Genomic DNA, 1,097,946 nt, shown 5'->3' with positions numbered 1-1,097,946 from the left:
TCGAAGCACCATACCATGGCCCGCACGTTCACCGCATCTGACGTCCCCGGATTTCTTTCTGTGGGGAAAGTTGAAGGATATTTGCTATCGTGATCCACCGACAACGCCTGACAACATGCGTCAGCGCATTGTCAATGCATGTGCGAACCTTACGGGAGGCGAACTACTCGATGTTGAGAGGAATGTCGTTACACGTGTTGCCAAATGCATTGAGGTTGACGGACATCATTTTAAGCATTTATTGCATTAATGTGGTATTTACAGGTAATCACGCTGCAAAAAACATCATGGCTTCTCAGAAATGATAAGTTCACAAAGGGACATGTATCACATTGGGACATCCGCAATAAAATGTTCAAACGTACCTTCGTTCCGTACTTTAAAAGACCTACCTTTTACCAACTGTTCGTCTAAAATTGTGAACCATATGTTTGTGACTACTACAGCGCCATCTATCACAAAGCGAAAAAAGTGGTCCAACTAAAACATTCACATTTCTTTACGTACTACACGATATGTAATAAAAATGAGAGTTCCTATTTAAAATAACGCAATTGATATCCGTTTGACCTATGGCAGCGCTATCTGGCGGGCGAACCATAGCGCCATCTGGTTTCCCCTTTCAAGCTAGACAAGTTTCGTTCTTTGTATTTTTTTCGTTTGACGCTTATTTCGTGAGATATTTTGCCTGGTCACGATCAATGGACCACCCTGTATACTAATATATTAATGATAAAACTCACAGGATTGAACAAAGTAAAAAGACACTCAACTAGTTGGAAAAACTGTCTGAGTAAGAGATAATTATTACTGAACTCAGAGACGACGCTCGATCACTGAAGGAAAACCATACACATAAGTAGTCAGAGGACATGTACAAAATGAAGAAATAAGACACGTAATTGAGGGTGAGAGAGAGAGAGAGAGAGAGAGAGAGAGAGAGAGAGAGAGAGAGAGAGGGGGGGAGAGGTATAATCTTCAGCAGAATGTCGCAGAGATTACTCGAGGGGTGACAAAGAGGCGTCGTTCCGTTCGACCAGATGCGATCGTAATTGCGAGTTGCCATTGTATTTCCGGTCGATCCGACTATCGCTACTAGTGTTAAACGTTTCTACGACGAACTGGCAATGTTTAATCGGCTTTCTGGTGCCTGTAGCCCTCATGTCATTTATACTGCCTCAACATGGCACCTAAATGATAGGACCATATGGTTTGTAAACTATCTGTACTGGTCACAGAAATGAGTCTTGACGGCAGAGTGGATCCCAGTGATGCTGAACTTCTAATGTGTTGTTTGATTAAAACTCTGGATGTTGAAGAAAATGGTCGTTGCACAGAGGCCTCTACTTTTTATAGCCAACCTAATTGTCCTCATCTGCACAATTTTGGGCGGGCTGCTTAGTTACGTTAAGTTACCAGACACTGACTTTTTACAACGTTCAGATATGCTCCTTTGGATCCTCTCTGGCGTATTCATGAGTGAACGACCGTTCGAACTTTGTACAAAGGGCTTATTAGAATGTAAAAATGTGAAAAAATACGTGGAAAAGTGTGGAAAATTTAGCAAAATACGAATAAATGGTAAAAATGTGGAAAATTGTCTGCTTTGGGGTGGTGATTGGTCTCAAATACCAACACACTGGTTCTCTCTATAGACCCCCTGCTGCAGTAATAATAGGGAAAGGTGAGCTTTAATCTTATTGGTCCAGGGAAAAGGGGTGGGGGGGAGGGATGCATGAGCAGGATGTGTAACCTGATACTAAAGGTCATTTGTGTCTAGAACAAATACATCGGAAGATCAAGGAGGGGGAGGCGGAGGGGAGCGAGTGGGAGAGGGGAGGTGGGTGACCTTGGATATAAGTTGAAAAATTGTATAACAGGATACCGAAAGTCCTCGTTAGGTGCATGGGGAGAGGAAGGGGAGAACTTGAATTTACCTCATTCAACTGCCTCAGCTATAAATGATATCCCCTCTCAACATCAAGTGTAACTTGACACCCGAAGTGACGTCATTGAAGGTCAAGGTCGTCTCATACTGTCAGTGAATATCTACTGGAGGCCCCAAACATGGGCAAATGCTGATCAAGCAGGGGTTCCCTGTTTTCGCCAGCCAGTGCGCTATGAACTGCTCTTTCTTTATGTCATATTTCACACCAGAGTAGCCGGCCAGTGTGGCCGAGCGCTTCTAGGACTTCAGTCTGGAACCGCGCGACCGTTACGGTCGCAGGTTCGAATCCTGCATCGGGCATGGATGTGTGTGATGTCCTTACGTTAGTTAGGTTTAAGTAGTTCTAAGTTCTAGGGGACTGATGACCTCAGATGTTAAGTCCCATAGTGCTCAGAGCCATTTGAACAATTTGAACACCAGAGTTGATTTTCCATAAGAAAGATTAATCTCGTTGTATTATTAGGAAAAGAACGAGCAATCTGTTCAGACGCCTTTCCTCTGAAAGTAAAACATGTGTACTACAATGGTCGACAACTAATACCTTCACTCACACACAATATGTTGGAAATATGATCTGAAACACAATTAAAGGCTCACTTTTTCCAGATGCCATAATTGTTCTCCTTTGCGACGTAGAATTTTGAAATTTGTCTCAAAGGTGCCTACAGTCTTCCTCTGCATTGCTGAAAAAGTGTGGCACCCTGCAACATCAACCTTGAGCTTGACGACACTTAAAACAGCAAGGTGTCGACGCGTGTGAAAAAGAGGCGAGAGCTCAGAAGTTCATGTGAGGTGTAACGTGAGTTAATCATCTCACACTGGCATCAGATTACAGCAGTATTCTGCACAACGCCACTGTGGATGTGTCATACGATGGGTAGGTCGTCACCCCCTTTATTACCCTTATTTCACCCCTTCTTTTGACACCTCTGCGATGGTAGTCAGAAACGCAATGCCCAGCGTTGAAATCAAGCGGTTTACTTACGGGTGGTCGAGAAAAATATTTCAGACACACCACAAGAAAAGGCCTCAGGAGCAGCATAAAGGGCGTCGATGAAGCCACCCCTTTTGTTGAAATGTTCATTCCCACACATTTTGCCTTCGAAAACGACAATTCGCAACGCAGCGAGCAAGAGGCCAACGTTCTTGACAACTTTTCATACTGTTGACACGTCCAGAAGTTTCAGTCCTTCTCCAGGGACATCATAGGCCTGCAGCCCCAGTGAACGAGGAATGTAGCACGACTGCCACTTTTGCTCTGGGTGGAACCAGTAGGGGCTGATCAAAATCTCTCATCGAAATCTGAACGTGATCTAAAGCAGCAAAGGTGTTTACGCTTCTTCAGCCCTCCCCTAGCCTCCTGTGACGTAATCACCGGGGCTTGTGACTTTGACCATCGACATGTGTGAATAAAATCGCAAAGGTGCCCTCCTCTATTTCGGTAACACTTTGGTGCCACCTGTGCATCTACATCTACGTTGGGTACTTTAAAAATGCATCTGTACAGAGACAGCTTATGATGGATTACTAGGCACCTGCAGGCACATAACCCCTTGAAACTCCTTGGATTTCGCACGCCTACGAACAAGTGCTAGAGCAGCAGCATAATGCCACTGAACTGAAGTGTGTCAAGGGGTTGCATGCCTGCAGGCACCTAGGAATCCGTCATGGGTTGTCTTTGTACCGAGCGATCTAAGGTGCTGCAGTCATGGACTGTGCGGCTGATCCCGGCAGAGGTTCGAGTCCTCCCTCGGGCATGGGTGTGTGTGTTTGTCCTTAGGATAATTTAGGTTAAGCAGTGTGTAAGCTTAGGGACTGATGACCTTAGCAGTTAAGTCCCATAAGATTTCACACACAGTTGAACATTTTTTTTGTCTTTGTACAGGTACATTTTTAAGTGCTCAACTAGATGCATGGGTGGCACTCAGGGTGTATCTGAACTGGGGGTCATAGAGGCAACCTTTGCCCTTTTATTCTCACATGAGTCACTGTTACACCCTCCCGTGATCACGCCACAGGAGAGCGCAAAACAGGAGGGTAGAATAAGGTCAAACACTCTTTGCTGCTTCAGAAAACGTTCAAAATTCATCGAATGATGTTGAATGGTCCGTAGTGGTTCCACTCTGTACACCAGAATAAAAATTGCAAATGGAATACACTCCAAAGGGATGTGATCACCTTAAAGGGTTTATCGACTCACACTGTCCTTAGAGAAGGGTGAAATTGTCCAGGGAATGTCTGCAGCGTCAAAGGTTGTCAAGATCGTCGGCCTGTTGTTCACCGCACTGCGAACTGTCATTCTTGACCGCGAAGTGTGTGGGAGTCATCACCCCAAGATTTCGACACTGGGTGTTGCGGTTCTGATCTGCGTTGCAGAGGTGTCAAAACAAGGGGTGAAGGTTTGACTCCCTATTATGCTGTCTGTCAGACAAAAAGAAGAAGCTATTAATCTGCGGTGATTTCAATGTTAACTTTCTAAGCAATTCTGATAGGAAAAGTGAACTAGAAGTGTTATTAACAACAATAACTTAGAATCAGTGATCAATGTCCGTACGCATATAGCTCAGGACAGTAGTACTCTCATAGATAATGTATTTGTACAGCAAGAGGATGTAGAATAAACACATGCTTTCCCTGTGGTAAATGGATTATCTGACCATGATGCACAACTGATTAACTTACAAAACCGAACAGGGTGTACACTTCAGGAACCATTAAGTAAACGTGTGAGGGAGCTCAACCCAGTATCTATAGATCACATCAGAGAAAGTTCAGGAAATGTAAACTGGGAAGATGTAATAATGCGCGAAATGCTAATGATAAATGCAGCATATTTCTTGATAAATTTATATCCCTTTTTGAACATTGTTTTCCAAAGAAAATTACTAAATGTAACACCACAAACTTTTCAAAGAAACCTTGGACTACTACAGGTATTAAAGTGTCTTCAGAAAGAAAAAGAAAACTGCATGAGACAGCAAGAACTAGTAAAGATCCAGAAGTAGTTTTACATTATAAAAATTATTGTAACACACTGAGAAAAGTTGTAAGGAAATCAAGAAATATGTATGTTAGAGAAGAAATTAACAACTCCAGCAATAAAATCAAATCAATATGGAATATTGTTAGAAGGGAGACAGGAAAAGTAACCCCTCTGGTAGGTAGTATTACTGTTAAAGAGAATGAGACCATCTTAACCAACAGTACACAAGTAGCCAATGTATATAACAATCACTTCTTAAGTGTAGGAGTAAAAATTGGTGAGAATAGTTCAAAAGAAAAAGCCAGGCAGTACATGGAAGAGTCAGTCTAGAAAAATTTTAGTCAGATTAAGTTTCATCTAACAACCTCCTGTGAAATAAGCAAAATTATTAAATCATTGAAAAATAAATGTTCTGTTGGAGTAGATGACATCTCTAACAAGTTATTAAAACAACGTGGAGCAATTACAGTTGATGTTTTGAGTTACATACGTAATGCATCACTGACTAAGGGTATTTTTCCAGACAGGTTAAAATATGCCATTGTCAGGCCTCTCTACAAAAATGGGAAAACCACAGATGTCAATAATTACCGGCCAGTATCCTTGCTTACAGCATTTTCAAAAATCTTTGAGAAAGAAATGTACTCAAGAGTGGTTAGCCATCTCAACAGTAATGGGATACTTAGTAAATCACAGTTCGGATTTCAGAAATGCTGTTCCACTGAGACAGCAATATACAATTTCACTGTCCACATAGTAGAGTCTTTAAATAGTAAAACGTCACCAGTAGGAATATTCTGTGGCTTATCCAAAGCATTTGATTGTGTGAACCATGACATTATGTTAGAGAAATTACAATTCTATGGAATAAATGGAACAGCATCTGAGTGGTTTAAGTCATATCTACAGAACAGGAAGCAAAAAGTCTCTTTACATGCTTCAAGTGATTCAAAGGAGTTTGGCACTTCATCTAACTGGGGCGAAATTACATTAGGTGTTCCACAAGGTTCGATCATGGGTCCCCTACTGTTCTTGATATATGTGAATGATCTCTCTTCTTATGTGAAACAAGATGCTGAAATGACACTGTTTGTTGATGATACAAGCATAATTATTAATCCAGTAAAAGAAAACGATATAAATAAGGTCTCTGGAAAAGTTATTAATTGGTTTTCTGTGAATGGGCTTGCTCTGAACTTTGGAAAAACACAGTACACTCAATTTTCTGCTGCAAGAAGTATAATTCCTTCAATAAACATAACACATCAAAAGAAGTCAGTAGCCAGGGTAGAGCATACTAAGTTTTCGGGTGTACATATAGATGAGAATCTTAATTGGAAAAGTCATATTTTGGATCTCCTAAAGCGACTGGGTTCAGCAACTTTTGCAATCAGAATAATTGCCAATTTTGAGGATGCAGAAATTGGTAAGCTAACGTACTTTGCATACTTCCACTCTCTGATGTCATATGGAATAATATTCTGGGGCAACTCAACACTTAGGCAAAAGGTATTCACTGCTCAAAAGAGCATAGAATAATGTGTGGGGTTCATAGTCGCACATCTTGTAGGCATCTGTTTAAAAGGTTTGGAATTCTTACAACTGCTTCACAGTACATTTACTCAGTAATGAAATTTTTTCTCAACAATATAGACCAGTTTAAAATCAACAGCGACATTCATGATTACAATATAAAAACAAATTGAAATCATACCTCCTTGACAACTCCTTCTATATCATAGATGAATTCTTGAATATGAGGAAATAAATCTAGAGACATAATATATGCATTTTGCGCCATTTAAGGGAAATGGGATAGATAATAGAAATATTTAGGTATAACGCTCTAACATAAAAAAAACTTGTTTCCTATGTGCACTTCTTGTGCATTTGACACGTTCCAAATCATAACGGTTTTTCCGTGCTATTGATCAATGGAACACGTAACTAACTAACTAACTCAGGGTAAAAAAGGGGTGTGACGACCTTCTCATGGTGCGACACGTTCACGGGGGACGTCGGGCAGACTTGTGGTGAAATTTGGTGCCAATGTGACATCATTAACCAACCTTATACCTCACATGAACTTTTGAGCTCTAGCCTTCTTTTCTTATGTGTCGATACCTTGCTGTTTGAAGCGTCGCCAAACCCGAGGTTGACGCCGCATTTCGCCACACTTTTGCACCATTGCAGAAGAATGCCATAGGTAACTTTGCCCGAAATTTCAAACTTCTACGTCGCAATGGGGGACAATTACAGGTTTTCAAAACAGTAACCGCTTAACTTTGTTGCGCAGTGTAGTTGATGCAAGTGAACAGATAGATACTGTCTCTGTAAATTTCCAACGCTGTACTATAGGCTGCGTTCACACTGCCGGCCGAGCCGGGCCGGGCTGACGCGTACTGTCTCGGCTCGTGCCTAGCCAGCTCAGGCCGACGTGTAGGGCATTCACACTGCGCGCCGCGCCGAGCCGGGTCGGCGGAATGGGGGAAAATCCACTTCTCCGATTTTCATGTTCTAAAAATTCTTAGAGGTATATAAGACTGCGCCACATCGTTTTATGAACTCATTTTTTCCTTAAAAGCGTTACTTACGTCGTGAAAAAAGAAAAAGTCTACTTTTCGTTTCGCGTGATTTCTTAGTTTCGTAACGCTTCCCAGCCGATTTTGAAGAAATTATGCGGCTAAAAAATCTGATTTTTGTACACGTGCTAGTGTAACATCTTAGCTTCGTATTGAATCATTTATCTTTTCGTATTTCTTAACAGTCATTGTTAAATGATGCTATTTGTCAACGTTGTGCACTTGATTTACAGATCTTGTAGTGAAAAAGTTATGTAGCGGGTAGCTTACTGTTAGATCCGTTTTAGACCATACATTGTTGCGTATGAAATGTAGCTAAAAGTACCAAAAAGTTTTTGAAATGATAATGACACTGATATCTGTCTCTGGTCACAAGTAATGCGAGATATTCAGTGGCGTCAGTGCCGCGTCCGCAAGCCACGGAGTTCGAGCGGTTACAGCTTGGTTTAATGTAGTCATATAATGCAGGACAGAAAAAAACTAATTACTAGTGATCAGTGGTGTAAAACTAATCACAAAAACAAACTGGAGATTTGTGATACGTTTACTGCAGAAACTGAAGCGCAATTCTGTAGTCTCGTTGTCTACTTTGACAGAAAAAAAAAATAATGGAGAGTTAATGAAACTACTGTAGATCGACACAGACGTGCGTTTCATTGTTCTTCATTATTTTTTTCCTTCCTTGGCGGGCTGCGCTGCACCGTCAAGGTAATCCCTACTCTTTGGCTAAATGGCTGCTAGTTGCCGAAGGCCAAATAAATAAATTTTAAAAAATCCCCACCCTTCGACAGCTGACAAGCAAGTCACTAGAAAACGCAGCTGCAGTCAACAGTTGCTCGCCTTTGGCTAGTGTGTGCTGTCGTGTAGAACAATGTCTTCACTCTTTTACTGGTATTGTTTTGACTCTGCAGTTACTCGTCGAGTTTTGAAGTACAGAAGAACTAGGAGGTTATGGATTGATCCCATAAATAGCGACAGACATTTAGGAGAGTTTTTTTCTTTACATGAAGAACTTAAAAACTATCCTGAAAAATTTTATTCATATTACAGAATGAATCATAATACATTTCAGTATGTGCTGCAGAACAGTCAAGACAAAATTTCGAAACAGAACACAAATTTTCGCAGAAGTATAACAGCAGAAGAAAAATTGTGTATAACGATAAGGTAAGATTCGTTAGTACACACTTTTTGGTTTGCAGTAGAACTTTGTGCAGCATTCACTACCTCCAATTAATTGTAGTCATGCTTTTGTATTTTAAATTTCACAAACGCTTACCTCTGAGGGGAAGAGAGTTTATGGGACTCCTGAGAATCATCAGTAAGTAATTAGCTTCGTCATTTTGGGTAATGTCTTGCTGTGCCTTCAACGAAGAATCGCAGATACACTCCTTCAGAATTTTCCAACTTTTTCTTCGTTTTTCTTCATGATGCAGCGCTTGGCAGTGGTGATGGTTCATCATGTGGAGCCACTGATGACCTCACAGAATTCTTTTCATTACCTTGTAAGATAGACAGACTGATATGCCCTTTGACTCAGTGGTTCTATTTCCACTGGTAAGGAACTGTGCATAGCTCTTGGAACTTAGGAAAATCATATGACAGAACAAAGCCCGAGTGGAATTGCATTTTAATATACTATTCCCTGGATCACATGACCTTATTTTGCCAAGTTATACAAGTTATTCTCTGTAACTGTCTCTCAGGTCTTTGCATTTCGATTTCATTATTTTAATTGAAAGAATATAGAAGGATGCAAGAAAATGTCTCTTTAATTATTTATTGTTGTATAACTATAAAATGACATGGACTAAGTAAATATCTACTGTGCAAACAAAACTGTAAAAACTTCGCCCAACACCACACTTGAGTAACACATTTTACGATTTTTTTTTCTCAGGTATCTGTCCACTGGCATCTCCTTTCATGCACTAGCATCGTCATTCCGATTAGGAGTGTCCACCGTATCAGTGTTGGTGAAAGACGTTTGTATGGCCATATGGGAGTCACTTGCCCCCATTCATTTACCAACGCCAACTGTTTCTCTATTTAAAGAAATTGCCAGTGAAATGCATACGAGATGGGGATTTCCAAACTGTGTTGGATGTATAGACGGGAAGCACATACGTGTCCAATGTCCTAAACTTTCTGGCAGCATGTTTTACAATTACAAACAGTATTATTCGATTGTACTCCAAGCAGTTGCTGATGCAAATTACAAATTTATAGTTGTGGATGTTGGTGCCTACGGTAAACAGTCTGATGCAGGCGTGTTTAAAGAAAGTATGTTATATAAGAAACTTACAAATGTGGAGCTGTTATTACCGCCACCAACAAGACTTGAAGGAATGTGTCAGGAACTACCGTACGTCATTTTGGGAGATGAAGCTTACCCCTTATTAGAGAATTTGATGAGACCTTTTCCTCGCAGAAATTTGGACAACGAGAAGATTCTATACAATGATATGCATTCCAGAGCAAGAAAAGTTGTTGAATGTGCATTTGGTATAATGACCAATAAATGGAGACTACTGAGGAAGGAAATTGAAACATCCGTTGACGTAGCTGATCACATAGTCAAGTGCATTTGTCTACTTCATAATATTGTCATTGACAGAGAAGGATGCAATGTTGAAGCTGAAAAGTTTTGTAACAATGCTGATATGCAGACAGCTGGTGCCACATTCAACAGAAATTCCACATTACGTTCGAAAACTGTCAGGAACACTTTTGTTGAATATTTCGTTAAAAATGCAACTTAAAATAATTAAAAAACCTCTCAAATAAATTTTGGAATTGAAATTACTTTGCTATTTACTGTATTTTTTTGTATCTCATTTCACTGTAAATAAAACAAATAAAATTATAAAGGAAAATAATTTATATTTGTGCGTACTATCTGAAACACACTCCTTGGTTACTTCGTTCCATAATCTGGAAACTGCATCATTACTGTCATACTAGCCGAAATTCTGATACCAAATTGATGGACACAAGTTAATGTCATGTATATGTTATTCTGCATCCATTAAAGTAAGAACATCGCAAAAAGATGTCACAGACAACAGCTTATAGTAACGTGCCACAACATGACTTTACAATGCATTGTCATCTGGTAGGGACACATTTCCGTCCCTCAGTGACACTCATATCTGCCTCCGTTTACAAGTAAATGCGAACTATTCAGTGGCGGCAATGCCGCGAACGCTGGCAAGCTATTGTTGTAAATGCATGTAGATTAAATAAATGAAATAAAAGTAATTTCGCATGTATCATTATAATAAACGTAATTTTTCCTCACTTATTGTGAAATGTGAGGTAACATCTTAAAATAAAAGACGTGTGCAGTCACACTTGTGATGAAAGCAGAAGGGAGACGTGTGATGCGTGTACTGCAGAAGCTGTAGTGCTGCTCCACAGGCTCGCGCCTGCGGTCGGCTCGCGCCGGCAATATTAAACACTCGGGATGTCGTCGGCTCGGCTCCGGGAGGCTCACGCCGTGTCGGCGCGGCCCGGCCGCCAGTGTGAACACCGCAATTCAAAACCATGTGTTTGATATCGAAGCGGGCGGCGGCCCGGCCAGGCTCGGCTCGGCCCGGCCGGCAGTGTGAACGCAGCCTAAGGGGCGTTCAACAAGAAACGAGCCGGAGTCTGGAATGCGCAAACCGGTGACAGGAGGATAATATCGTGGCGTGTGTAACGAGGTGTGGAAGTTCACAGAGCTTCGCTAGAGGGCACGCGTACACGTCACGTGACTATTCAGAGTTAGCAGCAGCCTGCATCAATCGTCCAACGCTTCCAGTCGCATTGCAAACAATGACATGGAGGCGTCAACAGAAGAGCAAAGAGTTGTTCGTTTTCTGACAGCGGAATGAGTAGGAGTAACGGAAATTCATTGACTAATGTCACAAGTGTATGGCGAACACTGCATGTCCCTTGCAAGGGTCAAGGCATGGCATAAGCGCTTCAGGGAAGGGCGGGTGTCGTTAGCATGGTCTGGAACACCACACTGCATTACCGATGACATCGTCCAGCTGGTGGATGCACTCATTACCAGCACCGCCATTACCCATAGCCGCCGTGCTCGGATTGAGCGTTGGTTGGTTGGTTGTTTGGGGAAGGAGACCAGACAGCGTGGTCATCGGTCTCATCGGATTAGGGAAGGATGGGGAAGAAAGTCGGCCGCGCCCTTTCAGGGAACCATCCCGGCATTTGCCTGGAGTGATTTAGGGAAATCACCGGATTGAGCGTCGGAAGTGTTCACACCATCATGAAGGAACGACTGCACATGCACAAAGCGTGTGCCCAATGGGTGCCTCACAGTCTTCAACCACACCAGGAAACATTTCGAATGGCCAACTGTCTTGCTCATCTGCAGCGCTATGCTCGGGAAGGGAATGCGTTCCTGGCATGAGTGGTGGCTGGAGGTGAGTCATGATGAACCAGAATCAGAACGACAAAGTCTCCAGTGGAAGCATCCAGGGTCACCACCAGCAAAAAAACCTAAGGCTGTCCACACGAGTGCAGGAAAGCTTATGCTGATGTTCTTCTTTGACCAATATGACCCCCTTCTGATTTACTTCCTGCAGCATGGGACAGAATGCCCATGCATTACTCGCAAACCTTGACCACCATTCGCCAAGCAATCAAATCAAATCGACCAGGCAATCTCACCCATGGGGTCATCTTGCTCCATGACAATGCAAAGCCTCATACGGCCAACACAGTCACGGCACTCCCACAGAAATTCAAATGGAAGGTTCTCAGCCACCCTCCATACAGTCCGGACCTCTCTCCCTGTGATTACACCATTTTTAGTCCCCTTATAAAGGCTCTTAACGGTAAACGATTCATCTCGGACGACGACGTCCAGCTGTACGTGCGGTTAACATCGCAGCTCCGGGAATTTTATGAGACACCCATTCACCACCTAGTGTCACAGTAGGACAAGTGTCTCAACAGCCAGGGTCAATATTTCTAACATACAGGTGCTGGTTTCAGTAATTATGGCTCCGGCTCGTTTCTTTTTGAACGCCTCTTATAGGTTGTCCACTAGACCAAAACATAGTCATACATTCTGTTTTTACAGATATGCGACTGGCTCAAAGATTTTAGATTAACAGATATGTTATATTGGACATCTACGTTGAAGAGGAACTAAATGAATATTGGATTTTGTTTGACGGAGAGGGTGAGCAGCAATCTGCATCAGTTCGCTGATGACGCTGTGGTGTACCGGAAGGGGTAGCCGTTGACCGACTGTAGGACACAAAATGACTTAGACAAAATTTCTAGTTAGTGTGACGAATAGAGGCTTGCCTCAAATGTATAATAATGTAAGTTAATGCAGTTGATTAGGAACAACAATGCCGTAAGGTTCGAATACAATATTAGCAGTGTCCGGCTTGCACAGTCACGTCAATTTAATGTCAGTCGTAACGTTTGCAAAGCGATCTGAAATGCAACGAGCACGTAAGGGAGGTAGTAGGAAAGGTGAATGGCTGCCTTGAGTTCATGGGGAGAATTTTAGAAAAGTGTAACATCTGTAAAGGAGACCGAGTTAGAACACTAGTGCGACCTACCCTTGAGCACTGCTCAAGTCTTTGGGATCCCCACCACACTGAACTAAAGGTAGACATCAAAGAAATTCCGAGGCGCGCTGCTAGATTTGTTACCGGGATGTTCGATCAATATGCCACACTTCGTGAGCTCAAATGAGAATCCCTCGAGGGAAGACAACGTTCTTTTCGCGCAACACTATTGATAAAATTTACGGAATTGACGTATGAAGCTGACTGCAGAACGATTCTACTGCCGTCAACGTACGTTTCGCTAAGAGCCAGGAAGACAAGACAGGGAAATTATGGCTTGTACGGAGGCATGTAGATAGTCATTTCTCGCTCGTTCTGTTTGCGAGTGGAACAGGAAAGAATAAGACTAGTGGTGGCACAACGTACCCTCCGCCATGCACCGTGGGCGGCTTGTATGTAGATGTAGATTTCCTGTCTGAGGAAGCGTAATGGGGACCCTACAGTTTTCAATACGCATCAACGATTTATTAGACAGCGTTTAGCAGCAATGTAAGATTGTACTCTGACGATGCTGTATGTGCGGGAAAGTATCGTCGTTCAACGGTTACAACACCATGCAGGACGACTTTGTCAGAATTTTCACTTCGTGTGACGTCTCCTCACTGTAAATATGGTTAAATGCAAGATAAGGCACACAACAAAGAGATGAAGCCGACACCGTCTGATTACAATATTAACGATAGACTTGTGGAGTCTGGCGTGTTCATTCATTCACCGTGTTCTGTAGATCCTGTTAAGAACGGCAGCATTGAGGGGTGAGGAACGAATCAAGGTACACATAAAAAAAGATAAGAAAGTATTAGAAACTTAATCTGTTCACTGTATTATCAATAAACTATCACTTCACTTCTCTACTCAATACTGTGTGCGCGTACACTAGCTAAATACAGGGTGATTCAAAAAGAATACCACAACTTTAAAAATGTGTATTTAATGAAAGAAACATAATATAACCTTCTGTTATACATCATTATAAAGAGTATTTAAAAAGGTTTTTTTTTCACTCAAAAACAAGTTCAGAGATGTTCAATATGGCCCCCTCCAGACACTCGAGCAATATCAACCCGATACTCCAACTCGTTCCACACTCTCTGTAGCATATCAGGCGTAACAGTTTGGATAGCCGCTGTTATTTCTCGTTTCAAATCATCAATGGTGGCTGGGAGAGGTGGCCGAAACACCATGTCCTTAACATACCCCCATAAGAAAAAATCGCAGGGGGTAAGATCAGGGCTTCTTGGAGGCCAGTGATGAAGTGCTCTATCTCGGCCGTCCAGAACTTTTCCCTTTGCACAAACACCCATTCTCTGTAAACTGTTTATACCAACGTTTAATACACCACCTATCAGGAGGTTTAACACCATACTTCGTTCGAAATGCACGCTGAACAACTGTCGTCGATTCACTTCTGCCGTACTCAATAACACAAAAAGCTTTCTGTTGAGCGGTCGCCATCTTAGCATCAACTGACGCTGACGCCTAGTCAACAGCGCCTCAAGCGAACAAATGTACAACTAAATGAAACTTTACAGCTCCCTTAATTCGCTGACAGATAGTGCTTAGCTCTGCCTTTTGTCGTTGCAGAGTTTTAAATTCCTAAAGTTGTGGTATTCTTTTTGAATCACCCTGTATAACCTACTACGCTCCTCTGCAGAACTTAAGAACGGGGTATATGAAGTAACAGAACATATTAACAATGCGGCGGAAATAAGTGAAAATGTGGGAGCATGTTGGCAGAGATCTTCCAGTCGTGCACAGGAAACAGTACCTCATAAGATGTGAGGCGAACGCGACTATAACTCTAGATGGTGCTGGTCCCACAACAAGAGACAGTAGAATGAGCGAGGAAAGACAGTGTCTGTCAATCGTCGAGCAGATATGGCCCAGACACAACATTCGGATGGCTTCGCTCGGGGAACAACCATCGGGAAACTGGAAGAGGGACCAAGTGTGACGAGTGTAGTCCAGGTGTTTGGTATTGCACAGCTTACCGAACTAAAGGCACTGAAGGAGAGGAAGTGGTCGACCACGGCAAAGATGACCTCTACGTTGTGTAACAAGCAAGAAGGGAGCCATGCCAAACGGCGGTTGCATTTGCAATCTCATTTAACAGAAACGCAAGACGCGACGATTGCGTGCGGATGATCAGGTTACCCGGCGATCAGTACGTTGTGTGCCATTGCCACCAGCACATCGTGGCACCGTTTTCGAAGGTGGGAACACGTAATGCACTCAGGAACATTGTCGAACATGATCGTTTTGGTGGTCCGGGCGTTATGGTGTGGGGACGAATAATGTTGCTTGGGCGAATTGACCTCCCAACCTTTGAACGCGGTACACTCACCGATCATTGTTATTGTGACATTCTACTCCATCCCCTTGTGTTGCTTTCTCGGTCTACATTCGACTCTTTATGGATGGCACTGCGCGACCGCATTGAACAGCAAAGGTGGAGGAGATCTTGGAACGTGAGGTATTCCACGAACATGTGAACTAATTTATTTTTTTGTCCTGGGAACCATCATAAATCATATATCTCGGTGAGTTCAGTGTAACTACTGTCTTCGAATAAAAGCGTCATTTCTGTTCGTCTCACTGAGCACTTCTTTCAGTGACCTTCTGTACTATAGTATACGAGTAGAAGTGTATGGTCTATCATCGAGCTGTGTCACTTGAGAGCGACACATCATGAGAAAGTGACTTTCATCCGTAAGTTCTGCATACGTGTGTAAATTATAATGTACGAAATTAGTATGAAAGCAGCAACTATGATAAAATCTCCTTGTAATCTCCCCACGGAAAATTACCCTCTACCACGCAATAATTAATAATGGTCAATCAAATCATCCACATTTATTTACGTATGAAAAGTATCTGAGCAGATTTTCTAGTAATATATGCGCCGACAGCTCGTCGACGCCAAGGTATTTTTCGAGTACGTTTATTCTTTGGAACAACAGAGGTACACAGGTGTATGCTCCATGGTCATTATAGTTATGGAAAGAGAGATAGAAAGAGAGAGAAAGGAACAGCTTCGGAAAGTATCGGTTGGAAGATTTTCGTATTGCAAAAGGAGATTTATTTACTCTTCTTCGCGATAAAGCGAGGCAGGAAAGTTTGTGCCGCTAGCGGGGTAGACAAAGAGAAAGAAGGACTTGTAAAAGTAAATTTCATGAGACTAAAAATCCACGGAAACGGAACTTGTACGGAAATGGATTCAATATACAATTTTCCTCAGAAATAAGGTTTGTGACCATTTCATTTTAGAGTGAATGACGAATGCGTTCTCTGTCTGAATTGTTGATGATTGTCTGGGGCCTGTAATTAATTGGGAAGTTTCAGCTGTGACGAAGAGAGCCTGCAATCTCTGAGTTTTATTGAAATCGTCCAAAAAGGCTTCGTCCACATCTGAAATTTTAGATCTGTCGTAAACTGAACGAAGTGTTCAAAACGATCGATTTTTTCCCAACTGAATGCAGCGCTTAATAATAATAACGTATGTGAAGATCTTTTCTAGCAAGCCAGCCGCTGAATATTAAGAAGAAGGGCTCCACCAGAGATTTTAATAGGCTGATTTCATGTAACTTAAGACTTTCAGCAAAATCGATTTAAGTAGTAAGGGCATTCATTAGAATGGCCAATCCGTGACAGGACACGTTTTTGGACGTTGTTAAAATAATTTTGTTCTTTGTTTCATGTGAACTACGACGAGACAACTTAACGTGGAAAAGAGAAGAAATACTCGCAGGCGCATTATTTCATCGACAAATAAAAGGAGCACGCTGGACGCAGAAAAAGGGCCAGATCTATAATTTTTTTGTAAACTTGATAGTATTGAGGAAGTAGTCGTAGATTTGAACATTTTGTAATTGTGTTCATAACAGAAGTAGTTTGATTCACTTGCTCTAGTTGCATTTACCTGTATAAGTACCATAACAAAGTAGCCACAGAAGTATTCGTGTGAAAGATGAGTCAAGCAGAGCAGAGCAATACGCAACAGCCTTCAGCTGTGAGCACTGATGATAATGATGTAGTAAGGAGTGTTGTAGAACCGATCGCTACAGATAGCGCAATAGAACGCCCGGTAGACACGGCGGGAGATGTATCAGCCAGTACGCAACATGGATTAGACCCATTGGTCATTATCATGAGGCAGATGCAGATGTTAACGGAGACCGTGAATAATATGAATACAAAATTAGCCTCAGTTACTGAAGGGCAGGAAAATATGAAAACTGACATTAACGCGAAATTAGCCTCAGTTACTGAAGGGCAAAACCATTTGAATACAAAATTAGCCTCAGTTACTGAAGGGCAAGAAAATTTGAAAACCGACATTAACGCGAAGTTCGCCGCAGTGAATGAAGGGCAAAATGATCTGAATGCGAAGTGGATTAGACCCATTGGTCATTATCATGAGGCAGATGCAGATGTTAACGGAGACCGTGAATAATATGAATACAAAATTAGCATCAGTTACTGAAGGGCAGGAAAATATGAAAACTGACATTAACGCGAAATTAGCCTCAGTTACTGAAGGGCAAAACCATTTGAATACAAAATTAGCCTCAGTTACTGAAGGGCAAGAAAATTTGAAAACCGACATTAACGCGAAGTTCGCCGCAGTGAATGAAGGGCAAAATGATCTGAATGCGAAGTTAGCCTCAGTTACTGAGGGGCAAAATGATTTGAATACGAAGTTAGCATCAGTTACGGAAGGGCAGGAAAAGCTGAAAGCTGAGATTAAGCAGCAATTACACGACAGTTTTTCCGAATTAGAACAACGGATAGAGGCGAAGACAAAGGAACTTAAAGATCAGGCCGAAGAGACGGAACGAAAATTAACTGCACAAATCGAATTGGTTAAAGCTCAATGTGAGGAATCTACTCACCGCGTACGTGTAGAAATGAAGGAGTACGTGGCTATTAAGATAGATACCGTACGCGAACAGGTGGAAATGGTTCCGCAATTAGTACAAAAGCAAGATGCCATGTCGTGTGCAATTGCGCAACTTCCTGAATTGGCACGTACGCAGACGAACATAAAGGAAAGTGTGGAACATCTGACAGAACGTCAAGACGTTATAGACCACCAGATTAATGTATTAACGGGTAAATTATCCGAAATCACATTAGAAAACAAAAGGCTAATGTGTGAAAACGTTGAGCATAATGTTAAAGAAGCATTCCAGAGTCTGTGCGGCAAACAGGAAGAGAATTTGTTTGCGAAAGGACTAGAGGAAGTGCGACAGCAGTTAGGTGCTGATCTCGAGCATTGGAAACAAACGATAGCAGAGTCGATACGCGTTTCACAACAAGGCTCAGAACAAATGAATACCGGCCAGCAGCAGAAGTTGCCAGCGACTATAGAGCCAGTTACTGCACATTCGCACACAATACCGACTTGTGTGAGTAACTCAAATATTAAATTGCCACGAGCTAGTTGTTCGCGTGAAGTTTTATCTGACGGAGATTACGAAAGTCTTTGCCATGCCGAAGAAAAAATGATCAAGCATCGGCAATTTCAGATTTTTAATACTGACAAAAGGGGGGTCCATCCGATTGTTTTTATTCGAAGTTTTAGAGGAGTTCTACCCAGAAATTGGTCGGAGTGGCAGAAGATCAGTTTCGTTACTGGGTATATACAAGGTTCGGGGGCGATATGGGCCTCGGATATGACTTCTGTTTGCTCGACCTATGACGATTTTGAGAAAGCGTTTTTAGCAAAGTTCTGGTCAGAAGGAGTACAGGAACGCCTAAGGCAGGAGGTGCTCTACCCAGAGCCTTTCTCCTTTTCGAAAGGAAGCCTTAGGAAGTATTTTGAAAAATATATAAATAAAACTAGATATTGGGACAGACCTATGCCTTTGCCAGACATAATAAACATACTTAAAGCAAGATTACCAACGAGCATCCGGAATCAATTAATTTACGGCAACGATAAAGACCTGGAGTCGTTCCTCACGACGTTAGATCATATAGACATTATAGAAGAGAACAACCAGAAAGCCCGTAACAACAGATTCCAATATCGGGAGATAGAACCTCCGCCAAATGGTAGGCAAGGGAACGCACAGAGATCGATAAATAGTGGAGAAACCCCTCAAAGTCTCAATAATAATACCGGCAATAGTCTTGCGAGGGGCTATCCAAGGAACAACAGGAATGGGAAACGATATAATCCCGTATGGGGGAACGAAAGGAATTTCAGACCACAAGCTTGGAACAATAACAGTAATAGAAAGTGGAACCAACCGGGGGGAATAAACTCAAATAACCAACATCAGTGGGGACGGACATCCGCGAATCAACCGGTAATTACCGAAGTGACGGATGAGGTCAACCACCAGGTGAATCAAAATCCAACAAACTTGTAAGGACCCACTCATGCCCCGGAGGAGCGGTCAACAATAGGTTGAGGGGCAACAGGATATGTATGCCCATGCTAACGTATAATGATGGACGATTACTGGCAGATGAATTGACCGAGGACTTAGAACCCCAAGATGAGAATAGGGAACAGGTGGCAGTAGCCGAAGTGCAAGTCATTTTGGAAACTGTACCTATAGTGGCAGTTTTAGACACAGCTGCAACCACAAATGTCATTTCGGAGGCTCTATTCAACAAGATCAGAAATATAAGACGAGTACCAATTTTTCCAGTTCAAAATTGCAAAATAATAGGCGCCGTTGGGGCTCGATCGGCGAATGTAAAAGTGCAGTCACTACTTAGTGTAGAAGTAGGAAATGTAGCAATATTAAGCACATTCCTTGTGGTGAAAAATTTGGTGGTAGACTGCATTATCGGAGTCGACAGCCTGCGTCAGTACGGATGCAGAATAGATTTTAAAACAGGAAAAATTTGGTTAGATGTAAATAAACAAGAAATTGAATTGGACTTGTTGAAAAAAGAAAGCCTTACCAGAAAATATAATAGTGGGATCAGTGTGCAAGTAATCAGGACTGCACGAAATTCTAAACAGCACGTGAATAATGAGTTCAAAGTCAAAGGAGATTTCGGTCAATTAGTGGATGAGAAGTTAAATGAATCCGACTGCATCACGGAAGATCAGAAGAAGCAGCTCAAAGGGTTATTATCAGCGTATGAAAACGTGTTTGATGAAAGGCCAGGAGTGATTAAAGGATACATATGCCATCTCTACGTTAAGCCGCACGAAACGTATTGTAGAACTTTCTATCCTGTTCCCTGGAGGTTAAAGGCTCAAGTTCAAAAGGAAATAGATCGCATGTTGAAATGGGGTTTGATCGAACCCTCTACAAGCCCATACTGCTCCCCATTGTTGGTTGTGCCAAAAGCAAATGGAACTGTGAGACTGGTACTCGACGCCAGGGAAATAAATAAAATTATAATTCCAGTGAGGACACACCCGGAAAACATAGACGAACTGATACAACGGTTCCAGGATGTCCAATATTTGACGAGCATCGATTTGCGGAGTTCTTATTGGCAAGTCAAGCTGGATGAGGTATCGAGGAAATATACAGCTTTCATTTATGCAGGAAGAAGTTACCAATTTACTGTAGTTCCTTTCGGACTCAACATTAGTGCTGGAATTTTTATAGCAGCGCTAGATTACGCATTAGGCCCAGAACTAAGAAGCAGGATAACAGTATTTGTTGATGATATGCTTATTGCATCAAAGACCTGGGAAGAGCATATTACTTTACTGAGGCGGGTGTTGGACGTTTTCAAAACCATGGGAATAACTGCTAACCTACAGAAATCACATTTTGCACTAAATAGAATCAGGTTCCTGGGGCATATAATTGACGCAAAGGGAATTTTACCGACCAAGGAGAAGCTAATGGCGATTAGTAAGTTTCCAACACCAAGAAATAGGAGGCAGTTAAAAGGGTTTTTGGGTCTTGCATCATTTTTTAGAAGATTTATCACGAATCAGGCCATGAATGCAGCAGCACTGAATAGTTTGCTGAAGAAGGATGTGCCCTGGCTCTGGACATTAGAGTGTCAAGAAGCATTCGAAGAGATAAAGAAGCAATTAGTAAATGCACCGCTTTTGTACCATCCGGACATGCAAGAGGAATTCTATTTGTCAACAGATTCGTCAAATGTGGGTCTTGGAGCGTGCCTTTTCCAAGTACGCAAGATAAATGGACAGCTTACCTTTTGTCCTATTGCGTTTGCTAGTCGTGTCTTGTCCAACTGTGAACGAACGTACACGACGACAGAATTAGAGGCTCTTGCGGTCGTCTGGGGATTTAAAAAATTTCACTATTACTTATATGGGTCGAAGACTATCGTATATTGCGACCACCAATCATTAACGTTTTTACAAACGTGTAAACTGTTACACCCCAGACTGGCTAGATGGACTCTCGCTCTGCAACAATACCAGTTTCAGATCGTACATGTCTCAGGGCAGCAAAACATTATTGCGGACGCTCTATCAAGGTCACCGCAGGGTTTAACCAAAGAGATTGAAGTAAATAATTCCTCAGAATTCCCGATATTGCTGCTGCAGGAAACTCCATATAAGACGTACTACATCAATTTGTGTGTGCATATGGCCCAGTTACAGAAAAAGGATGCTCAATGGGGAAGTGTCATTCAAAGGTTACAACAGCAACCTTCGGATCAGATGGCAAATTATTACAAGCTAGTAAATGGCGTATTATTTTTCCGCTGTGGAAGGCCAAACAAAGTCCGTTGGTGTGTTTGTATACCTGAGGCACAAATAGAGAAACTTGTCTGGTTCACTCATTTGACCTGGGGACATTTCGGTGCGACGAAATGTGCAGACAAGATAAGTGCGTACTGTTATTTCCCCAACATAAAGCGCAGAGTGCACGAGGTCTTAAAGAGGTGCATAATCTGCCAAAAAACAAAGCCGGATTCAAAAGGGACTAAGCACCCATTATGCTCTATAGTAGTACAAGAACCAAAAGGATTAATTTCGTGCGATCTGTGTGGACCGTTACCTACTTCAAGAGGTGGTGTTAAATATGTGTTAGCATTTCTGGATGTGTGCACGAAATACGTAAAGCTATACCCGATAAAGACGGCTACAGCAAAAGTAATTGTATTAAGATTAATAAGAGATTATCTTCCACATGTGGGTATACCAAAGGCGATCATAACTGACAATGCTAAAATATTTACGGGACTCCGGTGGAAGCAGACTTTGTCTCAAGTAGGTGTGAAACACGTACTAACATCATTTTACCACCCACAAGGTAATTTGGTGGAGAGGATTTTTAGAGAATTCAATCGATTTATGAGGACGTATTGCCATAATAAGCAAACTGCGTGGGCAAATTATGTGGAAGAGTTTGAGCAAATATACAATAACATGCCACACTCCTCAACTGGATATACACCTCGTGAATTGATGTTCGAAGAGAAGGAGGAAAACTTCTGGACTCACCATATCCCCAAAACTCAGGAAACCGAGATGCCTTGGGAAGAAAAAATAAGACAAGCTATCATAAATATGACAAAAAAGGCTGATCAAAGAAAACAACGATATGACAAATTGATCAAGAGGGTACAGACATACCATGTCGGCGAGAAGGTACTAGTCAAACGACATACCAAATCATCCGTAATAAAGAAAAGTATAAAGAAGTGGGAGTTACTATATACTGGACCATACATGATCCTACAAATTCCGAATCCTGGAGCTTATCTGTTAGCATACGCGGGATCGAACAAAATAAAAGGGTTATTTCCTCATAACGACTTAAAAAGATATAATGAAGATTAGAAGATAGGGAGGAATGGTGTTCCGAGTGACAGAGATGAACGCTCGTAAAAAATATAATAATAAACTGTGTATGTGTAATGTTAAAAGCCTTTAAATTGAAATAGTTAGTTAGTGACACAGAGTATAGAAATAATGACTAATTAGTACTATTGAGGGTTGTAAAAAAGGATAGTGGAGATAGGCTTCACCTGTGGTTTGGGTGAACATAGAACTTTAGCATTGCTAATGTTATCAAGATGTATAAAAGATCGGACTGACCTTCAAGAAGAATAAAATGTTTCCCTGCAAATGACGCTGAATAATCTAAAGAGGTTCGAGTGAAGATTCGTATATAATCTCATGTGAACGCTTAAACGTGTAAATATGTGAATTGTGGTAGTGAATCGTGAGTGACGGTTAACGCCGCAACGATTACTTCCCGCGCAAAACAGTTGACGTCAGCGCGAGAATTAAAATCGATATAGACGATACAGATATTCTTTGTAAGAGACTCGCACCAAACGCGAGGATAAATTGATTCATGTTGAACTTTAAAAGGAATAGGTGGTATAATTAGAAGCTAAGAGTTTTACATTTTTATTGAATGATTAAAGAAAGTAGTATTCATAGATTCACTAGTAATTTAATGGTTCGTGTTCATTTGGGAATTTTGTGTGAAAAATCCATTTCCATATATGAGCATGGATGAACGCCGTATGAATCAGAGAGTAAATGAAAGAAGTGAATCCGCATTCTTCAATGCTAATAACTTCTACATTTCAGCACTCAAGTGTAGAAATATATGTACTTAGAATAAAAAGTTTTTTTTTGAGTATAGCTAAATTATATGACTTATCAAAGAAATATGGATGATGTCTTGAAATAAAATGAACTACACTTTCCATTATTCGATAATTTGAATCCAAAATCTATAGTCAGTTACATGAATCCTTTAAATTACGAAGAACAAATCAGTCACAGAAAATCTGTTAAAACTTTTGGACTTACAAAAAGGATCCATGAAGCCACAAGGATTTTGCTTTCAAAAAGGAGAATCTTGGACGGTGCTACCTAATCAGTTCTCTTACAGGAAGAGTTTCCCTTTTGGTCATTGCTAATCCTTTTGGAATGAATGTTGCATGTGAATTCGAGTATCCCTGTCCCTTCTACTCTTCCCATTGTGGGCCGCGTAGAAGATCAACGACAGAGGGGGCCGCATAGAAGACAGACTACAACTGTGGACGTCGGGGACATGCAAGACCCGGGGGAGTTTAGCACCGCAAGATATATTGTCCTAGAAGCAAGATTGTAAAACGCAAATTCACGTTATTTATTGTAAAACTTTTTTTTTGCTAGAGGCACAAACTACTCTTCTCCAAATCGTGGTACTAATTAGGCCCTATCTTTCCTTTAGAGATAAATTTCAAAATTATTTTTGTTCTTCTATAGGCTTTCCTATCTTCTATGTACCGTAGGCTGGGGGTCTAAGCTTAAGAGGTTTTCCAAGGTTTCCCTGCTTAAGAAAGTTCCCGAATGGGTAGACCCTGACATACGTTCATGAAAGATCATCTTCCTTGGTTGTGCACAGCAAACATAACACCTAGATGCACGTAAAAGTAATACAGCCGCGGTACCGGTCTCTTCATTTCTTCTGTCTTCAACATTTCTTTTCTTCGTCTAGTTCAAACACAATATTCTTTTTCAGTCGGAGGACTGACAATCATCACTTCCGGGTTATCCACGCTAATAGATAGCTCGCGAAGTGTGTTCGGTGAATAAAAATTGACCTCACAAACTTCGCTCGCTGCGAGGGGCATTGTAATCTCCCCACGGAAAATTACCCTCTACCACGCAATAATTAATAATGGTCAATCAAATCATCCACATTTATTTACGTATGAAAAGTATCTGAGCAGATTTTCTAGTAATATATGCGCCGACAGCTCGTCGACGCCAAGGTATTTTTCGAGTACGTTTATTCTTTGGAACAACAGAGGTACACAGGTGTATGCTCCATGGTCATTATAGTTATGGAAATAGAGATAGAAAGAGAGAGAAAGGAACAGCTTCGGAAAGTATCGGTTGGAAGATTTTCGTATTGCAAAAGGAGATTTATTTACTCTTCTTCGCGATAAAGCGAGGCAGAAAAGTTTGTGCCGCTAGCGGGGTAGACAAAGAGAAAGAAGGACTTGTAAAAGTAAATTTCATGAGACTAAAAATCCACGGAAACGGAACATGTACGGAAATGGATTCAATATACAATTTTCCTCAGAAATAAGGTTTGTGACCATTTCATTTTAGAGTGAATGACGAATGCGTTCTCTGTCTGAATTGTTGATGATTGTCTGGGGCCTGTAATTAATTGGGAAGTTTCAGCTGTGACGAAGAGAGCCTGCAATCTCTGAGTTTTATTGAAATCGTCCAAAAAGGCTTCGTCCACATCTGAAATTTTAGATCTGTCGTAAACTGAACGAAGTGTTCAAAACGATCGATTTTTTCCCAACTGAATGCAGCGCTTAATAATAATAACGTATGTGAAGATCTTTTCTAGCAAGCCAGCCGCTGAATATGAAGAAGAAGGGCTCCACCAGAGATTTTAATAGGCTGATTTCATGTAACTTAAGACTTTCAGCAAAATCGATTTAAGTAGTAAGGGCATTCATTAGATCCTGTCTTCTCAATTGTATTAATTCGTTTAAGAATTTAGGGGTTAATATATGGAGTGAATATTAGGAAGCGCTATGAAGCCGGACGAATATATTAAACCATCTAGATCTACCTGTACATGATTATTCTGAAATTCACAATTAAGTGCCTTCCAGAGGGTTCATCGAACCACCTTCGAGCTATTTCTCTTTCGTTCCTCTCTCGAACCGCGGGAAAAAACGAACACTTAAATCCTTCCATGCGAGCTCTGATTTCTCTTATTTTTGATGATGATCATATTTTCCTTTGTAGGTTGGCGATAATAAAATATTTTCACATTCAGAAGAGATAGTTGGTAATTGAAATTTCGTGAAAAGATCTCTCCGCAACGAAAAACGCCTTTGTTTTAACGTTGGGCACCCCACCTCACTTATCTAATCCGTGACGCTCTCTCCCCTATTTCGCGACTATACAAAACGAGCTGCCCTTTATTGAACTCTTTCGAGGTCCTCCGAAAATCCTATCTGGTGATACCACTCAACAGGACTCTAGCAGACAGCGCACACTCGTAATGTAGGCTGTCCCTTTAGTTGATCTGCTGCATCTTCTAAGTGTTTTGCTAATAAATCACAGTCTTTGGTTCACTTTCCTCACAACATTAGCAGCGTGGAAAGCGACTGCGAGGCTTAGAAATGTTTGAAGAGTTCTGGGTAGGTGCAGTTAATCCGAGAATGAAGTCCACTTATCGCAGGAATTCAGAGATTCACCATTAGGATCTTAATGACTTGCTGTAATTGTAGACTATACGAAAGTGTAACGGACAACGTCGGAGAACCTAATGGAAATCTTTCGAAGGAAGATGAGGTTCTTCTGGGAAAACATAGATAGGTAAATTTAGAGAATCATTGTTATAGGCAGACCACCCACCAGGATAACCGCGCGTTTTAGCTCGCCGCTTCCTGGTTTAGGTTAGGCACGACGGCTTCAGCTCTAGTCCACTCGGCGCACAATGGGCCAGAATCCTGGAAGCCTGGTCAAATTTTCAAAAGCTGCTACTAAATGGCAAAAAACGGGTATAACTGGGTTTCTGATCCTTCTGGTAATAATTTTATATCAAAATTGAAAATTTCAAAATGGTGGTTCTAATAGGGCGAAAAGAATATGGAAAAATTTATTGAAGTGGACAAAAATGCTTTCGGTGAACTTAATAGTTTTAATGGTAAACTTTATTACAATGCTGCTTCTATTACTGTATTTATTATAGAAAATATACTCTGAGGTGCCAAAAATCATGGGAGAGCGATATGGACTTATACAGATGGCGAAGGCATCGCGTACATGAGGTGTAAAAAGGCAGTGCATTTGGCGGAGCTGTAATTTGCACTCAGGTGATACATGTAAAAAGGTTCCCGACGTGATTATGGCCGCACGACGGGAATTAACAGATTTTGAACGTGAAATGGTAGTTGGAGCTAGACGCTTGGGACGTTCCCTTTCGGAAATCGTTAGGAAATTGAGCATTCCGAGATCCACATTGTCGAGAGTGTGTCGAGAATACGAAAATTCAGGCATTACCTCACGGTGCGGACACACAGAAGCCGACGGCTTTGACGTAACGACCGAGAGCAGTGGCGTTTGCGTGGAGTTGCCAGTGCTAACACTGCGTGAAATAACAGCAGAAATTAATGTGGAGATTACGACGAACATACCACTTAGGACACTGAGACGAAATCTGGTGTTAACGGTCTGTGGCAGCAGACGACCGATGAGAGTGCGTCTGCTAACAGCACTTCCTCTTCTGGGTTCATCATATCGGTCGGACCCTAGACGACTGGAAAAAAACATCACACATGGTGTATCAATGGTAGCCTGGTGAAGATAGGCGAGATCTAAGTCCTGCTGCAAACAGACGGTTCCCAGTGGTATTTGCTGACACTGCAGAAGCAAAACGTGCCCCGATTTCTCCCCTGGGCGATGTTCGATAGGCCACCGCTGCTCGCACAATGCGTTGATTTTCACGTGCGTGTGTACTACACGGACGTCCAGCACAAAGTCTACAGGTGTGAGAGTGTGTAAGTTCTCTTTAAATGTTTTTGTTGTGGTCTTCAGTCCTGAGACTGGTTTGATGCAGCTCTCCATGCTACTCTATCCTGTGCAAGCTTCTTCATCTCCCAGTACTTACTGCAGCCTACATCCTTCTGAATCTGCTTAGTGTATTCATCTCTTGGTCTCCCCCTACGATTTTTACCCTCCACGCTGCCCTCCAATACTAAATTGGTGATCCCTTGATGCCTCAGAACATATCCTACCAACCGATCCCTTCTTCTGGTCAAGTTGTGCCACAAACTTCTCTTCTCCCCAATCCTATTCAATACTTCCTCATTAGTTATGTGATCTACCCATCTAATCTTCAGCATTCTTCTGTAGCACCACATTTCGAAAGCTTCTATTCTCTTCTTGTCCAAACTATTTACCGTCCATGTTTCACTTCCATACATGGCTACACTCCATACAAATACTTTCAGAAATGACTTCCTAACACTTAAATCTATACTCGATGTTAACAAATTTATCTTCTTCAGAAACGCTTTCCTTGCCATTGCCAGTCTACATTTTATATCCTCTCTACTTCGACCATCATCAGTTATTTTGCTCAAATCACTTACCTCACAAAAATCTTCGTTACTCGAACTACTGCAATGCAGCGAGCGCCACTACTGCCAGCTAAATAAAAGATTCAAACTACGGAAGGCACTAACTACTGATAGGCATAGTTAGCAAATGAAAGATTTTGATAGAGAACAAACAATGTATTTACCTTAATAATCATAATATATATAGCAGTTCATGCCATCCAGTATTACAAATTTCAAAGCTCCGCCATCTCTCTCCCCACATCCACCACTGCTGGCGGCTCACCTCCAACTACGCAACGCTACGCGCTGTTAACATCCAGCTGCCCAACACTACAATAGCAGACAACAATGCAAACTACCCACAGAGCGCTACGTAACGTTGCCAATAAGAAAACATAAACAGCCTACTTACACTCTCTTTAAATAAATAATAATAATATGCAGGGTGGTACATTGATCGTGACCGGGCCAAATATCTCACGAAATAAACGTCAAACGAAAAAACTACAAAGAGCGAAACTTGTCTAGCTCGAAGGGGGAAACCAGATGGCGCTATGGTTGACCCGCTAGATGGCGCTGCCATAGGTCAAACGGATATCAACTGCGGTTTTTTTAAACTAGGAATCCCCATTTTTTATTAGATATTCGTGTAGTATGTAAAGAAATACGAATATTTTAGTTGGACCACTTTTTTCGCTTTGTGATAGATGGCGCTGTAATGGTCACAAACGTGTAAGTGCGGACGGTATTTACCTCGTGATACATTAGGCCGGTATTACACTATCAAATTTCTTTGTCCAATATCTTTGTCCAATATCTTTGTCAAAGATATTTGATAGTGTAATAGGGACTTTGTCAAACGTCGTCCAATATTTGATCAAATCTAGGGCCTCGCTGTATATTTGATCAAAGAAACCGCTTGTCTTCTGTTCACTGCAATGTGACATGTTACCACATGGAGCGCTAGCATCGCTGCAGCGTACTGTCGTCTGTAGTGTTTTTATAACCATTGCCGGTAAATACAATTGGTGTGTGCCGACAACTACAAAAGTAATAGAGATGTCTGAAGCTGATAAGGCGCTTTACAACGTGAGGCACCCTGAATACAAAAATAGATTAAGAAGATTGGAGACCTAACCTGGCCTAACCTAACCTAACATAACCCTCTCCTGTAGCAAGGAATCAGAGTGTCATAGTGAGCCTGTCTTCTGAAGATGTAGCAGTTCTTAAGTGAATATTGTGATTTGTGATATGAGGATACACTTCATTGAGCACATACAGAAATGTATGCTCATCCATTCTTAAGTAATTGATGTACGACTTGACGTCTTCCACTGTAAGCTCACGTAACAAGTTTTGTTGAACGCTTTTATCGTGTCGTCATAAAACCCACGGCTTCACCCAGATTAGATTACTTTTTCGTTCCATAGTTCCATGCTGAGGAGAGCCTCGTGGATGTGGAACATGTCGATTTTTTTAAAGGTGAAATAACAATACTAATAGTATGAATAAATACAATACATCATTTGTTTCTATTAAAGATTTCGCCATTGGAGTAGGAGTTAGCCAGTAGTAAGTCTTTCAGGCTCCTTTTAAACTGATCTTTATTTCTAACTAAATTTTTTATGTTTCCTGTCAAATTATTGAAGATGAGTGTTCCTGAGTAGTGGACCCCTTTTTGAACTAAAGTAAGTGCTTTTAAGTCCTTGGGCAGATCATTTTTGTTCCTAGTATTGTATGTATGAACTGAGTTGTTTGTTGGAAAAAGAGATATTTTATTTACGACAAATTTCATTAAGAAGTAAATATACTGAGAGGCAGTAGTTAGTATACCCAGTTCTTTGAAGAGGTTTCTGCAGGAGGTCCGTGAATTTACTCCACAAATAATACGTATTACACGCTTTTGGACCTTGAAAACTTGTTTGACTTCCTGATTTACCCAAAATATTATCCCATATGACATTATGGAATGAAAGTATGCAAGCTTTTTCATTTTTATGTTGCCTATGTCTGCTAACACTCGAATTGCAAATACAGATTTGTTAAGGCCTTTCTGCAGTTCTGTGGTGTGCTCCTCCCAACTGAATTTATTATCAAGTTGTAATCCCAGGACTTTTAAGACTGTCAACCTCGTATGTATGGTTCCATTTTTTCCCCCACTTCTTTTCCACATGTGCACACAATGCAATAGGAGTATGTAGAACTGCTGTGGTTAATAACAAGTTGTTGTCAGCCATCTTGAACTTTGACGAAAAATTTGATGATAGTGTAATACCCCCTCTAGCACTACGTCAAAGATCTTTGTCAAATATATTGGACGGAATATTGGATCACATCTTTGATCAAATCTTTGACAAAGAAATTTGATAGTGTAATACCGGCCTTACCCGTGTTAAAATGGACTGTTTACCAATTGCGGAAAAGGACAATATCATGGTGATGTATGGCTATTGTGATCAAAACGCCCAGCGGGCGTGTGCTATGTATGCTGCTCGGTATCCTGGACGACATCATCCAAGTGTCCGGACCGTTCGCCGGATAGTTACGTTGTTTGAGGAAATAAGAAGTGTTCAGCCACATGTGAAACGTCAACCACGACCTGCAACAAATGATGATGCCCAAGTAGGTGTTTTAGCTGCTGTCGCGGCTAATCCGCACATCAGTAGCAGACAAATGGCGCGAGAAGCGGGAATCTCAAAATCGTCGGTGTTGAGAATGCTATATGGCTCTGAGCACTATGGGACTTAACTTCTGAGGTCATCAGTCCCATAGAACTTAGAACTACTTAAACCTAACTAACCTAAGGACATCACACACATCCATGCCCGACGCAGGATTCGAACCTGCGACCGTAGGGGTCGCGCGGTTCCGGATTGTAGCGCCTAGAACCGTTCGGCCACTCCAGCCGGCGTTGAGAATGCTACATCAACATCGATTGCACCCGTACCATATTTCTATGCACGAAGAATTGCATGGCGACGACTTTGAACGTCGTGTACAGTTCTGCCACTGGGCACAAATAAAATTACGGGACGATGACAGATTTTTTGCACGCGTTCTATTTAGCGACGAAGCGTCATTCACCAACAGCGGTTACGTAAACCGGCATAATAAGCACTATTGGGCAACGGAAAATCCACGATCGCTGGGACAAGTGGAACATCAGCGACCTTGGCGGGTTAATGTATGGTGCGGCGTTATGGGAGGAAGGATAATTGGCCCCCATTTTATCGATGGCAATCTAAATGCACGAGTACCTGAACAATACGATAGCTTTTTATTTCATTGTAAAAACAAGCTTAGAACATTAGTTCGAAGTGAATGTAAAAGTACGAAGGGCATTCAGTGAGTAATACAACTTTTTTTTTCCCGGCCAATTTCGGCTGAAGAAAAAAAGGCAGAATTTGTTGTGGGACATCGTGAAATATTCCCGCTTCACCCCTATAGTTTCATGAAGTTCCGATAGGTGGCAGCGCTTATACGTAACCTTCTAAATGGCGTCTATAAAGGTAGGTAGATAGCTGTAACTGAGTTTTTTTTGGCGGAAAAACAGAGCGTCGCAGACATTCATAGGCACTGCCAGAATGTCTACGGAGAACTGGCAGTGAATAAAACCACGGTGAGTCGTTGGGAGAGACGTCTGTGACCATCGCAACAAGGTCGCGCAAACCTGTTAGATCTCCGTCTACCGGCCGGCGGAACACAACTGTGACTCCGGCAACGTTGGAACGGGCGGACACTCTCATTCGAGGTGATCGACGGATCACAATCAAACACCTCGCAGCTCAACTTGACGTCTCTGTTGGTAGCGCTGACACACTTGTCCACCAGTTGGGGCACGCAAAAGTCTGTGCCCTCTTGGTTTCCACGCCGCCTAACGGAAAGAGCAACGGAAAGCTATCTGTGCGGACTTGCTGGCGCGTAATGAGGTTGATCGTGCCCATCTTTTGTCGAACATCGTCACAATCGATGAAACAAGGGTTCATCACTTCGAACTGAAAGCAAAACGGCAATCCATGGAGAGACGCCACATCACATATCCGCCGAAGAAAAAGTTCAAAACCGCACCGTCAGCTGGTAAAGTCAAGGCTACGGTCTTATAGGACTTCGAAGGGGTTATTTTGTTTGATGTCCTCCCATACGGAGCAACGACTCTGAAGTGTACCGTGCTATCCTTAGGAAATTGAAGTAACGACTGTCACGTGTTCCTCACTATAAAAACACAAACGGACTTCTTGTTCTCCATGACAACAGAAGGTCTCACGCAAGACTGCGCACCCGAGAACAACTCACAGATCTTCATTAGAGTGTTCTTCCTCATTCACCCTACGGCCTGGATCTCGCACCTTCCGACTTTCATCTGTTTGGCCCAATGAAGGATGCACTCCACGGGAAGCAGTACGTGGATGCCTGGAGGGTTACTGATGCAGCGAGGCGTTAGATCCGACGTCGACCAGTGGAGTGGTACCATGCAGACATAAAGGTGGAGAAAGGCCGTCACAGTGAACAGAGATTATGTTGAAAAATAGGGTTTGTTAGTCAAGAGTGTGTTGAATAATTTGGCGTATTGGAAATCCTGAAGAAAACGAACCTGCTTTCAAAAAAGAAAGTATTGTGTTACTTATTGAACGCTCCTCGCTACTACCTCCAGAATGTGATACAGAAAATGTCCTCATTGTTACAAGAACATCACAGGCTTCATTTAGTGAAGAAAAGACTCAAACGGACAACAATGTCCTCTCTGAGGCAAAGAAGCAGCGATGTTAGACACCGATGACAGAATATGATAAGGGGAACAGCAAGGAGGCCTGGAGTCTCCAACAACGTCTTAACAATGATCCTACCCAGCAGATCTTACATGTCAATATAAGGTCTGATCAGGCTGTACTCCTGTCCTATTAAAGGGAAAACTAAGTAACAGAGTTATGAAAGACAAGAAGCCAATCCGTCAGCAGCCTGATGAAGAAAGAATCTGTCTGCTCTAGACTACACACCGAGATAATATGGGATCTGAATAGCAGTGAGGAGCCCGCATCTCGTGGTCGTGCGGTAGCGTTCTCGCTTCCCACGCCCGGGTTCGATTCCCGGCGGGGTCATGGATTTTCTCTGCCTCGTGATGGCTGAGTGTTGTGTGCTGTCCTTAGGTTAGTTAGGTTTAAGTAGTTCTAAGTTCTAGGGGACTTATGACCACAGCAGTTGAGTCCCATAGTGCTCAGAGCCATTTGAACCATTTGAATAACTGTGAGGAGGAATTGCAGCTGTTTTAGACGACATAAGTGTTGAACAGATCAAGAACCTTAGACTTATAACACTGCATCGGTTGACTGAGTTTATGAACAACTGAGCTCGGTCGGGTAAGAGACTTGAAAGTATAGCCGAAAACTAAAGTCACGATAGTTCGAAAACCGGATGAGAATTAGGTTGCTCCTAAAAGCTATACAGCAATCTCTCCGTTATGACATTTACATCAAGTGCTAGAGAGACTCGTTTTTCACCGCCTAAAAGGGAAGTTTTCGGCACTGTGTTTAGCTCAACAGCTTGGATTCAAGGCAGGAAAAAGCAGTACCTCACTGACATTGAAATTTGCGCAACACATCAAAGACGGCTTTGCGAGACGACACGTCACAGGGACAGTCTTTACAGATTTGGGATCGTTTGATATCATTAACCGCAAGATACTTTTTCAAAAACTGTATTTCATGCCCAGTGGGCATGAGGATGATAAGGAATCTCCTGCAGTTCAGAGGTTATTCCTTGGATTTCAGGAGAAAAGAAAAAGTAGATAGAAGACATAAAGAACGATACGGCGTTGTTGTCTGGAAGATTCTGAGGGGCAGGATCACCTGCATATTCGGAAAGGATACACAGTGGTCCCTTTCCTCGCGGTATGTGCAAGATGTATTTTAAGTGTATCTGTTAAGTGTGCGTGACTGTAATAGACGCATGTGTAGTGTGCTGTCATTTTTGTTGTTGTTTGGTGATGAGAGAAGGGCCGCGCGGGGTAGCCGCTTGCCACATTTCGCACGCTCCCTCCGTCAGAGTTTGGAGTCCTTCCTCTGGCATGGGAGAGTGTGTTGTCCTTAGCGTAAAGTTTAAGTTATATTAAGTAGTGTGTCAGCCTAGGGACCGATGACCTCAGCAGTTTGGCCCCATAGGAACTTACCACAAATTTCCAATAAGTGAGAGGAGGAATAAAGTGAAACCTGATGCCACCACATAGTCTGCTCCTCTCGAATAGCACCAAGCATCCTCATCCGATGCATGAACCGCCATAAACTGAGTCCCATGCCCTCACTTCATGAGATGGTGCGGAGAAGTTTGGAATGTAGCTTAGAACATTCGTGCTCTTTCCTCTCCTCCCCTTGCCGCCAAAATACTGTCGAAGCTGCTGCCTGTGAGTCGAGTGATATCATACCAGCGTGCGTTAGTTCCCACTTATAAATTACTTTTAGTGCACAACAAGGGTCTGAGGAGGAGGACTGCCTAAATTGGCTACCTACACCTTTCTGCTGCATGTTGTCTAAATCTACAAATTGAAAACATAAATTCGCGATCTCATTTACAGGCTTTATTTGTTCAGTTGATAAATTTGTGGCAAGTCAGGCTAATAACGAGTAAACCTATTTCTCAAAATGAAAATTCATACCGTGAACAATGTTATGAAAAATCAGGCTTAACAAATTTTGTTTAAACGAGGGGTTCATCAAGTATGTTAATGTCAAGATTAACAGTTGCTCAGTAGCAACGATACGTGTGAAACGCGAAAGTGAAATATTGTCGATAAAGACAAAGATTAGGGAAGAGCATAAACACAAGGAAAACTGCAGTCAGAAAACATTTAGACTTTAATTACTTTCAGGGCTATTACAGTCGCCATTACAGTTTTCGAGTGTTTTTAAAAGAGTTTTTAATATGATGGACAGTGAACAGAAAATGCTGACAGTGAGATAAAGAAGTAAATCCTTTAGCTTATAGACAAAGTATAATAAAATACTACACAGAAAGCAGGGCAGTCAATAACATGAACATAAAAATGGCATATAATGAGATGGATCTTATGAATAAGGGCCTCAGTTTTGATATTAACCCAAGGTTGAACCACGGATAATTAAAAACAACATTTCGGAAGTAAAAGTTGCTGGCTAAACTTAACAAACTCAAACAAATGGACATGGCACCAAAAGTTACGAAAACAATATCCAGACCTCTTCATCTCAAACATAATAATGCAATAAATACAGAAACACTTTAAAATCTAAATAGTCAGTTTGAAAGACATAGGAATGCAGTTACATAAAGCAGACAAAGGATATGCTATTGTAATAATTTAAGATAATGACTACATCCTAAAAACTGAAAACTTTCTTGCAATTAATAACGTTACTGAAGTGTAGAAAAACCCCACAAATAAAGTTCAATTATAAATAAGAAAACTTGGAAAAAAGTTTTTTGTTTACTGATGAAAAAGAAAAACGTGAATTAAAAATGATGAAGCCATCTACTCCAGTGCTTCGGATGCAAATGAATTATACAAGACAAGAGAACCAGTAACACTAATTGTAAACGATATGTCCCAGTCACAAAGCTAACCAAGAATGCAATAGAAGACTGAGAGCGGTGTATACTTATAAAAGAACATGCAATGCCAAGAATATTTATGAATTTGTGACAGTTGCTATAGATGTATCGATTTCAGTTGGAGCAATTTTGGCATCCTTAGATATTGTTAATCTATACATCAATGTTCAGTTAGTGAAACATAAGGCATTATGAGAAGAATCCCATTAACACATAAGAAAATTAATCGAGAGGAAATAGTAAAACTCATGAAAATTTTAGAATTTGTAATGCAACTTAATTATTTTAAATCTAACAATAAGGTTTTTCGTCAAAATGATGGACATGCAATGAGCAACAGTTTGGCAGGCACTGTAGCAAAATTTTCTGATATGAAGTGAAAATTTAGTTTTTTGAACAAAATTGTGGTGTATGCAAAAAATTACCTATTGTAGACGGTATGCAGATGACATCATACTACAGTATAAAGGTAGCAAAAAAGGAATCTGTGAGGTAACACAAAGAGTGCGTGCTATGTACGAAAAAAATGAGGAAAAGGAAGATATAAACGTTTGAGATCCCAGGTTAACTGAAAATGATGTAAGAAACAAAATTAGCAAATTTAGGAAGCTGACAGCTAATGACATAATCATAAATATGAAAACCTCTCATCTTAAAGTATAAATGGGCATATTAAAAGTACCATTTGACCAAAATGACAAAGCCAACCGGACAAAAAGGATTGTAAGGAAGACTAACAACCTCCTGAAGAAAAGCTTCTTGTCGCAAGAGCCTATCAAGACTATTATTTTCTATTATACTGTCCCCATTAAATTACAATGCCCGATAAAAATGTGCAACATCCAGAAGGAAAGGAGGAAATAAAATTAAACTACATGGGTGGAGAGGGTATGTGATGTTCTTTCAGCGATTAAAAATCCGAGACAAATTTACAAAGAACTTGGTAGTATGAGCCCACTTAGTATTACGACAGGGCACCACCTCTGGCGTGGATGCAAGCACTGACTCGTTTTGAAAGCCATTGTTCCCTCTTCTGAGGGAAGCTGGCGCACAACTGTTGTAACTGATCCTTGATATCCTGTATTCTGCGATGGGGACAGAGCTGACGACCGAGTTGGTCCCACATATGTTCTATTGACACAGAACTGGGATCTTCATGGCCTTGGGGAACCTCAACATCTTGCAGGCAGTTCATAGACAAACATGCAATGTGTGGATGAGCACTGTCCTGTTGAAAAATGGCACTCTGATTCTTTTGGACGAGATGTAACACATGAGGATGCAGACTGCATGTAACGTACCAGTGTCCTATCAGAGTTCTCTTACTCGCTGCCAGCTGTGACCTGAAATCGTACCCAATGGCTTCCCATACCATAATGCCTGGTGTAGCGCTGTGCATCTCCAAAAGCTGGGAGCTATACCCAAGTCATCACCATATTCACCGACGATGGCCATCTAAGGTAGCGTGGAACTGGGCTTACTGTGAAATTTAAAACTTCATTATTGAACTCAATGTGATGCCATTCGTAAGCACTCCATTCTTCCCGAGCACTGCACAACTATGAATGGAGTTGCTTCCGTTGTGCTGTAAATGGCACCCTACGTATGAGACAGTTATTCGCTACTTCAAACATCATCTGCCGGCAGATGTTTGAAGTGATCGCTGCATCAAGAACAAATCTGAAGATGACAGTCTTTGAATACTGGCCCCTATTTTGACCGGAACCGAGGTTGGAATTTTCCTATACGTCGGTCAGGGGACCTGAAGATGTCGTAATTAATCGCCGAAACGGGTAGCTCAGTAAAATAACAGTGTTGAGATTAGGCGGCTGAAAGGTATTTGATTTGACATGCTATACTGAACAGCTGAGTCCCGCAACCATCTCTGAAAAGATGGAAATACAGAGGTATTTATGGAAGATTTCTAGGAATGTGCTCTGGAGTTTGCGGCATTGAAACCTTCGTGTTTTTTTTATTTTATATTTTTTTTTTTTATATGTAGACAATACTTTTGTTGTTTCGGCTCACAGAAATGAGAAATTAAACAGCTTTTTAGAACATATGAATTCAGTCTACCTGAATATTCGCTTCACTATTGGATGTGGATAAGAATGGCAGCCTATCTTTATTTGATGAGTTGGTGAGGAGCAAGGTTGATGGTACTGTGGGACATGACATATAAAGGAAGCCAACTCACCTTGATTTTTACCTTCGGAGTGTTAGTTATCACTCCTGGCTCAACGTGAAGGGGTGTGTGTATTGTGTATTGAATTGGGGACCTAGAAACGACGAAGGGCTTTGTCCCGCCGTAGCTCTCAGTGGTTCACAACCCCACAACAGGCCACAGCAGTCCACCCACCTCACCGCCGCCTCACACCGAACCCAGGGTTTTGTGCGGTTCGGCCCCCCATTGGACCCTCCCTGGGAGTGTCTCATACCAGACGAGTTCAAGCCCGAATGTTTGCGTGGTAGAGTAATTATGGTGTACGCGTATGTGGAGACAGTGTTTGCGCAGCAATCGCCGACGTAGTGTAACTGAGGCGGAACAAGGGGAAACAGCCCGCATTCGCCGTGGCAGATCGAAAACCGCCTAAAAGCCATCCACAGGCTGACCGGCACGCCGGACCTCTACACTATTCCGCCGGGCGGATTCGTGCCGGGGACCGTCACGCCTAACCCGCTCAATAGCGCATTAGACGGCGCGGCTACTTCGTACCTTGGTTCATAGGACCCTCGTCATCTCAGACTCTTAAAGTTCGTCAGCTATGTTAGCTCATCTCGAAGTCAGATTTTGCCAGAATAGTTATAGTGAGATAGACGCACGTTGCGTTATCGACCAACCGTGAATCGCGTGGGTGATGAAAATAAGTAAATGACGCCTAAGTCTACAGCTTTTTACCTTGCTCAGGTAGCTTTTCCAACAGGGTTGTTCGTAATCTGAGGGAACGCTGCGTGTTTCCCGACCACCAATTACGATTGGGTCCTCTTGAAGTCTCTAAAGGATGATGTTGGCCTGTGTAATATGGGTGTGTACCGTATCCCTTGCAGCTGTGGCATTTCATACGTTGGTCTGATCATCAGAACCGTCGAGGACCAATATATGGTGCATTAGCGTCACACACGCGTACAACAGCCGAGCAAAGCTGCAATTGCAGAACATAGTCTTAGCGCACGTCATCGTATGGAAAATAACAACACAGAGTTTATGGCGTGCAATTACAGCTACTGAGATTCTGTTATTAAAAAAAAAAAGTTGACTGAATAATCAAGTGACTTGCCGGCCGGTGTGTGTGATGTCCTTAGGTTAGTTAGGTTTAAGTAGTTCAAAATTCTAGGGGACTGATGACCTCAGATGTTAAGTCCAGTAGTGGTCAGAACCATTCAAGTGACCTCATAAACAGACACTGTTCTGTCTCTAGTCAAACTGCATAGTGCTCTCTCCTTGCATCTGTGCCTTTAAAATGACAGGCTATGCATGTGTCGCAATGTCGGCAGTTGTCGAAGGCGTCACGTGGCTGCATTCGCGTAAGTTGTTTGAACAGATTTATAGGGAGAAATATGTAGTACCTATCCTGTTATATGGGACAGAGGACAACCGGGGATTCACTTAACAGAAATGCTTTCGGGAGCTCTGACGTGCTAAAGCAACGTGGAGAAATGGAGCTTTAACGTTTAGCCAGCGATGTGTGGACGTGGATCACCGCAAACAACATCCTCCTCCGAAGCAGTGATACTGTAGCTAACGCACGTCTTGTGCAATAGGGCTCGGCGTGGAGGTACGCCGGTTCGAATCATGGCTATGGATGAAACTTTCACAGACAACGTTTGGGGAGGATGGGCGGTGGTGTACAGTTCCTGATCATCAGACTGTGTGTCATGGATTAAATTCCAAATCTCTCGCGGTGTCTTATGAAGTGAGGGCATGCCATACTGTTGACAGTGATCCATCGGTCGAATGGGGACGTTAAGTTCGGCGGCCCCCTTAGTGCTGTTCGAGAGGCCTAGGCTGTCTGCTGACGCTGGGTTTCATCCTCTACCTTCTCTCACTACCACCACTACCATCATCATACAACACAAACATAACACTGCACTACACACGAAGACTGTTAAAGCCAAATCAAATGGTTCAAATGGCTCTGAGCACTATGGGACTTAACATCTGTGGTCATCAGTCCCCTAGAACTTATAACTACTTAAACCTAACTAACCTAAGGACATCACACACATCCATGCCCGAGGCAGGATTCGAACCTGCGACCGTAGCGGTCACGCGGTTCCAGACTGAAGCGCCTAGAAACGCACGGCCACACCGGCCGGCTGTTAAAGCCACCCTGTGGAATTTCCCAGCCAACCATGTCATGCGACATTTCCATTTTTTTTTTTACCACAAACGACCTTGTTCGACAATGTTACTAGGTGCATTACGTGTTTTCACTTTCACCTATCACCATATAAGGGCTCATCGGTCAACGTTATTGTGACACTGTTCCCCTGCCCTCTGTGCGTCTTTTCAGGGGTGCATTCGATCCTGACTTCGTTTCATTGCACGACCGCACCGAACAACGCAGGTGCAACACCTCTTAGAACGAGAAGATATTCCGTGATTGGACTGGCCTGCCCGTCACCCGACTAAAACCCCTACGAGCAGGTGTGGGATGTATTGGGGAGACGTATTCCAACACGTCCACATGCACCGATGACCGTCCAGCAGTTTTCAGCTGCCCCGGTAGGGAAATGAAACGTCCTACCATGAGAACTCGTTACCAACCTTGTGGTCTGCATGGGAGCAGGTTGCAGAGCATTTATGGCCGTCTGTGGCGATCACACACTCTATTAAGAACAATGTTCTGCCTTTCTTAGTCTCCAGGGGACTATCATAAATTGCGGTCAAGTCACTGTAATGAATATCCTTGAACAAAAGTATAATTTCTGTTCCTGTCATTACGTAAGTCTTTCAGTTACCTTTTGTGCTGTAATGTACCATTTCTTTCTATGTATGGCCCAAGTATCATCGATCTATGTTAATCGGCAGTGACAAACCTTGGGAAAGTACTTTCATCCTTAGGTTTTGCACAACACTGTATTATGCTACGACTCGAACTGATATTACTACAACTTTTTCAAAGCAGGTCATTTGTGATAATTTTAATATTACTTTTAATCTATAGAAATTCTTCCAATCCATATGTGGCATACAGCAAACCAGTGCTTAATAGTATTGGTTAAAAACAGTCCTGGTTGCAATTTTAGTTTTTTATTTTTCAACTATGCGTTTCTACATCTACATCTACATCCACAAGCCACCTGACGGTGTGTGGAGGAGGGTACCTTGAGTACCTCTATCGGTTCTCCCTTCTACTCCAGTCTCGTATTGTTCCTGGATAGAAGGATTGTCGGTATGCCTCTGTATGGGCTCTAATCTATCTGATTTTATCCTCATGTTCTCTTCGCGAGATATACGTAGGAGGGAGCAATATACTGCTTGACTCCTCGGTGAAGGTATGTTCTCGAAACTTCAACAAAGGCCCGTACCGAGCTACTGAGCGTTCTCCTGCAGAGTCTTACACTGGACCGTATCTATCTTCTCCGTAACGCTTTCGCGATTACTAAATGATCCTGTAACCAAGCGCGCTGCTCTCCGTTGGATCTTCTCTATCTCTTCTATCAACCCTGCCTGGTTCGGATCCCATACTGGTGAGCAGTATTCAAGCAGTGGGCGAACAAGTGTACTGTAACCTACTTCCTTTGTTTTCGGATTGCATTTACTTAGGATTCTTCCAATGAATCTCAGTCTGGCATCTGCTTCACCGACGATCAACTTTATATGATCATCCCATTTTAAATCACTCCTAATGCGTACTTCCAGATAATTTATGGAATTAACTGCTTCCAGTAGCTGACCTGCTATATTGTAGCTAAATGCCTTATTTAGGCATCTTCTAGTACTAGCACACGACGCTGTGGTGCATTATGCTTACTACCTGAGCCCCATCTTAAATTCTGTTACTCGCTCCTGTGACCGGGAAACGCGTTATGCAGGTCTTGAGGTCTTGGAGTCACTCGCGTCCATCTAGAAAAGGTAAGGCCTTATCATAAGGCTTCGGCAATATGATTGCATTTCTGAGTGTCCGATCACTGGTGAATTTTCTTATCTGTTTTTACTATTTTATATTTCTAGTTTTTACTGAGTTTCACAAAGGCGATGTTGGTCTGATGTATTGACGATGCCCTTTGGCTACACGGTCCAAAGGATCGTTCTAAGAAATATCAAATTACGGTATTTGCTCTTTCAGTATTTGATCTGTTTATACATGCTTTTAGGTTATCCAAGTGTGCACAACGCGATCGCGATTCTTAAATAGATGTATTTGTTCTCTGTTTTCTATGTTGATCAACCTGAAGATGCCTAAATAAGGCAAAACGCGTAGTTGGAAAATAAAAAACCAAAATTCCAACCAAGACTGTTTTTAACCAATACCAATTATTTTTAATCTACTTCTGCATTCGTATCTATGGTCGGTAAGCCACTGTGAAATGGCAGAATGTACTTTTTTGAGCAAAGTTTCATCATAAATTTGTGCATAACCGAATATTATCTTCCAAGTCTTTAATATGCAACCTAAGCCACAGCGGTGTTATCACACTCCTCTGCGGCGTAAGTAGTGTTGTCTCCTCTTCATAAATCTTCATCTACCGAAAATGTTGTATTCTTCTTCTAGAAAAATGGTCTGTCTATCGCAAATACAGATAAATATACCAGGAAAATGTATAAAAGAGGAGTAAATGACGCAGTCGAAAAGGAAAATAGACTTCTAAAGAATCAGATTCACAGAAAGTGCAAAATGGATAAGCAGGAACGGCTGGAGGACAAATGCAAGGCCGTAGAAGCACGCATTACACAGTGGACATAACACGTGTTCGGTGTGTAAAATAAAATAGTATAAACACAAATGAGTATATATTTCAAGCCACTGATGACTCCTTTCAGATAATAAAGGCGAAAAGCGAACGGCTCGAAAAATTTCTTTTATTCAGTTGTAATTAGACGGACCTAAAGTGACAATTATTCAACATAATTCTCCTATTTTGTATCTGATTCTTGGATGAAAATCAAATCAGTGATTGTATGCAAGAGAACAACATCCTTGCAAGATTGTGGCACTATTCTTATAAATGAAGGAAAATGCCTCACTTCCTCCTTCCTCGCATCTTCTAATTTCTTGAAAATTTGTCAGATGCGTCTGCATTGGACTTTGGCCTCCACTGCCGCACACTAACCCGCTCTCCAGCGTGGGCATGACCGATAAAGTGTGACAGCGCTATCGCAGCCACGTAGCTCGCAGATTAGATCTGTATCAGGAAGAAAAGCAGATCCAACATGTTTCCTGTTCTGCCGACAAATCCAATACATCACTCAGAGAGTTGCTGCATTTCAATATGGCGAACTGGTCTCAAAGAGCAGGTCGCGACTTGCTTTTGGAAAACAATCGCTCTATGATTTCTTCCACATTGCCCTGTCACAAACCACAGTATGGTGCGTGGAGGAGGATACTTCATACCAGTATAAATGATTCTGTCATTTCATTCGCCTACGTGGCGAGGAAAAAGCGAGGATCCTGCAAGCAAACAAACGCGCATTAATCACATCTTCATCTTAAGATCGCTACATGAAATTCAGGAAATAGACAGTAGAGCTTTTGCAGAGTCCCCCTCGAAGACCGGTAGTCTATAACTAACCAACATGATTTTCGAGAACAACGTCGCCTGATTTCCAAAGATTCTCTTTGATGTTTGCTGAACATCTCCATCACATTTGTGTATGGTCTACAGCGCGCAGTGACCATCCCAAAAGCGGTCTCCGAATTGTTTTGATGTCTAATGTCAGGTTCACTTGGCAAGAACCCCCAACAATCGAAAAGTATTCTAGGCTAAATTACACTAGAAGCTTGTTTGCTGTTTTATTTACAAGTACTAATTTTTCCGGAGTGCTTCGAACGTATTACTGCCACTCATTTCACGCGTTCGACAAATTTCATCTCTCTTCAGCAACCTCGTAAGAACATTATTTTAAGATAGGTACTGTTTAGCACACCAAGTGTAAATCCTAGTTAAGTCATTTTGCGTTTCTTTACCGTCGTACAGTCACGATAGTTCACCTAGAGACAAAAGATCGTCAATGTACAATGTAAGGGTACCGCTAATCCTGTCTTATAAATTGTTTAATTGTGGTCAATCTGAATTTCAGTGTACGTATTTGAAAGTGCTCTACGTGCTGTATTGCGTAATATAACTCTGAGAATACAACTGACAATAATTGTCTACGATACTTATTGCACAATGTATCATTTAGAATACGAGCCAAGTTTCATAACGTGTAACAATTGCGTGGTGTATTAACTGAAACCTTTCTTTTAAAGCGAAAACTGTAAAAGGTATGAATTCCGTCCGAACAGGCCTTGAAAGGCCCAATGGTACCAACCGGCCGCCGTGTCATCCTCAGCCTATAGGCGTCACTGGCTGCGGATATGGAGGGGCATGTGGTCAGCACATCGCTCTCCCGGCCGTATGTCAGTTTACGAGACCGGAGCCACAACTTCTCAATCAAGTAGCTCCTCAGTTTGTCTCACAAGGGCTGAGTGCACCCCGCTTGCCAACAGCGCTCGGCAGACCTGACGGTCACCCATCCAAGTGCTAGCCCAGCCCGACAGCACTTAGCTTCGGTGATCCGACGGGAACCGGCGTTACCACTGCGGCAATGCCGTTTGCGTAGAAAGTATGAATCTGTTATTTTACCATATTTCCCTTACAAATTAAACCGTAATTTTCTTTCGTTTCCTTTTTTCCCGGTTTCCTACATTGTGATTGCAGAAAGCTCATGACGTAAAGGAAATTACCGTTTTCCTCAAAGTTATTACTGCTTTCTGTCTTCAAGTTTTCTGTTACAGAGATAATTGTGCAGTAGACGAGGCTTTTTTGTAGTAGTAGCGTACGAAAACGGTTACTGCAGCTAAAATAGCAGGTTATCTTGATTTTATTCTCCTGTTTCTCGTTGTTTTAATCGATTTTTCAGCGACATGAAATATCGAGACCAGAGCGACGACGGTTACGTTCGTTCCTTTTATTTCATTCGTATGGGAAAAACTGTTGCACACAACGCTGTAAATTATACGAGGTCTGTTCAAAAAATTCCGGAACATTCGTAATTTCGCGCCGATGGTGTGCTGGAGCGAAATGCGTTTGGCATCCCTACACACGCCTTTGTTTAATGTGTATCTGCCGGAAGTTTCATTGTTACATGTCTCAATATTATGAAAGGAAAGTTGCTACTCACCATTTAGCGGAGAAGCTGAGCCGCAGATAGGCACAACAAAAAGACTGTCACAATTACAGCTTTCGGCCGTTAAGGCCTTCCTCAACAACAGACTGTTAGTTATTGTTCAGTGCTGTATTGAGTAGAACGTTGTGTCGCACAGTTTGCTAGTTTCCAGATGGCAGAGCTAGGGGAGCAACGCGTCTGCATTATGTCTGTATAGACATACACCAAATGATACAGGAAGTCTATGGTAATGAGTGTTTAAGCCGTACCTGGTGTTACAAATGGTTCACACGGTTTAACAGTGGCCAGACCGTTGTGCGGGAAGCTCTTTGGCCTCTACCGCCGACGTTCATGTCAGGAACATCAACGAAATTGTGCGTGCCAATCGAAGACTGACTGTCCGAGAGATAGCAGAAAAATGTAACGTTTCAGACAGATCATCTCGTGGAATCCTTACACAGCATCTTGGAATGCTTCATGTTGCCGCCAAGTTCGCCCCACGGCTAATGAGTCAAGACTAGAAAGACCTTCGTCTCGCAATCTGTGAAGAGCTTTTGTATCGTGCAGATGACGACGAGACATTTCTTAAGAGAATCATAACTGGTGATGAGACGTGGGTCTCTGGTTATGATGTTGAGATCAAGGTTCAATCCCCACAGTTGGTCTGGAAATGTTTTCCAAGGCCAAAACAAGCTCGCCAGGTCAGGCCAAATGTGAAAGCCACGCTGATAATTTTCTTTGACTTTGAAATATTAGTTCATCAAGAATTCATGTCACAGGGACGAACTATTAATCGATGGTACTATTGGGACGTGTTGCGACGCTTGTGAGAAAAAGTGGGAAGAAAACGGCCTGAAATGTGGCGAGACTATTCATGGCTCTTGCATCGCTATAGCGCATCCGCACATTCATCCCAGTTGGTGCGTGACTATTGCACAAAAAGAGAAATCACTGTGCTGTCTCATCCTCCATACTCTCAAGACCGGCCCCCTGCGGACATTTTTTTTTTTACCTCCAAAGTCGAAAAACCCCGTCGACGAAGATTTGCAGCGATAGACGAGACAAAAAAATTCGCAGACGCGCAAGAGACGTACGAAGACTGCTTCCAGAGGTGGAAACGGCATTCGGAGCGGTGTATCAATTGGGGAGGAGAGTTCTTTGAAGGAGGCCATGCAAAATGAGTAATAGGTAAGCGAAAAAAGCTTTGCGGACAAAGTTTCGGAAGTTTTTGAACAGACCTCGTACTTTGACGTGCTGTCAACAGATTATCACGATGAGCGCCATCTGCGACATGTTATCTTCCTGGATATATTAAGTAGACCGTTTCACTAGCAGTGGTGTATCACGATATTTCAATTACGCTATTGTAACAAAAAAAGAGACGACGATAAAGGAGTCGCAGGCCGGAGTGGCCGAGCGGTTCTAGGCGCTACAGTCTGACCCCGCGCGACAGCTACGGTCGCGGGTTCGAATCAGGCCTCGGGCATGGATGTGTGTGATGTTCTTAGGTTAGTTAGATTTAATTAGTTCTAAGTTCTAGGGGACAGATGACCTCAGAAGTTAAGTCCCATTGCGCTCAGAACCATTTTTTTGATAAGGGAGTCAAATTGTGGCGCAACTATTCAGTACTGGTACACGTAACTACACAATTCGCCCCAATTCGGACTGAGAAAGGAGGAGAGGTCTTGGTCCACGTAGCTCCGCGGATACTCCTACTGCCTCGTAAGGGGTCGTCGTCAGGGTTAGGACAAAGACTTTGGCGGTGGCGACGGCTGAAGAGGTGGACTCCGGCACGCCGAAGATGGTAGAAGAGGCAACCCTACTTAGGTAGTGGAAATCAGTGTAAACACAGGGTTACTACGAAAGTAATATACAGTCTTTGAAGCGCATATGTTTCGAATTTATTATGAAACTGTAGATACATACACTACTGGCCATTAAAATTGCCACACCACGAAGATGACGTGCTACAGACGCGAAATTTAGCGGACAGGAAGAAGATGCTGTGATATGCAAATGATTACCTTTTCAGAACATTCACACAAGGTTGGCGCCGGTGGCGACACCTACAACGTGCTGACATGAGGAAAGTTTCTAACCTATTTCTCATACACAAACAACAGTTGACCGGCGTTGCCTGGTGAAACGTTGTTGTGATGCCTCTTGTAAGGAGGACAAATGCGTACCATCACGTTTCCGACTTTGATAAAGGTCGGATTGTAGCCTATCGCGATTGCGGTTTATCGTATCCGGACATTGCTGCTCACGTTGGTCGAGATCCAATTACTGTTAGCAGAATATGGAATCGGTAGGTTCAGGAGGGTAATACGTAACGCCGTGCTGGATCCCAACGGCCTCGTATCACTAGCAGTCGAGATGACAGGCGTCTTATCCGAATGCTGTAACGGATCGTGCAGCCACGTCTCGATCCCTGAATGAACAGATGGGGACGTTTGCAAGACAACAACCACCTGCACGAACAGTTCGACGACGTTTGCAGTAGCATGGACTATCAGCTCGGAGACCGTGTCTGCGGTTACCCTTGACGCTGCATCACAGACAGGAGCGCCTGCGATGGTGTACTCGACGACGAAGCTGGGTGCACGAATGGCAAAACGTCATTTTTTCGGATGAATCCAGGTTCTGTTTGCAGCATCATGATGGTCGCACCTGTGTTCGGCGACATCGCGGTGAACGCACATTGGAAGCTGTATTAGTCATCGCCATACTGGCGTATCGCCCGGCGTGATGGTATGGGGTGCCATTGGTTACACGTCTCGGTCACCTCTTGTTCGCATTGACTGCACTTTGGACGTTACATTTCAGATGTCTTACGACCCATGGCTCTACCCTTCATTCGATCCCTGCGAAACCCTACATTTCAGCAGGATAATGCACGACCGCAATTTGCAGGTCCTGTACGGGGCTTTGTGGATACAGAAAATGTTCGATTGCTACCCTGGCCAGCACATTCTCCAGATCTCTCACCAATTGAAAACGCCTTGTCAATGGTGGCCGAGCAACTGGCTCGTCACAATACGGCAGTCACTACTCTTGATGAACTGTGTTGAAGCTGCATGGGCAGCTGTACCTGTACATGCCATCCGAGCTCTGTTTGACTTAAAGCCCAGGCGTATCAAGGCCGTTATTATGGCCGGAGGTGGTTGTTCTGGGTACTGATTTCTCAGGATCTATGCACCCATATTGCGTGAAAACGTAATCACATGTCAGTTCTAGTATAATATATTTGTCCAACGAATACCCGTTTATCATCTGCATTTCTTCTTGATGTAGCAATTTTAATGGCCAGTAGTGTATAAGGCATTAGTAGTCTTGACGGTAATGCATAGTTTCTTTGATAACACGAGTAACAAATGGTTCAAATGGCTCTGAGCACTATGAGACTTAACAGCTGAGGTCATCAGTCCCCTAGAACTTAGAACTACTTAAACCTAACTAACCTAAGAACATCACACACATCCATGCCCGAGGCAGGATTCGAACCTGCGACCGTAGTGGTCGTTCGGTTCCGGACTGAAGCGCCTAGAACCGCTTGGCCACTCCGGCCGGCCCACGACTACAAAATAAGGCATTTGCATTTCCTGGATGGAAACTGGTATAAAGTCACTCACTGTTCTGTTCTGTTATTGCATCTTTAGTACTTTGTTTAACCTCCGTTCTTCCAAATTCCCAAAAATTCTCTTTGGTATTGACGCAATTAGGGTTCATAATTCTTGCAGTGAAATTGTCGCCTACTCTACTCGTACCGCTGTTTTCAGCTCACATACGGCCACTTATTGCCTTCCATTGCGATAAACACCCCTTGCAAGTATTGTGTGTGTGTGAAATCTTATGGGACTTAACTGCTAAGGTCATCAGTCCCTAAGCTTATACACTACTTACCCTAAATTATCCTGAGGACAAACACACACACCCATGCCCGAGGGAGGACTCGAACCTCCGCCGGGACCAGCCGCACAGTCCATGATTGCAGCGCCTTAGACCGCTCGCCTAATCCCTCGCGGCCTTGCAAGTATTCTTCAAAGTTTTTCCACCTGGTTCTAATCCAAGCTACGTGCAGGCCACGGCAATCCATTGACATCTTTATCTTAAATCCATTTTTTGTTGTTGTGCAGAAACTTGGACAGATGTATATCTTAGTGAAACATTAGGTTTTCCTCCGTTACTTCCTCATACATTCTAATCCATTATGTCTGTAACATCTGAGTGTACATATTAGACTTCATTCTAGTGTTCATCCAAGCAGTGCGTGATTTACCTTTAGGGCAGAATGCTACCAAATCATAACACTTCCACCACATAAAATTCTATTCTTTCCTATCAGCTGCTCTGTTCTCAGATATGCCAATTATATTGAAATCCATTCGGACCATCTAAATTAAACTTCTTCTCATCACTAAAGATCACTTATCCCATTCTCAAGCCCACAATATATGTTTTTCACCAAACTCCATTTTTGCCAGTTTATGTTTGGGTGTTACAGCTGGTTTCTGCAGTCATTTCTTGAATACAAGATCTTTTCGTTTGATAAAATTTGTCGTACACGTCTGGCAGTTACTGGCAACAGTAAATCAGCAAGAAGTTGAGAAGAATAATGGTTTGTAGTTCTTTCTTTGTACAAAAGTAATCGTTTCGATGCCTCAGATAATTTTCTACTTTGCCCATATTTTCCATTCTGTCCATATCGTGCGCGAATCTAACGAAATTATAAATCGATGTACTTGAACGGTTCAGCCCCTTGGCGATTTGACGATTTAAGTGTCCCATTTCCTTCCACACTCCGATTTTTGCTTTTCATCAAATGATAACTGTTTTCCGCTATGTCACATACATGGTTTATGTTCACAATAGGCACTGTCACTAATGGTGTCTATTTACAGGAAAGGCACGCACACACAAACATAGCACAAAGCCGACGCCTTCATACCAAGTTCCACCTTATACCACTTGAATCGTTGATGTGTTGTTGTATACTGTATTACTTACCAAATGCGGATGCATCCAAACATTGGCGTAAATAGAATAGGAACAATATATATTGAAATGGAGTTCAATATACATGGTACCTATTCTATGTCCGGATGTCTTTATTCGTTTTTCGCATAGGGGTCTGAAGATAAAAACTAATGAAGCGTCGAAACTAATTAAACGACAAACAATTTTAGGAAGAATTACGGCTGTTGTTTTCCTTTTTCTACGAATCGTTGACCAGACGCAGTCCCGCACCCATATCTATGTGATTGAGATGATGTCCCAAACATTGGCGAGCATACTCGTAGAATAAATACCACGTATATTGAACTGGACTTCAATATATACGGTACCTATTTTATGTCCGTACGTCTCTATTCGCTTTCCGCATAGGGGCCTGAAGGTGACGCTAGTGAAGCGTCGAAACTCGTTTCATAAATAAAAAAAAATTGAGAAAGAATTACGACTGTTAGGATCCTTTTCTACGAAATATATATTTGTCTTTATTTTCCTGTCTAGCCTAAGTTGAGTGGTCGGTACAAAAGTGATAGTGTGAAAGTCGGTTTCAGCCAACTACGGTGCAGAAGGTCATAAATGTCTGCATTGAGCTGTTATGAGACAAATGGTGTATCTATATGCTATTTTGAGTTTTCAAAGTTAAAAGTTGAAATAAAAGTAATTATTCTACTGGTATTCTCTGTTATGGAAATGAGCAGATGGCACCGTTGGCCGGGAGGCCCCATCCGGGAAGTTCGGACGTCAAGTGCAAGTCTTATTTCAGTCGACAGCACATTGGGCGACTTACGCGCCGTTGATGAGGATGAAATGATAATGAGGACAACACAACACCCAGTCTACGAGAAAATTTCCAACCCGGCTGGGAATCGAAGCCGGGCCCGCTTGCAAGGGAAGCGAGCACGATACCGCCCAGGTAACCAGGCGAATCTTCCCTGTCATATGTACATGACGAAAGGAATAGACTAGATACGGAATATGAATACGTATGTTGATATAAAGGAACACATCTTATTAATTAAAAGCTATTGTGAATAAACTGGTCAACCGAAAGTGTAGACAGAGGACGTTAAGTCGCTGACTATTGAGAGGTGAACATGTTTGCCTTTCAGCTATGAGCTGAAGCAATTTGCCAGAATTTTGTCAACGTCTTTTACCTAAATAAAATGAATGAAATAGTAAGAAATGGGCCTGATAGACGCCGTTGAAAGGTAAATGTTCAAAAAATTATCATCACAAAGGATAAGGCTGGAGAATTCACGTGTTTGTACATATAATTACTCCAAAATAGAAATAAAAATATCACGGGCGATTACGTAGCTTGACATTACATCATTGGAAATTTTCTTGAGATTAAATCTCACAGATAAAATATGAAGATCATTGAACACTAGTGAGACTAAAATCTTTCATCCAAATAAGAGAAAGTAGACTAGAGAGACATTAACTGGGATAAAATGTGAAGATCATTGAACCCTAGAGAGACTAAAATCTTTCATCCAAATAAGAATAAGTAGACCAGAGAGACATTAACTGTAATAGAGTGTGTGGCAAAGGTTTATAAATGATCTCTCTAACACAAGATCTAGACGCACACAGAGGAACGTTACAAAGTGGATTAAATCCAGGAGTGTCTGTCTCACATTGGTAACGGCGGACCGGGTGTAATAGCTAGTGATTCATTGCTTCAATGGCTGGGAAGGCGGAAGAAAGCTGCAGTCTTCTCTGCTGTTGGAACCAGATTCTGTCACTGCCAAGGATCGTGTGACTGCCGACGTGCAGCAGTATTCCCATGTAAAAGGAATTCACGCACAGGCGCTTCCATTGGACCGAACGACCACTGTCCAAATGCACGAAACCGAGGCCTGCGGCGGTTGGGGAGTTGCGACGGAAGCAGGGTTGTGCAGTCTGGGAGCTCCTAGCGACAAGCCGGCAAGAAGCGTTAGGTGTGAGATAGCTATTTTTGTTGCAGGGCAGGCTGTAAAAAAATCCGTATGCTACCTTCGAGACTGTAAAAATTGCCTTAAACACAGTCAGCCTAAAACTCATTCGACTGGATCACTGCATCCAGAGGATACACGACCGTCGAAATAAACTAATAATGTTAAAGGGAATCCAGCCGGATGTTCGCGTCGTTCTCGCACGATATTTCAACAGCGTGCCTCGCTGTTTTTTTTTTTTTTTTTCCCCTCCTCTGATGGAGGAGGGCGGGCTGTTTGAGGGCATGCTGGCGACCCTTTTCAGCCGTTGGGTTTTTACATCGTTATTTTTATTTGGTACAATTTATTTTTCCTGCAAGTGCATTTTTATAATTTGTTGACAATTTTGTTACTGCAGGTTTTTAGCAAAATGAAAACATTCAAACAAGTATATTAACATAACAGAATTTAAAACATAATAAATTTAATACATAATAAAATTTAAACATAATAAAAAAAAGAAATTTTTAAACTTATAGTAGAAGAAAAGATGATGGAAGCAATATAAACAATTTTGTTAACAAGATACAATTTGAGTTTACGAGAATTGAAGATATGTAGAATACAAAATAAATGGGGTATAAAAGACATATGGTATGTAAATTTATGTTAACATTTTGGGAATTTATTGGATGATTTAGTTAGGTACATGTCTTGTGCTTATGTGTGTGGTTGATAATGTGGTGTGTGGAGTTGATCCATGTGTATATATAGTTAGTCTGTGTCTATTACAGATTCCGAGCGTAGCTGGCTTTACAAGTGTATATACATTTATATACATATACAGATACACACATACACGTATATGCATAATAAACAGGTGTATGTAATACATTATTTATCCTGTTTCTTCTTTTCCTTTCCCTGAGAGGGGAAGAGCGCTGTTTGGTGTTGTTTGGATTGTTTGTGTTTCCTGTGGTGGATTGTTTTGAGTGTGTGTGTGTGTATGTGTGTGCGGGTGTGAGTGTGTTTGTGGTTATTCTGTTGTTCTTTCGTCGAGGTGAGTTGGTGTTGTTGTGTCTGCAGTTAAGGGTAGTAGGATTGGGATGAGTTCAGGGAATGTTTTGGCTGTGTTTTGGGCTATTGTGCGTGATGGGGGAATGTTTTTGTATTTCGGTTTTCTGTTTTCTCTTGCGTTTATGGTGAGAATGTCCTCCATGTCCGGTCTGTTGTGGATAATGTGATTTCCATATCTCGCCCTTAGTTTGGTCATTCTGGTTTGGAGTGGTTCTATACCAGAGCTCGTATATACTTCGTTGCTGGGGGTTGTAGGGGGTAGCTTGGTGATGCTGCGTATTAGCCTCCTTTCCGTTTTGTATAGTTTTTCCGCTACGTGGTCCTGTATTCCCCCGAGTGGGGCGACTGTGTATTCGAGTATTGGCCTTATAAATGTTTTATATGTATGTAGGGCTGTTTCATCGCTGCAGCCGTGGAAGCGTCCTTGAACCTGTCTTATTAAGTTTTGTCGTAGTCGTGTTTTGTTCAGAAGGTGATTTAGGTGCGTTTTCCAGTTCAGGTGTCGGTCTAAATATACTCCAAGGTATCTGGCTGAGTTGGTTAGTGTGAGTGGCGTGTTCCATAGTCTTAGTCGGATGTCGTTGTCGTCTTGTTGTCGTTTTTTTGTCAGATGTCTGTGTTTGAAAAGAACTGTCTGTATTTTGTTGGGATTGGGCTGAATTCGCCATTTGGTCATCCATTGCTCTAGTCGTGTAAGGTAGTCGTTCGTCTTTCGTTGTACAGTGTTTGTTCTTAGTTCGGTGCATCAGTAAGCTGTATCGTCTGTATACAGTCCTACGGTTTCGGTTTGTGTCCTGACAGTGCGTATGTCGGCTGTATATAACGTGTAGAGTAGGGGCGATAATATTCCGCCTTGGGGTACCCCTGCTCGTGGGGTAAAGGCTTCGGATTTTTCTTTTTCTACATGTACTATGCAGGTTCTGTCGGTTAAGTAAGCTTTTATAATTCTTGTCATTTTCGTTGGGATTCCTAATTCTGTTAATTTGTGAAGTAGTCCGTTGTGCCATAATTTGTCAAAGGCACGCTCGATGTCCAGGAGTACAGCGAGCGTGCAGTGTCCTTTGTTAAACCCTTTCGCTATGCTGTCAGTCAGTCTCAGTAGGGGGTCGTTGGTGGAGTGCTTCTGTCGGAAGCCTGCCTGTATAGGGGGGATTAGTCCTTTGTCATCTGTGTATTTTCGTATCCTGTCTGTCAGTATCCGTTCATATGTCTTTCCTATTACGTCTAGTAGTGATATCGGTCTGTATGAATGGGGGTCAGTCCTTGGTTTGTCGGGTTTGGGGATCATTATTGTTCTGCTGGTTTTCCAATTTGTTGGGATAGTTTCGTGAGTCATGCAAAAGTTGAAGATGAGGGATAGTAGAGGGGGGAGGATATGTAAGGGAGCTTTTTGGAGGTTGGGTCGATCGAGTCCAGTATTTATGCCTGGGAGGAGCTGGGTGTTCCCTAATCGGTCCGCGCCAGTCGAGTGTTCCACCTGTGGTCCGCGCCCGCCAGACAGGGACCCACAGCTGAAGCGCCACATCAACAGCCTGCGCCGTGACATCAAAGCCGCAATTGTCCAGCACAAGAATCGCCGCTGGGCTGAGCAACTGCAGGCGTTCACCCCCGACCCCATGCACTGGAATGCGGTCCGCTTTTTTACGAAGCGCAGGACACGGATGCCCCCTCTTGCAACACCGACTGGGACGGCCTATCTACATGAGGATAAGGCGAATCTCCTTGCGGACATCTTTCAGGAGAATTTTACCCCCCTTCAAGAAGATGTGGACCAGCTACACGTCGACCAGGTTGACGCAGCAGTGCAGACCATCCTCCACGGGGACGGGGAGGAGGACCGTGACGACATCCCACCTATTTCAGTGGCCGAAGTCCGTGCCGGCATCAAGGCTCTCCCGGCGTCCAAGGCTCCCGGTGTTGACGACATTACCGGCCGGGTCCTGAAGAACCTGCCGCTCCTGGCTGTGATTCATCTCACTGCCATCTTTAATTGGGTTCTGCGGACTCGCACCTACCCTGCAGCGTGGAAGCACTCCATCGTTATTGCTGTTCCAAAGCCAGGCAAGGATCGGAAGGACCCAAAATCCTACCGGCCTATCAGTTTGCTTCCGCACATCAGCAAGCTGTTTGAGCGGCTTCTTCTTCAGCGACTCCGGGCCATCCTGGATATTCGGGAAATCCTCCCCCCGGAACAGTTTGGCTTCCGCAGCGGACACTCCACGACCCAGCAGATTGTACGTGTTGTGGAGTACATCACTCGCGCCTTCAATAACCGGGAGTACTGTGGAGCGGTTCTCCTAGATGTCACGAAGGCCTTTGACAGTGTTTGGCATGCTGGTCTTCTATGGAAGATGGACCACCTAGGCTTTCCCCGGGCGTACCTGCAGCACCGCACTTTCGCCGTCCGCGTTGACGCGGCCCTCTCCACTGCCAGGCCTATCGTCGCCGGGGTACCGCAGGGCTCCGTCCTGGGCCCCGTCCTTTATACTATATTTACCTCGGACCTTCCGACGTCGCCCCGAGTGGAGAAAGCCGTCTACGCCGACGATACGATGCTCTACACCAGTAACCGGTGGCATGCCGCCATGCATTCCCGGTTGCAGCAGGCGTGCAACGACCTCGAGATCTGGGCCGCTCGCTGGCGCATCCGGTTCAACCCCCTGAAGACACAGGCCATCGTCTTTACGAGGAAGACGTCGATGCCGGCCCCGCCACTTCGACTTTATGGGACCGCCCTCCCCTGGCAGCAGACTGTCCGGTACCTGGGCGTCATCATGGACCATCGCCTACTGTGGAAGCCACACATCGACGCCGTCCGTGCCAAAGTCCACCAGCGGATGGGCGCGCTGTACCCGTTCCTTAATGAAGGGTCTGACCTTTCCATCCGGAATGGCCTCCTCATCTTCCGGTTATTTATACGGCCGATTGTTGACTATGCGTGTGAGGCTTGGGGCAATGCGGCCCCCACGCATATCCAGCGTCTTCAGGCGCAACAGAATAATATTCTTCGGCGGGTCTTCCATGTACACCCGCAGTTTCCGCATCAATATCTCCACCATGCAGCTGATGAACTGGAAGTGATGCCCCGCATCCAGCAGACTGCCAGCCGTTTTTACCGACGGTCGCACGCCTCTGTCAATCCCCTCATTCGAGACGTTGGCGCGCCTCAAGATGTTCGAGACCGCTATCAGCGGCCTGTTGCACTCCTCGACCGCTGAGACCCGGGGGTGCACCCAGCGGACGCTGCTTGCAGCTCCGTCCTTATGATTTTCTTTTTATTATCCCGCATACCCTGATGCCATACACCAAATAAAGAAGTTCAACCCAACCTTTCTCCTCTGACGAATGCAGGCAATGCCGTCAGGTAAATCCTGTGTTACTCTCCTCTTCTTGGGACATACGATAGGCGGATGGGCCCGCCAGACGCGGCTACATTGTCCCTCTCTGGTCGCCGGTGTTCCCTCCGCCGTCCGCGCCCGGCCTGGCCGTCTTCTGAAGTCGAGTTCATGATCTGGGGTGTGTCAGATCTGGTCTCTAATGTCCGACACCTTGTCTCACGGCTGTTCTCTCGGTCTCCACTTCTATTTCTTGTAGAATCCCGGAGTGTCCTACGTTGAGTTTTCACAAGCTCAAGCGCTGGATTCCAGGCAGTGCTGATTTGGTATCCCGAGTCACGGTTGATTAGATTGTCTGTGACCTTAATCTCAATGGCTTCTTTAATGACACTGTCCCAAAATCTTGAGGTCTGTGTCACAATCTTGGTGTCATTGTAATCCATTGAATGACCAAGTTCCAGACAATGCCCTGCTATGGCGGATTTAGTTGCCTGCCTGAGTCTGGTATGTCTCTGGTGTTCCTTACACCTGATGTCCACAGTTCTGGTGGTCTGGCCAATGTATGACATCCCACACTGGCATGGTATGTTGTAAATACCTGGCTTGCGTAGCCCCAGGTCATCTTTTACATTCCCCAGCATAGCCCCAATTTTGGTGGGTGGGCAAAATATGCTCTTGATGTCATATTTCTGGAGAATCCTGCTGATCTTGGCAGAGATAGGCCCGGCATATGGCAGGTATGCCATCTTCTTTGCCTCTTCTGGTTCTTCTTCTGGATTCTTTGGCCGGTTGGCAGGCTGAAGTGCCTTCTGGATATCTCTAGAGGAGTATCCATTCCTGCTGAACACTGATTGTAAGTGTTCTATTTCTGTGGCCAGACTATCAGGATCTGACAGAGTTTGTGCTCTGTGGACCAGTGTTTTGAGCACTCCATTCTTCTGTGCCAGACGGTGGCAACTGCTGGCTTGTAGGTATAAGTCAGTGTGCATAGGTTTGTGGTACACACTATGTCCAAATGTGCCATCTGCCTTTCTCTTCACCAGAACATCCAAGAACGGAAGTAGTCCATCCTTCTCCATTTCCATTGTGAACTGAATGTTCGGATGGCAAGAGTTCAGATGTAGCAGGAACTCATCTAACGTCTCTCTACCATGAGACCAGATAACAAAGGTATCATCCACATACCTAAAAAAGCACTTGGGTTGATATGTGGCTGAAGAGAGTACCTCTTCTTCAAACCTTTCCATAAATAGGTTGGCCACCACTTGTGACAGAGGGCTGCCCATCGCCACACCTTCTGTTCGTAAAACTGACCCCCATATAGGAAGTACGTCGAGGTCAGTACATGCCTGAATAGGTCAAGAAGAGCCCCATCGAACTTCTCTCCAATAAGCTCAAGTGACTCCTTCAGTGGTACATGTGTGAAGAGAGACACCACTTCGAAACTAACCATGATGTCTGTGTCTGTGATGTGTTGCTGGTCCAGTCGTTGCTGGAAGTTCCGGATGTGATGTGCACATTTACCCACATGTGGTGTCAACATCATCTTCAGGTATTTCGCAGTAGGGTAAGTTGCTGCGCCAATATTGCTGACAATAGGTCGCAGTGGAACCCCCATCCTTGTGAACCTTGGGGAGTCCATAAAGTCTAGGTGGTGCTGGCGCTTTGGGACGCAGCTTCTTGATGACTTGTTCAGACAGGCCTGTCTCCTTCAACAACACGCTACCTTCTAGTGTGGCCAAAGAGATCCGAAGAGAGCCTGCAGGGCGCTCACCAAGACCAAGCCACCCAAATTCAGCATTTCAGGTGATGAAAGGGTGGCACTGAGGCGACTCCGGGAGGATGACAGCATTGTGGTGTTGCCTGCAGACAAGGGGAACTCCACAGTCATCCTAAAGAAAACAGAATAAGAAAGGTGCAACAACTTCTGGAGGATCCTGCATACAGGTCAATAGCTAGCGACCCTATAGAGAAAGTGGACAAAAAGACCAGAGCTCTGTTGAAGGCAGGGCATTGTCTGGAACTTGGTCATTCAATGGATTACAATGACACCAAGATTGTGACACAGACCTCAAGATTTTGAGACAGTGTCATTAAAGAAGCCATTGAGATTAAGGTCACAGACAATCTAATCAACCGTGACTCGGGATACCAAATCAGCACTGCCTGGAATCCAGCGCTTGAGCTTGTGAAAACTCAACGCAGGACACTCCGGGATTCTACAAGAAATAGAAGTGGAGACCGAGAGAACAGCCGTGAGACAAGGTGTCGGACATTAGAGACCAGATCTGACACACCCCAGATCATGAACTCGACTTCAGAAGACGGCCAGGCCGGGCGCGGACGGCGGAGGGAACACCGGCGACCAGAGAGGGACAATGTAGCCGCGTCTGGCGGGCGCGGACCACAGATGGAACACTCGACTCGGCGCGGACCAATTAGGGAACGCCCAGCTCCTCCCAGGCATAAATACTGGACTCGATCGACCCAAGGACCAGCCTCAGGTAGCACCTGAAGAAGACAGCGAGGCACGCTGTTGAAATATCGTGCGAGAACGACGCGAACATCCGGCTGGATTTCCGAATATCCAAGATTCAACAGATCGCCGGGAAAGCATGAAGAATTACAATAATTTTAAACTTTGTATCCTGTGTAAGACGTCGTAGTCTCCTGACCTTCATTGCTTACATATTCCGCCCTCACAATAATATTCCGCACATCAAGACACTTCATTCAAACCCGAACTCGATAAGATAAAGTCAATGTCGTATGAATTCATGTAAACGATATGCAAATAACAAGTGCGCACCGGGGTTGAAATACTCGATGCTGGTGTACACACATACATTCCAGACACGACGGTCACAGGAGCTTTTAGTTCGAGAGAGGCAGACCACACTCCGGGGGTCCGGTCCCTTCAGAGGGTGAGTCAACCTCGGCCACCCGTGGAGCAGACTGCGAGTGCACGAGTGAAAGGGGAAACGACCCCGTGTTCGGCTTAAAAGCAAATTCCGCTACATTGTGTGGGAGCGTCCAACCTACACATTCTTTACACATAGCACGCAGTTTCAGAGATTTTCACAGGGAGACAGCAAACGCCAAACGCCGATACTACAGATTTCCGGATTGGTCGCCTTAAACGAAACGTCATTCTCCCGTTTTAGAAGAGCAATGCTGATTGGCAGACGATATTTCTGACGCGTTGAGCTGAAGGAGTAATGGAAGAGGCCGAAAGATATACCCCTTCACGTCTGGCGTGGGGAGGCACTGATCTGTTGTCGCTCTTGGAGCGAGGAACAAGTCTCTCCTCGGTACTTCACTGAGAGAGCACCTCCGTCGAGAGCGAATCGAAGTGCGACTCTATATTGAGTCCTTGCGATTAAGCGTTGTTCACTGTGTTGGCCGACACACTTATTGTGCGGTGTGAACGGACAGAACTATAGTTAAACACCTGCGAGCGAATTTTTGAGTGGCTCAAATGGTTCAAATGGCTCTGAGAACTACGGGGCTTAACTGCTGTGGTCATCAGTTCCCTAGAATTTATAACTACTTAAACCTAACTAACCTAAGGACATCACACACATCCATGCCCGAGGCAGGATTCGAACCTGCGACCGTAGCGGTCACGCGGTTCCAAACTGTAGCGCCTAGAACTGCACGGCCACTCCGGCCGGCTTTTGAGTGGCATCGGTGGACTGGTTATCTGACCGGTGTACCATGCCAATAGTTAGACTAGGGGCGAATAGGAATCCTTGACTTCATCAAGCCGTAGGGAGAGTTTGATTGGCGAAGGTCAATTCAGTTAGAACGAGAGTTATCTTATTTGTTAGCAGCGAGCGGCGCAGACAGCAGTCATCGCAGCTTACGGTATTGTGCGCTACAGCTATTTCGAACCCCATATTTCCTCCACAACAGTACACTTCACTGCATTTCACACGCGACAGCCTCGACCATACCTAGCAACATTCTAAAGGATAATTATTCAAGTTGAGTAGGCACACCTCTCAGCCATTCTGCCAAGTCAATAACAATCTTAAACTTTGTATAGAAATTTCATTAGCGAATCCTATCCTTGAGAGGTTACTTCACATTCCAAAAAGAACCAGGATATAATTCATAACTAAAAGTGCCATTGTGATTTCTCAGAACTTTTGTAAAATAAATAATAATTTTCGTTAGTTTCATGCTTTTCTTGCACTAACTAGCACTACTCCAGTACCCAAGTATCCCACTAGTTACGTAAGAAATTTTGTGAATTTTTGTGTCATTTTCTTACAGCGGACGACTCCAGAAGATATTTATTGCTGAAAGATTTTCAGGCATTTCCCTTTAGACCGTTAGGAGCGTCTGTCTGACTTCTGTAGCAGTGTAGGGGTGGAAATTGCATTTTGCAGGAAACACAGGGTAAAGGGTACATCTCAGATTAATCCGTTACGCAGAATAGCAGATCAACCCCACGCTCACACCTGGAACAACCGTACTCTGATGGACAACAAAACAGCCATCGGCCAAAAACACGAACAGCAGTTACAGCTTGTCAATTGAGAAGATTTAACATAGACATTGCTGACTTGACTGGATGGGCTGACGAAAATCAATTCAGGGAAAGAGACGGAACAACACCTTCTTCTAGAAAGGAAGGAACAGAAACGAAACTTGTACAGATGGAGTTGCTTTTCCCATAAACCATGAAATCGTTGATCTTGTTGACGAAGTTCGTTCTGGAATAAGTGAAAGGCTCATGACCTGTCGCTTTAGACTCATTAACAGTGAGCTAACGTAGTCAGCGCCTATGCTCCAAAGCTTACATCCGACGACGATCAAAAGAAGCAACTTTATTCTCAACTAGACAAACTTAAACGAATATACCCCAGTCGGATAAAACCCTACTGTTAGAGGGTATGAGTGCCGGGGTTGATGGGGACAGTACGTTGTGGCTTGGTACCATTGGGGAAGATGGAGTAGATAAGAATAATTCCAAAGGAATTCTACTGACATCTAAATGCTTGGGAGATGATCTTGTCATTAAAGACACTTTCTACCGTCATAAAGACATGCTCGAAAAAACTTTGCACCACTGACATCTAACAGATTATGTGACTGTTCGCACAGCGACCAGCGTGATATACTGATCACAAGACCTTTAACTAGTGCTGATAGTTGTTGGACTGGTAATAGGCTGACATGACGGTATTGTCCCTGCACATCCCTGCAAAACGAAGTAATCAGAGGAAATGAAAAAGAAGAAAACTGAACACTAAACGGCTCAGAGACAGCCAAGTACTAACAAAGTGTCGTCAAATACTTCACGAAAAACATCCAGGTGAATGTTTTACGAATATTGCACAAAAAGACCGAGGGCCAAGTTAGTAGTTCTCTCAGCTTCTAAAGAGACAATTGGCTATATTGAGAGAAGGCGTCAGGATTGGTTTGATGAAAAAGACCTTGAAATGCGAAGTCTCATAAATCGACAGAGGCAAGCTAGTAACATAGTCGTGCAGAACGTCCCCAATACAACCATCAAGAAACAACAGTTCCTATCGACCATATCTGAAGTTGGTGGAAAACAAAATCACTTGAAATGCAGAATCTCGCAGACACTAGTAATAATCGTGAATTTTTCAGCGCCACCAAAAGTAAAACCTGAGTCTGAAAGGTGAATTGTACCAGAAAATAAACATTAATTACGAACAAAATGCGTTTCACGGTATGAACACTGAACAAATTCTCAACTGCCAAGATGGCTAAAATCATTTATTGATATAGATGACTGGTTTCGGCAATTGTCTGTTGCCATCTTTGAACGTATGTTGTTATCATTATATAATTTCCTCCATCAGTACAGTAAGTGGTGCTGTACGAAACCGGTAATGATATGAATAAATTATTTTAGCGGTCTTGGCAGCTGGAAATTGAGTGTTCATAATAATACAGCTCGCCTCCACGCCCACCCGTTTTGTAGAAGTGCTCGGAGCACTTTGGTTACGCATCATTGCATCATTGCAGTAGATGACGTCCGGTGCTACTAATACGAATCGGAGACTAAGCGACAATCAGTGGCACGGTGTTCATCGTCTTCCCTGCCTCCCTCGGGGACAAATTCATGCTGTCTTCCTGTCTAAAAAGGCGATCAACATCGTCTTAATCTCGAATTATGTCAGCTGAATTTTTTTTTTGGTGGGGGGGGGGGGGGCGGGGAAGATGCCACTAAATGTCGTTTGGTGTCCGGATCGTATTGGAAGTGTCAGGCCTCATCTCCCGTGGAGATGCGGAATCCAGCAACGCCTCACCATGGTGCTCCGAGCGATTCCACAAAAAGCGGTTGCTGACATTTTCCAACAGCTTTGCAACCGATATCGGAAGTGTGTTATAGCTAATGATGATCGCTTTGAAGGCCAGCAAAGGTATTTCCTTTAACTTTTTATTTTCTGAGACCATTCACTTAAATTTCCGGTGCACCTTGTACCTACTGTCTGACAACCCAAGGCTTACATCCCTGACGTTCCAAAGATGGCACTAGACTTCTCAAAGACAGTTGCTCCATCAACTCCCTTTGGAAGGAATATTTTCAATAACTTCTAAACAGGGACATGTAAGTCAAAGAAAATATATGCAAGGCCCACTCAGTATCAACTCGATGATGTTCCATTTCTCCACGAAGAGGATGGGCTATCCTTCGGCTAAGAAATAATAAAGCAGCTTCAGAAGGCTTTTGGAGAGCAAGTTATGTCAAGAGCTCAAGTTTTTCGTTGGCATAAAATGTTTAGTGAAGGCAGAACGAATGTGGAAGATGAAGACCGCAGAGGACGACCATGAACCTCACGGATGGATGTCAACTTGGCCAGGGTGCGTGAACTCGTACGATCTGATCGAAGATTATCCGTGAAAATGATTGCAGAAGAAGTGAACATCAATCGAGAAACGGTTCATCTAATAATAACTGAAGATCTTGGTATGAGAAAGATTTGTGCAAAAATGGTCCCCAATAACCTCACACCACAACAGTGAGAAACACGGGAAAATGTGGCAGCCGATCTGTTAGAGCAAACGGAAATCAATCCAGAATTGTTGAGCCGTGTTATCACTGGTGATGGAAGTTGGTTTTTTCAGTACGATCCAGAGACAAAACGCCAAAGTTCGCAATGGTGCTCAAAGGGATCACCCAGACCAAAAAAAGCTCGCATGTCAAAATCAGAAGTGAAATGCATGCTTGTGTGCTTCTTTGATTGCAAGGGAATTGTTCAGAAAGAGTGGGTGCCTCTTGGACAAACAGTTAACCAATATTACTACAAAGAAATTTCAGAAAGACTTTGTAAAAGAGTTCTTCGTGTCAGTGCCAACATTGCTGATAATTGAATTCTGCATCACGATAATGCACCATCCCATACTGCTCTGTCAGTACAGCAATTTTTAACCTCAAAACAAATTTCAGTACTACCACAGCCACCGTATTCAGCAGATATCGCTCCGTGCGACTTTTTTCTATTTCCAAGAGTCAAAACGGCGGTCAAGGGACACCATTTTCAAACAACACAAGATGTCCAAAACGTTGTGACGAGGGCCTTGGATGATATTAGAGAAGATGAGTTCCAGAAATGTTACCATGAATGGCAGAAGCGCTGGAAAAAGTGTGTGCAGTCAGAACTACTTTGAAGGAGACAACACTAAACTTGACTAAAACGGTAAGAAACATTTTTTTTCACATCGGTCTCATCACTTTATTGTCGCACCTCGTATGTCATGGACGTCAACCTGTTGTAGAATTATGGAACATGTTTTGTGCTCCTTATTGTGACGTTTTTGGAGAACGAAAATCTCCTCTAGAAAAATCAACGTGCATTCCGTAAACAGAGGTCTTGCAAAACTCAGCTCGCTGTGTCTCTGAATGAACTCCTTAGCACTTCAGACAACGGCGCTCAGGTTGATGCCGTTTTACTTGACTTCAGGAAGGCGTTTGAAACTGTGCCACACTGCAGTTTTGTGAAAAAGATACGAGCTTACCGAGTATCGGACCAGATTTGCGACTGGATTCAGGACTTACTTAGAGATAGAACTCAACACTTTGCTCTTAACGGAACAAAATCGGCAGATGTCAACGTAATTTCCGGAGTACCCCAAGGAACTGTGATAGGACCGTTACAGTAGAAAGCGCCGGATGCTCTTTAAGACAGTTTGCAGATAATGCTTTTATCCGTAAGAAACTAGCAATGCCAGAAGACTATCGATTTGCGGAAGGACCTGCAGAGTATTTATCAATGGTGAAGGATCTGGCAGTTGACCCATATTGTAATTAAATGTAACATAGTGCGCATAAATAGGATAAGAAATCCACTACTCTACAACTACATCATTGATGTCAGATTGCTGGAAACAGTATCTATTGTATAATACCTACGAGTAACTGTCCAGAGCGACCTTAAGTGGAATGATCTCATAAAAAAAAGGTCGTAGGAAAGCAGACGCCAGACAGACTCACAGGAAGAATCTTTCGGAAATGTAACTCGTCCACGAAGGAAGTGGTTCACAAGTTTCTTGTTCGACCGATTCTCAAGTACTGCTCATCGATCTGGAATTCTTACTATGTAGGACTGGTAGAACAGATAGAGAAGATCCGACGAAGAGTGAAGCCTTTCGTTACAAGACAGTCTAGTCCTCGCGACAGCAGTACAGAGATGCTCAACAAACTCCTGTGGCAGACACTACTACGAGACACTCGTAGTGCATTACGGAGAGGTTTACTTTTGAAAATTCCAAAGAGCACTTTTTGGGAAGTGTCGGAGAACATATTACTTCTTCCCACATAACATCACGCGAAATGACCACGACGAGAAATTCGAAAGTGGAACAGAGAAGGTATCAGAAGTACCCTCCGCCACACATCGTTACGTGGCTTGCGTAGTATGACGTAGATGTAGATGCAGATCATGAACTCTGGTACATAGTTTAAAAAACATGGACTGAGTCATTCAAACTTAGTTTGACTCGTTGCTCAGCTGTGTTGGAGTTGTTGTTGTTGCCAGTGATAGCAGCTCTGTGTACTAAATTTCACGCCCTGCACATCCCGAAATCACCTATAAATTTAATCATGTATTCTTCCGACTATGCTGTATTTACACAATAAGTAAAATTTCGTTATTTGCTATACCTCCTGTTTTCTTAGCGTTATTATCCTTCCGGTACTTACGTTATCCATTACAATACGCTTAATCCATGACAGCTAAACGAATTATAATTTCTTCTTAAGGAAGCAGCAAAACGACTATTTCCTTGTAGTTTGTTGAATGCTTGAGATATGGTCTGCCATGCAAATAAACCACTAGGTGTCTCAAATGAAACCTAATCTGATTTGGCGGAAACTCATCAGCAGTCGGTTATCTGTACTGAAAGCTATGATCTCATGTCATCTCACTCGCCTACCGTGTCTGTAACTGCAATGAGTCAGATTATGACTCCACTCTTCTTTCCACCTGAGCCTACATAGGCTGTTTCCTGTTGCGCCCACCCTTCACTATTTACAGCAACATTTAAACTTCAGTTTGCACTAAGAGGACATAAGTCATGAGCCAGCCACCGCAAAAACTGTGTCGCTTGTATCAGCACTGTGCGAATGCACAACCCTGACACTTCTCTTTCTGGTGTTGTACCGCAATGGAAAACCAAAAGGGTCGACCTCGCAAGGTCATCGTGCATTTCGAAATTGTTTCTGTAGAGAGAACCTCTTCCGCTATAGCATCACCACAGTCTAAGGACAATTATGTTTAGAACGTTCTAAACTTTCAGAATTCTTTGAATAAATCAATTTCAGTGGATAAGGTTCTTCACTTAGACACGTGGTTTTGTATGAAGTAAGGTGTAAAGGAAATATAAAAGAATTTTTCTGCCATGATATAAATTATTTTTCTTATCGTAGAGAAATAATATTAATGCAATTTTTCGTCATGTGCACAAAGCTTCTTGCTGCTGAAAGAAAACACGTTTAAAATTGTTTGTTAAAATGGAAGGAAAATTAAAAAATTAAAATATAATGTTCCGTCGATGAGAATGCCATCAGGGACACAGCGAAGCGTGAAGGAAGAAAATTGGCTGTAACCTATTCAAAAGAATCATTCCATTGTCTACTTAAGCTCTTTGGGGAAACCATGGATGACTGGACTGGGATGAAAAGTCTGTAAATATTGTAATGGCAATAAAAGAGGGTTTTAAAAATATTTTGCATCACACTCCCTTACGGTGCCCTTTTATTTAAATAATACGCCAAATTGCGTAATGGGAATAAGCTTTTATGTATTATCTGTGATGTAGGTGTGGTTCACTGACTAAATGGACAACTGTTAGTCTAAAAATCTAGAGATGTGGGATTCAGTTCAAATTTGGCTGCAAAATTTTTTTCTGTTACTTATTGCTTCTTTCACCCCGAGCAATGATTTGTTAAAGTCGATAATGTACCGCGACCCGGAATTCTCATTAAACTGCATGCCGCCCTATAATTGCTTGGGTTATTCAAATCAAAGGTCGGAGGAAAGTAAAGGCACATCACCTCTGAAATAAATGTGTGAGCAAAATTATGAGACTGCTTATCTTTATCTAGCAAAGTTTTCATTTTTTCACACAACATTACTGTCCAATTCAAAGTAGTTCCCTTCGGCAGCTATACACCGGCTGAGTCGTTGTTCCCAGTCTTCGCAGCAGGCTGTAAGGCTTCAACTGGTAGGGCCTTTAACATGTCGATCACAGCAGGAATGCTTTTGAGGTCAAATACTCCGAAATGGAAGTGGCCGTGTGACATGAGTCGTTGTCATGATGCTGAATCCACTTGTCTGCAGTGTCCGATCTTACTCGATTCCCTCTTTTCTTGAGCCTTTCAAGGACATCTTTGTAAAATAGTTGGTTGACAGTTCGTCCTGGAGGATCAAATTCTTTATGCACGGTACCCCTACCGTCCAAAAAGGCAGATCAGCATTGTTTTGATATTTAATTTGCTCATTCGAGCTTTTTTTCGGTCGAGGAGATGTCTCAGCTTCCCACTCCTCACTTTTCCGCTTTGACTCAGGATCGTACCCAAAAATCCAGGATAGATCATCTGTGATCACACGACAGAACCATTCGTGGTCATTGGCAGTCCTCTCAAGGTACCATTTTGGCACAAAATGTGCAAAACTTCGGTTAAAATTTGATGTACGGTAAAAGTGTTTAACATGTTATCCATCATCCTAATTGTTAAACGTCGATTTGATCTCACAAGATCACCCATTCGTTCGACGTTTTCGTCTGCTTTTCAAGTTGAAGATCTCCCTGAATGAGGCTCATTTTCAGTATGCTTTTGGCCTTCCAAAAACGATTTGTGCCAACGAAAAACTTGTGCTCTTGATAAAGAATGTTCCTCACGGGCATGTTTCAACTTTTCAAAGGTCTTACTCGCCTATTCCTAAAGCTTAACAAAAAACTTGCTGGCGAACGTTGCTGTGAATTACACTGCTGCGTTTTCGTAACACACAACAAAAACACAACTTCACTGATGGCGCTCTCAAAAATCACGTGATGGTTGTACGGCGCTGAAACTCGGACTGAGCATCTGGAAGGGACGAACAACCGGTCTGCACAAATAGAACAACACAGCGCACCTCTTATAGTGAAGCACTGTGGTGTTCAAACAATTCTGGTTGACAACTGCTAGACATACTACGATGCAGGTATGCAAATCAAGTTCTTATCAGGCACCTTGCAATTGTTTAACACAACAAACGATCAAGAACAGTACTGTTCATAACAACAAGAAGAACATCTTGAATAATAACCGCTTGGCCACTCATGTAAATAATTTGTTTATCGACCGGTTTCGTAGCTTTGAAGCCACATCATCAGGACAGATCTGTTAAATTAGAAAAAGCGTTCGCTACAATTGTGTTCAAATGTGTGTGAAATCTTGTGGGACTTAACTGCTAAGGTCATCAGTCCCTAAGCTTACACACTACTTAACCTAAATTATCCTAAGGACAAACACACACACCCATGCCCGAGGGAGGATTCGAACCGCCGCCGAGACCAGCCGCACAGTCCATGACTCGCTGCAACTGCTGTCTGTTATAGTTACAAGCAATAAAGAGAAACAGCAAATTACCTACATATTAAATCATGACATTAAACTTGCGATATGGATGGGACCAAACACTCCTTGTCTATGAATAAATGACGAAATTAGCGATTCGTCAGGTAAGCGGAAAGCGTGGCTCCACGATTCCTCAAGCGTGCCTAGATTATAAAAAAAACTATAAGGATCGTCAAGAAATAACCGCCCGACCTAGTATGACATAAAACCAATAATGGGCTGGAACCCCCAGCCAGAAAACAAAAATACACTCCTGGAAATGGAAAAAAGAACACATTGACACCGGTGTGTCAGACCCACCATACTTGCTCCGGACACTGCGAGAGGGCTGTACAAGCAATGATCACACGCACGGCACAGCGGACACACCAGGAACCGCGGTGTTGGCCGTCGAATAGCGCTAGCTGCGCAGCATTTGTGCACCGTCGCCGTCAGTGTCAGCCAGTTTGCCGTGGCATAAGCTCCATCGCAGTCTTTAACACTGGTAGCATGCCGCGACAGCGTGGACGTGAACCGTATGTGCAGTTGACGGACTTTGAGCGAGGGCGTATAGTGGGCATGCGGGAGGCCGGGTGGACGTACCGCCGAATTGCTCAACACGTGGGGCGTGAGGTCTCCACAGTACATCGATGTTGTCGCCAGTGGTCGGCGGAAGGTGCACGTGCCCGTCGACCTGGGACCGGATCGCAGCGACGCACGGATGCACGCCAAGACCGTAGGATCCTACGCAGTGCCGTAGGGGACCGCACCGCCACTTCCCAGCAAATTAGGGACACTGTTGCTCCTGGGGTATCGGCGAGGACCATTCGCAACCGTCTCCATGAAGCTGGGCTACGGTCCCACACACCGTTAGGCCGTCTTCCGCTCACGCCCCAACATCGTGCAGCCCGCCTCCAGTGGTGTCGCGACAGGCGTGAATGGAGGGACGAATGGAGACGTGTCGTCTTCAGCGATGAGAGTCGCTTCTGCCTTGGTGCCAATGATGGTCGTATGCGTGTTTGGCGCCGTGCAGGTGAGCGCCACAATCAGGACTGCATACGACCGAGGCACACAGGGCCAACACCCGGCATCATGGTGTGGGGAGCGATCTCCTACACTGGCCGTACACCACTGGTGATCGTCGAGGGGACACTGAATAGTGCACGGTACATCCAAACTGTCATCGAACCCATCGTTCTACCATTCCTAGACCGGCAAGGGAACTTGCTGTTCCAACAGGACAATGCACGTCCGCATGTATCCCGTGCCACCCAACGTGCTCTAGAAGGTGTAAGTCAACTACCCTGGTCAGCAAGATCTCCGGATCTGTCCCCCATTGAGCATGTTTGGGACTGGATGAAGCGTCGTATCACGCGGTCTGCACGTCCAGCACGAACGCTGGTCCAACTGAGGCGCCAGGTGGAAATGGCATGGCAAGCCGTTCCACAGGACTACATCCAGCATCTCTACGATCGTCTCCATGGGAGAATAGCAGCCTGCATTGCTGCGAAAGGTGGATATACACTGTACTAGTGCCGACATTGTGCATGCTCTGTTGCCTGTGTCTATATGCCTGTGGTTCTGTCAGTGTGATCATGTGATGTATCTGACCCCAGGAATGTGTCAATAAAGTTTCCCCTTCCTGGGACAATGAATTCACGGTGTTCTTATTTCAATTTCCAGGAGTGTACCTATCATGAACCCGGAAAGAACAACAGTAGGTCGAGCATAACCGGTTAACCATTAGATTGAGGGTACAAATCCACTAAAACTGCCTAGAAAGTAATTTAAAAAATGTAGGAACTATTGACAAGAACCCAGGTAGTAATAAATTAGTAAAAATCGATAACTGATGGGGAATTTGCATGCTGGTGAAAGTGACATACCATAAATACAGCATACTGCGCTGCATGGAGATGTAGGCAAGGGAGTTCCCAGCTAAGGACTGAGTGACTAACCTGCAGTGATGTGAACAGTTGTAGTAAAGAAGTAAAAAGAGACGAGCAGAGAACAATATAGCCTTGAATGTCATTTAATTCTTGAACAGAAGGAAATAATGGTAAAACTCAGGCGGTACACTTCTTAGGTGATCTGAAGCAAAACATGTTCTCGATCTTAGCTAACGTAGAACTGTAATTAAAACGAGTGTAATGAAAATTCCTGACTTTAACAAGGGTAATTTTTCTGCATGAGCTATGTGCGGCGTAAAAGCTCACTGCTGGGATTTCACCATGGAGTTAAATATTGAAGCCACTGAAGCTATTAGTCTGGTAATCTCTGAATTTCTTCCATATCGGACTCCGAGGAAAGCGGTACATTTCAGTACTGCTACGCTGATAACGAGGCGATCAACAACAGAATCTCAAGCCACCAAAAATTCCGTATTTCATCCTCCTCTTTTGTGACGTGCTGTTCTGCATTTCGCCATCGTTCAGCAGTGACGTGTCACAAAGCTTCGTGCATTAGTTCCAGTAAGTTTGGCAGCTTAAATGTCTTGTTATTCCTCGCGACGAATCCCTTAACTTGCCTCCAGATCAGCTCTATTGGGTTCAGATACCTGTGGTACGGTGATAGCTGTAAAAAAGCAGCATTTATAACAATGTGCTCGACGCCCTGAAAATTGTTTTCCATATTTCTCCGACGCTTATCACTCTGGCACGTGTGAGACAACATCTGTTCTATAAAACAGTGGGAATATTCAAAGAGTATTTGATTTTTCATTTTCCTCCAAAAAATTTAATTGTGTAATGTTTTCTTGAAAAAATGGTCAAATGTGTGTGAATTCCTAAGGGACCAAACTGCTGAGGTCATCGGTCCCTAAACTTACACACTACTTAAACTAACTTAACGCTAAGGACAACACACACACTCATGCCCGAGGGAGGATTCGAACCTCCGGCAGTAGGGGCCGAGCAGTTTATGACATGGCGCCTTAAACCGCGCGGCCACTCCGCGCGACTGTTTTCTTGACTTCAAGTTCTGTAACAGTCTTTTATAATATATCGATAATTAAGAATGTGTATTTGCAATGAAAACCAGAATTCTGCCGATGATATGTAATTAGAAACTAGAAGACGTGCATTTTTCTTCAAATAATAATGGTTAAGTATGAGCTAATTACCACATTTTGATAAATTTTATGTTTAAATGCTTTCGGTATTCAAACGGAACAAAAAAGTTGTTGATCGCATAGGGTTTCAAACCATCGCACACCAGTTCGCTCGATTATCAAAAATATCGCTATTGATTATGCCAAGCTTGCAATTGTTATCGTGGGTCTTATATTTATTGTATGGTATTTCTCAACAAATGTCAAAGCTCATTTTTCTCTGTAATGTTGTGAAAAACATTAAGAACAAGTTGCTTCTAACCATTAACGGTGTTCTGCGCGCGTGTTTCACTACGAAGCAGGAAGCGGTGTCATCCATTCTCGCTGTAAATATGAACAGTGAGAAAATCAGAGCACAAGTAGCGCTTACAGAGACTGTGACTGTACACGGTTTTTGAAATAAAAATTACGTAGCTAAAGTATGATTAAGAAAAACGTTGATGGCTGTTAATACATTAGAATGTCTTTAAGTTTCATTTACAGTGACATAGTAATAAGATATGAAATACATATGTTGGACCTACTTCCAAGAGCCGAACAGCACCAGTATACGAGTTACGGCTGCTGACCAATCATTGTGTTTGTGTATGTTTACATTTGGTTTATTCTGATGATGACCGGAGTAATTGACCGCTTCCGCCCCAGGCGAGCTCAGGTGCAGAGAAAATCAGCGCGTCGCCGTAAACGGGTAATCCCAGAGCTGGGAATTTGGACGGCTATGCTCGCATTGCCTTTCTGCAGAATATGCTCCAGCAAATGCCGTAGTGTCAGACACTCTTAAATACGGCCAAGTTACAGCTCTTTGAGATTCGACAATAACTCACATCAAATATTAATGCAAAACTGAATACTTTTGCAATCTCAGATAAATGAGACGGATCCCATGACACAACAACATTTCAATATGTTTAACGCAGAAATAAATATTTCACAGTGAATAAACATTTACGCAATGAACTTCTGAATTAACAAATGCGATAGTACATTCAAAGTGCTCTCATCAGCCACCAAACATAAGCCGAAGCAGCAACCATTGCACATTGTAAAGGCAATATACAGTTGCCCACGAAGGAATAAATTGTACCAGTTAGCAACGAGTGATAGGGCGGAGTCGTTAAAAAAGTAGATTCGTATTGCAAGGAATCAGGCTCGAAGGTCCATCCCGCGTCGTTGATTTCGGTTGCCCATAGTTACCTTAAAACATCTCAGGCGCATGTCAGGGCATTTCCTTCAAAATGGCTCTAATTGGAGAGCCTGTATACAGAGACGAGAGACAGAGAGAGAGTCATTCGTGAAATCGTACGTGATAGGCTGCTCAGCTTCGACGCCATTTTTGCGTGAGGCCTCCCTCGATTCGTATGTTCGCAGTGTTTTCTGGAATTGAATTGTAGTTTCGAAGACTACTGGAAATCTGTTTCGATCTGTAGCATACCATGTCTACAGATTTCTTGTCTTGGGAGGAAAACAAATCGAATCTAAAATTTCTGGGCAGTATTCTCTACATAACATTTAACCTGTCAGCCGTAATGTTGCGTGTAATTCAGTAAGTAGCAATCAACATTATAAATCGTGATGTTCGCGGTACGATTCTCGCTGTCACAAAATTACTTTTTTTTACTTTTATTTGAATTGCACTTGTCGAATTAAAATGTTAATTAAGAAATCGTTGATCATAATCCTTTTATGTTTAATTACTAATCGCGCGAAAATGCGACTATCCATAGTAACAGGAGTTTCGTTTTTGAAAATCAGCTACTTTAAAACTGTTTACCACGCTTACATTCTTTAGCGTTTCTGAACATCGTACAGAGGTATATCTTCTGGATTTTGCTGGTATGAGAAAAGTTTCTAGATCCACAATGATCCCATCCAAAGTATGGGAAGGAAACAACTGTATGAAATTTAGAGGATACTAACTTCAACAATGAATATACAAGCAGGAAAGTCTGAAATCGCTTCAGGGTGGCTAAAATAATAGAAATGAAACACTGTTTTTTCCTGCTCGATTCCCATTTTTCCGGAAAACTTTAATTCACTCGACATTAAATGCATAGTAGTCACATACGAAATAACAAACCTAGAATTTCTGCTGTAATGTGTGTCATATCGATATCTTGTGACAGTCAACAGACGACAGCATTTCCCGCGCGAATTCTGGCAAAACAGCTTGTGCATGTTACCTATGGTATAACGAGCATTGACCACTCACACTTTCTGTATACAGGGTGTTACAAAAATGTACGGCCAAACTTTCAGGAAACATTCCTCACACACAAATAAAGAGAAGATGTTATGTGGACATGTGTCCGGAAACGCTTAATTTCCATGTTAGAGCTCATTTTAGTTTCGTCAGTATGTACTGTACTTCCTCGATTCACCGCCAGTTGGCCCAATAGAAGGAAGGTAATGTTGACTTCGGTGCTTGTGTTGACATGCGACTCATTGCTCTACAGTACTAGCACCAGGCACATCAGTACCTAGCATCAACAGGTTAGTGTTCATCACGAACGTGGTTTTGCAGTCAGTGCAATGTTTACAAATACGGAGTTGGCAGATGCCCATTTGATGTATGGATTAGCACGGGGAAATAGCCGTTTGTATCGAGACAGATTTTCAAAACGAAGGTGTCCCGACAGGAAGACGTTCGAAGCAATTGATCGGCGTCTTAGGGAGCACGGAACATTCCAGCCTATGACTCGCGACTGGGGAAGACCTAGAACGACGAGGACACCTGCAATGAACGAGGCAATTCTTCGTGCAGTTGACGATAACCCTAATTTCAGCGTCAGAGAAGTCGCTGCTGTACAAGGTAACGTTGACCACGTCACTGTATGGAGAGTGCTACGGGGGAACCAGTTGTTACCGTACCATGTACAGCGTGTGCAGGCACTATCAGCAGCTGATTGGCCTCCACGGGTACACTTCTGCGAATGGTTCATCCAACAATGTGTCAATCCTCATTTCAGTGCAAATGTTCTCTTTACGGGTGAGGCTTCATTCCAACGTGATCAAATGTAAATTTTCACAATCAACATGTGTGGCTGACGAGAATCCGCACGCAATTGTGCAATCACGTCATCAACAGATTTTCTGTGAACGTTTGGGCATACATTGTTGGTGATGTCTTGATTGGGCCCCATGTTCTTCCACCTACGCTCAATGGAGCACGTTTTCATGATTTCATACGGGATACTCTACCTGTGCTGCTAGAACATGTGCCTTTACAAGTACGACACAACATGTGGTTCATGCACGATGGAGCTCCTGCACATTTCAGTCGAAGTGTTCGTACGCTTCTCAACAACAGATTCGGTGACCGATGGATTGGTAGAGGCGGAGCAATTCCATGACCTCCACGCTCTCCTGACCTCAACCCCCTTGACTTTCATTTATGGGGGCATTTGAAAGCTCTTGTCTACGCAACCCCGGAACCAAATGTAGAGACTCTTCGTGCTCGTATTGTGAACGGCTGTGATACAATACGCCATTCTCCAGGGCTGCATCAGCGCATCGGGGATTCCATGCGACGTTGGGTGGATGCATGTATCCTCGCTAACGGAGGACATTTTGAACATTTCCTGTAACAAAGTGTTTGAAGTCACGCTGGTACGTTCTGTTGCTGTGTGTTTCCATTCCATGATTAATGTGATGTGAACAGAAGTGATAAAATGAACTCTAACATGGAAAGTAAGCGTTTTGGACACATGTCCACATAATATATTTTCTTTCTTTGTGTGTGAGGAATGTTTCCTGAAGTTTGGCCGTACTTTTTTGTAACACCCTGTATAGGCCCTCCAGCCACAGTTCGGTTGGTGCTCCAGTGTTATCCAAATGCCTCGTGATGACTGGGTGTTGTGTGATGTCCTTAGGTTAGTTAGGTTTAAGTAGTTGTAAGTTCTAGGGGACTGATGACTATAGATGTTAAGTCCCATAGTGCTCAGAGCCATTTAAACCATTTTTGTTATCCAAATGACCTAATGTTTCGTTCCTCATTTTTTCCGTAGCTTCTTTAATTCGCTATATGTTAACGCTCCGGCATCGTTTCATCGAAAAATACACGACCGATTTCCTTCCATATCTTTCCGTCAATTCACACTTGTGCTCTGTTTCTACCTACCTAGTCGGCGGCGGAATGCTTCTTTCCTTTTCCAGTTAGGTTAATGTTCAATTATTGTTTCTACTGTAAGCAATCTTAACTTCAGAAAAAAATCGTGATTTCCTGCCAGCTTGCGTAATACTGGAGCACGTGTGGTGGAACCCAGTGACTGCTATTCGTGGTTAGTACAGTCGGCTACTTCCCTGTTCGCATTCTTCGTTCTCTGAACGCGGCGTATTTGCACGCCAATACACCGGTCTTCTTCTGATATGTGTTGCCAGTGAACTCGTTTGCCGGCCGTGAGAAGACCGATATCGTGTATCACAGATAAGGGCGGCCCGCCATACCGATACACGGAGCACATCGCATCCCGACGGCACAACGACGCCTTCGTTCCACCGATAGAATCACATTCGCAGTGTCTGTCACTTGCAGTCGTCATTCGGCTGCCAGGCTAGACAGGCGGTGGTTTGACTACGGGACAATCGCAAAGGTAAGGAAATATCACCACGACAGACGTGACGAAATTACAATTTGTATTGTCCAACAGCTATATCCCGGCAGTGTGCTAAGCACGAAGGTATTTTCATTTATTTATTTATTTTTGGTTTAGAAGAATCTTCTGCAGTCTCCCAACTAAGTTACTGCATCTACATTTACGTACAAACTTTGCAAATCACATTGAAGTGCATGGCAGAGGATGCTTAGCACTGAATCACATATTAGGGTTTTTCGTGTTCCAATAGCGAAAAAATTGATTGCTTGATGCCCCTGTAATTGGTCTTATCTTCTCATCGCGGTCCCCACTCCTACGTTACGTAGGTGTTTGAAGTATATTCCAGCGTTCCTCGGTTAGTTCAGGTTCTTGTGAGTAGGCTTTCGTGGGATAATTAGCATCCGTCAAGCTTCTGCCAATTCAGGCTTTTAAGCATTTCCGTGACGCTCGCCTTTGAGTCAAACAAACCTATGACCATTCGTGCTCTGGTTCTTTGTATACATTCAATAACCACTGCTAATTCTATCTTGTATGTGTCCTGCACACTCGAGCAGTACTCTAAGATGCGTTGCATTAGTATTTTTTAAGCAATCTCCTAGTATCCTGCCAATGAACCGAAGTTTGCCACCTGCTTTATCTGCGACTGATCCTATGGGTTCATTCCAACTTCATGTCCACACAAATTGTTACATCCACGTATTTGAGTTGACTGATTCCAGTTGTAACTCTTTCATATTTTAATCATAGAATACTACTTTTCTTGCTTTTTGTCACACGTGTAGTTTTACATTTCTGTACCTCTATCGCAAGATGCCAGTAGTTGCACCACTTAAGATCTGCCTGGATATTTCTGCAGCTTTTTTGAAGACACCACCGTGGAAACTTGGCATTACGTAGCTACATATCCTTCCACGTTCAGATGTAATCTGCGATACTTTAGGTACTTTTCATTTCCACCCATACAGGCTTGAAATTCTAGTAATAAAATAGATAGAGAGAGAAAGATTGTGAACTACGGGTAATTTGATAAGTCTGGTAAATTTCCGTGGAAGAATGGAACATTTTTGATGTTCCTTCATCATTGGTAAGTATTATTATTCAAAGGATCGTGTAAAGAATTCAACAATGTACAGCGTAAGTTCATTGTTGACAGCGTCTGAACTGGTCTGTGTGTCGACTGCGATTGAAAATGGAGAAAACCGAATTCCGTGCTGTTATTAAACATTTTCTACATCTACATCTACATTTATACTCCGCAAGCCACCCAACGGTGTGTGGCGGAGGGCACTTTACGTGCCACTGTCATTACCTCCCTTTTCTGTTCAAGTCGCGTATGGTTCGCGGGAAGAACGACTGTCTGAAAGCCTCCGTGCGCGCTCGAATCTCTCTAATTTTACATTCGTGATCTCCTCGGGAGGTATAAGTAGGGGGAAGCAATATGTTCGATACCTCATCCAGAAACGCACCCTCTCGAAACCTGGACAACAAGCTACACCGCGATGCAGAGCGCCTCTCTTGCAGAGTCTGCCACTGGAGTTTGCTAAACATCTCCGTAACGCTATCACGGTTACCAAATAACCCTGTGACGAAACGCGCCGCTCTTCTTTGGATCTTATCTATCTCCTCTGTCAACCCGATATGGTACGGATCCCGCACTGATGATCAATACTCAAGTATAGGTCGAACGAGTGTTTTGTAAGCAACCTCCTTTGTTGATGGACTACATTTTCTAAGGACTCTCCCAATGAATCTCAACCTGGTACCTGCCTTACCAACAATTAATTTTATATGATCATTCCACTTCAAATCGTTCCGCACGCATACTCCCAGATATTTTACAGAAGTAACTGCTACCAGTGTTTGTTCCGCTATCATATAATCATACAATAAAGGATCCTTCTTTCTATGTATTCGCAATACATTACATTTGTCTATGTTAAGGGTCAGTTGCCACTCCCTGCACCAGATACCTATTCGCTGCAGATATTCCTGCATTTCGTTGCGATTTTCTAATGCTGCAACTTCTCTGTATACTACAGCATCATCCGCGAAAAGCCGCATGGAACTTACGACACTATCTACTAGGTCATTTATATATATTGTGAAAAGCAATGGTCCCAAACACTCCCCTCTGGCACGCCAGAGGTTACCTTAACGTCTGTAGACGTCTCTCCATTGATAACAACATGCTGTGTTCTGTTTGCTAAAAACTCTTCAATCCAGCCACACAGCTGGTCTGATATTCCGTAGGCTCTTACTTTGTTTATCAGGCGACAGTGCGGAACTGTATCGAACGCCTTCCGGAAGTCAATGAAAATAGCATCTACCTGGGAGCCTATATCTAATATTTTCTGGGTCTCATGAACAAATAAAGCGAGTTGGGTCTCACACGATCGCTGTTTCCGGAATCCATGTTGATTCCTACAGAGTAGATTCTGGGTTTCCAAAAACGACATGATACGCGAACAAAAAACATGTTCTAATATTCTACAACAGATCGACGTCAGAGATATAGGTCTATAGTTTTGCGCATCTGCTCGACGACCCTTCTTGAAGACTGGGACTACCTGTGCTCTTTTTTTTCCAATCATTTGGAACCTTACGTTCCTCTACAGACTTGAGGTACACGGCTGTTAGAAGGGGAGCAAGTTCTTTCGCGTACTCTGTGTAGAATCGAATTGGTATCCCGTCAGGTCCAGTGGACTTTCCTCTATTGAGTGATTTCAGTTGCTTTTCTATTCCTTGGACACTTATTTCGGTGTCAGCCATTTTTTCGTTTGTGCGAGGATTTAGAGAAGGAACTGCAGTGCGCTCTTCCTCTGTGAAACAGCTTTGGAAAAAGGTGTTTAGTATTTCAGCTTTACGCGTGTCATCCTCTGTTCCAATGCCATCGTCATCCCGGAGTGTCCGGATATGCTGTTTCGAGCCACTTACTGATTTAACGTAAGACCAGAACTTCCTAGGATTTTCTGTCAAGTCGGTACATAGAATTTTACTTTCGAATTCACTGAACGCTTCACGCATAGCCCTCCTTACGCTAACTTTGACATCGTTTAGCTTCTGTTTGTCTGAGAGGTTTTGGCTGAGTTTAAACTTGGAGTGAAGCTCTCTTTGCTTTCGCAGTAGTTTCCTAACTTTGTTGTTGAACCACGGTCGGTTTTTTCCCGTCCCTCACAGTTTTACTCGACACGTACCTGTCTAAAACGCATTTTACAATTGCCTTAAACTTTTTCCATAAACACTCAACATTGTCAGTGTCGAAACAGAAATTTTCGGTTTGATCTGTTAGGTAGTCTGAAATCTGCCTTCTATTACTCTTGCTGAACAGATAAACTTTCCTCCCTTTTTTTATATTCCTTATGGTCACTGATTCCCTGTTCTGCACATACAGAGTCGAAAAGTTCGGGTCTGTTTGTTATCAGTACGTCCAAGATGTTATCTCCACGAGTCGGTTCTCTGTTTAATTGCTCGAGGTAATTTTCGGATAGTGCACTCAGTATAATGTCACTCGGTGCTCTGTCCCTACCACCCGTCATAAACATCTGAGTGTCCCAGTCTATATCTGGTAAATTGAAATCTCCACCTAAGACTATAATATGCTGAGAAAATTTATGTGAAATGTATTCCAAATTTTCTCTCAGTTGTTCTGCCACTAATGCTGCTGAGTCGGGAGGTCAGTAAAAAGAGCCAATTATTAACCTAGCTCGGTTGTTGAGTGTAACCTCCACCCATAATAATTCACAGGAACTATCCACTTCTACTTCGCTACAGGATAAACTACTACTAACAGCGACAAACTCGCCACCACCGGCTGCATGCACTCTATCCTTTCTAAAAACCGTCTGTGCTTTTGTAAAAATTTCGGCTGAATTTATCTCTGGCTTCAGCCAGCTATCTGTACTTATAACGATTTCAGCTTCGGTGCTTTCTATCAGCACTTGAAGTTCCGGTACTTTACCAATGCAGCTTCGACAGTTTACAATTACAGTACCAATTGCTGCTTGGTCCCCGCATGTCCTGACTTTGCCCCACACCCTTTGAGGTTGTTGCCCTTTCTGTACTTGCCCGAGGCCATCTAACCTAAAAAACCTCCCTGTCCACGCCACACAACCCCTGCTACCCGTGTAGCCGATTACTGCGTGTAGTGGACTCCTGACCTATCCAGCGGAACCCGAAACCCCACCACCCTATGGCGCAAGTCGAGGAATCTGCAGCCCACACGGTCGCAGAACCGTCTCAGCCTCTGATTCAGACCCTCCACTCGGCTCTGTACCAAAGGTCCGCAGTCAGTCCTGTCGACGATGCTGCAGATGGTGAGCTCTGCTTTCATCCCATTAGCGTGACTGGCAGTCTTCATCAAATCAGATAGCCGCCGGAAGCCAGAGAGTATTTCCTCTGATCCATAGCGACACACATCATTGGTGCCGACATGAGCGACCACCTGCAGATGGGTACACCCTGTACCCTTCATGGCATCCTGAAGGACCCTTTCCACATCTGGAATGACTCCCCCCGGTATGCACACGGAGTGCACATTGGTTTTCTTCCCCTCTCTTGCTGCCATATCCCTAAGGGGCCCTTCCCACGCCCGGGTTCCCGGGTTCGATTCCCGGCGGGGTCAGGGATTTTCTCTGCCTCATGATGGCTGGATGTTGTGTGCTGTCCTTAGGTTAGTTAGGTTTAAGTAGTTCTAAGTTCTAGGGGCTGATGACCATAGATGTTAAGTCCCATAGTGCTCAGAGCCCTAAGGGGCCCCATTACGCGCCTGACGTTGGAGCTCCCAACTACCAGTAAGCCCACCCTCTGCAAATGACTGGATCTTGCAGACTGAGGGCCAACCTCTGGAACAGTACAAGCAGCTATCTCTGGCCGAAGATCAGTATCAGCCAGAGACAGAGCCTGAAACCGGTTCGTCAGACAAACTGGAGAGGCCTTCCGTTCAGCCCTCCGGAATGTCTTTCGCCCCTTGCCACACCTCGAGACGACCTCCCACTCTACCACAGGTGAGGGATCAGCCTCAATGTGGGCAGTATCCCGGGCAGCCACAGTCGTAGTCCGATCGGTGGATGCGTGGGACGAGCTGGCCGTCCCCGACAAACCCCCATCCGGACCCCCACAGTGATGCCCATTGGCAACAGCCTCAAGCTGCGTGACCGAAGCCAACACTGCCTGAAGCTGGGAGCGAAGGGATGCCAACTCAGCCTGCATCCGAACACAGCAGTTGCAGTCCCTATCCATGCTAAAAACTGTTGTGCAAAGAACGTCTGAATTAATCTACAGAGAGCACAAACAAATCGACACAAAATTTAAACGGTTTTTAAAATACAAGATTGCCTAGTAAATGCAGTAATGCTGCTACTTGCGCACTGCTGACACACTGCTTGACGGCGGAAGGAGACTACGCGATTTTATACTATTTAGGTACTAAAACGCGATGCTACAACTCTCAAACACTATAATACGCCCGAAATTTATGAATTAAACAATGCAAGTACCAAAAACACGCAAAGAAATTAAGAATTAAACTATGTAACAAATGAGTGAGCTAGGAGTATACGACTTTCTGCTCGCAGCTGCTTATCCAACGACGGCAGGGAGCACACTTCATTTGAAGGCTTGGACTGCTGCACAAACCAAAACAGAAGTGGATTAAGTTGACGCGGACTGTGCATCATCATTGAGAGTCGTTTACTTTTGGATTAATGAATTTAAACGTGTTCGGACAAGCACCAGCCGTCGAATGAAGCCACAATAAAGGGAATCATTGACAAAATCCATGATTTGATAATACAAGACCGCTAAATAAAAATTCGCGAGATTGCTGAGATTGTCGGCATCTCAGCTTAGCGAGTGTATAACATTCTGCACGGATAGTTGGGTTTTAAGAATCTGTGCGAGGTGAGAGCTGCGATCGCTTACCGTTGACCGAAAGCGCTCCGGCACAATCTACATCTACGTGGATTGCAAATCACACTTAAGCGCCTGGCAGAGGGTTCATCGAACCACATTTACAATAATTGTCTATTATTCCACTCTCGAACAGCCTGCCGAAAAAACGAACACCTATATCTTTCCGTGCGAGCTCTGATTTCCCATATTTTATTATGATGATCGTTTCTCCCTATGTAGGTCGGCGTCAACAAGATATTTTCGCATTCGGAGGTGGAAGTTGGTGATTGAAATTTCTCGAGAAGATTCCGCCGTAACGAAAAGCGCCATTGTATTAATGGTGTCCACCCCAAATCCAGTATCATGTCAGGGACACTCCCCTATTTCGCGATAATACAATACATGCTGCTCTTCTTTGAACTTTCTCGGTGTACTCCGTTAATCCTATCTGCTAAGGATCCCAGATCGCGCAGCAGTATTCCAGAGGAGGACGGACAAGCATAGTGTAGGCAATCTCTTTAGTATATCTGTTACATTTTCTAAGTGTCCTGCCAATAAAACACAGTCTTTGGGTTACCTTTCCCACATCATTTTCTATGTGTTCTTTCCAATTTAAATTGTTCGTAATTGTAATTTTTAAGTACTTAGTTGAATTTACGGCCTTTATATCTGACTGATTATAGCAAAATCGAAGTTTAACGGATTCCTTTTAGCACTCATGCGGATGACCTCACACCTTTCATTAATTAGGTCAAATGCCAGTTTTTGTACCATTCGGATATCTTTTCTAAATCGTTTTAAAACTTGTTTTGATCTTCTCGTGAGTGTATTTGACGATAAATGACAGCGTCATCTGCAAACAATCTAAGACCGCTGCTCAGATTGTCTCCTAAATCGTTTATATACATAAGGAACAGCAGATGACCTATAACACTACTATACGAAATGTGACCTCTCTGGAAGAAAGTCACGAATCCAGTCATGTAAGTGAGATGATATTCCATAAGCGCGCGATTTCACTACAAATCGCTTGTGCGGTACAGTGTCAAAAACTTTTTGGAAATCTAGAAATACGGAATCAATTTAAAATCCCTTGTCAACAGCACTCAACACTTCTTGTGTGTAAAGAGCTAGTTGTGTTTCACAAGAACGATGTTTTTTACATCCGTGTTGATTGTGTCTGAATAGACAGTTCTCTTCGACGAAATTCATAATGTTCGAATACAATAAATGATCCAAAATCCGGCTGCATATTATCGTTAATGATATAGACCTGTAATTTAATCGATTATTCCTACTATCTTTCTTGAATATTGGTGTGACCTGTGGAACTTTCCGGTCTTTGGGTATGGATCTTTCGTCGAGCGAGCGGTTGTATTAGATTGTTAAGTATGGAGCTATTGCGTCAGCATACTCTGAAAAAAAACCTATCTGGTATACGTTCTTGCTTTTATTAAACGATTTAAGCTGCTTCACTACTCCGAGGATATCTACTTCTAACTATGTTACTCATGTTGGCACCTGTTCTTGATTCGAATGCTGGAATATTTACTTCGTCTCCTTTGGTGAAGCAATTTCTAAAGGCTTTGTTCAGTAACTCTACTTTCGCAGCACTGTCGTCGACAATATTTCCATTGCTATCGCGCAGAAAATGCATTGACTGTGTCTTGCCGCTAGCGTTCTTTACATAGCACACAATCTCTTTGGATTTTCTGACAGATTTCGAGATAAAGTATTGTTGTGGAAACTGTTACAAGCATCTCGCATTGATGTCCGCGCTAAATTTCGAGCTTCTGTAAAAGATCGCCAGTCATGGAGATTTTGTGTTCGTTTAAATTTGGCATACTTTTTTCGTTGTTTCTGCAGCAGTGTTCTGACCTGTTTTGTGTACCAAGGGGGATAGTTCAACAAAATGTCTGGCGATGATTAACCGCAATACGCAGGACATTTTGCGCCAGTTTGTGACTGTTGATGAAACCTGAATTCATCATTACACACCAGAGTCAAAACGGCAGTCAAAACAATGGACAAATTCTGGTGAAACAGCACCGAAGAAGGCGAAGACTGTAACTCTTCAGGCTTTCCCGGCGATCTAATGAGATCTTGGGTTGTCGGGTGTTCTGCCGGATATCAGCGTCGTACTTGCACGATATGGACCAGGTCCACTCGAGGAGCAGTCTCAGGTCGCACCTGATGAAGGTCACGAGCTACGTGACCGAAATATCGTGCAAGTACGACGCTGATATCCGGCAGAACACCCGACAACCCAAGATGTCAAGGCGAAGACTATTTAGTCAGCTGTTAAGGCGATGGCCACTGTTTTTTGGGACTTCGAAGGAATAATCCTCACAGATACCATGGAAAAGGCACAACCACAACGGAACCTATTATGCTTCATTGTTGGATCGTTTGAAACTTGCTTTGGCTGAAAAAAGACCAAGAATGGCACGCAAAAGTGTGATGTTTCACCGGTATAATGCCCCATCCCACACATCAGCGATACCAATGGCGAAAGCGCAAGTTCCTCATCCACCCCATTCATCAGAATTAGGCCAAAACGACTTCTTCTTGTTCCCTAACATGAAACCTTGGCTTGCTGGGAAGAAATTTTCATCAGCCTTGGAAGAAGTGATAGTTACAGTCAACGAGCATTTTGCAAAATGTGACAAAATCTATTTTTCCGATGGGCCGAAAAAGTCTGAAGATCATTGGACCCTGTGTATACTCAAAAGAGACAACTGCGAGAAGTAAAGTCAATTGTCTACGAAACATTTTTCTTGCTTTTTTTTTATCAGACTTATCAAACCGACCTCGTACAATGTGTGTTTCAACTTCACGGTAGTTACTCATTTTTTTCAATTAAATTGTATCGACCTTTTGGTAGAAATAATACACTTACTTACGAGTGTGCTTTGACATTGGCGAATACAACCAAGTAATTTATTTTGTACATATATATTTTACTCTTATCAGTATTTGAAATGTCAGAGATTTATGTCCGCTTCATAAGTTACGCGCTGTTAAGCTGTTAATTTCGAGATTGTTCTGACTCATTGGGAATTAAATACTTGCCAGAAAAGAAAACCGCGTTTTTGCGAGATCTTCCAGCTGTTTCTATTGGTGTACAGCAAGTTTAGTACTTCGTAATAGGACGAGGTTTAGAAGTAGGTCGTGCGGAAGTGCGCAGGAAAACTTCAGGAGCCGAACGTACTCGAGCCGGTCGTGGTGGCCAAGCGGTTAAAGGCGCAATAGTCTGGAACCGCGCGGCCGCTACGGTCGCAGGTTCGAATCCTGCCTCGGGCAGGGATGTGTGTGATGTCCTTAGGTTAGTTAGGTTTAAGTAGTTCTAAGTTCTAGGGGACTGATGACCTTAGAAGTTAAGTCCCATAGTGCTCAGAGCCATTTGAACGTACTCGAATAATTGATTTCACATGCCTCCTCGCTATATTCTTCACTTTTGTCTGTATCATGTGCTGGACAGAATTGTGCATATCCCATTCACCTGCTGCGATATTTGCCACTATTGTATCGCATTGGTGGTTTACCTCTTCTCTGGAAAAGCGGAGAAAGTCGGAATACGGAAGATATCTATTTACAAGAGAGTTAGCGCAATTTGCGGTCGCAGCTGCAACTGAGCTGTGATATGTTTGAGCTGCTGGTTACAAAAATGTATAAACTGTCGTCGCCAATTACACTGTAAGCGACGAAGATGTAAGATTCCTCCTACAGTGGACCATATCTAAAATGATATTGTGAGTTTAGCAACTTTAGTCGTCGTAAACAGTGTTCCTCTAATTAATGTAGTTATTTGCAGTGTACGCTATGGTCGACACACGCCACGCTGTACCGAAGGTCACCGGAAGAAGTGTCCAATGCGACATCTACGGGAACCAGACAGACATTACGCATGAGCAACAAAGCCAGTATAATAGTGACCGTCGTCTATGTTACATTAACCTAGGCTGTTAATACGTCCGTTTTGGTGGTACCAGTTTCGTGGCGCGTCACGTTACTCTCATTGTCAACGTAACTGTGTGATAATGAGTCCTGCAAATATAGTGAGCATGATTGCCAGCCATTACTAACACAAAACAAGATCCACAGAAATTACAGTAAAGGAGATAAATGCAGCAGCATTCATAATCAATGTGTCAGATGAAACTGTGGCAACCAATGATAATAACATACGAGTACATCACGAAAATACAATAGACTATATTGAAGAACATGAATACGCGTAAGAAGTCATGTCTGAGTGTGAAAAACTTATGCATGTTCCAGGATCTGATAGTGACGAAGAGTTGTTACGAAATGATGGAAGCCAGTCGTCTGCTTATCTGCCAAGCCCACTGAAGAGGAAGAAGTGGGGTGATATAACCTTTGAAAAGGCAAAGGAGATAACTGCATTCCGGTATTCAGGGAAAAACTGAAAGATTAATCTTCTATACAGTACAGAAACGATATCGTATGGTGCAAGATATACGCCATCTACGATAATTACGTCACGTGGTAGAGAAATGGGAGGAAGGCCAGGACTCAAAACAAAGTGCTTCACGATTATGTAGCTGAAAAATTCAGGTTGGCGACACCTGCTGAAGGCGCTAATGTTCATGACAGGGATATTCGTGCTTGGTGTTTGGAAAAGGCCAGAGAAATATGACTGACTCGATTCATTGGATCTGTCCATGGATTAGTTACAAGGTTTAAATGGAGACACGTCTTGGCTCCCGAGCAACAACAAAATACACTCCTGGAAATGGAAAAAAGAACACATTGACACCGGTGTGTCAGACCCACCATACTTGCTCCGGACACTGCGAGAGGGCTGTACAAGCAATGATCACACGCACGGCACAGCGGACACACCAGGAACCGCGGTGTTGGCCGTCGAATGGCGCTAGCTGCGCAGCATTTGTGCACCGCCGCCGTCAGTGTCAGCCAGTTTGCCGTGGCATACGGAGCTCCATCGCAGTCTTTAACACTGGTAGCATGCCGCGACAGCGTGGACGTGAACCGTATGTGCAGTTGACGGACTTTGAGCGAGGGCGTATAGTGGGCATGCGGGAGGCCGGGTGGACGTACCGCCGAATTGCTCAACACGTGGGGCGTGAGGTCTCCACAGTACATCGATGTTGTCGCCAGTGGTCGGCGGAAGGTGCACGTGCCCGTCGACCTGGGACCGAACCGCAGCGACGCACGGATGCACGCCAAGACCGTAGGATCCTACGCAGTGCCGTAGGGGACCGCACCGCCACTTCCCAGCAAATTAGGGACACTGTTGCTCCTGGGGTATCGGCGAGGACCATTCGCAACCGTCTCCATGAAGCTGGGCTACGGTCCCGCACACCGTTAGGCCGTCTTCCGCTCACGCCCCAACATCGTGCAGCCCGCCTCCAGTGGTGTCGCGACAGGCGTGAATGGAGGGACGAATGGAGACGTGTCGTCTTCAGCGATGAGAGTCGCTTCTGCCTTGGTGCCAATGATGGTCGTATGCGTGTTTGGCGCCGTGCAGGTGAGCGCCACAATCAGGACTGCATACGACCGAGGCACACAGGGCCAACACCCGGCATCATGGTGTGGGGAGCGATCTCCTACACTGGCCGTACACCACTGGTGATCGTCGAGGGGACACTGAATAGTGCACGGTACATCCAAACCGTCATCGAACCCATCGTTCTACCATTCCTAGACCGGCAAGGGAACTTGCTGTTCCAACAGGACAATGCACGTCCGCATGTGTCCTGTGCCACCCAACGTGCTCTAGAAGGTTTAAGTCAACTACCCTGGCCAGCAAGATCTCCGGATCTGTCCCCCATTGAGCATGTTTGGGACTGGATGAAGCGTCGTCTCACGCGGTCTGCACGTCCAGCACGAACGCTGGTCCAACTGAGGCGCCAGGTGGAAATGGCATGGCAAGCCGTTCCACAGGACTGCATCCAGCATCTCTACGATCGTCTCCATGGGAGAATAGCAGCCTGCATTGCTGCGAAAGGTGGATATACACTGTACTAGTGCCGACATTGTGCATGCTCTGTTGCCTGTGTCTATATGCCTGTGGTTCTGTCAGTGTGATCATGTGATGTATCTGACCCCAGGAATGTGTCAATAAAGTTTCCCCTTCCTGGGACAATGAATTCACGGTGTTCTTATTTCAATTTCCAGGAGTGTATGTAACCACTAAAGCCTGAAATACAAATGGTGACGTGAATGAAAGACGTGACAGGTTTCGCAAGGAGGTAATGTCCTTAATGAACACCATGGAAAGTATACGGATTTATAACACCAATCAGAGTGGTACACGGAAAGAACTTCATCCATCGCGAAATCCGCATTTCATAGGAGAAAAGTCGGTGAGAACTTCAGTGCGTAGTGATCGTACAACAACTCATAATTACACCATCCAACCCGTTACGTCGGCAAGTGAATGCTTGCTTCCAAAGATGCTGGTAATTTACCAGGAACCTAGAGGTCAGCTTGGAATGCGAGTGGTGCAACACATGCTTAAACCGCAAAATCTGATCCAAGTTGCCTCGAAGTCCGGCCAAGTCACAAAACAAATACTGACGCGATTCGTTCAAGACGTCTGCTTCCCATACGCAGCGAAGGAATCTCTTCTTCTGGTTGATTCGCGAGGTATATATCATGACAGGACTCATATCGATGCTATCCGACCGCAAAACTCGGCGTACACAGTCCAGACCGTCCCTCCGTGGTGCGCATCTTACGTTCACCCACTTGATGTACTATTTTCCAACAGTTCATGGCGGTGGTGAAGCGAATTGAAGATCACAGTATTCATAATGACAATCAGATCATTTCACTTTCAACGTCGTTGCTTGTAGGTATCCTACACCATCATTTCTATTCTCCAGTCTTCGCAGACTTTGTTCGGTACTCCTGGACTGTAGATGGATATGATGACTTCAGACCAGAGAGTTTTCAGACATCGCCCGAACGTATTTCTGACGTTCAAAATCATTGTGACTCGGAAAACTGCTTCATGAGGGGCATTCATGAAGTGTTGACGGCATTTTATACTCTGTGGTCATATTCATTCCCGTAATCTTTCGTCAAGAGCTACCAGCAACCCATTTTTTGAACTCGATGACTGAACATACGTAAAACTGTCAATTTCAGTGTAATTTTCGATTACAAATACTGTGCGCTTATTTGTAATATACATGTAAAAGTATTACACGCTTCTTTGTTGCGATTGCAGTCGCGGCTTGCGCTAATTCCCTTGTTTGTTGTGATGAATACCTGAGTGCCTCTTTAACGACAATTCATGAATGGATCTATTTTCTTTCTTGACTTTCGTTACTAACTCTACCACACCGTAATCAGATTTCCACTTCAATGCTCTAATTGCTCCACGGCACTATTATCAGCTAAAATTTGTTTTCCTCCATTACCTGATAACTAACATAAACGTTTCTTTAATTGTGGTGCTTCTGCAGCACAAACGTAACTGAATTGTTACAATGAAAACTTTTTCGTTGCCTGTAAGGCGGGGAAATCCTTATAATATCGGCAACCAACGCCCTGATGTGCTTCGGAACCACAGCAAAGATATGCAGCAAATCTGGCTATCCGCTTTATTCACACGTTGCATTGTTTCCCATGGCCGCTGAGGAAAATAATTTCTGCGCCTCCCTTGAAAACCTCTTTCTATATCTGCATCTACACTCCTGGAAATTGAAATAAAAACACCGTGAATTCATTGTCCCAGGAAGGGGAAACTTTATTGACACATTCCTGGGGTCAGATACATCACATGATCACACTGACAGAACCACAGGCACATAGACACAGGCAACAGAGCATGCACAATGTCGGCACTAGTACAGTGTATATCCACCTTTCGCAGCAATGCAGGCTGCTATTCTCCCATGGAGACGATCGTAGAGATGCTGGATGTAGTCCTGTGGAACGGCTTGCCATGCCATTTCCACCTGGCGCCTCAGTTGGACCAGCGTTCGTGCTGGACGTGCAGACCGCGTGAGACGACGCTTCATCCAGTCCCAAACATGCTCAATGGGGGACAGATCCGGAGATCTTGCTGGCCAGGGTAGTTGACTTACACCTTCTAGAGCACGTTGGGTGGCACGGGATACATGCGGACGTGCATTGTCCTGTTGGAACAGCAAGTTCCCTTGCCGGTCTAGGAATGGTAGAACGATGGGTTCGATGACGGTTTGGATGTACCGTGCACTATTCAGTGTCCCCTCGACGATCACCAGTGGTGTACGGCCAGTGTAGGAGATCGCTCCCCACACCATGATGCCGGATGTTGGCCCTGTGTGCCTCGGTCGTATGCAGTCCTGATTGTGGCGCTCACCTGCACGGCGCCAAACACGCATACGACCATCATTGGCACCAAGGCAGAAGCGACTCTCATCGCTGAAGACGACACGTCTCCATTCGTCCCTCCATTCACGCCTGTCGCGACACCACTGGAGGCGGGCTGCACGATGTTGGGGCGTGAGCGGAAGACGGCCTAACGGTGTGCGGGACCGTAGCCCAGCTTCATGGAGACGGTTGCGAATGGTCCTCGCCGATACCCCAGGAGCAACAGTGTCCCTAATTTGCTGGGAAGTGTCGGTGCGGTCCCCTACGGCACTGCGTAGGATCCTACGGTCTTGGTGTGCATCCGTGCGTCGCTGCGGTCCGGTCCCAGGTCGACGGGCACGTGCACCTTCCGCCGACCACTGGCGACAACATCGATGTACTGTGGAGACCTCACGCCCCACGTGTTGAGCAATTCGGCGGTACGTCCACCCGGCCTCCCGCATGCCCACTATACGCCCTCGCTCAAAGTCCGTCAACTGCACATACGGTTCACGTCCACGCTATCGCGGCATGCTACCAGTGTTAAAGACTGCGATGGAGCTCCGTATGCCACGGCAAACTGGCCGACACTGACGGCGGCGGTGCACAAATGCTGCGCAGCTAGCGCCATTCGACGGCCAACACCGCGGTTCCTGGTGTGTCCGCTGTGCCGTGCGTGTGATCATTGCTTGTACAGCCCTCTCGCAGTGTCCGGAGCAAGTATGGTGGGTCTGACACACCGGTGTCAATGTGTTCTTTTTTCCATTTCCAGGAGTGTACGTACATATTCCTTAAGCCGCCGTATGGTGCATGCCAGAGGGTATCGTGTACCACTAATAATGATTTCCTTTCCTGTTCCACTCGCAAACAGAGCGAGGAAAAAATATTGTCTATATGCCTTCGTTGAGCCCTAATTTCTTTTATCTTATCTTCGTGGTCCTTAAGCGAAATGTGTACGTTGTCCGCAGTGTTCTACAGTCAGCTTCAAATGCCAGTTCCCTAAATTTTCTCATTAATGTTTCGCGAAAAGAACGTGGCCTTCCCTCCAGGGATTCCCATTTGAGTTAACGAAGCATCTCCGTAATACTTGCTTGTTGATCTGACCTACCAGAAACAAATCTGACAACATGCCTCTGAATTGCTTCGATGTCTTCCTTTAATCTGACCTGGTGGGATTCCTAAACGCCCGGCCATTACTCAAAATTTGGACGCACTAATGTTCTATACGCCGTTTCTTATATAGATGAGTTCCACTTCCTTAAAATTCTTTCACTTAACCGAAGTCGACCATTCGCCTACCCTACTACAATCCTTACGCACTCGTGTCATTCCATATCGCTTTGCAACGTTACGCCTAGATATTGAACCGGCGTAGTTGCTTCAAGCAGCACACAACTAATGCTGTATTCGAGCATTAGGGATTGTTTTCTTGCTCGTCTGTATTAAGCTACATTTTTCTACTTTTGGAGCAAGCTGCCATTCATCACACCAACTAGAAATTCCTCTGTTGATCCATGGTGGATACGGGACAGCGACCGGTCAAATGTTTACCAAAGAAAAATTACCAGCCAGCTGTATGTTTTCAGAAGCTGTTGTTTTGTGCCGGCCGCGGTGGTCTCGCGGTTCTAGGCGCGCAGTCCGGAACCGTGCGACTGCTACGGTCGCAGGTTCGAATCCTGCCTCGGGCATGGATGTGTGTGATGTCCTTAGGTTAGTTAGGTTTAAGTAGTTCTAAGTTCTAGGGGACTGATGACCACAGCTGTTAAGTCCCATAGTGCTCAGAGCCACTTGAACCATTTTTGTTGTTTTGTTTTGTTGACCAGTTTCGGGATCTCATTAATGCCATCTTCAGTCCGCTATGCACTTCATGTGTAGAGAATCAGATACGGCGATGTATGTGTAACCGGAGTCATCAATACTTGGATTTCGTGAATTTTTCTTGGAGTCTGTACTTCGAAGACTTGACAACATATCTTCGAAGTACATAACCTGCACTCTACACACACACACACACACACACACACACACACACACACACACAAACAAACAAACAAAAAAAACGGAATCCAGGTACTGATGACTCTGTTTATGTACACACGGATGTATCGGATTCTCTATACATGAGGTACATAGGGACCTGAAGATGACATTAAGGAAATCCAGAAATTGGTCGTGAAAACAAAGTAACAAATTCTGAAAACAAACGGCTCTTTGGTGATATTCCTTTGGTAACCTAGAAATTTTGTTTTACATCAAATTGTATCGCCCTACAGTCACTCCACGACCACACCCTCCCGTAAACCACAGTGTCATTAGCAGACAACCTCAAATTGCTGCTCACCCTGTCCATTAGGTAATTTATGTATATAGAGAATAGTAGCGGACCTACTGATGTTACTCTTGTCTCAGATGAACGCTCGCTATCGAGGACAACGAACAGGTTTTAAGCGAGAGTAATTTAATGGAATGTAGCCTTGTATGAAAGTCAAACGTGACCGTAAAACAGTTCAGCCAAGAAGAGGAAAGAAGGTTTTGAAATGTGATACTATAGAAGAATGCAGAAGATTAGATGGATACATCGAACAACAAATGAGTAGGTACTGAATCGAACTGGGAAAAAAGAAATTTATAGCAAAATTTGGCTAAAAGAAGGAATCGGTTGATAGGACATCTCTTGAGGCGTGGAGGAATCGTCAGTTTGGTAATGTAAGTATTGAGAGGTAAACGTTTTAAAGGGAGACCAAGAGGTGAACGCAACAAGCCAGGTTCAAATACATGTAGGTCACGGTAGTTGCGCAGAGATGATGAAGCTTGCACGGGATAGAGCAGCATGAAGAGCTGAATTAAAACAGTCTTCGGACTGAAGACCACAACAACAATAACAACAACTTAAAAATAATATAAACTCACCTAACGTCTCTTGTTTCACCAGAAACGCAGTGCATCGAAAAGTTTGGCACAGTGTAAGGTGGAGACGTAGTACAGCCGCTCCTTCCTCTAATTAAACGTCTGCTTCGTGCTGTTAACAGTATTTTCACCCTTAGATGCAGAAATGTTTTCTTCGCTGCCGTGGAAAACCTTCTGAAACTTTGAACATAAACTTCGAAAATAGCGATAGGGGAGTCCTAGCTTTTTTCACAGACCCAACTAAACTCGCGTTAAGGGATATCTGCTCTCTGCGGGGTCCAAGATAAATACGGATCCCGCAAAGAACTTGTGACGTCACACTAATCAGCTTGTCTGCCACACTTCCCAACGCTCGGCTTCGTGCAGGGCTCATCGGAAATCTATGTGTAGTAGAAAAGGTACCCACTAAAAGTCTTAAGTCTGCTATCGACAGCTTTCTTGCATTTAAATGCGCAGTCAAGAGTGATTAAACTCGTCTGAAATAGTTACTCGCTCCCCGCTGTTGGCACTCGTAAGGCCTGCAGTGTCACGTGCCGTGCAGTACGCGCCACTGCCTGTCTTTCTCGTGGGCCTCGCCTCCCTGCTAATTAAGGAAAGTGCTTACTACGAAGTGGATCGAAAATGTTCTCGGTGACCATTGCTAGACGAGGTCCCTCTGTCAATATACCCTTCATTTGGTGGTCTGTTGCAACTGCCTGCCGGCCGCTGTGGCCGAGCGGTTCTACGCGCTTCGGTCTGGAACCACGCGACCGATACGATCGCAGGTTCGAATCCTGCCTCGGATATGTATGTGTGTGATATCCTTAGGTTACTTAGGTTTAAGTAGTTCTAAATTCTAGGGGACTGATGACCTCAGATGTTAAGTCCCATTGCGCTCAGAGCAATTTGAACCATTTGGAGCAACTGCCTGTACGTATATACACTGAAGAGCCAAAGAAACTGGTACACCTGGCTAAAATCGTGTAGGGCCCCCGCTAGGGCGCAGAAGTGCCGCAACAGGACGTGACATGGACTCGTATAATGTCTGAAGTAGTGCTAGAGGGAACTGACACAATAAATCCTGCAGGGCTGACCATAAATCCGTAAAGAGTACTTGGGCGGAGGTTCGAGTCCTCCCTCGGGCATGGGTGCGTGTGTTTGTCCTTAGGATAATTAAGGTTAAGTAGTGGGTAAGCTCAGGGACTGATGACCTTAGCAGTTAAGTCCCATAAGATTTCACACACATTTGAACATTTTTGAGTACTTGGGGGTGGAGATCTCAACAGCCCGTTGCAAGGCATACCAGATATGCTCAATAATGTTCATGTCTGGGGATTTTGGCGGCTAACAGATGCTTTTAAACTCAGAAGAATGTTCCTGGAGCCACTAGGTAGCAATTCTGGGCGTGTGGGGTGTTGTAATATCCTGCTGGAATTGCCCAAGCCTGTCGGAATGGACATGAATGGATTCAGGTGATCAGGCAGGATGCTTACATACGTGTCACCCGTCAGAGCCGTATCTAGATGTATCAGGGGCCTCATTTCACTCCAAACTGCACACGGCCCACACCATTACAGAGTCTCCACCAGCTTCAACAGTCCCCTGCTGACATGCAGGGTCCATGAATTCATGAGGTTGTCTCCATACCCTTGCACGTCCATCCGCTCGATTCAACTTGAAACGAGACTCGTCCGCCCAGTCAACATGTTTCCAGTCATCAGCAGTCCAATGTCGGTATTGACGGGCCCAGGCGAGGCGTAAAGCTTTGCGTCGTGCAGTCATCAAGGGTACACGAGTGGGCCTTCGGCTCCGAAAGCCCATATCGATGATGTTTCGTTGAATGGTTCGCACGCTGACATTTGTTGATGGCCCAGCATTGAAATCTGCAGCAATTTTCGGAAGGGTCGCACTTCTGTCACGTTAAACGATTATCTTCAGTCGCCGTTGGTCCCGTTCTTGCAGGATCTTTTTGCGGCCGCAGCGATGTCGCAGATTTGATGTTTTACCGGATTCCTGATATTCACGGTACACTCGTGAAGTGGTCGTACGGGAAAATCACTACTTCATCGCTACCTTGGGGATGCTGTCTCCCATCGCTCGTGCGCCAGCCGTAACACCACGTTCAAACTCACTTAAATCTTGATAACCTGCCAATGTAGCAGCAGTAACCGATCTAACAACGGCGCCAGACGTTTGTTGTCTTATATAGATGTTGCCGACCGCAGCGCCGTACTCTGCCTGTTTACATGTATCTGTATTTGAGTACACATGCCTATACCAGTTTCTTTGGAGCTTCAGTGTATGACCAGTGCCCGAACTACCTACAGCTTCGATAGTTAACTAGTGAGAAAGAACGTATTCTACGGTTAGAATAAAATAGGTACTACGAAATATGAACAACTTAAATTTGAAGGAACACATAGAAAATGTTGTGGGGAAGGCTAACCAAAGACTGCGTTTTATTGGCAGGGCATTAGAAAATGTAACAGACCTACTGAGTAGACTGCCTACACTATGCTTGTCCGTCCTCTTTCAGAATACTGCTGCGTGGTTTGGGATCCTTACCAGATAGGACTGACGGAGTACATCGAAAAAGTTCAAAGAAAGGCAGCACGCTTTGTATTATCGCGAAATATGGGAGAGATTGTCACAGAAATGATACAGGACTTGGGCTGGAAATCATTAAAAGAAAGGCGTTTTTCGTTGCGACGGAATCTTCTCACGAAATTCCAATCACCAACTTTCTCCTTCGAATGCGAAAATGTTTTGTTGACACCGACCTACATAGGGAGGAACGATCACCACGATCAAATAAGGGAAATCAGAGCTCGCACGGAAAGATATAGCTGTTCATTCTTTCCACGCGCTATACGAGATTGGAATAATAGCGAATTGTGAAGGTGGTTCGATGAACCCTCTGTGAGGCACCTGAATGTGATTTGCAGAGTATCCATGCAGATGTAGATGTAGATGTAGATGTACTAGACTCCATTCGGGAGTAGTAGGATTCAAATCTCCGTCTGGCTATTCAAAACTTGTATTTTATGGTTTCCCTACAATCACTTCATGTGAATGGTATCATAATTCCTGCAACAGGGGTACGACACATCTCTTTCTCAGTTTGTGTTCGTCTGCGCCAGCACTCCACTGCTCATTACCTCACCGTCAGTGGGATGTTAAAGTCTAATCCCCGTTAGTTGATTCCTATCCGTTGTCCTTTCTGTAAATAAACGCCACATTTTCTGTAACTTAGGCTGCAATACATCCCCAGATCTCCAACCTATCTTTTCCGGACTTTTTCTAACAGCAGAGCGTTGCAAACTCTGAATTCGATTCTCTGTTGACACGATGTTTCAGTATGTCTGAACGATTAAAAAAAAAATGGTTCAAATGGCTCTGAGCACTATGCGACTTAACTTCTGAGGTCATCAGTCGCCTAGAACTTGGAACTAATGAAACCTAACTAACCTAAGGACATCACACACATCCATGCCCGAGGCAGGATTCGAACCTGCGACTGTAGCGGTCGCTCGGCCCTAGACTGTAGCGCCTAGAACCGTACGGCCACTCCGGCCGGCCTGAACGATTCATTTAGTCGCCTACTATGAAAGTTTCTCTCATTTCACAACATTCAGACTACTAGGGTAAAACCTGTAGGTGAAACCGAGATTGGAATACATCCAGCAAATAATTGCTATCCAGCAAATAATTGCTACTCAGAGATGAAAATGTTGGCACAAGACAGCAAACGCAGGACGCGTCAAACCAGTCAAAAAAAAAAAAAAAAAAAAAAAACCAGAGAGTGTGTGTGAGAGAGAAATTGGAGTCCTCTGCAAGTGTTTAGCTCGGACTGCTCAAGCGGTTATACGCTGCTCACAAAGGCACACCCTTAGGTCAATAGGGGCGTTCATGCTGGACCGTTTCAAAGAAATATATAGTTATTTTCATTTACTGCGCACTTGAACTGAACATGGATTTACATCTCTATTGATATTTCCTTCCGTCATTCTGTTTTTGCCATTTGGCGGCTCATATTCGTCATCTTTTTTTTTTTTTTTTTTTTTTTTTTTTCTACAGGCTGTCACGGCCACTGAGTGTCCAAGCTTTTTAATCCGCATTGTACCAGTTACTCTACGCATTGGCAGGAGTAGGACCCTACGCCTAAGTTCCTCCCACTTTTAATAGATCATAACTCAATCCTGTCGGCCTTTCTGGCTGCCTTTTCAACAACAAAACGACGTTTGGAGAGTTTTCTCTGAAGGTTACGTATACGACTGTTGACGACACTTGCCAATGTAACGTGTTAACGCATCCACGAATTGTTTACATGCTCCTCACAATCCACGGATCCGTGTATGACTTGCACTTTGTACCATAATTACGTGAAATGAGTTGACTTAAAGGCCAGTTGGTTGGTTGGTTGGTTTGAGGATTAAAGGGACCAAACTGCAGAGGTCATCGGTCCCTTGTTTCATAAACACACAGAGCACAGGGAAACCATCCATTAGTCATTCGAAGCAGAAGATAAAAATTCCAGGGGAAGAAAATCCCCAAGGTCAATAATAAAGAAACATGGAAAACGGAGCACAGCAACAAAAACAACATAGAGAAGAAAGGCAGAAGGAATTAAAACTGCACAGCAGAGGACTGTGGCTGGCTGATCACGAAAATAATAGGATGAGCCAGCCACCCTGCAACACGTTAAAACCTCCAGCCTAAAAGATTAGGGTGGAGTCGAATTACAACACAAAACAAAGTAAAAGATACAGCACAAAAGAGCGTGACGCAATAAAATTAGAGGGACCTATAAAAGCCACTTGCTCGAATAAAACATGGGAATAAAAATAGTTCATAATACTGAAAGCCTATATTGTCTTTGCACTACACAAGATGCAAGCTACTAAAGACAAAAAAGGTGTAGCACTTTATTAGCACACCTTCAGATTCGGTCTGGTTATACTGTATGTCAAGCTTTTTATACTGAAATGACAAGAGTCATGGGATAGCCATATACACAAATAAAAGTGGCGGTGTATCGCATATACAAGTTATAAAAGAGCAGTGCATCGGCAAAGCTATCGTTTGCACTCAGGTAATTCATATGAAAAGGTTTCCGACGTGATCACGGCCGCACGGCGGGAATTAACAGACTTAGAAAGTGCAATGGCAGCTGGAGTTACACGCATGGCACATTCCGTTTCGTAAATCGTTAGGGACTTCAGTATTCCGGGATCTACAGTGTCAAGAGTGTGCCGAGAATACCAAATTTCAGGCATCATCTCTCACCACGGACATTGCAGTGGCCGACTGCACTGTAGTTCCTTCTCTAGATTGTCGTACAGATGACAAAATGGTAAATATCGAAATAGACGACAGAGGGATAGAGAAACAATTAAAATCGCTCAAAAGAGGAAAGGCCGCTGGACCTGATGGGATACCAGTTCGATTTTACACAGAGTACGCGAAGGAACTTGCCCCCCCCCCCCCCCCCCCCCTTATTGCAGCGGTGTACTGTTGGTCTCTAGAAAAGCGTAGCGTTCCAAAAGATTGGAAAAGGGCACAGGTCATCCCCGTTTTCAAGAAGGGACGTCGAACAGATGTGCAGAACTATAGACCTATGTCTCTAACGTCGATCAGTTGTAGAATTTTGGAACACGTATTATGTTCGAGTATAATGACTTTTCTGGAGACTAGAAATCTGCTCTGTAGGAATCAGCATGGATTTCGAAAAAGACGGTCGTGTGAAACGCAGCTCGCGGTATTCGTCCACGAGACTCAGAGGGCCATAGACACGGGTTCACAGGTAGATGCCGTGTTTCTCGACTTCCGCAAGGCGTTCAATGCAGTTCCCCACAGTCGTTTAATGAACAAAGTAAGAGCATATGGACTATCAGACCAATTGTGTGATTGGATTGAAGAGTTCCTAGATAACAGAACGCAGCATGTCATTCTCAATGGAGAGAAGTCTTCCGAAGTAAGAGTGATTTCAGGTGTGCCGCAGGGGAGTGTCGTAGGACCGTTGCTATTCATATTATACATAAATGACCTTGTGGATGACATCGGAAGTTCACTGAGGCTTTTTGCGGATGATGCTGTGGTATATCGAGAGGTTGTAACAATGGAAAATTGTACTGAAATGCAGGAGGATCTGCAGCGAATTGACGCATGGTGCAGGGAATGGCAATCGAATCTCAATGTAGACAAGTGTAATGTGCTGCGAATACATAGAAATAAAGACCCCTTACCATTTAGTTACAATATAGCAGGTCAGCAACTGGAAGCAGTTAATTATATAAATTATCTGGGAGTACGCATTAGAAGTGATTTAAAATGGAATGATCATATAAAGTTGATCGTTGGTAAAGTAGATGCCAGACTGAGATTCATAAGGAAATGCAATCCGAAAACAAAGGAAGTAGGTTACAGTACGCTTGTTCGCCCGCTGCTTGAATACTGCTCAGCAGTGTGGGATCCGTACCCGGTAGGGTTGATAAAAGAGATAGAGAATATCCAACGGAGAGCAGCGCGCTTGGTTACAGGATCATTTAGTAATCGCGAAAGCGTTACGGAGATGATAGATAAACTCCAGTGGAAGACTCTGCAGGAGAGACGCTCAGTAGCTCGGTACGGACTTTTGTCAAAGTTTCGAGAACATACCTTCACCGAAGAGTCAAGCAGTATATTGCTCCCTCCTACGTATATCTCGCGAAGAGACCAGAGAGATTAGAGCCTACACAGAAGCATACCGACAATCCTTCTTTCGACGAACAATACGAGACTGGAATAGAAGGAAGAACCGATAGAGGTACTCAAGGTACCCTCCGCCACACACCGTCAGGTGGCTTGCGGAGTATGGGTGTAGATGTAGATGTAGATGTAGACGGCCGTCACTTAACGCCCTAGAGGAGCGACGTTTGCATATAATTGTCAGTGCTAACAGACAAGCAACACTACGTGAAATAACGGCAGATATCAGTGTGGGACGTACAACGAACGTACCCCTTCGTGCAGAGCGGCGAATCTGGCGTTAATGTGCTGTGGCAGCAGACGACCAACTCGAGCGCCTTTGCTGGCTACACGACATCGCCTGCAACCCCTCTCCTGGGCTCGTGATCATATCGGATGGATCCTAGACGACTGTAAAACCGTGACCTGGTCAGATAAACCCTGATTTCACTTGGGAAGAGCTGACGGTAGGATCCGAGCATGGCGCAGACCCTACAAAGCCATGGAGCCAGTTCGTCAACAAGGCACTGTGCAAGCTGTGAGCATTGACTGGAAATGGTTATGTTCGCCTACCTGAAGACCAGTTGCAGCCATCCATGGACTTCATGTCCCCAAACAATGATGGATTTTTTTATGGATGAAAATGCACCATGTCACTGGGCCACGATTGTTTGCGATTGGTTTGAATATTCTGGACAATTCGAGTGAATGATTTGGCCACTCAGATCTCCCGTCATGAATCCCATCGAAGATTTATGTGACAAAATCTAGAGGTCAATTCGTGCACAAAATGCTGCACCGGCAACACTTTCGCAACAATGGTGTGCCATAGAGGCAGCATAGCTCAACATTTCTGCAGGGGACTTCCAACGAGTTGTCGAGTTCATGCCACGTCGAGTTGTTGCACTACACCAGGCAAAACTAGGTTCAACACGATACTAGGAGGTATCCCGTGACTTTTGTCACCTCATTGTGTATTGTTTATTAAAGGAAAGACTGTGCAGCGGGTTTCTCATTCAGAAATGGGGTATGAATTTCGTTTGTTTGTAAGAAAATTGTGGTATGCGTTGTGCAAGAAACATATGCTTCTACCAGTGCGGCAGGTTCGTGACCTATTGAGACTGCAGTTTATCATTCCACGAATTGCTGCTCATAGCATTATCGAATCAGAATCGTTAGATTCAGGAGGGCCATACTCTGCACTATCAGGATTTCAACAACCCCATGCGACTAGCGCCTGAAAGGACATAGTTATATGGGTCGTGCAAAATCGTACAGCTGTGTCATGTATCTTGAGTCATGGAATGGGCTTGTTTGCACCAAGACTAGTGTGATGATGTCTGGAGAATCTCAGACTGTCACACAGAGTCCATTGTTACCATTGTTACGGCTTCGCATAAAGCAGCAACAGAGAGCGGTGCGCCGACCATAGTGCACCAATAATAACATAGGGCACACGAGTGCTACTGTGTACCGGTTCATACAGCATCACGATGGACATATCCACACGAGGATGCTCTGAGGAGAATGGACGCTGCCAAACTGCATTCGTTACCAGCATACTTGGTGTGATGCTATGGTGTGTCGTTGGGTACACAACACGATCACCTATTGTTAGCCGCTAATTTGGACAGCAGGCGTTACGTTCCTGGCGCTTTAAGACTGGTGGCTGTACACCATCTTTGAGGTACCAATGAAGTCGACTCTCAGCAAGATAACAGAAGACGGTATGTTGTCTGTGCTGACCTCACCTATCTCGGTACAGATGTTCGACTGTTGCACTGGCCAGCACGTTCCCCAGATCTCCCACCCACTGAGAACTTCTGGCCACGGGTTGCTGAGTGATGGCGCGCCAACATACTCCAGCCACTACGACTAATGAACTCTGGCGTAGAATGGAACCAGGGTGATATGAAGTACCCTAATCTGCCATTCTAGCTCAGTTCAACTCGATGTACAGCTCAGTTAGAGACACTGTTATTGCCATAGGTCGCAGCTCTGTGTACCAAATTCTGCACTCTGTACACTTCTTAATCACTTACGAATATTATAATGTGTTCTTCCTGCTATATTATGTATGGTGTCGCAACCAACTTTGTCACCTCAGAAGCAAAGTGTGAATAATGTAGTTGTCCAGGGATCCACCTATGTCAAGGACTCACACATTGCGCAAGAATGCACAATCCCTACAAGTAAAGGAAAATCATTTTTAAGACAAAGTTGCCTTTTTATGATGGTACATACAAATAATAGGTACAGTTAGTGAAGGCAGACTTGGTTTCAGTGCTCTAAACCTTTTCCTTCCAAAATACAAAGACTTGAAACGACGGCAACGACACCACAGTTTCTCCCGCAATGCACATGCAATGGTTGCTTATACACTACTGGCCATTAAAACTGCTACACCAAGAAGAAATGCAGATGATAAACGGCTATTCATTGGACAAATATATTATACTAGAACTGACATGTGATTACATTTTCACGCAATTTGGGTGCATAGATCCTGAGAAATCAGTACCCAGAACAACCACCTCTGGCCGTAATAACGGCCTTGATACGCCTGGGCATTGAGTCAAACAGAGCTTGGATGGCGTGTGCAGGTACAGCTGCCCATGCAGCTTCAACACGATACCACAGTTCATCAAGAGTAGTGACTGCCGTATTGTGACGAGCCAGTTGCTCGGCCACCATTGACCAGACGTTTTCAGTTGGTGAGAGATCTGGAGAACGTTCTGGCCAGGGCAGCAGTCGAACATTTTCTGTATCCAGATAGGCCCGTACAGGACCTGCAACATGCGGTCGTGCATTATCTTGCTGAAATGTGTAATGTAGGGTTTCGCAGGGATCGAATGAAGGGTAGAGCCACGGGTCGTAACACATCTGAAATGTAACGTCCACTGTTCAAAGTGCCGTCAATGCGAACAAGAGTTGACCGAGACGTGTAACCAATGAGACCCCATACCATCACGCCGGGTGATATGCCAGTATGGCGATGACGAATACACGCTTCCAATTTGCGTTCACCGCGATGTCGCCAAACACGGATGCGATCGTCATGATGCTGTAAACAGAACCTGGATTCATCCGAAAAAATAACGTTTTGCCATTCTTGCATCCAGGTTCGTCGTTGAGTACACCATCGTAGACGCTCCTGTCTGTGATGCAGCGTCAAGGGTAACCGCAGCCATGGTCTCCGAGCTGATACTCCATGCTGCTGCAAACGTCGTCGAACTGATCGTGCAGATGGTTGTTGTCTTGCAAACGTCCCCATCTGTTGACTCAGGAATCGAGACGTGGCTGCACGATCCGTTACAGCCATGCGGAAAAGATGCTTGTCATCTCGACTGCTAGTGATACGAGGCCGTTGGGATCCAGCACGGCGTTCCGTATTACCCTCCTGAACCCACCGATTCCATATTCTGCTAACAGTCATTGGATCTCCACCAATGCGAGCAGCATGTCGCGATATGATAAACCGCAATCGCGATAGGCTACAATCCGACCTTTATCAAAGTCGGAAACGTGATGGTATGCATTTATCCTCCTTAAACGAGGCATCACAACAACGTTTCACCAGGCAACGCCTGTCAACTGCTATATGTGTATGAGAAATCGCTTGGGAACTTTCCTCATGTCAGCACGTTGTAGGTGTCGCCACTGGCGCCAACCTTGTGTGAATGCTCTGAAAAGCTAATCATTTGCATATCACAGCATCTTCTTCCTGTGCGTTAAATTTCGTGTCTGTAGCACGTCATCTTCGTGGTGTAGCAATTTTAATGGCCAGTAGTGTAGCAGACTTCAGTACAATGCAGGCAACCCCCATTACGGCATTATGGCAGAAACTGTGGCAGCGTTTCATTTCCATAGAAAATTGTGCATTCCTGTCCTTTGTATGAGCGTCCGACATAGCTGCATCCGTGCCCGGAAACATGGCGTGATCGTTAGGTGGGAGTATATGCGCAATTAGTAGAATCTTGTTTTTTGCCATCGTTCTTGTTGTAGTTCTAATGGCCAGCAACGAAGTATTGTTGTTGTTGTTGTTGTTATTGTGGCCTTCAGTCCTGAGACTGGTTTGATGCAGCTCTCCATGCTACTCTATCCAGTGCAAGCTTCTTCGTCTCCCAGTACTTACTGCAACCTACATCCTTCTGAATCTGCTTAGTGTATTCATCTCTTGGTCTCCTTCTACGATTTTTACCCTCGACGCTGCCCTCCAATGCTAAATTTGTGATCCCTTGATGCCTCAGAACATGTCCTACCAATCGGTCCCTTCTTCTTGTCAAGCTGTAACACAAACTCTTCTTCTCCCCAATTCTATTCAATACCTCCTCATTAGTTATGTTGTCTACCCATCTAATCTTCAGCATTCTTCTGTAGCACCACATTTCGAAAGCTTCTATTCTTGTCCAAACTATTTATCGTCCATGTTTCATTCCATACATCGCTACACTCCATACAAATAATTTCAGAAACGACTTCCTGAGACTTCGATCTATACTCGATGTTAACAAATTTCTCTTCTTCAGAAACGCTTTCCTTGCCATTGCCAGTCTGCATTTTATATCCTCTCTACTTCGACGATCATCAATTATTTTGCTCCCCAAATAGCAAAACTCCTTTACTACTTTAAGTGCCTCATTTCCTAATCTAAAACCCTCAGCATCACCCGACTTAATTCGACTACATTCCATTATCCTCGTTTTGCTTTTGTTGATTTTGATCTTATATCCTCCTTTCAAGACACTGTCCATTCCGTTCAACTGCTCTTCCAAGTCCTTTGCTGTCTCTGACAGAATTACAACGTCATCGACGAACTTCAAAGTTTTTATTTCTTCTCCATGGGTTTTAATACCTACTCCGAATTTTTCTTTGGTTTCCTTTATTGCTTGCTCAATACACAGATTGAATAACATCGGAGAGAGGCTACAACCCTGTCTCAATCCTTTCCCAACCACTGCTTCCCTTTCATGTCCCACGACTCTTATAACTGCCATCTGGTTTCTATACAAATTGTAAATAGCCTTTCTCTCCCTGTATTTTACCCCTTCCATCTTTAGAATTTGAAAGAGAGTATTCCAGTCAACATTTCAAAAGCTTTCTCCAAGTCCACAAATGCTAGAAACGTAAGTTTGCCTTTCCTTAATCTTTCTTCTAAGGTAAGTCGTACATTCAGTAATGCCTCACGTGTTCCAATATTTCTACGGAATCCAAACTGATCTTCCCCGAGGTCGGCTTCTACTAGTTTTTCCATTTGTCTGTAAAGAATTCGCGTTAGTATTTTGCAGCTGTGACTTATTAAACTGATAGTTCGGTAATTTCCACATCTGTCAACACCTGCTTTCTTTGGGATTGGAATTATTATATTCTTCTTGAAGTCTGAGGGTATTTCGCCTGTCTCATACATCTTGCTCACCAGATGGTAGAGTTTTATCAGGACTGGCTCTCCCAAGGCCGTCAGTAGTTCTAATGGAATGTTGTCTACTCCAGGCGCCTTGTTTCGACTCTCTTCTTTCAGTGCTCTGTCAAACTCTTCATGCAATATTGTATCTCCCATTTCATCTTCATCTACATCCTCTTCCATTTCCATAATATTGTCCTCAAGTACATTGCCCTTGTATAGACCCTCTATATACTCATTCCACCTTTCTGCTTTCCCTTCTTTACTTAGAACTGGGTTTCCATCTGAGCTCTTGATATTCATACAAGTGGTTCTCTTTTCTCCAAAGGTCTCTTTAATTTTCCTGCAGGCAGTATTTATCTTACCCTTAGTGAGATAAGCCTCTACATCCTTACATTTGTCCTCCAGCCATCCCTGCTTAGCCATTTTACACTTCTTGTCGATCTCATTTTTGAGACGTTTGTTTCCTTTTTGCCTGCTTCATTTACTGCATTTTTATATTTTCTCCTTTCATCAATTAAATTCAATATTTCTTCTGTTACCCAAGGATTTCTACCAGCCCCCGTCTTTTTACCTACTTGATCCTCTGCTGCCTTCACCACTTCATCCCTCAGAGCTACCCATTCTTCTTCTACTGTATTTCTTTCCCCCATTTCTGTCATTTGTTCCGTTATGCTCTCCCTGAAACTCTGTACAACCTCTGGTTTAGTCAGTTTATCCAGGTCCCATCTCCTTAAATTCCCACCTTTTTGCAGTTTCTTCAGTTTTAATCTACAGTTCATAACCAATAGATTGTGGTCAGAGTCCACATCTGCCCCTGGAAATGTCTTACAATTCAAAACCTGGTTCCTAAATCTCTTTCTTACCATTATATAATCTATCTGATACCTTCTAATATCTCCAGGATTCTTCCATGCACACAACCTTCTTTTATGATTCTTGAACCAAGTGTTAACTATGATTAAGTTATGCTCTGTGCAAAATTCTACCAGACGGCTTCCTCTTTCATTTCTTACCCCCAATCCATATTCACCTACTATGTTTCCTTCTCTCCCTTTTCCTACTCTCGCATTCCAGTCACCCATGACTACTAAATTTTCGTCTCCCTTCACTACCTGAATAATTTATTTTATCTCATCATACATTTCATCAATTTCTTCATCGTCTGCAAAGCTAGTTGGCATATAAACTTGTACTACTGTAGTCGGCGTGGGCTTCGTGTCTATCTTGGCCACAATAATGCGTTCACTATGCTGTTTGTAGTAGCTTACCCGCCCTCCTATTTTTTTTATTAAATATTATTATTATGTACCGAACTGTAATGGATTATGTACGACAAAATTTTTGAGAGACTGTATTCCATTGTTGAAATTCGCTAATATTGGTTTACTTCATATCTTTCCCCACGAGACAGCAATTTACACGAAATATTGAAATTTTCGGTTGTTGTTTATGAAACACCAAGAAACAGATATCTGCCTCTGGGCTGTATGTGGCGATGGAGGCTTATTCGACAGTCTGGGATGATAACAATAAGTGCAAGTGGCATATTGTGGCGATAAAGCACAACATCTTATCATAGAAATATCTTGGGCAGAATATGAATGTGACTGATAACGTTGCCTGTGGACCGGGGATACGTGTTTCCTCAATGGGATTAACTTTAATCCAAGGTTACGAAACTGCTATGGAGTAAATTGTTGAACTATCAGAGCACATTGGTTTTCCTTTTCCACATGCGGGGTATCCCAAATCTCTTACCATTGCGCCATGTGGCGCAATGGTAAGAGATCAGTCTGGTATTCGGGAGGATGGTGATTCACCTCTCTCTGGCCAAGCAGATTTAGGTTTCTCGTGATTTTCGTAAACCGTTTAAGGAGAATGCCGATATGGTTCCTTTGAAAGGGCACGGTGTATTTGTTTCCCCAGTTCGAGCCAGTACTCCATCTCTAATGACACCTTCGTTGATAGTACTTTAAACATCATCTTCGTTCCTTTCTTCAAAATACACTATCTGATCAAAACGATCCGGATACCCGTATGCAATGCGGAACGGATAACCAGATTCAAAACTGCGAATATTGGCAATTGACCCTAAATAACGAATAGTGTGAGGTCATTCACATGAGTGCTAAAAGGAATCCGTTAAAATAAAATCAGCCAAATCTATAGGCCGTAAATTCAACTAAATAACTACGAATTACAATTAAGAACAACTTAAATTGGAGAGAACACATAGAAAATGTTGTGGGGAAGGCAAACCAAAGGCAGCGTTTTATTGGCAGGACGCTTAGAAATTGTAACAGATCTACTAAAGAGATTGCCTACACTATGCTTGTCCGTCCTCCTCTGGAATACTGCTGCGCGATCTGGGAGCCTTACCAGGTAGGATTAATGGAATATATCGAGAAAGTTCAAAGAAGAGCAGCACGTTTTGTATTATGGTGAAATAGGGGAGACAGTGTCATTGAAATGACACAGGATTTAGGGTGGAAATCATTAAAACAAAGGCGTTTCTCGTTGCGGCGTAATCTTCTCACGAAATTTCAATCACTAACTTTCTCCTCCGAAAGCGAAAATGTTTCGTTGAAGCCGACCTACATAGGGAGAAACGATCATCATAATAAAATGAGGAAAATAAGAGCTCGCACGGGAAGATATAGGTGTTCGTTTTTTCCGCGAGCTGTTCGAGATCTGAATAATAGAGAATTACTGTGCAGGTCGCTCGATGAACCATCTGCCAGGCACTTAAGTGTGATTCGCAGAGTATCCATGTAGATGTAGATGTCATCTGAGTGACAACTCCATCACAGACATTTCAATCCTTCTAAAGCTGCCCAGGTGATTGTGAAGTGGAAACGCGAAAGAACAACCACACTTAAACCAGCAGACCTCGCATACTGATGAACAGGGATCGTCGACAATTATTACAGATAGTGGTTGTAAAAAAATCACCAAAAATCAGCAGAAGGAATCACTTGTCTGTTGCAGGCTGCTACAAGCAGTGCCGCTATCTCAGCGACTGTCCATAGGAAGTTAAAAATAATGATATACAGTGTTCGAGCAGCTCCTCATAAGTAGATGGGATATGTGGACTGTGAAGCAAAATAGGTCACCAATGACGTCATCAATGAGTCACGTGATTTACCCATCCCTCCCGTATCCCCCTGACTTGGACCAGTTGCCCTATGTATAAAATAGCGGGAAATCCAAATAATTGGCAGGAAATTTAAAAATAGCCCAAGTATGACCTTCCTCCCACCCACTCTTACGACGTCACTGTGGAAATAGGTTTGCTGCCCTACTATAAATTGCTGGGAAATTCAAAAACCAGAGATGTTTTATGCTGGTGGAAGAAGGTCACTTGTGCTAATTATAGAAGACAAGATAGCCACAGGGTTCTCCCCTAACATCACTGTGGAAGTAGGTCAGTTATGCGAGGTAAAGAATCCAAGAGGGTGACCTCATATCCTGCTCAGTCTCTATGACATTCGAATCTGAGATGCTAGGCAAGGAAGTAACCGTCTGTTAACTTATTTAACATGTTTTCCTTAACTGTTATTCACTCTATTTCTAGCAGTCAGATGACTTACAAAATTACAGGGTTTCCTTCCTGATAACACCATTTAAACAGTTGTGACACAAAATTTCAGTTTGGTGGGGAATTCAAAATGACCAACACATATGTCATACAGATTCTTGCTATTTCATTTCAGAAATGCTAAGCCCACTTTTCCTCTAAATTTAAACGTCACTTTTCGGACAAGTTGTTTTGGAGCTTACTTTAGGACTGGGTGGTTGTCACTATCATCTGTTCTACCCAATTCTAAATCCACTAGTGTTATGTTTAAACAATATTCCTCTGACATTAAAGTTGAAACAATTCCTCCCTCACCACTCTGACATCAGTTTAAACAACTAGCTACCTTAAATTTCAGACCCAAGAGCTCACTTCTCCTAACTTTAAAATGGTAGGAAAATTCACAAAATTCACTTGCCCTAAGTTTAAAAATGGATATAAATTCATGATCCACTCATCCTAAGTTTAAAATGATGGGAAGCTCAACTGATTTTCAGAACTGTACAGCAGCACTTGACGTGAACACCAAAAGATGACATAGCTATAAAGTACCTGTTCTAACTTAAACTATATAACTCACTGATGTAGACCGCGTGGCTGTGAAATACCCATTACTGTCTTGTATAGTAGGGAAAGTAATAGAAGAGGTTTCCAATTGCGTCTTTATTTAAAGACCATGACCTCCATGTTGTACTGCGACGTACAGAAGTCGGACTGAGGGCACTGGCTTAAGGCCGCTTAACTATGCTTGCCAAATATTTGACAGTGTAAGGGCTGTTTGACGCGTTTGTCAAGCATAGGTCGTTTTTCCGCGTTTGACGGAAAGTTTGACAAGATGGCAGACGCTATTTGTACCGATGTTTCGCCGCATATGTTAAGTGAAAAATTATGTTATTACAATTTATCCCCTTGTACCGTGAGTTTCCACAACCATGGAAACTGTGGACAAGTATAAAAACCAAACAGCACTGACAGTTACCAAAATGGTAGAGGTATACCATCTTTCCCAGCCATATATTTCGTATGAAGAGGTTATGAACAGAATCAATATTTTACCCATAAAGTCACATATAAGCGGAAGTGGAATGAAATAAAAGTAAACGAAGTTTTCTGGTTCTTTCATGGACTATATGGGCTATATGTTCCTACGCTGTGGTATTTTAAAGAACTGTCAGTAATAGAATAAGCAGAAGAAAATAAATTTTTGCATGTTTGTGTCTTCTTTTTCAATGTGACGGCGGAGTAACGCTAAATAAGTTATTGAATGTTTCACTGTCTATGCACAGAAAGTTAATGCAATCACCAGGTTCTGAATATAACATTTCCATTAACAGGTTTTCAGTTGCATATTTCTCTCTCATTTTAAACCATTCCCTGGATCGGCGTCTTGTTTTCTCCAGTGCCAGAGTCAGTGTTGTTTCTGTCCTCTTCAGTCCGAAGAGTGTTTTGATGCAGCTCTCCATGCTACTAAATATGCTGCTCCTGCATTTGTAGCCATTCCCTATAATGCCAAAATACAGCATACCGTACACGAAAAGCTTCTGCTTCAAAAGTAAGATTAAATCGACAAGCTTTCTTGGTACGTGTACGGAGTTGTTTGACACATCCGTGACTAGGTAAGAGCGAACTCAACAGACAAGTTTGCTTCTTTAGGAGGACCTTAACAAGTTTTAAAAAGTTTCATTGTCCAATCGAGGAAAGTTGATGTAATCATCGGGTCCTGAGGGTAATATTTCCTTTAGCAGATATTCATGGACAAATCTCCCATTTTAAGCCATTCTCTGGACTAGAGTCTTGTTTTCTTCTTATTTTTCTTTAAACACAGTACCCAAGCCAATGTCAGGACTTGTTTGTCTGCATTTGTTGCCGTTCTTAATACTGTCATAATACTGTGTCTGCTTGAAATTGTGGTTAAACTGACAAACGTTGTTTGAACGTGTACGAGCTTGCCTGGCAAATCTGTGACTAGACAAGAGCAATTTCGCCAAACACGTTTCATTGTTTACGGGGGCCTTAGTCAAATCCGCGCCATGTGGTGGTGTGCTGAGTCACACACGTTGTAGGCATCCATCCAGGCCCGGCTGATAATAATATTAGAACAGCGTTCTAGGAACGCTGTTCAGGAAAGCACCCACACCTCTGCAGTGAAAAATATCCCTCACCTATCTTACTGATACAAAATTATTTCAATCGTCAGGGATGAGGTAATATCGAAATGGACTGAAGCTACACAACTGTAAGGTTTGTGTGTGCTGAAACAGTCGTCTTTGTCGTCATGAATGCGACACTATTGATTCCTCTGTAAATGTGAAAGGATTTCGTGATCATAATCGTAACGGTTTGATGTATTTTTCGCAATTTCACATGTTTAACGATATTTTATCTCGCAACTACATTATGTCACTATATTTAGCGAGTGATATATCTGTCATATAGGTAAGAAACCAGGGTCACTATTCTTTCAACTACTTAGTTTCTGAACAGGCTGACACCACATCGTCAGTTTTTAACGCGACAGATGGCAACACCTATGCCATACGGTTCAGAAAAGCATCTGCCAAACTTCTGCATTGGTTTGATGTGTTTTATGCAGTTCACATGGGGACGATAGGGGGGCTAAACAACAACTGCTGGATGGTGCGCCTGGCGACCGTCAGCGAGTACCACCTGCATGGACCTATTTCTCGATGGTCATACCCCCATTCTATCGGAAAGAGAAGACAGTAAAAGGTGTGTTACTCAAGACAAAAAAGAAGCGAAAGTGCATCACAGTGTAAAAATGTGGTGTTGTTCTATATGGCCGTGCGGTTATAGGCGCTTCAGTCTGGAACCGCGTGACCGCTACGGTCGCAGGTTCGAATCCTGCCTCGGGCATGGATGTGTGTGATGTCCTTAGGTTGGTTAGGTTTAAGTAGTTCTAAGTTCTAGGAGACTGATGACCACAGATGTTAAGTCCCATAGTGCTCAGAGCCACTTGTTGTTCTATATTTGGAAGACTGTTTTGAGGTCTGGCATACCCAACAGTCATACTAGCTGATACGTACCGGTAAAACAATCAAAATGGTGTCATTAAAGTAAACAGAAATGTTAATTTTACTTACAGCAGTTTTCAGAATTGGTAAGTAAGATAAGGTGAGCTGTCCATTGAAGATACATGTATTTCTTTTCTTGCAGCATGGACATAAGACTGTGGTAGCTTTCGCTCAGAAATCAGTAAGTAATTGTTTTATTTCTTTTACAACTGTTGTTAAAGTAGAGAAATGCATCGAAAACAGTGCATGGACACGATAAACGAGGCAGTTTATTTGCTTCATTTGTGAGTAGGTATTGTTGCTTTTTACGAATCTGTACTGCCGTGAATGAATTGGTCCAATGAAATGTTTGCTGGACGCCTTTCAAACTTCTTTCGCCCGTTCTGCGTCATTTATGTTTGCGTTTCGTAAGTCAAGCAATTCAGTCGTAATACATACGACTTCCACATCGTCGAGACCCGCCATGTTCGTTATATGGCGGGGTTGTAACTGACGCTATCCGGGCATAACTATTGTGCATATTAAGCTGTTCTTGGTTCAAATGGCTCTGAGCACTATGGGACTTAAAAACTGAGGTCATCAGTCCCCTAGAACTTAGAACTACTTAAACCTAAGGACATCACAGACATACATGGCCGAGGCAGAATTCGAACCTGTGACCGTAGCAGTCGAGCGGTTCCGGACTGAAGCGCCTAGAAGCGCTCGGCCACCGCGGCCGGCTGCTGTTCTTGGTCTCCCTTTTTCGCGCAATTTATTGATACTACACTACTGGCCATTAAAATTGCTACACAGACTAAATGCAGATGATAAACGAGTATTCATTGGACAAATATACTAGAAATGACATGTGATTACACTTTCACGCAATTTGGGTGCATAGATCCCGAGAAATCAGTACCCAGAACAACCACCTCTGGCCGTAATAACGGCCTTGATACGCCTGGGCATTGAGTCAAACAGAGCTTGGATGGCGTGTGCAGGTACAGCTGCCCATGCAGCTTCAACACGGTACCACACTTCATCAAGAGTAGTGACTGCCGTATTGTGACGAGCCAGTTGCTCGGCCACCATTGACTAGAAGTTTTCAGTTGGTGAGAGATCAAGAGAATGTGCTGGCCAGGGCAGCAGTCGAACATTTTCTGTATCCAGGAAGGCCCGTACAGGACCTGCAACATGCCGTCGTGCATTATCCTGCTGAAATGTAGGGTTTTGCAGGGATCGAATGAAGGGTAGAGCCACGGGTCGTAACACATCTGAAATGTAACGTCCACTGTTCAAAGTGCCGTCAATGCGAACAAGAGGTGACCGAGACGAGTAACCAATGGCACCCCATACCATCACGCCAGGTGATAGGTCAGTATGGCGATGACGAATACACGCTTCCAATGTGCGTTCACCGCGATGTCGCCAAACACGGGTGCGACCATCATGATGCTGTAAACAGAACCTGGATTCATCCGAAAAAATGAAGTTTCGCCATTCGTGCACCCAGGTTCGTCGTTGAGTACACCACCACAGGCGCTCCTGTCTGTGATGTAGCGTCAAGAGTAATCGCAGCCATGGTCTCCGAGCTGATAGTCCATGCTGCTGCAAACGTCGTCGAACTGTTCGTGCAGATGGTTGTTGTCTTGCAAACGTCCCCATCTGCTGACTCAGGGATCGAGACGTGGCTGCACGATCCGTTACAGCCATGCGGATAAGATGCCTGTCATCTCGACTGCTAGTGGTACGAGGCCGTTGTGATCCAGCACGGCGTTCCGTATTACCATCCTGAACCTACCGATTCCATATTCTGCTAACAGTCATTGGATCTCGACCAACGCGAGCAGCAATGTCGCGATAAAATAAACCGCAACCGCGATAGGCTACAATCCTACCTTTATCACAGTCGGAAACGTGATGGTAAGCATTTCTCCTCCTTACACGAGGCATCACAACAACGTTTCATCAGGCAACGCTGGTCAACAGCAGTTTGTGTATGTGAAATCGGTTGGGAACTTTCCACATGTCAGCACGTTGCAGGTGTCGCCACGGGCGCCAACCTTGTGTGAATGCTCTGAAAAGTTAATCATTTGCATATCACAGCATCTTCTTCCTGTGGGTTAAATTTCGCGTCTGTAGCACGTCATGTTCGTGGTGTAGCAATTTTAATGGCTAGTAGTGTATATTTTTGCGAAATAAATATTGAGCGTGTGAGAGTCCCTTTGCGTTGTCATATTGGAGCTTTCCCCCTGCGGGTCCGGGGTAAGAATAGGCCCGAGGTATTCCTGCCTGTCGTAAGAGGCGACTAAAAGGAGTTTCAACCGTTTCGGCATTCCATGTGATGGTCCCCCTTGGGGTTTGACCTCGTTTTTTCAAAATTCTACAGAAGTACGAGCCTTTTGGGGAAGGACGCCTTACGTGGTGTATCACTGGTCCTCAGTACACTAAGACCTTGGCACTCAGCATTGTAACGGCGTTGTAACCACACCCACTATTCCTCAAATTGGGCTTAAACGCCTGATGGGTTGCACAAGTTACGCCCATAGTGCGTCCCCATCTGCACCTACGATCATGATGGACTTTCCATGGCACCCGAAATCCTGCACGGTAGCCAGCCCGTTGTGGTGGGGTCGTCATGTCCCCTCTAGGTTGTAGCCCCCTGACAACACAGGGATTGTACTGCCGATACCTGAACTGCACCCTCCCCACGTTGGCCAAGGAGTAGATGCCCGTCTCCTTGGGGCATCGGGACTCCCGGCAACGGTCATCCTGCCAGGTGGCCCTTGTTGAGGCTGGGTGGCGCCCATGGGGAGAGCCCCTGGTCGGAGTGGGTGGTATCGGGGCGGACGTTTCGCAGATGAAACGTCAACATGCGGCCGAGGCTTTTAAAAAGAAAGGTACTGTCTCTGGTTCTGGTTCTCCTGCCCTTTCCACCTTGGCCCCTCCTTGGAAGGAAGGACAGGCCCGCCGGCTTGGGGCGAAGTACTTACGCCGCTATTTAGTCTGTTCTCGGACCGATGGGGGGACGTTCGCCACCTCCAAGCCCATGTTCTTTGTCCAGCACATCGAGGACATCTTCAGGGAAATCGAGGCTCTCAGTAAAATGCGTTCGGGGTCTGTTGTTACAAAGACCGCCTCCGCCACACAGTCGGCGGCGCTCCAGGCATGCGACCGACTGGGGGACATCCCAGTGTCTATTGTCCTGCATCTGGCACTGAATACGACGCAGGGGGTTATTTTTCATCGGGACCTCCTGCTGCAATCTGATGAGGAGCTCAGGGCCAACCTGGAGCGCCGAGGTGTGCATTTCGTCCGGCGAGTTCAGCGCGGCTCCAAAGACCGTCGCATCGACACCGGAGCCTTTATCCTCACCTTCGAGGGGGACGTTCTCCCGGAGAAGGTAAAGGTGATGTGCTACCGGTGCGATGTGCGACCTTATGTCCCGCCTCCTATGCGCTGCTTTCGGTGTTTGCACTTTGGGCACATGTCGTCATGGTGCGATGCTGAGCCCCTTTGTGGCGATTGCGGACGTCCTCTTCGTGAGGAACATACATGCACCCCACCACCTCGGTGTGTCAATTGTCCTGGCATCCACTCGCCTAGATCTTTAGACTGCCCCGCGTATCAGAAGGAGAAGAAGATTCAAGAATTAAAAACTTTGGATCGTCTCTCTTATTCTGAGGCCAGGAAGAAGTATGACCGCCTCCATCCCGTGACATTGACAACTTTGTTTGCCTCAGTCATGTCCACTCCTTCCACAGTATCCTCACCCCTATCCTGTCCCCCCTCCACCTCCTCACCCCATCCGGGGTCTATGCCTCCGCCTCCCAAATCCCTCCCTTCCAAATCCTCCTCCCTCGCGGCCCCTGCCCCCTCTGCCCCGGGGGCCACCCTTGCTCCTCCTCCCCCTCCGATGCCTGAGAAGCGATCCTCTTCTCAGGCGTCCATTGGGGAAACGTTCCGGACCCCGGCTTCCGAGGTTCGGATTTCCAAAACGGACCCCGCGCATGAGGACCTTCTGCGGGTCCAGCCCACCATCCCCGTGCCTCATCGGACTTCCAAGAAGGTCTCCAAGAAGAAATCTTTATCCCCCTCTTCACCCCGGCGCGTTTCGTCTGACGCTCCATCCGTGAGTCGCTGCTCCCGGCCGTCCTCAGTTTCGCCGGGACGCTCTGCTGCCAGGTGCTCAGCTGGCCTCTAGTCGGCGAATGATGCTCCCCTCCTACGCAACCCGGGAAAGCGGCCGCCGCTGGCGACGACTCGATGGAACAGGATCCGCCTCCCGCCGGATGTAGCGTTGTTCCCTCGACACCTGGCCCTCCGCGGCCGTCAAGGTGACCAGCTCTTCACCCGTTTCGTTCCCCCTCTTTTCTGACTAGCGATGGCTTTGTTACATTGGAACCCTGCCTGCCTTCCCAGGAAAGAGGCAGAAGAGGCTCGGCGACCTTCCTTCCACTCGCTGAATCTGGAAAATTATAATGCCCCCTTTACTATGCGGGAACTCGAACGTGCACTTGCACTGTCCTGGTCCTCTGCTCCGGGGCCAGATGCCATTCACGTTCAGATGCTGGCACACCTTTCTCCGGCAGGCAAAAGCTTCCTTCTTCATACCTACAATCGCGTCTGGACCGTAGGCCAAGTCCCCATGCGTTGGCGTGACGCTGTCGTTGTTCCTATACCCAAACCCGGGAAGGATAGTCACCTTCCTTCTAGTTACCGCCCCATTTCTCTTACAAGCTGTGTCTGTAAGGTGATGGAGCGCATGGTTAACGCTCGGTTAGTTTGGATTCTTGAATCTCGACGGCTACTTACCAATGTTCAATGCGGCTTTCGTCGCCGCCGCTCCGCTGTTGACCACCTTGTTACCTTGTCGACATTCATCATGAACAACTTTTTGCGAAAGCGCCAAACGGTCGCCGCGTTCTTCGATTTGGAGAAGGCTTATGATACCTGTTGGAGAGGAGGTATCCTCCGCACTATGCACAGGTGGGGTCTACGCGGTCGCCTGCCCCTTTTTATTGATTCCTTTTTAACAGATCGAAAGTTTAGGGTACGTGTGGGTTCCGTATTGTCCGACGTCTTCCTCCAGGAGAACGGAGTGCCTCAGGGCTCCGTCTTGAGCGTAGCCCTTTTTGCCATAGCGATCAATCCAATTATGGATTGCATTCCACCTAATGTCTCAGGCTCTCTTTCTGTCGATGACTTCGCGATCTACTGCAGTGCCCAGCGAACATGCCTCCTGGAGCGCTGCCTTCAGCGTTGTCTAGACAGCCTATACTCATGGAGTGTGGCAAATGGCTTCTGGTTCCCTGAAGAGAAGACGGTTTGCATTAACTTTTGGCGATATAATGTCCTCAGAGTTCTTAGTGGTTCATCTTGGGGAGCGGATCGCACTGTCCTGCTTTGCTTGTATCAGTCCATAGTCCGATCAAAGCTGGATTATGGGAGCCTCGTCTACTCGTCTGCTCGGCCATCCCTCTTACGCCGTCTCAACTCCATCCACCATAGGGGGTTACGTCTTGCGACCGGAGCCTTCTACACTAGTCCCGTCGAGAGTCTTTATGCTGAAGCTGCCGAATTACCATTGACCTATCGGCGCGACGTACTGCTTTGTCGGTATGCCTGCCGGCTGTTGTCAATGCCTGACCACCCCTCTTATCAGTCCTTCTTCGCCGATTCTCTCGACCGTCGGTATGGGTTGTATGTGTCTGCCCTGCTGCCCCCTGGAGTCCGCTTTCGTCGCCTGCTTCGACAATTGGATTTTGCCCTCCCTACCACCTTCAGAGAGGGTGAGAGCCCGACACCACCTTGGCTCCAGGCTCCGGTTCATATTTATCTCGACCTCAGCTCGCTCCCGAAGGAGGGTACTCCGGCTGCAGTGTATTGCTCACGGTTTGTCAAACTTCGTGTGCGACTTGCCAGTCACACCTTTATTTACACTGATGGCTCCAAAACTGACGATGGTGTCGGCTGTGCCTTAGTCGTCGGGGCCGCCACCTTTAAATACCGGCTCCTCGACCAGTGTTCCAGCTTTACGGCCGAGCTTTTTGCTCTCCATCAGGCCGTTCAGTATACCCACCACCACCGCCATTCATCGTATGTACTCTGCTCTGATTCACTCAGTGCTCTTCAGAGCCTTGGAGCTCCCTATCCGGTCCATCCCATGGTGCAACGGATCCAGCAGTCCCTCCATTCGGGTGCTGACGATGGCTCTCCTGTCAGCTTTCTGTGGGTTCCCGGCCATGTGGGAGTGCCTGGGAATGAGGCTGCTGATGCTGCAGCCAAGGCTGCAGTCCTCCTGCCTCGGCCGGCGTCCCATTGTGTCCCGTCAACTGACGTTAGTGGGGTTGTTTGTAAGAGGCTTGTTTCCTTGTGGTGGGATACTTGGTCATCACTTCAAGGAAACAAGCTCCGGGCAGTAAAACCGTTCCCAACAGTTTGGACAACCTCCTCCCGACCATCTCGGCGAGAAGAGGTCCTTCTGACCAGGTTGCGGATTGGGCATTGCCGGTTTAGCCACCGCTACCTGCTCTCCAGTGACCCAGCCCCACAATGCCCTTGTGCTCATGCATTAACAGTGGCCATGTTTTATTGTCGTGTCCCCGTTTTAGCCAATCTCATGTTGTCCTGTCTCTGCCATCTACTTTACAGGATATTTTAGCTGATGACGCTCGAGCAGCTGCTCCTGTACTTCGTTTCATTACTTTGACTGGCATGTCCAAAGACATCTAACTCTTTCACTTATTTTATCTGCATCTTTGTAAGAACTTTCTGGTGTCCCCCCTCCCTCTTGAGTTTTACTAGATTCTATGTGCTCTAGCAATTGTGACTGGGCGCTAATGACCTCAGTAGTTGAGCGCCCTTAAACCAAAAAAAAAAAAAAAATTAAAAAAAAAAACATATTGGAGCTTTTGCGCATTTTTGAGTGAGTAAATATTCATAAATGCACAAAGTAAACAAAGTTAGGAAGATTACAGTTTAACGTCCTGTCGACAAAGAGTTCTTTTTTTGACGATGGGGAAGGAAATTGACTGTGCCCTTTCAAAGGGCCTGAAGCGAGTTAGGAAATCGCCCCGACACTTGAAGAATATCTAGGGAAGTCATGGGAAACCTAAATCAGAATGGCCGGACGTACATTTGCACCGTCCTCCTCTCGAATACAGGTCCATTGTGCTAACCACTGCGCCATCGCGTTCGGTACGGTATTTACACAAAAAGAAAAATTTTTGACGGCAGTCTTTCTGTTATACAAGCTGTGTTTGTGAGAAACGCCAACGGCCTTGCTGCAGCGGTAACGCCGGTTCCCGTCAGATCACCGAAGTTAAGCGCTGTCGGGCTGGGCTAGCACTTGGATGGGTGACCACTCGGACTGCCGAACGCTGTTGGCAAGCGGGGTGAACTCAGCCCTTGTGAGGCAAACCGATGAGCTACTTGATTGAGAAGTAGCGGCTCCAGTCTCGGAAACTGACATACGGCCGGGAGAGCGGTATGCTGACCACATGCCCCTCCATATTCGCATCCAGTGACGCCTGTGGGCTGAGGATGACACGGCGGCCAGTCGGTACGTTGGGCCTTCATGGCCTGTGCGGGAGTAGTTTAGTTTAGTTTATGAGAAACATCATTTGTACAGATTACTTCGTATTCTAGAAATGGAATGGACCAACCAGTCATAAGCGTCCTAATCCAGGCGTATAGCGAGGATTATCCTCACAACCCGCTGTATCATTATAAGGTGCGTCGGCAGTCGTTTATTTCTGAGCAGATGTTCATATAACTTTACATGTGTGTTTTTCGATTTGTATACGTAACGCCTTAACTGCGAAATTTTAAGATTGATATGGTAGCATCTTTTGCTTTATTTAATTATTGTTATTTTTTTCGGCATACCAGTAAAGGGAAACTGGCACTAGTCAGAGGAAGAGTCCAGTCACAAAATGAAAAAAACAGTTGTTTAATTATTACTTCCTACTAGGTAAAATTTCCTCCTGCCATTACCATGTCACTTGAGTGAATTCCTTCCTGCATCATCGACTGCAGCTTGTTAAAGTAAGCCACGTCCATTCTTATGAAGTTCCAAAATTCCTGCAGATCTTCCCACCTCAATTCCTTCATTAATAAGGAATACGCTGTCCAGTCACATTAATGTGAGCACCTGTCAAAAGCCTGAATAAGCACGTTCTGCTTCACTGACCTCTGCGAGACACGCACGGAGAGAATCCGTGAAGTTGTGAAAGGTACCAACAAAGATGGGGAGCCATGCTGACCCCTGTGCTGCGGCCAGCTACAGTAGGTGTTTCTTGGCCGAGGATCAGTTATGTGTACTGCCCGATCGAGTTGGTACAAAAGATACTCAACTGGGTTTAAATCTGGTGTTTGGTGGCCAGGGGAAGACGGTAAACTCATCTCAGTACTCTGCTAACCTCACACATACACGGCGAGTTATGTGACACGTTGCATTGTTCTGCTGGTAGATGTCATTGTGCCAAGGAAAAACAAATTACATGTGGGGGCCGACTTGGTCCCCAAGGATAGATTCATACTTGTGCTGATCCAGTCTGCCTTCCAGAGTGATGAAACCACCCAGGGAATGGCACAAAAACATTCCACATTTCATAATGCTCTTTCCTGCAGCCTGGACCCTTCTGACAATCTTTGTGAGGCAGTACACGCAAACGGCCATCTATCCGATGGTTCATACAACATCATTAATCTGAAAAGGCTACCTGTCACCACTTGGTGGACGTCCAGTTGTGACACTGGCATGCTAATTCCAGCCTTCATCGCCGGCCGAAGTGGCCGTGCAGTTCTAGGCTCTACAGTTTGGAACCGAGCGACCGCTACGGTCACAGGTTCGAATCCTGCCTCGGGCATGGATGTGTGTGATGTCCTTAGGTTAGTTAGGTTTAATTAGTTCTAGGTTCTAGGCGACTGATGACCTCAGATGTTAAGTCGCATAGTGCTCAGAGCCATTTGAACCATTTTTTGAACCAGCCTTCATCATTGATGAACAGCAGTCAGCATGAGTGCGTGAACCAGGCACCTGTTGTGGAGGCTCTTATGCAGCAACATTCACTGAGTGGTCATTGAGGAGACACTGTTGGTAGCCCCTTGGTTCATCTTGGAGGTCAGTTGTTCAACAGTTGCACATCTGTACACATACCCACAGCCGCCATTTACCACTAACATCTATGGCCCGTGATGCATCACAACTGCCTCATCACCTGTTTTGGATAGCACCATTTTGCCATGTATGATATACCTTATCGATGGAGGCAAGCAAACAGTTTACAGGTTTAGTTGTTTTGGAAATGCTTCCACCACTGGCCTGAAAGCCAATGATCTTGCCCTTTTAGACGTCAGATATATTGCTGCTTTGCTCATTACGACAGCTACCGCACTGTTGTCCACATCTGCCCGACATGCTTGATATACCCTCCACTGCAAGTGCTGCCACCTGCCATCTGTGGGTTGTTATTGAACATTGAATGTGACTGGACCCTGTGTATCCCTCTGCCTTCATCCCTTCTTCCCAGCCAGTGTCAAACCTAACAACATTTGGCTTTTTGTCATCATCATCATCGTCATTCTGCCCAGAACCTAAGGGTTACAGACTCAGCCAGGACAACAGCTCCAAAAACAACTGCATCCTCCATGTGCAAAATGCTGTACATCCATCAATTCAGATTAATCACTGCTTGTGGAAATAAGTGCCATAATATGAAATGAACAGTTCCTTAATGAACAGAAACCCTGAGCTCTCAGAAATCTTCTTTTGAATCCAAATTATCTGCTCAAGCCACAATAGTGGACTTAAGCGAAACATTTGATTCTGTAAACCACACAATACTGCTGGAAAAACTATTGTGTTATGGCATTAGGGATCTGGAGCTCTCCCTCATTAAATCATATCTCAGTAACAGAAAGCAAACTGTAAGCTACAACGGTCAAAAGTCACAGTTACTGAATGTCACTAGAGGTGTTCCCCAAGGATCAGTGCTTGGGCCGTTACTGTTTCTAATATTTATAAATGGCCTGCCCAGCAGTATGCCATGCAAATCTGTGCTTTACACAGATGATATAACTTTCATCAATTCAGGGAAGGACATAAATAAACTAAAGGAGCAAAGTAAAGATGTTCTCAGATTATCCAATATGTGGTCCGAAGCCAATGAGTTAGCTATTAACTATGAAAAAACTGTAAATATATCCTTCAGCTTATCCAATGCTGATATTGAGTACACTTCTACCAAACTTCTTGGCATATACTTAGATACAAAATTAACCTGGCAGAGTCACATAGACAACATATCTCGAAAGCTTTTGCGAGTTATCTATCTACTGAAAAAATTACGTATCTGTGTTTGTGAAAGCCTGCTGATTAATTCCTATTATGCATTCTTTCATTGCCATATTAGCTATGGTATTCTTCTATGGGGTAATTCTCCACGGTCCAGGAACATTTTTATTTAGCAGAAGAAAGCCATCAGGAGCATCCCTGGGATTACCAAAAATAACATATCATGTAGGTCATACTTCAAAGAATTACAGATAATGACAGTCCCTTCTCTTTTTATATACAGCTGCCTTTTGTACATAAAAGAAAACTTTAACAGTTTCAACCTTAGGAAGTCTGTTCATAATCATAACACTCGTCAAACATTTAAGATAGACATACCAACAACTTGACTCAAGAAAACACAAGACAGTTATGAATACATGGGAGTAAGGCTTTTCAACACATTACCTGCGCAGGCATATTGTGTCTCTCTTAATATATTTAAAAGTAAAACTAAAAAATGGCCGAAAGACAAAGCTTTTTACAGTGTTAAAGAATCTGAAAACTCTTCAAAAGTAGACCTGACTTAAGAAACAACTTACAACTCTGTTTGTACCTCTTCCTTAGCTTTTTTTGTCTCTGTAGTTCCACATTTAACTGTTAAACATGTGGAGAAATCCTTATGTATGAAATGTATTCTTTTATTATGCACATTCTTTAAAATGCACACTTTAGTTATGTGGGATATCTTTATGTATCAAATGTATTCCTTTATTATGTATGTTCTTTTAAAATGTATACTTTAGCTTCGTGTGATACCTCACAATAGTTATATTTCTTAATATGTAAATTGTATATTACTCATGACGATATCGATTGCATGTAAATGCTTAAAGATGGATAAATAAATAAATAAATGTTTAATTTGAATGAGCGACTTTAGAAGAAACCAGACATTCCCCTCTGAGTTTCCCACGTTATTGCCATCTAGTGCACAGGTGTGGATTCACATCATAAATATCCCATGTGTGTCGCGTAATTGGTTGACATGAAGTAGTCTGCATTTCTAAACACAAGTGCTTGATGAGCTGCTACAAGAGGTGTACTCCTAAGTGATTTCTTTTATTTTACTCTTCCCTGTTATGTTTTACTTTTAGATCCTAGTGTAAGTCACAGACACAGAGATAGTGAAACAAATAATCTACACAATACATGAAATGTATTTGCAGTTGCAAATACAAACAACCATCAGCTGTTTAAGGGTATGACGACAATGAAAATTTGTGCCAGACTGGGACTCAAAAGATGATTTCCTGCTTTATGCAAGCAGTCACCTTAACTGCTTTGGCTATCTGCGAGTGACTCACAGGCAGATGCAATCTCCCGTATGTCATCGTTCCTGCGTCACAATCTGTACTCGTACATACATTACATAATTCCTGTACAGGGGAGGACTTTTTAATTGAAAGTCGCTGCCTGGTATTGGTGAATGAATAGGATGTTGCAGTGCCTGTGTTGTTAAGAAGAATGATGCAATGGTCCTCTGTACATGCATGCATGCCCAAAAGAACAGGCACTGCAGCAACTATGCTGTTATGAAATACATGGAATGTATTCACAGCTGCGAATACATTTCATGTATTTTGTAACAATCGTAGGAATGACAGCATATGGAAGACTGAGTCTGCCCATGAGTCATGCACAGATAGCTAAAACAGTTAAGGTGATTGCTCGCGTAAAGCGGAAAATTGAGGTTTGAGTCCTAATGTGGCACAAATTTTCATTGTTGTCATTCCCTTAAACAGCTGATGGTTGTTAGTATTTGCAACTGCAAATACATTGCCTGTTCCTTCACAGCTGCAAATATGAACAACCATCCACTGCTTAAGGGAATGACAACAATGAAAATTTGTGCTGGGCTGGGACTCGAACCCGGATTTCCTGCTTTATGTGAATGGTCACCTTAACCAATTTGGCTATCTGTGCTTGACTCATGGCAAGACCCAAACTTCCATATGTGGTTGTTCCTGCATTGCAACCTATACATATACACGCATTATGTAATTCTCGTATGAAGGAGGACATTTTAATTTAAATTTGCTGCCTGGTATTGACAGATAAATACAGTACTGCAGTTCCTGTGTTATTATAAAGAATAGGTATTATTCCTCTGGACATGCATGCATGTGTGAATGAATAGGCTCCACGATGACTGCACTAATATGAAATACATGAAATGTATTCTCTCGAACATTCAGAGCTGAGCATGACTTTTCTGGCAGGATATGTTGTCTTGCTGTTTAGTTCAACGTTGTTCAAGCACATCATTCACATGCCTTTACATGAGGAGAAGGCAGTAGTTGTTTAGTTTCATGTGAAATGGTTGCTTGCAGTTGAGTTGCACCAGAAAAATGAGGGCAGTTTGCCGATATTGATAAAATATGAATTTTGAAGTTTTCACTCATGTGACAGGCAACAGTGAGTGATTAAATGGTGTATTCATGGATGGTTAACGTAATTGCACATGAAATCAATGGGCAGCTCTGCATCACAAATCTCACTCAGCAACATCCATTAATATATTACTGCTTTAACAATTGTTAAGGTTATCTGTATGTGATAGCTTAATTTGGATTTTAATTTGGGAAAGTAATGTGACAATGGCAGACTTCAGTGTGAAAGTGGAACTGAATTTAATTGCTAATATGATGAATAGGATTATGTCCAGCCATTGTTAGGAAATGTGTTACTTGTGGACTCAGCAAATGGAAGAGATGGTATCAACTGTTATCCTTTCAAAACAACCTTTTCACTTGAACTGAAGAACTGATGACTTTAATATCACTCTGTAAAGAAAAGAAGTACATTTACATTTGGGCAACATTCTCGGGTTTCATTAGAAGCCTGTTAACTATTGTCATATCCTGTCATGGTCACCAACTACAACCTTCTTTATGTTTTGATGATTCTTTATTGAAGCAGTTTTCTTTGCAGTGACTGGGATTGGATAAGGAATAGTTAACAGAGAGAACAAGTTTCATATGAAACATACACATGCTGGCTAAATGAAAATGTGTCTCATTTCTTTATGAATATTATTATCATAAGTTCTTCATTTTAAGTGAAAAGGTTTATTTGAAAGAATAAAGTTTGTACCACTTATTGTGCTTCTAAATAATACACCTTTCTACTTCTATATTGCTTTTCCAAATTAATCTGTCACTTTGTAATGGTTCAACGTAGTCTTAGTAACTGTTCATGTAATAACATTGCCCACTATCAGATACTACTGGCTAGATGACTGATTTCATGTGTTATTATGCACACCTTATGTGAATAAACTGATTAATTATTTCCAAATTCATATTTAATCAATGTCTGCAAAGTTTTCTGGTACAACTCAATAGTATAAAACCATTCCAGTGAAATTTGTATCTAACCATTTTTAGGAAGTTTGTTACTTGTGAACTCAGTAATTGAGCCTGAACAACTTTTGACTTTGCCTTACATTTAGGGAAGTGAATGGTAGCTCAGTGTTGAACAAAACAGCAAGACAGTGCCTCATGCTGGAAAAGGCAACTCAACTCTGAATATTCCAAAGAACCAGAGACACATAAAGGGTACAGCTGACTATGTCATATCACTATCGACAATAGCACCCCTTACAGTCACATAGAACGATACTGGTGACTGTAATACAACCAATGCTGCACTCAAGTTGGTAACTGCATCCCATTGAAGGAGGGGGAGGGGGGGAGGGGGGGAGGGGGGGAGGAGGAGGTGTATTTGCCACATAACTACTGTTATTGTAAATTAAAAGAACACTTTCTTTTCCAAATGAAATCTTTGAACCCTTCATTTCCATGTATATTTGATTTACAGCACTGCCAATCCAGAGCTTATCATGATGTCACAAAACTGTTATTTGAGTGTGCTTAGTGGATACTCCTAATTGTGCATTGATCTGAAACTTCCTGGCAGATGAAAACTGTGAATCAGACTGGAGCTTGAACCTAGAACCTTTGTTCAAGCCTGACAAATGCTCTGCTAAATGAGCTATCCAGGCTCACTCCTGATCTGTCCTCACCAGTACTTCTCTCTACCTTCCAAACATCACAGAAGTTCTCCTACATACCTTGTGGAACAAGCTCTCTTGGCTGAAAGGGTGTTGTGGGTAAATGGCTTAGCCACAGCCTATGCAATTGTTTCTAGAATAAATTTTCACTTTTCAGTGGAATGTACATAGATCTAAACTTGTTCATTTACAGCTTCTCCAAAAGGAGACCAAAGAAATGTATGCTGAGGTTTTGACACAGGGAATGCCTCATGTAGAACCCTTAATCAAGAAAAACAACATGTAGATAAATTGAGGAAGGACTGTACATAACAAAGAAAACAGTAACAGCAAAAATTCCAAACTACGACAAGTAAATCCTAATTATCATCATGTGTAGATATTGTGTACTCAAAAATGTGGTGAGTAAAATGGAATGGGACTGAAACAAATGACTAAATACAGATAGAGAAAATAAATGTGTTAAAAAGAGAATAAACTCACATGGAAAAAATTAAACAAAAATAAATGAAATAAAACATAGTTGTATTAAATTTATTGATGAGTGATGGGCAATTGACAGACAGAATTATAATATTGGCAGATAGATACAGACTCTGAAAAATTGAATAAAAAGGAAACAAAAGTACTGCAGACAAAGCTGAGTACAATCAAAAGCAGGAATGAAGAACAATAATCAGACAATGCGGTTAGGGAATGAGGGAGAAAGGAGACTTATGAGGGCTGAGGAAAGCAGAAGCAGGCATAAAATGAATTAAATAAAACACATTTTACTGTCACTCATACAAAAAAATACGTTTAAGTTACAATGTTTTTATGTAAATTGAAGATGGAAAGAGGACAAATGAAAGGAAAGGGAAGGGACTAATGATACCAGCTGCATCGGGACTTTACACAGAATCATTGGCAGCGAGTGAAAAAGTGGGCCAGACCAGGCTCATCTTCTACTTACAAGGCAGCTGTTTTAACCACTGCACCTCCTGGACACAGTGTTTATCACAAATGCACGGACTATCTCACCACGCTCCCTGGCTGACCCATACTCCCACCTGGCACTAACAATGCATAGTCACATTCTTTATCCCTCATGCTCACTGGTTTTATATTCCTGCTGGAGAGCAAATGTAAATGTGCATCCACACTGAAGGCTATGGATTCACTGCCCATTGAGGCAAATCAGTTTTATGAATGTGTGGTGTCTGTTCTAGAATGCATATCTGTGATACATGTTATGTAAAGTGAAGCTGGTAAGGGGAGACAGGAAAGGAAAAGGAGGGAATTAATTATATCAGCATTATGCGGAATCAGCAGTGATGAGTGGGAATGTGTGATGGACTGGGACTCAAACCCGGGATCTCCACTTACTGGGCAGTAGCATTAACCAGTCTATCATCCAGACACAGTGTTTATTGCAAATGCGTGGACTATCTCAGCACACTCCCCGACCGAGCCACACTCCCACTTAGTGCCACCTACACGCAGGCCCCAACCACGTCCTCTGTGCTCACTAATTTTAATTTCCCACTGGAGGTCGAATGTAAATGTGCACCCACATTGAAAGTTGTGGATGCATTGCCTTTGAGGCAAATCAGTTATATGAATAATCCACAATCTTCAGTGCAGATACACATTTATGTTCGACCTCCAGTGGGAATCTAAAATTAGCAAGCATGGAGGACATGGATGGGGTCTATGGGTATGTAGCGCTAGTTGGGAGTGTGGGTCAGCTGGGGAGCATGCCAAGAAATTCTCAGCATTTACAATGAACACTGAATCTGGGTGGTGCAGTGGTTAAGGCAAATGCCAAGTGAGCCAGAGATCCCTGATTCACGTCCCAGTTTCACACTCATTTTCACTTGTCACCACTGATTTTGCATTGAATCATGAGGCAGCTGATGTCATTAGTTCCTTCCATTTCCTCTCATTTCTTCCCCTTCCAGCATCAATTTATATAGTATGCATCACAACTGCAGATTCTGTATTCTATCTATTCCTTCAGACATGTCTGACAGGACAGACAACATGTATTCATAGAATCTCTGTTGTTTTAATGGCTGAATGTTGAAGGGTTACCTTGTGAGACATAACTATTCCTTCAAATTATATGAATTTTTTCTTGATTAATGAGCTGTGAGAAATTGTTGTTAGTAGTATGGAAAGGGGGCTCAGCTGTTACATTTAATTTTCTGACAGATTTAATAGCTTGTGACTCATTTAGTCTGTATCCGTTTATGACTTCCCTCATATTGCCAGGAAATATGGTGCGAGCAGCGTGTTGTACTGGTTAGCAATGTCAGCTGGCAGGCCCCTAGCTCAGGGGCAGACCAACAAATATTTGTTATTTAGTATTCATTGTTTCAGGAAGGTTCTTGAAATATATTAAGTTTGTTGTTTGTATAAATACCAGCATTCTGGAATATTCTGTTTGGATAGATAGCTGCACTCTCTGTCCAGGAGTTCAGTTCTGCTTGGCTGTACATTAATGGTGGTACTAAATATGCTTTCAGTAGTAAGTGTTGAGCTTCGTTGGCGAATCTGCCTTTGGATTTGGACTTGGTTGTGGCTTATACTGTACATGACATCGTCTGGTGCAGTCTCTGGGTATTTCAAAACATCTTCATCATCAGGACCTGGAATAGGGGCAGTTCTGTATAGATTCAGCAAGGTTATGAACAGATGACAGCTTATGCCTCCAGATTATTGTCCAAGTGCATCATGAACTACTTTACAACCAAGAAAGAGTGCTTTGCAGTTGTTTGGACCATCCACAACTTCCAGTCATACTTATTTGGCAAACTGTTCAGCATTGTGATGAGTCACTGTTCTCTATAGTGGCTGACTAGCCTGAAGGATTCATTGGGTTGACTGGCAAGATGGGCACTGAGGCTCTGGAAGTACAACATCACAGTGATACACAGAAGTGGTTGCAAACACAATGGTGCCAATTGCCTTTCAAGGAATCCTCTGATGGAACAGCACAATGATTCAAATCTCAGTCATCTACATCTAAATCTATGTCCATACTCTGCAAACCATCATTACGTGAATGGCAAAGGGTATGTCCCATTGTACCAGTTATTAGGTTTCTTTCCTGTTCCCTTCATGTGTGAAGTGGGGAAAGAATGATTGTTTGAATGCTGTGATTATTCTAATTTTGTGTTACATCAAATTATATGGACTTTTCCTTGATTTGTCAACTGTGAGAAACTGTTGCTTTAAATAACATTGCTGCTGAACGGAGGGAAGCTCCAGCACTGCTGAGAACTATAGAAGTCTTGGAAGAAGAAATCAACGAAAGAATTCCAATTAATTAACATTGTATAAGAGGAAATATGATCTAATGGGGTGAAAGTGGTTGCTTTTCTTACTAGCTCATCTACAGAAAGCTGTGCTGAAATTTTTCCATGACACTTCGACATCTGGTCACATGGGGCTCGTGAAGATGCAGGTATCACCAACCATGTCTCTGCTGAACCATTAGACACTATGTGAACCACCATACAAAATGCCAACAGTCTAAATATATGCTGCAGTTGCCTCCAGGGGCAACTGTTACCAATCCTGTCTGCAATCCAGAAGAGCGGAATCAACTTTTTGGAGAGTTTTTCTGAAGTCAATGAATGTGACTCATCGGATAATGGTCTGCACTGACTACCTCACCCACAATGCTATCACTGAAGCTGTGCTGACTGCAGAAGCTCCAGAAATTATGAAGTTCCTTGTAGAACACATCGTTTTTAAGTAAGGGTTTCCATAAGATGATCTCTGACTGTGGAAAAGTTTTCCACTCAACACTAGTATCAGAGGTAATTTCACACTGCAACATCACCCACAGGCTGACAGCTGCCTATCATCTACAGATGAATAGCTTCACAGAATGCCTTAATAAGACATTGGCAGATATGCTCCTGATGTACACCATTGTTGAACAGAAAGATTGGAATGCATTACTGCCCATTGTGACATTTCCATACAATACAGCAAACCAAGACATTTCAGGCTTCACACAGCTGTTTCTGCTCCATGGTTGCAAGGCCAAAACCACAATGGATACACTGTTCCCATTTCAGCCAGTGATACTTAGCATGACTAAGTGAAACATCTCATCACTGGTATTGAAGAAGCAAGATAGCTGGCTCGTATACAGATCCTAGACACCTGGGAGTATGACCAAGAGTGCTACGCTTCCAAGTGCTGGCCAGTGAGATACAGCCCTGGTGACTTAGTTCACATCGTTAAACCTGTGCAGAGAGTAGGAATTTCAGAAAAGTTACTAAATTGCTACTTTGTACCTTATTGTATTCTTTGTCACTTCCTGGACATTACATGTGAAGTTGAAGGTTATGGCCCTTCATCAAGAAGACAAAAGTGCAGAGATGTCATCCATGTCCTCCATATGAATCCCTACTACAGTTCTGAGTTGAGTTGCAGATGGACAATGGGAGGTTCAAAGAAACCGAAGACTCACTTGACAGTTGTGAATGATGACTGCTGCTCTGCCTGTGTTAGCCTCCTGTGCACATTGCCCATCAGTGTCCACCACTCCACTACTATCATTGTCTGTGCTGATGCCGCCTGGATGCAACGGTATGGGAAGTGGTGCTCTGCTGTGAATTATAGCATCCAATGTCCACACTATCATCATTGGGTGTAGACCTCTCTGCACAGCAATGCATTTTCTTTTTCTAGTCTCACTACAGGGCTTCATACCCGACTCAATTGTAGGCCATTATTTATATTAATTACGCCATCTTGGACCCAAATTTCATTGGCCTCTTTAACTGCACAATTCAAGAAGAAGGAGGGTACATAAATATATTGGTTTTGTTATAATTAATAATATGGCCAATTTTTATACTATGGTCATTCACGACTGATTTGGTGGTCTGGTGTAATTCATTATGGTGTTTACCTTCAAGACACCTCTCTCCTACTGTGCGTACTGTTTCCCCACTATATACTTTGCCACAATCACAGGGAATGTGATATACCCCTGGACTGCAAAGGCCTAGATTATTCTTTATTGAACCTAGTAGTGTCTAGGTCTTTGGCAGTGGATGAAATACACAATTAACATTGTGTTGCTCCAAGACTCTGCCAACCTCTCTGGTGCTATTGCAAACAAATGGGATGTACACTAGCAATTTTTCCTCTTCTTTTTATTCCTGGTGTTACCCCATTTTTTATCTGCTTGCTGCTGTATTCATTTATTTGTAATATTGCCTCCAGTACTTCAGCTCAGTTGGAAGGCAGTTTGGTCACAGATGTATTGCATCCTTTGAGATAGTGTACATAAAATGCCTTCACACTGGGAGCTATAGTGACTGCTGGAGGCATGTAGACACAAACCAGTGTGTGTAGGCTTTCAGTACACACTGTGACCCAGCTTGCCATTGGGTTTCATTTCACTAGGACATCGAAAATGACAGTGTGCCATTATGTTCCACCTTCATACTAAACTGTATGTTTGGGGGAAGCAAGCTGGGGTTGTGGACAAATTCACTTAAGCTATCCCATCCCTGTGGCCATACAATGAATGTGTCATCCTTGTAATGGTGGAAATAAATTGTTCTTAGTTGGGCTTGCTCCATGGCTTCTCCTAAAAGTCTTCCAATTTCGACACAACAAATGACAGAAGACACCCCATAGTGATGCCATCCTTCTGTTCACAACAATTTCCACTGCCTTAAGTAAGCTGAGGTGAGCACAGAGTCTCGTCAGGTTGGTACTGAATTTCTTGCTTGTTAATTCCATGGAGTCCTTTTGTGGTACTCCTGTGAAGATGTACACCATGCCAATACTCACCAACAGGTTGCTATCATTGGTTCTGTCACTTACTCATGCATAAACACATTTTCATGGCAATAACCACAAAGTGTTTATGGAATTACCTTCAGCAAAACAAGAGTTTTATTGTTAAGAATGTATTATATAATATCTATCTCTTGAACAATAATGAAAAAAAATGGTAGTCTGGTAATGTTCACATTCTAAACATAAAATTTTAACAATTTTTCACAATAGATCACATTCTGATAGTACATTTACAAATGTCAATTTTAAATGAATTTCAGATGGCCGCATCCAGCCCCAAAAAAATTAATAATACAGCTTCCCATGTGAAACATACAGAATCTGATGCCCATAGTTTCATTGTGACAGAGCAGATATTTCCTTCAAGTCAAGTGCAAGAAGACTCAACACCAGAACAGAGGTAAGGTAGCTCATCAGAGAAGAAATCTCATTTATGTAGTTTTGCTATGAATGAAAAAACATTATCTGCTGGTATTGTTAGTTTTCTCTTCACAAAATTTCAACTATTTTTTTTATAACTTCGGTGCAGCAGGTGCCTAAGAATGTAAAGTAGATATCACAAAACAAGTAACAAACATACAAATATTGATGAAAAACCTGATCTATGCAGTTTATATAATTGGCATTGTAACTATAATACTTTAGAAATGTAGACAGTTGGAGAAGGAGTGAAGTTCTGCACAATAACGGAATCATAAAGCTATTAAAAGAAGTTGCTTGGAGAAGATTAAATTAGATGGATCCATAGTGAGGAGATTCTCAAGAATGACTTCTATAAAATGTTATAAAACAAAAATACATTACACATATTTACAAAAAAGAGATGTAATTATGTTACTTCCACAGATACCAGGTGCAATGATCCTCATGCATGTGGAATAAGTCCAAAACATTTCAAACAAATTTTCATTTCAGAGAAATAACAAACTTGTCACAAAATATGCAAATGTATAAGACTTGGGTACATACAGTAATTATTAGGCTAACACAGTCTAATATCCCATATAGGAATGAATATTAAATAAGAAAAATTGAGATTTTGTATTGCATTTCAGAACAAAATATTTTACACGCTGGAGTCAATGTCACAGTGGAATATACAGTTAAAGCTATTCATACTTAATTTGTCATCCAATACTTTAAGCATACTGAATGTTGCTTTTAATTGTGAAATTTGCCTGGATTTCATTTTAATATGTGGTAAATAACTCACATATAAAATAAAAACTCAACACATATTTTTAATATATATGAAGACAGTAACTGTTCTCGAAAGAACAGATTACTGTTGTTGACTGTGCAGCTTTTCCCTCTAATAAATGATGACTAACTGAAACCCTCAGCTGCTGACAGGTGTTGTTGATATACCTCGATGTGGACAGCTGAAAATGTGTGCGCCGCACGGGACTCGAACCCGGGATCTCCTGCTTACATGGCAGACGCTCTATCCATCTGAGCCACTGAGGACAGAGATGAATAGCGCGACTGCAGGGACTTATCCCTTGCGCGCTTCCCGTGAGACTCACATTCCCAACTGTCCACAATTCTACATATGTAATGTACCTTATAGACATTTGCCCATTCACTCATTACTCGCGCACGCTTTGGCGATTCCCGTAAGAGTTTGGGCAACCTGTGCGCATTCGCACAGCCGTAGGTCATGGCTGGGTAGCCTTTAACTATATATATATATATATATATATATATATATATATATACCTAAAAAACAAAGATGATGTGACTTACCAAATGAAAGTGCTGGCAGGTCGACAGACACACAAACGAACACAAACATACACACAAAATTCAAGCTTTCGCAACAAACTGTTGCCTCATCAGGAAAGAGGGAAGGAGAGGGAAAGACGAAAGGATGTGGGTTTTAAGGGAGAGGGTAAGGAGTCATTCCAGTCCCGGGAGCGGAAAGACTTACCTTATGGGAAAAAAGGACGGGTATACACTCGCACACACACACATATCCATCCACACATATACAGACACAAGCAGACATATTTAAAGACTATATATATATGAGTGAATGGGCAAACGTCTATAAGGTACATTACATATGTAGAATTGTGGACAGTTGGGAATGTGAGTCTCACGGGAAGCGTGCAAGGGATAAGTCCCTGCAGTTGCGATATTCATCTGTGTCCTCGGTGGCTCAGATGGATAGAGCATCTGCCATGTAAGCAGGAGATCCTGGGTTCGAGTCCCGGCCAGGGCACACATTTTCAGCTGTCCACATCGAGGTATATCAACAACACCTGTCGGCAGCTGAGGGTTTCAGTTAGTCATCACATATTTATAACTTGCATCTTCAATCTTTAATGTGCCTGAGCCAACATTTAAGAAACATATACAGGTCTGTCCAAAATACAACCTGATTAGCACTTCCTACTGACAAATAGCAGCTGACCATTTGCTTGTGACCTCTGGTACCAGATGTATATAGCATTTAACAATGACAATTCTTTACAAACATTGTTACATTTGCAAACTTGAATGAAAAAGAATCACAAATTTTGACATTAGGGTAATTGAGGTACAAATCAATGAAAAACATAATCAGTATACATAGATTAAAATTGCAATGATTGCGACTTCAATTTGTAATGGGCTTCAGCTAACTTTAAGAAACATGTACAGATGTTGCCCAAAAGAGAGCCTGATTAACACTTCTTACTGACTACTCACTTGTGACCTCTAGCAGCCTGGTGTATATAGCATTTAACAATAATAGTTGCTTACAAACAGTGTTACATTTTAATGAAAAACAATTACAAAATTGAAAATAAGGCTAACTGAGCTACAAATTAATGAACTGCATAAGTAATATACATAGATTAATTCCACAAAATCAAGAAATATGTTTACATCAGAAAAACTGAAAAATTGACAATTACAGCAATACTTAAATGTTATTTCTAATTACATGCTTTTTAATTGCAACACATAGTTCTGAAACTGGTTCCTCTTTAATCTTAATTGTATGGTTTCTCAGTTCAATAATAAAAAGAAAATTATTTTGCACATGAACTCCTACTGTCACTGGACAGAAACACAATATAAAAGTAAAAACATTACTTATCTTTTATTCCACACACTAATTCCAATCAGGCCCATTAGTTATATTATTATGACATGCAGCACACACTCAGGCACAAATAATCATCCATTTTAAAATTCATTGCTTTGATTTCCATGAATGGTTTACTTACAAGTAACTTTGCTTGTATATTGGCTGAAACTCAAAATAGTTTTCATTAATATATCAGTTTCACAAATGAACAAACACAGCTCCAAACACTGTATTGTAATATCCCACATATGGAATTAATATTAATTGAGACTTAAGATGTGAAACTAGGTGCTGCATTTCAGAATGGAAATTTTTACGCATTGGATTCAATGTCATAGTGGAATATACAATTCAAACAATTAATAGTAAATTTATTATCACTAATTAATGTAAATGTACTGAATATTGCTCTTAATCATAACAATTTGCCTGGATTCCGTTTGCATATGTGCTAGATAACTGACATGTAAAATAAAACTCAAACATATTGTTTTAGAATATTACAGCTTAAGTTGTAACGAGTTTTAGAAAAACTTTTTCATAAAGCTTCAAATAGCTTTTTGCAAACAATGTGTACAGATCTCGTCAAAAATATGACTTGATTAGCACTGCCTACAGATGACTAGCAAATAAGTATTCATTTTTAGGGCTAAGACAGGGTGTAAACGGTATAGGCTGCCAAAAAAATCCTGTTAGCAGAACACAAGTAATTGCTTTAAAATATCTAGTGACATGTTTGTCCATTTCCTACCATTGTCCCAGAAAAAAAAAAAAGAAAACAGTTCATCTCAGGACAATGTTTTTGGAAAAGTAGAACCTGGACAGTGTACGCAGATTAGACATTACCTGTGGAAATATTATGCACAGTAGACAGAGAGAATTCATTAAACAGGATCAAAACACAATGGGGTGCCTGCTCCACCTCTCCCCCAACACAGGTACACTTATGTAAACAGTTGGTTTGTATTATTTATCACTGCACATATTGACATCATGAGAGTCGCAAGCATGTAGGCAACAATGGCCTGCGTGATTGAGTCACAGTAATGTGCTGACCATCTGCAGTCATCGAGTTCCCTGTGCAGATGTTATTGCAACTCTGTTAAACATGAGGATGGAAGGTAAATTTATTATACCTGAACTATGGAATATTCATTTAATTTATGGTGAGGCAAAGTGCGTTGCGAGGGCAACTGTATTAATTTATCAAGAATGCTTCCCACGACATAGATTTCCTGCACAATCAATATTTGTTGCTGTTCACCAAATGACTGTATCCGAGATGTACTGCTTGTATAGTTTTGGCAGCTTATACCATTTAAGCCCTGTATATAGCATTTAACAATGGTGGCTCTTTACAATTCATTTGTAACAAAGTACTACATTTAATTCTGTATGCAACCACATGCAATGCATACTAGAGTTGGAAGAGCAAGATTTCCCTCTGCGATGAGGATTCTCAGAGCAGTTTTTGTTACAAAGTGTGCAGCATGATTTTGTAAACAAAATACTAATCACACATGAAGCATGTTTCATTTGTGATGGAATAACTAATTTCCATAACATGCACATGTGGACTGTACACAATCCATGCCAAGTAACAGCAATATGTTTTCAGAACTGCTTTTACGTAAATATATGGGTGGGCATAATTGCTGATTACACTATTGGGCCTTTCGTTTTACCTACATGATTGACTGGTAACAATTATCAAACCTTTCTAGAGGGGCCTTTGCTACTGACTTTATTAGAAAATATTCCATTAGCCATACATCTTAAGATGTGGTTACCCCATCACGGCGCTCCACCCCACATTGGTCATAGAGTGCGAAGATTTTTGAATAGATGATTTTGAAGATGATGGATACAGGTTCTACATCTACATCTACATCTACATCTACATCCATACTCCCCAAGCCACCTGACGGTGTGTGGCGGAGGGTACCTTCAGTACCTCTATCGGTTCTCCCTTCTATTCCAGTCTCGTATTGTTCGTGGAAAGAAGGATTGTCGGTATGCCACTGTGTGGGCTCTAATCTCTCTGATTTTATCCTCATCGTCTCTTCGCAAGATATACGTAGGAGGGAGCAATATACTGCTTGACTCTTCGGTGAAGGTATGTTCTCGAAACTTTGACAAAAGCCTGTACCGAGCTACTGAGCGTCTCTCCTGCAGAGTCTTCCACTGGAGTTTATCTATCATCTCCGTAACGCTTTCGCGATTACTAAATGATCCTGTAATGAAGCGCGCTGCTCTCCGTTGGATCTTCTCTATGTCTTGTATCAACCCTATCTGGTACGGATCCCACACTGCTGAGCAGTATTCAAGCAGTGGGCGAACAAGCGTACTGTAACCTACTTCCTTTGTTTTCGGATTGCATTTCCTTAGGATTCTTCCAATGAATCTCAGTCTGGCATCTGCTTTACCGACAATCAACATTATATGATCATTCCATTTTAAATCACTCCTAATGCGTACTCCCAGATAATTTATGGTATTAACTGCTTCCAGTTGCTGACCTGCTATTTTGTAGCTAAATGATAAAGGATCTATCTTTCTGTGTATTCGCAGCACATTACACTTGTCTACATTGAGATTCAGTTGCCATTCCCTGCACCATGCGTCAATTCGCTGCAGATCCTCCTGCATTCCAGTACAATTTTCCATTGTTACAACCTCTCGATACACCACAGCATCATCTGCAAAAAGCCTCAGTGAACTTCCGATGTCATCCACCAGGTCATTTATGTATATTGTGAATAGTAACAGTCCTATGACACTCCCCTGCGGCACACCTGAAATTACTCTTACTTCGGAAGACTTCTCTCCATTGAGAATAACATGCTGCGTCCTGTTATCTAGGAACTCCTCAATCCAATCACACAATTGGTCTGATAGTCCATATGCTCTTACTTTGTTCAATAAACGACTGTGGGGAACTGTATTGAACGCCTTGCGGAAGTCAAGAAACACGGCATCTACCTGTGAACCCGTGTCTATGGCCCTCTGAGTCTCGTGGACGAATAGCGCGAGCTGGGTTTCACATGACCGTCTTTTTCGAAACCCATGCTGATTCCTACAGAATAGATTGCTAGTTTCCAGAAAAGTCATTATACTCGAACACAATACGTGTTCCAAAATTCTACAACTGATCGACGTTAGAGATATAGGTCTATAGTTCTGCACATCTGTTCGACGTCCCTTCTTGAAAACGGGGATGACCTGTGCCCTTTTCCAATCCTTTGGAACGCTACGCTCTTCTAGAGACCTACGGTACACCGCTGCAAGAAGGGGGGCAAGTTCCTTCGCGTACTCTGTGTAAAATTGAACTGGTATCCCATCAGGTCCAGAGGCCTTTCCTCTTTTGAGCGATTTTAATTGTTTCTCTATCCCTCTGTCGTCTATTTCGATATCTACCATTTTGTCATCTGTGCGACAATCTAGAGAAGGAACTACAGTGCAATCTTCCTCTGTGAAACAACTTTGGAAAAAGACATTTAGTATTTCGGCCTTTAGTCTGTCATCCTCTGTTTCAGTACCATTTTGGTCACAGAGTGTCTGGACATTTTGTTTTGATCCACCTACCGCTTTGACATAAGACCAAAATTTCTTAGGATTTTCTGCCAAGTCAGTACATAGAACTTTACTTTCGAATTCATTGAACGCCTCTCGCATAGCTCTCTTCACACTACATTTCGCTTCGCGTAATTTTTGTTTGTCTGCAAGGCTTTGGCTATGTTTATGTTTGCTGTGAAGTTTCCTTTGCTTCCGCAGCAGTTTTCTAACTCGGTTGTTGAACCACGGTGGCTCTTTTCCATCTCTTACGATCTTGCTTGGCACATACTCATCTAACGCATATTGTACGATGGTTTTGAACTTTGTCCACTGATCCTAAACACTATCAGTACTTGAGACAAAACTTTTGTGTTGAGCCAACAGGTACTCTGAAATCTGCTTTTTGTCACTTTTTCTAAACAGAAAAATCTTCCTACCCTTTTTAATATTCCTATTTACGGCTGAAATCATCGATGCCGTAACCGCTTTATGATCACTGATTCCCTGTTCTGCGTTAACTTTTTCAAATAGTTCGGGTCTGTTTGTCACCAGAAGGTCTAATATGTTATCGCCACGAGTCAGTTTTCTGTTTAACTGCTCAAGGTAGTTTTCAGATAAAGCACTTAAAAAATTTCACTGGATTCTTTGTCCCTGCCACCCGTTATGAACGTGTGAGTCTCCCAGTCTATATCCGGCAAATTAAAATCTCCACCCAGAACTATAACATGGTGGGGAAATCTACTCGAAATATTTTCCAAATTATCCTTCAGGTGCTCAGCCACAACAGCTGCTGAGCCAGGGGGCCTATAGAGACATCCAATTACCATGTCTGAGCCTGCTTTAACCGCGACCTTCACCCAAATCATTTCACATTTCGGATCTCCGTCAAGTTCCTTCGATACTATTGCACTTCTTACCGCTATAAACATGCCTCCCCCTTCACTGTTGAGCCTGTCTCTGCGGTATACATTCCAATCTCAGTTTAGGATTTCGTTACTGTTTACGTCTGGTTTCAGCCAACTTTCTGTCCCTAGTACTATATGGGCGTTGTGATCGTTTATTAATGAGAGCAGTTCTGGGACCTTTCTATAGACGCTCCTGCAGTTTACTATTAGCACATTAATATTGTTATTCCCTGTTGCATTTTGCCTACTCCTATCTTGCCGCATCTCAGGAGGCGTCTTGTCGAGCCTAGGGAGGGGATTCTCTAACCTAAAAAACCCCCATGTGCACTCCACACGTACTCCGCTACCCTTGTAGCCGCTTCCGGCGTGTAGTGCACGCCTGACCTATTCAGGGGGACCCTACATTTCTCCACCCGATAGCGGAGGTCGAGAAATTTGCACCCCAGATCTCCGTAGAATCGTCTGAGCCTCCGGTTTAAGCCTTCCACTCGGCTCCAAACCAGAGGACCGCGATCGGTTCTGGGAACGATACTACAAATAGTTAGCTCTGATTCCACCCCGCGAGCGAGGCTTTCCGCCTTCACCAATTCCGCCAACCGCCCGTACGAACTGAGGATGACCTCTGAACCCAGACGGCAGGAGTCATTGGTGCCGACATGAGCAACAATTTGCAGTCGGGTGCACCCAGTGCTCTCTATCGCCGCCGGTAGGGCCTCCTCCACATCTCGGATGAGACCCCCCGGCAAGCAGACAGAGTGAACACTGGCCTTCTTCCCCGACCTTCTCGCTATTTCCCTAAGGGGCTCCATCACCCGCCTAACGTTGGAGCTCCCAATAACTAATAAACCCCTCCCCCCGTGTGCCTGCTCGGACCTTGCTGAAGGAGCAGCCACATGTCCCCTCACAGGCAGAGCGGGCGATGCCACACGGCCAGCCTCCACATTGACCTTTCGCCTCGTGCGCCGCAAACGCCGCTGAACCCGCCACTCCCCTTGGGGAGAGGGTGGCCCAACCGCGCCCGGTACCTGCGAAGATGTCTCGACAGCAGGGACAGTGGGTGAAGCATGTAACACCTGGGGTGTACCTTGTGACGCACCAGACTCCCCATTGCCGCTACACTCCGAGGCAGCAGCCTGAAGACGGCTGACCGCGGCCATCAACAAGCTCAGCTGTTCGCGAACAGTGGCCAGCTCCTCCTGTGTCCGTACACAGCAGTCACACATCCTATCCATCCTAAGGAAACAATTTACTGAAGAGAGTTAATCAACCTTTAACTAGACTGCTAATTCACTAAAGGCGGCTGCTTATTCACTAAACATTGGTTGCTAGCCACTTCTTGTAGAAAACAATGAGAATAGCACTACCTGTCTCTGGACTGTATTGAAAACAAACTCTAGCACTACTGGCACTATGGTTGACTACAGGGACTCTCTCTTACTGTATTCAAAACAAACACGAAATCTATGGAACACTATTAAGAGCACTCGAAAAATAAAGCTTCCTAAAAGCAAATACTTACGGAAGAAGAAGTGACAAGTAAGAAAAATACAGTTAATACTTAAATTAAGGTAGCTCGCTGCACAGCAGACGTGAAGCAGACGGCAGTTACGACGACACTGACACTGACTATGGCTGACTAAAGGGACTCTCTCTGACTGTATTCAAAACAAACACAAAATCTATGGAACACTATTAAGAGCACTCGAAAATTAAAGGTTTCAGTCCACATCAATGGCCAGCACACAGTCCCAATTTAAATCCACTGAATTTTTACTTTTGGTACCATATGAAGAAACTTATTTATTCTCAGCAAGTAAACGATGTGGATCAACTTATGCAGAAGATTTTCCGTGCTGTCAATACCATAAAAGCAAATGTACATGTGTGTGTGTGATTGAGTGCAATGAAACTGGGTTTAACATAATGAAGCATGTGCTGTATCGAATGGTGAGCATTTTGAACAGTTATTATAGTACTGGTGTCACAGGTAACAAAGTAATATGGGTTTAATTTTTGTTACTGTAGTGTTGTAGAAAAGTAAAATCATCTTAATTTAATTTCATTATGGTATTGTTATAAAAAGAGGAAACAGTTGATTGTAATTAATGCATAACAAATTACATGGTAATTCGTTGACTTTGCACTAAAGGAAACATATTTTATTTGACGTTAACTTTTCTTTACTACCACTACCTTCATTATGGTAATGTTGTAAAAAAGAAAACATTCAGTTGTACTTAATTAATTCTTTGTGTAAAACAAATTACACATTCTTGACAACTCACTAACTGTTTACATTGCTTATTTTGGTAGTACCTAGCCACTGCGCCATGTCATTGTACCTATTACCTTTCTCTGGCAGCCATGTTGATGTCAGTAATACACAAGCTAGGTTATGTGCTGTCAGTTGACAGTGTAAACAGAAATGCATCTACTATCAAACCTACAAATATCTGTCTATTAGGAATACAAAACTAAAGAATGTGATTCAACAATCTGTATAGTTTTGGCAGCTTATACCATTTACGCCCTGCATATAGCATTTAACAATATTTCCCAACAAATGAATCTTAATTATTAAAAATAAGATACAGTTTAAAAACAAAAAATACTGGGGTTAGATGGTATATCTACTAGACTAATTAAATGCTGCCTACAGTGGGTAGTAAAGTCTCTGACTTTAATACACTGAGGTGAAAAAAGTCATGGGATAGTGATAAGCACATATACAGATGGCTGTAGTATTAGATACATGAGGTATAGATGGGCAGCACATTGGTGGAGGTGTCATTTGATTCATGTGAAAAGGTTGCTAATGTGATTATGGCCGCAAGTCAGAAACTGACAGACTTTGAATGCGGAATGGTGGTTGGAGATAGACAAATGGAACATTTCATTTTGTAAATCATTAGCAAATTCAATATTCAGAGATCCACAGTAACAAGAGTGTGCCAAGACTACCAAACTTCAAACATTGTCACTCACGCTGGACAACACAGTGGCTGATGGCTTTCATTTAATGATTCAGAGCAGTGCCATTTGCAGAGAGTTGTCAGTGCTAACAGACAAGAAACACTGCATCAAATAACCACATAAATCAATGTGGGATGTATGAATAATGTATCCATTAGGACAGTGCAGCAAAATTTGGCATTAATGGGCTATGGCAGCAGGTGACAGATGTGAGTGTCACTGCTAACAGCACAACATCAGTAACAGGGCCTCTAATGTGCTTGTGACCATATCAATTGGATGTTAGATGACTGGAAAACTGTGGCCTGGTCAGATGAGCCATAATTTCAGTCAGTAAGAGCTAATGGTAGGGTTTGTGTATAGGCAGACACCACGAAGTCATGGACCCATGTTGTCAACAAGGCACTGTGCAGGCTGGTGGTGGCTCCATAATTGTGTGGGCTGTGTTTATATGGAATGGATGGGGTCCTCTGTTCAAACTGAATTGATCATTGACTGGAGATTGTTTTGCTTGGCTACTTGTTTGCAGCCATTATGGACTTCCATGTTCCCAAACAATGATGGAATTTTTATGGATGACAACACACCCTGTCACCAGGCTACAATTTTTCCCATTGGTTTGAAGAACATTCTGGACAGTTCAAGTAAATGATTCTGCCACCCATCAAACATTTATGGGATGTAATCGAGAGGTGAGTTTGTGTACAAAATCCTGCACAGGCAATACTTTAGCAATTATGGACAGGTATAGAGGCAGCATGGCTCAGTATTTCTGAAGGGGACTTCCAATGAATTATTAAGTCCATGCATTATGTTGGGCAAAAGGAGATCTGACACAATATTAAGAGGTTCCTCATGACTTTTGTCACCTCAGTATTGACTTAGCTATGAAGAAGGTGAGGAGACATAGAACCACTGGCTCTTCCACCCAATAATATCGCTGCCCTACTGCAGCAAGAAGAACTGTACCTTTGCCGGATCAGTCCTCTGTAGTACATGTTCTATGCTACATGCATTGTGTATATGCTGCGAGAATAAAAGTATTCATGGTAAATGACAGGAGTTGGAGTGATTATTTATCATTGTAATTACCACATGCTGCCCACTACGTACATAGGAATTGTTTCAATATCTTTAGGCACCAAGGAAGATCTGTTATTCCAAATAACAGAAAGTGTAATTAAAGGCGAATATTAAATTTTGCAGAAAATTGCTATTTTTTAAATGATGAACAGCATGGGTCTTGGAAGGTTAGATCTATCAAAACAGCAATAGCTGAGTTTTTAGTGTTTGTAACTAAGGCACTAAATGAACAGTTGAAAGTTTGCAGTATGTTCTTTGTCTGTTGAGAATCCTTTTATTGGGTATGCAACAACATTTTAGAAAAGCTTCAGTGCTGTGGTATAAGGCAAAAGCAATTGATATTGTAAAATCATTCATGGAAAATGGAGAATAGTGTGTAGAAATAAAACATAAAGTGTAGAATATTATTAAAAATTTCTATTCAAATTTTGAATTTGTTAAATATAGGTGAAGGTGGGACACAGTGTAAAAGAAAAGTTATTTTCTTAAATTTTGAAAAATCTATTTGTGAAAACATTATTGTTTTTCTGTACTTTTCGTTAAAGATCCCTTAACAAACATTTAAAGTTCACAAAGTCAGTTTAGTTTTGAAATTGGTATATTTATTGAGATTATTAAGTATGATTGTAAACTGTTACACTGTGCACTGGTACAGGGCAGAGTGTAACAAACACTGGGATGCAAATGTAACAGGCATGAAAAACTACATTCATGATGGTATAAATTTACAAGTTACATATAATTCTAGATAAAATTAATATTTAGAATGCTTAAAAATAGTTTAAGTTTTTTAATATATTCATCAAACATTAAAACATCAAACATTAAAACATCATCAAACATTAAAACATCAAATATAGGGCATCCATGCTGCCTTCTGGTTTCCTCCAACCACATAGCTTTTGGTCAAATCATTATTACACTTTCTCCTTACATATGTGTTGTATCAGCTACCTGAGGATGTAGAAATGTGTTTGGATTATTGGTCTCCCTATGGACAAATATCACTTCAGCCACCAATGTTATCCTTGTTTGTGATCGCTTTACCTATATAGCAAAATGGATTCTTGGCAGGGAACCCAACTAAAACATAATCATCTTGAACATCTGGCCTAATGTGTTCTTCACTGGCTTCATTTTGATCTTTAATATCTTGTTGGATTAATCTAAAGATTCACACATTTTGTCTTCCAGTATTACGGGGAAGTCAGACTCTCTGAATACATATTTCTCTAGGCAGTTTTAGCTTCCTTTTCCTCTTTCATCTTCTGCTGCCTTAAACAATAGTCTAACGCAATTTTAACTGGGTTATCTGTTGCAATGCAATGCATTCCATTCAATTTATTGTCTTCAGTTGGTCACTCTTTCACAAGATTTAAGGAAACCTCTAAAAAACATCAGGACCAACTACATTCTGGTATGGTCCTCTGTTGTTATATTAGTAGATCTTCCTGCAACTCACATTGACCCTCATCATTGTTAGTGGCTCCTAGAGCAGGCATTCACATCACTGTAACAATTTTACATTGTGTCCCCTAAGGGCAGTATTACATAATTTCATAACTTTCAATAAAAGTGTAAAATGTTATGCAATGTAGTATGATGCAATAGATCTGATTGTGGCCATAATACTGAAAATTACAGCAACTGTTCATAAGTATAAATGGTAGAGATAATATTACATTTGGTAAAAATTTGCTTCAAATACCACAAAACACTTTTTTTTTCATTACACACCAAAGATGTATCTTAATCACTTCCGAAGTACACTAGCCAAAAGTGGTAACAAATGACAATTGTAAATAGAAAAAATGCTACCAATCTACACACAAGAATGTTACACCCTGCCCCATGTTACACTTCCCCTATGTTGTCTCAAGGATTAATGCTGTACCTAGTACTTTTCATTTTGTATGTAAATGTTGTACTCAAAATAGAAGGTTGTAATACTGTCGTGTGCAGATGACACTTCACTTCTTATGAGTAGTGTTTCAATAGATGATTTTTCAAAAGAAATCTTCTCTAAATATGAAAAACTGAAATGTTACATTGGCAAAAGTAATTTTTTATATAAATGTTACAAAAACCACATATATGCAAATAAATGCAAACAAAACATGTAGCTTTAATAATATTTCCATCAAGCTTGGACAGTTGATATAAAAGGCACAGAAAGTTGCAAATTCCTGGGTGATGTGGTGGAGAGGTACTTAACAAGGGAGAATTTTATAAATCACATGTTGTAAAATGAATTCAAGCATGCTCTGGATGAGAAAAATGCCAAGGAAAATAAACATATAAACACTACTAGCAATGTACTATAGGCTGGTCCATTCAGAAGAATCACATGGCATCATAGTTTGGGGAAATGCTGCAAATGTCTGCATACAAAGATTATTAAAGCTACAAAAGAGAAGTGTAATAAGTGTAGCAAAATTATCTCATAGAGTTTTCTGCAGAAATAAATCAAGGGATTAAACATATTACTCATCATTATACACATATGAAAAGTTATTTACATAAAACTAGCTGCAGATGATGCAGTTATCTATAGTGAAGTACTATCCGTAATAAACTGCTTAAATAATCTGTCGGATCTTGATAAGATTTTAGAGTAGTATAGAGACTGCACTTCACAAAACAAAAATTAGTACCCCATGATTATAATGTCACTGAGCCACTGTTGGAATTGGCCAACTCGTACAAATACCTGAGTGTAACACTTTGTAGGGATATGAAATGGAATGATCACAAAGGTTCAGCTGTGGGTAAAACAGGTGGTAGATTGCAGTTTATTGGTGGAATACTGGGGAAGTGTAATCAATCTACAAAGGAGATTGCTTACAAATCACTTGTGTGATCAGCTCTAGAATATTGCTCAAGTTTGTGGAACCTGTACCAGACAGGACTAACAGGGGGTATTGAATGTACAGAGAAGGGCAGCATGAACTGTCACAGGTTTGTTTAATTCATGGGAGAGTGTCACAGAGATACTGAAAATGGATGTAAACTATCCCAAGAAAGTCTATGAACAAAGTTTCAAGGACCAGCTTTAAATGTTTACTCTAGGAATATACTACAACTCTCTACCTCTTGCCCACATAGGGATTGTGAGGATAGGATTAGAATAATTACTACAGGCACAGAGGCATACAAACAATCATTCCTCCTGCACTCTATATGTGAACAGAACAAGAAGAAACCCTAAGTGGTACAGTGGGACATACCCTCTGCCATGCACCTCATGGTTGTTTGCAGATGTAAATGTAGAGCCATCAGTAAATGGAGATACTGTAAAATAGGCTTTCTTCAGATACTTTTTACTTCTCAGGTTGTAATCTCTTCCCACACACCAGTAAATTTCTAGCCTATTCATAAAAATTTGTTTCAAAAGCACTGAGAGGTGTAAGATGTACAAATAACTGTTTTACTTATCTTCATTTTTTCATTGTTGACTGCAGTCAGTCACATCTAGGGGTAATTCTTCAGGCTTCAGAATTGTCATTATTTTTATCATACTACTACTCTGCATTTGTCTGACAACCTTAAAGGTATTTAACATATAGTTTTAATCCTTGGACTTTTTTCATCTAGTAAAATACAGAAGTTTGGGAAATACTGCTAAAGGTGCTGTTCTTCTTCCTGTTTAAAAATAATACAATGCTGCAAACACTATTTTTATAAAAATAAATTTACCTCAGTAAGAAAGTTGATTTTATATGCAGACCAATAAAAGAATTAAAATACTTCATATAAACGAAATATTGGTAAAATATAGTATTATAAATGTATGTCATTCTATCTCAAGTCACCCCTGTGTCTCAAGGACACTCCATTTTATGGTATATGTGATTATAAACAAGACATAAAAATGATTATCATGTAGAAGGAAATCAGATCAAATTTGCTGATAAGCAGTCTCTAAATGCAGGCAGATTTTTATGCAACAGTTTACCAGACTATATAAAAATGATAGAAAATAGTACTGTTTTCCAAAATAAATTAAAATGTTATTTCATTAAAATTTATTGTACAATATTAAAGAATATCTTGAACCTAAAAAATTGTGTATATTACTGTTTTTAGATAGGCTACTTATTTCAAGATAATTATTCATTTTATTGATATATTCACATAATTTTAAACTTGTTAATGTATCATTTTTATAGTCCATGTAAACATTACATTTCTGATATTTTGTACAGAATTGTCCATAGACAAATGAAAGTGTTACTGTTGTGAAGATTGTTCTTATTTCTAATACTGATTCCATGAACTGAGCTATTGGCTGGAAAAAGAGATATATTATTTATGGCAAATTACATTCAGAAATAAGTATTTGGGAAGCAGTAGTTAGTATCCCCATTCCTAGAACAGGGCTCTGCAGGATATTCTTGGTTTTACCACACAAATAATTCATATTACACAATTTTGAACTTGAATCCTTGAGTTACCCCAAAAATGATGCTGTTTTACATGGAATGAAAGTAACATTTCTATTTTTATATCAACTATGTCTGTCAACATCTGTACTGCAAATAAAGATTTGCTTACATAAGTCTGTAGTCTTAGCTATAAGAAATAAATTCTCACTTCTACTATTACGAATCTTCTGCCTAGAAGCCTTTTTTCACTTTGTAACTGCCTTTGGCCTTAAGTTGGCAGTGTTTCAGATACATGTGGAATGTTCAGACTGTATTTCACAGGCCATGTGCTACACAATGATTAGTGAGAGAAACTGGAACTCATATGATGCAGGAATCACACTGCAGCCAATTCACTAGAGGAGACAGCCAGCAAACAAATATAGAAATAAATGATGGAGCACAAGAGAAGAAACACTAGCAGCTCATTAAAAAATATATAGAGGGAAACATTCCACGTGGGAAAAATATATCTAAAAAGAAAGATGATGAGACTTACCAAACAAAAGCGCTGGCAGGTTGATAGACACACAAACAAACACAAACATACACACAAAATTCTAGCTTTCGCAACCAACGGTTGCCTCGTCAGGAAAGAGGGAAGGAGAGGGAAAGACAAAAGGATTTGGGTTTTAAGGGAGAGGGTAAGGAGTCATTCCAATCCCGGGAGCGGAAAGACTTACCTTAGGGGGAAAAAAGGACAGATATACACTCGCGCACACACACACATATCCATCCGCATATACACAGACACAAGCAGACATTTGTAAAGGCAAAGAGTTTGGGCCAATATATATATAATTAAAAAAAATTTAAAAAAAGATTCGATGTAAGATCAAAGCCTCTCCCCATGACATCTCCATATAAAATATTCTTGGTAAACTTGGAATGTCAAATCTAGATAAAATCTTGTGCACAGAACAAAATGTTCATCAGGAACAACTGACTGTTGTGGGTACTATTGTGGTGACCATTATAACACATAGGCAGCTTGTAATTGGTTGGCATACATCTTCATTACATCATAGTGCCAGGTGTTGCATCCACCACTGTAGATATGGAAACAGTCTCTGACAGCATGACACAATGATGACTATGCTGACCAATCACAAGCCATCTGTGGACTTAGATGGTCACAAAAACAGCAGCAATCACAGTCAGTTGTGAGCACTTGTTCCTCCAAAACTGAGCTGTAGCTATGAATTTAGTGTTCACATGAATAGTATCTGAGGGATATCTGTTGAGAGGCCAGACAAATGTGTGGTTCCTGAAGAGGGGCAGCAGCCTTTTCAGTAGTTGCAAGGGCAACAGTCTGGATGATTGACTGATCTGGCCTTGTAACAATAACCAAAATGGCCTTGCTGTGCTGGTACTGCGAACGGCTGAAAGCAAGGGGAAACTACGGCCGTAATTTTTCCCGAGGGTATGCAGCTTTACTGTATGATTAAATGATGATGGCATCCTCTTGGGTAAAATATTCCGGAGGTAAAATAGTCCCCCATTCGGATCTCTGGGCGGGGACTACTCAAGAGAATGTCGTTATCAGCAGAAAGAAAACTGGCGTTCTACGGATCGGGGCGTGGAATGTCAGATCCCTTAATCGGGCAGGTAGGTTAGAAAATTTAAAAAGGGAAATGGATAGGTTAAAGTTAGATATAGTGGGAATTAGTGAAGTTCGGTGGCAGGAGGAACAAGACTTCTGGTCAGGTGACTACAGGGTTATAAACACAAAGTCAAATAGGGGCAATGCAGGAGTAGGTTTAATAATGAATAGGAAAATAGGAATGGGGGTAAGCTACTACAAACAGCACAGCGAACACATTGTTGTGGCCAAGATAGATACGAAGCCCACACCTACTACAGTAGTTCAAGTTTATATGCCAACTAGCTCTGCAGATGACGAAGAAATTGAAGAAATGTATGATGAAGTAAAAGAAATTATTCAGACAGTGAAGGGAGACGAAAATTTAATAGTCATTGGTGACTGGAATTCGAGTGTAGGAAAAGGGAGAGAAGGAAACGTAGTAGGTGAATATGGATTGGGGCTAAGAAATGAAAGAGGAAGCCGCCTAGTAGAATTTTGCACAGAGCACAACTTAATCATAGCTAACACTTGGTTTAAGAATCATGATAGAAGATTGTATACATGGAAGAACCCTGGAGACACTAAAAGGTATCAAATAGATTATATAATGGTAAGACAGAGATTTAGGAACCAGGTTTTAAATTGTAAGACATTTCCAGGGACAGATGTGGACTCTGACCACAATCTATTGGTTATGACCTGTAGATTAAAACTGAAGAAACTGCAAAAAGGTGGGAACTTAAGGAGATGGGACCTGGATAAACTGAAAGAACCAGAGGTTGTACAGAGTTTCAGGGAGAGCATAAGGGAACAATTGACAGGAATGGGGGAAAGAAATACAGTAGAAGAAGAATGGGTAGCTTTGAGGGATGAAGTAGTGAAGGCAGCAGAGGATCAAGTTGGTAAAAAGACGAGGGCTAGTAGAAATCCTTGGGTAACAGAAGAAATATTGAATTTAATTGATGAAAGGAGAAGATATAAAAATGCAGTAAATGAAGCAGGCAAAAAGGAATACAAACGTCTCAAAAATGATATCGGCAGGAAGTGCAAAATGGCTAAGCAGGGATGGCTAGAGGACAAATGTAAGGATGTAGAGGCGTATCTCACTAGGGGTAAGATAGATACTGCCTACAGGAAAATTAAAGAGACCTTTGGAGAAAAGAGAACCACTTGTATGAACATCAAGAGCTCAGATGGAAACCCAGTTCTAAGCAAAGAAGGGAAAGTAGAAAGGTGGAAGGAGTATATAGAGGGTCTATACAAGGGCGATGCACTTGAGGACAATATTATGGAAATGGAAGAGGATGTAGATGAAGATGAAATGGGAGATACGATACTGCGTGAAGAGTTTGACAGAGCACTGAAAGACCTGAGTCGAAACAAGGCCCCGGGAGTAGACAACATTCCATTGGAACTACTGACGGCCTTGGGAGAGCCAGTCCTGACAAAACTCTACCATCTGGTGAGCAAGATGTATGAAACGGGCGAAATACCCTCAGACTTCAAGAAGAATATAATAATTCCAATCCCAAAGAAAGCAGGTGTTGACAGATGTGAAAATTACCGAACTATCAGTTTAATAAGTCACAGCTGCAAAATACTAACGCGAATTCTTTACAGACGGATGGAAAAACTGGTAGAAGCTGACCTCGGGGAAGATCAGTTTGGATTCTGTAGAAATGTTGGAACACGTGAGGCAATACTGACCCTACGACTTATCTTAGAAGAAAGATTAAGAAAAGCAAACCTACGTTTCTAGCATTTGTAGACTTAGAGAAAGCATTTGACAATGTTAACTGGAATACTCTCTTTCAAATTCTGAAGGTGGCAGGGGTAAAATACATGGAGCGAAAGGCTATTTACAGTTTGTACAGAAACCAGATGGCAGTTATAAGAGTCGAGGGGCATGAAAGGGAAGCAGTGGTTGGGAAAGGAGTAAGACAGGGTTGTAGCCTCTCCCCGATGTTATTCAATCTGTATATTGAGCAAGCAATAAAGGAAACAAAAGAAAAATTCGGAGTAGGTATTAAAATTCATGGAGAAGAAATAAAAAGTTTGAGGTTCGCCGATGACATTGTAATTCTGTCAGAGACAGCAAAGGACTTGGAAGAGCAGTTGAATGGAATGGACAGTGTCTTTAAAGGAGGATATAAGACGAACGTCAACAAAAGCAAAACAAGGATAATGGAATGTAGTCTAATTAAGTCGGGTGATGCTGAGGGAATTAGATTAGGAAATGAGGCACTTAAAGTAGTAAAGGAGTTTTGCTATTTGGGGAGCAAAATAACTGATGATGGTCGAAGTAGAGAGGATATAAAATGTAGGCTGACAATGGCAAGGAAAGCGTTTCTGAAGAAGAGAAATTTGTTAACATCGAGTATAGATCGAAGTCTCAGGAAGTCGTTTCTGAAATTATTTGTATGGAGTGTAGCCATGTATGGAAGTGAAACATGGACGGTAAATAGTTTGGACAAGAAGAGAATAGAAGCTTTCGAAATGTGGTGCTACAGAAGAATGCTGAAGATTAGATGGGTAGATCACATAACTAATGAGGAAGTATTGAATAGGATTGGGGAGAAGAGAAGTTTGTGGCACAACTTGACCAGAAGAAGGGATCGGTTGGTAGGACATGTTCTGAGGGATCACAAATTTAGTATTGGAGGGCAGCGTGGAGGGTAAAAATCATAGGGGGAGACCAAGAGATGAATACACTAAGCAGATTCAGAAGGATGTAGGTTGCAGTAGGTACTGGGAGATGAAGACGCTTGCACAGGATAGAGTAGCATGGAGAGCTGCATCAAACCAGTCTCAGGACTGAAGACCACAACAACAACAACAACATGAATAGTATGTAACTAAAAACCACTGGCTGTTACACACTTACGACATGACTTTAGATTAGTTTAGATTTACTTTCATTCCAATTGATCTGTAGTGAGGAGGTCTTCCAGGATGTATAACATGTCAGGAAAAACAATAATACATGACAAATATTTGCAACTAAAACAAATACCATAAGCTAATGTACCTTCCACAGGTCCCAAGTGGAATGGTTGTTTCACACACAAAAAATCAATGGAGTAGAAGCAGTTGGCCACCAATAAATCCTTTAGGCTTCTCTTAAAAGTGAATTTCATTGGTTGTTAAGCTTTTTATGGCTGCTGGCAAGTTACTGAAAATGTGTGTTCCTGAATAATGCACACTTTTTTGTACAAGAGTAAGTGACTTTAAATCCTTGTGGAGATTATTCCTATTTCCAGTATTGATTCCATGAACTTAGTGTTGGTTTGTTAAAGTGATATATTTTTAATGACAAATTTCATTGAGGAATAAATATATTGGGAAGCAGTAGTTAGTATCCCTCTGCAGGATGTTCTTGAGTTCAGACCAGTATAACTCTTAATGCACATTATTCTTGTATCTCATCATCACTTCAATTAAAAATCAGTATTCATTCCTAGAATTTTTATGTTTGTTCCAAGTATGTGGAGGTACTATCTAAAGTTAACTCAAGTGTTCTTTGAAAGATCCTTTCCCTATCTGTCAAGTTTATTTCTTTATTTTACATGTCCAGGACATGAAATTATTACAGTACTGTTGAGCACTGATAATATACAAAGATTAATTTCATAGAAGTTTCAGAAATAATTCAGTAAAGACAGAAAGTAACAACAATAAAAATACAGGGATTTATATTCAACAAGAATTTATTAAATACAAACAGCAAGATAAACAACAAATGAATAAACAAACAGCAAGATAATTCTCTTCATATTCTGTGGAGAGGACAGTGTTTGACAGTTTTTACTGCTGTTTTGTTAGCTGCAGCAAAATCATCAGTAGTACATGCATCTGGTAGGTTCCTGCAGACTAGCAGATGTTACTGTGTTGTGCACAACTTCATACACAATGGTAAGAAAAGGTGGGCTACAGAGTGGTGTGGCAATTGTTGTCATATGAAAGCTAGACAGGAGCAGAAATGATAAAAGAACAAGTGCACAAAGTAAACAGTAAATTTACTTAATTTGTATTTTACCAAGCATACAAAGACTCATAATAAATAATGGAGCAAGAAAAGAAGTCCAGCTATCACAATGTCCATGAGGATGAGGCTCTCTGAACTAAAGCATGAATGTCGGTGTTAAAGTCACGACTAGATGGCATCTGCATAGTGTCACGTAGTGAAGAGGCACCAAGTGAGTGGGTTGGCTGTCTGCCACTGGCCATCCCATATTGCAGCGGAAGGGGGCGCTCGTAGACCCTTCACTGGAGGCACGGCTCAGCGGGTGTGCACCACTGCATCCGCTGAATCCCACACTACTGCTATCAGCATCTAATGGAAACTTGCAATTCCACTGCCAACACCCATGAGATGGTATCAATATGTGATGTCACATGTTTGTCCTGTGGATCACCACCTTGGCAAATTTCATCATAACTGCTGAAACCCCATTTTCTGAGGTTGACATTGCACCGTGACACCACAATTCTCAGCCTCTTAGCGCCTTCCATGCCCGGGCTTCTGGCTGGTTCCTCTCTGACATTTTCTCAGCTATGCCTCAGGCTAAGAATCTCCCCAAAGTTCCGCTCGGTAAGTTCCCGCAGATGGAGGAATTGTTGTAGTCATCTGCATGAAGCTCATTATGATCTGAATCTCGGTTATATATAAATTGCAGAGCGATCACTGCTGTCAGCTGCAGTGGGATGTTAAGCTTACTAGGCAGGTGCGGTAACCACTGTGCCGACCAGGACACAGCATTATCACAACTGCGTGGACCATCTCAGCATGCCTCATGACCATTCCACCCTCCCACTGAGCACACCTATCTGCAGTCCCTGTCCATTATCCTCCCGTTTGCTGATCAGAGATTCCCACAGGAGGTCAGACATATTTGTGCATTCACACTGAAGAACAGACACCACGCATTCATATAATTGAGTCTTGGTTGTTGGGGCTTGTGTCCAAAGAGGGGATATCTGGGATCAGTTTCCTCTTTCTTCTTCTCCACTTGTACAACTGCTTTCCTGCGAACACTTGGTGGTGCTATACCAATAATTTGGTACAGTTTACTGACAAGATAAAATTTAATATCCACTGTTGTGCAGCAGGTCCAAATATTTTTATTTGTTTTGTTCATAGTTCATCTAGGCTTGCAGCTTTATTGTTCCTCATAGACTTAAATATTATATCCAGTTCTTTTAAGGTGAAAGAAGTGCTGTAGTAGTTTTTTTGATCAGAGTATCTAAGGAGTTTGGAGTTTTCAGTTCTTCCTTTTGTGTTACCATTCAGAAATAACTGATGGGAAATTTTATCAGGAGTTACCTTCAACAGATTAGGAGAAGCAGTGGTTGCCTCATTATTAAGGGTCCTCAATAATTTTCATTCTGCTGACAAAAATGTTATCTGGGGTATATTTGTGGTCCTATCAGGCACTGTTTAAGGATGATGGCAACTTTGAATTATGGATTAACACAAATCTCAGTGTGCAATCTAGTCTTTCAGTTCTTCTCCATTTTTATCAATTTCCCTGTAGCCACATGATGTACTGTGTCAGTTACATTCACCAATTACTAGCTTAGTTGACTGTGGATGGAAGTTATATGGTTGTTTGAAGCTGTACTGTCAGGATCTGCATGTCATATTCTGATGTTGAACTTAATGAAATGATGCTTAGAACAGGCTATGTAAACATTGCGGTATAATACATTCTATTTGGGCTTTTAGTGATGAGATTTATTCCATTTTTTTAATCTTCAATTGTTTGGACCTCTTTGTGTCTCATGGGTTAACAGAAAATCACAGCCTGTTTGTTCATGAGTTGACACACAGACACACACAAACACACACACACACACACACACACACACACACACACACACACACACACACACAGATATATATTGATGAGACTTACCAAACAAAAGCGCTGGCAGGTCGATAGACACACAAACCAACACAAACATACACACAAAATTCAAGCTTTTGCAACAAACGGTTGCTTCATCGGAAAGAGGGAAGGAGAGGGAAAGACGAAAGGATGTGGGTTTTAAGGGAGAGGGTAAGGGGTAATTCCAATCCCGGGAGCGGAAAGACTTACCTTAGGGGGAAAAAAGGACAGGTATACACTCGCATACACACACATATCCATCCGCACATACACAGACACAAGCAGACATTTGTAAAATATATATATACTTTTTTTGGTCATCAGTCCACTGACTGGTTTGATGCGGCCCGCCACAAATTCCTTTCCTGTGCTAACCTTTTCATCTCAGAGTAGCACTTGCAACCTACGCCCTCAATTATTTGCTTGACGTATTCCAATCTCTGTCTTCCTCTACAGTTTTTGCCCTCTACACGTCCCTCTAGTACCATGGAAGTCATTCCCTCATGTCTTAGCAGATGACCTATCATCCTGTCCCTTCTCCTTATCAGTGTTTTCCACATATTCCTTTCCTCTCCGATTCTGCTTAGAACCTCCTCATTCCTTACCTTACCAGTCCACCTAATTTTCAACATTCGTCTATAGCACCACATCTCAAATGCTTCGATTCTCTTCTGTTCCGGTTTTCCCACAGTCCACATTTCACTACCATACAATGCTGAACTCCAGACGTACATCCTCAGAAATTTCTTCCTCAAATTAAGGCCGGTATTTGATATTAGTACACTTCTCTTGGCCAGAAATGCCTTTTTTGCCATAGCGAGTCTGCTTTTGATGTCCTCCTTGTTCCGTCCATCATTGGTTATTTTACTGCCTAGGTAGCAGAATTCCTTAACTTCATTGACTTCGTGAGCATCAATCCTGATGTTAAGTTTCTCACTGTTCTCGTTTCTACTACTTCTCATTACCTTCATCTTTCTCCAATTTACTCTCAAACCATACTGTGTACTCATTAGACTGTTCATTCCGTTCAGCAGATCATTTAATTCTTCTTCACTTTCACTCAGGATAGCAATGTCATCAGTGAATCATATCATTGATATCCTTTCACCTTGTATTTTAATTCCACTCCTGAACCTTTCTTTTATTTCCATCATTGCTTCCTCGATGTACAGATTGAAGAGTAGGGGCGAAAGGCTACAGCCTTGTCTTACACCCTTCTTAATACGAGCACTTTGTTCTTGATCGTCCACTCTTATTATTCCCTCTTGGTTGTTGTACATATTGTATATGACCCACCCATCTCTCCCTATAGCTTACCCCTACTTTTTTCAGAATCTCGAACAGCTTGCACCATTTTATATTGTTGAACGCTTTTTCCAGGTCGACAAATCCTATGAAAGTGTCTTGATTTTTCTTTAGCCTTGCCTCCATTATTAGCCGTAACATCAGAATTGACTCTCTCGTCCCTTTACTTTTCCTAAAGTCAAACTGATCATCACCTAGCACATTCTCAATTTTCTTTTCCATTCTTCCCCCCCATGGACCATGGACCTTGCTGTTGGTGGGGAGGCTTGCGTGCCTCAGCGATACAGATGGCCGTACCGTAGGTGCAACCACAACGGAGGGGTATCTGTTGAGAGGCCAGACAAACATGTGGTTCCTGAAGAGGGGCAGCAGCCTTTTCAGTAGTTGCAGGGGCAACAGTCTAGATGATTGACTGATCTGGCCTTGTAACATTAACCAAAACGGCCTTGCTGTGCTGGTACTGCGAACGGCTGAAAGCAAGGGGAAACTACAGCCGTAATTTTTCCCGAGGACATGCAGCTCTACTGTATGATTAAATGATGATGGCATCCTCTTGAGTAAAATATTCCGGAGGTAAAATAGTCCCCCATTTGGATCTCCAGGCGGGGACTACTCAGGAGGACGTCGTTATCAGGAGAAAGAAAACTGGCGTTCTACGGATCGGAGCGTGGAATGTCAGATCCCTTAATCGGGCAGGTAGGTTAGAAAATTTAAAAAGGGAAATGGATAGGTTAAAGTTAGATATAGTGGGAATTAGTGGAGTTCGGTGGCAGGAGGAACAAGACTTTTGGTCAGGTGATTACAGGGTTATAAATACAAAATCAAATAGGGGTAATGCAGGAGTAGGTTTAATAATGAATAAAAAAATAGGAGTGCGGGTTAGCTACTACAAACAGCATAGAGAACGCATTATTGTGGCCAAGATAGACACAAAGCCCATGCCTACTACAGTAGTACAAGTTTATATGCCAACTACCTCTGCAGATGATGAAGAAATAGATGAAATGTATGACGAGATAAAAGAAATTATTCAGGTAGTGAAGGGAGACGAAAATTTAATAGTCATGGGTGACTGGAATTCGTCAGTAGGAAAAGGGAGAGAAGGAAACATAGTAGTTGAATATGGATTGGGGGGAAGGAATGAAAGAGGAAGCCGCCTTGTAGAATTTTGCACAGAGCATAACTTAATCATAGCCAACACTTGGTTCAAGAATCATAAAAGAAGGTTGCATACCTGGAAGAATCCTGGAGATACTAAAAGGTATCAGATAGATTATATAATGGTAAGACAGAGATTTAGGAACCAGGTTTTAAATTGTAAGACATTTCTTGGGGCAGATGTGGATTCTGACCACAATCTATTGGTTATGAATTGCAGATTGAAACTGAAGAAACTGTAAAAAGGTGGGAATTTAAGGAGATGGGACCTGGATAAACTGAAAGAACCAGAGGTTGTACAGAGTTTCAGGGAGAGCATAAGGGAACAATTGACAGGAATGGGGGAAAGAAATACAGTAGAAGACGAATGGGTAGCTCTAAGGGATGAAGTAGTGAAGGCAGCAGAGGATCAAGTAGGTAAAAAGACGAGGGCTAATAGAAATCCTTGGGTAACAGAAGAAATATTGAATTTAATTGATGAAAGGAGAAAATATAAAAATGCAGTAAATGAAGCAGGCAAAAAGGAATACAAACGTCTCAAAAATGATATCGACAGGAAGTGCAAAATGGCTAAGCAGGGATGGCTAGAGGACAAATGTAAGGATGTAGAGGCTTGTCTCACTAGGGGTAAGATAGATACTGCCTACAGAAAAATTAAAGAGACCTTTGGAGAGAAGAGAACCACTTGTATGAATATCAAGAGCTCAGATGGCAACCCAGTTCTAAGCAAAGAAGGGAAGGCAGAAAGGTGGAAGGAGTATATAGAGGGTTTATACAAAGGCGATGTACTTGAGGACAATATTATGGAAATGGAAGAGGATGTAGATGAAGACGAAATGGGAGATAAGATACTGCGTGAAGAGTTTGACAGAGCACTGAAAGACCTGAGTCGAAACAAGGCCCCGGGTGTAGACAATATTCCATTTGAACTACTGATGGCCTCGGGAGAGCCAGTCATGACAAAACTCTACCATCTGGTGAGCACGATGTATGAGACAGGCGAAATACCCTCAGACTTCAAGAAGAATATAATAATTCCAATCCCAAAGAAAGCAGGTGTTGACAGATGTGAAAATTACCGAACTATCAGTTTAATAAGTCACAGCTGCAAAATACTAACGCGAATTCTTTACAGACGGATGGAAAAACTGGTAGAAGCTGACCTCGGGGAAGATCAGTTTGGATTCTGTAGAAATGTTGGAACACGTGAGGCAATACTGACCCTACGACTTATCTTAGAAGAAAGATTAAGAAAAGCAAACCTACGTTTCTAGCATTTGTAGACTTAGAGAAAGCATTTGACAATGTTAACTGGAATACTCTCTTTCAAATTCTGAAGGTGGCAGGGGTAAAATACAGGGAGCGAAAGGCTATTTACAGTTTGTACAGAAACCAGATGGCAGTTATAAGAGTCGAGGGGCATGAAAGGGAAGCAGTGGTTGGGAAAGGAGTAAGACAGGGTTGTAGCCTCTCCCCGATGTTATTCAATCTGTATATTGAGCAAGCAGTAAAGGAAACAAAAGAAAAATTCGGAGTAGGTATTAAAATTCATGGAGAAGAAGTAAAAACTTTGAGGTTCGCCGATGACACTGTAATTCTGTCAGAGACAGCAAAGGACTTGGAAGAGCAGTTGAATGGAATGGACAGTGTCTTTAAAGGAGGATATAAGATGAACGTCAACAAAAGCAAAACGAGGATAATGGAATGTAGTCGAATTAAGTCGGGTGATGCTGAGGGAATTAGATTAGGAAATGAGACACTTAAAGTAGTAAAGGAGTTTTGCTATTCAGGGAGTAAAATAACCGATGATGGTCGAAGTAGAGAGGATATAAAATGTAGACTGGCAATGGCAAGGAAATCGTTTCTCAAGAAGAGGAATTTGTTAACATCGAGTATAGATTTAAGTGTCAGGAAGTCGTTTCTGAATGTATTTGTATGGAGTGTAGCCATGTATGGAAGTGAAACATGCACGATAAATAGTTTGGACAAGAAGAGAATAGAAGCTTTCGAAATGTGGTGCTACAGAAGAATGCTGAAGATAAGGTGGGTAGATCACGTAACTAATGAGGAGGTATTGAATAGGATTGGGGAGAAGAGAAGTTTGTGGCACAACTTGACTAGAAGAAGGGATCGGTTGGTAGGACATGTTTTGAGGCATCAAGGGATCACAAATTTAGCATTGGAGGGCAGTGTGGAGGGTAAAAATCGTAGAGGGAGACCAAGAGATGAATACACTAAGCAGATTCAGAAGGATGTAGGTTGCAGTAGATACTGGGAGATGAAGAAGCTTGCACAGGATAGAGTAGCATGGAGAGCTGCATCAAACCAGTCTCAGGACTGAAGACCACAACAACAACAACATTCTTCTGTATATTATTCTTGTAAGCAGCTTCGATGCATGAGCTGTTAAGCTGATTGTGCGATAATTCTCGCACTTGTCAGCTCTTGCCGTCTTCGGAATTGTGTGGATGATGCTTTTCTGAAAGTCAGATGGTATATCGCCAGACTCATATATACTACACACCAACATGAATAGTCGTTTTGTTGCCACTTCCCCCAATGATTTTAGAAATTCTGATGGAATGTTATCTATCCCTTCTGCCTTATTTGACCGTAAGTCCTCCAAAGCTCTTTTAAATTCCGATTCTAATACTGGATCCCCTTTCTCTTCTAAATCGACTCCTGTTTCTTCTTCTATCACATCAGAGAAATCTTCACCCTCATAGAGCCTTTCAATGTATTCTTTCCACCTATCTGCTCTCTCCTCTGCATTTAACAGTGGAATTCCTGTTGCACTCTTAATGTTACCACCGTTGCTTTTAATGTCACCAAAGGTTGTTTTGACTTTCCTGTATGCTGAGTCTGTCCTTCAGACAATCATATCTTTTTCGATGTCTTCACATTTTTCCTGCAGCCATTTCGTCTTAGCTTCCCTGCACTTCCTATTTATTTCATTCCTCAGTGACTTGTATTTCTGTATTCCTGATTTTCCCAGAACATGTTTGTACTTCCTCCTTTCATCAATCAACTGAACTATTTCTTCTGTTACCCATGGTTTCTTTGCAGCTACCTTCTTTGTACCTATGTTTTCCTTCCCAACTTCTGTGATGGCCCTTTTTAGAGATGTCCATTCCTCTTCAACTGTACTGCCTACTGCGCTATTCCTTATTGCTGTATCTATAGCATTAGAGAACTTCAAACGTATCTCATCATTCCTTAGTACTTCCGTATCCCACTTCTTTGTGTATTGATTCTTCCTGACTAATGTCTTGAACTTCAACCTACTCTTCATAACTACTATATAGTTTCCACATGGGAAAAATATATCTAAAAAGAAAGATGATGAGACTTACCAAACAAAAGCGCTGGCAGGTCGATAGACACACAAACAAACACAAACATACACACAAAATTCAAGCTTTCGCAACAAACAGTTGCTTCATCAGGAAAGAGGGAAGGAGAGGGAAATACGAAAGGATGTGGGTTTTAAGGGAGATGGTAAGGAGTCATTCCAATCCCGGGAGCAGAAAAACTTACCTTAGGGAGAAAAAAGGACAGGTATACACTCGCACACACACATATCCATCCGCACATACACAGACACAAGCAGACATTTTCGACCTGCCAGCGCTGTTGTTTGGTAAGTGTCATCATCTATATATATATATATATATATATATAAAAAAGCGCTGGCAGGTCGATAGACACACAAACACAAACATACACACAAAATTCAAGCTTTCGCAACAAACGGTTGCTTCATCAGGAAAGAGGGAAGGAGAGGGAAAGACGAAAGGATGTCGGTTTTAAGGGAGAGGGTAAGAAATCATTCCAATCCCGGGAGCGGAAACACTTGCCTTAGAGGGAAAAAAGGACAGGTATACACTTGCACACACACACATATCCATCCGCACATACACAGACACAAACAGACATTTGTAAAGGCAAAGAGTTTGGGCAGAGATGTCAGTCGAGGCAGAAGTAAAGAGGCAAAAATGTTGTTGAAACACAGATGAGGTATGAGTGGCGGCAACTTGAAATTAGCAGAGGTTGAGGCCTGGCGGATAACGAGAAGAGAGGATATACTGAAGGGCAAGTTCCCATCTCTGGAGTTCTGACAGGTTGGTGTTAGTGGGAAGCATCCAGATAACCCGGACGGTGTAACACTGCCAAGATGTGCTGGCCGTGCACCAAGGCATGTTTAGCCACATGGTGATCCTCATTTACCAACAAACACTGTCTGCCTGTGTCCATTCATGCGAATTGAGAGTTTGTTGCTGGTCATTCCCACATAGAAAGCTTCACAGTGTAGGCAGGTCAGTTGGTAAATCACGTGGGTGCTTTCACACGTGGCTCTGCCTTTGATCGTGTACACCTTCCGGGCTACAGGACTGGAGTTGGTGGTGGTGGGAGGGTGCATGGGACAGGTTTTACACCGGGGCGGTTACAAGGGTAGGAGCCAGAGGGTAGGGAAGGTGGTTTGGGGATTTCATAGGGATGAACTAAGAGGTTACGAAGGTTAGGTGGATGGCGGAAAGACACTCTTGGTGGAATGGGGAGGATTTCATGAAGGATGGATCTCATTTCAGGGCAGGATTTGAGGAAGTCGTATCCCTGCTGGAGAGCCACATTCAGAGTCTGATCCAGTCCCGGAAAGTATCCTGTCACAAGTGGGGCATTTTTGGGGTTCTTCTGTGGGAGGATCTGGGTTTGAAGGGATGAGGAAGTGGCTCTGGTTATTTGCTTCTGTACCAGGTCGGGAGGGTAGTTGCGGGATGCGAAAGCTGTTTTCAGGTTGTTGGTGTAATGGTTCAGGAATTCCGGACTGGAGCAGATTCGTTTGCCACGAAGACCTAGGCTGTAGGGAAGGGACCGTTTGATGTGGAATGGGTGGCATCTGTCATAATGGAGGTACTGTTGCTGGTTGGTGGGTTTGATGTGGACTGACATGTGAAGCTGGCCATTGGACAGATGGAGGTCAATGTCAAGGAAAGTGGCATTTAGAGTAGGACCAGGTGAATCTGATGGAACCAAAGGAGTTGAGGTTGGAGAGGAAATTCTGGAGTTCTTCTTCACTGTGAGTCCAGATCATGAAGATGTCATCAATAAATCTGTACCAAACTTTGGGTTTGCAGACCTGGGTAACCAAGAAGGCTTCCTCTAAGCGACCCATGAATAGGTTGGCGTACAAGGGGGTCATCCTGGTACCCATGGCTGTTCCCTTTAATTGTTGGTAGGTCTGGCCTTCAAAAGTGAAGAAGTTGTGGGTCAGGATGAGGCTGGCTAAGGTAATGAGGAAAGAGGTTTTAGGTAGGATGGCAGGTGATCGGCGTGAAAGGAAGTACTCCATCGCAGTGAGGCCCTGGACGTGCAGAATATTTGTGTATAAGGAAGTGGCATCAATGGTTACAAGGATGGTTTCCGGGGGTAACAGACTGGGTAAGGATTCCAGGCGTTCGAGAAAGTGGTTGGTGTCTTTGATGAAGGATGGGAGACTGCATGTAATGGGTTGAAGGTGTTGATCTACGTATACATGTATATACGTGTCTTTCCACCGTCCATCTAACCTTCGTAACCTCTTAGTTCATCCCTATGAAATCTCCAAACCACCTTCCCTACCCTCTGGCTCCTGCCCTTGTAACCGCCCCTGGTGTAAAACCTGTCCCATGCACCCTCCCACCACCACCTACTCCAGTCCTGTAACCCGGGAGGTGTACACGATCAAAGGCAGAGCCATGTGTGAAAGCACCCACGTGATTTACCAACTGACCTACCTACACTGTGAAGCTTTCTATGTGGGAATGACCAGCAACAAACTGTCCATTCGCATGAATGGACACAGGCAGACAGTGTTTGTTGGTAATGAGGATCACCCTGTGGCTAAACATGCCTTGGTGCACGGCCAGCACATCTTGGCACAGTGTTACACCGACCGGGTTATCTGGATACTTCCTATTAACACCAACCTGTCAGAACTCCGGAGATGGGAACTTGCCCTTCAGTATATCCTCTCTTCTCGTTATCCGCCAGGCCTCAACCTCTGCTAATTTCAAGTTGCCGCCACTCATACTTCACCTGTCGTTCAACAACATCTTTGCCTCTTTACTTCCGCCTCGACTGACAACTCTGCCCAAACTCTTTGCCTTTACAAATTTCTGCTTGTGTCTGTGTATGTGCGGATGGATATGTGTGTGTGTGCGAGTGTATACCCATCCTTTTTTCTCCCTAAGGTAAGTCTTTCCGCTCCCGGGATTGGAATGCCTCCTTACCCTGTCCCTTAAAACCCAAATCCTTTCATCTTTTCCTCTCCTTCCTCCTTCCCTCTTTCCTGATGAAGCAACCGTGGGTTGCGAAAGCTTGATATTTGTGTGTGTCGTTTGTGTGTTTTTTATTGTGTTTATCTACCAGCACTTTCCCATTTGGTAAGTCACAACATCTTTTTTTAATATATTTTTCCCATGTGGAATGTTTCTTTCTATTATCAGCTCATTGTAGGTTGATACAGCCTAATAGCGTAACATCTTCACTTGATAATGGCCTAAGGCAGAAATTGCAATCATGAAATAAAAAAAGTGCTATAGTCACTGCATAAATATGTTGTCTTTTATAAAGTTTGACATGACTGTGAATCCGAGGTATAAAAAGAACAGCTAGGGAGCTGAATGCTTGGCCATCCCTATCCTAGACACTAGCACTGGAACAGAGTTGGCATCTGAACTAGGCCTACACAAGTTCTATCGGGGACAAATCTGGGGATCTTGCTGGCCATACGAGAATCCTATACCATCTCACAGACATTTCTACACAACATTCCATGTGTGGATGAGCAATTTCCTGTTGAAAAATGGCACCAAAATAGTGTGACATGTGTGGTAACACATGAAGATGCAAGATGTCTGTGACGTTCCATTGTGCCATTATAATTTCTGCACTCAGAACCAGCCATGACGTGAAATCAAATCCAGTGGCTCCCTAGATCATGAATTCAGGAAAAACACCACTTGGTCACCCCAAAGCATGGGAAGAATGAAACCTCTCCCAGGGTTGCTGACATGTAATATGATTTAATGGAACATTTGAATTCCCACCTGCCCAGCAGTTCATGCCAGCACTGCTCAGTCTCTCCAGTGTGTCAGAGGGTGCATGTATTTGCTTGCCAGTAAGCTCAGTGCCTCATAGAGTCATGAAGCCATGTGCTGGCAGAGCAAAAGCCAGTCTGGAGAATCCAAAGAAAGCAGCAACATCAACATTGTACCAGCACAAGTCCTCCATGGGCAGTGGCAGGCAAGAATTGAATCAGTGCCAGGGTCATGATGGTGCACAGTCTGACCTTGCTTATGTTTCATTATTTCTAGCCCAGGGGTTGGTCGCAGACATCTACTGAAGGAGCAGCAGAAGGGATGGAGTCTGGTATATCATGAAGAAGTAGCAACAACCTGAAGCCATCTCCAGGATTCATCAGCAGCAGCAGTTGACAAGAACTGGGTCACGCAGGACGTGCTGCTGGGCCTTATTTACCTCCAGCAGTCAGTGGCTCAGGGAGTTAGTCTCTGAGCAGCACCACCTGGTTGGACAGCAGAAGTCTGGCTGCCATCAGTCGGTAGCTGCTGAACAGGAGTGTCGGAAAACTGTACTCATCATGGATCTGTATAGAGATGCAGCCAAGATGTACCATTTGCAGAGGTCAGATGGAGTCAGGATATGTGGGTGAAAGTAGAAAGATCCTGTATAAGCCAAACAGTCTACTGCAGTCAGAGAGACAGTGTGGTGAAAGCAAAGCAATTGGACTGCAAACGGTCAGCACAAGATGTGGCCTGCTTTAACACTAGACATCACTGGGCTGCAGCAGCAATTAGTGCATCCCCAGGAGGGGACCGTGGAAGGAAGTTTCCATTATGATGATAGGCAAGCCTGGCATCAGAGTGATTCTTGCTGTTGGTACTTATAATTGTATTGTGGTGGCATCAGTGTGTGGCCAAGATCTGAACTGTCAATACAGAGTGGGGCCGTTGTTGTGCCCACATTGGTAGAAGAGTGGCTTATATAATTGTGGCTAAAATGAAAGGCATGGCTAGACTCTGGTGTGCTCTGATTGTATTATATTTGTACCTGATTTGATAAGGTATGGTGAGGCTGTGTGGTATAATTGTATTCTAGTGATAAGCTTTAATGAGTCTGTTGTCAGTCCATGTATCTTCATAGTAGTTTGTTGTGTCAGTGTAGTTTATGTTGTTCATATGTGTTGTCTGTCTGGTATGTGATTAAGGTGATGGTTGTAGTAGGCTGTTGTTATACTGTCTGGTGAGGCGGCTTTCTTGTCACAGAATTATTTCAGCTTCCTCTTTGTAAAGTTAGTTTCATTTGGATGAAGCTGTAATTCTAATCAATGATACATATCCATATACATGTACCTTTGGCTAAGTTTTATGTTTTTTGGCACCTGTTTGAAGTTTTAATTATTTTGTTTCTATGATGTGAGTAATTATCTTTTATCAAATTTATATTGTTATGTCAGAAGTTCAAAATGTGGAAGATTGAGCACAAGTGCTTGGCTTTTTTGTTTCTGCAAGTGCTGTGGTGTTGTGAGTTTTGTTATTAAATCAAGTTTCTTGGTTAACAGCAGATACTTACAATACCCAATCCAAACTCCACTCCCACCAAAACCCTGCATGTCACTGTTGCTTTTCTGATTGCCTCATCTTTCCTTTCACAAGTCCATAGAAGAATCACTTTCATTTTAGAACAACCTTTTCTCAATGACCCATAAAAAAGAAACTTCTAACAGCACAACAGTGAAATTCAGTATCTAATATTAGTTGTTGTTATTTGGATTGAATTTTCCATGTTTGAAAAAAGTATAAAGAATTTTTTCCATTTTCACACAAAGAGAATGTCACCCATGTTTGCTGGAGATGTAAAGATTATGATTGGATCATGGCTGAAATGAATACATTAAACATATGACTGAATATCAGTATTTGGAACTGTTAAGTCACCACATTTTATTTTTGTTATGTAATGTCTACGGTGTGAAGATAGTACCACTTAATTTCATGCCAAAATATTTTGTGATAATTTCTTTAGTAACACACATTTTCTTATCATTTTCAGAATAGTACCAGCAGAGTCAGATGATGTATATCCCAAACAGGGTCAAAAAAGATTAGCACTCATTTTCAATCATGAAGAGTTCCTGCAACCATCCAACAAAGAAAGAAGTGGTACACAAGTTGACAGGCAAAGTCTTCAGGAATGCTTCAAGAAATACAACTTTGATATAGAACCTTTGAAAGATAACATGAAAAAAGCTGAAATTCAAAAAAAATTAAAAGAGGGTAAGTGAATTAGATTAATTATACTTAAATAATAGCTTTTTAACCATTTAAATTTAATGTTCTCTGCAGGAAACTGATCACAATCAGTAGCAGTTTCAGTCAATCATCTTCAGAGTGCACATAAAAATTTAAAAAATTAAAATTACTCTATAACCTCAATGCAACACATGCAATACAACTAGAGAAAACCAAATGTTTCTGAACTAGACCAAACCTATTAACCTATATTGCAACCATAAGACATCATTAACCTTAGTATTAATTTTGCTGCATCATCTAAAATAGCAAAGATGGTTTCAGCCACATAGCTGAAGGACCTTGGTAAACTGCAGTGACTTGAACTTGCATCCACAATCAACTGTAATGGTTTGAGGAATTCCAATCCTCAAAAACTGCTAACTGTACACCAGTTGGGTAGTGAACATTGAATATATGTATGGGTAATTTGTCAACAAGAAATTATTCCTATAGAAAAACTGTGGATATGATGATTATTCAGTATGTTCTTTTTATCACACACGCACTAAGTTGTAACAAAACAAAGAAATACAAAGAATGTCTAACAAAACTTGTATCAATAATAAAGACTCTCTTCTACTTGTTCAGGAAGAGATGTCACCACACCAGTCCCCACCCTCCCTCAATGTGAGTAATTCGTCAGAATAATCATGTTGGTCTCTTGAGTCTCCAGGGAGGCTGCACTGTCACAAAGTGTCATTGGCTCAGGACAGGTTGGTGGAAAAACTGACAGGCCAGTGCTGTAGAGGCTGCTCCTTGTAGAGGTAAGCAGGCTTTAGTCACTCTGTGGAGACTTTTGTGCCTGCTGTTTTGGCCTATTTTGAAAGTGTTCCATGTTTTGAAATCATACTGTAAGGACCTGTATATGATGAGTGTAATGGTGGGCACATAGTAGCATCTCTGACCTAGGCATGTGATGCTGTAAGCAGATCTTTATGGATGAAAACCTTTCTCTCTCCATGCCTCACAGGTGGAGCTGCATGCAAACTTCTCATCTGGAGGTGAACTGCATTCAAACTCTGTCACTGTTTCTGGAGTGGTCAGCTGGAGTGGTGCTGGTAAAATGAATTTAACTGGCACACACAACTGCTCATCATATACCAATTGGGTGGTGAACATTGCAGGTCCTCATTTACTGATGTGCAGAGGCCTAACAGTATCAGTGGCAAAGTATGCATCCACACTGATGTGTATCACATCAGTGCTGCGTTTAGCGTGTGATGTAGCTTCCCCACCATTCCTTTATAGAAGGATGGTAGCTATTGTTGCAAAGATGGTTGCTGCCATGTAGCTGAAGTACCTTGTTAAACTGCAGTGACTCAAACTGGTATCCACAATCAGTTGTAATGGTTTGAGGAATTCCAAACCTCAAAAACCATGTAAGCAACAACACCTTTTGTGGATGCCTCTGTGGAGAGCTTCGGGCCACCTTATAGAATGATCCACTACAGTAATCAGGTAGTGGTGACCAGTGGAGTAAAGTAATGGCACTGCTTTTCCACATAAGAGGGGGTTCCCCCCCCCCCCCACCCCCAGCCCAAAAAACTATAGATGTTTGGAAAAGCTATAGATTTTCAAATTGTTTACAAAAACATCCTTGTTCCCTCCAAAATACTCTCCATTACAACTGATACATTTGTCCCACTGGTGCTTCCACATTTTGAAATGTTTTTTTAGTCATCTTGTAATGGTCGCCTGGTCGTAGATATTGCTAATTGCTATAATCGCACTATTTCACTCCCATTTACGGAGCTTGTTAGCACTTGATGTTAGGTTGGCACCATTAAAATGCATTGTGTTGTGGTAATCGCTGCTACTTGCTGGATCGCTGCTGTGTCTCGATGCTGATGCTGGCTCTAAATCTGGTTGTCTAGGGTTAAAAACATGAGGTCCCGTGTTTTTTATGTGCTTTTGATGATAAAGAACGAGCGAAACCAACAAACATGTAAACTTCAAATATTTATTACTCTGGTGGCCATCTTAATTCCACTGTCCACCAAAGACCATGACTCAACACAAAGTAGCACTTCCTCTGCATGTTCTTTGCATTGTTTATCCACCTCAAACAATAACACACAAACACACTTTACCAAAGTGACATTCCGACTGCCCCCTGACCTTTCTTGCTGCTTGTATTTATAACATTGTCAAAGAACTACTAAAAAGAGATATAGTTTACAAGTCACACGTACACCTGTTATCATAATTTGTGCAGAAAAGTTATTAATTTGCATCAAGTGACATAATTTAACATTTTATTAAAATGACAGACAGATTTGTTGACTTGACAGAATAATTCTCTCTCAGTCTGCCGCTCGTGGTCTCGCGGTAGCGTTCTCGCTTCCCGAGCACAGGGTCCCGGGTTCGATTCCCGGCGGGGTCAGGGATTTTCACCTGCCTCGAGATGACTGGGTGTTTGTGTTGTCCTCATCATTTCATCATCATCCAGGAAAGTGGCGAAATTGGACTGAGCAAAGGTTGGGAAATTGTACGGGCGCTGATAACCACGCAGTTGAGCGCCCCACAAACCAAACATCATCATCTCAGAATAATTCCCTGTTACAAAAAGGCCGTTTTTTAGAAGTTTGTCAATTTACTTCTCTAATTTGCATAAATAAGTAAATAACATGAATTATTAAGAATTACATTGGTTTTTGTCTAAAATAGGATTGCTTACGTGAATACTGAGTGAAAACGCTCCTAGTGAACAAATAGGTTTCACTGGGTGATTTTTATTTAAGGAGATCCAAAATACCTAAGTTGTCCACTATTTTTCATACTTCATATTAATTATTTAAGATGAACTCAGTGTTTTTACATGATGACATTTGCTGTATCAGTGATCAAGTGATATTAACTTTTGTGTGGGTCAGTTATTCAGTATAATTTAATGGGTTGACTGTTTATGGAGACATGTTAACATTGTTAACATACACAATAACTTTTCTATAATCATAAATACTCGTTAAACTAGTTGAATTTGGAGGGTATCGCATACTTCGGTAAAGTAAAGCCTTTAATATGTTCCGTTACAATATCCCCCTCGGGTAATATCATTTACAGAATGTTAATGATATTAGCCGACTAGGACAAATGTGTCAAATGGTTAAAATTTGGAAAAGTACTACTTTAATAATTTTTTTTGTTTTACTATGCATAATGTGTATGTATGCAATGACCGTTACACCATTTCAAAATGACTTTTTCCTGCAAATATTTTAGTTGTGTTGTTTCAAATGCACTTTGTGTTATGCCTCTCAGTATGACAGCATAATAAAAATATTTAGTAATATATGAAAGTAAAAAAAAATGTTAATCTTTGCTCCCAGTGAGCCACATGGAAAATGATCAAAAACAGACACAAATATATCACCTGCGATTTTAAGATATATAAACAATATATGTAAATTATTTCAAAGTCAGTTCTCATTGAGTCACAGATTAATCAATATAATATAAGGAGCATAAATATATTACACAGATGGACAGGTCATATGTCCATAGGAAAATACTGTGATTGTCTGCTCTTTTTGAGCCACATAAAAGAAATGAAAACAAAGAACATAATTATAAGTATGGACATGATATATATAAACACAAACACTAGAGAAGTCACATGTATGAATATAATATGCAATTGAAAAAAAAGGAAGAGTTTTTTAAATATTGTCTCCCATTGAGACACATAGTCAAGACAGTACAAGAACATATTAATACTAAAATTGGACACTTAAATTTGTCACAACATAACACAAACATCAAACTTGGTGAACATCTGATTAGCTGTAGAAATTTGTACACAAATCTTATGCCTAAGAACGCAATAGTATCAAAATGATGGGTCTTGCACAACAATTTTTACATTGTCTTTTATTTGGTGCAATTATGTCCCATATTCAATAATACAAAAAGGAAAGTAATAAATGTTTGTCACCTTCTTGCCCATTGCAAGTAAAGAAGATGTCTCAAAATTTAATATTCAATAGTAACAATAAAAATATAAAAACATTCTCTCAGAGATCTGGAACTTTTCCAAGGTCTGTAGGATGAGTGGTAGTTGCTATTTGACACACCCAGTAAAAACCTTTGCTGATAACATTCTTTATGGAAAATGGGTAAGTAACTGTATTCAAACAGGGAAATGTGCTTCATCATGTTTATATGGTTTCAATTCAGTGATGTTTCTCAATCCAAATAACCTTCTTGATCTGGGAAATATAAGACTATATGCATTAGGATGTGGGCTTTCTTTTATTTCAAATGGACAAATGTCAATGTTTACTTTTACAATGGACAACCTAGCTCAACATCTTTGTCTATTTCAGTATTTTCAAACAATAGATCATTTTCAATTTCTTTAGTTCCTAAGTCTAATGTCTCTTTCCTACACTTAGACACATCCCTCTCTGTTTGCAAAGCATTGACATTTAAACATAAACCTTTGTTTTCATCTGTTCCTTTTAACACTGTGTTGTCACTTAACAAACTACTGTTTTCACCCCCTTTTTTATAAAGTCCACTACGGATTCTTGTCCACCATGTAGGATACAAGGTTGCACTTACCTTTGCTAATTCTTTCCAAAAGGCATCTTTGTTTATACAGTTTCCATAGTTGTTCCACAAAACTTCTAAAAACTTTTCCCCTTTTTCTTGAAAACACACATTTACATTCCATCCCTTTATATTTCCTTTAATATTATTATTACCATTCTCATAGATTAGTGTTTCATTGTTCCCAATAGGCAATAGCTTGTCCTCAGATACACATTCCCTAGTCTGCATTTCACTTAAATTAACCTCATTATTACCCATGTTTGTCACATCACTTACCTTTACCACGTAATCACTTTTCAATTCTTCCTCCACACTCTCATCAATAACATCACTTGATTTAGGATCATTATTTAAATGTCCCTCTATTACTTCTTCCTCCTCCTCCACAACAACCCCATCTTCTGTTTCCCCCCTATGTATCTGAATCTCAGCAATTGAGTCTTTGGCTCCATTAAACACTTCGTCATCCCCCTTCTTATCAAATAACCCCCCCAAAATAGATTCTATTTGTGGTGTGTCTGACTTGTTATTAACACCAGTATCTTTTTCAGCCCAACTATGGAACTCTGCAATACCTTCAACTTCTGCACTTTCACTAACCACCTGTGCTTGAACACTGTTTTCATTAACTGTATCACTTTTACTCATAGTATCCCAAAACCTTTTATTAAATTCTAATTTATTCATTCTAACAACATCAGTATTTTCATGGTACTTACTCTTTACATTGTATCCTCTCCTTTTCCAGTTCTGGTTATGTGTTGTCCTGTCATAATATTGTCTAGCCCCGAAACTACGGACATCTAGTGGGACTGTCCACCGTTTCCCAGCTGGTTCTCTTGGTCTGTCCGTTTGTAGTTGTCGTTTTGTTCACTAGTTTCAACAAACCCCCTTCTATCTTGTTCTCTTCCCCAATACCTATTTCTATCATTCCTGTTATCTCTCATCCATCCTCCCTCCTGTGTATTGTTTCTGAAATCATTTTCATGTCTCCTATCTCCCCTATTTGGAGCATTATTTCCAGAATTTTCAAAGTCTCTCCTCCCATAATAATCTCTATTTACATTCCTGTTCCACCCCCCATACTGGTTGTTGCCAGAGCCAAAACTTTGGTTATTTTCTCTTTCCAAGGCCCTATCTAATCTATCTACAAATTTCAGGAACTCTTCCATTGAATCGTCTGGTCCATGGACCAATTCCCACTGCAGTCTCTCTGGTAACCTTCTTTTTAAAACATCAATTTGTGTCATAATATCAAAAGAGTTATTCAAGTGAGCAAGTTTTTTCAATTGATCTCTGCAAAATTTTTGCATTCCCCCTATTTTCCCTCTATACACTGGTCCATTTAGAAATTCTGACTTTAATCTGGCTTGTATGGATTGTGACCAAAAGTTGCAAATAAACTTAGCTTCAAACTCTTCAAAAGTATTCCAAGAATCATTATTCTCATTTGCCCAGGATAGGGCCTCCCCTTCTAGAAGCTGTTTTACTAACTTGATTGTAAAACATTTGTTTTGACATCAATTCATCTTCCAATTGTGTATATTTAGTGTGTATATTTTCTACTTTTGTATCTACATTAGTGGTATACAGGTTGTATTCATGTTTAAGGTTTTCTGGTGTTTTGTCTATTCTCTGATCTAATCTTTCAACTTCAGTATCTACTCTGTTGTAGATGACAGCTATGCTGTCTGTGTTAGCTTGTATGTTTTCATTTAAACTTTCAACTTTAACTTGAAATTCTTTTCTGAAATGTATCAACTGCTGTCTAGTGTCCTTACTGAGGGTAGTTTTAATTTCCTCACACTTCTCATTGAGATGAGTACTTAATAGATCAAAATTCAAACTTACTTGTTCACTCGACTGTTTAAGTTGCGAGCTTATTTGAGTTGCAAAGTCTGCTAGCCACTCTGTTAAGTTTAATTGTTCACCATCCCCTGGTTCAATTTTTACATTTCCTATGATCTCATCCCTCTCAGGTAGAGACATGTTAACAATTAATTATTTTAAATGACAACAACAACAAAATACCTTGCTTTATGTAGTTATGCTATGATGTCGTGGTCAGTGTTCTTGTTGGCTTTCTTCACTTCTATTCGGTTTTATCGAAGTTGAAGTCTTTATTGATGAATTCCATTGACATAATCCAAACGTTAATCTTCCGAGCGCTGTGATGATTGTTTTTCGAAGTCGCACATACACACGTTTTTTCCATTTGACATATTTTCACTGCAGCCACACTACACAAATAAACTTTTTTGGAATGCTAAGCCCTTACAAAATTTATCGCTGCACTATTATCATCGATGCACTTAAAGATCCCAGATGAGCCTCCACTTTTGTAATGGTCGCCTGGTCGTAGATATTGCTAATTGCTATAATCGCACTATTTCACTCCCATTTACAGAGCTTGTTAGCATTTGATGTTAGGTTGGCACCATTAAAATGCATTGTGTTGTGGTAATTGCTGCTACTTGCTGGATCGCTGCTGTGTCTCGATGCTGATGCTGGCTCTAAATCTGGTTGTCTAGGGTTAAAAACATGAGGTCCCGTGTTTTTTATGTGCTTTTGATGATAAAGAATGAGCGAAACCAACAAATATGTAAACTTCAAATATTTATTACTCTGGTGGCCATCTTAATTCCACTGTCCACCAAAGACCATGACTCAACACAAAGTAGCACTTCCTCTGCATGTTCTTTGCATTGTTTATCCACCTCAAACAATAACACACAAACACACTTTACCAAAGTGACATTCCGACTGCCCCCCGACTGTTCTTGCTGCTTGTATTTATAACATTGTCAAAGAACTACTAAAAAGAGATATAGTTTACAAGTCACATGTACATCTGTTATCATAATTTGTGCAGAAAAGTTATTAATTTGCATCAAGTGACATAATTTAACATGTTATTAAAATGACAGACAGATTTGTTGACTTGACAGAATAATTCTCTGTTACAAAAAGGCCGTTTTTTAGAAGTTTGTCAATTGACTTCTCTAATTTGCATAAATAAGTAAATAACATGAATTATTAAGAATTACATTGGTTTTCATCTAAAATAGGATTGCTTACGTGAATACTGAGTGAAAATGCTCCTAGTGAACAAATAGGTTTCACTGGGTGATTTTTATTTAAGGAGATCCAAAATACCTAAGTTGTCCACTATTTTTCGTACTTCATATTAATTATTTAAGATGAACTCAGTGTTTTTACATGATGACATTTGCTGTATCAGTGATCTAGTGATATTAACTTTTGTGTGGGTCAGTTATTCAGTATAATTTAATGGGTTGACTGTTTATGGAGACATGTTATGCAATCATTGTTAACATACACAATAACTTTTCTATAATCATAAAAACTCGTTAAACTAGTTGAATTTGGAGGGTATCGCATACTTCGGTAAAGTAAAGCCTTTAATATGTTCCGTTACAATCTTTAGAAATGATTGACTGCTTCTCCCTCAATTTTTCCTTGTCCTCTTCATTGTTGTCAAATCACATCCTTTCATGTCCGTTTTCATGTGGGGAAATAAGAAAAAGTTGCATAGAGCCATGTCAGGTGAGTAACGTGCATGGGGCAGCAGAACCATGCCATTTTTATCAAAAACTGTCTAAGAGATGGCTGTGTGTGCAGGTGCATTGTCATGGTGGAAGAACCAGACTCCTTTCTGCCACAAATTTAGTCTTTTGTGACAAACACTGTTGTGCAATCATCTTAAGACTTCCAAATAAAAGGTTTGATTAATGGTCTGACCTGAGGGAACAAACTCAGAATGACTCAGGCAGTTGGATCTCCAGAACAAGGTTTGTCATCAGTCGACATGTCGCCATTTTTAAACTGAGCAAACCACTAGTGCACTTGATTTTTTTCCCATATCATCAGCTTGTTATGCTGTTTTCAACATTAAAACAATTTCAGCAGTTTTTTAACTGAGTAGAAAACAAAATATCCCAGCTGCACATTGTTCTCTTAAACTTGCCATCATAAAAAATGAAAGAAGAACAAACCGGCGCTAGCAAAAACAACCACAGCAGATGAACAGAATAGGCCAGGTTAACAGCACAGGTGGCATTGAACTGAGAATGAGTTGCACTATACATGCCTAGTGGCAGAAATGCTTACTACACAAGCTCTCCTCATGCAATGTTGTTCCAGTTTCTTTTGGGTACCCCTCATATAAACATGAAAACCTTCCATTTGGCAATGGAAAATCTGCAGTCGGTATGGAGGTATGTCAGCTGACTTCCCTGCATTACCAGTGGAGGCAGGAGCATGCTAAGCTCAGCAGTCCCTCTGGATTCCTGGACACACCAAGTTGCTTGCCAATAATTTTAGTATTGCCTGGGTGAGCCAAATTATGCAGTGCTCAGAAAACTATGCACCAAGATTCTGAGGGGACTGTACTGGCATTGCTTGTCCCAGTATTTGTCACATCAGGTACTCATGGCACAATTTGAGAAAGCAATACACTCCTGGAAATGGAAAAAAGAACACATTGACACCGGTGTGTCAGACCCACCATACTTGCTCCGGACACTGCGAGAGGGCTGTACAAGCAATGATCACACGCACGGCACAGCGGACACACCAGGAACCGCGGTGTTGGCCATCGAATGGCGCTAGCTGTGCAGCATTTATGCACCGCCGCCGTCAGTGTCAGCCAGTTTGCCGTGGCATACGGAGCTCCATCGCAGTCTTTAACACTGGTAGCATGCCACGACAGCATGGACGTGAACCGTATGTGCAGTTGACGGACTTTGAGCGAGGGCGTATAGTGGGCATGCGGGAGGCCAGGTGGACGTACTGCCGAATTGCTCAACACGTGGGGCGTGAGGTCTCCACAGTACATCGATGTTGTCGCCAGTGGTCGGCGGAAGGTGCACGTGCCCGTCGACCTGGGACCGGACCGCAGCGACGCACGGATGCACGCCAAGACCGTAGGATCCTACGCAGTGCCGTAGGGGACCGCACCGCCACTTCCCAGCAAATTAGGGACACTGTTGCTCCTGGGGTATCGGCGAGGACCATTCGCAACCGTCTCCATGAAGCTGTGCTACGGTCCCGCACACCGTTAGGCCGTCTTCCGCTCACGCCCCAACATCGTGCAGCCCGCCTCCAGTGGTGTCGCGACAGGTGTGAATGGAGGGACGAATGGAGACGTGTCGTCTTCAGCAATGAGAGTCGCTTCTGCCTTGGTGCCAATGATGGTCGTATGCGTGTTTGGCGCTGTGCAGGTGAGTGCCACAATCAGGACTGCATACGACCGAGGCACACAGGGCCAACACCCGGCATCACGGTGTGGGGAGCGATCTCCTACACTTGCCGTACACCACTGGTGATCGTCGAGGGGACACTGAATAGTGCACGGTACATCCAAACCGTCATCGAACCCATCGTTCTACCATTCCTAGACCGGCAAGGGAACTTGCTGTTTCAACAGGACAATGCACGTCCGCATGTATCCCGTGCCACCCAACGTGCTCTAGAAGGTGTAAGTCAACTACCCTGGCCAGCAAGATCTCCGGATCTGTCCCCCATTGAGCATGTTTGGGACTGGATGAAGCGTCGTCTCACGCGGTCTGCACATCCAGCACGAACGCTGGTCCAACTGAGGCGCCAGGTGGAAATGGCATGGCAAGCTGTTCCACAGGACTACATCCAGCATCTCTACGATCGTCTCCATGGGAGAATAGCGGCCTGCATTGCTGCGAAAGGTGGATATACACTGTACTAGTGCCGACATTGTGCATGCTCTGTTGCCTGTGTCTATGTGCCTGTGGTTCTGTCAGTGTGATCATGTGATGTATCTGACCCCAGGAATGTGTCAATAAAGTTTCCCCTTCCTGGGACAATGAATTCACGGTGTTCTTATTTCAATTTCCAGGAGTGTATGTTGCACCTGCAGGACCATGTATTCACTTTGGAGTAAGTCGTGGGGTTACTGTGTACTCTTGTTGCTTGGTTGCTCTATCAACCCAGGGGTCTGCCTGGAGACTGATGCAGTTTCGTGGCAAGCAGTCAGTGACAATGATCTTTCTACATGAATTTTGCCACAAATTGGTTGTAAACTAGGCTATATATTCTACTTGTTTACAACACTGCTATGGTGAGCCATGAACCATTGACATAGGAAAAAACAAGTTAGTGGTTTGTGGTCAGTAAAAACTACAAATTTTCTTCTTTTCACAAAGAATCAAAAATGTTTAATGGTCATGTAGATCACCAGCAATTCGTAATCAGTAGCAGTCCCTTTCTTCTGCCGTGGCATAAGGCTCTCCGAGTTGACAAACATTGCTCTAAAGACACCTCTTACTATTACAGTACCTGCATTTTGATATAATTATTACAAAATTTTACTTTAATAATTTGATGTTTTAACACCTATTGTAATATTACCTACTACTAACAAATTAAATAGTTAAAAATATTTCTGACCAATTTAACAATATGTAGTTGTATTCATTTATATATGAGGCACCTGTGTACATCACAAACAGAACTGATCAGTTACAACTGAACAAGCTGAATCACAACATAGGTCCCATGTGTTGTGTACTGATTTGTATTTTAATATATGAGTGTTTATTATACCATTCATTTGAATACTGACCCTCTCTAGTTACCAAACCAATCCACTACACCAGGTCATGCCTGTTAGCATCTTAACCCTTTAACTGCTCTGGATGTGTTAATGGGCATGCCTTTGTACCTGTCCCTGTGTGCTCTGAACATGTTTACACACGCCACAAGTCCTTCTACTTTGTTCATTGTAAGTTTTGGCCTCTTTTCACAGATATATCTGGATAATACATTTGCTGCAATGAATTTGATGCCTCATCTGTTATGATTTACTCAGTTTCCTCTTTATCAACTGTAGTGTTTTGTACAAAATTTTCTTGAATTCAAAGTCTTTGACATTATGATGTATCAAGCAGGCTTTGCAGTAGAATGTTAATTGTAGTGTCATTCCTATTATTCATGTTGACACACTTTCTGCATTTGTCCTTGTGAATTAGTGTTATTCAAATTAGTTAATCTTTATTTGTGCTGAATGTGTTCAGCACTTATTAACTTAATACCCACTTTCATTTTACATATTAGATTGCTATTGTTATAAGTTCTGAAAAGATTGCATAATGCATTTGTTGTTTGGTACAACTTACTTAATGCCACTCTGATAGTCAAATCCAATTACATACCCAACTGCCCTTTTAGTAGATATTTGGAATACACATGTCATTATCGCTTGTATTCATTCCCCACAGGAGTGTTTATTTTGACAGCACACAGACTCAGAATTAACTCCCACAGTTAGAAAAAAATTAAAAACCTCTAACCTGTAAGCTTGAATGTTTTAGCAATAAATAAATACTATTTCTTAGAAATAACATCCTTACATTCTGATGAGGAAGTCAAAAATATTTATAAGTCAATACAATGCTTATTGTAGTTCAGATGTTTATGTATTTGTGTGTGTTAACAGTTGCCGAGAGAGATCATTCTGATACTGACTGCCTTGTTGTGGCTGTGCTCACACATGGGAATGATAGAGGAGGCCTGGCTGCTTATGATGACTGGTACACTGAAGAAGAATTGATTGGATCTTTCACATCCAATAAATGTCTTTCACTTACAGGAAAGCCGAAATTATTTTTTATTCAGGTAATAGAGCTCTTATATTGGAAGACATATGATACATAATTCTGCAGGAAATAAAAGTGTTCGAAATAATGATGTTAAGATTACTGTGACTTTGAAATGCCACTGAACTGAATTAGATTTTTGTTGGTCCCAGAAATCCCACTGTGTGTTGTTACACGTAGATATGTGACAAGTCATAATTATCATTTACATGAATATTATAACTAACTCATAACAAAACAACTGTTACCTTTGTAGAATCAATAAGTCATTTAAAAACTTACGGAATTTAACAAAACATTCAACTTGGTTATTTTAAATTCATAATCATAAAAATTATAATAATAAAACATTTAACTTGATTATGAAAAGGAGAGTTGCCACTTACCATATAGCGGAAATACTGAGTTGCAGACAGGTGCAGCAAAAAGACTGTCACAAATAAAGCTTTTGGCCCATAGTCCTTTGTCAAAAATAGATCCAAGCAAATGCAACTAACACACACACACACACACACACACACACACACACAAATAATCAAGCAAATGCAACTAACACACACGAGTGCAGTCTTAGGCAACTGTAGCTACAAGTGTGGCTACAGTTGCCTGAAATGGCAGCCATGCTTGTACAAGTAGCATTTGCATGAGTGTGTGTGTGTGTGTGTGTGTGTGTGTGGGTGTGTGTGAGTGCGCGCGCATGTGCATGTGTGTCTGTCATCTATTTTTTAAGAAGGCCTTACAGGCCGAAAGCTTTATCTGTGACAGTCTTTTTGTTATGCCTATCTGCAACTCAGTATCTCCGCTACATGGTGAGTGGCAACTTTCCTTTTCATAATATTGTTACATTTCATACTGGATTTTCCACTGTTTGATAAACATTTAACTTGGTTATTTTAAACTCATAATAAGAAAAATTGCGTTTACATATGTGGAATGAAATAAATTAGCTATAACTAATGGTATAAGGGGCAGTCAAACGGAAAAAGTACAGATGGAAAAAAGTTAAGTAAGCTGTTTAATATTTCGAAAGTAATCGCCATAACTGTATATACATTTATCCTACTGTGAGACAAGATGGTCAATGCCTCTGTGGAAAAATGTTTACACATGCCTACAAAACCATGTATGTACTCAGGTGTGCACCTCTTCATCCAAAGCAAATCAACAGCCTCGAATGTCTTTCTTATGAGAAGGATAGCTGCTGCTCACCATATTGTGGAGATTCTGAGTCGCAGATAGGCGCAATGAAAGGACTGTCAGAAAGTGAGATTCCATCTAACAAGGCCTTTGTTAAAAACAGACAACATGTACACACACACACACACACACACACACACACACACACACACACACACACACATGCAACTCACACACTCACATGACCACTGGCTGTTGAAGCCAGACTGAGAGCTCCAGTGCATGATGGAAGATGCAAGCGGGTGGTGGGGTAAGGAGGAGGCTAGGGCAGGGAGATGGAGGGGGAGGAGGAGAGGGAGAGGGAGAGGGAGAGGGAGAGGGAGAGGGAGAGGGAGAGGGAGAGGGAGAGGGAGAGGGAGAGGGAGAGGGAGAGGGAGAGGGAGAGGGAGAGGGTGAGGGAGAGGGAGAGGGAGAGGGAGAGGGAGGAATAGCAGGGTAGTGGTTGGAGATGGTAAAGTGCTGCTTCTGGGAGCTTTCAGGAATGAGGTGGAGAGAGGGTAGGGCAGCTAGGTGCAGTTGGCAGGTTAGACAGAGAGTGAGAGGGAGGGGGGCTAGGGGGGGGGGTAGTGGAAAAGGAGAGAAGTAAAAAGACTGAAGGCTACGTAATGCTGGAATGAGAACTGGGAAGGGACTAGATTGGCAAGGGCAATGACTAATGAAAATTGAAGCCAGGAGGCAGGAGGGTTATGGGAACATAGGATATGTTGCAGGGAGAGTTCCCACCTGCGCAATTCAGAAAAGCTGGTGTTTGTAGGAAGGATCCAGATGTTACAGGCTATGAAGCAATCATTGAAATGAAGAATGTCATGTTGGGCAGCATGCTCGGAAACTGGGTGTCCATCTCTTTCTTGGCCACAGTCTTGTTGGTGGGCATTCATGTGGACAGACAGATTGTTGGTTGTCATGCCCCTGTAGAATGCAGGTTAACTTGAAGATCACATGGTTGGTGTCACTGGTAGCCCTGACTTTGATGGGATCAGTGATGCCTGTGACCTGACTGGAGTTACTGGTGATGGGGGGATGAATGGGACAGGTCTTGCATCTAGGTCTGTTACAAGGAGCCATCAGCCAAGGGGTTGAGAGCAGGGGTTGTGGGGAATGGATGAGGATATTGCGTAGGTTCAATGGTCAGCAGAATACCATTGTGAGAGGGGTGGGAAGGATAGTGGGTAGGACATTCCTCATTTCAGGGCACGATGAGAGGTAGTCGAAACCCTGGTGTAGGATGTGATTCAATTGCTCCAGTCCCAAGTGGTACTGAGTCAGAAGGGAAACGATCCTCTGTGACCAGACAGTGGTACTTTGGGAGATGATGGGTGACTGGAGAGATAAGGTACTGGAGATTTGTTTTTCTACAAGGCTGGGAGGGTCTGTGCAGGCCTCAGTGAGACCCTTGGTATATTTTGAGAGGGACCGCTTGTCACTACAGATGCAGTGTTCGTGGGTGGGTAGGCTGTATGGAACATACTTCTTTGTGTGGAATGGCTGGCAACTGGTAGGTGGTAGGTTTGATGTGGACAGAGGTACTGATGTAGCCATCTTTGAAGTGGAGATCAATCTTGAGGAAGGTGGCTTCTTGGGTTGAGGAGAACCAGGTGAAGTGAATAGGAGAGAAGGTATTGAGGTTCTGGAGGAACGTAGTTAGGGTGCCCCCCCCCCCCCCCCAATCTAGATCATGAAGATGTCATCAATTAATCTGAACCAGGTGAGGGGTATGGGATTCTGAGTATTTAGGAAGGATTGCTCTAGATGGCCCATGTATAGGTTGGCATAGGATGGTGTCATGTGGGTGCCCATAGCCATACCCTGGATTTGTTTGTAGGGCCATATCCTACGTGAGTGACAGAAGCGAGTGACAGCGAGCAACTTCTGGATATGCAACACTCCAGCAACAAGCAGCAGCATCGGGCAAAAAGCTCAGGTGCCCTGCTTGTGAGCGACCATGTCACGCTACAAGATGGCTGCTTAGAGCCAACCAGCTGTTTCTATAGAATGGCATCCCTAAACTGTAGAATATTGTAGCCGGAGAGTAAGGCTACTGAGTCAGGTTTACTTAAGAAAATAAAGCAAAAAGGAATGCTGTGCATGAAATTTACAAAGGGAGGAATCTCCATGGAGAATTTCATAAATATCATCAACTATGAAGATCACCAGATAAATTCTTCAAACACACATGAATGAGCAGAGGATCATTTGACTATCTCATCAATAAATTAAATATGAATACTTTTTTACATGATCAACAACTTTTAACAGCCAATAAATGTGGAGCAATGACTACTACATGACTGACTATGCTAAATACAAATATATGTTCATGGATTGATTCCAGTTAAAAGCTAGCCATGATGCAGGAGTAGCATATACAGTTCATGATCACGTGTTATGGCCAGGTCCTGGGTTCGACTCTGGATCGGTTTTGTATTTTTACTGACTCAGTTACAATTCTGTATACTAAGTTTTGTGTACACTGTTTACACTGCATTCCTAAGCATATTTTCAAGGTCTTGCCAAAGAACTTGATCTTCACACCTGTCCCAGTATATCACACACATTTAATTCCTAATAAATTACAATGAACCAAGAAATTTTACAGATATTTGATGTTGTGAACGTAATTCATCAGCAGTCAATGTTAAGGCCAAGTGTTTCAATTACTCTAAATAATCTGTAAAAGTAAAGCTTACAAAATTTTTGAAAAGAAAGTCAAACGTTTTGATTAATGATTTGTCGAAAGGTATGAAATAAAAAATATTAGAGAAACATTTGGTGCACTTCATTTTCTGTTCATGATTTAGAGCATCATTCAAAGGCACGTAGAATGTTTCTCTGATCTACTTATTTCTTTTACACAAATCATTTCATAAAATATTTGACTGATTTCTTTCATTTTTTAATTTCAAGTTTTATTCAAAAAGCATGTTCTTAAACTGACTCCTCATTTGCCTTCCTAATGTACTTGATTCGAAGGAAGCCTTTTTGACATTTAAATACCACACCAATGTATCTTTCATGTGCAAAATAGCTAGGTCTTGAACAGATGAAATTTTTGACACTTAATTTAGAACAGCTTTTTGTGAAATATTTCAATTTTTCCTCAGCTTATTAATTAAGTTTTCATTAATTACCCTTACTACGTTCAAGCAGTTAAATATTTTCATGCCAAACTAGACCTCATGTTGGTCACTTTGATACCCCATTTACCTGTTTCTCTCCCTTTGTTTGGCTATGAAAATTTGGACAAAACCTCATGGTGTAAGTTATAGGGAGTCTTGTTTTCGCTCTGCTCACACGTTTACAAAAACATATTGAGTGTTAATCATATGATAAAATAGTCCTTCCTGCATGTTGTCATTTCCAAAATTCGTCATTTTGCTATCTTGAACCTTTTATGAGATATGACGATTTTTACCACTTGATTCCCGAAATGCAGGAAGGGTCAGACGCACCGCGAGCGACCCATCCACAGATATGACAACCAATATCTCAAGAATGAAAAGAGATATCATTCCAGTCTCAACTTTAAATACAATTTAGATATAATGGCTACATTTCATACCCAATTATGTATGGCCTTAAATGAACTATACGGAAAGTCTACACAGTGTGATTTTACCTCTGCAAATTCTTAAAAATTTTGTGCAGCCATGTATTCAATTTCATGCAGCACAGTAACTATGACAAATAATGTAAATAAATTCAGACCTTTATTGTTTAAAGAGATCAAGCTATAGGCTGTGGAAGAATCAAATTTTTTCACCAAATTGTTTTCTTAAAATCTGATGTTAAGTAATTCATAGCTGCTTTGCTGAGAAGACATGTGGCTGTTGCTCTCTGTTGCATGTGCTGCAGTGACGAGATTCAAACATGTTTGAATTCAAGCATTGCCAGTTGCAGCAGGAGACAGGCAGTGACACAGACATCACATACGTAGGACACTTCCGTAACTACACATATGGTCGTGTTTTGTCGCCTGAAGCTGTCGCACGCTGTCACTCGCTTCTGTCGCTCACACAGGACATGGCCTAGGTAGTGCCTTCAAAGGAGAAGTATTTGTGGGTGAGGATATTGTTGGTCATGGCATCTAAGAATAAGATTGTTGGTCAGGAATGTGTTGGGCTTTGGGAAAGTAAATGTTCAATAGCAGTTAGGCCATGGGCATTAAGGATGTTAGTGTAAAGGGAGGTGGCATCAATAGTGATGAGCAGTGCACCATGTGGTAAAGGAACAGGAACTGTGGAGAGTTGGTGGAGGAAATGGTTGGTATCATTTATATAGGAGGGTAGGTTGCAGGCAATAGGCTGAAGTTGTTGATCTACAAGAGCAGAGATTCTCTCAGTGCGGCCACAGTAACCGGCCACAATGGTGCATCCTGGGTGGTTGGGTTTATGGACTTTAGGAAGCATGTAGAATGTAGGAATGCGGGGATTGGTAGGGGTGAGGAGGGAGATGGACTCTGGGCAGCGGTTCTGGGATGGGCCTAAGAATTTGAGGAAAGACTTGAGATCTGGCTGCCGCCCTTCCTTCCACAATGACTACCATCTGCTCCAATTCCATCAATCCTTAACCATCACTAGGAACAAGAAACAAGAGTAGTAGTAGTAGTAAACTGGTAGTTCCAGTCATTACTCATTACTGGAGCACTTAGAGTAGCACAGACCAATATACTTGGAACAGGCCAATCAAGGTGGTCCCACAGAGTCTCAATTGGGCTTAAATCAGAGGAGTGTGGTGACAAGCGGAGTATAGAAAACTTATTCCAGTGCTCTTCAAACTATGTATGTACACTGCGAGCTGTGTGACACATTGAATTGCTCTGCTGGTAGGTGCCATCATGCTGAAGAAAAACAAACTGCATGTAGAGGTAGATATGGTCCACAAGGGTAGATGCAAACTTGTGTTGATCCATTGTGCCTTCCAGAATGATGAGCTCGTGAAGCGAATGCCACAAAAACATTCCTCAGACCATTGAGCACCCTCCCTCAGCTTACACCTCTCTGATGGTCCATCACTCATTTGTCCAATGGAGCATGAAACGTGATTCATCTGGAAAGGCCACAAGTCACCACTCAGTGGATGTCCAGTTGTCGTATAGGTGTGCAAATTCCAACCTTTGTTGCTGATGAATAGCTGTCAGTACTGGTGCATGAAACAGGTGCCTCCAGCAGAGGCCCATTCTCAGCAATGTTCACTGAATGGTCATTGAGGGGACTTTTTAGGTAACCCCTTGGTTTATCTGGTCAGGCAGTTGCTCAACAGCTGCAAGTATATTTGACAGTCCCCATCAACACAGCTGTAATTCAGCCCTGTCATCTATGGCCCTTGGTGCACCATTGCTGCCTTGGCACCAGTTTTGGATAGCACCATTTTACCATTTAACTGTTGTAGTCACTTGAACAGATTACAAAGTTAGCGATTTCAGAAATGCTTCCACTCTTGGTCTGAAAGTGAATGATGCTCCATTTCCACATTACGACAACAACTGCACTGTTTCCACATCCCAGTGACATGCTTTATATACCCTCCATTGCTGGTGCTACCAAGTGGCATCCGTGAGTGGTTATTGGAAGTTGACATTGAACATAGGCAGTTGTGACATTAATGTGACTTGACCATGCATATTAATGACTTTCCAGGAAATATCATGGATGGAAACAAAATTGTGTTTGGTGAAAACAACAATATAATAATCATGGATAAGATACCAAAGCTAATGCTGTATGAAGCTGATTACATGCTAAAATATGTACACAAATACTCAAAGGAGAATAAAGTAACACTTAAAATAAAAAAGAGAAACAGTGTGACTTTCTACATGAACAAAAATAATAACAATATTAAATTAAATTTAAATAGTGACTCAGTAAGTTGCATTAAGTAACAGAAAATTTTTGGGAATAGCTATAGACAACCTACTGAAGGAGTGAAAACATACAATATAGATAGCAAAAAGCATTCCACCTCATGCTATGCTCTAAGGATAGTGTGTAGTAGTAACTGCCTTAAAGTAACTTACTGTGCATATGTTCAGTCAGTCATTAGATATGCTATGTTTCTGGGCTTAATATGAAGTAGTAAATAATAGAAGCAGAGGAGCAGAAAAGAAAGAGAAGTGGCTTTTTTATAGTCACTACTTTTCTAGTACTATAAAAATAAAAGTAAAAGAATAATCTAGAAGTTATCTGCATAATTGACCAAGTGAACAGATTAGCACTTATCACCGAGACCAGCACAGAACCTTTGGTTATTAAAGTTCAAGTTCAGAATTTATTTGAGAACTGGTGAAGGCTTATATAACCATTACATTTAGAACTTAATTGAAGTATTTTGTAAATAAAATTAAATACTGATCGAATATCAATACATTTGGATCAAAGGAGACTACTCACCAAAAAGCAGAAGTGTTGAGTTGTCCACAGGTGCACACAAAAAGAAAGAAAACTTAAAAGCTTACCCGCACACACATGCAACTCTGTCTCTACATAGCACCAGCTGGATGCATAATACCAGTGCTGAATTTTGGTCGGTGAACTAGGTTGGGGTGGAGTTTGTGTCAGGTGGGGTGTATAGAATGAGAGAGAAGCAGGAGGCAGGGACAAGAATTGGTGTGAGTGGCTTGTGGCTCAGAGGGAGGCAGCTGGAGGGAGCGGTGGCTGGTGCATGGTTGTCAGAGCCTTCAGGAAGCTGTGCTCACCGAAGGTGATGTTGGGACATGAGTTGGAAGAGGGTGACAAGACAGGAAAAGGGAAAATTGTTGGGTGGAGAGTGTGGGGACATTGGATCATCAGGAATTGAGACAAGAATGATTATGGAAGCGAAGAATGTGTTGCAAGGATAACACCCAACTGTATTGTTTAGAGAAGCTAGTAATGGAGGGAAGGAGCCAAATGGCCCTGGTTGTGCCAGCAGGTAGTTAACTTTGTTCTTGACAAAAGTTTGGCAGTGACCACTCATCCTGGTTGGTGGCACGCTGACATAAAAAGCTGTGCAGTGTTTGCAGCTGAGTTTATCTTTTACATGGATGCTTTCACACATGGCCCAGCCTCTGATGGGGTAGGATAAGTCTGTGAGAGGACTGGAGTAGGAAGCACTGGCTGGGTGGATTGGACAGATCTTGCACATTGGTCTTCTGCAGGCGTATGATTCCTGTGGCAAGGGTTTGGAAGTGGGAGTGCCATAGGAATGGACTACCATGTTGTGTAGGTTGGGTGAGTGATAGAATACTTCTCTAGAAAGAGTGGAAAGGATAGTGGGTAGAACATCCTGCATTACATGGCGTGATGAGAGATAATCAAAGTCTTGATGAAGAAAATATGATCCAGTTGTTCTAGTTCTGGGAAATACTGAGTGATGATGGGGCACTCCCTGTAGCTGGTTCTTGGGGTGGTGGAATGATTAGGGGTGTGTGAGGATATGGCATGGGAAATCTTTTTACAGGCTAGGTTTGGTGGATAGTGCCTGTCTGTAAAGGCCTTCATGAGACCTTCAGTATACTGGGCAAGGAAGTTCTTATCTCTGCAGATACATTTTCCACATTTGGCAAGCTGTATGGGAGGGATTTTTTGGTGCGGAAGGAATGGCAGCTGTCAAAATTCAGGTACTGTTGCTGGTTAGTGGGTTTTATGTGGACAGAGATGTGGATGGAGCTGTCAGAGAGGTGGAGATCAGTGTCTATGAAGGTGGCACATTGTCTTGAGGATGACCACATGAAGTAAATGGAAGAAAAGGTGTTGAGGTTGTGAAAGAATGAGGATAGGAAGGTTTCCTCTAGGTGACCTGTAAACAGGTTGGCATAGGAGGGTGCCATCTGGGTGCCCATTGCTGTGCCATGGATTTGTTTGTATACATTCCCTTCAAATAAAAAGTATTTGTGTGTCAGGACATAGTTAGTAAGGTGTGTAAAGAGTGAGGTATAGGGTTTGGAGACTGAAGGACATTGGGAGATGTAATATTCAATAGTGGCAAGGCCATGGGCATGAGGGATGATGGTGTATTGGGAGGTGGCATCTGCTATGGTGCCCAAGGGCACCAGCCACATCACGCATGACAGCTGTAATGTGCAAGTCATGGAAAGGAATGCTCATGCAGTCTGTAGCAGCCATGTGGGATTTTCAAGTATACCCCCGGATTTCTAGGAGGTGCATGAGGAGCTGTGGACCCCTATGTACCTTGCCAGGCAACAGCAAGAGATCACTAACAACATTAGAAGACCACATCTACATCCAGTCATGAGTTACTAGGTGGTAACATGCCTCTTCCTGGAGAACAGCTATTTAAGGAAACCCAGGGACCACTACAGACAGTTACTGTCAATGAGACGTGGATGATTCATTTGCCAGCTGTTTGCAGTCCTTCAATTAAGCTCTAGTTGATGTGCCATTGGTGAAAATGGTGTAACACCAAAAAGCAGGCTTCTGCATTGGAAAACAGCTCTTTGAATGTTGGTCATTTCAGTTCTTAGTTCTGGCTCCAGGGAGTTATTAGTTGGAGACAAATCCACAGAACTGTATTTGGTTGGAACCACACAAGAGGCAGAGTTAATTTGTAATTATAAATTGTGATGAACAGAGTTTTTTATTATTTTATTAAGGGCAATAAAGAAGCCATTGCACTCTTTCTGGGACTCTCTTTCAATTCAGGATAATGAACAGATTTTGTAACATCGACACCAAAAAATTCCACACATACAGTCTGGCCACCCTTGGACAATATATTGTCAGTGATGAGAACTCCCTTGCCCAGTATGCCGAATGTCTCATGAAGGGTTTCACAGACAGGCATTACCCCCTAAACCTAGTCTGTTTCTGTGCCATATCCTACGCACCCGTCATCCTCCCACCACTCCCCAGAATCAGCTATAAAGGAGAGCTCCCTCTTTGCCCAATATTACCCTGGTGTGGAACAAATAAACCATATCTTCATCAGGACTTTGGTTTTCTCTCCTCATACCCACCCAACATACACAACATTGTAATCCATAATTATGCCACTCCCACTCCCAAACCTTGGCACAGGGATCATATCCCTGTGAAAGACCAAGGTTCAAGACCTGTCATATCCACCCATCCAGCACTTCCTCTCATAGGCTTATCCTACTCCACGAGAGACTGGGCCATCAGTGAAAGCAGCCATGTCAAATATAAACTAAGCTGCAAACACTGCACAGCTTTTTATGTCAGTATGACTACCAACCAGCTATCCACCAGGATGAATGCTCACTGACAAGCTGTTGTCAAGAACAAAGTTGACCTCCCAGTGCCACAACTTGCAGCTGAGTATAACATGCTCAATTCCAATGACTGCTTCACTTCCTGGGCTATCCTCCATCACCAGCTTCTCTGAACTATGTAGATGGAAATTATCCTCACAACACAACCTTTGCTTCCAGATTTTCCTGGACTCATATCCCTGCACCGCCTTCAATGTGCACTGCTCCCCACTGGCTCTGACAATGCACATCACATGCCTAGCCTGTGTACCTGCCACCACTTCCACCTCCAGTCCTAACTGGCAAACTGGCTGCCTCCCTCTGAGACACTAGACACCAACCTCTGACCCCTCTCCCCACCTCCCACCTATCTCTCCCCTTAACCACCCTACCCAACACAACCCTCACTCCAAACTAGTCCACCTGGCAAAACACACACACCCAACCAGTCCCATGTAGGGGCACAGATGTGTGTATGTGTGCACATGTGGGTGTGTACACACATGTGCATGTGCATGTGCATGTATGTGTGTGAGCACATGTAATTGCGTGGGGGGGGGGGGGGGGGCATGCATGTGTGGGTGGGTGTGAGGGTGGTTAGGCGGATGGGTGGGTTGGTGGATGGGGGACTGGGTTGGCGGGTGGGTGGGTGTGGGTGTTTACTGTGTATATCTGTACTCTAGCTCAAAAAAAGATTTCTCCAAAAGTTAGCCTATTTTCTTTCTTTTTTGTGTGTGCCCATTGACAACTCAACAATTGAAGGATTTTACATTATTGTATTTCAGTTTTTATGTTTACTGATATTTAATTTATTTTCATTAATTTTTCATCTCCATTTATGTACTTTTTGATAAATATACTAGTACTGTTGCACAAAGCTGAAAAAGAATATTAATCTGTAAATATACTACCCCATCATGTTATGTAAGATGTATGGAATGTTCTGCTGCCATCAGTTTTTCCTAGATACTAGAAGATACTCACTACATGCAGTGTCAGGGCTAGAAATGGATTATTTATTATAATTATCTTGCCTCTCATGACACTAAAGGAGATATATATCATTCAAATGTTTGTATCACACGCACTTCAGGGAAATAGAATGAGTCAAAGTAAACATTAAGAGATGCAATTTGTAGAAACTTAATATATATTCTATATTAACAATAAATTATACAGCTTAATACAATTTGTACTTACTTGAGCTAAAGGTAACTTATTACATTAGCAGAAAAGCTGTTACTTTAAAGAAAACTGAAGCACCTTCAGTTAAACATTGGTTGCTTAATACTCACTTCAGTACATTAGTATTTTTCAAAGAAATTTGATACCTATAAATGTAACAACAGAGACCTTTCTCCAAATCACTACTACTTACAGCTTTACAATTCCTTGAATCTAGTGACAAGATAATTTACAGTAAGAAAGAAAGAGTTATGTTTTTAATTTAATTTTGAAATGGTTGGGAATTTTAATTTTTTGCTTTATGTTAAATCAGGAAATGCTGAATACCTTGGTATCAGAGAACATAAAGCCACTCTGTACACTAGACAAGGAGGTGAAGTCAATAAGAAACTTATTTTTGTTGTTTTGTGTTGTTATTCTGCAAATCATGGATCAACAGAAAAAGATTTTTGTTATCAGCAACAAATACCATTAAGGAGTAAATGCACTGGGAAGTGAATATCCTTAGGCACACCTGTACAAGATATATGGTTATCTATGAGGAGTGTACAATAAGTAATGCAGCACTCTTTTCTCAGCCAGTTTCAGTTGAAAATATGCAGAATTTGTTATGGGATATCATGGAATATTCCTGCTTCAGCTCCTATGGTGTCATGAAGTTCCAGTAGGATGTGGCACTGTGCATAGCCTTCAAAATAGCATCTGTAACAGGTGCATTTCAAGCAGAGACTTATCATTGAGTTTCTTTTGGCTGAAAACCAGAGCACCACAGATATTCATAGGTGCTTGCAGAATGTCTATAGAGACCTGACAGTGAACAAAATCATGGTAAGTTGTTGAGTGAGTCCTGTAATCATTGCAACAAGGTTGTGCAAATCTGTCTGATCTTCCATTTGCCAGCTGGCCACACAATGCTATGCTGCCCTCAGGAGACTGAAGAAAAGGCTTGTTTGTTACCACAAAAATACAAATGAACTTCTCCTTTTCCATGACAACACAAGGCCTCACAAATGTCTGTGCACCCAAGAGCAGCTCAAAAAATTTCATTGGTCTGTTCGGACATCCTCCCTACAGCCTATCTGTCGCACAGTTCTGCTTGCATCTGTTTGGCCCAATGAAGGATGCACTCTGTGGGGAACAATGCGTGGATGATGGGGAGGTTATTGATGCAGCAAGACATTGGCTTTGACCTCAACCAGCAAGCACTATCATGTGGGCATACAGGCCCTCCCAGCAAGGTGACATAAGACCATCACACTGAATGGAGAGTATGCTGAAAAATAGGGTTTTGTAGCCAAAAGAGTGGGCAATAATATGGTGTATTGTAATCCTGAATAAAACCAATCTACTTTCAGAAAAATTGTGTTGCATTACTTTCTGAATGCACTTCATATTTCTCACAATATTCTTAGTGCTCGCTTCAGATGAATCAATTATTCTTATCCTTAAGGTGATTTCCCCACAAGATAGTTCTACAAAACAATAAGGGGATGGTAATATGTTAAATAAACCAACTCTTTTGTCTTTAAGGAAACACAATGAGAGAGAAAAACATCCTGAACGGAGGTCCTTCATCATAATAAGGTTTAAAGAATACAATGCAGTTTAGTGAGAGTGACTATCAAAAGCTTTCATTACAGTAGAAATACTTAAAGTATGTGGCATTTGTGGACATGCAGCATAATGGATTAAATATTATGTGAACATCAGAAATTACAATATGGGGAAACTCCATCAGCAGTAACGCAAAAAAAAAATCTTTTCTTAGTGCAGAAAAGGACTATTTGAACCATTCCTACTACAGAATAAACTCAGTCTTGCATAAATGCTTTTCAGATGATTCTAGAAAGTGGTTACATGTGACTGATTTTGTTCTTTATTAGTAATGATCCAAATATTGACATCCCCATTTACGTATCTATAAACTTCTCAAAAGTAGTTTTGCATCATCATATCTCTCTTTTTTTCCTTAGTAATCTTTTGATCTTAGAATGCTGTTACATACAATTACCCGTGTGATGGCTATAAAAGTAAACCTGCATTCTCTATGTGCTTCAGCAGAGAGTGCAGCATCCCCATACATAAAGGTGACAATGTGGCTTGTGTACATTGTCTGTCTACACGCACTGCAGGGCCAGTGCTTGCTTAGACCATTTGCCCATTGTCCTTTTATACAAAGATGTACTTTCTGCAGAAAATGTTACTCATAGACTAAGGTTTCCTGCAGAAAGCTCTCTGACCTAAGATGATCAATTAATAAAATGTCTGACAAAGAGTCTAAAAGATATTATGAGCAAGAAGAGCATCCAAAAGGTCTATTTAATGCATGACAAATTTTATAGTGTAAATAATTATACAACTACATAAAGTTTATGCTTGATGTACTGTGGATAGTTACATGAATGAGTGGTTGTGAATAAGCACATAACAACAGTATCTTATGGTATTAACACCATAATATGTAAGAACGGAGAAACATTTGTTATAATGCTCCTTATCATATTTTTTCATTATTCATTTCGAATTATGAAGCATTAGCTATATTTTAAGATTTCTTGGTAAGATGCTGCCTTGTTTTATTTTGCGAGTACACACTGTGCATAATTTAGTCAGATGGGAAAAAATTAAAATCAGTCAATGTGGTACTACTCAACAGTCACTACATACAGTGTTATATGCACACCAGATGTTTTGGTGTCATCACTGCAGTGGCACATCAGTCACTATACTTGTGATCGGTCAACAGCATACACTCTGCAGGCTCCACACAGTGAAAAATTGAGCAGATGCACTGATTTCCATTGCAGTTTCCCCAAAAATATTTATAAGCCTTTCTTGAATGTGAGTTTGTGTTTCACTTTTAGCATTTATCAATTCTGTCTCGGCCCTTCATATGATACATATGTCAGTGCTGGTAATTTTCTCAAACATTACTCTGCTGCCACCCACCACAAATTTGTTTGTTATTACAGTACTGTACAAGGTAAAAATTACTTATACATATAAAACTCTGAAAGAAATAATTATTTGCCAAACTTATTTGTATGGGGTGTTATCAAGTCTTTGTATCAAACATCTAGGGATGATATATTACATCATGGGGAACAACTTTCTTTAGAGACAAAATTTTGCTGATGCTTCCTGGTGACACTAGGCATCTTTGGTATTAGCTATGCCCCAGACAGGCAGCACAGCATAGGGACCCTGCTTCATGTGCATGGCTTGTGAGTTGCCCATAATCCAGTTGTCTGCTCCACATGAAAGATGTCTTTCTCCATTTAGAGACTTTCATTCCTTAGGTTATCTTGTTGAAAATCACTCTATCAGTTTACAAGGTAGGTAATATGCAGCTCACCTGGTTAGTAGACACCACTATTTTGGTGAAATCTCATCAACCCAGGGCTGGCAAATACTAAAGGAGACTTAGCATTGCTCAAAAGCATCAACAAATATTTTGACACTAATGAAAGTTGTACCCAATGATGTGATTTGTCACCCTTAGATGTTTGATGCAAAGACTTTGCAACACCCAGTATAATGAATATGATGTTTCTCTCTGCCCCCGAATCATATGCCTTGCTATTGTGAGTTGGTTCATGTTCCTCAACAATGCAGATAGCCATGCTATGCTAGAGTGGTAGGTGTATACAGGTCAGACTAACATATGGTTTGTGCAGAGAGGTTGCAGCTTAGTCAGTAGTTACAGGGATAAAAGTCTTTGACAATATAATGCAATAGGATAGATAAAAAAAAATCTACTCACCAAGTGGTGCTAGGAGAACGCACATATAAAAAAAGGTTTCAGGTATGCAAGTTGCAGAACCAGTGGCTCCTTCTTTCAGCAGAAGGGTTGAAGAGGACGGAAGAGGGGTGAAGGAAAAGAACTGGAGAGGTTTAGGAAAAGGGGTTACTGTTGTTATGGTCTTCAGTCTGAAGACAGGTTTGTTGCAGATTTCCATGCTATTCTTTCCTGGTCAAGCTTCTTCATCTTGGAATTACTACTGCAACTTACATCTCTCTGAATCTGCTTACTGTATTCATCTTTTGGTCTCCCTCTGTGATCTCAGGAAAAGGAGCGGAGTTCAAAAATTGATTTTTGATGGATCCAGTTACATTATTTTGTCAGGAATCAATTATTTAGGGGTAATAGCCTGGATTACAGATTGATCTGGCTTTGCAATATTAGCCCCAGTAGTGTCTTGCTTGTGGGTGCTGAGGACAGGTAAAAGCAGGGGGAAACTACAGCTATTAAAACATCCTGTTCTGATTAAGTAAGTAAAATAGTCCCCCATTGTGATCTCCAGGTGGGGAGCACTCAGGAGATGTTGTCATCAGAAAAAATTAATCTATTATCTATGGGTCAATAAATGTTAGACACCTTAAACTTATTGATAGTTTAAAGAATTTGAAAAGAGAAATGGATTGGTTGAAGGGATGTAGTGAGAATTAGTGAAATGTGGTGCTAGGAAGAACAGGATTTCAGGTCAAGTAAGTAGCCTACAGAGGTATCAACATGAAATCAAATAATGATAATGGAATACCGTAGTTACCAGGGATAAAATACAAGGAGTGAAAGGCTATCTATGACCCGTGTATAAACCAGACTGAATTACAAGAGTTGATGGATATGAAAGGGAGGCAGCTATTGTGAAAAGAGTGAGATAGGGTAGCCTGTGCTGCACATTATTCAATCTGTACGATGTCCAACCAGTAAAGAAAACCAAAGAGATACCTGGAAAGGAATTAAAATTCAGCGAGAATAAAAACCTTTAAGATTTACCAATGAAATTGTAATTCAGTCAGAGATGTCAGGATCAAATGATTAGTTGAATGGTATGGGTGGTGTCTTCAGAAGAGGTTGTGAGATGAACATTAACATAAGTAAAACAAGGCTAACAGAGTGTAGCTTTATTAAATTGGGTAAATGGAAATGCCATGTGACAAGGGCCTCCAGTCAGGTAGACCATTCGCCTGGTGCAAGCCTGTCGAGTTGACACCACTTTGGCAACTTGTGTATTGATGGGGATGAAATGATGATGATAAGGACAACACAACACCCAGTCCCTGAGCAGAGAAAATCTCCGACCCAGCCAAGAATCAAACCTCCGTTAGGTATGACATTCCATCATGCTGACCAATCACCAACCAGAGGTGGATAAAATGAGAAAAACTGCTTATAAATATCATTTCTCAGACTTACACTTGCATAAAAATGTCCTGTCTGTTCATAACTAATTTATTATTCTTTGCATAAAAATGTCCTGTCTGTTCATAACTAATTTATTATTCTTTGCTTTATTTCTCAAGGCATGTAGAGGAGACAAAACATCTGTTGCTGCTGGAACAATTAACATTCAAGCAGATTCCTCTGAATCAAATGTGTTTTCAGTTCCTGAGGAAGCAGATATTTTAGTGTTCTACAGCACATATGAAGGTTTGTAAAATTTTAATTCTGCTAGAGATGTTAAATTATTGTAGTACATGAAATCATAACAACAACATAGAATTAATCAATTTTCAAAAATGTAATGTAAGTGGATAGATAAAAAATCTGCTTACCAAGCAATGGTGGGAGAACACGCTTATAAAAATATTGAAGTTTGCAACCTTTTTGACCCAATGGCTCCTTCTTTTGGCTGAAGGGGAAGGAAGAGGGGTTCAGGAAAAGGACTGGTGAGGCTTAGGAGAAGGGGTAGAATTTGGAAATGTCACCCAGAAACCCAGATTGGGGGAGTCTTTGCTTTCATCCCATCTGGTAAGTCTCCCCTGTTCTGGGATTCTGAGTGACCTTTCTGAACTCTTCCCCTTTTCCTAAACCTCATCAGTCCTTTTCCATCACCCTCTTTCCCCTTCTTCCAGAGGAAGGAGCCACTAGGCATGAAAGCTTGAAAACTTTAATACTGTGTCTTTTCCAGCTACTGCCTGGTGAGTAGATTTTTTTGTCTATCCTATTACACCATAATGCAGCTGGACAGCATACTGTCAAAAATTTGATTATTCTTATTGTTCTATTAGGTTATAACTACGTAAAAGAGTTTATTGTAATATGACTCACAATATGACATTGGATCTCATTTTGCTTAAATCATATTAAATCATAGGGTATATCTGCAGGGACTAAATAGGAAGGAGTTTACAAGGACTAATAGGAAGTATCAGAGAAATGAAGATGTGGAAAGTTTCTATATATTTTAAAGAAGAATGAAAGATTAAAGTCTAAAATGCCATTGATAAAGTGGTCATTCAAGATAAAGGGAACTAACTCAACTGTAACCAATCATGGTCATAAAAGAAGTCATCCTGATATTAGTTCACATTAAATTCTTTAGGATAACCACAGTTAACTTAAATCAGTATGGCTGGATGAAATATAACCATTTCTCATCCAATGAATATGAACTAAAAATTTGAATACGTAGAATAAGTTCCTCAAAATCCCATGTTAAGTGAATGAGATACAAAATGAAAAGAATGATAGGACACAACATACACAACTTAGGCGAATCCCATGTTAAGTGAATGAGATACAAAATGAAAAGAATGATAGGACACAACATACACAACTTAGGTGATTATTCACCATAAAAATTCAGTGTTGCAAAGTCATGGATCACCTACTCTCAGTGATAGAATTGGAGTGATAGATGTTAGTGAAGGTCATTGTGTAAATTTACCAAACTGAGCACATAATAAATCTCATAGGTTTTCATGTACACCAGTCTCCTTCTGATGGTTATTAGGCTATGTAAAGAGTTAATAATAATTTATCACAACACTTTTGATGTTCATTTTTATTTCATTTACATTTATATCTTTAGACACATGAAGATCAGCAACTCACATAGGCCCTTAGTAACCTACTGAATTTTAACAAGTACAATGCAGATAATTAACATATTCATTCACTCATTGATTGCTAGAGCACCAACTACCATTCCGCAGTGGTAACACTGGTTCCCATCCGACCACTAACATTAAATACTGTCGGGCTGGGCTAGCACTAGGATGGGTGACCATCCGGTTTGCCAAGTGCTATTGGCAAGCGGGGTGCTCTCAGCCCTTGTGAGGAAAACTGAGGAGCTACTTGATTGAGAAGTAATGGCTGCAGTCTCATAAACTGACATATAGCTGGGTGAGCAGTGTGCCGACCACGTGGCCCGCCATATCCGCATCCAGTGACGCATGTGAGCTGAGGATGACATGGCAGCCGGTCAGTACTGTTGGGCCTTCATGGCCTGTTTGTGCAGAGTTTAGTTTTATTGAATGCTAGATGATGACTCATTAACTGAATGAACAAACTGAATAACACACTGACTAATATTATGTTATGGAAAACAATATTTATGATAAAAATTAAACAAATGATAAAAATTAAACAAATATTCATTATTTCCATGTACTGATTACATACTTATGTAATGATCATTAATTACAGAAATACAATTTATAGTCTCTGTGTTTAACAGTACAGTGACCATTACCCCAGAAGTTGTCTTGAAAACTCTTATGTGAAAGTCTTTTGTACATTTATTTCTCTCTGAAAGTCGTTTTCTAAGTTTAATATATTAATTTCATAGTGCAAAAATTCGAATATAATTTTAATGACAACACTTCTAAGAATCAAGTGTGTTTTAGAATTTCAACTTGCAATGCAATTTAAATATTTCATATCTTGATAATAATTCAAAATGCAAGTTTAACAATGGATAAAGAGGAATATTTAGCACTAGTCCTTGGATTCAACTTGTGACTTAGGAAACATGCAACAAAAGTCATAAACAACATAGCAACTATAACATGACATTAGTGGCAATATTTTTCAAGTAGACTAAGTCATAGATCAGTCCATCACAACTAGTAGGTTTTTTTTTTTTTGTTTTTTTTTCCCACATTTGTTGTTATCACCAACTCATAGCCAAACTGTAACAGGCCAGTGGAACCTAGACCTTGGGCTAAGCTACAGATCAGTCTGTCACCACAACCACATTGTTGTTTCCTGTACGTCCCCAACCCCCCCCCCTCCCCCCCCCGCACCCCCCCCCCCCCCCACACACACACACACACATTTCATGGTTTCACAAAATCACAACCTAACCTAGAACTCAGGCTATACTACAGATCAGTCACAGGTCAAATCCAAGGACTAGTGCCAAATGTTCCTCTTTATCCCTTGTTAAACTTGCTGATTGAGTTATTACTGAGATATGAAATATTTAAATTGCACTGCAGTTTGAGATTTTAATGCACACTCAGTTTTTAGAACCATTGACATTAGAATTCTATTTGACTTTTTGCATTAATTAAATTAATATGTTAAACTTAGAAAGTGACTTTCAGAGATAAATAAATGCGCAAAAGTAGTCTTGTCATGAGAGTATTTAAGAGAAGTGCTAGAGTAATGTTCATTGTACTGTTAAACACAGAGACTATAAATTGTATTTCTGTAATTTTTTTGCTTGGATATTCATGGGTTTCACCAACTAACAAACAAACTGTGAAAATATCGACCATAAGGTGATCTGACACAAGCCATTAATATTACATCACTGGTCAAAGCTGACCACAAGTACTGAATATTTGTCTTGAACCTCAACAAGATTTAAAGTGCATTGCAACTACTCTCTCATCTAAGCTTTCTGATGATTTATAAACACTTAAGAGGTACTTACTCTTTATAAATATGCATTCTGTAGCAGTTAAGATGGCTGTTCAGCCTCATGCAGAAGTTGTGTTCATTATCAAAGTATATTGAGTAATATTTGTGTTTAAATTGGTCCACAATGCTTTAGTGTGGGATGTTTGCACATTGAAAATGTAGTTGTAACTGCAGTCTGCTAAATAACCTTTATTCACTTTGCTAATTGTAAGAACATAAATAGAATATTTTAACATTGTGTTACTATACAACTAGAGGTATCAAAGATAGTATTCCATTGTTTATTCTTTAAATTATGAGGTTTACATGCAACAACTAAGTGTACAAATGTTTAGTGAAGAACATGATACACAGAATCAGTTATTGCACTGCTCAGTGCCTTACTGGATTCAGGTTTTAAATATCTGATCAGCACTCTAAAATGTTATAACAGCCTCCTAGAATTCCATACATATTCCACTATGGATGGAATTCTATCAGTTTGGCCCACATAGATGTTACAAATTTCTTACTTAGAATGAAGTCATGTTTGTTGTCATGTTCAGAATGGCCAAAGCTCTTAAAGTTTCTGTTTTTTTATTAACCATTTCATACATTTTGTGCTACATATTGTACAGTCTTTTTTATAATAATTACTTTATCTCTTTTGTATCTTCTTTTATAATCTTTTGTAATAACCATTTTTTACATTACAGACAATATATTCTGTTTAAAACATCTAAATATGTGTTATGCTTCAATTATGTATTTCATTCAGTTGAATGTTTATCTCCATAATATCTGCTGTTTGGGTTGAGCATTACTAACCGTAATTTTTAACCACTTTGCAGAGTGAAAATCTCATTCTGGAAACATCCCCCAGGCTGTGTCAAAGCCATGTCTCCATAGTATCCTTTCTTCCAGGAGAGCTAGTTCTGCAAGTTTTGCAGGAGAGCTTCTGTGAAGTTTGGAAGGTAGGAGATGAGGTACTGGCAGAAGTAAAGCTGTGAGCATGGGTCATGAGTCTCGGTCCGGCACACAGCTTTAATCTGCCAGGAGGTTTCATATCAGCACACACTCCACTGCAGAGTGAAAATCTCATTCTGGAAACATTCCCCAGCTATGTCTCTGCAATATCCTTTCTTCCAGGAATGCTAGTTCTGCAAGTTTCGCAGGAGAGCTTCTGTGAAGTTTAGAGGCTAGGAGATGAGGTACTGGTGGAAGTAAAGCTGTGAGGACAGGTCATGAGTCATACTTGGGTAGCTCAATTGGTAGAGCACTTGCCCTCGAAAGGCAAAGGTCCCGAGTTTTAATCTGCCAGGAAGTTTCAGGTGTAAGAATGTTGACTCACAGACAGGATTTGTTAAAATTCAAATATAGTTGAATAAATGCTATAACTGAAGACAAAGTGAGTGGGGAAATGCTAACTGGTCATTATGTCTGTGGTGACTATGTTCTTGATGTATACACAATTAAACCAGCACAATCAGTCCAAGTGGATTTGGTGACATTATCAGATATGCTGCCAGTTTATCATGAGAGATTTAGTCATCAGCACAAACAACACATGAAAATTGTCAAGAAGCAGATGAACAACAATGTGGGTTGGAGCAAAGAAGAATTCTGTTATGGATGTATACTGGGAAAAATTCATTGAATGCCATTAAGTAATCTAACAATTTGACCAATTACTGCCAGTGAACAAATTCATGCCAATGTAAATGGACTTATGTCTATAAAATTTCTTGGAAAAGCTAGTTACTATGTAAATTTTAAAAATGAATTTAGCAAATTTTGTAAAGTTTTGTTACTAAAGCAGAAGAATGAAGCTTATCCTGACACAGTTTTTAAATGGAACTAAGACAAATTGTCATGTTATCAAATAGTTCAGGTGTGTCACATGAGAGGGGGAGGGGGTTGAGGAGGGGGAGGGGGAGGGGGAGGGGAAGGGGAGAGTTCGATTATAAGAAAAAAGTCTCATAAGTACAGGAAAACAGAGGCATAGAGCACAGCCACCCTGCACACCACACGAAAACTATGTTGCTGTGGTTACTATATCGTGGAGGGTGCACATTCTTTGTTGAACCATAGTAAAATCCCAAAATAACTGTGGGCAGAAGCAAGCATACTAGTAGATAACTTTTGAATCACAGTAGGAAGTACTCTGCTGCAAACAAAACTTCTTATAAACTGCAGTATGGACAGGGATGGTTTTGAGAACATTTCCATATGCAAGTGACTTCACATTTGGCATCTCCTTCCCCCTCCCTTCTCCCCTTTTCCATCATACACTCACCCATGTGAGGTTTTGCTAGTATTTGTTATGTTACATACAATGTATACAAATCTTGCAGTTATGGGCTCCTGGTGATCCTTTCAGCTTGGTGCCCCAAGCATTCAGTACTAATGGTAGTATCTTGTGTATAAAAATCTTACAACTGTAGCACCTTTAGAGCCCCTCTTAGCTTCATGCCATAAGCATCAATGTGTATCACTTGGGTCTTAAACCAGCCTTGGATATGGATGAGCATTAGGCAACCTGTATCACGTGAGAATCTTTGGAACTGATTGTTATGAACATGAGAACAAGAATTTTCATTCAAAGTTTGATGACAAGGCTGTGCTTGAACATCTGGCTGGATAAGTAAATGACAGAGACAGCTTTAGGGTCTGGGTTTCATCTCAAAGGAAGATTGTACTAAGTCACAATTAAAATTCAAGGTTAAAATTGTATACAGGAGTCCATGATATGCAGGAGGCAGCTACACGGGTAGCAGGGACTGTGTGGCCTGGAATGGGTGTTTCTTTTTAGGTTAGAGGGTCTCAGGAAAACACAAAAAGAGCTTCACTCACTAAGGGTGCTGGCTGAATACAGGAAGAATGTAGATACAGGAACTATCGATATAACAGTTGTAAATTCTCATAGCTGTGTTGCGAAAGCAACAGAGCTCCAAGTGCTAATAGAAAGCACTGAAGCTCAAATTGTTATAGACACTGAAAACTGACTACAACCAGAGATGAGCTCAGCCAAAAATTTTGTGAGGAACCTAATGGTGTTCCAAAAGGATAGGCTAAGCACAGTTGGCAGTGGTGTGTTTGTTGCTGTTAGTAGTAGTTTATCTTGTCGCGAAAAGAAAACTTGAGTTTGATTTCAAACACGTACCCGACTCGTACAATTACAGTTGGTAGTGACTTTAATTTACCCTTAATATGTTGGCAAAAATATGTTTAATTCTGGAGGTATGCATAGAACATCATCTGAAAATTATTTCAAGCAGTTAGTTTATGAGCCCATGCAAATAGTAAACGGTTGTGAAAAGACAATTGACCTCTTAGCAACATATAATCCTGAGTTAATAACGAGCATCAAAATGGATACAGGGATTAGTGAACACAGGATTGTCATAGCAAGATAGAATGCTGTAACACCCAAATCCTCCAAAAATAAACAAAAAATATACCTTTTCAATAAATGAGATAAAAATTCATTTCATGCTTTCCTGAGACACATTCTCCACTCCTTTCAAATTAACAATGTAAGTGTAGACCAGATGTGGCTTGAATTCAAAGAAATGGTATCAGCAGCAACTTAGAGATTTATATCAAAGAATTATCAAACAACAGGTCTGATCCCCCATGGTACACAAAATGGGAACAAAACACTGTTGCAGAAACAATGAAAAAACCATGCCAAATTTAAATAGATGCAAAATGTCCAAGATTGGTGATCCTTTACAGAATCTCAAAATTTAGAGTGGACTTCAATGCAAAATGCTTATAATAATTTCCATAACAAAACTTTGTCTCAAAACCTGGTAGAAAATCCAAAGAGATGCTGGTCATTTGTGAAGTATGCTAGTGGCAAGACACAGTCAATGCCTTCTCTGCATGATAGCAATGGAGACACTGTTGAGGACATTGCTGCCATAGCAGAGTTACTAAACACAGCCTTCCAAAAGTCCTTCACCAAAGAAGATGAAATAAATATGCCATAATTTGAATCATGAACAGCTGCCAACATGAGTAACATAGAAGTAGATATTCACATAATAAAAGCAAGTCTTCTGGTCCAGACTGTATACCAATTAGGTTCCTTTCAGAGTATGCTGATGCAGTAGCTCCAGCCAAAGGCTGACTGTACCAATCCACTAAGGGGACAGATGCACCTCTCTTTGTATCTTCTACAGCTGTTTAACTTGAAGTACGGTTTCGATGGCATCCCTGAAACAAGTGTACTAGTCACTGTGTCTCCCGCAAGTGTCTTCCTACTTAACGAAACATAAACCAGAAAGGATTGAATATACAACCATTCGCTCGATGTACGATTTGTACCCAAAGACTTGAAAGCTGCACAGGTCACACCAATATTCAAGGAAGTTAGTAGGAGTAATCCACTAAATTATAGGCCCATATCATTAACATCAATATGCCTCAGGATTCTGGAACATATACTGTGTTCGAACATTATAAATTACCTTGAAGAAAATGGCCTCTTGACATACAGTCAACGTGGATTTAAACGTCATTCTTATGAAACATATCTAGCTCTTTACTCACATGAAGTGTTGAGTGTTATTGACAAGGGATTTTGGACTGATTCCGCATTTCTGGATTTCCAGAAAGCTTTTCACACTGTATCACTCAAGCAGCTTGTAATGAAATTGCATGCTTATGGAATATCATCTCAGTTGTGTGACTGGATTCGTGATTTCCTGTCTGAGAGTTCACAGTTCATAGTAATTGATGGAAAGTATCAAGTAAATCAGAAGTGATTCCCCAAGGTAGTGTTATAGGCCCTTTGCTGTTCCTTACCTATATAAACGATTTGGGAGACAATCCAAACAGCCATCTTAGGTTGTTTGCAGATGATGCTGTCATTTATTGACTAATAGACTCATCAGAAGATCAAAACAAATTGCAAAATGATTTAGAAAAGCTATCTATATGCTGCAAAAATTGGCAATTGATCCTAAATAATGAGAAGTATGAAGTCATCCACATGAGTGATAGTAGGAATCCGTTAAACTTCGGTACTTCAGTAACCCAATAAATCTATGAAATCTAAAGGCTGTAAATTAAACTAAATACCTAGGAACTACCATTACAAACAACTTAAATTGGAAGGAACACATAGAAAATGTCGTGCGGAAGCCTAATCAAAGAATGTGTTTTATTGGCAGGACACTTAGAAAATGTAACAGATCCACTAAGGAGACTGCCTAAACTATGCTTGTCCATCCTCTTTTAGAATACTGCCACATGGCCTACTGTAACTTCATATGCTTTCATTTGCCTGCTTGGAGTATTCATAACGTTTAGAACTGCTAACTGCTTCAAACGGGAGGATTTGGTCCCATCGTTTTTCAGACTCTTGCGGGCTTGGGAGAATACGGTACCATTTTTCTGACCACGGGAGGATTCGGGGCTGCACCCACATGGAGTGGCTGGGACATAACGCACCACACCGCTCCACGGCCAAAGGCTGACTGTACCAATCCACTAAGGGGACAGATGCACCTCTCTTTGTATCTTCTACAGCTGTTTAACTTGAAGTACGGTTTCGATGGCATCCCTGAAACAAGTGTACTAGTCACTGCATCTCCCACAAGTGTCTTCCTACTTAACAAAACATAAACCAGAAAGGATTGATGGAGTACATAAAAAAAATTCAAAGAAGGGCAGCATGTTTTGTATTATTGCAAAATAGGGGAGAGAGTTTCACTGAAATGATACACGATTTGGGGTAGACACCATTAAAACAAAGGCATTTTTCATTGCAGTAGAATCTTCTCATGAAATTCCAATCACCAAATTTCTCCTCTGAGTGTGAAAGTATTTTGTTGACACCATGATAAAATAAGGGAAATCAGAGCTTGTACAGAAAGATAAAGGTGTTCCATTGGACGGAGGAACATGGATGTATTTGTTACACTATTTCCAGAAATTTCCTGTAATATTTTGTTTGATGTTTTTCCCATTTGTTCCTTCGCTAACTCACGAGCAATATTGGTGTAGTAAGAATTGAAGTGGTTAGCAATTAATTTTGGATCAGTGATCTTGCTGCCCGCCTGTGACAATACAATATTTTTGTGTGTTTCCACCTTTCCAGTAAGTCTCTGTACCGTATTCCACATTGTCTTAGCTTTGTTTGATGATTCCATAATAAGTTTGTCATTTTCCCTTAATTTTGCTTCCCTTATTACACGATTCAGAGTTAACTTGTATTTTTTGAAGTGGTGAGCAAATTCTGGGCTGCTATCTGTTTTTGATAGTGCAAAAAGTTCCCTTTTTCTTCTACATGATACTTTGATCCCTGATGTAATCCAAGTTTTGGGTTTGCTGGGGCCTTTACAAATTATTTTCTTTTTTGAAAATGCAATTTCGAAACAATGTCTGTAAATTTCCATGAAATTATCCAGCTTTTCATCTGTGTTGTAACTGTTGTAGATTTTATTCCACAAGTGGGTACTTAGCATATGTTTGAAGTGCTCAATATTTTGCATGCTGAATTTTCTCTTGTAGATAACACTTCCATTCCTAGACAAATCAACACTTCCGCATACGGCAAGTAGCTGTGCATTGTGGTCACTGTAGCCGGTATTAAAGTTTTCTGAGGTGTGCATGTCAGTGTTTACAAAGATTGGATCAATAAGTGTAGCACTAGTTTTTGTTACATGTGTAGGGGAGTTTATTTTAGTGCACAGGTTATATTCTTGAATAATATTAAGGAATTTTTCTCTTTGGTGGCTGTGTGTTAAGAGGTCAATATTAAAATCGCCACACAGAACTATAGTTTTGCAAGTATTTTTAAGTTTCCCTAGTGCAAGGTCAAGTTTTTTAAAGAAAATGTTTAAATTGCTGTTGGGTGATCTGTAAACACACATTATTAAAGTTTTTCCTGATGTTATTTCAATAGCTGAGGCTTCAAAGTGTTTTTTGCTTCCTAAGTGATGTATACAGTCTATTATCTTATAGTTTATGTTTTCTTTTACATAAATGCAGCTTCCTCCAAGCTTTGATATTGATCTGCAAAAGTAGTTTGCCAGAGTGAAACCGGTTATGTTTGAATACTGTAAATGGTCCTTCTCTAGCCAGTGCTCACAAAAACATAAAACTGATACCTCCTTCCACTCATTCCTAAGAAGTACATTTATTTCATCAAGTTTGTTTGGTAGAGACTGTACATTTTGGTGAACGACTTTTAAAGTGTATGTATAAGTTTGTTCTGTAACACATTCCCCTGTGGCACCCTCAGCTACTCTAAAAAACCTCTACCTGTCCCTTGGAGTGTGTTTCTTCCCAACCATTTATCTAATGTGTTTTGGCCCATTTTTGTGCTATTTGTTCTTTCCTTGGGTTTCATACTTCCTTGTGAGTCAATTTGGACCCCTTTAACAAGAAAGATGTAAATAATTATCATCAAATTTCCTTACTGACATCTTTATCCAAAATATCTGAAAAAGTAATATACTAAAGAATAATTCCACATTTAAGTAGAAACAATTTACTTGGCATAACACAGTTTGGATTCTAGATGGGATGCTCAACTGAGTATGCTATTCATACATTCACTCATCATCTAATATAAACCTTAAATGACAAACTATCACCAGCTGGTATTTTTTGTGATCTTTCCAACACATTTGATTGTGTTGTCTTGTTCCCCTTTTAGAAGAACTTAAGTGTATGGATTTTATGGCTATATAAATAATTTTTATGAATCATACTTAATGAACAGAATGCAAAAAGTGCACTGGATTATCCAAATAGTGTTGGAAGGAGAGAAAACTTTACAGACTGTGAAAAAATAACAAATGGGATCTCACAAGTTTCAGTTTTGTGTACACTCTATGTGAATGACTGAACATTCATCAGTCAAAGTCAGTACTTTTTGCAGATGATATTAGTGTTATAATAAATCCCATTAGAGTGAAAGCAATGGAAGAGACTTAATGATATTTTTCAGGGAATTATTAAGTGGTTCTCTTACAATGGACTCTTCCTAAATTTTGAAAAAAACACACTGTATTCTGTCCTGTGCAATAAATATTGCTAGTAACAATCAATGTAGCACATGAATGGTAAACAGAGCAGCATGCTCTAAAATTGTGGGTTTACACCTAGTTGAACACTTGAACTGAAAGAGGCATTTTGCTGAGCTACACAAACCACAGAGGTCAGCTACTTTTCTTTTCATGAAATTGGTAGTCTTGGAAACAAATTAATCAATCTCCTAACATATTTTGAATTTTTCCATTCATTATTGCATTATGGAAAAATTTTCTGCAGTATCTCATCACTTAGAAAGAAACTATTGATTACACAAAAACAAGCAGTAAGGATCACCCATGGTTATCTTGTAGGTATCTCTTCAAGGAGTTAGGAATTTCAACTGCTCCATCACAACATGTATACCCACTGAGAAATACAGTGATGTCCATACCTGGAACACTTGAGGAAAAATGCCATTTATTACCTATTATCAAAATTGTCAGCGACTCAGAAAAGAGTTCAATATATGGCAGACTATGTTTTGATAATTTGCTCAGTTTTAAATCTAACCTAAAATAATTCCACCTGGGCAGCTTCTTTCTATAGACAATATGTATTAAAAAAGTAGTCTTTAAATGTAGCTGCATAAATAGGACTGAAAAACATGTTCATTAATGTAAAAACTAGTCATGTCTACATATCCTGTAAACTGGCTAATTCCACATCATTTTGATAAATGAACAGTTCAAATGATTTATGAAATATTTAACTAACTAACTGCCATTTCCCTAATGGGTACCATTATCCACTATTTGTCCTCCAATTTCAGTGAAAGACAGCATGTTGAACTTGTTGATTAATGGGATGGGTTGTCATATCCTGAATTCTTTTGGGTTCATGCCCCTCCTGTAGAGGCCAGCTGTACCTACTGCTGACACACCATTCATAGTCAAGTGCATGAGTGGTAATATACCCTCTACATCCCTCAAAAGAGACAGTATTCAAGGTAGAGGATAGTATTTTAGGCATCTTTGGTATCTGCATGTATCCCTTGGTACTCCTCTCAACATAACAATTCACAGTAGCTTCCAATTACTGTACAGCAATCAGGGAAATGTTCATCTGCTTATGAATAGTTCTATTTCATCCCTTGCCCAAGAATAACATTCACATTGTGGCTGCATTGTGACTGTGCAATGTTTTACTGAATAGTATACTGATAACTTAAACCCCCACTTTCTGATTCTCTTTTAATTTTTGGATCTGTTATGCTACAACAAAGATTACAAGTTCCCTTTAAGAAGCTACTTGGAACTTAGACATTCACACGTTTGTTTTTTTAAGGGGTATGATCACTAACAAACTAAAGTAACAAACTCAAAAATAGTGGAAATTTATGACAAATGCAGACAGCATACAGTGTTGTTTGAATGTAGCATGATTTGACACTTTTAGTATATGCAGAACACACCCAGCAGCTAGCTTCATAAGAGCTATATTTAAATGATAGGTATACACTTTGAAACACTTTCTAGGGATAAACACAATGACAAATCAAAAAAATGAAAATATTGCACTGGTTACTGGTACATAAATACCTACACCGTAATTAAGGAGCAATGATTTCTTGCACCACACATTGCTGCTGATATTTGTAGAATATGCAACTGTAGCTCATAACCTTTAATTTTCTATGAAAATCTTAAGTTATGCACGACACACATAAATGTTATAAAATTGCCAAAAAATATAACTTTATTCACACAGATACGCACTGGAATTAGGGGCAATGATTGTGTGAAATTAGATATCTGTGCCAAATTTGCAAAGTGCATGTGTAGATTACAAATGATGCTATAATACTAACAAGATAAATTTTATGGCACACACATTTGTAAATAAATGATATATATGAAACACACACACAAGTCTTGACACCATCAGTATGAAAATCACATGTACATTTTATGTAAAATAGTAGGATCTAGATTTTTGATGTGAATTTATCTGACATACATGATCTCATTTCTACACAAAGAAAATATCAGAAGTTGGCTTGTTATGTACATGAATTTCAAAAGCACATATTTTGCACTTAGTAAATAATTTAGGTTTAAGGTTCATTCTTTCTTGTGTGTTTGTCAGTGACTCAGCACTTCTACTATTCCATAAGTTGTATCCTTTACTCCTAATTTATTTACATTCTACCAGAACTTTCCTAACCAGATTTTGCACTAGGTGGTTTTGTGACAGATTCTATGTTAGCTTGTGCCACATCCAGTGATGGTGAGTAGACTGTCTTCCTGCAAATGTCCATCTTCCTTTCTGACACTACTAGCTGTATTGTCACCTCAGTGTGCAGTTTGACATATGCCTCATTGCTACCAAATTGGCACACTACAAGGTGGTCATTACAGGCCCCCACACCAGCAACTGCCACAGTCACTTCATTTATCACTTTGGGGCATTGCACAGATGAGGAATTTAGATCCATATCACCCTTATTGATTGGTCAGTGGTGCAGAAATTGAGATGATGATCTGTGCATGTGCAGCCTGTACACAGAAGCTTGTATGCAGAACATGATTGTCACCATACTATCACTCGCCATGGCTGAACCCACAAGATCCATGGGTGTGAGTCCACATAGTTTGAGCAGACACCTTCTTGAGCTCTATGTGGTTCCTGATGATGGATGCCTTAACTAGTTTTCTATACAGCATCCACAATAACCACTGCTCTGGCAACTATTTTCACTATTGAGACCAGTGACATGTACACATAAATACACGTATTTAGTAATTCACATATCTACTTATGCTGAGAGCTGTTAATATTATGAGAATATATAAAGCACAGATTTGAGTATAGAAAACATATTTTCTCTGGGTAGTGAATGTTACTAATCATCCTGTGAATTGCTAATTACTTTTACCAGAATTTGCAAGTTGAAATTGTTCAGTTTTGCCTATGAAACAGAAACAAACACTATTGGCAACCAGTCTCATTATAATCTGTGTTATGAAGAATAAAATGAGTGCTTTCAACTTATGAGCAATATAAAGACTATACATTAACAGTTCAAAAATGCAGTTTTATGCATTTGTGTAATAGTTGAGAGTTTTTGTACTTCCCTTAATTTTATAAAGTGTGTGTAGAAATTTATGTAAGGCTACATCAAAGATAAACACTATTTTGTTTCTGTTTACAGGTAGGGTGGCATATCGTGATACTGAGGAGGGATCTTGGTTCATCCAAGAGCTGTGTAGTGAACTAAACAAAAATGGTGAAAGATACGATCTGCTGACAATGCTAACACATGTTAACTTCAATGTGGCTGCCAGAAGAGTGAGGTTAAGTGGAATACGTGAAAGGAAGCAAATGCCAGTGATTCAGAGTTCTCTAACAAGAAAGTTTTATTTATCTGAGAAACCACAATTTAATGAAACAGGTATCAGAAGCAAATTAGATGAAATGCATGATCTTCTACTAGATCTTCATACAAAAAAAGAGAAGGAGCCTTCACCGAGAAGAACTGTTAAAAAAACTGTAGTTGATAAAGACTGGGAAACCCCACTCCCTGCACCTATGAGCACATATTCTGTGGTGCCTGAAGATAAAGTAATGCTACAATTAAAAACTTACTTAGACATGTTTTTAAATTATGAAGGAAACTTATTGTCTGAAGATGCAATAGATACAGGAAATATAATATTAAGCCATTTATCTATGTGGAATAAAATGGATAACATTAAGCGGAAGTTTTTGTATGAACAAGTTATAAAATTTTTTGTCAAATTTGGTAGAAAATGGCAGTATTTTCATGTTCTAAATATAAGTGACTCACAAATTGCAAACATTCAAGGAAAATCAAAGCAGCTGTCAGGTTCTTCACAGTCTGTTAATTCTGACAAAAAGTAACAGTAAGAACTCTACTTTTAAAAAAAATCCATTTACATTTTATATGGAAATATGAAATGTAAACTGATGAGAAAGTTCCTAATAATGAATCAAATGATGATTGTTGTGTATTATAATATATTTCCAAACATTCTTTTAATCTAGATATTTACTACAATTTACAGAAGATTAATTCTGCAACTGAAAGCAATATTTTACTTTGCTTCAGTGTACTTTTCACAATCAGTATCAATAAGAAATGTTACAAACACTTTTTATACATTTTCAGTTGTGAACTAGATTTTGACAAGACAATAACATGTGAAAGTTGATTGTTTTTCTCATAAATTCAATAAACTCCTTTGTCAAATTTAATAACTTACTAGTTACATATTTGTAATAGATAAAGTTGTCCCATAACTGTAAAATAAAGACTGTAACTGATATTCTGTGAAAAATGATTTAACTACACTGGTTTTGAACAGTCACCAAGGTATAGAATATTTTTCTGTTATTTTTACCGTATTCAGTTACTCAACTGCTAATGGTGCAGGTTAAAGAAACAGAACAGAGACTGAAATGAAAGTGAATTTCTCAAAGTTACAAGAACTAGTAATTCAGAAAAACCTTTATTAGAAAAGCAGTCTCATTGTACTGAAATAAGACTGAGTATCAGATTTTTGGAATAGAGTTTCTGAAGAATACATCATTATCCACTGGTAGATATTTAAGATATATTGATGAACTGATTTTAGTCATGAGATAAGAGCATTGTCTCCCTGCGAGCTTCAGCACTCAAGTGCTGTTAAATTATTTATACAGTTCTCATCTGCAATAACAGATTTCCTGTTTGATATATGAACCACTGTTTTAGTGTGTGACTACATTTATCAAAAAAATTCAAACAAGGGAAATTAATTTACACAACAGATACAAACAGTACCATCTGCAAATGATAGTAATAAAAACTGGCAGGAAACTGATGAATGATATGAGGCATATTTCAATTTACTTCTGTAGATTTATTTTTGTCCACAATATCACTTCTTGTTCCTCTTCTTCTTCTTTTCTTCTTCTTCTTTTCTCCTTCTTCACACCTTTCTCCTATATTGCAAAGAAGTTCATTAAAGGTTGTTCTTACAAAATTATATTTTCTTTGTAGCTACACATCTTTTAAATTAAAGGGGTAATTAAGCTTCAGAATTCCCACAAGTACACGTTTCAAGAATAAAACAAATGTTTCTTTAAATCCATGTTATCATTGTGATTAAAGTACTTACAAATAAAAAGAGAAAATTCTTGGTGCAAAACTAAATTGAGCTTCATGATTAATGTCTACTTCAGACCCCTGCAAGTATTTATGAGACTGAGACCAACCAGTTGTAAACCTGTTTAGCTGCCATCTAGACTGAATACAATAACATGGTTGTTGACATTTTCAATGTTGGAGACAAGAAATTTTGTTGTAATTTTTATAGTTAGGGTGAAAAGCCTCAAAATCAAGTTCACAAATAAATTTTTTGTTTGATTACTAGTTTCAGCTACATGCAAGCCACCATCATATCACAAAAACATTCTTGCTTAGTGTAACTGCCACAGTGGCTCAACACATCATTAAAACTGTTTTTTTAAAAACTGACAAGACCCAATCAGAGCAAACAGGTAAAATATCTTTACATCATTCATAACCAGTCAGGAAGAACAAAGGCTATAAAAATAATATGTTATGGCTTTAAAACTTATTAACTGACACAATCTGATCAGCATTTGTATTATCTCATAGCAGAGATCATCATGATTATGTTATTACAATGTAGCACAAATACTGATCAAACAGTGTCAGTAACTAAGTTTTAACACTGTAATGCCCAAGTTTTATAGTTTTGCATCATCAGCAAACATTACAGTTTTTGAACTACCCTTTAAAGTCATTGGAAGATAATTTATACAAGCTGTGAAGAACAGTGGATCTAGTGCAAATCCTTGGTGTGACCCTTCACAATATGTTCCCCAATTCCCAGGTAAGATTTGTCCCAATAACACAGTCTTTCAGTGTCATGCTCTATTTACCATTCTGAAAGTAATAATCCATTTATGTAAGAGGAATGTCAACACCAACAAAACATTTTAATTTTATCAAAGGAAAATTTAGTCAAGGAAACCGATAAGTTATGAGACTCAATTGCTGGTCAGTATGAATCTTCAGGAGGTGAACTAACTTGATTATTGCCCATTCATAGTTTGTCTTACTGGATACATAAATATTTTGAGCTACATGGTGTAATGATGCCCTCTTCATGTTTTATGTTCATCTACAACTTCATTAACCATGGCGTTGAACCATTCTCATTTTTGTTGTGCACTACAAGCTAACTTTTTCATTGAGCTTGCCCATTATGCAAGTGCAAGTTACTGCTGGTTATAACTGGTACATCTAGTTTTTGTTCAGCTTGTGCCTCCTATGAACATCATTTGAGGATGTTTGTATTGACAACTGAAACCAGTCTAGTCATAATCTTTTAATCCCTATAATGCCTATATGCACATGTGATCTACATAATTCAAAGATTTTTGTAAAAATATTTTTAAATTTTAAGAAATTACTTGAGACTGCTTTCTCCTTCCCTGTAAATACCAGGCATTATTTTAAGACTTACCATCAACCAAACTTTTTTTTTTTAATCTGCACTAATCTCATTAGATATTGTAATTTTTTTCTGCTGTAAACACACTTCCGCCATTGGCAGTCAACCTACCTTTGTATACACATATTTTACAGACTACAAGATGCTCTTTTTTCTTCAAAAAATTGAGTCCAAAATTCAGGTGTGTCCTATTCTCGAAATTAATATAAAAATGTTTAAAATGCATTCCATGGGAAACTTATCTCTACCTGGAAACATTAGATTCAACTGGAAGCAACAGTGCACTGATGCAACGAACATGAGTTGTGGGGATTCACTAGGTTGCTAACACTTTCTCCCTCCTGCCCTGCCATCACAAACCCATAACACTGTCTAGCCTATAATGTGTCATTGTAATCTACGATTCCAGTGAAATTGAATTGAAACTGATTTGAGTTACCAGTAACAGTACAATATTTTTCTTAGAAGCTAGTTTTGTAATGGAAAAAATAAAAGGTATTCGTATGACGTGTGCTATAAATTGAAAGTAATAGCATATGCAGAAGAATATGGAAACAGAGCAGCTGAATGGCATTTCAGTGCTCTGCCAACAGAAAAACCATTTGCAGTTGATTTTATTTATTTATTTATTTATTTATTTATTCATCCGTAGACAACTTGTGCTGTATGGATGTCGTCAACTGTATACATGGAATGAGTATATACATAATAGTACTTCTGGTAGTATATATTTCTATGGTGCAACTTAATCGTTTGTACACAAAACAATTACACACCAATCTTAGTTACAAATAAATATAAATTTACAAATGTATTCTTGCATGGATTACACAAAACAAATACACACCAATCTTAATTACAGATAAATATAAATTTGCAAAGGTACTCTTGCATGAATTGAGGTGAACACATGTCATTTACAGTATTCTTTGACAGTATAGTAACATTTATCCGCTAAATAACTTTTTGCAGCTTTCCTGAAGGCATGTATTCCAGTTTCAGCTTTGATCTCCTCTGGAAGTCTATTATACATTTTTATTCCATTAAATAATAAACTATTTTGGGTTTTTGTTTTGTTTTTTCGTATGAGATGCAAATGGTGGCAGGATCTAGTCCAGTGTTGGTGTATAGATCTGTTTTGTGTGTACTGGCCAATGTGTTTCTTTATATATATCACAGTCTGAAAGATGTATTCACATGGTACTGTCAAGATTCCCATGGTTTTGAATAAATCAGTACAGTGAGCTCTCTTGCTGCTTTTTGTTATTATTTGTACAGCCCTCTTTTGCAGCTTGAAAATTGCTTGTATGTTCTGCACATTTGTACCCCAGAAGGTTATGCCATAACTAATTATTGAATGCACATATGCAAAGTATGTAGTCTTAGCACATGAACTATTACATACTGACATAATTATCCAGAGTGCATAGCAAGCAGTAGCAATTTTCTTTTCTAGTGCTGCAATATGGTCAGTCCAGTTAAGCTGTGAGTCAACATGCATTGCTAGGAATTTTGTGTTTGTGACACGATCTATAAATTCATCTTTAACTTTTAGGCCTATGCTATTATGTTTTTTATTTATGTGGAAATTAATACTGTTTATTTTTTTAATATTGAGGGTTAATTTGTTGCTTACTACCCACTTGCATACATGATCGAGAGTTTCTTCAGCTTTGTCTCTCAATTTGTCTGGTGACTCATCGCTGATAAGGATGCTGCTATCATCTGCAAATAGTATTGCTTCCCCGTATTTGACACTCTGGGGAAAATCATTGACATATATTAGGAAGAGTATTGGCCCTAACACACTTCCCTGAGGGACTCCTATGTTAATATGTTCTGGTTTGGAAATGTGTTTTGTCAATCTGCTGAACTTCGTTTGTGAGATCTCTACACACTGTACCCTATTTTCCAAGTACGATTGAAACCAATTATTTACTGTTCCCCTTATTCCTAGTGCCTCCATTTTGTTTAGTAGTATTTTGTGATCTACTGTGTCAAATGCTTTGCTAAGATCAAGGAATATGCCTGTTACTTGTTCACCTTCGTCAAGTGCTTCTAAGACAAAAATTGTGAAGTGAGCTACTGCTGAACCTGTGCTTCTTCCTGGCCTGAAACCAAACTGTTCTTTACACAGTAGGTTGTACTTGTTTAGGAAATCCATTAGTCTCTTTTTCATTATATTTTCTATTACCTTGGAAAAGGATGTGAGTAATGAGATGGGCCTATAGTTTTCTATATTTTCTGGATCGCCTTTCTTAAATAGAGGCAGGACTTTTGCACATTTTAAGTACTCTGGGAAGCAGCCTGCAGTGAAAGATTCATTTATGATGTGTGCCAAAGGATATTGTATGCTGTCAATGCAGTCCTTCAGTAAGCACACTGGCACTTCATCTAAACCTGCTGATGTTTTATTCTTTAGATTCTTCACAACCATCCTTACTTCTTCTGTAGAAGTTGGTAACAGTAACATTGAGTTATCCATATAGTTCAATTTTTGTTCAGGCTGTTTTTTGCCAAACTTTTGCTGTAGCTTGGTAGCAACACTGCTGAAGTACTCATTTGTGGTATTTGCTAGTGTATTTGGGTTATATATAATAGCACCATTATGTTTAATTTGAATGTTTACTTCTTTTGATTTATTACTGTTTGTTTCCTGTTTGGTAACAGTCCAGGCTGCTTTTGGGAATGCTTCATCAAATCTGAGTTTAAATAATGACATGAATTTCGAAAATTTCTTATTTACACTAGTTTCAGCATACACTTCTTCCCAAGTTATACTGTTTATTTGCTTGGCAAATTCTGATCTGTTTGGTTTGGAGAAAACCCTTCTGTATGTGTATGTTTTAGTTGTATTGTCTATATTTATGTTTAATTTTAGGATTTGACAGGAGTGATCAGAAAGGCCAAGGTTATCTACAATAATTTCACAACTTTCTTTATCTATGTCTGTGATGATGTGATCAATTGTTGATGATGAGTTCTTGGCTATCCTCGTGGCTCTGTTAACTAATGGTGATAACTTATAACAGCGCAATATATTCAAGAATGAGTTACAGAATCTATCTGGGTTTTGTGTGTTTATATTTAAGTCTCCACAAATGAGAACCTTCCCTTTAGGATTCGAAGCCATTTCTAGAATCTGGATTAGTTTTGCAGTGAAAGTATCTATATCACCACTGGGTGAACGGTAAATACATATTATAGTTAACCTTTGTGCCTCATCTGTCTTGCTTATCTCTATGGCTGATATTTCTATGTGTTTTTCCTCACTTACAGAATTAATATCATTTCTAATTTTATAGGCAATTCCTTGCTTAACATATATACATGACCCACCACCTCTAATGGTGGTTCTACTGTAATGACATGCTAGTATATATGAGTTTAAATTTATTAATGTTATTTCAGTTCCTCTACACCAATGTTCAGTAATGCATGTGACTGAACTGTTTAAAGTTTGTAGTTCCACTTCTAACTGTTGCACTTTGTTTCTGATAGATTGTATATTTTGATGAAAGACTGAGAAGACTGGGCTAGTAAACAAGAACTGCAAAAAATGAGGAAGACTGAATGCAAAAATAGAGTACTGAATGTAAAAGGGCCAAAACTAGAAGATGATGTATTGAAATGGAATCAAGGACACTATTAAAATGGCATTGGAGTTGATACAAAAATGAGTCAAATACAAGCCCATAAGCTAGCATCACAGTGGAACTTAACAGACTTTAAGGGTGGATTTGGTTGATGTTACAAGTTTATGAAGCATAATGGACTTAGCATGCAAACCAGAACCAAAATATCTCAGAAAATCCCATAAGAGTATGTAGAGAAAATATTATCTTTCCATTGCTTTATTATCCATCATCGAAAGAAAACCAGTGTGGAACTAAGCCAAATAACAAACTATACGCCTCTGACATTTGTTGTACTGAGTAACAGAACTATTGCCATAAAAGGTGCTAAAACTGTGACTATAAAAACAAGTGGACTGAAAAAAATGCACTACATTGTTGTCCTTTCATGTTGTGCTGATGATACTAAACTTACTTTAATGATCATTTCCAAGTGCAAAACAATGCAAAAACCTTCTGAAGTACTGCCAGCTGTTGTTGTTTATGTTCATGACAAACGTTGTATGGACAAGGCCTTGTATGAAATTATGGATTAACAGAGTGTGGGAGAGAAGGAAAGGTGATTTATTGAAGAAGAGTTCCCTTCTTGTGGTAGATCAGTTTAGCAGTCATTTGAAAAACTCTATGAAAGAGAGATTCAGACAAGGAAATACAGAGCTCGCTGTTATTTTGGGAGGACTTACTTCACAACTGCAACCACTTGATGTCTCAATGAATAAATTATTTAAAGTTTATATGAAAGAAGGAATGGAACAAACAGATGATGGATGAAACCCAACATGGATTCACTCCAAAGGGAGCTTTAAAACAACCTACAAACAAACAAGTTTGTCAGTGTGTAAAACAGTCATGGTCTAGAGTGAGAGAAGACATTATTGTTAAATCTTTAAGAATACAGGGTCCAGCACTGATCATTTATTGAGTATTTCCATAACACGTAAATTTGTCTAGTATGATTTATCAATCCACACAGTCAAAGGCTTGATCAGGGTTAAAAAAACATAACAACAGGATAATTTTTCATGTTTAGTTCTGCTAGAACTTCACATATGAGGTATCTGACTGCTTTCTCCCTGTAGAATTCTTTACAAAAGCTAAACTGCAGGAGCTTTTCTTTGTCAGTTAAACACTTGAATATTTTATCATAGGCCACATTCTCAAACACTTTTTAAAAGACTGAAAAGAGTGAAATATGTCTGCAGTTGGAGATGATTTGCTTACCTTCAGTTTCATGGTATGTTGTACTGTAGCATATCTAAGCCTGTCTAAGAAATAAGTCCTTATTCACTGATTGCTTATGAAGCAAACTTAGGTGTAATTATATCAAATAAATTTTGTAATCTCCTCAAGCATTGTACTTTTGGAACTAATGTCTGTTGTTTGTATCTGCAGTGTCTGCACAAGTAAATAGAATGCATCTGTGTCATTTAGCAGTGTGTGCAATGTTTGTTACCATTGTGAGGAAGTAATAACTGAATTGGGAAGTATCACCACTTCTGCTATTTTTGGAAGACTCCTTTTCATTTGGATGACTATTTTTGTTTCTTCTTTAACAATCTTCTATATAGTTTTAGCCTTATTTTTTGGTCACAATATATGAGTCTGTCTTTTTAATGATATACTGGAGGATTTTACAAAACTGGTGGTAAAGGGATATCAACTCTTGACTATGGTTTGTCCTCTGAGAAAGACAGAGTTCCATCTCCCTAGCATAAGATAATTTGATTCCCAGGAGTTATTGATCCCTTATTCTTGATTCTGTTCCATTTTGGTCTTGCTTAATCACAGGAAAACGAGATTTAGAGTACTATAGGAATATGTCTAAGAAATAGTTGAATTTTCAATCAACACTGTCACCATCATTGCCTTCATTTCCTTGCATCCAGCACCAGGCTGTGTTGGGACATTTATGGTACGTCTCCATTTTCCATCATCTTTCCATCTTTTATAGCTATTGTGTTCCAGTCCACATTTCTACTTCCTATGCTGGTCTTCATCAAATTGATCCACATTGCACTGGGTTTCTATCTTGCCCTCTTGCCATCAGACTTGGCCTCCATTCAATTTTGACATTTTACCAGCTCGTAATTTGCTTACATGTTCAGACCATTTTCATCTACCCCTTCAATTCTATCATTCTGCTTTCCTATTCCAGTTTCCTTACTCAAATTTCTCACTCTGTTGTGGCATTTCTCCTATGTATGATGTCATTAAGACCTTATTTTAAAGTCTATCTGCTCGCACTCCTGATCCTGGACACTCAAAGAATATGAGATACCAGTCTATCTGAAAACACCTGCAATAGGGATCCAACATTAAATCCACAGTATACTGAAATGTTGATACTTAGGCCCTGTGTTTGGATCTGGTGTTCTTCTGTACAAGTAATCTAAAGTTCAGTTTCTCTTAGAGTATTTATAAATTCTAAAGAGCAATTGGTTTTATGATTTTACTTCTCATAATTATTTTTCCTCATCAAAATAAGCCTGTACAGTAAATTAAACTTGAGTTCAGTATTTACACTGCAATACTTTCACTAAAACATTTTCTAGCTACCATGAGGGGGGAGGGGGGAACCTACTGTAATGAAATTGATTTTACAGGTAAATACACACATCAAAAAAAGTTTTGCATCTCCTCAGTTCCAAGAGTTCCAGAACCTGTGCAGAAAATTGGAATAGAGATCAACATAAACATCATTTCCGCCCTTGTTATTGCTCATGAAAACCACACATTGCATTGTGTACCACCATTCAGGGAGACCTTCAGAGGTGGTGGTCCAGACTGCTGTACACACTGGTACTTCTAATACCCAGTTGCACGTCCTCTTGCATTGATGCATGCCTGTATACATTGTGGCACTGTTGGTCCAGATTGTCCCACTCCTCAACTGCGATTCAGCGTAGATCTCTCAGAATGGTTGGTGGGTCATGTTGTCCATAAACAGCCCTTTCCAATCTATCCCAGGCATGTTCGATAGGGTTCATGTCTGGAGAACATGCTGGCCACTCTAGCCAAGCGATGTCTTTATCCTGAAGGAAGTCATTCACAAGATGTGCATGCCTGGGGTGTGAATTGTCATCCATGAAGACAAATGCCTCGCCAATATGCTGCCGATATGGTTGCACTATCAGTCAGAGGATGGCATTCATGTACTGTACTGCCGTTATGGCACCTTCCATGACCACCAGCAGTGTATGTCAGTCCCACATAATGCCACCCCAAACACAATTTTCTGGTTGAAGACATATGCGACACTCATTGGTGAAGAGAAAATGGTGCCAATCCTGAGCAGACCATTCAGCATGGTGATGCGGATCCAAAGATGGACCTCACCATGGACATCGAGAGTGAAGATGCGCAGCATGCAGCCAATTGTGCACATTTTAATTCAAACCATGATGTCCTGTGGCTGCACAAAAAGCATTGTTGAACCTGGTGGCGTTGCTGTCAGGGTTCCTCTGAGCCATAATCTGTAGGTAACAGTCATCCACTGCAGTAGTAGCCTTTGGGCGGCCCGAGCTAAACATTTCATCGACAGTGCCTGTATCTGTATCTCCTCCATGTCCAAACAACATCACTTTGGTTCAGTCTGAGGCACTTGGACACTTCCCTCATTGAAAGCCCTTTCTGGCACAATGTAATAATGTGGACATGATCAAACCACGGTACTGACCATCTAGGCATGGTTGAACTACAGAAAAAACGAGCCGTGTACCTCCTACTTGGTGGAATGACTGGAACTGATTGATTGTCGGACCCCTTCCATCTAATAGGCACTGCTCATGCATAGTTGTTTACATATTTGGGTGTGTTTAGTGACATCTCTGAACAGTCAAAGAAACTGTGTCTGTGATACAATATCCACAGTCAATGCCTATTTTCAGGAGTTCTGGGAACGGGTGAGATGCAAAACTTTTTTTGATGTGTGTATTATATGCAATGTACTGTATGTTCCCTGTCTATATTTCCATGCAATTAAAATTAAACACTAGTCATGATGTGAGTCTTGGCCTGGTACAATATAAAGTACTATGTCAGTCAATCAATTATACAGATGCATGATGGCTATACGAAAATTAATTTCATATTGTTTTCACAGCAGTGGTGTCACAATGCTCCACGGTTGCCACAGCAGTCTCTCTACTGTCCCTGTACATACAGACCTGGCCGAGAATTATACCTCCCCCAGCACAGCATCATTATAAATTTTCTTTCTATAATAATTTTATATCCAAACTAGCACAAGAAAAATCTCCATACTTGTGACATTGTCTGGCTACTCACCAGTATATTTCATACACTCTGCTATCATTATCTATACATATAATAAAACTGTAACTGGCCAATGTCTGTATGTAGAAGATATTTAAGAAAACTTAATAGAGGGGTCTTTATAACAGCAATAGAAGCCAAAATGATTATTTTTATGTTTTTGTTTATTTGTTTGTCCGTTGTTTGTATGCACATTACACAGAAACTATTGGATGGAATTGGATATGGTTTTCAAAGTTCTATTTTTGTAGGTCTAACTTAAAATCTGGTACATGTTTCATCTTGATACACTGCCTAGAAATGGAGTTATCTATACACACAGAGTGTCATCTTCAACTGGGTCAGTACAGGGAAATCAGAGTCCATATGAGATACATGGAAACTGTCTTAGAAACCTTTAGATGCTTTTTTGTGAAAACAATTTTACCATAATCAAATTTTTGCTCTAGTATGAGTTGTCCATGCAAATGAGTAAAATTGGCAATTTTTATTATGCAGATTGACTCAGTTTCATGTATGGATCATTTCATTATACTGGAAGAAGAAAACTGGGACAGTGGAAGCTTTACAAAGCTAAACTAAATAAACAAGGATAGAAATGATTGAATCTGTAAAAAGTAGTATTTTAGAATTTTTGATCATCATAATAGCAATGTTAACAGTTTAATCCTCTTATCCATAAACATTTTTGAATCCAGTCTTGACTAGATGCATCTGTTATCTTTAATAAGTTTGTCGAGTAGTCGCTACTATTATCATTGGTAAGTTTGTTGAGTTGATGCTACTATTATTCTTGATAAGTTTGTTGAGTTGACACTAAAAAAACTATTATCATTGATAAGTTTGTTGAGTTGATACAAAAATCACTTTCATATATTTCAGAGGTTTCCATTGAGGAGGAAGTTTGGGTCAGTACACCAAACAACACCTTATTAACAGGAGTTCATTTATTCACTTCTTTACACAAGCAAGGCTTACAAAGAACTGCTCAGGCGGAAGCACACAAAGATAATGTTTAGCTTAGTTCAAAGACGATACTCAGATCAATGCTGGTGTCGACCTCATTGGCGCCACATAGCCCCCCCCCCCCCAACGCCCCCCCCCCCCCACCCACAGTAGGGAGTACTCTTGAGAGGTAGGGGGGGCTGACTATGGTGTCAGCAGCGGTTGGTCTGCGGGAGCCAGACCACGGTCAGCTCGACAGCGTCGTCAGGGAGCTGTGTGGGTAGATGTCGTGAAGGAAGGTTCGGCCACCAAACATGGAAGTAGTCGAAGCGAGCCGGTCGTCATACTGGGCAAGCTGGTCGTGTGGCGACAGGTAGGCCGGCGGTTTCCAAGAGAAACAGAGCAACGATGAAGATGTCTCCGGTGGGCGTGGCGAACCCACAAAGCATGCCCAGGTCAACGTCGGGAGGTGGCAGGAAATGGTGGAGGTTGTGTCATGAGCACCGAATGAAGGGAAACAAATGACAAACAGTGTATCATCATGTAGTATTATAGAGATGTCATGGATTAGGCCTGGGGGGACAGGCACAAACACCTCGAGCGATGGTACGTTCAAGATGGGGGGGCACGAGAAGCCTCAACAGGGCGAGGCAGGCGACAGGGGAGAGGTCGAAGCAATTGTCCAGAGATTTTGGGATGTGAACCTTAGGGTGGGAAAGGCTGGCGGGCGGAGTGATGTAGAGGTTGATGAAGTGGTGTCTGACGCAGTCCACGAAGGAAGGTAAGTCAGACTAAGGGAGAGAAGCAGAAGGGCCCAGCGGCGAGGGCGTGATAGTAGGTAAGCTCGACGTGGGGAGCATTTGATCACTCGATGGAGTGCATGGGACCGGAGTAGGGGGCGAGGTCGGAGGAGAGCTCAACAATTGGAGCTGGAAGTCACTTGATTGAGTGTGTAAGTCCGACCTGGAGGGAGTGGCCGGAGCGTCATGAGCCACGACAGTGAGTGGTGTGGTCGTGGCCTGAAATGGGGTAGAAGAAGGCTCGACATGAGCAGGCTTAAGTCTGTTGATAGAGACTGTGACAGCTGAATCTTTCATCTGGATGTCGTAGGTGTTGGCTGAGCGCCGGAGAACTCGGTACGGGCCAGTATAAGGAGGTTGGAGGGGAGCACGGACAGTGTCATCTCGGAGCATGATGCACTAGCAATTGTCCAAAGATTTCGGGATGTGAACCTTAGGGTGGGAATGGCTGGTGGGTGGAGTGATGTGGAGGTTGATGAAGTGGCGTCTGACACAGTCCACGAAGGAAGGTAAGTCAGACTGAGGGAGAGAAGCAGAAGGCCTCACGAGTTCGCCAGGGAGAACAATGTTCTGGCCGTATACGAACTCGGCTATTGTGCCTTTGAGGTCTTCCTTATAGATCGCACGAATGTTGAGTAGCACCAGGGAAAGGGCCTCTGTCCAAAGAGAGTTGTGGAATCGAAGAGCTGCCTTGAAAGTGCGGTGCCAGTACTCAACTAGCCCATTACTTTGCAGGTGTTATGATGTGGTATGGATGCGCAGGATGCCGCAAATGTTACAAATCTCATTGAACAGGGCCGACTCAATTTGTCTGCCCTGGTCAGTTGTGATGATAGCTGGACATTCAAAACGCGATACCCATGACTCGACAAAAGCTCGAGCAACAGTTTCTGCCTTGATATTGGGGAGGGGGACAGCCTTGACCCAGTGAGTTGTTCGGTCGGTAGACGAGAGAACATAACAAGAGCCGTTAGAGAGGGGTAGAGGGCCAACAATGTCAATATGAATGTGCTGGAATGCCCAGGAGGGATCGAAAAGGCGCCGAGGGTGGGTGAAATGTGCTTGTGTACTTTGCATCGTTGGCACGTGATGCAGGAGTGTGCCCATTGCTGGCAATCCTTGTTGACATTTCTCCACACAAAGCACTCCACTATGAGGGGGGCGGACACACGAACACCAGGGTGGGCTAAATTATGCAATGCGTTGAAGACAGCTCGACGGAGCGTGGTTGGATGAGGGGGTGTAACGTGCCCATACTGTCGTCGCACCAGATCTCACCAGAAATGCCAGGGAAGGTGGTGTGGACAAAGTGTAATGAAGAGGTAGAGTCAGAAATCAGGTTTTGTGTGTCCTCGTCAGCAGGTTGGAGGCTAGGCAGTTCAGAGAGGTCTAAAAGCAAATGGACGGCATCGACTCGTGAAAGTAAATCAGCAACTTTATTGTCAGCACCCTTTATGTGTCTGACATTGATGCTGAACTGAGATATGAAGTCCATGTATCTGAAGCGACGAGGAGGGGGGTCCGCTGGCTGTTTTGTAATGGCCGCAGCCAGGGGTTTGTGGTCCATTAAAACATAGAAACGGCATCCCTCAACGACAGTCTTAAAATGCTTGATCGCATTGTAGACCGCGAGCAACTCCCTGTCAAATGCGGAATATTTCCGTTATGACTTGGTGAGCTTGCGTGAGAAGAACTGCAGAGGCAAAGTCTGGCTGTCAATAGTCTGGCTAAGAATAGGGCCAATGTCAGTATCGCTCGCATCTGTGGTGATGAAAAGCTACACATTGGGATGAGGATGCGCGATGGTGCAGGCCTCGGCAAGAAGATTCTTGAGGGCAGTGAAAGAGGCACCATAGCAGGGGTCCATGAAACGGCCCGAGATCCAGAAGTGTGGTTGCCTGCCAAGGCGTCCATCAGCGGAGCAAGAATCTCCACAGCCTGAGGTAGATGTCGGCAATAGTAATTAACTGTCGCCAGAAAGCGCCAGAGCTCTTTGAATGACGAAGTTCTGGGTAGGTTTAGTATTGTTCATACTTTCTCAGGGGGTGGTAAAATGCTGTTAGCGGAGACCCGAAAACCAAGAAAAGTGACAGCGGGTTGATGTAGCTGCAATTTGTCCTGGTTGGTCTCGATTCCTGCTGATGCGAGAGTGTTCATCACAGATTGCACATGTTGAATGTTGTCCTCGACGGAGGAGCTGAACACAAGAATGTCATCAAGAATTTTAGTTCGAATAGCACTTCGTTGATGAAGGGTTTCCAGGTCTGGGTTGCGTTTTTCAGACCAAAGGGCATGAATCGAAACTGAAATAAACCGATTGGGGTGGTGATTGCTGTCTTCTCGATGTCTTCAGGTGCCATGGGGATCTGGTAGCAGGCCTGTTTGCAATCAGTGACAGAGAACGTGGTCGCACCTGCGAGGGAATTGGTAAAGTCGGCAATGTTGGGTATGGATCAGGTGTCCATAATTGTTCGTGCGTTTAGTCGATGGTAGTCACAACACAAGCGCCAAGGCCCGTCTTTCTTGGGTGTCATATGAATGGGTGTAGAAAAGCTAATAGCAGAGGGTTCAGTGATGCCGGAGCTTAGAAGTTCAGAAATCTGCTTTTTAAGGTCGGAGAGGCGCTCGTGACAAAGTCGACATGGTTTACTGATGATTGGCGAAGTTCGTGAACTGTGTGGTTAGTGACGATGGAAATGTTGCCGGCAGGCGGGAGGTGGTTTGTTTACAATGTGCGGTGGGCAGGGCGGGCCAGGCGTGGTTGTGGTGTTTGGCGGGACCACTCGGCGGATTCAACAGAAGCAAAGTGTCCCAGGAGTCAACGCGACAAGATGGCCGCCGGCCCGAGGCAGTGGCACCAAAGTGAGGTGAGCTCGGCAGAGCTCGTGAGCCGTTAATGAGTCCATTGTCCAAGGGCGCGGCCTGTGGCAGCACAGTCGCAGGCGAAACGCTAGGCCCGAGTGCACTGTCTGTGTTGTCAGTGGTGGTCACATGGCGGTGTGCAGGAGCCAAAGTTGCATAGTTTGAGGTGCTGTCCGCGAGGGGAGGGGTAGGAGCTGTCAGTTCGGGAACACGTGACGCTCGTCACGCATGCACATTCGTGTCCAGCTGAGTGTCAAATGCTGCCGTGTTAGTGGGGTGTGGCCCTGTGGAACTGTCAGTACACGTTATGGCAGACTTGATAGCACAGTTATGAGGGGTAGCAGGAGGTAAACACACGGAGGCTCGATTGCTGGGACTACAAGCAGATTTGGCACCCTTACTGACCTTCCTTTGTCCTTGCTATAGAGTCTGTAATTCCTATGTTGCATTAAAGAGCTGGAGCTGAGTTTCGTGGAGCCAGAGGGAGAGCTTGAAGTTATCTTTGCATAGGCGAGCGACGTTTTCAAGCTCAACAAGGCACTTGTGCATTGTTTCTTGTAACATCACCAACAGAGGAGCATGTACGGATGAGATGAGCATGGACCGATGTGTCATGGGGGGGGGGGGGGGGGGGGGTTTGGTTGACAGAGCACAGGGGAAGTGAGTCTTGGATGGGTGATGAAACACGGTGTTTTGCACTAGGTCCGGTGAAAGTTTGTTGTGTTGCAAGAAGTCAATGCCTAGTATAGATTCCTCAATATCACACATCAAAAATGTCCACTCGAGTTTGCAGTTTGCATAGAGTGAGACGACGTGGGAGGGAACCTGAGCATTGCAGTTTAGTTGAATTCATGGCTTGCAGTGAAGTATGATTAGGGCGGATGTTCAACGACACTAAGGACTTAGGCAGCAGTGAAACATCGGCGCCTGTGCCCAATAGGAAAAAGTATCCCAATGAAATGTCTTTAATATAAAGTCGTCCATAATTATCCAGTTGTTCCTGGACAGAATGGAGCACTGGGGGGTGCCTGTCATGTTGTACACAGGAGGCAGCACCCGGAACTGCCTGCGATTGGCGTTTGGGAAGTAGCAGGGTGGTCTGTAGTTCCATGCCACCTCACCAAACCGTGTGTGGAAGTAACAGTATGGGTAGTGTGGTTGCATTTCCTGTGGAAAGATCATTGCCAGAGGTGGTGGCCGAGGTTCAGTGGCCGCAGCAGGTTCAGTTACAGGAGGGGGAGTGACTGAGGGCGGAGCCAGTGACGTCCCAGCTGCTTGTTTACTGCTTCCCAGAGGGAGCGGAACAGTCGGTAGAGTACAGTCCCCACTGCGTCCAGCCACGGGACGAAGAGCCTGAACGTGAGACTTGCCAGGTAGGCAGTGGCTGGCGAAATAGAGCAGTGATGCATCTTGTAGTTTTACAGCAATTGTAATTTGTTGCTCGACAGGTTCGGGAGACCTCTGAGCCAGACCAAAGCGGATGTGAGGAGATAATTTATCTGACCAGATGGCAAGGAGAGCTGCGTCAGAAAGTAGATTGGCGCTGACCAGGGCATGTAGCCATCTCCAGAGTTGGGAAGGTTTGTCTTTGCCTAGTTGCTCGACGTGGAGCACTTGCCGTATTGCTGTCTCAGTTGAGTGCGCAAGCCGATGTAGAACTGTCTTTTTGGTTAGAGTGTACTGGGTAGCTGAGTCCAGGGCATTGACCAGGTCAGCAATAAAGTCCTCCTGGTCGTGCAGGTGGGTGATAAGGCACAGAAATCTGGTTGACTCGTCGAGTTTGTAATGGTCGACCACTTCATCCACAATCTCGAACCAGGTTGTTGCCCTGTCGGGATTAAACAGTGGCAGCGTCAATAAGCATTGTAGAATGTTCAGAAGAACAGGTTGAGTTGAATTCATCGGGGCACTCCCTGACACGAGCTCTCCCTGCTGCAGCATTCCAGGAGAGTGTGCCTCCAGGGGATGTGGCGACGAGGAATGGTCGGGTGGCAGCATGAAGGTGACGTGTTGTGGTTGAGCGCGATCCGTCGCGACACATTACATCACAGGAGTGATGACAGTACCCTCTGGTGGTGGTACTGCGTACTAGGTCAGTTGGACTCTAGATCTCATGGTGGAGGCACTGCCAGCAAAATAATGACTTATGTCCAGCACAGATTGAGTCCTCCCCCCACGCCATTTCCTAGGATGAGGTGGCGGTTGGGTGACTTAGGTTAGTGGAGGTAGCCCAAGTGTCCTTTAATCGTGCCATTTTCTTAGGTTAGTAGACATAAGCGAATTGACCTGTCTTCCAGACAACATTCAAAATTACCACCAGTCCATCGGAGGAGGTAGCGGTCGGGTGATTTAGGTTAGTGGAGGTAGTCCAAGTGCACTTTCTTTCCCACCGATTTCTTAGGTTGGTAGAGGTAGCCTAAGTGACCTATTTTCCCACCATTTTCTTAGGTGTGTTGCATTGTCCTGATGGAATTTGAACTTCCTGCCTTTTTCTGGGGGAGGGTAGGGGGTGGCAAAATCCGCATCTTGGATGACGTCACCGCCGTCATCTTGGATAACGGTCCTTGGGGGTAGAAACTGCCTTGCCCCAATACTACTCCTGCAGGGCTGTCCACAAATCCATAAGAATACGAGGGGTTGAAGATCTCTTCTGATCAGCATGCTGTAAGGCATCCCAGATATGCTCAATAATGTTCATATGTGGGGAGTTTGGTGGCCAGTGGAAGTGTTTAAATTCAGAAGAGTGTTGCTGGAGCCACTCTGTAGCAATTCTGGATGTGTTGGGTGTCGCATAGTCCTGATGGAATTGTGCAAGTCCGTCGGAATGCACAATGGAGATGAATGGATGCAGGTGATCAGACAGGATGCTTACATGTGCGTCACCTGTCAGAGTCGTGTCTAGACATACCAGGGGTACTCCAACTGCACATGCCCCATACCATTGCAGACCATCCAACAGCTTCAGCAGGCCCCTGCTGACATGCAGAGTCTATGGATTCGTGAGGTGGCCTCCATACCCGTACACATCCATCTGCTTGACACAATTTGAAACGAGACTCGTCCGACCAGGCAACAAGTTTCCAGTCGTCAACAGTCCAATGTCGGTGTTCACAGGCCCAGACGAGGCGTAAGGCTTTTTTTTTATTTTTTTTTTTTTTTTTTTTTTTTTTTTGTGGTTTTAGGGCGCACAACTTCAATGGTCATTAGCGCCCAGACTACATTAGGAATGCACCGCGAGGCACAAGTGTAAAACAGCGACTAAAAGGGAAAACATGATATAAGAGATTGACAGGCATAGGATTAAAAAAACAGCATAATCAAATGTCCTTAGACAGGTTTGTCAAGTTGATAAAATGAAGAACGCGAGCAGCTGCTCCTGGGTCATCCGCTGAAATGGCATCTAGTCTACATGGCCAAGATCAAGACGCAGTGTGTTAAAATCCGGACAGGATGTTAAAATGTGGCGGACCGTCAGCAATTGCCCACATGGGCAGAACGGCGCCGGTGCAGCCGTCAGGAGATGGCGATGGCTGAACCGGCAGTGTCCAATTCATAACCGGGCCAAAACGACCTCCTCCCGCCGAGAAGGGCGGGAGGAGGACGTCCAAGCCGCAGGAAGAGGTTTCAAGGCCCGAAGCTTGTCCGTAAGTGCAGCCCAATCGGCATGCCACAGCGATAAAATGCGCCGACAAATGACCCTGCTACAATCTGACGAAGGGACAGAACAAGAAGCTGTCAGAGGCTGGAGGACCGCAGCCTTGGTCGCGGCATCTGCAGCTTCATTCCCAGGGATACCGACATGGCCAGGAACCCACATAAAGCTAACCGGAGAACCGACGTCCACCAGCTGCTGAAGAGAGCGTTGGATCCGGTGCACAAAAGGGTGAACCGGATACGGATCACTGAGGCTCTGGATGGCGCTCAGGGAATCGGAGCAGATGACATAAGCAGAATGTCGGTGGCGGCAGATGTAAAGAACAGCCTGGTAGAGGGCAAAGAGCTCAGCTGTGAAGACCGAACAATGGCCATGGAGCCGGTATTTGAAACTTTGTGCCCCAACAATAAAAGAACACCCGACCCCGTCATTGGTCTTAGAGCCATCTGTATAAATGAAGGTCATATTAATGAACTTCGAACGAAGTTCGACAAAACGGGAGTGGTAGACCGAACCGGGGGTAACCTCCTTTGGGAGCGAGCTGAGGTCAAGGTGAACGCGAACCTGAGCCTGGGGCCAAGGTGGCGTGTGGCTCTCGCCCACTCGAAAGGTTGCACGGAGTGAAAAATTAAGGTGTTGAAGGAGGCGACGAAAGCGAACTCCAGGGGGTAGCAGGGCAGAGACATACAACCCGTATTGACGGTCGAGAGAGTCGTCAAAAAATCATTGTCCTGGCGGTGGTAGGTTGTCCAACAAAGCATTTGCAGAAATCGGCATTGGTCCCGCACTGCACGGAGATCCGTAAGAGGTAATGGCACTGTCGATGAGGGAGGGCACGTGTGGTGGGAACAAAGGAGTCTGATAGCCGGAGTCATGCACACTCCTAACCTCACTTATTGTTACAGGCTCGAAAACGTGCGGCGAAATTGTCGTAATCGTCAAATGAGAGGCATTGTGTTGCAGTCCTGGCGGGTGTACATCACCCGCAACATGATGCGTGTCAATCACAAAAGTGTTGATGTAATACATGCGAAAATAACTGACGCAGTGGCCGCAGTCACAGTAAAACTGCGAAAACGGAAGACGTTACAACTCGGGGTCACCAGCGAGGAGGAAGTTCGGGTCAGTTACACCAAACAACACCTTATTAACAGGAGTTCATTTATTCACCTCTTTACGCAAGCAAGGCCTACAGAGAACTGCTCAGGCGGAAGCGCACAAAGATAATGTTTAGCTTAATTCGAAGACAATACTCAGATCGATGCTGGTGTCGACCTCATCGGTGCCACACCCTCATGACTTATTGACATAAGTGAAGTGATACAATTGTTGTGATTTCTTATTAGGGTCTTTGTTCATTTAACTTCTTTCATTCTTGAATTCATTCTTCAGTTTGTGTAACTATTATTGTTGATAAGTTTGTTGAGTAGTAATAATGCCTTGCCTATGACTTTGTCCATATGGATCTTGAACTGGCATGAGTTTTGAAAAGTCCTGAAGCTTATTACCAGTGAGAAAAATGAGTATGAAAAACTGAGGGGTGAAGTTGCCAATAGAACACAACGGTAAAGAAGTGATGTGCTTGTAAGCACACTCTTTATTCTTTGTAATTTCTTTAATAATGATGCTAGGCTGTACCCCTATCCAGGTCTGCTTGTATTTCATAATTCAAATATTTGTATCTGTGCTTACAAACACATCAATTCTTTACTGTTGCATCTTTTTGAAAGCTTCATCTTTAATTTTTTATATTCATTTTTCTCACTGTGAATAAGCCTCAAGATTTTTCAAAATTGATGCTGGGTTGAGATCCACATGGATGAAGTTGAGAGCAAAAGCTAGTCATTTGTAAGGGGAGCAAATTTACCATACTAACAGTCATCACAGACCAACCATTACACTGTATCTCCTGGTTTCCTCTAACATACTTTTTTTTTACAGCCAAGATGGTGGCTAGTGTTGATATACATAGTGTTCATGTGAAAAAAAGCAAAAATAATACCAATAAAAACATGAATTTTAGTGTTGAAGTTGGAAAGTTAACTGATCATGGAAGCAGTCTGCAAGTCATCATTAACGTCCTGATGAGCAAACTAAAAAAACTTAGATCCAAAAACTGTGAACTGACAGCAAATGTGCCACACAGTAACCTTGAAATTCCAGGCAAAGTGAAAAACAAAGTGCCACATTCTCAAAGAAGCTTACTAAATGAGCCTAATATCATGTTCACAAGTAGATTCATTGTGCAATCGACTGTGCAGGATAAGAAACATTGTGCATGTGATAAAACTCATTTGCGAGCTGAATGTGAAACTACAAATACAGGGAGTAATACATCCTAAATAATGCTTAACAACTCAATTACTATTATGAAAGAAAAAGAGCCTGAAAGACCTGAACACTTGCATGACTTAAATGTCAAGCATTTGTCAGCGCTGATGCTAAATACTGTGGCAATAATGCTGGTGGCCCTTCTAAACATACCTGAACGAAAAAAAGTAGTTGTTATGGCAGACAGTCATGGTTGTGGACTTGCTCACCTTCTGAACAGTCAATCCAGTGCACAAACAATAGCTTACATATAGCCTGGTGCTTCTATGTCAGAAGTTTGTAAGTGTGTACAATCCACAGACTGTGACGAAGCAAGTTGGGATATTTTTAGTTCCCCTCTTGTTTTGCCATCTACCTCCTTAAATTCATTTTTTCATCTTTGACTAATTACTATTAACATATGTTAGTATAATCTGCATTTTCATATAAGAGAAAGGTTGGCCCTGAGTTTTAAAGAATATAACATCAGTTCTAATTTTATACTAAGTTTTACGTATGTAATTGATTTTCTATTTATTTTGACTATTACTAGTTATTATCTTTTGTTATGGGGTGAAATCAGTAATTGTTTTATAACTTAAATTCTATTGTTGACTAATAAACAAATATAAATTCTGTACTAATTGTAAACATTTGGAGGAACAATTAAGAGTATTCCTAAAGGGTCTATTTGGCTCTATTCGAAAACATGTTAGCAAAGTAGTTTCCAGGTTTGTCAAAATTATTGTTTGCGTAACTATATTTGTTAATTTCATGACTTAAACAAATAATATGGCTTAACCCTTGTAGTAGAAGAAACTGTCAAAAAGATGCAGATTTTTCAATTTATTCAGCTAATTTAATGAGTTAAATTTTAATTGTGATTTCTGTAAATTAAACATCAAACAATGTATAGTTTCAGTGCCTATTATTGTGATAATACATAAGAGCCTGATTTTTGGTCCCAACACAGTCAGTCCATGGCCGAGTTTCAGATGTGGGACCCGCATTAGTTAGATCAATAACAATGCATCAACTGTGAAATAATTGTTACACCAATAGGCCATGTGTTAAAGCAATGACAGTGTCTGTTCAATTTATCTGAAAGGATGTGAAATGTGTGGTTAGGTTTTTACTGCTTGCAGATGTTCAACAGTAAACTATTGCAGCAGTATGTGGATGCAACCTATTAATGAGGCTTGTCGAAAGTTAAACAATATTAAATGTGTATATTGGTGGTGGTGGGGTGGGGTGGGGGGGGGGAGGGGGTTGTGAACAGTGAAATTAAAGAACTGTGAAATACGAATGTGCACCTGTTGGCTTCATCATTTAAAGTAGTCAGTGTTGAACCGTCCGTCCCCAGTAACTGAGTGGTCAGTGCGACAGAATGTTAGTCCCAAGGCCCTGGGTTTGATTCCTGGCTGGGTCGGAGATTTTCTCCACTCAGGGTCTGGGTGTTGTGTTGTCCTAATTGTGATCATTCATCCCCATCATCATGCAAGTCGCCGAAGTGGTGTCAAATCGAAAGATCTACCCGACGGGAGGCCCTAGTCACATGACATTTTTTGCGGTGTTCAACTTCCACCCCCATTTTTCAGCCAGTATAGCAATGCAGTATTTTGATGCTGAGGACAATCAATGAGGAAATAATGCAGGCAAATGTCACAAGATGTTGCGGACTTATCCTCTGAAGACTTTTTTGTGCTATTTGGTGGGTCAAATGACGTGTACAAAAACGAACTCACAAAGCAAAACAAGAACTAAAAAGATGCTTAGGTCAGTTGACACACACACATGTTTTAGTACTGAACATTGGCATGACTTACTGTAAATAAAGAAATAATCAATGCCAACCAAAAAAATTTCATTCCTTTACAAACATTTCAGGAATGTACAACTCGTAAATGTTAACAATATTGGATGCAGATTTCACACATTATATGGATTGCATATCAACAACATGGGGAAAAATCTGCTTGTCAAAAAAATTAAAGAAATTATCAATAAGAGGCATCAAACACTCAAAAGTAATATTCAAAGGAAACAATGCCAGCAAGACCTCAGTCATCAACATCAACAACAACAAATGAAGAAACAAGGTGCCTCCAATATTCAATCACAGCAACAACAATGAATGCAGTGACAGCTCCACTGACTGCAGACCCAGCTCTAACACCAGCAGCAAAATCATCAACAGTTACACGCAAGTCACCAAAGTGGCGTCAAATTTAGTTATTTACTGATGAGTTAAAATCACTTCTGCAATGTGTATAACTGAACACTGGCTGCCTAAAGCTGCAATGTCAGTCACAAAACTTGCAGACTTCAATATTTGATCATCGTTCTCCAGAAATACTAGTCATCGAGGGTCATGTATATTTGTTAAAACTATTATTGATTATTGTAACATAAAACCTATTGAACTGTTAGCTGAAGAGAAAGTTTTTGAAGTATCTGCAGTTGAACTCTCTGCATTAAAATTAATAATCATCTGTGTGTATAGGAGCCCTGATGGGAACTTAAATGATTTCTGTCTTCAAATAGAAGCAGCTTTAAACACTATAAAAAAACTTCAACAAAACTGATCATATGTGGAGATTTTAATATTGATTTTCAAAAAAACTCAAATGACCACCAAAGCTTAATGGCCCTACTGGAAACATATAACATAAAAGCCGCCATAGATTCTCCTACAAGAGTTACACCAACAACAAGCTCAACAATTCCAGAATGAGATTTTCACTCTGCAGCGGAGTGTGCGCTGATATGAAACTTCCTGGCAGATTAAAACTGTGTGCCGGACCGAGACGCGAACTCGGGACCTTTGCCTGAAGCGGGCAAGTGCTCTACCAACTGAGCTACCCAAGAATGACTCACACCCTATCCTCACAACTTTACTTCTGCCAGTACCTTGTCTCCTACCTTCCAAACTTTACAGAAGCTCTCCTGCAAACCTTGCAGAACTCAGTTGGTAGAGCACTTGCCCGCAAAAGGCAAAGGTCCTGAGTTTGAGTCTCAGTCTGGCACACAGTTTTAATCTGTCAGGAAGTTTCATATCAACGCACACTCCACTGCAGACTGAACATCTCATACTGGAAACATCCCCCAGGCTGTGGGTAAGCCATGTCTCCGCAATATCCTTTCTTTCAGGAGTGCTAGTTCTGCAAGGTTCACAGGAGAGCTTCTGTAAAGTTTGGAAGGTAGGAGACATGGTACTGGCAGAAGTAAGGTTGTGAGGACAGGGCATGAGTCGTGCTTGGGTAGCTCAGTTGGTAGAGCACTTGCCGGTGAAAGGCAAAGGTCCCGAGTTCGAGTCTCGGTCCTGCACGCAGTTTTAATCTGCCAGGAAGTTTCAGCTCAACAATTGATCAGTTATTAATAAACACAAATGTAAATCACAAATTCTGTGCCAGAAATCTTAATATTGGCTTCAGTGGTCACTATGCACAGTTTATCGTTTTCCACACCTCAAGTGAAACAAATGAGAAAGAGGAACTTGTAAAAGAAACAAGAAAATTCAGCAACAAACAAACAAATGTTTTTATGCAGAGACTAAGTGAAGAAACCTGGTATGAACTGTATACTTGTGAAAATAGCAGCATAAAGTTTGAAAAATTCATGGAAATCTTTGTCATACTTTGAAGCTGCATTTCCATTAAAAAAACAAAAATGTTAACTTAACTTCAAAAAGAACAAATGGATTACAATAGGTATTAGAATCTCTTGTGCAGAGAAGAGAAGATTACACAATATAGCAAAGACACAGAACCCGCCTCATGAATTTCATTTATACCTGAAGAATTCCAAGAGGATCCTGAAAAATGTCGCAAGGAAAGCTAAACAATGGCAAATGACAAATACACTGAAAATTCAAAAAACAAATATAAAGCTACAGGGGAAGTTATTAAAAATCAAACAGGTAGTGAAACCAAACATTATAAAAATATAAACTTATGTTACGAAGGACAAATGATTTCTTGCCCAACAAAAATTGCAGAGACTTTCAACAAATATTTTGTAAATATAAGTGAACAGTTGATGAATGGACTGGAAGAACACAATAAGATATCACCTCCATCATCCAACAGCATAATAAATTTGTCTACATCATTGTTCCTTTCACCCACAAATACAGAAGAAATTTTATCAGCTATAAAAACCTTGAAAACAGGGCACCCATGTGTAATTGATGGAACACCAGATGCGATTATTAAAAAATGCTGTCTTGCCCTAGCTGAACCCTTGACACACTTGTGCAACAGCTCACTTGCATCAGGAACCTTCCCTTCATGCTTAAAACAGCAAAACTGAATCCACTGCTCAAAAAAGGAAACCCAGAAGACGTTTCAAATTATAGACCAATAACCCTACAGCCTGTATTTTCAAAAATTTTAGAATTTTTTTTATGAGATTGTCTGATTTCCTAAATAAACATAAAATTCTCTCTCCCTCACAGCATGGTTTCAGGAAAGGCTATTCAACTGAGAGTACAATATTTGAAATTCTGAATGAAATCTATGCTAAACTGGATGCAAGTGACTTTGTGATAGACGCATGTCTTCATCTATCCAAAGCTTTCGACATCACTGACCATAATACCCTACTGCAGAAGCTTGATCAATTAGGAGTTAGAGATATATCCATTGAGTGGCTCAGGACATACCCGTGTGGTCGTAAACAGGTGGTTGAAGTGCAACATACTGACCATAACAAAATCAGTTACTACTATTCAGCATATGAAAATGTTAAATACGGCATCCTTCAAGGATCAGCATTAGGACCCATTCTGTTTTTCCCCAGTATTGCCAAGCTTCCCTCCAATTTGTAGATGATACAAGCTGCCTTATTAGTGGGAAAACAGAAGAAAAATTATAAATAATTTCAATTATTTCCTATTTGTTGCCACTTTGCAGTAATAAAATCTTTGTTTTTCTCCTTATGGGGTAAAATGCCATCAAATAATCAGCTGACCACCTAGAAATAGTAGCTCTGAACAAATTCACATTTACTCAAGTGGTATTCACTGTTTCTATATAGCTTTGAATACATCCACCAACAGCAGACAGTGCTCTTGCCAAGTGCTACTAGTGATCAACATGTCATCTACACACACTGTCAACCTCCTCCTTAGTTCATCATCACACACATGACTTAAGGCTCTCACGAAAACTGCTACAGATATTAACAGTCCAAATGGCACAACCTTAAACATTTAAGTCTTTCCTTCAAATAAGAAAGCCGTGTATTTTCTGCTCTCCTCAGCCAGCTGCACTTATCAAAACCCTGATGTCAAATCCACACTGGACATAATCTCAACATAACAAATATTGTGTGTTCATATTCTCTGGCTGATTATTTTCTTTAACCATTATTTTATTTAGCTCTCTTGCATCCAATACTATTCTTATAGAACAATATTCTCACTTCTCCCCACTTCTATGATTCCCCAGGTCTGTCAGAGAATACACTACTGGCCATTAAAATTGCTACACCAAGAAGAAATGCAGATGATAAACAGGTATTCATTGGACAAACATATTATACTAGAACTAACATGTGACTATATTTTCACGCAGTTTGGGTGCATAGATCCTGAGAAATCAGTACCCAGAACAACCCCCTCTGGCCGTAATAACGGCCTTGACACGCCTGGGCATTGAGTCAAACAGAGCTTGGATGGTGTGTACAGGTACAGCTGCCCATGCAGCTTCAACACGATACCACAGTTCATCAATAGCAGTGACTGGCATATTGTGACGAGCCAGTTGCTCAGGCACCATTGACCAGGCGTTTTTGATTGGTGAGAGATCTGGAGAATGTACTGGCCAGGGCAGCAGTCGAACATTTTCTGTATCCAGGAAGGCCCATACAGGACCTGCAACATGCGGTCGTGCATTATCCTGCTGAAATGTAGGGTTTTGCAGAGATCGAATGAAGGGTAGAGCCACGGGTTGTAGTACATCTGAAATGTAATGTCCACTGTTCAAAGTGCCATCAATGTGAACAAGAGGTGACCGAGATGTGTAACCAATGGCACCACATACCATCACACCGGGTGATACGCCAGTATGGCGATGACGAATACATGCTTCCAATGTGCATTCTCCACGATGTCACCAAACACGGATGCGACCACCATGATGCTGTAAACAGAACCTGGATTCATCCGAGAAAATGACGTTTTGCCAATCAAGAACCCAGGTTCATCATTGAGTACACCATCGCAGGCCCTCCTGTCTGTGATGCAGCATCAAGGGTAACCACAGCCATGGTCTCTGAGCGGATAGTCCATGCTGCTGCAAACGTCGTCGTCTGTTTGTGCAGATGGTTGTTGTCTTGCAAACGTCCCCATCTGTTGACTCAGGGGTCGAGACATAGCTGCACGATCCGTTACAGCCATGCAGATAAGATGGCACTTTGACTGCTAGTGATACGAGGCTGTTGGGATCCAGCATGGTGTTCCATATTACCATCCTGAATCCACCAATTCCATATTCTGCTAACAGTAATTGGATCTCGACCAACACTAGCAGCCATGTCGTGATACGATAAACCACAATTGTGATAGGCTACAATCCAACCTTTATCAAAGTCAGAAACATGATGGTATGCATTTCTCCTCCTTACATGAGGCATCACAACAATGTTTCACCAGGCAATGCCAGTCAACTGCTGTTTGTGTATGAGAAATCTGTTGGAAACTTTCCCCATGTCAGCATGTTGTAGGTGTCGCCACTGGTGCCAACCTTGTGTGAATTCTCTGAAAAGCTAATCATTAGCATATCACAGCATCTTCTTCCTGTCAGTTAAATTTCGCATTTGTAGCATGTCATCTTCGTGGTGTAGCAATTTTAATGGCCAGTAGTGTACATTCTTATATTTACATGATGAATTTCCTCATTTGAATGACCCATTTCATTTACTTTGTCTTAAATTTATAGTTCAGTATACATTTTATAACTTATTTCATCGAACCTATATAAATGAGTCATTTTCTCATCCCCTTTTAGTTCTCCTTTGAATTTTATCCTCTTTTTGTTTCTATCACCATCAAATTCTACCACTCCATTCTTTACAAATCTGTTGCACCCATATTTGTAGGGTAAAGGCACCATAATTCATCCCTGCACCTATTTTTGTCCCCTGGTTTTTCTCACCAATGAACTGGTGCAACCTGCTGGTGACTGAAGGAAATACTAGTGCAGGTAACATTGGTCAGTTGGCAGCAGTATCACTGACATCTAGTGACATCTTTGTCAAAGAGGCGATTTTGCTTTAAAATATGCAGTGTGATGCAGCATCATAAGTCTGAAATAATTATATTTCAGTAACAAGGTATGTAATTTATAGTGTATTATTATCTATGTATAGTCTGTTTTCTCTTTTTTAACATTGTCTAGAGGCTTTATTGTCTTCCTTTTGATTTTGTTGGAACTGGCAATAATGTTTAAAAGAAACATTCAATCTAATCTCAACCCCTTTGATTGTCCTAATTTCATCGTGGGAATGAAATTTGGCACAGTTTTCATTTTATAAATCTGTTAGATCCTAATTATAATCGATCTAATTTATTCATTTCTTGTGCATATTTCAGATGGGAAAACACAAAGACTGGAAACATGAAGCAATGGTTGAAGCAGTAAATGATATAAGAGTAAAAAAGATGGCCTACAAAACTACATCAAAAACCTTCAATGTGCCAAGAGGGACAGTGAAAGACTATGTCACATCTTCTCATTCTCCCAAAGAAATGGTGAAAAAAAGGATTGTATGGCCACCATTACTGACACATCCAGTTGAGGAGTTGGTTGTAGAACACTGTTTACAAATGAAAAAATGTTTTTATGGGCTTACTTCTTGATGTATGACAAGAGTGGCTTTTCAGTTATCTATGGCAAACAATTTACCAAATCCATTTTGTAAGGCAATATAAAAAGCAGGCCAAAAGTAGAAAAAATTATTCCTAAAAAGGCATCCCAATCTTCTTGTGACAAGGCCAGAAGACCTGTCTATGGCTCAAATTCAAGAGTTTACAAAGGGGAATGTGGATGCATTTTTCTCCATACTAGGAGTAGAACTTGATGCAATGAGACTATTCAACATAAATGAGACTCAAATTTTTGTTGTTCAGCACAAGTCTAAAAAAAATCAATTAATCACTTGTGTATGGTCAACCAATCCTAATCTACCCCCAAGGAAGCAAGAAAGGTGGCAGCCTGAGCTACTCGATTGTGCACCTCCTGGCTCAGTTGGTTCCTGCTCAAAGTTTGGATAGGTCAGTGGTGCTCTTTTTACCATATTATTTGAGGACTTTATTAACATCATAAAGGCTACAAAAGACAAGCCAATTGTGTTTATTCTGGATGACCACAATTCATTTACTCGTAATACAAATGTCATCAACAGAGTTCCTGCGAATAGAATTTCAACAGTTTGTCTTCCACCCTACTCTACCAACAAATTACAACCATTGGATGCTTCCTTTATGTTCCACTTAAACTTATTATGTATCTGCAATTGAAAACTGGCTTGATAATCATCCAAATCAAGTTGTTAAGAAGCTTACAGCGCCTTTTCTTTTTGCAGAAGCCTACAGTTATGCAGCAGTGGTACAAACTGCCATCAGTGGTTTTTGCAGAACTGTAATTGTTCCATTCAGTGCATACATATTCAGCAATGCAGATTACTTAAGTCATTTGCAGGAAACTCAAAACCAAATGAGAGGGAAAGAGTCTTCAAAAGAGAGGGAAGTCTCCGCCCAAACGAATAGGCCTAATGACAATTCTAGGTCAGAAACCCCTGGTCCCAGCAAATCCTCTGAGCCATCTGTTGTTAGTCCAAATGACAGGCCTAGGCCTATCAAAGTTTTTTAGTCCCAAAGATATCAGGCATATTCTAGTAATTACACCAGCAACCAGCACAAGACAAGGTTCACCAATTCTTGTTACTGGTTCCGCACACAAAATTAAGAGTTGGGAGGCAGATGGCAAACTTAATGGGCCTAATCCTTCCACATATGGTATGCAAAGGATGCAAAGAAAGGAATGAATGGGGAAATTTCACTGTCAGATGGGAAAAACTGCAGCTGGAAATAAAAGAAGCACTTCTCAACCTAAAACATCAAGATCTCATAAAAGAACATCTTTAAAGAAGAAGGGCCTGAAAACAGATTCAGCAAGTGAATCAGATGTCCCCTATGTGTCAACAGATGATGAGTATTCTGATGAGGATGTAGACTACCATACATGTGGTAAAATATTCTCAAGTGATACCACAGGAGGGCTATGGCTTCAATGTTCTCACCATTTTAACAGGTGTCATCAGGTTTGTCATCAATACTTTTAAAAGAGGAAAATCTCATGTGATTTTCATATGGATCAGTGACTTAAGCTATAATTCTTCCAGTGTTTTCCTCTGTCTTTGAAATTATTAAGATGTATTTTGTGAACCTCTCTTTCTAGGTGCCAGGGAATTATTACAGTCCTTTTTATCTAAAAATTAAGTTGGTACTGTGCTCAGTTTTAATTAATGATTGTTTTGTATTTGTTTCTTATGCCCTCATGATTATAGAATCTTTTTATTAATATTTTGAGGCTATTTTATGAATTTTCCACATCATTACTTCTTGTCAGTTTTTAGGCAAAAGACAAAACACCTTAAGGGTATGAAATTTGGGTAGTCTATCCTACAAGGAACCCATGCCCAAAATTATACTCAGTCCAAACCCTGTATCACAAAAGAACCATACTAAAACAACAATCAGCAGTTTTAAATTTCAGTGATAACTATTTGCTGGTTGGTCTACCACATATCCCAATTACTGTCTTAATTTGACTCTTGTGAGCAGTAGTTCTACTAATACTTAGCACCTAATTTGTTGCCAGAAAGATTCAGAAGTTGCACACAAGCTTGAGCCAGAATATAATAATGCTACATCTGTAATTCCTCCCATATTGATATCAACTATTGGCTGTATCACCACTTCAGCTCTTCCAATTCTGATTCCTCTAATAAATCGCCCTCTATTTCTTGTCTTCTTTCTTCCTGCAAAATACTAATCTTTTTACACTTATCTCCATAATCATCATCAATATCCTCTTCAAACAGATCCTTAATAGCATTTCCAAAGTTCTCTTTTCTATTTAACTCTTCCAGTCTCCTAGCAATTTTAAATTTTAATTCATTCCATCCTTCGGGCAACAAAACTCTGAGTAATTTTGCATAAGATGCACAATCACTCAAATCATAGTCAACCTCCTCTTTTCCCTAACTAAATTTGATGTTGTTCAGACTTCCATGCTTGCCATTTAAGAAAACATAAGTTTCAGTTTTATCCTCAGGGAAACCTTCTGTAGCAACATCTCCACATCGTTACACATTCCCAAATCCATATTCAACTCATTAACCCTACAAAAATAATCATCATCCATAGGCACATCAACATTATCAATAATTAACATACCAGAATCTGCAACAATATTACAGACATGACTCACATGACTCTCTTCATCACACTGAACAACTCTCTCCTCACTTTCTACACTATTCTCCCCATTATTAATTAGTAACATTACCTCTTCCTTATCACATCTGTAGCAACACAGACTGACTAACAAAGGAGTAACTAAATGACAGGGTGAAATATTTGTCAAATGAAGGAATTTGGATCACTCTTGTTTAACACAATTCCAGAGGTGTTGATGTATTATTATATTCTGAGATACAGTATTGTTATTAACGGTTGTAGTGTGCCAAAATTGTGTCTTTCAGTGGATTACCTATACTACAAATGACATCCCTATATTACTGATTTCACTTAAAACACATCGTGATGAATACAGGGAATGGAGATGGAATTAAAATGAAGGATGGAGTCAACACTTCACAACCATGGAGCAGCAATGCAACAGCTACTCCACAGGAGCAACAGCTTCAACAAATGGCTCCACAAGGTAGGAATGCAAAAAACACTGAAGTGCCAGCTTTCTGGACCTCAAGGCCAGAACTCTGGTTCCTGCATGAAAGTGTTTTCTGCCAACATAGCATGCAGGATAACATGTTACAATTTCATTACGTTGCTGCACAATAATTGTAGAGGACATTTTATGAACACATAGCTATGAGCACTTAAAGCCTGTCAAATCAGACACTTCACACAGTCTCCAGAATACAGGTCCACAGGTTAATGACTGATGATGGATTTGGAAACATGTCCCCAACCCAGCTCCTGCATAGCCTGCACTCACTAATGGGACCTGACGTACTTTCTGAACAGATATTCCACATAATGTAGTTCTGCAAGCTGCCAGAGAACATGAGACTTATCCTCACAGTGGATAAAAATGCTTCACTACAAGTGCTGGCAGACAAAGCTGAAAACATGGCAGCTAGCATAAAAGCGTAGCATAGTAGTGTTCAGCCTGTCTATGGCCCCAGTCTGAGTATTTTGCTAGTGGCTGTGAACACCAGCCCCAACACAAGTGTGCTGGGGAAGCACCAGCCTTCACATCTGATTAACTGGCCCTAGAAGTTAAAGTGTCTGCATTGTGGCAGCACTACACAGAGTGCACTGCTTGGGAGAGCAGGGCCAAGTCAGACAGTGGGACGACGATGAACTAGCTAGCAAATGGCAATGGAACAGGGTGAGAAGTTGGTGCTGGTACTACTTCAGGTTTAGCAACAAAGCTCACACTTGCTCACACCATGCCAGTACCCAAATACTACTGATGGACACTAAAGTGTGTGGCTGGCCACCACATTCAAGTTGCCCTCCCTCTGCTGCAACTCTCACATCAGATTTTATGGAGGTGCCCTCTCCCATTTTGTCCGCAGCATGTCCCCATGTCCCCAGGCATATGACATGAGATCATGACTGACTTGACCTCTGCATCATCCTTTAAGCCCACTGGCATGGGATTCTAGCCTCATAATGGGGTGGAACAGAAGGGTGACACACTATCATACAAGAAGGACATCATGTTTCACCTGTTTCCAGGTATGGAGGTGCTTCACACTACATTACCACCTCATCAGGCTGTGAAATATGCAGCTTTAAAAAACTGAGATTTTATGGCAGTTGCTACCCAATAAGTGGTGCACATATGCAGAGCATTACCATATTGGTTTCACCTGCTCACAGGAAATATCAAAAACACTCTTTGTTACAGACAAAATATCACAGACAAAGTTTTTAGTGGACACTGTGTCCAACATTAATGTTGTACTAATGGCATTGTTTCAAATGGATCATATGGGACCTACCCTCCATATCACAGTAGCCAATTACTCACTCATCTCGGAATACAGCTAGAAGAGATTGTTTGTCAACTTAGGCCTGTAAGAGCCAGTCACATGGAATTTCCTAATTAGTGATGCTGGAGAACCTATAACTGGGACAGACATGCTACACCATTTCCAATTACTCGTGGATGTTTGAAGAGGTATGACATCTCAGGCTACTATCACAAGCACCTCACATGAGAGTGTGTTTTGACAAATCCTACATGAATTTCCTAGCCTTATTTCATCATCTGGAGATATACACTACAGGCCATTAAAATTGCTACACCATAAAGATGACTTGCTACAGATGCGAAATTTAACCGACAGGAAGAAGATGCTATGATATGCAAATGATTAGCTTTTCAGAGCATTCATGCATGGTTGGCGCCGGTGGCGACACCAACAATGTGTTGACGTGAGGAAGGTTTCCAACCGATTTCTCATACACAAACAGAACTCAACCAGCATTGCATGGTGAAACGTTGTTGCGATGCCTCGTGTAAGGAGGAGAAATGCGTACCATCACATTGTAGCCTATCGCGATTGTGGTTTATCATATCGCGACATTTCTACTCCCGTTGGTCAAGATCCAATGACTGTTAGCAGAATATGGCATCAGTGGGTTCAGGAGGGTAATATGGAACGCCGTGCTGGATCCCAATGGCCTCAGATCACTAGCAGTCGAGATGACAGGCATCTTATCCACATGCTGTAACGGATCGTGCAGCCACGTCGCAATCCCTGAGTCAACAGTTGGGGACGTTTGCAAGACAACAACCATCTGCATGAACAGTTTGACGACATTTGCAGCAGCATGGACTATCAGCTCGGAGACCATGGCTGTGGTTACCCTTGACGCTGCATCACAGACAGGAGCGCCAGCGATGGTGTACTCAACGATGAATCTGGGTGCATGCATGGCAAAAGGTCATTTTTTCAGATGAATGCAGGTTCTGTTTACAGCATCATGATGGTCACATCTGTGTTTGGTGACATCACGGTGAACGCACATTGGAAGCGTGTATTCGTCATCGCCATACTGGCGTATCATCTGGCGTGATGGTATGGGGTGACATTGATTACACGTCTCGGTCACCTCTTGTTCGCATTGACAGCACTTTGAACAGTGGACATTACATTTTGGATGTGTTACGACCCGTGGCTCTACCCTTCATTCGATCCCTGCCAAACCCTACATTTCAGCAGGATAATGCACAACCACATGTTGCAGGTCCTGTATGGGCCTTCCTGGATACAGAAAATGTTCGACTACTGCCCTGGGCAGCACATTCTCCAGATCTCTCACCAACTGAAAACTTCTGGTCTATGGTGGCCAAGCAACTGGCTCGTCACAATATGCCAGTCACTACTCTTGATGAACTGTGGTATCGTGTTGAAGCTGCATGGGCAGCTGTACCTGTACACGCCATCCAAGCTCTGTTTGACTCAATGCCCAGATGTATCAAGGCCGTTATTATGGCCAGAGGTGGTTGTTCTGGGTACTGATTTCTTAGGATCTATGCACCAAAATTGTGTGAAAATGTAATCACATGTCAGTTCTAGTATAATATATTTGTCCAATGAATACCCGTTTAACATCTGCATTTCTTCTTGGTGTAGCAATTTTAGTGGCTAGTAGTGTACATATAAGAAGACCAAAGACACAGCAATTTATCTGCACAGCTCTGGGACAACAAGTGGCAGCAAAACCTTGGTGCCTCATGCCTGAGAAGATGACCACAGCTAATGCTCCCTCAGAGAGACAATGGGCTTCCCCCCTTCACATGCAGTCCAAATGGAATGGTTCATGGAGACTATGTGGGCATTACCTGAGACTGAATGAGAGAACCACACCTGACAGGTACCCCATTACCCACATAATGGATATGAACAATGAGCTGGCTGGACCAACAATGTTCAGTGTAATCAACTGTGCACAGGCATGCACATAAACCCCATGGCCCTGGGGGGTGTTGCAAAGACCTTATAATTTATATGAGTGCTTGTATATGCTATATGGATTATAAAATGCTATCCAGATGTGATAACATTTCATACATAAAGTCCTCCAAGTCTAGAGGAGTTACATGCTTGATATCCTTGTGCTCTCCCATTCACCAGTGCAGGATGCTAAGAACCTACAACTGCTTTTTAAATGACTACAACTGGCATGGGTCATGGTGAACATAGCCAAGTGTGTTTTTGGCTGGGAAAGTGTCAAGTTCCTAGGATTTGAAGTGTTGACAGCAAACGTCTTGCTCTCTCTGTAAGTCACATGACTTAGAACATTCAAGGACCAGAGATGGTTTTTAGGTATGCTCAATTACTATAGATGCCACCTATGCCATACAGCTTTGTTGCTGGCACCTTGAATTCAAAACATTCCAGTGGTTATGATAATGTATCAACAAAGTTAATAAAAGCATGTTCATGTGAGCTTAGTCATATCTTAAGTTATTTGTGTAATCAATCACTTATCACAGGAACATTCCCAGACTGTCTTAAATATGCTGAAGTTATACCTCTCCACAAGATAGGCTCAAAGAAATGCCATCAAATTACTGACTGATCTCACTTTTGCCAGCTTTTTCAAAAATCTTTGAAAAGGTTCTGTTCAAGTGTCTACTTAAGCACATTAGTAAAAATAACATACTGTCAAAGTCACAGTTTGGGTTTCTTAAGGGTTCTGATATTGAGGAGGCTATTTACACTTACAGTGAAAATGTCCTTAATTCATTACACAACAAATTAGAGGCAACTGGCATATTGTGTGACCTGTCAAAGGCTTTTGACTGTGTGAATCACAGCATTCTTTTAAGTAAATTAAAATATTATGGCACCACTGGTAATGCTGCAAAGTGGTTTCAGTCATATCTTACTAATAGAAAACAAGGGGCGTCAGTATGTAACACTTCAGCAGTAGGCAATCAGACATCATCTGACTGGGAAGAAATTACATGTGATGTTCCACAAGGTTCCATACTATGTCCACTACTTTTTCTTGTGTGGATTGATGACCTGTCGCCTGTTACATTACCAGATGCCAATTTTGTCTTATTTGCAGATGATACAAACATTGCAATAAATAGTAAATCAAATATAAATTTAGAAAGGGCAGCTAATCAAATTTTTACTGACATTAATAAGTGGTTCATAGCCAGTTCACTGTCATTAAACTTTGAAAAGACCCACTATAGGCAGTTTAGAACTTCCAAGAGATTTCCTTCTAGTGTGTGTATAAAATATGATGACATGGAAATAGGAGAAGTTGAGAGTGTAAAATTCTTGGGATTACAACTTGATGATAAATTCAGTTGGGAGCGACATACTAACGAACTGCTAAAGCGCCTAAACAAGTCTGTGTTGGCAATGCGAATGATGTCAGACATAGGAGATACAAATATAAAAAAACTGGCATATTTTCCTTATTTTTCACTCCATTATGTCATATGGTATCATATTTTGGGGTAACTCCACAAACCAAGAAAAAATTTTTAGAATACAGAAGCATATAATAAGAGTAATGTGTAGTGTAAATCCAAGAACAGTGTAAATCCAAGAACAGCAGCAGAGGCATATGTAACTCTGTGGTGCAGTGTGGCATATGGCAGCATGTCCACCTTCATCCTGTGCAACATCTGGAGAGCCGTTTTTTTGGCCTCCCATAACCTTGCACACTGAAGAGTATCGGCTATGGTGAAATTGATAATGAGTAAAGTAGTGTTGCTTGGGATTGACAGAGATCACCACACATGGGCAAAGCAATGGAACAGGCATCAGGTCAGCCACCACATCCTTAGTCCACAGGGGTCATTCATCACCTCTTTGACCAGATTCAGGCATGTACATCTAGACCCCACACACACCTTCCTTACTCCTATGGCTTCTGTTACCTGGTCGCCTTAGTGGATCACTTTACCCAGTGGCCAGAGGCCATTTAGCCATTCCTGTGACAAACATCACAGGAGCTACAGCAGGTAAGACTATCTTAGGGAATTGTATTGCGAGGTTCAGCATGCCACACATCATCACAACCAACAATGGCCGGCAACTCGTGGTGTCCTTACTTCAGGAAACCCTAGGACTATGTGGCTGTTCCAACTTACACATCACCAGCTACCACCTGGCCAGCAGTGGGATGGTGGAGATGTTGCACTGTACCCTAAAGGTGGCATTGATGTGTACCAACACTACACAGTTGAATGCATTGCTGCTTATCCTGCTGGGTCTGCGACCCGCAGTCAAAGAGGATCTGCAGCATTCACTGGCATAGCTCATGTATGGCAATGAGCTACGCCTACCAGTGGAACTAATAAGCAAAAAGCCTTTCTACCTCCCCTCACCTGCCTTTATCACAGAATTCAGTTGACACCTTTGAGAAATGATGGCCCAAATATGCTCATCCGCACTGCAGTTACACAGTCACAGGAACATCTTTCTACACAAAGACCTTGATAGTGTACCTTTCATATGGCTTTGGGACAACTCGGATCACCCACCTCTCATACTGCCATACAGTGGCCTGTATAAGGTCCTATAATGTGAACAACAAACCTTAAAAATTTGATGCGATGGGCAAGACAAAACAATTTCCATTGAGAGGTTGAAGTCAGCACACTTGAACATGGAGGTAACTGTGTACACTGCTCCAGGACCACCCGCAACATTGCTAATCAGACAGTACAACTCAGAGGAAGACACCGAGACTGGCTGCCACCAGTTGTACCCCCTGCTTGTTCTGAAGATTACATGATCTTGCTGTACTGTAAAACACCAATTCCCCAACATACTTGGAGCTCTGGTTTTAAAAGAAAAAGGGGGAGGCTGATTTAATGATGCAGATTGACTAACAAAGGACTAACTAAAAGACAATGTGAAACAGTTGTAACTAAAGGATTTTGGATTACTATAGTTTGGTGGAATTCTTGAGGTATTGTATTGTTATGGTCTGAGGTATAGTGTTGTTACTAAAAGTTATAGTGTGCAAAAATAGAGTATTCCATTGCATCATCAATACTACTAATGACATCCCTATACCTCCATTGCTATTTTCATTATTGCCCCTTGGTTCCATATACACTTTATACACTTCTGTTTCTTCCCTTGATGAAGCTATAACTTCTGTTTCTGTTATTTCAATGAATTTGGCTTCACACAAACCAATATTGTCCTTATTTTCATCTACCTCTGACCTCTCTCCTCTGTTAAACATTTATCAATGTTAAAATCACACTGATCATTAGAAGACATGAGTTTTGTTCCATTTACCCCTGTTATACCTTTTATTTCTACTCCTGCAATTATTATATCCTCTCAAAACGGTTTTTATTACCTAAGACAACATCCATATGACAATTCCAATTTCTCTATTTTTCTTGCTATTTTTATTCTCCAGCCCTTCATGTCCTTGTCTGGCCCTATTCATATTATGATACCCCACCCCTATGTGCCTTAAGTGAGGCATCAATCAGTTTGTTTATTGTCTATTCTGTTCATGTACATTTGCCTATCATTCCTTCTTTGATCAAAATTGTCCCCACCCCCCACCCAAAAAAAAAATTCTGTTATCTTCTTGTCCAAAGAAATTCCTCCACAGAATCTGTTTTACTATGAAACAAATCCCATTGCAGCTGATCTGGTAACCTCCTATTTAGTGTTGAAATTTCTGTCAACACACCTAATGGCGTGTCCAAGTGTTTGAATTTATTTAATTTTCTAACATGAAACTCCCTCTTACTCCTTTCCACTCTTGTAACTAGGTCTATTGAAAAAAATCATTTTGCAAATTTAGTTGTTTTGTCTGTGCTTATTCAAGGACAAAGTTTTAAGGGTTTTAAAACCACAAAATTTATCCACATTTTGGTTAGCCCACATTTGAGGTCCCCCTTGTAACTGTGTCTTAACATATTTTATTTTAGTCACATGACTCATCCCTACCAACCTTACATGCAGCCAAAAAATCTACGCGTAGTATTTATTTCCCCCGCTAAATAGTTTTGACTGATATCCAAATCTCAGGGTACTTATTTTCCCCACTAAATAGGTTTGACTGCCATTTATATCTCATAGGACACCCCAACAATGCTCTTCCATTCCCTTCTGCTACACTATTAATTGTGTGCTTCAATACATTCATTTCCCCTTCTAGTTCCCTCTTATTATTGCTGAACCCCTTATGACACTTAGAAGTTCCTACTTTGACTTATTTAATTTGTACCTCTGCCTATCTTTCAAGTTATGTGCACTTTTGTTCCTATGACCGCGTTTTCCCCACAAGGCTATTTTGCACATTTCCATTTTCTCTGATAATGTCCTTTCTACCCCCCCTCTACTCTATTAGATGCTTCTTCAACCCTTTCAACTTTATTTCCACAATTTTTTTCTACTTCTGCAAATTTGTTTCCAGCTGATCAGTCTTATTATGCACCATACTGATTTTATTTCCCATCATCTCAATATTCTTGCCAATTTCAGATTTTCTCTCTTCAAATTTATCATCAAAACCATATTTTAGTACCCCAACTAATTTTTCATTCAGTGTCCTTAAGAATGAATTAAATTCACTTACTGGAACCCATCCAACTTGTTCCTTTTGTGTGCTAGGATTGTTTGCATCACTTCCAACATCTGACCCACACTCAGTCACAGATTTATCATCATCAGACATGGCTGATGACTAGCAACACAATATATAATGCAACTGATGCCTATGTCTAGGTTTGCATTTGTTGTGATGCTGATGCTGTTGTGTTGAGTACTACTGCAACACATGGAGTGAGTGACAACATGGATGCTGCATCAGTAGGAATGCTCCAGTGATGGCAATGGCAGAATGGAAACGACATGAGATGGTTGGCTACAATCGTGGCGTCAGTTGGGATACTGCGGTGACTGTTTGGAGATGCTCAGGTGACGGCATGGAGATGCTCAGGCAATGGCATGGAAGAGGCTTAGGTGTGGAGATGCTCAAGTGACGGTGTGGCTTGGTCACAGCAAGTGTGCATGTGTTGGTACAGCAAAGAAGAACAGCAATACTGGCCAGATTCAATGTGGTCAGCAGGTGGTCATTACTATTGCAGCATGGACAGGCAGCTGAATGAAACTCGTACAGACCCACAGCATCCTGAATTCGTAAAACAGACTGTGGTACAAAATTTAGGTGTGTGAACTTTTTAAACATACACTGGAGATTCTCTTGTGTTGTAGCTTGCCATTATGTAAAATGTTTACATAAGCACAGTGATTGTGCTGGTAGAACCACTACTGCTATGCACTGCCTATAGCTCAGAGTCCCCACACTGACTGTTCATAGGCCTTTACATTTCCTGGGACACCCAATCCCAAAATAATTACTGACTGCAAAGAAGATAATAGTCCAATCCAGGACGAGCCTATACTTTCCAGACTGGAAAGTTGCACAGGTCACACCAATATTCAAGAAAGATAGTAGGAGTAATCCACTGAATTATAGGCCCATATCATTAACGTCGATATGCAGCAGGATTTTGGAACATATATTGTGTTCGAACATTATGAATTACCACGAAGAAAACAGTCTATTGACACATAGTCAACATGGGTTTAGAAAACATTGTTCCTGTGAAACACAACTAGCTCTTTATTCACATTAAGTGTTGAGTGCTATTGACAAGGGATTTCAGATTGATTCTGTATTTCTTGATTTCCAGAAGGCTTTTGACACTGTACCACACAAGCGGCTCATAGTGCAATTGCGTGCTTATGGAATAAGATCTCAGATATGTGACTGGATTTGTGATTTCCTGTCAGAGAGGTCACAGTTCATAGTAATTGATGGAAAGTCATCAAGTAAAACAGAAGTGATTTCTGGCATTCCCCAAGGTAGTGTTATAGGCCCTTTTCTGTTCCTCATCTATATAAATGATTTAGGAGACAATCTGAGCACCCGTCTTTGCTTGTTTGCAGATGACGCTGTCATTTATCGACTAATAAAGTCATCATAAGATCTAAACAAACTGCAAAACAATTTAGAAAAGATATTTTAATAGTGCAAAAAGTGGTAGTTGATCCTAAATAACGAAAAGTGTGAGGTCATCCACTTGAGTGCTAAAAGGAACTCATTAAACTTCGGTTACATGATAAATCAGTCTAATCTAAAAGCCATAAATTCAACTAAATACCTAGGTGTTACAATTACATGCAGCTTAAATTGGAAGTAACACATAGAAAACGTTGCAGGGAAGGCTAACCAAAGACTGCATTTCATTGGCAGGACACTTAGAAAATGTAACAGACCTACTAAGTAGACTGCCTACACTACACTTGTCCATCCTCTTTTAGAATACTGCTGCACGGTGTGGGATCCTTACCAGATAGGACTGACAGAGTACATTAAAAAAGTTCAAAGAAGGTCAGCATGTTTTGTGTTTTTGCGAAATTTGGGAGAGAGTGTGACAGAAATGATACAGGATTTGGGCTGGACATCATTAAAAGAAAGGAGTTTTTCATTGCGATAGAATCTTCTCACAAAATTCCATTCACCAACTTTCTCCTCCAAATTCGAAAATATTTTGTTGACACCAACCTACATAGGGAGGAATGATGACCACGATAAAATAAGAGAAATCAGAGCTCGTATGGAAAGATATAGGTGTTCATTCTTTCCACGTGCTATACGAGATTGGAATAATAGAGAATTGTGAAGGTGGTTTGATGAACCCTTTGCCAGACACTTAAATGTGATTTGCAGAGTATCCATGTAGATGTAGATGTATAATTGCAATGTACCAGTGGAGTAGTATGCACTCTCTATAAAATCCCTATCATGTCTATCAAAATGCAATGAGACAGAGGGAACAACTTCCTAATGCTATTTCCCACCAAAGGGCAAATGAACAACCAAAACATTATTAGATGGTATGCATACTGAGGCTAGCAGCTGTTTACCATTGCATTTACACCCTTATGTGTACATTTTAATTCTAAACAACCAGCCAATGAAATTCCACCAGTGAATAAGAAGAAAGACGACATATATGAAGTGATTATAAATACAGCTGGAATCAAGGTGATTCTGATTAATGTAAAACAACACTTTTGAAACACACTCAATTAATTCACAACAGGTGTGATTATTTTTAGTGCTGGTTCAACACACAATACACTGATACAGACACATAAAATGAAATAGATGAGATCTTACAGTATCAAGAAACAACTGAAATCAGTTCAGTATTATACCAAGAACAAGTTAAATTGGTCATGTATCCAGCAGTGCACTTTCTGTGCAAGCTCAGATTTCTCTTATTTTATTATGATGATCATTCTTCCCTATGGATGTGTGCACCAAAAAAAAATATTTTCACATTCTGAGGAGAAATTGGAAATTTTGTGAGAAGAGCCTGCCACAAAGAAAAATGACTTTGTTTTGATGAACGATACTCCAGTCCACATATCATATCTGTGGCACTCTCTTGCCCCATTTCGTGATAGTGGAAAATGAACTGCCCATATTTAAACTTTTTCAGTGTCATCCATTGAATTCATTTGATGTGGATCCCATGATGCACAGCTATACTCCAGAAGAGAATGTACAAGCATTGTAGAGGCAGTCCCTTTAGTAGACCTGTTACATTTTTCAGTGTTCTGCCAGTAAATTGCAATTTATGGTTTGCGTTACCCAAATATTATCTATTATTTATAATTGTAATCCCTAAGTATTTGGTTGAATTTACAGCCTTTAGATTTGTGTGATTTATCATGTACCTGAAATTTAGTAGATTCCTTTTAGTAATCATGTGGGTGACTTCACACTTTTCATTATTTGCAGACAATTTCCACAGTTTGCACCCTACAGATATCTTGTCTAAATCATTTTGTGATTTGCTTTGATAATTTGATGACTTTTTAAGATGGAAAATGACTTCATCATCTGCAAACAATCTGAGTGTTACTCAGATGGTCTCCTAAATTGTTTATGTAACTCAGAAACAGCAGGGGGCCTATAACACTTCCTTGGGGAATGATAGACATTACTTCTGTTTTACTCGCTGACTTTCCATCAGTTACCATGAACTGTGACCTTTCTGACAGGAAACCACAAGTACAGTAGCACAATTGAGACTATATTCCATAGGCATGCCATTTGATCAGAAGTTGCTTGTGAGGTTCTGTCAAAAGCCTTCTGGAAATCTAAGAATATGGAATCAATTTGACACCCCCTGTCGACAGCCCTCATTACTCTATGAGAATAAAGAGCTAGTTGTGTTTCATAAGAGCATTACTTTCTGAATCTGTGTTGACTGTTTGTCAATAAATCACTTTCTTTAAGATAACTCATAATGTTCGAACACAGTACATGTTCCAAAATCCTACAGCAAATCAGTGTTAGTGATCTGAGCCTGTAATTTAGCAGATTACTCCTATTTCCTTTCTTACTTGTGTGACTTGTGCAACTTTCCAGTCTCTAGGTAAGATCTTTCAATGATCAATTGGTTGTATATGATTGCTAACTATGGAGCTGTTGTATCAACATATTCTGACAGGAACCTGACTGGTATGCAATCAGGACTGGAGGCCTTGCCTTTATTACCGTAAGTGATTTCTAAGTTACTTATGCTGGCAGTTGATCTTGATTTGAATTCTGGAATACTTACTTCATATTCTTTGGTGAAGGAATTTCAGAAAACCGTGTTTAATAACTCTGTTTTAGTAGCACTGTCATTGGTAACATCACCATTGTTATCATGCAGTGAAGGTATTGATTGTGCCTTTCTGGTGGTGTACTTTACATATTACAAGAATCTTCTTTGGATTTTCTGCCATATTTCGAGACAGAGGTTTGCTGTGGAAAGTATTAAAAGCATATCACCTTTAAGGCCACTCTACATTTTGAGCTTCTGTCAAACTTTTCCACTCTTGAGAGTTTTGCGTTCTTTTAAATTTGGCCTGCTTTTCTCATTGCTTCTGCAACAGTCTTCTGATCTGTTTAGTGTACCATGGGTGACCAGTACCATCTCTTTATTAATTTATTTGGTATATGTCTCTCCGTAGCTGTCAATACTATTTCCTTGATTTTAAACAACATGCATTCTATGCTTACACAATCAAATCTGAAGGAGTGGAGGCTGTTTCTTAGGAAGTCCTGAAGTGAATTTGTATCTGATTTTTTAAAGAGATGTATTTTGCATTTATCTTTGGTGGATTTGGATGTTATGGTATTCAGTCTCACTATGACAAGCTTGTGATTATTAATCCTATATCCAACATGATGGTCCCAATTTCCTCAGGATTACTTGTTGCTAAGAGGTCAAGAATTTTTTTGCAACCATTCATACTTCGTGTGGGCTCCTGAACTAATTGCTCCAAATCATTCTCTGAGAATGCATTCAGAACAATGTCAGATGATGTTTTATGCCTACCTCTGACTTTAAACATATATTTCTGCCAACATATCGAGGGCAGATTTAAGTCACCACCAAATGTAACTATATGACTGGAGTACCTATTTGAAGTGAGACTCACCTTTTCTTTGAACTGTTCAGCAACTATATCATCAGGGTCAGTAAAAAGAACCAATTATTAATTTATTCCAGGTGTCAAATATAAATGTCAATAATTACATCATTTTCAATTGAGTAGACCTTCTCTTTGGTGAAGGCTAGGGGAAAAAATGCGTCATATCCATTTCAAAGGACCATCCCAACAGTAATTGACAAAATTATGTAATTGGATAGATAACAAATCTCCTCATCAAGCAGCGGCAGAAAACTCACATAAAAGACTGTTGTAATTGGCAACCTTTCAGGGCCAGTGGCTCCTTCTTCAGGCAGAAGGGTTGAAGGGTGAAGGAAAATGACTGGAGAGGTCTTGGAAAAGGAGTGATTTCAGGAAAGTCATCCAGAACCACAGGTCAGGGGAGACTTACTGTACGGGATGAGAAGCAAATAGTTTGATCAATGTAGTGAAACCATCCAAACTCAAAATCTGGATAGTCAGCTGCAGTTTTGTATAGCTATCCTCTTGAATATGAGTATAGTAGATTAAACACTGCATCACCTCACTCACTGTGTACATTTCAGTGTAGCAGTAAGTAAAGACCGCAATTTTGTAGATATTTACATCAGGACTGACTGTGCCAGTGTACATATCATAACAACTGCAGTATATTAGTAGTTTGCCTGTCCCCATACTTCATGATGCATGCCAAAATGGTCAAATATGTCTACAGACAATGTTAGCCATTATGTACATGATGATGATGAGATTCCATACCCCGAGTAGCGTAGGGGACGATGTGGGAGACCTGCACCGCCGACTAGGCAAGGTCCCAGTGAAGGTGGTTTGCCATTGCCTTCATCCAACCATAATTTGGATGATAGATGATGATGAAGACGACATAATGGCCAGTCATCTCAAGGCAGGGAAAATCCCTGACCCCACCGGGAATCGAACCCGGGACCCTGTGCCTGGGAAGTGAAAATGCTACCGCAAGATAATGAGCTGCAGACCATTATGTACATAGAGAGTTGTAAAATTGTTCAGCGTGTAATCAAAAAGCAAAGACTTTACAGCATACACAAAAAAATTCAAAATTCCAAAAGGTAAGGACAATTTGGAGCATTATTAAGCATGAAAAACAATCAGGTGACCTTCCATTACGAACATGGGTGCACTCAGTGACTGTGATCTGATTTATAAATGAGAGAGCACAGCAATCTGTCGTCCTTTTTTTGCAGGTTTTATTTGGCATATTCAGATTTCAGCTAGTGCCTAGCCATTGTCAATGTACTATCTCATAGTCTCAATGCATATTGGTTCCCTGTTGCTCGGGTGTCTGTCACAGTTCTTTTAATATTACTGTACTGGAGTATACTACAATGCTGTATTGCAGCGTACTGCAGTACAGCAGTATAGAAAGAACTGTGATAGATGCCCAAACAATAGGGAACTGACATGCATTGAGACTATGAAATAGTACATTTATAATGGCTAGGCACTAGCCAAAATCTGAATTTGCAAATAAAAGCTGCAAAAAAGGACAACTGATTGCTGTGCTCTATCATTTATAAAACATGAAATATAAACTTTGCAAGACAAATGATATTGAGCTATCAGATGACAACGGCTGTGACACAGACAATATGAAATTAAAATCATTAGGAACTAAATTCATTGAATTTTACAACAGAAGCTGAAAAACAGGGACAAAGATCATCCTTCAAAAGCAGATGCAATAAACTTGCTTACTAAACCACCAGAAACAGTTTTGCAAACTCATCAGTTAGACAGATTAGAAAAACAATTAGATCAGTCTGGTTATAATGGTATCTCAGGCAAACTACTAAAATATTGTACTGACTTAGTGGTGCCACCTCCCAGTTACCTTTGTAATCAGCTATCAGCTAATGAGTCAAGGTAGTAAAACAAATAGAGAAATATTGAGATAAAGAATTCCCAAAACTTTTGAGAAAGTAGCTTACATTAGAATACTGAACCTCTGCCAACAGCTCTGTCTGGCTTCCATAAATATTTCTCTATTGAGAAATCAATATGATCTCACAAACCCAATTCCAGTAGGTCTAAACAACAAAAATTATCTTGGTGGCATTTTATGTGGTCTTGTCAAGGTCTATGAACATGGAGGTCATAAAATTTTGGTAACAAAATTAAAATGATGCAGTATTAAATGTCTTCCAGTCATATCTTAATGACAGAAAACAGAGGGTCTCATTAGCAAATGGTACAACAGGAATATTATTAAATTCAGAGTAGGGAAACATTGGACATGGCATGCTGTGCAGTTTGAAGCTGGACTCACTGTTGTCCTTAGTCTAGTCTATATAAATTCTTTATCAAGGACATTAGAGGACTCTTCAAAAAGTGTAAAATTTGCTGATGACAGAAGTATCTTGGTAAAATGAATAAACACATCCATACCAGGCACAGCCAGGATAATACTAGAAGAGTCTTATAACAGTTTCACAGCCAACACCTTAACCCTTAATCTGGAAAAAAATTCATATCATACAACTTCAAACAAATAAAAATGACTTGTAGGTATGAGAAATAGAGATCAATGGGCTTGTATTGAATGAGGTTCCATGTGTGAAGTTCCTGGGTCTCCAGGTGTAAAATAAATTGAGTTGGCACCAGGATGTGAATAAGTTAACTGAAATCTCTGTTCTGTCTGCTTTGCACTCTGGAATGTCTATCACTATGTTGACTTGTATAGAAGATTGCTAGCATACTTTCACTCAATTCTGTCCTATGGGCAATCTTCAGAGGGCATTGCAGATAAGGCGAAAAATGTTTGTACTTTAGAGAAGCATGAAATAAGAATATTGCATAAAGCTGATAATAAAACATCTTGCAGAAGCCTATGATTTCTAAAACATACATGCCAACACATTTACTCCCTAATGACATTTGTAGTTAATAAAAAGATGAATTTAAGAAGAAATCAGGAATATGCAACCACAGAACTAGAAGTAGAAATAATTTACATCCACCGAGATAGCTAAGTGCATTAAAGCACCTGCATCCAGAACACAGAGGGTGCGCGGGACTTGTATTGAAAGTGCCTTGGAGATTCACAATGGCAGCTGCTGTGCCAACCAGCCTGAATGTGTTTTTCAGGCAGTTTTCCACATCCACCTATGTATCCCACCTCAATTACACAATATGCAAACAATTTGAAAAATCATGTCATTGCAATAATAGCCCATATACAGGTCTGTGGCAGGTATGTCTATAACAGGTTGCCAGTGGACATCAAGCAGGAAACTGAAATTTACCAATCATTTATACATAAAGTAAAAGAATACCTCAGAAGCCACTCCTGCTCCAACTTATATGAAAACTTGGACTCAGGATCATGAATTCTACCTATCTGTCCATGATTTTGGGGTTGTAAATACCTCTTACTAACATTTATTACCATCATCATCAAATTTACAAGATTACTAAATTACAATAAAAGCAATATATGAAATTATAACTAATTTAAACAAATTAGACATTCTAATGTAGAATGCTTTTCAATAGCATGTATTTGATTAATAGATTTAATAATTTTGGAGGAAGTTCAGTAGATATCAGAGTCAAAACAATTCCATGCGTGGTTTTACGTCCTTTTATTGCCTCATTGTTTTGAGTGGTTTGGTTGTGTATCTCACACATCTTGGTAAATGTATCTAGGTTCTCTTTGACATGGATGAGGCAAAAATAATACATAGCTCCTGTAAACAGTCATTAGTTCCAATTTTATGACTAATTACCTGTTTATTAGTGTATCCTTACAGCTTGATTAATGACCCCACAGTTGCAGTCCATATGCAATATAGCTGTGGAATAGAGTGTGACATATAGTTACTAGATACTGGACTGTAATTACACCTTTGGATATCTTAAGGAGGTATACTAAATATAAGAGTTTCTTACATACACCCTCAGTGCACCTGTACCAAGAAAGTTTGTGACTAATTAAAATACACAGCAATTTCAAAGATTTCACATGGTCCAGGTATGTGTTTTAGCTTATTATATGCTGAGTTTTTCTTCATTTATTTTCATTTTATTTGAGATGAACCACTTTTTGGCCTTCCCCAATAGCACACCTGATTTCAGGGCTGCTTGCATAGAATCATTTCCTTAGGCAATAAGAGTAATGTCATTGGCACATCATAGTGTGGCCATTTTGGCATAATCATTTACAAAAATATGAAGAAGGAGAGAGGCTATGACAGAACCTTGTGGCACACCATGTTCAGACTTGTGCTCCTGTAATGTTGCACCTTGAAGGTAAACAATCTGCCATCTGTTTTCTAAGAAGCACTGAATGGTAGCTACTACAGCACCACCAACACCACAGGTTTTTAGCTTTCTGAGTAAGGTCTTGTGGGTGGTGCAGTCAAATTCTTTACTAAGATCACACAGTGTGAGTGCCACAAACACTCTCTCCTCAAATGCTAGCTTTATTTTTGTTAATAAGTTCACTACAGGAATAGTTGTGGACTTTCCCTTCCAAAAACCATGTTCTGTCTCATGGAAGTGATTGTCTTTCTCAAAGATTAGATTAGATTAGATTTACTTTCATTCCAAATGATCCGTAGTGAGGAGGTCCTCCAGGATGTGGAACATGTCAGAAAAACAACAATACATGACAAATATTTACAACTAAAACAAATAAGCTAATGTACCATTCCACAGGTCCCAAGTGGAATGATCGTCATTTTTTAATGAACACTAAGAGTCATTTTACAAATACTAATGCACTGCATTTAAAATAAAAAAGTTTTTTATTTATTTATAAGGTAATAAACATGTAATACAACTACTGTAATACTTATTTACAATGAACACATTACTGCACTGAAATGGTGCAGAAGTTAGATTATACTTACACACTTACACACACACACACACACACACACACACACACACACACACACACACACACAAATTTTCAGTGAACACATTACTGCACTGAAATTGTGCAGAAGTTATGTTGTACTTATATACAAATCAGTTGGTTTTACTAAGAAATTCATCAATGGAGTAGAAGGAGTTGGCCACCAATAAATCCTTTAGGCTTCTCTTAAACTGAATTTCATTGGTTGTTAAGCTTTTTATGGCTGCTGGCAAGTTATTGAAAATGTGTGTTCCTGAATAATGCACACCTTTTTGTACAAGACTAAGTGACTTTAAATCCTTGTGAAGATTATTCTTATTTCTAGTATTGATTCCATGAATTGAGCTGTTGGTTTCAAAAAGTGATATATTTTTAATGACAAATTTCATTAAGGAATAAATATATTGGGAAGCTGTAGTTAGTATCCCTAGTTCCCTAAACAGGCTTCTGCAGGATGTTCTTGAGTTCACACCACATATAATTCTTACTGCACGTTTTTGTACCCGGAAAACTTTAGCTTGGCTTGATGAATTACCCCAAAAAATAATCCCATATGACATTATGGAATGAAAGTAAGCATAGTATGCCAGCTTTTTCATTTTTATATCCCCTATGTCTGACAAAATTCGCATTGCAAACAGAGATTTGTTAAGACGCTTCAGCAGTTCTGTGGTGTGCTCCTCCCAGTTGAATTTATTATCAAGCTGTAATCCCAAGAATTTAACACTGTCCACTTCTTCTATCTTCTTGTCATCGTATGTTAGACATATACTCTTGGGACACCCCTTACAAGTTCTGAACTGCATGTAGTGTGTTTTTTCAAAGTTTAGTGACAAAGAATTGGCTAGGAACCAGTGATTAATGTCCACAAATATTTTATTGGCTGATCTTTCTAAGACTACACTTGATTTGCTATTTATTGCAATGTTTGTATCATCAGCAAACAAAACAAACTTGGCATCTGGTAATGTTACTGATGAAAGGTCATTGATATACACAAGAAAAAGTAAGGGCCCCAAAATGGAACCTTGTGGGACCCCACATGTAATTAGTTCCCAGTTGGATGATGCCTGATAGCTTGATACATGTCTCTTTCCTAATAACACCCTTTGTTTCCTGCCAGAGATATAAGATTTGAACCATTTTGCAGCATTTCCTGTTACACTATAATATTCTAGTTTACTTAAAAGGATATTGTGATTTACGCAGTCAAATGCCTTTGACAGATCACAAAATATACCAGTTGCCTGCAATTTTTTGTCTAATGAATTAAGTACATTTTCACTGTAAGTGTAGATAGCCTTCTCAATATCAGAACCTTTTAGAAATCCAAACTGTGACTTTGACAGTATGTTATTCGAGATAAGATGGTTATAAAGACGACTGTACATTACTTTTTCGAAAATTTTTGAGAATGCTGGCAACAGTGAAATTGGACGGAAATTTGATGCTATTTCTTTATCTCCCTTCTTAAACAGTGGCTTAACTTCAGCATATTTCAGCCATTCAGGAAATATTCCACTGATAAACGACTGGTTACACAGATAGCTTAATATGTTACTTAGCTCAGAATCACATTCTTTAATTAACTTTGTTGATATTTCATCATACCCACTAGATGTTTTTGATTTTAAAGATTTTATGATGGACATTATTTCTGTTGGGGTAGTGAGGGTCAAATTCATATTATGGAAGTTACTTGAAATGTCTGGTCTAAGGTAATCCATAGCAGCATCTACCGAACCTGACAACCCCATCTTTTCAGTAACAGTTATAAAATGTTTGTTAAAAAGTTCTGCAACACTATACACATCTGTCACCAATGTATCATTTACTCTTAATGCTATTTGTTCCTCTTCATGTCTGGTTCTACCGGTCTCCTCCTTCACTATATCCCATATTGTCTTTATTTTGTTATCTGATATGACTATCTTTTCCTTGTAATATATTTGCTTTGACATCCGTATTACAGTCTTTAATATTTTGCAGTATTTCTTATAATGTGCTATAGCATCAACATTGGAAATGTTTCTGATTGACAGATACAGTTTTCTTTTTGTTTTACAAGATACCCCTATTCCTCGAGTAATCCATGGCTTCTTTGTAGACTTTGCTCTAACCTTGGTAAGTTGTGGGGGAAAGCAGTGTTCGAATAAGGTAAGCACTTTATTAGCAAAAATGTTATATTTTTCATTCATGCCATGAGCACTGTAAACATCAGTCCAGTGAATGTCTCTGAGGAGTGTCCTAAAATAATCAATTTTTGGCTTACTGATTACCCTCTTGAGCTCAGATTTAACAGATTTTATATCCTGTTCAGTATTAACATTTAACAGAAGGAACTGCATGTCATGGTCTGAGAGGCCATTGACTATTGCTTTTGTAATATAATTTTGTTCATTTGACTTTTCTATAAAGATATTATCAATGGCTGTTTGTGAGCAAGTGGCTATCTTAGTGGGGAACTTTACTGTGGGAATTAAGGTGAATGATAGTGTTACTAACTCAGATAAGTTCTTATTGGGAGAGTCTTTAAGGAAATCTACATTGAAAGCACCAGCAACCACTATTTCTTTGTTTTTGGTTGTTAAATGGGCCAGTACAGCTTCAAGGTGGTTTACAAACAGATTAAAGTTACCTGCAGGTGCTCGATGTACACTTAATATTATGAAAGATTTTTTGTGAAAATCTAATTCTGTTGCACATGCTTCCATATGCTGTTCTAGGCAAAATTTATGAATGTCTACGTTCTTAAATTTATGACAGTTCCTGATGAATGTGGCAACTCCTCCTTTCTCCATTTCTGATCTACAAAAGTGAGATGCTAACCTAAACCCTGTAACACTTAAAAGTTCTATACCAGTGGTCACATGATGTTCAGAGAGGCAAATTATGTCAGCTGGGTTTGAAGACTCTAATTCATCTATGCAGATAGTTAATTCATTAATTTTATTTCTCAGTCCTCGAATATTTTGATGCAATAAAGATAGCTGACATTTCACATTGACTGAGTTAAAATTGGGTGGAGTTAAAATATCTGCTGACAGTTGAAAATTCTTAATCAATGGCTGTTTATGCTGATGTAATAAGCTGGAATTATGTTTTTTGATTTCTTTCTCAAACTGAAGGTTCGTCTCAGTTCTAACCTCTCTTAAAATTTGCTTTCTTTCTGTCCTCCCTACCCTAAAAAAGGGTCTTTTCTGAATCCTATAACCACTGGTATTTTACCACTGATTCAAAATCTGATTATTTGTTACAAAGTCCATTACTTTAACTAGGACTGTAGGAAAAAATCCTCTGAATGATATAAACAATAATTTTATGGAACAGAAACAAATGTTTATGTTCTTATAAAATAATTGCATAATAATTAAACTGTAAGTAAACTGTTTATCAGGAATCCACAAAATTTCTTTCAAAATAATGGTTTTCTACATATCCACATACAGCCATTTCATAGATAAATGGAGCAAAGGTGCAGCGCTTGATATTCTTTATTCAAATTGCACCTTCTGCACTATATGCCAACCCAAGGCATACATTCTTGCTCTTGCTCTCTCTCTCTCTCTCTCTCTCTCTCTGTGTGTGTGTGTGTGTGTGTGTGTGTGTGTAGACTTTCATTTGAAACATATTTTGCAATTTAATATATGTATAATGTCATCATTCACCTGAAAGCGAAATCATTAAGCATTATTATATTAGAAAATAACAACTGCTTCTTAGGTATTCAGTACTGTAACTAGATAAAAGATGGAGGTGGAAGAAAGGAAAAGATTATCAGGTGGACAGTAGGCCCCTGGTGCTCAAAATCTACGTTCAAACATAATATTTTCACATACTATAAAGGATTGTATCAATGAATGGTAAAGAGTAATGAAACTGGGCATCAAACATGCTAAAAAATAATTTTGATATCTTTCACATTGTTACATTATGGATGTAATCCTACCTTCTTCCTTCTTTACATAGTTTAAACTATATTTCAATGTCATGTATTTTTTGTTTATATTGTTAATAACGTGGCTTGGGATTGGGAAACTGGGGCGATACTACTCTACTGCCAATTTCATTGCAATCGCCGTTATTTCAAAACTTTCATTTCCCTTGCCGGATCTTTTCTATGTAGCGATTTAAGACTACTGCGCATGTGACACTTTTCTGATTTCTAAAAAGGAATGTTTATATTGCTTACAGCGTTTGTTTTAAACTTATCTTGATATCATGTAAGCATACGTTAAATTCTTTTTTCCCGAAAATATTAATTTTGTATCAGAATTTACTTCTCCTCGAGTGCACTTACAGTCTCTTGACGTAAGTTCGTGTACAAATAAGTACTGGAGCAAAATCGGCTACATGTCTGTGAGTTAATTATGTATTGTATTCAGTTCAGACGTGCGTTAATTTTTCTTTTCACTGTCTCTAAAGCTGCCCTTGTTTATAGTTAATTACTGTAATTTGGCATAATTTAATATTCGAGCAAAAGTATTTCAGATGTATCAATTAGCAAAAGAGACGTTTTTTGTGTCATATTTCAGTTGGTTATACAACTCAATTTTCGCTATTTAGTAACGCAAAAGATATAGATTGATGCACAAGTCGCTATGCCTGCACAGGTGCGCCGCTCCTGGGTGTTTGCGGCATTCGAGGACAGCAATGGTTTCCTGCGCAGAAGGATGCGCAGTAAACAGTGCAGTGGAGGTTTCAGTCAGCGACATCTTGTGGTATAGTAGAATTTAGCTAGTGGAATCTGTGGCTATCACGAACATCCGATGTTTATTGTGTAGTATATCCAACAGATAACTGAAAATGTCGTCCAACAACCAGAAGTTATCCACTACAGAGCGAGTTATCAAAAGTAAGTATATAGTTTAACGAAAAGGCGCGTTTGTGCGATCTTAGTCGGTGGAATTGATTTTCTCTGTCGCCATTTATATCGATTGCGTGGTGAATTTTAGCGGAATTCTGCTTTGAAGTATGAGTTACTGAGCCCAAAAGTCATCAGGAAAAGCAGAATTTACCTGTTAATTCATCTGCAACATGCATATGCTGTCGTTATGGGGCAGATCCTATGTTTTCAATGCGTTGCTGATGGGTCGTCTGCTTCTAGGTTGAGTTGTATCGGCTTGACATTTTGACAGAAGGATGTATTTGCGCTGACAGCCTAATTTTGGTGACATAAGGAAAAGAAATTTCAGAAACTTATGTTCATTTGATATACATCACAGGTTTTATTTTTGTATTTGAAGGACAGTGCATAATGCTTTTGTGTGTTTACGCACTGCTCGAGGTAAACACTGAAAGTAGCAGTGATTACAGTATTTTCCACTTGACTGTTAAAGCTTAAATATTTTACATGTGCGATATATGAATGTAAAATATGTGCGCTAGGCTGTAAAATACTAGTAACGGACGCATCTTGTCGTTCTAATGGATTTTTCGTGACCTGTGTGTCAGCGCTTCCTTGTAGTGGAGCAGATATTTTTTAAGAATATTAGTTTTCATGGGTCAGATTCGAGGAAGAGCTTTGTTCTTCCGTTAATTTCGTACATGTATCTCCCTTTCTGTTAGACTTATGGCACTGACCAATAAGAGCCCTATCGATGGCATTTCTAAATTACGCACGGACGCTTAGGAAGTCACAGGAATTGTAGAACAGTACATTTGAATAGAAGGAAAGGTAGAAACTATGAAAAACCAGAAGTGATGTTTAGATCTTTCAGTTTTCCGTATCCGTTATACTTGTCGCGTCTATCTGTAATTTCAATTTTGATGTCAGTATGTCATAGGCCCTAAATGTTTTAGTGCGTAAAATTTTTTGGGGGAGAACTGCTGTGCTCGTGCTCTATTTTCAGATGTTGAACGTGCAAAATTTACATTCGATATTTCAGAGTCATAAGACTAAGATAAAGTTTATTTAATAATTATCACTTTCACGAGATGCCAGTATAAATATTACAGTTTGTTGCGCAGTAACTGCCCTATGTCACCACATTTAGATAAAATTTCTGTTTTACACTTAACTAGGAAAATGTTGTTATAGTTGTAACTAAAATTTATCCATTCAACATTATTAATACTAGACTGTATTGCACAGAAAGGCCGCTAATAATTCATGCTTTGATGAGACTTAAATTTGTAGTGGCTGTAGTATTTTTTTACTTTTGAGTGTGTAAAATAGAGATTGTTAATGTTTATAGTGGGTTGCTTCAGTGTGGTTTATGCATTCTACTAGTGCAAAAATTTAGAGATTTAACAGGCTTGCATAAATCGATCTTCCCACGAACGTGTGAAGTGGTTTTTTATTCATCTCTGTAGGTTCATGTATTAACTATCATTCAGTTGCATATTTTATCATGTAATGTTTATGTCGTGTACAGTTACACCTGTGGGTTTATGTGAAGTCTATCTTTATTTCTTTTATTTCAGTTAGGTCTACTCCAATTTTATGGTAATATTATTCAAAATCACAGGCTTGTTACTTTTATTACCCGTTACTACATTATTTGAGCCTTGTGACTAATTCTGGTATAATTATACATTATTAAAGTAGTTTTGTGTTTCTGAGGAATATCTGTACCCAGATATTCTCTGGGGTATGTCATTTGTGGATTGCAAATATTTCTGAATATCAAGGAACCATTTCACTGGACAGGTTAGTTTCCTGGTGTAGTAGCATGTAGGTTTTTCGTACGAGTGGTTACCAGTGTCAGTATAACCTTTGTAGTGTTTTGTGCAGCAGGGTCTATCATCTGACAAGATGCTAACCTGATGATTGTTGAAAAGGTAACTGGGGAGAACATATCAATTACCACAGAATTAGGCCTACTAATTTGTAGTGGGAAATTTTGAGTGCTGCTATCCATCTGTTCAAATGATTTAAAATTTTTTTTTTTTTTTTTGCCTTGTTTTGATATGACAGATACTCTGTGTGAAATTAATGCATTTTGTTCATAACAGTTATGATTTCCATTTAAATGATCATTTACTGTGTAGTTGTGCTTCATGACCCATGCCTCACACAAGAAATGTGAACTTAACTCTTTATTGTTTTGGTTTGTATTTCACTTATTTTCATTCGCATGATTGCTTTCTTATTAGTAAATACACATTATTGATGTCAGTTTTGTCAATGTGCAGATCAGCTGTTCAGCATCAGTACTTGTCAGCATAATCTGTATAACTATTCTGCGCATAGTAACTTATCAGTTTGTCAAGCAACATGGGTATCCTGCAAATTACTCTGAAACACTGAAGTTTACTAGAATTATACATTTCTTTGCAAACATTCCTGTTAACGTTTTTGTTTTTCAGTGAAACTATAGATGGAACTAGGCCTATCAGGCACACTTGAATTAATGTCCTGACGTTCGCCTGGCAACAGTTTCTCATGTTGTAGTCATAACTTCTTTTTCTTCTTATGTTATAATTGAATAATAAAAATATATCAATGCAAAGTAGCTAAACTCTGCACTAAGAGTAACTTAACAACATGGTGGTTTATTTGTGTCTACCATTGTTTGTTGCATATTTGCACCCTGCCATACACAGAAATTGTTAAAGAAGCAACGTCTAATAATATCTAAGGTAATTTGAAGTGGTAGCATTACTTTCTATTTGCTGAACATGATGCCAGATCTCCCACATGCAAGTGGCTCTCTCATAGCCCACATCCTTCTTTAACATTAATGCTCTGAACAGGGTGCTATATAAAGTTATAGTATCCCTACCCCATGGCAGTTAAAAAGCAGTCAAAGATGTTTCAACTAACTAGTCTTGTTGCATGAGATTTTTATTTCCCTGTAACCACCGCTTTGAATTCAGTTGCACTTACACCGATTGGTTGTGGAGGAGAGAATGGTCCACTGACCATTCTCTGCAGCCCACATTTTGGTTGTTTAGCAATCAGACTGAAAAGTTTTTGCTCACTGTTTGCTGCCATCTCGGCTCACATTATTCTCAGACAAGGCACATTACATTAATGAATGTCATGGAATTTGGTATTGTATAAAAAATTTTGATAAAGTTTGTTCGTACAATACTGTGGTAAAAGTGCATTGTCAGCCATATAATTTTGTCACAAAATTTGCCATGAAGCTTCTTTTGGAGTGGTCACTGTTTACTGTACTCAGAATTATTAATTACTGAAGATATCATTATTACTGCAAAAATCAACAAACCAAAGTGATGTGACATAGTAGGAGAAATATGGGCCTGCATTTAAGAGAACCCCATTTATGTTTTCCTTTGTTTCTCTAAATAGCTTGAGGCAAATTCGCGGACTGTTCATTTGACAAAGGTCAGTTTCCTTAGTCAATCCAAGTTTGAGCTCGTCATTGAAGGACTGCTAAAACCCCAATTGGTCAACGGATAGCATATTCATATGAAACTAAAATACGAGTGGACATCACAGCTCAGTAGCCGGTGAAGCTACATGACAGTTAGTCTAGGATATTATTAGTGTTGAAATTTTGTTTTGTGCACTTGTATTACAAATAGCAAAATAACAACTTGAAAAGTTACAGGAGATTTTTTGTCATCCTGTACAGCAATGAAATTAGCATGGAAGTTGGAGAACATTAATAAGAGTGGAATATTTGTGTAATTCGTTTCACAGCACACGAGTGACTGGCTTAACTTGATTAAATCTACAGGTAGTCATAAGTTTCCATAGTAGACATATCTCAACAAACAGATATTGCAAAAAAAAAAAAAATTGTTTGAACATCATTTTGGTATGTAGAATAGACACAGTGAGTCGAAACTGTATTGTAACAAAATGGTACCTTGTTTTCTGAGGCACCAGTTAATAGATTGGTTCCAACTGACAAATGAAATGCACCTACTAAGGCATCATGGGGAGACCACAAGCCCAGTGCTATCATTTTCATATAGATTTTCTGTTGTTTGCATTGACACTCTTGGTCTGTGGTGGAACAGTACCACCACAAAGACCAAGTATGAATCTGTTGATAAGATGTGATGATATGCTTCTATACTTGTGCAGTAAACGTTTGTGAAAAATTAAAACTGTGTTTACCTTGGGTGGAAAGTGTTGAGAGGCAACTAGTGGCAGCTTGAATTTTGTGATGATTTGTGTGGGTGTACTCGGTGTAATTTGTAATCCACTGTTCACAAAACTGAGTGACTTGTTAGTCCCAGTTTGTTGTACAAAGTAGTATTTAGTCATTAATATTGTCCCTGACACTTCTGGTGTATGGTACATCTCAAGACATTTTAATTGTTTACATACAATAATTTTTATCACATACTTTAAAGTGGGCAACTGTTCGATTATTTCTTGTGGACAGTGTTTCTATTCCTTGAATTATGGAGCTATGATTCTGCCCCAGATAATACTACTCAAATCAACAAATAGCAGTTTTCCTATTCTGTCCCTCTCTGTGAATACTGCTGTGCAAGTACGGCTAAGTGCAGAACACTGAGGCAATATTTTGGCTATGTGGCAGTAACTATTGGTTTCAGAATGAAGATCAATGTTTGTCTGTGATTCTAATGTAGTTCCTAGTCCACATTCCTTAAAGTTTTCTGCATGAAATGCCAAAAATATTTGTTTTGCTCTTCTGATTACTGGCCGTTACTATTGAGGCACTTTGTGATGTGGCAGTAGTATTTTCTTCATCTCTTTGAGCTTTCTGGGATGGGGTGATATATCCGTAGACAGTTAAGAGACAAAATTTTATGTTTTCATGGGTTTGCTATTTATAGAATATATCAGTTATTCCAGCAACGTCGAAATATTTGTATCGTAAGTAGTCTTCCATTTGTTTAAAATTTTCCCATACTCCGCTCCCTGTCTGTTGACCCCTTCCTCCTCTTTGTGGTTCAAATTTTAGTACTTCGTCAAGGTATGTCGATAATTCTGACACTGATAATGTGCCATATTTTCATTTTAAAAGAATTTAACTCGTTATTTATTCTACCTTTCCGTTGTCAACCTGTTTCGGTCACGCCATTCTTTTCCCGCGACTGCTTGTTTATCGAAAGCAGCTGTATTGACAGTAGGCTAAAGGACCTGTCATTGGGCAGAATCACGACACCAAGTGACGCGATCGAGAAGAATGTACGGTTGAGGAGGGGCGGCAGTATTATGCTTGGTTACTACGACCCGTTTAGTAGTATTAGACGGTACCAAGGCATCTGTGGGCTGCGTCAACACTGGAGGACCACATGCATCCCTTCATACTCGATGTCTTACCCGGCTGCTATGTCATCTTCCAGCCAGATAACTCTCTCCGTGTCACAAGCCACAGTCATGCAGTAGTGGTTTTAGGAGCATGGCTATGAACTCAGGTTGATGTCTTGACCACCAAATTCTCCTGATTTGAACCCGATGGCGGACATCTGGGACGCTACTGGGCTGCATCTTCGCGCCCGCAAACCGCGGCCCGTAATTTACGGGAATTTGGTGACTTGGTGTGGACACCTGGTGCTCCTGAAACTTACCAATGGCTTGTCGGATTCACGTCACGCCGAGTGGCTGCTCTATCGCGCTCCAAAGGTGGAGAAACAACGATGTATGAGGTATATTCAAAAAATTCCGAAACATTCTTAATTTCCGCCATTGGTGTGTTGGAGCGAAATGCGGATGGCATCCCCGCACAGGCCTATGTTTAATATGTAACTGTCGGAAGTTTTATGTCATATGTCTGTTACGTATCGTTCAGTGCTGTATTGAGTAGAACGTTATGTCGCACAGTTTGCGAATTCCGAAATGGCGGACTTAGAGGAGCAACGCGTCTGGATTGAATTTTGCTTGAGACTCAAGAAACCATTTACAGAGACATACCAAATGCTGCAGGATACTTACTGTGTTGATTAAGCCGTTACGAATGGTTCACACTGTTTAGAAATGGCCAGGCGGAACTTAAAAGATGATCCTCGTTCAGGATGCCCTTAAACGCTCACGTCAGGAACGTCAACGGAATTGTACGTGCCAATCGAAGACTGACTGTACGAGAGATTGCAGAAGAATGTAACATTTCAGTTGGGTCATGTCATGAAATCCTGACACAGCATCTTGGAATGCACCTTGTTGCTGCCAACATTGTCCCACGGCTCGTGAGTCAAGACCAGAAAGATCTTTGCCCCGCAATCTGCGAAGAGTTTATGGATCGCACATATGGCCCCCGCGGACTGATTTTTATTTTCAAAGTTGAAAATTCCGTGAACGGACGAAGATTTGCAACGACAAACGAGAGAAGATTTGCAGAAGGCGCTTCCAGCAAGGAGCGTACCAGACTGCTTCCGGAAGTGGAGACGGCGCTGGGAACTGGTGTATCAATTGTGGAGGAGAGTACTTCGAAGGAGACTATACGAGAAATTAAGCGCAGAAAACTTTTGTGGACGAAGTTCCGGAATTTTTTGACAGACAGCGTATACTGTTCTGTCGGTGATGTAGACCAATGCTTTCTTTGAGTTATATGTGACCCTAGTCCACCAGTCTCTCCGGATAAAACATTTGTTGATTCTAAGAAGAAACCATTTTTCATTTTCACTATACCGTACTTCTAAATTCACGCATTATAATTAGAAACTAGACTAGAATGTTTTGTATTTCCAAAGGAACTTTAATAATAATGCTTAAGGGAGCCTGATTTCTATCCAGTGGTCACTACTAATAAGCATGCCTATTTTCTATATGTTCAGTGACACAGTTAGCATCATGCTATATCTCACCTAATATCGTTTTCTCTGTTTCGGTCATATTAGTATTACAAAGCTTTGTTGTCTTGTTAATTTAATTCGTAACCGCATGAAACAGAAATCCTTTTAGACATGGAATAATTTTCTCAGTATGTAGATAAAATTGTTGAGCCCAAGTATATGCTTTGCAGTTGCATCATTGCGTCTGGTAAGAACCAGAGGAACCTCTTTGAGTTTGCAAGTACATTCACTGAAGTTAACTGACTAAAAAGATGCTTCGCATGTTCCCCAGAAGAATGCATATGATACACAAGCAGCTATTAACAACACAGCGAAACAGTAGCTAGCAACAGCGAACGGCCTTACATAGACATTCTGACCGCCACAAAACATTTACTAACGCGTTACAAACCAGAGTTAATGGTGTCAAACACGATAGAAAATCACACATGTATTCGTTCTTGTATTCTCAAGCTATATGTCGCTATTAATAGATATATGTCACTGAAAACAGCTCGTGTGTTTCATTAACTCGAGTAATAAAATTCCTTCTATCACAGAAGACCAGAATTAGGAAAAAAAAACATTGAAACAAGGGCTGTTATCAGACTGTTGTGCTTATCAAGAATACATAGTTTGTACATACGTGTCAGGCAGAGATGCATTCTTAAGATAGTGCAGGTTGTTTTCAAATAAATGTTGCGTCAAGCCAGAAATTCTCGCGAAGGTACTCCGACGTCCAAACTGATGTCATGATACTTGTTTTGTGCCAGTCTAATTACAGAGCAAATGTTGGGGAAAAAAAGCAGAACAAAACAAATTTGCGAGAGAAAGAGGGGGGCTGAGGTAGCACTGTAGCAAAAGAGGTAAACAAGTATAGTATACAAGTAAAAAGTAATGGAAGGAAATTTTTATATTGAATTCTTTGACGTAGGGAAACAACGTTACGATGAGACCCTAATTTGCTTAGATAACGACTGTCCTGTTCTTTGCGTGCCATGGCTCGAAGCTTGGAAACAACTTACATCATTGGTTATGAGTTACCTTTGACCTATTGATGAACGGGCAGACTCGTACGTGGGAGGGGGGAGGATGAAAATTATTCGGAAACCAGAGCTGTGGTATGCACCACAGGGAATTTGGTTACATGTAACCACAAGTGAAATTGCATTAATGACAATGACTAACGATATGCGGTCGAGTGGATGTAGGTTAGTTTCACGTAAAAGCACCGAGAAAGCGTGCTTAGACTTGGCTTGTTTTCTTTGCTCAACAAATTCTCATTAAAATAGTTCATGGAATGCGTAAACGCTGTTCGTTAACTATAGAGTGAGCCAGCAAAATAGAATTAGTATTTGAATATTTCACAAAATATTTGCATTAGAAGTTGGGTGTGGGTGAGAGGGAGATTGATACGTCGGCCGGAGGTAACCAGCATGCTGTGATTTTATGGTGCCTGTCAAATCACTGTTAAGTGATTGCCTCACTGTAACGCCACTTAGATAGTGATTAATTTCTTTTCTTCTGTACACGAAGGTACACATTCAATGTTTCACCAAAAAAAACCTTTCGTAGCTGTGAGAGTTCATTGGGAAGAATTTCAACTTCCATTTTACTCAGTCATTTAAAAGAACACATCTCTGAACATTTGCAAAGGAAACGCCAATTAGGCGTCCAGTTGAGGCACATAAATTTGTTTAACCCTATTTCTTGCGCTAGCAGAGTAAAGATTCTCCTAACTGCAGGTTTTATTTATTTATCTATTTATTTTTATTTCCTGGTAGGATATATATGTTCTTGTTTAAATAAAATCATATCCTTGCGCAGCGATTCAAGCGCCGTATGATTCTTTATGCTCTACGATGCCATAATGCAACTAACTATAGGGTAGTAGGTACTTCAGGGCCGATGACTGGACGTAGGTGCTTAATGTAATAGTGGTACAGGGTGGTCAAAAATATGGAAACACCAGAAACACAAAACTTTACCATGCCTAAAACGGTGTAAGACACCCTTTGGCGTTCAGAACACATTCCAGTCGTCTCGGAATTGATAAACAGAAGTCCTGTATGGTTTTCAAGAAAATCATACACCATTCTTCCTGCAAAATAGTGGCAAGTTCAGGTAACGACGATGGAGCTAGATAGCAATTATGCCTCCGTCTCTCCAGAGTAGACGACAAAAGCTTAATAATGTTGAGATCTGGTGACTGGAGGCCAGGGGACAGGAGAAAATCTTCGTGCTCACAAAACCAGTCGATGTGAGCTGTGTGAGCAGGGCCCAGCATCGCCATTGTGGAACAAAGTTCTATCCTAGGAAGGATATTCTCAGCCAAAATGGTCACATAATCCTTCGCAATAATGAGACCTTACAATGAAACCATGGGCCCCATGAAATAACAAAACATGGGCGCCCAAATCGTCACAGAACCCCTGCCAAGTTTCATTCTTAGGATGTAAACTCGGCCAGAAGTTGGAAACAGTGCAAAGTAAAATTTATCCGACCAAATTAACATTCTTCCGTTGCTCCATAGTCGAGGCTTTAAGATTTAGCCACAACGTTTTCCTGTTACAAGCATTTGCAAATCTGATGGTTTTGGAATTCCAGCCCGCCGTGCAGTTCGCTAGTAATGGAGCTCCCTTTGTGTTCCGGTGCTGACAGGGTTCGCGAGTGCGACATGCAGTTTTGCAGTGACTTCTGGAGCTGTCATCTTATTTTCCCTCACAGTCCTCTTCAGTGACCTTCCGCACATCACTCAACACACACTTTCGTGCGCGTTATCACTTATTGGATGATACTTTCCCGCTTTCCCTTTACGCGGTATTAATCTTCGATATGGTACCTCTTGAAAAATCAGTCACCCGAGTTCGAATGCGCTGAGCTCCAACATAATGCACTGCTAAACAGACTGCTGTTCTGACCGCGACTGGCACTTGCAACTTGTTGAGGACATACCACAGGTGCCGTTCGTGATTAGATGCATCAGTGCAACCAGCAGGATTAGCTGGCATCTGCATTTATGCTCAAGTATGTATTTCTCGTGGTGTTACCATAATTTTGCCCACCTCCTCTATATCCTAGATCAGTGGTTCAAATGGCTCTGAGCACTATGGGACTTGATATCTGAGGTCATGAGTCCCCTAGAACTTAGAACTACTTAAACCTAACTAACCTAAGGACATCACACACATCCATGCCCGAAGGAGGATTCGAACCTGCTACCGTAGCGGTCACGCGGTTCCACACTGAAGCGCCTAGAAGCGCACGGCCGCACAGGCCGGCAGATCGGTGGTCCTCAATCACTCTTACCCCTGAGTATAATCTAGCACGCACATCACCATACCCCACTATCACCGAGGTCAGCGCTGAAACTGTTATTTAGAATGCAAAAAAAGTCCTTCGAACATTTTTATTTTTAAAACGACGAAAGGTAAATGATATTGGGTTGTGTAGTTGTTTTATTAAACCACGAACTGGTAAGTTAGTGAGACAACAACCTTTTTTATAGTATAATCAGTAATTCACAGTACATACATAATGCTACCTACAACTCCTCTGTAAAAAAAAAAGCAAACTATCCACATTGTTACAAAACGTGGTTCCCTCCCTTGATTGCTTGACTTCTTACCTCTGAACTGGCAGAAAGTAGAAGACTTCAGGCTGCCAGTGCTTTGTGCCTAACCGCTGCTATTAGGATTATTATACTGTGCTGGCTCTACAGCATTAGTTTCATAGTTATTACTGTATTGTGCTGTCAGTTCATTTACGTATTGCGAACTGAATGATGGTAGTAATTTGTGATCCATTGCGAGAACTACCTAAAAGTTGAAGACTTTCCATAAAATATATAAGCATATGTGATACGTATTTCACAAGTAATGCCATAGATGCAGGGTACAAAGTACTAAATATGTGTGTTGTGAGAGGAATATGTGAGGAAGATGTTGCTGATACATTCATTTCAGAAGCTGTAACCTCCGCCATATTATGCCACATTTCAATGCTAGTATTTGAAAAGAAAATGCAATTGTTACTTACATAATCAGCATTACTTTTCTACGAATAAGGATAATAATAATGTTCTTTTTTAAAAAATATGTAGTCTCCTCATCAAAACATAGTTAATTAACCCCATTTGTTTTTACCCCTCAGAATATTTCATTTTATCCCTTAGGGGTAATTGCTCCCATATTGGGGACCACTGTCGTAGATGTTTCGCCAGTTTGGCAGAACTTTACCTATTAAGCGCGGACTTCAGGTTCCTCGTAGTTGTGCCATTTCATTGTAAGCTAAAAGATCGCGCAAAATAGAGAAAAGATTCGGTCGCCAATGGTACTTTAAACTGTCAGGGATGGGAATCGGATGACGGGGTCATGGCAAGAAACTGCCGAGGTCCTCCTCCGGTCCCTGCTTCCGGACGACAAGGAAGAGGAAGACACCGAAGAACAAGGTCTAATTAGGCGGACTCTTCGAGAAGAATATCAAAATAACAATGCAGTGTACCCATTCTCAGAGAACGAGGTGACGACGCATATTAAATCACTTAAGAGGTAAAGCCCCAGGACCAGACGGCATCATAGCGGAGGTGGTGCAGTACCTCGCTCCTCAACTAGTAACACCTCTAGCAAGAATTTACAACGAGGCGCTGAGCCTCAGAACGTTTCCCATCATCTAGAAACAGGCCAACGTAGTAATTATCAAAAAAAGGACAGGATAAAGATCCTAAAGAAGTCAAGTCCTGCAGACCGATATGTGTGTGGGATCTGCTTGGGAAATTGCTGGAGCGGTTGCTGGCTGACAGGCTGATGGCACACCGGGTGCTCTGTGGGATGAGCAGTAGGCAATTCGGCTTCCGGCAGGGCGTTCTGCGTCTGACGCAATCGCCATGGCGGCTGAGGTCTGCGGGTCGTCCACACATAAGTAAGTAGTTGGCATTATGGTAGACATCAGTGGCGCCTTCGACAACCTGTGGTGGCCTTCGCTCTTCTCCCGCTTGGATGTCTTAGGAGCTATTGTATGGATAGGGAGGTCTGGCTATCATCCCCTATCGGGAGATTGGGCAAGAAGATAACGAAGGGGTGTCCACAGGTCTCTATCCTGGGGCCACTCTTTTGGGGCATTAATATGGAGCCTCTCCTTGACACCTTGGAGAACAGTGCAGATGTGCTAGAAGTGATAGCCTACGCTGACGACCTCCTTCTTTTGGTTGGCGGCCGTAGCCGAGAGGAATTGAACCATGACCATATTGTCGCATTGCTGCCACAGGACCAAACTTAAAGTTGCACCAAATAAGTCAACCTATTTGCTCTTAAAAGGCCAACTGGCCAGAAACCCAACTGTTAGGACTGAGGGCACACCAGTAATACGCCGTCGAGAGGCACGATACGTGGGAGGTATACTAGATCAGAAACGGAGCTTCGCCCGGCACATTGAAGTAACAATACACAGGTCGTTAGAGGTCCTAAATAATCTCATCATGATTGGGCATAGGCGATTCCATCTTCCCCCACACCTCATCAAATTGTATCATAACACAACCCTCCCCTCCATCGTGGGCTACTGATCCAGAGTCTGGGCTCACAGGCTCACGAGGGTTGTTCCTGCTATTGCCGTGAGGAGAGTGCTGCGCAACATGCTATTGCGTACGATCGGAGCCTACCGTACATCCCCAGGGGGAGCAATGCTGATTCTCATGGGGCTGTGCCCCCTAGATGTAAAAATCAGGGAGCAGGCTGCAAGGTATTGGGCAAAATGGGGCCAGATTGAAAAAAACTGAGGACATCATGGAGGTTAGAGTAGGGGATAAACCATCAATTAGAAGAAGGGGAGAGGAATTATGGCAAGAGCTCTGGGATAGGGATGAGACAGGCAGAACAACATACCAGTTACTACCAAACATCCAGGAACGTCTACGAATGAAACGCTTTCAACCTAGTAAGGGACTGCTGCACTTTCGCACAGGGCATGGTCCGTATCCGACATATCTTTGCCGTTTCGAGAAAAGGGCGACTCCCTCATGTGACTGTGGTCTACGTGATCTACGAGTGTCCCATTTTTGCTGATGTTGCCACGGATTTAAGGAACCTGCCGCCAAACAGAGACACCTTTCATCTGATCAGGAATCCAGTTACCTTTAATATCATCGACAGGCTTGCCAGCGAGGTATACGCCAAAGTCCTGCGAGAATACCGTAGGGAGATAGAATGATTGATGAGCAATAAAATGACATCACACACCTATCCCATTCCGCCTGGGCCCGTATTGGCCGACCGCCGTGACGATCGGGATCCGTCGCGTCCAGGATTAGGGGGAGGGTGTGAAATTACTGATTAGAGACACCGCACACTAATTATGACCCAGCAGTTAGAATTTATTAGTAGAAAATAGCTTTTAGGATACTCTTGAAAGACCTGCAGCGATTTTCAATTAAGGCCAGCCCAGTGCCAGGGGCGAGCCCACTGGGATTAGCTCGGTAGGCACGGCCAAGAGATAGTAGGTTTGTATTCTGCTGTCACACTTGTAACGCTGCAGGATGTGCTTAGTAGAGTAAGAGTAGAGTAAGAGTAGAGTAGTAGGTCAAATAGTAGGCATGCCCATAGAGTAGCTAACCTTCCATCCTGTAGTCAATACTAACTACATAAAGGTATGGTAAATGCTGCTTGCTAATTAGTACTTTTGTATGTTACTTCGACCCACTAATGTTTTAGGTGGTGGGTTACTGTGTATAATATTGGTTTTTATGAATAAAGATTTTAAAAAAAAATTAATATAATTTTTCTTAAAAAAAAAAAAACAAAATGTGCGCGGAACTGACCTAGCCATGTACAGTAACAGAAATATGGCCGTGTACACTAACAGAAATAGTGCGATTGATAGCGTGATGTAATAAAATTATTAGATGTAAGCAGTCGCTATGGCTTTGTCATTGGGGCGATTCTGAATTTGGCTCTTCAAAGTTCTCGGATATATATTCGATTTCGGGTGATTATCGACTGCTTGAAATTATCGATTCTGCCCGTCGCTACATTCGAATATTGGGTGCTCCAAAACTCAGCAGAATCACGCGGTTCCTCCTCTTAAGCAGGTCTCAATTTAAACCACGAAAACACATCATAACACGCTGCCAGCACCCTATCCGTTACTGGATGTCACGTACATGGTTTTTATGGCATATGGGCTAGCACCGTACTGGCACATGGCATATGGACTAGCACCGTACTGGCACATGTTGCGTTGGAAGCTAAACATCGCACAACTCCTTTTCCTGAGGATATATGCTGGTATGGGATGAAATTACAAGGTTTGATTATTAATTTTGTGAATCCTGCGTATCGGAAAGCTTCCAGCGTCTCACCTTTAAGAAAGTAATTTGGTTTTTTACCGCAGTTGAAATATGCAATAGAAAATCAATGTACCTACTCTAACAACTGGGGAAATGCTTATGTAATTGATTTATTAAAGAACAATACCTTAAGAAATCATATAGAAAGGTCGATGTACGGTATATGGTTTCTAGTTCATTCTTTAGATCTTAGCATGTTCAGTGTATTTTACGTGAAATGTTTATTGTTTCAGAAGCGTTTGGTACGGACAGTTCTGAGCTAAACACTACATGTAAACATGTCTACTTTTTACTTGGTGTAGCATACAGCTGTTTAAATCTTATGTATAACGAGTATTGAACAAATGCGGTGGCTAAGGGAAGTAAATTATTATTTTTCAACAGTCTCCATGCATGGTTACACATTGCTTCTACAGATTGCCTCTTTTCTCATTCGTCCGAAAAATATAGGTCATTTTGACACTGAATAACACTCATTACGATGTGTTTCAAGGCATTTTTTTCCAACCAACTATAATCTGGACAATGGGTTGAATAAAGAATTAATGCGAAGCCCGATTTATGAGTTTTTGTCATTGGGACTCCTGTCGTATATGACGATACCGTGTCCTGTAGAAATGCCGCCTTCTTGAAAAACAATCGTTGCTGATTTTCGTTTGACTCATGTTTAAAGTGATCCATCAGTGACGCATTATAGAGCACAGCTACAGTTCTCAGTCTGCCAAGTAATCAGTGAGGGCTGTACCCTGAGAAGCCCCAAGATCGGTGGCAACGATTGTACCCGGTAAAGCTGTCTTGATTTTCTGAGGCACTCTCACTTACCTTTTTCCATTTTTTTAATTCTTTTAACTCTGGTGTGCAATCCGTCCTCCGGATTGCGATTAAACATTACCAGACTCTGCGTTGAAACATCTTGTAGGTGCATTTTTGGTCGACAGTATTCGCGATACTGTTCGAAGGTGTACATTTTCAGGTTAATTTTTTTAAGTATGACTTTTTGTACTCCATAAGTTGAAATGCTTACAATCCCAGCTATATTGCGCACTTCCAATTAGTAATATTTAGTGAAATTATCCTTACTCCTCAGTAAACTCCATTTTGGTGATCTTACGTGACCGGCAGGAGCGTTTTTCGTCGTCTTTGCTTACATAATCGTGTGTAAACTCGTTGATGCAACAGTAATTGGGTTTCAGTGCTGCCGAAATCCCCCACTCGGTTTCGACATGCTCAGTAGTCCAAGTCTGCCGCTTCTGCAATTACCGCTAATCATGGTTCTCCAGAAACGACTGCTGGTACATGTTCTTTGAAACTACGTTTACCAACTCTGCAAGACTTAGCAAACTAAGCTTGCAAAGATAATTTGTTGAACTGTAAGTGGAAGTTTCAAAATGCTCACTACCAATTGTAATATACTCTATTGATCAGAAGTAGCTGGCCACTCCTGTGTAATGAGGAATCGACCTAGATGTCACGAGTGGCGAATAAGCATAACAGCAGAACGGGTTGGTCATGACAGCGTTGTGACTTCGAACGTGGGCAAGTCGCCGGATGTCTCCTGAGTAACAAATTTATCAGGGGCATATCGACCCTACCAAAGTTGCCCAAGTCGACTATTGATGTGATTGTGGAGTGGATACGCGAAGGAACAACCACAGTTAGACAAAAGACCAGGCAGGCCTTGTATACCGACGGTCAGGGCCCTCTAGGCATTGCGGAGGGTGGTTATAAAAAATCGCATGAAATCAGCTGTGGGAATCGCTCGTGATTTCCGAAGTGCTACCATCAGTCCAGCTAGATCAGTGAAGATGCGTAGGTAAGTAAAAGAATGCGGTATAATGGTCACGCAGCCCATCATTAGCCATACATTTCACCAGTCAGTGCAAAGCGACGCTTGAGGTAGTACGAACAGCGATGCCACTGGACAGTGGACGACGGTAAATGAGGGATTTGGAGTGTTAAAATCACGCCCTGTCCTGTGGAAATCCGATGGAAAGATTTAGATTCGGCGAATGCCAGGAGAGCACTACCTGCCATCATGTTTAGTGCCAACAGTGAAGTGCGAAAGAGGTGGTGTTATGGTATTGTGAGTGATTTTGTTGGTTAGTGTATGGTCCCCTTATTGAGCCAAGGAAAAAGCTAAATACGGAAGGATATGAGCGCGTTTTACAGCGTTGTGTGCCGTTTACAGTAGAGGATCAGTCAGGTGAAGATAATTCTGTCAACATGAAGCCTAGTTTACGCGACGACATTGGGTTGCGCCACTCGTTGCGTGGAATGAGCTGCACGCTAGTGGCTTCATATATGACTGCAGACACGGCGACACCAGTATACACTTCAGTTTCGTCGTTTTGTGGGTCCCTGAGTCGTGTCTGAAATGGAAGTTTTGGCAGCTGCACGTCGCACTAGTTGTGATGGAGTTAAAGCTTGTTGCGTGGAATCGCTGCTTAAGAAAAAAATAAGAAACGTGTATCGTTTCTTGACTCGATGAAGAAAAGACGTCAGCTCGGTTGTTCAGCATCACTGCTGAAATAACTTAAAACGGAAGATCCAAGAAGCTCTTTTAATTATCTTAGAAAGTCACCAGAACTGTTCATGTTAGTTCTAAATAAAGTTAATTATGCAATAAGGAATGAAGGTACTGTAATGCATGAAGTACTGTCGCTAGAACTGAAATTACATATATTGCGTGCATTACAATCGACAACACTCGGCATGCTATAAAATACGGTTTTAGTTGGTGATGTCGCTATTTCATTAACACCAATAATTATTAACATTAGCAACAATAATTATTCGAAGCAGGCCGCTTTAAGAAGATAGATCTGTACAGTGGAAATATTTCAAAATTCTAACATACGTGAATAGAGAGCACTGCAGCGACGTTTTAAATAGATGAATATTGAATAAAGAATGCAGCTTCTTGAATTTGTATAGCCTTCCCTCCTGTCAACAATATTCCTTAACAAAGAGCTGGTCAACTGAAACGATGGGATTTTGATCTTGTAGACGAGAGCATTGCAACAGCTAAAATTACATTTGCTTGTATTTTTTAATTCAGATGTATGTGTGCTCCTATCTCAATAAATTGTGCCCTGCAGCTAAGATATTGTCAAACCATCTATGTTATGATTGCACATGACGGTCTCAGCGGCAGCAATATATTGCTTATATTGGTAATCAGCATCACTGAAATCCCACAAACATCAAAGCATAGATATCCAAAAAGCGAATATTATTCTCAGTTCCCCGCTTCATATTTCAGTTTGTCTACACGCTCTCACACACATAACCTCAAAACTCTGGCAACTAGTGTCGCCAAAGTTGGAACACGCCGAAACTGTTTAGTTTCACCAACGAGTTGCGCAAACGCGCGGGGCGCATCCGCAGTTGCGGGTGGCGCAGTTGCCTGCAACCTAGTGTCGTGTAAACGAGGCTTAACAATGCACCCTGTTATAAAGAGGCATCAGTGAGGCAGTGGTTTGCGAACAAGTAACATTTCTGAAATGGACTGGCGTGCCCAATGTCCCGACCTGAACCCAATGGAACACCTTTGTGAAGAGTTAGATCGTCGACTTCGCTCTAGACCCTAGCGTCCAACCTTATCTGGTTTCGCCTCTGTAGGAAGAAGGGCTACCATTCCACCTCAGACATTCGGGCGCCTCATTGCTAATGTACCAAGCAGAGTCGTAAAGGCAAAGGGTGGACACACTCCATATTAGAGTCCACTAATAGATGTCCGGATACTTTCGTTCAGGTAGTGTGCATTTCATGACTCTTCCCACAAATGCGACTAGCATTTCTGATAACGTTAATAATGCTAGGAAATAATCATCCCCCTCCCCTACCTTTTCTTTAAGGACTCTTCCCTTGTTTACTACTTCGCCTCGGTGAGCAATAAGTGTGACTTGTGCGGCGAATCAGTCGGTCGGAGATCGATGTGTAAGGGGCGATCAAAAAATTTCCGGTTCAAGGGCCTACAGTCAAGAATCGTTATGCATATCGGGCAGAATCGTCGTGACTATTGGGGCAATCGTCCCACCGACGCACTAGTTTGAAGATATCTGTTTGAGAAAAGACCGTCTCCTGCTGCTCGAAGAGTCTGTAACTGCCTGCTGCACATCCTCGTCCGACAGAAATCGTCGACCCTTCAAGGCCTTTAAGGGACCGAAGGCGTGATAATCGCGTGGGAAGAGATCAGGCCTATATGGAGGGTTATCGAATGTCTCCCACTTCAGTTGGTGCAACTACTGCGTTACGTGGGGACATGTGTTATCGTGAAGCGGCAGCACCCCTTGTCGCAGTTTTCCCGGACGCTTTGGACAGACATTCTGATCCACACACATTCGTCATTTGGTTGCATTTAGCAACAATGTGCGCGCTCGAATCTCTCTAATTTTACATTCGTGATCTCCTCGGGAGGTATAAGTAGGGGGAAGCAATATATTCGATACCTCATCCAGAAATGCACCCTCTCGAAACCTGGACAGCTAGCTACACCGCGATGCAGAGCGCCTCTCTTGCAGAGACTGCCACTTGAGTTTGCTAAACATCTCCGTAACGCTATTACGCTTACCAAATAACCCTGTGACGAAACACGCCGCTCTTCTTTGGATCTTCTCTATCTCCTCCGTCAACCCGACCTGACACGGATCCCACACTGATGAGCAATACTCAAGTTTAGGTCGAACGAGTGTTTTGTAAGCCACCTCCTTTGTTGATGGACTACATTTTCTAAGGACTCTCCCAATGAGTTTCAACCAGGTACCCGCCTTACCAACAATTAATTTTATATGATCATTCCACTTCAAATAGTTCCGCACGCATACTCCCAGATATTTTACAGAAGTAACTGCTACCAGTATTTGTTCCGCTATCATATAATCATACAATAAAGGATCCTTCTTTCTATGTATTCGTAATACATTACATTTGTCTATGTTGAGGGTCAGTTGCCACTCCCTGCACCAAGTGCCTATCCGCTGCAGATCTTCCTGCATTTCGCTGCAATTTTCTAATGCTGCAACTTCTCTGTATACTACAGTATCATTTGCGAAAAGCCGCATGGAGCTTCCGACACTATCTACTAGGTCATTTATATATATTGTCGAATGTCCCGTGTCTCCAGTACTATCGATCGCTGCTGACGTGAAGGTCCCGAGTGAGGTATATCTTGGCTGCACAGAATTCTTCTGTGGTAGCAAGGTTTGGAACGGGATCAAAGCAGCCTTCCGTAACCATCTGAGAAGCTACTTGGATAAAGAAATGACAACACCGGTATACAATCCGCCTAAGTAATATCAAGTCAAAAGACGCTTCTGGTTGTAAGATGTGCGACATTTAATTCCGGAGAGTAGCCGTCAAATTTACGAAGACTGGCACAGAAACTCCGACATTTCTCCTCACCCTGGTTTTTTATAGGAAAAACTCAAAAGTTTAAAGATACCGGAAATGTCGTGTTATCGGTAGATTAATCGTTGGAATTAGGGTTGTAGAAGTTAGTCTTGGTTTGAAGTAGTTGAGTCAAAGTAGGGAGAACTTAAGATAGCCAAGTGGTGTGAATAAATTATTTCTCTCTATTGACATTGTTACGATCAAGCATAGTCGCTACCAGGTGACTGATATGCAAGACTCGTGTTCGCAGTTTCCTGAGATCAGTTCCTATATTTGTCTAGGTTTTTCCCCGTTCTTAGATACCACAGCGTTATGTTATTGTGTAAAGATGGGTTCTTTGATAAAGTTTGGCAGCACGAGCACACCTCGAAAATGTTGTTTCTGATTTTCTCGGTCGGACAATCCGGAGCGTGTAGGTTACTGCAGCTACAGTAAAGACGGTGCTACTTCAAGTTGATTGAGAACAACCAAAGTATCTCTATACCAGAATGACTGCACTCAGTAGTATAAAGGTTCAGGATGTTAAGGCTACTATAACTTGTCACTCTTGTAAGGTCTGCTTCCTATTACAAATCCATCGTTCTTTTTAGGTACTACTGGGAAGGTCATTGTAAAATTATATGAGAATTATCACTGTAACACTTACTTCGCCAATGAAATTACTTCCATTTACATGAAAAAATCCGATTCCTTGTGAAAAATTACTGTTGTTACGATTTAAGCTGCACTCCATATGGCGGCTTAGGATGGTCAGCATCTCGAGCATGCTAGTGAAGCGCCGCTACAGAGGATTCTTCTGGATGAAGAAAGTGGGTCTAATGACTGTTGTGCCGTTTTCATTTTAGCTGCGAGTGATCAATCTGATTCGCTGAGTCAGGCACTGCATACGTTATTCCTCACATTATCAGGCAACCGTAATCTACAATAGCCATTTCCTTCTCTAACCTTTATCAGTCTCGTCAGTTCCTACTTCCTGGCTTAGGCAGGTTAACTGTTCCGTGACAGACTTCGCAGTAGATTGGCATCATATTTGTGGAAGCCCTTGACGAAATTAGCGTTTTTTTAGTTCCTCGCAACATATAGTTTATAGTGTTCAATTATAGGCAAAATAAACGCAATGTCTGTAGAAAATTAACACGAGGCTGCATCTGCCATCCACAGTGCGTAAAAGAAAGTACTGTTAATGTAAGTGTAGGAAATTCGCGCATCAATCTCCAATTTATTACAGAACCAGTAGTGAGGAGTCAGAGACGTTTGAGGTCTGGGGGTTGGGTTGTTTGGGGAAGGAGACCAGACAGCGAGGTCATCGGTCTCATCGGATTAGGGAAGGATGGGGAAGGAAATCGGCCGTGCCCTTTTCAAAGGAACCATCCCGGCATTTGCCTAGAGCGATTTAGGAAAATCACGGAAGACCTAAATCAGGATGGTCGGACGCGGGATTGAGGTCTGGACTAAAAGCGTATCGCAGGTATTGGACTAACAGGACAGTTGTTCCTCCTGATCTCTCGCAATAGCTGGCAAACAAGTGGCTAGAGAAATGGGAGCATAGTGCTGACAGAATCGTTTTTTTTTTTTTTTTTTTTTTTTTTTCACAGGTGTAAAATCACTACAGCTAGGAAATTTCACACATAATTGCAAGGATTGCGTAAAGTAGTAAGTGGTATGAAATATATGCTGTAAATACCTCTTGAGCGTAATTTATTTCTTGTTACCTGTTAGGCACAGACTTGGTTCTGTAGCAGCCTGTACGTCTTTTACTGTTACGGTGTAGTTAATGAGCCACGATATCGGACCTAACATACTTCGAACAACGCAAATCGGCCGTTAAATAGTAGACAGTCATTGCAAATCTAGTAGAGGCACATAGAGATACTTTAACTAGAGTTCCGGCGGCAACGTTGCTCATGGGAAACATCTGCCAAATTTAGCATTGGAATAATAACTAAATTTCGTTATAGACGTAGGATGGCGTTAAAGGATGTTGTGGCCAATATGGCACGAAAGTGACGGCTAAGATTAATATGCGTGCAAAGAACGGTTTCAACGGAAATAAAGGGACGCCAGCTACAGAAAGCATATATTCGTGGCAGTGCTGTTACTGCCAGACCTCCTGTATTTCAGGTGAAGTGAAACGAAAATACGTCATTAGCGCAAGAAGCACAAAACTTAGCGCACCAATCAGTGAAAACGTTTAATGTTGTCCAGCGACTGGTACCTAGACAGTACGTGTTTAGCTGGCATTTTGGGCGACTTGATTCACTGCCAAATATTTGTCCCCACAATGGTATTAAATATTCCAAATTAATTCCTCGCTAAAACTGCTGAAAATGTAAAACTGGTATGATGATCGTGAGGTTGGAACAGTTAGTCTTCTCTGATTCGAAGAATGATCACATTTGAATATTAACAAGTCATTGTGGTGTGTAACGTAATGGTAATGACGTGTCTGATTCTTGGCCCAGTTATCTCTCAAGTAATCGAGATACATTCTTTGTGGGGAATGGTAAAGAATTACGTTGACAAACATTGTGTGATTAAAAAAGTGAAGCACCCAAAGACATGGTCGAATTCCTATGTAACTTCGCACACGTAGACCTTGTCGGCAGGTGAGTAAATGATGGTTGCAGTTAATCTCTGCGACAGATAGAACGGCCACCACAGTGCATTACTGTTGTTAGTGTTCAGTGTTATAAGGCCAGGTAGGACACGTAAGGGCGTGAATAGCGACGGATATTATCACCGTGAAGGATACTCGTTTGAGACAGCCATATCAGCACCTGACAGAGTTTGAAAGGGGCCCCATTGAGTGCTTCCATTTTACCAGCTTATCAAATCGAAAACCATCCACATTTGTGGGGCATTCGTGTGTGACAGTGACCTGGTGTTGAACTGAACTGCATGGGAAAGTGAGGGCAGGAATATTCATCGTCAGGGTTCAGTGATCACATCCGACCATTCGTAATCCCTTCACATCTACGGCTGCCATCCAAGAACAACTAATGGACTCCGTGAAACATTGTCTATCATCCCACAACGTTTGTCGGGGACTAGCAGCAACCGGAATAGGTAATTATCGTCTCATGCGTATGCTATTGGTAACACCACATCAGAAACGGCTGCGTTTGGAGTGGTACCGTGACTGGGAAGCATGGACTGTTGACGAATGGCGTGTCATTGCGTTCAGCGATATATCACAGTTGGGTACTACCGCGAATGAATCTCGACGGCGATTAAGGCGGTGACATGGGAAGAGGCCCGATTCATTCATTGCTTTGGAAAGGCACATCGGTGTTATTCCTGGCGTTAGTGTGTGGGAGCCATTGGTATGGTTTCAGGCGCGGGTGGTAGTGGTTGAGGGAAGCCTTGGAGGACAACAGGTCGTCACAGACATCCTACGTACTAATGTTACCTCTCATGCGACTGTATCGTGGTGCTATTTTTCAACAAGACAATGGTCGTCAACACATGGGCCGTGCCTCTGTGGACTGCCTGCCTGATGCTGAACACTAAACCGAATAAATCATAATTAGATTGTTCCACTGTTTACGAACCACCAGTGGGCACTGGTCCCCTGTACCATAATACTCAGAAAATATCCCTGGACATATTCAGAATATGGTTGGTGTTCGGGTTAAGCCTGTGTAGTGATCAGCGACCTGTTGAAAATGATGTTATTAAAGATAGAGCACATGATCAGCTGCTCGAGAATCGAAAAGATTGACTTGTTGGTGGTACCATACTTAGATTCTTTAAGAAACCTACAGAAAAGTTGTATCAGGATGGGCAAGCAAAGATTTTCAGTCCACTTCTAACGTAGCTCTCTGGGCACTTACAACGTAATAGCTCTCTGGGCCCAGAAAGGCACGTCAGTTAAGTCTTCCATTCTGTATTATTGTCTCTCAGAGCAACAGATGTTTTCCTCCGCGTTCGTTAATTAGTCAGAGATTCGTCCACACAGTACGACATCTGGGAGGAAACCCATTTCCTTACACAAAGGAATGCAGACACCTGCTTGGTATGAAGCACTGGAAAAGATCAACTGCTTAAGCTCTTGAACCATATCTTCTCAGTCCATACAATGCTCTTTGCTTCTGTCTGAAGTCCCTCGTTGGAAGCAAATATTACGGTATGGAACACCAGAGCAGGAAATGGAAATTTCGCACGGTATTGTGGAAATTCGGTATTGTGTATCTATGTTTGAATTTTTGCCGCGGGAATATAGGTGTTTTGTACAGAAGAGCCATTTGTTGACATTTTCTGACTGTCGGGCTCCACAGTTGCTCAGAAGATATTAAAGATTAAGTTTACAGCTTAGTGGAATTAAGATTTTATGCAGCATGTTTTCACATTTTCGTCTCTCGATTGAATTTGTCGAGGAGCAACTCTGTTCGAACCTCCGAGCTGCTACGAGTGTAACTGATGTCTATATATTGTATACATTTATTGTGATAGAACAACGAACGATGTCAATAACTCCGTCTGCATAGTCGCCGATGTTATTTCGCCAAACCTGCAGAGTTGTTATATATCCTGTGAGAATGAGTATATGGAATTTTACAGCTATGTGCACAGGAAGCAAACGACTTCCTGCATTAGTCTTGCTCCACTAATGTCGTAATAGGCGTGTAAACCAGCGGCACGTCTTCCTTTATGTTAGCGTGGCACACGCGATGAAAGTTCGTTTTGTTCCTGTTGATTTTCTTTTTTAGCTACGTATGTGCCAGGGTCCGCTAATGACAGCCTATCGACAATCCATGATTCGGCATTATTTATTTTAATCTCGTCATGCAATAGTTATTTCGAGCGTTGCGACGGCTTTGTCCAATATCTATCTTGTGCTGCCATCTAGCGAATGCCTTTCCGAATTTGGGGAAAAATGCTACCAACCATTGGCTGTATACATAGAAGACTGTGAGTGAACAAGTGGGCTGATTATCCTTATAGCAGGCACAGCGCCTCTTTTTCACATAAAGGAGTTCATTTTCTTCGCCCCAAGAATGTTTGAAGTGAATAATTGTGTATCCGTGCACATTAATGACGTTGTTTTGAAACATTACTTCAATTATCAGGAATCCTGCTAGTTTGTACTTCTTTTGTAGTTAGTGGGAAGTATATGCCCCAACAAATTTATAAATGTATTAAAAAAACTGTGACTGTCAAAGGCACCTTCAGTTTTTGGTTAAAAATTGTGTTAGATACTTCATGCTTTTGCTGTCTGAGAATACACGTTTGTTGGCACTGCTTTCTTATACTTTTCCCTTTTTACTGTCCTGATAAAATCCCTCTAAAACAAAAATTTTATATCGAAAATCCTAGGGTCAAATGGAAACCTGGAGCTAATCAGGTTCATGGGATACCTATGTTCCATCACATCGATTTTCAAAATCGGTAAACTTAAATTTTAGTGTCAGTGGAAGTGTAATATTGGTTATGATGGAACACAGATTTTTACTTTTATTTTTGAGATATGTGTGAAATGAGTTTTAACAACGAAAGGGTTAATTCTGTTTGTGGATGACCTTTCTGTTGTAGGCGCGCGCGCTCGTGTGTGTGTGTGTGTGTGTGTGTGTGTGTGTGGAGAAGGGTAGTGGTGTTGGTGGGGATAACAGCATAAAACCACACGTTAGCCGAAAGCAAATTCAAATTTACGCAAGCGCCATACTTGAGTTTCAGTAGCACAGGGCGTTCCCCTTTTCCTGCCAACCAACCGTGTTCTGCGTTGACGTCTGAAGTTTTCGCTTGTAACATCCTGCTGTTGTGCCATTTGCAATGGCAATCGTAAATGCGTTGTTCTTAGTATTTGCGATAAACTTAATGTAGTAGAACAGTTGTTGAAAGATGCTAGTGGATAAATATGGCATTGGAAATGCAACAGTATCGGACGTTAAAAGAAGAGTGATGCCATTGCAAAATTAGCTAGTGTACGTGACGGTGAAGATGAAATCTGGCACAGGAAAACCACGAACATAGCAGAAAACCAGGATTTAGACTGCGCATAGCTTACAATAAACTCATTTTTGCATTGAGTATTACACTTCATCTAAGGAGACACGAGGATTTGAAGAATGCTATCAGGAAAATATTCGGGAATTAATCGAATGTGAAGTTGATGGCTCTGGCTATCAGATATTGATGAAAATGAAATAATTCTTAGTGTCATCGACCAGGGCTCTGGCAACAATCGACCACGCTGAAAAAGGAGCATCCAGCGAGGAAGCTTTTCACTGCATTGCGACGACTGTGAAGTGGTTAGAAGGAGAAGAAGAAGAAGAAGAAGAAGGAGGAGGAGGAGGAGGAGGAGGAGGAGGAGCTGGTGAAGGTGATGCTGTCCAGTTATTGCCTTCAAAACATATACAAGATATAGTGGAAAATAAGTGCCTCAGTTCGGCAGCAAAAACTAATTTTGATCTTATTTTCCTAAACTGTAGGTCTACTTTAATAATCACTTAGATCTTTGGAAACTAGGCTATTCAGTCAGTTTTTTATGATATTTGTAAGACACGGTATAAAGTATATGCGAACAGGTAATTGCTCATTTCAGTGTTATCTGTTTCGTAATTCTATGTACATTGGTATAGAATGCTTTCGTAAACAATTTATCAGCACACTGCCTTCCCCAATATTTTCCTATAATTGGTGCTGTGCTGTAATCTGACCCTGTCATGTTCATCATTAATGTGAGTGCAATATAAAAGTACAAAGAGTAAGTAAATGTAACTTGGCAAATGTCATAGTTTTGTTGAAAACGTTTGGCACCCTTTAAATGTTTTCCCTTACTATAGAGATGCTTGTAATAAGTATCGCATCATGAATGCTCGACCTCGGATTTGTAAAAAAATTCTGTTTGGTTGGCAAGAACAATTTTCAAGCAGACTGGAGGCAGTAATTTGAACCTTTTTATATAAAAACTGTCTCATATGTTCCCCAATACGGACATCTGTATTCAACGGGCAGGCCTATTGAGCTTAACGATATAGCTTCAACATGTTACTGAAGTTCATTTAGCGCTGCTTCTCTGTATTGAGAAATTCCACGCTAGAAAAGAGAGGGGCGTTGAAATTCAGTGTCTTAAAATCATTAGAGATGAAAGGACCAGCTCGTATTGGACTAGGGCGCGCTGAGGAATCGACCGTAGCCTTGTCGAAGGAATCATCCGAGTGTTTCCTTGGTTTTTTTATGGAAACACATTGATACCACATATCTCGACGGCCTTTCGTGGGTTTAAACATCCCTCTTCGAGAATGCTGGAAACTTGAACAGTTCGCTCGGTTGAAACTGACCAATGGGTTACTAATAACTCCTTAGTCTGGTTTCGACTTTTCAAGTTCCTGTAACTTCGAGTTGGTCTGTTATTGTCAGGCGACATTATGCACACATCTGGAGGTCAACTTTATTCTCCATTTTGTCTTATAGTCTTGTAGTTACAAGACTAACGCTTTTGGGTATCTCGACACTTCGCATCAACATACGAAGACAGCATCTAAATTTCATCACTGTAGATTAGATTAATCTCTGCCGAGTGTCCTCGTCGTTGACAGAAATTTAAGCGCGGTACAGAACATCTACATCTACAGATCTGCGGAATGAACGAGCTTAAGACTCTCTTTAGTAGGTCGATGATTCTATAGAATTAATGACCTGTCAGATGGTTTTTGGGAACGAATGTTCACGTTGTCTAGAATTTTAGTACAGGTACCTGATTATCTGCGCTCAGATTGAACAATTTATAATCCAAAATACTGTTTTGACATCACCGAGATCAGGGATCTTAAACTGATACTGTCAGTCATGACAGATGTGAACATTGCTAAGTTGTTATCGCAAAACTTAAGATAATATTCTCAATTTAGCTACCTCCTTGACCTTATCTCTTCGCTGTACAGGATCATGTTTTGCCCGTTCAGAAAATATCCCGTAATAAAGCAGTGTGGCACATCTACAGCCTCTGATATTGCTATCAACTAACACGCACCACTGTTGGGTGGCAGAATGGAAATCCATGTACACGCACGCCTGCGCGCGAACACACACACACACACACACACACACACACACACACACACACACACACACACACACACACACACTAGGGAACACCTATCGTCCACCGAAGCCCACCAAATGCCGGATCGAGTATAATAGTTCACCTCAAACTTTTGGTTACGTGCGATATGTGTAGTGTAGCCTGAGGCTTAGGTTAGGTTGGAAGGTGACAGTTTGTGCTTCGATGAAGCCAATGAATGTTAATGTAAAACAAGGGTTGTAGTATGAGATCAACTAGTAAGTCGAGGTCTGCGTTCGTCCTTGACAACATTTGCTACGTATTTAATAAGTCGTCATGACGACGTGAGAACGCTGTTTTGTGAGTGGCTCAGCCATTTCTAGTTTCGTTAATAATCGGGCTTAGCCAACATTCGATCCATATTTAATGTATTTTTCTTCATAAGTAACCGAAACCTACGATACATTTAGAGCCGCTGTAATACCTATATAGCAAATCTCCGATAATTATTTTGTGCGTATCATGGACAGTATATCAATTATGAAAAATGCAACTGGGCACCAAGTAATCTTTACCCAAATAAAGTGCCAAGGAGAAATGTAAATGATCAGAGGGACATGACAGTGAAGTTGCATTAACTCTAGGCTGAAGGCGCAGAAAACTAGTTTAGGAGTTATCTCTCGTCCCTCCTCGCTTTAACTATATACGTCGCCGTAACAGGCTATTAACTAGCGCTAATAGGATCCAGACCACGGTGAGGTAATGGTTAAAGTCGCTCACGCAAGGAACCTGAATGTCAGAGTCAACATGGTAGGCGACAATTTTATGATGTCGTAACGCGGAATATAAGGCTGCTGAGTATTTACGAACGTGAACACCAAAACGGAGCACGTCGGAATTTCTATCAGCGGTGCCAAACATGAAAAGTACCATTCAGTATCGTTTCCTACTTCATACGCGGAAACCAGCAGACGCCATATTGGAGTACAGCTTTCGGGAATTAAAAGAACTTCTCAGGTGATTTTTATATTTCACTTGCGTGTTGAAAAAATGGTGTTTCGAGGCATCGGCACCGTAAATAACTGTCAAACACTCGTCTTTTTCGTGTTATTTATGATAATGTTTAGAAGTAGTAAATCGGTGGTTAAGTGTATCGCAGTACGTCTAAGTGCAAACATATGGAGGGAAAAAAGACCTCTACAGTCGTTTGGGCGGAGCAATGGCGTGTGCATCTCCATTGAATGTAAAGAAGTGAAAACTTCTTTAGAGGTGAACTAAAAAGGTGTAGGACCAAACCAGTTAGAAATTACAAACGTTGAGGAAGATGTGAGGCATCCAGGAATGAGCTATTTGTTAGCGTACTGATTTGGAAATTAAGGGATCTGTGTTCGATTCCTCGCCTGGTATATAGTTTTAACTCAGTAATATTGGAAAAATTCTTCTGTTCCTCAAATCAGTTGTTTAGGAACGATTTATATGGGAGAAAATGTGCTACTTTAAAGTTCTCGTTTCAGAATGCGGATAGCCCTTTAATGCTCAGATTTCACAAAATTTGGGGGAATTTTCTGCGCCAATATTCAACAGTCTCAAAAAAGTTACGCTCCTATTTCGCTTGTGCAGGTTTTTCCTAAAGAAAATCCTTATGGCTGCGCTGCCATATGTTTCGGAGAACTGCCACTCGAGAGCTCTGCGGTCTCAAATCGCGTTGGTGATCACGTACCGTGTGATCGTTTCTTAGCGCTCATCTCCTTCGGAGGAAACCATTTCTACTTCAACATTCGCCTTCACGTTTCATATGTGAACTATAAAAGCACTGAACTAACATTTTAGAAGAGATACGCGTCCGGACATCCGATTATATATTTTTTTTTCCTGTATCGATTATTTCGAATTCCAGGATAGTAAAATAGAGAACAACACGATCGACTTTCTTCCTCATCCATTTCTAATATAGGCTAGTGGTTCGTCTCTTTAAGGCCAGAACGTAAAGCCTGACGTTCCTTCACTCCTTACAGATTTTTATTCCAGAAAAACTACGTAAAGAAAAGTAGAGCACTAGACTTCAGAGGTCATAGGTCTACTAACAAAATTGGATAGTATTTTCGTTATTCGTTAACGGTGCCCATAAACAGTTATTTTGGTAAATGCAGAGAGGAATAAATTATACTTCTTAAATTAGCTTTTTTAGTTTTGTATAACCGCTAAAGCAGAAATCATCGATAGTTTCTCTAACTAAGATCTTCTGTATAAAAAAAGAATACCCTTGTCGTTTTAAGTTAGACAGTTCCTAATATTAATTCATAATTTTATAATCATTAGTAAACTTTTGATTCGTTGAAAATCTTGTTTTCTTTCTCTGTAATTGAAGTACCTGCTTTACGAGGCTCTACTGCAATTAATTTGCTTCAAAAATTTTGGATTTGATGACTTCATAATTTTGCTTGCTTAGCAGTACACAAAGAAACCACCCTCCTGCATTACACTTAGCTTGCTGTTTTAGGGTATTTACTACCGACATTAATATCAGTGTCTCGAAGCATTAAATACCTGGAGTAAGCTCGTTAAGTAGTTTCCAGTCGCAGTAACCTTTTAGAGAGGCTGGTTTTGAGTCGATGTGAAACTTTAGTCACTGAATAATTATGCTTGTTACAGCTGCACGAATTTGGAATATCGAGAACGGGTAGTTGTCGTACTGCATACGACTCAGCATAGCTGCGTGAAATGAAGGTAAATTCCAGCCGGTGTAACGAGGTAGGCTCAACCGATGTATGATTGCTGACAGGAATGTCGTTTTAATATACTGTTTGTCAGTAATCTATCGACAGTCAGTTTATTACAGTTTCAACCATTGCAGCAAAGAAAGATCTTTTTTTGTTCATGTACTTGACGTATGCTATACACATTTTCTTACGCCATCCATCACACGATACACAGCCACAGTTATGGAATGTGGCGCTATTACCTGTATCGCTAATCATCAGCAGCTAGGATAGTAGAACACCACAGACTCCGACTCTTCCCTGCCTCGCCTTATCAGGCCGCACCCCGGCTGTTATGGAAGTAAAATAAATTTGAGTAGGTTCTGTGTTGAAACTTAAGCGCTCGAAAATTTAGTTGGCGATAAGCAGGGCTGGGGCACGTTCCGAGTCTATGGATGATGCAGAGGTCGTTAAGAAAGCATGGCGCACTGAATAGTTTAGTATAATTATAACTCTTTTTCCAGCCATAGCAATGATAGGGACAGAAGTGAGGTCAAGGAATTAACGAGATCATTGAAAATACCAGCTCTTGTAAATAATGTTGCGTCAGAAAAGGCTGGCAACATTCTATCACAGTATGCGAGTAAAATTTGTAGAAATGCGAAAACTTTCTGTGTATGGGGAAACATAATGAGGATGATTTAGGTTGAAATCTCCACACCGTCGTTAAGACAGAGTTTGTCTATGGCTCTTCCAAACTGTCACACATGAATAGTAGGATAGTTCTGTCGAGGCCACGGACGATTCAATTACCATTCTTCTCCAGGTGAGATTGTCTGCTACCTTGACGACTTACGTGACAACGAGACACTGTTAAGTTAATAAAGTTTTGTGGACTGTATTAACTGTTTAATCTACATTAAAGATCGCATGTGGATACCGCAACACTGCAGTTACTGACAAAATGTGTAGGTGTGAGCGAGGGACTTCCCCTCCCCCTTCTTCTGTTATGGCTGAAGTCCGGAGAACGTTTAGATCGTCGGGAACCGGGCGATTTCGTAGGCTCGTTTTTGCAAAAGGGGGCTGTTCTGGAAAACGCTTCCTTACGTAGTTCACTTTCTTGTGTAATGCGGCTTGCGGCTGCTCTTTTTCACACCGTGGAGCTCGTTTCCGTAAGATTTGTGATTGCTCCTTGGAATGTTTTTCGGTCGTACATTTGGACAGTAGAAGTGCATCTTGTGCTGTTAACGAAGCAGCTGCTAAGTTAACGTCCATGTCTATGCGTGTCCATCGGCCACTTAAAAATCGAGCTGATACTGCGACAAAGCACTGGCCGTCAAATGCTGTTTTATAGGTTCGTAGAGGGCCCAGTCCGCTTAAAATAAGTGTATAATCTACAGAAACAACCTCGTCTTCAGGGATCAGCTAGTTAGCTGTACGAGAGGGGGGGCGGGGGGGGGGGGCGGGGCTAATGGACCACAGGCAGTTTTAACACAGGCGCGGCACTGCCCTTGCACAGTGGCATTAACGGAGGCCGAGGCGAGTCTTCGTTCATGTGTTCCGTGGAAGCTAACGGGACACCTCGCCGCTTGTCGTAAACAAGTCTGTTTGCTCCAGTATTAAATCCTGACGCCACGTTTGGTAGTGTGACATGTCCGAAGTTACGGATCGTTCTTGCCAGACGTCGCTGGGCACGATAGTAAAGCGTGATAATGGATGATATACCGGATAGTCATCTACAATTCGATTCCACACATTTTTCAGCCGCTAGTGTTCATACAGCATGAATTTTACGAGGGGGGCGCTCAATAAGTAATGCAACACTTTTTTTCTCGGCCAGTTTCGGTTGAAAAAGTGGGAAATTTTTTGTGGGACGTCGTGGAGTATTCCCGCTTCACCCGCTGTAGTTTCATGAAAATATGACAGGTGGCGGCGCTATACGTAGCATTTAAAATGGCGTCCGTAACTGAGGTGCGTTCCAGCAGAGAGCTATCGTTGAGGTTCTTTTGGCGAAGAACTAGAGCAACGGTAGATATTCATAGGCACTCACAGAATGTTTTGCGGAGACCTGTCGGTGAACAAAAGCACGGCGAGTCATTGGGCGAGGCGTCTGTCATCATCGCAACAAGGTCGCGCAAACATGTCCGATGTCCTGCGTGCCGGCTCGCTGCTCACAGCTGTGACTTATACGGTGTTGGAACATGTGGGCATTGTCATTCGAGAAGATCGACGTATCACAATGAAATATTTCACTGGACAACTGGACAACTCCGTTAGTAGTGCTGACACACTCGTCCACCAGTCGATGTACTCAAAGATGTGTGCCTATTGAGTGCCTCAGCACCCAACAAGAGACCATTAAGAGAGCACCGCTTGCGCGTTACAATGCTGATAGTGACAATTTTATGTCGAACTTCGTCAGAAGCGATGAAACTTGGGTTCATCACTTCGAACCGGAAACTAACCGGCAATCCATGGAGTGGCGTCACACCATCTCTACTCCGAAAAAACGTTCAGAAGTCGCACTCTCAGCTGGTAAGGTCATGGCTACCGTCTCCTGGAACTCTAAAGAGGTCATTCTGTTTGATATCCTCCGTCATAGTGCAACGATCAACTCTGAACTGTGTTGTTACCCTCAGGAAACTCAAACGGCTTCAGTGTGCCCGTCAACACAAAAATTCAAAGACTTTCTCCTTGTCCATGACAACGCAAGACCTGTCACAAGTGTGTGCCACCCGACAGGAGCTCACAAAACTTCATTGAACTGTTCCTTCTCTTCCACCCTACAGTCCGGATCTCACACCGTCTGACTTCCAACCGTTTTTGGACCAGTGAAGAACGCACTCCGCGGGAATCAGTACGTGGATGACGGTGAGCTTATTGATGCAGCTCGACGTTGCCTCCGACGTCGACCAGTAGAGTGGTACAATGCTGGCATACATGTCCTCCCAGTAAGGTGGCGTGAGGTCATCACATTGAACGGAGATTATGTTAAAAAATAAGATTTTGTAGCCAAAAGAGACACGAATAAGATGGTGTATTGGAATCCTGATTAAACCCAAAATGCTTTCGGAGAAAAGTGTTGCGTTACTTACTGAACGTCCGTCGTACGATGAAAATTTTTACCCTGCTAAAAATTTTGCTGACGTGCGGCGTTTGTAGCAGCAGAGGACATATTTAACATTTGTTGTCGAAACTACGTAAAATATTCTTTCATTAACAATTCAAAAACGGGTGCCCGACCGAGACTCGAACTCGGGACCTTTGCCTTTCGCGGGCAAGTGCTCTACCATCTGAGCTACCGAAGCACGACTCACGGCCGGTCCTCACAGCTTTATTTCTGCCAGTAACTCGTCTCCTACCTTCCAAACTTTACAGAAGCTCTCCTGCGAACCTTGCAGAACTAGCACTCCTGAAAGAAAGGATACTGCGGAGACATGGCTTAGCCACAGCCTGGGGGACGTTTCCAGAATGAGATTTTCACTCTGCAGCGGAGTGTGCGCTGGCAGAAATAAAGCTGTGAGGACCGGGCGTGAGTCGTGCTTCGGTAGCTCAGATGGTAGAGCACTTGCCCGCGAAAGGCAAAGGTCCCGAGTTCGAGTCTCGATCGGGCACACAGTTTTAATCTGCCAGGAAGTTTCATATCAGCGCACTCTCCGCTGCAGAGTGAAAATCTCATTCTGAAATTCAAAAATGAATTTTTTCGTTGTTTTACGCAAGTAGTCCGCCACAAAAGGTGGAAAATGTATTTCAGAAGTACCCTAAAGTTCCACAACAACACGCGTTTCACCCCCTTACGCGGCATGTATGGGCCATTTCTGGTATCAACATTCTTGGCGTTCATAAGAGCAGGGAGCATACTAGTGTTTTTAGATCGCGGGAGTGTTCGATGGGATGCTACTATAAACCGTTTTTCAGTAGATAATTAACTCCAGGGATGATTAGTTTTCAGTACAGTGTTTGATAATGAAAGGCGGTTAATAAGCTGCAAACTTAATAAATTTAACCAGCAATAATTAAAATAACGTTCGATTGCGGCATTGAGGAACCAGTAAAAACAGTAGCAGCCGTTAAATGGCCAGGAGGAGACGCGTCCAGAATGACCTAAGGTGGAGTGATCACATAAAGCTAACTGTAGGAAAAGCTTATGACAATAGCAGATTCATTGAAAGAATGAAAGGGCAATATAATTCACCTACGAAAGAAGTGACTTACAAAACACTTGTAAGACCGATTATTGAGTACTGGTCATCGGTCTGGGGCGAACATCAGGCTGAATTAAGAGAGGTAGTATCCGACGAAGAGGAGTGCGTTTCGTCACAGGCTTGTTTAGTATTGGAGTACTCGACTGACTCCAGTCGTAGAGAAACATGCATGACGCAGAGGTGCACTGCTCAGATTGCGAGAGCATACGTTTCAGGATTTGTTAGACAAGATATTACTTCCTACCACATACATCTCGGGTAATGACCAAGACAAGAAAATCAGAGCAATTAAAGCTCTTGCGAAGGTTTGACAGTCCGCTTTTCCCATGCCCTAATTGCAAATAGAATAGGGAAGGCGGGTCATTACATTTATATTGCAAGTTGCTGCGAGCAGAGTCGTATTGTTAGTAGTTGGTGACTATATTTCCATTGTGGTGTTTGTGTGAATTCTTGATTTTTCACGACTGCCCTGAAAGAGCAGCTTGCCAGTATGAAGTGTTGTTTTAAACTTCAGAAAACCTAAAAAACCACCAATCGTTGAAGCAAGCTTTTACAGACAATACTTACAGGCCAGACAGTCTTATGACTGGTACAAGCGTTTCGACAATTGACAAACTTCGACTGATCACAACGACCGTTCCGGTCGACCGTCAACTGGCATCACGCCACGTAATTTCAGAAAGTGACTGATTTGATTCTGTAAGATCGTGGATAGACTATCAATCACATCTGTAACACGTAGGGAATAAGTTATCAATTATACATGTGAACATATTTCGTCCGAAGAATTGAACACGATGATTATGGCGAAGTTGGTGCCGGGACTGCTTCAAGACTATCAGAAACAACATCGTGTGGAATTACATAAATGCTTTAAAAGGATCCGAACTTACTTCGAGAAGTTGGCCTTGTTGGCGAAAGTTGGTGCCGTGAAACTAAGCAGCAATCGTCGGAATGGAACAGCAAAGCAAACTCGAAAAGTAAAAAGTAATATTAAGCCAGTATTGATTTTTTTTAATTGACTAGATTGTTCTTCCCTCCTGACGAGTCAATCGATAAAGAGGGAGAGTGGGGGAATGCTGAGATAAACGCAATCGTCTTTTTTCTATTGTTTCTCGGCATATTTCTCACCCCATTTAAAGTATCCCTGAACAACTTCCGAAATTTTGACTTCCGAAATTTTGCCGGTGGAGTTCGTGTTTATCCTGTATACCGAACGGTAGTGACCCTACAACAGTCACTTGAAGTACACGCAAAGTTACGAAGGGCGTTCAATAAGTAATGCAACATATATTTTTCTGGAAGCAGGTTGGTTTTGTTCAGGATTCCAGTACACCATATTATTCCCCACTCTTTTGGTACAAAACCATATTTTTCAAGACAGTCTCCGTTCATTGCGACGGTCTTACCCACCTTACTGGGAGGGCCTGTATACCCCCATAGTACTTTACTGGTCAACGTCGGAGCCAACGTCTTGTTGCATCAGTAACCTTCCATCATCCACACACTGCTTCCCGCGGAGGGCATCCTTCATTGGGCCAAGCAGATGGAAGATGCGAGATCCGGACCGTTGGGTGGATGAGGAAGAACAGTCGAATAAAGCATTGTGAGCTCCAGTCGGGTGCACAGACTAGCGTGAGATCTTGCGTTGTCATGGAGAAGAAGTTAGTTTGCATTTTTTTGGCAACGAACACGCTGAAGTTCATTTCATGAGGGTAGCACATCTGGAGTGATGTGATCTTTGCAACTGGTGGGCGAGTGTGTCAGCACTACCAACACATACGTCCAATTCAGAAGCGAGGCGTTTGATAGCGATCCGTCGATCTCCTCGAATGAGGGTGTCCGCGCGTTCCAACGTTGTAGGAGTCACAGCTGTGTGCGATCGGCCGGCACGCCTCAGGTCGGACAGATTTGCGCGGGCTTGTTGCGATGACGACTCAACGTGCTTTTGTTCACTGTGAGGTATCTGTAGGCATTATGAAAGCGCCTATGAAGATCTACGATGATTGGTTTTCCGCCAAAATAAATTCAATACTATCTCTTTGCTTGGAATGCAGACTTTATTTTGAAGGCTACATCGGAACTTCATAAAACTATAGGGGCTGACGCGGGAGCAGTCCACGATGTCCCACAACAAATTCTTCATATTTTCGACTGAAATCGGCCGAAAAAAAGATGTTAGATTACTAACTGAACACTTATCGTGGTTTAACATTTAAAGATGTGTTTTGTCCGCTAGTAAGTCTTAAAAACCAATCCAGTGACAAATCCGGTTGTTCCGCAACATGATCGAGAATAAGAAAAACAGGGTGTCTTGGCTATCAAAGCCATTTGTAGTACTGAGTCAATACGTCACGGTCCGACGAATCGCGGCTGTTCCTCTGTTCAAATGATGCAAGCCGTGGAGTACAGAGACGGCCCAATGAAGCCTTTGACCTGCAGTGTGTGGAATCAGAGTTCAGACGGCTGGAGGTTTCCTGGGATTTCTTCGTGGCTAGGACTCACTCATTCGGCTTCCTTTGTACATGAATCAGTATGTTTATTTAGATATTCTCGGTGACCTATTGGTGCCGATTCTTCTGTTACATTGATGCAAGCATTCTTAGCGTTTTTCCGTAAGTTTAATAAACGCAACAGATATGCATAACAGAGACTTTAGTGATTAAGTATATATTCTTTCACTATTTGCAACAGTATACCAACGCCGAGGTAACTTTTGGATTCCACGACTGTGGAAAACACGTGGTTTTCAGGCGCACAACTCCCTGACTCATGTTCGGAGCGTATTTTGATCCGGAAAGGAAATTTCTTGAAGGTTATCCGATAGAGAGCGGAAAAGGTCAAAATCTGTGGGCACAACATCAGGTGAATAATGAGGCTGCGGAATGACTTCCTAGCGCTGTTCCTGTATAGTATTTTTTGTCAGTATAGCAGAATGTGGGCCAGCGATATCGTGGATTAGCATCGCTTCACGCAGTCTTCCTAGTCATTGTCCTCGGGTTGCGTCTGCTGACAGTAAATGTCAATTCGTCTTTTGTGGCTGTGCGCAGATCTTTGTGCGGGAAGTTCCTGCTTTGTTAGGCTCAACCATTCCTTACTTGACCTTATGTTAGCATAAAGACACCATTTCTGGTTACTAGTAACGATACAAGATAGGAATGGTCGGTGTCGTTCACGAGCCAATTGAAGACGATCAAGGAGAGATGCACATATGGCCACTAGCTGATTTTTGTGATTTTGGCTTAGAGCATGCAGTACCCCTATACCCGAGTTTTGAACCTACTGCATTGCATGCAAATGTCGTACGATGATGGAATGATCACATTTCATCACATTTGCCAGTTCTCGACTACACTGATGTGGATCATTGTGGATTAATGCGTTTAAACGATCTTCATCAAACCCCAAATGTCTTCCTGAACGCCGATAGTCACTAATGTCAAAACGATCCTCGTTAAAACGAGAAACCATTTTCTTGTCGTGCTTTGTCCAATGGCATTATCACCACACACGGCGCATGTATTTCTGGCTGTCTCCGCTGCTGTCACTTCTCTAATGAATTCAGACGTATATGTTCCGATTTCTCCATAGCACTCCATTTTCTTGCGTTCACAGCTTCACTCCCTATCTCCAAATGACAAAATGTAGACTTAAATAGCAACAGTGAACTGCAAATAAAACAATGGTAATCTATAAATAAACTCACACCAACTGGAATACTAACATGCAGAACAAAAACTTATGCACCAACGTAATACCTCTTCACTCCGGTCTCTCAAGATAACAGCCATGTTTACCGGGCCGGCTGCACTCATACTTTCCTGGTCCGACGAACACTCACCCACCCTGTCGTATCATGACTGGCCCTTTAAATCACCCGACCTTAATCCCGTACAGAATGTCTGGGAACAAGTGAAGCAGCAGATGCAGCGTAGCAACCGACATCCCCGTAATTTGGTACATCTGTGGGATCTAATGCTCTGTTTTAGCTGGAAATGACGTACCTGAAGAAACTAGTGAACTATTTTCCCTTGCTCAACTAACAAGGGGAGGCCGGCAATTGTGAAATTCAAATTCGATTCATACTGCGCATAATAAAAGCTCATGGCCAGAGGTGTAATGTGGCAAAGCAGCAAGATGCACTTCTCAGCCGTCGTCGAGAAAATCGACAGTTAAAAGAAACCGTTGCGGTGAAATACTCTCTATGATTTATGATTTCCTACAGCGTCGTGGCGCAGCGGTAAGCGCTCGTGTTCGTAATCCGAAGGTCGCTGGATCGAATCTCGCGCCATGCAACTTTTTTTTAGTATTTATTTTTGTAATATATATAAATACTAAAAAAAAGTTGCATGGCGCGAGATTCGATCCAGCGACCTTCGGATTACGAACCCGAGCGCTTACCGCTGCGCCACGACGCTTTAGGGAATCAGAGATCGTAGAGAGTGTTTCACCACAACGGTTTCTTTTAACTGTCGATTTTCTCGACAACGGCTGAGAAGTGCATCTTGGTGCTTTGCCACATTACACCTATGGCCATGAGCTTTTATTATGCGCAGTATGACTCGAATCTGAAATTCACAATTGGCGGCCTCTCCTTGTGAGTCCGTTATCAATGCTAGACGTCATTTGGGGTGGTTAATTTTTTTTTTTTTTATCAGGCGGTCTTATTTTGTCCCCTGCCTATACGAGATGGCACTCCTCCGGCCCAGCAAGTGCTGGCGGCGGAGCCAGCGCGCGAGCCCCTCTCTTGTAAGAGGCGTCCGCGATGATGGACGGGCCCCTGGGGTGGCCGGGCGCTTCCTGGGGCGGCGCCGGGTCTCGGGGGGCGCGCCTTCAATACTTGATGATCCCGGCGCGAGCGCCGCCCGCCATGAATATTTCAGCAGCGCCGGCACGCGCGCTCGTCCGCTTTGCCTCTTTTGCACGGCCTCGGCGTTGCGACGCTTTATTTCGCTATCCTTGTATTGCCCGCGGTCGGCCTTCTTTGCCAGAATCCGTGATGCACCCCGCAGTTGACCTAGTAAAGCCCGGAGCGCATCGGATGGATCCTCTGATGATGCCGCTGTCAGCCCTTGTCGCTCCTCTAGTGAAGAGCACTCGCTCCCAAGACATTTTACCTTCCATTTGATAAGATTTAAGAACTGTTTGAATACAAGGTCGGTACACAACGTCTAACAGGCCTCCTATTTGCTCTAAGTTCGTAGCGTTTTTGTTTTGCACGTTGGTATTTCGGTTGCTATGGATTTATTTTTCGAAAGTCATTTTTTATTTGTTGCTATTTGAGTTGACATTTTGTCATTTGCAAATACTCAGTGAAGCTGTCGACGCTAGAAAATCGGAGTGCCAATCGGAGAAATCGGAGCATTTCCGACGTATTCTTCCGTTTGAGTTCAGTAGAGGGGTGACAGCAGCAGAGAGCTAGAAATACTGTGTGTGTAAGAAGTTCAGTGAATGGTGTCATATCTGAACAGCAACTTGGCGCATGTGCATGGATCCTCAGAGACTTGAGGAGAATAGATACGTGGCATGCACGCATGTGACTGGCTGTGTCAACAACTGAGGCGTCTTGCAGACACAATTCACAAACAATGATCAAGAAGACTACTTGAAGTGATGCTATACCACGACAACGCCCGCACGCATTCTGCCAGACTGACAAAAAACAATATACGTGGGTTGGGTAGGAAATCATTGCGCACCCACCTTATTCACCTGATATTGCGTCCTCAGATTTTCACCTTTTCCGCTCTCCGTCCAGTAGCTTCCTTTGCGGCTAAAAATGCGCTCCGAACATTGCTCGACGAGTTCTGCACCTCATAACCACGTGATTTCTACAGTCCAGGGATCGAAAAGTTAAACAAGCATTGGCAGACTGTTGTAAATAGTGAAGGAGAATACGTTATGGATGACTAAAGTCTCTGTTACGTGTGTGAAACTCAAGGAAAAATGCTGCAACCTTATTCACCAACCCAGTAATAGTAGTAACGTAAATTTAGAGGTACGACGCATTTCACGCCACCCATAAGGCGACGTGAATAAACTATTTATCTTGTAGTCCATTTGTAAGAGGGAGCACTTAAAATGGAACTGGGCCGGCGGACGCTTGGACGTTACGTATGGAAGGCGATGAGTTGCAAAGAGCGGGAAGTGGCGATGATAACGAAGCCAGAAGTCATATGTGTATGCCACTCGCGGGGGAATGCAGAAAAGTTTCGAATGTTCTAGAACAGTTTTCGCGTAGGTAGACATTTCCGTTAGCTTTTAAGCGCACAGAACGGCTGTGTTAAAATGGGAATCACTGTACTTGGTCTATTATACAGTAGATCGAGATATATCAAAAGAAATAAGTGTCATGGAAGTTTTTAAGCATTGGGGTTAAGAACTGTTTATTTTAATAGAAATCCAAAGAAGGTAAGACAGGACAGTACCTAATTCAGAATCCTCTGTCACATTTGGTAAGTTTTCACTCATTTTCAAAAGCGGTTACATTTAATATGGCTCACGAGCGCTGAAGCGTGTGTTCGGTGCAAGTGATGCCAGGTAAGGTGCTGGCGCGCCTACAACAGTGACTCGCTAGGCGGCTTCTTGAGAGGCAGGTCACACAGATGAGCGCTCCGCAAAAATGTTCACGTCCGATTTAGTATAGTACTTCCGGAGTACTATCGCTGTTTGGACCTGCTCACTGTGTCCAAAATAGCATAGGAGTATCGACAGGTTATTCCGCGAATATTCACGTAGTATTGTGTACGACTAGGCAGTGACTTTGAATGTGTTCAAATTACCATTTCCAACTATGGCGGTTATTAGAACGACAGTAGTACCGCGTTCTTGTGTCAGTGTTCTGACTCAAAACGACGGTTAAATGACTTCGGATCATGGGTTGCCGCTCGTGAGATTTCTGATGTCTTGAACGCAGACTGCCGACTGGTCGTGTGATGGTAGTGTTGAATCCCAATCTTTCATCCAGTTTATAAAGCGCAGACGAGTCAAAAGTATATTCTAGAGCCATAATTGAAAGACCCGCATAGCAGTGCAAAATTAATGCAAGTGTAAGTTCCAGTTCGTATTATTTTTCCTTCTTGTACTTTTTTAAAAATAAAAAGTACTTGGGATAGATTCGTGGAGTCCTAGAAATGGCTAACTGAATGAAGTTTCTCTTCACATTGAGTACTTTTTTTGTGAGAAGAATCATATTTGTGAAGGAAGTATCGTCAAAGGCCGCATAAGGGAAGGCATTAGCCTGATACCGTTGTCTTTTGTGTGCTCTCGTCCAATACAATAGGTGCCAGACACATCTGTAACTACCACTTCCTTGCTAGTGTAACTGACTTTTGTTAGAGGGCAGTGCGCCTCTCAGTTTCATTTGAAGGTTTGTTGCAGTTCTGTTTATCGTGGCTAACTAATACTACATCCCACGCCACCTCCATTTACTTAAGATTTGAATAATTACAGTGTGTACTTACAAAAGCAGATAAACAGTGCTATCTTTGAGTGTCTTTTCGACGAGACGGTGAAATATCGGTGTTTTGTGACGCTCGCGGCATGTTACAAACTTTAATGGCCGTTGGCATGCTGCCCGCCCGGGTTGATGGAGAAACAGCACCAATGCACTCAAGTATCTGGTCACTGGCATCCAAATGATATAATTCAAATATATTTGTGGTTCAGGTTGTGAAAAAGGATATGTCACTTCCTCCTGAGTTAGGCCACACCCAACAATAAGTTTCGGACTGTCGCAAATGTTTTCACGTGTGTCGTGTGGGTTTTCGGCGCCACAAATCCTAATGATGTGGTGATTCACATGTCCAGAAACGTGGAACGTTGCTTCATCTGAAAACAGGCTCTTTTTCAGGTAGTCATTGTCAGCATCTCTGTAGTTCAGCAGAGAACACAAATGCATATCGCAGAGGACAATCTTTTGGCAGCAGTGCTTAGACCATTTGCACAGTGTACGCAAAAGGCATAAGTACTTCTCTAACACTTAACGGACAGTTGAGCTTACTTCCTGCAGTTTGCATGACACGTGACGAAGTGGCTTCTGGGTGCTGCGTTGAAATGCAGCTTGCACTTCATCAACGTGTGTTTGACCGAGCGAGGTGGCGCAATGATTAGCACAACGGACTCATATCCGGGAGGACGAAGGTTTAATCCTGCGTCCGGCCATCCTGATTTAGGTTTTCCGTGATTTCTGTAAATCGTTTCAGGCAAATACTGGGATGGTTCCTTTGAAAGGGGACGGCCGGCTTCCTTCCCTGCCCTTCCTGACCCAATGGGACCGATGACCTCGCTGTTTGGTCCCCTGCATCGAATCAACCAACTAACCTGTGTTTTGAGACAAAGGGGGACGAGCACTTCGAGCAGGGTCTTTGACACTGCTTCTCTCTCAAAAGTTTTTGAACCACTTCGTTATGATTGTCCTTTTTTTCTTTTTTACGGTAGTGCCTCCATACCGGCGTCGAACATTGCGCAGTACCGTTGTCACAGTTTTGGATTCTGCGTACCAGATGACACTTCGTGTCTTCGCCAGGTCTGCCGTCATTTTTATGCTCGCAAAGTCTAATCTGCAACAAATAACTAAGGAAAAAACGTGCTAAACGTTTCAGAACCACCCACGATTTTCTGTCTTTAATAGTTTCCGAGATACAAGTGTTTGAAATCATAGTGGGTTTTTATAGACTCCGTTTCGTGATCATAGCATTATCCTGACAGTAAGAACCACATAAATGAGTTACATAGAATTTTTTAAAAATATTATGTATCGGTACTGTATAATGTAATAGTTGTTAAGCCTGTCTCTGATAAATGAGTCGAATGTCGTTTCCAGGTGGAACGGAAAGTGTTGTGCAAGGAGTGAGGAATGAGTATACACAAGATGTGGGCATTTCGTGACCAACTGGCATGCACTGAATGAGTAGCGAGTTGGCCGCACATGTTCGAAAACTTTCAACACGGTTTAGGAGAAAGTTTTATTTCAACTGTTAATCGAATTTGTTACTGCATAATGGCTGCCCAAGTGTGTGCACTTAGTCGATAGTCCAATCAATACTTGGCAACAGATAATAGTCGGGGTAAACGATTGTTCTAATGCAGAAACTTCTGTTTGGTTGTATCATTTGGTGGGGTTGTATCGGCTTGACATTTTGACAGGAGGATGTATTTGCGCTGACAGCCTAATTTTGGTGACATTAGGAAAAGAAATTTCAGAAACTAATGTTCATATGATATACAGCATAGGTTTTATTTTTGTGTTTGAAGGACAGTGCTTAATGCTTTTGTGTGTTTGCACACTGCCCGAGGTAAACACAGAAAGTAAAAGTGGTTACAGCATTTTCTTCTTGACTGCTACGGTTTACATATTTTACATGTGCGGTATGTGAATGTAAAATATGTGCGCTAAGCGGTAAAAAAACTCGTAACGGAAGCATTTTGTCTTTCTAATTGATTTTTCGTGACCTGTGTGTCAGCTCTTCCTTGCAATGTAATGTATCATTTTGTAGCTGTGGCCGCCTGTAACCATTCTACTTGTTTCGGTACCACATACCGATACAACCCCATGGCGTATCAAGTTTGGTAACAGAATGGCAAGTGTCCGTCTGACGCAGATAGCGGTCACGTGGGATCTGGCGGGCTCAGTGGTGCGTATCTGCTGAGCCGCACCTCAAGCAACTCTGTACTACGACCACCTTCTGTCGCCACAGTATAGGACGGCCGGCGGCAGCCACTCAGCCCTCTCGCTCTTGAAGCGCCATTATGCTACGACACCTTCAGTCGTGCTTCGTCTTTGTTGATATTGCGATACTGGACTCTGTTTCTTGCTGCATTATTTGTAATGAGTCTTCATAAACGTGGAGAAATAGAAATGAATCTTTTGTTTGTAGCTTTAATTTGTCCGCTTAGAACTTCTGCTCCTGTCCAGCTTTCCTGTGATAGTTGACACACCACTCTGTTTGCCCACCTCTCCTCACTGTTGTGTAGGAAGCCATACACAACACCACAACATCTGTATCATGCTGGACAGACTTTCAAAAGTAGTTCAGAGACTTACCTTCAGAGGTCTCAGATGGCTTGTTACAGACTAATAATGTAAAGATGACTTTTATTCGGTTCGTTCACTGCAATCTCCATTGTTTCTGTGAAAATAACTTCAAAACAATGACGAAGTTTTAATATGAAATAACCAAAACGTCAACACACAGTAATGCCACAACAATAAAACGAAACACAGTACTTGTGATGTGGTTGTTGTCTCTGTGGGAACAGCTAGCACCTCCTAAAAGAGATGCTGGAACAGCTCAGCATGGCGTCGATATGCTGCTATTTCATTGCATTCAGTGAACCCATCCGTGAAGTGCAAATCAGCAACTCTTCATCGTAAACCTATCCATCTTCCTCCATATTGACACAAAATACCACCACGGCCAACCTCGCCAGTGTCAGAAAATCATAATAAACTTGACTGGAAGACATAAAGTCAAAAAGCTGTCATGAAAACTGCTTAACATGAATGTAACGGATAGTAGTAGTAGTAGTAGTAGTAGTAGTAGTAAAAGTAATTAAATATAAGTTTAGTTACCTGTTGCTATAGTCTCATGGAATAAACCAAAATTTCAAGAAAATTATCATTTTTATAGTCCAGCTACACCATCGCATGATTCCTACGTGTAACAACGTCTGTCGAAGAGGAAAAAACTTGAAATCATTTTACCATGTATTAGCCATTTTTCCGTAACTCATGCCAAGTCTTCACTAAACCACAATGTACTGTACACTGAGCACTGACTGTCATACTTTGTTCATTAACGTAGCGCTGACATGTGCATTTTTTTCACTTTATGCGAAAAGGCTGCCGATGTAACTTAATTTGAATTCGATGTAGCTATGTTCGAAGTTGACGACATCGGAACGCGCTGTTTAACTGTATTCTTCATTTCACGATTACTTTCTATTGCTCAGATGAAGACTAAGTAACTTCTTTGCTGTAATTGTAATTGATATGGTGTAATGATTTACTTTGTCGACGCCATTGATAAGATAATGTTCTTAAATCAAGCAATACAAAAATTTCACAGATTCCTAAACAAAGTAATTTTCTTAAGGGCAATCTGATCGTGTATGCCTTGGAGATATCCGATGTCACGTCAAAAAAATCGGCGATGGTATTGTAGTCTTCTGTTCAGCGCACTGATTCTCTTTAACTAGCACGTAACTTAAAACATGTACTCAACATACCTGTATTATTACACAACGAATCATAATGAATTAGAATGACTTACGTCAGGCAGTTTGTCTCTCTCTCTCTCTCTCTCTCTCTCTCTCTCTCTCTCTCTCTCTCTCTCTCTCTCACACACACACACACACACACACACACACACACACACACACACACACACACACACACACACCATTTCTGTACCACCCTGCGTTAAATGTTAGGAGGTAGAGTATTCCAGAATAAATATATTTAGCTTTGGTACATATGTTCCCCGACGGCAATTTGTGATACTAGGGACGAATTAAACAGAAGATGGTTTAGCACGTTAATTCCAGCAGTGGCATTCACATGAACTGCTCGGATGCGCGACCATTGGCACGCATTACATCGACGGACCATTGATTGTCGTGTCTATTCAAGGATTGCTGGCTTGTCCGCAATACGAGGTGCATTCAAGTTCTAAGGCCTCCAATTTTTTTTCTAATTAACTACTCATCCGAAATCGATGAAACTGGCGTTACGTCTCGACGTAATCGCCCTGCAGACGTACACATTTTTCACAACGCTGACACCATGATTCCATGGCAGCAGCGAAGGCTTCTTTAGGAGTCTGTTTTGACCACTGGAAAATCGCTGAGGCAATAGCAGCACGGCTGGTGAATGTGCGGCCACGGAGAGTGTCTTTCATTGTTGGAAAAAGCCAAGTCACTAGGAGCTAGGTCAGGTGAGTAGGGAGCATGAGGAGGAATCACTTCAAAGTTGTTATCACGAAGATGTGCGGGTGCGTTGTCTTGGTGAAACAGCACACGCGCAGCCCTTCCCGGACGTTTTTGTTGCAGTGCAGGAAGGAATTTGTTCTTCAAAACATATTCGTAGGATGCACCTGTTACCGTAGTGCCCTTAGGAACGCAATGGGTAAGGATTACGCCCTCACTGTCCCAGAACATGGACACCATCATTTTTTCAGCACTGGCGGTTACCCGAAATTTTTTTGGTGGCGGTGGATCTGTGTGCTTCCATTGAGCTGACTGGCGCTTTGTTTCTGGATTGAAAAATGGCATCCACGTCTCATCCATTGTCACAACCGACGAAAAGAAAGCCCCATTCATGCTGTCGTTGCGCGTCAACATTGCTTGGCAACATGCCACACGGGCAGCCATGTGGTCGTCCGTCAGCATTTGTGGCACCCACCTGGATGACACTTTTCGCATTTTCAGGTCGTCATGCAGGATTGTGTGCACAGAACCCACAGAAATGCCAACTCGGGAGGCGACCTGTTCAACAGTCATTCGGCGATCCCCCAAAACAATTCTCTCCACTTTCTCGATCATGTCGTCAGACTGGCTTGTGAGAGCCCGAGGTTGTTTCGGTTTGTTGTCACACGATGTTCTGCCTTCATTAAACTGTCGCACCCACGAACGCACTTTCGACACATCCATAACTCCATCACCACATGTCTCCTTCAGCTGTCGATGAATTTCAGTTGGTTTCACACCACGCAAATTCAGAAAACGAATGATAGCACGCTGTTCAATTAAGGAAAACGTCGTCATTTTAAGTATTTAAAACAGTTCTCATTCTCGCCGCTGGCGGTAAAATTCCATCTGCCGTTCGGTGCTGCCACCTCTGGGACGTATTGACAATGAACGCGGCCTCATTTTAAAACAATGCGCATGTTTCTCTCTCTTTCCAGTCCGGAGAAAAAAAAATCGGAGGCCTTAGAACTTGAATGCACCTCGTAGTACCAACAGCGACGGTGCTTCTAGTGACGAGGTCTTCTTCTGCTTCCACAACGATGCCCTACACCAGCATACTTCATATGCTCCCCACTGACCGAGGCGGCGCAGTGGTTAGCACACTGGACTCTGGTTCGGGAGGACGACGGTTCAAACGCGCATGCGGCCATCGAGATTTAGGTTTTCCCTAAATCACTACACGCAAATGCCGGGATGGTTCCTTTGAAAGCGCACAGCCGATTTCTTTCCCCATCCTGGAGTAAGTCTGAGCTTGTGCTCCGTCTCTAATGACCTCGATGTCCACAGGACGTTAAACCCAATTTTCCTTCCTTCTTCATATGCTCCCAGAGAAAGAAATCTGACTCATGAGGTTATGTTACTTGGGTGGCCAGGCCACACGGCCTCTCCGACCAATCCATCGTTTACTGAGGATGATTCCTAACAGCAGTGCTGAAACGAGCTGGCGCCCCATCGTGTACATCGTTCAGAGGTACATCCTTCAGCAGTTGTGGCAACACGTTCCACCGAGATGCGGTATCTCCGTCCGTTGAAGGGGTATGTAAGCAGAATGTATGGCCCAATCAATTTATCACCGAAAATGCTGGCCCACATATTAACACCGAATCACTGTTTATAAGCACGAGGTCGAATACCTTCGTGGGTTGATGTATTTCCAAAGATTCAAATTATGGATTTTAAACAGGTATACAAGATCTCGGTCGGAAATAATTGTAGAAACTATTGTGCTAACTGCACACCTTGGGGAAAATCTTCAGGTGTACTGCTGTCATGCGCTGAAAATGGAAATGATTAAGTTGGTGGTAATGTATCACATTCCACAAAAGGCTATGTTTGACACCAAAGATGTGTGCAGTACGTCGATCACTTGTAGATGGAATGTCTTCGACGTATCGCAGAATCTAGTCTTCCATTTTGGGAGTTAACGCTGTTGGATCCCGACTTGCATCACACACACGTGCACGGAAAGTGCCTGTTTCAGGTAGCAGGCAATTCAGACGTCCCAACATTACGAACTGACTTCAAGAGACCGTACGTTCCTTATCGAAATATATGTTGTTCTCTACCTCACCTATTAATTTGAACGAATAGTCTGGGAACACCTTGTATAAGGGTAGCGCCGTTAGTTTCAGCTGTATCTTTCGTGAGGCACGAAATAATGCTAGAATAAGTACTACTCGCGAACAGTAACTTGCTTGGCATCTGGTGAGCGGGGATTGTAGTGAAAGCGGACATGGTATACTGCGAGGCTTTGGGGAATTGTGTGTGTGTGTGTGTGGGGGGGGGGGGGGGGGCGCGGGGCGCTCAGTGTACTGCACAGTGCAGGCAACATAAACCTGTCTTTTGAGTTTCCACAGGCTCTCGAACTGGAGTCCAGAAGGTAAACCCGCGATGAGCTCGCTTTACAGAGCAATCAGATATAGTGCTTGGGACTTCAGTACAGATATAATAATGTAAACAAGTACGCAGGACTCTGGCAGGAAACAGAAGAAACAGTACTAATTCTGTTACGTATTGCAAATGTCATATTACAGTTTGTGCGACATTTTTTCGTATGGTGAAAATTTTTGTATAAGTAGGAAAAAATGAGATGGATATTGCCTGACACGAAATTGCTCAAAAATCCATGCTGTTTAAGCTCCTTAGAAATGTAGACACTGTATGCGCCATTTGTTGTATTTTTTCCATTTCCCAATTTTCTGCCTCATTTCGTGACAAAACTTGTACGATTTCGTTCAAAATTGTAACTTGATTTTTATATATATATATTATTTTGTGTAAAGATGCAACCAGACTGGAAACACATCGGCTATAAGCAGAGACAATTGTACATCAGTTTAAGCTTACACGCTCGATGTCAGTTATCTTAAAATCCTATTTGAAATTATTCCATATTTACTGCTGCTTTAATAAAATAACCAGTTTTTCGGCTATGTTTAATTTGCTGCAGTACATCCATCAGGAATTACATGGAAGTTTCGGTTTTATATCTAATCACTTCGTTACGTTTTTTTAAAACTGTCTCATTTTACTTCCCTGGGAAACAGTTGATGAGGTCGCTTTACAGAGTCATCAGATATAGCCTTTGGGATTAAGCTGCGATAGAATGTCACCATTTTTGTGCAGTAAGCATTTTGTGATATATGGGTGGAACCTCACACGTTGGTATTAATAACGTTTTATAACCGCTTGTGAATAAAGCGAAGAGACTATCGAATCGTTTCCTTTCCACGTTTCATCTCTCAACAATTGTTAAAGGTCAGACAGTTTTTGGCGAAGTCATCGACTTATACTCAGATTTTTCGCAATGCATACACTCACTGTAAATGTGCACTACAGTAAGTTTTGAAAGTAAAATACCAGTATCAAATGTTTCAGCACGTTAAACTATTGTTGGTTCAAATGGCTCTGAGCACTATGGGACTTACCATCTATGGTGATCAGTCCCCTAGAACTTAGAACTACTTAAACCTAACTAACCTAAGGACAGCACACAACACCCAGCCATCACGAGGCAGAGAAAATTCCTGACCCCGCCGGGAATCGAACCCGGGAACCCGGGCGTGGGAAGCGAGAACGCTACCGCACGACCACGAGATGCGGGCAAACTATAGTAGCATGTAGTATTTTTCCCTTCGGCAGGCTGTGTCGAAATATAGTAAACATTTAACAGATTAAAACTGCTAAATAATCACAGATATTTACAAATTATTCATATTTATTAGTTTTTTTGACCGTGTGGTAACTGGTGTTATTTTTTCTTATTACTGCGACGACTGAAGTTTTGTGTGGAAGTTGTTGTTCACCAGGGCTGTAGTTTCACCGATTAACATGAAATAGCCGCATCCCCCCCCCCCCCCTCTCTGCATCCCCCTGCAACACTGCCCCAATGCACAAGCACGCACTGCATCATTGACCATTAACCAGACGCAGAGTGCCGTTGCAGGTAGAACATTTCCGCGTTTCATCGTCATTAATTATGCGCTATCTCATCAGGGAGTATTGTTCCGCGTACCCCGCTGTGAATCGAGAGCTGAGTCCGGCATTCACGTGGCGTTCGCCCGGCACTATTACAGCCGTCCGGGGACCGTTAACGTTGTTTCAGGCCGGCGTGTTGGGCAAGTGGGTAGCCAGAGGCCTGTTGTGTTTATCAAAATATCGAGTCCGTTCATTGTTCCACGACACCGGCGAGCTTTATTGCAAAACCAATGGGGCTCATAGTCCCCTTTGTCCGTCGAATATGTTGCTTACACGAGACGCGCTAGTTAACGGACAGAGAAAATAAACAGTTGCGTTTCTACACAAAAAATTGTTTCAGAGTCGGCCCTCTCTTCCCTTCTACCATTGAACGGTGTTGTTTTAGCTCTGTTTGTTAGCTCAGATACTGTTGCGTGAAGCAGAAGCTTGCAATTCGCCTAACCGCGTACTCTATTTGAAGCTGTTTTCATTGTCTTAGCTCAGATCTAGTAACACTCATGGCCTCTAGTTTCAAACCGTAATGGCAGATCTCTCTCTCTCTCTCTCTCTCTCTCTCTCTCTCTCTCTCTCTCTCTCTCTCTCTCGCTCTCGATTAATTCACCAGTGAGGCGATTTTAGTACAAGCTACTAACTTGGTAGTTTCCAATATTTATTTGAATACTTGCAGTTAATCTTAGCAGCTAAAATGTTGACATTGTGTTTCTTTCGGTGTATTCTTCCTGTACAAAAATTTCCGGGCAGGTCTCGACATGTCAGATCGCACCGTTCCCTTGTCGGGCCCGCTTGAGGATTTTTCGTAGGACCAGATACGGAGCAGTCCGAACGGTTCTTGCTAACTTAGAGCTTCGTAGAAATAATACGTAAATAGTATTTCATTACTGAATGAATTTTCTCTGTATTCTTTTTAAATGCGTATAGAAATTTTCTGTATCGTGACTATTGTGTTTATTTGTTACAGGTAAGTTTCGCACCTGCCGTACAGTTTGGTGATGGTGAGTACGATACGATTAGCAGAATGTCCCGTGGAACACGCGCATTTTCTCCAAAAGCTTTTTGCTGGAGATTTCGTTGACCTACTATTTCAATATCTCTTTTTACTTTGCGATTGTCATTCCTTGATCGCCATTACAATTTCGTAACAGACATTTCGTCTCCCTCTGCGGAGTACGTCACCAGGCGATCCTTTTTGACAGCTACAGATATCTGCGTACCTATCGGCGCTGGTCAGTCGTATTGGAAGAAAACAGCACTCGTGAAATTCGCATTAAATGAGATAGCACGGTGGCGCAGCACTCGGAGTTTGTGTCTTTTTTTTCTGCTAATGAAATTACGCTTTGCGGCCCTTCCCGGTATCTCGAGATTAAGTGACCACGATTATCAACTTACAGTGAAGAGGGAAAAATGTATTGAACGTATTTGTAGTCACCAAGAAGATGCCGATCATAACATAAATTTGTGGCACCGCTCTGCATTCCAGGTCTTACACTCGGTTTTTCTTTGCAGTGTCGCTGTACTAGCTTTAATATTGCACGCTGAACTGAGCTGTCAGCAGAAATCGGGAAAACTCCAAGAAACGACTGCTCGTTTTCCCGCAGATCGAAAGTACAACTATACGAAATTTGTCGTAACAGAGCCCTGTGATCAGAATGAGATTTTCACTCTGCAGCGGAGTGTGCGCTGATATGAAACTTCCTGGCAGATGAAAACTGTGTGCCCGACCGAGACTCGAAATCGGGACCTTTGCCTTTCGCGGGCTGTTGCTCATACCATCACTAGCCCGCGAAAGGCAAAGGTCCCGAGTTCGAGTCTCGGTCGGGCGCACAGTTTTAATCTGCCAGGAAGTTTCAGAGCCCTGTGAGATTTACAGTTGGTAGCTGAATTTCAAATTTTCTGTTCAGGGATAACCGCACTACTTATTTAGTTCGAAACAAATGCGCGTTGAGATAAAGTAATTGTATGGATAGAACGTTTTCATAAATATCAAGCGGAATTACAGAGTAGATACGACATGGAATCCGTTTTGGGAAGAGCGACTTTCGAAATGTTAGTATAACATAACGCCGTTTAGTTATTGTGGGGTCTGCTTAAGTAACTGCAGAAAAATGCCGGGTTTCAACAAGGCCATGGTCGAATGCATTCTTACGCCCTGCTGAATTGGGCTAACTTTCCGCTACCAAGGATTCCTACGTCTGTGGACGTAAACTTTTATTTGATTTGAGTTTTTTGCTGGAAGTGCATTAGAATATCAGATCGTCGCTGATTTGCAGAATATAAAGTGACCTAATTACCAACAAGAATCACAGGAGCAGTTGGTAAATATTCTATGAAAGGGAAAGCGGATTGTGGCCAGTAAAATTATGGTGAAACTTCTCGTCCCTCGAAAGGCATCAGCCTTTAGGGCAGAAAATGAGCTGACTTCTGTTCACATACAGCTCTCAGCATCAGAATCGTTCATATCGAGTCTTATCAGTTTTTGTTGTATGTAAAGCATGGAATATGAGTTAATCAGAAAAGCTTTTGAACTACTTCGTATATATTCTGTAGTGTTGAAACTAAGAATGAACAAGATTTTGGCGCGTATAAAAACAGTTAACGTCTCGAAGTTTTGGGAGGAGCTGTTCACAAGAAACACATTCGTGAACCCTAATATTGAAATAAGCACCGCAGTGATCTTTTACACATACTCCTGTGTCAGGTGGTATATCCTTTACTAATGATAGCTTATTAGTCGGCTCATGAGGTTGTAGGAGGTTTTAACCTCAACATGAGATTATTGCAACAGCTTACATTAAAGTGTTTCGTATACAATAAGAAAGAGGAGTGAACATTGTACTCACATTCGGAAAGTAAAGCCTAGATAAGTCTGGCATCGAATCACAAATCATTGGTCTCGTGATGTGTTATATATGTGTGACTGCGTATTCGTTATTTGATTATCATCTCATCATCAGCCATCAGATAAACGCCTCCTCCAAATTTCTCCATGCTTTGCAATTTTCAGCTACACACAACCATCTTGCACTTGCATGTTTTCTAATGTCATATTTCAGCATCTAATTTGGTCGTCACTCGGAAATCAGCTATCATCGTCCCTTGTCCATTTCCGGCTCACGAGCACCAACAGTTTATTTTCTTTGCAGTCATAATTACATCTTCCACTCAAACCTATAGAGGTAGCGCAGGAGTTAAGTACACTGGACTTAATAATCGAGAGGGCGGCGGTTCAAATGTCCGTTTGCTTGTTCAGATATATGATTTTGTCTGTGATAGATACGAGGTCGTCGTCGTTAAAATGTAGGCTGAACTATCTTTAGTAATGAAAAAGCACAGAACACTGAACTTGAGGGGACTCGGAGTAATCCTTTATCAGAGCTATTCTACAAGAACATTATAAAAGCGACAGAGGTAACAATATGAACAAGAATGTTAAAATATGTTATCATTCGACATCATTCGTCCAGTCGATAAAAGAAACTAAAATGAATGGGCGCCTGGAGTCCGTGATACTCAGAGTTAAGTTTTACTGTGCTTCTCTTATTCACTTAATGCAGATACCGAGCTGTTTCCTTTCTTCATATGTCGAATGGCTTGACACACCTCATTCGGCGTTATTTTCATTATTGAAAACCTGCTGTGGGGTCATTTCTTAAACTATTCAGTCAGCTGAAGACTTCTTGGAATACTTCCACAATTTACTTTCGTTATTATGCCAGCTTTAATTGGTCGAATGTTATGTCTGCCAGTTTCTCAATGTGCCTGTTTAACGTCTTGTCGGAGACATTTGTTTAGTTTGAATATATTCCTTCATTCTTACTGTTTGATCAAAACACCCACCTTCTCATTAGCTGATTACTTTTGAGACATTCTTTTCCTTCTTAATACCAGCAACACGTTTCGTTATTTGTCTAAACACCTTCGTTAAATAAGTCTTTTCATCTATGTATGATTTTAGTTTTCTAAGATGTAAAAGTTGTTGCTCAATTTAATCTGGTACACATCACTATTCTTAAATAAAATATCATAATCTGCATTTGACTTCCTGCATGATGAGGTGGTTTTCTTACGCTCTCTCTCCCTCAATATTTGTTCTGCATCGTAATAGTTCATGATGACTTGAAAATTTAAAGGGGTTTAGGGTCCTCTCATTTCGTGCAGTTACTTTTCATTTATCGTAAGGTATAAATAGCTGAATCTAATAATATTTGATATCATTACAAGTCAAAATGTAGAGTGGCCGAGCGGTTCTAGGCGCTTCAGTCTGGAACCGCACCACCGCTACGGACGCAGGTTCGAATCCTGCCTCGGGCATGGATGTGTGTGATGTCCTTAGGTTAGTTAGGTTCAAGTAGTTCTAAGTTCTAGGGGACTGATGACCTCGGACGCTTAGTCCCATAGTGCTCAGTGCCATTTGAACCATTTCTCAAAATCTAGAAAGAGCGTTTTGTAGTCATTACCTGCACCCGACCGAGCAACGTGGTGCAGTGGTTTGCACACTGGATCGGATTCGGTAGGACTACGGTTCAAACCCGTGTCCAACAATCCTGATTTAGGTTTTCCGGTATTTCCCGAAATCGCTTCAGGTAAATGCCGGGATGGTTCCTTTGAAAAGGTAAGGCCGATTTCCTTCTCTAATCCGATGGGACCGATGACTTCGCTGATTGGTCCCATCCCCTCAAAGCAACCAACCAAACTGTTCGCCTGAATTTTACTGCTTCGGAAGTATCTAAATGTTAAATATCAGCAGCGTACAGAACGCGATAAAAATAATTAATCATCGACATATCTGGCAGGTTGTTGTTGTCATTTCAATCGAAGATGACAAGCTGTCGCGTGAAGAGATAAGTTACGGCTTGTATCTCTCGTAGCTTAAGAATTTATCAGGTGAAGAGTTGTTTTGTGCCGAGATGAAGTTAATAAGTGAAGACGTTACGAAAGATATCCGGAGTTTCGTTGTTAGGTCGGACCAAAATACGACCACTGTACGAGTAAAGTTCAAACACGGATATGGTCCGCTTGCAGCGCAAACACAAGTGAATAGAAAGTAACGTATATTGAGTGGTTGTCTTCGATAACACACGAAATCAGGTACGCCTTCATTGTGTACGCCTCGGCTGCAGCTTCTTCTGGACCTTTCACGTGGCCCAAAGGACTCCGTTAACCCTGCGGCTCTCCGCTGTCACCTCCTCTCGATTCTTGAAGTGTTCCGGGGCTCTGAAGTGGTTTACACCGACGGCTCGATGGGTGATGGTCGCGTTGGTTTGCATACTTGCGCGGTGACCATATTGAACAGCATTCCTTACCCGTGGGCTGCAATGTATTCACTGCGGAGCTGGCATCCATTTCTCGTGCACCTCTGTATCTCCGTTCATGCCCTGGGGAGTCTTTTCTTTTATGTACTGACTCCTTGAGCAGCCTGAAAACAATCGACGAATGCTACCCTCGTCATCGTTTGGTAGCGTCCATCCAGGAGACCATCTATGCCCTGGAACGGTCCAGTCGTTCAGTGGTGTTCGTCTGGACCCTTGGTCTCGTCGGAATCCCAGGAAATGAACTTGCTGACAGGCTGGCCAAACAGGCTACACGGAAACCCCTTCTGGAGATGGGCACCGCGCAACTGACCTGCGTTCGTTATTACGCCGCAAGGTTTTTCAGCTTTGGGAGACGGAATGGCAACATCTCAGTACGCACAACAAACTACGAGCCATTAAGGGGACCACGAATGTGTGGAATTCCTCGACTAGGGTCTCTTGCAGGGGACGGGGTCTCTGCCGGCTCCGAATTGGCCATGCCTGAGCGACCATGGGCTACCTCCTGCGCCGTGAAGACCTACCTCAGTTTCGGTGCCGCGCCCAGTTGACAGTGGCCCATATTCTTCTGTTTTGCTCTTCTTTGGTTGCCCTGCGACTTCATCTTCGGTTGCCGGACTCGTTATCATTGATTTTAGCAGACAACGCCTCATCGGCTGATTTGGTATTACCTTTCATCCGTGAGGGTGAGTTTTATCATTCGATCTGAGTTTTAGCGCATGTCCTTTGTCCCTCTGTGTCCTCCACCCTAGTGCTTTTAGGGTGGAGGTTTTAATGAGTTGCAGGGGGGCTGGCTTTTCGTTTTTATTTTCGTGGTCGGCCAGCCACTGCAATCTGCTTCCCTGTTTTACTCTCTTCTGTTTCTTGCATCTCTCTGTTGTTCTCTTGTCCTCTTCTGTTCCTGTTAGTGTTCGTTGTGTTTCCTTCGTTCTTGTGGTCCTTTCTTTCCGTTTTGTGTTAAATGTCTCGTCTGTTTGATTCTCACGCTTGTGGCGTTGTTTTATTAGGAACAAGGGACCGATGAACTAATAGTTTGGTCCCTTTCCCCCTCTTTTAAACCAACCAACCAACACACCAAAGATGAAGAGTAATTAAAGTAAAATGACTGGGAAAACTGACGTGTATTTTGCAGTGAAACTAACTATAGTCATATTTCAAGGAGAATTAGTGCTCCCATGAAATTACATGCAATGGAAAGCCGTGAAAAACTTCACAAAAGGACTCAGTATCCTTTTGACTGCTGGACATGCCAGTTAAGTCACTCATCTGCACAAGACCTCCATGCTGACGTCTACAGAATATGTTCTGTATCACAAACTGGTTTGATCATGAACAAAACGATTGAAAGGATGTTCAGAATTTATAGTAATCCAGACTTAACATTGTATTCGGAAGCAAGAAGGCGAATGACGATAATTCTCAGAATGTTGCAATAGTAATACCACGCTCCCAAAGGAAACAGATTCTTTTTCGAACCCAGATTCTTTTTCGAACCGCCCAGAGTAACTAGGTGCGGTTGCATGGAAAATAAGCACTAAGAAAGAAAAATGCTCTACTTTGTGGCGATAGTGCGAACCAACGAATAGGAGAGGAGGAAGGTATCTAATTCTGATAGTCAATTTCTGCACAAAAAATTTCTACACACGGCTTTTATTTCAACGGTGGTCTACACATTTTGAGACAATTACTCCCATTTTCAGTTCCGTTTTGTTACACCATAACATCTCAATCGTGGTTTTGCGTTTTGTGAGATGTACCGTGTGCATTGCCGTTTCGTGTCACGAGATATGTGAATGACATAAAATTTATGTTATTTCACGAAATTTGGAATGACTGGTTTGGTATCACTTTATACATTAACCATAACGTCCACAGTGCTGTCTCTGTTCCTCGCACATAATAAAAACACACTATATTGACTGAGAGTGTCATGTGTACTATGTTCGGGAGGAGGTTACGTGCGCGTGTGGTGATATCCCTAGTATTTCATGAACTACACAGGTATGAGGAACGATGTGTTCCCCAGCTGTCAAACAAGCAACTGGTCCATCGTTGATTTTTGCCGTGTCATAAAACTTACGCGCCATCAATTAACCGTGAAAAATTCGTTACCCCGGGAAATGCGTATGAGCAGATTTAAGGCAGCCGAATTGCAGTTTTGGAAAGCTATTGCGGAATTAGAAAAGCTGAATCGCTTTACTGATGAGAACATCTGAAATTAGCTACATGTGCAATCATTAAATAAGGCTTTAAATGATTGTAGACAGAAGCAATCCTCTTCCGCCAAACTCGCGAAGTATCTGATGAGCATCAGAGTAGACGTAGTCCGGGCAAGAAAACTATGGAAGCAGGAATAGGAAATCTGTCACAGTCCGATAATGAAAGTTAAAAATTAAAAAAAAAAGTCTGAAGAAAAGGACGATGAGCTAATTTTCGTGAACAAACTGGGTATTCTGGGGAGGGAAGGAATGAAGACAGACAAGAGTTGGGAAAAGAACGAGAAAAACAAGTAATGTTCTTGAAGTGCTTCGTTCTTGGCCTTCCCTGCGTCAGCGCGACAGTGATGAAGCGCGTGATTGAGCGTGACATTTACGACGCATTAAACGTGACAGCTGGGAAGGCGTTCTTGCCCCTCATCCCGTTGGCTACGGTTTTTGTTGTGCGTCCTGCAGCGGCGAACTGGGTCGCTACAGCCGATTTTGGATACAGATGACGACGATTAGTGAGCCTACGTCCTCTAGCTCAGGACTTTATTGCGGATGAGTTACTGTTTGATGAAACGCTGCAGTTCGTCAGTGCCTTCGGTTGTCCATTGAGTGTCTCGATGACTCTGCAGAAAGAAATTGTGCTTTATATCTGCGAACCTCATAAACATTCATCCTGCTCTTACGTCGCTGCTCAGAATCTACTAACGTTTGTCATTCTGCTACCGCAAGCCAACGCTGTAAAGTGGTGACGCTGCAGTCATTACAGGTGGTACGCGTTGCTAAACAAAGAGAAACTGATAATACAGTGCAGGCTGTCACGGTAGGCGTCTTCTTCAGTTGAAGCTTCCGATGGAGAGCCCCTCATGCCGTTGCGGCAGTAGCTGTTTTATCTCGTAAGATGTCTCCCACAGTCGGAAACAAAACGTTAGGAAGCACTTTTATACATCGGCCACGGCCTCTCAGTCCGAGAGAAAGAGAAAATTGACCAGCAGATAGTCTCTATTAACTACACATTGTTTACACGCGTCTTTAATGATCCTGTCCACAGAACATTATACCCCTTTCATTACTTTCACTTTCAAATCCAGCTTTTTAAACGAATTTTCAGTACAGTAAGAAGCAGCTGCTCCACAAATGTTCTATTATAGGAACTGCCCATTTTTTCAAATCTCCATTTATTTTAGTGCTTATATCGATACAGGGTCAAGTATACTAGCGAACGATAATTTTTCTCGTATGAAATTGATACGATAATCTATGTGGAAAAGGAAAGGAAACAAATGTTACATTTCAACGTCTTGTCGATAACGAGGTGGTAGGAGGTGCATGCAGGCTCATTTGACGGGGGAGCGAACTGATCATAGCCATATCACAGAAATTATCCTGCTATTAGCCAGAAGTGCATTTTGGAACCACGGAAATTATACATTAGAATGGGTTTGTGGGGATTTGATCACCGACCGTTCCGTAAACAAGTCCATTGTCACACGTCGCAGTAGGTCTCTAAATTGACATAACTTTTCATTCTTTTCAGTCCTATTTGCACTATAATACAAGTTCGGCCATTGTGGTCCACATTCACTTCTTTTCAGCTTAGTGTTCCCGCGTCCGGCCATCCTGATTCAGGTTTTCCGTGATTTCCCTAAATCGCTCTAGGCAAATGCCGGGATGGTTCCTTTGAAAGGGCACGGCCGACTTTCTTCCGCGTCCTTTCCTAATCCGATGAGACCGATAACCTGGCTGTTCGGTCTCTTCCCGTAAACAATCCAATCCAATCCTTTGTAGGTTACATGTCGCTTAGGATGTAATGGGGTCTCAGCGTAAAAATACTGTATTTTAATTTTGAGACATCCATATACACGGCGACGTAGTTCACACGTTACGTACACTCTGAGCTGAGAAGATCTGAGGACTGACCATTAATTGTCATTGCTATACCATAACAATAACCAGCCAGGGAACGAGTTTGTCGCGCATTCTGTTGTGTTCGCCGTTGTCGTATCGCTCTGAGTGCCGTTAAAATAACTTGTTATTCGTTTTCAGTTTGTGATTAGTTTCTCTCTCATAATTTGTTTTATAATACGGAAAAGGATGTCTGCAGCTAGCAGTGACAGCGAGCAGCCAGGTGATGAAGTCACTACAATCCTGCAACGCGAACTCTGCACCATGTGTTAATGGAAAACCTAAGAAATAACCCACCACTGAATTACACAGCTGACACTACAGCGACTATATTGGGCGTGCGGGTAACTATGACCATATAACATCGCGCCATTTCGTGTCTTGTCAGTCACTTTGTTTTTCTGATCGAAGTACATTAACGGATGTACAATTTGCCTAGTGTTAGAATATATACATTACACTGGCCATTAAAATTGCTACACCACGGAGACGTCGTGCTACATACGCGAAATTTAACCGAAAGGAAGAAGATGCTGTGATATGCAAATGATTAGCTTTTCAGAGCATTCACCCAAGGTTGGCGCCGGTGGCGACACTTACAACGTGCTGACAAGAGGAAACTTTCCAACCGATTTCTCATACACAAACAGCAGTTGGCCGGCGTTGCCTGGTGAAAAGTTGTTGTGATGCCTCGTGTAAGGAGGAGAAATGCGTACCATCACGTTTCCGACATTGATAAAGGTCGGATTGTAGCCTATCGCGATTGCGGTTTATCGTATCGCGACATTGCTGCTCGCGTTGGTCGAGATCCAATGACTGTTAGCTGAATATGAAATCGGTGGGGGTCAGGAGGATAATATGGAACGCCGTGCTGGATCCCAACGGCCTCGTATCACTAGGCATCTTATCCGCACGGCTGTAACGGATCGTGCAGCCACGTCTCGATCCCTGAGTCAACAGATGGGGATGTTTACAAGACAACAACCATCTGTACGAACAGTTCGACGACGTTTGCAGCAGCATAGACTATCAACTCGGAGACCATGGCTGTGGTTACCCTTGACGCAGCATCACAGACAGGAGCACCTGCGGTGGTGTACTCGTCGACGAACCTGGAAGCACGAATGGCAAAACGTCATTTTTTTTCGGAGGAATCCAGGTTCTGTTTGCAGCATCTTGATGGTCGCATCCGTGTTTGGCGACATCGCGCGGTGAACGCACATTGGAAGCGTGTATTCGTCATCGCTACACTGGCGTATCACCCGGCGTGATAGTATGGTGTGCCATTGGTTACTCGTCTCGGTCACCTCTTGTTCGCATTGACGGCACTTTGAACAGTGGACGTTACATTTCAGATGTGTTACGACCCGTGGCTCTGCCTTTCATTTGATCCCTGCTAAGCCCTACATTTCAGCAGGATAATGCACGACCCCATGTTGCAGGTCCTATATGGGTCTTTCTGGATACAGAAAATGTTCGACTGCTGCCCTGGCCAACACAATCTCAGGATCTCTCACCAACTGAAAACGTCTCGTCACTGGTGGCCGAGCAACTGGCTCGTCACAATACGCCAGTCACTACTCTCGATGAACTGTGGTATCGTGTTGAAGCTGCATGGGCAGCTGTACCTGTTCACGCCATTCAAGCTCTGTTTGACTCAATGCCCAGGCGTATCAAGGCCGTTATTACGGCCAGAGGTGGTTGTTCTGGGTACTGATTTCTCAGGATCTGTGGACCCAAATTGCGTGAAAATGTAATCACATGTCAGTTCTAGTATAATATATTTGTCCAATGAATACTCGTTTATTATCTGCATTTCTTCTTGGTGTAGAAATTTTAACGGCCAGTAGTCTACTTGACGTCCCTTGTTATGTGCCTAAAGGTGAGAACGTGAGACTTCTAAATCAATTATAGTTAAGGCGGAGAGCAATAAGCATAGCGATTCAGATGTAAAAATAAAAATGAGTTAACAGCATCTATTTTACGCTTTCAGATACACTGAGGTAACAAAACTCATGGAGTGCCTACCGGTATCGTGTTGTACATACTTTCGTCCAGCGTACTCTATCAGCTCTATGTGGCGTGGACTCGAGTCCTTAGAAGTCCCCTGCAGAAATATCGAGCCATGCTGCCTCTCTAGCCGTCCATAATTGCGGTAGTGTTGTCGGTGAAGAATTTGTACACGAACTGACCTCTGGACTATGTCCCGCAAATTGTCAATAGGATTCATGTTGGGCGATCTCTTCGGCCAAATCATTCCCTCGAATGGTCCGGAATGCTCTTCAGATTAATTACGAGAAATTGTGTCTCGATGACATAGCGCATTGTCATCCATAAAATTTCGTTTTTTGTTTGGGAACATCAAGTACATGAATGGCTGCAAGTGGTCTACAGCTAGTCGAACATAACCATTTCTAGTTAGTGAGCGATTCAGTTGGACCAGAGGGCTTAGTCCATTCAATGTAAACACGGCCCACACGATTGTGGAGCCATCACCAGCTTTCACATGGCCTTGTTAGTAACTTGGATCTGTGGCTTGGTGTGGTCTACACCACACTCGAACCATACCATCAGTTCCTACCAATTGAAATCGGGACTCATCTGACCCGGTCATGGCTTTTTAGTCGTCTAGGGTCCAACCGACATGGTCACGAGCCCAGTAGAGGCGCTGGAAGCGATGTCCTGCCGTGAGCAAAGGCACTCGCGTCGGTCGTCTGCTGCCATAGTCTATTAAGGCGGAATTTTGCTACATTGTCCCAACGGATACGTTTTTGTACGTCCCACATTGATTTCTGCGATTATTTCACGCAGTGTTGCTTGTCTGTTAGCTCTGACAACTCTACGGAAAAGTTGCTGCTCTCGGTCGTTACGTGAGGCGGTCGGCCACTGTTTTTTTTCCATGGTGAGAGGTTGTTATTGTTGTGGTCTTCAGTCCAGAGACTGGTTTGATGCAGCTCTCCATGCCACTCTGTCCTGTGCAAGGTTCTTCATCTCCCAGTAACTACTGCAACCTGCATCCTTATGTGAATCTGGTCAGTGTATTCATCTCTTGGTCTCCCTCTACGATTTTTACCGTCCACGCTACATTCCAATACTAAAGTGGTGATCCCTTGATGCCTCAGAACATGTCCTACCAACAGATCCCTTCTTCTAGTGAAGTTGTGCCACAAGCTCCTCTTCTCCCCAATTCTATTAAATACCTCCTCATTAGTTATGTGATCTACCCATTCAGCATTCTTCTGTAGCATCCCATTTCGAAAGCTTCTATTCTCTTCTTGTCCAAACTATTTAGTGTCCAAGTTTCACTTCCATACATGGCTACACTCCATACAAATACTTCCAGAAACGACTTCCTGACACTTAAATCAATACCCGATGTTAACAAATTTCTCTTCTTCAGAAACTCTTTCCTTGCCATTGCCAGTCTACATTTTATATCCTCTCTACTTCGACCATCATGGGTTACTTTGCTCCCCAAATAGCAATACTCATTTACTACTTTAATAATCTCATTTCCTAATCTAATTCCCGCAGCATCACCCGATTTAATTCGACCACATTCCATTATCCTCGTTTTGCTTTTGTTGATGTTCATCTTATATCCTCCTTTCAAGACACTGTCCATTCCGTTCAGCTGCTCTTCCATGTCCTTTGCTGTCTGACAGGATTACAATGTCATCGGCGAACCTCAAAGTTTTTATTTCATCTGCGTGGATTTTAATACCTACTCCGAATTTTCTTTTGTTTCTTTTACTGCTTGCTCAATATACAGATTGAATAACATCGGGGAGAGGCTACAACCCTGTCTCACTCCCTTCCGAACCACTGCTTCCCTTTCATGTCCCTCGACTCTTATAACTGCCATCTGGTTTCTGTACAATTTGTAAATATCCTTTCGCTCCCTGTATTTTACCCCTGCCACCTTCAGAATTTGAAAGAGAGTACTCCAGTCAACATTGTCAAAAGCTTTCTCTAAGGCTACAAATGCTAGAATGAGAGGTAATGCCTGAAATTTGGTATTCTCGGCACATACTTGACACTGTGGATCTCGGAACATAGAATTCCCAAACGATTTCCGAAATGGAATATCCCATGCGTCTAGCTCTAACTACCATTCGGCGTTCGGAATCTGTTAATTCCCGTCGTGTGGCCATAATCTCCTAGGAAACCTATTCACATGAATCACCAGAGTTCAAATGACAGCTGCGCCACTGCACCGCCATTTTATACTTGGGTCGCGTTACTGTCGTTATGTGTATGTGTGCACACCGCTATATCATAACTTTTGTCTCATATCTAATGGACTGAATTTCACTGTTTTTGGATCACGAATGTTCTCGAATAAGAGTGCTCATTTTCTAAACAGATAGCAAAACTCCCTATTACTGGAAACGTGCCGTTTCCTGACTGTTTTCTCAGTAACTGTAGGATTCTGATGTAGAGAATTTGTATAAACTTTCACAGTGCTTGTAACAGGTCAATAGGCGATGGCCCCTGCATACCACTATCTATGAAACAGCGATGCCGGAAGCGCATTCGAATGCCCCTTGTTTAAACTCGAATACGCTGCAGGTAGTGACCCCATTGTGCTACCGCTGGCGCGCGGCAACAGAAGCAGCAGTCAGTCAGTGGGGGGGGGGGGGGGGGGGGAGGGGGGGGGGTGGCGTAAGGGGTGAGGTGTTCATTAGCGGCGATTGCGCACGCAGATCCCACGGCGGACACTTGTGAGACCGTGAGGCGCGGATCAGCCGCTCGGGCAGCCGCTCCTGCTGTCGGCTAATGGCGCGCGCGTTTGTCCGACCACAGCCGCGACCTTCGACCTTTCCTTTGCGCCGAATACTGCCACAGCAACTGACGGCAGCAAGTATACGTAGCCCGCTGTTCGCCGAAACTTCCTTCTCCTCCAACGGCGGTTCCCTTTCTTAAAAAGCTGGATGCTTTTTTAATATTATTACACTACTGGCCATTAAAATTGCTACACCAAGAAGAAATGCAGATGATAAACGGGTGTTCATTGGACAAATACATTATACTAGAACCGACATGTGATTACTTTTTCACGCAGTTTGGGTGCATAGATCCTGAGAAATCAGTACCCACAACAACCACATCTGGCAGTAATAACGGCCTTGATTCGCCTGGGCATTGAGTCAAACAGAGCTTGGATGGCGTGTACAGGTACAGCTGCCCATGCAGCTTCAACACGATACCACAGTTCATCAAGACTAGTGACTGACGTATTGTGACGAGCCAGTCGTTCGGCTCACACTGACCAGACGTTTTCAATTGATAAGAGATCTGGAGAATGTGCTGGCCAGGGCAGCAGTAGAACATTTTCTGTATCCAGAAAGGCTCGTACCGGACCTGAAACATGCGGTCGTGCATTATCCTGCTGAAATGTAGGGTTTCGCAGGGATCAAATGAAGGGTAGAGTCACGGGTCGTAACACATCCGAAATGTGACGTCCACTGTTCAAAGTGACGTCAATGCGAACAAGAGGTGACCGAGACGTGTAACCAGTGGCACCCCATACCATCACGCCGGATGATACGCCAGTATGGCGATGACGAACTCACGCTTCCAATGTGCGTTCAACGCGATGTCGCCAAACGCGGATGCGACCATCATGATGTTGTAAACAGAACCTGGATTCATCCGAAAAAATGACGTTTTGCCATTCGTGCACCCCCCAGGTTCGTCGTTGGGTGCACCATCGCAGGCGCTCCTGTCTGCGATGCAGCGTCAAGGGTAACCACAGCCATGGTCTCAGAGCTGATAGTCCATGCTGCTGCAAACGTGGTCGAACTGTTCGTACAGATGGTTGTTGTCTTGCAAACGTCCCCATCTGTTGACTCAGGGATCGAGACGTGGCTGCACGATCCGTTACAGCAATGCGGATAAAATGCCTGTCATCTCGACTGCTAGTGATACGAGGCCGTTGGGATCCAGCACGGCGTTCCGTATTACCCTCCTGAACCCACCGATTCCATATTCTGCTAACAGTCATTGGATCTCGACGAACGTGAGCAGAAATGTCGCGATACGATAAACCGAAATCGCGATAGGCTACCATCCGACCTTTATCAAAGTCGGAAACGTGATGGTGCGCATTTCTCCTCCTTACACGAGACATCACAACAACGTTTCACCGGGCAACGCCGGTCAACTGTTTCTGTATGAGAAATCGGTTGGAAACTTCCCTCATGTCAGCACGTTGTAGGTGTCACCACCGGTGCCAACCTTGAGTGAATGCTCTGAAAAGCTAATCATTTGCGTATCACAGCATCTTCTTCCTTTCGGTTAAATTTCGCGTATGTAGCACGTCCTCTTCGATGTGTAGCAATTTTAATGGCCAGCAATGTACTTTCGATCCCAAGTGTGGAAGGTCGGCGAAAATATTAGTTCTTGCCTTGTCATGCACCACCGAATTGTTCTCTAACATAAGGTGACAAAAGTCATGGGATTGCGATATGTATATTTACAGATAGCGGTAATATCGCGTGCACAAGGTATAAACTGGCAGTGCATTGTCGGAGCTGTCATTTGTACTCGGATGATACATATGAAGACGTGTCCGATATTATTATGTCCACACGACGCGAATTAAGAGTTTGAACACGGAATGTAAGTTGGAACTAGTCGCATGGGACATTCCACATCGGAAAATGTTTGGGGATTCAATATTCCGAGATTCACTGTTTTAAGAGAGTGTGCCGAGAATACCAAATTTCAGGCATTGTCGTTCACCACGGACAACTAAGTGGCCGACGGCCTTCACTTAACGACCGAGAGCATCGGCGTTTGCATGAAGTCGTCAGTGCTAAAAGACAAGAAACTCTGCGGAAGTAAACGCAGAAACCAATGTGGGACGTACAACGAACGTATCTGATAGGACAGTGCAGCGAAATTTGCCGTTAAGGGGCTATGTCACCACGACATCGCCCTCAACGCCTCTTCTGGACTCGCCACCATACCTGTTGCACCCTAGACGAATGGAGAACCGCGACCTGGTCAGGTAAGTACTGATTTCAGTTGGTAAGAGCTGGTAGTAGGGTTAGTGTGTGGCGCAGACCCCACCAAGCCATGGACCCAAGTTGTCAGCAAGACACTGTGCAAGCTGTTGGTGGCTCCTTAACAGTGTGGGCTGTGTTCATATGGAATGGACGGGGCCTTCTGGTCCAACCGACCATTCATTGACAGGAAATGGCTATCTTCGTCACACATGAAGATAATCTGCAGCAATTCATGTACCACACGCTCACAAACAATTATGGAGTTAATTTTGGATGAGAATATGCCATGTCACCAGACAACAACTGATTTGAAGAACAATATGAGCGAATGATTTGGACACCCAGATCTCCCGACATGAATCCCATCGAAAAAGACGTCAGGTCGTGCCCAAAATCCTGGACCGGTTAAATATTTCTGCAGCGGACCTCCGACGACTTGAGCCTGTTCCACGTCGAGGTGCTGCATTAAGACGTTCAAAATGGTGGTCGGACATATTATTAGGAGGTATCCCATGACTTTTGTCACCTCAGTGTAATGTAACCATAGGACATCGTTGAGAAATATTCAACTGGAAAAATGGAGTTTGTGTGTTGGAAAGAGAGTAGCCTCTATTAAGATTTGCGATCTTTACGGTGTTAGTAACAGCAGCTGAAAGCACTGCAAAAAAGTTAAAAGAACAGAAAGAGACATGTGGAGAATATGGTATGAAGATCAAAAAGAGAACAACAGAGTGCTTAGTGATTAGCGTAGCAGGCAAAATAGCTGATACTAAGATAGGACAAATTTAAATTAGCTAGCTGACACCTCCCTAGTACCTTGGAAGCAAAATAATAGATAGACTAAATGTTTTATCTATGGTGTTGCCCTATGTGGAGCTGAAACATGAACATTGAGAAGAGAGGACGAAAGGAGTTCGAAACATTTGAGATGTGGGTATGGAGGAGAATGAAATGAGTTAGTTTGGTACAGAGAGTGTGAATAACGGAGAGGTATTTGAAAGGATAGGGAGAGAAGACTATGGGTACTTACAAGAAAAACGATTTGGCTTCGTCGCGTTTTGCGACGATACTGTTTGATGGTGAATTTATTTATTGGAAGAATTAGTGTGTGGGAGAAAAAACGCAGGGCTAGAGAAGACACAAGATGGGGGTTGACAAAAAAGCAAATTGAAGCTAGTTAGAGATGAAGAGAGCACCAGAAGACAGGACGACATGGAGAGCAATTATGTGAAGACGTGCGTAGGATGGAATACATAATAATAATAGCATTCACCGTAAGGGATCTAAATAAAAATCCCATTTGGAAAAAATTAAGTTACCAGTATAAAAGTCATAACTTTGGCCCTAAATTTAGCTAACAAAAGGATTACACTCAACACGTTTATCCAAGGAATATACATATAATCGTAGCTCGGGACAAGATTCAAAAGCTGTAGACAATGCAAAATTCTTGGGAAATATATAGAGTACACTTTCATGTTACTTAATTTTGTAAAATAAACTGTCGATCAGTGGCTTAAGAACATAATGTATTCTCCCAATAGAATTACAAACACTGGGCCTTGTAGTATTAAACTTGCTAACACCGCCGTGGCGTGGCGCAAATCTGAACAAGTCAGCCCAAAGTAAGTATTATGCAACGACATATTACAATCTCATGTTTGTCTTGATTCTTAACAAAACAATAGCTGGTTGCGGTTGTCGTGCCCCTTGTTCTCCCAAGTTAGACCATTTTTGCGCGCCTTCAGCGCAGTCGCGCGTCTCCAGGGTATTCCATTCTTCGGAACGCGAAGCTGTGCCGCGGCTACTGGTTTTCACAAAATAATCAATTTAAGGATCGGATCCCATTTGATGCTTTTTTTATGTGCACTCAGCAACCTTTTAAGAATCATTATCTTCGTTTACAAATTTCAGTTTAATTTCAGTTTCAGGAATTTATCACTGATGTGCCCGTATTGGGTATGTTACGTCTAGAAGGGCTTCATCGAGGTCAGTGCGCATGGTAAACCGAAAATAAGTTTAATGGTTGTTCTATCAAAACACGACAAAGGAAACTTGACCTACTTACGCAGACATAATTCGGAAAATTTACAGAGTCGCTGTGTAAGCCATGGTTCCAGCGGTGCACGTTCTTCTTATATTTGTTAGTTCTTTTCACGTGGAGACCGATTACTGCTACGACGGAAGAGCTTAAGATGACGTGCATATCGACCAAGCTATCTGGCTCTGAATTGCCATGCAACAGCTGGTCGATAAAGCGAATAAGCACAGACACTAGAAGGTGTGCCGAGTCTCTGCAGAAGAGGAAGAAAATAACTTCCACAAGTATTGACTGTTGAGCTGAAAGACAAACTGCTCACCATATTGAATGTCATGGAAGAGCTTTCTCTGGCAGTCCAACGTAGTTTCTTGTAATGACGGAGGGATCAATAGAAGACATTCGTGGCGTGGATATTGTTTGAGATATTATTTGAGATAGCAGATATTAATTTTTAGTGATGTAGCAATGACTAAATAAATAAAAGCCTTAAGATCGCACTGCCAGATTTTTGGCTAAGAGATGTAACGTTGCAGCATTTTAGTGAGGAGTTCCTTATTATGTAAAGGAGTTGGCAGCCTAACGCGGTGTAGAACTAGCGAATGCGAGATGTTGCTCGCTCGTGTGAAATGCGCTGCCGGAGTGAGTTAGTGCGTCACGTGAGAGCATCCTGTCCCTGAAATGAAATGCAGCGCCAGTGGAACATGAACTTTGTTTCCACACCCCCCCCCCCCCCCTCCCAAGTGTAGCTGCCCGCGTCAGAGTGCGTGCGTTTGTTTGTTATGGGGCAAGTCGCGACGTCGCTTGATTCTGACGGAGAGTAGGAATATCTGTTGAGTGGGCATTCAGATGCACTGAACGGAATTCGGTAGCCAATAGACGACAACTCCGGTTTTATGTTACTACGGTGTTGCATAAGGTTGCCCGTAAGCACCCTGCAGATTTTGAATGTTTGTACTTCACTATCACAGGCAGATCCCGCTCAGAAGTATCACCTACACACATCCAAAAAAGTTTTGCGTAACCCCTTTATTTCGAAATGCATGGCACAGAAAATAAAAACTGACTTGGGGTCATGCGTATATGTTCATTCGTAATGTCAGATCACCGAAAAAAGAGGTTTGAATTTTGTAACGACGAAATTTTCTGTTTCCCATGTGGGGGTTTTTGAAACATATCTGAGCAATGTCAGTATGTGGTGGACCAACTCCGTACGCAGAAGGCGGCTTGAATCTGTCGTGGCGTATCATCGATGAGATCATAAAGCCAGCCACAAATCGTTCCACCCATCAGTGGCTTTGTCCGCCGCTCGTGGTCTCGCGGTAGCGTTCTCGCTTCCCGAGCACGGGGTCCCGGGTTCGATTCCCGGCGGGGTCAGGGATTTTCACCTGCCTCGAGATGACTGGGTGTTTGTGTTGTCCTCATCATTTCATCATCATCCCGGAAAGTGGCGAAATTGGACTGAGCAAAGATTGGGTAATTGTACGGACGCTGATAACCACGCAGTTGAGCGCCCCACAAACCAAACATCATCATCTCCATCAGTGGCGATTCTGCGTTAATCACGCGGAACACGTCGTCGTTGACGACGTCAAAAAACAGCTCCTTGCAGTCGATCGCGCACGTTCTTTGGGTTCGTGTGCGGGTAACAGGCAGGCGACTCCGTTCTGATGATCCTAGCATGCTGAAGGAACGAGTTAAAGAAAACAGCACAGTGAGCTCGCGAGTTGTTATCCATCCATCAAGATGAAATTGTCAGCTAAGTGATGGCGAAATAGTCCCACCGTCGGTTGCAGAGTCTCGTCCCTGTACCTTAGAGCGATGAGACTGTCCTCAACAACCGTGAGAGGTGTATGATGGTCCATTGTAATGCCACCCCAGAACATCACGCCACCACCACTTTGTTGCGCATGTGGGATACAGTGTTGGAGACTTCCTGTTTTACCGGATTGTCTTCAAACATGTCTGCGATTGTCAAGTTACAAACAGATCCAAATTTTGTTCCTGAACAACACCCAGCGCCATTTGTAATGGAGTCTATGATGTTGCGGTGTGCTCGCCATCATAGTCAAGAAAGGAGATTCGCATCATGCAGTTTGATGCGAAACGTGCCGTCTGTAGCCTCTTCGAACGCCGAATTCAGTTCTGGAACATTCAGCCCACGGATCCTGAATACAGAACTCGTAGATAACGATCATCCTGTGCGCCTGTCAAACGTAGACGGCCTGTGCGATGTACGTCCTCAGTATTACCTGTCTAGTGGAACCGATTCCATATCCACACCACACCACTTTGACTCCGGCGCACATGTCGGCCAGTGTCTGTGGTTTAGTTAGGTAGCTACGAGGGGCGTTTGAAAAGACCGTGCAAAGTCCGAGAGATGGCAGCACTGGCGCGTATCGAGGTCATGTTTAGTTAGTAGCATCTTTGGAAAGAACGCACACCAAGTTTCAGCCATATTGGTCTATTTATTTGTGTTTGGCATTCGTCTGAATCAAGGAAGTCGAATGATGGTCAAAAAATGGACGAAAAAGAATTTCGTGTGGTGATTAAACATTACTTTATAAAAGGCAAAACGCCTCAGGAGACTAAAGAGAAGCTTGATTAACATGACGGTGACTCTGCACTTTCGATTAGAACAGTTTATAAGTGGTTTCAAAATTTTCGGAGTGGCCGTATGGGCACAAGTGATACTGAACGTCCTGGACGTCCTGTGGAGGTTACGACTTCAGAAATAATTGATAAAATCCATGATATGGTGATGAAAGACGGAAGAGTTAAGGTGCGTGAGATTGCTACTGCTGTGGGCATCTCGAATGAATGGGTACATAATATTTTGCATAAACATTTGTACATGGGTTCCGTGATTGCTCACACGCTTGACCAAACACAGAATCATGTGGTGTTGCAAGGATGGTTTGCAGCTGTTCAGTAAGAATCCGCAGGACTTAAAGCGTCGTTACGTTACTGTGGATGAAACATGGATACATTACTATACTCCTGAGACCAAACAACAATTTAAACAATGGGTTACCAAGGGAGAATCTGCACCAAAAAAGGCGAAGACCATTCCTTCGGCCGGAAAGGTTATGGCGACTGTCTTTAGGGATTCGCAAGGAATTATCCTCGTCGTCTATCTGGCAAAGGGTAAAACAAATAGAGGTGCATTTTATTCATCGTTATTGGATCGTTTGAAAACCGAGCTGCAAGAAAAACGCCGGCGATTGGACCGCAAAAAAGTCCTTTTCCACCACGACAATGCACCAGCACACACCTCAGCAGTTGTCGCAAAATTAATTGAAATAGGATTCCAACTCGTTTCACATCCCCCCTATTCTTCAGACTTAGCTCCCTAGGACTACTGTTTGTTCCCCAATTTGAAGAAATGGCTGGAAGGACAAAGATTTTATTCAAACGAGGGGGTGATTGCAGCAACTAATAGCTATTTGGAAGACTTGGACAATTCCTCTGATTCGGAAGGGCTCAACAAATTAGAACAGCATTGGACGAAGTGTATAAGTCTAAAAGGAGACAGTCGAAAAATAAAAAAAGGTTTACCCCAAACACATAAGTAGTTTTTATTTTTGCGCGGACTTTTCAAACGCCCCTCGTATTTAGATGTCCCGTAGATCATTCGGACGATTCTTTCATCGAAATGATACACGAATGGCGGTAATGCAATAATTTTGTTGAAATTTGCATTTTGTACTGGCGTTTTTCGTACGCATCCCAATAAATTGCATCCAGTACCTTGAAATGCACTTTGCTTAAAGCTTTGAAGAGAGAAATGCAAGGGCATTTCGCTTCTTTGCGACAACTGTCACAGCTTATATATTGCTGTTTTCACGTTGTAGAGAAAAAAGGGGTATCCCCCGGTGGTGTGAGTTTTATAATGAATTTTAGCGTATTGGTGCTTCTCTGTTTTTTCCAAATTACGCTGCTGTATCTTTGTGACGTGGCTTCCTATTACACCAAAATGAAATTGCTCAGAAATTTGAATTTGGAGGTATAACTTGCAGCAAAATCGTCCATTTTTGCCTTTTTAATGTTTTTGTATGTTTAATTCCACATCCGTATTACTCATGACATAGGTACTAGTACCACAGTTTCTATTGTGTCTATACAAAGCACAGTTGTTGGAGATCTGTATAATCCTGAAATAATGACGTTCAGTGTCGTGTACAGGGAGTAAAAACGTACATACACAAAATTTTAGTGTGTTTAGAAGAAACAAAAAGTAACATTCCATGTGACAAAAATTTCGCCGATGCAACGTTTCTGCAGTAAGAGTGTCACGAAAGTTTTGACGCTGGTACTCAGAGACGGTGTTCAAACGGCCATGTGATTAATTTTCACAGATGCTGCCGAAAATGTCATCCGTTCACATCAATCCACATCTGGCATTTCTGCGCAAATGACTAACACGCTTAGTGTTTAATGAATAATGTCTGCAGCTTAAGCCAACCAGGCAACGAGCTTTTCTGGAGTAGTGTCTGTCGGTGTCTCTTACACGAAACGCTTCATCTCACCTCCACGACGGTGGCCCACATTCTGTTGGCCTGCCCCCTTTTAGCTGTGGTCAGGCAGACATTTGCGCTGCCTGATACGCTCCCTGCCGTTTTATCTGATGACCCTGTTATGGCTGCCTTAGTTTTACGTTTTATTAGGGCAGGGAGTTTTTATTCTTTCATCTGAGTGTTTCTGTTTTATTTTATTTTTTGTGTTGATTCTGGCCTTTGGCCTATGATTTTAAACTGATCTTTTAATGTGTTTCTAAGTGGTTGGCTTTTCCTTTTTTATTTCTATGGTCGGCCAACCACTGTCACACACTGTGTGGTTTTAGTTCGTTTTGTCTTGTCCTTGTCTCCGTTTCTCTTGTTCTGTATCGTCTGTGATCTATTCTGTTCCTCGTTTTTATTCTCTGTGGGTGTTCTTTGTATTTGGAAAAAGGGACCGATGACCGTAGCAGTCTGGTCCCTTTCATCCCCCAAACCAACCAACCATCACCTCCACGAAAAAAAAAAATTCTGTAGATCAGCAACATTTGGAAAACAGTATTCATTACACGTTCTCTGAATATCACAAGAGTCAAAACCTTCATGGACTTCGAGCGAGGAAATGGTGCCCGTGTGACTTACGTTACATAAAAAGATGTTTCTTTTTATCTCTTCTAAACACGCTAAATTTTTGTATACGTAGTTTTTTACACACTGTATGAATTTTATCTGGAGGTGAAAAGTACTCAGAATGTTTTTACGTTCAGCAGATTAACTGATAGTACTCCCCCACACTACAGAATTTATCTAGCACTTGTCTCGTAACCGTCTAACCTTACAGTCACGTAAATTAGCCCTAAGATTTTATGCCTTTATTACAATGCGTGTCTGTATTAATTAGCACATAAAGCGTCACATACTAGTATGGTAAATGAATTAGACCTTCGTGGAACTTACCTGTGAAAAGTAACTTTTCCTCCTCTGATAAATTTCCAATTACATTCCTAGCAGCGACAGTTTAGTATCATTGCTGTTACTGATAAATAAATGTACGAAAACAAAGTAAATGTGCAATATTACAGTTTGTGTGTGCATGTAAACAAATGTGATACCAGCACGTGATTTTCCGTTTTTTGTTTTTTTCTGCGCCTTACGCTGTTTTCACTTCTGAACAGAGTGGTGCCAAACCCACCAAATGTGGGTTATAATTTGTTTTAAAATGTGTTTGTTTATTCACTGGAAACACAAACGGTTTTTGAACGACTCCCCAGCACCTCAGAGGTCAGTTTGGAACTCCTTAAATTAAGGAAATACCCACGTCTCGTAGCATCCCATGTTGTCACTTGAGTCTCTTACTACTGTACTAGTCGTTATCCACTATGACAGTTGAGAACATACGGTTGAAACATGGCGCCCGCTGTAATGTCGCATTATACGTATGTGTTGGTCGTCGTGGGCGGAGTTAAATTGGGACTTGGCGTAAACACGACGTTGTGCCAGTCCGCGTGCCGCTTTCTCTGTTCATGCTCCCAATGAGGCCCGATGAGTTGGTGATTCATGATTAGGGAAACCTCGTACAACTAAATACCTGCACCTACATATCTGTGCAGTAAGTCTTAAAACCGCTGAAGGACATAAAAATCCAGTTGTTATAAACAATATGGCATTACTCTCTTAATTAGCAGCATTATCATCTGTAAATGTCCTTGGGTCAGATTGGACATCTTAGGTTGGGCTCCGTAACATGCTTACAGATCGTATTTCAGTATTGGCGATGCCTAAGCACTTCTGTCACAGAATTTGTAGCTCTCTGTACAAACTCTGCATCCCTCGTGGCCGTTGCAGTGAGAGCTATTCTCATTGAGTCCACATTTATTATTCCGTCAACATACCCTCCAGTGAGTTTGCCGCAGCCATTACTTGAGTCTTATGACCAGTTTGTGATGTTGCAACTTTACTATACGAGTGTATAGTAAAAGATCCCGTGCCCAAAAAAATGAGTGATTCAATTACTTTTAGGCGTTTGTACATCTCATTGATCATCCTTACGCCTCTTAATACCGCATTTTGTCACTTGAGAGATACGCCAACTTCCGTAAACATCCTGGGAACATGTAGTATGTTTACCGCAGAGCTGACAGCCAGTAGCAGAACTCTCTACTGACCTAGTTTTAATATGTACTGACTTAATGAGCAGTCTGCAGGCTATTGACCGATGCTGTTCGTGCCACCCTTTGGTCTCCGTTATTCATGACCTTCTCGCTGACCTTCGTCGTGCTCCTGCTCAGTTGTCTTTCTTTAGGTCCCAAGTCGTGATGCTATCCAGAGGAATGAACTGGCCGATCGTTTGGCTCTAGCGCTTACTCGCTCCTCGTTCGCTTTGCCGATCCTAGGGGCGCATTTACGAGTGCACACATCGTGGACTGCTGCCTCATATAATAACCTCCGCGCAATCAAGAAGACTACAACATCAAGGCGCTCTTCCTGTTGCTTCTCCCGGAAAGAATCCACAGTCCTATGGACTGTCCGCATCGGTCATGCTAACCCATAGTTTCCTTTCGTGTAACTAGCCACCCCCACATTGTGGTGGCGTAGCCATAACGACAGTAGCTTACATCTTGGTGGAATGCCCCCTCTTTTTGGCCGTCCGTGATAAGTATGGGCTTTAGGTTTCAATGGCTCTAATATTGGCGGAAGATTCAGGGATACTTGAACTGATTCTCAGTTTTCTCTCTGAAAGCGGTTTTTATTCTCAGTTATAAAGTTTTAATCTACCTCCAGAGCAGGGGTAGGGTGGTTGTGTATAGGACGTCTCCCGCTGTATGCTAGTTGTGGGGTTCGCTGACCTCACCTACTTGATCAGGCTACACTCTTACTCTGTTTTAACCGCTTTTAGATTTGGTTGGCATCATTTCTGCCGCACCCAATTTTCTATTGTAGGTATCGTACTTTGACGGTTCAGGGATGGGACAACTGTGTATGGGAAGTTTCCTGTTGCATGCAGAGCTCCGGGGACGACCACCTGGTAACTTCTCTATTTCATTCATTCCTTCATCTTGCTTTTGTTATTGATGGTACAAAAGATGTCCATTCTGTTTTTAGTCTTCTCGTTTTTACTGTTATGTATCTCCCAACTAGATAAGAAAACGTTCTCGTTGGACATTTGGACGTTTCTGCTTCTGGATGCATCAGTCTTGGATTGAGGGACTGATGAGCGTGTTCGCTGGTCGCTTACCCTCCCCCCTCCCTAAAAAAAAAAAAAAAAAAAAAAAAAAAAATCATTAAACATCTTAAACTGTAGAGTTGTCCCGCCAAAGGCTTGTAAAAACATTAAATACGCTATTGCAGTCGCTTTAAGGATTTTACATTCAAAGCGTTGGATAACAATTTAAACATTATATCTGTGCATCTACTATTTACTGGAGTAACTGGTTTCTGTCACGATAGACGGATGAATTTCAGCCAAGACGACAGTTAACTCAAGGAGTTGGAACGGTTGGTTTCACGGAGTCCTTTCCCATCCAAACTACACATGTGAGATACGCAGTATGTGGAATGCTTATTCTGGGCATGGATAGCGCATTAGTATCGTTAGTGGGCGTTGAGCGCGTTACGAAATGTTGTATCCGGAAACTTCGTATCTGGCAGCGGTTCCGAGAAGAGGCTTCCTCGCTGCTCTGGGATTGTCACTTTGCCAACATTGTTTCCCACGAGTTGTGCTGAGCTTCTATTTTCCGCATATATTTACGCCTGAGGGGGGGAATTCCTCAGAATGCCAAGCCCATTTCCACTGCAAGTTATCCGTGAGGCATATTTGGGTAGAACAGATCTTTATCTTGTGAGTGTTTTATGATTGTGCTGGCTTCTCCGTAACTGTTCTTTCTTAATAAACCTCCTGGAAATTGGAACTGACAAGCTAAAACTTCCGCATGTAAAATAACGCCAATGCATTTTCGTCCTCCGAAGGGGGTGTAAATCGGGCAGAAGCCTTGATCAGTACAAGAGAGATAAGCTTCTATGACACATTCTTCTCTGATCTGCACTCCTTCACTTTGCGTACACTTGGCACTAGTCCAGCAATGTCAATATTTTATCTTCAGGTGCAATGTGAAACTGGCAGTTTGTCTCAAACTACGTTCCATTTCTGGTCAAGAGGTGATGCACCAGTACAAACTTTTACATAAATGCCTTTGCAACAGGAAACGAAAAGTTTTTTAATTCAGTATTAATTGAGGAATTATCACGAAGAGCGTAAAAGCATAACTATGTGTTCCTTTTGTTAGTCTTGCTTTTTATTTATACGTAATTTACTGTCATGTCCTTCGTTCTGCACAGTGTGAAGATTACGTCACTGACGGGCTACAGTTGCCTTCCGACGCCTAAGGTCGTTTGGTATTTTCAAGTGGCAAGTAGTAGTTATGAAAACAACAGGGAAAAGAAAATATGAAAATATTGACAGCAGCGCAATACGAGTTTTACGGAAGCACGTGGAACGTTTTTCTAGAGTGAAAAATATTTTTTTGAGAGTTCTTGGCTTTGTCACATGAAATGAATACTCCCAGCTGCATACAGGCGTTGGTACAAGTCAACGAGGACAGTTGAAAATGTGTGTCCCGACCGGGACTCGAAACCGGGATCTCCTGCTTACATGGCAGACGCTCTATCCACCTTCTTTTCTTCATTTTGTTCGTTATGGTTCGTTGTATTTCGTCGTAGCGGACGTCACATGACATCCGTTGAAGTTAGTTGTTGATCTTTTCACTCAGTTTTTTTTATTACAGAGGCCAGCCAGCGCTCTGGCCAAACACGCTGAGCTACCATGCCGGCTGAGCCACCGAGGACATATAGTGCGACTGCAGGGACTTACCTCTGGCACGCCTTCCGTGAGATCCACATTCCCAACTTATTTTCCCGCACTATTCTCATAGTGCCCCCTGCCGACCTCCTTTTGAGGACTTGCCTCTGCATGGTGGATCGCTGATCTTTATGTAGGATTACGCATCACTCATAAGTCAAGAAACAGCCACACCTGATTTGGTGAAATTTTCAAGGTACTTACGAGGAATTCCCTTTCCACAGTCTCCGCTTGGATTCACCCAGTGGAGCTCTTACTGGATGCTATGAGGGATAAATCCATATGGAAGTCGTTTCCTAACGCCATGCAACTGTGATCAGACACTGAGAGACAATGGCTCAGTATTTCAGCAAAACACTGCACTTAAGCTGAAAACAGCGAGGTCGGAAACAAATAACATTAGACTATAGATAATGTATCTATCCGTCATCAAACTTGGTAAGGTAATAAACTGCCTGTGAGATTCTGCGATCATTGTGAATAATTTTGTGCCTAAAATCTTCTAGATAACTTAAATTTCTTTATTACACAGTTTCGGCTATAGTTACCAGCTAACAAAAATTAAAATTTTCTCAAAACAAGGTTCACTGTCAAGATTAAAAGCGTGTGCCTACATGGGGCGTTACTAATTCCTTTCTAAGTTGTTAGATGACGCCACGAGTGGGTATAGCTTTTAATCTCGCAACTGGAACTTCTTTTGCAAGTTCTAAGCTTTTTATATCCGATGACAGTAGCCGAAACGGTTTGGTAAAGAAATTTATTTAGTGATATACACTGTTTTATTCACAGAATTATGTTAATATATTTATTTCACAATTCATTTACTGTCATGGTGATGATTTTTTTCAACCAGTATCTCCCACTTCCAAATAACAGCAGCATTCATTTTCAAACAAAGCACCATTGCATGTTGCTCTATTTCGCCGCAACCGAATAAGGCTGCTGACTTCAGGAAACATCGAAATTTGCTTGGTTATCGCTATTCTCGATCTTATTTCCGAGTCACGTTTTAGCTCCTCTTTTGTAATATTTTCCAAGTATTTCAGTTTCGCAACTTGCTCTTGTTGGCATTCTTTTCCTACCAGTACCATGCTTTTGGTTTTTTTCCTTATTTATTTTCATTCCAAATCATTCGGATTTGCTATTGAGAACGTCCAGCATTTCACTAAGCACCTTCTTGGATTCCGATTGCTTTCCATTCGGTGCCCTATTAGGTTAAATATTAGTCTACCCACCTCACCTAATTAAAAGATCTTCTCATATAAACGAACCAACATAAATCTTCCCACGCTTTCTAATGTACTTTTTTTCTAGGACTTGTAAGCCAATAGCAGCTCTGGTGCCTACCGTCCTGAAACCCTCCTGCTCTTCTCCCATGTGTCCTTTCCAGAATATGCTGTGACTACTTCGTCGTCAGCAAATCGAATACTCTGTTTCCTTTGGTGCTGATTTTCACTGTTTGTATTGCACTTTCCGCTGGATTGATGCATAAGTTCGTAACGTTTTTCGGTAAGTTTAATAAGCACAACGTATACTCATAACAGAGACTGTTATCAATAATATATTCTCCTCCACTATTTACAACAGTGTTTTTTGTCAGGCCAGCAGAGCGGGAGGACGTTACCGTGGAGTAACATCGCTTCACGCAGTCTTCCCTGTCGTTGTTTTTGGACTGCGTCTGCAGGACGTCTGAGTTGTTAACAAATGCCATCAGTGATGCTTACGCCTCGGGGAAGCAGTTCTTAGTACACCACATCGTCCCTGTTCCACCAGATGCGTAACATTATCTTTTGGGGATGCGCGCAGGTCTTTGCTGCTTTGTTTGGACCTAGCCATTCCTTACTTTTCCTTATTTTTAGCATAAATGCAACATTTCTTGTCACCAGTCACGATATAGGATAGGAATGGTCCGTGTTGTTTACGAGCCAATTGATGATAGCAAGCAGAGATGCACATATGGCCACCCGCTAGTTTTTGTGTTTTGGCTTTGACCATGCGGTACCATTACACACGACTTGGGAACCTTCCCCATTGTATGCAAATGTCGCACAATGGTGGAATATAAAACCGTTCATCACATTATCCGGTTCTTGGGTACACTGATTTGGATCATTGTGATTAATGCTTTCAAAACGATCTTCATCAAATCCCGAAGGATTTCCTGAACGTGGAAAGTCACTAATGTTAAAACGAGAAAACCATCTTCTTGCCGTGGTCTGCCCAATAGCATTATCTCCATACACGGCGATAGTGTTTCTGGCTGTCTCCGCTGCTGTCTCCCCTCTAGTCAGCTCAGGCTGACGAAATGTTCCGATTTCTCCATTTTGCACTTAGTTTTCTAGCGTCGACAGTTGCGCTCACTATCTCCGAATGACAGTATGTAAATTCAAATAGCAGCAGTGAACTACAAATAAAAAATGACAATTGATAAATAAACTCATAACAAGCTCAGTGCAAACATGCAAAAAAAAAGTTACGAAGTTACACACGAATTTAATGTAAATATGTAAAAGGGTATGGATAGAGAAAACAACCTTGTCTGCCACCTATTTTAACTGATGCCTATTTCTCAATGGCGTATATATACAATGAGGTGACAGAAATCATGGGATGGTTTCTAATATCGTGTCGGACCTCCTTTTGCCCGGCATTGCGTAGAAACTCGACGAGGCATGGAACAAATCGTTGGAAGTCCCCTGCAGAAATGTTGAGCAATGTTGCCTCTGTAGCCGTCCATAATTGCGAAAATGTTGCCGGTGCAAGATTTTGTGCACGAACTGACCCCTCGATTATGTAAAAAAAAAAAAAAAAAAAGTGCGATGGGATTCGGGCGCTTGAATTGTTCAGAATGTACTAAAAACGAATCGCGAACAATTGTGACATGTCGCATATGCCATCCATAGAAATTCTGCCGTTGTTGGGAATATGAAATCCATGAATGGCTGCAAATGGTCTCCTAGTAGACAAACGTAACCATTTTCCGGTCAGTGATTGTTTCAGTTGGACCTGAGGACGCAGTTCATTTATGTAAACAGAGCCCACACCATTATGGAGCTACCACAAGCTTGCACACCGCCTTGTTGAGAACTTAGGTTCATGGGTTGGTGGGGTCTGCGGCATACTCCAAGCCTAGCAACTGAAATCGGGGCTCATCTCACCAGGCCACGGTTTTCCAGTCGTGTAGGGTCCATTCGATATGGTCGCTGACAACTCTAAGCAAACGCAGCTGCTCTCGGTCGTTAAGTGAAGGCCGTCGGTCACTGCGTTGTCCGTGGTGAGAGGTGACGTATAAAATTTGTTATTCTCGACACACTTTTGACACCGTGGATCTCGGAATATTGAACTCCCTAAGGAATTCTGAAATGAAATGTGCCATGTTTCTCGCTCCAACTACCATTCCGCATCCAGAGTGTGTTAATTGCCGTCGTGCGACCATAATCATGTCCGAAAACTTTTTACGTGAATCACCTGAGTACGAATGACAGCTCCGCCAGTGCACTGCCCCTTTTTATACCTTGTGGTCGCGATACTACCGACATCTGTATATGTTATCGTTGATCGCCTCAGTGTATATTTCTGTACCCCGATTTTCGTTCGGTCGAGAATCAGTTTTTTGCTCTCTGTCTTGCGTATTCTAGTTTTATTCAGTTCTCCAGACAGTATCTTCATGTCCACTCTGTCAAAGGCCTTTACGAGCTTAGTGAATGTCGCATGCGTTTTCCTCTTCGTCTTTCTAAAACCACCGGTAGTGCCATTGTGACGAAATTAAAGTGAAAGAACTTTTCAAAAATTGAACTGTGAATGCTTAATGTAAGACCCTGTGGACGGTAAGTGGTGTTGAAGAAGACAAGCAGAGGCCAGACCGGGGGCGACTGAGCAGAGTGCCAGGGGCGCTGCAGTATGCGCGTCGCGTGCGTCCCGGCTGGCCCGCGGCCATGAGCCGCAGCCGCGCGGTAGCTGCAGCTCGGCTTCCAGCTCGCGTCCGCTCTGCGACACCACCGCCGCATACGGATTGGCCCCACATACCTGGCTTCTCAAACGGCATTCCGGCTACGACACCGCTGTCCACTGTGCCATCCCTAATTATAATGTGCCGCCAGTCGTGACATATAAAACCCGCTGAGCAGGTCGAGTCACTACAGTAGTGTAAATCAGTATAAAGGCAGGGTTCGTATGAAAGTAATAGTAACAGGTCTGACGCATAAATGTTTGGAATGTTTTACGAAAGTGATAGACGCACACTAAGGAGCCAAGACATTACTATCACCTGCTTAATAGCATGTCGGTCCTTCTTTGGAACGCAATATAGCACCGAATCTGCGTACTGTAGATTCTACAATTTGTTGGTGGGTTTGTGGAGGTATGTGGGATCAGGTGTGTACAACCAAGTCATGTAGTTCTGGTAAACAACGGATCGCTGATTTGTGTACGTGGTGGTTGCTCTCGATAGCAACTCGGAAGGGTTCCATCGGATTCACATCAAGCGAATTTGGTCGCCAAGACATCAACGTGATTTCACTGTCATGCTCTTCAGATCACTGTAGCACGATAGTGGCTTCGAGACAGGGACAGTTACACTGCCGAAAGATGACTTCACCTCAGGGGAGGCGCCAAGCATGTAGCGATGCAGATGGTCCTTAGTTGTCAGCGTGTCGTCGATTACTACGATGGTCACTCCAAAAGAAATGCACTCTATTTTTTTTAATCCACCTTTTATTCTACATGTTTGAAAGTTTTACAGTGTGTAGATACATCCTTTAGGAACAATATTTTCATTTCTCCACATAATTTCCATCCCTCTCAACTACCTTACGCCATCTTGGAACCAGCGCCTGTATACACGCACGGTAAAATTCTGAACCAACCTGTTGGTGGAGCCACTGTTTGGCATGCACAAGGGAGTCATCATCTTCAAACCTTGTTCCACGAAGAGTGTCTTTCAGTTTCCCAAAGAGATGATAGTCACATGGAGCCAGGTCAGGACTGTAAGGCGGGTGTTTCAGTGTTGTCCATCCGAGTTTTGTGATCGCTTCCATGGTTTTTTGACTGACATGTGGCCGTGCATCGTCGTACAACAGCAAAACATCCTGCTTTTGCCGATGTGGTCGAACACAACTCAGTCGTGCTTGAAGTTTCTTCATTGTCGTCACATATGCATCAGAATTTATGGTGGTTCCACTTGGCCTGATGTCCACAAGGAAGAGTCCTTCGGTATCGAAAAACACCGTAGCCATAACTTTTCCAGCAGAAGGTGTGGTTTTGAATTTTTTTTTTTTTTTTCCTTGGGTGAATTTGCATGATGCCACTCCATTGATTGCCTCTTCGTCTCTGGTGAAAAATGATGGAGCCATGTTTCATCAACTGTCACAATTCTTCCAAGAAATTCATTTCCACCATTCTCGTACTGTTCCAAAAGTTCGCTGCATACCGTTTTTCTTGTTTGTTTGTGAGCCATTGTCAACATCCTGGGAACCCACCTGGCACAAACCTTTTTAACGCCAACACTTTCAGTATTCTGCAAACACTTCCTTCCCCTATCCCAACGCAGCGTGACAATTCATTCACTGTGATGCGTCTGTCAGCAGTCACCAATTCATTAACTTTCTGCACATTGTCTGGAGTGTGTGCAGTATGAGGCCTGCCGCTGCGAGGACACTCCTCAATGTTGCCGTGCCCGCTTTCATCACGTAACCTGCTTGCCCACCGACTAACTGTACTGCGATCGACAGCAGCATCTCCATACACCTTTTTCAACCTCTTGTGGATGTTTCCCATTGTCTCGTTTTCACAGCACAGGAATTCTATGACAGCACGTTGCTTCTGACGAACGTCAAGTGTAGCAGCCATCTTGAAGACATGCTGTGACGGTGCCACTCACGGGAACAGGTTGAACTAAGTTTGAAAACAAGCGGGAAGGATGTATCTACACACTGTAAAACTTTCACACATGCAGAATTAAAACTTTATTTTTACAAAAGTAGTGTGCATTTCTCTTGGAGTGACCCTCGTACTACTGATGCCATTCAAGCTCAGGAGCATAGCATACTGCTGCTACCGTGGCGCGGTGCATGTTTCGACCAGCCGTTCGCGTCGATGACGGCGTTTGTTGAGACGACCATCGACTTGGTGTAGCAAGAAACATGATTGATCCGAATCGCCGACACGTTTCTAGTGATCCACGGTCGAATCCCGATGGTTCCGTGCCCACTGCAGTCGTAATTGTCGATGTCGTTCGGTCAACATGGGAACACGTAGGAATTGTCTGCTGCAGAGTTTCATGTTCAACAATGTACGATGAACAGTGCGCTCCGAAACACTTTGCGGGCTCCAGCATTGTGCTCTTTCGGCAGAGATACCACGGATCACCATCTATCTTACTTTACACAGCAGTCAAGTCTCCGAACCCCACGTTCTGTGAAGAGTCTTGGACGTCTAATCACTTAGCGTCTAATGATAATTCCACTGTTGTTTTACCACTTTCCGTAGATGCTCAAGACAGTAGCCCTTGAACATACAACCAGCTTAGCCGTTATCGATGTACTTGTTCACAGACTCTGCGTAATCTGCCGTTTGCCTGAGTCGCTTATCGCAATGGATTCTCCGTTTGCAGCCCATATCTTCGCTAGGGTGATCCCTCATCCGTCTCTGTTCCGCTTACATACTTCCCGCACCGCGTCACGTGCCCGCATCATCAGCAGGCGACATTGAACGTCGCGTTGAGCTGTGGTCATAATGTTTTGGCCCTTCGTTATTTGAGACATAAACAATCATAACGGAACTACGTAGTTTCTTTCATAATACTGTTGACAAAATAAGTCGTTTTAATTTCCTGGGTGGAAATTGGACTAAAACCACACATTGTACTGTTGTGTTATTGCGTTGTTAGTACTTAGTCCAACCTCCGTTCTTTCAAACTAAGTCAGAAATTCTCTTGGGCATTGATTTCGTTAGGGCTTGTAGTTCTTGCAGTGAAATTGTCACCCATTCTTCTCGTATCGCTATCTTCATATCCTATGCGACCTCAGATTGCCTTCAGTTGCGATAAACACGTCTTGCAAGTATTCCCCAAACATTTTCCACGGGGTTCAGATTCGGGCTACGTGCAGGACAGGACATCGATGTCTGTGTTCAAACCACATTTTGGTCGTAGCAGTAACATGCACAAATACATTGCCTTCCCTCCCTTAGGTCCTCATACTTCGTAATCAATTCTGTCTCTAACTTCTCAGTGCACATGTTAGCGTTCATTGTAGTGTGTAGCCAAACAATGCGTGATTCACCTTTAGCGCAGAAGGCTGTCCAAATCATAACACTTCCAACACCAAAATTTCTTCTAATTATAACCTGCTATTCTGTTCTCCCATCGCGCCAGTAATACTGAAATCTATCCGGCCCATCTGAATTAAACTTCTTCTCATCTCTGAAGGTCACTGTATCCCATTCTGAAGTCCATGACATACGTATCTCAATAAACTCCAATTTAGCCTGTTCATGTTGGGGTGTTAAAGTAGGTTTCAGCAGTCGTTTCTTGAACGCAAGATATTTGTCATTTAACAAAATTTATCGTGCACGTCTGGCAGTTATTGGCAACTGTTAATCAGCAACGGGTTGAGAAGAATAACGGTTTGTGGCCCTTGCTTTGCGCAAAAGTACCCAATTCGATTAGGATAATTTTCTACTTCACCTATATGCTTCATTCTGTCAATATTGTGGGCCCAATCTAACGAAATTGTCAACCAATGTGCTTAAGAGGTTCAGGTTCTTGCCAATTTGACGATTAGAGATTCCCATTTCCTTGCAAGCACCGGTATTTGATTTTTCACCACAAGACAGCTATTTCCCACAATACATTGTTACACTCCTGCTCTATGTACACAACACTAGTGTCTGTTGCCTGCCTGCAGAAAAAGCATGAAGCCGACTGGCTTTATACCGAGTTCCATCCTCGAGCACCTGAATCATTTATTTCTTCTTACATGCTGTACAACTAACATATGCGATCCCATTTGTCGACATACTGGATCTCACACTATTGCGTAAACACTGTGCTCAACTATTCCAATTGACGGTGTTAATTTTTCTATAGATATCCATGCCTCTATACTGATTACCAGTGTTGTAGAGGTGATGAGAGAATTAGCAACGACATGAATGCGGTTACTGAAATCAGTATATATTCCATTTTAGGGCTACAATTTTTTCTTCGGTATGCAAACCCATGGCGTTGAATCCAACGTCCAATTTCTAGAATGAAATTTTACTCTGCACCGTATAGTACGCTGATTTGAAAATTCAGGGAGGAATTTATGGAGTTTGGAAAGTAGGCGGCAGCTACTGGCGGTCGTAAAGCTGTGAGGGCGGGTCGTGAGTCGTGGCTGGATGGCTGTTAATAGAGCATTTGTCTACGAAAGGAAAAGTTTCAAGTCACAGTCTAGCACACAGTTCGAGTCTGTCACGCAGTTTCAGTTAATGATTGGCAACCAATGCTGTATAATCGCAATAAAGTCATGAGATGTTCAGTTGACTCTTGTATTAGAACATGTTGCGCGTTTCGGGTTTACACCCATCTTCAGATATCACAAACTTCAACTCCTTCATAACCAACTAGGCGTACAGCCTTGACAACTCAAAGAAAGTGTCCAATAACATATGACTCTAACTGCGACACAAGCAGTCTTAAAGCAGTTCTCTGCTACCACCTGCTTAATACCTTGTTGGTCCATCTTCGGAACGCAATACAGCACCGACTTTGCATATAATCGATTCTACGATTTGTTGGTGGGTTTGTGGAGAACAGGCAACACAGCGGTCGCTTGGGGGACAAGAAACACCCACGATTGGTTGACGCCTGGTCCGTACCACTCGACTCACTGAAGCGTCAACCATAGCTCTTTTAACTGAAGTATAACTAAACGTGAGCCAGATACAAAATCAGCCGATTTGAATTTAAGGAAGTACGTGTACCTACTCGATTGTTACCATAATTTCTGATCTGTCAGTGATAGTCACATCAAAGAAATATGGTGACATCACATTCAAGAAAAATATTTAAACTCTATGAACGTGTCAAAACAAATCAAAATTTGTGCCGCAACGGATCTTGCATTCCGTGTTTCATTCGCGAGCACTTTCCTTAACCATTACGCTATTTGAGCATGCCACCAGGACTAAGTCTTTTGTCACATGTTTCCTCCTGTTATTTTTAGAGTGCTACAACCAGAGGTTTTCCCACAGGGTATGTGGGAATGGCATCTCCGGGGAAACATTTAGTATTTAATTGCTATCATAGTTAACCGCAAAATCGTCACTGTAACATCTTTGGTTGATAGTTGACAAAAATTTCTAGTGGTGATGTAGTTTCCAGCGGACGGGCTTACCCTACCATGTATTCAAATTTTTTTTATTTGCAAAAGACCTTCCAATGTTTCAAGAAATTATTTGTGCAGCCAGTGAGGGGAAATTTTCTTTGACTGCCGAATGTAGTAAACTCCTAGTTGATAGTGGTATGCAGTTCTATTTACAGCCTCATATGCGGTTATATGGTCAGTGATTCTTCACTAGGTGACTCTCAACGTTGTTAAATCACGCAAGATGAATTTTGTGGGCACAGTTTTCTCTATTTATGTGCCGAAGATCCAAATTGTGTCAGTTTTACGTGCGAACTTCCTGTATGAAATCAGCATTATCTGACTTTGAGTCGAGGATACAAAGTAAATAAAAAACTGCTTTGCGAATTTCAGAGATGCAACCAAGTCTCGACATTTCTTGGAGGCACTGCATATTGTTAGAAAATTTAACAGATTGACCGGCGTGACAACGTTAGCCATAACTGTGCTAAGGACACATGCTCTTGTTCACAACAGCTAACAGTTTAAATACTAAACTCCACATGGTTCAAAATGCCCTTAATACTTTTGGAATAAAAGTTCAGGAAACACTAACGGACGATGTGTTGTGCGTATCGAATTACCGAAACTGTGTGTCGTTGCACTACGGCACCTTTCCTTACTCTTGAAGTTTCTTGTGAAGTGCGGACGTACATTGGAGTAGAGAATACTGCCGCGTGGCGGTCTTTGATGTGAGAGCCAGCGAGCATTTGGCCCTTTCAGCGAGCGCTGTTATGGCAGCTATAAAAGTCTGCAGGCGCTCCGGTAGGTCATTCCGTCAGGCCGCAGGTCGCAGGTGACTGCCTCGAGGGTACCAGGCGCCTCGCAGAGTAGGCCTCTGGGGGGGGGGGGGGGGGGCTCCTCTGCCGCTATAGCTGCCTCCTGTATTGATCCGTGGTCTCCCTGGCCCTGGACGCTCTCATTCTTAAATACATCGTCCACAACTGGCCCTCTTCCTGACGTTATCACAATGGTACGTCAACAGTCACAGATAATACAATAATTTTCCTAAAATGTTTTTGCCGGAATCCCAAAAATTTGTTTCAAACAGTCAGTTCTTCCCAGGTTTCAAGATTTTTTTTCGTTATAAATTTAGAATGTGTATTCTACTCGATTTATGTAGTATGGCTTAGATGTAGAGTAAGTAGTAACACTTTTGCTGACAGCATACATTATTTGGCCTGTAATAAATGCCACTGCCCAAATAAACCACCTACAGAATTAAAAAAAAATAGTTCAAGAGGCTCTAAGCACTATGGGACTTAACATCTGAGGTCATCAGTCCCCTAGAACGTAGAACTAGTTAAACCTAACTAACCTAATGACATCACACACATCCATGCCCAAGGCAGGATTCGAACCTGCGACCGTAGCGGTCGCGCGGTTCCAGACTGAAGCGCCTTGAACCGCTCGGCCACAACGGCTGGCACCTACAAAATTTACTTCTTTACTGCAAGGAGTTGTAAGCAATATTCTTCAGTTTTGTCTCTACCCTTCAGTAACGTAGCCCGTTGGGCTAACAAACGCGTTGTATAGGATATATAGGGTATTAAGGGTACAGGTGCAGATATTTTTATTGGTGGCTAAGGACTGTGTACGGAATAACATTACATCAGTATGTACTTGATTTTGCGGACTAATTATTATATGTATTAGGAATAAAATGTTTTTATGTTGGTTAGTACTTCTTAGAGCAAGCCATTAATGCTAATTTTTGCCTGGGCTGCGGGTCAGGTGTTGAAGTGAGGTCACAAAACGTTTAGTCTATACGGACAGGCTTAGTCCACTTACTGGCGCGGTTACGACCGAGCAGAGAACAGGAGGTAGTAAATTATGTGAAGGTAATGTTACGGGCCCTCTGCTGTTCCTTATCTATATAAACGATATAGGAGACAATCTCAGCAGCCGTCTAAGATTGCTTGCAGATGATGCTCTCGTTTATCGACTGGTAAAGTAGACAGAAGATCAAAACAAATTGCAAAGCGATTTAGAAAAGATACCTGTATTGTGCAAAAATTGGAAATTGACCCTAAATAACCTTAAGTATGAGGTCATACACATGAGCGCTAAAAGGAATCCGTTAAACTTCGGTTACACGATAAATCAGTGAAATGTAAATGCCTTAAATTCAACTAAATACCTAGGAATTACAATTAAGTACAAGTTAAATTGGAAACAACACACAAAAAATGTTGTGGGGAAGGCTGAACAAAGACTGCGTTTTATTGGCAGAAAATGTCACAGAGCTATTAAAGAGACTGCCTACACTACACTTGCCCGTCCTCTTTTAGAATACTGCTGCGTGGTTTGGGATCCTTACCAGATAGGATTGACGGAGTACATCGAGAAAGTTCAAAGAAGGGCAGCAGTTTTGTATTACTGCGAAACAGGGGAGAAAGTGTTACTGACATGATACAGGATTTGGGGAGGACATCATTAAAAGAAAGGCGTTTTTTGTTGCGGCGGAAACTTCTCACGAAATTTCAATCACCAGATATTTTGTTACCGTCGATCTACATAGGAAGAACGATCATCATAATAAAATATGAGAATCAGAGCTCACCCGGAAAGATATATGTGCTTGTTTTTTCCCTGCGCTGTACGAGTTTGGAATAATAGAGAATTATTGTGAAGGTGGTTCGATGAACTCTCTGTCGGGCACATGAATGTGAATTGCCGAGTATCCATGTAGGTTTACATGTAGATGAAGACTGTTACAGGCAGAGAAAAAACAACTGGTACATTGAAGTGGGTACGTGTTAAAGTTCGAATGATCACATCATCAGCTCTTACACCACTAAAACCCTTTATAATACGGCCAACCCATGTCTGATGAAGACATCTACATCTACATGGATACTTAGCAAATCACACTTAAGTGTCTGGCAGAAGGTTCATCGAACCACCTTCATAATAATTCTCTCTTGTTCCAGTCTCCAACAGCGCGGGGAAAAACATGTATCTTTCTGTGCGAGCTCTGGTTTCCCTTATTTTATTATGGTAATCCTTTCTCCCTGTGTACGTCGGCGTCAACAGAATATTTTCACTTTCGAAGGAGAAAGGTGGTGATTGTAATTTCGCGAGAAGATTCTGCCGCAACGAAGACGCCTTTGTTTTAATGATTCCACTCCAAATTCTGTATTATGTCCGTGATTTTGTCTCCTCTACTTCGCGAAAATACAAAAAAGGTTGCTCTTCCATGAACTTTCTCGATGTACTCCGCGATTCATATTTGGTAAGGATACCAGACGGCGCGGCAGTAATATTTTCTATGTGCACTGCCAACAAAACGCAGTCTTTGCTTTCCTTTCCCGCAACATTTTCTGTGTGTTCTTTCCAAATTAAGTTGTTGGTAATTGTACCCTACTGGACATTAAAATTTCTACACCAAGAAGAAATGCAGATGATAAACGGGTATTCTTCGGACAAAATTTATTATACTAGAACTGACATGTGATTACATTTACACGCAATTGGGTGCATAGATCCTGAGAAATCAGTACCCAGAACAACCACCTCTGGCCGTAATAACGGTCTTGATACGCCTGGGCATTGAGTCAAACAGAGCTGGGATGGCGTGTGCAGGTACAGCTGCCCATGCAGTTTCAACACGATACCACAGTTCATCAAGAGTAGTGATTGGCGTATTGTGACGCGCTAGTTGTTCGGCCACCATCGACCAGACGTTTTCAATTGGTGAGAGATCTGGAGAATGCGTTGGCCAGGGCAGCAGTCGATCATTTTCTGTATCCAGAAAGGCCCGTACAGGACCTGCAACATGCGGTCGCGCATTATCCTACTGAAATGTAGGGTATCGCAGGGATCGAATGTAGGGGGTAGAGTCACGGGTCGTAACACATCTGAAATGTAACGTCCACTGTTCAAAGTGCCGTCAATGCGAACAAGAGGTGACCGAGACGTGTAACCAATGGCACCCCATACCATCACGCCGGGTGATACGCCAGTATGGCGATGACGAATACACGCTTCCAATATGCGTTCACCGAGATGTCGCCAAACACGGATGCGACCATCATGATACTGTAAACAGAACCTGGATTCATCCGAAAAAATGACGTTTTGCCATTCGTGCACCCAGGTTCGTCGTTGAGTACATCATCGCAGATGCTCCTGTCTGTGATGCAGTGTCAAGGGTAACCGCAGCCATGGTTTCCGAGCTGATAGTCCATGCTGCTGCCAACGTTGTCGAATTGTTGATGCAGATGGTTGTTGTCTTGCAAACGTCCCGATCTGTTGACTCAGGGATCGAGACGTGGCTGCACGATTAGTTACAGCCATGCGGATAAGATGTATGTCATCTCGACTGTTAGTGATACGAGGCCGTTGGGATCCAGCACGGCGTTCCGTATTACCCTCCTGAACCCAGCGATTCCATATTCTGCTGACAGTCGTTGGATTTCGACCAACGCAAGCAGCAATGTCGCGATACCATAAACCGCAATCGCGATAGGCAACAATCCGACCTTTATCAAAGTCGGAAACGTGATGGTTTCCTTCCACGAGGCATCACAACAACGTTTCACGAGGCAACGCCGGTTAACTGCTGTTTGTGTATGAGAAATCGGTTGGAAACGTTCCTCATGTCAGCACGTTGTAGGTGTCGCCATCGGCGCCATCCTTGTGTGAATGCTCTGAAAAGCTAATCATTCGCATATCACAGCATCTTCTTCCTGACGGTTAAATTTCGCCTCTGTAGCACGTCATCTTCGTGGTCTAGCAATTTTAATGGCCAGTAGTGTAATTCATAGATATTTAGTTGAATTTACGGCCTTTAGACTTGAGTAATTTATCGTAGAGGGAGACCAAGAGATGAATATACTAAGCAGATGCAGAAGGATGTAGGTTGCAGTAGGTACTGGGAGATGAAGAAACTTGCACAGGATGGGGTAGAATGGAGAGAGCTGCATCAAACCAGTCAGGATTGAAGACCACAACACAATTTATCGTGTAATCGAAGACAGAGGCTTCTAAATACTTTGAGCTCACCATGTAGGCTTCTAAATGCTTTGAGCTCACCGTGTGTGGCTAAAGTCGTGCTTCTTGCTCCAAAACGTCCCACAACAAGGTTTCGAATTACATAGGGCGATCTATTTGTCAGTGGCGTGGCCATCGAAGCGCATAGCGAATGTTACGAAATTAGCGACTGGCGCTGAAAATTTTCCTTCAGGAGCTGAGAATGATTTCAAAAAAGAATGCAAAACGAATGGAGTAAGCTGTGTGCTGGGCGGCGAGGATGCAGCGCGTGACGAAACCGGATGCCGCTCGGAGCGCTGTAGGCGGGCTGCCTCCGCGGGAATCCTCACCCCGCCAAGCGTCTGTCGCCCGGACTGTGCGCGCCGAAGAACGACTTCCGCCCTCGCGGTGGAATTGCAGCCAACTGGCCAGGCAGTAGTGGGTAGCGGGCAGCGAGTGACCCGTCACATAGCCTGCGAGTTATTGGCACCCCACACCCACTACCGGCCACGCGCCCAAACGCGGTGCCTTTCGACAGCCAGGCGGCCGGCTGCGCTGCGCCCACGCGCGCTGCGCGCCGGTGAAAGGAATTGCTGACCGGCAACGTGCCTGAGTTTCACGGTCGGCGGCCAGCAGCCGCCTCAAACGTATTAATAGCCTTTACGCAACTCCTGCAACTACCTTCAGTAGCCAGTGAATGAAACTGCCAGTGGAAGGTCAATCAGTGGAAGCGAACGTTTCAACTGGTAGCTGGTAAACACCCCGATAATGTAGCCTAATGGTTCCATCCAGTGTTTCTAGAAGTTCGCATTGAACATCAGGTGAATGCCTGTATCTTCTTGCATAGTCCTCTTTACTGCATACCCAGTTGGGCGATATGGTAAATAGCAGTGTACGTCGAAAAGTCCAGTATAGATCTATCCCAGAATAAACCACGCTATTGGTTGAAATATCTTAACTGGCAGACAATTGAAGAAAGATGCCGTATATCTACCAAGAGCTCGTTTAGTATGTATAAACTGTTCTTGATGCACTTGTCGCTTTAATTCTCAATGTAAATCGTATATTTCGACAATGACCATCAGTGTCTCCGTCAGAAAGATAACTGACTGTCGAAGAAGTAACGGAATCTCAGAGATGCAGTATAGGGTGTTTTTAAAAAAAAGAATGACCTTTGTGAATACTCACAAAATCTTAGTTTTAGCTATGCTATTCAAATGCTCTGTGTGTCCAGTAGCAGCACGAACGTCATTTAAACGATAGCTGAATAAAAAGTTTGTTTGTGTGACCATCCTCTGCAGCAAGCATATAAATGCTTGTTTCCTTCTTCTTCTTGCGTTACGGCCTCCGTAGGACCACGGGTAGCCCCTTCGTGGACTGAATTTTCCTCTTCTTCTCCCAGAACCCCTTCATTCTTTCTCTTCTCCTCTCCCGCTCTGCTTCCGAGATCTTCAGTTTCCGTTTCTCCTGGCGGCTCCATTGGTGACATTCTAATCCTTTCCTGTATTCTTCTCTGTCATTGATTTCCGGCATATTTGTCGTTGTATATTTGTTCCTCCAATTTTCCTTTCCTTCGACCTTGATCCCCAATTCCAACCAGTCCTTCCGAAGTTCAACAATCCACTTCGTTCCTGTCCTTCCCCTTGTCCTCCCTGTTGTTTCCCACACTCTCTTCCTCATTCTGTCCATACTCATCCTAACTACATGCCCAGCAAACCTTGTCCTTTTGAGTCTGATTTCCCCGGATATTGTTCTCATGTTCCGGTAAAATTCTTCCCTGGGTCTTCGCATCTACCTCTCTCCACCTCTTTCGGGACCTAGTATTTTTCTCAGTATTTTCCTCTCTTCTTTCTCTAGTTGCTCTGACCCATTTGTTCCTAGTGTCATCGTCTCAGCAGCATGTAATACTGCATTCCTCACTGTTGCCTTGTAGTGGCTTGTCTTTGCCTCTGTGAATATATTCTTTTTATTGTACACCTCTCTCGTCATGCAGAAGGCTGACCTCATCTTCTTTATCCTCTCTGTTATTCCTTCCTTGCTCCTGTTCCTTCCTTGTTTTGTAAATAAAACTGCCTTTTCCTGCTGCTAGTTACTTTATTTATCCCATACGCGTTTCGCCTTCTCCTGTTCTAAGGCATCATCAGTGGGTTCTATAACGATACAGTTTTGTTAGTTATAGATTATCAAACAGTTCACTTCGCGATTTTTTGTAAAAAAGTGATTACTCACGATTTGCTGATCTGCGTTTCCTCACATCTGATCTGGAGGTCGCACTACCACTTTTATCACTGCCATATAATCACATCTTTGTGTTTTCGCCTTCCACACATTTTTCACCATGTTTCTCACTCTTTTTTTGTGGTGGACTATTGTTCTTTTGTCACTCGATGCAACTATTCCATCGTACACTGCTTTTCACAACGTAAATATTTCTACTCCATTACGTGTTTCACCTTCTTTGGTATGTTTACCTATTTGTTGCCAACCTAACGAAGTATATGTTCGATACTAACTTCTGTTTATGATGTTTATACCGTGTGTGTGTGTGTGTGTGTGTGTGTGTGTGTGTGTGTGTGTGAGAGAGAGAGAGAGAGAGAGAGAGAGAGAGAGTCGATTTTTTTTAAGGGGAGATGAAGACATTTCCTTCACATACCCCCCACGAGAAAAAATGTCATTGTGTCATGTTTGGCGATCTTGGAGGCCAAGAATGCAGGACAATGTCTCAGGGCCCCGTCCGCCCTATCCAGCATTCAGGTTGTGTGGGATTGAGAAACTGATGTACATTGTTGAGCCAGTGTGGTTGAGCTCTATCCTGCTGGAAAATGAAGCCATGGGAGTCCTACCGAAGTTGTGGAAAAAGGCAGTTCTGCAGCATTTGAAGATAGCTCATTCCAGGCACTGTGTTGTCCTAAAAAAGAAGGGACCATACACTTTTTCACGGGGAACGGCCCGACAAAACATTAACTTTAGGTGGGTCTCTTTCGTACTTAGCAGTGTCATGGGAGTTCTAGTGTCTCCATATGCGCACGTTATGTCTGTTTCCTTTACCGCTTTACATGAAATGTTGCTTCGTCGCTGAAAATTAACCGTGGTAGAAATGTATCGTCTTCCATGTCCTCCAGGAGAGCATTGCTGAAATCAGCCCGTTTCCTGTTATTACCAACTCGAAGAGCTCCAGTTGTAGTCTGTATGGTTCGTAGACAAAACGGCGTCTTAACGCTTGCCAGTCTACAAGGTACTGTCAGTTCTCTGCTTGCGCAGCGACTAGACTTTTGAACGTTTGCCGAATTCTTTCCACCGTGTCATCAGAAGAGCGAGGTCGACCAGGACTTCTTACCTTTGCACGGGCATCCTGTCTCTTCAGGTTGACTATACTAACGACGAATGTTTTTGGGTGCAGGCGGATCAGTGCCAAAACACCGATGAAAAGTACACTGCACCGAAATCACTGACTCTCTCTTTGCAAACTGCAGCACACAAAACGCCTCCTGTTGACCGTACGCCATCTTACTCCTGACTTACTGCAAACTGTGAGGATGCATTGACTGACATCTAACGGCGATTTTCTGTAACTCTGCGCCACCCTCATACAAACAACACAAATTTCCTTACCGGCACGCCCCATGTTTAGTAATTAGTACCGACCAAAATCAGGTTATTCTTTCTGAAAAATCCTGTACTTCGCGTTGCGACGAGAGGTGACTATGGCGCCAACGATGAAATGTCAATAGCAGCTTCTTTATTTCCATCACAATGTTTAACACGCGACAAACGTCTGTTCAGACACTTTTCTGTGGATAGTGGCATTGGTACACTACGTAACTTGAGCTAATCGTCGGATTTATTCTGCATACATATAAACGAATATACTGTCACGCACATTGTAGTAGTGTCGGCGAAAGTAGGACGCTGACAGCTGGCTATCAAATGCGAAGCGCAAACACCTGCAGGCGAAACAGTAGTTTATAGAGGTGCGACAAAACTGAGGCGGTGCTTTAGAGTAACATACAAAATCGGATTGCACGGTTGTTGGAGGATAGGCGCCCGAAACAGCGGCGTCGATACAACTGCAGTGTTAGGTATCTCCTTCGCCGACTGTACTGTAGGCTTTCAGTTTTTTATATACGTGGTGTCTGTTTATGTAATTGAGGCGAGGCTGGCAAACGATGCCTTCAGTGCAGATGAGCACCACACTCGAACTCTTACGAGAATCTGCGAAATACAGCGAATAATGAACATAATGGACAGGGGGTACTAAGTCAGCAGTGTGTTGATAAGTTGAAAATTTGGACGGGAGGCGTGCTAGAGTAGTCCGTGCAGTTGCGATGACCGCTGTCTACGGATGGCTAAATGGTCAGAGCATCTGACTAGTGAGCAGGAGAGCCTCGTTCGGATCCCATTGCAATACAAATTGTCAACTTTCCCCATTGGTTTAAATAAATGCCCATTGGCAACTAAATGTCAGTAATTCCTTAGGGTCTTGTTTCATTTTTTGTTTGGAACATGTTGTCCCAGAGTTAAATTAAACGTAATTTCCATCTCCAGGTTCTGACAAAGTTTTCCGGGAAGTTTCCCTTGACTGTAAGGCAAATACCAGAACAGACAATTCTCTAATATTCGCATTAGGGGACAGACACACTCTGCCACACTAATAGTTCACCCGTGTTAAATGTCCCTGAACTCTACAATGGATCATTACTTAAACAGCCCACTGTACGTAGGGGTGAAAAATATATTTAGGAAAAAAAAGTTACAGTCTTTCGGTGTCAAGTATGCACTTTCATGCACTGTTCAGTGCGTATCCTGTATGTCTAATAAAGGTGATACACCAGAGCCTCTGTGATGATGGGATAATACCTGTGTCATTTCAAACAAGATTTTGTGCTTGTTCGTAAGGCAGTCTTCGGCAACAGTAAGTTGTTCCAGATATCTGTACTTTATGTGCCGCTGTCTTCCGGTACAACACTGGTAAACGGTTATAATTGACGGTCCGACATAATTAACGACGCGTTTAGGTGCAATATTACAAACGCGTGGGACTCATAATCCATGACTATTTTTCTCTGGGAACATTAAGGCGGCCGAAAGACCGTGTTAATCCCATGTCTGATGAAAATTTAGTAGGTGTGTTGTTCCACGGAACGGATGAAACATCGTGTACTGGTCTTACTGTATTGCTTGGTTTCCCAGAGATAGCCATTTTGACTGAACACAAGGTTGTATGATTTGTTTTTTGTCGAGATAGTTTTCGTCCGACATGCTTCTAACTCTATACATCAGTGTATTCAATACAAATCTATTTGGGACAGAATGATGGAAACGGTGCCTGTTGAGACAACTGTTTGTGTCGGTTAGTTTATGTACAAAATGTCTCCAGTCCGACCGTCTAACTTCCGCCGAATTAGAACGTCTAAGATGGACAGTTTTTCTTCTTTTTCTATGTCTGCAGTGAAATATATGTTGTGATGTCTGCTGTTCATATAGCCGATGAATTTCTGCGATGGTTTCTGTGCATGAGGCCAAATCAAAACGGTGTGAACAACACTAGGACATAAGAAAGGGCGAAGAGGAATACTGTTTAAGGGATGGTCTTGTGAATCCAAAAGTGGCCACAGCTGGCGACAAAGATGAACCCTTCCGCATTCCGTCCCGTTCGGTCTATTTTAAATACCATCTTTCAGGACAGAAAAGTGCTGTGCGTATCTACCTCAAAATATCGTGCAGCTAAAATTTGGTCAACAGCAGTCCATGGAGAATAAAGGCAGTCATTCTCCCCAGTTTCCATCCGTGAATGGTTGGAAAAGAAACATTGAAATATGGTGCAGCGAGATTCATAGAGTACTGATGTATATGTCCCAAATGGCCCGCCGAGATTCTTTGAAACATTGAGATGAAAACGTATACAGGACATGAAAAAATGTATCAACAAACTTCATTGGGTTGTAGAGGTGTCTCGAGGAACAGTAGGCGATAGCAACCTATGTCCGGTGTTTGCAGAGCGCCGAATTTCCTGATGGAGAACCTACTATATGCAGCACAAGAATAATTGAGGCCTAATATAATCACGACGACAAAGGCTGCGCCTCGCCGCATGTTCTGACCTATTACCAACTCTTTAGACGCTAAAACACGTAAAACTGCCGTGTGCTTAGCAGCCTGAGCATCCATAAAAATTTATGAACATTCAGGGTGCAGCAAAATACTCTGTTGCTCTGTGGATAGTACATAAACGTTACAAGCAATAAGGTCACTTATCTTCACTATTTGCATTTAGAGTACTCTGCGCCCGAGTGCCAGTTAACCGGACCAGTGTTCCAGCTAGGCACAAATTGTTAACTTGTCGCAAGTTTTCTTAACAAGCGTTAATTATAGTCCATATAGTCACGCCTCGTGGACAACGTAAACATTGCAGAGACAGGAGCAGTGAACTCGACTGGAATGTATATTTGTAGGTCGCTGTATGCTATATGGATGTCAGTGTACTCAAGCACTGCGAATATTGACTCTTCGTTTGAAATTCCGTTTGCTATCTGTTGGATTTCGTACTTTTCAGACTTTCCACTATTCGAGTAAGATGTATAATTCTTTTTTGAAGCCATGAGTCTCGCCATCAGTTTCGTGTCGACCTCCAGTGTAGTTGATGAAATCTTCTCGGGCTTCCATCCGGGTAGCTTGCGTCGAAACGTCGCGGATTGTCGACGCAGCTACCCGGATGGAAGCCGGAGAAGATTTGGTCAGCAGTATACATCGGGAAAGCCTACATTCTCCAATGTAGTTGTTAACTAATTCTTTATTTTTTTGCTTATCTGCTGCTCCAAACACTCAGTAATTCATTTTACAATATCTTGATGTTTCTTTCCTGTTGCACTTCCAGGTAAAGTTTTTGCATGGACTAATCCCCGTGATGAATCTATTATCTCTCATATCTAGTACCTCTCTTTTCGCACTCATCTAAACATTAATTTTTAAGGTTCTTTATTAATACCATACTTCATGCTTCCAGTTTCTTTTCCAGTTTTCCTGCAGTCTAGGTTCCAACTTCATAAAAATGTGCCACAAAAGTACAGTTCCATGAACTTGTACCCCACTTTCATGTTCTGTTTTTAATACTGGTAAGCTTGTGTTTTTCAAGATAACTATTTCCTCTAATTTAAGAGTACGTATTAGAAAGTATGTGGTGCTGGAAATCAAACAGAGCGTTGCCCTATTGCTTTCAATAAACGATAGAAATAAAATAAAGCATGTACAGAAATACGATAAAGTCTAATTGTGTTTGATAAAATCTTAATGTCCTTCAGACTCAGGATGTTAGTGGAGTTGAGTTTATTTTAGTTTCAAACAAGCTCATCGATATGATGCATAAATTCAGCGCCAATGTTGTTACCATTTCACTGGTTCTCAAAATCCAGTTGCGCATGACTTCTGTGCCCGGTGCAAGCAGTTAGTGTACCACAACTGCGAAACGCCTTTCTCAGGCTGTTTGAACTGACTGCAACTTTAGAGCTTCAGAGCCTGTTGTGTTAACTAACACCAGCTGTGGAGAACCAGGTTGCTGGAATGATAGTTAAGAAAATGTCAACCCATTCAACCTAGTAATATTTGCCATGGAGAATCGTACTGGCAGAATAGGCTGCGTCGGAGAGAAGATAATAGTTGGCCAAGGACGACAGGCGGACGTGTGGCGTCGTGTGTGGTGGGGTGCAGTGTGGCCGTCTATTTAGCGACGATGCGTCACTCTGTAATTGTGATTAACGAGCGCCCCGCTGGCCTGGGCCGTGGTAATTGGTACAGATTCTGCCAGTGCGAGAGCCCTGCTCATCGCGATTAATTGCACCCTACAAGAACAATGACTACATAAATATCGTCTCTTGACTGTTTACACGGAGCGTCCGTATGTGTAAGGCAGTGGATCGATGTCTGATTATGTCTAACGAGTTTAATAAAGTCACGCCCGCACAGTACTGCCCTGGCCCAGACTAGTAAACCAGCAACTGACAAAATCATACTCTGTGAAAGTGTATTGCTTTGTCTTACACATGCAGAAGTATTGCAGGGGAGCCTGGTAAGGGATATACGTGGCGCGTCCAAAAGAAAAAGGAAACCTTTTGTATAATGTTGTTACGGACAAAGTACTATACACTGACAGTAGGTAGTTTAACCTTTCTTACCTGTCGTGTCTTTTCTCTTTAGATTTCACGCCCGTGATAATCCATATTTACTCCATCCACATCGGCGCTGATAGGACATCGAAATTCTCGGCGTGAAGCAGAGCTTATACAAAAAACTTACATTATGTTCAACCATAGATATAAATCATAAGGTGTAATGTCGGGTGACCCTGGAAAGTACAAACTGTGATAAAGAACCAGTCTCTTTCTGTCGAGCCAACGTCAAAGGGCGGAACATTTATATAGCATCGGAGTACATGGGAATACTCTGAGGTGCAATTGTGTACCATAATTTGAATCTAGCTGTGTTTGGCGAAATGGCGAGATAATTACCATTTTTCGCTTATGGAGATACTAATTGCCAGCCAGTGTGGTCAACAGCAAAGGAAAGTGCGCAAACGTTGCCAGCACTGGTTTCATTTGAAAATATAAGTACAAAAACTTTGTTCCCAATAGATTTTTTCACTAAAGTCTTCAAGTTTCTTATTGCCTCCAGGAAGCAATTCTTGCAGCAGCACTAGTAGCAGCAACAGTTATTAAGACCTCATATTGCGCGACCAGGTGAAATATGTACAGTATTGTACATAAAAACTGACCGCGGGCCAGACGCTGCAGAGGTGGCCAATAAAACTGGCCGCCCCTAAGTCCGGCTGTATGCATGATTTGGCAACACCTTAGGCTGCAATAGTGTCTGGAAGAAGTGTTGTCTTCTTATTGAGCGGTTACAGTGGTGTATCAGTTCGTGGTATAGTGGTAATTGACACGTAATGTAGACACAAAGTCGCGAGTTCGAGTCCACGTCCACTCCGCCCTCTGTTTTTTAAACCGCATTTCGTCTCTCTGCTAAAGCTAGCAGTCTGGTGGAACTTCAAAGATAATTTGCTTTTCTTTCTAAGCCACCAATAATAGCAAAAACTTACAGAAATAACTCCACAAAACAGCTCGTGGCTACATTGAGATCACAACAGTCCACGCTAGGTTCCTTGCCCTATAGGGCCTCCCGACACCTCAGGCGCCGTCTGACCAGATGACCGCGGTGCGAAGCTGTGAGTTCATTCGTGAGCTGTAATTTTCTTGCTACTACACGGTAACACACACTGTTGATTCCACAAATAAAACTATCCAGGAGATTGTTCGGGAAGTCATCCCTCACACAAATATTATTCTGATCTTATGTCCTAAAGTGTTAACCTTTCCCACTTGTTATCGAACAACCATCAAGAAAATAAGTGAAGTACAACTTACCACAATGAAATCCTATGGGATCCTACCTTTTTAAAGTGAACGTGATCTTTATTGTGGGAATAGATAAATGGTTTGAATTAGTTTCGGGGGTCTCAAGTAGTGAGTTCAGATCTGTGAGCAAAGAGAGAATCTTCCTGTGTACAATATTCCGTTGCGTGCCTCGATAACGCAAAACCACAAAACGCGGTAGGTATCCAGGAAAAGAGTGCTTTCTCAACAGACAAATATCTGATGTAATTCATAGCTTTACTTCCATAAATATGTGTGAATTGAAGCGATAACTTAATGTATCAAGGGAAAGACGTCGAAAAGACAAGGTAGTAAGCACTTGACTTTTGAAGACAATTTTAATTGTATGTGAAGAAAGAGATACTTAAGGCCAAATCGTCAGTTCGCAGTGGTGACGGTGAGTCATATAAAGGCAGTCATGTAACCCACATCGGTTTACTAAACTTGGGCCACCTCTTTGGTAATTTGAGTTTTTGTATCGGTTGTATTAACTGATGCAGCATTTCGTTTGGTATCATGCAGCTGAGTGCGGACTGATCCAGGGTTATTAGAAAGGATAAGTCGGAGGTAGTCATCGTGCTACATTCGTTTCACACCTACCCCTACCATTGTTAATAAGCAGCAGGCGCTTTGCCCGTGAGCAATGAGCTCCGTACCTTAGTGATATAACGGACAGAACCATTCTACTGGGGGATGCAAAGTGAGGTAACGCTGGTCATTGCTGAAGTTTTTCTGACGGCGCCCCTTGTAGTCGGTAGCGCTGTCGTGCTCTAAACAGACTTGCTTCTGGTAAGATTGCAGGTAGCTATCATTAGTATCCTGATGCCGTCAGGAGGAGTTTATTGTAAGTAAACAGTGTCATTTTTAAAGAAATAAGCGTCTTGTACTACCAAACATGATTAACTCGAAAACTGAAAATATTAAGACCGTAGCCCGCACTGACTCAGTTGATGCGCCACAAGATCTGTTTCACCTCATCCTACTGTTTCGTACTTCTTCGTATACCGTCGCGTGACTGTCCCCATCATTTATTTAGCGGAACTCGAAGTTCACTGCGCTATAATGGTGCCATAATTACAGCCAATAAATTGTAGGTTTCTCGTGTCGTTTTCTGTGTCAAACATGAGTTGTTTCGTTAGTTTTTAGAATTAAAGTTAAGCCTGTTTGGCGCTCATTCTCGGGAACATCGCAATGTAAATGTCAGGTTGTTAAGCTTCCTTCTCAAGCAATGAGCCACCGTGACTCCAGCGACCTGCTGTAAATATTTATGGCGCGACATATTCGCTGCAAAAGCTCTCTCCGGCCGCGAGTGAAACCTTCTTTTACGATCATGCTGCTTTACAAGCTATTTTCGAGAAAATAGCATAATGTGGAGTCACCGTTATATTAAAAAATCTAATTAAAGAAAATATTAAGGGCCCGCTTATAACAAAGTACGTCACAACCGTAATCAAAACCGATAGTCCGCGTCAGTGATGAGCGACCAAAGCATTATATCACCCATAAGTATTACAAAAATTCATGTATGTATGTGTGCATAAATGTATGTTCCGCATCCCCTCCTAAACCACTGGACCGGTTTCAACCTAACTCGGTACACACATTCCTTGCTGTCGGGCAACAGTCACTGTGAGAGCTAAGAACCACCCGCCTAACATAGCTCAGGAGGTATGACGTCATAAACAGTGGGATGTGTAAAAATCTGCCGAATCATGCACGACGTTTAAATTTACTACTTCGACGCTACTCACTGTACTGGCAACTTATTTTGCAGACAGCATCTACACAAGCCGCTGAATATACCTACACATATATATCATTGTACGACACAGTTAAAGAGATACGACGGCATAAACACAGAGATTCGTGAAAAAATGCCGCACCATGCATGAAGTTTTCATACCTTTTTTCTTTATCGCTAATACACACTTACAGTCGAGTCAACTTAACGCGTGACACGTGGCAGCGCTTTTTATAGCTAGCAACTGCGAGGCTCCGACGGCTGTAGGCGAAAACAAGAGCCATTTACAGAGCTATGAAGAGGTATTACCATAGTGATGTTTACAAAATCGCGTTGAAGACACGCGATGCACTTGTGTCCATCGTACAGAAACTGTGCGGGATCATCTCACACCGCGTCTACGGCAGGAGTACATGAATAACGTTTCGTTTCAAACAGAAAAATGCCGGCTAGGGTGGCCGAGCAGTTCTAGGCGCTTCAGTCTGGAACCGCGCGACCGCTACGGTCGCAGGTTCAAATCCTGCCTCGGGCATGGATGTGTGTGATGTCTTTAGGTTAGTTAGGTTTAAGTAATTCTAAGTTCTAGGGGAGTGATGACCTCAGATGTTAAGTCCCATAGTGCTCAGAGCCATTGTTTGAATTCCAACAGAAAATTGGCGAATTGAGAGTACCTGGGCAATGCCAGGTCTGTCAGCTAGTCAAAGATAACGACTTCAGTAAAGACAGGCCTGAGCGCACGTCTGTGTGACGTCTGTAGTGTTCGTGGTCAGCGATATTTATCAAAGCTCTTCGGTCGAATCTTTGACAGTGTAGCTGGGAAGCTTTTAGCAAAGATCTTCGATAAAAGAGCGAAGGCCGTTGTTTACACGTCGCATCGCTTGCTTAAGCGATGCAAAATGAGAAAAGCTATTCTAGCTTGTAATTCAGTTCTCGAATCACACAGTGTACCATTTTACGAGTATACAGAAACATGTAAACGTGTATATAAATCACTTGAGGAGGAAGTTTTGGTCAAGTAAGTTATTTATAACACAAATAAGTACATTTACTTCATTTGTGTACAATTCGAACACACTAGGCTTACCATATCCTTTCTTTTTATATGTAAGCTTAACGTCATTCACTTCGAATGCAGCTGATTGCTGCAGCTATTTCTTTGTAAGATTCCAACTCCGTTTTGTAGTCAGCGTGCTTTGTGTTAAGAAGAATTTCGCATTATTCTTACTTCGCAATGATCGCTGTGATAGTAGCGATGCACCAAATATGCTTAGTCGTTTTGTAGCTTAAATGCGAGAAAGCAATCGAGGCGACATACAAACAACGGCCCTTGCTCAAACTTCTATCAAAGACCTTTGCTACAAGCTTCCCTGTTACACTGTCAAAGGTTTGACCAAAGAGCTCTAATAAGTATCGTTGACCACGAACGCTACATTGGCGACGCCACAGAGACGCTTGTACTTACCGTATGCTACGAGACAGGCTCAAAGCCAGAACGTCGAGAGGGCAGACAGCGACGCCTGCCGCAGGGCTAGCAGCTCTCTCACCACCGCGCGCACCCCGGCCCCGGACGCCTGCTAACGGCGGGCGCGTCCTCGACTCCGCACTCCAATTAATCAGAGGCGCCTCGCCTCTTAAAACAATTTGTTTCGTTTAGTGCGCCGGCTGGCCGATGAGCGGACCAGGGTCACTCGTGGCAATTAACATCCCAGGGCGCTACGGGGCGTCACCCAGAGCACTGCCCAGCCCGGCTAAGAGGAGAGGAGATTGACAGTTCGCTGACGGGCTGTCAGGATTAAAAGGGGGTAGCCTCACGGATAACTATACATATGTAGAGTTCATACAAGAACTGGGGTCTAATTCTTTCACTCTTCTCGGGGTGTACGCTGCGTTTGATTACACTGGGCAACAAATCTTTAATTTTGTAGTTTACTCATTTTGAGTCACAAGGATCGATCTGTGATGATACGTTAGAGAAGAGGTGAGGGTATAATATGGAGTGCCCCAGGGAAGTGTGGTAGGTCCGCTGTTGTTTTCTATCTACATAAATGATCTTTTGGATAGGGTGGATAGCAATGTGCGGCTGTTTGCTGATGATTCTGTGGTGTACGGGAAGGTGTCGTCGTTGAGTGACTGTAGGAGGATACGACTTGGACAGGATTTGTGATTGGTGTAAAGAATGGCAGCTAACTCTAAATATAGATAAATGTAAATTAATGCAGATGAATAGGAAAAAGAATCCCGTAAGGTTCGAATACTCCATTAGTAGTGTAGCGCTTGACACAGTCACGTTCATTAAATATTTGGGCGTAACATTGCAGAGCGATATGAAGTGGGACAAGCATGTAATGGCAGTTGTGGGGAAGGCGGATAGTCGTCTTCGGTTCATTGGTAGAATTTTGGGAAGATGTGGTTCATCTGTAAAGGAGAGCGCTTATAAAACACTAATACGACCTATTCTTGAGTACTGTTCGAGTGTTTGGGATCCCTATAGGTCGGATTGAGGGAGGACATAGAAGCAATTCAGAGGCAGGCTGCTAGATTTGTTACTGGTAGGTTTGATCATCACGCGAGTGTTACGGAAAAGCTTCAGGAACTCGGGTGGGAGTCTCTGGAGGAAAAGAGGCGTTCTTTTCGTGAATCGCTACTGAGGACATTTAGAGAACCAGCATTTTAGGCTGACTGCAATACAATTTTACTGCCGCCAACTTATATTTCGCGGAAAGACGACAAAGGTAAGAGAGATCAGGGCTCGTACAGAGGCATATAGGCAGTCATTTTTCCCTCGTTCTGTTTGGGAGTGGAACAGGGAGAGATGCTAGTTGTGGTACGAGGTACCCTCCGCCACGCATCGTATGGTGGATTGCGGAGTATGAATGTAGATGTAGATACGACTTCTTTGCCAAGATCACCAATAATAACCATCATTCCCGATAGCCGGTTTCGGCTATCGGTGTTACGATCTTCAGATCTCGACGGACAGATTTTAAAATAGCAGTAAAAGTACTCTTTCTCATAAATTGGCAGGTACGTAACAGACAAGAAGATTGCTGCATCAGCATGCCAGAACTTCTATATAAACAGTTATTCACAACATAATTTGTCTTACGTCACTCTCTACAGAGCACATCACAGCCGTCGAGATCTGAAGATGGTAAAATTAATTACCAAAACCGGTTATCGAGAATAAAGATTGTTTTTACTAGCGATCTTGGCAAAGAAGTTTGTCTTCTCTAATGTTCTTTATTTTTCTCTGTTTCTTCGATGAGTTCACATACAGGAATGTGAATAACAGCAGCCTTCGATACTGCGTCAACTGACAGCTAAACTGATACCTTTCCACTTCGTAGCCTCGACCAAGCTACAGATCAGTATTTCGCTACCGTTAATATATCGTGTTCACATTTGTTGGCTTCGTCATCTCACAACTAGAATGTCGCCCTACAAGCAAACATAGGTATCAGCTGCGCGGTAGATCAGTCGGTCACCACAACGTACATTCCAAAGAATAATTAAGATGCAGAAAACAATTGTCAGTGTTCTGTTCTTTTCCTGTCACACGTCACATCATTGCGTCACGTGACGAAATTGACATCTGGGAACGGTAGGTAAAGTCGGCAGTCCAAATGTTTTCCTAGTCTTTTCTACAACCTTTACAAAATTAATACCCTTAATTCCCATGTGGAGCGTGTAATTGATTTCACTAGAGTGGCTCGATAATTACGTTGTGTTTCAGATTGAAGTGACAGACACACAGAAAAATCACATTTCAGTGCAATAAACTCATCTGCCACTTGCCAGATGCTATCTCCATTCTCAACCTGCCCTGTTGTTGCGCAATCAGGCTAAAATTGGACTAGAGCGATACTAATCCACTCACAAAGTGTCTTTGAGGAGGGAACTCGTAATTTATTATGCACACTTTTTTGAAAGTATTGCTTGGTGCATAAGTTCGTAGCGTTTTTCCATAAGTTAATAAACACAACATATACACACAACAGATATTTCAGTCATCAATAATACCTATTCTCCTTTGCTGTTTACAAAAATCTGCAATCTCTGGGGTACCTTTTCGATTCCACGACTGTAGAAATCACGTGGTATTGAGGGAAGAACACGTCGAGCTATGTTCGGAGTACATTTTCGTCCGGAAAGGAAGTTGCTTGAAAGATTTGGAAATTTGTGGTAAGATCTTATGAGACCAAACGGCTGAGGTCATAGGTCCCTAAGCTTACACACTACTTAATCTAACTTACTCTAAGAACGACAAACACACACACACGCGCGCACACGCACACGCCCGAGGGAGGACTCGAACCTCCGACGGGGGGCAGCCGCACGGACCGTGACAAGACGCCTGAGACCGTGCGGCTACCCCGCGCGGCGGAAGTTGCTTGAAAGTTGCTCGATAGTGAGAGCGGGAAAGATGAAAATCTGAGGGCGCAAGATCAGGTGAATAAGGTTGCGGGGAATGATCGTGTTCTGTTGTAGGGGACAGCAGGTTTTGTTTAAAGCATGTGTAAAGGCTTGGTGTTATCTGTAACAAGATAAACTAAAATTCCAGTCTGGACCTCTTTCTTTGGCGGCAGTGCCCATAATGTAAAAGCGATCGACTCTGACATACAGCTTGCTAAGAGTTGAATTCCAACTCGGCATGCAGCTGAGTCGCATAACTTTTTCCTCAACGATTATTTAAAAAATATATTTTTTAAGACTGTTTGAAATCTGCAGCAACAGTAGTCAGATGGCAGTGAGACCGGAGACACGTTCTACGCTTGTTTACTCTAACCACAAGTTACATACTCATTACTAGTGATGAGGAGGAATACTGCAAGGCCGGCCGGAGTGGCCGTGCGGTTCTGGGCGCTACAGTCTGGAACCGCGTGACCGCTAACGGTCGCAGGTTAGAATCCTGCTTCGGGCATGGGTGTGTGTGATGTCCTTAGGTTAGTTAGGTTTAAGTAGTTCTAAGTTCTAGGGGACTGATGACCTCAGATGTTAAGTCCCATAGTGCTCAGAGCCATTTGAACCATTTGAATACTGCAAGGCATGACTATACAGCTTTTACTAGTTGAAGACAAGCGTCCGCAACAGAGGTATCCAATACACTTCACAGCGGTGGAGTATATCTTGGATATCCTTAGACTGAGCCAATGTCGTAGTTTAAATTCCAAACGGATTAGTCTTATTGGTTGTTTTTCGACCGCCATATGTGTTTAAATTAGTAAATGTTTACGTTACAGCTACGAATCGTAGCTTTTTACCCCTTAAATTTTGTTCATGTGACAGATTTCGAGGAGTGAGTTTCCTCATCGGGCATGTACAAGAATTAAAAAATTATTAAACAATATACATGTATTTATGATTGTGTTACCTCGACGTGTGCTAATTAACTTGTGGAGCATCGATGTGCGAAGAAAAAGTACATAAAGTCTCTGAGAGAATCTTACTTCGTGCACAGGGTCTGTTGTTTGTAAATTAATTTCTATGAATGTGTGGTGTCTATTATTGGGGTCATGTCGGAAAGAACAGACACCACGCATTAATATAATTGATTCGCGTCGATGGGCAGTGAATCCACAACCTTCATTGCGGATGCACGTTTACGTTCGATCTCATGCGGGAATCTAAAATTGGCGGGCATGGACAACATGGATGTGGATGAGGATTGCGGATAGGTGTTGCTGATTGGGAATGAGTGTCGGCCGGGGAGATTGCCTTGATGGTCCTCGCACTTGAGATAAACACTATATCCGGATGTCGCAGTGGCTAACGCAGCTGCCTAGTAAGCAAGAGATCACGGGCACGAATGCTGGTCTGGCACACATTTGCATTCGTAGCCGCTGATTCCGCATAAAGGCAGGATGCAGCTGATATCATTGGTTCCTTTCCTTTCTCCACCTTCAATTTAATCAATAAATGCATTTCTTTGCAGCATTATCACTCTATTGTTCTGGCTTGGAGACATTCCAATGGCGCACTATTTCTCCTCCATCCATTGTTTCGACTAACACGCTTTGCCATATCTACGGATACAGTAGAAGTAACTGAATACTTACTTGAAATGCGATGGTCATGTGCAGCAGTAACACATACAAGAGCAGATTTGTATGTATGGTAGTATCGTGCAGAAACGGAAAGGCAACTATGAGGGTCACTCCAAAAGAAATTCACACTATTTTTTTAAAATCCATCTTTTATTCTACATGTTCGAAAGTTTTACAATGTGTAGATACAACCTTTAGGAACAATATTTTCATTTCTCCACATAATTTCCGTCCCTCTCAACTGCCTTACGCTATCTGGGAACCAGCGCCTGTATACACGCACGGTAAAATTCTGGACCACCCTGTTGGAGCCTGTTTGGCATGCACAAGGGAGTATACACAGTTGCACACAGTAAATGGAATGACACCATTGATAAATATAGACTTCGATCAGAAATCGGTAGCTGAGGTAAAATATCCAAAATTTCTAGGTGTATGCATTGATGAACGGTTGAACTGGAAAAAACACACTGAGGATCTGCTGAAACTTTTCAGTTCAGCTACTTTGCTATTAGGGTCATTGCAAATTTTGGCGATATACATCTGAGTAAATGAGCTTACCATGCCTATTTTCATTCTCTGCTTTCCTATGGCATTTCTCTGCTTTCCTATGGCATCATATTCTGGGGTAACTCATTGAGTAAAAGAGTGTTCATTGCACAAAAGCGTGTAATCAGAATAATGCTGGAGCTCATCCAAGATCATCCTGCAGACACTTATTTAAAGAGCTAGAGATCTTCACTGTAGCCTCCCAATACATATATTCACTTATGAAATTTGTTGTTAACAATCCGAACGATTTCAAAAGTAATAGCAGTGTACATGGCTACAACACTAGGAGAAAGAATGATCTTCACTACTCAAGGTTAAATCTAACTTTGGCTCAGAAGGGGGTAAATTATGCTGCCACGAAAGTCTTTGGTCAAATCCTAATAGCATCAAAAGTCTGACAGATAGCAATATAGCATTTAAAAGGAAATTAAAGAATTTCTTAATGGCAACTCATTCTAATCATTAGATGAAGTTTTGGATATAATAAGTGGGTAATTTCCCCAACCCCCACAAAAAAATTAAAAATATTAAGTGTCCTGTAATATTTTGTGTAATGTAATATCTTGTATAGACACCTTTTATTAACCTTACACTTTCCACATCATTACGAAGTGTCGTATTCATGATCTATGGAAGAAGTACTAATCTAATCATCATCTTCAAACCTTGTTCCACGAAGAGAGTCCTTCAGTTTCCCAGAGAGATGACAGTCACATGGAACCAGGTTAGGAGTGTAAAGCGGGTGTTTCAGTGTTGTCCATCCGAGTTTTGTGATCGCTTCCATGGTTTTTTGACTGACATGTGGCCGTGCATCGTCGTGCAACAGCGAAACACCCTGCTTTGCCGATCTGGTCGCACACGACTCAGTCGAGCTTTGAAGTTTCTTCATTGTCGTCACATATGCATCAGAATTTATGGTGGTTCCACTTGGCATGATGTCCACAAGCAAGAGTCCTTCGGTATCGAAAAAACACCGTAGCCATAACTTTTCCAGCAGAAGGTGTGGTTTTGAATTTTTTTTTTTTTTTTTCCTTGGGTGAATTTGCATGATGCCACTCCATTGATCGCCTCTTCGTCTCTGGTGAAAAATGATGGAGCCATGTTTCATCACCTGTCACAATTCTTCCAAGAAATTCATCTCCACCATTCTCGTACTGTTCCAAAAGTTCGCTGCATACCGTTTTTCTTGTTTGTTTGTGAGCCATTGTCAACATCCTGGGGACCCACCTGGCACAAACCTTTTTAACGCCAACACTTTCAGTATTCTGCGAACACTTCCTTCCCCTATACCAACGTAGCGTGATAATTCGTTCACTGTGATGCGTCTGTCAGCAGTCACCAATTCGTGAACTCTCTGCACATTGTCTGGAGTGTGTGCAGTACGAGGCCTGCCGCTGCGAGGCAGTCCCCAATATTGCCGTGCCCGCTTTCATCACGTAACCTGCTTGCCCACCGACTAGCTGTACTGCGATCGACAGCAGCATCCCCGTACACCTTTTTCAACCTCTTGTGGACGTTTCCCACTCTCGTTCCACAGCACAGGAATTCTATGACAGCATGTTGCTTCTGACGAACGTCAAGTGTAGCAACCATCTTGAAGACATGCTGTGACGGCGCCACTCACGGGAACAGTTTGAAAACAAGCGGGAAGGATGTATCTATACACACAAAAACTTTCACACATGCAGAATGAAAACTGCATTTTTACAAAAATAGTGTGCATTTCTTTTGGAGTGACCTTCGTAGAAGGAAAAGACTTAAAAATAGGAGTGTAGAAAAAAAATCTATGGGGTGAGGATCGCTTTCCAGGTATGATACCGTCCGAAAAGATACAGTAGCGTTACTCGTTCCGGAAAATGGTATGTGTGTGTGTGTGTGTGTGTGTGTGTGTGTGTGTGTGTGTGTGTGTGTGTGTGTAGTAAGCAAAACCAAACGTTACAGAGGTTGTTGGTACAAACCTTGGGTGATTTTGAAGTGACTGCGTCTGATAAGCACCGATGTCTTTCAAATAGTGTATATGGTCTGGTTACCATAATAAGCTGTGTCATTATGTTAGGCTGCTTTCCAGCGTAGCTCAGCACCTGACCACGTCGATACAGCTTCTTTATTCGCAGATAATAGTTGTAACATCGATTATACAGATAACGAGAGCACGAGAGGCGAGAATGAATGGAGCAAACAGAGGCGCGTGTCTCTCGTGAGAGTTGCCGCCTTTTGTGGTGTCAGCAGTGCTGCCTCGGAGTCGTCGCGGATCGAGTTATTGTTCCATAAACTTGGGCGAAATGTATTCTGCGCGTAATCTCGACTCTTGAGGCGACAGACGCTATTCTGCGCCGCGTCGCATTATGTCAGATGCTTGTGGTTGCAGGACGGGCTCGGCTCAGCCGTCTTTGTAAGCAGACCGTGACGCAGCGCGCTCGCGTAATTGCAGCGTCACCCTTGTGACTCGAGTACAGCGCGAAATGGCTGTAGCGCTGATGCGCTTGACGTGGTTTGTGTCGTTTTAGTTGTTGGTTCTTGGTGTCGCGACTGTGGCATCCTGCAATTATGAAAAAGATTCCTGTTTTAATTCTGAAGTTTGGTTATATTCTCGGATTTTCTTCACAAATCTAGACTTCTGAGGACGATAGTAACTTTGACACGAGGTGCAGTACGTTCCAACGGAGCTGTAGCTGTGTAAGCTCTTAGACATTATCTGTATACTATCTTCTCCACATTGGCTGAGAGGAGAGAGAATGTTGAACAGGACGCCCGGGTTGATACCGTGTTCCTTGACTCCCGGAAGGCATTCCATACAGTTTCGCACTGTCGTTTAGTGAACAAAATAATAGATTAGCGGTTATTGGTGAAGAAAAAAATCAACATGTGGAAAAGTAATTTCGAGGGTACCACAGTGGAGTGTTAAGAGGCCGTTACTGTTTACGATGAGTGCATAAATGACCTTTTAGTTATCTTCGGAAACTTCGTGCTGCTTTCCATGGACGAGGCTGTTATCTGTAGAAAGGTTTGCAACTCCTGAAAGCGTTAGCGAAATGCGGGAAATGTATTGTTGCATTGACTGGTAGTTATGCCTGAACATACTTAAATGTAATGTATAGCCCATAAGTAGGCGGGGAGATGCATTATTGTCTGATTACACTATTGTCGCTTTATTACTGGTAACAGAAACAACCATGAAATACACTTTTAATATAAAAAAACGACGCACCAAGGAAGAGTTACTAGAATGGGACGGAAATAATTAGATGTGACGTACATGTACCGGCAAAAAATGACTACAGTTTCAGGAAAAATGGATGATCATCTCGAGAGATAGAACTTCACAAATTAGGCAAGTCAGTAACTTATTGCTCCACCTATGCTCTGTATGCAAGCAGTCATCTTGCTCGACATTGATCGATCGTTTTTGGATGTCGTCCTGACGGATATCGTGCCAAGTTCTGGCTAGTCGGCTCGTTACATCGTCAAAATTCCGAGCTGGTTCTAGGGTCGTGCCCCTACTGCTCGAAACGTTATCATTTGGGGAGCGATCCGGCGACTTTGCTATTGAAGGCGGAGTTTGACAAGCACGAAGACAAGTAGTACAAACTCTAGCACTGTTGGGCAGGCATTATATTGCTGAAATATAAGCCCAGGATGGCTTACCATGATGGGCAACAGGGGGGGGGGGGGGTAGAATATCGTCGATCGTCGAAGTACCGCTATACTGTAAGAGTGCTACGGTTGACAACCAAATGGTCCTGCTATGAAAGGAAATGATACCCAAGACTATCTCTTATTATTGTCGAGCCATACGGCAGGTGACAGTCCGGTATGTATCCCACGGCTTTCCGGGGCGCCTCTAAGACACGTATTCGCTGGTCTTTGGGGCGTGGAATCTCGGTGGCTGGAGTCCAGTTGCCTTAAGTGGCTTCGAACTGAGCCCCAGTGGCCAACAAAAACGTGTCTGTCTGTCACCCGCCATACAGCTCGGTAACCACAAATCATGGCCTTGGGTGCCATTTCATTTCATAGGCACCTTAGAGCACAGCCGAACGTCGACGATATTCTCGTCCTGTTTTGTTGCCCTTCATGGCAAGCCGCTCTGGGCTTACATTTCAGCAAGATAATGGCCGCCAGTACACAGCGAGAGTTTCTTCTGCTTGTCTTCGTGCTTGTCAAAACCAGCCTTGGCCAGCAAGGTCGCCGGATCTCTCCCAAAACGAGAACGCTTGCAGCATTATGGGCAAGTGGGCAAGGCCCTCTAACCACCTCGGTATTTTGCAGTATTTTGACGATCTAACGCGCCAGTTGGACAGAGTTTGGCACGATTCCCTCAGAAGGACAACCAACAACTCCATCAATCAATGTCGAGCCAAATAATTGCTTGCATACGGGCCACAGATGGGCCAACGCGTTAGTGACATGCTCAATTTGTGAAGATCTTTCTCTCGAAAGAATCGTCAATTTTTTTCTGAAATTATAATCATTTGTTCGTCTGTACATGCGCGTCACGTCTACCGATTTCCACCCCTTTCGGATAATTCCTTTATGGTGCGTTGGTTTTTTCGCCCTCTTGGAGTGTACGTAGGAGTAACTGTCAAGACCGATATAAAATGGAATGACCATATAAAACTAATTGAAGGAAAATCTTATGCCAGGCTGAGATTCACTGGTGGAATCCTAAGGGAATGTAATTCGTCTATGAAGGAAGTGGCATAGACAAAACATACGTATCAGACTCATGAGTATTGCTCGTCAATGTGAGATCTTTACCAAGTAACATAATAATAGAAAAGAGAGATTATTTAACGATGAGCGGCGCCTTTGGTTACGGTTACATTGGTAAGTGCGATAGCACAATGTAGATGTTTATCATCCTTCCGTATCAGACGCTCTAGGAGAGAAGTTTAACATCACGGAGGAATTTTCGGTTAAAATTTCTAGAGCGTACCTTCCACTAGGAGTCGAGTAACATTACTTTCTGCCACGTAAGTCACGCGAAATGATCACCGCCAGAAAATCAGAGAAATAGCAGATTATAGCGAGACTTACCAACAATATTTCTTCCCAAGACCTATTCGCGAATGGAATGGGAGAGGAGAGGGGGCGGAATAATAGTGTTGCCGTAATTACCCCGCACCACACACGTGGCTTTCGGACTATAGATCGAGACAAAGATCCGAGCTCAATGCACAGACCGGCTGAGAGAAAGTTCCAATACGTGGAGCGTTGCTCACGATAGAACACATTCAGTTTAGACAAATTGTCGGGCGCGCGGTTTTGGTCTTCGACACTCAAGTTCTGCTGCCCACAACATTCATCTCGTCTGTAACTGTCGTCACTATTCTCATACTGACGAACGTGGGTCACCATAGATCACAATACTCACTTGGGTCGCCATCATAGCTCGACTGTACTCGTGAGGTGACGAACGGATCACGCCAGTATGTTTCTCATCGAAACGCAAAAACTTAATTTTTTCCATGATTTCAGCAATAACATGCGTCGTGTAAATGTTATGAGATAATCCTGCTACTTTTTGCGTTCATTACTTCAAATCAAAATTCAAGGTATGTTTAATATATACAGGGTGTTACAAAAAGGTACGGCCAAACTTTCAGGAAACATTCCTCACAAGCAAAGAAAGAAAATACGAGTATGTTATATGGACATGTGTCCGGAAACGCTTACTTTCCATGTTAGAGCTCATTTTAACACTTCTCTTCAAATCACATTAATCATGGAATGGAAACACACAGCAACAGAAAGTACCAGCGTGACTTGAAACACTTTGTTACAGGAAATGTTCAAAATGTCCTCCGTTAGCGAGGATACACGCATCCACCCTCCGTCGCATGGAATCCCTGATGCGCTGATGCAGCCCTGGAGAATGGCGTATTGTATCATAGCCGTCCACAATACGAGCACGAAGAGTCTCTACATTTGGTACCGGGGTTGTGTAGACAAGAGCTTTCAAATGCCCCCATAAATGAAAGTCAAGAGGGTTGAGGTCAGGAGAGCGTGGAGGCCATGGAATTGGTCCGCCTCTACCAATCCATCGGTCACCGAATCTGTTGTTGAGAAGCGTAGGAACACTTTGACTGAAATGTGCAGGAGCTCCATCGTGCATGAACCACATGTTGTGTCGTACTTGTAAAGGCACATGTCCTAGCAGCACAGGTAGAGTATCCTGTATGAAATCATGATAACGTGCTCCATTGAGCGTAGGTGGACGAAACTAAAATGAGCTCTAATATGGAAATTAAACGTTTCCGGACACATGTCCACATAACATCTTTTCTTTATTTGTGTGTGAGGAATATTTCCTGAAAGTTTGGCCGTACCTTTTTGTAACTGTATATATAATTACAGGTTACTAATGATATACACGAAGTTAAAATGTCTGAAATTCTGAAACTATCATCCCTTCAAATAACTGATCACTTTGTAGTCCATCTTACCAACTTAGTTTTTAAACTTTGTTGTTGCTGTGTTATCTTTTTACTCGCTATTCGTAAAGAATAGTTACACATATTCAAAGTAAGTTTTGTGCGGCAGTATTCTATATTACAGCAAGCTCACAGATTCCACAGAGAAACAGCTGACTGTATTCCTCTGTACTAACTATTCAGTTCTTCTGTAATAACAGTCGTGTACGCCCGATTCCTTTTGTAAAGATTTTTCTTCTCTATCCACGTGACAATATTTCCGGTAATTATTCATCTAAAGGATTTCTTAGACTGCCCCATACGATGTAGCAATCTCCTACCAAGGAAGCGCAAGACAACTTCCAGCCAGCAAGTTCCCATATCCTGTGAATACAGCTCCAGCTGCTTTGATTGCAACGGGTTGCTTTGAAATATCCTCTAGAAAAGGGTTGAGGCATCGCATCCAGGGAGCCCAAACTAAATCTCTGAATACCCATGCGCCTGTGTGTAGTATATCATTCGCTTGATTAATCAGCAAAGAATAATTAACAGCTGCAACGTTACCCGAGAAAATCGGATTGTGGGTAAGCAGTGTTGCGAACTGACTCAAGAGGTAAAAATGCGCTAGGTGACTTGCCTCAGTGTTTTCGCCATTGTGTTAAACGCAAAATCTTGAAATCTTTCTGTGGCTATTCCTTCGCTTTTACGAAATGCTCAACGTTCGTGCCTGTCTACATAAGGATGAACGTAATATTGAGAACAAGGCGAAGCCGCGAAATAATTTGCCATTGGGTTTTCATTTCTCTCAAACAGTGAAGGCCTGTGACTCTGATCGTCTCCTCTGAAACTTTTACTTCGTAACAAAATGTTTTCTGAATACGTATATGCGTCTGGCCATGCCTCAAACTAAAAGTACACACTTAAAACGCGCTTACTTTTAATTTCTTGCTCTTCCTTATAATTGCTGTTGCTTAGAGGACGCGATTTAAATACAGGATGAGTTCTAAAGCATTTTGGAATGTTGCAACTCTTTGATATCGGCTTCGCAAAACGTCAACAGTAGTGAAACAGAAAAAAACATGCAATCGCTTTGTTGAGCACGTTGGAACAAACAGCCTGCCACTGCTTGTGATGCGTACCAAGAAATAACCACGCGTTTCCATACAGTGTTCTGCAATTTGTAAATAATTAAAAAATCTGTGTGGTTGTTACGCTGTTTTGTTTGCCCGAGAATTCTCAATGGATCACTGTATTTTCGCCACACAACCCGTTCCTTCTCAACATTTATTTGTCTACTGAATGTGAGCTTAGTGCTTTGGATACTGAAAGCAGAAGCAAATTATATGTTTAAAATTTCGTTAAGATGTAATTAAACCCTTTGTGGTTCCCGAACATCGAATGAAGACTACTGTCGCCAACACTGACCTGGGTACATTGTAAGCTTGTGTGGTCTGTAAAAAGAACATCTTTGTTTCTTCATGCAAATTTTGTTCACACCAGCTTCCGAAAAATAACTGCTTTTCCAGTGGATTCAACTGACTCTCGAATAAGAAACGAGACTACGCCAGCAGGTTAATTTAGAGAGATAGTTCCCGTAGTGTGTAATGCAGATCACACTGCGTAGTAGGCGGTAATCTAACAAAATTAGTTTTGCTAGCTCATTCTTTCAGAAAGGCTTGTGCGTCCCATAAGCAACGTGTCAATAATGGACAAAGTGTGTATACTGATTTCTGTAAAGTTCTGAGTAAAAGTTAGTTCCGGTCGAAGGCTACAGAGCGAAATGATGTAATACTAAAAAAAAAGAAAATAAACTGGCATTCACACAATCCCCGAATAGGGAGCCTGTTTCAGGTTTTCAGTCGTCTGTCCGAATCACTTAATACGAATACTGATATAGCGTCTTCGACAAGGCTACGGCCGATTCCTTTCTCCGTATTTGTCCACCTGTACTAGCGGTCAGTCTCTAATGGTTTTTCTGCAGCTGATAGGATATACTTTAGCCTACCGTAATTTGTGACACCGCTGTGTATCCTGTTTTATTTATATCATTGCTGATGTATCAAAGGCACAGGTTAACTTATAGCATTATTGATGTAAATTCAGAATTCTAAGAGAAACTTGTCTCGTTAATTCATCTACGACCAGTCCCTTAAACACTATTCTTTTAACTCCATTTTAAGGAGGATCATTGTACTGCCATAAGGAATATCACGTAATAGAAATCGTTCTTTAATTATTACAACATGTGTGGTTCATTTTGTAGTTTCTACTGAAGTGGCTAATGATTTCTGGAGGTAACTGTTGTGGCACGACCTTCGCAGCATCCAGGTCAAAACATTTGCGAGTCTACAAGAGTGTGCGTGATTCACCGTCACCCTGTTTTCGGAATGGCACATTCGCTGGCTGCAGGACATGCACATGGCAACAGGTATCCCACCGAGCCATCAATCTGCATGCCCATCCACCCACGCATGGCACAGACGGCAACTCGGTATGCGCCAGAGATATCAGCCGACCCGGCAACAGGTGCAGCTCTGCTGGCAACTACCTGGCCTGGCCGCCGAGGCCTCGTATCGATTCCGCTGCCGGTCGATACGCGCCCTCGGGCGAGAGGTTTTTTATGCAGCTCACTGGCTGCTGCAGCCACGCAGGGCTGCGCTGCTGAGAGGTCACGCTTCGATCCTTGCCATCTCAGCTTCCGTTCGTCTACCTTACGTTTCTTTGGGGGAGGTGGGGCGGGGGGGCGAGAGACAGTCGATTATACCAATAAATTTGCGTGCGCAGTTGCTGCTGATAAAAACAGAGGTATATGTACTGCAACTTGATACCCGTTGCCTTGCGATAGAGTTCAAACAGATGCCAACGAAGTCCTTAGCAGTGTGACGATCCGTTTACCACTTCCTATAGGCAAGCAGCAACAGAGCAAAATCGCCCACCATCCTAAGGAAGCAGTTAATGTATGAACTACACGTTTGCAAGACATTAAAATTGTACTGCGTACAATCGCTGGATTCGGTTTATAGGATTATTTCTTAAAAATCGCCGAGTGAGGGATACAGTGGTTACGGACCCTGGAATCTTTTGCGAGAAAAGCAGGGGTTTTATGGCTGCCGTAAAACTCCCCAGGCGAATGCGCTGTGATGGTTCATTGGAATAAGTTGAGTATGATTCCCTCTATCTGCTTGACCAACTGAATAACACCTCGACATCCATTTGCCACTCTGTAGATTAGACATTAAACTAAAATATTCCTTTTTCACATTGTTGTTACATATCAGCGCGACACGAACGGACGATATTAGACTTGGACTTAGTTCCTCCAGTGCTAGGTAGCATATCCGGCAACCAGTTTCATCCAGCGAGCTCCAGCTTCATTCCAGTTCATGTCCATGCACTGAAAATCTTTCGCAAAGTTGGTTTCCAGATGTTACGAGTTCTTGCTCTACACCTCTATGCACCCGTTAGTTTCTTCAACAGTGCTGATTTGAGCGTTAGTTTTTCATGCGTAGAACATGCCCCACAAGTTCCAGTCCTCTTTCAGTGGCGAATTTGTGCAGGCTGCGTAAACCACTTCATCACTGTATTTTATCATGTTAAATGTGGTCGTGATAATTGATGTTCAAAATTCGTCTCAAGCCTCACTGATGAAAAAAGAACATTTAGCTTGTGCGCTGATATTGCTGATATTTTACAGGTCTCACATGCCTATATGGCCATCGGTATGAGGATAGGAGTACAGTCGAAGCTTTGTCAACATACTTGCAGTCTAGTTACCATGTGGAATGCACTCGTTGGAAGACAGCAGAAACTTTCCGAAGTTTGCTGCTGACGTCTGCATCTGCTTTTAGTACACATAAGGATGCCGAGATACGAAAATCGGTCCACATCTTCTAGTACCTTCCGTTGCCTTCTAATTTGAATAAATATATTTCCAGTTTTTATGAAAGTTTTTATGTGATCATCGTTTACTTTTAGCGCTGTAGAACTGGCCATTACATCCAGCTTGGTAGTCATTTATATTTTGTGTTTTGCCAAAAGAACGTCGTCAGAAAAATCCAGACCCTTAAGCGTAGATTGCCCTCTCCAACGTAGGCACATCTTGGATTGTCCATAGTTTTTCTCGTTATGAAATATACGACTAATACGACAAGGAATGGTGACAAAATGCATGAAGCATGTGCGATTGCTAAAACATTGTGTTCCATCTTCTGTCCTTATACAACAGCTCGAGTCTAGCACAGACTTATTTTTTAATCAATAAAGTTTAGGTGCAGTGGACATTTATATTCCATGGACTGTTCCGTTACGTTTCGGAGGGAAAATACTTGTTCGGAGCACGATCTCTCCCTTCGAAAGTCGGCCTGTTCTTCTCGTAGTCGACTGCTGCTTCTTGTATCATTTCTAGAAGAATGGGGCAAAAGACTCTGCCTAGCACTCGAGAAGCTTGATAGCTCTCCAGTTTGTACATTCGGCTCGATTCCCTTTCCTCTGTAATTTTACAGTGACGCCACGCCTCCAGTTTTCTAAAACGTGCCTATTTTGCCAACAGGTATAGCTGAGATTTCATACAAACCAGCTGCTTGACTGTGATGTGGAGGTTTCATTCTCCATCTTTCTATACAATATACGCATCTTTCTTTGACAACTGATGTGGAACTACACCATTCCTCTCTTTTCTGGCGTAGCTTCATTGCTTGCCTTCGTTTCATACCGTAATTTATGCAAGCTGTGGTGACAACTAGGGAAGCTCTAGCCTATATCAAAACAGCTCATATAGTCATATACGCATTAAAAATGCAGTAACGAGATGAAGCACAATAGTAATAAATCTATGCGGAACGGCGTTCTATGTGGAAACTAAAGCAGGGATAGGAATTCATATTGAACTGTACAACGTGAGCATTCACATACGTATTAAACTCACGGAGTAGTGCACTGTTACACCACTGAAGTAAGCTATAAATATTTGAAGCAGTGATAATTGTAGAAGCTCACATCCACTTACATTAGCAACTATGTAGTTTTGCCTTAAAACCTTTGTTCGGCTGTGTTGTTACATTTAAACAAATTACATATTTTCGACTAAGAACTAGAAATTATTGGCGTCGTGGTATTGCTTTCTGCATGCGTTGTACATGCACTGAAGCCTACAGTAGTTGCGTACAAATTCTTGGAATGCTACTAGTGATAACATCTGTTGCGGCAATGCCGATTGCAGTGGCCGCCTTTGAAGTACAATTGTGTTCGACAACGTGCTATTATCCACAGGAATCATCACGTCAAAAGATGTTTGTCTTTGTGGCATTATCACGCATGGCTATCGCTTTATTTTATCAAACACTGATAAATTAACTAATTTTGAGGGCACAATCAGGATGTCTCGCAAGCATTCCGCATAATCTCGGTGAACTTCGTCCATGCAAGTCACGCTGTGTAGCGTCGTGCGAACGTATTCCCCACCGCCCGTGTCTGCCACTTTTGATGCTTTATTTTTTCACTGAAAGTGGGAGGGGGGGAAGCAGGATACTTCAGATCTAAAAGCATCATCATCATCATCATCATCATCATCATCACCATCCATTTGACACCCACGCTGGAAAAGACATTCTCTAGACTTGTCCGTGCATTAATCTGTTCACCAGCAAGCGTCCATATTACTATTGCATGATTCCTATTTTTATCCTACCACTTTCTATCAGGTCATCATCTCGGTTATTTCCAGTCTCTACGCATCCCGCAAATAAGTACCTTTGTTCATCGACCATCGCTCGCTTGCCTCCATGTCATCACCACATCCATTTCTTTTTGATTACTCATAAACATTTCCTCATAAATTCTTTCTCTAACACTTTAGTTTGTTTTTTGTGTCTCATGTGTTAGTAATTCTCAACAAGCATTTCTTCGGTTGCTCGCTGAGAAGCCATCAGTTTTCGAAAGGTTTTCACATCGTAATTCGTTATCTTACCACCGTAAGTTTAAACTGGTGAGACACACTGATAGTACACGCACAAATCGGAAGCTTAGTCCTAAGACACTGTTTAGTATATTAGAATCGCTCGTGGCTGCATTCTCTCTTCCAGTTATTTCTTTTGATGTCCGTTCACCCGTCGGCTTCGACTATCCTAAACGCGAAAACACATCAGCTGGCTCTATTATTAATATTCATTATTAATATGTGCTATTTTCTTTCCCATATTCAGTTCTTATTGTAACTGATTTTGAGGCTTTTGTTCAAACTTGCTGCATGTACTTCTTTCATTGTTTGGTGTAGTTATATGTGCTACAAGCAGTCATTAAAATATTTTTAACTGAAGGTGGCTCAAATGTGTCTCATTAACAGCTGAAACAGTGCCGTATGTACTTTTGAAGCTGAGTCAAAAACATACTCAGAATTCATGACTCCCCCCTGCGGGTTCGGGGGTTAGAATAGGCCCGCGGTATTCCTGCCTGTCGTAAGAGGCGACTAAAAGGAGTCTCACATGTTTTGGCCTTATGTGATGGTCCCCTCTCGGGTTTGACCTCCATCTTTCTAAATTATTCCGAAGAGCGAGCCAATTGGGGAAGGGCGCCTTACATGGTGCACTGTATCCGTCGTGCAATTAGACCTTTAGCCGGCTTTCACGTCGTTGCAATGGTGTCCCGCTCGTTTTCGATCTTTAGGGCGGGGATACGTCCCTGGGTGCGATTACCACGCTGCCCTCTGCAGTGTTTCTTTTAACTGCGACGACGACCTTGGACAGTTTTGCACCTAAGATCCAGCACGGTAGCCAGTCCGTTGTGGTGGGGCCGCCATGTACCCTCTTGGTTGTAGCCCCCTGACAACACAGGGATCGCTCTACTGATGCCTGCGCCGTTAACTCCCCACGTATGCCAAGGAGTAGATGCCTATCCTCCTGGGGTATCAGGACTCCCGGCAACGGCCATCCTGCCAGGTGGCCTTTGCTGTGGCTGGGTGGCGCCCGTGGGGAGGGCCCTTGGTCGGAGTAGGTGGCATCAGGGCGGATGACCCGCAATGAAGCGTGGTACATCATCTCTCGCTGGCGGCCAGCCGCCAGCAGTCTCTAAGCGTTCTCGGGCTCAAATTAATGCTCAGAAGTACGATCCGAAAACGTTCCCCTCCCTGGCCACGCCGTGGGAAGAGCGTAAGTCCCAGGATGGAGGTAACAGTTATTCGCCCCGATTCTTAGTTTGCACGAGAGCTGATGGGGAGTCTTTTCTCTCCACAAAGCCTCAGTTCTTCGTCGAGCATTTAGAGGACAAGTTTGGGGAGGTGGAGGGCTTGTCTAAAATGCGCTCTGGCTCAGTACTGATACAAACGGCATCCTCCGCCCAGTCACGCAGGTTACTTGCTTGTGACAAGTTGGGGGATGTTAACGTTACTATTACTCCCCATAAAAGTTTAAATATGGTCCAGGGTGTTATTTTCCATAGGGACCACCTTTTGCAGTCTGATGACGAGCTGCGCGCCAACTTAGAACGTAGAGGTGTTCATTTCGTCCGGCGCGTTCATCGGGGTCCGAGGGACAATCAGGTTGCTACCGGTGCTTTCATCTTGGCCTTCGAGGGTGATACGTTACCGGAAAAGGTCAAGGTGATGGTCTACCGATGTGACGTCAAGCCCTATATCCCTCCCCCGATGTGGTGCTTCAAGTGCTGGAAGTTCGGCCATATGTCTTCCCGCTGCACTTCCAGCCTCACATGTCGAGATTGCGGACGCCCATCTCATCCCGATACTCCATGTGCCCCGCCTCCCATCTGCGTCAACTGCGGGGAGCACCACTCACCTTGCTCGCCAGACTGCAGAATATTCCAGAAAGAGCGCAAAATCATGGAATATAAGACCCTGGACCGACTGACTTATACGGAGGCCAAACGGAAATACGACCGATTACATCCAGTGAGGATGACAACTTCCTACGCCGCTGCTACAACACCTGTGCTAACCCCATCAGTTTCGCGCCTTCCGGCCGGATCGACGAGTGGTACAACTCCTCCTGCCCCCTTGCCAGTGGGGGGCTCTACCCACCGGATTGCTCCTGTGCCACCTACCTCAGGAGCAACACCATCCCCCCCATCGGGGACGTCGGTCCCCGCTTCTAAGCCGGAGAAGTGTCCAACTTCTTCGGCTTCTCACGCTCGCAAGGGGTCCCTTGGGTCCCTCCCTTCCCAGGTCTCCACCGGCGGGAAGGCTGACGATCGACAGTGGCGTAAGTGCCCACAATCTGCAGGTCGAAGGGCTTCCCGATCCTCCTCAGTCCCGGAGACTGAATCGGTGAAGCCCTCCCAGCCAGTTAAACCCAAGGATCAGCGTGAGAAATCAAAGAAGAACAGCTCTAAGCCCAAGGAACGCGCGGTGGTAGCCACCCCATCGCAACCTTCTAGCTCTGCGTCTGCGGACGAGGTGGAGATTCTGGCGTCCGCTGAGGACCTCGATCTCGCCGGTCCCTCAGACGCCGTGAATAGCAATAGCACTAGCACGGGTGCTCAATCGGAGGCAGCAGGTGACCCAGCGGCGTAATCTGCCGTCCCAGTCCCGGCACGCCTTTCTCAGCCATGGACAAAACCATCCTCCAGTGGAACTGCAGCGGTTTCTTCCACCATCTAGCTGAGCTCCGCCAACTTCTCAGCCTTCACTCTTTCCTCTGCATTGCTCTGCAGGAAACTTGGTTTCCAGCAATGCGCACCCCCGCCCTCCGTGGCTATCGGGGTTATTATAAGAACCGAGCAGCTTATGAAAGGGTGTCTGGTGGCGTCTGCATCTATGTCCTTAACTCTCTTCACAGCGAGTCTGTCCCTCTACAAACAGCTTTAGAGGCTGTCGCTGTTAGGGTGTGGACGCCGCAGGCTCTTACCGTCTGCAGTCTTTACCTTCCACCGGAGGGTGATGTCGCGCAGCATGTCCTGGCTGCGCTGATAGCCCAATTGCCGCCACCTTTCTTATTACTGGGCGACTTTAACGCCCATAACCCTCTGTGGGGTGGGTCAGTGGCAACAGGTCGAGGCGCCACCGTTGAGCATTTATTGTCGCAACTCGATCTCTCGATTTTGAATGATGGTGCCTCCACACACTTCAGTGTGGCGCATGGCACCTACTCCGCCATTGACCTTTCAATCTGTAGCCCTAGCCGCTTCCCATCTGTCCACTGGAGTGTGCATGACGACCTGCGTGGTAGTGACCACTTTCCGATTTTTCTGTCACTACCACAGCGTCACTCTTCTGGGCGCCCTAGCAGATGGGCTATGAATAAGGCTGACTGGGACTTGTTCTCCTCCACTGCCGCTATTGAGCCTCTCTCAACTGATGCCATTGATGCGGTGGTTACATCGGTCACCGCCGGCATCGTCACTGCCGCCGAGTCTGCCATTCCCCGTTCTTCTGGGTCCCCTCGGCGGAGGGCTGTGCCTTGGTGGTCGCCTGAGATCGCTGAAGCGATTAAAGATCGCCGGCGGGCGCTCCAGCGTCACAAGCGACATCCCTCCATGGACCACCTTATCGCCTTCAAACGGCTGCGTGCACGGGCCCGCCTCCTTATCCGCCAAGGCAAGAAGGAGTGCTGGGAGCGGTATGTGTCCACCATTGGACTCCATGTCACTCCATCGCAGGTCTGGGCCAAAATTCGACGTGTCTTCGGCTATCGGACCCCTGCCAGCGTCCCTGCGCTCTCACTGAATGGAGCAGTTTGTACTGACTCCGACGTCATTGCAAACCGCTTAGCAGAGCATTTTGCTATGAGTTCCGCTTCTGCGAATTACCCCCAGGCCTTCCGCTCCATTAAAGAGCGGATGGAACGTCGGAGCCTTTCTTTTCGCACCAACGCTTCTGAACCCTACAACGCTCCATTCAGTGAGTGGGAATTTCAGAGTGCCCTTGCCGCTTGCCCTGATACCGCTCCCGGGCCAGATCGCGTCCACTGTCAGATGCTGAAACACCTTTCAGTGGACTGTAAGCGACGCCTCCTCGACCTTTACAACCGTCTCTGGGTCGAGGGTGAGTTTCCGTCGCAATGGCGGGAAAGTATTGTCATCCCCATTTTGAAACCTGGAAAGAACCCTCTGGAGGTGGACAGCTACCGTCCCATTAGTCTCACCAACGTTCTTTGCAAGTTGCTTGAACGGATGGTGAGCCGGCGCTTAAATTGGGTGCTGGAGTCTCGGGGCCTTCTGGCTCCGTCTCAGGGTGGGTTCCGTAAAGGCCGCTCCGCCACCGACAATCTGGTGAGCCTTGAGTCGGCCATCCGTACAGCCTTTGCCCGCCGTCAGCACCTGGTCGCTGTCTTTTTCGACATGCGGAAGGCGTACGATACGACATGGCGTCATCACATCCTTTCTACGCTTCATGGATGGGGTCTTCGGGGCCCTCTGCCGATCTTTATCAGAAATTTTCTGTCGTATCGTACCTTCCGCGTGCAAGTCGCGGCCTCGTATAGTTCCTCCCTCGTCCAGGAGAACGGGGTACCCCAGGGCTCTGTCCTCAGTGTCTGCCTGTTTTTAATTGCAATAAACGGTCTCGCTGCGGCAGTCGGAAATTCTGTCTCCGCTTCCCTGTATGCTGACGACTTCTGTCTTTACTATAGTTCTATTAGCATTGCAGCAGCTGAACGTCAGCTACAGGGCGTAATCCGCAAGGCGCAGTCTTGGGCTGTAGCGCGTGGTTTTCAGTTTTCGGCTGCCAAGACCCGCGTTATGCATTTCTGCCGGCGCCGAACGGTCCATCCTGAGCCGCGGCTTTATCTTGCCGACGAACTTCTTGCTGTGGTGGAGACCCACAGGTTTTTGGGTGTCCTTTTTGATGCCCGGTTGACTTGGCTGCCTCATATCCGGCAGCTTAAACAAGCGTGTTGGCGGCATCTCAACGCCCTGCGTTGTTTGAGCAACACCCGCTGGGCGCCGACCGATCTACCCTGTTGCGGCTCTACCAGGCGTTAATCCAGTCTCGCCTGGATTATGGGTGCCTAGCTTATGGCTCAGCATCCCCATCTGCGTTGCGGGTGCTGGACCCAATTCTCCACAGCGGGATACGCCTTGCCACTGGTGCTTTCCGCACCAGCCCTGTGGACAGCGTCCTAGTGGAGGCAGGTGTACCTCCACTGCGGTTCCGACGCCAACGTTTGCTGGCCGCTTATGCTGCCCATGTTTTTAGCTTGCCCGGGCATCCAAATTATCGTGTCCTGTTCCCGCAGTCAGTCGTCCATCTGCCAGACCGTCGGCCCCGGTCGGGTTGTCCGATCGCCGTACGCATCAAGGAGCTTCTCTGCGGGCTTGGGTTTTTCCCAGTTCCACCTCCTTTCCGGGCGCCTCTGCGTACACCCCCGTGGTGTGTTCCTCGCCCTTGCCTTCGGCTCGACTTGGCACAGGGCTCGAAGGACTCGGTCCCTCCAGTGGCCTTCCGCCGCCGCTTTTATTCCATCCTGGCCACGTATCAGGGCTCTGGAATTGTTTACACCGACGGTTCGATGGTTGCTGGTCGTGTCGGGTATGCGCTAACTCTAGGGGACCATTCCGAACAACGGTCCTTGGCGGCTGGCTGCAGTGTTTACACTGCTGAGCTAGTCGCCATCTTTCGTGCCCTAGAGTATATCCGCTCCTGCTCAGGTGAGTCCTTCGTTATCTGTAGCGATTCCCTGAGCGGTTTACGAGCTCTCGACCAGTGTTTTCCTCGTTCTCGTCTGGTGATGGCTATCCATGAGTCCCTGCATACTCTTGCGCGTTGCGGCCGCTCTGTGGTCTTAGTGTGGACCCCCGGTCATGTCGGTATCCCGGGCAATGAACATGTTGACCGCCTGGCGAAAGAGGCCACGAGTAAACAGTCTCTGGACGTTGGCCTCCCAGAGACTGATTTGCGGGCAGTCCTCCGCCGAAACGTTTTTGCGCTTTGGGACGCTGAATGGCGCAATCGGATCATGCCCAATAAACTCCGTGCCATCAAGGAGACGACGACTGTGTGGCGGTCATCCCTGCGAGCCAACCGCAGGGACTCTGTCGTCCTTTGTCGGCTCCGCATTGGCCACTCCCGCCTGACACACAGTTATTTACTGCGCCGGGAGGACCCTCCTGTATGTCGCTGCGGGGCGGCTTTGACAGTGGCCCACATTTTGTTGGCCTGCCCCCTTTTAGCTGTGGTCAGGCAGACATTTGCGCTGCCTGATACGCTCCCTGCCCTCTTATGTGATGACCCTGGTATGGCTAACTTAGTTTTCCGTTTTATTCGGGCAGGGGTTTTTTATTATTTACTCTGAGTGTTTGTTCTGTTCGTTTGTGTTGATTCTGGCCATTGGCCTACGATTTTACGCTGAGTTTTTAATGTGTTCTCGGTGGTTGGCTTTTCCTTTTTATCTCTATGGTCGGCCAACCACTGTCACACTCTGTGTGATTTTAATTTGTTTCGTCTGATCTCTGTAGGGGTATTTCTTGTCCTGTGTCGTCTGACGTCTTTCCTGTTCGTTTTTTTATTCTCTTTGGGTGGTTTCCCTTTTTTGGAAAAAGGGACCGATGACCGTCGCAGTCTGGTCCCTTTCATCCCCCCCAAACCAACCAATTCATGACTCACAGACAGCGAGAGAAATTCGTGGGCGTTATCGGACGTCCGCACCCATCTGCTACGTTTGAAAATGAGGAAAAAAAAGGCGCTAGTACGTGTCGGAACGATTCTGCACTGGAAGGAGTTCTGTTGGTAGTCTCAAAGCGAAAGACTCCGTGCCTCTGACGTATGAAGACCGAATCACTGTGGTAGCGGGTCTGTTACAGTAGAAACTAGAGACGTGCAGCACGGGAAGTTAAAGACACATTTATGTTTTTGAATTACCCAAGTTCAGTGTATGCCATGACAAGATACGTACAGATTGAAAATTTCGCTCTTTGGCCAGTCGGAAAGCCACTTTTTGACTGTGCCGGTTTTTGTTACATAATCTGAAAATTTTGTTCGCTTGTGATGCAGTTGTTGTGCTGGAAAAGACACAGCGTGAGTGTACTAGGTTCTCGTATTGCAGGACGTCAGTAAAGGCGAAGTGAATAAAAATTACATTATATAAATCTTTATAGAACAGTTAGAACAGTAAACTAAGAAAATTATTGTATTTGTACCTCATTTCTGCGCGTATACCACTAGTTGTGAAAACTGCGGAAATGTTACTCCTGCAAAATTCATAAGAACAGCTGAAATAGTGTTCAGTCTTTTGTGAATCGTTTGTCATTGACCTGTCGCGCCGCAATGCCAGAAATAAATTAGTACATAGGCGTTAAAGGCTTGTCCTGGTACGTAAACTGCTGGGGCTAGACGCAAATTGCTGCAGTTGAGCTATATTTTCTCAGTACCTACAACTCGATGCTAAATCCACCGTGAAGATCCAACGACATGAGAAGAACTTTCTCTGTAAAAGTCCAGGATCCTGTGGTACCGTAATGAAAGAAAGAAGGAAGTCTATTTGCCCGATTTACGGCTGGAGGAAATTGCTGTTTTTCCCCTCCGAATCGGAATCAGCGTCTTCATTGTATGTAGGTTTGGTATCCTCTTGGAGAGTGGGATGTTTCAGAACTGAGTAAGATTATGATAGCTACTACTGCTTTAGTACAAAATACTGCTGCAGTGTAGTTCTGCTCATTGCTGAATGACCTTGTTAGGTATTTCAATATCATCCATCGTGTGGCCTCAGGTATGGAGGAACCGATGACCACTGTGGTTTTTTCCCTTAAAAGCCCGTAATCAGTCAGTCAACCCATCCATCATTCAGTCGGGTGGACACGAGTTATTGGTTTTTAACTCAATTGCTTGTTTATTCAACAATTTACACACACAAAATGAATGTTAACACACAGCTAAGCATTTCGAAAGTCAAGTTCACATCATTAGGCCGATGGTGTTTAGATGATCTGACATCATTTGTTTGTGCCTAGTAAGATGGATATAAGACAGACGAAAGTTTAAAAAACTTTATCTATCTGCTAAGAGTAGTTACTCGAAAGGGCTTACTGATAGTACGTAGCAAGCCTATCAGAGGAATCTCTTCGCTCTCAAAAAATCACAGAGCTTTCCGAGAATTAAATTTCTCGCGTTCAGTTGTTAGTTTTTAGAATTAGTTGGTTTGCGAAACGTAATTTAACAGCAATTTGCGAGGGAAACAGCTGCTTTGTTGGGTTTAAGCTTTGACCTTGTCGGAGCATCCTGTGCACTGACAGTGCTCGTTGGCGCTGGTGACCGGCCGGTGTCAGTCAGCTGAGAATAGAAAGCTTGGCTCGACACCTGTGTTTGTCACCTGTGGCGCCTTTCACGCTGCGAATATGCACCGCTGGCAGTCGAGGCGGAAGTGCGCCTACATACATCATTTCGACGGCAACGATCGATGCCATGTTGTTTCGCTACGTCCAGTTTTCCACCTCCTTAGCTCACTACACGTGTTCAAACGCGTAGTGGCTGAGGTATCCCGACGCTGGTTAGCAATTATGGCGTTATGGATGCGATTCCCGGTTCGTCCGAAGATTGTTTTTGTTCCACGTAGCATAGCAACGCCGCTTACGCGACAGATAGATTTTCGTTCAGTGGCGCGCAGGTGTAGATCAGATCGCAGGTTAGAGGACATCAGAGTTGTAGTTCCAAATATTTACATTAGTGTCTGTTTTATTACGCTTAGCTCGTGGTTGTCGGAAACGTTTCTACCTGCCATCGAATTCTGCTTGCATGTAAAGCGTCCAATGTTTGTGGCCTACTCCAGAGTCGGTACATGGTTTTATTTCTGTCATTGTCGACCTTTTTCACCTCTGAAAATGATATAGTAATATGAGCCAAATTGCGCGAGGGTCCGGAGTCCACATTGAACTTTAGGTCTCCCTGCAAGTGACTGCGTAGTTCAGGCCGGAGTAGTATAGGACATACCTGCTCCAACAGTACCATGTCTAGTAAGTCGTTGCAGTGTTTGAAAAAAGCGTCCAGGTTGGAAACAGCTTCACCACTAAGTACATAGGAAGTATGGTCTATTGTGCGACTAACACGCGTCACATTTCACGACACGTAACCCGTGACCCTTTCTTTATGGTAGATACTATTCCTTTGGCTCCGTGAAAGGGATTGCTTACATGTTTTATTGGGGACAGAACGCAACTAGGTGTACATTCTTTTAGGAAACGCAGGTTTCCTGTACGTCGCAGCCAAATATTAATATAATCACTTTGTATTTCTGGCACCGTGACAAGGAAACACTGAAAACTATGACACAGTCGTTTCGTATCTGCAGCGTTTCCCTTCAGGGTGACTAAACTGTCGCCTACGCACTTAAACTGATAAATATTTTCTCAACTGGAGTGGCATTTTATTTTGCATATTGTAGTCGTTTTGGTTGAATGCCCCGGAATACCGGTCTGTAACACTTACTGGCCATGAAAGTGTGTGTTTGTGTGTTGTGAGGAAGGGGGAGGGGAGAATTTCACCTGCCAATGTATGCTGCGTTCAGCACATATGTCGGATCGTAATCATTCTGTTTCTTTGAATGACGGCACTGCTAAGTGCGTGATTGATACTGGAATATGTGTGATCCTAATGTATTGCTGCTGCTGCTGATACGAAAAGTTTTTACACTCTATACACAGTTGCTATGCTCTTCTTTCTCGATAGACGGCGACGGCGTCCATTGACGAATCGGTACCAGATTCACTGGGAAATTTGCAAGCGCTTAATTTGTAGTGTTCCAAGTGTTATGTCCCGTGCTGTCGCGATTTCGTGTCGACGTACAGTAGCTATAGATTGTTAACAACAGATGATAGAAAACAATGTTTAAGGGAGATATGTTGTCGCACTGAATCCATTGTTTTGAAATTTACTTGCAAATACAACTCCGGCCATATTTTGATCATACTCCATTACTGGAAAAGTACTGCAATATATGTTACGCAGTTTGTAAGAAGTGAAATCACCTACAGCTGATACCCGAATGGAACATTTGCATCCTAGTTCAAGCGATATTGGGCAGTAACTCGTAATAAAAAAAAATTATGTTCCTGGCGACGATATACAGCACTCCTAACAGCTTCTACAGAGCACCGACTGTGATAAGAAATACTGAGAAATTGAGATGCTGTTTGTTCCCCTACGTATTTCTCGAAGTAATAGTAGGATAAAGTTTAACAATTTTTTATTATAAATTGATTTTTCAAGTTATGTATCGATCCCGATTAAACCTCATCAGATTTTGTTTGCAGTATTAGCAGCAATTTTAGGTGGGCGTTTTCGTTTTTTTTTTTTTTTTTTTTTTTTTTTTTTTTTTTTTTTTTTTTTTTTTTGCCTAGTAACGCTGTAACTGTGGCAAATTTCATATCGATGTCGCCGTCGGTTTAGTGACTACTTATGGAAACACCAGTTTATTCGAGAAATATACTGACTTTTATGTTCTCTCTCTCTCTCTCTCTCTCTCTCTCTCTCTCTCTCTCTCACACACACACACAGTTCTATAGCGAGCTTGTAACGGCAGCTTAATTCCACCCATGAAATCATTGTGGGCTCTCTTCAGGTTGCCAGCAGCTACCACCAACAAACCTCACACGTAATTCTATTAACCGTTAGTTAGAAGTTACATTGTGTTCCAGCCTCGCTGCAAGTTACATTCATTTTAAAGAAAAAAGTGTGCTTGTTTAGTTCAACATCTGCAGAAGTTGCTATAATCGAACAGTTCTTCTGTCTGTTCGGAAATCGTTGTGTGCTTGCTACACCAAGACCCACTAACTTACAATAGTTGTGACTAGACTCAAGAGGATGCGTTCTGTTACGTGATGCCACTACTCCAATAAATATGTACGAATGTATCAGGTTTGTCATATTCTACAATGTTACCTTCAGTATTTCACAGTAAGTAATACTGTGGAGTGTGTTGCACTATAATTTGTAGATATCTTGCAAAAACGATTGTTTTGACTACGAAGTCTAATTTTTAGAGTTAATTCTCTTCAAAGAGAACAACGGAACTGTTTTAATGCGGCACGCATTTTGTATGAATTAAAGAAGTGAAAATATCTTCAGAAGTACTGTTGTGCTACAGCTGTTGTGGATTTCTTCCCATATCTTTTTTTCCTTTTTTCAGTACTTTGGTCGCTGAGGCGATATGTTTCCTGCATTGCGCATCGCGTTTGGATAAATTGGATTTTTTAGATACATAAGTATAATCCCTTCCCGTGTGGTACTTACACGAGTGCGTTGCCGGAAGATGAGAAACACTGGTATTAGTCGTTCAGCAGCATATGAAATTTATACTTTTTGGCAACCAGAGGATACACCTGGTGTCTAACTTGGGAGTCGCCTCGTTAATAGCGTGTCACATGCTATCTTGGCGGGTGCAGTAGTGATGTAGAATGCAGTGCGGGGCCGGCCTGCAGCCTTCCCACCCGTTGCTCGGCCGCAGGTGGGCGGGCTGTGGTGCTGGCGGCCATCCAGTCGCCCGCTCGTGTCGCTAGCCAACTAGTGTTTACTTTGACGCCGATATCACCGCCCGACACAGCCATTTACGCAACACCTCGTCCACGGAATAACAGAGCGCAGCGCGGCCAGTCTCAATTCTACCGAGCCAAAAGAGTTTCTCGCTACGGCAGTGGATTTTTCGGCGCCCATGTTACGGCGCAGTTTCCGTAGGTCGCAGGCGTGCGAATCTGCTGCCGCGAAAAGGTTTATAGGACTAATCTCCATTCCGGTGCGATACTTCCCGTAGTCTCAATCTACATGCCTGTTTCGCAAGCTATCCTGAAGTGTGTGATGGAGTAGAGACCCACGAGAAAGACAGGGCGTGGCGCGTACACAGTACGTGACATCACAGGTCTTAAAGAGTGCCAGCAACCCTCTACGACGGGGATAAAGTAACTATTTCAGACGAATTTAATAAGTATTGGCTGCGCGTTTAAATGCATTTAAGTTCTCGATAGCACACGACGAAATTAACATCTTTTTTTGGGTACCTTTTTAATTAAATACTTATTGCCTGTGGGCCCTGCACAGAGCCGAGCGTTCGCGAAATGTGGCGGACAGGACTACTAGTGTGACGTCACAAATTCTTTGCAGGACCCATCTATCTCGTTGGCCCCGGTCGGAGTGTAAACCGCCCCCCCCCCTCCATTCTCTTGTTACTTTTATAGATTGTCTGTAGGTTGTCGGATAGATAAAATTTTTTACAGTTTTAACTCCAGGCTCATTGTGCGAGATACACACTTCCTGACGATAAAAAGGAAGCACCCATAAGAGAAGAAGGTAATTAAATAAAACGTCACAGGTTCAGAGGGTATGTGCTGTTATTGCAGTGATTAGGAAATCCAGTCGAGTTTACAACTTGTCATTACAAGCCCACTTACCGGTATGTTGTTGCTGCCTCTCTTGCCACTCTAATTCTATGGCGAAGCATGTCATAGACCGCTGCCACCTCTCCAGAGGCAAGCAGTCGCATAACTGTGTAACTGGTTTATGATATCCTAGAAACTGGAACGAGGATAGAGTTGACGTTCGAGTTGGTTACACACATTCTCTATCGGGCACAGATCTGGTGATCTTGTTGGCCACGGGGCTACCTCAACATAACTCAGGCCGTTCATACAGACATGTGTGGGTGAGCACTGGCTAGTTGAATAATAGCACCACAATACTGTCACATGAGAGGTAACAGACGAACACGCAGGTTGTCCGTGACGCATCGTTGTGCCGCCAGAAATCCCTCTGTGCCTACCAACCGTGACTTCAAGTCGTACTACATGGCTCCCACACCATTTCACCAGGCGTAACACAGCTGTACACCTCCGAAACATTGGAAAAATGAGATGGTCATCCCGGATTCTGCAGAACCAGGATTCATCGCTTAACACAGTGCGACGCCATAAATCAACTGTCCATGCTTCCCAGTTAGGGAACAGCTCCAAACGCAGCCGTTTGTGTTGTGTTGTTAATGGCAGCGTACGCATGAGACTAATGCAATAGTCCGGCTGCCGTTGGTTTCCGGCTAATCCTGGGAGATGAGGCAGGTATGTTCCAAAGAGACAATTACTTGTTCTCCGATGGCAGCAGCAGTTGTGAAGGGGTTACGACCTTGGCGATTCTCCCATACAGTGACCAGCCGTCGTCCACCGGAACCTAGAGGATGAGTATGCTTGCCCTCAACTTCCATGTGGCCCAACATCGGGGCATTCCAACGTCCGAGTGCCCCAGAAATGTGGATATTGCACCATTCGACCAGCTGGTCCAATGGAAACCGACAGTGAGGCCCCTCTCAAACTCTGTCAGGTGCTGATAATGTTGTCTCTCATAAGAATGCGGGATGTCTGTCTCCTTCAGTTGATCGTTCAACATCTGGCACTATGTACGCACCTTATATATTCCACCAGGCCTGGTAACAACACTAAACACTCTGGTGGTCTGGTGGCTCTTCTAACTGTTGCAGAGAATTGTAATTGTAATTGTAATCGTTTACAGACCCGACGATGGTATGAACGTACATGAAGTTCCATAGAAATGTGACCATGTCTTCTAGGCGCTTCACTTTTTTTGTCGGCGTATTTGAGAGTAACAAATACGAATAATCTGTCGATTATAATTGAGACACGATTGCTATAATGTTGAAGCTAACGAAATAATCAACGGTGTGTCACATTTTTTACCACATTATTTGCTGCTTAATAACATCATGCTGGTTTCCAGCTCACTTAATTCATCTTCAGGTGCGGTACTGTAAGCTATTTGTATCTTTGTTTCATATTTACGTATTCGTGTTGATAATCACACGTTTCAGCTGTGGTCGTTGTAATATTATCATAGGTGAAATTTGCGATTGTACGCAGAACCATGCAAGTGTTCAAACAGCGCTGTAAACCTCGGTATGAACGCTGAAAATGAGCTGAACACATGTGATTTTTTCGACTGCCTACATAAATTGTAAAATAATGTCTGGTTTACTTCTTTGGTTCTAGGAAATAATATCTTACGTGAGACATCTTGGTATAGTCATTTGAAAATTTTTACAGTGAAACATTTTGTGATGAACTGAGTTTTGTAGCATCAGCCAATGGAGTTCGTGAAGCATTCACACCGGCTAAACAAATTTCACCTATGATAATACTCCAGCTATCACAGCTGAAATGTGTGGTTAGCAACTAAACTTTTTCAGGATTTCTTATGTGAATTTTACTGTAGATTTTGACTTTCCTACGACAATATTAATTTGGCTGCTCCACTTCAATTCGCCATGCGCACGTGGTCAAGCACCTCTAGATATCGAAGCTTGTGATTGATTGCAGTGATTCCTTGATGGTGCAAAAAACTTCGGTTGTATTCATGCATCTGCACACATTTAATTTGATCTACTTACGTTGAAGGCAAGTCATCTACCATTCCACAACGTCTTAGTGATTTACAGCACGTTAAAAAATATTTTTTGTTAATAACAACACCCATTGTACCACTACGTCGTCAGCAAACTTGTATTTGGAGATGTTATGTAGAGTGCGTTTAATTTATTAGAAGTTTCCTTCACCTGAGCAACTTCCTTCCTCCCTCTTTCGCTCCCCTCTTCTTTCCCCATTCCCCTCAGTAGCTGTGTTCATGGTCGCTGACGCATCCTAAATGGAAAAGCTTTTGTCACCAGCATTTGGCTGGCGGGGAGGGGATAAGCGAGGTCTTAATATGTAGCTTATTTTCGTCACATTGTGCATACCTGATGTGGACAAAATTTCCGCGACTGCATTAGACGATGTTGTTTACGATCACTGCATCGATTGTGCACGCTCATCTAGTTCCTCGATTGTCATTTTTGAATGCTGAGTCAGGGTCAAAATCACCATCTTAACGAAGAAAAGAACGAATTCATAGCGCAGACATATCTGGGCTACCTTTCGTAACTGACATGGACTATCTTGAGAAAAAACTTCTCTGTTTGACTATTCTCTGTGTAACGATTGCGACCGTAGATAACCTGTTAACAGATACCATGATGAGTTAAAATAGTTTGACCACCTGAGAGGGGTATACGCACAGGTCACGCAATGCCCTATATTGTCCCAGAAGTATTCTTCGGGGTTCAGATCCGGCGAATTTGTTCACGACGACATCAATGTGAATTAACCAAAATGTTCCTCAAGCAAATGTAACACTAATCTTGAGTTGAGACATGGGAAGTTCTTTTGTGGGAAAATGACTTCGCCGTCGGGGAAGGCATCAAACGCAATTGGATGTATATGATCTGCAGTAGTGTCCATGTAGTCCGCAGCTGTGATAGTGCCTTCTATTACTCGTAAGGGTCCCCAGCGCCCTGTGGCACGTACCCGAGGTGCGCGACGTTGACACACACGTGAATAAAACAGCAAAGGGTCTCGCTGAGACCTTCCAGTTTGGCAATACCCTCAGTGCCATCTACGCACCTTTGTCACTGTACAGACGCACCAATCCACCGATCTCTACCCGAAGGCAGTAACGACAACCCTTTCAGCACTAGCGAAATTTGAGGGTTGCCGAAAGGGTTGCCTGTCCTGCCAGTGGATAGGGATTGGTGAATGGATATCTCCGTACAAAGACTTTCCTGGGTCTCCAAGAAAGGTGCATAGGTGGCACCGACGGTGTTCCCGAGCTGTGGGGTCTTAGAGGGATCCTTTGCCATGTTGTCCATGCGCATGTTAATGTCGTACACGCGCCACAGGAGGGTGCAAAAAAGGAGTGATGGAAATACGTAAACACACATTTTTGCCTTATATCGCTTTCAGATTTTGTGGAGTGGTTTTGAACTAATCCCTAGCGGTTGCATCCTGTATACCAGAAAAAATGTTAGTCGCAGTAATTCCAGAGCGGTGAGATTGCGAGGCTGCAACACCCTTGAACACGAAGTTGTTAGACGAGGGTTGGATCGTCCAGGGGGCATGTCAGAAGTGTCAGAGGTTGTCAAAAACGTCGTCCTGACGCACATCCCACTGCAAAATGTTTTCCACCGCGAAATGTTTGAAAAAGAATACGACGAGGGGTTTCACTACCTGAGGTTTTTTCTTTTTTTTGGTGTCGATTCTGAACAGCCGTGTGTCTCAAATTTTTTCCTTGCCACCCGTAAGAAAACTGCATGATTTGAACGCTGGGCGTCGCAGTTCAGTTCACCGTGGTAGAGAAGTCAAGAAAAAGTGAGATTGGGTTATGACGAGGTGTAACGACCATCCCGTGACGTGACAAGTCCAAGATGCCATTGGGTGAAATTTGGTGCCAGTGTAACATCATAAACCCAACTTAAACTTCACACGAACGTCTGAGTTGCGGCTTTTTTGCGTATGTCGAAACCTTGCTGTTCTAAGCGTAGGGCGCCCTGTATGCTGTTTTAAGCGAAGGGCGCCATGTATTTCTCATTACAGAGAAAAGCTGTTGGCACATTGGAGCCAAATTTCGAATTTCTGCGTCGCAATAGGATAAAATGGCTGGTTTAAAAAAGTTCCCGTTTAATTTTTTTACGTAGTGTACTTCTTAATCGGCACGATAAATCGAAACAGTTTTCGACAAATAATAGGAAACGAAGATGACCAGTACTATCCATATGTCGAATAGTTTTCACTGTTTTGGCAGAGGCATTGGAACAGACATTACCCTTTGTGTTCTGGAAAAATATCTCGTATTAATATCATTAGATGTCTCCTGAAATCGTAAACACTGTAACGTAATGCTTTTAAAAATTGAATCTTATCACAAAATTAATCCAGATACTCCAAATGCAGTATAAAACTATGGCGAAACAGTTCAGTCCCACTTCGATTGTCGGGAACACAGCACGTAACGGGGCTGAGGCAATGTACAATAAAATACTTGTGCATTGCCAGTGATCAAAACCGTGTTTCAGTTAGTCAAATTGATTGTGCTATGTTAAAAAGAGTGGACACATCACAGAGACGCTGTGCAAATTTTACACTACACGAGGGGCGTTCAAAAAGTAATGTAACACTTTTTTGTCGGTCAGGTTTTTAAATTCTTTATTGCAAACATAATTATAATTATACAATCGTAACCCACTTCCTTAAATGATTAGTGGGTCCTAATTTTATCCAACATTCATTGCAGCTAGATACAAATTTGATTAGTGAGCTACAGCTATAACTAGATAACAATGGGGAACTAATTTATCTATTATTGTTAATGTTAATTTTATATGACCTACGCTTAACTAAACAGTTACAGTTGTGTCAGTAGTTTATAAACCTACTTTTTAGAGCCTTGCTCATCGGGCTAATCCCGATGAGCGTGCCCCTGACACTGGGCAGGCCAAGGATGTTATTCGCTGCAGGTTCCTAAATAGCTAATTTCCTCATCTAAGTCCTACTAACTAGTTCTAAGTCAAGTCCGGTGCTTTGTCCTGTATCGGTGATGTCGTACCCCGCTCCCCCTAGTCCTGTACGCGGCGGATTCCGGACTATGAGGAAAGTCCCCCTGTCCACGCACAGGCGTTATGGGAATAGGGCGCAAAATTCAGTATTTGGTGTCAAATTGATAAGTTAGTTTATGTCCCTCTGGTATTCTTTTAACACTTTTCGTGATACCTCATCCGCAAATTGGTTAAGTGTGTGAAAAGGGTATTCTTGTCTTTAGTTTCGATAAAAAATGTGGAAATTGTTGCGGGGCATTGTGGAATATTCCCACTTCCGCCACCATAGTTTCGTGAAGTTCCGGGAGGTGGCGGCGCAATACGTAGCCTTCAAAATGGCCTCTGTAACGGAGGTGCGTTCCAAGCAGAGAGCTCTCATTGAGTCTCTATTGGCGAAAAACCAGAGCATTGCAGGTAGTCATAGGAGTTTGTTCAATGTCCACGGAGACCTGGCAGTGAACAAAAGCGCTGCGAGTCTTTGGGCAAAGCGTCCGTATCATCGCAACAAGGTCGCTCACGCCTGTCCGATATCGCGCGTACCGACCTGTCACACACAGCTGTGACCCTGAAATGTTTGAATGTGTGGACACCCTCATTTGAGGGGATCGAGCGAACTACTACTCCGTGGCAGCGTAAGGCCCCACCCAAGCCTGCGCATTCGAGAGCTGCTCAGAAAGCTTCCTTCAATTGTTCTTCCTCATCCACTGTACAATCCGGATCTCGCACCTTCCGACTTGCGGATGCACTCCGCAGGGACCGGTAGGCCTACGTGGATAGTGGATGCAGGAAGACGTTGGCGCCGACGTCGACCGCATGAAGCCCCGATGCAGCTGACGTAGCTCTCTTCATTTCCTTTCTTCCCCCTCCACCTTCAGTTTACATAATATGTATCACATTTGCGGATTTCGGTTGGTTTCTGCTCTTTCCCACGCATTCGTGTAGTCGACCAGTGGAATGGTATCATGCGGGCATACAGGCCCTTCCACTAAGATGGCGTCACATGGAACGAAGAGGATTTTGTAGCCAAAAGTGGGTAATAATATGGTGTATTGGAATCCTGAATAAAAAACCTGCTTTCAGAAAAAAGTGTGTTGCATTATTTATGATTGCTACTCCTATAACTTAAGTATGCGGTCCGTGTTCTAGAAAATGAACTGTTGGATACCGCATTTTCATTTTTAAACTCCGCGTACTGACACGATTGAAAGTCCTAAAAGTTCGTATGGTACGAACAGGAATAGTTCCCGAAATCTGTTCGTAGCTGATTGTGTCCCTGTCACCGCTTTAGGTTGCTACTAATAAGAGTCCTCTTGCTGAAATTTTTTTTATTAACGAGTTCAGGCTTGGCCCATCATAACAATATCGGAGAAAAACCTGATCCGGAGTATCGCGTTAAGTAATACTTATCTTAACAGTGCTTGTGATCTGTCGCACCTCATTCACAGTTCATAGGGAATCTCTCTCGGCGGTACAGGTGAAGCTGAATGTGTGCAGCTTGCGCCGTTGACGTGTATTGCGCCTGCGTCGGCGGTTGCTTTGCTACCTGGGCGGCCAGCGCTGAGTTCAGCAGCGCCGGAGTGGCATAGTTGTCGGCGGGCGGAGGGGGGAGGGACTCGTCGGCAGCTAAGTGGCCCACCGTTGTTCCAGTCCCTCCCGCTGCTATCCGGCGCGTTTAGTGCCCCTAATACATCAGCTGCCGCCCACTCCAGCGCAGCTCATCGCGTCGCGCGACCGCTGCGGCGCTCCAACATTTTTACGTACGGTACTTCAACAATTACAGAGGTATTCTGGTCCGAAGGCCACTACAGACGAAACTGTTGTGCTCATTCGACCGATAGCTGTGTCGCACGCGCGCACACAAAACTAGTTCGAGACTGCTCGCTGCAGCAAACATTACTCGAGTTGCACGTACAAGAGTTCACTCCTGGACTGACACATATGTTTCTTGATTAAAAACAATTAACTTCAATTAGTTTTGTAGGGTGAACCCAATTACCCAGCATCGCTAGTTCAACTCTTTTTATTATGAAGCTTGTGCAGTTAGTATAGCTATAAAAATAACGAGTAAATTTTCCCTGTTTAAGTGCTAGACTACAGACTCTAAGTTCTAGAGTTCTATCCTCGGTTAATCTTAGACAAAGATATCGTCAAGTGTGCCCCAGGGAAATGTTACAGGACCACTCTTATTCTCTATACAGGGTGTTACAAAAAGGTACGGCCAAACTTTCAGGAAACATTCTTCACACACAAAGAACGAAAATATGTTATGTGGACATGTGTCCGGAAACGCTTACTTTCCATGTTAGAGCTCATTTTATTACTTCTCTTCAAATCACATTAATCATGGAATGGAAACACACAGCAACAGAACGTACCAGCGTGACTTCAAACACTTTGTTACAGGAAATGTTCAAAATGTCCTCCGTTAGCGAGGATACACGCATCCACCCTCCGTCGCATGGAATCCCTGATGCGCTGATGCAGCCCTGGAGAATGGCGTATTGTATCACAGCCGTCCACAATACGAGCACGAAGAGTCTCTACATTTGGTACTGGGGTTGCGTAGACAAGAGCTTTCAAATGCCCCCACAAATGAAAGTCAAGAGGGTTGAGGTCAGGAGAGCGTGGAGGCCATGGAATTGGTCCACCTCTGCCAATCCATCGGTCACCGAATCTGTTGTTGAGAAACGTACGAACACTGACTGATCTGTGCAGGAGCTCCATCGTGCATGAACCACATGTTGTGTCGTACTTTTGAAGGCACATGTTCTAGCAGCACAGGTAGAGTATCCCGTATGAAATCATGATAACGTGCTCCATTGAGCGTAGGTGGAAGAACATGGGGCCCAATCAAGACATCATCAACAATGCCTGCCCAAACGTTCAAAGAAAATCTATCTTGATGACGTGTTTGCACAATTGCGCGCGGGTTCTCGTCAGCCCACACATGTTGATTGTGAAAATTTACAATTTGATCACGTTGGAATGAAGCCTCATCCGTAAAGAGAACATTTGCACTGAAGTGAGGATTGACACATTGTTGGATGAACCATTCGCAGAAGTGTACCCGTGGAGGCCAGTCAGCTGCTGATAGTGCCTGCACACGCTGTACAGGTACGGAAACAACTGGTTCTCCCGTAGCACTCTCCATACAGTGACGTGGTCAGCGTTACCTTGTGCAGCAGCAACTTCTCTGACGCTGACATTAGGGTTATCGTCAACTGCACGAAGTATTGCCTCGTCCATTGCAGGTGTCCTCGTCGTTCTAGGTCTTCCCCAGTCGCGAGTCATAGGCTGGAATGTTCCGTGCTCCCTAAGACGCCGATCAATTGCTTCGAACGTCTTCCTGTCGGGACACCTTCGTTCTGGAAATCTGTCTCGATACAAAAGTACCGCGCCACGGCTATTGTCCCGTGCTAATCCATACATCAAATGGGCATCTGCCAACTCCGCATTTGTAAACATTGCACTGACTGCGAAACCTGTTGATGCACGTACTGATGTGCTTGATGCTAGTACTGTAGAGCAATGAGTCGTATGTCAACACAAGAACCGAAGTCAATATTACCTTCCTTCAACTGGGCCAACTTGCGGTGAATCGAGGAAGTACAGTACATACTGACGAAACTAAAATGAGCTCTAACATGGAAATTAAGCGTTTCCGGACACATGTCCACATAACATCTTCTCTTTATTTGTGTGTGAGGAATGTTTCCTGAAAGTTTGGCCGTACCTTTTTGTAACACCCTGTATACAAAATGACCTTGCGAACAGGGTGGGCAGCAGACTGCAAATGTTCACTGATGATGCTATGGTGTGCGGGAAGATGCCGTCGTCGAGTGTTTATAGGACGACACAAGATGACTTAGACAAAATTTATAGTTTGTGTGATGAATGGTATGTAGTTCGAAATGTAGAAAAATGAAGGTTAATGCGGACGAGTAAGAAAAGCAAACCTGTAATGTTCGAATACAGCTTTTGTAGTGTCCTGCTTGACACAGTCGGGTCTTTGAATTATTTCATAACGTGGCGTAGCGATATGAAATGAAACGAGAATGTAAGGATGGTAGAGTTCGGTTTGTTGTAACAGTTTTGTGAAAGTGTGGTTCATATGTAAAGGAAACTACATATAGGACGCTATTGCGATCTAGTCTTGAGTGCTGGGATCTGCACCAGGTTGGCTTAAAGGAAGAGGCGAGCCGCTAAATCTGTTACAGGCAAGTTCGAACAAGGAGCAAGTGTTACGGAGATGCTTCGCGAACTGAAATGGGAATCCTTGGGGGGAAGGCGACGTTCTTTTCGAGGAGCACTGTCGAGAAAATTTAGAGAACCGTTATTTGAAGCTGACTGCTGAACGATACTGCTGCCGCCAACATACATTTTGCGTAAGGACGACGAAGATGAGAGAGATTAGGGCTCAAACGGAAGCATATAGACAGTCGTTTTTCCATCGCTCTGTTTGCTAGTAGAACTGGAAAGGAAGCGATTAGTAGTGGTACCCTCCGCCACGCACCGTATTATCACTTACGGTGTACATATGAAGATGTAGTCCAAATATTTTTATTTACTTGTGTCTTTCGTTACCACTGGTAATGTTTGTTAACGTGAAAAATGCCGGTTTGCACCGTGTTCGGTGTCCACGTTAAGCTGTAGTTCTCTCTGTAACTGACCGGGTCAGTCAGTTCAAACGTCAGAGGAAGGCAATGGCATAGCACTCCCAATAGGACGTTGCCTTGGGGTAAACCTTTTTCGTACGTAGATATTGTCGAGATTCCTTTAAATTAGAAACTTTCCTGTACTCACCACTGTTCATTATCATGTATAATGTCTCACATGTTAGCGTTAAACATAGAACGGGTAGGCGTATAATGTTAATTCGACAAATCAATGAGACGGTCTATTTCAATACGCTGCTTGCATTGTTTCTATCAACACTGTACATTGATAATTCACCCAGTCTGTAACTTTGCATTATTTGTATAATTTACTCCTAAACATAGTCTTGCAGAAGCACAATAACTAGCAACCTTGTGGTAAATTTTATCGTTGGTGCGGCGCATTGATCATTGCACTACATGGAGACTATGCCTTACCTTGTTTGCATGTTGCTTTTACATGTACAGCTCCCGCTGATACTTCAGTAAATATTTCTGGGATGACTTACAAAGATGCTTTATCTAAGACGTCATCGTCCTCTATATGTGCGGCGTATTTTATTTCACAAAAACAAAGATCAAAATTAAGACCTCTGATTAAGTAAAAGTAGTTAAGACTTTTGCCAAGCACTCTTTACAGGCTTTAAAAGTTTTGAATATATTTCTGCAACATTGCATTAATCTATTTTACGTCTTCTGTTGTCGGTGGCTATGCAAAAGCAAATCACTACGGAAACGTAATGTAGCTTCGAGTAACGAACTGAAATTCGAAAATTACTGGCTCGGTGCGAGTAGGAAACGAAATGAAAAGAACAGAAGGTAATAACCAGATATATCAGGGACTAGTGAATCATGTTGAGTCTCGTGGCGTACTTGGTATGTAGTATCCATTATTTGTGATAGGCAGTAATCGTAATTGTTAAACCATTCTTCTTAGCTTTAAGGTGCTGTTGCTAGTACCGTCACGAAATTTTAGACAGGATTTAAGATAAGGGAGATGACTATTGCCTATCGTTAATAGTAATAGTCAAGATTAGTAGTCATTCTTATTCCCCATAAAATGAATATTAGAGCACTTTTCACTGAGAATCGTATGTTGAAACCTAAGGATACGATAGACGAAGACACACCTAGTTTAGGCACGGCACTGGTCAGTAGCATGAGAACCGGCTAACATATTGACGTAAGGCGTGTAATACAGAGGATTATCTGTAGAAATATTTACCTTAGTACCTTCTATGAAAAACGTGCAAATATCTCAAAATGCTTGTGCGAACAGCATTTCATACCGCTCAATCTAAAACATAAGACGGCTGATGCTAAAACTCTGTGGCCTCCTGTTTCATTTTCTGAATGGATCAGAATCATTTCGCTGTGCACCTTTTTTTCATTTAGACAGCTATTATCACAAAAATGACATGAGTTCCATGAGTTATGTCGCTATAATTAACAAGTATTTCACTGGCATCGTGACTTAGTTTGTTTGTTTGCCAGCCTTCAGAATATTAGTTTTCTGAATTGCCTGCTGTTGTCAATCGATTAACTTTGATTATAGCCTACTCTTCTCGTGACTTAGACACCACTGAGGACAAGTTGAAGGATGTGACATGTAGGCATATGGCAAAACAAACTGTGTAGCGAATGATCGATGGAATTTAACCGTAGGTCGTTCTTGTCGTCGGGAATGTTTGATGGAAAGAAACATCGACTGACATATGCAAATAAAAAAGTTATTTTTATTTGAGCTTTCCTCAGGAGATGCCAAGTGCAACGTCTCGTCTTGTGAGCGACGGTAGATCTCCTTTCAAGGGCATGTCCCGTCCATTTGGCGGGATAGCGTGATCCTCTCAGGAGGATCAGATCGACATTGCCATCAAAAGGGGGGCGGCCTGGGTCGTCGATCTGTATCCACTGTATAGTATCGTCTGCATTCGCTACGCGTGATGGGTCGGTTTTGCGCACTTTAGTAAAGCACTTATAGCAACGCGGGAGAGGAATTGTGCTCTTGTCTGGTGAGAATATGGCGTTCGGTGTTCGGGCGATAATGTAGTGTTATATGAGTGGATATTAAAGAAGCAGACGCGTCATGGAGATGGAGGAATCTGTTTATAACATGTTAAATTCTTGTAGCTAGACCCTCCATCTGTATCAAGCATGTGAATCTTAAATTGAAGTGTATTCCTACATCTTGTTCGATGCAGTCCACCCCCATGCTCACCGAAACCTAAGAGTGAGTTGAGTGTTGCTCGCATCGTCGTCTGTTTACTGTTCCTCATTCGCTATCGAACAAAAGTTCGCCTACTGATCGGTCGAAATTTGTTTTTCATCTAACTGCCTCGTGCATAATCACCGATTGCGTACATGAAAAATTTTCACAGTATTCATTGAGACTGCAAATGGAGTCACCTTTCCGTAATGAAACAGCAGAACGTCCATGTTCCATCGACATTTAATAAAACGCTACAATTAGGACAACATTTTTATTTTTTAAATCTTTTCCTCTGTATAAAGTATATCAAATTCTTAAAATAGTCACATAATTTGACTACTGAAAACGACATTGTGCGCTAATACGAGGGCGAATTGGAAAACATTTGCCTCTTTTTTTGTGTAGCCAAAGTACGGTTGTAAATACGAACTCAACATACCCATTCCCAGCTGTGGACCTCCTTTGGACCGGCAGTGCTTTATCTGAGGATAGATCCGCGGCACGGCGCAGCTGTGAGTTGTTGAAGATGGCGGTCATGTTTCACACGTCCTCGCCGACAGAGCAACGAAATGTAATTGGTTTTCTATGGGGAGGGACGAACGCTCATCGAAATCCACAGGTAAATGCAGCCCACATAGGGGGAAAGATGTCTCGCTTTGAGAAGGGTGAGGTGGTGGTGTTGCGAGTATGCAAAAGGTCCTGAAGACTAGCATGACTGAGCGTTCGAGGAGGCGGCATTAGTCGCAGAGTCGCTGACTGACGACGTTTCCGGCGTGGATGTAGTGGTGAGATCGGCGTGTGCCCCTCAAGGAGATTTCCTGGGAGCGTGGCATTTCGTATGGAATTGTTCACAACATCGTTCATGTGTCCGTAGGGTATCTGAAGATACCATCCTGGTGCCGAAGCAGTTGGATAACATAATGAAGACAAGCGAATGATTGCTTCATTGAATCATCTGCAACGGTATACCTAGAAAGGTGATAGTTTCCTGAGCCGCACTGTTACTGGCGATGAAACATGAATGCAGCGTTTCACGCCGGAATGAAAGCAGCAGAGCATCGTGTGGAAACATTTGCGTTTGCCTGTTACGAAAAAGAAAGGAAAAAAAAGCATTAAGTGCCGTCTTATTAGGAAAGTAATGTTAACGATCTTTTTCGATTGTCGTGGACCGCTCATGCTGGATTTCATGCCATTAGGTGCAACTATGGATGGCGAAATATATAGTTCCAAGTTGTCACGTTTGCGAGCTGCCATGAGGAAGAAGCGTTGAGGGGTCCTCGATGTGGGCAATGTGGTTATCCTGCAGTACAATGGAAGTCTACATTTGGCAGTCAGAACCGCGTACAAGCTTCGGTCACTTCGTTGGGAATGTCTGTACCACCCATCATTCAGTCCGGACCTCCACCTAGCGATTTCCACGTTTTCGATCGACTGGGACAGCGAAGACAGCAGTCCGACGGTGAACCAGACGAATTCTACCACAGGGGCACTTCAAATTTAGCGCTGCGATGGGCCAGATGTCTGAACCGGTGTGGGGAGTGTATGAAAAATAGTGTAAGGTACGAAAAATATTACGTATATTCGTGATTACCTTTATGTATCTTATTTCACCCAATAAAAAATAGTGGCAAAGACTTTCTGATCCGCCGTCGTATTACCAGGTGACAGAACAGTGGACGGGATACTGTTTGTTTCTTGTGACACGGCTCTAACTGTGGCGCCCCCCCCCCCCCCCCTCTCCTTTACGGTTTCAGAACAACAGTGCACAATACCATACAGCGAGCCTTCAGTTCGATCGCCACTGGGCGACATTCATTCTCGTTGGTTTCAAACGTTCGCGCGCGTTGCTCTTTAATTCTAAATTACTGTGTGTCCTTCTAAAGAGTTGAGATAATTCATTGGTCATGGGAAATCCAGTTCATTTCAGTAATTCGTGTCTTGAATAGGGGAAGTGTCCTGTAACTATCTTGTCAAATATAGTCACGAAAATTCAGTGTCTCATTCTACTTTCCTCGAATCAGTAGCAATTACCCGGCCGGAGTGGCCGTGCGGTTCTAGGCGCTACAGTCTGGAACCGAGCGACCGCTACGGTCGCAGCTTCGAATCCTGCCTCTGGCTTGGATGTGTCTGATGTCCTTAGGTTAGTTAGTTTTAATTAGTTCTAAGTTCTAGGCGACTGATGACCTCAGAAGTTAAGTCGCATAGTGCTCAGAGCCATTGTTCAGTAGCAATTAAGGCCTTAGTAATGACATTCCGTTCAACTGTATAAAATATCCTCGAACTGCGTGGTGCATGATTCAGAAGATATTCGCTATACACTGACGAAAAAGAAAGTGAATATCTTCAAAAATTTAGAGATTTAACTCGCTCTTGACGGGGATTGAACAACAAGCGAATGCTATACATGGTTTCGGCCGCGAAGTATTTTTGCTCAGAGTTATTTGTTTGTACTCAATGAGAAAAGACTGTCTTATTATTCATAAAAACTGAGGCTCTAATTTTCAATATGAAACAGTTAATATTAGTACCGTGTTGATTAAAAACGCCACGGAATGGTATGTAAATATCACAGTATTCTGGACTTGAAGTTTAGTATACATTTGGGCTTGACGTGTAGTCGTCCAGAAGACCCATCTAAATTAAGAGAGAAGACAGAGCCGGAAGAAGGCGGAAAACTAACAAGGAAAGGCCATAAATGGATTTCTGATTGATGTATGAATCAGTGCAGAATAACACTGTTGTCGGAGTATTGTGTTGACTTCGCTGAAGGTGCATCCCGAAGTGGTACCGAGCTCTTCATTTCAATTCACCTGCAGGGGGTTCGATGGGTGGGAAGGATGGTAAGTGAATATTTAGTTTCCTCCATCAATGATGTACTTACTCAAATCCTTTCACTGCAAGGAAAGAGAGAAAGTTAAGGATCCTGACTTGTCTATAATTTAAAGTTGATCTAGTCTGCTGACAGGTTCCCCATTGAAATATTTTAATGGTTAGCGGCTACGCTTAAAGTATATCAGCCAACATCGGGTTATAATGTGTATTTTCACTGCGGTAAATGCGTTTGGTATGCTTGGATATGGAGACGCTTTAAAGCCTATTTGTGAAGTGTGAGCACGACCGACGTCAAATTAGCTCTGTGCGATCGGCAAGCAGCTGCGCCGGCAAGCAGCCACTTCAGAGTTGCTGTAGGGAAGACGGTCAGACAGCGTGGCGGGATGTTTCGCAAGTGGAGCGGTCGGTGCTGGCGATAAGGCCGACTCTGCGCTAGTGGCCAGCGCCGGCTAACAGCTGGCAGGCTCCTTCTCATTCATGTTGGCCGCGCCCGCACGCGCGCTCACAGATCGTGAAGTGGGTCTCGGCGCGCCTGTGAGGAAACCCCCAAAGTTGAAACCGGTCCTGCGGCTCCGCGTGTTCCACTCGACGTAGCAAGCTGTGCTAGTTGCTCTGCAGCGATCTGCATTCACGCAGTAGCGACCTAGTAGCTTCATACACTTTCTCAAACGTCCATCCAGTTAAGTAAATTCCACCCGTGAAAGGAAATTCTGCTGATACCGCCTCACAATTTTCACTTATCAAATGAAAGTATAATGTGCCAGACACACTTCAAGTCTCAACCATCCAAAGTGGGCTGAAGCATGAATGGGAATTTGATTTGAGGGGTGAGGCGTGCTAACAAGGGAACCTCCCCATCGCACCCCCCTCAGGTTTACTTATAAGTTGGCACAATGGATAGGCCTTGAAAAACTGAACACAGATCAATCGAGAGAACAGGAAGTAGTAGTGTGAAAGTATGAAAAAATAAGCAAAATATACAAACTGAGTAGTCCATGCGCAAGATAGGCAACATCAAGGTTAGTGTGAGCTCAGGAGTGCCGTGGTCCCGTGGTTAGCGTGAGCAGCTACGGAACGAGAGGTCCTTGGTTCAAGTATTCCCTCGAGTGAAAAGTTTAATTTTTTATGTTTTCATCACTTTTTGGGAGTGTTTATCACAGCCACAAGAAAACCTAAATCGGGCAAGGTAGAAGAATCTTTTTACCCATTCGCCAAGTGTACGTGTTAGGTGCGTCGACAACATATTCCTGTCATGTGACGCACATACCGTCAACAGTGTCGTATAGAATATATCAGACGTGTTTTCCTGTGGAGGAATCGGTTGACATATGACCTTGCGATCAAATGTTTTCGGTTCCCATTGGAGAGGCACGTCCTTTCGTCTACTGATCGCACGGCTTTGCGGTGCGGTCGCAAAACACTGACACTAAACTTATTAAGTGAACAGAGACATCAATGAACGAACGGACAGATCATAACTTTGCGAAAATAAAGAAAGTAAACTTTACACTAGAGGGAAGACTTGAACCAAGGACCTCTCGTTCGTCAGCTGCTCACGCTAACCACAGGACCACGGCGCTCCTGAGCTCACACTCTGCTTGATGTTGCCTATCTTTGGCATGGACTACTCAGTTTGTATATTTTACTTATTTTTTCATACTTTCACACTACTACTTCCTGTTCTCTCGATTGATCTGTGTTCAGTTTTTCAAGGCCTATCCATTGTGCCAACTTATAACTAAATCTGAGGGGGGTGCGATGGGGAGGTTCCCTTGTAAGATAGTCAGTGCAGTTGTATACAGCCAGTGTGTCAGGGTGACGTAGTGGTTAGCGCATCTGCCTAGTGAGCAGGAGACCCGGGTTCAAATCCTGGCCTTGGTACAAATTTTCATTCATCGCTTCAATCTGCGTACATACATTTTCACTTATGTTGAACCATTTTTTTGGCGAAATTTTTTTGCGAAAGTCAGAATTGAAGTTTGTGTTCCGAATCTGAAGTAGATGGTCCACCAAGCCTTATTTAACATACGATCAGCAGTACATGTCCACTGCCACTGTAAATTTCTCGAAGTGAGTCATTTGCCATTAATTTTGGCATTAACCCTTTGTATCATTATTCAGCAATTAGCTAATCACCCTATTGGGCACCGTCAACCTACACCACAAAAAAATCGTTGCATCGTGGCGTGATAAACTGCTCCCAATGTATATATTCGTGCATTATCAAAAGTCTTCAGCTCTGTGAGATGAGATATAAGTTATGGGAAATTTAAGGACAGTATGGTTTGTCCCAGCATTTAATAAGGTCAATTCGGAATTTGTATGCTGGTAACAAGATGAAGATAAGCATCGGCTCAGCTATTAGTACAGGAAGGAGAAGAATCACTAGTACATGAAGGAGAACAATCACGCAAGGAGTCAGGCAAGGATGTCATTTATTGTTTACACTATTCAGCGTATGACACTGTCAGCAACTGGCAAAATGAAATGGAAGTTTCCTCCCCTCCGATATGTACAATATCTCTCACAACTTTTTGCTGAAGACTGGGTTATACTGGTAAGTACGAAAGACAACCTAAAAGGATATTTTTAGCATGGTGCAGCAGAGTCAGCAACTGTAAAATATATTAAATTTCAGCCTCCAATTGCATAAGCAAATAAACTTTACGTAGGTTTCGCCTATAATAACGCAGAAGAAGGCTACATTATTACAGCCGAAACCTAAGTAAAGTTTATTTGCTTATGCAACTGGAGGCTGAAATTTAATCTACAAGGAGTTCTATGGTCTGTTATTTCATTCATGGCTGCTAGCACAGCAGATACATAGGTGTGATTCAGTTACTGTAAATTGTCAATCAGTGTTTAAAATAATCATGTACAGTATGTATATTTCTGGACTTATGCGTCTTTGAAGAAGGTGGTGTCATCTGCTAAACAGATGTTCCAATATAAATGTGTAGCCAAGGTCTAAAGATTTGTAATATCCCAAATTCTATAGGCTCCTGAAGATGACAAATTAATTTTTCGAAACCTGTAGAGAATAACATTTATTTGCAACTGATGACTGAGACTTACCATGAGAAAAAGTTGTATAGTCCTTACATACTATGGCAATCAATATATTATAACGATGTCCACAAAGAAAACTAAATGTATGACCTTTTGTGAAAAAAAATCTTAGAGCGAAAATCATAATCGCGAATTACTTACTGGTATGTGTTCATGTATTCACTACGTGGGGTGTGACATCTCTTATGCTTATGATAATGTTTCTGAAAAGAAACTACAGAGATAGTTACAAATGTTACGTACAGTTAAGAGGTTGCTCCTGAGCAAATCCACAGAAAACATTACTTAAATTCTATCGTACTATGACTGTACCTTTACTGCTCTTTGAATCCGAAGTATGGACTTCCTGACAATTACAGAGAATTAATGCGGCAGAAACTAGACTTCTGAGACTTTCAGTAGGATTCAAATTAGATCATAAGAGGAACCTGAAGTATGAGAGGAACTCCTTGTTTTAGGAACAGTAAAAAAGATATCAGTATAGGAAGAAATGGTATGACCATCTAATATGAATGGATCAAAGCCGGATGGATACCAAGGAACACGTATGATTGTATGCCCAAGGGCAGGAGAAGGATAGGATGATTACGAAGAAGAATGTACGAACAGCTTTAAATTGCTATGTTTCGAAAGTGGCAAAGATATCTAACCCCAGAATACACGTGTGGTGGTGGTGGTGGTGGTGGTGGTGGTCTGTATGGGGGAAGCAACATGTGATGGCGTCCCTAATAAGTGTTTCGCACAGCCCCGGGCGCAACATATCCCAGATATGTAATCCATATGTACAAGAGAAAAAGCGGAATCCCTAGGCTGGTTTATCCTTGCAGGCGTATTGCCGCGAGGGAAGATAATGAAGGCCAACGCGTATTTTGCATCCATCAGGAGCATAAGACATGTCTACGGCATTTCTAAATTTAAGTTGTAGATCCACAACTCATCAACAGTTACAAATAGGCGCACAAAATCAGTTTCTTTCATCCGTTTCCAAAAGAAATACATTTTCACAATTATTTTACTCGAGGCTTATTTTGGACAATTCTTTACCATCGTTATCTCTTCTGCGAAAATTACTGTACCGGCTCGTTTGTCAATGTCATAAAGTTATTCCTTCAACTTCTCACTCCGTGACGCTGTGGGCATAGCGCTAATTCTCATGATCTGGATGAATTTAAAACAGGAAACAACTATATTCAATAAATTGTAAAAACATTTTGGAGACTGTATTTCCGTCCCTCCTGTTCGTCAGACACAGCCTCTTGCGATCCTTGGGTTCGTATCGGTCATCTGAGAAACTAACGCTGCACCTGTTAAGAAGACTGGGAATTCCTATCGGGAAGAAAAGAGCACAGAACAAGAGAGAAGACGGAGGTTTCTCCAGAATATACCATTTCTCCAGAGACTGTCTATCGACAGCCTCCGTATTCATAAAATGTAATTGGAGTCCATATGTTTTGCGTCACACAGCTTCTCAACTAAACCCACATAAGTCCTGTGATGCTTTTCGTTAGCAACGCATGGATTGTGTTGCGCTCCAACACTGGTGTGCTAGTTTACGCGTGATTATCACATTCTCCAGTTAATTTCATGATACATTAATTAAATGAGTGCACACTCAGCGTGGCGTGTGATAACCAACTTAAAATGTTGTTTTGAAAGTGTCATTTGGGAGAGAGAGTGTGCTCATGACACCGGTTGTATTCATGCTCCACGTTGCGTGTAGCAGTTAAATGTAGCTTTATGGTGCCCCGCTTCTCGTGCGTAAACGCTTGGGAACATACACGTGCGTCAAAATTGGTGTAATGCATGCATACGAACTCTAAATGTCCGCAAGTTGCCTCTATGTTCTTCCAGTGTTCATGTACCTGCTTGTTCAAACATCGGATCGTTCTTTGTTGATTGTGATACAAAGAAAAAACAGTCGGCTGTGGTTAAAACAATATCTAAAAAATTGTTACTATTAAAATTTCACTAGTTGGTACATGCAGATTTCGGCAGTATGTTTGGGACAATGAGGAAATGTATTTAACATAATTACAAGTGATACAGGTTGTTCCGAAAAGACTCGTTCGATTTCACAATACCGTATCTTCTACATCACTGAAGACACCAAACTTGAAGTAAATTTTAACGTACGCATCGAAACTATAAAAGTTGGTACTGGCACCAGTTGTAAGTTGACGGCTCTTATGGTTCCTGGTAGGGGGTATTATCTGGTGTAGCTAACTCGCTCACTCGTTCGTTTCCAGTGTTCGCCGATTTATGACGACGGTAAAACAGTAACAAAAGACGTTTTGCATTCTCCGTTTCAACAAGTGTAATCCAGTTGCAACTGTGGCGCGTGATTTCCGTGGGAAAAGCGGGACGGCATCTCCTACAGCGTAAGGTGCGTTCATCCTCCTAGGTCATTCAGTCTAACGATGTCTGTTTGTGTTCTTCTTCTTTGCTTTTATTGTGTTTGTGAAATACTGTTGTGTGTCTCCCTTCCAACAACTGTGGGTGAAGTGCTATGCCGCATAGCAACAGCAGGGAATGCGGTAGTCCTAGATGTGTTCATAGAATGTAGGGGACGAGTACGACTATATCGTCTGGGTGCTTGTCGTGCTTCCGGTGGTCGGTGTACTGAACATGCGTGAGATACTAACGAAAGCCTCCATCATAAACGTAATTATTCAACTCTTCTAGAATCAGATAGTTCTTTTGAAAGTAAATATAGTACTTTGTAGGCCTCTGTGTAAATTAAAACTCACCCCAAGTTCTTGTAGCTGATGTACTCCAATAAAATCAGTTTGATGTTTTTGAATCACCTTGTATAATGTTTAAAGAGATAAGGTTGTAGTAACGGTGCATACCTGGCACCCGCTGATTCGTATACAAGTTTACGCTATTTGTTTCCTATTTCAGAATAAGCATTTCTCTCATTGCTCCGGCAACTGCGAAATACAAGAAGGGTTGTATTTGTGACAGTGTGACGGTCACTTAGATTTTATTACATTTGTCGCCTAATGTGTTTGATTGAATATCAGTTTTTATTTTTAGTTGTCACCATGTAGACTTTGACGACCAGCTCGTAAGTGAAATAACATTTCGAGTCGAAGTTTCCCGACGCCTCTAGTATTTAATAATAAGTCCATGCTCTGCTTTCTTTTTTATCGAAAGACGTCAATACTAATGAAAAATAAGCGCCAAAATACGTGACCGAAATACCCTGCGACCTACATGTGGCCTATAGGTGATGTCGAGTGGCTGAGTGGCCGTTGTCTGCCAGGAATAAGATGCTTGCAATGAATACAGGCGTGTACTTTGCAATGTTAAAAGTGCACTGCGCTGCGCAAAGTCCATCACATAAGGCAGCTTGTGGTTACACCTTATCTCTCATTATGTCACAGTTGCAGAGAATATTGAAAATAACTCGAAGGGTGTTGGGGATAGAAATAGAGCAAATCTGATGATAGGTCCTGGACCGAAAGTAATTACGGCGGGACGATAAACACCTTTCCTTTTGTACGCAAAGGATACATCAATTTCAATTGCATAACAGCCGAGAGAGAGTTCCGCCATGGGAAAATGAATAAAAATAAGCTCACGGGACACAGTATTTTCAATCTTCTTAGAAGAGCAAACTGGTTGTTCTGGAGCGCTATAGGTGGTGTAGACGTAGTTCCAGGCCATCATGTTATCTTCCATTGCTGATGTAAGTTGCGGCAGTGAGGTAAGGTATGTCTCTCAGTCAGTAGTATGGGCTCAGCACAGTGAGGTGGGAGAAGACGTAAAGAAGCGAGAGTCTGACAGGAAGAAGTTGTAGAAAACACCGTGATTTAAGCTGATTGATTTGTTCTTGTATTAATGCGGACTGTTCAACGTTTCTGCAACGAGTTGTGTATTACTTTTAGCTATTTAACACGGCGTAAGATCTGTAGTGGTATATAGTTCCTGACCAACAGGGGCCGAAGATGGGCGTCACCCTTTTTCAGCGACAGTCGGTTTCCAAACCGACAGGAATTGCTCACTGGACAGTAGCTGACTGGAGACGTGTAGAGTGGTGCGAAGAGTTTCTATTCTGCGTATTTTCTAATTATGCCTGTACCGATTGCCCAATGAGGCGCTTAAGCTGCAGTGTGTGGATGGTGTAGTTCAAACTAGAAGTGGTTCTGTGATGTTTTGGAGTGCTTCTTATACCATGACGTAAGGTCACTCATTCAGGTTACCCTGAGCATGTAGGAGGATGTTCAAATAAGCATTCTCGCAGATCAAGTGTTGCTGTTTCTCCTACATCTTCATTATGATTGTGTTATGGACACTCTTCTTCCAAGATGACAGTCGTATTCACGAGGCAGCATGCATACGTTCGTAGTTCGACGGGGAACGATATTGCTCGCCGACAGGCCCGCAACGTCACCGTTGTTACTCCAGAACCTGTCTGGCAACATTTGGAACAGCGGGTGAAACGTAGCAATCGACATTCCTGCAGTTTGGCAACACTACAGGATCTATATATGAATGAGTGGGCTTCAGCTGCATATGACAGACCTGAAGAACTTGTAGTCCGATTAAAATTGTTTGATAGTTGACGTCTGTCACTTGCCGCTACGGTGTTAGCCGCTCGGTTATAAGTGACACAAACACGGCGGGTCTCTTTATAAATGTTGTTAATGTGTAATGCGCAGGAACGTTGGAAGTGGCGGCCGCAAGGTGTGTCGGAAACGGGAGATGCCCGGTCGACAGCTGATTTTAGCTGACCAATGTCTGAACTGCGGCAGACGACACGTTTTATAGCCCAGAATTTAAACTCGTGTCAAAGCTAATCACAGCCTCGTGATAATGCAGCGCATCCGGTCAACACTCTGCAGCAGAGCTACAATCACGATCGCTCTGTTCACGGTGATTAAATCTAATCTGTACGAGCAAACTCAAAGACAGAAAAAAAAGGTCAGTTTCAGCAAACTGTAACTCCTCGGTATCATTGGTTATCTGAAACTACCTTTTCACTGGCTACATGACATGCCACGCTACCAACCGATGAGCAGTCCTCGTTGGTACTTCGTTGCACGTTGCAGGTGACACAGGCAGATTTCAAACGAAAAAAGAATAATAGGAAGAAAAATAATAGCAAATACAAATCAGTACTATGATGAAAATGATGCGGAAAAGAAATAAAAATAAAAGATTACATTTAAACCAATTAATTGAATAAAAATAATAAACTCCTTTGATTAGATTTGGAAATACAAAAAAATCGCTACACTTGACGAGATTCATACCTACGACTTTCTACACGTCATGTTTATACGCTAAACATTGAGGTACGGCACAACTCGGAGTCAGTAGTTGTATTTATCACTGTTGTCACCCATTCGCAACGACTTATTGCAACCTTCAAAAGATAGGTTTCACGCAATGTGACGCGAAGCCGACCTCTGTGATGATTATAAATGTATATGTGATGCTGAATCGCACGTTGTACAGAAAGATCCAGTAGTGTTTGGTTAGTGTCCTGTATGAAACGTGTGTATTCCATTTTTGGTGTAGGTATCATGTGTGATGAAATACGAGACATGATATCTTGCGAACCATGGATGAAGGGTATCGGATGGATGTCATATTCCTTGACTTCCGGAAAGGATTTGACTCGGTGCCCCACTGCAGACTCCTAACTAAAGTACGGGCATATGGGATTGGTTCCCAAATATGTGAGTGACTCGAAGATTTCTCAAGTAATAGAACCCAGTACGTTGTCCTCGATGGTGAGTGTTCATCGGAGGTGAGGGTATCATCTGGAGTGCCCCAGGGAAGTGTGGTAAGTCCGCTGTTGTTTTCTATCTACATAAATGATCTTTTGGATAGGGTGGATAGCAATGTGCGGCTGTTTGCTGATGATGCTGTGGTGTACGGTAAGGTGTCGTCGTTGAGTGACTGTAGGTGGATACAAGATTACTTGGACAGGATTTGTGATTGGTGTAAAGAATGGCAGCTAACTCTAAATATAGATAAATGTAAATTAATGCAGATCAATAGGAAAAAGAATCCTGTAATGTTTGAATACTCCATTAGTAGCTTGACACAGTCACGTCGATTAAATAATTGGGCGTAACATTGCAGAGGCCAGACAAACGTATGGTTCCTGAAGAGGGGCAGCAACCTTTTCAGTAGTTGCAGGGGGCAACAGTCTGGATGATTGACTGATCTGGCCTTGTAACACTAACCAAAACGGCCTTGCTGTGCTGGTACTGCGAACGGCTGAAAGCAAGGGGAAACTACGGCCGTAATTTTTCCCGAGGGCATGCAGCTTTACTGTATGAGAATAGAAGCTTTCGAAATGTGGTGCTACAGAAGAATGATGAAGATTAGATGGGCAGATCACATAACTAATGAGGGACTGACTAGAATTGGCGAGAAGAGGAGTTTGTGGCACAACTTGACTGGAAGAAGGGATCGGTTGGTAGGACATGTTCTGAGGCATCAAGGGATCACCAATTTAGTATTAGAGGGCAGCGTGGAGGGTAAAAATCGTAGAGGAAGACCGAGAGATGAATACACTAAGCAGATTCAGAAGGATGTAGGCTGCAGTAGGTACTGGGAGATGATTAAGCTTGCACAGGATAGAGTAGCATGGTGAGCTGCATCAAACCAGTCTCAGGACTGAAGACTACAACAACAGCATTGCAGAGCGATATGAAGTGGGACAAGCATGTAATGGCAGTTGTGGGGAAGGCGGATAGTCGTCTTCGGTTCATTGGTAGAATTTTGGGAAGATGTGGTTCATCTGTAAAACACTAATACGACCTATTCTTGAGTACTGCTAGAGCGTTTGGGATCACTATCAGGTCGGATTGAGGGAGGACATAGAAGCAATTCAGAGGCGGGCTGCTAGATTTGTTACTGGTAGGTTTGATCATCACGCGAGTGTTACGGAAATGCTTCAGAAACTCGGGTGGGAGTCTCTGGAGGAAAGGAGGCGTTCTTCTCGTGCCTCGCTACTGAGGAGATTTAGAGAACCAGCATTTGAGGGTGACTGCAGTACAATTTTACTGCCGCCAACTTACATTTCGCGGAAAGACCACAAAGATACGCCGGACGAGGTGGCGCAGTGGCTAGCACACTGGACTCGCATTCGGGAGGACGACGGTTCAATCCCGTTTCCGGCCATCGTGATTTAGGTTTTCCGTGATTTCCCTAAATCGCTCCAGGCTAATGCCGGGATGGTTCCTTTGAAAGGGCCCGGCCGACTTCCTTCCTCGTCCTTCCCTAATCCGATGAGACCGATGACCTCGCTGTCTGGTCTCCTCCCCCAAAACAACCCAACCCAACCACAAAGATAAGATAAGAGAGATTAGGGCTCGTACAGAGGCATATAGGCAGTAATTTTTCCGTCGTTCTATTTGGGAGTGGAACAGGGAGAGATGTTAGTTGTGGTATGAGGTACCCTCCGCCACGCACCGTATGGTGGATTGGGGTGTATGTATGTAGATGTAGATGAAATAAGTGCCAGGCCCATGATTCGGTATCCAAACACAAGAAAGAATGCCAGACGAGGAATTGAAAGGGAACCGACCAGTTGTTGTTGTAATATGGCATCAGCGAACGGTTCGAGCACGATATTGAGCGCTCTGACTAGAGGAAACAAACTCCAACACGTGAAGAGTCAGCTGTCAATTTTAATCAGACTGTAGTTGGTTCTTCTCTTCGCCGAATCGAAGCCAGTACCAAGGCTAGAGACAGCATTTACGATATTAGCTAGAGTCTCCTGGGTGTGCCAAATTCATCGTGTGGTGCCTTTATTTGCAAGGCGCACCTGTTGAACATGTGAAGCACTTTTTGCTGCCGATGTACGATGTTGCAGTAGTGAAGTAGGTTGCAGGGCTGATTGCACGGGCGACTGCCAGGAGGTGTTTTCAAGAGCGGGAGCGAGCGACACGTGCCGTGGCGCGGCGCGGAGGCGGCAGTGTGGGACACTTGACGGGAGCTGGCGGCTGTGGCGGCCTTAGCGGGCCGGGCTGTATTGATCGCGCTGCTCCCTGCTCCCGCCACACCAGCCGCGGCCGACCCGACCCGAGCCGAGCCAGAGCCGGGCCGCCAGCTGAGCACCTCTGGGGGTAGACAGGCAGGCAGGCAGGCAGGCAGGCAGTGCACGTGCAGCCCGCAGTCGCCCCGACCACCCTAGGCAAAGGACTCCGTAGAGGCAGCTGCAGTCTGTTGATCGAAGCACTTTCACCATTCTACCGTAGCTACGTCTTTAACATAATATGGGCGAAACTTTTCATCGCAGATACACACTTTTCATCGCAGATACACACTTTTCATCGCAGATACACACTTTTCATCGCAGATACACACTTTTCATCGCAGATACACACTTTTCATCGCAGATACACACTTTTCATCGCAGGTACACACTTTTCATCGCAGGTACACACTTTTCATCGCAGGTACACACTTTTCATCGCAGGTACACACTTTTCATCGCAGGTACACACTTTTCATCGCAGGTACACACTTTTCATCGCAGGTACACACTTTTCATCGCAGGTACACACTTTTCATCGCAGGTACACACTTTTCATCGCAGGTACACACTTTTCATCGCAGGTACACACTTTTCATCGCAGGTACACACTTTTCATCGCAGGTACACACTTTTCATCGCAGGTACACACTTTTCATCGCAGGTACACACTTTTCATCGCAGGTACACACTTTTCATCGCAGGTACACACTTTTCATCGCAGGTACACACTTTTCATCGCAGGTACACACTTTGATAAACGTGTTGGATGCGTTTAGACTGGATGATTCTGCGGCCTAGAAATTCATCCCGCAATCATCGTTGGGAGAGTCCTTAGAAAATGTAGTCCATCAACAAAGGAGGTGGCTTACAAAACACTCGTTCGACCTATACTTGAGTATTGCTCATCAGTGTGGGATCCGTACCAGGTCGGGTTGACAGAGGAGATAGAGAAGATCCTAAGAAGAGCGGCGCGTTTCGTCACAGGGTTATTTGGTAAGCGTGATAGCGTTACGGAGATGTTTAGCAAACTCAAGTGGCAGTCTCTGCAAGAGAGGCGCTCTGCACCGTGGTGTAACTTGCTTTCCAGGGTTCGAGAGTGTGTGTTTCTGGATGAGGTATCGACTATATTGCTTCCCCCTACTGATACCTCCCGAGGAGATCACGAATGTAAAATTAGAGAGATTCGAGCGCGCACGGAGGCTTTCCGGCTGTCGTTCTTCCCGCGAACCATACGCGACTGGAACCGAAAAGGGAGGTAATGACAGTGGCACGTACACACACCGTTGGGTGGCTTGCGGTGTATAAATGTAGATGTAGATGTTCGTTCATGTATAGGCTGTACGAGGGGCGTTCGATAAGCGCAAAACATTTTTCTTTTCTTGCTCAGAAACGCGGAATTTTTTGTGGGACATCTTGAAATACTGCCACTCCAGTCCCTATAGTTTAAGGAAGTTTCGATAGATGACGGCGCTATACGTTGCCCTCAAAATGACGTGCCAGCAGGCCGCACACAGTTGTAACTCCTGCAGTGCTGAAACGGGCGGAGACACGAGGTGATGGACGGATCGCAGTCGAACACCTCGCTGTACAACTATACGTCTCTACACTCGTCCACCAGACAGGTTATCAAAGATGTGTGTGCCCGCCGGGTTCGTAGCCAACTAACAGAAGACCATAAAGAACAATGAAGGACCATCTTTGCGGAACTGCTTGCTCGTTACGAGGCTGGTGGTGACAGTGTTTTGTAGAACATCGTCATAGGCGATGAAACATGGCTTCATCGCTTCTAACTGGAAATAAAGCTACAAACCACGGAGAGGCACCACTCCCTCTCCTCCGAAGAAAAAGTTCAAAGCCGCATCCTCGGCCGGTGAAGTCATGGTGTGGGTTTTCTGGGACTCTGAAGGGTGCAACGATCATCTCGGACGTGTATTGTGTGACCCTTAGCCAACTGAAGAAACTATGTTAGCGTGTTCGTCGCCACAAAAATGCAAACGACCTTCTCCTTGTCCATGACAATGGAAGGCTTCGCACAAGTCTCCGCACCCGAGACGAGCCGATCCACCCTCAGCCACCTTCCAGCCTTCCATCTCTTTGGTCCACTGAAGGATGCACTCCGCAAGAAGCAGGATGTGGATGATTCGGAGGTTACTGGCGCAGTAAGACGTTGGCTCCGACCTCGACTAGAGGAATCGATTTGTGCGAGTATACAGACCATCCCAGTACGGTGGCGTAAGACCCTCACATTGCACGGAGATTGTTGAACTAGGAGTGGGAAATAATAATGTCTATTGAAATTCTGAAGAAAAAGCAATGCGCTTTCAGAAAAAAATGTGTTGACTTTAATTATTGAACGCCCCTAGTACCATAATTCGTTGTAAAAATGAACACGGCTGAAAGTATATGACTATGTGCAGAGCGTTTCAGTAACATGGGTCCGCAAAAGAGCCTATTGCGAGATATTTGCTGATACAGTTGCCTTCGTTGTTTTCTTAGACATCTCTACCGCAGTCGCTTTCTTGTATGTGATATTGCATTCCGTCTTCTGCAACTGTAATGAAAGTCTTACATAGACTACAAGCGTTTCGCTTCATTTTAAAGCATCTGCAGTGGTTATTGTAACAATCGTGGAGAGATCATAAACAGTTCTCATGCTTTAAAATACTATTATTACTCAAGTTGGTTGGCTGCCACTTCATTTCCTAACGTCTTTTTACACTTAAGTGTTCGATTATTTGTACACTGCACTTCACTGACACATGCCGCGCGATCAAAACAGATTACACGCCGTGATAATAGATTTACAGACAGAATATATTCTGTTTCAGTAAAGCACAGTGTGCAGAACGACTTACACCTACGTCTAAACGAGTCAGGAAATGAGGTAGGAGCAAAAAAAAAGGCAATATTAGGACACTAGACTTGTGGTAACATTAGTAATTTAAAACGTGACGACTGTTTATGATCTCTCAAAACAGCTACGTAAGAAAACCCGCTATCGGTACAGAAGATTCTTTGAAACAAAGCGAAACACAGTTAATCTAAATAAAACTTATATTGCACTCGCTAAAGACGGATACAGTATGTCCCAGAAATAATGGCCAATATTCAAGGTGTTGTCAGGAACGAGTGTTGCAAACAAAAATGTGTGTTAAACACGAGCTCTAAAATGCTTACCGTAACATCTGTGAGCACTTCTTCACTAGAAGAGATCTGTTTCACTGTTGCGAAGATAAAAAGTGCCCAAGCTCTTAACATACGCGATTTAGAGCCCGTGTTTACTAGATTTTTTTTGCTTCGAATGATCGTTCCTGTCATCTAATTATTGACCATTTGTCCTGGAACACCTGGTATATTCCATATTACTTACAAATGCTAATGTATGGTTACGAGCCGCCACAGAGTTCAGTAAGAAATGTTGTCTGATAGTACAAACGTATTTTAAATGTAAAATCGTCGTTTAAGACCCATCTAATTGGACTCGGATTTCGCCCATGGTAGGAAATGTGATCATGCGTGACGAAAAACAGGCACATTTTGCTCCTGGTATGAGACAAAATCCAACGCGCCAATATGGTCTGAGATGGATAGTCTATTAGGCCCTGTACCTTTGGATTTTTCTATCTGGGTTATCCTTATAAGGCCCCACTTCCGTTCATGTTTGAAGGAATTCGTAACTCACTGCGGAGACGAGTGTATTATTGCACCCAAATGCAAGGACGACGCATGGAACGCCAGCTTTCAGGTATGAGTGTAGCGGAAACTGTAACATGTAACGTGCTCAAGTAGTATGCTACTTACATATTTCTTTTTAAGGTAGGCGGTGAGTGGAATTTGAACCTACTTACAAGGGAACCTCCCCATCGCACCCCCCTCAGATTTAGTTATAAATTGGCACAGCGGATAGGCCTTGAAAAACTGAACACAGATCAATCGAGAAAACAGGAAGAAGTTGGGTGGAACTATGAAAAAAATAAGCAAAATATACAAACAGAGTAGTCCATGCACAAGATAGGCAACATCAAGGATAATGTGAGCTCAGGAGCGCCGTGGTTAGCGTGAGCAACTGCGGAACGAGAGGTCCTGGGTTCAAGTCTTCTCTCGAGTGAAAAGTTTAATTTTTTATTTTCAGACAATTATAAAAGTTCAGGCACTCACACATAATCAACTTCGCTCTCCAACATTCCAGGACATGTTCAGATTTGCTTGGACATATGCAGGATTTGACGGTCTACACACAGAAAAATTTGAAAACCTTAAAAACCTATGTTTTGACAGAGCACAGGGAAAACTGTGCGACTGTGAAACTGTTGCATTCATTTGTTGCAGTTTATGTGACAAACTCTTATGTTTTAATCACTTTTTTGGGAGTGATTTTCATATCCTTTGCAAAACTAAAGTAAGTAAAATCTTCACTCGAGGGAAGACTTGAACCAAGGACCTCTCGTTCTGCAGCTGCTCACGCTAACCATGGAACCACGTCGCTCCTGAGCTCACACATTCTTTGATGTTGCATATCTTACGCATGGACTAGTCAATGTGTATATTTTGCTTATTTTATCCATAGTTTCACACAACTTCTTCCTGTTTTCTCGATTGATCTGTGTTCAGTTTTTCAAGGCCTATCCACTGTGCCAACTTGTAACTGAATATGATAGGGGTGCGATAGGTAGGTTCCCTTGTTAGATGGGGACTCAGTCGAAAAGTTCTACGTTTCAGATACATTTGTACCAAGTAGGACAATATATTTCTTACTGCAGTCATGGACGGCTCGCAATCACACGTTCACAATCATCACGCAAACAGCTCATTGCGGATTCATGTTTACTGGAACTTTTTTTGTTTACGTATCGTATAGCTTTGTCCGTGCCAGTTTCCGTTATTAGTTATGACACACCGTGTGCAACTGTTCGAGGACATGGTAGATGAGAGGTCATTATTCTGGACGTTTTGCTGGCAAAGTGGTACGATCAATCCGGATGAATATAATAATTTCTGAGCAGTTTCCGCACCCTAATCTATCGATCTGTTTCGTGCGGTCGTCTTTTCGCGTTCATGGAAAGAGGAGATGCAAGTGGGTGTCGTCCTCTCTGCTTCTTTGGTGGAGCGATAAGCATGTCTGTCAAGCGGAGGATCAGAGTTCAATTTCCGGTACTGCTATTGACTTTTCTTTGGTAGGAGTACTTTGAAATGGGAGCTGCCTGGGGTTTACACTGAACCTCCTGAAGCCAATCGATGCGCTACTTGAATGAGAACTAGCGTCTCTAAAGTACCGCATCAAATGATGAACACGTGGTCGGTAATGGCCTGTTCGGCGAAAAAAAAAAAATAATAAAATAAATCTTACGTTAGCGCTCAGAAGTAGCACGGAATACACAAATGATAGGTAAGTGGCGAAAGTATTGCACGATAATAGGAGGAATTTCGGAAATTATTGTTCTTGTTTCGGTCGTCAACGCAAAGGTTGGTGTGATGCACTTCGCAATCCTTCCACTTCGTTCTATTCTCTTATCAGCATAACTTGTGCAACATAAGTTATCGCATGCCTGTCTTCCGTATTCATACCGGGGCTGCCCATATATTTCTTTATTTCGTCCACGAGCTAAGCTGCAGTTTTTAACGACGAATCTCCCTATAATACCTGCCCAACCACTGTCTCTTCTTACATTCTTGATCAGACATAATTCTCGTTGAATCATTCACAGCTTTGTTCCACATGTAGCGCGACAGGATTATTTTTTTCCCTTCACGGTGTATATTTTTTTGGATGCCAGCCTCTCTTTCTCTTTATAGAAAGTCTTTTTGTTTCATGGAATCGCTGCTGCGATGTCTTCATTGCGTTTTTCTTCTTTACGTATTCTACTTCCGAAATAGCGAAATTCATCAACCTCTGTGTATGTTCGACTATATGTTGGGGCTACTATATGCTGCAACATTCGCGTAGCAAACTCAAAGCGAATTTTTTGTCTTGGCGTCAGAGCTTTTGACAGTTACAAGCTGTGAGGTTAGTATTTTACTTGTCTCCGTAAGACTTCTCTCCCTTTTTGTAGTAGCGAAGTTCAGACGTCGCCGACGAAATGACCACTTCAGGGCTGTTACTCAGAACTTCGTGCAGCCAGTTGGAGCGAGTGAAAACTTCTACGGCGGTGTGCCGTATCCTTCACAGGCCAAGTGCAGCGAGATCTTCTTTGTGTGACAACCTCTTCTTCTATCCGACGGCGTGTCTCAGGATGTCCCGTTGCCAGCGATGGGGGCAGACTGGCCTTGATAGATTTATCTTGCCTGTCGAGTAAGGACAGGAAAGGGGTATTCTGATCTTCAAATGAGAGCTGCGCACCATTATGTCGAAAACGCAGTTGCCCCACATTAGTTGCAGTGAAGATATAAATACTAAAAAGGAAGACATTTACAAAGGTACCCAGCTTAAAATACTAAGAGGTAATCAAAGCAGTCTTACTCCTTCTGTGAATCCCGGAACGTAAATTTTGAAAGCTAGAAATCGTATTTTTTTATCCTCACTCGTAAATAAATGATTTAAATTTTTTGATAGCTGCTCTTAGAGTAAAGACCATAGTAATAATCAAACTGTGTTAGTATGAAGACCAGAGAGGACGTATTACTTCATCAGTATGCTAATCAAACCAATCGTGGGACAAGAGAGAGTCATTTTATAAAATAACCTCCTCCCTGCCTCCAGTGGAATAACCATCTGCTACATGAACTGAACAGGGTCACCGGAAATAAATTCCTCAACTTTTCCAATAAGCACAACTTTTTCAAACAGCCCTCCTGTCTGTGAAACACCGACTGAACACTGGTGTGTGATCTCTTTTGTCATTACAGAATCGCTATCTCGCTTCCGATGATCTCCCAACGCAAGATGGTTCTGCGTTGGGGAACGGTAAAAGTAGACGCGTAAGAAAGCTTTGCGTGTTTGCATTTCTCCTTTGTCCCTGTTTTGTGCTGGTTTTGGCACTGAAGCTCCTTATTTTTCGTTCTAGTTTATGAAACTGTTCTACCATGAACAATTTTTCACACAACTCGAGTCGTACGATTGTTATTAAAACTGAGTTTTGTGAGATATAAACTAAGATCAGTAATCATTCTCGTGGCAGTGTTCCTTCTAGAAATAACATTATTCAGTGCATTCAAATCTGTAACCGTAAAATACCACCCATCGTTGGGTTTAGTCCAAGAAGTGACTCCACGATGTAAGCTCACTGTCATCAAACTATATAAGCTAGTAGATCTGCGGTGGTTGCCATGAATGCATTAAACAAGATGGCACCGACAGTTCGCCTACTAAGTCTGACAGGACTTCAGAAAGATTGCAACGTTTACAGTCGCACTGATGAACGAAGACTTAAAATGGTTCCTGGGACGCTGGGACGCGTAGAAAGACAAGACATCACTCGATTACAAATTAATCACATGTAGCGCGCCATATTTTGCTTTGTTTTTTGGATTATCTGTTCTGAAGACAGAATAGCGCAATTATAGTCCATGGACTAAGAACTACGCGTTGGATTAGCGTTACTGTAGACCTCTAGGGTATTGCCGCTCATAACTCGGCGTACGTTGTAGCTCTTCATGGTAACTCTTCTTTAATTATGTGATTCTGATTTTACCTGTTCAGTTTTTTTTTTTTCAATCCTCGCAAGTAATTATAATTTTTGGTTGCCTATGGCGTGAAATTCAAAATTAAATTAGACCGAAGATTGCTATTGCAGAGAACAGGTTCCTCAAGAACAGAGTTTAAATTTACGGAAGCGGCTCCATGCACTGATTCATATACAAAATCGCCCTCTTATGTCTCGACTTTAGACCGTGGCGGAAAGTAAATGGGCACATCTAAAAAAAAAAAGCTTCTTTGTATAATGTCACTTATGAAGAGTCGTACAGGTGAATTGGATAACTGGAATGGGTATATGTTGAGAAGGAAAGTATACGACATTGAAAGGAAACTGTGACTACACTGAGTAGAAAGTGTTAGTTTACTGGATGGTTTAAGACGAAGAAGACAGAAGAAAAGATGTGCTGCCTGTATACGTATAACGTTGTACTACTGCCATATTCCTCAAGCGAGTTTCAGAGTGTTTGTGCTGCTCATAGTGCACGAATGCTCTGGCTGTGATTAAAATTGGCAGAAAGAGGGTTCAAATCCCCGTCCACCCAGCCCACACTGATGGGGGGAACAAGGTTTGTCACTCCACACAGCGATTGAATGGATCGGTTCGGGCCGCGGCGTTGGTGGTTCAGGACATGATGGCTGTTGTCAGAGATCGACATATCCGTACTGCCTGTGTAGGTGACTGGTTCCCGCTCCAAGGGGAGTTTACGGCATCGGCTAGGTCGTCTATATGTTCGGTAGCGATAGCAGCGGAATATCAATGCACCTTCTGGAGCGAGCCTTTGCGTCTTACGAGGTTCGGAACGAACGGCTAAAGCGTGTTTTATTCGATTGATGGCGTCGTTATTGCAGTACGTACAGTGTAGCGAGCAAGTTTCCAAAGACGTCTCAGTTCAGGAACAAGGAGGAACCGTATAAAGGGTATTAAGGCTATGTATTTGCTGCAGCGAGATCGGTCACGCTGTGGAATCCAGCACAAGCTCGGTGGGTGTGCAGATTTGCGGTCTAAATTTTACAGTCGGGAAAAGTGTTGGAATTTAAAGGAAAGGAAAGAAAGAGAGAGAGAGAGAGAGAGAGAGAGAGAGAGAGAGAGATACGGAAATCACTGATTTAAAACCGTTATTTCCTGATCCCGCAGTCCTCTTAGAATGGACACATCCAGTCACATTAACGTGACCACCTGTCAAAAGCCTGAATAACCACCTTTTGCAACGCGGACCGCTGCGAGACGTGCAGAAAGTCAGTGAGGTTCTGGAAGGTATCGACAGGGATGTGAGGCCATGCCTACTCAAGTGTCGTGGCCAGCTGCATCAGGTTTCTTGGTTGAGCATCCATGGCACGCGCCATTGCTCTACCAATCAACAGATCATTCGATGTAGTCCTAGTCCCACGGATTCTCAGTTGGGATTAAATCCGGCAAGGTTACTGGCCAGTGGAGGACTGTAAACTTACCCTGGTGCTCCTGCTACCACGCATGTACACTGCGAGCCGTATGACACGTTGCATTGTCCTGGTATTAGATACCACCGTACCGAGGTGAAAAATCAAACTGCATGTAGGAAGTGGACATGGTACTCAAGGATAGATGCATATTGGAGTTGTTCTAGAACGACGAGCTCACCCAGGGAATGCCACGATAACATTCGCCAGACCATAACACTCGCGATCTGGAGCCTTCTGATGATTGTTGCAGCGTGTCTGCTTTCAGACGTTTCACGCCTTACACAACATAAAACGTGAGTCATTAGAAAAGGCTAGATGTCGCCTCTCAGTGGACTTCCAATTGCTTCGCTGACGTGCAAATTCCAACCTTCATCGCCGATGAACAGCAGTCAGCATAGATGCATAAACCAGGTGTCCGCTACGGTGGCCGAGTCCCAGTAACGTTCGCTAAAACGGTCGTTCAGGAGACACTCTTAGTAGTCCCTTCATTCATCTGGACGGTCAGTTGCTCAACAGTTGCACGTCTGTTTGCCCGTAAACGTCTCGGTGGCCGTCGTTCAGACCTATCATCTATAGTCCGTGGTGCAGCGTAGTTGACACGGTGCCGGTTTTGGGTCGCGCCAATTTGCCATGCGCGGTGTACAGGGTGTCCGAAAATTATATAATGATTATATAAATTGATAACTCAGGCTAGAAGTAAGATACAAATATGAAACTGGTGTCTAATTGTTTACAAACTATCAAAGTTCTTTTCACACATCAGAACTTCCACATGAGCACCGTTGGTAGCACGTAGCACATCTAGGCGATATTCAATTTCCGTCCACACATTAGCCAACATCACTGGAGGGATCGATTCAACGACTGTGGTTATCCGTTGCCGTAGGGTTTCAAGATCTGGTACACGTTTTCGGTAGACCTCGTCCTTGTCATAACCCCATATAAAGAAGTCTAATGGGGTTATGTCAGGAGAGCGTGGAGGCCAAACCGTTGCCCATCACGACCAATCCATCGCCCAGGAAAGGTCATATCGAGATAGGCACGGACGTCCAAACCCCAATGAGGCGGTGCACCGTCTTGCTGAAACAAGACATCGGACTGATACTGAAGCAGCTGCGGAACAGCATACAGTTGCAACATGTCCAGATACACTGCAGATATGATGGTAGCCTCAGCGAAGACGCATGGCCCGATAATTCGATCGTGCAATAGCGCGCACCAAACAGTCACCTTTGGACTGCCTCTTGTGCACTCCATGACCTCGCCAGGGGGTTGTGAACCCCAAATGCGCACATTATGGCGATTCACTACTCCACTGACAAAAAAAGGTCGCTTCGTCGTAAAAGGCAATTCGTCTGAGATAACCATCATCATCCTCAATACGAAGTAGCATTTCGACCGCAAAGTCATATCGACGTGTACTGTCATTGGGCAACAAGGCCTGAACGATTTGCACTTTATATGCACGAAACAATAAACGTTTGTGTAAAATGTCATGGAGAGAGCTTTTCGGCATCTGTAATTCACGTGAGGCCCTGCGCACCGATTTCTTCGGACTTCGCAGAAAAGACTGCTTTACAGCTTCCACCCTGTCTGCTGAGGTTCTTGGTCGACCAGACCTCAGAAGGTCAGCAATCGCTCCTGTGTTCTTGAACTTCTCATACAAGGCTTCAATGCTCTTGACGTCAGGTGGATTCCTTCCAAATGTTGTCTGGAAGTGTCTCTGCACTGTGGTTGGTGATCGTGTCTCACGGTACCACAGGACACACTGTGCCTTCTCATGATTAACATGGCTTCTTGGACACTGCACCTCATCCACTACTTACGTACTGCGAACCTAAAACAGAAAAAAAACTTTGATAGTTGTAAACAATTTGACACAAGTTTCATATTTGTATCTTACTTCTATCCTGAGTTATCAATTTATGTAATCAGGGGAAGTCTTTTCGGACACCCTGTACGTTAACCACAGCGACACGGCGCGAACAGTTCACAAACTTAGCAGTTTTGAAAATGCTTCCACTCTTGGCCCGAAAGCCAGTGATCATGCCCTTTTGGACGTCACGTAAATCGCTCCGTTACGACAACGACTACATCGTTTTCCGCGTGCTCCCCTCCCCCCCCACCCCTCTCCTCCCTCGGCCTCCAACAAGTTTTGTGTACCCTCCACTGCTACGTATTAGTCTGAGTGGACCGTTTATTGCACAATTACCATAAAAATATTCTGGTTTTGGTTTCATGCGACCGCGCCAATGCCTTAAATATTTTATGTTCTATCCTTTAGAGTCCAAAAGAAAATCAATCTTCGAACTGTGTACTCTGCTTCATCCGGTTAAATCTTCGAAAATAGAATATTTTTGCAATAAATATCTCTTGTACTACTTCTGTAAATAATCAGTTTTGTTTCCGACGCAAAGTAGACAAAACGTGATCAAATTCACCTTTCCTCCTCTCTCTCCATCAGGCCCTTCCGTCAGTGCCAGCAACACAAATTAACTTCTAAGAACAACTAGATTATGAGAAAAGTAAATGTAAGTTGCAATTATAATAAGTTTTATATGTCTGAGGCTGGATTCTTTGTTGCTTCGCCGCCTCCTTGGGGCGGAGACAAATTTTTGTAATGTCGGACCTTCCATGGAACACATACACTCATGATGTGTTTGCCGCTCCTCTTACTCTTTGCAAGGACCTGAAGAAGGGCAACCGTAAAGAATATACACGAAACAACTAAAAACCTGTGGCTTGCTCATTTATGGTAATCGCGATTATTTCTGTCCTCAGATTTCTCCACTTTGCTAACGGCATTGCTGGGGGTGCACTCCCTGAAAATTTCGAACTTGCTGGCGTTATATTGTCATAAACCGTGCGTTAGCTGAGGGCGGTTCTTCCCGAAATAAGACAGTGATCTAGTTGAGTAGTGTTAAATAATGTTTAGAAGATAGACCGCAAGAAAGCACGTGCAGTTACTTTTACAGTAGTGATAATGTCACCGTAACATAAACAACACATTCAAGAAGAGAAATACGGTAAATCACGAAGCCCTTTACTGAACAAAGCGTTTTCGCTCAGATGTAAATCCAACAAATTAGACAAAATACTACAGTTAAACGATAAAATTAGGCCAGACAAGACCTATGGATTTTTTTATTGGTTATGCTTTCATTCCCAAGACTCAATTCTTGTGCTATATTAATTACTGTTGTTTAATACCGTGACATCGTAATTGTAGATAAAACATCGTCAAATTAACCTATTCACCTTTTTAATCGTCTCTCCATAAAACTCTTCCATCAATGCCAGCTGTCTTGTGATTAAGAGTAGCAACATTCCCACGTACCTTCCTAGTATTACATATGTAATATTTACGAAAGATTTAATAGAAATTGTAGATATCCACCAAGAAGCAGCTTCAGTCCTAAGTCATTTATACAGCTGCAGCCAGAAGAGAGTTATTTCCTTATATATTAATAATATTAAAGAGCAAGGTGGCAGTATCTGTAATAGTTTTTGACATCACTTTAGCTAATCAGAGATAAATTACCAAAGTGAAGAAACTCCGTCAAAATTGATTTCGTAATCTTAAGGCGAGTGGATAGTCGGAAGACGACACAAAGGACGTAAAAGATTTTCAGTTTCGTTGGTTTTATGCCTTGTCTGATTGAAGGTAATTAGACATTTTTTTAAATTCACAGCACTACGCAGATGTTACGGTGGAAGCTATATTGTGCTAGTCAAGGTAACAGTGATCATAGTAATGCAATGTCACAGCATTAAGTACTACATACGGTGTCACTTGATTTAAAAAAAGATAAACATTTCGAAACTGCAGTAGGATGATCTTGGTTTATTAGTTCAGATTTTAGTTTCCACATTTCGTAACCTGGCGAGCAAAACATTAAATTTTGTAATCGAATGTGTTGTTACGCTGTTTGTTTTGTTCACATAACCCTCTAGCTACCTACGTTTCAGACAGCAGTAAGACAACAGAATCTGGTCGAATTTGCACAGTGTTTCATCTGTTGCTCGTCCATCACTCTGAGTTTTCTTGCGCTGTTACTATTGTCCGTTTTGAAATGTATTTGTTTTTCTCCCGTTCGCTGTGGAAGTCTTCAATGATACGTGTTGCCGTAACGGCATCCACTCGTAATGTCAGTGATGAATAAGTATGTGATAAACAAAAAACCTTTTTTTATAAACAGTTGTAAGCTAAGGGAAGGAGGTAGTTCCTTAAAGTAAGGGCCCTAGCTTATTTCGAAACGGGATACTGGAGCATGTTGGGGATGTGGAAGTTCCTTGTAACCAGCAAGTAGCACTCTGCATCATTACGCTTAGACATGCTATAACACATTTCATGTGGGCGGCGCGTGTCTGTAAAGTGTGTCGCGTGTAATGGTAGCAATTATACTACTGCCCAGAACAGGCTCGGAATGCGTTACATGAATCACAAGCGCCCGGCTTTTATAATTGCGGGTTGATAGAGCAGCGGAACTGGTTTTTTAAGTCGAGGTGACCGCCGCAGCTGGTATAGTAAAGCTGCTGTAGTATGTAATTAATGGGGACCAGCCGGCGACACACATTTTGATTATGGCCGCTTCGTAGTTAATATGTAGGCATCTTTTAGAAACTGATATTTAAAGTGATGATACGTGACAGGTGTTAGCGCTGCCTTTAGCTACGATCCTATTAGCTTTTATTAGCGCGAAAAGTTTTACTTTAGGCGCGAATTATCTCTGTTCTGGATGTTGTTAGTAGGTAGGGAACAAGACAGAAGGAAAAAATCGTTTATCATTTCAAACGTAATCACCATAATTGTTAGTACATTCATCTCAAAGCGATACAGGACGGTCAGTGCCTTCATGGAGTATTGTTTGCGGTTACCTACGGAAATGTGATTGTACCCAGGTGTTCACCTCTTCGTTCAAAAGTCCGCAGCACGTGGTCTCGCGGTCGCGTTCTCGCTTCCCGAGCACGGGGTCCCGGGTTCGATTCCCGACGGGGTCAGGGATTTTCACCTGCCTCGAGATGACTGGATGTTTGTGTTGTCATCATCATTCATGAAAGTGGCGAGTTTGGACAGAGCAAAGGTTGGGAATTTGTACGCGCACTGATAACCGCGCAGTTGAGCGCCACACAAACCAATCACACCATCATCATCTTCGTTCAAAAAAAAACTGACGGCCACGAAAGTATTTCTTCAGAGCTTCAAAAAATATGGAAATCGCATGGGGAGAGATCGTAACTCTGCAGGATGTGTAAGATCTTCTCAGAGTAGTCCAAACAACCTTCCCAACATGTTGACGGGCATTTTGTTGTCAGAAGATTTCTCTGGATTCTGTCGTAGACTACGCCGCATAAACTGACAGCCAACGATGTTCATCTTTGGTTTCCATTACATTAGTAAATTCGACAATATGGCTTTAGATGATGGTGCTTACACATATAATGACTGGTTTTGGTGGTTATTTTATGGCACATTTACTAAGTGGATGCCATACATGTTTGTTCAGTTTCTGCCGGATACTTTGTGAACATAATGTCATCTGTGTGCTGTGACAGTTGCTTTATATAACCAAGTTTAATATACAGTATTTCGATGTTTACAGAAGTCTGATAGTGCTCAACATTGTGATAATTAAAATGGCCAATGTCCGAAATCGTCGTTGTACAATAAAATAAACAATCGATACAGTCAAATGGCGGAACTTTCGTTTAAACAGTATTACATGACTATGACCCAAGCTACGAAAAGATTGTTAATTACAAACGTATTGCTACTGGAACACAGATTCGTATATATGGTTAACTGTTAGGTAATTTCTATTTGAACAAAATTGGATTGAAGTTGAGGTTGTTGAAATTTGTAGTTCTTTTACGTTCTCGTTCTTTTTTTTTGGTCGATGGATGAATATCTCCATTTCCATCAACATGTTCATGTGCCAGCTGTTCTCTAAAGTATGCAGGATTTAAAGGTCGTTGTCTGTTACAGCAGTGTGTCCTGTTCAGTCTGTATGCTTCGCTATAGCTGACTTAAAATCTTCATCAAGTCTGAAAGAGTCAATATGTTCTACAAGACGGGCTTTTAATTTTCTGGTCGTTTGGCCAGTGTTGTATTCGTTGCAATGACTGCAGTCATTTCATAAATTCTTGATTTGCATTATTTTCTTCCTAAGTTGTTGTTGTTGGTGGTGGTAAAAGTGATTGTGATATCCGTGTTTCTAAGGAAAGACGAAAAAATCTGATTTGAAGGTAAAGTAAAATAATAGTGCAAGAAGAAAAATCGCTTGAATATGTTAACACGTAAATTACACTTAGAATTATTAGTCTTCGCCCATTCTCAAGTATTTTTTCGTCGAAGACGTCCTACATGAAGTTCTAAAAGACATATAGCAAGATCAGAACCACATACCTTAAAAGATTAGATCTGAGACACTCGAGTACTAATCATGCTTCTAGCATGAAAAGTCGGAGCTTTCACAAGTTTCCCCTCAAGAATACTCAACTTCACAAGCAGTCATTGTTCTTCTAATAAAGCCTTTAAATATAATTTAAAACCAGAGTGCGTACGACTTGTACACTCCACACGCTCTGCCGGCAGACTCATCGAGCCAAACTCCAGGCAGTTCCATGAAATGAATTAACATTGAGACCTTTCGACCATTGAGAATAAGGAGCAGAATGTAGGTGTTTTCATTGATAAAAACTTTCTAAGGCGAAGATCGTGTACACATTTCTTTATTTACAAACAACCGGTTTCGACACACTTTGCTATCTTCTTCAGGTCTTCAAAAATTTGTGTTATAAAATGTATTCATTTGTAGATGGACCTCACGCCAAGTGGTCAAGTACATAAAATGTAGCACATAATATGAAGGTTCGTCATAAATAAAACATTTAAAACCAAGAAGCACCTTGTGTACATGGCCAGGTCTATATACGTAGCGTTCACAGATGATTTTTCACGTGAAAGTATACCATAAAATGTACAGTAGCACCTCTTTTAACGTTAGCTGTGGCCTGATAACTGAATTATTATGTTGTAGAACATATCCAACTTAGGTTAACAGATGTGCTACTGAGCATTTAATTGTATACTTTGTTTTATGACGTATCAATCATCTGTGTGCGCTACGTATATGGACATGGCCACGTGCACGAGATGCTTTTTGATTTCAAATGTTTTGTTTATAACAAACCTTTATGTTATCCGCTGCATTTTACGTGCATGGCAACTTGGCGTGAGGTCCAACTCGAAATGAAGACATGACGTGAGTTTTTGAAGACCTGAAGATACAGGAAAGTCTGTCGAAACCGGTTGTTTGTAAATAAAGAAATTTTGGCTTTAGAAGGTTCCAAGTAAAACAGATCGCTCCTTCTACTTTCTCAGCATGAGAAAATTAAATCAGTTTTCATTGGCCATTTCCAGCTACGACTTTCAGCGCTTCCTCTAGGGGCTGCTTCCTGTGAGAACTGCTACAGCAACGGGTGTTGCCCGGGGGGAATCATTCGACCTTGAGCCAGACTCATATACACAGGAGGACTGGCGCAAGCTGGCCCATCAACTACAGGCTGAAGAAGCATCCTACTCATAGAAATCGACCCTGCCGTAGGCAATAGCCCCAGGAAGAGCTCACAGGCGCGGCCTGAAAAAGCGATGTTACAATTTTCGAGTAGTCGAAGTGTCACTGGCGGCGCCTTTCCCGGAGACTAGTCAGTCGTCGCCCGCCGTTTGTCGTGCAGCACACGAATCTGATGGCGCGAGGTAGGGGGTGCCGCTGCGACCGCGTCCGGCTGACCGCGGGTGCAGAGCGGTTGTCGGCCCCCGCAGGTGCTGGACCGGCTGCTCTCAGCCCGGGCTGGCTGCGCTCTGGCCTGCCGGCTATTTCCAGCCCGCGCGCCAAAATAGGCCCGCGCGGCTGCCCGCGGCGTCGGCGGCAGCGGCGGCGGCCGCGCTAACCTTCGCGCCGGCCGTATTGTCAGCCCCTCTGGTCTTCCGCCCGCCTCGTCACTGTCGCCGTCCCCGCCCGCCTGCCACCGGTTGAGCCTCGCCGCCGACAAGAGGCGCGCGTTGACGAGCAGCTCGGCCGCTTACAAAAACGTGTCGTGTTCACACCGTCCTCCTCTCCTCTCCTCACTTCTAGCAAGTCAGCAGACTCCGAGGAATGTTGTCGTCGGCGAAGTGGAAGAGTTCCTTTTCATTTTTTCGCGTACACCCTATCTCCTAGACGAGTGTGATTATCGAGCCGTTGGAGAACAGTACTGCGTTGGACTCGTATACATTACAGTGCAGTCTGTCGTCGTTGATGGTGCGTTGTAGGTATACTTAGGTGCGGATATTCTCACGAATAACAGATTTGCGGATAAAAGCAACGCCAGTTCGGATGTCCGCGGCTGTAACTGCTGGTATCCGACATAACAACAACTGCTCAGATAAATTATATGTTTTAGAGACAACGTAAGTCTCAACTTTACTGTGATAATGGAAAAAGGCCGATGCAATGAATTAAAATTTGTGCGAATGCGGTTTTCGAACCCGGGTTTCCTCCTCATTAAGCAAATGCGCTAACCACTACGCTCGCGATGGCACTACGGCTACCACATCTGCACGGATTGCACTAGTATGTTTCTCTCCCTGACAAAAACACTATACGCCTCACCCCGTCTGTTTTCGGTCATCAGTCTGGTTTGACGCGGCCTACCACGAATTCCACTCCTGTGCCATCCTCTTCATATCAAAGTAGCAATTGCAACCTATCATCCTCATTTACTTGTTTGATGTATTCCAGTCCGTCTTCCTCTACAGTTTTTACGCTCTGCAGCTCTCTCCAGCACTGCGGAAGTTATTCTCTGATGTCTCAACAGATACCCTATCAATCTGTCCCCCCTCCTCAGTTTTTTCCATATATTCCTTACTTCACGTATTCTCCAGAGAACCCCTCATTCTTTACCCTATCAGTCTACCTAATTTTCAACGTTCTTCTGTAGCACTACATCTCACATGCTTCTACCTCTCTCCTGTTCCAGTTTTTCAATAGTGTGTGTCCTGCCATACTACACAATGATCCAAACGTACGTTCTCAGATATTTCTTCCTCAAATTAAGACCTGTGTTTGATACTGGTAGACTTCTCTTGGTCAGGAATGCCTTTACTTCGCGATCTCTAGTTACGATAAGTTTTTCGCTGTACTCATTTCTGCTACTTCCAGTTACTTTCATCTTTCTTCGATTTACTCGTACTCCATATTCTCTACTCATTAGATTGTTCAGTCCATTCAACAGACCTGTGATTCTTCCTCATTTACATTGAGAATAGAAATGTCATCAGCGAATATTAACATTAGTATTCTTTCATCTTGAATTTTAATCCCATCCTTCAAGCATTCCTTTATTTCCGTCATTACTTTTTTGACGTATAGGTTGAACAGCAGGGCGTAAAAGACTGCATCCGTGTGTTACACTCTTTTTGATCCGTGCACTTCGTTCCGTCTAGGACATAAGATTTATCCGACTAGTATATCACCGACGCCTGAGGTACAGACAGGGTTATACCCATTTCGTTCAATGCAATATTGCAGAGCCTCTGCAGTACTGATACGAGTAAAGAATAACATCAAGATGGGCTGAGGCGTGGATTGGAGTTTGTATTAGGCAGGGTGACGTACTGGGATTATCCGTGCAGCTGTGTTTGGGGCAGCAGTCAGGGAACGTGCCTTAAGAACAGGAGATTTGGGTTCGAATCCCAGCCTTGGTAAACATTTTAACTCGTTGCGTAGGCTTATATTCACTATCGTAACTACCAATCAATTTCATACCATAACATTTTACACCTATTGTGACCATTTTCAACATTTGAGTACAATTTTTCTATCCGAACGAGCCAACATATGGAATAACGGTACAATTCGGCAAAGAAGCTTTGTCGTTTTCATGTAAAGAGTGTAAGTTCCGAACTCGCATGTCTGATCGAATAGTGTGTGCTTTTTTGGCTTACTAGTTTCTCATTGTACCATGTTTACAAATGTCGATTGGATGTGACATGAAAATTATTTGTACTCAGATCTTGAAGATGACCGTGATAGATTGAAATTAATTGCTTGGTGTAAAATATTGTGGTCCCTAACTGGCATAAATGTAAGAATGATAACAATTATTTTTGCTCTAAGGCGCTATTTTTTACCCGTTCGGAATGGAGTGCTATTACATTAGCTTCAATGCACACTGTCCTGAAAGAGGTAGACGCTTTGCTGGAATCTGCAGTAGCTTTCTTTCAGATTTTCCGCACGATGAAATGTACGTCCTGCTTCCGTCGTAACAGCAGTTCCCTTTGCGTCTACATCGTTGCTGTTTCGTTTACACTACAGGGGTCACTTTATTCTTCCACTAATACATCTACTGATGGCGATGAACATGAAAACTTATTGTGCTGGACTCATATTAAAGAATACAAAAGAAGGGGGGAAGTTAACTGTAACGCAACAGAAAAACACCTTCTTGAGTCTCGCATTTACTCATCCTCATACAGAGATATTTGAAATTTCCACTAGAACTTTTGTGCACTGTCTGAAAATCAACCATCAAAACTTATTCTCGCCATGCCGCTCCAAAACTAATTGCTAAAAGTTATTTCACAGATTGATACCGGAGACCTCTAGATAAACACACAACGCAAACGCGTTTGCAACATTGGCTAAGCACGGGTGTGGGAGTACAGTATACTTGCCACACTGTTTGATTCCCTAGAGGCTAAAGAAAGGTACTGAAGAAAAATTAGGATTAGATGTATATTTGATCGATAGTTTTATTTTAAAACAGGTACATGTAGCCTAGTTCATTGTGTGAATTGCCTTACGGTAGACTAGTTCGGAAATCTCTATGACTTAAGCAATTATAAAACTTATTAAACTCATGTATTAGTATGGAATATCATAGTGGACACGTATTTATTTGTTTTCAGTTAATCCCTAGAGGCTAAAGAAAGGTACTGAAGAATTACCGCGCTTTCAGTCTCCAATGTGCGGGTGGACCATCATGCTGAAAGACGTTAGATGACTTCAGCTCTTACAAGGGAGACTTCGCATCGCACCCTCTCATATTTAGTGGTAAGAGGGTCCAGTGGATACACCATCAGAAACTGAACACAGATCAAGCATGAAAACAGGAAGAAGGGGTACTGAACTGAAAAAAAGGCAAAATGGAAGCAGTGAACGGTCCAAGCTTAACAAGTGCGATATCGAGGACAGAAAAGAAGCGACGGCGTCGTGGTTAATTCGTACGTTTACAGACCGCAAAGCGGGCGAGCCGTGTTCAAAGCTCCCTCGTGCCTTTTTTCCCCGCTGTACGAGTATTCAGATTTGTGTCTGTGTCGTGGTGTAACGTCAGATCGCAACAGCGAGATGTAAGGAAAGGACTATAATGAAAGTTGATTCTGTACAACTAATATATTAGCAGCCGAAAGGATGTGGCTTTCGAAAGGGAACCACAAACCTTTGATGACAAGCGACAAGTCAACCGAATCCTCCACCGGATTGTCATGCACGGCTTAGGTGACAGTATGTGTTCCATGTGATAAAACCTAATTTTTATGCCTACTGAGTTAAATGAGATATGTGCCCTTGCCCGATTTACGTGTTCTTATGAATGTCAATGTGATCACTCTCAAGGAAATGATGAAAACGTAATAGTTTGTCACATAAATTGCAACAAATGAACCCAAGGGTTCCACAATCTCAGTTTCTCTGTGCTCTGTCAAAACATATGTTTTTAATGTTTTTGAAGTTACTTTCCGTTTTGCAAGTTTTGACTCCTAAATTGCTTCGTCGTAATATAGTTCATAAGCGTTTGTTGTTTCCATTACTGTGGTATCTCGCCTGCTGTCACTATTCATCACATTTACTTGCAACTGTAATGTATTCTTACCACATGACTTATATTCGATACCCAATTATAGTATGACAACTGCCAAGACTACAGAAAGAGAACAAATATTTCAGTAACCGGACGGACAATTCATAAAGGTGTGATATATATATGGCACGAGGGGGGCGAACGGCTCCCCTGCTTAGCAGTCAAACAACGTATCCGCTGAATGACGACGCCGTGGCTTTTGTACGTAACTCAATGTTGCATTTTTTAAACGTGGACAGTTCACTGTTCTATTTTGCTTTTTTCATAGCACAGTACACGTTCTTCCTGTATACTTGATCTGTGTCCCTTATTTGACGCTGTCCGCTGGGCTATCTTACTAAATATGAGGGGGGGGGTGCGATGGGGAGATTCCTTTGCTAGATATGTGGCAGCAGGAAATGTTCTCCAGCATGCCCAAGTAAACATTTCTCGTTAAGGTTTTCTCAGCGAACAACAATGGGCCTACATTTCTACAATATCGTGCAATAGGCCCCACACCAAGCCTAAACCTTTGGGTTTTCATGGGTGTATTCACGTGTGTTCTCGGGGTTTTCAGAGCCCCCCCCCGCATCCTAATGTTGTGCCGGTTCACAAGTTCAGAAATGAGGAACGTTGATTCATCACAAAACACGCAATTTTTCTAACAGTCATTGTCAGCGTCTATGGAACACGCGAATGCTTACTGCAGACTACGATCGTTTGGCTGCAGTGCATGTGCTATTTGCACTTCCTGAGCGGAAAGGCGTAACCGCTTGTGTAGCACTTTATGATCAGTTGAGCTTCTTTCAGCAATTCGCATGATGCATGGCGAATTGACTCGTAGGGGCTGCGATTAAATACAACATGCACTCGGTCGGCAAGTGATTAGAGACTCCAGGGGACGCCCACTTCGAGGAAGTTCTGTCGACTTTAAAGTTTTTGAACCACCTCATTATGCTTGTTTTTGCTGATGGTGCCCTCCCATACTGGCGTCGATAACACCACATTATCGTTCTCACAGATTTGTATTTCGCATACCATATTGTATATTACGCCTTCTTCTGGTTTGTCGCCATTTTGATGCACAACAAATTTTACCTACAAGAAAGGACAATGGAAAAAAGCAATTTGAGACCTACTAAACGTTGTAAATGAAACCGAAATTCTGTCTCTACTAATTTTCAAGTTCCTATTTCCTGAAATGATAGCGGGACTTGAAGTAGACAACTTATACTAACGGAGTGCTTGTGTCAACGTAATACCACACCTCCCCCTAAGTAATGTCTTCGTCCTCTGTGCCGAGCATTTTTTTTTTCCATTGTCCTTTCTCGTAGGTAAGATTTGTTGTGCATCAAAATGACGACAAACCAGAAGAAGGCGTAATATATAATATGGTATGTGAAATCCAAATCTGTGAGAACGAGGCGAACATCGACTAATGACGATCGTTCCGGCCAGCTGTCAACTGACATCACACAAGAAAACTTTCAGAAAGTAGAGGATCTGATTCTGAAAGGTCGTGCACAGACCTTCAAGATATCTGCAACACCTACAAAGTAAGTCTGATGAATTAAATATAATACGTGGTAACGTCAATAGTGGCGGCAAACAATCACTGTGGCAGGAGGCGTGTAATGTTCTACTAGAATTTTGTGTGTGTGTGTGTGTGTGTGTGTGTGTGTGTGTGTGTGTGTGTGTGTGTGTGTGTGTGAGGTGTGGTATTAGCAAGTGAATATTTGCGTAGAGGGTTTTTAACCGTAATTGTTCCACCACGAGGAAATATTGCCCTTCAGTATTATTTGTTAAATTTTCAGTAAAACAACGTTGCTGTTACGGTTTGTTTACTTGGGAAGACCGAGAATCAGGTTTGAATTTCTCCGTACTGATCCAAATGTTGCTCACGCCTGAGCAGAAATTCAGACAAACCTTATTAGGTCGCTTTGAGGCGTACTACGGGGATGCTGCAATATTCTTTTTCCCATTAATCATATCGCCATCTATAGTATAGGATTAAGTTAAAAGAAGAAATATTTGGAATGTTCCTCTTTAAAGTGCGTACTAAGTGATAACTAAATTTTCAATGCCAAATAGTGTTGTGTGCATCTGGAAATGTAACTGCAGAGACGGAATTTGGTATCCATTTCCCTACTGAACGTAGTAAACAGCTTTAAAGCGCTCTGAGATTTTGTGGCTTGTCATATTTTGATTTGGAGTGGAAATTTCAGATGAAGCTGTGATCAGGAGCAGTATTCCACAATTAGACAGCTTCCCCGCAGTAATACTTGTCTCTTACCGCGCTTAATATTCGTACATCGCTTCGTCACAAAGCACGATTTCATTTGTGTGGAATACGGTTTTGTGATGACTGATACATACTCTCATTGTTTGTCGACAACATTGTCTTCCATACCTCTAACGTTGTTCGGAGAAAGTTCGGACGTAGCAGCCAGTAAGAACGCTGACGAAAGCGTTTGCTTAAAAAACAAAAAACTAAAAACACGATTCATAATTTGGTAAATGGTTGGGAGTTTTATTTTACATCTTGCTTCCTGTGTCGGATGCTAAATCCACTATAATCGTTGTTATTAATTGCCTTTGAAACTTGAAGACACGATACTCTTCTTCACATTCGAATAAAAAATAATATAAATCCCAAGTCGTTATCCGACCAGGAAATTACTTGCGGCTATAACGCCTACAACACTTGTGTAATAATCATTACATTACTGTTTTTCGCATATGATATTTTTACTGAAAACTGCTGGGAGCTGAAGTCTTAAGTTTTACTATTAACTTCGTTAACTTGAGAAGTGAATAGGAGAAAATTCTAAAATATCGTACACAAATCAGAAATTCTTACTGCAAAGTTATGTGACATAGTGGCATTGAGCTGTATTGTATCATAAGCTTTGTAAAGCTATCAATTGTAGTGCTCACCGTGGTAATTATTTAACTGATATCAATGCATACGGCTGACAGTCTAGCTCGGAAGTTAGTTTTTCTCTGACTGATACAGGCATTAAAGTTTTTTTAAAAAAATTAAATGGCTCTGAGCACTATGGGACTTAACTTCTGAGGTCATCAGTCCCATAGAACTTAGAACTACTTAAACCCAACTAACCATAGGATATCACACACTTCCATGCCCGAGGCAGGATTCGAACCTGCGACCCTAGCGGTCGCGCGGTTCCAGACTGAAGCGCCTAGAACCGCTCGGACACCACGGCCGGCAAAGTTTTTAAACCGTTGCGAATATGTGAGGTAGAGAAGGAAGAAACTGTTGTTTCTACTGGAGGAAAATAACTACTTGCAGATTTCTTAGAGCATTCGTTCCTTTACTTATTCGTAAAACACTGAATATTTCTTATTAGGTATTCAGACTGTACAATTGGTTCGCTGCAAATACTCTAATTTCTGCGGGCTTGCGTGACATTTTGTAGAACGGGAACGAATCGATTTGCGAGGTCTCCACCGTTAATTCAAAGAAGCAGACCCGTGCAGTTTGTCTCTGCAGCAGTAATGGGGTCGATTAACTTAATATTACACCAAAACATGCACACGAACTTTCGGTTGATTTATTAAACTATGAATGTTACTTTGTGGGCAGGAAATAATCTGAATAACCACTCGTGTAATGTTCGTCGTGGTGGATGTGAGAGTGATTTCAGTAGTGGGCTTACATATTGAATTTACAGTTGTACTTGTCAGTACCGAGAAAGAACCGTCGAGGATTTAATACGCATTAAGGAAGCTTGACAAAAGCAAATAACGGGGTTGATTGTAAAATCTAGGCGGTCTTAATATCCTTAATGCATATCTTAGAAAGGTAAATGTTTTATAACGAATTATACGAGATTTCAGCATTAATCAGGACTGAATCTCTCTTGATAAAGTCGAATATAACATTGTTGCTGCTTGTTTCCTCGAAGACTTTCGTAGTATTGTGCACCTCTTTTAAATTTCCCCGACAATTTTAAGGTGGTAGGATCAGGATGATCGGACGAGGATTTGAACCGCTGTCCTCCCGAATACTAGTCAAGTGTCGTATCACTGCGCTACCTCGCTTGATGACACTAAAATAATGCAGCCAAATGCCAACCTAATTAAACATCACGACAAACGTAGAAAGACAATTTTTAGTTCAGATTACATGTAGGGAGCGGTAGTGCTGTTCCGAATTGGCTCACTCTAACAAGTTTATAACATCATGTTATTGGTTATGCTTGCATCAACGGAAACCCACACCTTTGACTTTACCTAACACTGATAAATCTCCTTATTAATCGCCAGCAACAAATAATGATTATTTTTTACTGGCTGGATTTTACTGTTTCTTTACTTCATCACACGGCGCATTTGCATAATGGCGAAAATCTGTATTCATATTGCCAAGCTTTGACGTCCTTTAAAGACAAATGAAATATATAGACAGCGAAGTTAGTATACATACCACACTTTGGGCGGCAAAATAACTGATAACAGCCAAAGTAGAGAGGACATAAATTATAGACTGCCAATGGGAAGAAAAGCTTTTCTGAAGAGAAAAAATTTGTTGATAGAAATTTAAGCGCTAGGAATTCTTTTTCTGAAAGTATTTGTCTGGAGTGTAGTCATGTGTGGAAGAGAGACATGGATGATAAGATACAAGAAGAGAATAGTGTCTCTTGAAATGTGGTGCTAAAGGAGAATGCGGAAGATTCGGGAGAAAAGAAATGTGTGGCACTGCTTGACTAAAACAAGGGATCGATTGACAGGACACATTCTGAGACACCGAGGGGTCACCAGTTTAGTACTGGTGTGTGTGTGTGTGTGTGTGTGTGTGTGTGTGTGTGTGTGTGGCATGGGGGCAGGATGGGGGGGGGCGGGTAAAAATTGAAAAGGGGGAGACGAAGAGATGAATACAATAAGTGTGTTCAGAAGGATGTACGTTGCAGTAGTTATTAGGAGAAGAAGTGGTCTGCTCATGATAGAGTAGCATGGAGAGCTGCATCAAACAAGTCTTCGGACTGAAGACCGCAATACAAACACATTATTGCTTCATTCATCTTACTCCATGGGAACCACGTGCACATTCTTTCGGAGATTCTACAACCCCGTTCTCTTCAAGCTGTTAAGGTGGCACATGCTGCGTGATCTCATTGAAGTTGATCTTACTGGCCGGGTACAGATATGCCCAACTGTGGGCAGCAGAAATCACAAATTTGGTTTAGATGCCCTCCACATCCCCGTAAGTCAGGAGACGTTAATGACAAATACAGTTTTACACATACAGATTTCCGAAACGTTGGTTTGAGATCGCCACTGATATCTCAAGTTTCTCTAGACGAGATCCTTCCTGCTTCTGTGGGTTACGGAATCTGTTATAACAAATAATTTAAATTATGTTCATAATTAAGATAAGACTTATCCGTCTTTTGCAACTGAATTTTTATTTTGTTCTCAAATTAAAGGTTCCACCCACTCGTATTCTTCGTTTACAAGCAGACGTCTTTCACCTTTTCATATTAGGCATTTCTACAAGCAAACATGCGGTTTTTTCTTTTCTTTCCAAGCATTCAGTTGCAAAAGACGGATAATACTTGCTCTTGTCGACATCATAAATGTTTTGAAGCAGTAACTGAGGAAGAATGGTTGTAAATATTAACAATATGTAAATTATTAATATTGCGATACTTTGTGGCTCAATTACTTTAAATTTAAATAATTTGTATTCAGTTCCATTTTATGACGCATAAATGAATTTTAATTGTTAGTATATTACCATTATTTTGTAATCAGTATTGTAAGAAAAAGTCTTGGCGACTTTTGTTTAACGTTTACCATTGGAAAACACACTGCGCGTGTTTTTTGTTTTTCGTTGACATGACTGAAATTGTCTGCCAAGCAGCAGCGAAAGGATCAGTTGACATGGTAAACAATATTGTATTAGAGAAACTAAAATGTTTGCTTCTGGTGTCTTTCTGATCATGTCTTTTAACTGTTCTCCAGAGACATATTTCTTTGCCGAGGTTGTTGAGGAAGGTGCGGAGAGCTAGACAGAGGTCGTTAGTGTTTCTGTTTAGTAGTCGAATCCTAGAATTCATCTGAATACAGTGGGATGCTTCAGGCCTGTGATAAGCTAAGAATTGTGACTTTATAACCTTGTGTCGCGGATTAAACCAAGGTGACACACTTTACCAAAATTCATATTTCATGGACACAGTAGTGCACTGTGTTGATCTGCGTCCATTGCTGTACAGTCCGTTCACTTTAGCCGGATCTCGTGATCGCAAATGCCTGTAGAGCGTGAACTGCAGCACGGACGCTCTTTCACGACATCATAGTTTTAAGAAGAGGTGGGGCAGAGTGTTACAAAGTGAAAGATGCAGACGGGTGATAAAAATTTCGTTAAAAGAAATTTCAGCTCGCTATAACCATTAGATGTTTGCGCTACAGTTAAATTTCTGTAAATGATTTGGTTCTGAACCACCAAAAATTTAGTATTTATTAGAAAGATCAAACATATGCCTTGCGTCCTCGTAATTGAGAAGATGGGTACAGTTTACCCAATTTACATATCTATTAAACAAAAAAAGCATCATAACAAGTTTTGACTCTGTACTCTAAAATGTTGCAAGATCTACTCCTTGCGCAGTTGACAGTGAAAGTCTGATGCGCAGTGACTGTGGCTTCGGTTGACATTGGCAGTGTCGCACGAAGCTCGATGTTGGTGCTGCTAGGGCAGATAGGGAAAAAATATAGTAAGTGTTGTACGTATATAAGTGCGTCGGTGTACTGATACAGCTCTGTAAATTATCTTTTGATAACACGCATGTGTGCAACGTCGACATAAGTTTGATTCAGATGCATCGGACGTAAAAATAGGGAAAGAAGCATTTCCTGTGCCAGCCTGAAATATTTTGTTACATAAATGAATGCTATCTGTCTTGATGGAAAACCAGGGAGGCAGTCGGCAGTTTCTGCAGTAGTCAGTTTGTCAGTGTCTACAGACATGTCTAAGCTTCTTTCTTAGTCATAGTAACGATGTTTCGTAAGAGGTTAGGTGCTTCGGTAATGTGCAGATTGACAGGACGCTTTTTAATAGGTCGTATTGCTGTAATTGCCAGAGAAAGGCAACACACAACATATTAGGTAAGTTGTTCCAATACTTTAATTAAGTTTCAACCTCAGTCCAGGAAGTTCAGTGAGTGTTTCTATATTGCGAGTGATTTTTGGTTTACATGAACTAGCAATTAATGTACTTCTATGGTAATGCGCTTCTGGAAACGGCTGTATAAGTTCCGGAAATTGCTGGCGCAGTCGTCTTTACGGACACCCTGCAGTTGGGTAGTAACATTACGTCTGGTGTCCGGAAACCTCTAGTCCTTCAGGACTGTTGTCAATTTCTTGAATAAGTAAAAGTCCCAGGGAGACGAGACTGAGGAGAAGGGTAAAGTGACACAACTTCCCTGTTAGCCAGAAACTGCTGCAGTGTGTGGACAGGCATTGTAGTGGGGAGACTTCCAGTCAGTCACCTCGTTCGGCGGCAAATGCCCACTTCCTCTGCTGTTACTCGCACTGCCACAAGACGATCCTGGAATAAAAGTTCATTCACTTTCTGTACGTTTTCCGGAGTGCGTGCGGTTGAGTCCGGCCAATTCGGGGGTATCCCACCATCTCGGAAGCCACCCATTCACACAACTCATGGTTACAGCAATTTCTGTGTAAATTGTTGTCAGCATTTAATGAGTCTCCTTCGCTGATTTTCCAAGTGTTCAACAGAACAGTACATTCGTTCGTTGATCTGTTTTGGGTTTCGACCGCATGCACTACACCTTCATTCTACAGTGCGCGGTTTGCATACGAGAAGTATACTTGCCATTTTTCGGATATGCCTGGCAGTTTTTTTTGTGAAAATCAACGTGCATTGATTTGACTCTTGACCTCCAAACTTTATTGACCAAGGTGAAGGAGGACTCTACCATTGTGATTATAGTTGCGTATTTTCAAGATCGTAGCCATAACCCAACTCTCGTTACCAGTGACAGCCTTCAAAATAAAATTCGTATCAGTTGAAGCAGTTTTTTTAAGTTCTTTGCAGACGTCAGTGCGATGTTGCTTATGATCTTCTTGAAGCAGTCGCGGCACAAACTTCTCCGCACTACTTCCAATATTTAATTCATCAGACTTATTTTGTAGGTGTTGCAGATATATTGGTGGTCTGTGCACGATCTTTCAGAATCAGATCCTCTACTTTCTGAAAGTTTTCTTGTGTGAAGTCAGTTGACAGCTGGCCGGAACGATCGTCATTAGTCGTTGTTCGCCTCGTTCTTGTAACGCGTATACAGGTACATTCGTCTGAGGCTTTCTCAGGCCTAAAGCGTTGTCTTCAAAAGTATGCTTCAATATTTGTTGCTTTTCTGCAGCAGTTGTCCAGAGTTCACAATTCTTTATACAGACACGGCTCTCTTTCAAGCCAATTATCCCAAAACTTCAAACTCACAAAACAATACAATGAAACTGTCTTCAGTAACAAAGAACTAAACCAGTCTGCTCGCAGCCAGTTGTCACAGAGACAAAAGGTTGTATGGGAATGCACGGAGCCCTATTTTAGTGTACTCGCAAGCGTTTACGTGCAAAACTTGAAATTTCGGGAACTTTAGGATACCACCTTGTAGACAGTCACCAACGTTATGCACATGGACATGACAGGAAATCTTTTTCCGCCACGAACCAATGACGGTACTCCACTAGACAGCACTTATCAGGAAAATCTCGTGAATTCTGCTGTCAATAGTGCCTCACGTCGACGCAGAAGTGGCGCAGTGTGTAAATAATTGACTTCGGGCTTCGAATCCCCCTCCAGCCATCGTGAATTGAGCTTTCCGTATTTTACCTTCACGAAATAGGGTGATGACAGTGACTGCGAGGTACGGAGAAATCCCGATCCCTTTCCGGTGCTTCATATCAGCAAATGGCTCGGTATTTAAGGGCCTTTGTGGAGCTGGAGCGTTTTTGCACCCGCGGACTATCAGAAGAGCAGGAGCAGCGCGGAGTTGGTGGGTGTAGTGACACGGTGCAGGTAGTGCACCTGCCGAGCTTGGAGCGTGGGGACGGGTCGCGAGGGCGATAAGCCGCGCGTAATCGCTGTCGCTGGCTCGCTGTATGGCATAATGCCGCCGCTATTGACGTTTTCCGCGGCGCTCAAGCACCGTTTAGTATTCATGAGGCCCGCGTTGCTGTCTGCTGGCCTCCATTTTCATCCCCACGCCCACTCCCCAGCATTACCGGTCAAGTGCTGCTTTACGGTCGGATCTCGCCGTTCCGCCGATACGACAGCTGGTAGCTGTACGGGGAACTAGCCAACTTCGGAGAATTGCACGTGGTATGACAGGACCCGTGGCAGCAATTTCTCCTTTTTTGTTCCTGGTCTTGGTAGTTCGCGTATTTAAAGTGTTTAAATGCCAGTTTAACATCCTTTAAATGGTAAAGAATGAGGAGGTTCTCCGCAGAATCGACGAGGAAACGAATGTATGGCAAAAGACTGACAAGAAGAAGGGGGAGGATGATAAGACATCTTCTAAGACGTCAGGGAATAACTTCCATGGCCTAAAGAGAGCTGTAGAGGGTAAAAACTGTAGAGGAAGACAGAGATTTGAATACATCCAGCAAATAATTGAGGACATAGGTTGCAAGTGTTACTCTGAGATGAAGAGGTTGGCACAGGAGAGGAATTCGTGGCGGGCCGACTCAAGTCGAAATCTTTGTCTTTACTTCTGAATGTCTGCATATTGAGGCGGCGGCAACTGAAAATATCTAAAATTCACGGAGTAAATTAACGATGTTTGAATGCAACCAGCAGCGTTAGTCGGGTAACACACCAAGATAGGAACTTAGGTTTTGAGAAGAAATGTTCACTAACTCAACTCATTGAGCACTTAATGCAGCACGATAACCGAATACGTTCGAAGTATCTTCCCCACCAAAAGAAGATTCACTCGCAAGCGGAGGCCACGACGTTTGGAACGCGGATTTACTGCAGACTACTTACACTCGTAGTACTCTATTAGGACAACAAAATGTGTAAGCAGTAGCGCGTACTACTCAAGCGTTATTGAGAAAATCACAAGACAATTTCGGTCGTCAAATGTATACCTATGCGTGGCCATTTTTACCATGAAGCTGCGGCAGCCGAGTGGTTAGCGTTCAAGCCCCGTAATCGCTGTATCGCTGTATCGCTGGATCGAGTCACGATCGTCAGTTTTTTATTATTTTCAACACAGTCATTTTCTTTACTATTTATATTACAGTTGATATAATGGGAAAAATACGTGTAATCTGATGAACTTTTATTAAATTTACAATGTTACTTGGCAGTCTACAAATTTTTACTATCAGAAATAATACATTCATAACTGTATGTTTTCAATGTTTTGACGAAAAATACCATCCCGCAATTTGTACTCGTAATGTCGAAAGCGACGATTAATTGTACGTCTTTCGAAAGCCGTCTGTGCCGGTGAAAACTTGGAGGTAACAAGTCGTTTCGAGCTCCTACCAGGTATAAGGGATTTCTCAGATCACGGACAAGCATACATTTTCAGTATCACTTTATGCGTTTGACCGTTTAATAGTCGATAGTTATAAATATTATATTATTTGTGATAATAAAAATTTGTAGACAGCCAAATAACATTGTAAATTTAATAAAAGTTCATCCGATTACACGTATTTTTCACATTACGTCAACTGTAATATAAATAGTAAAGAAAATGATTGTGTTAGAAATAAAAACAAAAACTGACGAGCGGGATTTGATGCAGCGACCCAGCGATTACGGGGCTTGAACGCTAACCACTTGGCTGCCGGCGCTTCATGGTAAAAATGGCCACGCACAGGTGTATATATTTGACGACCGAAATTATGTTGCGATTTTCTCAATAACGCTTGAGAAGTGCGCGCTACTGGAGTACTACGAGTGTACGAAGTTTGCCAAAAATCCGCGTTCCAAACGTCTCCCCTTGTCAGAGCAGTCAAAATCTTGTGTCTTTACTTGTGAATGTCTGCATAGTGAGGCGGCGGCAACTGAAAATATCTAAAATTCAGGTAATAAATTAGCGATGTTTGAATGCAACCAGCAACATTAGTCGGGTAACACACCAAGGTAGGAACTTAGGTTTTGAGAAGAAATGTTCACTAAATCATTGAGCACTTAATGCAGCACGATAACAGGCTACGTACAAAGTATTTTCCCCATCAGAAGGAGGTCCACTCAGTTTGTGGAGAGAAGTAGGATCCGTACAAACTGACATGTGTATTTCGACGGTACGGACGAGGTACGGTTTTGGGCGCTCCAGGGATGTAGGCGGCGAACAACGGCGTATGCTGCAGCGGTAACAGAGTTTCACTCCTCCCGGGAGCCATCAAATTGTTACGCACCGTACCGTAATCGATTCCCGGCGAAACGGGCTAGGAGGGCGGAGCGAACAGAGGCGCTGCTAATAAAGTCCGGGCCAGACGGAGAGCAGAGCAGAGCGGGGGCACGATAACGGCACGGCACGGCGCACAGCACGCACAGCCCTACCTGTCCTCGCACGCCTCCGTTCTGCACACTTTCCAAACGGACGGTTTTTACCGTCTCGCTATCGGCTGACACTGGAACTGCGTTATTGCTCTAAACTGCCACACGTACCACTTGAAATTTCGACTGTAGGTATTATCTGGCAAACCAACTGAAGACCTGAGCAGGGTGACAGTCCCAGGAGTAGGGTGGGTAGGTGGTAACACACAGGAGCAACCTCGCTTACTACACACCTACACTGCACAGATCTGTTGAACTTAGACCGTGACTTTGTTAATAGTTCCCGCACACTGTTACCATGATATCATTTATTCAGAATGTAATTGGAATGAACACATGTTTCCCCTGAATAAACCGACCGTAGCGACAATTGTCACGTGACTAGGCGCGTCAACATAACACTTCAGTGCCGAGCGTGGTGGTACCTCGTAGTGAAAGCACGGAAAGTGATGACGGAGTAGACCCTTGCGGGCAGCCACTATAGCCTGCTGATAACATGAATAAATTTATTGACAATAAGGGGGAGATAAGAATCACTGTGCTTACGTGCAACATGCCAGATCGTGCAATCAAAACGTTAAAGTTAACTATGTGGTATGCAAACTACGGCAGGAGAGATAATACTGAGCGAATTGGAATTAAAGTATCTACTCCGAATGAGGAGGCAAACTGCACACTATATATATATACACACACACACACCATAGGTTCCATAGATAAATGTGATATTAGGCATCAATTGCTGCGATGTTCGCCTGTGTAGTTGATTGCCATGTGGAGGGCACGGTTTCGATTCCCGGTACTGCTACGGTTTGTTCCGTGGTGGGTGTACTCGAACGGGGTGCACTCACAAGGGTACCGTGCGAGCTTACCCTCTCCGACTTGATTCATATTGGCAGATTCTATAGGGCGTGACTAGAACTACAGCATATGTAGACAGGAAGACGCAACTCTCAACCACTTCAGAAAACCGAGTTTTAAAATTTTAGACGTGCTGATGTACTTTGCACGGTCACTAATATTTAAGGAGTCCGTAGCCGGGGGAATAGACGCTTAGTTTCGTAAGCACAAGGTCGCTGGGTCGAATGTCTTAGTAGGTAATTATTTTTTTGTGAGGCATGTCCACCAGTATTCGGTGATATGCGTCGATATGCGCGGTACGCACAAAATGGTTTGGCGACCCAGAACCGTTTGAGTTTTTGTTTTGCAATAGACACATTGAGGAAAAAAAACATGCACATGGAAAACTTTACAACTCATTATACATGTTGTATATCGCAATTATCATCATTTTCCATGTTTCTACTATTAGTATAACCCTGATTCGTGCAGTGCTTCATATGTCATATACTCGTCACAAATGTATATACAATAGCATACATAAAATGACTATACTGATTTGAAAGTACTCATATATCCTTTTTTTTTCAACTTCAAGTCCCTTTCAGATGTTCTCGTTTCTTCTTTCATGATAAAGATTGGGAAATATATGAATTATTGAATATTGATAATTTGCACATCGTAGTGAAACTGTTGTTAGAATTATGTGGGAATAAAAAACAAGCTACGGGCAGCGAGATTCGATCCAGAGACCTCACGCTTGTGAAACTTAAGCGCTTACTAAGGATCGCACGTTAGAAAAAGTAGCAGAAACCTCAATAGATGAAATATTTAAATGGTAGTGCAGAAAAACCATGCAATGTAGGAGGAATGGGTAGTGGGAGGGAGGGTGAGATGTCATGGTTCTCGTATACTTTTATGCTCGTAATAGTAAACAGCTATAGATGCCTTACATAGAAACTGCCTATTCAAATTACCATCAGCAATTTAATTGCCTCCCAGTTCTCTCCCACTTACGGAATTAGAGCAAAAATGCCAAAACTGCCATTGGCACTGACGAGATATGAAATGCCAGTATCAACAGCAACCGCATCGCAGCCACGCGTGGGAATTAACTTGCAGATAATTTGAATATATGCAGTCCATCCGCAGATTTCATTACGCATTTGATTTAAAGTTCAAAGGTATTTGCATGCGTAATGATTTTTATGAAAATCTTCTTCGTGCAGTTCAATATCTCTCTCATTTCGTTACACCTAAAGTGAAATGTTTGTAATACGAGTATCTGCATAAAAATTAAGAATATATCTGACCAATTTTTTTAATTTTATTTTTTAAAATACTGAATACACCGTAGTAGTACTGCTACATTACGGCTTGTGCAAGCTGGCAAAGCTTATAAATTTCATTCAACTGTTCATAAAGGTTTGGTATTGTAGTTTTCTTTCATCTAAGTGCTACATAAGATTTTCCATTGCCCTATGTACTGAGGGTACCCTTTCGTAGGACACAGTTTGTGGCATGAACTCTTCGGTATTCTTGGCGTATTGGTCACGGTGACATGACCGACATGCAGCTGAGTTCAGTTAATTTTATGGGAATGTAGCAGCATACATTACAGGGTTGACTAAACTGTTCGCAAAAACTCAGCGAGCGCAGTAGATAACGTTTTTCATTCTGGTTTCCTCCTAATCAAAGGAGCTGAACACAGTTTCACGAAAATATGTCAGAGATTATAACCGCTTAATGCCACCCATGATCCTTTTGTCAGAAGCTATATTCAGTTAGTAATGTATCCCTTAGTCGTAGTAAATAGATACAGAAATGCGATGCACACTGTAGGTTTTATGTTTTCCACTCGCATTCTGTTGTATCAAACTGTTACTGCGGTCAGCCCTAATTTGCAAAGATTAATATCCTCTTTCGAGACGTTGGTTCACTCTTTTCTGTCCGTTTCTTAATTTCTGGAGCTGACGCTGATGTTTCGACAGACCTGGCTTACAGTTAAAACTGAAATAACATTTCCGAAGTGATACATAGGGTGATCAAAAAGTCAGTATAAATTTGAAAACTGAATAAATCACGGAATAATGTAGATTGAGGTACAAATTGACACACATGCTTGGAATGACATTGGGTTTCATTAGAACCAAAAAAATACAAAAGTTCAAAAAATGTCCGACAGGTGGCGCTTCATCTGATCAGAATAGCAATAATTAGCATAACAAAGTAAGACAAAGCAAAGATGATGTTCTTTACAGGAAACGCTCAATATGTTCACCATCATTCCTCAACAATAGCTGTAGTCGACGAATAATGTTGTGAACAGCACTGTAAAGCATGTCCGGAGTTATGGTGAGGCATTGGCGTCGGATGTTGTCTTTCAGCATCCCTAGAGATGTCGGTCGATCACGATACACTTGCGACTTCAGGTAACCCCAAAGCCAATAATCGCACGGACTGAGGTCTGGGGACCTGGGAGGCTAAGCATGACGAAAGTGGCGGCTGAGCACACAATCATCACCAAACGACACGCTCAAGATATCTTTCACGCATCTAGCAATATGGGGTGGTTCTAATAAAACCCCATGTCATTCCAAGCATGTGTGTCAATTTTTACCCCTCTATCTACATTATTCCGTGGTTTATTAAGTTTTCAAATTTATACTGACTTTTTATCACCCGGTACTTTTACAAACTTAGGGGACAAGTTCCTTACACCAAAACAAGAAAGCAAGCTCAGATAAACATGTCCGAAAATCTTTGATTTTCGAGTCAGTAATGAAAGTTTAAAATTTACGTGATTGGACCTCAACACACAAACACATAATAAATGCTGGAAATGCCCTCCTCTTACTTCTAAACGGATATGCATTTACATCTACATCATACTCCTCAAGCCACCTAATAGTGTGTGACTGAAGGTACTTTCGGCACCACTATCTGATCCCTCCAACCCTGTTATGCTCACGAATAGTGCGTAGTAAGAATGATAGTTGGTAAGACTTTGTAAGACTACAGTTTCTCGAATTTTCTCCTCGTGGTCGATACGCGACATGTAGTGGGGGGAAGTAATACGTTGTCTGACTCCTAAAAAATGCTGTCCCGAAATTTCAATAGTAAATCTCTCCGTGATGCACAACGCACATTCGACGAATCATGGACTGTCCCACCCTTCCAAATACTCCTTTATGATTTTAAATTGTTTCGCAGGCTTCCATGACACGTTGATGAAGAGTTTCTGCATCCGGAGGACTGCTTACACCAATTTTTAAAGTGTCCCCACGGATAATAATTCAAAGGACTGAGGTCAGGGAACATGCAGGCTCATGGAACTATCCTCCTCCGCCTGTCCATCTGTCATGGTACATACCAGCCAGTGCATCTTTAATACTGGGACTGAAATTTGCCATAGGTTTGTGCTTATTTGCAGAGGCACATCCAGTAGGTCTTCGAGGGTTTTCTGAATAAAGTACTCGCAGTGCGTGTTGGGAGAACGTATGGTTCTGCTAGACTCACCTACAGTTCCAGCTCACGCATGAAACTGATGCTGATGTCTAGCCCGTACTGTTGCGTGAGGATTTCGATCGGCCCTGTGTGTTGGTTGGGCAAATCTGTTATTCCATCTCTTCCAAACGTTGTCGCACTTGTACACAAAACTGAAGGAATAAACAACGGATTGGTAGTTTGTACCATAAAACATCGGCAAGAGTTCTCCCGTGGTGGGTGATCGGCAGGCATAAGACTCTGCGCACATTTAAAATGTTGTGGATTCATGAGTTGCTCGTGAAGTATCCTCAGTGCTCAAGTTAGAGATGTACCACATAGCATTGGCACTTGTCATGGACTTATACTTGGCTCTTCATCGACAGCTCTTAGAAAGTGTTCTTCCTCGTCAGGCGTACGAATAATACGTTAGTTTTCATGGTCAGTTGTCTGTGGTGTTAGGAATCCTGACAGGGCAACGCGACCGTACACAGCACAAGAGGTTGACTCACTATAGCAGAACGTACACGGTCGAATTAAATAAAGCGATGCCGAGGGAATTACATTAAGAAACAGGACACTAAATGCAGTTCATGAGTTTTGCAATTTGGGCAACAAAATAACTGACGATGACCGAAGTAAAAATGATATAAAATGCAGGCTGCCAAGAGCAAGAAAATCGTTTCTGAAAAAGAGAAATTTTTTAACATCGAATATAAATACAAGTTTTTCGGAGTCTTTGTGAAGGTATTTGTATAGTGTGTAACCTTGTATGGAAGTAAAACTTGGGGACAATAAGCAGTTCAGGACAATAAGCAGTTTAGACAAAAAGAGAGCATAAGCTTTTCAAGTGTGGTGCTACAGAACAAGAAACTCAGATGCGTACATTGAATAACTAATTAGGGGAAAAATTAAATTTGTGGTACAAATCAGTCTAAAAGAAGGGATTGTTTGATACAACACATGCAGAAGTATCAAGGAATGGAAGGAAGATTGAGGGTAAAAATTGTAGAGTGAGACCAAGGCTCGAGTAGGCTAAACACGTTGAAATAGATGTAGGTTACAGTAGTTCACCGACGGAAAACAGGAACAGCAGTAACCATAACAACCACCACCATACAACGTTTTTAGGTTTTTGAGGCTGTTCAGTTCGCAGTTGACTCACTTGTACGCAGAGATAGCTACATGTCTTTGGCAAACTGATGTGAAATGGAAGATAACGCCAGTCCTTGGTAAATAGCCTGACTGCCACCACAGAATATACGTAATTGTAAAGTAACTCCCAGAGAGGCGAAAATACCCTATATCCTTGTGCACGATCGGCGGTCACTTATTGGAATCCCAGAGGCCATGCATCCACCATTATTTTTTCGGAGCAATTTAAGGTGAGACAACCACATAAGTCTAGTCATAGGGAAAGCTAATACGAGTTTGATATTTCTCGGAGGAAGCTTAATCCGTTCACAGAATAGATCAATTACAAAACTTTATTTTGCCAAGTTCCTTAGTATTTTCGTTTGCCACGTTCCTATAGCAAGTTGGATTAACAGAAAAGACGGAACAGATTTAAAGAAGAGGTGTGCGATTCGTAACTTTCTCTGCGCTAAATCGTCCGAAAAATGCCCAACGAATTCCAGTGGGGGCAATTCGCGTTATGATTAACAGGCAAAAATTACATTGGGGCTTATGCAAAAGGGAGTCAACGACACTTTCTGAGCGCGGACCATCCGCAAATAGAGCGGCACAGGAGAAACTGTTGTTTGTACACAAAAGTACCCTCCGCCATACATTGTACAATGGCTTGTGGAGCACCGACGGGGAGGTGGATAGTTTCAATGCTTAAATATTCGACCCACGTTCCAGTGAGAACTTGTATTTGTAGTGTTTCTATAAACCAATTAGGAAATGACTTAACCCTAAGCTGTGAGCTCATTTTCGGGTAACTCTTCCCTTCCGATCAGGTGGTGTTTTCTAGTTAAATACGAACAATATTCTAGCAACCAGTGACACCCAAGGAACCAATCAACCAACAATATTCCAGCATGAATCACTCTACAGCTTATTCTGAGCCGTTGTGAAACTTCCGGACAGATTAAAACTGTATTTAAAAAGTGGATTTGACGGCTTGTGGGTCGTGTCTGGATAGTTCACTCGGTAGGAGCATTTCCTGCGAATGACAGAGTTCTAGGTTTGTGCACTGATCCGATACAAGTTTTCATTGTGCCACAAAGCTTTAACCAGCGGTACATTTTCGTTTTTTGAAGCTCCGTTCTTTAAATTTTCGACGTTAACATACAGTGCCTAATGGTATTGCAGTCAGGTGTAGTGCCGTAATACTGTTACTCCTATAAATTTTTTATCTCCTTCGCATGTCAACTGTAGTCTGATACTTCTTCGTTCTCTGTGTTTAACATTAATATCCAATTGAGTATTTTCTTCAGTTGGAAAAACAATGTATGGACGCTTCAGCTTAAGGAACCTAATATGCTGATTAAGCTCGGTAGTCTTTTCCAATTGAATCTGAAAATAGTTGCTTTTGCGCAGTTAGAAACAAAGCGAACGCTATTCTGTAGCGCAAATAAAAGTTGTTCTTTCATCAGAAATTTATGTGAAGCATTTTTGAAAGTTGTAGACTCCCGATGACGTACTCCGTAAATCACTCGGAAATTGCCTGATAAATGCAAAGATTGGAATGTTATAAAGGTGCTTGCTGTGGAACTAAGTATTACCTAGTATTGCCGTGGGGAAATACCTCATTATTAGCGGTGAGCAGCTGCACACGCTTTGATTATTTCTCGTTATAACACACAGACCGCCTGTATAAATGATTTGAACCGCAAATCAACATTGTATCTCTCAGGCGTATGAGAAACGTGCAGACATAATGGCTTGCCCATTAGAAACAGCGCAGTGACTGGGAAGAGTCGCCGAGCGCGGCTGCTAGCGCCCTAGACGGACGGCCCTATAGCGGATGAGCTTTAATCAGGAGAGTATCGACTTCCTTTCATATCTAGTTAGACTTGCAATTTGTTGCTCCGTTCCAAGTATTAGGTGCCATCTTACATTTAAAAGCGTCATTCAGATCTGAAATATCGGCAACGGTTAAAGCAGACAAGGGTAGTGTCGCTTTCAAAACCCACCCCCCTCATTTGAGATGTATCGTAAAGTATCTTCGCTCTGTCCCTATCTTCTTTACTTCTATTGCTATATTTACTATAGGTGCTATATTTACAAGTGGGAGTTCGTCAATTTCCAATAAAAGCGAAACTTCCAGTGTAAATTAGAAATGAAATGGTCGTGATTGAAACGTGAAAGAGGTCATCGTGTTTAATGGAATGTACCTTATTCTCACCATGTACGTAAAGAGGAAGATTGGCCTTAACCGTTTGCAGAATGTGATCCGCACCAGTGATGGATTGTGTAACAGCTGTGTAGATTTGTGATTTGTCTTTATAATGATGTCTGGTATTTTGTTGACATTACGGTAGATCAGAATAGTATTTCGATCACTGATTACCAAGTTCTCAATTTTTCTTTCTGTGCTGGTAGTAAGCCGGCCGGTGTGGCCGAGTGGTTCTAGGCGCTTCAGTCCGGAACCGTGCTGCTGCTACGGTCGCAAGTTCGAATCCTGCCTCGGGCGTGGATGTGTGTGATGTCCTTAGGTCAGTTAGGTTTAAGTAGTTCTAAGTTCTAGGGGACTGATGATCTCAGATGTTAAGTCCCATAGTGCTCAGAGCCATTTGAACCATTTTTGCGGGTAGTAAAGTTTTTCAGGCGGAATGTTCTTACTGCTATTATTAACACCCTCCTCTTCTTGTTTCTGATCATGCGGCCCTTATGTCCAGTAGCCATTCCATGCCGGAGTACGGTGATACAGGGGATCAGGGGTTGTTTATTTGAAGCAATCGGTATGTGTTTTAAAGTCTTCGAACACCACCAAATTCCATATTTTGAACGTGGAGGAGTTCGAAAAATAGGATTGGTACAATTGTACGGCTACATCCATCCACCGACAGAAATTTTTTACTTATCCCCCTAATAAACTTTCTCAAATCGACAAAAAGTAATTACCGAGTATCGCTTTTCAGGAGACAATTCTCGTTCACCACCTGGCCATACAACTATTAATTTCTTTGTAGCTGTAACTTTCCTACCTCTCTGGCACAGAGTAGTTTTTTGGTAATAACTTGTGGTCGTCTAATCCATTTACTTAACTCTGATGTTGTAAAATAAGCATCATAAATAAAATTTAGCACCTTGTTATCTCATAAGTGGAACCGTAATACTGCACTACCAAGGAAAGCCTGTCTACGTTCCCTGTGAAGTAATAGGCTCGAAGTAGTTAACGAATCATGCGGCGCTTCATGTGTGACGTGTCACGGCATTATTGAAGACTGGTCAAGATAATGTAATGCAAGGATAACATCGTCCATCAGTACGCAAAATGAAATAGCTGAAGTGATTTTAGTGCTGATGGAGATAGTGTAAGATATTGTAAATTTGTGTTGTTATTGTTGAAAACATCAAACAGTATATTTGAAGTTCGTACTTGCCAGGTGTGTCCCAGTGAAGCGTAATAAGATCTATAATCTTCTCAGTATACATAATAGAACTAGCAGTACTATAAGATGACGCTGTTGTGTGTAGGAAAGTATCGGCATTGGATTATTGTAGGGAAGTGCAGAGAGATTGCTGTAATGAATGGTAGACCCCTTTAAATGTGAATAAATACGGAATACTGCTTATAATGAACAGAAAGGTCCCAAAAGCATATTACAGGATCCGTGGTAAAAATCTTGAACACGTCACATTGTATGCGTATTTAGGGATAATACTAAGAAGGGATATGAAGAGTGACGAACATTAGGAAAGGCATGTTGAAGTCTTAGATTTGTTGTGAGATTCTGGAAACGTGCAGCTCACCTGTAAAGAAAAATGGCTAGAGAGCGCTAGTGCGGCCAATTTCACAGTGTTGTTGGACCATTCCGAGTTCGTATCAAGTAGGCGTGGCAACAGACGTCGAACGAAGTCAGAAATACACTGCTAGGGTCAAAACAAGTCAGTCAGCTCATATCAAAGTGTAAAAGAAATGCTTAGGTAACTCAAATGGGGAATCCCTGGAACAAAGACGACATAGTTTTCTCGAAACCCTATTGGGGAAATTTAGAGAACCTGTATTTAGCGGAAGATACTGCGACCGTTATGCTGCGTGGTGCCAGTATATCTCGGGTAGGGATCATGACGACAAGATAGAGAGATCAGGGCTTCTGCAGAGGCATATAGAATATCACTTTTCCTTCGCTCATTACGCAAATTTAATCGGACGGAAAATCGATCATAGGTGCGAAGTACCCTGAGTTACACACTGTAGAGTGCCTTTCGAAATATATCATAATGTTGAAGCGCTTCACTCAAATTTCAAAAGTGGTGCTTTCAATGACCACATTTTGTAATTTACGCTTGGAAAGTACGGTTCATATGTCGATTGCAACAAAACAAAATGATTTCTTAAAAGATGATATAGGCGTCCGACAACAGGGCATACACAACATACCGTACCAGCGTGACGCATCGTACATTGCGTGAACCGCAAGAACTGTAGAAATGAGGCGGAAATAACACTGTTACACGCGTCACAAGCAGTCATGTAAGTAAATTCTCGCCGAACGCTGCCTTCGCTGTGAATATGAAATGAAATACGAGAACTCTGGCATCTTTGCGCAGTTAGCGAACTTTATGGTCAGTTTAACAAAAGAAACTTCGGTCTAAATAAAACGTGGCATGGTGCTCAGTTTTTACTTTGGTTACTTGATTGAATTTTTGCTGTCTGTTGGACAGAAAACAAATTTTTGTCTTCATAGGATGGTGAAAGCTAATTGACTGGAAGTAGTGTCTCTCGACAGCTACAACCATTTCTCACTTTTCGGTTAACAAACGGATCCCGCGATAAAATGTGCAGGTTATTTTGAGGTGACCCACTCACGGAGACAGTTTCCGAGGTCGTTAAAAGATGGGAAGTGTTGTTCAAAAAGGCTATGTTGCATGGACCGAAATAAGTGGTAATTGGAAGGGGGCGATGTATAGTGAATATGGCGGGTGGGAAAAGATATCCTATCGAAGTCCGTTCAAGGTTTGCTTCACTCAGTTTACAACATGTGGTGTGACATTTTCTTGAAGCAGAATGACTTTGTCATGCCTGTGGACATATTGCGAGCGATTATCTTGTGAGTGCGCGATTCAGATTTAGTAATTGTGCTTTGTAGCGTTCAGCAATCACCATCTGTCCCGGTTGCAGCAGCTCATGCTACACCACACCGACCAGGGCTCGTTTTGGCACTCAGAATATTTCTCTCTGAATCGTCGAAACCAATCTCTCCACACTGTTTCCGACAGCGCTTGTTCTCTATACGCTTCCACTATTAAACGACGACATCCGCAGCAGATTTCTTGAGATGAAAGGAGAGGAGTAACACCTCGAGCAAATGCTTTTTTATAAATAAAAAACCGACACGTTCGGGGACTAAACAGGTATGTTCTTTTCACTCCACTCGAAAGTTACACATAGATCTGAGAGCCTAATGTTTCTGTTATCAAATAGCTCTCGCGTCGCTGTCCGCTATGCTGCACTAAAACAACTTCTGCCTTCTCTTCGTCATTAGCGAGAATTAGTTCAAGCTACCATTAAAAAAAACTACACAACCTAAAATTGGCGTCTTTGTTTGGAGCACAGACATCGATCTACGGAGATTTGCGCTCGACTGCCCCATGAGGACAGCGAGGAGAGCTGTCGACATATGCAAAAGGGCAACACATGTTATTTTAAAATAAGCATATTATTAGTCTCGACAGGAAAGGTTGAAAGATCGTTGCGATGTTTTGAGTGACATTATTTACAGTCGATAGTAGAACAGTCCCTTTATTAGTGGACGGCATTTTTAAATTTGTCCCTACGAAAAATATTACTTCTTGTTGTTAACAGAGAATCCCTATTGTCTTTGATTCTAACAAGGCTTTAATATAAGGCATGATCGTTATTTTGCACTGTTTTACTTGAGAGCGTTAAAACTTTGGATCAGAGATTCGCTCACTTTTTAATCTTTTAAAGTCCGTGGGGGCGGGTGGTATGTTGAAGCTGTTTTCAGTGTCAAATTTTAAAATGAGAATCTTTGAAGAGAATGGGTTTTTAATTCGGCATCTCGCTTTCCTATACGCTAGCTCAATAAATTTTGCTTTAGAATACACCTTTTCGAGAGCATGTTCAAAATATCATCCATAGAAACTCTAATCCATAAAAACTCTACCCGCTTCAGCACGTGCGACAATATTGGTTCCAAGCTCGATTTACAGTTGAGAAAAGTGTAAAATGAAGTTACGCTAATGAGAGAACATATCCTCTGTAATTTTATCCTGTATCCGTGGATGAACGGAAATGTCCATGACTGCTGATGATATACTAATGTTGGTAATGTTGTTTATAGATGAAAAGACGTAACCTAATAACATACAAATTTCCGGTGCGAGAGGCGAGAAAACAAGGATGAATTCATCTCCGCAGAATGTTGCGGACACTTCGAACTGTTGCATGATACGGGGACTTGCTACCGTGATCCAACGTCCGACGACTGTCGCTGCCACGTAGACGGTCAGGCTCGCACCTGCTAAAACTATATTGCAGCTGCTGTATGCTGGAGAATTGCAGTAGGAAAGAAACCTCCTCGTGTATGATACGAAGACGGCAACGTTTATTTGTTCATTACATAGCATTAGGACATAGAACGATCACAGATGGTCGTTTCTAATATACACTACCGGGAAAAACTTAGTATACCTGGAAAGATGACGTCGAGTTTGATCCGATGAGGTTAGTAAAAGTACTGATAATCATTTCAACTTCATCCGCCAACAGGTAGCGTAATGGCATAGCTACCAGAGCGCCATCTGTGTCTACCCTTTGATAGGGAATGTTCACAGCCAGAAGGCTCAGCGTAGTGTTGTGAACGCGTGAATCATGCAGTCAGCCATGCCACAGACACACTCGTGCTTTCTACAACTACTAAGCAAGTCTGAAAGGGGTCAAATTGTGGACTCTCTTTGACCATCAAAATTCTTGTTTATCAAACTTGCAACCTCAGCATCCTTTTGTATGCATCGGAAACATGGACTACCTATGCCAAACAAGAACGTCGCCTTAATGCTTTCCACATGCGGTGCCTGAGATCCATCCTCGGAGTAACGTGGAAGGACCCAGTGACCAACGAAGCATTGCTGTCTAAAATTAACTGCAACAGTATTTCAGCTATATTGAAGCAGAGGCGACTCCGCTGGCTGGGACACGTCCACCGTATGGATCCTGACAGATTACCACGTGAGGTGGTGCTTGGAGAGACCTCTATAGCCAAAAGACCTGTAGGACGTCCTGTATTGAGGTTCAAGGACTCCTGTAAACGATATATGGAGAGCTTTGGAATCGACACAGAGGGGAGGCACGGGCTAGCATGAGACCAGAGTGGCGTGATGATATATCATCGGGAATGTCGAAGCATGATGAAGGCTTGTTAGACAGATTAAGGTAGAAAAAGCTTCGCAATGCTACCACTGCTCCTGCCTCAGCAGACAGATACACCTGCGACAATTGCGGCAAGAGATGCCGTGCTGCCATTGGCTTGACAAGGCATATGAAAAAATGCAACCCATAAACACACGGACACTGCAACAATCACCTACCAAGATGTCGTGGCCAATATATATAGTGGCGGGATGGTCCTTTCGGAGAATCGCCACACAAGTTGGACGTGCTGTGTCAGTTGTGTAATGATGCTGGTATCAATGGTCATGTGAATGTTCTCGCATCCGCAGATGAAGTTCTGGATATCCACTGAGTACAGACGCCTGCCAGGATCGTCATATTGTTAGTGCAACAGTGGCAAATCTTACAGCTACCACAGCGCAGGTAAGAAAGCTTGTGAGCTTAGACCTGTCAACATGAACTGTTGGGAACCGGTTATTAGCAGTGGAACTACGGGCATGCCTTCCACTCACGACACAACATCGACGACGTGCGCTGTTCGACTGGTGCCGTCAGAGGATCACTTGAAAGATGGAATGGCGCGCCGTAGTCTTCGGCGATCAAAGCAAATTCTACCCGCAAACGAGTGATGGTCGTTTGCGTTTTCTCGTAGAGTGCATTCGTTGAAGACACTGGCCCCATCGCAGGCATGATGGTCAGATTGTGCAATAAATTACTACTGTCGCTCACCTTTGTTGTTTCTGGACGGTACGCTAACCAGTGATCGGTACGTGCATAACGTTGTTAGACTCGTTCTTTTGCCGTTCTGGAAACTGGAAGGTGAAGTGTTCTTCCAACGGGATAGTGTTCACCCACACATTGCGCGTGAAACTCAACGTGCTCTGCGAGACATGCAGCAGCTTCCCTGGCCAGCGTGATCTCCGGACTTGTCTATAACCGAGCACGTGTGTGATTTGATGGGACGAGAAATGACTCGGGTGGCTCGTTAACGACTATTACTGAACTACGTGAACAGGTCGAGCAAGCATGGAAGAGCGTGCCCCAGTTTAGGATTCGCCACCAGTACGACCAACTGGACGCCAGAATCAGCGCCTGCATTGCCGTCCGTGCAGGTTACACCAGTTTTCAAGAAGGTTCGTCGAGCAGATGCGAAAAACTATAGGCCTGTATCTCTGACATCGATCTGTTGTAGAATTTTAGAACATGTTTTTTGTTCGCGTATCATGTCATTTCTGGAAACCCAGAATCTACTCTGTAGGAATCAACATGGATTCCGGAAACAGCGATCGTGTGAGACTCAAGTCGCTTTATTTGTTCATGAGACCCAGAAAATATTAGATACAGGCTCCCAGGTAGATGCCATTTTCCTTGACTTCCGGAAGGCGTTCGATACAGAACCGTACTGTCGCCTGATAAACAAAGTAAGAGCCTACGGAATATCAGACCAGCTGTGTGGCTGGATTGAAGAGTTTTTAGCAAACAGAACACAGCATGTTGTTCTCAATGGAGAGGCGTCTACAGACAATAAGGAACCTTTATTGTATGATTATATGATAGCGGAACAAACACTGGCAGCAGTTACTTGTGTAAAATATCTGGGAATATGCGTACGGAACGATTTGAAGTGGAATGATCAAATAAAATTAATTGTTGATAAGGCGGGTGCCAGGTTGACATTCATTGGGAGAGTCCTTAGAAAATGTAGGCCATCAACAAAGGAGGTGGCTTACAAAACATTCGTTCGACCTATACTTGAGTATTGCTCATCAGTGTGGGATCCGTACCAGGTCGGGTTGACAGAGGAGATAGAGAAGATCCAAAGAAGAGCGGCTCGTTTCGTCACAGGGTTATTTGGTAAGCGTGATAGCATTACGGAGATGTTTAGCAAACTCAAGTGGCAGACTCTGCAAGAGAGGCGCTCTGCATCGCGGTGTAGCTCGCTGTCCAGGTTTCGAGAGGGTGCGTTTCTGGATGAGGTATCGACTATATTGCTTCCCCCTACGTATACCTCCCGAGGAGATCACGAATGGAAAGTTAGAGGGATTCGGGCGCGCGCGGAGGCTTTCCGGCAATCGTTCTTCCCGCGAACCATACGCGACTGGAACAGGAAAGGGAGGTAATGACAGTGGCACGTAAAGTGCCCTCCGCCACACACCGTTGGGTGTCTTGCGGAGTATAAATGTAGATGTACTAACACTGGTGTTTCAGCATGTGTCGATACGTGGTATCTCAGAACCGCTTGTGCTGTTAAACTGTAAATGTGATCGTTTATTGTACTCCGTATGCACTGTTGCAACAAATCTTGAGTGAATTGAAGCCTCTAAAAGGGTGTACTAATTTTATTCCGTCAGAGTTTTGATGAGGGTTTGTTAGTTACAACAAACTAAAAGATTCGAAGAAAAGGGGAAAATGAGCGCACAGTTATCGTGAGTTGTGCAACACTGAAACTTTATCATGCACTGCCCTGTAGGTGACTCGGGATTCGAGTAAAGGGAAGATAAGCGGCGTGGCGTCGCCGGGCAGACTAGGCCGGCAGCTGCAGCTCTATTGACCTGCTGCCGCACGCCACCACGGGCGGTCGCCCGCTACCCGCAGAGGCGCCAGTGGCAGCTACCTGCGCCACCGCCTCTACCGCCTGCATCGATATAGGGCTCCTTCTGTTCCCATTATTCGCGTAACAACTGGAAGTAATTCTCTACCTCGTCCCCCCCCCCCCCCACCCCCCACCCCTTCCCCGACTGAACTCTATTTATCTGTCTAGGAGTTTCCAAAGGCATTCAGGATTTGGACAAATTATGCACCTTCACCTAGTACGGCGTAGGAGTGACTTCGAAATGCGGAAGACCATGACTTAACCTAGAGATCGATGTATATTAATCTGGTAAGTTTGTCAGGGGGATTTTGTACTATTTCTTGCGAATAACCAGTTCAAATTCGTTGAGAGATACCAGAGGTTGGCTAGGAGCCTTAATCGCTACTCGATTGTCCACTTCGATGAGAAAAAACTCATGGGATAGTGATACATCTACAGTTCGCGGTAGTATCGTATAGTCCAGATATAAAAGGGCAGTGCATTGGCGGAGCTGTCGTCTGTAATCAGAAGATTCATGTGAAAAGATTTCCGACCCGATTATGGCCGCACGATGGGAATTACGAGACTCTGAACGCGGAATAGTGCACTACTTGCCATTACAGTTGCTACACCACGAACGATTCGAGCGAATGACTTCGCCACCCAGATCACCCGACATAAATCCCATTGATAATTCTGGAGACGTAATAGAGGACTCACTCAGTGCACAAAATCCTGCGCCTGGAACACATTCCCAATCATGGACGGCTATAGAGGCAGTATGACTCTATATATATGCAGGGGACTTCCAACTACTTGAGGAGTCCGCGTCAAGTCGAGCTGCTGCACTGCACCCTGCAGGAGATGCTGCGACATGATTTTAGGAGGTATTCCATGACTTTTGTCAAATGGTTCAAATGGCTCTGAGCACTATGGGACTTAACTTCTATGGTCATCAGTCCCCTAGAACTTAGAACTACTTAAACCTAACTAACCTAAGGACATCAAACACCCAGTCATCACGAGGCATCCCGGGAACCCGGGCGCGGGAAGCAAGAACGCTACCGCACGACCACGAGCTGCGGACTGACTTTTGTCACCTCAGAATATATTACAGTGGCTCGGATATACTGCAGTGTGGGCAGTCTGGTCACCAGGTAAAACATTTTATTTTGTGTCTTATCAAACCGATCCTGCATTTTTGACCGTGTGTTTGGGGACATTATCAACATTCAAATAGCAATTCCTTGCTGAGAAACAAATCTGTTGTGTCGACGGAACATGATAATGCTTCAATAGACCTTACAAACATTTTCTCTTTTAGCGGAAACTTACATCACGACTGAAAATCGGTGTTATCACACCCCTTACCATGCATAACCGCCACCTAATTTCACTGTTAGACGAAGTGCGTTATATGTTACTACACAGCGACAGTCCAGCTTCTGTATTCCTTGTACCACTGAAGCCCCATCATTACATTCATTTTGTTAGCTCGATACTGGGCAATACATAACCTGATCTCTGTTTTTTTATGCCGTCCTCGTCGCCTTTTTTACCCGTTGGAACTACCACTGAGAAGCGTATTCAGCTTAGGAGTCACTTTAATGATAGTGGTCTCCTTATTACGAGAGACAAAAATCCTCTGTATTGCGCTCCTGTGTATATCAGAGGGTATAATCTACTTCCCTCTTCCATTACAGATTTTAGCAAACGCCTTCCGGTATAGCTTGAACTATGTAAGCTACCGTAGGTACACTAATTGTATATAACCTTATATACAAGGTGGTCCATTGATCGTGACCAGGCCAAATATCTCACGAAATAAGCATCAAACGAAAAAACTACAAAGAACGAAACTTGTGTAGCTTGAAGGGGGAAACCAGATGGTTCTATGGTTGGCCCGCTAGATGGCGCTGCCATAGGTCAAACGGATACCAACTGCATTTTTTAAAAATAGAAACCACCATTTTTATTACATATTCGTGTAGTACGTAAAGAAATATGAATTTTTTAGTTGGACCACTTTTTTCGCTTTGTGATAGATGGCTCTGTAATAGTCACAAACTTATAAGTACGTAGTATCACGTAATATTCCGTCAGTGCGGACGGTATTTGCTTCGTGATAAATTACCCGTGTTAAAATGGACCGTTTACAAATTGCGGAAATGGTCGATATCGTGTTGATGAATGGCTTTTGTGCTGCTTGGTATTCTGGACGACATCATCCAAGTGTCCGGACCGTTCGCCGGATAGTTACCTTATTTAAGGAAACAGGAGGTGTTCAGCCACATTTGAAACGTCAACCATCAGCAGGGAGGGTTATGCTGACTCTCTTTTGGGATGAAAAAGGCGTCATTTTGGAACGTTACATGCCTATTAAAAAATCATCTACGGCCTGCAATCAAATCAAAGCGACGTGAATTGCTGTCAGCAAGTGTCCTTTTGCAACATGACAATGCAAGGCCCCACACTGCCCATACAACATTTGCAACAATCACAGACCTGCATTTGAGTGTCTTCCTCATCCACCGTACTCACCAGATCTTGCCCCAAGTGATCTTCATATGTTTGGACCACTCAGAAGCGCAATGGGAGGAAAGAAGTTCCGTTATGATGCAGAGGTACGCCACGTGGTGCATGAGTGGTTGCACGGACTACCAAAAGAATTTTTTTCTAAAGGAATTCATGCACTTTGTAAGCGCTGGGAGGACTTGGATTGAGCGTGGGGGAGATTATGTTGAAAAGTGATACAGCTTTGTACCACTTCTGCACAATCAAGCCCCGGTAAGACAACCCACACCACACATTTACTCCTGGCAAATTCACGGCTTTGTCTACATGGACATTCGGATTTTCGGCTGCCAAGTAGATGCAGTTGTGGCGATTTATTGTACCTTTGAGTTTGAACTCTGCCTCATCAGACAACACAATCATCTCTGCAAACTCTTCATCGTTGCGCACCGTGTTATTTAACCACTCGCAGTACTCCATTCTACGATCTGGGTCGTCCTAGTTCATTGCGTGTAGCAATCGTGGGATGTAGCACTTCCACTTCACTGTCTTCAAAATTCACCGAACCGTTGCGCGACTCACTCCAGTATCACGGGTACACTGTCTCACAGACTTCTGTGGTGAGCGAGTGAATTGTTGTAACAGACAACGGGAGTTAGCTGGACTTGTTACTGTTCCAGGTCGTCCAGATCGTTGTTTGTGCACATCTTCAACACAGCCTTCGGCTTCAAATTTGTCTCGAATGCGACGAATCGTTAAACGTGTCGGTGGCTCTGTTTGATTCTCATTTCGCTATTGCCGTTGAACCTCATGAATGTTTTCGTACTTAAAATACCACTTCAAAACTGACTTCCTTTCTTCGAATGTAAGCCTTGTGCCAGCCATGTTTACTCGAGTAACTAGGTGCAACTAAGAACGAAACACTATCTGGCGACTGTCATCTGACAAAACAAAACAACGCAATACAACGCTTGTGTGGCGATTTCCGGAGCTACAAACTATTACACTACCAAAGATGAGACAACTCCGTCAATTAGTTTGCCAATTATTTACTTTTAAACAGTGGATACATTTTTTGGACCCTTCTGTATGTATAACAGCTGCGGATTCCGTGTCGTGTCTGTTCTTTCGGACATGTCTGAGAGAACAGACACCACGCATTCGTACTGAAGATACTGTGATGCCGTATTAACATCATAGGAAGAAAATACCTAAATATTTGCGGAACACATTTATGGAAGGATGTTCATGCTTTACACAGTCTAAAGTTTGATCTGCCCTACACCATTCCTATATAAACTGAAGAAAACGGCATTAAGGACTCAAATTAATGAATGTAATTGTGTCTTTCGTCAACAGTGCAGTACGAAAAACTCACAGTAAAAAAATGAGACTACCCCGAAACTTCGTTAAACATAGCAAAAAAGATATTCACGGAGATGGCACTGCCGCTTAAAATGTGATCTGTATAATAACGAATGGCGATTGTAAGTACTGTTAACTAACACATTCTAATAAAATTCGATTTCCAAGTAAGCAATATTTTTAGCATGTCTGTTCCTTAGTAAACATAACTGAATTTCATCCTGTCTAAAATGTCAATATACTCAGGGCAAACATAAAGAAATTCAGAGTTAAACTATTTACGGTATATACTCTCTCCTCTGCAACCATTTGCTATATAAATGTTTTTGTCTCGCTTCATAGTAAAGCGGCTGATATTTTAATTACTTTTTACATTATTAAATCCTTTTTGTAACTTTCGAAATAAACTTTCTTAAATGTGATTTTTAATATTTCTGAGGAACTCTGATTCATTGAATCGCGCGAGAAAACGGAGTTTTTGAGATTCTGTGATAGCACATTTTTTCCATATTAAAAAAATTCCATTAACAGCTAAGTAGCCTCAACCTTACTGAAATTAAGTATAGCAGACCTGTTAATGAGCTAAACCTACTGAGTCACTAATGACTCGATTCCTTTTTGGGTCAGCAGAACAGTATGAAAATATTTGAATTCTTTTATCGAAGGACGCCTTTTAACAATGCGTAAGTCAATAAAACAGTCGAAGTAGCACCTTTTACCATATCTTGCAGACTGATTCTCATCAATCAGTTATTGTTACTGTCGGTCAGTGAAAACTGCTTCAGTTTTCGCGGAGTGTTTGTCGGTGCAGTTTAACCCGCAGTAGAATGAAGAAGGCAGAATGTCAACAGCAGTATATAAATACGAAGATCCGTTTATGTGTTACTGGTAGTGCTTTGGAGCTCCGCCTGCGGAAAATACGTGCGTTATCAAGCTTGCTGTTCGTTGCCGTCGCTCGCACTGTTGGCCACTGCCGTGAAGAGGAAATGGAGAGGCCACGAGACGCTCAGCGCAGCGGTCCCAAGTTGCTTCCAAAAGATCATAGCTGGTTGAAAGATCTAGACAACAGTGGACAAATTTTCCATTAGCTATGCACAATTTCTTCCTTGAGCTCCATCTCAAGATACTGTCATCCAGCTCGTGAGATCAGTCACATGGCACTGTTCACACTCCCGCTTCCGAAGTTTTGTGATTCAGTCTGTCGAGTTACGGTCTCATTTTATTATTTAAGGTAAATATTTTTGTTTTGCAGAAAAACGAGTACTCCGACAATGAGCAGTATCTGTTTAGTTGTAGCCAGTTTAGACAGATTTCTGTCGGGATGCCGTTGGTAGTTCATAGGTTTCTTATTTTAATAGTAAATTGATCACCGTGTCTTCTAAAACGTAAGTTTAATCTTTGACGGAACTATTAAGGTAGCAGTCAGTTACTATGACGACAGCATTGAAAGGACATTCAGGTGTCCCTGCACTTCGATGAATATCGCAGCAGATTACTTATTAGGGTAAGGTGGGGTAAATCCGACCTAGTAATTTCTTGTGGCTATAAAACGCTTATCCGAGGTCGGAGCTCAACGTTATATACGTTAAATTATGGGTAATATAAAGGAGCATATGTTTGCAAAATATTTTTGTTATACCATCAATAGTTTTTGATTATAAGAAACACCTATTTTTGCCATTTGCAAAAATGGCGGGGTAAATACGACCCCCAATTTCTTTGGCTGATTTTGCACAAAAATAGTTCTAAATAAACGGTTTTTTTGGGGAAATAATTATAAGTAGTTACGTTTTTTACATAACTGAAGAAAATGTATTAAAAAATAACAACGTTTAGAGTACTAAATGTACTGGAAGTTAAATGAATGTAAATTTTAATGGAAAAAAGATTATTTCATTGCATGGCGGTGCAACATCAATGTCTATCTCGAAATGTTAAAATCACGAGTGACAGCTCGTAAAGACATTCCCATTTGCATTGCAGCAACTGCTCGGCGAACATCGTTTTGATTGTGTTTTGTCGTTTTTCGTTTGTAATTTCGCACCATTTTCCTAAAAATAAACAAATTCACTTTGTTTGCATAAATAAATAATTCCATACACATAAACGATAAAAAATATGTGGTCGGATTTACCCCACTATTTAGCGATCGGGTTTACGCCACCATGCCATTTTTCGTTTAACACGCATAGAAACAATTTACTCGAAATTTCCAACAGAAACGATACGTACACTGAATAGGTCACTAAATGCACTACAAAATCACTTACCGTTTGTTTTGCGATCGTTTTATTTAATAAGGTAAATCTAGTGATGCAATTTGCACAAAAATGAAATTGAAACAATCGAAAACACACTCGCACACTCGTTGTTTTTTTTAGTGTCTAAATGTCAAATGCGGCAAAACTGTCAAGGTGACATTTTCGTTATTTCGACACTAATGTGAAATCGCTCCGCTTTGCCGTTTCTCACAAATAGAGGGCGGTCGGGTTTACCCCACCTTACCCTATCTCCTGCCTCTTTCCCCCCCCCCCCCCACTCCCTGTAGGGTTGGCTCCTCGTCAGATTTCTTCGCCTTGACTTGAGTACCACGTATGAACAATTGGCGGGTTTGTGAGAAATGAAAAATTTCGAGTGAAATTTATTTCGTGTTACTATTTTCCAGAATCCAGCACCGTACCTTAGTGTGTAAATGACATGTCTAGAAAAACCGCTTTATTTTTATCATCTTAATGACAATTCGAGATTAAAAAACACTGAGTAGCTTGCGAAAGATGGCTTTCAGTAAAACAAGAAAGAGTGTATTTTACGTGCAAATTAAGCACGGTACACTTTTTGTTGCATAACTGTAAAATACAGCGTGAGTCAAAACGGACTTCACGACTTTGGACTGATGTAATAAGTGAGATAACTTACAGAATTGGTAGATGTTGGTTTGTAACATATAACCTGAGGTTCGACATAAGTTTCATTTTGGTTCCATGTGACTGTCTTTTGTGACACAGCAAACATCCCACCGACAATCAGTTTCTTCTCATAATCCTTGCGGCAAATTGGGCGTAACTCGTGCAATGGCATCGTAGATTCGATTTTTCAGGTAGGCTAAATTGTTTTTAGCGGAGGATCATACCTACGGTCCTTAGTGGAACCCAGGGAAACAAGTATAGTGTTAAGTATAGTGTTTTCAAGTGTGCGGAGCAGGGTGGCCATGCGACTGCCCTTTCACGGCCAATCCATCGACCTGGTAAGCGATTGTCGAGGAAGCCTCGAACTTCCTATTGATGACTATGTGACTCAAACTTGATGTTCTCTGCTACAAAACGACATATCTATCGATTCCGTAAGTTACATCAGTAAATGTTTGTATCACTCAGACCGTGTAAAGACCTTTCTGACTCACGTTGTATATAGTTTCTTGCCATGCACTTGTGTACAATGGAATGTTAAGCTGCTTCCCTGGGTGAAGCGTACTATGACAGCGAATTAATAGTGCAAACTAAGAGATGCGAGATGATTTAGTCTCTGCGCCGGAGCCAGATTTCACGCTCTGGCTTTTCTGTCAAGCACAGCGACACGACCATACTATATGCGTAGTCAGATATTCGAAAGTGTTTCGTATTTATATCTGGGACGTTTCTCCCAAATTCAAAATGAAATACTTTCAGTCCACCGGTTCAGACTTGGGTTTTGCAGGAGGTTTCGCCTGGTTTTAAAACAATTGCCGGAGCTGGTAATCCCCTTCTAAATATTTCCAGCTGGGAATGACCGAGCCCTACTGCCGGCTGTCTAGAATTTGGTTGAAAAGATCGAACTGTAATGGGGAACAGGAACTCGAACAGTTTGCTCTACCCTTCTGAATACAGAATGAAAGTGCTAAGTAATAAATTCTTCCCAGTTACACACCTGAACACCTTTTTTCCATCTTCCAAACGACATTGCTGTAAGACGCTTCTACACCCGCTAAGCGTGAAAAGATTAGCATATATTAAGAAAACCAGTTATACGTAATTCGAATTGATATATGAATGTCCTCGAATTACTTTTCGTATGTAGAATATGACAACAGGTAGATGAATGTAGAGCATTCGTTGGTCTTTGTTTTTGTACTGGCAAAAAGTTTTGCTTGTGCAATAAGTACAAGATTATTTTAAGTGATTCTCGGAGTTTCGTGACTTTAGCCATGTACAAACAAAATCTCAGTGTCTTGTTCTTCGTCGATTGTGTAGGGGCAATCAAAAAATTTCTATTCGAAGGGCGCGTAGTGCAGGATCGGTATGTAAATAAGGAAAAATCGGCGTGAGCGTTGAGGTAATCATCCCACGGACGCACCAGGTTTATCCTGCTGCGTGAAGAAATCCATACGTGCCTGCTGCATATTCTCGTTAGTCAGGAATCGTTAACCACTGAAGGCCTTCTTTAATGGATCGAAGGCGTGATAGTCGCATGGGTAACCGCTTGCCAGTAATTGAGGCACCAGGTTCCTTGAAATCAACAAGCTCCGGACTCCAGGAAACAAAGAAGACGGCGAGTATCACCTTTACAATAGACGGCTGCCTGTTGAACTTTAATGGACGAGGGATGACACCACTGCCCGTACATATTCTACGTTTTCCGATGCATGTCTAAGGTTTTCTTCCTTAGGTCTGTAATAAAAGAATGACAGCACATTGGTCCTGTTTAAACGCATTTGGTAACGAAGTCGCAATAGCTCACATTTCCGTATTTACCACACGCACGCCGGGAAGACATCAATACTCACTAATCCCTCTCCTACATTTCGGTGCTTATAGATCCGCTTCGGGGTCGCACTACGTTGCATATACGCTGCAGCATTGTCTTCAAACAGAAACTTTTCATAGCTCCTTATAGCCTGAGTTACAGTCAGATGGCAGTTAAAACAATGTTAACTTGTGTTAACAAAACTGTGGCCATCGATGAAGAAAAAGCGTTTTTCTCTAATAACATCAGTTCATTATCGTAGTGCAGTGTCACTTTTGAACGAAATGGTGCCAAGGCCTTCCTTCTAGCAACTCTGTTCGCAGATGACGATCTACATTTGTGAAGACGGGTTGTTTATGTAAAGGGCGAAGCGGTGGGCGTCCCGCTGTGTCAGAATCGTTGGTAAATGGGATCGTGGTGACTTACGTTAGTAGACCTAAGAACCCGACCTCAAGAGGGAAGTGAATGTAACGCATACAAAATTTTGGCGTGTGTTGGGAAAAATTTTGGCGTGTGTTGGGAAGGCGCCTGAAGGTAAACAAATTTCGTTTCTATGTGAGCCAAGCTTTAAGAGATACAGATGCCTACGTTCAGAATTTAGCATCGCGTTGCAGTATCTGGCAGAAGAACGTTTTCGTTAAAGGCTTATTTTGAGCGACGAAGCAACGTGGAAAAATGGATAAACGAAATGTTCGCATCATTTGTGGAGCAGAAAACTCCATCGTTCCATGGAACATGGGTGGCGTGTGTCGGAAGAGCTAGACTATCGCGTAGATGAGAGTCGAGTGACAAAAGCCGTATGTATCTGACATTTGCAATGTACGTAAAAGAATCGGTGCTAAACGATTTGCAAAAATTCTGTTACAGTTCTCGATAAAACATGAGTTTCCGAAACTGGTAGGCAGTAGGCAAAATAAATAAATTGCGATTGTAGACTAAAACATACAGTTTTTCAGTATAGTATTCGCAGCTGTTTCACCGACTGTACGACAGAAATGTTTTTTTTTTAGAAGCGAAAAGAGGGCGCACGAAGTTTGTCCCACACACGTTGACTCCACAACAAAGGAGAACGAAGCATGTACGCCTACCGTGACTTGATTGAAATGCAAAACACGGAAAATTATTTTCTGGAAAAAATCATCACGGGTGACGGGACATAGTGTTCTCAATACAAACCTGTCACGAAACGACGAAGTACAGAACAGGTCTCAGACTATTTATCAAGACCGAGGAGGGTGCGAATGTCACACGTGAGTTGAACAACATTACAAAGAAGGGATTCTTTGACAGTTTCACATGGTTGTATGAGTGTTCTGTGCGTTGTGTTAAAGTGGGGCGGGGGGAAGACTATGTAGAACATCTGGAGCCTGAAAATCAATATGTTAGCCTATATCCATTTTTTTTTATTAATCTAGTCTAGAAACTTTCCGGGCTGGCGAGGTATTCGATTGGTGGATGCTAATCACGTATGTCTTAGGACTGACCCAAACTTGGTGGGAGCGACGGGGCCTGTTTCGGCGCTGTCTCGATGCGGTTTCGTGGCCGACATTGCGAAACGGTTGTGGCGCGTGCCGCGGGCGACTTCGTAGCTCACGCCAGTTGGGTACGGCAGTGACTCGCACGGCCCGTGTGTCACGCTACCAGAGCCACGCCTCGCTCAGGGCACACGCACCCTGCCTTGCGGATGCATCCATTGCGATCCCACAGCCGCGTGTGTGCCTCGAGAGCCGCATCAGCGTTGCCGCCGTCCGCTTTTACCGCTCGCAGCGACTCTCGGTCACTGCCATTGATTTCGCTGGAACTCGTTATGTAAATTTTCGTGCTTGTAAAGCTTTAAGTCAGGTCGGTCTCTCTCTCTCTCTCTCTCTCTCTCTGTGTGTGTGTGTGTGTGTGTGTGTGTGTGTGTGTGGGGGGGGGGGGGGGGGAGGGGGGGGGGGTACCGAACAGGCCTTTACGCCCCCGAAGACAAGACGCCTCTCGTACACAAACACCTACACCTGCTAGTTCATGTTTTACTTACATAAATGGTTCCGCTCACTGGTTTTACCCCTAATGATAATTTTGATGCGTTTTCGTTAAATATCAACACTGAATAGACTTTTCATCTACCAAGATAGCTAAAATCATCTATTCATATAGGTTACTGGTTTCGGCAATTCTCTGTTGCCATCGTCGGATCTGCAAAAGATGGAAGCGATAACGCTAGCCTACGGCAACAAAAATAGCAGTATTCACAATTATACCCAGGATTTGCAATACGTGGAATAACAATATTTCTATGTTTACATCATTACACTATCTTCTCCTTCAGTAATCATGTAAACATAGGTATGTTGTTATTCCATGTAGTCGGCCGGTGTGATGATGATGATGATGATGTTTGGTTTGTGGGGCGCTCAACGGCGTGGTTATCAGCGCCCGTACAATTTCCCAACTTTTGCTCAGTCCAATTTCGCCACTTTCCTGGATGATGATGAAGTGATGAGGACAACACAAACACCCAGTCATCTCGAGAGGCGGCCGGTGTGGCCGAGCGGTTCTAGGCGCTTCAGTCCGGAACCGCGAGGTCGTATTGCAAATTTTGGATATAATTTATGAATGCTGTTACGTTAGTTGTTGTATCCTAGCATTTTAGGTTCCATCTCGTGCAGGTCCAAAGAGACAACAGAGAATTGCTGAAACCCGTGAGCTATATGAGTAAATTATTTTAGTGGTCTTGGCAGTTGTAAATTTATTCTGCGTTCATAATATTACACGCTGACGTCAGAATGGTATTCTCAAGTACCATGCTGGCATCTGCCCTCAAGGCAGCATTTAAGCGCTAGCAAACGAGTGCATCTAACTTCATGGCTAAGAGTGTGCTGTTCGTGCTAAACCTCATGTTGCAAGGAAGGTTTATCTTTCTCTGAATGGCAGAATAGTTTTTGTCATGTTTAGGAATTTATTGAAGCTGAAATGTTCCTTTGCTGCTACTGGCAAAGATTAACTGCAACAGAAAACTGTGGCTAACCGGAGAGGCTGATAAAACATTCACATTCTGGCGGGTAGGCGCTTTCACACAAGTTTTAGAACAATAATTAGTGACAATATTAAGTCGGTAGTGAACGAAAGAATTGCATGATTGTACTGAAATCCAAAAATGTTATTTCAATTCGACCCACAAATCATGTATGTTGAGTGAAGATGATCTTTATTCATACCAGGTCTCGGGCATTTTCTGTCCGTCCTCTCATGGTTTCCATTCTCGTTTAATGCGAATGATAGACAATGTGGTTGCAGTATGTTCTGGATTAGCCTGTTAAACAGGAAATTGTCAGGTTACATCGCGTTTTAACAGTCAGTAAAAGACAAGCCATTTGGCATTTCCTTTTTCGTTTAGTATGAGAATTATGCTCACCTAAGAGGATAACGAGGAGGCCGAACACGACAGTAAAAAGCGAACTGGACTGCAGGATCTGTACGTTCTGAGTTCTAACTGACGTAATATCTCAACTACATTTAATATGGTGCAGGTCTTCTTTTTCTCTACCTTGTGAAAGTAGAACGGGGCGCACGCTGGCTCTGGGACAGGCAAGACAATGTCCGACGTAATGAAAAAGTCAGCCATAGCAGCCAGCAGGCAGCATAAAGTGTTGTGTCCGTGGAAGTTGCATCAACTGGCCGAGACCCGGAGGACCAACACTATTGTTCGTTTAGGACTCGTCTCCAGCCTAGAGGCTGAGCTGCGGCGCGGGAGGGGAATGTGTGTGTGTGTGTGTGTGTGTGTGTGTGTGTGTGCGCGTGGTGGGGGGGGGGGTGTAACTTTTATCAGTGGATGCCACTGACTTGTGTCTTTAGCAGATAGCAGTCTAGCGCTTTCTTAAAGAAACACGGCATGTTGCAAAATAAGGGCCTTACCTTGAGCGCAGTTTTTACTTTCTGAGGACCTCTGATGGGGTCTAGCTTTTAGGCGTAAATACGCGCGATTGGTAAAAATGCTTATTACGTCAGGAAGAAGGACCATAGGGAGAAATTTTTTTGGAAAAGAGGAGTGGACCGAAAAATGACTGCAATTTTAACCTAACGCGTTTTTCTTGGCGGGATCTTTTCTGAAGAAGAAATGACGCCATCGGCTGGATGTGTATTATTAAATGATTCGCGGGTATGTCCTGTTTTTCGGGAAGGAGACAACAAGCTGTGAGATTCAGCTAGGAAAAGAAGAATTCTCTCGGGGACATAGTCGAGTATGCATGAGTGTGTTCGTCCTGATACAGAAACGAGGATGGATGTAGGAATTCATCTGAGGTCCAGAGTTCGTGTCTGTGGAATCACGACCATCGCCGCGTACTTCAGAAAGACAATCACGACGGCAACGCTCAGCACGACTCGTACTGATAATTCATCGTGAGCATTATTAGCAGCACTGGCACATTAGTACAACACTTGGTCAGAATGTAGTCAGATCGTTGCAGTTACCTGTCTCAAGCCCAGCAGTGCTTTGGTAGATGCGTACTTTCTCAGTCCCACGGTGAGGCCAACAGTCACTGTCGTCGTTTATTTAGAAGCGCGTGGGACATTTTTAGGAGATCAGTTGCATCTAAAGGGCACGTTCTCAAGATTTTCAAGTAACTCTGAGAACCAGCAGGTTCTCTTGATGTAAACTGTGCTGTGTAGCTTTGTAATATTAACGGAGGTTGCTGCATAGTCAAATGCGTTTCATTTTTGTGTTTTAACTGAATAAATATGTTTATTTTTATGTTAACACCTTAAATTAATCTAATTTTAATATTGTGGAGTTCTCCCCATTAAGATCCGCATCCGCAGTTAGGGCCATAAATCCTTCGTGTTAGTTAATCCGTTTGTGCCCGGCAGGTCAATTCATCTTGGGTCTTGGTGTGTCCGGCTCCTTAATTTTCTGGGCTAAGGTAAGCATTTGAAACACACGTGGGGTTGTGCAAGTGATCCGCTTTATTATCAGTCGCACATCACACTAAAATGTTGCAGCTCCTGCTTATATAAGGGGTAGTCAACTGAAAACGAGGCTGGTTGAAGGAAGGTACGTCAACGCTGTTATTTCAAAAGTAAGCGCCGTAAGCGTTTGTACTTCTACGCCGCTTTGAGACAAGACGGTCACTGCCTTCATGGAAAAATGTTGGCAGGCTCCTGGTGAAGAGTTGCATGCCTGGGTACAGTTATGGTTCCGTAGGAAGCGGTAAACATTTTTCCATGAAGGGACATTGATTATATTGCCTCACAGTGGGATAAATATATTAACAATTACGACGATTACTTTTGAAATAATAAACAATTTACTAACTTTTCCATCTGCCTCATTTTCATATGAGCGCCTATTGTACGAGCTACGTATTTTGGAAATCAGCAATTGACTAAGTAAGTTTCAAAAATATTTTCGATTGTTATTCTGAGTATTGTCTATCACGTTTGTATTCCAGTCTTACCTCACAAGGTTATGTGAGAGTAAATCAGTTCAGCGTTTAGTGCAGGCAAAGTGTGCACCATCCACGTTGAGTGACGAAAATGAAATAATTATGTGCTGTTAGTAGCCGTCATTTCAATATGATCTGTAATTATTATTAGCGTTATTGACGCGTTATACCTTGTATTGATGTTCTATCTTGGCTCATGCTTAAGGGACATAACTGAACTGGGAAAATACGACGGTAATCACGATTGATACATGTTATTTGAAATAATTTTTGTCACACAGAAGTGATAACTGAACTGAGAAATAAAAAAAAAAATTGTAAGAATAGTCAGCAACTGCGAAATACCTCTGACAAAAATTACAGTACTGGAACGAATAGAGGCTTGCGTCTTCAGGTGGTACTGCGATTACAAACTCTACTTTAGGATCAGCAGGGATGTTCTACGACGGTACATTGTATTCTAACTCTGTTTGAATACAATGGATACAGTAGAGAAGGGTGAGCGTCGAAACAAGAATAATGGTGCTGAGTTAGATTCAACATGCACAAACAGCATTGGAGAACATTTGTGTACGGCGTTTGGTGCTGATGTGTGTGATAGTGAAGCTTGCACTGGCTTGTAGTTCTGTTGGCCAGCATCTGAATTCATTCTGCGTCTCGAAGGGGACGCGCGCGCGCGCGCGCGCGCGCGCGCGCGCGCGCACACACACACACACACACACACACACACACACACGGCGCCGCCTTCCTCTGGCCCCGGAGCCAATTGGCACGGTTGGGGTGAAAGTTGGCAGCACGGCTGCAGGCCCAACGTCGCAGACGGTCCGACCTCCTCTTCCAGGCCACTGCGTAGCTCCGTTGAGATCACACGGTGCAGGCAGGCAGCGTGCCCAGACTGAGTTATGGTGCTTTCTCTGTAACCTACATTAGCAATTCTGATTGTTTTCAGTGTAGGGATACGCTGTTTTTTGTGCTGACGTTTTCAGTAATTTACACCAGTTCCCAAAATGCTCAGGAAAAGTTCGCATCCATGGCCAAAATATTTTACTTTCGTAAAGTAACGCATGTAGGATTTCCCATAAAGAAACCATATTTTATGCAAACATCATTTGTGTTAAAAAAACACTGATTATTACGTAACAGTGATGCACATTGTTATGAGCCATCTGTGTAACTGGTTGGTTCTGCAAGGGTTCAGAAACAGTGAAGTACGTTGCCGGTTCGTTATCATGGGTCTGTGCCGCACATAATTGTTATATACCAACAGCATGTCTGTAGCAACAGTGCTACTGGCAGTAAATTGCAGCAAGCTGTTACTAATAATTGATTTCATTTCCCAAACAAGTTTCTGACGTGGTGCCATCTTCAGTGACTTTCTTCTTACGTTTTCGATAGTTAGAACAGGTAGCAACAGTCTCTAGTGGAGTGCTCGCAGTGTTCTACCATGAAATCTAAGTAAAAAATCGTCACACAGTTCGTATTCCATTCAGTAGTGCCTCTTGTTTGCGCTTTATTACCAGTGATAGGATTTCATTCTTAGGCCATTGTTACTAGTGGCCATCTAAAACTTAAAACAGCCAGAACTACTAAAGATAGGTGTCATTGCTGACATCAGATTGACACTATGAGACATCAATAATTAATGTCTGTTGTCATTATGACGTTACCTAAGCCAGAGGAATTTATGAAATACTGTGTGTCCTTTGCGGAAATAATAAGTCGTTTAACTGCCAACTGTGTTATTGTTTTTAGCGCGCGCGGGCACACACACACACACACACACACACACACACACACACACACACACACACCATCGCGGGGTGTGTAAATCATTGGAGTTAGATTTCTCTCTGAGAAGTACGAAGACAACCAGAGACCATTACTGTCGTTCATGTTTAATGTTGTTAGTAGGCCTAGTAGCGTGTACAAGGGGCTAGAACTGTGACTGACAGCATACTCGAGTGAAACAGCGTTATCAGCTTCTGGGAGACTTTGAAAGGGCCTCACTGTATGTCTCCATTTGGCTGGCTGGTCGGATCGTTCAATATCCAGATTTGTGAGATTTGTGGACTGCATGGGAACGTGATGGCAGGCGTACTCGTCGTTGAGGTGCCGGTCAGCGATGTCTGACCCCATGTGTATAGTACTGTCCAATCCATAAATTCTGAAGGACTCACATCCTACGGAGACCTGTCAAAGCACTGGACAGTAACGAGCACAAGTCTGCAATGTCTTTTGGAGATAAGAAATGTCCATCAGTATACTCGATACGCAAGATACCCAGTGTCAGCGATGTTGCTTCATTGTTTTATTTATTTATTTATTTAATGGACAGGTAGATTTTCTTCGATTACTAATGTGTTGCACAAACTGTAAGGATTGCCAGAAGGCACTATTAATATCAATATGGTGACATGCGTGGATAAACATCTGAAGTGGTCAGGTGGCTAACACTGGTCGACCAATTTGTGGACTATGCGTTGCTAAGAGCTTATTTTCATTCTAAATCATTAAAGGACAATGAAAAAGCCATGTAGGCACTCCTAGTATGTTAGTTTTTCGGTTGCATAACTAACCTTAATGGGTATTTACTTCTATTTCGTGGATCATTCTCGTCGCAGCGACAAAATCGAGACACACACACACACACACACACACACACACACACACACACACACACACAATCAGCAGAGCGTAAATGACAGTATTACGATGTAGCCCAAGCAGCTAAGTCACTGTGTCCCAATCCCGCCCTCATAACGTCACGGCCTCATATAGGATAATAAACGATGAAGGCTTTGACATTGGCTCTGTGTAATGAACTGTTCTGCCAATTGCATGGAACCATAAAGGTTGCAAGAGCGTCGAACAGCAGAAAAACAAGGCAAGTGGGTCTCGGCCGAGATTCGAGTCACCGTTAACGAATCCAATCTTTTCACCGTCACGCTGTCTCGCGTCGTCCATCAGCAACACTAATGACTACAATCTCTTCCCAGTGCGTGTAGATCGAATGATCATTGTGACGCGGTTTGAGAGCTTACCACCAGTTCTGTTGTGTGGGGAAGCTGCTGGTGCCACATCGCGAAGGAAGGGGCAACAGTACTCTTTCTAATTTGATCGCCCCGTTAAAGTATACCACTTTTTGCTTCCAGAGACTTACCTGAGTGTTACTTCAACGATACAAGCAATCATCTGTCCACCTGCCTGAACAGTATGAAAGAGACCCAGAAAATAGAACTATTATGACGTTGACTTTATTTAGTGGTGTCGAATGCCAAAAATTGTGATCTGTTAGCAGCCATCTGTTAGTAAATGTTTTTCGCTATGGGGCCTTCAATAAATTTGTCAGATCTTACGGAAACCTAACTTCACTGTATAGGACACGTGGTAAGTTTCTTTGCACTTGTGGTTAGCTGCAGAAGCTGTGCCATAAACTTGTAAAAATTGACTTCTCTTTGCGGAAAAAGAGTTTATACTGCAATATTTCCTAATTTTAAGTTTAACCGTCCACCGTTAAGTTTTATAAATTTCTTTTTCCAGGTATCGTAGGAAGCACCTATTAAACGAACATTCTCTGAGAGTAATTTGCTACTTAAACATCCATTGATCTCATCTGAGTAGAATTTGTGAAATTGGCCACAGGAGGCTGGCATAATTTGATAAGTCTTTAAACACCCGATAAAATGCCATGCAGTTGTACGGTTAGTTACTCATTGTTATCGTCTGGGTAATTACCTGTTTGAAGCCTACCAGTTTCACTTTTAGCCTTACACCACACGAAGCCACTGTGAACGTGTTAACACCCTTTTATAGTGATTTAAGTTCCGTCGTCACGTTCTTAACCTGTAGAAATAGCTCATATTAGTCTCTTTCCTTTGATAGGAAAAATTACGTGGATGTTGCAATGCTTGTAAGTGAAAAATAAAGGAAAGCCAGTTTCTCCAAAGTAAAGTCGAAATGGCTGTTAAACCACAAACAGAAGTGAAGACCTGTTGACTTTTTGCATTTTGTGTGCAAGCACTGCAATGCCTCGGAAAGCTCAAGTTCCCCGACTTCGCGGTACTGAATGTTCCTGGGCATTAATTTTTTTCTTGTTTGGTGTGTTTTATGTATTGCACCTCGAATTCTGGTGTACACCATGTCCGTAGTGGATCATACAAAATAGCTTCTTCCTATAAGTTTCATAGAAGGGAAAACGTTAGTTGCGTTTTAGTTGAAATATTTTTTGTTACAAGGACTACCGCTGCATATTCTGCATCTCGCAGTTTTTTTTCGTCCAAGTGGATCGACTATAGAAATCAAGGGAAGAAATATTTGTTTAGCAAAATAACGGTCAAATATTGAGCTCGGCAGAAACTACCGAAAATAATTGATTCGAGGAAACAAATAACGCTCCAAGAAGATATCCAGTTGTCAGTGAACATTTTTCATAAGAACAGCTCTATGAGAGCTTCGTAAACTAAGCATTTTTGCTGGATCTGCGGTCGAACTTCTTATTAATGAACATGCCGTTGTAAATCATCAAGAGAGCCGGAATTATTGATTATTAAAAGAAATAATTTGAACTGATTTTTAAGTTCCCGCTATGCCACCGATAACAGAACTTTGTCACATATGACGAACGTACAAGGAATTTTGTGTTACGGGCTGCTTGATACCCACTGCGAAACCTGTAGGCGCATCTTGAGTGTGTTTTAGAGACCAAGGAACGGTATTGTACTTCCCTTAACCATGTTATCACCGTTACGAAATGAATTATTGCTAAAGACGACGTGAAACAATCGGAGGATGACGTACATGGGCTGCTACAAATTTTGTTTACTATTACGGATGCTGGGTTTAAAAATGAGTTTGTGCAAACATTTGTCACCGGAGTTGTTCAGTCGTGATTTGAATTACAGTGAACTTTCGCACGTCTTGTGATTAGGTTGAGTAGCCCACATCAGTAGTGTTCAAAATCTTAGGAACCAGGGAACTAGTAGGGTTATCTCCGCCCTGTTTACTGTGATAAGCATTTGAAGAACAGTATAATACACTGACGGAAAAAATAGCAGCACCAAGAAATAATTATCCGACATAAATGAAAATTAGAAGACATGTCTGTACACACAAAGGATGATTCCTATTCACATTTCACGCCAGTCGCATGAAAGTGGCGCTAGCAGCCCCACTATGAGGATACAAACCATTTAGCTTTAAATAAACGCTGTAACGGTTGTCACCTTTTAGACAGGCGTTGTGAGTTGATGTTAGTTACGAATGCCATTAACGCGACAAAGACGCCATTGAGTTTGGGCGAGTTCATCTAATATGGATACGAGAAGCTGGATAGTCCTGTGATACTGCTGAAAGACTTGGCAGGAATGTAGCCACTGGACATGAGCGCTGGCAGCGGTGGTCACGAAAATGTGCGGTCGGAAGAAGGCTGGGCTCCGGACGGCCACATGGCACTAACGAGAGGGAAGGCTATCGTGTCCGGCTTATGGCTCTGGCACATCGTACTGCATGTGCAGCAGTTGGCGTCACAGTGACGCAACGAACTGTTACAAATGGGATACTTCAGGGACAGCTCCCCCAGAAGCCCTATAAGGTACATTCTGCTGACCCCAAATCACCGCCATTTGCGACTTCGTTTGTGTCAAGCGAGAGCTCATTGGGGGGCAGGGTGTAGACCTGTTGTATTTTCTTCCGAAATCGAGTTCTGACTCTGTGTCTCGATGGCCGTGTGTTAGATAGGACGATGATGATATCTGGTTGTGGGGCCCTCAACTGCATGGTTATCAGCGCCCGTACAAATTCCCAATGCTTCTTCTGTCCAGTCTTGCCACTTCCCCGAATGATGATGAAATAGTGGCGACAACACAAACACCCAGATCCCGGACGGAGAAAGTTCCCGAGCCAGCATGACCTCAAACACGGGACCCCGTGATCCAGAGGCAGCAACGGTAGCCACTAGACCACGAGCTGCGGACTGATGAGTCCCTGCAAGCAACCAGTTTGCGTGCTAGACGCAGTGGATCTACACCTGGAGTTAAGGTCTGCGGTGCGGTTTCGCATGACAGCAGGAGAACTCTCATAGTTATCCCACGCATCCTGATTGCAAATTTGTACATCTGTCTGGTGATCAGACCTGTTGTTCTGCCATTTATGAACAGCATTCCTGGCGGTGTTTTCCAACAGGACAACGCTAGCCCACTTGGAACTCAACATGCTCAACAGAGTGTTGACATGTTGCCTCGACCTGCTCGATCACCAGATCTGTCTCCAATCGAGCACTTTTGGGACGTCATCGGAGGACAACTCCCGCGTCATCCACAACCACTGCCATTAACTGTTCCGGTACTGACAGACCAAATGCAGCACACAGGGAATTCCATCCCACAAACTGACATACGGCATCTGTACAACCCAATTCATACACGTTAGCATGCTTCCATCCAATATTCTAGCTGTTACACTGGTTATTACTGTACCGACATTTCACATTTGCAGTGGGTTGCCTCGCGCGTAGATTAACCTGTGAGCTTGCAGTCGTAATCACCGCCCGTACAAATATGTTACATAAACAAATGTATTCCGGTAATTTCGTTACTGTAGATTAAATATTTTTTAATGTTGCGTCTTTTTCCGTCAGTGTATTCCAACTGAGTCTCGTAGCCGTTTGTACCTGTCTTTTGCTTAGAGGAATGGAAACTTGTCGACGAACAAGTGCGTGATACTGGACTGTTAGCATTATTCTGTAGCGAGGCGTATTGAACAGGCAAAAGCTGCAGGCGACGGCCAGCAGCGAGTTCGCGCCGGAGCTAGCTTGGACACTTGGCGTTGAACAGCGGCCGAGACGGGAGTATGTGCGGCGGTCGCGCACATCCGTCATAGGGGTTAATCAATAGGCGGCGTCGTTATTCACGTTATTCGCGCGCGGCACGGCGCACCACGCCCAAACATGCTGCCAGCCTGCAGTCGCAAATCCATCGGCCTCGCTGATTTAATGGCGCGCCGCTGCAATCCTCGCAATAACTCTCGCGCCGCCCTGTCGAACGGAAAATGCTCTTACGTTGCCCATTAAGCCTATTTACGTATTTATGGAATGCCAATCCAACCATGTGTATTTCGCAGCAACGAATCACTGCTCATAACTCTGTCCCAATATAGAAGCTTTCAGCTATGCCTTCATGCTTCCGACGTCACCTGCCAGATTACGTAATGTCACGTGTTGGATGTACAGTTTCGGAACTGATGTTGACAGAATCGTATAACTCAGAGGTTCGGAAGTTAAGTGCCAGATTACAGATTGAGATATCTGGGTTTCGTTCCCGGGCCAGATATAGGATCTTGATGGGCCCTTGTCATTGATTACACCCCTAGCAGTGTTTGTTAGCGTGGAAAATTCCGAACTGTACCGTGCTTCGGGGCCCAGATTAAAATTTAGGTCTCCATATAAATGACTGGATAAATCAGTTGAGAAGGTAAGGGCCTACAACCTGCAATAGGAACGTACCGGATGGTTATACACTATTGTTGTTGTTGTTGTCTTCAGTCCTGAGACTGGTTTGATGCAGCTCTCCATGCTACTCTATCCTGTGCAAGCTTCTTCATCTCCCAGTACCTACTGCAACCTACATCCTTCTGAATCTGCTTAGTGTATTCATCTCTTGGTCTCCCCCTACGATTTTTACCCTCCACGCTGCCTTCCAATACTAAATTGGTGATCCCTTGATGCCTCAGAACATGTCCTACCAACCGATCCCTTCTTCTGGTCAAGTTGTGCCATAAACTTCTCTTCTCCCCAATCCTATTCAATACTTCCTCATTAGTTATGTGATATACCCATCTGATCTTCAGCATTCTTCTGTAGCACCACATTTCAAAAGCTTCTATTCTCTTCTTGTCCAAACTATTTACCGTCCATGTTTCACTTCCATACATGGCTACACTCCATACAAATACTTTCAGAAATGACTTCCTGACACTTAAATCTATACTCGATGTTAACAAATTTCTCTTCTTCAGAAACGCTTTCCTTGCCATTGCCAGTCTACATTTTATATCCTCTCTACTTCGACCATCATCAGTTATTTTGCTCCCCAAATAGCAAAACTCCTTTACTACTTTAAGTGTCTCATTTCCTAATCTAATACCCTCAGCATCACCCGACTTAATTCGACTACATTCCATTATCCTCGTTTTGCTTTTGTTGATGTTCATCTTATATCCTCCCTTCAAGACACCATCCATTCCGTTCAACTGCTCTTCCAAGTCCTTTGCTGTCTCTGACAGAATTACAATGTCATCGGCGAACCTCAAAGTTTTTATTTCTTCTCCATGGATTTTAATACCTACTCCAAATTTTTCTTTTGTTTCCTTCACTGCTTGCTCAATATACAGATTGAATAACATTGGGGAGAGGCTACAACCCTGTCTCACTCCCTTCCCAACCGCTGCTTCCCTCTCATGCCCCTCGACTCTTATAACTGCCATCTGGTTTCTGTACAAATTGTAAATAGCCTTTCGCTCCCTGTATTTTACCCCTGCCACCTTTAGAATTTGAAAGAGAGTATTCCAGTCAACATTGTCAATAGCTTTCTCTAAGTCTACAAATGCTAGAAACGTAGGTTTGCCTTTCCTTAATCTTTCTTCTAAGATAAGTCGTAAGGTCAGTATTGCCTCACGTGTTCCAACATTTCTACGGAATCCAAACTGATCTTCCCCGAGGTCGGCTTCTACCAGTTTTTCCATTCGTCTGTAAAGAATTCGTGTTAGTATTTTGCAGCTGTGGCTTATTAAACTGATAGTTCGGTAATTTTCACATCTGTCAACACTTGCTTTCTTTGGGATTGGGATGATTATATTCTTCTTGAAGTCTGAGGGTATTTCGCCTGTTTCATACATCTTGCTCACCAGATGGTAGAGTTTCGTCAGGACTGGCTCTCCCAAGGCCGTGAGTAGTTCCAATGGAATGTTGTCTACTCCGGGGGCCTTGTTTCGACTCAGGTCTTTCAGTGCTCTGTCAAACTCTTCGCGCAGTATCGTATCTCCCATTTCATCTTCATCTACATCCTCTTCCATTTCCGTAATATTGTCCTCAAGTACATCGCCCTTGTATAGACCCTCTATATACTCCTTCCACCTTTCTGCTTTCCCTTCTTTGCTTAGAACTGGGTTTCCATCTGAGCTCTTGATGTTCATACAAGTGGTTCTCTTATCTCCAAAGGTCTCTTTAATTTTCCTGTAGGCAGTATCTACCTTACCCCTAGTGAGATAAGCCTCTACATCCTTACATTTGTCCTCTAGCCATTCCTGCTTAGCCATTCTGCACTTCCTGTCAATCTCATTTTTGAGACGTTTGTATTCCTTTTTGCCTGCTTCATTTACTGCATTTTTATATTTTCTCCTTTCATCAATTAAATTCAATATTTCTTCTGTTACCCAAGGATTTCTACTAGCCCTCGTCTTTTTACCTACTTGATCCTCTGCTGCCTTCACTACTTCATCCCTCAAAGCTACCCATTCTTCTTCTACTGTATTTCTTTCCCCCATTCCTGTCAATTGTTCCCTTATGCTCTCCCTGAAACTCTGTACAACCTCTGGTTCTTTCAGTTTATCCAGGTCCTATCTCCTTAAATTCCCACCTTTTTGCAGTTTCTTCAGTTTTAATCTACAGGTCATAACCAATAGATTGTGGTCAGAGTCCACATCTGCCCCTGGAAATGTCTTACAATTTAAAACCTGGTTCCTAAATCTCTGTCTTACCATTATATAATCTATCTGATACCTTTTAGTATCTCCAGGGTTCTTCCATGTATACAACCTTCTATCATGATTCTTAAACCAAGTGTTAGCTATGATTAAGTTGTGCTCTGTGGAAAATTCTACCAGGCGGCTTCCTCTTTCATTTCTTAGCCCCAATCCATATTCACCTACTACGTTTCCTTCTCTCCCTTTTCCTACACTCGAATTCCAGTCACCCATGACTATTAAATTTTCGTCTCCCTTCACTATCTGAATAATTTCTTTTATTTCATCATACATTTCTTCAATTTCTTCGTCATCTGCAGAGCTAGTTGGCATATAAACTTGTACTACTGTAGTAGATGTGGGCTTCGTATCTATCTTGGCCACAATAATGCGTTCACTATGCTGTTTGTAGTAGCTTACCCGCATTCCTATTTTCCTATTCATTATTAAACCTACTCCTGCATTACCCCTATTTGACTTTGTATTTATAACCCTGTAGTCACCTGACCAGAAGTCTTGTTCCTCCTGCCACCGAACTTCACTAATTCCCACTATATCTAACTTTAACCTATCCATGGTCATTAAAATTGCTACACCACGAAGATGACGTGCTACAGACGCGAAATTTAACCGGCAGGAAGAAGATGCTGTGATATGCAAATGATTAGCTTTTCAGTGCATTCACACAAGGTTGGCGCCGGTGCCGACACCTACAAAGTGCTGACATGAGCAAAGTTTCCAACCGATTTCTCATACACAAACAGCAGTTGACCGGCGTTGCCTCGTGAAACGTTGTTGTGATGCCTCGTGGAAGGAAACCATCACGTTTCCGACTTTGATAAAGTGTGGAATTTTTGTAACACATTGCATTTTTAGGTACAGTTTCCAGCCAATGTTAAAATCATTTGAAAGAATGACGCTGAATGTCGTTATTTAATTATTATACACTAATAAATTTGTGGCGTGGGACATTTGTGCGTTAATTCACTGATAAGCGCCCTCAACTGAATGATACGACGAGTTGGGGCTAAAATAGGTAATAATGTGACCTATATACGACACAGTGCGAGCGAGACGGAAAATGACAAAATATTATAGTTACAATTTCACTTCGCTGTTTGGAGACTGAAAAATTATCTAAGAACTAAACGATACAATTATAAGTGTATAATAAGCAATTTTTCGGTTTCGTTATTTGCGCTGGAAGTACTGGTGATGAGTGCGCTGATTGGATTTGATCTAGGGCGTTGGGTGTCGGAATTCTGCAGGAAGTGGGATAAAATTAAAAATCGGCAGTAAATGAAAGCAGTCAAGTCGTGAATGTAGATACAGGATGATTTTGAACTGTGTGGCTAAACAGCTGGAGACGATTCCTGAAATAAAAAATATAAAAAAAGAAAAGCCTAATGAACAGTCCACCAGGAAACAGTTGAACTCTGCCTTTATAGATATTTCACGCTCCGAGATCAGTGCAAGCTGTAACGCAGAGAGCCGGTTTGTTCGTAATGGTTTCGTAGAATGCTCAGATGCATCAGTTCAGCAGTGACACCATCCACCTATTCACACCGATGACTAATCACTCACCTACAGGGACGTGTTCACTGCTTCGGTACGGCGAAAGGAACAAGAACTACTGCAAGAAATACAATGGCAATTCCCCTCTTACAACGAGGAATCAGAAAAATTTTATTCCCACTACTCAAGAATGTAGGAAATGCAACATCGACGTTGCTGTAGATAATAATCCTCGGGAAATGTCCAGAAGAAGCTGATACGACATTCTGTTAATGAATACAAGCCAAGAAAGTTACTGTCAGAATCCAGTTTTCAACATACTAAACTGAAACTCGGACGATTAAAGCGACGAACACAAAACTTTGGATTCTTGACATGTTTCGTAGATTCTTTACAGGAACTGATGAATGGTGAATAAGTATTCATTACTCAATATTCACGAAGCTTTTACTTGTATTCTTACCATCTTTACCAGAAATTAAGTTTCTTGCTGTATTTAGCTGATATTGTCTTCTCTTCACAGAAGCTGGAATTCCATTATTTACCTTACAATTAAGCTATAAAGGACCAAAGAGGTAGAGCTAGCTGCAAATGAAGCTCATTAACATACAGCTCTTAACATGCAGCTCTATGGTACTGTTATACCTCAGATTTGATTCACAGCTTAACTTTTTCCTGTAGTAGCGTTATCATTCCGTTGATATACACTGACGTGGAAAAAGTCACGGGATACCTCCCAACATCGTGTCGGACTTCCTTTTTCCCGGCTTAGTGCAGCAGCTTGACATGGAATGGACTCAACAAGACGGAAATCCCCTGTAGAAATATTGAGCCATGTTGCCACTATAGCCGTCCATAATTAAAAAAAAAAAAAAATGGTTCACATGGCTCTAAGCACTATGGGACTTAACATCTGAAGTCATTAGTCCCCTAGACTTAGAACTACGTAAACCTAACTAACCTAAGGACATCACACACATCCAAGCCCGAGGCAGGATTCGAACCTGCGACCGTAGCGCCGTCCATAATTGCGAAAATGTTGCCGATGAAGGATTTTGTGCACGAACTGACTTCTCGATTGTTTCCCAGAAATATTCGACGGGATTCATGCCGGGCAATCTGGATTTCCAAATCATAAATTTGAATTGTCCAGAATGTTCTTCAAAACCAGTCGCAGACAGCTGTGGCCCAGTGACATGACACATTGTCGTCCAGAAAAATTCCAGTGTTGTTTTGGAGCATAGAGTCCAAGAACGACTGTAAATCTTCTCCAGGTAGCCGAACATAACCATTTCCAGTCAATGGTCGGTTCAGTTGGACCAGTGGACCCAGTCCATTCCATGTAAATACAGCCCACATGATTATGGAACGACCACCAACTTGCCCAGGGCCTTGATGACAACTTGTATCTTGTGGGCTCTGCGGCATATTCGAACCCTACCATCAGCTGTTACCAACGGAAATGGGTACTTGACCAGGCTAGGTGTTCCAGTCGTGAGGGATCCAACCAATATGGTGCTCACGAGCTCATGAGAGGCGCTGCAGGCGAAGTCGTGCTGTCAACAAAGGCACTCGCGTCGGTCGTCTGCTGCCATAGCCCATTAACACCAAATTGGCAGCACTGTCATAACGGATACGTTCGTCGTACGCCCCACATTCATATCTGCGCTTACTTCACTCAGTGGTGCTTGTGTATTAGCAGTGACACCTCTACACAAACGCCGCTGCTCTCGGTCGGGCCACTACTTCGCCCGCTGTGAGAGGTAATGCCCGAAATTTGGTTACCTCGGCTCACTCTTGACACTTTGGATCTCGGAATATTGACTTCGTTAACGATTTTTCTGAACCTAGCGCCATCTACTATTCCTCGTTGAAAGTCTGTTAATTCCCGTCGTGCGGCCATAATTACGTCGTAAACCTTTTCACATGAATCACGTGAGGGTAGATGATAGCTCCGCTAGTCCACTGCCCTCTTGTACCTTGTTTAAACGATGCTACCACTGCATGTGCATATTGTTGTTCAATGATTTTTGTCACCTCAGTGTAAAGTCAGTGTAAATCTTATGTAAATAAGACGTGTGAATTCTATGGGCATTGTAATAGAAGATAAATCCGTATCGTTTTTGAATTTCCAGTGCTAGCACCGCAGAAAAATAAGATCTGTCAATAACCTCTGGTTTCTGTCAGATACTACATGTTACTGTGATGTAACTTCTCGAAGATGGATCATATAAAAGTGCATTGTTGTAACATTACGCATGTGAGACAAAAGGTGAAGGTCCGAGTATTTTGTTTATGTAGCGAAACTAAATGTCCACCTACCGTAAATGCCCCTGAAAAAATCTGAAACCGGCAAAGGGTAATAAAATAAATTCGAGCGGTTGCTGCACATAAATCTGAGTACTGCGCTTTACAGTCCCGGCCGGGATTGCTTAATTCATTATATGTCAAAGTAAAACATCTGTCGCAGCGCAATCTCCTGCAGTTTTTTAATTCTTTTTTTAATTGTAGTCTGTCAGTTACAACGAAATGTTCCTTATTCAGGCAGTGGTCAGAGTATGACCTTAAGAATAAAAAAAATGGACATTGCTCTCAAATAACTGCGTTAAGTGCCTTAGCTTCTCAACTGAAACACTCGCAATTAAAGAGAACGGAAGTAACTACATTATCTTCAGTCTGCTCTAAAGCAACGGTATGTACTTCCAACGATAGCTTGACACGAAATTCTTAGCTCAGTCGGTGGATTCCCATACGGCGTCAAAGCGTTTAAAATGAACAGAATCACAGAGACATGAAATGCTATAGTCACATTCATCTTCTTACCATGCGTGCTGACGAAGATGCTGTCCATGAGCTCTCCCTCGTCCACTTCCCAGTACTGAAAGTGCTCTCTTCTTTATACACAGAATAATGAATCCCTCCAAAGAGAGTACTTCTAGCTTTTTTATTTACTCGAAATTCAAGCTTTTCTCATGATACTTTTATTCTTTTTGACTATCATACCTCGTCATCACCGCTTTTGATATCCACGTCTTCTATCAACCTGTCTGCAGCCCTTGGTCTCGCGGTCGCGTTCTCGCTTCCCTAGCACGGGGTCCCTGGTTCGATTCCCGGCGGGGTCAGATTTTCACCTGCTTCGAGATGACTGGGTGTTTGTATTGTCCTCATCATTTCATCATCATTCATGCAAGTGGCAAGATTGGACTGAGAAAAGGTTGGAAATTTGTACGGGCGCTGATAACCGCGCAGTTGAGCGCCCCACAACCCAAAAATCAACAACATCAACCTATTTAAAGCCAGTCTACTGGAATGTGCTGTTTTTGTTTGCGTTGAATTTCATTTACGAAGATTGTTCTCCGCCAGTCTAGAAATGTGAATTTCTTGAAGCTATGCTGAAGGAAAATCGCCACCTGCAACAGCTATTGGGTGTTGCGGCATAAGGTGTTGACCTAAATCTCTCGTGGCACACGGCAACTCGCGTGTAGTTCTAGTCTTTAACGGTAACGTCACGCTCGGTTCGTTGTACCGCTGTTGTAAATCTAATTTGCTGCCTGTGTCCGAAAGTAAAATAGAATTCCTCCAAGACAAGTTTGGGAAACACTGATCTTTTGTATATTTCGCATTCATTTTGCTGAACGAACTGTGCATGAATCCTGTTAAGAGACTAGCCCTGCTTAGTAGTATTGCCACTAAGTTAATCACAAGCTCTCCGTACTGTTGGTCATAATTAGACAGTAGCGCCCAACCCTGTCCAGTCAGCGCTATGGCCTAGTCATGCAAGAGGGGAAAACAGAAACGAATGATCTGTTTCGCGTCAATGGTGTACACAGGCCTCCCTGAAGATATGAAAGCTTAAATCTATCGAAGGTAGTACGAACACTCGACTGATTATCGTTTGCGTGAGATCTTACTCAGCATAAGGCGCAAAAAAATTAAGCATTTTGAAACCAAATGACACATTTCAATTGAATAAAAAACCTCTTCGACTGAAGAGAGATTTATTTTTATGGGACGGGGGCGGCAATAGGAGACATGAAATAAGCATTTCCGTACGGGAATTTGTGTCTGCCACTACTGAATAAGTTTGGTGTTGGTTCATTGCACCACATGAAATAGCTACGATTACGCGTACGTAGCGATTTAAAGTGGAAGGACCACATAAAACTAATCGTAGACAGGGCATAATCCAGACTACGATTCATTAGCAGAATCCTCAGGAAATGCAGCCCACCCACAAAGTAGGTGGCTTACAAAACCCTCGTTTGACCGATGTTTGAATATTGCCCGTCACTCTGGGAATCATTCCAAATAAAATTGATGGATGAAATAGAGAGGATCCAAAGGAGAGCAGTGCGTTTCCTTACAGGTTCACTTGGTAAGCGCGGAAGTGTCACAGAGATGCTAAGACAACTCCAGTGGCAGACGCAAGGGAGGCGTGGTGCTTCGCAGTGTGGTTTACCGTTAAAGTCCCGAAACCTTATGTTCCTAGAAGAGTCGATCAATAACTTATTTCCTCCTGCGTATATCTCGCGAAAAGACCACGAAGCTAAAATTAAATAGATTCAAACGCACCCGGAGGCTTAACAGCAATCCTATTTCTCGCGAACCATTCGAGACTGCAACGCGAAAGGGGGAAAGTGATAGTGGTGCACAAAATATCCTTCGCCACACACCGTAAGGTGGCTTGCGGAGTACAAATGTAGATGTTGACTGGTGTTCCAATTCCTCAATCTTCAAAGGGATTGGAGCATTGGCAGAGGGAACAGGGCTCTTGGTGGGCTGTTTATCTGAAGAGATTGAAGCGGGGTAAATAGACGGGCCAAAGCGGTCAGCTAGTGTGTGTTCAACGCCATTTCCAATTTATTCCGTGTGTTTTAGGAGTGGGTGGGGGGGGGGGGGCACGTATGTATTCCCACCCAGCTTTTTCCCCGAGGTCCTTTCGATGGACATGGGCGGGCTGTTTAGAAACTTCGCAGCACTCTCTTCCAGAATATTCACAGAGTAACGGGAGGAGAACTTCGAAGCAGCGCAATGGAAGTAGTAGAGAGCTGAAATTAACTGTCAAAAGATGCGGCGCTTGGCTTGCTCAGCTCGTTCGGAAACAACTACACTGACATTCCTAGTACACTGGGATCCGCCTATTGCTATATCAGTACACACGAATTCTACAAGAAACTAAATGGAAACTGTTATAAAAGCAAATTACTGGTCATCACTAACAGTAGATCTCCAGTACTCGTCAGTGGGAGCGTCAACACTTGCTGTTTTCGTAAGGTAATATCTAGAGAGTTCTGAGCTTAATACTATGTCCAGATTTGTGTGCAAGTAGAACATCTTCCAAAAATCCTATATTCAGATCCATAAACTTGTAAAATATTCAGTCAGATGGAATATCCTCTCACCAAATTTTTTATTGTGCTGATAGTTTAGTCATTATTTGAGGTTACCTTTCCACGGCTGTTGTTCCTGCTATGAACACTTACAAGCTACCTTAAGACTACAGAAAAATATAGTCAAATTGATGGTTGGCAACTTTTGTGGATGACTACACCGACGGAGCAGAATAAAAGCATGTCGAGAAACCGGAACAGGGCCATCTGAGACACACAACATACCCAGTGTCCGTCGTTCACCGACAAGAATGTGTAGACAGGAAACCAGGAGAAAGCGGGCAGCGGTACTGTCAACTCCCTATTCGATCTTGCCTCTTTGCCCTCCTCCCCCTCCTTTTTACCTCGGGTCCGCTCCGTCCCTTCCCGTTTCTATTCCCCCCCCCCCCTCTCTCTCTCTCTCACACACACACACACACACACACACGACGTGGCTTTGTAGCTGGAAACCAGCGGTAACAGACGCTTGGCGCAACGCGAACGCCCACAAACGAAGCCAATTACCCAGGCGGGCAGTACGCGGCGAGACCGCGATGGGCGCGAAGCCACCTGCTCGAGATAGACTTCATTACACGGTCGTGCAGCGAGCTGCTCGCTCTGTGAATGAATGGGAGACGGCTGCGAGCTACAGCAACCGGTATTCATCTGCGCTGCGCGCTTTGCCGTCATACGAAATCGTTGGCCGTTCGCCAGCCTGCTCACTGCTCCCCGATGCCTATGCAACTTGTTCCCCATGATGTCACACTTTCAAGAATACAATGTGACCGAGAAGTCCCTTTATCACTAGGGCAAAACAGTGTATTGTATGCTGAAGTGCTTGCATACAAGAACTGAGGTGACAAAAGTCATGGGATAGCGATATGCGCTTAGGCTGATGGCGGTAGTACCCGTGTACACAAGGTACAAAAGGTCAGTGCATTGGTGGAGCTGTCACTTGTACTAAGGTGAGTCAAATGAAAACCTTCCCGAGGTGATACCGGCGCACTACGAGAATTAAGACTTCCAACGCGGAATAGTAGTTGGAGCTACATGCATGGTACACATATCAAAAAAAGTTTTGCATCACCCCGATTCCCAGAAGTCCTGAAGACAGACGTTGACTGTGGTTATTGTATCACAGACACAATCTCTCTTACAGTTCAGAGATGTCACTAAACCCGCCAAAAGAAGTAAACAACCATGCATGAGCAGCGCCTTTCAGACGGAGGGGGTCTGACAACCGATCAGTTCCAGTCATTCCACCAGGAAAGAGGTACACGGCTCGTGTTCTCTGTAGTTCAGTCATGCCTAGTCGGTCAGTACCGCGGTTCGGTCGCGTCCGCATTGTTACTTTGTGCCAGGAAAGGCTCTCAACAAAGAAAGTGTCTAGGTGTCTCGGAGTGAACCAAAGTGATGTTGTTCGGACGTGGAGGAGGTACAGAGAGACAGAAACTGTCCATGACATGCCTCGCTAAGGCCACCCAAGGGCTACTACTGCAAGTGGATGACCGCTACCAACGGATTATGGCTCGGAGGAACCCTGACAGCAACGCCACCATGTTGAATAATTCCTTTCGTGTTACGACTCAAACTGTGCGCAATAGCTGCATGATGTGCAACTTCACTCCCAACGTCCATGGCGAAGTCCATCTTTGCAACTACGATTCCGTGCAGCGCGGTACAGATGGGCCCTACAACATGCCGAATTGACCTCTCAGAATTGGCATCACGTACTCTTCACCGATGAGAGTCGCATATGCCTTCAACCAGACAATCGTCGGAGACGTGCTTGGAGGCAGTCCGGTCAGGCTGAACGTCTTAGTCACACTGTCCAGCGAGTGCAGCAAGGTGGAGGTTCCTTGATATTTTGCGGTGGCATTATGTGGGCGGACGTACGCCGCTGGTGGTCATGGAAGGCGCCGTAACGGTTGTACGATATGTGAATGCCATCCTCCTACTGATAGTGCAACGATATCGGCAGCATATTGATGAGGCATTCGTCTTTATGGACGACAATCCGCGTCCCCATCGTGCACATCTTGTAAATGACTTCCTTCAGGATAACGACATCGCTCGACTAGAGTGGCCAGCATGTTCTCCATTGAACCCTATAGAACGTGCCTGGTATAGATTGAAAAGGGTTGTTTATAGACAACGTGACCCACCAACCACTCTTAGGGATCTACGCCGAATCACCGTTGAGGAGTGGGACAATCTGGAGAAACAGGCCTTGATGAACTTGTGGATTGTATGCCATGACGAATAGAGGCATGCATCAATGCAAGAGGACGTGATACTGTATATTACAGGTTCCTGTGTGTACAGCAATCTGGACCACCACCTCTGGTAGTACAACATGCAATGTGTGGTTTTCATGAGCAATGAAAAGGGCGGAAATGATGCTATGCTGATCTCTATTCCCCCCCCCTCCCCCCCCCCCCCCCCCCGAGAAGTGCCAAGTTATAATGCACGTGTCATAGTCGCCCTATTTGTTACGCTTCTTCCGGCAATGCACAAACACTGTCACGCTGTAGAGCCGTTTTTTCCGTGTACACTTTGGGAAACGGAGTAATCGCAAGTCGCCGTTCAGTGAAAGCATCTAAATTCTTATTTAAAATTTTTCAGCTCGACTAGGGATTTATGCTAGGAAGATGAAAATAGAAGTCGATACGGTATCGAAATCTTTACTGGCTTGAGAATCGAACTATAATTGCTTTCAGAAAAGTTCTCTGCGGGAGTCCGCGTAAACAAATTCAAACTATCCAGTAATAGATGGAGGTGGCGTGAAAAATGCGCCGTCTGCCACTTGCTAACAGAGCTAATATAAGAACGTGTCTCCACAGTACTATGCGGATCAGCTTGTTGCTGCGGATGTCGTGCAGATGATTAAACAAATAAGTATATTGAATGTCAAGATTGTTGACAGTTATCGGGAATGTTTAATTTAGTAAATGACAGAAACGACGTGAAAAAGTTCCACGAGAAACTTCGGGCATCTGTAGCTTGAAAGACGTTTATTGGCGTGGAGCTGTTGATTCGGTTTGGAGTCTTCTCAATGCAAGTGCAAGTAACGAGTGTTCTGCGTTTTTTGTATTCATTCCTTTGCACATTATCACCATCTCTGAATTCACCAGTTCTGCCGTAATTAAAGAAAGCTTTTCATTGTGAACGTCTGGAGAAAAGAGGGCTATCAAATGGTAGAGTTCATTAATCGCGTCAGGTAGATAAAACGTTGATAATGATCAAGGAGCTGATTAATGAAAATGTATTGTTACTGTTAGTAAGTGTAACTTGTTACTGTTTATCGATTCAAATCGAATATGCTTGTGTTGAAGTAGTTCATTCACAGTAATCGTAATTCATTCCTTTTGTGTTGGTTGCTAGCAATCACTAAAGCTCGCCCGGGCGGCAGCCTTCGCGTTTCGGGCACTTGGCCACACACGCTATCCCGCAATGCGTCGAAATGGAACGATTGTCGGGGAAGGAACTGTGGATCGGCGGACGCGGATCAACTGTCTGCGCTGCTGTGTCACTGAAATAGGTTTTATAAGAGTTTCCACTTTTCAATCTGTGAGACCAAGTGAAATTAGAACACAACTAATAATTGCGCACTATCAATCTGTTTGGTCCCACATAAATTCCAAACCCGACTACTGGACTTCAAAAAAATACACCACCAGCACTCCTGTTTAACCTCTGACTGGCTGTGAAATGGCACCAAAGCATTTCAGCACGTACTCTGTGATTTGCTATAGCGACAACGTTGGTAAATGCTGCTTAGCAGTCATCCACCGTATCTTGACACGCCCACATGAGTGCGAGATCGTGTACCGTGAGTCTTCATTTCACAAAACTTAGCTTGCTCCACATACCAGTAATGGCAGCGGTTGCTACATTGTGAAGCAACACCTCACTATCAGTGGCTTCTTGGCAGTAAGAAGGCCATGAACACGCAGACTGTCACTTCTTAACTGATCTGTCTGCCAACGACCTTTTCCGCCCAGCTGCTGCAGAACTCCGTCACACAAGTTGAGAAGTATGGTGTAGTGCGCTTTACAGAAAATCTCTGCCGGTAACTTGGGTTAAATTCGTCGTAAAACGAGAAACGTAAATTACAGCTTGGATCTACAAAAGAAATTTAGTGTATAGCCTTTAACTAGGACATTAACTGAAAAAGCAATTATGCCTGCCGAGACCTGGGTTGCTACAGGGCGGCGTCGCCGTGGAAATAACATTCATTAGCCTAGTTCTGATAACCTAAACAATAAAAGAAAGAACTCAGTTTCTTACTTGACGGTATCACATTTCGACAAGCATATTTTTTACCTTTATGTTATCTTTTATATCTGTAAAGACATTGTGAGAACAGGAAATAATATTTTATTCGTCTTAAGTAAAATGTAAATAATGAGTGTGCAATAGTCATGGGGAAAGAACTAGGAATATATTACCAATGTTACTATTGCAGAAATAGAGAAAGCTGTAGCCAGTAACAAACCGATCACATTTAGTAATATATATTGACTGGTAAATTCATTGCGAGAAGAAGAGTAATCGTGAAAACCAGTACATCTTAAGAAGAAGATAAGGTTTCGCAGGGTACCACATCAATATTTATTGAAGCCTACGGTTTACATTGTTATTTAATGAAATAATATTTATTGCATTCTGCTTGGAGTTTTATAGTAAACAGAAATGCACTGAATCCTCAACATTATTACTTAAGTTGATGATGAAATTAAGTCGTCTGGCTTATCTCATGCGAAGGCCCAAAAATAATCGGTTTACTTCGCTGTTTCTTTTCTCTCTGCAGTTTCCTACCGTAATTTTTTCAACAAATATAGCCGCATGATTCTTATTCCCCACTGCTGATTGATGACACTAAGAACCACTCGGAACCATGCACACCTTATTGTGACCTTATGTCACGGACATGGTCAGGATTTGGATCATTAAAACAAAGCCGTTTCTCGCTGGCGCGAGATCTCTGCACGTAATTTCCATCTCGAACTTACTTCTCCGGGTGCGAAAGTATTTTGTTGACGGCGACGTACATAGGGAGAAACGATAGTCATAATAAAACGAGGGAAATCAGAGCTCGCACGGAAAGATACAGGTATGTGTTCTATCCGCGCGCTGTTCTAGAATGTAACGACAGAGAATTATTGTGAACATGTTTCGATGAACCCTCTGCGCGGCATTAAGGTGTGATTAGCAGAGTATCCATGTAGATGTAGATACATCCATGGTCCTCACTTATGTTTACTTCATAAAATACACTTGTAATAGTGTAATTACACTTCAAAAACGCTATTATGATAAAAAGGATAGCTTCGTTCCTAAACCTGAGGATGAGAACTTATAGATGCGCAAGAATAATAATTGAAATATTATTATTACAATATTTTCAGTTCATCAAAAATGTTAACACTAGCAACACTATGAATTACATTGATAGTAATATTTAAAAATGAATAAAATAGGTTATATTTCATTGTTATGGACCTGAGCACAAGGAAAACAAAATATTAAAACAGGGGTACTTTCAGTTCATTATGGTGAGTTAAATTAAACGGATTAAGATGATCGCCTCTGTTTTAATAATGTTGTATCGAAATGTTAAATATGGCAAAATATTAACGCACCGAAACAAATTCTTCGTCTGTTCGGTTTTTGCCCCTGGTCAGTTTGTCATTGTTTTTGGGCTGGAAAATTTCTTCGTTCTCGATATCATCGTGTATGACACTAGTTTTTAATACATGCATGGTCCTCACTTATGTTGGATCCATGTTTTAAAATTGAACTGTTTGTTTGGTTTCATTTTCTTGATATGCTAAAAGCCCTAAAATAATAAACTGATGTTTTGATTTAATTGTGAACATGAGTCTTTGGTTGCTTCTAAGTCTGAAATGATTGCCTTCAGAATATGGTTCCAGAATTTTCCACATTGGTTTTCATAATCGTTTCTGGACATTTTCGGTAACTAATTCTTATTGAAATTCAGCCGTTTCAGTGTAAATATACATTGTCGTTTAATGACGGAATAGCAGTGATTCGTTTAGAAGTGTGTCAGCTATTTTAATAAAAGTTACAGCAGTGTAAAGATTAGTGCAATATCCTTTTTATCACTGGTTACAAATGAAGAAACAGCGAAAACATACGAAATTTTTCTCTAACTTAGATAATTTTGGTATTTACATTCCGGCATTTATTCTTTGCAGTACTAATTTGAACTGTTGATGGAAGTGGCGATCTCGAAAACCGCGTAGGTACGATTGTTACTGAAAATTGTAGGAGCTGGAGTTAATTGGACGACTGTTGCATTGGCGAGCGCTCGCGCTCGTAGTTGGTTCGAACGGCTGAAGGTGCAAGTGTAGCGGCAAGCGGGTCGATCCTCACTCGTGTAGCGTGCCCTGCACAGGGGAAGGGGCACCAGGGGAGGGAGGGAGGGAGGGAGAGGAGAGGAGAGGAGAGGAGAGGGGAGGCGAGGCTGCGCGAGTGTGCCAGCCGTGACCTTTATACGCCGCGAATAAACACCAGAAGCTGCCTCGCGCCTCTGCCGCTCTCGTCATTCCTCGTGTCGTGCTCACGCCGAAGTGACGTAACAAATACGTCGCTGTACCCGTCAAATTAGCTCGAATGCGTGTGATTACAACACAACGATAAAATGTTTCGCCGTGAGGTAAGCCGAAAATTTGTCGGCCTGGCACAAAATTCGCCTTGATATCAATGACTGTTTTTCATACAGTGATACGCGTGCCACAATTACGTCAGTGGTCAAATGGCTCTAAGCACTATGAGACTTGACATCTGAAGTCATCAGTCCCCTAGACTTCGAACTACTTAAACCTAACTAACCTAAGGACATCACACACATCCATGCACGAGGCAGGATCCGAACCTGTGCCCGTAGCAGCAACGCGGTTCCGGACTGAAGCACCTAGAACCACGCAGCCACAGCGGCCGGCGTCAGTGGTCAACTTGATCTATGGAACAACATCGTTTATGCGGCGTTCTTAACACTTACGAATGTTTCATAATAAAGTACGATCTAAAATACAGTGCCGTCCTAAAAGTTTTTGTTTTGGAAAGGTTCGTCGCCAGCGGAAGCGCGCAAATTCAAAATTGCTGAAAGTGTCTAAGGAGTCTACTCCTTCAGTTTTTACGGCTGACAAAATTGGCGGCTTATTTAGAGGTAGTCATACTTCACTTGAAGATCATCCATGTGACGAATGTCCCTAAACTGCAATAAAACTTTGAAACATCCATTAAATCCACTATACATTATAGAAAATCAGAGCTTGAGCGAACGTGAAATAGCTGGCGCCAGAGACATACCTACGGTGCATTTTATTTTGGAAACTACATTGCTATGAGGAATCGTATGTGCCAAGATAAATGCCATATTTGTTGAATGCTGACCAAAAGCAAACACTGATAGTGATTTCTGAGTAATATTAGGACCGGTTGAAAAAAGCTCAAACTGATAGTGCCCCGATTTATTAGGGTGGAACAGATGCGGGAGCACATCATCCCGCTACGAACAAAACAGCTTTCACATCAGCGAGAGCAAGCCGTTGGCTCTGCGCCAGAAGAGGCGACCATTATTGAATCCGCCTGAAATCGTTACGGCTAGTGTTTTCTGGGGTGCTAAACGGAGTGCTGTCATAGATTCCATAGGAAAGAGAGAAAAAATTGTTGAAGTGTATCTCGAAAATCTTTTCGGCTAATTGGATGAAAGAAAAAAAGAGAAATGCCCCTGCTTGTGAAGGTGCTTACGTAGGAGGGAAAACATTTGAAACACACTCATTGGAAAAAGTAAACCACGTCGAAAATTATATACAGGGTGTTCATAATTGAAGTTGCAATTTCAAAACGCTGTAGAAAGAGAATCACTGCTCAGAATGACCACACAGCCAGAAGTCACACGGATTAAGATCAGGTGATATGAACGGCCAGGATGATGACGGCTGATAATTCTAGCACCTACGAAATGTCTCTGCAGCAGCCGCTTCAATAGCTGTGCAATGTACGAGAATCGTCTTCTTGCATGAAAATGATCCTACTCACACAACCAACGCTGTTGAAGGGTTAGAAATTTGGAGTAATTGCTGAGGTCATCGGTCCCTAGGCGTACAAACTACTTAATGTAATTTAACCAACTTACGCTAAGGACAAAACACACACACACACACACACACACACACACACACACACACACACACGCGCGCGCCCGAGGGAGGGCTCGAACCTCCGACGAGTGGAGCCGCGCGAACCGTGGGAAAGCGGTCCAGAATGACGTTCTTACACGCTCATATACCAGGTAACAGGACCCGCAGAACTTACCTTCTCAAAAATATGGAAAATATGGAAATGAAGTCCCATGCTTCTTTACAGAGCGTAGGGGAACGATGCGGGAGACCCGCACCGCTTTACTAGGCAAGGTCCTAGTGGAGGTGGTTTGCCATTGCCTTTCCCCGACCGTGATGGGGATGAATGATGATGATGAAGACGACACAACAACACCCAGTCATCTCGAGGCAGGAAAAAATCCCTGACCACGCCGGGAATCGAACCCGGGACACCGTGCTCGGGAAGCGAGAACGCTACCGCGAGACCACGAGCAGCGGACTCTCAAAAATATACGCCCCTACTATGCACGATGCCGTCAACCCGCACCACACATTCACCTTTACGAAATGAAGTGGTGCCGGTTGATGTGCATGCGGATTTTCCGTTGTCCATGTTTGGCATTCTAGGCGCTGACACCTCCTTGGAAATGAAAATGGGTGGGTGTTTCTGCCCACAGAACGTTGCATGGCCACTCATTGTCCACTTCCGTGCGAACAAGAAATTCCAGAGTGGACGTTTGTCTTGCTGGCAGGTCAGCAGGAAGCAACTCGTGAACATGAACATGGGTGATTTTGTTAGGATAGCAGTGCCGGAAGTTATGTAGAATTTTGTGTACTGTGCTCACGCATGTCCACAGGTCGGGCAATTCATCGTGCACTACATATTTGCACTCGACCCCTCCTGCAGTGCTGTGGCCACATCTTCGACAGACATCGGATCAACTGCTTTCCTTCCTCTGCCGCATTGCACTTCAAAAGTGCCTGTCTTTTCGAATTTTGTAATCATTTTCTCCAGATCCTTGGCTGACATTGGACCAACGTCTATTTTCATACCCTTGAGTGTCCCGAACTTCTGTGGTGCTACCGTTCTTGTAATAGAGTTTTACCAGCAGCGCGCGATCCTTCATGAAAACAGTCATGTTGGGCGTCCCGGAGGTAAATTGAGGAACAACTGTGTGCTTACAGCGCCATCCATTGGTAAAATTCTCGTGGTATTTTGTCGTATCTCACTGCGTCAATAATACACTGTTCAAATTTGGCGTCATTATGAGCATTCTCTTTCTAAAGCGTTCTGAAACTGGAAGTTTAATTATGGACACCTTGTTTACTTATCGCCTCCCTCTCAGAAACGTTCTCCTTGTCACCATATAAGCGAAATTAAATAGCGTGAGTAGTGTCAATCGTTCTGTAAAGACAAAGATCTGGTAGAGTTTTAGTAAGAGCTCTCAACAGAGAAGACGTTTAGCTTTCCGTAGCTCACGGAGAGTAATGCCTTACATTGGCTGATTGAGTAATTGGTGATGGATAGAATAATAATTCCAAGGAACTTCCTCAGCCATGTACGGATGTAATGTCGGCAAAGACCTCACAAACCTCTCGTTGATTTTTAATGAGCGTTTACTTACAGGGAAATATTGGTTTAAAACGAAGATTTTTTACTGGCATTTCTTCCGTTTTCTAAGTGTCATGTGTAAACTGTTTCGTCCACCATCCATTCCTTCAGTGTAATGGGTGGTATGACGCGTATTTCGCATATGTAGTTCCTCTAGCCAACCTTTCGAACCATGTTTAAAGACGAATCGGTGCACAGTTTCAGTAATCATTAACTTTGTCGCTGTGGTCCTGCTTTGCGGCTATCAGACATGACCCGGTACACTACCTACATCGGCGTATTTTTTAGGAAACCACACACGGGAAGACCTCATGCGGTTTCTAGTGCCATCGCACGCACTGAAATGGCTCTGAGCACTATGGGACTTAACATCTATGGTCATCAGTCCCCTAGAACTTAGAACTACTTAAACCTAACTAACTTAAGGACATCACACAACACCCAGTCATCACGAGGCAGAGAAAATCCCTGACCCCGCCGGGAATCGAACCCGGGAACCCGGGCGCGGGAAGCGAGAACGCTACCGCACGACCGCGAGCTGCGGACGCACGCGCTGAAAATTTTTGAGACTCTGAGATGATTGATAATGGTGTAACTGTACATTGTATTAAAACATCAGAGCCGGCCGGAGTGGCCGAGCGGTTCTAGGCGCTACAGTCTCGAACCGCGCGACCTCTACGGTCGCAGGTTCGAATCCTGCCTCGGGCATGGATGTGTGTGATGTCCCTAGGTTAGTTAGGTTTAAGTAGTTGTAAGTCCTAGGGGACTGATGACCTCAGAAGTTAAGTCCCATAGTGCTCAGAGCCATTTGAACCAGAGCATCAGATTCCAAATAGCTGCGTGAAGGTTACACTACGTACCTAACTAAATATATTCTTGACTGTTCCTTTCTTTTCCACATCAGTCCTTAGCAATCTACTGCCTAGTTGCATTCTCAGTATGATCATGCGTATTTACGTATTCATTGATTGTGGTGTTCGGTCATTCTGAACGTACCGCTGTTCGTGGAAAATTGTATAGTTTCCTGCCAATAGAAACAGCTGAAAAGTTCCCTTGTTTACGTCCATCTTGTACCTATCAAACGTAATAAAATCGCGTTCATTACCGCGTTTAGAATCTCAATCGAAAGCCCCTGAGTAGTCTTTAGAAATTGTCTCATATTAGTAACGGTAAAATAGTTACTAATGTTTTATGCTTTGGCTATTAAACACGAAGTTTAGGTAATCCGACTTGACACCTCACCATTTTGTGGCACATTGCATAGACAGTTTGAGAATAACACGTAACCGCGCAACATTTTTCACTACACATCTATTTGACAAAAGCTGCTTCATACTAGCTAGAGCAGGTCCAGAACAGATAACAGAAGAGTTCAAACGTTCCAGAAAAGGTGATCCTCTTTCCTTCCATCCGCCGTATTCCTAACCTTTGACAGCACTTGATACGTCTTAATCTCAAGGGAGCTTTAAGCAAATTAATGCACTGAAAGTAGAGAGAGAGAGAGAGAGAGAGAGAGAGAGAGAGAGAGAGAGAACGAGAACGAGAACGAGAACATTAGTACTTAACTTACTTACCGTGTACCCTTCCCGTTAGTCGAAAGGACAGGAACAGGTATAGCATGGGATCTTCGACTTAACGAAAATCTGATCATAGATGAAGAACTTGTGTGCCACGAATGGCAATGCATCTCTTTGTAGTAGTAAAACAGTTGTATGCATATAATACTTACCACTACGAAGCTACGCATAAACAAAGTGTGAGATACCTGGGTTCCAGCGAGTGACGTTGACCTAGAAACAACGTAACTGGCAGTTCGGTGAGCAAAATCCCTGCCCGCGTGTTGAAACTGTTGCATAACTACTTGTCCATAGTCAGGCGCCAAGCCGTCTGACCCACTGCCGCGTTATTCACAACGGAATAGTTAACACGAATCCAAATCATTTACTTGCAACTATGTGCCCGAAGAAACCACATCTAAATTTTCGTCAATACGTGTTGTTTAATTTATTTGGGAAATATTGGTAATGGCCGTTTCTCATAATTATGAGTTCATCTGTGCTCTGTTAGGTCAGTTCGTCGATTGGTGACCCACTTGGCTAGATTTGCGTTGCACTTGCTCGAAAAATTCACGCGTTCTACTGCCTGTGCTGGCTGAGTCATATCTGAGCGTCTCGTTCTCGTTTCCTTGTACGATCGACATCAGTGGTCTTTTTAACAACGTAGAACGTTATTACAACGAAGGGGAGTTCAGCAGTGCTGTATTTAATCGTGGTTACGATCTTTGATTCAGAAGGCAGCAAAAATTGATGTTGAGCGTATTGGAATTCGGATAGCCTGTAGAACAACGGAAAGTGTAGCTAGCTATTCGACTTAGGGTGAACAAACAACCTAAGGCATAACTGGACTTAACAACACGTTACGTAGTTCGACGCAAGTTCGAATAGCTAGTACATTTTAAGTAGTCATTTCAGTGTAGTTGTTGCTTGTTCAGTTACAAACCACGTATTCAGTATTCTGCGTACTTTCTTGTGACCCATTTTCCTTCCCTCCAGTTGATATTTTTCCACGAAATATTGACCTAGCTCAACGTTGAACACTGTCTCTTGTGACTCGTCGTGGAGGAGTTTCCGTAGGTAATTCAGTTAAGTTTTCCTTTTGCCATACTGAAAAGCTCTGAAGCACTAATGTCTGTGTTGCTTCTTAATTTAAGTGTTGAATTAATTGCGAAACAAAAGGCTCTTATGACGGATACTAGTAGTAACAATTAAATACGTCAAGAATGCTGTCAATATGACCCGAAAGTTTATCACCTCATAATTTGCCGGCGATAACGACACGTCGAACGAAGTGACGAAGCTTGTAAATAACAGCGCTCGTATTGGAGAAGAGCAGAGTTCAATCCTAGTTCGATCTTCTTGATTAGATTCCCGTGTTTCCCCTAAAGAAGTGCAAGCTAATCCCAAGTTTGCTTCTGCGTCATACACGCATGTAATTTCTGCTCAATTAGTGCTGCATTTCTGATGACCTCGAAGTCGATTGGAAACACTAATCTGTGCTCTTGTGAAAATACAAAATCGTCTTCCAACAATATATTCGAAATGGTTACACGAATTCCGAAATCATCAAAGTAGGGTGTTTCTAGTATACCTTGAAGAGAGTATGCACGATGGCTACTGGCTCTCTACTTCATGCATATCGTCTTCAATTGCAGAAATAGTAACCAGCAACAGCAACCAGTCGACCATAAGAAGTAGACACATACATCTCGCCACAGGGTGAACGTCGTAGCATGTGGTAATTATGTGTTTGATTACCGTATAAAGCAACATGAAGTTTCTTCATGTCAACTTGGTTTGCGTGACGTGTCAGAGCTGTTTTGGAATCTGAGCGGCATAGTGTCGCCATTGGTGGAGTGGTCCAGTCCTTTGATACGTCCGCTGACGCAGGCGGTATGCCTTGATCTGTCGATATCTGATGAGATTTGCCGAGCACGCGGCTCTGTCATAGCGCAACTCGTTGTGCCGCTGCCCTTCGGATGTTCAAAGCGACCGGTTCTTTGTTCTCTAATCGGCTGCCCATTGCACAGTTATTGCTGCAAAAAGAGGGCGGGGCGATAAATATCGTTTTCAAACGGGGAGGAACGAACATTAAAATCTGTTCCACGTCCTTTCTGGGATCGGGTACATGATGGAAACTCATTTTTTTTTCTTTTTGCGAGAAGTGTTCGGTCGGCCCTAGGTAGTAATAGTGCGATTGCACATGGAGGCATTCAACGACTCATACTATAGGAAAACTGTGACTTGTTTGTAGCTAAATAAGTAAATGTACATTTGCGTTGCCTCTTGATGACCTTATGTGTAACTAGTTGGTTTCTTTTGTAGAAGTCGTGCCTTACAGCTAACAGATTTTGAAAAGTTTTTTAAATTGGGATAATTTCCTTCAAGAACGGATAGGGTTTGGTGATTAATTCGAAGTGATACTAAAACTGTGTCTCGGTCCGGCACACTCCGCTGCAGAGTGAAAATCTCGTTCTCAGGGTTTACTTTCTAAGTCTTTCGGTTCCCAAGTTACTGCGTGTTCTTTTTTTTCTTTTTAAAAAATAGTGGATTATAGTCTAAAATTGGATGTATTTCTAAAACACGTCCTTGAACTTCACAATGAATATTCTGTTCTCAAGGAGTATTTTGATAGTGCAAATTCAAAGAAGTAGATTTTAGTGATGGTATAGACCTCGTATTGGAAATGACAATTATTTACAGTATCGTAAGCTGTTGTAAGCTATGTGAAAGTAGCTACTGTAAACTCGTTTTTTTCCTACCCTGTTCAAATGCGGAGAAGGGCAAACCATGGATCATCACCTCATCTACAAACTTCGTCCAACTACATGCTCCCTGAAAGAAATGATGGCAGCTACTCATGAAGCCTGGGGGGTGGCTAAAAGATTGTTACACAGCGTTGAAAATGCGTACTATTAAGAAACGCATTTTTGTAGGAAGCTGGTAATGCTTGTAGTACTAGTCTCAAATTATCTGTGTGTTGTTTTGATTATTTGATTATTGTTTGCTGACAAGATTAAATAAATATGATATATTGTGTGAAACTGAGATGTGCATCTCTTCACTGCCGTAAACCCTGGTTATTCCCAGGTCAAGAATAGTTCAAACCTTCCCATCGGCGTTTGCAAGATTAGTTTCTCAAACAACTTTGAAGTTTGCATAACAACGAAATCGACTGATAACTTCATGGTTTTTTTCAGTTTTTCTCGTCTTATAATGTGGCTCTGATCGTAGCTCCAAATTTTTGTGTCTCGGAGAACTGGAGATTTTAACTTAGCATGTGTAATAGATGGGAGACCAAAATATTTTATCTGCTCCATTCGTAAATTATTCAAGGCGACTTTCTTGCTTTAACGCCTTTACATTTCTCCAAAGCCAGTTTCAGTTCATCTAATGTAAAAGATTTGGAAAAATGTTTATTATTTTGAGTAAGTTGTCCTTCGATCGTTCTCTTGTCAGCTGTGGTAGGATTGGTTGGTTTTCCGTTAAGCAAAATTTGATGAAAAATCTTATTTACTTGAACATTGGATAGGGTACCTGGTGGCTAAGGTCGCTCCTTTTTCTTCTTCGTAGCCTCTTAGCCCGCTGGCTGTTCCTCCAGGTGTCAATCAACTTTCTTGATTAATCAACTTTGATTACTTTCAATCAACTTTGATTACTAGCTTAGCGCCCGCTACTTCGCCCGCACAGACTGTATGGTCTGCATGGATTTTTGTTGTTGGTTTTTCCTATAATTCAGTTTTTATGTTGTACACAAATTGCAGTAGTTTCTAAACATTCTAAGCTAATTAAGGCCGTAGTAGCATGGTCTTTTCCGAATGCGCTTCTGACCAAAAAGCGATTCTGGCAGCTGGAATCAAAGGTTTTTATTAATCATGCCTTTTGCGTTATTGTGGTGATATTTCTGTAGAAATATTCGCCACTTAACACAAATTGCATTATATTTAACCTAGAAGTTTTAACTTTAAAACTTTTCTAACATAACGAAATATTTTCATCCACTATTTCATCCGGTTAGGGGGCTGAATTTCCGAAAAACTGTGAAACAGGTATTTTTTGTTTCTGACAGAGAAGCCAAATCCAAATTTTCAAAGAATTAGCTTTGAAAATTTCTTCACAATGAAATATTTCAAAAAATTGTAATAGACTATTTCACTCCCATAGAGGGCTGAATTTCCAAAAACACAGAAACACATTTTTTTAAATTTCTTATCAAGAAGTCAAATACCAGTTTTCGTAGGCGCATCGTTAAAAATGGTTTAGTCATTCTTTAATAATGATTAAGTTTTTTTAAAAAGTTCTCAAACTATTACACCCGCCATTGCTTAAATTTCAAAAATAGATCAACACGTGGAACCGAATACCAGTTTTCCTAATTCTAGCTTCATAATTGCCATAATAGCGACATATTTTCAAAAGGGTTTTATCCCCTGTTTCACTCGCTTCGGAGTGGAATTTCGAACAATCGCTTCTTAAACGACGCCTACAGTATAAGATTTCTGCAAATTTCAAGTTTCTGTTGTTAGTGGTTTGGGCTGGGCGATGATGAGTCAGTGAGTCAGTCAGTCGGAATATTGTATTTTATATAGAGAGAACATGATTTTTAAGCCTGAGATCAATAAGAGTGTATCACCTACTGTTGAAGATTTCGCTTGGTGATGGCATCTTGATTGTAAATTCTCAAGTACTCCTAGTAACTTCGTGTTTTTTTTTCAGATGTTGTCCTTCGTTGGTAGCTTGTACTATAGCGTCTAGGAACAGCTGAAGCAATCGGATTGGTAACATGTTGAACATAAGATTGCCCTTGCTCCTGAATAGCTGTTTTAGAATGTGTATATGGATCAAACTTATCATTAGAATGTTTGTGTTCATATTAGCCTCTGCGGTATTCTTTTAAATGTCAGGGTACCATAAAATTTGAGCTACTTTATTGTTTGTCATAAAACGAGAGAAAGGCGCATATTGTAAGTTAGCATCCGCGCAGCTCCATCGCGGCAGTGTAGGGCTTCCTCTGACGTCAGAAGACGAGAGTTGATGAGGTGGCAGGCGGGTCATGATTCGCGCCGGCAGCACCAACTTTACCTGCCCGTTCCTCCTGCCAGCCGGCCGTAACGTTCCTCACCAATTTGCATTTTCGCTACTTCAAGATTTCATTTCGCGAGCTATCTCGCTGGCAAGCGTACTCCTGATACTCCGGTGGAAAACATGCTTCCGCCCGGCGTAATTAAAAACAAGGCCGGGTCAGCCAAGAGAGATCTGTTTCCCCAACAATCTAGATCGCAGACCAGAGCCGCGTGCTGCCTTATCTCCGCCGCGCCCTTCTATTCTGCTCTCGTAGCGTCCCGGCAAGTTTTGCGGAACGCTCATTAAAGTCGGCGGTATCGTGCGATGTATGCACTGTAGTGCTACGCCTAACAGACGCCACGATGTGTCAGATTTATTGTCACGTAGGAGCGAGCGCGGGTGCGATGTTGAGACAAGGTTCATATTGTGAAGGGGAGAAAACAGCAAGTGCAATCACCCTGTTTTCCAAGAACTTCTGTCAGTGGAAGAGGAGTGAAAATAAGCGAATACGTTTCTCTCCTTATCCGTAGATACTCAACCGTTTCTGGAAAAACTGTTATAGTTTACGATGTCTTTTCTAGATACTTTAGTGCCTTTTACCGCGCAATATCATCAGACGAAATGGTGGCTCAGTGGTTAACGTCGCGACTTCCTACATTTTGTTTTTATTTATTTTATGTTATTTCATTTCTGGTGTTTTCATTTATGTATCCATGTCAGTAGAAGGTTATTAGGCGAATGTTTCTTAGCAAACTAGAGGACTAAATGGCGTTATACTAGTTGAAAAATTAGAACGGGATTTCACAATAAGTGTCACATACTTATTGTATAATATGTGTTTGAATCGTATGTTGTAGATTTGGGCATAAAAAGCCATTTTTATATGACGGGTATGGATTTATTATTTTGTATTTAATTTATTAGCTAAGAGCCCAATTATGTTGTTTCAGACGGGTTTCATGACCGAATGACGTGACTACAATAATATCACGTAAAGGAAATTTCATCAGTTCGGGACACATATTGGTTGAAAGCACCGATGGTGGCTGTTAATCAGTGGAAATCGATTTGCAAAAGTGAATAAATAAAACATGATTTTGCGACTGGTTGCTGCATATTTGGTAATTTTAAGTTCAGTAAGTGTCCGAAAGTGATTTGTAAATTGATTTATAGATCGAGAGTGTACTCGATAGGAATTTTGGAAGCTGGTTCCCCCAGGAGTGTGTAGAAACTCTACACTATAGCGGATCCAAAGATAGAAGATCCCACTGTACCGGGCATACAGAAGGTGTCGCTTAGAATTTTGTAGAGCTGTAGGAGATGATGAATACCAGCACGAATAACCGAGCGTGTTAAAGCGCCCGCCACCGGGACATGGGGAAGCGCGGAGGCCCCGGATCGAATCCGTCTCGTAGATTGACAATGGAGACCAATGTGACTGCAGTCTGGATGTGGCTTTAGGCGGTTTTCCAAATGCACTGAGATAAAGACCGGGCTAATTCTCATACCTCATGTCAGATATACGATTCGCAAGCGAATCGAAAAACGTTATCATATTTGACCACGCGATTTATACTACTCTCTGTCAAAATGGTTCCTTAGAAGGAGGTAGTTTGTTCGCCGCGTAGTTGGAAGCGTACCAAACCAGTCCTGAAGCGGGATTGTTTGGACAAAAGGGGTAGGTAGGTAGGTAGGTGGGTGGGTGGATGCATGCAGGCAGTAGCAAATAACGGGAATAACTACAGAACTGTCGAAGAATCGGGGAACCACTGCCAGTAACGAATCCATAAACATATTTAACTAATACGGAATCGGGAAACAATAGGAAAACAGCAGACCACAGGTGTTATGTAACTATTATGTAAGAAAAGCGATAGCACGTGATAATCTCGTTACTCTGCTAGAAGTAACCTAAAATGTTATACCTGGTGTCGTCTGTAGCAGTGCGGAGGAGATCGTAGGAGAATGTCTGCGTTGGTTGCCGCCGAAGCGGTCAAAAATAGGTACCGATATTGGGGCAGAAATTCATGATCATTTTATGGACGTCAAGCAAGAATTTGACAGGTTTTGTTGGGAACAAAAGCTATGCGATATGCTGCTGCTTGTCGTAGATCGAAGACATTCAGACGGCCTAGGGCGGTTGCGAACTTCCTGTGATAAGGAATTTAAACTTAACAGTTTCTACTAGAAAGGGAGGCTGGCTACAGAGGAACCCTGAGCTTAAGGCAGCTCCATAACTTAAAAAAAAGTAATCTATTTTTCGCGAGCAGTCGCTTCAACCGGGAAACTGTCTGAGCTCGCCTACAGGCCCGACTCAAACGTTCATTGTTGCAGTCGGTTCATTCATTTTACTTCTGAAGAACGTAGATGGAGAGCCAGAGGAATGGATGTAGTGTAAGATCCCTGCTATTCCTGCCACAAAAGATGAATACCAATCCAACTGATGTTCTACGAGTATAATGAGAATGAAATATGTGATGCAATGAAATGAATCAGTGACTAACAGGACACAGTTGGACGAAACAGCGGTGGCTATAAAAATTGGAAACAAGTCTAGAGGCGTGCTCTGATAGTCTAAAGGTTGAGACGTTTGCCTTCGCCAAAGAGATACCGGTGTGGGTCGCGGTCTGGTACAAATTTTCTTTTGTCACCACATATTCCTTGCACTGTGTCTATTATTTACGAACATTTTCACTTACATTTCATGTTATTGATCCTTCACTGATTTCATCACCGCGACTCCTATTAATTCCAGTGAATTTAAATCATTGATGAAGTTGCTGTTACGCCAAGGAATGAGAATGAAGTGTACGACGAGCTACGAATCCACAAAATGACACTGGTACGTTAATTAGAATGAGTTCACACTCAGGAGTATTGGAGCACATGAAGGGAGAGAGGAAAATACGGGAAGTGATAACGGTCACTTATTTACGTCACAGCGGTGCTGTGTTTCTGCTCGCGAGCTGCACGCGACTGTACACTCTGCTGTCCGACTCGGCAGGTTCCTGGATTTAGGCGCAGACAGCAGTGTGGTAGCCTTATCCTTGTTACTGTCTCAGGACAGGCGACCAGCGCCATTTGTCGTCGTAGTGCGCAATAAATCAGCGCTCCCTTCTCAGGGTTTCCGCCTTCCTCGTGATGGATGGCCGTCTATTCGTCCGGTGGCTATCTTGCTGCTGGTGCTGCTGCTGTCGCTCGGACCAGATAGAATCGCACGACGCTGGCGGCGTATTCCATTCCCTCGTCACCGCGCTGTTGCGCTGCGTAATCGGTGCGTTCTCCGGGCTCCCTTTGCCAGTACGACGTCATAGGGCAGAAGTATGGTAGATTATAAACGATATTGATCCTGGAATTATACCTGTATCTTAAAACACACAACTTTCAGAGTTGCACATTCCAAAGAACCTGCGTCACTATATAAATCCCAGAACGTTAAAAAGGGAGGGGATCTTATATTGCTGCTAAACCATCGTAAAGTTTAATTCTTCACTTTCTATTCAAAGGAGGTCATATTTTTAGTTTCGCATTTGTTAATTACAGTAATTAAATCTCCAATGGGATGTTGTACACCAAATTACACTACTGGCCATTAAAATTGCTATACCACGAAGATAACGTGCTATAGACGCGAAATTTAACCGACAGGAAGAAGATGCTGTGATATGCAAATGATTCGGTTTTCAGAGCATTCACACAAGGTTGGTGCCGGTGGCGACACCGACAACGTGCTGACATGAAGAAAGTTTCCAACCGATTTCTCATACACAAACAGCAGTTGACCGGCGTTGCCTGGTGAAACGTTGTTGTGATGCCTTGTGTAAGTAGGAAAAATGCGTACCATCACGTTTCCGACTTTCATAAAGGTCGGATTGTAGCCTATCGCGATTGCGGTTTATCGTACCGCGACATTGCTGCTCGAGTTGGTCGAGATCCAATTACTGTTAGCAGAATATGGAATCGGTGGGTTCAGGAGGGTAATACGGTACGCCTTGCTGGATCACAACGGCCTCGTATCACTAGCAGTCGAGATGACAGGCATCTTATCCGCATTGCTGTAACGGATCGTGCAGCCACGTCTCGATCCCTGAGTCAACAGATGGAGACGTTTGCAAGACAACAACCATCTGCACGAACAGTTCGACGACGTTTGCAGCAGCAAAGACTATCAGCTCGGAGACCATGGCTGCGGTTACCCTTGACGCTGCATCACACAACAGGAGCTCCTGCGATGCTGTACTCAATGACGACGAACCTGGGTGCACGAATGGCTAAACGTAATTTTTTTCTGATGAATCCCGGTTAGGTTTACAGCATGATGATGGTCGCATGCGTGTTCGGCGGTATCGCGGTGAACGCACATTGGAAGCGTGTATTCGTCATCGCCATACTGGCGTATCACCCTACATGATGGTATGGGGTGCCATTGGTTACACGTCTCGGTCACCTCTTGTTCGCATTGACGGCACTTTGAACAGTGGACGTTACATTTCAGATGTGTTATGACCCGTGGCTCTACCCTTCATTCGATTCCTGCGAATCCTACATTTCAGCAGGATAATGCACGGCCGCATGTTACTGGTCCTGTACGGACCTTCCTGGATACAGAAAATGTTCGACTGCTGCCCTGTCCAGTACATTCTCCAGATCTCTCACCGATTGAAAAAGTCTGGTCAACGGTGGCCGAGCAACTGGCTCTTCAAAATACGTTATCAGGATCTATGCACCCAAATTGCGTGAAAATGTTATCACATGGTAGTTTTAGTATGATATATTTGTCCAATGAATACCAGTTTATCATCTGCATTTCTTCTTGGTGTACCAATTTTAATTGCCGGTAGTGTAAGTACAAAATGTTCTGTTTTATACGCTACTGCAATCGTAAATTTTATGAATCTTTATTAATCTAGGTTTAACGAGGGCGCATGCAGGCTGCACGACTTAATCTCACTAAGCTATGCCAGATGTTCAAATCTTGCTTTAGCTTTCAGATAAAATTTAGAATTTGTTATGTCCCAACTAAATTCTTCCTACTTAATCAACGACCAGTCGTTGCTGAAAAGTGTAGTTCAGGTAACGTTGAAATGGAAGAATAGCTGGAGAAGGCCTAGAAATGAGGGAGCTCGTAGATAATCTAGGGGGCAGTAGTCTCGCTGAAGTACTCAGCTGGTCACCGACCGCAATGTAGAACTGCATCAAGTCACCCTTAGGGCTGTTTATAGAAAACACCACCATCGCCACCAGAATCCTGTCATTAATGTAAGATACTCTTACTTTTAGTTCCATAAACATGGTGCTTAATTTTCATTGTATTGATTAGCTTTGTGTTGTTTTTGTGTGTATCCAAGACAACACTAATAAGAATGGTCTTCTCACATAAGTAACCTGACGTTAAACTCATTCCGTACGGGAACATATTGAAGTCCTGATGAAGAAAATATTCAGATAAAACGGGCGGTAAAGAATGCTTGAATACTATATTACTTACGAAGTACAGTTCTGGAAGACTGTACTTCAGTTATCCAATAGCAGTGTAGGTTCACGCATGGAAGTCCTATCTTAAAGGAAAGGAGGGTAGGGTGGAAGCAGACATTGTGTTTCGCACACTGTGAGTCAGCAGTTGTATTCCTTCTCAGATAATTTTGAACAAATCCAGCGTTTCAAGTATATATTATGGACATTAAAACAGCAATTTACAGCGAACTCGTTTATATAACTTCTAGTGTGTCCCTGAATTCGCATGAAATCTACCGTAGAAGTTGCATTTTATTCAGGTATCGCTGCTGATGGTTTTATTTACCCCCCTATACTCTGTAAACATCACATCGGGGTTTCTTTCGATGGTGCAAGAGATAGCCGAAATTTCCATTCTGTTTGTGTCTAGCACGACAGAAGCTAGGTAATTTCTTGGCGACCATTACCAGTATGTGCGTAATTAATTTCATGGTGAATTCATACATCTGAAAGATTCGATAACCCTAAAATCTAGAATTTTCTGATTGAGGAAGAAATAAATTTTTCATTAATATAACCTTTATTAGAAATATATTAAGAACTGTTACCGACGAGTATTAGCGCTCGAAGCCTAGGGCCAGTGAAAGTTTTAAATATGACTTGTTTATGGTTCATTGGCGCTGTTCGAAGAAAGACGTGATAGCGCCATCAAATTCCAAATAAAGATGACACATTATTGGTGACTTACATTCTTTCACAGTGATACTCGTTCAATGAAATTAACTGGAGACATCGCTACTAACGAAGCTTAAAGGAAGGACATTTATTTATTTATCGTATTATGACAGGAGAAATATTAGGCAACTAAGGAAGGAAGTTAAACGTTGATAAGTAATTAGGAACATAGGTTGCAAAATTGTGTAAAATAAACCAAGAGACTTACCTACTAAAACGGTTTCCTACACGCAAGTATTCCGTAATAATTTCGGAATATACGCATTTTCACTACTACACCAGAGTTTCCATCGAACGAGGAACAAAAAACCTTCGCGTATAGTTTATAGTTCTCAGAAGCCTCGTACAAAGAATAATTGAATAACTTTACCAATGATGCAGTAAACGGGTCTGCCTCAAAATGGTGAGAGGCGGAAGTGGCGATTGCAAGTGGGAGTGCATTGTTTTCTCAAGGTACTCAGGACGATCTTCATACGTGTATTGCGTCTGTCAACATTAATTATGTCTGTTAGGTAACGGATGAGAATAAAGCTACCTTCAGCCCAAAGGATGGTTTGAGGACAGCAATACTGTACTACTTTTGGTCCTATTGGAGATGGTAGTCTGTGCATTCAAGCGACCTTTGAACTAACGTACCCAGCCTACAGAGAGCCCCATAATTAAGAGTATTTCGAACCGGGGTGAAACTTGAAAATCTCACACACAGAAATCATTATCAGAGATGAAAAAAGCGACAATCACACGAAAGAAGTCCCAGGAATGTCTAAATGTTCGGGACCGGAGGCCTCCCCCTTTCTTTTCTTTTCAGTCAGACGTCTACTCACTTCGCCTTCGAGCCACACAACAGCCAATGTTGTACACATTCATGTGGAGTATCTTTGTTCTCCCAGTATTTACCGTTCTACAGTACAGCGACAAGTTTCGAAACGTTTGCTCTTCATTTCTAAAGCAACGACTTTTGATTTACAACGCAACTACTACTTCAGCAAATAAACAAAAGAATCCATGTGCTGTTCTAGTAAGCATGGTGGAAACATTTTTGGAATAGTATCAGGTGATTTCGTTGTAGGCGCGACTTGAAGTACAAGAAATGTCCTGCTGTAGAAGATAATGAGAACACAGCCGTCTTGTTGTCGCGATTGTAACTGCCCTCCCGTGGCGTATTTCATCGTCTTGCCCACATTCGTCGCCGGGCGGTTTTCCGCCTGTCGTCGTGTTCTGCCCCCATCCCGCAACGCGCTTCGTCCTCTCGAGACCACCGCGGTCCGGTGTTTTTGCTTCATTACGCTTTAATAATGCGGCACTGCGCTGAATGTTTCATCGCCCGCCCCGTGTTTGTGTTGGTTGCGTTTGGCGTTTGACTTTCATCCGAGAAGAGTACGTCCGCGCCGCGCCGCACATTAATCGAGAAAGCGAGTCACATTGCGCGCCAGAGTCGACCAGTAGGCAACTATTTGCAGCAACCTCTGCGGTAACTTCTGCGCGTCGTGAATCCTTTATGAACACGACCAGAGTTTTCCAGCATTATTGTTGTTCACTGCTCTACAAATTGTTTCAGCTATCCGATTCGGCCTCACCTATAGTTTCAAGTGAATGTTTTGTAACATCAGAGTTGTTTTATGTAGTTTCAAATGTTGCACGTGTTTCTCACAGCCATTGATATCGGTATGCACTCAAAGTTTACCGCATTGTTTTACGCCTAGAGCCCAATCAGGTTCTTTCCGTCTGGGATGCTATTGTCACACAAATATGCATTCTGGAACTCTAAGCATTTGACGAACACTGTATGTCACGGTCTACGTTAGTATGAAGGTAGCTTTGTTTTTGTGAGTGCAGAAAAAAGTGACTGTCTTAATAGGTAATTTTAAGGCACTTTGTGATACTTAATATTGTATTGTGGGGGACCTGTCAAGGCCACGCCGTTGGTGAGATGTGGAGGACTCGGGGTTCTGTTTTCACATGGCTTTACCATTTGGAGTTTTCCATAGCTTTGCGATTTCCCTAAATTTTTTCACGCGAATCCCACGAAGAGTCTTTCCTCAAGGACATGATCAATTGTTCCTCCATCCTCGTTGAACTGAGCTTCGCCCTTACTTATAACTACCATAGCGCCCGCTGCTTTGCTCGCGTAGACTCTATGGTATGCTTAGATTCTTCTATTTTTTATTTTTTCTTTATTCCTGTTTTTATGTAGTTCACAAATTGCAACATTTTCTGAACTTTTCGCACTAATTATGGCCGTAGAGGTATGGTCTTCTCAGAATGTGCTTCTGACAAAAATGCCATTCTGTTAGCTAGATTCCGAGGGGTTTGTTAATCATACCTAATGCGTTCTTGTGGTGATACTTCCATAGCAACTTTCATCCCCTAATACATATTTATGTATATACAACCGAGAAGTGAAATACCAATTTTCATGAACATGGCGTTAAAATTTTTTAGTGCAACGTAATATCTTCTTAAAAATTTTGATTTTCTTTTTCACACTCTTTAGGCGTTGAATTCCAAAAATAGTGAAACACGTACTTTTTATTGCTAACCGAGAAGCCAAATTTAAATTTTCATGGGGTTAGATTTAAAAATACTTCGATAATGAAATACAACATAAAACATATCATCTCGTATTTCACTCTTTTAGGGGGTTGAATTTTCAAAAACACTGAGACAAGTATTTTTTTTAAATTTGTAACTGAGAAGTCAAATACCAATTTTCATAGATGTAGCTTTAAAAATATTTTGTAGTTCTTTAATGATTTATTTTCATAAAAATCTTTCATCCAGTATTTCACAAACAGATTAAATATTACAAAAATAGACCCGTATTTCTTTATTTCTGACAGAGAAACCAAATACCAATTTTTTTAGCTCTGGCTTCAAAATTGCCATAGTAGCCACATATTTTCAAGAAACCTTTCATCCCCTACTTCACCGCCTTAGCGGTGGAATTCCGAAAAATCCCTTCTCAAACGACGCCTACAGTATAAGATCAACACACTGTCCAAATTTCAAGTGTCTTGACCCAGCGATTTCGGTTGGGCAGTGACGAATGAACTCGTAGTGGAAAAAAAAATGTTGAAATCCTTACATCATAAATAATCACCAAACGAAATAATGGTAAAATACCAGTGGTTACAGGTGTTGGAGCAGCATCTTTTTTAGGATAGGTAAGACAGAAAGATGTCAAGTTCTACGAGAGGTCAGGATTGAAACAAATCCTCAGTTTAGGAAAGAAATTAAACAGCACAATTCTAGCACATTAGATCACCAATCACAGCTACCAATTATAAATTTTCACCAATCACCAGAAATTTTATCTCCACCAAGTTGTATCTCAGTCCTAGGTAATTGCATTGATGAATTAAAGTCACCCAGCCCAGTTGACATAATCTGCCTCTCTGAACACCATGTGACCACTGGTATAGGAACTAGGCCTAAGCACAATGAGAAACTCAGACAGGAGAGTACTGCAAATGTTAGAATAAGGAAAGGTTCTCATAAAAGTATAATTAAAAATAATGTAAGTATATTTCATCAAAATATTGGGAGTTTAAAGAATAAAGTAGATGAGCTTCTGGTTTGTTTAGAAGATTTAGAAGCTGAGAATGAAATAGATATACTATGCCTGTCTGAGCATCACATTGTTACTGATATGGATAAGGTAAATGTAAGTGGTTATAAGCTCTCTGCACATGTAATGAGAGAAAATATGGAGAAAGGAGGAGTTGCCATATATGTCAAAAGTTATCATTGTGCAAAAAGTATAGAAACAAAAAAGTTTTGTGTAGAGAAACATATAGAAGCATGTGCCTGTGAGCTTAAATTAAATAAAGGCACATTTATAATTGTAACTGTATATAGGTCCCCATCAGGAAATTTTCATCTATTTCTGAAAAATTTGGACTCCTTGTTGTGCTATCTGTCAGACAGGGGGAAGCAAATTATTATTTGTGGGGACTTCAATGTAGATTCTCTGAAAGAGGGTAATAGGAAAAATGACCTTGAAGTATTACTCGGTTCTTTCAATTTGACACCCGTTATTGATTTTCCTACTCGGGTGGTAAAGGATAGCAGCTCACTGATAGATAACTTCTTTGTAGACCAAGATAAGTTTAACCAGATAAATGCGCAGCCTGTTGAGAACGGTCTTTCTGATCATGGTGCACAGCTAGTTACAATATATGACATAGCTCCATTCAGCAATACTAAACAGTCCTCCAAAGTAATACGTTCAGTCAACGATTTAACAATTGCAAATTTCAGGGAAAGCCTACAGCAGTTAGACTGGGATGAGGTGTACCGTGAACCTGATGCCAATTTAAAATATAATTTATTTCATGACATTTTTGTAAATGCATTTGAAAACTGCTTCCCCAAGAAAATAGTTAAATATACTCGTAAGAAACCTTGTAACAAACCATGGCTTACTAAGGGTATAAAAATATCTTGTAACCGGAAAAGGGAAATGTATCTGACAGCAAGAAAGAGTAGTGACCCAGAAACTATAAAAAATTATAAAAACTACTGTGTTATATTAAGAAAAGTTATTAAAAAATCCAGGAGTATGTGTATCATGTCTGAAATCAGCAACTCTGATAATAAAATTAAAACAATTTGGAATATTATTAAAAGAGAAACAGGTCAACCAAGAGCAGAGGAAGACAGTATTACCATCAAATTGAATGAAAGCTTTACGAACAAAAAGTCAGAAGTTGAAAATATTTTTAATAATCATTTTCTAAATGTTGTGGATATAGTAGGATCCAGGTGTTCATTAGAAGATGCTAGGCTGTTAATGGAAGAGGCCATACCTATGCAATTTGATACAATTGAAATCTCACCCACTTCTCCCTCTGAAATTAAGAAAATAATAAACTTGCTTAAAAGCAAAAACTCACATGGAATTGATGGCATTTCCAGCAAAATACTAAAAGCTTGTTCTCAACAGATAAGTAAGATTCTCAGCCACCTGTGTAATAGCTCTCTGGAACAGGGCATTTTCCCTGATAGACTGAAATATGCTATTGTTATACCTTTGCATAAAAAGGGGGATAGATCTGATGTCAACAATTACCGCCCAATCTCCCTTCTAACAGCTTTATCCAAAATTTTTGAGAAAGTAATGTATTCAAGAGTAGCTTCACATATCTGTAAAAATGAAGTACTAACAAAATGTCAGTTTGGTTTTCAGAAAGGTTTTTCAACAGAAAATGCCATATATGCTTTCACCAGTCAAATTTTGAATGATCTGAATAACCGAAAACCACCCATTGGGATTTTTTGTGATCTCTCAAAGGCTTTTGATTGTGTAAATCATGAAATTCTGCTAGACAAGCTCAAGTATTGTGGCATGAGTGGGACAGTGCACAAGTGGTTTAATTCGTACCTAACTGGAAGAGTGCAGAAAGTTGAAATAAGTAGTTCTCGTAACATGCAAAGATCAGCACATTCCTCAAACTGGGGAACTATCAAGAATGGGGTTCCACAAGGGTCAGTCTTGGGTCCTTTGTTGTTCTTATTATATATTAATGACTTGCCATTCTATATTCATGAAGAGGCAAAGTTAGTTCTCTTTGCTGATGATACAAGTATAGTAATCACACCCGAGAAACAAGAATTATCTGATGAAATTGTCAATACTGTCTTTCAGAAAATTACTAAGTGGTTCCTTGTAAACGGACTTTCACTGAATTTTGATAAGACACAGTACATACAGTTCCGTACAGTGAATGGTATGACGCCACTAATAAATATAGACCTTAATCAGAAGCATATAGCTAAGGTAGAATATTCCAAATTTTTAGGTATGTCCATTGATGAGAGATTAAATTGGAAGAAACACATTGATGATCTGCTGAAACGTTTGAGTTCAGCTACTTATGCAATAAGGGTCATTGCTAATTTTGGTGATAAACATCTTAGTAAATTAGCTTACTACGCCTATTTTCACTCATTGCTTTCATATGGCATCATATTTTGGGGTAATTCATCACTGAGGAATAAAGTATTTATTGCACAAAAGCGTGTAATCAGAATAATAGCTGGAGTCCACCCAAGATCATCCTGCAGACATTTATTTAAGGATCTAGGGATATTCACAGTAGCTTCTCAGTATATATACTCTCTTATGAAATTTGTTATCAACAACCAAACCCAATTCAAAAGTAATAGCAGTGTGCATAACTACAATACTAGGAGAAAGGACGATCTTCACTATTCAAGATTAAATCTAACTTTGGCACAGAAAGGGGTGAATTATACTGGCACTAAAGTCTTTGGTCACTTACCAAATAGTATCAAAAGTCTGACAGATAACCAACAAGTATTTAAGAAGAAATTAAAAGAATTTCTGAATGACAACTCCTTCTACTCCATAGAGGAATTTTTAGACATAAATTAAGAAAAAAAATTATTAAAAAAAAATAAAAAAAATAAATAAATAAAAATAAAAAACACACAAAAAAATAAAGTTGTTATATTAACTTAAGTATGTTGTTAAATTAACCTAATTATGTCATGTATTGGAAAATTCGACTCGTTCCACATCATTACGAAATATCGTATTCATGATCCATGGAACTAGTATTAATCTAATCTAATCTAATCTAATCTAATCCTTGCTTTCCTGCATTGAACGTTCATACGAGGAAATTGTTCTCGATAGAATGCTTCGAATAGGCAGATTCCCTTGTCTCAGTTTCACCTGTTCGGAAACCGTCATTGTTGTTTCGCAGGCTTTCTGTACTCGTTGCAGGGTTTTGCCCGCAAGGTGGCTGCTTAAATTCTGAGAACTCCTCAGTGGGCTCAAAATGTGTGTGAAATCTTATGGGACTTAACTGCCAAGGTCATCAGTTCTTAAGCTTACCCACTACTTAACCTAAATTATCCTAAGGACAAACACATACACCATGCCCGAGGGAGGACTCGAACCTCCGCCGGGACCAGCCGCACAGTCCATGACTGCAGCGCCTCAGACCGGTTGTCTAATCCCACGCAGCAGTGGGCTTACCACTCATTTGAGAGTTTGTGCTTGTGTACACCGGGCCCCCAACCTTTGCAGCATTTTTTCAACCTTTGCAGCATTTTTTCCCTTTCCGTGCTGCATGTCTATCCTTCTGATATTTTTTCACCTCCTTTGGGGAACATTTCTTGCATATTTTTGGGAACACGTGTTGCAGTTTTGATAGCCCAGCATCAGAACAGTCCATCTGTTTTTCTTTCTTTCTTCGTACACCATCTTCTCCCATTCCTCTGCTTCGGCGTTTGAGTTTTCTTTTTGTTTCTTCTTCCTTCCTGTGTGCTCCTGAAGGCTGTCCCACGCGTTTGACACGTAACAGGTTACTGGGTAACGCGCAGTCCCAGCCCCGTGTCGTCAGTCATGGTTCGCACAGGCCAGGCCTAGGGAAGGGTGACTGCCTGAGCTGTTACCTTCCCAAATGCCAGTTTTTCTCTGTCAGGAGTTCGGGAGGTGTGACCTTAGATGCGAACAACCACCTAAGGTGGATGAGCCCCCCTCAGAGGGGCGCCATCAGTTGAAAAGAGCTCGCAATCGGAGACGCTGACAATCATGGGTGATTTTTTGCAATGAGGCGGTGACCATGTCAGTGTATATCTACTAAACGTAAACGGAATGAGGTTAAATATTCAAAGATTCTCCCAGATGCACCTCGATTCCTTATGGTATGTGAGGAGCTAGACCATGGTCTCACTTCATCCCAATTTTCCGACCCAGGGCCGGACGATGTTCACGTTCAGATGTTGTGCAGCACCTCTCTCTTCATCCTTCGTATATACAATCGCATTTGGGCAGATGGCACGTTTCCACGACGCTGGCGTGAAGCCACTGTCATACCTAAGCCCAGTAAGGTCAAATACGTTCCTTCTAGCTGCCGCCCCATGTCTTTCACCAGCTGTGTTAGCAAGGTGATGAACGTGTGATTCATGGCCAGCTGGTATGGTGGCTCGAATCTCGCAATCTACTAACCACTGCACGATGTGGATTTCGAGCGCGCCGTTCTGCTGTTGACCATCTCGTCACTTTGTCAACTCACGTCATGAACAGTTTTCTGCGGAAATACCATTCTGTGGTTGTGTTTCTTGATTTGGAGGAAGCCTACGACACCTGTGGGAGGATTGGTATCCTTAGTACTCTATACATGCGGGGTTTCCGAGGCCGCCTGTCCCGTTCCCTTGAGGAATTTTTAAAAGACAGTGTTTTCAAGGTAAATGTGAGTTCTCCCTAAATGGGCACCTTTATCCAGGAGAAGGGGTGCCTCAGGTTTCCGTCCTGAGCGTCGTCCTCTTCGATATAGCGATTATCCCTATTATGGCCTGTCTCCCGCTGGACATCTCCGGCTCCTTTTTCGTCGACGACTTTGCGATCTATTGCAGTTCTCTATGGACTTGTCTCCCCTAGTGGCGTCGTCAGCGATGTCTCTATCGTCTTTACTCATATGAATTTCTGGCGGCGCAATGAGTTTCTTGCAGAGTCTTTACGTCTTAGGCCTCTTGCTTTTTCGTTTGCTGAAACTACGAAATTCCTGAGGCTGATCCTTGATCGAAAATTTACTTCGTCCTCCCACGTGTCTTACCTGGCCGCATGCTGTACCTGGGCCGTCAACATGTTTCAAGAGGTACTTCCTCGGGAGCCGCTCGGACAATTCTTCTCTGTTTGTACCGATCCCTTTTCCGTTCGAAACTAGACTATGGGTGTTTCGTTTATTCATCTGTACGTCCGTTCATCTTGGGCCATCTTAACACAATCCACCATTGTGGAATACGTTTGGTCAATGGCGCCTTTTACGCTTTCGAGAGACTATGCAGAAGCCGCCGAACTACCACTGTCATACCGGCGTGATGTTGTTTCAGTGAATATGCATGCTGTTTGTCTGCCGTCCCCGGCCACCCATTCTATGGACTCTTTCTAGGTAAATTTCTTGACTGCCAGTGTGGGGCGCGCCCTTCTTCTCTGTTTCCTCCCTCCCCTCAACCCCCCGCACGCCCCTTGGCTTCGTGCAGCAGCCCGTGTTCATCTTGAGACTTCATTCACTTTCCAAGGAAACTACTCCGGTTTTAATCTTTCGCATCTTCGCACGCAACTCACCGATAACACCTTCGTGTACACTGATGGCTCTGCGACTGACCGTGTTGTCGGATGTACCTTCGTCACTGGCGCCGACCATTTTCGGTATCGACTTCCAGAACATTGCTCAATATTTACAGCAGAGATCTTCGCCCTCTATCAGACTACCCAGTACATCCGGCGGCACAGGCTTTTTGTCATATGCTCCAATTCTTTCAGTGCCCTTCAGAGCCTCTGTGTGCCGTACACTGCCCATACCTTAGTGCAACGGATCCAAGAAAGCTTCCACATGCTCGCTGTTTAGGGAGCCACAGTGATTTTCATGTGGGTTGTTGGCCACCGGAAACGAGCTCCTATGAATGAAGCCTCTCCCAAAGGCGTGGCCGATCTCCTCTCGGCCCCCTCATTGCGAGGAGATCGTTTGAACTACTGGGCACGCTTTTTAGACATCGCCATTTGTTAACTGGTGGTTCCCAACCATTTTGTGCTCATTGTCGTCAACCTTCTACGGTTCGCCATCTTTTGACCGAATGCTCTTTTCTTAATCGCTTACGTTGCAGTGTATGTTTGCTGTCTGAGTTATCGGCAGTTTTAGCGACCGACGAACGAGCTGTAGACCGCGTTTTACTTTTTATCCTTCGTAGCAGTGCGACAAAGGCCATTTGATTTTTGGTTCGGGATCTCCGCTGTGTCTACGACGTATTTTGTGGACCTTTCTCCAAGAGGAAGTCCTTCTTTTTAGCTCTCTTTCTTCCCGTCGAGTGGGCTTAACGTGTAGCGCTTTTAACTTCCTTTTATTGTTAGTGTGCTAAAGTTATGACATGTGCGCTTATGATCTCAGTTGTTTTTGCACCCTAAAAAAGAATTCTGAGGAGGCTACACCGACCGCCTTTTCAAGTTTTTTTTTGTTGCTTTGCTTGCTTATCAGGTGGCTGTACATTTTGTAACCACCTCTCTAATCTACATATACAACTAAATATCTGCTCAATATTCTCTTTTCCAACGATCCCCCCTCCCCCAGTAAGAACGGCGTGTTGAGTTCGTATATTGTTCTGTGCTACACTATAACCAGACGCTTCACTGAAGTCAAGATCCGCGGCATCAACGTGGACTCCGATTTTTGCTGCATTCTGGATCTCGTGGGTGAACAGCGTGTGCTGAGTTGCGCAGGACAAACTTTTTAAGATCCACATCTTACTCGTCCAGGACTGTAGGCCACTTTATTAGTGACGGTCGTCAGTGTAGTATGAAGTGTTTCGGTCATCAGTGTTTGTATGAAAACTCGTGAACTGATGAAGCGTTCCCCTCTTTCCAGGAAACTAAGTTTGTCTGGCGTTCCGGTGGACTCGCCGCATTTGTCGGGATCCGAGAGAGAACCGACGCCTTGCGTATTCAAGACGCTCGCCGGCCAGGCCCTCATTAGTGCGGGCGGTGCGCGGGGCGGTCTACTCCTTCGCGGCCGCGACTGTCCGTCTGACGCCGGCGGCCCTTGTGAGGCTTCACCCACGCCCTTTCGCCTTTCGCGCACAGCCGGCCGCAGGGCGCGCCTTCATTTCTTTTCTCCGTTCCGCCGTGCTGCCCTCTCCAACCCTAGTTAGGTGGGCGCGTGATTACTGAAGGCGCTTTATTTGCGAGGAATATTACCTCCCGGTTCTCGCATAATTACGCTGCTCTTACGTACACGTCCGTGATTAAAGACGGCAGAAAGCATCACGTAAACTGACTCACTATTACATCAAATTGTGCGTTTTACTGTTTTAATAGGGCAGACCAAGTTGGCAAAATTATATTTATGTACGTAGAGCTGCGGAAGCAAAATTTCACTCATTTTTTACTTCTCCAACGTCACTATTCTGTACACGACTGGTATGGGAAATGTTTCATCTGCCATTTTGCTTTAGAGTGGAGACGTTAGCTGATATATCATTGCTTCGTAGAATAACTATTTATTTTTATTTTGAAACTAATTCTAAACCACTGTACCTATATTTGATGCTACCGGTATGCATGCGAAGGTATTTTCAGGTTGTCGGTGATAAAATGGTGGGGTCAAGTGCTTTTGATGTATGCCACGGCTTTTTCCGGCGCTCATAGCTTGGGGTACGAGGGCAGTTCGATAAGTAATGCAACACATTTTTTTTTTCTCGGCCAATTTTGGTTGAAAAAACCGGAAATTTCTTGTGGAATATTTTCAAACATTCCCGCTTCGTCTCGTATAGTTTCATTGACTTCAGACAGGTGGCAGCGCTGTACGGAGCTGTTAAAATGGCGTCTGTAACGGATGTGCGTTGTAAACAACGGGCAGTGATCGAGTTTCTTTTGGCGGAAAACCAGGGCATCTCAGATATTCATAGGCGCTTGCAGAATGTCTACGGTGATCTGGCAGTGGACAAAAGCACGGTGAGTCGTTGGGCAAAGCGTGTGTCATCATCGCCGCAAGGTCAAGCAAGACTGACTGATCTCCCGCGTGCACAGCTGTGATTCCTGCAATGGCGGAGCGTGCGAACACACTCGTTCGAGATGATCGACGGATCACCATCGAACAACTCAGTGCTCAACTTGACATCTCTGTTGGTAGTGCTGTCACAATTGTTCACCAGTTGGGCTATTCAAAGGTTTGTTCCCGCTGGGTCGCTCGTTGTCTAACCGAACACCATAAAGAGCAAAGGAGAACCATCTGTGCGGAATTGCTTGCTCGTCATGTGGCTGAGGGTGACAATTTCATGTCAAAGATTGTTACAGGCGATGAAACATGGGTTCATCACTTCGAACCTGAAACAAAACGGCAACCAATGGAGTGGCGCCACACCCACTCCCTACCAAGAAAAAGTTTAAAGCCATACCCTCAGCCAGTAAAGTCATGGTTACAGTCTTCTGGGACGCTGAAGGGGTTATTCTGTTCGATGTCCTTCCCCATGGTCAAACGATCAACTCAGAAGTGTATTGTGCTACTCTTCAGAAATTGAAGAAACGACTTCAGCGTGTTCGTAGGCACAAAAATGTGAACGAACTTCTCCTTCTTCATGACAACGCAAGACCTCACACAAGTCTTCGCACCCGAGAGGAATTCACAAAACTTCAGTGGACTGTTCTTCCTCATGCACCCTACAGCCCCGATCTCGCACCGTCGGATTTCCATGTGTTTGGCCCAATGAAGGACGCAATCCGTGGGAGGCACTACGCGGATGATGAAGAAGTTATTGATGCAGTACGACGTTGGCTCCGACATCGACCAGTGGAATGGTACCGTGCAGGCATACAGGCCCTCATTTCAAGGTGGCGTAAGGCCGTAGGATTGAATGGAGATTACGTTGAAAAATAGTGTTGTGTAGCTAAAAGATTGGGGAATAACCTGGTGTATTTCAATGCTGAATAAAACAACCCCTGTTTCAGAAAAAAATGTGTTGCATTACTTATTGAACTGCCCTCGTATATTGGTGATAAAAAGGTAGGGCCAAGTGTTTGGGCTAGGGACGATTTTTATACCCAACAGAAGAATCGCCTTAATCTCGCTATTCAACAATACAGGGTGATACTTCCTCCTTCCTAGGCAAATTGAGCAAATCGGTTGATTCTTTATTGCATTTGAATCGTTCTACGGTGGGCTTGATGGGACTTCTGCGGCCACCATTAATTCATGGGCGATTTCTAGGGAGACCCCACAAAAAGGGTATCTCATTATATTTTCGCCGTCGCTAGCAGACTAAAACCCAGCCGAGGATTCCAACTCGGCTGTGCACAGTAAAGGGCTGAAATTTTTACTATGTATTCCCAAGATATCGATCTCAAACAACCTTGAAAATTTTCTTGATAGTGTTATAAATAAATAATATGAGTTACATGCCCTTCTGCAGCTGGGAAAGAAGGGAACCAGCGGAGAAAGGCTACTATCGGAGCACAAAAAATACGAATAAGTTCCTGTTTACTTAAAAGACTGGCTGAAAAGTAGGTACCAGCTGCCGTATCTACTTTCCTCAGCATCTTTAAAAATTTTCCTAAAAATTTTGGGGTGCGAACATATTTGACCTTTCTTTATGAGAGAGAAGATAGCGGCAGTGGCAAAGTGACGGAAAAATAATGAATACTGGAATGTAGTAGACAGTTGTGTTACAGGAAGAGCGAAGGAGACGACGGCAGTGTGAGAGAAAGAGGGGGGGGGGGGACACAGTGGCGGTGGTGAAACATAGTTGACAGTGACGGAACAGTTTTAGAAAAACAGTGAACCAGACAGGGCCAGATGGGAGAAATAAAGAGAAAATGGAAGTAGATGAGAGCCAGTGATAATTGGATACGGAGTATATGGCAGTGACTGCGGGGAAAAGAGATACAGTGATAGTGAGAAGACACACCACAGTGAAAAGAGAGAACTGCTGTACGAAGGAAAGATTGAGATTCTAGCAGAGAGAGAGAGAGAGAGAGAGAGAGAGAGAGAGAGAGAGAGAGAGACTCCAGTACTGGACACAACGAAGCGGACTGTGACTGTTAGACAGGAGGCAGTGATAGTGATAGTGACAGTAAGACAGAGACAAAGAGATAGTGACAATGAGTTGGGCGGAGTGAGTGAGTGAGTGAGTGAGTGAGAAAGGACAACTGGGAGCGGACGGATGTGAGCGACTTGCAGCGATGGACTAGTGGATGTGAGAGTTGGTGTCAGGGGAGCTTATGGGAGTCAGAGGTGAGATGCATGTTAAAGAAGAGCGCGAATATGTTCACATGCCAAAATTTTTGGGAAGATTTTTGAAGGTGCTGAAGAAGACTGAATAAGGCAACTGGTACCCACTTTTCAGCTACCGCATTTTAAATAAACAGCAACATACTCGCATTTTTATGCTCCGATAGAAGCATTTTTCCACTGGTTCTTATTACGATCGTTTTCGAAGCTCTGCTGGGTCACTTCATCTGGCAACATCGACCAAAATGCCAAAAGTCTAGCGCTGATTATCATGGATAGTAATACACGAAATATACACGTATGCATGTGTAGCTCCGACTCAGCTGGACAACATTACTCTAATGTAGGCGGACGACACACGGGCAGTTGATATGGTTCTCTATTTTCTCTGTGGACGTGGTTTTTTTGTCAGATAAAACGTTTTCAGCTACATTCGGGGCGTTGCTACTAGGTTGGGGTTGGGGTGTTTTCTGCCGCATGCTGGAGCTGGAGGAGACCCTCGACCCGACCTTCTTCGCCAGCTGCCTTGGTCATACCGCCTTTACTCTGTTTTAATTGCATTTGAGTGCGGTTAGGTTCTGTTCTCCATTTTTAGATGTGGCACTCCAATGACACTGCTCCCCACTTAGATTACAACAGATCGGGAGTGGGACGAGGGTGGAAGGGACGAATCCCATCGCATGCAGAGCTCCTTGGGACACTCGTCTGGTTCCACCGACCTACTGAGTTGATCTTTTCCCATCATTTCCCTCACATTATTTTTTATTTCCTTTCCAACTGATGTCCATAACGTTTTCACTCTTATAACGCTCGCTATTACAAATCTTCCTGGTAGAAAGCATTCTTCACGCTATAACTGTCTCTTTCCTTAACTAGGTTGGCGGGAGCCAGATGTGGGTGGGCTTCTTTCGTCACATATGAGCCTTGGGAGACACTTCGTCTATTGTTAACTGCTTACCGGCCCTACGCTTTTACTTCGATTTAAACTAATTCTCGACTGTGCGGCTGGTCCCGGTGGAGGTTAGAGTCCTCCCTCGGGCGCGTGTGCGTGTGTGTGTGTGTGTGTGTGTGTGTGTGTGTGTGTGTGTGTGTGTGTGTGTGTGTGTCCTTGAGGTTAAGTAGCGTGTAAGCTTAGGGACTGATGACCTTAACTGTTAAGTCCCATAAGATTTCACACACATTTGAACATTTTTTTAAAACTAATTCTCAGCTCTGTCATTAATATTGCAGTAAGTGTCTAGATTTCAACATTCCTACATACTTCCATAATTCGATCAAATTTCTGACCGGCGTCACTAACCCCGTACGAAGTATATATTAATCGAGGGGCTGATAACGTCGCTGTTTAGTCTCTTAACCCCAAAACAACCAATGACATCATTATTTTTCTGCCTACACTGCTTTACCCTCTAAGCCGAACATTTATGTGCCATTATGTATACCCCGGAAACACTATTACCACTTTTATCGAAAATAAGTTGTCTTTCGGGGTTGGGGAAGTTGAAAAATAACGACGAGAATGTTGGTTGGTCGGTTTGGGGGAGGGGACCAAACAGCGAGGTCATTGGTCTCATCGGATGGGGAAGGAAATTGGCCGTGCCCCTTCAAAGGAGCCATCCCGGCATTTGCCTGAAGCGATTTACGAAAATCACGGAAAACGTAAATAAGGATGGCGGGACGCGGGTTTGAACCGTCGTCCTCTGAAATGCGAGTCCAGTGTGCTAACCGGTGCGCCACCTCGCTCGGTCGACGAGAATGTCTGGTAAGGCTTGCGTTAGGACACGACTTCATCGGAGCTCATGGCAAAGACAAACCATAAATAAAGTTAAAGGTTGGAAGCTATTGTGTGTTTGCTCATCTTTCACTACAGGTTGCCCACAAAAAATACGGCATTGTAGGCGAGGGCACTATCTTCGTCGAGTAGCAAGTTGTCACGCAACACCAAAACCTAAGGCTTCCTTGCACTAGATTGAGTAATGTTTGTTATTAAGTGTATTTTGCCCGTACTCTAGTCACGGCATATGACACATCGATATCGTGCAGTAAGATCTCCATGCTGTCGGCAACTAGAACTTCATGTATTCCGATGCGTAGCACTGACATCTGTTCTTCACGATCTCATTATTATTGTAGATGCGTATTCTGTTCTTCACGATCTCATTATTATTGTAGATGCGTATCTCGTGTATATCAAATTTTCAGTTTACAACAATGGATTATATATGTGTTCAATCTAACATATGTGGCGGTACCATGTAGGGTTGGCTCAAGAAACGAAAGGTTTCCGGCATTTCGCAGTTATTAAAGTAATTTTTTATATTGAGTGTCTTTAAAGACATTTCATAAGTCTTAAGAGAACAACTACAGAGATATAAAACTGTTGTCAACGTTGGAGCGACACCAATCGCTGTACAAAACTGAGGATCAAAGCAGGGAGCAAGACGTAACTTTATCTCCACTTCCGTGTAAACATAGATTAAAGGTCTGGAAATACACTTTGTCAACGGACATCAGACTCACACATAGCAAAATGTCAGCAATTTTTGTCCAGCAGGTTTGACATTATTTCTTTTAGTGATAGTTACTTCAGTTCCTAGGCAAATGAAAACATGTAGGCACACTTCAAAAAAATTACTGGTTACTCCCCCCCCCCCCCGTCTCCTTTCCCTTCCCTTCCCTTTAGTGATTCCATTTGTTTTGGTATCTTGCACTGATACGGAGACAAAATGGATCAAATGGCTCTGAGAACTATGCGACTTAACTTCTGAGGTCATCAGTCCCCTAGAACTTAGAACTACTTTAACCTAACTAACCTAAGGACATCACACACATCCATGCCCGAGGCAGGATTCGAACCTGCGACCGTAGCGGTCGCGCGGTTCCAGACTGTAGCGCCTAGAACCGCTCGACCACCCCGGCCGGCTGATACGGAGACACTTCGTATAAACTTCGTCTAAGGCATGTAATGAAAAGAAACTGCTACACCGAGTTCACATATTACGTTAACCGTGTTTCTATTACCGGTCCACGACATTCTGCACACGCAAATTTCCCAAGTGTATTTGATGAGGACGCGACCTTATCCGGTAGCCGTCGGACATTGGATTTGGACGCGTCATCCGCTGGAGCGTGGTTGTCAGTACGTGTCCTTCTTTGAAGTGCACCGAACAGTACTGTGGCCGATTATGCGGGCAACATTGCGCAGCGTGTCCAGGCCAACGAGCATGTAGCGCCTCGCTCTACGCGTTGCACGACCAGCGGTTGCGGTGTGCGGGTCACCTCATCGTTGCTGGCTGCGTGAAGATGAACTCGCATGTCGCTAATGTTGCGCGTCTCTCTGCAGCACATCGCCTCTCTTAATACTGTCATGAAATGAAAGGACCTTTGTTGCACACCAATACCAGCAATATTCTTTCCAGCAGAAGAGATATTGAATTTAATTGATGAAAGGAGAAAATATAAAAACGCAGTAAATGGAGCAGGCAAAAAGGAATACAAACGTTTCAGAAATGAGATCGACAGGAAGTGGTAAACGCCTAAGCAGGGATGGTTAGAGGACAATTGTAAGGATGTAGAGGTTTTTGAGAAAAAGAGAATCACCTGTATGAGTATCAGGAGCTCAGATGCAAAACCAGTTCTAAGCAAAGAAGGGGAAGCAGAAAGGTGGAAGCAGTATATAAAACGTTTATACAAGGCAATGTACTTGAGGGCAATATTATGGAAACGGAACAGAACGTACATGAAGATGAAAAAGAATTTGACAGAGCACTGAAAGACCCAATTCGAAACAAGGCCCCGGGAATAGGCAACATTCCATTAGAATTGCTGATAGCCTTGGGAGAGCCAGCCCTGACAGACAAAACTCTACCATTTGGCGAGAAAGATGTATGAGACGGTTGAAATACCCTCAGACTTTAAGAATAATTTAATAATTCCAATCCCAAAGAAAGCACGTGTTAACAGGTGTGAAAATTACCGAACTATCAGTTTAATAAGTCACAGCTGCAAAATACTAACGCGAATACTTTACAGACGAATGGTAACACTGGTAGAAGCCGACCTCGGGGAAGATCACCGACCCTACGACTTATCTTAGAAGATAGATTAAGGAAAGGCAAACCTACGTTTCTAGCATTTATAGATTTAGAGAAGGCTTTTGACAATGTTGACTGGAATACTCTTTCAAATTCTGAAGGGGACAGGGGTCAAAAACAGATAGCGAAAGGCTATTTACAATTTGTATGGAAACCAGATGGCAGTTAGCAGAGTCGAAGGGCATGAAAGGGAAGCAGTGGTTGGGAAGGAAGTGAGACAGGGTTGTAGCCTCTCCCCGATGTTATTCAATCTGTATACTGAGCAAGCAGTAAAGGAAACCAAAGAAAAATTTGGAATAGGAATTAAAATCCATGGTGAAGAAATAAAAACTTTGAAGTTCGCCGATGACATTGTAATTCTGTCAGAGACAGCAAAGGACTTGGAAGAGAACTTGAAAGGAGGATATAAGACGAAAATCAACAAAAGCAAAAAGAGGATAATGGAATTTAGTCGAATTAAATGAGGTGATGCTGAGGGAATTAGATTAGGAAATGACACTTACAGTAGTAGATGAGTTTTGCTATTTGGGCAGGAAAATGACTGATGATGACCGAAGTAGAGAGGTTACAAAATGTAGACTGGCAACGACAAGAAAAGCGTTTCTGAACAAGAAAAATTTGTTAACATCGAGTATAGATTTGTCATGAAGTCTTTTCTCAAAGTATTTGTATGGAGTGTACCCATGTATGGAAGTGAAAAATGGTAGATAAATAGTTTAGATAAGAAGAGAATAGAAGCTTTTGAAATGTGGTGCTACAGAAGAATGCTGAAGATTAGATGGATAGATGACAGCTAAGGAGGAGGTACTGAATAGAATTGGGGAAAAGAGGAATTTGTGGCACAACTTGACTAGAAGAAGGAATCTGTTGGTAGGACACGTTCTGAGGCATCAAGGGATCACCAATTTAGTACTGGAGGGAAGCGTGGAGGGTAAAAGTCGTAGAGGGAGTCTTAGGGATAAATCCATTAAACAGTTTCAGAAGGATGTGGGTTGCAGAAGGTATTCAGAGATGAAGAGGCTTGCACAGGATTGAGTAGCGTGGAGAGCTGCATCAAACCAGTCTCTGGACTGAAGACCACAACCACAACATTCTTTACAAATCACTTCCTTTCCTATACGTGGGTTAATGTTGGTCAGTGCATGTACTAGAAGATATGTGGTTGATAGAAGCCAACCCAGGGGCCAAAGATCACATTTCGGCGACTGTTTTCGTCTTCGGTCGCATGGCGCAACATGTGATTAGATCATGTCGTGCTACTTCGCCAGTTGAACTGGTTCTATCAATAAGACACTCCTGTCGTTCTGGCAGGGCTGGATTAAGTTACAAATGACACAAGCGTCATTTGGGGTGCCAGTGGTGACTAAGTGCAGAATTGGTAAGCAGTGTGTATCATAATTAGAAGTGAAAAGTGGGAGTATACGATAATACAAGCAGAATCTTTCCAGAAAACGGACAGTTCGCCAGATAACTGTGAGTGTTTGGTTACGAGCTGCTGCTGTTTACTGTACCAAGTATTGTCGTATTTCGTATAAATGTATTTGAAACAAACTTTTCGATAAAAGTCCTAGGTAACTCGGCTCAAATTTCACCCAAGACCTAAAATAACAAGAAATAAATTACTACTTCCGCTCGTTATATGCGGTGAAAGGAGTTTCCAAAAAACTGTTATTGATAAAGACATATTTAAGGTCAACAGTTTCTCAAAACAATTGTGTGGACTATCAACTTCCACTATTGAATGTGATACCTTGAAATCTATAGATTTAGAATCCGTGTTGAAAGATTTTACTAATTTAAAGACTAGAGAAAAAAATCAGTATCCTATGTTGTTTTATCCAAGGAAAACACTATCTACGTGTATGTTAAACAACAGTAAGAATTAAACATGACTTTAAAAGAATGTCTCGTGTCAAACAAAAATTTGTGTTCTCCTTTTCAGTTGCATACATAAAAACTTCGACCATGTTTATCAATTTTGAAAATTTAGGTACTTACTGGTCAGTTTTCTTCACATATAACATATGACTCACACAGTTAAAAAGTTTCTTACGTTTAACAGATCAATATAAAATTAGTTGGTTTTTGAATCCCTGTCCCACATTTTTTGAAAGAAAGTGAAATAAATTGTGAATTATTGAATTAAAATGTTTCGTATAGAAACGATGTATTTACGTTATTCCCACTCGGTTTGAGGGAGAACTCATTGTTATTGTAGTTAGAACCAAACAATAGCGCACACTCTTTCTGCTTCCAAAAGCTTTTGAAGAACTCAGGAATATCCTTTAATGAAAATGAATTGAATTGTTTCTTCTTTCAATGATTGTCACTGAAATAAGATTAATAGTTGTATTTCTGTGAATAGGAGTGTCTATGCAGCATTTACTTTGAAAGGAGAAAACCATGTACACGTTTACTAGATTCATATTTATTTTTAATGGTCTTAACAGGATCGTAAGGAAAGACAGCTAAATGTATAAGGGGGGAAGAGGGGGGTGCGCCAATTGATATGTAGCTTATGTGAAAGTGCGCTCTAAGACAAAAAAATGACACGCACAAAGGAATTGCCCGAATGGGACGGAAATCGGTAGATGTGATGTAGATATACAGGCAAAAAAATTACGCCAGTTTTAGCAAAACTGGATGATTTATTTAAAAATCTCCACAAAAAGAGCAAACAATAATGCGTTGGTCCACCTCTGGCCATTATGCAAGCAGCTATTCGGCTTGGCATTGATTGATTCAGTTGCTGGATGTCCTCCTGAATTATATCGTGCCGGATTCTCTCTAATTTGCACGTTAGGTCGTCAAAATCCCGACATGGGTAAAAGTCGCTGCCAATAATGTTGCAAACGTTCTCAGTTGCGGAGAGATCCTGCGACCTTCCTGGCCAAGGTAGGGTTTGGCAAGCATTAAAACAAGAAATAGAAACTATCGCCATGTTCGGGGTAGCATTATCTTGCTGAAAAGTAAGCCAAGAATGGCGTGCCATGAAGGGTAACATAACGGGGCGTAGATAATCGTCGATGTACAGTAGTGCTGCAACGGTGTCGCGAATGACCACGAAAGGGGTCCTGCTATGAAATGACACCCCAGACTATCACTCTTGGTTGTCGGGCCGTATGGCGGGCGACGGAAAGGTTGGTATTCCATCACTATCCCTGCCGTCTCAGGACACGTCTTCGCTGGTAATCGGAGGTCAGTTCGAAGCGGGGCTCAACAGTCAATTCTACTCCAGTCAATGAGATTCTAGGCCGAAGACATGTTTGGAGAAGCCCTGGACGATGGTGGGATACTAACTTTACAACAAAGATAGATGGTGTGTGGTGCCATTTCTTTTCACAGCAGGACCCCTTTGGTTGCCGTCCGCAACACCCTTACAGACAGCGGCACGTACACGATATTCTACGCCCCATTCTGTTGCCCTTCACGGAAAACCATCTGGGGCTTAAATTTCAGCAAGGTAATGCCCATCCACACATTGCTACTGCCTTTTTTAATGCTTGCCAAACCATACCTTGACCAGCAGGGCCGCCAGATCTCTCCCCAATTGAGAACGTTTCGAGCATTATGGGCACGACTCTCAAACTACTTCGGGATTTTCACGATCTAACGCGCAAATTGGACAGTGCAACAGCACTTTTTCTCAAAACTGTGAGACATACGTCAGGCAAGCTAACATCTTTTTAAGTAGATGAGAAGTAGATGACAACTGCCAAGAAAATCTCGCGTTATCAGTAATCAGAAGCAGCTGAACAAATGCGTACACGTCCTGCCGCCCCTCTCCCCCTTCGTTGTGTCTTCATTCGCTTCAAGGTCTGACTATAACTTCCACAAAATGAAAATTTAGTGTAGCAACTAACCTAGTTGTGAAAGCAGCTTCGTTTGTAGATCTAATTTGACACCAATGGATTCGATGACGATACTGATTACTGGGACACATTGAAAACGTTGAATAGTACTGAATGGATTCGTCCTTGTAGAGACCACCATTTCCGGTCACCTTCCTTACGGCAGCGCCATCTCGTGAATCAGTTGGGGTCCATGTAGCAATGCGTTGTGGCATTTCGGGATAAAGTTACTCATTGTTTATGTTACTGTACAACGGGTCTCGCCAGCGTTGTCTTGGCCGACTCTCGGAACCGTTCTCATCATTTTCCATTGCATTGTATATCTTTGCCCTCGTTTCTTCTGCACTCAATACATTCCAAAATAGGGCGTTGAAGTTGCGATTGCGATGTATAAGGTGCAAAATCCTGTGCAGTCATACGCATTTAGGACCTCCGTTGCGTCTCTGAATTGTTTAAATGGATTTCAGTACATGGCAGATATACTTAATCCAGACCTGCCCTGTCAGAGCCTCCGCTACGTCTGTCAGGATGTCGTTGTCAGTGGGACGATAAACTTTGTTCGCCCTTCCTTTCTTCCCTCCCTCTGTTCATTGTGTTGCGACATTTCGAATGTTCAGAACGTGGCATACTATATATATAAGCGCAGCAGAAACTAAACGAAATATGTTTAGATGTAACCTAACCGCCAAAACTCAACCTATAATACTTCGAATTCGTGATAAGTCAGTTTTCCACGGTCAAAATCTATGAGATGCCTTATGCAGAACCACTTAACTGCAATCAGAAAGTTCACTGACAAAAACCTGGATTTGAAATTCGAAGCTTGTTTGAATGTTTCATCTGTTTTCTTTATGAGGTTGCTCAGCACATGGTCACGAACAAATGGGTTGGATACTGGAATAAATTATTGAGTTGTCACAAGGTATTTATAAAATAACAGAAATAAAAGATGATGCTCATTGATTGTGTGTTGGGGTGCCCTCACTCAAACACAAAACACGCGGAAATGAGGGCGTTGGTAAATCTGACAACTTTCCACCAGAACATCGACGAACTGAGGAAAGCTAAAACGCACATGACTTGCAGTAGATAAAAGAGCATCTCCTAGAGAGGTCACAACACTTGGAAATCCGGAGTTGAACTATAGCAGTTATCGTACAAGTAAAGCTAAGTGCTTGAGATGAGAAATACTCTCAAACAGTTGCTTATCAAGTAGCCGCTGATCTATCGAAGATAAGTTCAGTACACCGTGGCACTGTTTCAGACAAAAATACCGCGAAATGAATGTCATTCTAAAATAATGATACGTGACGCAAAAGAGATTGGAAGGTCGGAAAGATTAAAAGCAAACGTAAGCAGCTGACAGGCATTAATCGCGTATCGATTATAGCTATCACTGTTTCCCCATTCACAACTTGTATCTAAAGTAAGCATTACGCAAACCGTTTCGTAATGAGTAAAACGTTCGATGTGACGCCCGTTGCGTCGTTCGCAGACAACCTGTTTCTTTTCTCCTTTTTTTCCCCTGTGTCGACTAACAAGCGAACGAATGAAGGGAAAGCTGCGCACTCTCCACACACAGATACACGTTCATTCGTAGGTAGGAAGTGAGAGAGCAAAAGGAGGCGGGGGAGGGGCCTTATGATGCACATCAGTCAAAATGCGCTCCAGTCTGTCGGGTTGAAAAAGTTTGCAGAGAGTGTACTTTTTTGCTCTGAGGCATTTATGGGCAGCTTTTGTACTACTACGTGTTCCATTGACTTCCTTGGATTACATTCTACAGAAAGAGCCTAGAAATATGTTTACGGTCCCGTTCTCAAATTTGTCGCAGGAGAGAACTGTGTAGAGTGGGCAATGAAATTTATGAATCCTTAAAATCATCAGAAACACTGTGTGTACTGACTTCGTGCAAGACTTCGTATTCTTTTTATCTACAGTACTCAGGGCCTATAGTCCTGTTTGCCTATAGTCTTGTATGAATTAGGACACAAAATACGGAAGGCTGATCCTTAGTCTACAACACAATAATTTATCACTTTATATCTTTGCTGAATGTCTGTAACAAAAATAAAAATCACGCCGGGTAGATACAACTCCCGTGATGTACTGTCAAAAAAAACCATATCAGTTTCAGTCCTTTTAATTTTGTTACATCTGCAGCCCCATTTCAAATGGGTATCATTATTCTATAACTGGTGTTGAAACTGCAGCACTGCAGTAAATCTTTATTTCAGTCAAGCACATTTCGCTTTATCACAAGACGCCACCATAGCAAATACAATTGTGTTTACGATTTGGTTGAATGTGAACAGAGGCAGATGTTACGCTAATTTTGTCATAACATTAGTTTCAGTTATCCTTTACATTCGTCTTCCAGGTTTTTCTCGCCGAGCGAGGTGGCGCAATGGTTATCACACTGGACTCGCATTCCGGAAGACGACGGTTCCATCCCGCGTCCGGCCATCCTGATTTAGGTTTTCCGTGATTTCCCTAAATCGCTTCAGGCAAATGGCGTATTGTTCCTTTTACTGGGCACGGCCGACTTCCTTCCCTGATCCGATGAGAGCGATGTCCTCGCTGTTTGGTCTCTTCCCCCAAATCAACCCAACCCAACACAGATGTTTTCTCCCAGACACCGTCGCTAGTTTTTCATCAAACTCAGGTTTGCGCGACACAACATTTAAAGTTACGTTCGCGACGTTTAGACGTGGGAAGTTTCTTAAACATAAAATGCGAAACTTATCGCTTGCATGTGTCTGTACGTGTTCACCTCTTTCTGTTGCTTGAGGCGTAAGTTTGCTTCATCATGTTTGTTCCTGTACATCTATGACTGTTATCTGCAAAGCACCCTAATGTGCACTGCCCACTCACATTAATGTGACCACCTGTTAAAAACCTGGATAATCACCTTTTGCAGCGCGGACCGCTGAGAGACATGCAGGAAGAAAGTCGATAAGGTTTTGGAAAGTACTGACTGGTAAAGGGAGTCACGGTGAGTTCAGTGCCGTGACCAGCTACACTAGGTTTCTGGGTTGAGGATCCATGACGCAAGCCCGATCGAACTGCTCTCAGAGGTTCGTGATTGGGTTTTAATCTGGGGAGTTTGATGGCCAGGGGCGTGCTGTAAACACATTCTGATGCTCTTGGAACCACGCACGTATACTGCGACCTGTCTGACACGTTATATTTTCCTGCTGGTAGATACAGTCGGGCCAAGGAAAAAAAAAACTGCGTGTACAGGTGGAAATGGTCCGCAAGGATAGAAGCATATTTGCCTTCCAGAATGACGAGATCATCCAGGGAATGCAACGAAAACATTCCCCCGACCATATCGCTCTCTCCTCCGGCCGGGATCCATCCGAAGATCGTTGCAGGGTATTTTCTTCCCTACATTTCAAGCCGCACACAGCGTAAAACATTATTAATCTAAAAGGGCCACCTTTAGCCAATTAGTGGACGTCCATTTGCGGTATTGGCGTGCAGATTCCATCCTTCGTCGTCAATGAACAGCAGTCAGCGTGGATGCATGAACCAGACACCTATTGCGGACACCCTGTGCATCAGAGTTCGGTGAACAATCGCTGAGGAGGCACCATTGTAACCAGTTGGTTCATCTGAATCGCCCGCACACGTCTCCACGGCTGTCGTTTACCTGTGTCATCTCAGGCCGGTGGTGCACCACTGTTGCGTCGGCACCGGTTTTGAACAGCGCCATTTTGCCATGCACGGTATCTTTTATCCACGGCAGCAGGTTGACAGTTTACAAACTTAGCCATTTCTGAAACACTTCCGCTCGCCCTTGTCCCGAAAGCCTACGATTATGCCGTTTTGGGCGTCAGATAAATCGCTCCGTTTTCGTAACGACCAGGTCGTTTTGCGCGTTCCTCTGACACGTCTTGTATACCCTCCATTACTCGTGCTGCCACCTGCCGTCTGAGACTGGTTATTGCACGTTGGCGTCGAACATGAGCGGTAGTAACATTAATCATATTTTCTTCGGTCAAAGTACAATGTAATGGCAATTTTGCTTTGTTTAGAGTTCTGCGATCATAAAATGTGCGAAATTTCTGTTTGACGCGCGGCAGTTTCGTGGACCATGATCATTAAACGCTGTTGAAACCTAGTTAGTAGCACTTTTCACAAGCGAGTAACACGTCCCGTTGCGACCGCAAGAACTTCAGGGCGTAGCAGCGCGGCTTTGGGGAAGGCGGCAGCGCTGGTCTGTTTGTTACCACCGACATTGACGTCACGGCGGGCAGTCAACTCCGGCAAACTGCTGGTTCTGTGGTAGCGTGCGCGAGATAAGCGGCCGCAGCGATACGGCTGTGTGCGTGCTAAAACTCAAAGAAACGCAGCGCGGCGCCGCGTCCAGTTCTCTCCACACCGCTCACGGCTAGCCGGCGAAGCAGCAGCATCTGTTAGCAGCCGTAACTCGTCTGTGGACAGCAGCAATGCTGGGAAATTACCGAGCACTGGTTAAAAATGCAAATGGGAGTGATATACTACGCAGGTTGATTTCCTCTTATAGAATGCATAGCTAGGGGCGTTGCTCATAAATGCTGAATCTGTCCGTGTCGTCGTTTGTGCTTGTTAGGTTGGTACTGAAGTTCGTAGCACTTTCCCACAAATTGCTGAACACCACTCGTACGCATACGCGAGACTTCAGACATTAGTATTATATCCTCCTTCACTATTTACAACAGTCTGCCAGTGCTGGGATAACTTCCCGATTCCGCTATAGTAGATATCACGTTGTTTGGGGACGAAGAACTGGTCGAGCCTTCTTCGGAAAGTATTTTCATCTGGAAAAAAGTTCCGAGAAGATGAAAATCTGAGGGCACAAGATCAGGTACATAAGGAGTGTGCGGAATGACCTCCCAACCAAACTCCAGTATAATTTTTCAGTCTATCAGAATGCGGGCGTTCGGAACTCGTAGTCTAGTGGCTAGTGTTGCTACCTCTGGATCAAGGGGTCCCGGGTTCGATTCCCGGCCGGGTTGGGATTTTCTCAGCCCGGGGACTGGGTGTTTGTGTTGTCCTCATTTCATCATCATCATCATCATCCTCATCATTCGTGACAGTGGCTAGATTGGGCTCTGAAAAAAATTGTACTGTGAAAAAAATTACGACTTTGAACGGGCACTGATGACCGCGCAGTTGAGCGCCCCACAAACCGAACATCAGAATGCAGGCTGGCGTTATTGGGGAGTAGCATCACTTCACACAGTCTTGCTGGTAGTTGTTGGATTGCACCTGCAAGATGTCTCAGTTGTCGACAGTAAATGGCAGCAGTGATGGTTACATCTCGGTGAAGCAGTTCGTAGCACACCACACCGTCGCTGTTCCACCAGATGCATAACATTGTCTTCGGTGGATGCGCGCAGGTTTCTGTGTGGTTAGCTGCTTGGGCTTAACAGTTCCTTTATTCTCCTTATGTTACGATTAGAGCACCATTCCTCGTTACCATTAAGGTACAGGATAGGAATACTCGGTGTTGTTCAGGAACCAATTGAGCCTACAAGGAAGACTTGCACATATGGCCATCCGCTGATTTCTTTTGTTTTGTCATAGAGCATTCGGTATCCATACACAAAATTTTTGAGTCTTTCCCATTGCATGAAAATGTCGCACAATAACAGAATGATCACAGTTCATCGTATTTGCCAACTCTAAAGTACACTGACGTGGATATTTGTGGATTAATGTGTTTAAACGATATTCGTCAAACCCCGGTCTTCCTGGACATGGAGAGTTACTAGTCATACGATCCTTCTTAAAACGAGAAAGCCATTTTCTTGCCGTGCTCTGTCCAGTCCAATGGCATTATCCCCATAAACGGTGCAGATGTTTCTGGTTGCCTCTTCTGCTGTCACCTCTCAATTGAATTCAAAGCGAGGAGTATGTCGGGAGTGTTCCGATTTCTGTATTTGTAACCTCATTTTCCACCGTCCACAGCTCCACTCACTGTCTCGAAAAGACAAAATGATAGTATTTAAACCCAAATAGCAGTAGGCATACCAATACGCGAAACAAAAACACCACGAACTTAGGACCAACTAAGTATTTTCTGGAGGCGAATTTCCCATGTGTTATTAAATTGCAGTAGACACAGGTAACTCAGTCACAAGAAGGAAACAAGAAGAGATTTATCGTTGCTCTAGTCAAAACAGATTTGATGACAGCAGGCTGTAGGCGGGTATAGTACAGCTCGCCACCCTAGTTTGTCCCGTAAGGCCTGTTTATTCCCTAAACAGTTCCGTGCTTTTTGTTGGTTACTCGATGTACCCATTCAATCTTCAGCAGTCTTCCATAGCGCATTATTTCAAAAGCTTCTATTGCCTACTTGTCTATACTGAATGTCGTCTACATTTCACTCCTGTTTGGCTACATTACCTTACGGACATATACTTCTAGACAGAAATTCCTACCACTTAAACTTATATGTTAAGAAATTTTTCTCGTTTCAGAAACACTGTTCTTGATATTTAGAGTCTGTATGTTGTATAATCCACACTTCTGCCATCGTCAGTTAATTTACTGCCCTAATAAAAAACTCTTCTGTTACTTTCACTTTGTAATTTCCTACTAAAATTTCTTCAACATTGCCAGATTTAATTCGATTGCACGCCGTTATCCTTATTTTACTTTTATTGCTGTACGGCTTCTAACATCTTTACAAGACACTATTTGTTCCTCTGATCTGACATTGCAAGTCCTTTGCCGTTCCTGATAGAATTACAATATAATCGGAAAAACCTCAAAGTTTTTATTTCTTTTCACTAAAATATAATTCTCCTTGGAAATTTCACTTCGGTCACCTTCACTCTATATACAATTTGAATGACTTAAGGGTTAGGCTGCAATACTGTGTCTGCCTTCACAGCTACTGCCGACTTAGGTGCTTGGAGTGTTACAGCTGCAATCTGGTTTCTGCACAGCCTAAACACGCGAGTAGTGTTGGACCCGAATGGTAACATGTATCTGCAACAGGCAACACAGGCTTCAGCAATGAAGAAGCTATTGAAGCGTGTTTCTAAGTTGCAGCGAGCATCTGTTCTTCACTAATTCCTAGTAAGCAGTGAAGTGTGCTTTTCTTAGAGGCATCTGTACTAAACGATATTCTGAAATATCGGATGCTTGTCAAAATGCTGCTAACACCAGGCGAACCCGGTGACGTTACAAGATACGTCGTCTGAGGATGAGCCAAGAGCAAAGTCACCCTGAGGATGGCTCGCTGGCGCGGCTGTAGGCGTGAATCAGCTGGTGTTGACGGCCTGTCCCAGGCCACGGCCACTTGGAATGCTTCCACATCTCGGCTATTACTGTTGTGCAAGCTGTTGGCCCGGCGGGCGGCATATTAATACCACGCTTAAACACGATCTGGAGAAAGTACAAGGCAGCTTTCTTGCTCGTATGCTAGAAAAGAAGAGAGCTATTAACAATTGCGTTTAGTTGCGGATATCGTTGGAGAAAGAGCTCATGACAGAAACTGATTCTCTGTGCAAAAATATTTCGATGACTCCTTCCAGTCATTGTCTTAAGAATCTGGTATCTCAACTTTAGGCTGAGTTTGGTTCTCGTAGTCCTTTGTTCCTCTGAGATAGCTACTTCTTGGTATGGGCTCTTGAGTGGTGTAATGTGAGTTGTTCGGGCGTTCAGGACTTCATTCTGATTTAGTCACGTGTAATTCTATGATTACTACAGGAATTCATATCTGCAAATGTATGTTACTGAGGTGGTGATCCACACTGAAGTGGTTGTTTCGAAACTTGATGCTGGCCGTCATTTCCATCACCGCTTTGGTAGTAGCAAGAGGAGAAGCTGTGATTGCTCATCACAAGACACGGGGCTCGAGTAAGATCCCCAACTCGTCACCTGTGTCAGAGTGTTGACAGAACATGTTGACAAGCGACGGCGACGAAAGCCTGAACAATTGTGTGACAGATTGTCGCTAGGTAGCCTGTTTGGTGCTGTTTCAACTACGAGACGGCTGACACCGGCTTACACTATTCTCTTGTTTCCTTCTAATTTTTGTGATCAACCATAACAAAAAGGCACCACCGTATTACAGTAGTGCACAAAAAGTCATATACGTGACATGGATCCATACTTCTCAAACAATGCTATACTACATACCACCTCTCCTTAGTATTTGTTTCAGATACATTTATAAAAATAGGGTTCCAATGTTCGGATTCGATCTGATAATTACACAAAACTTCCGATTTAGACTCTTTTTCATAACGAATTATCTTGGGAGGTAATAAACTGTGCCAGTTGGTTTCAGTGTGCTGATGTGAGGAACTTTCGACATCGTGTGGGTCGGAATCCAGATGTAACGTGCAGTATTTGTTACTTTGAAGAATTTAAGGAGTGATCTTCCACAGGCTCCTATTGATGATTTTACTAGTAGATCATGTATTTTTCTCAAGAATCCCACATACTGAGGTACCAAGATGAAAAATAAAATGGAAATGCCGTGTGGCTAGTGCCTCCCGTCGGTTAGATCGTTCGCCTGGTGCAAGTCTTTCGAGTTGACGCCACTTCGGCGACTTGCGTGTCGATGGGGATGACAGGATGATGAAAGACACACAACACCCAGTCATCACGAGGAAAGGAAGAAGTTAAAAGAGTTCACCATAGTGTAGAGGCGTACAGTTACAAAGTCGAAAGCAGTGAATTCGCATTCTGTTATATGCAAATATTTTGTGGGACATCTCCGCATTTTTAAAAGACTCTGGGACTTGTTTTCTTACTTGTATTGAAGTATGTTCCGTAATATTCGACATTACATACCTGTAAGCGCGCTCTCTTTGGATTGAGTTAGTTCGATTTTGTGAAAATGCCAGGGAAATTGACAAACAAGTTGCAAGAATGGTCGTCTAAACGACTCCACATTAACTGCGAAAACTGAGAATGCAACAAGGTAATGAATGTAAGTAGTGTAATACAGTCACTAGCAAATATGTAAAAATACTAGAGTTGTATATAACTTTCGTTTGTTAATCAGACTGTAGTGTATATTTGGCACCAATATGCCTTTTTTTCTTTTTCTGGCGGGGCAGTTACACGCGTTTTTGGATTCTACATGCAGTGTTTGTTTATTTATTTGCTTATTTATGGTATTGCTGAAAAAAAAATTCACAATGTGTACAGCATAATTCTTAAAATGAAAAATGTTTCAAACATACATCGAGAGAATTTATTAAATTACTGACTTTGGACTCCCTAGTAGGAAATATTCTGGTCAACCACTGTATGACCTTATTTAAGCGGGAAGCAGGAAACTGCATTTCATTATTCAGGTGTGGAAGGGCACGTAATAATCCATAAATGTAATTGGAAGATACTGATTTTGTATGGTGAATGAATCAACAGACACAGCCTAATTAATTGGAATAGGAAGATAGAAGACTTTTTGGTTTATCTATGTTTGAACTAAAAGTTTTTCTTTCTGAACTGACGTCAAAATGAAACATGTGAACTCGTACAAATTCTTATAGTCGTCTTTCACCTCAGGATCTCGGAACGTTTTTTCCGCCGATATGTTAATAAATGACATTTAATTATAAGCTCCAAGTGACTGTAGCTTCTCACTAGCAGAAAAGTTCCCCACGTGATGGCGTTACATCAACACGATCACATTGCCTTTGTTAGTGGAGACCACAGCACTACCGAGTCAGCTTTGAATGAAACCCTCCCACCACTCAACGAAATTTGCTTCCCTGCTTCACACGCGTTACTTCCGTAAAACTCGATGCGACCACGAAATTCGACAGCAGTGGATAAATTTGCTGGACAAACACACGCATTTTGACTTCACTTGACAGTAAGCTTAGAGTGAAACTAGCGTCTTCATTTCGGGGACATGCTAGGGTGAACGACTTCTGGGTGAACGCTACGTAGTCTGCACAGAAGCTTCATCGTGGGCTCTTTAATTGTTATCAGATACTAACAAATGCAACAACGTGCGCTACCCGACACCATCTAACTACTGCCCCATTGTACATCATAGAAGTGGAACATTAATTTATTTATTCCTTTGTTGTCCTTTGCCTGTAATTTAAACGCAGATTGTGTTCGTTCGTAGTGTCATTAAGTTATTTTTTCCCTGCGCACCGGCATTTAACAGAATATTCAAAAATAAAAAGCAAGTCCTCACGTACCAGGTCAGTAAATAAACAGTTTCCGAGAATATAAGGCTACGTGATTTCGATCCGCCGTCGTTTTTACACTTACTTTCGCTGTCGTTAATCGTAGCACTAGCTTAGTGTTGGGCGCGCGCACAGTGTGTGTGTGTGTGTGGGGGGGGGGGGGGGGGGGTCAAAACAACATAACTTCGATTCTGGCTAATTATGTGCGCGCTGATGGTTCAAAATCACCGAGTCTTCCATTGTTCAGGAACTGTCAGATTATCGACCCTGCATGTGAAGCTTAATTTCTAGTTAAATCCTGCGCTCTATTTTACTTCAGTTTATTCGATTATGGATACGTAATGACCTAACTTTTTAACTATACTTGCGAGAGCCTCTTGGCTGCTATGTATGAACTAATCGAAACCAGTACTACTCACTGTTCGGATTCCCCTTGTAACATTTCGTACGGGATGCTGACTTCGGGAATAATGAAATTTTGCTAGACTTCGAATGCAGATTCTGTTCAGTCTTACTTCTTACCAGTAGATTAGATGCTTTTGTAAGGTATTCAGTAGGACGCCCACAGGAACCACGGATCTCGCCGCGGTGGGGTCTTGCGTACCTCGAAGATACAGACAGCTGTAAGGTAAATACAACCTCATCAGAGGCCAGACTACCATGTGCTTCATGAAAAGGGGCAGGAGCGTTTGCATTAGCTGCAGGGACAACATTATTGGTAATTGATTGATTGCCTGACTGACTTGCGACAGTGAACAATGCGCGTTTACAATGCTCGTACGGAGAACGGCTGCTGCTGAAAGTAAGGTGAAACAAGTGCCATTATATTTCCAGAGGACATGCACCTCTGCTGTATGCACGAAAGTCAAACGCGGCCGGAGAGCATTTCAGGCGAGGAGAATAGAAGCTTTTGAAATGTGGTGCCGTATAAGAATGCCGAAGATAAGAAGGGTAGATCGTACAACTGATCAGTTTGGGGAAAAAAAGAAATTAAAGGGATCTGTTGATAGGGCACGTCCTGAGGGTTCAATGAACTGTCTGTTTGGTAATGGAGGGGCACTATAAGGGGTAACAACTATAGGGGGAGAACAAGGCTTGACTACAATAAGCAGGTTCAACTGGATTTATATTGCAGTAGTTGCGCAGAGAAGCTTACACAGGTTAAACGAGCGTCATCGGAGTGAAGACGATGACAAGGAATCCCAACAACTGCGGAACGCATGTTCATTTTTCACATCGGTTGTTAATTTTAAACAGTTTGTTTTGGGTAAGGGGAAGCTGTACGTTAAGCTAATACTCCAGCAATAAAGCCATCCGTGTTTGCCCAACGTCTTAATCGCAAAAGATGTGACGTAATCGTGAGAAGTGTTTCTCATGCAGTGATAGGTTGATTACAGCCCAGTCGTTTGATGTAATGACCTGTAGCTGGTCTGAAATTATTCAGATTTGAAGTGCAGGCGCACGTAAGGACAACTTGAGGACGCTTTAGTTACGACGACAGCTGAGGAGGTACGGCGCCGGCTGCTCGACCATCCGCTGTCACCTTAATCGTAATACGCTCTCGGCGCCACTTCCCGCTCCGGCGCGCCGGCGGCCGATCTAAAAAGTGGTCTGGCGTCCGCAGTGTGCGCCGGCCGCTTTTTGCAAGTGTGCACGTCAGCCATTCTGGGATCAAAGGCTGTGTGGGGCTATGAAGACATTCCGGCCGGCGGGCGCTGCGTGGCGCTGCATAGCTCGCCGTGCTGTCAGGGGTGAGTGACGGATGGACGGTGGGCGCTAAGCGCCGTTGCCCTGCCCTGCCATGCCCTGAGCTGCGCTCTGGCCTTCATTACCGGCCGTGATAGCCTGCCGGCGTCGTCCTGCTCTCCCGGTTTAATACCGCCCTCATTCCGGGAGCGTTGTTCACATCCCTGTCTGCTGCTGCTACTGCCGCCCGCACAGCTCAACGGCTGTGTTAATGAAGCGCTCTTCGCCTTGTGACCAGCAAATGTCTGCAACCGAAAACTGATTTCGATAAACCAGACTGTGAACAATTCTGACACTAAGATTATTCAGAATCTGCTCTGGCTCTGACCCGTTACTTCCTCCTCCTCCTCCTCCTCCTTCTTCTTCTTCTTCTTCTACTACTACTACTACTACTACTACTAGTAATAATAATAATAATAATAATAATAATAATAATAATAATAATAATAATAATAATAATGAAACTTCGTGGCAGATTAAAACTGTGTGCCGGACCGTGACTCGAACTCGGGACCTTTGCCTTTCGCGGGCAAGTGCTCTACTGGCAGAAGTGAAGCTGTGAGGACGGGGCGTGAGTCGTGCTTCGGTAGCTCAGTTGGTAGAGCACTTGCCCGCGAAAGGCAAAGGTCCCGAGTTCGAGTCACGGTCCGGCACACAGTTTTAATCTGCCAGGAAGTTTCATGTCAGTGCACACTCCGCTGCAGAGTGAAAATCTCATTCTGGAATAATAATGATGTTTATAAAAAGTGAAAATTTCGGAAGCAATGGTCTGCAACGCACCACGATAAGAGGACATGTAGACTGGAGAGCCAAAGAAACTGGTACACCTACCTAATATCGTGTAGGGCTCCCGCGAGCACGCAGGAGTGCCGCAACACGATGTGACATGGACTCAACTAATGTCCGAAGTAGTGCTGGAGGGAAATCCTGCAGGGCTGTCCATAAATCCGTAAGACTACGAGAGGGTGAAGACCCCTTCTGAACAAAACTTCGAAAGGCATCCCAGATATGCTCAGTAATGTTCATTTCCGACGAGTTTGGTAACCAGCGGAAGTGTTTAAACTCGGAAGAGTGTTCCTGGAGCCCCTCTGTATTAATTCTGGACCTGTGGTGCGTCGCATACTCATGCATGAATTGCCCAAGTCCGTAGGAATGCACAATGGACGTGAATGGATGCAGGTGATCGGATAGGATGCTTACGTACGTGTCACCCGTCATGGTCCCATATCACTCCAACTGCAGGCGCGCCGTATCACTACAGAGCCTTCACCAGCCTGAACAGTATGCAGGTGACATTGCAGGGCCCATGGATTCATGAGGTTGTCTCCATACCCGTACACGCCCTTCCGCTCGATACAATTTGAAACGAGACTCGTCCGACCAGGCAACATGTTTCCAGTCATCAACAGTCCATCGGTGTTGACGGGCCCAGGTGAGTCGTAAAGCTTTGTGTCGTGCAGTCATCAAGGTTACACAAGTGGGCCTTCTGCCCCGAAAGACCATATCGATGATGTTTCGTTGAATGGTTCGCACGCTGACACTTGTTGATAGCCCAGCATTGAAATCAGCAACAATTTTCGGAAGGGTTGCGCTGCGTTGAACGATTATCTTCAGTCTTCCTTGGTCCCGTTCTTGTAGGATCTTTTTCCGGCCGCAGCGATGTCGGAGATTTGACGTTTTACCGGATTCGTGATATTCACGGTACACTCGTGAAATGATCGTACTGGAAAATCTCCACATCATAGCTACATCGGAAATGCTTGTCCCATAGCTCTTGCGCCGCCTATAACACCACTTTTAGACTCACTTAAATCTTGATAACCTGCCATTGTAGCAGCATTAACCAATGTAACAACTGCGCCAGACACTTGTCTCATATAGGCTTTGCCGACCGCAGCGCCGTATTCTGCCTGTTTTCATGTCTCTGTAATACCCATGCCTATACCAGTTTCTTTGGCGCTTCAGTGTATAATAAGTGCTTTAAAGCCGGTGAAGTGGCTTGCACGTCGGCCCTCGGTTTTGTGACCGGACAAGTTCATGGTGTGAAGGTGCGGGGCCACCATGCGAAGTGGAAACGTGTAACAGTGTCACTATGCCTCACCGACATCACAGGATGGAATAGCAGAACGTGAATGCGTTCGAACAGGGCAAGAACATTGGTCTCCGGCAGACGAGTCTGTGGTTCCGTGACATTGCCTCTCGTATAGGGTACGTTGCTTAAACAGTGAGGCGCATGTGGAGCCAATAGAGAGAAAAGGGCCATACGCAGCGCCGACAGAGTACTGGACGACATAATGTGACCACAGCGCGAAATGACCGCCACCTTGCCCATTTGACGGTAACAAACAGAACAGCTTCGTCCACAGTGCTGGCGCTATGTTGGAGCGCTGCAACGGACGCAAACATGACTGCGTCGACGGTTCCTCGCCGTCTTCTGCGGCCTGGACTGGTGTCACCCGTGCACTGTGTCGGCTTCCATTATCCAGAACCCACCGACGCAGACTGCAGTGTGCACGTGAATGCCGACTCTGACGTGCTGAGTGGCAAAATGTGTTTTCGGTCGAACCCGCTCCATCTTGCGGTGAATGCAATCGGGCAGACCGTATTGTTGAGTCTGAACAACTGCCGCTACGTCAGTGAGGTTTTACAGCCCGAGGCAGTGTTCCTCCTGCAGGCCATTCCGCATGCCATATTTCAGCATGACAATGTCCTACCGTATGGTACCCAGCGAGATGGTGCAGTGGTTAGTACACTGGACTCTCATTTGAGAGGACGACGGTTCATTCTCGCTTCCGGCCATCCTGATTTAGATTTTCCGTGATTTCCGTAAATCGCTTCAGGCAAATGCCGGGATGGCTCCTCTGACAGGGCACCGCCGACTTCCTTCCACATCCTTCCGTAATCCGATGCGACCGATGACCTCACTGTTTGGTCCCTTCCCCCAAATCAACCCAACCCTGCCGTATGTGGCGAGCAATGTGCAAACCTTCTTCGAGGAACGACGGATACCAATGCTCCCCTGGCCTGTACGTTCGCTCGACTTCTCGCCCATCGAACTACTCTGGGATATGGTCGGGCAGCAGCTGGTCCGTTCAGGTCCTTCTGCAGCTGTAGTTCATGCTTTGTGGACGCGCGTACAAACTGCGTTGCAGAGTATTCCCTAGCAGCGTACACAGTCACTCTTTGATTCCGTGCCACGACGTTTAGCGGCTCTGATTACAGCATGTGGCGACTCTGCTCCGTACTGAATTACGATAAGTCACAGTGAATGTACAGGTCTATAATGCTAATCGGTGGAATAAATTTCATTGTGATCACATCTCTCGGTCTTGGTTTTTCACTGTTCCCAAACAGTAGTGTACTTCTACTACTACTACTACTACTACTACTACTACTACTAGTGATTGAGGTGGTGGTGTTCGTGGAAGAGCATTTACACACTTACAGGTCACTTTGGGCAAGGATGGACAGGTAACCGATCGTGGCGTTACAGGAGCTATTCAGGCATCTGTCTGAAGTAATCAGGGAAACCACGGAAAAATCAGGCAAGCCGGATCGAGATTCAACTTTCCATCCTACAGAATAAAAGGCCAGTCTATTTGAAACAGCGCAGCTGGATGCGTTTTATCCCTAATGTACAATATTGTTTCGTTTATACGTTGTTATAGGGAAGTCATATAATAATGTAAACATCTCGTGTTTCGCTCTTCACTCGGATATCAACACCGATAAGTACACACAATATGTACACCATGAGCACAATCGTTTGGGATCCCGTTATCTCTCGTTCAGATTTTGAATTGATTGAGTGTAAATTGCATAGTTCTTGTCGAACCTGCTTTTTTAGTGTTGTTAGTTGGTAGCGCGAGACATCTCCGAAGTTTAATTACCGAAAGAGATTTAAAGGTAAGCTACACAGGGCGTCCAGCGAACGTTTAATTCGCAGAGCAGCATCCAAAAATGCCGGATATCCACAAATGCCCATAAAGACGATGTGTACCAAGGCCAGACTTAACAAGACGGATCGAGGACTTATCGCATGGTAGTAAAATCTGACAAACTGTGGCTTGTTCAGTGGCGTGCTAACAGGCCTCCCCCTTTCACGCCATACGTAAACGGAATAGGAAGAGTAGTGAGTTGGCCAAACCTCTCATGGAGGCTTGTGGAGTGCAGATGTAGAGGATGATATTGACAAAATTTGCTAAACTCTTTAGAAGGGACAAGGACCGTTTTTGAGTAAGTGTTTTAATATGTAGTTCATAATTCCGGTCAACTGAACTGTAAAAAAATACAGGCAACTGAACTATGAAAACGAACTCGTGGATCACCGGAAATTTCATCCACTCTAATGAGTACCAAACATACAAACTACGGACATAACTTGGTCCCTTTTTTTACAAAATATTGACATTTGTAATAATTATTTTATATTTGTCGTATAATAGATTCTGCACCAAAACACCAGTAATTCCTTACGAAGTAGCTGACGTTAGATATGCAACGAAATGTAGCCGAGAGCTTGACTAGTGGCTTTATTTTAATCGTATTGTAGGAGGCTAGCAAACAGGAACTTCACTGATTCTTATTATTATAATAAATAATAATAATACCTTGGGAGTGAAAAGGCAATGGGCCTTCGAGGACAGCTACTTAAGCAACGGTGCAGCTAACACAGTGCAGGTATAGTGTTCGTCGTTTTCCTTTCTCCTTTAATTTGTGTTGCATGTTACCAAAAGATATCTTCTATGACTTTGGTCAAAAGTCTTCTTTTCTTTTATGTTGGTGTATTAACTTTTTGTCGTCTTTGTGACGTCTTTTTTACTGTTAAGTTATGTGTCGATAATAAGTGTTAATCAACACCAGTTAGATTCCAAGTTCCCTTTTGCGGTACTACAGTCAATAGAATTTTACGTCTGTCTGAGAACACTCGGCAATTTCTTCATATTCTACAACTCTTAGGCTCCGTCAGACTGTGTTAAAGCTTGAGCGCTACTTTCGTTGAAAAAAAAAAATACATGAGATGGTTTCTCATTTTCTCGTTAGGAATTTCCGTTGTCCATCGTAAGGCTAATTCATTACAACAGGTACTATGGAGAGCGAGAGTAGACTAAAATGGACACAGAAAATGCTTAGTGGTATCGGCTTCTGGCAGGTTTTCTTATACGTTACAACCGAGAGAGGTCTTCAGACAATGAAACATCACCAACTTCACCTCAAATTTTAAGGAGAATAAAGCACACTTCCAAGGTATCATCCCCGGCGATTTATCCCACGCGAAAATAGTACGCAGCTACGACCTTCTGAATGTAAAGTCAAGTAGAAGTGCCGAGTTGTTAAACATGTGGACAGAATCCTTGTATAGGCGGAAGCCGAAAACATCCAGCGGTTGATAGTATCTTAAGCCATCTGGTGGTACCGGCAATACAGAAAATAGTGTGTCTTCGATTCGTTCCTTTAATAATTTAAAGTTCGTCTTTACAGATTCTTTGCACTTTTCCACAGGGAACTCGTTTCATATACTCCTCCGTCACGACAGGGGCTAAGTGGTACCAGACGGTAATACATCTTCGCATCAAGCTTGACGATTACTTACTTCCTCGTTTATGTAAGGAGTGTTCAAATGAAAATGTACGCAACGTCGTAACAATCGAACCATTTGAAATTTGCATATGCCGCTTTGGGATAACGTAGTGAGACATATAGGGACGCGAAGCATCTGTCACCACCTGCCCCTAAGAAATTCAAAGCTGTGCCCTCAGCAGTCAAGGTGATCCTCACCGTCTTTGTCGACGTTCGAGGTCCGATGCCCATCGAATTACTCGAGCACGATAAAGCCATTGTCAGTGACGTGTGCTGAGAGACTCTCCGTAACGTTCGCAAGTCCACCAAGAGCGAACGGCGTGCACTGCTCACAGGTGGACTGATTGTGTTCCACGATATCGCATGTCCACACGTCTCCAGGGCCACACACAGTGCAATTGGCCAAGTTAAAGTGGAGGCAGTTTAAGCACTCTCTCTACAGCCCCAGCATGTCGCCCTGTGACTTCCATGTGTTTGGTCCCCGGAAGAAACGTCTCAAATGCAAGCGCTTCAGTTCGGAAGATGAACTGAAGGACACAGTGGAGGACTTGATCGCGTCACAGCCACAAGAATCAGGGAACAGGAAATTCCTCGGCTCGTGAAAAAGTGGATAGTTGTGTTCAGACCTTCGGTTATTACTTTTGAATAAGGGCTTCAGTTATACCCGTAGTATTGTTTCGTACCTTTTCTTTTGAACAAACTCACACATTCGTATCCCGTTGTACCAATAAATCAGTTCGACGAATGTGATGGGTGAAAAGGCAGCATCATTATCATCATCGTCACCCTCACATAATGAAGCATCGTATGTCAGTACATTATTTTTCTCTGTATCTAGCAGGTCTTCATTCGTGAAGTTGTCTATGATAGATACAACGAAACAAAGATATAAATAATAGTACAAAGGAAGCGCCGTACGCTTTCGTTTGCCTTCTATAGTCAGTTGAAAAGCGCATACGAGTATGGTGAAACTTACCAGTCACTACTTTCAAGAGCTCTCTTCTTTGACGCTTAAACCTTGTAATTTGCCCTCTCATTCTGTACCGCTCCTACAGGTGCAGCAGCACCTTGTTGTCAGCACCTTGTTGGTTCACAGGCATTATGAACATAAAACCTCTTACTCACTGCACTGTTCAGTAATTCGCGTTATGCGGCTACAGTCAGGCGGAGTGAATGACAAATAACCATTGCGCGCCAAGTTGCAAATATGTGTATTCAGAAAGGTTATCGTGCAAGTGTGCTTTCTGTTCGTTAAAATGAGAGGTCAAATTTGTAATGTTTCCTTGTAAGGAGCGTTGCGACGCCTGGTACCAAAATTGGCCTGTACGCGAGGCCGTAGAAAGCTGTATGTGATCGTAAGAACACAAAACTCCTGTTAGATGCCCCATAAATTGTTTCCTCTAGCACCACTATCTCCCACAATGTTAATCTTTATTTCAACACGTCATTACGAAGAAAATATACATTAACTTCAGCACTCCAGAATATCATTTTGAAAGCCAACCAAGTATGGATCTATTCGGGTATTGCGTATTTGCTAAGTATTACCGTTTATGAAGGGAGTAAGTTGGGTTCCAAACGAACGGTTAGTCAGATATCGGCGCTTAGTGCTAGAAGAATGTTCTCTACGAACAGAGCTGGCCGGGGTGGCCGAGCGGTTCTAGGCGCTACAGTCTGGAACCGCGCCACCGCTACGGTCGCAGGTTCGAATCCTGCCGCGGGCATGAATGTGTGTGATGTCCTTAGGTTAGTTAGGTTTAAGTAGTTCTGAGTTCTAGGGGACTGATGACCTCAGAAGTTGTCCCACAGTCCTCAGAGCCCTTTGAACCATTTTCTTCGAACAGAGACACAAGGCTGGAGAGACAAACGGATAAACGGTTTCCGATTCTCAGTCCGTTCATCATGGTATAACTTTCCTACTCTTATCGGTGGTTACATCTAGTGAATGGTTTGCGTGGATCGGCTCAGTCTTCTCAACGAGTGTTCTTTTGTAATGTCGTTTGGTTGGAAAATTCGTAGTCCACTTTTTTTCCAGGTGGTAGTTACTGAATCCGTCTTGTTCCAGAATTAATGAACTATCAGAAGTTCACAGGACGCGGATAGTTTTGATGTTTCGCTGTGAGTTTGAAAAAGATTTCGGTTCGTTTGTTTTGCATGGCCATCTTCAACAGCAGCTGCTACGACAAAATATTGTTTTGCTCTTCTCCATCCTAAACATACCGCAAATTTAAAAAAAAATCAATACTTCAGTTTTGATGTATTTGTAGAGTAGACTAGTAAATGATACCAAGTTTCAGAATCCAACCGTTACTGACCACGGAAGAAAAAATCATTTATCGTGAAAAAGAGGCAAGGGGCACAATCACCACTAGTGATGCTTATACAATAAAGCGAAACGATGTGGTGAAAGAATTCTCTACTAATCTGTGCACTTACGGACGGAAAAAGCAAACAAAGACTTCAGTTATTATCAGATCTCTGGCATACATCGCAGCTCAAGAGATATATTGTAAATTATAGTTTTTACTTAAAGCTCTTTTTGTTTTAAAATCAATTTTACCAGTTCATAGAATGGCATACATCTTACGCACTTAGTTTGTACTTGTTTAGGGGGGGACAGTGATATCTCATTTTGTGTGGTGGATGCGTAAAGAAAACATATCATTCTAACTGAATAGAATCATTTCAGTTCGTGTTGGCATTTGCTTGACTGTTAATGATTTTAATATCCCTTCTCCCGGTTAGTGAGTTACAAGTTTCGAAATAACAAATCGACAATTTCAAATTTTTTGTTGAAAAAATGGCTAAATTCTGCTAAGGCAGTTACCAGATCATTCTCAGAGCGTTTTCTAGGGAATTTACGAATATACTCTCGAAACTTTTGTTTCACAATAAGTTTCTTGATACTGTTCATATAGGCATTTGAACTACCTGATGCTCATCGTTTGTCTACTCATCGATTAGGAACACGTAGTTCGAAAAGCATCATCAGTAATGTCCTTGAATTTGGGCCAGAGTTTCTTTCGAGGTACAAAATGCGATCTGAAGAATAACAGTACAGCTGAAAATATGTCAAACGTGTGTTCTTTATCACTGTTCAGCTCTTAGACCAAACAAGATTCACTGCATTCGAAGAGCGGCCGCACAGTCGTCGATGTAATTTATTCTGGCGATCAGAAGGAAACAAAATGAACTAAACTTGAAAGTTTGTTTAAAATGAAAAGTTAGCTCAGTTGTTCATCACCCGCATACTTGTATGTTCAGTTGATCTCATTCTGCACTACAAATTCAAATACATTTCAGAGACAGTGTCGGTCCTTTGTTTACACACGTTGTGTGTTCGATACTCCAGTTTGTATGACTAAAATTACGTAGAAACTAGTTGCATGTGCACGCGGACATTAGAGTAGATGGATTCGTGCCATTATGTCTTGGTTTCCATTGTAGACAGCAGAATGACAATAATTTGACTGCATGACTTCGCGGTACGTACACTTCGGTACATCAGTACATGTAGAAGAAATCTGTCTCTAGTGGTAAAGCAAAATGTAGCTAAAGATTAGTGTCGCTTATACTTCTGTCTCTATGATGCCGGAGAGAGGAAGAATATTTACACTTGCTTGATTCGACGGAATGCAATGGCGAGGATATAACGTACTGCCCTAACTTTAAGCATTGTACGTAAGACTCAAAAGAAAGCAGTTTATTTAGCACTACCAGTTTTCCGAAATTTTAAAAAATTTAAAAAATGGTTCAAATGGCTCTGAGCATTATGGGACTTAACATCGGAGGTCATCAGTTCCCTAGTACTTAGAACTACTTAAACCTAACTAACCTAATAACATCACACACATCCATGCTCGAGGCAGGATTCGAACCTGCGACCGTAGCAGTCGCGCCGTTCCAGACTGAAGCGCCTAGAGCCGCTCGGCCACAACGGCCGGCTCCCGAAATTTTAGTCTACAGTTGTAAGTTACGTGAAAACAGAAAGAATATCAAGGAAGCAATAATTTTCTGGAAATTATTCGAATTTCCTATTTTTGTGACTGTCCAGGAATTCGGCTTAATATCGTATGTGGTAAGTGATGACGTGGTCTGGACTGTACGTTTGCCTAGCACTTCCAGTCTTAGCGAACACAGCAACGCGCAAACGTCGGGAGAACTTGGGGCGGAGTAACTTGGGGGTACAACTTGGAGTCTAGTTATAAACTGTAACTAACTAAGGCAGCCCCTGTAAACCAGCAGCTTTTAGTATTACGGGAGAAGGTTTTCCCTATTTAGGGTGTACATGGCAGCGGAACAACGGCAGGCAGATACATATTGAATAGCAGGAGCGAATGTTTACATTAACATGAACTTAATATAAACGGACACAGGCGTGCGTGTCACTCCGGCAGTAGTGTTTTCCGTCCACTGGCTGTTAAAAAGTGGCGCAATTCTTAGGTGGGATGACCACAGGCAGCAGCGTTATCTGTTTGTCCCTTCCGCTTCCCGTTTATGTGGTTAGCTGAAACTGCCTTGTTTTTAATTCTGACCTAGTCTGGCTTGGAAAGTAAGGCATTTCCAGCGATGAAGTTTGTTGGCCTCAAAATAACCAAAGAATAGATCTGAGCAATCTTCAACCCTCTTTCTACATTGGTTATAAGCAGTCTGTGCCACCCAGCTGATGGTAGCTTTGTAATTTATTAGACGGCTGTGTGTGCTGCACCCCACGTGGCACGCCCTTCACAAGTTCACTAAAATTAGTTCCTGTTACCTTGTGCCCTATCATTTAACTTACGTTTTTTCGTCGTGCAGTAAGTTATTGTGCCGTTATGTTGGATGGGCCTCTTCTAACAGTTGAAAGTTTGGTAATTTTAACACAGTTCTAGTACAGTGTACGTAATTCACAGTTCCTTCAGCTTCATACAGTAAATCAGTTTATTAGTTCGCTTTTTAGGTCCAGAATCAAGACTATCCTTTCGACTGTTGCTGCCCAACCCATTTTATCCTCCAATGTTCCAAGATTAAAAAAAAACTGTTTAAAACTCTAGCACAGCTTTACCATTTGCTACTCAGACTCCGTGGATCTGTAACTATAGTTTTTGCGTGGCTTTTGCGCAGAACAGCTTCTTGTTCATATTGCAGTCACCAATGACACGACACTTAATCCTGAAGCGTTCCTTTAACTGCGGCTTCCAAGTCCTTCACAACCGTGGCACACGTGCGAGATTGACGGGCATCTCCGTATTCTCACACAGAGGTGGCGCTGTGGTTAAGGCACTGGATTTAAATTTGGAAGAGAGGGGCGATCAAATACCCGTCTAATCATCGAGACTTAGTTTTCCCGTCGTTTCCCTAACTGGATTAAGGTGATTTCCGGAATGGCTCCTTCCACAAAGTCTGGCTCAAATCTGAAGCAAATCAATAAACGATATTTGGTACAGGCTGCGAGTCCGGTGTGGACAGCAAACCGCGCCGCTCTGCGCAGCAGCGAACAAGTTCCGCGCGGCTGTTCGGACATCATTGCGCTGCCAAGAACACTCTGGTGCATTCGGCGTCGCTCTGCGCCGCGCGTTCGATGTGTCGCGGCTTAATGCATTCTTATTTGTGAAAACTGGTGTATCTCCAGTTTCCACTTACAGTATTCCTAATTACAGTATTCAAAAGACGAAAACACATGAACTGCCTTAGTGTTCGCACTTGTTGTTAAGTTGCAGTATGTATTGACAGAATGTAATATCGAAAGCACTGTAGTGTTCGAGTAGTATTCTGACGCACTAGGCGAACGTGAGTGGTAAGAAAGGTGTCAACCTCGTGCAAATAACCATCTTGTCCGGAAATTAAGAGCAAGGTGGGGACCTCGCCCGAAAAACAGCTAAGGAAACTTACCAAAAAAAAGTCTGTTTTCTGGGAAGCCGGCCGCGGTGGTCTAGCGGTTCTAGGCGCGCAGTCCGGAACCGCGCGACTGCTACGGTCGCAGGTTCGAATCCTGCCTCGGGTATGGATGTGCGTGATGTCCTTAAGTTAGTTAGGTTTAAGTAGTTCTAAGTTGTAGGGGACTGATGACCACAGATGTTGAGTCCCATAGTGCTCAGAGCCATTTGAACTTTTTTTTTTTAAGTTAAAAATCTGTGAAGAAATATAGCAGTCAACTTGTAATTTATACATTTATAAATAGCTTTATCTACATCTACGCGCATTTCGGGTTTTCATCCTCCTCGATTTACCGGGTGATCAAAAAGTCAGTATAAATTTGAAAACTCAATGAACCACGAAATAATGTAGATAGAGAGGTAAAAATTGACACACATGCTTGGAATAACATCTGGTTTTATTACAACAAAAAAAAACAAAGTTCGCAGAATCTCCGACAGATGGCGCTGGACAGCAAAACGTCAGTGACTGTGGATGACAATCGTGTATAAAAGGAGCTGTAATGAGAGAGAGATTCAGATGCGTCAGCAGTCGCAGCATGTTGACGTTCCCTGAAAAGGCGCCTTTAGTGAAGCAGTATTATCACAATGGGGAACGTGCTAGTTCAGCGTTACGATCTTATCGCCATAGGAAGGGGATTCGAACGGATAAAGGTCCGTTGACAAACGGAGCTGTGGCGAGCATGATTTCGAAGTTCGAAGCCACGGGTTGTATAGACGATAGACCCCGTAGTGGCCGACCGAGTACAAGGCGTAATGATGCTGAGACAGTTGAGGAAGAAATGGAGACTGTACAGGTTCCTCTATGCACGGGGAAGTCAGCGCTCGTGCAGGCGCACGTCGCACCGGCGTTTCATACACTACTGTTTGGTTGGCACTTAGGCGTACCCTCCGATGCTCTCCGTACAAAATCCATCGGCATGAACCTGGCGATTTAGTGAAGCGAAGGGCATTTGCGGTGTGGGCGTTCCAAAAGATGGCGGAAGATGACGATTGGTTGAGTACCGTGTTGTGGACCGACGAAGCTCATTTCACGCTCCGAGGGTCACTCAAAGCCCATAACTGCAGAATTTGGGCTACCGAAAATCCTAGAACTATCGTGGAAACTCCATTGCACGACGAGAAAGTCACGGTATGGGTTGGATTTACCACATCTACCGTTATCGGGCCTTTTTTCTTCAAGGAAATGCATGATTCTGGTTTTGTAACTGCTACTGTGACGGGTGAGAGGTACGCCGATATGTTACAGAATCGCATCATCCCCAGCCTGGCTGATAAACACCTGCTGGAACGTACGGTGTTTATGCAGGATGGCGCTCCACCCCATATTGCTAGACGTGTGAAAGGTCTCTTGCGCGCGTCGTTTGGTGACGATCGTGTGCTCAGCCGCCACTTTCGTCATGCTTGGCCTCGCAGGTCCCCAGACTTCAGTCCGTGCGATAATTGGCTTTGGGGTTACCTGAAGTCGCAAGTGTATCGTGATCGACCGACATATCTAGGGATGCTGAAAGACAATATCCGACGCCAATGCCTCAGCACAACTCCGGACATGCTTTACAGTGCTGTTCACAACATTATTCCTCGACTACAGCTATTGTTGAGGAATGATGGTGGACATATTGAGCATTTCCTGTAAAGAACATCATTTTTGCTTCGTGTTACATTGTTATGCTAATTACTGGTATTCTGATCAGATGATGCGCCATCTGTCGGACGTATTTTGAACTTTTGTATTTTTTTGTTTCTAATAAAACCCCCTGTCATTCCAAGCATGTCTGTCAATTTGTACCTCTCTATCTACATTATTCCATGATTTGTTCAGTTTTCAAATTTATACTGACTTTTTGATCACCCGGTATATCTTCATCAGTACCGCATTTTTTTTATCTATTTTGAACGCTGCAGCTGCCTTCTATTCTGTATTCTCATTCTGTTGCAGTATAAAAGGCAGCCGTTAACGACCAAAATCAATCGATACAAACTTAGCGTTCGTTGATGTATTACGCCAATTCAAGATGGGTGAAAACCCGCAACACTCTTGTCATGTATAAAATTAAATGGTTGTGTTTTGTTTTGTTTTTCAAGTAATTTAACCCATAGTTAAGGAACTCGGCCACCATTAAAATGGATAAATGATTGTTATGAGGTAATATATCATCATTTGGTGTTAAACTAAGTTGCAGAAGGCCCAGGACACTTCGTCTTTGAGAGACGCGGTGCTGAGCGGGTCGCGCGCTCTGTCAGTGCCAGAAGTGACGGGATGTTGGCTGGTGGTGTTTAAGGTGTGCCGTTCCCGCCCAGCCGCAAGCTGACAACGGCGGAGGTGTTCGACACGAGGACGGGCAAGCCGCGGCCCGACGTTCTGAAGCAGCACTTCATCCTCGAGGGCCGGATAGACGAGGCGGCCGCGCTACGCATCATCAACGATGGCGCCACGCTACTGCGCTCCGAGAAGACCATGATCGACATCGAGGCGCCCGTCACAGGTCAGTCTCTTCACGTCACCACACTCCATTTCCTCTGCCACTCGCGTCAGCCGGGAGTGCACGTATCGTTACGTTTCAAAGTCATTGTTGCACCTTAAAAAATCTGAGTACCAGATGAAAAGAAACACGTTTTTAGGCAGAGCAAGACGATTTTTAAGCAGAGAAAGACGAGTGGGAGTAATTGTTTTCAAAATACTCCGGTACCGTGTAAACTTGCCGATATACCCACATTATCATCTCTTTTCTCGAAACGGTTCAATTCTGTGTATATAGGAAAAGTTCAGATTATGTGGAAGTAAATACGAGGGAATGAAATCCGTTAATAGTCTTCGATCTAGATATATAAACCCAGAGTATCTTTACTATACCAAGATGGTTTGATGTTCGTTTATCTTAATTGTGAACTGTCGGGTATTCAGTAGAGTTGTTGACTCCATTGTTCTGCACGAAGCTTCGACGGCACGTATAGAGATTTCTGAATTAGGTACCGCTAGCTGTGTGGATACCAATGAGGTTGTGAAGTACTGTTGTTGTCGCGGCGGTTCTGAGTGCGACTCAAGGCGCCCACTACGCCTTTAGATGCTTATTTATTTTGTCAATAAAACCGCATATATCGCTAAATAAAACTTCTGTGTTCGTAACAACGTTTCGCCTAATGTCATCACAAGATACCAATCGTCCCGATTATTTATTTATTTAACCTGGTGTGATAAGGGGCCTCAGACTTCCTCTTACATCGGAGCAGAGTTTCGCCCATAAACTACATTTTTTACATCATAGTTACCTAAGTGCCAACACTTCTAATGTGAAAGTAGTATTAAAATGATTTGAGTGTATGTAGTGACAGTGTAATACTATGACTTATAAGGTTTCTACTGTCAGCACTTTTTCTTTTCCTGCTGCTGCTGCTGCTGCTGCTGGTGTTACTGCCAGTAATAATAATAATAATAATAATAATAATACAGATTAAGCGTGGAATATACCAAGGAGACTCATTAAGCCCTTTCTGGTTCTGTCTTGCTCTGAACCCACTATCCAACATGCTAAATAATACAAATTATGGATACAATATTACTGGAACATACCCACACAAAATCACACATTTGCTATACATGGATGATCTAAAACTACTGGCAGCAACAAATCAACAACTCAACCAATTACTGAAGATAACAGAAGTATTCACCAATGATATAAATATGGCTTTTGGAACAGACAAATGTAACAAAATAGCATAGTCAAGGGAAAACACACTAAACAAGAAGATTATATATTGGATAACCACAGCGACTGCATAGAAGCGATGGAAAAAACAGATGCCTATAAATATCTAGGATACAGACAAAAAATAGGAATAGATAATACAAATATTAAAGAAGAACTAAAAGGAAAATATAGACAAAGACTGACAAAAATACTGAAATGGAGTAACACATATGTAGAAGCACTCAATGCACTTACACGATCACAATGCCACAAATATAGAGTACATCACATACATTGAGCATCAGAAAAATTCACATTAAGCAGAAAGGAAGGAGGAAGGGGATTTATCGACATAAAAAACCTACATTATGGACAGGTAGACAATTTAAGAAAATTCTTTCTAGAACGAGCAGAAACTAGCAAAATACACAAAGCAATCACTCATATAAATACATCGGCTACACCAATGCAATTTCATAACCACTTCTACAACCCTTTAGATCACATAACATCAACAGATACGAAGAAAGTAAATTGGAAAAAGAAAACACTACATGGCAAGCACCCGTATCATCTAACACAGCCACACATCGATCAAGACGCATCCAACACATGGCTAAGAAAAGGCAGTATATACAGTGAGACGGAAGGATTCATGGTTGCAATACAGGATCAGACAATAAACACCAGATATTACAGCAAGCATATTATTAAAGAGCCCAATACCACAACAGATAAATGCAGACTTTGCAAACAACAAATAGAAACAGTAGATCACATCACAAGCAGATGTACAATACTAGCAAATACAGAATACCCCTGAAGACATGACAATGTAGCAAAAATAATACATCAACAGCTTGCCTTACAACATAAACTTATAAAACAACACGTTCCCACATACAAGTATGCACCACAAAATGTCCTGGAGAATGATGAATACAAATTATACTGGAACAGAAGTATTATAACAGATAAAACAACACCACATAACAAACCTGACATCATACTCACCAATAAAAAGAAGAAATTAACACATCTAATCGAAATATCCATACCCAATACAACAAATATACAAAAGAAAACTGGAGAAAAAATTGAAAAATACATCCAACTGGCTGAGGAAGTCAAGGACATGTGACATCAGGATAAAGTTGACATTATACCAATTATACTATCAACTACAGGAGTCATACCACACAATATCCACCAGTACATCAATGCAATACAGCTACATCCAAACTTATATATACAACTACAGAAATCCGTAATTATTGATACATGTTCAATTACCTGAAAGTTCCTAAATGCAATATAACATATACCGTACAGTTACAAGGAAGCCACGCTTGATAAAGGTCCACGTCACTTTCCATTTTTGACCAGACATAACGTCTGAGAAAAGAAAGAGATGATGATGATGATGATGATGATGACTGCACTAGCTGAGAATGCTGGGAAATGAGGTCGATCTCGTTGGGAAGAAGGATGTCCAAGGGCAACGAGTGGAACAGGGACAAGGGTAATCCTTACTTTTTCTTTACTAGATATGTCATTACGTGTCTTCTGAAGCTAGAGATGTTATTCAGTTCTCTGATATAAAACCTAGGTTATTGAAGGGTTGAATTCCTGCTCTTAATAAGGACTTCGAGCAAGTTGCTAAATGATGGAGATTGTGCTCTGATGGGAACCGGTGTCTCTGCCGCCTTGTTCAGACAAGAGGACTGTGTTAAAGGAGAGAGATGAGGCACAGTGTACATTGATAAGACAGAGGATATCTGAAATATCTGCATTTGTCTGCATGCAGAGGATAGCTCTGAATGTGATGGTGAGATATGTTCAAAAAGTCGAACACCACAGATCTAACGAACACAGGCCTTCATAACCAGTTCCAGGCGCTGTGAACTTTTCTGAGAAAGGCATCGGAGGTTAATATCATTGTAATCAATAATCAGTAATTGGAAGTATATGTGTTAAAGTTTTTTGTTAGGACAAGAGAGAAGAGCTTTTCATATTTTTGTAGGGCTTGGAGATACGCTGATGCCTTCTTTCACATTACAGTTACTTCCTCACTTCAATTTAGATTTTCATTTATTACTACTTCCAGATTGTTCGCTGAGGCAGACCAGTTGACATTTGTCACATTTGGGGTTAAAAACGATAGAGATTCCCGGGCTAAGAGCCTAGAATAACCAACCAGTACTGCTTGGATTTTGGATGGGTTGAGCTTCAATCCTATATCCTGCGCCCATTTTTGGTTGTGCTCACAGGTCGGTGTTAAGATTCTCGATAAGCTTTCTTCAGTTTTATTGGTTTTGCACTTAGATGCAACTGGAAATCATCAGCATACATAGGGTATTTGCAGTGGGACGAACGTGATGATACATCATAGGCATACATTGAAAAGAATATAGGATCTAATGCCGAACCCTGAGGGACGTCTGATACTACCTACCACCATTGTGACTTTGTGCTTTAGGACACGACGCATTGGTGTCTTCACATCAGCCAAGAGCGAAAACATTGCAGTGTACTTGGGGAGAAATTTAAGCTGCTAAGTTCTACAGAGTTTCGAAGTTGACGATGTCAAAGGCATTCCTGAACTCAAAGAAGCACATTATAGTCGCCTCTTGTGCATCCTTTCCAAGCTGCAGGTCACTTGTTACCTTTATTAAGGCTGGTGACGCGCTGCGATGTTGACGGGAACGTGATTCGTATTCGTGCAGTAGATTGTTTGTAGTTAAATAATTTGTTAGCTGGTCGTGTACTATATTTTCTGAGGGCTTGGACAGTGCAGGACAAATACAAATAGGTCGGTAATCAGAGGGTGCTGCGACCACTTCCTTTATAGGTAGTGGCTTAACTAGTCTGTGTTTCCAGGCCTCAGGTAAAGCACTGGTTGTTAAGAGTGCTTGAAGATAGGTTATAGTGGGCAATACTGTGTCAGTAATAAGCATCATTTGGACTGTGATACAATCGTGTCCAATTGATGCTGATTTGATACGCATGACGGCTGGTTTGACTGTTTCGCAACTAACATGCTTTAGATGGAATTTTTCGTGGCTACAGTCATTCACCACCATGAAGTAATCAATGAGTCTCCGTTCCGTTTGCGGTTCTGTTCTGGTTGCAGGAAATGTGAAGTAGTGGTTCAGTTCTTCATCTGGGATAATGGGATCAATTGAAGCTATTTCTTTGCAGATCTAAGACGACGCAGGTTTTTCCATAGGACAGCAGATCTGTTTGAGTTGTTGGTTAATGTATGGGCATGCTTGATGTACTTGTCACGGCTTGACTGACCCTGTTCTGCCTCTGCTTGGAAGCAATATGATTTTCAGGCATGGGGCGCAGTTCGTATGCCTGATGTGCAGCGTCTCTAAGAGTCATGAACTGCTTTAGTTCTTCATTTAGCCAAGGTACAGGTTTCCTTCATACTCTTCCCGTCGTTAGGGGAGTGTATATTTTCACATAGTTGGAGTAAGTTTGTTAGTAAATCCATGAAGTTTTATCCAAGAAGGTAGTATAAGCCGGCCTCCAAACTGTTTCTTGCGCCTCAGTTTTGAAAGTTCAGATAAATTAATGCTTTTGAAGTCTTGGTATGTAGTCAGCTGTGGTTTCTTTCTAGACATTCTAGCAAGTACTTAATGAAAAACATGTCATTAGATATAGGTTTTAATATTCGCAATGGGCCTTGTTTCGCATTTTCATACATTTTTAGTAACTGATGACAATAGCCGGAATGTTGTTATAAAGAAAGAAATGTTACTTAGAGATCTAGACGGTTGCATTCATAGAATATTCGTGATCGCATTTAACTGAGCGCAGGACCCGGATCCTTGTTTGTGTATTAATCTTTTTTTCGGATTATTAGGCGTACCAACATCTTTATTTCGATAGGCTCCTTAATTATGCTATTCTAGAAGCCTGTCGTTGGCAGCGCACCACTGTTTCAGTCCTATTTCGTTTCATGATTGTGTTGGAGCCGTGGCTATAGCTGGTAGTTTTAGTGGGAAAGGGGGGGGGGGATAGGACCGCGTCTCGCGTCTCTGGTATTTCTTTGCAACTTTCCTCAACAGTTCTGATACTGTGCCGTCACGTAAGACATGCCACATTCATACGGAAAGATATGTATACCTGTCATTCGGAGACCTAGATCGTCTTCGTAATGTTAAAGACGACGTCTTGTATTTGCTGGCGGGAGCGATATACACTGGATGTCATGATTCCGTAGGAATCTTTCGATCTTCCAACCTCTCCCAGAGCCATTGTAAGCCATTGTAACTTCTTACTCCAACGCATAATAACGGAATCACTCGCATACATACCTTTGATTCTGTTATGGTCTCCAGCGCTGAAAAAAAAAAAAGTTGCGTTCTTCGAAGCGTGTTGCAGTCTCACAAGGAGACCACACAGTAATCGGACTACTGTAATTAATTTAATTTTTTATTGTATGTGAAGTTCAGAACGCAAAAGTCAATTCCTCCAAAGCAGTTCGACGCATCGTTCAAAAATTCTCGAGAAATTTGCCTTCGATGTTTTCCGAGCGTGCTTAATATCCCAAAGTAAGTTCAGTTTCTTCGACAGGCGGCGTGACTCTGTGGTAGGATGCTTGCATACCACAGAAGAGCTGTGGGTTCCATTCTCAGGCGTTGCAAATTTCTGAATAAAGTTGCATGTTCTGTGAGAATTTTCGCGAAGCGTAAATACATAAAGACGTAGAAGATCAGTAGGCTCGATAAGTGGTAATCGCTGATTCGAGTCCTATTTCGTTCGTTACTTACCTCTTTTTTTCTTTTTGTCTTTAGAATACCTACGTCATTTAATATAGAATTCATGAAGTACATGCTAATTAACACATAGACACAAACTCTCATTTTTATAAAAAGCTGCGTGTCTTCTAATTTCTAATTACATGCCCTACACGCTAGTTTTCATTGCAAATTTAACATCATAATTACCGGTATTTTTTAAATACTATTAATAAAGATGGTTTAAATTTAATGTTTTCGTCCTTAAGTATTTCACCCTTCACAGAAATGCTTGTGGAACGTGCAGCATTGTTTAAAAACCTACCATGGCCAGGACCCGAGCACATGCTACCCATATGGCAGAGGAGCGTTCTACCACAAAACCACGCAGTCAGTCGAAGAATTGATCTTGCTTTAGGATATTAAAGATACTCGTAAAATTTCAAAGTTGATTGTGTCGAGTATTAATGAGAGTGCATCGAACTGCTACGGAATGTCGATATTTGATTTATGAACTTCATGTAATTTACGTATATTTGCACAAAGATGAATCGTATTATCGATAGTTGCTACAATCTTCACACTACTACTCAGTATTTTTACATTTGGCAAGTAACGTGAAAATCGTATCAGCGCTTGATAACAGGTTACGTCTTTGTGCAGCCCTTATTCATTTGGCTTCGTTCTGTGCAGTTATCGTCGATCAAACAAAATGTGTTTGTAGCAGTATAATGTCTGTAGTCATCCCTCTTCGCTGAACATAAACAGTGTAGTGGAAAAACGTAATGTCAAAAGGAAAAGGAACAGCTAGATTAGATCGTTTCCAGTCTTGCATTCAGTGGACGCCGCCTTTAAGTGGCGCGAATGTTAACTGTGGTAGTATACTGAAAGTTAATGGGCGTCTTCCGCTAAAGCGTTACGTGGAAAAACTAGATTGGGGCAAGTCGCGCTGCATTAGTGATTCAGCTGTCAGCTCGTGATACCATCGATAGCGATGGAAACGCACAATTAACGAATTGCCGTAACATGTAATATTCATTACCCCTCCCTCCCGTCTCAAGTTTCTGTTACTTATTTTTATGTTTGGTGGGGAATAGGCCGTGTAATGACAGTCCAGATTCCATACTTGGCTTCATATTGCTAGAGGTAAGAACTAGAGCAGTAACGGGTAGTTTGTCATCGCTGGAACGTGATTCCCATTACAAACAGCTGTCGTCTGTTTCATGCAAGCAATACAGCTGTGTTCAGAGCCACGGAAAACTTACAAAATGTACTTTGAAACGGATGTATGGTAGAGATGGTCCTTTTTACGTTACGGAACTTTCTCATCACTTACTAATATGGTCTTATCCTGCAGAAAGTTTCTATTGTTAAGTGTTAAGCCGCACCTTGGCTCAAATGTCTCTAAGCACTATGGGGCTTAACATCTGAGGTCATCAGTCCGCTAGACTTAGAACTACTTAAGCCTAACTAACCTAAGGACATCACACACATCCATGGTGCATAGAGTGTCACACTAAAATTAAATTGCGTCTGTAACTGGCTGCGAGAATCAGAATGTGATCGAGCGAATAGAGGGAAAGAATCAGCTGCACTCCTCTATTCAATCCGTATCGTGAATTTTGGGTGTCATTGCAACAAGTACAGCTCCAGCAACAGCTGCGTTAGTCTTATCTTTGCTGAACACTAAAGGTTTTTGTGATTTCCTTATTTATTGTATTGATAATAACGAGTAAATTGTAGAATGTTAATAATGGCAATTCGTAATTGTGCAAGGTGAAGCATATACAGGGTTATTACAAATGATTGAAGCGATTTCACAGCTCTACAATAACTTTATTATTTGAGATATTTTCACAATGCTTTGCACACACATACAAAAACTCAAAGTTTTTTTAGGCGTTCACAAATGTTCGATATGTGCCCCTTTAGTGATTCGGCAGACATCAAGCCGATAATCAAGTTCCTCCCACACTCAGCGCAGCATGTCCCCATCAATGAGTTCGAAAGCATCGTTGATGCGAGCTCGCAGTTCTGGCACGTTTCTTGGTAGAGGAGGTTTAAACACTGAATCTTTCACATAACCCCACAGAAAGAAATCGCATGGGGTTAAGTCGGGAGAGCGTGGAGGCCATGACATGAATTGCTGATCATGATCTCCACCACGACCGATCCATCGGTTTTCCAATCTCCTGTTTAAGAAATGCCGAACATCATGATTGAAGTGCGGTGGAGCACCATCCTGTTGAAAGATGAAGTCGGCGCTGTCGGTCTACAGTTGTGGCATGAGCCAATTTTCCAGCATGTCCAGATACACGTGTCCTGTAACGTGTTTTTCGCAGAAGAAAAAGGGGCCGTAAACTTTAAATCGTGAGATTGCACAAAAGACGTTAACTTTTGGTGAATTGCGAATTTGTTGCACGAATGCATGAGGATTCTCTACCGCCCAGATTCGCACATTGTGTCTGTTCATTTCACCATTAAGAAAAAATGTTGCTTCATCACTGAAAACAAGTTTCGCACTGAACGCATCCTCTTCCATGAGCTGTTGCAACCGCGCTGAAAATTCAAAGCGTTTGACTTTGTCATCGGGAGTCAGGGCTTGTAGCAATTGTAAACGGTAAGGCTTCTGCTTTAGCCTTTTGCGTAAGATTTTCCAAACCGTCGGCTGTGGTACGTTTAGCTCCCTGCTTGCTTTATTCGTCGACTTCCGCGGGCTACGCGTGAAACTTGCCCGCACGCGTTCAACCGTTTCTTCGCTCACTGCGGGCCGACCCGTTGGTTTCCCCGTACAGAGGCATCCAGAAGCTTTAAACTGCGCATACCATCGCCGAATGGAGTTAGCAGTTGGCGGATCTTTGTTGAACTTCGTCCTGAAGTGTCGTTGCACTATTATGACTGACTGATGTGAGTGCATTTCAAGCACGACATACGCTTTCTCGGCTCCTGTCGCCATTTTGTCTCACTGCGCTCTCGAGCGCTCTGGCGGCAGAAACCTGAAGTGCGGCTTCAGCCGAACAAAACTTTGAGTTTTTCTACGTATCTGTAGTGTGTCGTGGCCATATGTCAATGAATGGAGCTACAGTGAATTTATGAAATCGCTTCAATCATTTGTAATAGCCCTGTACGTCTACAGATAGTGTGTGACGATAGAGCAGTGAAACGAGCTCTCACATAATGAGCTTTATTGCCAAAATTAGATCCAATTGTATTCTTTTAATTTCCTCTGCTATTGAGAATACTACAAATAAATGCAATGCTGAATTATTTGCTTTAGTTAGAATTTGTTATTCAGCTGCGTAACATGTGTTGTTTCCTGGTGAACGAATGTTGATCATGACACTGCACTCTACCTGCTCTATTGAAGTTTGTCGCTCGGAGAGGCATTCACCAACTGTGGGAACACCACCCGCAAGATGCTTATGTCTTGGTTGGAGACCCAGTCCGGTGTACAGTACTGCACCTGACGAACATAGCACACACTACGCGAAGAGTAATGAATTAACCATGCCCCTATATTGTTGAATGTGCATCATATACTTTGTGTTGTATACTAAACTGTTTCCTTGAAAACGACGTAAACAATTCAGATGTCCACTCACGATATGGATACATTGGATATAATGGCAAAAACAAAACAAAACAAAATGACTTTTTGAGCTTGGCCACATTGAACCTGGTATCAGTGTGCGTGTGACAGTTAATTACCAAAATACACATGTACAGTAAAGTAGATAAAGTGGAGAATTACCATACCTCAAGAAGGAACCTGAAACACCTCTCTCTGGCCAGGAAGGTGTAGAGGAACAGTGGCTCATGTTTAGAAAAATAGTTGACGGAGGACTGGATGTGTAATACCTAATAGAGCAGTTCGTGATGGGAAGGACCTTCCATGGTATATTGTCGCGGTAAAGAAACGCCTACCTTTACATATTACGTGTGAAACAAAGCATGGGGATATAGTGTCTCTGAATGAAACGCTCTTGGCTGTTCAAAGAACATTGCGTGCAACATTAAACGACTACCGCAGCAAAGTGTTATCGAAGGGTCGCTGACAAAACCCAAAGAAGTTTGCCATAGGTAAACTGCTGTCAGTGAACGCAAAGTTAATATACAGACACATATAAAAGAATATCAGCCGAAATTGAGGGTAGCAAAGCAAATTACACACAACTGCGAGGGTGAGTGATAGAGGCATTAGTGTCAGTGACGTTCAGAAACAAATGAAATCGCTAAGACTGAAAGAGGATAGATGGAATGTGTCACATGCTATACGAAATTAGCAGTTGCGTTAGCCCCTCAGTTAACTGTAATATGGCGTGGATTCCTTGAACAAACAGGTCATACCAGTCTGCAAGAATAGCAAAATTGATTCAAAAAACTATCATCGAATATCATTGACATACATCTGTTGTAGAATCTTACAGGATATTCTAAGCTCAAACGTAATGAAGTATGTCCAATATATTGGCCTCCCCAGTGCCAGTATTGATCGCGCGAAACCCATCTCGAGTTCTCTCACATGACTTTCTGTAAGCCACGAATCAAGCAGTCGGACGGGTGCAGTGTTTCGTGACTTAAAAAAAAATCATTGGATTCAGATTTATTATCGAAAATACAATCATATAGGGTATCAAACGAAATACGACTGGATTAAGGATTTCTTGGTAGGGACGAAGTACGTTAATCTTAGGCGGAGGCTCGTAGACGGATCTAGAAGCAACTTGCAGCATGCTCCAGGGAAGTGTGTTGGCGCGTTTTCTGTCCATATTGTACATTAATGACCTTTCAGACGATGTAAAAGGTAACCTCGTACGTTTTGCAGATTATGCAGTTATGTACAGTTAATTACTATCAGAAAAATACTGCACAATTATCCACTCAAGTTTTGGTAAGATTGAAAACTGTTGCAAATGTTAGCTGCTTGCTTTATATTTTCAGAAGCGTAAAATTATGGACGTTACATAAATGCAAAAACTGCTGTAACTGCAATATCTAGGAGTCGCAGTTGAGGTTAGTCAATTCATACAAATAGCGTAACGTAATAATTTGTATGAATATGAAACGGAATGACCAGTTGCGCCCAATAGCAAATGGCAGACTTCGGTTCTCTTGTAAGGTACTGGGAAAATGCAGCGTACAAAGCGGACTTAACTACAAAACGCTTTACAATTGCAAAACGCTGTACGATTGCAAAACTCTTTCCGATTGCAAAGCTCTTTACGATTGCAAAACGCTTTAAGACCCATCCCAGAATATTTTGAAGTGTAATGGCTCAAACTGGACAAACGGAGGTTATTCAGCGTATACAGTTACGGAGCAGTATGGTCATAGGTCTATTTGACCCAAGGAAGAGTGCCAAAGACATTTTGAAAAAACCTGAGCTCTCAGCTTCTTGAAGATAATTCAAGGAAGCCTATTACCAAAATTTCGGGAATCATCATTTAAGTCAGGACCGTGAAGACAAGAAGAGACTAATTATGAGGCAGCCCGCTCGGCTAGCCCAGCAGGCTAACGTGCTGCTTCCCGGTCCCCGGCACATCAGTGTCGAGGTCCGATATGCCGACCAGCCTGTGGAAGGGTTTTTTTGTTTTTAGGGCGGTTTTCCATCTGCCTCGGCGAATGTGGGCTGGTTCCCCTTATTCCGCCTCAGTTACACTATGTTGGCTACTGCTGTGCAAACACTGTCTCCCCGTACGCGTCCACAATAATGACTCTACCACACGGACATTGGGGGCTAACTCGACTGGTAAGAGACGTTCCGGCGGGGGGGAGGGGGGTCCAGTGGGGGCCGAGCCGCACACTAACCCTGGGTTCGGTGTGGGGCGGGTGGACTGCTGTGGACGGTTGAGGGGGCTATGAACCACTGAGGGCTACGGCAGGATGAAGCCTCTCCGTCGTTTCTAGGTCCCCGGTTCAATACAATGATACAATACAGTTATGAGGCGCATATGGGTATTTATGCAGAAATTTTTGCCGCACTTCATATGTGTAATGGAGTGGAAAGAGACCCTGTATGTGGTGTAGTTGGAAGTATACTCGTACTCCGCTGTGGGGTTCTCAGTGATCTACGGAGTGTGTGTCTAAATATGAGACGAACTCAAAATCACTTCGCTCCATTGATTGGGCATGTAGTTCATGATAGGAGTGTCTACTACTGTTCATGTTTACGTATCGCTTTTGAAGGTAGCACCACCAGCTTCGGTGCCTAAGAAATTTCTCGTTATGGAACATAATCAATTGACACACGCGGACCTATCGCGCATCGCTCATGAATGTCTCGTAAGACCTGAAATATTTATCTGTAGCCCTTGGTTCCCATAATTCTCAGTTAACAATCCTTCAACGCCTGTAATGTACACCTCGTACACTGACAGGCGGAAAAAAATAGCAACAGCAAGGAGGAGCCCAGCGACATCAACGAAAGGTAGTAGGTGTGTTTCTGCATCTGATAGATAATATCTATTCACATTTCACTCCAGTCGCACAAGAGTGGAGTCACTGGGAGGATGCAAATCACGTTTGCTGTAAATACACGCAATAACAGTCGTGGGTGTTTGTTACCTGTGAGATTCGACGTGGTTAATTGATGATAATGGAGAATGCGTTTAAGGGAACAAAAAAAAAGCCATATCAACACCTCACTGAGCTTGAACGAAGTCGCGTAATACGACTACGAGAAGGTGGATGTTTCTTCTGTGATGTGGCGGAAAGCTTTGGCAGGAATGTAACCACTGAACATTATTCCTGGCAGCGGAGGTCTCGAGAAGTGCGGTTGCAAGAAGTCCGGGCTCCGGATGGCCACATGGCACTACAGAGATGAAAGATCATGTTTGGTGTAGGGCTCTGGTATATCGTATTGCATCTGCATCAGCAGTGAGCAGCAGTTGGCACCACAGTGACACGATGAACTGTTGCAAATCACTCACTTCAGGAATGGTTCAGAAACAGACGCACTGTAGCATGCGTTCCACTGACCCCAAAAAACCGCCATTGGAGATTACAGTGGTGTCAGACGAGAGGTCATCGGAAGGTAGGTTGGAGGTCTGTTGTTTTTTGTGATAAAGCTGGTTCTGCCTCGCTGCCACTGATGGCCGTGTGATGATTAGGAGGCCAGATGAGGACTGTATCCAAGCTGTTTGCGCGCTTGACGCACAGTACCTACACCTTGAACTGTGGTCTGGTGGAGCGATTTCGAATGACAGCAGGAGCACTTTTGTAGTCATTCCATGCACCCTGACGGCAAAATTGTACGTCAATCAAGTGATTCGAACTGTTGTGCTGCCATTCATGAACAGCGTTTTAGGAGGTGCTCTCAAACAGGTTAACGGTCGCCCACATAGTGCTGTTGTAACCCAACATCCCCTATAAGGTGTCGACATGTTGCCTTGGCCTGCTCGACCACGAGTTCCATCCCCAATCGGACGACATCATCAGAAGACAATTCCAGCGTCAACTACAACCAGCGTTAACTGTCTCTCTATTGACAGACAAAGTGCAACAAACATCGAACTTCATGCAAAACTGACCTGTACAGATCAATGCATGCACGTTTGCATGCTTTCATTCAATATTGTGTCGGTTACACCTGTTATTAATGTACCAGTGTTTCACATTTGCAATGGTTTATCTCGTGCTTACTTTACCCTTTGATCTTGCAATGTTAATCATTTAAGTATGTTACCTAGACAAAATATATTCCCAAATTTTCATGATTCTATATTAATTACTTTTTGGTGTTGCGATTTTTTTCCATCAGTGTATTATACGCAAAGTGCAAGTGGTACTGGGAGTTGAGGCTCTCAATTTATCTGTTCGCTCCTGGGTGGCCACTTCACATCCTGATTGAGCTGTCCGCCCGTGGGCGAGGACCTCAACTAAATAGCTTAAGAGCTCCCCTCCCTCAGATAACACTGTATACCTATTACAGGGCCGTAAGTGCTACTGCGATGCGGTTAATATTTCCCGTATACAGGGTGTCCATAATGTCCCGCTATGGTTTCAGAAAATCATAATTTCGCAACCATTTGGTAAGGTCTTACGGGACCAAACTGCTGAGGTCATCGGTCCCTAGCACACTACTTAATCTAACTTAAACCAAATTACGCTGTGCGTTTATATCCCATAAATGTTCGCGTTTATATCCCATAAATGTTCGATGGGATTCATATCGGCAATCTGGGTGGCCCAATTATTCCCTCGAATTGTCAAGAATCTTCTGACATGGCGCATTGTCATCCACAAACATTCCATCGTTGCGAACATGAAGTCCATGATTGAATGGCTGCAACATAACCATTTTCAGTCCATCATCGGTTCATTTGGATGAGAGGACACAGTTCTATGTAAACACACTCCACGCAATTATGGAGCCACAACCAGCTTGCACCGAGCTTTGTTGACGACGTGGGTCAGGTAATACGATCACGTTAGTGTTGGCGTACGAGATCTGTACAAAAACTTCCGGAACATTGGTAATTTCGCGTCAGTGGTGTGTTGGAACGAAATGCGGTTGAATACCTGCTCGCGTCTATGCTTAATGTATAATTGCCGGAAGTTTGATTGTTGTCTGTTTATTAGTTATTGTTCAGTGTTGTACTGACTAGAAAGTTGTGTTGCGCAGTTTCAATCTTTGTAGATAGCAGAGGAACAACACGTCTGCATTAAATTTTACGTAAAACTAAAGAAAACCATTGCAGAGACACGCCAAATGAAGCAGGAAGTCTACTGTGATGATTGCTCAAGCTGGACTCGATGTTGCGAATGATTCACACGGCTTAAAAATGGCCGGACAGAAGTAAAGTCATCTTCATTCAGGACGCCCTTCGACGTGTATCGACGACACTCATGTCGGGAACGACAACGACAACGAAACTGTGCATGCCAGTCGAAGACTGACTGTCCGAGACATTGCAAAAAAATGTAACATTTCAGTTGGATCATGTTATGAAGTCGTGTGTGTGTGTGTGTGTGTGTGTGTGTGTGTGTGTGTGTGTGTGTTGCCCTTAGCGTAAGTTAGTTTAAGTTGCGTGCAAGCCTAAGAGCCGATGACCTCAGCAATTTGGTCCCATACGAACTTACCACAAATTTCCACTTACTACAAATTTCCAGTTTCTCTTGAGGAACCCGTGACAACGTAGATAGCCGTATTTTTCGTTAGTGGAAGCTGTGATCTGTGCCTGAAGGCATAAAGTGCATCGTACACGCTCGGAGCTAGTTTATCTTCTGAGCCCTACGTGTACATTATTTTCTGCAGTCCATACGGAGAGCAAGAAATTCTCCAGCTGTGGTGGCTTTCCCAACACTAGCGAGCGTCCGTCACCAGCGAGTATTTGGTGTTGTGGTGGCAGATCACTTCCTTTTACTCTCCCACGTTTCGGGCCGTTTGGCGTCTGTGTTGTTCGTCGTCGCAGCAGCGGCGGGCGTGATGCAGACAACAAAAAGGCATGGGAGCTCCAGCTGGCGCCGACAATGCGCTCCCTATGGGGAGAGAGCCGGCCGGGCTCGGCTGGCTGAGCCGCGCCTTCCTTGACACGGGCGCCTCTCCTGCTCCCTTCCCCCACCCCTCGCCCCGCCGTCCCCGTCGGCTGCTGGGGTAACCTTTTGTTCTGCCCTCAGCCGCGCCACTCAACACTCATTGCCGGAAGGACGGAGCGCCCCTGATGAAACCCGACCCGAGTTCTGCACTGCGCGTCGATACACTGCGAAACAGATGAGCCGAGATGTGCTTCCAGCCGCCACCCCCGCTTTCTTTTACGGTGTCACTGCATACGTCTTACTGGCCACGTGTCCATATTGAAGTGTGTCAGCTGACGTTTCTATCGACATCTTCATATACATGGCAATCCATATAAACCTGAACTATTTCAGTTGGTCACCATCTTCCTTCCGAAATCTCATGAGAAACAGGAAAGTTACTGTAATGATCAGTAGCTGTGGGGAAATTCAGAAGTGCCCCGTTGTTAGATCGTTCGTAGCCTCGTCGGTCGCGGTTTGTGAAGCCGCGTGATAATTACGAGCAAATCATTGATTCGTCCGCTGGCAGAAACATGCAGTACACGCTTCCAGAGCGAGTTTTTATTGTGAAAATATATTGGAAGACAGACTCATTGGATAAAACAACGCGCATTCCGGAGGGAATTCAGTGTGCAGCATGTCCTAACGAAGGCAACAATTTCATCGATTCTAAGGAAGCAGGCGACAACTATTGTACTAACCAGTGACAGTGGTAAACATAGACCATCAGTGAGTGTAGAGGTTATTGATAGTGTTCGAAGACGCTTGGAGAACTCTCCAAAGAAATCGTTACGTCGATTGAGCCAGGAGACGCTTTGCGTACGGCACATTCCAGAGAGCTGCGAGATGGATTTCTTATTCAACGTTCAGGCATTCTCTCCATAACTTGGTGTACAGATCAGGTATGAGCCCATCTGCCAGGTTACATCAACACGCAAAACAACAGATACTGGGCTGGGGTAAACCACCAGTCAAACCACGAAACATGGCTGCATGATGATAAGGTTGGGGTGTGGTGCACGGTGTCTGCTTCCAGTATTGTGGGCCCCACTTTCTTTGATACGACCGTAGACACAGCAGTTCATGCGGGTATCTTCAGTACATCTGCGAAGCAGCTGGATGACGTCGAAATCACATAAAGTTATTTCCAGGAAGATAGAGCAACGTGTCACACTCCTTAACGCTTCCATGCCTTTTTAACTACTTCCTTTGGTAATCGAATAACGTCAAAAAATTACTCCTGATCTACCCCAGCCCCCTTCCGCAATTTTTTTTTCTGAGGTTATCTTAAAAATCGAATGTACGAGAATAGACCACGGACAACTGGGCAATACGCAAAATTACGAGGATACACTTCACGGAACGTCGCGAAATATGGTGAAACGAATACCGTTCTGCAATGATGCTCGTGGAGGGCGCTTCCAACATTTTCTATAGGGACTATGTTCAGGGTGACAGTTATTGAACTATATGGAAAAAACAAAAACGTAAATCAGTTACAAACTAAGACGTGCACACACTTCATTCAACATGCAAACGTCACTACAGATATTCGGATTTAGGTTATGACGATACGTCTGCCATAGTTGGCGATGATGTTGCGCAGTCGAATAGCAAAATTCTGCATGACCCGCTGAAGTTTTGGAACGTAAATTCATTTTGATGACCTCCTGACCGGCTGTTTTCAGCTCAGCGATGGTTTTGGGGGCTATTACTGTATACCTTGTCTTTAATATAGCCGCACAAAAAGGAGTCGCATGTGTACAGATCCGGAGAATATGGTGGCCAATCGAGGCCCATGCCAGTGGCCTCTGGGTATCCCGGAGTCGGAATGCGCTTCTCAAAGTGCTCCTCTAGGACATGAACGCTCTCCTGCCTCGATGGGGTCGAGCTCCGTCTTGGATGAGCCACATCTCATCGAAATCAGGGCCACTTCGGATAATGGGGATGAAATCATCTTCCAAAACCTTCACTTACCGCTCGATAGTGCCATCAAGGAGTATCACCGATTATCCCGTGATTGGATATTGTATACTACACAGTCAGCGGTTGAGGGTGAAGAGACTTCTCGATCGCGAAATGCGGCTTCTCAGTTCCCCAAATGCGCCAATGTTGCTCACTGACGAACCTTTCCAAATGGAAATGGCCGACAACAACAAGGCGTGTGCGCCTGCGCATATTAATTCCCATCATGACGCGCGACCAACCTTGCAGTTTGAACGTCGTAACGCAAACAGTTCAGAAATAGGACGATTTTATTTCATATACTTCAGTAAATGTCACCATGTATGTATGTATATATGTAATCTCTCAATTACGTATTATTCTGTCCCAAAATTGCAAATGTGTCCCACTATTGGGTCAAACATTGACAACTAAATTAGTTAAAGTTTACTTGGACCGCAGTGTATTTCCACCGTTTTCCAGTGCATGGAATGAATTATTTCTTGTTTTAAATAGTATGTTGTTAGTGTTCGAGAAAACTAAGGTAAATGTCAAGGCTATTCAATTTAGACTACTGAAAGAATTGTAAAAGAAACCACATTGCAGTTAAGAGGCTCGAAAGACGTGAAAGGGAAGCAGTAGTTGAGAAGGGAGTGAGGGCTGAGGCAATCCTCGTTGTCTTCAGTCTTGACACTGGGCAAGGAAACCAAGGACAAGTTTGGAAAGGGAATTAAAGTTCAGGGAGAAGAAATTTAAATTTTGCGGTTTGCTGATGACAGTAATTCTGTCAGAGATGGCAAAGAACGGCAGTTGAAAAGAATGGATACGGTAATGTCTTGATACTATGTTGAGAGATGAATATCAACATAAGTAAAACATGCGTAATGTAATGTAGTCGGATTAAATTAGGCGTCGCTGAGGGAATTAATCGCGAAATGACACTGAAAGTAGTAAATGTGTTTTGCTGTTTGCGCAAAAATAAAAAAAAATGCTGGCCGAAGTAGAGAGGACATAAAATACAGATTCCTTATTTTCTTGAAGTTACGCAGTGACGTACCTGATGGCTCGGTAACTCCTCCTTTCGTCCTTATTTCGTTATTATCAAGTATTAAACGAGTCTTCTAAGTCCTTGTTGATGTTGTAGCCTGGTAACCCCGGTAACTGTTGGCACTAGAGCAAAGAGCGATTACTTCGACCAAAAGTGTTCCATGCCCCCCTTCTCTCTCTCTCTCTCTCTCTCTCTCTCTCTCTCTCTCTCTCTCTCTCTCTTCTCTCACACACACTCACACACAGACTTTACGGAATAAATTTCTTAATTTATTCCATGAAAGTTTCGAAGCCTAAACCTTCATATTTGATGGCAGTTGAAGTTGAAGCTTTATGTTTCGAAATGGTTGGAATAAATTAAGAAATTACTGGCAACTGAAGTGGATTTTTATTCACAACCGATACAAAAGAGCTACATGTTTGCAACTGTTACTGTCCTTCAGAGTAGTCACCAGCGTTGTATAGAACCCGCTGCCAGCGATATGGAAGGCATAGTATGCCGTTAGCAGAGCCTGTTCTGTTGATTTTGCCAATGGAGCGGTCTACTGCCTGTCGAATCTGTTCTGTTGATAGTGCGATTGGAACGGTCTACTGCCTGTCGCATTTCTGGAACAGTTCTGAAGCGAATGCCACGAAGTGTTTCCTTCATCTTTGGGTACAATTCCGGGGAGTATGGTGAACGGTACAGCACTTCCCAGTCCCATCGACCAAACAGAGCAGCCACAGCTTGCGCTGTATGCGCCCTCGCATTGTCGTGCAAAATGATGAGTGGGTTGCGCAGAAAGTGTCACCGCTTCTTTTGCAAAGCTGGTCGCAGGTGATGTTCCAAAAACGAACAGTAACACTGTGCATTGACGGTCTTTGCGCAAGAAGCGGCGACACTTGCCTTGTGACTTTCATTTGATTCCGAAGATGAGGGAACCATTCTTGGCATTCGCTTCAGAACTGTTCCAGAAATACGACAGGCAGTAGACCGTTCCAATCGCACTATCAACAGAACGGGCTCTGCTAACGGTATACTACGCCTTCCACATCGCTGGCAACGGTTTCTACACAACGCTGGTGACTACTATGAAGGACAGTAACAGGTGCAAACGTGTAACTCTTTCGTATCGGTTGTGAATAAGTAGTTGCCACTATTTAAGTTCCGACCCTCGTATATTGCTGAGTTGCGGATATTCAGTTCATCAAATATTTTGCTGTCTATCTATATATACAGGGAGTCAGAAACAGTATGAAAAGATTGTAATGGTGTTGCAGGAGATGTTGTGCTGAGAAATTATTGTGAAAAATCTATACGTTGCACCTTTTCAGAGTTATTTAGCATTGAAGTTAGCCATTCACGTCGTCGCGTGCTTAAATTCAAGCAGCCTGTCAGAGACAGTGTCGCCAGACTTATTCTTCGTTTGGTTTGATCACATCGAAGAAACGTAGCTTTTGCTCAACTAGCTTGAATTTTCTCTCTTCCGAAAAGGGCACATTTTAACAAGTGGTAATTCACGGACTCACGGAGGTCTGCTCGTAAACGCATTTTAGCGAGTGCATGTGCTTGAATTTGCGCGCGAAATGACCTGATTAGCTAACTTCAGTACTAATTACTCCGAAACGGCTCAACATATAGAAATTTTTTGTTAACAATTGTTTCTGAGCACAACTTCCCCTGCGACTCTCTTAAAAGTTTTTCAAACTGTTTCTGACTATCCTGTATGTATATGAAATGTATTGGCAGCTGGGAATACGAACAACCATCAGCTGTATAATGGAATGACGACAATGAAAATTTGTGCCGGAACGGGACTCGAACCCGAACTTTCTGCTTTACGCGAGTTGTCGCCTTAATCGCTTTGGATATTAGAGCACGACTGACGGTCAGACACCAACTTCTACATGTCGTCGTACCTGCGTCACAACCTGTACTCGTACACACATTATGTAATTCCCGTACAGGGGAGAACATATTGATTCCGGATAAAGACGATGTTGCAGTGCTTGTGGTGTTAAGAAGAATGATACAATGTTCGTTCGGACATGCATGCATGCATGTATGTTCAGGAACGACGATATATGGACATTCGTAATATGTCAAATCGAAACACATTCAGCTATTCAGATTTCCAGATTTATTTTATTTGTGCAACCAGTTTGTTACATTACGCAGTCTTCAGGCCCCTTGACCGCCGAGTAGGAAGAATCGGCCAGTCAAATAGGGTCAGCATTCAGTAATTGATACCCATAGATTTCTTGTTAACACAGCGATCCTTTCAGTTGGCAGGGATGGTCGAACGAATCGCTGTGTTTAAAAGAAATCTAATACTACCAGTCAGTGAATATTGGCACCTATTTTGACTGGATCAGAGATGGGATTCTTCCTACACGTGGTCAGGGCGCCTAACGACAACGAAACTGGTTGCACCAGCAAAATAAAACAGGAAGTCCAGACGACTGAAAGTGTTGTACATTCTGTGTTGAACAGCCGAGGTCTCACAACCATATTATTATAATATGGACTTACAGAGACTATGTAAGTTTGTGTGTGGCTGTCAGTTGTGCACGGATAGCCGAAGTGGTTAAGGCGATCGCTCGGGCAAAGCGGGAAATCCGGGTTCGAGTCCCGTTCCGGCACACATTTTCACTGTCGTCATTCCATTGTGCAGCTGATGGTTGTTGGTATTCGCCACGGTAAATACATTTCATTCGTTTCATAACGGCTGTAGTCGCGGCAGTGTCTGTTCCTTCGGACATGCACGAACGCCTGCCCGTAAGAGCATCGCATTGTTCTTCCTAACAAAAACAAGGCACTACAATATCGTGCCCTGTATATATTCTTGTGCGTAAAATGTTACAAAAGTATGCCGTATATTGTTTAATCTAATTTTTCGACTTTCAGAATATTTCGAGAGATTTTCGAGAAAGGTTTTGTCTGCAGTGTACGCAGTAGCTAGTGGTGCTTGCAGAGTACGAAAAAGCCAGCCGCGCTTACGAACGTGATTAGCCACAATAAGATAGAAACGTCACGGTTTGTATCATACGTGGGGGGACTGCGCGAGGTCTTTCAGAGCTGCGAGTGGCCGGTGGCAGGGCGGTCGATACGCATAACTATTATTAAGCGGCAGTCGCGTGCGGCTTGACGCGGCGCGGCGTAGCGGCCGGCAGCCGGCGGCCTGCCTTTGTAGCCGGGCGGTGACAGCGCCTCGCGTCGCGTCGCCACAGCACAGCACGGGGACAGGCCGGGCGCGTCCGCTGACAGCGACACGCGCCACACAGCGCCGCATTGCGGCTGCTGCCGCCGCCGCCGCTGCAGCCGCCGACCCGCTGGAACCGCGTCTCGCGCTTCCCCCACCGACCACGGCCCGCTCTCGGGCCTCACAAGGCGCCGCCGCGCGAACTGTCACCACCCACCTGGCGATGGATCACGAACCTCCCGGGAGACTAACTGGACGCGGTTGTGCAGTATGAAACCAACTCCAAAATCAACATTTTTAATAATAAATGAAAAGCACCAGTTTGCTTTTCTTCTACAATATTTTTAGCTAGAGGTGTTTCAGCACGTCTTTTCAAACAAAATTGAAATTTGACATTATCCCAAAAGCGATTGTCGCATTATAAACATTTCTAATGTTCTATCAGATTAATTTTGTTGGTCTCAACATTTGTAGATCCACTCAGCGTAGGAGGCCGAAATTAGACACGATTCCTCATTGCTTTTGTTAAAATTTAACACTGGGAATTGGTTCTTGTTGTTTGTTATTGGAAAGAAGAAAAATCAGGCAACAATTACATAACTGAAATAACTACACTTCGGTATACATACCGGGTGATCAAAAAGTCAGTATAAATTTGAAAACTGAATAAATCACGGAATAATGTAGATACAGAGGTACAAATTGACACACATCCTTGGAATGACATGGGGTTTTATTAGAATAAAAAAAAATACAAAAGTTCAAAAAATGTCCGACAGGTGGCGCTTCATCTGATCAGAATAGCAATAATTAGCATAACAAAGTAAGACAAAGTGAAGATTATGTTCTTTACAGGAAATGCTCAATATGTCCACCAACATTCCTCAACAATAGCTGTAGTCGAGGAATAATGTTGTGAACAGCACTGTAAAGCATGTCCGGAGTTACGGTGAGGCATCCCTAGAGATGTCGGTCGATCACGATACACTTGCGACTTCAGGTAACTCCAAGCCAAGCATGACGAAATTGGCGGCTGAGCACACGATCATCACCAAACGACGTGCGCAAGCGATCTTTCACGCGTCTAGCAATATGGGGTGTTTTTTTTTTCCTTGGTTCTAATAAAACCGAATGTCATTCCAAGCATGTGTGTCAATTTTTACCCCTCTATCTACATTATTCCGTGGTTTATTAAGTTTTCAATTTTATACTGACTTTTTGATCACCCGGTATTAGAACAATTTTTTTATTCACATTGTAAATGTGAAGAGTAGAACAGTAAGGAAATAACTGCAAAAGTAGTTGAAACATGATACCAAATTCACTACTAATCTTTCGTTTTTTATACAGTATTGTGAACGTGGATACTGCAACACTTAAGGTAACATTACTGTTACTATAGTTGATTATATAAATATGTTATGCCCGCATGATTCTTTTACACGCTGACATACTTGAAAACTACTCCAAGGTGAAATCAAGTACTCAATCAATGCTATCAACATTACGCTCAAAGTCAGGGTCTGAAGTAAAGTTTTTATAAAACTGTGTGGCATCTCGTGGAATGAGATGCATTATCGATTTTCCGCCGTGGAATTTTTTCAATAATACTGGTTTACCATCTGGACAAAAAGGTACAAAGAATGTTGTTAGATGTGACAAAGATTTTGGGCAGATTGCAGTACTTCTCTGAATATTCACGCCAACGAAATTCTCATCGCAGTTCAGCAAGGTTTCTCTTGGTTATTTTTATTTCACGAAGTTCCAGCCAATTAACTTTGTTGTTGTGTACGTCACGCTTTCTGTTACTGTTTTTTCCCCTAATGGTGAAGTACTCCAAAAATTTTCCTTTGCCGAAATAAGGATTTATAGAGGGTGTTGGTTTTTGCTGGCTTGTTGCATTACAGCGCTGTAGAGCCTTTGTTGCATTTTTAGTGCACTTTCTGTATCACCTAAGTCTCTATTATTCGGTAGGAATGAATGACTGGAAATAAATTTTAGGATAATCGATGTAAAGGTGGCACGTTGGTGTAGAGCAGTCTTCAACATTCTTACGTGGGTTTGGTTCCATATTCCAAATCACTGCCACATCGATGCAGCAACTGATAGTTGGTTTAGACCTCTCTACAGAGCAATACGTAATGGGATGTAGTTGATTCTATTTTGTATGACATACTATATATATTCCTTCACAGTCTGCAACAAAGAACCAGAAATCTGAAAAATGTTAGTTGGTTCCCAATTGCATTACTGCATCCAATTGATATCCTTGATATCCTGTGTCTCAAGTAGCGTTTCTTTGTTTTGCATGTTACCATGATCCCAAAATATAGATGGTTTGGTTTTAACCTAAATCGGTGGTGTTGAGTCTACAAAAAAGGTGTCCCAAACCGTTTGCGTCAAATTGAAACGGGTGATAGTGGGTTCACAACCTATTATATTGATGTGGGGAACCAATGGTCGGAAATGCATATTTATTGTCTTGCGGAATCATAATTAAAGTTAAATTTTCAAACAGCTGTAGAAATAACACCACTGGTCAGAATGACGTTAAATTGTAACGGAATATTATCGGAGAAGGGGGAAAAAAGCATGGCAGAAGAAAAATAGTTACAAAATGTAGCAATAGATGGCGCTGTAAGCATCATAATTCAATGGTGATCGACTACAAATTACAAATGAATCATACAACGGTGCCTAAGGTGTACGTTTGACGTTAAACAAACTATACTACTCAGTGTGCAAGGGTGTAAGGTGTGATACTGTTACTTACGTAAGCCCACCCACCACGGCAAGGTCGTCTCACATCAGATGGGAAAAATCGGTTTTTAATTGTCCTGAGGCCAAAAACCGCATAAAAAGCATAAGTCAAAATCAAATCGGATTATTAATTTCCGTGTGACTGGCAAAACATGTTCAATATGCTGTCCACGTCTTCTACAACAAATTGAAAGCGAGAAACAGCATGTTCCACAACCGATCGAAGAGTTTCCGGGGTCACGTTCAGAATGTGTTGCGCAATGCGTACCTTCAGTGCAGCTAAGTTTGCAATCGGAACACTGATCACAACATTTTTCAGATAGCTCCACAGCCAGAAGTCACAGGGATTAAGACTAGGTGATCGGAACGGCCAGGCTGTAGGGAAATGGCGGCTGATAGGTCCAGCATTTCCGAAAAGTTGTTTCAGCAGCTGCTTAACTGGATTTGCTATGCGGAGGTGCGACATCTTACATAAAAATGATCCCATCCACACATCCACGCTGTTGGAGAGCTGGAATGACGTGGTTGTGCAAAAGACACTCAAAGCGCTTACCAGTGACGGTAAGCAGTAATGTGGAAGCACCTGTGTCTTCGAAAAAATATGGCCCTATGATAAATGATGCCGTAAACACGCATCATACAGTGACCTTATCGGGATGAAGTGTTACTGGTTGATATGCATGTGGATTCTCCGTTGCCCATATTCGACAATTCTGTGTATTGACATATCCTGTCAGATGGAAGTGGGCTTCGCCTGTCCACAAAATCGTCCACGGCCAAGCATTGTCCACTTCCTTGCGAGCAAGAAATTCTAAAGCAAAGGTCTATCTTGGTGGCAGGTCAACAGGAAGCAGCTCGTGCACCTGGGTAATTTCGAATGGATAGCAAAGAAGAATGTTGCGTAGGATTTTACGCATCCTGCTCACGGTTATGTCCAGTGTTCGGGCAATTCTCCGTGCACTACACGTTTGCACACCACCACTCGTGTCGTCCTGCAGTGCTGTGACCACTGCTTCCACTGACGTCGAATCAATTCGTTTCCTCCTCCGAGAGGTTTCACACCAAATGAAACCGTCTTTTCGAATTTTGAATTATTTTCTCCAAACCCACGGCGGTCATCGGTGCAACGCCTTTTTTCAAATCCCCTTCAGTGTCCGGAACTTAAACAGAGCGACGTGTGCACAGTCATCATTCTCGTAATACAGCTTTACAAGCAGAGCGCGAACCTTCATTGAAACAAGTCATGGCTAACGTCGCAGACGTGAAAGGAGGAAAAGCCGTCTACCCGGTGTGTTTATACCAACTTCAATGGGTAGTGCGCATGACAGGTGTTTTCATTTACGTATTCTGACACATACAGCGCCATTTATTGATCAATTGTCACACTATTTTTCTTCTTCTGCCGTACGTTTCCCCCTTCTCCAATAATATTCCGTTGCAATTTGACGTCATTCTGACCAGTGGTGTTATTTCTACAGCGTTTCGTAAGTTTAATTATAATCACCTTGTATATAGCGTACACCACGTAACAACGGATCTCATAGTAATAGTTCAATGCAACGACCACCAGTCTCAACGCATATATCGCAACGGCACATGCTGTCCTGCCGCACTCTCTAAAAGATAACAGGCATGTTGTACAATAGAACAGAGAGCGGGTGATAAACAGCGTACACCCATGACGAGCAGGCAGACATACTTAGCTTACAACACGTGTCTCGTGACGACCGTGTGCATGGCACCGGCGCCTCACGCGCCAAACTATCCCTGGTGTCTTGAAATGTGTCCATGGTGTGGGGTGTGACTTTGTGCAATGCATGACGCATAGTCAAAGATGGAACTTATTCGTCACGAGAGTTGGCACACATGCATCTAACGTACGGTGCGGCAGGATGTAGTGCCGGTAAAGTAGCACGAATGTACAGAGAACGCTCTCCCTATAGGCGTCATCTTACTTGGAAGAAGTATATCTCTGCTTATACCAACGTACGAGAGACGGGGTCGTTCGCGCCAAGGAGAACCGGTCAAGTTTCCCGCCAAAGACATGTCCGGTCACCAGACTTTGAGGAGATAGTGTTGGATCGTGTGGGTGACCATCCAGCAATAAGCATTAGTCAGCTTGCGCGTGAAACGCACACTTCAAAGGATACAGTGTGGAGAGTACTGGTGGAACAGGTATTACACAACTGTCGTAAATAACCTGTGGTGGTACAAAAGAATTTTGAGCCTCGCGTTCACTTCTGTCAATGGATTATCCACCGCACTGCTGAAGCCTCATTCACCCTCGGTGGTGATTTCAACAGCCGTGTCTGAAGTGACAATCCCCACGCCACCGACATCGGTGGTCACCAGCAACGATTGCCAACGTATGCACGGGCATTGTCTAAGATCGCTTGAATAGGACCTTACTTGGTGCCTTCCTGTTTGACTGGTCCATGTTACATATAGATGTTCCTGCGAGATGTGCTGCCAAAATTCTTGGAGACAGTAGCCCTTGTTGTAAGGAAAGGATGTGGTTTCAACAGGACAGTCGTCACTTTGAACAATTACTATGAGCTGTGTTGCTGTTTTACGACATACGCTGTGTATGTCCAATGCACGATAAATAAGCGTTTCCGACTATTGGTTCCGTGTCTCAATATAATCGGTTGTGGACCCACTATCACGTGTTTTAGTTTGACCTAAAAGGTTTGAGACACCCCGTATTTCCACTGCTCGCTTTGCTTCTTCGTACCAGAGTCCTAGTGCTACACTCAGGCACCACTCGCCCATGGTGATAAGGCAGCTTAACTGGTAATCCAAATTGGCCTGACCTAGCTGCAACATTTCCGCTGCTGTTTCGGTTCGTCGCACTTTGTGATGTGTGTGAGCAGTCGCGGAACCTTCGTCAAATGAGTATATCGTGCAAGATACTGAAAACTCATCCATCACTATTATCACTTTTTCCACTATCGCCTCGATCGTGATACGCCGATTCTGAAACATCAGGATATCATCCCCTTCACTTTCATTACCCGGTTCTTCACAGAGATATGCCTGCTATTTCGACCGTCGTCAATCAGACTTATTTGTCAGCTTCAACCAACTCCGCGTGCATTGCTGCATCGTTGTTTGCCTTAAAATGCAGAAAGCGAAACTCCACGTTATTAACTGACTGCACTATTTCGTTTTGACTCCTCTAGCAACATGCAACGCTACTGTGGCGCGGGGATTTCAGTGTGTACCATTGCTGCAGACATATACCTGTAAACAAACAACAGTTAATTACGTAGCTTTATTTTATCGATGTGATGACTAAAACTTCGACTATCTGTCGAAAAATACCGTATTTTTTGAACCAGGTTACTGCATTCACTTCTTGGTCTCCCTTTACAGTTTTTACTCCCTACAGATGCTACTACTAAATTGACTATTCACTGGGGCCTCAGGATGTGCCGTATCAACGGATAACTTAAGTATATGTTCTCTAAAATACGATTCAGTACCTCATTAATTATTCATTTTACCCGTATCATCAGGATTCTTCTCTAGCATCAAATCTCCAAAGTTACAGTTCTCTTCTTGTCAGTCCAAGTTTCACTTCCGTTCACTCCAGATAAATACCTTCACAAGATACTTTCTAACACTTTGTATTAGACGTTTACAAATTTGTCTTCAACTAACAGCTTTACTGCTACTGCCTGTTTGTATTTTATATCCTCTTCACTTTATATCCTCTCTGCTTCGGCTATCATCAGTTACTTACCCCTCAAATAGCAAAACTCAGACTTCTTTTAGTGGCTTATTTCCTAACCTAATTCCTTCAACCTAACCTGGTTTAACTGGGCTACGAATGATCGTCGTCTTAGAGTCTATTGCCAAGACTTCATGCATTCCGAAACGTCATGCTCATAGTCCTTTGCCGTCTCTGAAAATTTCATCGGGAAACATCAAATTATTTTTTAATTGGTTCTCTCCGAATTTTACTCCTTTTCAAAATTTCTATTTAGTTTCCTTCGCAGTTTGATTACTATAGAGACCAAATAACATCGGGGATAGTTCATTCCCTTTTCAGCTACTGCTTCCTTTCAGATCTTTTATTCTTACAGCTTTCGTCTGGTTTCTGAACGAGTAGTAAGTAGCCTTTCGCTTTCTGTATTGTACTCCTGCTACCTTCAGAATTACAAGGATTGTATGCTAGTCAACATTGTCGAAGGCTTTCTGTACATCAACAAATGCTATTAACGAACGTTTGCCTTTCTGCAATCTGTCTTCTACTATACGTCTTAGGGTCACTAGTCCGTCATGTATTGCTGTACAGGGTGTCCCAGGAGGAATGTTCAGTACTCAGGGATGTGACAGGTCCGCTCATTTGAAGCAAAAAACTTTATATGGACATACGTCCTATTCCGAATTATTTCCGAGATAGAACACATTTGATGTAACATTGGTTTTGAGCTAGTGAAGCGCACGCCTTCGAGAAAAATAACATTATAGTTTCCTCATCCTTTCAGCCGTTCTCAGTACCAGTATACCCAGACCATGTTGGATAATGTTACAATGCCAAATCAGTCATCCAGAGTACTGCTCCTGCAGCTATTGAAAACGCTGCTTCCACTCTTCGGGAACCACTGGTTTTTATAATCTATCCTGCTGTTATACCTACGGTTTGGATGTGTGTGTCTTTGAGGCACACAAGCCATTGCACGTCGGAAATATCTAAGTTTCGTTGCTAAAGATATCAAATAGATGCAGACATAAACTAGATCCATTTTGTGAAAGATCTAAAACAAAAGGCGCCGTTCTCCCAAGCAGGAAATGAGTGTTCACTAACTGATTCGGCGGAGGCTGCTGAATAGCATGCCAGGAAACCTCGCGTCTCAACGTGAAATAGTATAGAGATGGAGACTGGTGTAATCCAGTGTCGGTCATTATTCGTGATCTGCGGTACGTTTGCTGTGGCCATATTGACATCACGTATTACTATCACCTCACGTTATGTATAACTGAATACGAGACAGCTGCAAACAGTGTGGTCCAAGTGGGAGAGAGCTTACAGTATAATTTATCAATTTCTTTAATTTTATTTCGCTTGAGGACTGGCGTACCGATTGTTCCCAGAAAACCTGCAAAATTTCTTTTGGGGTTTCATTTTACCCCCTCTTACTTATACGTTGACGATATAAATGGTAGGTAGACGATATTAATTCCGATGACTTATATCGCTTATGCGAAGACGGGTAGAACGAGATGTGAGTTCTCATTGACAAGGCGTGAAACCATCCTGTCACTCTACTTTCGCTCTTATCTCATGGACCAGAAAACGGAATTCGTGTTATTTCCGCAATACGATGCTGGTGGACTCCTGCAACACACCAATCCATTCAATTCCACTAACCAAGTTCAGACAGATAACACTGCCGCAGACATAATGCTTCAATGAATAGTAGTAATACTACTTCTGTGCGACATTCAGGTTAAGCGGAATTACGACATGGTCGCAATTTAGATCTGGAGAGATAGAAATCAGAGTTTTTACTGTATATATGAGCCAGTTTATTACTGAGTAATTTATGTATATTCTTGTGTACGATTCGTTGCGGTTAGGCTCTTATTTAGCATATACGAAAATAAGTTCAGATGTTTTAAAATTTATTGAAGGTGCAGGCGTCTGGATAATTCTATTCAGGGAAAAAGTGTAGAATTCGTTTATCAATAGCAGGGGTAAGATGACGTACAAGGGGACCACACGTAATTGAATTTTTGAAATTTTATTTATTTATGTTCGGTGATTTTTAGGACTCAAGTATTAATTTCCCAAAACAGTTCGGTGCAACTCTCAAAAATTCTCGAGAAAATCGACTTAGACCTTCCCCGACCGTCTTTAATATGATAAATCAAGGTCGATTTTTCTGGACGTGCTGTGTGGTAGAATGGTTGCCTGCCACGTAGGGGTTCCAGGTCGTTTGCCGGCGGATGCAAATTTTTAAGCAGAGTTGCATGTTCTACTTGCAATTTCGTTGAAGTTTAACATACATAAAGATAGAAAAAAAAATCAGTAGCGATGGAGATTGGTAACTGCTGGTTCGAATCCGTTTGATCATTACTTTTACCTTTTTCTTCGCCTTTTGTTCGAATGCCTGCGTCATTTAAATATAACATTCATCAAATAGCTGCTAATTGACAGATACCCAACTGCTGTTGTTATTAAAAATGCACTTATTCTTATTTCTAATTACTTATCGCACATCAAAATCCAGTTTTGATAGCAAATATATATTCGTAATTATTGATATTCTATAAACTATTGTTTGAATTCGGAAACATTACAAATTCTTTTTCATCCTTGCGTATTTTACACTTCATGGAAATGGTCATGGAACGTGCACCTTCGTTTCAAATTTTGACAGGGCTGGGAATCGAACCAGTGGCACACACGTTGTAGGCGATCATTCTACTGCACAGCCGCACGGCTTGTCCCGAAAAATTGAACTGGATATAGCATTCTGAAGACGCTCGAAAAACTTCAAAATCGATTTTCTCCAGAATTTTCAGAGTATCTTCGAAACTATTTTGGGTCATTAATATTTGAGTTGCGAACTTCACGTACCATAAATATATAGAATTTAAAAAATCCGATTGCTGCGTGGCTGCTTTTAGATCGTCACATCGTTCGCGTATCTCATGAAACATCAGAGCGCCTGTTATCTAGCCGGCACGCGTAGATATGATTCCTCGTTTACGGAAGTGAATTAAATGTAGGTAGGTGTAGTTGGCGAAAGTTCTGGTTTCATTTCCTTGATCTCGACTTGCTTCCATTAAAATATACAAATCGTTGCAGGGGAATGCATCAGTGATTACTTTTGTTGTATTCGTCAAGATATGCCTTGCATCGTCTGTCTTCACTGTCACAACACATGCTCCTAAGACGGGGGGGGGGGGGGGGGGTAGAAGCTGAAGAATGAGATACTCGTCAAAACAAATAAAATTATCACAATTGATGGATGCGGTAGATGGCGAACAGAACAGCTCTTCTTCTCCCTGCCTATTCTCGTCTTCTCTCTCCTCTTACGATCGCTGTATCCTTGCTATTGGAAAATAAGATGGCTTACTTAATACGACAATAGGGCAACAGAAGTAGGATTTGCGTCTTTATGTTGCACGCCACAATGCTTCCTATCAACGCATTGATGGCGAGGCATATTAGAACCAGTCTCGGCTATTTTAGATGAATTGCTCTTCTGTGTAAGATTACTTTTCTCGGCCTGTGCCTCAGTGCGTGAACCAGAAAAGCACAATGGGTGATGTGTAGAGTACTATCATACCTTCTCCGTCATGTGGTGGCAGATGAGCTGCGTCAGGATGAAGTTCAGTCTGTTGTTGAGTGAAACACCCAGATTGGACGAAATAGAGATCGTATGCGCCATTGGTTGCCTGTGCTGTCGCATTTGGTGACTATTATGACGAACGACTGACTAATTTTCAAATAGATCATTAACGTCACCTGCGAGTATTGTATGGCGGTTCTCGCTTCCCAACTTCTAGTTTCTGCTCTCTTGTTGATCATCTTCGTGTAATTCTCTGGTAGTCATAGCAACACGAACGTCTTCATAGCATCTTCTAGGTGGGCGTTCACTCGTCAGTCTCTCGGTAGGAACCCATTTCCATACTCCTTTCGGCCGTCTACCTGAATCTTACCACGGGTTATAACCCAAGCCTACGATTCGTTTAGATACTCTCTTATTGACCCCTTTACTCCCACATACTTTTTTGTGTCGTCCCGCAAATGATACATCCTAAAAGTGCTACTCTGCTTCTTCAAAAGTCCATTTCCAGAGTGAGCATTCCGTGACGTTGCCTTTCGTTCAGCTCTGTAAGTGCGAATTCTCCAAATGTATCATCTGCAACGCAGTAGAGTCTAGTAGTGTGTCCCTCGTTACGTGTGTGCTGCCTGGTAGTGTGTTCATTGGCACTTTAACCGTGTACCAATTTTCTAGCTTACATCTTCCGCACTATTGCTGTTCGATGAGGAGGTGACGCCTCTATGCAGCCTGAAATCCGCTCTCTCCCTCATTGCGTCCTACTAGCAGATATTCAGTTTTCTTCTTTTTTGATAACTAAGCCACCATTTATCGTTCTCTTACACCGAGTTTGATAAATGGGGCTCTGTTATTTGTTCAGAAACAAAAAAAATAGGCACGAGATAAATCTATACGACTATTTTAAGAAGAAAAGTTGCTATCATGTTTCAGCTTTTTAAACGGTCATTACATTTTCAGAAATGCTGCTAACAGTATCTACTTCTCACATACATATTGAGCGCCATGTGTTTTCCTTGCTACTACTTCTTACATATTATCTCTCCGTTCTGTGAAGAGCTGCTACTAACTACTTTCGATGACTCCTAATGAAGCGCTCCGAAACACTTAGATTGAACACAATATGGATTAATTCCATAAACCTTTGACCACATCATCTCTGAATTTTTCTAATTCTTTCACCTTCCCGACTTTAGTAGAAGTACCGTCTGTTCGCATAGATTATAGCAACAGATACTATGCATTGAAATTGGCAGTTCTAGCTCCGGTTGTATGGGTCTGTAGTTGGCTTGAATAAATAAAACTACAGCGGACTATTAGAATTCTCGTTCAGTTTCATATGTAATTATTTTGACACTAGTACTAAAAAACTGCTTACGGTATTTAATTATTTTGACACTTGTACTAAAAAACTGCTTACGGTATGAATTTCAATGAGTCATGTGTAATCGATTGGGGGCTGTGGTTTCTGTCTCTCCTCGCCTCCTCCGTCACGTGCTGGTGATTTGCTAATAAGTTCTGCAGTAAGAACTGAACACCCTCTCTTCGTGTTCAACACAATGCTTGATTACTGAAGAAAGCACGCCATGTCATATTTATCCAGATTTAGTTATAACTTTCCGGAAACTATTGTTTTATCTTTGCATTTTCTTTATCCTTGGGAAACGTGCATGTACGCAAGCGAAGTGACACCATAGTTAGGATGCAAGAAGTTCACAGTATATTCGAGCAAGGCTGTCGTTACAAGGTTTTCGTGTGACAGGTTTAACAGTTCAGCTGAATGCCACCTTGATTTCTACAAGAAAGATACTGTAATTCATTTTCCAGTCTCGCTGGTGGTTTGTCTGTAATCTTCTTGACGTCGAGGCAACGCTAACATGATCTACCTTATTTGCTTCAGTGCTTTTACTTTACATCACCATACAAAGTATATCGCTTCAGTTCCATTAGTCATTTCGAGGGTACAGGAGATATAACACTGGAACCGCTTTACCTGGCGTCGTAGTTATTTGGCATTTAATTCGTGCTTGATTGAAAAAAGCGCGTATTTTAAATAAAATGTTTTCAGAACGAAGTTCATTACTATTGTGCAAAAACACAATGAGCCATTAAAACATGTTGTGGGAATCTTCTAAATAATGAGACTTGTACAGATATTAATTTCAGATCAGTGTATTTTCCAAAGAAAGACTGTTTGAACAAGCTTTATTGGCGTATCACAATGCGTGAATGTATTAGCATAGGATCTCAGCGCTACAATGAAGTTAGTAACATAAAATTCGTGTGTTGTACCTCATGGTTCTAACCAGGTCCTTAGACTTTCCAAGGCGGAACTGTTACTAATCCAGCTTCACGGGATGCATTACACCAGCTCCAAAGTTGCTGTAAAAAGGAAAGACCCATTTGCACGTTTGTCGCAGTCGTAAGTTCCCGGATGTACCCAAAGAGAGCGCTTAAGCTGCTACTGCTAGTTTCAAATATTTGCAGATCAGATTTAGACACACAGTAATGTGGTTAAAAGTATGAACATCCTTCAGTTACTCCGATGTTCCACACTATATAGCCTATTAGAGCGGGCTTGCTTAACACACTTTGCTCCCCCAGGTGGTAAACTCATGAACACCTCTCATACATCCGCAGAGGGCCAACCAAAACCCGGTAAAAGGGTTCCCGCATAAAGTGCACCAGAATAATTTACCATTCATCGAGTTGCTACCGGCAGGCTGTTAGAGGTAACCTCGTTAGGAGGCACCTGGAGTGCACTCGCATTTATCTGGATCCGGCGTCTGCGATAAGTGGGCTCGTTGATATACTGTAGCAATATTGGCGGCACGGCTGTGCGCGCATACTTGGCCCTATCCCCAGCTGCTGTTGCTGCTGCTCGTGCCGTCGTAAGGGAAGCGTAACGGTCGCAAGCCCCGCGGCGGCCATTGTCCGCGACCAGGCAGCGAGCAGAGTAAACAATGCATAATGTATAGCGGGCCGTAGGCGGTCACTAGGCGTCAGGCCTGCGGCACACTGCGTCTCCCTATGTGCACAGTCAGTATCTTACATTTCTTTGTTAATGACAAGTTGCACGGCGGCCAAGACGCAAGGAAAGTTCACGAAAGCTGTAGATAGAGAATTGTGAAATACCATATCGAACCCGCCCCGCCCCCCCGCCCCCCCCCCCCCCCCCCCGCCGGCCGCGGTGGTCTAGCGAGCGGTTCTAGGCGCTCAGTCCGGAACCGCGCGGCTGCTCCGGTCGCAGGTTCAAATCCTGCCTCGGGCATGGATGTGTGTGATGTCCTTAGGTTAGTTAGGTTTAACTAGTTCTAAGTTCTAGGGGACTGATGACCACAGATGTTAAGTCCCATAGTGCTCAGAGCCATTTGAACTATTTTTTTTCTCTCCCCTCTCTCTGTCCCCCCTGTCTCTCTGTCCCCCCTGTCTCTCTGTCCCCCCTGTCTCTCTGTCCCCCCCTGTCTCTCTGTCCCCCCTGTCTCTCTGTCCCCCCTGTCTCTCTGTCCCCCCTGTCTCTCTGTCCCCCCTGTCTCTCTGTCCCCCCTGTCTCTCTGTCCACCCCTGTCTCTCTGTCCCCCCCCTGTCTCTCTGTCCCCCCCTGTCTCTCTGTCCCCCCCTGTCTCTCTGTCCCCCCTGTCTCTCTGTCCCCCCTGTCTCTCTGTCCCCCCTGTCTCTCTGTCCCCCCCTGTCTCTCTGTCCCCCCCTGTCTCTCTGTCCCCCCCTGTCTCTCTGTCCCCCCCTGTCTCTCTGTCCCCCCCTGTCTCTCTGTCCCCCCCTGTCTCTCTGTCCCCCCCTGTCTCTCTGTCCCCCCCTGTCTCTCTGTCCCCCCCTGTCTCTCTGTCCCCCCCCTGTCTCTCTGTCCCCCCCCTGTCTCTCTGTCCCCCCCTGTCTCTCTGTCCCCCCCTGTCTCTCTGTCCCCCCCTGTCTCTCTGTCCCCCCCTGTCTCTCTGTCCCCCCCTGTCTCTCTGTCCCCCCCCTGTCTCTCTGTCCCCCCCTGTCTCTCTGTCCCCCCCTGTCACTCTGTCCCCCCCTGTCACTCTGCCCCCCCTGTCACTCTGCCCCCCCCCTGTCTCTCTGTCCCCCCCTGTCTCTCTGTCCCCCCCTGTCTCTCTGTCCCCCCCTGTCTCTCTGTCCCCCCCTGTCTCTCTGTCCCCCCCTGTCTCTCTGTCCCCCCCTGTCTCTCTGTCCCCCCCTGTCTCTCTGTCCCCCCCTGTCTCTCTCTCTGTCCCCCCCTGTCTCTCTCTCTCTGTCCCCCCCTGTCTCTCTCTCTCTGTCCCCCCCTGTCTCTCTCTCTCTGTCCCCCCCTGTCTCTCTGTCCCCCCCTGTCTCTCTGTCCCCCCCTGTCTCTCTGTCCCCCCCTGTCTCTCTGTCCCCCCCTGTCTCTCTGTCCCCCCCTGTCTCTCTGTCCCCCCCTGTCTCTCTGTCCCCCCCTGTCTCTCTGTCCCCCCCTGTCTCTCTGTCCCCCCCTGTCTCTCTGTCCCCCCCTGTCTCTCTGTCCCCCCTGTCTCTCTGTCCCCCCCTGTCTCTCTGTCCCCCCCTGTCTCTCTGTCCCCCCCTGTCTCTCTCTCTCTGTCCCCCCCTGTCTCTCTCTCTCTGTCCCCCCCCTGTCTCTCTCTCTCTGTCCCCCCCCTGTCTCTCTCTCTGTCCCCCCCTGTCTCTCTCTCTCTGTCCCCCCCTGTCTCTCTCTCTCTCTGTCCCCCCCTGTCTCTCTCTCTCTCTGTCCCCCCCTGTCTCTCTCTCTCTCTGTCCCCCCCTGTCTCTCTCTCTCTCTCTGTCCCCCCCTGTCTCTCTCTCTCTCTGTCCCCCCCTGTCTCTCTCTCTCTCTCTGTCCCCCCCTGTCTCTCTCTCTCTCTCTGTCCCCCCCCTGTCTCTCTCTCTCTCTCTGTCCCCCCCTGTCTCTCTCTCTCTCTGTCCCCCCCTGTCTCTCTCTCTCTCTGTCCCCCCCTGTCTCTCTCTCTCTCTGTCCCCCCCTGTCTCTCTCTCTCTCTGTCCCCCCCTGTCTCTCTCTCTCTCTGTCCCCCCCTGTCTCTCTCTCTCTCTGTCCCCCCCTGTCTCTCTCTCTCTCTGTCCCCCCCTGTCTCTCTCTCTCTCTGTCCCCCCCTGTCTCTCTCTCTCTCTGTCCCCCCCTGTCTCTCTCTCTCTCTGTCCCCCCCTGTCTCTCTCTCTCTCTCTGTCCCCCCCTGTCTCTCTCTCTCTCTCTGTCCCCCCCCTGTCTCTCTCTCTCTCTCTGTCCCCCCCTGTCTCTCTCTCTCTCTGTCCCCCCCTGTCTCTCTCTCTCTCTGTCCCCCCCTGTCTCTCTCTGTCCCCCCCCCCCTCTCTCTCTGTCCCCCCCCCCTCTCGCACAGGAGAGAGTAGCATGGAGAGCTGCATCAAATCAGTCATTGGACTTAAGACCACAACAACAGCAAGAACCAAAACGATTCATGAAATTCCACACGATTTGGAATTGTGCCATATTTCCGCTAAAGGTTTACGCCCCGCATTGGAAAAAAAAAAGAAAAAACAGTGATGCAAAGATACCGATGATGGTGGTGTCTTTTTTGTTTGAGACACCCCACTTCATTAGTCGCAGTTTGGCGATTGATATGGGAGATATTCCGCCTTTTGCGGTCTCAATAATATATTATTTCGACAATATGCGTTTCGTTTTTATATAAAGGATCTTCAGTGCTAACTACAACGAACGTTATTCTGCTTACAGGTCGGTTGAATGACATGATAAACTGTTAACGATCTTGTTGAATGGATTCTTAAGCAAAACCACAATTTTATAGCGACCGCTAAAGGTATTTTAGACAAAGTCGAAAGTGTATGGTCCAAATAAACCTTTTCACAGTCGCAATAACGGAATAACTCTCATATTACTTTCATGATAGGCATTCAGTAAGTAATGCAACACTTTTTTTCTGTAAGCAGGTTAGTTTCCTTAAAGATTCCAAGACACTATATTATTCCCCACTCTTTTGGCTACAAAGTCCAGTCTTTCAAAATAATCTCAGTTCAGTGCGATGGCCTTACGTCTCCTTACTAAGAGGGTCTTATGCCCGCGTAGTCTGGTCAGTGTCGGAACCAACGAGCCTTTCCATCGTTCACGTCCCGCGGAGTGCATACTTCTTTGGGCCAAACAGATGGATATCGGAAGGTGCGAGATTCAGACTGTAGTGTGGATGAGAAAGAACAGTCCGATGAAATTTTATGAGCTACTCTTGGGTGCACAGGCTTGTGTGAGGCCCTGCGTTGTCACGGAGACAATGGCACTGTTGTGTGCGAAATGGCATTCGTTGATTTTTACCTTGTTTTGTAATCCTTTTGCTTAATATTTTTCTTCAAGCGCGTTTTGTACTGCGTAACAAGGTTTTCTAGACCCTCCACATAGAATTTTGTGGCATTAGATTTCAGTCAGTGGAGAACTGAAGTCTTCGGTATCTTACTGTTTAAAACTAGCAGCACCAAGGGAGAGGCGTGAAAGTCAATGAGTCAACATTAAAGGTTGTTGGATCAGCTGCGAAAAGGTTCCATCCAAATTCCCAAATTGTTTGAGTAAAATTGGCACCAGTCATCGGACTTACAACAAGCACCACCACTGTCGCCGCCGCCGCCGCTACGACGACGAGGACGACGAGGACGACGACGACGACGACGACGACGACGACTAGGGTAATCCGTAACGGACCGTCTGCATCGTAAATTGTAGGTTCTCACCTTAGCTTCGTGATGCTATGTAAATTCCGTGCCCTACAGAATGTACTATAGTCACATACTTCATTCTCCTTCGTCTCATTCTTTTTCTTTTCCCCATAACACACTTGCTTTCCGTACCATGTATATATTTCCGGCACTGATGAATGCTCTGCACACTCAAGACTTGAGACGGCGAAGTCAGTACCATTCTTTGTGTGTCTGTCCAGAAATTCGTATACAGATGATATTCTTTGTATTTCACAAACTTGGATCGATTTCTTTTATGCCCAGGTTGTATACAGTTTCCGAGTATTCAGTTTGTAGGTAAAAGCGGTGCCGCCGAAACGATCTAAAATTTAATAACAAGTGGAGTAATTTGGAGAACACCGTTACTGGAAACTTTCATTACTAACATTTTCATTCAATAGCCTAAATAGCTCTGTGTACCTTCATTCCTGTTCATTCGCATTGTATGACTGAGAAGTATAAATAATCAAGCATTCGATACTCTGGAGGCAATAGTAGCAACGACAACAATCATTAAATTAAAATTCAGTTAGGCACCATGCACCGATCTTGACACGACGTCGGTGAGAAATTTAAAATTGATCTGTACAGTACAGTACGTAAAAGCTATTAGAAAGAAAGAAAAAATGTGGCATTGTCTATCGACAAAAAGTTTGATGCACTGCGTGGGTTGGAAAAACATTGTAGTTAAGTCATCGCCTTTTGTTCATCTGCAGACGACGACGATAGTGATTGAGTAGCTAACGAAATTGGCGGTCAATCTGAAGAAGTTTACATACAAAGCAGCGACACAAAATAGTAGTTCGTTTTGAACGCTAGGTGGAAACAACTTCGGCCTAACAAATGCTGCAAAATCGTGCTGCACGTAAATGACATACGGATCTGGCTCAAAAGAAACTTATTATTTCAGTGCACAAAACTCGTCTTTTTCAATATCTAATAAAATTAATATGAAAATAACATGAAATCATTAGGTTTAAACATAAATGTGAGATGGGTACATCTCACATTAAATCCATGTCATTGTAATTTTTCTGAAATTTAGAGTTGTCCGGGCTTTGGATACTACGAATGATGTACGGTCTTACGTCGACCGGATAAACGAGGTTCCACAGCATTTATAGGAACAGTTCGTCTTGGATAACAATTTAAACATCTTGTAAAGCCGTCTCCAGAGTCTATTCAGTCCTGCAGTCGTGCATAGAAACGATCACTGAGGCGTCGGCTGTAATCATATGAAATATTTCTCCCACTACTTGCATCCGTCTTCAGCACTGACATCTCACGTACTGCAAGTAACCTCTCGCCTGCTCGTGCTGTGATATCGTTTAAATTCAGTTCATTGCATGAACTGTACTTTCCTATGTCAGCCGGTCGGAGTGGCCGAGCGGTTCTTGGCGCTTCAGTCTGGAACCGCGCGACCGCTACGTTCGCAGGTTCGAATCCTGCCTCGGGCATGGATATGCGTGATGTCCTTAGGTTAGTTAGGTTTAATTAGTTCTAAGTTCTAGGGGACTGATGACCTCAGGTGTTGAGTCCCATAGTGCTCAGAGCCATTTGAACCTTTCCGATGTCATCCTGGCATGTCCGCAGTGCCTCCTAACACAGTAAAACGATCGAAACAACACACGAATTTTTCAGTAATTCAGATAAAGTTATCAACTTGTTCTCATGTTGTTATTTAGTATCATGTCAAGTGTCAGACGCCGCTAACTTGATTCGGAACTATTTATTGGATATGTCCCATAGTTTCCTCCGTGGTCGTAACGGTAGTCACAAAAATGGTCTCTCGTCTCTAGCCAGTGAACCTTTCTGTGTACTAAGCATGCATTCGCTGGCTTCACCCGTCGTCTCAATAAAAGTCGTAGCATCGCTTTTTGCTGTTAGCTGTGATGACAGAAACGAGGTATTTACGTTGGTTTTTGTGCTGCGTTAAGGTTCGCTTGTCCCATTTGTGCTTGTCGCGTCACAGTCTTCTATACTTAAAAGGTGCAGACCTCCCAGCTGCCACCTTACATGGAAACGCTTCAGTGAAGTTCATGTGGCTGCGTAAGCCGGTGCACCTGGCCTCAGACCTGCAAGATACGTAAGCAGATACATGCAGGGGCTGTAGTAGCGAAAATGTTCGTTTGCTGCTCAGCTGTTTTAGGCGACAAGTTCAGTAGGCTGCGGTACTTGCGGATATTTTGGTTTCAGTTGGTAATGCATTTTGTAGCATCTCCTGCTATGGAAGTCACACACTGTCGGAGAAGCAACCAGTATTTCTTGCTAAGTAAGTTTACCGTACTAAGACTCGTTATCGAATGAAGTCATGACGTGTTTTAACTAACTGTTCCTCCTACAAACAAATGTAATACTTTGCGTTTCTATAATTGCACATGTGCGTTCTTCACCCGCCATCCAACGTAGGGTATGTGGTACATCGTATATCTAATCGTCTTTCCACCAAACCACTCCCTCTCCTGCTGCAGTAGTAAGTGGTGCACCAGCAGAAAGGCAGACTGTTGGTGTGAATCTGTAAGCAGCAACTTTTCTCTTAATGTTACTGTCATGGTTATTTCACGACACATGTGAGGATAGGCAGTATGTTGGTTCACGGGATTTTGCCAGCAGTCCTTATATCCATACACTTAACCTATCTTAGACCGCCTGCGAATGGAGTTCGCTGAACGCCTCCGTGGAACTCTGGCATTAAGTGAATAGGTGACAAAACCCGCGCACCTCTTTGTATCATTTTTTAAAACTCTTGCATTCATCTTCTGTGGCAACGGTTCAAGATCGACGATCAGTAATCAAGAATCGTTGGAACACGATTTTGCAAGATAACATTTTCGTGGGAGATTTAGATTTCCTTACGATCTCTCCAATGACTGTCTGACAGCTCTCTCTGCAACAAATAGTTTGACTCGGTCTTCCTATAATAAATCGCTCCGGTTACAGAATCCTAGACATATTGTTGTTGCGGCTGTTTCTAGTTACTTGATCCTATGGTACAGTACGCCAAAAATGTGTGTTTCCATTTATGAAAGCGCAGAACGGTTCAGTTGTTTGAGAGGAGTGTTAGTTGCCTGTCCTCACACCAAGCGTCATTCATGTGATTATCTGTAAAATGTTGTGGCGTTGCAGTTTTCCTATCGACACCACCTTACACCCAGAACAGCGTCACCGAGCTTCAAACGTCAACCAGGCCGTTTAGTTATAGACATATTGTGAACAATAACGGTCCGTAACTTTATTGGAGCATTTCCGAAATCTTCTCTTTTGACGTTTTATCGTGTTGAGAACACGATGGTCCATTTGATAGGACGTTTTCAGTAGATTTAAGAAAAGATAAATTTTGTCGCTAGTTAGAATTATTTCCTATAAATGTTGACACTGTGGTTTTGCGTAAGAGAGAATTTGCAGTTAGTACCTTGGAGTTTTTACAGAAAATGCAAATAGGTAGTCCCGGTGACTTCATTATGAGCAAACTTAAACCGACATACAATAATTTATAAAATGCGCGTGATGTCTATGTTACTGGAAACTTTATCGATAAAAGTAAGTCATTGTATTTGTCGCTTGATTTACCGGCATTGTTCTGCAACTGGCTTAATGGGTTGCTGACCAGTACCAGATTTCATATTTCTAACAGCAGACAGTGCGTTTACATTTGTACTCACTTGTATCTGTGTATGTGAATATTCCATATGATTACTCAACCATAAGGCATTAATGAGGAATTGTTACCTTTATTGTGAAAATGTACACGTAATCTGATAGTGTCATGGTTCAGTTTTTTAGCAGACATTCGTTACACAACAACTGCTGCTCTCGCTTTATTCACTCAATTTCAGGGTATTCACTCAATTTAAGGGAGAAGCAGTAAATTTCTACTTGTTGTGATCATTATACCTGTGATGCTCCCAGTGCCGAAAGCCTTTTCAATTCATTCACGCACAGAAAGTAACAGACTGGAACGTTTGCGTTGCGGCAACACCGGAAGTTGTCACAAGGCTGAAAAGAAAATTACGCAGTGTGAGGCTCCCCATGGATAAGTGACAACCTGCTGCCTGCATGTTTACGTCGGTTCATACATACTTCCTAGCCGAAACTCTGGCTTCTGCTGCTGATTTTGCCATAGCTATTAATAATAAAGTACCAAGATACTTGGTATTGGAAGAAGGAAATGGCAAACAGTTCAGTAGCACATAATTTGATGGCTTTCTCGAATACACCTCCAACTAATTTCTGACACGTTATCTGAATTGCATGCAAAATCTTAATTCGCGGGACGCCACAGCTGCAGATGAATACTTCGCGGAAGATAGTTCCACAAGTTGGTCACTGCATTACCATTGCACTGTAATACTGCACCAGTTTAACAACCTCTCTCATACTATTATGAAATCGATATTTTCTGACTGGCGCTCCGCTCCTACGGCCTGCTTCTGTAAAAATTGACAAAGAAAGTAGTCAGAAGTGACTTTAAAGTTAATTGCAACAGAATACTGTAATTCTAAAATATTTGTCTTGCATGTCTGGTACTCTAATTAAAAATCAGAAATTTTCACTGGCCTTTAAGAAAGTTGTAAAACTTTTTTTTACAAATAGAGATTAAGTTGGTGCTTAATGAAATTAAGACGATGGAGGAAAACCGTTAATATAAAATGAGTAGTACTTCCGAACTAAGAAAGATACTCACGTTGTCCTTCGAAAATGTTTGCGAAAGTAAAAATAATTTAACTCTGTAGCACAACTTTCTTAGTATTTTTTTTTCCAAATGAAACGGTTGATTGTCTAGCTTTCATAGAATTGTATAAGAGAGTACTATAAAGTGTGCTGGGGAAATAAAGCTGTTATATTTCACACGTGGACCAATGAGCAGTTACTCATAAAAAAAAGATATAGCACTGTTGTTCCGCATAACAGTCATTACGTTCCAAGATTTAGGCCTGTCATGTTATTAACTTTGGTATTCTTCAAAAGAAACTCATGCATAACTTTACTGAAAGTGGGGATCAGATACAGAAATAGTAATTTCGTGCTTCACTCAGTCATGTCAAATATCTGGGCGTAACGTTGCAAAGCGATAGGAAATGAAACGAGCATGTGAGGATTGTGATGGGAAAGGCGAATGGCTGGCTTGGAAACTATTGGGAAAGTGCGGTGGAAAATGTAAAGGAGTCAGCATATAGGATGCTAGTGCGACCGGTTGTTGAGCACTGCTAGAGTATTTGGAACCCTCGCCAGGCTGGGTTAAAGGAAGACCTCTAAACAATACAAAGGTGAGCTACTAGATCTGTTACCGGTAGGTTTGAACAACACACATGTATTGCGGAGAAGGTTCGGGAACTGAAATGGGAGTCCCTCGAGGAAAGGATACGTTCTTTTCGAGGAACACTATTGAGAAAATTTAGCGAACCGGCATTTGAAGCTGACTGCGGAACGATTCTACTCACGCCAACATACGTTTCACGTGAGGGACAGGAAGATAAGAAATGAGTAAACACGGCTCATACAGAGGCTCTATCTGCGAGTGGAACAGGAAGCGAGTAGTAATGGTACAGGGTACCCTCCGCCATCGCCCTACGGTGGCTTGAGGAAGATTTGGTACATGTAGATCGATACATAGGACTCACTGTGAGGCATCAAGAAATAGTCAGACTTAACATAGGTAGTGTCAAATGAGTGTAGGTGTGCAGAAGTTGTACAGATATGAAGAAGCTTGTACAGGATAGACAAGCGTGAAGAGCTGCATCAAACCACTGAACTCTTCTTCGGATTGCAGACAACAACAACAACAACAACAACAACAGACCATTTTTCCAACACATGCCTCTGCCGACAACTATTTTGACCATTCGTACGGCAAATCCTTAATCTTAAGTTCTGTCGAATAACGTTACAGATGTTAAGTCCCATATTGCTCAGAGCCATTTGAACCATTTGAAAAACATTACCACCATATATATTTTTTTAAGAGGCTGAAATGAGAAACTTTGTAAAGGTTCAGGATATGGACAGGATGACCTAAGTTTTCTATCAAAGCTGTTTCAATATTTGGACCGTACAGCGTACGGGATAAGAATTATGTAACAAATTCTCCTAGGAAGCTATATGTGTCGAAATTAATGGATATTGACACGTAGTGTGAAAAATTGTCAGGGAAGTCCCTTGTAGGCTCCAAAAGAACTGTTACTTGACTATTCAGTCTTTTTAATTTATTTGGCTACTTCGATCCAGTGTGCCCCCATTGCATCGATTACCTGCTAAGAATCTGATGTGTAAAGGGCCACCTAGTTTACCCCCTCCTTGCCAGTATAGTCCAGAAATACTTCACCTTCCCGCTCATAACGACCGAGAAAATCCCTTTTCCGAATTAAAGCGACTTTTTTCCTTGCCCGTCGTTCAACATTTTTGGCATCAGACAAACACAGACTTCACGGGAATTCTGTTGGTCGAATTGTGCAGTATACAAAGATAACCAATTAACTTCTGAACGTATCCCATGCAGTTCGTCCGCAGTCGAGCAATTATCTTCACGAATCTAATGTTGAGTTGATCTTCGAAGCCTGTAAGTCAAAATCGGTGGTCTCCCAACCTTCTGTTCACCGTATGCGTTTGTGCGACTTGCAACTCCGTACAAGAAATCACCGTGTGATATCACTTCTTGGTAAATAGCCAGAGTTTCGCAGTAGATGTCTGCAAGCTTCTCATGTTGCGTGACGAGAAGACAGTGCATGGAGCACAGTGAACTGGGATCAGGATTGTCTGGTTCATGATAAGTCTTCATTTGCGCACAACTGTTGAAGTTCTTGCCTTCCGCCTTCACTGTCTCAAGGAAACGAAACCAGCTGGAACATAATCAATGTGGAGGAGTGATATGTATTTGCGAGTACATTTCTTGAGCCGCAGTGTTGATCTGATAACGTGAACTTAGGGAAACGCTTTAGCGCTTTCTTTTCGAATATCAGATTCAGAAGAGTTCATCGGAAACAAAGATATAGTGAGATTTTACTAACAAAATTACTTTGACGGTACTTGCTTCCAATGCTGTCAGTCTTCGAAACAAGGACCATTGATGATGTCCCACCAGTGACAGATAATTATACTGGGCATCATCTATCCTCCAAGCTCCTTCACACGTAACCGGGACGTGATCCAGTGGAAGTGCAATGGATAGTAATGTGACCGGAAGAACTACAACAAATAATTACGTATTGTTCTGTTAATGTTGCTTGCAAGAAAGACACTTCAAAGATGAGAATTATCCACTTTTCGAGGTCACCAGGTATTCTGTCAAAACCGCACTGATCCCAACAGAACATCTGGAGAAGTCTGTACAATGGTTTACACACATGTCAAGAGTGAATAGATTCCCTCCATACTACGTTGTAAGCAAATGCAGTACGAGGTCAAACGACTCTAATAATCATCATTTGTAGCGCTTATTTATCTCCTGATAGCGCAATTACTTTCAAGGGAGCGACTTAATACAACAAATCTCCTCCCTTTCTCCTACTTGGGGATTTCAGTGCGTGTCTCATAGGGGCCTCATAACTGATCAGCTCCTTTCCGATCGTGACCTGTATCTTCTCTGTGACGGTGCTCCTATCCACGTTAGTGCCACCTTTTCTCACTCTTTTCCCCCATGGCCCCTCCCGACCCTCACCCTCCCAGTCTAGTGCCTTAGATACTGTCTTTGTGACAGACAGACCACGTACACCGTTGGGCTAGTCAAAGGGCCAACTGGCAGTTACATACCTCTGCTGTCATATTCACCTCTACTGTGCATCGACGAAGTTGTGAATGACTTCTCCAGTGCGATCACCAACGTAGTGGGAACTGCTAACCCCCTTTTTGTGCCCCGCTCTGCCACTACGCTGTGCCATGGTAGAGCAAAGACATTGCAAGAACTATTCAGGATCGTCGAAGAGGAAGGGCTCTGCAATGTCTCTAGTGATGTCCTTCACAGACCAGCCACGTCATTTTTTTAAGCGTCTCTGTGCTAAGGCTCACTATGTATAAAGCGCAATAAGAAAGAATGCTGGGAGCGCTACATCTTCTCCTTGGGAACATGCACATCTTCATCGCAGTTGTTGGGCAAGCTCCGTAGTCCACTAGGCCACCAAAGACAAACATTAGTTCCCGTAGTATACATACCTATCAATACGTTCTTGCTGAACACCTCGCTACCCTCTTCGTAACTGCATCAGTGTCCCTTTCTTAGTCGGCTATCTTTCGAAAGCATAAAAAAAAGTTGAAGATGCCCTCTATCCTTTATCCCCCTCCAGTCGAGCCGAATTATGTAATGCACCTTCCATTGACAGGAAACGACTTCAGGCTGTTCACTCGCCATACGGGACATCCGAAGGCCTGATTCGATGCATAATCAGATAATGTAATATTTAAAAGTTACTCAGAGACTCCATCTATTCAGAGTCTTGAACCGTGTTGTCTGGAAGATGATTTCCCTTTGCAGTGGCGAAACTGTATCATTGTTCCAGTTCTTAAACCAGGCAACATCCCAGCTGTCGTCCTCAGCAGCCGACAGATTAACCTCACTAACATGCTCTGCTGCCTGCTTCAGAGGACAGTCGCCCATCGATTATGTTGGGTTCTTGAATCACGGGGCCTTTTGGTCTCGATGTACGAGGGTATGATGAAAAGCAATGCCTTTAAATTTTTAATATGAGAACTCTTAAAGCTTTTTAAATACCACAACCATTAACAACATTCTCTACCTGTATTCTCCATGTCTCTATCATTGCAGTGTCTGACGCCAGAGGGCTCCCAATTACAGCGTTTAAAAAGGCGGTGTGTAGCGTAAACTGTGTCGTTGCGTGAAAAACAGCGTGCTGTAATCGAGTTTCGAATTCGAAAGAGTTCCTCCGTACATAAAGCACCTTCTTCAGCATGACAGTATCAGACGACGTACAAGGACTGCGACACCTGCAACAGTCCGACGCCTTGGGTTCTCTGCCGTCGATGATCCTCCATACAGTCCCCACTTGCCCCATGCGATTTGCATTTGTTTCGAAAATTTAAAGAACACCTTCGAGGACTTAATGCTGATGGCGATGAAGCAGTGCAAGAAGAAGCGAGGTTTTGTATTCGTCAACGAAGTCAGGCATTCTACACTGACAGCATCAACAAACTGGTCTCTCGTTGGCAGAAATGTTTTCGTCGCCAGGTGTTCAGAAATAAATATGTAGACATTAAGACTAAAGACGTAGAATGTTAATAACGTTTGTTTTATTTAAAAAGCTTTAAGAATTGTCACGCAAAAGATTTCTGAGGCATTGCTTTTCAACACGCCCTTGTACAACTGACAATCTGGTTAGGTTTGGAAGAAGCAATCCGACAGGCTTTCTTAAACGCCAAAACCTCATACAGTTCTTTTTGACTAGCATAAGGTATGCAGCACTGCTTGGCGTCATCACATTGTGCTTATCGTCCATGACTGGGGCTTTCGGGCCTCCAAGCCAAATTTTATTAGACAGTTTTCATTACACCAATTGTTTTGGGCTAGAATTTGTTACATCACTCAGCCTTCCATAGGTCTAAGAGATCAGCGTCAATCAGGGCTCCTTATCGAATGTGACACACCTCTTCATCGCTATCAGTGACCTCGGACGGATCAGCGGCCATCTGCGCAGTGCATGTTGATAGCTATTGCTTTTGGAAAAATTTGGGAATTTGTGGTAAGTTCTATGGGACCAAACTGTTGAGGTCATCGGTCCCTAGGCTCACACACTGCTTAATCTAACCTAAACTAAGGGCAGGACACACACACACACACACACACACACACACACACACACACACACACACACACACACGCCCGAGGGAGGACTCGAACCTCCGACGGGGGGGAGCCGCTCCAGTCGTGACAAGACGGCCTCGCCTTACGCTGCTGGATCTAGGGGCCTCTCGACTTTTGCCAGCAGACTTGGTCATTCTTATTTTACATTGTTTTAATTGCTTTTAGGTGCAATTAGCCCACTTTTGCGGCGCACCGTGTTTTCCGTGTTCGGGGTAGTACTCCAACGAATAGTGAGTGCTGTTCCCCTCTTTAACACGAAAACTGTAACTGATCGGGAGTGGAACAACTGTGGGAGGTACGGACCCCATCTTACGCAGAATGTCGGGGGACACTCACCTGGGCCCACCAACGTACTGACCTGATTATTTCCCTCGACGTACTTTACTATTGTATGTCCAACTTATATCCACTACGGTTTTAGCATTCTCATAATCGAGTTGACGGGATCAAATGGGACCTTCGTTTCTTTCGCCACAGATGAGCCCTGGGAGAGTCCTCGTCTGCTACGACCTACATTCTGTCCCTACCCATTTAGTTTACTTATCTTTGAATTATTTCTTAGCGTTGCCCTCAATATTGTTTTCGAGATCTCTATATTCCCACTCGCACCTCAATAATTTGATCAAATTTCTTGCTGACGTCACTAACTCCAGGTGAATCATCTCATGGCCGAGGTACTGATAACCTCATTGCTTAGTCCCTTAACCCACCAACCAAACAACTATTAAAAAAGTTATAAAATTGGCTCCTCCCTGTCGTGTGGTAAAGATAAAACTGTCGAGCTCGAAGGTTTGTTTCAAGATCACAGTGCTTCACGAATCATAGTCGTATTGGAGAGGGTTCGCTTATGGTTCCTCACACCTTTGAGCTGTATTTAAACAGTTCTCAGAGATTAAAGAAAATATAGCTTACAGAGGTGCCCTTGGGAACGCGTATATTGTTTATGTACCCACGTCACGCGCTGTCATTTTGTGCGCAAGACACTCCACATCATGCTAGAGTGCAACTGTGCACCCACAAATGACCTACTTACATGTTTCCCCAACAAACTTCGTAGAACAAGCTGTCATCAACTTTGGTGTTCTACAGTAGGACTATCAAAAGATCTAACATGCAACCTTCGCTTTATGTTCGATGGGAGTGCAAACGAAGTATTTCAAAATAGCTGCAGTGAGCAGCAGCAGATACAGTAATGGAAATAAGTATTCATACACTACAGCGTGGAAAAGTAAACTGCCTTTATTGACAATACGAAACCAAAACCACTAATTGGATATGCACTATACACATTGACCAGTCGCCAATGCAGCTGTGCTGGTATATAGAACGAGAATGAACAAGCCTTTACAATACAAAAACGTCTGCCTAGTTTTTTTTTAAGTATTCATACACCAACAGAAAATGACACTTCTAACAAATCCCGAACATGTTTAATACTTTGCATACGTTTCCGATGTATTACTTCTCGCAACCTCCGTGGCATGGAATGGACCAATTTTCTTGTAGTTTCCGACGTGATAGCTTCCCATTGTCGAAGGAGATCCTCTTTTTAAAGAGGCCTTACTACGGATGTCGTGTTTTCTCACTCGTGTTTCCAGCTCACTCCACAAGTGTTTTAAGAGTGTGTGGAGTGTTGTAAAACAACCACAGCCGGACAATTTGCTCCGTATGTTTGGGATCATCGTCCTGTTGGAAGTAATAATTTCTAGGGAGACCCAAGGCTTCAACACTCTGTAAGTTCTGTTTGAGAATGTTCATCTACACAAATCTGTCCATGGTACCTTCCACAAACACTAATTTTCAGACACCGGAGGCTGACATACAGCCCCATACCATCACTCCCCCACCTCCGTGCTTCACCGTGGGTTGAATGTTATTTCGGGATCTTATATATACATGCACACCTGAATGATTGGTACAGTAATTCTATTCTTAGTTATAGCAACTGCATTTATAGGATACGTTTTCCCTTCAGGTCAAGTATCATTTCGAGGTGCGACAGTAATTACTAATTTATTATCAACAATTCCATATTTAGGAATAGATTTAGTTCAATGAGTGTGAGGAGGGTCTCTTATTTTTATGTCTTTTGTTATATATATTTCTTCTTTGGTTATTTATTATAGAGAGGATTATATATCGGGCGAAAAGAATATAAATCGTTTTATTATTATTGTTTTAATATTTATTCTTTCTATAGGGTTTTTAATTATTAGTCCTAATTTGATTAGAATTTTGTTAGGATGAGATGGTTTGGGTTTAGTTTCTTATTGTCTAGTTATTTACTACCAAAATGTAAAATCTTATAGTGCTGGTATATTAACTGCACTTTCTAATCGTATTCGTGATGTTGCTATTTTAATTTATATTGCTTGAATATTAAATTTTGGTGGTTGAAATTATATTTATTATTATGATTTTATTTCTAATTCTTTTTAGGTCTGTATTCGGTCTTCTCCAGACGACCAAGATCCTACCATCGTTGTGCACGATATTAAATTTGCTTTCATCACTAAACAATACAGTATACCAGAAGTCTGCTGTCTTGGATACATGCTGTTTCGCGGATTCCATCTGCCACTTCCTGTTGTTTTTGCTGATCGTCTGGGGACCCTGGCTCTGTAGCCCGAACGATTGAGAACGGTACGAACTGCCCTCTGAATTGTGTCCTTTCGGAAGTCGTCATGTTCATATGCGGATAGTGCCGACGCTGTCGGGTTTTTCTTGATGATTCTTAGTAGCATTCTGGTCTCTGTTGGTGTAAGCTTCTGTGGACGACCGTGTCGTTCACTGTTCATTACTACATATCTGTCCTTATATCGCTTAGTGATAGAGTGCACAGTTGCTCGGCTTCGTCCTATGATGATTGCAATTTTGGCGTACGACTTGTGTTGAAGATATTGGGCGAAAACCATTGAGGAACCAATGGTCGTTTCTTCCCCTTGCGGCCCATTCTGCTGTTCCACGATACCCACGACCGACGTGCTGTTGCTTCACGGTCGCCAAACGACTACACAAGTGTGGCATGCACTCTGGGGCTGCGTCAGCCGCATGTTTGGTGGAGAGTAGTCCGCTGTATGAATTCCTTTTGCCCTGTCGTAGACCGTGCGGAGTGTAACATATTTTAATTTTCCAGAATAGATTCATGGCATACGGGCTTCATCACCAAGAACATCGTACTTATTCTTATCGGCGCTGTGGGTGATTTACTATCCCAACACACCATCGTAGTTTTTTGACACCAGCTATTGTAAGAATACTTATTTCCATGACTGTATGTGTCGGAGGACCATCACAATGAGCTAATTTGCCTTCCGCAAAGCTTCCTCGAAATAAAGTCAGCTTCACCGGCGACGTAAGGAGTAATTTTTTTCCTCGCGAGGACACGCACTGCTCCATGTCTCGATATAGTGCGCCGGCGAGCTTATTTCAGCGTTCTTGCCCCACCGCTCGTCGCGGATAATTGGAACTCCTGCACGTGAAGGCTGGCAGCCGCTAACAAGGGGCCGATACGACGGTGCTTGGTGCGCATCGGTATTCCGTCGCTTCTGCCCCGACCCCACAGCGAGCGCGGCTAACTGCTAACTGTGGCGTTCCCTTCACGGTGACCAGGAGCTGACGTGACTCCGTGTCGCTCGCTACCTGTTAACATTCCGCCGTTGACAGAAAGTGCGCCAGCTGCCGGTATATCGATCACTGCTGACCCGTTGACGTATTGAGCGCCGTTGCGGTTGAAACAGGGACAAATATGGCAAAATTGCGGATGTTGACGGTCATGTGCTGTGTGACCGAGCGCTGCTCACTGTCAGCTTAGCTGGCGAACTGACTGTTCTTCCTATCTTGATGCCCTGCTGTCTCCATACGAGGAACTCCCGCAATCCTGGAAAGTAACCGAGCGATATGGCGCAGTGGAAAGACACTGGGCTGTTACTCGGGAGGACAATGATCAAATCCCAGACCGGCCATCTACGTTTACGTTTCTTTGAAAGTGCAGAACCGATTTCCTTCCCCACCCTTCCCACAGTCCATCATGTAATGAGTACGTCATCACTGGGCCGTTAAGCAATCATCTTTTTTTCTTTCATGGAAAATAAATAGGCCGGCCGAAGTGGCCGTGCGGTTAAAGGCGCTGCAGTCTGGAACCGCAAGACCGCTACGGTCGCAGGTTCGAATCCTGCCTCGGGCATGGATGTTTGTGATGTCCTTAGGTTAGTTAGGTTTAACTAGTTCTAAGTTCTAGGGGACTAATGACCTCAGCAGTTGAGTCCCATAGTGCTCAGAGCCATTTGAACCATTTGAAAATAAATACGAGGGATGTTCAAGAAGTAGTGAAACTCAGATTTTTTTCTGAAATCACATTGGTATTATGCAAAATTCCAACGTACGATAGTATTCCCTACTCTTTTGGTTACAAAACCCTATTTTTTTTAACATAATTACCGTTCGATGCGACGGCCTTACTGGGTGGGCGTGGTACCACTCTACTGGTCGACGCCAGAACCAACTTCTTGTTGGATAAAGAACCTCCGCATCATCCACGTACTGCTTCCCGCGCTGTGAATTCTTCATTGGGCCTAGCAGATGGGAGCTCTTCATGGTCTTCTGTTAGGCGGCGATAAACCCAGCGGACAGATACCTGGTGGACAAGTGTGTCAGCACTACCAACATAAACAGACGTCCAGTTATGTAGCGCGGCGATTGTGATGCGTCCATCACCTGGGATGAGTGCGTCTCCACGTTCCTACATTTCAGAGTCACAGCTTTGTGCGGCCGGCTGGCACGCGAGAGATCGGACAGGTTTGTGCGATCTTGTTGTGATGATGACAGCCGCCTAGCCCAAAACTCTAAGAGCTTTTTTTCACTGCCGGGTCTCCGTAGACTTTGTGCGAGCGCCTGTTTTTTCCTCCAAAAGAAAATTACTGACAGCTAATTTCGCATTTTTTTTTCAAACGAAATTGGCCGAGAAAGGAAGGGTTACATTATTTATTGAACGCCCCTCGTACACCCTCGAGTACAGCGCGTCGCAACGATGTCCGACGCTAAAAGTATTATCGGTAGCGTAACAGGTTGAATGATAGCCGTTTTAAATGTAAGCATACTGTTTATCGGCGCCACTTCCAAGAATCTAAATGGTTCAAATGGCTCTGAGCACTATGGGACTCAACTGCTGTGGTCATAAGTCCCCTAGAACTTAGAACTACTTAAACCTAACTAACCTAAGGACATCACACACATCCATGCCCGAGGCAGGATTCGAACCTGCGACCGTAGCGCCTAGGTGTTAAGATAGATGGTAAGCTGTCGTGCAAAGCCCATGTTCAGGATCTTGTTCAAACACTGACTGCTCTTGTATTTATCATTAGAACAGTATTTGCAATAAGTGGTAGCCCCACGCGAAAATTAATCTTAGCTGCAAACGAAAATTAATTTGCTGTCCTTATTTTAATTCACTTATTGTACGATACATTATATTCACGGGTAACTCTTCCCACAATTTTGACTCAGAGCGGCGTAGTTCTAGCAGTAAGTGGCTTAAGTTAACGAAAGTATTGTCGACCTTTGTTCAGGAGCCTGTGAATTGCGGCATTGGCCTTTCAATGTATATTTTCTTCAACGTCGTTTGTCGTTAAAAATATGAACTTATTGCTAAGAATTAGCAGCTTTCGCGCAGTAAATATTACGCAGAAACCAGTCTGCATTTGGATCGCACATCCTTGCCTCTAGTACAGAAAGGCTGCATACATTTTCAATAAGCTACACAAGAATTGCAGAAAAATCTTAGCAGTAATCCTCGCACTTAGAAGTCCAAACTGAAATGTTTCCTCATGGCTCAAGCCTATTCTGTCGGGGCTTGCTGGGGGGAAGGGGGGGGGGGTTGACTAATTCCTATGTCATATTGTGAAAGTATACTAATATGCGAGTATTCTCAGCTGCTTATCGTCTGCATAAGAGTCTTATAAATATTTTATATTTTATTAACTTTTCTGATAGCTTCATGTACTGACTCGTTCCATGACTATTCATATCTGCTCCTCAATTAGATCCTACGGAATTAGACGTGTTAAACAAACAAATAAATAAAACTTGGGGAACGGAGTAGTTGAGAAGTGCACATGGCACTTGAGGCAAGGCGATAGTTTTTAGATTCTCTGACGAACGTTCACCAGTCGATACGCACAGTGCAAAATTATATCGCGTGCAAAAGAAAGACATTTTGATTTCAAAATTCTAAACAGTAAATTGCCGAATCATTCGTTACAAAGTCTCTGAATTTACCACCCTCCAGAAACACTGTCGCGATCAAATTAACCTCTGAACCGAGAGCTGGGTGGAGGTCGAAGTAGGAACCTCCGAAATATTTAACGGGGCATGAAGTGTATATTGAAAACACAGGATAGACGCTTAGTAAGGCGCGTGTTCATTCCAACTGCCGAAAATATTGGGTTCATCGAAGTTGAAATTGAGTCGGATTGCAAAGTTACATGGACGCGACCAACTGGCATAGGTGAAAAGTTATCATCCGATTTTTTATATGCCACCCGATTCCGTCGTAACAATGGCAGAATCGTTCGAAGGACGTCAACGCTCAGTAGCGCGGAAGTACCCCGATCGTGAAATATTATTTGGAGGCGTCTTTAACCTACCGAGTATAGATTCAGAAGCATATGGATTCATTGCAGGTTGTAAGGACAGCCAGATTGTGAAGTAATTCTGAACACTTTTCCAAAAACGGTCTTGAGCAGTTAGTTTCACAGCCCACACGCGGTGGAACTATTTTAGACCTTGTAGCTGCAAACAGTTTTGAACTTACTAATAGTTTCAGTCTACAGATAGGGATTACTGACCATATAGCGACGATGGTTTATAAAGAAAATAAATCCATCGAGAAGGCTAGGAGAACTTTCATGTTGGAAAAAGCGGATAAGCCGTTCTTTGCGTCATACTTAGACAATAATAGACATCATTTAGTTCCAATATGATGGACATAGAGGAATTGTTGTAAAAATTTAAACTAGTGGTAACCTGCGCTATGGAGAGGTATGTGCGGAGTAAGTGGATTAAGAACGAAAAAGATCCACAGTGATTCAGTAATAAAATTCTGAAAATGTTGGAGAAGCAGCGACTGTTCCACTCTAGATCCAAAAAGGAACGTGCAGATGATGACAAATACAAATTAGTTAGAAATTTGTGCGCGTGTAAAAAGATGAATGCGTGAAGCGGACAATAATTTCCACTGTCATACATTAGCAAAAGATTTTGGTTAGAAGACGAGGAAATTCTGGTCTACATGAAATCGCTGAGCGGGTCGAACGCTTCTATCCAGTCACTCGTAGACGAGTCTGGTGTGGCAGTAGAAGGTAGCAAAAGGAAAGTTGCATTTAAGAAATCATTCACCCAGGACGATCATACGAACATGCTGTCTTTTGACCGTCGCGCTGACTTCCGTATGGAGAACATAGTAATAGACTTCCCTGGCTTAGAGTAGGAACTGAAAGAACTGAGAAGAAATAAGTCGCAGATCTGGCCGGAACCCAAATATCGTTATACGGAAAGTATAGTACGGCACTGGCCCCTTACTTGGTTTCCGTTACCGCGTATCTAGTACGCAGCACGACGTCCCAAGGGAATGTAAAAAAGCGGATGTGGATCCCGGGTGTAAGAAGGGTAAAAGAACGGACCCGCAAAATTGCAGAACAATATAATTAACATCAGTTTGCTGCAGAATTCGAATATAATAAATTTCTTTGAGACAGAAAAGCTTCCATCTACAAATCGGCACGGATTTAGAAACTAGTTATTGCATTGTCTGTATTTTGCAGTGTCCGTGTAGATCGATGCAAATGACACTGCTGACGATTGCTGCAAATTGTGAATACGATTATACATCAGCCGTATACGATTATACATTGTCTGTAGCATGTAGTAGAAAAACTTGAAAATTTGTGTCGGACCGGGACTCGAACCCAAATTTCCCACTTATCGCGAGCTGCCGCCTTAACCACTTCGCTACCCAAGCAGGCCTCCAGGACCGACCCAAACCTCCATATATCCTAGTATCTGCGTTCCATATTGCTTGCACAATACGTGATTCCCGCAGACTCTAGCACATACGGCGGTTTGATCCGTAGTGGGGGCGTGCTCGGATAGCCCAAGTTGTTAAGGCGACCGCTCGTGGGAAATCTGGGATCATGTCCCGCTCCGACAAAAAATTTCATGTGTTTCAAGTAAACAGTGCAGGGCATCTATAATCGTATTCGCAATTTCCGAATACATTTCATGGGTTTAGGAAGCTTCACTCGTGTGAAACTGAGCTGCCCCTTTTCTCGCATGGTACCGTGTGAACCATGGACGAAGAGCAATAGGTAGGTTACGTATTACTGGATTTACAGAATGCGTTTGACACAGTGCCCCCACTCTAGGCTGTTAACGGAAGTCCGAGCATACAGAATAGATTCTCACATAAGAGGGTTCTTAACCAACTGAACCCAGTACGTTGTCCTGTAAGGAGAGTCTTTATTACAATCAAGGAAATGGCTCGGAATACCCCAAGGATCTGTGACAGGACTGCACTTGTTCGCTCTATACTTGACGGATAGGATCAGCAGCAACTGTTTGCTAATGACGCAGTGGTGTACGAGAAACTGTCATCGCTGGGTGATTGTAGGAGAGTACAGAAAACAGACTTTCTCTTTCGTGTGATGAATGACAGCTTGCTTTAAATGTTGATAAATGTACGTTAATGTGGGTGAGTAGGAATGATAATCCTGTAATGTTGGTGTGCTGCTTAACGTCGATTAAATATCTGGGCGTAACGTTGCGAAGCGATATTCAGTGGAACGAGCACGTAAGGACGGTAGTAAGGAAGGCGAATGGTCGACTTCTGTTTATTGAGAGAATTTTAGGAAAGTGTAGCTTATCTGCGAAGGAGTCGCGTGTAAATCACTGTCTCAGTACTGCTCGAATGTCTGAGAGTCCACCGGCATCGCCGGCCCTAGGCGTCCGCAAAGGATCAAACATTTTGTCAAATGTAACTATTCTTGCCATATATTTGACCGTGTACGGCGCTGTTTGACGTGTTTGTCAAGCATACATCGTGTTTGCGAGAAATTTTGATTGATGAAAAGTTTGACAAACGGCGGGCGTTGTTTGTATCGGTGTGTCGCTACATATGATTAGTGAAAAAGTCTTATATTACAATTTATCTCACTGCATCGTGAGCTTCCACGACTGTGGAAACAATTATCAAATATACAAACAAAATAACAATGAGAGCTACTGAAATGGTAGAGGTATTACATCTTTCCCAGCCAAAACGCATGAAGCGGTCATGAACAAAATCAATATATAACACGTACAGTAACATACAAGCGGAGTGGAATGAAATAAAAGAAATCGAAGTTCTTCGGTTCTTCCACGAATAATGTGGGCTCTTTCCACGTTATGGTATTTTAATGAACTGTCATTAGAATACCAAGCAGACGAGAATAAATTTTCTCGTACTTGTGTCTTGTTTTTCAGTGTGAGGGCGAAGTGATCCTGAACAAGTTTTTAAACGTTTCACTATCCATCGGCAGAAAGTTACGTATTCATCAGGTTCTGAATGTAACATTTATATTAACGAGTTTTCACTTGTATATTACTCATTATAACCCATTCTCTGGGCCAGCAATTTGATCGTCTTTTTTTTTTTTGTCCCAGAGGCAGTGTTAGAAATTCTTCATCTCCATTTATAGCCGTTGCCACTTGTGCCAAAATACAGCATACACGAAAAACGTCTACTTACGGGTAAACTGAAAAGCTTTCTTAATAATTGTATGGGCTTGTCTGACACATCCGTGGGTACATAAGAGCGAATTTGACAGGCAAGTTTGCTCTTATAAATGACTTAACAAATTTTGAAATGTTTCATTGTCCATTCGCAGGAAGTTCTTGTAATCATCTGGATCTGAGAGTAATATTTCCTTTGGCATATTTCTCAGGATAAATCTTGCATTTTATGCCATTCACTGGACCAGAGTCGTGTTTTTTTCGTCGTCTTCTTTTTTAAACACCGAGCCAAAGTTAATGGCAGGACTACTTTGTCTGCATTTGTGACAGTTCTCATTAGTGTCAAAACACATACAAACAGCCTGTGCTTCAAAGTGAGGCTAAACTGACAAACATTTTTTGAACGTGTACGGGCTTGCTTGGCAAATCCGTGGCTACATAAGAGCGACTTTGTCAAATACGTTTGATCGTTTACGGGGACCTTTAGGCATGCGCAAACGATGCAGCCGCACAGGGCCCCGCGCTTGTTGGGGCCGCACGTAAAACATTAGAGGGCTATTTGAAAACTGTCACCCGTAATTTTGTTGTTACAAATAAATTGAAAAAATGAAGTAAGGTGTTTCTGAAACTACTTTTAATATAACGTAATTGAATTATATACCCATTGTGACACGACTGTGGCCACTGGAGTACGTCTCAGAAAGTTGTCCCTTCATCGGGGTCTATGGAACCAGGGGCTATGATACTGATGGGATATAGCAATATCTGTTGTCAACACATCACTATTACTCCTGCATAAATTAAGAGTTACACGGTTAATTGTTTCCCAACGCCTGTCGTCCTCTCTTCTACTCAGTGTTGTGGCTGACAATCAAGCGTTACATTCTTCCGTCAGCAGGTGTTTCCCATAGGTTGATTTGTTCATTGTCGTTAGTTTAGGCGTACGGTACTTTTGCAGTTCATGCCGTTTCATGTGTTGCCTGTGCACTCTGTGCGAAGATACAGTATTTATGCCTGTCCTGTAAAGTTCAAAGTTCCAACAGAGAAATGTCTCTGGAAAGGAACAGATTTAGAAAATACGATTCGGGTGCTCAAAAGATCAACAAATAGTTACAACAAGAACAATCTTTGAACTCACAAAAAGGCGCTTTTGAAATACTTCTTCGACCAACTACTTCAGACAGAGACACTGAAGTGTGAGCCGGCCGGTGTGACCGAGCGGTTCTAAGCGCTTCTGTCTGGAACCGCGCGTCTGCTGCGGTCGCAGGTTCGAATCCTGCCTCGGGCATGGATGTGTGTGATGTCCTTAGGTTAGTTAGGTTTAAGTAGTTCTAAGTTCTAAGGGACTGATGACCTCAGATGTTGAGTCCCATAGTGCTCAGAGCCATTTGAACCATTTTTGAGAGGTGTCTGAACTCCAGTTTCACGGTCGTGCTGTTGTCAGGAAGTCAGTAATCACAATAAACAATGAGTGTCTGGGAGAGTGATGAAAACACCGTCACTGTTGCGTGCAGATGTAGATGGCGGCTTTAAGAAGTGACGAGTCACGGTAAACAATAAGCTCTCAGGTGGTCGTCTGTCGATTTCGCTGATACTTAGCCGATTTTACTTCCTTGAACTGGTTGTAGCAGTAGTGAAGTTCGGTGGAGGTCGAATGAACGTAGAGCGTTTTATTTCAGGTTTTGGTTTCCGACCAGTGATTCTCGTCAAAGTGACTTGGAAGAAGGTTTTATGAAAATAGTTTAGACTTCACCTTTCTTCCTTCACTGTAGAACTAGTTCAGAACCCCGTCTTTTTCTCTACCAGCCATGGTAATGCGATCCTCAAAGCAGTGACCATTGTACCTTTGTTCGAAGACAGTCCATGTGAAAATATTGAACCGACCTGCATAAAGCTTATCACAAACCCTATCGAACAATTTCACTATGAACAGAGGAGTCTTCTGCATGACGGGTCAGTTCATTGAAAAGAACTATCCAGTTTGACTAAGGAAGAATGTATACATTAAGTCTGACATAAGAGAAAAGCCTCCCCAACGATCAAACGCCGTGACAGTAGCTCGTCTGCGCTGGGCTTTGACTCGACAGTCCATATTCGGCTAACTTGAATCACCCTCGACGAATTAGCCTATGCTTCCACGCGATACAGAGTGAATTGCATTGTGAAACTTTGAAAGCTGATTCTCGATTGTAGACATACTTCCAAAATTCTGTTAGAATGGAGAATATTAATTACGTCGAATGAAACACGATGTTTTAATATTTTGTGATAATCGCTAAATATTCTAGGTCATAATCTTATTGAGCGCATAGATTCGTTATATTTTAGCACTCTGAAGACCAACATGGTGCAGATGCAGTTCTTTTTATGAAGCACTGATTTTCCATTGGGAAAGCGTTACTGCAGGTGTTTTCTGGTCCATCTTCGTTACCGTACTTCCGAATTAGTCGCCAAGTGAGAAATTAACAACAAATTAATTACATTTATGTGTCACTTAAATTATTGCAAACGTTTGTCCATTTCAACATAGTATGTATCGCATCATGACTCCCAAACTTCACATTTGTTTGCTCTCGATGCTTCTGCTATTTTTATAGTCGGAAGTTAGTGTGTTGCCTGTTAAGTTTCCCGGTGCGTACTGTGCAGTTAAAAGATGGCGTGGCTTTCAAGGTGTGGTATGTTAATTATGTCTCAGCTTCTAAATAAAATTGTCAGTTTCTGAACAATATACGAAAATGCCGCCGTGTCGTCAATACCTTGTTAGGGACTTTACAGTGATAGCAAAATATGTATTAATTAAAACCATTGGGAACTGGGAATGACCCATGGCGTCGTCAGACGTATTTTTGATGTTTGTATCTTATCCATTGTGGTACCGAGCATTCTTCACGTACCTGTTCAGCACCTAAACGCTGATATTCCATTACGTTAAAACAGGGCCCATTCATAGTCTCATGGAAGAACTTTTTTCCATTGCCCGTTTTCAGGCACTCAGGATTAGTTAAAGGCAGCGTGTCACAGTGCTACGTAATCCTTAGTAAAAAGAAGTTAGTGTATGTCCTATACCTGTTTGAAAATTTTTGGAATGTCTTCCACATGGCAAGAGTGTCGGGCATACATACTGGCCTCTGTCTACAGCAAACACGTGCCACTCAGTACGACTTATGGAGACAAATTCACGAGACAACATATTCGTTTTCAAACATTGAATTAAATAGCACATCAGCTTTGACCACGACGAGCTCGGCAGTCTATGAGCGTCGGGGCGGCGTATTAGGACAGAAGCCAATGATTTACGTTCTCAGAAACTGATTTGAGCCAGCGAGAGTTATACTGAATTTTCGGAATTATCTGAGATCTCCCGCAATTTTGTTCTCCAGGGGCTATCCATCATGTATGGTACATGGCGTAAGCTATGCATGTGAGGACATCTCTGGATTTTACCGTCTGATGAAGTGTCTCAGAGCGCGTTGTCTACACCCTTTTGCGTTTTAGGTGACTTCAGTACTCACAGCCTTTGTGGGATGGCTCTAACACACTGACCACGATAAAACAATCGATCGAGCTCTGTGAGCAAAGTTTCTTTGTATCATGGCTACCGGTGCCCCCCAACACTACAGTGTGGAACATGGATCTAACTTGGCGATTGATCTTTCTATTTGCAGCCCTTGCCCTCCATACACTGGAGAGTCCATGACGACCTGTGTGACGGTGATCATTTTCCGATTGTCGTGTCCCCCCTCCTCAGCATCACTCGTCTGGGCGTCCACCCAGATGGGTCCTCAACAGTGCTGACTGGGAAGCCTTTGCCTATGTGTTCGCTCTTAGCACACCATCACATGGAAGTATTGATGTGGCTGTCCAGCCATTCTATCAGCAGTGGACTTACTGATCCCTTATTCCGTGGGAAGAGAGCATCTTGAAGGACTTCAGAAATCGCTGTAACCATTAGAGATCGTGGATAGTCTCTCCAATACCAAAAGGATACCAGTCAGTGGAACATCTCATTGTCTTTAAATGGCTCTGTGCCCAGGCCTGTCACCTAATGAAATGACAGATCAAGAATTCTGGGGACTGTCTGTTACTACAATAAGATTACAAATCCCTCCTTCACAGGTTTGCGCAAAAGTTCGATGCCTCTACATACACCAGTCCCACGTAAGTGTAACTGGTGTCTCCGTGAATATGTTGTCTACACTGGCCCAGGCACTGTCGCCAAACACTCTGCTCTGCATTATGCTCGAGCCTCTGCTACTGAAAATCATCAGCCCACGTTTCATTGTCTTCTCAAGTAGCAGGTGGAGCGAATGCACTTACTTTTCACCTCACATCACGTAACAGCTGAATGATGCTCTGTTGAGTGAGTGGTAATTCCTCAATGCCCTATCCCTTAGCTCTGCCATGGCTCCAGGGCCATACTCCATACACAGCGAAATGTTCGGACCCTTATCGATGTATTCCCAATGTTACGTCCTTGCCACTTTCAATCGTTTCTGGAGTGAGTAGTAGTTCCCATCTCAATGCTAGAAAGCGTGATCGTTCAGGTACTGCAACTGGGTAAGCACCCCCTTGAGACAGACAGTTGTCGCCCAGATAGTCACACTGATGTTCTCTCCAAGTTGCTTGAACGTTTCGTAAGCCTACAACTGTGTTGGTTCCTCGAATGTTCTCTCTGTCCCAGGGCAGTTTTCGTCAGTGATGTTCTACTACTGATAATTTGGTATGCCTGGAGTCAGCCATCCAGTCAGCTTTTGCCTGGCATCAACGTCTTTTCACGATCTCCTTCGACTACAAAAGGCTTTGACACCGGATGACGTCACCACACCCTCATTACCCTACATGAGTGGGGTCTCCAGGGCCTGCTCCCTAATTTTATCCAGAAGTTTTTGTCACACCGTACTTCCTCAGTTCAAGTGGGTGCTTCTTGCAGTACTCCCCTCCCTTCACCCCCCCCCCCCGCCACCATATACTAGAGAATGGGGTGTTGTAGGGCTCTGTGTGTGTTAAGAGTACCACATTTTCTAGTGGCTATCCATGCGGTAGCTGCAGCTGTAGGGACTACTGTCACCCATTCTCTATGCTGATGAGTATTGTATTTACCATTGCTCCTCCACTGTGGGTTTTCCTGAACGACGAGTGCAGGAGGCAGTATGAAAGGCGCGGTCCTGGGTTCTCATCCATGGCTTCCAGTTTGCAGCCATCAAGGCATCCGTAATGCACTTCTGTCGCCGTCGTACTGTCCATTCACAACCAGAAATCTACCTCAACGACTGATTGCTCAGTGTGGTAAAGTCATCGCTTTCTGGGACTGGTCTTCAGTGCGTAGTTGACGTGGTTTCCCCATCTTCGGCAACGTAAGTGAACATGGTCACACCTTAATATTCCTCGCTGCCTCAGAAACGTCAACTGGGACACAGACTGCTCTACACCTTTGCAGCTTTACGAAGCAGTGGTCCTATCCAGTCTTGATTGCGGGGTTTGGCATATGGCTCGGCGCTGCCTTCAGCATTGCAGTTGCTGCATCTGATATACCATTGTGGGATCCAGTTTGCGTCAGGTGCCTTTCAGATAAGCTCTGTGAACAGCATATTTGCAGAGGCTTGGTTTGCTCCATTATAGATCAGGTGCCGACAAGTACTGCTCACCTATATGATTCATGTTCACTGCTGCCCTAGGCATCCAAACTTCCATGTTCTTTCTCCAGGTAGCGACATCTACCTGCCACAACAGAGGCCAAGAATTGAAGTCATGATCATAGTTCGCATACAGTGTCTCTTCTCTGAAATCCAATTTCTCCCGCTGTCGCCTCTTGTCAGGAAACAACTGCATATGGTCCTTGGTGTGTACCCCCTTCTAGCTCTGTCTTGACCCATCCTTTTGACTGAAAGACTCTTTTGACCCCGTAGTTTTTCTGGCTGTCCATGATGCATTTCCAGATTAATGAGAGTTAAACACTGACAGCTGCATGGTTGACGAACGAACCAGTTTGGCTACACACGCACACACAGGGTGCTGTGAAGTATTTTCCCTGCCTAACGGATGCAGTGTGTCCACTGCAGATATTTTGGTCATCACTTGAGCCCTCAGTCACTTTCATTCTTTCACTGGTGAGACGTTGTTAATTGGCAGTGATTCCTCAAGTAGTCTTGAGCCTATTAGCCAGTTCTGTCTTCGACACCTGTTCGTTGTGACACTCTAGAATCTCTTTCCTGACCTCCATGAAGCTGCATTGTCTATCATCTTTGTCTGGACCCTAGGTCACATTAGGATCCTAGGGAACGAACCTGATGACTGGTTGCGCAAGTTGTCTACCAGAATGCCGACTTTGGAGATGACTGTACCGGAATGGGACCTTCAGTCGACTCTGTGCCGTCAATTGTTGGAGGCTTTTGGCTGGTGTGCCTTGGTTTCTCAGAATAAACTGAGAACAATAAAGGCGTCCACGACCATATGGCAGTCCTGACTTCATGCTTTCTCCAGGGCATCTGCTGTTCTTTCAGTTTCATATTGACCACACTTGGCTGACCCATGGCCAGATACTATGATGTGTAAATCCACCCACTGCTGGTGTGGGCGTGTCGACGGTGGCAGACATCTTACTGAACGTAACCAGTTTGGACAACTTAAAGAAAAACCTTAAACTTGCTGACACCCTGCCTCTGATGCTAGTGGACAACACCGAAGTGGCTGAATTGGTTTTACGTTTTACCTATGAAGGTGATTTCTATTCCTCTTTTTGACATAGGGCACGTGGTCCTCGTTGGCCACTTCTAGCGTTGGACGACTGCCCCTTCGCCTGCTCCAACCCAGGAGGTCTCTGGCCGCCCTTCCGACTTTTTTAATTATTTTACATTTCTTGGTGATATCCCGTCGTCATTGTTTTCTTTCCTTAGGTTACATACCTGTCAGTTGCACAGGGTGCGTCTCGTTATACGATGGGGCCTCCAGCTGCTTCCTGGGTGGAGCAACTCCACCATCTTCATGCTGGTACCCCTGTTTCACTTCTACTTGCTTCTGTCTCTTGATTCTATTGACTGTCGGTTACAGTCAGATTCTTCATGATTTATTTTGTGTGTCTTTTGTCTCTGAGGGCTCTTTCTGGCTTGACGCTTATAGGATGAAGGGACTGATGACCTCGTAATGTGGTCCCTTTAAACCTATCAGTACAATCCAATCCACAGCTCGTCCCAGGACATTGATAACTGCACTTCCTGCTGGGTGTCTCCCCTGCTGAACATGCCTTTTGTGCTGCAAAAGGTAATGTTGGTGCTATATGGTGGTTATCCAGCTCATTGCCCTCCAGCATTTGGAGCTTAAACACTATTACAGACAAAACATTCCCACTTGCGTGGTGTGTTCTCATGTGTGCTTTCTAGCATTGAAACCTACATTGTCAAAGATGTTTTATATCGAGCTACGAGTAGGTGTACGTCCCTTGAAACGCATTACCGGTCGTATTTCTGTATCGTCTTTTTTGCTCTTTATCTTCTCAGGGATCGTCTCGTGGACTTTGTTCCCATTTAGTAAAGTCATTTAGTATGTATAATCGAATAAAGTACTGCTGTTTAAGTAAAGAAACTATGGAATGCAAAAGGAGGAAAAGACAGTTGAGCGTCTTTCAGAGCTGCAGGTTTCGGAGCTCTGCAATTGAGTTTATAGCGACAGACGCTCTTTGAGAGGAAACGTGATGCCGCGGTTGATCTTCCTGAACATGTACCCTCTCTGTGTGGAGCGCAGCTACTTGGTCGGGTGTCACTTCAGGTGCCGCAAGCAGCCAGAGAGAGAGAGAGAGAGAGAGAGAGAGAGAGAGAGAGAGAGAGAGCGCACTTGAGCTACGTGACGGCAAAGAAAGCACCGGGGGCGCAGTGGCGCGCCTAGCCTGCGGGCCGGGCGGGGGCGTGTCGTATCGACTCGCGGCGTCGCGGGGTGCAAGGCAGGCGGCTGCAGAGCGCGCTCTGGTCGCTGCTGCTGCCAGACGCGGCCTCCCGGGGCGCCGCCGGTTGCTGCCGCACGTAACCAACCACCTGCAGTCGCGCCTCATCCCGACGTCACGTGTCAACAAGCCATTACACACGATAACGTTAAGCGTATCAATGTATTGTCTGGTAGTGCTTTAGAGTGCTGTAAATGTTGTAGTACTGCTAGCACGCGGTTATAGGACCCTCCATCGCTTATTTCTGTCATGAAATCGGAGTCTATGAGACAGTCAATCGTATAGAATAAGCGCAGTAAGGTGGGTCGACGGGTGTAAACATGAAATGGCAGAAATGAACTATCGTGTTTGCATGTTTCCATGGCCACATTGAAATTGCCAGTTTTGTCGATTAATCGTTGCGGATCTTCCAGTGTGTCTACAAGAATTGGTGTGCCACTCACAAGTGGTGATCGACCCGATAAATAACGGAGACGCATGTCATGCTTTGCCAGTGACAGTCGGTATTAGAGTTTAGAGAAGCTACAAATCTCTCGTTATTGTCAGGGGGTTGTAGAGCCGGCCGGGGTGGCCGAGCGATTGTAGGCGCTACGGTCTGGAACCGCGCGACCGCTACGGTCGCAGGTTCGAATCCTGCCTCGGGCATGGATATGTGTGATGTCCTTAGGTTGGTTCGGTTTAAGTAGTTCTAACTTCTAGGGGACTGATGACCTCAGCAGTGAAGTCCCATAGTGCTCAGAGCCATATGAACCATTTTTTTGGGGTTGTAGAGATCCACTGGTCGACGTCGTCTACTATTTTCCTAATCTTGTCCCAATCTGCATTTTTCTCGATGTTTACGGGATTTTTATACCATACAAGATTATGACTGCCTATGTCGGTCTTATTGGGAATGATTTGGCGACATTCATTTTTGCCTTACTTTCGTTGTTGAACGTTGGTGAGGACACTATGCAGAGGTCAGGAGAACAATCTTTTTATCTTCTACCAGACGTCAACTTGCCTCCCGCGCGGAGTGGCCGCGCGGTTTAGGGCGCCATGTCACGGACTGCACGGCCCCTCCCGCTGGAGGTTCGAGTCTTCCCTCGGGGGCGCGAGCGCGCGCGTGTGTGTGTGTGTGTGTGTGTGTGTGTGTGTGTGTGTGTGTGTGTGTGTGTTGCTCTTAGCTAGGGCCGATGACCTCAGCAGTTCGGTCCCTTAGGAATTCACACACATTTTCAACTTGCCTGGGGGCTTATTGCAATAGACTTGCTTGTCTGACAGAAAAGATATTACTGACAGTCCACAGCTGTACGAAATATTTCGAAATTTGTTCGATAAATGCTAATTCCTTGACATCATCTGTATTAGTTACTCGAACCCGAATTTCCTGCTTATCGCAAGCGGTCGCCGTAATCACTTCAGCTATCGACGCACGTTCTCCGTACTCACCCAAACTTCCATATGACACACTGTCTGTATCCTTACGTCGTAGTGGACGGTCTAAAGTTCTCGTACTCGCATTGTCCCTATGTGGGAATCAAAGTAATGTTGCGAGAATAGGTGACGAATATAGTGGACTATGATGTATGGATGTAGACAGTGTGACTTGTGGAAGTTTGGGTCGGTCCACGGAGCGTGGCGACCTTAACTGCTAAGACAGATGTGTCTGTTGATCTGCCCTCATGAATTATTCTGTACGTTATGACTTGACGTATGTAGCAATTCCATACTGCTCATCATTAGTTGCTCCAGAAATGGTATAGCCATATGTCTTTCCTCTAGTATGGAGATCTGCATCGTCGTTAGCATGCGTCTCCTGAATTGCTATTACATCAACAACATTCTTCTGCGTTAGACGTGAGCGGTATTTACATTTTGGTGGTAAGATGGACATGGTGGTTAAGGGACAGTTTCGTAAAATGTAACCGAAGTTTGTCGAGTTGTATCCTGCGTCTTATTGGTTCCCAGAAAGATATATGCACCTCTGTTTCACTGCATATTCTCTGTTGCTGTGTAGCAGCACCTATGAGAAACCACTATTGAATGGCCACCTAATTCAGAACCCAACGACGAAGGTTACAGGATTTGATTTTCCCGTTGCGAAAGATAGACACACAACTACATCCAAACGGGAGAAGGGAGAGATGAGCCACACTTGGAAGTAGTGGGTTTCTTGTGAACGAGCAGCGTTGTGACTGTGAGGCGGAGGAAAAGATAACAACTGCCCGCATCACGCTTTTAAAGGTGGTCTGAAAGAGTTGCATAAAGCGACACAGAGTGCTGCGGTCTCATAGTCACATTTAAACTTCAACTTGTAAATTCATTGTTTGTGTACATGTAAACGATGAGCTGCTTTCTGTTAATGCAGGGTCATTCCTATCAGTTTCGGGGTGAGCATCGCGAAGAAGACTATATGCAGTGGCAATTGGGATTCGAGTATTGTGCAGAAGGCTATTTCTCGCAGCGACACACAAATCTGCCCTTATTCAGTGGGCGGAACAAAACAACAACTAGGGTGAAGTTGAATGGAGATCCATTGTGGTCTGATGAGTTGCGATTCTGCCCATTTTCAAGCGATGCAAGACGCCGAATGCACAGACGGCCAAGTGGCGGTTTAAACCTGCGACGCGTGGAGGGTTTAGTTACGGCAACGTGAAACTGGATTTTTATATAAACATCCTCGGTGATCAACTGGTGCCCTGTCTCCTACATCACCATGATGAGTACACTGTGCACGCTGCCGTTTTCCGTGATAACAGCCATATTCACAGTGCTGCACAAAGTTTCTGGTTTTACGAACACAACGACACCGTGTGGCACCTCGTCTTCCCCCCAAATCTCCCCATGATAATGCCATAGAATATATCTGGGTCTATTCCAAACAGCAGATGAAACGTAACAATATACGGTTGCCAAGTAAAGTAGCTTTACATCAAATCATCAATGGTTGGCGTCGGCTGGATATGGCATACCTGAATAACTTGGTGATTCTCTTACTCTACAAATAGGGACCATTATAAAGGATAGAGGTGGAGTTACCCGTTATTAGCATGATGTCTCCTGGGGGATTTTAGAGATGGGGCAGACTTTATACTGTGTGACTTACAGTCCCCAGCCATGGTCTAACAAACAACAAATAATAAATAGTAAACTCCGCTGCAGAATATTGAAATGACAACAGTTATCGTTATCGCAGCATTGCGCACTATGTGCGCGCTGTGGAAGTCTGTGACATGAGCTGTGAAGGGAGATAACGAATAGTGTGTGTCTGCAGCTCAGAACAATTCTCAAAGGTGTCGAAGGCCAAACGCAAGACCACGCTGATGCATTGTAGGTAACTAACGAAACATGTTTCGGAAATGGTTTTACTGTCAGATCTCTTTACGAGCACATCTGCTAACTTCTCTGCACTGGCCAGAGAAACTGGTTTGGTCGCAAGAACATTACGTTTGAACGCCTGAAAAAAAAAAAATGCGAATTTTCAGTATTTTAAGCAGATTACAGGATATTAGTAATTATCTCTTCTCCTTAATTGAAAACACGCCTTCCAATAATAGCAGATGGGAACCGACGCCACATACAGAAGCATTTTGCCTTCGTTCGTTGCGCCCAATTACACAGTGGCCCGCGGTACACTTTGTGCAGCGACTTGAGAGTGCTGCTGTGAATTAATGTCAAGTATTTATGTGGATACCTGAGTCTCAGATCACTGTGTATGACATCTAAACAATAAACAAATCCGCGTAGACCATCTTAATTTAGATTTACCGTGGTTTCCCTAAATTGCCTCAGGCAAACGCCAGGATGGTTCCTTCGAAAGGGCATGGCAGATTTCCTTCGCCACCCTTCCCTAATCCGATGGGACCGATGACCTCGCTGTTTGTTCCCCTCCCCCGTATCAACCAAACAACCAACCAATAAATAAAAAGGAAATTGCTGTGAAAATTTTAGTAATTGTTCGACTTCTTGTTAAGTTGAATGAAACTTGGATGACGCGACGTGTTTTATTCTCAAGTTACTGCACAAATTTTACTTCTTAACTGATTACTTATAAAATTCTGGCTTAGTCATTGGTAGCATTTTTGTGATCTCGATATAAACCGTGCCTACTGAATTTTTAGAAGCCATCCAAATTAACAACTCTTAGGCGGTGGACGTGTCAAGTTACGTAAAGTTCAGTAAAAGGCGACTATAATGAGCACATCTAGTGAGTACTGTCATGTGTGAGGTTGGTGAAGGAGAAGGGAGACGAGGATACCTGATGCCAACACATTGCCTAAGTTTCTCAAATTGATTGGTAGCGACCCATGGACAGATAGCTGTCAATAGTGTCATATACTCACATTTTCAGTCACTGCAGATAGCTTTGGAATTCAATCTAGGAGATTGAATCACTTCGGGCCACCACCAAAGTAGGGATCGGACGCCTTTCTCTCTAGTCACTGCGGAGCCTGGTTAAATGACACGTTCGTAATTGTGAAAGTGTTACCTCACTCGATAATATACTCGCAATCTACAATTAATTCAGGGCATTTTTCTTGTTCATACTACGTCAGACAGTTACAAATGATTAACGCAGCCTAATTTAAACTCTTACACCTTCCAGTGACAAGACTGCTAATGCGTGCTACGGCTAGATTCGAAGGTGGTACTTTTAAGCACCAAATTATAATTTCGTCAAGGAGGAGAGTGGCATATCGCACAGCTCTTGTCACCAGCAGATAGTGTGGGCATCAGTGTTAGTAGTTCGAAATTAAACGCCCTGTTGGGGTCTCACTGAGCGAGGGCACATGACATAGCCTACCCCATCTCCACTAGAACAACAATGTTTACATTAAAGTGTTTCGAGAAGTTATTACTTTACGCAAGTCGTGTATTTTTTTTAATTGTCTTTCCACGCAACTTGTTACCCCATTGCGTTATCTTATAATACATAGGACGACGCTCTATTACCAGCTAGTGTGCATTCTCGTTACCTACACAAATTTGTTCTAATTGTTACCTATACTAATTAGGTAATGTGGTGGTGGTGGTGGCAACGTGGATGTATATCAAACGCCAATAAGCATATTAATCACAGTAATGATGTTGATGATTATGAATATCACATTTCAGCAGTGTAAGTTTGAAAGACGATGACAAATGAATGTTAGGGTGATAACGAAAGTAAACTTGTTGGGGGGAAAAAATATGATTTCGGACAAACTGTGCTCACATTTGGTCACTACAACAGACATTAGATTAGCAGTGTCTAATATACAAAGGGCGGGAGAAACGTCTGGTGTACTGAATGATTGAGTCAATGAATGAATGGCTGCAGAGAGGCTTTGGAAGGAAGAAAATGGTTACACAAATTTATACAACAAACATCGTTGGTAACTGGATAGAAGCTGCATGTTATGATAAATACGTACTTACGTCCCCTGCAGCTGTGACGTACCACACCTGTACACAGATATCTAAATAAAATTAATCGCTGTCGACTGTGTTCAACACCAGCCCTCCGAACGCCCATAAATGTAAAAAATTGAGTCGCCATACTCCGTATAAAATATTAACCCAGTGAGAAATGGGTAATTCACTGTGCCTCATCACGCCCTCTTCACGGCTCATTTTCTGAAAAATCCAGCATTCCTTAATTGTTTCTTTTTATTTTATATACATTTTTTGCAACCTATTGGGATATCAACACCTGAAAATGAAAAACTCTTCCGTTCACTCACACCTCTCTCATATAAAACTTACAGAACGCTCTGGAATGAAGTGACCACAGAATATCGTAGAACACTTCGAAGAAAGGAAAGACTACCTACTAATAAGGGTACATCAGTATGAATTGAGAGCGTTGCTCTTCATTAAATTTAGATCTAAAGTTACACTACTAGACTAATCCTCAGCAATTCCTGGCTTCGTATCTGAGAGAAGTTTTAACAGCTACCTGAGTTACGTATCAATAACACCCTTAGTAGCTCACAGGTTCTCCTGGAAACTAGTGATAGTGAAGGAAAACCACGGATCCTCCAGTCCTTTACCGAAGAGAGTTCGCTCTTTCGGCGTGTGAACCAATTAAGATTTTCCTTCAGCACTGTACATCGAATTACGCAGAAGGCGTCACTATACTTTCCGCCACTTAGAACTCCTAGCCTCTTCCTTCGTATACTCTGTTGCCTTAATATCTCTCGTAGCACTCCACACTTTCCAATCCCCATTTGGCCAGACAACACCCACTGACTCCGCCCCCTTCCAGCTCCGGTACTCTATCTTGATCTTTCCTTCTTTTGTTTGGTTGTCCCATGATTATTCACAGAGACGGGCTCTGGTTGACCACTCGGCTCCCTTCTACCTTACCACCTTGCTCCCTTCTCCCAGGTGAATTTCCCCATATATTACCTTTAACAGGCAAAAAAAAAAGAGAAAATAAAGCACTTTGCAGCTGCCGACTCATATCTGTTCGGTGTTTGCAACTCAAAGTTACTGGAGCCGATATGGTTCCATAAAATCAGTAGGTGTGACATTGGAAAATTGTCGTGCCTTTGAACGTGTTAACTTTGATGTGTGCGGCGTTGTCCGGACGCTTGTACCTGAGCGCCGTGGAAGGCGTGCCTCCAGACATCACAGGGACGCAGCAGAACGCCCAACGTTGCCACTCTTTCGCCGGAGGCTATTATCCAGGAAAATACTCTCCTGGCGATGAAGGTATCAGATTTGCGACATTCCACGTTCAACCAAAGAATGGCGAGTATGGTGGTTAGCGATATCTTCAGATTATAGCCTCACTAAATGAGCCATCAAACAGTACACTTTGCCTTAAGTAATTATAGCTTGTCAGAAATTGCTGGATGAAAGTAAACGATATTACGATGTGCAACGTGATAGGATAGTCCGGCAATCGCATGGAGGAACCGCTCTGACAAGGGCTCCACTCGACTTTCACACGTTTTGCACTTATTATTCTGTTTTGTTTAGGATATCGATGACTGGATTTTTTAAAATGGAATTCGCAGTTATGGAAGACTGGTTAATTTTTTAAATCGATGCTATTCAAAACTCAAAACCTGCGTTCGTTTGTTATTAGGCCTCAGTGTTTTCACTTAGTATTACATGGAGCATCACAATGACTGGAATCGCATCGTGAGGAAAAACCGGTGCATCATTCTGTCGTTCGGAATTTCGTATATCGTAAATGAAATAAGGTATGAAGCTAGATATTTTACCCATGTTTGAGAAAGAATGCTGTATGTTTGAGGATTTAGTCTCTCTCACTGGCTTCGCGCGCGCGCGCGCGCGCGCGCGGTTGTGTGTGTGTGTGTGTGTGTGTGTGTGTGTGTGTGTGTGTTTCCCGGTTGAAAAAATGCGGAATTGGTTGTGTGACATCGTGGAATATTCCTGCTTCGGTCCCTTTAGTTTCATGAAGTGTGGCTGGAGGGGGGGGGGGGGGGGCAGTATACATAAGCTTCAAGACGACGTCTGTAACAGAGGTACGTTACAAGTAGAGCGCTGTCATTGTTTTTCTTTTAGCGGAAAACCAGAGCATCGCAGATTTGCACAGGAGTTTGCAGAATTTCTATGGATATCTAACAGTGAACAAAAGCACGGTGAATCGTTGAGCGAGGCGTCTTTCGCCATCGTAACAGGGTCGTGTAAACCGGTCGATTTCCCGCGTGCCGGCCTGCTGCACACAGCTGTGAATCCTGCGGTGTTGGAATGTGCGGACACTCTCATTTGAGGTGATCGACGTATCACAATCAGACATCCCGTTGCGCAACTGGACGACTCTGTTGGCAGTGTTGACACACTCGTCCACGAGTTGAAGTAATCGAGCGCGTGAGCTCGCCGTACAACCCGCATCTCGCAGTTTCCGATTCCCGTCCGTTCGGCCCAATGAAAGATGCACTCCGTGGGAAACAGTACGCAGACGATGTGGAGGTTTCCAGAATGAGATTTTCACTCTGCAGCGGAGTGTGCGCTGATATGAAACTTCCTGGCAGATTAAAACTGTGTGGCGGACCGAGAGTCGATCTCGGGACCTTTGCCATTCGCAGGCAAGTGCTCTACCATCTGAGCTACCCAAGCACCACTTACGCCACGTCCTCACATCTTTACTTCTGCCAGTACCTCGTCTCCTACTTTCCAAACTTCACAGAAGCTCTCCTGCGAACCATGCAGGACTAGCACTCCTGGAAGAGAGGATATTGCGGATACATGGCTTAGCCACAGCTTGGGGGATCTTTCTAGAACGAGATTTTCATTCTGCAGCGGAGTGTGCGCTTTTGGTAGAGCAGTTGCCCGCGGAAGGCAAAGGTCCCGAGTTCGAGTCTCTGTCCGGCACACAGTTTAATCTGCGAGGAAATTTCGGTAAGAGTGTCGCATTAGACGGAGAGTATGTTGAAAAATAGAATTTTTTAGCCAAAAGAGTGGGGAATAATACGATGTGTTGGAATCCTGAATAAAACCAACTTACTTTCAGAAAAAAAAGTGTTGCATCGTACAAGCAAATGTGTGCCCGCAGCCGGCAAAGTTTTAAGTTATCAAATCCAACGGTGATAGTTCCGGAATCACCGTCCAGAATCGATGTAAGAGTGTTTTCAGACACTGGCTACGGCAACTGTTGCGAAACGCCTAGTACTACGGGGAAAATTAGCGAATCGAAGTGTCCGGTTTGGTGCAGTGTGAGCTCGAATTAGCCGGCGGAGCGGTGCGGCGCGCAGCCGAAAACTGCAGGCGGACAATTGTGCCAAACTGGCAGCGAGAGAAAGCGCGCGGCGCGGCGCGGGTCGTCGGGCGAGCATTGATCCGGCCGCCGGCCTGGCCCAGCGCGGCCCGCTACATCTCTGGCTGGCGGCACGCCCGGCCCACATACTGCACGCGCGTGCCGCAGCGCGCCCAGCGGCACCTGCCGCCTGCTACACCGGTCCGTCTGCACCGCAGCGCGCGAATGTACCTCGCACCGGTTCTGTTAATACTGGCGTTAACTAACAAGAGGAACGAACGCGAACGGAATCTACATAAATCACCGCACGGCGCGCCGCACTACACCGTTAGTTTGCGTTTACAGTGACGCCGACAACGGTCGTCAGATGGTGCCGTCAGCAGACGCCCGATAACATAGGTCGGCAGCTTGGTCACAGTGCGTTTGATACCCTTCGTCAGTTTTTGGCGGGGTCACGAAGGTTAGAGTAAAATGTTTTCTACATACGAAGTAGGTTTGGTTTTGACCTCCAAGTGTGGAGTAGATACCACAACGCCCCTGTGCTTGGAGATAAGTGCCCCAATATGGGTTTTGCAGTTAGAAAGATAACGAATCCATGGTCAATGAGCTATATCTGCCTCGAAAAGAACTTGGCGGGTACTGTATACTGCCGGCCGCGGTGGCCGTGCGGTTCTAGGCGCTTCAGTCTGGAACCGCGAGACTGCTACGGTCGCAGGTTCGAATCCTGCCTCGGGCATGGATGTATGTGATGTCCTTCGGTTAGTTAGGTTTAAGTAGTTCTAAGTTCTAGGGGACTGATGACCTCAGATGTTAAGTCCCATAGTGCTCAGAGCCATTTTGAGCCATTTTACTGTATACTCCGGCGGGTACTGTATATTCCGTCCTCACTGGAATTATCAGACAAGTTTTACTAATGTATAAGATAAAGGGAGAAACGTTCTGTTACATACTCGAGATAATTCGTAGTGATCTTGAAAAGCAAGTTTACAAACATTGTTTTGTTGAATTTATTTGAAATTGTACAGACATACCAGATGTATCGGTATGAAATCAGCGATGTTTTTTTGTGAAAATGAAACAATAATTTTGAATTGAAAAGTAAAAACATTTTATTCAAAGTACTGACCATTGCTTTCTATAAATTTTGACCATATTTCTGGAAATTTGTGGACACCACGCCAATAGAAATGTTCGTATTTTGAAGCAAACCAGACAGGCACCCAATTTTTCGACTTCTTCGTAGGAATCCAAGTGTTCCTCAGCCAATGCGTGTTCCGTTGATGAAAATAAATGGTGGTCGGAAGGGGCCAACTCTGGTGAATACAGCGGGTGGGGTAGCAGCTCCCAGCCAAGTGTTTTGATTGTATCCTGAACCAGTTTTGCTTTGTGTGCAGGTGTATTGTCGTGTAAAAAAATCACTTTGCCATACCTTCTGGCCCATTCTGGTCTTTTTTCGATCAATGCATAGTTCAAATTGATCATTTGTTGTCTGTAGCGATTAGTATTCACAGTTTCACCGGGTTTTAGAAGTTTATGATACACCACACCTTTCTGATCCCACCAAACACAGAACATTGTCTTCTTGCCGAATCGATCTGGTTTTGCAGTCGATGTTGATGGTTGTCCCGGATTAATCCATGATTTTTCCCGTTTAGGATTCTTAAAATCCATTTTTCATCGCCAGTAACAATTCGATGCAAAATTGATTTTCTTTCATGTCTTTGAAGCAAAATTTGATAAATGGTTTTTCGGTTTTCCATCTGTCTTTTATTCAATTCATGTGGCACCCATTTCCCACACTTTTGGAACTTTCCAAAAGCTTTCAAACGGTCAGAAATTCTTTGTTGTGCAACATTTAGCATTGCTGCCATTTGCTTCTGACTCAAAGTATCATCTTCATCCAATATTGCTTGCAATTCGGTGTCTTCGAACTTTTTTGGTGGTCTTCCACATTCTTCATTTCTTACATCAAAATCATTATTTCTGAACCGTTGAAACCATCTTTTGCATGTTCCTTCTGATAGAGCATGATCACCATATGCCTCGACAAGCATTCGATGCGACTCTGCAGCAGTGTTTTTCAAATGAAAACAAAAAAATAAAGCTTTCCGCAAATCAACACTTTCTGGTACAAAGTTTGACATTTTTAACACGATGAAAACATATGATGATGTTTGTTCCATGACTTGATGTATACTAAATATCTTTCACAGATGTCATACCAACCAAACAAAAAAAAATTAAGGCTCGTTCACAATAAATGTTCCCTATCGACATATTTGTATCTTAACGCTCATTTCATACCGGTAAACCTGGTATGTCAGTTAAGCTTCAGTGACTTATCATTCAGGTGAGAAAGACAAACACGAAGTTCCGAATAAAGTACTGTGAACACCTAAAGCACTAAAAAGTTGAAGCAAGTATACTTAACTGGCAAACCACTTTATGTAATAGAATCACCACCCTACCGGCATAAAACCGCCAGTAAACAGTAATAATAATTGTAGACAACTAAAATCTACGTATCAGAACCCAACAAAGATCGACTACAGTAGCTTTGGGCGTAAGAAACACTATCCTTCTCACTTGAACAAATTTTTCGAGGTTATAATTTACATCTAAAATAACCGACACAGATTTTGGGTGCTTGAGGTTTGCAACAAAGCAGCGATTTCAGCCCATAGATTCCGAAATACATCCCGCTTATATTTTTCATCCTCAGGACGCAACAAACACCTTCTCTGACTAAACTTGGGTTGATTTGGGGGCAGGAGACCAGACAGCGAGGCGATCGGTCTCATCGGATTAGGGAAGGAAGTGGGCCGTGGCCTTCGAAAAGAACCATTCCGGCATTTCCCTGGAGCGATTTAGGGAAATCACGGAAAACCTAAACCAGGACGGCCGGACGCGGGATTGAACGGTTGTCCTCCCGAATGCGAGTCCAGAGTGCTAACCACTGCGCCACCTCGCTCGGTTGACTAAACTAATCAGTTTCTCACAGCCCATGTCTCGTGTTGTGTCGGCCAATATGACCGAAGAAAACAAACTGATTCGAATTGCACCGATTGTCGCTCAAAATCTGTACGCTCGTGCGATGAGTCCGGCTCCGCTGTGACCGCGCACGTAGTGGCGTACTGATTTGGAAAGATCGGACGTCTTCTTCCAATGTCGGTAGCCGGCGGAAGTCACAGATATTGGTGCCACTGTGACCGCAGCCTTGGACGGGAGATTCATTGTTAACCATCCAGTACGGTAGTTGTTGCCTTCTTCCGGGCAATACTTCGTCTCCCATCACAAGCGTTGCTCACTTTTCTACGCAGGCGAACACTTTTGTGAGGATGGGAGTGGTGGTATTGTCGGATTGAAAGGTATGTTGCTGAAGTACCAGTTTACGTTCTCACTCTTCAAATCGAAACCACGTCTACGTTGGCAACACCTGCGGTTGTAGTGAAAACTTCGTTGTTGTGCAATACTTGATAGTGCTAAACGTTTGGCCACGGTTAAGGTAAGACCGCACTGAGTGGAACTGCGCTCTAGCAGAGTGACATAGCACGACGCAGTTCCCTTTAGTACACCACTTTCAACTGCAGCGGCGCGACTACAGGTTGCAAATTTTGCAAGTAGTTCTGCATCGTCTGAGCAAAATCGTAGAAAGTGGCATGGATGTGATGTTAATTTCCTTGTTATGTGAGGAAGACAACTACAAATTTATGTATTTGAACGTTGGTTACCTCGGAAAGAATAGCGATGCAGGGATCTTTTTCACGGTCGTTTTAGTAAGAAAATGGGAAACAAAATACCTTGAATATAGCTGGCGCAAAAGAACCAGGCACGAGACTTCCACTGCCTCACATTATTGTTGGGGTCGAAGCATTTCCACTAAAAAACTTTTTGACGAGACCTTATCCTGGTACACAGACAGCAAATCGGAAAAGGATTCGGTTAGAGATATAAAAGAGCCCGAAGAGCTTCAGAAAACGGTTTGGGAATACTGTACCAAAATTTACAATTTACTATCGCAAGAACTGTCCCAGTCCGGAAAACATGTAAAGAACGTGTTTCTTACCACTTCTGCCTCGCACAATTTTTTGAACACGATACAGTCTCGTTTTGACAATGAAGAGTCTGAAGAGATACGAGCTCTTCCTCATACAGGAGGCAGTTTCGTAAATAATGCTGTCCGGACACGGGATGGATCAGAGATTATTTCAATTCTCTGCTAGGTAGTTCGGGGTGGCAAAGCGACATCGTAACAGGGGATGTCACCGAACAGAAAATAAGCAGTAAAAAAATGTAATAGTAAACATGTAGTCATAAAAAATAAAGACCTAATCGTCCGTTTTAAAAAATAAACAAAATGTAATTTGTAGGCTTTGGTACGTTGTGTTTACTCCCAGTTGCTTGCCAGTTTCATTCCAAAGGTTTCATTTTCTCATAGTGCACATATAATGTTCATTTTGAAGGGCATACAACTTTGTATGTCCACTTAAAAACACAATTAACTTTCATCTGACGCCAATTTGGTAAAGAAACTTCCCTTTCGCACGTTAACAGAGCTACGAAATGAATGACGTCCAGTGTCGCGACACTTGCCATATCGCACTAGCGCCGACGAAACTACGCGACGCCGCTCGGCGCGTCATAGTTGGCCAATTAGTTGGTCAACTTAGCCCCGTAGGGCGCCGTCGCACGGTTCCGCTGTTGCGTAGAGCGTTCTGTCTCATACGATTTAATATAAACAGTGTGTGGTCGTACGGTGGTGCACTGCACTTCGATTCAGTGCGGTCTTACCATCGAAGTTGACCCGCAGTTTTATTTCACGATACTCCTCACAACCTGTCACAACGTTTAATCATAGTTTAATCCACTATTCGTCCGGACGAAACACTGGCCATTTGGATTTCTATTCGTAATTGTTTCCCCCCCAAAAAAAGCTGATGAAGCGGTTTATTTTGTCGCCCACTTAGTTATTTCTCGTAGTCCTTATAGCTTCGCAGAAATAACTTGCCATACAGCTCATTTAGGCGTATCGTCAATGGAGTACTTACTGTAAGCAAGATGCTACCGCTGTTTGTGATAGCTACTCGAACTCTACTTCCGTCGTCTTTGTGCCAACCTGTTATTCAACATCAACCGGTTTTTCAAACACATTATGTCATCATCTCCGTCGTAGCTGTCGCTCATTTCTCTTCCTCAACAGCAATAAATTTAGCGACTGTTACATCAAGCTGCGCCTGTCCGCGAAGACAGGATTCGCAATCACCTTCCTTCTTGCACTACTCTGTAACAATATGAGCTGCCTTCAGTTGAATGTAGAATGTACCCAGTCAATTAATTAAGTAGCTTTCTGTTACGGCTGCAGTGCAGTTTGCTTTATAGAGTAACACACATGTCGCTAGCACCGATACATTATTTGTCATCAATTGTTCTGATTGAACACACACTCAGTTTCAGTTGTAAATAGTGATTCTGTTAAGAGCTAGTAATTCTGGTTCACTTTCCCGTACGCACGGACTATAACCACCACACGGCGTACATGATGAGAGACCTCCCGCAGTCTTGCTGACCACCTTCCCATCCCCTTGTCTACTTTTCGTCAGTCCGTACGCAACTCGTGGGCCTAGTTCACTGATGTTAATGACTCGTCACACAAATTATCCTCAGTTTATACGTGATGGCGGCACGCTTCATTGTTCCGCTGTGTGTAGTTAGTCTCTGCTTCTATCGCAGCTCGGAGAAGGGGGAAATATTATTCACCGCTATTAGGCGTCACTGTGCACTACTGAAACGGTGTTCTAAAATGTGTTGCGTGTTCACTCTGTTAGAGAAACGGGCAAGGGATGAACAAAGTAGGCTATTCATCGTCACCCTAACTTTGTTACCGAGATACGGCACTGAGGTCAGTGTTTTAATGTGCCATAAACAGCCATTAAAAATGCATTAGTGCCGGTATTTTTCTTCCTTTATGGAAGTCCTGATGTATTTAAAAATGCATGAAACTCTGTTGTGCGGATAAACAAGCGAACTGTCACGTATAATTTTTTTCAGCAGAGTTGATCCATAGGAGATAGGCTCTCTCCATTCTTGAAACAGTTTCATAAGAAATTTGAGATGTATCACTGGGAAACAGTCTGATAAAATGCAGATAGCAGTAATCTGAAAAGAATGAGAGTTATTAGATTAAGATTATCTATTACGGATATTTTAGAACCCATGGCCTTCAACTGAACGTACGTAAATAAAACTGTAACCAGTCACTTAGTTGAATTGCTATTTATCATCCCATGAACATGTTTTTGAACCTTTTCAGGTTAATCTTCAATGATTTTCTGGAAGTTACATCGCTATTTCTATTATAATGCTGGGTGCTGGTTCCGTGACGAGAAGATAGAACACGATTTAATGTATCGTCATGAATATTGTATATCTGTCGGTATGGATGCAAAATTTTAGTTTTGTACTTACTGCAGCAGTATGGTCGGCTTTTTCTGTTACTGTCTATCTGTCTGCTTCAATTTTTATGGCCAGTTGGTACATCACTTCACGCACTTTTACACAATCTGTAAGCATTTACAGTGTGGTAGCGAAACTTTGCCAGCGTCCACTATGTGCTATACAATGGTTGCTTGTAACAGATCTTGAGAAAAAGATATGGCATAGGTCTACTTTGCTGTGTGATGTAATTTTTCTTGTTTACATGTATTGAAGGCGATGTATGGGTAAGTATTTGTATCAGGCTGGCGCTAACACGAGAGCACAAAATAAATAAGTAAATGAATTACTACAAGAACCAACTTAATGTGATCTGATTTCTTATTTCTATTCGTATATGAACCGATAATACAGTCAGTTTATGAACAAATACTTTAATCAAGATTGTCATTAACGTGAATGCGCAGGAATAAAATAATTCAGAGTTGTAGTATTGCCTCGATGCCAGTGATGGCCGCGTGGTCATTAGGAGGGCCTGTAACCAACCTGTCTGCGTGCTAGACACACTGGACCTACACCTCGAGTTATGGTCTGGGGTGCGATTTCGTTTGACGGCAGGAGCACTCCCGTGGTCATACCACCCACCCTGACTGCAAATTTCTACGTCAATCTGGTGACTCGACCTGTTGTGCTGTCATTCATGTACAGCATTCCAGGAGGCGATTTTGATCACGATAACGCTCGCCCACATACTACTGTTGTAACCCAACATGCTCCACAGTGTGTCGACATGTGGCCATGGTCAGCTCGATCACAGATTTGTCTCCAATCAAACACATACGAGACATCATCGGACGACAACTCCAGTTTCATCTATAAACAGTATTTTCCGTCCCTGTATTGACCGATAAAGTGCAACAGGCGTGGAACTCTATCCCACAAATTGACCTCAGGCACTTGTACAACGCAACGTTCACAACGCTTATTAATGAAGCAGAATTTCACATTTTCAATAACTTGCCTTCGCACGTACATTCACCTTCAATCTTGCAATGTTGAACACTTATATATGTCACCTAAACACATGTATCCGAAATCTCATTACTGCATATTAAGTATTTTTTTGGTGTTGCGGTATTTTTCCATCAGTGTATGTTGCTTAGTTCCTAGTTCAAACAAATAACTTGTAGATTTAAATTACAATATACTGTTCCAAAAACTCAGGCTTACATGTTGGCAGAGTATATTTCGCATTTAGAAATAAACTTAATGTACCCGGATCATGATAATTTGTTTCACACAGTTTTGACAACGATAACATAAGCGCAACCAATGGGAAAAGAGGTTTCTTATTATGAAAGTCCATTGATTAGTATATAGCGCTCATGTGAAAGTTCTTGCTTCTCAAACAGTGGGTGCTTGATTATTGTGGTTGCGTGCAGCTAGGTGATATGGAAAGTAATTGTGCGTTACCTGCCCACCATTATGTGACATTAACTTCGGGTTCATCAAAACTTGCGGTTCAACCGCTGTGTCAGCTCTTACCAGTCTTGCTGCAAGGATACTCGATGTAGAAATACTTACGTAACCGAGCATTGACGGATATGTGAAAAGGACTCACAAATACCTCTTCGAAATTTTAATTTTTCCTCCTTCATGAATACGAAATTAAAAAATAGAGACCAATTTGCGTTACATTAAGCAAACTGAAATGGAAAATTACCACGCTGCTTCTCTGAAGGACAGTGCAAGTACAACATTGTATCGCAAATGAAGCTCTGACAAACGGCGTCATTAAACGAAACTAGTGAATTGCTAAGGCAAGAGGTGTGATGTAGTCATTTTGTCTATATTCTTGCCATATTCCTCGTATGCAGTAGCTCTCGTAGCTCTCCTGCTGCAGCTAGATGCCGACTTTGTTGCAGGATAAGGAAAATCGAATTAATCGTTGGTTGGTTGATTTGGGGGAGGAGACCAAACAGCGAGGTCATCGCTCCCATAGGATTAGTGAAGGATAGGGAAGTAAGTCGGCCGTGCCCTTTCAAACGAACCATCCCGGCGTTTCCCTGATGCGATCCGCAGGAATCACGTAAAACCTGAAAGAGCATGTCCTCCCGAATGAGAGTCCATTGTGCCAACCACTGCGCCACCTCGCTCGGTTAATTAATCGTAATGTTACAGACAATGTAAGCTAAGTGGGAGAGCTTGAAGTAGTGTAATTTTACTCTATTTTACCACACGTTAGAAACATTGATTACAACGTCTGAAATTTCCAGTATGTGCATTCGTAGACACAGTTATCCCTTTGGGGACAAAGCGATTCTGTCACTAGAGTGAGTTGTCAATGAATTCCTGCACAGTTATTTTTATAGTTAGGCATATTTTTGCCGGAGTTTTGATTCTATTGTAAGTGCACTGTTATATCGCTGATTTAGTTGTGGAGTATCTTTGCGGGCAGCCGCGTCTAGATGGTCGAGCATGGGTCACGGAACTGTTATGTTGTGTAGTGTATAGCTCTGCATGTGAGAGGCATTGTTAGCATGGAAGTTGAAGTGTTATTACAGTCAAGTGATAAAATAAGTAAATGATGCAGAGGAAAGTGCGTCAAGAAGTAATATAAAAATGAGCAGTGCATCCTCTCGATGCGTGTCGTACCGTACTGTATCAATCATCCGCGCCGTGTTCGGCCTCCCAGAATGAACTAATGTGAATCAGTAATATTATTTTCTACAAAAGAGAGCATTTAAGTGCCAGTGTCTTCTAGCGAGCGTGAGAACGTGCGTTCGATCATCGCGTTCTGCATCATCAACAGTCAGCCGCGCCGCGACGGTTACGCGCACGCTCGTGCAACTGAAGAACTGTGAACTGTAAATTTAACATTGTGAACAGTGATAAAATTTATTACTAGTGTCAAGGAGGACTGGTACCAAATATCTGTGTATGAGTGACGAGAGTAAGAACTTTCGTGCGACCATTCGGCTTCCGCATCAACAATCATCCGCGCCGTGTTCGGTACGCGTACGCTCGTCCAAGTGGACAGATAATCATCAAGACTGTCAGTTGGGATAAACATTTACGACTTATAGTGTAAACAGTGCAACCTGTGATTCCATATCGTCTCAGAATATAGATGTTCATACCAAACGTAGAACAGTGTTGTGCTTAACGTTGAGTGGCTCCCCGTATTCGCGTGCATATTTCGATAAATAATTTCAGGCAAGCCAGCAGCAGTGTGGAGCAGAACAGTACGACCGCCGCGGGATTACCAGGTACGTGGTGTGGATAGGGCGCACGGTCAAGAAAATCATGAAACGACAAACAGTTTGAGGGTCCCCCACCCCCATTAGTACTCACGGGCGTGTTACTCTATGAGTGAATGGCAAGTGCCAACAGAAGAATAGAATGTGGATTTTGGATTGGTGCAGTAACTACTAAAAGAGAAAAAACATTGACATTCTGCAATAACCATAAACTGCACCGTGAACTAAACTCTGGTCTCGCGTAAGCGTGCCCTCCTAATCCCGCTTCTTCTGTTGGGCGTCAAAGCGCCTGTGTTCACCCACTACGGATTACCGAACGCCCGCCTCGCACAGCGCAGTCGTGTTTTATTCTCGCTGAAATCCCTCCCCCACAGCTTCTGCAATGCTGTTTCAGTGGTTGCGCTGGCAAGCTCAGCTACTGGCAGCTTGCCTGCCATTAGTCTGTTTGCACAGCAGTAAGTCTTTAGTTATCCCAGCACTCCCGAGCCGCTACAAACGATCTAATGTCGGGACACGGTATTTGCAAAATGGCATCTGCAGCAAATTCGTAAATTATTTAACTCTAATCTAACGAGCATGCGCCACTTCACATAAAATGCAACGAAGCGTACGTGCCATACTAATAAAAAGAATTTACGTTGTTCTTCGACTGAGCCAATTAATTTAGCAAAGGGCAATAAATATCTATTAAATAATGGTATTCGTTTGAACTGCGCATATCTACAATGTATTTGGCTGGCTCATGCAACAAATGACGCTACAGAAATCGGAATTTTCGTTTACAGCTCAACGCGCAGACCAATACGGCAGCTATCTGAGGGTATTACTTGAACTATTTAGATGGTATGCTATACTAGTCCAATTGATTGTCCATTAATATTAGTTGCTGTTGCTAGGAAAGTAATTAGCGCTTTATCTTCGCATTTGTGTTATACCACATTCAAGCAATGTCCAAAATCCTCGTTGCATATCTGTTGAATGTAGTTACCAAGTAGCGAGAGGGACACGAGTTCTAATGGCTCAGTGGGAGTGAGAGCTTCGATTGATGAGCCATGTGCAAAGAAAACTTTTCGAGGACTCATTCGCCTCAGATGTTTGATGGAAATCGTGGAAAGACAAAAAAAAAAAAAAAAAATGGTTCAAATGGCTCTGAGCACTATGGGACTTAACATCTGATGTCATCAGTCCCCTAGAACTTAGAACTACTTAAACCTAACTAACCTAAGGACATCACACACATCTATGCCCGAGGCAGGATTCGAACCTGCGACCGCAGCGGTCACGCGATTCCAGACTGAAGCGCCTATAACCGCACGGCCACACCGGCCGGCCATGGAAAGACAGAACAAATATGACAGTACCGACATTCGAACCACACCCCTCTCGAATGAGCGTACAGGATAGAACCACTGCTCCACCACAGCCGTACTCGTAATACTCACTAAGTGGAAGTTTAGCTCGTTTTTTAATATGCCTGAAAGTGAGTGGTGATGGTTCACTAACACACATGATCTCCATCCATTCTGGCTACCGAAGGGAACGTGAATTAGTTACCATTTAACAGTTTAAATGTATGAACGACTGTATTGTTTGTGTGTTTTGTGGTACTGCGGTCGGCCCAATCACGGAATGGACGCTTACTCTTCCCACATGCAATAACAAAGTAAAATGGTGGACCCACGCTAATTGTCGGATGTTTTTATCGGCCACCCGATTCCGTTGTGACAGTTCTAGAGTCATTCAAAGAAAGTCTACGATCAGCAGCGCGTAAATACCCAGATAATGAGATTCTAGTTGGAGGCGACTTTAACAAAACGAGTATAGACTGGGACTCTATGCAGTCATTTCAGGGGGTACAGACAGACAGTCTTTGCGAAGCACTTTCGAACACGTTTTCCGAAAATCGTCTAGAGTAGCTGGTTCGGCAGCCCACACACAGAGTAGAAGTATGTTGGACCTTGTAGCTACAAACAGGCGAAACCTTACCGATGGTGCAGTAGAGATACAGGGATTAGTGATCATGTCGTCATAGCGAGTATGTTTACTGAAGTTAATAAATCAGACAAGAAGGCAGCTGCAGGGTTTCTGCTAGAAAGGGTAGATAAGCAGTTGTTAGCATCACATTTAGTTATTACGTGGTAATCATTTAGTTCGATTATGATGGAAAAATAGAGAAATTATGAGCAGAGTTTAAAAGGACTGTAAATCGCGCTCTGCAGAATTATTTGCCAAGTGGATTAAAGACGGAAAAGACCTAATGTCATTTAATGACAAAATTCGGAAAATGCTGAGAAAGCAAAGACTGTTGCACCATCGGTTCAAAAGAGAACGCGCAAATGACGACAGGCAAAAGTGAATGGAAATTCGTGCGTCTCGGAAAAGATCGATGCGCGAAGCATGCACTACCTCGGTCATACATTAGCAAACGGTCTACCCGAGCCCCCGAGAAAATTTTGGTCCTACGTAAAATCGTTAAGTGGGCGCCCACACACACTATGGACGACAAAGTAATAGCCGGCCGGCGTGGCCGGGCGGTTTAGGCGCTACAGTCTGGAACCGCGAGACTGCTACGGTCGCAGGTTCGAATCCTGCCTCGGGCATGGATGTATGTGATGTCCTTCGGTTAGTTAGGTTTAAGTAGTTCTAAGTTCTAGGGGACTGATGACCTCAGAAGTAAAGTCCCATAGTGCTCAGAGCCATTTTTTTTACATAGTAGTAGGCATCCCTGGCGTAGAGGAACAACTGAAAGAGCTAAAAACAAATAAGGCACCAAGAGCAATTGGAATCCCAATTTCTACGGCATTCGCCCATTACGTATCTTGCGTTTTTCGTGAATCTCGCCCAGCGCAAAGTCCCAAGCGACTGAAAAAAAGTGCGGGTAACACCCGTATATAAGAACAGGGTGTCTACGACCCGGGACAACCGGGAGATCCGGGAAAAACCCGGGATTTTTTTCATCCGGGAGAAAACCGGGAAAAACGTGGGATATTTTTGGAATTCCGGGAATTTTTCATTGTTTTAGTTTTCAGTTAAATTTTTGTAATTGTGACTAGTAAGAACCGACACACTAACAAAGGATATTACTGTATCCCGCTACTGCAGAATAATACTTCAACAATAAAACATGAACGAGAGAGAAAAACGAAAATAACTTAAATTGCAAAGGAAATGCGCCATATACAACGATGACACAAGTGCTCATGCAAGCGTCTGCCGACTGAAAATGTGTCAAAGGCTTTAAGAAGACTATGCAGTGCTTCATAGCAACAAGTTGCCTCCAATGAGTGTGAAGTCGCAACTGTTTACATTCGATTGGTTTTAGCAGTTAAGCGCGGGCTCATGCGCATGTGCAGTAGAGTCACGTTTGAGTAGTAGATTCTCCCGCTTCTGTCAACAGGAATGTGGCTGTTGGCTGTGCAAGCAGTCACAGCAAGCAGCTAGATACTTCCGGGAAAAGGGGGCGCCTAATTCATATTCTTGAGGGGAAAAAAAACTTGTTTCACAAAGCACCTAGCATCCAGCGCACATTTGCCTATCAATTAGTCATATGATTTTGAAACGCTTCTCTGTTGGTATTTGAACACATTTTAAGTTGATTTCTGAATGAATCATAAGCTGACTTTTGAATGCATGCATAGTCTACGTGATGTGTCTGTCAGGAGAATCCTCGTCGCATCTAGAAATAAACTTTCCACAGACAAAAGGGGACGGGGCTATACGAGCTGAGTGGAGTAAAGCCGAATGGATGAATGGCAATCGCTGTCTGATTATGTAGCTGATTGGGTGTGGGAATGATCAGCGTTGTTATAATTACTAGCGAAATCCATAGATTCATACTATCAGAATGGAAATAAACGACTGACAGGAATAACAGGTGAGAAAGATTATGTATTATCTTCTCGGTGTGTCCAAGAAAATGAAGTTTTGACAGAAAATGTTTGGCCAGATCGCTACACTAGTAAGGACCAGTAGTACAGTCCCCGGCTACTAGCCGCTTTAAGTTCTATTATGGAAGAAACGCGGAAAACGTGTTGTACGAACACGTAAGAACGCCTAACCGGAGAATAATTGCAGGAGAACTAAACCAGTGATTCTGGCAGGGTTAGTGAAGTTAATCGGCGAACAAATTTTGACAGTGGCAGCAATAGCTACAGAATTGGTGATGACAGGATTGTTTGTTCGAACGAGAACGGAGAAGAAACGAGAACGTCACACAAATTATGGAAGAATAAGACGATTCCAAACTTATATAAAAATTTCGTAATACTAGTTTTCGATGTCATGCTAGAGAAGCTGGTGCATATGAATGAAACGTGAAACTATTTCCTAACATAAAGCTTTTTGCTTGTAGTAGGCCTAATAGGCATTTGATATTGATACTTATTGGATTATATTCTATTGTGTTATAAAAATGACCATTTGTGCCAAAACCGTCTCGTTTATTTGGTGTGTTATAAAATTGCTGGTGTATTAGAAAGGCCTATTTTGTTTTATCTAGCAGACAGTGACAAAATAGACGTAATCAGATCGAGAAACCACACAAGTCTTGGGTATTATTTGTATTAACAGCTTTTTCAGTATTAGATAACTACATTTCGATTTTCCATGTAACAAAACGTTTGACAAACTTTGATGAGGTAAAAGATTCTTTCACAGAAAGGAAAACACGCCATGTAAAGCTGTAGAAAGATTAGAAAGAAAAAAATGCTAGGAGCTAAGGTTTGAAGAAATGTGTAATTTCTTGCTTATCTCTTGTCAGTACTGGTTTTATATATCCTATATTTAATTTTATGACACGCAGAACAGCAAGTTATTAACTAATGGGCAATGAAGAGTTCAGATTTTCCGAAGAGTTCTTGTTCTCTCGATTCAAATAATCCTATCCGCTATTAATTGCGAGATTTTTTTTTAAGAGAGGCGGGCTGCCAAACCGGCCGACTGGGAGCAGGAGAGGCACCACAGGACATTTCAATTTCCACTTTCCTGAATATAGTTTGGACGTGCAGTAGAAAAATGCTTTATGAAGAGGCATGGAAGTGCACTTGGGCATACTTAAGACCAAATAATATGTCTTACATTTCCTCGAATACATACGTTTTATGTTTCAGACATTTCAGAAAGATGTGTGCTTGAAGATGAACATATTTTGAAAATTCGATTTTTTTTTTTTTTAGTATTGACCCGGTTCGCAAATGTCGTAGATCCGGGGCTGATGCGCAGAGCAATCTGAGCTATAGTGGGTAGTCTCCACGTGACCCGTGTTTACGTTCAGTGTTTTTGCTGTTTCCCCTTCGTTTACTCTCATGTCAAATGAAAACAAAACGGATATCCGTGGCCGGGAGCTATCAAGTGAATTAAAACACATTCACATAATTACTAAAGGCTGAAATATGTCATTAGTTTCAGATTTTATTTTATTTCCACCTTTCTGACAGTCAAGCATTAATCGCCTTGCGGAACAATGAAGTTATTTTTGTCTGTTTGCTAAAGAAATTCGACTTTTGCTAATCTTTTCCGCAGAGGCATTTCTGAAACGAAATGTTTAATTCCACAGTACTGGGTAGTTTCAACTGTTCGCTGCATTTCAAGTGCACGTTTTCATTTTCTAGCACGTATGGCATTATGCCATAATAAAGAACCAAACATGATATAATACAGTACTGGTGCTCCAAGAAAATTTACATCCTGAAAACCACACTTAAAAGCTTAATATCAGGTCGGGGTCTACAGTACTTCATTGGGAATCTGGACATACGAGTGCGCCTTTACGTATGCACTTTAAATGTGCACATTTTAATATGGTTCACGAAATTCCGATGCTCTTGCAGTATCATCTTTCATTGATGATCTTTTACACGTACGTACATACGGGCTTGCTACGTCATGATACCTACCCAAGCGCGGTGTCGCCTGTTACCTGAGCTCTCTGGCAACTGCTGAAACGAACCTATTTGTAACAGGTCGCTGGAAAATATTACGATTGGTGGTTTGAAAAGCGTTACTTTCAAAGTAAATATCCTTTTACGTAAGTTGAACTACGTACAAGAATGGACCGTGAATTTATTAAATCACAAAGCGTTTGACTCTCATTTAAAAATCAGATGTCTGATGACGAGCCATTTAGAAGCATTTCGAACCCTCGAACCCTGAAGATCAGACATTTATGTCATTATTAAAAATTTTACAGGCACATTTGTATGATATCTCTTAAAGTGTAACGCGCGCAAAAAAGATCAACAGTATATGCGAAAGCTTAGCTTCTCTTGCAGCTTGAGACCAATATTTTATGTGAAAGCTTTGCTTTTCTTGTAACAACACTATGTATATTAATTTAAACTATTAACTTTCCCTGTTTGGCGCGCTACTTAACACTGATGTTGCTATTGGCTGACTACATCACGTGTCCTATGCTCTGAATATCCTCTGTCATCGGCTGGTGAGATCACGTGACATGAGTTGCGAACGGCTTACAAAAGCGCATCGAAATCTCGGTTTCAATCGTTCGGAAAGTAACATGCGGTGTTTGGTGGATTTTCTAATGTATGTTTTTGTAATACGAAAATACGCAGCGTACATGTTGCTGCACATCAAAGATATTTCCAAAACGTGTCTTTTTCTCTGAGTTTCGTTTTCTAAAGTGCCGGGAAATTGTACGCCCGTGTACAAAACCATAACCATTCAAAGGAGTGATAGGGGAAAATTTACTGTCATCCGGGAGAAAGTGTGTTTTTAACCGGGAAATCCGGGAAAAATCCGGGAATTTATTTTCCTTGTCCACGTAGACACCCTGAAGAAAAGGAACGGCCTCGCAAAATTATGGATCAATGTCCTTGACATCGGATTGCTACAGAATTGTTGAACATATTCTGAATATAATAAATTTCCTAGAGACCGAAAAGCGTATGTCCATGAATCAGCACAGTTTTAGAAAGCATCTCACTTGGGAAACTCAAACTGCCCTTTTCTCACATGATACACTTAGAACCATCGATGGAGGACAACAGGCACACTGCACATTCCTAGATTACCTGAAACCGTTTGTCACGTTGCCCATTGTAGACTGTTAACGAAGGTACGAGCATATGGAATAGGTTTCCAGATACATACTTAGAACCCAGTATATTGTCCTGGGCGGCGAGTTTAATCAGAGGCAATATTATCGTGAGGATTTCCCCAGGGGAGTTTGATAGGGCCACTGAAATTATCCACATACATAAATAATGGCGGACAGTGTAGACAGCAATCTGCGGTTGTCTGCTGATGGTGCTGTGGTATACGCTGAGGTGTCGACGTTGATCGACTGTAGAAAGATAGAAGATGACGTAGACAAAATTTCTATTTGGTGTGATGAGTTGCAGCTAGCTCTAAATATAGAAAAGTGTTAGTAAATGCAGATCAGTAGGAAAAACGAACCCGTAGTGTCCTGATACAGCATTAGTACTGTCCTGTTTGACGCAGTGACGTCGTTTAAATATATTGGCGTAACATTGCAAAGTGATTCGAAATGTAACTAGCATGCGAGAATTGTGTTAGGAAAGGCGAATGGTCAGTTTCGATTCATTGGGAGAGTATTAAGAAAGTGTGGTTCATCTGTAAAGAAGACTGCATCTAGGACACTATTGCGACCTATTCTTGAGTACTGCTAGAGCGTTTGAGATCCGTTCCAGGTCGAATTAAAGGAAGACAATGAAGTATTTCAGAAACGGGATCCTAGATTTGTTACTGGTAGGTTCGAACAACCCACAAGTATTTCGGAAATGCTCCGGTAACCCCAATGGAAATACCTGAAGGGACGGCGTCGTTCTTTTCGAGGAACATTATTGAGAAAATTTAGAGAAAGGGCATTTGAAGCTGTGCTTGTAGAAAAGTTCTACGGCAGGCAACATACATTTCGCGTAATTACTGCCAGAAATTAGGGCTCCACGGAAGCGTATATACGATAGTTTTCCCCACTCTCTTTTTGTGAGTGGAAGAGGAGAGGAATATGACTAGTAGCAGTCGAGGGTACAGAGGTGTTGATACAAGCGGAAAAAGGGCAGATCTCAGAAGTTAATTTGAGGTGTAAGATGGGTTAATTATACCACATTCGCAACCCCTTCAACGTCTCTTAGGTGGGTTGCCTGTCCTCTGGCGCTTGATCTGCCGCGAGCCATCGCTCAGCTGAGTGGGTGTCGAAGTCTCTGACAGGAACATTTTTAACGTGCTCAAAAAAGGTGCGTGTGTGGCACTGAGGGTGTCGACGAAGAGAGGGAGGGTGGGTGGGTGGGTGGAGGGGGGGGGGTTAAAGGGATCCTTTGTCGCTTTATTCACTCACATGTCAGTGTTGTATCCCTTCGTGATCCCGCCACAGGACGGCTGAAAAAGCATAAACACACTTTACTGCTTCAGATGACGTTCAGGTTTCGCCAGGTTCTTTTCAACGGTCCCTAGTCGTTCCACCCCATAAACCATAGCAAAAATAGCAGTCGTACTACACTCCAAAGGGGTCACATCACGTTCAGTGGGATTGTAGCCCCACGATGATCTTAGAGAAGAATTGAGGAGAGGCATCGATGTCGGTCGGTGAGGCCTGGCGCTAAGTCGACATTACAAAACATTCCAAAGGTTTCTATAGTATTCAGGTCAGGACTCTGTGCAGGCCACTTCATTACAGGGATGTTATTGTCGTGCAACCACTCCGCAACAGGCCGTGCATTATGAAAAGGTGCTCGATCGTGTTGAAAGATGCAATCGCCATCCCCGGATTGCTCTTCAACAGTGGGAAACAAGAAGGTGCTTAAAACATCAGTGTAGGCCTGTGCTGTGATAGTGTCACGCAAAAAAAGGGGTGCAAGCCCTCTCCACGCACACCATAACACCACCGCCTCCGAATTATACTGTTTGCACTACACACACTGGCAGATGAAGTTCACTGGGCAGTCGCCATACCCACACCCTGCCATTGGATCGCCACATTGTGTACCGTGATTCGTCACTTCACACAACGTTTTTCCACTGTTCAATCGTCCAATGTTTACGCTCTTTACACCAAGCGAAGCGTCGTTTGGCAATTACTGGTGTGATGTGTAGCTTATGTGCAGGCTTTCGACCATGAAATCCAAGTTTTCTCACCTCCCGCCTAACTGTCACAGTACTTGCAGTGGATCCTGATGCAGTTCGGAATTCCTGTGTAATGGTCTGGATAGATGTGTGCCTATTACACATTACGACCCTCTTCAACTGTCGGCGGTCTCTGTCAATCAACAGACGATGTCGGCCTGTACGCTTTCGTGCTGTACGTTTCCCTTCACGTTTCCACTTCACTATCACATCGGAAACAGTGGACCTAGGGGGACGTTTAGGAGTGTGGAAATCTCGCGTACAGACGTACGACACAAGTGACACCCAATCACTTTGACCACGTTCCAAGTCTTTGAGTTCCACGTAGCGCCCCATTCAGCTCTCTCACGATGTCTAATGACCACTGAGGTTGCTGATACGGAGAACCTGTCAGTAGGTGGCAGCATTATGCACCTAATATGAAAAACGTATGTGTTGGGCGGTGTCAGGATACTTTTGATGATATAGTATATACACTACTGGCCATTAAAATTGCTACACCACGAAGATGACGTGCTACAGACGCGAAATTTAACCGACAGGAAGATGATGCTGTGATATGCAAATGATTAGCTTTTCAGAGCATTCACACAAGGTTGGCGCCGGTGGCGACACCTACAACGTGCTGACATGAGGAAAGTTTCCAACCGATTTCTCATACACAAACAGCAGTTGATCGGCGTTGCCTGGTAAGACGTTGTTGTGATGCCCCGTGTAAGGAGGAGAAATGCGTACCATCACGTTTACGACTTTGATAAAGGTCGGATAGTAGCCTATCGCGATTGCGGTTTATCGTATCGTGACGTTGCTGCTCGCGTTGGTCGAGATCCAATGACTGTTAGCTGAATATGGAATCGGTGGGTTCAGGAGGGTGATACGGAATGCCACGCTGGATCCCAACGGCCTCGTATCACTAGCAGTCGAGATGACAGGCATCTTATCCGCATGGCTGTAACGGATCGTGCAGCCACGTCTCGATACCTGAGTTAACAGAGGGGGACGTTTGCAAGACAACCACCATCTGCACGAACAGTTAGACAACGTTTGCAGCAGCATGGACTAACAGCTCGGAGACCATGGCTGCGGTTACCCTTGACGCTGCATCACAGACAGGAGCTCCTGCGCTGGTGTACGCAACGACGAAGCTGAGTGCACGAATGGCAAAACGTCATTTTTTCGGATGAATCCAGGTTCTGTTGACAGCATCGCGATGGTCGTATCAGTGTTTGGCGACATCGCGGTGAACGCACATTGGAAGCGTGTATTCGTCATCGCCATACTGGCGTTATCACCCGGCGTGATGGTATGGGGTGCCGTTGGTTACACGTCTCGGTCACCTCTTGTTCGCATTGACTGAACTTTGAACAGTGGATGTTACATTTCAGATGTGTTACGACCCGTGGCTCTACCCTTCATTCGATCCCTGTGAAACACTACATTTCAGCAGGATAATGCACGATCGCATGTTGCAGGTCCTGTATGGTCCTTTCTGGATACAGAAAATGTTCGTCTGCTGCCCTGGCCAGCACATTCTCCAGATCTCTCACCAACTGAAAACGTCTGCTCAACGGTGGTCGAGCAATTGGCTCGTCACAATACGCCAGTCACTACTTTTGATGAACTGTGGTATCGTGTTGAAGCTGCATGGGCAGCTGTACCTGTACACGCCATCCAACCTCTGTTTGACTCAATGGACAGGCGTATCAAGGCCGTTATTACGGCCAGAGGTGGTTGTTGTGGGTACTGATTTCTCAGGATCTGTGCACCCAAATTGCGTGAAAACGTAATCACATGTCATTTCTAGTATAATATATTTGTCCAATGAATACATATTTATCATCTGCATTTCTTCTTGGTGTAGCAATTTTAGTGGGCAGTAGTGTAATGCTACTACAGGCGGGTGTAAAATGAATACTGAACGCGAAAATGACGATTTGCCACTGTCTGACTACCCCGTAAAGCACATCTCAAGATCTCTTAATGGATTATCTCCTTCTTGCCCTTTAGCATGCAAATTACAGTATAAAAATAAATGAATGATTAAGGGAATTCGTAACTACAGAATGGTAAAAGCTGTTTCTGCTGATACATTTATTGTTAATTAAACGCCCTTAATATTACAAATGGATATATATCAATGTCCAATGGACATTAAGAGATAAAAATGAGTTTCCTGACTAATACGATTGATCAGTTGCCCTAATCTGCCCGTTTTGATGGCTACGCGATCTAATATAAAAAACGCGTGACTGACATCATCTGTGTACCAAACAACTAGAAGACCCTAGTTTCAAAAGTGATCTGCAGTGTGCTGCAACCTCTGTGGAAATAAAATTTAAGTAATCACAGCTGTTTAGCTTTATAGCCCTAATAAGCCGAAGCAATTAGCAATATCACCATATGTACTGCGTCCGACGCCTTAGAGTGATGGTTCTCGTACACGTCTGCGACGACGGGAGAACTCCAGCCACAAGATATGAAAAAAACCCTCATTCAAACACTAGGACAGCAGAATCTGACTTTTAATACCTTCTCTCTGTGTTCTACACACGAGAAACGCGAACTCCCAGCCATAAGGACGGAGTTCAGATAACATGTCAACATGAGTATAGGCAGAAGTAGTGCTCTCGATCACTGAACGCTACGTACTAAACGACGATTCTCTATCCGGAGGCGAAGTCCAGAATCGTATAAGTTCGCAACAGTACAGTGCCTAACCTTTCTAACTATAAAATCTCCTGAGAGCAAAGACAGCAAGTCCGTCTGTACTAACAACAACTGATACTGAGCGACCATCAAAGACGGGCACTCAAAACGGGAGACACCCTTCTCTCCACCGCTGGCTTCCCATCAGAGCTCGGCTCCTCTCCCTCGTAGCTGCAGAAGGCGAATCATATCCTCGAAACCACGGAATATTCTCCCTCTCTACAGACTCTCCCGAACGCCGACCAACCATGTTTTAGTCTTTTGTCGTCCAGCACGAAAAGTTTGCGAGAAGTACCTATCCCCGTTAATTAGGAATTCATAGAATGGTACGCTTCTCAGAGTAAAAACTGCTTGGAAATAACCCAACCTGCGTGATTTCCGTGTAACGCTTCCTCGTTCCTCTCTGCAGCGTCCAAGATCTTCAGAGTTTCCGAAGTATTATGATGTTTTCCTTCCGGCCCCGCTACAAGTCTCGGCCGGCCGCCGCTGTATTGTGCTTCAGCGCTCAGGTGCCCCGACAGTCCGTCTTGGCTAATTCCTGTGTCAAGCAGGACCAACACACCTATGCGGGCTTTTCCACCCAGGGCTTGAGTTACGCCTGCCGTTTCATTTCCACTCCCGTTCAAATCTCTGCTAGTATAGGCAACCATTCATTACGCCGTTTTGATAATAAAGACACTCCGTCACCTTTCGTGCAATAAGCGTTATCAACTATTAACGAGCTGTATGTGACAATGTCAATCTTCTTTAAATATTCATATATACGATATACAACCTATCAAATTATATATATATATATATATATATATATATATATATATATATATATATATATATGGTGATTTTACAAACGTTCTTTGGCGATGGAGGAGGATATTAACTTGAGGTAAGGGTCCCTGTACTGGAAACGAAGGCGTCGAAAGTTATAAGCAAGAACCGTTCTCTTAACTCTGACAGTAGAATATATGTACTGGTACTGTTGTTGCTGAGTTTGTGGGGTAGGCAATTTTCAGAGGTTGTAGTATGGACCAAAAAAGGAAAAATGTCTACCAAGGGTCAAAGCCTCTAAAATGCATACCTGAGGAGCTCTGAACACTTGTTCATCTTCACTACAATGAGACAAATCTCATCTATCAAACAAGTTCTCATAGCTCTTAAGGTATCCATTTTAGCGCCATTGTTTCTTAGGCATTTTATCTTGTTTTGGTCCATACCACAACCTCTGAATGTTGCCCACACTGCAATGCTAGCAACAATAATACCAGTACATGTATTCCACTGTCTCAGGTATCAGAACGGTTTTCGCTCTGTAGCGTCGTTGGATGAAACTTCGGGACATGGGTCCATATGTGAAATTTCAACTGCTAAGTTCCCTGTAGAACCTCCAGAAGTTTGTGACATGGATTGTGAAACACCCCGTAAACTTTTTGTGTCAAACCGCGTACGCCAGGAAGTTTCGTACCTGCCTAATGAAATCGTGCAGTAGGTTCTAAGTTCAAATACAGTATTAATTTTACTATTTCGTGATGATAGTTACAAAGGAGGTTCTCTGTAATACTGCTACTTACTCAAGGGTTTGGTAAAACTTCGTGACGCATTGTAACTTCGTACCAGACTAAGGCCTGAACCCGGTCCCTTGTCTTTCGTGGACTACGCTGTTACGAATTGAGCTATCAAATTACGGCTACACTCGCCTCACAGCTTCAATTATGCCAGTACCTTTCTTCTACCTCTTAAAAAGCAAGGCATAGTCTACGAAGAGCAAGAGTCGGGGTCGTGTTCCGATCTGTTACATAATTTTAATCGGACAGGATGCTTCATAGCTGCGCACTTTCTGCCTGAATATTGATGTATGAGAATTGCACTTCCGTAAAGGTTCATGTTTGACACTTTCTCATAGTAGAGAAATATATCGAAATGGTAAAGTTCTTACTACTTACGCTTCCTATTGACACAACACAGTCTTTTGATTATTTGCTATATTTTGTATACATCATTTGGTAACACGAAAGTATTGCACTGGTTGGTGATTGCGCTATTTTGAATGTTGACATGACGTTTCATGCACAGTCGTCATTAAAATAGGTACCATCAGTGCTATAATTACAGAGACGTTTCTTCACTGCCTTTGTGAAGGGATCTCAGAAGCCGTTTCACTAGCAAAATCTGGTCGTCGAGCCAAGAGTTGACAAGCGCTTTGTTGTAATATATAAGCGGAACCGTGACACATCGCCGTTGTGGCACGTTGCAAGGAACCACTTTTAAAAGCTTCATTTATCTTCATCCTAACCTCCTTTGTTCTGTGTGCGCTCCGAAAACCGAGCCCGCAAACTAAAATCGCAGCCACTGTTAGGAACGCTGCACATTACTGGCAAACTAACTTCAGTCTTCAGGAAGTTTTCGTTGACAGCGACTTCCATACAGACTAGAACGATAAATATTAAGCGCAAGAGACAGTATTAGTCGCTTGTTCGTGTTCCACTGCAATAAGCATTATGCATGCAACATAGGCACTATTAAGCAAGTATTGTATTGCCCGTCTTAGGGAGAAACAAGGAAGTCGCATCTATTTGCTTTCCAAGGTGGTTTACCAGTTAAAGCGCCAGCTTGGAAAGCATTCACTCCACAGGACATACAGGGTGTTTCAAAAATGACCGGTATATTTGAAACGGCAATTAAAACTAAACGAGCAGCGATAGAAATACACCGTTTGTTGCAATATGCTTGGGACAACAGTACATTTTCAGGTGGACAAACTTTCGAAATTACAGTAGTTACAATTTTCAACAACAGATGGCGCTGCAAGTGATGTGAAAGATATAGAAGACAACGCAGTCTGTGGGTGCGCCATTCTGTACGTCGTCTTTCTGCTGTAAGTGTGTGCTGTTCACAATGTGCAAGTGTGCTGTAGACAACATGGTTTATTCCTTAGAACAGAGGATTAAAACATACATGAGTGATCAAGACTGAACTTTAGTCAGAATATAACAATTAATTGATCACTGCTTTCCAAAAATGTTTACCAAAAATGATTTTTCTGGTGTTGGAATTCCACCGCCTAGAACACAGTGTTGTTGCAACAAGACGAAGTTTTCAACGGAGGTTTAATGTAACCAAAGGACCGAAAAGCGATACAATAAAGGATCTGTTTGAAAAATTTCAACGGACTGGGAACGTGACAGACGAACGTGCTGGAAAGGTAGGGCGACCGCGCACGGCAACTACAGAGGGCAACGCGCAGCTAGTGCAGCAGGTGATCCAACAGCGGCCTCGGGTTTCCGTTCGCCGTGTTGCAGCTGCGGTCCAAATGATGCCAACGTCCACGTATCGTCTCATGCGCCAGAGTTTACACCTCTATCCATACAAAATTCAAACGCGGCAACCCCTCAGCGCTGCTACCATTGCTGCACGAGAGACATTCGCTAACGATATAGTGCACAGGATTGATGACGGCGATATGCATGTGGGCAGCATTTGGTTTACTGACGAAGCTTATTTTTACCTGGACGGCTTCGTCAATAAACAGAACTGGCGCATATGGGGAACCGAAAAGCCCCATGTTGCAGTCCCATCGTCCCTGCATCCTCAAAAAGTACTGGTCTGGGCCGCCATTTCTTCCAAAGGAATCATTGGCCCATTTTTCAGATCCGAAACGATTACTGCATCACGCTATCTGGACATTCTTCGTGAATTTGTGGCGGTACAAACTGCCTTAGACGACACTGCGAACACCTCGTGGTTTATGCAAGATGGTGCCCGGCCACATCGCACGGCCGACGTCTTTAATTTCCTGAATGAATATTTCGATGATCGTGTGATTGCTTTGGGCTATCCGAAACATACAGGAGGCGGCGTGGATTGGCCTCCCTATTCGCCAGACATGAACCCCTGTGACTTCTTTCTGTGGGGACACTTGAAAGACCAGGTGTACCGCCAGAATCCAGAAACAATTGAACAGCTGAAGCAGTACATCTCATCTGCATGTGAAGCCATTCCGCCAGACACGTTGTCAAAGGTTTCGGGTAATTTCATTCAGAGACTACGCCATATTATTGCTACGCATGGTGGATATGTGGAAAATATCGTACTATAGAGTTTCCCAGACCGCAGCGCCATCTGTTGTAACTACTGTAATTTCGAAAGTTTGTCTGCCTGAAAATGTACTGTTGTCCCAAGCATATTGCAACAAACGGTGTATTTCTATCGCTGCTCGTTTAGTTTTTATTGCCGTTTCAAATATACCGGTCATTTTTGAAACACCCTGTATATATGGCTGTAATGCAGTTCACTCCTTCATCCAGCGGCCTTCATACAGGTGTTCCATAGTATCGGTAAATCGTGTACGATAAATATATGAGCGAGTCCTTCACAACGCAACAGCGTATTTCTTCCGTATCGTTAACGAATCCTAGGTTAATAATCCAACTCTAATGACGAATCGATTGAAAAGGAAATGTAATTTACACCTCGAATGAATCGCTCATTACGCAGCGGAGTGTGTTTGATGGCTTAAAACATGGATTGCTTTTACAAAGGACGGCGCTGTTACCGAAAGGCTGGTGTCCCAGTTTCGATCTCGCCAAGCAAGCAGTTTTTAAATGCCAGTATATTACTAAACAAAAAAGGTCCCTAGGCTGTCAGTTGTCTGAGATGTTCTTTCTGACAGACTGCTAGTCGAGAAAGGTATTCAGGAGATAGGCAATGTTGGAAATCAAGCTGTGAAGACTTGTCTTACAACCAACATAGCTGTTTCTAAGGGCATCGCTTGTGCGAGGCAGGAGTCTGTGTTCGAGCTCCGATTCGGCACATAGTTTTCATCTCACTCCTTCCATCGTTCGTTTCATTCCCAAATGACACCAACTAGTTTAAAACCAATGGTTCCTTAGGCACAGGAACCCTCATTTCTTGCCCACGTGCTTATGTTAACAGGGTATTTGGTCAGCTATACTGCTACATACCTTCTCAGATCATCAAGATACCAGCCGGCCGGAGTGGCCGTGTGGTTCTAGGCGCTACAGTGTGGAACCGAGCGACCGCTACGGTCGCAGGTTCGAATCCTGCCTCGGGCATGGATGTGTGTGATGTCCTTAGGTTAGTTAGGTTTAATTAGTTCTAGTCGCGCAATGTATATGGAAAGTCGCAACTTCGAGTCCCCTCCTCCTCTGTTTTTTTTCTTTTTTCCTTTTTCAGTCGCATTACAGCCGTCTGATAACCCACGAGTAATAGCAAAAACTTACAGAAACAATTCCGTAAAAACAGGTCGTGAGATTTCCCTCGTTCTACAGCGGCTACCGGCTACTGGCCACACGCCGCCTGAGGACGTCTGGCGCCGTTCGACCAGGTGACAGCGGAGCGGCTCTATGAGTATGTTTATCAACTGTTATTTTCGGTTCGTATTTGAAGCTGTAGTATTTATCTTGGAGTTACATATAGGTGTTTGCATACTTGAAACTCCTGAAAGTGTTTTAAAAGTTGAAAAATAATCGCTAGAGGAAGGAGGTCTAACAAAACAAATTTTAGTGGCTGCTGTGCTAGAAAGAGCGGGAAAGCTAAACATTTGCGAGCATAAGATAGGAATAAGTGCATGAGAGATGAATATGTTAAACAACTGGGTAGTTTTGTTTGTGAAAGAAGCAGTGTGCATTATCGTGCAGTAGAAACACGTGGTGGAGAAGTCTCAATTTGCAATAAATGTCACTTGCTATGGACCTGGGGAGAATTTCGTAGTGCAAAATACCATTATGGAACTACCAGATGCAAAATATTATTGTGAACACTGCTCTTTGGTCGGGTATATTTCTACCGTTAGGATTCAGCTGTTGATTTCTTCTGACGAAGTTAATATAGAGGCACCACCACACGTCAGCAGCAGTGACACTTCAAGGTGTGCTCTATGAGCGAGCTGATGACGTTCAAGCAAAAATGCCGTAATAGTCACCCCTTTGAGTTTTGTTGCCTTAAATTACAGCATGCAGTACTCCTACAACCATCTCCAGAACCTAGCATATTGAATGCAAACGTCGTGCGACGGATAAATGGTTGCAATTCATCACATATGTGAGTTATCGGGCCTTTTTGAACCTAGATGATCGATAATTCCCGAACAGTCTTTCTTCAGATAAGAAAAGACATTTCTGTTTTACACAAAAGCATTCGCAGCACACACAGGACAAAGGTTCCGTGATGCCTCCACTGCCTTCATCCCTCTATTAAACCCAAAGAGAACAATATGTCTCAAATGTTAGACTTCGTTCCTTTTGTGACTCCATTTTACAACTCTTAAACAACGTTCATGAGTTTTAATTAAGAAAACTGCAGTACATAACTAAAAGATAAATACTGGAACTTCACAAACGAAAATTACAGTTAAGTACACTAGTACACTAATAGCGCCACTCTTCGGTCACTCGCTCGGATGGCGCTAGACGTCAAGCGACGTGTAGCCAGAAGTTGCTGCAGAACAAGGAAACTGTTATGTGTGAACCGTTTTGTCTTGATGCAGCCAAGAGCTGTTTTTGCGGAATTTTTTGTGTAAGTTTTCTGTTACTGGTTGGTTAGAAAGTGAAACGAATTGTCTTTGAGGTTCTATCAGAGTGACAACTTGAGCGGTCAACCGAAATGCGATTGAAGAATGTAGGGAATGTACTTGAACTCGAGACTTAATATCTACAATGCGTGACGCTTATCACGAGATCACGAGCAGATACACCACTGTAATAGCTCGTGAAGGATGTAAGCACTTCTTCCATACACTTCCGTATCCTACAGTGTTGTCACATTGCGCATATGGCCAGACTTAGAATTCAGATGGGCGGCCGGCCAGCGGCCATGTTTTATGTCTAAGAGTATATGTTCTCGTCGTCAGTTGCATGCGGCAGTGGCGTACCTAAGGGCACCTAGTCACTCGCGTAAGGCGCGCTGGTCACATGGAAGCCACAGCACATACTGAGACAAATGTTGCATACAGTGTGACAGCTAGAAACATAAGGTATTCTGCTGAAAGCTGGTGTAAGAAGAAGACTAGCTGGGCTACCTGTGGTACCGTATCAGCGTAAAATCTGCCTGCGATGGTACAGCGAAATAGAAGAGTGGACGAATGAATGATACGAAGCTGCAGTAGTAATGACTGCGGATTCTGCCTTGACATTAGTGGTGGACGTTTTCAACCCAGTATTAATGGTTGTATCAGTCAGATAAGAATCACCAGCTCTGGGCATAATGGGTGCAGCCATATCTTACCGTTGCAGTGTATCTCCAGAGGGTTTCTTGGGAATCTTTAATAATGTAGGATATGTAAAGTCCATCATACATACAGCAGTGACCCTCTTCCTTACAACGTCGTCGATGCGTGCCCAGCCGGCCGTTGTGGCCGAGCGGTTCTAGGCGCTTCAGTCTGGAACCGCGAGACCGCTACGGTCGCAGGTTCGAAACCTGCCTTGGGCATGGATGTATGTGATGTCGTTAGGTTAGTTAGGTTTAAGTAGTTCTAAGTTTTAGGGGACTGATGACCTCAGATGTTAAGTCCCCTAGTGCTCAGAGCCATTTGAACTTTTATTTTAAATGCGTGCCCACCCAGTAGCACAGTGTGTCTGTTCACACTCTCGCTGTGCCGATACTATATACAAGAATTTTGTCAGCTGGCTAGCAGGGCCACTAAACCTATACATCATTCAGATTGTATTAGGTCTATTACCAATAACGTATTTTTATCGGGATTCTACAATAGGTCATGCAGCTTGGAACGGTAGTTCCAGAAATAATCATGTACTCGATACTTCGTGTACTACACATCTCTGCTACTGAACTAGGACTCGTAGCTTTAAGGTGTGTATTTTGGAGCTCATGTTTACTGGCCTGTCTTGGTTAGTGTGGTCGTTCCAGTCATGTCCCTGAATATTGGCCGTTCCTTCTGGGACTTCCGCTACAAGATACTGATATTCTCCATTACAATGTGTTTCTCTTTGGATCCTGTAGTAATGTTCAAAACATCATTCATGCGAGGCCATTGCTTAAGACGCTAATATCTGATTTCCCATAAGTATTTACATAATAATAACGAAAAAAGTTTGGTACTGATCTAAATTTGAACTTCAAAAACATCTTAGACAGCTTACAAGTAGAGGACGCCTACTCGTCATCGCCGAATTCGTCCAGACTCATGGTACAAGCACATGTCGGGCGTGGTGAGACATGACAGTGCCCCAAGTCGGAAATTCAGATGGCCAAGTGTTTAGGAAGTAAAGGGAATTTTGACACGGATCTATCACCATGTGCACATTATCAATTGCCCGAGTGACAATATGTTTAGGAAGCGGTATTTGACACAGTGATAAGATAACGGATTCGTATTGGAAGGGTCGCGGGTTCGACTCCACCCACTGGCAAATATTTTTGTGTTCCCTGGCAAATATACGATGAACTGTTCCAAGATGAAGACGGATTGCCAACGTGCAGTATCGAAGTAATTCCCCCCCCCCCCCCCCCAAATATACGCTATTAGTGCAACCTTGCGATGTATGTTTCTATCGTCAGGTAAAAAACCTAATAAAAAAAGGGTGAAAACTGCACTTATCGAAAAAGAAGAAGAAATCACTTCCCGAGAAACTTGCATCAAACTACATTCCATTATACTTCTCCAGCTATCGTCGCACGTATTCAGCGACGTGCTGCAATATGCGTGGTTCGCTGCTGGGCTGTGTGATGAAAGATGATGATTTCAGAAGGTCGATTAAGTTTGTTTTTATATGGAGACATTAAAAAACCATGTCACTGCAAAAAGGCGACATTTATAACGTGCGCGGTCAAAATTATTGCTTTATCTGTTTCTTTGATGAATATCACCCCAGTACATGTAACTGATCAATTAAAAAGAATGGAAGCATCGATTTACGTACACGACGGTTCCACGTACACGTTAACTACAATCCCTACTTAAATGTTTGCAGTCCGCATTTCATCCTATGCCTATACTTTCTGTGCTTATATAAATTAATAAAATAACCTGTATGATGATGTGGCTGATTTTGATTCAGTATTGTACGGATTGCCAAGGAGCACAAAAATATTTACCACCTGGTGGAGTCAAACCTGCGATCCTTTCAATGCGAATCCGATATCTTTTTTTTTTATGATTTTGATCGAGACTGCTCTTTGGATATGTTCGGGGCGGACGTCCCATGACACCCGTTCAAGTTCACTGTCGATCTATTCACTCAGTTTCTTTATTGCAGAGGACTCTAATCCTCTGACCGAACACGCTGACCTACCGTCCCGGCACCGCTGAGCCAAACACCGCTTCCGAAACACAGTGTCACAGGGACAACTGATAAGACGCACGTGGTGATAGATCCGCATCAAAAGTCCTTTTATTTCCTAAACGCTTAGACATCTGGAATTTCCACTTGGGGTACTTTCTTGTCTCACCACGCCCTACATGTACCATAAATTTGGACGAATTCGGCGATGACGAGTAGCTGTCCTCTCCTTGTTAGACAAAAATGTGAAACGACTTGCTCAAAAGCCGCATCGTAAGAGCTTAGTGACTCCACCAAGCGTACTGATTAGCTCTCCTGTGTACGCTACGGACTTCGGGATGTGACATTTGGCCGCTGTTGGGGGCGGGACGTCAGCGCAGCAGTTAGTATCCCAAGCCCGCCCGCACATATGTAGGCCACCGGTGGCACATAGCGTCCGCGTCCGGGCGACCCACTTGCGTAATTCCGGCTGCCCCGCCTGACGCCTGCCGAGTTGAGTTTCGTTCCGGCTCGTTGCGCCTCCACTGCCGCCACCGCCGCCGCTGTTTTGGAGCCCGCAGGCGTTTCCTGGGGCCGACTTGGCAGTCGTCGCAGTCCCAACGCGGAAGTCTCCTCCCCGCAAACTCACTGCTCACAGAACTGCCGCTGTTTTAGACCGGCGTTAGAGTATGTGTTTCCTGGTTCGTGAACCAGCGCTGCTGGCGAAGGACGCATCTAAATGCGCTCTACCCACTCTGATAATCAAGCATTGCACTGTACTGATTTCCCAAGTTATCTTCCGTTACACGACTACGGATTCTTTTATATGTTTTCTGCCATCAGTTGAGACCCTTTAAGTCAAAGCTAATCTGTTCCTGAACGAGTCGAAATTCACAGAATGCTGATAAGAACAGAACCAGTGACCAATTCGTGTGCAGAAGAAAGTAGTATGCCATAAGAAAACCGTTAACTTCGATTTTAAAATTTGGCTTTTGTAACTAAAGTTCTTGAGTCGTTCCAACTGTTACTGAAGAGGTAACAGGCACAGTGGCTAAGGAAGCTTTCTACATGTGAAAATATATTACAGGGTATAGTATTGTGAAAGAAACCAAACTCGACAAATTTCGCTACTTCAGTGACAAAATACTAAAGACAGCATCATTCAGTTTCTGATGAATGTTCAAACTGCGGTACCTTCAAAGAAGCTCTCGTTTTCTTCAGTGCAGAGAATTTAGTATTTCCGACTTCATTGATTACGTTATAATCTTGTGATAATTGAGTGTAGTTTACCCCAGAGTTCTGTGTTAAAAAGGGGTGTTCGTTTTGCTCTCCTCGTACTACAGTTGAGAGATATTGGTGGGATTCACTAGTTGATGTTACCTAGTAAGCTACTTGCTAAATCATTTAGTTAACTTCCAGTGTCTTTCACAATGACAAGCACGTCACAGTTCCAACTTTTTTTTTTTTTGAATAATTTGTCACCGTTAAGCCCATGTCATTGATAACTATCGGGGGGAAACAATGGATTAAGAACAGAATCCTGCAATTCCCTCTACTTATCAAGCCTTAAGTCAGATCCACAGGCTTGTTCATCTGATCGACTCGTGCAGTGCGCATGTTACTTCCCTTTTAGTTCTTTATTATTCGGAGTTGCAAGCCTCAATGTTCAATTAGAATCTGATCACAAATAACACATACGATACGTGCATCGGTATCGTCGCCTTAACTCATTGTTAACTTGAAAAAGATATCGCATCAACGCCAGCATTCCTTAGAGGCAGATTTGTACAGGACGTCGAGTCGATAATAAGCTCATTAGACACCAAGCTCGGTGCGGGACGGACTGGAGAAGGAACGTTCTTCGCATTCGCTTTAAAGCTGTTAAAGTAGTTTACGGAAACCACGGAAGACGTAAATCTGTAGAACGAGGATTTTAACCTTCTGAATGCATATCCAATTTCTTACAAGTGGTTCACCTTCATCGGTCTAGACATCTCTGGTACACAATGTTAAAAATGTCGGAAGTCAAGTTTTCGATAGTTGATAGCGATGCTGTCTATTCGTACAGAGTCAGTTCTCGTGAATTTAGTATTTATTCGAATATTGAAACAAATATTTAAATTTTTTGGTTTGCTAGTTGATCAAATCAAGGTAAGTAGATAGATAAATGAAGAGCACTAACTACGCTGAAAATCTCCCTTGCTTTTATGTACTGTGACTTCTTCAAAGCTGTATTTCGGTGTCCACCACCATTTTCGAAATACTGTGTGATACCGGTGATATATAGCGTGACTGCAAAGGGCAGTTTGAAATTACTGCCACCTTGCCGGGCGGTTGCTTGTGATGTGTAGTTGGCCTTCTGAACAGGGGCCACGTTGTGATCAATTCCATTTCACTGCTGTGTTATGTAATAAGGGTTGTAAATCATCTGCTGATTAAAAAAGTAAAGGAAAGTAATAAACCTAGCGGAGTGAATCTCAGTTCCAAAAAATGCTGATACTTTGTTAGAAGTCACGTTTCTTCAGTCATTGCATATGATAGAATATCGCCATCGGTTTTCTGTAGTTGTTCTGTATTACACATTACTTGTGTGTCTTGTAATAAATTGAGAGTAAATACAATAAATAATTTCACAGTGGTGTTGTCGTTTTCACAGAGGGCATCATTTGGCTGAAAAAAGGACGGGCGATATTTAAACAGTTATTTTAGTTATGACACCAAAGCGAATTGAATTTTTCTGAAAGTAGTTTAGCATTCGTAACATCCTCCCTGTGCTTACTAAAAGCCCTTGAAGTATTTATTTGGAATTTACGATTATATACATCGAAGTGACGAAAGTCACGGAATAGCGGCATGCACATATATAGATAGCGGTGGTATCGCGCACACAAGGTATAAAAGGACAGTGCATTGGCGGAGCTGTCATTTCTACTCAACTCATTCACGTGAAAAGGAAATTAACAGACTTCGAACGGGGAATAGTAGATCGAGCTAGACACATGGGCCATTCCATTGCGGAAATCGTTAGAGATCCACTGGGTCAAGAATGTGCCAAGAATACCCACTTTCAGGCATTACCTCTCACAACGGACAATTCAGTGGATGGCCTTCACTTAACGCCCGAGAGCAGCGGCGTTTGCGTAGAGTTGTCAGTGCTAACAGAGAAGCAACACTGCGTGAAATAACAGCAGAAATCAATGTGTGGCGTACGGCGAACGTATTCGTTACGACAGTGTGGCAAAATTTGACGTTGAAGGGGTGTGGCAGCAGACGACCGACGCAAGTGCCTTTGCTAATGTCACGACATCGCCTGCAGCGACTCCCTGGGCTCGTGACCATATCGGTTGGACCGCAGACTACTGGAAAACCTTGGCGTGGTCAGATGCGTTCCAATTTCAGCTGGTACGGGCTGATAGTAGGGTTCGAGTGTGACGCAGAACCCATGAAGTCGTGGACCCAAGTTGTCAATAAGGCATGACGCAAGCTGGTGGTGGCTCCATAATGTTGTGGTCTGTGTTTACGTGGAGTGGAGTGAGTCCTCTTGTCCAGCCGAACCGATCACTGACTGGAAATGGTTATGTTTGGCTACTTAGAGACCATTTGCAGCCATTCATGGACTTCATTTTCAGAAACAACGATCGAATTTTTGTACATGACAGTGCGCTATGTCACTAGGCCACAGTTGTTTGCGATTGGTTTGAAGAACATTCTGGATAATTCGAAAAAAAGATTTGGCCGCCCAGATCGCCCGACATCAATTCCATCGAACGTTTATGGGGAGGTCAGTTCGTGCAGAAACATCTGCATCGGCAACACTTTCGCTGTTATGGACGGCTATAGAAGCAGCATGACTCAATATTTTTGTAGGGTACTCCAGTCGACTTGCTGAGCCCATGCCACGTAGAGTTGCTGCATTACGGCGGGCAAAAGGAGTTCCGCCACGATATTAGGAGTTATCCATACACCTCAGTGTTGAACGATGTGAAGTGGATGTAATTCATACTAGCAAGTGGAGGAGCAGCCCAGCAGATACATGCAAACCCCTGCGAATTGTTCACCGTGGCTGCGTCTTGCAGATTTGCAGATTAACTGCGATGCTTACGTTCGTCAGAGCGGAGGTAAATGCCTAAGGCCGTTGTTGAGTGGAACACGCGTCTGGGACTGGCTGGCGCCGTTCCACTTTCTTCCCTGTTATTACCTAATGGAACGGGAAGTGTCGGGAGACCCTGTCAGCTGAGTCCTGGGCCACACGCCATATGATTTTGCCGCCGAAAGAGCGCGCTGCCTACACGTGTGCATCTAACTGCACCATGCTTCCAGTTTTTCTCCCTTAACTGCCAGCATTGTTTTTAGCTTGCGCTTTCGGCGAGAGAATTTGCATCCCAGCAAGGCCTCGGATGTTCAGAATTGGATTTCCGTTAGAGTAAACGCAGTTACTGTACTGGTTACTAAATGGAATAGACCCCTGAATTCTTGGATTGATACAGTCATTTTATTAAAATGTAATGAAGCTCATGTGTAAAATAAATCAGCTTTCACGGCAGACTCGTATGTATGCACTGTAGGATGCGTCAGCGATATTTAGCTCCACTGTACTGCCATATTATAAGAGACTAAATTGCTGGAAGCTGGCAGATGTTTTGTTTGCACTGCGACTTCAGTAGAGTTGGTACGGCAAATAAATATCCAAAGAGCTTCTTCTGTTAGGAGTGAAAATATGCATTGATATTTCTTCGAAACAAGTGTCACTGATTCTCAGAATAGGAGGTTTTAGAATACTTTGAGGAAGCGCTATTTACTTTGTGGCGAATATTATTAAACGACGTATGATAGCATAATACTGATTGCGAGAGATCGCTATTATGTGACACGTACGCCCATTGTAGTTGGATTTATATTGGACATCGTCACGTTACGGCAGATCTCCTCAAATGGCGGTCGGTTCGCACCAGGTCAAACTTCTGCATCATGACCCGTCGAGCTACCTGCTTTTATTACTGGACGGTGAAAGTGAGGTAACGAACGGCCTTAAAACGAACCCGGTACACAATTTCAGCATTGTGGAGCTATTTGTGAAGATCTCTGTATGTATTAATGCCAAAAGCAAAATTAGTTATTACGAGACTTTTCTAATGAACGTCTTAGCAGACACCACCATTGCGCTGGACCAGTCAGTCAGGTAATAACACCGTCCCACCAACGTGAAAACATTCGCTAGACAATCCGTGACGGGATATAACGTTGATGTTCCATTCTATCGACGGTTGCTATGAATGCAGCCGTTGAAAACATATTTTGAAATCCTATAAGATGGCATTAACTGAAGTAACCTCCCGTGTGAATAAATCTTCATATAATCAGCCGAAATGTGGTTATTTAATGCCAGCGCCTAAGTATACCTCGTAATAATAATAGATACAATAGTTCAACAAATGTTTCGGAAAACTACAAAAGTAAATGAATCGGTCAGTGCTAATATATGATAATCATCCATTTTGAGTTTTCACGTATCACGAAATTCGTTTCATATATTGAGAAATTGTGTCATCTGCGATAAGGGCAGACATAACTATTGCGGCTTCCTGTAATGTGGGCATCTATTAGGTTTAACAAATACATTGATTTCCATCCTACACTAACGCTACATAGGATAGAACCTACTTCGTGTTAGGATTGCTGTCTAAGAGAGCAATGGGGCCTGTTTCTCTGTTCTCGTACCAGTAATCAGTAATAGAAGAAATGTAGATCGAATGAACACTGAAGGACTTCCTGCAATGAACGCAGAACGCTCTTCTCGGAGAAGGGTAGTAGTAGTCTCTGTCGCCGGTGAACGACGTCTATGGTTTGCTAGCTTCTTCATGCTGTGTAATGTATGTAGCCGGGTGTCGTCTCCCTCCCTTCTTATTCTATTCACGTTACGTAACAGGTAGGCCTTCATATATACTGTCTCATTTCGGACGCGAGATGTTTTGAGACAGCAATAACGTTGACTAGACTTGTAGAGTAGTATGAAGTTTTAACAGTAAAGATTTACTTGATGCGCGTCCTCTTTCCTCTTTCCCGTACTTTCTCCCACTGTATATTTTTAGTATTTTTCTAACACTCACACTGTTTAAGAAAATCTGTTACGTATAGCGCTATGCTTCTTCGAAAATTCTCACGGTATTTCTTTACTGTAATATGGTAATGGTCCCAGATTGCCGAACATTTATGAATCAGTTGCAGTTCATTGGACTGTCTAATCAGTATCTGCTTCCTCCAAAATATTCTGAATTAAGGTGCCTTTGGATCAGTATATGTTGGTGTTTGACGATCTTGTTGATTACACTGGTCTACAATAAATAAATAAATAAATAAATAAATACATTAAATAAAAATGGTCATAAAACACGGAGTTTCTGGAAGATAATTCGTCCCTGAAGCCAGATCTAATTTCAGAATTTCTGTATTTCCATATGATAGTGGTTTGTGTAAATGCATCTGTCAGGGTATGTTTTACAGCATTACGTGTGTCTGGCGAACGAAGGACAAAAAATGTGCCAGTACATAAATTAATCAAAGTAATAAACGATACAAAGAGTAAAGAAAAGAAAATAAACATGTTTAATAATCATTTTTTTTTAATTTCCTGCGATATTTTGCCTCAGGGACATCACTTAGTAAGGTCCAGCAGTAGTCGGACAACGCTGCAGTACTCTAATTGCCTTGCTAACGCTTTTCGATTTTAGAAATGTCCTGGTGGAACTGTTGTTCATGTTCTTCACTAACGACACCAAGGTTAGATGAGAAGACGTCCAGACAGTCTTTCAAGACTGTGTCATCAGTGACATATACCCCATATGGTCAAACAGTACGTGGAAGGGGGGGGGGGGGACATTTTTTCTCCTTGTTGGCAACCTTGCGCCCAGAATAAAGTGCATATCATCTCGTTTTTCCTCTTTCGTACTCAACTCACCTCAGATACAACAAAAAGAAAATGACTTGTTTATACAGTTACGAGGCATTTCTTCTTTTGAATTTACACAAAACACAAACATTCACGAATCTACAGAAACTTACTTCAAAATGACAAAGCTCTCCCACTGATGAACAAACGCGATGCGATACAATGTGAGCTTAACTCATCGGCCTCCACCGTATCCTGGCGATGAAATTCGGAACTGAGCGCCATGTATGGAATTCCTTGTATACGAGTATATTTAGATCGTTTACCAACAGTTACACTCGCAAAAAATAATTAATAGCAAATTAATCGAGCAATACCAAAGTAACCAGTTTGCAGCATTTTCAAGTTAGTTTGCAGATTGAGGGTAGCGAATCACAACAGTTGAACCCTGTAGGCAAAAACGGAATTCATTTTCCTATTAAGTAACCACGACTTAGCTAAAAACATCATTCGCATACTTCGTGACAAAAATACTGTTGACCATTGTTACATTAGGTCGTAGCGAAATTCAGCTGCCAGTTTTTATATTGAGCATTTCTCCAGTGAGACAATAACCCTATAAGCGGTTACGCCCTCTATCGAAGAAAACTACAAAGCTTAAGTAAATCGTGAATAATTGACTAATGGCCCTTTCCATTCTTCTTGAAGTACTGTTTTTGCTTCTGAAGGTATCTTTTCAAGTAAGAACAGTGGATCAAATTCCATTTGTTAAATAACAGTTGACAGTGTGATGGCGTAAGTAGTTTGGTGTTTCTGAAGTACATATGTTACTAATCAGACGACAGCACAAAAGTGTTTCGCAGTCATTTTGGAAGCCAGGACATATCAACTTACGCTCCGATAACTGCAGCCTTCTGGTTGTCGTGAACGAAAAGAGCACACTGGGGGTTCACAGCGGATTACTTGTCACAGAGGAGCTGGCCGTGTTGACAAATTTTACCCGAGCTAAAAAGTACCTGTGTGTTATTTAGTTCTCCTGCCGCAAGAGTCGACCCATTGTTTCATAAAGTGACAATGGTCTGATTGTAGAACCGACATTAATGACATCCATGCGACCAGTGGTGGTTGTTTTTCCTTACTGAATATCCGAACGCAATGGTTTAAAAAATGTTTCAGACAAAACTTGATTACATTTTTATGGAGAATCCGAATCTGCAGTAAAAAAGGGTGTTTCCATTTAAGATTTAAAAGTTGCCCCACCCAAGAGGACGGGGGCTGGAGGTCACGTGTAGTATCATTTGATGTCTCCCTGTGAGCTTACGAACTTTTCTTTCCCACTATTTTTACCCGATGTATAGTTTTCGAGATAATCGCATCCGAAACTTAAGATGTACCATACTCCTGCGTCAGCCGTAGCGTGTAGGTGGGGACTTGGGTTAGACGACAGGCTGTTGGTTTGGGGGAAGGGGAGGATGCTCGCGCGTGCCACCACGCTCCGCCGCAGAGGGCGGAATTCGCACCGCAGTCTGCTGCTGCTGTTGGCAGTGGAGTTGCCGCAGGCTAGGTATGTCGCAACTTCTAACCGCCACCCCATCTTCCTGTTTGCATTAACTTCCCCTGCGGCAAGAATTCCAAAGCTGTTCCTCGTCACTGAACAACTTCCTTGTTCCTGGTTCCCTTCGCTTTTTTCCTTAAGGTTGATCTTACGATGGGTTCACCCAAGCTTATTACTGTTTGCACTCTGTGAAGAAACGAGTTGCATTTGTTATATAAGTCGTGTTTATTTCGTCACGATCGCAAAAATGTTTAATTTATGGTTAGTGACTTAGTTATTAGTCATTAGTACAGAGTGTTCATAATTAAAGGTCCAGTCCCAAAACGTTTTAGCAAGAGTACCACCGCTCTGAATGACGTTCAAATTTGAACAGATATTATTGACGCACGTACTTTGAATTCAGTTACGTTTGTGATCGGAGCACTGAACACAACACCTTTCAGATAAACCCAAAGCCAGAAATAACACAGATTAAAATCAGGTGATCTGGACGAACAGGCTGTAGGTAAATGACGGCTGATAATTCCAGCATTCCGAAATGCCTCTGCAGCAGCCGTTTCACAGGCCGTCCAATGTGCGGAGGAACGCAGTCTTGCATTAAAATGATCCTACTCACACGTTAACGCCGTTGAACGCATGGAATGACGTTGGTGCGCAAAAGACTCCCGTAGCGTTTACCAGTGACGGTGCAGGTAACAGAACCCATCACCATTGCAGAAAGAAGTGGCACCGGTTGATGTGCGCTCGGATATTGCCCATATTCTGCAATTCTGCATATTGGCATGTCCTTGGGTATGGAAATGGTGTTCGTCTGTCTGCAGAAGATTCCATGGCCATCCATTGTCCACTTCCATGTGAGCAAGAAATTACAGAGGAAACGTTTGTCAACTGCTGAGCATCGGTGATTTTGTGTGGACAGCAGTGCAGGATGTTTCGTAGGATTTTATACATCCTGGTCATGGGCATTTCCACCGTTCGTGCAATTATCCGTGCACTGTGCACTAAATGTTGCACACCACCGCTGGACACCCCTCGCAATGCTGTGGCCACATCTACGACAGACGTGGGATCATCAGCTTTCCTCTCTCTGCCACACTGCACTTCTAAAGAACCTATCTTTCCAACTTTGGGACACATTATCTTTAGACTCTTAGCAGATACCGCACCAGTGCCTATTCCTATACCCTTGAGTGTCAGAACGTCTGCAGGGCTACTGGCACACAGCCACCGTTCTCGTAAAAGTGCTTTACCATCAGCGTGCGATCCTTCATGGAGAAAGTGTTGGACACCTCGGACGTAAACTCAGTAAGAGCCGTGTGCCGCGCGTCCGTCGGTGTGTATGTTCTGGCGCTTAAAACGTCGTCTGTTGGTGTCTCTCTCTCTCTCTCTCTCTCTCTCTCTCTCTCTCTCTCTTGTGTTCCACGACGTTTCCCTCTGTGTCAATAATGTCATTATGAGCAGTGGTTCTCTTTCTACAACGTTTTGAAACTGAAACTGCAGTTATGGACACCCTGTATGCTAACATTTTTGAAAATGGCAGTAGCAAAAAAATGGGTTCAGTGTCGGGGGATGTGTTGAACATAGTACGTGATTGATTAAGAATGCAGAGATATGAAGAACAACGTAGGAATTTGACATTGTTAAATAGCGAAACTGGCATTTCGTTATGCTAAAATTTGTGGATGAAAATCGTTCATCAAGATCGCAAACATTCCTTTATTGTTAACTAGTTTCAGCTCATTAACGAGTCATTCTCAGACCTTTAGCAGTTTTCTGCAATCTCCCTCCGCTTGACTTTGCATATTTACATTTTTATTTGACATAGTTCATGAAGAGTAAGTTGATCTGCAGCATAATCACCGACAACCGGGATTGTTGTCCCGTGATTTTATGACTCCAACAGGGCATGCTATTGCGGATGTCATGCATGTGTGAAACCAGTGAAGAGAGTCGTACGCAGCGACCTCTCGAAACTGGACCACCCGATATGAGTGTCGTACATGGATTTTTGTTTTATGGCTACAACAGACCGTAAAGTTTCATCCAATGTCTTACCTAGACGCTCAGTGACTGCAGTGGGCCGATAGTTCCACGCAGTCTCCTCGGATGTGACTGTTGACACACATGTCAGAACGCAAAAGCTCCTAAAACTGCAACCGACGCATTAAGTCCCTCCATGGCGTGCCACTGCGAAAACTTAATGTTTTCGAACGATACCCGTTTCAACTTTTCTGCAATGATGGCCGATTACATGTTAGATGCTACCGTGGCCGCCGAAGTCGTGTAGACAGCATTGTTGAGAATGAGTACTCAGGAACATAAGGAAGTCTTCTCTTTATCTCATTTCATGACTTTTAAATTCCCAGATTTTCAGCAAAGAGGGACTTCAAACATACTCAATTTTCATAATCAGCAATCGTGAGAAGGCCTTTAATCCTAATTATTTGTAGAACGGCGCGTATTTAGTATTCAGTATAAAATCATCTCAGTCTCACTTAGATGTGTGTTTCAAGTGTTCCAAAAGGTTCGTTTATATTTTCGTTCATTATCTTTCATCCTTTACTTTCTCTCAACAATAACACAATTTGCAGACTGACATGCCAGAATAAACTGCTCGTTTTGTATTAGCAAAGTCTCAAAGACAAGCTACAAAAGCAACTTCTTTATTGGAGGACTTGTAGAGAAAAGGGGAGAAAGTGTGAGGAACCAAAATCAACGGACTATGGAGTATACAACCTCAATTTATGGCTGTGAATGAATGTCGTCATAATCATAATCATCATGCCTTATACCTGAAGAGGTATTCAACTAATAACCCTGCCAAAACTGATTAAACTCTGGTTTCATATTCGGAAGTTACTCAGATTCACCATGCCGCTGCAAAGAAAATCTGAGCTTGTTTGTTCACCACGGCAACGTCTGGGTTCCCTTCCCATCCTAGTCCATCTTTACTGGCACTTTGACACTAATCATAAAGATCAGGTGGGTGGTTGAAATCTTATCGTGTTTCCACTTGAATACAAACTTTGATTGGTAGTAATCACTTGGCAGTATTCATAATACAGTTTAGTCAGCTGCACCAAAGAAGTCTAATGGGAAACTTCGAAATGCCCTTTGTTGTACAATACACGGCCCAGCAAAGCCCAATAATAGTAATAATAATAATAATAATATCACATGCTCATACTGTTAGTTTTTTCCGATCAGTTTTTCTCCTCTCTTGAGGTCTTCAAGGCGTTGTAATTTCTTTATGTGATAACCAGTGTTTCGTCTTCTTACAATCACACCATGTGTCAGTTGTTCTGCTCAATCTGCGACTACTATTAAAGCTGGTATTCCCGTAACTTCAATAGCATTAAAAAGTGGGGAGAGTTACTGTTCAACCTTCAGTACAAACAGTGAAATAAAGGAATTGATTGTTGATACATTTTCGTAATTTTTGTTAGTAAGTGAGGCACTCTCATAATGGTGACTGTACAGAACATTTGTTTCTGAATTGCGATCTATTTAGTTGTTCCTATGAAGAATTAAAAATTGTTAGCGCTTTCAGAAATGTACTCACGGCTGGAGGAAAATACCGTTACCTACATAACTGAAGATGACCTGTACCAAGTAAACATCTCATTCTTGATTCACCTGCCTGTAGCATACTTTGCGTTTTTTTTTTTTTTTTTCGTGATAATCTGCAATAGATGCCGCTTGATTCTAGGAATCAGCAATTACGTGAAAGCCGAGCACTTTTATCTGCCCCTCAACACCACCTTACTCCTCTCACTTTGCTGTAACAACGCACTTTCTCCTAGCTGAGTCGGTGATTTAGAGGCCTAATTACACTGAATTACAGTTTGGTAATCCATCACCTAGGAGGTAGTAAGATCCGAGCTGGAAGATAATGAAGAGTTTGGGGTCAGGCGATAACGTTCTATTAAACTGATGAACGGAGGAAGGGAATCATAAATCGCTTAGCAACTTTCTATATTACGTATATGACTCAGTGGTAGAGTTCGTTGTGTAACATGGGAAGTTTTATGCCTGGAATTATAGTGTAATATCGTTTTTGCGTTTACATTATGAAGATGAAAATTTTTACAGAATTTTAAAAATACAAAACGAGACATGAGAACATATATATTTTTCACATGAGTCCACAGTGCTAACTTCTTTACGGTGAAGACGCGATTCAAGAATTTCACTGCTACTTGTAGTTTCCGATAATCTTCCAACTGCTGCAGTCCAAAGCGCTTCGCGAACTTAATGGATTTTTGGTGTTGAAGACGTCGAGGAACGAGAATTAATGCCGACTGATGTCGAGCGGAGAAAGCTTAAGCGAAGAGGAGATGATGTAATTAAGCCAAGCGGACTGCTTATTGATCAAAATTGATTAAAACCCCGAAAGAGGATAACGAGTTGAGCGAGAAGAGCGTTCTCGAGTTGGAAAGAAATTAAGATTTCAATAACGCCATTAGTCGTCGCTTTAAGAACTACTTTTCCGTATATCGTTGGCGCGGCAGAATTTCGAATTGTAGAAATGCCGGAGATAACTCACCGTGGAAGCGAGATGTCATTTCTGTGTTTGCGGAACTGCAGATGACATTGTGATACTGACTCCATCATGTTATGCGTTTGTTGTTTATGGATAATAAGTTTTTGTTACGTTGCTTTCTAGTATGGGGAGCCTTCGCTTTAGAATCCGAACTACACAAATTATTTTTCCACCCCTCAATTTTTCAAAACTGTTGTTAAAATATTTCTTCTGCATACATAATTACTCTCTGTAGTTGTGGCTAGTTTTTAGTTTTGTGATTACAGTGAGTACCAGTAGCCAGTATCACATCAAAATAACGTTAGCATGCTAATTTAATTCACAGTTTAACTTAAAAGTTATCTTACAGCTCTTCGGCGCAAGTTTGCGAATGTACAAATACTCAGGTATTCGTTGTTATATTACTTCAGTAACGTGTATAACTAATGGTTCGTTGGACATCTTTTTAAATAAGCGCTATAAGCGTCATAATTTTATTGCTTCAGTTCTGAGCTGAGTTATTTGGAGTTGTATAGGAGCTACAGTGATGATTGTTTTAGCGATAAACCAGAGCGACGATTTATGTTAAGAGGACACAGAGAACGTAGCGTGCTCTTCTTGTGAAACAATTTGGAAATTTTTACCATTAGCAGGTGAAAAGCCAGAGTGCTTCTTGCTGCTGAAGTAGATAATGACGAAAACATTTTTTTGAAGTGATATTGGACATGATGTTTCATATCGAGACTTGTGATCCCGTAGTACGTTCCGACGGCTTGGTAGTCTCACCGCTGACGCTAGTTACAGTTCCCGAAAAATGGTGTTTTAACTTCATATTTAAGATGTCGTAGCTAGATAGGGAATCTACTCACGTGCCTAGCTGTAGATCTTAAGAAAGTGCAGTAGATTAGGCAATGGGTTGTTCTTGAGAAGAAAAGTAGCTCAGATAGAGAAGTCATTCCTGACTTATACTTTACCGAAACCACAGAAAAGTTAACCTCTACAACTGAATATCTATGTTTTACCGTTAGCAAGATGGCCACTGAAAATGAGTCCATGAAAGTTTCGCTCGAAATGAGCCGTTACTCAATCTGTAACGAACTTGATGTTACTGGTAAAATGGTCGTCCTACTCCGCTGCCTACAGCCTGTTTCCCGCCTCCGAGGGGACGGAAGTTTTGATCTGCTCGTGTATTTATCTCTTGCTATGTGCCACCACATGGAAAGTATTATACATTTCCTTGAGAATGGCATACGACTCCGGCCTTCCAATGTGCTTTCGAATAGCTTCACGACAGGTACAAGCATCGAATAAAACTTGGAAAAAAACGGTGTAATTCTTGTATATCGGTAAAGTTTCTTAAAATACGTAATTCACTTTGCAGAAACATGTACGCTCTAATGACTGTTCCAGAAATATGTCCAGGTACAGCACCAGTTCTGAGTCCCTGTCTGACATACGGGTTTAGTTAACCAGAAGCTACGTGTAGTTCTTAAATAATAAAAAGCATTACTGAGAAGTCATGACTAGACACGATAGATGTGAAAGCGATTAAATTGTAAGTATGACAGCTCTTTGCTTTAAATTATTTATTAAAAATACACGAAAACACTGGAAGAATGAAGAATGGCTTAAGATCAACTTCATTGAAAACTATTCAAGTGTCAGAGAAGCAATTCCGACATAGCAGAGAAAGGAAGGATTAAGGAATTGGAGGATATCTCCATAGCAGTTATCAGCCTATAGAAATTCAACTGTTAGGAATATTATGTTCGGAATTCCGAGATAAAGAGGATCAATTACGCACATTCATTTGAGAAACAATGTAGGGCAGGGTTGCAAGTTAGTGCCATTGTTGTTTGACTTGTATTTAGAAGAAACCGTTACAGTGATAAAGTAAAGTCAAAAGTATAAGGTGAACAGATACAAGTGTAAAGTTTAGCAGATAACGTAACCCCTCCGGCCGAAAGTAAAGTGGTGTTTAAAAGACCTTCTCAGTGGTATTGACAACTTACTTAGGAGAAATAGTGAAGATAAACTGACGTAGTAGGAGTGCGATGATAAGTTATAGAAAACAGACTATCAGTATGTTAAACGTAGCCTTTGCAGAAGATACGGTAATAGAAGTGTAAGAATTCAACGAGCAGAAAATTAACAATATTTTAAGCTGGTCAAAGTAAGAAATAAGTCAGAAATAGAATGGTGTAAGTCGGAATGTGTGGAAGGAAAACGTCGGCCACGGGAGACATGATTAGAAGATTCTGAAACTATTTGATGTTTGGTGCTACAGAAGAATATTAAAAATGAAGTAGGCTGATAAAGTTCGGAGTGAAGTGCTATTAGGAATAATAGAATAGGAAACAAGTGAAAATCTTTAAGGAATGGACACATTAATGATTATTGCTCCGGTATCGGGAAGTAGTTAGCTTACATGGGAAGCGTACATCCAACGGGTCTCACAGTTTGCTTCTCTTTCGCAGGTATACATGTTTAGACGTAGCTAATGCTACTCGACTGCGATTAACGGCTTAAACGTTTTCGATAAATCTGCATACAAAGTTTCACTAGCTTGTTGAGTACCATACGACTACACGAGCCATCAAGCTTCGGCGTTAGTGCAACCAGTCTAAAATTTCCCGAAGTGCGCTTACGGGTAGCGTTTACATCATTGCAAGGCCAGAGATTGTATCGTGCGTGAAAACTACATTACAGATACTATTGCAGTTCTCGTTTCCATTTTGAAACACGCATGGTTTGTGTCAAAAGCGAGATCTTGAACGGAATTATTTTTTTAAATTTTAATATGGCGTGTTTTCCGGTGTCATTTCGAAAAATGAAATTATCGAAACATGACGTTCATAAAAATGTGCTTACCATAAGTCTTTGCTACAGTTTTTAATGTTTTTGTGATAGATACCACTCCAAATACCGTCGGCTTACCAGTGACGATGAATTATTGCAAGCATAATAATTTCACTAACAAGGAGACGGCACGACCGTGGGGACGGGGATTTGTCCGCAATTTTGTGTGGTGAAAGAGGACCCCTAACACCTCACGTGGTTAAAATATTACGACGCACTACTCGGAAAATCCCTAGAAAAATCGATCCAAAGTTTCTTAGGTGCCGTATGAGTATAAAATGTTAGTCCATTGCCGAGCCGCCGTTTGGCCTACACGGTTAGAGTTCGGACTCTTATGCCAGAGGTCTCGGGTTCGATTCCTCCTCCAGCACATTTTTTTCATCTGTTGCTTGCAAAAATGCACCGCATTGTTACAGGAGAATCGTTAAATCAATTCCCGGGAAGATTGTATAAAAATTCATTGTATAATTCACCATCAATTATCGTTACCAGTATTCCGAGACATGATTCAATATTTCTGGTTTGCCTCAAAATTATCAGAAACTCAAAACATTTTCGTAAATGTTAATGGGGCATGTTTTTGTACAATTTATTGCAAACACCCTGTGATTGTAAATAATCCGCTTTCATATGTTGCGCAAGATGTCGCAAAAACTATTGCTTTGTTTGTTTTTACGGTAATTACCACTGCGGTTCTTGTTTATAATTATTATATGTATAAAAATTGAATGTTTCCCAATCGACTTTGTTATTCTGATTAAAAACCCAATGTTTCTCCTTATATACTTTACAATGAAAAATGGAAAACCCATCGCCATGAATTGTGTTGTTGGACAAAAAGAAAATAATTTTTATTCAATAATGTAACTAATTTGTTAAAGATAATGTTGGTTTCGGAAAGTTTCTGAATAATTCGTGGAATAACAAATGAAAATGAAACAGAAGGGAAAAAAGTGCCAGAGGAGGAATCGAACCCGAGACCTCTGGCGTAAGAGTGCGAGCCATAAACATCTAGGCCAGACGGCGCCTCGGCAGTGCACCAACATTTTATACTCATACGGCACCTAAGAAACTTTGGATCGATTTTTCCCGGGATTTTCCGGGTAGTGCGTCCTAATATTTTAACCACGTGAGGTGTTACGGGTCTTCCTTCACCACACAAAAATTTGGGACAAATCCCCGATAGATAGATTTTTGAGTAGTAGTAGTAGTAGTAGTAGTAGTAGCAGCTGGTTGAATATTAGGAAACTAGAGAGGAGACTCGAAAGCAAGACCATGGTAGATTTCTAGTCTCCCACGCTTTAACTGGTTGCGCTGATACCACTGCTCGAAGACTGGTGCAGTCGTACGATATGCAACAGTCTCGTAAAAATGAATCTACTGCAGCACTTGTTACGTCTAAGATGTCATGCAGTCTTGCGAAAGCTAAGTAAAATCGGTGACTCTTTGGTCGTATATATCAGTAGGAACAGCAAATAAATTGGGAGTATCACAATTCGAACTAGATAAGGTCCGTATTTCCGCCAATCTGTACTGATTTTTAGGTAAATGTTTGTTGCGAATCAGTGCTTTGGCATACGTTTGGGTACTCACGTTATTCACGTGTTCAGGAATGTACAGAAGTAGCTGTTACCAAGACTTACGGACATTATAGAAATGATGCGGACTACTCGGTATTCGCTACTACACTCTAAATTGCCCCCACCCACCGACCCTTCCCGTGGCCACCCTGGATACCAGCGCTGCTCTCAGTGAAGCAAGGGCTGGACGCAAACTTTGGTTATTACTCAACTGCAGCGAATCCCATAAATTTTGTAGCGGGTCCCTGCGTCGGCGGCGTGTTGGCACTGCTTCAAAGTTGGCCGGCTCTGCGGGGGTTGTTAAGACGGGTATCAGCACTCCGTGGCTGCCCTCCACGCCGGAGTGCGTTACAGGAAGTGCGCGTCTCTCGTTTCTCGTCGCCTACACTGTTGCTAACTAGCACATGTGTGTCTTCATAGAGTTGCTTTTTTACAGGCAGGCTTTCGTTGTTTCATGTGGTTCTATCCTGCTCGTTCCACGGTCTGTTACGCCACAAATGCTAACAGAACTAATGCGTCATTAACGTCAAATACGTCATTATGAGCGAGGCATTGCAAGTGAAGGCAAATCTGAAGGTAAATCTGCAACCGGATTTTGTATGCTGATTACAGACGTTCTTCAGCATATACACATTCTTTATATTGTAATTTTAATATATCCCATTAGTGAAAAAAGTTGAGTCTAGATTAATAAAAAGTAGAGAAAAAATGGTGTTTTCAGTTCTTACAGTGTTCCATATAGTCTCCTTATACTACAGCACAACGTACAGGGAGTCCTCTGGGATTTTGTGCAACTCGCGCGTGACATCGCGTGAAAGTCGGTTAGTCTTCGAAGCGTTGATCCTTCATGTGAATCTCCGAACTTCGTCGTTCTTGTGGTAGATTCTCCTTGATGACGGAAAAAACTCGTCACCCCTGAAGTTTTTTTTCCCGAAAAAGAGTTATCAGCGTTTTGGATTTCAATTAAGTTGCGACGGGTGTCCACGCGGCTTTGTTCATATGTTCGAGAGTGAAGGTGTGCGGGACAAACTTTGCACACACTTTTCTCCCCTTAAAAACATTCTGGAGAATGTTTTGAACACTTTTTTTGAAATGCTGCTCCATTGCGATTTGTGACAAAAGAAAGTCGACACATTAGGCCGAACATCCACTGCTTCAAACCGCCTTCTGACAACTGACTTAGTATGCGTACTGTTTTTTACTTGCCGCGCTAACGTCGCTTATACGCCAGGACTAAAATCAGTCTCGGGTGTAATTTGAACGGAGTGCATATTTTTATACTGACTTCATGATGTTTTGAAGGAAGATAAAGGAGGATCGAGTCACCATGTAATATTCCGTTGTCATTCGACCTGAGAAGAGAATCACGGTAGATTTTTTCATACTTAACGTCTCATCTTGTAATAATGCTTCGTGTTTGCGTATTTCACTATTACCGATTGGAAATTTTCCACAGCTGCTCTTTTACTGCCGAGTTGTACGAGGTTCTCGGCAAAATTATATATTTTATTTACTCTTTTGGTTCTCGATCTGGTGTAAGCTTATTTAAGTTGACACCGCTAGCGTTTCGTGCTCCTCAGGTATATTAACTGTGACCGTTTCGGGGACGTAGTTTGTACTTGAAAAGAAGTGTACACGTGAAAGTTTCAGGAAGCTGCATGAGGAAGTAGTTAAGTATCGACGGTGCAATGTCAGTCACTTAGTGTTGTCAAGTTAGTCAGCATCAGCCTAGCAAGTTGGACGTTTCCTTCTATTTGCGAAGGACGTACGGTTAACAAACCGCTTCCTACATTTTCGATACGTCGTGAGAAAATTAGCATGCAATAAATCCAGAAGAATTAAACGAGAATAGGCTGGAAAAGTATTTCCACATGTAATAAAGATCGTTCGAATATTCCAGAGCTGAAGAAACCACAAAACGTAAAAAGCACAAATGTCAATTACGACACAGATACGGCTACGACAGACTGATTGACCGCAACATGATATAGACCAGCAAAGAGAATAGGCCCCAGTGGTTGCAATATGCAAAAGAACTCAAGGTTAATTCGGGGAAATACGGTCCGATGGACCTTTTTGAAAGGAGAAAGGTAAAGGTGTACCAAAAATGTGCCAAGTGCACTCCCTGCAGTGTAACACGAAAGGGTGTCGCAAATGGTTCGATACGTCGCACCCTGATATTCTTGAACGCATCGACTATGGTCATTGCTACCACATTTGAACCAGGTGCTAAGAAATAATAAAATGGTACTCTGAAAAACTCGGTAAGCAAACCGTTTATACATTCCGGCATGACGGTGACACATAATATACCAATCTAACTCGCACTAAATCATCGATGTGTAACTTTCACAAACAGCTGAAAGCGCCTTGCAATAATAGTGCTTACCATACAAGGCAGACAAGAAAGCAGCATCGTTGGAAACGTGGTACTACCCATACCTTACAGCCTCTTACAGGTTCTTCCATTGTTTAATGTGGTGTGTCCAGTTTGAACAAAAAGCTAGACTGCTTATTGCTACTGAACGTTTTATATTCCGTTTGAGACACTGTGACACATGTTGCTAGCGCTTTCCATGTGTGAGCGACAAAAGCCATAGATTCGGTTGTATATGTGCCTTGCTGTAGCTGAAAGCATCTCATTTAGTTCCATCTTTCTGCAGAAAATGCAGGGTAAGAAACTATTGACATTTAAGTGCTCGTATCCGGTCTGGTTCCGTGGGTAACCTCATGAAGACACTTGACCGTCTTTTCTCACAATGCGATCAAGGTATTACCAGTTACGGCAATTACTTTCGAAATAATAAACAGCTAACTTTTTTCCATCTGTCTGCCTCTTATACGTTACAGAATTTCATTATTATTTTTTTGTTAGATTGAACCAACTTTTATAGCACAAGTTTCGTGGTGATGTAAAATTACTACTTGTTTCTGCTTAAAATTTGTGATCTTATTAGTGCATATGTGCCCTCCTGGAGTTGTATTTACTCGTTTTGCGTGATCACTAAGTCCGATTTCCGGCCTTTTATAAACACATTTCGACGCAGCACCTCACTTCCACTGACCACAGTGTTTAGATTTGGTTTGCTTGCTGTACGTGGTGTTGTCAACTGTGGCTTCGTTTTTCGTCCGTCTTTTGTTTACGTTGTGGTGTCTGCATGTAGATTAATATTATTTCCTGTTTTAGTGCGGGTATGTACTACATCTCTTTCTTATCGTTTTAGTGGGTTAAATCATTAATTCGTTGCTACTTGTTAGTTGCATTAGACGAGCTGCATCCGAAGAATATGGAAGTAACTAAGCAACGACGGAAAACAAAAAAACGATGAACTGGAGATACGTTTGAAAGTCGCAGAATGCAACCCATTTTTTAAAATTTTTCAGTATTTTGCATATAACCAAGTAGGTAGTGGCAAGACGTGAGGGCGAGAGAGCTTGAACTGGGAGGGAAATGAGAAACGGCTGTGGCGTGCCGATCTGCAACAGGTCGTGCTTTCTGGAAAGTCCCGTGTTACCTGTGGCTGAGCAGGCACTGAGTGCGGGGAGGTGACTGGTTCTAACCAGACTTCCTTTTGTCCGTTATTATTACTTTTCGGTTATCTTCGTGTGTAACTTAATTCCATATTCTTTTCTTCCCTATTTCATAAGTAAGTTCTACCATACTGCTTTATTGTTATCTGAGGTATCTCTCTCGGCTGATTCTTAGAAAAATGCAAGTTGTCAGAATTACGTTCTATATCGCAAGGAACAGAGGAACGAAAAGGAAATGTATGCGTAAAGAAGGAAGAATTATTGCATACTGCCAGGCCAACATACTTAGTGTCCATATCTATGCCATAGTAACATTCTAAAGTGTGCTGTTGTTTCGATGTAATCCACAATGTAAGATCTAGTCGGTAGTAACTATTTATACGTCCAGTGTTCGAAAAGTACACTGTTCGAAACTTTAGATGACATTATCTTCTGCTGTTAAATGAATTCTGTGTCCTTAGAAGCTAGCGAGATCTATAAAACCCGAAACGTTTGTCTTTCGGAAGTTGAAATGTGCTGGTACAGGATGGCTATAACTGACCTTTTGCTATTTAAAAGGCCTCCATGAAAAATGAGTGATCGTAAGACAGTGGAACTTCGTGGAAGTGTTTGTAAGTACACGCGGATGAGAAATAGCGAATAAACCGTGGAAAGAACACATTTTAATTTCAACATAAGAGGGTAACGTTTGTTAAATGCGTACAATGTTTATGTTCTAGGTTACAAACGTTGCTCAGTGTGATTATTATCTGCATCCACTGCATCCACGACAGCCTGGAACCGCGCTAGAGATGGCTCCACTGCTGCTTGAAACATCTCATGTGGGATGTCGGCTATCTCCCTCGCTATACTCGTCTTCGATTTCCAGCGTGTGTTAGTGTCCTGTTAATAAACCCTACCCTTCAGGTAACGCCACAGCCAGAAATCACACAGATTCAAATCTGATGATCTTGTTGACCATGCAATTTGGAGGGATCGGCCAATGGTTCGGTAGTTCTATACAGATGTGTTACGGAGTAACCGAGTGACCTCACGAGCAATGTAAAGTGGAGCTCCATCGTATATCAAGACAGATGTACCCAGAGCGCCTTTCTCCCATAGAGCAGGAATCACGGGATGTTGCGAAGCAGATTACGGTAACGTGTGCCGTTCACGCTACATGTCCTGGGTACTTGGGGCCCGAGTTCCTCAAAGTAAAATGGACTAATCATGAACTGCGCCGTGAAGCCACACCACACAGTGACGCGTTCACTATGCAGGGGAACTTTCCGTCTACACTGGCCCGAGTAGCGAAAGTTTAATGATAACCTTCCTGTTCTGCCACTTGAATTTTTACACCCTTCACGGAAGGTCCTAGGTTTTAATTTTGTTATGCTCCGCCTGTCTGCGGACGTTTTCTGTGTCACACTTAGGGACCAATCTTATCGAAAGCTTTTGCCAGGGATGAATTTTCACTTTCTACAATTAACCGGAAAATTATATCGTTGGCGCGATCGGTACTCCCACCTGAAGTAGAAGGCTGTATCACAATGCCGAAAACACGCATTGTGACAAAAATATTTGGAAGAATAAGTTTTATGAAAGTGAGTCCCTTCTAACCTCCATATTGCGACATAAATTCAAACTGCACGACAAACGATCGGGAAGTTGTATATAAGACTAGAAACAAGCAATCACTGAGTAAAATCATTTTTCAGGGATAGTTAACTGGTTGATGTGCCTGTTGATATTTAGGAGAATAGCACCTCGTTTTGCCTGGTTCGTAAAGTAAGTAAGTAAGTAAGTAAGTAAGTACGGACGCTCAGTGTACTGGGCGGCTTTCGAAGGACGACGACGGTGCTTGGCAACATGGTTTTAAGGGACGGGTGGAATAATTATCTACGCACCTAGCTTGAACAGCTTGCGTGCTGTGTTTACGTCCGGGCGCCGTGTGACGCGTAGAGTGGGTGTCGCGCTAAGTAGCGGGCTGCCGGTATCGCATTAGCGACCGCAGCACGATCGCCGCTACGCCTGATGGGAGCGCAACCTCACTAACAACTTGCTAACACGCTTCCCCTCAGGGACATTCAGAGCCAACACGGCCACTGCTGCTGGAAACATTGCCGTCTTGCCAAAACTCTCCTGTGGAAAACGGTCTGAAGAAGACTGAGACTACTGTGAGATTGAACTCGGTGCCGAAAAAGATTGTAGTTAAAATTTTAATGCTCCGATCATTTATATTCATTTCAGGTTTTCAGTATAATAATTCCGGAAGCGTGTAATTCAACTACGAATCTTGAACTGTCAAGACTGAGTTATGCATGTGAAAATCTTACTTTTTGACATAGTACTCAATAGACGTGCTGCTTCCTCATTGTCCCTCTTCACCGAGCCGCGCGGGATTAGCCGAGCGAGTACTCAATAGACGTGCTGCTTCCTCATTGTCCCTCTTTACCGAGCCGCGCGGGATTAGCCGAGCGGTCTAAGCGCTGCAGTCCTGGACTGTGCGGCTGGTCCCGGCAGAGGTTCGAGTCCTCCCTCGGGCATGGGTGTGTATGTTTGTCCTTAGAATAATTTAGGTTAAGTAGTGCGTAAGCTTAGGGACTGATGACCTTAGCAGTTAAGTCCCATACGATTTCACACGCATTTGAACATTTCTTCTTCACTGAATTCTCCACAGAAGTGAGAGGCTGTGAAGTCTACACACATTGTTGGAGGTTGGAAGAGCCTCATTATGTACTTTTACGAGGCGTGTTTTTTTAAGTAAGTACCGTTTTGAAATTAAAAAAAAAAGACGTGCTAAGATATCTCAATTTTATTTTCACATGAAAGCTTGTACCTTAATCAACGCACTGATGCCATTGTAGTCTGATTATTCCTTGTTTACGTTGTGTACTGGGTGTTTAAGATGCCTCTGATAATCGTGAGTCCCGCAGATTGTGAAGTACGGGCTGTTATAAGATTTCTTAGTGCTAAAGGTCTAAAAGCGATCGATATTCATCGTGAGATCTCTGCAGTTTACGGAGAAAACCTTAGGAGTGATGGAATGTTAAGAAAGTGGGTGAGAGCATTTAAAGATGACCGCACAAATGTGCATGATGAACAACGGAGTGGGCGTCCTTCGTTAGTCACACTCGACTCGCATTCGGGAGGACGACCGTTCAATCCCGCGTCCGGTTTTGATTTAGGTTTTCCGTGATTTCCCTAAATCGCTCTAGGCAAATGCTGGGATGGTTCCTTTGAAAGGGCACGGCCGACTTCTTCCCTAATCCAATGAGACCGATGACCTCGATGTCTGGTATTCTCCCCGAAACAACCCAACCCTTCGTTCGTTAATGAATGTTTGGTGCAGGAAGTGGACAATAAGGTGAGACAAAACAGACGCTTTACGATTTCCTTCTTGCAGAATGACTTTCCTAATGTTTCTCGTAGTGCTTTGTATGGCATTGTTACCGAGCACTTGAATTACCGAAAATTTTGCGCACGTTGGGTACCGAAAATGTTGACGGATGTGCACAAAACCAAACGTCACACCAGAATCAAAGCAACAGTCCATGGAAGTTGAGCAAGGGCATCGTTTTGCTGCAAGACAATGCCCGTCCGCATTGTGGCGAATCAGACCAAAGATCTCATCACATCTTTTCGTTGGGAAACTCTAGATCATCCTCCGTACAGCCCCGATCTTGCGCCCAGTGACTACCATCAGTTCCTGCACTTGTAGAAACACCTGGGTGGTCAGCATCTTCAAGACGACGATGAAGTCAAAACAGTGGTGATGCAGTGGTTAGCAAGTCAGGCGGCAGAGTTCGATAATGAGGGTATTCAAAAACTGGTACAGCGTTGTGACAAGTGCCTCAATATTGACGGAAATTATGTAGAAAAGTAGATAAGGTACAGGATTTCATGTAAAAATAAAATTATTGAGATATCTTAGGAAGTCTTTTTTCAATTTCAAAACGGTACTTACTTAAAAACCACGTCTCGTATTTATGTGCTACAAATACGCACCAGAAAACTGTTGGTGTTAGGTTGGTATGCTCGCAGGAAAGCGCATACTACACTGGGAAATCCATTCAAGTATTGTTAGTTATTCTATGAGGAACGGAGAAATGAAAATCGTTAATTAGTAGGAGAGGTTGGGGACCTGGTAGGTGGATCAGTGATCACAGTGGAGTGGAAGATGATGATGAAATTGAGGTGGATACGACCAGAGAATGTCGTAGCTGGTTTTCAAGAGCTAAAAGTTCGAAGTGACGGCCTGACAAATGACTGTTTCTTGACACTAGGAAGCGTCACAGAAAAACGTGGAAGCTTTTATCTGAAGACAACAGTGGACGGAAAAGTCTAGACGAGGCCTTTATTCAACAACAGTTGTCAGCTGACATTACCTAGCACAGGGTTTTTTTTATTGTTGTAGGTTTGTCAGTCAGACTCAGGTCCATGAGCAGCAGCTCACAGTAAACCTCGCAATCAATACGTTGTATTTTCCTATCATAAGCAAATTTGTTCTTGGAAACTAACTCCAGAATGTGGTTAACTCATTCATCCAGATATCCTTCCTCTCAAGAGTGCTGGTTCAGCAATGTGTGCTCAAGTGTGTCTGTACAGTTCGAAAAGTAAGAAAAAAGATAGCAGAGAATTTGTGTGTGCGAGCGTGCCATGTACCGTTCCTAGATAACTTCATTACTAAGAGCTCTGATTTAGAATTTCAACAGTGGCTATTGTAGTCACGATCCACGACGCACTTCTAGTCTGGCAAGCAGTTCAGTGGTAGGGCACAGTTCCATAAGTTACTTACTGACAATGTGATTTACTCCTAGATCTACATCTCGACATACAGCAATACCTATTAATGTGCGTGACGAAAGAGAATTCCATGCAACAAAGAATGTCGTTTTCGGAAGTATTTTATCAGTGCTGGACTCGCGTAAATGAGCAGACGAGCTACGCTTCCAGAGGGTAACTGGCTTCACCATCCGTTGCATTTTGATTCTCACTTGGAGCCACTTATCCTAACGCTGCTAGACGGCCCTGTACCTCAACAGTTAGATTACTATGCTTGAGTGGGTACATCCTGTTCCAGTAGATATTTTGCAGCCATCCTTGGCAGTAGCATGCAAAAATTCCTTGTTGGTGATATGGGCTGCTTCATCGCAGTCACTTAATACTAAAAATCTGAGCTGTTATTTTATGTTTTTTCCAGTTGAGAAATAATGTATGCTTTAGACTGTAGTCGCAATTTTTTATTTTGCTTTCTGGCTATCGGTTTCGGAGCACAGTACTATCCTCAGGCATGCACTAGTAACGCTCACTTGCCAAGTAGGTCGCACTCAAGAGTGCTGACTGATGAGGGCTGCTGATAAGTGCTACGAGCAACAGTAAAACATGATTTGGAGAGAGTGATCGTAATTTGCGTCGTGGTTGTTCTGTGAAGTTTGTGTTGTCGATTACGTGCTGCAGCTTCTTCCGTTGCGATTTGTTGTTAGAAGTAATTTTTTCTGGGTAGTAACTACGTCACAAATATTAGTAACTACGTCACAAATATCTGGGCATTATATTTATTCGGGTGGTGTTGATTTCGGCATACATCATTAGCCTGAAAAACTTCATCGATCCGGCATAACGGTCAGCTTGGGTGTGCTGTTTAGGCATCATCTTCCCTTCCCCTATTCACTCACACCTATTAATTTGGCGAATGGCGAGCTATTCACTCCATTTTCGGCCTAGAACACCCCACACAGGAACTCGCACAGAAAAGAGCTAACTTTCCCAAGGAGATACTGCCCTTTGCCTTCTGCCCTAAGATAAGCTAAAGTCTGCAACTCCAAGAAAGGCAGTAGAAATAGTTACAGGTCTAAAGTGAGGTGTCATCTTAGATGTAGACCATAAAGCATAACAACACCAGAGAGAAAAATTTTCTGATGCTCAAAAAACATGTTTCTTTCTGCTCGTAGTTTATTTCTTGGAGTAATTCTACTTGGTTTCTGAAGTAACACAGATGTTTCAGCATCGGACTACTGGAGACCAACAAAGTGTGCTGGCCATGAGAACTTCGTGGACCACGTAGCAGAAATTAGTTCTCAGATTGAACGGACAGACGGCGAATAGAAGCTTAACATTAATTTAAGCGATTAAGCGTTTAACGGCACCTGATGCTAACAATATCCGAAAGAAGCTTATGGACATTTATTGTGACGTTTTAGGGGTTTATTTCATAATCCGATTATAGCCGGCATGTTGTATTGGATACACATGTTGTGTTTACTGACTCTTAATTCGTTTGGCTCCATTTTTCGGAATTTGGACCTGTAGTGGCCTGGATGAACAGCAAAATCCCAAAGAAAATTGTTGTCTTATTTCATGGAGATACCCAAAGAGCTATCGCGCTTAAAACAAAGAAAAATATTTCTGAATAATATATTAGCGAACACACTGAATTTATCCGCAGGGACTCTACGTCCAAAAATGTCAACCATGAAATTCGTCAACGTGCTCTTCTGAGGAAAAGACGATTCCTAGGCTCATCTACTACACTGAGGAAAATAATAGAGTACTTATCTTGACCGCATATGTTATTGTTTTGCTAACGTCTTTGTGTCGTCTTTCTTAAGCTGTCGTTTACCCGATGTCAGATGTACAGCGGATGAAGCATATCAAAGGTCTCGAGGCTCTCCTTAGAGCATTTTCAAGAAGGGATGATTAATGACAAGATACAATTTCTTTATGAAAGAACATCTTTGATTTACCTTTAAGTGCAAGTTTCTGTATAATAATATGCGAAAAGTCGTGGATCCAAGCAACGATTCGATCAGATGTCTCATTGGCACTTACGCTGCAGTAGCTAATGTTCTGATTGGGAACTCGTGTCCGAAAATGTGCCGTTTGGATATAGAAGTGGAGTTACTAACAAATTTACCGCTGTCACTCAGTCAGCAAATGTGGTTCAACCACAATGCCGCTCCAGCGCGTGTTGCAACATACGATGACATGTGGATTGATAGAGGTGGAATAACTCCGTGGCCACCACGATCGCCAGATTTAACGCCTCTCGACCTCTCTCACCTTATTTTAATGAAGAATCTTGCGTATGAGAGACCCATTCAGTTGGAGGATGATATTGCTCGAGCTCGAATGTACATGCACCATCTGTGGCGGCACCAGGGTTTGTGGGCCGTATCTATGGAAGCATGTGTCGCATGTACTGCTACACCTTGTGCAACTACACAGTTGTCACATGGAGCAGCTCCTATAAAGCACGCAGGTCAGAGCCCGGTTTCTTCGCCGTGTGCCTGTGGTAAACGGGAGAGTTGCAAGTCTACCGCTGAACTTGTTTACGTCCAAACGGTATATTTACGGAGATAGCTTTTTTATCAAAAATTCGTCTACTAACTCTCTTCTACAACCCTTAGCAGCCTGTAACAGGAATTACGAAACCCCACTGCCGACTCTTGGAATTAATTAATATCAGGTCATCCGCTTCAAATGTTTACAAAAACCAAACATCATCTGCATAAGTGTGTTGTTAAAGCGTGTTGCCGGGCTGCTTTTTGGTCTCCTGACGTCCTGCGTGTTTGATTGAATATCTTTTTAAATCATTTACCTGAGATCGTGTTATGTGTAGCGCGCACATTTTTCACAGAAAGGATGTGCGTTGCTTGTTACGGTCGCTTGTGGTCCCAGTCCAGCCATATTACTCTCTCAGCTCATAGCCATTGAAGCATACCTTGTCCGTAGACATACTAAAAATAACTAGACCGCTCTGAAGAGGAGAAGACGTGCCAAAATAGACGCGTGGGTGTATTACGATTCATAAAAACTGTAACTGAACTTTTCGTCGGTGCTTCGCAGAACATTACATCAATAATAAACAGGAAACACTTCCTAATGTTCTGAAAAATTATGCAGAACGTTAGGAATTGTTTCCTGTTTAATATTATAAAAACTTTACATTTTAATTTTACCCATATTATCTTCGAACGTGACTGTACTTAATACACCCGAGGCATGAATTAAAAAACGCCTTCAGTCACAACTTTTCGTGTTTATTCAGTACACGATGCATTTCGGTCCTGTAGGTCCAACTTCTGGTGTAATTCGTCTTAATACATGATTTATTTTATTCTCTTGAACGAGGTGAAATGCATATTCCTATCACCAAAAGGTTTCCCCCCAGGGGGTCCACAACTCTTTTGTGGATACGTGCGTAGCGAGCACGGGACCCCGAGCTAATGTGGCCTTCCTTCCTTTCCGGGCTGCATACCTTCCCTTTCCGCATCCTTCCCCATCCCTATCTTCGCCCCTCCTCCCCTCACCTCTGGCTCTTTCCTTCCCTTTCTCCCCATCTGGGAGTATGGTTTGTGCCTACGTCCGGAGACGGACGCTCGTAAATGTACTGCATTCTTCGCCTTCCTTGCTTTTATGTCTTCTTCCTTCCTTTGTCCTTCTCTTTTCCTTACCTCTTCTCTTTACCCTTTTCTCCGCTGCGGCGTTTGAGACCTCTCTTCCTTCCTTTCCCTTTCTCTTTCTTCCTCCCTGTGCGTGTCTGAAGGCCGACCCACGCCCTTCGTGCGTAGCCGGTGACGGGGTAACGCGTAATTCCCCGCCCCGGGTAGACAGGTAGGACACGTACGTACCCCCTGGTAACGGCCAGGCCCAGGGAGGGGTGATTACCCGAGCTGATACCTTCCGAAAATGCCGATTGGTCCCTCCGTCCGTTTGTCGGGAGGTGTGACCTGAGGTGTGAACAATCACCTAAGGCGGGAGTGCCCTCAGAGAGGGCCCCCACAAGGGAGGAGCGCGCCATCGGAGACGCCGGTAATCATGGGGGATTCTTCCGCAATGGTTTCCTCACCTTCCACTAAGTCTAGTCACAAACGTAAGCATACTGAGTCTCAGCCACAGACGATTCTTCCATCGTTGCCACAGTTCCTTGTTGTTTCTCGGTCTGATGAAGGTCACGACTTCTCCACGGTCAACCCTTTCATTATTCAGAAAGGAGTCGACGCAATAGCAGGTCCTGTAAAGTCTTGTTCCAGATTACGGAATGGCACCCTGTTGTTAGAAACACACAGTGCCCTCCAGGCACAAAAATTGCTGCGTACTTCTCTGCTCCACACCTTCCCTGTCCGGGTGGAACCGCACCGTACCTTGAATTCCTCGCGTGGAGTCGTTTATACACGCTCCCTCGATGGATTGTCTGACGAAGAACTTCAGCACTATCTGTCTGACCAGGGCGTAACGGCAGTTCATAGAGTAATGAAACGGGTTGACACGAACATCATTCCAACCCGCACTGTCTTCTTGACATTTGACACAGTTCAACTCCCATCGAAAATCAAAGCAGGCTATGAGATAATTTCCGTTCGCCCTTACGTCCCAAACCCTACGCGTTGCTATCGATGTCAGCGGTTCAATCACACCAGCCAGTCCTGTTCCAATCCAGCCAAATGTGTTACGTGTGGCACGGATGCCCATGAGGGTGCTTGTCCACCTCCATCCCCTCGCTGCATCAACTGTATGGGTGACCACGCTGCTTCCTCTCGAGATTGCCCCGTTTTTAAGGATGAGAAGCTCATCCAGGAAATAAGGGTGAAGGAAAAGGTGTCGACCTTTGCTGCTCGAAAATTATTCGCCAGTCGCAAGCCCACCGTGACTCAGTCAGGAAAATACAGCACTGTCCTTGCTTCTCCTCGGCCAACAAAGGAGGCGGCCACGCAGACTTGCGACCTCACCTTTAGTACCACGGTCGTTAGATCGGCCAGCGCAAAGATCGCTCGTTCAACCTCACCACTTTCGCCTGGCCACTCTATGGCTCACCCTTCGTCGGGTTCTGCTACATCTCGAGCCCAAAAGTCTGACGCCAAGTCTTCGAAAAAAGAGCATACTCGTGAAGAGTTTTTACGTACCGCAGCTTCACAACCATCGGTTCCTCCATCTAAACAACATTCTTCTAAGAAGGCTACAAAGAAACCCAGTTCCTCTCCTTCTCCGCCAAGGCGTGCCCCCTCTACAGCACCACCTGGCGGAAATCGCCCTCGGCCATCTTCTGTGGCGCCGAGGCGCACTGCTGGTGGCCGGTCAACCGGCCGATCGCTGGTGGCAAGGACTGCTCCTGACCAACTTATGGATCAGGATCTTCTGCCTTCGGCTGAATGCCATTCCATGCTGTCGGTTGCTAGCTCCGAGCAGTCTTTGAGTTGACAGCAACTTTAGTCACATTCCTCCATTTTCTGTTCACCCCATGTCCATTATCCACTGGAATATCCGCGGCATTCGAGCCAATCGGGATGAATTGTCGGTCCTCTTACGCTCCTACTCGCCGGTCATCTTCTGTCTTCAGGAAACAAAGCTGCGTCCCCATGACCGCTTTGTTCTCCCTCATTTTCAGTCTGTCCGATATGATCTCCCCTCTGTTGAAGGCTCTCCAGCCCATGGAGGACTCATGATTCTTCTCCGTGATACTCTCCATTATCACCCAATCCCCTTAAACACTTCCTTCCAAGCTGTCGCCGTCCGTCTTTCACTTTCCGGATACACGTTCTCTCTTTGTACTGTATACATTCCATCGTCCACACCAATGGCACGAGCTGATCTCCTTCATCTTCTTGGTCAGCTTCCACCCCCCTATTTGCTGGTTGGGGACTTCAATGCCCACCACCCGCTTTGGGGATCTCCACACCCTTGTCCACGTGGCTCCGTATTGCTAGACGTCTTCCACCAAGCGGATCTAGTTTGCCTCAACACTGGGGTCCCCACATTTTTGTCTGCCTCCACGACAACCTTATCTCATTTGGACCTTGCGGTCGGTACTGTTCCGCTAGCTCGGCGCTTCGAATGGTTCGCCCTTGATGATACACATTCGAGTGACCACTTTCCATGTGTCCTCAGACTGCAGCCTCAACTGCCATATATGCGCCCGCGACGCTGGAAGTTTGCCCAAGCCGATTGGACACTTTTTTCGTCTCTCGCGACATTCGATGACCGTCGCTTTCCCAGCGTCGACGATGAGGTCACACACATTACCGACGTTATCCTTACAGCTGCGGAACGTTCAATACCACGCACCTCCGAATTGCCCCGGCGCCCCCCAGTTCCTTGGTGGAACGAAGCATGCCGTGACGCAATACGTGAGCGGCGACGTGCTCTTCGCATTTTCCGTCACCATCCTACTTTGGCCAACTGTATCCGCTATAAGCAGCTCCGTGCGCGATGCCGTCGCGTCATCCGCGATAGCAAGAAGGCCAGCTGGAAATTCTTTATTAGCTCATTTAACACCTTCACTCCCTCCTCGGAAGTTTGGAGTCGGCTTCGACGGTTCTCAGGCGCGCCTAGTTTCTCCCCGGTTTCTGGGCTCACTGTCGCGCATGATACCTTAGTGGACCCCGTCGCAATTTCTAACTCGTTGGGTCAGCACTTTGCTGAGATTTCGAGCTCTTCAAATTACCCGCCAGCGTTTCTCCCGAAGAAACGTGCAGCGGAAGTGCGACCTCTCGCTTTCTCCTCCCAAAATCACGAAAGCTACAATACTGTTTTCTCCATGCGGGAACGCCAACATGCCCTCTCATCTTCTCGCTCCTCCGCCCCAGGACCGGATGGTATCCATGTCCAAATGTTGCTGCATTTATCCACCCATAGTCTGCGTTACCTCCTTCGCCTTTATAATCGAATTTGGACCGACAGCACCTTTCCCAGACGGTGGCGGGAAGCTATTGTCGTTCCCGTTCCGAAACCTGGAAAGGACAAACATCTCCCCTCTAGCTATCGCCCCATTTCTCTCACGAGTAGTGTCTGTAAGGTTTTGGAGCGTATGGTGAATTACCGTTTAGCTTGGTGGCTGGAATCCCGCAGTCTTTTAACACCAGCCCAATGCGGATTTCGGAAGCATCGTTCTGCAGTTGACCATCTTGTCGCTCTCTCCACTTATATCATGAACAATTTTCTCCGGCAACGCCAAACGGTAGCAATATTTTTTGATCTGGAGAGAGCATACGATACCTGTTGGAGGACAGGCATCCTCCGCACACTGTTCTCTTGGGGCTTTCGAGGCCGACTGCCCCTTTTTCTTCGCGAATTTATGGCAGAGCGCACTTTTCGGGTGCGGGTGAACACTACTCTCTCCCGTACTTTCTCCCAAGAGAAGTGTTGTACTGTTTGCCATCGCCTCCTGATGTCTCGGGCTCCCTCTTTGTGGACGATTTTGCGATCTACTACAGCTCTCAACGGACCAGCCTTCTTGAACGACGTCTTCAAGGATGTCTCGATCGCCTCCACTCGTGGAGCATCGAAACTGGCTTCCGTTTTTCACCCAGTAAGACCGTTTGTGTCAATTTTTGGCGACGTACGGAGTTTCTTCCGCCCTCCTTACATCTCGGTCCTGTCAACCTTCCGTTTTCAGACGTCGCTAAATTCTTGGGTCTTATGTTTGACAGAAAACTATGCTGGTCCTCCCACGTTTCCTATCTTTCGGCTCGCTGTCTGCGATCGCTTAACACCCTCCGTGTCCTGAATGGTACCTCCTGGGGAGCGGACCGAGTGGTCCTTCTCCGCCTCTATCGCGCCTTAGTGCGCTCGAAATTGGATTATGGAAGCATAGTCTACTCCTCTGCTCGGCCGTCTATTCTTCGGCGTCTCGACTCTATCCACCACCGTGGATTACGTTTAGTGTCTGGAGCTTTTTACACTAGCCCTGTGGAAAGCCTTTATGCTGAGACTGCTGAACCTCCGCTGTCCAATCGGGGAGCAGTCCTCCTGAGTCGTTATGCTAGCCGTCTGTCTTCCATGCCTGCTAATCCAGCCCACGACCTTTTTTTCGACGCCTCCTTTGATGTAGGGTATGCAGGCCGCCCCTCCTCCCTACTACCCCCGGGAGTCCGCTTCCGTCAACTGCTCCATTCTCTTTCCTTCCGCTTTCCTAAAACCTTCCTGACAACTTGGGGTACAGCACCGCCTTGGCTCCGTCCCCGGATCTGCCTGCTCCGTGACCTTTGTCAATTTCCCAAAGATGGTACCCCTACACTTGTTTATCGTCGGGCATTTGCTGCTCTATGTGCAGAAATGACGGACGCCACATTTATTTACACCGACGGCTCGAAAACATCGTTAGGTGTAGGGAGTGCCTATATTGTTGGCGACACCCCAAATCGCTTTCGGCTTCCCGACCAGTGTTCGGTTTATACTGCGGAGCTTTACGCTGTTCTCCAGGCTGTCCACTACATCCGCCGCCATCAGCGGATACAGTACGTTATCTGCTCAGATCCTCTCAGCTCTCTCCTCAGTCTCCAAGCTCTTTACCCTGTGCACCCTCTGGTCCACCGGATTCAGGACTGTCTGCGCTTGCTTCACCTGAGGGGCGTCTCGGTGGCGTTCCTCTGGCTCCCGGGACACGCTGGTATCTGTGGGAATGAGGCGGCCGATATAGCGGCCAAGGCCGCAGTCTCTCTTCCTCGGCCAGCTATTCAGTCGCTTCCCTTCACCGATCTTCGGAACGATTTATGTCGCCATGTTGCTCATTTATGGCATGCCCATTGGTCGGCACTTCCCTGTAATAAATTGCGGGAAGTGAAAGCCCTTCCTTGCGCTTGGACCTCTTCCTCCCGAACGCGTCGTCGGGAGGAGGTAATTTTAGCTAGACTCCGGATAGGGCATTGTCGTTTTAGCCATCGACATCTTTTAAGCGGCGATCCTCCCCCACTCTGTCCCCACTGCTCTCAGCTGTGGACGGTAAGACACCTTTTAATTGAATGCCCCTATTTTAATCCGTTACGCTCCCGTCTACAGCTATCGCCTGATCTATCGTCGATTTTAGCAGATGACACGCGCTCCGCCGACCGCGTTCTACAGTTTATTAGTGACAGTGAAATGACGTCAGTCATTTGAAGCCTTTTTCGGGGACAATCACCCCCTTTCTGTAGTGGATTTTTAAGCAGTCTTCTAATTTTAGTTTCTCCAATTTTCTGACTTTGTTCCCATTGCTGCTGGTTTTAAATTTCGGTTTTTTACTGTCTTAAGTCACGGGCTGGGCGCTAATGACCATAGAAGTTTTGCGCCCTAAAACCACAAAAAAAAAAAAAAAAAAAAAAAACCAAAAGGTTTGATGTCAGGTTACGAATTGACAGTGGATGGTGTTGTGACAAGGCGAAAATACTTTCATAAGGCCATAATTGAATGTTCCTCGATTGCTCTGGGAGAAGGATCATCAAACTAGATCACTTGAAATATTATTTCACTTTATTACGTAAATGAATAAAACATTTACTCAACTTTGACAGACTACTTTGCCACAGGACTACTGGATAAGTTACAACTGTTATTGACATTAAAGCACCACTTCATGCACAGATTAACAAACTGTTCTCTTGCACTACAATATTCCACATTTAAATGAACGAGTTCTTCAACTAACACGTTACCCTTATACTATGATGATGCTTGCTGTAGCCAAGGTCTCGAAAGGGGCGGGGGGAGGGGGGGGGAGACTGTTGCTAGCTCGACACTACATTGACCACAGGTGACGGCGCCACTATGCTGAGAGGGGGGAACCGTGTCTTCAGGGGCGCCTCCCATATGTCGTTGCATATTGCAGCGAGTCCTCGCTAATGTGTACGGTATCGATTCGCTTTGCCATCTTTGGTGTGGCAAGGCGAATTCCGTACGATACTGTAGGTAACCTATATTGGTGAGTCAGGAATTCCAGCTCCACAGAATCCTGCCAGCTCTGCTGGAAATGTGCGAGGGTGAAAGGAAACGCACGCCGCATTACTATCTGCGGAATATTTTTCAGGGCATTCTGGTAATCAATCCATATTGAATGCTCTGTTCTGTTATGTAGTTACATATAACAGCTCATGATGATAATTTCCTAATCCTTGAGCAAGATAATGCATTTTAACACACATCTGGAAGCATCCGAAATGTTGTCTCTAGGTGCTCATAGATACGTATCAGAAAGTAAATCAGCCAGCTTCCAGTCCGTTTGACTCTTAAGCTCCATACTCTGGATGCGACATGGTGGCAACTATAAAGAGACTGGCATGAATATTAGCTATGAATCAAGGTCATGAAACTATGACTTGTAGAAAAGTGCACTAAACTTTCTGAAGTATTGAAAGTGAAGAAGTTTGTGTGGTCCTGTGACGAGGTTAACGTTGTGCACTTAGGTTCGTGCTGACGTTTTCCAAACAGATGTCTTGCAGTCAGTTGGAGTTTTCTCGTGCACTTAGATGTGAGGACGTCAGACGATGGGAAGCTGAGACGAGCGGTTCTCTCGCCAGCAGAGGAGAGGACTGCACGCCGGTGTTCCGGCCGCGGCTCATTACATGCTCGCCGGCTCACCACCGCCGCTTTATTGTACTGGTTGGTCGGCTCTTTCTTCCAGTCCGTACCACCCGTTCTCTGGCCGCACTTCTTGCCTAGTAGATAATTTACGACGTTGACGTTTCCTTTCCGTGCAGTTACGTTATTGAGATCGTCGCCGCGAGGTAGCACTCAACATTCCCCCTCGTCTTTTCTTCCTCTCGCTGACAGCGTGGTCGCAGAATTCTTAAACTGTGAACCAACTCTGTACTGCTAACCGAACTGTGCGGAGCTGCACCGAACCGGCGTCCGAATAAACAGCACGGTATTTACGGGCTGCGGTGGCGGTTAATCGTGGGATTACAGTGTTCGTCGTATTAAGAGTGTCGGCATTTTGGTAAAGATGTTTCTTTAGTTCGCTACTGACCTGCATGGCATTACGATTTTTAAGTTACTTATTGGGTTTGGCACATGAGACCGACCTGGCACTATGCGACTTCTTCTTATCAAATGTTTCTGATTATCACTTCCATTTCCTGCTTTTGAGAACTGTTGCATATATAAACTGCTTCCACTGTTAATGGGTAATAAGGAAGGAATGTTTGTGTTGTTGGCTAAGGGAGAGAAATCATTCTTAATGACCTATACTATAAAACTGAAAACTCACGTAAGATTCAACCAATACCGTTTTCAAGTGTAACGAAATCAGCCAACTACAGTTACCTTGCGAATTTACGCTTACAAGGCGACTGCGCTTACTCATTATTACAGGTTTCGTACAAATTTATGGTGTGCATACAGGGCTTGGCTAGATATGAATGTGACAGAATTGGGATCTCTAGATGGCCAAGCGTTCAGAAAGAACGGCGTTTTTGGCACGGGTAGGGGGAGGAATGAACCATTTATGTCAGACTCCTGTTCATGCAGCTGTTGGCGCAGGGGAAAAAAAAAGAGTACAGATCTGTATTGCGAGGGAGGTGGAGTCGAGTCCCTTTGAGGAAACATTATTTTTCATTTTCGGTCTTCACGTTACTTACACTGGAAATAAACCAAAACAATGTTCAATATAGTATATTTATCATTATTTTCGCGAAAGACATGAAAAGGAAAGGCAAAAGAAAGTTGTGAGATTGGTAATAAATTTCCAAGAAAGAACAGTACTTACAGGGTCCACGAGGACTCAAATCTTTTTCCATCAAGGGATTTTAATTAAAGCGTTCTATCAGAAAGGAAACTTGAGAATTCTCATTCGTCGATCTCAGTCGAAAGACTCCTTTTAACGTCGCGTATATTAAAGTGTTTACATTCGTATTTTGGCCGGCTGCTGTGACCGAGCGGTTGTAGGCGCTTCAGTCTGGAACCGCGCGACCGCTACGGTCGCAGGTTCGAGTCCTGCCTCGGGCATGGATGTGTGTGATGTCCTTAGGTTAGTTACGTTTAAGTAGTTCTAAGTCAAGGGGATTGATGACTTCAGATGTTAAGTCCCATAGTGCTCACAGCCATTTTGAACCATTAGTATTTTGTCGTTTCAGGTTGCTAGTATCATTCGACATACAGTCCAAATCTGAATCGTCGTGAGGCAAAAGTAGTTCTCGTGAAACGGCGGTATATGACCAAAGTAACCCACTCGTAAACAGTGCAGTTTGATATTACACCTGTGGAGAAATATTGCCTATAGTCTACGTATTCCTACAAGAGAACACTGGGTCTTTTGGACCGAGGATTCAAAACACTGTCGATGAGTACGCGGCAAAATATAGGAATATTGTCATTACTTCAACATCATTTGAGAAACTTACAACGGTCGTATATAAAAATTTTTTGACTGATGCTATGAAGCTCTACGTGCAAGAGGACAATTTTTTCTATTAATTGAGTCGTGGGGAGGACAAACAAATCTACAGTTATACGAAGGAATTGTTCAAGATAGAGATTGCCGTCGTGTAGTATTAAAGTGATTCCTTCCCAAATTCACTCCGATAGCTGTTTTTCTAGTTACGTAAAGAATTCGATCAAAAAGCTTCAAAACCACTCATATTTCATTGAGACAGAATAAGAAATAACATCCAGAGAAGACTGTATGAAAATATATTCTATTATAAATCACGAGTTATCCTCGTCCAATATTTGGCGACATAAAGCCCTACGCGTGGTTTGCTGCCGAACTGTCCCATGAAAGGGGACCACTTATTGTAAACCGTTCGTTTTCCTATAAAAACTTTAAAACAATGTTGTTGTAAAAATGCGACTTTTATAACACGTGCAAGGCGGCGAGAAAATTACTGTGTCCCCCGTATTGACGATGAATAGCACCCTGTTGTTGTTGTTGTTGTTGTTGTTGTTGTTGTCTTCAGTCCTGAGACTGGTTTGATGCAGCTCTCCATGCTACTCTATCCTGTGCAAGCTTCTTCATCTCCCAGTACCTACTGCAACCTACGTCCTTCTGAATCTGCTTAGTGTATTCATCTCTTGGTCTCCCCCTACGATTTTTACCCTCCACGCTGCCTTCCAATACTAAATTGGTGATCCCTTGATGCCTCAGAACATGTCCTACCAACCGATCCCTTCTTCTGGTCAAGTTGTGCCACAAACTTCTCTTCTCCCCAATCCTATTCAATACTTCCTCATTAGTTATGTGATCTACCCATCTAATCTTCAGCACCCTAGCACATATAAAACGTAAACTGTAAATTAATAAAAGGATCTAATTTTACATAAGAAGTTCTCGTGTACGCGCTACAATCCGTTGCTGGAAATTTATTTGCAAATCTAAATCTTCCTTTGCCTTAACTTTTCATCTATTTTATGGAAATATTAGTAAGTACAATATATTGAGTATTATTTAAATTTATTTGCAGTGTAACGCAAAATATAAAAATACAAAAATACTTACCTCATAGCAACTCGACCCCACGACACTCGGATTGCCATTCTGTACTGCTTCCCTTACGCCAGTCACTTACGGAAATTGCGCTAATATTGTCTTAAGTTTCGCCTGATATGCTCCAAAAATTATATTTTTTCTCAGTATTTGGCCATCTGGAGCTCTCGGTTGTGTCGTCTTCATATCTGTCTAAGCCCTGTATATACCATAAATTTGGACGAATCGCTGATAACGAGTAGGCACTGCCCCCTTGCTAGTTTACTCCGTTATTCTTAGAGACGTGGAGAAACACTAAGTTTTGGTGATACGAATGTATGCCCATGAGCTTTGGTAGCTGAGAGTCAACATCGACTTTCTGGATGGCCTGAACGTTCCTGGAAACGAATTAGAAGCAATAAACTTTTTGGAAAGCGTTTAAACTTGGACGTAGGTAGCTAAAAGTGCATTTTCCCCATTCATTAAACATAGAACCACTGGAAAAATACTCTGAATTGTAATCTGAAATCCTTTCTTTATAAGCGCGAAACATGGAAGATACATGGACAGATAAACCACAATTGTGTGCGTTTAGAAGCCGTTGTCTTACGAAAATAACTATCAATTGGTGAAAACTGATTTCAAATAGAGATGTATGGGAGATAGACAAAAACCGTACACTTCGAAAAAAAAACTGGCAAAATGTAGATCGTTAGAACATAAATTAAGGAAACCAGATCATGCTTTTACTAAAAGGTGCCCGACTAGAGTGTAACGAGTAGGAGAATGCGAGGGAAAACAGGAAACACGCCGTTTAAGATTGAAGAAGGGAAGATAAATGTATAGACCTGGGTAATGGCTGTAAATAAAGCGGAGAGCTAGGAGCAATACGAATTGGTTTTAATGATCATATTTGAACTATTGACATAACATCTTAATGTATTCACTGTACTTGGACGAGAATTCTTTGTTCGCTTCTGGTGTGACTGGTTGATTTCCCCAACTAACACATCTATCTTGAAATGGATATATACTGTTACAGCCTTGTTTCTATCCCTATTTAAGCTGTACGCACTCTAACTTTGTTATATTCAGTCATCATTCTTCCCTAATATAGTATACTGATAACACTGTTGAATCCTACCCACGTGCGAGGTTGTGTAATTGGCTGTGACGAGTTTACAGTGTGTTGTTTTATTTTGCGCCATTAGATAAGTAGCGTTATTGTAGTACCAATGATGACTAGCGAACGGATATACGCTTTCAGTGTCACAAAAAATGCAACAAAATTATAAACGAATTTAGTTTTGGAATGGTCCGTACAATGTTTCGCGGCTATAATCAAGAATTATTGAAAATTTCCATAATGTTTTAGAGCTCACTGCTGTATGGACGAAGGAAAGCCTGGTTGCAGATAAAAATGCAACCGTGTCAAAAGTCTTGGGCGATGGTCAGCAGGCAAGTGACACAAATTGTGAACCGGTCATACTGCTTAATAAGTTACAAAAAAAGTTCTTTCATTTAATGACGTATTCTCGTTACTCTTAGTTGAGAAAGCGTGCCTGGCCTATCACTTATCGTACCGTGTAGGAAGCTAAAACTACTCAATAGAGTATTAATAGAAATCGTAGTGTGAACCACATAGCATGCAAGTATGTTTTCACGCAGTTTTTGTCCAATAATTAGAACAGCCGCTGTGTTTGTTTTGAGAGTGTCAGTGTCACTAACGGTTGGAAAGTTTGTCACGTATCATGCATACTTGTCATTATCTCAGTATTTTTTTAGTCTCTGTTTTTAGAATTTAAATGCTTCAGAACTGTTCTCTAAGCTTGCTTATTTTACAAGCGGCCTACCTTTTCATGACTGCAAACGCGAGTCTTATCTTGGGTACCTTTTGGGCTTTAGATAATATCCCTAGTTCTTATTTATTTCTTTTATTGCCACCCACAGAGCTTTGGTGCTACTTAAGGTAATAACGTTATAAACTGTAAGGTAACCGCAAACAGCGGCACTTTTGTTAAGATGTTTAAAGAAGGTACAGTGGTAAAAATAGAATTTATTTTGTTTTCTGTTGGAATCTCAACGATTAAACAATCTCAGTGGGGACAGTATAAAGTGCTACATTGCAAAGTCTTTTTCGTAGTCCTACACTTCTCACTGTTTTCTTCAGAAAAGGCAGAAAACGTAGGAAAACCTGTTTGATACAAGGATTATCTCCAATAATTTATAATTTTTCATTAATTTCGTTCCAGTTGGTGCACTTGAACTAAAGAAAACTGATAGTCTCAAGCACTTCCACTTTAACATGCGTTTCAGTTACGCCGTTCGTCTTCTATAAACTGCCAGACCCGAACTACAAATAAAGATTCAAGTGACTAAGTATTTTGTAGCTGGCGATAAAAGCGTATTTTATTGGTATTCGTCAAACACGTCATGGCTTTGAAGTTTATTCAGAGGTTTGCAGGAGAGCTTCAGTGAAGTTTGGAAAGTAGGAGACGAGGTACTGGCGGAAGTAAAGCTATGAGAACGGGGCGAGAGTCGTGCTTGGGTGGCTCAGATGGTAGAGCACAGGTCCCGTGTTCGAGTCTCGGTCCGGCACAAAGTTTTAATCTGCCAGGAAGTTTCATAACAGCGCACACACCACTGCAGAGTGAAAATCTCATTCTAATGTTAAGCAATATGCATGCACAACACTGTGTATGATACAGCAATTCGTACATCATCTTACTCATTCTACCTACAGCACTTCCAAAAATGTGAACTGTTCAGGTAAAGTATTTTATTTCTGTGTCATTTGTTTTTTCTGTTCTTTGTGAGTATTGTGTTCAGACGTTTATCCTTAGTCATATTTTGACTTTGACTTCATCTGTTTTTTGGCATCTTACATTCATCAAGCGGAGATATGGAACTGTGTTCGTGACATTTCCAGCTTATGAAAAGGCTTTAATTTTCTGTGCAGCACTCTTTTTACATAAAAAAATCGATTGCTTTAACTGTGTATTGCTGCCATGTTTATAACGCACCTAGACGTTAAATGGGTAGCACTTTATTCATTTACAATATAGTTTAATTTCCCGATTTATTTAATCATTTACTCTGTATTAACGTTTAAGAGCGGAGGGTGTGCCACATGCAGAATTAAAAGTAAATGCAGAGGCAAGTAAACCCCACACTGACAAGAGTTGGTGCATGGGCGAGCCGGCTGCAAAATGTTTCATCTCCGACTGTGGCCACCTGGCTGCGGTCTGTCTGCAAACAGGGCGGGCTGCTGCCCAGATTGCTTCTTAATGAGTGCCGCTCCAAATGGTGCTCCAGTTTAATGGAAACGCTAATTGGAGCTCGTTGATAATTTTACACTAACGGTGCGGCACACCATTCGATTGCTGAGTGCTGCTCTTTTTTTTATCTTCATTTTCCTCCTCCTAAATCGTTGGTTAAAGCGTTGGCTCTTTATACGTAGTTGCGAATACTGTGCCAAGGGACGCGTCGGAAAAAGAGAAAAGGTTGGCATACGTGGAAAGAGTAGATCGTAGTTGAAAGGAAATGTTTTTGTACCGAGATCGGGTTAAGGGTAATTCAGTTACTCTTAAGGACCAGTTTTGTGTTATGAAAATAGAAATGTATGAGCGTCTCTTGTAGTCACTTTCCATTTCGAGGAGATTTGCATAACTATTAATATGACCGCTCAAATATTTGTGCCTGTTAGTCGGTCGCAGATTTTACAGTAAACAATGTGGATTTTTTTTGTTAAAAATCGTCATAGTGCCTTCTCCCAGACAATTTTACTACCAAGCAATAAAGAAACCTTACTTGTTGTCTTTTTTTTCATAAAATTATAGTGCGCCTAAAAAGTGTTTCATGTCTTACTGAGATGTTGTCAGCTCAGTGTTTTGCCATTTATCGTTGACACCGTTTACAGTTGTAGGCCGCACCAAAATGTTCCGGTATACTATTTTTTGTGGTTCTCATTCTCTACTGCAAAGCATAGAGCACGTCGTCCGAGATAGTGCATGCTATAGAGCCTAATGATGGAGAGAGATTCTCAGTTGTAGATAAACAGGATGATTACGAGTTCCGACATTTTCCGTAGAACCAAAGGACATATCTTAAAGTTCGTCGATATCGGATGATAGGAAATAATTCTAATTTATTTCCATTGTTCCGGTCAAAAATCGAAAGTTGTGCCTTTCAATAATTTTTCGTGAAACATGCTATACGCAGCCTAGGTGGTGACAAGAAGACACACAAGTGATTGCTCCACTTTCAAAATCCACTTCTACGTTTGTTATGAGACCAAGTAGAAGTGGCGTTCTGTAAGTAATGCAACAATTTTTTTTTCGGGCAATATCTGTTGGAAAAAATATGCGGAATTTGGTATGGAACATCATGTTTGGGTGGTGGACTGTGCGCCGGCCGCGGTGGTCTAGCGGTTCTGGCGCTGCAGTCCGGAACCGCGGGACTGCTACGATCGCAGGTTCGAATCCTGCCTCGGGCATGGGTGTGTGTGATGTCCTTAGGTTAGTTAGGTTTACGTAGTTCTAAGTTCTAGGGGACTTATGACCTAAGATGTTGAGTCCCATAGTGCTCAGAGCCATTTGAACCATTTTTTGGTGGACTGTACGTAGCCTTCAAAGGGGTTTCTGTAACGGAGATGCGCTCGAGGAAGAGTTTATTTTGGTGGAAAACAAAGAGTGTCGCAGATGTTCATGGGCGCTTGCAGAATGTTCACGGAGACCAGGCAATGAACAAAAGCTCTGTGAGTCGTTGGGAGAGGCGTCTGTGACCATCACAAGGTCGCGCAAACCTCTCGGATCTGCCGCGTGGCAACCGGCCCCATACTACTGTGACTCTTGCAGTGTTAAAACGTGCTGACATACTCATTCTAGGTGATCGACGGATCACAGTGAAACGCCTCGTTCCATAACTGGACATCTCTGTAGGTATGATGACACATTCGTCCACCAGTTGAGGTACTCAGAAGTGTGTTCTCTCTGAGTTTCTCGTCACTTAACTGAAGAACGTTAGGTCTATAATGTGCAGGATCTCGAACGACGTGCTCCGTGCTTTGCAGTAGAGAATGAGGACCACAAAAAATAGTATACCGGAACATTTTGGTGCGGCCTACAACAACAAAACCGTGTCACGATACGTGGCAAAACACTAAGATGACAACATCTAAAGACAAGAAGCACTTTTTATGTGCACAATACTTTTATGAAAAAAAGACAATAAGTGAAGTTTCTCTATTGCTTTGTGGTAAAATTGTCTGAGAGAAGGCACTATGACGATTTTTAAGAGAATAAAAATCAACGTTGTTGACTGTAAAATCCGCGACCACTAGCCATGCGGAACTACGTTAGCGGCACGAGGCAAATCGTGCCAATTTTTTGTCGTACATAGCCACAGGCGATGAAACGTGAGTTAAACACTTCGAACCGAGAAAAACGGCAGTCTGTAGAGTGGCGCCATACTACCTCTCCTCCGAAGAAAAATTTCAAAGCTGCACCCTCAAACGGTAAAGTCATGGCGACGGTCTTCTGGGACTGTCTGATGTCCACCTTCATGGTGCAACGATCAACTCTGAAGTTTATTGTGCCACCCTCAGGAAATTGAAGAAACGCCTTCAGCATGTCCGTAGCCAAAAATATGCTAACGAACTTCACCTTGTCAATGACACCGCAGTGCCTCACACAAGTCCCGAGAGGAACTCACAAAACTTAATTGGACTGTTCTTCCTGATCCTCCGTAGAGCCCGGATCACGCATCTTCAGACTTCCATCCGTTTGGCAATAAAGGATACGCGCTGTGGGAAGCAGTACGTGCGTGATGGGGAGGCTGTTTATGCAGCAATACATTGGCTCCGATGTCGACCAGTAGACCGACAGCATGCGGGCATACAGGCCCACCCAGTAGGGTGGTGTACGGCCGTCAAATTGAAGGGAGATTATGTTGAAAAATAAGATATTGTAGTGAAAAGAGTAGGGAATAGTATGATGTATTTGAATCGTAAATAAAACCATCCTGCTTTAAACAAAATTATTACATTACTTACTGAACGCCCCTCTTATTTCAACGGAGGTTCCTGACTGGAAAATTGCCTGTACGTTATTTGCTGTCTTAGGCTTTAATGTGTCTTCCTGTGGCCGGCCGGGGTGGCCGAGCGGTTCTAGGCGCTACATTCTGGAACCACGCGACCACTACGGTCGCAGGTTCGAATCCTACCTCGGACATGGATGTGTGTGATGCCCTTAGCTTAATTAGGTTTAAGTAGTTATAAGTTCTAGGTGACTGATAACCTAAGAAGTTAAGTCCAATAGTGCTCAGAGCCATTTGAACCATTTTGTCTTCGTGTCTTCGATGAGTGTAAGATACGGGGAGGTGTCCATTGAGCTGATCTCCTACTTTTATAGCACAGCCACACATGTTCCAGGGTATGAGCACCAGTGAAATGAGTTCGTATATAATAACTGGGACTGAAGTTAAGATAATCCCAATTGTTTATTGAGGTACTAGCCGTTACTCGCGGCTGTGCTCGCCTCGTCAGCAGTCTTGTGTGGAGTGATGGTGAATGAGTGTGTTGTTTGTCTTACGTATAATAATGTCCGCTGTCCTCGTGCGTCTTTTCCGCTAAGCTTAGCTAGCGATGTGAGACCTCGTACTTGTTTTCCTAGACCTGAAAGTGCTCTCTTTCACAACGTGCTCGACTGTCTCCGTACAAGTAGACAGTTCACCAACATGAAAACAGAGTAAATGATGCTGTACTCAGATGTACAACGAATATAGCATATTTATTTAGACTGTGGTAACAGTCGCTCTTTTACAAACACTATCATAATTGGTGGAATGAGTTATTCTGATATTAGAGCTCATTCGTCCTCCGCGATTATGGTGGTCGCTATGAATCATGAAATGTTTCTGTTTTTGTAATTAACTGCAAAAACTTTTGCACTTGAGTTTCTGTGTTGACTTTTTGTATCTTCTAGTAGAGGATCCCACAACTAGATCATCGCTCGGCATGTTCATTGTGATCATAGGCCTGCAATGTTATGTACGAAAATTATTCTGTATGACACTTTCAGTGAGAACGAAAAATGTGCTAATAAATGATTAAGCACCGACGATTTCGTGTGAAATATATGATCGGGCCTTAGAGTAGTTTTTGTTTCGTTGCGTCATATATTGCGCGGGATTGATTGATTGTTTGTAAATCCTATGAACGTGCTGACGCAAAGTATTGTCTGAGCGAACGTTTTGTTTTACGTGAATAATCTGGTATTCTAAAAATGTCGGAATTTCCTCTGCTCTTTCCGTTCTGTGAGTGTAACTGCTCAGCTGTATTTACTGTCATTGAGCTGCACTGGCTTTTGTGTGTGCAATATCATATTCTGATAGGTGGATTTTGCATGACTCTGATTCACGCAGTTGCCGTTTCTCTGCTTAAACGGTATGTCTTACTGTATCCAGAGGCAGTAGTCCACACAGATTTGCCACTAGCGTTCAACTGCAGCCTTATAAAAGCTCTGCGTTTGCTGACCTCGAGAAGTGAACCCAACCGTATTTAACATCCGTTTAGTACAATCACAGAATTAATGTAATACACCATCTAGTCGTAGTGCGGAGGTGAATGTTCGCATCAGCCATCGATCCTGGCACTTGGAATGCCGCAGTCCATGTCACTCTAAATCATTCAAGTGAAGCAGTGTCCCCTCGCAACCTTCCTCCTCCGCATCGAGTTTGTAGTCTTCCGCGCCACGCACACTTATTTCACCTACACTTTGTATATTACAGGCGCTGTGACGGCGCCTGACGCATATTATTTCAGACTCACAGAATTTTTCTCAAAAAGAAAAAAAAAGCAGAAAGAATAGAAGTAAACAACACTCGAACAGTAAATTAAAGTGCTGTAGGAATCACTCTTTTTTGTGAAGGACCCTCATCTTCTCTGGGTGACGCAAACCTTCAAGTTCATGCTGCTCGTTACGTTCTTGAGCAGTCTGTGTCACGACCGGAAAACGGCGAGCTTTGTTTACTCCATCTAGTCGTCGACCCAGACGTGCCCTGTCCCTGATACTGTTAAGATGATACACATTAAACGGAAATAATAAAGTTAGCAACGTTCTTCAACTTTTTTTTGTGCTACGTGTTCGTGTGGTACTGGAAATGTCATAACTTTAGTGCATGAAATGGAGGAATTCCTTGTGTTTGCTATTTCTATTAAACTGCACAGTGTACATGAACATCGTTACAACCAGACAGTAGACGTGGACATAAGCGCACGCTCGCGTAAATATGTTGTGAGAGTAGCTTTAAGCACATACTGTGTCGGCCTTCTCTCACTTGACCATATGTTTCACACGACTTGGCGGCACGATATTTGGACACTGAAGCAAACAAGATACGCCAACCAAAAAACTACTTTCGACGCTGCAGCCTGAACAGCTTGTAGACAGGAAGAACGTATGACAGTTTCAGAGAATCGAAACAGCTACGAAAGTGGTCAAAAAGCATTAGTCTCCATAATTATATATTGTGTGTGCGGGAAGAATCACTGCGTACGCTATTTTGTAAAGTGCTACAGAATGGCCTACACAAACATTACTTAACAGTAAAACTTGTTGCCCATGTGATGGTATCTCCGGGCAGTGGTTTATTGCAGGACAGCATTCAAGTGGAATTCACTGTATTCTCCCCTTCTGCTCCTCTCTCTCTTGACGACATTAAAGGCTTGAGCAAAGAGAAAGTGGCATACTGTCCAGATTTTTGCTATAAGTTTTCTCTTAAATTTGGCATGCGTACTTACAAGGAACTACTTGCTGCGAGGTCACAAAAGGCCAATGATGTTTACGACATTCGACACCACACATATTGTCCTCCATGCAACCAAAACATTGGCTGCTAATAGAAATGGAACTGTAGGTATCCAGTGGAGAGCACAACATGCGGCTATGGAGCGTTTTTCAAATGGGTAGTCGACAAGTAACTCAAAACAGTGCTACAGTGCTAGTGGTGTTGATACCAAGCAGAGAAAGGGCAACGATAAACAAAGCAAGTATTGCATTATGTCTACAACAACAGTTATCGAAATTGACATTTCGTCAGAAAGGAACCCAAGAAATTTTGCAGAGTGAGAAAAAAGTGGCAGACGAAATATTAAAGTTTCTGCAAGATGAGTCTGTGGCATGTGTGGTGTCGTACACGCTGAAGGTGCGGACAGTGTACATGAGGAGTAACGCGATGAGGATACGTGCTTAACAAGTGAAAGTGGTATTGAAACAGGTGTCGAGCCATGTACTTGATCATTCCTGTCTGATAGGGATTCACAAATCCCATCTCCAGTGAAACGTAGTAAAGGACAATCGTTGTCCATGGACCATGTACTAAACACAATTACGAGGGTTGGAACTTAAATAGTAGCAACTATTTATTCACAACCGATACAAAAGAGTTGCATGTTTGCATCTGTTACTGTCCTTCAAAGTAGCACAAACGTTGTGTAGAACCCGTTGCCAGCGATGTGGAAGGCGTAGCATACCGTTAGCAGAGCTTGTTCTGTTGATGGTGCGAATGGAGCGGTCTGAAGTTATGGTGATTCTCGTGTGCGACTGTGATGGTGGTATCCTAACGCATTACGTTCCTCCACGGCAGACCGTCATTGCACAGTATTACTTTTCGTTTTTGGAGTATCACTTGCGAACAGCTTTGCGAAAGAAGCGGCGACACGTTCGGCGCAACCCACCCATCATTTTGCACTTCAAAGTGCGGGCGCTTATAGCGCAAGCTGTGGCTGCTCTGTTTGGTCGATGGGACTGGGAAGTACTGTACCATCCACCATCCTCCCCGGACTTAAGTCCTTGTGACTTTGATTCCGAAGATGAAGGAACCACTTCGTGGCATTCGCTTCAGAACTGTTGCAGAGATTCGACAGGCAGTAGACGGCTCCATTCGCACCATCAACAGAACAGGCTCTGCTAACGGTATACTAGGCCTTCCACATCGCTGGCAACGGGTTCTACACAACGCTGGTGACTTACTTGGAGGACAGTAACAGGTGCAAACATGTAACTCTTTTTTTGGGTTGTGAATAAATAGTTGCCACTATTTAAGTTCCAACCCTCGTATGTACAAGGAATATCATCCGCAGCGTAGTAAAAAGGCCGTGTAGTGCATAAGAAAAACTACGGATATTCAAGGGAGCACAAGGCACACTTGTTACAAAATCTGGTGTTTGCTCATTTGAAGGATGCTCGATACTATTTACAGGATGTGCATGATAGTGAACTATTGCGTCATGCACAGCAAATTGCGAGCGACATAGATTACAGTGATTCCAAGGGAAATAGTGGATAGTTGCGTAACTTCAAACAGTGCTACAGATTCGGAAGAATTAAGGTAATGAAATATCAAAGAAAGCATCAACGCGGCGACGTACTTCAAACTGCTATACTCCTTTAGAGCAAACTATCCCTTCTGAAAAGTGTGAAAAGTGTGTAGCGTTACAGTTCGTAGCACCTGGAACTACTGGACAGATTCAGCCTCTGGATGTTTGTGTTTTACGTGCCTAAAACACAGTACCGCATAGTCTGCAGCTACGCCCTAAAATGGTAGCCAGATTCACGGTAAGTACCACGACAGATTGTTTCGCATTAGGTTGCATGCCATCACTTTCCACGAGTTCTCGTCTCCCCTTTATACCAGTATGATTATACATGCATTCTGTAAGAGTGAATAACTAGCTGAACGCCCTGCACGGTTTATAACTCCCAAGGAGTTCACCATAGACCTTAATGGTGCGGACCTTCGTGATCACTGTGGCGCGTAATTTTTCGTTTGGTATTCGTGGTCCGAGTTAGTGCTTTGTTTTGAACATTTCTTGAATGTCGACGATGTCCATTTTGTGAAGTGTAATACAAACATCCCGTAGGAATTTGATCCCTGCACCTCCCAGATACTCACCTTCTGTCGTCCTCGTGATCCATATGGTGAGTCATTAGCAGATAATATTTTTCGTGTCATAATTGTTAACAAAACACTTTCAAATATACTTTACTAAAGACTGAACTTGCGACCTCTCACTCAAGAGATTACTTTTCAGTTTGCTTTCATAATACAGGGAGCACGGAATGTTCGTGCGAGTTCTAATATACATCTCACATCTTACACGAGCGGTTGCAGTTATTATGCGGTACATGTTTCGTCAAATCTGGGGAAACGTTGTCAGCGCCAAGTTTACGAATAATGTTTTCTTGCACTCTTTGCGAAGGTGGACCGAGTTTTGCACTTCACTCCACTGAACGATGGGTATAGTTTTCTTCTCTTTCTTTTAAGTTTAACTGAATACAAGCTCATGTTATTGTTCGTTGTTGTGGTCGTCAGTCCTAAGACTGGTTTGATGCAGCTCTCCATATTGCTGTATTCCTTGCAAGCCTCATCGTCTCCGAATAACTGCCGCAACCTGCATCCTTTTGCAACCGATTACCTTATTCATCTCTTGGTCTCACTGTACAATTTTTCTCCCCTACACTTCCTCCAGTACTAAACTGGTGATCCTTTGATGTCGGAGAATGTGTCCTGTCAACCCATTGCTTCTTTTAATCAAGTTACACAACAAATTTCTTTTCTCCCCAAGTGTATTTAGTACCGTCTCATTCGTCGCGCGATCTACCCATCTAATCTTCAGCATTCTTCTGTAGAACCATATTTCCGAAGCTTTTATTCCCTTCTTGTCTGAACTGTTTATTGTCCACGTTTCACTTTCGTACAAGGCTACACTCCAGACAAATACTTCAGAAATGACTTCCTAACACTTAAGTCTACATTCGATGTTAACAAAATCCTCTTCTTGAAAAACTCTTTTGTTGCCCATTGCCAGTCTACATTTTATATCCTTTCTACTGAGGCCATCATCAGTTATTTTACTGCCCAAATGGTAAAACTCATCTACTACTTTTAATGTCTCATTTCCTAATCTAATTACCTCAGCACCCCTGAATTTAATTGGACTACATTCCATTATTTTTGTTTTGTTGAAGTTTATATGATATTCTCCTTTCAAGGCTTTCTCCGGTATGTTCAACTGCTGTTCCAAATCCTTTGCTGGCTCTGACAGAATTACAATCTCTCGGCAAACCTCGAAGTTTTTATTTCTTCTCCCTCAAATTTAATTCTGTCTCCAAATTGTTATTTAACTTGCTTTACTGCTTGCACAATGTTCTTATTGAATAACGTTGGGGATAGGGTACAACCCTGTCTCACTCACTTCTCATCCCTTAACGCTTACATCCGCCATCTGGTTTCTGTAAAAGTTTAAATAGCATTGCGCACCCTATATTTTACCTTGTTACCTTCAGCAGAGTATTTCAGTGAACGTTTTCAAAAGGTTTCTTCGTTTCTACAAGTCCACAGAAGCAGTAAACGTATTTTGTCTTTCGTGAACCCGTCTTCGAAGGTAAGTCATATTGCCTCGCGTGTTTCTACATTTATCCATAATCCTCGATTTATATAGTGTTTGTCAACCAACTTTTCTTTCGATAATATTCACACCTGTCAGCACGTGCTTTCTTTGGAACTGGAAGTATTACATCATTTTCAAAGTCTGATGCTGTGTCGCCCGTCTCATATATCTTGCACACCAGCTGGTCTCATTTTGTAATAGCGGAGACAGTACCCGTCTGGTAGTAAATAGGAATAAAGATGAGCTGCTTATGATCTGGTTAGCAAGTGGCTTCATACGCCTGTGTGTGAAAGCTCAATGCTATAGTAGATGCGAAATTTGAGTTGTTGTTGTTGCAGAGCAATGGAGCGTTTGAACATGAGTATGCAACATAATTTATAACTGGCTTCACCACACCCTTTTTTTGTTCCGTTTACTGCACGGTTTATTTCATGGATGCGTGTCGTTGATTTCCGAACACGTCATTGTTGACACCCTGGCAGCAAACTGCAGGCAAGACAATGCCTTTCCGTACTAAATCTCTACTCCACGTACTTCACAGAGCTGTTATTATTTCCTCGGCTAGCTAGCTTACTGTTAGTCATCGTTACATGCGCTCACAATATTTCCAAAATTAAATACAGATTATTATATTTTTAAAACAAGAATGTCGACACGTTTATGTAAATTACGGCTAAACATATATTTAATGAGGAAGTAAATGGTTTCTGAACGATAACGGGTATTACTGATGATAAATCAAATGAGAAACTGGACATTAAAATTCATTTCCCGGAGTTTACCAACCAGTTACAAAATATTAATATTTAAATGCTGTCATACGACTTAATCAATTTTGTCACTGCATATTTTACCGGTCGACTACCGAGCGTTTAATATTTGCTAATGTTATGCAGATCTGTGCGTTACTGCTTCGTCCGCATCTCGTGGTCGTGCGGTAGCGTTCTCGCTTCCCACGCCCGGGTTCCCGGGTTCGATTCCCGGCGGGGTCAGGGATTTTCTCTGCCTCGTGATGACTTGGTGTTGTGTGATGTCCTTAGGTTAGTTAGGTTTAAGTAGTTCTAAGTTCTAGGGGACTGATGACTATATATGTTAAGTCACATAGTGCTCAGAGCCATTTTTTGTTACTGCTTCTCTGTCAGCCTTCGTCACCTGTGATCAGAGTATTTCTCATAAATAGTTTCACCAGCACTGTCTAGAATTTAATTATACCCAATTTCAACTTAAAATGCCGGTATTTGAAGAGTGTTACGTAAGGGATCGAATTGAAGATGTTATTGTTAATAATCTGTTAGTTCACCACCAACGCAGTATTTCGTTCACTTTCCGAATTTGTTGTCTCCATTTGCAACTTGATCATTTAGCCGTCTGTTCTGGAATGTTTCTTTCTCAAGCCGATAAGAAGGGTTGTCAATCTCGAGAATACTTTTACATTACTTAAACCCGGGTATTAGACGGCCTTAGTCGTTGATACGAAAGCGAGTATCCATTGGGATTTTCGGAAGACGTTACAGACAGGGAGAATCTTGCGTACTTCTCTTTTCGGCAGTCGTGATCTGATGCATTTACTAAAAATCTGAGGGCAATGTGGCATTCAGGAAAGCTTTCAACACATGGATATCTAGCTTGATACTATCACTATTCAGAGTGTTTGTCGTGGGAATATTCAGTCAAGAGCAGTTCTGTCACAACAGAGGATAAGATATTAACTACTGAGGCTGCTGAACCAAAGAGGATGGCCGTAGGCGGGGAACAGGCCCTTCATTCTGCTGCGCTGGTGCTGAAACAGCACTCTAACGTGTCGTGAAATGAGCATACATATACCATTAACAGTAAAAAAAATAGTACAGGCAAATATTTTGTCGTCAGTAGAACGCCTGCCCTTCCAGATTATCTAATAAAGAAATGACAAATGAGAAGTGGGAAGAAACTATTAAAACAAATTTATTCGTCACTCATGCTCACGTGTTCTTGTCCTTCGTCAGGCAACTTTCTATCGACAGCAGGTGTTAGCAGAGTGGCATATGTAAACCAACTAGTGATGTTATTATTGGAGAAAGATTATATTTCTAGACTGACACAAAACAGTGCAGGGGGAGGAAAAAGAAATGAATATACATTCTGCTCGTCTAACTTTCCTGCATTTTGTCTTTTACCCACACCCATTTTAAACGAAGTAATATAGATTGTTTGAATGTTATTTCACTGATATTTTATACTAGTATAATGATTTCGGCCTTAAGTCATTACCACTTAAAACAATGTTATGTATAATGAGACCCTGTGAAGTGAAGTCATCGTCAAGATGTATTGAAGTGGGTGTCTCAGCGCGTAGATAAGAACAAAATCAACGAAATACACTCCTGGAAATTGAAATAAGAACACCGTGAATTCATTGTCCCAGGAAGGGGAAACTTTATTGACACATTCCTGGGGCCAGATACATCACATGATCACACTGACAGAACCACAGGCACATAGACACAGGCAACAGAGCATGCACAATGTCGGCACTACTACAGTGTATATCCACCTTTCGCAGCAATGCAGGCTGCTATTCTCCCATGGAGACGATCGTAGAGATGCTGGATGTAGTCCTGTGGAACGGCTTGCCATGCCATTTCCACCTGGCGCCTCAGTTGGACCAGCGTTCGTGCTGGACGTACAGACCGCGTGAGACGACGCTTCATCCAGTCCCAAACATGCTCAATGGGGGACAGATCCGGAGATCTTGCTGGCCAGGGTAGTTGACTTACACCTTCTAGAGCATGTTGGGTGGCACGGGATACATGTGGACGTGCATTGTCCTGTTGGAACAGCAAGTTCCCTTGCCGGTCTAGGAATGGTAGGACGATGGGTTCGTTGACGGTTTGGATGTACCGTGCACTATTCAGTGTCCCCTTGACGATCACCAGTGGTGTACGGCCAGTGTAGGAGATCGCTCCCCACACCATGATGCCGGGTGTTGGCCCTGTGTGCCTCGGTCGTATGCAGTCCTGATTGTGGCGCTCACCTGCACGGCGCCAAACACGCATACGACCATCATTGGCACCAAGGCAGAAGCGACTCTCATCGCTGAAGACGACACGTCTCCATTCGTCCCTCCATTCACGCCTGTCGCGACACCACTGGAGGCGGGCTGCACGATGTTGGGGCGTGAGCGGAAGACGGCCTAACGGTGTGCGGGACCGTAGCCCAGCTTCATGGAGACGGTTGCGAATGGTCCTCGCCGATACCCCAGGAGCAACAGTGTCCCTAATTTGCTGGGAAGTGGCGGTGCGGTCCCCTGCGGCACTGCGTAGGATCCTATGGTCTTGGCGTGCATCCGTGCGTCGCTGCGGTCCGGTCCCAGGTCCACGGGCACGTGCACCTTCCGCCGACCACTGGCAACAACATCGATGTACTGTGGAGACCTCACGCCCCACGTGTTGAGCAATTCGGCGGTACGTCCACCCGGCCTTCCGCATGCCCACTATACGCCCTCGCTCAAAGTCCGTCAACTGCACATACGGTTCACGTCCACGCTGTCGCGGCATGCTACCAGTGTTAAAGACTGCGATGGAGCTCCGTATGCCACGGCAAACTGGCTGACACTGACGGCGGCGGTGCACAAATGCTGCGCAGCTAGCGCCATTCGACGGCCAACACCGCGGTTCCTGGTGTGTCCGCTGTGCCGTGCGTGTGATCATTGCTTGTACAGCCCTCTCGCAGTGTCCGGAGCAAGTATGGTGGGTCTGACACACCGGTGTCAATGTGTTCTTTTTTCCATTTCCAGGAGTGTATATGGCAGACAGATAGCAAACATCTTTTCCAGCCATAAAGTAGTTCAGCCACAGAATGAATGCCACTGACTACTGTATTGGTGTTCTTCAGTGGCTCACCAGTTTTATAGCTGGAAACACACTTGCTACCTTTCTGCCATATATTTTGTTGAATTGGTACTTACATTCACGCGAGGACACCCAGATCAGTACTTCTTGACATACACAACATTGATACCCCCCCCTCCCCCCCCACTCACACACACACACACACACACACACACACACACACACAGTCTTTGCCGTGTTCATGATTGAAACCAACATCTAAGTCACGTGACTCTAGACAGTAAGCTGAACTCGTTGCAGCAAGCCGAATCTCTGTCATTACGCGCTATGCAAAGTCGATCTGACAGTTTTTTTCATTTATACCTGAAATCAAGCATAAGTAGATTTTAACAATAAAATGACTTGTCGTATTGCCTATTAGTAAAGTTAACTTAATTGTTCCGAAATTCCTAATATTGATGCGATGCTTATCGTTATTGCATGTGGTCATTAGAGAAGTATTTACAGTTATTTTCACAGACGACAGAATTAGAGTTATTTGGTAAATGCCTGTTTTTGTTCCAGTGGTAAGTTTTAATTCAACGCTTCCACTGGAGTAGAAGACGAACTATCGGTTTTGCAGGCACCATTGGTTTTCTGACGGCTCTTAAATAACATGTATGAAATATTATATTACGCTTATATAAAAAATGAAATCCGTTTATATTCACAATGTCCGTTTTTCCAATAACAAGCGTTCCCATGTTATGACTTCTGCTTAATCCAGTACAGATACCAAAACAGTGGACGTAATATATTAGAAAGTATTGTAGAGAATTCGTGTAGTGAGTTCGCTATTAACGTTCTGTCATTTTAAAGCGCCAGCTTTTATCTAGTTTCACTTCTAAGGATCGACACACACTCTAATTTTCAACTCATGAAAATATCTCTGTAAATATTTTAAAGTAGTTCACTTTCACTGCTGAGATTTTCGTCAGTTTACCTAATCTGCAGGATGCAAAACAAGACTTGCCTGAGCATATGTGAAGCTCTTTGCTTCCGCTCCTAGTGAAAAGCACAACATTTGCCCTGTAACAAAAATGTCATAAATTATACACTATGAACGTGCAATGACGTACTGGGCTTCGTACCCCGAGTCACATGATTTACATATTGGTTTTAGTAAAATGACGTCTCGTGCAGTCTGCTACCTATGGTCCGTGGTTCTAGACCATGGCCTCACTTAACGAAGTCCAATTATACCCATAATTCTTATCCTTGATAATGGCTTAAAGCCGCAATCATGGTAGTAACACAAAATAAACAAATTCTACAGTCAAGTGGAAAAAATATCATTAAATATTATTACACGTCTGTGACCCAAAAAATATAAAAAGATCATAAAAATAGATTAGGTTGTGTGTGATGGTGTGTAGTCTTGAGATATCCCACTTGACTGACAGTTTAAAAACATTTTATTTTTCAATTTGTGATTGCAACACGAAATATTTCTAGTTAAAAATGAGCCAATTTTGCTACTTAGCAGAATATGCTGTTGCTGAAGTTCACGTTAGTGTATTAATTACAAAGTGATGTTATACACATTTCGGACTCATGATCAAAGCGAGATAACCAAACCAGATTTCGGAGTTAATTGCTTTTCGGATATCTCTCGCGGAAGCCTTATTTTATCGAATACTCAGGCTGTATTTAAAATCTGGTTTGCAATCGGCAGCAATCAAAGCCTTAAAGTTCGAACGCACAAAAAAAGCGTTTCGTCCTATAAACCAATAGAGGCAGCATTCATCACCGTTTGCTTGTGCAGTTTATAAGCAATAATATCGTATTCTGGTCGGGTACGCGATCTATTCATCAGGGACGAGAATCGTTTACAACAGTATACAGTATATCCAGAGAGATTTAAGACGAAACAAGCACGTTAATCTTGCTGTTAGGAAAGCAGAGGCCAGACTCGGATTTATTCGAAGGGGGGTTGTAATTCGTTACCCAAGAAGCTTCCTTCCAAAACCTTCCTGCCTCTATTCTTGAAAACTTAATGGTCTGGCACCCTTACTAAGATTAACGGTAGATTGAACAAGAAGATAGGAGTGGGTGGGATGTGGAGGGAGGGAGGGAGGGGGAGGGAGAGGGAGAGGGAGAGGGAGAGGGAGAGGGAGAGGGAGAGGGAGAGAGAGAGAGAGAGATGGGGTTTGAAAAGAAGCTTTAACGTAGACCTATAAGTTTCTTCATAAATTATTAGTATCAGTGGGTGGGTGCGGCAATAATCCTCAACCGACTCGTCATATACCCCACAGTAACGACGTTGTTGAGATCGCTATGATCCTTACAGCCTCAGTATCGAAGTGTATTAATATTCGTTTTTCCTGTGTATCTTCCGCGATTGGATTAAAAAATGTGGTTTAGTGAAGGCTTGTAAAACGCAACTCTAGATGTAGGCTAGTGGTAGGCAGTATTTTTATTGCAGACTGGGCTGCACTGGGTAGATGGTGCTAAAAGCGACCGCAAAAATCGCAATTCCGTATGTGTTTTGTAGTTTGTTGTTCCTTAATCAATCATTGTCCATTGCAATAGGAAAACAAGTTCTCTTCCTGAGCATTAACTTCAAGCCCTGCAACAGTATGGAGTCTCAGTTTAAGTGCCTGTAAACTCGTTGATAGTCGCTCCCGCTTGTTTCAGATAACTCTTCTCTTATTCTGTGTAGCTTAGGAATGAATCTCACGCTATAAATCCACCTTCTGGCCAAAAACCTCATTTATTTTATTTTGGAGTAGGCTAGAAGCTACATCGCCTGCAGCGTTTCTCCTGGATTCGCGGCTATATAGCGACATGGTACGTAACTGAGAACCAGTGACGTCACTGGCGGCAGCGCGGCTATATAAGCACGGCAGCGACAGTCAACTTGACAACGGCAGTGGCGGCCTCTGCCGAAAGCTGCTGGGTAGTTAACCACTTGAGGCGGCTTGGAAGCCGAGATTATTTTATTAATTAGTAAACTATGCTCTCCATTCATATGTTAATTGACTGTGATCAGTACCGTCACTTCAGAGACTAGCAATCCTTAACTTTCTTACGACACAATGATTTGTAATGTGTTGTGTCCTCGTAATTACTTGACGGTGTAAGTCCAAATTCAGTTGAAAGAAACAAAACCTGTGCTGTACTGTATGTTGTCACAACTACCGAGTAGTAGAAGGATGGGTAAATCGCTAGTGAAGCTTGTTTTCTGTAACGTTCGTGAAGTTTGGCAAAACTTTACCGTGTGGATGTGCGTGGAGATTGTGAGATGATTCCACTTCTCTCAAAAAAAAAAAAATGGTTCACATGGATCTGAGCACTGTGGGACATGACTTCTGAGGTCATCAGTCGCCTAGAACTTAGAACTAATTAAACCTAACTAACCTAAGGACATCACACACATCCATGCCCGAGGAAGGATTGGAACCCGCGACCGTAGCGGTCACGCGGTTTCAGACTGAAGCGCCTTGAACCTCACGGCCACAGCGGCCTGCCCACTATTCTCACATAATCTGCTTAGGAAATACTTTTTCGTAGAGTACGCATACCAGTACTACAGACTTGAGTTACAAATGGCCAGTGTAGTTTTGAGAACGATTTTTCGCAAGTGTCGTCCAAGGGAAGTAGTGCATTGGTTAACACACTTGGCTCGCTTTTGACATGAGTGGGTCCCAAATCCCCACCCTGCCATCCATATTTGTTTCCCATCGTTTCTTAAATGTATTAAGGCGAACGCCAGGGTTAATTTGCAGAGGCCATGGCCAATTTTCCTTCCCCATAGTTCTGTCTGAGTTTGTGTTAGTCGACCAAACGTTAAATCCTTCCTTGTCTTAAATCATTATGCATGTGTTTGGATAGTATAGTGTAATCTCAAGAAAATAATCAGAGACGAGAAACCGAGGAGCACCAACAGCGCTAAGTATCCACACTCGATGAGAGGCTAAGGTGACCAAGAATATTCACCACTTTTACTGTATAATATTTACCACCACTAGTATACGGTGAGCTGCCTCATGGCAGGCGGTATCACTTTGTTGTTGTTGTTGTTGTTGACGACTTAAGTTCGTGGTTCACCACACTAATCTGTCCGGTACAAGCATTTTCATCTTCCGATAGCTACTGTGACCTACACTGATGTGACAAAAGTCACGGGATACCTTTTAATATAGTGTAGGACCCCCTCCTACCCGGCGTAGTGCAGCAACTCGACGGGGCATGGACTCAACAAGTCGTTGGAAGTCCCAGAGAGAAAAACTGAACCATGTTGCCTCTATAGTCATCCACAATTCCGAAAGTGTTCCCGGTGCAGGATTTTGTGCACGAAGTGACCTCTCGATTATGTCCCATTAATGATCAGTGGGATTCATGTCGGGCAATCTGGGTGGCCAAATTATTTGCTCGAATTGTCCAGAACGTTGTTCTAAACCAATAGCGAACAATTGTGGCATGGTGCGTGGTCACCCATAAAAATTCCATCGTGGTCCATCGTGGTTTATAGTATAATGAAGACCATGAATGGCTGCCGGTGGTCTCCAAGTGGCCGAACATAACCATTTCCAGCCAATGATCGATTCAGTTAGATGAGAAGACACTGCATTCCATGCAAAGGCAGCCCACACCATTATGGAACCACCACCAACCTGCACAGTGCCATATTGACGACTTGGGTCCATGGCTTCGTGGCGTCTGAGTGCAACGGATATTGTCACCAGCCCAGGAGAGGCACTGCAGGCGATATCGTTCTGTTAGCAAAGACACTCGCGTCGGTCGTCTGCTGCCATAGCCCATTAATCCCAGATTTGATCGCATTGTCCTAACGTATACGTTGTCGTACGCCCCACATTGATTTCTGCGGTTATTTCACGCTGTGTTTCTTGTCTGTTAGCACTGACAACTCGATGTAAATGCCGCTGCTCTCGGTCGTTAAGTGAAGGCCGTCGCCCATTGTGTTGTCTGTGATGAGAGGTAATGCCTGAAATTTGATATTTTCGGCACATTCTTCACATTGTGGATATCGGAATATCGAATTCCGTAGCGATTTTCGAAAAGGATTGTCGCATATCTGTGTTCAGAGTCTGTTAATTCCCGTCGTGCGGAAATAATCACGTCGGAAAGGTTTTCATATGAATCACCTGAGTACATATGATGGCTCCACAAATTCACTGCCTTTTTAAACACTCTGTAGGCGATGCTACCGCCATCTGTATTTGTGCAAATCGGTGTCCAGTGACTTTTGTCACATCAGTGTGTGTCCATTTGCTCCCGCGTACTGCCATCGAGCCGTGGTCACACTCTGCAGTATTAGTTTCTCCCTTCAGCCTCACACACTTCCCTCCATTACCAAATTTACGGTTCCCTGTTGCCTCAAAATGTGATTTCGTTCAACTGCTGCTGCAAATCTTTTGCCGATTGTGACAAAATTACAGTGTCATCAACCCATCTCAAAATTTTAATAATTATTTGTGAATCGTAATTCCCTTTCCAATTTTCTCCTTGGTTTCCGTTACTGTTCGCTCAAGGTACAGATTAAATGTTGTCGGATAGGCTACAACCCCTTCACACTCCCTTCTCATCAAATTTGTGTCAAATTGTTGAGGCTTCACAGGTACTGCTTGACGAGTTACTTGCAGACGTGCGTGTCGGGATCTTATCCAGACCATCGTTTAGGTGTTTTTTTACGTTTCGCCATAATTGTCGAAGAACTACCCAAAATTAATAATGCCGGAGTAGAGGTTGAATCTCTGGCAGCGCTAGCCACTAGTGCTGGCGAATCGTTAGAAAAACTACTAAACAGCGACCTTGAAGAGGCAAAGCAACAAAGGTTTTTAAAAAGACGAAATTACGTTACTACGTTCCGATGAAGTGCTCGTTACAGATGGAGCTTAAGATGTTGGGGGGAAAAAACCTCGAGCGTTCTTTCCACAGAAACCGTGTCGTCATTTGGCTCAGACGGTTTAGGGAAAACATGATTAATGTAAATTTACATTGATTTACTTCACGCAGTGTTGCTTGTATATTGCCTTTGATGCCGCCACTCTCAGTCGTTACGTGAAGGCCATCGGCCAATGCGTTGTCCGTGGTGGGAGGTAATGGCTGAAATTTGGTGTTCTCGGTATACGCTTGGAATTGTGGATGTCAGACTACTGAATATCCTAACGATCACCGAAATGGACTGTCACACGGGCGTAGCTCCAACTACCATTCCGCGTTCAAAGTCTGTTAATTTCCGTCATGTGGCCATAATCACGTCGGAAATCTTTTCACATGAATGACTTGAGTACAAATGACAGCTCCACCAATTTATACCTTCTGTAAGCGATACTATCGCCTTCTATACACGTGCACATCGCTGTCGCATGTCTTTTGTCGCCTCGGCGTATATTCACAAGTAAGAAATAATTAGTGGCAACTTGTAGTTTATGATGAGACTGAGGCGGAAACTCTAAGGAGTGGACTCATATTCCTCAGATTGTAGTTGTTTTACGCATCTGGAGGCCGTGCTTTTCGACAACTGCTGTAATGGGTTTTAATACAACCTGCGAAAGTTTATCCCATTGTAATGAGCAAACTAAATTGAGTACAATGGCTATAATGAGAAGATCGAAAATTGTTAACAAAACATTTTGTTCCTTTTTAGAGAAAGGCTACACTACGCGAAACAAATAGATGGAATGTTACGTCATCTGTGCAGACACTGTTTGTAGTGTCAGTGATCTTGTTGCGCCCTCGCTGCCCAGTGCCAAGCTCTGTCAGCCCGTCGGCTGTGAGGCTGTCCCCGGCGCGGCTGCCGCGCTTCGCCTGTCAAGCAAGCCGCCTACCCAGCTAATTACAATTGATTTAGCAGCGGCACGCTTCGGCGCCGCAAACTGCGCAGGCAAAAACGAAAAACAAGCGTGGCTCGGCTGACGCGCTCGCTCGTGCGGCAACGGGCGTCACTTAACCGCGCCGTCACGGCTGCCTGCGGCCCCAGGCGGCTGTTGTTCAGCGTCCTCGGCAAAATACGCCCTGCTTCCCCGTCCACCTACGAAGGCAAGAAGGCGTGGCCGGTCTTCCTCTGTGCCAGAACACACAGATCCCGAGTTTTCATGTGTGCGTGGTTCAGCTGTCATCGTGCCTGCCTGCCACACGGAGCTGTGGTCGATCTCTTGTACTTACAAGGGAAACAACACACTTCCAGTCACCGGTTTTGCTCAGCTTTCGTACGATCATAGCACATACTCAGCCGCAAAGAATGGTGGTATGGTACGCTACGCTTCTCCATTGTTTTCGAAAAATCAAATTTCAGAGTTTTACGACCCAGATGAATACTACCAAGAGCTTCAAGCGCCAAGCTGCGTCGTTACCGCTACCGGGCAAGGCGTTCAGTACGTGCCCCTCCATTTCTTTGGTCCACTGACGTTGATTGTTGAGACCGAAGCAAGATTTGGCAGTTGTGCACTTGTGTGACATAGACAGTCTGCCAAGGAATTGAATTCGTCGTATACTGTGTTTTTCTTATGGATTCCCTTAACCAGAACCCACCTGGATAATTCGGGCGCTTTATCACGCCGCTTCCTCGACTCGAGGAGGACCGCCGGCTCCGTATCGAATCCACTCGGCGGATTAACGACTAGGCCGATGTAATTATTATGCGGTTTCCCACATCAGACTATGTGAACACCGGGCTAGTGCCCCCGTTCCGACTCGGTTAAGCGATTCGTAAACATTTCGAAAACGGTGACATACTTTCACATGTATTCCATTATAGGCAAAGAAATGGCGTACACAACTCTCGTCCCGTGGAGAGGGGTAGGAAATTTATTTTTATTTATGTGTTTATTTATTGCAAAGTTAAAGACCTTCTACCCGATAGTTTAAAACAGGTCATACATATTACATTTCTCGTTGGTCATCTTTTTTATCTTCAAAATTTGACTCTGAATTTATACTTAAAAAAAAACAAATAATTTAAAGTTGAAATATAAATAAAATTTGGTTGTTTTAAGTAGAATGTAAAAGGATGATAGGATAGAGATGAGATTTGATAGTACTATCACCGGCTGTCGCTGAGGGTAAATTTCTCGGATTGATTTCTTAGCGCTGTTGACCGCCAGCCACAACACAATAGTCTGTAGTTAGTAGTAGAAAAATGGTATTGCTAATCCTGTGCACTAACGTCAGATATTCATCCATGAACAACATCAGATGCTTTCTTTGCTAGATTGCGAGCACCTTCAACTACATTAACTCTAATATTGGCTGTCCCAAACTATCATTTGACTGATGCCCACTGTTTGCCACTACATTTTGGCATGCTTCATAACTCTATGTATTTTATTTACTGTTACATCTCCTCGTCATCCTCGTCCTCCCAAGTGTCACTGTTGTTGGTGTCACTATGGGTGTCTCTGTCCACCATCTGGAGAGTGTTGTTACGTTGCCTATAGGCATGGCTGTTGTGTCCACAGTACTCTTCATACGCTGTTTTTAGAACCTGTCTGTTAATACATTTAGTTGTTCAGGTGGCAGCAGCAGGAATAGCTGCCGTCCACCCTGTACAGTTAACACTGACAAATCCGATGAGTATGCCGAGTCTACATCTACATTTATACTCCGCAAGCCACCCACGGTGTGTGGCGGAGTCCGTGAAGATACGGTACAAGGCCAGCCGAGTAATGATTCAGTATGTTGGCAAGTGAAATAATAGTCTCTGGCTTTGTGGGCGATTCGTTTCTACTGTATATAGGAATACCTTTGTCGGGTAATGTGTTGCATCCATGGTGACATATGGCTCTAAGCACTATGGGACTTAATATCTGAGGTCATCAGTCCTCTAGACTTAGAACTACTTAAACCTAACTAACCTAAGGACATCACACACAGCCATGGGCGAGACACGATTCGAACCTGCGACCGTAGCAGCAGCAGTGCGGTCCCGGACTGAAGCGCCTAGAACCGCTCCGTCACAGCGGCCGGCATCCATGGTGACACCCTTCAGCAAAGAACGTTACGCTTCCTCAGACCAGCGTACTTAAAGGTGATCGTAACGGAGGGCTTTGCTTTCCTGTGTTTTGTTATAGTAAACGCAGTGTGACAATAAATTCCTGAAATAGGCAGTGCGCCTTCCATTTCGTCGTCGCCGTCATCCACTATGTTGCAGAAAGTTTTTCCACCACTCTTTTAGCTATGGTGTAGACTTGAACTCGGCAAACTGATTCATCTCATCTTGAATTTAGTAATGTGCTTTTTCCCCACGTGGGTGGGAAGTAAGCATTTTGCTTCGAAGCTTTATCATGGGCACGCTTTGCTGCATTTAAGTGCTTTCGAGACCCACAAGATGTCAAATCTTAAGGGATAAAAGGAATGGTATGTTAACAATTATGTATTATGTTGCAGACCATAAGCGATATAACTTAGGATAATATTTGTGATATGATGCCACATTTAAAGAGTTAAATCTGTATCATCTCATGTGAACGTTGGTACAGTCTAGGATGAAGACGGTGTCCAGCTGATACAAAGAAATAGCTGTGGATTACACCTAAAAGAAGAAAGAATAACAAGAATTGACACAGCAGTAACATGCTGTAACCGGTATGTGGAAAGACTTCCGTTGCAATGCCGATGTGTCACCCTATTTCATATCAGACGTAGATATAAGAGTGCTCGACTGTTTAAGGATTTCTGTATGTGAAGGCTAATCTCAGGCAGTACTATAGGGATTTTGTTTGGATTTTCACTAATAGACCGATTCACGAGGAAAGTTTGTCTATACATTAGTTATTACCACTACGCCAGACAAGTCGTCCGTTCGTAGGTGGTTACTTGTTAGTAGAGGACCGTATGGACTTGCCCCTCACCGATTTCATTTATATTGACAGCCGGCCGCGGTGGTCTAGCGGTTCTGGCGCTGCAGTCCGGATCCGCGGGACTGCTACGGTCGCAGGTTCGAATCCTGCCTCGGGCATGGGTGTGTGTGATGTCCTTAGGTTAGTTAGGTTTAAGTAGTTCTAAGTTCTAGGGGACTTATGACCTAAGATGTTGAGTCCCATCGTGCTCAGAGCCATTTGAACCATTTATATTGACAATATATGTAGGGCAGGACTAGGACTTCAGTGTATGTAAACAGGAAGACGCAACCCTCAACCGTTTTCAAAGAAATGGAGTTTCAAAATTTCACACGTACTTAACATACTGCCTATGGGCGTTAGTATTAAAGGAATCAGGAGCCGAGCGAGAAAGCACATAGTTTCAAAAGTGCGAGATGTTTTGATCTGATCTTCCAGTCGGCACTTCTTTGCTTTTATTTCATTTACAATTGTAACAAAAGATTTATTATGTCTGTCCAGAGTATCATTATTTAATTATTCATTTACGATTTTCATCATTGTAGTCCTGAAAAAAGGAAAAAAATTGGTAAACAAATTAGAAATCGAAAAAGGATACACAAAAAGTTTGTCAAGTCAGTATAGTCACTCTGTTTACTTTGTTGTAGCTACATTTGTGAGAAGTACAATGTGTAACCTGGGGAACACTGCATGAATCACGATGACGCTGATAATGGAAACATGGAAAGCAATAATTACTGCAACATACATTACTTGTAACGAATGGCAAAATTTTTCATCTGCGTGGTTTTTCAGTGTGTGTATTGCAAAACAAACTCGGTGTACAGTCGTATACGGTTCTCGGTTATCATTCAATTTCGTGTCCTATTACGCATGCCTGTTAGTAGAACTACGTGGAAAAAAAAGAGTACCGGCAGTGAGGTTCGATTCACAGAACTCGCGCTTAACGAAACTGACGAGGCGACTGTACGGAATATACACGGTGAACATAGCGTTCTGGAACACTTACTTATTGCACAAGAACCAAACATTGTACAGATATCATAAATTTGTCATTTTGAAGAGAAACCCTGTTTTTTTTTCCCCACGTCGATAACTACGGGCCATTCTTCTTCACCGAGAGCACTGGACATGTTGCAGCAATGGCTGATGCCTCAAATACAATCGGACTCTCCGTTCATCTTTCAGCAGGATGGGGCTCCAACCCATTTTCATCGTGAAGTTCGTGAGTTACCTGAACAAGGAGATGCCGCATCGATGAATCGGCCGTGCTACAGAAGGGGACAGCTGTTTCATGAAATGGCCACTCCGTTCACCAGATCCCACTCCACGTGACTTTTATTCTGTGGGGACACATAAAAGTTCTGATGTATGTACCGCCTCTATCATGTAATGTCGCAGAGCTCTGGGAGAGAATACGGGAAGCTACTTTCACAGTCGATGATGCCATGCTGGGACGGATATGGAAAGAATTCGATGGGCATAATGACGTCTGCCGGGTCATTCATGGTTCGCATCTCTTCAAAATGCAACATATGACATCTGTACAATGTTTAGTTATTTTGCAATAAATAATTGAAAGTGTTCTCGGACTTTTTGTACACCCTGTATAAGCACGCCAAAGATTTACAAACTCGTGAAAACCGTTCAGAGTTGCGTCTTCTTGTTTACTTTGAAATCATAGTCGTGCCCTAAGCACCGAAGCACCCTCTCAATATTAATCTAATTGCTCTTACAGCCCCCTTGTTAGTGCTACCTGTGCGGAGCAGAAGCGGCTCGCTAGTATAATATAATCTAATGTCTGGTTCGTAAGAATAATTTTAGAATCTATGTTGACACAAAACCAGTACATCTGAAAATATGAACAACACATCCGGAACCGAATCGTTCATTATTACAAGTGAAATAACACCCTCAAATAGTGCAGGAAGTACAATATGACATATTAGTACGGAAAAAATCGCTAGTATAAAAATAATTTTAAGCAGTTTGTTATGGTTTGCAGTCATGTCACTAAAATTATAATTTAAACAGTAAAACAAAATAAAGCGTTGAATTTTCCTAAACATCAAGAAAATGGATAGCTTTTCGCCATTTTTATTATTGCTTCTACCATTCCACAGATCGTTAATGTTCATAGCAGAATTGTTTCCATTTCTTCTTGCGTTGCAGACTACTTTGTAGAAGACAGGAGTTATTGATGTTTCTATGAAAATGTGTTCCGATTCTGTTGACGAGGTTCTGCACTCTGTGCGAGGTTAGACTAAGATTATTATTATTGTTGTTGTTGTTGTTGTTGTTTGTGGCTCAATGGTAGCGTGATGATGTATTTCAGTTTTACACCACTTCGGCGACTAGTGTGGCCCAACCTACCCCAATTATCCAACCAGGGAAAGGGCACATACAGTTTATCGTGGAATATGAATAACGACCACGTGTAATTCGTGGCTAATCGCATCGTTGACAGATGAAGGCTACGTTAAAGCCCACAGTGAAAAATACGCGGTCAGACCGCGATTAGGTCCTGCGCCGTGTCGATATCCAGGCACGCGATTTACCGCTAGATCAGTAAGTACTGGTTTATGTTTACGGTCAGCCGTAGTGTGTTGTTTATTTGGTGCCGAATTTTTGCAGTATCGACTATTGTATTTTGATAATTAGCCACTTCGACAATCTCTGTAGTACTGGGGCTTTCAAGAACTTAATAATCTTTTCAGATCCCATAATCATTTTCTTTGCAACTATAACTTTCCTGACGCACGTTTTTGCCTTTATGGAACGTTAATTATTGTAAATTCTTGCATCGGATAATATAGTTTCTGTGAATGTGCTTTATGAAAATGGGGAATCGTTCTTAACCCCTCTACAACTACGACTTTCCCTGTTTTACTTCATTGTGCCTTTTGAATTATTAGAGCCTTCCACTCCTATCTAGAACTAAAGCGGTGTTTACAGCTTGGCCAGGAAAGGTGTGCCTTGTAGCGTATTATTCTCACAGATACGTATATTCCTTTAGTTATGTTAGTTATGCATATGATTATAATTGTGAATTTTTCTTTCTTTACAGTCTGCGGAGATATCCACGGACAGTTCTACGACCTGATGAAACTTTTCGAGGTGGGCGGCCCACCTGCCTCAACAAAATACCTCTTCCTAGGCGACTACGTAGATCGAGGATATTTTAGTATAGAGGTGAGTAGCACGTTCTTATTCAAATGGGTACATGTGCATCCAACACAGTTTCATGTGAAAAGAAACTGGCGAGCGCTAATGCTACTGCGCGTGCGGTCGTCGCCGCACTGGCGAAGCCTTATGTGAATGCACAGCAGAGGCGCCTTTGGTGAACCGTGGATACAAGTGGAATCTCGAATGGTCGGGTCGCCGCATTAACATACAATGCGGCGCCCGAGTGCGTGAATTACCTCGTCACTGGTCGGCGACCTCTAGGCTGGGTTGGAATCTTGCTGGCGTCTTGGGCGCGTCCTGTGCACGTACGAGTGGGTATCGCCTCCTGGAGGGAGCTCGCGATGTGATGGCCTGCTGCATCTTCACACTATGTATGAATTTAGAAGGATGAATCAGATCGCATATCTTTATTATCGCGTATCTATCGAACCATAGTTGTTTAAACTGTAATATATTCATCATTTTGAGGTGGAGCCCATGTGCAAATTACTGATGAATAGAACGTAGTACTGTATAGTGCTCGGCGAATGGTGTGTGTGTGTGTGTGTGTGTGTGTGTGTGTGTGTGTGTGTGTAATGATTCACCACAAATTTACACTTGGTGTAATGAATGACAGCTCCCTTTAAAAGTGAATGGATGCCAGATAACGGCTGTAACAAAGAGAAAGAACCCGATACTATCTGATTACAAGATCAGTGGTGAATGTCTTGAGCACACACAGTAGTACAAGTACACTGACCAAAAAAAAGTGCCAGCACCAAAAGAATAATTAATGTAGAGCTATGAAATTTTGGGTATAAATTTGTCTAGTTAACATATTTTAGTGAAACCATTGCAAGATCACCGGTTAATGTAAGCGCGAGGTAAGCCATTGCAAATATGCAATGCTGGTACATTAATAATCGTTGTAACCGCCAGAATGTTGAATGCAAGTCAGACGTGCTACAAGCATTTTGTTGTATAGGTGCCAGATGTCAATTTCTGGGATGGAGTTCCACGCCTGTTGCACTTGGTCGGTCAATACAGGAACGGTTAATGCTGTTTGTAGATGGCGTTGATGTCGTCGTAAGATGATGTCCCATATGTCTTCGATTGGAGACAGATCTGATGATCGAGCAGGCCAAGGCAACATGTCGACACTCTGCAGAACATGTTGGTTTACAACAGCGCTATGTGCCCGAGGGTTATCCTGTTGGAAAAAAATCCCCTTGAATGCTGTTCACGAATGGCAGCACAACAGGTCGAATCGCCAGACTGACGCATAGATTTGAAGTCAGGGTGCGTGAAATAACGACGAGAGTGCTCCTCTTGTCATACGAAATTGTACCCCAGACTATAACCTCAAGTGTAGGTCCAGTGCGGAAATCATACAGACAGATTGGTTGCATGCCGACAAGTGGCCTCCTCCTAACAAACATAAGGCCATAACTGGCACCGAGGGAGAATCAGGCTTCACAAGAAATCATAACAGACCTTCACCCTACCGTCCAGTGAGGTCTCACTTGCACCACTGAAGTCCCAAATGGCGGTGGTTTGGGGTCAGTGGGATGCACGCTAAAAGCGTCTGGCTCGGAGCTGTTCTTGAAGTAACCGATTTGTGTGTCACTGTGGTGCCAATTGGTGCTCACTGTTGCAGATGCAACACAATACGCCAGAACCATACGCCGAACACGATGGTCTTCCCTCTAGGTAATGCCATCTAGCCGTCCGTATCCCTGTCATCTTTCCCAACGTACATTCGCTTGACCACCGCTGCCAGCAGTCATGTACAGTAGCTACATTCCTACCATCCAGCTTCTCGTAGCCCTTATTACACGACCTCGTTCAAATTCAGTGAGGTGTTGATAATGTCGTTTTTGACGCCTTAAATGCATTCTTGACCAAGGACAACGCACCACGTCCAATCTGAAAGGTAACTAGTGCTCATGAGCGTTACAGCGTGTATTTAAAGCAAACTTGATTCGCATCCTCATAGTGGCGAGAAATTCGAATAGACATCATCTTTCAGATGCAGAAACATGCCTATCAACTTCGGTTCAAGTCACACAACTCCTTCATGCTGTTGCGACTTTTTTTCGACAGTGTATTTGACGATGAATTAAGCGGTTTTCAGCGTTTTGAATAACCAGTATTTGTGAAGGAAAATGGAAAAATTGGTTTGTTGTCTGGGTTCTGGAGAAAATAGTGTATCTGTAAGGAACATCGCATACAAAACTGTACTGCGACCGATTCTAGAAGCAGTCGTTTATCAAGTAGGTATGACAACAGACGTCGAAAGAATTCAGAGATAATCTGTTGGGATCGTAAGAGGCCTATATAGCCCTAATGAAAGTGGAACAGAAATATTCACGGTATATTAATGGGAAACCTTGAACAATGGCATTCTGTTTGCTGTGTAGGTATCATTCAGAATGAGAAGAGAGAGATTAGGTCACATACAAAGGCATTGATGAGCATTACTGGGAATAAGTGATACACCTTAGAAAACCGACATTGTTGGTAAGGAGGATGCACATGTTTGCAAAAAATGTTTGGAGTGAAGCCGAAGAAATTGTTTTGGGATTGTGTGGTGCATACATGCTGAGCATATTACGAAAGTGAAATTCATACGTACCGTGGCGTTTCAAAATAAATCTTACAAAGTCTCAGGACGCAGAGGGCAACGGATGGATAACAATTGGAATAGGAACGCGTCTCTGGAATCTAACCATTTACGGGCTGTGGGAACAGACACACAAAACAACGTGTTCCAGTTTCTTTCATCTGCTGCTGGGGAAAAGGTTGAGAGCAAGCTACTGTGTAATGTGCTATCGTGCTCAGCACCAAAGTACAATGTAACGTCCACAGTTCAAGTATAACGGCGAATTATATGCCTTTTATGGTCACATTAAATGAGTACCCGGCGTTGCCGGATTATATTTATTCCAGTCTTCTTCCTCCCCCACCCCTCCTTCCCCCCTCTGTCTGTCTCTCTGTCTCTTCCTCCCAGTTCTTTCTCCACGTTACCAACCCCAGCCTCACTCCATTAGGAGGGCAGTGTGTCTTTCCAGATAGTAACTGATATACCAAATATTTACCAGATATTTACGAGGAACATTTTACCCGCGGCTTTGCACGAGTACGCGCATAAACCTATCAGATATATTTGACATACGACACACGGATTTGTAAACATATTTCACCGAATTTCACCGTGGAGTTCCATTTTCGCACAGCTCGGTGCTTAAGACGTAATTCAGGACAGAGCAGAAACTACTGAAATAAATACACTCCTGAACTATATGTCGTACAATGATATAATTTTGCAAGTAAATCCAGTGCTAAGTGTGGGTAGTGTACTGAAATGTGTCGCGAATAGAGTTTGTAGTAAAGAAGTAGTAATTTAAAACATTGTGCCTCATGAAACAGTCCACTGCATGAACAGCGAAAATATAGTAGAGAGACAAATTTGTCTTCTTTCGTCATTTTGTGGGGCTTGTTAGCGAGAAAAGTTCTTAAATCTGTCAAATTGTGTGTAAAGTTCGTTGCAGATCGCAAAGTGCTCTCATTCTCAAATACTGGATGAATCAATTCTGGGAATTCGCACGTCGTCGTCTACACTTATTTTTCACCCCCACCCCATCACCTTTGATTGGTAGGTGGTTATCAGCTCCACAGAGATTCTTTTCCAGACGGTAGGTGATACGTGAACAAAGTTTGGTTGGAATCGATCCAGTGGATTAGGAGGAGACGTGGAAAACACACGCACCCCCCCCCCCCCCCCCCCCCACACACACACACACACACACACACACACACACACAAAAATTATATATTCCTATTTCACCATCAGTCATCATTCACTATTGATATTCGTTCGTTAATTCGTTCCACAAATCACTGTACATTATTGTCGTCATTTTACGCAGGGGACGTAGAGTTCTTGTTTTTAGTACGGGATCTAACTTGAACCAGATCTTTATAAACGCAGCTCACCGCAAAACCGCTAGAGATTCAATATAACTGTAGAAACACCATGTTTCAAAATGAGCATGATATCTTCAGTCTTTGTCACGTCTGAGCACGAGAAAGGTGTTGAAGGAAAATTCTTCACTAGTACGTAGTAAAACAGAAGTTCGCATACCCGTGTATCGTCATGATCATAAGTTGGTTGCGTGCGAGTATTTAATTCCTGTGAAATTCAAAAAAATGTTGTTCGTAGTATTTGAAAAGACTTTGTACGACGGCATGGATGAGAGGTCTCGTTCAAGCAATACTCGGCGAAGCGCATCAATTACGTGTCCTATGTTTTTAATAAATATTAATGTAGTAGATATATTTCCTTGTTTTGTACCTATCGTGCAATGGTACAGCCTGCCTCTTCTATTGTGGGTGAGGGTGGGGTGTGGGGGGGGGGGGGGGGAACTAAAGCAAAAATAACATTTCATGATGTTTAGCGTTCGTACGTCATCACATACTTTTATTGCACAAAAAACCTCCATCAGTGAAAGCAAAAATAGTGAATGAAGTTGGTAAAAACGCGTAGAATTCACTAACTCTTCTACGGTTTTATAAGGTACGGGACAAGATGTGCTAACCATATTTTATTGCTGTTTGTTTTCAGTTCCTGTCTTAATTATTATTGTGCAGTATTTTTCGTCTACTAAATTACTTTTTGTAGAACAGTAGTATACATCAAAAGTGTGTGCTATAAATGAAAAAATATTGTAGAGTACAGTTTTTGGATACGTTATTGGCTGCTATTGAAAAAGATAAAATTACGATGGATGAAATTAGAGTTTGACTTGCCAAGACAAGTTTTCATTTAGTAAAGAGCAGTTAGCGTGTTATGGTTAAATGCGAAACATAACCAATAATAAGGGTTCCACGAATAGTTTGACTCCAGACTAAAAACCCTACGGAGTTCGAATAAACACTGGGCGGGACAAAGGGAACCATGACGTAGAGCAGCTTACAAGTAGGCGGCTGACAAAGTAACATGGCACTTAGGATGCGACAACTGCCTGTAGAGATACGAATTGGTCTACATCTACATGGATGGAGACACGGAAAGCCAAATACGGTTGAACGAGTGTTGGATTTCTTATAAATACTCTCAGGAAGCCTACTGATCCTGCACGGTCGTGATGGCGTTATCCTATTAGCTTAGGAATTGAGGGTAGTAAGAGCGAGAGTAAATTTTAATATTTTCCTGGGAACCGCTATAAAACGATTAGCGCCGCGGGCGCCTCGCTAGGGCGCCGGATAATGCAATATGCGAACATTTATACCGGGGCGCGGGGAGTGCGCTCCGCGCAGATATAATTAAGCCGAGAGCAGGCAATTTTAAAAGCGCTTTGGCGGTCGTTACGGGCGCAACGGCGCCGAGCCGCACCCGGATTGGACGAGCGCAGCCAAACCTCGCTCCTTCGTGCAGCTCTTACCACGTAGTCGGAGCTCGCAGCGAAATTAGTTTACGTTTGTAGTAATTTATATTGCCGGGAAGACGGGGAGGGGAGGACGCCATCCGGGGTCCCGCTCTCAATCTGCTTACCGCCGAGCAGGGTGGCAAGTTCCAACGGCGCCGCCGAACCACTCGTACATGCACTGCAGCTTCCCTGGAGGACATGAACTCGTCTTTGCAACGTTCTTGTGCCTCCTTCAATTTGTCTGACGACGATAGATCCTTCTGCAGCTCGCTCCCCTTCAGTCCTTCCAGAACTCCAGCTACATTCTATACCTCGACTTACCCTTATTCCATTGCAGATTTCAGAGTGGCAGAACATGCGGAATCCTGCATCTGCAGTTATTCATAAGACTACTGAAGTCGTTAAATGACATCATCTTCCTACACTATGAGCTGCGCTAGAAATATTTATCTGCCAAAACCGGTTTTCGGGTTTATAACTCAACAGCAGTTGCATATTATGTACCTCTATAGCAGTGAGATCATGTCACTTAATATGATAGGATTTAGAATCTGTCACATACTATACAGGTTGTCTTGTATGTTACTACTGTCAAATCTTAGGCAGTGGCAGTTCTTGATTACATTTGACATCAGTTCCATGTCTACACAATATGACAGTTGTGTAAAACGTAATCAAGAATTTTCACTGCCTAAGATGCGAATAGAATTGGGGAGGAGTTTGTGGCACATCTTGACAAGAAGAATGGACCGGTTGGTAGGACATGTTCTGGGGCATCAAGGGATCACAAATTTAGCATTGGAGGGCAGCGTGGAGGGTAAAAATCGTAGAGGAAGACCAAGAGATGAATACACTAAGCAGATTCAGAAGGATGTATGTTGCAGTCAGTACTGCGAGATGAAGCAGCTTGCACCGGATAGAGTAGCATGGAGAGCTGCATCAAACCAGTCTCAGGACTGAAGACAACAGTAACAAGAAGTGACAGCAATAACAAACATGACATCTGGTATAGTATGTGATGGGCAGATTCCATATCCTATCGTATTAACAAATAAGGTATCACTGCTGTAGAAGTACATAATGTGCCACTCCTGATGGGTTAAAAACCCGAAAACCGGGTTTGGCAAATAAAAATTTCTAGTGTAGCTCATTGTATATATATGATGATATTTAATACCTTAAAGCTGCAGAGCACCGAGCATTCAACATTTTTACTGCTGCGTGTGGTTCGTCGTTACAACGCTCAAAAGTACCCAAGTATGTAATCATAAAAGCTGTTAATAGTCTTACGTAATGCGTGCTAACAGGGTATTTTATGTTCTAGAGTTTTGCTATCTTTTCATGTGCAAACAACAGTTTTAATATCATTGTCCAGGTTCAAACCTGCCTCGAAGATGCAGGAAAGCTATTAGCTGCGTTCTAAATGCGAGAATCATGGATAGGTAAAAACATTTTCTTCACCCGCATGTCTTACAGTCCATATCAAAAGTGTTCTACATTGTGCAGTAGGTATTCGCAATACGGTATAGTCACATAGAAAGCAAACTGATTGTGTCACTTTTAAGAGCCGCTGGAGACCATGATTTCTTTGTAACTACACGCTATGCGAGTAATACCGCCTTTGGACGTTTGCCCGTCAGTTCTGGACTCGTCCTCATATGGCAGCAGGACGTTTTTGTACAACAACCGGCGATTGAGGAAACGGATTGAACGTTTCGCCAAGGAATGGTATACTTTGCGAGTAATGTTACACACCGCATTGTACTAACATTTAGGATTTGTGTGTATCGATAAACTTGGGCGTCGTAGCCATTCTAAATGGGAAATATGCCCTTGCATAGGAGAGCTCTCCGAAAAAAAGTCTCAGGCCAAAAGCAAAACAAACACCTTCTTATTGCTTCTCCATACATTAATCAGCATTTATAGTATCTCTTAACAAGTTGTCATTTTCTCACGAAATAAAGTTCTACTGCATTGAGAAGTTTGGTGCCCTAGCGATATCGTGCAGAACACCCTGAAAAATCTGCAGAATTTTGTCAGCCAGTTCAGATACTGTGAAACGCTGGTCTCACGTAATTCATCATTTTCCTGTTCATTGCTGGTTACAAATGGACGCTCATCTTAATGAACATTTGGCCTTCCATCCATCAACAAACGACACCATCGGTACAGCACATCCCCACGTCGTATTCGGTCCATATACAGTACACGTTGAGTGATGAATGTCAACAGGTTTGAGATTGGTTGTCACTAAGAGAGATACCACAGAACAGATTTAATATTTGACAGGATTTTCAATTGGCACACTAGAACGATACACTGTTAGTCAATATAGCGACTGTTCCGTTCACATCACTATTTCCTAAGCTACATGAAGACATCACTTTCTCCTAGCCGCGTACTACTTCTAGATTTTTTTCCCTTCAGGATTCTCCGTACTAAATACTGTTACGGAGCTTTGGAGTGTCTGTTCCTTCATGTGTTGAATTTTGCGTTGTATTTGAAATTGTCAGAAGTTTTGGCAATTTTAATTGAGATACTTTACTGAATTGTGGTAATACATAATGTAGCGCTTGGCAGTACCGTTCAGGTATTATTAATTTTTTCTATTTGCCTTGGACGCTAATATTTTTGTTGTTTACTTTTGCCTTCAGCTATTGTGTGTTGATCGTCTTATGTGAGATTTCTAAGTTTGTCACAGATGAACCTTATTCTTGGAATGTTAACACTCAGCTATTCAGACGAAATAATATATACCAAAAAAATTTAAGGTTGGAAAATAAAACTTATTGTGCACGTTAATCTCGTGGTCGTGCGGTAGCGTTCTCGCTTCCCACGCCCGGGTTCCCGGGTTCGATTCCCGGCGGGGTCAGGGATTTTCTCTGCCTCGTGATGGCTGGGTGTTGTGTGCTGTCCTTAGGTTAGTTAGGTTTAAGTAGTTCTAAGTTCTAGGGGACTGATGACCATAGATGTTAAGTCCCATAGTGCTCAGAGCCATTTGAACCATTTTTTTGTGCACGTTACTCAAGATAGTATACGCAGTATGACACTGTATTTTTCGCCTGAAAAAATTTGTAAAGCTTCCGCGTGATGCGTTGTGGACTGTGACATATGGGGCATGGGCCAACAAGAAATTTCGCTGTGATTCCACATTTGGCTGGATAGATGACTAGCCTTCGAGCAAGCTACTCCCGGTGACGTATAGCAAGAACGTGGCGGCTGAAGAAACAGTGATACTCGTTGTTAATGCAATAACTTTGGTTAGGATGTCATTTAGTAGGTGCCGCGTGACTATCAAGGCGGTAGGCTCCCAGCGCTACGAAAGGTGACTGGTTTATTTTCATAGGTGTTTCTGAAACGTGCGGAATACTACGGTAGCGCTCATCTTCTTCCCTTAGCGTCTGTGTATGTATTGCAAATAGTTACAACGAGTGGCTATGCAGGTTTGACAGATGGAAATTTCATTGCTGGGAGACGTCCGAACGCGGTTATTTCACACGTCACCGCCAACAGTGCAGCAAAACCTTACTGTGTGAGTCACAGCGCCGAAATTCGGAACTTAACCGAGGCTTTTGTCACTGTCCAATGACTAGGAAAATAAAATCGTAATCTTTCACCCCTCGGGTTATAAGCAACTACTTCTGTGACGAGCATATTCTCAGTAGCGGACCGTTATTAGTGACCTCGCTTACTGCTTTGGGACAGCATGACGTGGCCGAATGACACCTATTCAGGTGTTCACCGCGAAGTCCTGGCGCATGTATACCATCTCCGCGATTCGAAATGCTGTTTCCTGACTTTTTTGTGGCATTACCGTTGTCTGTGTAGGAAACCGAGCGATCAGTGGCGATCTCTGTAGAAATACGTACGTTCATTCAGCTGCGACATCCTGTGCCACGTTCGTGCAACATGCTGCTGAATACTGATTTCGCATTAGCATCGCAATGCTGCCGGCTCGTCGCTTGGCATTCTGGTCCTAGAAGGAAGCAATAGACTGACTACGAACAATCGTGTGGTATTTGAAGTCTGCCAAGTGTTACTAATGCACTCCGTGTCTGCGATGTCGCTCGTTGTAACTGAAATACCCTAGGATTCAGTGTGTTCGCCATTCATTGTCTAGAGTAACACTACTGAGCCTTTATCTATTCTTGAGCAAGTAACGTTTCGTCATACAGCTGGAGACTGACAAGAACGCCTCTTACAAGTATGCATACGCCGCATCACAAATATAACGTATACATTTCCCATATGAAATAATCCTCAAAAATTTTGCAGTTTTCACAATTTATTCCTTTGGTTTGACCTGTACAATTTATACCTTTGATTCGACGTGTACTGCATTGCGGAGACTTCGTTGTTGAGGCGTCTTGTCACGGTCCGGGCGGCTCCCCCCGTCGGAGGTTCGAGTCCTCCCTCGGGCAAAGGTGTGTATTTCGTCCTTAGCGTAAGTTAGTTTAAGTTAGATTAAGTAATGTGTAAGCTTAGGGACCGATGCCGACAGCACTTTGATCCCATAAGACTTTATCATAAATTACTTAGTTGTTGCAGCTGTTAACTATGAGAGGTGGTACTCGTTCCGTGAACGCGCAGGTACTAAGAATGTGCGATTCGTCAAACTAATTAGATATTCCAGTGTCTGTGTTGTTCAGAAGTAAAATGCAAAGTTCCTTCACACATGCATGTAAAACAGGCCCTCGGATATTGTATTTATCCACCGACGCCGGACAAGCAACTTTCAATTAAAATGTCTCATTTGTACGAGAATATGCAGGGCGAAAATTATTAAACTATATGAAATAAAATCGTCATAACCTCTGAACGGTTTGCGTTAGGACGTTCAAACTGCACGGTTGGCCGTGGCTCATGATGGGAATTAGTTTGCGCTGTGTGGTTTGGTTTAGCGACGAAGCCCTCTTTCATTTGCATGGGTTCGTCAGTGAGCAAAAGTGGCGTATTTGGGGGAGGGGGGGGGCAGAATCCACATTCTGCGATCGAGAAGGCTTTCACACTCAACGGATGAATGTTCGGTGTGCAGTGTGCCGTCACGGAGTAATCTGTGCGATATTCCTTGGTTTGCACTGTGACTACCGAACGGTACGTGAAGGTTTTGGAAGATGATTTCATCCCCATTTTCCAAAGTGACCCTGATTTCGACAAGATGGGGTTCATACAAGCCGGGGAGTGTGTGATGTCCTGGAGGAGCACTTTGGGGACCGCATTCTGGCTGGCTCTGGGGTACCCAGAGGCCAATGGCGTGGGCCTCCTTACGCCGCCATTTCCGCCGGATCTGAACACCTGCGACTGCTTTTTGTAATGCTGTATTAAAAACAGCCTACAGCAATAATCCCAAAACTATTGCTGAGATGAAAATACCCATTCAGGAGGTCATCTGCAGCTTTGATGTTGTGGTACTTCAGTGGGTCGTGCAGAATTTCGCTGTTCGTCTGCGCCACATCATCGCCAAGGATGGCAGGCATATTGAACATGTCATAACCAAAATCCGAATATCTGTAGTGACGTCTACATGTTGAGTAAAGTGTGTGCACGCCATAGTTTGTAACTAATTTGCGTTTTTTTTTCATATAGTTCAGTAATTGTCACCCTGTACATAACGAGCGTACGAATGCAGATCTTAGACACTTCTTTCACAACGTATGAAAGTTTGAGCTTGGCCGTGAGTCGTGCTCGTGTCTTCTAATTGTAAGGCGACCGCTCGTCAGTTATACAGCTGATGGTTGTCCATGTTCGCAGGTGCCAGTATATTTCATACATTCGACAAATTAAGATCGTCTAATACTTCAGATACTGATGTTATTGAATGTCGCCTTGTATGATCTCTGCCTGTCCATCGGCAGCCTAACCAGAACCGTAGTATTTCGCAACTGACAGTGTCATACGGGCCTTTATCTGATGTGTTGACATCCGTCTTTCAGACTCTTCTGCGGTCCTATAAATTAGCAGGAAACAATCATCTGTGTTTATAACGCATGCCAATTATACTGTCTGTGTGTACAAACAGGGTTTATCGGCACAGTTGTGTTGCTACAAATAGACAACATGGTCACAAAATTTGACACATTTTTAGGCTGATTACGTTGGTAAAGAACAATATCCCTTCAACAAAAGTGCATGTTCTAACGGAATGTGTTGCATGTATTTTCTTTACTTCCGCGGTTTTATTTTATAATTTATTATATTACGTTGTTAGAGGCTTTACTATCTATAGTATTAAGCGCTGACTGGTGATTCAGGCGCCACAAAAACGAACGAAGTTAAATCGAGAGAAGCGACGATGGACAGGATTTCTGGAGGAATATAGTTGGTGAGATAATGATATTGCTCATCCGCTATAAAGAAAAGATTACTACAGAAAACACCGTGGTGATTTCAGCAAAAGATTACCCGTAGTAACATTTACGTTGCCTGGAAATAAGAGATAATTCCATTTATGAGAAACACAGAGTAGCCCAGTTTATAAACAAGAGAGAGAATTCTGCAGTGGGCATGTCAGATGACATTTGTGGCAAAGTTCTGCAGTCTGCCACATCCTTTCAATACTCAATGGTATTTCTACGTTTGAACGTGCGCGTGGAGTTAGTAATATAGGAGGTAAATTGAGACTTCGTCGGCAGATTTTGGTTTGGTGGAATGAAGCTGTTAGAGAAACAGCATTCATTACTATAGGCTGCATTAGTGTGGTGTAGCATCAGTATTTTAGAGTAATTAAAAGTAAGCCTAACTGAAGACGCCGGAGGAATGCTGAGTCGCAGTGATAAGTTTGTAAGAAATGTGTGCAGCCGTACGAAAGTCTAACAAGATGCACGTGAATCTTAATTAAAAATCGTCGTTCTCACGAAATCGGATTGTTGAATCTAGAGAACTGATATTCGATTTAGAGTTTTTGATAGTCTTACAAAAACTGTCTATCTGGTGTATAGACGATGAGAATTAGAGGAGAGATTATTGCTCGTAAAGAGACATTATCAGTCATTTTTCCCGATCCAGATACGGATGGTGTAGGCCACGGAGTTGTTATTACAGATTAGAAGGAACCCCTGCACGCTCTGTACTGCTGCGTGTTGAATACGAGGGTCACTCCATGAGAAATGCACACTATTTTTTTTAATCCATCTTTTATTCTACATGTTTGAAAGTTTTACAGTGTGTAGATACATTCTTTAGGAACATTTTCATTTCTCCACATGATTTCCATCCCTCTCAACTGCGTTACGCCATCTTGGAACCAGCGCCTGTATATCCGCACGGTAAAATTCTGGACCAACCTGTTGGAGCCACTGATTGGCAGCTTGCACAAGGGAGTCATCATCTTCAAACCTTGTTCCACGAAGATAGTCTTTCAGTTACCCAAATAGATGATAGTCACATGGTGCCAGATCACGACTGTAGGCGGGTGTTTCAGTGTTGTCCATCCGCATTTTGTGATCCTTTGCATGGGTTTTTGACTGACATGTGGCCGTGCATCGTCGTGCAACAGTAAAACATCCTGCTTTTACCGATGTGGTCGACAACGACTCAGTCGAGCTTGAAGTCTCTTCAGTGTCGTCACATACGCATCAGAATTTATGGTGGTTCCACTTGGCATGATGTCCACAAGGAAGAGTCCTTGGTTTTTAATTTCTTTTTCTAGGGTGAATTTGCATGACGCCACTCCATTGATTGCCTCTTCGTCTCTGGTGAAAGATAATGGAGCCGTGTTTCATCACCTGTCACAATTCTTCCAAGAAATTCATCTCCACCATTCTCGTACTGTTCCAAAAGTTCGCTGCATACCATTTTTCTTGTTAGTTTGTGAGCCACTGTCAACACCCTGGGAACCAACCTGGAGCAAACCTTTTTTAACGCCAACACTTCAGTATTCTGCAAACAATTTCTTCCCCTGTCCCAACGTAGCTCGACAATTCGTTCACTGTGATGCGCCTGTCAGCAGTCACTAGTTCGTTAACTCTCTGCACATTGTCTGGAGTGTGTGCAGTACGAGGCCTGCCGCTGCTAGGACCGTCCTCAATATTGCCGTGCCCGCTTTCATCACGTAACCTGCTTGCCCACCGACTAACTGTATTGCGATAGACAGCAGCGTCTCCATACACCTTTTTCAACCTCTTGTGGATGTTTCCCACTGTCTAACTTTCACAGCACAGGAATTCTATGACAGCACGTTGCTTCTGACGAACGTCAAGTGTTGCAGCCATCTTGAAGACATGCTGTGACGGTGCCACTCACGGGAACAGGCTGAACTAAGTTTGAAAACAAGCGAGAAGGATGTATGTACACACTGTAAAACTTTGACACATGCAGAATGAAAACTGTATTTTTACAAAAATAGTGTGCATTTCTTTTGGAGTGACCCTCGTATTTATGCCGATGTTGATAATTTTGCGACGAGACAGTACTGAACGGCGTACAACGGTAATAAAAGTGATACTTGCCGCCGACCGACGATGCGAGTCGCAAACTGCAGGACCTGCGCGAGTCGCAGACAGCAGTGCTGCTGAAGTTGTGGCAGTCTTTTTCATAAGCTCACGGCGTCGAGGGGGCGGCGGCGGGCAGTGAAAAGGCTAGATGGCGAGCGGAGGCGGCCCCTTTGAGGCCGCAGCGTGTAAACAGGGAGTGCTTGCTTAGCGCGGCTTTCTGCGGGGATGAATTTGTATTGACGCCCCAGGCGTGGCCGGACGTGCCTCGCCCAGAGCGACCGCGCTCCTCGCCGACCACTGGACGACCATGCCTGGCGCCTGCCTCCTCATCCTCGTTGCGCACAGTCTACTATAAGACACAAGTTACCGTATCGCGTCAGTAGTTCAAATGTTCAAATATGTGTGCAATCTCATGGGACTTAACTGCTAAGGTCATCAGTCCCTAAGCTTACACACTACTTAACCTAAATTATCCTAAGGACAGACACACACAACCATGCCCGAGGGGACTCGAACCTCCGCCGGGACCAGCCGCACAGTTTATGACTGCAGCGCCAAGACCGCTCGGCTAATCCCGCGCGGTGCGCGTCAATAGTAACAGCCGTATGCGGCACACGCGGAAACTAGGTGACAGACAGGTGTGATGCCTTTCCACGGGTATCTGCTTTCGTATATGTTGCCTCTTTACTCGTCACTGCTGTTAGGCGTTACGCAGCGGACAATTCGTTAAGCGAATTCTACGATGGAGGTATACGTTTTGGAGAATTTGGAGAGCATGGAAATAATTTGGCAGCTTCATAAACTAAAACTTAACAGGCCACGAAGGTCCAACAGTACCGACCGGCCGCCGTGTCACCCTAAGTTCAAAGGCGTCACTGGATGCGGATAAGGGGTGGCATGAGGTCAGCACATCGCTCTCCTGGCAGTATGTCAGATTACGAGACCGGAGCCGCTGCTTCTCAATCAAGTAGCTCTTCAGTTTGCCTCACGAGGGCTGAGTGCACCTCGCTTGACAACATCGCTCGGCAGATCGGATGGTCACCTATCCAACTGCTAGCCCAGCGCGACAGCGCTTAACTTAAGTGATTTGACGGGAACCGGCTTTACCACTGCGGCAAGACCTTTTGCCATCTTTGTAAACTAAACGAAATAAATCCCAACATCAAGAAAGAGTTGTGCAACATAAGCGAAAGTTGGCAGGCGTGTTTCTACATTTGAAAGATGATGTGATGGCCTTTTGTTGGATATTAGGTGGTGGGCAGTTGAGAGCCTGCAACTAACCTTTCTGCGAGCTAGACACATTGGACCTTCTAACAATACCACCACTTGCAAAGTAGGTTAGAAATCAGATTAATAATGTTGCTCACGCAGCATATGTTCGCTTTATCGGGCAACAACAAAGTTATTGACTGTGGATGGTATCGTCAGAATGGAAGTAATGAAGTCACTGAAAAAAGTCATTAATTTTGGCACTTATCTTGAATGGATTCCCACGTAGATTTCGTCGAAGTTGTTATGGTTCATCTTGTTGATTGTAGGGTGATTCCACTTTGACTGCTAGAAAGTGCAGATCTGTATTTTAGCAATATTTGAAGACCTAACAAATGCGTTTTTCAGGAAAATCTTAATGATCAAACAATCCCACATCAGAACAATGGTATGGTAGAAATAATTTTTGACTTGGTGTTAACGATCCACATTTTTATTAAAGTTCTTGTAAATTCACATATACTTATTCTTAATTGTCACATCAGCAAGAAAACAGTTTTGTATCAATCTTCATATATTTAATTTCCACTTTAACCAAACACAAGACTTGACTGTTCTTTTACAAAGCGAAATAACAACTTAACTTCTGCAAAGTGAAACAATGACTGCTCTGTGCGCATTCGCACCGAAACGTTTACAACTAAGTCAAAGATTATGACAGTCTTACAGAAATGAATACACACAAGAACCATATCACTATAATATATCGATACATCGGAGTACCTGTACATTAATTAAACCAAATGTGAATATTGTCACAAAAATGTGTGTGTTACTTCGCAGAAAAGTAGTACGATATTACTGGTATCGAGAACTGGGGTTGGAGTGCCGTAATGGTTACGTAAATAAAGAACCATTACAACCTACACCTGGAGTTATTGCCTGTGGTGTAATTTCGTACGACAGCAGGAGAACTCTCGTATTGGACCGAGCGAGGTGGCGCAGTGGTTAGACACCGGACTCGCATTCGGGAGGACGACGGTTCAATCCCGCGTCCGGCCATCCTGATTTAGGTTTTCCGTGATTTCCCTAAATCACTCCAGGCAAATGCCGGGATGGTTCCTCTCAAAGGGCACGGCCGACTCCCTTCCCTAATCAGATGAGACCGATGACCTCGCTGTCTGGTCTCCTTCCCCAAACAACCCAAAAAAACCCAACTCTCGTATTATCCCACGCACCCTGACTGTAAATCAGTCTGCTGATTCGACCTGTTATGGTGCCATTCATGAACACCTTACCGTGTTTTCCAAAGGGATACCGCTTGCCCACATATCGCTGTTGTAACCCAACTTGCTATACAGTGCGTCTACATATTGTCTAGGCCTGCTCGATCGCCAGATCAGTCTCCAATCGAACGCACATGGGACATCATTGGACGACAACTCCAGCGTCATCTACAAATAGCATTAACCGCTCTGTATTGACCGACCAAGTGCATGGAACTCCATCCCACTAACGCCGGGACCTTTACAACACAATGCATACTAGTTTGCATGCTTTCGTTTAACGTTCTAGCAGTTACACCGGTCATTAATATACCAAAATTTCATGTTTGCAATGGCTTATCTCGCTTCACATTAGTTATTTTTTGGAGTTGCGATTTTTTCCGTCATTGCAGTTCTCTTATACTCATTTGCGGACAATTTTAACCGGACAGCAAAAAAAAAAAAAAAAAAAAAAAAAAGTTTTCTCCCTGAGGAAAATAGTGGCGGTATGTCGCTAGCTGTATTAACATAGGAGCACAAATTTGCGACCAAATCGGTAAGTTATTTCCGCATAGGTTAATTAATCCTAGATACTGCTGCAAAAACATTGGCTGAGCCATAAGGATGCCCGTAACATTTTATATTATTACGTTAGTTAAATGGTTCGAATGGCTCTGAGCACTATGGGACTTAACTGCTGTGGTCATCAGTCCCCTAGATCTTAGAACTACTTAGACCTAACTAACCTAAGGACATCACACACATCAATGCCCGAAGCAGGATTCGAACCTGCGCCGTAACGGTCGCGCGGTTCCAGACTATAGCACCTAGAACCACCTCGGTCACCCCGGCCGGCACGTTAGTTCTGTAGCCTTCAGTTCCAATAATCAGAGCATAGATACGTTTACGTTGTCAGTGCCTCTTTGGGCAACTTCAGTTACTACGTAAGATATTCAATTACGCATAGTTAGGTGTAGATGATGATCTGATTTTTTAATCTAATTTCTTAGTATATTAATATTCTGCTGTGTCTGTCTTAAAACAGTTCACGCGATGTTGACTCGATAACAAGTCGAAACCACCAGTTGTACGCACGGAGGATTCAATAAATAATAGAAATTTATATGACTGACACCATGTTTCAAAGTCAGTACGCCTAGACAGTGTAAATTATACGTCTATCCTAAAAGGAAGAAAGGCGTTCGACTTTGTTTAAACTGATTTCACAATTCCACAACGATGAGTTTCATGTGTTTGTTCCCGTACGGAAAAAAATTGCACGGTAAGATAGTAAGGAGGCTAGATGCACATTTGTCCACCTGTACCAGTGCATCTTCCTCGAGTTGGAGAAACTTCGTTGTATTCGTATCTGAAATGCCAACTAAAGTTCGCTCGGAAACAAATTACTATGCCAAACACTTGTATTTTGCGATCCTCTTCGATTTCTTTGTTGCATAAAGAAAGTTACTTCCAATGAAATTTATTTACCGAAGGCTGATTTGTACAGAAAAAAGTGGTCCTCTTCCACATCATGTACAACTGTAAACGCGTATTGGAATAATACTTTTTTTTATAGTCACTAGCAGTAACTGCACCCTGAAAAAGTCATTCTTACAGTGTTCTTTCTTCACACTCCTTTCCCATTGTTTTCATTTTCACGGAACGTTTTGTGAACTGATGTTTATTTTTAGTTTACTGGCTTTGGAAGGTACTTTCCCAGTGCCATATGTAAATGTTTTCTCCAAATGTTTTGCTTCTCACCATAGGCAAAATCCACCAGTTATAATAGTAGTCCAGTTCTCTCAGATTTTAGCACACAAGGAGTTATTAACGACGAGAATCTGCGCTAGGCAATTAATTCCATTTTCTAAGTAGACTCAAGCGCACCTACAGAATGCTTTGTTAGTCACCAGTAATTTTTAAATTGTTGTCACTTTCTTGTTATATGACTGGCAATATCGAAAGTTAGTTGCAACACTGGAAGATGTTTAGATTGTCGTTGTCTAAATTTCCACAAAAGAACCCATATCGGCTTTACGTTCACAAATTTAACACACCTTCAAAAATCGCAACGTTCATCGTAAATAATTAGTTATCAAAGTGGTGACTGGGTTTTCCAGTTCATCAAAGGTTACTGAACATTTCCTCTTTTACCCATACCCAGAGCTCAACGTAGGGTGGAGGGGAGGGGGGGGGGCGGCAAGAACTGAGCCGGCCATTCACATGGACAACGCATGCTAATTCATGAGCTTGGGGGACAATTATGCAACCCAACACGAACGTCATTTGCAAAATGGAGTGTTACACCTTCCTGCGTACCTTAAAGGTTTGACCTCATACTAGCTTGATTATTTACAGGTATATTTCATCTCCCACTGTCGTGCATAAAAGGAAAGGATGAGAATGTAACACACCTTAATCCTCCACAACATAGTCACTTACAGACCTCCGACACCGTTCAGCGAAAATGTCCGTATTCTAATTCGGCCATCGTGTTTGTGAACAAAATTGCAAATATGAAACACAGCCTCTTCTAACAACAGACTGCTGGTACTAGCCATTTAGTCTACCAACCCAAAGCTGAATATTATTTGAACTGCAAAAAAATAGTCACTGGTCATGATATGGTTCCCTTTTCATAAAGAAGTATTATTTCTTCAGAATGTTCATAATTACATAACCTGTTTGACCACTTCCACGAGACCTTTCAGGCAGTGGTAAACTTCTTAGTAATGGTAGCAAAATTTGCGTCCATTCTGAATTCTTTACGTCGACGACATTGTCCGTTAGTGGTAGCTTCAGATCACGATTTTTAATTGTTCTACACCTTAGACGTCGTCAATGTCGCTTTCAGTCGTCCTCCACCTTCACACGCGAACCGAAGATGCTCAAACGCCACTCTCTGCAGCATGTTAGCTGCCTGTTCCATACTTAATTTACCCGCTGTAATTTACATGAAATAAATAAGAGAGATGCGAGACAACACCTCGAGTCCATTGTTGTACTGATAAATTTCTACACAGTTTCTATTACGCTGGTGCATAAGTTAGTAGTGTTTTTTCATGTTATTTGTAGCTCACTGCTGCTACTTGAGTTCGCATATTGTCGCTTTCTCATTTGGAGATAATGAGTGAAGCTGTGGACGCTAGAAAATGGAGTGTCGACGGGCAAATCTTCTGTCTAATTTCAGTAGACGGGAGACAGCAGCGGGGGCAGCAAGAAACATTTGCGCGTATATGGGGATATTGCCGGTGGACAGAGCACGGCAAGAAAATTGTCTTCTCGTTTTAACGAGGATAGTTTTGACATTAGTGACTTTCCACGTTGAGGAAGACCTTTGGAGTTCGGTGAAGATAGTTGAAAAGCAATAATTCAATGATCCATGTCCTTACTCGAAAACTGACAAATGTGATGAAATGTGATTATTTCAGCATCGTGCGACATTTTCTTGCAGTGGGGAAGATTCAGAACTCGGGTGCATAACGACAGAAATCAGCGGGTAGTCATATATGCGTTTTTGCTTGCTCGACATCAATTGGCTCGTGAACAACACCGACCAGTACTATCCTCTATCGTTACTGGTACGACAAATATTGTCTTCATGCAAACATAAGGAAAAGAAAGAATTCGTTGACACCAAATAAAGCAGTAACTCCTCGTACAAAGAACTGCGCACACCCACAGAAGTAAGTGTTATGCGTCTGATGGAACAGTGACGGTGTCGTGTACAACGAGTTGCTTGCCCGAGGTCTAACCATCACTGCTGACATTTATTGTCAACGACAGAGAGACTCGCTGACGAAATCCAAGAACAACGACCAGGAAGAGTGCGTGAAGTGATGCTACTGCATGATAACGGGCGGCCGCATTCTGCTAGACAGACAAAATAACACTGTTTAGGAGTTGCTTTGGGAAGCTATTCTGCCCCCACCTGATTCACCCGATCACGCACCCTCAGATTATCACACTTTCCGCTTCCGAACAACCTGCAAGGCGTTTCCTTTCCGGATAAAAATGCACTCCGAACATGGCTCGAAGCATTCTTCACCCGAAAAGCACACGATTTCTATGTTCGCGGAATCGAAAAGTCACCCCAAAGTTGGCAGCCTATTGTAAATAGAATATATTATTAATGGCTAAAGTCACTGTTACGTATTTGTAGTGTTCATTAAACTTTTGAAAAAACTCTACGGACGTATGGCATCGACCCAAAAATACACTACTGGCCATTAAAATTGCTACACCACGAAGATGACGTGCTACAGATGCGAAATTTAACCGACAGGAAGAAGATGCTGCTATATGCAAATGATTAGCTTTTCAGAGCATTCACACAAGGTTGGCGCCGTTGGCGACACTTACAACGTGCTGACATGAGGAAAGTGTCCAACCGATTTCTCATACACAAACAGCAGTTGACCGGCGTTGCCTGGTAAGACGTTGTTGTGATGCCTCGTGTAAACAGGAGAAATGCGTACCATCACGTTTCCGACTTTGATAAAAGTCCGATTGTAGCCTATCGCGATTGCGGTTTATGGTATCGCAACATTGCTGCTCGCGATGGTCGAGATCCAATGACTGTTGGCAGAATATGGAATCAGTGGGTTCAGGAGGGTGATACGGAACGCCGTGCTGGATCCCAACGGCCTCGAATCACTAGCAGTCAAGATGACAGGTATCTTATCCGCATGGCTGTAACGGATGGTGCAGCCACGTCTCGATCCCTGAGTCAACAGATGGGGACGTTTGCAAGACAACGACCATCTGCACGAACAGCTCTACGACGTTTGCAGCAGCATGGACTACCAGCTCGGAAACCATGACTGCGGTTACCCTTGACGGTGCATCACAGACAGGAGCTCCGGCGATGGTGTACTCAACGACGAAGCTGGGTGCACGAATGGCAAAATGTTATTTTTTCGGATGAATGCAAGGTTTGTCTACATCATCATGATGGTCGCATCCGTGTTTGGCGACATCGCGGTGAACGCACATTGGAAGCGTGTATTCGTCATCCCCATACTGGCGTATCACCCGGCGTGATGGTATGGTGTGCCATTGGGTAGACGTCTCGGTCACCTCTTGTTCGCATTGACGGCTCTTTGAACAATGGACGTTACATTTCAGATGTGTTACGACCCGTGGCTCTACCCTTCATTCGATCCCTGCGAAACCTAAATTTTCAGCAGGATAATACACGACCGCATATTGAAGTTCCTGTACGGGCCTTTCTGGATACAGAAAATGTTCGACTGCTCTCGTGGACAGCACATTCTCCAGATCTCTCACCAATTGAAAACGTGTGGTCAACGGTGGCCGAGCAACTGGCTCGTCACAATACGCCAGTCACTACTCTTGATGAACTGTTGAAGCTGCATGGACAGCTGTACTTGTAAACGCCATCCAAGCTGTGTTTGACTCAATGCCCAGGCTTATGAAGGCCGTTATTACGGCCAGAGGTTGTTGTTCTGGCTACTGATTTCTCAAGACCTATGCACCCAATTTGCGTGAAAATACAGTCACATTTCAGTTCTAGTATAATATATATGTCCAATCAACACCCGTTGATCATCTGCATTTCTTGTTGGTGTAGCAATTTTAATGGGCAGTAGTGTAATAAAGCTGTAGTAAACTGGAAGTATGTAGTAACTTACACATCACTGATGTGTAGGAAGTTGGATTTGCTTGAGGAATTGGATCGAAACGGATTCTTGTAGCGATATGTTTTTCTTACAGCCAGTGAGTGGAACAGCGTTCGAGGGTGAAACAGTTGTTCCAACTGTAGCGGTGACGCGACCTTTTGCTTTGAAATTGTAGTAGCCACCTCTTGTACGCCGCAAAGGCAGTGACACGGTATTTTTTTGGTGGTGGAACGAGTTGCAAACAGCGCCAAGCGAGAATTTCTGTGTGCTCGTTCACGGAGCACGCTCTGGCGAGCGTCGCACGAGGGGAGCAGAAGTTGCGCCGCGGCGCCGGCGCAGCTGTGTTTGCCGAACTCCCCTGCCCTGTTGACACGTCGGATGCTATCTGCTGGCGCCGCGCCTACTTCTTCTCGCGTCGTACGCTGTCCCTGTTCGGCTGCGACAAATACTGTCCGCTGGTTTAGAAACATCAGACCCGTGTCGTCAGGGGCACAGTGTGAAATTCAGATTCTGTCGCTATGACTGGTAATCATAACGTTTTAATTATCACTTTGAAGCAATCGGGAAACTTGCGAGTTTGTTAGTCGTCCTTTACATACACTACTGGCCATCAAAATTGCTACACGAAGAGGAAATGCAGATGATAAACGGGTATTCATTGGACAAATATATTATACTAGAACTGACATGTGATTACATTTTCACGCAATTTGGGTGCATAGATCCTGAGAAAACAGCACCCAGGACAACAATCTCTGGCCGTAATAACGGCCTTGATACGCCTGGGCATTGAGTCAAACAGAGCTTGGGTGGCGTGTACAGGTACAGTTTGCCCATACGTCTTCAACACGATACCACAGTTCATCAAGAGTAGTGGCTGGTGTATTGTGACGAGCCAGTTGCTCAGCCCCCATTGACAAGACGTTTTCAGTTGGTGAGAGATCTGGAGAATGTGCTGGCCAGGGCAGCAGTCTAACATCTTCTGTATCCAGAAAGGCCCGTACAGTACCTGCAACATGCGGTCGTGCATTATCCTGCTGAAATGTAGGGTTTCGAGGGTATCGAATGAAGGGTAGAGCCACGGGTCGTAACACATCTGAAATGTAACGACCACTGTTCAAAGTGGCGTCAATGCGAACAAGGCGTGACCGAGGCGTGTAATCAATGGCACCCCAACCCATCACGCCGGGTGATACGTCAGTATGGCGATGACGAATACACCCTTCCAATGTGCGTTCACCGCGGTGTCGCCAAACACGGATGCGACCATCATGATGCTGTAAACTGAACCTGGATTCATCCGAAAAAATGACGATTTGCCTTTCGTGCACCCAGGTACGTCGTTCAGTACACCATCGCAGGCGCTCCTGTCTGTGATGCAACGTCAAGGGTAACCGAAGCCATGGCCTCCGAGCTGATAGTCCATGCTTCTGTAAACGTCGTCGAACTGTTCGTGCAGATGTTTGTTGTCTTGAAAACGCTCCTATCTGTTGACTCTTGGATCGAGACGTGGCTGCACGACCCGTTACAGCCATGCGGATAAGATGCATGTCATCTCGACTGATAGTGATACGAGGCCGTTGGGATCCAGTAAGGCGTTCCGTATTACCCTCCTGTACCCACCGATTCCATATTTTGCTAACAGTCATTGGCTCACGACCAACGCGAGCAGCAATGTCGCGATACGATAAACTGCAATCGCGATAGGCTACAATCCGACCTTTATCAAAGTCGGAAACGTGATGGTACGCATTTCTCCTCCTTACACGAGGCATCACAATAACGTTTCACCAGGGAACGCCGGTGAACTGGTGTTTGTGTATGAGAAATCGGTTGGAAACTTTCCTCATGTCAGCACGTTGTAGGTCTCGCCACCGGCGCCATTCTTGTGTGAATGCTCTGAAAAGCTGATCATTTGCATATTACAGCATCTTCTTCCTGTCTGTTAAATTTCGCAACTGTAGCACGTCATCTTCGTGGTGTAGTAATTTTAATGGCCAGTAATGTACTATCCTCCGGTGCTACACATTTTCTCCAACGATGTATGATATGGGGAAAAGTTTGGTTGTATAATTCTGCATATTAGCCGTTCAAGAAATATCCCACTTCCGAAATAACGTCGTCTTAATTCTGGAGTTGTATGCGACGCAGTGGTTTCTCCATATGAGGAAAGAGGAAGAAGTCACCGATTGCCATCTTAGGACAGTATGGTGTGGGGACGGGAGACGCGAAATTTGAGAGCCCAGGTAAGCTTGGTGTGCGAGTGGTCGTGAGCAGAATGAGCTGGGCCTTTGTCGTGGACCAAAGACACATCCTTGAACAGATTCCCGCGAAGCGTCCTCTGACGCTCCATTGCCGAGCTCTACCCTGCTCAGCATGTTGAACAGTGTAATCATAAATATGCTGTTCCTGCGGGGAAGGGTAGAGTAGCGGATGTAGAGCGCGAGGGCGCCTGGTAGCTCTGCCTCTGACGTCACGAATGTGAGCCGCGGAGGCGAGTCCTTGGTGTAGTGGTGACCCCTACGTACGTCGCCGTCCTGCTCCGTGGGTTAGGTGCTCCCAGGATATCGACTGGCCGAAGATCTGGCGGCAGCATTCTTCGGGCGAAGGTTACTGCCTGGCTCTTCGTTGCTTTGAATTTCAGTCGCCACGTTGTCGACCGTGAATCCAAAGTGTGACACCCGAGTTGGAGGCGACGTCTCATCGTATGTATGTTCACTCTGTGAGTAAACAGCGCTGTAGCATCGACGTAGTGCTCCAGGTCAACGCGTGTCACCTTTCAAGCGTCCGTAACTTCGTCGTGAGATTTCGGTAGTACCCCCCTGTGAGTATTTGCCTCCTTACGAGCACAATCTGTTTGCACTATACCGTGGCAGCCCCCCCTTCCCCCCCCCCCCCCCCAAAAAAAAGGCTTAGAAACGCCTTGCCTGACGGTGGTACATCTTAGCATTTTTCAGCAGTCGTGAAGACACACTTTAACACTGTTTCTCTTGCACGTAGGTCCCGGAGTCAAAGTTACGCACTCAGCACTCGTCCGCGGTGATCAGATGGCTGAAGAAGGCAAAGTGATAAGCCTGACACAGCTGCAACAAATTCCGCTGTTGTTTCGCTTCGGCGTTTTTCAATGAATATAAAGCCGCGGAACCCAGCGGGAGGTGACGGTTTCTCTTGTCCGATATGTCTCGTAAGAAATTAAGAGTTTCGGGTTACTTTTCAGTTTTTTTCTATCACTTCGATCGCGATAAGCCGTTTTTCGAGTTCCAGAGGCTCCACTTCTCTTGCTGTTCTCAGTTATTCGCAGAGAGATCGTCTGCCCTGTCGATCTTCGTACTCAGACTAATTTGATCGCAATGGAGCGCCATCTAACCACAGTGCCATACGATGGTGCATTGCTGCAGTGCACTTCCACCGACTGAACATGTGTTGTTGCAGCATTCATAAATTTGGACAACATGGTGCAGACGAGTAACAGCGATCTTGTGACACAACTGTGTTAAAAGAAGAACAGTTGCCTGATTGGTTCATTTTGGGGAGAGGACCAAACAGCGAGGTCGTCAGTTCCATCGGATTAGAGAAGAACGAGGAAGGGAGTCAGCCATGTCCTTTCAAAGGAACAACCCCAGGCATTTGCCTGAAGCTATTTAGGAAAATCACGGAAAATCTAAATCAGGATGGCCGGACACGGGTTTTGAACCGTCGTCTCCCGAGCTCGAGTCCAGTGTGGTAACCACTGCGCCACCTCGCTCGGTAACACAACCTAGTGTGTGTGTGTGTGTGTGTGTGTGTGTGTGTGTGTGTGTGTGTGTGTGTGTGTGTGTGTGTATTTTATAACTACATATATTATGTGGCGATATCTATTTATTGTAGTATTTTTATAATTTACTGTAATTATTTGCTAGTTGTATGTCACACTGTGCCAGCTCGTACGTAAAAAGTAAGATCTTTTTGTTTTAATAATAAATGAAAAGCACCAGTTTGCTTTTGTTCTACAATATTATTTTTTATTGCTAACCGGTTTTCGGCTTACAAGGCCATCTTCAGGCATTTACTGAGTATTATCACCAAAGAAGTTAAATGTTAGCAGACAACATTGGAAGAGAAGTAACACATCTAGAGTGAAGTAGAAACATACAATGAGTAACATCTTTGCAATGAAATAGTAAAAACTGAACAGTACATAAATAACAATGGAGTTGACAGGAAAACCTTTAGCACAAAATAAGAATAGCATGCCTACATAACAGTTTCTATTAATAAACAAAACTATTGAAATAAGATAAAATTAGTACTAGGCAAGGCTGCATCAAGAGGTATGAAACATGGAGAGTAATACTCAACCAATTAAAAAAGAAGAGACAGTTGTCAATGTAAATACAGAATACACGAGGAACTTAAGCCGTATCAATACAATAAACAGAAATTAATAAATGCAGGAAAATTGAGGTGTTTGAGGGAACCTACAGTTTGAAAGTGTGGTGGTACTGCATTTTAACATTAACATTATAATCAAAGCAGTGGCTGTATACCAGTTTACATTAAATAAATGAGCAAAGTAAAATATGAACAGTATTTGATGAGACAACTACAAGGGGAGTTAAACATGGACAGTAATACAAGTACAAGTTAAAAGCAAACCCTTAACTATTGAAACTACAGCATATGTGGAATACAAAGACAACTGCAACAAATAAAACAACTTAATGACTACAGGAAAATGGGAATATGTAGGAAGAGAGAGTGTGGGAAGTAATGAACAACAAAGATGATTATATGAAGTTTAGGAGAGGGGAAGTGTTGAGTTGTGTCTGGTCATTTAGGATGAGATCTGGACTGTGAGCAAGATGTTTGTTAATTTCCAGGGCTTCCAGCAGGTTGAGTTTATGGCCTTTGTTTGCTAAGTGAAGTACATGGGACACTGGCTGGTAGTTGTGACCCTCACTCAGTACATGCTCAGCAAATGCAGAGTCTGAATTCTGCAACCTCCAGCTGCGTTCATGTTCAGCCAGCCTAGTTGATATGTCTCTGCCTGACTGACCAATGTAAAATTTGTCACAATCAGAACAGGTGATTTTGTATACCCCACTGTTGGCTAATAACTGGATCTTATCTTTGCTATTAAAAACACACTGGGCTGTAGTGTTCCTGACATAGTAGGAAACCCTATACTTGCAGGATTTCAGTGCTTTGGCTATAGTCTGTGATACCTGACCTATAAATGGTATAGTACACCAATTCTTGCAGACAGTGGATGGGGAAGCAGGTGGGGCATAGAGGAGGGGTATAATTTTCCGTTTGTGTTTCCTGTGCAAGATGTGTTCAATAAGAACTGGATTGTAGCCATTGGCTGAGGCAATAAATTTTATTGTATCTAACTCTTCTTTAAAATCATCTCTGGACATGGGGATGGATATGAGACGGTGTACCATTGAGTGGAAAGCTGCATGTTTGTGAGCTATGGGGTGTTGTGAGCAAGAAGGTATTACTGTGTCTGTTGTAGTTGTTTTTCTGTAAATTTTGAAACAATGTGTGTGTGTGTACTGATGTCAATGGTGAGATCTAAGAAGTTTATGGATTTGTTGCCAATTTCCATACTGAACTGGATATTTTTATGTTGACCGTTTAGGTTTTTCAAGAATGTGTTGAGTTGTCTTGTAGTACCAGTCCACATACACAGGACATCGTCTACATATCTAAACCAGTATTTGATGTTTGCACTCAAAGGTTCTGTTTTTAGAAAATTTTGTTCAAAATGGTCCATAAATATTTCAGCCAACAGTGGACTAAGAGGGGAACCCATAGCTAAGCCATCTAATTGTTTATAAAGAGTGCCTTGGAACTGGAAATAGTTCTGTGCAAGGCAGGTCAGTGTGGCCAGTCTCAAGTCATTCAATTCCACAGGATTGACATTAGGCTTGTGCATCAGCTCTGTCAGAATGTCAATACATGCTGCTACTGGTATGTTAGAAAACAAACTGCTGACATCAAAGGATACTAATTTATCACTGTGTGAGACAGATATACCTTTTAACTTGTTTACTAGGTCCACAGAGTTTGAAATACCATGCTTTGGTTTAAATTTAGTCTTGCTCTTAATTAGGACATCAAGTTTACTGGCTAGTTTGTTAGATGGAGGAGTGAATGATGATACAACTGGACGAATAGGAATATCTTGTTTATGCAGTTCAGGAAGGCCGTACATTCTAGGAGGCACTGGGTTCATATTAGTTAACAGTTTTACTTCAAATTCAGAGAATATGCTTTTGCATGAAATGATTGCATATTTAACATCCTCTTTGAACAATTTAGTAGGGTCTTTAGGAAGGACTTGGAAGCCTGTGGTATTCAGAAAATCATTAACTTTATCCACATAATCACATTTGTTCAAAAGCGCAATACTGTTGCCTTTATCAGATTTTGTAGCAACGATACCTTGGTGTTGTAATTTCTGTTTTAAGGACTTGAGGGTGTGAAAGTCAATAGACCGTGGGATGTTACACACGAATTTGGTTTCGTTCTTTAGTGCATTGGCAACTATATATGTTGCAGTGGTTAATGCACATTCAATATCAGCTTTCATAACATCCAGTTGTTTTTCTGATGGAGGGTGGGGAGGAGCATATTTAAAACATTTTTCAAGCACTTTTTGTTCCTTTGGGGACAGAACCAAGTTCGATAAGTTAATTACACGATGCGAAAAATTTTGTTTACATTTTGAGGTTAGAGGTTCACTCACGTTCCTAATCATAGATAATTTCTTGTTCTGACGCAAAAATACGTCGTGAATAAGATCACTTACACTTTGACGAACTTCTCGATCGAAAACATCGAACTCACACGGGTGTAACTTAGATGTGATTGCCATATGTACCACTTTTAGATGTGTACACACGTTGTCACGAACACGATACCATTTCTTCATTTCTTCCTTTATCCACGTGTATCTTGCGACGTCAACGGCTTTGTTTGCTGCGGCGGATGTTCCTCTTGACTTTATGGAGGCGTATTTTGGCGTAATTTTGTGTTGCAAACACTGTTTGTTAAACCAAATGTGTTGTGTTGATTTAGCTTTTTGGCTCAGTAATCTACTATTTTGTTATTGTGCTTGTCGGCTGAAAATAATTAAAAACGACGTCTTTGTAACTCGTACCAGTACCACTAGGTGATGCTGCCTCTTCTTCTTCCAGTTTGTAAACTCAGCAATTTTAATACAAAAAAGGCTATTTGTCTGTAACTAATTACCTGTTCATATTCGTGCCTAGTTTAGCTATCTAGACTGATGTTTTAATCCCGTTGCAGCATTGTTTCCCTTCGAAAGCAGAAACTAAATTACTGCACGATACTGCACTTTATTAGTCGGTTGCACAATTTTGTTAGGCTCCAATCCTTGCAGGGCATGATTAAGTGATTATATCTGGTGGTAGAATGACGTCCGAATCGAAGCTAGTGCGATTAACATATCGCTGGGAAGTGTGTTATGCCAGTTTAATCTGTGTCTTAAATGATACAATATGGTGCAGCCTACTAAGTGCTTCATTGTACACTATTTTGCAGTCACAGTTAAGAATGGGGTACGACTCAAATGTAAGCATCATTATGCACAATTAGGACACACAAAATCGTTTGATTTTGAAACAAGACTGTGGCTAGCGCGTATCCGGTTTCAGAGAGAATTCAGGGCTCTACTTTGATAGTACTACAAGCAACGGGCTAAGTAACCTCACTGAGGTGGCCTCCTTGACTCTGGCTCTCTTTGCTGCCTTGCGTTGAATACTGCAGTAAATTCAAGTTATCGGATGTAATTTTAGTGTAATGTTCGTGTTGTTGTCAGTACTTGCAAAGTGAGGGGAGTAGAGAGTTACGGAGTGCTTAGTCACGACTGCTTTTATCGCTTTGTGTAGATTTCTCGGCAGAAGAACGATGAAGAGGAAGGAACACCTGAATTCCAGAACGTACTGTTCTTGGAAAAACATTCTGTTTATAGAAGTGATAGCGACAAGTTGTACCAATATACGATGAGTAAAAGACGCCCAGTTCCATTGGCATATGAAGCGAGAGTAAACGGACTATCTGTATACCTTGATCCCGCCTTACTCTTATCTTTTTCGCATGATCCTTGTCAAAGAGATACGACGAGAGCAGCAGAAATGTGGTAGTGTTTCCTTCGAATACCAGTTCTCTAACTTCACCCAGCAGCAATTCTCTAGAACGTCGTTGGCTTAATTCCAAAAATTATCATTAAATCCCTTCGCATGTCAGTTACTGTTTCATATGTGCGCTAATGAAGTGCTAAGACACTGTCGACCCGCTTCTGAAGGACGTCAAATGCTGGAGCAGTACTCCGCGGTTGGTAGCACTAGCATCGTGTTTGCAATTTGCTTTACAGGCGTATCACACTTTGCCATAACCTTCCCAGCACGTCTTACGTCTTTCATTTACGTTAGGGGTTACGTCCACTCCTGCGCATCGTGATGGCATGATAGGCTCCAGAAGTTTGTCACTAAGGTTATCAGTCATCACATACAATCGGGTTCTTTCTCTTCACTGTCGGCAATTAGAGAGACAAGCGGATATATTGTACTGGCTGTAAAAAGATGTAGAAATGTTCAGTCAGATCTTGAAAAGATTTCAGTGTTGCAGCGTTTGGTAGCTTACTTTAAATAGACAGAAATTTGAAATTGTGAACTAAAAAAAAAGTATTCTAAGTCTACAATATCAGTGATGCTCAATTACTACAGCCGGTTCTTAATACAAGAAACTGGAAGTAACAATTCGTAGGGATATGAAATGGAGTGACAGGATAGTTCAGTCGTAGCGAAAGCAGGTGGGTGGCAGACTTCGTCCCACTGACAGGATACAGGGGAAAATGCAGCTAGTATAAAAAGGAGCCTGCTTTCAAAACAGTCGTCTGACACATCCTAGAATAAGGTTTATGGGATCCGTATCAAATAGGACAAACAGGAGTACTGAAAATATACAAAAAAGGGTGGCATGTATGGCCAGAGGTTTGTTTGACTCTCGAAACTGTTACGGAAATGTTGAAAAACATGAATTGAACACACTTCAGCATCGACACGAATTATTCCGCGAAAGCTTACTTTCAAAAAACTTAAAAAAATTTCAGGAACAATTTTTGAGTGAAAATTATAGACATTCTTCGCGCACCCCCGCACCCCGCAGCGCAATCAGCTTATTAAGCTGACCCTACGTTTTACATCGGTAGCTATACTGGGATCATTAAGGTTCTCCTCCCCGTTGGAGAACATCTAGTGAACTTTCACCGTCCAGTATCACCCACTCAATTTAGTTGTCGAAAATCTTCGAGTCAGCCCCTCACTAGTGAAGCGGATACATAATTCCGTTTCTCCGTTATCAATCGAAATGTGCAACACTGGTGGTTGTCTTTCTAAAATCCAGGGAGACTAAGTATACCATTTCATATGAAACTGCTCTTTGCAGATATCGTCAGTAAAGAAACCTGGCTTCGTCCCACACAACTGCTTTTCCGCGAGTTCGTGCTGATTCATTCAGATAAGGTTCTTTTCCGCCTATCTTAACAGGAATGATCTGCGCTCTACTTCAGTATTTGGGGGACAAAATAGGAATAAGGAAGAGAAATTATCCCACAACTATTTAATGTAAGAGGAAATATGGACTCCGTTGGAATCTGATGCCTGATTCGCCTTAATTAAGAGATAATCGTATTTTCTCTACCAGACGTGCTTATTTTGATACCTCCGGTATGTCGGTATGTGAGGCACTATACGAATGGGGAAACACATTTTAAATGAGTAATTAAATAGCGCCATACTGCTCTACCGACGACTGAATCCGGGTTTTAGATTAGTTAATGGTCATTGTGTAAGGTCGGTATACACTATGATCTATTGATAAATGTCACTATGAACTAACAGTAAAAATTGCTGTGGATTTGTTGAAAAGAGTTTTCCTTTGTCGTTGCACAACTTGCCGTAAGTTTCCTGTCTGTATTATCTTCTGTAGCGAGAGGATAAAAATCACTGTTTTCTCCAAACGATGCCAATGGACCAAGGTGTTTCTTGGCCGTCTTTGTTTCTCATTACCTGACAGAAGACACAACATGCCATTAGAATGCATCGACAGCAGAACGATATCAGGAAACAACCTGCTCTGTGTTATCATACGGAGTGAAAATGTTTTGTAAATAGTCTTCACTGGTTTGCCGCCGAATCACGTTGTGCAAATTCCACAATACTTCCTCGGAGCAACTGTCCGACATCTTCAGGTGGTTTAACCTTGCTCGTGGCTAGGTACGATTGACGGTATCAGCACACCGACGCCCCGTTTTTAGAACACGCGTGCCAAGAATGCGCAGCCGCGGAAATCGCGCATGCGCAGTGACTTGCCGTATTCAAACTCCCTCTGCCGAAAATCGCAGAGCGGCTCTCCCGCACGTGCGCTGCACGCTGCGTTTGTCAACAGTGCGGCCAGACGTTACTCACCTACGGCCGTTCTAGGCCAGTGTTATGACGGGCCTGTTATCGAAGAATCTTGATTTTCGCGTCGTGGTTTAATAGCAGCCAATGTAGGGTTCCAGGCTGTGCTCAGTTGAGATCCCGTATCCTTGTTGATGAGATTATCGGCTTTGCGGGTATGTATTGGTACCTTAATGACGCAGTCCCAGAAAGTTGGTGCCGGAGATAATACTTGCGTCTTTTCATAAATCATACGATGTCCTGTATTCAGGCAGTGTTCCGCAATTGGCGACTTTTCCGGTTGACGAAGGCGTGTATGACGCTGATGTTCATCGCAGCGTTCTTGTACTGTGCGGCTTGTCTGGCCTAATTACACTGCCCCATACTGACAAGGAATCTTGTACACACCACATTTCCTCAGTCCCGGGTCATCCTTAACCAAACCCAACAGGTTTCTCAGATTTGCAGATAGATGAAAACCATACTTAATTCCGTATCTTCCGAGGAAAATGTTTTTCTCGCCAAGACCCGGAATCCGAAGCATCCTGGAACATACTACGTGATTACCACGGAAAGTGTTCACCAGTGTTACGAAACTCATAATTTGGGATATCCTACTGAAGGAAAAGGAACCCACAACTGCGTGCTTGCGCAATATGTTCAAGAAGAAAGGACCAAGTTTCAAGGAATTTACTTCTTCACTGCATTTCACTGTCTCCTCCTTCCTTAAAGAGAAACTAATGCGAAAATGAGAAGGAATTGATGCAGCAGTGCAGATAGTTCTCTGTGCTAAGTTCCCATTTTTATTTGTACATACGCTGTGCTTTCATATATTGCACCCGTTCAAAATAAATTACCACAGCTACTCTTCTCATAATGTATTTCTGAGTGTAACGTATTTCATGACCTATCGTTAAGGAAGTTCCTTCACGTTTCCTGAATAAGATATTACCTTATAGCGGAGCGGAAATGAAATGAAAAAGAAGCTGGTGGAAGTGCGATGTCATGATTGTATGAGCGTTAGCAGTGTTTTGACAAGCATCTTAGGATACCCCTAGTTTCAAGGACGTGCCAAGCGAAGGGCAGGTTAGGGTAGCTGCCAACACCTCTCCTCCTCCTCCTCCTCCTCCCCCCCTTCCCCTTCCCTCCCAACCCCCTCCACACACACACACACACACACACACACACACACACACACACACACACACAAACGAGAACGCGCGCGTGCTCAGGTCGTGGGTGTCTTTTTGCCTTGTCTTTTGGGAAGGCTATTTTGACGTACACGCATCCGAATCGACATGTCCATCACTACAAAAAATGGTTCAAATGGCTCTGAGTACTATGGGACTTAACATCTGAAGTCATCAGTCCCCTAGAACTTAGAACTACTTAAACCTAACCAACCTAAGGACATCACACACATCCATGCCCGAGGCAGGATTCGAACCTGCAACCGAAGCGGTCGCGCGGATCCAGACTGACCATCACTACACTAAACCCCTTAGTATACAATCCTCAGCCAAACAAGCGGTAAAAAGATTACTTGCGGGTAGCATAACTTGCGTGTGAAATGTCCCGTTTTGATCCGTCCACTCGTTAGGTGTAGTGTGATACTGCAATTCAGTCCATGTTTGCTCCTCGTGTTTCATGTGATAACTGCTTCATGGAAGTAAACTAAAGGTGGCCGACTGGGCTTGGGAACACTTCCAAATAAATTTCTCTGTCATTTTGCAAGAGAATTGGCGTCATCACCGAAAATATCTGACTAGATTTCCTCCATGTTCGATTACGACGTACACGTACTTCTGTGCAACGAATCTGTGAATTTAAATTTATATCGGCTGAAAAGTTTTGTTGTTTCGTACATAACATCCATTGTACGCAGAACGTGCATGAATTGTACTGCTTGTGAGAATCTCGGCGAAACATAGAATGTTGCCTGGCGACCGTCGAAATATCGTGAGAACCATCTCCTGATCTTTATCGACAGCTGAAATAAGTTTCTTATTAAAATGTTGGTGAATAGTGCAGAATACTTTTGACCTATTGTACTTCATTTTTTAGTGATTTTTCAGCTTTCACAAGGCCCACTTTTGTCTTGTTATTCATTTTAGTTATGTGTTGCCCTGAGGTGAGGTGTGTTGGAAGAAGTCTCAAAATCTGATTACTGGGCACGCCTCCTTTAGCCCAGCTGATTTGATAGTGCGTTTCTTTTCAGTACGAGAAATATCATGTCTGCCTGACGGATCAAAAATGACAATGACACCACTTCCATCACTTTAGGTTTTGACTCGCACACTTTTTGCAGTCGAAAACGACAGTTCTCAGTGCTGCGAGCAACACTTCGACGTTCTTGAGAGAACCTTTGACACTGCCGATACCCCATGTACGCTTCAGCCCTTCTTGAAAGACACCAAGGGCCAGCGACACCACTGAATGTGATCGCACCCCTTAATCGACGAAATCTGAACGCGAACCGAAGCAGCAAAGGGTGCTTACGCTTTTTCAGCCCTCCTGTTTTACGCCTTCCCATGGCGTGCTCACGGAGGGATGCGATATTGACACTTGTATGAACAAGACGATAAAGGATCCCTTTAACACCCCATTTTGGCAACACTCTTGGTTCCACCCACCCACGTTGGTTCGACACTTTAAATATGCATTTGCTTATGTAAAAGCCCTGATAGTCCTGGCCGTCTGCTAGTAGCTATGCCAGAACGGACAGGTGTCAACTGGTTGTCTATCAGCAGGCGCACCTCATATGGTCTTCCGAGCTCTGGCCCATTTTTTTTGCGTGTCACCATCTTCCTGTTTGAAGCGTCGCCGCGCCCGAGAGTGATTTTGTAGGTTACCACGCTATTGCATCATTACATAGGAAGGAACCTTCACGCCAAATTTAAAAAACTTAACGGTTCAGTGGGAAGTAATTACGGGATTTCGAAAAAGTGATCCTTTCACTGTGTTGCGCAGTGTATATACAGAGTGTTCCAGAAATGTTGCGACAACTTCGAGCGGCTCTAGAGGGTGTCTTCAACGAAGCAGGTAGCTCCATCTTCTCCATTGGTGATACTGGCAATCAATCGCTCACAACATTGTGAGACTTTCCACCTACGGTCCGGCAACGTACAAAAGCAAAGCACGTTTGCAGCCGAAGGGGGTGGCGTAGTGGCAGGATCCGGCGCCCCTAACTAAGACACTCTGTAGCATCGTTAGATGGCGTTTCTGGACAGGGTTTCGTATCCTCGATTTGTTGCTCAAGGCACTCCTCTACTACACTTCGAAGTTTGTCCCCCAACATTTGTGGGACACTTGGCAGCAACCGTCCTTACATTCCATTTCCCTTCTTTTATATTGCATGTACTGTTTTATGAAAACTACAATGGATACTGTGTAACTTAAGAACAAGATTGTCCTCCAATTCACCGTAGATAATGCTCCTCGAGAATGTCATAGACTGAGCAATGTACTGTAGTCGTCGCTTTCATGAAATTCTGGTTCGTACGTATAGTTACTTCTCAGGTAAGATTAAAAACTAATTTTGTGTAAAGTATCCCAGAATTTAGCGCACTCAGTATCTATTCAAATCACATTAACGTAAAACACTATATCGACCATTACAAGCGAATACGCGCTCATTTTCAGAATCTAGTATGCTGGTACTTTATATGACTGTTCAAGATAGTAACTGAAAATAGACGGGTATATGACATTAATATTTGTCCCACTAATATGCTCAGTGCCTAAATATCGGCGCACCATGAAGATCAAACATCTGAAATTTTCTGTAATTACGTTCAGGTTAATAGCAGTAAAAAATCACTCAGTCCGTTGGATGAAATTGTGATTTGGGAATTTCAGACTTAAACGTCGCAGTGGGAAATAATTAGGCGGTTTCATAAAAATGATTCTTGAATTGTGTTGCGTAGTGTATGCACAGACTGCGATCACTACAGCACTCCGTAAGAGGCTGATAACTCCGCTGCTGCGAGAGGCGTGACATGGGAAACTGCCCTGAAAAGGCGGAAGAATCAGCTATGATCAACGAGATGAAGACGCAGAAGGCAGTGGAAACCACTGCATCAAAGACACACAATGTGTATCGACAGGGCACGTGGCCTGTAATTGAAAAAGTGTCGTGATGGTCTCTCCATTGGCAAAAGATTCCGGAATAGTCCTCCATTTGGATCCCGGGGAACAAACTGTCAATGGAGAGGTGACTACGAGGTAAAGGACTGAATAACGAAAGAAAGGGTAACAGCAGCGGAATACGATATAACTGTGAAACGTTCGGTGATAGGGTTGTTCATCAGAATCTACAGCAAACCAACACCGACAGCGATAGTTTAGGTATACATGCCGACGTCACAAGCTGAAGATAAGTGATATAGAAAGTATACGAGAATATTGAACGTGTAATTCATTACGTAAAGGGAGATGAAAATCTAATAGTCGTGGTGGACTGGAATGTGGTTGTAGAGGAAGGAGTAGAAGAAAGGGTTACGGGAGAATGTGGGCTTGGTGCCAGGAATGAGAAAGGAGAAAGACTAATTGAGTTCTGTAATAAATTTCTGATAGCAATAGCGAATACTCTGCCCAAGAATCACAAGAGGAGGGGGTATACTTCGAAAAAGCAGGGAGATACAGGAAGATTATAGTTAGAATACATCATGGTTAAACAGAGATTCTAACACCAGGTACTGTATTGCAAGGCCTACCCAGGGGCAAATATAGACTCACACCACAATCTATGGTGATGAAGAGTAGCCTGAAGTTTAAGATACTAGTTAGGAACAATCAGTGCACAAAGAAGTGAGATGCGGAAATATTAAGGTTTGAAGAGATACAATTGAAGATCCCTAAGGCTGTAGATACTGCGCAAGTAATAGCTCAGTAGGCAGTACAGTAGAAGAGGAATCGACATCTCTAGAAAGGGCAATTGCGTAAGTTGGAAAGAAAATCATAGGTACAAAGAGGGTAACTGCGAAGAAACCGTGGGTAGCAGAAGAAAAACTTCAGTTGATCGATGAAAGAAGGAAGTACAAAAATGTTTTGGGAATTTCAGGAATACAAAAATACAAGTCACGTCGGAATGACATAAATAAGAAGTGCAGGGAAGCTAAGGTGAAATGGCTGCGTGAAAAATGCCAAGAAATCGTAAAAGATATGACTGTCGAAACGACTGAAGTCAAAAGAACCTTCGGTGAAATTAAAAGCAAGGGTGGTAGCATTAAGAATGCGACGGGAATTCCACTGTTAAATGCAGAGGGGAGCGTGGATACGTGGAAAGAGTACATTGAAGGCCTCCATGAAGGAGGAAGACTTGTCTGATGACGTGATAAAAGAAGAAACAAAAGTCGATATTGAAGAAATACGGGATCCAGTATTAGAATCAGAATTTAAAAGAACTTTGGAAGACTTAAAATCAAATGAGGTTCCCGGGTTCGATTCCCGGCGGGGTCAGGGATTTTCTCTGCCTCGTGATTACTGGGTGTTTGTGATGTCCTTAGGTTAGTTAGGTTTAAGTAGTTCTAAGTTCTAGGGGACTGATGACCATAGATGTTAAGTCCCATAGTGCTCAGAGCCATTTGACCCATTTAAAATCAAATGAGACAGAAGGGATAGATAACATTCCATCAGAATATCTAAAATCATTGGGGAAGTGGCAACAACACGATTACTCACGTTGCCGCGTAGAATATATGAGTTCGGCGTTATACCGTTTGGCTTTCGGAAAAATATCGTCCACACAATTCTGAGGACTGCAAGAGCTGACAAGTTCGAGAATTATCACACAGTCAGCTGAACAGCTCATGGATCTAAGTTTCTGGCAAAAATAATATACAGAAGAATAGAAAGAAAACTGAGGATATGTTAGACACGATCAGTTTGGCTTTAGGAAAGGTAAAGGCACCACAGAAGCAATTTTGACGTTGCGGTTGACTACAGAAAAATCAGGACAGTTTCGTATAGGATTTGTCGACCTGGAAAAAGCGTTCGACAATATCAAATGGTGCAAGATGTTTGAAATTACGAAGAAAATAGGGATAAGCTGTAGGGAAAGACGGCTAATAAACAACATGTGCATGAGCCAAGAGGGAGTAATAAGAGTAGAAGACCAAGAACAGAGTATTCGGGTTAAAAAGGGTGAGAGACAGACATATAGTCGTTCGCCTCGCCTACTGTTCAAGCTGTACATCGAAGAAGCGATGATGGAAATAAAAGAAAGGTTCAGGAGCGGAATTAAAATTCAAACTGAAAGGATATTAGTGATACAGTTGGCTGATGACAATGTATTATTCAGTGAAACCGAGCGAGGTGGCGCAGTGGTTAGCACACTGTACTCGCATTCGGGAGGACGACGGTTCAATCCCGCGTCCGGCCATCCTGATTTAGGTTTTCCGTGATTTCCCTAAATCACTCCAGGCAAATGTCGGGATGGTTCCTTTGAAAGGACACGGCTGACTTCCTTCCCCGCCCTTCCCTAATCGGATGAGACCGATGACCTCGCTGTTTGGTCTCTTCCCCCAAACCATCCAATCCATCCAACCATTCAGTGAAAGTGAAGAAGAATTGAATGATCTGCTTGATGGAATAAAGAGTCTAATGAGTGTTCCTATAGAGTATGGATTGAGAGTAAATCGAAGGAAGACTAAAGTAATGAGTACTGGCAGAAAGCGATAAATTTAACATCAGGATGATCAAGTTAAGGAATTCTGCTACCTAGGCAGCAAAATAACCAATAAGGGGCGGAGCAAGAAGGACTTCAAAAGCAGACTAGCACTGGCATAAAGGGCATTCCTGGCCAAGAGAAGTCTGCTAACATCAAACGTAGGCCTTAATTTGAAGAAGAAATTTCTAAGAACGTACGTTTTGAGTGCAGCATTGTTTGGTAGTGAAACATCGTATGTGGGAAAACCGGAAAAGAAGAGAATCGAAGCATTTGAGATGTGGTATTACAGACGAAAGTTGAAAATTAGGCGGACTGATCAGGGAAGGAATGAGGAGGTTCTGTGCAGAATCGGAGAGGAAAGGAATGTGTGGAAAACACTGACAAGAAGGGACAGGATATCTGTTATGACATCAGGGAATGGTCTCCATGGATCTAGAAGGAAGCTGTAGAGGGCAAAAACTGTTGAGGAAGATGGAGATTGGAATACATCCAGCAAATAATTGAGTACGTAGGTTGCAAGTGCTACTCTGAGATGAAGAAGTTGGCACGGGAGAGAGATTCGTGGCGCACCGCATCAAACCAGTCATAAGACCGATGACTCCGAGAAGGAGAGGTGAAAAGAGGGGGAGAGAAGCGCTTCGCGCCCGGTCACAGTTTCGTTGAATAGCGTAGGCGGATATTTTTGTTGCCAGTTGCATTTGTTTCCCTTGTATTACGAACAAAAGGTTAACAGTGCAGACAGAAGCAGGTTGAAATCAATAACCGAGCAGGTATAGTGTGAGTTTCGTGTGTTTTAATAAACCCTTTCTTCCCACAATATGATACAAATAACAGATTTTCGGCTAAATTATTCGTTTAAAAGATGTACAAAAAAATTACTAATGAATTACAGATTATAATTTGTACGGCAGAAGCTTCGTTTTCACGCATGTACTGCATTGAGTTGTGTGGATGTCTACTGTGATACATTTTAAGATCGCGTCGTATTTTGTGTGATCCTGCATTACTAAAGGAGCCGTCACAAAGGTTGGCAGAGGATTATCAAGCTTCCCTTCTTTACAGATGTACTGTAAGTTAATTGTTCAAGCCAGCTCCGTTGCTAAAGGTCGCTGGCACGTTGTTGTATCTCCTTTGTGCCGTTGTACACCGGAATGGATCTTGTCACAGCACAAAGCGTTTAGATTTATGGCAGTAAGTATTAGCAGGCAGCATTTGGTTACTCTTGCAGTTCGAGGAATCGAGGACTGCACTGTTCTTTCCGTTAATTCGCAGCTTGTCTTACTCGGGGCAAACAAGGAGGTCCAATTTATTTTGCACCCCTTTAGTCTGGCGCGTAATTATCCGCTGCCGAACAAAGCGTCTGTGTGGGGCGTACAAAAGAAAGAGGGAAATTAGTGGGACAGCGTGTCACGCATACAAACAGCTGATGAAAACTGGGACGTAAGGGCCGCGACAGAAAGGAAAAGCACGGGAGAGGTAATTGTACATGTAGCCACCAGAAATGACCGTGGTCTGTGGCTGGTGCGTAGTACATACTTTCTTAGTGAAGGAAGCGGATTGGCAGCGTCGAGCATATACCAGCAAACCAGCGATTCTTTAAGGAAGCAGCGTCCCATATATGAAACAGCTTTAAATCTGATTATTTTAAAGATGAAGTAATATGTTAAATATTTAAACTGCAAGAGCAACGAAATGCTGCCTGCTAATACTCACTGCCATAGATCTAGCTTCAGATATTTAACATATTACTTCACTTTTAAAATAATCAGATTTAAGCGTGAAAACTTCAGAAAAGATTAGAAATGATGATTAAAGTAAATTGGAAGTCACTTAGTACTCTCATAATCAGACATTGGATGAATATAGTCTGGATATTTGCGTGCGCTGAGTTACACTGCCTTAAGACATAGACACAGTTTCTAACCATAATACTTGCCTTTTATATAAAACATTCTCGGATTTCTTGCCGCATCAATTCAGTAAGTCCGGGAATGTTTTATAAAACAGTGCCGTCGCGAAAGACTTCGTTCTCTATAATACTAGCCTTATTGTGTTAAATTTTTAACTTAAGATTATATCTCTTAATGGGTTTATTATGCAACCAGTTCAGATTTTTAGTTTCAGTCAGCAATTACATGAAATATTGAAACATTGAAAATAAAATTTTTGTTGCTCCTGGAAACCGTTGAAAAGGCAGTCTGCAAATTGGGACCGTTCATCATGAACCTTGAACTGGGTTAGTCGTTTGGTAATGCAGATTGGAGCAACGCAAAAATTTTTCTTCCGTATCAGGAGCAAAACTTTGTAAAATAAGCATAACGCGATTGCTTGGCCTATTATACCTGTAATTAATAATGCACAAAGTGCTCTCAATGGGAATATTTGGGGAACTATATATCATTTTACCTTGGTACAGAGATTCTAGTGATTGCAGTAACTTTGATTTTTGTGGCGTAATAACTTAGACAAAATGAAACTTGATATCCGTAGTAGTTTTGGATATATTGTTTTCGAAGGTAGTCAGTAGCGTGTGTTCAGTTCAGGTAGATGAAACGGCGTTCACTGCCGTCATAAATTTCTTCATCTTGTCCCAATAATCGCCGACGTTGATGAACTTCTATAAGAAGTCTACTAGTTTATTTTTAAAAGTTAAAAGGTTTGCACCACGGGGAACGTGGAGACAGTGCGCAGTGTGGTAATGGAAGTTCGGTAGTTAGGATTTAACGGAACCGCTGGCACCGTAAGTATACCAGAAGAAATTGTAATGCTCAGTTTATGCGAAGAATTAAGTACAGGAAAACTTTGTGTAATATGGGTGCCACATTTATTGAGTAGCGTCAAGAGCAAATTCAGAAACGTATTTCTTGGCAAAGTTCGGATCGTTGTAAGAAGAATCAAGTTGATTTTGTTAGCAAGTATGAGGTGCCGGTCCACCATTTTACGTTACGAACAATATCGTAGTAAAGGCAATACACCAACACTTTGATTACAAAGTAAACCTTTGACAGAGGAATCTGTTAATACTCATCAGAACGAGTATTAAGTAACTAGAATCCAAATCAAATTAGGATCAAATAATAATTCGTGTATATATATGCAGCTCTTGTTTGAGAAGGACGGGACAGGTAGTAGGCCGTGGCTTTGTTGTGGAAACCATTCCAGTCTTTGCCTGAAGTGGTTAGGGAAACCACGGAAAACCCACGTCAGTATGTACAAGTGTGGAGTTGGATTAGAGCCTCCATCTGTCCGGATACAAATTTAGTTTTTATGAATCTCTGTCCAGCGTACTTCCCTTCGAAAAGATTTGATTCTGTATATTGGCGCAATGTCAGCTGGAGTAACTGCATCAGTGTGAGGCAAAATCTTTTGTTTCTCAGTACTTGCCGATAACAACCTTGGAGTATCAGTAGGACCAACAGAATACTCTGATCCTACCACCAGCACCAGCACCACCACCACCATCACCACCTATTTACTCTTACGCCCCCGCCCCGTCTGGGGAACCAGTGGAAATTCGTTAAGGTCATTCAGGGGAACCCCCGCCCCTCCCCCTCCTGTCATCTTCCACTGCTACCCTCCCTCTGAACCAATGAGGCTCAAGGAACCCTTCCCTGCCGTCATCTTTTCTAACTAGGGCACTGATTGGGTGGGTTTCACCCCGGAGCTGTAAAACATAGGAAGAGGAACTTCTACGACTCACGCCTTGTCCTCACAGCTTTAATTCCGCCAGTACCTCGTCTCCTACCTTCCAAAGTTCGCAGAAGGTCTCCTGAGAACCTTGCAGGACTAGCATGCCTGAAAGAAAGGGACATGGCATAGCCACAGCCTGGGGGATGTTGGGAAGGTAGAAGACGAGGTACTGGCGGAAGTGAAGCTGTGAGGACGGGGCTTGAGTCATGCTTGGGTAGCTCAGATGGTAGAGCACTTGCCCGCGAAAGGCAAAGTTCCCGAGTTCGAGTCTCGGTCCGGCACACAGTTTTAATCTGCCTGGAAGTTTCATTTCAGCGCACACTCCGCTGCAGAGTGAAAATCTCATTCTTATAGGGAGAGGATCGGGATGTGTGTGTAGTTGCTAATAATGAATTAATACGTTCAGTCACGTCACACTAGCTCTGTAAGTTAATGACGATTTAATATTACATGATTTTCATCATCACCAGAGACTACACTCAGAAATGGATGTAAGTACTCATATTTTCCACAATTTTACGGATTTTTCACCTGTTATTTCGTATTTTTCCATATTTTTCTGCTGGGGTAAGTCGCATTTCAGTTTTTATCGTACACGTTTACAAATTTGAAGGCAGACTGACGTGTGGTCTAAACCAACATATTTCGGAGAGTTAAAGTAAATACTGTACGTATATTGCAGGTAATCCAGACCGACAATTGTTTATAAAACTATGTGCTCTGTGTATCTATAGTTTTAATTATTTAACCTTAAAATCGATTACATGAACTACCAAACAGCTATTCTGACAATTCTAGATCGTTCTTCAGTTTTGTCTTCTGGGATGTAATAAAAACTTATATGTTGTTGATCAAATGATGACAGCTTTTTACTTTTTTGTCACCTAAAGTTAGAATAAATAAGCATTATGTTTTTGACTGCATGTGTACATGTTGTGGAAGACTTCAGTTTTAATGGACTATTTGTTAACGGCAGGATGAAATACTATACCTCGATACTCTTCAAAAAAGACAATTTGGACCAAAATTGATCATAAAACTATGCACTGTATATCTATAATTGCAGTTACTTATACAAGGGAATTAATTTCACAAACGGTGATACATTCTCTGCAATAACCTTATAAACTTTTTGTGCTGTTTCTGACCATCCTGTGTGTACGCTGTATCAATTTATGAGCGTTACAGTGGGGGCTCACACGTACATTGTGAGAGTTTTTCGTGTTTTTTACTCTACCTATTCTACTTGGGAGCACCGGCAGATACCTCACATCATCATTGTGCTTACAAGTTTCTATGTTGTCGCTAAATTTTTACCGATTGCACAGTGTAGGAGGGAACATACCTTGCCAGTATCATGGAGACAGAAGGATTGTTAGCTCTCGTACTCTATTTTTACGTGTGTTCTAGTAATGTTACAATCTCTCCAGTAATAATAATAATAATAATAATAATATCAGTACAGTAGCTTATACTGTGTTAAGTGTCTTCATTATACCTGAATCCCTGTTGTTGCAAGTGTTTCGTGATGATCCACTCCTTGTGGTGAGCAGAACAAAAAAGATTCCACCCACGCATATGCTCTAGTATTAAAAACGGTATGGTCAGGGGAGGAGGGGGAACTTGTTTCGTTTTAGGCCAGAGGGGAGAGAAAGGAGAGTGCTTCGCGCTTAAATTGTTGGCAAGTTATCGTTTAAATAGTGTTAATTTCTCAACCATTCCTGGGGCAGAGGCGAACGGTCTGGTGCAGTGTTTACCGCTCAGGTTGGAGTTCTAACGTTTGCGGTCAGGGTCACGGTGGCGTCCACGGCTTCTCGAATAGTTCCGTACCCTTGCCGGCATCTCACGTGGCTCGTTATCTGGCGAATGCAGCGGGGAATTTCTAGTGATTTAGTTGTATATTTGTAGCAGCATATTGTTATACACACCTTATTAATACATGACTTTTGCCGGCCGGTGTGGCCGAGCGGTTCTAGGCGCTTCATTCTGGAACCGCGCGACTGCTACGGCCGGAGGTTCGAATCCTGCCTCGGGCATTGGTGTGTGTGATGTCCTTAGGTTGGTTAGGTTGAAGTAGTTCTAAGTTCTAGGGGACTGATGACCTCAGAAGTTAAGTCCTATAGTGCTCAGAGCCATTTGAACCATTTGAACATGTCTTTTGCTGACAGTCTTGGAAATCGGTAAAACTGTGGTGCTTACAGGATTTTGCTATGACATCAGTCATTAGTATCTTACGTTTTATTAGCATTTACCGGAATATGCCATGACATAATTATTTCTACCAATATAAGAACGAGCGCGCTGTAACACAGAGACTAATAATATACGGATGAGTTAGCTTGATTTTATATACAAGGCTGCGGTATTTCTGCTAGGTGTTCCTAACCGAGATGATGGTGTTAACAATGCACAAGAATCTAATTTAGAGGCGACGTTGTGCTTTGTAAATGAACGGGTTTGGCTCTTACACCTTGCCTGACGAATTTTTTCCGCAGTTTTTTCGTAAAACATCGTGACGTCATTAACCTAGCCACACACTGCGTTGTCGTAGTGTCGTGCGCTATAAATTATATTAATATTTGCGGCCACTTTGGCATGAATTGCCATGATGCGATAATTTTTACCTGTAGGGGAACGTGTTCGTTCCTAACATACACTCTATGGCGACACACACACACACACACACACACACACACACACACACACACACACAGGTAATGTAGTGGTGACTCAGCAATGATAAATTACTTCTGGACACCTCCTGCATTGTGATTGGTTGAGAACATCGTGACATAGATCCAACCTTGACGCTACGTTGGGAGCAGTGAGGTAGAACTCGTGTAATTGGATAAAATACGTAATCTTTTGGAAAATATATAAAATTGTGGAAAATACGGGAAAATGCAAAAAAATGGCGAAAAATACGCAAAATTATGAAAAGTACGAAAAATGGGCGTACTGGATATCGCCTCTACTATTACCTGGAGGGACGCGACTTTACGTAATAACATCAATTTATTATTAACAGATAAAAACAGCCTGATAATCTCCATATGCTATACATCTCCAGGGCGAACAACAGCTACTAAAATGCCCAAGTTATCAAACATGAAGATGGGAATAGCTTTTTGAATCTCATTGGTCTAGGGAGGAAAGTGAGAAACAGGAGCGGAGGGTAGGCGGGGGGGGGGGGGGGGTCTTCCCTGGATGACCTTGGGAGGAAAGGGTTCAGTGGCGGGGTGACCATGAATGTAAGTCGCCTAATTGTGTAACGTGACATAGACAGTCGCTATAATTTACATACCTCTCGTCAAACTATTGTGTGGAAACAAACTTGAACATTTCTGCTGAGATTTTAACACCACGTTACTTCATGTTACGAACTGGGTTTGTCGTTATATCCGTCATAGGACTCGAGTTGAAACGAAGAACTGGGCGATGGAGTATGTCTTGCAGATGATCCAATAGTCACAACGTTCCAGTCAATTCCTGAAGCTAAAATGATACGACAGTTGTGCACTTCGAGACTGCTTTGTACACTACTGACCATTAAAATTGCTACACCACGAAGATGACGTGCTACAGACGCGAAATTTAACCGACAGGAAGACGATACTGTGATATGCAAATGATTAGCTTTTCAGAGCATACACACAAGGTTGGCGCCGGTGGCGACACCTACAACGTCCTGACATGAGGAAAGTTTCCAACCGATCTCTCATACACAAACGGCAGTTGACCGGCGTTGCCTGGTGAAACGTTGCTGTGATGCCTCGTGTAAGGAGGAGAAATGCGTACCATCACGTTTCCGACTTTGATAAAGGTCGGATTGTAGCCTATCGCGATTGCGGTTTATCGTATCGCGACATTGGTGCTCGCGTTGGTCGAGATCCAATGACTGTTAGCAGAATATGGAATCAGTGGGTTCAGGAGGGCAATACGGAACGCCGTGCTGGATCCCAACGGTCTCGTATCACTAGCAATCGAGATGACAGGCATCTTATCCGCATGGCTGTAACGCATCGTGCAACCACGTCTCGATCCCTGAGTCAACATACGGGGACGTTTGCAAGACAACAACCATCTGCACGGACAGTTCGACGACGTTTGCAGCAGCATAGACTATCAGCTCGGAGACCATGGCTGGGGTTACCCTTGACGCTGCATCACAGACAGGAGCCCCTGCGATGGTGTACTCAACGAGAAACCTGGGTGCACGAATGGCAAAACGTCATTTTGCGGATGAATCTAGTTTCTGTTTACAGCATCATGACGGTCGCATCCGTCTTTGGCGACATCGCGGTGAACGCACATTGGAAGCGTGTATTCGTCATCGCCATACTGGCGTATCACCCGGCGTTATGGTATGGGGTACTATTGGGTAGACGTCTCGGTCACCTCTTGTTCGCATTGACGTCACTTTGAACAATGGACGTTACATTTCAGATGTGTTACGACCAGTGGCTCTACCCTTCATTCGATCCCTGCGAAACCCTACATATCAGCAGGATAACACACGACCGCATGTTGCAGGTCCTGTACGGGCTTTTCTGGATACAGAAGATGTTAGACTGCTGCTTTGTCCAGCACATTCTCCAGATCTCTCACCAGTTTAAAACGTGTGGTCAATGGTGGCCGAGCAACTGGCTCGTCACAATACGCCAGTCACTACTCTTGATGAACTGTGGTATCGTGTTGAAGGTGCATGGGCAGCTGTACCTGTACATGCCATACAAGCTCTGACTCAATGGCAAGGCGTATCAAGGCTGTTATTACGGCTAGAGTTGGTTGTTTTGGGTACTTATTTCTCAGGGTCTATGCACCCAAATTACGTGAAAATGTAAGCATTTGTCCAATGAATACCCGTTTATCATCTGCATTTCTTCTTGGTGTAGCAATTTTAATGGCCAGTAGTGTAATAGAAAGCGATCCGTTGTACTGCAGGCTATAAATCTCCAGTTCTTATAGATGAATTTGACAACCACCTGGAGTAAGAGTGTGACCTTACCTGGGTAACAGTTATTCCACTCTCACATGAAATTAACAGGCTTCTGCGAACCGGTAACTTACCCAGTAGTTTTGGACCTTTCAGTCGGGTTCAGTCGTACACAAAATGAGCTCACGAACCGATCACAGCAGATTCGGCCGCCTTGTCGCCCGGGAAACCTTTCGTCCGCTCTGAAGCACCACATCCTGGCCGGCAGAATTGGTCTCTCCTAAGAATAGCTGGCGGGGTTTACCCAAGCGGTCTCGTGCATTTGCGCGGCTTTCTGGCGCCTGTCGCAAGAGTGTCGCCAGAGGAGGCCGCGTGTCGTCGCGCTGCGCGGATCGCGTGACTATTTTCAGGAAGCTTGCATCGCGCTCTTCGGAGGCGGCGCGGCGTTCCCTTACGTCCTAAACTACCAGCGTCTCGCATTCAGCTGTCACCCTGTTGCACAGTCCTAGAGCATACATTAGGCTCAAACATTACGACGTTCCCAGAGGACAACGAGCTTTCCTCAGAGAATCACTATGGGTTCAAGAAAAACAAATCTGGGAAACACAGCTTACTCCAATCACACACAACAGCTTGCAAACAGCAGATGCAATTCTACAGGTAGATTCCGTTTCCCTAGATTGTCAATAGACTTTGGGCCCTGCAGCACATCGTCAGCTGCTAATCGAGATACTATCTTCGCAAATATGTGGCTCGTTCAAGCGATATTTGGTTTAAGGAGCAGCATCAGGGAAACCACAAAGACATGCTGTAATGTGTATTTATTCCACGGAGTATTAGTTTGGGTCAAGCAAACGTAGAGTCACGGATAAACTTCGTCAGTTTAAAGGAAGGTTCCTTGACGTCAGATACATAACTATCAGTTGTAACGTCCTTTATCTTACATATTCTTCCATCAGTCACTAAATGCACATATCGGGAATCCCTTGCAATGTTCAGCATACCGTGTGACCAAAGTCGACAATTTTATTTCGATTTGGTTCTACGGTACTATCTGAACAACGTGTAACTCGTGAAGACGATTCGTGTACCTTATTTAAGCTACTAAATGTTCCTGCAGTTTCGGGTGATTTATGTTGTTCCTCTGTTTCGTACTGACATGCTGTTGAGAATTAGTCGGCGCTCCATTTTCAGAAAACATAAACGTCGCCTACTGCTCGTCTTTGCACCCGTCCGCCTTAGAATCATGTGAGGAGGAGCCGTTACACAGAGAGGAAATGAACTAATAAACTACAGAAATGTATAGTGCAAGAACTTAATACATCTGCGTACGTAATTACAGTTATTCGTTCATGCAGCAAAAGTTCATGGTTAGTCTGTTCCTTCTTTGTTACACGAGTGTCTTCGGACCGAACTGTTAAAGCATCACAGAAAGTACAGTTGTGAGGGATCTATGCAGTAAGCAAGGTGTTGCAGGTTGTAGTTAGACAGTCACGTTATGTCTACTAGCGTTCCTTTATTAAGTGAAGTACCTATTACGGCAGTTCATAATGCAACCTACTAATCAAAATTGCTGTGAAACACTGACGTAAAATGCCTTCTGGATTCCCATCTAATGGTCCGCCAGTGATACGGTTCGTACACCCTACCATTGAAGAGTTGACGATACCTGTCTGGCATACTCATTCTCTTGCGACGTAGACCTAATATAGTGTTTTCATCTGGAGTGGTCACATGTTATATGCTGGTTGCGTCGAAGAATAATATTGATCTACTTGACCATATATGACGCCTCTTTAGCAGAGTTTGCTAATACCCACGTAGTGCTGTGACGTCAACTCTGACTTAAGTATTCGCATGGCCCTCGCGAACACATACTTGTCACGTAGTGCAAAAAATGAAGAGCCAGTTTAGTGTTATTTAGCGTAGTTGCTATTCTTTCCCCGTTACTGTTTACAACTGGGTCTGTCATTGCATTTCGAAAAACTCATGTCTCTCTGTCTCTTCCTGCCGCTTAACTCAGATATTTTGTCTTGAGCATTGAGGTAATGTACATCTGCCGTATATTGTTTTAGTCTCACGAAAGCTGATCATTAGCAGTTGTTTTATTGCAGTATACTGTTCAGAACTTTGTTGGTTTCTGTGTTGTTTTGATCCCTTAGACCTCCGTCAGTGTAATCCAAGCTCAATATAAATAAATGACTTGCACATTTAGATCGGACTTCTGCTCCTCCCACATATATGTGGGTGATTCACGAGAAATGGGGAAATAAACTTGGCCATTATTGCGAATTTCTTTTGGCTCAGAATGTGGGACGTTTGCCATAGCTATTGCTGTGCTTTCGCGCAGCTGGGGTAACTGGCTGATGTATCGCAGGAGGCAACAGCCACCGCACGCTCGATGGAACACCTCTGTGCTTTTGATCAAGAGCGTGAGAGGTGAGGATACATGGCCTAACTTCCCCCTCATTTATATTGCATCTATGTCTACTTTGTAGACACTTGAAGTGACGTCCTTTATACATTTTGCGCGGAAGTTTTGAGACGGAAATGAGTGAGTGTGAAGCTTAGAATGGCATTTAGGTTAGAGTGAAAGGCGCAGACTTAAAGAACGACTGAAGAACATGAATGGCTGATAACTTCAAAGAGAAAAATAAAAGCACACTTGTGCTTCAAAAAGGTTGTAATTTGGGAAAGACTACTCGAAAATATCTTCAAACGTATATGTGCACATGTATAGGCAGCAAATGCAGTGCCAACGGATTTGAGAGCCAAAGCAGCTGTCTAGCTGTCTGGATAAACGAATTGGTATTGTGTCAGAGAAGAAACAGTGAGAAGAGGGTGGGCGGGGGGGGGGGGGGCGGCGGGGGCTTACATGAACAGTCGACACAATGCTATTTCAGTAGGAGAGAAGTAGCGACTGCGCTACTCGTAACAGACATGAGAAAGCCTCGAGTATTGAGACTAACGTTTGCCTTAATCTGTGGCACTCTGCGGAGCCTTCCAGCTTGCTCCAGTCTTTCTCACTCACTCTGCGAGATACCCTTAACGTGTCCCTTCCACGCTGCTCAGCAGTTATCCCTGCTCCCATTTCAACTCTGGGGAGTAATCACCAAAGTTTGTCGCATTCTCCCAACTATGTTTCGCGTTAACCAGACGACTTTCGTGCTTCATCGAGGCAGTTTTCCTCAGAAATTAGAATAGCCTCCTGTATCTCTATTTTCCTTCGCCGTCTGTCTTGTCAAGAAACGACGTCGTCTTTTTTCGCAATTATTCCGGAGTGTTTGCAAGTTTACTCTGTAGATTCTCAAGAACGTCGGATTGTAGTGTACGATGAATGTTAGGCAGTAGCAGACATGAAGAGCTGACTATTGGCAGCTTTGGTGGTAATACAGATGGATGAAAGAACTGTCAGTACAATGAATTTCAACTTACAGTGTACCCGTCTCTACAGATTTCTGAACAACAGAGAATAATAGCAGTGACTGATGGCCCTGTTTATGCCTTCATTGTGAAGTGTAAAGCGGTTCTCAGAAATAAGGAAATACCCCAGTAATAAATACGGTGTCGCGCCCACAACATAAACAACTGAGGAGGTGAGCTGGCGTATAATCCGTCTACCCTGGGGACCAGGAAAATACTTCATTGCACTCTTCCAGCTATTTGCCAACACTTCCAGCAGATTTTCAAAGCACATAACACTGGCGAAAGACCGCGTACATTTCAGACTAGGTAAGAATATACTTATGACATTAAACTGTGAGGAAGGATTCCTCATAGCCCATATAGAGTACATTTCATGTGCGTCAGCGATTGAAGAACGTGTCACCAGAACTTAACCCTGGCTGTAATTTCTCTACCCCGCTCCTTCCGCAGTCTTCTCATCTTGTGAGACGATCCACTGTGGCATATGGTTTTGGCCGTCCTCGTAAGTGTAGACGTCTCATCTACATGATGTTGATAGTAACGTGACCTGATAATGTAGTTCATTTACCGCTAAGTGGAGAGAGAGAGAGAGAGAGAGAGAGAGAGAGAGAGAGAGAGAGAGAGAGGCGGGGGGGGGGGGGGGGGGGACTGCCCTATATAGTGCTCTGGAACCGATCACAGATGCTCTAAATATTCAAGCACAGTCAGTCTGAATTCAGTCTCTCTATTTCTCAAACCATATCGGAGCACAGCTGACGGTGTGAAATGAATTCGACGTATTCCACAAAGCAGTAGAATTCTAACGGAATTGTGCATGTTCGCCGGCCGGAGTGGCCGAGCGGTTCTAGGCGCTACAGTCTGGAACCGCGTGACCGCTACGGTCCTTGACGTACCCTCATCACGTAATTCGCAGTTACTGTAACAAACGACAGTTTCGTCGCAGAATAGTACCATCTCGCAAAAATAGTGTCTTGCGGAACATACCCGTCCATCAGTTTGATGTTACCAGAGGTTCATTATAGATGCAAAGATGGAGCTGTTGAGCCACAAAGGACATCCGCTCTATGGAAAATTGCGTGGCATCATGTCCGTGATTAGCTTTCCTGTACTCATTATTCTTATTTTTGTTGTACGTTGCGCCAACTTAGTGTGCCAAATGTGATCTCCAGATTGCACCATAAAGTGTAGTATCTCTTCCAGTTGATGGTAAATTGGTCCATTATTTCATTGCACAGCATTCGAGACCTTTTTAATGGGTAATAAATTACGTAACTTTCTGTCCTCTTTCAGAAGCAGTTGATCTACACCCCTGTGTATCTGTAACCGCGATTCAGGGTAGCACTTCTGTTACTCCGGGATCAAACAAAAATGTGGCATTGGAAGTTACAGTATGAATAATTGTTGGTGTGAGCGTCTTAATAGATAATCCTTTATTTTATGGAGAAACGACGTTTTACCAGACGTCGGAAGTGAGCAATTTTATGGAGTCTAAACGAAACTTATTTCTTAAGGATACTATATGTCGAACTCAGTGTGATGGTACTGTATTAGCTAAGGAGGTTTTATAACTCATGTCCATAAGCAGGAACAGTCAAGTGCATGCATGACGAACGCAGCTGAAAGTGCATTTAAGGCCACAGTGGTATTTGATGTCCGAGATATGCGCATCGGTGCGAACGTCGTTACTGCAGCAAACACGAACTACGACCTCATTTACAAACGTAAGTAAACTGCCCGGCATTCCTGAGCGTTTTGACTTCATGGCGCGTCGCAGTTTCTGCAAAATGTTTTCATAGCCCTGAGCATTGATTGTGACTGCGCGCTGGAGTCGATGAGTGGAGGACCCCTGCAATCGAACAATATCATCACCATCACCTTACCAGAACTTGTGTGAACAGCTTTGGATTTCTTCGGCGGGAGAGATGGGGATGTTTCCTCTGTTGGCTTTGCCATTTGCCCTCGGGATGTCGGAATACTGTGGGACGGAATCATCCTGTTGCACGATAGCGCCCATCCCCAAACTACGAATCGTCAATTTGGTTGGTAAACTCCGCAACAGCTAACGTACAGCCCGGACCTTTCGCCGTGTGATTTTCATATCTTTGGTGAGTTGAAGAGACATAATTAGACATCGGTTAAGTCTGACGAGGAAGTGGAAGATCGGTTGTGGATCCACCGACGCCGGCCGGTGTGGCCGAGCTGTTCTAGGCGCTTCGGTGTGGAACCGCGCGACTGCTACGGTCGCAGGTTCGAATCCTGCCTCGGGCATGGATGTGTGTGATATCCTTAGGTTAGTTAGGTTTAAGTAGTTCTAAGTTCTAGGGGACTGATGACCTCAGATGTTAAGTCCCGTAGTGCTCAGAGCCATTTGAACCATTTTGATCCACCGGCGCCCGACCGCGTTCTACGAAACGAATTGATCGTCTTGTCTCTCAGTGGGATACATGTCTTAACGCGTGTGATGATTGCTTTCGAAGGAACCATTCCATGGTTCCACTATGACGGGTGTTCGGTTTTCTTTTGACTGCCCCTTATAAAATAGAAACCAGAATACTCTAACATTTTCACAGCGTCCTTTCATGAGCAATAGTTCTCTTTTTAATGTGTGAAGGTCGTGTGAGTTGGATAGACCCTTATGGTTCTGACATCATCTGCTATGCAGTTTTATCACTATTAAATTCCATTTTTATCTCCGAATAGTACCTACCTTAATACTGTCACCGCATACAATTCTGATTCTATGTTTTCCTGTCTTTCCAGTCATCTGTGTAGGATTAACTGTCCTTTCTTATACTGCAACAAACACGAACTACGACTTTATTTACAAATGTAATTAAACTGTTTAGGTTACTTCAGGAAAGTGGACATCACCAATGATCCACGCACGTGAGAGTCTATTTTCACTTGTAAACGGTCCGGTACAGCATACTATTAAAGGCAGTCAAATGAAAACCAAACACCCGCCACGGTGGGATCATAGAATGGTTCCATTCGAAAGTAATCAGCTCACGATTTAACACAGTTGTCGCACTGTGAGACCAGACGATCAGTTCCTGTTCCCTAGAACAAGGTCGACGGATCCACTACGGCTCCCACTCTCGCACTCCTCATCCGACTGATGCCCACCTCAACGCATGTCTTTCTCCACGTTGCCAAAGAGCAAGCAAGGTGCACTCATCGACCCAGTTGTATCATCATTCACTGTTCCATTTTACAGATTGGCTGGTTATAAGTAGGAGAAAATTCAAATAAAAGCGTGGCATTTGAAACTCGGTGGTCCTTTTAAATAAGGTAAAAGATCTGGCTATCTCACACAGAGCTAAATTAGTATCCTTTGATGTCTACAGTTCGTTTTCCAACATACTAGTAGGGGAATGCGTTGGTATTCTGACAGCCGATGTGCATGTTTAATGACAACCGTGCGGCCACTTAGACATTGTTAACACAAAACTATTTCCAGTTCCAAGGGACTCCGTGCATACAGTTAGATGGCTTAGCTATAGAGTACTCTCTTAGCCTACTTTTGGCCGAAATATTTATGAACTTTGTTGAACAACAATTTTTGAAAAAACTACCTTTGAATGCGAATTTTACATTCTGAATAAGATACGTAGATGATCTGTGTGCATGGACAGGTACTACCATACAGCACAACACATTTTTTGTTAGCTTAAACAGTCAACATACATATCTTCAGTTCACAGTGGACATTGGAAACAAATCCTTAAACTTCCTAGATCGAACCATTGCCATTGGTACGCAAATACATAGTTTCAAAAATTACAGAAAAGCTACAACTACAGACGCAAGAATACCATATTGCTCACAACACGCGGTAATACACAGACACGCAGATTTCCATTCAGTGGTGCTCCGTCTCGTTTCTTTTCCCACGTACAAAGCAGATTTCCACTGACTACAGGAAGTGGTGTACAATATATTTACGACAGGTATCATAGATTGTAGCAGAACCACTGAAATCCTGCTATTTGTGGAACACCACAGCTCAGTGTGTTTTCCATAGCAAAGATAAAACTCTGTTACTAACCAACTGTGAGAGATAAAGAATTCCTTGTCTTTATTGTGATAAGTTTTATATTGGTCAGTCAGGCAACGACGTAGCAACTAGGCTGGCTGAACATGAACGCAGCTGGATGTAGTAGAATTAAGAGTCCACATTTGCTGAGCATGTGCTGAATGAGGGCCACAGCTACCAGCCAAAGTCCCATCCCATGTCCTCCATTTCGCAAGCAGAGGCCAAAAATTCTATCGGTTGGTAGCCCTGGAAATCAACAAATATGTGGCCCACAGTCATGATTTAATATTAACTGAGCGAACAAAAATCAGTACTTCCCGTCTTCTAAACTTCACTTAATCTTCACACAGTTATCCAGTACCTCCCACACTGTCTTTTCTATTCCTACATTTTCCTGTATTTTTTTTTGTTAATTTTATCGTGGTGGCGTATGTACTGTATAAATTGCGTCGTTACAACTGTCAGTTCTGTCCTTTACACGGTTTCTGTATCATTTTCCTTGTGTAATACCTCTTTAAAGTTATTCTTTAGTACTCTTGTCAAGTGCTGATTTTGTTTTATGGAGATTGTGACTGTACTTTAAATTACTATATAGGCGCTGTTTTTTCGAGTTTTAATGTTTCTTCTGCTCAACTTTTTACCTTTTCAATTGCATATCACTGCTCTGTCAGGGATGCCATTTACTGTGTGTTCCTGCCTCAGTCCAGATGAGTAACAGCTTTCCCTAACTGTTTAAAAGTATGCTAGCTTCTTCGACGACGGTAGTCAGTTAGTCTGATGATGACCTTGTAAACCTAAAACCGGTTAACGGAATAAATTAATACTGGACAGCATAGGCAACTGTGTGCTTTTAGTTTACAATGTTCTACGTAGACGCGACAAAGAGTCAGTAAATATAGTGGTTTATACTAATATAGAACCCAATATTACAACACTACTTCAGCTTATTTATTCCGAAATGTTTCGTTCAAGTAAATGCATGCTTTATTTCCTTCGTGCTTCAGTGAAAGGAAAACAGAACTGTTTCTTCTTCACTCTTTATTTGAATGCATTTTAAAAGCCGAAAATGTTTTAGCTGTGTTAATTTGTTTATTGAATATAGCTATTCAGCCTTTTCTTAGCTCTGGATCGTGGCCTGAATGTAGCAGTTACTGCGGCACCTACCGATGTGCGTATATACATTACAAGCAACAGTACAATGCATGTTGCGGGATACTATAGTTCAAATGGCTCTGAGGATTATAGGACTTCTGAGGTCATCAGTCCCCTCGAACTTAGAACTACTTAAACGTAACTAACCTAAGGACATCACACACATCCATGCCTGAGGCAGGATTCGAACCTGCGACCGTAGCGGTCACGCGGTTCCAAACTGTAGCGCCTAGAACCGCTCGACAACCCCGGCCGGCGCGGGATTCTACGTCATACCGTTATTAGCACTTACATTTTCTCTTACTTTTACGAAAAGAACGGTGAAAAATGGACGAATGCATTTTTACGCTCACTAAATACTCCCACTCCCATTTCCCCGTTCTTCAAGTCCTGATGGAGATAATAGAATCAGTTCATGGTTTGCGCCAAATGCAGTTCGTGTCAATTTATCAAACAGCTTCCCGCGTGAAGATCCAGTATACGATCACTGACCGTTTTCGTAACACACTTTAATTGAACTAGTCTAAAACTCCAGCAAAATTCCAGCGTTTTCCGCCAACGTGTTGGAAATTGCAATTACACGGCAACCCTCAAATACTGGGTGTTGTGTTTGGTCTGCTTGACAACTTCGCTGTTCGCTCATGGACTTCTGCTAATATTTCAGCCTTCTTTTCGCTTCCATCCATCACCCAACCGTACAGATTGTGTGTATTCATTACACTTGCGATCGATTCGTTCAGATGTGCTTAAATATTTAATCTACGTCATTCAATCCAAGCCTTGCGTATTACGCTGTTCACAGATGCAGTCAGATGTGTTCTGCTATCTAGCGATTACAGAAATATTCCAAGGGAGAATGTAAAATGACACAAGAACTGACAGTTTCCATTCTGGTGCTCGTTATTCAGACGGCTCTAGGCCGCTTGTTACGCTCACAAATCCAAGAGCAAACCTCAGAATTAATGGGTCCTGTGCGGGTATATTTGCAGCCATGAGCCGCGACGGACCAACGCTGTAACGCGTACAAATTGCTTTATATGTGGGCTGTCAAATATTTGCCTTGCACATACAGAATTGGTGCGGGGCCTCCGTCTGCTTTTCGGATTCTCTGCGGTGTCCACTTCCACACTGTGGCGAAGCTGCGATCGAATGCTAACCACATTATCGAACCAGCCCTTAACTAGTGCTGCGAGCCAGTGGTCTGTCAAAGTAGGAACATACCTTCAGTTTTCAGACACAATTTTTTCTATTTCGTTTACAAATCAAACATCACGGTGTACCAAGATGATTAACGAGTGAAGAGATCGTTATTTTCTATGTACTCATTATAAGTACCATAATCGTCTGTTGGAGATTGCGAGCCAAAGTAGCTAACACATTGCTAAAAAATTTACCTGACGAAGAGTTTCACATTATATATAAAGTGCTTTTATTGGCTTTTGATGCTAATAAGTCATGGTGTGGTGGAGTCTTCCGGGAACTTCCTATAACCGAAAATTTCATTCCTAAGTTCTAGCAAGTAAACAGCCAATGACTTCCTCAAGTTACTTTAAAAATCAATTCTAACAGCAGAACTGTGCTTTTGGGCTCTCATTAGATATGGTTCCGTGAAGTGTGATTCCACGTCATGAAACTGTCAGTTGTAGGGTTTGAAAGCGTATTCAGATGTTTACGCTATTTCGGTCCTCTATGAAGCTCTCCGCCTATCACTGAAGTCCTTCCGCAAGATACCCGTCGCGTCATGTTCGTTCGCAAATTTGCGACAATCGTTATTAGTAATACAATCAAATATTGCTACAAAAGCCTTCCTCGCGACCACTGAATAAGGTGGACTCAAGAAAAGTTTCAGTGTTCGATTTGCAACGTGTGTCCGTGATTTTAGCTCCAAATATTGATTTCCATAAATTCACAATTTATGTATAAAGTCGCCTAAAACTGCATTTTTTTTTTATCTAGAAGCGTCTCAAGGATGTCTTCTGTTTCATAGCCTGGAGGACTGGCGTTCGAAGAGATTGTCTTGCAGTAGGAATTGTACCGACTGAAGATTTTATTTTGAAAGGAAAACAGCTAAGATCTGTCCAGTTTGAGCATTTGCGAATCTTTCTACGACTAAAACAAACTGGACTTGTTCGACCTGCCCCACAGAGCTACTCATTAAAAAGTACCGCTATTGGGAGGTAAGCATCCACGTTCAAAACGTGTTTGTATTTTGTTTGGAGGACATTTAAAATTGCTTCGCTGTGAATCGCACATGCTAGAAGAGTACTGATAAAAGGAGTTGAGATCTGAAGGACACGGAACACGATAAATATCGGACTACAAAGACGGCAATCAGAACTAAGTACTGCCTGTGGTTTATACAGTCATCAGTGGCGCAAATTCGATTCATTTCTCTCAGAATGGTTTTGCGTTGGTTTTTCGTAGATTTTACAGATTATAGGCAAGTATCGATGGAAAAAGTCTGAAAAAATCTTCTTGTGCAACAGGGTTCGTCCATTAGCAGAGGCGCCATTAAGTACCCAGAAAAAAAGAGAATTACTTCCATCATCACAGACCTGCATGAAATATTCATGGAAATATTTTTGCTGAAATATTAATGAAAAGGGTTTGCCGATTAGTTCTCGAGCCTCGATTGATGTAGGAACAAAAAATACACTCGAGAACTTTACAAATATAACATTATGACCAGGATGCGTGTTTCAGACTTACGAAAATGTAATGTAATCAACTTAAAACATTTTTTTCTGTTTAAGGCGTTTTGATGTTTCTCCAGATGACTTAATCTTAAAAATATAACCTAATTTAGTTTACTATTAACATTTTTGTCTTTAATGTGCAGCTGACAATAACCAAATAGTATGAATGTAAGGTCTTACGCACCAGTTGTCAATAAAATGAAAAATAAAATAATTTTGCAGAACGTTGCCAGTGGATGAGATCAGCCTAAAAAAATTGAGTAAAACTAATGTAAAAAGGAATCTGGTGTGCTGTTTGAAAATTGTGTGTCCAGTGGTTTAATCACAGTCCTGAATTCAGCTGCAATCTCAAGAAGGACTTCTTGTAGTCAGAAACTGTAGTTGGATCATCTTCGGTAGATTTTTCAGTTGTTTCTGTTTAAAATCAAATTCTTTTGTCGTCTATACATTTGGCGTCCCTTGTCCATTTTATGTGATATATGCTCAAACGAAATATCATGGAATGGGTGGCCTGTGTTGTTTATGTTGGTGACTATTGCTTATTTATTATGATTGATCGTGTGGTAGGCATTTATATGTTCCTTGTGTCTCTTGTTTGAAAACCCGCCCGGCTTGGTCTACATAGTAGGGTTTCCAGGTAATACATACTATTCCATAAATGCCTGATTTGTGTGTTTGTTTAACTGTTGTGTGTTAATATTGTCTCAGAGTGTGTTGCAATTTATATTACATAATATGGACAACGGACAGAAGATGGAGTTAGATGAAGAACTGGAAATACTCATACATGGCACAGTACATGGACACACATTACTAGATGATAAACTGGAAAATAATGATATTAACGTCTTTAAAAATTTCTTAATGTTGAATGCCTATTTCATTAACTAAAAAAGTCTTTACAAACTACTCGCCTAATATTTGCCACGGCATAAATATATCTAGATATAAATGTTTCAGCTTCATTGTTTTAGCTTTTAAGACTGTTTGGATTGATGTAAACAAATGATGTGAAAGTGTTCAGTTGTTACGTACTAGTTACTGTGCTCTGTGTGCCGGACAACGAAATTACCAACAAAAAATTAAATACAACAAAAAATGACTAATCATGCCCATCCTATAGTGTACACACTATAACATACGTATCTTTCTGAAAAGGCGCCTCTATCGACACTTAACCTCACTGGCTCACACAGCAAAGGAAACTAACCTCAAGTCATGCTAGTTACAATGTAAAGGTAACTGTTAACACACCTGAAGACGGCAGTACGCTGCAGAAACGCATCGTACTAATAAAATGTTAGTAACAAGTGACTTATGCAGTAAATAATATTTCGTAAAAAAAGGTTAATAGCTCGTTTATTATTACATCTAACTATTGAAGCTTATTTTGCTATTTTCCATCATCAGAGAAGAGGAAGACTTAATGTAGGGCGGAGTTTAGTTGATTTTTTTACCCCTTCTTAGCCAGCCTTTTATCATAAGACAAGTAGTTCCACGAGAATGAGTCATAATGGCAGTTTTGTATTCCGGGACTGCAAATGCAAATTAGTGAGGAACAGGCGGCTATTAGGAAAGCAGCGCCCTCTGCTCCGTAGCGGCCGATCAACTTGTGTCTAATTAGCAGGCCGTGCCGTGCATATGATAGGGCGCTTCCCCGTTACGCTAATTACGACATGATCCCACGGCTGGGCCGCGCCCGTCTCGCCGGCATTTAGCACAGGTAGACCGCCGCTTGTATGTTAATGTCAGGCCGCCGCGCCATGCAGTCCATCGCGTCTTCCCAGCAAGCTTCCAAACCGTTCGCGTCTACTGCAAAGTGTCAGCACGCAGGCATTTAGGTGTATACAGCAGCGTAAATCAACTGCAATTCATTACGCTCCTTGGTATACGAAAAGGTGACGAAAGTCATGGTTTAGCGATATGCACATACACAGATTGCAGTAGTATCGCGTACACAAGGTATAAAAGGGCAGTGCGTTGGCGGAGCTGTCATTTGTACTCCGGTGATTCATGTGAAAAGATTTCCAACGAGATTACGGCCACACGAAGGGAATTCACAGACTTCGAACGCGGAATGGTCGTTGGTGCTAGACGCATGGGACATTCCATTTCGGAAATCATTAGGTAATTAAGTATTCCGAGATGCACAGTGTCAAGTGTGTCCCACGAATACCACATTTCAAGCATTGCGTCTCACCACGGACAACACAGTGACCGACGGCCTTCACATTGCGACCTAGTGCAGCACTGTTTGCATAGAGTTGGCAGTGCTAACAGACAAGCAACACTTCGTGAAATAACCGCAAAGATCAATGTGGGACGTTCAAAATGGTTCAAATGGCTCTGAGCACTATGGGACTTAACATCTGAGGTCATCAGTCCCCTAGAACTTAGAACTACTTAAACCTAACTAACCAAAGGACATCACACACATCCCTGCCCGAGGCAGGATTCGAACCTGGGACCGTAGCGGTCGCGCGGTTCCAGACTGTAGCGCCTAGAACTGCTCGGCCACCTCGGCCAGCAATGTGGGGCGTACTGCGAACGTTAGGTCACTGCAGTGCAGTGAAATTTGGCGTTAATGTACTATGTCAACAGACTACGGACGCGAGTGACTTTGCTAACAGCAAGGCATCGCCTGCAGAACCCCTCCTGCTCTCGTGAGCTTATCGATTGGACCCTAGCCGACTGGAAAACCGTGGAAAACCGTGGCCTGCTCAAATGAGTCCCGATTTCAGTTGAAAAGAAGTGATGGTAGGGTGCGAGTGTGGCGCAGACCCCATTAAGCCTAAGTGGTCAACAAGGCGCTGTGCAATTAGAAATTGGAAATTTATGGTAAGATCTTATGGGACCAAACTGCTGAGGTCACCGGTCCCTAAGCGTACACACTACGTAATCTAACTTAAACTAACTTACGCTAAGAATAAAACCGTGAAAGAACGCCCGAGACCACGCTGCTACCCCGCGCAGCCCGCTGTGCAAGCTCTTAGTATCTGCATAACAGTGTGGGGTGCGTTTACATGGTATGGACTGGGTCCTCTAGTTAAACTCAACCGATCATTTCCTGGAAATGTTTATGTTCGGCTAATTGGAGACCAGTTGCAGCCCTTCATGGATTTCTTTTCAAATAGTGATGGAATTTTTACCCATGACGATGCGCCATTTTAACGGGCCAAAGTTGTTCGCAGTTGGTTCGAAGAACATTCTGGACAATTGGAGGGAATGATTTAGACATCCAGATCGCCCTACATAAATTCCGTCGAGCATTTATGGGGCGTATTCGAGAGGTCAGTTCGAGCACAAAATCCTCGACTAGCAACACTTTCGCAATTATGGACGGCTGTAGAAGCAGGAATTTAAGGAGATAGGACTTGGATGAATTTCAAGAACCGGAGGGTCTAGTGTGTTGTAGAGGGAGCATTAGGGAACGATTGACAAGAACAGGGGAAAGGAATACAGTGGAAGAAGAATAGGTAGATGTGAGAGATGAAATAGTGAAGGCAGCAGAAGATCAAGTAGGTAAAAACATGTGGGCTAGTAGAAGTCCTTGGTTAAAGCGAGAGATATTGAATTTGAGAAAATATATAAATGCAATAAGTGAAGCAAGCGAAAGGGAATACAAACGTCTAAAAAATGAGGACAGGAAGTGCAAAATGGCTAAGCAGGGATGGCTAGAAGTCAAACATAAGGAAGTAGATGAATACATCAGTAGGTGTAAAATAGATGCTGCCTTCAGGAAAATTAAGGAGACTTTTGAAGAAAAAGAACCACCCATAAGAATATCGATAGCTCAGATGGAAAAACCGTCCTAAGCAGAGAAGGAAAAGCAGGAAGGTGGAAGGAGTATATAGAGGATCTATATAAGTGCGATGTGCTGGGGGGCAATATAATGTAAATGGAAGAGGACGTAGATGAAGGTGAGAAGGAAGATATACGAGTAATATTGTGTGAAGAATTTAACACACCAGTGAAAGACTTACGTCAGAACAAGGCCACGGGATAGACAACATTCCGTTAGATCTAATGATAGCCTTGGGAGACCCAGCCATGATAAAACTCTTCCATGGTGAGCAAGATCTATGAAACAGGCGAAATACCCTCAGACTTAGAGAAGAATATGATAATCCCAATTCCGAAGGAAGCAGGTGCTAATAGGTGTGGGAATTCCCGAACTATCAGTTTAATGAGTCACGGCTGCAAAAAACTAACACGAATCCTTTACAACAGAAAGATGGAAAAACTGGTAGAAGCGGATCACGGGGAAGATCAGTAGGAATATGCGAGCCAATACTGACCCTATGACTTCTCATAGAAGATAGAATGAGGAAAGCCAAACCTGCGTTTGTAGCATTTGTAGATTATGAGAAAGCTTTTTAAAATGTTGACTGGAATACTCTTTCAAATTCTGAAGGTGGCAGGGGTAAAATACAGGGAGCTACAGGCTATTTAAAATTCGTACAGAAACCAGATGGCAGTTATAAGAGTCGAGGGACATGAAAGGGAAGCAGTGGTTGGGAAGGGAGCGAGACAGGATTGTAGCCTCTCCCCGATGCTATTCAATCTGTATATTGAGCAAGCAGTAAAGAAAACAACAGAAAAATTTGGAGTAGGAATTGAAGTTCAGGGAGAACAAATAAAAACTTTTGAGGTTTGCCGATGACATTGTAATTCTGTCAGAGGTAGCAAAGGTCTTGGAAGAGCAGTTGAACAGAATAGACAATGTCTCGAAAGGAGGATACAAGATGAACATCGACAAAAGCAGAACGAGGATAACAGAATGGGGTCTGATTAATAACATTTGGTGAGTGTGATTCATTTCAAGTTCTGAAAAACATCAAGACAGACCATTCCGTCCTAAACGTTTAATGACTTAGCCACGAAGACAACACACAAGTTTTGAAAGCGACTAGCACACGTGGTGCATTGACAAGTATAGATCGAGGCGCACACAGACCTCTTATTCTGAAGAAGCCGAGATCTAATATCCGCAAAACTCTTCCGATGGTTAGGTGAAATCGTCTGGTAAGGGGACCACCCAGCAATCGGATTTTTGGAATTTTTTATAGTTATGCTGCGTGAAGTTCAGAACTCAAATTTCCATCTTCCGTATCAGTTTGATGCAACACTAAAAAATTCTCGAGAAAAATCAAGTTTGAAGTTTTTCGAGGAACTTTGATTCCCTGAAGCTAATGTAAGTATCAGTACAGGTCGTGTGACACCCTCAGTAGCGTTGAAGAATAATAAACGGGTAATCAGTGGATCGGTGGTTCGAATCTCGCATAGTCGTTTTAATTTTTTCGCTTAAGTCGAATAAACATTTCATTTGGAGATAAAATTCATGGTATGTACGCTAGTTAACGTACTATCTACTCATTTGTTTTCTAATTATAAATCTCAGGCAAAATTAATTTTGATTGCAAATATAAGTTCTCAATAATCAGTGAATGTTAATAACTCTGTAATTTTTTAATTTAAAAATCTTCATTAAAATATTATCTGAAATAACACAATGAAGAATTTGTATCGGGAACGAAAAAAGGAATTTTGGGTGCAGTATATAATTGGAAACATGAAGACGTGAATTTTTAATACATAATTATGACATGTGTTAATTAGCGTATATTGCATGTATTTTATCTTTAGATGCTGCAGATATTCAAATTAAACGAAAAAGCAAAACTAAAAAAGCTAGATTTGAATCAGCAATCCCTTGATTACCTATTGACACTTTGGAGATAGACTACAACCCTGTCTCACTCATTTCTCAACCATTGCTTCTATGTACATCGTACGATTCTCATAACCGAGTAAACGCTCTTCGCGTTTTAGTCTTTCTAGCTTCAGTTTTTGAAAGAGTTTCCCAGTCAAGCTTACTGAAAAAATACAATGTTCAAAAATTTTCATAATCATCTCACTATCGCTGATGATTCTGTCAGCTATAAACGTTCACATCTTTGGCGTGGAGCACCCAAATACACTCATATCATAAATGGAAATTCGTAATTCAGTGCTGTCACGAAGAGTAACAGGTTATAGCCCAGACCTAACCATAGTCGCCACGAGGATTACATGCAGAACTGACAGGGCAGGTGTTTCAAGTGGACGATCGTATTTCGGTGAAAACCGAATAACAGGCTCAGTTAGAGTCTGTGAACGCAGTGGTCAGGATCCCCTGTTACGGAAACGTCTTGTTTACGAGCACTAATGCCATACATTTGAGTCATATGTCCGTTCTGCAGGTAAATGACGGTGTTACACCCTAACGAAAATGAAGATAAACCCCGCAGTATAGTATATACGAGGGTAAGTCAATTATTATCCGTAGAGTAGGTATAAAATTTTATTGTAATCAAATAGGAAACTTACAAGAACATTATTTTTCGACACAGTATCCTTGCGTTTCAACGCGCTTGGTCCATTGTTGTACAAGCTTCCTGAAGTCCTCATAAAAGAGGTTCTCGGTTGAGCAGCGAGCCAGGAATTCACAGCATCTTTCACTGCTTCGTCCGAGGCAAATCGACGGCCTCTTAATGCCTGTTTGAGTGGACCAAACAAGTTATAGTTAGAAGGAGCAAGATCGGAACTATAAGGAGGATGATCCAGTACTTCAAATCTGAGTTTCTGGAGCGTTTCAACAGTGTGGGCAGCAATATGTGGACGGTCATTGTCGTGCAACAAGACAACACCTTTTGACAGCAATCCTCGGCGTTTGCTTCGAACTGCAGGCTTTAGCCGGCAATAAGCATCTCACTGTGGCTGGCAGTAACCATCTCACTGTAACGTACACTGTTTATTGTTGTGCCCCTTTCCCCATAATGTTCGAGCACTGGATTTTGTGCGTTCCGAAAAACCTTTAGCATCAGTTTACCTGCGGACGGTTGGGTCTTGAACTTTTTCTTGTACGGCGAATTTGGATGTTTCCATTCCATACTCTGTCGTTTACTCTCCGGCCCGTAATGATGGATCCTTGTTTCGTCACCAGTAATTATCCTGTCTAAGAAGTTGTCCCCTTCGTTACCATAGCGGTCCAAATGATTTTTGCAGATGTCCAAGCGCGTTTGTTTTGGGACCCATCTTGCACAAACTTTATGAAACCCAAGTCTGTTGTGGATGATTTCGTAGACAGAACCGTAACTAGTTTGAAGACGGTGTGCCGCTTCGTCAGTAGTTCATCATCTAAGAGAATCATTTCACGTGAACGCTCAATAGTTTCTTCCTTTGTGACGGTAAACGGCCGTCCGGCTCCTTCATCGTGCGTAACACTTGTACGACCATTTCGGAATTTTTCAATCCATTCGTAGACACTCCGTTGTGGCAAAACACTGTTCTCGTACTGTACCGAAAGTCTTCGATGAATTTCCGCCCCTGATGCCTTCTGACCACAAAAAAGGGATCACTGAATGTTGCTTTTATTACAAAATAGTATTACTGTACTGGTGTATTTTTCTGCATCATTTGATAGTGTTAAAGTTTGGTAATGAGGTCTTACTGCAAGATGTTCCGCACAGAACTTTTAAGAACAGTACAAACAATTAATAATAGTACCGTCTTCACAATCATACTTCCTGTTTGTGACATTGATTTTAGTATGCTACTGAAATTCATTACTGTTACTTTGTCACATATACATAGGTTTGCTAGTCCTTGAAAACCGGCACAGACATCTGGTGATAAACAACTCTTAAGTTCCATTATTAGTTCTCGGTAATGTAATGTATCTTGCGATGCCTCCCAAATAAATGTGTTTGTAAAGGAATCTGAAAGCCTGTGAACAGCAAGTTTATATTGCCTGAAAAAGTAGAGATCGAATGGCTGGTGGATGTATTTAGCATTCCGTGGGGCAAGGGGGAGAAGGTGGTGATTTCTGTGCGAATACGTTTACCATTTAAGGATGTATGAATTTCACATTCTTGAAATATAGCATCATCGGTTTGACTTCTGCTAGAGTCAAGCAACAATAATTTTGAATGAAAACATTTGTAACCAACGGATAACATGGTTTCGTTTGCGTTTGCCAGAGGTGCTAGCATCGACAACTACCTTAAAAGTAATTTCTCATATTGTTAGATGTCACACTCTTGGTCAGAACTGCCCATTTTGGTCTTAAAACAATGTTCATTTTTGTAACAATAAATTCGGGAGGTGACACATGAAGTGGGACAGTATAAGAATATGTTACACATGGAATAGATTTCACCACAGCATGTATGTGCTTTTTTCCCACAGTCGATAAAATTCGTCCACTTGAATTTCACATTCAGATCGTGGTTGGTCTGTATTGAAAATGCTGTTTCCACTATACACTTCACCTGCGATTAAGGCGTCGACTTTGTGTACAAATTCTGCAGCAGACTTTCGTCCTTAAATACTTTCATAGAAAAAAGAATATTGTTATTTTGTGGATAATGAATGAGGTTTCCTCTTATAAACCTGTCTACAAAAGTTTCCGACGCAAGGCATTTATAAGTGTTTTTTGGCAGAAATAATAGCCCAGTTTCGAAATTTTTATCATGGACAATCCACTATCTCTTCTTTAAATTTTTCAAACATTTCCTTTTTTATTAAAGATTATTGATATGATTTTGGAAGGGATTTTGCAAAACTTTGCCGTTTTATTAACTACAGTCGTTGTACAATTAAACTTCTGTGCGGTCTTCGATACATATTTTGTATTATGCTCGTTTTTAAATTTTCTGTATGTGCATACATTTTCTTATGTACCTTTATAGTGGTTTCGTGCCGGCCGCGGTGGCCGTGCGGTTCTAGGCGCTGCAGTCCGGAATCGCGGGACTGATACGGTCGCAGGTTCGAATCCTGCCTCGGGCATGGATGTGTGTGATGTCCTTAGGTTAGTTAGATTTAAGTAGTTCTAAGTTCTAGGGGACTGATGATCTAAGATGTTAAGTCCCATAGTGCTCAGAGCCATTTGAACCAAGTGGTTTCGTTTAGATTTTTTTGGTGATGATGGTTCGTACTCGCTTCTAGGATAATCTCCTTCATTCTCACTTCCAATTGCTGCGACCCCATTAACAATTCTTTTTCAAAAGTATTCTCACCATCAACATCTAATGTATAATTTACAGTCAGGAATATTTCTCCAAAGAAATTACCGTTAATGAGTTGGAATAGAGCATTCGCAAAAGAAAAGTCTTCAATTCCAGCTTCCATCACATTACGAAACACTGTTGACATAACTTCGAAAAATGTGCACGTCAAGAACTGGATTGATGTGATGCATGCTGGCTGAAAAAATCAAAATGTTAAAATGCTAATGTGAAAACTTCGAACTAGAAATATAAATATAGTAAGAGCCGATGGTAAATATATCGCTATTATACTTCAAACATATCTGAATATTTATGTGCATGAAGCCAGAATAATCCAGGACGTGTAAATACCACTAAATAACTGCGCGTAGTTCCTTGTGCTCGACAACTGGAGTGGGAACTGCCTGAATGAAGGTATCGTAAAGGCCCCTTCTCAGAATGCCACATTTCACGAAATGCCGTGGTGGTGTTACGCACACCAAGGACGTATGTTCACAGGTCATACATCTCTCTAATTCGATAACTAGGGATTCCTCAATAAGGGACTACCACCACTGCAGCTGGTGACACACAACAAACCCAGTACGTATGTTTCACCCAAGTACGACTCTCACCTTGTGAGACAGGATAAATTCTATAACAAGTACCGTAAAAGGATGTCAAATAGAAAGCAACTGCATCGATTTCTGTAAATTAAGTTTTAGGGTAATGTAATGTCCTTCGATTCTGCTACTATTTTGATGCTGTTGTTGAGTTAATGAAATTTGACGGAAACTTTGCATCATGTTGTAGTCAGTACGCAGTGCCAGAGGCTAACCGCCTGGTAGATGTTGTGTATGCTACCCGCACATAAGCAATGATGCGCGGGTTCTCTGCCTGCTGAGAGCGCGCAGTTTGATAGCTTTACGCTTCTCAGCTCAACCCAGTGATTCATTTGACCAGTAGTGCTTTACTAGTTATAGTCCTCTTGGGGGTGATACACCTATGCCTTCCTTTGACCCTTGAAATGATGCACCCAGCGATTTTTAGGTGGAGCTACAGGTCCACGTTGACAGCAAACCACGGTACTTCTTAGCATTTTTCACAGGAAGAAGTCATTGCCTGAGATGAAATAAGTATTAAATGACAAAACAGTTCTGGGAATAACTGAGAATTGAACTCTGGGCCTATGAATTTATAGTCCAACACTCATTCGCTTAGCCACTGAGTTACACTGCAATTAACGTACAGACACTGATTTTACTACTCGAGACACAAGAATGCAGTTGACATTAACCGTAGTAGTGGCCCTCGCCGATGTTCGGCATACTTACAATATTTGAAAGTCAGTACGCGGACGTGAATTTCCTAAAGCAGTACGACACAGTTCTCTATAGTACCAACTGCTTTCGTGTCATTGCCAGGTTAAAGAAATTCTTAAGTGACGTGTAATGTGAAATATGATTTTTTCCTCTTGTGTAAAACGCCTGGTTAGTGTATTATTCACAAGGAAACTTCAGAAACTCCATGATCTAGTTACTGTATTCTTTGTGAAACAGAAATATAGCTTTCCGGAAGGATATATAGTTACCATGCTGTGGGTTAAGTTCTCGTTCGTGGTATCAGTCTTTTCAGTCTCTGTGTCAGTGTAAACTATTTTCTGAAACTGCACCAGTTCATATACTGTGATGGGAGACTTACAGCGACTTAAATCCGCTAATCGTCTCAGGGCATGGCAAGAAAACATACTTACGTTAGATAAGTGACAGTAGGAGTCCACATTAGACGATACGTGGCCTAATCACGACTAAAGTGCCTTTAATTTTGCATTATCTTGTTAAGATACCAACATATGGCTACTATCGGGTGATTTTGTCGAAACGTGTGATTAATCTGACTTCAGTATCTCTCTTTAGGTGCAGCAGCACGATTTCGCACTACCGATAAAGTTAACTGTTTTTAAAGCATTCAGAATTCATGAACAGCTGTATTTACATCAGCATGGTGCAAAGAGTATTCGCAGCTGGTGACGTGAAAGTAGACGCTCATGTACAGGGTTATTACAAATGATTGAAGCGATTTCACAGCTCTACAATAACTTTATTATTTGAGATATTTTCACAATGCTTTGCACACACATACAAAAACTCAAAAAGTTTTTTTAGGCATTCACAAATGTTCGATATGTGCCCCTTTAGTGATTCGGTAGACATCAAGCCGATAATCAAGTTCCTCCCACACTCGGCACAGCATGTCCCCATCAATGAGTTCAAAAGCATCGTTGATGCGAGCTCGCAGTTCTGGCACGTTTCTTGGTAGAGGAGGTTTAAACACTGAATCTTTCACATAACCCCACAGAAAGAAATCGCATGGGGTTACGTCGGGAGAGCGTGGAGGCCATGACATGAATTGCTGATCATGATCTCCACCACGACGATTCCATCGGTTTTCCAATCTTCTGTTTCAGAAATTCCGAACATTATGATGGAAGTGCGGTGGAGCACCATCCTGTTGAAAGATGAAGTCGGCGCTGTCGGTCTCCAGTTGAGGCATGAGCCAATTTTCTTTATTCGTCGACTTCCGCGGCCTACGCGTGAAACTTGCCCGCACGCGTTCAACCGTTTCTTCGCTCACTGCAGGCCGACCCGTTGATTTCCCCTTACAGAGGCATCCAGAAGCTTCAAACTGCGCATACTATGGCCGAATGGAGTTAGCAGTTGGTGGATATTTGTTGAACTTCGTCCTGAAGTGTCGTTGCACTGTTATGACTGACTGATGTGAGTGCATTTCAAGCACGACATACGCTTTCTCGGCTCCTGTCACCATTTTGTCTCACTGCGCTCTCGAGCGCTCTGGCGGCAGAAACCTGAAGTGCGGCTTCAGCCGAACAAAACTTTATGAGTTTTTCTACGTATCTGTAGTGTGTCGTGACCATATGTCAATGAATGGAGCTACAGTGAATTTATGAAATCGCTGCAATCATTTGTAATAGCCCTGTACTTAAGTTTGTGGGAGATTCTATGACCAAGAATGCCCTTCTTGCCTTGCTGTGAATATATAATCGATGTACGGCCAACTCCCGATTTTCCGGATGCTGGTTATCGACTTGCCTTTTTATTCGAGTATGTTTCACCGATTTTCGAAAAAAAGAAACCTGAAATATTCTTTTATAATTAGAATATTTTCATTAGAATCCATATTTCTTGTTTTGAAGATGTAGATGACGGCAATATCTGTGAGTGATGAAACGGTGATGCGTATGCACCAACACTTGAGTAGTTCAGTGACGTGGGTATAATTCAGAGTGAGTTCGGAAGAGGAAGATAGCGTGGCGACTTGATCGAGGAACCTGTTGTCAGGCACATCGAGTCACGGAAGTGCATTGATCTGTTAATAGAGTAGGTAGGTCATAGTTCGTTTGGCAGTACCAGTCTCTGCGTAAAATGAGACCCGTCATTAGGGAACACATGCACAAGAAGTCGGACTGTTGCTTTCAGAAAGCGAAGTGAAAGCAAATGTTGCCGGCCAGAGAGGCCGAGCGGTTCTAGGCGCTACAGTCTGGAACCGCGCGACCGCTACGGTCGCAGGTTCGAATCCTGTCTCGGGCATGGATGTGTGTCATGTCCTTACGTTAGTTAGGTTTAAGTAGTTCGAAGTCTAGGGGACTGGTGACCTCAGATGTTAAGTCCCATAGTGCTCAGAGCCATTTGAACCAGCCAAAGCAAATGTTGCGAAGTAAATCGTGTTGCGAAATACAGTGTGTTTTAAGTGCAATTTTGTAATTTCAGTTACTGGCAAGTAGTGGGCTTTCAAATGGAACATGTAGCATGTTTCCATTGAAACATGACTAGTTTACATTATCAATGTTTTTCAGTTATTCGTGCGGTCACGGGTTCTCATTAACTCGGGTAATCTGCTGCTTGTTACTCCTTCAGTGTATGCGTTGACAATGTCTTTTCATTGTACGTTATTACTAGGCTCTCGGTATTGTAGTTGTTAAATTGGGTCCATTACTCTCTAACTTTTTTTACTTCTATATTAACAAACCCATGACGGGTATTCAAATCGAGGTGCTTTCTACATCTGTTTTAACCTACGGCTTCTCGAATATACATTAAAACTGCATGCTCCGGATATCATTACCCGCCGTAACTGACAATTTAGTTTGTGATAAGATCTGTTTTTTATATTTTTTCGAAATAATAAAGATCTGAAGCATGTCCGGTCCAAAAATTTGTTCCAGTAGTGGGTATTAGGAGTTAGTTTAATGGGAACACTGTTAGTTACTCGTACAGCTCTTATACTACGAATCTCTTTGTGGACACATCATTCTAGCTACTTAACGTTTTGTCTCTTATTAAATGGTTTTAAACGCGGAACATCCGTCCTTGAAGAAAAAGTAGACATCCTGTGTGCCTCCGCGTAAGGTGCAAAGCAGATTGCGACTGCGGTTTCACCTTTAACATGCGTAGTTAATCATCATTACCAAATCTTGCACAAAGATGTATATGGCTTTATCAGTTTCGGTTGCTATTTTCACAAATTTTTTTTTAAAAAAAAGCTGTGTTTCAAGCAAGCATAAAAAGGGATTTTATTGATGTACTCATCCACGTTGCTAAACTTCACAGCGTTAAATAATGAGATCACAGAATGATTCACGGTGTAAGGTTCCGTCATAATATTTCGCTCATCATCATGCAAGCGGGATACCTACCAGCAGACTGACTGAAAGTAGCCTTTCTAAGTTTTTATACAAGCTTACATCTTTTTAGGAGCGCTTGGCATTTGCCTTACGTGGCTGATTTAAAATTAGGAACAATAAATAAAGCCATCTAAAATTATGTAGTAAATCAAATATAAAACAAAATTTAGAAAGAATATATAGCGTAGCAACATGAGTAATTAGCTCTTACTCTTATACAATTGTAAGTAGCGTGTAGAATCATAAATTGTACGACGTTGAGCGCATTCTCACATACACATATGCTGAAAGTTTCGAAACTATCGACAGATTAATAGATAGAACACAGTAGGTGGAAAGGTGCAAAGTGGTGCAATTGATAAGGTTTTTTGATGTGTACTACTAGTATCGTAAATTATACCACTAAAGCAGCAAGCCGCCCGGCGTGGCCGAGCGGTTCTAGGCGCTTCAGTCTGGAAACGCGCGACCGCTAAAGTCGCAGGTTCGAATCCTACCTAGGGCATGGATGTGTGTGATGTCCTTAGGTTAGTTAGGTTTAAGTAGTTCTAACAAGGGAACCTCCCCATCGCACCCCCCTCAGGTTTAGTTATAAGTTGGCACAGTGGATAGGCCTTGAAAAACTGAACACAGATCAATCGGGGAAACGGGAAGAAGTTGTATGGAACTATGAAAAAAATTAGTAAAATATACAAACTGAGTAGTCTATGCCCAAGATAGGCAACACCAAGGAGAATGTAAGCTCAGGAGCGCCGTGGTCCCGTGGTTAGCGTAACTGCGGTACGAGAGGTCCTTGGTTCAAGTCTTCCCTCGACTGAAAATTTTACTTTATTTTCGCAAAGTTATGATCTGTCCGTTCTTTCATTGACGTCTCTGTTCACTGTAATAAGTTTAGTATCTGTGTTTTGCGACCACACCGCAAAACCGTGCGATTAGTAGACGAAAGGACGTGCCTCTCCAGTGGGAACCGAAAACATTTGATCGCAAGGTCATAGGTCAACCGATTCCTCCACAGGAAAACACGTTTGATATATTCTATACGACACTGGTGACGGCATGTGCGTCACATGACAGGAATATGTTGTCGACCCATCCAACTTGTACACTTCGCGAATGGGTAAAAAGGTTATTCTACCTTGCCCGATTTAGGTTCTCTTGTGGATGTGATAATCACTCCCAAAAAAGTGATGAAAACATAAGAGTTTGACACACAAACTGAAAATAAAAAAACTAAATTTTTCACTCGAGGGAAGACTTGAACCTAGGATCTCTTGTTCTGTAGCTGCTCTCGCTAACCACGGGACCACGGCGCTCCTAGACGTTCGTTCGCCTTGATGTTGCATGGAGCGAAGTGCGCAGTTATCACACCTGGACTCTTATTCGGGAGGATGACGATTCAAACCCCGTCTGGCTATCCAGATTTAGGTTTTCCGTGATTTTCCTAAAGCGCTACAGGCAAATGCCGGAATAGTTCTTTTGAAAGGGTACGGCCTATTTCCTTCCCCATCCTTTCCTAATCCTAACTTGTCCTCAGTATCTGATGCTCTCGTCGTCCAATCTTCCTTCTTTCCTTCCTTCCTTCCTTCCTTTCCACTCACTGCTTCTGCTGGGTTTTGGTATTCCAGTTTTCCAGAAGACACTGATAGCATTTTGTACGGTCGCACCCTGCTGTACGACTCCCAACAACTGAGCAATCGTTCTCTGCTAATGTTGCTGTCAGAGTTTGTGTAAAGCCATTTGGCTAAAAAAATGCTACTTGTAGTGGTTGTATTCTATGAGTGGTGCGTGTGGTGGCAGCGAAGCGTTATCTCTAGCTAAATTTCAGCTTGCAGATTTTTTTGTATTTGGTGCCTACGCGTCTAATGTTAAAAGTCATCCAACCACTACCTTAAATAGCAAATCTGATGTCGGGGAAGCTCCAGATTTTAAATAAACAGGAAATAATTTCCTCTTACATACCAGCATTGAAGGCATACAGAGCCGAAAGCACTGAAACTACAAACCTGTGGTATTTGTCACCCCGCTGCACCAGTTATAGCTACCATTTGGTACTTCCCCCTTATTACAATGAGCTATTGAGGTTTCTGTGACTGTGGATTGTCTAGTCTCGTCCGTACTGAACATCGACGTAGTCTGAAAATCATGTTTCCGCACTAAATCAAAAATAAGTTGGAAAAAAATTCATGACAGCTTATTTGTTAAAATCAAATGTCCTATCTTAGGAACGTTCTATACCTTGCACTTCATCTTTACCGCGCTGTGTCCGTCCGGATGCCTTGGCGGACTGAGGAGTGCCGCGACGCGATTTGCGCGCAGAGACCTGCTCTCATCGTTTTTAACCATCATCCGACGATGGGGAACTGTTTTCCTTATTAAAAGTTGTGTGCGCAATGTCGTCGCATTCTTCTGGATAGAAGGAAAGCTAGCTGGGTTTCATTTTCTAGTTCTTTGAACAGTTTTATTCCATCTTCCGTGGTGTGGTACAACCTTCGTCGGCTCTCAGGGATCGAAGTCCACTCCCCGATTTCCGGCCTGACCGCAGCAGATGATGCCATTCTTTACCCTGTTGCTATCTCCATCACGTTGGGCCGCTATTTTGGGGAGATTTCGAGCTCCACCCCCTATCACCCCAACTTCGGAAACGATTGGAGAAGACTCGGGTGATAGTCGTCTCCTCTCATAATCGTGAATGCTACAATGCCAACTTTTATTCTGAGGGAGCTACACCAGGCTTCATTTCAACGCAGTCTTCCTGCCCAGGGCCGTACGATGTTCACATTCAGATGTTAAAGCGCCTTTCTCTTGTGGGCAAGCACTTCCTCCTTCGCACGTAAAATTGCATTTGGGCTGATGGCACGTTTCCCAGACGCTGACGTAAAGCTACTGTCGTACCCATACCTAAGCCCGGTAAGGACAAAACACCTTTATCTTAGCTGCCGCACCGTTTCTCTCACATCTGTGTTTGCAACGTGATGGAACGTACGATTCGTGGCCAGCCGGTATGGTGGCTCCAGTCTCGCGTTCAGCTAACCACTGCACGTTGTGGATTTCGAGCCACTGCACAATGTGTATTTCGACCACGCCGTTCTGCAATTGACCATCTCGTCACTTTGTCAACACGTGTCATGAACGGTTTTCTGCGGAAGTACCCGACTGCGGCCATGTTTTTTGATTGGGAGAAAGCCTGCGACGCCTGCTGGAGGACTGGTTGGTATCCTCCGTTCTCTATACATGTGGGGCTTCAGAGCCCGCCTGCCCAATTTCCCTCAGGAATTATTAAAGGTCAGAGTTTTCAAGGTACTTGTGGATTCGACCTTTTCGGACACTTGTGTCCAGGAGAACGGAGTGCCTCAAGGTTTCGTCCTGAGCATCGTCCACTTTCCTATAGCAATTAACTCTCTTATGGCCTGTTTTCCCGCCAGGCATCTCCGGCTCCCCTTTCGTCGACGACGTGGCGATCTTTGCAGTTCTCCACAGACTTGTCTGCGTGAGCAGCGTCTTCAGCTGTCTATCTTCTTTACTCGTAGAGCATCGACAATGCTTTCGCTTTTCCTCTGACAAAACAATTTGTATGAATTTCTGGCGGCGCAGTGGGTTTCTTCCATCGTCTTTAAATTTTGGGCCTGTTGCTCTTCCGTTCGCTGAAACTACGAAATTCCTGAGGCTCATGCTTGATAGAAAACTTTTTTGGTTTTCCCGCGTGTTTTACCTGGCCGGCCGTTTCAGTCGGTCCCTCAATGTCCGATGTGTCCTAAACGGTACTTCCTGGGGAGCGGATCGGACCACCCTCGTTCGTTTGAATCGTTCGAAATTAGATTATGAGTATCTCATTTATCATCTACACGTCCATCTTACGCATCTTGACACAATCCACCATCGTGGAATGTGTTTGGCCACTGGTGCCTTTTACAGTAGCCCGTCTGAGAGTATCTAGGCAGAAGCTGCCGAATTATCACTGTCATACCAGTGTGATGTTAAAGTGGATACGCATACCATTAGTCTGTCCTGCCCGACGACCCATCCGATGCCCGTTTTTTCGATGACTCCCTTGACCGCCAGTATGGGGCGCGCCCTTGTTACTTGCGGTTTCGCTTTTGTAAACTACTCCGCGCAGTTTAACTTCACTCTACTTGCCACGTTCCCATTGGTTGTGAACCTTTCACCACCTTGACTTCGTGCTGCGGCATGTGTTTATCTTAAAATTTATTCGCTTCCAAGGAAATTACTCCGGATTCGATCTATCGCTGTAAATTTCACGGCCTTCTTACGCTACTTAGCGGTAGCACCTTCGAGTACACTGATGGCTCTAAGAGCAACTGTTATGTCGGTGTGCTTTCGTCATTGGCAACTACTATTTCCGTTATCGAATTCCGAAACACTGCTCGATTTTTACAGCAGAGCTCTTCGCCCTCTGTCAGAACACCCAGTACATCCGGCGACCAAGGCTTTTTAATTGTGTTGTATGCTCTGATTCTATCAGTGCCCTTCAGAGCCTCTCTGTGTTGTACACAATCGGTCCTTTAGTACAACGGGTCCAAGGAAGCTGTGATGTTCATTTGGGTTCCTGGTAAAGTCGATGTGTCGGGAAATGAGGCAGCTGACAGTGCTACAAAAGCTGCAGTCCTCCTACCTCGGCCATCTAGGACAGCCATTCCTGCGGATGATCTCCGGGTTTTCGTTTGTCGGCAGACGGTGTCACTTTGGAATCACCACTGGTCTTCCTTTCATGGTAACCTCGCCTACCTCCTCTCGGCCCTCTCGTCGCGAGGAAATCGTTTTAACTAGACTGAGTTTTGGGCGCTGTCTTTTTAGCCATCACTGTTTAAGTGGTGATCACCCACCACTTCGTGCTCATTATCGTCAACCTTTGATGGTTCGGCGCTTCCTGACCGAATGCCCTTTATTAAATCACTAACGTTACAGTGTATGTTTCCCGTCTGAGTTATCGATCGTTCTAACGATCAACGCGCTGGCTGTCGACCGCGTTTTACTTTTTATCCGTTGTGGCAGTATGGCGAAGGACATTTAATATTTGGTTAGGGACTTCCGCTTCTCTGTGGCGTATTTTGTTGACCTTTCTCCAAGAGGAAGTCTTTGTTATTAGCTCTCTGTCCTTCTGTCGATTGGGCGTAACGTGTAGTCGCTTTTAACTTTCTCTGATTAGTATTCTAAAGTTATGACATAGGCGTTTATGGTCTCAGCTCATTTTGCGCCCCCAAAACAAAAGAAAAAAACGCAAACGCCCTAGCTGCCGAAGTAGCTTCTGGTTGGCACTACCGCATCATAATTTCTGTGAACCATGACGTGGTTGCACATCTTTATTCTGCTGTTTCCTCTTCAGAGTGGGCTATGGAACGCTGCATCTTTTTGGGAACACAAGCCATTTCTCTTACATACCGCATTTTGAAAAAAAAAAAAATATAAAACGACAGTCTAATAGTACGTTGTTATAGATGTAACATAATCTGTTTGTTTCTTAGTTAACTAAAATGCAACGATAAAATGCGAAATTCTGTTTTTACGGGTACCTCGAGAAGGCCATTATTCACAGCAACATTATGTTGCACGTCTTCAGAGGATAAGTGACGCAGCAAGTGTGCAGTGCTTTGGTGGAGGCGTGAAGAGTTATCCTACGATTTGCGATTTTGCCTCCTTTCAGACGATGCGAGGCAACGAGTGTACCTACAGAGTACACTATGGGTGCTCCGGTATTCCAAGCTGACAACAGCCGTATTCACAGGGCTGCACGCATATGTTCCTGGTTTGACGAACACTCCGGCACCCAAACGCACCTCGACGCGCCCGCTCAGTCACTCGATCTTTATTCCGTAGAGGCACAGTCAATACCTGGGGCTACTTGGAACAGCGTGTGACAAGTAGCAGTAAGCATCCTCGCAGCCTGGTAGCTGTACGGGTTCTGATCATCAGTGAATGGCTGAATGTGGCAGAGCTGGAGAAATTTGTGGAGTGTCTTCCTCTCAGACATGAACCTGTTGTCAAGGTTAAAGGCAGTGTTACACGTTATTAGCGTGATGTCTAACTTGGGTTGACTGATTTTTTTGTCCATCCCGCTTGTTTGTTCCAGCATTTTTCACCAATATAAAAACCACTTTGCGTTTTATTCCTTGCTGAAATCTACTTTTTACATCACGAATATTTGCGGGAAGAATTAGGGCTGTCGTTTCTGAATGAACCACTACGGGGCACCATTTACGTGAAATATGATGTATAGAGGTATTTTTGTCTGTGTACCTTTCCTGCCAGATCACTGAATGATGTGTTACTAGGCGAAACTGAACTTCCGTTAGTAGCTACTTCTGTGAAAATAAGAAACAGATGTTACAGTTCTGGGAATGGGTTGCCAAGTACGGCTCGATAAGTAGTAAATTAGAGGTGACTGCGGCAGCAGTGTGTTGCGCGCGTCTTGTTACATAGTGTTTGTTAAGAAAACAATGTGCGCAGCCAGTACCTGTACTCGGGAGACGGAGCGCTTGCCAGAGTGAACGGTGGGCAGTGTCAACTGGCGCTGCCCAGCTTGCCGGCTCTCGGCCGCAGTCCGAAGGGGAGCGTGCCTTCCAGCCTGTTTGTTGCACAGGGAAAACTGTGGACGTCTCACGCGTTTCGCCATCGCCAACATATTTTTCAACATTGCTCTACAATATGTCGTTATCGAAATAAAAGTTAAAACTAACAGTTCAAGTGCCACCAGATGCTTCGAATACCAAATAAGCTCGATCAAAGGGCTGTCAGATAACATCTGCCTATCTCTCGTTCCCCAAGAGCACTATGCAATTCTTTTGTAAAGGACTGCATACGGAAGTTGCACTGTCGATTCATATTATTTTGCATGCATGCATGCATGCATGCTAGATGTTAATCGATGAGTATCCCCTGGGGTACATCACGCTGTCTAAACTAATGAAGTGTGTACGCAAATGAAGTGACAGATTGTCTCCTCAGCTGTTGCGATATGGGAGTGGAACAGAACGAGATGGTGAACCGGCACTGTGCCAGTGTGGCGAAGGTGTTTCGTTATTCGCCGTGTTAAACGGTTATAAATTAGCTGTAATGATTGAAACAGAACAATACCCCCAATTCTGTAAATTTGTGGTAAGTTCCTATGGGACCAGACTGCTGGGATCTTCGGTCCCTAGGCTTACACACTACTTAATGTGACTTAAACTGACTTACGCTAAGGACAACGCGCACACACCCATGCCCGAGGGAGGGTTCGAACCTCCAACGGGGAGAGCCGCGCGGACTGTGACATGGCGCCCAAGACCGCACGGCTACCCCGCGCGGCTAACAATACCGCCAAGAAGGACTTGCCCCGGTTGAGCATCTGTAGGACCACCTGCATCGTGGTATTTGCTGTGTAAATTGTTAGAGACACACACTTCAATAGCTGTGGGCAAGCAGTGCATGCAGCACGCTTAACTACACTTGCGGCCTTTTATCCTCACTTAATTGAGCCAGCTTTAGCTCGCATAGGTGCTTTGTTTCTTCAGATCATATGAGGGGTTCGCAGTAAAGTGTCGTATATAGGCTGTATTCATACCTAATCGACGTGTGTGTGTATATATATATACTTACTTACTTATCGCGAATGGACCCAGAAGGATCACGGAAAGCTTTCTGACGTCGTTTCTTCCATACTTCTTTCATTCGTTCTCCATGTTTTCTTTTTCTTTCTTCTGTCCATTTTGTTCCTGGTCTCTTTAGTGCTTCCTTCTCCGACAATACAATCCACTTTTCCACCTTATTTCTAAAAGTTTTTCTATCTTTGACATCTTTAAGTTCAATATTTGCTTTTTGTAAATCTAATTTTACTTGGCTAATCCATGGTGTTGTTGATTTGACTTTTTCTATGTAAGTGAGAATTCTGTTGGTGAGTCGTGTGGGGGGAAGTCTAGTGACATGTCCATAAAATTTTAATCTTCACCTTCTTATGTCTGCTGCCAGGTTTGATATAGTTTCTGTGGTTCTTCTTGATTGTATCCGATATCCTTCTTCTGTTAATTTTGGACCTAAAATCTTTCTCATAATTTTGCGTTCTTCTTTTAGTATTTTTTCTAAGTCTCATTTTGTGTGGAGTGTGAGCGTTTCACTAGCATATAGTGCTGCTGGCTTAATTACTGCGCAGTAGTGTCTGATTTTTGTGTTCGAGGAGATGCATTTTTTATTGTATATTTCATGTGTCATACCATATGCTCTCTTCATTTTCTGTTGTCTGATCTTCTGTGCAACTTTCTCTCCTCCTGTTGGCTCCAAAATTTCACCTAGGTATTTAAAATTTTTTACTCTATTTATTTTTCCATATTTTGTGTTCAAACTGTGTATATGGAATTTCGTACAGAAAAATTCTGTCTTTTGAAACGAAATTTGTAAACCTACTTTATCCGCGCATTCCTTAAGGATCTCTATTTGTTTGGTGGCGATTTCTTCATCATCTGCAAGTATGGCCAAGTCGTCCGCGAATGCTAAACAAGATACCTCCACGTTGTCTTTGGTTCTACCAAGATCGATTGGTTTCCAGTACGATTGATTTTTTAATTCTTTTTCCCATTCCTTAATGACTTTATCCAGGACTATATTAAACAGAAGTGGAGATAGCCCGTTACCTTGACGTACTCCAGTTTTTATGAGAAAAGGTTCAGAGATTTCTCCCCTGAATTTAACTTGATACAGTGTCTGTCAGTGATTCTTTGATAAGCCTTAGTGTTTTGGAGTCAAGTCCAAGTTCCTCTAAAATGTTAAACAAAGATTGCCGGTCAATTGAGTCATAGGCTTTCTTAAAATCTACAAATGTACAAATTATGGGGGCATTTCTAATTGCTTTGTGTTTTAATATTGTCTTTAAATTAAATATTTGTTCTATGCATGAGCGACCGGGGCGGAAGCCTGCTTGATAATCACCAATTTGGCGTTCCAGCTGCTCTTGTGTTCTTTTCAGCAGGCATGTTGAGAGAATTTTGTAGGTGACTTGTAAAAGTGAGATTCCCCTGTAGTTATTGACATTTGTTCTGTCTCCTTTTTTATGTAACGGGTGAATAAGGGCACATTTCCAATCCTCTGGTAATTTTTCTGTTTCCCATATTTTTGTTATTATTTTTGTGAGCTCTTGCAACGTCTTTGGTCCTAGGTTTTTTAATAGCTCTGCAACAATGCCATCTTCGCCAGATGTTCTATTATTTTTTAAGTTTTTAATGTGACATTTGATTTATTCCTGTGTTGGTGGTAATGAATCCGGTTGAGCGTTGGCACTGATTTCTTTGGGAAACCTTAAACTAGGTTCTGGGCAATTTAGTAGGTTAGAAAAATATTGAGCCAATACTTGACAGTTTTCCTGGTTTGTTAGGGCTAATTTACCATCTGGTTTTCTGAAACATAAATTTTGAGGGATATATCCTCGTATTTTATCTGCGAAAGTTCTGTAGAAGTCTCTTGTATTATAGTTTTGGAAATTTTCTTCTATGGCATCCAGTTGTGCCTTTGTGTACTTCCTTTTTGCTTGCCTAATAGATTTTGAAACCTGTTTTCTAACCTCGTTAAATAAATGTAGACTTTCTTGTGATTTTTTACTGTTATATTCTTGAAATGCCTTTTTTCTCCTTTCCAATGCATTTTCACAGTCTGAATCCCACCAAGGGTGTTTGAATATCTTTTTCAAGGGAATAGTTTCCTTAGCTATTCGCGTGATTTTAGAATGAAATTCTTCCCATGTGTTTGCCTTTTCCTTCTCCCATTCTTCTTTTACTTTAGATTCTTTAATCTTCTTGGTGTCATATTTCTGTTTTCTTCTGATGACTTCTTCGTGCTGTAAACTTGATTTTAATTCTAGTTAGGTAATGGTCTGAATCAATGTTTGCTCCTCTGCGTACTTGGACGTCGTAAATTTCTTTTTGTACTGGGTATGAAATCGCCACATGATCTATTTGAAACTCGCCAATTTGTTGTATAGGAGATCTCCATGTCTTTTGTTTTCTTGGACATTTTCTTAGAGATGTTGACATTATCTTCAGGTTATTCTGCTTACATAGTTCGACGAGCCTTGTACCATTTTTATTGGTAAATTTATGTGCAGGATATTTGCCTACGGTTTTTTGGTGGATTTTCTCTCTACCAATTTGGGCATTAAAATCGCCGAGTAGAACTTTTGTATCATCTTTTGGAATCTTGGCCATTATATTCTCCAAATTTTCCCAGAACTTTTCTGTTTCTATGGGGTTTTTCTTGTTGTCTCCGTTTGTGGGAGCATGAACATTAACCATTGTGTATGTTTTGTTGGCACATTGTGAGCGCATCGTCATTATCCTATTATTTACGGGAGTAACGTCCTTGATGGAGCTGAGCACGCTCTTGTGTATGATAAACGCCATCCCGAGATGGGGGGCTCCTCTTCAGATTCGTTTATCCGTCTTGCTCTTAAAGATGCGATAGTTGCCATAATCTGATGTTTCTTCATCTGTAAAACGTGTCTCCTGTAAAGCTAGTATTACTATCTTTTGCTTTTCAAGTTCTGTTGTAAGGTTTAGAAGTTTTCCTGGTTGGATTAATGTATTTATGTTAAAGGTTCCAATGTATGTAGGTGTTTTAAGTGGAAGTTTGCCAGAGAGCTCCGACTTTCTCTGATGTAATCGTGTAAGTCCAGGTTCCCCAGAATCCGAATTCCTGGTTGCCATCTGTTGATGGGTGGATTGGTTACCACCTGGGGTAATGTTGTTATTACTTGCACGAGTCATACTTGCTTGTAATCAAGTTGGTCCAGTGTTTCCACTGGGTGTTTAGAACCAGGGATTGTTAGTTCCTGGCGCATTATGACCAGCCGCACATTGTGTGAACAGACGCTGACCAGGATGCCGATGGTTCCCACTTCAGACGCGTCCTGGATTTGGGTGTTGACAGTGCTTATTGTAATGGCGGCACTTACTCGCCATGACACAGCAAAGTCTTCGGGTTCTGTGGTTTTTGAATGAGTGTGACCCTTGCCAAAGGTCACCCTCCCACACCCTCGTGATGCTGCCGCCTCGGTCCGGGACTGCTTATTTGGGTTTCCCCTTATTCGCAGCTGTCCACCATATCTGATGGATCATTCGCTATCCGCCACCTGCGACCCGCCCTGTACCTGAGGCTCGGCTAGGGTATATATATATCTCCAGACTAATACGACGAATGAAAATTTGTGCCAAGGCTGGGATTCGAACCCGCGTCTCCTGCTCACCTAGGCAGATGTGTTAGCCACTACCCCTCTACAGTGCTGGTAGAGTTCAGGCGGAATACAGTGTGCGCTCAGGCGTGAATGGAAATTTGGACTGACGAGGGAGGCTTGCTGGAATAGTCCTCGCTGTTGTGCAAAGCCATTGTGGCGTAGTGGTTAGCGCATCTGCCAAGTGAACTGGAGACCCAGGTTCGAAATTCGATTCCCGTTCTTATTACAACTTTTTGTTCGTTGCTTTAATCTTCATACATGCATCATAGATGTTTGAGAGGTGGAGAGGTCGAGAGAGGAAACCCTGCGAGAAGGCCCTGTAGACGACGAGGTGGTCGATCGACTGCCGTGTTATCGTCAGACATTCATCACCGGAGTTTGATTCTAAAAGTAATCAAGCAAGTATGTATCTCGGAACATGAACACCCTGTCTCCATGTATGAAAGGGGATCGAACCATGCACTTTTTTCATGATAAATATCAATCACACAAAGTTTCCTCGCCGATAATCTTGAATTTTGTCAAATAATGCTCTAGTTTTCGGCAAATGTAACTTGGTTTCCCGCACATTGGGAGGACGTTTACTACTGCAGTGCAAATTTTTCAGTCGAGTTTGGATACGCAATGGGACTGTATAGTGTACTTTAACATTTACTCTGCATTGCCCCTTCTGTTATTGACGACTGAATACAGCTCAGCGCATTTTACCCGTTGTATGAAATGTCAAAAGAATCTTACGTCTCTGTAGATAGGTAACTGCTCGTGGGAGAAATCTTTCCTGCTTAGTGACAGCTGCAGTTCAATATTCACAATTCCTTCAACGGACTCGGCGCAGAAAGCCGATCCAAAAAAACCGATAAGTAATGATTCTCCAACTTTTCTCATCCCTCCTGCCAATTGAAATAAATTGCATAGGAACAAAGAATATTAGATGGCTGTGTGTGACTAGACAAATTCAGTTCGTTTAATGGACTAACTAATGGTGAAAATCTCTGCCTGTTTCGTGCATTCTTCATGTAATTTACATCGTATATCAGAGCCTTTAGTTGGCAGTAAACGATATCGGTATTTTCAGAGAGACCGCTCTATGATAAGCAAATACTTATCTCCTCAATCAGATGTTACTGCACTTGACTAACATATCTCTACAACGATAGAGATTGTTAAATGGTACGCTGTGTGATATTAGATGTTATCACACATCACAAGACTCAGCGCCGCGAGTCTTAAAATCGCATGCTGTCATAGAAGACTGGAACAACACTGAATAAAAGACAAGGCTGCGTCTTTTTATATTTCATAATTTGTTGTGCCGGTATCGAGCACACGCTCGCCGTCAGCAGTTGTATATTGTTTGTAAAATAGCATAGAAGTTTTTGTAGATGTGTATTTTATATGGTTTTTAGCACATTCTCCTATTACTAGAAATGAGGTTAATCGTGCACGATTAGCATGCAAACGATCAACCGCATTTATACTAATAACACTGGTCTTACTAAGCACGACTAGCCCCATTCATAGTCATAGAAGAATGTGCTAAAAACCATATAAAACTAATAGAAACACCAAAAACTTTTCTAAGAAGGCTTAAAAATAAAATAGAGACTGCTGAGGACGTGTGGTGCTTCATACTGGTACGATAAATTAAAAAATATAAAAAGCAGGCAGCCTTGTCTTAATATACAAAATTAAAAAAAAATGCTATTTATCATTTACATCAGTATATTCGTGTATATAATACTGGGTGTGACAGTTTCTCCTCCTATTTGTATCGGAGCGAATTAAAGCTTAACTTTGTATATACTGCCTAATGTACTGCCTGATAACTTAGTTAAACGTTTCCAGAAGTAAGCTAATGAAGTTTATATGACGTCCTTCGTATGCGTGGTTTCTGAGGCGTCTGATACACGATAGCTGCAAAACTGTAGTACAACCATTTAAGTTTCAGTCGGTATGGCAGTGAATCTCTTCGTAGTTAGCTAGTAACGCTCATGCTTGACATAGGGCCGAATTTGCGACACTAACATTCTCTGTAACTCTTCAGCACCACCAGATAAGTTAGAACAATAATTGTAAAATATAAAAATGTCACAATTAATAAAATGTTGCGGGATATTATGCTGTGGTCGAATGGACTTCACCTTAAAACCCAACGTTCCGTCCCCACCTGCAGAGGACATTTTTAAGGGGGGCCGTAGCGTCTATGAAGGTCCGATTCACACCCTGGCTCGCTACTGACTACAACATAATTCCAATTCCACGTGCTTCCGCGCAGTGACGTGACGTCACATGTTTTGAATACACGAGCACAGTTGGCCGTTGTCGACTGTCGTCGTCCGCTGTTGCTATCACCCCACAGTGGAAGACTGGTACACATCTACAACAGCAGAATACAGATATTAATTTTACGACCTGCTCCTTCCTGTAGAAATTCCTCGGGTGTTTTACAATCTCTATGACCTCCCCGTGTAGCCTTTCATGGTATCCGCTTGTGGGTGCCGCACTTGAGTCCTATCAAAATGAATGTGGTTATCTCCTGGCTGCAAAGCATGTTCCGCAACAGCTGATCCGTAGTCGTATTCTGTCCGTTCATTTTGTAGTACCCACGTGCACCTCCCCACAACTCCACGGGAATTCCTGCTTTTTCCAGCACCGCCCACAACAAAAGCGAGACATCACGAAAAACTTTGGCGAGTAGAGCAAGGACGTAAGACCACCCTGTAGAAATCATAGCGCTGCTCAAGCGCCGGTGTAATCGGAAGTTTCTTGCCAAACATTAGGTACGTTACTGACCGCACAGGAAAAATTTTGAAAAGCGGAACATCCCGGTAATCTACACATCCACACGCAAGATGAAAGATCACCTAGAGTCGGCCAAGGATGCTCGCCATCAACTGGAAAAAACTGGAATTTATAGGATTCCGTGTCGTTGTAGGGAGGAGCTCTTGGATACTACAAAAAGAACAGTAAAAAAAAGACTATAAGAGAACAAGGGCAATTGCAGATGAGGGGAATTGGCGGATCAGCTGTTGCGGAACATGCTTCGCTGCCAGGAGACAACCACATTCATTTTGATACGACTCAAGTACTGGCAGCCACAAGCGAATACCGTGAAAGACTATTCGGAGAGGTCATAGAGATTGTAAAACACCCCAGGAATTTCAATAGGAAGGAGGAGGGCGTAAAATTAGATGACATCTGGAGTCTGCTGTTGTAGATGTGTACCAGTCTTCCACCATGTCCGCAACAGCGGACGACGGCAGTCGACAACGGCCAATTGCGCTCGTGTATTCAAAACATGTTACGTCACGTCACTGCGCGGAAGCTGGTGGAAGTGGAATTTTGTTGTAGTCAGTAGCGAGCCAGGGTGTGAATCGGAACTTCAAAGAAGCTACAATCCCCTTTCAACATGTTCTCTCCAGATGGGGACGGGACGTTGGGTTTTAAGGTGAAATCCATTCACCACAGCATAATAGCCCGGAACTTTTTTCTGATTTTGAATTAGAAGAATAACCGTCTGGCTTTCATAGTGAACCATCCCGGAGAGCATTTACGCCGTTTGCATTGAGCAGATCGTAACTATAGCGTGTGGTAGTAGATGGTTGGTAAGCACATAGCGTGTTTATATCCAAAATTACGTCCGTAAACTGTCTTTAGTATATCATAGAATATATCATATAATGACAGCATAATACACTGTTAATTGGTTCAAGGAATGAAACTCGCATGGCTGACGGGATTCTTCATGTGTTGCAAGAAGCGGCGGGTTATTCTTAGCAGTAGGTCTGCTTTTTCCCTGCTCGTTTTATTCATGGTCAACAGCTACGCAAAATGACTGCGGAACTCCCTCGTAATCTCCAAATGTCGTCTCCCTGAAGATTTGCGCGTTGCATAAATCACACCCAACTGCAATTAAAAGTAGCGAAGTGCGCTGAAGGTAGATTACAGGTTCCACCCCCTATTGTAAGGGCATACAAATTCTGTCCATAAACAGCTATACTGGTAGTGGTTACCTGCGATTCAAATTTACCGACTCACTGTCGTTTTAAGGTTCGTATTATGGATGTGCTAGTCCAGATTACCTTGTCGCAGCGGATGAAAGTTTATTTTAGACATGGAAGAAACCAAATGAAAAATTCAAATTGGGGACTTACTTATGGGAATCACTGACGAGTAACTATTATTAAACCTTCAAAAGCAGCATATACTCACCATTAATAGAAAATAGCTTACCTGTAAATGAATTTGCGTGTCTTTCTCTTGCCGCATTTAGGTAATCCGATTTTCCTAAGTAACAAAATTGGAATTTTTCTGATAAAGGTACGTTGTTAGTCAAGACAGAATACGGCGCGGAAAGACTTTCGTAGTAACGATAGCATTGTTCTTCAACGCTTACTGGGGTTAAAGCGTCTTTAAGCATAGAAGGCATAACGTCTGCCATTTGTTTGTAAGCTAAACAGACTGCGTTTGGCGCTGATTTTTTGAATGTTGCTTATAGTCTGAAGAGTTTGAAACGAGGATTGTGGGACCCGATGCGTCGGGAGGATAGCAGGATTTACACACAGACGAGATACATGCGTTATCCTCGCAGTGAACAGCCTGCAATGTACCAGATGCGTCGCGCGCCACCATGTGGGATGCGCGGTTTTCCGTATCTTGCACCTGCTACTAGTGTCTTCGCGCACCGCTTGTTCACACCCACCCGATAACACGGTGGTCCGACACGTCTTTGCTCGCTCAGCATTCTGTTATCACCAGGTTAGTAGAGGTATCTGCAGGCGTCACTTTTGCAGCAGTGCTTAGCTCCTCTCTATCGGAGCATCTGAAATGACGAGTATCTTCCATTGCGCTAGACTGATTGAGGATGTATTTTTGGCTGTGAATTAACCTGACTATAAAGCGGGATGTATGAAAATTGCGCCCAGGGAAATGTGCGTTCAGGCAGAATATAGAACTTCTGCGCGCAATATTCCCGAAAAACACTTACTCAAGACCTCGGCCTACCTGCACTTGGAGCGTTCTTGTCCACCGAAAGCACTGTGAGTCTCGGTGTACCGAGACCCCAAAAGTTCTCGTCCGGTCCTGTGAATGTCGGCGTGGAAGCCGCTCTCACTATGACTCAAACTTTCGCAGTCTTCAATTCGTGCGCCTTATGTGTTTGTGTGCGTGTAGGATAGATACGGAAGCGTCAGCGACCATTAGCGGTAAGCCAAGGTTACTCGTTGTTCGTAAAGAGAATCAAAGTAGATGACAGTACTGCGCTTTGTCGCTATTCAAAACAGAAATCAATGTGTTGCCGAGGAATGCTCAATAGGTGGTTAATTGAAACGAGAATCAGTGTGGTTCTCCTCTCGCTAAGAAGTACAAAAGTAAAGCAGACGAGAAAGAGAGCACGAGAGGAAGAGATTTCGATTTCTAAAATATATACCGAAGAGTTAGATGACCAATGCAATCAAGCATATGATTTTGTTACTAAAATGTCAGTACAACAATCAACGAAGAGGAAGCTATACAACAACTGGCCCAAATTACACAGAAATAATAAAGAACCAGAAACACTACAAGAAGCTGTTCTTCAAGCGTGGGTACTAACTTTCAAGTGGCGGCAGCTTGGGCCATGCGATCACAATTTTTAATGGAAAAGCGGTAGAGGAAGCTCTAAAGACAAGACTGTTTTCCATCACCCCAGCTCCCAGAACTCCTGAAGATAGACGTTGACAGTGGATATTGCATCACAGACACAGTTCCTCTGACCGTTCAGAAATGTCACTAAACCCACCCAAAGATGTAAACAATCATGCATGAGCAGCGCCTGTTAGTCGGAGGGGATCTGACAGCCGGTCAGTTCCAGTCATTCCACCAGGAATGAGGTACACGACTCTTGTTGTCTGTAGTTCAACCATGCCTAGACGGTCAATACCGCGGTCCGATCGTGTCCGCATTGTTACTTTGTGCCAGGAAGAGATCTCAACAAGGGAAATGTCCAGGGGTCTCGGAGTGAACCAAAGCGATGTCGCTGAACATGGAGGAGATGCAGAGAGAGAGGAACTGTCGATAACATTCCTCGCTCAGGCCGCCCAAGCGCTACTACTGCAGTGGATGACCGCTACCTATGGATTATTGCTCGGAGGAACCCTGACAGCAACGCCACCATGTTCAATAATGCTTTTCGTGGAGTCACAGGACGTCGTGTTAAGACTCAAACTGTGCGCAATAGGCTGCTGCATGATGCGCAGCTTCACCCCCGACGTCCATGGCGAGGTCCATCTTTGCAACCACGACACCATGCAGCGCGGTACAGATGGGACCAACAACATGCCAGATGGACTTCTCAGGATTGGCCTTCTACCAGACAATCGTCAGAGACGTGTTTAGAGGCAACCCGGTCAGGCTGAACGCCTTAGACCCACTGTCCAGCGAGTGCATCAAGGTGGAGGTTCCCCGATGTTTTGAGGTGACTGTCCAGCGAGTGCATAAAGGTGGAGGTTCCCCTATGTTTTGGGGTAGCATTATGTGGGGGCGACGTACGTCGCTGGTGGTCTTGGAAGGCTCCGTAACGGCTGAACGATACGTTAATGCCACCCTCCGACCGATAGTGCAACCATATCGGCGAGGCATTCGTCTTCGTGGGCGGCATTTCGCGCTCCCATCGTGTACATCTTGTGAGTGACTTCCTTCAGGATAACGACATCGCTCGACTAGAGTGGCCAGCATGTTCTCCAGACATGAACCCTATCGAACATGCCTGGGATAGATTGAAAAGGGCTATTTATGGACGTTGTGACCCACCATCCACTCTGATGTATATACGCCGTATCGCCGTTGAGGAGTGGGACAATCTGGACTACTGGATGAACTTGTGGATAGTATGTCTCGACGAATATAGGCATGCATCAATGCAAGAGGACGTGCTACTTGGTATTAGAGGTAGGTGTATACAACAGTCTGGACTACCACCTTTGAAGGTCTCGCTGTATGGTGGTACAGCATGCAATGTGTTTACAGGTTCCGGAACTCTCGGAACCGAAGTGAACCAAAACTTTTTTTGATGTGTGTAGATGGCAGTTTCAGATGCTGTAGCAAGCAGTTTTCTTATATATACACCATTAATCAGATTTTAGAAGTACAAAGAATGTAACAAACATCTATCCGGGTACCTCTGCATTCTTAGTAAATAGAAGAAAAGAGGCATATATCCGTCTGTCCCGCAAGGTGACCGATGATGCACCAGAACGTAATCCTAAAAAATCTGAGTTATTTTTGGATCAGCAGCGATATCTGTGATAAAAGTTGCGCTCTGATTGTATGAAGTGCATGCATGCCGTTTCCACATGAAAGAAGGTGCAAGATTGGGGTCTCCCTTGCGAATATAGAGAAAATGAAGAAGTAAGGCTGCAAATTGGCCTGTGTCATGCTCCGGCGATCCTTCGACGCAAAAATGTCTGTGATAGCTGGCTCAGGACACATTCACAAGCATCGGATGTCACCTACCTTTTTCAGTTTTTCGACTGTTTTGTAGATAGACGCTTGGAAAATAAAGAATTGCACACTGGACTCGCATTCGGGAGGACCACGGTTCAATCCCGCGTCCGGCCATCCTGATTTAGGTTTTCCGTGATTTCCCTAAATCGCTCCAGGCAAATGCCGGGATGGTTTCTTTGAAAGGGCACGGCCGACTTCTTTCCCCATCCTTCCCTAACCCGATGAGACCGATGACATCGCTGTTTGGTCTCTTCCCCCAAAACAACCCAACCAAAATAAAGAATTCCCAGTCAGTCTTCGAAGTTGCTACAGAGGGTGGCATCGTACCACCAACGCTGCAGAGGATGGCCCAACAAAATTTGCTGGGAAAACCGAACCCTAAAATTACATACGTGGTCGAGTGTATGAAGACAAAAACAGACAGCGTAGCGACAGCATTAAATAAATCATAGTTAAGCATGTAAGGAAAATGAAAAAGAAATAGAATGATAGTATGTGGGATTATTGTCCGTCTGGGATAATTTGGCCACCTGACGCAGGTCTTTATATTTGGCGCCACCTAGGCTACTTTGGCGTCGATGAAGATGAGATGAAATTACAACAACACGAACATCCAGTCTTTGCGCGAACAAAATGTTCCACACGGCCGGGAATCGAATCTGGGACCCCTGGAACTGCAGGCAGCGACGTTAACCACTAGACCACGAGCTGCGGACTGTCAGATGAAAGAATACAGCGTATTTCAAAATTGATGAAAGGCTAGAAAAAGTGGCAGAAAAGTACGGTGAGGATGGTGACGTCAGAGCTTGTTTGAAAGCAGTCTCGTAAATTTGAATAAACGCAAGGGCTTAGGGTTAGATTATGTATATAAATTAAGAATGTACGGCAGGTAAATATTAACTTAAAAGTCCTAAATCTAAATTTACATCTACATGATTATTCTGCAGTTCACAATTAAGGCAGAGGGTCCATCGAACCACCTTCAAAATATTTCTCTACCGTTCCATTCTCGAATAGGCGCGGGAAGAATGAACACTTACATATTTTCTTGCGACATCTGGTTTATCATATTTTATTACGCTGATTATTCGCTTCTATTTTAGTGGGAGCCGACAAAATATTTTCATGCTCTGAGGAGAAAGTTGAAGATTGAAATTTCATGAAAAGATCCTGCCACAACAAAAAATGACTGCCATCGGAACTCGCGTATCATTCGTGATACGCCCCCGCCCCCTATTTCGTAAAGATCGCACACCGTACAGCAGTACCGTAGCCGTAGAAGAGGGCGCACAAGCATAGTGTAAGGAGTCTCTTTAAAAGACCTGTTGCATTCTTCAAGTGTTCTGTTGATAAATCGCTGCGTTTTGATTGCTTTGCCCTCAACATTATCCATGTGATCATTCGAATTTAAGTTACTCGTAATTGTAGTCCCGAAGTATTTAGTTGCATTTACAGCCTTCAGATTCGTCTGTTTTATCCTGTAATCGAAACTTAATGGATTTCTTTTGGTACACATGTGGATGATCTCACACGTCTCATTGTTAGTCAATTGCCACATTTCACACTCTCGTTTAAATCGCTTTGCAGTTTGATTGTCTTATAGCTTTAGAAGACGTTAAATGACAGCATCATCTGCAAATAATCTAATAGGGCTGCTCAGATTGTCTCCCAAATCGTTTATGTAGATCAGGAACAGCAGAGGGCCTGTAACACTTCCTTGGAGAACGCTGTATATCACTTCTCTTTTAATCGATCATTTTTCGTCGACCTTTCTGACAGGAAATGACGATTCCTGTTGCGCAGCTGAGACAATATCCATAGGCACGCAATTTGACGAGGAGTTGCTTGTGAGTGTCCAAAGCCGTCTGTAAGTTTAAAAATATGGAATCAAATTGCCACCCCTTGTTGCTAGTACTCATTACTTCGTGGAAATATAGCTAGTTGTGTTTCACAAGAACGATATTTTCTGAATCCGTGTTGGCTGTTCGTCAATAAAGCTTATAGGTAATTCATAATATTCGAACACAGTATATGTTCCAAAATCCTACTGCAAATCAATGTTAGTGATATGGGTCTGTGATTTAGTGGGTTACTCCTGGGGTTTCCAGAATGAGATTTTCACTCTGCAGCGGAGTGTGCGCTGATATGAAACTTCCTGGCAGATTAAAACTGTGTGCCCGACCGAGACTCGAACTCGGGACCTTTACCTTTCGCGGGCAAGTGCTCTACCATCTGAGCTACCGAAGCACGACTCACGCCCGGTACTCACAGCTTTACTTCCGCCAGTATCTCGTCTCCTACCTTCCAAACTTTACAGACGCAATCCAGCGGTTTACTCCTATTTCCTTTCGTGGATATTGGTGTGAGTTCTGTAACGTTTCAGTCTTTAGGTACGTATCTTTATACGAGCGAGCGGCTGTATGTGATTGCTAGGTAAGCTATTGTATCAGCATACTCTGAAAGTCACCGGAATGTTTCTACAATCAAAATAAATGAGTGACTTTGGTTAAAAGCTGATTTTAAACATGCTTAAATGACAGAAATTTACTTTTGCCGTTTAGCCAGTCCGACTCCTGTACAAAATGTGATGGAAGTCGGTTTATTACGAAAAATGCGTAGGCGGAACATGATCGTTTCCCGGGAAAAAAAAGAAAGAGGAAAAAAGAAAGACTCGCTCTTGGAGCGTCGTGATCGATTGTTCGATAGTGTATTTTCTGTCTGACGCAATTACAAAATTTTTGCTTATTACCGGTTTTGGCCAACATCAACCATATTCAGAAGCTACAGTGAAAAACAAAAAAGCCGAATTACAAACATGGAATTTAATAACACTGTTTCCTCTGCTTAACAAAAGCATACTTTATAACATAAACATGAAATAAAATGTGGCTCATATCTGTGAATAGTGTGTAAGAGAGCTTATCGTAGAACGTTATGTGAGGCTCTTCTTCCCAGCAGCGGAATGTTAGGTTTACGTTGCTGATCATTTGCATTTGCGGGCACCAGTCAGCTTCAGCAGACGTGAACCGCATATCTCGGTTCAGCCGAGCAGATCACCATAAATCTTGAAGTAGGTGTTCGTAGCAAATTAATTTTGCTTCTGTCTTTTTGCAGCCTAGATCCCCGACGTAGAGTCGCCTGTCTTCTTCTGTTTTCTGCATCATTTCAATTCGCTCTTCATTGTTATCTGTCTAAATTTCTCTTTGTCACAATGGAAACCTTAACATAGTTTTGTCGCTGCAGAAACTATATCCCTTAAGTCGTGTGCTGAAGTACGTTCTTACCCGGCCATTACAGCTGTTGTCACAATCTCGACAGGATATTTTGCAAACCCCAAGATTTACGTATTTATCTTCCTTGCATTGTGGATGGTGATGCAGTAGGACTTTAAGATTATATTTCTTGTAAACACAATTTTAAATGAATTATTCCAAAATAAAGGTTCTGATTTTTCCGATGGCTTGCAAGTTGGTATCCTGTTTTGAAGTCACATACAGAGGACGCACGCATGTAGTGCTAGGAGTGGGACAAGACACTACGTACAGCTTATTTCTCCTGTATACGTGCGTACTCCTGGACTTCTGGTAGCTAAGATAATGCATCTTATGTACATTACATGTAAAATACGCTGATTCATGAGCGTGGACCGTATTTTGTTTCGTTTTTTCTTTTTTTTTCTTTTTAAGTACACTTAACGAAGAAGAAGATATAAGTTTTTAAATTCCGTGTTTTTAATTTATTTTTTGCGTTTTCCATTGTATTTTCTGAAATACGGATGAAATCTTAAGATTGTAATAATTTTGCGATACAATTATTGTTAGAGCATCTGCAGTCGTCATCATCAGTACATTACATCAGAACCCTCGGCTCTTGTACCTGTTGTGCAAGTAGGGGAATTCGGACTGGGGATTAGTGGACGCTGCTTCGTCCTTTTCTGGGCATAATTTACAGGACCCTGTATAACAAAGCCCTTCAAAATTTTGTTTTCAGTACATTTAATGCATTCTATGGTGACGTTATGCTGTATCTGACCATTTGGCAACTGGCCATGTACAAAGATGGATTTGAAGCGTTGAGAAAATGTAAATTTATCAGGTCAGGAACGTTTCTGACGGTAAGCATGACATGATACTGAAATTTCGCCGGTTTACTATTTATTGCTTGCGTAACAAAGTGTCGAATCTGTACTTAAAGTCAGGTCTGTTGACTACATCTGAGCAGACGAAATTTTTCCCTGAAAAGCCATTGCTACTACTCACCACCCGAGCCAAAGTATCCCTAAGCAACATTTGAACTTTTGTCGATGGTGTTAGGATTCGCGCTATAGGTGGTCTAGGGAGTGTAGTCCATGAAGTAAGTTTGTCTAAGGGCTGCTGTGAAGAATGGTTAGTAGGATGTTTTAGAGCCTGTCGCATGCCGACAAACTGCCAGTGCCGGGAGCTTTGGTTCGCAGGCTCGCAGCTTGTAATTATCTCCTTGGGTGCGGTCCAGAACTGCTGCCGTGCCAGCCAGCTCCACCAAAATTGGTCGCACCACCGCAGAATACCGACCCCACCGGGACACTCCCTACCTTCCCCCACCCCCTCCTCTTCGTATCCTGACCATTCCGCCATCGCTGCCACTCAATCAGGCCGCCTCCTTCAATTAGCCACCGCGTGAAATGCAGATGGCTTGGGGGAATTTCCTGCCACCAGTAGTGTCTAATTACGAGCGTAACGAGTTCTATCGAAATGGCTTCCCCGTCCGTCCACCAGATTCCTTTGTGGCACTCAGAAGCCTTTCGAATGTAGTAACATCGGCTACTACTGATTGGGGCCGGTTGTGCTGAACAGTATGGCCCAAGTCTCACAGTGCGGGTTTTCTGCTCTTGACAGCTACTGTGTTGGCACAGTAGCCCTCTTGTTCAGCGACTGTTCGTCGCCGTTACTGAAGTTGGTGATGCTGTCCGTATAATTGAAAAGAGATGTAGTGCATGACGGGGTGCAGGGGCGAACTTAGTGCTGTTTGAGGGTTTGGTTATGGATCCACCAACTGGGAGCAATTGGAACCTCACCCTGACCGAAATATTTGGTCTCGTCTCCCATTTCAACAGATTTTGTATTACAGCAGTGGAAAACTAAAAGTTACTATCTTGAAGCAAAGGTTATTCACTGGGTCTGCTCATTATCACCCTGTCATTCGCTCACGTCGGCGTGTCCCACTGGTGGCTCAGTCTCGATCCCCCCATCGGGCGATGTTTGCCACAGGTGGCTCATGATAGACTCTCTCAGTTATGGTACCAGAAGTATACTAACGTATGATACATTACCTATCAGCCAGGCGCAACGATCTTTGTTGTGACCCTTCAACGAGGGAACTTTCTGCACAAATGACCTGTCACACAATTTGTCATTAATTTAGTGTACAATTATTTTAGGCTATCTCTTGCTTTAAAAAGAAGGGGGTTTACTAATAAAAGATCAGTATATATATATATATATATATATATATATATATATATATATATATATATATATAGAGAGAGAGAGAGAGAGAGAGAGAGGTGGGGGCGGGGGGGGGGGGGGGGGAGATGCGCGTTCCGACTTTAGCACCGCGAAATCTTGAGTAGGTTTTAACTGTGCATAGGGGCCCAATGCTGCGCTGTCGTTGCTTCTCAAGTGAATATGATAAGTGTCGTGACAGTTGACGGTAAACAGGCGAATCGCACAGCGCCAAATTTTTTAAGATGTCGTCTTTGTGGCCTGTTTAATATATGAAAGTGATCCTTCCTAGTTGTTCGCGTAAAATAAGATCGGTAGCACTCAATAAGGTGTTAATGACGTTTTTAACCGATGTAATGACGTATATCGGCTTACAACTAAACTACCGATATTATTCGAAATTGTTCGATACGGTATTTCCTCTGCGTGGCTCCTCTTTTGTAAATGGCTCATCTATTACGTTAATAGTGTTGTTAACTATTTCAAATGTGAAACTTCCTGGCAGATTAATACTGTGTGCCATACCGAGACTCGAACTCGGAACCTTTGCCTTTCGCGGGCAAGTGCTCTACCATCTGAGCTACCGAAGCACGACTCACGCCCGGTACTCACAGCTTTACTTCTGGCAGTACCTCGTCTCCTACCTTCCAAACTTTACAGAAGCTCTCCTGCGAACCTAGCAGAACTAACACTCCTGAAAGAAAGGATATTGCGGAGACATGGCTTAGCCACAGCCTAGGGGAGTGGCACACAGTTTTAATCTGCCAGGAAGTTTCATATCAGCGCACACTCCGCTGCAAAGTGAAAATCTCATTCTGGAGTATTTTAAATGTGTTTGCGTGCTCGTATTTTCAAGTTTTTAGTGGACAGTCATATTTCTGCCGTGTGGCACATCTCTCGTTATTGAAATTATCTCATAAACTATTTTCTGCAGAAAATGTGTCATTAGGATTTTATGCAGAATTCTTGGGGAACTATTAGAAATAGTGTTCATTTTTTTTTCGAAATGTTTCCGAGTAGTTCATTTTCTTCGCGAAAATTTATTACTGGGAAAACTCCTGCAGAACTATTCAAATGTTGTATAGAGTAGTAATCTAGTCTAGCGTAATAGTTGTCTAGCAGTCTAGAACTAAAACGTATTTATCAAGAACTCTGAAAAAACTGTGTGTTTTTCGGACGTCGGCTGTCATATCCACCCGACTAATATTCTACTATAATGTCCGATTCCGACATAAGTCCACATAATTTTGATGCACGGATATGCCACAATCGAAGCTGCTCTGTTGTCGAAAGGTTGGCTTCCAGAAGGTGCGCACGAATCTCAGAATAAGGATGCCCGGCGTTAACGTCAAGATTTACACGCAGATAGTCCCGTGAGAGAACGCTGCATGTCATGTTTCAACGATTTCTGATATACTCGGATTAATTCATCCCTAGAGTCCAGAAAATTACAATTGAAGATCATAAGCAAATGCTATCTGAGGTAAACGATCTGCTTTTCGAACCATCTCCTTGTGGACAACCCGACAGCGACCCTTCTGAAAGCAATAATGTCAGAAGCGACGAATGTGACTATGATTTCGATTGAAAAACGTAAAATATTGAATAAAGCTTTCCAGTATGCCAATTTCGGCTTCTGATTCTTTATCAGCAACCTCACATTGATTTATCCCCGAAGTTTTACTCGAATCCGCTAAATTTATAATTTTTGATCCGCCAAATCGGATCCACTATTTTGAATTTTGTAATTCCTACATCGGATTCCTAACCACCAACCCATAGAATCTAAGAAGATCACAGTTTTGTAGGATTTTATATCCATCGCTCTATATGCCGAGGTTTTAAATAGAGATAGCCCACTGTGCGGCGGCGTTAATGCGTTAAGTCGTAATCGCCCTAAGCTGCAATTCAGTCCTACAGTCGGACTTGTAAGACGATGTTTGAGGTTTCGGATGCCAGCTGTGGTGATAATGTTCCTTCCTCCGTCCGATGTAGTAATTGATCAAGGGGCGCTTCTAATAACCGCGTGTGTTTACGCGACCGCTTCTTTTTTTTTCTTTTAATTCCACAAAAACAGTAACAAAATGGCTAGCTTATAGGTCGGGGAGGCATGCGGCCCCGCTTCGAATCCTCCCGACGGATTGACGACGAGGGGTCCATGTGCCGGCCAGCATGGATGTGGTTTTTAGGCGGTTACCCACGTCCCACTAGGTGACTATCGGGCTGGATCCCATGTTCCGCCTCAGATATATGCTTGCACGCATAATTTACTCCATGCGCAGAGAGATTGAATACATTGCTTTTGTCTTGGAAGGGGGGAGGTTGAGAATAAGAGACTTAATCGACATCAGTAGCAGCAGTAATAAACTGTTTCAGGTGTCACCGCACCCATTCGCAATGGAACACACCTCTGGCGATCACGTTGCTGGTGCAGGTTACTAACGAGAGAAGTTGAAAGGCAGTGTCTTGCTGGAAGAGCACATATTTCTCGCATCGTAGGAGCGACTGAAGAATGGACTGAATGGCGGTGTTGGTGCGTCCTACTCTGTTTTGAGGTTTGCCCGAAGGTTTGTCAATAGGCGTCTCTGGCAGTAACCCAACTTCTAGCCAAAGATTCCTTGTGACCCAAGCTGACACGTAGCATGCAAAAATTGTTACTGTCGACGCCTAGAGATTAAAAGTGATTTAAATGTGTAATTCTATGGCAATAGCTTTCAGAGCCAGTATTATTATCATGTGCCATTTTCTTAAATGATCGGCACTAACATCGAACACAACAGACATTTTATGTCCAACACGTTATTCGGAAGGACCACCCCGCTTCCCACTAGCCCACAATACGGCCTCTCTGAAATGCAGCTAATTAGACTAAGCATACTCGAAGATGTAGTCGTGGCATGTGTACGATATTCACTAATGCAGTAGGTTGTAGGAAATCGCAAAAGACTCTTCCAGCAAATCAAATAATAGTAGTATGGGCTCAATGTGTTGTTCATGCTTTGTAGTGAAAGAATGACGGTTTGTATCGTTGGCAATACTGATCTACATCTTTGCCGTACATGGATGTAGAGTTTTCACGTCCCATCTTTCATTTTGCGTTAGGTACAGACGTAGTAATAACCAAATAGTGTAACATTTTACCGTCCGTAATACTTACATATCTGAATAAAAAATATAAAGGAGAAAAAATGAAATATGCCCTGCGTATGCTGCACCTAACATATGAGGAGTCTCATAATAAGTAACGAACAGTTTGGATATGATGACGCAGCAGCCGTGAAAAGTTTGTAGGTTGCATTCGAAACCTGGAGAAAGAAATAGGTGTTCCATTTCATTCACTGTGTACTCCGTTTTTAAATGATGTGATACTGAAATTAAAACTGGCGATAGTCGTTTTCCCCTCCTTCCATTTCCAAGAGAAATTGGAAAAGAAATGACTAACATCGGTACATGGTACACTCTGCCAAACACTGGAAGGTGGATTGCGGAGTGTATCTGTAGAAGCATATTGTAATCGCTTCACGTCTGCGCTTTCCATCTGAGAGTGAGCATTGCACTTTCTACAACGTTCTTTGTCATCCCAGAGCATTGGTCGGAGACTAGCAGCAACCCTACTAGGAAATTACCTTCCCGGGGCATAGCATGCAGTTAACACCGCAACACCGCAACACCGCTTGGTGTGGTGCTGTGATCGGGAAACATGAGTGTTGATGAAGGCGTCGGATTGTGTTCAGCGATAAACCACGGTTCTGCACTAGCCCGGATGACAGTTACGAGCGAGTGTGGGGGTGACTTGTAGATAGCTCCCATTCTCCCAGTGTTTTGGAGACGCATGGCAGTATTACTCCTAGGTCCATGGTGTGGAGATGAATGCGGTATGTATCCAGTCACAGCTGGTACTGGTTAAATGAACTCTGACGGTACAACGGGTACGTCGTGGACTGCCTGCGCCCTAGCGTATTGCCTCTGTTGCGACTGCGTCGTGGTGCCATCTTTTAAACTGGGCAGTGCTCGCCCACACGTGGCACTATCAGCTGTCTGCTTGATGTTGAGGTACTCCCATGTCTAGGAAGAGCCACAGATGTGTCTCCGATAGAACATGGGTTGGACCAGTTCCGACGTCAACACTCAGTCCCAGTATCTGCGATATCAAGGGCTATTTACAACTGTTGTGGGTCAGCTTGCCTAATAAGAGGATACAACGACTTTGTAATACCCTTCCCAATCGAATCGGTGATTGCATCCAGGTTAGAGGAGGTACAAAGCCATACTGAAAACTCTGCTCGCACTTGTCAGTTCGTTGTAAATTTCACTCGATTTTGAAATTCAATAATACCACATACTTTGTCAACCCAAGAAGTTTCTTTTCGTTTCCTCATGCATTTCCAGATGCTTCCCTTTTTTCCGTAGCAATGTGAACACTTCCCCACGAGTACAAAACAGGAAATACGAAACTTATCAGCAGGGTTCGCAGCTTTTTTGAAGAGAAATGTAAAAACGATCGTAGTGGCAGTACTGATTACGTATTGATCGTACAAAAACAGCTGTACAGTCGTAAGAATACGAGTGCTAATTCATTGAATGCTGGTTGTGGTTTTTAATAGTTTTGACATGCAGTTAATTGATTACCGTAGCACTGCTAGTGTGCCAGGAAACTGGTGTGGTATTTCGTATCGTTACAGAGTAAGAGAGGTCAAATTGTTGCTCAGCTGTGAACGTATTTATAGTCAGCAGATAATGACTGTTCACTGTATAAACGAATTTAGTGAGCTGAGCTCTTTGTGCATACGTACTTACGGAGCTTACTATATATTACTTGAGCACCATTCGCAACAGGCCTTCAAATTTACAAAAGGCGTGTTATTCGCAAGACGGCAGAGGCCTGACTCCGCTTACGTCGACCGGGACAGCACGCTGCAGAGCTGCGCCGGTTCATACGAGCCGTGGCCCTACTGCATATCGTGCTCGCACGTCGGCTGTCTCCCGTGGCCCAACTAGCATAACGTTTCCCCGGTGGGAGGTGCCCATGGCTAAAAGCTCACCGTCCCTCCCAAGAGAGCCACCGATGTAACGACACAGCCCCAAGCAACACGATCTCGATTTCAATATAAGCGTTAATTACTCTACTGGCTGACTGTTACTGGCAGGATAATATCTACTTAAGTCGAGCTTATATCGTACGGAAACACCTGTTCTCTTTCTGTTGCAAACGTCTAATATTTAAGACACCTAATTAAATTTAAAAAAAATTAATCTCTGCCCGGTTGAGGAGAACGCGAATGTATGTAATTATAATCTTGATTTATTCACGTCGCAGAACCATTTTTTATTCTCGTTTTTCTACGATCTTCAGGCTTTGTTTTATTGGGTTTGGTTTCTGGATTGCTACAAATTGGTAATAATCCGTTAAAATTCAGGCGATAATTGTACACACTACCTTCTGTAACGTCTGCTTCCCGAAGCTTTTTCTTCAGTTCCAAGTAGCCATTGGATCTTCATTTTTCAGTAAAAGGTAGGGTAGAGAATTTTCTTGATAAGTCTAGGAAGGTTGACCGCGATATGGCCTTAATATTTGGGCCGTCGCTTGCCGAATGTATCGAAAGTGTTGTTCAAAACGGTTACTTTACTGGTGGGACTATGTCACCATCCATATGCTCTCTGCGCTAAGAAACTCCAAAAAAATTTTTAGCGTTATTTTTTTATTAATTGTATTGAGTGCTCAATATTCTGTCGAATATAATGCTTCTTATGTGATTACTGTTGTATGGTCTTAGTTTTTCATTCCGGGATGTAAGGCGCCCCTCTATTTTATTGCTGTTTATAGATGATTGATAGGTGACTAGTACTTGCTGCAGTGTAGCTCGCTGCAAAAAATTTGCCATCGTACATTAATAAGGAGCCAGTTATAGAAGGTACATGCGCCGATAACTGAAGTTCTGACCGTGAGCCTACGATGCATACTCTATCTATTCTCCCACAATGTTCTTAGATTCTGTTCCTCCCAAACTGCTTCAATATGTGATTACTTTTGTGCGATACGGTTATTTTATTCTACACTGAATTCAAGTAACACGTCCCTACTGGTTCAAATAGCGTCCATACAACAATTGCAGTGACTAATTTATCACGCATTTGTATGAGTTATCATTGACAGTTCATTGCTGTACGATCGCCTTTCGTACCGTATACCAAATATAATTATGAGCTTCAAAGTCGTCACACACACAACGCGTTCTAATCGCGCGTTAACATGGATGCGACGATCAGTACAATTTGTCACTTTTATACGCGATCGTGAGAACCGAATGCACTCGGCATCTACACTGTAAGGAGGCTCTGATTCTACTAGCAATACGCATTCCACAATATCATAAAACTAATGCACATTTTTACGCGCAAATCGCGGAGCACGAGCTCCCGGAACCTGCCCAACAGCCTTTCTCAGGCTCGACCGATACACTCCTTCGTGCCAAAAGATCTCCAGGTGCCAGTCCCTCCCTTCTAGAACGACGTGGCAGCCCGGTCAGTGACGCCGCTGCACTGAGCAAAGGAGTGCAAGGGTATATTCGATCCTTCCAGTGTAGGATCGACAAGGTGATTGACACTACAGTGGTGATGGGAAGGGAAGGGACGGGAAGGGAAGAGGGGGGGGGGGCGACGTAGTCGATTCGTCGTTACGCGCAAGCGCAATATGGCTCCAATAGCAGCAGCTGTGTGTCACCGTACTGAGCGCGCTCGTAGGTTCCCCGTTAACGTGCAGTATTCAGCTAGCTTTGCCGGATCGTAATAGTCTGACAACTTTTCTAAGCAATTTCACAGTTAGCTTCACACGTTCAAAAAAAAAAAAAATAATAATAATAATAATAATAATACTGCTCCTAGAAACACGGTATGTAATATCAAACCGCAACAATTACGTTATAGGTCACAGGTGACTGGTAACAGGCAGCTGAGGTAGCAGAGCAGTATGACAGATGTGCGCAGGACAGAACTTCTGCCCGGGCTAGTGCTCTGACTGGTTGTTGCTATGGGAGCTGATCTGTAAACAATTGGTTCTGTCAGTTTGTTATTCTGATTCAAATATAGTAGCGGTAGGTAAAGGGCGTTTTGAAAGCGGCCGTTAAAAAAATGAGATGGCTTCTGGGTGGCCACGCCTTTGTCGTCAGTTTAAGACGTGTAGCCCAGCGCTTCATCCGCTGTGGTAGTCTTACATTAAAGAGCCTTGCGATTACTATTCCCCACTCCTCCCATGCAGGGGCGGGTCGACGCCACGCCACCGGCTATGACCGGGTTCCAATTCCAGAATAATAATTGCTGTGTTGCACTTTTTTTCCTAAGTATAGCGTGCTTCTGACTTAGTTTAGTGTAAATATATTGTGTGTTTATCGGCTGCACAGCCCAGTAACAAATGCTCGACGAAGTCTCCTAGGGATTTGAATGTGGGTGTGTCAACTATATTGTCGTAACTGAGTTACAGTAGCAGTTCAAATTTGATGCAGTTTTTCAATGGAATAAATTTCTGCTTATTTTTTTCAAAAACAGAGCTAGGTGCTGTACTGACTATAAAAAAAAAATCTGCATTTTCACGTTGCAGGATTGAAATCTGCGACCCGCCACGTAGACCAGGTTCTCCCCAAATTAATACAACGAATACAAAGATGTTTCTTTGAAAAGAATAGGCCGATTCCCTTCCCTGCTGTTGTCCAGTGCATCCTTGTGCTCGGTTTCTAAAGTTTCATTTATTTTTCATTTTAATTATCATCTAAAACGCACTATCATTTTAAATTTGTCAAAATTTCCATTGTTTGTTGCTGACTCGGAGAAAGCTTTGGAACTGTGCTGTAGTGTTATACCATTCCTGCACCCAAGCTTCGTGGAGATTGAAGTTGTAGTCCACCAGGTTGCTAGCTGTACGGAGTGCGGGTTTTTTGGAGCGGAGTCTGTTCTTCCAGATAACAGATATATTCCCAACAATTGGCAGCTGTTGATTGTTGCAGATTGTTGTATTCGCTCAGAACGGTATTGATTCATCTCAGGTTAGGTGGGGAAATGCAGCTCAGCGCAGGTAGCAAGAATGCTAGAGCAGACTTAAATCATACCACTAAAATCCGCATTGTTTGATTTAGTTGCGCATTTACTTGCTTTGTGCGGCTACTGCTTATCTAGAAAGGGCTGCAGTATTCTGCCGCTGAGCAGACAAAACCAAGGGCAGATACTAGTAAGATAGAACGTGCAGAAGCTAATGATCTACCATATAACTTTTTCAGAATATTGTTTCGTGACACCAGTTTAGCCGCAGTCTTTGTTAGATACAGTTTGAATGATAGCGTTCCGTCAAATATAACTCCAAGTGGGTATTCGTTACGGGCCAGGCTATTACCTTTAAATCAAGTCCAGTTCATGGTTGGCTAAAATATTACTCAGATGAAAGCGTGTGGATTCACTTTTTTTAAGGTTCAGTTAAAGTTGCCATTTACGAAAGTATTAGCACATTATACTTAGATCTCTTGTTTATCTCCTGTGACGTCGATATGTTTGTGCTGTGTTGCTATCACCCAGTCATTAGCACCGCCAAAACTCCAGGGTAGTGTATCTCACATGTATGTATATAAGCTGAAAATAGTAGCGTAGGTAGGACTGAGCCTAAAGGTAGGCCATAGCCAAGGATCGTGTTCGTTTACATAAATTAGGATAACATTCCACAGCAACTCGAAGTCTGGCAGCTCCAGATTGCCGATCCATTTCACAGATATTGAGCACTTCCAAAGCTCTAATAAGTTCAGTATATACAAATTATGACTTAAAGCTCAGTGTACTTAAAACGCATAGGTAATCAATAGAATTGGATAACGAAAACGTCGTTTTGTCTGGTAGCCATTGTTTGAAATTAACACTTCCGTTTTCAACACTTGCACCAGCAAACACAACCGGTATGATTTATCTCGAATTTATTTTATAATGTCCATATATGATTATTACAGTGTGTGCTCCCCTCCTGTAACGAAGATGTTTCGAGTTCATTGAAACACAAGTGGACACTCGACCTACAGGAACTGGAAAACATTCACAAGAAGTCGTCAGATTAATGCTATATCGATATAGCTGTCACGGAGTGATGGTATCATCAGAATACATATAGGCTAAGGCTATTTGCACTCACCCTGTGATTGAATAGTATATACAGCTTCATAAACATCTGCACTTGGGATTTATAAACTTGTAGCTACGTAACAGCGGAGACATGGGCAAAAACATGTTTTTTCAGTCCCTGCTATGTAAGCTGCCCAGAACACCAAGTATGTTGTGTGGGAATAGTATCAGCCTGCCTTAACGACCTGCTCTGCATGGCAGCCTATACATCAGGGCCAAAAGAACTGTTTTCAAGCTCAAAAATGTATGCTGAGCGACAGGCCTGATGTCGCAATAGTATTGACCTGCTTTATCAACCTGTTTTGCGGGGGCTACATGTGCCAGTGGGCACAGCTGAGAGAAGGTAGAGATCGCTAGAGGAGAGAATGGACAAGAGCAGGGCTGGATTGGGAGTGAGTGTTGCAGGAGGGGATGGGCAGATAGAGGTGATGCAGAAGTGGCTAGACAGACAAAGGGAAGAAGAAGAGTAGGAATGGACGTGGGTGAGAGGAGATGGACGGGGAGAGGGGCAGGAGGAATGATTAGAAACAGATAGGGGCGGGAGGAGGAGGAGGAGGAGGAGGAAGATTAGATGGGCCACTTCTGGCCTGATGACGGAGTGCCTGCCTGCCTGCCTGCCTGCCTTTCCTTACACATGCGAGTCTTCTCAGGGGAACGTCCAGCCCTGACTTCATTTTTATGGAAGAACGAGGATGACCACATCGAACAGCGCAGGCGCAAGATCTCTTGAAATGAGAGGATGTTCGGTGAATCGATTGGCCCGCCCGTTCCCCCGACTTAAATCCCATGGAACACAGTTGGGATGCGGGGGCTAGACGTATTGCATACGTCCACACGCATCAACGACCGTCCTGCAGCTTCAACCGCGCCGGTGGAGGAATGGAGTGCCTTGCCACGCCACAACTACTCCTTAACAGCCTTGTGGCCAGCTTGGGAGGTCGTTGCAGAGCATGCATGGCCATTCGTAGCGAGCACACACCCTATTAGGAACCACGCCTTGCCTTTTGTAATGTTCAGAGGATCACCATAAATCGCGGCGACTTCAGTGTAATTATTGTCTTTCAATAAAAGTGTCGTTTCTGTCCGTCTCATTGCTTACCTTCTGTACTGTAGCATTTCTTCCAGTGTATGGTCCAGGTTTCAACGAGCTGTGTTACTAGGCAGTGACACATCATGCGAAAGTTAGTTTCGTCCTTACGCTTAGCACACCACTATATTTTCGTGGCCATTTTCGTCATTTGGACGCCCTTTTCAGTGATCGTTGTAAACCTGTATTGTATAGGCAGTTACAGTTTTCTGTCATTTCCACCCAGATTTCGTTCAAATATATGGCGTATGCGGGGCTTGGATAGAAATAAAAAATGATAAAAGTTGGCGCTCCGGGTGCTCAAACGTTTGGAAAAATTGCACTTCTGGCGCAGTTCGGATTAGGCGTGAGCTATTTATGTTAGCGTAGTTTCCGGAGAGCTTTTGGCTCGGGGAATAGTTGTATAACGGTTATCTGCAGGTCGTGGCGTTGATTCCCCTATGCGTTTACTTTTTTATTTTAATTTTTTTACGTTACATACACTGAAAATAAGTGGAAATATTGCTCAGTGTATTTTACTAGTTAATAACTTCATAAAAGGCGTGGAATGGAAAAGCAAAATAAGATTTATGATTGAAAGTAATTTCCAAGAAAGCTTTGTACTTACAGTGTCTACGAGGACACTTTCCAAGAAGAGATTGTAATTAAAACGTACGAAACTTCGTATTATGGTACGTAGTTTAATTTTTATCTTTGAGCAGCCCTCGGCAGCTGCACGCAAACAATAAGTTTCCTGTTTTACTATGAATATCACCTCAGCACATGTAATTCAATTGTAAAACAATAGAATAATTTTACGTACGAAGCCCTCGTGTACACCTTACAATATCTTCCTCGAAATTCATTTGCAATTCCAATTTTCCTTTACGTTTCGTGCCCTAAATTAGCATATTAATAATACAATATATACTTTATTTCGGATTATTTGCCGTATAAGTATCGCAAAAATTGGAAATAAATAAATGTTTCCACGTACGGATTCGACCTCACGACCCTTGATTTACTGGTCTGAAGTGTTTCCGCTGTGTCAGAAACTGTCTGGAAGCTACGCTAACGTAAGTGGCTGCTTTGTCGCCCGGCCCTCGCTAAAAGTGCTGTTCTTTTCTAAATTATCGGCCATAGGGAGCTCCCACTTTCGCAGCCTTTATTTATGTCCAAGCACCCCTGCATATACCGTAAATTTGGACGACATCGGTGATGACGAGTAGGTGCGATCCCCTTGTAAATCAGTAAGTAGGATGAGAACCATTGAAATAAATAGACCAATTTCCTACATCAGTATGGCAGGTAAGTACGAAAGCCTGATAAATGTAGTTGTCGGATTCTGGAAAGAATACTCCACCGTGAATCAGCCACCTAGTATAGTTTATGGGGGACGATTTGCTTGAAAGAATAATATGGTTTGTAAGGCTTACTTTTTTTTAAGGTGCTGCCATTCATTAAGGGCATGGGTGTAGCTTAACATGCCTTGCGTCTATTAGTCTGTCTGTCTTTCGTATTCAGAATGATTGCTTTTCATGTAGTCCTAGAGCAGAGAAGTTTTCGTGAGTGGTGTGTGTGTGTGTGTGTGTGTGTGTGTGTGTGTGTGTGTGACCAATGTTTTTGCATGCTTTTATTGCCTTTATTTGTTCAGTTTAACAGGTGTGTGATGTCTGTTTTTTCTTTTGTTTGCAGTGTGTTTTGTACCTCTGGGCGCTGAAACTGTGTTACCCAGCCACATTATTCCTATTGCGTGGGAATCACGAATGTAGGCATCTTACAGAATACTTCACATTTAAACAAGAATGTAAGTATCCTATAATTTTGCTAAGTAGATCCTTGTAGTTTATCACTTGATTTGTATTATTTCATTTATATTATTCGCTTTAATTTTATTCTGTGTAAATCCTGTCTGTACGTTTTTCTCATTGTGGCCGCATTATGTGTCTGTCTACAAGGGCTTTTCAGGAGAATGTCAATTTTTCAGTGAATGTTAACATGTTTGTGATGGGGCGCGACCAGTTTTGTGCATTCCATGTTCTTCATCTCGTGCAGGATAAACAGAAAAATATTATGCTTTGAAGGTGCTATGCTCTCTCTCTCTCTCTCTCTCTCTCTCTCTCTCTGTTCTCCATAATTCTTAAGCGTAAGAAGTCTGTAGAACATGGAAAAAAAAAGAAATTACGCCAGCCGACCAGCACCTTAAAATCGATACAGCTGTTGTGTACATACCTGCGTTCGACACACAGAAATACACAGAGGAATAGCAGACACTGCCACTGCCACAAAAAGAAAATCTTCGTTGATCCATTATGGACCGTGGGACAACGGCTGGCATGTATTTCTTGATGCAATAATTTACCAACAGCCGTATGTATTGTAGAAATTTATTTTATGAACTTCTTATGTGCTACCAGTTTCGGTATTACATTGATGCCATCTTCAGGCCCCACACGTCATAGTCGTATAAAATCGCTATATACGGTGTCTGTGTCGCCTGGCCACCAAGAGCTGTTGCGTAACAATTTGATTGACGGATCCAGTTATATGGCTCCTTCCGTGTATAGCGGTTTTACGATAATGACGTGTGGGGCCTGAAAATGGCGTCTATGTAATGCCGAAACTGGTAGCACATAAGAAGTTCATAAAATAAATTTCTACAGTACATACGGCTGTTGGTAAATTATTGCATCAAGAAATACGAAAAAAAGAGGCGATTGTATTCCGCGTGAGTTGTTAATTTTAATTCAGGTGTTCTGTTACAATGACTCACTTTGTTGGCACCTACATTGTCCTCGTCTTTATCACTAGAATCTTTTATTCATTAATTTACTATTCCCAAAAGAGCACAGTCGGTTGTTTCCTACTAATCGTCTTGGTTCAGCCAGATTTGCGCTTCATTGTCACCTGCATTTTTATATCCAGAAAGCTGTCGTATGAGATCTGTCAACTGTTCATTTTCTTTGTGTTTTGATAGCGCCATTATTTCTTTAATTTGTTTTTTCGTTTTCATTGTGTTTATATAAGATAATTTCCCGGGATTTTTTGGTGTTTCTGACTTTAAATTGTCCCTAGCTTTTATCCGTAACATTCTTTTGATTTTTTTTTTAAATACCTGGTAGTCATTCGTCATTCACCTGGGATTAAACGGATGTTCCGATATCCAGAGGTCGGATTACCGCGGTTTTACTGTAATGTATGAGCCATAAAACGTGAGGTATAAAAGTAATTTAAAACTTCAGAACACACAATGATCTTTCCAAACAGATTCGTAAGGAAACTCACAGCTGTTGCAGTGACCTGTGAAACTGCTATAAAATCAAGCGAAACGTGTCTGGTCCAAATAAGACGTGTATTACAGTCGCAGAGACGAAATAAATTTCATCTTACTTGTAAAAATTGGACTAGGAAGAGAGGCCTCATAAAAAGATGAACATCTAAAGCAAGGTCGTTGAACAAAGTATACTGCGATACATCGACGGGCATTACAGTTGTTCACAACTTCATAGAAATGGGGCTCGTCGACTCCATGTAAATCACGTGACATGCTAATATTCAGTTCTTTTGTTGCTTTTAGAGCGTAAAACCTTGTTATAGAATTACAGCGTTTGGCCGTTGGTACGTACCGTAATTCTTCAAGAAATACAGGTGTCACTATCAGTTAATCTAATGAGAGCTTAATGGACTTACTGGCATGTACTTTAATTTCCAGTGCGTACACAGAAAACACGCAGCAGCCGGTAATAATGCTGTATTAAGAGGGAGCATTATTCCCAGTAGTGGAATTATTTTCTCCCAAATACAGAATTTATTACAGTGATTGTATCAATGTAATTAGTGCTTTATCCGCTTGATTATTATATACTAAACACTAGCGCAGCTTTTCAAAACCGTGCACTGCCGTCAAAAATTCCAGCATGTTGATTTGTCGAGAACATAAAGATAAATTTTGTTTTGACATATCCTTGACAATAACCATTTTTGTGCGGGAATGCCGTTTCTAACATTCGTGAACCTTAGTACAGCTTACTTATTTGTCTCCATGCAGTAGTATGTCCTACTGTCTGAATAAAAGAAAACGGCAAATTCGTTAATTAACTTAAATATCTAAAGCATCATGGTAAAAAACGATTAAGAATTCATAACTTTCTGATTGTGTAATATAACTGGTACAGTGAGTAGCAGTAGTGTCAATGAAATTAATAAAATGATTTTCGTTTGTTCCTCTTTTGTCCAGGAGTAGATACCATTTTTCATTTACTTTCCAACCATATCATAATGTCAAGTTTGCAAAGTATACAGGCTGTTCAGAAATTCCCGTTACAAACCTCTGGAACTTGTAGAGGGGAGTGGGTAGGTAATGTTTTGAGTAAGAACCCATCTATCTCTGGAAACATAATGTTTTACAACGTTTTCAATCCAGATGTGTATCGCCTCCACGTCTGCTACGGGGAAGAGAAAAGTACCCGAGTTGCTTGTCCTGGTATGCAATAGGGTAGACAGGATCACGTGACTTAACCGTCCTACTGCATCACGCCTAACTAAGTTTCTAAGGCAGAAGCAGGTGAATAAAACTTTCGAATTGAAACTGTCGTACAACGTAAACGGTACATTTACGGACATGGGTTCCTACTTAAAATATTATGTACTCGTTCCCCTCTAAAAGTCCTAGAAGGTTGTAACGGGAATTTCCAAAAACCCTGTATAAAGTTTTCGTACTGTCACCGTCCGTGGTTGGACTGATCAAATGCTAAGTGAATCTAGATGTAGAGGTGAAGAATAATTGTATCTGCCAGAACAGTGATTGCGTAGAAAAACAGAGAAAAGAAAGGAACTCAACAACAATTACAACTCTGGTCATTAAAACTGCAATGCCAGGAAGGATAGAAACATCGAAATTTTACATATTCTGCTTATTTAGTATACTAGGGAGACTGTTATTTATATTATTAAATGATTTCGGAGTATACATAGTAGAAAATATAATAGACAGCGCTGCCAACTGTTGTAGCAACAATGAATCTAACCAGGACATGGACTGAACTAAGCTTGGACGACAGATAAGGGTACGTCATTCCATGGTGCTTCTGCTCTGTGCCAGGGTTCATCTGTCGCAGTGTCTGGCGCGTGGGGGCAGGCCCGTCTCTCGGGAATCCAAGGCCAGATGTCTTTTCCAGGGGTGTGTCTGGAGTGCCTGCTGACCAGTCCAACATTCGAACACCCTCTGTATCGAGGTAGGTCAGGACAACACGGTCAAATTGCGATCTTGCGTTATCGTAATGGAAGATAACGTCACGGAGACCTGAAGAATACGGAATAGCCATCGGCTTTAACACTTCAGAGACTTGACAGTAAGGGTTACCCGAGCGAGGGGTGGCGGTGTTCAGTGAGATCCCTCACCATCTCGCTCATATGACAATCGCGAATCCAGTTAGTAAAGTTCGTTCTCCTTAGAGCCTCTACACACGGATACGTCCACCGTGATACTGTATGCAGAAGTGGGGTTCATTTGAAGAGACGACTTGATGCCACTCCTGCCCAGTGTGGCTGCCAGCACCACTCGCGGTGCGCCTCTCTCAGTTCTCACTTCAAGGAAAAGCACAACAGTGGTCCCCGTACTAACTTTCCGAAGCGGTCCTCTCGTCGTCGCACTATGCGTGTGGAATGTGTTGCTACAAGCAAGCCCGTTTCACGACTGAAGGCACGTGACGTGGTTGTACGATTCTCCACCGTGGAACAAACAGTAAGTCTTCCCTCTCGGCTGCTAGTCGCTTGACTCCGCTGATAGCTTCTATGGTCCTCCTGAAACCATCGATTCCGTATTCGCATTGTAGTCAACGGCAAACGTGGGCAGTATCGCGAAACGGTGAACCGTAGTGTCGGTAGGACACGATCCTGTCGCTATTGAATTCCCGCGCGTGTTGGTAGATGTTCTCCTTTTCTGGCGAGGCATATCACGGTCTTCTTTCAAACAACCTATATTCAGATGCGTAATCTTTCATTATATACAGAATGTATGCGCCGTTACTCCTAGTTACTTTCTGCTTCTGTATTGAAATTCAAGTCATTCGCATCCGCGTGTGTGTAGCGCACGTCGGACCAGTTTCACGTGCTTTGCGTTCCGCTTCCATTATGTCTTAGGTTTAGTGGCAAGCAGTGTATTACAAGGAATTACAAAAGCTAATTGCCCAGCCCAAGGAATACCGAAAGACGCTAAGCGCATATACAAGTGGCGTTCAATAAGTAAGGCAACAATTTTTTTTTAAGGAGCTGGGTTTTGTTGAGGACTGCAATCACCGTATTATTCCCCACACTTTCGCTACAATGATCTCCGTTCAGTGCGACGATCTTGGGCCGCCTTAATGGGAGGACCTGTATGCCCGAATGGTATCACTTTTCTGATCGATGTCTGAGTCAACGTCTTGGTGCACCAACAACCTCCCTATCATCCACGTACTGCTTCCCGCGGACAGCATCCGTCGTTGTACCAGAAATGGAAGTCGGGAGGTGAGACATCCGGACTACAGGGTTTATGCGGAATAACAGTCCAATAAAGTTTCGTAAGCTCCTCTTCGGTGCGCAGATCTGTGCGAGGCCTTGCGTTGTCTTGGGTAAGTTCGTCAGCTTACAGACGCTATTTTGAGGCCTACATGTCGCGCCGTCACCTATCGGAACTTCTACATCTACATTTATACTCCGCAAGCCACCCAACGGTGTGTGGCGGAGGGCACTTTACGTGCCACTGTCATTACCTCCCTTTCCTGTTCCAGTCGCGTACGGGTCGCGGGAAGAACGACTGCCGGAAAGCCTCCGTGCGCGCTCGAATCTCTCTAATTTTACATTCGTCGTCTCCTCGGGAGGTATAAGTAGGGGGAAGAAATATATTCGATACCTCATCCAGAAACGCACCCTCTCGAAACCTGGACAGCAAGCTACACCGCAATGCAAGCGCCTCTCTTGCAGAGTCTGCCACTTGAGTTTGCTAAACATCTCCGTAACGCTATCACGCTTTCGAAATAATCCTGTGACGAAACGCGCCGCTCTTCTTTGGATCTTCTCTATCTCCTCTGTCAACCCGACCTGGTACGGATCCCACACTGATGAGCAACACTCATGTGTAAGTCGAACGAGTGTTTTGTAAGCCACCTCTCTTGTTGATGGACTACACTTTCTAAGGACTCTTCCAGTGAATCTCAACCTCGCACCCGCCTTACCAACAATTAATTTTATATGATCATTCCACTTCAAATCATTCCGTACGCATACTCCCAGATATTTTACAGAAGTAACTGCTACCAGTGTTTGTTCCGCTATCATATAATCATACAATAAAGAATCCTTCTTTCTATGTATTCGCAATACATTACTTGACGAAACTGCGGGGGGTGAAGCGGGAATATTCCACGATGCTCCTGAAGAAGTTCCTCATATTTTAGCCGATATTGGCCTAGAGAGCAAGGTGTTGCCTTTCTTGTTCAACGCCCCTCCTAGTACAAGAACGGCCTTCGCATCAGAAACACGTGCGCTGATTTTCATGTGGTTCTACAAAAAGTATAATACAAGTATCGAGTATTAATAACTGAACACTTCTAAACGTGTCAATAGAAGGACAAATGTGTGACGTCGTCGGATCTCTGTTTCCCGCGCAACGACTGTTTCTGAAGAAGAAACAGCTTTACGATTCAGTACTCAATCCGTTAGCAACCTTCTCGTTAACGTGCGGTACTCAGTTCGCCTTGTAGAAACTAATAGCCTGATCACTTCCCTCCACACTTCCGCTGCTAGCATCAGACATTGTATAACGTAAAATAAAGTTATTTCCACGGAGAAATAAAACCCAATTGTAGAGACATCAGAAGGCACGATATAGCTTATCCACTGTTGTTGAAAGTAGCCAGTCTGTTAGTAGTCAGCTGTCAGTTACTTTGTTTTCCTGAACCGGGTATGTAAGCTGATAGACAGGTACCCGTTCTCGCCGCTACCATCAGGTTATCGTAATATCGGTAATCGCAAAAAGATCAAAGGGTAATACACTGAAATAATGGCATGTAATGGGCTAAATACGTTCTACACCTGAACCAGGGGAAACGAATGGAAGATTTCGAAGAGTATGGACGATTTCGGGACGTTTCAGAGTGATCATTGGCAACGGCCTTGCCGCAGTGGATACACCGGTTCCCGTGAGATCACCGAAGTTACGCGCTGTCGGGCGTGGTGGGCACGTGGATGGGTGACCATCCAGGCTGCCATGCGCCGTTGCCATTTTTCGGGGTGCACTCAGCCTCGTGATACCAATTGAGGAGCTACTCGACCGAATAGTAGCGGCTTCGGTCAAGAGTACCGTCATAACGACCGGGAAAGCGGTGTTCTGACCCCACGCCCCTCTCTTCCGCATCCTCCACGGATGATGACACGGCGGTCGGATGGTCCCGGTAGGCCACTCGTGGCCTGAAGACGGAGTGCTTCAGAGTGATCATTAACGACACTACTGCGACTAATTGAGCCGCTGAGAACAATAAGAGCCTAAAGCAGACTGTCGTCGTCTTTGAGATTGTAGCATGTATGCGTGCTACTGGCATCTGCTGATTTTAAGGTGAACGAGCGTTGTCACTCCTGTACCCCTAAGTTGTACATGTGAATATTTGCGAAAAGCTTTCTCACTGAGTTCGCTGATATTCACCTCCATTCTGGCCCAAAGCTGTAGAAACGCTCAACGGCTACATTGACGCTTATTGCTTCACAAAAGCTGGAAGCTCCTGCAGCAAATCCCCGGCTTGCGTTCCATGGTTTCAGCATTTCATTCTGTAAAATAGACGCTGAGGGTATCAGAACCTATGCGGATTTTGTCGACTCTATACCAAACCAAAAGATGATCATCTTGGTAACGGTGTGCATTACAGAAATTTTACGTCGCTGCTGTTTCCAGCATCTTTTCATGAACTGTTGTTTAAAGTAACATATTCTTCATTGGAGTAGTGTAATCCAACGACCCTCTTCAAGTCACATTGAGGGAAACAACACTTCATTATTTCGCCACTGTCTGTAGATGGCTTGCAAAACCCAGTGCACAAATACGTAGGTGTAAGGTAAATATCTACCTTGAAACCCGAAGAGTTACCGGTACTACCAGATTAATCTTGAAACACATTGACTTATCTAAACTACTAGATTTCCTGCCTAAAGTGAACAGACAGGTTATCTGAACCTCAAGCCAGAGAGTGTGCTTAATGAAAGGGGTAATTACAAGGACAGTAAAGTGTTGGGGTAGGTCGCAATTGTATGAGTGGTGCATTTACTATCTGTCCCTTATATTCCGGTTGTAGTTTCGCGTTAATTACAAACGATCGAACAGTCAGAAAGACCTATATATGAAACATTTTTGGATTAACATTCATAATAATCATTCTAAATATTAATTAATATTTCATAACATAAATTGCGGACAGTATTTTTTCTAAGGATAATGCGATGTTGAAACTTTGTTAAAAAAACAAGTCAAGCCTATGAGACTTACGGTTAGCCAACGATTTCGATATTCACAAACATCTGTTTTTCTCTAAATTTTTTTTGTCTGTGCTTTAGGCCCTTATGATCCTCAGTGTCTCAATTTTACAGTATTTTTCCAATATTTGGAATCAGTATCAACTGGGCAAGTCATCGAACAAATTTAGGAACACATTGCTAGGGGCTGTAACTGTTCAGATAGTCCACGTAGAAACGTAACATGAGAAGCGAAACAGAAGTTAAATCCGTATTTTCAGTGTCCGTCCAACCAAACTGTTTCCAAAAAATCACTGCCCAAAAGCCCTTGTTATTAATTGGACAAAGGTCTTCCAGTGTGAGGTTCATCCGGCAAGCTGCACTGCAGTAGGTGGCTCTATCTCACATTCCTCTACACCTACGTTATTGGGCAGGAGGGCCACTTCTGTATATTTGTATTTCAACTTGACAGCCCCACTGTCACGCTATTCAAACGTAGCAACAAGGAGTAGGGGAGTCCACTGCCAAAAGGCAGTCTCTTCTCGTAGGAAGATGTCCGGGATCGCCAGTTCTGCCCTTCATGTTTCCAGGCTCGAGAACCTGCGTTCTTTGCATGACACTTTTCGTGGATCGCAGGCGTCTGTCAGCGGCCCTTGGCATTGCTCTCCAAACCTCAGGGTACGACGAGCGTCAGCCTTGATATTACGGCTATGAATAGCGCTGGTGTCGCTCGCGTCTCCACATCAGATTGAGTTCTCGTCTAGCTTCTCTGTTACTTAAATGGAAAGCACAGACTTACTTCTTGACCTGGTTTGCCCTCAGGTGGTTAGGTTGAATTGAAAGCATGTATCATTTTCTGATGTACCTCAGAAAATCGAAACTTCGGCTCGCACTGCCGTGTCGTCAGCATTTACGAACTAGTGAGTGTCATTTTATACAGACTGCTCATTTGTGAACACATGTATGCGTAACTGCAGCAGTTAAAAATCTCCCTGTTTAAGGTAACTTGCCTGTGAACTCCTGGAAAAATACCAACAATTTTCTAAAAGTTTGCGTGGCTCTAACTAAAAACATGAACTGTTCAGTAGGATGAAAATAGCAGAACAATGGAAGCGCTTCTTGCTGAATATTATGATATACAGTTAATCGCATTAGTTCTCATATTGATTTTATTACAGGTTTTTTTTGTGAAAATCAGTAAATTACTTGTTCTATTTGCATTCAATACTTGGAATCTGTGCTTGTACAGACTGTCTTACTAAGATGCTTGAAACTTTATGTACACGTTAACAACACGTCCATCTAAAAAGTACACTACAATCATGCCATTTCAGTCGCAACTTTTTATTCTAGAAATATTTGCATCTGATAATCAAAATTAAGATTAGTCTCCTATAACTAAGAAGTATATGTTTTTCTTCGTGTTGATAGCAGATTAGTGTCTATAATCCAGTTTACTCCAAATAGGGCCTTGAAACATCCCTAAAAAATTTCAAACCTCTAGTCCAAATGCATTTGTGTATAAAATAAACATGTCACAAAATTTAACCCTCGGGAAGTTCAATTCAGGATTTTATTTGATCCATGGAACACATCTGTTGTTCCTAATATTAGGTTGTTGCATAAGTTTGTAGCGCTTTTGTTTCGCATCTTCGTATACCCGCTGCTATGGGTTTATTTATCGATTGTCAGTTTCCGTTTGTAGTTAACTGTTGCTATTCGAGTTTACATCCTGTCATTTTGTCATTTGGATATAGTGAGTGGAGCTGTGGACGCAAGGAAACGGAACGCCATGTGGAGAAATAGGAACATTTCCGACATTCTTTTGTGTGAGTTGAATAGACGGGTGACAGCAGCAGAGGCTGCCAGAAACATTTGCGCCGTATTTGGGGATAATGCTATTGAAAAGAGCACGGCAAGAAAATGGTTTTCTCGTTTTAAGGAGGATCTTTTTGACACTAGTGACTCCACGTTCAGGAAGACCTTCGGAGTTTTATGAGATCGTTTAAACACATTAATCCACGTCAGTGTATAGGAGAACTGACAGATGTAACGAACTGTGGTCATTCCTCCATCGAGCGGAATTTGCATGCAGTGGGGGATGTTCAAAAATCGCGTGTATGGGTAACGCGTGGTCAAAGCCAAAATCACAAAAATCTGCGGATGGACTATCCTGTATCGTTCCTGGTGACGAGAAATAGTGTCTTTATGCTAACGTAAAGAAAAGAATCGAAGGTTTGAGCCCAACAAAGTAGCAACTCCCCCTAGAAAGACGTGCGCGCATCCACAAAAGATAGTGTTATGCATCTGAGGGAACAGCGACGGTGTGACGTACTACGAATTGCTTCCCCGAGGTGTGACCATCACTGTTGACATTTATTGCCAAAAATTGGGACGTCTTGCAGACGCAGTCCAACCACAGGAAGACTGCGTGAAGTGATGCTACTCCACGATAACGCCTTATTCACCTGATCTTTGGGCTACATATTTTAACGTTTCCCGCTCTCTATGGAACCTTCAAGGAACTTCTTTTCAGGTGAAAATGAGCTCCGAACAGGGATGGAAGAGTTCTTAGCCTTGAAACCACGTTATTTCTACCGTCGCGGAATTGAAAATTACTCCAGCGTTGGCAGACTGTTGTAAATAACGAAGGATAATATGTTATTGATGACTAAAGTTTCTGTTACGTGTATCTGTTGTCTTTATTAAAATTGTGGAGAAACGCTACGAACTTATGCACCAACCCAATACATTGCAGGTGCATAATCTTCTTGTTTTATATGTTAAGTATCTTCTCTCTTCCTTTCGTTATTTCTCTTTGTTATTCCGACCTCTTTAGTTACCTCAGGGGCCAACTTTTCAGCTCTGACCCCTCTCATGGAATCAACTGCCACCAGTGATTGCTTCATACTGACCCCAGAGCGTATTCCTAGCAGCTGTAGACCTTCAAATGAGTACCGAAACACTTTCTAGAAGCATAACTTTCGAGAATGACAAAATATCAAAAACTGCAACTACAGGAGTGTTTATAAGCAAAACAACGGTCTAAAAACAAATACACTCCTGGAAATGGAAAAAAGAACACATTGACACCGGTGTGTCAGACCCACCATACTTGCTCCGGACACTGCGAGAGGGCTGTACAAGCAATGATCACACGCACGGCACAGCGGACACACCAGGAACCGCGGTGTTGGCCGTCGAATGGCGCTAGCTGCGCAGCATTTGTGCACCGCCGCCGTCAGTGTCAGCCAGTTTGCCGTGGCATACGGAGCTCCATCGCAGTCTTTAACACTGGTAGCATGCCGCGACAGCGTGGACGTGAACCGTATGTGCAGTTGACGGACTTTGAGCGAGGGCGTATAGTGGGCATGCGGGAGGCCGGGTGGACGTACCGCCGAATTGCTCAACACGTGGGGCGTGAGGTCTCCACAGTACATCGATGTTGTCGCCAGTGGTCGGCAGAAGGTGCACGTGCCCGTCGACCTGGGACCGGACCGCAGCGACGCACGGATGCACGCCAAGACCGTAGGATCCTACGCAGTGCCGTAGGGGACCACACCGCCACTTCCCAGCAAATTGGGGACACTGTTGCTCCTGGGGTATCGGCGAGGACCATTCGCAACCGTCTCCATGAAGCTGGGCTACGGTCCCGCACACCGTTAGGCCGTCTTCCGCTCACGCCCCAACATCGTGCAGCCTGCCTCCAGTGGTGTCGCGACAGGCGTGAATGGAGGGACGAATGGAGACGTGTCGTCTTCAGCGATGAGAGTCGCTTCTGCCTTGGTGCCAATGATGGTCGTATGCGTGTTTGGCGCCGTGCAGGTGAGCGCCACAATCAGGACTGCATACGACCGAGGCACACAGGGCCAACACCCGGCATCATGGTGTGGGGAGCGATCTCCTACACTGGCCGTACACCACTGGTGATCGTCGAGGGGACACTGAATAGTGCACGGTACATCCAAACCGTCATCGAACCCATCGTTCTACCATTCCTAGACCGGCAAGGGAACTTGCTGTTCCAACAGGACAATGCACGTCCGCATGTATCCCGTGCCACCCAACGTGCTCTAGAAGGTGTAAGTCAACTACCCTGGCCAGCAAGATCTCCGGATCTGTCCCCCATTGAGCATGTTTGGGACTGGATGAAGCGTCGTCTCACGCGGTCTGCACGTCCAGCACGAACGCTGGTCCAACTGAGGCGGCAGGTGGAAATGGCATGGCAAGCCGTTCCACAGGACTACATCCAGCATCTCTACGATCGTCTCCATGGGAGAATAGCAGCCTGCATTGCTGCGAAAGGTGGATATACACTGTACTAGGGCCGACATTGAGCATGCTCTGTTGCCTGTGTCTATGTGCCTGTGGTTCTGTCAGTGTGATCATGTGATGTATCTGACCCCAGGAATGTGTCAATAAAGTTTCCCCTTCCTGGGACAATGAATTCACGGTGTTCTTATTTCAATTTCCAGGAGTGTATGTACAAGGGGAAACATAAAACCATCGCAAAGCGTATCTTTTAACAGGAGTGCCAACTCGAGAAACAGTTGTATAGCAGGCCTGTATCTTTTTGGAATGGGAGTGTCATGACAACATTTGACTTGTGACGCAGCAGAGATATGGGTGCAGCCGGCCGCTGTGACCGAGCGGTTCTAGGCGCTTCAGTCCGGAACCGCGCTGCTGTTACGGTCGCAGGTTAGAATCCTTCCTCGGGCACGGATGTGTGTGATGTCCTTAGGTTAGTCAGGTTTAAGCAGTTCTACGTCTAGGGGACTGATGTCCTCAGATGTTAAGTTCCATAGTGCTTGGAGCCGTTTGAATAAGACATGGGTGCGGCCGCACTCCGAGAGAACTTGAAGTTGGTTTCTAATTAACTTCTCGATGTCCAGTTTAGTTCTTTTAACTAAAAAACTGTAAGCGTATTCAAGGGCAAGCGACCTGTTTCGACAAAGCGTGACGAGGATGTCGCTGTCATGCAGGCAGTATGCTCTCTAGGGTGACTTCCATGCGAGCAGTGTTGGATCGCTGCCTCGGAGCTCCCCTATTGGTCTCGTTCACTGGGAGAGTATCGCCATCGTATTCCTTGCACATGTCACCTCTTGAAATTGAAATTTCGTTAATGATGGAAGTACGCCCGGGAACCGAACCCGGGTCTTCTTGCTTACTATGCATAAATTATAACCATTGCACCACTGCAGCACTCGGGTTAACATAGCTACACGAACTACCCAAGTCAAGTGCCCTCCCCAACACAAACTTCGATTCACATCTTCAGCTTATTTTCCCTCTACATTGTCACTATTACCAGGACTCTCCGGCATTGGAATAGCACCCCAGCCTTGGACGTAATTATAAGATCTATAAGATCACCTATTGTACAGGATTTCCCCATTACGTCCAACGCTGGGGTGCTATTCCAATGCCGTAGAGCCGTGGTAATAGTGACATTGGAGGGGGGGGGGGGGGCTGAAGGTATGAATTGAAGTTTGTGTTGTGGAGGGCACTCGACTTGGGCTGTTCGTGCAGCAATGCTGACCTGAGTGTTGGGGTGGTGTAATGGTTAGCCTTTCTGTCTAATAAGCAAGAAGACCCGAGTTACAGTCCCGGCCGTGGCACAAATTTTAATTCATTTCTTCTGCTTACATCATGCCTCATCATCATCAGTGTTCTGCCAAAAGGCAGGTTTTCACATGGTAGTTCTCCAGGCTGTCCGGTCTTCTGCCATGCTCTTCAGGTCTGCATAATTTCCTCTTCCCTTTATGTTGTCTATCATCTTGTATCTCCTTCCTCTCAGTCTGCTCCCACAAACCAATCATTCCAAAGCATCTGCAACCAAGCACTCCCTTCTCAGTCAATGTCCCAACCAATTCTTTTTCCTTCCTCGTACAACCTTCAGCAGACATTTTCTCTCACCAACCCTTTCCAATACTTTGTCATTACTCACTTCTTCCATCCAGCTTATTCTCTCCATTCTCCTCCACATCCACTTCTCAAATGCTTCTAACCTTTTTTCATCCTCTCGTCTCAGCGTCCATGTTTCTGCCCCATATAGTGCCACACTCCAGACAAAACATTTACCAAGCCTTTTCCTTAGTTCTTTATCTAATTTGCTATCATGCCTCGGGGAAAATTTTATTATAGACAAAGGTCTATGAAATTTCGTTATTAAAAGAAGCATTGAAAATGGCCATTTTTGGTCATTCCGTTTATTTACATTCTTCATTCGTACTTGTTTGCCGGTTATAGAAGATAAGCCGCAGACATAAGCCACCCCTCCCGGGGAGCGCACGATCATGGAACTCTTTGTGAAGGTTTCTTGTTTGCGTCCCACGGACGTTATATTCATCAGATCTGTCTAAGAGAGGCGACGGTGTTCTCGTGAAACCATGATGGATAAATGTAGAGAATGAATTTTCGAATTAGATTGTGCAACAGTTCTGCTGCCTCCGCCGTATATCTCGGTTAGTGGCCACAAGAGTAAGATACCTGTTTTCCCCTCTTCGTACACAAATTGAGTAGGACAAGGAGTAGCCAGTGTTTTTGTGAAAGACCTCCTCCTATGCGCTGTACGGTGATTCGCGTATTGTGTTGTGTGTTTGTATAACATAGAAGTGAAACCGCAACTGAATTACTAGGGAAACATCTCATACAGACATTACGCTTGCAAACTGGTGTGATTGGTGCTGGGAATATAGGCATGTGACATTTCTGTCCTCGTGGATTTCATTTAGCCATTTAAGAGGTGGTTTGCGTTTTTTGGCAGGTACACGGAGGGCGGGAGGGAGTGAGGTACTGTACCTGTCCGTGACGGAAGAGCAGGTGGGGCGCTCCATTTGCAATGCAAACGCTAACGGCGCGCCTCCGCCGGCCGCCTTGCGACGCAGCGCCCTGGCCTTCTCATCTCATCCCATCCCATCCCGTCCCGTCCCATCACGCTTATCTGCCGGCGTTAATGAGTTGCGGTTAATTTTTATGGGTAATGGCCCGCGGAGGTAAACTCGGCGCAGCACCCTTCCGCACGCCCTTCCAGCAGCTGTCTCCCCGGGGGCGCCTTCTGCGGCACCACAGCGGCGAACTCATTAGCGGTTGCAGATTAGTGCGGCCTCTCAGAAGCGTCATCGTGCTCGCGCTGGCGTGGTCGCCTCCTTCCTCCCCCTACTTACTTGTATTACTCGCAGTGTTATGTTTTTCTCATATCTCGAAAAAAATCAATGGAAGCCACTAATGATGGCTTGATTCATAAACGGTGCGAAAAGTTTTCAAGAGGGCCACTGAAGAGAGAGAAACCTCTCCCGTCTGCCACTTAAGCTTTGAACCTCAAAATTTTGCGGAGCAGTCGGAAGTATCAAAACATGATTTTAACAAGTAGTACTACGCGAAGAAAAGGGTGGTTTTCTGTGTGGTCAGTGCTCACTGTGCAGTTTTTGGTGGCTTTTGAGAGTCTTTGAAAACAGGCATATAATGCCAAGACGCCTGGTGTAATTTACAGTGAAACATTTCGGGAAAAAGTAAAATATTCGTGAACTTAACAAGAAAGAAGACAGAGAAGACATAAAAAAGCTGTAAACTGGCCTGATTCCTCTCCATAATGTAAAAACTATTCACTCAGATTATCCCCAACCACATAGAAAAAAAAAAGAGTTTAGTGGAACAAACTAAAAAGCTGGTTTTAGTCGTAGCAGCAGTTACAGCATATTCACCGTTGGCAAGACGTTAAAGAGATTACAGAACGGAGCAGTGAATATGAATTGTCACTTTGTCTGGGATACACAAGTTTTGGGGAAGCTGCTGCTGCTGCTGCTGATGATGATGATGATGGCAATGACTAAGATGATGATTCCAATTTTTCTAAAAAATTATGAAGGCCGAGACGGCCGGCACATGACAAGCTGCCCCTGTTCTTAGCATGCCAAAACGCAACGACTGATAAACGTGACTTAAGCATTTAGCATATTCTGCACATCTTTCGTGCAAAAGACTTTATTACGACCTGCAATAGTCGTCGTAAAAAATATTAATGTACAGTTAAATGCAAATATGTCAAAATTGTAATAAAATTTTGTTCAAATCGTATGCTGCACGTGATGATAAACACATGTTCATACACACATGGACAGACTGTCTTGAGTGGGAATTTGAGTATCTCTCATAGCCTCTTCAGCTGTGGTGCAGTCTTCCAGTGATAGTATAGCAACGATCGTGGAGGTGCCACAAGTAAGGTAGAGCAGAAATGCCCTACGTCGCATACACTTGTTACCCCGTTTGGTCGCACCATGTTTCTGCAAGTGAAGACTGGACTAGGCAACACCCTCATGTTAGTCCATACATGCTGAGTGGGGGGCATGTCTCTCGATTCTCTTGCTTAGTGGTGTTAAACTTCTTGGAGAGTATTGGCTAGCGTGAGTGCGAAGGAGAATAAGTCCAAAAGTGGTAGGATCGGGAAAAGAATAAGCCGTATGATGATCTGGCCATATCTTGGACCAGACTTTTAGTTATTGTTGGCTGTGATTCTTTGCGGTATGTTGAAAACAGTTAGTCCTGTATGTTATGCTACATACACACCGGTAATTCCCAGACGCCTCGTTAACACCGCACTTTCAAACTACTACCATTGACTCCACTATAAAAACTGCTCTCGTCGTCGAACCTGAATTGGCGCCATTCTTCTTCGCAGTTGCGTCATTGCCTGTTCGATCGGTTTCGATATTGTCAGTGAAAGACAAGAGAGCAAGCATCCTTACTTGCAGCTCAACTTCCAGACTATCGTAACTCGTAGTTAAGCTGATGCGACACTGGTTCTAATTTGTTTTGCAGTCGCCGTGAAATAGGCAAAGGATGCATCTCTGAGACTTGAAACTGTATCTGACTGCCGTCTGTATACTAACAATAAAACAGTAAAACCATCGCGTGTGGCTCTTTGTCTGTTTGAACAACTAATCTCCAAAAACTACTTGACGAATTGTCATGGCGGTTTTACAGGTAGCTTGGGTGTAGCTTGGGGCAACATATAGCCAAGATATATTTAATTAAAATCGGAACGCTAAAATAAATTTATCGTAATGTAAACTTTTATCTGCTCAGCTTAGTAGTTCGGATGTTTAATCGTCAAGGCGTAGTAACCAAAGAACTAATAAATGGCGCTGTTGGTTTTTTAACTCTGTGCCAGATATACATTCGTAATTTTACGTGACTGGCAGAATTAAGCGCCGCAACGTTATCTCCACGAATATAAACTTCCAGCGAATTTACTTGGCTAAGATGTAAGGGTATAATGACTTCGCTTTGTGTTTAAAACTAAATGACATTCCTTTGCTTTTTCGTTAGGTTTCATTTATATTCTTTACTAGGAAAAAACGAAAATATTAAGTTTGCTTTGTGACTTTGGTGCCTGCTCATTACGTTCTGATTTCGTTTTGTTTACGAATAAAAATGTCTTGGAAATGGTGGAGCCTTTCTGAATAGACCTGAATGGAGCAAAGATGGAGGACTATGCGGTATCAAAGTCCAATGCAGATCGTGAGGCGAGACTCGCTGCGGCACAAGGCTTGAACTCCGTCTTTGAAAACTTCTCCTTCAAGCGAGAGCATCATGAATAATCTGGCTCCTCAGGACCCCTTCACTCAGAGAGGCTTAAAGTTAATTACATCCAACGTAACATCATGGAAGCGGAAATTTTGACGGGAAATGCCGGAGACCCGCGAGATTCTATATTCTGAATCTTGCGTATTCCTAACAACTTACCATTTCGCTTTAAAGATATAAAATTCCCGATGACCTAATGTTATGCCATGGCCATAAACAAGCGCTGCGTGTTCCGGACGTGAACATTAGTGTCAGTTGCTTTCTACACGGCCAGCACTATGTGGCTCTCTCTCGTTAATCAAGGAGACAAGCATTTTGTACATGTCCTCAATCATATTTCTTCAAACGAAAGAGCTTTATATGTAATACAAAATTTCTCGCATACGAAGCCCAGCTATAAATAAATCTGCAAGCAATGTTGTGTTTCTCAGCTAGTTGAGAATACGAGCACATTCGCAGCGATAATCCGAATTACTGCTGGGCACAGCACACACATCACGTCTAAAACAATGGAAAATTCTTCAGAATTATCATTCAGACCCTCTCATGGCCACAACGTGTTCTTGGATAATTTAATGCTTACATGAATTTTGCTCGTGGGTGTCTTCTTGGGATATCTAAAATGTGTACTAACTTGTTTGATTCCTGAGATGACTTTCAGCCAGCGAAATGTATTTCTTGTAGGCTCACCGTATTAATGTCCAGCGCTTGGTCTTTACTCTGTCTGTACATATCATATCGTTTCCGAGCATGTAGAGATCCGAGTATGACATAATATACTATCACGCTCTGATGACTTTATCTTGGCGATTAGCCCGGAAAAATTCCCGCGAGCCTTGTGGGCTAAGAGGTTCACTGTAGTCTGCATGTTGGACATGTTAATTCGCCGCAAACCGCGTTAAATTTCGTCATTTCGCGTAAAATGAGAAGTTACGGCGATTCACAGTGCGTGTTGAGTATTTTAGTCTGTCGGTGCTTGAGTGTTAGAGACTTTCCATGACTTGAGAAATCCTTTCAGGAGACAGCATTGGTTAGAGACCTGCTATTAGCAGGCGAACAGGGACGACCTCTAAGAATGCCCATATTTGAGTCAGAAGCCAAAACTTCTGAATTTGAAACGTAGTTGCTGAATGGACCAAGTGTATAAAATATTCCAAGAGTATGGTGTAACTCGCAAAATCTGCGACTCAGTTGGCAGCCCTTCCTGGGCTATTGTCGGCGGATATACTACTGGGTAGTGTTAGTTTTTATATGTCAGAAGCTGATGATCGACAGTGATACAGGAAAAGCTTGAAGGAGTTAGCATAGACTTTCCCTTGCACGAGCATTAAATTCCGCTGTTTTTCTGATTTTGTAGGCGGGTGTCGTTGTCTGTTGCCTCGAGAGACCAAAACAGAAGTTTCTTGAATAAATAAGAAGTAAAAATGGCACACAAGTTGTGATTCTTGAATTTTTCCGGCGTACTGAGATTTCGGGATTGGAGCCGTTCATGTTGACACCTTGCCACAATATGTCGGCTGGCAACCGTCCAGCCTTCTTCAGGTTAGTTTCCGCCACTGGAGACTGCTAGTTCACGATGTCGGCTTTATAGCAAAATTTGGCGCGGGAACTCATGCGCTATGGCGGCCGTTACCGGAGCGTTCTCTATCGAAATGCGCGCGCTCTGCAAATAATGTTTCACAAGTGGCGCGCAGGCGCATGCGTAAAGCTGAAACTATATGTCCACCCCCTGTTGGAATGCGCGCTTCCGCCGCTAAAAACAAACGTCAGATGTCGTCAGACGTGTCATTATGAGTAAAATATTTTCTCTCAGAAGATATTAGAGAGATCACCGGATCCCAAGCCTTGTCCTGTTGAAAGTCGCCCTCCCGATTTATAAGATTTTGTTCTAGATGTATTTCCACGGATGACTGAATCCCAAACTGCTTTCGCTGGGACCAAGATTTTTGTGGCAGAATAATCCATAGTGTCCTGTGGTCAATGCGCTCATCAAGGTGCGTTTAACATGAACGCCACACTCGTCTTCGCAGCCCAGTAAGTCGGCCGTACCTGAGATCTCGGAGAATACGTACATTAAAAAAAGGTTTGGCTTCACCACGGTTCCCAGAACTCCTGAAGACAGACGTTCACTGTGGGTGTTGTATTACAGACACAGTCCGTTTGACTGTTCAGAGATGTCACTATACCTGCCCAAAGATGTAAACCACAACGGAAGAGCAGCGCCTATTAGACGGACGGGTCCGACAGCCCATCAGTTCTAGTCATTCCACCAGGAAGAAGCTACACGGCTCGTGTTGTCAGTAGTTCAACCGTGCCTAGACGGTCAATACTGCGGTTATATCGCGTCCGCGTTGTTACTTTATGCCAGGAAGGGACGTCAACAAGGGAAGTGTCCAGGCGTCTCGAAGTGAACCAAAGCGATGTTGTTCGGACATGGGGGAGATAAAGAGAGACAGTAACTGTCGATGAGTCGATGACATGCCTCGCTCAGGCCGCACAAGGCCTACTACTGCAGTGGATGACTGCAACCTACGGATTGTGGCTCGGAGGAACACTGACATCTACGCCACCATGTTGAATAATGCTTTTCGTGCAGCCACAGGACGTCGTGCTACGACTCAAACTGTGCGCAATAGGCTGCGTGATGGGCAGCTTCGCTCCCGACGTCCATGGTGAGATCCATCTTTGCAGCCAAGACACCATGCAGCGCGGTACAGATGGGCCCAACAACATGCCGAATGGACTTCTCAGGATTGGCATCACGTTCTCTTCACCGATGAGTGTCGCATATGCCTTCAACCACACAATCGTCGGAGACGTGTTAGGAGGCAACCCGGTCAGGTTGAACGCCTTATACACACTGTCCAGCGAGGGCAGCAAGGTGAAGGTTCGCTGCTGTTTTGGGGTGGCATTATGTGGGGACGACGTACGCCGATGGTAGTCATGGAAGGCGCCGTAACGGCTTAACGGTACGTGAATGCCATCCTCCGACCGATAGTGCAGCCATATCGCAGCATATTGGCGGGGCATCCGGCTTCATGGACGACAATTCGCGCCCCCATCGTGCACATCTTGTGAGTGACTTCCTTCAGGATAACGACATCGCTCGACTAGAGTGGCCAGAATGATCTCCAGACATGAAACTTGTCAAACATGCCTGGGATAGATGGAGTGCAACAGTCTGGACCAACAGTGCTTTGATGAACTTGTGGATAGTATGCCACGACGAATACAGGCATGCACCAATGCAATAGGAGGTGCTACTGGGTATTAGAGGTACCGGTGTGTACAGCAATCTGGACCACCACATCCGAAGGTGTCACTGAATCGTGGTGCAACATGCAATGTGTGGTTTTCATGAGCAATAAAAAGGGCGAAAGTGATATTTATGTTGATCTGTATTGCAATTTTCTGTACAGGTTGTAACACTTTCTTCTATCTGCTACTGCGATACCATAACCTCGAAGCTGGAGGCAGTTTGCAAAACAGAATTATTTTGTTAGAGTAATTATGGTATAAGGCAACAGAGCAGTGTTACCCTCTGAGAGGAATTTTATTATGTTGACCGTATTGTACCTAATGGAAGTGGCTTATCGGACGTGAAAGTCAGAATTAAGTAAACATTTAAACAGTAACAAATAGTATTTTACTGAGTATACTGTTTAGAGAGTAAAGAAAACGGTCGCCAGCCTAATTAGGCTAGAGAATGATTAACATTCTTGTTTAAGAAATTAGGTATGAGTAACTTTAACGGATAACACAACCTATAATTTACCCCACGCGAGTGCAATAACTCTGACACCTGCGTATGTTAACGTTAAGGTTGGAACTAACAACTAGAGCAGCATAAACTATTTGCAAAAATATAACAGATACCGATACACACTATTACTTTCAAGGCTTATTCAAACTGAATGGTCTTTATAACATTACTATTAATATTCACTGCAGAATCATTAATTGGACACAGGTTAAGTATTATTTTTCAAACACTTTCCTGGTTGACATAGCATTATAAATGTTGTTCAGTGCAAAATTATGAGCTGGTAATAGGTTAAGTCTCTCTCAGTTAAATACTATTTAAAATGAAAGTTAATTGGAATTCACTAACAGGTTACTTCTCACTGTCTTTTGAATAAAGATATTATTGTTTTCATAAATAGTGGTAAAGGATAACCTGCGGATCTTATGACACTATTAATATGCAGTTTCAATACCCGAAAGAAACAAGTGCTTAGCAAGCCAATATAACTTTCCACAAATGCAATTCACGACTTCTGCTGCAGTGACAAATTTACAGTTGACAAATTTACAAGAAAATGAATCACCTTTTAACATTTACTACAGGCAGCAATGTGATCATTTACTAAACAAAACTTTATAAGCCTCAATTTTAAGAGCTTTAATTTATAAAAGAAGCAGCAAAATGTTTTTATTACTTCAGTCTTCTATTTTCAAATAAATGATTAAATAGGTGACTTTGAAACTTCACAAAACTACATTTACTATCTCCCACAATTTCACTAAATCCACAATAAATCTGAATGTTGCCTTCTTATCAAAGATCAAATAACATTATGTAATTAACTGTATAACTTTGAGGCTTTCATTTTTTCCACAAAATAGGACACTCGGTTTTCATAGTTCAAATGGAGAGGAACCTAAAAGGTGTTGTGATAAGGAAAAAATCAAGGTAGGTACATAAATTCAGTCATAAGTTACCTTATATTTGCGCACACTAACACATCCAATAAGCTGATCCTTCACTGTACATCATTATAGTATTTCGTTACAGTGATTGCGCAATGTGGTGGCAACCGCATGTTGGTAAGTGGATTTGCAGACAGAATTGCTGGACTCTGTCCCTTCTTGGTGGCGATGATGGATACCAATTCCAGAATCGTTCCAGCTATTTATCAATCCATCCGAGGCATTGGAAAGTGGCAGAAAAAGCCTCTCTCGGAACCTGTACACTATGCAACTTTTGCATGGCAGTTCACAGTTTGGTAGTTCGTCCCCGACTAACTCTTGGTTCCACCTTTTCTACCTAGGCCAACCACAATTTGCGCGCGCTACACAGTACCGTTCCCGAGGGGAACCACTACACGTTTTACATACAAACTAACTAAGAACCCTAAGTGAGGATCAGCAGTTTACATAACAGCAACCAAATGCATTAAATAAAACAGAACATTTGCACATATTGACATTTCTACATAAAATTATTCACACAGAAATTACGATTATATACAGTAAGTTTTGTTCCCTCCAAATTGGGCAAAGGATTTAAATGACAGATATACTACATTGCATAGAATCAAACCATGACATCAAAGTTTTTTACAAAGAAAGGAGTATACAATTTTGTGTTATCTGTTCAATCAAACACATTTACAGAAGCTTAACGATGTAATATGAAATGAATCAAAAGCAAAATAAATCAGTAGACCACTAGAGTTATGGTGTTACAAGGTTGCGGAACTCTCTGAACCGAGGTGATGAAAAGTGGTTTTTTGTGTATGTGTGTAAAATTCCCAAACGATTTCTGAAATGGAATGTCCCACGCGTCTAACTCCAACTACCATTCCGTGTTCACATAGACTATTAATTACCGACGTGCGGCCGGCCCCTGTGACCGAGCGGTTCTAGGCGCTTCAGTCGAGAACTGCTGCGGTCGCAGGTTCGAATCCTGCCTCGGGCATGGATGTGTGTGTCCTTAGGTTTAAGTAGTTCTAAGTTCTAGGGGACTGATGACCTCAGATGTTAAGTGCCATAGTGCTCAGAGCCATTTGAAGCCGTCGTGCGGCCACAATCACATCGGAAATCTTTTCACATGAATTACCTGAGTATAAACGACAGCTCCGCCAATGCATTGCCCTCTTATACCTTGTGTATGCGGTACTGTAGCCACCTGTGTATGTGGGTAATCCTGTCTCATGAATTTGTCGTCTCAGCATACGTGGAGATATGTACCACATTAACAGTAAGCAATATGGTGGTAATGAACTGGGAGAGAGTGCATAGCGTGATATGGCAGGTGTAACACTACGCTCGGGCGCACGATACTCTTTAAAGCCTGTACTATAGTAAGTTGACGGGCTTCACCTTATAAGAAAGGATTTTGGTATATATGTTGACCACGTGTACCTGAATGGAGGCAAAATCAGACTTACACCCACTCAGTAACAACTATGATACGTCAAGCAAGTCTGAAGTGCAACTACACGTTAGGACGGACAAGAAACAACACAGCAGATGCTACCAAATGTTAATAATACGGTCGCCAGCCTAATTAGGCATTAACTGAGTTTCCTCCCTGTACAAGTGGATGTACGTTCAAGCATAACAACACGTAGTAATACTGCATTATATGGTAAATTTTAGAACCAGAAACTCTACTGAACTAATAATTTCACTTTCTGTACTAATATGGACAAGCCATAAAGACACAACAATACACTATAATGTTTACTACAATCTTCGTATTGTCAATTGATCTGATTGAAATCGGGCATAGGTTACCCTAGAAATAGCACTTTCGAAACAAACATACAATGTCAATTTTAAAAAAGGTAAAACACTGATAAATTTAGGTTTTATCTTGATTTTAACTTTGCTGGTCAAATCAGTTCAGTACACTTCAGAATTCAAATGAACAGAAAAGAAAGAAAGGGGGGGGGGAGGACCCTGAAACTGTTATGATCACTGTATTGAAAATTTTGATTGTTGGAAGCATTAAGCATTCAAGATTTCCAATATCTGAGTTACTACTCCTTTTTGTCTTATTTCCTGCTCATTTAACTAACATTAATTTTGTCTCAAATTAATTAAACTTCATTACTAAACTAATTTCAACATTATCTTCCAACTTTGTCAGACCTATGTTATTTATCTCTGCATTCATTAACAACAAAGTTCTTTAAACATCATTCTCATTATTAACATAAACTTTAAATCTTCATCTCGGGACACTCGGATTGCACAACATGTGGAAAGGACCCTGTCTAGGTTTGTTGTGAGGATAATTAAATGATAGGACAGTTCTGGTAAAATTTAAGTTGTTATTGAACAGTATGTAACAAAAGTAATACTGGTCCACACGAATACAGTACTAAAAGTTTCAACCTGTTCGTATCGGTGCGGCGGTCGGCAGGCGGCGAGATGGCGAGGCACAAAGCACACATACAATCACAGCAATGGCTCTTGAAATATTGGCACTTTACTTCTTCACAGCGTCGCAATACTTTTCCTTTTAGTGCCTATGGAATATTGCCATGCTGTATAGGCGTCGGAAACGGCGCATCCGAGGCTTAACGAAATCACGTTTTCCAGGAGAGCCTCCTCGATCCAGAACGTGTTTTCAGACCGATGCCCAACTCCGACTACTACTGCTGAGCCCGTTATGCCGTGCAGCGCCCGTGTGCATTTTCCCGCGCTCACCTGCCATCCACCTTTTACCGCTCCCCTACAGACAGGGTATTCACCAAAGGTTTTGCATTCTACATATCCTAATACATTGCCTACGTATGGACCAGGCGCAGAATTACAACTTTAACATCTTACAACAGTTTCAACATTTCTTACATTTCAATTTTGTTATAATATTGCTTGCAATTTGACATAAACATTAATATTCACATCGAAAATTGTTTATACTTTCTTTAACATAATGGCATGAAACAAAAAAGAAATGAAATCAGAACATCGATTATACTAATTTGTCGAAAATCAGAAGAAAAAATTTATTATATGTACAGTAGTATAGCGTTGGTGTTGTTACACAGGGAGCACTTAACTTTACGCGAGATTCAAAGATAGCTGGCACCTTTTTTTCGCAGCCTCGCTGATGCAGAACACAGCAAATTTTCTAGTAGCATGTGCTTTGGTATGCTGGAAAAGCTGGGTGTCGAGAGTGTCTCGTAGTATGTCATGGTGAACGGTTTTTGAGTCTTTCAAATGGTGATTTCGTATTATCCTCTTCTTGAAAGTCTGTGAAAGGGGAAATGAGGAGCATTTGGTCATAGCGGTGGGAAAATGGGGTGTCGTTGGTAAAGGAGAGAAAGGGAAGTTGTCGGGGTGAGGAGGAGAGAGCCGTAGGAAGAGAGGGGGGTATAACGAATACGCTACTGTGTTAGCCAAGTGTGTAAGGCATTTATGCGAGAGAAACTTTTTGAAAGGAACACTCCATGCACCATCTATGACGCGTCGACGTGCCCTTTGTCTGCTCGACTATTCGATAAAGGAGGTGACTAGGCCAAGGGCGACGCGACGAAGGGAGCTGCCATGTCGTAGGTATGTAAGCTGAACGCGAGTGCCAGAGCTGGCGCGGCCGGAAGTCGTGGCGGGGCACGAGGCGCGATGTATCGACCGCTGGCGGGCACACTGCACAGCCAGCCTGCCCACACTCCGTCTGCCGTTCCGCTCGCACTCGCTAATTTACTTATGACTCGACCTTCGTTCCTCGAGGCTTCCTCCCCTCCCTTCACCACACTGAAAAGTGTAGTGTTATGTCTCATTATTAAGAAAAACAACTACTACCCGGAGTAACAGGCATTTGCAGCACACCCCTCACTTAGCCGCAACTAGTACTCTGAACCCTTCACCGACAACTGAAGCCACGTTGTTTGCAGCGCTCCCTATGAATATTGAACATTGCGTGGCGAAATATTCTTACACCAAATACAACAGTCGTCTGGGTCAGACATACGTTCATTTGGCTTAGTATCCGACGAACGTCAAACACAGGGTGTCTCGGCATGTTATTCCGTCGATATGCTGGCACTTGCGTCCATGCGGGATATCGCCTTATCGAAAAATCACGTCATTCCTAAAGTCAGAAATCTTCGTATTGGAGATGAAATGATATAGAATTCGAATTATCCTCGGTTGCATCAGATAATCAACGTTTTCACATTCAGCACTGGTCCTACTGAGCACTCCGAAGACGGTAAATAGCTCAGCCTTTGCTTCCAGAAATACAATACTGGCCATTAAAATTGCTACACCACGAAGATGACGTGCTACAGACGCGAAATTTAACCGACAGGAAGAAGATGCTGTGATATGCAAATGATAATTTTTTCAGAGCATTCACACAAAGTTGGCGACGGTGGCGACATCAACAACGTGCTGACATGAGCAAAGTTTCCAACCGATTTCTCATACACAAAGAGCAGCTGACTGGCGTTGCCTGGTGAAACGTTGTTCTGATGCGCGTGTAAGGAGGAGAAATTCGTACCATAACGTTTCCGACTTTGATGAAAGTCCGATTGTAGCCTATCGCGATTGCGGTTTATCGTATCGCGACATTGCTGCTCGCGTTGGTCGAGATCCAAAGACAGTTAGCAGAATATGGAATCGGTGGGCTCAGAAGGGTAATAGGGAACGCCGTGCTGGATCCCAACGGCCTCGTATCACTAGCAGTCGAGGTGACAGGCACCTTATCCGCATGGCTGTAACGGATCGTGCAGCCAAGTCTCGATCCCTGAGTCAACAGATGGGGACGTTTGCAAGAAACAACCATCTGCACGAACAGTTCAACGACATTTGCAGCAGGATGGACTATCAGTTCGGTGACCATGGCTGCGGTTACGCTTGACGCTGCATCAGCGACGAACCTGGGTGCACGAATGGCGAAACGTCATTTTTTTCGATTGAATCCAGGTTCTGTTTACAGCATCATGATGGTCGCATCCGTGTTTGGCGACATGGCGCTGAACGCACATTGGAAGCGTGTATTCGTCACCGCCATACTGGCGTATCACCCGGCGTGATGGTATGGGGTGCCATTGGTTACACGCCTCGGTCACCTCTTGTTCGCATTGACGACACTTTGAACAGTGGACATTACATTTCAGATGTGTTACGACCCGTGGCTCTGCCCTTCATTCGATCCCTGCGAAACCCTACATTTCAGCAGGATAATGCAATACCGCATGTTGCAGGTCCTGTACTGGCCTTTCTGGATACAGAAAATGTTCGGCTGCTGCCCTGGCCGGCACATTCTCCAGATCTCTCACCAATTGAAAACGTCTGGTCAATGGTGGCCGAGCAACTGGCTCGTCACAATACGCCAGTCACTACTCATGAAGAATTGTGGTATCGGTTTGAAGCTGCAAATGGCAGCTGTACCTCTACACGCCATCCAAGCTCTGTTTGACTCAATGCCCAGACGTAACAAGGCCGTTATTACAGCCAGATGTGATTGTTCTGGATACTGATTTCTCAGGATCTATACACCCAAATTGCGTGAAAATGTAATCACATGTCAGTTCTAGTATAATATATTTGTCCAATGAATACCCGTTTATCATCTGCATTTCTCCTTGGTGTAGCAATTTTAATGGCCAGTAGTGTAGTTGGCATCTGGTCGTTCTAGTCGTACGACCGTCAGGCCAGTGTACCGGTGTTAAGTGAATAACATTGTGAACACGACGCCCGTCGTGTGAAAGACCAATGAAGCCTGCCCACGATATGAAATGAAACAAAATTTTTAAGGCTTTCTCTATTAATGCCATAGTTATAAAATGTAATGCAGCCAATCATTGTCTCAATTCTTTTCTTCTTTTATTTCTTCCGTGACTGTTGTGTATGGAGTGCAGTGATAAACAAACACATCTTAATTGTCTGATTAGTTCTGGTCATAGGAGATCTTTCTTTTTTCTTATAGCCAGCGGTTCATGCGAACAAAGAGACGAAAATCAGAGGGATCCAGATTCGGGCTGCATGGTGGGTGATCGTTTACTTCCCATCGAAAATGCTGCAGGACCGTCCTCGTTGTAGCTGCCTTATCGCGAATAAGGACAGTACTTGATGGCAACATTCCTCTTCGCTTCTTTTTAATTGCCTTTCGTAGGCGATTTTTTTGAATCATTTCCTTCCCTGAACCCTTGCATCATAAAGGTCTGTACATCCTACTACAAAGTGTCGGCCCCATTGCCGTACTTTGCTGTCGCGCATGGCAGTTACGTTAAGTGAGCTCCATGAAATCAGGCAGAACCCCTCAACATGAAGCAATCGATTGGCAGCACGCATTTCACACTCGGCGGAAGACACTGTAGTTTAGGTGTCTTTACATGTTTAATGTGTCCACAGAATTGAAAATTGCGACGTGACGTGATAGATGGGCGTACTAGATACACTGTGCAACACATGTGCACAAAGCTTCACGAGATTTTCACTGTGATTTTAAGTGGGCCCTCGTATTTCTGTTAGTTTTTCTTCTGTTTCCAGGCTGTCCATTGATAATGACGTGAAATAATAAAGTGATAGCTACAGTAGGTAGCGTTTTAACGTAATGACATGCAACTAAAATGCACGAGTAAATAGTGGCAAAGGGTAACATTGCAGAGAGATGGCGTACATTGTGGTCCGGGCAGCCACACCGTCGTTCATAGGGCTAGAGAGGTCAGTGTAAGACCAAGCTCACATAGTGAAGTGGAAATTTACTGGGTGAATCAGAACTCGATTGGCAAACATTCACGTTGAAATCACGGTTTTTTTATGAGTGACCGAGGAAAACATTCCAGACACAACGACGTTCAGAGTCGGCACAAAAAGCCGCATAGTGTGGCAAAAATGGCGTCAATGAAACCACACCTTTCCATGAGATATTGCTTCCTTCACATTCCACGGTCGAAAATGACAGTTCGCAGTGCAATGAGCAACATGGAGATGTTCTTGACAACCTTTAACACCGTTTCAACCAGTCGCTACGGACATTGTACTGCTGCATCCCCATCGAACGTGATGGCACTCGTTTGGAGCGCAGCGTGACTGCAATTTGTGCTCTCGTGTACAGATTGGAACCCTTAAGGACGCTCAAAACTATTCGACGAAATTTGTCATCCGAAGTAGCTAAGGGTACTAATGCTCAGTTCAGCACAGCTGTTTTGTTCCCTCCTGAGGCGTGATCACGGGGAACGTGACATTGACAGTTGGTTGAATAAAACGGCAGCAGCGTAGCCTGACTGAGACGCCCTGGACTCCCATCACGGGTTCTGTTTGTACAGGTACATTTTTAAGGTGCTCAGCAATGGAGGATGGGTGGAATCGGGGGTTTGTCAAAAGGGGGGTGTCTTAGAAGGACCCATTGCCGTTTTATCCGCCATGAGTCAATGTCGCCACTCTCATCCGCCATCCCCCCCCCCCTCCTCCCTCCACGGTCCGACCCCCGTCATCACGCCACAGGAGCACGCTAAATGGGAGGATTGAAAAAGCATAAGCACCTTTGACTGCTTTGGATCACCCTCAAATTTCGTCGAATGCTTTTGATGCAGCACCACAATATCATTAGAGAAGGGCTCAAACGTCCGAGTGCGTCAGCAGAGTCAAAGGTTGTAAAGAACACCTTACCGTTGCTCATAGCACTGCGAACTGTCGTTTTCGACCGCGAAATTAGTGGGAAGCAATGCCACATGGAAAGGTGTGGTTTCATTGATGGCCTTTTAAGCCACCCCGTGAGACCTTCTCGTGCCAGTTCTCAGCGAAGTTGTATATGGAATGTTTTCCCCGGTCACTCTTAAGAAAACCACGTGAGACAACGCTGGGCGTTGCGGCTGTGACCTCCATCGCAGAGGCGTCAGTGGAAGCGGTGAAATGTGGGTAAGAGGGCTGTGACAACTTTATCACCGTGAGACACTTCCGTTGAGGCGGTGGGCAGAAATGTTGTGAAATTTGGTGCCAGTGTGGCATCATTAACCCATCTTTCACGTCACACGAACTTTTGAGCTGTGACATTGTTTTTTCGCTTGTGTCGACACATTGCTGTTTGTAGCGTCGTCGAGCCCGGGAGTGACATCAGAGGGCGTCACGTTTTGGCACCATTACAGAGGAAGATTTTACGCACCTTCGAGTCAAATTTCAAACTTAAGCGTCGGAATGGGTGGGAATTACAGTATTTCCAAAAAGTGATCCTTTAGTTGTGTTGCGCAGTATATTTCCAGCGCAAGCCGCGGAGCTGCGCTTCAGATTCTGCAGTAAACGTGTGACACGTTTCCCTTCTGGCTTGACCATAAGTCTCACTACAAGTTTTGTTAAAGATGTATTTCATTCACATTTCATAATCAACGAGAAAAAATTGAAAGTGCTGCAATGATACTTGCGAACTTACTTAGTCCATTTGCGTTACTTAGTCCATCTGCACTTACGGAAAAAATCGCAACACGCAGGAGGAGTTAGGCGACAGAAACAAAAGTTAGTAGAAGTGTGTCTACATTTGAAAGATCTCTATTCAAACCTCGTACCAGTCGCATAAGAATGGCGCTAGTAGCGCCAGAGTGAGGATGCAAGTCAGATTTGCTTTAAATACACGTCGTAACGTTCGTGAGAATTATCTGTGAGACTAGACGTCGTGAGTTGATGTTAGTAAAGAATGCGTATAAGACGACAAAGACGCCATTATCAACACCTTACTGAGCTTGAAAGAGGTCGTGTCAAAGGGTTACCACAAGTTTGATCTACAGTCGCAGGAAGACCAAGCTTCGGACGGCCACGTGGCATTACCGAGACGGAACACCGTCGTGTTGGGCATATGGTTCACGCGCATCGTACTGCACCTGCAGCAGCAGCAGCAGCAGTAGCAGTAGCAGCAGCTTGAGGACCAGTTGGCACCACAATGACACAACGAACTGTTACAGATCGGTTGCCTCAGGGACAGCTCGGAGCCCCGTAGCGTGCATTCCACTGACCCCACACCACCGCCATTTGCGACTTCCGTAGTGTCAAGCGAGAGTTTATTGGAGGGCGGGGTGGGGGTCTGTTGTGCTTTCTGATGAAAGCTGGTTCTGCGCCGGTGCCAGTGGTGGCCGTATGTTGATTAGGAGGACTATAGTTGAGGGCCTGCAACCAACCTGTCTGCACGTTAGACACACTGGACCTATATCTGAAGCTACTGTCTGATGTGTGTCTTCATATCACAGTAGGAGCACTCGTGTGGTTATACCCCGTACCCTGAGTGCAATATTTGTACGTCAAACTGTTCAATAGACTTGGGCTGCCATTCATGAATAGCATTTCAAGTCGTGTTTTGCAACAGCATAATGCTCGCCCACATACCGCTGCTGCAACCCAACTTACAGAGTGTCGACAAGTTGCCTTGGCCTGTTCGATCACCAGATCTCTCTCCAGTTGAGCCTACGCGCAACATCATCGGACGACGACTTGAGCGTCGTCCACAATAACCGTCCCTGTATTGACCGACCAAGTGCAACAGGCATGGGACTCCAGCCGACAAATTGAAACCCGGCACCTGTACAACACAATGCATGCTCGTTCACGTTCTTACATTCAACATTCTGGCGGTTACACCGGTTATTAATGTACCAACATTTCACATTTGCAATAGCTTATCTCGCGCTTACATTAACTTGTGATTTTGCAATGCCAATCGCTTAAATATGTCACGTAGACAAATGTATTTCCTAAATTTCATTACGTTGCATCAGTTTCCCTTTGGTGCTGCCATTTTTTTCGGGACACTGTATATTCAAACATCTGTAACAATAGAGAATTAAACAGCCACATTTCTTACACTTTTTTTTGTTTGTTTTCAAGTTAAAGTGGTGAAATTCAAACGGAAACACTTCAGATACAGTTGTAGAGAAAAACTTGAAAGATTTGGCAAAATGATCCAGGGAAAAGACCATCGAAAATAATCCCACTTAGTCTTGGTTTCATCACAATTTCTTAAAATCTGTCTAAATCCAGAGAGTTATGCACAGTTCGTCATTAGTGAAAAAGAGAACCAGTGAGACGGATGACATTACTTCAAGAACTTTCGCCTAGCTGCCTGCGTCACAAGACAAAGAATATCATTCTGAGAGTTTCAAGCACACACTGAAATGTGTTATAATTAATTCTGTAATGCAAAGAAACTTTTCAGAGAAGTTTTCTCATTTTTGTGTAAAGCAAATAACTCTCTTAAATGTCGGTCACTCTACATGGAATGAGCCTGTAACCTCCTCTTTCCTCTGTACTTAAAAACTCGATGAGTCACTGAACTGTCGAAGCCAGTAAAGTAACGAAGTCATTGTTTTATACAATAGCACAGACTGGCTGACGGTGAAAAACTGAGGGCTGCACCTATGTTACCAATGATATTGAATGTCAGCCGTCGAAAGAATAGGGTTTTCTTTCTCGATGAAGCACGGCCCGCCAAGTAGAAAGAGGGAAGAAAATTGCGGCTACACGTGTATCGATCGACACTAATTATTAGATCTGTCCTGCGTTTGTTGAGGGTACACTGAACCCTACCATTATTCGTTTTGTTAACCATCTGCAATGACCCCGATATCGACAGCACAGTAAGTTCTGATCTTCCTTCTCTCTATTAAAACACAAAAATGGAAGTTATTAATGACAGTTATAATTATTTACAACATGTGGTACAACGCTATCACAGAAATGCTTATGTGAAAATTTCAAAGCGGAACGTCTAGTGCATTAGTCGACTTGGACGTAGAAACATCTATAAATGTAATTATATTTTTTGGCCTCTGCCAGTTTTCATCTCCTACTAGAAAGCAAATAAGTAGAATGTCACAATCTATCCACAGAAAAGTCTGAGTTTAATTAATTCTTGTCTTTTACTTCCAAATTGTACTAATTGTAGGTCTTGACAACAAACAAGTGCTTGCCTTTTATGCTATCGAGTCCAGTATATCGTAAAACCATACCAGTGTAATTGATCGTCGCTGAGGGAAAAATTATATTTGGAGTTTTCTGGACTTGGTTCGTTAAAATAACACGAGAGACCGACGCTAGGTTGTACTGATAGCCAGGAAATTGTTTTTACTGTCGTGCAATGTGTGACACTACGCTAAATTTGCGCGAACTCCGTAGGATTGCGAGCACGGCATTCATGCCACTCAATAACGAGCATTTATTTGTGAACAGAGACAGGTATCAGTGTCATTACCATTTCAAAAACGTTCTTGTTCTTGTAGCTACGTTTTACTCGCAATTATTTATGGTTTTAAACACTTGAAACGAAAAGTAGGAGTTTCCTTTCTCCACGAGGAAAGTGAAGTTTTTAAGGAAAAAAAGTTTTAAAAATCTTGGTGGTATATAAGACTACGACGTATCGTGTATGAACTTACTTTTTTTCTTAGAAGTTTAGTTTCCTTGCAAAAAAAGGAAATGCCTATTTTTCATTTGGCATGACTGTATAGTTCCATAACGTTTCTCAGTCGATTTTGAGATAAGTGGCGGTTAAAAAATATGAATTTTTGCTCGTAGTGGCGTTACATCTTAACATCGTAGTAAACCATTTGTCTTTTAATAATTCGTAACAGTCATTGTAAAAGGACACTATTTATCAAACACGTGCCCTTGGTGGACAAATCTTTTAGTGAGAAAGTTTGATAGCGGTTATCTTACTGTCAGATATGTCTTAAACGACTTGTTATTGCCAATGAAATACAGCTTAAAGTACAAAATAGTTTTTGAAGTGGTATGACACTGATACGTCTTTGTCCGTAAGTAAATGCTAGTTACTGAGTGGCATGAATACCGCGTTTGCAAGCCTACAGAGTTCACATATATTTAGCGTAGAGTCAAAACTGCAGGATAGAAAAAACGAATTCCTGGCGATGCGTCTCTCGTGTTACTTTAGTGATCCATGTTCAGGAAACCCCAAATGTATACAAATCTTTCCCTCAGCGACGATCAACTACACTGGCTGTGATTTTACAGTAGGCTGCACCTGGCATTATAAAAGGCAAGCAGTTATTTGTTGCCGCCGTCCTACAGTTAGTAAAATGTACATGTCGTATTTGAAAGTAAAAGATAACAATAAATCACTTCGTGACGTTGGCGTGGATAGACTATATTAAATACTTGCGACATTCTATTTAATTGCTTTCTAGCCGAAGATGAAAAACGACAGAGGGAAATATTACAGTTACATTTATGTATGTTTCTACCACAAGTTGTAAATAATTATAATTGTAATTAATAATTTAGATTTTTGTGTTTCAACAGAAAGGAGGAAGGAAGATCAGGATTTTATGTCTTGTCGATATCGAGGTCATTGGAGACGGTTAACAAAGAGAATAATCGGCAGATACAGTGTACCGTCAAACACTGCAGGGCAGCTAGAATAATTACTGTTGGTCAATGTGTGTGTGCATTTTTAGGATAGAGTAGCTCGTCTATAAAGGAACGCGCGTAAAGAACACGAGCGCGACTCATTATTGAGAACTGCTAATGTGTTCAGGATCCCGACCAGGTCGGATTAAACGAAGACGTCGAAGCAATTCAGAGGCTGGCCACTAGATTTGTTGCCGGTATTACGAGACGCTTCGTGAACCCAAATGGGAATCCCAGGAGCGAAGACGACGTCCTTTTCGCGAAACACTACTGAGAAAATTTAGAAAATCGGCATTTTGAGCTAACAGCAGTACGATTCAGATTGCCGCCAACGTACATTTCGCGTAAGGTCGCCAAGACAGTTATAATTAGGGCTCTTATGTACGCATGTACAGGTAGGCCATCGTTTTTCCCCTCATACAGACAGTCGTTTTTCCCGCGCTATATCTGCTTGTGGAACGGGAAAGGGAATGATTTCCAGTGGTTCAAGGTACCTTCCACCATGCACCGTATGGTGGCGTGTGGTTTCTAGACGTTGTTGTATAGGGTATTGCAATAAAAAGTGATTCTTTTGTAATCTTGTGACTTGTTCGCATTAGTCTGCGAGCAAAAACACGTTGTATTATGCTATTGCTGATCTAGGCCTAGAACCGAGAGCGTTCTCTACAATTAATTTTCTATAGGCATAGAACTCAAGCATCACCACTGGTTTCTGGCGCAGTGCTATGGCTTTCTCAGACTAATGACCAAGACCTGTTTCAAATCGCACGGCACCGCGACTTGGCCCAGTCATAGATATGAGAGGCCTGAGGCGGTGGTTCCTGGTATTGTGGAATATAAGTGCTCTTTTCACAATTTCTGCTCGGGATCATTGGGTCAACGTCACAACGGACGTATTTCTTTCATACTCCGGAACCGAAGAGCCTTTCTCTCGTTTAGAAGTCATATTTACTACTGCGCCCTCTTGCGGTGGAAAGCGACAGTACAGCACAGTCTGCAGAAGAGTTTTCAGCTGCGTCGGCACGAAATTAAACGTAATTAAAAGCATGATTTATGCCCACTGATTATCTAAAATGTTACATAGTCTTCGGTAAAAACTGTATTAATTGGACGCTTCTCTAAAAGAGTTGGGTTCAAATGGCTCTGAGCACTATGGGACTTAACTTCTGAGGTCGTCAGTCCCCTAGAACTTAGAACAACTTTAACCTAAGGACATCACACACATCCATGCCCGAGGCAGGATTCGAGCCTGCGACCATAGCGGTCGCGCGGTTCCATACTGTAGCCCCTAGAAACGCTCGGCCACCTCAGCCGGCAGAGTGTTGGGGCATTCCTATTTTACAGTGATGTGGTACGATTACATAGCATACCTTCGTCTCTCATGTGCTGTGTTTCGGTATTGCCATTGGTGTGGTATAGACTGCAAACGCCGAATTGCGCTTCGGAGGTAATTTTGGGAGCACCACTGCGGAGGCATCTCTCGAGAACGGCGGGTACCAACGCGTTTGGCACCATTGTTGTTTGCCACACTCGTATAACGTACGCTGTCTTGAGTTCGTTGCGTTTACGATTGGTTCGTTTGAAAATAGCAGGCAGAGTTGGCAAGAGTCTACAGGGATGTGGAATTGGACAGTGCCGGATTTAGACACGACCAATAAAGCGCGTCCAGTTGTACACAACGGCCAGGCGGACCCACCGCGGCGTTGAGGCACTAACTGCTTCAGCGGACGCGGCCCACCTGCCATCTCAGTACGCCGTCCGTCTGCTTAGGCGGGTAAGCTGTGGGCTGTCACCCTGCACTGTGATACCGGGGATCATGGTGTTCACCCGCGCTGTACCATTGTTTGTTCCAGCATCAAAGTCTATTCTCAGAATATCTAGTGCGAGAGAAACGATTTTATGAGGTTTCTCGCAGCTGTGCCAGCTGTAATCGGTAGTACAAGGCTAGGACTGCACTTCAAAGCGAAAATTAACGTATTATGAGAAACCATTATCCTGCTTGTCTGACACCGTGACCTTGAAGCTGGGAGTGTCGTAGGAGATACGAACATTATTAAAATATAAGAACGTAGGCTTCCGCGGCCGGGGTCATAGTGATTAAAATTCTTCTAGGTATCATGCAACGGCCTTCCTCAGGGCAAGACTCGTGCCCTGAGGAAGGCCGTTGCAGTTCGGCCGAAACGTCGGTTTTAGTTTATTATTATTGGTAGTTTTTAGCAATGACGCGGCATAATACCCAGAAGAATTTTAATCACTATTATTGAAATAGATCGACCGCGCGGCGTAGCCGGTCGGTCACAGGCGCCTTGCCACGGATCGTGCCGCTCCCCCCGTCGGAGGTTCGAGTCCCCTCTCGGGCATGTGTGTGTGTGTTGTCGTTAGCATAAGTTCAAGTAGTGTGTAAGCCTAGGGACCAATGACCACAGCAGTTTGGTCCCATAGGAACTTACCACAAATTTCTAAAATAGGTCGACAGAAAAACAGTATCCTCTGCCTGATGCTGGATTCATCGCGTTTCACTTCCCCACACAAAAATTATGGAAGGTCCTCTCACACTTCATTAGCTCTACTTATCAGCGCACAATTCAGTACGCCCAAAACTATCACCACAAGTCATTATAGAAAACGTTACACGTCGCTAGCAGTAGGGAAACCCGCAGGAGTGAATCCTAAAAGAGAAATTCAATCAATGACAACAGAACTATGACAGCCTTCATAACATAAACTGCGGAAAGGCCCCATCTCCTTCAGCGGAAGCACTATCACCAAATTCGGCGTACCGTACGTTAAAATTTGTCATTGTAAAATCGTCCATGGAGATAAATTTACGCGTAATTGTGATTGGCCAACTTGAAGATGATGCAAGCCAATGAGAACTCTGAAGTTGAGTACCATGGCGTCTCAACCGCGAAGTTTGGAACGGCACTAGCAGATATGACTGACATGCATAAAACTATTCAAGGTTCTTATACACTAGCACAATCAAACAAAAGAAAACGTCTCCTTACACAGGTATGATTACTACACTTCAGTAGTGCAAAAGTCAAATATCAGAGTCTGGGTTCGTATTAATGATACACAAGTAAATTTCTTCGGTTAGACATTCTTCGATGGCGAAAACGTGTTGCTCATCTACAAACACTCGAATTTTTTTGAAAAAAAGTGCATTTTATTTGTGGCTAAAATTTTTACGGTTATTGAGAAGTTACTGGAGATACATGTTCATGGACACTGGAGGTCTTTTGTAACAAAATGTGGATACAGGATGTCTCTGCAGGGAGTCGTCAGGCATATTTTCTCTGATGTTTCGATTTCGCAATTTGTTGCTAGAGTTAGCCCAAATACTTCTCACCACGTCTTTTTTGCGTCGCCCTGTGTCGGCGGTAAACGTCGGTTTGTTTTCCGTTACAAGAAAATTATTTTCAATGCGGTATTTTAGTTTCCTTTTAATAGCGCGGTCCGAGATTAGTCTGTTGCAATATTCATTTTGTTGACATATAATAAAAGGAACAGTAAAACACGAAGGAGAACCATCACTGCAGTAGCGGCAGCACTGCCCTGGACCGCGCTGACCGCTACCGCCATGTGACAGCGCTGTCCAATCGCTGCTGCAGTACTGATTTCATTATCCCTGTTATCACATGTCGATAAGACAGATATGGCATTAGGCTAATTCGGAACCGTTGTATCGAATGGGCACGTTAAATTCTGCTTTAAAAATACTTCTGTTTTTAACGGGAAACCAGCCGATGCTTTCCGTCGACACTGGGGATTGCACGAAAGACGTGATGAGCAATATTTCTGTGGACTGACTCCAGCTACGCACTAAAAAAAAAAAAGAAAAAAGAAAGAAAAAAACGAAATTGCAAATATCTACCGAACCGTCGGAGAAAATACGCCTAACATGGCCTTAAGAGGCCTTGCTTGGCAGATGGCACGAAGTAATAAATGCACAGAAAAGGTTTTTGCAACGTTCTTGAATTCATATTGCAAATAATTTGTATTTACCGCTCATGGACTAGAATAGGCAGTGCATTTTCCGGCTTTTTAATTTTTGTCACCGACGACTGTGGTTTGATAAGTCTGGTTTATTAAGCTTGATTATTTCAGGGCTCGTATAAATAATTACAACAGTGTACAGTGTAAGGTTCATTGTTGACAGCCATCTCAGTTGGTCAGTTTGTCGATTGCAATTAAAAATCTGGAAAACCGTATTTTGTGCTGTTGTTAAACATTTGCATCTGAAGGGTTGGAGTGCCCCACAAATCAAAACAGAATTGGATGAAGTTTGCGGGGGCTTTGCACCATCACTGAAGAGCGTTACCTTTTGGATTAATGAATTTAGATGTGGTTGGACAAAAATCGAAGAAACAGTGCGCTAGAGCCGTTCGATTGATGTCGACGCTGGGGAAACCATTGACAAAATCCATGATACGGTAATACAAGACGACTGAGTAAAAATTATCGAGATTTCTGAGACTAGCGAGTGCGTAATATCCTCTATGGAGAATGGCTGTGAAGAAGCTGTGTGCGAGGTGGGTGCCGCGATGGCTCACAGTCGAACAAAAGCGCATCTGGCACAACATTTCAATACAATGTCCTGCGATGTTTAATCGCAGTCAGCAGGATTTTTTGCATCGATTTGTTTCTGTCGATGAAACCTCGATAGTCATTACACATGGGATCAAAACGGCTTTCAAAGCACTGGACTAAAGCTGGTGAAAATACACTGAAGTAGGCAAATATCGTTTGTCAGCTGGTAAGAGATGGCCACTATTTTTTAAAATTCTCAGCGAATAATTATCATAGATGGATCCTATTAAGTTTCATTGTTGGATCGTTTAATACTTGGGTTGGCTGGCGAAAGACCAAGGTTGGCACGCAAAAATGTGCTCTTTCACCAACATAATGCGTCATCCCACACATAAGCGATGACAGTGGAGCACGTGCATGAATTTGGCTTCGAATTCCTTTCTTATCCACCCTACTCACCAAAATTAGCCCCTCACAGTGACTGTTTCCTGTTCCCTTTGAAACTTTCGCTCGCTGAGAAGAAATTTTCAACAAATGGGCAAGTCATGGTTGGGTCAAAGAATATTTTGCAGAGTGTGACAGAACCTCTTTTTCCGATGGGATGGAAAAGCTGGAGTTGTTCACGACATAAACATTTTTTCTTTCTTTTTTACCGGAATTATCAAACCACCCTTGTAAGTCTTACATTAGCATTGCAATAAATATTTTCTGTCGCATTACGTGGTATGATCCACCCATCGAAATTTATCACGAAGTTTTAATACCAATAACTGAAAGCTGGAAGCCTCTTCTGTCTACAGGTCCTCGTATTTTACGCGTATGTTGGTTGGTAACATGTTAAAAATTCAGAACTGCATACGGTAAGGTACACTGATGAGCCGGAACATTATGACCACCCACCTAATAGCCGTATGTCCAAGAATGGCACATTGGATTCGCATTCGGGAGGACGACGGTTCAAACCCGTCTCCGGCCATCCTGATTTAGGTTTTCCGTGATTTCCCTAAATCGTTCCAGGTAAATGCCGTGATGGTTCCTTTGAAAGGGCACGGCCGATTTTCTTCCCCATCCTTCCCTAATCGGAGCTTGTGCTCCGTCTCTAATGGCCTCGTTGTCGACGGAACGTTAGACGCTAATCTCCTCCTCCTCCTCCTCCTCCTCCTCCTCCAAGAATGGCACGGATGACAGCGGCCGAGATTCGTGGCATGGAAGCAGTGAGGCCTTTGTAGGTCGCTGGTTGGCACCACACCTGCAAATACAAGTCATCTTGTTCTCGTAAATTCTGGGGTGGCGTGCGATTACCTCTGACGCCTTGTTCAGTCATATGCCGGATGTGTTGGGTCGGGTTCAGATCTGGCAAGGTGTGAGGCCAGCGCATCAATTGGAACTCGACACTGTGTTCCTCGACTCACTCCACCATATTCCTGGCCTTGTGAGACGGCGAATTATCTTGTTGAAAAATGTCACTGCCGTCGAGAAACATGATCGTGATGAAAGGGTGTACGTGGCCTGCGACCAATGTACAATACTCCCCGGCCATCAAGGTACCTTGCACGAGCTCCACTGGACCCATGGATAGCCATGTGAAAGTTCCCCAGAGGATAATCGAGCCGCCGCCAGCTTGTATTCGTCCCATATTAACTAGTGTCAAGGAGCTATTCCCGTGAAACACGAAGCATTCGCTCCCTCTCATCGCATCAGCACGAAGAAAAAGGTATTAGGATGCATCAGACCATGAAACGCTCTGCCACTGCTCCCACTTCCAGTCCCAATGACCTACTGCCCATTTCAGTCGTAGTTGCCGTGGTCTTGGTATTAACATTGGCACACGCATGGGTCACCGGCTGCGGAGGCCCATCGTTAGGAGTGTTCGATGCACTGTTTGTTCACGCACGGTTTTACTCTGCCCAGCATTAAAATCTGATGTTAGTACCGCCACAATTCGCTACCTGTCCTGTTTTACCTGTCTGCCCAGTCTACGACGTCCGACCTCCGTACTGAGGGATGGCCGCCCAACCCCACGGTTTCTGGACGTAGTTTCACCTTGGTTCCGCCCCATGTTGAAGAAACCACAGCCCTCCTCGAACACCCGACAAGTCGAGCAGTTTCCAAAATGCACGTACCGAGCTTCCGGGCCATCACAATCTGCCCTCGGTCAAACCTGGACAGATTGCGCACCTTCCCCATTCAACACACGACAGCACGCTCACTGATACTACAATCCACTGCTCAACCTAAGTGGTTTTCCTAAATCGCTTGATGTGAATGCCAGGTTGTATCCCTTGAAAAGGAAACGGCCGATTTCCTTTCCCGATGCGAGGTTGTGCTTCGTCCCTAATGACGACCCTATTGTCCTTCTTATTGACCAAAAATTGTAGATATCGGATTCGTGGGGAAGAAGTGAAACGTTTTTTGCCATACAGTGCGCTCTCGAGATCTTGCAGCTCCGCTCGCCAGGCTGTTTTAAGAGCGAGCCCTTCGGTGTGATCGGGTGGTTGCGCACAAGTCGGGTGGAAGCCGTGACATGGCGTGTCGCGACGGGCGCATCTCGTTATTCCGCTCCACCTCGCCACTGTGACGGTTCCGACCTGTTGCGCAGCTGTGTTGACCGAACCCGCGCGTCCTGCCACTGTTCCCAGTGACGTGCGAGAATGTGATGTGTGTGCCAGTGCACGGAGACTGACAAGCCTCAGCGCCTGCTGACGTCTCTGTAGCTGATCACAAGCGGGGCAGCATCCGGCGATCAAAAGGCCGTTAAATCCTACAAAGTTGTGCAAGAGCTGGAACTGGCCGAATTCGATTATCTTGCAAACCACGTTAAAAAAAAGCTTTTGTTGTTGACTCCTTAGTTTTATTATATCACTTACTGGTCTGTAATTTGTGTCGTCCAGGTGCAATGATTAGCCACAACATTATGATCACTGCCCATCCAGAGAAGGAATGCCATTGCCGACTGGTGGCTTTGTGGGCATGTGACGCTGCAAGGAAAGTATACAGAGTGAATCACGTAAAACTTGCCCGCAAATATTGCGGAAATGGAAAGTGCTGTTGATATGCTGTTTCCAAAGAATGGATTAGTAGTTTGGGGCTCGTACTCTTAGCCAATAAACGGATTGCAATAACACTTAGAAAGTGTATTTTTTGCGCAAGCATACTTTTTTAAATAGGACAATACCTGTTGACATAAACAAACTAAAAAATAGAGTAAATTAGAATGTCAGCGGTGTTTGTTTGCTGGACTCATGTGCGAGTCGTTTACGAGATATTGTATTGTGCCAGGTTTCCACACTTGTTTGTGCCGTTCAACCTGCGTAGCTGCTAGCGTTGCGACTAGCTGTTTAGTGTGGTACAGTCGAAGCATTAGGGCGTGGGTGGAGAATGGAATTTACCAATGCAGAAAAAGCCGACATGCTCATGGTGTACGGAGAGGGTAGGAAAAATCCAGTGAGTTCTTGCACGATGTATTTGATAAGATATCCCAGTAGACGTCAACTTCGCGTGAGAGTGGTACTGCTACACCGAGACAACGGAACAGAAGGAAAGAAGCGACGACAGAAGAGGGGGATATTAATGTTCTTGCCGCAGCTGCAGTTGACTCGCGCGCCAGCTCCCGCGCAATCGCACCAGGAAATGGCATGAGTCAGGTAAGTGTCCTACCCATTCTCAATCGACATAGCTTCCATTCCTCTCACATCTGTCTCCATCAAAAGCTGCATGGAAACAGTTATGAGAATCGTGTTAACTTCTGTACATGGGCATTAAGATAGGATACACCAGATGTATTATGTACTTTGTTTAGCGATGAAGCCACATTTGTTAGTCATGGCCATGTAAACCGACGAAACGTGCACCGCTGGTCTGTTGGCAATCCCCATGGACTCCATCAGACGGAACTTCAGCGTCCATGGAATGTAAGGTGCGATATGGGATAGTTAACCATCAGATCATAGGCCCGTTTTTCATAGAGGCGACACTGAACGCGCATAGGTATCGCAGCCTCCTAACAGACCATCTTCCACGGATGGTAGATGATGGGGTGGTCTGGATGCTCGGCACGAGCGTTTCTGAAACTGCCTGATTTTTCGGGCGTTACAGGAGTACTGTGTCTTCAACACGTGCGGAAACCGAGGTGAAACTACGTCCATTTGTCTGGGAGTCAGGCGGCCACCCATCATTACAGAGGTCGGACGGCGTAGGCTGGGCATAGGCAAACAGGTAAAACAGGACAGGCGGTGAACTGTGTCGGAACTGACATTAGACATTATTAATGCCGTGTAGAGTGCGGGTGTGTCTGAACACACAGTGCACCGAAACTCTTAAAGATAGGCCTCCGCAGCCGACGACCCATACATAGACCACAACATCGGCAACTACGACTGAAGTGAGCACTTGACCATCGATACTGGACGGTGGCGCAGTGGCAGAGGGTTGCATTGTCTGATGACTCCCGATACGTTCTTGCTCATGCCGATGAGGGGGGCTTCTTGACACCTGCACTACGGGGCGGAGACAAGCTGGTGGCGATTCCATTATGCTCTGGGGAACATTTACGTCGGCGTCCGTAGGTCCATTGGAGCAAGGCATCGTGATGGCCAAGGAGTGTTGTACACTGGTCGGAGACCACGCTCACCCCTTCATGACGATCATATTTCTTTACTGCAGCGGCATTTTTCAACAAGATAACGTGCCATGTCACAAGGCCAGAAGTGTGATGGAGCGATTCGAGGAACACAGTGGCGAGTTCCAGTTGATGTGCTGGATCCCAACTCGCCAGATCAGAATCCTATCGAATACATCAGGAATGTGGTTGAACGTGGCCTCGGATTTCATCGCCATCTCCCTGGAATTTACGGGAATTAGGTGACTCGTGTGTGGGATTGCAGTGCCAACACTCTTCAGCGACCTACCAAGGCCTCATTGTTTCCATGCCACTATGCGTCGCCGCTGTTATCCTTGCCAAAGGTGGCCCTAACGGTTATTAGGTATGTGGTCAATGACTGATCAGAGTAATTACATATTATTTGTATCCATTTATCGCTGGAGGCAATGTTTACGATTCAGTTCCACAAAGGGCAGCTCGTAGGAAAGAAAGATCTTTCTAGAAACTTACGCCGGTAAGGGTGGCCGAGCGGTTCTAGGCGCTACAGTCTGGAACCGCACGACCGATACGGAAGCAGGTTCGAATCCTGCCTTGGACATGGATGTGTGTGATGTCCTTTGGTTAGTTAGGCTTAAGTAGTTCTAAGTTCTAGGGGACTGATGACCTCAGAAGTTAAGCCCCATAGTGCTCAGAGCCATTTTTTTTAGAAACTTCCCGTTAGCATTAATCAGCAAATGAATTGACAGACTTCTGTAAGCTCTTAAACCCTAGGTCAGTGACGTGAACATGGGAAATATTTGTCCCTCGAGAGTGACAGCAGCATGTCTGAACAACTACACCAGGTGTGCGAGTCATTGGAAACCTCGCTATGGTAGAAGGAGCTTCCTTGTGACCAGAAACACGTGGCAGTCAGTCATGGAAATTCCTATCACAACAAGTTTCTGTGACGATTTGTTAGACATATGCACAAACTGAACCCAAGGAGACAAGCCACAAAATTGAAATGTCCCTCTCCATTCGGTGGATAACGTTCAGCGGACGTAACAGTGAGAGTGAAAGATGATACAGAAGAGCAAGGGCAGGAGAATACTCGGCGAGGCCGTACGTTTCCGTTGGAGCCTTTGAGAATACGAGGAGACACAAACTGTTCGGTTCGAGTCTTCTAATAGTGAAGACGCATGTCTAGCCGTCTCTGCATTGGTGTCTTGGCTGTGTCTGCTTCTCCTTCCCAGTCGACATGCTGCTGACGGCGTCTCAAGTTGTCCTTAGCTAATTGATGTTCACCGCACGCCTCTGTAGGCGCGAGGCCTCCCCAGAACTCGCTTCGTACTGCATCGGCCAGGCCGCCGTCGACCTGGTCCCGGTGGCAGTCCTATGCTTTTATAAAGCCTCGTCCTTCCGTAGGCAAGAATAAGCAATCGTATATAACATGTGTGTGTAGTTGCCCACGCAATGCGCCGTGGGATAACTCGATCTATGAGCAGCCGGTAAATATTTTTCTCGGCTAGTAATTTGAATATCTAAAGGGATTCAGGAAAATGTAGACAAACTTTTATAGTCAGTATTGATGGAACAAAATGACATACCGTGACAATACTTGCAGGGGGAAGGTTATTTTATATGTTCAAAGTGGCTCCCATTAGCAGCCAAACAACGTCGATGCCGCTGAACTGCTAACCGAACTACGACTGTCAGTTTTGCCGGTGTGATAACGGCACAGAATGGTTTCTCGTAGCTTGTTCAATGTAACTGGGTTCTGTTGATAAACTCCAATTTTCAAGGTCCCCTATAGGTCAGTAGGTGTAGGGTGTGGAGAGTGTGGTGGACACTCGGCAGCTCCTCTTTGACCTTACATCGTTAAGGTAGATTTTCTTCCAAGTAGTGCCGTGGTAGTGAGGTGGAACGCTATCTTGTTGTAGGTAATACCTTTCTTTAAACACTTCTCGGACGGCATGGTTGGTTCAAATGGCTCTGAGCACTATGGGACTCAACTGCTGTGGTCATAAGTCCCCTAGAACTTAGAACTACTTAAACCTAACTAACCTAAGGACAGCACACAACACCCAGCCATCACGAGGCAGAGAAAATCCCTGACCCCGCCGGGAATCGAACCCGGGAACCCGGGCGTGGGAAGCGAGAACGCTACCGCACGACCACGAGATGCGGGCCCGGACGGCATGTAAAATAGATGTTTAGCAGCATACGAAGGTATGTCCTCGGAGTCTTTCGCGAGGGCATACATGAATAAAACATTGTCGGTTTTCCAGCGGCGTCAGTTCGAATAAAATCTTCAAGCTTTCGATGGCCATCTCCGCCATCGTCGTCAGGAGTTCACTGACTGCCGGGGCTGCTACATTTTCTCGCTTATATTGGCATGATATCAGCAGCAGCCATTCAGATCGACCCAATGTGGGGGGGCGCGCGCGCGTTAAGTCGACGCGGGCAGCTAGCGGAGCTATTGCCTGTGGCCCCCCTGCGGGTCCGGGGTAAGAATAGGCCCGAGGTATTCCTGCCTGTCGTACGAGGCGACTAAAAGGAGTTTCAACTGTTTCGGCCTTCCATGTGATGGTCCCCCTTGGGGTTTGACCTCCATTTTTCTAAATTTCTACAGAAGTACGAGCCTTTTGGAGAAGGACACCTTACGTGGTGTACCACTGGTCCTAAGTGCACTCAGACCTTGGCACTCAGCATTGCACCGGCGTTGTAACCATACCCACTATTACTCAAATTGGGCCTAAACGCCTTTTGGGTTGTCCCAGTTACGCCCATAGTGCGCCTCCATCTGCACCAGCGATCATGATGGACTTTCCATGGCACCAGAAATCCAGCACGGTAGCCAGCCCGTTGTGGTGGGGTCGTCATGTACCCTCTAGGTTGTAGCCCCCTGACAACACAGGGATCGTACTGCCGATACCTGAGCTGCACCCTCCCCACGTCGGCCAAGGAGTAGATGCCCGTCTCCTTGGGGCATCAGGACTCCCGGCAATGGTCATCCTGCCAGGTGGCCCTTGCTGCGGCTGGGTGGCGCCCGTGGGGAGAGCCCCTGGTCGGAGTGGGTGGTATCGGGGCGGACGTTTCGCAGATGAAACGTCACCACGTATCGGGTCGCTCTGCGGCCGAGTCTTTCAAAAGAAAAAGTACCGTTTCTGGTTCTGGTTCTCCTGCCCCTTCCCCCTTGGCCACTCCATGGGAGGAGGGACAGGCCCGCCGGCTTGGAGCGAAGTACTTCCCCCGCTATTTGGTCTGTTCTCGAACCGATGGGGGGATATTCGCCACCTCCAAGCCCATGTTCTTTGTTCAGCACATTGAGGACATCTTCGGGGAAATCGAGGCTCTCAGCAAGATGCGTTCAGGGTCCGTACTTATCAAGACCACGTCCGCCACACAGTCGGCGGCGCTCCAGGCGTGCGACCGCCTAGGGGACATCCCAGTCTCCATTGTCCCACATCTGGCACTCAATAGGACGCAGGGGGTTATTTTTCATCGTGACCTCCTGCTACAATCTGATGAGGAGCTCAGGGCCAACCTGGAGCGCCGAGGCGTGCATTTCGTCCGGCGAGTCCAGCGCGGCCCCAAAGACCGTCGCATCGACACTGGGGCCTTTATCCTCGCCTTCGAGGGGGACGTTCTCCCGGAGAAGGTAAAGGTAATGTGCTACCGGTGTGACGTGCGACCCTACGTTCCGCCTCCTATGCGCTGTTTTAGGTGTTTGCGCTTTGGGCACATGTCGTCACGGTGTGAGGCTGAGCCCCTCTGTGGCGATTGTGGCCGTCCTCTTCGTGAGGAACATACATGCACCCCACCACCTCGGTGCGTTAATTGTCCTGGCGTCCACTCGCCTAGATCCTCAGACTGCCCCGCATATCAGAAGGAGAAGAAGATACAAGAAATCAAAACTTTGGATCGGCTGTCTTCTTCTGAGGCCAGGAAGAAGTACGACCGCCTCCATCCCGTGCCATTGACCACTTCATTTGCCTCAGTTGTGTCCACTCCTTCCGCGGTATCCTCACCCCTCTCCTGTCCTCCCTCCACCTCCTCCGCCCATCAGGGGGCTCTGCCTCCGCCTCCCAAATCCCTCCCTTCCAAATCCTCCTCCCCCGTGGCCCCCACCCCCTCTGCCCCAGGGGCCACCCTTCCTCCTCCTTCTCCCCACACGCCACCTGAGAAGCGATCCTCTTCTCAGGCGTCCATCGGGGACACATTCCGGACCCCGGCTTCCGAGGTCCGGCGTTCCAAAACGGACCCCGCGCGTGAGGACCTTCTTCGGGTCCAGCCCACCATCCCTGTGCCTCCTCGGCCTTCCAAGAAGGCCTCCAAGAAGAAGTCTCTATCCCCCTCTCCACCCCGGCGCGTTTCGACTGACGCTCCATCCGTGAGTCGCCGCTCCCGGCCGTCCTCTGTTTCGCCGGGACGCTCTGCTGCCAGGCGCTCAGCTGGCCTTTCGTCGGCAAATGATGCTGCCCCTCCTACACAACCAGGGACAGCGGCCGCAGCTGGCGACCAGTCGATGGAACCGGATCCGCCTCCCGTCGGTTGTAGCGTTGTTCCCTCGCAACCTGGCCCTCCGCGGCCGTCGAGGTGACCAGCTCTTCCCCCGTCTCGTTCCCCCAACTTTTTGACTAGCGATGGCGTTGTTTCATTGGAACATAAGAGGTATTCGATCTCATCGGGAGGAATTACAACTGCTCCTCCGCCTGCACTGTCCGCTCGTCCTTGGACTCCAGGAAACCAAGTTGCGCCCGACTGACCGTATTGCCTTTACCCACTATACCTCGGAGCGGTATGACCTTACCCCTGTGGACGGTGTCCCAGCTCATGGTGGGGTCATGTTGCTCATTCGGGACGACGTCTATTACCATCCCATCCCATTGACCACCCCACTCCAAGCAATAGCTGTCCGCATTACTCTTTCTGCTTTTACTTTTTCAGTTTGTACCATCTACACTCCACCGTCGTCTGCCGTTAGTCGGGCTGACATGATGCACCTGATCGTTCAGCTTCCCTCGCCGTTTTTATTGTTTGGCGACTTCAATGCCCATCATCCCCTTTGGGGCTCTCCTGCATCCTGTCCAAGAGGCTCACTCTTGGCAGATGTCTTCAACCATCTCAATCTTGTCTGCCTCAATACCGGCACCCCGACTTTCCTCTCGGACTCCACTCATACCTTCTCCCACTTGGACCTCTCGATATGTTCTACCACTCTTGCCCGTCGGTTCGAGTGGTATGTCCTTTCTGACACCTATTCGAGCGACCACTTCCCCTGTGTCGTTAGTCTCCTGCACCACACCCCATCCCCACGTCCTTCGAGCTGGAACATACTGAAAGCTGACTGGGGACTTTACTCATCCCTGGCGACCTTTCCGGACCACGATTTTCCCAGTTGTGACAGTCAGGTCGAATACCTCACGGCTGTTATCATCCATGCTGCCGAACGTTCCATTCCTCGTACTACTTCTTCACGTCGCGTTTCCGTCCCCTGGTGGAACGAGGCTTGTAGGGACGCTATCCGTGCTCGACGACGTGCTTTACGCACCTTTCGCCGCCATCCTACGTTGGCGAATTGTATTAAATACAAACGACTCCGAGCGCAATGCCGTAGAGTCATCAAAGACAGCAAAAAAGCTTGTTGGGCCTCTTTCACCGGCTCCTTTAACAGTTTTACTCCATCTTCCGTCGTTTGGGGTAGCCTGCGCCGGCTGTCGGGTATTAAGGCCCACTCCTCGGTACCTGGCCTGACCTCAGGTAATGCGGTCCTTGTTGATCCGGTGGCTGTCGCCAACGCCTTTGGCCGCTTTTTCGAGGAGGTTTCAAGCTCCGCCCATTACCATCCTGCCTTCCTTCCCAGGAAAGAGGCAGAAGAGGCTCGGCGACCTTCCTTCCACTCGCTGAATCTGGAAACCTATAATGCCCCCTTTACTATGCGGGAACTCGAACGTGCGCTTGCACTGTCCCGGTCCTCTGCTCCGGGGCCGGATGCCATTCACGTTCAGATGCTGGCACACCTTTCTCCGGCGGGCAAAAGCTTCCTTCTCCGTACCTACAATCGCGTCTGGACCGAAGGTCAAGTCCCCATGCGTTGGCGTGACGCCGTTGTTGTTCCTATACCCAAACCCGGGAAGGATAGACACCTTCCTTCTAGTTACCGCCCCATTTCTCTTACAAGCTGTGTCTGTAAGGTGATGGAGCGCATGGTTAATGCTCGGTTAGTCTGGATTCTTGAATCTCGACGGCTACTTACTAATGTCCAATGCGGCTTTCGTCGCCGCCGCTCCGCTGTTGACCACCTCGTGACCTTGTCGACATTCATCATGAACAACTTTTTGCGAAGGCGCCAAACGGTAGCCGTGTTCTTCGACTTGGAGAAGGCTTATGACACCTGTTGGAGAGGAGGTATCCTCCGCACTATGCACAGGTGGGGCCTACGCGGTCGCCTGCCCCTTTTTATTGATTCCTTTCTAACGGATCGAAAGTTTAGGGTACGTGTGGGCTCCGTATTGTCCGACGTCTTCCTCCAGGAGAACGGAGTGCCTCAGGGCTCCGTCTTGAGCGTAGCCCTTTTTGCCATCGTGATCAATCCCATTATGGATTGCATTCCACCTAATGTCTCAGGCTCTCTCTTTGTCGATGACTTCGCGATCTACTGCAGTGCCCAGAGAACATGCCTCCTGGAGCGCTGCCTTCAGCGTTGTCTAGACAGCCTCTACTCATGGAGCGTGGCAAATGGCTTCCGGTTCTCTGAAGAAAAGACGGTTTGTATCAACTTTTGGCGATATAAAGCGTTCCTTCCGCCATCCTTACATCTCGGTCCCGTTGTTCTCCCATTCGTGGACACAACTAAGTTTCTAGGGCTCACGTTGGACAGGAAACTGTGTTGGTCTCCACACGTCTCTTATTTGGCGGCCCGTTGTACACGTTCCCTTAATGTCCTCAGAGTTCTTAGCGGTTCATCTTGGGGAGCGGATCGCACTGTCCTGCTTCGCTTGTATCGGTCCATCGTCCGATCGAAGCTGGATTATGGGAGCTTCGTCTACTCGTCCGCTCGGCCGTCCCTCTTACGCCGGCTCAACTCCATCCACCATCGGGGGTTACGTCTTGCGACCGGAGCCTTCTACACTAGTCCCGTCGAGAGTCTTCATGCTGAAGCTGCCGAGTTACCGTTGACCTACCGGCGCGACGTACTGCTGTGTCGGTATGCCTGCCGGCTGTCGTCTATGCCCGACCACCCCTCTTACAAGTCCTTCTTCGCCGATTCTCTCGACCGTCAGTACGGGTTGTATGTGTCTGCCCTGCTGCCCCCCGGAGTCCGCTTCCGTCGCCTGCTTCGACAATTGGATTTTGCCCTCCCTACCACCTTCAGAGAGGGTGAGAGCCCGACACCACCTTGGCTCCAGGCTCCGGTTCATATTTATCTCGACCTCAGCTCACTCCCGAAGGATGGTACTCCGGCTGCCATGTATTGCTCACGGTTTGCCGAACTTCGTGCTCGACTTGCCGGTCACACCTTTATTTACACCGATGGCTCCAAAACTGACGATGGTGTCGGCTGTGCCTTTGTCGTCGGGGCCGCCACATTTAAATACAGGCTCCTCGACCAATGTTCCATCTTTACGGCCGAGCTTTTTGCTCTCCATCAGGCCGTTCAGTATGCCCGCCGCCACCACCATTCATCATATGTACTCTGCTCTGACTCACTCAGTGCTCTTCAGAGCCTTGGAGCTCCCTATCCGGTCCATCCCTTGATACAACGGATACAGCAGTCCCTCCATTCTTTGGCTGATAACGGTGGTTCTGTCAGCTTTCTGTGGGTTCCCGGACATGTGGGAGTGCCTGGGAATGAGGCTGCGGATGCTGCAGCCAAGGCTGCAGTCCTCCTGCCTCGGCCAGCCTCCCATTGTGTCCCGTCATCCGACGTTCGTGGGGATGTTTGTAAGAGGCTTGTGTTGTTGTGGTGGGATGCTTGGTCATCCCTCCAAGGAAACAAGCTCCGGGCAGTAAAACCGCTACCAACTGCTTGGACAACATCCTCCCGACCATCTCGGCGCGAGGAGGTCCTTCTGACCAGGTTGCGGATTGGGCATTGCCGGTTTAGCCACCGCTACCTGCTCTCCGGTGACCCAGCCCCGCAGTGCCCTTGTGGTCAGGCATTAACAGTGCGCCATGTTTTATTGTCGTGTCCCCGTTTTAGTCAATTTCGTGTTGTCCTGTCCCTGCCATCTACTTTACCGGATGTTTTAGCTGATGACGCTCGAGCAGCTGCTCGTATTCTGCGTTTTATAACTTTAACTGGCTTGTCCAAGGACATTTAATCTTTTTACTTATTTTGTCTGCATCTTTGTCGGGTCCTTCTGGTGTCCCCTCCATCCCCTTGAGTTTTACCAGATTCCATGTGCTCAAACAACAGTGACTGGGCGCTAATGACCTCAGCAGTTGAGCGCCCTTAAACCCAACCAAAAAAAAAAAAAAAAAAACTATTGCCTGTGGCAGCACCGGTGACGTCAGGTGGCGCCAGGAGCAGATGCCACGTTTAAAACTGCCGCTCCCGCGTCGCACATCTGTCTCTGCTTTCTTTCGATGTCCAACGCCCGCCACCGTGCCCTGCTGTGTGTGTATCCCAGGTCTCTGTTGAAGTTGTTATTATTTAAACGAATCTCGGCCGCTTCCTTTATAACGGAGTCCCAATATGTAGACGCATGAGCCAACACTTTCGTATTTTCGAACTGTATTTTATGTCCGTTTTCTTGGCAATGCTCCGCTGTGGTCGACTTGTCAAGCTCCCTTTGTTTTATATGGCGCTTGTGCTCAGTACAACGTTCCGCAAGCGTGCGAATTGTTTGTCCAATATACATGCTGCCACATTCACTGCTTACACCACACACACCGGACACTCGAAGAGCAATGTCGTCTTTAACAGAGTGCAACATATCTCGTATCTTGGGGGCGGGCCGGAACACTGGTCTGCAGCAGGCGTCCTAACTTACTGCTAGTTGCTCCACAGTATGGCAGGAATACAGTCCGTTTGGCCTCTTCTACTGATTCCCAGGTGTCTTTCGTCGGCGGCCCTTGAAAGCGTTTGCGATGTCTCTTTTGCTGTATCCATTTTCGCGGAAAACACGTTTCAAGTTCTGCAGTTCAGATTGTAGGTGGTCGTCGTCGGAGATAATCTTGGCTCTATGAACCAACTTGTTCAGGACAGCTTTCTTATGCACAGGGTGGTGGAAACTATTGGCGTTCAAGTGCCGATCAGTATGTGTTGGTTTCCGGTACACTGAATGACCAAGCTGGCCTCTTGCCTTCCGCTCAACCAAAACATCCAAGAATGGTAGCTTGCCGTGCTTCTCCATCTCGACAGTAACATTAAATTTATGCTGTCCAACGAGCTGTGGTACATGCTAGTAGAATTTACTTACTAACTCAGATTGTATTTCATCCGATTATCGGTTTTAAATTCAATATGGTTAAGGTGCAGTGTCTGATGTCAGTTTGCGCATGCATAATATCCGTATTCTCAACACTCTGAAATAACGTGCTTCAACACAGATTTCAAGATAGAGATTCATGATTTATTTCGTAGCTTTTGGATGTTTTTCCAAGTTGCTCACCATCATTGAAAAAGCTATTTACCGGAAAGATATAAAGATGGACCAGTCCAAAAACCCAGGGAAGTGTATGTATATTTTACAGAAATTTTCGTAATAGCAAAAATTTCCAGTATGTGATTTGCGTTTACCTTCAGACATACACTGACAGCCACGTTAAGATTTCTGGTCACTGGGGAAACATTCCAGTCCTCGGCCTTTCAACAAGAATTGGAGCAAATTAACTATAATAAATAACGTAGATATTTGAGATAATACGTCTATTAAATGAATAATAAAGATGCAGAATCCTGAAGAAAACAGCGTTAAAAATGGTATGGAAATAAGTGCACGCGAACCTGCAAACGTTTTAGTCACAATTCATGAGCTCTCCTACGACACAACAACCTAGTTTCCGTTTATCGCGAAGCCGTAACCTACCGATTTGTATTTTTCTGTCATTTTATTATATCAAATCATAGCTAAAACGACGCGTTTTCGAGTGATCCTGAATTTACTGAAGCTTTGAAACCGCTTATATTTGTACCTCAGTGAGAAAGAAAACCCATCAAATACGGTGTTTAACACACAGAATATGGCGGTTGCTATGTTCTGCCAGCGACATACGACGATGTCGCGTATCATTGGCCATGTTCTACATCTACATCCATACTCCGCAAGCCACCTGACGGTTTGTGGCGGAGGGCACCTTGAGTACCTCTATCGGTTCTCCCTTCTATTCCAGTCTCGTATTGTTCGTGGAAAGAAAGATTGTCGGTATGCCTCTGTGTGGGCTCTAATCTCTCTGATTTTATCCTCATGGTTCTTCGCGAGATATACGAAGGAGGAAGCAATATACTGCTTGACTCCTCGGTGAAGGTATATCCTCGAAACTTCAACAAAAGCCCGTGCCGAGGTGTTGAGCGTCTCTCCTGCAGAGTCTTCCACTGGAGTTTATCATCTCCGTAACGCTTTCGCGATTACTAAATGATCCTGTAACGAACCGCGCTGCTCTCCGTAGGATCTTCTCTATCTCTTCTATCAGCCCTATCTGGTACGGATCCCACACCTGTGAGCAGCATTCAAGCAGTGGGTGAACAAGTGTACTGTAACCTACTTCCTTTGATTTCGGACTGCATTTCCTTAGGATTCTTCCAATGAATCTTTCTGGCATCTGCTTTACCGACGATTAATTTTATATGGTCATTTCATTTTAAATCACTCCTAATGCCTACTCCCAGATAATTTATGGAATTAACTGCTTCCAGTTGCTGACCTGCTATATTGTAGCTAAATGATAGGGGATCTTTCTTTCTATGTATTCGCAGCACATTACACTTGTCTACACTGAGACTCAATTGCCATTCCCTGCACCATGCGTCAATTCGCTGTAGATCCTCCTTCATTTCAGTACAATTTTCCGTTGCCATGTTGCTCTCCATGAGGCAAAGAATCTGATTTGACACTCCGCAGTGTACTGGATCTTGGTATTCCACTCTGTGACGTCACCAGCTCGTACTCCACGTGAGTTTTCACGTTCCGTGAGAGAACGGCTTCACATAAGAAAAGGAAATGGGAAAGAAGTGTAGTTGGTTGGCGTGTAAAGTTTCTACCAGATGCGATAAGAGACTTGGCGACTTGAAGAAGACTGAGCAGGGGGTGCGCAGACCTCGTAGAGGGTGCCTCAAGGGCGAATGCTTAATTTTTCCTCCGCTGCATCGATAACGACGGACGTTTGCGGTGACGTCCGCAAGGAGGTTTCGTGCACAGCTGCAGAAGTCTGATGGCGTCCGAGCACGGCGGAGGGAGCCGTAAGAAAACGAAAACACAATTACGACGCGGTTCGCGTGAGAGATAACACGTGTTTCGTGCAGACCTCCGCGATCAGGCCCGCAGATACACCGGGCTAATGTGCTCAGGAGGCAGTTAAGTGACCCGTGCGCCGCGGCTGCGGGGGCACTCCCCCCGCTCCCCCCTCCCGACCCCTATTCTTCTGTGGCCTACATCATTCGCCCGCACCGCTGTTGTTTGTTATTGGTCACCTTGCAAGTGCGCTCTTTTTGGGCACGCTAATACTGCTATAAAATCTATGTAATGTACCATCCACCGACACCGCCTTGTGCAGAGTGAAATTTGCACTGTGCAGCAGAGTGTGCGTTGGTATCAAATTTCCTCGCAGATTAAAATTGTTGCCGGACCGAGACTGTTAAGTCGAGACCTTTGCCTTTACTGCGCAGACGCTATACCAACTGGCCTATCCAAGCACGACTCACGACCCGTACCCGATCCACAACTTTACTTTGGCCAGTATCTCATCTCCTACCTTCCAGAAATGCCACAGCCGGGGGATGTTGCCATTATGAAATTTTCACTTTGCAGCAGAGCATGTGCTGATATAAAACTTCCTGCACTCCACTGCATTCATTCTGGAAACATGCCCCAGGCTGTGGCAAATTTGGAAGGTAGGAGATCAGGTATTGGCGCAAGTAAAGCTGTGAGGACGGGTCGTGAGTCGTAGCTCAGTTGGTAGAGCACATACCCGCGAAAGGCAAAGGTCTCGAGTTAGAGTCTCGGTTTGGCACATAGTCTTAATCTGCTGGAAGGTTCTCCGTTTCTTGAACTTGACACAACCTGAATCTGGTGTTCTGCACCTCGGAGCGAGATTCTCATTGATGCTGGGAAAGTAAACGTAATGGATTCCGATCAGGTGTGAATTTTAGAAGTAGTGATGAGTAACATGTGTGGGCGTATGCTTTCAATTTTCTATCGGCACATTGACGTGGAATATGTGAAACAACATCTTTGAAGTACGACTTTAAGAAATAATGAGTTCCATCATACATCGTAGTCTGCAGGGAAATACGCGTATAAAGACATTCTCAGGAACTAATTTCGATCCTATCTGAGGTATAACAGCGCCTGGTGGGTTCTTTAAGTCAAGTCTTGTCTCATTCTTATTAAATACACATCCCTGGCTTTGTGAGCAAATTGTTCTCTTCCATTGGGTTGGAAAGTAACCAAAATATTCTTTAATTTCATTACGTCTCATTCCCTGAACTCCGGCATGAGATACACCTTCAGAATTCCGCCCATATAGATCAGGATGTCTAGACAAGAAGAGCTGTAAGTAGTCGTTGTCTTTTTTGCCGGCTGATATGGCTGAGCGATTCTAGGCGCTTCACTCAGGAACCGCGCTGCTGCTACGGTCGCAGGTTCGAATCCTGCCTCGGGCATGGATGTGTGTGATGTTCTTAGGTTAGTTAAGTTCAAGTAGTTCTAAGTCTAGGGGACTGATGACCTCAGATGTTAAATCCCATAGTGCTTAGAACCATTTGAACCATTTGTTATTTCTATTTCAACATTAAATTTATATTTTAGGTGGAGTCGCACTGTAAAGTTATTAGATAAACTCCGTAGGCTATCCCTTGTGAAAAGAAAGGCGTGGGCTTTAATTTGTTTTCTGAATAACGGGCAAGTCGTTCCTCATTGGCTAAAAACAGATACCTAGATCATTGCAGTTTTTGAATCACAACCGGTTTTTAGTTTTCGATCTAGGATTTTCCTTGAAATGTTAAACTCTGTAGAAGCTTTTCTGAGTGAATAAACGTATTTTTACTTTATTAATAGCAATTTGAAGGTCTTATTCTCTCCATGTGCCTCTAATATAATCAGTCTTCGGAACGTACTTAGTTGGCATGTGTTAAAACATGAGTTCTCGTCAAAACTAGAAAAGAAACAAAGTTGTAGGCGGTTGCTAACTATCCCAAAGATGGTGTTGGCATCTCTCCCAATCGCAACGAAGAGATGGGCGTAGCTCGGGACGAATCATGGTGGGCGAGAACGCAAAAAGAGAGAACATTCTGTAACTACTCACAGTCTCACGTAGGGAAAAATGGAATAAATACTAATATGATGTATAATATGAAGGTGCATGAAAAACTAAAATCGTGAACAGTACTTGCTTTTGGTGAAATAATGGGCCCAGGGGAACACCAACATGTCACTCGCGGCAGATACTCGCTATCAACTGGCCTGCGGCGCTATAAACCTGGCTATCTCTGCCTTGTAGGCTTTACCCTGTTCTACCTAATAAAAATATGATACACAGGGTTCGAAAACTGTTGCTCTGCCGTTCGTAGACAGTATCGTATTAGTTACCTTAAAACGCATAAAGAAGATGGTTGCCATGAAAGGACAGGTCTGCCCACTTCCCCCTTTACCTTTCTGTCGTATGAGAGCTTGTGCTCTATCTCTGATGATCTAGTCACCGACGGGTCACTAAACCGTAATTTTCATTGCGTGATTTTTGCAAAAGTCAATGGTATATCCATCTTGTGCTGTGGTCTTCATACTGAAGACTAGTTTCATGTAGCTCTTCACATTAGGCTGTCCGGTGTAAGTCTCTTCGTCTATGCTTATGTACGAATAGTCACAAAGTTTCAGTTCTTACCTGGAAAACATCAAGGTGTGACGATAGGATTTGGTGATGATTTTAGTCCTCCTCTAAATATTCGCTCTTCAGTGAGACACATTTTTCCCATAAACAAAAAAAGGAAGACTTGGTGGAGACCTATCTTGTAAGAGTCTGCATTTTGTCTGCTTAGAAAATGTTCCACCCTGAAAAACCACCTCGTAGTCATTTTGGAAATGCCTGCTGTGGTATGATTGCTTTAGCCGAGGAAAGAGGAAGAAAACACAGCGTGGCGTGACAGGAGTTACTAGATTCGAGACAAAATACGAAAGATAATCGAAAGGAGCAAGATAGGTGACGGTGTCCTGTGTAGAACAGCTGAGGTGTTGTCATAGAGCAAAAAATACCTCATTCGGCAGCTTCAAAAATGGCTCTGAGCACTATGCGACTCAACTTCTGAGGTCATCAGTCGCCTAGAACTTAGAACTAATTAAACCTAACTAACCTAAGGACGTCACACACATCCATGCCCGAGGCAGGATTCGAACCTGCGACCGTAGCGGTCGCTCGGTTCCAGACTGTAGCGCCCAGAACCCCACGGCCACTCCGGCCGGCTCGACAGCTTCCTGCGACGTTTAGTCTTGATAATCTGCCGTAACCTCGGGTAGAGATTTCGATAGTGATAGCCGCTTACGACATACTCTGTTTGCACCACACCATGACAGTTTCGAAACGCTCAATATCGCCTTGCTCGATGAGTGGCCTTTTCGGTGGTGGTGGTTCCACGTATTTCTACTGCTTGCTTTGCCCCTTTGCTCGTGGTTACGTCCGTCCGTCGGTGTGTGTGTGTGTGTGTGTGTGTGTGTGTGTGATGGAAGCGTCGGTGGAACTTAACCACTGTGTTCTATGGTGGTGCATTGTGGCTTTACACTTCCACTGACCAGCGTTCTACCTCACCAGATAGTTAATAACAGTGCGCTAGTGGAGTATTCGTAACGAAAGTAAGGAGGGAATAACCGGAGATCACTTCGGTGAACGAAGATGGAAGGGAAGAATTCCGTGTTGTAGTTTCATACACGCGAGTTAGTTAAAGGTGCGCTCATTTTAGAGATGATGGTAAATGAGAGCACACGTTTAATTTTTTCCTCTAAATTTCACTTTTTATTGGGTTAGTGCTTAAGTTAGTAACGTTTTTCCATAAGTTCAATAAACTCAACAGACGCACAAAACAGAGACTTTATTCACCAATAATATAATTCTCCTTCAATATTTACAACAGTCTGGCGACGCTGGAGTAACTTCCCTATTCCGCGACTGTAAAAATCACGTGATTCTGAAACGATGAACTCTTCGAGCCGTGTTCGGAGCGAATTTTCATCCGGAAAGGAAGTTACTGAAAGATTGCTGAATTGAGAGCGGAAAAAGTGAAAATCAGAGGCCGTGAGATAGGGAGAATAAAATAGGCACGGAATGACTTCCCAACCCATCATCTATACAGTATTTTTTGTCAGTCCAGCATAGTGTGGCTGGGTTATCGTGGCGTAGTATCGCTTCACAGTATTCCTTCTTGGATTGCGTTTGCAAGACGTCTCTGTTCTTGACAGTAAATGTCAGCCGCGATGGTTACACCTCAGGGAAGCAAGTAGTAGATCACCGCACCGTCGCTGTTCCACGAGATGCATAAAATTATCTTTTGTGGATGCGCGCAGGTCTTTGCACGGAGAGTTACTGCTTTGTTTGGGCTCAACCATTCCATTCTTTTCTTTACGTTAGCATAAACACACCATTTCTCGTCACAAGTAATAATACAGGATAGGAATGGTCGGTATTGTTCACGAGCCAGAGATGTACACATGGTCACCCGCTGATTTTTGTGATGTTTGGCGCAGAGCATGCGATATGCATACACTCGATTTTTGAGCGTTCCCCACTGCATTCAAATGTCTCACGATAGTGGAATGATAACATATTATCTTATTTGCCACTTCTCGAGTACACTGAAGTACATCATTGTTGATTAATGTGTTTTAACGATCTTCATAAAACCCCGAAAGTCTTCCTGAACATGGAGAGTCACTAATGTCACAACGACCATCCTTGAAATGAGAAACCCGTGTTTTTTCCATGCTCTTATCCCCATACACGGCGCAAATGTTTGTGGCTGTCTCCGCTGCTGTCACCTCTCTAATGAACTCAAAACAGAATAATACGCCGGAATTGTTCGATTCTTCATGTGGCACTCCGTTTTCTAGCGCCCACAACTTCACTCACTAACTCCAAATGACAACATGACAATATATATACTCAAATAGCAACAGCGAACTACAGATAAAAAATGACGGCCGATAAATAAACCCATAGCAACCGGAATATGAACATGCAAAAAACAAAACAAAAAAGGAAGCTACGAACTTACACTACTGGTCATTAAACTTGCTATACCACGAAGATGACGTGCTACAGACGCGAAATTTAACCGACAGGAAGAAGATGCTGTGATGTGCAAATGATTAGCTTTTCAGAGCATTCACACAATGTTGGCGCCGATGGCGACACCTACAACGTGCTGACATGAGGAAAGTTTCCAACCGATTTCTCATACAAAAATAGCAGTTGACCGGCGTTGCCTGGTGGAACGTTGATGTGATGCCTCGTGTAAGGAGGAGAAATGCGTACCATCACGTTTCCGACTTTGATAAAGGTCGGATTGTAGCCTATCGCGATTCCGGTTTATCGCGATGGTCGAGATCCAATGACTGTCAGCAGAATATGGAACCGGTGGGTTGAGGAGGGTAATACGGAACACCGTGCTGGATCTCAACGGCCGCGTATCACTAACAGTCGAGATGACGGGCATCTTATCCTCATGCCTGTAACGGATCGTGCAGCCACGTCTCGATCCCTGAGTCAACAGATGGGGACGGTTTTGCAAGACAACAACCATCTGCACGAACAGTTAGACGACGTTGGCAGCAGCATGGACTATCAGCTCGGAGACCATGGATGCGGTTCCCTTGACGCTGCATCACAGACAGGAGCGCCTGCGATGGTATACTCAGCGACGAACCTGGCTGCACGAATGGCAAAATGTCACTTTTTCAGATGAATCCAGGTTCTGTTTACAGCATAATGATGGTCGCATCCGTGTTTGGCGACATCGCGGCGAACACACATTGGAAGCGTGTATTCATCATCGCCATACTGGCGTATCTTCCGGCGTGTTGGTATGGGGTTACACGTCTCGGTTACCTCTTGTTCGCACTGACGGCACTTTGAACAGTGGACGTTACATTTCAGATGTGTTACGACCCGTGGCTCTACCCTTCATAAGATCCCTGCGAAACCCTACATTTCAGCAGGATAATGCACGACCGCATGTTGTAGTAGATTCTTTACGGCTCTTTATGGATACAGAAAATGTTGGACTGCTGCCCTGTCTAGCACATTCTCCAGATCTCTCACCAATTGAATTCGTCTGGTCAATGGTGGCCGAGCAACTGGCTCGTCACAATACGCCAGCCACTACTCTTGATGAACTGTGGTATCGTGTTGAAGCTGCATTGGCAGCGGTAACCTGTAGACGCCATCCAAGCACTGTTTGACTCAATGCCCAGACGTATCAAGGCCGTTATTACAGCCAGATGTGGTTGTCCTGGGTACTGATTTCTCAGGATCTATGCACCCAAATTGCGTGAAAATGTAATCACATGTCAGTTCTAGTATAATATATTTGCCCATGAATAACCGTTTATCATCTGCGTTTCTTCTTGGTGTAGCAATTTTAATGGCCAGTAGTGTATGTACCAGCATAACACTATGCGACTGACTAACATCAACATCACCATCACCAAAGTATGATGAATACCTCCGATTGTGTAGTGTGGTTGACTTTAGATCTTTGGTTCTTTTTATTTCATACTTACTGATTACTACTTTAAAATAAGTTGCTGAACATCTGTTAATGTTCCCAGCACTCGTGGATATTATCGCAATAGCGGCGCTCCTGGGATTCCGTGACGCTCTCTACAAGCCTTAATCTTTTAGAAGCTCGCTGTGAGAGAGCTGTTTTTCGTGTGAAGGACAGGAATCCGACTGGCGCTGTCTCCAGTTTCACGGCGCTGGCTGCATTTAGTGGGGGGAAAGACATTCTTCGCGTTACGAGATTCCACTGAGCTGTCGCGATTCTATTGAAGCCGAACGTTGGGCAGGGGGCAGCCGACGGATCAGTGAACAGCTGGAGCACAAATAAGGGACGCTGCCGTTAAAGGCAGGAGTGCACGTCGATTTGTCATGCAAACTATAAGACCTTCCATTTTTAATGAACAATTACGATCTCCTCTTCCTCTTTGGGGGGTCAGTTATGTTTCCTTGCTGAAAAACGTACAGAAAATTAAAGAAGTAATGCAGGAAAAAATTCCCAATGTTTCATTTCAAGTAATTCGCTGTGTGTTAAAGAAATACTATTTGAACACAATTTGTAATAAAGGAATCTAGAACGATATTTCCGCTTTAGCCGTAAATAAAAGGGAAACGTAGACCCCTGGAAATTTATCAGAACAGATATGCCAGTCGAGCTACTTTTCAAATTAATCTTGATCGGGTTTCAGATACTTGTTTTAGCTTGCTGTGGGGTCAGCGTACGAAGCTGCGCCTCACTGTGAAAGTTTTGACTGGGCTGCAGTTTTTTCGTGTGCAGGACAAGATGAGTAATAAGCGGGAAAAAGGTCCGTCTTATAGGATGAACGGCGAGACACACAGAGTAACGCCTGCCAAAAATGTGTTATGCGTTTGAATACCCAAACACACATGCCACACAACGCCTGCACTCAACTTCACGCGCCTTTTGCTGTGAGTAGCCCGTTTTACTTTTGATTGTCAGACTATCTGCTGCTAATGGGTGCTGAGTACCATAGTCGTAGAATCGACTGTTTTCCATAATGCGCCGCCTCACCATCTCCACATGTGTGTCATTGACGATGGGCATTATGACGGGTCCAGAAAACTGCCTTGAATACCATCCGGTAAACCCCCGATTCCTTATAGAATCGAACTCCTGTTGTAAAACACTAGCATACAGAGATACAACAATATTTACAAATTATATTATTGTTTACTAATGTAAAAAAAGTGTGTGTACTAATAATATTACGACTTCTTAGAGACTGGGGTTCCACAGTAGGTCTATTTACATTCAAATTACAAAGCTTCTTTCTCGATGTGCTTGATGGAGAGTCAAGATCACGTGGATCTGCTTCTTGCAACACAATAGTATTTTTATTTTCATTATCTTGACTGTTTGTTGCTTATTCTTTTGCTCTCGTGTACATATTACCACGAAATTTTCCTTTAGGAAACAATTTCGTAGCCTGTAGCATTATGAAAGTCAAAATATATTCGCACAGAGAACACAGGCCACAACACGATTTCAAATACAGCAAACGTCTGTTTACAAACTAAGAACGCACAGACTCCATATTGAAACAGATGAACTTGAATTCTCTTAAAAATTGGCGGAGGTATTCCATTTTTTAAAAAGGCGGGTGGCAAATGTATGATTGAAAGGGACGCCTGCGTATATCAGTTTTTTTTCTACTTATGCAGTAGACACGAAGCACAGAAAAGAATGGCGAACAGTGGGCGTTAAGCATGTGAGCGAGAAAAAGTTTATGAAGGGTTTGAAATTATGGTTAAAGTTTGTTGGAATTAATTAAGTGCTCTCATTACGAAACATTGGATGAATATGGCCTGGGCAATTTGCTCTCCGTTTTAAGCAGAAGCAGTTTTCCACGCATCTCAGTGCTTATGACATCAATCTCGTGAACTGTGTGTTGTACAGTGATACATAATTTTGCCGGAACATTCAGTGGTACAGACCTATGTGGATACTGTCTGTAAACTGCGTTGCGATTACAGTCAATAGTAAAGAAGTGATAAGTTAAAACGTCTCGTCTGATGTCGAAATTTTACAGCACCCGAAATTGTAGTTAGCGATATTTTCATTTCATCATTTTGTTATTCTCAAATTCTGGATGAGTAAAGTCCGGGTGTTTGCGCGCCGTCAGTTGCACTGTCTCAAGACAGTTTGTAATCGTAATAATCTTCTTGTGTTTAACGTTTAACGTTAGACCCTACCCCATTATGAGTGGTTTGTGACAGCATTTTAAATTTTTGAATTCGGTCAGGAATTCGGCGAGATATTGAAAATCAAATTATTATTGCCCCTGGAAGCCCGTAAATAGGCAACCTGCAACTGGTTTTGGGTTCTGATCTCCCTGATAGTTGCTTAGTAATATAGATGCACTCAGTGCACCGTCATGACGTTTGGTTTGTGCATAACAGAGAACTACCTCTGAATTTAGATTGTGCTATAAGTTCTGTGCACGCGAAAACTTGGTTGCAGGTGTAGCGTCATGGTTGGAAGCAGAGATAACCGAAGCGGCAATTTACAGTCGCCACGAAAGCGGTAATTTGGTCGACGGAGAAGTGCCAACTGTCACGTACCGTAATCACATCTCACACCTCCCATAATATCGCACATTTCCTTTCTTTAATCTGGAGAACTTAATTTGTGGGTCTTTTTTTGGAATAATCAACTACCACATCTTCGGACACCCTCTACCGAAAACTCTTACAATTCGAGACAAAAGCTTTCCATCCCTTTCTCATTATGAATATCTCCTGGGGATTCTCGCACCGGGTCGTTAGAAAAGCTCCCAGGAAAGTTTTTTCTTGAGATTTTGACGTAATCGCGCGTAATTTATTCGGGGTAAGAGAGTCCATTAACTTAAAACACTTAAGTCATTTCTGTGCTGCCGGCCGGAGTGGCCGTGCGGTTCTGGGCGCGACAGTCTGCAACCGAGCGACCGCTACGGTCGCAGGTTCGAATCCTGCCCCGGGCATGGATGTGTGTGATGTCCTTAGGTTAGTTAGGTTTAATTAGTTTTAAGTTCTAGGCGACTGATGAACTCAGAAGTTAAGTCGCATAGTGCTCAGAGCCATTTGAACCATTTCATTTCTGTGCTATTCCCTTGGGCAAGTTTCTAGTGGAAGAACGGGTTTCAACGCCCCACCTCAAAGATGTGTTCAGAAACCAATGTAGAGACAAACCTCCACATGTTTCGTACTATTTGGTTTTTTATTATTGACTCTGTCAGCGAAAGGATCTTTCTATTTTCATCGCCTGGTGCAAACCGTGCACCATCAGACGATTAACATTTAAAGTACTTCTGATTGGAAGAGTTGGAAGAGTGAAACCAGTAATAAAAAAAGTAAATGATAGGCTGCTTGTAGTGGTTTATCTTTACGTTAATTTCTGGCACTCTGTGTTGCCTGCAGTTGTTCATTGACTGAAACAAGCTTGGATAAGGCAAGGATGGGAAAGCTCATTTTCAAAAGCACCGTCCCGGAATTTAGGACGACAAAGAAAAAACTGTCATCAGTCGGACGAGTATTTGAATGTCTCCTCCAGAAAGCGAGCTCACTATCTGTGACTTCTTGCTTGGTAGCAATTTCACGGCGGTGACTTTATGTCGTTGTCTTCCTTCGACCTGCCACTTCTGCGTTTCTGGTCCAGTGTGACACATACTCCTACACTGTCCGTCCAAAAATCTCCCGACGCTGATATTATTCTATCTGTAAGCTACTTCAGTGCAGTAACTACAGCGGTAGCTTCAACTAACAAGCGTAAACAACAGGTGTGCATTCACCAGTCAGTTGAGCAGGCAGTGTTCAGTAGTGGATATGCGAGCTTAGTTTGTCAACTTTTTTAAGTCAAATCGCAGTGGAGCAACATCTGTAAATAAAGTGTTCAAGACATTCTCCATAGTGTTTTGAGGACTTCCGAACAGAAACAACGCGCGACTTGATAGAAATAAAAAACGCAGAAAATTCTATTCTGTAAGAAAATCACCACATGCGACGAGACTTGGTCTCATCAATAAGAACCTACCACAAAACGAAAAAGTGCAGATATTCACATGAGGGGTGAACGAACGTCTTGACATAACATACGTTCAATCCAGTGTGATGCGCGAGCTTAACAACATACCAGAGGAGGACTTCCCTTCAGTTTGGCATGACTGTATCAACTTCCTGTGCGTTGTACCCAAGTGAGGGGAGACCATGCAGAACACCTAAAGCATTAGAATCAACATCTTGGCTCTTACCAGTTTTTTTTATTAATCCAGTCTCGAAAATTGTTGGTATGGCTTGATTTGACTTCAGAGTACAGTATAATGTCGTGTGGGTGATATTTTGAACTAGTACGAACAGAAAGGGTGTGTCCGGTGCCAGGGCATATCACACCTCGATAACAAAAATCGAAAACTGTGTTAAACGATCTAATCTGAAGCATCAGTCACAGACGTGAATGGTAGATCCGTGTTTAGGGGCTACTCAATATGGGCTACAGAGACTTAAGTGCTGCATATGAAGTCTCGTAATGGAGTCAGTGGAGAAATTTAGCGTTTACATGTATCTCCGTGTTATTGTTCCACAAACTGCATAACTTTTTTCAGTTCGGGTAGGGGCTGGAGAGAGCATCGCATTCATGTGGCGTGTGTTTTTAGATATGTTTCGATAAGTACGTACATTTATGCGTTAAGCTAATGCACTCAGCAATGCCGACATGCGCAATTATAAAGATTATGTACTAACTGTAGAGTGTTTTATTTTCATCGTTGCATCTATGAAAGTGTGTGTTCTGCATCTAAATAATAATAATAATAATAATATACAAAAGAAAACAGGAGAAAAAATTGAAAAATACATCCAACTGGCTGAGGAAGTGAAGGACATGTGGCATCAGGATAAAGTTGACATTATACCAATTATACTATCAACTACAGGAGTCATACCACACAATATCCACCAGTACATCAATGCAATACAGCTACATCCAAACTTATATATACAACTACAGAAATCCGTAATTATTGATACATGTTCAATTACCCGAAAGTTCCTAAATGCAATATAACATATACTGTACAGTTAAAAGGAAGTCACTCTTGTTCAAGGTCCGCGTCACTTTCCATTTTTGATCAGACCTAACGTCTGAGAAAAGAAATAAATAATAATAATAATAATAGCTTATGGCTCCACCCACAGAGGAAGGTGCCTTAAAAAAAAGAGGCAGCGGCTATTTTAGTTCTACAGGATGAGGCAGCTATGGCTACACATCCGAAATACATCTAGAAGGAGAAAAGATTTTGATATCCGTTTTCCGTGTATCTCTAGCGCACCATATTACTAGAGTACAGCTTCTGTGTTTACATGTGCGCCTGAAAACCATCAGTCTGTGCTCTGCAGCTGTAGCTGTTGGACAACTTATCCGTGAAGGATTCCAGGCTTTCACAATGTCTACGACAGTCGAAAAAGTGGATATGATTTTCGTTTATGGCAAATGATGGCAAACTATTATGAGATGCGCTTCTGTTGAAATGCTGTGGGTCGCGCCAGCCCTGACGATATGTCTTCGCAAACATCATAAAATAACGTCCAGAAACTAGAAATTGAAAATTTAAAGCACGACAACGAAAAAGAATAACAGCTGATGAGAGAAATGCAGCTAACATTTTATCAGCGGTAGTATCTAATAAGCACGTCACTACAAAGCAGCTTGAAGTGTTCTCCCAATGCTAAATTCTTACGTATTTCATCTTTTCTACATTTCATTCAATTAGCTGCTTTATGACAATGACTTACAGATTAGATTACAGTTCTCCGAATGCTGTCGACGAAAACTGCAAAGTTCTGTTTATTGGTGAAGCAACGCTTACAGACCGTGGGCAAACCAATGTTCGCAGTACGCACTACTGGTCATCTGCAAATCCACGCTGGCTGAGAGAAATGGTTTAACGACCACCTTGGTCTGTCAACGTGCGGTATAGACTTCATAAGGATGGCACCGAGACACCATTGGTTCCTGCTTTATTGAGAGCACACCGGACGTAAAGCAACCCACGTTGTACAAAGATGATGGTTGTCCCATCCACTCCGCACAAATAGTTACAGATCCTCCCAACAGAATCTGTGGAGGTCGTTGAGTCGGTCGTTCGGTAAGCACGCTCACCATGCTTAACACCTATGGACTGTTTGTTGAGAAAATTGAACCACCGATGACTGCCGAAAACCTGAAATGCCATGTAACACTGGCCCGTGTTGCGTTAGGTCCAGATGAATTTCAACGTCCGTTCATTGTTCGGAATTGCATGACTCAGTATACAAGGAAAGCCTTTTCAGCACTTAATATGACAGCTACAATAATAAGCACACGAACCGTGCCTGAGTTAAGTGTTTGCTTACTTTTGCTACAGTACGGCATATGTTTGCGGGACCTCTTTTGACGACGGGACCGTGACTTGGGGCGCTGTTATTTTGTTACTATTCGATCAAGTTCCACACATGTTATATCATTGAAACCCTCTTCGAAGGCCCTGTCCAGTGCCACAGTTAAAGTATATATCCGATTAAGAAATTGGTGTCATCATTCGGCACCTATAACCGTTAAAACTTACTTTCTGTACGTCAAAAAATTCGTCACGTAGTCCACTACAGCTTAGCGAAAATCGCACCTCGAAATATCCACTCGTCGTTGGTATATTTTGGTCGTCCGTCTGACGTACCTCAAACGTGTATGAGCGGTACAAGGGTTGTATCTGTAAAACTACTTTGCTTGCTCTCCTTCTGTGTTCTTATTTGCTATTACATTTTGTCATTAAACAAGCTATTCCTTCAACATTTTCGTGTCAGCTGCATTTTCGTTGAAAACGTAGGTTATTTGGAATTTTACGGTATTCCAGGAAAACAATTATTTTCATATGTGGCAAGACCGAAAAGGGTTCAGTTGATTACGATGCTTTCCTTCTTCGAAGCGAATCCAGTAAGGCGAGGCATACCCTACGGGACTCTAGTTGACATGCCTAAAGGTTGAGGCATAGCATATGTGTTTCATCCTTCTGCAACGTACAACTCCAAAGATATTGTGGAGTTTTATATTCCACTACTGACGCATCTAGAATCCAGTGAAATTGAAAAGTCTCCAGCGTTCCGCTGTTTGCCTAGAGTCGAAGAACATCTTTTCCAGGACGTAATATCGCTTCTCTCTTGGAGAAAATGAATGTTTGTCCCCCACTGTGAATTTTCGCAAACTCATAAGTTGCAGTCGGAAACGATGTTATCTTCACGTCGGAAGTAACACATGACGTCCCGATAGAAGCCTGCTGTGGAATCGCTAACTTCTATTCCAACGTCACATTTATTCGTGTGTTTAATCCTAGATGTATTTTGTTTATTCATTACGCCACTTGATCTGTTAACGTGACGAGTATGCTATCTACTGTAGAATAGATTATACAGAGGGTAACGGGTATAAGACCTTTTATGAACAACATTACGTCAGTATTTACGTAATCAGCAGTCTAATAATTATAACTACTACAAGTCGTATGTTCTTAGGTTGGGTAGTGCCCAAAGTACGTGGGGCCAGAGCAAGCCACTAATGTTTATTTTCTCCTGGACAGCGCGTCAGGTGTTGATATGTGGACGCAAAATGCTTAGTAGTCGTAGCGGTGCAAATACGACCATGCAGAAAACATCAGGTAGTAAATTATGTGACGTGTTTGTGGGAAGACTTCGATACGTGGAACAAATAACCAACTAAAGTGCGCACGTATTAAGGTACCACATACAAAAATATCTGCAGTTATGCCCGTTACATATAGTATAATCTCGTACACACTTGAAATTTTCGCCACTTACGTTCATAGTTTTGTAGCTTGAAAAGCAATTCTTCAGTTCTCTTCAGAAATGTTGGTTGCACTTAGAAGCAATCGAAAATGTTCGATTCTACTTTCAGTCGCCTTTATGTCAACCAGTTTTTATTTCTGTAACTGGTGACTCTTCTAAAACTTTTTCACATTGGCTATTAGCTTGTATGTAGTGCTGGAAAGCAGTCACTTATGGATGAAGCATCTAAAATGGCACAGTGCGTTTTCTGTTTGTGATTCAGAGTGCGATATTTAATACTGTTGCATCACAGCATTTAATGGGACAGTGGTCAGACGCTCGTGAATTAAAATGAATTTATTAAGAAAATTTGATTACATAAGATATCATCCAGCTCAGTTTCTATTTCCTGCCCAACCTTTCTCGGCGCTGCAATATGTCTAGAAACTAATGTTCTAATGGTCCATGAGGCCAAAATACGTAAATGTTATGAAGATGGCTGGTTAGTTGCTGGTGTAACCTTCAGTCCGAAGAGTTGTTCGCTGCAGTTCTACACGCTGGTATATTCTGTGCAAATCTCGTAATCTCTGCATAACTTCTGCAACCTACATCCTTGTTTACCTACTCTGAGTGTACGTGCCTTGGTCTGTGTCTAAATATTCACTCCCTCAAATTTCCCTCTATTACCAACCTGACGTTCCCTTGATGCCTAAGGATGTGTCCTGTCAAGCCTACCCCTTCTTTTAGTCAACTTGTACTGTAAATTTCTTTTTTCCCAGCTCGATACAGTACGTCGTCATTAATTAATCGGTATACCAATCTGATCTTCAGCATTATTTCTGTAGCATCACATTTCGAAAGCTTCTGATCTCTGTTTATCTAAGCTGCTTATAAAAAAAATGGTTCTGAGCACTATGGGACTTAACTTCTGAGGTCATTAGGCCCCGAAGAACTTGGAACTACATAAACCTAACTAACCTAAGAACATCACACACATCCATGCCAGAGGCAGGATTCGAACCTGCGACCGTAGCGGTCACGCGATTCCAAACTGTAGCGGCTAGAACCGCTCGGCCACCACGGCCCAGCAGCTGCTTATCGTCCACGTTTTACGTCCATATATTGACACTCCAGACAAATCCCTTCAGAAGAGGCTTCCTATTAGATATTAGAAAATTCCTGTTTCACTGAAATGATTCCCTTGCTAATGCCAGTCTGAGTTTTATATCCTCTATGCTTTGGCCATCGTCAGTTATTTTGCTGCCCAGATAACAGAGATTGTCTACTACTTTTAGTCGTGCATTGCCTAATCTTTTTCTGTCAGCACTGCCTGATGTAATACGATTACATTCCATTACCCTTGTTTCACCATTGTGAATCTCAACCTTATAACCTCTTTTCAGGACTCTATACATTGCATTCAGCTGATCTTCCAAGTCCATTCCCGTCTTTGACAAAATTACAATGTCATCGACAAACCCCATAGTTTTTGTTTCTTCTCCATGAATTTTAATTTTCCTTCAAAAATTCTCCTTGTTTCCATTCACTGCTTGCTGAATGTCAAAATCTTTGGTATTAGGTGTATAACTTTGCTTCCGTCGTTTTTTTTCTCGAAGTTCCATGCTTTATTGTAAAAATTAAAAAAAGTTCATCATTCAAAGTACTGGCCAACACTGGCCACTACTTTCTCCCATCTTTCGGGCTGCATATGAATCCCGCGGCGAAAGACCTGGGCGCCGGCCTCGGTGGTCTAGCGGTTCTAGGCGCGCAGTCCGGAACCGCGCGGCTGCTACGGTCGCAGGTTCGAATCCTGCCTCGGGCATGGATGTGTGTGATGTCCTTAGGTTTGTTAGGTTTAAGTAGTTCTAAGTTCTAGGGGACTGATGACCACAGATGTTAAGTCCCATAGTGCTCAGAGCCATTTTAACCATTTTTTTTTTTGAAAGACCTGGGCGTCTTTTGAAGAGATCCATGAATCGATCCAATTTTGCACTTGTTCATATCACCGAAAGTGCTGGTCAGCCACGCCATGTGCCATTCATCGAAAACGGTAGTAGTCAGAGGAACAAGGTCTGGGAAATACGGCGAATGGGGCAGGATTTCTCATTTAAAAGTTTCATTTGACGGGTTTTGCGACATCGATCATTGTAATGCTGCAAAATCACCACCTTATGCCCGTTAGTGTATCAGTGCTCTTCTCAAACGCATCAATTGCTTTCAAATAAAGATCTGCTGTGATTGTTTCCGTCGGTTTCAGTAGCTTCGAAAACCATCTCGCTTCCACTGCCATGTCGATCTTACGACGTAAAAATCACCGTTTTTGACGCGCTGAAACCATTCTGTTCGTGTACTTTCACTAACATGAGACTCACCATAGGTCTTGCCCAATATTTTACGAGCCTCAGCCAAAGATTTCTTTAAGTTAAAGCAGAAAATTAAAACTTTCCGCAAATGACGAGAACTGGTCTCGTAAATTGACACAATCAGGTGACAATAACGGTACGATGACATCACAGATCGGCTAATATTTTGATTACTTTTTGCCTACGCTTATTGTATGATACTTACGACTTATCTACCACCTGCACCTATTGCCATCTATTGCAAAACGGCGGAAGCAAAGGTGTAGACCCAATAATAAGCTCTTGACCATCCTTCTGTATGACGAGGAGTAAAGTAGTACACGTTTTACACAACACTTCGACGGGTGTGTAATCACTCCATCTGCTAATTCAGAAAGTGTCCATAGAGAAGGAAATTGACTGAGCAGTTTGTCCTACAACATAGCCTACAAAGGCTCTTTTGTATGTAGATCGGGGGACTGAGAGAGCCGTGTTGAATTTCACCATCGTCTTCATTTAACCGGTCTCGGTCAGTTTTACAAGAGAGTCTTGGTACACAGGCCCTTTACCAGGGGACACAGTTTGTAGCATTGGGTGAAGGTGATCTAGAACACTACATTAATTGTACGAATGGTACATAGCAGTTATTACCGATATGTACTTGTAAATATCGCACTTCTTGAAATTTAACTCAATCGTAAACAAGAATATGCAGTAAAAAGCAGATACACTTAGTTTCCGTAAATGCCTCTTTCTTGCTGTTGATTGGCTCACAGTACTGCTTAGAGACGCTAAACACAATTCGTTATTTCGGATCCGTTCCGATGTTAGTAGAAGAAAGCATTTCAAGGTTGATACTGTGTGCCAGCCAGTGTGCCTTATTTTACAAAATTGTTCGGTTTGCATATTTCTTAAATGCAGTATTAGAGTCTGCAGTAAAATGTTACTAATGGTACATCGTTCTAAAACACTAATGCGGAAGTGGTAAATATTTCCCTCAATTCCGTCGTATATTGTTACTAAACATGATTTTCGGTTGGTACCTACACATGAAGTTCCAATTGGTTTTCGTTCTAAATTTTCGAGTAATTTAACCTTTTTTTCATACATATACCGGAAACCATTTTACCTGCCATTTGTTACAAGCCAAGACACCTCGTTTGTGTGTGTGTGTTGTGTGTGTGTGTGTGTGTGTGTGTGTGTGTGTGTGTGTGATAGAGAGGAGGCGAAATGAATAAACATCTATTCTTTCAGAAAGAAACAGCTCAAATTTACGTAAACTAGTTGGCACTTTTGCGTTTAGTTAATCTCAGTAAAACTCTTGTACTATAGGCAACAAAGACTGCAAAGACAGTAGGAAGTTAACGACAGCGATTCTCGCTTGGAAGTCGCTAGCGCATGAAATTGAGCTGACTCTCAACTTTGCGCAGCAGAAATTCTGCTAGCAAAAGTTCAGAGGATCCCTTCGGTAATTAACCTAATAGCACTTATAAATCTTAACTCCCATCGTTTCTCCTTGATTCAGTAGCGATTTTCAAACCGAAGGAGTAGTGTTCATCTGCAGTCCGCTATGAGGACACTTTGTAGCTTAGCTAAAGCCTTACTGTCGTGAGCATTATTATATAAATTGCAGTGACAAGAGTAGACATTCATTGTGAAAATATTGTCCTGAAAAAGGAATTTTTTTGTTGCTATTCGTTTTTAATGACCACAAAGTCTGTAATAGGTGGCCGTTAGGTGGGGAAGAGAAATAACATTGCACCCATAGTGAGGGTGCATTGTATAATGACAAACTGAAATGTTGCACGGTAAGAATGATTCAAACCATATAGGGGAAGCGTGGGGGAAGATGATAGAACCGAGTATACAAAGTGGAGCAGCTCGAAAGCTTTGGCGATCCTAATATTCATAGTTCGTCAAACGTGAATACTCTAGATTGCTTTTTGGGGTTTCTAAATGGTAATTGTGTTTTTTGTGGTTTGTACGTTCTTCAACCTTGGTGCGAAAGAGAATCTCTCCGTACTCCTTCAATACGTCGGTACTCACTAAGAGCAGCAGCACTTGCTGTTGTTTTGATAAAACAGCTTTACGAGTAGCCCTGCTCACCTCGTCCTTGTTGATTGTCTGCATCTGTAATGCACATTGCTGCTTGTGTTTCAACGTTATGTCGCCGTAACAGTACAGGTGCCTAACGCTAAGTTATGACACTAACACTGTTGACAACGCAAATCCTGCAGCGCACAGTCTGAACATGATTCCCTTCAGGTTGCCGGCCGCGGTGGTCTCGCGGTTCTAGGCGCGCAGTCCGGAACCGCGCGACTGCTACGGTCGCAGGTTCGAATCCTGCCTCGGGCATGGATGTGTGTGATGTCCTTAGGTTAGTTAGGTTTAATTAGTTCTAAGTTCTAGGGGACTGATGACCTCAGATGTTAAGTCCCATAGTGCTCAGAGCCATTTGAACCATTTGAACCTTAAGGTTGGGTATCCACACGGTAAACAGTTTCCCGTCTAGACTGGCTCAAGTAACGAAAGTGTAATTATAATCAACCTGTATAAGCATGCCTGTGTATTGCGACAAACTGCTTTTGTAAAGCGTTACCATAGACGGAGGAAGCAGATTTTTTTAACCAGATCCCGTGACTAAATCAACAGAACTATACTCAACAAAAAAATAGTACTGTATAAGCACACTTATGTAAAGCAGGAAAGATAGGTAATTAAGGTTTTCTGGCAGATTTCTTCTACATTCCTTAATTAAGATCTGAAATTGCGAATTGATGTATTTTTTCCGTTACCTGAGCTGCGTTGTAACTTCGGTCTCTCTGTCTTCGAAAAGAGCGAAGGGAGAAACCCATTTCGGAGTTTTTTTTAGATATGTACTACGTCCCCGGGTAACACTTTGTAGAGGAGCGGGCTTCACATCCCCGCCCGGGCATCCGGATTTGGTTTCCCGTGCTTCCTTTTTAAGCAGAAGTCGGGACGGTTCCAGTTGGATGAACAGGGCTAATCTCCTTCATTGTCCTTGCACCTCGGTCCTGGCATTACACTGTGATCTATCTTTCTCGCTGCGGCCTTTTTTAAGTGCAGGTGAATAAAGTTAAGTTCAGTTGTACTACCTTTTCAACGTAACGCGCATGCGTTTTGTAGTGTAACGACGCAAGTTTTGTATGAATGATTTTCTTTTAACATATGACCATGTGCAGACTTCGTCACCTACGTCAGTTACAACACACTTCAAAATTATTTAAATTCTTTTTAAATTGTCTCTGAATGGTTCTTGAACGAAACTGTAAAACATCATCATTTGAGTCGTATGCGCAGAATTACTCACTCAGTACAATTTGTTTGCACAAACCTTTTTTTTCCATTTAGATGTCGTTTTGTTTCTTCTCAGGAATTATATTAATGCAAGTTATCTGATTTAACAAATATTAGAACCATATTGAATAAACTTTCCAGATTCAAACTCGCGATGAACGTTGTCAAAATTAATAATCAATTCATTCACATAATTCTTCATAAATAAATTCTCGGAACACGTATTTGAACTTTAGCAGTATCCGCTAGTTTATCATCTTCCTACATATAGACGTGAACCTGCAAACTGGGCTGACACTGGTGGATGGGTGACGCTTCAATTTCGCGTCCCACTACAGTTTATGATACCTGTGTGGTGCAAAAATTGGAAGTTGACCCTAAAAGTGGGAAGTGTGTGATCACCCACATGAAACCAGTTAAACTTCGGTTACACGATAAATTAGTCAAATCTAAAGCCATAAATTCAGTTAAGTACCTAGGAATTACAATTAAGAACAACTTGAATTGGAAAGAACGCGTAGAAAATGATATGGGGAAGGCGAACCAAAGACAGCGTTTTACTGTCAGGATACCTAGAAAATGAATCAGATGTAGAGCCTACTAAAGAGACTGACTACACTACCCATGACCGTCCTCTTTTGGAGTACTGCAATGTGGTGTAGAATTCTTACCGGATAGGATTAACGGAGTACATCAAGAAAGTTCAAAGAAGGGCAGCCCTTTTTGTGCTATCGAGAAATATGGGAGAGAGTGTCATGGACATGATTGAGGATTTGGGATGGAAATCATTAAAACAAAGGCGTTTTTTATTGCGGCGGGATGTCCTCACGAAATTTTAATCTACAACTTTCTCCTCCGAATACGAAAATATTTAGTTGACCCGTCCTACATAGGGGATGCGATCATCATAATAAAATAAGAAAAATCAGAGCTCGCACGGAATGTATATAATACATGTTGTACAATGAAAGTGTATTAACAGTCGACATTAATCATTTTTGAAACCTCTTTGCTGGTATTTTATTGCGCTATCCACAGAATTAAAGCGACTGCTTCCGTGTATGTACATAAACCTGAATTCACTCTTGGTACCTTTACCAGTACTGACATAATTTTAATTCTGACATATAATTTATTACTGACGTAGAATTTTCGATTGCCCTGTAGCTGATGCTGCATGTGTGTCAGTGTGCAACGAAATTGCGGCGATTCCAATCTGCATGTAATAAAATACCTCTTATTTGCTGTTGCAGGTAAAATAAAATATTCGGAGCGTGTGTACGACGCGTGTATGGAAGCTTTCGACTGCTTACCGTTGGCGGCGCTTATGAATCAGCAGTTCCTCTGCGTCCACGGGGGGTTGTCGCCAGAGATACACAACCTGGACGACATACGGAAGGTGAGTACTCGGCGACACAGCAACTTATATAATAGAACGTACAGACTCTATCTACCGCGTGCATTGAAACAGAATTCATGAAAAAAATTCAGTTCACGGGATGCGAAGAAACAGTGGTAACTGCCTCAAACTGGAAGAAAGAGGGAAGTAAGTACGGAGACCACAAGGAGTGTTAACTGGTCTTTCATCTTTTTTTTTTCATTTTGTACCGTCTTAAACATTTTAAAAAAGTCACTGTGATTAAAATTCTTTACGCTTGGGATAATAATCAGAGGGAAAAAAGAAACCTCCCGTGTCCAGTATTCTTGCTGAGCGCATCACTGTCTGCGCGACTGCCTACTGCCGCGTCGGAGGAAGCTCCAGCAGTGGTTGGTTAAGACTGAAATGCTGACACCATCGAAGTATCACGTTCGTCTTGGAATCGACCAGGGTCCAAAGTCAGTGCTTTCATTCATATAACGGTAGAAACACCAGTACACAGCGTACGGCATAACTCCTTTGTTATGCTTCTAAATGTTGATTCTTAATAGTAATTTTTACTGTACAGTAATATTTCTAAAAACGTTCACACAGACTGTCCTACTCCATTCTGGCGCGTATAAGTGTAGTTACTTCGGGGAATTCTTATAGTACTAGAAACTTGAAAATTACTATATGCATGGGTGTGAAGTTGTGAGTAAAACGAGAGCTAGACCGTATGGCTGCTTTCAGTTAGCTAATGATTCGTTAATTCTGCAGGCTTTCTCGGCAAATTTAATGTGATCCCAAGTTATGAGGCGTCTAAGAACTTCGTCCTGATGCCACAGACTCATGAGATCGCTTCTCGTCACCGCCACTAGACAAATATGGAACTCTTCGAAACATTATATCAAGAGTAATGTGTACGTACGCCTGTAATCCTAAGTGGTTTTCTCACCTTCTGAAAGTGCTCCCATTTTCAGCACAAATAAAACAATAGAAACATAATTAATAGAGAAGAAAACTTGGAAATTTTAGGTAACTTCCTATGGTACCAGACTACTGAGGTCATTGGTCCCTAGGGTTACACACTACCCAGTATAACTTAAACTATCTTACACTAAGGACAACACACACACACACACACACCCATGCCCTAGGGAGGACTCGAACCTCCGACAGAGGAAGCCGCGCGAACCGTGGCAAGGCGCCCGAGACCACGCGGCGTTAGTAAAGAAACTCGAACGTAACTTTAAGCGGTTAATTTGCATCTGAAGCAAAGAGATCGTTGCTCTGTGTAAATAGTAACTGCTTAATGGCAGTTACATAATTAGTCAGGGGAATTCTTGTGGAGAATGTTTACTGTTATTCACTATTTACTCTTATTTACGTAACTTCGTGTGTCAATGTTAAACTCTGCGACTAATTATTATTTTTTTAGATAGTTTTCTGAAATAATGTTTTATATCTCTCTTCCGTCAGCATCAAAGTTAAATGATTTCAGTCTTATAGTTACTGCCCGCATCTCGTGGTCGTGCGGTAGCGTTCTCGCTTCCCATGCCCGGGTTCCCGGGTTCGATTCCCGGCGGGGTCAGGGATTTTCTCTGCCTCGTGATGGTTGGGTGTTGTGTGCTGTCCTTAGGTTAGTTAGGTTTAAGTAGTTCTAAGTTCTAGGGGACTTATGACCACAGCAGTTGAGTCCCATAGTGCTCAGAGCCATTTGAACCATTTTTTCTTATAGTTACTAAGACGTTGATCACGCTCCAAGCGAATACAGAGTGTAAAGTGTCTAATGTTCCACGTGGATCACAGTCAAATACCTACTGCTGTTACTTTCACAGACTCGTTATGACAAACTTCAGGATACCATGGTTGCGATTCAGCAGCGACAACGGCCGCAGCTAAAAGCTTTTAAACTGTGACAACGCAGATGTGTGTATATAGTTCAATGCCACATGCGAAAGTTGGCAAATTGTAACGCTTGAGCGAATTTCGTAGCCTCAAAGTTTCCAAAGACGACGACTGAATGTCTGGTTGTCTCTCTGTTACAGGTGTGCGAATATTTTTTTAAACTTTTAAACATTGCCATATGAGATACTGATTTACAATAAGAACACTTAGTGCTATTGTTCGACGAGCAGGCATAACATAGAATGAGAACATTGAGGCTATCGAGGAACTGTAGTAACAAGATAGGACCCTCCCGCCGGAGGTTAGAGTCCTCCCTCGGACATGGGTGTGTGTGTGTTGTTCTTAGCATAAGCTAGTTTAAGGTAGTTTAAATAGTGTGTAAGTCTAGGGACCGATGAGCTAAGCAGTTTGGCGCCTTCGGAATTCACACACAATTGAATTTTTTTATTTTTATTTTTTTTTTTTTTTAACAAGATAGGGTGTTCCTTGAAGGTAACGCTGGAATGAGAATGGGAGGGAGGACAACGAGTAGTCTGTGGCAAGCAACAGTGGTGGGTGGGTGGCGGTGTTGGTGCCGCCGCCGTAGTCTTCGTCAGAACAAGTGCATCACTTAAAATAACTTAGCATATGTTACAGTTTGCCAGTGCACACTAAAATTAATATGATATGTGATGCAATAAAGCCAGCAAGCGGAACTGTCATCTGGCAGTGTAGACAGAATGGTTTCAGGTATGTTTTACTGCCAGAACCAGTAAAGAAAAGCTAATTTCAAGATATTTTCGATAACTATGTCCACTGCAACCAACGGGTCTCAGGAGAGACGAAGTAAGACAGAATAATGTCTTACAGCCAACAACAGAAATTGAAAGCTGATAGAATTCGCAGCTTAAAAAGACTATAATTTCACAAGATTCTATAAACTCGAAGAGCTGTTGTGGTGTGGCTTCAAGTGTAGCCGTTGGTGAGGAGGGGTGTATTTCAGTGTGAACTACAACGTGTACCCTGTATCATGTTGGGACAACAGTTCAGCTAAACGTTCATGTACAGCAGATGGGAAAATTTGAGGGGAACAGATCATTAATATTTTCACAAGACAGGAAAGTTGGTCAAGATTCGCAACAAGTACACTCATCCCTTATTGTCAGCCAACAATCGCTGTGGGGGTAAGAACCACCACTTATCATAGATCAGAAGGTACGACGTCATAACACTGAGATGCGTGAGAAACGGCCGCGTTGTGCATGACGTTTAAATTTATTACTTCTTCGCTACTAAGTCTAGTCGCAACCCGTTCTGCAAACAGTACCTACATGTGTCGCTTAATGTATCTACACAGATATATCATTGTAGGATACATAGTTAAAGAGATATGACGTCATGAACAGTGAGATGCGTGAAAAAATGCCGCATCATGTGTCAAGTTGGAACACATGTAGTGTTTACTACGAAGACACCCCTACAATCCATTCAGCTGAAGGAAATCCTTGACATCTGGCAGCGCTTTTGAAAGCTGTTAACTGCGAAGCGCAAGCGACTGTAGGCGAGAACAATAGTCGTTTATAGACCTATGAAGAGATATTGCCATGGAGACGTGAAGCAGCTGCGCCCAGAATACAGAAACAGTCGGGATCATCTCACGTAGCGTCTACCGCAGGAGTACGAACTAGGTTTCGTTTCTCTTAGAAAATTGGCAGAATGAATACTCGGGCAGTGCGGAGTTTGTCAGCTAATATTTGATAATAGAAAATACTTTCATGTAATGAAGATACCCAGATACATAAAACTGGAATGAAATTATAAATTTATTTCCCGACTCCACGGTGATACGGCACTTACAGTCCTGTAAACGGTGTAACACATCGTCAAAGGCATGGTCATACACATCGACATCATATCGTTTGAATCTGCCTTAGAACTCACGGGACAATTAAGGAGTTGGTATTAGGCGCCGAAGTTCAGGTTACGATGGCAAATGTTAAACTTGTTGAAAAGAACATACACTTGCTACAGATAAATATTTTTTGTAATACATCACAGATGATAGAAGCCTGAGATTTACTCTTTGGACGTAATATTAAAGTTCTGCAATCATATAGAGAATATCTCAAACTTCTTTGTAAAGTGCTAATTGTTTTTCGTGTAGCTTGTTTGGACTGAAACTATGGTGCAATTACTCCTAACACTTGACGTGGCACCCAGTTGTTCGGAGGTACTGTCGATGCAAGTACTCAGGGATGTGTGTGTGTGTGTGTGTGTGTGTGTGTGTGTGTGTGTGTAGGGGGGGGGGGGCGCCTCACGTTAGAGGTAATACAGGCGTTGAATCATTCATATAAACTAGCGTAAAGAAATCTTGTTGCATTGAGCAAGTGGTTACGTGAGCCATGATAGGAATTCCTGCTCACTATCGCCATGACGACAGAAGCAACAGTTTCTCAGTGTCATGTTTAACCACTCTATAGCGTCGATAAAGAAGAGGATAGGAGCGTGATTCTCTTCGTCCGTAAACGACACATTCATGGACTTCCGCGACAATAGGAACTACACTGAAGAGCCAAAGAAACTGGCACATCTGCCTAATATCGCATAGGGCCCCCACGAGCGCGCAGAAGTGCCGCAACACACGTAGCATGGGCTCGACTAATGTCTGAAGTAGCGCTGAAGGGAATTGATACCATGAATACTGCAAGAGTTCCAGGGGGGTGGCGATCTCTTCTGAACAGCACGTTGCAAGGCATTCCAGATATGCTCAATAATGTTCATGTCTGGGGAGTTTGGTGTGGGCCGGCCGGTGTGGCCGAGCGGTTCTAGGCGCTCCAGTCTAGAACCTCAGAAGTTAAGTCCCATAGTGCTCAGAGCCATTTGAACCAGTTTGGTGTGAATGGATGCACTTGATCAAACAAGGTGCTTTCATTAGTCTACCTGTCAAAGTCGTATCTAGACGTATCAGGGGTCCCATAGCACTCCAACTGCACACGCCCCACACTATTACAGAGCTTCCACCAGCTTGAAGAGTCCTCTGCTGACATACTGGATCCATGGATTCATGAGGTCCATCCGCTCGATATAAACGAGACTCGTCCGACCAAGCAACATGCTTCCAGTCATCAACAGTCCAATGTCGGTGTTGACGGGCCCAGGCGAGCTTTGTGGTGCAGTCTTCAAGGGTACACGAGTGGCCTTCGCCTCCGAAAGCTCATATCGATGATGTTTCGTTGAGTGGTTCGCACGCTGACACTTGTTGATGGCCCAGCACTGAAATTTGCAGCAGTTTGCAGAAGGGTTATACTTCTGTCAAATTGAACGTTTCGCTTCAAGTCGTCGTTGGTCCCGTTCTTGCAGGATCTTCTTTCGGTCGCAGCGTTGTCGGCATCGCTACCTTGAAGATGCTGTGTCCTATCGCTCGTGCGCCGACTATAATACCACTTTCAAACTCACTTAAATCTTGATAACCTGCCATTGTAGCAGCAGTAACCAGTCTAACAACTGCGCCAAACACTTATTGTCTTATACAGGCGTTGCCGACCGCAGCGCCGTATCTGCCTGTTTACATATCTCTGTATTTGAATACGCATGCCTATACCAGTTTCTTTGGCGCTTCAGTGAAATTTTGTACTATTTCCCGCAGCAGAACGCTCCCAATAGAGAGGTATTCTCCGGATATTCCAGACTGTTAGTTGTGGACGGGTAAGATTTTATTCGTCTACGTATATCAGTTTCTTGAATTGTTTTCGGACAATAAATGAAGGCAAGGGAAAAATGAAAAGAAAAGGGAACAGGTACACTGGCTTTCCTGACCGTAGCTGGAAACCAACTGAAAGACGCAGAATTCCTCCCCTTTACGCGCTCTCTTGGCTATAGTCCGCAGATTTTTGTTCACAGCCGTAGTTTTAAATTATAAATACTGATAATGGTGTGTGTGTGTGTGTGTGTGTGTGTGTGTGTGTGTGTGTGTGTGTGTGTGTGTGCGCGCGCGCGCGCTTTGACTAGGTTACCTACGGAGCACGTACACGATTTCTCCGAATCATGTCAGCCAACCCGTTGATTTCTCATTGGAGGCAACTTTTGACCATCAAAAGCCAACATTAACTCTGAGGTGCCACTACGCTATTGTAACACTGATGTGAGTGGAATGCGATATAAACTTTCTCGGCGACTGTTGTCATTACTGGCTTGCTAACTGTTGCTCTCAGGCGGAGAAAGCGGAAACTTCTGCCACAAAACGAACGTTTCTGCGCGACTGTAGTTTTCTGCTGCTAACTTCGATTAACGTTGGCGTTTTGATCAGTATGGTTATCAGACCAAGTATTTATGCCGTTTTTTGCCTCTCTTCCTGATACTTTGGTGACACCAAAGTATGCTTGTAGTATTTTTCTGTGAATCATTTGAACATTTTGGCAGTAAGTATAAATTTTTGATGCAAAAACTGATTTAACTTCTATTCGTAAGTAGTACGTTATATAGTAGATTTTAGATTTAATGTCTATTGCTAGCGTCGAAAATGAGTGCTTCGTTAAGTAAAATTCGTAATAATTTTGTACTTCTGCAAACTGTCTTAGTCAGCTGTGTCAAATTGTTCTTGTCTCAAAGTCGAATTCGAAAGGTCTGTATGGGGATGGCCACCGACCATCAAACGAAGTTACCATTCACGGAACAACGCTGTTACCTGTTGTGGATCAATACAGTTGGTGGTGCGGGCGGATCTCTCCGGCTGAGTTATCTTCGCCGCTCCCCAGGGGAGCTTTGCCGTCCTTCGATCCGGTGAGAAATGACCGTTCGGCTGCCGTAGGTTGCTGCCTGAAAGAAATGTCAATGGAGGAGAAAGCACCGGAGACCTGGGCGGCCCGGTCGGCCCAGTCCGGCACTCCATCTCCACCGGAGGCTTGTCTTGTCGGACGTCAGCGCTGCGAGTCCCCCCTCCCCCTCACGACGTGGCCCGGTCCACACTCGTTCGGCGGGCAACCTCGTGTGACTCATCTCGCCATTGCGATCCAAATGGCGTATCAGGTTTCGGGAACTTTTCTAGCGGAGTGTTCTGTATTGTTTTTTGTACAGTGGCTGTTGCTCGAGTTTCTGGAAAGGGCTTTAGTCGGCTGATTCGCCGGCGTATTAATAGCCGCGGCGGTCGGCCATGCAACAGCTCTTTAAACACGTCATCGCACGATGCTCGTTTAGATGGCGGCTAGTGCTTATCGCCTCGCATGTCCCACGCTCGTAACTTCGGAGACCTGGCTGGCGGCAACGGGCGGCGTTCTTTACCTGCTCTGCCGTGCTCCCTACATGTCGCATGTGGGCTGCCCTGAAACTGCTCTATTTGCTCTTCTGCGATGGTCCCAAAAGATACCGCGAGGAGGACGTTGTCATAAGAATGGGCACGTACCCCTAGATGGTGTTCCTGGAAAGTCGGGTTATATGGCCATACAATGAATAAAACAGAAGATACGCAAGCAAAACATCTTCATGCACAGAATGAGATTTTCACTCTGCAGCGGAGTGTGCGCTGATATGAAACTTCCTGGCAGATTAAAACTGTGTGCCGGACCGAGACTCGAACTCGGGACCTTTGCCTTTCGCGGGCAAGTGCTCTACCAACTGAGTTACCCAAGCACAACTCACGCCCCGTCCTCACAGCTTTACTTCTGCCAGTACCTCGTCTCCTACCTTCCAAACTTTACAGAAGCTCTCCTGCGAACCTTGCAGAACAGGAGAGCTTCTGTAAAGTTTGGAAGGTAGGAGACGAGGTACTGGCAGAAGTAAAGCTGTGAGGACAGGGTGTGAGTCGTGCTTCGGTAGCTCAGTTGGTAGAGCACTTGCCCGCGAAAGGCAAAGGTCCCGAGTTCGAGTCTCGGTCCGGCACACAGTTTTAATCTGCCAGGAAGTTTCATCTTTATGCACGTTCAGAGGAATTATACCAGGTGTACCGGTATGAAATGAGCGTTTTTTTGTGAAAATGAAACACTAATTTTGAATTGAAAAGTAAAAAACATTTTGTTCAAAGTACTGACCATTGCTTTCTATACATTTTCACCACCTTTCTGGCAATTTGTGGACACCACGCCAATAGAAATGTTCGTCTTTTGAAGCAAATCAACCAGACACCCATTTTTTCTACTTCTTCGTAGGAATCGAAGTGTTCCTCAGCCAATGCGTGTCCCATTGATGAAAACAAATGGTAGTCGGAAGGGGCCAAGTCTGGTGAATACTGCGGGTGGGGTAGGAGCTCCCAGCCAAGTGTTTTGATTGTATCCTGAGCTAGTTTTGCTTTGTGTGCAGGTGCATTGTCGTGTAAAAAAAATTACTTTGCCATGTTTTCTGGCCTATTCTGGTCTTTTTTCGATCAATGCATAGTTGAAATTGATCATTTGTTGTCTGTAGCGATTAGTATTCACAGTTTCACCGGCTTTTAGAAGCTCATGATACACCACACCTTTCTGAACCCACCAAACACAGAACATTGTCTTCTTGCCGAATCGATCTGGTTTTGCAGCCGATGTTGATGGTTGTCCCGGATTAACCCATGATTTTCCCGTTTAGGATTCTTAAAATAAATCCATTTTTCATCGCCAGTAACAACTCGATGCAAAATTGATTTTCTTTCATGTCTTTGAAGCAAAACTTGACAAATGGTTTTTCGGTTTTCCATCGGTCTTTCAATCATTTCCTGTGGCACACACACTTTTGGATCTTTCCCATAGCTTTCAAACGGCAGAAATTGTTTTTTGTGCAACATTTAGCATTGCTGCCATTTGCATCTGACTCAAAGTATCATCTTCATCCAATATTGCTTGCAATTCGGTGCCTTAGAACTTTTTTGGTGGTCTTCCACATTCTTTATTTCTTACATCAAAATCATTATTTCTGAACCGTTGAAACCATCTTTTGCATGTTCCTTCTGATAGAGCATGATCACCATATGCCTCGACAAGCATTCGATGCGACTCTGCAGCACTTTTTTTTTTTTCAAATGAAAACAAAAAATTAATGCTTTCCGCAAATCATCACTTTATGGTACAAAATTCGACAATGTTAACACGATGAAAACATATGATGATGTTTGTTCCATGACTAGATGTATACTAAATATCTTTGACAGATGTCATACCAACCAAAAAAAAAAAAAAAAATTCAGGCTCGTTCACAACAAATGTTCCCAATCGACACATTTGTATGTTAACGCTCATTTCATATCGGTACACCTGGCATTCATCCCATTATATATTTGGGAACATCTATAAAGCTCTTGACGTCTTTTGGAATTGATCGAATCGTTGACAGCACATGACTTCAGGGTTTTTTTTTCCATCAGTCTTCTGTCTGGTTTAGTGCCACCCTCCACGACTCCATCTCCTGTACCACACTCTTCATTCGAGAGTAGCACTTGCATCCTCACTAATTTGGTTATGTATTCAGATCTCTGTTTCCGCTACATTTTTACTGTACACAGCTTGCTCTGTTAGTATGGAAGTTAGTCCCTGATGTCTTAACGGATGTCGTGTCATCCTGTTCCTACTACTTTCAACATTTTCCACAAACTTCTTTTCTCGCCGATTCTGCTGAGAATCTCCGACTTGCTTTTTTTTTTTTATTTTATCAGTGCATCTAATTTTCCATGGCCCCACATATCAAACGCTTTTATTCTCTTCATTCATTGTATTCCCACAGTCCGTGTTTCACTACCATACAATGATGTATTCCAAACGTACATTATCAGAACGTTGTTCTTCAAATTGAGGCCAATGTGTGATACTAGTAGACCATTTTTGCCGGGACTGCCCGCTTGGGCTGTGCTAGTCTACTATTTTGGTTCTCCCTGCCTCGTCCGTCATGAATTATGTTGTGACCAAGGTAAAAGAATTTCTTAACTTTGCCTGCTTCGTGACCACCAACTTTCAAGTTAAGTTCGCAGCTAGTCTCGTTTCTGCTACTCGTCATTACTTTACTCTTTCTTCGTTTATTCTCAGTCCATAGTGTGTGTTCATTCCATTGTAAAGGTCCTGCAATTCTTCCTCACTTTCGCCGAGGGTTGCATTATCATCAGCGAGTCTTACCACAGGTATCCGTTCACCTTCAATTTTAAACTCCCTTACGACATTGCTTCTTCAGTGTATAGATTGGACAGTAGGGATAAAACACTACATCCCCGTCTTACGCCCTTTTTATTCCGAGCACTTCTTACTTGATCCTACATCCTTTTTGCTATTTCTTGGTTCTTGTACATGTTGTATGTTACCCGTCGTTCCCTGTAGCTTAGTCATATTTTCCTGATAATTTCGAACCTCTTGCAACATGTTACATTGTCAAACCTGTTTGCAGATCAACAAACTCAACGAACATCTCTAGATTGCTCAGATGTCTTGCTTCCATTATCAGGTGTAGCACAGAACTGACTCTGTAGTGTCTTTAGTTTTCCTTTAGCCAAACTGATCTTCCGCCAACAGTTCCTCTATTTTCTTTTTCGTTCTTCCATATATTGTTCTTATCAACAACTTGGTGCATGAGATGTTAAGCTGATCGTGCGATAGTTTTCACAATTATCTTATCTTGAAAATTTGTGTAGGTAACTAGCTACAGCTACGAGATGATAGTTTTTATTGGCCATAAGCTGCATATATTAAATTTATTCTTGGCTTGTTTCGGTTATTTCAACCATCATCGACTGTAAAGAAAAATGATAGTATCTGTTGGTTTAAAAACGCGTATTTCTTACAGAAGACACTTAGTAGACAAAAGCAACAATAATAAAACCTGGAATGCGACAAAACCAAATTCTGACAATATCTTGAAAACTCAGGCAAGTCGCATATAACTGTCACGAATATATTTATCGCTTGGACTACAAATAAAGAAAAGTGTTACCATCTGTTGGCTGAAGTAAAAACTGTACGAAAAACACAGAAAATTCTTGGGAAACCAGCAACAAATCCGTTAAAGGTAAACGCTCCCACTGTTTAATTTTTTGGTCCTAGTTTGTCTTCATTCGGAAAAGCCCACAGAACCAAAAGAATCATATCGGAACTGTCAAAGGTCGCGGAGACCTATGTCGGCTGCATTGGTGATTGCAGGTCGTGTCACTGCTGTCCTCTGTATCTGACAGTAACTAGGCTCGCGTCGCAAATACAGATAATGTGTCCGAAGTGAGATGGGAGAGGGGGGGGGGGGGCGATACGGCGCGTGTGTGTCGGCGGAGAAGCGTCGGAGCAAGCAGAAAGGCCGGGATGAGCGGCGGCGGGCGCCGATGAGCGGCGCTGCTCAGCTGCGATCAATACCGGTGGGCGACAGGCGAGCCGAGGTGGCGGTCGGCCCCTGCTGCGCCGCGCCAGATAACGAGCCGCGCGCAGCCGCCACCTGTCGTGCCGCGCTGCTCATCTCGCACTGCCTAGCGGACAGCCGCCCCTCTCCTGTCCATCAGCGGTCGCTCCTATTACGTTCTGATCCTCAAAAGTCTGTTCGTGGTGCTAATACGAGGGGCAGTCAGAAAGCAGCAGTTTCGGTTGAGAAAAATGCGCAATTTCTTACGGGGCACCGCGGAATATCTCAACTTCAGTCCCGATAGTTTCGTGAAGTACCGATGGGTGACGGTGGTATACGTAACAGAGGTGCGTTCCAAGCAGAGAGCTGTCATTGAGTTTCTTTTGGCGGGAAACGAGAGCAACGTATTTATTCGTGTCTCTGGAGGTATCGCAGTGCCTCAAAAGCACGTTGATTCTTTAGGCGAGCCGTCTGCCATCATCGCAACAAGGTTACAAAAACCTGTCCGACCTCCCGCGTGTCGGCAGGCCGTACGCAACTGAGACTCCTGCAGTGTTGGAACGGGCGGACACTCTCATTCGAGGTGATCGACGGATCACAAACAAACACCTCGCTGCACGAGTGGACGTCTCTGTCTGTAGTGTTGACACTCGTTCACCGCTTGAGGTAGTCGTTGCATCCCCTTGGTTGGCTCTGAGCACTATGGGACTTAACTCCTGAGGTCATCAGTCCCCTAGAACTTACAGCTACTTAAACCTAACTAACGTAGTGTGCCGCGCGGGATTAGCCGAGCGGTCTGGGCGCTGCAGTCATGGACTGTGCGGCTGATCCCGGCGGAGGTTCGAGTCCTCCCTCGGGCATGGATGTGTGTGTTTGTCCTTAGGATAATTTAGGTTAAGTAGTGTGTAAACTTAGGGACTGATGATCTTAGCAGTTAAGTCCCATAAGATATCATACACGTTTGAACACTTGAACTAACTTAGTGACATCACACACATCCATGCCCGAGGCAGGATTCGAACCTGCGACCGTAATGGCGCGCAGTTCCAGACTGTAGCGCCTAGAACCGCTCGGCCACCCCGGCCGGCCATCCACTAAGTTGCTCGCCGCCTAGTAGAAAAGCATAAAGAGCAATGAAGGAACATTGCTTTGCGGAACTGCTGGCTCGTTACGACGCTGATTGTGACAATTTTTTATCGAACGACGATGAAACACAGTTCGAATCAGAAACGAAATGACAATCCCATGAGTGACACCACAGCACCTCCCGTACCCACAGCATGTAAAGTCGTGGCGACTGTCTGCCTATTACGCTACCTTCAGGAAATTAAAGAAACGACTGCAGCGTGTTCGTCGTCACAAAAATCCAAACCAACTTTTCCTTTTTTATGATAACACAAGGCCTCACACAAGCTGTACTCCCGAGGGGAGCTCATTTACCTTCATTGGACTGTTCTTCCTCATACATCCTACAGCAACTTCTGCCTTCCACCTGTTTGACCCAGTGAAGGAAGTAGTACGTGGATGACTGGGAGGTTATTCGTGCAGCAAGACGTGAACTCCGTCACCGACCAGTAAAGTCGTACCATGCGGGCATATAGGTCCTTACAGCGAGGTGGCATCGCAGTTAACGAAGATTATGTTGAAAAACAAGGTTTTGTACACAAAAGAATGGAGAATAATATGGTGTATTGGAATCCCGAATAAAACCAACCTGCTTTCAGAAAAAAAATGGTGCATTATTTGTTGAACGCCATTCGTATGTAGGATATTGAAGCTTTTACATTTTATTTGGTTGAATCTACTGTCTGAAAATTAAATTGGATAGGCACATGTATTACGCGTCCTTCTACTCTCTTAGTAAGTACACAGTACAGTAAATTAGTCACTCCAAGGAGATATCACTCTAATATACTGCAACAATACCTTTAACCTTGATAATGGCTTCCATTCAGTGGCAGTGTGGCTGCAACATACTTCTAGTATTCCACACCGAGATGAAGCCACTCATTAATGAGTAGATCCTGTAGAGCAACAAACTTTTTCATATCTGCCATGTTGTTTGATTGGATACACACACACACACACACACACACACACACACACACACACACACACACACACACACACACAGAGAGAGAGAGAGAGAGAGAGAGAGAGAGTGTTCGGGGCGCTCAGGAGTGAGGTTATTAGTACCCCTGTTGGCATAGAGCATCAGTGAGCGCACAGGATTTGCTTACCGACGTTACCAGTCAATGACGAGTCCTGTAGAAATTTGGAAACCGGTTTTGTCAATCAACAATGTATGTGAGCATTGACTGACAATCTCTGTCGTCTACCAAACTGTGGTGATGTGTGTTGCTACGTTTCGCATACTGCTCCAAATAACAATATTTTCTAAGGAATTAATGTCAGGTGATTTAGTGGGCCAGTGGAGGTGTGTTAGTGCCTGAATGTTTGTCAAACGACGAACATAAGAGTGCAGGCCTGTGAACACGATGCTGTCATCTTGGAAAAAAGCAGTGTGTGCATCATACTCGTGATGAAAATGTAGAACAAAGAGAAACATGTGGTCACCAAGAAAGCTGGTATAATGTTAATGTAGGTGTTAATGTAGGGTAAATGTAATGGTAATGTGAACGAGTTGGCCCTCATCATGGCACTAAAAACATACCCAAACGCTCACAGAAGCACCTTCTACCTGAACTACGGGTGATAGTCCACTGATTGTAAACATAGTTGACTGTCCACATTGATACACCAACAAACTGGGCAACTGCATTTATGGTGTGATTATGGCCATATCCAAACACAATAGATTCTCTCTGTGATTCAGTCACGTCCCCACGTCGATCCGTGTAAGATTGTTGTTTCCACGCAATCGACTGGCACACTGAGGCCACTTCACTGCCATGACTTAGGTCAACGGTGGTCACATGGCGGCTGTCTACGTGTTCTACACTATCTACAACGTTCCAAAGCGACCAGTGTGGCCTTTTAAGGGATGAATAATACTTCGTCCGGTGAGCTTAGATATGAAGAGCTCGTTTCAGTAGTGGTACAAGTCCATTTTTGTTCATATTGCGATACAGAGCCTTAAAGTTAAATGAAAAATCTGCAGTTGAGATACCAGAAATATTCAAGCATATGGCTTCTTGCTCATTAATTTCAGAAGCATTATAGACAGAAAAGTGGAGGTAATGGACTTCTACCACTATTGAAATAAGCCCTTCATATGTAAACAAAGCCGCACACATACTGTGAGTGTTGCTAACTCATAGGCCAAGTGTATGCGAAACAGTTTTAGAATTGTTACAGTTACAAAGTGTGAATCTAAAATTAATAATCGTTTACACTTCATTTCTTTAATATATTATTATGAAACAGATGCAGTATAAGGAAATGTCATTGTCCGGAGTCTCTTACTGTTAACTCTGCAATGAACATTGACAACCGCCTCCATAACCGAATGGGTAGCATCACTGCCTTCAGTGCAGAGGGACCTGCGTTCGATTTCTGGCAAGTCCTAAGATTTTTTTTTTTATTAGGTAAGGAAGTTTGGAACAGGTTCAACTAAATCTTGAGGCCACATGAAGAACTGTTTGATGGAGGGCTTGGCGACACACTGAACACATGTTCCAAGATTATAGATCGCTCCTCGTACTACCTTGAATGTCGGCATCCGTCGGCCAGCCAGGGCAGACCTATAGCATAATCCTTGAGTGGTGTGAACTTTATTAACTTCATATCTGTTAGAATTATAGTGCATTTTTCATAACATTATAATAACGATGAGGAAAAATACACGTTTCGAGGAAGTAAAGCAATAATTTTAACAAATATTCTGAATCCATACTGAAGGCTCACTGATGCTACAGCATTGCTTCTGTGAACGTGGAACCTATCTGTATTTTGAATACGGCAGGCATCGTAAATATTACCATATGAAACTACGAAAACTGAGTACCTTTCAAGCTACTGAAGGTGGCAGTATTTATTTATAATTAAGTAGTCTGTTGTTCTAACTTTGCAATTGCGGTCAACTTCGGCACATTTGTTTTTTAACTATTACAGGAAACATTGACGAATGTGTATCGCTTCCTGTAGAATTAAAGCAAACAAGGTTGTTACCTTATACATTGTTAGAACTTCTGTTGTACTCCATAAGGCTTTGATCAGGGAACACGTCGCGGAGTATTTTTAAACTTATCGTGAATTCGCTTTTGGTGTTGTTAAGACAGCTACTACCCGGAAAAACGTTGTAGAGGAATAGCTGCAGGAGGAGAATTAACGGTAAGTAAATAATAATAATAATAATAATAATAATAATATGCTTATGATGTGGTAAAGTCTTTGAAATTGTTGGTTTTCTTCGGAAATAGCAACGTTTTGTCAGTCTGCGACTTTTGACAGCGGTTAACCAATTTTTGTGGTACGATATTTGTTCTCACACGATGACGAAGAAACCGAGAGCCGACCAATAGGGCAGGCGATTTATATGCTTTGACTCCTTAAAGCGATATGCTCCAGACGATTCAAACTTTGTAGAAGACATTTTAAGAACTGGTGATAAATTCTGGACAAATCACGACTCGTAAAACAAAGCGAGTCTGAAAGGACTGGCATCTTAACCATTTACCTCGTATAGAATAAATACCATTATTATTGCTGATTTGGTACCTCATAGTTTGTAACATTGGGCCCTTTATATGAAATCTGTTCGGTTGAAAGTATTGTACATTACTTATTCGATCTATCAGCTCGCGCAACGGTAATATTCTATTTAAGGGTTAATTCATGCTCTTCCTAATTCTTTGGTGACGCTACGGAGGCAGGATTCGAAAAAGCTTATTGTGACTAGAAAGAAGTGTCGAGCTTGGACCGACTGAACTACACGGAACAATTTCACGTTCTATAAGTTATGAACAGTTATGAGGGTCTATCCGACCGATCTGTGAGAGAAGGCGGCTGTCTAGAAAAGAAGAGTCATAGAGTGACTATCAAAACATCCGTATTGCGGTATGAAGTGCTAAAAATGAGCACGTTCTGTCTCGCTCGCAGAGCGTAAAGACCTGCATCATACATCGACGGTGTCATTATGGTTCCTGCAAGGGCAAATATTGCATTTGTTGTAAGTGTGGGAGGAAATCAGTTTTAAGTCACGACGTCATATCGCTTTGGTACCTGAGCGAAACTAGAATATAAAAAAGTTAGTGCAGACACAGATATAGTCATGCAGCAGAAGCTGAGCGTTGGTGTAGTCGGTAGTGCTTATTACAGTATAGTAATATTTTGACACTTCAGTGAACTGTGTTACTATTGACACACGACATAGTACATACTTTTTTTTCATTCTGTTTGTCATCTCCACCTTTTAGTTTTATTCGAGGAATGGCAAATAGTATAAATGAACGTTTGTTAATTTTTTTCAATTTGTCACCAAGATAATAGGTGAAATGTCTACATCTACATGGTTACTCTGCAGTTCACACGTAAGTGCCTGGCAGAGGGTTCATTGAACCATTTTCATACTGCCTCTCTACCATTCCACTCTCAAATGGCGCGTGGGAAAAAGGAACACCTAAATCTTTCCGTTCGAGCTCTGATTTCTCTTATTTTATTATGATGGCAATTTCTCCCTACGTGGGTAGGTGTCAACAAAATATTTTCGCATTCGGAAGAGAAAGTTGGTGATTTAAATTTCGTAAATAGATCTCGCCGCGAAGAATCGCCTTCCCCACAATATTATCTATGCGGTCTTTCCAATTTAAGTTGCTCGTCTCTCACACTTGAGAATTAGACGTAGGAGAGACACGGGCGGGAAAATAGGCCACTTGGTTTTAAACTCACACATAAGGGATAAAAAAGTTTTAACAAAGAACTAAATATATTTTATTGTAAAAAAGATTAGAATTGCATTATAAACACCTTTTACAAATCTAAGTCAACCAGTGTTCCTCAACAACTATACAGAGTTGGTGAGCCTAGGGGGAGCCCATTTGGCACTAAATCCAATGCTCTTCTGGCCTTGAATTTTAAATTGTTTTTCTTCGCAGTACATGCATTCTCTGTCTTCATCCTTGACGCCAAAAAGAACTGCTCTAGGATCAGGCTTCCTGCTCTTCGAACTCTCTTTTGCTGCTTTCTTTTCGGCTACTTTCCGTTTTTCCATCCTTTTTTCTTTTTTTTCTCGTTCTTTGTTTTGCGCTTCTAGAGTCCTCTTATGAGGACTTACCGCTGTACAGCCCTTCTTTCGGAAGATGCTTTTACGGTTTACCCCTACACAAAGTGGCCAGCAGCCACCGCCGAGGTACCCACTTAGTTCATATTAGCCATTACGCAAGAGCTGCATACCTTCTAGTAGCATGGCCGAACTTCCAATAACAGAAGTAGGATTATGGAGTCAAGATATGACACTTTCAAGCCCTGTCCACAATAAATACGCAAACTGACCACTTAGTTTACACCACGGTTACTAAAATGCGCCAGCCGTTGTGGCCGAGCCGTTATAGGCGCTTCAGTCTGGAACCGCGCGACCGCTACGTCACAGGTTCGAATCCTGCCTCGGGCATGGATGTGTTTGATGTCCTTAGATTAGTTAGGTTTAAGTAGTTCTGAGTCCTAGGGGACTGATGACCTCAGATGTTAAGTCCCATAGTGCTCAGAGCCATTTGAACCATTCTTGAACTAAAATGCACAAAGGTTATTGTAACTTTTGAGAAGCGGCTCACCAAACTGGCTAGACTTCATGACTGGCCCATCCCAGGAGAATAAGCTACGACATTTTCCACACCATGCCAGCACCTTGTAGCCCCCAGGATCACAATAGCTTACTTTACCCGCCATGGCCACTTCGCACGGCACTCCACTACAGTGTGATGGTAATTAGCAGGTTGTAATAATTTGTAGTGCCAAAGTTAATGTTGGTGCATTTACAGCTTGTCGTTATTTAGAGTTGTGAAAAATTTAACATTTCTTCGTTAACATTAGTAAAAAATTTGACTGAAATGGAACTGTTTTCGATGACTCTGAATCCCTGACACTGGTAGTTGCGGGGTGTCGGATTACGTTTTTTTTTTAAATTACTACTCTCGAATCTAGCTCACTTTACATCACTTCCATTAATTCTTCTCTCTCTGCACAACAAAGGCTATAAACTATTCATACAGGCAACCTGAAAATGGTGTGAAGAATTACCTGTGGTTTTCATTGCGGTGTCTGACATCACATCTTTCACTAGCTGGAAAATTGTTGCTTAATGTAACTAAGTGACAGTGAAGAAATTTTTAATTAAAGTTATGCAGACTCAGTTCTTATGAAATGTTAAATTCCTTTTGATCAACCACACAAAAACAGTAAAACCTCATGCAGCTGCTAATCTTTCCTCAGGCTGGAAATGTTCAGATTTAAAAATCCTACTAACGTTTCATTAATAAGTTACTGTTCGTATTACACAAAGGCCACTGTAGACAGTGTTAACATTTTTCGCCCATAAAGATAAAATTCTAATGCTCCTCTCGCCACGTGGATTTTGGATACAGGTGGAACACACAAAACCGCGAATACTGAAAAAATTGAGACAGTAACTCCGTGTAGTCTATCAGTACTTCCGTAACTTACACGAGAAAGTTTATATCCATAAAAAGGAAACGGAATACTAACATCGTCTCATTGGCTAGAAGTAATTTTTTCGAATTCAGTTACTGGAGGCTCACGTTCGCCCGCAATACTACACTCCTGGAAATGGAAAAAAGAACACATTGACACCGGTGTGTCAGACCCACCATACTTCCTCCGGACACTGCGAGAGGGCTGTACAAGCAATGATCACACGCACGGCACAGCGGACACACCAGGAACCGCGGTGTTGGCCGTCGAATGGCGCTAGCTGCGCAGCATTTGTGCACCGTCGCCGTCAGTGTCAGCCAGTTTGCCGTGGCATACGGAGCTCCATCGCAGTCTTTAACACTGGTAGCATTTCGCGACAGCGTGGACGTGAACCGTATGTGCAGTTGACGGACTTTGAGCGAGGGCGTATAGTGGGCATGCGGGAGGCCGGGTGGACGTACCGCCGAATTGCTCAACACGTGGGGCGTGAGGTCTCCACAGTACATCGATGTTGTCGCCAGTGGTCGGCGGAAGGTGCACGTGCCCGTCGACCTGGGACCGGACCGCAGCGACGCACGGATGCACGCCAAGACCGTAGGATCCTACGCAGTGCCGTAGGGGACCGCACCGCCACTTCCCAGCAAATTAGGGACACTGTTGCTCCTGGGGTATCGGCGAGGACCATTCGCAACCGTCTCCATGAAGCTGGGCTACGGTCCCGCACACCGTTAGGCCGTCTTCCGCTCACGCCCCAACATCGTGCAGCCCGCCTCCAGTGGTGTCGCGACAGGCGTGAATGGAGGGACGAATGGAGACGTGTCGTCTTCAGCGATGAGAGTCGCTTCTGCCTTGGTGCCAATGATGGTCGTATGCGTGTTTGGCGCCGTGCAGGTGAGCGCCACAATCAGGACTGCATATGACCGAGGCACACAGGGCCAACACCCGGCATCATGGTGTGGGGAGCGATCTCCTACACTGGCCGTACACCACTGGTGATCGTCGAGGGGACACTGAATAGTGCACGGTACATCCAAACCGTCATCGAACCCATCGTTCTACCATTCCTAGACCGGCAAGGGAACTTGCTGTTCCAACAGGACAATGCACGTCCGCATGTATCCCGTGCCACCCAACGTGCTCTAGAAGGTGTAAGTCAACTACCCTGGCCAGCAAGATCTCCGGATCTGTCCCCCATTGAGCATGTTTGGGACTGGATGAAGCGTCGTCTCACGCGGTCTGCACGTCCAGCACGAACGCTGGTCCAACTGAGGCGCCAGGTGGAAATGGCATGGCAAGCCGTTCCACAGGACTACATCCAGCATCTCTACGATCGTCTCCATGGGCGAATAGCAGCCTGCATTGCTGCGAAAGGTGGATATACACTGTACTAGTGCCGACATTGTGCATGCTCTGTTGCCTGTGTCTATGTGCCTGTGGTTCTGTCAGTGTGATCATGTGATGTATCTGACCCCAGGAATGTGTCAATAAAGTTTCCCCTTCCTGGGACAATGAATTCACGGTGTTCTTATTTCAATTTCCAGGAGTGTACAAGCAGCGGCTACGCAACCGTAGCTTCCATCACGAAGCGCTTACACGGACCCCCTCCTTTAGACTGGCGCCTCTGTCTACAATGGTGTAGCTTTTAACACTGGGTGCGGATTGCGATGGTAACACTCGATTTCTTGATGCTATTGCATCTGATAGCTGGTTCAAAAAGCATCCTCGTGCAACACTAAATCTTATCTTTCCCGAGTGGGATTCTGTGCCCATACTAAGTTATTCAGTATTCGATAAACGTTTCAAGAATATGCACACAGTCCTTCCAAAAGGTTCACAGGCTGATTTTATTCGTGACGTAAACTACGGTGCCAGCTTGAACTATAACAGCTGTGAACAACAGTGAACGACCAGTCAGTCGTGAGCAGGCGTGCGGCATTAGCGTGCAGTGTTGTTTTATTACAAATCGCAATGGAGCAACATCTTGTGAAGTATTCAACTTATTCTACGAAGGGAGAAGTGTGTGCAAAGTTTGTGACGCGAACCTTGACTCCCGACCAATAACGACTACACATGGACGCCTGTCGCGACTTGAAATGCAAAATACTGAAATTATTTCCTGGAAAAAATCTCAGAGGTTGACGAGAATTCGTGTTATCAGTATGATCCTACCATAAAATGTCACAGTATAGAAATTCACGGTGACCTGACCGACATTCGGGCCAATGTGTCGCACAACTTGAACACTATCCCCGAAGGAGAACTTTTCTGACAGTTTCACATACTTGCAGGAACGTCATACTCAATTGTTCGGTAGACTAGAACACCTGGAGCATTAACCCCAGTATCTTAACTTTTTCCAGTTTTTAGTTAATCTAATCTCAAAATTTTTTGGACTGACGCGCGGTTGCTGTAGAGATTCGGAGTCTGTAATTAATTAATTAATTAATTAAGTCTACAAATTTTAGTAGAACTATTCTTAGCCATTATTTTCCGAACTTGCCGCTTTTCTAGCAAGTGTATTACTCGTATTATCCAGGAAATTGGTACGGCGTCATTGATTCGTAAGGGAACATGAGGTTGGAATATCGATTTCTATTTCACCTTAAGGCGTAGATAACTACGACACTTTTGCTTATTTTGAAAAATTTGCGTTGTCATGAAAAATTAAAAAAACTAATAAGTAGCGGAACAAAGACTTACAGTGATGATTTTATGGTGTAATAAATCTTCTGACTAAACTTTAAGTTTGTAATTTCAATATCCCCGCGCCTCTACAAATTACGAAAACTGTTGTGCTAATCACTGCCGTACTCAGGACTTCGTAATTTGATTTACCACGGCGTACTTGAAGCGACAGTATGTATTGAATTAACTAATACGACTTTTAGAACATGTTTTTCAGCAATCTCTAGCCGTATGCGTGGTTCTTCCCAACGCAGTCGTAGGTACCTGAAGCGCTGATAGTGCCCATGGAAGAGTCGTCAAAAATTTCTTACTTTAAGGCAAAAATGTATAATCATTAGAAATAAAAGTTTTACCCGTGAATCATTTATTTCTTTAATTGTATTCGGTTGTTAGTCATAGCCCTCATGATGCCGTCGTTTCCGGACGAAATACGTAGAGCGTTGAATAGGTCGCACTATTCATTAACAACATGTCTGGCTACTATGATATTGTGATGAACCTTACGCACAGCCGTCACCGGAGACAACAGAAGGTATCTTTTATCCGAATGACTTGATGATTAATGTCCATCTTTGCGACCGGAGTAGTGGCCAACCGTTTGGCTACTGGCAGCTGTCTTAGGGAACACGGATATTCAGGTCACCCACGTAGTTATTACAAAATGTTTGCTATTTGCATGCACTTGCCTTGTTCTAAGAGGCAACGGTAAAGGGTAAGAAACATGCTACATTTTAGTAGCGGCTAGATTTGCAGTTTCATTCGTAAGTATGTCTCTAAGATTTTTATCACAGCCAAAGTCGTTTAACATTTTCATCCACAGTGCTTGAACACCATTTGTGGAGACTGCTAAAGAGCTGTTGATGATCGAGGACGTAATTCTTCAGGCAACGCTACAAATAGCCTTCATATTTTCCATATAGAAGCTTTCAGTTGGCATTAATATTCAGTTCAAAATACGCAGAAGAGGCTGAAAACTGCAGTTCAGTGTTATAAAAGTTCGCCTCGCTGTAAATGCTATTTTATCTCTCTCTCTTTAGAGCAAATAAATCTGACAGGACTGTTGTAATCCCTAGAAGACCGTACACACTTGGTGGGTTTTACGACCTATAAAGCTATGAGGATTACGATGCAGCAATGAAACACAGCGTCGGATAGAGGTGTCACGTTTGATCTATCAGGCTGTGGCCACTTCGGCTCCTTTTACTGCATTTTGTACACAGTGAACTATATCTGTTGCAACAGAAGACGAGAGAGAATTCCTTCATTCTTTGCGACCATGGATGTTTAATATTGGCTACACTTTGGTGCTGCGTGGCATATGCTCACTAATTTTAGTACTCCCACTGCCACTTAACGTAGGAGTCCAAGTTGGGGGGGGGGGGGGAAGGGGGGGGAAATTAAACTGTAATAAGGCCCATTAAATTTTGTTGTTAAATAAGCAATAAATACTTCAGGCTTTTTTTATTATTATTTTTTTGTTTTCCTTTGTTTCGACCCTGTTGTCAGACTGAGTAAAGCGAACTATTTCTCAGCATTTACTCATTAATATTTGAAAATTTGGGGCTCATAATGAATTGCAACTTAGGGTATTATGAAGTTTAGGAAGCTTCCGGCTAATTGTTCACCTATAATACACACGTAGACAGCGTTATCACAATATGAGCCATCTGTTGTTAAGAGTATCGTAGATCAATTGTGAACGAACTTGTAGGTTGGAGGGAAGTGTAGGAACTAGGCAGTCGGCTTCATAGCAGATGCAGAAACTGGAAATTAGTCGTTCTGCACTGAGAGCATACTTTTGTTCCCAAACAGATGCTTTGATAAAGTGGTTCATTAGTGATGTTGGAACTTACCGTAGCAGGTATAAACATGTAGTAATGAAACAACTGTCTTATTTTTCCGTGTCAATTTGTTCACATTTACGAATTTCACTTTACAAAAGCGTGCGAATTCACTATAAGTGAAGATCGCCTCAATTGGCGATGTATAAGCTTAAATATGTGACACTGTTCCCTCCCATGAAGTAAAATTCCGATGGTACATGTGGTTCCATTTAACAGTGCAGCTTTATTTTCAAGTAATGTTCCTTAGAAGCCGTTGGTGACTATGACTGAGTTTACCACGCAGTGTGGATTGTTTCTGTCTTTCTAAAGCTTGATATTGGTAGCGAACCTGTATCGCATCCATCGCAGTGTGCCACAGCGAGGTTTGATATGTATCTAGTAGAATAATCTAAACATTACCTGTTACTGAAGACTTACTTGCAGGAATGCTCAGTCACTGTTCCGTTTTAGCCTAATCAGAATCCTCCTTAGTATATAGAAGCAGATGGCCAAGGTCTCGTTTTCGTACCACAGTTTTCAAAAAGAAGAATGCATTATTTTTACGACAATGGTATCTGGTGTGAAAGAACTCTGTGTGTGACGTATGCGACTTGATTGTTTCTCGTTGGTTGGTAACACTCTCACAGATACTCGAAATTTACGAGGATACGCAGCTTTATTTTAAAAATAAAATGCTGTCGTAATGTGCTCATTAAGAGGTGTAATCTTACGTTAAAGCTTAAGACAATAATTCAAGTATTAAAGTTAAAAGCATTGTATATGCCTTGAGGCAACATAAAACACAACGCGAAAATTGCCTATACTTCATTCTTAGCGACTTCCAACAAACTTTCCAAATAATTTCAAACGTTTACGAAACATTTTCTCGCTGGCACCCGTCACAAAATACTGAAAGAAAAATATTTATCGCTCAGTACAAGATAGATGTTCATACAGTAAAGCTTCTGCACCAGGCACGACGTTTTAATTTATTACTTTTTTTTACCACTAACTGTATTGCAACACATTTTGTTGACGGAGTCCATATATACCACTGCATGTAATTGCAAAGTTATATCATTGTACGCAACTCAGTTCAGGAGATATGTCGTCATAAACATTGAGGCGTGTGAAAGACTCTATTTTCATAAAACTGAACGCAAATCGCCCAGACTATACTTCGTAAATGTTCGCAAATAAAAGAATAATTCTTTTGTGCACTTAATTTTATGCTGCCGATAGAAACTTTACGTGAAATATATGAACGACAATTGTGATTTTCGAACACACACTTTGTTGTTTTCAACCTTTGTGTAAGTTTACTTTATTCTACTAAAAGCAAAATTAAAGGTATTTATATTTTTAACAAACGCCTCATGTAAATTACAAAATTGATACTGTAGTATATGGGCAACATCGTACTGTTAAATTACCGTTGAAAGACTGCTTTTATAACTTACTTCTGCTATTATCAATACTAAAATAAACTGTTGTTTTGTTATTGTTGTTGCACACGAATGGAAAGACGAAGTGACTTCTGGTTATATTCGTACATCCAGAGGAATATAAACTGCAGGCTGTTCGTAGCAGCCAAGACTCTGTAACATAATCATTCGAAATTCATGGCTGTTTATAGAATCATTTGTATGTGAACAGCATTGGTTTATTCTTTCGTAGATTTGTTGCTTCTCTGTCATAAGCCCTCCCCCGTTTTCACTGCCTGTTCGCACACGATACTGTAATTTTAGAGAACGACGTGTGCGCTACTACTCACCCAAGAGAATACCCATGGTACGATATACTTTATCTTGTGTGTTTCAGCAACGAGGAATGTTTTTCCACGTCCCCTCTGAATTCAGTGTTGAAAACCTGTTCGATCATTTTCAAAAAACAGAGGTACGTTCGAGAAGCAAAGCAGTTCAGATCACTTGGCAACGCCGACGCCAAGTTGCTGGCAATTGTTTATCGACACATAGCTAACGACTTATTGGTGAGTCACTGCACAGTCGCTCCGTCTGCGGAGTCCTATGCAGCTACGCAGAAAATGATTCGCAAGCGACCACTTACTTACCAACTCGTGTCGTCAAAGAGATTCATTTCATTTGCTCCGCGTGCGAAGGTCATACTCGACACACAGACTTCGTTGGTTGCCAGATGCCCAGCATCAGCTCCGTGCATTATGATCGGCTTCGTTTGTCAGTTGTTATCGAAAGAAATGATCCAGCACTTATGTGTTTAGACATGAGTGACTCATTCTTGAAAATGTTCCTAATTCGTATTAACAAATTATGTTAACTCGAGAAGAGGCAGGTGAATACTACACACTTTTTCCATTTTGCTTCATGATAAACTTCATTCATTTATGAGAACGAGACAAATGTTCTGTTGCGTACTTGAACTGATTGGTCATACGAAGGTCCAACCGCAGACATTATATTTGTTGAACTAGATTTTTGTGCCAAATAGAAGGTAAATCGTTTTATACCTATGTATTTTCAAATCGTCTCAAATCTTTAGCTAATAAGGCAGTTTATTTTGCGTGTTGAACAGTTTTTATGTATAATTGATTCAGGGTCATTTTACAAGTAACAAATGTTCCAAAGGTCAGGATTCTGATTTATAGTAACAATTCTGCACCAAATAAGTGATTCATCAACAAAGTAGAAGCCGGCCGAAGTGGCCATGCGGTTAAAGGCGCTGCAGTCTGGAACCGCAAGACCGCTAAGGTAGCAGGTTCGAATCCTGCCTCGGGCATGGATGTTTGTGATGTCCTTAGGTTAGTTAGGTTTAACTAGTTCTACGTTCTAGGGGACTAATGACCTCAGCAGTTGAGTCCCATAGTGCTCAGAGCCATTTGAACCAAAAAAGTAGAAGTGTGGTTTTTTTTTCAGTTACGCCATCTAAGCTAGTATTTTGAATTTCGTGGTGCCAAATACTGCGCTACAAAAGTTTCTGTGGTCGAACAATTGTCAACGTGACGAGCTTTGTGAATATTTATGGCACCACGTAATGATGTTACGACCTTTGTGGGAACGACTAGTCTTGGGTCTATTAATTGCTGTATTTCAACACGGTACATAATGTCTACTGTGGTGGTATGTCTAGTGAACGTGGCAATGAACCCAAATAGAGCTATGGATTTCCTCCTACCACAGACGGACGTCGGTTGTACGTGGCTAATTCGATCAATTGCATCGAGATCAGTGCCACGTAACGTCTGTGAAGAGGCCGATATGAGGCAGATTTCAGGCGTCGGTTGAATCAAATGTCGTTCACACAGTGACCGCAGCGTAGCCGTCGATTTGCCGATACGTAAACTGTCGTCATGCCGTACTGGGTTTATCTGGTTCGTAACAACATATTAAACACTACTAATCTCGAGTGAATTCGAGCCTCGAGCGATTTCGAGCCAAAATGTGTAATTATGGAGTGGTAGACAAATCTAGCGCGCTTTAGTCCTTCGGCGTACCACCTCTTCTGCAGCCAGTGAAAATTGCGCAGTGGAAACAGTTCAAATTCGCAGAGGTGACTGAATTAAGATGTGTCCCAAAAATCTGTGCTCATAATCACCAGGGGGATGTCACTGTGACCTCCTTCGCTCTTGCATGGAGTATTCAGTCATTTATTTTATATTGTATGTAGGTGATTCATACTGAGAGATGGGGAGAGGTTTTCTCTTTGGTGAAACTAGGACTTATCCTAACACTTTCATGTGAAAATTGTATTAACGTACAGTTTCTAGAAATAACGAAGAAAAAATAAGCTTGAATTCAGTACATGCGGAAGCGACCTATTGACCAACCGACCAACCAACCAACCCACTATCCTGCATTCCTGCGTACCTCAACACACGTGGAGCTACGCTAACATCAGAGATGGTCACTTTGGACATTCAACAAGAAAACCACTGAGAAATTTAAAAAATAAATTAAAATTTCAGGAAGAAAAATAAGAACTTGGTCTTTCGGTGCTGTCACAAACGACATAGTACGTGCACAATAATGTGAAAGGAATGGGTAATATCTTGAAGAGAGGCTATAGAATTAACATAAAAAAGTGAAAGAACAACAGTGAAGTGTAGTAAAATTCTGACAGGTGATGCTTGCTATTAGATTGGGAAATACGGCACTAAAATCAGACGAGTTCAGCTCTCTGGGCCGAAAGACTCCTAATGATCGCCGGAGTAGAGAGGATACAAAATGCAGAATGACGATGGGAAAGTATTTGTTCGTGAAAAAGATAAATATTTTAACATCCTAGTATAAATTTGTTAGGCAGTCTTTCGTATAAGTATTTGTCTACAGTGTAGGAGCCATACGCGAAGTTGAAACGTGGACGATAAATAGTGCAGACAACAGAATAAGAGAAGCTTCTGAAATACGGTGCTACAGAATAATATTCAAGAGTAAGTGAAGAGATACTCAATCAGATAGGGGGAGGGGGGGGGGGGGGAGAGAGCTTAATCAAACAAATTGAGTAAAAGAAGGGACTGGTTGACACAACACATCCGGAGGCTTTAAGGAACCATCAGTTTTGTTATGGAGAGAAGTGTGAAGTGGTAACGTGAATTCACGACTTATTCATCTCTTTTGTCATTATTGCTCTTCTTGTAGATTACTGATTGTTTCGTAATTAACATTGTATGGTGATAGTCTTGATGCAATTAATTTATCACACTTGAATGCTTTCGTCTTTCATTCTTTGATGACATTTAGTCTGTGCGTATTACTATTCTATGTTGCTACACTATATTGATACGCGACCGTTAAATTCAGTATACTATACTTACAACATTTGGCTGCTTCCTCCACTCGACTGTTCGTGACCCTCCCCACTTGTAGACTCCGCTTTAACACCACTCAGTCTGCGCGCGCTCTCAAAACGAGCAACCCAGAGATGTTCGACCACAGTTCGTCGCACTTCACAAGGGATGCCCTTTTATCGATAATGGTGCAACAACGGTGACCTCACAGAGAAAGTCGTGAGGACAGTTAAGTAGGCTGAACTCGTTGTAGGTATCAGTAGTTGTGTAGAGATGAACAAACTTGTACTGGTCAGACTAACGTGGAAGGAGAAGAAAACTTCTCACTGTTGGTTCAGCCGTTATTATGCGGAGTACGTGCAGCAGTGTGGTGCACGCTTATTTATAAGGCGTAGAAATTCTGAAACTTCGTGGCTGATTAAAACTATGTGCCGGACCGAGACACGAACTCGTGACCCTCGCATTTCGCGGGCAAGTGCTCTACTAACTGAGCTATCCAAGTACGTCTCCGCAGCTTTACTTCCGCCAGTACCTCATCTCCAACCTCCCAAACTTCATGAAAGTCCTCCCGCAAAACTTGGGGGACCAGCGCTCCTAAAAGAAAGGGTATTGTAGAGATATGACCCAGCCACAGGCTGGGGGATGTGTCCAGAATGAAAGACACTGCGATAAAGTCTCGGCCCGGCACACAGTTTTAATCCGCCAGGAAGTTTTATATCAGTGCACGTTCCGCTGCAGAGTGAAAAATTCATGCTGTGTAGAACCTCTCGTTCATACATCTGTAAATAACAAGTTCATGGTTGAGAGGGAATGAATTACTCTGGCAAAAGCACGGTGTCACTGTCATGAGCAGGAAGCGGAATAGTCAGTTGAATATGCAACCTTACAGCCATCACTGTAATACGAGATGTGAGGGAATGTGCGTAAGAGTCACATTTCTGCAGCTGCGACCTTGCACCCAGTGATCTACCAGAACTTAAAAGGGAAGCACCTGGCAGTGGGTGATTCTCAATATGTATATAATTTCTGCAGATCGTCATTCCTACAATTAATTTTAAATACTTCCAGGCAGCGCCCTCCATATGACGGTAGTATCTCGTATAAAAAGTCCAGTGCATTGGCGGAGCTGTCATTAGTACTCAGGTGAGTCATGTGCAAAGGTTTCCGACGTGACTATGGCCAAGACTTCGAACGCGGAATGTAGTTGGAGCTAAACACATAGAACATCCCATTTCGGAAATGTTTAGGGAATTCAATATTCCGAAGTCCACAGTGTCAAAAGTGTGCCGCGAATACCAAATTAAATAATAACAGACAAGCAACAGTGGGTGAAATAACCGCTGAAATCAGTGTGGGAGTTAAGACTGACGTATCCGTTACGATAGTGCTGTGAAATCTGACGTTAATGGACTACGGCAGCAGAAGACCTAGGCCAGTGTCTTTGCTAATAGCACGGCATCGCCTGCAACTCCTATTGATTGGACTCTAGACGACTGTAAAACCGTGGTCTGCGCAATTGAGTCCCGATTTCAGTTTCAGCATCAGAGCTGATAGTAGGGTTCGAGTGTGGCCCCTACGAAGCCATAGTTGTTAACAAGGCACTGTGCAAACTGATGGTGGTTGAGTAAGGTGTGGGCTGTGTATGGGATCAACTGCGTTCTCTGATCCAACTGAACCGATGATTGACTGGAAATGGCTATGTTCGGCTACTTGGGGATCATTTGCAGTCATTCATGGACTTCACGTTCCCAAACAACGATGAAATTTATATAGAGTTGCTGCACTACGTTGGGCAAAGGAGGTTCGACACGATTTTACGAGGTATCCATGACTTTTGTCGCCTCCGTGTAATCTCACTGAAGACTTGGAAGTAAATCAGAGGCGCTTTGGTGAGAAATGGGAGTTGTTCGGAAAGCGCCGGTGTTATGCTTGCAAAAGTCTACAAAATAAATTTAGAGACTCGGTAGTGTAATGACGTCCCGATGACAGTTGATAACAGCTCATACATCAAATTTGTCAACAGTAATATTTAGAACAGTGGAAGAAGGAAACTGAGGAGCGGTTAGATGACGATCAGGTTTGCTGAAGGAAATGTGATGGTACCAGATAGGTAGTTGCGCTTGATAGTGGAAGGAAAACTGAAGAAAAAGTCAAGGCGAGTTGATAGGATTTGTCAGTCTGGAAAAACGTTCGACAGTATAAAATTATCAAAGACATTCGGAATTCTTAAGAAAATGGTTGTAAGCTGTAGTGGACGGCGGATAATGTACAATAAGTATAAGAAACAAAGAGGGAACAGTAACACTGGAAGTCCAAGAGCGAACTGCTCGGATTAAAATGGGTTTAAGACAGAGATCCAGTCTTTCGCGCCTGCAGTTCAATCTGTACATCGAAGAAGGAATGACGGAAATAAAATAAAGGTTCAAGAGTGGGATTAAAATTCAGGGTGAAAGGATATCAATGATAAGATTCGCCAGTGACATTGCTATCCTCAGTTAAGTTCAAGAAGTAGTATAGAATAAGTTGGAGGGAGGAAACAGTCTATGGATCACAAAATATGGATTGAAAGTAAGTTAAAGAAATACAGAGGTAATAAACAGTAGCTTAAATGAGAACAGCGGTGAACTTAACAAAGTGGGACGAAGCAGTAGATGAAGTGGAGCAGAAGTGAAATATCCAATGACGGGCGATGCAGGGAGGAGATACGAAGCAGATTAGCGCAGGCAATGAGAGCATTCCTCGCCTAAAGATGTCTGCAAGTCAAACATACGCCTTAAGTTGAGAGTTTCCGATGATGAAAATTAAGTGAGCTTGTAGCGACCGAGTTTCATATGTATGTCAAAATTTAACTTATCTGCTTTTTATGTAATCTTTATCTTATATGTTACTTCCCGAGTGGCAAATCGCGTCTGATAACTTGCATGATCTTGGTACGTCACGTAGTAGCTACTGACACGTAAGTTATACGCTCGAAAAGGCTAGGAAAGTTAAGCTTTGCTAATATTGATTACATTCTCTGAAAATGTAACTAATTTGAAATGAACTTCACTGACTCAGTCACTTTACACTAAAACTTCGGTTTTTACCTTAGTTTCCTTGCAGAGATAGCTTTGAGTCCAAAGTACAGTACCACTACTCACCCGTGAGACAGAAACCAGTTCAGTCGTACAATACGCGTTTTCTTTCTGAAAATGAATACTATTAACTAACGAAATCGGCCTCCAGTTCAGAGTGGACACAGTCTGAAAACTTTGTTCTTATTCTTTTTTCATTTGAACTTAAAATAAAAATAATTACCATTTTACTAACAAGCCAGCAAAATTTTGTTACTTTATTTTTGCAGCCAAATTTATGAAATTGTACAAAGCGAAACGATATTGCTCATTTATCTTGTTAATTTAGGTTAAGCTTGCACAATACTCGAAGTCATGTTAACCGTGAAACATGGCAAAACAACATTTCCAAGAAAGTGACGACTTTTTCGATTGAGAAGTAAAGTAATTACTTCTTCTGAAAACGGACACTTCAGGAGAAAGGAAAGGAGATGCTGCCAGATGGGAGCCACACAAGTTGTTACAAATTATGCCACTGTCTCACTTCAGAACGTATCACAATACTTTTCCTAACATAGCTGGCTCTCCTGTCACAATTTTAAAGGTAGAAGAAAAACATTCTACTTGCCTTTAAACAGAAGCACAGTCGTAGGGGTAGTGTGCAGTTAATATTTCACATTATCCTCACTCATTTTTAATCGATAGTTACTGCTCGCAATATTGCCTTCCTTGGCCACAAGACTTGTAATTGTGGGGCGAACAATCACACCACAGATTTTGTCCGGAAACATTGTACGTTCGCGGCAGTTACTTGACCGAGACGCCTTATGGAACCAAAGCGACAAATGGTTCAAATGGCTCTGAGCACCATGGGACTTAAATTCTGAGGTCATCAGTCCCCTAGAACTTAGAACTACTTAAACCTAACTAACCCAAGGACATCACACACACATCCATGCCCTAGGCAGGATTCGAACCTGCGACCGTAGCGGTCGCGCGGTTCCAGACTAGCGCCTAGAACCGCTCGGCCACCCCGGCCGGCGCAAAACGACACTATCATTCCTTATTTTGCATCACTTTGCTGCACATAATTAAACTTATCTTAAAAAAAATTCGTAACACTTCTTGGGAGTGACTGACTGATACTAAGGTGCTTCACCCCAAGGCAATAAAAAGGCACCAAAATAAAAGGCGTTGTACATCCTTCACTTTTGTGATTAAAGGCCATGGTCCTAGCCGGCCGGGTGGCCGAGCGATTCTAGGCGCTACAGTCTGGAACCGAGCGATCGCTACGGTCGTAGGTTCGAATCCTGCCTCGGGCATGGATGTGTGTGGTGTCCTTAGGTTAGTTAGGTTTAAGTAGTTCTAAGTTCTAGGGGACTGATGACCTCAGAAGTTAAGTCCCATAGTGCTCAGAGCCATTTGAACCAATGTCCTACCTTTATGTTCATCATTGGTTTGGCAGTAAGGTAAACATATTACAATCTATGTTAAATTATCACGAACGGATTAAAAATGTTTCATTGCTGTTACGTTACAAACTGATAAGAAACACTGAGAAGGTTATGTTACATACGAGTCGCAGTAACTTTCGGGTAATGTAACAATGGTAACACGAACATACGGTATCAAAGGAACTTCGAAATCAGCCATACTGCCTTCCAGTAACGCCAAAACGTTTTACTGCCGTTATATCATTACTTGTGTATATCCGTCTCGCTCTCCTTATTGTATAATTGTTATTTTGTTATTAGAGCAATGTCTACCGGATTTACTTCTATTTTCTTGCTTGATTATCCAGTCGGTGTGCTCTAATGTATGTGTTTTTGAAGACAACAATACCTCTGTTGTATTGGAGTGTAAATACTACAACTAGTGTTTGTGAATCTCTTTATCCCCTCCCGCTCTCACAACTTAATATCTATACTGAAGTTTGATGATGACTGGGTCCACAGCCTTCGTGAAATTTTTAAATGATATCATTCCGCTTTAGGCTGTTGAAACAATTATTATTATTATTATTGTTTTTGCGATTGCAATTTCGTCACGTGGTCATTTTCAGGCATTGTGAAAGCAAGGAGTTGTAAATATAATACACGTAATTATTAAATCGACAAACTTTTGTCAGTTTCATAATTACATGCATTACTTTTGACGACTGATTGCTTTCAGAATGCTTGAAACTGACCACATGCCGATGTTGCAGTTGCAAAAAATAATATTTTAACAACCTAAAGCGGAATGATTTCATTTAAGATTTATATGTTGCTTTCATCATCTCAAATGTAGTTAAGCAGGGCGTAATTTCATCCTACCGGTAGGAAATATTATTCTTTGGCATCAAGGTCAGAAAAGGAAGTTTTCAGACAGGTTCCAACTTTCAGGAGAACTATGGACTGAATTCCCCCAGGAGCAGAGAGAGACCTTCCGCAAAGACAAAAGTTGGAGTGTATCTAACAAATCATTGATAACATTAAGTATAAGTGTTACTCTGAAATGAAGAGGTTGGCACGGGAGAGGAATTCAGTGAAGACTGCAAAAATTCTGCTGCGTTCGTAGTACATATGGCTAAAGAGACAAAGCTTGGGAGATTATAACACATACTCACTGGTTTGTCGATCCGTAAGTTTGTCAAATAGAACAACTGCCTGGTACACAATGCCGGCAGATTCTAGTTATTGTTATTTCGGGCAATGTCTGCTATGAATTCTTAAATTTGTGAATACTTTTGAGGGAGAGATGGAAGTCCATCTCTTTTACGACCCTTATGATTCTTCTTTGTTGCGTTAGCTGCAGTTTCTCGTATAGGAAGCCGAGTGGCAGAACCCTTCGCAGCACACGGTCACGGTTTTGTGAGCCGCCTGCGAGGAGCGGTTTGTTCTGGAACGGCCGGCAGTAGGGCGTGGGCGCGTGGTGGCGTGCGCCCCAGCGGCAGTATTGTTATGTATATCGCCTCCAACCGGGCCGCGTCCCTAGGGGCTCCAGGCGGCGCCGCATATCCCCGGCGGCGAATTCGCCGACCTCCTTTTCTCGCTTCCCCCAGTGTCCCAGCGTAACAGTATCACGGGCCGGCGAGGGCTTGGGAAGGGAACGTAAAACAGCAGGCAGTGCAAACGCTATGCTGGTCTGCCTACACGCAAGGCGCGCGGCTGTAATTGTCATTTGCCTTAGGGGGAGTCACGTTTGCAAAGACGAGGCTTCGCCTGTCGAACACACTAAGGATTTATAGAGTATAATGTACAGTGATGAAAATTTGGGACGGGCAGAAACGAGAGAATTCTCTCGCATCAAATGTTTGGTGCAGCTAGTGAGTAGTATCACGTGGTGAGGTGTCGGGCAGAATGGCGTAGCCCCTGCCACTTGATATGACAACGTCTCTGCGACATAAGGAACATAGCCCACTATGTTTTCCGGCATTGGGGTGCACTAAACCGTTGGAAGTTCGTAACTGGACCGTGTGGACCAGATAGCTTTTTCTGCTCAATGGGAGTTGTTGCAGCCACCGAATTTCGTGATTTATGACTTTTTCAGCTTTTTCACAGTGCTAACCCGTGTTTAAACATCCCCACTTATTAGTGAGCATAGAAAAATGCTTCCTCAACACTTAAATTCAGTAATTCTAAACGTACACGGGATACACGAACACGAGTTTGGTAAAGTTAGCACTGCTTAATGGAACTTGGAGACTACAATACATCGCTAAAAACAATCAGTCCTAAATCTCCAAAATCTCCATTTAAAACTGAAGCTTATTTTTAAACAATAAAACACCCGAAATACGACAGTAACAAAATCTCATATAGTAAGTTCGACGAACGTTGCTGTTACGAGAATTTTCTCATGTACTTTAGATAAATATGTTTCCCACAACACTGACTGAATTCAGCACTTTTCCCAACGGTCACGGTATCATGCGAATCTCTAACCAAAGTTCGAAAATTCATGATCGTGAACTGTCCAGGTAGGTGGTATATGGCTCAATGTAGATAGTAAAATTTTCAACACCCTTGGTGCCTGTCACACTGACCCAGAGATTATTGTGCTTGTCAGTTTACAAACATATTTTTTATGTTGATTTTCAGTCCTCTTCTGGCCTGTAAGACTTGAAATTTCTGTGGTTACCGTAAACCGTTTAAGGCAAGTGGTTCGGCTGAAAATGGCAATTTCACTTTCCTTCACCATTCTTATGCCTATCGACTCAGGGAGGTGGCGCAGCGTCTATGAAAGTTAAAGACCATCTTCTTTGCCCATGCTGTATGAACTAGAGATGGGCAAAACTGTTCTTTTCAGAGATCGGATCAGAACTGTTCACTCCCTGAAATGAACTAGCTCTTTTTCATGACTCTCCACTCATTCACAATAGAAAATAAATGGAAGGCACATTGCCCTTTAAACTTGGTTTATTCCAGTACTGTACCTGTATTTTGATCTTATTTGATCCTATATTGAAGTAACACAGATAATGAGTAAGAATTTTGTATTGTTTATTGAAGTTTCCACAATATGACAAAGTTTTTGATTATTGATTTATTTTGCACTATCATGGTTTTTTGGGTGATCAGAAAATGTTGTAACTTGAGATTTACATTAACAATATATTTGGCTATAATGTATTAAAATTTCATTAACCTCATACAAATACATCGCAAGCCATGTATTTTTAAAGTGAACGTTTCCTTCCGAAGACGCCTAAAATCGCAAAATCCGTACCAGAATAAGAAAAAAAAATATATAAATTTGACTGTAAGACTAAAGTGCTGCATATAGCCTTACGCAGAATAAAACAAGGAAAATATTGGTGTATCACATTTTGCGATACGTTTATCGGTTCGCTCGTAATTAAAGCGTAAATTCGAGTGCCCATAATAAAAAACCTATAGTAAGAGGAGTCATCAGGAACCTAATCTGATCAGTTTAAACAAATAAAAATAAAATAAAAACAAATGATGTATACATAACATAATAATGTAATATACATAGCGGTATTACTACGAAGAACAATATCCAGTAGAGACGAACTCCGATGCAGATGCGGTGAGTCAAGCAGGTCGAGCCGCGTGCTGTATTACTGCGTGAGCTAAGACCGCAGAGACCAGAGTGACACCCGAGTTGCTTTGCTCAACGCTCTGGCTAGAGTCGAGAACGGTGCGGTGAGCGTTGAGCTGGCTAGTTCCGAGGGTGGGGGGAGCGGTGAACGGCCACCAGTCAACCGCTCCGAGGCAAATCGTCTGTTCTCTTGCGAGCAGGTTGTTGCAAGTAGTTCTTATGTTCTCCGCTAGGAGGCTCTCTGTCCTGTTGCTCGCATCAACTGCCCAGAGGGCAGGACGTGCGACTGAAACGATCGCCGACAGAGTGCGATGCTAAGTTAAGCTGCGCCAGACACTGCACGCGGCAGAGGACGCACAGAGACGGCACGGCATATGTGAAACACAAAATCCAATGGGGCACTGCACAATGCAGGCAGCCAAGGCAGAAGCAGGGCAGAGGCCGGCGCCGGCTGTGTTGTGTGGCGTGCACTGTGCTTTGACCAGCAGAGGCGCCGCTGATATGCTCCATCTCTCTCTCTCTCTCTCTCTCTCTCTCTCTCTCTCTCTCTCTCTCTCTCTCTCTGCCGTGGGAAACGTTTGGAGCTACTGTTCTTTTTTTCTGAATCACTGATTGTTCACTCCTTTGAAAGATTCAACTCTATGAATCAGTTCAGGAGCGGATCCCCTATCTCTAGTATGAACTGGAAGCTGCTGTACTAGAAAAAACTGTAGAGGAAATGGACAAGGATGTCGAGGATGATACATCCGGCAGGTACACAGGCATGAAAGGGATGGAGTAATACATCAAAACAGTGGAACGACTGGCGACTTACTACACAGCCATCTTTTATTTTTTACTACTCACTAGTGATAGACCAAGTTCGTGAGACTGCTGAGGTAGGATCAGAATTAATGGGGAGAAGATAGACCTGTTAAGATAGACCTGTTACGTTACACAGATGATATTGCTGTGATCAAGGAGACGAAAAAAGATCGATAGAAGGTCCTCAGCAAAAAGGAAAAGATTTTCTGTAGTCCGTATGGTATAAGAATAAACAAGCGAGAGACTAAAGTAATAGTATGCAGTGGTGAAGAAGAGTATGAACCTTCAAGTTAAGAGTTGGAAGAGAGGAGCTAGAAGTGATAGAGTAATTTACCTACTTGGGAAGCAGGGTCACAAGGGAAGGTAGAACGTAGAAAGAAATTGTAAGCGGAATACAGCATACAAAAATTGGATTTCATTTCAGGAAGAAATTGCTCATCGGCAGGAACATCAGCCTGGAAATAAGGATACTTGTCATGAGAGCAGTTGTTTGAAGTGTGGCCCTATACGGGCGTGAAACTTGGATAGAAATAAAAAAAAAAGAGAGAAGACGGCTATAAGCCCTTGAGAGTTGGTGCTACAGAAGGATGAAGATGATCAGCTGCAAAGACACAGTTGCCACTGAACAGTTGCTGAGAAGAGAAGAGAACAGGAAACCACATCTCTGTGGAGCCATATCCAAATGAGAAGAGACAAACTCGTAGGACACATTTTTAGACACACTAACGTCATTCGAACTGTAGTAGGAGGAGCTATTAAGAGAAACAATCCCCCTAACGACTAAGGACGTCGTACGTGTAGCAGATTATGATAGATGTGGGATGCACGTCATACGCGAAAGTGAAGGTGGAAGGCAGGCAGAAGAGGGAAATGGCGTACTGTTGCAAACCATCCTCAGGGTTGAACTCTAAAGATAGAATGATTCTGAAAGATCGTTATTATTATTTCCTGTAGCTCAGTGTCCTGTAGCAAGTCTTTCAGTTGGACACCAATTCGGTGACTTGTGTGTTCCAAATTGAAGAACTGTTATCTAACTTTGGAAAGGGGACCTATTGTTTAACGTGGAAACAGAGCCACACTTCGTTTCCGGAGAGTCTTCACGTCATCGAGAGGTGAACGCTAAGCCAAATGCAGACTGAAAAAGGAAAAAAAAATCCTTGTTTCGACGGAAATGTATCCTGGAATCTTTCAGTTTCCAGGAACGTGCTTCACCTATAGATCACCAGGCTGAAACCGCACGATGATGGAAATAGTTGTTTTCATTTGTGATACCAGCATCCACGTGAGCACGCAGAATTACGTATGGCTTGGAATGCTCGTACAGAGCCACTGCGCGAACTGAGCAAGCACGGATCAAACAGGCGGCGGATCGCAGCGACGGCGTCGCTGTGTGTAGGGCGGATCGAGTCGATAACTGGATTGTCTGCAGGGGGCGACTGATGGCGGGTAGTCATGCCACGGTGGCATAAGTCCTCATAAGCCCGGCCGCGCCACGACGCCCAGGCACTTGCGACACGGCGGCCGCCGCCACACCTAATTAATGAAATGGCCCCCATTGCCGGCACCGGGGCCTCCTAATGCAAAGTTCTGCCACCGTGACTGTTTTTTTCAGGAGCCGCCTCCCTCGATGAAACCTCGTAATCGCCCGCAGGCGGCAAAATGCCGAAATTCTGCCACACTTTAAACATTTATGACCGTGAAAGGCTGAAGCTGATAATCCTGGCAAGTTGACGTGTTGTTGAACAGTTTGTTATTGCTGAATAGCGTATAAGCGAGAGCAAGGTGAAATATAAACGCTAAAATGTCGGCTCATTCACTTATTTTTAATGTAAAAATCGTTAGAATTAGCGCGATTAGTTGTTTACGCCTTCATCATCAGAATATTCGTGCACGAATCTGTAAAAGTGAGCAGTATAAAACATAAACAAGAACAATAAAAGTAATGATAGCGTGTCTACACCCCTTGCAGCCACGTCCTCAAAGATATACATTACAGTAGCACACTGGACTCGCATTCAGGAGGATGACGGTTCAAACCCGCGTCCGGCCATCCTGATTTAGGTTTTCCGTGATTTCCCTAAATCGCTCCAGGCAAATTCTGAGATGGTTCCTGTCAAAGTGCACGGCCGACTTCCTTCCCCATCGTTTCCTAATCCGATGGGCTCGATGACCTCGCTGTCTGGTCCTCCCACCCCCACCCCAAATAAACCAACCAACCAACCAACCAAGCACATAACCGTCAACCGATACAGTAGATAAAAATGGATTTTTACCACTGCGACCTCATATTCATTATGGATAAAATCAAAGGTGAAATATTCTTGGTGTCGCACCGAGACTGTTGTTTTACATTTAAAAAATATCTTAACTTTCGTGTATGTCCCGCTTAAATCAATGCATTTTGACCAATGTTTCTCCAATGTGTGAAGTACGATTCTTGAAGATCAGCGAAGTACCCATCTGTGGGTGCCATCTTTACAGAACTGTAACATTGCCCAGCAACAAATTTTCTGACACTTAGAAATAGCCGGCCTGAGTGGTCGAACGGTTCTAGGCGGTTTAGTCCGGGAACGCGTGACTACTACAGTCGCAGGTTGGAATCCTGCCTCGGGCATGAATGTGTGTGATGTCCTTAGGTTAGTTAGGTTTAAGTAGTTCTAAGTTCTAGGGGACTGATGACCTCAGAATTTAAGTCCCATGGTGTTCAGAGCCATTTGAACCATTTAGAAGTAGGTGGAAGTCGAGGGTTGCCTCTGGAGAATAGGGATTATACACTGAGGTGACCAAAGCCATGGGATAGCAATAGGCGCATTTACAGATGTAGAGTTGTATCATATACACGATTTATAAAAGCACAGTCCATCGGCAGAGCTTTCATTTGTACTACGGTGATTCATGTGAAAAGGTTTCCGACGTTAATTAACAGACTTTTAACGCGGACTAGTAGTTGGAGCTAGACGCAGGGGACATTCCATTGCGGAATTCTTAAGGGAATTCAATATTCCGATATCCACAGTGTCAAGACTGTGCCGAGAATGCCAAATCAGTCATTATCTCTCACCGCGGACAACGCAGTTGCCGACAGACTTCACTTAACGACCAAGAGCAGTGGCGTTAGCTTAGAGATTTCGGTGCTACCAGACAAGCAACAATGCGAGAAGTAACCGCAGAAATCAATGTGGGACGTACAAAGAACGTATACGTTAGGACCGTGCTGCGAAATTTGAAGTTAATGGGCTATTGCAGCAGACAACCGACGCGCGTGAATTTGCTAGTAGTACGACATCGCTTGCAGCGTCTCTTCTAGGCTCGTGACCATATCGGTTGGGCCCCAGACGACCGGGAAACCGTGGCCCAGTCAGATGAGTTCCGATTTCAGTTGGTAAGAGCTGATAGTAGGGTTCGAGGATGGCGCAGACCCCACGGAGGCAAGCTGTCAAGGCACTGTGCAAGCTAGTGGTGGCGCTATATCGATATGAACCGTGTTAACATGGAATGAGCTGCGTCCTCTGGGCCAACTGAATCGATTATTGACTGGAAATAGTTGTGTTGGGCTACTTGGAGACCATTTGCAGCGATTCATGGACTTAAATTTTCGCAAAAGACGATGTGCCATGTCACCGGGCCACAGTTGTTCGCGACTAGTTTGAGGAACATTCTGGGCAATTGAAGCGAATGATTTGATTACCCACATCGCTCGACAAGAACCCTGTCGAACATTTATGGGACTTAATCATAAGGTATTCGTGCACGAAATACTGCGGTGGAAACAGTTCCTCGATTATCGACGGCTGTAGAGGAAACGTGGGTCAGCATTTCTGCAGGGGACTTCCAACGACTTGATGAATCCATGCCACGTCGAGCCGCTGGTCTAAGCCGGGCAGTAGTTGATCCTACACGATATTAGGAGCTATGGCATTGACTTTCGTCTCCTCAGTGTTCAACCACATCACCGTCAACGATGAAGTACATTAAATTGAATTTTTACAACTACTATCTCATATCCATTATGGATAAGATCGTAGGTGAAATATTCTCGGTGTGACATTGAGACTGTTGTACATTTAAAAAATCTATTAACTTTCGATGTATGTCCCGCTTAAGCCAGCGCATTTTGACCAACGTTTCTCCAGTGTGTATGTTTCCCTCGGAAGTACGAGTCTTGAAGAACAGCTAAATAACCACCTATCGTTGCCTTCTACAGGATTCTAAAATTTTCCCGCAACGAATTTTCTGACATTTAGGAATGAGTTAAAGTTGGACGTTGTCTCTGGGGATTAGAAATATGCCAAAGCATCTTAATAATGTAGTGTTGCCTCCTTCGTACTGGTGTGGATTTTACCTTAACTTTCAAATAAGGAAAGGCGCATAACATAGACGACAACAAGAGAACGGTAATGCACAAATGAATGCAGACTTGAGGTTCGATGCGTTGAATGAATATTAAATTCCCCTTCTGTGTGATACATTTTAGTCTCATAAGATTCATTTTTTTTTTAAAGCATCAGACTCGGAAGTCCTCGTTAGTAAGCTTATAGCGCGCGATCGCCACGTCACCAAGCCAACCACATCCGACTATCCAATGGGCTAAAAAATATACAGAAAATCGAATCATTAGTGTTGAACAGGAATGGGCTAAATACTACTAAATGAGAACATATTTAAGATTAAATTATCATTTGACAATCATTTACAGAACAGATATAGTACCTGACGTAGTAACTTGGCCCAAGTAAGTAGCCGTTCCAATATGTTAACAGAAGACAACCAAATTCTTACAGAGGGTAATTATGACATCGAAAAAAAAAAGTTCGTATGATGAACTATAATTTTCATCGATAACTTCTTTTGAATGTAAAGATTTATTTCAGTGAGCAAGTACGTTACTCAGATGAACTGCTTTTCATCCATTTTCTCACTTTTTTCCCTTCATCCACTTGATCTAGACACCTTTGACACTTTTCTATAGTCACGATTTCAATCTTTCTCATCTGTCATTGCAGTTTTGAGGCATCTTTAAAGTCGTCAATTGTCAAAAGAACTTCATCACACAAGAGTGGTGAATTACTGGTTTATCCCTGTGAAAGGACATCCAGATAATGTCTACCGAGCACAAAATCATTTTTCCATGTATTTTTTTTAATCTTTGTATCTTAACTGTTACAATCCGATCTTAGGTTTAAAACTGGTGCTGTCCGTTTGCTCGTTCAAAAGAGCGGTTTTGTGTGCAATTGCCTCTGTCACTAGTGGTCAAACACAACGTTTCTGTTCAACAATCAAGTGATTCGAGGGAATTATTGTTCGACTTTGTACTGTATTCGTTTTAATATACGTTGTGTGCAAAACCTAAGGACAAAAGTAACTTTCGATTGATGAGTCACTGCCAAGTTACGGAGCTCGATGAACCTAGGACCATACATGGAAAGGACTGCTACAGTATATTACGGAAAGTAACTGAAACAAATATGCAATAAGATGAACGGAAATGACACTTGTACTCAAAGACATTAATTACACCGAAGTCGAGGGAACAAGCAGCCCAGTCCATTCGCCGAATATATTCTCGTACCAATACCATCTCAGTCTGTGCAGATCGATGGAATTGTCATCCATAAAATTGAAGTCAGGGCCGAATGCATCCCCGGAAAGACGCAGATGGTGAGGGAGTACAGTGTCACAATAACAATCAGTGTCAGTGAGTGTACCGTGTTCAGATATTTACAGGGCAGTATGCGAATGCAACATTATGCCCCCCCCCCCCACACACACACAGTAATACATGGACCACCAAAACGATCATGTTCGACATTGTTGCTGGGACCTTTACATGTTACCATCGCCTCTTACTATATGGGAGGACTTTCCCAACGCATTCACTGCGAGACTGCATCGAACAATCCGGGTGAAGGCGTTCTTGGAATGAGAAGATACTCGGCTATGCGATTGATCTGCTCATTTCTCGTCTTAAATCCCATCGAGCACGTGTGGGATCCGACACACACCAGGGGCCATCCAGCACTTGTCAACCGCGCTGCTGGAGGAATGGAACGACCTACAAGAACTGCTTACCAACCTTGTGACGACCATGTATTGCCGTCCGTTGTGATCACGCACCCAAGTCTGAACCATATCCCGCCTTTTGTAATGTTTAGGGGACCATCATAAATCGCGGTGATGTCGGTGTAATTATTGCGTTTGGATAAAAGTGTCATTTCGGTTCGTCTAACTATGTACTACAGCACAGCAGGTTTTTTTCCCCCTATCTCTGGTCCAAGTTTGATCGAGCTGTGTTACTTGTCAGTGACACATCATGGAACGTAACGTCAGTCTTTTCTTTTCTTTCTTTCTTTTTTTATTTTTATTTTTTTTCGCTAATATGTTTTGAAAAACAACTAGTCTTGGGTTATGTAGAGAGTTAAAGAGAATAATGGTCATAAATGCCGAATGATTCGTTTGACTACGACACGGCCGATTTCTTTGCCAATTCTTGTCCAATTATACCTAACTCTCGGTTTTCGAAGATTCCACGTTCGTCGGCAGTAACATTCTAGTCATTCTTTGGTTACAGCCCAGGGGGCTCGAGACTCTTCTGTGAGTACGTGCTTGGCTACTACGAAGCCCCAGCCTGTGCAGCATTATTTCCTTTACGTGCTGCAAGCTTATACAGTGAAGCGCGAAGAAACAGGTATAGGCATTCATATTCAAATACAGAGATACTTACACAGAATACGGCGCTGCGGTCGGTAACACCTATATAAGACAAGTGTCTTGCGCAGTTGTTAGATCGGTTATTGCTGCCACAATGGCAGATTATCAAGATTTAAGTGAGTTTGAACGTGGTGTTACAGCCTGCGCACGATATATGGGACACAGCGTCTTCGAGGTAGCGATGAGGTGGGGATTTTCCCGTACTACCATTTCAAGAATCCGGTAAAACATCAAATCTCCGACATCGCTGCGGCCGGAAAAAGATCCAGCAAAATGGGACCAACGACGACTGAAGAGAATCGTTCAACGTGACAGAATTGCTGCAGAAAAGGTGGGCCATCAACAAGTGTCAGAGTGCGAACGATTCAACTACACATCATCGATATCCACTCGTGTACCGTGGATGACTGCACGACACACAGCTTTTCACCTCGCCTCGGCCGGTCAACACTAACATCGGTCTGTTGATGACTGGAAACATGTTGCCTGGTCGGGCGAGTCTCGTTTAAAATTCTATAGATCACATGGACATGTACGGGTATGGAGACAGTCTCATGAATCTATGGACCCTGCATGTCAGTAGGGGACTGTTCAAGCTGGTGGAGGCTCTGTAATTGTTATGTGGGGCGTGTGCAGTTGGAGGGATATGGGACCCCTGATACGTCTAGATACTACTCTAACAGGTGACATAACGTAAGCATCGTGTCTGATAACTTGCATCCATTCATGTCCATTGTGCATTCCAATGGACTTGGGCAGTTCCAGCAGGACAATGAGACACGCCACACACCCACAATTGCTACAAATGGCTCGAGGAACACATTTCAGAGTTTAAACACTTCCGCTGGCCACCAAACTCCCCAGACATGAACATCATGGAGCTTATCTGGGATGCCTTGCAACGTGCTGTAGAGAAGAGATCTCCACCCCCCTCGTACTCTTGCGGATTTATGGACAGCCGTGCAGGATTCATAGTGTCAATTCGCTCCAACACTACTTCAGACATTAGTCGAGTCCATGCAACGTCGTGTTGCGGCATTTCTGCGTGCTCGCGGGGGCCCTACACGATATTAGGCAGGTGTACCAGTTTCTTTGGCTCTTCAGTGTACTTCCAATATCACTTTCCCTCTCTGCCTCTCCATTGTATGGTTTTCTTGGTGCAGACCCTGCTTCGACTTGGTGTATGATTGGAACTAGTTTCCACAGGTCCCCATTGTTGGGTTTGATTTGCTATCCGTTTTCAAAATCCTCCAGAAGTGCGGATCGTGCAGGGAAGGTCGCCCATGCAGTCTATGCTCCATCTTTGTGCGTTTCCATCTTTGCTTCCTTCCCTTTAATAAGGTAATATATCAAAACCCAGCAATGGTAGCCATCCCACTGGGGGGGGGGGGGGCGGAGGGGGGGGGAGGAGACCGAGGGGGGGGGGAGGAGACCTGCTGGCCGCAGGGCTTTGCGATCATCATCTTTACCTGAAACTGATTCAGTCAAGTCCTCACCATCATCGAAACCTCTAAGAAGAGGAAGGAAAAGAAAAATTCCTCGAAAAAGGACATTCCTGTGGCCCCCACGTCACCAGATCCAGCATGTTCCACTTTTGTGGCCACGGTGGAGATTCCGGCAGCTCCTAAGGTCCTGGTTCGTACCACACAACAGAACCGAGAACCTTTCTGTATTGATGCTATAACCCTCCAACCAGTGGCAGCAGGTGACCCCATGGCATAACCTCCATCCTCTGTCCCTTCACAGCCCGACAATACATCGACAACATTATTCTCCAGTGGAGCTGTAGCGGTTTTTTTTCACCACCTGACTGCGTTATGACGTCTTAAAGACACTTCCCCTGCCTTAGGCATTGCCCTTCAGCACACTTGGTTTCCAGCAATGTGGACCCTGGCCCTTTGTGGATACCACGGGTATTATAAGAATTGTGCTACCCATGACAAGGTGCACGTATGTTCTGGACATTCTAAGTTCCGAACTTGGGCTTCTTAATGCATTCTGGTGAGGGCATTTCAGGATATAGCCATGTGCAATGTTTACCTGTCTTCCAATGGTGAAGTGTCTCAGAACATACTTTTTGCATTGGTTTCTCAGTTTCCCCCCCCATTTCCTAATCTTGGATAATTTCAACGTCTATAACCTTTAGTGTAGTTGAACGACGATCACTAGTTGCAGTAAAGTCCTCGAAAACTTACTGGCACAATTTGACCTTTGCCTCTTGACTACTGGTACTCCCACACTCTTCATTGCGTCACATGGAGCTTTCTCTGCCATTGATCTTTCCATTTTCAACCCTTCTCTTCTGCCATGCGTCCATGTTGCCATGAGTTCACAATGAGCTATGGGGTAGTGACCACTTTCCGATCTTCCTGTTCCTCCCTCAATATAACTCTCCTGGACACGTGGCCTAACGGGCTCTCAATAGTGCTGACTGGAGTGCTCTTACTTCTGCTGTCGCTCTTAGCTCCCTGCCACATGGAGATATAGATGAGACAGTCCAGGACACAACTACAGCCATTCATTTGGCAGCTGAGTTTGTGGTCCCATGTTCCTCATGCCTGTACCTTTGTGGTCTTCAGAAATTGCAGGCTCTCCAATACCACAAGTGGCACCCATCGATGGAGGACCTCATTGCCTTTAAGTGGCTCTGTGCACATCTCTACAGATACCAGACACATTCAGGTGTGCCTCATATTACCTTGAGTGGCACTGTCTACACTGACCGAAACGCCTTTGCCAAACATTTTGCTCTGCATTATGCTCGAGCCTCAGCGTTCGAGAAGTATCAACCTGCCTTTCGTGTTCTAAAACAGCAGTTGGAGCGAAAGCAATTATCTTTTGCTACATGCCACCTGGAGTCATATAATGATTCATTCAGCGAGTGGGAATTCGTCAGTGCCCTAGCCCACTGCCCTGGTACAGCCACAGGGACGGACTGCATCCACTCCAAATGATCAACCACGTACTGGTGGGTTGTCAGAATGAGACCCTTGCCATTTTAACCCCTTCTGGAGCAGGGGCGAGTTCCCATTGCAGCGGCGAGAAAGCTTCATTATACCAGTGTTGAAAATGGGTAAGCACCCTCTAGAGGTTGACAGTTTTCGCTCAGTAAGTCTCGCCAGTGTTCTCCGTAAGTTACTTGAAAACATGGTGAGCTGGGGGCTGTCTTGGCTTCTTGAGTGTCAGGATTTTCTGGCTCTGTCCCAGGGAGATCGTCGCCAAGGCAGTTCCACTATTGATATTCTGGTTTACGTGGAGTCAGCCATCCTCAGTTGATGCGGTTTCCCCATCTTCCCCATCTTCACCAGCTTAAGCGAAAGTACTCGCTGCACCTTAATACAGTTCGCTTCGTGAGTAACAACTGTTGGGGTGCAGATGACATCAACCTTTTGCAGCTTTACAAAGCCCTGATAGAATCTCGTCTTGATTATGGGAGTGTGGCATACAGTTCGCCATCGTCCTCAGCATTGTGGATACTGGATCCGTTAAACCACTGCAGGATTCAACTTGAGACATGAGTCTTTCGAACTAAGCCGGTGGACAGCTTGCTCGTGGAGGCTGCCATTGCGGATCAGGTGCCAACAACAGGTTGCCTGTTATGCTACTCACGTTCGTAGCCCCCCTAAGCATACGAACTACTGCCTTCTCTTTCCAAAACGGAAATCCATCTCCAACAATAGTGACCCAGATCAGGGATTATGATCGCAATCCTCGTCCGATCCATCCTCTATGAGTTCAGTTCTTTTCTCTTCTATCTCTCCTCAAGGCTTAATTACTTACACCTCCATGGTGCATCCCTCGGCCACAGCTTTTTCTTGACCTATCACAATTTCTGAAAGACTCGATCCCTCATGAGGCCCTCTGCCAACAATTTTTCTCCATCCTTGGCGCATCCCAGGGTTCAGAAATAGTCTATCCTGATGACTGAATGGTTGCTGGTCATTTGGGCTTCGCTTATACTCACAAGGGACACATTGAACCGGGTTCCTTGCCAGATGGCTGTAGCGTTTTCACAGCGTAGTTGGTAGCCATCTTTTGTGCTCTTGAGCATATCCAATCCTGCACTGGTGAGTCCGTTCTCATCTGCAGCGACCCCTTGAACAGTTGGTAAGCTGTCGACCAGCCTGGCCCTCACCCTGCCTGCTCTTTTACTCTTCTTCCCCTCGGTCGTGTGATCTGTTAGACTTGTTCATCTTTTGTCTTTCTGTGCTTCTGTTGTGCTGTCCGTGTTACCAGCCTGTCCTAAGCAATTTATATGTGGAGTATCTCTGGTAAGTGACGGTGGATGGGGAATGTATGTCCCCTCACTGCACTGTGCTTTCAGGGGCTTCCGGCTGCCCGCTAGATGGGGCACTTTGCCTGCCTACCTTCCTCTTGTCTCCCCCCCCCCTTTTTTCCCCTTATCTCCCCTACGTTGATCCTCCGTAGACCCTAGGTTTTGCACCATGGGGTATCTCTGATTTACAGCCATGTAGACGTGCCTGTTAGAGGAAAAAGGCACTAGTGACCTAGTAGTTTGGTCCTTTTAATCATCCATCCATTCAGCCATTCTGTCGTTACTCTTTGGGGAAACGGTTTTCCATTGCTATTCCGGAACACCGTTGCAAGGTGAAGCTTGACAATATCTCACAAATTATGTATGTATTAAATTATTGTGCTGTATCTTCAGTGCCAGCATTTGATAGTCGCTGTCTAGCCAGTAAATGACATTGTTTGATTATTTATGGTGTGCTGTAAGCACGGCCAATTTCGCGTATGTGGCAGTTCTTACAGACAAGGCCTGGGCGATTAGCTGAATAGCCATCTTCCTGAACGTAAACTTCTGGTACTCAATACATGTCTTAACAGATTTAGCAGATTGTCTTCCCAGTTGTCATTACGCATTGGTAATCATGAATAGGCCATCATTTTGCAGTAACAGAGGCCTAATGTCAGCTAACGTACTTTCACATCTTAGCACACGTTGTTCACTTAATGATCAGTATCATAGATTGTTATCAGATATTACAAGGTTCATTATGTTTGTATCGTCTGTTTATCTACATTTAAAGTTTACTAAAGTGAAGTATTGCGTAAGTTGGTTCTTATTTTATTTTAAGAATCCAGTGACGTTATTTTACTTTCTAAAGGTAATTGAAATAATAAATTAACGTGGAAGATGTTGCACACTGTCGTACCTTAATCGCCAGTTTGGTACAGTGCCGAACGCTTCTTGGGAGTACAGGAAGCCGGAAGATGCTTCTTCACGTTTGTGTACTACTTCTAATAAATAATATATATATATATATATATATATATATATGTGTGTGTGTGTGTGTGTGTGTGTGTGTGTGTGTGTGTGTGTGTGTGTGTGTGTGTGTTGGAGGTCTTGTGCTTCACACATGTGGCGGTTCCTGAAACCGTTCTTGTACAGAAATTTATTTGATCATGGGAATGTCTTCATCTTGGAGCATAATGCGCCCTCTAGAATGCTGCAGCAGACAAACCAGTCAGACTTTGCTCTCAAATATCGTGTGTACGTTCTGTTACCCTTCTTATGAGTGACCAGTCCATTATTCCAGCCTCACATGACTATTCGTCCACTAGAGATTATCACTAAATGTGAGGTTTATTTAATTAAAAATCTAATTATTCCACGATCACTGAAAATCATTGCAACTAGATGGAGGAAATGTTCCTTAAAATATTACCTCTCCCCATTCCTAAGCAAACGACGCTAATGACTTTTCTCCATTCTAGGATCTAAAAGCGTAATGTGGGCAGCAGCGGGAGACGAGAACATTAAGCTTCAGATGGCGTTTTTTATGGCGAGAAATATTTCTCGCTTATACACCGACATTACTGCTCTCCCTTTTATTTGTCGTTTAATAATAATCTTCCCAGCCAAAAATGAGTGAGATGGTAACATACCCAAATTTCTTTTTTGTTTTGTGAAACACAGTTTCTGCACTCCTGGAAATGGAAAAAAGAACACATTGACACCGGTGTGTCAGACCCACCATACTTGCTCCGGACACTGCGAGAGGGCTGTACAAGCAATGATCACACGCACGGCACAGCGGACACACCAGGAACCGCGGTGTTGGCCGTCGAATGGCGCTAGCTGCGCAGCATTTGTGCACCGCCGCCGTCAGTGTCAGCCAGTTTGCCGTGGCATACGGAGCTCCATCGCAGTCTTTAACACTAGTAGCATGCCGCGACAGCGTGGACGTGAACCGTATGTGCAGCGAGGGTGTATAGTGGGCATGCGGGAGGCCGGGTGGACGTACCGCCGAATTGCTCAACACGTGGGGCGTGAGGTCTCCACAGTACATCGATGTTGTCGCCAGTGGTCGGCGGAAGGTGCACGTGCCCGTCGACCTGGGACCGGACCGCAGCGACGCACGGATGCACGCCAAGACCGTAGGATCCTACGCAGTGCCGTAGGGGACCGCACCGCCACTTCCCAGCAAATTAGGGACACTGTTGCTCCTGGGGTATCGGCGAGGACCATTCGCAACCGTCTCCATGAAGCTGGGCTACGGTCCCGCACACCGTTAGGCCGTCTTCCACTCACGCCCCAACATCGTGCAGCCCGCCTCCAGTGGTGTCGCGACAGGCGTGAATGGAGGGACGAATGGAGACGTGTCGTCTTCAGCGATGAGAGTCGCTTCTGCCTTGGTGCCAATGATGGTCGTATGCGTGTTTGGCGCCGTGCAGGTGAGCGCCACAATCAGGACTGCATACGACCGAGGCACACAGGGCCAACACCCGGCATCATGGTGTGGGGAGCGATCTCCTACACTGGCCGTACACCACTGGTGATCGTCGAGGGGACACTGAATAGTGCACGGTACATCCAAACCGTCATCGAACCCATCGTTCTACCATTCCTAGACCGGCAAGGGAACTTGCTGTTCCAACAGGACAATGCACGTCCGCATGTATCCCGTGCCACCCAACGTGCTCTAGAAGGTGTAAGTCAACTACCCTGGCCAGCAAGATCTCCGGATCTGTCCCCCATTGAGCATGTTTGGGACTGGATGAAGCGTCGTCTCACGCGGTCTGCACGTCCAGCACGAACGCTGGTCCAACTGAGGCGCCAGGTGGAAATGGCATGGCAAGCCGTTCCACAGGACTACATCCAGCATCTCTACGATCGTCTCCATGGGAGAATAGCAGCCTGCATTGCTGCGAAAGGTGGATATACACTGTACTAGTGCCGACATTGTGCATGCTCTGTTGCCTGTGTCTATGTGCCTGTGGTTCTGTCAGTGTGATCATGTGATGTATCTGACCCCAGGAATGTGTCAATAAAGTTTCCCCTTCCTGGGACAATGAATTCACGGTGTTCTTATTTCAATTTCCAGGAGTGTATTATTATTATTATTATTATTATTATTATTATTATTAAGCGATAGGTGATACAGTTTTTGAAGCACTGGGAAGAGCGGGGCTAAAATTCCTACTCGATCACATGCCTTGGGTTTCTTACAGTTTGTTTCAGTGACTTCTCCCAGTGTTCACAAGTAGAAAGAATGTGTCATGTTACATGCATGGTGTTTTGAAACATCCAACAGTAAACTAATAAAACATAGATGCAAATCAAGCAAGGGAACAAGAAATCCAGTCTTGTGGTGAGGTAACATTACTTACACATAACTCTTTTGCCATGTGTTTCGAAGATAATATTTGCAAAATACAGAGAAATCGATTACCCACTAAACTGCTGCACCTTCGAATACAGAGTTAATAAAGTAGTTAAACAACATACATTGAAAGATAAAGAGTACGAAATATATAAAGCAGACTGTATTTATGTGTGGTATTTCCTCCCAAATCCCTGTACTGATTTCAACCAGATTTGAAACACAAGCAGCGAACTCCGTAAGTGTCAGTACTGTTGCGTTTATAAACTCCTAGCTTCAGTAGGTGTAGATATACAGGCAAACAATTCTTTTTCATCCCTTGCCATACAAACTGCGCTGCGTGTCATGCATATTGTGTAGGAATAGTTTCGGTCTGTCTTACCGACCTGCTTTATAGGGTAGCCTGCTACTCAGATCAAGAAACGGTTTTCAAGCCCCTGACATGTAGGCTGCCCAGCACAACGGGCATTTTGTGGCAGTATTATCGGTTTACTTTATCGACCTGTTTTGCAGGGGCAATATGGCAGATTGGCGTTTGGGAGAAGTTTGAGTTGGATAGACGAGGGAGTGGATAGTGAGAAAGGGGCAGGATGGGATGGATAATGAGAGAGTGAGTCTGGAGAGGATGGGCAGAAAGAGGCATGATGCATACCGTGAAATTTCATGTAGAATTAAGACATTATTTGCCAGGTACATTTCTTTGTGGGCGATGTACTGCAGCAGTTGGCCAGATAAGATGATCGGACAGATCTTATGCTGACTCATAAGGTCTGCGGGAGTAAGTAGTTATTAGACATCGCATGTATCACACGTTTCGTGTGTTGCTGTCACAATGTTTTCATTGCAACGGAGTAGTACTCAAAGCTCATTCTGGAACATGTTTCTGTTCCACTTTTGTAGGCGTCCCATTTTTCATTTGCCATGTCATAACACTGTAATAATGTATTTTAATGCGTTCTTAACTGATTGTAGATCTTGACCTGAGGCTTCCTACACTTCTCTTCTCCTCTACTGTAGTTTGGGGCTTCGAAGGGCTTCATCAAACGATTTTACTATTAAAACAGCAGAGAGGTATCTTCAGTAATAGTAGTCAGCCATCAGTATTAATGCCGTCGCTGTCGATTAATAATTTGAGCACGTCTTCCTCCATGATTGTCTCCTCATTTCCGCTCACAGCCCTCCGTTAAACTGTGCGGAATGGCGGACACGAAACGGTAGTCTTACTCTATGAGCAGAAGGCTTTGCATTTAAATGGCCCATAATGCACATTACCTTCGACGACAGTGAGATTTTCCGTAATATACGCTGCTCAGCATATCGGAGGGGGAGAAAAGGGGGGGTTGGGGTGGACGAAGAGGAGAAGTAGGGTTAGTTGTACGACTGACCAGCAAATTCTCCTCGGTACCATTTCAGAATTTCATATGTTCAGTACAAAAAAAAAACCTTACATAGCGTTTGCACTTACTACTTCCTGCATTGTGCATTAAGGGCTTTTGTAAAATAATGAATAGCACGTTTGTGAAACATCATGCAGTCTATACCAAGTTGCGCTATGTGACCGTTCTTCGTCCGTTCCCAGCGTGTATAGTGTGCACGCTTTTATTAAATATTTATGATTATAATTCTTATGCGCTTTGGCAAGGCCTTCTTTTCCTCTGTTACTCGATACAGTCAAGAGATTCTGAAACGAGTAATACGCATACAGACTGAACTTTCCTTCAGATTCTTCATTTGCTGTTCATATACTACTGCTTACAGCACGAAAGGAAAAAGATGTACTAGCAGCAGTAATTTCTAATAAGGCATTTGTTTATTTCAGTTGTATATGCAGTGTACCCTGTGAGCTCCCTGGAACGCGCGACTTAATTACTAGCTCTTAACAAACGCCGCCACGAAAGAAGTGCTACAAAGGATGACTACACTTGTACATATGGGAAGGAAAAACGTTCTCTCACATTTATAACAGAAAGCAAAGCTAGAAAATTTTATTTTCGCACGTTCTTTGCTTATTTTGTCAGTAGTTTAAAAGGTTAGTGTGATGACTGTTCTACATTGAAGCGCTAGAGAAACTGCTATAGGCATGTGTATTCAAATACAGAGATACGTACACAGGCAGAATACGGAGATGCGGTCGGCAACGCCTATATAAGACAAGTGTCTGGCGCAGTTGTTAGGTCGGTTACTGCTGCTACAATGGCAGATTATCAAGATTTAAGTGAGTTTGAACGTGGTGTTACAGCCTGCGCACGATAGATGGGACACAGCGTCTTCGAGGTAGCGATGAGGTGGGGATTTTCCCGTACTACCATTTCAAGAATCCGGTAAAACATCAAATCTCCGACATCGCTGCGGCCGGAAAAAGATCCTGCAAAACGGGACCAACGACGACTGAAGAGAATCGTTCAACGTGACAGAAGCGCAACCTTCCGCAAATTGCTGCAGATTTCAATGCTGGGCCATCAACAAATGTCAGGGTGTGAACCATTCAACAAAACATCATCGATATGGGCATTCGGAGCAGAAGGTCCACTTGTATACCATTGATGACAGCACAACACAAATTTTGACTCCTTGGCTGGGTGCGTCAACACCGACATTGCACTGTTGATGACTGGAAACACGTTGCCTGGTCGGGTGGGTCTCATTTAAAATTGTACCGAGCAGATGGACATGTACGGGTACGGAGACAACCTCATAAAGCCATGGACTCTGCATGTCAGCAGGAGACTGTTCAAGCTGGTGGAGGCTCTGTAATTGTGTGGGGCGTGTGCAGTTGGAGTGATATGGGACCCCTGATACGTCTAGATACTACTGACAGGTGACATGTACGTAAGCATATCCATTCATGTCCATTGTGCATTCGGATGGACTTGGGCAGTTCCAGCAGGACAATGAGACACTCGACACATCCAGAATTGCTACAGATGGCTCGAGGAACATATTTCTGAGTTTAAGCACTTCCGCTGGCCACCAAACTCCCCAGACATGAACATTATGGAACTTATCTGGGATGCCTTGCAACGTGCTGCTCAGAAGAGATCTCCACACCCTCGTACTCTTGCGGATTTATGGACATCCGTGCAGGATTCATAGTGTCAATTCCCTGCAGCACTACTTCAGACATTAGTGGAGTGAATGCCACGCCGTGTTGCGGCACTTCCGCGTGCTCGCGGAGGCCGTGCACGATATTAGGCCAGTGTACCAGTTTCTTTGGTTCTTCAGTCTATTTTTCTGCTATTTAAATAGCATAAAGATGCAGCAGAACTGACCTTAAGTTGCAGCTGTTCTTCGCCTTCTTACGTGTTACGAATAGTATTTTCAGCACAAATTTTGCTTTAGTCTTGGTCATATTGCTATGTGAACACGTCAGTGAACCACACATATGGTACGAAGAAGGTTTTGCTGGCGCTCCTACCGAATTCTGCGTATCAGCGTTGGGGGTTAACTGTCGTTCAGTTAGGTCTTTGCCGTTGTAGTTGTGATGTAATCGAGGAAGTTTATACAAGTCTCTACGGTATATGCTGTTTTAGTGTCAGCCAATTCTACCACGGTGATTATTTCTGCATGTGAACCCAAAGTACTATTTCTAATGGAGCTTACTGGTACTTACAGTGTTCGATAATTCATGCAGGTCTTCTTTGAATGCCGTTGCGTCATGTTCGTTATAGTGAACGAAGCATACTGTGTGAAGAAGTGACAGTGTTCGCTGCAGAAAGTGAGTCCTCATAATGTGATAGTATAATTCATTTACAGGAGATGGAAAAAATGTGTGAATACCATGAGAAATGCAACTAGCGAAGCCTGCTAGTTGTATTTGACCATGAGTGCCACCTGTGCAATGTCCTCTATACGTTGCAAGCGTTCAGTCGTGGTCACAACAGTGTTCTGTGTTGTTGAGTGCGTTATGTCGGAGCTCAGTGCATTCGAACGTGGGCAAACTGTCGATGGATGCTTCTGTAGGCAAGGTAGCTGATGTGTTCGGTGTTCGAAGAGGTACAATATCGGAGATTTATACCACATACAGGGAAAGCTGAAAAAAATCATTCACTAAGTCAAAAAGCGGACGAAAATGTGTATTGAATGATCGTGACAGACGGTCATTGAAGAAGGCTGTGACGATAAGTAAGAGGATGACAGCTGCAAAACTCACTGCGGAATTGTCACACTCGCAGACCCTGTTGACACCAAAGCAGCGCGAAAGACGCTTCATAAGGTGGCTAATTTCACGGCGAGCAGGAAGACATGGTACCGCAGTCATGAAACTTGGACTGTGGAGTAGTGGAAGAAAGTTCATTTGATCAGATGAGTCTTGTTTCACACTGTTTTCATCATTTGGTCGAATTTACGGCCCAAGAGTGAAACATGGTGGGGATTCGGTGATGTGGGCAGCCATGTCGTGGTGTGCCATGGGCCCCGTAGTACTGCGCAGGGTCGCATTACTGCCAAGGAAGATGAATTGGTGTATCTATCCTGACTACCGCGACAACAGTCTGCCTGCTTAGCTGGGTGGTAACGTGCTCGCCTTCAGTGCAAGCGGGCCCGGGTTCAAAATGGTTCAAATGGCTCTGAGCACTACGGGACTAAACATCTGTGGTCATCAGTCCCCAAGAAGAACTACTTAAACCTAACTAACCTAAGGACATCACACACATCCATGCCCGAGGCAGGATTCGAACCTGCGACCGTAGCAGTCGCGCGGTTCCGGACCGAGCGCCTAGAATCGCTAGACCACCGCGGCCGGCGGGCCCGGGTTCGATTCCCGGCTGGGTTGGAGATTTTTTTCCGCTGGGAGACTGAGTGTTATATTGTCCTCATTATCCACATCACCGGCACGCAAGTCGCCCATTGTGGCGTCAACTGAAATAAGACGTACTTGGCGGCCGAATTTCCCCGGATGGGGCCTCCCGGTCAACGATTCCATACGTTCATTTCATTTCACCACGACAACAGACAATAATACGAGTAGTATTGAGCTTTTGTGGTCTAGTTTGGAGAAAAGGGTGCGTGGTCGATATCCAGCGCCATCATCGTTACCTGATCTCGCCACTATTTTATTTTCAGTTAAAAACATACAGGACCTGTATTTATCCATTCCGAGACGACTGAAAGCCATTTTGAGTGCCAATGGTTTTCGTACACCGTGAGAGGCATAGCAATGTGAGTGTGGTTGGTGTTCCCGTATTTTTATCCATCCCCTGTATTTGTTGTGAGAACAACTGTAGCTAACGAGGGCGATGCCAGTCATTAACGCAGTACAGACCCGCTCGTATCAAATTTGACTCTTGTATGTCTTAGGAACGGAAGAACATTGTGTAATAAGTGTTTCAGTTCGTGTATCTCGGGTTACAAACTTTTTTTCGCTAGGAAGGAGCAGGAGCGTAGTGAACGATCACAGTGTAATCGTTTCCGATAGGTAAACCGAGCGGTATGGTGCAGTGATGCGCTTACTGGACTGATAATTGGGATGAGGGGGTCCTAATCCCCCTATGCCTATTCAGATACCTTTCCCTACAGAATTTTCGATATGATTTTTTCATTGCGTTGCGACCGATTTTCTCCCCTGACGTTACGCAGTCTGTCAAGAGATACACTGCTCCTTCTATATTGAGATCGATGTTAACTGTAATCTTTTGTCCTTCTGATAAATACCAAGGGGCATAATGATCGCAAGAGCCACTTGATGATAGCAGTGTTACTGCATAAAGATGGAGGGGAATAACAGTTGGTTTATAGCTGCGAACCAAGGCTATTGACTATATCGACGTAGAAACTCTCCAGTTATTTGAGCGCAATTGGTAGTTTCCCATGTTAAGCACATACCTTATGTTGCGATTGGCTGGTGTTCATTCTGCCATTGTTGCAAACAGTATCCCATCTTGGTAAATTTTCTCACTTGAGACACAAAACACAATGTGCGGTAAATGGCTGTTGACGAAACGAGAGTGATTTCTCGACAATGGTGGCCAGTACACGAAATATGGCTCTTTTACGTCATCCACTGGCGTAACTACAGAACTAGCGTTCAGAGTAGTAATTTTGAAATTTGTGGGAAGGTCTTATGGGACCAAACTGCAGAGGTCATCGGTCCCTAAGATTACACACTACTTAACTAAACTAACTTACACTAAGGGCGAAACACACACCCATGCCCGAGGGAGGACTCGAACCTCCGACGGGGGAAGCCGTTCAGAGTAGTACTGATCTGATCTCTTTATACAGCAAACGAAGGGGGCGGCAAGAAGAGTTGCTGGAATCGTTAAATGCCACGATGTTTGCTTCTGACAATAGCGATAAAACCTCCCATAATTGCTTCCACCTTTCATATGTAGAAATCCGAGGTCGAATTACTTCAGATCCTCTAGTATCTTCCTTGGTGCCTTGCGTGTTCTGACCTCTCGTCTTATGAGAGTACATCCAGCATTGTCGAACGTTATCGTTTTATTGGCCCAGGTGTTACGGTATGGGAAGGCTTTATATTTCGTGGACATATTGATCTACAGTTCTTTGAGCACGGTAGCTTCACCGGAAACGTTGCTGTGAACATGTGCTACTTCCCCATGTGCCTCTTTCCAGCGGAGCATTCGGCCCTGACTTCAGTTACGGTTAACAACTCGCACCCCATTAAACATTGCTGGTGGAGGAGCTCTCGGAACGAGAGGATATTTGGTGGATGGACAGGCCTCCCTCCTTCACCGTCTAAAATCCCATCGAGCGCATGTAGGTAGCGTTGAAGAGACGAATTGCAACGCGTCCACTTGTGTCCACGACGAGCCAGCTGTTGTGAACCGTGCTGGTGGTTGAATGGAACGCCGTAACACAAGAACTCCCTGCCTATCTTGCGGTGAGCGTGGGTTCACGTGGGTGAGCATGCACTGGCGTCTGTGGTAGACACAGACACCCAAGTATGAACCATGCTCTACCTTCTGTAATGTCCCAGGAACCATTATGAATTGTGGTGACTTCAATGTAATTACTATATTTCAATAAAAGTGCAATTTCTGTCGGTCTCATTGCTTATTTCTTTGTTGGCTTCTTTGCTATACTGTAGCTTTTTTTTCTGTGTATGGTTAAAGTTTCATTGAGCTGTGTTACTTCGCAGTGACACATCACTCGAAAGTTACTTTCCTCCATAAGTTTTGCACAACAATGTATGTTACCATGTGTTGCTTTAAATGTCTGCGTTATTACGACTGTTTCTCGATTAGGTAACAAGCATCTGCAATGTGTGAGTTGTAGCAAGCGATCAGTTCAGTCTGCTGGTCATGTGAGTTAGCGGTAAACATGGTGTTGAACATCTACATTAATCAAGATCAAAGTAGTTGGTTGATCTTCAGTCTGACACCGACGCGAATTGGCAATCTGAGCTACCGAAACACGACTCACGGCCGGTTCTCACAGCTTTACTTCTGCCATGGTAGAGCACTTGCCCGCAAAAGGCAAAGGTCCCGAGTTCGAGTCTCGGTCGGGCACACAGTTTTAATCTGCCGGGAAGGTTCATATCAGCGCACACTCCGCTGCAGAGTGAAAATCTTATTCTGGAAATTTAAAGTTTCTGCTCATATAGCAGGCGTAAAAGTAGTTGATATAAGCAACGTAAGTGTCATTTCCCCATTCTTAGATTTAAATCTTTTCCTTTTTCGTTTCTGCATGTCAGTGGTGAAGGAGCAGTGTTACTGGAACTAAATCGGGTAAAGTATTTTGTATCAAAGTGGGCTTACAAATTTTGCTGTGAAGGTCCGGTCAGAAGAGAGGAAGTATGATGGAGGTGGTAACTTCGCCGCATGGGGAAATTGTTGTGTCGTGAAACTTTTAAGTAATAAACAATGTGCAGCTTTCATTTAAATTAAACTATTGTCTTTATTTTACGGAATTAGTATTTTATTTATTTATTTTATTGCATTTGCGGCATTAGTATTTTACGATGTTAGTTACACTTCTTCTTTAAACTACGATGTATGTAACTAACTTTAAATTTTTATTCATTCTTGTTTTAATTCATTTATTTCGTTTTAAGTGGGGTAGCTTTTTTTTTTACCTAAGTTCCTTTACTTCACACCGCTTTGTTGAAAGTCGTTGAGTGACAGAGCTACTTCATTCAATTAGTTTCTCACTTGCTTATCAACCTAGTACACAAATTACGTAAGTACTGTCCTTAATTTTTTTTTAACCTTTCACTTGTTCTGAATGACACCTTCTGTCATCTGTGTCAGTTCACAGCACTCACACAAATCAGAATCTTTCTGTAAAGACACGAACTGTGCAAATGTCGGCATTGTAGAATTAATTCGTTTATTAAAACAAAATATGACTTCGTAGGTAAGAGGTAATCAAATCTGGTTTTTAATTCTTGCAGTCGCACAGTTACTGTTAGCGGGATGCTTTTTACCACTGCGATTAGCCATGTCAGTCGTGGAGTGCGGAGCTGGGGGATAAGAGTCTAGACTACCTAACAGAAAAAAAATCATTCACCAATTTACTTAGTAGATAGATAACTTTAGCTGCAAGATTTGAGGTTAGTTTATTCATCTGCTCATTATAAAATTGGCTGTGATGTGTAACTGTCCCTTTCTCAGCAACTGAACTGGTATTGAATCAGAGTGAGTTTATACCACACATCAAAGTGACTTGCTTGGCGCTTTACCCAGCGAACATACAACTTCATTTGTTACTTCAAAAGTTTGCATTAAATTTTCCAGGCGCAAATTACCTCCGACGTGTTTCATATACCGATACGAAAATCCAGCAGTTCCCGATGATATAGGTAGAGATCATTGCTGTGATAGCACCACAACTACATTCCTGCCTATTTGCTGTTATTATTGAAAAGACTGTATGTGTATGATCTGAATGTATTTAAGATTCTCCTGTAGAGGTAAGTTGCCTCGCCTGTGGTAGTCCCTTCATTCAGGGTATTTCAAGACATTTAACCTTTAACTACAGTAGAAACCGTGTTTCACTCTTTCTGTAGCCGTATAAAAGGTTATCATTTCGTTCGCGTCATCTGTAACAATGTGAAACGTTCCTTTCTTTCGTCATCGGAGAGACTGCAGCATCGAGCGAAGTCTTATTCGCGGCCGCGGTTGGAATGCACACGCTTTTGACGTATGAGACAAATTTCACCATTTATTGCTCCGAAGATTAACTGGAAAACGTTTATTAGTGGATCAGGAGAAGTTACTTGCACTACTACACTATTGCAACCAGTATTAAGGGTTGCCAGCCCCGCTTAGTCTGAATTAACTTGTCACCATTCCGAAATCGATAATTAATGTCCTATAGGAATAGAAATGCGTTCAGCAAGATTCCAAGATCCGGCCACTGCCGCTTTCAGCTACTAGTACCAATGATCATCGTAAAGACAAATGGGGCAATAGTTGAAAACCAGTAAGTAAAAGTCACACAGAAAAGACATTTTAAATTGAGCAAGCAGTAAAGGAAACTAAAGAAAAATTTGGAGTAGGTATTAAAATCCATGGAAAAGAAATAAAAACTTTGAGGTTCGCCGATGACATTTTAATTATGTCAGAGACAGCAAAGGACTTGGAAGAGCAGTTGAACGGAATGGACAGTGTCTTGAAAGGAGGGTATAAGATTAACAACAACAAAAGTAAAACGAGGATAATGGAATGTAGTCGAATTAAGTCGGATGATGCTGAGGGAGTTAGATTAGGAAATGAGACACTTAAAGTATTAAAGGAGTTTTGCTATGTGGGGAGCAAAATAAATGATGATGGTCGAAGTAGAGAAGATATAAAATGTAGACTGGCAATGGCAAGGAAAGCGTTTCTGAAGAAGAAAAATTTGTTAACATTGAGTATAAATTTAAGTGTCAGGAAGTCGTTTCTGAAAGTATTTGTATGGAGTGTAGCCATGTATTGAAGTGAAACATGGACGATAAATAGTTTGGACAGGAGGAGAATAGAAGCTTTCAAAATGTGGTGGTACAGAAGAATGCTGAAGATTAGATGGGTAGATCACATAACTAATGAGGTGGTATTGAATAGAATTGGGGAGAAGAGGAGTTTGTGGCACAACTTGACGAGAAGAAGGAACCGGTTGGTAGGACATGTTCTGAGGCATCAAGGGATCACAAATTTAGCATTGGAGGGCAGCGTGGAGGGTAAAAATCGTACAGGGAGACAAAGAGATGAATACACTAAGCAGATTCAGAAGGATGTAGGTTGCAGTAGGTACTGGGAGATGAAGAAACTTGCACAGGATAGGGTAGCATGGAGAGCTGCATCAAACCACTCTCAGGACAACAACAACAAAAAATTGCTACAGACGCAAAAGTAATTTATGGCGTCAGTTAGATTTTGCAAAGTGTGTCGCTTTTATTAAACACCGATTTCTGATAGATAATGATAGTGCGAGCACTCTCATGAAATTGCAACATCCTCCTGGAAAATGACACATTATTCCACACTCACACGTGAGAAACACTTTCCGTGTAGGTTTTCCATATTAGCAAAGTACCTTCGTCAGTGACTAATGATTTCTAACTACAGACTTCGAAAGTGTTAAACACTTGGAAACACTACTTCTGCCCCAAAGAGCACATGGCTTGCCTCCCTATTGACAGCGGTTTCCAGCCATCTCTTCAATTTCAACAGTTCCAAGCATTTCCCCAACATTGATCACTGTCATTTTCAGATGTTTACTGTCCCCATTGATAACAACCCTCTGCAAAGTGCTGTATCCTACCAAGACTTACCACTGGTTATTTCCAATAAGATTTGGAAAACGGCTGCGTAGATGGGAATGTAACTAGCTCTTCAGCCATCATAATCAGATCCAACCATGAACAACTTTAATGAGTATTGAAGGAACTGACACTTATGTCTAGGTTAGACAAAACCCCTTTCTACCAGGTGCCAGAAACTAGCTGTGGTTTCCCTAACAGCCAAGAGGAAGACTTCTTGCTGTATCTAGACTGCTGCAAAACTGTCTCATGCCACTGTCAGAGGCAGAAAGTGTATGCTGTATCTACTGACATCATGTTGTTCCACATCACTCCCATCTAGATGCTTTTGAGTTCTTAAACATGGCTCTGATAAGCTTGTGGATGAGTAGTGATGTGGACAATGATCAAAAATTCCTATCATAGTTCCCCACTCGCCCAGCTTGATTGTGTCATCATTACCAGCAGAATTACCAAACTTACAGGATGACAGTTGCAATATCTTTGAACAGAGCGATTTCAGTGCTGGATTGATTTTGTTTCAGAGTGAATATCTTCAGAATGAATACTGGGGAACATACTGAGTCCTCATAACAAAAACCTTCTAGCTCCTCTGTATGTTTGCAAAACTCTACACTTTTTGTCAAAAAACTCATTTAAGGGACATTAGAGAAAGAGCTTCAGTCATTTTAAGAGGATAAGTAAAAAATTTTCCTCAGTGTAGGTACAATCTTCATTGCAATACAAATAGAACCTATACATTAACATGAATTTTTCAAGCTAGTCCCATAACTTTTCAGTGCAATTAGTCCATTTTTGCACAAGTTTCCTGACTGCCCCAGAAAAGGTGGTTTTCAGATGAGCAGTGAGCCACACATGCACCACGTCCTTTACTTCTTGGTACAAGGTGAACTGATGACCCCTCATTACTTCTTTGTGTGGAGCAAACAAGAAATAGTCAAAATGGACAAGATCAGGGATTCACAGATGGTTTTGATGATGACGGGTTTGTGGGGCACTCAATTGTGGGGTCATGAGTGTCCGTACAAAGTCCCAATTATTACACAGTCCAATTTTTCTACACAGTCCAATCTAGCCATTGCCATGAGGGATGATGATGGTGATGAAATGATGAGGCAGCACAAGCACACAGCCCCTATACAGATGGTGAGCCGTTACTTCAAACTTAAGTTTTCGAGGCGTTTCAGCCGTGCGAGCAGTGGTATGTTGAGGGGCATTGTCATGTGACAACACAACACCTGTAGACATTAGTCTTCGGCATTTCCTTACAATTGCAGATATTAGCCTGTCAGTAAGCATTTCACTAACATGCACTGTTTATTGTTGTGCTATTCTCCTAGTAGTGACCCAGTTCTTGGCCCTGTGCACTCCAATAAATGGTAAGCATAAGTTTTTCCTGTAGATGATTTGGTTTTGAACTTTTTCATTCTGGGCAATTGCATATGTTTCCATTCCATACTCTGCCATTCACTATCTGGCTCATTCATGTTTTGTCATCAGGGATGATTCTGCCTACATTCATTGCCATAGCAATCCAGATATTTTTAGCAGGTGTCCAAGTCTGCATTTTTTTAATGCAACACTGTGAATTGTTTTGGGACCTGTGTTGCACAGACATTATGAAACCCAAGTCCATTGTGAATGATTTTGTAGACAGAACAAAGACTAATTTGCAGATGATGTGCCACTTCATCAATAGTCACTGGCCTGTCTACCAGAACCATGTCACATGCATGCTCAACATTGCAATCATTTGTGGCTGTGGATGGTCATCTGGCTCCTTCCTCACGCGCAACACTTGCGCGAACATTTTTGAATTTTGCAATCCGTTCATAGGCTCTTTGTTGGGACAACAGTCTTTGTGCCAAAAGTCTTTGATGGACTGCAGCCTCAGATACACCTTCTGACTGCAAAAAATAGATCACTACTCATTGTTCCTGTTTGGTGCAAACTTCTAATGGAATGGCTCTGATCTGTCAGCAGCAGAAGGAAGACAAGGGGTGGCATTAGGATCAAACTTCAATACCAGGACCACAATAGTGTAACAATAAAATAAATGGGAACAGAGGTCAGTATGAACAGTGTAAGAGAGTTATGTCAGCATGGTGAATAATTGTTGACATACCCTTTTCATAACCATGTACCTTACAAAGTAAACATAACTGTCTACTTTTTTAATGTGTGCTGTAAAATGAATTGAAGTTCATATGCAACTTTAGAGAATTGCATTGTGGTTTGTGTTTTGAGAAAGTAACTTGCATATATCATGTTTGATATACTTCACGGAAGAAGTCACACTGCAGAGTCTGCCATGGTAGAATTTGTTAAAGATAGGGACTGCATCATAGCAGATTGTGTCAGCCTTAACAACCAGGAGCCAGTGCTGGACCATGTGCGCTGGCTTCTTTGTGGGTTGACCTCCTACCCAAGCAGTAAAGACTGCAGTTTCTGGGGAAAGTGGTGTCCTTCCTAGTGTAAAATGGCAACTAGGGGACTGGAACAATGAGTTACAACCATCATATGAAAACAAGACATCAAGCTTTACAAAAATTTCTACGATGACATACAGCAGAACCAGTGTGAAAATTTTAAATACACCAGAAATTCCTTTGCCAATCCCTGTTGTTGGACACAGTGTTTAGCCAAAACAGAGAAATTACAGAAGGTGACTACACTAATTAAGCATCCAGTGAGCTGTTGCATTAGAAGAAATAATGGAATTTCTTGTCATAATGCTGTAGCATTGACTTAGAAGGCTGAATGTTAAAGAATGTCTTCTAGTAGTCCACTATCCATTTTTTGTACTCAAAAGAAATATCTTCTGAGGATGGAGGGAGGATACGTGGACAAATAGGCAAAAAAAGAGTAGAAAAAGTTTTTATGCGAAGAAACTCCATTTGTGCTGAGATTAGTACTCCAGTGTTGAAAGCATATATAATCATTTGTATTTGTCAGACAGTGTTGTACACACATGATTTTTAATCTGTTCTTATTCTGTTACAGTTGGATCGATTCAAGGAGCCTCCAGCATTTGGCCCCATGTGTGATCTTCTGTGGTCAGATCCGCTAGAAGACTTCGGTAGCGAAAAAAATGCTGAACATTTCAGTCACAACAGTGTCAGAGGCTGCTCATATTTCTACAGGTAAAATAAATATTTTTCTTCTCAGTTTGAAGAAACTTCAAAGATCATGTGTCTGTGATGTGTTTTACAATTATTGATGTATTCTTATTATTAGTTTTATTATGAAATGATTGGAAAAGCATTTAAAATACATTCAGTTAAAAAAAAAAAAAAAGATCAGTATTGTTAGAATAAGCAGAAATGTAAAATGTCATGTCCAGTTAACAACCCAGCTATGCTCCATGCGTACATTGCATCCACTTACCAAATTCCAAACATATTACTGGTGGAAACCAGAGTAACTCCGACCAGATGACGCATCATATTAATGGACAATACAGATGTTGTTGTGGACTTCAGTCCTGAGACTGGTTTGATGCAGCTCTCCATGCTACTCTATCCTGTGTGAGCTTCTTCATCTCGCAGTACCTACTGCAGCCTATATCCTTCTGAATTTGCTTAGTGTATTCATCTCTTGGTCTCCCTCTACGATTTTTACCCTCCACGCTGCCCTCCAATACTAAATTGGTGATCCCTCGATGTCTCAGAACATGTTCTTCCAACCGATCCCTTCTTCTAGTCCAGTTGTGTCACAAGCTCCTCTTCTCCCCAATTAGATTCAATACCTCCTCATTAGATATGTGATCTAACCATCTAATCTTCAGCATTATTCTGTAGCACCAAATTTCAAAAGCTTCTATTCTCTTCTTGTCTAAACTATTTATCGTCCATGTTTCACTTCCATACATGGCTACACTCCATACAAATACTTTCAGAAACGACTTCCTGACACTTAAATTTATACTCAATGTTAACAAATTTTTTTTCTTCAGAAACGCTTTCCTTGCCATTGCCAGTCTACATTTTATATCTTCTCTACTCCGACCATCATCAGTTATTTTGCTCCCCACATAGCAAAACTCCTTTAATACTTTAAGTGTCTCATTTCCTAATCTAATTCCCTCAGCATCATTCGACTTAATTCGACTACATTCCATTATCCTCGTTTTGCTTTTGTTGTTGTTCATCTTATACCCTCCTTTCAAGACACTGTCCATTCCATTCAACTGCTCTTCCAAATCCTTTGCTGTCTCTGACAGAATTACAATGTCATCGGCGAACCTCAAAGCTTTTATTTCTTCTCCATTGATTTTAATACCTACTCCAAACTTTTCTTTGGTTTCCTTTATTGCTTGCTCACTATACAGATTGAATAACATCGGGGATAGGCTACAACCCTGTCTCACTCCCTTCCCAACCACTGCTTCCCTTTCATGTCCCTCGACTCTTATAACTGCCATCTGCTTTCTGTACAAATTGTAAATAGCTTTTCGCTCCCTGTATTTTACCCCTGCCACCGTCAGAATTTGAAAAAGAGTATTCCAATCAACATTGTCAAAAGCTTTCTCTAAATCTACAAATGCTAGAAACGTAGGTTTGCCCTTCCTTAATCTGTCTTCTAAGATAAGTCGTAAGGTCAGTATTGCCTCACGTGTTCAAATATTTCTATGGAATCCAAACTGATCTCCCCCGAGGTCGGCTTCTATCAGTTTTTCCATTCGTTTGTAAAGAATTCGCGTTAGTATTTTGCAGCTGTGACTTATTAAACTGATAGTTCGGTAAGTTTCACATCTGTCAACACCTGATTTCTTTGGGATTGGAATTATTATATTCTTCTTGAAGTCTGAGGGTATTTCGCCTGTCTCATACATCTTGCTCACCAGATGGTAGAGTTTTGTCAGGACTGGCTCTCCCAAGGCTGTCAGTAGTTCTAATGGAATGTTGTCTACTCCCAGGGCCTTGTTTCGACTCAGGTTTTTCAGTGCTCTGTCAAACTCTTCACACAGTATCATATCTCCCATTTCATCTTCATCTACATCCTCTTCCATTTCCATAATATTGTCCTCATTAAAACTCTCAATTCTGGAGCGTCATCCTTATGAAAGTTTAAGAAGAAATACATGCATGCAGACATACAGTTAGAAAATACAGAAAAGGCATAAATGTTGAAATTCTGAACAGTTTCTTAAAATGAATTTTGAAGTATTTTAGTGAATCTTGAATAAGAATATGTTAGACACAAAAGCTTCCAGGCATCTATTGAAGCAGTCATTCTAGGCAGATATATGGAAGAATAGTCAGCGTGACATATTGTTAATCCTCTGGGCTGGGGAATTTTCTTCACCCAGGGACTAGGTGTTGTGCTGTTCTCATCATCATGCTATCATCTTCATCGACTACCGGTCGCCAAAATGGCATCAAATTGAAAGACCGGCACCCGTCGAATGATCTGCCCGACGGGGGGCCCCTAACCATACGAATAAATAAACTACAAAGAGTTGCTTCCCCCTCCTCTTCCTTTCCCCTCAAGATCCTGGGTTTGATCTTGCATATTTCTGCTAGTACAACAACAATAAAAAAGTGCCATTTTAAAGATATCCTCACAACGAACAATATTAAAACAATCATTTTTCTGCACACTTTGCAGTTAATATTCTCTTAATAACACCATTCCTCTTCTTTTTCTTCTCCTTCATCATCATCTTCGGCTGCATTTGTAACCTCAACAAGATGGTGATTTACACAGTTACTGAGACAGGGCTAGCATATTCCTGATGAAAATTTGGGTTCAATTCTCAGGCTGGCTTAAATTTTCATTGTGTCACAGTGTATGCATTACATTGGAGCTTAGCATTTCTGAGTTACTTCACTGATGTTGTATGATATTGTTTGTCTTGATTGATTTTGTACCTACCTTTATTTCCAATTACAAGTAAATTTAAATTACAAAAACCATCTAAATTGCATGCAAGAGGGCCAGAAGCAAAAAAAAAAAAGTTATGAACTTGGCAGAAGTTAAGACAAATGTTTTAGGGGTTAGACACTGGACTCGCATTCGGGAGGATGACGGTTCAATCCCGCATCCGGCCATCCTGATTTAGGTTTTCTGTGATTTCCCTAAATCGCTCCAGGCAAATGCCGGGATGGTTCCTTTCAAAGGGCACGGCCGACTTCCTTCCCCGTCCTTCCCTAATCCGATGAGACCAATGACCTCGCTGTCTGGTCTCCTTCCCCGAAACAACCAACCAACCAATGTTTTAAGTGAATTGTGATATTTGTTGGAGCTTATGGACTGTAGCAGCTCCAAACACCTCCACACAGTGGAAGTGATTTGTTTGGGATAATTGGCAGCTCCTCAGGAGTGTAAAAGACAAACATTCCTGATGCTTTCATGATATGGTCTTACACATAATGTGGAACAAGAAGCAGTATGTGGCTGCATTTCTTCAGGAAATGGGACAACCATGTTAACACCACAAAAACTTCAAGTAATTAACTTTAAAGGAAGGAAAGATTTAAAAATAAAACTGATGTTCTGTGCTTCACAATTTTCTGGTCTTCATTCACAGAATCTAAGAAATAGAGTTTATTAGATACCTTGGTTTGTTTCTGCTAACATTTAACAGTTTCCATCCTATAAGACTAAAATTATAAAAAATATTTGATGCTAAACAAATTGCTGTTGCTTCAGAGCAATACCAGTATTTATAAATACCATAAACACCATAAAAGTAAAAAAAAAGGGTGTTTAAAGGTACCTTTGACTTTACACTCCCCCCTGTCCCCCTCGCTTCCTGCCTCTCTCGTCGCCCCCCTCTCCCCCCCACTTTGTGTGTGTGTGTGTGTGTGTGTGTGTGTGTGTGTGTGTGTGTGTGTGTGTGAGAGAGAGAGAGAGAGAGAGACTGCATTACCAGTAAGCCTAATCGAAAATAAATGAATTTGTTATGCAAAAGTTTGAAAAGTCTCTCTACAACTACAACTTTTTATTTTACTGAACATGCAGTATTGGTTCAGTTACAGATAATTCTTTTGAAATGATAGAAATTAAACTTTAAGTATAAGGCTTCTTATTGATTATTGTCTATTTTTTCAGCTATGCTGCCTGCTGTGATTTCCTCCAGAACAATAATCTACTGTCTATTATAAGAGCACACGAAGCTCAGGATGCCGGGTTGGTAACTTCTTTTTTGTTTTCATTGTAGAAATTTAGTGCGATTACATACTGAAGATAAAAATGATAATTTACCTGACAAAATTAGCAATTAGGTCATTCCACACTAAGCACAACAATGGTCCCCATCTCTTCATCTCCAATCTGAATAAAATTTTGCACAGTTTCCCTTGTAGATAAAATTTAATTTGTGCAAGATTTTAACTAGAGATAAAAAATTCAGTGTTAAGTGATGCTTTTTTAGTTTGGGGCTGCAAAATGCTGTGTGAGCTCTGACAGTTTCATCCAAATTTAAGATGGTTCAAAATTGAAACTATTAGTAATCCAAAGGGGATATTAGCATAACATCCACAACTTTTGAGCTCAACACTTTTCCAGATTTGAAGACTGTACCAGTCACCATTTTCATGCTGCATGAGCTCAAAAGTTTCAGAAATGTTAGTTTCAACCATTTTGTGACTGGGCAAACGGAGCGTATTGAGTGCCATTTAGTAGTTACGCAGAGAGGATACTTGTCACCTACCTAGCTGCTGCAGTTATTTGTAACCGTTCTAAAATTATTAAAAAGTAAGTATTCCAACAAAATATGTTGCATCAAATTTGAGTGTACTTTCATTTCACATTGTTATACGTGGTAGAGAAAAAAGCATCATGTGATGTGATGTATACTTAACTTACACAAATATTTTATCGTGTGACTCCTGTTATAATTTCATTTTAGCACGAGCTTCTACCAGTGGGCATTCATTCTGAAGTACGCTAAATGTAATTCGACTGTTATCTATAGCCATGGCTTGGGATAATTGTTGTTTTGCCACTTTTGTATATGACGAGACCTGCTTGGCTTCAGCTAATCTGATGTACTATCATGTGAAGTAACGAGGCCCACTACTCCCGAAGAGATATCAAAACCAAGGTCAAGGGCTAATAAACATTTGTTTTGCAACTGGTTGGCCCATTTTTTCCAACCTCCTCATATTCACATAGTTGTTGATTTGCAGCCATTATCAGAAGGAGTGTTTCCTCAAGGATTGAAAATTTCAAAAGTAAAACCAAGTAAAAACAAAAAGTAAAGTGGGGAACTGTAGACCAATAGCTGTGTTTTCAGTATTTTCAAAAGTACTATAGACATTGATAAAACTTAAGAGTAACATTTTATTTGAAGAGTTCAATCTCTTGTCTGTAAATCAACATTGTTTTTGCAGAGGCATCAGCTATTACCAAGCTCATAGAAAGTATTGTAATGAAACTACAAAGAAGCAACATCACAAAAGGATTAAACTTAGATTTCTCAGAGGCATTCAGTATTGTTCAATATGACATCTCATTAGGTAAATTACATGCTGTTGGTACACAAGGAATATCAAAGAAATGATTTGATTCAACTCTCCAAAATAGGAGACAGATGTTAGAAACTATTTAGCAAACAGTAAAAACCAAAGCACTATTTATAAATCTGACATTCAGACTGTACCAATAGGATTACCATAAGGCAGTTCCAAGGACCTCCCTCATATATCTTATTTATGTAATAGGATACCGAGATTCCGACCAGTTGTACTCATAGTAACTTGGTTTGACAATGATGCAAATCATGTGTAACTGATACAGACCAGGTATTGCCAACATCTACATTCAGAGTTTTGGAATATAAACAAATTTTGATTGAAATGAACAAGTTAGCCTTTAATATATCAAAAACTTACAGAACAACGAAGTCTCATCATGACCTAGACCTCAGAATCCATATATATTTAAAAAATGGATATATGTATTTGTGTATGTTCCACTTCTCCTAAACCACTGGACCGATATCACCCAAACTTTGTACACATATCCCATACTGTCAGGCAACAATTGCTGTGTGGGTAAGAACCACTTACCTATCATAGTTTCGGAAATATGACATCATAAACAATTAGTTGCATGAAAAACTGCCACATCATGCAAGGTGTTTAGATTTATTACTTCTCTGCTACTAACTCTATTTGCAACATATTTTTCTGATAACATCCACATATGCCTCTGGGTGTACCTACAAAATATATTATTGTATAACATATAGATCAAGAGATATGATGTATTAAACACAGACATGCATGAAAAAATGCTGCTTCACGCATGAAGTTCTAATACATTTATAGTTTGCTACTAGGGCACTCGTACAGTCAAGTGAACTTAAAGAAATCCCTGACACCTGGCAGAACTTCCGGCAGCCTTTTAACTGTGTAGCAGAAATGGCTGTAGGTGAAACTGTAGCCACCTGTAGAGCTATGAAGAGGTGTAGCCATACAGACATTTACAAAATCATGTTGTAGACATGTGAAGCAGCTGTGGCCAGCATATAGTAACTGTTTAATAAGTTCAAAGATGTTTTCATGAATACATGTAAATGAAATTTGTAGATCAGAATAAACAAATTGAAAGGGTAACTGTCACCAAATTCTCAGACCTGGAAATTGATGAAAATTCAAACTGAAAAGCCCTCGTCTTCTGTCTCACTAGCAAGTTAAGCTCCACTTGCTTTGCATTTGTGTGATTAGTACTGCATGCAGTAAACAGAGTATTACAATTGTCTACTTTGCATACATCCATTCTAGAATTACTTAAAACCTCACATCCAGGTTCATAATAAGTCAAACCTAAGAACCATTTTCACTGTACAACAACAAGCTATTAGCCTAGAACTGCTGGTAATTATTTGAACAACTGCTGAACACTTATTTCAATAGCTCAGTATTCCACCCTTGGCATGCCTCTATGGAAAAAAAAAAGTGATAGAAAAAAAGTACATTGACAGTTTTGAAACCAACGCAGTTCTTCCCTCTTACGGCTTGGCTTTCATTTCTGTGTAAGTGTCAACTATGTATTTGACATAAAATAAAGCTCCAAAATAGTCAGGAAGTTACACATGCCAGAAAGACAGATTAGGCAGCATAGGAGGAGTGGTGTTTAGTGCAGTTTACAAAATTATTGTCTTTTTGAGGTTGAAACAAAGTGTGACAGTGAAATTATCTGGAAGCATATAATAGTTCTGGGTGAAATCAGTTTAATTGTTGACAATATTATGAAAATGATAGATTGGTATGTGGAGATGATAAGTTGCAGACAGGCACAAAAAGAGACTGTTTTCAGCCAAAAGGCCTTCTTATAAAGTGGACAAAATGCACGTGCCCCCCCCCCCCCCCCACACTCACACACAGACAATTCACATTCACAAGCACATAACCACTGTCTCCGGCCACCGAGGCCAGGCTGTGAGCAGATGCTTATGACGCGAGAAGCGGTCTGGGTGGTGGGGTAAGAAAGAGGCTGGGTCGGTGAGGGGAAAGGGATAGCAGGGTAGGGGTGGAGAACGGTAAAGTGAAGTGCTGTTTGTGGGAGAGCACATTTGGTGGGGACAGGGTAGGGCAGCTAGGTATAGTTAGGAGGTCAGAAGGTGGTAATACCTGGGGGGGGGGGGGGGGGTAGCAGAAAAGGAAGACTGCAAGTCTGTGTGGTGCTGGAGTGTGGAGTGGAAGGAGGGAAGGGGTAGGTGGGTGAAGCAGAGAGCCTAAGAAAGGTTGAGGCCAGGTGTGTGGGAATTAAGAAAAGCTGGAGTTGGTAGGAATGATCCAGATGGTGCAGGTTGTGAAGCAGTCATCGAAGTGAAGATCATGGTGTTGGGCAGTGTGGTCAGCAGCTGAGAGGTCCAGCTCTCTCGTGGCCAAAGTTTGTCAGTGGCCATTCATGCAGACAGACAGTGTGTTGGTTGTCATGTGTGCACAGAACATAGCACAGTGGTTGGCAGCTTTCCTTGTAGATCACATAACTGATTTTACAGGTAGCCCTGCATTTGATGGGATAAGTGATTCTTGTTACTGGACTGGAGTCTGTGATTGTGGGAGGATGTCAGGTCAGGTCTTGCATCTATGTCTGTAACAGGGATGCGAGCCATAAGGTAAGGGATTGGGAGAAGGGATGGAGTAGGATGGATGAGGGTATTCTACAGGTTTTATGGGCAATGCTGCCGTGGGAGGGGTGGGAACGATAGTGGCTGGGATATTCCTCATTTCAGGGCACGGCAAGAGTTAGCCACAACCCTGATGGAGAATGTGATTCAGTTGCTCCAGGCCTGGGTGGTACTGTGTCAGGAGCAAAATGCTCCTTTTTGGGCAGATGGTGGCACTTTGGGAGGTTCTGGATGACTGGAGAGATAAGGCACAGGAGATTTTTTTTCTGTAGATGACTGGGAGGGTAATTCCAGTCTGTGAAGGCCTCATGAGACCTTTCGTGTCACCATGACCAACTATATCCTCACCCACAATTGCTTCACCTTTGAAGCCACCATGACCAACTATATCCTCACCCACAATTGCTTCACCTTTGAAGGCATCACCCACAAACAAATCATGGTACAGCAGTGCCCCCTCCCCCCCCCCCTATGGTAGAGGGGTTCTTCCTAAGTACCCAGAATCCCAGATACCTCACCTGGTTTAGATTCATTGATGATATCTTCATGATCGGGATCAAGGATGAGAACATGTCGACAAAACCTGAACCCCCTCTCGCTAATCACTTCACCTGCCTTCCTCAACCCAACAAGTCATCTTCCTCGATATTGACTTCCACCTCAAAGATGGCTACATCAGTACTTCTGTTCATATCAGACCTACCAACCACCAGCAATACCTCCAGTTTGACAGCTGCCACCCATTCCATACCAAAAAGTCCCTTCCATACAACCTAGCCAACTTTTGCCACTGCATCTGTAGTGCAAGCAGTCCCCCTCCAAATATACCAAGGGATTCACTGAGTTTTCACAGATCAGAATTACCCTTCCAGTCTTGTTCTGAAACAGATTTTCTGTGCCTTATCTCTCCAGTCAACCACCACCTACCAGAGTTCCACCATCTGGTCACATAGGAGCATTTCCCTCTTCACTCAATGCCACCCAGGACTGGAGCAACTGAATCATATTCTCTGCCAGGACGTAGAATACCTCTCGTAGTGCCCTGAAATGAGGTACATCCTACCCACTATCTTTCCCACCCCTCTGACAGTGGTATTCCACTGCCCACTGAACCTACACAATATCCTCATCCATCTGTACTCCACTGATGCTCCCAAACTCTTGCTTCAAGGCTCATATGCCTGTAATACACCTAGGTGCTTTAGCTGTCCCATATATCATCCTAATACCACCTACTCCAGTCCGGTCACAAGCATATGCAAAGGTAGGAATACCTGTGAAAGCAGTTATGTGATCTACAAGCTAAGCTACAACCACTGTGTTGAGTTCTACAAGGGCAAGATGACCAAAAAGTCGTCAATCCACATGGTCACTGACAAATTTTGGCCAAGAAACAGCTGGGGCACCCAGTTGCTGAGCATGCTGCCAGACACAACATTCTTCACCTCAGTGACAGCTTCACAGACTGCACCATCTGCAGCCTTCCTATCAGAACCAGATTTTCTGAATTGCATAGGTGGGTACTCTTCTTGCGATATATCCTGTGTTCCCATCAACCCCCTGGCCCCAACCTTCATCAGTCATTGTCCTTCATCCACCTGTCCTGTTCTCTGTTCCCATCCAGCGCTACACTGCCTTCTGTTCCACCATCACATCCACAGTCTTTTTACTTCTCCCCTTTACTGCTTCCTTTCACCCACCCCATTTCTAGCACACTGTCTACATATAGCTGCCCTATCTTGTCCCCACTATGCCCCTTTGTACTCCCACAAACAGCACTTTACTGTCCCCCCCCCCCCTCCCCCCTCTGCCCACGTCCTTACTCTGCTGCTCGCTCCCCTTTCCCACCCCAGCCTCCTCCTCCCATCATGAGCAGTAGCTTGCTGTGTGTGGCCTCAGCAGCTAGAAACAGTGGCTGTGCATGTGCACTCGTGGGCATTTGGACGTGCTTGTGTTTTGTCTACTTTAGCAGGAGGCCTCGTGTAGCAGTCTTTCTGTTTTGCCTGTCTGCATCTCAGCATCTCCACTTCATGTTGAGTAGCAGTGTATCCTTTTCATAAAACTGTCATTATTCCATCCTGGATTTTCCATTGTTCAGTGTAATTACTTGATGTTTTTACCAGCCATCCAGTTCTGCTGTAACAGATGCAGAATCATTCAAAGTATCTGTAGTACGGGAAATATGAAGATTGTGCTGTGTTAGTTGGATGCAGCTTTAATCTTCTGAGCATGGAAAGACAGTCTTGTGAAGTACTTCTGAAGACTTTTCAATGGAAATATTTAGACCTTTTAGCTACAAACAGGCCTGTCCTTATTGACAGAGACGCTATAGACTCAGAGATTAGTGATCACGATGTCATCATAGTGACAGTGATTATTGAAGTTAATAAATCTGTTACGAAGGCCAGAAGAGAGTTTATGTTAGAAAAAGCAGATAAGTGGGTGTTTTCTCCACACTTAGCGAATGAATGGACATCATTTAACTTCAATATGATGGACATAGATGGAGTATGGGCAAAGTTTAAACTGATTGTAAATCCCATTCTGAAGATGAAGATGTATGTGCTAAGTAAGTGGATTAAGCATGTAAATGATGCTCCATGGTTTAATAATCAAATTTGGAAAAGCTGAGGAAAGAGATACTGCTGCACTTGTGGTTCAAAAAAGAGCTCACAAACATTGGAACAAAAGTTACTTAGAAATTTATAGATCTCTAAGGAGATCAGTGCGCCAAAAATACAACAACCACCACCATCATGCATTAGCAAAAGATCTTGCTGAGAACATGAGAAAGTTCTGGTTACACATAAAATCACTAAATGGGTCAAAGGCTTCTATTCAGTCACTCATCAGCCATGTGAGAGTGGTAATACAAGACAGGAAAAGGAAAGCTGAAGTTTCAAATTTAATATTTAAGAAATCATTCATAAAGTGAAATTGTATAAACATTCCATTGTTTGACAGTCACCCAGCCTCTTGCATTTAGGACATAAAAATTGGCATCCATGGTATAGAGAAGCAACTCAGAGTTGAAAACAAACAGAAGTAATGCACAGTAATGGACCAATATCCATAAGATCGGTTTGATACAGAATACTTCAGTACATTCAGAGTTTGAATGTAATAAATTTCCTTGAGATAGAAAAGCTTCTGCCCACAAATAAGCATGGATTTAGAAAGCTTTGCTTGTGGAAAACGCAGCCTGTCGTTCTCTCACATGATAGCCCACAAACCATGGATGGGAGGCAACAGGCAGATTCGATATTCCTAGATTCCTGAAAAACATTTAACATGGTGTCCCATTGCAGAATGGTGACAAAGCTATGAGCATACAGAATAAATTTCCAGATATGCAAGTAGGTTGAAGATTTTTTAAGCAGTAGATCCCAGTATGTTGACCTTGACAGTGAGTGTTCATCAGAGACAAGGGTATAGTCACATGCACCCCAGGGAAGTGTAATAGGGCTGCTTTTATTCTCATATACATAGAAGAGGACTTAGTCAAAATTCTTAGTAGGTGTGATGAATGGCAGCTTGCTCTAAATGTAGGGAAATGTGGGGTTAATGTGGATGAGAAGGAAAAACAACCCTGTACTGTTTGAAAGCAGCATTAGTAGGGTGCAGCTTGACTGTCACATTAGATAAATATGTGAGCATAACATTGCAAAGTGATATGAAATGGAATGAGCATGTTAGTTTGGTAGTAGGGAAGGTGAATGCTCGACTATGTCTTCTTGGGAGAATTGTGAAAAAGTGTAGCATATTCATAAAGGAGACAGTATATAGAATGCTAGTGTGGCCCATTCTCTAGTGCTCTTAGTGTTTTTTTGGATCATCAGCAGGTCAGATTAAAGGAAGACATTGAAGCAATTCAGAGGTGTGTTGCTAGATTTGTTACTGTTAGGGTCGATCAGCACACAAGTATTGCAGAGATGCTTCATGAATTCAGATGGGAATCCGTGGAGGAAATATGGGACTCTTTTTGCAAGGCATTATTGTGGAAATTTAGAGAACTGACATTTGAGGCCAACTGCCGAACCACTTTACTTCTGCAATTGCACATTTCACATATGAACCATAAAGATTAGATGTGAGAAGGGCTCACACAGAGACAGTTGTTTTTACATTGCTCTATTTGAATGTAGAACCGGACAGGAAATGATGACTAATGTTAATAGATACCCTCTATCATGTACTATGTGGTAGTTTGTGGAGTATATACATATGTAGGTACATATTTTATAATTAATCAGAGTTTTGGATGCAGTTTTGAACGTGATATTGGTTAGATTACCATGCACCTTGTACTGTGTGTTATCTGTGCTGTTTATATTGTCTCTGGATGAATAAACTACTAGTACTATCTGTATTCAGTGGTACTCAGATATCAGTTTCAAATTACTTTCATTGTTATAATAATTTCTCGATTATGATAAAATATACACTACTGGCCATTAAAATTGCTACACAATGAAGATGACAAGCTACAGACGCGAAATTTAACCAACAGAAAGAAGATGGTGTGATACGCAAGTGATTAGTTTTTTAGAGCATTCAAACAAGGTTGGCACTGGTGGCGACACCTACAACGTGCAGACACCTACAACGTGCTGACATGAGGAAAGTTTCCAACCGATTTCTCATACACAAACAGCAGATGACCGGCGTTTCCTGGTGAAACATTGTGATGCCTCGTGTAAGGAGGAGAAATGCGTACCATCACATTTCCGACTTTGATAAAGGTCGCGTTGAGCGAGATCCAATAACTGTTAGCAGAATATGGAATCGGTGAGTTCAGGAGGGTAATACGAAACGCCGTGCTGGATGACAGTGGCCTCGTATCACTGGCAGTCGATATGACAGGTATCTTATTCACATATCTGTAACGGATTGTGCAGCCACATCTCAATCCCTGCGTCAACAGATGGGGACGTTTGCAAGACAACACCCATCTGCACAAACAGTTCGACGACATTTGCAGCAGCATGGACTATCAGCTCAGAGATCATGGCTGCAGTTACCCTTGACGCTGCATCACAGACAGGAGTGCCTGCGATGGTGTACTCAATGATGAACCTGGGTGCACGAATGGCAAAACGTCATTTTTTCGGCTGAATCCAAGTTCTGTTTACAGCATCATGATGGTCGCATCCATGTTTGGCGACATCGTGGTGAACGCACATTGGAAGCGTGTATTCGTCATCGCCATACTGGCGTATCACCTGGTATGATGGTATGGGGTGCCATTGGTTACACGTCTTGGTCACCTCTTGTTTGCGTTGATGGCACTTTGAACAGTGGACGTTACATTTCAGATGTGTTACGACCCATGGCTCTACCCTTCATTCGATCCCTGCGAAACCCTACATTTCAGCAGGATAATGCACGACCGCATGTTGCAGGTCCTGTACGGGCCTTTCTGGATACAGAAAATGTTTGACTACTGCCCTGGCCAGCACATTCTCCAGATGTCTCACCAACTGAAAATATCTGGTCAACGGTGGCCTAGCAACTGGCTCATCACAATACGCCAGTCACTACTCTTGATGAACTGTGGTATCGTGTTGAAGCTGCATGGGCAGCTATACCTGTACACACCATGCAAGCTCTGTTTGACTCAATGCCCAGGCATATCAAGGCCATTATTACGGCCTGAGGTGGTTGTTCTGGGTACTGATTTCTCAGGATCTATGCACCCAAATTGCGTGAAAATGTAATTACATGTCAGTTCTAGTATAATATATTTGTCCAATGAATACCTGTTTATCATCTGCATCTCTTCTTGGTTGGCAATTTTAATGGCCAGTAGTGTAGATAATAAGTAAAAAATTGGCAAATATATAAAATTAAGCACCTAAAAATTACAAAAGTCTGCCAAATATTAAGTATAACAGTTTGCAAACACTTCATGGTAGTATTTTGAACCTCATTTTTTTATACCTAATCCAAAGAATTTCAGAATAAACAGAAACCTTTCTTAGCGCATCACTACCTCCTCTTTCGAATGGAACAAAACTAAATAAAACAGATGGTGATAATATTTAACAGTGCAACATCAAATTATGCACAAACTGAATGCAATATTATTTTGGTTGTTTGTTTATGCATTAAGAATTTTTATAATACTAATGAATAACTGTTGCAGTTTGATAGAGATGATAACCATTTTTTTTTCACATGTACTAAACGACATTCATTATATTTTGTTTGTACCAAAATACAAAGTTAGAAATGGGTGAAGTGGTTTCACAGATTTCCAGTGGCTATATTATTTGCATATTGTCACAGGACTTTCCACCCTTATAGGAAAACTCAAAAAATTATATGAATAACAAGTGCTCCATATGTGCCCCTTCAGTGATTCTGCAGATATTGAGTCAATAATAATGTTCTTCCCACGTTTGGCACAGAAGGTCCCTATCAATATCTTCAAAAGCCCTGTAGATGCACCTCACAGTTGTGGAGGGATATGTTGGTAGAGGAGGTTCAAACACTGAACTCTCACTTAACCCCACACAAAAAAATCGCATTGGCTTATATTAGGAGAGTACGGAGGCCATGACGTGAATAGCTGATCATCAACCACACCTTGACTGATCCATCAGTTTCTCAATATCCTGTTTAAGAATTCATGAACATTGCAATGGAAGTGGGATGGAGCACCATCCTGTTGGCAGATGTAGTCCACACTGCCAATTGCCAGATGTAGTCCACACTGCCAATTGCCAGTAGTTCCATATGCTAATGTCCAGATACATGTATCATGTAACTGTCTTTTCGCAAAAGAGGAAGTGACCAGAAGTATGAAATTGTGAGACTGCACAGAATACATTAATTTTGGTGAATCTCAAGTGTGCTTCATGATAACATAAGGATTCTCTGTCCTCCAGATTCACACATTGTGCCTGTTCACTGTGCCATTCACAAAAAAACACTGCAAATGAGTTCCTCATGAAACCTACCCTTTTTTATTAACTGCTGCTACTATGCTGAAAATTTAAGGCATGTGACTCTGTCATAAGAAGTCAGGGCTTGTAGTAATTGCAGGTGGTTAGGTTTTAGCTTCAGTCTTTTCTTTAAGTTCTTCCAAATGGTCGGTTGTAGGATCTTCAGCTTTCTGGTTGCTGTATTTGTAGACTTCTGTGGGCTATGTGCAAAACTCACCCACATGCAGTCAATCGTTTCTTCACTCACTGCAGCTGATCCTTTGATTTCTCCTCACAGAGGTCTCCTGAAGCTTCAAACTGTGCATACTATCACCGAATGGGGTTGGCAGTCGGTGGATCGTTGTTGAACTTTGTTCTGAAGTGTCATTGGACAGCTACACAGACTGATGTGAGCACTGCACAAGCTTTCATTGTGCCTGTTGCCATCCATCTTGCCTAACTGTTAATTGCTGTGCTCTTGTGGCATAAATGTGAAAGTGGCTGCAACAGAACAAATGGTTCAAATGGCTCTGAGCACTATGGGACTCAACATCTTAGGTCATAAGTCCCCTAGAACTTAGAACTACTTAAACCTAACTAACCTAAGGACATCACACACACCCATGCCCGAGGCAGGATTCGAACCTGCGACCGTAGCAGTCCCGCGGTTCCGGACTGCAACGCCAGAACCGCTAGACCACCGCAGCCGGCTGCAACAGAACAAAACTTCTTAAGTTTTTGTATATGAGTGTTGAGTTTTGTGACAATATGTCAGTTAATGTAGCTACAGTGAATTATGAAATTGCATCAGTAACGGGAATCACAAAATGGCTGAAAAAATATTGCAATTTATTCTTGCCAAGACTGCAAAATTTTTGCCAAACTTTGACCTCATGTAATATACAATGTGTGAATGTGAAAATACTTTGAAATTTTAAAAATATGAAGAGCACAGTATCCTGATATCCCTCATTCATTGCTACCAGTTTCAGTTTTAAGCCATATTAAATTTGACCAGAATTGAATATTTGTGCAAAATTTCATTCACACTGGGTATGGCCAGGATGGGACAATTCCTGTAATTGGTCAGGTTAAAGTGAAATGACACAATGTGGTTATCCCTTTTTTTATTGTCTGTCTGTTAAAGTTATTTTAGTTTCTCTAATTAATTACTGTTTTTTAGTTAAAGATACATCATTTGTCATTGTACATAAACTGTCTTGTTGTAAGCAAACTCTTAATTATTTTCCTCGTGCTGTGTTTTGTATGTTTAGCGTTTGTGTTCAAGGAGATACAAACAATAAAAAAGTTTCTGTTCTTATTTTTTTCAGATATAGAATGTACAGAAAAAGTCAAACAACAGGATTTCCATCGCTTATCACTATCTTCTCAGCACCAAACTATCTGGATGTCTATAACAATAAGGTAAATATTCAGTGTTGGCATATTTATTTCTTGGTTAGTAATAGAGTGTGATTCGCAATTGTAAGTGTTAAAATGATAAGAATACTTGAAACTATATTAATTACATGGTTTAAAGACAAATGCTTTGATTTGACAATTTTACTTAAAAAGTTAAATTTTCTCTTATGGTGTCATTTTAACTGTACTGCCACAATATTAACATAACAGTTAATGGACTGTGAAAGATATTTGCAGAATTTTAATGCAGTGAAGTACAAAAATTTTCAGGGTAATTCAGGAATACAGAAATAAAAGTTGCTGAGGAATGAAATAAATAGGAGGTGCAGGGAAGCTAAGATGAAACGGTTGCATGAAAAATGTGAAGAAATCAGGAAAATAATGATAGTCAGAAGGAATGACTAAGCACATAGGAAGGTCAAATTAAAAGCAAGGGTGGTAATATCAACAGTGTAATGGGAATTCCACTGTTAAATAAATGGTACTGCATATAAGAAATGAGTTGGAGGTCATTTAGATTGTAATATTGGTCTGAGAGGAAATCCCCTCTGGAATTTTCAAAAAAAGGTAGGAATGAGAAGATTATACATACTCATGTAGGCATTGAACAGTTGAGGTACATACGAACAAGACAATGACCCGGCATATGAACTTAGATTCTCACTTAAGTGAATCTAAGCTCTCTCTCTCTCTCTCTCTCTCTCTCTCTCTCTCTCTCCCTCCCCTTCTTTCTTTCTTTCCTCTCCCCCCCCCCCCCTCCTACCCTTTCCTCCCTCTCTCTACAGTACCAAAAGTACCACGACCTGACTGGCGCGGGGCAGCTGTGCACTCAATGAGGGGGACATGGGGTTGATGACCCCACCTACCCAAGAGACTGAGAACAAGAAGACTGTATGATAAAGCATTGCTTAAACAGCCTCCTTCCAGGTACACAGTTTAGAGAAACTGGTGATGTGGAGGCAAATCTAGGTGATTTGATTTGTAAAGCAGCCATTGAAGTCAATCTTGATGTATTCAGCATTGTGTTCTGCAACTGGGTGATACAAATTGCCCTTGACTGAACATCTTACGTTTTAGAATGTTTCTGCCCAACCATAAGTTTACATGGATTTTAGCTAACTCTTTAATAGCACACCACATATTTCCCTTTACTGGTCAGTAAGTGCCCAAGTTTTGAGGCTATTTTATTGTGTATATGCATGGCACTCAGTAATCAGAAAGTTAGTGTCTCACAGCATCCATCTGGTAATTGCTATTGATGTGACTAATTGTTACATGGAAATAATACGAGGGCATACTGAAAAGCAATGCCTCCAAATTTTTATGTGAAAACCTTCATAGATTTTTAAATAAAACTAAATGTTATTAATATTCTACATCTTTATTCTTCATGTCTTCATATATATTTCTCAACGTAGTCACCACGGTGTTGAACACATTTCTCCCAATAATAAACCATTTTGTTGATACTGTCGCTGTACAATCTCACCTCTGCTTGCTCCACTTCATCACTATCAAAGTGAATACCTCAGAGGTGTTTTTAAAGTTTTGGAAATGAATCAAAATTGGGTGGGCCAAGTCGTGACTGTATACATGATAATAAATGACAGTTAATGCAAGGCATCGGATTGTTGCAGATGTCGCAGTGCTTGGTTGTAGTCTGGGATTATCATGCTGAAGGGGAGTGTGATCCATGTGTGGATGACCTCTTGGAATTCGTGCTTTTGATTACAGTATGCTGTTTCTTGTGCACTAAGATAGTTCTGTTAAACATCACCATGCTACACACTACAATTTGGAGCCTTCTAGTAGTGTGTTGTTGTAAGTGAAGTGGGAAAGCAGACTGAGTAAAATGCATGATATGTAATACATCAACTGATATTAAGAACAGGATAAAGAATTTGGAAGCACTACTTTTCAGCATAGCCTTGTGAAAGAATTAGCACATTATGTGGTTAATAGCCATAAAACAGGTAAATATGAATTAATTGTGAACCACAATTACTACATGTTCCAGCATTGCCCCCATTTTCTTTCTTTTTTTCCTTGCCTTTTTTCCCCACTGGATTGGCATTTTAAGATCAGTGTGATGTCTGTTGTTTTAAATTTAAAATAACTTTAAAATTTTTACCTGTCACAAAGAAACCTTGCAAACTTTTAAACTTTTTGGGAACTGTAACTTGTTGAGACAATGAACACAATCACTTTGCATCTTATTTTGATGCTTTTTATTCCATAGTAGATGCAACAGATCTGAAACTGCAGTTAAAAGTACTCTCCTCTACATGGTCTTTTTATCCTCCATGGTACTACATATTATTGTCTCAAGATGCCTTGTGAAGTTAGTCTTCCATACAAAATTGTTAAGACTTGCATGGCCACTTGTTGACAAACCCTAGGTAGTCTTCCGTCTTCCTCAATAATCAGTAAGTATTGCAGTGAGCGATAATCTTGCAAGAAATTTTAGTTTTTTCTCGTAATGGCTAATACTAATAACTATGGCTAAAGATTATTGTGACATACAATTCTAGCACCCTCCCCAATAACAATTTACAACTTTGATCAGGAAATCTTTTTGTACTTCCTGGTGGGTATCTGCTTGGACATCTGAAGATATTAGTTTCAGTAGTCAGCATAAAATCATCAAAACATCTTTTCAATATTTGAGGACAATTAAGTATGGAACCAGATTATAAATAAATAAAACTTGATATTATGTTACTAAAATTTAATATTAATTAATTATTATGTGCTTCTGAAGGCATTTCCCCACAATGAATTGACAGGTCTTAGTTCAGCAGCATTGGTTCTGGAAATTAAAATTAACTGTAATTGAATAATACAAATAAAATTATGTTTTTAATAAGAGTACCTCCATGCCTTTCTTCTATGGTTGTGGAAACAACGAATCACTGAACATACAAAAGTTGTAGTCATCAGATTCTGTATTGTGGGAAAAAGACAGGAAAAGCAGAGCAACATTACTGCATCAAATTTGGTTTAAAGTTTGTGGCCACAACCCACTTGGCTTGGTGCTAAGCCAGTGCAGCAGCAGACGCTGTTAGTACGACCACAGCGCGCGTACGCTATTTTGCTCTCTCACTGGTGCGCGCAGATTCTAAGTCCATTATCAGCACGTTACATAATGAAGGTCACGCGTCCTCTATATAAGCGGGCAGTGCATTCCAGTGGAATCATTCCGCTGTGAGCTCTATCTGCAACAGCATTGAAGCACTATGCCTCGTCGATGTGTGTATCGTCATAGTCGCCACCACATGCCAGATGTACATCCACAAATATCAAAAAGTGTTTGGGAATGAAGCAGTGGGCACCACATAAATAAAAGAGTGACCCAACTGCTTCAAAGATGGCCACTCGTCGGTGAAGAGTTATGGGCATTCAGGTTGGCCCTTAACATCCACAAATGGTGTTGTTGTTGATACTGTAAGGGCCCTGTTGATTGCACACAAGGTTAAAATTAGTATTGGATCCACTCACTCCATTTTAACAGAACTTTTGGACCACAGGAGGATCTCAGCAGAATTTGTACCAAAGTTGCTTACAACTGAATAGAAGCAACTTCATTAAGAGAACACACAGGACATGCTGGATACTGTCAGTGGTACTTCCAACTTCATTAACACAATGGCCACTGGTGATGAGTCCTGGGTTTATGGGTATGACTGTAAACAAAGTTACAGTTTTTGCAGTGGAAACATTCATCATCACTGAGACCCAACAAAGTGAGGCATGTCTGCAGCTCTATGAAACTCATGTTTTCTCTCTCTCTCTCTCTCTCTCTCTCTCTCTCTCTCTGTCTCTCTCTCTCTCTCTCTCTCTCTCTCTCTCTCTCTCTCTCTCTCTCTCTTTAAATGAAATGGTGCATCACAAGCATGCCCCAGAAGGAACTAATGTAAATATGGAATACTACCAAGATGTTCCACTTTACCTTCTTGAAGCAGTGAGATGCAAACAGCTGGATTTCAGGGCAGCAGGTAGTTGGCCTCTTCACCACTATAATGCATCTTTCATTGTTCTCAGTTAATTCAGAGTTTTGTGGCCAAACAACATGGCTGTGGTTTGTCAGCCTCCTTGTTCCCTTGACCTGGTGTCAAGTTACTTCCGGCTTTTCCCTAAACTGAGCAATTCTCTTAAAGGGATGAGGTTTCATAACACGCAAAATTGGATGGGGCAGCCATGATCCATACCAAAAGAGGCTTTCCATCACTGCTTCCAGCAGTGGCAACAGTATTGGGAGAGGTGTGTAGAAGCTGAAGGGGACTGCTTTGGAGGTGACTTCTGTAATCAGTCTTCTGATTGTTCTGATGCAGCTCACCACGAATTTGTCTGCTGGGCCATCCTCATCTGAGAGTAGCACTTGCAGCCTTCATCCTCAGTTATTCAGTGGATGTATTCTACTCTCTATCTTCCTCTACAGTTTTGACCCTCTACAGCTCCCTTGAGTATCACGAAAGTTATTCCTTTATGTCCTACCATCCTGTCCCTTCTTCTTTTTAGTTTTTCCACATACTGCATTCCTTGCCAATTCTGCGGAGAACCTCCTCGTATCTTACCTTTCCGGTCCACATAATTTTCAACATTCTTCTGTAGCACTATATCTCAAATGCTTTGATTCTCTTCTGTTTCAGTTTTCCCGCAATCCATGTTTCACTAACATACAATGCTGTGCTCCAAACATAAACTCTCCGAAATTTCTTCCTCAAATTAAGACCTAAATTTGTTACTATTAGACTCCTTTTGGCCAGGATCGCCCATTTTTCCAGTGCTAGTCTACTTTTTATGTCCTCCTTGCTCAGTCCATCAAGAATTATTTTGCTCTCTAGGTAACAGAATTCCTTAACTTCATCTACTTCATGATCACCAATGATGATGTTACATTTTTGCTGTCCTCATTTCTGCTACTCATTACTTTTGTCCTCCTTAGACTTACTGTGTCCATATTCTGTACTCACTAGTGTGTCCAATCCATTCCGCAGGTCTTATAATTCTTCTTCACATTCACTGAGGATAGCAATGTCATCAGTGAATCATATCATTGATGTCCTTTCATCTTGAATTTTAATTCCACTCTTGAAACCTCCTTTTATTTCCAGCATTGCTTCTGCAATGTAGGGATTGAACAGTAGTGGCAAAAGACTGGATCCCTTTCTTGCACCCTTCTTACTCTGAGACTTCATCCCCTGTCTTTCACACTTACTGTTTCCTCTTGGGTATTGTACATACTGTACATTACCTGTTTTTCCCTATAGCTTACCCTATTTTTCTCAGAATTTTGAACATATTGCACCATTTTACATTGTCAAATGTTTTTTCCAGGTTGACAAATCGTAGGAATGTGTCTTGATTTTTCTTTAATCTTGCTTCCATTATCGACTGCAATGTCAAAACGGGCTCTCTGGTGCCCTTACCTTTCCTAAAGCCAAACTGATTATCATGTAACACATCCTCAATTTTCTTTTCCATTTGTCTGCATATTTTTCTTGTGAGCAACTTGGATGCATGAGCTGTTAAGCTGATTGAGCAATAATTCTCACCCTTGTCAGTTCCTACAGTCTTCAGAATTTTGTGGATGGTGTTTTTCAAAAAGTCAAATGGTATATCTCCACACTCATACATTCGACACACCAACTTGAACAGTCATTTTGTTGCCACTTGCGCCAATGATTTTAGAAATTTTGATGGAATTTTATCTATTCCTTCTGCCTGATTTGATTTTAAGTCTTCCACAGCTCTTTTAAATTCCAATTTCAATACTGAATACCCTATCTTTTCAATATTGACTCCTGTTTCTTCTTCCGTCACATTATCAAGCAAGTCTTCAGTGTACTCTTTCCACCCATCTGCTGTCTCTCTTCTGCATTTAACAGTGGAATTCTCATTGCTATCTTAACCTTACTACCATTGCTTTTAATTTCACCGAAGGTTGTTTTGACTTTCCTGTATGCCAAGTCAGTCCTTCCCCAGAATCTTATTTCTTTTTCGATTTCTTCACATTTTTCATGTAGCCATTTTGTCTCAGCTTCCCTGAACTAATTTATTTCATTCCTAAGTGACTTGTATTTCTGCATTCCTGAATTTCTCTGAACATTTTTGAACCTGTTTCTTTCAATAAGCAGCTGAAATATTTCTTCTTTTATCCATGGTGTCATTGCAGTTACTTACTTTGTACTTGTGTTTTTCTTTATAACTTCTGTGATTTCCCTTTCAGAGATATCCACATCTCCTCAACTGAACTGTGTATTGAGCTATTCCTTATACTGTATCTATAGCCTCAGAGAACTTCAAGCATGTCTCTTCAATCCTTAGTCTTCCATATCCCACCTCTTTGTGCATTGATTCTTCCTTACTAATCTTTTAAACTGCAGCCTACCCTTTACCACAACAAAATTATGATAAGAGACCATATCAGCTCCTGGGTATGCCTTACTATCCAGTAAATGATTTCAAAATATTTTCCTGACCATGATTTAATCCAACTGAAATCTTCTTGTCTCCCGTTCTTTTCCATGTATACTTTCTCCTCTTGTGATTCTTGAACAGAGTATTTGCCATTACTTGCTGCAATTTATTGTAGAACTCTGTTAGTCTTCCTCCTCTGCCATTTCTTGTACCAAGCCCATATTCCCCTGTAATTCTTTCTTCTACTTTTCTCCTTGCAACTGCATTCCAGTTCCCCATGACTATTAAATTTTCATCTCCATTTACATACTGAATTACTTGCTCAGTATCCTCATATACTTTTCCCATCTCTTCATCTTCTGCTTGCAGTGTCACCCTGTATACCTGAAGTATTTTTGTTGGTGTTGGTTTGCTGTCAGTTCTGATGTGAACAAATCAATCACTGACCTATTCACAGTAACTCACTCTTTGGCCTACCTTCCTACTCATCACAAATCCTACTCCTGTTATACTATTTTATGTTACTACTGTTGATATTTCCCTATACCTGTCTGACCAGATATCCTTGTCTTCTTTCCATTTCACTTGACTGACACTCACGATATCTAAATTGAGCCTTTGCATTAACATTTTTTGATTTTATAGCTTTCCTACGATGTTCAAATTTCTGACATTCCATACCCCAGTTCATAGAACGTTATTCTTTCAGTTGTTGTGCTATCTTTTTCTCATGACCGCCTCCCCCTTGGCACTTCTCTCCCTTAGATCATAATGAGGGTTAGTGTGGGATATTTTTCCAAAGGAGAGATCATCATAACACTTTCTCATTTATAGGTCAAATGTCTTATGGATACATATTATGTGTCTTTAATGCAGTAGTTTCAATTACCTTCTGCATCATCATGCCATTAATCATTGCTCATTCTTCCACCTTTAGGAGCAGTTTCCCAGCCTAAGGTTGAGAGAGTGCCTTGAACCTCTAGCCACTCCTCTGCCCTCTTTGACAAGCCTGTTGGTTGAATAAGGATGACTTCTTATGCCAGAAGTCTTTCGCTGCTGTTGCTGATGATTTTTATTCAAAATTTAAGCAGTGTTGGGGTTTGAACGTGAGACCAAGGGAATTTTGTTTACTAATTGAAGATGCTATCCCTAGACAACAACTGCATGCATTAATGCATTATAATGTTGGGCTAGGTCTCCTTGTTCTTTACAGATATAATGTGTCAGAGGTCTCGCCATATCACATGGTTCTGAATGTCCTTGAAGATTGCATTGATGACACATCATCAGTCATATGCTTCCAGTTTCTCTGTGGTGACTGCTGCATAGTATTGCATCTGTCCTTGACTGTGAATGAAGACTGTTTGTTCGTTTCTCTGCTCTCCTACAATTTAGCAGCATGGCATTTATTTTCCTGATGTACCTCTCCTAGTGCAATTCCTTTTGTGATATCCTCCTCTCTTATGTTTGAAACTGACCTTTTAGGTGGGTGGATTCATGAACTTTTCCTTACAAGAGTCTGTTAGGACTGCTTCTGTTAATGTTACAGCTATCACTTGAGCTATTATGAAATCCTCTCCTCTTACTGTCACAACTGTCTTCTCATCTTGAGCTCCCTGTATGATTATTGGTGGTGCTTGCTTCCCAATTAGAGACTAGCTTTCTGGAATGCCTGCTCCCCTCATTCCTCCCCCCTCCCTCCCCCCTCCCCCCTCCCGAATGCTTTTTTGGAATTACTGTTGTGTGGTGTCAATGCCACTTGTCCATTCGGTCATGCTTAAGCTCTGCTGTGTCTGCTAGAGAATAATGGTCATGCATGGTAATCCAAAGTCCATTTCGACTCATAGTTCTCCAATCCAATTCCCTTCACACCTGCTCAAGTTGCAGTGAAATTGTGTGTGAGTAGATTACTTTGTGGTTTCCTACAATCTTACTTTTAAGAAATTTTAATAGTGTGCTATGATTATGGCTTGGTGTTAATTCAAAAGCTAAATCAAAATTCCATGTGAATACTCTTCAGTTCACCTTTATTCTCATCAAAAGCTCTGGGAATTAGCTTATATGAATCAGATAAGATCATTTTCTGGGTGGGGGCGTCACTTCCTTCTAGATTCATATTAGGGACTTTTCATTCTTTCTCAGAACCATGCACCTCATTTGTATGCTGTATTATGATTCACTTACCATGTTTCTTAATCAAGTTGGCAGTGCTGTGTTGCGTCTTGTGAAGGTATAACAGTGGAACTTAGTTCTTTCTACATGCATATCCTGCTGACAAGTTGTCTCTCCGAGAAAATCCTATCTTTTGTACTCTGACACGTTAGTTCTTAGTTAAGGTGCTCACCTAGCTATCAAAGCCTGGACCCCACATCTGATACCAGTTCATACGTTGGAACCCCACGTGGGTTGCACTCTACTTGCTTTGAATCTTGTAATCAGGTGGGAGGAGACATGGGATTTTAGTTCATCTATCTCTTGCATGTGAGCTGCTACGTGTGGGGGTGAAATGTGACAGGTGTCAAGCTGAAATTTTCTGGTTCTCTGTGGTTAGAGACAGCAAAAAATGACTGATGTTAGAGGAAGGAGGTACATTTGGTGCCCATAATGAGATTCTGGCTTGGCTTTTGGTCTGTAATTGTCATTTTTGTGCATTCACATGAATGTGCCTAAAAGCACAGGCACCGGATTATAAGTTGAGTCCTGAGACCCACTTAAGAAGTGTAAAACATAGATGAGGCTTGTAACTTCAAGCTGTTACTGGATGTTCCAACTAGTTACCAGTACAAATGGCCACACCAGCCTAACACCCTATTATAAATAGAGTACAAATTTTATTGAATGGTATTTCATACCATGAACTAGGAAAAAGGAGTCAGTTGCCAGTGCTCTAATTGAACCCTTAGGTTAAGTACCACGTCATAATGGAAGTGACAAGCAGATATTAAGTACTTGTAGGCAAACGTGTGAAGGAAACCACTAACCACATTCCACAGGTACTCACAGGCAAGTTTTGTAGTCCCTTTTTGTGTACAAGTGTAACTGAGTATAATTATTCTTACTCAGACAGTCCCTGCTAATGCCTGGTAATCACCCAAAATGCTAGTTTCAGTGTATGATGGGGCTGAATTTTACTGCTTGCCGATTGGTGGTGTCTGTATACTGCATTTGGGCCTGTTTCCTTAAAGTAGCGCATGACTGCATCATCTTCGGAATCCAATTTGCAGTAAGTGAGCATAACCTCAGCAGTTTCTTAACGTGCATGAGCGCATACGGAACTGGCAAAAGGGACTAGCACTGCCTATCTCAATCTGATTGACAAGGCTCACTGCTAATATTCATATCTGGATGATTTTTTTATTTTTTGGCACCCCCTTCTTGATTCAGTCATTACAATGCATGTAAATCTCTAGATTAAATAATTTCAAAGCTGCCTACTGAGCAGAAATAACAGATGAATGATAAGAGAAACCCTCTCTCAATTTTGTGTTATGTAGCTACCATCTCATGACAATTTTTTTTTTTTCATTCTGAAGCATTCAGGAATTCGTGTATGCATCAGTCTAGGATATCTAAAGTAAAATATCGCTGTTCTTTAATTTTTAATGTAAGGGAATAAAAGTATTATGAAATGCTCTCTTCTGTTTAACTGTACAAAACCAGTGTTGTTACTGAAAACAAATAATGGTTTATTCTTAGTGGTTTTTATGAACATATGTTATAGGCTGCTGTCTTGAAATATGAAAACAATGTGATGAACATCAGGCAGTTCAATTGTTCACCACATCCATACTGGTTGCCAAACTTCATGGATGTTTTCACATGGTCACTGCCATTTGTAGGAGAAAAAGGTAATTCATTTCTTTTATATGTACCAATTCACTTTTGAATACCTTTTGCTTTTTTTTTTTTTCTTCTCAGATGGGCCAGCTAAGGACCATGTGCCCATTTCCATTTCTTATTTGTTGTTGTTTTTTCTCCCCCCCCCCCCCCCCCCCCCCCCACACACACACACACACACACACAAACACACACACACACACACACACACACTATTTTTTCATCTGTTCACTGTGTGTTCTCTTTCTGTCTTCTGACCACCTTTAACCATAATTCATTTTTATTATTTATTAGTCTGCAAGGAGTATTTGTTATTTTACAGCATCTGTTCTTATTTCAAATTAAGAGTTATTTTAGCATTCTGATAAACTTAAATCAGGTTTAATCGGCATCATAAGTTGTTAATATCAGCTTACAGTTACAAAGTTACAAATATTTATGGTATTAAATACATATAGTGTTTCTCTCGTTTAAACCACAGCTGTTCTTGTTATCTCGATGAAGTTTAAATTTCACATGAAACTGTTGTTATAATAACTGACTTTCTCTTATTTCATTAGTACCTTACACTCACAGTAAAGAAACTTCCTGGCAGATCAAAACTGTGTGCCAGACCGAGACTTGAACTAGTGACATTTGCTTTTACCAGGCAAATGTTCTACCAATTGAACTCGCCAAGGTTGAGTCAAGACCCATCCTCAGCTTTACTTCTGACAGTACCTTGTTTCTTACCTTCCAACTTTACGGAAGCTCTCCTGTGAACCTTGTAAGACTAGCACTACTCTAAGAAAGATATTGCAGAGACAGGGCTTAGCCCCAGCCTAAGGAATGTTTCCAGAATGAAATTTTCACTCAGCAATATCCTTTCTTCCAGGAATGATAGCCCTGCAAGGTTTTGCAGGAGAGTTTCTGTGGAGTTTGGAAGGTAGGACATGAGCTAATGCCTGAAGTAAAACAGTGAGGATGGGTCATGAGTCGTGCTTCGATAGCTCAGTTAGTCCAGCACATGCAAGCAAAGGCAAAGGTCTAAAGTTTGTGTCTCGGTCCAGTACACAATTTTAATCTGCAACAAAGTTACATATCAGTGCACATTCGACTGTAGAGTGAAAATTTCATTCGGGAAATTAAAAAAATCAATGATGGCTAGGCTGGTTTGGTTATCTATTTTGCAGATGAATGTTTTCTTGTCTTATTGGTTGATAATGATTTGTAAGCTTATTAGATCTTAATATTGTGGTTGCTACCAGGAAAAGTAAGTGTAAGGTTACAGCTTCAGTCACTCACCATGTGTCCATCATATTTGTTGCAGTCACAGAGATGCTTGTGAATGTGCTGAATATTTGTTCAGATGATGAACTCATGTCTGATGGAGATGAAGGGCTTGAAGAAGGTATGTATTTGTGCTGTGTGTTCTCTGTAGTTACCATTACAACACTAGTTGATACGAATTCTAAAGTATTTAAAGTAGCAGTATGTTTTCTTTTTTATCTGTGTTAAGAATGTTGACATGTATTAATGTTAATTACATTATCTGTTTACATTTAAGTGAAAATTATTAGTATATTTTGTATTAAAGCTGTATGAATGCAGTGGCGTGCAGATAATCTTCAGTTCTGTGGATTCTCTTTGGTTTTCTGATGCTATGTTTCTGTAAAATATGTATCATGGGAAAGTCCATTCAACCCAATAATAAAAGAGGGAATAGCATATCCAGACTTTGTAATAACTTTAGATTCTGTGTTCATTGAATTCAAAAACTTGTAATTCTGCATTTTTAATTCAAAACATTCAAAGTAAAAGTGGGAGCAATTTATGTGTGAATGCAGATTAAATTTTGCAGTATCGAGGAAGTTAACTGAAGTAAGATTTTCTTTGATCTGAAGCCGTTATAAAACTATAACTGGACTGGCACTGAGATATCCATTGTATATCACTGCCATTTTAATAGTGTGGCAGACATAATCACTGATAGTTTTGTATAGCAAATTTTCAACTGGGTAATTACAGAGAAAGGAAAGAAAAGTATTTCCTGCTACAGTGGCCAGTATGATAAAGAAATAAATAAATTAGAATGACACTTGTCTTAATGCAGGAAAGAGTTTGCTGCAGTTCAAGTGAATGGGTTATTATCCCTGGTAGAGTAATTTGTGCTTTTAAAGAAACATTTTTTCTTACCTCTCAGTGAAGTATTTAGGCCATTACACAGTAAAATAACTCTTTAACAGCCAAAATGCATAAATTGTGATGGTAAATAGAGCTATCTGAGCCGAGTTGAAATACAGGGCAACTAGTTTGCAGCAGTTCAGAAATTTTGAACTGAAAGTCGGAGATTTGAAAACCTGAATTATGAAAAATTATAAGAACTTAATTCCTGAAAAGAATCTGGAATGAACACAAGTAGACAATTGCAAGAATGTGTCCAGGCAGATATTGTTTTGTGTGTGTGTGTGTGTGTGTGTGTGTGTGTGTGTGTGTGTGTGTGTGTGTGTGTGTGTGAGAGAGAGAGAGAGAGAGAGAGAGAGAGAGAGAGAGAGAGTGCAAATTTTAAGTATCACTCCTAACTGATAAATATAATACATGTATTATGTATTTACCACACTTTTATCATTTTTGTTAGTTTAAGTAAACTAGTTGGATTACTTCATTCTCTATAAATAATCTTTCATTCAGTGTCCAGTTCAGAAAGAACTTACCTTCACTTTTTTGCGCCAGATAAAAGGACCACCATACATTTCTTTCCCTACTTTTTCACTCTTTCGATTTATTGGATGGGTTTCAGGATAAGGAGGAGATGTCATGACAAATACACAGAAACACTCTATGTATTTATCATATGGAATTATAACACAAAAATTACATATTAGTTATATTTTAAGTTAGGCTACTGGGTATTTTTTTCTCCACTAATTCATATTAACGGGGGTTTATACGTGTATTTTATTGTTTTATCTGACAGCACATACAGCACGTGATTCATTTCAGTGAAGCTATGAAAATGAAGTTTTGTACAGATGATGATGTGTCCTTTTAGGAAATGATGACCTGAGGATTTGTTATGAGAGTTTTAATTAGAGCAATAATTTTAAATACGCACATAGTATGTAGTGAATTCCATAGTCTTTGAACCTTGGTATACTGCTTAAATATATAAAACTTTTTAATGTGAAGCCTTATCTTCTCATTAGTTTGGATTTTTAAAATGTCATTCATTTATATGATTTTGCATAGATCAAAAGAAATTTGTTGGTGCTTGCTTCGTTGCTCTCATAACAATCCATGAGCGTGCAGACATGAGCATATTTTAAAGGGTTTGGTAACAAAATGTTCATGTAGTTCATTCCGTTGATTGTCATAAATATTTATTCTCTTTATGATTCCAGCTTTTGAATTGGTTAGCTTTGAATATAACTGACAAAGAGACAAACATTCCGAATTCATATTTTAATTATATTTAGAGCATTTGAATAATACTCATTTTCATTTAATTTTTCTTTACATTCAGTGTTCTTTTTCCATTTATGCTAAATGAAAAAAAATTCCAAGGGGAACAGTGCTGTTAATTATAATTTTAAGTACTGTATTGCAAAATCAGTTACATTGACATTATCTTTGTTATTTTTATATAATAAATGTGATTTACCATGCTCAGTATAAAATATTTACCCACATATTTTCCTTCATTCTTTGTGATTGTTCATTTTGGAATTCTGACAGATGGTAAGAATCAAGACTTCATTTGTAATATGTTTGTAGATGTGTGTTTGGTAGTTGGCCTGCACAGGTTAAATGAGTTCCAGTTATTTTTGTCTTATTACAATTGTTCTTTTTAGATATTTTGTTTGTAGTTTTTATATATACATCTCAATTGGTTTCATGGCACCAGACTAAAGGGTGAAATCTATTATTTCTCCTACACATTTATATTAAATAGATTCTGTCAGTCTTCTTAATTTTTCATTAACGCTTAGACAGTCATTTTCATGCCCTTACACTTGCGTAATTTAAAAAATCTGAAGTTAAAGATTCTAATATGCTAACTTGTATTTAAAATGGTACGCAAATATATGGAAATGGTGTTGGCTGGCTTAGTTATGTAGCCATAATCCCATTTAGAGATATTAAATCATCTTTTTGCATATGGTATACATTTATTGTAATTTTTCAGAATTTTGTATTGTTCATTCTATTAACAGAAAATTTGGGAAAATGACTGTTTACAGTGAAATGACTGTCACATTCTTGAAAATAAGAGTAATAATGAAATAGTAATAGTGATAAATATCTTTAAATATAATTTTCCAGACTATTAATGCAACTCCCAAATACCACTTGACCCCTTGAGAAAAACTGTTCTTTAAGCAAAATTTTATCAAGTTACAAATAATTTGCTCTATTACTTTGATTTCTGTCATTCATTCGTGTATTTTGAACTTGTTTTCTTTATCTTGTGGTACATTACTGCTTATAAGTGTCATTTGATCAGTCTTTTGTAATAAGAGCTTGCTGTTATGTTTTTTAAATTCACAAGTTATTATATCTTGCTGCATATCTACCCCTTAGTAGAGTTTACTGAGAAATGCACATGAGAGAATTTAAATATTGGTGTTGGTCCCTAATCCTTCTTTACTCTTACCATTGAATTTTATATGCCTTTAAAATTGAATTGTCAGAGTTGACTGGTAGTATTTTCAATTTGTCTCTATTACTCTTTCCGGAAGTGACTTTTTCATCTTCTCACACCCTCCTGTGCCCTCTCTCTTTAATTACTTTAATTTTCTAAACAATTGCACCTTCTGACTGCACTGTACCTTCTCTATATGCATTGGGACTCTGAATTGCCGGGTGCACAGGGAAACTTTTTATACAAAAGAATGGTAAGTTTCTTGTGCAATTTTGGGTTTTTCTCATTGAGTTTTTCTTATTAAAATTATAGAATCACCAGATACACCTAATACTTTCACCTAGTTGTGTGCTTTTTTTTTACTGCTATAATTTTGTCTCCACTGGAAAAAAATAGTTTGTTACTTATTTGGTTATAAGTATGTATTACCATTGGAGAGTGTTGGTTTCTGTGCAGTGAGCAGAAAAGAAACTAATGGCATGTCAGTGTGCTTCTGGTGTGGAAGTTCAACCACACTTAACCGTTCTCATACAATCGGCTCCAAATTTGAAAATACAGACTTTCCCAATAATGTTGTCACTGATCTTATAAGAGGTAAACATCAGTTCATTATCACCTTCAAAATTCTTGCTTACAGACATTTTAGAAAAACAGTAATATGTCATAAGTTTATTAAAGACCAGGAGGCTTATTCTTACATTTCTCTGAACTTTAAACAATGGGTATGAAAACTGAACATGTTTCTATGCTGGAGGTCATCTTGTGGCTTCTTTATTGTGAACTTGTTTTGATTTTCTTCACTCTGTTCAGTGGGAAACAAAGGTTAATGCACACTCCTGCCTGGTCTTGTCTCAGTAGCCACAGTTGTTAACAAAACCCTACTTGTGTACATATCTAACACCTGCATCTTTGTGTTTGTTTCTTTTTTTCCACAGTATTTTTGATAAGTGTCTAGGAATCTTGAAGTGAATTTATTTCAGAATGAATGGTTTAGTTATAGTGGAGTAGCTTTGTGTTCCATAAATTTAGCTTAGAAAGCATGAACATTGCCTTTAGTTTCTGTGTTTTATAATTTTACTTTTGTGAGTGTGTGTGCGTGTTGGTATTTTTACCACTAATACATTCTCATGAATATTTATTCATTTACTTGTTCATTTATTTTGTGTTTAAAATGAACAATTTTGAGTTATTTATGTGGTTATATAATCACTCAGGCGATATCACATTTATAGTTAAACTTGCTGTAGGGTTCTGGTAGAGTACTGGCCATTTTTGTTATTGATGTTTGTATAATCTCATAAATATATTTAGTATAAGTAAGTTAAATTCTTTTTTAACCATTGATTGTTAATAACATTTATTAATATGCTGAAGCTTGATATCAGTTAAATTTAAGGCTAGGTGACATGTTTAGTCGTTAAAAGTCAAATTTTACTTTTTTAATTTTGCATTTTCTTCACATAGTTACACAAAATTATTTTTATCATTAATTATTAATTTATTTTTGTGCTAATATGAAATGCTTTTGTTTTTCTGGTTGACAACAGTGCCAGATATTGATGTTTTTTCTTATTTTTGCACTGAAAATTCTGTAATACAAGCTCAGCTAAATTAAAAAAAAAAGTGCAGTAATATGTATCTGGTGGACTGATAAGGTAAGGAATGAGGAGAGTCTGCACAGAATCAGAGAGGAAAGGAGTATGTGGAAAACACTGATAAGAAGAAGGGACAGGAGGATAGGACATCCGTTAAGACGTAAAGGAATAACTTCTGTGCTACTAGAGGGAGCTACAGAGGGTAAAACTGTAGAGGAAGGCTGAGATAGGAATACATCAAACAAATAACTGAGGACATAGGTTGCAAGTGCTACTCTGAGATGAAGTGGTTGTCAAGGAATTTGTGAGGGGCCACATCAAACCAGTCATAAGACTGATGATGATCACCCCCCCCCCCCCCCCCCCCACACACACACACACACACAAAAAAAAAGGGCGAACAAGAAACCAGGATACATATTACATCCCACACTGCTACTGGCAGTCTGTAGTTAGCCAACTGAGTTGTGTAAGAATTACTCTGCTCTGAATTTTCACTGTAGTGCATGTAAAAGTAAAACATGATTTACTGAAAACTGTTGGGACTAAAATGTAACTTCAGCTTTATTTGAAATTTGAAGAGAACTGAGGAATTACTAAAGTTTTTGAAATTTTGTACCTACTACAATGATGTCACTGATTATATGTAGTGATTCCAGTGATAAGTTTTGACTGCAGTTTCTATTCACTGTATGTCACTATGTGTACATTTCTTTTAGAGCTGTAACCATTGACATGAATACACATGCAAAGTAAAAAAGAAGTTAGATGAAAAGTATACATGTGTGAAATGTTACTCAATATTGTGGTAAAAGCTTATGGAGACACTTAACTTGTTTTAAAAGCATACAAAAAGAATTGCAGAATCTGTACACTGTGTTAAGTGTGATGAAATGTTTTAAAGAGGGCAGAAGACATTGTTTGAACAAGACTTCTGTCATTGTTGACTTTCTACATCGGTGGATGATCACCACTTGAAGTCTATTAGTGTAGAGATCTGTAGACAGCATTGACTAATGGTCTCAGATTGCTGTTGTACAGTTTAGATGAACTGAGGTTAAATGAATCACATCATTACAAAATCTGTCGCTTAGTTGCTGATAAAAGAAAAGATCAGTCATCATCCATGAGAAGTTTGAGAATGCAAACACTGATGAAAACTTCTAGAAAAAACATCATTATAGCTTTTGTTTCATGTTTGAATATCTGCAATTTGGACTGAAGTTGAGGTTATCACAAAGGGTTGGAATGGTCTCTGTGCCCAAAGAAAGCACATGTACTGCTGCAGTACCTACCAAAAAAATCATTGTACACCTTTTTTGTACACTGTGGCCATATGGTAAATGAATAAATAATACTTCATATTTTTAATTTCTTCATGAGAAGCTGTGTGCAGGAAAAACACTGTGCTGTACAAAAAACTTTGAGGGAATATTATTGTGGTGTCACACCAACACAACAACATACTCACTCATATTGGTATGCAGTTATATAGGAAAACATTGTATTGTTGTTGGGTCATACATATTATGTTCACTCACTGTGATGGCCAAAACATAATTTATTCCTCTTTCCAAAAAATACATGGAATAAGCAAAGCAAAGTTAAAAAAAATCTAATGAGAGAACTTCATGATGTCCCAAATAACACATTTTTGAAACATTGCAAAAATGGAAGAAATGCTAGAAGTGATATGTCATCAAAATCAAAGGGGCATGTGAATTGGGGGGGGGGGGGGGGGTGTAAGAGAGAGAGAGAGAGAGAGAGAGAGAGACTAATTTGAAAATGAAGGTGTCTAGTATGCAGTAACAGTAAGATAGGTAGTAAAATGTTTATTGTAGAAAATTGTCATTTTTTGGAGATACAGCTTGGATCTCATCTATGTTGTATTGTAGAGCACCCAGTTATGTCCTCCACAGATGCCCAGGCTTTTCTTTGTTTTTCTATTCTGTATAGTGAGCAAACAGAAAATATAAATTAGATTAAAACAGTGTTTGCCTTCATTTAGAAACCAGTGTATTTGCAATTTGCAGTACTGTCTTTCTTTGACATATCACTCATAAAAATTTTAGATTGGATTTAAGAGAAGTACCATAACCACTTACATCTACTGGTATCAACAGAGATGTGTCAGTACTGTATTTTTCATGAGTTCATGAACTGTAAAGAGCTGAGCATTGCGAGCGTATAAACAACTGTGTTCCTTACAGGTTAGTTGACATTTCCCTTTGTTGAATTAATGTTGACAACTGGAAATTGATGTATCAGTGTAATAATGCATAGATGTACGGTTTTGGCAATTGTCTATGCTACTTTTAAAGAATGAATAACTTCATGTTTCTCTCGTTGTGATAACTGTATGAGATGTCAGGAGGCACTGCAAAATAAAATATGCTTATAAACGATTTTAAGTGTATTTTCTCGAATACAAATTCTTCTGAAAAATAAAAATTGTCATTGGTAGGCACTCTGTCACCAGAACAACAATAAAGCAACAATGTTAATTTTTTAAGAAACATGTGTAAATTGAAGAATCCATTCTCATAGCAAAATGAGATTTCTTTTCATTGGAATTTTTTAAACATGGGCCACAGCATTACAGTAGACATAAGTGAATTATTTATTTCAGTACCAGTGGAGATATTAATGTGTTTCATGCTTTGCATATTCCCCTTTCTCTATTCTAATGCAGTTGAGATATGTGCTATTAGCTTATACTCAATTTGCGTAATAATAAAAGTTGCTGAGGTGCTTCTTCCATTATTAACTGGGATTATTTTAAAAGTTCCAATATATGCAGATAATCACAATAACCATACTTTAGATGAACCTTTTTTATACTGGGCTTAAAGGCAAGTTCATCTGTACATATGTATATGCCCTTGTAATAAGTTAGAATGTATGTTGGCACATGCTTATATTCAATTCACAAGCTGACTGTAAATAGAACATGGAGAGATCATTAGTTTTTTATCTTGCATTGCTATTTTTAATTTAATTTAAATGAAATCTTTTAATTAATTATGAAATGACAATTCATAAATAAGTAGCACACAAAGGTTGTAAATTTTGTTTTGTTCAAGCTGAAGTGCATGGTAATTTAATGTAGTAGCTTTCATTGTATGGAAAGCATTAATTGATAAATAAATGCTCCCTTCTGGATGCTTTTCAATTGACTTCAAGACTGAAAGCAAAAGTCTTTGTCTATTGTGTGAGATGATAAAAATGCATTTATCAGTATTGGCTGTTGTTGCGTTATTGTGAAAACTGTGCATGAGTGATTTTTGCAATACATGCAGGAAAAATAGAATGCAAATGTGACATACATAATAATAAACTATTGTTATGTACTGATGAACTTTTCTTGATACAGAGTCTGTATCTTCACATTACAATGTCTTTTAGACATAAATGTATGTCTGAAGGAACAGACAAATATTATGAAATGAATTCACATTTTGTGAATCTTGATCAAAGTCAGCTGTTTGTTACACATGAAAATTTGTGCTGGACCGAGACTCAAACGCAGAACCTGTGCCCTTTTGCGGGCAAGTGCCTTACCAACTAAACTACCCAAGCATGACTGAAGACCTGTCCTTACAGCTTTATTTCCACCAGTACATCATCTCTTACCTTCCAAACTTCACAGATGCTCTCCTGTGAAACTTGCGGCACTAGCATTCCATATATTGTGAAGACATGGCTTAGCTACAGCAGGGGTGAGAGGGGGGGGGGGGAGGGGGGGGAGAGTGTTTCCAAAATGAAATTTTCCTTCACAGAAGCCCTCTTGTACACCATTCTGGATAAACATTTATGACAGAAAACATATTGTGAAGAAACGGCGTAGTTTGCAGAATAAATTTTTACTCAACTGCAGTGTAAAACATTCATTTGGAAATCTCTTGTTATTATTGGAAAAATATGTGTTACAGAAATAGACAAAAATATTCAGATGTTTGAGTAAGGCTTACGTTTGGAAAAAATGCAGTCATTGTAGAGGATATGAATGAGAATCTAGATGTTACACAATGCCTAGCATGCAGTGGAGTGTTAAAAGTTTGGTAGCTGAACTGCTGTGTTCGACATTGATTTTGGACAAATATTAGGTAAGATTGTTAGTAAAAGGAGGGCACACATTGTTGTGGTATGCATATCAAACAGATGGCTGTAGTTCATTTAGTTTTCATTGGATATGTTTTTAGTTAGAATTTTCAAAACTGTGTTCCCATAAATATTGTTGCAGAAAGTCTTTTTTCTATAACTCATTGTGTTGAAGTGGAAGGAGGATAGTACCCTCCCCTGACTTGCTGACCAAGTAATCTTTGCCCTGTTTGGTATCAGGAAACACTTTTATTTGATGAGAAAAAGCATCTCTCTTGAGACACAGGGTAGGCAGCTGCCACACACTACTCCTCTCACTCATCCACTTAATTACCACCCAGCCAGGTGTTGCCAATTCAGTCTCAGTTTTAAGAAAACTGGAACAAGTAATGTGTATTGTGTAGTAATTGGTATACCCAGAGCCTTTTGTTGTGAAATTTCATAACTATTTTTTGTCTCTCTGCTGTTCTCTTTGCAACTGAAAATGACAGATGATTGTGGGTTAAAAAAGTTCCCAATAGCATTTTACTTTCAATCCATTCTGTTATTTTGCTAATGGCAAAAACTAATAAAAATGTAAATGCAGCAAGTATTCACAGGTATCTGAATCCTGCCTATCTGACAGCAAAATATTAGGCACAACTCTCATACCGTCTGCACCCTTAGTTTACTCTGTAGGGTGTAGGTACATTTTATAAGGTGGTAGCATAAGTATTTTTGCTTGCAGAAAGGATTGTCACTTGGCACTGGAGTGTGAGTTGATACAAAATTTTACAGCATATTAAAAGCATGTATCAGACTGGGATTCAGACCCAGAACTTTTCCATTTTGCAAGCAAATGCTGTATGTATTAAGCTGTCCATGCACAACTCTTGAGAGCTTTACTTACACCAGCATTTCTCTCCTAGTTTTTAAACTTGACAGAAATTATTGTGTGTACTTTACACAAATTTGCATATGTGGGAGAATCAGGATATTGTGAAGAAATCACTTATCCGCATGCTTGCTATGTTTGAGATATCAGATCTAGGGGATTATACTTTTTTAACGAAAAAAACATTGCATTGTATGGTCTTCTTTTTTCTTCAGTTGTAACATAGAAAAACTGAGTGTGATTTCTAGATGATGCATCCAAATCCATAAATTAAGCATTGGAGGACATACCTATTGAAGAGCATAGCTTTTTATTCCACCACTAGCACTTCATTGTAAAACGAAAAATAGTCTCAGTACACTGCCACAGATCTAGACTGTGTTAGGGCTGAAGATATACTACTGTGGTGATTAAGTTTTGCAGGAGGTAATGTGGGACCCTTCTGGGAAGTGGAGATATCTCTAGGCCAGGTGTACTATAGGTATGTTTAAGTTGTGTTGACAAGGGAGAAGAAGGGTGTCCAGATAATAGACATTGAACACAGCAGGCAAGAGTGTTATACTGGTGTTGTTCTGTGACAGAGATGTGAACAAAGAAGTGGCATAAAACAGTTTCAGGGCTCTATTTTAGCACTATTCTGCAAGTTTCACTACTATTTTCATGGCAGATCCACTTGAAAACCTTGGATGAGCGGAAAGAAATGCCATATTTTACTGTGAACAGCATGGCCACCAAAGAGATGTAAGTTATCTACTGATTGCTAGAACCACAGTATTTTTCATCACGTCCAGCAAGGTATTGGCAGAATGCACTAAACTTCTGCAGCAGAAGCATAGACAAATGTTTGTAAAAATGCATGAGTGTTCTGCAGTGTGTGTGAAAAGTGTGTAGTTTAGATTCCAAATGGAGTGGGTTTGGGGAGCTACTGAAAGTCTTCCCTCTTCTTCCACTCCTCCATGCAGATGGCTATGCCACCAAACTTACTAGGCATCCAGCTATGAAGTGAATGGCACATGATAAACAGTTGACAGGAGAAGAATAGAAACTTTTGAAGTTTGATGCTATAGAAGAGTGCTGAAGATTAAACAGACATCTCACAAATGAAGGTCAGACTAAATCAGAATTAGGAGAAGAGAGGTCTGTGGCACAACTTGGTTAAAAGAATTAATAGTCTGATATGACATATGCTGAGGCATCAGTTCATAGTTAATTTGGTAATGGAGGGAAATCTTGGGATGGGGTGTTAAAATTGTGGAGGGAGTTAAAGCCTCAAATGGAGTAAGCAGTTTCATATGGATGTAAGGTTAAGTAGAGAAGCAGTTCTGAAAAGACTTACACAAGATAGACTGATGTGGTCATCTGCATCGAACCAGTCTTCAGAATGGTGGCTGCAATAGCAACTCCAACCCCCACCCCCTGTACTTTTCATCCACACCTAGTGTGCACCACTTTAATGATTAAGAATGATTTGATGATTAATGATGAGTGATGGCAGGGGAGGAGGGTCTTATATTGCTAATGTCTGTTAGCTTATTATTTTGTGTTAAAACAGCACAAACTTTTACCAGTGCATGAATGATTCATTGGCATTGCATGTGATCATTTTTGTGTGCTGAAGTTGTAATCAGCCACCGACAGGTAGGCTTATTTTTAACTGATCAGAAGCAATGTGCACCATAAATCAGAAACACCTCTGTGGTTTCATAATGTTATTGAAAAAGAATTACTGGTGGAAGACCAAAGAGACATTTATTAATCAGTCTGTTAAATCTGTGAACTCACATTACAGATGAAAAATGTGGCTGCTATTTGTAATTCATCAAATGTCAAAACAGTGTTGTAATTTTGCCATACTAATCTCAACATGGTGCCCTAGATGGTTTCATGTGTATGATGGTTTAGATTCACCAAAATGTGATGATCGGTATTTGCCATTCACATCTTGTGCATTACTTTGATAAATTTTGACTGCTGGTAATTTTTCTCAAATATACTGAAGCATTACTGCTGGCCATCCACTTCTTCATCCCCCTTTGAAGTTCAACTGAAAACAAGGATGCAAGATACACATATAGCTACCTTGCACACTGCTGATGCCACTGTGCTCTAGTGCTGGACTCTGAAATTGCCATGGCAGGAAACCTGAATGAAATCTAAGTGTCCTAAGTGGCTTATATCTCCTTATTGACCTGTGTAGATAGGTTAGTTGAGCTGGAAGAAGGGTTAAACAAGGTGAAATTAGGCACAACATGGTTATCAGTAGTGGGGCAACCAAAGATCAAATTGATTTTCTGTATAGCTAGGTGCTTCATTGCTGAGGTTCAGACCAATGAAGACATTAGAGTGTAGTGTTATTTAGGTAAATAGAATATAATCCATGGAAATAATTCAAATGTATGCATCAACGTATTTGTATTCCCGTGATGAAGTGAAGAATTACAGGATCTGATAAATGACAGAAATTCCCATTGCACATTTATAATAAGGAATTGCAATGAAAAGGAGAAAAAAATTAAAGAAGGGTTAAGAAACATTAAAAAAATTTTACAGTGCCATAAATATCACAAATTTTATATTAGTAGAATTTGCCAAGAAGAAAAACATGTTTATTCTGAAAAATAATTTAAAAATATATATAAAAAAATTAAAAAAGACTTGCCATGGAGGGTATAAAAAATGCAATTATTTATTTAAAAATGGGAGATACACCAAATTAAACTGAGCAATAAGTTTACCATTTCAGAAAAGGAGAATGACACTGACATTGATACTCCATCCGAACAGGCCTCAGAAGGTCCAGTGGTGCCAGCCAACTGCCATGTCATCCTCAGCTGATAGGTATTGCTCAATGTGGATATGGTCAGCACACCACTCTCCTGGCCATTGACAGTTTTCATGATTGGAGCCACTACTCCTCAAGCTAGTAGCTCCTTAATCGGCCTCACAAAGGCTAAGTGCACCCTACTAGTCAACATTGCTCGGCAGACCCAGACAGTCACCTATCCGAGTGCTAGCCAAGCCTGACAGTGCAGAACTTTGATGATATGATGGGAACTGGTATTACCACTGCAGCAAGGCTGTTGACATATTGACATTGATGGAAGGGGAATAACAAGGGCCATTTTCAAAGTAAGAATCAATAGTGCATCATATCCGCTCATCCTGTCACATGACATCCATTCACAGTCAGCCACTCTTGGTCAGTCTCTCACTACACCACCATTACATTTCATGTCCCTGCCAGTGTTGGTTGTATGATTATACTGCTCAATTTGTCACCATGTGAATCGGTAATCCCACCAACTGTGAAGTGCACTCAGTTATTTGGTTCTTAAATGCAAAACAAGTTTGTCCTGCTGAAATTGACTGGCAGCTTGTTAAAGTTAATGGTGCATGTGTAATGAATTATGGAAATGTGCATAAATAGTAGATGTTGTTTAAAGAAGGAAGGACAAATATTAATGAAGAAGAAGGACCTGGATGGCCTACTGTCTTGAGTGAAGACATGACCAAAAGTTGATGAGGCATTTCGCCAAATCAGGTTCTTTGCTGCTGACGAGCTGCATCAGAAATACCCACAAGCTTCAAGATCAGTACCTATTCTTATTGTTACTAATGAACTCTACAGCAAAAAATGTGTATAATATGGGTGCTGAAAACATTGACAATGGAAAACAAAACAAAGTGATGGCACATTCTTTGTCCATTTTGTAGCAGAGTGAGATCTTGAGTCACATTGTGAATGGTGATGAAACGTGGATTGCGCACTACACTCCACAGCATAAACATAAATCCAGTGAGTGACGTCTTTCAAACTCCCTGACAAAACCAGAAAAATGCAAACAAGAACCTTTAACATGGAAAACCATGGCCACTGTTTTTTGGAGCTGGAAAGGCTTTCTTCTGTTAGACATTTTGCCTGAAATGACAATAAATGCTGAGAGGTACAGTGAAACATTATTGATGTTTTGGCGCACTATTCACAATTGCGGGCAGGGCTGCTCACTGGTGGAAGCATTCTGATTCATGACAATGCTCAGCTTCATGTTGTGGCAAGAACAAAGGTGCAGCTGGACAAGCAAAAGTGAAGCAATTTCTTGGTGAAAAGAGCTTGGAAGATGCTGACATGTTGAAAGAAACTGTTACTAACTGGTTTTGGAATAAAGGAGATACTCGCCAAAAGGCAGAAGTGCTGTGACATCGATAGGTACAGAGCCTTGCTAGCTTTTAGAATGAACTTCCTTTTTCAAGCTTGTTGGAGAAATATGCACACACACACACACACACACACACACACACACACACACACACACACACACACACACACACACAGATGGGTGGAGGGGGTGGGGTGGGGGAGACAGTGAATTACCTTAGGTTTAGGTCAGGGAGGTTAAATGTAGTTTAACTAGCTGTCTCTGATGCTGTCCCCCCCCCCCCTCCCTCCCAAATACTGTGTGTGTATGTGTGTGGGGAGGAGAGGGGTGGCATGTATGTGCACTGGTATACGCCATCCCCTGCCCCAGTACCACTGCCCAATTCGTGTCGGCTAGTTGTGTGCTGCAATCTCAGGCCATTGTTGGTGAAATCACATGCCCAGCTCTCTGCCACCTACCTCCTCTACCTGCACCCCTAGGTAGCACATAGACAGTTCCCTACTCTGCCACAAACTGCTAGACACTTCCCTCCTCCCAACTCTCTCCCTGTCTCCCGGCTCTCTCCATCACTTGCCCCACCTCAATCTGCATCCTCACCTCACCCCAGTACACTCACCACAGGCCAGGAAATAGTTGGCAGTCAACTGAGCACTACGCAGGGAGACAGGTGTGTGTGTGTGTGTGTGTGTGTGTGTGTGTCTCCTTCAAGCTTGAGAAAGGAAGTTCATTCCAAAAGCTAGCAAAGCTCTCCACCTTTTGTTTGTGTACCTGTTGACGAAGTGATGCTTCTGTCTTTCAGTGAGCCACCTTTATTCTTAAATAATTTGTAATTCTCAACTATAACTTTCAGTACATTATTACTAATGGGTTTAATGGTCAGGTGGCAGAGTTCCTTGGTGCTGGTATCCAAAAGCTGGTGCCATGACTGTAGAAATGTTTAAATTTTCATGGTGACTATGTTGAAAACTGAAAAATGTTTAAATTTCCATGGTGACTATGTTTTTGAAAACTGAAAAAAAGTGCACATTGTAGTTCATGATACAATTTACCTTCATAAATGAAGTTCCTCTTACTACATTACAGGTAGGTTTTTACTTTAAAAATGACTCTCGTATTTAACAAAGATACTTATGCTACAGTTACAATGTTGCAGACATCAAGAAAGCAAAAGAAAAGAAAATCTCAAATTTGAAAAGAAAACACACACACACACACACACAAACTCTCTGAATTAAACAAAACTGTACAGAAATAGGGGAAGGTATGTAGAAAATTTGATATGAGAACCACATTAAACAGTATGAACAAGACAAAAGGGGGACTTGGATTGGTTAGACATAACTTTTCATCAGTGAAGAGAGAGAGAGAGAGAGAGAGAGAGAGAGAGAGAGAGAGAGAGGGAGGGAGGGAGGGAGGGGGGGGGATTTTACTAGCTTTCCAAGATTTCTGTGAATGGTTATTAATTGATCAATATACTCAGAAATACAATGCATAATGTAAATAATGAAATTGGGGAAGTAATGCCTGATGAAGTATGTGAAGCCATTCAATGTATGAAGAAAGTTTGAAATCAAAACAGCAATATTTTATGTTATTGTGTGTTATAAGTTGGTTATATTCAAAGATACAAACATAAATAGAGTAAGACAAAATAGTTTATATATTAAAAGTTCCTTTTAGTGTTAGAAATGGAATTTTTGCTACAAGCTTGTGGTGCATTTGAAAATACAACTGATGGCATAACTGAAACTAATCCTTGCTAAACTTACTTCCATTGACCCTTTCATTTTACATTAAAATTGTTAAAATAATACAAAGATAGGTAGCAAATTGCTTACAGATTGCCTGTGAAAGAAGAATTTGCCCTGATGGAACAGTGCAGTAATCATTCTGCTTCACAAAAAGACTTTAGGCCTCTCAGCCCCATCCTTGTAATGTTAAAAAATATAGACCAACATTACCACCATCCATGTTCCAAAAAAAGGAACAAACTAGGTTTAGAAAAAGGAAGTGGGTGCAACATAATGGGTTGTTTATTTAATTGGAAATCTACTCACCAAGCGGCAGCAGAACACACAAATAAAAGACTATTGTGATTGGCAAGCTTTTGGAGCCAGTGGCTGCTCCTTCAGGCAGAAGGGTTGAAGGGGAAGTAAGAAGGGTGAAGGAAAAGGACTGGAGAGGTCTAGGAAAAGGGGTATATTTTGGGAAAGTCACTCAGAACCGCAGGTCAGGAGAGACATTCCATACGGGATGAGAAGGAATGAGCTGGAGGTAACATAATACAAAGGTAGCTAGCAAAATCGCTTACAGATTGCCTCTGGAAGAAGAATTTACCCCAGTGGAACAATCCAGTTATTAGTCTTTTCTTCTCATCCCGTTCAGTAAGTCTCCCCTGACCCGCAGTTGTGTGTGACTTTCCCAAAATCTACCCCTTTTTCCTAGACCATTCCAGTCCTTTTCCTTCACCCTTCTTCCTTCCCCTTGAACCCTCCTGCCTGAAGACGGAGCCACTGGCTCTGAAAGCTTGCTAATCACAAGTCTTTTATGTGTGTGTTCTGCTGCCGCTTGATGAGTAGATTTTTTATCTATCCAATTAAATAATTTTATCAATAACTGATTGTTTTCATTGTTATAATGGGTTGTTTGGAAGTCATGAATGATGATGTAGATCTGTTCAGTGAACAAGAATTACTGATATACATGGGATTTACACAATTAGATAAAGATTATTGAATCAGCAGTAACTAAAGCTTTACTTACAGCCATTGATAAACAAAATGTTGATTCAATCTGTGTTATTAAAGTGAAAATATGTATGCAATGCTACAGCTTTCTTTAAACTACAGGACAGTAGAAAATTCAGAATGGTAAGAAGAGTCTTGCAAGGACATTTCATCACCAACACTATTCTCAGTAGCTATAGAGGAAGGTTCCAGCTCCTTAAAATAGAAAAATAGGTAAGGTTTATGTGTTACTGGAACATGCATGAGAGAGAAACAAAATGAGCAGCAATAGACTCCATGTCGTACTAATGCGTAATGTAAGTGCTGAAGAACTACCAGACACAGTAGAAAGAGGCAACATTGATGATGCACTGTGGAACTTAACTGAATCCCCAGTGTAGTCAGTGTAGCCTCAACCAACAAAGACTTGCAGCTTAAGAAGACACACAGCCCTGGAAAAAGCGAAAGAGAAAAAAGAGAAACACAAACAAAGAAAATCTGAGGTACAGCTATATGTATACAAGAACTGGGTAAAACTCACTTCTGAAAGAAAAGAAACAACAATATATCCAGATCAAGGAACAAGAGTTACTGTAGGAAGCAGAAGCAAAGTCCTACAAAGCCCTGGAATCGCAGAGAACAAAGAACACCAAGCATCTCCATGACAGTATGGGAAAAACTCATCCTAAATGTACTAAAGAAGAAGAGCTTGCATTGTGACATAAAGGGAAGCACCCACTTATCTGGGAGTGAAGGAATAACAGAAGATGAAGCTTGGCAAGCAACTGAAAGAAGCAAGTCCCATGAGACAACCAGCTTGCACAATATCTCATATGAGCTAATGAAAGGAGCAGTTCTACATACTTTGAAACTCTGAACAGCCCTATGCAACAAGTGACTAGACATTGTTAACATCCCCAAAATACGGAGAGAATTGACAGTTGAAGTGATCTACAAAGGAAAAGAATCACAGAACTCTATAGAAGTATCCCTTTGGAAGGTGCAGTACTCAAGATAATGAAAATCTAGCTTAAAAAGATTCATGACAACATAATCATTGTGATATCGTGGGAATAACATGGCTTCATTTCTTGAAGTTCAACCACCCAAGCAGTGGGACAAGTTCTTCAGTCATGCTGTTCGTGAGAAAAGGCCTGAGACTAAAGGTCAAGTTTGGTGACATTGTTAACCAGGAGATAAATGATCTGTTGTAAATTGTTGTTTATGTTGCAGATAGAAAAATCAACGAAGTCAAGATTGCACATAAAATCTTGCTTATTTGGTTTCATTACTAGTTTGGTCTAACAATCTAGCCATCTTCAGATCTAAGATATAAAACAGATGTTTTCCAGTGTTAGAAACATACAACAAAAGAAATAAACAGAAGAGCAAAAATGACCTAGAGTGCTTTTGGTGCACTAAACAGAACTGTCAAAACTAAAATTAGAGTGTGTGCTAGCAGTCTCCAGTGAGACAGAATTTGAATTTCAAAACCATTCATAAAATGGCAGTTGTTGAGCAGATGCTGGAAGGGTACAGGTAAAGAATTACTATGAGAGACAGGAGACCAAATATTGGGATTAGGAAGCAGAGTGGAAGACATAGTTGTAGCTGTAATACAAGTGAAGGTGGGCAGGACATAAAGTTAGGGGAATGGATGTTTGGTGCACTAAGGTAATTCTTTGCTGGATCCAGTAGATAAGAAGAGAGAGACATGATAACCTAACAGAAAAGTGGGAATGTAATTGTAGAAGCCACACAGGAACAACATGTGTGCAAGTAGACGAAAATCGTAATGTGTGGAAAAGTTTAGTGGAGATTCTTAACAATAGTTGATATCAAATGGCTGCAGCAGTTGCTTCTGCTGCTATTGCTGTTGATGACTTTCCTTGTATAGTTTTTTTGCAGTCACATTATGGGATCCTGACTATAATAATGAATAAACCTGAATAGCCAAAGGTGGATACACATTTTATGTATGAACTTGATTAAGGATTCATCTGTTTGTAAGGTCTTCATAACAAAAAAATTAATAGTTTTTGGACTTGCATTTCAAACTTATTTCTAATTCATTCTTATTGTGTTTCACTGCTCAAACTTTTATTGTCACTTCACAATGTGTACATGTTTTTAATAAATGTAACATTCATAACTTCATTGTAAGAAACTGTTTTAAGTATAATGACTTGCGTGTGTTTGGATGTCAATGAAGTTGGATAATGTCAGTCCTCAATCTGACATTGACTTGCTTAAGTGATGCAAAGGTTGTTGGTTCAGACAATGCAGGTGAACAGGGATGGTGTGATGTTATTTTGACAATGTTTGTTGGTGGCCGGTTTCGAAACAGATACAAGATTTTGACAGAAACTTCATCAAAATTCTATACCCCCTACAATGTACATCAGGTGTCTTTAATATCTTTCAGTCATGAGCAAATAAGATGCCACAGATATAAACTAAAAACTAAAAATATGAATGACATAAACTTTTTTTTTTTTTTTTTTTTTTTTGTATTATGAGCCAGTGACTGTTCTCTCACAGTAGATACCACAACAGATCAATACAGCAATGTTAGGTAGCTGTGGAAATGATCCATAGTTTTATCCTAGTTTTTGCAGCATCCTATCAGACAGCTGTCTAACTGGAAGTTCTGCAATCAACTCCTTGTAGTTGCCTGCAGATAGCGAAAAAAATTTCTCTTAATCAACTGTGTATTTTTCCATTTGCACTCAGTGTGTTACTGTTAAAAATAATGAAAGTGACAAAATGACAATTTTCAGAAAACTACATCTCCTCTCATTTCACATACTGCAGTACATACTTACTGAGTTCATACACGGGGGCTCCATTCTTGGAGATGATGTCTATCTTATACCAAAATCTTACTCCTTATAGGGACAGACCAGGAAACCTTAATTAATTTTGAACTCTTTGCAACAATAATTTATTTTTGCATTGCTTTGTACTGTGGGTCATGCAAATCCTTATTTGTGCTTATTTGCACACTTTAACATTTTTTGAGTGATTTGTGTAGGTAGGTAAAATTTTTTAAATTGGTTTCTGCTGCTGCACTCAGTTTCTGATGTATTTTGTACAGATGGATTCGGTCTCCCTTCAGTTCATTTTGGTGGTTGAGTATCCTAATTCGAATTTGTGTCTTGGATTTTGTTTTAATTGGGTCATAGTAGATGTTCTTTCAAGACACGCTTTAATGCAAAGGCTGCTGCTGTATTATACAGATTATTTAAAGAAATTTGTTTGCATAACCTTGTTTGTTTGTCTAACAAGCTCTAGGGCCTGATTAGGTGTAGCTTTGTTAATGATTTCACTTTGCTTTTGACACAGGCATCAGATTTAAAAATTACTCTTTTTTCAGTTAGTTGCAGGATTTTACAAATGTACATATTGTTTCAAGATTTTACTTTTGTTTTAAAAACAGAAAATGCAGTGTTTTTTTTTTTTTTTTAGCTATTTTATATCACTTGCACAGCAGACACATTGTGTGCTACTTATGAGTAAAATTTTCATTTGTTAATTTTATTTTGTATGTTATCCTTACACGATTTTATCTCTTTCTCTCTTTCTTTCTTTCCTTTTTTTTTTACTACGTATGTGTCTCACCCATTCAACTTGGGGACATCGTCTGTGCCCTTCTCTGGGATTTTAACGTGATGGTAAGTGAACATGCTCAATTATAAGTTTGATGTGTAGTTTGTGCAACACTCCTCTCATAGTTTCCATCTTTAACCCTGTATAAAGTGGTGTTTCTTTCTTCCTCATCAGTATGGGTGACTAATCGTTTCTGATTCCAATCTTTTTCAGTTGCTAGAGATGTTAGCACCCTGTGCTTTGTCGATTAGTTAGAAATTTAAAATGTTTGTTGCTAACAGTTTTCAGATGTTGTTGTAAGTGTATGTGCAGTTTTAGATTGTAGTTAGTGTAATATACGTGTCGCAATGAAACTGTTTGTGTTGGTGTTACTTATATGTACCCTCAGTTAATTTTTATTATTAAATAGATAGGCTTTCACTCTCTGTCTTGACATCCCTCTGTGCTTTGTATGTACATTTTCACTAGTATTCTAACACCAAAAGAACTTCTAGTAACTCTGGAAGTAATTTCAAAATAATTTAAAAGTGACAGTGGTAAACTTTACTTGCACTCTTCAATGAATCCAGTTTCTGTCTATCATTGTATTAATGGTGTTTCTTGGTGTCCTGTTTTTATCTTCCCTAGACTGTCTAGAAGCATGTTATAGTAATGCTTATCTTAAACCTGATTCTAATCTCCATTACATGGAAGATTAAAGAGAGATACTATTATACATGACATAGTTATAGCAATGTAGAGCAGTTGAAACAAAAACATTTCTTGAAAAATTGAAAGGATGTCTTCTTAAAGAAGAATAAAAATTATGACTTAAACATTTGTTTTTCAGTGCAGCTGTAATGGATAAATATTTTAAATTTTTTTTTTCACGAGAGACAACAGAATTGGTAGATTTCATTATGTTTGACAATGCACTCAGAGTATCAGCTGCTTACAGGAATAATTAAAACATTCAGTCATGAAGTACAGGATATTTTGTTTCTTAGTACACATTAAGTTGTTGGATATTATGATTTGTAATAATCCAAATTATAAGTAAGTCATAAGTAGTATTTGGGGGGAATTTCTGGTATTTTTGTGATGTAAATCGTAAGTTCTGCAGTAGTACATAAATTTCATGAAATCATATTTACCGTTTAAACTTAATGTTTGTCGTGAATTTAATTATTTTTTCAGGCACCCTCTGGTCTGCGTCACAGCACTTTTTTTCTGTTGTTATGAAAATGTGCTGCATTTCTTCCATAGTGTTACTTTATTTGACCATTGACACTATGTGTGTGAGCCAGCTGTCCACGTGTTATCTTTCACTTGTGACCTTTGCTAACACTCAACCCAGTAAATAGGAGTTACACAACATAACATCTGCAAATTTTGTTTACAACCAGTCAGCCGACAAGAAGAATTTGTTTCAGATACTGATCATTTATATTTCCTTTGTTTCTTTATCCAGGAATAATCTCACAGCAATATAGGGATAATCGTCATAAAACAAAGAAAAATAGGTAGTGCAAATACATCTACCCATAGACTATAAGTTCCACAAGAATATGACTTTGCTGAAGGAACCATCTCTGTATTTGTTTGAAATAATTCAGAATAACCTAAATCTGAGTGTTTTTACAAGGCATTCTCCATCCTCCCAAATATGAAATCATTGTATCAACCATTGCACTGCCTCATTTAGTTGGTTCTTATTGTACAGTGGTCTTTTGATCATACACAGATGTATTCAAATTCACAACATTGTTATTGTTCCTTGATGGTGTAGTTGCCAAGAACTCAACATTCGTAAGATCAACTTGAAAATTCTGTTGGTGATATTTCATGAGTCAGTGGTTTTGCCAGAAGCTGTATTTTGTACCGTGCAGAAAACTTACTGTGAATTCTTTTTAATAGAATTAGTTTCTTGAGTAAGTTATATTACATTATTTTGAATGAAACTTTGTTGTGTGTTCCTCTCTTATTACATTATTTAATTGGACAGATAAGAAATCTACTCACCAAGTGATGGCAAAACACACACATAAAAAGACTGTTGTGATTGGCAAGTTTTTGGAGCCAGTGGCTCCTACTTCAGGCATAAGGGCTGAAGGGAAAGGAAGAAGGATAAAGGAAAAGGACTGGAGAGGTCTAGTAAAAGAGGTAAATTTTGGGAAAGTCCAGAACTACGGGTCAGGGGAGACTTACCATACGGGATGAGAAGGTCTTTCTTTCTTATCCTGCATGGTAAGCCTCCCTTAACCCATGGTTCTGGGTGACTTTCCCAAAATCTACCCCTTTTCCTAGACCTCTCCAGTCCTTTTCCTTCACCCTTCTTCCTTCTCCTTCAACCCTTTTGCCTGAAGAAGGAGCCATTGGCTCCGAAAGCTTGCCTATCACAACAGTCTTTTATGTGTGTGTGTTCTGCTGCCACTTGGTGAGTAGATTTTTTTGTCTATCCGATTAAATAATTTGAAAGACGATGAGACTTACCAAACAAAAGCGCTGGCAGGTCGATAGACACACAAACAAACACAAACATACACACAAAATTCTAGCTTTCGCAACCAACGGTTGCCTCGTCAGGAAAGAGGGAAGGAGAGGGAAAGACAAAAGGATATGGGTTTTAAGGGAGAGGGTAAGGAGTCATTCCAATCCCGGGAGCGGAAAGACTTACCTTTGGGGGAAAAAAGGACAGGTATACACTCGCACACACACACATATCCATCCGCATATACACAGACACAAGCAGACATTTGTAAAGGCCACGTGGAATGTTTCCCTCTATTATATTCACACGATTAAATAATTTTATTAATAACTGATTGTCCTCTTATTATGTTGTTATTTCAGTAAATGATCTGAAAATCACAACAAGTGCATATCCCCCACAAAAGAAGCAAAATTAAGTCATGAACTATCTGATAACATACATGGACAAACATAGAATCACCTGTAACATCTTACATATAAGAGTTACTGATCTCAAAACTAAGACTTTGTGTGCTTGTACTTACCACAAAATTGTGACCCACTTCTCTTAGATTTCCTTAAGGGTCTGAACTTGTTATGAGTTGGTGTACTTACCAACATTCAGTATTAACAATCCAAGTTCTCATTCACTGTGACAACTACAGAAGTTTTCCATATTTTTGCTTGAGATTACATTGGGAATAGTTGAAAATGTGTTCTGTCTCCGTGTGACAGTACTGCAAGAGAGGTGGGAAGCATAATGGATTCTAAAAACATTTATAAAAATTAAGTGAACCGTCAGTATTGTAGACTGTATTGCACATCAAATCACTGACAGTAATCTCCAACTGAATTTGACTCGCTCATATAAAAATTATGAATGAACAGATTATCTGCATCTTACCAGAAAAGCAAACTAAATAACTGGCCAGGGTGCAGCACATTATGTTTATGCTTGAGAAACATGGAGAGGGGGCATTAACAGTGTATGTGCTAGTACTTGTACAAGTGGACTGCTGCAGCGTGCTGCATCTACACCTACATCTACATCTGCATTTACATTTACATCTACTTACATACGCCACAAGCCATCTTATGGTGCATGGCAGAGTGTACCACCCACCACTAATAGTAATTTTCTTTCCTGTACCAGTCGCAAATATAGCAAGGCAGAAATGACACTGTCCAAAAGCTTTCATACAAGCCCTAGTTTCTCACATTTTATGTGTAAGGTCCTTAGGCAAAAAGTATGTTGGTGGCAGTAGAATCATTCCGCAGTTGACCTGACTTGTCGGTTCCCCAAATTTCTAGTGATGCCTCATGAGCAGGGCATTGTCTTCCCTCCAGGGATTCCTAATTGAATTCACGAAGCATCTCCTTTATACTTGTGTGTTGGTCAAACCTACTGGTAACAAATCTAGCAGTTGCCTCTGAATTCCTCTGGTGTCTTTCTTCAATCTGACCCTGTTGGGGATCCTAAACACTTGAAGAGTTGTTGTGAATGAGTCACACTAGTGTTCTTTAGGCAGTCTCTTTTATGGATGAGCTACACTGTCCCAAAATTCTGCCACGAAATTCTGGTCATACTTTAAATAACTTAAAGGGTCAAAGGCTTCTATCCAGTCATTTGCTGACCAGTCTGATATGGCAATAGAACACAGAAAAAGAAAGCTGAAATTTTAAATTTCAAGTTTAAGAAATTGTTCATGCCCAAGCAACATACAAACATAACGCTGTCTGAACAATAATGCTGTCTGAACAATACCGCTGTTTGAACAGTGCACTTGTACCTATATGGAGGACACAGTAACAGGCCTGCCCCTGGTACAAAGAAACAACTGAAAAAGTTGAAAGCAGGTAAGTTGCCAGGTGTGGATGGAATCCAAATCTGGGTTTATAGAGCGTACTCCATGGCATGGGCTCATTACTTATCTTGCATTTGTCACAAATCTCTCACACAGAGCAAAGTCCCAAGCAACTAGAAAAATGTGCGGTATAGAAGAATGGTAAAAGAACAGACCTGCAAAGTTACGGACCGGTATTCTTAACATCAGTGAACTGCAGAATTCTTGAATATATTCTGAGTATGTTATGCTAAGGTGGAAATTGGTGTACTCCAGGTCAGTGTCCAACATAGGACAGTAATTAAACATGGGCTGGCACTTCTCTTTGACAATATTTCTTGGATATTATCCCTTGCCAACATTGGTTCAAAGTATAATATATAGTATGCATCCATATTTAGTCTAAATAAACCACTTGGAGCTTTTTTTGATGGTTCATGTTTTTGTATAAGTAGTAGTTTTCCTGTTTTGAAATTATATCTTGTTTTTAATGAGAACTTGATTATTCAGACACTTTTTAAAAACAAATTTCATAGACAGCACAAATTTTCTCATAAGTGGAGGACATGGGATGGAGGTGAGGATCAGAAAATGGACTGAATGGTGCTGATGTGTAAGATGCCAGGTATCTCACATTTAAGCCATTCACACTTGTCAGTCTTCGTACCAGCGAAATCATCCTTAGGAACCAAATGAAATCAAACTTCCTGGCAGATTAAAAATGTGTGCCCGACTGAGACTCGAACTCGGGACCTTTGCCTTTCGCAGGCAAGTGCTCTACCTACTGAGCTGCCGAAGCACGACTCATGCCCGGTCCTCACAGCTTTACTTCTGCCAGTATCTCATCTCCTACCTTCCAAACTTTACAGAAGCTCTCCTGCGAACCTTGCAGAACTAGCACTCCTGAAAGAAAGGATACTGCGTAGACATGGCTTAGCCACAGCCTGGGGGATGTTTGCAGAGTTTCACTCTGCAGTGGAGTGTGCGCTGATATGCACTTGCCCGCGAAAGGCTAAGGTCCCGAGTTTGAGTCTCGGTTGGGAACACAGTTTTAATCTGCCAGGAAGTTTCATATCAGTGCACACTCCGCTGCAGAGTGAAAATCTCATTCTGGCTAAAGGATATTATTGTATCCCGCTACTGCAGAATAATACTGCAGCAACAAAACATGAATGGGGGGGACCGAAAAGAAACTAAGTTGCAAAGGAAATGCGCCGTATACAACAACAAAACAGTGCTCATACAAGCATCTGCCAACAGTAAAGTGTGTCAAAGGCTTTAGGAACACTATGCAATGCTTTATAACAACAAATGGCCTCCGATGAGTGTGAAGTGACAAGTGTTTAAATTAGATTTGTTTGAGCAGTTGAGAGCGGGCTCTTGTGCATGCACAGTTGAGTTGCGTATGAGTAGTACCTTCTCCCACTTCTGGTTACGGAAGTGTGGCTGGGCGCCACTACTTAATATTGCCCCTATTCGGAAATATCGTAGATCCGGGGCTAATGCACAGAGCAGTCTGAGTTGTGGTGGGGAGGTGGGTCGTCTCCACATGACTTGTGTTTACGTTCAGTGATTTTGTTGTTTCCTCTTCGTTTATTGCTCTCATGTTAAATAATAACAAAACGGATTTTTGTGGCCGGGAGCTATCAAATGAATTAAAATACGTTCGCATAATTCCTGCAGGCTAAAATATGTTAATAGTTACAGATTTTATTTCCACATTTGACAGTCAAGTATTAATTGCCTTGCAGAACAATGAAGTTATTTTTGCCGGTTTGCTAAAGAATTTTGGCTTTTATTAATCCTTTCTACTGAGGCAGTCAGTTTATTTGAAACGAAGTGTTTAATTTCACACTATTGGCTGCTTTCAACTGTTCGCTGCATTTAAAGTGCACATATGGCATTATGCTATAATAAAGAACCAAACATGAGTACTGGTACTCCAAGAAAATTTACATATGGTTGTGCATTTTAAGCCGAATTATGCATTTTAGTATGGTTCGCGAAATCCTTTGATGTCTTGTTTCTTTTATGACATACTGTAAGATCTTATAATGTTTTACACGTATGAACATACTGGCTTCCTGTGTAATCGTAGCTGCGCAAGTGCGGTGACGCCTGTTATCTGGCGCTCTCTTGCAACTGCTTATACAAACCTCTTTCTAACAGGTCGCGGGAAAATATTGTGAATGGTGGTTTGAAAAGCGTTACATTCAAAGCAGATTTCCTTTTATACAAGATGAACTATGTGCGAGAATGTACGATGAATTTCTTAAATCACAAAGTGTTTGAGTCTCATTTAAAAATCAACTCTTTGAGGATGAGCATTTGGAAGAATTTCAAGCCCAGATGAGACATTTGCGTCCTTACTAAAAATTTTACTGGCACATTTGTGTGATGTATCTCAACATTTTATGTGGAAGCTTAGCTTCTCTTCCAACTTATTAATCTTAGAGACCAATATTATATGTGAATGCTATGTATATTAATTTAAGCCATTAACTTTTCTTATTTGTGTATTCATGCTACGTAAGAGTGATCTTGCTATTGGCTGACTAAATCACGTGTCCTACTGCTGTCTTCAGCTGGCGAGATAACGTGCATGAACTATGACTGGCTTACAAAAGCGCATCACAATCTCGATGTCAATGCTTCGGAAAGTGACATGCGTTGTTTGGTGGAATTCAAATTTATACCTTCGTAATACAAAAATATGCAGCATACGTGTTGCTGCACATCAAAGGTATTTAAAAACGTGTTTTTTCCCCTGAGTTTCTTTTTCTAAAGTGCCGGGAAATTCTACATTGGCATATAAAACCATAAACATTCAAAGGATTGACGAGTTTTACAGTGCTGAGGAAGAGTATACTGTCACTTAACATGGAAAAAGTGTATTTTCACCCAGGAGAAGGTGTATTTTTAACCACGAAATCCGGGAAAAACCCAGAAATTTTTTTTCCTTGTCCATGTATACACCCTGAAATACTTCAAAAAATTTCCATTCAAATTTTGACAGCTGAAGTATCATTACTTTTTATGCAGTGTGATATAGCTCCTCTGCTCGTCCAACAAAGGTTTGTGACAGGAACTTAAAAGAACCACCTAGCTTAAAAAACTCCACATTTGCTCCACAAGTACTGTGCTTCCTATGTGTAGTGTGGCACTGGCCTATCAAGGGGAGCCTACCATTCCTCACCACATAAAGCAGGTCCAGAAATCTGCAGCCAAGACTGTCACAGAATTGACAGAGTCTTTGGTTGAGAACCCCTACTAGACTCCAAACCAAAGAACCTCAATCAGTTCTGGGAACAATGCTGTAATTTAAGCTCTGCTTGCACCCTGCAAGTGGGTCCAGCAGTCTTCACCAGCTGCCTGTACAAAATGAAGATGGCCTTAGAACACAAACAACAGATGATGTTGGGGCCAACATGAGCCACAACTTGGAGATGACTGCACCTTTCACTCTTGATAGCTGCCGGCAGAGCCACCTCCACACCTTGGATGAAGCCCACCAGCAGACAAACATTGATCAACCATAACAACCACCAACTACTATTGGTATAAACCCATCCAGGCGATAACAGCATCTCATGGTGAGGAATGACTGCTAGTCAGATACAAACATGGTCCATGTAGTATCAGTGAGGGCGCTGTCCATGTGTATGAGGAAGGCACATGATCTCTCTGAGTTTGTCCGAGGGCAGATTGTGATGTCCTGGAGACTTGGCACGAGCATTTCATAAATTGCACAACTTGTTGGGTGTTCAAAGAGTGCTGTTGTGAGTGTCTTCAATATATGGCAAAACCAAGGTGAAACCATGGGGTTGGGCAGCCACCCCTCATTACCGATGTCGGATGTCATAGGCTGGGCAGACTGGTAAAACAGGTCGGGCAGTGAACTATGGTGAAACTAACATCAGATGTCAATGCTGGGCAGAGGACAAGTGTGTCTGAACACACAGTGCACTGAACGCTCCCAAAGATGGGCTTCATCACCTGACAATTCATGCGTGAGCCAGTGCTAACACCATGACGTCAGCAGCTATGGCTGAAATGAGGACACGGCCATTGGCACTGGATGTTGGCACAGTTGCAGACCAGTGCATGGCCTGATAAAGTCGAATGCCTTCGTCATGCCAATGGGAGGGCATTAATTCATTGTCTTCAAGGCAAACAGCTCTTTGACACCTGTATTGCATGATGGAGACAAGCTGGCAGTGGCTCCGTTATGCTCTGGGGAACATTCACATGGGCATCCATGGGTCCAGTGGAGCTCATGCAGGGCATCATGATAGTCAAGGAGTATCATACACTGGCTACAGATTGGGTAGACTCCTTCATGGTGATCATGCTTCCCAATGGCAGTGGCATTTTTCAAGAAGATAATATCACAATGCCAGGAGTGTGATGGAGTGGTTTGAGGAACACAGTGGCAAGTTCTAGTTGATATGCTGGCCCCACAATTCACCAGATCTGAACCTTACTGACTAGATTTGGGATGCGATGGAATGTGGTGGCAGAGCTCGTTGCCCGCTCCCTGGAATTTACAGGAATCAGGTGACTTGTGTGCTCAGATGTGCCAACTCCCTCCAGCAGCCTACCAAGGCCTCATTGCTTTTATGGCATGACGTGCCGCTGCTGTTACCTGTGCTGAAGTTGGACATACTGGCTATTAGGTAGGTGGTCATAATGTTATGGGTGACCAGTGCAGAAAGCACATATTGGGTTTCTTTATGGCCCTGGACATTGGTTCCCTAAGGAACTCCATAACGCACCTAAAATTTGAGCTTCTGTCAACTAGCAGACTCCTCTCCCCGTGTGCCTGTTCAGACTCTGCTGAAGGAAGGGCCACTTATCCACTCACTGGGTGAATTGATAAAGACAACTGGCCAGCCTCCACATTGACTCTCCACCTCAAGTGACGCGAATGCATTACCTTTCGCTGCTCAACCTGTGGTGAGGGCAGATCCACCGCATCGGGTACACTGTGGGCTACACTTTATTTTTTGTAATGTGTTATCTTAAATTTGGAAAGGAACTTGACTTCATAAATGATCTTTGACTTTCAGTAATTTACCACTGAATGATACAATTATGTTACATATTTGGTTGAACGAACTTTTTTTTTAGTAATGTTCTTTTTGTCTTTAGCATTTAGTAGGACTTTTTAATATATTCTGAACATGTAGCTTATTTTAGAGAGATGAATTTAAAAAGATGACTGTGTCCAAATGTGAGTTTCAATTGAATGAAAGTTTGTATCCATTTTAAAGTTGTCTGAATATCTAATCATTTGTGATAGATGCAGCTGTAAAATGGGTTGAAACATTGATATGCTAAGTTGTTGTTTCAAAAGGTCTCAGACTGGTTTTCGAATTGTTCTGGTTTTTATGAACTTTAATGATGGTTAAAATCAGTATTAATGTAGACACTGAATTGAAATGGCGCTACTCTGTGATTACTGTGTTACAAAACTGTTACCAATAGATACACTTTTGGTTTGAATTCCATAGCAGTTACTTTTCAGGGAAAGTAAACTTTGCATCATCGACTACTTTGCTGTATTTGAAAGTTGCAGTATTGTTTCCATAAATATCAATAATAACTAAGTTCACTCCTCACGAGCTGATGTTTCACATATTTTGCTTGTTTGCTTGTTAGCTTTTAGAGGGTGACAAGTTGTTACTAGACTGCTAATAGAATCCTTATTTTTAAAATTAGGTAACTTGCATGTATTGGAGTGATTAAAAAAAAAATTACAAGAGGGATATAGGTAAGAAAGTAACTGTTAAATGACACCATCTCAGTGACTGATCTGCAGGAGCATTATTTAATTTTTTTCTCAATGAATAGATTGTGTTGATCTTTTATAATATGCGGTTTTAGAATATACATTTATCATCTTGTTTTAGAATGATGTTTCTACTATGAATTTTGATTGAAAATATGATGTATACAAGTATTAATTACTAGTTTCATTTGTTTCAGGTGCAGCTGCAAACCTGAGGAAAGAAGTCATCAGGAACAAAATCCGTGCCATTGGGAAAATGGCGCGTGTATTCTCTGTTTTGAGGTTTGTGCAGTATAACTAAACTTTCTCTGCCAATTTTTGTTTTCCTTCCCCATACTAATTTTTAAATCTTTCCTTTTCTGTGTTGCATCTTCATAGTTACATTTGTCCGTACATTGTGTGGGAGGAAATATAATGATATATGAAGCAATTACACCAAAATAAATATGGAGGACATACAGACTAACATTGTTGAGGAAGATAAGGATGCCCATTGATCAAAGGGTGCTAGCTTTTCAGATTAACAAATATGGCCAATAAAAACTGTGAAGGCATAGAGCTTTAAAGCATTAAATCCTTTGCTTAATTCTATCCTCATCTTCCTCACAGTCATCTAATAGGAAATGATCCTGTCTCGTCATGTTGGCATTAAAATATTATTTTCATGCTATTTAATTTCTTAAGGAAATGGTAGAATGCCTTCAGTCTCACTGCGGAAATCCGTCAACAGTCACTTGTGCTTAGTTGTGAAAATGACTACCTTTTAGATAACAAAAGACAGTGTTGTTATGACTTGTATGCACTATCCAGCCAGCAGGTAAGTGGGATTCATAGTCCCAAACTGTCAGAAGCATTTGCCATAATGTGTTTGTAAAGTTTGAAAGTCAGTATTTCATAACTAAAACTGAACAGTCTACTGATTAATAGAGAGAAGCAACCCTGTTGTATTTCAGCCACTTGACAGACAGTACGTACCTTTCCTGTATTGCATCTGAAAATACTTGCACCTTCTCACTGTGAGGATGGTCCAGTGATGTGTACTGTCATTTCGTGAAGACTACTGAGAATGCCTTGTCATTGGTGTACAGTTCATTGTAAAAAAAGAAGAAGAAGAGGGGGGGGGGGGGAGGAGAGAGAGAGAGAGAGAGAGAGAGAGAAACTGGCAGGCATGCATATATCTTTCCAGGACATCTATGGCTGAAACATTTATATCTGCAGTGGAACAAGTTGTAAATAAGATTATTGAAAGAAATTGTTTAATTTTTCAGGGAGGAGAGTGAAAGTGTTCTTCAGCTAAAGGGATTGACACCAACAGGCTCTTTGCCACTTGGTGCCCTCTCAGGTGGAAAAACTTCGCTTAAGAATGGTGAGTTTTAATGGCTCCCTTAAAAATATTTCTGTTTGATCAATTTACCAAATCAGATTCGTTTGTTGTGAAAATTTTTAAGAAAGTGTTCTATGTTATCACGTTATCTTTGGAATTACGTAACATTGGATACTATAATTTCCGAAGTGACAGTATTGAATCTAGATGACAGAGAATGAAACATGAGACAGTAAAGATTATAGCACACAACATATGAGATTTCAATTCATGAAAGTATCAAAATTTTTTAGAAGGGAAAAACTGTGTGTGCTCAGAAGTTTAACTTGCTTGGAGATTTAAATGTGTTGCCCTTGTGGCTGGTGTCTTACCCTAAGAACTGACGGGTGATTTACACATTTTGTTGTTCCACTTCGTATCAGGGGAGGCAGATTCTCTGTTTCCAATTGCACCGCCCCCCTCCTCTCCCTTAACACATGCATACCTCCCCCTCCCTCTTTCCCCCTCCCTCCATCCCTCTTTCCCCCTCACTCCCTCCCTCCATCCCACCCTCCCTCGCCCCTTCCACTCCCTCCCACTCCCTCCCTCGCCCCTCCCACTCCCTCCCTCGCCCCTCCCACTCCCTCCCTCGCCCCTCCCACTCCCTCCCTCGCCCCTCCCACTCCCTCCCTCGCCCCTCCCACTCCCTCCCTAGCCCCTCCCACTTCCTCCCTCGCCCCTCCCACTCCCTCTCCTTGCTTCCCCCCCCCCCCGCCCCCCCCCAAAGCACAACAATTAGTTCCACTGACTATACCAGCCACTATTTTTATATGCAGAGCTGTTTTGTACTATTCCGGTAATTTTTCTGTTGTTGGACTGTTTTAGCCTTAGGAATATTATGAATTTTGTCGTGTAACGTGCTCAGTGTCTAACTTGATCTGAATTTGGTGGTTCTACAGCCTTACAAGGGTTCTCACCAAATCACAAGATAACATCGTTTGCTGAAGCGAAGGGTCTGGATGCTATAAATGAAAGGATGCCACCAAGGAAGGATGCTCCACCAACACCAGCATCTGAAGACAAAAAGCCACTACAACAAGGAAACCAAACAAATAATTCGCATACAAACACCAATGCTCACTCGTGAGCTTATATGGTGAAAAGAATGATGCAAGGTGTGTGTGGTTTTGTGGATGTTTTAAACTAGTCTTTCTTAGTGATAATTTTTGTTTGTACAGCAGACTGAATTATGATGTGTCGTTGAAGTAATTTCAGATGTGAAGTGCATCCAGAGAGAAAACTAATGGTTTCCTTAGACTAGGCAGGAAGTTATCAAGGGCCACTGAAAACATAACCATTCTCCTCTACTCCAGTGCAAAATTAACTGTACTTACAATCTAGATTTCCCACTAAATGGACCCTTCTTCTGGTGTGTTCCACAGGCATCTTTTCTCATCTATTACTAGTTCTTTTTCATTTTGCTTGTAACTGTTCATGTGATATTTAACATCATTCTGTTGTATCACATTTTAGCATTAATATGTATTCCACCTGCACTTACATTACTCAGGATATTCTAAATTACTTGTCTATTCATGTATTATACCCTCACCTTTGTCAGGATTTTGAATATCATATTATTCGTTAAATATGTGAATGCTGTTGTGACCAAGCGAGGCAGCGCAGTGGTTAGCACACTGGACTCACATTCGGGAGGACAACGGTTCAATTCCGCGTCCGATCATCCTGATTTAGGTTTTCTGTGATTCCCCTAAATCACTCCAGGCAAATGCCGGGATGGTTCCTTTGAAAGGGCATGGCCGACTTCATTCGCCGTCCTTCCCTAATCCGATGAGACCAATGACCTCGCTATTTGGTCTGCTGTTGTGAAATTCACACACACTATGGAAATGTCTTGATTTTTCTTAAATTTTGATTCTTTTAACAAATGCAAAATCAGAACAACCTCTATATTGCCATTATCCTTTCTGAAACCAAATCCATTGAGTGAGGTGCCACAGTAGTAAGACACTGGACTTCTATTCATGAAGAGAGTGGTTCAAATACCTGTCCATCCATCTATATGTAGGCAGTTTAATTGCTTAAAGTGAATGCCAGGATGATTCCTTTCAGAGGGCATAGCCGATTTATTTCCCCATTCTAGCTTGTGCTGAGTCTGTAATGACCCCATTGCCAGGATGTTAACACCTAATCTTCCTTTCTCCTCCTTTTTTTGAAACAAAGTTGGTACTCTTCCTCCTTAAAATTTGTATTTTATTCTTTTGTGGATTAGTTTAATTGACACTTGGTAAATATAATATGTCAAGCTGATTGCTTACAATTCAAAGATTAATTAGTGGTCATGATTACATCAGATTGGAAATCTAGGGGCATATTTTCAGTTTTCTAGTTTTTTGACATTGTGTCATACCATGTTCAAATTCCAATACCTCTTATTGCTTATATTAAATTCTAAGGTATGCTTTCAACCTCTTCTGACTTGATTATTAGTCCGTGTTCTGTGAAACACGGACAAACATTAGTGGTTATTCCTTCATCAACCTCCTCTTCATCTTTGATAACACTTTGGAGACAGTTCTTCTCCACTCAACATATTTTTAAATTTAATACTCCTGTACGTCATGCCAGTTAATTCTCCTTTTAATATTATTTCTTAATAATTTATACTCTGTTCCCTTAATATCATAAGTTTTGCGATCTTTATTCATGATTTTTTTTTTGTGTATGTTCTGCCTGTACTATTTTATTGTTTACTACATTCCATTCCTCTTTTGCTGAATTATCCTCAACACAGTTATGTAGGTTGTGACTGACTGCCTCAGAGAATTTTCAGCATCCCACTTTGTCACACACTGTTTTTCTTCTTTATTATTATTATTATTATTGTTGTTGTTGTTTTTGTTGTTGTTATTTAATTCTAGCCTACTGTCCATTACTGTTAAGTTCCAGTATTTATCTATGTGTGTTATGTGTGTTCAAAAATATGCTTTGAAATTATAAACGTTAGTTTAATCATCATATATTCCAACTGAGGATACCTCATACCCCAGTCTTTGTGTAGACATTCTGTTGTGAGTTTGGGAAAGATGTTAGCTACCGCTTGCTGCAAAACCCTAGTCTCCTTCCATTCTCATTTCTTTCCTCCAGCACCTATTATTCATTCTTTTTGATGTTGTTTTCCTCTTTTATGCTGATGGTTCCTAATTGTCAGCTTGTTGTGTGGGCTTGCAAAACTGTACATTGTTCGTTGGTATTGATTTAGTTTGTCAATGTGAGAATAAACCTGTTGTAAGATTGTGAGAACTCACCATTTTACTTTCATTTGCTTCTTTACTGTGCCAACTCTTGTTTCACAAATCAGTGATGCTGTTGTTATTACCCTATAATCATCTGACCAAAGTTCTTTTTTTTCCATTTCACTTAAGTAACCCTTACTAAATGTGACACAAGCCTCTCATGTCTCTTTTCATATCATCAGGCTTTCCCAACATTTTATGTTACAGTGTGTTAATTTTATTTGCCTTCTAATAAACCATTTGATTTGTTGTGATATGCTTTTATGACAGTTGTTTTTCTTCCACAGGTGTACCTTAAATTAAGAGACTCGTAACAGAATTAATACGTATATGTGTACTTCCATAAGGTGATACAAACAATAAAATTAGGTTCTCAGAATGTTTCGTGGTAGACATTTATCACGTTGTGATGCTGATGGTGATCTGCACATATGAAAACTTTAAGCAAGTGTTTGTGGTTTTCAGGTGGCAGTCTTCGGCTGGTCTACTCTTCTGTGAGCGGATGTGCCTGCTCTTTGACACCCTGCTCCCTGCCCTCCCCTTTATCAGTAGGTTATATACCATACCGACAATGTGAGCGCTACAGAAAAAGCAGGTGTAAAGCAACACGTTGGCAATGGGAACACTAGCATCTCTGTATGCATCTCTTGCAGTGATACCTTCTTCTATTTTTAAAGTAAATGGCAAGGTGATAAGTTCCAGTCTGTATGAGAGAAAGAGAGATGGATCACAGTTTTCTCAAGAGTTAGCCTCTTTTTCTAATTGTATTCATTTGTGTATTTGAAGCATCATTACATCCATATATAAAACAGTACTTTTTGACATTTTTGTATATATTACAGTAATAAGGAAAAATAAGTTTCCCTGTGTGTTATTTAAATAATATCACACACACATTGTCAGTCATTTATTTTATGGTTTTGCTAGTGTTTTAGACTTGTCTTTTGTATATATTTGATAAACAGAATTCAGTAAGAAACTCTTTTAGATTTAGTAGATGTATTCATTTTAATATTAAAATGTTTCATGCATGCAGCATGAGAGTATTAAAAATGCTAACTCTTACAGGACCCTAATCCCTCTCTGTCTCTCACTTGTGTAACAAGGGGAAAGCACCCTTGTGGATTATATTGACAGTCAATTATGGTTCATCATTTGGTGTAGTCATTAGAAACAATTCTGTATATGGCCGTGTATTTGAGTTGTTGCGTATATATACAGAATAAAGGCATCATCATTACATCATGTTATGATGGTAACAAGTTGCCAAATATACAGAATTGTGTTCTTGTGAAAATGTTAGCAGTCTTTTTGTCAGGTTCTATGTTTCAAATCAAATTATCATTACCACAGGTACAGATATTAGGGAAATTAAGCAATTCCTGCATTGTGTAGATCAAATGTATGGTGCAAACCATTCTTATATATGTATTACTGTTTCCATTGCCTTAACAAAAGTTGTAAAAAGTTCAAGGTAATGAAGAAATATTAATGAATCATACCATTTCCTTCATTACATACCTTACATTTTTTGTGTGTATTCCTTGCTAGAAAAATGGAAAGAAACAAAAAAAGTTGCTGTTTACTACCATGTTGTACTTATTCGTTTTCTTGTACAAACCATGTTACATAATTTTGTTAGGGCTTATGTGGTCCTGACTACACAGTTTTATTCTAAGTGGTGTGTGTGTGTGTGTGTGTGTGTGTGTGTGTGTGTGTGTGTGTGTGAGTGTGAGTAATGTGTACTAATGTCCCTCGGAAGAATGGTGGTGCATAGCATTATGCTACATTTCATTTGAATGGATGATAGAGTAACTAGACTTCTAGGAGGATGTTATTAATGTTTTGTTTCCTATGTATTTTCTCCATGTTCTATGAACTTGTTCCCATAAAATTAATTGAATTGTTATACTGAAGAGTTATTTACATTTTTATACCTGTGTATGTTAACTGTATATACAAATATATATATATAAATACATATACACAAACTGTTTTTAAGTGATGTTTGTGCTCTTTGTAGAACTCTTGTTAGAAATGTTGTTTTCAATCTTGGAGCAAACCATCTGTAATGTGCAACTGTGGCTCTTCATTGTTGCATATTATGAATGAAGCATGCATGTGAGTGAGTGCTTGTGGTACATATAATTAAAGACAACTGTAAATATGAATTCAGATTCTTTAAATGCGTCTCAATATAGTGATAAAAAATAAATATAATGTATGTTTTCAGAGTGCCGAGGGACAACATTTCTTTGTAAAATAAGGAGAAATGAAAATTAGTAGGAAAATTTTTTCCCCATTCATAATTGAGTAGAATAATTCTTCCTGTCTGTTCTAATGCCAGTCTGTTTTTACTTGGCAGGAACAATATCTAAAAGAAAGTAGCTTATGCGTTATTTTTTTTTCCTTTGCCAAAAGGCAGAATGCCGTACATTCTGAGAATAACCAACATTCATTAAGAAGACTTTACTGTTCTCTATTAAAGCCTTCAATATACATATTCTTGGAATACATTTAAAGAAATTATTGCTTGAATGTAAATAAAACACGCCATAATTTTATTTTTAGAGCTCCAGTTTGATGTGAAATTGGAGTTGTTATTTTCTACATAACTATCTGTGTAAAGAAAGGAATCTACTAAGACATTTTATAGAGGAAAATATTTTCAGTGACTATGATACTTCTGATTTGTAAACACTAATTCCACTACATTCACTTTACTTCATGTTATAATTCATAAGTATTCAGATACATCTTGAAGTTGGAGTACCATAAATATCTTCCTGTGATTTTTTTTTTAGTGAAGCCAGTTCAGCACACATGTTTATTGTACCTTGTAGACCAGACTGAAGTGCAAAAGAAATGGATGCTGGTAATCAGATTGCATTTCATGTCTGTCATTAACTCACAGAATGAAAGGATTTTCAGAAATAAATCAAATACATTAAATGCTTTTACAATCCACAATAAAATGGTACCTTTATTATCATGATGTAATTATGTTTGATAACAGTAATGCATTCATTCAAGGGACTGTTTTCATGGGTGTGTGATCATCTTGCCGACATTGTTGATTATATAAGTGTTATTATTGCTATATAAATATATATATTTATTGCAAGATATTGGAAAAAGAGACATTATCAAAGATCTTGAAAGCTCCTTCCTCACCTTTAATTTTCTTTTACTTGTTTTGTTCAGAGTGTATAAAATGACTTTAAAAGCAATTGCCATACATGTATTTAAATCTGAATAATGATAGTGTTCTGTTGAGTCAGTATATGAATAAACTAATAAACCACTTTAAAATAATAATTCAGTATCTACACTTTCATATAAGTTTTATTTATAATTGAGCCTGACCTGTATTTATTTAATTTATTCGAAAACAAGTATCAGATAATATTTACTTTTCTGTTGACTGCATAAGCATTAAGCATAACCAGAAAAAAATAGTATCTGTTTCATGAAGTTGCTGTTCACATCCTTCCATTAAAGGATCAGATTTGTGTTTGTGAAAATTTTTATTTCATACACAAATTATTGTTTGGAAAATCTTCATTAACAATGAGATGGGGTTTTATGATTGATTTAAAATGAAGAAACTCATATTTAGTACACTTTGTTATATATCACTTTGATTGGCTGTACTTTTTTACCTTTTTAAATTCAATTGTGTGTTTCATCCCTTTTACTTTTGATTATAACATTTGTGTAAGAATAAATCAAAGGAAGGATTCCAGAAACAAGATTTTATGATGAAATGAAACAATACATATGAAAGAAAATTCTGATCATTTTTTACGGTACTCTTAAATGCTTATGAGTAGATGTAATAATTGATTGAGAGCTACATGATAACTTTTTCTGAACTTTTCATCACTAATGGGAACTTGAATTACAGTATATAATTACGTGGTGAATATATATATATCTCTCTCTCTCTCTCTCTCTCTCTCTCTCTCTCTCTCTCTCTCTCTCTCTCTCCTCTCTCTCTCTCCCACCCCCTTTCTTTTCTGCCCTAGACTCCCTCTCCAGATTCTCCTTCCTCTTAGAACTGGAAGTTAACAGTCAATCAATTCAGTCACTTACTTCTAATTTTTGTAACTGCATTTGAAATTGTGTTTTCATCTCATTTAGTTGCATGGAGTGCCCTCTCTAATGCAGAGAGAGAAATTGTTAACAGTAAATAGCTTCGAACTTAAATGGGAGCAAATATGTATCCTTATTTTTAGTTTCACTCATTTGAAACTTACATTCAAGTATCTTATAATGATTTACTATGTAACATCTTCAATATTTATTGATGAATCATCATGTAATATTTTATCAATTTAAAGGTATAAAAGCACATAATTTTCCTAATTAAAATCGGTTTGTGCCGTGTATGGGAAAGTGTTGAATATGAAGGAGAGGGGATTGGAGACATGCTACTCCATTATATTGTATGTTAACAACATCAGAATTATTTTGCCCAGATGGGTATAAACAATTAAAGAATAACATTTTTGAAAGTAATCTTATTTTCATTCCTTTATCTAGTACTCCAGCTGTTTTGTTTCCTTTGGATTCTTCTTTGTCTTTACTTCCCGGTACACCTTCTGTCATCTCTCTTGAAATCAACTTAACTCTAACACATGCACCATTTTATTGTTCTTCCAGAAGAACTTATCCTTTATTATTCCTTTGGCTGTTGTAATCTTACATATTATGTTTTTCATTTTCTTGTGGCTCCTTATTATTTAATTTATTCGTAACTTCATTATGCTTCTATTTCTGTATAGTTCACATCTATCACTGGCAATTCTGTCTATAAGCAGGCATCCTATGATTATTAAGACAATTAACTAATTTGTTACCTAGTGCTAGCAGGAGGCAACAACATGGTATGTCTTCTTTTATATGGCACTGATATCATATCTGTTGTAATACAAAAATAATTAATATATTGTGATGTCTTAGTTATCGTATTAAAAGGTGAAAAAAGGGTTAGGGGGATGGGTGGACTGTGCGAAAGAAAAGGAAGGGGACGGAAATGAAGAAAAAGGTAGGTAGACTGGGGGAAATACAACTGGAGGTAAGAGAAGTTGCAGTGGGATGTATGTCCTTTGTCTAGATAATGTCTAATGAACTTATTTTTCTACTTTATTGCCAGTGTTTTAGTTCATTGTGTCTCCTAATATCGCACTTAATTGTTTCTAATGTTCTTTCATATTTGTTGGCAGATCACGTAGTTAATAAACTACCCAACTCCATTTCATCAAACTATGATTTCTGTGTCAAATTGTTCAGACTGTGAAGCTTTTATGCTACTGGTTGAAGTAGAATTTTGTATCACTCTGGTTTCTTAATGTTTAAAAGTTTCCAATTGTGTTATTTATTGGTTAATGTGTTCAAATGGATGTAAAATGGAAAACACAGTGATAACAAAACTAACTAGTCTGTTTGTCAAAAATGTTTTGTACTATACACACACATTACAGTATAAATTACATGTATCTATTAAATATTACTATTCATATAAAGATATGAATATTCATACATATATATTATACACAAACACAAAAAATAAAGCTACATACATGTGTCCTCAAATTTCTTTGAGTTTCTCATGTATGTGAAAATAGCTATATGATTAATACCAGTAACATAATAACAAAATATATGCTGTAAATAATTAATAATATTATGGTGCAATTTCTAACAAATCCATAAACCCATTCCACATTTTCAACACTCATTGTTAGCATATTCATGTCCCATGTTTCCTCATAAATTATGAATGTTTGCATTGTCTCAAAGCAATTTCTCAGATTCTAAAATAAAGCCTCTTTTTACCAAATTAATTTTTAGCTAGTTTCTTTTGTGTAAAACAAGAATCTAATAACATAATGTAACTGTAAGATTCTGCAACAAGAGCACCATTGATTCAAGTCTTATTCCTACACCACCCATTTGTGAAATTTTTTTTTTTTTAGAGATTTGTTTGTGGGGTATTCTTAAGTAGTCAGAGATGTATAAGAAATTTCTCTATAGATGCAATTCTAAACCAGCGACAAGGAAAAAAATCAGAACTCCAAATAGCGATACTCCAAAACTATGCTAAAATAAATAAATACCGGATGATTTTTTTTTTTAATTTTGTCTGGTAATGTTTAAATTCAAAATTTATTAAGCAGTTACTAGTAATTAATGTGAGTAAACTCATTTCCAGGCTGTTTTGCAGCAAAGTATTAAATGACCAGCAAAAAGTGTACACAGATATGTGTTATTAACTTACAGTATCACGCATTGGGTAATAGGCAGTCAGTAAATATAAGCTTAAGAGGTAAAAACAGTACTTCCAATAGGAAATTTCATCCTACAGTGAAGCCAAGATTAATTATGTATCAACGTCTTTATTTAGTAACTCACAATTCTTTGCCTGACGTCTTTCAGCTTTTTTCCTCTCTTCCAATGTTCCCTTCAATCGAAACTTGTTTTAGTGGTTTTTTTTTATCTTATTTTTATTTAGGCTTCAAGAAAATAGCTTTCGGATTACCTCCACATTTTTAGGTTGCCATTGGATCTGCTAATATCCACATATTTGCTAAGTTTGCTTCTTTTTCAAAAAAAAAAAAAAAAAAAGAGGCTGGCACATAAGTTCATAGTGTAGTTTTGATGTTAGTATTCTGGTTGTTATTTTTCAATAGTAATTTTTTATTTGTAGTTCACTATTGCTATTTGAGTTTACATATTGTATTTTGTCATTTCGAAATGGTACATGGAGCTACGGACACTAGAAATGAAGTGGCAAGTGGAGAAATTGGAACATTCCCCATTTTTTTCTGTCTGTGTTCATTAGAGGGGTGACAGCAGTGGAGGCAGCCAGAAACATTTGTGCTGTGTACGGCGATAATATTATTGGACAGAGCACTGCAAGAAAATGGTTTTCTAATTTTGAGGACAATTGTTTTGACATCAGTAACTCTTCCGAGGTATGGTGAAGATAATTTGAATGCATTAATCCACATCATTGTACTCAAAATATGGCAGATATGATGACCTGTGATTATTCCACCATCGTTCAACATTTACATGCAATGGGGAAGGTTCAAAAACTGGGTGTATGGGTGCCGCATTCTCTAAGCAAAAATCACAAAAATCAGCGGGTGGCCATATATTAATCTCTGCTTACTCATCATCAATTGGCTCATGAACACCACCAATGTGGGATGCGAAGTGCTGTCTTTATGCTAACATGGGGAAAAGAAAGGAATGGCTGAGCCCAAACATAGCAGGAACTCCCTGTACAAAGACCTACACGCACCCACAAAAGGTAATGTTATGCATCTGCTGGAAGAGCAACGGAGCGACGATGTGATGTAATATGAATTGCGTTGCCCAAGTGCAACCTTCTTCACTGACATTTGTTTTTGACAGCTGGAATGACTTGCAGGCGCAGTGCAAGAACAGCGACCAGGAAGACTGCATGAAGTGATGTTACTCCATGAAATCCCCATGTGCATTCTGCTGGACTGACAAAAAACACTGTACAGGAATTGGGTTGGGAAGTGATTCCACACCCACCTTATTCAGCTGATCTTGTGCCCTCAGACTTTCAACTTTTCCACACTCTATCAAACAACCTTCAAGGAGCTTCCTTTCCAGATGAAAATGTGCTCCGAACCTGGCTCGATGACTTCTTCACTCCAAAATTACGATTTCTACAGTTGCAGAATCAGAACGTTACCCCATTGTTGGCAAACTCTTGTAAATAGCGAAAGAGAATAATATTATGGCTGATGACTAAAGTCTCTGATATGTGTATCTATTGTGTTTATTAAACTTATGGAAAAATCCTATGAACTGATGCACCAACCCAATAAATATGCAAAATATATGTTATTCTATGATAATTCTCCAGTTTCCTGGGTAATAATACTCATTCGTCAAGAAATGGCCATTGAAATTATAATGTCATGATGGCAGCATGCAACAAACATAAAATTGGTATGGAGTGTACTACATGCGTGAATATGCAGACAGTGAGCATTTCAGCATAATGAAAGATTATGCAGTAGATTTCTCATTAATAAATCACATTTTAACGTTGGTTGTCTCTGAGTAGATCATGTTATTCCCTGTGTAGAGAGGAAGGACAAATAAGAGCACATCAGAATTTGACAGCGGTGGGATGTGGCCTACTGTGACTGCAGTTTATCATTTCACTATATTGCTGCTTACATTTGTTGGGGTTCCTCCATTGTGATGTGAATATGGAATTAATCGATTCAGAAGGACCTAGCTTAATGCTATGCAGAATCTTAATGGTCCCATCTGAATAATGCCCGATCAGACAGCCACACCAGTACCTTGAATCAGGAAACATGCTTCTTTGCAGCAAGATAAGTGATCACACAGACACTGTGACACTGTATGGCATATCGAGAATGGTTAGGACAGAGACCATTGTTATGGCTTCCCTTGACGAGACAGCAGAAGTAGGTGAACTTACAGTGATGCACCCAATGAGAACATGAGTCACAGCAATGTCACCATGCTACATTTTGAGATTAGGCTCTTTTCTTTGTATAGCATCACAATAGACGTAAGTATGAGTGGTTTATGTGTAGTAGAACTAATGTTGACATGATGCATTCATTTTTATCATGCAGCTCCAGCACGTTTCATGACTGTGCAGGATGCCACTGGACATCCAACACAATAACCTCTAGTTTGAATAGCTGCTCATTTTGACAGTTGGATTCATTTGTGACATGCTAAGGCCTGTGGTTGTGGCTGTGGCTGTGACTGTGACTGTGACTATGGTCTGTGTTAGAGGTGTCCACGACATTATCTGTCAACAAGGTTACATGTTGAATGTTAGTTATCGAGGGTGTTTGATTGCCACCCTTGCCAACATATTCTCTTGACTCCTCTCCCATTAGTTCCTGAGAAACAGTTAGGTCACCACTCATCAACCACTACAGTAATGGAATCAGCATAAAGGAATGGATGTTTGTAGGAAAATTAACATTGTGTGTTGGAATACTTGTGCACAGTGTATATGCAGTAGTATGAGACCCAGTATACTGACAAATGGAATCCAGTGGTATTGCATCTGATGTCAGTAGTACAGTATATAGTAAGACAGCAATGGTCCGGGTGGTAGAGGATGGAACTTGGTATAAAGGCAGTTGGCCCTGTGCAGTGTAAATGTGTGCTTATGTGCCTTTTCTGCAGACAGAGAACAGAAACCATTGGTGAAAGTGCGTGTTATGTACACAAACCACTGTTTTGACAATGCCAGTGGAAACAGTTATTGTGTGATGAAAAAGCAAAATTTGTTGCATGCAAGGTAATATAATTGTTAAAACTCTAAGAAGCTGAACCATTCAGTTACAGTGATTGATTATTTCATTAGATTGAGCATACAATACGGACACTATGGAAAATACGGTCAAAACAGAAGACTGTCCGAGGCATCAAAATGGTTATTTTTGCACAAAGTGAGGGCTGCAAACTGTTATTCTTCTCAACTTGGTGCTGATTTACAGTTACCAGTAACTGTCAGACATGTGTGACAAATTTTTCAAAGGATAAACATCTCATATTCGAGAAACAACTGCAGAAGCATGCTGTAACAACCAAATATGAACAGGCTAGAGTAAATGATAAAGTGATTTTCAGTGATGAGAAGAGGTTCCAAATAGATTTCAAAATGCCTGGCATGATCAGAGAACAGGGCAGCAAGTAAGAATGAGCAGAAATTTTGATGGTGGAAGTGTTGTGATTAGGGCAACCTTCTGCGCTATAGTTAGATCATGCATTGCTTGGCTGGACACTGGAATGAACTCTACGATGTACACTGTGATTCTAGAGACAGAAATGACTAGAATCTGTGAGGCTCTAGTAAATAGGAGTCTAATATTTAAAAATATAATTCATTTGTGCATGATTTTGCTACAATCAAAAAGTGATTTGAAGATAAAGATATCGATGTCTTGCCCTGGCCTGCACATAGTGTGGATTTTAACCCTGCAGAAAAACATTCGGGAATACTAGCAAGGTGTATTTATTAAAATGGAAGGCAGTTGGAGGCTATATGTAAGCCAAAAAGAGCAATACAAGATGATTGGGTGACAATTTCACTGCAAAAACTGCGAACCCTAACAAAATCAGTGCTGCAGATAATTTATCAGGTAATTAGATAGAACAGAGGTTGGACAAAGTACTAGCAATGGAATAACCCAACCGGGCAGTGAGTGCCTTTGTACCAATTTCCACCCAGGAAATTTATTTTAGTACTGATGTTATAAAAGAAATTACGTAATTATATAATGATTGTTTATGTCTTATATGCATATACTACTCTGATGATAAACTTGATATATGGACACCGTACAATTACTTATGTAAGACCCCTGCCTTTATACTGATTTCCACTGTTGTATGACTGATGCACTGAAGCAGCATGGAATGATGTATGCGCGTCGCTTAAGCTCAGTTCAACATGATGCCCAGCTATGATAGCTGTGTTGCTGCTGCCAGAGGTAGCAGCTCTGTGTACTACATTTAAGACCCTGTTTACGTCAAATCACAGTTTTAATTCTATATTGTTCCTGCTATATTCTGCATGCACAATAAGTAAAAGTATTTATTTCCCATCATTCCTGGTGTTGCAGTTTTACTGGAAAGCAGTGTAAAAGTTTAAGGTTTTTTTTTTTTTTTAAAAAAAAATTGCTTCCCACGTTGTAATGTCTTCAACACTATTCACAGTATGCCAGATATTTTGTGTTACTGTTTAATCTGTTCAAAAAGAAGTTTTATCATAGTTTTGTTTCAAACAATTAACATCATAACATGAAATATGACTAATGCATAGTACTTTGTGGGAATTTAATCAAGTCCTGTCTCTGGCTTAGATCAAAAAAATTTAAAATGATGGTAACTGGTTAATGAAACAATTGTGTAATAAGTAGAATAATTTTTTTTGGCTTATGGATAAAATTAAATGATGTCATTTAGGTTTTGCCATATACAATAAAATAGAATAGCTTCAACAAGCTTCACAGTATTCCTTATTTGGTTGTAGAATAATGATCACTACCAGTCACAAGAGAAAGTGGTTTTATTCAACAGGTGACCAGCTTCAGGCTTATGCTCATCCTCAGGTAGTTTACATTCATTTACATGTTTCCACACTCAAAATATGGAAACATGTAAATGAATGTTAACCTGCTGAAGATGGGCACAAGCTCAAAACCAGCTGTGTGTTAAAGACAATCACCTTGTATTGTAGTGGTAGTGATTATTAGTCTACACCCTATAAAGGACAGTCACACAGTCAAGTGCAGCCTTTATGGACAAAATTCTGATTCCTTATAGTTTCTTAAGAATAAGTCTAGACAGTTTCAAGCTTCTAGAAATGGTGGTGTTTTTACAAGAAGTAAAAAACAAGGGAACTAATATTTTAAAAAATCAGCAGTGTGTAATGTATCTCTCTCACTTCAGAATTAAAAGCTTTGAAGCTACTGTCTGTGTTTTGGGGAATCACTTCACTAGAACTTTACAGAACTTTAATTCAGATAATGGACTGATCTTAACAATAAATTAAACAGTTGGCCAGTAATTAAGAACATCAGCTTTGATATTTTGCTTCAGCTTGCTGTGATATCTGTCATTATTGTAGCTATATCAGTCATCTTAATGCTGAATTTATGATAGTGTCATACTCCACTGTCATTTATCGTAGATTACAACCATAGATAGCTAGCACTTTAATTGAACAGCTGAGTACTACATCGTTCTCCTGATGGGCACAATGATTCATTATAAAATTTATCTCTTATTCAGTGTAAATATTTTACAATAATTACCATTAACATACAAACAAATGTAACATAATTCAATCGAATCACGACTCTTTTAAAGCACTGTGAGTGGCCACCATTTTTGACAGTGTATCAGTTGATGCATCTTCAATAGAAGTGTGCTTGCTTGATCAGTCCTTGTATCACAGATCAAGAAATATAATCACAAAATAAACACAAAACAAGAAAGACCTCACAACATCAAAGAACAACCAAAATAAGTTTTCCCATCTACAGAAAATTCCATCAGCAGCAGAGTCATTCCCAACACATATAAATACGTAACAACACACATACTATATATGTTAGCTTCACATGTTAACCAGAACATCCCTTAAACCTCAGAATTACACATATTAATTCAAGAGTATTACAAATATTACATTTGGGCTTAAATACAAAATACAATTGAGTTTAAATACAAAGTGGATACTATAAACAAACTCTACCACAAACTTAAAAAAAAAAAAAAAATAAATAAATAAATAAATGAATGATTCCGAAAAGGCCATAAAAATTCACTCACACAAATACAGAAAAGGGTCTCGCAGAAGTTCCACGTAAGGCACAATAAAACACGTGACAAATGAAAAAAGGCAAACGGTACCCACGTACGCATAATAATAAACCAATGTAGAATTGGTAGCATATTAAGATACAGGAAATATCAATGGTATATAAAACCGACAACACAGGGAGTGCTAAAGACAAATAATAGAACCCCAAATAAATTTAGTAGTGCAGGGATACACCATAGATAAGTTCAAAGAAGTTTTATCATAGTTTTTTCCACTATTGTTCATATTATTTATGGATCATATGTTGAAAACAATAGACTGGCTGGGTGAGATTAAGATATGTGAACACAAAATAAGCAGTTTTGCATATGCGGATGACTTAGTTGTGATGGCAGATTCGATTGAAAGTTTACAAAGTAATAGTTCAGAGCTAGATCTGAAATGTAAGGACTATGGTATGAAGATTAGCATCTCCTAAACAAAAGTAATGTCCGTGGGAAAGAGAGATAAACAAATTGAGTGCCAAATAGGAGGAACAAAGTTAGAACAGGTGGACGGTTTCAAGTACTTAGGACACATATTCTCACAGGGTGGCAACATAGTGAAAGAACTGGAAGCGAGGTGTAGCAAAGCTAATGCAGTGAGCACTCAGCTACGATCTACTCTCTTCTGCAAGAAGGAAATCAGTACCAAGACTAAGTTATCTGTGCACCATTCAATCTTTCGACCAACTTTGTTGTATGGGAGCGAAAGCTGGGTGGATTCAGGCTACCTTATCAACAAGGTTGAGGTTGCGGATATGAAAATAGCTAGGATGATTGCAGGTACTAGTAGATGGCAACAATGGCAGGAGGGTGTCCACAATGAGGAAATCAAAGAAAAACTGGGAATGAACTCTATAGATGTAGTAGTCAGGGTGAAAAGGCTTAGATGGTGGGTTCATGTTACACGCATGGGTAAAGCGAGGTTACCCAAGAGACTCGTGAGTTAGGGTAGGAGGAGTTGGGGTAGACCAAGGAGAAGGTACCTGGATTCAGTTAAGAATGATTTTGAAGTAATAGGCTTAACATCAGAAGAGGCACCAATGTTAGCACTGAATAGGGGATCATGGAGGAATTTTATAAGGAGGACAATGCTCCAGACTGAACGCTGAAAGGCATAATCAGTCTTAATGATGATGATGATGAGGGATATACCAAGTAATCTGCAATATCTGCCAATTCCAGTGTAAAGGACTTGCAGTTTCTCAGAACCAGATATATGGAACATGAGAGACTCCGAAAGAGAGAGCGAGCTTGCACACTATCTTCACAGAACATTTCATGAATGTGAATCATCAGTCAACAAGTACTGAAACAGATGTACATATTCTGAAATAAAGCAACAGCTTACACTGGAAATAAACATACAACAGCTGTTGTTGTTGTTGTTGTTGTTGTTGGTGGTGGTGGTGGTGGTGGTGGTGGTGGTGGTGGTGCTGCTGTTGCTGCTGTCATGACCTCCAGTCCAAAGACTGATTTGGTGCAACTCTCCATGTAGTCTGTTGTGCAAGTGTCTTCGTATCTGTATAAATGCTGCAACTGACAGCCAATTGAAGCTGCTTACTGTGTTCAGCCAGAGGTAAGTTCAGCCAAATTTTTGCAAAGGACCTAACACGAACAAATACAATTTGTGGCTCCATTTTTCTTGCTCTTGTAAGTAGTTTATCTAGTAGCAACATTGAAGTGGATAGTTTCTGTGAGTTAATGTGGGCAGAGGTTATACTTCACAGCCAACATAAATTAATAATTGAATCCTTTTATGATCTCATGAACTCAGATGATTCAGTTACTAAGCTGTTCAAAGAACACTTGAGTATTACATGAAATAGGTAGCACACTCACATAACTATAGTTGGTGATGGGGTTCTATCCCTGATAAGTTTGTAGAAATATATGTTCAAAGCTGATGATACATATAAAACACAATCAGGAATTGTAATTAATGCTTTCCCTGAAAATTATTTTGAGCAGTTAGTTGAGAATCCCTCTCAATGTGTAAATGGTTGTGAAAAAACACTTGATGTCTCCAATAACACTGATGGAAATAGGGAGCACCATGCTGGATGTAGTGGTCAGTGACCACAAGGTTGCCACAGTGAGACTGACTAATTCTGTAGTGGAGTGTAGACCAGAATTCATTTTTTTAATTGCAACACACGATGGCATGCCCTGCAATAACATGAAACTGCCCAGAGCAGATACAACACCAGTAGTGTAACAATGTCCAAGTCTTGAGAGCTGCACGAATAGTTACAGTTGACAGCGTAGTATAGATGGAGGCCAGGAGGCTTACTTTGGCCTACATATAGACAAGCATAGATGTTGGTGGTGCTAGTACACCAGTGCATGCAACTGGGCTTGTAGACTCACACTGGAGGCTGATAGTGGAGACTCTGGTGTCAATCCCTGCATCTGCAGCTACTGAACTTTAGCTCAGTGTAGCAAGCTATGTGTAGTGAGCAGATCCAGTCAGTTGTTAATGTGGCCAATGCAGTGTATGGATCTGGGGTGAGATGGACGACAAAAGGTAGTGGTTTTCCCCATTATCTGTATTGCTGAGTCCTTGGGGGAAGCACAAAAGCCTGTGACAAGGTTGTTGGCCTGACTGCAGGTAGAGTAAAGCCCTTCTATGCACCACAGCATCAGAAGGGGCAGGAGTGGTGATTCCCTCACCATTACCACTCTTTACCCCTGTTGGAGATCCCCGGTACTCACTTCAGCAGCAGACCGAGTGGACTGGGGCTGTCCTGGAGGGTTTGGAGATGAGGAAGAATCTCTGCTCCTGTCTGGGATTGAAACTGGACCTCCTGGGCTAGAGTCAAGTGCTTTACCCAGTAGACCATCCTGTCTACCTCTTACATTACTAAGTGACCAAAATAACTGGTACACAGTTGCAGGTTGCCTATCTAATGGCTTCCAGGAGGAACAAAAATTCAATTTTTCAATATTTCATATATTTATTACAAGAATTTAAAAATTTAAAATGCTGTTATAATTACTCATTAGGAGGTAAAATCTTATGTTAAAGATTTAACATGATAAACAAAGTATTAAGGTTAAAAAATGTGTGTGTTTCTTCCTGTACAAATTACTCCAAGTATATTCATCCAATAATTACCCACACAGATAGCCATGCATGTTAAAGCACTGCTTTCAGGATGGGGAGGTGTGCTGGTCATAGGCTGAATCCTCCCAACAGATAACAAGGGTTGAGATGCCAGCCAGGCTGACTGTATTTTTTAGGGAGTTTCCTCACATTCCACGAGGTGAATACTGGGCTGTCCCCAAGTCCACAATTCGCAAACAATTAGGAAACTATCACCCACTTTCACATGCATAACACTACACACAAACAATTTTGGCATGGAATTTCTGAGGGAGAGAGATGCAAAAATAGACTTCTCCTTGGGCAAGTGCTGTCTGTGTATCAATCACAAAAATATTGTTGTAGATTTGATAAAAACAAAAGCCAAACATGGTAAATGCTACCAAGGCATAAGAATTAAGTTTATTAAAACAACAGTATAAATCAGTAGTCAGCTTTCTGTAGAGAATAATGAAGATCATAGAAATGATATGGTTATAGAATCTTCAACTATTAACTCCCAACAGCAGGCTGAACTAAGAGATTTTTATTGAAGTACATACATGTTTTTAATAAGAAGCCAGGTATCATATGTACTTATCAGTATCACATGGAAATACTGGCACACAATATTTACTGCCAAAACACATACTCCATTCCATGGAGAAGAAGAGAGACAGTTACCAAAGAAATATAAAAGCACAAATATGACAGACGTTAGAGTGGAGATTTATGGAACACTCACTGTCACCTTATTGCAGCCCTTTGTGAACAGTAGCTAAACCTGGTGGCAATTTCAAGAAATTGAAAGATTATTAAATCCCTGAAAAGTAAAATCTCTGCTGGAATTGACAACATTTCTAAAAAATTATTAAAATACTGCTCCAGCCATGTAAGTTAAGTCCTTTGCCACATTTTTGATGTGTCACTTAAGCAAGGAATAGTTCCTGAGAGGCTTAAGTATGCAGCTATAAAACTGCTGTATAAGAAGGGGGATAAGACGGATACTGTTAACTATAGGCCAATATCACTACTGACAAGCTTTTCAAAGGTTTTAGAGAAACTAAAGCATGCCAGGATTGTTAAGCATCTCAGTGAACACAATAGCTTCAGCAAAAGTCAGTTTGGATTTCGGAAAGGTTTGTCAACAGAAGATGCAATATTTGCATTTACTGGCAAACTCTTGGAATCTATCAACAAAAAACTGAAAGTGATTGGCATAATTTGTGACCTAACAAAAGCATTTGACTGTGTAAATCACCAAATTCTTTTACAAAAAGCTCCACATCTCGGTATAAGTGGTGCAACAGGGAAATGGCTTGACTCATATCTGTCAAACAAGAAACAAAAAGTTGTTGTAGATAGTCAAGATGGTGTCCCAGTATCTTCAGAATGGGGTACCATCACATGTGGAATGCCGCAGGGCTCAGTTCTGGGCCCCCTACTTTTTATTATGTTTATAAATGATCTCCCTCTCTCTACGGAATATTGTGGACTCACTATTTTCGCAGATGACACTACACTACTTATTGATAATTCAGTAGATAAACTTGAGGTAACATCAAATAAGGTTTTAAATGAAACTGTGAACTGGTTCAACATTAATGGTCTTTCTTTAAATTACTGTAAAACAAACTACATTCAGTTCCACAAAACATCCAAAGATGAGGAAATAGCAATAAAAATAGGTGAGCAGACAATAACCAGGGTATATTCCTCAAAATACCTAGGTTTGCATATTGATATCAAACTAAATTGGTCAAACCACATCGTGGATCTATCCAAAAGACTAAGTTCAGCAACATACACATTGCGTATTGTTTCTCCTTATAGAAATATGGAAACCATGAAGTCAGCGTATTTTGGTTACTTTCATGCAATTATGACATTTGGAATTATATTTTGTGGAAATCAGCCACTGGCTAAAAAAGTACTGGGTGCACAAAAAAGAGCCATAAGGATCATGTGTGGAGTCCATCCTAGAGCCACATGCAGGGATCTTTTTAAGAAGCTTGAAATACTTACATCCACTGGGCAATATATATTCTCGTTGATGTGCTTCATAAGGAAAGAAAAATCCATCTTTAAGCTGAATAGTGCATATCACAGTCACAATACTAGAAGGAAACATGATATCCAGTATGAACAGCGAAGTCTAAGTATGGTGCAGAAAGGAGTCCATTTCAGTGGCTGTAAGATTTTTAATGCCCTTCCTTCAAGAATTAAGTGTTTGGTAGATGATGATCTGTTGTTTAAAAAAACCTTACGGCAGTTCCTATTGCAAGGATCATTTTATACAATAGAAGAGTTCCTGAACTACAGTGTTTAACATTTCTTGTATTGTAAATTGCAAATGTATGCCCAAATTTGTATTTGTAATACTGAATATTTTTATTGTAAACATATATTTTGCAATATTTATTTCTCTGTAACACTTATTATTTTGTAATCTTTATCTATCTCTAAAATGTATTTTTTGTAGTGGGACCTAAGTTACTGTTTACTGTTTTTGTTTTTTTTATGTATTACCATAAATTCTGGCCAAAAGCTTGTGAAATTGACACATTCCATATCCTGTGATAGTGTCACAATATGGATCACCGGAACAAGAGATAAATAAATAAGTACTATGCTTTGTACTAGGTGTACAAGCTGTTAATCAAACCATTGTTCCACATATCAAACAGGTACTAAAAACATGTGATATGTCAGAAAACAAAGCCATCAAAGCAATGTTGTCACACAGAACTCCACCTATACTACCAGCTAAATGATTGCAAATCTCTTATATTGTAACTGTCAGGCCTCTGCCTTCAGCTACAGGTAGAATCAAATGTTTAGTAACACTCTGTGGTATCTTTTCCAAATATGTTACATTATATGACTAAATCTAGTACAGCAGCTCTCATCATCAAAGTAATTCTAAGTGACTATATATCAATAGTTCTAAATGAATGTACATTAACAAATGGCAAGCCTGCTGCTTTGCTTTCTGATGATGTATCAGATTTTACTAATGGAAGATGGAAAGCATTTTTACAAGAACACCAAATCAAACACATTACAATATCAAAAAACAAAGATGGTGTGACTTACCAAATGAAAGTGCTGGCAGGTCGACAGACACACAAACGAACACAAACATACACACAAAATTCAAGCTTTCGCAACAAACTGTTGCCTCATCAGGAAAGAGGGAAGGAGAGGGAAAGACGAAAGGATGTGGGTTTTAAGGGAGAGGGTAAGGAGTCATTCCAGTCCCGGGAGCAGAAAGACTTACCTTAGGGAGAAAAAAGGACAGGTATACACTCGCACACACACACATATCCATCCACACATATGTCTGTATATGTGTGGATGGATATGTGTCTGTATATGTGTGGATGGATATGTGTGTGTGTGCGAGTGTATACCCATCCTTTTTTCCCCCTAAGGTAAGTCTTTCCGCTCCCGGGACTGGAATGACTCCTTACCCTCTCCCTTAAAACCCACATCCCTTCGTCTTTCCTTCTCTTTCCCTCTTTCCTGATGAGGCAACAGTTTGTTGCGAAAGCTTGAATTTTGTGTGTATGTTTGTGTTCGTTTGTGTGTCTGTCGACCTGCCAGCACTTTCATTTGGTAAGTCACATCATCTTTGTTTTTAGGTATATTTTTCCTTCGTGGAATGTTTCCTTCTATTATAACCATAACATTACAATATCAAAATTTCATACAGAAAGTAACCACATAGGTAGTATTTTGCATGAGTTTAAGAAACTGATAATCACTTTTGCAGATAACTAATAAACATGTCAAGTAGAATCTCTGGAATTATTCAAGCAAATAGTAAACAGTATACCACTCTATTCTATGCTCTATATACCAACTGAACTTATACGCAAAGTAAAGTAAAGGAACAAATGTTTGGATCCTCTTTCATGGCTTCCAAGAGAAGAAGACTTGGGAAGGTCAAGTAAGACAAACTTTATTCACACTTACAGAACAAGCACACTTGAGGAAAACTTCTTATGATAAGAAATTTGATCTGTGCAAAGATTTCAGGTGAGACAGTGTGTACTTTTGAGAATTCACCCAAAATCTTCTCTTCTCCAACATAATGATGGTAAGTGGCAACTACTTTGGACAGGTGTTTTATACTGAAAGTTAATACGTCACACTTATTATTTGATACGTAAAGTGAGTTGTTTTGCAGTTCGGTTAACAAATAAATCTTTGAATAGTTCTTTCTCCAATAAATTAAAACTGTCTAATTTATAAAGATTTTTTCATTATATTTTGAGTAATGTGTTGACAACATCGTTGACTCTTGCAATCACTGTGCACGTGTGTTGTTTAAAGTATTCAGTACCTGATGCAGATGTAACTGGCGTTTTGTTAGTGAACTGAAAGTTGAAAATAGAGAAATAATTTAATACAGAAAGAATCGATTAATGTTACGATTACATATTTTGAGAATATTCGTTACAGTAACTTACCTTTATAGTCCAAATCCACTAGCACTACAGCCCTTGATGGCCAGCGCCTGTCACAGAGGCCTTTGTGTGGTCAGTGAGACACTCCGGTGCCAACGTTGCCGCCGGTACTCATTTCAGACTGAGTAGACTTCGGGAATGTATGGTCTGTGCAGGGGTGTAACGTTAGGGCCTGCAATGCACGCCGACCTGGTATTTCAGCGATCCGCAGAAAGTAAAAGATTATTGTTATTCTATTAATAATTAAAATTAAAATATATACAGATATAAACACGGAAATATGTATACGATAAACGGTAAGGTCAAACTCATACAAATGGTCAGATTAACCCTCCGTTGCTCTCGCGGATGTCACTCGTCATCCACATTGCTTTCCCGCTCAATTTTGTCTGACAGGGCTGGATTGAGTTCGCGCCATTTTCAGTACCTGTCTGTTAACTCTCCGGCTGTTAAATCATTGTTGGCTTTCACTTACGAAAGATACAATGTTTATGAAACATTGTTATAATCTGGAAGACACTTGAAGGGCTTATTTCAATAGAGGTACAAGTCCATTTTTATTCATTCTGAGATACAGAGTCCTGAAGTTAAATGAGCGCTGAAAAATCTGCAGCTGAGGTACCAGAAATATTCAAGTATATATACTTAAATGAGCGCTGAAAAATCTGCAGTTTAGGTACCAGAAATATTGAAGTATATATACTTGAGTATTTCTGGTATCTCAACTGCAGATTTTTCAGCGCTCGTTTAAGTATATATACTTGAATATTTCTGGTACCTCAACTGCAGTTGAGATACCAGAAATACTCAAGTATATATACTTGAATATTTCTGGTACCTCGACTGCAGATTTTTCAGCGCTCATTTAACTTTAGGACTCTGTATCTCAGAATGAACAAAAATGGACTTGTACCACTACTGAAATAAGCCCTTTACTTGTCATCCGCGCGAGCTCTGCTGCCACAATCTGAAACAAAGTAAGTCTGTATTACTTTATTGTTTTCCTAGCTTCAATTGATGTTTCATGTGCGTAAATTTAGACGTATTGAAACTGATTTCATTTACCTTCCATGGTACCTAGTATTCTCCTTATTTTTAAATTGTGAAAGAAATGTCGAAGGCAAAAAACATCGGACAGAGTTTAGTAGAGATCCTAATTTATGGTTCAAATGGTTCAATGAGATGAGTGATGGAAATGCTCACAGTGATAGCGCTGACTCAGAGACTAAGTATTCTGTTCATGAAAGTGGCCATAATTCAGGAACAGAACAAGAAGTGTCAGAAAATGATGAATACGAATCACAGGAAGAAGTAACTCAAGAAGATACATATTTTTATGGAAAGATGGAATAACTAAACGGAGGAAAAGTAAATATCCTACTAGTGTTAGAAGCAGATCTTGTAATTTTATTACGCATTTGCCTGGACCAAAAAATCAAGCTCGTATAAAAAAGACAGAAATAGAAATTCTGAATTTGTAACTGGATGAAAACATAATAATCATTATCGCATCATGCACTAATATATACATCAATTAAGTTCGTGGTAACTTCTCTAGTGAAAGGGACGCTAAAGAAACAGATGCGATAGAGATCAGAGCTTTCATTGGTTTGTTGTATCTATGTGGATCTTTGAGATGTTCTAGGAAGAGTGTATCGAAATTGTGGGATAACTTAAAGGGAAACGGACTTGAATCATGTTATTTATGCATAAGTGAAAACCGATTCAGGTTTCTATTGAGATGTCTGAGGTTTGATAATATCCGTGATAGAGGAGTTCGCAGAGAGATTGACAAGTTGGCTGCTATCAGCGCTATCACAGAGGTACTTGAACTATTCGCGAACAATTGCCAAAAATATTTTTCACCTAGTGAATGTCTTCCTGTTGACGAACAGCTTTTGGCATTTAGTGGAAACTGCCCGTTCAGGCAATATATTCCTAGCAAACCAGCGAAGTATGGGTTAAAAGTGTTTGTTTTGGTTTACGTAAAAACAGCCGACACTTTGAATTTAGAACTGTACGTCGGTAAGCAACAAGAGGGACCATGTAATGCCAGTAATTTAGCTGAAGATATTGTTCTTCGATTGGACAAACTGTTTCAAACTTTACTATATATTATACTGTGTACAAACATTAAATGTATTATATTTAGATTTAATAAAAAATCATAAAATCAATCATAAAGACCGTTCAAAGTATACAAATAGACCGCTTGCTTTGTGGATGACACCAGTCATCCTCGCGAGTGACAATGTCACGAATTTTTGCGCGAGTAACGGAGGGTTAACACGGTTTTCTAGAATCAGTCAACGCTAAACTGAGTGCAGTACAGAGTATGTAAACAATGCTTATACTTACCGTCTCTCGCACCACTTTGGAGCATGTTCCAGGGAACTCACAAAAGTGCGGTGCAGATTAGTTATTACAAAACTATGACAACAATACGAATGTATAGCAAAATGTGACATTTAGGTAATAAAATTATCAATTCTTGATGTTTAGTGTACTCGAGACTGTATAATGCACTTTTTTTGAACATTTAACTTTTGTCGTATCTTTATTCGGCAACACTGTCAGTTATCCAATAAGAAGTGGTGCAGTAATGGGCAGTCTACTCAGCTTAGCAGAATGGTTGCGGAAGTTTGTAGTATCACAAGCGAGTGCTATTCTGAAGTGAAAAGTTAGAACAACAATTATCAAGGCGAAGAAGAAGATGGTAACAAAATCGCCATAAATGTAATTAGGTCTGTTAATATCGCGTACTATTCAAATTATCGTGCAGATTATCAGTTGGATGTAAATGATGAAACTAAAAAGTCCTTTCAGAATGAGATTTTCACTCTGCAGCGGAGCGTGCACTCATATGAAACTTCCTGGCGGATTAAAACTGTGTGCCGGACCGAGACTCGAACTCGGACCTTTGCCTTTCGTGGGCAAGTACTCTTCTAAAAAGTCCTTTGTTTGACAAAATCCTTCAGCTTGGACCGAAGTGGTTCGAGACTGGAGGTGGTTAACCAAAATTATAGTGTAATACGAAACTATATACACGTCTGAAGACACGCGCTTTATTCAGTTCGTGTAAGAAAAGCGCAGTTGACGCCATTATATATTCATAACTAAGGAAAAGGGAGAACATGTGAAAGTAGGTGATTGAGCTTATTGTGAATATGACGATAATAATGGAATCCAATAGTACAGCTTTTTGGGGACATAGGTAGGTAGAAATAGGAAAATCAAACAGCGGCAACATTTTTGCAACCATCGAATAAACTAACAATTTATTGATTCATTGTTTATGATACAAACTGAAAGTAGCTGATCTTTTGTCCGTGTCTACGTAATATGCCTTTATCTGCTTGTAGCCCTTGAAAACACAAGTAGCCCTTAACGCGAAAAATGGAGTTCTTCAACCTCAGTTTTTACCCTTCGGCACTGACTATTCCTAATACCCAAATACTGATATGATCCTCGATTACAAAATGGTTTTGGAGTAGAGTTTAAAAAAATTAGAACCAGTAGGAGAGTACAGGTGAATTTTTGTAATATTCGGCCACTTATCACCTTTCGAGGAAATCAGCGAACGGTGGATGGACTAAGTTTTCTTTTATTAACCTACTTAATTTAGTGTTTTGATTCCATGTATCTTGAAACCGAGGGGGTCGGCCTCTACGTTTATGGCCGAAAAAAAACAGGAGTAAAAAACTGAAAATAGTTTTTTTTAGAAATCGGTTATTTTGAGCGGTTCTAATACTCAGGTTAAACTGGCGTTGAAAAAAAGCGATATAACCGAAAACCAGTTGCTTGAGCGACAACCGCCACACTACTCTAGGGGGCAGAGGGTAACCGTGCCACCGCCAGGAGCGGCAGGTTTTGGAGGGCGGCAAAATCTTAAATTTTAATGTGGTTCCAAAAGGATCAATTAAAGAAGACGGAAGTTTTATATAGATACTGAAGTCATAAGCTTGAAATACCAGTCAGTCATTAAATCTCTGCAGCATTGTGAAACAGATGCCAAAGAAATTGCTGGAGTTTGTCACCTTGGTTATGTCTTTCAAAATAGTAAATGTTGCTACTGGCATGTTGGCAGCTCTATTACTACCATGCGCCTACATAACACTTAAAATGTACCTACGTCAGCTTGAAAGCCCGTACAGAAAAGAAGAACTTTACAATCTGTACTATACAGGGTGTTCCTTTTAACGGGAGACATCGAAATATGTCGAAAACTACACATCGGATAAAAAAAGTTAAAATTCCAATTTGTTTGTCACGGAGGGGGACTTCCAACGGTACCACGCTCGACCCGCCAGTGCATGAGTGGCGGGGCAACTTTGAAATCTTCAACTGGAACAGGAAACAGTAAGCAGCAGTGTATAAAATATTTATTAAAATTATTTTTAAGGAGAAAGAATACATGTGGGAGAAACAATGTGTTCAGTGGTTTAAATGCCCAGCTCTCGTAGTCAAAACAGTCTGCGTGAAAGGTAAAGGAACCGCATATTTTCACAAGAGCATTTTGTTTCTCGGAGTCACTTTTAACAGAAAACCAGTTCATTGCTGTTTGTAAACGTACGTAGCTATGTCTTTCTGAATATTTATTAATGTATGGTGTAAACACGTGAAGTAAACCGGCCAAGAAATTTTTGAATTTCTTGGTAACAACGATTTGTCTGTATACAGAGTGTTCTCTTTAACCCAAGACATAAGTTTTGTCTGAAGCATTCTCCTCGTTTCGCCATAGACGGTGCTGTAATGGACGGAATAGAAATGGATATACAATTGTAATTTACGACATTCTACTCAGTGGCCCTTGAATATCTAATGGCACGTGTGACCCCACCTCCATGCTGCGAGGCTAGAACAGACCAGTATTTCATAACTTCTAATTGGAAATCCCATTCGAAACGTTGTATTCCTCCAACATATCGAACAGGGGACCAACCGGCATGCCACCATGGCCGTGTAGCGAACTACGACGTGTCATAACAGGCAGTATATTGCGACCTAAGCTCACATATCGTGCAGACATAGACCAGATAGCGGCTCTAAACATTACAATACATGCGAAGTGTTTATTGCCTGCCCACCTACCTATCATTTGGAGAACAGACGTGCAAATGGACGATGAATGTTTCGTTCGTCCTTCTACAAGCTTGTGAACGTCTTTATGTCTGATGGCAGCGTACCGACGGCAAAAGGAAACGAAAAAAACGTGTTACAGGAGAAACTAATGAAACAGCTGTACTACGGCAGCGCGCTACAGACCATGGGTAAGCGCCCAGTAATTACACCGTCATTCTGGTATGTCCGTAGGTGGTATTGCCACTGAATCGCCGTAAGTATCATCGGTACCATGTGTCGCTTTCATCAAAAACTTCATGGCGCCGATTTCCATAAACAGGTAGCGTTTTGTGAATGCACGTCAACAAATGCAAATGACCCCCACGTTCTTTGCCGAAGTACTACTTTCCGATGAACCTACAGTCACGAACCATGGTAGTGTTAACAGGCATGATATGCATTATTGGAATGAAGACAAACCCCACTGGTTACGGCAAGTTGACCATCAACGTCCTTGGTCGGTTAACGTATGGTGTGGCATCATGGGGACCGTGTTTTGTCGACGGCACCTTCAATAGACGCAAATATCGAACGTTTTTGCAACATAAACTACCGGAACTACTCCAGGATGCTGCCCTGGACGTTCGACAACGTGTGTTGTTTCAGCATGACGGTTGCCCAGCACATTACGCAACTGAAGCACGGGAGGTTCTAGACCATGTTTACACTAGTCGTGGATCCACAGAGGTGGCTCCATTAATTGGCCCTCTAGGTCGCCGGATCTGGTATCGCTGGATTTCTTTCTGCGGGCATATTAAAAAGATAAGATGTGGTAGCAACTGCCAACAGGCCGTGAAGACACGGTCGACCGCATCAGAAATACCTGTGCTGACATTCGGGCAGATATGCTCCTGTTTTGTGTGCAGTTATTTGAAAAGCTGATCACTAAGTGTACTGAAGTTGGCGGCACTATGTTTGAACACTTATTCTAATTGGAAAATTAGAGTAACGCTCGCCTCGAGCCACGGCCACAGTGGTGCGTCGATATGTCGGGTGGGATACAACGCTGCGAATGCGGTTTCCAATTAGAAGTTATGAAATACTGGCCTGTCCTAGCCTCGCAGCATGGAGGTGAGCTCCCACGTGCCACTGGATATTCAAGGGCCATTGTGTAGCAGTCGTAAATTATGATTGTATAGCCATTTCTATTTCTCCGATTACAGCGCCATCTGTGGCGAAACGAAGAAAACGCTTCAGACAAAAAGTACGTAGGTTTTGACGTAGAATCGTAATCTGCAGTTAAAAGCGGGGTTTCCAATTGAAGATTCCAAAATTAGTCCCCAGCCACCCACGCACAGGGTGGGTGGTGGGTCAAGTATGGTATCATTGGATGTACCGCTCCGAGACAAACAAATTGGATGATGATGTTGATCTGATGTATAGTTTTCGAGATATTTCAATGTCTTCAGTTAAAGTGAACACTCTGTATACAGACAAGTCATTGTTACCAAAACTCTCGAAAATTTCTTGACCTGTTTATTTCACGTTTTTACATCATACTTTAATAAATATTCAGAAAGACATAGGCTATATATGTTTTTAAACAACAGTGAACAAGTTTTCCGTTACAAGTGACTGTTTTGACTACGATAGCAGGGCATTTAAACCATTGAACAAATTGTTTCTCCCATATTTTATTCTTCCTCCTTAACAATAATTTTGAACACATATTTTATACACTATTGTTTACTGTTTTGTTTTCCTCCTCACAGTTTTTTAGAACAGAAAACATGACAGTTTTATGTATGGGCTTACGATTAGAATATTACTAAGAAGTCTGACACATCCAAAACTTTGTAACCTCACCCGTTCACAGATTAAAATTACGCGAAATACTGCTGTTTAAGGTGCTATCCTTACAGATCAGCTAGCAGGAGAGGTCGCTCATATGCCGTATACCGAATGATCCGAACCAATTTATCCACTGATTTTAAGTGACTTTTATTTCTAGTTACGGTTTCGTTGGCAGTAACAATAGATAGAGGGTGGAAGAGATTGCGGGCTTTCAAATAAAAATGTGCCCCTCAACTACGTCCACTCAGAGTTGAAATATTGTAAGTTTTGGCTGGTTTCGTTGTCTAGCGGCTGGGATACATAGTTGCCACATTACGAACCAAATACTGCTGAGTCTACAGTATACAATATGAATATACACATGAATCAAATGGTCGAAGATTCCTATCACTCGGCAATTTCGAATTTTGAATGTAAAATAGAAATTTATAAACGAAAGATTGCAATTAAATAAAATCTTCAGGTACTATTTTAACGACTTTAACTGACGAGTACAATAGCAGAAGTACCTTTAAGAATGCCATTTATTACTGTAAAACACTTATTGGTGTCGACGGTCTAGCAAATAAATAAAATATAAGTTAAATAACAAGGAAACAATAGATTCATACTTAGCATAATTAGTTAAGAGCAACAACATAGCTCGCGAGATATTCACTTCTAGGTGCATACTACGTCTTCACTACAGAAGCCACAGAAACCTCACAAGTGCACATATCGGCACTACGAAATATTTCTATCTTCCACGACCACACGCAAAGTGCTTAACACTATCCATGTATTTCCCGCGACTGTCTGTCGCGCCTTCTCATCCAGCCCTCCCCCATCCTGTGTGATCCTATGCTCCTGCCCTACTTCCATACAGTCTCTTCATTGACTTCGGTAGTCGTCTACCATAGTAACGAACGCTGTGATTGGCTAGAGCGCTCCCGCCAGTCTCCAAGCTAACGCACACTCACAAACATATTGAAACACATACAAAATACTGGATTTACCTTTAAATAACTTAAAATTAAATAAATATTCCTACGGCTGGGCCATAAACACGCTCTAACACACATTATTAAATACATGAAGAAATCAAATAAACGTATAGCAATGGAATAGAAACAGAAGTAGCCCAGTAGCCTAATGTCTCTGTGCTTTCTAAAAGACAGTTTCTTCATGAATAGTATACATCAGATAAAAACAAAGACATAGACGAATAAATATGTTTATAAGCATGCTGCTACCGTGTTTTCGTGTAACTGTGGAGTACTTATGGACAGACGCGATCAATAGTAATCGGCCACTTTGACCTCCAATAACTCATGTACTATTCAAGTTACATGCCTGTAATTCGTTTACACTAAAAGCTTTCTAAAAACACGTCGATCGACAAAAATCGGATGAGCCGTTTAGATTTTGGAAATTCGTTGATGGGTGTTACTTGCATAATTTACAGTCAGATACTAAACTTTAAACTGATAAAGATATTGAAAATCTGATTACACCATCAGAATAGTCGTGTAAATCATGGTAATGTACATGTTTCTTTTGAAGGTATCATGATTCGTCTGGCTATTATTAATGTCTACATGAACTATGAAATGTCTGCCATTATGGTTTCAAAAAGTCTGCCATTTTTGGCACTCCCTGCATACAAATCTCCTTCATTGACACAAAACACAGACCTCGACACAGTGTCAACATGGAATTCCTGGCCACGCGGTCGGCCTGGACCACACGCTGGGGCTAGCCCTCTTGCTACGGCTAATGTTCGGCACCACGCGGTTGCTGACGAGCCCCGGCTAGCCGAGCGGCCCGTGCAGCCACGCCAACTCCGAACTTAGAATATTTTCAGGACGCCACAACTCGCATGTTACCTCACAAGGTGGTGGACAGATAGGGGCTGAGCTCGGAAATGGATATAGAGCGGGACAAAGAGGAAGCAGACAGACAGAGTGGGGAGAAGGAAATGGAGAGAGAGAGAGAGAGAGAGAGAGAGAGAGAGAGAGAGAGAGAGAGGTGATGGACGGAGAGAGGGGGCAGGACGTGATGGATACAGGGAGGGGTGAGGAGGAGATGAGCAAAGAGAAGGGGGGAGAGAGAGAGAGAGACAGAGGAGGTGATGGATGGAGAGAGGGGGCAGGACGTGATGGATACAGGGAGGGGTGAGGAGGAGATGAGCAAAGAGAAGGGGAGGGGAAGATGGATAAAGAGATGAGGGAGAAGGAGATTATGACATATATCCAATTTCCATATGTATCTAGCAGTTGCGAAGCATTACTGGGTTCGCTAGTGAAGAAATAGAGATGCGAGGGGCGTTCAATAAGTAATGCAAAAACATTTTTTTTCTGGAAACAGGTTAGTTTTATTCAGGATTCCAATGCACCTTACTATTCACCACTATTTTGGCTACAAATCCCTGTTTTTCAACACTGGTATCTGCTATCAAGTCTTCGAATGAAGCACTTGTGAAACAGTTTGAATTCGCGACTTCCAGGAATATACAGCACCGTATGACAATATAGTTTATTTTGAGAGATACGTATAAGGTCTGAAGATGGTATAGTGAAATGCCGAAACTGATAGTTAAAATAAAATAAATTAACATCTCAACTGCACTGCTGTTGGCAAGTTTAATTGCTATTAACAATCTATAGAAACTTGTGGCTGAAAAATGTTTTGAGTGCTGGGATGAGATTGTGGGAGCTGATATTTTGTAGATCTTCGCCTATAGCGCCTCAGGGCTTGAGTCTACTCGCTGGGTAACCTTTGGACAAAGAGTAGTGCTAAACAAAGTGCAGCATTGTCCCAAGAAAGCACAAAATTTCACCTCCAGGTTGAGAAGTTTTCAGCTTGTTCTCGCTTTATACTCACAATGTCTACAAAACGGGTACCGTTTTCATAAGACGACCTTTCAATATTGGACTGAAATTTTAAAACTGATTTTTGATGTTCTATTAACAGACGTCACCTGAACACAGTATACCGGCATTGTTATTCGACTGGCAAATCAGTAAACGACCATGTTGTTCGAAAAGTGCAAGGTAATACTTATTTTATACTGGAGAACTGAGGACTTGGAGCACAATGGAGATGCGAGGGGAACAATATACCAACGCGACTAACATTTTAATACGTTCTCAATAAGTATGTAACTTTTGAGCTACATTTAGATCTGTACGACGATTTCTCGACCGTTCCACTTTCGAACAGCACGTGGGAACAAGGAACATCTAAATCTTCCCTAGTACGCTCTGTTTTCTCTTATTTTACTACGATAATAATTTATCCGAATGTAGTTGAGAGTTAAAAAACCTTTTTGACATTCGGAGGAGTAAGCGGGCGACTGTTTTCGTGACAAGATCTCGCCGCAACGAAACACACTTCTGTTTTAATGACTGCCACGTCAAGTCGAGTATCATGTCTGTGACACTCTCTCCCGTATTTCGAGGTAGCTCGAAACGAGCTGTCCTACTCTGTACTCTTTCCACGTCCTCCGTTAATCCTGTTTGAGAAGGATCTTATTGCGTGCAGCTGTAATCCAGAAGAAGAGAGACAACAATAGTGTAGGCAGTCTCTTTAGTAGACTTGTTGCATTTTTTAAATGTCCAGCCAATGAAACGCAGTCTTTGGTTCACCTTCTGCATAACATTTCCTATGTGCTACTTCCAATTTAAGTTGTTTTTAATTGTAGTTCACAGGCATTTAATTGAATCGACAACTTTTAAATTTGAGTGTCTTATCATGCAACCGAAGTTTAACGCATTTTTTAGCAACCTATAATAAAAAATGGAATTAAAGTGTCCTACCCCTAGACTTTTGAGATCATTGAATCAAGTCAGCCCTCATAGGGAAATGCAGTTTGCACTGAATGGAATATTTCATCGGTAACATTGCGTTAGTGCCTATAGACGATCCATATGATATGGTGTAAAAGAAAGTCAGCTTACCACAGAAGTAATCTTTAGTCTGGGTTGTCATGTAGTAGTCAAATGAAAGTGTTCTGTTTTGAGAAACAGTAAGTGTCCGAGTGTACCTGCACGCATCCATGTCATCCGCTATTCGTACGGTCTGTGTTACTGCGGAGCTCTACTTCCAGCAAGATGACTTTGTGCCATATCACAGGGGGGACGCGTGAACTTAGACAGACGGCATTTATGCAGCGCACTGGATAGATGTAGAGTCATGACCGCGTAGCCTACATATTTGCAGGTTTAGCACAGCTGGACTTCTCCCTGTGGACAGTCCAGCACCACAAAAAAGCAAAAACACTGGAAGAGTCCCAGGACGAAACTTGGCCAGCTTCTAAGCAGTCGCTAGACCAGCTGTTTGCGTAATTATTAGTGTCTCGACGTCGGCAGTGCTCTTTGTGTGCATTTAAACTATCTTAGCAAAAGATGTGAGCGCGCCGTTTCTCTGTATAACATCTTGAACTTTGCTGGAGCCACTTTCAGTAAGATGTCTGAGTGTCTATGGAGGAATGGCAGCCCTTTCTATCTTGGGAACCGAAAACAGGGGAGGCAGCGTTGTTGGACGCTAGGATAAGGTGTAAAGTTGACCTTCTTATCCCAAAGGTATTCAATTTCGTTGCGGTCGGTATTCTAGACAGGATTGTAACAGTGTCCACAAACCGTTCCCTTACAGATGCTACGTTATGACAGACTGTACTGCTCTGCTGATACAGTCATCGTCCACGAAGACAGAAGGGTGCTCCGATTTCTGGCTCAATCTTGCAAGAAAAAGCTTTGTTTTTCAGAAACCAGCTGCAGGAAGGAGATGACAATTTGGCCGCTAGTGTGGGCTGGCTCGACAAGTGGAAGGAGGGGTATGGAGTGCGTCAACTAGACGTATGTGGAGAAAAACTCTCTGGTGACGCTCAGGCCGTTTCAAAATTTATCGTCGAGTTTAAAAAAATCATAACTGACGAAAATTTGTATAATGAACAAATATGTAACTGTGACGAAACTGGGCTAAATTTTAAAATGTTACCAGCGAGAACACTTGCTTCTTGTGAAGAAAAAAGTGCTCCTGGGCACAAAAAAAGCAAAGAGCAGCTCACAGTTATGGCAACTTCAAATGCAACTGGAAACCACAAACTAAAACTAGTTGTGACTGGGAAGTCTGCCAAGCCAAGAGCATTCAAGAATGTATCCATCTCAGCTCTTCCGGTTGTCTATACACATCAGAATAATGCCTGGATGAATCAGGAAATCTTCAACAACTGGTTTTTTAACTCATTTGTAGCTGACTGCAAGAATTTTTTAAAAGAAAGGGGACTGCCATGCAAAGCAATTTTGCTCATGGGTAATGCGTCCTCACATCCAAGTGCAGAACTGCAGTGCGACGGTATCCGCGCCTTGTTTTTCCCACCAAACGTTACCTGTCTCATTCAGCCCATGGATCAGGGCGTTCTGGAATGTCTTAAAAAAAGTATCGACAGCTATTGCTACAGTCAATCCTGCATTCGGAAGACAACGAAAGCATTGTCGGAGCTTTGAAGAAAGTGACTTTGAAGGACGTCGTGTACTGGATTAGCGAATCTTACAGCAAAATAAAGTCAGACACAATTTCTAAGTCATGGAGGAAAGTTCTGCAGGAAAGTATGCCAGACACAGAAACTGAATATTTAGCAGGGCGATCAATCATTGTGTAATCAGGGTGTGAAGAGGCAGGAGAGATGGAAGTAGGCGAGTGGTTAAATTCGGACGAACAGTTGGAAGTGAAAATTCGGACGAACAGTTGGAAGTGACAGACTCTTCTATAATTGACATGGTTAACTTTCCATCGCAGTGTGAGAGTGACGAAGATGATAGGGCAGAGACTGCACCGATGATGAGTCACACCGATGGCTACGGTGCTCTCGAGGCCGCCATATGCTACATGGAACAACAGCCTGAGGCGACACCAACTGACCTACTGCTCCTGAGACGGTGGCGCGACTGCCGCGAGGAGACGTTGCAGCTTCGCCAAACAAAAGACACTTCATTATTACTTGTCTAAGACCGGTATTACACTATCAAATTTCTTTGGAAATATCTTTGTCCAATATTTTTGTCAAAGTTATTTGATGGTGTAATAGAGAACTTTGTCAAATGTCGTCCAATATTTGATCAAATCTAGGGCCTCTCTGTAGATTTGATCAAAGAAGTCGCTTGTCTTCTGTTCACTGCAATGTGACATGTTACCACATGGAGCGCTAGCATCGCTGCAGCATTCCGTCGTCTGTCGTGTTTTAATAAACATTGCCGGTAAATACAATTGGTGTGTGCCGACAACTACAAAATTAATAGAGATTTATGAAGCTGATGAGGCCCTTTACAACGTGAGGCACGCTGAATACAGAAATAGTTTTAGAAGATTGGAGACCTGACCTAACCTAACTTAACCTAACCTAACCTAACCCAACCCTCTCCTGTAGCAAGGAATCGGACTGTTTCAGTGAGCCTGTCTTCTGCAGATGTAGCAGTTCTTAAGTGAATATTGTGCTTTGTGATATGAGGATACACTTCATTGAGCACATACAGAAATGTATGCTCATCCATCCTTAAGTAATTGATGTACGACTTGACGTCCTCCACTATAAGCTCACGTAACAAGTTTTGTTAAATGCTTTTATCGTGTCGTCATAAAAGCCACGGCTTCACCCAGGTATGTTTACATTTTTTCCCCCGCTTCTCTTCCGCATGTGCACACAGTGCAATTGTGGTACATGCAGTCGGCCGGAGTGGCTGAGCGGCTATAGGCGCTACAGTCTGGAACCGCGCGACCGCTATGGCCGCAGGTTCGAATCCTGGGGCATGGGTGTGTGTGATGTCCTTAGGTTAGTTAGGTTTAAGTAGTTCTAAGTTATAGAGGACTGATGACCTCAGAAATTAAGTCCCATAGTGCTCAGAGCCATTTGAACCATTTGGTACATGCAACTGCTGCGGTTAATAACAAGTTGTTATTGTCAGTCATCTTTGACGAAAAATATGATGACAGTGTAATAGCCCTTCTAGCACTACGTCAAAGATCTTTGTCAAATATATTTGACGGAATATTTGATCACATCTTTGATCAAATCTTTGACAAAGAAATTTGATAGTGTAATACCGGCCTAAATAAATAATTACTGTTATTCTGCCAATGCAAATGCATGTGTAAATACTTTTATTTTAATAAAGTTCATATTTTGACCTGTATTACTTACAATATCATAATATTTCTTTTTCCCATTTAAATTTCGATAGTCCGAGTTTTCGATAGTTCGAGGTGGTTCTGGTCCCGTTCACCTCGAACCATCGAGACTCTACTGTAGTGTAGTGTATTTGGAGCCCACGAGTGATTCCTTCCGCTGATTTCACGCAATTTTGTACATCCGCTGTCCGCAATCCTCGACGCTCCCGGTCCGTCGGTTCACGAGGCCTCCGTGGTCTTGATTTAGTTGTGGTTGTCCCTTTGCGTTTCCACTTCACAATCACATCACCAACAGTCGACCTGAACAGCTTTAGAAGTGATGAAATATCTATGGCGGAGTTGTTGCCCACGTGACATCCAGTGACTAATTCACTTTCGAAATCGTTAGGCTTTGCTCACCGGCCCATTCCACTGTTACTGCTTCTCTACTGACAGCATCATACTCCTCCTAACCTTTCTTTACTGGTGGTTCCACCTCTCGTGACATCTAGTGGTCAATTCTGCGTTACACAGGCATGTCCAGATAGTTTTGAACAAAAACGGTATACTGACAGTGAGCATTTGACGTAACAATCATTCTCCTTCCTGCGTTTTTTCTGTATAGGTTTTATTACGTTTATACAACTTTTCTTTTTCTGAGACTTCTATTTATGCAACACGCTCCAAAATACTTGGACAACCTTTTGTAGGCAAGCCCTTCATACTAAACCAAGGAGAAAAAGTATTGCAGAAGCATGGGCTAGAACGCTTCTTTGGAAGCACCGTTTTTGTAATATTATCAACAAGTTAAAATTTCAAAAATATTTGTAGGTTGACGCAAATATGTTTCGACAGAGGCTAGATACTACTGAAGATCGGTGCGTGGATAAAAATTATACATCGATATTTGGGACCGAGCGAGGTGGCGCAGTGGTTAGCACAATGGACTCGCATTCGGGAGGACGACGATTCAATCCCGTCTCCGGCCTTCCTGATTTAGGTTTTCCGTGATTTCCCTAAATCGCTTCAGGCAAATGCCGGGATGGTTCC

General features: G+C 42.6%; 2 protein-coding genes, 2 non-coding genes and 1 pseudogene across 6 annotated transcripts; all 5 read left to right on the top strand.

The window, feature by feature from the left end:
• Window positions 1-76,020: 76,020 nt before the first annotated feature.
• On the top strand, window positions 76,021-211,836 carry LOC126161562 (caspase-1-like). Its single transcript, XM_049917502.1, has 6 exons — window positions 76,021-76,125; window positions 132,378-132,517; window positions 167,184-167,407; window positions 179,472-179,650; window positions 196,529-196,655; window positions 211,060-211,836. Exons 2-6 carry the CDS (start codon window positions 132,378-132,380, stop codon window positions 211,767-211,769), a joined length of 1,380 nt encoding a protein of 459 aa, XP_049773459.1. The 5' UTR covers window positions 76,021-76,125; the 3' UTR covers window positions 211,770-211,836.
• Window positions 119,223-119,340, top strand: LOC126164199 (5S ribosomal RNA; annotated as a pseudogene).
• Trnat-ugu (transfer RNA threonine (anticodon UGU)) lies at window positions 134,267-134,341 on the top strand. The gene has a single exon. It is a non-coding gene; the product is annotated as a tRNA-Thr (tRNA).
• Window positions 211,837-266,211: 54,375 nt separating the features above from the next.
• LOC126161561 (serine/threonine-protein phosphatase 2B catalytic subunit 2-like) lies at window positions 266,212-1,068,713 on the top strand. 3 transcript variants are annotated; one of them, XM_049917498.1, is made up of 15 exons: window positions 266,212-266,402; window positions 575,746-575,949; window positions 749,546-749,670; window positions 858,488-858,599; window positions 934,705-934,850; window positions 999,788-999,927; window positions 1,003,841-1,003,918; window positions 1,016,128-1,016,221; window positions 1,026,360-1,026,486; window positions 1,027,785-1,027,865; window positions 1,031,326-1,031,349; window positions 1,058,448-1,058,526; window positions 1,059,513-1,059,610; window positions 1,060,507-1,060,722; window positions 1,063,330-1,068,713. In XM_049917498.1, the coding sequence occupies exons 1-14, from the start codon at window positions 266,354-266,356 to the stop codon at window positions 1,060,692-1,060,694; spliced, it is 1,545 nt and encodes a 514-aa protein (XP_049773455.1). In that variant the 5' UTR covers window positions 266,212-266,353; the 3' UTR covers window positions 1,060,695-1,060,722; window positions 1,063,330-1,068,713. The 3 variants fall into 3 exon arrangements, with proteins under 3 accessions (XP_049773455.1, XP_049773457.1, XP_049773456.1); XM_049917500.1 differs by lacking the exon at window positions 1,031,326-1,031,349; XM_049917499.1 differs by lacking the exon at window positions 1,031,326-1,031,349 and having other exon boundaries at window positions 1,058,442-1,058,526.
• Window positions 417,977-418,048, top strand: Trnat-agu (transfer RNA threonine (anticodon AGU)). The gene has a single exon. It is a non-coding gene; the product is annotated as a tRNA-Thr (tRNA).
• Window positions 1,068,714-1,097,946: the final 29,233 nt, after the last annotated feature.

The sequence above is a fragment of the Schistocerca cancellata genome, chromosome 2 (genome assembly GCF_023864275.1).
Source record: "Schistocerca cancellata isolate TAMUIC-IGC-003103 chromosome 2, iqSchCanc2.1, whole genome shotgun sequence".
NCBI lineage: Eukaryota > Metazoa > Arthropoda > Insecta > Orthoptera > Acrididae > Schistocerca > Schistocerca cancellata.
The sequence above is the reverse complement of the archived record's forward strand: the minus strand, read 5'-3'. Positions and strand labels throughout refer to the sequence as shown.

Bases quoted from the DNA above. Each gene is read 5' to 3' on its own strand.
- LOC126161562 (XM_049917502.1), top strand. From the start codon at position 132,378: ATGGCCGCATCCAGCCCCAAAAAAATTAATAATACAGCTTCCCATGTG. The intron at 167,408-179,471 runs GTAAGTGAATTA...GTGTGTTAACAG, and splicing joins TCAAAAAAAATTAAAAGAGG to TTGCCGAGAGAGATCATTCT. The intron at 179,651-196,528 runs GTAATAGAGCTC...TTATTTCTCAAG, and splicing joins CGAAATTATTTTTTATTCAG to GCATGTAGAGGAGACAAAAC.
- LOC126161561 (XM_049917498.1), top strand. From the start codon at position 266,354: ATGTCGTCCAACAACCAGAAGTTATCCACTACAGAGCGAGTTATCAAA. The intron at 999,928-1,003,840 runs GTAAAATAAATA...CTATTTTTTCAG, and splicing joins GGCTGCTCATATTTCTACAG to CTATGCTGCCTGCTGTGATT. The intron at 1,027,866-1,031,325 runs GTATGTATTTGT...CCGGGTGCACAG, and splicing joins AGATGAAGGGCTTGAAGAAG to GGAAACTTTTTATACAAAAG.